The sequence below is a fragment of the Notechis scutatus genome, chromosome 6, assembly GCF_049901735.1.
Source record: "Notechis scutatus isolate UNSWTSFEM ecotype Mainland chromosome 6, rNotScu1.2, whole genome shotgun sequence".
NCBI lineage: Eukaryota > Metazoa > Chordata > Lepidosauria > Squamata > Elapidae > Notechis > Notechis scutatus.
In genome coordinates, this window is record NC_142014.1 from 47695462 (window position 1) to 48554542 (window position 859081).

An 859081-nucleotide genomic window follows, 5' to 3' on the forward strand; every position below is an offset into this window, starting at 1 on the left:
TTTCCAATAGGAAGAATTATTCCACAAGCTTAAAATTATAATTTTAAGTCGATCCCAGCTCTTAATCCTTTGTTAAACTTTATAAAATTCATATTTTAAGTATCATTTGCTATTTAATAAGACAATATTTTAATAAAAATAAATTTCAAAAGCTTTTAAAATTATATTTAAAAATACTTTCTCTAAGAATAAAGTGAACACCTTTGACTTCCAGTTGCTCAACTCAAAAGCAATCTATAAATCAGTAATCCCTGTGGTTTACTCCCAAGAGATAGCTGTACAGCCATGTGGATCTTCCCGTACTGCAGGAAGATATCAGTGGAGAGATCTGAAAAAGCAAATATAAAATGATCCTCATTTAAAATCAAAATGAAAAGGGAGTATCAAATTGTTTTTACCTCACCAAGCTGAAATTCAAGCAGAGAAAAATCATTCATAAACTTGCCCCATTTCCTTAGGTTATAGGAAATTCTGATATACATAAGGAAATTCTGATATATATATAATATAACTTTCTCACTTGAGTAATAAATGCCTTGAGAACTCTTAAGTGGAATACAACTATTTCAGTGAAAATTTAAGTTAAAGTTTTGCTTCTAGGCTTATTAGAAGTATTGTATAGAACCAATGCATTTTTAAAGCACTGGAGATGCCAATGCCACAAATCTGGTTACTAATTTTTTTTTCAAAATAAGATCAAAAATATTTTCATGCTTACCCCCCTCTATTTTATGTAGGAGACAGCCAATATGGCAGCAAAATAAGGAGAGTCTTGCAGGAACTTTTCTAGATGCCTTTTACCGTACTTTCCATATACTTATCTTGATTGGAATCCCCTAGTCACTGGAAAATAGGACATTGATTGATTAAATTTATAACATTACCCATCTCAGCCTAGTGACTCCGGATGCTTTGACTGATTAAATTTAAAACGTAACCTACCTCACCCTAGTGACTTTGGGTGACTAACAATTCAAAAATAGAAAACAACACAAGAGAAATAAATGCAATTGCAATAAAACTGAGGGTCCTAGCAAAACTCTCTTATAACACATTGTAAGACATATCTATCTGGCTTGATTAACATGCATTAATCCCTAATGCCTGAGGGAAAAACTAGGTATTAAAGATTTTCTACAAGATTAATGGAATAGGCCATTAATGGGTATGAATCTGAAGGGGGTGACAAATAAAGCATACTAGACTGTTCCCATTGCACCTGGAAATTACTAGAAGCCAAATTTAGCAGGCTAAAATATAAAAGAATAAAAGGAAGCTTTCAGATAACAACATCTGTATTTTTATCTGAATTCCATCATAATGAACAAAGTATGACTAAAAGACTGAAATGAGCTACTAAAAACAGAACAATATTTATCTAGAAATATCGAGATGTATATTTCAAGATGTGTTGATTACTGAATGCAACTAGCTAGTGACTGGTTGCATGCTTCCTCTCACAAATACTTAATTATTTTCACTGATTGAGGGCAAGCTTTACTTTCTACCCATTAGGACAAAAACAACAACTACTCTAACTCCCAATTACTTTAATTAAAGCTTGTTTTGGCTTCTAAGGGCAAAGTAGCCAAGATAATTGGAAATTCACCTGTTTAATTTCTATGGCCAAAACCAAGAATTATGTATGCATGTAGCTCTGGCCATGACATAGGGAACAGGCATTTAATCTTTTTGTCTATGTTGTTGTTTTTATAGGTTCATGGTCCAATTTGGATGCTGGTTTGGTTTTTCTGAAGAGAACCCACAACGTATTTGGAAGCACTCTTTGTTATCAAAATACTATACAAGGGAAACGTTTGAGCCCTTTCCTAGCAAGTACACTGCAGCTGAGAAAAATAGTAGAGGTAAAGATGTATCAGATTACTTTCAGGTATAAAAAAATGCAGGTATCTTGTCTAATCTGAATTTAAGAAGTTCTCAATATGTGGGCAGAAAAGAACCAGGAGAAGGAAACAATATCCCAGAATTAATATTGTTAAAAATATATCAGCTAAGTTAGCCCTGTTCAGAAGATAAAACAGCTGGTCCTCAGTTAGCCTTCTTATGAAGAAAAGGCAGTAAAGATACTGTATCTCTTGCTTAGGACAAACCTGACTGATCATTATAGTTTGTCATTTTCATTTTCTCCTATAAAAAATACTGAGTAAACTTATTAGATGCAAGCCAACTGTTCTTCTATCCCTTATAGCCTTTTCATCTTTCCAAGCTACCAATAGCAGAAGTGAATTATTTCCATGCAACTTCTGGGGTTTTTTGTTTTTTATAAAGATAACAATGGACAGACCATATATGCAAACCATTGCCAATTACTGAAACTGCTAGTATTTAGCTAAAGATAAAATTTTGAATTGTAAAGAAAATGTAGAAAGCTGAATACATTTATCTAAGGAATTAAGTTATACAGTTGCCACGACCTTTGGCATGACTAACTGGTAATGCTAATTTGTCATCCAAAATCATAGTTCTATTTACATTTTAACGACCCTTTAATGAGTATTATCAAGAAGTAAGAAAGGCAGCCTACTTTGGAGGTGCCAGTTCTTTTATTAATGTGATACTAGTGATTAGGAAATTTGGCTCCCAAAATTGTCTCAACCTGAAGCAGACATTAGTGAGGAAACATCTCATTAGTAATAAAGCCATTCTGTGCGAAACATTAAGACAATATTGAGAGGAGACGAAAGTTGCCAGAAACAAGAGTCATTTTTTTTGTTTCTTATGCAGAAAATCATTTTCCTTTAAAGGTGATTGCTGACCTTTGGATCCTTATGCTTTATAAATCTTCAGCAATTTTGTAGCATTTTAACTGGTTGCACTGTGCTAACATGGGGCTGTGCCTAACAATATATACGAGGCAAACATTCTGCTAGCATACTTGTTAACATGGTTAAAGAATCAGACCTTTGATGGTATTGAGTAGCCTTCAAAATACAGATGTTATGAATCAATATTTACAAAAAGATTTCTGAACTATGCCAATCAACAAGCCATTCCAAACATCTTTTGAGGTTCAGCTCTGTTATTTAATTCTGACATTTGTGTTGCCACCATCTCTTTCCTCCATGAAGCAATGAGTAAATTTTCTACATCCCGCCCCCCAAAGCAGAAATAATGAGATACTGTATAATATTGCATGCATTATGCTGCAGCAGAAGTGATCAATGTGAGCCCTACAAATGATGTGGAATACCAGTTCCCTTCAGTCCTAAGCAGTATGTGACTATTGACAAGGAACCAACAGTTGACAGTTGCAACTGAACAATGATGGGAGTAACAGCCCAACATGAAGACTCGTCGCACTGTAGTACAGTGTATCTGCTAAGCTTATGCAGAACTGAGAAAGTCCTCTGTTGGAAACACTTATAAACTACTATCAGTGTTAGCAATACTGAGCTAGATGCATCAATATACTGACATGATAGAAGGAGTTCTGGATCACTGTAAAGAAAGTCCAATGGCTCTCTATGTTACCATTTTGGAAAAATTATATCACAGACGTGTAAGAAGCACATCTTATCTGGAGCCTTTTACAGGTTAGAGGGACTTAAACAAATGAAGGGTGTCAAACTTTACCTAAGGGTGTAAAAGTTTACCTAAGCAAAACAAAGATCTAAGTGCTAGAGCCCACTGTAACTACACAGCCAAAAAGGCATTAAGAGTTGTTAACCTAATCCTATGTAGCTTTTTCTCTGGTAATATCACACTACTAACTAGAGCATACAAAACATTTGCTAGACCAATATTTGAATACAGCTCATCAGTCTGGAACCCGCATTACGTATCTGATATTAATACAGTTGAGAAAGTCCAGAAATATTTCACAAGAAGAGTTCTCCACTCCTCTATTCGTTGCAGAAAACCTTATGCCACCAGACTTGAAATTCTAGACCTAGACAACCTAGAACTACGGTGGCTTCGGTCCGATCTAAGTATAGTACATAAAATTATATATTGCAATGCCCTACCTGTCAATGAATACTTCAGCTTCAACCATAACAATACAAGAGCACACAGTAGATACAAACTCAAGGTAAACTGCACCAAACTTGATTGCAGGAAATACGACTTCAGCAACAGAGTGGTCAATGTCTGGAATCCTCTACCTGACTCTGTGGTTTCTTCCCCAAACCCCAAAAACTGTAACCTTAGACTATCTACTATTGACCTCACCCCTTTCCTAAGAGGTCTGTAGGGGGCGTGCATGAGCGTACCAACGTGCCTACCGTGCCTGTCCTATTGTTTCTTTTTATTTTTCTTATATGTATCCATTTCATGTATCCATAACTATGCTTATACTTATACCTGTTATCTTATAATTGCTTGACAAAATAAATAAATAAATAAATAAAATAAACTGGTGGCCCATGGGCAAGATGCATCATGTGCAGGCCATGCCCACTGTGGCTCCACAAAGGCAAAAAACGTCATGATATGTCATGTGACACGATTGAGTTTGACATCTATGAACTAAAGGAAACAGGGCCTGATAAATGAAACAAGATAATGATTTTATTTCAAATAATTAGGTATGTATTGTTAAGCATTTTTAACATCACCTCTAAATCCTTGTTAATGTAGATTTTCTTTTGCAAAATTTAAAGAATAGTTTGTGGATATTTCCCTCTTATGAGTGCTTGCTTATTCATAATCAAGCAGCTTATGAAACTATATGTGAGTCACTTAGGTGTCAAAAGTTCTGGGTGTCATTAATGGAAATTCAGGAAATAAGCAGAGGTTGAAATTATCAAATTCAAGCACAGTATATAAATGAGGAGAGAATACTTGTTTTCCTACAGGACAACAAAAAGATGCTGATATGATTCCACTTGTGGAAATGAAATTGGCCTTTCAAAGTTTAACCTCAGATAGAAATATAATGATGGCATTTCTTGAAATGAATTCATTGCCCTTACCAGACAAATTTCATCTCTATCCTCCCTGTTCTTCTCATCTTCAGTGTTTTGTCTTTCTGTTAAATGGAATTCTCCAGAGTTTTATATATTTTATAAGGTTAGATTAATCTGACAAAAGAATCTCTCTTCCCATCCTGGCCCCTGCCTTGCTGATGTGTACTGATTACTTCTGGAAAGTGAAGATTGAAGAGGAAAAGGGGTTATCTTAGCCACAGATCAGTTGCAATGGGTTTGGGTCACTTGATGCTTTGACTTAACCTACAGCACAAATGCTATACCGTATGTCTTTATAAATGTCTGAAATTTATGGAACATGGCTGATTTTTATTGAAGTTCAACTCCATTTTTAAGGTGGAAGAAATAACATTTTGCTATTCAGGAACCTTTTTTTTTTTTTTTTTGAGGAGAATTAGAGTCTAGCTGATGATGCAGAATTGCTGGGAGTATATCGCATACCTAAGTAGAACCAGAATGTTCAGGGTTTTTTCCTGGATTTGGAACCAGATAGGATTTCGGTTTCAGATCATGTTGGACCTATGTTATAATTTTTATTGTATTGCCTGTCTCAGACAGCAGGGAACAGCACTGACTTTGATAAGCAATGGAAGTCAGAGAATGTGTCATGGAGAACAGGAAAATGCAGCCCCTGAATCAGGCTAGCCACTACTTCATAGCTGTACATGTTTCTTCAATGAACAAGACAAGCATGGTCAGTTGGTCACCAAACACATCTAATTTCCAGTGGGACAGTTTGCCTTCAGAAATTGTGGACGCTTTGTCACTGCAGTTTTTTAAGAAAAGACCAGACAGTCACTTATCTGAAATGGTATAAGTTCCCGTCTAACATTTTTGAGTTAATGCCTGCTGTCCACTTTCAGCTTTCTTCCTATTCTGTAGAGGTGGTGCTTATATAAACACCCAAAAAAGTTCTTATCCAGAATTAACTGGCATCTAGTTAATCAGGGATCAGTTAGCCAGTGTGGTTTTATAATGTCACATGCAGCCAGATTTGAAAACAGTACATGGTATTACGAAGACAATTCAGGGTAACCAGAATAAGCATTTAACCGGTAATATGTATATACTATGCATTCAGAAAGTATTCAGACCCCCTTTACTTTTGTCAATTTTTTTATGCTGTAGCCTGATTCTACAGTTTTTTCTTTTTAATAAATTTACAGAGATTTCTAAAATTCTATTTTCACTTTGTCATTATGGAGTATTAAGTGTAGATTAAGGATAAAAAATGATTTTCAACAACTGTAGGATCAGGTTGCAGCATAACAAAATTAACAAAAGTGAAGGGGGTCTGAATGCTTTCTGAATGCACTGTACATACTAACAGCACAAGGTCTAATTAGAATAATGGCAATGTGTTGTTCTAAATCTCAGAATATTTCTCTCAGGTTTCCCAGCACCATTCCATCCTGGCCCCAACATATATTAAATTCAGGATGGTGGTCTTCTTTGTTTGTTTGCTTTCTATGTGAAAAGAAGTCTACCATCATTTGATTTTGCTTGGTCCTAAATTTTAAATATCATATTATTGTCAACTCTCAAGAAAAGGAGTGCTGTAAAACAAATGGAACTTTTTGTTCAACTCTTTTGAGGGTTCAGCTGCTGCAAACAAATATAATTTACCTGTAATTTGGGTTCAAAATCTCCTGTTCTATCATATTTTCAATAGGTTTTTTTTTTACAAAACAGTGATTCTTACTTAAGCAATTGGTATGCAACTAAAATGCAGTGTTGAGTCAATCTTTCCCAGTGGAAGATGCTACATATTCAGTGAATGGATTCATATGAATATAAAGAGGATTTTTATTTCAAAAAGTGATTCAGTTTGCTTAATTTGAAATGCTCATATTTTATTAGTTTTTAGAATAACATATCAAAGTCAGGAATATTATAACTCTGACTCAATGAAAAAATGGGTACAATATACAGTACAACACAAAATACATATTACCTATATTTTATCATGTTTGCTCACAATGCATTTCTTTCTTTCTAAGACTTCTATGAAATTACAATTGTCAGGAAACCTTGGCAAAGATTCTTGTTTCATAAGTTAAGTGTCAAATTATGTCTTGAAAATTAATTGAGGTTTCTTCTAATAGCTTATTTTACATTTGCATTAAAATATGGTTCTTTTTATATTTTGCCAATATAGTGAACATCTATTGGGTTTTGGGTACGTAGGAAAGAGCTAACATATGGCATATATTTATATTCTACAGTTAAAAATCTAAATGTTTTGCTTCAGGATTCTTGCACATTTTGAACAGATTCCAATAATTTTTCTGCTGTTTTTTACTCTAGCCTTAAGCTTACAGTATTTCTGATACTTCTACAAAAACTGACAAATTTCTATCCATACACACAAACAGTTTACACATCTCTTATCCTCAGCTCTTTCACAAAATCTGCAGTTTCCTCAGTTTTCAATCAAGAACTCCTATAATCGGGAATCTCAAAGACTTAAAGCTTGAAAAAACAATATTGTGTTAGTGATATTTATTTAATGCATGTCTTAGTTAAAAATTAAGAATTGTTGTAATTACTAAATTTATACCGAAAAGGAAAGAGAATTATAATTCATCAATATGGACATAGTCATAAAGATACTGAGTGTGGAGGATCCAACAGTTAGCAAAATGTCTAAACCAAAGACCTATTTTAGCTTGGTAAAGAATGAATCAGTTCCCACACTAGAGAGAAATGCATTGTGAATTCAAATCTGGTATTTTCTAAGGCCATCAAGAAAACATTGTGTTATCTGTTCACTCTATAGGATATAGGATGAAAAAAATCTTAAATGTAAATCTACATTTAATTTATGTATGTATATGATTTATCCAAGGACTAACAAGCAAATAGAGAAAGAGGCTATTTAGGTTGGCTCCTTACCTTTACATATTTCTGTATATATGACTTACTCTCCCAATCTCTACATTGAATAAGAAAGTCTGAAAAAAGTTTAATTCACAAATACAACTGTCCATGTGATTTATAACTCTGCTTTATTGGCAAAGAAAAAAGTGCCAGAACAAAAGGAGGTAGAGATAGAGCCTGCATATATGACACTCTCCCCTACACTCAATCTTCCATCCACTTACAATTTTTCACATGATCTGGCAAATTTATTTATTTATTTGTCAATTGCTTACAAGATAATAGATATAAGTAAAAACATAGTTATGAATACATGGATACATATAAGAAAAATAAAAAATAAAAGAAACAATAGGACAGGGACAGTAGGCACATTGGTGCGCTTATGCACAAACCCCTACAGACCTCTTAGGAAAGGGGTGAGGTCAATAGTAGACAGTCTAATGTTAAAGTTTTGGGGGTTTGGGGAAGAAACCAGAGTCAGGTAGAGTATTCCAGACATTGAACACTCTGTTGCTGAAGTCGTATTTCCTGCAATCAAGTTTGGTGCGACTAACCTTGAGTTTGTATCTATTGTTTGCTCTTGTGTTGTTAGGGTTGAAGCTGAAGTATTCATTGACAGGTAGGACACTGCAATGTATGATTTTATATACTATACTTAGATCAGGCCGAAGGCAGCGTAGTTCTAGGTTTTCTAGGTCTAGAATTTCAAGTCTGGTGGCATAAAGTATTCTGCAACGAGTAAAGGAGTGGAAAACTCTTCTTGTGAAATATTTCTGGACTGTCTCAACTGTGTTAATATCAGATATGTAATGTGGGTTCCAGACTGATGAGCTGTATTCGAGTATTGGTCTAGCAAATGTTTTGTATGCTCTAGTTATTAGTGTAATATTACCAGAGAAAAAGCAACGTAAGATTGGGTTAACAACTCTTAACACCTTTTTGGCTATGTAGTTACAGTGGGCTCTAGCACTTAGATCATTAGAGATGAGTACTCCAAGATCCTTGACAGAGTTTGGATCATCAACAAGGTCTTGATTATTCAGCCTGTATTTTATTTTCTGATTTTTTTTGTCAATATGTAGGACAGAGCATTTATTTGTTGAGATTTGAAGTTGCCATTTGTTTGGCCATTCTGATACACAGTCAAGGTCTTTTTGAAGGGTAGCGGTATTGTCTGTGGATAGCTTTACATCATCAGCGAAGAGAACGCAGTTGCTCTTAATATGATCACAGAGGTCATTTATGTCGAATATGAAAAGAGTTGGTCCTAGAACACTGCCTTGGGGGACACCACTGTTGACAGGTAGAGAATTTGATAGGACGCTCCCAATTTTGACCATTTGTTGCCTGTTTTCCAGGAATGCTTCTATCCAGTTATTGCAGGTATCCTGAGATACCGTAAGATTTTAGTTTTAGGAGTAGTTTGTCGTGTACCACTGAATCAAAGGCTTTACAGAAGTCTATGTAGATTGCGTCTATTGCTTTGCCCTGATCGAGTTGTGTAGTCCATATGTTTTTGCAGTGTAAGAGTTCCAGATTACATGATAGTTATTTTCTGAAACCAAATTGTTTATTAGAAAGTAGGTTGTTTGTTTCTAAGTGGAGGATGATGGATTGGTTAATAATTAATTCCAGACTTTACAGGTGACGCAGACTTTGCATTGTATCTTGATCTCATATTGGAACACAACACTGTAGAATTCAATTCATTCAAATATAAGTAGTGATAATAAATCAATGGCAAAATTTGTGCTGGGACAGTTCTCTAATTCATGGTCGCAATTCTAAATAGCACCATATAATGTCTACAGAAATAATTTAATGATAATAATAGTTTATCAAATTCATATTTTCAGTTTTATCTCTCTCAGTACATCCTTCCCTGAAAGCCAATGAATTTTTCTCTAAGTACTGGATAGAATATGATCCCACATTTAGCAAGGATTAAAGATCACTAAACTGCCTGCCGTAACAAAGCCTGCTGTGATTAAATGGGCCAATTTATGCCAGCCAGAGTGTCATCCTATCATCATCAGCAAAACACTTCTTCACACTGCAGGACTTCTATCTATTTCTTCTTGTACCTTTGGGGGAAAAAGTACTGGTTACCTTTATGATTTATTTTCTCCTCAGCGATTCCAAACTCTTTGTTGCAAAGTACAAGTTATTTTCTTCCATTTGCAGAAAGAGAATAGAATAATAGAACCATAGAAGGAAAACATCAGAATCTAAACATGAAAGACAATCTGAGGAGTGCTGCTATCCAAGTACAGGTGGATTGTTCCCACCTTTAATAACACCTGAAAAATGACCCTGAAATGGATATTGGACATATTATACATCAGCAGCAGCATAATACCTCAAAGATTAGATTTTGAATCATTCTGAGCAGATCATCTATAGGAAAAAAACTTCTGCTCTTAATTCATAAGCAGATAAAACTGACCTTAGAGCAGGGTTGTCAAACTCACATAGTCATAGTGGCATCACGTGACATATCGGGACTTTTTCCCCCTTTGCTAAACCAGAAGGCATGGCCAGCACATGACGCATCCAGCCTGTGGGATGTAGTGATCTTTTTTCCATTTTTTTCTACAAAACAAATGACCCAAGAGATTACAGCAAAAGATCCAGGATATCTCCACAACAAAACTCACAAGGCCATCACACAGCTCATTATACCAACATCAACTCCATCAACCAATCAAGAGGCAGCAGCGCAGCCAACCAGCCCAGCACACCAGCCCCCCCACCAGTATTTATAGAGAGACGGCAGCTCCGATCACATACTGCTTGCACTGGCACAAAGCAGGAAGCACCAGCCTGAGGATGGCGAGTGGGACCTCGCCGAAACGTCGCCAAGATACTCTTAATCTTACACGGGAAAAGACCCGAACACACCTAGACTTACATTCCTGTACTCATGAAAATCTACGAAAACAAATATATATATATATATGTGTGTGTGTGTGTGTGTGTGTGTGTGTATGGTATTCAGCTTTGTTCAGGTATCTTCCCACGTCATTATAGTTGTGCTTTTAAAGTTGTAGCAATGTTTCAGCAGAATCTCATCTGCCATCATCAGGCTTCTGTATAGTGTTTGTCTGTGAGTCAGACTTTCACAGCCGTTTCTGTTTTAAATTTGGTGCTAGCCTATGCTGTGCCAGAATGGTTTTTTCTTCATCCTGATTGGTTGGGAGTCTTGGTCTACGTTTATTGGTCTTGGAGTTTGCTGTGTTCTGCTTGATTGGTGTTTCTAATATCTTCTGTCTGTTTTGAAGCTTTTTTTGTCTTGATTGGCTGGTAACATTGTATTTCCTGTATTGGAGGCTTTTAGTGAGGCTTGGCTCCGAGTAAACAGACGACTATCATTTATTAGGAAGCTAGGTTTCATCTGGGTGCCTGGTTGGGATGTGTTTGAGCTGGAGGTATCGGGGGAGTCTGTTTGTGCCCAGGTGTTTGGCTGGCTTGTGGTGTGGAGATTTTTTGTTTGAGAATGCAGGCTTCCAGATAATTGACAGTCTAATGGAGTCATCTCTTCTATTCATGCTTTCATGTCTTTTTTCAATCTCTATGGCTTCTCTGATAATTCTGTAGGTGGGGTTTTCTATAGTGGCTAGGGTTTTGGTGCCATTGAAGTCGATGCTATGACCTGTGGCTTTCATGTGTTGGACTAGTGAGAAAGTGTGTTCCAGCTTTTTTACTGCATTTTTGTGTTCATCTAGGTGGGTACTTATTCTTCTATTGGTCTGTCCAATGTATGTGGCAGGGCATGATGCACAGGGGACTTCATATATGCCTTGGTTTTCCAGGTCAATTTTATCTTTGGGGTTTCTTAGGATGGCTGCTATTTTTCTGTCTGTTTTGAAGGCAGTCTTGATGTGATGCCTGTGTAGTATCTTACTGGTTTTGTCTGTAGTACCTCTTATGTAGGGCAGGACAGCTGTTCCATAGGTCTGTTCATCTTCTAGGTCTCCATTATGTCTCAGTGTGTTTTTGTGGATCAAGCCAGTGATTTTGCTTTTGTGGAAGCCGTTGGCTGTCAGTACTTTAGTCAGGGTGCATAGTTCAGTCTTTATGTGTGTCTTGTTTGCCAGGCATTTGGTTCTGGCAATTAGTGTTTTGGCCACGGAGTTTATCTGTGCTGGGTGGTAGTGGGATTGGGCGTTGAGGTAGCGGTTGGTGTGTGTTTTCTTCTGGTGTGTCCTAGTATGCCATCTGTTTTTTTTGTAGATTAGTACATCTAGGAATGGTAGTTGTTTGTTTGTTTCCATTTCCATGGTGAATTTGATTTTGGGGTGTGTGCTGTTTAGGTGTGTTAGGAAATTGTTTAGGTTTTCTTTTCCATGGCACCAAATAACAAATGTGTCATCGATGTATCTTAACCATAGTTTGGGTTTGTGGGTGGCATTGGCTAGGGCTCTGGATTCAAATTCTTCCATGAACAGGTTTGCAATGATGGGTGACAATGGTGATCCCACAGGGGCTCCTTCAATTTGCTTGTATCTTTGTCCTTTGTATATGAAATATGTGTTGGTTAAGCAGTGTTCTGTTAGTTCCATGAGGTGTTTGGGTGGTTGGTATTTATTTTTGATGATTTCGAGAGTTCGTTTTATCGGGACTTGAGTGAAAATGACAAATTACAAAAATGACAAACTCGTGTAGAAACTAAAGAAATTAGAACATGACAAGAAAGATACAAGCAAATTGACACACCATATACCAGAAGAAAACACACACCAACTGCTACCTAGGCATCTTCCAATTTTACTCTGTGCTAATGATGCAATTTTACTCTCCTTGTCTTCTGTAATCATGAAGTGGGCACTAAGAACCCTAGATGGGCAGCATATAAATTTAACAAAATAAATAAATTAGGAACAATTGATAAATATAAAATTTGAGTTTTTCCAACAAAAGACAAAGGCATAAGTGGATAGTTGATTCCCATGAATTAAAGCAAGTCAGATATGTTAAATACTATTTCATAGTATTTCAGGCCTCTAGGAAATTAACAGCTCAGCTAAATTATGCCTCTAATCAAATGTTTTTATGGCTAAAACAACTGCCCAACTATATGGGATACAACAAACCTAAGGGTTTATGATATCATTCAATCCTTAGGGCTTCATTTGATACCTAAAGTGCACAGCTAATGCAATCTTGAGACCTGAAGTTAACATATCAAATATTAAAGTCAAGGCCTAGACCAGGACTTTAATCTCAACTCAGAATCATATTTGACTCTACAAGCCTGATGCCTTTGCTATTGTCAGACAGCTATCAATCCCATTGGCACCATACCTATATAAAAAAAGTTTTGAATCTTGGCCTCTCTCCTGAATATTTAAATCAATTAACCCCTGAGAAGGCCAGATCAATAATAAAAGAAAGAAAGATTTCATGGGATTCTTTATTTACATTGCCCTTATGGACCCAGAAAGACAAAAATTCTCATCCATGTCTTGATATGATGTCCTTTTTATGATGTGCCAAGACATGTTTTGATCTCCCCAATTATCTATAAATTTGAGGGTCACACAAATAAATGTTATGATTTATTACATTTTAAGGAAAGCTAACTCTATACTTGCATACCAGATAGCCAAATATCTTTAAGCCATACACATACATAAAACTTCAAATTAGATGTGTATTGTTGTCTTATTATTTTCTTTTTACCTGATAACTAATTGCTGCACTAAACTATTTCTCTTTTCCTATTGTAAAGGCTGGTCAAAGACCATAATAACAATATTTGATATGATTTATTGGCTTAATTTCTTGTGGTCTTTGTCCCCTGCAGAATTAGTGCTATCTATCCATCTTTGAGTTTCCAGAAACCTATGCTGGAAGAATTTCTTGATTACATTGGCAATTGCTATATTTTTTTCCTGTTGCCCGATGATGCTGCCCTTGGTTTTGCATTTGCAGAACAGGATAAGCAAATCTATTCGTTGATTCCTTCAGCTTTCTTGTTGTCCATTTTCTATAAGTTTCCAACTGGCAATAGACACATACAACTATTATAGCACTGAAGTATAAATGGGATAACTCTGTCCATCACCTGTAAATTCCTTTCTCTGTCCCTTATCTACAGCCCAAATCCAAATGAATGAAATTAATAAACAACAATAAGATATTGTAATTCTGGAAGTTGGTTCATATATCTTAAAATTGCTAAGGAATGAACAGTGGACTATTGACATAGCATTGCTGTATCCAGATATTTACCATAGGCTACAGCAAGAGGACAGAAGATGAGACAAATCAGAAAGTAGAAAGACCTGCCCAGAACTACCTGAAAGATCCAATAAGCAACATCCTGATTCCATCAAATATTGATCACTTTGCTTCAAAGTTAACTGATGGTGCAGCAAAGTCATGGTGTTGCCATAGAATATAATCAGCTTACATGATAAAAACTACCTTACATTAGTGGGAGACTTATGCTTGATTCATTCATGAGCTAGGAATGAGATGAAGACAATATCTTGGGCAGAGGTGATATTCAGCAAGTTCTCTCCAGTTCTGAAGAACTGGTAGCGGAAATTTTGAGTAGTTCAAAGAATCGGCAAATACCACCTCTGAGTGGAGATTTTACAGTATCCTTCCCCTGCCACGCCCACCAAGCCACACCCACAGAACCGGAAGTAAAAAAAAATTGAATCCCACCACTGATCTTGGGGACATGGATTTTGTATCTTTATTTTAAGTCTAATTGTTGTATGTAAGAGCCGAGGTGGTGGTATGGTTAGAATGTAGTACTGCAGGCTACTTCTGCTGACTGCCGGCTGACTGCCAGTTCGGCAGTTTGAGTCTCACTGGCTCAGATTGATGCAGTCTTCCATCCTTCCGAGGTCAGTAAAATGAGGATCCAGATTGTCGGAAGCAATATGCTGACACTGTAAACCACTTAGAGAGGGCTATAAAGCACTGTAAAGTGGTATATATGTCTAAGTGATAGTGATAGTGCTATCACTAGTGTAGCGCTATTGATAGTGATAGTGATATTGCTATATACAGATAACAGCAGTAACAAAGACTAAAGGAAATAATCAGTTATGGAATCAAACACCTCTAAAGGACATCTGAATGGAAGAGGTTGCTTTTAGCCTTCTTTTTAGGCAGAGGTGATTATTTATTCTTTTTCTGGCTTTTTTAGTGGGTTGTGATTGTTTTAAAGACTGATACATAACAGAAAGATATGAACGAGAATATTTCTGTCTTACAGAAACTGATCTGGTAAACTGAGAAAGCAGAAGTGAAGACAGCTGTACAATTGAATGCATACTCCATAATGCCATAACCTTCTTCGTGCAGTTTCATTTCAAGCATTATCTCTTTGGTATCTGTGTAGCTTGTTGGGGTCAGTTCCACTTGATTGAGTCAGTACAGATATGATGGTTTCAAAGGGTTCAAGAACCATTTTCATTCGCAGGAACAATTACATCATCTGCCATCCCATTCAATCTTCCCTGTTCCTGTAAGCTTAGTGCAATCTTTGCAGGAGCTGTTGAGGTGGGGGGAAGGTCAGATTTTCCAATTAACAATATATTGCTGAGAACTGTTCCTGTAATGCATAGTATTTGGGAGGTTGTTTGATCCTTAATAGACAATTAAGACTTGGAGATGAAAAATCCTTGAACTGGTCATACCTCTGCTTCTGCTTTTCATGTACAATTTTATAAAACACACACATATACAAATGGCTTAATTATCTCTGGATGAAAATATCCAATTCTAAATTATATATTTCAATTTTCTTCTAGTGCCTTTTTATCCTTTGGTTATGATAAAGCTAAGTATTATATCATTAAGGACTGGTTTTCTAAAATTCTTTTTCTAATAACTAATAACTGACATACCATTATATGAGCCTTAATTTGGAAATGGATATGAAAGCATTCGTTCTTATTAATTTAAATATTCAATTATTGACTGTCCTAAATAAGAGATTCAGGAATGAATTTTATGTTTATTAAGATATAAGATTATGAGTTTTTGGAAAGTGCCCTTGTCACACATTTCCAGTCCACTTGATTTTTGATGCCAAAGACAAGAGTACTTTCCAATCTGCTGCCTGGAAATGTGTAACTAACCCAGATTTGTGTTTTGTTTCAGAAGGCCAATAGCCAGGAAAGTTCTGGACAAATTTCCTCATAATCAACATCGTCCTGTTTTGCTTGAAATCGGATTTCATATTCCCCTAATTTGCTCCACACCTAGACCCAGATGGAATTTTCATAAAGCCAAATGGCCATAATTTGCCAAAAGCCTTGACAGTATCATACAATGGATCCCACCAACAAGTCAACATTGATTTGTGAGGGCTGTACTTGCTTCAGCTAAAAGATACATCCCTCGAGGATTCAGAGAAGATTATATTCCTGGGTGGAGCAAAGGGACTGAAGACCTCTACAAGGCTTTTCTACACAGTGGCAACCCAGAGATTGCTGACGATCTCTTACACAGCCTGGATGCAGCTCATCTCAAGACATGGGAACAACTCACAACCCATTAAATTTCAGCAAATCCAGCAGAAAAGCCTGGAGCCTACTAAGGAAACTGGGAGTTGCCAGACAACCTGCTTGACAAACACCCAATGTAACTGCCGACCAAGTAGCCTCCCAAGTTGTCTCCCTCTCTAAAGCCCCAAGGAGCACTCTACTATCATTAAGAAAGCACTCTCAGTCTTTTGATGGTCAGCTCCATCACACTCTGAATTCACCCACCCTTTCTCTGTGGATAAAATTGACACAGCCATCAATAGTCTGAAGTCCAGCAAAGCACCAGGTTTTGATGGCATACACCCTGAATTTCTAATTCATTCTGGGAGATTAACAAGGAATTGGCTCAGCAAATTCTGTTCAAACATGCTTTCTAGCGGACACCTCCCACTGGAATTCCAAAAAGACAAAGTAATATCACTTCTGAAACCTGGCAAACCACAGGACAGAGTAGAAAACTACCATCTCATTGCTCTTCTGAGTTCCTGTTACAAATTTCTGGAGAAACTTATAAACAGAATTGGACCCACAATAGATACATTTCTTCCTGTGGAACAAGCTAGCTTTCATCATAATCCCACTTGTGTTGATCAGGTGCTGAGCCTTACAGGACATATCGAGGCTGGTTTCCAGCAAGGCTTAAAAACCACAGCTGTGTTCATCAACCTTACTGTGCCATACGATACCGTGTGGAAGAAGGGTCTGCTTTACAAACTGAGTCACATCATCCCCTGTAAAATCCTCTATCTCCTAATAAACAACATGCTCAGTGATAGATCCTTTCAGATCATTATGAGGGACCATGTTAGCAAGTTAAGAAAAATCAACAACGGCCTTCCACAAGGTTCTGTGCAGGCATCCACACTGTTCAATCTTTGTGTCTCAGATATGCCAGCTACAAGGGGACGTAAATTTGGATATGCAGATGACCTGGTCCTAGCAGCACAAGATAAAAACTTGGAAGTACTGGAAAAGTCCCTGGGAAAAGTCTTTGCTGACTGGAGACTCATACCCAATGTCAGAAAAATGGTACCACCTGTTTCCATCTCAACAACAAACTCACCAATGCCACCCTAAAGGCCTACCTGAATAACAACCTACACCCTTATGATCCTCACCCCAAATATCTCAAAGTAATTTTGGATCGAACTCTCTCCTGTAAGAAACACCTAGAGAACATGTCTGCTACAATCAGTACCAGGAACAACTTAGTACAGAAACTAAGAGGATCAAGTTAGGGAGCCTCAGCCTCTACTTTCAGATATCAGCACTAGGGTTGGTCTAGTTCACAGCTGAATATTGCATCTCTGTTTGGCTTAATAACTGCCACACTAGCAAGATCGATGCTAGACTAAATGATACAATGAGGATCATAAGTGGTTGCATAAAATCTACTCCTACTTGCTGGCTCCCCATCTTGAGCCACATTGCACCACCAGCTCTATGAAGGCAGGAAGCCTTAGTGAAGGAGTACAACAAAATTATGAGAAACCCACTTCTTCCTTTGCGCGCTGATCTTCCTCATCTATCAATTAGCAGGCTTAAATCCAGGAAGCCCTCTCTGGCACTTGCTCAACAGCTGTCTAACAACTTTGACATCAACACACAGTGGAAAGCCAAATGGGCTGCTGAACATCCAGATACAGGGAGTTCCATAGTTGACCCTACACAAAAGATGCCAGGTTTTGACCTTCCTCGCCAGCATTGGTCAACTCTGCACAGGATCCATACCCAACATGTTGTCTGCCAGGACTCATTGTTTAAGTAGGGTCTTGTCTCTTTCCCTCAGTGTGACTGTGGTGCTCCTTGACAAAATATCCATCACATTGTGTCCAAATGTCAAGAGCTTACACTGGCCCAACGTCTGATCTTTTTTCAACATAGACCACACTGTCCTTGAATGGCTGGGTGGACTGGACATTAACATTTGAAACATTATAAGTCCATCTATTTGCAACATGATTTTTTTGTTTGAGAAATGGGAAAATATGCTGCATGATGCTATTTTATTTTGTTTTCAATACCAGTAGGATTTGTATAGAGAAAATAGCCGAATGCTCATTCAATTTTACATCCTGGTTACATCACTCACAATAACAATGGGCAGATTTTCCTTGTCATTAACAAAACTGAAACAAGTAGATTTCTGCTATAATTTGCTCTTGTCTGTATTTTTTTTTTATAAAAATCTTGTTACTTATGTGTGTGAATATATCTGTGTGCACTCAGCTACACATACATACAAAAACTACAGCTGGCTGCCTATTTGGTCCTTCATTGCAGCACTTTAGAACTGCCATGATAAACACCTGCATTTCAAAATATAACACTAAATATAAACAGGATTTCAAATTGGTACTAGGTTTAACTTCATGGGATACACTTTAAGCTAATTTAAAATGCTTTTTCAGCAGCCTTGCCTCACTACCATTTTGATAGTAATTCTTTCATTCCCAAAGGATAATGGTGCTTCCCTATGGCGTTGTCTTACAAAAAGGACAATGACAATCTTGGCTAGTAGCCATGAAAAACAGGTTAGGAAGTGGATGAGCAACTGGATCTATAGAAGCACAGCTGCTTGTCAGTGAGAGTGGCTTTTAGAGATCAAAAGATTGTAGCATTTCTACAGACCTTGGTCCTTTTGTTCATCCTAGCTTCAAGGGACATTGGCTGGCTTTTGACAGCAACATTGCATTTAAACCTTTGTTTCTGCACATAAGTGGGTTTAGAAGAAAACATTACAGCAAATGATGATGGCATTCTCTGCTTAGGAGACTGTTAATCTTTATTACACAGAGAGGCAAGAAAGATTAAACAGCAGTTTTTCAAATGTTATAAATCTCTGCACTTTATTTGAAGCAACGCTGGTGAACATAAAGGATCTGTTTCTTCCTGCATAATTATCTCCTACAGAGATCACTGTTCAGAAATATATCTTGACTTTTTCTTTGAGGCACTGAGAAATGGGGATCTAAGAAGCTGTTTGGCAGACAGATCTGGCATATGTTTCTTTACCACATTGAAAATAGCAATTAGAATATTGTGTGATATTTTGAACAAATGAGACTTGCATCTTCTTACAGAAGGGGCACTGTGACTTTCTGTTGGAGTCCTGGAACAATTCAAAGACTACTTTTCGTGGTATTCCATAACAACAGTGTTTTGTGAAATGTTGGAGTCCCTCAAATGCTTGCTCAGATTTAGTTTGGGTTTAGCTTTTAGCTAGAAGAACAAAACTAGTGGACTGGTTTCCCTGAAACTTAATCTAAATTCTGCTAATTCCTACTTATCAGTACTAACATTGAGCATAGCATTTGATTTTATCTTCCAACCTCCCCGAAATATCTCATGTTTTCTTTCAAGTGCCTATTCAAGTCACTATTGCCATTCTCATTAAAAGCTGATCCATCTTTACTCCAACTAGCCAATGGCAAAGGGTAAAAACTAGCATCATGCTGCTCCCTCATCTTCATTCTTACATGTTAAATTTATATTTACTGACAAGAAAATAAAGGGAGACTAGTATAGATCTAGGGGATACGGTGACTCAGTGTCTATGAGTTGTTGATCTGAAAGGTTGGCAGTTTGGCAGTTTGAATTCCTAGCGCCATGTAATGGAGTGAGCTCCCATTACTTGTCCCAGCTTCTGCCAACCTAGCAGTTCGAAAGCATGTAAAAATGAAAGTAGAAAAATAGGGACCTCTTTGATGCGAAGGTAACAGCGTTCTGTGTGCCTTCAGCATTTAGTCATGCCGGCCACATGACCACAGAGATTACTTTGGACAGTGCTGGCTCTTCTGCTATGAAACGGAGATGTGCACTGCCACCTAGAGCCAGAAACGATTAGCACATATGTGCAAGGGGAACTTTTACCTTTACCTTAGTATCAAGCTATTTCAAGCTATTTAGCTCTCATCAGGTAGCCATGCCCTTGTGGAATTCAAATGTGGGTTGCTTGCATATTAGATAGATGTATTAACCTCCAAGCCTTGCTTTGCCAGCTGTACCAGAGGAGAGATTAAGTGGGTTTTTTTTTCCTATCAGGGTAACCTGGTCTACCCAAATATGGGAAGGACCATACTTCCCATTCATTCTTACATCTTTTTCATAATAAAAGGGGAAGGGAAAAAAAGAACAGCCATAGTACAGGGAGAAAGCATCAGGGATACTCTTCTGCTCAAACTATCTTGGCTGCATTTTCACCAGAGCATCATCATCTGAACCAGAAGTTAATTAGCCCAGCTTTCAAAAAGCAGGTGGCATTGTGACACAAGATCATGGTACCAGTCTGAGACTAGATCAACTCCTGTGTGCAGAAGTGGCTTGGTTCAAATGAAATGATGGTGACCAAGGCTCAACTGCACTTCAAAAACCTGTTATGAGCTCCACAACATTCCCTCATTCTCTAATGAAACAAAATATAGCAGATGTGCAAGCAAGTTAATGTTGAAAGACTTTTCTGAAATTTAAATATGGCAGCCTCTAACCTGCACTGTGAAGGCCAATTCATCATGTATACCCACCAGGCAGCAATCTGGCATGCTGCTGCAAACCTTTCAGTTTAACTGTATGTCTTTTCATCCTTTCACTGTCTCACCAGCATTTCAGTTTTAACTTCAATTCCCCTTCCACTTTCTTTCTTAAGACACTAAAGCAATTTGTACCAATCCAACAGCACTGCAACATCATTTTTCCTTTGTTTTTTTCCCCTTGCCATTTTAACTCATCTTTAACAATGTAATAATTGTTATTGTTTTATATTTTCCCGATAAAATTACATTTCTGGGCCAAATACTGAGCTCTTGTGTATTGCATTCTTAAACGGTCTTCAAAGCCATTTCACTATTAAAGCTACAGAATCTAAAAAGGCATATACTGGACTCCTTTAGGTTTGGAAAATGATCAAACTTCTAATCCAGCTGTATGCTCCAGCCAAATAATGCCAAGGGGAAACTATTCATTGGCATACTAAGACAAAATGCCTACAGTGTAGAGTCACATGTCCCAAGCTAGCTTTGATATGCTACATTTATGTAATTTACATTATAGTGGAACAGTCTACAAGAGGTCAGTATGGCTCCAACCCTTTTGACCTTCCAGAAAGATATTAAAACTTGCCTTTTCTGGTTGGTCTGGGCCTTGAGGGCAGCACTGATGGTTAGCTGATGGAGTAAGAAGACATCATCTCTGTCCCATTCATCTCTTAGTTCTGGTTTCAGTATAGTTTTAAAATCTTAATCTGTGTAGTTTTGATGTTTCACTATTTAAATTATTTTTTCTACTGGTTTTACAAGTTGTAAGCCACCCAGGATTTTAGGGCAGAAAGAAAAGAAAGAAAGAAAGAAAGAAAGAAAGAAAGAAAGAAAGAAAGAAAGAAAGAAAGAAAGAAAGAAAGAAAGAAAGAAAGAAAGAAAGAAAGAAAGAAAGACAGGAATTTTTTTCTTTGTGATTCCTATCCACCCTGCCCCCGCCTACCCCATTGGTTTTTAATGGTTGGTTTTAACTTATTTATATTTGATGGATGGATGGATGGATGGATGGATGGATGGATGGATGGATGGATAGATAGATAGATAGATAGATAGATAGATAGATAGATAGATAGATAGATAGATTGCAAGCCACCCAGAATGACCCTATAGTAAGATGGGCAGCCAATACATTTCCTCACATTTCTTCTCATCGGCAGGAAAGCTGTATACAAATATAAGGTGGAAATTACATAAAACACCCCAAATGATAGAATATGACTTAACACTGATCATTATGTGCCATGAAGTAAGCGTTCACTCTTAACAACCTAAAAATAAACATATATTAAAAGGGGTGGGAAGTATTCTCAATGTTATAATCTTAAATTGGAAAAATACCAAGAAAAGCCTGAACTTCTCACATGTGGCATAATCTCATCCCCTTGCATGATCACCAGGCCTGCTATGGCCTTTGCTGTCCAAAATATATTGAATGGGCCTTCCGGTCATTAAAAGATCACTTTCTTCTGTTTTTGTCAGGTTTACCTTATGATTGTGGAAAATCAGTACTTATTCACACCATACTTCAAGAAACAATTTGCAACATTGTGTGCACCAGGAGTATATACACAGTTAGAAATGAAATAAGTACTATAGAACTTTCCCAGTTGCTATTTTTTCATTCAATAATTATATTGCTTCCTGGATTTCTAATTGCCATAGAGAAGTACAGAGAGTTCTATCACAAGCTAACAATAATGGTCCTCTTTTCAGAAACGAAAAGATCAAGGGAAGAAATGTAAATGATTGTTCGATTGAAAACCTAAGATTGCATTTTTATTTTCAACATGCAATCACATTTCTGATAAATTATGGGATAGATTTACCACTGCATTAAACATATGCAGTACATGCTTTTCAAAAGTGCTGTATTCTTAGATTTCCTCAAAGGATTTTTCTTCATGTAAAAACATGAAATAATTCATCATTAAAAACCCAATCATCATTAATAACGTATTTGAGGCAGTTTAACATTACCTTTTCATTATTTGTCGTATTTAGCCTTCCGAAAGAATGTGCCATTTCACTGATTTGATTTTAGATGGACTGCAACTGCAGTCATAGGCAAGCATAAAAAAAGCTTTCCTATAATGTCTATCAGTTCAATCAGATAAGACAGTAAAGAGGGAATCAAATACTGCTGAAAAAAAGATTTCTTCAGATGAGCATCTATAGCTCCATCATTATTGAACTTCTTGAAAATAATAAAAAAAAAATCTGTGAGGAAGCCTGCCACATAGTGGCATCAATTTTTTTTCACAGCAATTTACACTGTATGCTGGCTGATCTTTTTCCAGATGTGGCTTTAAAGATGATTGAAATTAAAGAGGTGGCTCAAAATCCATGCCTAATTCCAAGGTAATATTATCCCATCAAGAACCTTTTTGAAGAAATTTAATTTGGGATGAAATGTCAAGAAGTGATATCACAATGCAATAGTTAAATTTGTCAATGAGTTCTTTGGTTAAATGAAGACTGGAATTTTGGTCTCCCAGTTTAATATTTTAACCTTGTTGTAGTTAGGCTAAGATATCAATAAAATATATAATGTTATCTGCAGCTGCTGTAGCTTCAAAAGGCTCTAGAAAAATGGGTTATCTTGATCCTTTCGAGTCAGTCTTATGGCCTAGACAAAGGTTAAAACTGTTAGTCCTTATCAATGACCGATGGAAGGAATGTATATGCTAGATTTCTCAGCAGCCTTGATACATTGATTTATAGTATCTGTGGATTATTCAAGAGAATTGGAATTTTTGTGGTGATTGAAGTTTCTTCCAGCATATCAATAACAAGAAAAAAAATCAAGGAAACAGTCAGTCCACTAAAGAGAGAAGACGGCAAGGAAGTAACAGGCAACAGAGAGAAAGCAGAACTGCTTAACTCATTCTTTGCCTCTGTCTTCATGCAAAAAGAAACTATAGCTCAACCCACCAAAAACATAACTGGAAAAGACAGACCAGAAATAAAAGTTAAAACAAGCAAAAAAATAGTAAGAGAACACCTGTCTGATCTTGATGAAAACAAATCACCGGGGCTTGATGGATTACATCCCAGAGTTTTAAAGGAGCTGGCAGAGGTCATCTCAGAACCACTGCACCATATCTTTCAAAAATCCTGGAGCACCGGGGAACTACCAGAGGACTGGAAAAGAGCTGATGTGGTTCCCATCTTCAAAAAAGTGGGAAAAAACAGACCCAGGAAACTATAGACCAATCAGCCTAACATCAATACCCGGGAAGATACTGGAAAAGATAATAAAAAAAACAGATCTGTCAACATCTAGAAACAAGTAAAGTAATAACTAGCAGTCAGCACGGGTTTGTTAAAAACAGATCATGCCAAACTAATCTTATTTCATTCTTCAACACAGTGACTAAGTAGACCAGCAAAATACTGTGGACATACTATATTTAGATTTCAGCAAGGCATTCGATAAAGTAGACCACAACCTACTTCTTAGTAAGCTAGAAAAAAGTGGAATAGATAGCACCACCACTAGATGGACTCACAACTGGCTGACATACCATACTCAACGAGTAGTCCTTAATGGGTCTAAGTCTACATGGAGGGAAGTAAGCAGTGGGGTGCCACAAGGTTCCGTCTTAGGCCCAGTACTCTTCAATATCTTCATTAATGACTTAGATGAGGGAATAGAAGGGGAACTTACCAAATTTGCAGGTGATACTAAGCTGGCAGGAATAGCTAAGATAGCCAAGAATATAGGCTCAAGATCCAGATGGATCTTGATAGACTAGAATACTGGACCATATCTAACAAAATGAAATTTAATGTAGAGAAAAGTAAAGTCCTACACTTACGCAAGAAAAACCAAAAGTACACATATAGACTAGGTGAAACCAGGCTCAATAGCAGTAACTGTGAGAGGGATCTTGGAGTCTTAGTGGACAACCAGCTAAATATGAGCCAGCAGTGTGCAGCAGCAGCCAAAAAAGCTAATGCAATCCTAAGCTGCATTAACAGAGGGATGCAATCAAGATCAAGTGAGGTACTAGTACCACTCTATAAAGCTTTAGTAACACCACAGCTAGAGTACTGCATCCAGTTTTGGTCACCACATTATAAAAAAGACATTAAGACTCTAGAAAAAGTGCAGCAAAGAGCAACCATGATGATTAGGCGACTGGAGATTAAGGCATATGAAGAACGGTTACAGGAACTGGGCTTAGCTAGTCTAATGAAGAGAAGGACCCAGGGAGACATGATAGTAGTCTTCCAATATTTGAGTGTCTGCCACAGGGAGGACAGGGTCAAGCTATTTTCTAAAGCTCCTGTAGGCCAGACAAAGAATAATGGACGGAAACTGAACAAGGAGAGATTCAACCTGGAAACAAGGAGAAACTTTCTGACAGTGAGAACAATCAGCCAATGGAACAGCTTGCCCTCGGAAGTTGTGGGAGCGCCATCAGTTGAGACTTTCAAGAAGAGATTGGACTGCCATTTGTCAGAAATGGTGTAGGGTCTCCCGATGACCTATAAGGTCCCTTCCAACTCTGATTATCTGTTATCTGATGCCTAGTTGTGCATCTCCATTCAAAAATGAATGTGAGATGTAATAGAAATTTAAACCAAGAGGTTGGGTGGGAAGTAACAGACTGCGACATATCTCAAACAAGACAGAGAGGCTGTTAATTCAGAAACTAAGACCAGGACAATTTAAACATTAACTTCAGGTGGTGTTGTGCCACCACAAAAGTATTCTATCAATAAAATGAGGATTCTCCAGGTTCTCAGCAGTTGAAATCTGTACTCGGGAGAGACTTTGCCCTGCTTCAGCTGTTGCACCACTTACTGCCATTCCTGAAATATGAGGCATTGGTAGTAGTAAAACATGTCATCATCATTATCATCATCTTCCTCCTGTACTACTACAAGTTAGTCTATTTGAAACTACCCTTGAAAATTTTCCAGACAGATGCAAAATGCACTGACCAATTCACTGAGAAAAGCGTTTCAATATGCCCATATAATACTTGTACTGCAGGATTTGTATTAGCTGCTAGTTTGTTTCTGCATGTAATTGAGGGGTTAAGTAATCATCTGTAAAGACTTGGGGCTTGGTTATCTGCAAGATCACTTATTCCAAGAAAAATGTACTGACCTAAAGTATTTTGGGAGACAATGAGACAGAGAATGCATGCTAAGACCCTCTGCATTCTGCAAAGTACAGTACAGGGGGAAAGGAATCTGGAAATGGACTAGGAGATGGAAGAGCTTTTGATTTCTACTTTTATTCACTCTTTTTTCCCAAAAGGGAAACTAAGTTCATCTATATCTAAGCAAAACAACTGGAGATAGTGACAACTTAAAGTAAGTAAAGATATGGTTAAGAAGCCCTAGCAACCTAGCAAATATGAGATCATCTGAGAGTCTTAAAGAAATGTATGGATAAGAAATTTATCTTGAAGCTCCTTTCTGTGAAACATGGAGGTTAAGATTAAATGTCCTTCTTATCTTCAGAGAGGGGGGAAAAGGTTAACCACAAACTAAAGAGAACAGTTTATTGTGCAGCTAATTTGTGAGCATTTAAAAATAAATCCATCGCTTGTTCAGCCATGCTGAGTTTATTAAAAATAAATTATGCCATTCTTTCTCTTTCCTTCCTTTCCCTTCCTTTTACCAGTTTATTGATGAACATTCACCAAAATTTCCTGTAAGATTCAAGGAAAGTATTCAAGTTGAGTGGGTGGATGCAGAGTTGGTATGTTCTTATCCCATAGTAGAACTTTATACCAGATTTTTCACCACACAAATTATAAATTATTTGGATTAGAAAAAGTATTATACAGTAATCACATATGCAAACAACACAGATCTGAGCAGTAGAATAGTAAACATTAGGCAGTGTTAATAGAGACAAATATCTAGCCCTACAACTGAGTTGGAGAACTTGAAGGCAATTTTGAGCAATGCATTTTAAATAAGACATTGACAATCTGGAAGATGTCTACAGGCAAGAAATCAAGATGATAAAGTACCTGGAAGGAAAAACATGAGTAACAGTGGAAGCACTGGAGAAGAGAAGACAGCAGGGTGACATCTTCAAGTATTTGAAAGAGTGGTATAAAGAAAAAAGGGAAGAACAACTCAGAGTTTTTCTACCAACCAGAAGAAGAAATAAAAAGTTTAAATTATAAGGAAATATGCTTTGCTTGGATATCAGGAAAAATGCCCTAATAGTTGTTCAACAATGGAAAATATTGTCTCAAGAAGGAATAGACTTCCTTCACAGGAAGTGTTTAAATAGAAGCCTGAAGGTAATTTATTAGAGGTGCTGATGAGATGTTTTTATGCATTGGGTAAGATGTTGGACATTAATCTCCATAAGTTGTAGTATTTATAGTTTATGAATCTATGAAATAAAATAAAAAGCAGATCCTTAGTAGATCCTTTTCTTGCAATTTCTGCAATATCTATTATTAAAAATACTTCATTTTCCTTATTAAATACCTCTAAATCAAGCTGATACAATGAATTATAGTACAAGTCAAATCACAGCTGAAGCTTGAATACATTCTATAAAGGCATAAAAACTGAATGCTTCTTTCCACTATGAATTGTGTTCCCAAAGTGCCTTCCAAATACAGCTTTCTATATTTGAAATCCTGGGTAGTGTCTGAATAAGAATTGATATACATGCTTAAACTAAATTTAATGTTGTACAGTTTTCCAAAAATTGGACGAAGGAATAGAAATTTTAAACTTAAGACAAGTTCAAAATCAGTTTTGAAAAACTAATTTCAGCATAGAAGTTGGAGGAAGGAAAGAGAATCAGTTACCCTTGATCAACTTACAGTGATTAAGGCATCAGATTAGAAGCCAGGAGACTGGGAGTTCTAGTCCTGCCTTAGGCACAAACCAGCTGGGTGACCTTCAGAACTGCAGATACTTTCCTAGGTAGTGTCTGAGAATTGGACATGCTTGGATGGAAATATGGCTTCTTTAAAGCAGGAATGCAAATCTTAAAAACTACACAAATCTGAAGAAAACCTACTTTTGTGTAAGAGGTTTTACAGATTTGGGGCTCAACATTTTCAACAAATCACAGTTAAATAATTATGGCTTATTGCAATATATGAATCAATTAGCTGAGAAATGACAATCTCTTTCTACTTAAGTCTAATCACGGTGATGGACTTTCAGCATGTTACCTATGATCCCAAGATAGATTCTGTGAAACCCACAGGCGCTCCTACAGTTGTGTGCAAATTTGCTAGCTTTCCATGTTAATTTTTTTATTAAGAATATATATTTTAAGTCAAACAGGGAATCTGGGAGTCTACGGCAGATGTTTGGAGTTCATTAGTGTCCATAGACACTAATCCATTATAACATTAAGTTAACATATATAATATTCTGCTGTTCCCATACCAATCGGATGAAAATGCAGAAATCTTATTTTAAAAATGGATAGCAGATATTACTTTTCTTCACATACATTAATGTACTGTGGTATGCCATGGTATTATTGTACAGTCAAAAAACCTGGCCTTTTAAAATTCTGCAGGATGGGATCCCAAACTTTGCCTTAAGACACCACTTTTAAATCTTTAATGTCCTTTTTTGGTACAGAGGAAAAGCAGTAGGGAAATTATTGTTAAAAATCTGGCCACAAGGCATTACAAAACTGCAACTAATCAGTTATAATCAGTACCTTGCATGCGTATAGGATATACAGTAGCTATGTGAGGAGTAAATTGTTATGGTTAATTGGTTTACGTAGTGGTCAGGTAAAACCAATAAACCAGGAGCTTGACTTGTTGTTTGAATATTTTGGTCCATTTAGCTCAGAGCAACAATGAGTAATAAAGTATGAATTTTCAACTCTCTAGAACTCTGGCATAAAGAAAAAATGTTATTAAAGCAACTAAAAGAACTTACTGTAAGAAACAGTAGCTTTAGTCACAAGCCATTGCAGTCTGCAAACAAGAATTTATAGCAGTAGTTCTCAGCCTTCAGTACCAGCAATCATTCTGTCAAAGAATCTGGCTAATTTGGGTGGATTATGAACTTTTTCAGATGCTTTTGCCAGGCTTAAATGTCAAGTTTACCTCTGATGAAGGAGGAAGGAGATCAAATACTGAATAAAGATCCAGGGGGCGTGGGGGGAAGAGCTAAGGCACAGTTCCCAGATGAAGCTGACTCTCTGAACAAAGCAGCATTCCTCAAAATTAGGGAGTTCTAAATTAACTGTTGGGTGCTGCCTGTCATTCTTCTCTGATTTGTAGGGAAAGCTGACACTCTTTGAGAGAGATATCTTGAAGGATTAAGTCTCCTGCAATTTTGATCAAATAGCTGCATCTGCCCTCAAGAAAAGATATCTTACATTACAGTATTAAATGTGCATCTTCCCCGGTGTATTAGAATTGAAACATAAACACGAATGGATATTTTTTTAATTCTTTAACAGTTGAAAATAGAGCCTGCACTTTTCTCCAGATGCATCTCCAGGATACGATTCTTTTGTCAAAATGACATAATGAATATTGCCCTAGAAGCTCAGGCCCTTCATAGAGAAACACATTTACAAAAGAGGCAAAGATTGCGTCATGACAGTGAAATTCTTGTTTCATCATTTGTCCGTTGAGTCATCCACAGACATCTCTGCTACGCTCCATGAAGGACATGTGGATGAGCTACCTTTTCAAACTTTGAAGAAAGAGAAGAAATCAGAAAGCTGCCTTTTTAAGGGTCTTTCAGAATGTAGCATTATCTGTGGAGGCTCCTGTTCTCTAAAGCAGCTCAACCCCAGGAATGAGAGAAGATCTCATGTACACAGACTTTTGGAAACTTGTTAAAATTTGGCTGTTCTAAGAAGATTGTTGGGACCTGCATGTTGTGAATTAACTCTTTTGTGATATACTAAGTTTCACTGGAAATATGTTTTACTGTTGTATTAGCTTAGCTCTAGCTGTTGTATATGTCTTTCAATTGAAATGGCATATAAATTCATAAATAAAATAAAATTAATGCTTCTCTTACACCTAAGAAAACAGAGTTTGGGCTAGGAAAAGCCTTCCATTTTTAGGAACTCTTGAAAGTAATACATCTGCTTAAGTCTTCCTAGGGACTCTCTTTCTTTCAATAGGTGAGAACCAAAGAGTTAATCCTTTCACCAACCTCTAACTTGCTCCAAAATATATTGCAAGTTCTTGGCTTTATTTCTGCTTCCCAGGATGTAACCAATCTTATTTCTCCCTCTTGTGGACAAAACAAACAAGATAATATAGCATGTGAACAATAATACAGAGAGATGATCACCAATGTGTTTGCTGTTTAAGCTCTACAGAAAAGACTAAATAGCACTTGGATTCATGGGGAAAGATCATAACAAATATTTGATGGAAACATAAAACAATTAATTTGGGTGTCATAGGTTCTTCCTTCTTTTTCTAGTCAACCAAACTACATCAAAAAACCATCAGTCTGCATTCTTATGGCACTGTGATTTTTTTCATAAAATTATAGGAAATTTATTTTTATTTGCTTTTTGGAATGTTAAAGAACACACAAAAAACTAATTGTTCTTACAAATTTATATCAGAATAATTGATTTATATGTGTGTAGTTAAAAATCTCATTTAAAATCCATTTCTTAAATGCTTCAAATATTATTTAATACAGTGGCACATCACAGTTGTTATCCCCATTTAATTGGGCGTGCATAGCTGAATTTAAGGAACATATAGCTAAGAAGTTCTTTAATGAAGTGAAAGTTGAAACGATTGCCACTGCAATACGGTAAGTTATTGACATATAATTATTGCATTGTGTAGAATGGTAGAATAACATAGGCTGAATTTTATATACAAACATTCATTGTTAAAGCACTCCCCTCTTCCCTCCCTCTCCCAGTTCCTGCTATCTTAGCCCATGGGCACTTTGAAATACATCATTAGCACAGCTAAACTTATCAATATAAATTCTGAAATGATTCATCTGCAATTCAGAGACTAGCCTGGAAACTCAAACATTAAAATTCATATTGTTGAGGAAAAAAGCCCTGAGAAAAGGAAATGATTTGATATAAAGTTTTATTCAAAATAAAATAATAGATTAAATAAACCATGTTTGTGTTTGTGCTAATTGTTTGTTCTAAACATAATAAATTTAGGAACGTGTACCTGAAATGTCTTTACTGAACTGGAATACATCTCCAATCTGTATTGTGAAACTGGACTAATTACCTTGAATTCAAATAAGGTTTATAAAAACAGTTCCATGATGATTGAGTATCCCTCTGTGTCTGTTCTGCCTCCCTCCTCAACCACCCAAACCCTCTTTCTCATCATGTGGCATGTTGTAATTCTTTGGTTATCTTTTATTGTACATCTTATGCAAAGCTCAGCTTATGCTACTTGTCTGGACCTGATTCTAAGTGGCTGAGTCTGGTTGACAATTTAAATTACTATGATGCCCTGGAGCAATACTACATTCAGGAGCATTTAGGAAAATTTCAACAATAACTATCCACTGCAGCCTGCCATTAAGTCTGTTAGATCCATTAATGAAGGTGACACCATTCTTAGGTTTCTCTCTAAGCAGCAAATCCCTTATGGGAAGAGAAGCTAAAGACAAATGCATTTAAATTGCATCATATTATCCTTGCACTTTTTTGCAAATATACTTGGTTAACAATCATTAAAACAAAACATGTACATTTGCAGAATTATTTCTAACATAGTTCTTTCCTCCATACTATCATTCCCAGACCTTTATAATTTCAGGTAAAATATAACATAGTTCTACATATGAAACTTTTATCCCATAATCATAAGAACATATGCAGCAAGTATCATATCACTGTCATCATCTCTGTGATCTAACACAAGCCTACTTAGAAAAGAAGAAAGAAATGGTGTCCTCAGGACCATTGATTGACAATGTATCTCACCTTAAAAGGACAAATCAACTTCTAGTCACCCTTGAGAGAACACATGACTATATACAAGAAAATAACTAGTGTCAAAAACACAGAGGGGATCTTTTCACAGCCGTTTTTCTAGAACATTGTAGTTGTGACACTACGTTTTATGATGATCTTGCTGGGTTGATTATGCCTGGAAAATATCACTGGGAGAGCTTCTCGTGGCTCTTTTTTCCATCATGTTTGCAAATCCCTCCTAGTTCAGTGCAACTTCAACTGATGTACAATTTAATTATTCCCTTGCATAATTTATGAAGCTATTAAAGCAGGCAGGAGCCAATTAAGGAAGGGAAATACGATTTAGGAGAATGGAGAGACTGATGCTGTTTCAATGTCATGCTTTGATATTCTCCCTTGGAGGACTGCTGGGAAAATGTGCTATTTGAAAATAACTACAAAAAGTAACTAGTAATTTTCACTGCATCCTGAGGTAATTCTCCAAGAACACTTGATTTATGCAGTCTTTGCACCTAACACATAATGTATGTTTATGCTTAATTAGCCCCTAATCAAACTTTCTGACTTTCTGGACTAAATCACATTAAAAGGTAATTAAAAATACTCCTCAGGTTTCACCTTCCTGCTGGTTACTTCTCCATCTTCCTAGATGCCTATTTATATTTTTAAAACTATTTTTGCTTTCCTCAAAACTTTTATTACTCCTAATTAGGGCACTTCTATATTGAAGCAAAAGTGTGGAGGAGAGATAATACACACATGTACATGTACATATACATATACATGTACACATACACATATGCACATTCAATTTCACACACATTCAACTGATAATTTTAATGACTTGAAATTAAGATTTCCAACCGATTTTTCTCCTATACTTTTAAAAGCAGTCTGACGTGCAATTGGTGCCATTTATTAAACTTTTACCTGGCACTGTAACTCCATCATAAAGAAAATGTTCACTCTACTTCTCTGCCCTGCTTTGGTGTACTACAAGCAGGACTAACAGAAATGTTGGCAACCTTGCACAACACATGAGAGAAGTCTCTCATGCTATAAAGCAGTCTGCCCAGCCTGAGTGTCTCTCCAGATGGACTGGGACTACAGCTCCAAGTATTTCCAGTAAATATGGCATTCAGCCCTGGGCATTACAGTCCCAACACATCTGGAAGATATTACACTGGGAAAGACTGCTATACTCCTTCACATTCCCCTCTGTCCACATGGGATGTTTGCAGAAAAGCATCCTAGGCTCTGCATATCAAGTTTCTATTATTATATTCATTATATATACACGATATTATATTGAATTCAGTTCTGCCACCTGCAGATTATGTCCACATCCCACCTGGCACTTTTAAATGTTGCAGGAGGAGACAACTGGATTCAAGCAATGATAAATTTATCATTTGGGGGAAGAGAAAACTGTACCTCCTTCCTTGAAGATATTAGTGCAACCCCTACTGAAGAAGCCACCTCTCTACCAATATATGCTAGATCATTTCATTTCAACATTTCCCTTTTGGAGAAGACTTGTGAGAAGGTGAAAAGATTGCAACTGCAAAGAATCTTGAACGAAGCAGATTTTTGTAGGTCCATTTTAGTCAGGTTTCAGGCATGTATTCGTCATTCTTATGGATGGTCTTTGGGACCTAGATAAAGGAAGGGCAGCTTTCTCATGTTACCATAGTTATTTCAGAATGTTTGATATCATCAACTATGGTTTTCAGAGCTGAGCAGGTAGGCGCAGTCAATAATAATGGAGAATGAGCAATCAACCCATTCTATATGGGCTGCCACAGAGCTCAGTTCCTTTCCCCATGTTGTTTAACATCTACCTGAAACTATTGGATGAAGATATCCACCACTATCCACCAATATAATTGGTTTCTCGACAATAACCAGCTATATATCTCCCCATTGAATTGACAGTTATAATGAAAGTTGCTAACTAGCTTCTACTGTAGGTATGGAATTGGATAGAATGAAACAAGTTAAAATAAATAGTTGCTGTTTATCAGATTTAGCAATAGTCCCTAAACTGGCCCTGCATGGAATTGCATTCATTCTGAAGGAGCAAGTCCACAGCTTAGAAACACAGCCTTTGTTTGGTGAACAAACAGGGGAGGCTAAGCCATGGGAACTTTGCTCAGATTTAACTGATGCACCAGTTGTGGTCATTTATGGAATGGGTGGCTGTCAACTTTCACTCCTGTCTTTATTAACATAAGATTGGATTGCTGCAACCTGCTGAGGAAAACCATCTCTTCATTCAGAATGCAACAGCCTTCATTGTTGTTGTCTTGACTATTTTGGCACAACACTTTGAGCTTAGAACACCTAAGAAGATGAGCAGGAATAATTTGCATACATGAGCACACAAATAACATGACTGAAACAAGAAGTGTTCTAGGTGGACAACTCCTAGTTAACAGCAGTTTCGAGCTCTTTCACTTTGTTTCTTTAATAATGAATTTTGGATGTAAAAATAAAACTTGCAAAAGGCAGTGGTGAAAAATAGAGGAGGATTACAAATAGAAGATGACAGCATCTGGACCTTTATAAAAAAATTATAAGTAGACATTTCAAAATAAATATCTGAAACCGTTCAAGTTCATATCAGAAACAAAGGCAGAATTCCCTCCTGAGAGGGAATAAGATCAAATGTTTGATGATGACAGATTAATGAGTCAAGGTAAACTTGAACTGAGGAACAGACAACATTATTAATCTAATTAATTTTAATTTATACTACACACAATATGAAAATTAGAACAAAGCAAACAAAATTCAAGCACAAAGATAAATGAAGTTGCATTTCCCTTGAATAGAAGACTCTAAAATTAAAAGTTAATAAGTAGTTGTACAGTAAGAATACAAAACTAGATGAAATTGAATAATTTTACACATTTATTGCTAGATTTAAGCAAATTTAGGTCCCACCTATCTCACTAGTGAGTGATTCTGCTACTTATTTCCAGTAACTTTATTATTTCTGTTATTTGATATGTTGTACTGAATGCCATTAATTGGAACAGCATGGTAGCCTAAAGATGAAGCTCTCACCTCACAATCAGGAGGCTGTGAGTTTGATCCTATGTAGTGGCAGATATTTCTCTTTCTGGCCACAAAGAGAAAATATTGCTGCAAACTCCATTCATCTGGTCAGTAAATGCTCAGCTCCAGTCACCATTCAGTTGTTAAAAGAAAAAAAAGTCAATTAATAGAATACAAAAAGGCAAAGAATGTAAGAATTGCTAATAACATGATAGAAATTTATCAAATATAAAAGTCAAAGAAACAGTCAGATTCCTTCTAGTCTGCACTAAGTATTCTCCATGGGTTTTTTTTTAAATCAAAGAATTAGAACTAACAGTACAATTAAAATATCAAAAATTGCAAGTATATATAATAGCTCTTCAGCCCCTTTGACTTTTTTTCCCAACAGCTTACAACCAATGTCTATTGGTGTTGTTTTTTTTCCTTATCCATTAATTCTCCACAGAATACCAGAAACACAGCTGTTTCCTTTGCTCCAAAGAAAAGCTACCAGGTGTTGAAAAGAGAATTGGCAAGAGTTAACCATGCTGTGACAATGCCAATTCCTAAAGGAACTCCCTTATGGAGAGTCAAGTGTACTTATAGACAGTTCATTTCATTGAGAATACTCTCTCTGGGAAGAAAAAGCAGGAAGGAAATATCTGGGATGGCCTTATACCTTTATTCTTGTATTGGCGAAAAACCCATTGTTTATACAATATGAATGAACAGATCAACTGGACTCCCAGCCAGGTGAACTGAAATTCATTTCCAGAAGTAATGAAACAATAATTGTGCTGGAATTTTATATGTATAAAATGTGTGTGTGTGAAAGAGAGAGCCAAGCACTTACGTTGTTTTAAACAGCATCATATTTTTCTCTCCAGACAGTTCACCTAACCTGAACAAGAAAAGTAGTTAGAAAGTTTGTATGGAACAGAATATTTAGGTGTGTTACTTGCTCCCCCTTGTGGCTTTAAGTATAGTAACACAGAGTCCATTTATCTGAATGTTTAATTTGTCACAACATTTTGTTGTTTTTATAGTTTGTTCTATACAGAAAAAGGAAGGGGAAAGCTCATTTAACAAATCTACATGCAGTGCATATAGGGATTTCAAACACTATTTTCCATTAATCACCTTTATAAACAGATGACTATTATAGAGATAAATGATTTACCAAAACACATATTCTCAAAGATATGCTCAATTGTCCCAACTGCTGGAAACAAAACAAAATGAGTTTAGATATCTCTGTGACTGACATGTTTCAGGTTCTTTCCCCATGATCAGAGAGAAAACTTAATACACAGTGTTAGCTAAATTAGGTTAATTCTCTTGTGTCATGTTTTGTGAATGTAAATGATCCATGAATAATTTTTACAGCTGATTCACAAATACATATTTCCATGCCAGATACATATTCTTCATATGGCACCGATACATGGATTCAATTTTTTTTTATCATGATTACTCTTTCAATATATACATTATCGTATAATTTTACTGTATAATTCCAAGTCCTGCTATGTGCTTCATCATGGTGATATAGGGTTTCTTGAGACAGATAAGAGAAGTATGCCTGGAATATATGACAAGAATGTATTCCCAGCAGGGTCACACAAGTAGCCAGGTACAGCAAGCATAAACCTGTATCAAGGAAAGATATATATAAAAGTGTGCTGGGGTGAGATGATAACTTTAGTGACAACAACAGTGGAAGAAGGCAATGGCAAACAATTTCTGTATTATACTGAGAAAAGCATATGGATAGACAATATGAAGTGATTGTTTATACATTGCTGGATGATGGAATCCTAAGGTGAAATGACACTCAACATAAAGCCTTTGAAATGTCTGGTTGCTAAATTGTCAGGCAGGAAAAAAAAACATCTGAAGTTACAAAAACAAAATTACAATGGGACATGGAATTTTATAAGCATAAATATGGAAAAACTCAACAAAATGAAATATTAAAGGACTAGTCCTCACTTAACTGTGGTTATTGGGATAGTGGTTATTGGTAAGTAACATGGTCATAAAGCACAATATCACATGACTGCGTCAACTTATGACAGTAGTTGCTGTCATTCCAGTTGCTGTTATTACATGAATTCTGCATGGTCAAATCCTGTGGTCATGTGATTGCATTTGCTATGTCCTGTCCCCATTGACTTTGCTCGTCAGATGCTGACAGTGAAGATTGGAAATGATGATCATGGAACCAGCAGATGGTGTGATTGTCATAATTGTGAGTCAGTTGTCAAATACCTGAATTGCAATCATGTGATGATGGCGAATGCTGGAATGACTGAAGCCAACCAGGCCTCTGCCTGCTCCTTAGTCACATCCATGGCCCAGCAACAGTGCTCAACTTACTTGTGTTTTGCAGAGAGATGCCTAGTCTATGCAATGTTATATGCTGCTCAGCTTTCCTACAGAGGCTGCCTCATGGAAACCACGTTCTGGAGTCTCCTTAAAAAGGGAACCCCTTTAAAAAGGAACCTGCGTATAAGGGTGCTACTGGGTCCTGGAGCTGGCTGAGTGGCTGGGTTGGGAACAGGCCAAGAGTCATTGGGCACTTAGTGGGATGGAGGAGGAGATGGTTGGGGGGGGGGCACTGCAGCATTCCTGTAGTTGGTCAGAAGGGTTAACAAACACAGCAGCAATACAGAGGCCACTATAGGAAGGTAGCACCCACCCCTCTCCAAGAAGAATGAACTATTTTGAGAAATAATAAAAAGGCAGAATATTATATTTCCTTGGATGAGAAATGGAGAAACATGTTCTTGGAAAGCAGCCCCAACCTTCCTTAATAGCCCTCAGCAGATGTCAGCACTTAAGAGATAAAGAGATAGCTAGCTCTATTCATAAGCAAATACACTCACCCAAGATCCAACAAAGGTACGATTAGCTCTCAGCCACAATAGAAATTGCCCAATGCCCCTTCATTGCATCATCTCAGTTGCACCACCCGCAGCAGTTCAAATTCCCATGGCCCCATGGAAGTCTGACAACAGCCAATAGGATACATATTTTTGAATACATTCTTGAACAGGAAGTTCAAGTTCAAAGCCCAAGAGAAGGTATAAATACCCCCCACTCTGAACTCCATGTGGTCAGCTGCAACAGAACTACAAACACATGGTTCTGTTTATGAATAAATGGACCCTCTTTTTCAGCCTCAAGTCTCCATTTTGTCTCCAGTGTCTTTCACCCATGTTGGAACTGAACCAGGTGGATATTTCTTCCAACACCATAACTTATGTAAGGCCATAATAACTAGCTTTTGGGAATGTCTGTCATAACTTCTATCATAATTCAAGGGCTATCTGTATAGGACAAGGTGGTATATTCTGGATGGAAAACAATAAAACAGACATGCTCTAGATCAGCAAATGTGTGAGACACGGCTGTATATTCTCTATTTATTCAAAGCATGTGTCAAATATACAGTATATTGAAGAAACCTAGATTGGCAGAAGATGAGCATTGTGTTGAAGTTGCAGGAATAAACATCAATAAAATGCTCTACTTGGTGATATGATAGTTGAAAAAGGAAATGATCTGAAAGCTCTTATAAACTCACTAAACACAATGAAAAAAATGAAAGTAAGGTCAAATGTAGAAAAGATATAATTAGTAACAAATACAGCAGCTGGCCTTAGAACTGACAAGAAAGAGATTTCTCAAGAAAGAGAAGTGAGCAGCTTCTGCCTTTTAAGATCAACAATTGACAGTAAAGGAAACAGCCGTGAAGAACTCTGCCATTACACCAAAGTTTCTCAATTTTGGGAACTTTAAGGAGTGTGGACTTCAGCTCTCATAATTTCCCAGCCAGGATGTGAGACTATCAGGATGTGAGACTGCTGTTTTACTGGGAATTGAAATCCAACACATCTGGAGAATACTAAATTGAGAAGATTTATCTAGATTTCGATTAACATGACAATTGCATTACCATGGGCACAACAAAGAAAAAAAACCAAAAAAACAATTGTACTACGTAAAATGTGTAAGCAATACTAGTAAACCCTGGCTGTGAAAAAAACCGACTTGAATTTAAGTTGCCCCCTCACTTTTAATTGGCGGTAAAATATTTAAAATCATGCACTGGGCTGATCACCTCGTAAATTGATAGAAAAATAAAACCGAAGCAAAAATAAATACCCATTCTCCCCGTCGGGGAATCGAACCCCGGTCTCCCGCGTGACAGGCGGGGATACTTACCACTATACTAACGAGGAAGTGGATGAAAATGTGTCTTCTTTCCTCCACCCATATCGCTTTTAAAAGTCGTGCTGTAATCTGAACGGGCCCAATTTCCAAGCATGTTTAATTAGAAACCCCACAAGACGTTAGATACAAACAAAGTAAGAGACTCACCAATTATTAGCAGTCGAAGCCGCGCAGGAACGGGGTCTGCTCGGGAAAGAAAGAGCCACTGTTTTAGGTTAAAAGTCTGCTACCCTGCTAAGCAAATGGATGGCGCGTAGAAATGTGACCGTTTTCTGAAAGGCTGCTGGAATTCAAGAAACCAAGCAAATGGGAAAGGAACAGAAAGGTAAATAAAATACCGAGCCAAAAGTAGGGAGAAGACTTCCATAGTCGTTCACCCTGTGTGTTTTTCGAAGCCAGTGGGTCACCTGGCCCTGCAGGGGAAATTCCGAATGACAGAATAGATATTCATGGCTAGTTATGAGACTGACCACGATTCTCTTTTTCGTGTGCTCTGCTCTTGTAAACCACTACTTTGAAAAGTGAAGAAGTAACATTCAGGCAGTTGTACAGCTTTGCCTGGTGCAAATCCGCAAGACCTCGTGGCGCAACGGTAGCGCGTCTGACTCCAGATCAGAAGGCTGCGTGTTCGAATCACGTCGGGGTCAGCTTTTTAGCCTATTCTCGTTTGTTTAAAATTCTTGAAAACACTTCATCGTCAATGATAATTAATCGAATAAAGGTATCACCTTAATATAGATTTTACACCATATTTCCCTAGTTGTCAGTACCACAGCTTCCTTTTCTTAAGCTAGAAAAAAATGGCTGGGAGAGTGGATCATAATTGAGCCCAACATTTCTGTTGCTAAGTGAGACATTTGTTAAATGACTTTTGCCCTATTTTACAACCTCTCTGCCACAGTTGTTAAGTGAATCACTGCAGTGGTTAAGTTATTAACACAGTTGTTAAGTGCATCTGACTTTCCCATTGTCAGCAGTTTGCAAAAGGTGTTCACATGGCCCCAGGATAAATATGTCATAAATATGAGTCACTTGCCAATCATCTGAATTTTGATCACGTGTCCATGGAGATGCTGCAAGTGTGAAAAACAGTTGTAAATCACTTCTTTCAGTGCTACTGTAACTTCATTCTGTCACTAAATGAACTAATGTTAAACCAAGGACAACCTGTAATAAGGATGCCTATGGCAGCATTTAATGAACATCTTCTCACGTATAGGCCCTTGCCAAGGGAGTCTGCCACTTTATTGGCAATGTGGCCGGCATCTTTGCCTCTGAAGATGCCAGTTATAGTTGCTGGCAAAATGTCAGGAAATGTGTTCTCCTGGAACCCTGGTAATCCAACACTGCCCAACAAGAGCATTATATCATGCTAAATTAATGTTCTTTTGAATGAGGAAATGGTAATATCAGGTTCATATTTCGAATTTTATTTAATAAAAATTGTTATTTAATAAATTAAATAACATAATTAAATATAATTTAATGAAATAAAACAATCACCAAACCCTGAACCCTAAAGGATAGCAGTTGTGAAATCTTACACCAGTATATTTTTCAACATTCTCCGCAAAGCAGTTTTGGAAGGGTAATATAAAAAAGGGGCTATTGAAATTACAGCTCTTGTTCTCTTATACTTTACACTCTATAAAGATCCTAAGGACCCACCTTTTATAACTTACGTGGTAAAACACAGGGGGGGGGGAGTTCTGATTTTGTTATGTACAGTTGTTGCCTTCAGATCAGTATGATTTAGTTTCCTTGATCATAGACAAATTCGGTTTTACTGCCTGTAAAATTAGACCCTGAATATCCTACCACCAATTTTAACAATTTATTATTTTGTATATTCTTATTTTATTTTTAATGTGTTTTATTTTGAACTTCATAATAAACTCTGTATGGATCTGTAGCCCATATCTCGTAATACATCCAGATTTGTTGAGTATTTGCACATTCAGTTAAATGGCTATATTATGTAAATTTGTACAATTGTATACAATCTAAAGATCTGTTCCAGAGGTTACGTTGCTGGAGAAACCATAGGTCTACTCCAGGTTTCTCCAGCAAGAAAAGATTGTGACAGATGATACTATATCGTAGTCCAACTAGTTTCCAAACTACCTTAGTAATAGCTCTAAGTATACCTCTGGCATATATGTCTAAACTCATTGAGATCATTATCATAATTACGATCTTAATTAAGCATTTGACTTGATTCACTTTGGGTGGACTGGCATAATTAAAATGGTAGTAGATTAGCTTGGGTAATATCAAACCACAGTAGATTCGAAATATTCCTTCACTGACAATATAGTCCTTAATTATCTTTTTCTAATTAAACATATATAGAATAAGAAGGAAAACAGATGTTTAGCTTAATTGAAATGAAAGACTATGTGGTATGAAAAAACAAAGTACACTGATGTTCATTTTGCTTAGCATGTTAATGTATGGATTGGATACCAGCACATCACTTATGAGTAAAATTAAATTTTATTGCTTTCACCTTATCAACATAGTAAGCTTTTTATATATTTAAAATATTTTAAATTCTTTAAAATGTCTAGATACCTACATATCAACCTATGCCAGCCATCAGATTTTGAATAGGTGGGAAAGTGAAGGGTGAGAAACTGGTGTATAAATTGCAAAAATCTATATTTGAGCTAGAGCTAAAGCTAAAGCAAAGCATGGTCTGAGAAAACTAAATCAAACTTGTAAACTGCATGTTTGAGCAGAGAAGAAATGATCCATGTTTATATGTAAGAGTTAATATGGGAAACGCATATACATTATCTGCTAAGTTGATGATCCGAATGTGCAGAGGACAAAACAAGTGGCTTACAGATAAAAAAGAAGTGGAAGTAAAATATCCAGAGGGGCATTAGCTACTATCTTGACCCTCAAATAAAAAGGACAAAAGTGGATTATACTTGCTCAGTCAAAAACTAAAAATAATACCCCTAATAAAGTTTCTAGGTCTTAGGGAGCTAAAGGAGTCTAATACAGGGGTTGCCAACCTTTTGGATCTCAGGGACCACCAAACTCATAATTTTAGATCCCAGGGACCACTAACTGGTTATGTGGGTGTGGCCTAATTTGTGGGTGTGGCTTGGTGGTCATGTGACTGGCTGGGCATGGCTTGTATGTAAATATTATAAATATTGATATAAATATTGATTTTTTTATAAAAAAAGAGCAACTTTTTACCCAAAATCAGGCAAAGCAGGCAGGCAGGCAGATTGAGTTGCTCACAGAATCACAGATTTATTCAGATATCTATATATCTGCCATCGGCTAGCTTAGTCTGTCACATAAAATTTGCTTGCAAGCAAACTCATAAAATTAACTCACAACATACCATGTATGTAAATATTGAATTTTTTTATTTTAAAAAGAGCAACTTTACCCAAAATCAGGCAAAGCAGGCAGGCAGATTGAGTTGCTCACAGAATCATTCAGTAATCTATCTATCTGCCATCGGCTAGCTCAGTCTCTCAAATTTGCTTGCTGTGAGTCTGCACTGAATTTGCTTGCAAGCAAACCTTCAGTTCTAAGGGAGGTTTGGCTGTACTTAAAAGTAGAGCTGAAGATCTAAAGACTAGCTAGAAAGCAAGAAATCCAACCATTTCCTGCTTCCTAGCTAATCTAAATCTCCCAGCATAGCAGAACAGATGATGGTCGGAAAAAGGAAAAATAGCAATTTAGCAGGCAAGTTTACTGGGTAAGGAGTAAGTGGGCAGGGAAGGTTCCTGCGGGCCATGTGGGCGGCACAGCCTTGTATTTCTGCACAGCCTGGATTAATTGCTTTGGGAGGAGTGCTCTGGGGATGAGATTTCTCTGTGGCCCACCAAAATTTTCTCACGGACCAACAGTGGGCCGCGGCCCACTGGTTGGCAACTGCTCTTCCTTAACAAAAGAGAAAACCAAAGTAAACTGGCAAACAATGAGCTTTAAAGCATTTGCTAGAAGCTTATTTTATTTTATATGTTATTTTGTATGTTATTTTATTTTGTCAGATCAAGTAACCAGGAACCAAGAGTTTAGTTCAAAGCATTTCAAGTTTATTACATGCTATCTATACATAAGAATCTGACCTACTAATGGTCAAAGCAAATTGATGCTAGATAAGTGTCAATGGAAGGGGGTGCTGGATTAGGTCTCTTGCGAGGGTGTAGTAACACTACACTGATCATTTGCTCTTTTACATCACATTCCCAGATTGATGGATGACTTCATTCAGAATTTCCTGTAGATGTTAAACAGAAAGGGAGAGAGTATAGAAATCCGGACCACCAATTCTATCATCTTTCCTAAAAAGAGGAAGTTAGAGACAGGATAATAATTATCAAGGGCTATTGGATCCATCAATGGGGAAGAAAAAAGAAAAGACTTTTATTTGGTTGCTATAATAAAAATTGTTGGTTGTCATAAAAAATTATTAGGGCAATTATAGAAGTATAAATCCCAGTTTCTAAGTTTTTTCCCCTGATCATATTTAAAGCAGCCCTTTAACATGCCCCTATAGAAATTAAATAGAAATATAGAAACAGCATTGATTGATAAATATTGATAGTTAAATTAAGCATTTTATTGAAGTAGTATAATGACAAGAGGGGCATAATGACTTAGCAGTTAAAGACACTGAGCTTGTCAGCTGGAAAGCTGACAGCCCAACTGGAAACATAAATAGTGTTCAATGGGGTACTCTTCCATTATTGGTCCCAGCTCCTGCCCAGTTTGAAAACATGCAAATGCATAAATAGGTACCATTTTGGTGTGAAGGTAACAGTGTTCCATGTTCCTTGGCATATAGTCAAGCTAGCTAGATGACCATGGAAGGATCTTTGGACCACCCTGGGTCCCTCAGCTAAGAAACGGAGATAAGCACTGCCTCCTAAACTCAGACATGGCTGTGTAAGAAGTGATCACCCACCCCTCTCCTAGAAAAATGAAATATCCAAGAAAATATTAAAAAGGCAGAATATTTTCCCTAAAAAGAGTAGAAATTCAGAAGCAGAAACTCACCTCATAAGCAGAAACTCAGTCCCCCACCTTTGCTAATGGACCATTATCTGGCCTAGGCCAGCCTATTTTACATAACAAAGATCTCCAGGTAGAGCTATAGGAATTGCCCAAAGCCCTTTCATTACATCATCATCCAGCAAGATTCAACCAAGCCTGGGACTCAGGACAGCCTACAGAGGTGCCCCTGCATGGCCCCGTGGGAGTCTGACAATCAATCAGAATGCAAGCTCAATTCAAATCCCAAGAGTATATAAAACCCAGGCACTTTCAGCATGTCGGCCCTTCCTTCTTTTCCTTCATCTTGAAACATGTGATCATTCTTTTAACTTTGGAGCTCCAAGCATTAAACCATCTTTCCAAATACCCTCCATGTTTCCAGTGTCTTTTCCCCCACTTGGAACTGAATCCAGAAGGATAATTCTTCCAACAGCTGTACAGGGGAAATCCTTACCTTTACCTTTATAACGGCCTCAGCTTCTTGGAGGGTGACTATGCCTATGTGTTACTGTCGAATAAAAGTTTGAAAACATATGGGGTCTTGGATCTACTGAGCCCCTTGGCATTGATTTGGCAAATTCAAATATTTCTGATCTCTTGTGTCATTTGGGCCTGAAAAGATCCATTTTTTGTTTTTGTTTTTGTTTCCATGTATTTTAAGAAAGTTTGCAGAGTAGTCTGGCTGCCAGCAGTTTGCTAGTTTGTTTAGTTCACGCTGTCGCGCTATGGAAGTGCATCATGATTCAATGGGTATATAGCCTAAACACTGGAATATAGATCTTTGTAACATTAATATTTTATTGTGTTCTACTAATCTAGATGAAATGTTAATATATATTGCTACTCCATGTATGATATGTCATATGCTAAATAAATAAATAAATATAATGACCTAAGAGAAATAGGTGGATTAACTGGCAATTTTTATTTCTACACACAAAGTGGGAAGAAAATACACATCCCTCTACTTAGAGAAAGAGATTGCTTTGTGGGGATAAGTAATCTAGCTGAAAGATAACACACCGGGAAAGGACACTGTAAATGGAGTCTTAGTCCAAAGCACCAAATTATTACTTCCTAAACAGACTCTGGAAACTTAAAGTCATTCAGAATACAAAAGTATTCCCAGGCCATTTTTCAATCAGGTAAATTCCATTCCTACCATTTTATCTGTTCTTCATAGCTGCTTTGTGCAACGTACTTCCTCCTTGTAAAACACGGAACCAAAACCGGAACTGAGAAGCTCTGCTTTTCCTTTGAGTTTTAACTTTTCTGAAACTATTTATACGATTTCAGACTATCTGTTCACACTTCCTTTGTAAATTGGTTCCTCTTTCTATTCCTGTATATAGTTTTTCAGATCTTCACACTTTTTATAAAGGCATATTGGATTCTTTTTCTAAAGTCCAACTTATTTTCCTTATTAGCATTATTTGCAATTGTGTTATTATTCCATCCTCCCTCCTAACATTAAGTTCCTATCCCCATCAGCTTCTCCTGCCATAGAATCCTATTACTTACATTACTTCATTAAAAGATTTTTTGAAATTAAAAATATGTATCTAACTATATTGTTTTACTGGAGAAAAGCCTTATGCTGGGAATGACTGAGGGCAAAAGAAGAAGAGGACAGCAGAGAATGAGGTGGCTGGATGGAGTCACTGAAGCAGTCAGCATGACCTTAAATGGACTCCGGGGGATGGTAGAGGACAGGAAGGCCTGGAGGAACATTGTCCATGGGATCCCAATGGGTTGGACACTTAGTGACTAACAACAAATATTGTTTTAGTTTCTTTTAACACCTATAATTGGGGCAGGGTTGTTGCTTTGGAGTCAGTCTTAACTACCGGCATCTGCCTGGATTGGTCCCTTCCTGGTAATATTTTTTAAAACTTTTTTGTAGAGATAAGAGAGACTAACTGGCCCAAAATCACCCAGCTGGCTTTGTGCTGTAGGAAGTTAAAATCCACCCCTCTCCTAGAAAAATGAAATATCTTAGAAAATATTAAAAAGGCAGAACATTTCCCCTAAAAAAAGCAGAAACTCAGAAGCAGAAACTTACCCTCACTTTTGTTAATGGGTGGGCCATTAAGGCCTGGGCCAGAATACTTTATATAACAAAAATCTCTAGGTAAAGGTATAGCAATTGCCCAAGAGCCAACGTGCCTACCGTCCCTGTCCTATTGTTTCTCTTATTCTTCTTTTATTTTTCTTATATGTACCCATTTCATGTATTCACAACTATGTATACACTTATACTTATTATCTTGTAAACAATTGGCAAATCAAATAAATAAATAAATCATTCAGCAAGGCTCAACCAAACTTGGAACTCAGGACAGCCTACAGAGTTGCCCCTGCATGGCTCCATGGGAGTTTGGCAACCAATCAGAATACAAGTTCCAATTCAAATCCCAACAAAGTTTATAAAACCCAGGCACTCTCAGCATCTCAGCCTTTCTTGATCTCTTCCGTTACCTTGAAGCATGTGATCATCCTTCCTTTAAACCTTCCAAACAGCCCCCATGTTTCCAGTGTCTTTTCCTCACTTGGAACTGAACCCAGAAAGATAATTCTTCCAACAGTGCCTAAGGTGGAACTGGAACTCATACTTTTTTTTTTTCTTCTGCATCTTAACACCACACAAAACTGGCCTCAACTATGGAGTTACTTTCTCCCAAAGTGTGGGCTACCGCCACTTCTTTGACTATTTTCCCCCTATAAATTGAGTGGATGATCCTCTTTCCTTCCTCCAACTTCTAAGAGCAAAGTAATTAGTAACAGAAATCATTGTGCAGACCTTGGTTGATTTCAGACTGCCAAGATCCACAACTAGGATCTGGTTAGTACTGGAAGGCAACATCAAAATTTCATGTTTGTAAACTAGACTGAGAATAAAATGGCAAACCACCTCTTATTATTGTCAAGAAAAAAAATCTGTACATATTATCAGGACTCGAGTTTACCTCAGAAGAGATATTTATATTATCATAATCCAGTCATTTTAAAACAAAATAGGTACTCATGCCTGTTCAAAATGCAGCAGCACAGGCAAATTATGTGTGCTTGATTGATGCCTATATTCCTCTACTCTGATAGCTGCATTGATTGCCGGCGTGCTTCCAGTTTCAAGGTATTAGTAGAATAGAATAAGAATTGGAAGGGACCTTAGAGATATTCTAGTCCAACCCTCTGCTCAAGCAGGAAACACTATAACATTTCAGACAAATAGCTGTCCAATCTCTTCTTAAAAACTTCCAGTGTTGGAGAATTCACAACTTCTAGAGATAAGTTGTTCCACTGGTTAACTGTTCTGTCAGGATTTCTTAGTTCTAGGTAGCTTCTCTCCTTGATTAGTTTCCACCCATTGCTTCTTGTCCTGCCCTCAGGTGCTTTAGAGAATTGTGGCCACCCCTGAGATATTGGAACACTGTTATCTTGTCATCCCTAGTCCTTCTTTTCATTAAACTAGACATACCCAATTCCAGCAACTTGTCTTTATATGTTTTGGCCTCCAGATTTATAGTAATTACCTATAAATCCATTCATGGCATGGGGCAGGGTATCTGAGGAAATTACTCTCCCCAATTTTGTCTACAGATCTAGCAGGGGAGCCTCACCACAGTTCCTGTGTATTAAAAAGTGCCATCTGGCTATACCCAGGAAGGGAGTCTTTTCTGTAATAGTCTCTTTGGATCATCATCTCCCTGGAGATTAGGATACAATAGTCCAAATCATTGCCAAAGTCTTTGAAGATGTGATTAAATCACTAGACAGGACAGCAGGAGCATATGGCAGATCCTGTAAGTTGGTCATGTTTGTGATTATGGCTTATGTATTTATTGTTATTGGTCTATTTTTAACTGTTGTTAGTCACAGACTTATAATTGTCAATCATTTCAATTGAAATAATGAAGCGTCCCAAAGCCATCTTAACAAAATTAAGAGCTAGTCATTCAATTAATGTACTTTTTTTAAAAAAGCCACCTTGCAAAAAGTTTGATTAGTCCTACATAAGCTTGTATACAAAATGCTTTTGAGGTTTCAAACAGGTTCTACCATATCCAAAAGGATAAGAAACAAGAGTTTCAAATGAAATTATTAAAGGAAAACAGGACACAGGAGGCGGCCGTAACATGTTTCAATAAACATTCGCACAAGTTATTCATGAAACCACAAACGACATTTTCCGCTGTGCTCAATAAAAATCTTCCGTCACAGAAGGTGCTTATCTCCACCCTCCTCCACAGCTCCTCTTTCTAGTCGAGAAGATCCGTGAAATCAGAACTTCGGTCATTTTCTCGAAATGATTTTCTATATATTATACTAAACCACTCATCGGTAAACTCGGTTATCTGTAACGTAGCGATAGTACATAAGTTGAATCCCAGGCAAGAAAGAAGGGGAGGGGAAACCCCAGTCCTCCACCACTCTTGCCCGAGTCGATTTTAAATTACGCGACTGAGAGGCTTACTCAATGGAGGGCTCTGAGGGGAACCCGCGCACAGCCTCTTAGGCCAGGCAGCCAATCCCAGGACCGATTTGGGTTTCCGCCGACCAATCAGAATACATTTTATTGGCATATGGGCAAAGCTGTCCGTTGTTTTGTGCGCTCTGTGGAGTTAGGTACGGTGAGCGTCGTGTGGATTGTTCTCTTCCCTTTGGTTTCCCCCCCACCCCTTCCCCTCCGCTTTGTTGGCCGTTCCATTTCTTGCTGTCTCGGGGAAGAGTCAGAGTCTGGCAATGCCCGAGTTTTTGGCGGACCCGTCGGTGCTCACCAAGGAGAAGCTGAAGAACGAACTGATTGCTAATAACGTGAGCCTGCCCGGAGGTGAACAGCGTAAGGATGTTTATGTGCAGCTCTACCTTCAGCACCTCACCACCCGCAACGTGCCTGGAGTCCCCGCGCAGCCGGACTTCTCCAGTGACGAGGAGAGGGAGCCGACCCCGGTTACCGCCAGGAACAGAGTGGGTAGCTCTGCTGCACTTGCTGTGGGCAGGGTAAGCGATTTGGCGAGTCTTTTTATTTCGCGAATTTCAGACGGGCTTTTCGTTTTCTTTTCACGGCCTTCCACTCTTGAGGGGGCGGTAGAGTTTTCCCGCTTTCTCTGAGGGGGCGGCGCGATGTCTTGTCACTGACTGAAGGGGTGGGAAGGGGAGAGAAACGATGCTTGCGCCGTGGGTAAAGCCTGACTAAGTCGCAATTAAGCAGTCTGAAAAAAGGTAATTCAGGCCCTAATAGCATGTAATGCATACTGAAGTATTCTTCCCTAACGGACACCCGCCGCCTTTGTGCTTCTGTTGTAGCGAATTCTGTTACAGAATTAAAATTTGTCAGCAAGAGCACGGTTTCACAAACATTTTTATTCGTGTCCTATCCTCGTCTCCATCAATATGTTCCCTCCCCCCCCCCCACCGCATTTCATTGTAATTCCCATCATTTGGCTTACTGATACTCATAGGAAATGATAGGACTTTCAGTGTATTATACTAGACAAAAATCAGGTTGAAGAAGGCTGCTTTACTGTATAATTGTTCCTTTTGCATTTTCCACGTGCAAGATATGTACTCCACGTGTTAGATAGGCCAATAGCTGCGTTGCTTGTTACTGGATTTCTTCTTGTTTTGTTGCTTACCTAATACTTCGGGTATACTTACAAGAATAAAAGCAATTTATATAAAATATAATAATGCTTTTCAACTTAATCAGCAAAATATTTTTAAAAGATTTTAAGCATATTAGGAAAGGCCTTTCTTGCTGATCTTTACATGGTTCATAGTAGGAAAGATGGTTCCACAGCTAAAGCTTCAAGCCATTTGGCTTTAAAGGTCAAGAGTATCATCTTAAGTTGTACCCTATAGAAAATTGATAGCCAGTGAAGGTCTAAGTGTAAATTACTAAGTCCAGCTACCTCAAGAAGAGTTGTACAGTACTTGGCATGCTCTTCACCATACTACTACAGGTAGTCCTCAACTTGTGACCTCAGTTGAGCCCAACATTTCTGTTGCTAAGCGAGACATTTGGTAAATGAATTTTGCCCCATTTTACAACCTTTCATGCCACAGTTATTAAGTTGAATCACTGCAGTTGTTAAGTTAGTAACAAGATTGTTAAGTGAATCTGGCTTTTCCATTGACTTTGCTTGTTGGAAGATCGCAAAAAGTGACCCCAGGACACTGCAATTGTTATAAATACGAATCAGTTGCCAAGCATTTGAATTTTGATCATGTGACCATGGGGATGCTGCAACAGTCATAAGTGTGAAAAATGATCATAAGTCAGTTTTTTCAGTGTGGTTGTACTTTTGAACAATCATTAAATGAACTGTTGAAAGCTGAGGACTACCTGTACTTGGAAATTACTGAGTTATGGAGAGTTCTTCCAAACTGAGTGTGTGTTTTTGAAGTGAGCACAATCTCCAGGCCTATATCGCTACATACTCTAAAAGCTAGGCTTTATCTGGTCTATTGAAATTAATTGAAGAGGAAGAAGAATTTGAAATCATGGACTCCCGGAGACACAGAGATAATCTCTAGTATTTTGTGGAGGCTTGCTGATTGGAGCTTCCATACCTACTATCCCCACTGTAAAAGTGGGGCCTTGAAAAGGAAGCATATCTCAAGGTTAGATGAGGAAAGATTGAAGCAACTGCAGGTTCATATCTAAATGGTAGCTTATGAACTATGTATAAATCGATTCTATTCTTTCAGTTCCTACTGTATAATAAAGAATGCAAGAGGCAAAATGGAGTGAGCAATTGCACACATGCAGGTTTAAGAACTCACCCATAGTTTTAGATAATTAGCAATATCTGAGTTCCTATAGAAATACCTTGAACATGATGTTAAAAGGGTCGTTGGTTCTTACCTGATACGACCTTTCTCTTTGAGCAGAGATAGCACCCAGGATTGGGTTATCAGTCGCTGCTTGCTGATTGGACTGAGTATGTTAGATCTTTGAGGACTGTCCCCTGTTGTGAAGGGTGTCCCAGAAATTGGCGAAGGAATAGTGACAGACTGATGTGTTTTTTTGTTATAACGTGCTCCACTGGATTCAGAATGGACTCACATCAGGGCTGGATGCTATCTCCACCCAAAGAGAAAAGTCATATCAGGTAAGAATCAATGACCCTTCTCCATTGTGGTGGAGATAGCATCCAGGATTGGGACATACCAAAGCTGGCTATACTACAGGTGGCCCTAGTGAGATCCGAAAGGCCATCTTGAAGAAAGTCCAGCACCTGGGCAACTGAAGGGATCCCTCTCAGATGTAGAGCACCATTTGCAGAAAGCCTTCCAAGTTGCATCATAGATGCGATTGGTGGAGGGTCTCCTGGAGGCTTGAATGGTTTGTATCACCTTGGAGGAGTAATGGTCCCAGATCGGAGATCCCCGCTCAATCTTCAAGCAGTCAATTGAAGCCACTGGGGTTCTGGATGTAAAACTGGTCCCTGGCTGAGAGACATTCTGTCCACCGGAATCTTCCAAGGGTGGGACACAGATAGGTTTACTAAGTCTGCAAACAATGGCCTTCTGGGCCAATGAGGAGCCACAAGTATGAGTTTTGTCCTGAGAAGCGAAGAGATCCACTGCTGGCAGTCCGAAGTGCTCCAACAGCTCCTGAAACAAAGTGGGGTGCAAACATCACTCTGTGTCATCTATGGTGGCTCTGCTAAGCCAGTCAGCCTCAACATTGGTCACGCCTGCAATGTGCTCAGCGCTGAGCGATATCTGGTGCCTCTCCACCCATAGGCAGAGCTGTTCTGCTTCCAGCATCAGCATCAGGCCTTGAATGTGTTCCCCCTTGGTGGTTAATATGCACCTTGGTTGACACATTGTCACTTAAGACCAGGATGTCCCTATCTGAGACTGTATTCTCTAATTGCCTCAGGGCCAGATGGACTGCCCTAAGTTCTAACCAATTAATATTATGGCTCAAATCTGCCTCAGACCATTGTCCCTGGACCATCCTGGATTGCAGATTGGCTCCCCAGCCATAAAGGCTGGCATCCGTGGTCAGCACCAGCCTGTCAGGGTCCTTGAATAAGAGCCCTAAGGAAAGGGCCTCAGATGACCACCATCGAAAGGACTTAATGACTTGTGGAGTTAATCTGACCTAGGAATGGGAGCAACTCTACCTATCCTCTGATAAGGAAGAAGAAACCATTGGAGTGCCCTGGCATGCAATCTAGCCTAGGGCACTATATTAATGCATGATATCATCTTACCCAGGAGTTTAGAAATTGTAGCCAGGGGTACCCTGTTCTTAGATTTTACTTGCCCAATCAACTCCCTGATACTCTCCTGACGCTCCTGGGACAAGGACACCCTGCAGGAAATGGTATCTATTATGGCTCACAGATGGAGCAAACTATTGGTGGGAGTGAAGTGATTCTTGGCCTCGTTGACAGAGAAGCCATGCTCCTGGAGCACCTGAATGGTGATCTCCAAATCCTCTGCTGCTCGAGATGGGGAGGATGACTGGACCAGTATATCATCCGGATAGCACTGGACTCTGACTGGAATGGCCCTAAGGTGGGCTGCCAGGGCTGCCAATAGCTTCGAAAATGTTCTGGGAGCAGATGAACTAAAGTCCAAAGGGCAAAGCCCTATACTGAAAGTGCCTATCCCCGACCGATCTTTTGTTCCATTTAGACATTCGCCTAAGTAGTAGACCAGTCCGGCTGCCCAGGAAACAGCATACAGGATTGTTTTTTGAATAATTTAGGCCTAATTTTCTGTAGATTTGAGATTTTGTAGGAGCAAAAAAATACACGTTGTCCAGCTAGCTGACTGAGTCAATTTCTGGGGCACCCTTAGCAACGGGGGAGTGTCCGCAAAGATCTGAAAGACTCAATCCAATCAGCAAGCAGCGACTTATAACCCAATTCTGGATGCCATCTCCACCACAATGAAGAACTATTACAGCTCCCAGTGTCACCAGCAACTGCAATTGTTTGTTTAATCACTCATAATTTCTACCAATCACTGCCTTCATTTAATCAAATTTGCTTCCATTTCTTGCTTCTGGATCTTCATTGTGGATTCCTTTGGTATAATGAACTAATCTACCTGGTTTTGACCTGTTTTTGTTCTCCTTGGCTTGTAAGGAATGTATTGCTGCTTTGGTCGTAAATGGGACAGAGCATGTTCATGATACCATCTTTAGAATGTCATTTAGCAAGTTCAGAGCATTCAGTGTCAAGCCAGCTGAGGTTCTGTAGATAGCACTCACCAGCGATCTTCAGTACCTTTTTTCCTCGCTTCAGCATCTTCCAGGATCTGGACAGCTGCTATTCCAGGAGAGCAGGGCTCTCTCTCTCCTGCAACGTTGGGAGCAGCGTCGCCAGAGCACTGTTCAGGCAAGTTGGGCAGCGTCTGTAGACCTCCCCCACGCCTGCGGTTTGAGCGGTCATAAAAAGCGATCGGCAAACCAATAACAGTGTCAGCCAGCTGATCGTGTGGCTAGAGGCTGCCTTTTCCTTTGCTAACTTTGCTCTTTTTTAAAGGATCCAACCAGGCATGCAATAGGAATGAAATATATACACGCCTAAATATGGGGTGAGCAATCATGTCAGTAGATCAGGGACAGCTTAGTAGTTCAACATTGTGCTTGGCCCCAAAGTCTCTTGAATGACTTTGATCCATGCACTATTCTATCTTACTTTTTGTTTGAAAATTATTAATTAAAGAAGAATGCAGTACCCTCCTCCCCCCCTTTGTAGGAAGGGTAGAATAAATTGCAAATAAATATTGGACTTGTGATTATTTGGACTCTGGGGAAAACCCCCCTTCCTTTGTCTATGAATATTGTAATTAAGTTATTTGAATGTCCTGGAATATCTAGGAATGGGGGATTTAAGAGATGTGTATAGTCTTATTATGCGGGCAAACTACAGGAACAGGGTGAGATAGGTACCATTTTTGCGCAAACCACGCCACAGATTACAATGTCTGTGCAAAAGCCTAAGTTGGCAGCCTAAGCGGAGGGGCCCGGAACTGCCCATTGCAGGTGATAGGTGGAATCAGCTTCTTTAGCGACCCTCCTGCGACCCATTCCGTCCAAGTGGTTGCAGTGGGAAATTGGGGGTGGGGGGAAATAGGGCTATCTGAGGGGACGAAGAAGAGCGGCTGGCTCGGGAAGCAGAAATGCAGCGGGAATCTTGAGATTGTCTAATATTTACTCTGACAACGGTATATGTACGAGATTGAGTTTGCAGTTGGGAATCCGATGCCATGCCTCGCCACTAGGCTGCTTCTATTGGCTGATAGAAGCGGCTGGTGACTCTGCCCTCGGGGAGCTTCTATCGGCCAATAGAAGCGGCCTCATGGCAAGACAATTCTGCCCACGGGGCGCTTTTATCAGCCAATAGAGGTGAGTCTGCCCGTGAGGTGCTCTAGCCGAGGCTACCTGCAGGGGACTCCTAAAGGTAAGTTTCTCCCCCCTGCCCTTCCCCCCCATTTCTCTTCACCTCGTATAATTCAAGCGATGTGAGTAATGGTGGGGAGCGTATGGTTTAAATAGGCCTAAATTTTGGGGGAGGAGCTTAATTTCACCTTATGCCTAGAAAACATGCTGGACCTTCCTATTTTGGGGGCGTATTGTCGGAGAAACATGGTATTTTATGTGTCTTTCTCAGACGGGAATCAAGACTGTCAATCCTTTTTTCTATAATAGATGGAGGGAGCTTTAGTTCATGATAGGAAGAGAGTAAAAGAAGTTATCTAATTTAAATGTATTTTTATTTTATTGGATTTAACTATCACCTCACTGAAAACAACTCTGGTGGCTCACAATATCAAAGAAACATTTAAAAATACAGTATAAACAAGGTAACATCTGTCCAACTAATACACTTCATATACACTCCACCCGAAAGCCCAGGAGAATAACAAGGTTTTTAAGGCTTTCCAGAACACCATCTCAGGGTGAGTGCCTTACAGATCTCCGAAAGGATCTTAGCTGAGGACAGGCATGCTTCCTGAGTTCCAATATGTGGCATTGTTTAATTAAGGAGATCCAAAGTGCAGCAAATATTCTCCTTGAGGCGTGTTTGTGTATGTAGCTACTTTTTCTGAAAATACTTTTTTAAGAGCAAGAAAGTTTTCCTTACAATTAATGGATGATGAAAATTGGTGGATGAAAGCAGGAAACAATTTCCTCTTGTTTCCATCAACAGTTCTCCATCTACAGCAGGGGTTTTAAACTTGACAGCTTTAAGACTTGTGGATTTCAACTCCCAGAATTCCTTCTCTAGTCATGTTAACTCAGGAATTCTGGGAGTTGAAGTCCACAAGTCTTAAACTGGCCAAGTTTGAAGACCCTTGATCTACAGCATCATTTGTAACAGGGACCTTCCCATCATGACCCTCTTTAGTGCAAAATAGGCCCAACTCTCTTTGTGATGTTTGGAAATTAAGTTGAAGAACAGCTAAACAACAATGACTAGATTTTAAAGACACACTACTGCAGGGAAAGAAGAATTATTTATCTAAGCGAATAAGCTGGAAAAAATAGAGGACAGTATTTTGAAATGTTTTTTGTATTCCTGTTTATTGGGATAGTATTTTCAATGTATGTCATATGCAGCTAGGTGGCAGTATTCACCTATATTTACTTGATTCAAAAAAATTAAGCAGGAAAATCAGTAAAATTCTCAGCTTTGTTTTATAGACTGTAATTTTAAAAAATTAAATCCTGGAATAGGGACAGTAGTAAATACTTTATCTACCTACCTACCTACCTACCTATCTATACCTATAAAAATCAACTAAAATGTAATTGTTCTAATTTGCAGTTAATAATTTAAAGAGTACTCAAGGAGTCAATGATTTCATGTACTGTAAAATGGACACTTTGTGTTTTCAGATTGTTACTTTTCTAAATTTGTTCTGTGATTTGAAACAGTAATCTTTAAAAATTGTCAAATTTAGAATAGTTAACATACAAAAGATAATCCAATCTATTATTCATAAATTACTTCGAAGCAATAGATTATAAGGAAATACAGGTAATCCCCAACTTTTGACTATAATGGAGTTTGCTCATTGTAGTCACTTCACTTAATGACCCTAACCCCCCTCTCCCTGTTGCTGCTGTTAAGTGACTGTTGGAGTATTTAAGTGCAGCTTGGGGTGCCTGGTAGGGAGGGGGGAATCTTGGATATCACCTTTGGGAAGGAGAACCAGTGACTCTGTCCCTTGGCCTCCCTATACATTATGGCCACTCCCAAAATGGCACCTGCTTCCAAGATGGCGCCACACAGCCTCTGTATAGGAAGACCACACAGTAGAGTGACTGCTTCTCAAAGGAGATCTACAGAAAAGGTAAGTGGGCTTAGCCATGATGGAAGTGGGGAGGAGGGTGTAGGACTCAGCAGATGGGAAGCAGGCTGAAGGTCTGAGAGTTGTAGTTTAAGGCAGCGGACGCCAACTGGTGGGCCGCAGAGAAATGTCACCTCCAGAGCATCCCCCCAAAGCAATTAATCCAGGCTGCACAAAAACACAAGGCTGCACTGCCCACATGGCCTGGGAACCCTCCCCACCCACTCACTCCTTGCTAAATTCCCTGCTAAATTGTTATTTTTCCGACCATCAGCTGTGAGATTTAGATTAGCTAGGAAGCAAGAAATAGTTGGATTTCTTGCTTTCTAGCTAGTCCTTAGATCTTTGCACTGCCGAACCTCCCTTAGGACTGAAGGTTCTATTATTCAGTGCAGACTCACGGCAAGCAAATTTTAAATGACAGGCAGCAGCCAATGGCAATAGATTTCACTGAAGGTTTGTGAGACTCAATCTGCCGCCTGCTGATTTTGGGTAAATTGCTCTTTTAAATAAAAATCAATATTTTATACATGGTGTTTGTGAGTTAATTTTATGATAGCTTGAGCTAGCTAATGGCAGATAGATATCAGAATAAATCTGATTCTGTGAGCAACTCAATCTGCCTGCCTGCTTTGTCTGATTTTGGGTAAAAGTTGCTCTTTTTTATTAAAAAAATTCAATATTTATATAAATATTTATAATATTCACATACAAGCCATACCCAGTCAGGCACATGACCACCAAGCCACGCCCAAAATTAGGCCATGCCCACAGAAACGGTTAGTGATCCCTGGGATTTAAGATTATGAGTTTGGTGGTCCCTGAGGTCCAAAAGGTTGGCGACCCCTGGTTTAAGGATTATCTGTATTTGAGGAGAAAAGAAGTGCATTTTTATTTTAGAGAGAAGTGTAAAAAGTATTTTCTTCAAATGGGAAAACTATCACATTTCAGAAGGTTGGCAAAATCATTGCATTAGCCAACTTGCAGCCAAAACAAATTTGAATTGCTTTGGTTATTCCAGTTTTTCAATTAAAAGCCATGTAGCAAGTAAAGTAATACTAGTTCATATCATCCCTCCTCCCCTCAGTAGTCCCAGTGTTTCATATATTAGTTTTGTTCCTTTCCTCAGCTGCTACTGCTTCCAATGTCCCACTACATCCTACTAGTTCATCCTTTGACTTCTTATAAAATAGCCCCATTTCACTCTAGCATGGACCAAAATATTCAGGATATGAATTTTAATTCAGGGACAGTTAGTCCAAAACCAGTTGTCCCATTCTTGGAACAAATTGGTACATGGAATGCTTTATAACTTTGTAAAATAATGCATCAAATATATGGAGTTATGCATTTCATGGCTATGTTGTATTCTAAACATTTTTATATGTATATCTTGGCATTACAGTTTGATAACACTTAAAATATATCTCTCTATAGAAAGCAACAAAGAAAACGGATAAGTCAAGGCTTGAACAGGATGATATAGATATAGCAGAACTCAGTAATGAAGAACTCAAGGAGCAACTCCTGAGATACGGGGTGAATCCAGGTCCTATTGTTGGTAAGCTATTAGTAAATGCTAATATATTTGTATATCTGTATGAATGAATGAATGAATGAATGAATGAATATGAATATAAAAACTGAAGACAAAGAGAAATGTAGATTAAAAAGTGATGACAATCTGCATTTAAATATTTGAAATAGAATAGAAGCATAAACTGCTTTGCTGAATCATTCATTAAGACTTAAATAAGAAAACTGCTTGTTGACGAACATAGTATACAATTGTGTTAACATATAGCACCAATACTATGAAAGTGTACAGATGGCAAATAACCATTTGCTAAACAAGTTAAAAATTGAAAATTAAAAATTACTTTTAATAATTATATGTACTGAATACCCATATACATTTTTTACAAGCTAGAGTTTTAAACAACATACATAAGTGTTGAAGTAGGCTTTGCCTGTCAAAATTTTTCCTTTCTTTGTCTTATAGTCTGCTTTCTACATTATCCATTAAAATAATTAACATACATAATATAACATTTAAATTTTAAATACAAGTTAACATAAATTATCCTTTAAAAAGATAGCAGAAGAGATGTATCTTGGCTGCACTTCTCAGATCAAAACTAACTCAACACAACTCCAAAAGGGGAATATTTATAGCAATGGAAGCAGTGCAGAAACAATCACTCCCTTGTGTGCCAAATAAACAATTTCTTTCCTATGAACATATTCAGAATGATCTCTCCTACGGCTATTAATACCAGTAATCTCTCCTATAAATCTTAATTATGACAGATTGTTAGTCCTAAACTTTATATGATTTTAAGATTAATAACAATAGTTTAAATGAAACCTGGCAAATGGTTTCAGTGTAGGGTGGGTAGATGTTTTTTGTAACTTGTACAGGCTTGCACACTTGTATTTTGTACCAATTGTAACTTACTAATATTTCAGTTCTGGGATCATCTCATATAATGTATATTGCAGGAATCAAACTAGTACATCAAAGTAGGATTGACAATTGACAATTATAGCTCATTCAGGAACAGACATAACTCTGTCACTTTTGTCACCTGGAAATCCAGAAACAAAGTATAAGGAGCATCTTCTAATAGAACACTTCCCCTTTCAGAGGTCATGCAGTTTTGTTCGGAAAAGCTGAACTTCAATCACACAGCTAGTTTTCTACTGAGGAACAGTGCTTGTTGTTAGGGTTTGGGGATTAACCCCTAGCAGATTATTGCAGCAGTAGTCAAGCCAGGAAGGGCCCCAGAGTATACACACACTGAACACAAACACTGTTTGTAGTTTAAATAGTTTTTAATCCATTTAGAGTTTTAAAGCATTGTCATTCAGTCCATTAAGTCATTCACAGTATTTCCATCCAGTAAGACTCACTAGTATAGTCCAAGTTAAGAGTCCTTGCAATATCTTTATCAGCCGATAAAGATATCTTTCTCCTCCTCCGGTGCCTCTCTCCAGAGGAACAAACGCTGGATATTCAGCAAGAAGTTCAAACAGTAGAACAGTAGAATTACGCAGTAAATCAGCAAACAGTAGCAAACAGGAACAGTTCAGTCACAGGCACTCACAGTCAGTAATCACAGTTAGCCACAGTAAGACACAGTTAGTCGCAGTAAGACACAGTTAGTCGCAGTAAGACACAGTTAGTCGCAGTAAGCTTTCCAGCTTCATATCTAAGTTTTATATATTTATTCACCCAAACCATATTTGGTATCAATGTTATACCTAACACTTGTATTTTACCTGAGTTTAATTTTATGGTAATTTGTTTGCCCACAACTAGCCCATTCATGAACTTGGGCAATGGTTATAGGGCTGCTTTTTTGAAACTAAATAGTAATGAGCAGTAGACCATGGGCATCAGCATATGAAGTAGTAACATATCAAACTTGTACTGTATGTTGTCCAATTCTCAACATAAACATATCCATATTTTTCTAATATAGAAAACTACATGATATTGTCAATCTCAATGAAGTCAATTCTAGGGAACTTTTTTATTTTTTTCAGTCTCTTTTACATAGATCTCAGTTACATCAGGCCAGTACATTTATTCAGGAGTAAAAAAGCCTAATGGTGCTAAAAGCAGAGGGAGTTATTGTCATTGTCACTGACTTCTTTTGATAGATTGCCAGCCAATGAAGAGAAGCCAACCCTTCTCATTACTGCAATAAAATTGCAGCATTTCACCATATCTTTCCCTGCCTGCTAATAATTTATTCTTTGCTCCCAGGCTGCTTCCTGCTCTTAAGAATCACCAAGAAGCCAAATTCCTCTATGATTAAAGTCCCATTCCTTAAAACAGTATGGAACATGTTCCTCTCTCCCTAAGATGCTTTCATAACAGTAATCCCTTTTGTGGTTTCATCTGTGGCTGTTTCTCCCAGGTCACAATTCCTTTATGTCCTAACTCCAGGGAATAAAGACAGCCTCTATTGAGATGACAGAGTCAAGAATCTTCTCATTTTTACTATATAAAGGATTTGACCATGACTCTTTTGCTTATAATTATTTAATTGCCTCAATTTTTAGTGCAAAGTGCTATTTTCTGGCAATTGAAGACAGATAAATTCATATTTCTGAGGGCTAAACTACTTTTTACAATAAACTTGATTTTATACAGGTCGTCCTTGAGTTACAACAGTTCTTTTAGTGACCATTCAAAGTTATAACAGAATTGAGAAAAGTGACTTATGCACATTTTTCACACGTCCACTGCAGCATCCCCACGATCACATCAAAATTCAGATGCTTGACAACTAACTCATTTATGACAGTTGTAATATCTCAATGTCATGTCATCACATTTGCGATCTTCTGACAAGCAAAGACAGTCAGGCATGATATTTTTCCGATTAAAATCGGAATTCCGATTTTTTTGGGAATCGCCCAGGCGGTGCGAGCGGAGCCCGGGCGAGGCGGGCGGTGCGAGCGGAGCCCGGGCGGCGGCGGTGGGGCAGGCGGGCGGGCGGGCGGGCGACGGCGGCGGGCGGTGCGAGGCGGGCGCGTGGCGGGCGGGCGATTTCTTGGCGCGCGGTGGGGGGTCTCTTGGCCGGCCCCGATTTTTTTTTCAGAGGGGAATATCATGCCTGGACAGTGAGGAAGCCAGATTCACTGAACATCCATGTTATTAACTGAACAACTGCAGTGAATCATTTAACAACTGTGGCAAGAAAGGTTGTAAAATGGGGCAAAATTCACTTAACTGTCTCGCTTAGTAACAAAAATTTGGGATCAATTATGGTTGTAAGTTGAGGACTACCTGTAATGGGTTTTATTTTGAAAGGGGAAATAGTTATATTTCTGATTTTTCTATAAAACACTATTTACCTGTGTGCATAGTGAGATTATTAATTATGGAGCCATGGCCCAGATCACAATTCACATTTGAATTATATATTGTTATTTTTCTATCCAAACATAAATGACCAGCTTTAGCACTTATTTTAAAAAACTGGATTATCTGTCTTATCCTTCTAGTTTGTTTCATACAAACAATTGAATTGAATTGCAATTGAAATAATTAAATCCAAAAGTTTTCAATGAATATATTATCCACTTTCTGAAATATAGGGTCATTTTGTGTCTCTTATGTTAACTTTTACTTTAGTTGTCTTTCCCAATATAGCTTTCTGTTTAAGATGACAGTTACTTTTCAAGTTCGTATTTCCTTTATAGTTTGTCTTATGTTTTATCAAGTCTGCTGTGGCTTTTTTTAAAATGTCAAAATAAAAATGGAAGGAAACAGGCTTTAACAGTTTTACGTTCTATTAAAATACAGTTGCTATTATATTCATATTTTGACAAGGTAGTAATATAAATACACATAGTGGACTCTAAATGTCTGAGTCATATAACCAATTTTTCCTGCTCTGTTGTAGCTACGACAAGAAAGCTGTATGAGAAGAAGCTACTGAAACTGAAAGAACCATCCCAAGAGCTAAGTTCTTTCATAGCTACACCAGCATTTTCTTCATCAGCAGAAAACAATAAGCAGAATGGAAATGATGATTCTGATCAGTTCAGTGACAATGAAGAAGGTATAATACAGTGCAAGATGACTAAATAGATTTTAAAATATAACCTTTTTATTTTTTATCTTTTTGTATGCAATGAAATACATACACACACACACACACACACACACACACACACACACACATATTTACACACACACATAAAAGAATTTAAGATGCTACTTTCTTGAATTTTTCATTCAGGTGTATTCCATTCAGAGTCCATCTTTTGTGAATTTAATCTTTATTGCTACCAATTTTCAATGTATTTTCTAAATTGGAAAAATAAGTGAACACTCTTAAAAGATTCTAATAGCATTGATTAATAGCAGTGACATTTTAGCTGCAAAAGAATAATATATTTATTTACAGATCCTAAAATGGAATTCAGACTTGAGAAGCGAGAACCATTGAAGAGTAAAACAAAAACTTCTTTACCACTTAAACAAAGAAGAATTGCTGAAAATAACCAGGTACCACAATTTTATTTAAAGACTGTTAAAATGTATATTTCAAAAAGACATTTTAAAACTTTATATTTCTGGTGGTTAATATTTACTGCAAAAGAAAGCACACATCTGATTCTTTAGAAGAAATGATTGAAATACAAAGAACTTATGGCAGAGGGTGATAATTGCTAGCTAGGATTTTGATGTGATAAATGAGAGGATGGGGGGAAAGTATAAGTTTCTGAACCCTACCTATTTTTTTCATGCTGGTTTTGTAATATAATAAACACAGGCACCAAACAAAGTTTGTTAAAAATGAGGACAATATTTGTTATCTAAACTAGCTTAATTTTATTCAGTGCCATTCTCATTTAATAAAATCTAATGTAGACACAATATTAAGAGGAAGAAGCAGGGGTGGGTTTCTACCAGTTCTGTCCACCTCTGTAGAACCGGTAGCTCTGAAGAGCAGCAGACATAGAACCGGTTCTATGTCTGCTGATGTTTTTGCCCACCCGCCCGCCTGGGTTCTTACCTGACCTTTATTTCCTGATTTTTCAACTTCAACTGCCGCACGAGGCACAGCTGTAGTTTAAAAAGCAGCAAAAAAGGCCTTTTTCAAAGGCTGCTTCTCTGCACGCAGCATGCTGATGATGATTTACAGGTGCGTGCGCACAGCATGCAGGGAAAGCACATCATGAAATCACCAAACCTTATAGATCACCCAACCGATAGTTAACCCTGTTGGATCCCACCCCTGGGAAGGGTTGCTTTAGCTGAAAAAAAATAATACAGCAGCAGTTTAATAGGACTGCAAAGAAGTTCATAATGCAATGCTGCTGCCAACCTGAATGCCAGATAAAGAGATGAAGCAAATCAAGCCTTTTGAAATGTTTTATGTAAATATGTTTATCTGAGGAAAACAGCCAAGGAGATAAAAATAACTTCAAAAGTTCCATTCGCCTCCCCTTTCCTTTCCTTTAGTATCTTAATAGGAGAAGGGGATAGTTTGAAATTTCCTTTTTTCCTGAGGGTTTTTTTTTTTTTTTTTTTTGGAACCAGCTCTGTATTCAGCAATAATAGTATGTACTAAATTAACCATGTTACTATATAGTGAATAAAATAATATAATACATTAGGGATATGTATTCAAGTTGGCAGTCTATCAGAGACCCCAATTTTATGCCCTGCTTAGTACATTAAGGAAGGAAGATACTTTAAAAAGTGGGGGGGGGGAATGCTTTGGGACATGTTTTCAAGAAACTGCTGGAAAAATGGGCTATGTCATAACGTTCTAAAAATACATGTTAAGTTGTGTATAATTAGATTATTACTTTCGGTTTCTGCCAAAATGTAAATATTAAATACTCCTCTCTTAGTGACCATAATTTGTATCAGGAACTCTATTGGTAAAGCACTCTGATCACTAAGCAGAAAATCACATGACCACAACAGATACCATTTCCCATTCAGTCATTAGGTGAGTCACCATGGTCATTAAGCAAGACATGTGATTGCAACTTGTGATTTATCATTCACTATTAACTGCTTGTTGGAAGCCAGTTGTGAAGCACAAAATGCCAATCACTACAGAATGCTACAACGGGTGTAAAAGTGAGGATTGATCATAAAGTTGGATGGGGCTTTTTTCCATTATAACTTTAAATGGTAGTTAAACAAAATACTTGGTAATTCAGGACTACTGTAATTAAAAATTCAGCATCGAGAAGAAAATATACCTCGTTTTTAAATGAATTATACTGCTATAAATACGTTTATTTTCAAATTGTTCATTAAAAATTGAAAAAGTTCAAAACCAAATATGTGGCACTAATTTTAAAATTTTAAATTTAGCTTGTGTAAAATATAACACATGGATCAATTATATTCAGGAAACCTCCCAACATCTGAAATTTATTATTAAATCCAGACAAAAGAATATTTCTTGTTCACCTTAACATACCAATGTAGACTTCAGATAATATTTTTCTATATATTTCTGAGTCTTTTGGTAGATGGCCACATCTAATCTATTAATTCAGGGTTTACTGTCTCATCTGTATAATAATCAGCTATAATTTGACTGGCCATTGTGCTATGCCCCACAATTTTTTTCTGACTAGCAAATCTTATTAAACTATCAGATTTAACATTTGCAAGGTTATTCCCTTGTAAGCTTTATATTAAGAATACTTTAATTTCCATAGAATGAAGGCTGCAGTCCCATTCAGCTTTAAGGAAAAAAGGAGATTTGCAATCATTACCAGTCATATTTAAACTTCTAAATCTAAGTAGAATATGAATAAGATGCTGAATATTTTAAATTTAGTAACAGATTTAAAGTGTAGTATGGCTTGCTTCAGAGAGCCATTTAAAGAATTTATATTAGTAAGGGCATATATAGTGTCACAAGATCAGAATCCCTTTATCTGAGATTAAAAAACAAGTACCAGTGCAAGGAAGGATATCAGCTAATTTATTTAATAAAAGATAAAGAGGTCAGATATTTAGATGCCCTACATTTTAATAATCTAAAATATATTTCACATCAATGCACTTATTGTTAATGACATGTCATTAATATCTATCCTGTGTTCATTGTTTCTCTGTGATATCATGCTTTTCTACCCAACATAGGAACATAGAATGATACATATGCACAATTTTCATGCAAAATGCTATGGCATTAGGTGGGATAATCTGATTTCAAGATAGAGCATTCATATGTTTGCTAATATGTTTGATGCTTAAATATCCAAGGATGGCATTACTGAGACATTCTGGAGAAGTGGATCTTCAAAAAGTGGACTTCTTCAGGCAGTGTCTAGGGAATCTTCAAGAGTTTCAAGAAGAACACCAAGGAAAAGGGTGACGCAAGGCTATTTTTTAATTTAGATCTTTATTTTTGATATTCTCAGAGCCCTAGTAACAGCTATACACTTATTTTGTTATGTTTTTGTTTTTAAACAAACAGGTTGAAACTACAATTCCATTTCCTGTACATGATCCAGTAATATCAGAGAATACTCCCATAGCTGTAGTGGCTTCAAGCAACGAGACTCTAGTAAATATACTGAATTTTCATTAGGTGGTATTCTGTCATTTTCTTCTCATGGAAGAATTTTGAATAAACCTTTATTTCTTGGGGAAAAAAGGTTTTTAAGTAAAACATTGGGCTGTTGTTCATCAGTCTAATGCAAACCAAGAGCAACTAAATCACAGGAGGAGCAATATTCAGTTACTGTGGATCTTCTGAAAGTTTTTTCCCTGTGTATCAAAAATTGTCTTTATATATATGTTACAGGGTAATACTTATAAATACTAAAAGCAACTTATCATTAAAAAAAACCCACTATATTCCCCATTTAGGATAGTTAGTATCTCATGTGTAAATTGCCTGGCTTGGTTAAGATTTTTGTTGTAATTTCCTCTGTTAATTCTGAGTCTGAACAATTTGAATTTCAGCAGGTTGTCAATAGGGTACCTGGAAATACCAAGCATGCTGATCCTATACTGTCAATCAGTGACTTCTCAGAATTGCCAAGAAGAACACCAAAGAAACCATTGATGACAGATGAAGTAAATGAATTAAATATAGATTGGTGGATAGAAAGGGGAGGAGGGTGAACTTCTCTTTAATTAAAATTATGATAGTAGATATATTTTAGGACTCTTCTAGCCTCAGATTTCTTCTCAGGGCTTTTTTTTTTTTTTTTTGCATGTGTTTGGTATATACAGATATGGAATATCTAAAGTAAATAATCTGTTGGCCGATCTAATTTAATCAGGATACCTAGAAAAATCTAAAATAATTGAGTTCTATTTTTATTGTGCTATTAAAATTGAATATTCCACAGCAAAACTATTGCATACTTTGCTTAAAAATGGTTCTTTTAATGCTTACATTTTTTCAGAAAGAGGATAAAAAATGAAAGTATTCATCATCCTTACACCAGTATCTGATCAACTCAATTAGAAGTGGTGAAAATATCTTTTAGGTTTTAATCAGATTAATCTTTATAAAATAGCATTATTCTTCATGTTGAAAGAACAAAGGATATTTACTGAAGACATCTGGACTTACACATAAATTACTAGATAGATAAATGTAACCACATTTTGATCAACAGCTAAACCCCATGAAGAAGTCTTCTTAGATTTCATGGGTGTACTATTCGAAATGACAACGGAACATGGCTGCGCTCTGCTTCTCTCCCTTATTTTCTTTAGTACAGCTTCTAGTGAAATTTGGTAAAATTATCATTTTTCCATTTTCTAACTAGGTCTTCGAGAAAATGTCTACAGAGGATACAAGATTAGAAAGAGATATTCTTAAAGAAATGTTTCCATATGAAGCATCAACACCCACAGGAATTAGGTACATGTATGCATGAATATTTTTCAGGTTTTGGCCTTTTTTGAACTAAATACGTACTGTTAAGACATTGGATTTGACAAGGCAATATTTTTATTTCACTGTCTTATCAAGTCTTGAAAATAAATGTTACACAATATTGTGCTGGTGTGCAAATTTCTTGCTTTTTAGTGGCAGCTTAAAAGGCTTGATTTTTCAATGTTCTGTATTCAGACTCTTAAATTTTCTTCACATGTTAAAAAGACAAGTGAAGAAGAAAAATAAGTGTACTATTCTCAGTTCCTAAAACGAAGGTTACCAAGATTCATTTTAACTCAAAATGTTTATTTGGAAAATGTATATGGATGCCCTTCTTAAATGTATATAATTCTAGTTTACTAATAACTAGTTTACATATATACAAATGTATAAAGACCCTCTACAGAAGAATCCTATATATATATATAGAGAGAGAGAGAGACATTCCTAACCTGAAATCTGACTTTAACTGCCCACTTTAAATTAATACTGCAGAGGACAGGTGCACACATGTGCAAAGCATGCTATTAATGTTAATGTTGCAGAGGTCTCCTATATCAGCAGGCCTGCAAATTCCAGGAGACTGGTGAAATTCTAACATGGTCCCACTATTATGGTTAATGCTCATTAATGCCTTATGTTTTTTTAAATTGTGTAACAATTGTTTTCATATTTTAATTATTGTATATTGCCCAGAGTCACTTTTGCGAGATGGAAATAAATTACTGAAAGGCAGCATATCTTTAATATCAGCAGCTTCTGGAGAACAAGTAGAAGACGATGATTAAATAAAAATAAAAATAAGGTTTTTCTTGTTGGCATATTTTGATTACAAACAAGAAAATAATATTCCACAACAGGATTATTGGCTTCCTGTCCACGATTGTCTGGTCCTCAAAAACATCTGATTAGCAACTCTATAGTATAGAATGTATTGGCTCTTTGGCCTGATCCAGGAAGGCTTTTCTTGAATACCTCTGAAATTCTTTGCATAGAGAAAATATGTTTTTATTTTAATATAAAACAGACTATATCATAAATTCTGCCAAAACTAGAATACTTTGATTGCTCCAAGTTTTGACTAAAGTAAAATCATAGGGGCTTTACAGGAGAAGTACAGTAAACCTGGTGCATATCTTGTCTTTCCCTTCTTTCTCCAGTGCCCTGCTCACTGATCTCTCTAGCACGTAAGGTTTTTTTTTATCCTTTCAGATATAAGTCTTAGTGTGAAGCACAGCAAATCCAATCAGCTAATTCCCTCAAGCTTTTCAAAAACTCTTATATCCCTTTAGCTAATGTCAGGATTTCCTGTTTTCTTCCTCTTTCCCAAGCTCATAGATTTTAGGTTGTACCTGGTGTGTCAAAAACCAGCTAATCTGACCATAGATCATTTTGCATGTCCCTAGTCATAATCTTGTAGCTGACTTTCCTTTGAACAGTACTGCTACTGCTGCTCCTTTTATCCCTGCCCAACTAGCCAGCTGTTCTGACCCAACCCTGTTACCAGCAAGAAAATCTCAAACAAACGCAGCAACTCAAACCTTCACAGCTTTAATCTACAAATAAACGATGGCTTGCAGCCAATTAGTCCAACCAGAAAAGCCTTGACAGAATTCTTCAAATAAGCCGGAGTCTCTACACACAATGCTGGGTCCTTAGAACGTTTTTGCTTTCTGCAAAAGCAAAAACCTTTTGAAACCAGGCTTATATTCCCTGGAGGGAGGGGCCATTACGTTGCATCCTTACTCCCGAGTTGCCTGTGCTGCTCCAGCTGTTCTCTTTTACGAATCATCCTGTGCTCACATGCACTTGGCACAGGCTCCTCAGGAACCTCCTTGTCACTGCTGCCAGCCCCCACAATCCCTGAAGGCAGCAGTCCACTCCCTGATGGTCCTGGCCCCTCATCAGAGTCATCGCTCTCGTCAGCCATCTGCACCTGCTGCCGGCTAACCACAACACCAGCCTTGTTTCCTGCATCTGATGACTACCTGTTGTTTTGAAGTTAACACATGTTCAATAGGAACATATCAGTATCCAAGAAATAATTCCCTTTAGCTATGTTATGCAAAACAGGAGTCAGAAGCAGTAAAACAAAATTAAAAGCAGGAAACGTAAAATAACACATTTAAAATTAGTTTACACCAACACCAAATTACTGTATCCTTTTATGCCTTTTTATTTTTTTCTTGTTCTGTTTCATACCTTGCTATTTTTTAAATTCCTTACCTTCAGTATTTCTTTAGCCATACCCAGTTCTCACTTCCATATAAAGAAATGGACAAGCAAGTTCATATGATATACGGCAATTTGTTTTAGATAATAAAAAAACACTTTTTGGATGATATAATTACATACATAATTAACATTTTTCCCTTCCCCAAGTCTAGCTACACCCAGCTTAGCCTTTCTTTTTCCCCGCAACATAATTTGATGCTTAACTGTATCAAATTTAGCAGTGAATTATCAAAACATACAAGTGTCCTTTTTTGGAGCTTTTAGAGTCAGCAAGCTACTAGCTTGAACTAATAAGAACTCAGGCCTAATCAGATATCTGCTGGGGGAGTTTCCTAACAGTCCCCCTCCTAAGAAGCCACTCTGACCTACCTTGACTTGCAAGTTGGTATTACCTGACACCAGACCTCTTGGATTATTACCACTGTGATTTCTTTAGTAAGTACTATAGTGAGATCCCTTTGTTGGGCTTCAGCTGCTACCCTCCCCCAAATTTGCCGAGAATCAACAATAAAATTGGAGTGGCACAGGTAAATGCAGTTTAACCGTTAGATGGCTTTATATGGGCCTTGAATTGCCTACCCCAATATTAAAAAAAGACAAGTCTGATTTATTGAGTATCATTAACTTGTTCCATTGTGAGATGGGTGGCATATAAATTTAATGAGTAATACTTCAAAATTACGTTCATATTTTAATTCTGCAAAGAATACATGGTCTACTATTTAAAATGTAGCTTGTGGTAGAATCTCCAGCTAGAATGGAGGGAGGTATGAAAAAGGGGCAGAGCTTAAGGTCCTTGCACAACAGGAAGTGGTGCAGATTTTATCTCCCCGAGAATCCCTTAAGCCTTATCTGACCATTCCCAAGAGAATGCAATCAATATAGTGAGATTCTTATAAATAGGCATGAAAAAATAAAGAAGCAACCTTAATCAGGTCATGGTGTTGTTCTGGTTCCTTGTGATTGGCAAACTTGATTAATAGCAAATACCCATTACCAAATTATCATACAATTGCCAATGAGATACTTTTGAGAAGATCACAAGCGCTGATAAACTAATTTTATATTTATGTTCAAATTGGTAGCAGAGCAGCACTTATCAGCTATATATTAAACCATCTATCTGATTCCAGAACTATGTGACTGTCGCAGGAAGCTCCTTTGCCATGCTATTTTGAAAAAATACACAATAGTTTTAATGAATCGACAGGTACTATGCTCACATTGTTACGCATTTCAAAACATATCCAAAGTATTGCATAGCCTTCGTACATTACTATATGTTGAGTCCAAATGGTTCCTATCCACATTAAAACTTTTGAAAAATATGAGGTATTCTAGCACATTTTAATGTTAATTTTCAACATATTACTTAATTTATAGTGCAAGCTGCCGCAGACCAATCAAAGGCGCTGCTGGGCGACCTATAGAGTTCAGTGATTACCGGCTGGAAGAAACATATTCATCAAAGTATATTCCTAAATATATTGCCTCAGCAGAAGTCCAAAAAGAAAAAACAACAATTAAAAAACACTCAATTCCTTTGTGGATAAAATTTTTGTTCTTTTTCGTTGTTGCAATCTTCTTGGTTTTCGTCTATCAATCCATGGAAATCAACCAAGGAAATCCATTCTCCAAATTCCTTGCAGCCGAGGGTCCAGAGAAAACAACAAATTGAGTTTTTCTTTCTGTGGCACATACAACTGGGTCTCTTATTTTTAATTATAGAGATGACTTCATCCTTCCTCATCTTGAAACTGAAAACTGGAATAAAACAGGACAATAAATGGACATCATCAACTTATTTCAAAATTAGGAGATCACTGTGCCATAAGTAGTATCTTTAGATTTCTCTGGAACTACTTGTAGGATTTATTTTTTTAATGTGGACTTCATTATGTTCATTTGAGATTGTATATTTGATTTTATAAACTTGGAAGCTCAAAATGGGCAGAAGTGATAGTAAAATGTGAAGGTGTGTTTAAATGTTTTTACTTCAGGCTAAGATACTATACTGAAATTTTCTTTACTTCATATGTTATTGGGGGTGGAAAGAGATACATGGATAAAAGAAATGCATTTTTGAATGCGTTTAGTGAAAACTGCAGCTAAATGCAGTGTAGTTTTAAGGGGTTTCAGCATTTCCTGTAGAATACTGTTAATCTCAAATAAATGATAAACTTATTGTATACATCTGTCTTAGTTTTAATTGTAATTATACTTGAACTTATCCTTAATTTTTAATCATAGTTACTTATTTTAGTGCTTACTCCTATAATTCCTGATCTAATTGACTATTGTTTTAGAACAATATTTATTAGTATAGTTTTTTGAAATAAAGCTTACATAAAATAAATTGGTTTACTTATTTTTACTTAACTAAATGTGAAATCATTTTTATCTGCAGGCTTCTTTCAAAAGAGTCATGTACTACAGCATGAATTACATTTTTAGATTTCATATTTTTCTATGGTATTTAAAACACTGATATTCCAAAACCTATAATTCTTATGGTACATAAAGGCCATTTGTTGCGCTGCGCATGCACACAAACACGTATGTGTGATGAACAAAAGTTAAACATGTTGCCCACCAACATGTTTAAAAAATGCAATTACCATGACTTGTCCCAAATTGCATTTTCCAATGATACAACATTCATTTTTATTGTGGATATCAAATGAATGTATCAATTTACAGCATATTCTATACAAAATTGCAATAAAGTTATTTTAAACCATAACTTGCACTTTCCTCTGACTTGGTGTTGATGCACTCAGTTCTTTAAATTTTATATAGAAACTCTTGCCTTAAAATGTATTTAGCCTACATGTACGTCTTAATTTTAAAGTCTCATAAATCAAGAGTAATTCTGTACTCTTGGCAGCAGTACAGAAATTGTTTGGCATTGCCTTCTATCAGCAACTTTTAGTGTAGCTTACAGCTGTGATATTTCTTAGTTGTTTTCCATCCAATCACAAACTTACACTGACCCTGCTTTGCTCTTTGAAATACAGGGTTTCTAGAACAGCAGTCACCAGCCGGTGGGCCACAGAGAAATCTCACCCCCAGAGCATCCCTCAAAGCAATTAATCCAGGCTGCGCAGAAATACAAGGCTGCACCGCCCACATGGCCTGTGGGAACCCTCCCCGCCCACTCATTCTTTACCCAGCAAACTTGCCTGCTAAATTGCTATTTTTCCTTTTTCCGACCATCAGCTGTTCTGCTCTGCCGGGAGATTTAGATTAGCTAGGAAGCAGGAAATGGTTGGATTTCTTGCTCTAGCTAGTCTTCAGATCTTCGGCTCTGCTTTTAAGCACAGCCAAACCTCCCTTAGGACTGAAGGTTCTAGTATTCAGTGCAGACTCACAGCAAGCAAATTTTATGTGACAGACTGAGCTAACTGATGGCAGATAGATAGATCACTGAATAATTCTGTGAGCAACTCAATTTGCCTGCCTGCTTTGCCTGATTTTGGGTAAAAGTTGCTCTTTTTTATAAAAAAATCAATATTTACATAAATACTTATAATATTTACATACAAGCCATGCCCAGCCAGTCACATGACCACCAAGCCACTCCCACAGACCCAGAAAGTGATCCCTGGGATTTAAAATTATGAGTTTGGTGGTCCCTGAGGTCCAAAAGTTTGGCGACTCCTGTTCTGGAAAATGCCATCTACCTAGGCCTTTTGGATACCTAGTCAGGTATTCATTCCAGTAATATGAAAACTCCAGATACACAATATTACATCCATACTATGCTACTTAATAAAGTCCAAGTCCTACAAATATTCCTCATACTAATGTCTGAAAAAATGTACTTTGTATTTGCTTCGTACTTGTCCAGTTTGTTCTTGCTATATTTTATTTTTGACCTGCTATGAATAGTACTTGTTTTATTTATGAGCCACCCAGTCATTGGGAGTCAGGTGACATACAAATTTGATTAATATTCAATGTGCAATAGAGCTTTATGAAAGTATTTCCAGTTTTTAAGTGATCATTGATGCTGGTCCAAAACCTCAGGATTATGAAACAACTGGGAATAAGCATTTAATCTGCTAATGGAACTATTTTTGTGGACCTGTCATCCCTTTGAGACTTTCCCATCATTTTGAAGCTGCACAGATGTAGATATTAGTATTGATTTGTCTAGAACTGCAAAAAAAAGTTCTTGGTAAGGCTTAGGGTACTAAATTGATGGTTTAAGGAACATTTTCTTTCTGTGCTATTGATCCTTATTAGAATCTATGATAATCTTGGATCATTGGAATGTTTTTCATGTGTCTTAACAAACAAAATGTCACAAATCTAGGATTTTAAATTGCATACCATTGATTAGTTGTGCTTATATGTTGTACTACAACAGGGGTGACAAACTCAAGGCCTGCAGGCTGAATGCGGACCACGGAGTGTTAGATCTGGTTCAAGGGGCCAGCCTGGAAACAGCAAAGGGTTGGCCCTCAGCGAAAACTGAGCTCAGGAGGGCCATTCTCCCTGGTCTCAGCTTTCTCAACTGGAAGGAATGGATCCCCCCAGACCTGCTTGGCCCACTATAGGTACCCTTGACAGGAGTGATGTTGAACCACCCCCACCCTGATTATGCTCACCCCCACATACACACCCCAAGGTCAAACAACTGTGATGTGGCACTCAATAAAATTGAGTTTCATTTTTTTTTAATCTTCATAGCTTTTCCAAAACTGCGGTAGCAATGTTATTTTGATTTAGTATTTGATTAGCAGGTTCCTGTTTCTTACCCTTAACATCTTTCAGTAATTGAACAGACTGGTGTAATATTACATGCAATCAATAAAACAAGGATTGTACATAGAACAATATCGGACCTCTGAAAAGTATAAGCATGCATATGTACTCAGTACTTGGTTTGGGCCCCTTTTGTAGCAATTACTGCCTCAATGCGGCGTGGCATGGGAGGTATCAGCCTGTGGCACTGCTGAGGTGTTATGGAAGATCAGGATGCTTCAATCGCGGCCTTCAGCTCTTCTGCATTGTTCGGTCTCATGTCTCTCATCTTTCTCTTGGCAATGCCCCATAGATTCTCTATGGGGTTCAGGTCAGGTGAGTTTGCTGGCCAATCAAGCACAGTAATCCCACGGTCATTGAACCAGGTTTTGGTGCTTTTGGCAGTGTGGGCAGGTGCCAAGTCCTGCTGGAAAATGAAGTCAGCATCCCCATAAAGCTCGTCTGTGGAAGGAAGCTTGAAGTGTTCCAAAATCTCCTGGTAGACAGCTGCATTGACCCTGGACTTAATGAAGCACAGTGGACCAACACCAGCAGATGACACGGCTCCCCAAATCAACATAGACTGTGGAAACTTTACACTGGATTTCAAGCATCTTGCAGTGTGTGCCTCTCCATTCTTCCTCCAGACTCTGGGTCCTTAGTTTCCAAATGAGATGCAAAAGTTGCTCTCATCAGAAAAGAGGACTTTGGACCACTGAGCAACAGACCAGTTCTGTTTTTCTTTAGCCCAGGTAAGACACTTCTGACATTGTTGGTTGTTCAGGAACGGCTTGACAAGAGCAATACGACATTTGAAGCCCATGTCCAGGATCCGTCTGTGTGTGGTGGCTCTTGATGCATTGACTCCAGCCTCAATCTACTCCTTGTGAAAGTCCCCAACACTTTTGAATGGCCTTTTCCTGACAATCCTCTCCAGGTTGCGGTCATCCCTGCTGCTTGTGCACCTTTTTCTTCCACACTTTTCCCTTCACATAACTTTCTATTAATAATGTGCTTTGATACAGCACTTTGGGAACATCCAACTTCTTTTGCAATCACCTTTTGAGGCTTTCCCTCCTTATGGAGGGTGTCAATGATAGTTTTCTGCACAACTGTCATGTCAGCAGTCTTTCCCATGATTGTAATTCCTACTGAACCAGACTGAGAAACCATTTAAAGGGCTCAGGAACCCTTTGCAAGTGTTATGGCTTAATTAGTTGATTAGAGTGGGACATTTTGAGCCTAGAATATTGAACCTTTTCACAATATTCTAATTTTCTGAGATTGTGGATTTGGGGTTTTCATGAGCTGTAAGCCATAATCATCTCAATTATGACACATCACGGCTTGAACTATCTTGCTTTGCATGTAATGAGTCTATCTCATATATTAGGTTCACCTTTTAAGTTGCATTACTGAAATAAATGAACTTTTGCACGATATTCTAATTTTTCAAGTTTCACTTGTAATAGTTACTAGAATTTATGAGTTTTCAATATGACAATTGCCTGCATATGAAAATATATGTAGCTATGTTCCCAAGCATTCTGTACATTCTGCTATTTTAATGCAAATAATTCACTACACATTCCATTTATTTTCATCATATATCTTATCACATTTATGACCAACCTTCCGATTCATTCAAGCCCTTTCACTTTATACTTTTTCTAAACAGCAAAGGTAAAACAAAATAACTTTGCATGAATAATGATCATACAAAATGATTTCATTGTACAATCCACTTAAAGAATTGTCAGACTGAGTGTTCAAAGCAACTTGAAAAAAAAGGCACACTTTGCAAAATATGAAGAGATCAGAGTGCAAAGTTTGAACTCAAAAAGTGAATTTTAGTCACATAACAAATTTCATGACTTAAGTTTATCTTATTTTCAAGGTACTGTACTTGGAAGGAAAGCACACAATTATATCCATGCCACCATGAGCGCTATATACACACAAATTATAAAGTTGGTGTGTACATAACACTGTTGAAAGGTGTCAAAATGCCTTTCTTTCGAGGATTCGATTTTTCCGCTGGGAGAGCTCTGGCGCAAGGGTACAGACAACTGCTTGAAAGCTGGATCTTTTTATTTTTCAGGAAGGCAGAGAACAGCGAGAAGTCTGGGTTCCTGGGCTAGCTTCTTATGGTAAGTCCCTGGTTTTTTATACCCTTTTCTCCCTTTGTAAGTTGATTTTGTGTGTTTGGATTTGTGCCTAATGTTTCAAATCCTGTTTGAGTTTGTCTTTATTTCCACCGGAGGGTGAACTCCGCGGGGTGGCCAGATTGTATTATTGGTTTTCTGTAATCTTTTAGCTTTAAGATAGTTTTTCATATTTGTTCTGTGGCAATCTCCTGTCTGTCCCTTTTGTAATTTATATTTTGTGTCTTTTCTCTGTTTTGCTTATTTGGTATGTCCTGTGTTTGTAAGGGTTTTCTAAATTATCTTTTGTTTCCTTTTCCTATTTGTCTAGTTTTCTTAATTACTTAGGCTTTTGTCTATAGGGATTCTTTAATACTTTTTATTTGATTCCTTTTCCTATGTAAGTTTGTTTTCTGGCTGACCTGATGTTCCCCTTGGGCTTTTCCTGTTTTTTGTGACACTACTGCCTTCGTGAAATTCCCTTTCCACAACACAATATACTAAACGTGGGGTGTGTGTGTGTGTGTGTGTATGTGTACAGTATATATATGTATGCCTATATTAGTCCTATATGTGAGATAAAGGCTGACACGATGTTCTATGGTCATAAATGAAAACACTGTATCTGATACTAAGGTTACTGTAGTGACTAACTGTCCATAAGCTTAATTCGCTGTATCCATCTTTTTTTTTAATCGATGTATGGCTCTTGTAAATATGCTGTGCTAAATCAGCTTGCTCGATCCTACAAATTTTTCAGCTATTGGGATGCTGACAGTCGCGGTTATCTGCATCCTTCTCGGTACCGCGGCACTCGGGGATTCCTCCGACGCAAATTGCGTTGTCCTGGAAATTTTGCATCACCTTCTCCGCTCCGCCTCAATTTTGGTTCCACCTTCTTCAGGCACATCTTCCGGTGCGAAGGAACGGAATTCGTCGCCGCTGGAGGAAGAGTTTTCCCATCTTCCCCACCCTCCCAGTGACTTTGTCCCTGACGGAGGTTATTGGTATTGGCGGAGCGGTGGAGGAAGTGACTTTGTGACAGGATTTCCCAACCTCCTTCTCCCGAGTTGGGGGCCAACCGACCTTTTGTAAACTTGGGTCAAATTCTAAATGACGTCGAATGCAACTTTACCAATAATCTTAATCTCGATGTACTCAAGGCGGAAGCAAAATGGGCGGAGGAATTTTTGAGACAGGGAAATGACGTACATTTCAGGGCCTTGTTGCCCAATCGCAAGCGCGAGTTTTCGGGCGCTTGCCCCGCCCGTTGCGTCAGAGCGGGACAAAGTCATTGAGGAAGGTTGATTTTCGGCCTTTTAGAAGAGTCGCCCGTTAGGGAGAAGGCTGGGCGGTTACGGGTGTTCCGCCATTTTAGGAGGTAAAGGGACTTTCAGGGAGGGTAATATTTTTCATTTTTCAACCCACTGTAGCGAGTGAGAGTTTGTCCATGGGAGAATCAGGGTGAATGTTCTGCAGGAGAAGATTTGCTGCTAACCACTGTATATTATTATTTTTTTCATTTGAAGTTTTCCTGCCGCCATGTTTTCGACTATTGCGCCGCTTGTGCGGCTTAATCCATTCCACGCTCCTCAGCTTGAGTTGCACCAGAACAGCTGCGGCCCAAGGAAGCGCCTGGTTGAATCGGAAGAGGTCTCCTGCACTCGTCGGAGCCTGGCAGCCGCTTCCGCAGAAGGTGAGGCGTGGGTGGTCGGGGAAGGGCAATTCCTTCCTTGGAAGGGTCTCAGCCTCTCCTTCGGGAGCCTGATCTTTCAGGTGGCACGGTGTTAGTAGAGGAATCCATGTGCAGTCTCCTTGGGGACAAGTAAGGTCACCGAGTCCTTGATCAATTTATGAAACCTAATCTAAATCCAGTTGTTTTGCTTTTCTGATGCTGAAGGCCTGGGTGGATCTTTTAGGATCCCGACCCTAGTTTAGAACTATTGATCTGCGACCTTGAGAGTGACTATTTTAATTCAGGAAATTATGAGGTTTCATAATTTCAAAGGATGCTACTGGGGAGAGGGGAGAAATCGGAGGGCGAAAGAAAATAATGTGTTTCTACTAATTAGCATAGGTTTCCTAATGCTAAGAATGTGATTTTGAAGGTCACAATGAAATTGATAATGGTAATGATAAAAAATATTGTAAGGAGGGATTGAAAAAAGTGCTACATTTTTTTAACAATATATTTTATGATAGCCAATACTATTACATTATTAAAGCACTAAAATAATTTAAAATGCTTATTTTAGCAAGTGCCAAGTTTCACTTACTATTACAGTATTAGATTATTAAATTTCAAAGGTAATTAAGGCAAACCTGTTGAATCTTTCAGACAATCCCCTGTGACTTTTAAAGACTTAATAGGATTGTTGTCAGATGCATGAGACATTCATTTCAGTTGGCATTTGTACTTTTTAAAAATATATATGCTGCATAAAAAGTAATGAAAAATAATCTCACTGGTGGCTTGTCATAGTGAATATTCATAGCAGTGCTGGTTTGGATTTTAACTATTTTGGTTTATAGAACTTTAACAATCAATACCACCGTGTACAGTGCTCTCTTGGTTTACATATCCATGAATTATATGCCATTTGAGAATAAAGATTCATCCTTTGAAATTAAAAATATTCAAAGAGAAACAGATGTTAAAAGATTGTTTTTAAAATGATTGTTTTTCAGATTGTCCTGTAGATCTATTAGTTGAACTCAGTTATATCCCCACTTCCATTATTCTTTTCTCTGCAGCCCTCCTTCCTATGACATGTTTTAAGAAGCAGGAAAGAAAAGGAAAAACTGCATCTTATTCATTCTGTGCTTTGCATTTTATAATACTATAACTTTTATTTTGAAACAGATTGATTTGTATCTTGTTTTTTGTTCAAGAATTCACATTATATACATGGTGCCTTTTCCCACAATGACTTTGTAGATAGGTTGGCTGGGAGAAAATGAAAGGCCCAAAATCATAAGTAAATTTCTGTGGCTGAGAGCGGGCTTGAACTTGGATCTCTTCAGCATCAGTGTAGAATTTTTATCAGTATAGCGACCTGTTGCTGCTTCTGCGTAACCTTTCATACATACCTATTATACTATTCCCCTTCAGGATGTAGGGAATATTACAGAGGGATATGGCTATTGACCATAATCAGATAGTCTGTCAGACTGTGCTATTACAGAGGGATATGGCTATTGACCATAATCAGATAGTCTATGTTATACTCATAGATCTTCATGTCCAGTGGGTCACTATTACATGTAACTCAGAGCTTAAAGGGGAAAGAGAGGGCAGAAAAAAAAAAAAATAAAAAAAAAAATCCCCCTCCTCTACCCGAAAACTAACCTGCCTTCTTCCCTCCACACCGTTGAATAATCAGGCTATAGTCAAATAATTGCAAAGAGTTGTCTTGATGCCTGTGAATATGTATAGGTATACTTAAAAAAAACTTGCTAAGATCTTAGAACAGAATCTGATTTCAAGATCTGCAAGACTTTTAAATATGAAACAAATACCTCACTTTTATGTTTAATTGGATATTGTCCTAATCTTAGTATTTTCTGGTGTGGGGAATACAACAGAAAAGTACTGCATTAAAATAAATGGATGCTTATTTTTTTCATGAATGATAGTTAAGGCTGTATTTTAAGTTATTATTTAAATTATTTGATCATTTTCCTTGAAAACTTCTTATTTCTCTTTTTAAGCAGAAGAATATAGCTGTGCATATGGCTCTGGCAGATTCTTCATTCTTTGTGGCCTTGGTGGAATTATTAGTTGTGGTACTACACATACAGCTTTGGTTCCCTTAGATCTTGTTAAATGCCGAATTCAGGTTGGATTTGCATGTCAGATGAAATGAATTATATAGCATGCTAAAGTGTGAGATATTACTAATCTAATGAAAATGTATATTTCACTGAAGCTTCAGCCTTGCATGTGATTTCCTTAACAGCATGGTGTGTCTTTTCTTTACTACAGAAGAATATAGTTGTGAATATGGATCACTCAAGTTTTATGCTCTCTGTGGCTTTGGTGGAATATTAAGTTGTGGTCTGACACATACAGCACTCGTACCTTTGGATTTAGTGAAATGTCGCATTCAGGTTTGTATATTGCCAAATTTTAGAATATTAACTTCTAGAATAAGACACTGAATTCTATTAGGAGACTTCCATTTCTTTTAACTCTGATTAATATAATTAGGGCATACTAGGATATAAAGTAATATAATTACCTAAGTCATTTTAAACATACTGTATGTTAAAATATTTCTCATAATCTGAACTGAATCAAATTTGCAATATGTGATTTTTAAAAAAGACAAAATAGTAATATTTCCTATTTGTGCCTGTTAGGTTCATAAATAGTTGAAACCTTTATCAATTATTTGGATATATGCTTCCAAGTTAAACACTGCAGCTGTAACTGAAATGCAGTTTAAAGGATAATCATCCTTGTCAAAACATTTCTGAGCTGTCCAGGGTTGGTTGGAATGAGGGAGGAGGCATCAAAATTTGAATAAATCTTGCATCCATACTTGCCAATTTTGAGATGGCAAGAAAGTTGAATTCTATAATCATGCCAATGCTGAAATTAGGATTAGTTTTAGTTCTTAAATTATGGCTCAATATCTATTTCTAATGATGTTGTAATATAATATTACATTAAATTATAACTTCAGCTGCTTAGAAATCTTATAATAATTTAATTTCACAGAATTAATCAACTATTATGTTTTTCTAAAGCAGTTAAATACCTTGAGGAATCTTTTTTACTATGTGATCCAAACACATATTGCAGAAAATGTAATCCTGTTTATACTGAAGTCAGAAAAGCCAGAAAGTAAGAGGAAAGTGAAATGGAACAAGTCAGTAGAGGGCAGCATGAGGTAGGAAGGTAGGAACAGAGAGACTGAAACAATACTATGTTTTATTAATAAAATATTTAGAATTATTGAACAATTAATTTTTTAGCATATTTAGGTATACCATGAATAACTGCTAAGAAATTTTCATTGTTTCATGGCATTTAAGAGTTTATACACAGTTTTCCTAAATATCAGGAATGATATTTTTCTCTTGGTACTCCTACTCTATCCATATCTATTTTTCTATTTCAACACTATTACTATAATGTTTTTTAGTTAACATAGTTACCCTCATGACATTCATCATTCTCTCCTCATACTAAGAATGCCAGTCAATTTTGGCCAGTATATATAAACAAGGATCTCATATCTGGAAATTACTTTGCAAACCAACACTCTCTTGCCGACTATCTGAACAACTAGAAGGTATTGCAGCATGCTGATAAAACAATTAGGACACAAGTTAAAATCGCTTATTTAAATTTTACATTTCATATATTTTAGCAGTATCAAAACTTGGAAACTCTACTTTCTGCTAATATTCTTCACATGGAAACTACTTCTGCTAATACTTTCCACATAGCTTTTTCCTTTTTATTCTCTATTTCAACAGCCTTTACTTTTCTAATGACTCTTAAATTTATCTTGCAACTAAACATTACTGCTTGATTTTCCCCTTCATTCTAGTCTGTTAGCCACTTGAATACAGATTCTAACCACTCTTAGATGAGGCTTCTATCATTTATGTGGTATGTATATGTACACATTTAAACTATATAAACTATATCTCTTAACATTGATAATTGAAAACAGCAACTCTTGTCACTAAACAATGTGGTTGTAAAGTGACAAGTTACTGCATCAAGTTTTGGAACTCCAGTTGCTGTGTTTAGGCAAATCTTGCAGTTACAGCATCCTGCACTCATACGACAACCATTTGCAACCTCCTGCTAGCTTCTCAGTTGACTTTGCTTTTCAAAAGCCAGTAGTGAAGGTCACAGATGGCAGTCATGTGACTCAGGAACACTGCAATGACCCCAACTAAAAAGGACCTGTTGTAAGTATGCCTCATTCGGTATTGATACTAACTCCAGTTGATAAAGAAATGGTCATTCAACAAGCAATCATTTATAATATTGCTTATTTTAACTTTCTTTTAAAAACCTGTTTAGGTGGATCCTCAAAAATATAAGAGTATCTTCAGTGGATTTTCAGTCACTTTCAAAGAAGATGGTGTTCGTGGCTTGGGAAAAGGATGGGCTCCAACTTTTATTGGCTATTCCATGCAAGGACTTTGCAAATTTGGTTTTTATGAAGTTTTCAAAATCCTGTATGGCAACATGTTGGGAGAGGTAAGTTCTTGCACTTCTTAGCTTAACTTCATTTTCTTCTGATTTGTTCAGTAGAAGTTTTATGACTATTTGTGATTTGCTATCTTTTAGGAAAACTCATATTTGTGGCGTACATCATTGTATTTAGCTGCATCTGCCAGTGCAGAGTTCTTTGCTGATATTGCTTTGTCTCCAATGGAAGCTGCTAAGGTTCGCATTCAGACACAGCCTGGATATGCTAATACATTGAGGCAAGCAGTCCCCAAAATGTTTGCAGAAGAAGGTATTTGGGCGTAAGTATTTGCAGTTTCCTGCACAGGCTCATTTTATAGGTATTATTAAATCTCTCACAGAGGCAAATTAACAACATGTTCAGATTGTAACAGTTCTAAAAAAACAGTATGAGCCAACATGCTTCCTTAGATCCATCTTTGTTTGATGTCTCTTTGCTGAGTTCTGCTTATAGATTTTATCATGAGTAGCTCCAGCTAAGAGGGATCAGCAACTTTACTGTTGCACAGTCAAAGATGCTTGAGTCATTGGCATGTAAGAAAAATATACCTTCATTCTAGTCACTTATATTCTGATAGAAATGGCTGTACTGTATGTCATTTTCTCCTATCAGAATTTGGCTGGAATGTGGACATTTATAAAAGGCAGCTAAAATTGTTTTTGCAATTAAAGCCACGAAAGACATCTATATTTTTTCTACCTTCCTAAAAATTGACATCAGTTAATTTTAATTTTATGGAGGTTCTGAATGGTATTTGACCCCAAGACTAGAATTTTACCACCTTTGGTATGATTTTGTTCACTGTATCTAAAGGTTTTGAGTTGATTGCTGGTTGCTGTATATTCCTTCTTAATTCTGAATGCAAATGTACCCATATCTACGAGGGCTATCCACAAAATAGATTACGTTTTCGTCTGTAGCAAAAAGGGGCAGAGCTAGCGTGGCCATCTTTGGTCTGCGTCCGCCGCTCAGTCTGCATCTAGTCGTGCTAGTGGGAGGTTCGTATTGTTGCCCGTTATTTCACAGCAAACGTTTGAAATGTGTGCTGCAATTGAAAATCCCACGAGTTGTGAGGTGCAATCAGTGATAAGGTTCTTGTTGGCAAAAAACCATAAACCGATTGAAATTTTTCGGCAACTGTGTGAAGTGTACAGGGACAACATCATCACTGAAGGTGGAGTGCGCCAATGGTCATGATGAACAGCGGAGTGGATGTCCGAGCATTGTGACTGATGAACTGGTCGCGAAAGTCGATGACAAGATTCGTGAAAACCGCCGTTTCACAGTAACAGAACTTTCGCTTAGTTTTCCACAAATTTCACGCAGTTTGTTGCATGAAATTGTTAACAAAAGCTAGGCTAACCACAAATTTTGTGCAAGATGGCTACCAAAAATCCTGACAGAAAACCACAAGAGTCAGTGTATGGCCGCATCATTGACATTTCTGTACTCTTACGACAAAGATGGAGATTCATTTCTTGATCGAATCGTAACTGGAGACGAGACTTGGGTCAAATATGTGAACAGCGAGACCAAATTGCTGTCTATGGAGTGGGGGCACACAAATTCTCCAAAAAAACCAAGAAAATGTTTGCAAACGTTCTCTGCAAGGAAGATTATGGCGACTGTTTTTTGGGATAGGCAAGGTGTGCTTCTTATTGATTTTCTGGAACATGGTGCAACAATAAACTCTGTGAGGTATTGTGAAACGTTGCAAAAACTAAGAAAAGCAATTCAGAACAAGCGTAGAGGAAAGTTAAGCTCAAAAATTTTGTTTTTGCATGACAATGCCCGACCACACACAGCAAATCGCACTCGAGAAGTCCTGAATGCTTTCAAGTGGGAGATTTTTCCTCATCCGCCCTACAGCCCCGATCTTGCACCAAGTGACTACCACTTGTTTCCGAGGATGAAGACCTGGCTTGGAACACAGCGCTTTGACGACGACACGGAACTGCGGGCGGGCGTGACTGACTGGCTCAAATCTCAGGTGGCTGAATTTTATGACAATGGAATTACAAAGCTTGTTCACCGCTATGATAAGTGCCTCAATTTGTTCAGTGAATATGTTGAAAAGTAGTATTTAAGAGTCACTTTCAAGTGTATATAATAAAAAAAAAAATCCTACTCTGTTTTTTTTCTATCGCAAAACGTAATCTATTTTGTGGATAGCCCTCGTAAATTTACATCTCTTCTCTTAAGAGTTTAATTGCAGGATAATAGAAGTGAACAGTTTATTTTGAGATTCCCTTTAATAAAAGCTCAAGAAAATTCCTAATTTCTGATTATTGTGCAGTTTCTACAAAGGAATTGCTCCACTGTGGATGAGGCAGATTCCATACACGATGATGAAGTTTGCTTGTTTTGAAAGAACTGTGGAAGCTCTTTACAAATATGTTGTTCCCAAACCAAGAAGTGAATGTTCAAAAGCAGAACAGCTGGTTGTTACCTTTGTAGCAGGTTATATTGGTAAGGAATATTTCTCAACATTAAAAAAAATGTGATGGCGGTAGTATATTCCTGCTCCTCTTGGGTAATGACCTGTGTAGTCATGTGGTAGTAACAGCATTTGGGGTTGCCATTACTAAGCAGTGCAGTCACATGACATTGCACTTTGACCTATAGCAACAGCAATTCTAATCTCAATTGCTGTCATAACTAATCTATCTGTAATCATAATGCACTAACAAATTTAAAATTAATTATTTTCAGCTGGTGTCTTCTGTGCCATTGTCTCACATCCTGCTGATTCTGTGGTATCTGTGTTGAACAAAGAAAAAGGCAGTTCAGCTCTGGCAGTACTGAAGAGGCTGGGATTCACAGGTAATTATCAAAATATTTTTTTTAAAAAAAGAGAATCAATGAATGCTTTTGGTTACTAACCCTGGTATCTTTCTCATCAGGAGTATGGAAGGGTCTGTTTGCCCGTATCATTATGATTGGTACTCTGACAGCACTACAGTGGTTTATTTATGACTCTGTGAAAGTTTATTTCAAACTTCCTCGTCCACCTCCACCTGAGATGCCAGAATCCTTGAAGAAAAAGCTTGGTCTTACTGAGTAGATGAATGATGGACTGAATGGCTGATAATGCAACATTGTGAAACTTTATTCTCATGGCAGTATAGGACAATGAAACATGCTTGGCTCGGGCGGTCATTGGTGGTCAAAATAAAGAATAACTAGAAAGACTTTGTTTCATAATTTTAAGTCTGACAGGATGAAATACTGTCATCTTAATAAAGAGAAACAACATATTTATGAAAACGGTCTTTTATTTACTAAGTTCTACCTTTACCCTTCCTAAATCTGAAGAAAGGAAAAGTGCACATAATTTTAATTTTACATTTATATTTAATAATTTGTTATAATATGAATTAAATGGTTTTCTAAAGTGATCTAAATGGGTAATCATAATCATGTATACTATCAGTGGTGCAATACAACAAAATATTTTAACCAGAGAAACTGCTAACTAAAAAGGCTACATTAGGCAGGAAAATATCCTATATCATTAAGGCTGTTACAAGCAAATTTAATAGAGTATGGATAAAAATTGCAACTGTATGTTATATCTGCTTCCAGGTTAGACCTACCTCAAGCATTCAGTTTGAATTATATGTATAAATCTATACACAGTCATCTATCAAAATATTTGAAATTAGAATATTTAAAATTGGTCTGAAGTTCAGAATTAAAGAGAAAAGTTATTAAGTTTTCAGAAGTACATAGATAAAATTTTGGAAACCAACAATATAAAATTACTTTTCTTAAGTCAGTAGTCCCCAACTTTTCTGGCTTGGTGGCTGGGGTGGGGGGGGAGGGGATGGTTCTGTATGAGTGGCAGACATGCATGCCACTTGCAGAAATGGAGCTTTGCATGCAAGTGTGAGCACCCCCTGCTCACGTAAGCGAAGCTGTGCTCGCATGGCCCGGTTCCAAATGGGCCAAGGCTCAGTAGTAGGCTGCAGTCTGGGGGTTGGGGACCCGTCTTAAGTCTTGAACATTCCTTGTTGAGGATGCTTAGAAAGCACCTTACCATATCATAAGAAATAAATTATGCTCATCTCATGTTAATGAATTACAGCAGGCACAGGAAAATATTTTAATATGAAAATGATTTAAAATGATTTTGTATAGCTACTAAAACCTGAATCTCTTGTTTCAGAAAATTTCCAATATTTTTTGTTTTGTTTTTGTTTTTACAAAAATGCTGGGAGTGTTTTGCAGAAACACGATGCAAACCTAAATTTTATAAGATTTAACATCACCAATGTTAAAGGTATCATTGCATTTTCACTGATAATTTAAAACGTGATTTCACTTTAATGTCTAATTCAGACATTGAAACAAAACTGCCTTTTTAAAAATTAAATTCGCTATATGCAGATTATTTTTTAAAGTTTTATGATTTAACATCACAACTTGGTTAGAACAAAGTACTCTGATTTGTTAGAATTAAAATGTTCTTAGATGTGTTCCTCTTTGAAATAGTTGTCACTCAGTTTGAGTCTGAAGTTAAATTAGATAGCTTTTTATTTAGGAGAGCAAGTTCCTTCTGGCTTTCCAATAGATCTCCAAGTAGTCTTCCAATTCGTAATGTTAATTCATCTAATACAAGTAGCAAATGGGCCAAATCATTCTTTAAATTGTGGACTTTAGGTTTTAACTCATTTGCAAAGGCTACTGTTGTCAGAACTTTAGCTCTATCACTTTCCAATTCTAAAAGTTTATTGAATTGCTTGGTAGAGTCTGCTTTCAACTCAAATGATTTTGCCTTAATGTGCTTTACTTCTCTGGTATTTTCAGATGCAATATTTTGTAGCTTTGTAGTCCTATCAATGCTACTAGTGAGAAGATCCCCTATATTCTGTATTATGGATTTTTCAACTTTATTTACTTTGTCTTCTAGAATTTCTAGATTCTCTATTAATAAGGATATATCTGTTTGAAGACCTGAAATGCGTCTAATGTCAGTCTTTACATCTGCAATTTTTATAGAGATGCCCTTAGTTTTTTCCTCATGTTTAGCAACTGCATCAAAGAGAGATGTTAAATTTAGCTGGAGCTCCTCCTCTTCTTGAATTAACCGGATGGATCTTAGTTGCATGATGCTAATCTCCTTTTGCAGATACTTCATCTGAGGAATTACATTAAGATCTTCCAGTTGTTTTGTTAAACTTGGTACCATTTCACACTAAAAAGTAAAAAGTCTGATAACATTATATTGAAATTTAAAATGTTCAGATTTCCTGCAATGAAAGGTAATTTAAAATTTTCCAGTTTTATCAGTAAACTGTCATAAAGGAAAAGGAGAATATTCTTAAATACTTTCATTAGCTTATTAAATAAAGGATAAGGTTTGTGAGCCTTTTATGCTGACATAGAAATTGGATCTAGTGGTTTCTGTACAAATTATGAGAAGACTGTTAAACATTCTTCATGTGATTTCCAGCCAGTATCACTGTGTCATAGACCATAAAAGCAATATTGGCTTCTTTTTGATTGGATTGAGAGTGAGGTAAGTGTTTAATTTTTAAAAATCATAAAATTAAAACACACACATAAAAAGCTTAAAATAAGCTTTTGATTCTTTTTGATTGTTCTGATTGTTGCATTGTACCTACAGTCACGTGAACGAAATACAGGCCCAGTGGCATTTATAACTTAGCATTTCTTCCAGCTATTTTTCCCACCGTGATGTATTTTGGGGTAAGAGAAAATTATTGGGCCCAGGTCATCCTGTGAACTACCATGCTGAAAGAGAACCTCAATCTTGGTTTTCCTAGTCACAATAATAATTCCTTATCTATTACACCAGACTGGTTACTTACACACCTGCATCATTGTCTATATCAGAATCAAGCTTGACTTCTAGCACATAGATACTTCCATGTATAGGTAGTCCTTTGAGAAAGTCCATTCAGCAACCATTTGGAATTATGATAGCAATGAACAAAAAGACTTACAACATTACTGAAGTTCTGATTGTTGCATTGTACCTACAGTCACGTGAACGAAATACAGGCCCAGTGGCATTTATAACTGCATTTTGACCACATATTTACTGTTGCCAACTGCCACCACCACTCATCTGCCTGCCAATGCACCCACTACACAGTACAGTATTAACTGCCAGCTGGCGTCTTTCTCATGCTGTCTTTCACACCAGGGCTTGTTGGGGTTTCTCTTGCCCAGCGTCTGCACCTGCTCTGGATGTCAGTTCACATACCCAGGCCTTTTGCAAAAAAAAAATCTAGGTAGAATGATCCTCCTTTCACATCTCTGCCTTTTTTGAGAGAGACTTGTGAAAGGAAGTCCCAGGTATGCCAGCATGAAAGGAGCCTTCTAGATGGCTACTTTCTGAAAAAAGGTCCTAATTGGTGCACAAATGGAGGTACTGGGTGAGGTATGAATGGCAGCCCTGGTAGGGAGCAAGAGGAGCCCTGGTGGCAGTGGTGCAAAAGGCAATGTGAAAAATGGCCCAGCTGGTACAGTGATGGGACACAGATTGGCAGGTAGCAGTGGGTGGCAGGAGCAGCTGGTAACTAGGCTGACAGCCAAAAGAGGAAAAGATTTAGGGAGATAAGCAGGTGGGGGAAATTCAAGACAAGGCAGTTCCTTATATTATCTAGGCTTGGGATCGAGAGGGACCAAGCCTGGAATGGCTTGGCTAACGACTGATGGGATGTCACACTTTACCACTGCAGCATTTAAAAACAAATTCTGGTCTCAATTGCCAAGGACTACCTACACTTTTCTTTGGCAACATACAAAAGAGATTTGTAATCTGCCTTGTAGGATTCCCCCTCCCCTTTTCTAGTCTTCACTCCCTCAAATCTCATTCTCAACTTTTTCAACTGATGCTACATTAAATTCAAGCATATTAGAGAATGGTGAAATTTCAAATACTGATCCTATCAAGTTTACAATCAGTATCATTTTTCATTCTTTCACCAAATTAGACTTGTAATTCATAGAGAAAGGAGAATCATCCCAATCCTTATGTGTAATTTGTACATAGCACAAGAAGCCACCATCTGGATGGGCTTGTGAAACACCAATAACCTGCACACAGCTGCTAACACTATTCTGATAGCTGAAAATATGGATAATCTGCAAGTAGTCCGATTCTTTCTACTAATAAAAGGAACAGTGAAAAAATGACCAATTTATAAAGAAATAAAAACAAATGATATTTAGAATGTGACTTCTGATAGCTGAAATATGGATGACCTGCAAGTAATCTGATTCTAATAAAATAGTGAAAAAATGACTAATTTATAAAGAATAAAAATAAATGATATTTAGAATGTGACAAAACTTTTGAGGTAGTAGACAGTTTCTGCATTTTATATCAACAATAAACCAGAATTTTTATTTACACACACATACACGTACACTATTGTAGTACTTTATAAGGCAGCAATGAAGGCCAAGGAAAGATACTCAAATGCCAGGTTGTATCATGCAGGTAATTTTTTCCCCTGTTCTAGGGAAACAAAAGTTAGATTTGAAGTGTTTAGAATCAGTACTGATGCTTTTGAATTTTGATGTCAGATCAGACTTCTGAGAATGCAATGGATAGTGAGGAAAACAAATGGATCATACACAAAATCTCTACAATAGAGAGCTCTCACTTGAGGCACAAATAACCATACTGAAATCAGCTATTAGATACTTTATGCAATGATCTATATCTCTTAAGAAACCTGTAACACTGAGATAGGAGGAAGGCCAACCTGCAGCAAGAGCTTGATTACAGTGGGAATTGGAAGTCTTGAAGAATCAGGTTCACAACAAATCATCCTGAAGATCTTTGTGATCAAAACTGACTCTAACATATAATCAAAATAATGAACTTAATAATCACCAAATTATTTGCAATGTGTTTATAAATAAATATATGTTTCCAGTATGAATTTTAACAATTTTAATGAATCTTCTAATATTTATTTTCTTTGTATATGTTTCCAAAAAAAATGACGGCCAAAGAAATGTTAAAATTATACAGCTGCTGATATCAATACTGTTCACACTATGGTAAGCTTGTTCTACTTCTGCAGAATCTTTAAGCTTTGTTTGTAATATTAATGGTTGATTCTGTGGTATTAAGGTGCTTCTTCATTTTTTATTCAGCTACCTTCAGATTGCATGTCTTCAAGAGTGTTCTGTATGTTCATTATTTCAGTAGTAGCTTTCATTATTTCATTTTCTATACTGATTACCTTTGTGATCATGTCTTCTTTTTTTATCTCTGCGGCAAGAAGCTCACTTGATAGTCTAAGAATGGAATAAATAGCATTTTCAATTATTGGTAAGTAAGTCTTGCATTCCTGCAGTTTGTGTTCAGAAAATACAAGTTTCTGGTACAGATCATTACTTCTGGCCAAAATACTGTTGTGCTCTTCTTTTAATAATTCAGCTGTGTTTTTATCCAACTGTAGCTGCTGTTCAATCCTTTGCAGTTCATTTTCCTCTTGCCTATTTAATGTTTTAAGATTCACTATTGTACTGTCTTCTAGATCTTTCAGTCTTTCAGAAAGTTTTTTCAGTCCCTGATCCATTGTATTGATCTGAGAAATTATTTCACTATGTAAAACCTTGGTATCCAATCTTATGTTGCTGGTATTTGTATCCATCTCAGATGTGCTCGTCTTCCAGGAGTCTACCACCTTTTGAAAGGTTTTGTTAATAGTCTGAAACTTTTTAGAACATGTCTGTTGACTATTTTCAATATACTCTATGAAGTTATGAAGGGTAGACAATTCTTGCTCAAAATTGGTTATCATGGAAACATATGAAGCAACCTCCTGCAGGACACTCGAAGATGCAAACTGCATTTTTAACACAAAACAATGTCCACCTTCACTTACTGTTTGCACGGTATATACAATGTATTTAAATTTTATCTGACTATGAACCTTTGAATGGCATGCCAAAAGCAAACTTCAACAGGACAGAAGAGAATCAAAATAATTTAAAAACATGGAAACATGACAATATGAAGCAAAAATTATTTTAAAATAAATAATGAAACAACTAGTGCTAAATACAGAAAGGCAGATGCAGTAATAGAACAAATAGAGCTACAAAGAAGAGAATTAATAGTGTGAAGAAAGAAAAATAAAAGATATTGTTTTTATTTTATATCATTTGATTGATTATGGCAATTACTCCCTGAAATAAACAAACACTATTTCAAAAGACAAAACTGATGAGCAGAACTCAGCTGTGTTTGGAAGCATTCATGGTCCTAATCAGTTGATGATTTTCCAAAAAATATTCTTAAAACTATACTGAAAAATTCAGATGTTAGAATTAGATCATTCTAAATGTGCTATTAACTCAGATTTAAATTATTGTATAGTAAACTGTTCACAGTGCTCTTAGTAGAAAAAATTGGAAGAGTGAGTGCTATGTACAGTCACTTTAGTGAAAGGCAAGTTATAGATTTAACGAATAATATATTGATTCAAATTGACGATAGCTAAATTCAATGGAAGTTATTTCTAAATTAGAACAGGATTGCAGGTAAATCAATTTTTTTATGTACATTTACTTTGAAAAAGAACCATTAAATCCAATGGCATTTACTTCCAAGTAGGTATAAATAGTACTAGTCTTTGGTATACTTCACTATTTAGATTTCAACCAAACGACTGATTTGAATATTAAACTTAATTTTCAACCTAGATGTGAATTGTTAATGGTTCAATAGATTTTCCTTAAGACTGTAAAGGTCTGATGCAAAGTATCTTGCAGATTTCAGATAGTAAGAAATACCAAGTTTTAGAGTAATATCTATGGTATTGGAATTATTACCTTTTCAGAGATTGTGTTAATTTTATTTTCCATATCTTGAAACTTTACAGCTTCCTCCTTTAATATGTGATATTTCTTTTCTACAGCAGCCAGCTGAACAGACTGTTGAAAAAGAAACCTGAGAAATTTAGAAAAATTAAATGTTTAGCAACAAAACATTTAAAAGTTAAATGTTGCTTCCCCGATTTTAAGATAAATTGCAATAACAATTTAACACATCTGCACAAAATGCTACATAAGGAATTGTTTATACCCTAATATCCAACAAAAATATATAATTCAATGGAATTGTGATGGTTTTACACAATCAGAAATGCTTTTGCTGATTATAAAATAATCTAATTAATAATTTGCTAATTTTGCTACAGATGCATGCATTAATCTACAAGAGCAGGTTTTCAGAGGTGCCTAGAGAAAGAGAATTATAGGAAAGTCTGATCAAATGTCAGCAAACAAGCTAATCCAGTCATTATTTAGATACATATTAAGTATAAATATTTTTATGAACACCTGCTTTGCTGTCAATTAACATTTAAATCTTATTTTCAAGAATAGTGATCAGCTATGAAATTTGACATAACCAGATAAACTGACACAAGGAACTCTTTAGCCAGCCTACCTGTATACATATATCACTAGATTTTTACTTCCAAGCAGTTAAAGGCCATTTCATCTAGACTTCATAATTGAATTATAAATGTAACATTTAACATAAGTACAAATTGAGGATTAATATCATGCTATGAAAAGGTTATTTAAATCTAATGTTTGTTGCTGTTGCTATGATGATAGAAAGGTATGAAATAGAGTTGACATTCCTGGGGGTACTCATAACATGAAAAACTATTTGGCATCACTAGAAAATTGATCAAAAATGTAAGACTGTATTTCAGTGTTTCTAAATGTAAGATCATGAGCTAGGGAAAAAGAATCCTCTGCAGAGGATTGTATTGTATTGGGGATACAGTGTTAGGCAGAACAACAGAAGAAAAGGATTTAGGTGTACTCATAGTAGATGACTGCAAAATGAGCAAACAGTATGGCCAGGCAGCTGTGAAGGCAAACAAAATTCTGGGATACATCACTAGAAGGATCATTAGCAGGAAAAAAGAGGTCTTTTCCCCACGATACCGGGGTTGTCAGTCCACATTTGGAATACTGTGTCCAGTTCTGAAGACCTCACTTAAAAAAAGATATAAGATTGAGCGAGTCCAGAGATTGGCAACAAAAATGGTGCAAGGTATGAGGGACAAAACATCAGGAAAAATTGGAGGAACTGAGTATGTACAGCCTGAAGGACAGAGGGAAAGGGGAGGGGGGCATGATTGAAACTTTTAAATATATTAAGAATGAATAAGGTTCTTAGAGGCAGTATTTTCAATACTAAGCAAAAATCAGGAACACAGGGCATAACCTCAATTTGCCAGGACGGAAGTTCAAAAGTAATGTTAAAAAGTTACTTCAGATCAGTGGACCCACTAGGCATTTTTCTGCCATCAGTTTTGTGTTTCTAAAAGCTGACCACCCAGCCAAAATCAAGAAGTAACATTTTTGTTGTCTTTTCCCATTGACTCATTACTGCAGTCAAGAGGAGTTGATTCTTAGTGATCATGCGTATTTCACCAGAACTGTACAGTACAATTTTCTCTAATTTTGCTTACCATGATAGCCCTAGAATGGCAACAAGAGATAACAAACTTGAAACTGTTTGCAGATCCATCCTCGTGGATTTGGTACTCTTGAAAACTTGTTTCTTTTGTTCATCTTCGTTTGGCTTGGATATGTTTGCTTTCCTCCGCTTGACTTCGGACATGTCTTGATGCAGGATTCATGCACTGAATTGAAGAAGTATGTTAATCTCCTAATAGTTTTTCCTCCAAAGGAGGCTATCTACATTCCCCACACTGTGAACTTTTATCTAGAAGTAAATCCCATTTAGTTCAAATCCATTTACTTCCCACTAAATGTACTTAATGCTAAAACAATATTCCAGCTGTATTCTTGAAACTTGCTTCTGTACTGCTGAGGGTTAAAACCGCAGCGTTCTTTGTATATAATGTTTTCCCTTTCCACCGCTCTCCAGTTTCCCCTTCACACAACACACACACACACACACACACTTCAGTACCTCCACGATAGAAAGTGAAAACACTTGAACTGGTAACCTTCCCAATCGTACTCCAGCCCAGCGGCCAACTCGAAGCTTTATAAGAAGATTCTTCGCTGCCGCCGATCCGAGATGGACCGCCACGTCCAACGCATGCTCGGCGATGCGCGCCCCCTCCCCTTCCGCCATCGCTCTATTCGCGGGGGCCTTGCTAGTCAATGTAGGCGGGGGGGGGGCAGGGGGAGTGACGAGTTTGAACGCGGCGGGAGCAGCCGGGATGCGCGCGCTCGCAGGCTGTCACAGCGGTCTCTTCTTTTTTCCAGGCGCGTGCTGAGCCAGGACTGTGAGCGAGTGGCTCGCGCACGAGACGTCGGCTTTGTTTCCTGGAGCCTCGTGGCTGCCGGGTGGCGGCCTGCTCCGCTTCTACCGAACTACCCTTCCCCGAGGAACTTTAGCCGAGGCTCGCCTCGGCTTTGCCCCGCCCCTCTCGCCCTTTGCCTCCTCGATTCGCCTCGCGAAGGAGGAAGTGGCTGCTAGTTCCCGAGTTCCCAACTGAGGGGGCAACTGAGATGTGGTGAATTCAAGACTGGGAGGCTGCAAGGGCTTCATCGAGGCAGCCCCCTTTCGTTTCCACGAACACTGCTTACGCCTCAGGTAACCGTGCAGCAAGCCTGAGGGCGTGGAGACGGTAGACCAGACAATGAGAGAGAAGGAGAGAGAAAATAAACAAAAGCGCGTTGAAGATGGGTTGGAGATTGCGAGAGGGCAGGGGCCGTCGAGGTCAAAAATAGTGCGGGCCAACTTTAGGAGCGGAGCGGGCAGTAGAGAATTTGCAGCAGGACGTCACCTTTCTTTAAATAGGCAGATCGGAAAAGTCGCCCTTTGTATTTTCGGTTTTAGTTAGAGCTATTCTACATAAAGAAACGTGTTCTGTGTTGAAAAAAATCTATTCCCGTATTTTTAGAAGGCAAGTGGTGTCTTGGATATTGAATATTTTAAGTAGCATGAAATAGTGTAAGTGCATGTTTGAAGTGGAGGCAAGAATTTTTCACCAGATTATTCGTCTGTCGAATATTTAGCTTTCTGAATGTAGTCACGTACAGCAGTAAACACATTTGTACAAGACAGTCCTAATGAACTTCAAGTGGATAATCTCCAAGTTAGTGTTTTGTTGCATCAAATTATTCTAATTTGTTGATATGCCTCTGATAGAGGCAAATTAAACCTACACAATCCTGAAAACTTACAACTCTATCCTCTAGATGTCACTTTCTCTCTTTTTATTGACCTAGAACAGGTTTAAGTTACGGTATTGTTGAAGAAATAAATCTTTATGTTGCATACATTTTTCAGCTAAATAGTCATATTGCAAGCAATGTAACAGTATGTGCTTTATGTGCAATATTTTGTATTCAGAGTATATGTAATTTACTTAAGTATCTTTGTAGGTCTGGTGTTTGATAATGTACCGTATTTGCCGGCGTATAAGACGACTGGGCGTATAAGACGACCCCCAACATTTCCACTCAAAATATAGAGTTTGTTATATACTTGCCGTATAAGATGACCCCCGATTTGGAGGCATGTTTTCAGGGCAAAAAAGTCATCTTATACGCCGGCAAATACGGTAGTTATTTTGATATTATACATATAAATTCGTATTTACATGTGTCTGTCTATCATTTACCACTAAGACACTGTGTAAGCAACATACTTACTCTGCTTTACAGCAGTAAAACTAAATTGAGTAAAAAAATTGAGTAAAACTATATGACCAATTCAAACATCCAGGGTAAATTTCATTTAAATTAAAAAAGTAAACAGATAACAGATATTCAGAGTTGGAAGGGACCTTGTAGGTCATCTAGTCCAACCCACCCACCCCGCCCAAGTGGGAGACCCTACATCATTTCTGACAAATGGCAGTCCAATCTCTTCTTGAAGGTCTCAAGTGATGGTGCTCCCACAACTTCCGAGAGAAAGCTGTTCCATTGGTTGATTGTTCTCACTGTCAAAAAGTTTCTCCTTATTTCCAGGTTAAATCTCTCCTTGTTCAGTTTCCATCCCTTATTCCTTGTCTGGCCTACAGGCGCTTTAGAAAATAGCTTGACCCCCTCCTCCCTGTGGCAGCCCCTCAGACCGCTATCATGTATAAACAAAATATACAACTAAATGTAGAAGTATAGAAAATGAAATACAAAATATGGAACACAACAATTACATTTATTTAAAATGTGGATAATTAACTAATCATCCAATATTTACACAGTGTGTATGTTATTCTGTGTTGGGAGTGAAGGATGTTTGAACTCTCTTAGATGGACTGTCTAAAGGAGCGTGTCTCGGAGTAGGCAGGCGTTACTCCAGAACCCTGGCCCTTCCGGCGGAGTCCCTCGGGCTTTCCCGCAACAGAGTCCTCTTGCAACGCGTCCGCTAGGTCAGCCAAACGATCCCGGCGGGGTCAGCGGAAACGTCCTCCAGAAATCCCGGGGCTGCAGCGGCAGGGTGGAGTGCCAGGGGCCGTGGGAGGAGCAGGAAGGCGGGCAGCCTTCACATGGCCCTGCCTGGGCGACAGGAGCGACCCACGCTCGCTCCCCCAGTCGCTGCAGCCTCGGGCGGAGCGAGGCGGCGGGATTCGAACCTGATTCAGAGACGCGGGAGGCTCTTGGCGGAAGCGACGCGGGGATCCGGGAAGCCAGAGGCGCTTTCGCTGCGTCCCACAAGCATCCGAAAGCCGGCAGTGGATATACCGTGTTGCCGGCGTATAAGACGACCCCCCACTTGGAGGCATGTTTTTCAGGGCAAAAAGTCATCTTATACGCCGGCAAATACGGTACATGCAGTTAGATTCCAATACTTTGTGCTTAAATTTTAAAATGTTACTGCATATTGCTTTATCTTACATTTTACAGTTATATCAAATTTGAACTTTTTTATTAATCTATATTGTTTCTGTAAATCTGTTTCTTAGGCTAATTAGTATTTTCTGTTAAACATTAACTTTCAGACTGCATTTATTTCTGAACCTTGCTTCTTATGGTTATATACTTTGTATTTTATTCTTCTTATATACATGTTTTTGTATAATTTTATTCCTTTTAACATTATAAGTCCCTTGTAAAATGGGTGGCAAACAAATTTAATACAGAAATAATTATTTTTATTTTTCAGTTGTAAATTGCATATATGTGATGTTCTAGAAAGGCAAGTATATCATTTAAAGATATCAAACTAGACTCTTTTCTGACTGTTTAAAGAAAATTTATAGTTGAAGTTAACTTTTATGTAATTCATTAAATAAATGCTAAAATACTTCGGTAAGAACTGCATCTAAATTAAATATTGGGTAATGCATCTTAAAAAATGTCTGAACAACTGAATAATTTGTATATAGGTAGTCCTTAATTAATGACCACAATGGAGGACAAAATTTCTGTTCTGGAGACAAAAATTCTGTTGTAATTTCTGTTGAGTTGGTAACACAGTTAATTAATCTGGCTGCCCCACTGACTTCACTTGTCAGAAGATCACAAAAAGTGATCACATGACCCCAGGACATTGTAACCCTCATAAATAAATGCCAGTTACCAAGCATCTGAATTTTGATCATGTGACCATGAGGAATGGTTAAAAATGGTCATAAGTCACTTTTTTCAATAGTGTTGTAATTTTGAAAGGTCACTAAACGAATGGTTGTAATTAAGTAATATACCAATGTCCCTAGTACACATAATTTTGGATTTATTTTTCTTATTCCTCGTTCTTTATACTATGTATTAGTGCAATTGAAGAGCTTGCAGTTATATGGTATCAGTACAATTTTATAATTGAAAAATATATTTCAGGAAAATTAAATTGAACAATTCTAGGGTTCATTCTAGAGTTCATGTTAAGTAGTCATCTGCCACAATTTTTCACTGGTGACTAGGTATCAGTATTGAAGTCCAAAGGTAGCTGACAACTGTTCAATAATTTATTGTAAGTTGCAATATTAATTAATGTTAGTAATTCAAGGTTCTGTATTATCATTTTTAAAGTAGCATATAAATGATACTCATACATTATAACTGTGAAATTTTCTGTCTTGGTTAGCTCATAGGATTACTCAGCTAAAAGGAACAGTAAACATGGACCAGAGAGCTAGAAGTTATTTGCTAATGAACCGCCAAGCTTTGGAAAGGGATATCAAGACATCTTATCTAATGGATTATATGGTTGCTGATGGTACCTTGACATTGATGGAAGAGGAGAAAGTAAAAGCTCAGGTTATTAAAGGTTTTTGTCCTTTTGTTTATGTTAGAATAGAAATATTGTTAATATATAAAGTTTTAGAACAGTGGGGCATGATGTCATACTTGAGGCCTCATGTGGCTGCACCCAGATTTTTGGTATGGACCCCAGGGATAATCTGTAACCTCTTTCACTCAAGGTTGTATGTAATTCTAGAATCATTATTGCTGTATACAAGGGACTCAGATGATACAAGAGCAGAAAAGTACTAGTAATTATTAGTCTGTTAACATAACAACAATTAGCAAAATTGGGGTTAGACATAATAAATATGGCAAAAGTGAAATAGCAAATAATTACAACTACATTTCTTAAAGTTGTTCTAGCTTACATTTGTGCTAATATAACAGCTTGTTGAAACCAAGTATTAGAGTGCTTTTGGATATTTTTTGACAGAAAAAAATATCAGTATTAAAAATAAAGAAGTTTAGTAACAACATTAAGTGGGATACATATGAAATTAGTTGCACATTTCAATGGGAATTAAGTGGGCATTTATATTTTTACTTTTCAGTAGGAAAATTAATCTTTTTGGAGTAGTTCTATGTATGTCTTCTCAAGAGATGTGACTGCTCTATAATTCTAATTAAATAAAAAAGGTCATTGAGCTCACTATTATTTACTTATTGATTTGGTATACTGCTCCAATCTTAAATTGACAGTAAATAGCATTCATACCTGATGCAGTAATAGGATTAAAAACAAATAGATATAAGAACTATCTATCAAAATGTCCCAGGAATCACTAATAGTCAGTCTCCTACAATATCTCCCCTCTCCAGCAGAATTCAAAGGTTGACTCCCTGAATTAAGTAAATGTAGATTAGTAAATGTAGATTAGCAGCCTCACTCTGAATCTAAGTAATTTGTTGTAACTTTATAATAATTCTTACAGTAATAAAATTAGGTTTAAGTATATAAACAAAATAAACATGTTCTGTTTGAATCAGTCATTATAATGTAGTGATCAAAGTGCTAGACTAGGATTATGGAGATCTGAGTTCATGCCTACCCTTAATCATGATGCTCATAGGGTGGTGTCTTTCGATCAGTTAGTCTCTTTCAGCCCAATTTACTTCATAGTTGCTCTGTGAGGACAAAATTAAACTGCATTCAGCTCTTCAAAAGGAATACCTTATACATTTATCAAATAAAATGCCATATCTATATTGTTATTCTTTCAATTTTCCCACTTTGAGGATTGCAATTCTTTAAAGAGAGCACTCGCTTGAGTATTTTTGACATACAATTTTTGGGGAACTAATTTCTTTTAAGACTTTATAAACAGTTGCCCATATATGAACACTTGTATGTTCAGGTGGTGATAATATATTAATATATATTATCTGCTTAATTATTATACTGAGAACATTTCAATAATCCTATACAGATCTGTGGACATTAATCTGGAAGTACATTCCAATGAACTCAGTGAATCTTAGACTAGATATGATTTTGCCATTTGATTGCAAAAGCGTTTAACTTAGCCAAGAATGTTTTCTAAAATCTAAATAGTGTAGGATTTGTCATCTTTTCTTGATTCAGTCTGATGCATCAATCCAGAAAAAAATATCAAGTGCATACTGAAAGGGTTTCTTTGGCACACAACAATAAAAATTAACACAAATTAATTAAAGAAAAGAATAAAAAGAAAAGAAAGCACAAAAGATAAAAATAGAAAAGAAAGGAAAATTAAGAATGTACTAAAGAAAATGAAAAATACAGAAATGACTTCCGTCTTCACAAGAAGTATAAACAATTTTAGTAACATCACTTTCTAGTGCATATTAAAATTGTAGAATTTTAGAGCTGAATAGTAAATAGATTGTACTAAATCTACATTTTATTCTTTTCTCTACTAGACTACTCGAAAAGAACGGGCAGCTCTGCTTCTAAAATTAATTATTGCCAAAGACAATTATGCATATATATCTTTTTATAATGCTTTACAACAGCAAGGATACAAAGATCTTGCTGCTCTCCTTCAAGATGGCCTCCCTATTATTTCACCTTCAAATAAAAATAATTCTGAGGATGGTATAACTTCATATGGTTAGTTATGTGTTTTTTTTAATTTACTAGAGGTTATATGTTGCCCCAGTCAACAGAAATTAATTAACTTCCTGTGTCGTGGTGTGGGTGTACTTTTTCACAGAAATAATTATTAAGAGTGAGAGGTTTGTAATATTTACCTAAAAGTGTTTCTCACTGACTCAGTCATACTTTTAAGTTAAATTTGATTGAATTATAACAAAATAAATTACAATTTCAGGAAACACTGAATTACAACATAATCTCCATTTCTAAATGGTTTTTAATTTCTAAATGATTTAATATTTGCTGGATATACATTTTTTTATAATGGATTGTAATAATTTTGTGAGTAATGTATAGGAATTTAAGCTACTAAAAACTGTATTTTATGTTTATTGATGCATAAAATTGTGTTCTTATACATGAATAAGAAAAGCTAACAAAACGGACTTCCGGTTTGCAAGGTTTTGGCAGCGGCAGGGATTCGCGATTCTGCGCGACCCCTGCTGCGTTCGCTGCCAAGGTTCCCCCGATCCGCGTGGATTTGCGGGATATAGCTGCCCTGTAGAGGCAGCTGAAGACGGGGGATCCGGATAGGGGTTTGGGGGTGTCGCAGACCCCCTCCCCACCCGGCAAAACCCCTTTTTCCCAAGGCAGAGGAGTGGCGGTCAGCAATGGCCGCCACGAAGAAACCTGCAACCGGACAAGATCGTGCAGGAGGAAGAAAGCGGGAAGAGTTGTGAGAGTTGTTTCTGACCGGGACAAAGTAAGAGAGAGTGCCCTGGAATCTTGAAGGTTGCTAAGGATACATTGTTTCCAGAGAGAGTTACAAGCGGTGAATATCCTAAAAGGGAAAGTTTTTTTTTTTTTTTTCATTTCACTCTCCTTCCTAACGTAACAGCAGATGGAATCATAAGAGAAATCCGAAAACCTGCATTGGAGGTAATTGAATGCTGAAGGGATAAGGATTTCTGAACATTTAAAGGGGAAAAAAAAAATCTTTTTGGCTGTGAGTGGGAAGGGAGAGGGGGAAAAAAAAATTGGAGCCATATTTGAAAATAAGGAGAAGATTGCCTAGAATTTTAAAGAGTTACTAAACATCAATAAGACTTCTAAAAGGTATATTTTAAAAGGAACCTTGTGACAAAACTTTAACCCCAGAAAGAGAAAGTGAAGAAGGAGAAAGTATTTAAAAGAAACAGCTTGTTTGGATTGTTTGGTGATTTTGGAACTTCTGAGAATTATTTCTGATTAAAAGCACTTGGGTGGTTGTTTGGAAAAACTTTTTCTTTACACAATGGCATCACTTGTGGATGGATTGAAACTTGTATACCAAAAATATGAAAAAGAAAAGCAAGAAGGGAAGGATGTTCTTGGCACTCTTTTTCAATTTTTAGAAATGGCGGTTTGCACTTATGTAAAGCTAAATGAGCAACAGGATGACTGGGATAAAGAAGAAGCCATTTTTGATGAACAAGTGACTTTGGTCGGGGAAGGAAAGGAGAAAGAGAAAAAGGAAAAGAAGACTTTAAGACTTGGAAAAACAACCAAAAAAGAGAAGAATAAGGTGAAAAGGGGATATTATGTTAGAAAACAACAGAAAGGAGGAAAGCAGAATAAAAGGGGAGGTGGAGAGACAAGGGATTAAAGAGGACAAGGAGAAGAATAAGCAAGGGAGAAAGGAAGGCATGAGAAGCCTTAATGGTGGGGAGCAAGATGCAAAGAAACAAAAGTTTTTTAGAGATAATGGGTAAATTTTATTGAAAAAGGGATTCTAGAAAGGTACATAAGATTGTATTTTTACATTTGTACTTAGAAACAACCTTAGAAAATTGGAAATAATATGCAATTTAAAATGTGATAAAATGTTTAGTATAATTTAGTGAAATTTTTGTTAAGAAAAGGGGAGCACTTCAATGAAACAATGATTTAAGATATGTGATGTGGGGGGGGGGAAATAATTTTGGAAAGCATAAGTGTTCCCATAAAGGCATGATATTTAATTGAAATGGGTAAAATGCTTAAGATATAAATGATTGTTAATATTAATGATCAGACTAGGTTATCCTAGTGAATTTTTTTGTGAAATGAGAGATTTGAAGTAGGAGAAGGGGTAACATTTTAATGAAATAATGATTTATAATATGTGATGGGGGGGAATAATTATGGAAAATAGGTGCTCCCATAGAAGTATGTGATTTAACTGAAAAGTAATGTGTTAAATGTTTAAGATATAAATGAATATTAATATTAATGAATAGATTTGTATTGGTATTGATAATATTGTATAATTTTAGAATGTACCAGACAGAATCCCAATGTAAGCTATGCATTCTATATTAAGTATTATAAATATAGGGGAAAGAGATAAAGGCATCATACTCCAATTAGTGTACAGGAAAAGTTTTTTTTAAAGAAGAAAGATAAATGGATAACTGGAAATAGAACAGACAAAGAATAATAAATATTATGATTCGAATTGAGATGAGATAAATAAAATAAAATTAAGAAAATTTAAAAGGAGAAGCCATATAGAAAATTGAAAATGTTAATAAGATATGGAATGGTATGCAAAATGAATATGAATTTGAATTTGTGTCTGTACCAAGAGTTTTAACCCGGGACTAAGCAACTTTCAGAAAAGAGGTTTTTTATGTTCTTGTGTTTTGTGTTTATGTGTGTTTATGTTTTGTATGTTTTTAAAAATTAATAAAATTTGTTCAAAAAAAAAAGCTAACAAAACAATGGATTATTCCAATTTCTTAGCTAGTATAATTGTTAATAGTATTCACAATGTTTCTCATATAGTAGCCTTTTCATCTTACAGTAATTACAGTCCCAGACCAAAAAAAAGCATGAAAACATGGTAATTAAATTTTGTATTGGTCACGTTTGTGAATAACCTTTGGAGAACTGTAGTGTGCCCATCTTGAGTCTTCTGGATTTCTCAGCAGTTTTCAATACCACTGACCATGATACTTTGCTGGACCATCTCCAGGGATTGCAAATAGGAGGCACTAAATAGGAGTGCGTACTGGAGGGGAAGATAGTATTAAAGTCAAAATTATTTTGCTGTTCTTTATTCTGTACCATCTTATGATACTGGCTGCTATTATTTTTGTTTGTTTATCTTTCCTTTCTGAATTTAAGTTAAGACTATCCTTTGTGAAGGTGACGTTCCACAGAGGCCAGGAGTATTTGTTACTCGTCCAGAATTACTAAAAAAAATACAGAAGAACCTATACAGGTTAGGAAATGATCCAGGATTGGTGATTGTTCATGGCATGGCGGGCTGTGGAAAGTCTGTTTTAGCAGCAGAAACTCTACGTAACCACGATCTTTTAAAAGGTATTTATATATTTTCTATTAATGTAGCATCCTAATTCACATTCATTGGGTCTCTTTTGCCACCTAATTATCTGCAAGTATATACAGAAATATAACAATAAACTCTTTCTGATCATGAAATCATTTTCTGTAAAAACTATACTTTATGAAGAATAACAAAAAATGGTGTTGCCTTCTAAACTGAGCTGTTTTACTGCTCAGTAGGATCATAGCTTGGGAACAGAATGGAAGTAGTTTGTTAATGTCAGTTTATTTTTCCTATTTCAGGCTTTTGTGTTTCCTGTTTGAGTGCTAATTGATCTCAAACTTGCTTACATTTACAGAATTAGCCAGGATAATCAAATGCTGCAGAGAACTGTAAAAACAATAAGAATAGAATTACATAGTTTGATACATGTAGCATGTATCATGGAGCCATCTAATATTTAGGAGATTCATGCTATTTGTTCCTTCTGAAGATAATTTGACTTATGTATATGCTCTTATAAAGAAGACAGCCTCTCTTCTCAATGTTTAGTCTTACAAAGGAAAAAGTAATAACTAGGGAAGACAAAAAGACAGAGGAAAGTAATGACCGTCATTGTTCAGTTAACTTTTTACATAGCCCCAACTCACTATATTTGGGGATTTCTCTTAAGACTCATTAATGTTCCCTAATATGTTTTAATTTTCACATGCATTTTTTTTCTTAGATTGCTTTCCAGGAGGAGTGCATTGGGTTTCTATTGGAAAACAAGATAAAGCAGGTCTGTTAATGAAACTCCAAAATCTTTGCCTGAGATTAGACCAGGACTTCACATATTCACAAAGGCCACCATTTAATATTGAGGAAGCAAAAGATCGCCTCCGTTTGTTGCTGTTGCGCATGAGACCAAGGTAATGTCAGTAGAACCAAGTTGTATTTGCTATTTTTAATTTTAAATCAATTTGACCAAAATTATTTGTTTCAAATTCTTATACTTATGGAGGTTTCCAATGAATATGTTGCTTAAAATTCTAGCAATCACGGTTTATAACAACATATTAGTGAACTGGTTCCATATAAAGCTAATAGTTGTCATTCTGATGTTTTATTGGTATAATTATTTATTTACATGTATTCTTTCATTGAATAGTGAAAGTCTAAAGCTTAATTATCAGGGATTCTGAATTAAAATCCATAGTGTGTTATTTTCTGCATAAGTAAATTTCAAACGTATTAGTATCTATCAACTTAAATTATAATTGCTCATTTTCTGAAGTGCATTGACTCTCTTTTTCAAACTTTTAAGCTATATACTGGAAGTTTAATGTACTGGTTAAATTGCTGGATTAGAAATCAGCAGGCCATGAGTTTTAATCGTCTATTAGACACAAACACCCACTGAGCCAGTTTCACTCTCTCAGCTCAAGTAATATTAGAATGTTATTGTTTGTAGAGAGAATACTATATACATTTAAAAATAAATAAATCATGATTGATTTGAAAGATCAGTCAAAATAATTGATTTTGTTTGCTGTGATTTATGCATAAAAGATGTATCATTCTTTCTTTGTTGATGTGTTTTGTTGAAGATTTTCAATTTTGAAAAAATGATTTAAAATTTCCAGAAAGAGAATATCATAACAATACTGAGAAATATAATTGTGAATGTGCATACATGGTTTCTAAACATTCAGACTAATATTTAGTTTTTATTTTTAATTTTTTGCCTCCCTTTCCCCCCTATTTTATCATAAATTAAACCAAAATGCCAAATTTATCTTTAAGAAAAGAATTGATCTGTAAGGCTCTTTTTGATTAAAAAAGGAACCAAAGTTTAAAATAGTTAAATTCAAATACTGTGAAGGATGCAATTAAAATGTTACACTATGCTTTGGACTTGATTTCAAAAAGGGCTTCAAAGTATGTAGGAATGTATATATATCATATGTTTGTACATTGCAAAACATTGCTATTTTCTGGAATTACATTGGGCTCCTGTTTAGATAGGATACTTTAAAAAAGGAAATGTTTTGTTACATATGAAAAACCTTCTTAAAGTAGATGTGCTGTTTATATCCTTTTTTGTAACAGATCTCTTTTGGTACTTGATGATATTTGGGAGTCCTGGGTTTTAAAAGCTTTTAATAATCAGTGTCAGATTCTTATCACCAGTAGAGACAGGAGTATAGCGGATTCTGTAACTGGTAAGGGTTGTTTTCCTTTATTCCTCCACTGCATATATTTGTTTTCATATATTCGTCCACTGCAAATATATACTATATTTTTTATTTAATTTACTCATAGTTACCTTTCATAGTGGTAAGAGTTTTGTTGCTGTTATTCCATTATTAATAGCATACAGTGATACATCCATTATATTAAACCAAAAATAATGTCACCTTGGAGATATACTAGTAGTAGTAACAGAGAGATTGCAAAATTATCTTGTTGCCATTATGTTTAAATTATAGAAAATAATCTGAATAATGTAATCTACGTATTTGAGATTTGTGGGGAAAATTAGTCAAAAAGTGTGGCTTTAAATATTCCAAACAAAATATATTCTGTAAGAAGTAAAGTATAAATGGAAATGTGAAGAATTCTGGAAACTTAGAATAACATGTTCAGCTTCAGTATAAAACAATTCCAAGCTCTTTTAGGGATGATATAAAGAATATATCATGCAATCTTATAAATACACAGTGCGACTGAATAATGAATATTACCTCTTGTTAATTCTGTATAAATTGATAAAATGAAACAGTTATATAAGAAAATAATAACAAAATGTATCCTTATATGTAGAATTTTCCTTAAACATCAAAAACTAATGAAATTAACCAGACTGTTCAATTCCTTTTCCAATGTGATGATTGGCAGATGATTTTTCAAACTGCCAGTTAATGTCTTGCAGAAGACAGAACAAAGCAAAGCCTATGAGATAAACCAGTTGCTTTGCTTACCATGATTGCACGTGCATTCATGGAACAGAACTATTCAAAGTAAATGAAAACTGAGGCAAGACAAGAATGGGCAATGGAGCAACAAACCTCATGGCAATACAAAGATTCAAAGATGGGTGAATAGCACTTTAATTCAGTTGTGGAGAAACTCATTTATGCTTTAAATAAAATATTTATTTCTGATCCTGTATTCAGGCAATAAATATGAAGTTTCTGTAGAAAGTGGATTGGCACATGAAAAAGCACTTGAAATATTATCCCTGTTCGTTAATATGAAAGTAACAGAGCTGCCGGAAACAGCTGATCATATTGTTAGAGAATGCAAAGGTAAACTTTTTCATTTTATGTTAATAGGCCTATGCATCAAAAAAATAATAGATTTTCAATATATTTGTAACTACATATATGCAAATTTAAAATTGAAATGTAGTCATTGAGCAGCTTAGTGTTTTTAAATTTTAAAAGACAAAGCAACTTGAACTTTGTTTTCTATTTTAACCTGTATGATTTGCTTTTTCAGAATTTCAATATCTATTATAATAAGTAGAAAATACAAAAAAATGGTTTATTTTGTTTTTCCACTTCTTGTACTATATGCAAAAATTCTTTTTCTGGAAAATATTTCAGATCTTCATAAACTTTGTGCTTGCATTATTCTTGAAGACTTGTTTAAACTCCCTTTGCGTTTCTTCTTGCATCTAGCTTCAAACACTCAAAGTCAGAAAGGAGGAGGCTGCAAATAAACCCTGAGAATGTTAAAATTCTATATTTTTTAAAGGACAGAAGAAATAATAATGATTTTGGAATGGATATGAATTGTTCTTACGTGTATTTATATATACACTGCTCAAAAAAATAAAGGGAACACTTAAACAACACAATGTAACTCCAAGTCAATCATACTTCTGTGAAATCAAACTGGTAGCAACACTGATTGACAATCAATTTCACATGCTGTTCTGCAAATGGAATAGACAACAGGTGGAAAGCATAGACAATTAGCAAGACATCCCCAATAAAGGAGTGGTTCTGCAGGTGGTGACCACAGACCACTTCTCAGTTCCTATGCTTTCTGGCTGATGGTTTGGTCACTTTTGAATGCTGGCGGTGCTTTCACTCTAGTGGTAGCATGAGACGGAGTCTACAACCCATACAAGTGGCTTAGGTAGTGCAGCTCATCCAGGATGGCACATCATTGCAAGCTGTGGCAAGAAGGTTTGCTGTGTCTGTCAGCGTAGTGCCCAGAGCATGGAGGCGCTACCAGGAGACAGGCCAGTACATCAGGAGACGTGGAGGAGGCCGTAGGAGGGCAACAACCCAGCATCAGGACCGCTACCTCTGCCTTTGTACAAGTAGGGACAGGAGGAGCACTGCCAGAGCCCTGCAAAATGACCTCCAGCAAGCCACAAATGTGCATGTGGCTGCTCAAACGGTCAGAAACAGCCCAACACTGTGCAGGACATTTGGCATTTGTCAGAGAACACCCAGATTGGCAAATTCGCCACTGGCGCCCTGTGCTCTTCACAGATGAAAGCAGGTTCACACTGAGCACATGTGACAGACATGACAGGGTCTGGAGACTCTGTGGAGAACGTTCTGCTGCCTGCAACATCCTCCAGAATGACCGGTTTGGCAGTGGGTCAGTAATGGTGTGGCTTGGCATTTCTTTAGGGGGCCGCACAGCCCTCCATGTGCTCGCCAGAGGTAGCCTGACTGCCATTAGGTAGCGAGATGAGATCCTCAGACCCCTTGTGAGACCATATGCTGGTGCGGTTGGCCCTGGGTTCCTCCTAATGCACAACAATGCTAGACCTCTGGCTGGAGTGTGTCAGCAGTTCCTGCAAGACGAAGGCATTGATGCCATGGACTAGCCCGCCCGTTCCCCAGACCTGAATCCAATTGAGCACATCTGGGTCATGTCTCGCTCCATCCACCAACGCCACGTTGCACCACAGACTGTCCAGGAGTTGGGGGATGCTTTAGTCCAGGTGTGGGAGGAGATCCCTCAGGAGACCATCCGCCACCTTATCAGGAGCATGCCCAGGCATTGTAGGGAGGTCATACAGGCACATGGAGGCCACACACACTACTGAGCCTCATTTTGACTTGTTTTAAGGACATTACATCAAAGTTGGATCAGCCTGTAGTGTTTTTTTCCACTTTAATTTTGAGTGTAACTCCAAATCCAGACCTCCATGGGTTGCTAAATTTGATTTCCGTTGATAATTTTTGTGTGATTTTGTTGTCAGCACATTCAACTATGTAATGAACAAAGTATTTAATAAGAATATTTCATTCATTCAGATCTAGGATATCTTATTTTTGTGTTCCCTTTATTTTTTTGAGCAGTGTATAATGTTTATTTTGTTTTATCAACAATAATAAAATGCAAACAGAAAAACATATATTCAACACTAACAATGACAAAGAAAACTTGTACAAGACATGTACGAGAAAAAAATGACCCAAATATCAAACAAATGTAACATTAAACATATAGAATCCATCCCGGCTGGATGCTGGAAAAAAAAACACCTGATAAATTCTTCTTCCCTTTACATAATAGGTCTATATATAGTTATAAGTTTTCCCATCCCTATTTCACAAGAACATTGTATTAAATAAACAAATATTCCAGGTGATGGAGTCTCTATCTGATAATCAAATAGATCCAACTTCACATGCAAACACACATACATATACATATTTTTTTTAAAACAAGTCAACAGGTTAGCGCAAACATTATACCATAGTCTTCAAATCCCTCTGTTAACCATTCACAAACGGCTTCCAGTCTCTTATAAACCAGTCTAGTCCATTGTCTCTTACCAGAGTAGTTAATTTCGCCATACCTGGTAATTCGGTCAATTGTTCTTAAGTGTACTTTTGAATACAGAGATGAAAAGGGTCATTTGATATGATGGGGAATAGTTAGAGAATTTTTAACTTCCTTGTTTTTTATTTTATTTCCCCCCAATGACGCCTTCAAAAAGCAAATTGATTTCTTTTTGATCAGTTTTATTCTTACCAAGTCTTCTATTATAGGTTCTCCTCTTGTGGTATCATTAATAGGAGCATTATTACGAGACTTTCCCAATCGTTGGGAATACTACCTTAGACAACTTCAAAACAAACAGTTTAAAAGAATACGAAAATCCTCATCTTATGATTATGAAGCACTTGATGAAGCAATGTCTATAAGTGTTGATATGTTGCCAGAAAATTTTAAAGTTTATTACAGAGATCTTTCTGTTCTTCAAAAGGATGTTAAAGTGCCTTCAAAGGTAAAATACATTTTAAAACAATATTTTGAAGGTAAAGCATGATTTAAGGTGCTAAAGATGTTTGAACGTCATTTTGAACAGCATTATAAAGAAACCTGTTGCTGTAATGATACCCATTCATGAGCATATTTGGGGAGCAACAAGTTAAAACTAAACCCTTGCAAGACCAAGTGACTCTGGGTTTGGGGTTCGTTGGCTCAAGGAGAATTGCCACTTTTGGTCTTGGATGGGGTGGCTCTACCCCAAACAGACCCTGTGCATTATCTAGGGGTTTTCCTGGACTCGTGACTCCTGCTGAAAGAGTAGGTGGCAGTCCTGGCCAGGAGGGTCTTTGCACAACTGGGGGTTGTGCACCAGTTATGCCCTTTCCTGGACCAATGGTCCCTACTCACAGTCACTCATGCCCTAGTCACTTCCCGTCTTGATTATTGCAACATGCTCTACATGGGGCTGCCCTTGAAGAACATCCGGAAGCTCCAGTTGGTGCAAAAATGCAGCAGCCCTCATGGTTTTGTGCAGATCCCGGTATGCACATGTTTCACCTCTCCTGCAGGAGCTGCATTAGTTGCTGATTTGCTTCTGGGTGCAATTCAGGGTGCTGGTTGTCACCTTTAAAGTCCTTCATGGCTTGGGACCAGGTTATCTGAGGGAACGTTTCTTGCCGGTCACACCTACCCGACCCATTAGAGTGGGGAGGGCAGGGAATGATGCAGGTTCCATCACCGAGGGAGATATACCTGGTGGGACCCAGAAGAAGGGCCTTCTCCGTGATGGCTCCCCTCTCTCTGGAACATCATTTCCCCCAGAGATTAGAAAGGCCTCCTGTCTAATTCTCTTCCGGAAGACACTGAAGACCTGCTTCTGCCAGCAGGCCTGGGGAAGCCAGAGCAGGATGGAGCTCATCAAATGGCTCCTGTGATCTACAGGTGGGGCGGAGAGTGATTTTTTATTTAATTTTTTCCAGATTTTGTTCTATTGTAGTTTATTAATTTATTTGATTCCTTTTGTTAGTTTTTATTGGTTTTTTTAGTTTAAATAAGGTTTTACATTCTGTAAGCCGCCTTGAGTCGCCATGGGCGAATAGGCGGCAATGTAAATTCAATAAATAAATATTTCAACTGTCTTATAACCATAGCACTTATTACTAATTTGTGGTTTTTAATCTCTTTTCCTTCAGTGCAAAATTAGAAGTATGTCTTTCAGATCTGACCAAGAAGTCATTATGTACCTTCATAGAGCTATCCCAAAGGTGCTTTTTCAAGAGGCAACAAGACTTTCATGAGTAAGTCCAGTTAACTCTTGAAAAAGCACTTTGGGGACAACCACGACCTAGATGACTGAGAATCTCCATAGATGCTTAACAGAGCTAGTTGTGCGGGTCTGGTTAGCAGTTAAGATGATAACAGATAAATATCTTTTAAAATAGGGTTTATTATTAGCAAATCTAACCAATTGGTGTAGTTACAGAATAATATTTACTTTCTGGAAAATTGACATATGCAAGATTAGTTTATATTCATTCTTCCACTGAATTCAGTAGGATTTCTGTTGTATTTATTGGTACATACTTCAACCTTAGAATGAATACGGTTACAGCCTTAACAATATTTAACTTTATTATGCTTGCTGTATAAATATCTAGATATCTTATTAAATAGTTTAAACACTTTAAGGGAATTTAATTAAAATTCTTCAGGATTATACATTTTTCTGAAGCAAAAAGTATATAACTATCATGGTATAAATTTTACCAGTGCATATTAAAATTTGCAATATTGATAATCATACCACAAACATTATTCCTGCTTCCCTGTATATTATTTAAATATTTAAGGAAAATTGTGCATAATTAGCAACTCAATGTGCTAGTTCATTTCATTTCTGAAATCAGAATTGCAAATTTAATTTTGAGATTTTTTTTTTTTATTTTAAAAGGACAATCACTAAATATTAAATATTCTTTAAAATGTTTAATTTCAATCAATATTTAACAAAATAAAAAGCATAACAACAATTTTAGGAAAATGAAAATAGTCTTACTCAGGATTTATATTGTCTGTAGAATGTTTTCATACTAACAATTTGTCTTTTCACAATTTGCAAATGAGATATCATTATGTTCTATTGTATTTCTCAGATTATTTTTACCTAATGAAGGGAAAACTACTAATCTGCTTATTCATTGCATTTATATTTTTTTGTTTGCATGTTAGGTATTTTGTATTCTTTGGGATATGGAGATTGAAGAAGTTGAAGACATACTGCAGAAATTTGTCAACAAATCTCTACTATTTTGTGATCGAAATGGAAAATCATTCTGTTATTATTTGCATGCTCTCCAACTTGATTTTCTTATGGAGAAGAATCGCAGTGAGCTTCAAGTATGTTTCATTTTGAAAAATGATTTATTTAAGAAGCCATGTATAATAATAGTACAAAATTCATTCATAATATATTAGAATTCACTGCACTTCCTATTTTACACTTATTAGTGGCAGTATCTAGCTGTTTTTAGCAGATTTCAAAAAATTAAGGAGGAACAAACCTGGTCCGCATTTAGATGGGATATCACCAGGCACTACAACTACTGTATAGCTATATTGTATAGCTAGGTACTCGGAAGAAGACAAACCACTTTCATAGTGTTGCCATTATATATGGTAAAATACATCCACACACCCACGCAAACAAACATAATCAATAGCTCAAAGAAGACTTTATTTTTAATTTGATATTAATTCATCTTTTCAGATAGTTTTGGAATTGTATATAAATATGTTTTGTTCATATGGGAAATCTATTTATTAATGTTTATTAATAAATCCTTGTGACATGGGCTAGCCATGGGTCAGTATAAGCAAAAAGAGAGAAAATACTTTAACTCTGATATGCATTTTAATGAATTATGGGCCTTGAGCGATAGAGAAGTGAGTTAAGATTATTCAGTTAGCATTCAATTAGCAAAAAAAGACAGATGTGAAATTTAGAACTAAATTTTTACTTAAGGGATTCCCTTATTGTTCTGACAGTGAGAAAATCAACCAATGGAACAGCTTGCCCTCGTAAGTTGTGGGAGTGCCATCACTTGAAACTTTCAAAAAGAGATTGGGCTTCCATCTGTCAGAAATGATGTAGGGTCTCCTGCTTGGGCAGGGGGTTGGACTAGATGACCTACAAGGTCCCTTCCAACTCTGATTATCTGTTATTTATTATCTTAAGCTCCATGTATATATGTTGCCTTTTGTTCAATGGTCCATATTCCTAATGGTTGAATATATGAATTTAACCTGCTAGCACTACAAGCTTGGAATACTGTGCATATTTGCATGCAAGCAAGCATTCAATTTAGAGTTAAAAAAACTAGATATCAATTGGTTTTGCTTTTACTTCCATGCAGTAATAGTTTCACCAGAGCATAACATACTCAGTTTGTGAACAAAGCCAAAAATTTACTGAACTTTGTTTATTTTTATAACAGTGTATCTTGGGAAGATTTTAATATAATATAGTGTTGCAAAGTAGTGAGACTATTTTAGTTTGAATGCCATTATTGTATTAAAAGATATTTGATTTTTGTAGGATCTACATAAAAAAGTAGTTCATCAGTTCAAGAAATATTATAAGTGTTACACACCTATTTCATCCAAGGAGGACTGCATGTATTGGTATAATTTTCTGGCTTACCATATGGCAGGTGCCAATATGCATGATGTAAGTTGCACTGAATTTTATTTCTATAACCTTGTATATAAAAAAAGAAAATTTTCTTGTGAAAATTTGTGAAATGTTTTATGGCTTAAATGAAATATGTTTTTGTTTCTATACCTGCAAAAAACAAAAATATGTTTTTCTATATCTGCATTTCTATGTATTCTCATATGCATTTCTTAAAATAAAATATTTTGTCCTTTGAATCAGTGCAGTATCAAAAGAAGGTTTGAGTATTTCACTAATTTCATGAATTTGAATATAATAAGTTCTATGAAAATTGAAATACCGTATTTATCGGCGTATAACACGCACTTTTTTCCCCCTGAAAATAGGGGGCAAATGATGTATGCGTGTTATACGCCGATATAATGTTAAGAAGCCTTCGGTGAATGCTGCTGGGATCGGGATCAAGGACACAAATGAAAGAAGGGGAGGGAGGAAGCAACCGAAGCCTGTCCTTCTCTCTGGGTCAGCTCTCTCAGTCGCTCTCTCGCTCCTCCACCAGCACAGGAAGAAACTGCTTCAAAGAAGCGGGGGCTTTTCCTGTCGCCTCTCCCCCACCCCCACCCCGTCCGCCCGCCCGCCCGCCCGCCCGCAGTGCTCGTTCTGCCTGCCTTCGTTAATGGTTGAATCGGAACAGCTCGGCTGAGTAAAAGAGGCGAATAGTTATTATTCTCAGCCGAAGCTGCTCCCAAACAACCAGAAACTAAGGCAGGCAGGCAGAATTTTTTAAATTTTTTTCCTGAAATTTCCCCCTTAAAATGAAGATGCGTGTTATACGCCTGTGCGTGTTATACGCCGATAAATACGGTAGTTGTTTAGCAATTGTTCAAAGTTAATATGGATTCCCCCTGAGTTAACTTATGACATGGTTCCAAAGTTCCGATGGCCATTCTAGCCCCAGCCACATGATTACATTTTGGGCACTTGGCAGCTACCCACATGTACGGCCATTTGTAGTATCCCACAGACACATGACCACGATTTACAAAATTTTCCGCTGGAAACCAGCCTTCCCGTTTCCAGCAGAAATCGGCCATTGGGTTATAATGTGTTTGCCTAACAACTGTGATGCCAGTTAATAACTGTGGTTTTCACTTAGCTAAAAAGGTCATAAAATTGGGTGTGCTCACTGTAATGAACTGCATAACTTATTGCACTTCCAGACTTAATTAGGGTCATAGATCAAAGAATATAGAATAGCAATCTGTAGATAGAATAACAATCTGAAAACTCTGGTTTAAGTTTTGCAACTATCTTGCTTACTAATGTAATAAATAGAAAGTAACATGTATTGGTAGTCCTTACCAACCCATTCAAATGTACAACAATGCTGAACAAAGCGAATTACAGCCCATGCTCAAAATTACAAATGTTGCAATGCTCTCAGTTACAAAATAAAAATTCAGGTGCTTGGTAACATGCCTGCTCATAGAACTATGGAAATGCTCCAACTCTTCCTACCTATCTCCCCCCCCCCCCCCCAAACAAAAACACATCTAGGCTACCCTGCATTCAACCATAGCCCCATGCCTGACCCTGGCCTTGGCCTGGGGTCTTGGACAATCTTAGCTGGCTGTCATCATCCCAGGCCTCAATGTAAACACTAATGCCACTACTGCTATTCAGAAATGTTACCCTTGTGCTGTTCTCCAATCCCTATGTCCAGGCATTTTATTCCTGCCGTTGAGAGATCTATGTGGCCTCTTCAACACAGACTTTCTTTTCCGAAGCTGCCTCAGAGCCAATTCTAGCATGATTTTAGAACATCTTAATTCAACAACCACTATGGGGTGATAGATCCTCAGGAATGTTAGCCAATGGGGCATTGTGCAGACAGCCTAGGTAGAGGATAGATTGATAGGTGGGGGGGGGCATTCCTTAGAGGCACCACAGCTGAAATCAAGGCCTGAAGTGGTAGCAGTTCTCTGAGATTGCTGAAGGCCACATACCTCTGCTTCAGGCCTAGGTGCAGTGCTTCTGTCAGCGAGTACCATGCTACAGGACCAGGCTGGGACAGCTGCTGCTTTGCACTGACTGCAGCAACAACACCAACTCATGCATAGCTTGCACTGAGCCTCCCAGGGGTCTCCCACCTTCTAAGGCACACTCATGCTCTGCTTAACCTTACAATTGCTTAACAGCTGCAACTGTGAATGCCAGGATGGCCAAAGTTGAGCAAAGTGTAATGTGGCATTTTATTTGACAACCACAATGACTCACAACCAAAATTCTGAACTGTGGTTGTAAATCAAGGGCTACCTTGTATATTATTTATTTACTAAATTATTAATCTAGTTTCTAAGGCCACACATTAGCCAAATGATTTTAATATATTAGGTCTGATGAAATGTAGATATATAGTAAAGTCTAATGAGTCATTTGGCATATATGAATATAAAGTTCAGTAGTATTTTTAAGCCTGCTTGTACTTCATGAAGTAATATTGGGATTATACATTCATTCTTTTCCCTAAAAAATTCAGTTTTGTAACAGGTTACAACAGACATGATATTCTTCCGATTAAAATCGGAATTCCGATTTTTTGGGGAATCGCCCCCCCTTCCCCCCCTTCTTCTCCTCCTTCCCCTCCCCTCGGAGGCGCTGAGTCAGGAGTTGCTACACTGGCGCGGCTCTGTGTGGCTCCAGTCCCGCGTTGCCTCAGGAAGGGAAAGGCAAAAAGGAAGAGCCGCGGCGGCGCTTTGCAACGGCAGCAGCGGCTCCTGGTTTTGCCTTTCCCTTCCCGAGGCAACGCGGGACTGGAGTTGCGCGGAGCCGCACCAGCGGTAGTAACTCCTGACAGCCCCAGCCGGATACCTGAGCGGAGCCCGGGCGGGCGGTGCGAGCAGAGCCCGGGCGGGCGGGTGGTGCGAGCGGAGCCCGGGCGGGCGGTGTGAGCGGGCCGGGCGGGCAGTGCGAGCGGAGGCCGCTGAGCGGCAGGAAAAGGGAGCTGGGCAGCGATTTCTTGGCGCGCGGTGGGGGGGTCTCTTTTGGCCTGCCCCGATTTTTTTTTTCAGAGGGGAATATCATGCCTGTTACAATTTTGTTGAATATAACATATTTTCTCTACATTTTTTTCTTACAGGAGCTATGTGCTCTCATGTTCTCCTTAGATTGGATTAAAATAAAAACAGAACTAGTAGGGCCTGCTCATTTGATTCATGAATATGTTGAATACAGTAAAATACTGGATCAGAAGGTATAATATGTAAAATAAATTGTAATAATTGTTTGTTCAAATTTGATAAGTTACCAATCAAATTCAACATAACTTTTATAGTTAAAATTATTTTACATTTTATTGAATACAATTTATGTCAATTGATGCATGAACACAAAACTCCTAAGGATATTTTGTAAATGATTATTATAGTACTTTGTGTATAGATGAATCTCTGGATTTTTTTTTGTAAAGAAAATAAAAATGTGTCTCTTTCTAGTGCATTTGTAATTATACATCAACAATTAGAAAAAACAACAATGTGAGGAAAGGAAAGAAAGGGTAAATGCTTTGATGCAATCATTAAAAGATTCCATCTAATTCAATTTTCCTTGCTAAACCAGGACATTATCCACTACCATTTTAATACAAAAATATTTCTTATTCACAGGATACTAATGCACGTGAAAACTTCCAGGAATTTTTGTCCTTGAATGGGCATCTCCTTGGACATCTTCCATTTCTAGACATTGTACAGCTGGGACTGTGTCAGCCAGAAAATTCAGAAGTGTATCGACAAGCAAAACTGCGAGCTCAGCAAGAACTTAGTAAAGGATCTCTTTATGTGGAATGGATGTAAACATATATCTTTTTTTCATGTCTTTCCAAGTCTGTTAAACAGATATTGAAATATTTGATCCCAAGTCAATAACAAACTTTAGAGGCATGCAATTAAAAGTTATATTCTGTATTTTAATACAACATATTCTATTCAGGCTTTAAAGAAACTGGCTGATAAAACTCTTTTTTTTTTCTCAGAATATTTCAGTACCAACTTTTTAATGTAGGACACTGAATTTCTGGTTAAGGAAAAAATAGAAAATGCCTGCTTTTAGTACAGATGGTTTACATTGACTGATTCATTTGAATATTGTCTAGGTTTAAATAGGGAGAATATTTTAAGCAGTTCTTCAGAACTATGGATTAGCCCAAATGAGGAAGCTGCAAGACATGGAATAATGGAATTAAATTAGAGGAAATTAGATTCCAATTCATGTTTGAAAAGGGAATTTGAAAGTGGAACCTGTTATCTAAAGAGATGGTGGGATGGATTCCTGCACTAAGGAGGGTAGGATTCAGTTGCTAAAACCTTGGCAACTTTAAGCTGTGTGAACTTCAACTCCCAGAATTCTGCAGCCAGGAAGTTCATATAGATTTGTATGCATAGTATTTCTATAATAGACAGGAAGGAAGACAGTTTTCTCAGACTACAAATAGATTGTCATGCATGGTAACCAATTGTACATCTATTTTACTGTTCTATTTGTTTTTTCTTTATTGAGATATGTATGTACAATTTTACATGGAAATAAAATTATATATAGCCAAGAAATATAAAATCTGATTGCTGATAATGTTAAATGTTCAAGTCAATTAAAAAAGAGTAACATTTTTAAAACAGCCCTTGAGTCCTTGAAAATAAATTATTTTAGGGACTCCAATCCTTCAAGAAATTAAGAAATAGTTATTTATAGAACATAAGTATGTTTACACATGTTTTACACGTCTTGCTATGGTTTGATAAATTGAAGATATTAATGTATATCTAATCTTAAAAAGATAGTAAAATAGTATCTTATTTTTCTATAATCTAGCAATAAAACATCAGTGAAGAACATGTACCGTTTGGTTGTGCATCCACATACAGATGCTGTTTACCATGCTTGTTTTTCCCAAGACCATCAAAGAATAGCTACATGTGGAGCTGATAAAACTTTGCAGGTAAAGGTTTATAATTTTTTTTTCAGAGGGGAATATCATGCCTGATCATATCAGCACAACAAGATAGCAATCATATATATTATGTATCAATTGAATACATTCATAATATTTTAGAAATCATATTTTCAAATTGATCTTGTTGGGAAACTGCCGGATGGGCTAGAAGGAAGGGTCAAGTGAGGGCATAGCTTGGAGTCCTTGCCTAGCTGCAAGTGGCAGAAGCTTGACCTTCCCCAAGATCCATGACACTTTATCTGGTAATTCCAGGGAAAGACAGTCTAGTGAGATTATTGTAACACAGGTGATAAAGTTACTGACTTTGTTATTCATGAGTGATTCTGGTTGCTTGCCCTGACAGATCTTTTGTTATCAATTATTCTGAACATTAAGGAAGGAAAGATGGATTAATTGGTAACATAAGGAGCCCTCCATTTGGATTATTTTAATGAAATGTGTACCGTTATGTGTTTTTGTGGTTTAGAACACCATCTGGTTCCAGAGATATACTACACTGTTACCCACTTTCTACTTACTGAAACTGCATAAAATACATTGATACATGTTCAAGATGCTTGAAATAAAAGAAGTATTAATTTTTCGCTCTAAAGACACCTAGAGAAACAATATATATCATACGTTTAACTCCCCTTGTGTTTTTTTATCTTGTGTGCTCAACAGCAGGTGCTTACATGTAACTAAAGTTTGCAGGTTGGTTACAGTTGTCCAGTGCTTAGGTTTCCATGTATTCCTTGCTTTTGAAATGTTACCTATTCTGTGATTAACAGGTAGTCCTCAACTTACGACCACAATTGAGTCCAAAATTTATGTTTTTAAGCGAGATATTTGTTAAGTGAGTTTTGCTATATTTTACTACCTTTCTTGCCACAGTTGCTAAAGGAATCACTGCAGTTGTTAAATTACTAACACAGTTGTTAAGTGAATCTGGCTTTCCCATTGATTTTGCTTGTTAAAAGGTTGCAAAAGGTGATCACATGACCTTGAGGCACAGCAATGGTCATAAGTATGAATCAGTTGCCAAGCATCTGAATTTTGATCACATGATTATGGGGATGCTTCAAAGGTGTGAAAGATGGTCATAAGTCAAGTTTTTTCAGTCCTTTGAAAAATCACTAACTCAACTGTTATAAGTTGCGAACTACCTTTAGTCGATTTTTTTGTGTGTAGATATTAGATGCTCTGTTTTTTCCAAAACTTTCTAAATTACTGATTGATTAACATGTATATATTTATTTGTTACAAAAAGTGCCAGTTCTCATTTATGAGGGGTCTATGGTGCTGTCAGAGTTTAGTTGTTTTCTTGCAGACATTTCATTACCCAAACTAGGTAACATCATCAGTCATAGTAGGGAGTGGGATTTGCTCTCAGTTTATATTCTAGCCTTGTGTTGGTGGGGCTGGTCTTAGAGGTTCTTTGTTTGGGCTGCTTACTGTTGGTTTGATTGGCAATTCCTTGACTGGAGTATTGTTTATTTGGTTGTTGGTCTGATGTTAAACTTGGAGTTAATCTTATGTTCATCTGGGTGCTGACTGCTGGTAGGGACTGTTTTGGTCTTATTGTTTCCTTTTTGGTTTATGACCATCCTAGACCAAGTCAAGTCCCAAAACCCTTATTGTCTAGAAACCTGGCATTCCAACAAATTAGCCATCAATAGACACATAGACATAAACAAAATCTACGGGGGGGGGGGGGGGGGGGGGGGGGGGGGGGGGGGGGGGGGGGGGGGGGGGGGGGGGGGGGGGGGGGGGGGGGGGGGGGGGGGGGGGGGGGGGGGGGGGGGGGGGGGGGGGGGGGGGGGGGGGGGGGGGGGGGGGGGGGGGGGGGGGGGGGGGGGGGGGGGGGGGGGGGGGGGGGGGGGGGGGGGGGGGGGGGGGGGGGGGGGGGGGGGGGGGGGGGGGGGGGGGGGGGGTGGGGGGGGGGGGGGGGGGGGGGGGGGGGGGGGGGGGGGGGGGGGGGGGGGGGGGGGGGGGGGGGGGGGGGGGGGGGGGGGGGGGGGGGGGGGGGGGGGGGGGGGGGGGGGGGGGGGGGGGGGGGGGGGGGGGGGGGGGGGGGGGGTTGGGGGGGGGGGGGGGGGGGGGGGGGGGGGGGGGGGGGGGGGGGGGGGGGGGGGGGGGGGGGGGGGGGGGGGGGGGGGGGGGGGGGGGGGGGGGGGGGGGGGGGGGGGGGGGGGGGTGGGGGGGGGGGGGGGGGGGGGGGGGGGGGGGGGGGGGGGGGGGGGGGGGGGGGGGGGGGGGGGGGGGGGGGGGGGGGGGGGGGGGGGGTTTTTTTTTTTGGGGGGGGGGGGGGGGGGGGGTTTTTTTTTTTTTTTTTTTTTTTTGGATTTTTAGGGGGGGGGTTTTTTTTATGAAAATTTTTTTTTATACTATGCAAAAGAGTATGATGCTTTTTCCAAAGGGAAGTGGACTTTGTTTTTCCTTGAAGAAGTTTCACTTCTCATCCAAGATGCTTCTTGGTTTGACAAGCGAAATGTCTTCAAAGAAAACAAAGTCCAGTTGCCTTTTGAAAAAGCACCTTTGGGACAACTATGACCTGCATGACTGAGAATCTCAATAGACAAAAGAGACAATAAACAGCCAAAAAGTTCACAAAAATCCCAAAACACCTTCCCACCACCAATCAGCATACAAACAAACATAGATTAACTCAAAGATTAACAATCAAGTAAAAAAAAATGCCCCAATCAAGGAACTGCCAAACAAGCCAACAATAAATAGAACAAAAACTAACATAGAACTTCTAAAACCACCCCACCAACAGTGACAAGGCAAGCCACTAGAATATAAACTGAGAGCAAACCCCACTCCTTACTAGCACTGATGATATTACATAGTTTGGGTAATGAAATGTCTGCAAGAAACAAAGAAGCTCAGAGAGCACCAAGGACTCCTCATTTCAATCTTGATCTACAAATATTATCCTGTATTATTGTAGTTCTTATTTAGTATTGCTGAGGTTGGCTTGAATGTTAATAGTCTCTCCTTCCATTTTTTTCCTTTTGAACTAACAAAAATTCAATTATATAGACAAGATAATTAATAAAATAGAATCACAACTATGTCACTAGTAATGTATGTTTGTAATACACACACATAGAGTTAGTTTTGTATACAGATATAACAATCATATATCACTTCTACTTCTTTTTTTTTGTTCTATTTGCAGGTTTTCAAAACTGAAAGTGGAGAAAAGCTCCTAGAAGTAAAAGCTCATGATGATGAAGTGCTCTGCTGTGCTTTTTCAATGGATGACAGATTTCTAGCCACTTGTTCAATGGATAAAAAAGTAAAAGTAAGCATATTATGAAAAATCAGTCATCCTATTGAACTTTAATACCAGTTGAATTAATAATACAGGTAGGCAGGCCTCACTAGGTGATTGTTCATTTAGTGACTGCTCAAAGTTATGACAGTGCTAAAAAGAGTTACTTAGGACTGGTGTTCATATTTATAACTGTCACAGCGTCCCTTAAATTACTGTGATTATGATTCAGGTGCTTGGCAACTGTTGTATATTTACAATGGTCACAACATCCCATCTGGTTTCTGACAAGCAAAATCAATGGGAAAACCAGTGGGAGCTTGCAAATTACAGTCATGTGATAGGCTGCATAATGAGCTCAAGTTTATTTAATGACAGCAGCTAGGACTGTCAGAACATGGTGTTTCTCTTAACTGCTTAGTGATAGATTTGGTTCCAATTAGAGTAATTAAGTGAGGAGCACCTGGTATTTTTAATTGAAGCCAATTATAAAAGAATTAATTTCAATAATACATTAAAAGAATGTCCACTTTTTTGCAGCCCCTAGAGTTCTCTAGAATCATACTAACAACATTAAGTGTCAAATTATTACTTTTGAACCATATTTCATATATATTTTTTCATTAAAACAAGTTCTAAAACATTTGGTCTTAAACATAAATACCAAAGCTCTAATATTTCAGTCTTGTCCTCTTTAATAATGTAACTACAATGTTCCATGGACCACAGAAGCTGTCTCTTCAGGATTTGTTATTGTATTATGATTACAGTGGAACCTTGGGTCACGAACACTTCTGTTCGTGACCAAATCTGGTTCCGACCAAAAAAATCCACCCAATTTTTGAATCAGGTCACGATTCAAGAAGTGGGTGGCGAACAAACCCAGCTGAGGCAGATTCCCTTTCTGTACCAATTTCCCCTTCCGCGCATGCGCATTATGTGCAATTTTTGTCCGTACATGTGCAGTCAGTCGTGTTTCCGGTCACGACCAAATTGGGTTGCAACTGTAGTCCTGGAAGAGATTACGCTTGCAACTCCAGGTTCCACTGTATTTATTTACTTATTAAACCTATGTACCACCTATATTGCCAAAGGTGATTAAATTTTAAGAATGAATGCTTTCTTATTCTAACATGTCAGATTCATTTTTTATCTTATATTTTTATTCAATTTGGAGATTACCCAGTTCACAAAGTATTCTGAGCAGCGTACAATACAAAGAAAAGAATCTTAAAAGTACATTTGTTTCAAAGAACAAAACAACTAAATATATCCAAAACTAGCAAAAATGAACAAATGTTTCGCATTGACCCTAATCTCAGGCCTGGGAACTGAGCTGTATTTTTAACTAATTCTGAAACATCTGCAGGTAGGGAGCCATATGACTCCAGTGGGCAGGCATCATACAGTAAAGAATGTGCTAGGCCCTGACATATGACATTGTTTGATTGAGGAGACCTACATAATGTCCATTCTGCTTGGTTTCATTGATAGGATAGAACTTATCAGAAATTGACAATCTCTTAAATAACCAGGTTGAATAACATGGAGGCCTTGTTAGATGATAACCAATTGTAATCTTGTTCCTGTACCCAGAGATGACGTGGGTGCAACGTGATGTGTCTACTACTATCCACCTTACTGCATTCTGGACCAATAGTAGCTTCCAAATGGTACCTTGTGTAGGGTACCTTGTAGTAATCCAGTCAAGAGATGATGGGGGAATGAGTAATTGAAGGATTTCCTAATCTAGAAAATAAATCTTTAGTTAACCTATGATATAGTTTAAATAAAGAAAATGTGGAATTTGAATTTTTATTATATGTAGCTTACATTTGCAAGTTCAAATTTAATATTTCAGAAAATTACTACTTGCTAAAATTTAAGGAATATTTATGTACATAGAAATTGAACATATTTCAGTTTTGCCTAGTATTTAGATTAGAAATGGATACATAGTTGATAAACATCTTTTTAAATGTTTGAATTATTGTATATAATGTTTTAGGTCTGGAACTCAAGAACAGGTGCACTTGTGTGTGAATTCGAAGAACATACAGAGCAGGTCAACTTCTGCCATTTTAGTAACCATTTATTAGCAACGTGTTCAAATGATACTTATATTAAAGTAAGTAGTAAATGAAGTCATATTAATATTTTGATGTAGCTACAGTTATAATGATGGTTCTGGGTATTTCCTAGTAGAGAATTTTTGGAAACTTCCTAAAATGCATTAATTTAGGATTTGTTACTTTGTTGTTTCCATTGTTGTTTCCTTTTAGCCATTGCAGGCCATTTAGGTAGTGCTGAATTATAAAAATGGGTTAGAATTGTCCTTTGAAGCACACTAACAGCATAGTTCTACCTTCCATTTTCCCAAATACTTGTGTTTCTATAGCTGTTTATAGAATATAATAAATAAAGTTTGACACCAACTGTCTGGGGGTTCCTAATAAAAACTAAGCTGCAAATTTGTTTTCATTGCTACACAAAATATATGAATATTGTGAAATATTTCTGAACTAATTTTAATACATTCATTCATTCATTTCTTCTTGATTTCTTTTTCCTATCCTAAATGCAGCTCTGGGACTTGAATAATAAGTATTGTCGCAATACATTGTTTGGTCATGAAGGATCTGTGACCCATTGCAGATTTTCACCAGATGATAAATGCTTGGCTAGTTGTTCCGCTGATGGAACTTTAAAGGTATGTCTTGAGACTGAATTATTGTAGATAGCACCTTTTGATTTAGTATTTTGTACCTTGGAAACAATAATTGTATTACAACCCTTCCTTCCTTCCTTCCCCACTGTATTGCTGCAAATTTAAAAAAAAATTAAGTACAGTTCACTGAAGTGAGGCTTTATACATTTCTTTCCACAATATGCAAGTACTTAGTGAAAATTAAATTGTCACAAAATGTCTGACAGCTAGCTGTAAATTTCTTTCTTTCTTTCTTTCTTTTTTTGTTAAATTGGCTAATTGGTTAGCAAAACTATTTTGGGGGAATAAGGGACATTTGATCCAGAAAATCTGTACAACTGATCAAATGACTTGCTTTGTTGTTTTGGCTTTGCCATGTATTAATATTACACCCAGATTGAAGTAGGAAATATCTGAGAAATGCATTCTATACTTTCCTTATTGCCAGTTCTCTAATTTGAAGTATTCTCATATGTGTTCTCTTCTAAATTATTGCTCATGTATAATGAATGTTACCTTTACATTTTAATGTGTATGTATGTAAATTGCTTAGATGAAGTTCCAGTACACCTGGGTGTGAACAAAAAGCAAAATTTCAACATAATTTATTAAAACCTATTGTTTTAGAAATTGGAATTATTGTTTGGCCATTGTATTGTTGTCTATATCTATAAAATGCAACAGTTGGGTTTCATTTCATTTTTCAAACAAAACATATATTCTCCAACATGATAGATCATATATACTCTTTCCTTTAACTCTCTGGGTAGTTCCTAAATGCACTGTATATAAGGTACAAGAATCCATGAGTTCAAATTGTAGTCCTTGACTTACGACCACAATTGAGACTGGAATTTCAGTCGCTAAGTCATGTCAGAAAGCAAGATATCAGATGACTGGAATTCCTGCATTCCCTGCTGCTGCTATTAACAGAATTGTGAGTCGGTAAGCAAAAGGTGTCCCAGGTAAAGAGCATGGAGTGCTGTAAGAAACTGCAGAAGGCTTGGGGATACTTGGTGCAGGCTACATGTGAGTTGGGGAGAGTGGTGGAGTGTGGTGCAAAGCTTCAACTGCCCCCAGAAATCTCAGCCCAGCAGCACTTCTGATGGCAGAGATGCTGCAACTCCCCCCACCCACCTACCCTCTGCTAATCTATGGCCTTTTGACTGCCCAATGGCACTCATTGATGGCATTGCCAGTGTTGGGCTGACGTAGAAGCCCAAAGTCTTCAGCAGTCACAGCATGTTGCTATCACTCCCAAGCCTCTAGTTCAGTCCCAGCACCAGCACCATTGCCACTGAGAAATGATGCCTCAATTGCACGGTGCAGACAGTCATGCCAGCACCAATGTATAAAGCCAGATTTGTCCCTACTGCCTTGTAGTCCAGTACTGACCTTCCCCACCATGTGCCAGTCTCCAAGTTGCACGTCTCATTCCTTCTCTAAGTTGTGTATGCCATTCTTTCAATTTTTAAGAAACCTGGTTTTCCACATGTCTCATGAGAATAGGCAAAGCATTTAAAGAACAGCAGGAGCCCCATTCTTGCGGTGTTTTGGAAGATATTTTTCTTCAATTTGTGTGGTGATTCTTTCTTTAACTAGCAAAATTATTACCATTTAAGTAAATGTTCTTCAAATAGCATCTACTTCAGCCTCAGCCTTGGCACTGCTGCCAAGTGCTGCTGTGCAGGGCAGCCCAAAATACAGACTGGAGAAGATGGATGGAGGATGTTACAGTGTCCCTGCAGTTGTAAGTTGTAGGTTGCCAATCACCTAAATATTGATCACATGACAGTGGAGGCACTACCACAGCCATAACATCAAACACTTGTCGCAAGTCTGTTTTTTTTCAGCAACATTGTAATGTTGAATAGTTGTTGAACTAATTTCTTGTAATTTAAGAACTACCTTTAGAGTAGGCTGTCAAACTCACAGCCCACCAGCCAGATACATCCCATGGAGACCATGCACATTCTGGCTCCGCAAAGGGAAAAAACATTGTGATATATCATGATCCAGCCTGCAACAGGATCATGTTTGGCACCCTGCTCTAGAGGGTTTGAACTCCACAGAATACGATCTGTGTATGTATATTTGACCATATGTTCCAGTGGTTAAGGCTCCAGACTAGAAAGCGGGAGACTGTGTTCAATTCGCACCTTAGACATGAAAGCCAGCTGATTGACTTTGGGCTAGTCAATCTCTTTCTGGATTGCTCTGGGTAAAATAGAAGGCGGAAGGTGCGTTGGATACGTTCACTGCTTTGAATTATTTGTTTTTTTAAAAAATACAAATAAATAATAAATATAAAATATAAAATATAATAAATATTTAAATAATATTTAAATTAATTTTATTTGATTAATATTTAATTAATATAATATTTAAATAATATTTAAAGTAAATAATATAAAATAAATATAAAATATAAAAAAAATCCCTTAGACTGCAAGGTGATCAAACAGGTGAGTCCTAGAGGAGATCAACCCTGGCTGCTCTTTAGAAGGTCAGATCCTGAAGATGAAACTCAAATACTTTGGCCACCTAATGAGAAGGAAGAACTCACTGGAGAAGAGCCTAATGCTGGGAACAATTGAGGGCAAAAGAAGGAGGGGACAGCAGAGAATAAGGTGGATGGATGGAGTCACTGAAGCAGTCAGCATGAGCTTAAATGGACTCTGGGTGATGGTAGAGGACAGGAAGGCCTGGAGGAACATTGTCCATGGGGTCGCGATGGGTCGTACATGACTTCGTGATTAACAACGGTACAGTAGCAGAAGTTTAGACTATAGCTAGTTCTCACTAACCAACCATTTGTTCAGTTATTGTTCAGTTATGATGGTGCTTAAAGACGAGATTTATTACCAGTTCTCAAAATTCTGGTTGTCAGAGCATCCCTGGAGTTACATGATTGCAATCCAAGACCTTTACAATCATCTTGCATTTAACTATAGTTGCAGTATCCCATAGTCACATGATTGCCATTTGCAACCCTCTCTGCTGGCTTCCCAAAGCAAAGTCAGTGGAGAAGCCAGACGAGAAGGTCATAAATCACTGATAAGTCACTCATATCCTTTTCTGACTGGCAGTAGTTAGCCCTGGCCCCGCTGTACTTGCGCTGTGCTTCTTTGGCCACTCATGCAGCCTTCTAAGTCTGTCAGAAGCCACTATTACCAGTAGCCGCATCATGACTTGTTGGTTCCTTGTGCACCGCACCATACCTGGTTACAGACAGTCCCTCCATACCTCTTGGGCCAGTCACACATGCTCCCCTAACCACTCCCACCCCCACTGCACTCACACCATGCCTTACTGTCTGCCAGACTGCTTGAGTCCCACCATTCTTGCTTAACAATGGCAATGGGTAATGCCATTGCTAGGCGACATGGTTACTTGCCATTGCAATTTATGATTGCATTGCTTATCAGTGGAAATTCCAGTCCCAATTACAGTTGCTAACTAAGAACTACCCATATAGACAATAAAAAAGGATTAGCATGGGAACCCTAACATTGGACTAAAATGAAGAAAAAAGATGATTTTTAATATCATCTGTATGATATTATGATCTGTATGATAAAAGCCTTTTCATTATCAGCAAAAATACAGGTCTCAACTTTCAACAACAGAATCTCAGTTGTTGACAATTAAATGGACAGAGCAAAAGAGTTACCTGCTGAAGAAGGGCAGGAAGCTCCCTTCTGTGTTTGGAAGAAACTTGTATGCTTGGGTGGAGAAATGAAGCTCAGATACTAAAGATCTGGGCTTCATTTCTGCAACTTAATAAAGAATTTCCCACCACTACTACCGCCCATGTGCAAATCCTTCTATACAAATCCTTACAACTTGCAAACTCTCCTGCCAGCTTTCCATTGACTTTCTGGGAAAACTGACAGTGAAGATTATGGTGATCACATGCTGCTTGGCAACCAGTTGTCAGTGCAAACAGGTTGCCAGCCACCCAAATCATGATCACCCAGATCAAATCATGATGAAATGACCGCTGGGGGGGCAGTTCGACATTTTAATTTTAGGACATCCAGATGTCTTTAACAGACTGTAACCAACCTTTCAGAGCTTTTGTAACTCTGGGAAGTGGGAAGTATAACTTATCAATAAGTAGGATTGATCCAACTGCATTTTGTAATAGGACATAGTTGTTTGCTTTTGTACAAGAAAAAAAGAAACAATCTTCCATTTCTAATAGGCATATAATTTGAGTTTGGATCAGAAATCTTTTATAGAGATAGATTTTGTAACAAAATAATATATCAACCAAATCCAGCAACTTGAATTCTGAAATATATTTAAATGTAGTATATACAGTTAATTAAAAACATTCATTTTTATTTACAGTAACAATATAAGTTATAGTTTTTAGAAGTTTATGAAATGTTAATTTATGCAGATCAATAGTAATTGATTTTTCCATCAAAAAGTCTAAACAGAATACATCCATTATATAAATAATTTTAATGACTATATGAAAAATGAACTAAAACAAATAGTGTTTTTTAAAACTATTATATGAGAAAACATAAGTATATATTGGATAATATACTAGATAAGTGGACTATAAAATAAATATATTTCCGATACTGGTTAAACATAAAATTATTCATGTACACTCACAACAGTCTTGTCCAGCAAAAGGTGTTTTTGAAATAGTTCTTACTTAACAATATTAGGAATAAATCAGTCTGAATGAATAAGAATTTTTTATCAACTTAGCTGCTTGATTTGAATATTGCTATTTTCTAACAAACAGTAATTCTAATCAGAAAACTTTTCTTTAAAGCTTTGGAATGTGCAGTCAGCAAATGAACTGAAAACTATTAACATAGGAGACTTCTTCAAAAATGGGGATGGCTACCATGACGAAGTGGAAGTATTAGTGAAGTGTTGTTCCTGGTCATCAAATAGTACAGCAATAGTAGTAGCAGCTAAAAATAAACTTTTTGTAAGTATTTAATAATATATTGGTAATGTATTTTCATTTTGTTTTTAAACTTGTTTTGAGATACCAGTATTCACAAATTAATTTTTTTTGAGGTAGAATTTTTTTACAACTTTAGAAATCAGTATTACTTGTTTTAAATTATATGGTAGAAAAAGTGAAAGAATATCATACTGCATGTTCATTCAGGAATGTTGCCTAAAGTCACCTCTTGGAGAGATGGGTGGCATATAAACTTAATACATAAATACTGTGAAGTAAAGTTCAAAATTAGCTTGTTGAAAAGGGAATCCTTGAAGCCCTCCTTCTATTTTCCAACCTGAGGGTCAGCATCTACTGATCAATCTCAGAATCTGGGGATAACTTCTTTAAAGCTTCTCCTGTTTCCTTAAATAAATAGCCAAGATAACTTCAACAACAGTATCAGCATATAAGACATACCCTGAGAGACCAAGGTTTCAGTTCGCTCTAGACTTTTAGGACAGCAGCAGCTTGTTTTGTGAGTATATGTGACACCAAATTGAATCTGGACAATTCTCTACCTTTTTTGTGACCCTAAACACTTATTTCATCTAAAATAACACAAAATAATGCATAGTATAGCTCATACTCTCGGACTCCATCCATGCTCAGAGACCATATTTTGGTATTATAATCAGATCTGTCGTACTGTATAGCATTGGCTGTAGGAATATTTTCCCTTCCCCCCTTTTTTAGAAGATAAACACATTACATATTACATTAACATTTGTCCAGATGGGGTAGAAATACATTTCCTGGACCTTAAAGATATTTATGATTTTGTTAAATAAATTAAACAGCATTTGGAAGATTTTATATTTGAATCCTTAATCCTCTGCCCCTGAAGCTTTACCTGATACAGAATGCAGCAGCACAGACAGTTATGTGCTCTCCTTGAATAATACATATTACATGTTTGTTTTTCAAGCTGCATTGGCTGCCAGTTTGCTTCTGGGTCCAATTCAAGGTGCTGGTTTTAATGCCATGAGACCGGGGTTTTTGAGTGACCAGGTTGTATTAGCCCGCCCCATCAGATATGGCAGAGTGAGCATGTTGTGGGTTCCATTGGCTAGGGACCTACATTTGGTGGGTCACAGGAGATGTTCTTTCTCTACTAAGGCTCCTGCCTTATGGAACAACCCTTCCACCCTGAAATTGGATTAAGTACATCCCTTCTGATATTCCTAAAGTCCTCAAGACCTGGTTATGTTATTAGGCCCGGGGCAGAGTAGGTACTGGAGATTTGCTGACGTGGCAGATGTGTTACATATGCAATCCTGGGAATGCTCAAACCGCAGTTTTGTACCATTCAGCCCTATGTAGAGTGCATTGCAGTTCATATAGGAAATAACCAGGGCATGAGTGACTGAAAGAAGGGAACAGAGATGTACACCTAGATATCATCCTGTGGTGATGAATGGTCTTATCTAGTGGCTTCATGTAGATCTTAAAAAGAAATAGGGACAGCACCAAAATATTTGGCACCTTGCAAAGCTGGAGCTGCAGGATGGACCTTTCACTTCCTAATAAGATTGATTAGGACTGGTCCCAGAGGAAGGAGATAAACCAGCACAAACTCTAGTTCCCTAGTTCTTGATACCACAGTCAATGATATTGAAAACCACCAAGAAGTCAGTTACATGTAAGTGGTTTTTTTAAATGAAACGAGTAAGATATTTACATTAATAAATCAGTAATGTTGCATGCATGATTGATTGATTGATAGATAGATAGATAGATAGATAGGATGTTTTGTTGGGAGACATTGCTAAATATTACATCTATAAAGTGAAAATTATCATTTTTATTATATTTACATACAAACACACACACACATGCTTGCATGCATAAATATCACAGCTTCAACTTTATATAACTATAACTGTAACTTTCCAAATAACATGGGAGATAAATGTCTTAAAATATTTATTATGTTTACAGCTTGTGGATTTTGAAACCAAGGAATTATTGGCAGAAGCTCTTTTGAGCCACCACAACACAATCCAGTACTGTGACTTCTGTCCCAATAGTAAAATAGTAGCAGTTGCTTTATCACATTGTTCTGTTGAAGTAAGTAAATATATTATTTCCATCCTCAAGTTTCTTGTTGCTATAATGTATTAGTACACAATAGGAATGAGTCACTGCTCAGTGTAAATAGGATAATTGGGCAAAGTACATATTTGAAGGCATACTGAACAGCTCTTTTTCATATAATTAAAATAGCCACATCGTTTTCAAGGTTCACCACAGCTGTTTGGAAGCTATTCCAAGCTGTTCCTGTGTATATGTGGTTGCATGGTTAATCTTTCAAAGCAGAAGGATCCAGTTGCAACTCCAAGCATATCTGAAAACAATTAGTAAAAACATACATTTGATCATAGGAAGAAGCTTCGTGGATTTATAAATGTAAAGATTTGAACTTTTGTATGGATTCAGGGTCATCTTACCAATCTGAATTAATTCAGATTTTGCTGAAAATTAATTTTCACTTTTGCTAAAAGCTAAAAGTTTATTGATGGCTAAAAGTAAGAGATAAGAGTAACTTCGTATAAAATCAAGAATCTTAAGATGAGATTATTGTTGAATTTTAAGCAAATATTTAAGCAAATATCAAATCTACTCTGTAATATATGTCCAGTAAGAACAATTAGAAATAGAGCAAAATCACCAAGAAAAGCATTTTGTCACTTCAGAAGCAGAAGAGAATCTGAGGCAAACCAAAATAATATATATTTTTTATCTAGGATGAGAGTTTGTTGTAACTTTTAATCACCTCCTACAATGAAATAAAGAAAATCATGTTAGTATGCTATTCCATACTAACTAGCATCTCTATTATAAACTATCATCCTGTTGGTTAAATCTCACTAGCTAGCAGATCCAGGCAGTATACTAACACTCAGAATAATGATTTTTTGATGCTTACAAATAATCATTACTGTTTCTTTTAGTAAAATTGAAATAAAACTATTATACAAGTTAGTTTAAGTCAATAATCTACATACGTATAATTTTGGATTTGGTATTTGAAATCAAAATTAAAATTCCAGGGGAATATGTCACGATTATTACTGAAAAATAGTAGTGAAACTCTAAGATCCATATGATACATTGATAAACCATTTTGCTTGGAAATTTAAAAAAGCTAATTAACAGTTTGTAATTAATTGTTATTAAATTTTTATTTATTTTTATTTTTCTATCTTATACTTATAATACATATCTATTGTTTAATGTCTGATGGTTCCAGCTACCTTAAGATAATAGCAAAGAGTTCTTGAAATAGAACAGAATTAAGCAATTAAAATCTAATCTTCAATTACATTTACTTTTAGACAAGGACTCATTTTAATTCTATACATCTGTATTGTGTGTTTGTTTTTGTTTTTTTGTAATTTTGTAGTTGCTGGTGACAGCCTAACATTTTAAAGGAAGCTGTTTGAATGTGAGCTATTTTTAATTATAATGTTTGTTGTTTTTTTAAAAAAAAAAACTACAAATACTGGCCCATTGATGGATGAAAGCGCTGATTCTAAATAGAGTGCAAATTACCAGGAAACAACAGTGTGGGAGGTCTGATTATGCCCTTTGCAAACCTCACAGGGCATATTGATAGACTGTGGGAGACAATGATTTATCACTATTTGATATGATTTACTAGAGTTATGTTTTTATATTAAAAGTTTTTTTAAAAAATTTTCTATTAGATATGGAACATTGAATCCATTTCAAAAATAGCTGAGTGCCTAGGACATATGAGTTGGGTACATTCTGTGAATTTTTCTCTTGATGGTTCTTTTTTTGTCACATCTTCTGATGACCAAACAATAAGGGTAAGTTTTCCCCTCAGTTCTTTTCTGGATATTTTTAACACAGAGCAAATAATTGTCTAATGTTATATTTTCCAGCAGTAGAAGTTCAGGATATATGCATCGATTTCATAATGCGTCAAATGAGGATTTGTAGCTATCAAAACATGTACAGATTTTTAGCATATTTGAATTAGTTGCATTGTATCCTTATTTTATCTTCCATTGTTTTTAAATTCAATGCTATGCAAAAATACTTTACATTTGAAACTGTATCTGTATACTTACATGATTCATAGTTCTTAAAGTTCTCTTAAGTCTCCCAGAGTCTTGTGGGGGAAATGGATGACATAGGAAGTTAATATTTAAAGGTTGGATGACATAAAAAAATTCTTCAAGACTGTTATTATTTGAAAAAAACACCACTCGTTTTAAAGTCAGGTTAGAAAATAGGATAACTATATTTTACATCTAAACAAATAAATAAAGTAGTAGTAAAAATACTGCACAATCATAGCAAGTGGAGATGTGCAACATCTCTGCTAGAATGAAAATCTAATGAGTACCTTTTGATGAAAAACTCCATAGTATGGAAGCTAATATGGAGAAGGCCTCATTTTAACTGTTCTGTTAAGGCAAACGATGGGACTTGGAACAAAGCCTGCTTCTTTGAATTGAATAAAAGAACTACATTTTTATTAATATGTGATTTCTTTGTGAAGTACTCAGGTAAATTTTTATAGAAATTCTCAGTCATCCAGGTCATGATTGTCCCAAAAGTGCTTTCTTTCAAAGGCAACTGGACTTTCTTGTTTTGCTTGAAGACATTTCACTTCTCATCCAAGAAGCTTGCTCAGTTCTAACTGAATGGTGGAGAATGGAAGGATTTATATTTTCCCTGTAATATGATTTCTTCCATTCTCCACCATTTAATCAAAACTGAAGAAACTTCCTGGATGAGAAACGAAACATCTTCAAACAAAACAAGAAAGTCCAGTTGCCTTTTGAAAGAAAGCACCTTTGGGACACATAGATAAATTATTCATTAAATAACTTTATAAATGGAAATAAAAGAAGCTGATGTTTATTTTTAATTGAGTAATTACAGCCCTAAATTTTACAGTTTAATTTATGTATGGTCAAACTTCTACAGTTTAGATGACATAGCTTCTAATAATAATTTTCTTTTCAACAGATATGGGAAACAAATAAAGTATGCAAGTCCTCTGTTTTTGTGTTAAATCGTGAAATAGATGTTTCATTTCTAGATAATGAAGTCAATATCCTGGCAATAGGTGGTCTGAAGCATTTGCAGGTAAATATTGTTTAGATATTTCATTTACATTGAGAATTAGCAGATTTGGCACAGCTTAAATGTAGTCATAAATGATTAGCACTATCACATCTTGGTTGCAAAACCTCTGACAATTACTATATGGTTGCTTTGTAATAATCAATTTTGGCAGACCAAATGGATTTTGCAGATCAGGAAGACATCCTTTTAGAATTACCGACCATCTAAGCCAGAGGTGTCAAACTCAATTTCATTGAGGGCCGCTCCAGGGCTATGATTGACCCTGGTGGGCCAGGTAGCCATGATCGATTAGGTGGGCGTGGCCAGCTTGACACCACTCCCCAAACTGCTGGCATGTTTTCGCTTTGCTGGCCCGGTGTTTGCTCTTCTCACTGAGTAGACCGGGCTGAGCGGTGGGCCTGCATGCAAAGGTCAGTTTCCGTGAGTGGTGAGCCAGTGCACAAGTCCATGCGTGCACAGCTCAACTTACACATTAGCCTGTTCCTCACGTGGATTGTTTCCTGGAAGTGGGACACAGCCCAGGGATTAAGGACCCCTGTTACAAGACATTTGTTCTCAGAATGTGGTCTGGGGATCCCTCAAAGTCACTGAGGCCATTTCAGGGAGTCATCTATGTGAAATGAATATTTTAAAATATCTGATTTGTAATTTCTAATGCATTTCTAGATGTAACCCATTTAAACCAAAACTCTTGGGGGGACTCAGTCTTTTTTAATAACATAAAGGGGTTATAAGATTAAAATATTTGAGAATCACTGATATTGGAGATATATTCTTAAGAGTATTAATTTTGCCCAAAGGGGGGGTAAGTTTTAAACATGGTTTAAATCTATCAAAACCTGAAGAGATGTCCTTATATATTAACGCTTAAAATAATTACCTATGATACATTAGAAGATGTAAGAACTCCCAATATGCTTAATCTACATACTCCAGTATGCTCATTTCATACATAAAATTGATAACTGCTTATTGAATTAATGAAGGGATTTTTAACTACTGACATCAGTTCTGATTTGGACCTGTTAATTGAATATCCTGCTGTTTTCCCAAAGCTGGAATGAAAGCATTAAGCATAGACATACATAATACAATACTATTTGCATATAATATTAGTTTATAACTTCTAAAGAAATATGAAATAACATGTAATCTTGAGTAAAGGCATAAAGTAGGCATTTGAAATAAATAGTAAAATTTTTTGTTAAAGGCTTTTTTAGCATCTATCTTGATGCTCTCTATTCAGAATAGAATTTCAGTTTTCTTGTATAAATTAAGCAAAACCTGCCCGTGTGTTTTTGACTACCTAAATAGCAAAAGACTTCCTAATTGTCTTTTGCTGTTTGCTAACAAAAAAATATATATTGATACTTCACGTGATACATCCTCAGGATTATGAAATATAGCTTGGAATAAAATTTGAGAAAATAAAACTATAGATCTTCAGAGAAGCTCCACAGCTTTGGTGATTTTTTTCATCATTTTTTCTTTAAAGAGTTTGCCAAGATCTAACCAGATCTTTTACCATTTTCCCAATACCTTTGACATACAATAAAAATGTTAAAAGATTATTTTTTATATTTTCAGGAAGATATTACTTAGCTCAAATTTGGTTTGCTATATCTCACCATATAAACTATTGATAGGATCTGTAACCAACTTTGCTCAAAGTATTTTCATTTTTTTTTCATATTGATTTCATGTAGTATTTATTTATTTACTTATGTAATGATGTATGTACAGTAATATGGCTGACAATAGTTGTGTTGTTTTAATAAACAAGAGGTGCTACGCTTATGGAAGATCTAAAACATTATTCCAAATCATTTTTGAAGTCTTAATTGGTTATGTAAAAAGTAACATACAGCATTTAATGGTATATATGATTTAATAACTTTTTAATAATTTATTAGTTTATTAAATATGGGTTCTTATAAATGTAAAACTGCTCTATCTACATAGCAATAGGGTTTATTAGCAAGTCTGGTGAAAATTTATACAATAAATAAATAAGGCCCCTAACTTTTATTGTAATAAGATTACAGTCTTGCTTGCTTGCTTTCTAAATGTTATGCTATCATTCTGATGCATTCCCAATATCAGATGGGTGGTCATTTCCAATTTTAGTATTATAGCAGCATTCTGAAGGAACCTATATTTTTGTCCCTGTTATGGTGATCCAAAGAAAGAGATGCTGATATCATTGTACCGTAGTAGCTGTCTGTCACAGCCATTTATGGTGATGTTATCAATTCATTTCATATATGAAATGTATGTGTGCTACATCCCCCTCTACTGGTGGATTGTGACACATTCCATTCTAAGAATTCTATAGAGTAGCTATGGGACTCAATATGCAGCCCTTTTCCATCACAAGAGAACTTGTATAAAGGATTTCTTTTCTTTAAATAAAAATAACTTTTTCAGGTTCATTACCCCTTAATTGGGGGTAGAAAATGGGGCATTGGGGACCTGGTTAAATCTTTATAAAGTTCATCCTTTTCTAAAATTATTTATAAATAAGGGTAATGTAATGCTGTTTCCTGTTCATTTTTTCAGTTTAAATATTATATTGCTATGGAAACAGAAAGCCAGAAGCAAAAGGGCATAGTTCTGCTATGGCGGTGTTCATTTTCACAAAGCATTGAATACTTAAAGAATTCATTGAAAAGATCATTACAAGCTTCTTTTGACATGGAAAATCAATTTTAAAGTTAAATAAATTTGTGTTTGGTAGTGTGCTTCTGTATAGTTGTCAGAGAAATGGGACTTTCAAAATAAGTATAGGTATCACTACCAAAGCAATAATGAAGATGTGTTAGTCATACATATTTACCACATATTAATATATGAAATCCATATGACTTTTTATATATTGTTGTTAACAATAATGTTACTGATTCTTATTTTCAACTCTAAAGAAAAAATAGTTTAAAAAATCCTAAGCGAAGAAACAGACATTAAATGATGCTCAGTAATTTCCAGTTATTTGTTGCATTATAGCTAATTAACGGATCTACAGGCCATACTATCTATTTGACTGAAGAACAGAAGTCTTCTATTTGCTGCTGTTGTTTGAGTGAAGACCTACAGTTTGCTGCATATGGAGATGAAAATGGAATTGTAAAGGTGAAGTACCAGAATTAAATTTTTGAATCAGTGACTTTTGATTTCATTCCCCAATTATTGGAAGCATTATACAAATCAAAATCAGTAAGACAATGAATTTGAGAAGATTCTGTTTTAATAATTTTAGAACAATTGAATATATTTTTTCTAATACTGACTACAAGTTTGTAATAATGAGAACAAGTTTCTCAAGCTAATGTTAGAATCACACTCATCTTTCTGATGTTCATCTCACATTTAACTGTTTTTTTGTTTTTGTTTTGGTAGAAAAAATGGTTTACCCATCAATGTTTTTCTTCTTAGCATTTTTCCACAAATGCAGGATTTGGGTTTTCCTTTTTTTCAGTTTTGGATTAAGTGAGTGTCAATCCATTTGTTGTGACAGGACTTGATCAAGTGGCTTGTTACCTGAGCCTGACATTGTGGGCTGAAAGAAAGTAACTTGCCCAAATTCACCCAGACAGCTTTCATGCCTAAGGCAGAACTAAAACTTACAGTCTCCTGATTTTTAGCCCGGTGCCTTACCCTTTAGACCAGACTCGGTCTCAGTTGCACATCCAATGTCAGAGCAAAATAATTGGGTGTTTCAGTTTAAGAGGATACATTCTTTCTATAGAAAATTACCCAGTGAAATTTTTATATTTTATGATAATAACATAAACCTTAATAATAACATAAAAAAACATATAGAAAATCTATATGCCTGCAAGATATTGACATGGTGTTGATGATACATTACCACCCTTTGAACATCCATCCATCCATCCATCCACTGTTTGTTTTCTTTATTTATTATATTTCTATAGACACCCATCTTATCCAAAGGGACTGCGCAGTGTGCAAATGGATAAAGCAACAAATATAAAAACAACAAACATAAAAGTATAAAACTGCATTAACAATAAATATTATAAAGATGTAGAAGCAGTGCCAAAGAGAGGATAACAATACTTACTTCAGCAGTGGCACCATCTAAGTGTGTCTCTAATCCCCTAAGAGTCCCAGGTCCGATAACAACCAGGTCATAAGCACCTTCCAAAATAACAAAAGGAATAGAGCTATTCTAATTTCAGGGGGAAGAATGTTCCATAAGGCAGGTGCCACAGCAGACAAGGCACGACTCACTATTTATTCATGTTTTTTATTCTTTTTGTTTTCCTTTGATTTTTTTAAAATATAATCTCAGGATATTGTACATTTCTATTTTGTGTTTTAGAGTTTAGAGTCTCTCTCTCTCCCTCTCTCTCTGTGTGTGTATGTCTGTGTGTGTTTTCAATTCAGTTCACTTTAGCTATTTTTGCAGGAAACTCTTCAGATCTGAAATAAATTCAGAATTTATTTAATGTTAAATTGTTCCTTTTAATGCAGCTATTAAAATCGCCTATGGCTGATGAAAAAGTTGTAGTCCAAGACCTGATCTCTTAGTTCCAATGATAGCAAGTTCTATGAAGATGATCACAAAATTTGCTTTACATGTATATTTTCCGTTTTTCATGATTTTTTGTATCAAAAAGATATATAAAAAGAACTTTTTTAAAAAAATCATGCAAATTGAATTTTTCACAACTTGCTGATCTCATTTCAATAGGTTTTAAAGGTATCAGATAGGAGTGTTTTAAAATCCAGAATTGGACACAGGAAAGCTGTACAGCACTGCCAATTTACTTCTGATGGAAAAACTCTTATTTCAAGCTCTGATGATTCAACTATACAGGTACAGGAATGCTGCAAGTTTTGTTTAGGAACTGACACTATTGCTTAAAATTTGGCAGGCAGTCATTCAAATTCAGTTTGTTATAAAATATATATATTTATATAATTTAGTTTATCCATTCTACATTTTTAATTTTATGTCATTTCATAATGATCAATATTTTAAAAAGTAAAAAGCTGTTGAATAGGAAAAATAGGAAAAAAGATAGTTTACAAGTTCTAACTGTTTCTGAACTTTTATAGTTTTAATTGGAGTGTTGTCTTAAGGGAGATAATTACAAATTTAAATCTGTTTTATTTAATGTGCATATACTTTGTATATCGTTATATTGCCAGTTATGTGGAGATTAAAAAGAGTAAGAATTTGCAGTATGATCAAATATTTTTAGGAACCTTACAGGCAGAACATGCATGGAACAGTGCTCTCCAATTCATATTTCTGAAAAACTAACGTTCAGAGAAAACTGATTTTGGAGATAGTCATGAAATTATCCATGTTATCCTATCCATGTACTTTTTTTAACCAAAACATTTTGAGCATTCTAGTAATAATTTACTCATAATAAAATAAACATTGCATCTTTCCAGCCTGGTGTCTTAACCACTAGACCAATCTATGTAGATTAACTAATTTTCACAAGTGTCTTAGGATATTTGTGAAATTTTTTTTTTCCTCAGGGGGGGGGGGGGGGGGGGGGGGGGGGGGGGGGGGGGGGGGGGTGTGGGGGGGTTTTTTGGGGGGGTTTGGGGTTTTTTTTTTTTTTTTTTTTTTTTTTTTTTTTTTTTTTTTTTTTTTTTTTTTTTTTTTTTTTTTTTTTTTTTTTTTTTGTTTTTTTTTTGTAAAAATATTTTATATTCAAGATAATCAATGCTGTTCTTTAAAATACATAGATATCTTTATTTACATGCATGTTTATAATTTTTTTTAGGTATGGAATTGGCAGTCAGAGAATTACATTATTCTGAAAGGACATAAAGAACCTGTCAAGAATTTTCATCTTCTGAAGCAATCAAGACTCCTTTCATGGTCATTTGATGGAACAGTTAAAGTAAATAAAAGCAATTTACTTATTATTTTAGATTAGTGCCTGTAAATTAAATGTGTACTGTATAAAATGTGTATTGTATTTGATTTACAAATAATAAAAGTCATCAGATTTTGCTTGATAAATGTCAACAAGCATTTTGCTTGATAAATGTCAACATTCAGCAGGCTAAAATAGAGGGATAAATAGGAAGAAAAGCTGTTTCGTTTTTTGATGGCGCTGTTTCTAAATCCTTTCTATTCTTTTAGTTTTTAATAGATCACAAATGCATATATGTATTGTAGCACTTATAGACAATATGCTCTCAAAACATTTTCATCCTTTGGCATTCTAGTAGGACTCACGGAATTGGTCTAAAATATCTAAAAGACACTAACTTTGCAATTCCACTGATAAAGTGATGAAAAAACAGAAAATTAAGAATGTCTGAATTTTCTGCAGATTTTTTCCCCCACTCCCAATCGTGTCATTGGGTTTGTTGTTTTTTGTAACTTTTTAAATTACAAGAGTTAAAGTGGTCATGTGTTTTTCCATCTATGAGACTAATTTGTGTATATATGAAAAAATGGTCAGTCCTGTAACAAAATTCTGTTGCTAAGTGAATTTTGCCCCATTTTACAATCTTTTTTTGCTACAGTTGTTAAGTGAATCACTGCAGTTGTTAAGTTAGTAACATAATTGTTAAGTGAATCTGGCTTTCCCATTGACTTTGCTTGTCAAAAGGTCACAAAAGATGATCACATGATCCTGGGACACTGCAACCATCATAAATATGAATCATTTGCCTATTATTTGAATTCCAATCACATGATCATGTAGATGCTGTAATAGTTGTATGAAAAAACCTTTTAAAGTGCTGTTGTAACTTCAAATGATCATTAAATGAATAGTTGTAAGTTGAGGAATACCTGTATATGCATTTGTTAATCCATTAATTTTAATAAATGGGATATCTGATTTATAGGTAATTATTAATCACTACACTTACAGACCATGATTCTGCCTTTTTTTGGAATTTCTGACACATAAAGTATGTTTTTATAAGTTTTGGTGCGTATGTGTACATGAATACACACACACACACATATATATATCCCAATATTTATTTGGGAAAGTTGAGATCTTCAGGATTTATTTTATCCGGAGCTGAACATTTCAATTGATTCATTCATGAAGACATACACTTAAATTTTGGGAAAGGAATCATTCAGGGTCCTCTTTTTTTGTATAAGTGTCTGTCTGTCTTGCTTACCAATCACATACAACCAGCATTAATCACTGGTATTTTTCACTATATTTCACAGGTCTGGAATATACTTACTGGAGAACTAGAAAAAGATCTTACTTGCCATGAAGATGCTGTTCTTTCTTGTGCTGTTTCACCTGATGCCACTATATTTTCCACTACCTCTGCTGACAAAACTGCCAAGGTCAGTAGTGAATGTTTGTTCCGTATTAAAAGAAAAGACTGTTTAATACAGCATTAATGTATTAATTAATACAATTAAAACACTGCTAATTCATTTATACATAAGACTTATAAATTGATTCAGGTGTGTCTGAATCTCAACCACGTAAGGAGGAGTTAGGCGGTTTTTTGTCAGAAACTGATGTAGCTTCAATATTCTATCTTTTATACTCCTTCCTTTTTACATGATATTTTACGTGATGTTCATGAGCATATAACATGAAATAGTACTATATTGTTCTATTTTTTCTGCCAAACAGACTTCTGGAGTCATAAGTTTGATTTTTTAAAAGTAAAATGATATATCCAATATCTGAAATATCTATGCAGTGTCATTTGTACATCCAATTTAGCATTTTCCCCCATATCATACTTGTAGCCTGAAATTTTTAAATCCGTTTTCAGGTCAGTCTGTTTTGTCTGGTAAAATCTGTTCCTCTTCTATAACATCTTTAAAGACTGTCTGTGATGTAAGTCTTAAAATTAACTTCTGGTTCCATTGTTCACAAATATCCCTTAATACATCCAATGTTAAAGTATTTTGCTCCATTCTGTGTCATTCAGTCAAATGCAACTGTTCTTAAATTAGGTCCTCCCGATTCCCTCTAGTGTCCAAAGTTCTATCGTGTCATTTTTTTTTTAAAAAAAAGGAAGAATTGTTATAATTAATTTTAAAATCTTATTTCAAGTCCTTCTGGATCCTTAGTCCATTTATAAATTTTCAAAATCAATATTATAATCATCCTTTTGCTATTTATTCAAAAAAAAAATTTAAAGTCCTTAAACCTGTATTTAAAACTTCTTTTTGGAAGTATCAAAGGAGATTCACCCAGTGCTATATAAATTGTCATTCCAAAAAGCAATTAATAAGCAATTTCCAAATGGGATTAGAAAGGAAGTGTGCAAACCCTGTGTCCAACTGCAATTTGGGCAAAGATGGTGTTCCTCATCCCCCAGAGTTCTAAACCACTGGGGACTGCTGTCTTGTGGTCTTCTCATGAGGAGTAGCTGCTGGAATATTTGAGAACAATCCCAACCCCTCTGTGTCCAGAGAGGAATCCCAAAGAGCCAGTCCACCTGCTGGCACTTCATTCTACCACAGTCATCAAAATGGTTATGTTTCAGTTGAAAACATAATCATTTTGAGTGTTCCATTTCTTCCCTTGAAGTGAAAAGTAGTTTTTTACTATATTGATTTCAGTGAAAGAGTTGCACGTTGGCTTTTCTTTCATTTATATGAATCTGAACTTAAATGTACCTATTGCCTAATATTATAAATTAGCATTGATCATTGTAAATGTCTGTTTACAATGTAGTTGTTCCTGTTATTCTTCTGTATCAGGAGAATAACATCATAATATCATTCCTGTTAAGGTACTGGATCAGATTGTTAAAGGAGAATTTGAGGTCTCTACAAAATTCTATGTTCCTAGCCTCCATGTGAGAAAATATATGTGTTTGAAGTAAATTTACATATGCACAGACTATTTTTAGAAATTGTTCTAGTTACTGCTCATTCATGCATGTCATCATTTCTATAATTATAGTTTTTACTGAACCCTAAATTATCAATGAAGTTCATATACCAGTTTTGGTATCTGAGTGAACGAGGTGTATGTATTATTTGTATGTTCTTGTTCATATGTAAATTAAACATTTTGCTTAATATTATATTTTAATGTTTTAAATCTTCAGATATGGAGCTTCAGGAATCCATCAGCTCTTCATACTTTGAGTGGCCACAAAGATTGTGTGAGATGCTGTACATTCTCTCTTAAAAATGAATTGTTGGCCACAGGAGATGATGATGGAGAAATAAGGGTATTTTGTTTTTCATTATTTAATATTTGGCATCATTGCTATGGATTGATAGTTTTTTATATTCATGAGTTTTTGGATGGTTTTGCTATCACTACAAAGCAACAATATCAAAGAGGTAAAGAGGGATTTCAGATATTTTTTCTGTTAACAAAAAATAGCATTAGGAATATAGAATGCATTTACCTATATAGAACTAAGATAGCTAAGAAAGTGGTTGGAAACTAGAAACAGGCTTTCTCAGTAGCAGATCACCACCACCCCACTGTTTCTTTCTACAGTGAAATAAACCTGCAGAATTCTCCCCTGTCTTCATTCAATAAGACAGAGTTTGTATCATTAAAGTAGCTCTGCATGCCAGCTCTGCCTTCAGAAGCAACTGTGGTTTTCAGATGGTCTTCAGGAGCAGCAGTAGTTAAGCCAGTGGTAGGAGTCAAAAACTTTTACTACCGGTTCTGTGGCTGTGGCTTGGTGGGCGTGGCAGGGGAAGGATACTGTAAAATCTCCAGTCAGAGGTGGTATTTGCCGGTTCTCCAAACTACTCAAAATTTCCGCTACCAGTTCTCCAGAAGTGGTCAGAACCTGCTGAATACCATCTCTGAGTTAAGCTATATTGTAATAATGCAGTCTTAAGGTAGTGATGGCATGAGTCACTGTCAGTAGGTTTTTCTATTGCAGCTAGTAGATAAGCTAAAACAAACTTCCAACAACTGCTTCTATAGAACATATAAATGTATGTACCCCAAGTACCCCAAATAGTACTTCATGATTTTTTTTCTCTCTTTATATTTCTTTCACACGTCTTTTACCATCAACAGATAAAGGAAAAATTCAGTTTTGTTTTGTGCTGTGCAAAAATGCATTTTTCTACTGTGAACATATCATCAGAAGCAAGAACCTGATTTATTACCAGTTTGGTCAAACATGCATGAGCTAACTATGCAAGCTAAAGCCTTTTCTAAACTCAGAATGGCTACTTGAATGCATGTGGATGTATAGCTAGTTTTAAATTCCTTCTCTGTTCTTAGAGATAAGCAAGAATATTAATTATATTTGACTAGCTGTCTCTAAGATTAGCAGTACAATTTTATCCTGGCTTGTTGCCATTATATCCTCTACAAAGTCAGTCATTAAGAATATCCCATTGGCTGCCTCTCATTTTCAGTATTCATCTCCTGAGATACTCTGGTTTGTTTTCATCTTGGTTCTTTTCCTCCTCAAACTTCAACAATTCTCATTCCAAGATGAACGAATTTTCATCTTGCTAGCATATCAGCCCCTTTTCATTTCTTCCATCTGAGAAAGGTCTTGTCCAAGTGTAACTGCTTATTAACATTTTTTCCAGGTCAGTTTTATAGTGTGCACTTTTCAAAGTATGTACATGTGGGAGATCATGTGACATTAACAACAGACCTTTTTACTTTATTTTGTCCTATCACAACACCAAGATGCATGCAAGATCAGTGTGATCCCATTCATAGCAAGTGTAAGGGATGATGGGAACCCTAACAGATTCTGAATAAATAGTATCCCCATCTTGCTGGGATTCAGTCTCAACTTTTTTTTTGCCATCTACTCTTACTGTCTAGATACTGAGCTACATGATCCACTCTATTCCTTGCCTAGCCAGGATGAAATATATTATTGAGTATCATCAGCATACTGATGAATTCTCATCCTGAACTGACAAATGACCACTGCCAGTGGTTTTATATAGACATTAAATAACAAGAATAAGCATGGAGTCCAATGTTCCAACCATACAGGATGACAGGATCTAACTTGTTACCAGTTGGAACCACTGGCTCAGGAATGAAAAGAAGTGCTGCAAAACAATGCTTCCAACTTCTAATCTCACAATTTATACAATAATGTCAAATGTTGCATGAAACCTAATAGGACAAGGAAAGGTATATACACACCCATCCAATTGCTAATTCAGGTTATCTACAGGAATAACCAATGCAGGTTTTTCCAAAATAATCAATTTCATGCAGGGTTTTTTGCTAATTGTAATTGCAGCTTTTTCTCTAGTACGTTCTCAAAAAGGTAAGTTTAAATGAATGAATGAAAGTTCTCCATCACTGTTGGAACAAGAAGTATATCTTCAAGCAGGGATGAAAGCTTTGCCTCCTTCAAGCCAGCAAATATAATCCCCTCCCTCAAGGGTGCACGAAGTTGTGATACAGGTTGATGATTAGGATAAAATATGGAAAGAGAGATACTACGATATAACAGAGAGAGAGAGAGGGAGAGAGAACAAAATTTACATTTACAACTGCTGTAAAGAAGGTCAAACACTGCCTCATATCTTTTTCTTTTTGTGTCTTTATTTTATTTCTTACTATCATTTTACATACTTATTTTTTTTTATTCTGTGAAATATTCTTTAATAACATCTAATTTTAAAAAGTAGACTTTTTGCAACATGTTTTCTGTAGCAAGAAAAAGTTTTCAGTATTTATTAACATGAACTATGTATAGTCATATCTACAAATAAATTCTTGAGGTATGAGCACTATTCAAAGTTGCAGCAATGTTGAACAAATGGTAGTTAGTACTGGTCCTCATAGTTCTGACTGTCCCAGCACCCCAGGGTCACATGGTCACAATATGGGCACTTGGCAACTGGTTCCCATTTACAGTTGGTTGCAGCACCCCATGATAATGTGATCACCATTTACAATCTTCATTGTTGGATTCTCCAGAAAGTCATTGGGGAAGCTGATAGGGAAGGTTTCAAGTTGCTGATGTAAGTCACCTACATACACGCACCCTTCCCCATTCCTTCTGGGCCTTGTGCCTCACCAGCCACTGATCCTCCCTGACCTATGCCACATCCTCGATTGCCTTTTTGCAAATCCCCTCCCTCCTTCTCCCATACAGCAGCAGCCACTTACTTTCCTGCCAACCTGGCAGTTTTTTGCCTGCATCCTCATTGACTTGTTGTGGGAAACTGGCAGGAATAACTGGGATTTGATTAATCATGCAACTGGGACTTCGGGATTACTGTTACTAAGTGGTGCAGTCATACTTTACATCCACATTGCTTAGTGAGTAGAAATGCCAGTCCCAATTGCTATCATAAGCACGAACTAGCTGTACGTTGAAAGAAAAATACAACATTTCCAAATTCAATTTAGCACTCTTATGCCACATGATTTTATTGTGTTTTTATTCCAGTTAAAACAATAGGCAATATCCACCTCAGTTTCTGTTATCCACTACTGGTTTTACATTTTTTAAATCGCACCTTTATTATTTTTATAAATAATTAAAGACAGTGAACTTTATATTCCCTCCTCCTATTTTTCTCACAATAAATGAGGTGAGATGGTCTGACAGAGTAACTGGACTAAAGTCACCCAAATGGCTTCCATGCATACAGCAAGACTGGAACTCACAGTTGCCTGGTTTTTAGACTGGCGCATTAATTACTAGACCTAACTGCCTCTCTGGTTTCAAAGTTGTTTGCATTTTAAGATCAGAGGGAGACCATTTATTCTTATTTATTTAAAAGGAAGAATTGTCTAATTAGCTTGATAAAAATAATACATTTAGGAAGTTATGGAGGTTTCACAAGGTATCTAATCTACAAGATATTGTGCCTTATGAATTCCAGAAGCATCTGTAGCAGGATTTATTTTTTGTTCCTATTTCAACACCACCATTTAGTTATATTCTCTAAGATAATTTACAAAAAGTTATAACTGTATCTAATATTTGATCGCATTTGTATTACAGGTTTGGAGTATATCAACAGGTAAACTTCTTCACTTGTATTTTTCTGCCACAACAAATGAAGGAGGATCAGCATATGGAGGCTGGGTGACAGGCCTTCATTTTTCTCCTGATGGTAAAGTGCTTGTTTCTTCTGGAGGATACATCAAGGTAAGCTCCATAAAATTTTGTAAAAAGTGCAATTTCTAGAATTATATAAGCTAAGAGTGCACAACCTTTTTGAGGGTCATAAAAAACCATCTCTTTGAAATATATGATTGAATTAGGGAAAAATAAACTTATCTCTTGTTTATGTATCTTTAATTTAGAAGTTTATGCAATAGCTCTACAATTTGCCTATTCCATCCCATAGAAGATGACAATTTAGAACAGGGGTGTCAAGCTCAAGACTCACGGGCCGGATCCAGCCTGGGGGGTGGGGGTGTTTAAATCTGGCCCACAGGGCTGGCCTGGAAATAACATAGGACCACCCTGCGGTGCCTCTGCCAGCCAAAATAGGGCACGGGAGGCACATGCGACCCCCATCCCATTTTTGGCCTGGATGGCCTCTTGCACCACTCTGCCGGCCAAAATGGGGTACGGGGGGCCTCACATCCCATTTTGGCTGGCAGAATGCTGCAGGAGGCAGCACCCTCTTCACCTTCTCTTTAGCAGAATCTGCCAACTAGAACTAGGTACCCTCCAAGATCTGGATGGCTGTTGTTCAGAAGAGCCAAAAACATCTGGCTCTTCACCCAGGTCTTTGATGAGAGTGAACCCCCTTGTATCACTTAGTTTGTCATCTTTTATCTTAATCCTTTACCTGTGATTGATTTAATTGTAAATTTTGTTGTGAGCCAACCAGGGTCATTGGGAATTGGGTGGTATATCAATTTGGTAAATTATTACTAATATTAAGTCCTCCTCTAGGGCTACATCAGAGGTAATAACAAAGATTGATAGACTGTTGAACAGACAGTTTTTAGAGACATCTGGAGAAATTGTCAGTTCATTTATGCTCTGCTCCTATACAAGAGTCAAGCCCCATAGCAGCTGGGGACTCTACCTGTATTTAATCTCTACATTATGGACTTGATATTATTTGTGCCAGAAAGTAAACCTCCCTTTGTCTGGAATAGCTGTTTTGAATGCAAAGTGGGGGGGGGGGGATGCATTTTGAGCCTGTATCAAACGCCCACCATGGCCATGGTGACCCCGTCACGCCCCATCCTGGCCCCCAAGGTCAAACACAACCCTGATTTAGAAGTGCTTGTGTACCTTACACAAGGTTCTCAGTTACAAGAGCTATGTAATTCTAATATAGGAAGTAAATTTCAAGAAAATAATCATGATTTGGGGCAGATATCGTAATCTACATTTGAATAGCTAATATGAATCCTTGTGTTCTGAAATTTGACTCTTATGAATACCGTACTTTTTTCAAACGTGTAGCACAGCAAGAAGAGTATGCCACAGTTTGGCTGTGGCATATTTATAGGTTATTGTCAGATTTTTATTTTTCTTAATTACAAATATATTTTCTTTTCTTTTTAGTGGTGGAATGTGGATACTAGCCAATCCTTACAAACATTCTACACAAATGGAACAAATCTCAAATCACTGCATGTGTCCCCCGATTTCAAAACATGTGTGACACTGGATAATCTAGGCATTCTTTATGTGCTACGGATTATGGAATAAATTTAAGTTGTAGTCACTTTTATATTTACAGTATTTTGAGCCAGAAGTAAATCCTTTCTTATTTTTATTCTAACTTTCATGAAACTGTGATTTTTTTTTACTATATGTAATACATTTGTAATTTCTCCCAAATCAGCACTTTTAAAAAAAAAAATATGTGATGATCAGAATGAAAATGCAATTTAATAAGTTTTGCTCTTGGAAGTTGCACTGAATATAATTACACTATACTTTGATCACGAAAAAGAGCAATATGTGATAATGCAGTCATTGATCTAATAGCAAATGTTTCTAAATCATAAGCACATTTGCCACACCAAGCTTTTGTTTCAGATTTGTTTTACTATTGTAATTTTGTCTTAATGCCTTTGGATTGACAGGTTGTCTTGATACACAATGTGAATAATTGAAAAATATCAGTGGCATAAAGTGCCTACTGGTGTTCTGTTTCAAAGATAATAAGAGCACGTTTCAGTCTTATCTTGTCCTTTACTTAAAAACACAATACAATTTTCTAAAGATACATTTTCTCTAACAAAAGTTTGAAAGTTGGCTTAAAGTATTCCATTTTGAATCAGACTAAAATGTCACTACAGCTAGTTGTATTAAAAATGTATTGGGAAGAATATTTCACTTTTAAAGATTATGTATGATTAAGATTATTTTGCATTTTTCTTGTTTCCTTTTAAAAAATAAAGTATATTTGATTTTTTTTCTAGCATGTATTTATTTTAGTCTGTGTCTATGAATATTTAAATAAAACTTACCTACTAAAATGTTCTTGTTAACTTGATATTGCTAGATGACATATTTTCAAAAGTTATTGTCCTTTAATGCTAATTTAGAGAGTTTAATAGAACCTACTCCTGGTTAGGTATGCACAGGATAGAAAATTGATAGTTCTCTTGTGGTGCATATGTGCACAAATACAAATAACATAGAAAGTGAAGAGGGAAGGACTTGTGATTGCTGTTGTGCTGATAGGCAGATTAGAAACTCCTGCCAGATTTCTAATCTCTCCTTTTACCTCATTTTCTGAATAGAACCCAAAGTCTACCAAAAATATGTCTTGAAGAACAGATTGGCACATTTCCTTCACCATGTGGAGCATCAACTTGTCAAAAGTAATTTGGCAGCTTGATTCTCAACACAATGCCTACTTTCGGATATCAGGCCAATACAATATTTTAACAGTGTTTTAATATTTTATGCCCAATCTGACATTGGGTCATTTGCAAACATCAGGTCTTTGAAACTGGTTGGCCAAGAATAAAACACTCTTCCAAATAGAAAAATATCTAAACATCTCTTCAATCTAGGTGGGCCCAAAAGATATAGAACTATTGTACAGCTTCACCAGGATGGAACAGGAGAAAAAAGGCTGAGATGCCCAAGCCCTGACATGAAGACGGCCAGAAAAGGCCTGTGGCAATAGAAGTAGTTCTGGAGAGCCATCATTGTGCCATATATAAAAGAAACGGAACCCAGGGATTGGACCTTAGACTCCTGAGTGGAAGAAGCGGTAAGAGTGGTCCTCACCTGCAGTGAAAGATTTGAATATTAAGCTGGTAGTCATTAGTAACTGGGGGGGGGGGTGCTAAATTAGTGGAGAAAATGGACAGTGGTTTGGAGTGACAAGTATGAGTACCTGTTAACTTGACCTATACAGGCAAACTAGGGATCCTGGCTATCAATCATGCTGGGATTTGAGTCCCTTGCTTTTTGATGCAGTTATACTGATGTCTGGTTAAACTTTTATTCAGGGCAACTTGAGTATAATTTCTCCTGGGCTGCTTGGTTCATCTCATAAGCATTTTTGGAGGATGAAACAGCAGAAGCCATATCTTGAGCGCCAATATTTAAATACAAAAACTGAATCAGGCCAAGCACAAGGAAGCATTTCTACTGCTCCCTTGTGTTGGTGGGCTGTTACCATTGCCAACTTTCTTTTTGTTGCAATTTAGCACGTAGATCTCTGCCAGGCCACTATAACTAGTTTATACGACATTTCACCAATAATATTCAAATCCATCAGAGTCTTGACTCTATATGGGTCAGGATTTGATGTGATGAGCAATGAAATAAAAGATATATTTGAGACTTCTTTTAGCCTGTGAAATAAAAATAATATTTTGAAGTCTGATCTCTGCTACTTCTAGGCTTGCTTCCTGTCTTTCAACTCATATGATCTGGAAAAGGCATATTTGCTGAATCTGGAGGATAGTTGGCATCTGTTTGTGAAATAGGTTATTACAAACTCTTTTCTATTTTTGACTGTTGCCAATTTCCAGTCTTCTGCTTTGCTGGTAGAGTAAGACGGTGCTGGAAAATCAAAACATTGTGGAAGAAACTGATTATCTGGCTCATTTTCAATCTTGATTCAAGCATGGTTATGACACTGAAACAGCATTGGCTCTCCTGGTTGATGACATTTGTTGGAATTTGGATGAGAGGAATGTTGCTGTCTGGAGCCCTATTAGGGCTATTGTCAGACTTAAGTACCACAGCTCCCGTATCTTTCTTTACCATCTGTGAGAATTGTAGATCAGAGCACTTTTCTACAATATTTTTCTACCTAGCATGCTAATAAATGAGGTTCTGTTAATGTTTCCAAGATCCTGTACTTTATATAATACTTAATATTTAATTAAATATATTATTGTATAATTGTTGCTTGCTTGATTCTGCCTTGTGATGGTCTCAACACCTACCTAGAGTGGAAGGATCTCAAAATAGTGACCCGTACTCTCATTGCTACTCATCTAGTTACACAACATGTTTTCTCTGAGTCTCCCTTTGAAAATAACCATGGCTGGAAGCCCAGAAGGACTGGGGAAGAGTGCACAGGTGGAGCAGACTAACTCAGCAACATGCAACCTTTCCTCTAAGCTTCCTAATTGAGTTTGTGGGGAAGCTGGCAAGAAAAGTCACAAAAGGCACTTGTAATTATGGGTGTTGAAACCTAGTTCATAAGTGCAAACCAATTGCCAAATGCCTAGATCATGATCATGTGACCATGCAGATGCTGGGACAGCTGGAACGCCAAGGATTAGTTGTAACCACCATTTGTTCAGTATTGTTATAACTTTGAATAATGCTGAACAAATAGTCATAGTTTGAGGACTAACCTGTATTTGAAATATGTTCCAAAATCTATATTTTTTAATGAACTCTACTTCAAAAGTGAACCGAAAAATACATATAGGCTCATATTTTTTGTGTCTTAATTACCCCGTGGTCCCTTGCATCGAGGTGGAGTCGGGGCAGTTGAATGGAGCTGAGTGCTAACTGGCCGATGCCCTTCCTGTCACCAGTGCAGAGTTCACAGCTGATATTTACTTATTGTGCCCAGAGAGAACTATACTGCTATCTAAGATTGAACTCACAGACTCCTGATTGGGCGGCGAGAGCTCCACCTCTAGGCCACTGCACCACTCAAATACATATAGGCCGATATTCTAGCTTTATTCCTTCTTCCATTTTAATGTCTCTCCTTCCATTACTTTGTACTAAAACAGAATAAATTCCTAAAAACAAAAGCCTCTTTTTTACTGTTAGTTTTTTTTTATCATATTGCACTAAAAGTAGACAATATGAATTTCAGATTACACTGGCCATTAGCCCACTATGTTTTCCATACTCCTTTTCATTTCAGAATGCCTCATGCTTAATATTATCCTTACTAAATTGTGAAAAAGCCAGTGCTGACTGTACAACTTCAATTTATTTTGTGTGCTTTTAAAGGATATAAATAATGACCAAAATTACAAAATTTATAACTGGAAGCCCAAGCATATTTACAGAGAAGAATTTGTTGCAGTGAGGCTACTATTTGCTTGTTCCTATACAATGTTCCTTTGGGTACTATTTTCAATGTTTAATATCAGCCTACTACATACATATCAACAATGATAGGCAAAATATATACAAGGAACTAATTGGTTCAAGTATATTGTATTAAAAGGTTTCTTTTGTCATCCAGCGCTATGATTAGGATCAACTAAACCATATACAATTTTCAGTTTTAAATCGAGTTTCATTGTCAATTTTGCTAAAAATTCCATTGAGTGTAACTGAATTTTCAGTTAGATATGAAAGAATAATAAAAAACATTGAAGTCAACCACACTATTCATAAATATTTCTATAATGATGTCCAAAATGACTCACAATTTTGACTGGATAGAATATACATTTAAAATGCTGTTTTTCGCCTATGATCAATATTTTTACTGTAATTTATTCAGTTCCACTGAAATATACATAAATGTTATTGTACAAATACTCCACGAAGACATTAAAAAATTAAAATACTTGAAACAAAACTGTAAGCAAATTTCATTAAATTCCATGTTAAGCCAGTGCTCAACAGGTTATTTTGTGGAAACAATGTATTACTTCGGATTTTTTTAAACTTTATTTAGAAAAAAAAATCTCTTGAATTGAACTTTTTCATTAAAATCAGCTGCGACAGAAAATTTAATAAAAATTCCAGTTGGATTAAAACCATCTTTGAAACATTGATAAGCTTAAATGCATGGCTATAATAACTTGAAAAACTGTGTACAGTTGCATGTACCTTAGTGCAATTGCTGGGTAGCTTTTATTTTACTCTTCCAAAGTACAAAGCATCCAGTTTATAGATGACACCACTGTTACCACTGTTGCAAACAGTACAGCAGCAGTTTAACTTCAAATTAAATCCAAATTCTCTTCATAATTAATGATTTTCTTTATCATAAATATTCACACTTTTTCATATAATTTTTCCTCTGTCACACAAAAATATTTAATACAAGGTGCATTTTCATGCATTATTATTAATTCCTCTTCTTAAAACCATTTATCAATCTTAACACACTGCTATATAGAACCTCTTTTCTTCAGATGATTAAATGGCATGTAGTTTACAAAAAACAGCAACTAATAAATGAAGGAAATTAATAACTTGCTATTATTTTTTAAACATATTAAAACAAAAATTATAGGATTTTCATAATTTCTCAAATATTGTATTAAATAATCTGGGTCTGTTTCAATGTTCAATTTGCCAAATAAGAAACCCAACTATAACTGAACATTGTATTACTAAGCAGCATTAATGTTAGAGACCTTTGTAAAAGTAGAACATTAAAATATGAAATCAAAGAAAGCACTGTGGCAAAGTTCTAAGAAAATTGCGTGCACGAAAACTATCTCCCACTCCTCTTGTGGGCTCTTTGAAAAGTCTTCATCCCATGTCATTCTTCTGTCAACGCTGCAGGAAGAACAATCACCAGAAATGACCAGCAGCCTTTATATTTATATATATATTTATTTATATATATTTATGTTTTTGCTAGTTTCAAGGCCACTCAGTGCAGTCTTCCTCTCTGTTAGATTGAAGAGTTGCTTATCATGGAAAGGCTGTGCTGTGACTGCTTTGAGTGCAAGGCACAACAAGAAATGATGAACAGTTCATTATCAGAAAATTGTGGTTTCATACTTGGTATTAATTCCTCTTTTAGCTTCTTGTCCTGGTTCTACAATCCATGGTAGATTGGTAAGAGTCTTTTGTTCAGTGGGATCTATCTGCTTTGAAACAAATACAGGAATGCTTTAGCTATTTAAATTACAGAAGTTTAAAACTATGTTTAAAGTTTGTCAACATGGTACATTACCTGGATGTACCATATATTATTTTTTTTACCTACTGATGATCCAATAGGATAGGGGTCACCAACCTTTTGGACCTCAGGGACCACCAAGCTCATAATTTTAAATCCCGTAGACAAGAGACCCTGGAAAAATCCCCAAAAAAGTCTGCAGGAAAATTCCCCACCCCGTTTTCCTATCAATCGATCATTCTTTATTTGGGATTGCAGGATACCATCTCCAGCTCTGTTCTCAGGAGGAGAGAATGACTTTTGGCTTTATGCAAGAGAAGCAGCAGAAGTCTTTCTTTCTCTCCCCCAAACTCTGCCAGAAATTAGTCTTTGTGAAACTTGTCACGCTGGTGCAGCCTCTTGGAGCACCCTGCTTGCAGGGCCCCAAAGACTGATTTCTGGTGGAGTTTGGGGGAGAGAAATAAAGACTTTTGCTGCTTTCCTTGCGTGCAGCCAAAAGCAGAAGAAAGAAGCAGAAGCAGCCGGCCAGGCCAGGTGCGAGAGGTGAGTGGGGCAAGTTCCCTCCGCCCTTTCCCTCCTTCCCTCACTATCTCGTGTTCTTTGCAATGCAAGCGACACAAGCCTTGTGTTCCCACAGGCCATGTGGGCGGCGCAGCCTTGTGTTCCTGCCAGCCTGGATTAATTGCTTTGGGGGTGACATTTGTCTGCGGACCACCAAAATTTTCTCATGGACCACCAGTGGTCCCTGACCCACTGGTTGGCGACCACTGCAATAGGACACTTCACTGTCCCCACAAAATTGTGTTGCTGGAATGAAACACACTATTACACTAAATCTGAAATTGACATATAACCTTACACCATGATGCAGCATGTGAAGCTTACAGATTTGAAAAGCAGATTGGACTGCAAGATTCACATTCTCTTTTGACTTTGAAATTACTCTAAGTGCATATATTCAAAGTACAACTGTTTAGTCAATATCACAAAAATCAGCAGACAATCAATCAGGAGGGCCAAGCATATACATTTCCAGCAATTTGAAGAGGTGCATATAAAATATTAATAGTGTTCCTCATCTGGCTTGTAATGTATCTAGTGTAGGAGTGTAACATGTTATATGTTCAAATCATAAAATAAACTCCAACAACCATAAAACTACCCAAACATAAAGGTGTTTTCATGAACAAATATTTAAAATTCAGTGTAGGCAAATTTTCCTGTGGCTAAAAGCAGTACAATATTTGTTGGAGCGAGCACATAATAAACTTAATACCACGTTTTGGTTCTTCCTGGATTTTGAGTTGAAAAGAGGGATACCTAGGCTGCTAAAAGGAAATAGGGTTTTCCCATCCCTTCATCTGATGGAAATAGAATTTGAATCAAATATTTATATAGCTGTCTTCCTTCTCCTCCTCCTCCTGCCTTTTCGTCCGGTAAAGGTCTCCAGGTTTAACCTAGGAATCATCCTTCATGTTATTCCCACAACAGCCTGAATGGAGTGGTTTTTCAAGTCTGTAGAGTTGGAAAATAAGGCTTGAAAAGCCATTCCACTCATACCTACAGTTTTAACCTTCACATGTGGAGATTCCAATCTGATCAGAGTATTGCCAACTAGTATCAACCCCTGCTACTCCAAATTTTATTTATAAGTTACCATGATTTTCATTTTGATTTTTATCTTTTTATAACTGATATAACACCTATTATTGTATATCATATATAATAAATACGTTACAAATGGATATAAGTGACACTAATTAGTATTACACATTAATTTCTGACAATTTGATCTTTATAAAAACCATTTGGGAAGTTAATTTCTTGTCAGTTCTTTTGTATTCCGCCCCAATCCACAGATTGATGATGGATATTTTTTGGTTTGTTACAAATCTTCTATGAGCTTGGTTATTTATGCCTCTTCATTTTACCACTTCAGTCATAATAACCCTGAAAAATATGGCTATGGGGATCATGAATTCAATAATATCTGGAGAGATGCATATACTGATCTACTGTATTAAAACACCTGGGCGGCAAGAAGGTCAAAAGAACATTCTGAAAGAAAGCAATGGCAAAAGGATTGTTAAGAAAACTACATGGATGTGTCCATGTAGTCATCTGGAATTGAGCTTGAAGTGCCTTTCTTTTACTTTACTTACTGAAAATTGAGCCAAGCAACAGCAGATATATTGAGGTATAATCTGGATATAATTATCAATTGTTCACTAAAGACTTTACAAGTAGTATGGTTAGAATTACCTTCAAGAATGTCTTTAATATCAAACTTTTAACTAAAATTACACTTTAGCTAGTTACAGTAAATGTACATATATCTCACAGAATATTTGGAGTAAAATTTATAAACACAATTCAGGCCAAGAGCATTTATCACACATTGATATTAAGTTTCTTCTATATGGATTATGCTTCTTACTCACCACAGATTTTCGGATGCTAACACGTGGTTTTGGGATTGGCTTGGTAGGTTTATTATCAAAGCTTTCAGGAAGTGTTGAAGAATGGCCTCCTTTTCGAGCCTGAAGTGCCAGTTGATAAGCTACTTCAAATGCCTGTCCCAACGTGAGAATTATTTCATAGGCTAAATTCTGGAATAGCAACAAACAGCAGGATTAAACTAATATGAATATAAGTTTAAAATAAAATCTTAAATATAGGATAGCTTTGACCAATTGTGAAAAGGCTATATTTTTATGTTTTTTGCGTATACAATGTTGTCTTATCATTTTCTACTACTGACACATTAGAAAACTATGGGGAGACAATATACTTGATTTTTTCCGTCAGCTACAATAAATTGTATGTTCAAATGTAAATATTCAGTCAATCATACATGCTATCTGTAGAAAGATAATGGGCGTAGGATATACTGAATACACGGAATTCTGAAAACAATATTGTATTTACCTGGAAGAAAAAGGACCCTAAATTCAAAATGCACCCTCCCCTATGAAGAGGACATGGGGGGGGGGGGGGGGTAGAACCCTAACAATTCTGTGCACTATCCAGCTCCACCAGTTTTTCAACATAGGATTACCAATTCTGCCTAAAAGCAAGCCTGGAGAACACTCTTACCACCTAATGTGAATGTGTCTGTCTATGTGTCATAGTCATATGCATATACATGTATGAGTATATTGTATCTGTCAGAAGTTAACTGTAAAAATAGGTAAGGCCACAACCAACAAATTTATTGTCTTTAAAATTAACTCTCCCATTTATAAAATTAATACTGTCATAATCAGAAACTCACGACTATACATCACACATTCCCCTTCCTTCTTCCAGCAGAAACTATAAAGACAAAGGGATAAGGGACAGTATGGAAGGGAAGGGGAAATTGCACCAGGAAGGGAGAAGGAAAGGAAACAGAACAAAACTAGATGGAGAGAAAGTGAGGGGAAAAGCTGAAGTGTAAACACAGTTTCTCTCCTTCCCAGTTTAATTACTTCTTCCCAGTTACCTCTTTATTTTCAATAGGATCCTCTATTACCAGTTAATGGCAGATAATTCCCTCCTAATTATTTGGTAAGTAAAAAGTGAAGAGAAACTCATCTTCCTATTTATTTATACTTATTATCACTTTAAGTACTGTGAGCTTCAACAATTTATTTTTACTTGGTCATGTCAACTGAAATCACCATGTCTACATTTTTATAGGTTACTGTGTAAAAAAAACCATCATAATCCACATTGAAATCTAGACAATAACAAAAATGATAAAAAGATGTTTTGCAAACTTGCAATTCTTTACAAAGATAGCAACTGTACATTAGCTTATTTCACCACAATCTTAAAATTAATATTCATAAACCCATTCATAAATGTTCTCATCACACTGGCCATGAAATGGGAGATCAGCCTTCCTGAAACTTTCATTATTTGTAAGCAGTAATACTTCCAAATGAAACTTTTAAAGATATTAAATATATTTTTGTAAATTGGATTAATCTTGCAACAGGAGACAGCAATTGTTTTTACAATTTATCATTTATCACTATCCAGTCATTAACATCAAGGAATGAAGCAAGCAGACTCCATAGATTAGTTACTAAAACTATATACTAAAATTTAGGTTTGTTTATTTATCTGTTAAATAAGTAACTTTTCTCTTGTCCTGAGGTAAACCAGATAGGAATCGCAACCAGGTGAGCAAATTCTACTTTATTATAAAGCTACATTGTAAGAATCTTGAAGTCTGAAAATACAATTCATCCACTTTCCCTTGGTCTCCTTTATAGCCCAAGAAACTAAGCAGGGTCTCTTCTCAGCATCTTCTCCCATCCATTCCCCAGTTGTGGGCTATGCTGTCTCTTATCTGGTTGTTCCCTTGGTAGCATCTCTTTGCCCAGTCTCCCAAGTCTTTCCCACATAACGTTACACATCTTAAATGTGAAACGGCTCATATGGAACATCCCTGCCTCTTGTTCCCCAGGATTCTTGAACCTTAATCATCCAGAGTGCTTATATTTTGGTGTGTTGGACATAGATTTTTAAGAAGAAACTGTGCAACAGCAAACTTATCTACTAGTCTTGTAATATTTATTTTGCTAGTGATTACAAAATTGTACATTGTTAAATAGTATTTGTATTTCATTCTCAGCCAGTTGAGATAGACAAGGTTTACAAATATTGATGTAGGTGGTATATGTTTGTATATATTTTGTTAATATTTTTATTTAACCAATTATGAAACTTATTCCATGGAATTACATGTGATATATGCTGATCCATTCTGGCAATATACTACTTAAAATATTCTTTGATATATTTATATTTATGTACTGATTACTGGATTAGAATGTTCTACAGCAGCCTGGGAATAAAGAGTAAACTATTGAAAATTCATTGGGAAAGTCAGACTACAGTACAAACTCATTTTTCAAGTTTTAGGCACACTGAACATTTGCTCACAGAACACAGGAATACAAAAAAAAACAAAAAACACCCAGCCTTTTAACTGACAAATTATTTGATAGCCAGTGATAAACAGCACTATTGCTAAGATAAAAATTCACATTTTATCAGCATTTAAGGAATATAGTTATGGCAAATTTCACTGGCTTTTTAACCTGAGATACAAAGGCTTAGAATGCTTACCTCACAGAAAATATTGCTTTATCCTTTTTTGTCAATACACTAAAATTTTGAACGAATCATTTTTTGTCCCAGAATGCAGCACTGTATGCTTGGATAGACTGAACTTATGGAGCTTTGTGAACTATATGCAGAACTGGTGGTTACTAGCTACTCATTGCAATGTGAAAATAAGTCTTAACTCCCAGTTATTTTGTCATGAAGAAGCAGCAAATTCCTCCACCTAGTTACAGAATAAAATACTTGATAAGGGGGTCTGAGAGGTTGCAGGTTCTGCTTCCACTGTAGAACCCAACCTAACCATAACTCAACCAGAGAATAGGAGCTATAGACAGCTTCTTCCTTATTCTGTGCCCAAAAAACCTTTTAAAATGTCAGCGAACCCAATAAAATCCAGCCCTTTCTTTATATGTGTCACATTATTTTTTCGTGTAAGTTTTTCTCAAACCATATCATTAAAATATAATTTTTCAAAATTTTCAAAATATTATATAAACTGGATATTCAGGCAAGTACAAGCATGAATATTCAAGATATTCTGCCTATGCATAAAAATCCTCAGGTGGATTATTTCACTTGTACGGAATTGTATGTAGTCAGAAAAGTTTCTTCAACATGCACCCATAAATATCGATTTCTAATCCCAGTGATTCTTAAAAAGGATGACTTGTTACATAGAACAGCATTCCCCAATCTTTGCGCCAGCAGCACTGGGGTGAGAGGGGACTGTTTTGAGCGCATGTGGACTGCTTTCACAAATGCAGCTTGCACACTTGCCCACCACTTCTGCAGCCCAGTTCCGAAGGGGTTGCAACCAGGCACTGAGCCAGCGGGCCGGGCCACAGGTTGGGGACCGTGGCATAGAACTACATAAGAAAAATAGCTTGTATCATGAGTGTGCCAGGCAGACTCAATGGCCTCTTTGTTGTATTTATCTGAGTAATGAGATCTGAGAGCTTCAGACAAAGCCTGATTACTTTTACAATTTCAGTTAATGACTGCAGCATATAGGAAAGAGAGAGGAGTTATCGGAATATTAAGCTGGCAAAAACTACATAAAATATTCTTTGTAGAACTGGAGCTTTAAAATTATTCCTCATATGCTCAGATTTTATTCTAGGAGATTCACAGATAAGACAGACAGGCAGGCAGATATTCCTACCCTCCTTTATTATGGAAAGCAGGGACTCATAATAAAGGTGTGCAAATATTTTTGTCTAATTTTTAAATATTTATTGGAAAAAAACATATTTTGAGAAACCTGAAGTTCTTGCACACTTGTCCTGCAAATATTCTGCCTATAATTAAAATTGGCCAACATAACTACCTAGGAAGATTTTAATGCAATATTTTATAATGCATTCATCTTGTCTCATTATTGACAGTTTATAGCACTGGCTATACCTGATGGAAAATAGATTTCTAAAATGTTGAGATATACATTTGAATTCTCAAGATGTGCATCCTGATAGATTCAACTTACTACTAATATAGGGGAAAAACAAATGACCACATGCTGTCTTAACACATTTACTAGGCAAAAAAGCCTTTGTATGAGATCTGTTTTATGAGAGTATCAATTTTCTTTAACAAGACTTTCTCATGTTCATAACATCACAAGGATTGACAGCATATTAACATTAGAATAGATATGATTGACATTTTTGGCTTACTTTTGTTACTGGGATGGCCAAATGCCTGGGAATGGGAATAGTTCTCTTTTTGGAGTCCTTAAGCTCCATATATACACGCACACATGCATACATACAGACATTCACAAAAAACAAAACAAACCACAAAGCTTAATTTTATTCATTTTGGCATGATTCTGGGTCATTTTTAGAGATATATGAGGAAGGATAAACAGAGATGTGCATTTTCCTGAAAGAAATGTTTTTTTTTCTAAGCACATTTGTCTCAATTTCCCTAATATGCATTAGCATTTGCAGTATGCTATTTGGTCTGAAAAATATTGCATTTAGTCTATTTTATGAACTTTCAACCTTAGAAATACACTAAAAGCTTCAATAAGTAGAGAAAAAATTTATTGGAATGTTAGAAACAAACATTGAGCAGTAAAGGAAGCAATAGAACAATAGAGATGGTACTTCATATGTTGGGCAAATTAGGTCATAATGTTCCTTCCAGAAATGGTTTCCAGTCACAACAGGAGGCACGCTGCCTGCAAATATAGTTCTAGCCAATGTCTTGTCTATTTTTCCTTGATCTTCTTTTAACATTTTTTCAATAAAGGTCAATTGACCATCTTGACAATGAACTTAAAATGGATAGTACATCTGGTAATTAATCTTTGAAGTTCAAGATTTCTCAAAGTATTACTTGCATTACCAAGTTCCTGCAATAAAGCAACGGGATTAATATTTTTATCGGTTTCTTCCCCCCATTAGAACAACAATTTTTTAAAAAGAAAAGCTGCAGTAAACAAGCTTTATTTTTGCATTTTACATCAAGAAAATACTGCACAACTATACCAGATAACTTATCCGAGAGTATGTAGCTTTTATATAATTTCTTTGCTCAAGTCTAAGGTCAAATGTAGCAAAGGAATCTATACTATTTCCAGCCAGAAGAAAACTTTGGATTAAGACTTAACTTTATATAATCTAATTAAATTCTCACTTGCTTTTTAAAATCATTTTTGTAAGTCATGGTAAGTGCTGGGACCACTACTTAGCCAAATCAAATATTAATTAAAATAACCTAGCAAACAGTCAATGTACTTACATAGGATTCTTGATGTAGGCTTCTTTCAGATGATTTTGCTTCATCCCATTATTAGTTTTTCAGAAACAAAAATGATGTATGTTCATTATCCTAAATCCTTCTTCATCCTTGAAGTGTTATTGGAATATTCTTCTTGGCAATCTTCTTCTTACCTGAAATAGTTTCTTCATAATAATGCCATACATTTATTGTTGTGTGATTCAGGCCTAAGATGGGGATTACCGGCACATGACCCTTTCAAGAATACCCATTATCCAGGGTAATAGTTGAAATGCCAGGATTGAGAAGGCACATGCAGGAAGTTGCCTGCAGGAAGTTCATAGTGTGTTCACATGGGTGCTAAAGGAGAACAAGAGATACCTGTCTCTGATTTTTCTTTAGCTTCTCTAGCTGATTACTTCTAGCTATTCCAATCATTGGAGCCAGAAATCCCTGCTGCTGTTGCTTTTTGACTTTTTTTTTTAGAATGAACACCTGTGAAGCAAGTATTGTATAATTGTGAAACTGCTAAATTTACCTGAAAAACTTTGACCCTGAAAAACCTATATCTCTGATTGAGAATGAGATTGTTCACCATCAAAAGGCCTCCTGCCCCCCATCCTTACAATTACAATTTAAAGGGAGGGAAAATCTAAAATTTATCCATTTGATGATTAGCAAACATCATCTGTTGAGGTGCCAGAAGACTGGATGCAGCTCAGGTATTTCCACCATCCCTATGGTGCACATTGTTCCCCTGATCATGTTTTCAAGTTTTCAAATTTCAAGTTTTACATATTCAATTTTCTTTGAGAGGATGGAGACTCTGTACACAGACTAGTGCTATGCACTTCATTTGGAGGGGCACTTTTTGAACCCATTACTCAAAGTATTGAAGTGTGATGGTGGTATGTGGAAATGACTTTGGGAGAACAGGAGGAAAACCCATAGCCTAGGCAACAATCTGTTTAGAGACAGCTCAGTCTGCAACTGGAGGAAAATCAGAAAAGCATTTCAAACTTCTTAGTTTTCCAGAGATTAAAGAGACGAAAGGAGAAATACTTTCAGACTTGGAAGTTTTTTGTTTGATGTAACCTTACAATAAAGGTAATGCTTATAGTCCTAGTAGAGCTTCTTCTTTGGACTACCTCAAAGGAATAATAAGTGCCATATATTATCGAGGACTCAGTGTAATGGCTTTAAGACCTCCTCTCTGTTCTGATCTTCTAGGTGCACATACAGGACTGTAATTGCAGATGGACATACATTTTGCTGCATGATTCATGACAAAATACCTCACTCTCCTATGGAATCTGCTGTCCCAATATATAGCAATGTCTGCACTTGCTTCAAGGGAGATTAATGGAGCACATGGCTCACTAAATGTTGATTGAACATTATTTCTAATATCAGAAGCAGTGTGCTTTATTTGTACAAAATTAGTTATTGGGAAAATATTATGCTCACTTCATACTTTGAACTTTCCATGGGCATCTAGAAGGCCATTGTGAAAAAGTAGGTGTTTATATTGATCCTTCCTAACTTTTCATTAGCCTCTTGCTTTCATGGGATAGTTGCAATATATTCCTTTTTAAAAGGGAACTTAGTTGTAACATCAAAATAATATGAAGCATTTATATTAAATTTTAAATAGTGATTATTATGCCATGTACACATCAGTACCAGAACTGCTCCAAACAACCTTCTTCATAACTGAAATGACACAGGAAATGTCATGGTTTGTTAGCTATCACATAGAAAAAAATTATAGACCAACCACATCAAAGGCTGTGAACACATGACAGTAATGGTGATTTGTCTTCAAGTCTTTTGTAATATAAGCAAATGTTGAGAGGTCTTCGGGGTCTTGTGCGGCACAGGAAATATTACGAATCTCATGTTCAGCAATAATATTCTAAATGTAAAGAAAAGAAATAATTGTATATATTTAATGATCCAATCTAGTTCCTAATGTTTTATAATATTTAGATTTTACACTGTTGCTAATACAAATAAAATAATAAGCAAGCGTGGCTGTACTTAACTTCAGCAATAAGCAAAATGTGTTATTTCCTTGGTTGTTCTGTGTTTCTAAACATTTAATTTTATGACTAAATTCATTAAATCATTATTCCCATCTCAAGTGATATTGAAAGTTAAAATATCTTTAAAAATAGTAAGATACTGTAGAAATATCTACAAACTTTAAGGTTTTCTTTGCATGTTAATTACTGAACATGAGGTTTTAACCTGTTCTAATGACACTGAGAACAGAAAGGATGTGGTAGATAATTTAGATTACTGATTGTATAAGAAAGAACAGCATTATATTACAGATTTGTTACTGGTTGTTAATATGCAAATCATGTAACAGTTTAATGATTTATATTTAATTCCTCTATTAGATAAAAAGACAAAATTTATTAGTTCATAAATATATTCTGTTGTCAGAGTAAATGATACCGAATCTTTCTTTAGACTTTCTTTTTTAAATTTAGGAATCAGTAAATGGAATATATAAAATGCTATAGAAGTTAATTTATGGTGCCATACGTACATATTTAACAGAAGTATGAAGATAATTTATTGAACCATATAAACTGAGTAATACGATCCAGATTACTGTAACATAAATATTTATTTATTTTATTACTTTATTCATGAAATTTATATACCACCTCAATCCAATAGGACTCTAGATGGTTTGCAACATGCATTAGAAAATATAAACCTATATAAATAAAACTAAATCTGCCATCAAAGGATCTGCATAACCACTCAGTCTTTAATATTACAAAATTATTATCTTTATTACATCCATTTTATGAGTGTTTTTCATTAAAAATGTCATTTATTTCATTAAATCTAAGCAACTATTATTCTACAGTACATATATTTTACCTACAAAATATCACAATCACATTAGTAAGCTTTAATTTTTAAAATTCTTTAAATTAACATTTTGGTTAAAATTATTTAATACTATGCTACTACTGTTGGCAAAACAGTATTTCAGGTTTTTTAATTCCTTTTATTGCTTCTTTCAAAACTGTTGGATTAAAACACTATGGATTGTTATTATGTTTACACTGAATATATTTCTCCAAATGAAACCATATTTGTTGCCTTAGGATATTAATCCATTAGCAATGCTGTTAAGAAAAAGTCTTCAATATTCTCAGAAGGGAATTAAATTAGAAGAAGTATTTGTGCCAAAACCAGAAACTGGAATAGCTTTAATAAGCTTGGACATTTTTAATGTACATTTCCAACTTAGTTCTATTTCACTGAAAGGTCTGTTAAAATTTGAATCCTTTAATTCAAATCCCCCCTCTCTTTCCCCTAAAATCATGGGACTTATAAATCTAGTTCTGATTCAATGTAACTAAAATATAACTACTCTATGATTTAGAGCTATAAATGTAGCCTTTTTTTCCTTTTCCTTTTGTTTTTCGTTGTATGCTACCTAGTGTTCTTGAGAACCAAAGTAAGCTAAGAGACAATTTTCCAACTTGCTTTGATTCTCAACAACTTTGGGAAATTGCTTCTGGTTTTTATGTTCAAAATGGAAAAAAATTAGACTTAGATTTGAAGATTGAATAATGTAGTATAGAAATGGCTTGTATAACTAAATGTAACTAAATATTGGCTTGAAATAACAAAATGTTGAGGCTGTAAATATAGTAAGCATTTTACTGTACTGGGAAGAGTCAGAAGTCTCTTTTTTCTTTAATTCTGCCCCTCCTTTTTCTTGTATTGTTTAATCTTTATTTTCACTGTACTTTATATTATAAGAAACCTCAATAAAATCTTCAAAAAAAAAAAATAAGCAAAGCAAATTAAATAAATGAATAAAATATCCAAGCTACTTTTACTAAAAAGCAGACAAAATCATTGTCTCTTTCATTAACTCCACATAGTTGTGTCCAATGTTGCAACACAGCAATGTACATGGTTAGCCTCAAATGCAATTTAAGGTGCTGGCCTATACCTATGAAGCGATAGGAGTTCTTAGGGACTGACATTTCCCAATAGTTCCAGTGTTCTGGAGGGCCTTTGTGATGTAACAGCTAGTTTTTAATGACAGTTTAATCATAAAAGAACATAAAGTGGAAAATTTTATTTATTTATTTATTTATTTATTTATTTATTTATTTATTTATTGAATTTATATTGCCGCCTATTCGCCCATGGTGACTCAAGGCGGCTTACAGAATGTAAAACCATATTTAAAACAAAAAACAATAAAAACTATCAAAAAGAATCAAATAAATTAATAAAGTACAATAGAACAAAATCTGGAAAAAAATAAATTAAAAATCACCCCCCAACTCCCACCCCCTGCCCCAATGACAGCAGATCACACGAGCCATTTGATGCAATCAAAGCCACGTTAAAAGAAAATATACAGTACACCAGTCTGCAATGAACTGTGGACCAAGGCATGCACCTAGCCATTTATCTTTCCTTCTGTATACCTATCGGACTACTGCTATAATCATGCAACTCTTTCCTGTTTCTCAGGTGATTCCCAGAGATATCATGAATTTTAAAAGAATAATTTACCTCCTTTGAAATTACAATGAAAAAAACTTCCTTTAAAAAACTTCTTTTCCTCACAGTAATATAAGATATTCCAATTATCAAAGTAAAGGAACAATGAAAGAGCCCCAATAAGCTCCATTTGTATTTAAGTTGGAAATGTATGTAAAAATTGTGATTATTTCAAGGAAACAGACATAGACACAAGCAGGTTCATGAAATTTCAATACCTTATGCATCTTATTTTGAAGCTGGCCCGGATAGTATGTATTAAAAAAGAAATAGTATTGGACAGTAAAATTATCACTTGGATGAAACAATATTCACTGATCAAATATACATAAAATGGACAAAGCCAGATGTTTACCTTAAGCCAAACTGCTGCAACATTAGTCAACTTGTGAATAGATCACTATCGTTTTAGGTTAAAATTTGACAAAAATCATCAATATAGTTTGTTAACTAAATATGAACATCTTTGCTTATGTCTGATAGCTTAGACATTCTTATAACAATGAGAAATTTAACCTGTGATTTAATTAGACAGCTACATCACAAAGGGGAATATAAACAAAACAAAAATAAAACAAATGAAATGGGTGTTGACATAATTATTGGTACTGACCACTTTCAATTGTTTTATAGTATGTTCAGTCATACATGAAAAGCAAAGTGTTTGAAACAAAACATGGCTGATTGCTGATGCCATTTACTTACCGTATTTGCCGGCGTATAAGGCGACTTTTTGCCCTAAAAACATGCCTCCAAGTGGGGGTGCGTCTTATACGCCGGTCATCATTGTCACTCGGTGCAAGAGCGACGGGCGGAGCTTGCAAGCCCTTCAAGCCCAGCCGAAGTCTCTCTTCCTCCTCCTCCTCCCACCCACCCACCCACCCTCCGCCCGGCTCGGGCGCTGCTGGAGGCCAATCTGGAGGTGGGGTGGGGGTGGAGCGGGAGGGTCTCTGGCGGGGCCGCTCGCCCAGCCAGCCCGAGCGTAATGGCCCGGGGGTGGGGGGAGAAGGTGGTGGGGGTGGACTGTGGCGCCCCTCCTTCTGGGCAGCGGGGCGGGCGGCAATTTGCTCCTCCCGCTTCTCCCTCCCTCTTTGAAAGACCGGGAGGGCTGTGCTTGGGGCGGGGGGGTGTCCTCAGGAAGTTCCTGATGGGACCCCGCTGGGCAGGGCCACCCGGCTCCCGAGCTGCTTTCAGGGTCCCCTTGGGAAGAAAAGGGTCCGGGTGGGCGGTGGAAGAAGGCGAGCGCCCTCCTCCCACCCCCTGTCCCGTCCCGTCCCTCCTCTTGTCCCCTCCTCCCCTCCCCGCTTAAGAGAGAAAGATCTGCCTCCCCTGCACCGAGCTTCCACCCGGCGCCGTGTCTCCCGGCCAGCGCGCTGCGACTTGGGAACCGCCAGCGACTTTAAAACCGAGCGGAGGCCAGAGATAGCCAGAATTACCCTCCACACACACACACACACACACACACACACACACACACAGAGAGAGAGAGAGAGTTGGCAGATGTCCATCCCCCACCCTTGGAGTCCCGATGGCACGCACGCGGGGCTGTCACAAAGAAAGGGAGAGGTGAGTGCCAGCCTGAGAAAGGCGAAGCTGCCTCTCTAAAGCATTTTGGTGGCTTTGTAAGTTTGGGGAAAGGGGTTGGGGGTGTCAATCAAAATTATATCCAGAATACCCCAAGTGTTACAACTTACCGTGTTGCGGCGTGCGAGACGACTTTTTGCCTTGAAAAGCATGCCTCCAAGTGGGGGGTCGTCTTATACTGCGAGTATATAACAAAACTATATTTTGAGTGGAAATGTTGGGGCTCGTCTTATACGCCCAGTCGTCTTATACGCCGGCAAATACGGTATGTCCATTTCAACTTATTTCATGGTTAATTGGGATTCTTTGGGAAAGTGGAGGGGTATCTGTAGTTTTGGCTGCATCGAGGTGTGTGTGTGTGTGTGTGTGTGTTTAAGTTGGATAGTTTCTCTTTAAAAAAGTTCTCTACTAAAGTCCTATGATAGCATGTAGTGTCCTGCACAATGATTGTAGGTAGATTTGAAAAATATACTAGCAAAGAAACGTCAGTGACAGCAAGTAGTTCTGGATTTGTCCTGACCATTTTGATTTTTATTTTATATTGAATGACACAAATACTTACATTATTCTACCTTTAATACAAAATTTACTGCCTATGAGACTACATTCTCTCATTAATATTGATATAACAGTATCTTTGTAAGGCTACGATTTCATGCATCTGATGAAAACATCATAGCTTATCATAGCTTCACCTAGAAAAAACTTGATCATTTTCAAAATGTAATGATAATAATTTGCTGTTGAAAGGGATGGACAGCAGCTATTTGCAACTACTTAAAATGAAACAAGAAATGGTACCTACCTTATTTGTTGCATCAATAAATTTTACTCCTTTGTAAGAGACAGATAGAACAATAGTAGGGACTTTCTTCATTTGTTCGGTAGACTTCTAAAATTAAAAACAAACATAAACATGATTGGGGAACTCTGTTATTTCCTTTCTTCTCATCAAGATAGATAAATAATACATTACCTACTATGGTTGTGCAGTGCTTCATCAAAAGACAGAAAACGTTTCAGAGCAAAAAGACAAGTATGGGATAGCTATCTGCAGCAAACTAAGCCAAATCTGCCTTTTGTTGTGATTATGTGGCAGGTAGGAAAGGCAGCCAAACAATTCCCCCCAAAAGGTGTGGCTGCTTTCAGGAACTGCATACAGGTACTACTTTTCAACCTCTGTTCATTCAAAACACATGCTTTCTTTGCATCTGAAGCACTGCACACCTATTATCTGTTGTAACTATAAGAAAATAGTCAAAGTCTACCCACCAGATGCTAGAGGGAAAAGGGCTCTGTCTTAATTTATTTTAAAGTGTGCATGGAGGAGGTCTCCTTTCAGGCAAGAAGATAACACAGAACTGAGTGTATTTGCCCTAATTCTGTAACAGTTAACAGCAGAAATATTTGAACAAGAAACTAACAGTTATAACTGAATCAACATATTCTATTTTGGTGCTTACATTAAACTATTTGATTTCTAGGTCTGCAAAGTTTACTATTTTGAAATTAATTGATTTATTTTTTGCTACGACAACTGGCAGAGTGCAATTATTTGTCATTTAACGATTTATGATTGAATGTATGATAAATAAAAAGCATTTAAGAAGAGACTCAGACAACCATTTGTCTGAAATGGTATAGAATTTCCTGCTTGAGCAGGAGGTTGAATTAGAAGACCTCCAAGGTCCCTTCCAACTCTGTTATTCATGCTTTAAATAGATTTATTTTAGCAGAATAAGCACCTGATAGTGAAATTTCTAGGAAAGAAGCCTTTTGGTGTAAAGTCTGACAGGTGTTGGGAGGGTTCTCCATTGTCATTTATATCACTCTTTTCCTATTATTATAAAACCATGATATGCTTGAAGAAAAGAGGGGCATTTCATATTTATGCTTTGTGTCACTTTTACTGTAAAAAAAGATAATTTTCATGGCACCACCACTCAGGAATGATCTTCAAGGATAGGCTTCACTATATTTGGATGGACTTTACCCATGAAAGAAAATTAGTCTAAAGCAGGGCTGTCAAACTTGCGGTCCACGGGCCAGATGCGTCACATGCTGGCCACACCCACCCCAGTTTTTAGCAAAGGAGGAAAAGTCGCAATACATCATGTGACGACGTGAGTTTGATACCGCTGGTCTAAACCATTCAATGACTCCTGGTCAGCTTTCTAGGTTACATATTTAATGGAATACAACACACCCAGAATCTTTCTTTGCATTTAAAAAAAAATACAAAGTACTATTACTGATCATTTTATACAAAACAATGAAGAATCGCAAAAATCTGTAGGAAGATCATTATAGGTAGTTTTATATAGATAGATTATATAATAATTTCTATAGAAGAAAGTAAATTTTGTTTATTGTTTAAAATATTTATAATTTACCTAATTAAGGCATTGCAAAATAACTATCCAAAAATGAGTAAACAATCATTCATCAGGTCAAGAAAATGATGTTAATATACAAGCACAACAACTTAACTCATCCCAGATACTTCTGTATCAGAACTCCAGCAACCTCAGCTAACATAGCTGATCCTAACTTATTCTTGAATCATTGGTTGAAACTCTTAAATGATATGCAAGCATTCACGCTTACCAGCATTTGTGAGCAAAGGCTGAAGGAGAACATCATTAGTAATTACAATTTTCCCTGATAGAAAAGCTCCTGGCTGTGGAAGTGAATCAGATATTGGAAAAGTAAGTAAGTTTATCCAAGAAGAAAAGCTTAAGATGTCTAGAACCCAGTGCTATGCTTTGAATACAAAATTTTATTTGGTGGACTTCTAAGCAGGCCAGACTTCTCTTTGATGCATTATTAAAGGGAAAAGAAGATCACGTCCACTGGCATGTTGAGTTAGATAATAAAACATTCAATTCTGCACTGTCCAAGGAAGATGAGATAATGAAGCAGCCTACCAATCAGCATCCTCAGTGAGAGGACGTTGAAATGATGATATCCCACCTCTCAAGTTTGAGTTTAAGGTTGAAGGAATAGTATGACTTTCTTAAGGTAATTTCCTCTCACTGAACTTTCCTCGCATACCTCATTCATGCTTAATACCATTAGAAACTATCTTCCCACCATCCAATGGCCATACCTGGATGGTAGTGTTATATCTCGGGCAGCAGCTCATTTAGAGAACTTATGTTGGGATGAGTCACTGTTTTATGTTATCTGAATGATCACGGACTAGATAGAGACCCCTAGTTCATTTAAATGTTTCTGTTGTCACTTTAGTACCCATCGCCATCCATCTACAGTCCAACTACCCACCCTTATCCCCAATGCCAGTATTGCCAAACTGGATGGGTAAGATGGACCTTTGATACCATATATAGCACATCTTGTTTGATTTGGAAAAATTAATTAAGTGAAGCCCTTGCATGACAGAGCTACTGATGTAGTTGATAAAGTACTGAGCTAGAAACTAGCAGATAGTAAGTTCTAGTCCTCCCATAGGCACAAAAGCTACCTACCTAGCTTTAAGCCATCACTGTTTCTCAGCCCAATTCATTTCACGGGATATTGTTATGGGGAAAATAGGGGGGATATGGGCGTCATTACCTCTATCTCTAATGCCCTCCCCAAAGATACACACAATTCTTTACTGTTTTGTATAAAATAATCATATTATTTACATCAATGTGAGTTGAACAAACTAAAGGTAGGATATAGATCTGGTAATAATAATAATATTGTAAGCTTTTCAAATTATAGGTTTGTCTCCTGTAATAATTTTGAAGAGTAATGGTTTACTCACCCTCATCTTTGCACAGGCATCTTGTGTAGATTCTGTACCTCTTAATTCTTTTACCAGCATAGAACCTAAATACTTAAAGGATATACAAATAATTTGTTTTCTTTCGTTAAAAAGTGTAAATAATTTATGTTTTGAAGCAGAATTTGCTATTCCATTTTTTGTACTGAATAATCATGATGTTCTTAAAATATTCTGAAGAACTGGGTAAATGGATCTGAAATGGTAAAATTTCAACTTTTTTGTAATGTTTGAGCAAGGTGTCTTTTTCTCCCCTGGCCCTTTCCCTTGCCTCATCTTCAACTAATTTTGTTCTCCTTCCTTGCATAGCCACCCCTTCGCTCTGATTTGGATAGTTAATTAACCCCAAAATACCCTTTTCGGTCATGTTGATGCAGACGGTAACCCCCAGGTGAGGTTAGCTCCATCTCTACCAGCTTTCCGTAAGGCCTTTTAAACACATTTTCCCAATAATCATGGAAGCAGGGAACTTGCGGAATGCTTGAATTATGCTTAGAATGTGTCTGTTCTCCCTCAATCTTAATTTTTATTTTGTATAGTTGTTTATATTTGTTTTTAACTGTTTTGTTGTATATTTTTGTGAGAATGAATAAGTAAATTTGCTAAATAAATAAATAAATAATACACATTTCCCACCACCTCTCCCCCAAACATATACTTTTAGAATTTTATAATTCTAGAACTCTAAATATTCATAACACTGGAAATTCTTGTTGAAATCATTTCAATCATACAAGCAATACAGGTAATCTTTGACTTACAACCTCAATTGAGCTCAAATCTTTTATTGCTAAGCAAGAAAGTTGTTGAGTTTTGCCCCTTTTATGACCTTTCTTGCCATAGTGAATCATTGCAGTTGTAGTTAAGTGGAATCTGGCTTCCCCATTGCCTTTGCTGGTCAGAAGGTTGCAAAATGTGATCACATGACCCTGGGACACTGCAACCATCATAAATACATGCCAGTTACTATTTGTCCAAATTCTGATCAAGTGACCACAGAGATGCTGCAGTGGTTTAACTGTGAAAAAGTCACTTTTTTCAGTGCCAATAAAACTTCAAATGATCACCAAACAAATGGTTGTGGTGCAAGGACTACCCTGTACCTAGTCACTGCTACTGTTTATATTAGGGAGAGAAAATAATTAGCCATCTTGTTAACAATCCAATTGCCTCCCCTAAGTTGAGCAATTTTCAGCTGTTTGCATGGAAACATTCTGTTTGACTAACTTACAAATGCTTTGTAATCACATGACTGGAAAATGAGTTTCTCTGGATGATGCTGCCAGTATTGTACTGGGGTTGATCCTGTAGCTTCATTAGGAGGCCTCAATGTAATAGATGGTTCACCCCAATCTCCAGTCTGAAAATAAGACACATTTCCAAAACAAAGTAAGCTATAGGAAGGTTAGCTGGTAATAATGACTTTCTGCATTTTTAATCATTCTATTGACTGATTCTGAAACTGAATATGATTTACTGTATGTGTCATAAACTAATTAGTAAACTAATTTTCTAATGCTATGGGGACATTTCATACAATACTACATTTCATCTGAATTTTTTTAGCAAACAGCAGGTAATGTCCAAAATACCTTAGCATTATTTAAAGGTAATTATTACTGACATTTAGTGGTTAAGACAACGTTAGAAACTGTGGAGACTGTGAGTTCAAGTTCCGCCAGCTGGGAGACTTTGAGCTATTCACTTTCTCTCAGCCCTAGGAAAGAGGCAATGGAAAACCACCTCTGAAAAAACCTTACTAAGAAAATTGCAGGGGCTTGTCCAGACAATCAAAGAGAATCGGACATGATTGAATGGAAAGGGTGGAGGGGGGGGAGAATTACTGACATAATATTTTACTGGAGAAACTAAAGACGGTTTCAGATACTTGGCTCAAAATGGGAGATTCAATTAAACAAAGTATCTGAAAGTAAACACCTACAAAGTTCACTACCAATATGACTACAACTAGACTTTTTTCATAGAAAATAAAAACCTATTTTGGCCAGTGGGACTTACTCCTAAGAAAACCTATTAGAATTATAATATTGCATCACCCTATAAGTACTTAAAAGTAAATTCTATAAAAACCAATGGGATAGAAAATTATCGGAAGTCAAATTGCTAAGCATTACAAATTAATATTCTTACAGAAGAAAAGAAACACTTTAGTCTAATTTTCTTAGAAGTAAGCCTCACCAAATTAAATGGAATTAATTTTAGAGCAAATCTGTGGGGTTTTCTGTTAATTCACAAAATGATTACACTTAAAAGGCACTTACTAAAACAACACATTAAATTAAATGCTAAAAATAATTTCTTAGTCCATTTTTAAGTTCTTTGTTCCTGCTCAACTGTTCTTGGATGGACAGAAACGGCAACTAAACTAATCATTAACATTTTATTTATCTTTTTAAACTCAGAAACATAGCCCATTAGCAAAAGCAACGGAAACACATAATTTTTATTAAGAATTCTGGTCACAAGAAAGTATGCTTTAATTTCTCAAGTCAGGACAAAGCAAACATAATAAGCATTATATGCATATATACATATACATATATGTATCTCTCACATCTATGAGCCACATTAAAGACAAAGACAGAAGTTTATACAGATCTACAGTAACAAACACAAGATAAAGTTGAAGGCACCAAAATTTTCTGTTTGGTGGAAACCAAAACAAGACTGCAGAAACTGAAGCAAACGGAAACAATCTTTGTGCCAACATTGCTGTATTTTAGTTTGAGGCTGACAGTAATGCAATTCATCTTCTTTTCTTAAAAGTGCTTTAAAAATATCTTGAATAATTACTTCCACATTTGCATTTTTCCAAATGAAAGATTTTTGTTTTTTGTTTTGTAAGAAAAGTGATTAATAAAGCTGTAAGTGAACAAGCTGCTCCATTCTTGGAGCATATGCATTTTTTTCTTTGCCCTTCTTAATGCTGGGAAATGTCAGCATTTCTTGTGCAATATAACAAATATGTGCACAGTAACACACTTGTTAACAAATATTAATATTATTCAATATTAATAATGTCAATTAATTCAAGATTGAATCAAATGTTAAATACATGCAGCTGATTTTGCAAAAGCAACTTTCTCTACCTTTCTCTTTCACCAAGTAAGATGGGAACACTGCTTGACTGGAACTCTGCTTCCCCGAGGGAAAATCTCCTCAATTTGTATGGATCTGTGTCATTCCAGGCTTTCTATTCAGTATAACTACCAAAATGTCTAAGTAGTATTTTATGGTCTTACAAAGGCTTCTGTGAGGAGAAGGGAGATGTAAAGCTGCTTCTACAAAACCTGTTTCGTTTACCTAAATCTGGATTCCAGTCATTAGAATTATCCATTTTGAAACTTATTTAATTTTAATACAACTCATTTCCCACACGTAGTGTTATAATAAAATAAAAACCATAAAAAAGGTTTATAGGAGTTGGGCAAAAGTGTTCTCAGGAGTGCCAGCCTATGCTATCTTAATTATTTTAGCTGTATTATGCCACTTGATCTCTGTTTCTCAAACTTGGCAAGTTTAAAATGTGTGTTCAATTATCTTTCCTTTTTGTTATTTTTCATTTCTTATCTCCTAACCTCACTCCCCCATTACACGATTCTGCTACTAAGGTTCTCCCTTCTTCTTTGACTTCTCTAGCTCTACCTCAGGTGTCTCTTTTGCATTATCAGCATACACTGTAAAAATGTTATGCCAAGTTTGGCTACCTAATTCACACAGCAGAAGCCATGATCATTTTAATTATATCAGAACAGAGTACATAAACAACAGACTGCTGAAAATTAAACTCTGTCCTTGAAGTAGGATGGCAAAGGAAAATACTGAAGAGTAAGTGAAGTGGGACTATCTCTGCTCCAGTATATTGTTGGCCATATACCTATAAAGATAGTGTTTGATTGGCCATGCTACCTGCCGCTCATACATTGAGAACATTTCTTGAAAATGATTGCTATTTCACCAGTTGGCCAGTACAATAGCACACACTGATGATAGACTCTGAAGACTGGAAAATCTGATTTGGAAGTCCGCTTAACACCACCACATCCAACTCTTAATTAAGAGGTGGAAGATGCATTACATATTATATATGTGAGAAAGACTATGAGAAACCAGACTATGCTTAACATTATAATTAAGCATACGTGGCGAGATGTATGGCAAACAAATCAAATAAATAAATAAATAAATTTAATCCGCCCGTTAGAATTATTTAAGTTTGGAAATTTTCCACATACCTTTATATACTTCAGTAATTAGAACTGTTTACAGACATGACAATTTAATATCACCACCAAGCATAAACGATGCAACTGTATTGTCCATTTACTTAAGTAATTTTATTAATGTCACTCAAATAAATATGACTGCATTCAGAGGTTTTGTTTTTGCTTTTACTGGTATAAGGCTATATTCAAGGTAACACTTGTTTTAAAGCTTTGATCCACAAAATAGTCTTAAAAAGCCAAGGGCAGAGATGGAAGGATTTCTTTCTCTACTGTAGTCCTTCCTAAGTCAGCCACAAATCAAGGCAGGTAGCCCAGAGACCTATGAAGTAATAATTATATTTTTCATTGAACTTTTCCTTGTTCATCTGTAGTCAGCTGTATAGCCACAACTTATTCCAGATAAGCTGGAATATTATTATTCATATATTGTAAGAAAAATATTCATACTGTTTCCACTTCAAGACCTAGAAAGTGACAGTATAGCAAAATAAAAGAAATCCAGTTCATGTCATACATACAGTATATAGTGTGGATATGGAAAGTCTACACAGTCTTATTAAATGCTACATTTTTTTAGATTTATTTATTAATTAAATCTGTTGGCTACCCATCTTACCACTAGGTGACTCTGGGCAGCTTACAATGTTAAAAAAAAATAAAACAATATCAAAACATTCATACATTAAGTATAAAATACTATAAAAATAGAAATTATCAACTATAATTAAAAGATGGGGAGGAGGGAGTAGAATGAGCAGGGAGGAGGATGTTACCATTTTATATTGATATCAAAAATATCATAATTCAAATTAATTTTAAACCTACATTTATTTAACAGCAATCCTAAACTCTTCCGAATCTTGATAGGTATTTGAAAAATGATTATATTCTAGGACCATGATGGTGAACCTATGCCACGTGTGCTGGAAGTGGCACGCAGAGCCATCTCTCCAGGCACACCAGCTGTCGCCCGTTGCTTTTCTGGGTTCCGGCGAGCACATGCTTAAAGTTGTTAAGTGAATCACTACTGTTATTATGTTAGTAACACAATTGTTAAGTGAATCTGGCCTCTCCACTGACTTTACTGATCAGTAGTTCACAAAAGGCGATCACATGACCCCAGAACACTGCAACCGTCATAAATATGAATCAGTTGGCTAGAGTCTGAATTTTTATCCTGTGACCATGGGGATGCTGCAAGAGTGGTAAGTATGAAAAATAGTCTTAAGTCACTTTTTTCAGTGCTGTTGTTACTTCAAACGGTCACTAAATGAACTGTTGTAAGTTGAGGACTATTTGTAATAAACAAGTTATCTTTAATTTTTCACATTAGTAAATATCAAATAATAAAATTTTATTATGTCACATTAAGAACAGTCAAAATTGGTAATGTTAAATGAGAAGTAATATACTGTGGCTGTAAAAATGGACAGATATTTACATGATAATTTTCCTCCTATTTTTGCAAAGGTAGGTTTAGGCGTTATTTCCATTGTTTTGTTTCATTGTACTAATATGAGTATTTCCATTGGAAAAAGTGTATGTATTATGAATATGACCAGGAGATTCCAGTCCTACCTACTTTGCATATAAATCAGGACATTTTAAGATAGGTAACAGAGTCCAGTGCCAGTATGTACTAGAAGTCACTATCTATGAAGTACACTGCGGTAACTGTTTTTGACATTTGGAGAAAAAGTCTTGACAGACTAGAAAGGGGACCATTCTGGGTAATAAACCCCCAAAACACATAATACTGCCAAACTGCAGAATGTATACATTTTACACCAATTGTCTTTAAAGATGAACAAAGACAGCCCCATCTGAAACAAAAACTGAAATACAGATAAAGGAATTGAAAAAAATCAGACATTGCACACCGCAACACTAAAAACTAGTGTTCAGTTACACTCTCCTCTGTCAAACATGTTAATTGCACATTATGAAAAACAAATACAAAACAAACAGAATCCTGGAAATTACTAGAAATACACACTGCCTGTTGAATTCCAAAAAGCAACGCACCTATATCAACACCAAAACAGCACAATGAACAGCAATGCAGTGACAACATAACCATTTATTGACATATCTTACATTATGAACCTGATGGACTGCTGAGTAAGGATATCCTGCATTCTGGTTGGTCCATATTTCACAGACAGACGACTGCTGATATAAATAGAAAACTGTATCTCATCTTATAAATAATAATAATCCCTTAAACAAAAGAAGAATTAAAACAGTGCACAGAGCATAAAATATAACTGCAAAAATTTAAAAGAAAGAAGAACTATTAATTTATTGGAGCTGTCAATACTCTTTTTAATTGCTGATAAAACCATTACAAAACATGAAAACACAGCATAATCCAGTTCAGAACAATGAAATTATTCCCCGATTATGGATTAAAGCTTTCACAGCAGAGAAATCCAGTTTTCCTGTCAGACCCCAGTCTTTAATTTTATTCCATAGCTGAGCAGTTTTCCAATATAGTGGGTGGGTGGGTAGAAGGAAGGAGGGAAGGACCAACCTTAAATGGTCAAATGAATTATCAAACAAATGTCACTGCTGAACAAAAGGCATTAACTTTTGGGATATTGACTGCAGTACAAGCAAAACTTCAACTGTTTTAATGGTTAAGTCACCAAAAAGGAGGACAACTCTTTGGAATAGATCACCACACTGTATTTGCTGCAATAATTAGCAGTAAAAACTGCACTCATAGTTGTAAAATAGCAGTTCAAATGCTTCAATTTGTTGGAAGTATAATTACAGCCAGTCAGGAAAGATTCCAGTGCAGCAACTGTGTCAAAAAGAATAGAAAATCGGTTTTCTATCATCAGACAGCAACTCCTGATGTATTTTTCCTTATTTGGAGACTGCAAGTGACTCCAAGATAATAGTTCATAGTAGCCAAGCAACTAAAGCACCAGATATAGTAGCTACCTGCAGTCTCCTGAGCAGGCAACAATGAAAGGCCTTAAACAGATGAGAAATGCAACTGCATTCTTTGGAAGTATCTAGCAATTAATACATCAATAGCTTAACCACAGTATACAAAGCACAGCCAATAGTTAAGACAAAGAGCGCAAATGTAATACTGGTATCTAAATAAAGACTGGATTTCAAACATATGCAGCTTCCTGTGAGGAAATCTCACTTGAAATGCATTTTTGTCTTTGAAATCTGAGCTTCTTTCACTAATAAATTATATTATTACTATAATTCTGAGGGTGTTGGAGACTGACTTTCTCTGAACTGCCAAGAAAGAATCCTACAATTCAATACTAAGAATTTGTATCACAATCAAGCAGTTATCATTATTCAACAAAACAGGTACTTTGGCAGCAAACAGTCCAAACCATTTACCAGTTACACTTATCGGATAATTGGCAATTAAGTATTGCATTATGTCTAATTTTGTAAGATTATGAAGTGGTTGTTCTTTGATAAATGAAGATATAGCAAGGGTATCAAGTGTTACCTGGATTTTAATATGGGCAAAGATTGCAACAGGCTAGAGGCCTTCTGGGTATGAAAGAAAAAAAAATAACGAGCAGCAAAAAGCCTGACAACAAAAATAAATAAACATACAAGATTCAGCAGTTCTCAAGGAATAAATATGCCAACAGCATGGCCTAAATTTGCACTTTATAAGGACTAATGGCTTGCAGAATCACATAGTTTCTCAGTGTTTGAAACACAAAATTTTCAGTGCAAATACCCGAATAGTCCAATTTCAATATTCATAGCCAGTTGTGGGGCTCACATAACAAAAGCAACATGGAGATGCGGTAGCTAAATCATAACAAAAAAGCTCTGATTATACTTCTAATAAAAAATCCAACTGCCTTTCAGACAGCTGTTTTCTACTTTTAGCACTATTAGATCCTTTTTCAAAAAAAAATTAAAGAGATCTGAAATGTTCCTAAAGAAGATCTAGTAGGATTCTTTAAATAATTTATTCTGACAACTGTCATGGTTTATTTTATTCCTTAATTAGTTCTCTGTCTTGTAATGATTCAATTACTAGATGTGAGAATTTTGCATAAGAAAAACTAAACTATGGATGAAAAGGGGCGTTGGCTTACCTGAGACGCCCATTCTCATTGGACTACAAGAGAGTCTAGTTCAGGGTTTGCTCTGCCTTCTCGTCACATGACTGAGTCTGCCAATTGTTAATCTTGCCTCCATTGCTATGGTTACCCCAGCTTTTTGGTGAAGGAATCTTGACAGACGTTGTTGTATTCTGAAAACACATTAAGACATCCTCCTCCTCCCCACTACCAGATCTCCTCAGAGTGGGGCTAGACTCTCTTGCAGTCCAACGAGAATGGGTGTCTCAGGTAAGCCAACATCCCTTCTCTGTTAGACTGCTGCGAGAGTCTAGTTCAGGGACTTACCAAAGCCAGTGTGTCCCTGGGAGGGTTAGGTCTGGTCCGCATCCGTCTGCTCCAATACCACTCAATGGAGCACCTATCTGCCAAAGTCTGCATCCGCCAAAGCGAAAGTGTCCAGACGGTAATGACAGATAAACGGGGAAGGAGATGACCAAGTGGCAGCCCAGCATATCTCCTCTATAGAGGCTTGAGTAGCCCAAGCTGCTGTTGTGGCTGCATTCCTTGTGGATTGAGTCGTAAGTCTACTGGGCACAGGAAGACTACAAGTCTCATAAGTTGTTGATATGAAGTATCGAATCCACCTGCCCATCATAGATGGAGAGACCCTGTTCCCTAATGTGGCCAGTTGAAAGGAAGCAAAAAGTTATTCTGTTATATGGAATGAAGGTGCCCTCTTTACATATATCTTCAATGCTCTGCAAACATCCAGAGCATGCCATTTCTTTTCCAATTCGTGGGTTAGGATTTGGACAAAAATTCGGTTATACCAGTTCCTGTGCTCTGTGGAACAAAGAGTTAACTTTCGGAACAAAGGTGGGATCTAGTCTCAGGACCACCCTGTTATGATGGGAAATGCAGAGGTCTGCCCTTACCGAAAGCGCTGCTAGCTCCGAAACTCTTCTAGCCAACGTGATGGCAAACGAAGAAGGCCACCTTAATTGTTAGAAATTGTAGTCCAATTGATCTCAAAGGCTGAAAGGGAGTTCCCGTAAGAGTCCACAGGACTTTAGACAGGTCCCAAGTAGGGTACCTGTGGACTACCGGAGGTTGCAGATTAAAATCCCCTCTGAGGAGTCTACGGATCAGGGGATGATGAGAAATGGATTCCAAAGTCCCCATTAATAAAACAGAAGGCAAAGCCGCTACCTGCCTGAGGAGAGTATTAGGTGAGAGAACCCTGTCCAGACCGTCCTGGAGGAAGTCCAGAATGTCACTAATAGAAGCATCCATAGCCGAGCAATTAGTCTTACTACATGTAGCACAAAAAAATCCTCCAAGTAGCATCATATATGCAATTGGTAGGTGCTTTCCTAGATGCCTGGATCGTTATGACCCTTGAAGAGAATCTGTTTTTGGCTAACTATCCCCACTCAATCTCCATATGGCTAGCTGAAGCCTTTGAGGCTCTGGGAGCAAAAGTGCCCCCTGGCTGAGGGAAATCTTGGACGGGGGGGATCCTCCATGGACATTAGGTTAGATGATTGATGTGCGTCTCCCTCCAAAAAATTCCTGGCCCTAGAATAACTCTGGAGGGGGGAGAGAGCCCTCCCCAACCCTCGCGGCATCACCGGATCCCTGGGAACGTCTTCCAATCTCCTTTACTGTTAAATAAAATCAGCTTGCCAACAATAAACTTGAATTTTTAAAACTTCTCAGCAAGAGGGAAGCAAAAACACGACCAGATGATGAGTGGACTGAGTTGAAATGCAACGAGGCAAGATTAACAATTGGCAGACTCAGTCATGTGACGAGAAGGCGGAGCAAACTCTGAACTAGACTCATGCAGCAGTCTAACAGAGGAAGTATTTAATACTTGCTATTTCTATCGGTAAGGAAAACTATATTAAAGAAGAAGCACCCAAGGTAATTTTGCATACAAGTGCCAAAAATGAATTGTATTCTCTAAGCATATTCAGGGCAATAGCACAGAAGGAACTCAGGTCCAAAATGAGAAATATATAAAATATGTGAAAACATTTTACATGCCTGTTTTATAAACACAATTAAATTTGAAGAGAGGGACAATTATGCTTTATTCCTGTATCAAGTAAAGCAAAATTTTCATCTTCTTGCTTCATGATCAGAGTTTCAGAGAGTTTGAATATATACATTTGACTGAGATTGTAACCTGGGAGGTCAGAATCTGACATCCTTCCTCCCATGTTGTGGATACTTCATCCATTTTGAGCATTCCACAGCTGTTATTTGGATAACAATAGACTCCATAAATACTGATGCATAGCCTCTCTGTTTTGACCCAGATATCTCCTCTGAAAAGGAAGCTCTAGATTATGCATAATTTATTTCTTTAGGGGACCTATTCAGCTTCATGAACTTAGAAGGAATACAACAGAAAACACAACAATGTGCACTTTATAGTAAGTATTTTCAAAATTATTATTTTGGATGCAAAATAGTGCAAGAGACAAACCATATATTACAATAGCTTCCTTCCAAATCTGTTAGTGTGTTGCTATATTTTGTAAATAGAGAACCAGAAGAGTTAGAAATTGGCTAAGAACACTCAAAAACACATGAAACAGCAAAGAATTTTTGGCTCTATTAGGTATCTAATATCTAACTAAAAACTGAAGAATAAATAATCAAGGGAATGTATCAGTATAATATTTTTTTCTGCTTGCAAAAATTATTCTGATTTCCAAGTATTTATAATTAAAAAGACCATAGCCAACACACTTTTTGGAATTCAAAAGAGTATAGCTAATATACTTTTTTTAAATTTGATTTTGCTTTGGGAAAGCCTGTGTAAATAGCTTTTATATGGCTTAATATGCTTCATAGTGAGTGATTTGAATGATACATAAATTTTAATGACAGTGGTCTGACCATAAAGTTTAAGACATCTGCTCAGATTTTCCTAACACCTGGTTTTGGCACTAAGATTTGTGCAGCTATTTTTAGGAATCCCTTTTTTAAATCTGAACTATGCTTTCAGATCTATTCATTTATATTCAATACCCGTTTTTAAAAAACTCTCTATTTTATATATTTTTATGAGCAAGAAATTCAGATGTCAAAATAATTAATTAAAAAAATAAATTATTAAAGCATTGGCGGTTCTCATATTCAAACTCTTTAACTGATGTGTAAACGTTTTTAATAATGTACTTTATCTGCAGGTTTTAAAGCTGTCTTATATTTTGGATAGATTATTCCAGTTCATTCAGCTAGAGATTAAAATGAAATTCAATTCAGCAGGAGAAAATAAACTGTTCTTTTGAAAACTGAGAGATAAAAGACAATAGAATCAAAGTTAGGGTCACAGGTGCATAAGCGCACCAACATGCCTACCGTCCTTGTCCTATTGTTTCTTTTTATTTTTCTTATATGTATCCTATATGTATCTTATATATATTTCTTATGTTTATACTTATATCTGTTATAATCGCTTAACAAAATAAATAAATAAATAAAATAAAATACTTGAACAAACATTGGATGCCACATCAAGTCACCATCAAATTTGTGACTTCAACTATGACCTCACATCTATTTAAGTTGTTCATAGATTCTGATGGATACAATATGGTTCATGATAGAGGACGTCTGTCATTCTATGCACTACCAGACAATAACCTACATAATCCAAAGGCAGTTTTGCAGATAGGAACTCAAGTATACTATCCTTTAGATTGAAATCTGGAACATTTTTTGATCATATGCTTATATGTTTGCTTTATTGTCATTAATGGACTAATCATGTCTAGTTTAAGACTAGAAAATAAACTGATTTTATATAAATAATTTATTATATACACCGGAAAGCCTTCAACAAATCCCATCACAAATTATCTAAAAGTGTAGATAACGATGTACTCTACAGTTTAATTCTAAAATACCATTTTTTTGTTATGTTCTCTTAATTGTCTCATATCAATAAAAGCTAAAGCCAACTGTATTGTATGCCAATTTTATAGAAATATTTCTATCAAAAAAACATTTCTACTGGTAAAGGTGGAATTTTTCAAATTAGCTGTAAATTAGCTGAGTAGTAAAAATGCAAAAAATCAAAACTGAATAGATTTTCAAACCTGATGAATTAATAAGAGTGAAGGGTGTCTTTTAAAAAATATTTAATATAAGGAACAACTTTACCAAAGAACAATATTCTTAACTAAACCTATGTCTTCTGAAAGCTTAGCAGTTCCCTTAAGATGATGCGATTTTATTTTTGAAGCTGGCTACATTTCTGTTGGCCTGTCCTCCATTGTAAAATCTTTATCCAAATTATTTTAAAAATAGTTTAAATTTGAAAAACTAGTTGAGAAGTTATTTTCCATCAAAAAATATTTTTTTAAAAAAATACAAAAGCTACCACAGGTTACTTACACAACAACCTCAACAGAGTCAAGAATTCTGACCTGCAATTAGACTGCAATTTGTTCCAACAATTCACAAGAAATTCATGAGAAATGGTCACTATGTGTCCCAAGTGATTTTCAGCTGTACTAGCCTATTTCACATGTGTGAAAGTCTTTTCTATGTCAAAAAATATTTCCCTCTCCTTGATAACCACAGCATACTCAGACAAACTGAAAGAAGTCCACCTATCTATTATGAGTATTCTGTGACATGCATTCCTGAATACACAAGTCATGTGGGCAGCAAAGAACAGTTTCATTCTACACCTTGTCAAATCTGTTTGGGCTAAGCCATTTTAGATGACTTACATGAAAATTTATTGCTACAAAATTGTTTTTAAAGTTATTTCACAGAGATAGACAATACTGTAGTCTATAATTACCTCTATTCTCCTTAGGTAGTAGAAACTACATCATCTACATAGAAGAGTGAACCATATTATATGTTTGAATCAGAATAAATCATCATGATAAGCTGATAACCACCACACATCACCACTTACTATCACTATCTTAAGGAAGAAAAGAAGAATGAAAATAAAGCAAAATAGGTCAGTGAAATATTCAGGGACAGCAATGTTCACATTATCAATGGGAAGAACAAAACCAGAGGGAAAGGCAGTGAAATAAAATAGTGTGGAAGAGGATAAGGATTACTGAATGAACCATTCCATGCTGCAACATCTTGTTGCGCCTCTGACTAGTTTCCAGACTAACAGTTATCAGATGGCTAAGCCGTATCATTCAAACAAAAGAGATATAGGTTATCCATCATGAACAACAAAAAGTAGTTCTTTTATTCAAAGGCAAGTAGATTTTTTTTTTCATTTTATTCACCTCCCAGGATTGTTCAGGTACAAATAACTGTAAGTTTACAGAATTCTATAATGCACTGGGAAAAGTGTACTTTTCTGAAAAGAATTAAAAAGATAAAAACTAAGAGGCAAATTCGGCTGGAAAAAAAATCGAACACCAATTTCTAAAAGATAATGCTAGGGAAACAAATATTTAAAAAATACCTTTCTAATGAATATGGAATTTTCCAACATTACCTGTGCCATTTGTCTTTCCAGTTTTGACCGAGGAATATCATCAAAATAGCTGTCATTTCTTCTTCTCCTTGCATCTCCCTGCATGATAATGTGTGGTATATCCAGGGAGCCACCAGTAGTGTAAGTACTTTGGCTGAGCGAAGGAGACAACTGGGGAGGAGTGTGATTACCACTGGGTTCCTGCATCAAGTAAGAAAGAAAGTAGAAGCATGAAATAAACATTATTCTCAACACTCTAGCTCAGCATTTCTCAACCTTGGCAGATATGTAGACTTTAATTCCCAGAATTCCCCAGCTAGCACATTAATTGGGGAATTCTGGGGATTGAAGTCCACACATCTTCAAGCTGCCAAGGCTGAGAAATTCTACTCAAGTTAACTATGCAAGAACCGCTGCACTGTTCAATTCATATTAATAACATAGATGAAACAGTCTGGATATACTCAATTCTGGGTGCACAATAGTTCCATTACTGGTCAGTGTTTAGAAATGTAAGAAATTCATAAACTTTAAATTGACAGTGATAATTCAGTAACTGGAATGCTCACTTCTTATAGAATTTAAAGATCTTTCTTTAAATATTACCATAGCTACACGTATAAGAGACATCATTAGCAAAGCTATACGCATAAAAGAAGTCACGTATAAAGGAATTACTTGTATTGCTGAAAAGACAGAAGGAAATCATAAAGCTATCAGTGATAACAATGATTGCTCTTCAAGCACTTGAAGAGTTTTCATAGATCAGATATTGCCAGAGTGTAGGACATGAAATAAGACACTTATGAACAGCTAGTAAAATTTCAGTTTAACAATACAAGTTTTAAACTGCTCTCAATGAAAGTGCTTTGTCACTTGATTCAGTGTCATTATGAACAAGTAGTGAGATCTTAATATGTGAGAAGGCTGGAGATGTTAAGATCGCTAAAACTGGTTTCCCACATGGGTCAACACTGACCACATGTCTAAATAACCCTCCCAATACAGGTAGTCCTTGACTTACAACTAACATATTTTTCAGAGTATAAGATGCTCTGAAGTATAAGATGCACCTAGCTTTTGGGGAGGAAAACAAGAAAAAAAATATCTGCCTCTGCCTCCCAGGAATTTGCCTACTTGTAGTGAACAGCAAACAGCCTGGTCAGCTTCAGCACAGCCTGATTAGCACAAGTACCTGATTGTCGGTTCAAATTGTCTCCCGACAACCAGCTGTTGCAGGCTGCAGGGATCGCCATCGCCTATTGACATCTCCGCACACTCAATTTTCGACCTCTGCATCCCATTTTCAGCCTCCACACACACCATTTTCTGTCCATTCCGATCCTGCCACCCAGAATGGGCCAAAAATGGGGCACGTGGAGGCCGAAAACAGGGCATGCAGAGGCAGCAATGGCAATCCTTGCAGCCTGAAACAGCTGATCGTTGTGAGGCCGATCCAGCTGACAATCAGCTGCTTGTACTAATCAGGCTGTGCTGAAGCTGACCAGAGTATTTGCTGTTTGCTACAAGGAGGCAAATTGCTGGGAGGCAGAGGCTGAAGGATGGGGGTCAGCAGGTGGGCAGGGCTTTGGCAGCATTCACTATATAAGATGCACAGACATTTCCACCCACTTTTTTTTGGGGGGGGGGAGTGCATCTTATACACCGAAAAATAAAGTATTTGTTTAGTAACCATTTGAAGTTACAACTGCACTGAAAAAAGTGACTTATGACCTTTTTGCACAGTTATGACCGTTGCAGAAAGAATAGTCTGTAATCTGTAATAGCTTTCTTTATTATTTGAAAAGTAATAATTAAAAGCAAATAAACCTCTTTCCAATCTCCGATAAAAAACAAAATTGTATTTATATAACAGACAGATATTATATAAACATTACTAAGACTGAGTTTGTACCAAAGAATAGCAACAGTAATAAATTAATTATTTAGTAAAGATTTAATTTTTTTTTTTGCTGTTTTCCATTATTTTTTAACCTGTTCCTAGCAAAAAAAAAACATTCAGGAAAGTGGATTCAAACTCCATGATTCACTTAATGAGTGTGTGATCCAAGGTTTAGGACTGCATAATTCTCTTAATGAGTTACATAATAAGAGCTGAAAAATCAGGTCAAGTCATGTGGTACCTCAATTTATGCCCACAATGATTAAAATTCCAGTCCCAATTGTGGTCATAAGGATTACCTGTATAAAGCATTCAACTAGCTAAATATGAAGATGCAATAAAATATGTTTTTTTAAAAGCCCAAATTCTGATTTTAATTATCCCTCTTCATCTCATCTCACAAAGCAAGTTCTGTTGACTATAAATCTAATCACCCTTATAGAAATTTACAAATGTAATAATTGTCTGAATGGTGGTAAATTCAGTTATTAAATAGTCTCTTCTTTGTGTTGGAAGATACTATGACTTACAATGTACGCTTTAGATATTACAAGGATTTGATGAACCTACCCTGAGGGTGATAGAACGTGGTGGTTTCTGAGGTGGCTCTTCGTGAAGTCTGTCTCCCAATGAGGCCAAAATGCGTTTTCTATGTCCAAGCAAGCTGATTTTGAAAACCTGGAAAATAAATGTTTCAAAAATAATAAATCAATTAAGAACCTTTTATAGAAGTGTGCATAGCAAACTACGACCAGATTATCATCCATAGTGCTTAAGTGCAGCATATATTTATACTTAAGAATATCTGCTTATGGGAAAAAAGGTGGGGGAAAAATCTCAAGAAAAATCCAAGATACCAACTGAGACAAAGGCAAGCAGGTTGAAAATGTACTGTGTCAGAAAGGCAAAGTAATAACAGCAGAGTTTTGAAGTTAGTACCTGAATAAGTACTTAGGATCATTAGGATCATTTTCATAAAAGAAGTTGAAACAATACAGAGAGGCATAAACAGAATGATAATTGCTTGGAATGACAAAATGAGGTTGCCTCTTGAATATCTATCATCAAGTCATTTTTGACTCCTAGTGACCACACAGTCAAAATCAACTTGACTGTATATTTAATCAACCAATGTAGAGTAAAGCTCAAGAATAATGGGAAATTATTATAGAATATCAAAAATAATTAAAAATCAAAGACATGCTTGAAGAATTCATAGGAAAATAGACTATAATTTCAGTCATTCACCTAAAGAAAATTCATACTGGACATTTTGGCAAGATGTAAAAGGGATTTACTATTTGACTTGGGTACATACCCAGAAATCTAGAATGTTCATTGCACTTAATAAGTCAAGAAAACAAATTTTTATTTTTATTTTTTTATTTTGTTTATTTGATTTGTCAATCGCTTACAAGATAATAGGTATAAGTATAAACATAGTTATGAATACATGAGATGGATACGTATAAGAAAAACGAAAAGAAACAATAGGACAGGGACGGTAGGCACAATTGGTGCACTTATGCACGCCCCCTACAGGCCTCTTAGGAAAGGGGTGAGGGATTGGGATTGATGTGTTCATATGAAATATTGCTTCCTTATTATAGACTATTTAACTGATATCTAGTTCTATGATCCAGTAACTATATGGTTATCAGTCTAAAGAGCAAACAATGACAGTTACCATGTTACTTCTAGAAAAAAAATCCAAATTCCAAATATAACTAGACAATTATGTCCAAAATTTGAGGAAATCAGAAAAACAAATCCATAAATCATATTTATGCTGGAAAGTGTGATGCAGTCAATACCATGCAATATTATACAATACCATGCAATCACTCAATAAAGAAAATCTGGGTGTGGTACAATATCATTCAAACTACTCAAGAATGAAGGTTCTCTAAGAGTTCAGTTTCAATATGAACATGGTGAAAACAGATAATATGGGAATGTTACATTCAAACAACAGAAAAGAGCTTGTAAGGAAACATCATAACACACTAGTTTTCAATAGGAATTTCACCACATGAAAAATTAAAGGACTGAACTGATAAGTGTTTACAGTGAATGAAAGAAAAATATCAGCAGCAGCAGTAAATCTAGAGACCAAGCCCAGAGATTAGGAATAGAATTAAATGTAGTCTAATAGTTTGCAGATCAATGACAGTATGGAAGTACAGGTAATCCTTGATTTACAATCATTCATTTACTGATTGTTCAAAGTTACAATGGCATTGAAAAAAGTGATTTATGACCAGTTTTCACATTTATGACCGTTGCAGCATTCCTATGGTCATGTGATCAAAATTCACGTGCTTAGCAAGTGGCATGTATTTATGATATTTGCAATGTCCCAGGGTTATGTGGTCACCATTTGTGACCTTCCCAACTGCCTTCTCATAAGAAGAGTCAATGGGGGAAGCCAAATTCACTTAATGTTGACTTAACTGCAGTATTTTGCTTAACAACCATGACAAAAAAGCTTGTAAAATGGGACATGACTTACTTAACAACAGTCTTGCTTAGGAATGGAAAGGCTGGGCTCAATTGTGGTCATAAGTCAAGGACTATATGTATGTTATACAGCCCTTTTACTTTCCCCCAAATTTCTCTTCCCAATTTTCTCCTCTCCATGTTGCTTTCCTAAAGTCAAAATTTTTAAATATATCAATATGAGAAAAGCAATAAATTGTATAATTTATTTATAGATAAGAGATGATAACCTGTTTAAAAGGATATGCTATTTAGGGGGAGAAAATGCATTCTTTCACACTACAACTTGACCAATTAAGTCCACTTCATATTGTTACAAAAATGCACTATGATACTGAATAAAATAGTAAAATAGACAAAATAGTGCAATATTATGTAATAAAATACTGAGTGGACTTGAAACTCTATTACTGTCCCCTCTATGCCTAAAGGGAGGAAACTGCATCCTGCTAGACTCCTCATGTTGTGCCTGTGTTTGTGCTAAAATGTTTGCTCTATGTTTAATTATCTGTGATAAATATCTGGATTGATTATGGTGGAATATGGAGATGACTACCCCAGAAGAATGTAACAGCAATAATTTCAGTACAGGTATTATTTCTGTGAAACCACATGGATGTGCCCATATAGCTCAACTCATTTTTTACCTATTTAATGCACATGAGAATATACATTCCCATTCAATTTTGTGTAACCCAAATCTGTAACAGGTCAGAGGTAAGGGAAAGAAGAGTTCATTAATAATAAAGATAACCTGTACTTCACTACTTCTAACATACTATTTTTTTAAAAAAAATAAATAAGAATTTGGTGGCAAGGCTACAGAAGTTCTAATTTCTACAATACACAAAATCAGAGCTCTGACTGAAAATTATATTTTAAAAACATATTTTACAGGAAAAGGGGGAAATGCACTCATTCTTGATGCACTATGGGCAACTGACAGTTTTATTAATGAAGAAAGATTATATAATCAAAAGTAAGAGGAAAATTAATCAATAACATCTGTAAAAATTTTCATATTATCTTTTGCTGAGTATAAAGTAGAATGGCACAAAATTATTCACTACAATATAAAATTCATTGCTAAAACCGTGATTAATAATAAATTAGATTCAAGAAATTTACTGTGTAATTTAGATATTAATTCAGTATTCAATATTACCTCTTAGGATTTTATGTATGCATAATTTTCCTATGAACAGCAACATTAAATTGATTGTTCTGTTTGCAAAGTAAATTAATGCTGGGCTCCATTAATTAGGGGGCAATTACTGAACTAGTTAGAACATATCCAATTTGCATTATTTAATACAAGTTTCATACAAGCTTGCAGAGAAGACGCCAGTAGGAAATGGGCAGGTCCTTTTACAGAAAATGTTGCCTTTATTCATACAAACAAGCTATTACTCCAACTATGTAACTGTTCAAATCATTTTAAGCTTATATCATTGAAATGGAAGACATTTGAATCTAAGAAAAAAGGAAAATCTAAAATGTTCCGAAATTCTGAAATACCAACTGTTTTTAAAAACAATAAATCCACGCTATACTGTTTCTCTACTTGCAAATTATTCCAAAATATGTTAACGCTCCATATGGAATCATCACACCTGCCAAGTTCAGAATGCGGCAAATACAAAAAGAACACTATGAGGTAATCAATGCTGCCCTCAGCCAGCCAATAGGAGAGTGCAGATTCATTAGACAGTTAGTGCCCCATCTCCTCTCAGGACCCACCTCACACAAAAAAAAGAAATAAATCACCAGCCTTCTCCAAATTCAATCCACGTTATTTGGAGGCAAAGTTTTGCTCAGACCTTCAATGGCTTTCAAGACATTATTCCTTCTGCATATCAATTCTCACTCTAAGTTCTAATGTAGCATAACTTTGCAGGCATTCTTCCATCAGAGAACAACTAGCCCCGTGATGGCAAACCTATGGCACACGTGCCACAGGTGCACACAAAGCCATTTGTGTGGGCATGCAAGCCACAGTGAAACTTACCTGTACTGCGCATGGTGCACCTCCGAGTTAATTTTTAATTTGAGGCCGTTTTCTCCCACCTGGAGGCTCGAGGGAAGCCTCTGCAGCCTTGGGAGGCTGAAAAACGAGCCTTCTGGAAATACCGTAAGTGTCCGTTTTCAGCTTCCGGAGGGCCTCTGGAGCCCGTTTTCGCCCTCCCAGAGGCTCGAGGGAAGCCTATGCAGCCTCAGGAGGCCAAAAAATGGGCCTTCCGGAAATACTGGAAGTGCCAAAACAAGCCTGTTTTCAGCTTCCTGAGGCTCCAGAGGTTTCCCTCTGAGCTGGGAGGATGAAACGGCCCCTGGCTCCAGAGGCCCTCTGGAAGAAAACAGGCACTTCCAGTATTTCCGGAAGGCCCGTTTTCGGCCTCCCAAGGCTGCAGAGGCTTCCCTCAAGCCTCCGGGAGGGAGAAAACGGCCTCAAATGGGCCAAAAATCAGCTGGGAGGTGCACACATGCACAGGGGGGCAGGACATATTGCATTGTCAGTGCCAACACGTGTTTTCGGCATACCACAACAAAAAGGTTCGCCATCACTGAACTAGCCCAATCCTGGAAATAGAGGTGGGGTACAAGATTTTGCTGCATACTAACAGTAGGTAGAACCAAGTCAAGTAGGCAATTGTGTGAAAAAGTGCAAGATCATTTCACTGATAAAAACATACTACAAATCTCCAAATTCAAGCAATGGGATGGGTGAGTGAAGCAATTTTTAGAATTGGGGAAATAGCCTGGCTCAAAGCTTCACAGAGCTTCCGTAGTGTAAATCATAAGTAGAAGTTCTGCAATTTAATCTAGGAAAAGAATAAGTTTGGCTGCCCAAGATGAGAATGGCATGGGAATCATGCAAAATCAAGGCCACAAGAGTACAAAATTTGTATGTGGAATGACTCCAAGGCAAATTTTTTTAAAAAATACAAAGAAATCAGTTTATCAAAGCAATTTAAAGTATTTTTGTCCTGTCTGTTAATTAGGATAAGGATTTTCCCTGCATGAAAGCAAGCTGTTATAAAGAAATAAGAAAAGCAAGAAATGAACAAGATTGGGCAAGCAATTTCTGGAAATATTCTTCATCCATCAGAAGAGTCTATGGAAATTCTCAGTCATCCAGGTCCTGTTTGTCCCAAAGGTGCTTTTTTCAAGGGGTAATTGGACTTTCTGGTTTTTCTTGGAGACATTTTGCTTTTCATCCAAGAAGCTTGTTCAGCTCTGACCGGATGGTAGGGAATGGAAGGATTTATGCACCTTTATACTTTTATGATTATACTTCTGACCCTATCAAAAGGGTCACAGGAGTTGGCCAATACAGGTAGTCCTTGACAGATGACATTAATGGAGTCTGCCCATTCATGTCAGAAGTCAAGGACTACATTAAATGAATCCTAACTAACCCTAACAAATGACCTCTCTGTCCCTGCTTTCCCCAATGCATTTGTTAAATGAAGATGCAGGTCGTTAGGTAGATCATGGGGTGACTCAGGGATGGGAGAAATCGAGGGAGGCCTAGTACAGGAACAGGCACTCCCAGGAGGCCTCCCCCACCCTCTAAGATATCCCATGCTCTGCCTCCTGCCCCTTGGTTTTCCCAAAGCCCTATGGGCCTCCTCCATACCCCACCACCATTACCATTCACTTACTTATATTTTGATAAGGCCAGGATGTCAGGGTAGAGAAGGCTGGGCCACATGGAAAAATCCAGAAGAAGAAATCCAGTCACTTTTGCTTTCGTTGCAATCCTTTCCTCTCCAGCCAGCATAAACTGCTATGATTTCCCCTTAGCTCTGCTGGCGCTAGTTTTACACTAGTGGCGCTAAGAAGAAATTGTAGTAATTTACTCTAGCTAGGGAGGAAAAGATTGCCATGGAAACAAAAGAGATCGGATTTCTTCTTTGCTCTACTAGCGTAAGACTAACATAAAGCTAGTGCTGATAGAGCAAAGAAGAAACTCTGTCTTGTTTCCATGCAATCCTTTTCTCCCCAGCCAGGGTAAACTACCACAATATCTTCTTAGTGCCGCCAGCGTAAAACTAGTGTGGCGGAGCTAAGAAAAAAATCATAGTAGTTTATGCTAGTGGAAAGGATTGCAATGGAAGCAAAATAGGCATGGTTTCTTCTTAGCGCCACCAGTGCTAGCTTTACACTAGTCTCACGCTGGTAACGCAAAGAAGAAATCCCATCTCTTCTCCTTCTATGGCAATCCTTTCCTCCCCAACCAGGGTATATCACTACCAATTTATGCTAGCTGGGGCAAAAGGATTACAATGGAAACAAAAGAGATTGGATTTCGTCTTCTTGATTATGCCATGTGGCCCAGCGAGAGAACCGCCTTCTCTATGCTGACTTCCTGTGCTTGTCAAAAAGTGAATGTTGATAGGGGAGTGGGGGTGGGAAGAAATGCATAGAATCCAGTATATTGGCATACTGGGTTCTGAGGGCCTCTGAGGACCTGGCCGGGAAAAATGGGACTGAAATAGGTGGATGGGTGTACTGCAGCATCTCTGCAGTTGGTCGTAAGGGCAAATGATTGGGGGGGGGGGATTCCGAAATTTCTAACTTTGAAATAGATTCATATTTAGTATTTGGGATGTGAACTGTAACTTTGAATATTCATTGAATGGGCGTTGGTATAATTACCTGAGAACGCCCTTTCTATCTACGCTGCAAGAGAGTCCAGGATGGGTATGATTCCTCCCCTCTGAGGTCTTAGAGCTGAGTCTGCCACTATATAAAAAGCCAGCCCCTAGCTGGCTCTCCAGCTTTTAGGCGAAGTTGCGTGACAGACATAAGGTGCATCTGGAAGATAAAACATGACAATTAAATCACCTCCTCCCCCCAACCAGGACCAGACGCCCAAGGGTGGGGCTGGACTCTTGCAACATAGATAGAAAGGGCGTTCTCAGGTAATTATAGTCCAGGATGGGACATACCAAAGCCTGCATGTCCACGGGAGGGCCATCGTCTGGTCCCCTCACTCTGACTGTGGGACAACCTTCTATAGGATCCGTCGTCCAAATGCTGCCTCAGCGGAGGCAAATGAGTGCAGATGATAGTGCTCTATAAACGGTGATGGGGACGCCCAGGTAGCCATCATGAAGATTTCCTCAAGTGACGCTTGAGTATTCCAAGCGGCAGAAGTAGTAGCACTTCTAGTGGAGTGGGCTGTAATGTTCTTGGGCACCAGCAGGGACAAAGTCTGGCAGGCTTTAGAAATACATGTTCTAATCCTAATCGTAATAGATGAGGAAGCCTTACTCCCCAAGGATGAGGGCTGGAAAGAGACAAACATTGCCTCGAATTTCCTAAAGGCTGCAGTACATTTGATGTAGATACAGAGAGCTCACCTTATATCCAATGTATGCCATTTGCGCTCTAAGTCATGGTGAGGCTTGGCGCAAAAATCTGACAACACAATGTCTTGTGCACGATCAAACCAAGAATTCACTTTGGGAACAAACATAGGGTCCAGTCTCAGAACCACCCTGTTCTCATGGAACATGCACAGGTCCTGTCAAACTGAGAGTGCCACTAATTCCGACACTCTCCTGGCCGAAATAATGGCCACTAGAAAAACCCACCTGAGGATCATAAATGGAAGAGACACCAAATTAGGAGGTTCAAACAGGTGTTCTGTAAGGGCTTGTAACACTTTAGGGAGGTCCCATGTGGGGTACCTAGGAACCACCGTGGGGGGGCGGAGATTAGAAGTTCCCTTCAGAAACCTGCAGACTGACAGGTAGTGGGATAAGGATGAGTAATTTTCAACACTGATGACAGAGCCACCACCTGACGGCAAAGTGTGTTAGGTGCTAACCTCTGATCCAGCACATCTTGAAGAAATGTTAACACATCTGCAACAGATGCAGAAGAGGGGGCTCAGGCTGACTTGGAACACCAAGTATATAAGTCTTTCCAGGTAGCATCGTAAATCCGAGAAGTGGAAGATTTACGGGAAGCCTGGATAGTCTCTACCACCCTGTCCAGGAGGTCAGAGTCCCTCAGAGATTGCCGCTCAAACGCCAAACAGCTAAGCGAAACCACTGAGGGTCCAGGTGGAGTAATACTCCTTGATGGAGGGAGATCCTGTTGGCCGGAATCCTCCACAGCTGGGCTACAGACAGATTCACCAGGTCGGCAAACTAGGGTCTCCTGGGCAAATGGGGCACCAGAAGTAGTAGCTCCGCCTTTTCCTCCAACGTCTTCCGAATGACTGTTGGAATGATTGGAAGAAGGGGAAAGGTGTAGAGGAGACCTGGAGGCCATTTGCTCTGAACAGCATTGGTCCCCTCCGCTTCCTGGGTCAGAAACCTGGTGAAGAATCTGCTTACCTGAGCATTTTGAGAAGAGGCGAAGAGATCTACTACTAGAATTCCAAACCTGCAGGACAGATCCAGGAACAAGGAAGGATGGAGACTCCGCTCTGATTGGTCGATTCTGGACTGACTCAACCAATCAGCCTGGGTGTTGTTGACCCCCAAAATGTGGTCCACGCTGATGGAAAGGTGACTCTCTGCCCACCACCCCAGGCGTTCTGCTTCCCTCATCAAGGCCCTGGACCTGGTCCCATCTGTTGACATGTGCCTTTGCAGCCACATTGTCGGTCATAACCAGCACGTGACAACCTGCCACCCTGTTCCGGAAATGCTTCAGGGCTAGGAAGATGGCCCTGAGCTCTAGTCAATTTATGGGGCAGGCCCTGTCCACCTGAGACCAGGTCCCCTAGGCTATATCACCAGCTAGAAGGACCCCACAGCCCTGGAGGCTGGCATCTGTGGTGAGCAGGATTCTGTCTGGTTCCATGAATGGATGCCCTTCCAGACCGTGGGGGATTGCCACCACCTGAGAGAACGAAGGATCTGTAGTGGAACCTGAACCCTGGTGGAAGAGTGGCTGGTTCCTGCCTATTGAAAAGGCAGCAGGAACCACTGAAGAGCCCGGGCATGGAGACAGGCCCAGGGGACGATGCCAATGCAAGAAATCATTTTACATAGAAGCGTGGACAGGTGGGCCAAGGGAACTGTGCACTGACGTCGAATCGGAACGATGAAGTCTTTGAGGCTCTCCCCGCGCTCCGGGGATAGAAAGACCTCGCAGAATGATGTATCGATGATCCCCCCAAGATTAAGCAATCTGGTTGATGGAGAGAGATGGCTTTTCTTGAAGTTGATAGAAAAACCGTGGTCTTGCAGGAACTGCAGCGTGATGCAGAGGTCGCGATAGGCAGATTGCAGTGATGTCGACTGGATCAAGATGTCATCCAGATAACACTGGACTCTCACTGGAATCGCTCAGAGTGAAGCTGCCAATGCTGCCAAGAACTTGGTGAAGACTCTGGGGGCCAAAGAAAGCCCAAAGGGAAGGGTCCGGTACTGGAAGTGCTTGTTCTGGTAACAAAAACGAAGAAACTGGCAGTGATGAAGCCAGATAGATATATGGAGGTATGCCTCCATAAGGTCTATCAAAGAGAGGAGATTGCCCTCCCGAATGCTCTGTACAATTGAATGCAAAGTCTGCATCTTAAAATGCCTGTAAGGGATGAATCTGTTCAAAACTTTGAGGTCGAGGATGGCTCACCACCACCCCGAGGCCTTTGGGATCACAAAGAGGCAAGAGTAGAAACCTAGCCCTTGTTGGTCCACTGGAACTGGCTGAATGGCTCTGATGTCCACAAGGTGTTGAACGGCTGATTCCATCAGGGCCCGTCACAAACTATCCCTAGATATCGGTCAGGAGACAAAAAATCTTGGGGGTGGGAGAGGAACTCCAGTTGGAGGCCCAACCTCACCGCTCTGAGCACCCAGGCATCCAATGTCGACCCCTCCCATCTGGAGGCAAAGAAGGCCAAACGCCCTCCGATGGGTGGTGAGAAAGAGTATTCACTTGAGCGTCAGAAAGAACTACCTCCTCCTCCTCGAAAGGGCTGTTTACTAGAAGTCTGCTGCTGTCTACCTGCTGCCTCGGGAAGCTGTTCCTGACGAGGAGAGAACATTCTCTGGTCCCGGGAAAATGAACAGAGGACTCGGAATGGAAGGAAGAAGATCGGTAGTACGGAGCGGGACTTCTTCCCCGCTGAAGAGAGAACCTTTCTCTTGTCCCTGGTTTCCACCAAGTATTGCTCCAGAGCATCGCCAAACAACTTTTCTCCGGCACATGGAGCGGAGACTAGCTTCCATTTTCTGCAGGAATCAGACTGCCAATTTCACAGCCAAAGGAGCCTCCTACCAATGACCCTATGGCCCTATATGCAAATTTGGCCGAATTCAGTGTAGCATCCGCCATGAATTCTGCTGCAGCAATTATTTTGTTTAGGTCTTGATGTGACGTAAAATTGGTGGTAGGAAGCCGATCTTGCAGCTGGCGCAGCCATCGCAGAGATGGCCTTGTAAAAAATGAAGCGATGTGGAGGCCCAGACCGCCAAACCGCTGCTTGGTGGGTGCACTTGAATATTTGCTCTGACCTTTTGTCCTCCACCTTGAGTATGTCCTCTGGCTCAGTGGGGGTGCCTGATGTTGAGAACGAGGCATCCACAGCTGGAACCAGGACAGCGTTGACCAAGGAAGTAAAAACACTTGTCATGTGATGAAGGCCGAGGCCCTGCCCCAGGGAAGGCACACTGCTCCTTAACCAAATCCAGAAATAACCGAGAGGACAAGAGTACCTCTATGTGGACCATTGTCTTTGAGAAAAGAGAGTCATTGTGGCCAGATGAAGCCACTTGGAGTTCTAGAGCCACCTCCTCAGGACTTAATTGGGCTGTGACAAGGGCCCTGCGCAGAAGCGGTTTGAACAGAGAAGGTTTAAAAACTGCTGCTGTGGGGGTTTGATTAGATCTAAGCCTCTCTTCTTCAGATAAATTAGGATCCCTGATCTCCCCCTCCTCTTCCTCTGGCATGGAGGAGCGACTGTGTTCAGAGGGGTTGGTGTAACCCGTCCTCATTGTCGCCCCAATCTTATTGGGGGGATGGGTAACTGAACTGATGTCTGGAAATCCCCCTCTGAGCTGTGGGGACCCCTTGGGAGTAGCCAGGAACCAAAGACTGCCCCCTAAAGGGTGGAGGAATTGCTGAAACCCCTCAGCTAGGCCCTACCTGATGGCCACTGAGACCATGTCTTTGATATCAGGTCTGCCCCCCTGTGGGGTTCACTGGATGTAGGCCTGCAGCAGTGGGGGTGTAAGTAGCCTCAGGCCTAGGCCTCCCTGAATTACCTGACCTGGTGGGTAAGAGGGACATGAGCCCCAGGCAGTCTGTCTGAAGTTGGGCCCAGACCTGCTTAAATCCTGGGGTAAAACTTCCTCCTCCATCCTCTCTGGAGACCAAGCTAAAAGATGGCTAGCAGATCTAGATTCAGCCTCCCCCACCCTAGCCGTAACCTCTAGGCAAACCTGCACTTCCCCTGACTTAGAAGCCTGTTGGATCTGGTTCCTCATTTGCTCCAGTGTCTTAGCAAACTGTTTTTCCAAAGCAGCATACCTTCTCTTCTCAGACCTGAGCTTGATTTGGATGCCTTTTGGGGGGTCAGGGGCTTGGCCCTGATCTTTGCTGCAGCTTTTCTTTTTGCTGAAGGGCCTCTTTGTCTTCTTCTTTTCCTACCTGGGGCTTCTTCCAGACCAGAGGGGTCCGACTGGGCCATTCTGCTCTCCATCCTTGAAACAGGACAGACACAAAGGGTGTTGGGAATTTCCCCTGTAAGAGTGCTGCCTGTTGCATGGGCCAGGTGAGCTGAGATAGCTGTGAGGCCCTAGTAATGGCCGCTCATCCAAAACAAAATGGCCAACTATCTCCTAAAATAGCCACCCACCACATGTGCTAGCCTTGAGATGGCCTTGTCAACTCACTCGCTCCTTAGGCTCTTACCAGGCCCCGAGCGATCAGTCAAAGGGAGAAACAGCTGCGAAGTGGAAAACCAGAACTCTGAAAATCAGCTGTGGAGTGGCCAGAAACACGCTGTGCAGCCGCCGCTCTTTGCGACCGAGAAACTGCGTGGCAGTCTCAGCCGAATGCTCCCTATAGTCGCAGCTCCTCCAACAGGCAGTACCAAATCCTCAGGAGAGCAGATCCCCACTCTCATTGAAGCACAGCTCCACCGGAGCCCCGGGAGCTGTGCAGAAGCTGTTTCTTTCTTTTAAGGCTTTTGAAGAGATCACTATTGCTGCAGAATATACTAACACGCTTTAAACTCTTTACAATGCTTCCAGCTGGGGAGCCAGCTAGGGGTTGGCTTTTTATATAGTGGCAGACTCAGCTCTATGACCTCAGAGGGAGGAACCATACCCATCCTGGACTCTCATTGCAGCGTGGATGAGAATGGCCTGTCATACTTCAAGGATTACCTGTAGGCAGTAATAGTCAGAAAACATAATGTTTAGATAAAGATTGATCAAGACTCTCTGGGGTATAATTAATTCTGCTTTGAATAAAGCTTAGATGATTTCCTAACAATGTCTTCTACAAGATAGCAATATGTGCGTATCACAAATTAAGAAAATTGATTTTTTATGCCAGCCAAAGTTTTAATTTTAATTTACTGACTGCAAATATTAAAAATGTCATCAACTGTTGGTTATTTCAACTCCTTTTCAAATGTTTGTCATCTTTCATTGTTCCTCATCCCTGCAATTCTGCATTTCTCTTTCAAGTTGCTTACTCTTTTCCATTCATTTTCCTTTTGTACTCAGTTGGAACAGTCCACACAGATTTCCCTTCTTATAACTTATTTGTCTTATGTCCATTTTATTCTTTGTTTTGTTCCATCCTGCACAGTTAGAGCACTTCAGTTGGAATTCACAACTTACTCTGCACTGAACCTATTTAAGGAAGGAAGAAAATGAAATCAAACTTATAGCACAGAAAGGAAAGGAAAATAGTACTATTACTATTACTATATAGAAAATAGTAATAGTACTACCTGTTTCTCATATAATAAGGCCGGGTCTTTTTTTTTTTTTGAGCCCCGAAAAAATGGCTAGGCCGTCTTTTTGGGGGTGACTTAATTCCCCCCCCTTGCATCTTTGGGCGGGCGGGCGGCGACGGCTTGGATGTTGACCTCGGCGTTGGTGGAGCACTTCGTATCAGGGTCAACGCAGGCAGCACCATATCCGGGTGTGCAACAAAAGTACTTCCTAATGGCAAGCCCCCCCCACCATTCCCTCCCCATTTCGCATGTTTTAATATAGGCCTTAATTTGGGGGGAGGGCTTAATTTCATTTCATGCCTATAAAACATGCTGGGACTTCCTATTGGGGGAGGCCGTATTGTTGGAGAAACAGGGTAGGAAGAATGATTATTAGTAATTCAGTTTAACCCTGCAAATTTAAATCATGATTAGCCAGAACATATCACTATCTATGACTTATGAAAGGAAACATGTTATTTTTAATGATTGTTTAGTTCATAGGCAGATGCTGTTTTCATGCTCCCATATGTTCTGTTGCAACACTTCCAGATGCTATTCAAACTACTGCACAGCCCTAATTGTTATATAAGCACCTTCTTCTATCGGAAGCCAGTATACTGGATAAGCGTACCTACTTCATGTCTGCACTTAGTACATATCTCAAAATATATCTTCTTTAGTAATTAAACTTTGTTCCATAATCTTGAAAGAATGTAATGAACATACTCAAAACAACTGCTAGAAAGTTGGTGTGATATATAAAAGGTACAATTAGCAAAGGTTCACCCCTCCAAAGATATCCTCTAGATTTCTTAGGACTCCTTAGGACGTTTGGAAGTCCAAATACATTCTCTTGTGCACTACCAATCACTTACAGTTTAACTTTGAGAAATCCTGGAGAATTTGTAAAGCCCAAATGACTGGAAGAGAGCAAATATTTTCCCTATCTTCAAAAAAAGGTAGGAGGCGCAAGGGTTCAGCTGTTAAAGGCGTTGAATTTTTCAGCTGGAAAGCTGACAGCTCAGATTTAGATGAGATGTGAGTGCTGTGCAACAGGATGAGTTCCCATTCCTGCCCACCTAGTTTGAAAGCATGCAAATGTGAGTAGATAAATAGGTACCACTTTGGTGGAAAGGTAACAGTGTTCCATATGCATTTGGCACATAGCCATGCTGGTCATGACCACAAAATGTCTTTGGACAACACTGGCTCCCTTGGTCAAGAAGCTGAGATCAGCACCAAGCCCTAGAGTCATATACAATGGATCCCCAACCCCCGGAGCTCACCCAATATCGGACCTTAAGTTGCTCGGAACCAGGTTGCATAACTGGCGGGCGAGCACACGCACACATATCCCCACTTGCACGAGCAACAGGTGACTATGTGAGCACATGCTTCATTTGCATGAATGATGCATCCACATGCATACCACTTGCACGAATGATGCATCCGTATGCATCCACATGCATACCACTTGTGCAAATGAAGCTGCATGTGCCTGCTTGCCCACTGCTTACACGGAACCATCCCTTTTTCCCCCACCCCCTGCCTTTCTGCAAAACCAGAAAGGTTGGGAAACTGTCATACATGACTGGCAGGGAAATGTTTAGCTTTACTCAAAAAAAGGTGAGAAAGAAAAGCCAACAAACTGTAGTACAATCAGACCAACATTACTTTCTGGGGATATTTTAGTACAGATTGAAAACAGTTCAGTAATTTCCGTAACTGTTCAGGAACAAATCATGCCAGATCAACCTTATCTTATACTTTTGATCAGGTAACTTACAATGTTGTGGGAATGCTGAAGTCTTCAAAATAGCTTCCAACAAGATATTCCAAGGTATGCTGTTTAGCAAGCTACTTAAGCAAGGGCTGGATGGTTGGACAATCACACATACACATATCTGGCCTAAAAATAATACTCAAAGAATGTTCATCTATAGTTCTTCATTGAATTGGAAAGATATATTAACTTGGGCGCTGCTATAAGTCACAGACTTTCATGTTTTATTTTTCAGTGTTTTCATTAACTTGAATGAAAAATTGGAGGAAGTACTCGTCCACTCTGCAGTGGGCACAAACTTGGGTGGGACAGCTGAAATCCTAAAAAAGCTAAACAAAATTCAATATCGTTGTGGTAAATTTTAGAAAAATTGGCTGAAAATAATAGAATGAAATTTAACAGAACAAGTGCAAAATTCTTCACTTAGGAATCAAACTTCAAACACTAAGGTATAGAATGGAGGAAACTGGGGTTCATCATTGTACTTATGAAAACATGTACTGTAATAGATTACAAACTGAACATGAGTTAATTGTGTGAGGAGGCTATAAGAGTGTTTTTTGCTTTGGATGGGGTACAGGACCAGGTCCACAGTATGGGGTACACTTTCACGGCTGCTGCTAGGGAAGGTGTTCCCAGCTTTAGCTGTTGCAGTCCTTTTTTGAGAACAAGCTTTGACCACAGTGGTTCATCTCCTTATGTCTCAATGTAGTTCATCCACTTATACCTCAATGATAGAAAACCCCAAAATGTTTTGCATGAGGACTAATCAGAATCCATAGTTGGTACTAAATGTAGTAGTCTGCCTACTGGTGGGTAAGAGCTGCTAAAGCTACATAACACCAGTTTTTAAGGTGTTGCTTTAGTTTCCGTTAGGAGGTGGCAGTTGGGTACTATGACGGTGCTGAGAGCTAGTGAAGCTATAGTACCTCAGGATGCCTGGTTTCCCCTCCAGGGATGGTCAGTGAGAACAATGGGAGGTTCCTGGTCCCTGGTCTTGGAGGAAATGGGTGGATGGGGCGACTGCATGTAGCAGTCAATAAATGGGGGCTGACTGCCAAGTGCCCAAATTTTTTATCACATTACGGGGGGCTGGCAATTATCATAACCGGCATTTGTTCAGTGCCATAGTAACTTTGAATGATTGCTGAATGAATAGTTATTAAGTGAGGACTACTTGTACCCTCAGATTGAAAAAGGGCTCTAGTAATCCCAATACAATTTTGCACATCTTTTCTGTTTGGGTAGTAAAAAATGATAAATTATAGACAGTTAATGAAAGATGAGAATGTATCCATACTCTACCTGACATTAAAAGACTATGTAATTCTCATTAAGTCCAGGTATTCCATTTGATAAGAGAAATTAAATCCTGGTAAGTTTCCGATTCTTCAATTATTTTGTAATAATGGAAATATACCAATAAAGTATATTTAACCATTAAACAAATTTGAAAGTTGCTAATTTATTTGCAAGATATTTATTGAAGTTATAACTACAACAAGATGTCTTCCTAAAGTAAATATTTAAGTTAGATCCTTATACATTTCATTATATCCAATAATTCAATTCATAGCTACAATAAACATTACAATCAGTCTAACAGCATAGTCCAGACAAATAGTATACCCAGCAGAACTAGCTCTATTTTATTATAAGCTTACATTAACAGAATCTTGCAATCCTGAAAGTATATTTTCCTTTCAGCTTTACAGGGAACCTTCTGAGATATTTTGTCATGACCATATTCCTTCAGCTCTTCTCTCGTCTTCCAAAATCATTTCCACCTACCATTACAATTCCCGAAGCAAGCTATAAAACTGGCACGTATCATATTTAAGTTTCAATAAAAAGCAGATTGAGAAACACTAGCTAGTCTTATGGACTGTAGTAACCTCATGTCATCAGTAGTCTGCAAATTTTTGTGCCTTTAAGTGTTGAGATTTGTATTGGTCAAAATATTTATTTATAATTCTATAAAATCTTCAGGAGTAGATATTATTTCTTGGTTTATTTATACCGCTTGGTTTGATTTTATTTTTTAATTTTATTTCCATATCTATTTTCCTTCAAAGATCCACAATTAACATTAATACATTAATGGTCCTATATTCAGAACCTCTCATCACCCTTATGTCCTTCAGTAATTCTCTAAATTTTTTATAATAAATCATATTTTCATATTCATTTCTCAGTCATGTATGTGTATGAACAAACCTACATTTAAATCATATATTTTGAAATAGCAGATGTTTTCCTAAGCCATTTATTAATTTATTTAAACTAAAGTTTCTTCTTGGATCTCTGAATGGCCCAGTCACTTTTATCTGTACTCTGTTATCTCAATCCCACTCATTCATTCTGTCACCTACCAGAATAACATTTTTTCTGGATTCATTCCAAATGTTGTACAGTACAAGTTTTCCCCCAAATACCAGTAGGGAATTTTCACCATTGATTTGAGAGTAGCATGTAACTATCACCAAGCTTTGAATTTCTAATTTAATATATACCCACAACAATCTAGTCATAAAATGACTAGAAATTAACATTTAGAGAACACACACCATCAACAACACCTTTAATGTAAATGAATTCACAAAATCAGAACAGAACAAAAGACTATCTTTCCTGGATATTCACATTAGCAGAGAAAACAATGGCAAATCACAAATCCAAATGCTTTATAAATCAGCCCACGCTAACCAAGTACTCAACTACCATAGCAACAACCCAAGAATACCAAAAGAAACTGCATAAGAACTCTATTGAAATGAGCAAAAATGCATTGCAGTAACCCAGAACACCAGAAAGCAGAGTCCATTTATATATTTTGCAATGTAATACCCACACAAATTCATTAAAAAGAGTCTATCTATACAACCAATCAATCAACCAATCAACCATTACAACTTACAAAAAGGACACCTCTTCTGTACATCAAAAACATTTCAGAAACCACCAGTAGGTTGCTACAACCCTTTTGTAGGCATTACCAAAGCCTAGACAACAACAAAGCAAATTATAGATTCAGTAATTGAAGGCAAAATAGATTCTCAGCAATCATTTACTATGAAAAATACTATGCAGGACAAACAGGCAGAATGCATCCATGACCATCAGTTGGTGATCAGAAGTCATTATAAAATTTACTTCACAGCAAAAAAAAGTGTTCAATTACTTTTCAGCTAGAAAGCTGTACTGTATACATTTTAAATCAAGATACTTTTAAGAATGCAAGATAATTATTAGAAGCTTTGCATTCCAATAACTATCAACATACGGGGGGAGGGACTCACTTTCATGAACCATTCAAAAGGAAAAGTCAAAAGTTAAAGAAAAGTCAAAAGTTAAAAAAGAGGCAGGTCTGAAGCACATTTTCTGTTATCACATACCTGTTAAATACCCAAATAAGAACCAGCACCTGATCATAATAAACACCAGACAATAATATGCCAACCAAACAAAATCAACCAATCAATCAACACATTGCATCCAAACTTACACAGGCTATAAGACAAACAACAAACTTCTCTTCAGTACTGATATTATTTATTTAATGAAACATCCGCAAGAAGAAAACCAAACTTAGGGAATTCTAAGGTCCCAACAATTCAACATTTACTCTCTGCTAGTACAATCTATTCATTCTTTAATGTTATTTTAGTCATTTCATTCATTCAGACATCTCAAAATCTAGGGTTTTTTTCCATGCACACAACTATGTTAGATCATCTTAATTCAGCTTTATTACATCCTTCACTTTTCCTAAATATTTCAAGATTTTTTTCCCAGAAATAACATCTTTTTATTTCATATATTAATTCATGTACTTTACCACACGTCTCTTACATATCCAGTCCTAATCTTTCCATATGTCACAATCATCAACAGATGCACCTGTAAATATTGTCTCTACTGCCCATCATGATTCTAGTCAAGCAAAGCTTTTACATAACACTCTTTTCCTAATCTTAGTTGTATCTATGTCACTTCTAGTGTTCAAAAACTGACACTAATAGAAAGTTATAATCCAAGATTAAAAAGTACCTCCTTGCATATGTTATAAAAACAATTGTCTATATGCACAAACAGAATGTAAGAAGACATCCCAATAAAAACTTCTTATACTTTTTATATGTCATTGCTGCAAAGAGCAACCAATCTGTTCTTTCGCTAAATAAAGCAATATAGCTCTACCATGTTACCTAGCAACAAATATTTCACTGCTACTCTCAAAAACAAGCTTGGTTTTATGTCAACATAATGTTTGAAAAGACGTTTAAGTAGTTCATTCAAATATTCAGAACATACTTTATAGATTTGGAAGCCCTTCCTTCAACTTACTTACAATTCTTACTGGATATGCTTTGGAGTGTGTGCGTATGTAGTCCATCATACTTGGAAAAATTTAAATTTGAGGAAGACTGAAATAAGATTGTAAAATGTTTTATGGTGCTAATTATGATGATGGTTATGATGATATCCATTCATATAAAGAGTTAATTACATAAAACTAAATCCTATCACTAATATCTAGAGTAGTTTTCAGAACTTTTCCTCAGCTCATTTCGAACTTTTGCTTTCCTGACACCAGCTTTATAGTTCCAGTCTACTCTGTGTATTCTTTCTTTGTCACTTGACCCTCTTTCCACATTCTCTATGTGTCTTTTTGCCTCCAGATATTCTTTGTGCTTTTTGTTAGAATCTTATTTGCTTCTTCTACTGTCCTCCAATACACCTACTTTTTGGAATTGGAATTATGCTTTTAATATCCTTTTCTTCCACTGGCCTTATATTTAAAAAATATTATGCTAAGCACATATTCAACAGAATATACAAACAACGGCATTAAACAATCAATGTGTTATACTGTAAATTAACAGCATAGTAATTTTTTTAAATGAAAAAAGAAGTGGAAAGAAAAAGACCTGTAAATATGTAATAAATATAATTATAACTCTAAAAACATCTGCCATATAGCTCAGAAGTATTTTCCCTTGACTCTCTATAAAATATATAATTATTTAGTATAATATATAATATCGTTAATAGCAAATCAGGTGTAGTTTTTTTTTTCAAATATTGTGTATAATACTTCATTTAGTCAATCTCCATGCTCCTCCAAATCTAAATTTTTAGTATTTTGTTCTTAGTACTGGGGATAACACAGAGACAGAGACACTGCTTCTTTAACATAGAATGTTTTATCTTGAGCCACATTTATAATCTTGTTGCCTTCCCAAATTTTAACTATAAAAGGACAAGATCAAATCATATTGGTTAGCATTCAAAATCCTGAGAGACAGGTCTTAATAGGGTGGCATTGCCCCTGAGATAGCAGGTTTGACGGTCCTCAAAGGCTCAATGGCTACACCTACAAGGAAGATCAGGTAAGGGCCATGATCAGGGGACACTTTGCTCAACTTTGGCTAATGTCAGTTGTAGTTTTACCTGGGACAGGAGAAACTCACGATAGTGACTCTTACCATCTTTGGACTGGATTTTTGTAATGTGCTTATGTAATTTTAATTGTATCCTATTATTGTTGTTATGATGGTAACATGCAAGGTCTTTGACTACAACAAATAAAAAACCTAAATAAACAAGCATCCACACAGTTTATCTTCGCCTGCAACTATACTGACATCAGGAATTAAAAGTAATGGTGAATTACTAAAGAAAAAGCAGGATTTACTTAAAATTATTTATATGTGTATAAAATATGCACTGTCTCATAGAAATGGTCATTCTTTCTTTCTGGGCTCTTCCACAATGCAACCTTAAGCAGCTTGTTTCCACTGCTAAAACCTTGTCATAATAATAAGGACCCACTAGAGAACACACACAAAACCATCAACAATATCTTCAAAGGAACAAAATTCACTAGGAAAGAAGAAAACAATAACATGCTATCCTTCCTGGGTATCCTCATCAGCAGAGGCAGTGATGGCAAATTGGAAACACAAGTCTATCATAAAACCACCCACTACCACTTCCTACAAGAACTCTGTAAGAATGCTATTTAGACCAGCACAAACACACTGCAGCAATCTTGAAAAATCAGAAAAAGGAAATAGATCACCTATACCTGGGGACCCCAAACTCTGGGATGTGGACCACCACCAGTCCATGGCTCGCCAGGAGCTAGGCTGCGCAAGTGAGTGAAGCCCCATCTGCACATGTGCGGGATCAAGGCAGCATTTGAAACCACGCCCTTCCAGCCCGTGGAAAAATCACCCTCCATGGAACTGGTGCCATGGTTTGGGGGCCCTGATCTATACAACTTATTTCAACAAAATGGATTTCCATGCAATGTCATAAAAAAAATGCCTGATCACTTGATCCAATATAACACAATCAACAAAAGCTGTGAAAGGAATAACACTACTATACATTAAAAACATAACTACCAACAGACTATTACAACCACATGGCATCACAGTAGCCCTCCAAAACATTCAGAGTAAACCAAAAGACTCAGCAGCCCTGGAAGAGAAAACAGGAGTTGTCTACAATATACAGACAATATACTGCAAACTATGTAAAACAAACAGGCAGAAAACTAGCAGAGTACATCCAATCAAGGAACCATCATGACCTCTTCCACCAATATTGAAAAGGCAAGCTACTAATATATAAAATAAGAGCAAATCCCAGTAGCGGTGGGGGGGGGGGCAAGATATTCCAGAGGGCAAGTGCAACAGTAGAGAAGGCTTTCTCCTGGACCATGCCAGCTGAAATACTCTGGCCAACAGGACCCACAGTATGCCCCCTTGCCAGCACATGTGAGATGAGCCAATCCCAGTGGAATGAAATGGTGCCTCAAGTAGCCTAGCTCCATGCCATGAAGGGCTTTAAAGGTGATTACCAACATTCTGAAACAGACCGGCAGCCACTGCAGCAGTGATATTATATTAGTCATTCTTGGGGCCGCAAGAACCATCCATGTTGCTGTACTCTGCACCAGCTGAAGCTTCAAAATGATCTTCAAGGGTAGCCCCAAGTAGAACACATTTCAATAGTTCAACCATGAGATGATGGGCCTGAATGACTGAGCGCTGGGATTCCTGATCCAGGGAAGGCTGCAACTGGTACACAACCTAAAATTACGTGAAGGTCTCCTAGCTGCGACTGCCACTTGTTCTTGAGCAGGAGTGGCAAGTCAGAGGAACACCTCCCCCCCTCCAAGTTGTGAACCAGATCCATCTGGGATAGTGTCATCCCATTCAGAATTAAACATGGTAAAGTCCCACATTTTAAGGTCCCTTGCACCCAAAGCCATTTTATCTTGTCAGGGTTAATCTGAAGCCTGTTGTCCCCCATCCAACCCCACAGCCTCCAGGCGCCAAGAGAGGGAAGTAACAGCATCATCTGGTCACCAGGAGTGACCAAATGAAACACAGAGTTTGGTATTGTCAGTGTGCTGAAGATACCTCAACCCATGGTGACGTATGATCTCACTCAGCAGCTTCATATAGATGTTAAAAAGGAATGGAGAGAGTACTGAGCCCTGTGGCAAACTACAGGATAGCAGCCAAGGGCTGGACCTCTCACTTCCTATTAATAGTGATTGGGACTGGCCAAACCAGCAAAAGACTGTGCCATCTAGCCTCAGCCCCACAGCCAACCCAAAAGGTTACCATGATTGATAGAATCGAAGCCACTGAGAAGTCAAGCAGAGTGAAGATGGTTGCACTACCCCCATTCTGCTCTCGCCAAAGATCATCAACAAAAGTACTATAATTTTACAATTAATGAAACAAATTAGAAATACACATATAACATATGTAAAATGTAAGATACAAGGGTGCTTCCTTTAGAAAATATGCATCATTTATTTAGTGTCAAAAATATATTTGCACTATTTTTAAATGTTTCATATTATTATGCTTCAGACTACACGTGTTGTTCCTATACTGTATCTGTATATTTTAGGCAATTGTTTCTATACATGTATATTTCTAACTAATTCCACTTATTGTAAGCAAATCATTTCAACTGTTTTTTTCAGTCTTCTGATATAGAAGTATCCCTGGAAGCACATTGGAACTTTTGGTTTAATAAAGAACACACTTTTTTTCTCATACTATTTTCCCCTGACTTTCTAGCATTTGATTGGTGTGTTTGCTCCTGTTGCTCAAATATTGCTTTGACTCCTCATATTACTTTTGATATAGCTAAATGTATTGATTTCATGTATAAACCATGTCTTGATTTTTATTTTTACACAAGAGAGGTGAAAGGTTGTTTCATAAGTCAAATCAGACTGTATATTTAAACTCTTACAAGTTCTATGCATGTTTATTTGAAAAAAATAGAAACTGCTTCATATATCCTTTCTGATTACAAATGTCTGCAGGGAAAATATGTGGAGAGAAAATATTTGCAGAATATAGTTTGCAACAAAATATATTGAAAATATACGCATAGAATATTTTTCCGAATAAACATGCTCATAACCTGACACATAATTACAACTAAGAAGCAAGCTCATAATTACTTAATCCCACTGAATTAAATGGAACTGTAATATTCTAAAACAATAGTTTATGAGACCTAAAAGTATTCCACCTTTGTATATGCAGCAATATTCCACTTAGCCACCGTTCTACTATACAGTGGCTACAATTATAAAAGTTTGCACCCTTAACTCACTGCTATCTTGAGATAATAAATCTTCTGGGTTAATGATGATCTCTGATTTCAATCTGTAGAATATCACAGGTGAAACAAGCCAATACTCCAATATGTCTTTGACCATAATAAGAGCAAAAAAGACACAGATAGCAACTCTACACTTCTGCATCCGACGCTTCTATTCCTGGGAACTTTGAAAGCCGCACAGTCCTAGGCAAGCCCATAACGCGAAACTTTACAATCTAACAACTGAGAAGAGCTCTTAGCAAAACAAAAACAAAAAGAGACAGAGAGAATTGGAATCTGACTCCCCCTTAAGATTCTCCAGTGCGCAACCACTGAAAATGCATGCCCATTTTTAACCATAGCTTTAAAATACACGCAAGAACCTCGCTGAAAATGATGCCCGCACCTCCGCATCACTGCACCCCGAGACGATACAACCTCCCCCCCCAGCACGTCACTCCTTGTAGGACGCCTTCCCTCAGTTCAGGCGCTCTCCAGAAGAGCAGGAGAAGGCACGCATGTTCAGCGCCTTTGTCTCTCTGCATTTTGCCACTTTCCCCCCTTTCTTTCCAATGGACTATTTTTAGGCACCGCGACATTCCTGAAGGCCTGGCGTTCGGAGGGGGCGGGGGCGGGGAGAGAGAAAGAGCCTGAAACTGTCACCGGGAGGTGACGTCCGCTTCGCAACAGCCCAGAACTGGGGCAAAGGCGGCAGGTGGCAACAACACAGGTGCCTCCCAGCCGGACCCTCTCACCGCGGGTTCCCCTTTTCAGGCTGTCCTGGGGCCCCAGCCCTCCCTGAGAGCCGCGCATGCAGAGGCAGCCATCCCGCCTTCGCTTACTCATCAGCCGCTCCTTTCACCTAGGTGCAGCAAGGCGGCGGCGGCAGCAGCCGTGACTGGAGCGAGGCGAGCGCGAGCAGGCGGGGGCCGCCAGCCAAGCCGGAGATATTTCTATTCCGCAGCGATGCTTTTCCGCCTTTATGCATGTTTCCTCTCCGTTTCCCGGCGACCTAGGCAGGGGCGCCGCAACAGAATGGAACCGAGCGATCGCCCCCCACACCTCCCGCCTACCACAGCCGAGGAAGGAAGGAGGGCGAAAAAAAGGAGGGGGAGGACGAACGCGCGTCCTCGGGTCCTCCTTTTCCGCGCTCCCGCCGCCCGCTCGCGCTGAGGCAAGAAGCCGTTCTGCGCAGCCCGACTCCCCGTTTTGTCCCGCCGAGGGCCTCGGCCATTCATCACTCACCGGGCTTTCCCGTGCGGAGCGGAGGAGTCTCGGAGCACGCCGCGCCGGTTGCGGGAGGGCACGTTGCCGAACTACCGCTGCGCAGCGCCGCGCCTCCCTCCTCTCGCATCCCCTGTTACTATGGATATTCTCCCAGTGTCTCCTCCGCTCCCGCCTGCACAGGGAGAGGGAAGGAACCGCTCGCGGGGCGCCCACATGCCGCCACTTAAATGACCCTCCTGCTGCGGCGACTGCCGCTTCTCTCCCCGACCTCAGCCCCCGCAGGGATACTTGGTTGCTGTCCCGCCAACACCGGTGCTGCTTCTCTAGCCTGAGTCGGGAGAAGCAAAGCTGGGAGCTGCTGGCTCCCGTTTCCTCAAAAAAGCGAGAGCGCGCAGAACGCCCCTAGGTCGGGACACGAAGGGGAACCTCGGAGCTTTCGGCCGGTAGGGGAGGATGGGTCTTTAGCCGCGACGCAACCCCCCCCCCCAACAGTTTGGGCCATTGAGGTTGCTGAGCCCCTGACCCTGTTGCTTATCCCCACGGAGAATCGCCCGGGAAGCCCGGCAACGCTCGGCAGTAACCGGCGGGTTTAAAAACCAACGGCAGAGTTCTGCAGTACAGTAGCCGGTTCGAGGTATGGCGCGTTGCCGAGTCCCGATCCCTATTCTGGGATGGTGTATTTGCTGCTTCAGGGCGTCCTATTTCAGGGAGCCTTCCCTGCAGTAACAATGCAATCTTTCTCTTGCTCTCCTGATTGCGGGAAGCAAATAGCCATCTGATGCACCACCGAAAAATGGTGCCCATTTCTTGCTATATCAAGGAAACAGGAACCAAAAAAAAAAATTTAAAAAGATGACATAAGAGTCCTGCCCCCTGGAAATTGCGTTAGACCGTTTTTCAATACATACACTTTGTGATAGCGCAGCGAGCACACGCTCAAACCGAAGCTGGGGAATAGAGGAATGTTTCTTTCTCTCCAGAGCTGCAGGGTGAGAGTTTAAGGAGTAGGGAGCAAATTTCCTGCTATTTCAAGAGATTCTTGGCCATCCTACCCAATCCAGAGCACAACTACCCTGGCTACCGAAAACGGCCAGTAGGAGGAAGTAAAGGAGGAAATAATGCCGAGAGCTTTACTATCTGATCCCTGACTGTGTTTTCTCAGCAGAGTAATATTAGTATAGCAGCTAAGAGAAGGCCAGAGATCAGGTGGAGTCCGTAGGTTGGTTGGTTGGTTATTTACAGAACTTATCACTGACTATGGGACCCAGTGATAGGGGCTTCACAACAATCAATATTAATGCAAACAAATCAACCATTCTCACTACATCATGGACACCCTGATTTAGCTCAGGCTCATCCTAGCCCAATGCTTGTGGGAAGACCTATACTTTGTAGACCTCCAGAAGGATAAAAGGGTGCATTTTTTACTTTTGTGTTTAAGTTGTTATGCACTTCCTTGATTTATTAAGAAAGTCTCATTGTGCTTGATGCCTATAAAAATATGGCTTCAATAATACAAATACACACACACTGGCATCAGGGGTGGGATTCAACCGGCATTACTACTGGGGTCGGCATTTGTGTTTTGCATGCGCGCTTCACGCAAACACGCCAGACGTGCATGTGTAATATACCATTAGCTGAGCCACTGGGACAGCTGATAAGTGCTGCGCATGGGTGCGCAGCATTTCAAAAAGCACTTTTTTTCTGCTTTTTCAACCTCAGCTGTGCTGCGCAAAGCATCTGAGGTTGAAAAAGCAAGAAATAAAGGTCAGGTAAGAACCCAGGCGGGCATGTGGGCCAGTTCAGCATTCAATACCATCATTCCAGACACTCTTCTAAGTAAATTAAACCAACTAGCGGTACCTGAACACACTTGTAAGTGGATCATAAGCTTCCTAACAGACAGGAAGCAGCAGGTGAAGCTAGGCGGAATCACATCCGATACCTGTACAATCAGCACAGGGGCCCCCCAAGGCTGTGTGCTATCTTTACTTCTCCCTATATACCAATGACTGCATCTCAAACGATCCATCTGTTAAAATACTGAAGTTTGTCGATGACGCAACAGTGATTGGTCTCATTCGAGACAACAATGAATCTGCATACAGACAGGAGGTTATACAACTTGCCTCATGCTGTAACCGGAACAATCTGGAACTGAACACACTCAAAACCATAGAAATTGTGGTAGACTTTAGAAGAAACCCTCCCATACTACCACCTCTTACAATACTAGACAACACAGTATCAACAGTAGAAACCTTCAAATTTCTAGGTTCTATATCACATGACCTAAAATGGACACCTAACATCAAAAACATCATCAAAAAAGCACAACAAAGAATGTTCTTTCTTTGCCAACTCAGAAAGCTCAAACTGCCCAAGGAGCTGCTGATACAGTTCTACAGAGGAATTATTGAGTCTATCATCTGCACCTCTATAACTGTCTGGTTTGGTTCTGCAACCCAACAGGACAGACGCAGACTTCAGAGGATAATTAGGACTGCAGAAAAAACAATTACTACCCACCTGCCTTCATTTGAGGACCTGTATACTACATGAGTCAAAAAGAGGGCTGTGAAAATATTTACAGACCCTTCACATCCCGGACATAAACTGTTTCAACTCCTTCCCTCAAAATGATGCTATAGAGCAGGGACTCCTGGGGCGTCGGGCCCTCTTTTGTGAAAAAGGCCGGTGCCCACGGAGCCTTCAAAGGGGCCCGGGCTTTCGGTGGGCCCCGAGCACGAGGCCGCCCTCTTTGTGAAAGGCCCGTGGCGAGCCGGGGGCGGCGCCGCCGGGGTGGCCCAGCCACGGCCAAGTGGCGGCCCGGGAACCGGCGGCCGGTAAGCTCGGGCGGTCCGGACCTGTGGGACCCTGCTTAGGCACTGCACACCAGAACAACTAGACAAAAGAACAGTTTTTTCATGAAAGCCATCACTCTGCTAAACAAATAATTCCCTCAACACTATTCAACTATTTACAAAGTGTACACTACTATTACTGTTAATCTTCTCATCACTCCTTATCACCAATCCCCTCCCACTTGTGATTGTAGGACTGTAACTTTGTTGCTTGTATCCTTACGATTTATATTCCTAGTATGATTTAATTGTTGATTGTACCCTATGACTATCATTAAGTGTTGTACGTTATGATTCTTGATTCTTAATGAATGTACCTTTTCTTTATGTATACTGAGAGTATTTACACCAAGACAAATTCCTTGTGTGTCCAATCACACTTGGCCAATAAAGAATTCTAGTCTAGTCTAGTCTAGTCTATTCACTACATCATGGACACCCTGATTTAGCTCAGGCTCATCCTAGCCCAATGCATGTGGGAAGACCTATTCTTTGTAGACTTCCAGAAGGATTAAAGGGTGCATTTTTCACTTTTGTTTTTAAGTTGTTATGCACTTCCTTGATTTATTAAGAAAGTCTCATTGTGCTTGATGCCTATAAAAATATGGTTTCAATAATACAAATACACACACACTGGCATCAGGGGTGGGATTCAACCGGCATTACTACTGGGGTCGGTATTTGTGTTTTGCATGCACGCTTCGCGCAAACACGCCAGACCAGAGGTGCTATTCAACCGGTTCGCACCTATTCGGGCGAACCGGTAGTGGTTATTTGGCATGGGTTGCCAAACCGGTGGCAATCCCTGGCTGGCCACGCCCCCAACCCGGTCGCCCGGTGGCTCACTTGCGATCGCTCTCCTAGCTTTCCGTTCCCCACATCCTCTTTCTCCCCGGGGAAAAGGAAGAAAGGCATGGATGCTGCAAGTATCACTTTCCCCATGTGAGTTAAACTGTCTGGAGTGAGAAAGAGTGCAGTCTGACAGAGGGTGTGGGGGTGAATTGAGCCTTGGAGCACTTTTGCAACGTAAAAGAAATGCATTTTGGAAGCAGGTCTTTTAAAAACTTCTCCAAGGATTCCCCATGGACGCTGCAAGTATCGCTTTCACCTTGTGAGTTAAAGTGCTGGAGTGAGAAGAAGTGTCCTCTGACAGAGGGGGTGGGGGAATCCACTCAAGCCTTGGAGAAATTTAAAGGAGCTGCTTCCAAAATGCTTGTCTGTTAAGTGCTCTGTGTGTGTGTGTGTGTAAGAAAGAAAGAAAGAAAAGAAGGAAGAAAGAAAGAAAGAAAGAAGAAAGAAAGAAAGAAAGAAAGAAAGAAAGAAAGAAAGAAAAAAGAAAGAAAGAAAGAAAGAAGAAAGAAAGAAAGAAAAAGAAAGAAAGAAAGAAAGAAAGAAAGAAAAGAAAGAAAGAAAGAGAAAGAAAGAAAAAATAGGAAGAAAGAGAGAGAGAAAACTCTGCGCTATTATTTTTAATTGTTCCATTATTTATCATGTGTTAATATTTTACACTGTCCCTATGCCTAGAGTGATTTTTCTGCCTTTCTTTTGCCCAGGGCTACCACATATTTTTCAGGGTTTACATGCATTCAATGTCAATAGTCCAGAGCATAAAATACACATGTGTTTAACAAGAGTTGAAAGGGACCTTGGAGGTCTTCTAGTCCAACCCTCAGCTCAGGCAAGAAAACTGAGGATGCCAAACTCTGAGTAGAAATCCTGGGAAAGGTGTCAGAATAATACTTAGAAGGGACCTTGGGGTGAACCCTATACCATTTCAGAGAAATGGCTGTCCAGTCTTTTCTTAAAAACCTCCAGTGTTGGAGCACCCAGAACTTCTGGAGACAGGCAGTTCCACTGGTTAATTGTTCTCACTCACAGGAAGTTTCTCCTTAGTTTTAGGTTGCTTCTCTCTGTTCAGTTTCCATCCATTGCTTCTTGTTTGCATTCTGCTTCTTTGGAAAATACATTGTCCCCCTTTCTTTGTGGCAGCCCTTTAAAAGCCTGTTGCCTATCACACTCTTGAGTAAAGCATGTGAGCCATTTCCTCCTTTCAGTGGTCCATGAAAGTATATCTATAGTGTGCAGATAATAAAATCAAAAAAGCTGAACAACTTTTTTACAGAACTATAGATAAGTTGAGGCTGGATGACAAGGAATGGCTGGGAGGGGAGGGGCCAGGTGAGGCACCCCTTGATGTGAGCAACATTGAGTTGGCCACGCTCACCCAGTCACATGACCACCAAGCCATGTCCACCCGGTCATATGACCACCAAGCACGCCCACCCAGTCACATGACCACTAAGCTATACCCACCCAGTCACATGACCATAAGCCACGCCCACAGAACTGGTAGTAAAAAAAATTGAATTCCACCACTGCGCCAGACACGCACGCGTACTATACCATTAGCTGAGCTACTGGGACAGCTGATAAGTGCTGCGCGTTGGTGCGCAGCATTTCAAAAAGCACTTTTTTACTGCTTTTTCAACCTCAGCTGTGCTGCGCAAAGCATCTGAGGTTGAAAAAGCAGGAAATAAAGGTCAGGTAAGAGCCCAGGCAGGTAGGTGGGCCAAACAGCAGTTCTGTGTCTGCTGCTCTTCAGAGTTACCGGTTCTATAGAGCCGGGCAGAACCAGTAGCATCCCACCCCTGACTGGCATGCCTCAGAAAGAGAACCCAGTGATGATGGCAGAATCTAAATATGCGAAGAAAATATATATGTTTTCTCCAAAAGCTTCAATATATTTTTCATGATCTAAAAAGATTAAATCATGGCAACTGGAGCAAACTTTATTAAGATGAGATGTTTCATTACTCCTCCAAGTAACTTCTTTAGTCAAAATGAAAATTGTTTGGATAGGCATAGAACCAGAGGGTGGTTGGAATATACTAACTCTGCCATACTGACTGCAGGGAGTTTCTCCCCAAAATGAAATGCAATGTGTAAAATAAAAACTTATTCATTGAGGCCAAAAGTATCTAAAAAGGTTAAATCATGGAGACTGTGATCTATGCCTACCCCCCAACAATTGCAGTCAGTATGGCAGAATTAATACATTCCAATAATGCTCTGACTCTACACCTATATTTCATTTCTATATTTCATTATGACTGAAGAAGTTACTTGAATGAGTAATGAAACATCTCAGCTTAATAAAGTTTGCTCCGTTGCCATGATTTAAACTTTTTAGATACTTTTGTCCAGGATGATTAACTCTTCATTTAATATTTTTCTTTAGTTCAATATAAACCTTAACAACATGTAATATTACACAATTAAACAACTACAAGTAAGAATCCCATAGAGCTATAGGTAATCCTTGACTTATCATTGGTCATTTAATGACTGTTTACAGTAAACCATTGGCCTCAGAACAGATGCTTTACAGACTGTAAAGCTCTTCTGGCTGTCATAAAATGTTATGCGAGCCACTGGTCACATGTAGATGACTTTTGAACTTAACAATATTGTAACTTAGCAGGAATATCAAGCACACACCTACCCAAAGAGCTACGCTTGGAGTTGTTGCAAAGGGAACTGAAGTAAAACTGACACTGACATTGACACAATAAAGCTCAAATACTGTCTTCAAATAAGACCACACCTGGAATACCTTAAGAAGGATGTGATAGTGGTAGAAAAACTATCACAAAATGGATTAAAGCAAACAATGCCATTACAAAGAAACAACTGAGACTCTTCAATATGGAATGGAGGAGGGTAAAGGCAACATGAGAAAGGCACATAGAGTCAGATGTCATGTGGACTGCTATAGAAATTGAACAAACAAACAAATGTAAATACTATACATGAAGAGATTTCCCTCTCCCCTTCATCACACTATTAAGAGCTTAAATAGAAAGGAATTCAGAGCCCACTAAAAACATTTTTTTACATAACTAATCTGTGGAGTTTGCTACTGACAGTTACAGTTATTAAAATCAATTAGTTTTAGAAAGGGACTCTATCGGTACAAAGAGGATCAGGCAATCAGTGGCTACTGATGGCCATTTACTACTTTCTGAATCATGCAGAATGCCCTTTAAATATTAGTTTCCAGGAAGTGACAGTGAAAGAGGTTACTGCCTTCCAATCCAGGATTGTGAGGTTCCCAAATGCCTTCAGTTCTGAATGCTAGTTTAGATAGACCTATGGCTGGGTCCAGGACAATTCATTATGTTTTCATCACCTAGATCTTCTTTACATAATATTCAGATAAATAATACTAAAAATGATTGAAAATAATTGTGGACTATTGAATTCTCAACTATTTGAAACTCAATCTCAACAAAAGTTAAAAGTTGGTAAGTACTTTTGTTTTCCATTTAATATTATACTTGAACCAACAGTGTTAATAATATTGGACTAAATTGCAAAATACAATATTTTTTTCTCAAATAAAAACCATGAGGTCCTTGACCCCCAATTTACCCTGTGTATACATAAACCAAGAAAACTATGAAAAGCACATTGGTAAATTTAATTACTCATGGGGCTTCTGGTTTGAGTCTCTTCGGCGACAAACCGAAATCCGCGATCGTACGCGGTTTCGATCTGTGCTCACCGCCAGAGCGCCCCAAGCCAGCTGGTTTCGGGGCTAAGCCACCCCATAGAGGTGGTGAAGAAGGGGGAGACTGCCAGCAGAGTCGAGGAGAGCCACATGTCTCTTCCCCAGCTGGCCATTACTCCCTTTCCTGAAGACGGTTGCAGTGGTGGTCAGAAATGGCCACCTCAAAGAAGAACTGAACCAGAAAAGAACATGCAGGAGGAAGATAAGAAGAAAAAGTTTTGGTCGACTGGGTTAAACCGAAAAAGCAACAACGTAAGGTACCCTGGAATTTAAATTAAATAACATTGTTCCCAAAGAAGATTTTGAAGCTGCGAAAGAGAGAGAGAAAGGAAAGGATTAGGTTTTTTTTTTCTTCCCTTCCTTATACTGACAGCCAAGAGACTTAAGCAAGAAATTGAAAAAAAATCCACTTTGACATTAATAGGCAACTAAGCTGAAAATAAAAGTCAAAGGGATAATAAAGATTTCTGGATGTTTAAAAGTTTTTAAAAGCAGGAAAGGAGAAAAAAAAGAATAAAAGGGCAGGATCTGGAAAAATGGAGGAGACTGCCTGGAACTAAGGAATGGAACTGTAACTAAAAGGAACCTACAGTGAAATTTTAACAAGATTCCTCAAAGATACATTTTAACTGAAACTTGGCAACAAAATAATAGAACCCCAGGAAGAGAAAATATTTGTATTGGTTGGTCTTTTATTCTAGCTGTTATACAAGTAGTCCTCAACTTACAACAGTTAATTTAATGACCTTTCGAAGTTATAATACCACTGAAAAAAGTGACTTATACTGTTTTTCATACTTACAACTATCACAGCATCCCCCTAGTCATGTGATCAAAATTCAGATGCTTGGCAACTGACTCATGACGGTTGCATTGTCCGGGTTCATGTGATTACTTTCTGACAAGCAAAGATAATGGGGAAGCAGATTCACTTAACAACTGTGTTACTAATTTAACAAGTGCAGTGATTCACAACAGCTGTGGCACAAAAGATTGTAAAATTAGGCAAAACTCACTTAACAAATGTTTCACTTAGCAACAGAAATTTTGGGTTCCATTGTAGTCATAAGTTGACTACTTTTATATGTTATTTATTAGTTTATTATAATAATTTAACTTGTTTTTAAGAATTGTTAGTCACCCAAAGTTATATATCTGAGATAAATAGAATAAATAAATAAGTAAATTTTAATATTTTTAAAATATATCTAATATATATTTTTCTGTATCTTAATTACTTGTTTAATATCAACCAAACAGTACAACTCCTGAAAGCATAACTTATTCCCTGTGGGGATAAGTATTAAGGCTAATATTAACTTGCATTCAAAATTTGATAAGTTATATTTACTCAGTGGTGAAAATGAAAGGTTGTAGAATTATATATTGGAAAACATAATTTAGTCTTCTAGACTTCTTCAGTCTTATATTTGAATACATATATCCTTAACATTAGTAGCTTATATTAGACATATTATTTCTGAAGACACAGCAATTTTAGATAAGGTTGAATTGCAATATGTAATTTATTGTATGTATGATCATTTTAAAATGGACTCATGGAGGCCACTGAACAACACAGATTAGCTTATGTGTTTTTCCTATGTTCATTGACTTTACTTAATTGCAGTAATATTCTGGCACAGCCAAAGATTCTTTTAAAGACTCAAACTGAAGTTACAATCAAAAAGAAAGTTTAGTAATGTGAAACACTGATCCAGATTTTACTATCCAATCAGGAATTTACATGTACAAGATTTTCTATGCTAAGTGCAGTAATAAGATGTAATACTGGCAATTACTAATTGGTGAAATAGTTCTGCAAATAAATAAATGAAACTTTAAAATTAATGTTAAACAAATTATATGATGGGGCATGCAATGAAACAATATTTATCATATTTGCATCACACTGTTTTCCCAAAAATATGGAAAAACATATTTTCCAGATTCTTCATGTTTTCTTTCAAAAAAAAATTAATGAAAGCAGTAATGTAGAATCATTTGGCTGGTTATTATAGAAAGTGACATCAATCAAAGCATCATACCACTGTGTTACAACAAGTAATAAATCTATTTTCTTTGGGTAAGACTAATAATCCCCAACAGCCATAGTACAGGATTAGAATAATCTTAGAATAACTTGATTATGTTTGTATTATAACCAGCTCTACTTCTATAACACTTTAAATCAAACCTGGTTGTGCTCAGGTTAGTCTTAGTTGCTGGGGGATTTGAGCTGGTGAGCTGTGATCTTGCTGTTTGGCTTCGAGTTCGTGGTCTTGCTGCATCTTCATGGTGGGGGTCAGTTCGCTTCATGTATGGCTCGGAGGGGTTTGAAGTGGATAGTGATGCAGCTGCAGTGCGGCTTCTGGTCTGTAGTCGTGTCACATCTTCTGTGTGGGTGTGAGTCTGCTTTTTATGTGGAAGTGTGGTGGTGGCATCTTGTGTGGCCCTCGTGGACTAACCTGACTAACCTGAGCACAACCAAGCCCCCACCTGAACAGAACACACCTCCAGCCAATTAGAACACAGCCAACCCCCCAACCAATCAGAACACAGCCAAACCCCCAACCAATGAGAACACACACCCACCCAATCAGAACACAGCCAAGCCCCCACCCAATCAAGTCACACCCCCACTAGCAGTTAAAAGGAAGAAGCAGCTGCAAGCTCACATCACTCTGAGAAGCACAGAGAAGAAGACACAAGCCTGGAGATGATGAATGAGACTTCATCGAAACGTTGCCTAGATACTTCCAATCTTACGTGGGAGAAAACCCGAATAACCAAAGATCCATATATGTGTGTGTGTGTGTGTGTGTGTGTGTGTGTATGTAAAATAAATATACCTAATGTAAATAATGAAATAAGAAATAATGACCTTAACATCTGTTTCTAAATTTTCAGATTTCTGCCAAATAATACTCCAAAGGGAAGTTTTAGGAAGTATTAAACATATTCTCTATGTTTCTAATTCTGATTACAAAATTTAAAACATTTCAAAGTTTGATTTCCAGAAGCTTATTGTATGTAGCATTTGTCTAAAACCTTGAAATGGTGCTTGGCTTGGAAATTTATGATATCCTTTTATTGGAATAAATGCTTCCTCTAAAATTGCTACGCTGTTAAAATGTGCAAAACACAAAAATACACAGAAATTACTTTATACCAAGGAAGATTATTGATCCACCTAGATCTGGGCTGTCAAACTCCCAGCCCACAGGCCAGATGCATCACACACTGGCCACACTAAGACCCAGTTTAACGAAGGGAAAAAAGTCCCAATATTTCATGTGATGATGATGTGAGTTTAACACCCCTGATCTAGATCAATTTTACTTATAAAGCCAGGCAAATAATTTTCAATGGATTCAGAAATTCTTTCTCAACATTGTCTGGGTTGATCTTGCATCTGGGATATTTTTAACTAAGGCTAAGTGGAATTGCTGTAGCTGTCATAAATAAAGATAACAAGGGATTTGTACTCCATTTAGTTTTGTAAATAATCAAGGAGGAAGCCCACCATGTTTAGTCATATATAAATAGATGATCTCAAGCTTTTCAAGGAGCTATACATTGTAATAAATTGTAGTGATTTCTTTGCATTTAGTACAATTATTGTTGTTTTGAATATCATAATCCTTTTCAGGAAATCCATAAGAATGAAAAATTCAGCTAATGAATCTTGTAGAAGACTTGAATAATAATCTTAACATTTTGAGACTGAATTTTGTGTGATCAACTCTAATTCTGTGTATTTAAGACACAGCTGAGTACCTCTTACAAAGATATGTCCTAATCCTGTTCCTCCCCCAGTTTAAGATACCATATTTACTTAATGATAAACATTTTGGCAGAATGTAAGCATTCCTATAAAAGAGAATATCAGGTTCTACTACAGAATTCTTATACCCTCTGAACTTGCAGGCATTTCCTTGCAGACATTTCTTTAGCCAACTAAGTTACACAATTAATAAAAGTAAGTATGAAGCTTGCTGCCTGTTTATATTTGTTTAAGGGCACGCCCATAAATTCCCCAACCATTGAAATGCAGTTATTCAACGGTTGGGGAATTTATGCAAGGGCAGGTGAGAATTTGCAAGTTCTTACCATGCAACCTTGTTCTACCACTACATTAAGGGGAACAATTTGGTATTCTTCTTTTTTACCTCTCCTGCTCCAAGTTGGGACAGGAAATGCAGTTACGAGTCATGACATCTTAATTTTCCCAAACCCATGCCTGCGGCTTCACTCTCAAAGCAGAATAAAAAGTGGCTGTGGGAACTGAGCAGACTATGCCACCAGATGTTTGTGCTGTCTGAGGGACTAGAGGAAGCATGATAACCTGACTGTTTGTTATGCCCTAGAGAGAGGCCAAGAATTGCTAATAGTGATATTATAATTTCAGTTTATAAGTACAGTTTTCTATATTGAATTCTTTGACATAATAGTATTCAGAAATATTTACATGACATAGATACTCCTTATCACTTGAAGATTGTGTTCAGTAATATTCTTTTCTTTTAATGTTTTTAATATTCTTCCTATGCAGCTTATTTAATGGGCTTTGTATATTCACAATAGCAGCATTGTTTAATTTTTTACGATAAGTTTTAAATTTTGGTCATATTTATGTATTGATTTGAACCAGAATTATAAGGTCAGACACATACCTCACTATGTGACCTAATTAGTTTATTACATGTCAACACCAGTGAAGAAGCAATAGGATTGTAAATAAAATGCTTTACTGATATGACATATAGTACTACAGAACAAATGACAAAATGTGATTCCTTAATGTAAATACCAAGAGATTAAAAAATGTATTTAAAGCACATTGAGGATAATGTAGTTATTATAATACAGATCATTATTGTAATGATTTATGATATAGTCTTTCTGCCTTCAATCTATTTTAATAAAATGCCCCTAGCTATTTCCTAGATACTTTCATTATATATTAACTTCTGTATGCAATTGGTAAGTATATTGCTCATTTATGTTCAAGCAATGACACAAAAGATGAATTGATAGTGTTTATTAAGAGCTTGGACTCAACTCTGATCTAGAACAAAGGGGTAAGTTCAACTTTTGCTAAATACTGACTTTCTTATATCCCTCTCTTTCTAAATAAAACAACCTATTTATACAACAGCCAACACAGTTCTGTTCAGTTATTCTATTTGGCTTCTTGATTACACATCTGCTCTGTGTAATTTGTATAGCAGCATTTTTACTAAGAGTTACATGATACCCAGTATCACAAAAGATTCTTTATATCTGCTGAACCATGGAGGCATTTTTCTGTGATAATATGGAACCATCAATATGCCTGAATCAACACAATTGACTATTTGTAATTTCTTTACATGGTTTTAGGTCCAGGATGATTCTTTGTGGATTTGTTATTATCATACTGAGTGCCTTATCATTTCAAAGTGAGTTAACGGCTACTTCCGTATGGCTATTGGATCTTCAGTGAAAGGCAGGATATGAATGGTTTCTTGGTACCAGTTTAGCTTAGGTTTCAACTTGTTGCAGCTATTTTCAGCTATTAGAAAAACTTGTATAGCAGTACCGTACCCATTTTTTATAAGTGGTGGTGATTCCATTAGTAGGTATTATTTCAATCCAGCCTCCCTTCTGATGTCTTATCCTGTTCATGTTAATTGAACCTATAAATAATCTGCTTCAGATTCATTCTGTTTTGGCATTGTATTTGTTTTTTGAATTGTTTTTGTAACTTTGCACATTTTAGCCATAAATTTATGCTTTCTGCATTTGTACCACAAATTTACCTATTTCTGCCCATGTGCAGGACATTTTTACAGCCATGCTTTATTTTTCCTTGGCTGTATTGTTTGGGTACACTTTGCCCTGTTTCTAAGCTTTTTGCCTGCTGTTGGTTCCTTTGCTAAAGCCAAAACCATGTTTCTGACTAGAATCTGCTGGTTTCTTTCCTTTCCAGAAATCTGTAACCATTATTGTAACATAACAATTATCTATTGTGGCAAATGATATATATCATTTGAAGAAAAATTGGACCTTATGAGTGACTTTTGCTGTTTCTTATATAACAATGTTTTGTAGGGGCAAGTTCACCTCTGTTAGTAAGCAATCTTGTACATATTTGTGTCTTATGCCTCAAACAAAGACATGTATTAGATGTATTCATAGCAAATAGAAAGCCATATGCAAAGAATATTCATTGGGAAATCTCCAGCGAACTGGAAGGAGGGGGCATCAAGCTAGTTATCACAAGGTTCAGTCTTGATTTGGATATTTTGTTAATGACTTGAATGAATAGAAAGAGAATAGGAGATATGGCTGCTAAAAAGAAAATACCATTATGGATTAAAATATTTAGACAGTTTCCAAATCACTGGATGCAATAGTTGAACTTTATTTTCTAGTGGTCAGCCTTCTCTCTGAGTAATATGTTCAGTTCCAGAGATTATATTTTAAGAAAAATCTAGAAAAAATTGGAAAGATAACAAAGAGCCACAAGAACAAAAGGAAGAATGGAGCAACTGCGTTCTCTACGCTGATGATGTAAAGCTATTCAACACCACACACAATACCGCTACCCTTCAAAAAGACCTTGACTATGTATCAGAATGGTCAAACAAATGGCAACTTCAAATCTCAACAAATAAATGCTCTGTCTTACATATTGGCAAAAAAAATCAGAAAATAAAATATAGGCTGAATAGTTAAGTCCTTGTTGATGATCCAAACTCTATCAAGGATCTTGGAGTACTCATCTCTAATGATCTAAGTGCTAGAGCCCACTGTAACTACATAGCCAAAAAGGCATTAAGAGTTGTTAACCTAATCTTACATAGCTTTTTCTCTGGTAATATTACACTAATAACTAGAGCATACAAAACATTTGCTAGACCAATACAGCTCATCAGTCTGGAACCCACATTACGTATCTGATATTAACACAGTTGAGAAAGTCCAGAAATATTTCACAAGAAGAATTCTCCACTCCTCTACTCGTTGCAAAATACCTTATGCCACCAGACTTGAAATTCTAGACCTAGAAAACCTAGAACTACTCCGCCTTCGGTCCAATCTAAGTATAGTATATAAAATCATACATTGCAATGTCCTACCTGTCAATGAATACTTCAGCTTTAACCATAACAATACAAGAGCAAACAATAGATACAAACTCAAGGTTTATCGCACCAAACCTGATTGCAGGAAATACGACTTCAGCAACAGAGTGGTCAATGTCTGGAATACTCTACCTGACTCTGTGGTTTCTTCCCCAAACCCCAAAAACTTTAACTTTAGACTTTCTACTATTGACCTCACCCCTTTTTTAAGAGGTCTGTAGGGGGCGTGCATAAATGCACCAATGTGCCTACCGTCCCTGTCTTATTGTTTCTTTTATTTTTCTTATATGTATCCATGTATTCATAACTATGATTTTACTTATGCCTATTATCTTGTAAGCAGTTGACAAACCAAATAAAAATAAAATAAAATACTATAGTTACTGAGATGACTAAGTACAGGTAGTTCTCAACTTACAACCACAACTGAGCCCAAACTTTATGTTAAGTGAGTTTTATCCCGTTTTATGACTTTTCTTTTGAATGTGTTAAATGAATCACAGCAGTTATTAAATTAAGAACATGGTTGTTAAGTGAACTTGTTTATCCATTGACTTTGCTTATCAGATGATAGCAAAAAGGGACCACATGGCCCTGGGACACTGCAACCATCATAAACATGAATGACTTGACAAGCATCCAAATCTTGGTCACGTGACCATGGGGATGCTGCAACAGTCCTAACTATGAAAAAGTCAAAAGCCACTTTTTTTAGTGCCATTGTAACTTTGAAGGATTGCTACACGAACTGTTGTAAATCGAGGACTACCTGTATAAGTTATTTACCCTTGATAAACTTTTGTATCTGTTAGGCTGAGCATTGCATCTAACGAATCTAAACCTTTCCTCCTTCAAAACATTCCCTCTTGGGTTCTGTGGCTCCTTCAGTAAACAACTTTTTAAAAAACTTGGTGTGAAACATTTCATAACCTTCTGTCTCAAGCATTTTAACAATACAAGACCAAAACAAAACCTCACAGCCCAAGCTGTATTAGCAATTTTAATTTTCCAGGAATTGATCTATAATTATTCATTAGTAAACAAATAGAGCTAATTGCATTTTATTCTGTCTTTTTTTGGAACCTTTTCCACTTTAAAAAATGTTTGATGCAGATGGCATAACTATTATCTTCTAATTGAGGAAACCACTCTAAAGACAACGTTTTGAATTCAGGTTCCCCTTTCCTCATTTTTCCCCATGAATATAATTCAGTTTGCTATACACCATTTTTAAATTATTTGAAATTATTTGCTCTGTTAATTATTTTGCATTGTTATGTAACACCCTTGTCCCAAAATATTTTTAAGAGCAAAATAATTTCCACTGAAAATTCAGAAATGTATAAAGAAAATAACTTTCAGTGGTCAGTCACACCCATGTTCTATTCTTCACAATTTCTATTAGGCAAAGGTATCTTACAAAACAAGAAATCCATTACAGAGAACATCTGCACAGACTGGGAAAGTAATAATGTCAGATCCATTTAAGAGCTTTATATATCTTTCTTTGGTTAAAAATGGGTATGTCTCTTAATTCTGCTATTAATTTTCCATACCAACAATTTAGGTCCCGATAATAATCCCGATGGATTATGTGCATACTTCTTAAAAAAGCTTTCCTCTGCCATAGCAAACCCTTAAGCATTATATATGATATATCATTCAGAACCAGCTTCTTACCAAACCTATGGTCCTTAGCTACGGTCATCCCTATCTTCAAAAAAGGTGACCCCAGTCTGGTTGAAAACTACAGACCAATCTCACTGTGTTGTGTCACGTGCAAAGTCATGGAATCAATCATTAACCAATTCATCACCCTCCACTTAGAGTCAAACAACCTACTCTCCAAAAAACAATTTGGTTTCAGGAAAAAATTGTCCTGCAACCTACAACTCCTTCACTGCAAAAACATATGGACTACTCTACTCGACCAGGTTAAAACAATAGATACAATTTACATAGACTTCTGCAAAGCCTTTGATTCAATGGTACTACTGTTAAAATTAAACTCTTATGGCATTTCCGGATCCCTTCATAAGTGGATTACTGCATTCCTGTCAAACAGGCAACAAATAGTAAAAATAGGGAGCGCTATATCAAACCCTGCTCCAGTTAACAGCGGTGTCCCCCAAGGCAATGTTCTAGGACCCACGCTCTTTATACTCTATATAAATGACCTTTGCGATCATCTAATAAGCAACTGCGTCCTCTTTGTGGATGACGTAAAACTATTCAACACCACCGACAATGCTACTGTTCTTCAAAGTGACCTTGATTATGTGTCTGAATGGTCAATCAATTGGCAACTCCAAATCTCGACCAACCAATACTCTGTCCTACACATTGGTAAAAAAAATCAGTACACCAAATACAAACTAGGTGGATATGACCTCGTTGATGACCCTCACTCTGTCAAGGACCTAGGAATACTCACATCTAATGACCTAAGCACTAGAGCTCACTGTAAGAGCATTGCCAAAAAGGCATTAAGAGTTGTAAATATAATCTTACGAAGCTTCTCCTCTGGAAATATCAAATTGCTAATTAGGACATACAAAACCTTTGCTAAACCAATACTTGAATACAGCTCATCTGTTTGCAATCTGCACTGTATATCAGACATTAATACAACTGAGTGAGTCCAGAAGTATTTCACAAGAAGAGTACTACACTCCTCTGCTCGCAACAGAATACCCTATATCACCAGACTTGAAATTTTAGGCTTGGACAATCTTGAACTACGCCGCCTACAGTTGGACTTAAGCATAATACACAAAATTATCTGCTACAATGTCCTACCAGTCAATGACTACTTCAGCTTCAATGGCAACAATACAAGAGTACACAACAGATATAAACTCCATGTTAACCGGTCCAAATTTGATTGCAGAAAGTACGACTTCAGCAACAGAGTGTTCAATGCCTGGAATGCACTACCTGACTCTGTAGTTACATCCTCAAACCCCCACTCCTTTAACCTCAAACTATCCACTATTGACCTCACCCCATTCCTAAGAGGTCTATAAGGGGCGTGCATAAGGGCACCATCGTGCCTCTTGTCCCTGTCCTATTGTCCCCATTTAATCATATCTATTTTCTGTATTCTTACTCATGTTTATACTTATACCTATTATTTTGTAAGCAATTGACAAATGAAATAAATAAATAAAATAAATAAACTCATCCTAAGTTGTAGTGGGTTATCAGCTGAGTGAGTCGTTTTCATCATCAGCCCTTTCAGTAGTCGTATCAGTAAATAAACCAACTTCTGTCAGTCATGGACCCAGTTTACTTTTCAGCAAGCTTGATATAATTATATATACAAGAAGCATAATCCTATTAACCTTTTGCCAGATTCCTTAAAAAGCAAAAAATATAAAGCCAGTTATTCACTATGGAATAAATTGAAAAATACTTTTTCAAAATCATCTTTCTTGCACTGTATCGGTTTTCTGTCCTTACATACTTTAAGATTTAAAATGCTTTAAGATTTAAATTTAAATTTTAAGATTTAAATTTAAATTTAAGATTTAAATGCTTTTAAGATTTAAATTTAAGATTTAAATGCTTTTAAGATTTAAGATTTAAAATGCTTTAAGAGGGATGGACTTCAACTGCACCCTGAGAAAGTGCAGCTGAGAAAGTGTGGCAGCAGTAGAGGCAGCGTGAGGAGCTCCAGCGGGCAGAGGCAGTGCCAGGCGACAAGCCCTCTAATCCCTGCAGGTCCAGCCGGCGAGGTGGAAAGCCTAACGCCCGAGACTTGCCAGCAAGCCAGAAAAGAGCTCCATTCCTCAGCAAATGCTTAATTCAAAAGTACTCAGAGATCTCCGATTCCTCCCATCCTTGACCAGCACGCCAGTAAAGAACTCATTCCTTGGTGGGCACTAAGTTCAGGAGCGCTCTATTCAAAAGCGCTCAATGATCTGCGACTCGACTCATCCTTACTAGAAGGTAAGGTGGTGGGGCTCGCCAGTATCGGGGGGCTTAACGATCATCCTTGCATGGCAGTGAGATGGTGAGATTCATCCCATCCTTGCAGGGCGGTGAGCACCGGGAGCTGTTAGTCAGTCTTCAGACATTTGCAGCCAGGGTGTGAAACAGACTGCTTCCCCCCTACCACCCCTCCTTCCCTCTTCCCTCTTCACCAAATTGCTAATCAGGACTTCCTCTCTAAAAGGACAGTAACTTTGGACTTTCAATAAGTAGGGAAGTATTGTTATAACTGACTGTGAAGATTGGAAGCAACTCCTGTGAAGATTGGAAGCAATTTTATTTCCTGTGATAGAAGCAGAAGTATATTGAAGCCAGGAGTGAATGCTCCAATACAAATCTGAGTCTACATAGTAAAAATATAAACTGTTCAAATTGCCAGTGCAAGACTATCTTTCCTTCTCTTTCTCTTAAAAGCAACAAACTTTGAAAGTGTATTTAAATTAACTAGGAGGGGGCCAGAAATCCCATTCATCAAGGGAAAACAAAACAAAAAGTTTCCTGTTGCCTCCCAGTGAATTGTTCTGTTTATCTCTGCTGAAGAAGGGGCCAGAGATCAGCAACAGAGTGGTCAATGTCTGGAATACTCTACCACAGTGGTCCCCAACCTTTTTTGTACCAGGGACCAGTTTCAAGCACAAACACTTTTTCAAGGACCGGGGGGAGGGAAGAATCCGAGTTTGGTGGTTTGCTTGCAGACGTTTCATTACCTGACTAGGTAACATCTGATGTTGTTACCTAGTCGGGTAATAAAACGTCTGCCAGCAAACCACCAAGTTCAGGAGCGCCTCGGCCCTGCCTCCCTCAGCCCCATCCCTCAGGTGTCTCCCTCCCTCCCTCAGGTGTCTCCCTCCCTCCCTCAGGTGTCTGCCTCGTTCCTCTCTCAGTCGCTCTCTCGCTGCTCCACCAGCCCAGGAAGAAACTGCTTCAAAGAAGCTGGGGGTGGCTTTTCCTGTCGCCGCAGCACCTCCGAGCGCCCGTTCACCCCACCCGCCCGCCTGCAGTTCAATCCACAGTGCTCCGTTCTGCCTGCCTGCCTGCCTTCTTCGTTTCGGAGCAGGTTCGGCTGATAAAAAGAGGCGAATAGTTATTATTCTCACCAGAAACTAAGAAGGCAGGCAGGCAGGCAGAACGGAGCACTGTGGATTGAACTGCGCGCGGGCGGGCGGGCGGGGTGGGGGTGGACGGGCGCTTCGGAGGCGCTGTGGCGACAGGAAAAGCCACCACCCCCCGGCTTCTTTGAAGCAGTTTCTTCCTGGGCTGGTGGAGCAGCGAGAGAGCGACTGAGAGAGGAACGAGGCGGGAGGAAACTGAAGCCGCTGAGCCAGAGAGCAGGACAGGCTTTGGTTGCTTCCTCCCTCCCCTTCTCTCATTTGTGTCCTTGATCCCCGATCCCAGCAGCACCGAAGGCGAAGAAAGCCGCCATTTTTATTTATTTATTTTTATTTGCGGCCCGGTACAGAGTGCTCCACGGACCGGTACCGGACCGCGGCCCGGTGGTTGAGGACCCCTGCTCTACCAGACTCTGTGGGTTTTTTCCCCAAACCCCAAAAACTTTAACCTCACACCTTTCTTAAGAGGTCTGTAGGGGGCATGCATAAGCGCACCAACGTGCCTACCATCCCTGTCCTATTGTTTCTTTTATATTTTTTATATTTTTCTTATATGTATCCATGTATTCATAACTATGTTTTTACTTATGCCTATTATCTTGTAAGCAATTGACAAAATAAATAAAATAAAAATAAATAAATAAATAAAAATATTATATTTCAATCTTCTTCCTTTTTTGTCACTAATTTTTATTTTTATTCAGACAATTAAAATACAAAATCCTTCCAAACTGAATAAATTCACACTTAACCTGTAAAGAGTTTTTTTGGGGGAAAGAATATTATAGCTCCTATGATTAGCAAAATGATTTATCTATAGCGGTTTGATTCAGGTTCCTAATTAGCATAGTTACACCGACTGAAGCAAATATCTCTGTGAAAAATGATGCTTCTTTTGTAACAAGCGTGAGTCTTGATGCTATTCATTCATTCATTCATTCATTCATTCATTTATTTCAGTGTTCTTATAATTCTGGGAGGCTAAAAGTGTCCCAAAATTAAAAGGACTGTACTGATAGCAGAACTATCTAAAGCAGGGGTGTCCAACCTTTCACCTTCCCTGGGCCACATTAGAAGATGAAAATTTGGTTTGGGCCGCACATAATTAAATTAAATAATAAATAATTAAATTAAATTAAATTAAATTAAATTAAATTAAATTAAATTAAATTAAATTAAATTAAATTAAATTAAATTAAATTAAATTAAATTAAATTAAATTAAATTAAATTAAATTAAATAATTAAATTAAATTAAATTAAATTATAAAATAAAATAAAATAAAATAAAATAAAATTATTATTTATTATTAATTATTAATTAAAAATTATTTATTTTTTATTTTATAATTTTCCGCCAAATTTTGTGGGGTGGGGGGGAAGGGGGGGGAAGAAAGCTTGCCCACCTCGTGCCTACCTCTCCTCCTGCAAATTATTTATTTTTTATTAATTTTCCGGCCAAATTTTGCGGGGTGGGGGGGGGGGGGGAAGAAAGCTCGCCCGCCTCACGCCTACCTCTCCTCCTGCAAATGCAGCAGCGGCGGTGGCGGGGGCAGAAGCAGCAGCGGCAACGGGGGCAGAAGCAGCAGCGGTGGCGGCGGTGGCGGCAACAGCAGGAGGTGTCGGGGCGGGACTTTTGGGCTGCGGCTGCCCGCCTTTTCTGTTGCTCGCCTCGCCTCGCACCTGCCTCTCCTCCTCCTCCTCGCTGGATCTTTCATGAAGGTTGGGGTGGGCGTTGGGCCGCATTACAAGGCGACCTGGGCCGCATGCGGCCCGTGGGCCACGGGTTGGACAAGCCTGATCTAAAGCATCCATCAAATATATGATATGCCTAGATGTACAAAAAACAAAATATCTGTTTCATCAGCTAGCTGGATGGACTCAGCTAGTTGGACTCAGCTAGCTTCCTGGCTTTAGCATCTGGAGAAGAACCAGGTTTCAAACGATAATAAGTTGGAATCCTCAGAATCGGGGGTGGGTGGGTGATAGTCGGGGAGATGAGGTTCAGGATTTTAAAGCAAAATTAAGTTGCAGTTTTAAATCATTTGCTTTGCAACTGACAAGCCTAATTGTTGATTTTGTTGAAATAGGAAATTAGTTGATTAAACATTGACTACTATACACTACGAAAAGAGAAGTAAAGTTCTTTGTATGTATCATAATACGCTTCTGCGTATCAAATTATTAATATACAATACTTGGTGCACAATCTGGAAGTACTGTAACACACTTCAGTTGGTGCAAAATGCAGTCACATGAGCAGTTATGTTTGCACCTAGATCTGCGCATCTCTGCTTTGCAAATCACATTGGCTACCAGCTTGCTTCTGGGTTTAATTTAAGGTGATGATGATGACATTTAAAGACCTACAGGGGACCATGCTATTTGAGGAATTACCTTTCCCCAATTATATCAGCCTATCAATCAGAGGACCATGTCCAGCAGAAGAACCATGTTGTGGATTCCATCAATGAGAGAATGTCACCTGACAACCCAGGAGGAAAGTACTGTATTTTTTGATATGGTACTTGCTCTATATTATTCCTCCTGACCTTGAGGGCCTTCTTTAAATATCTGAAGGCATGGTTTTGCCATCTGGATCAAGGAGTGGTGATGTGGAGGTTATTCCTTTCCATAAGAGCCTAAAGACCTGGCTCTTCCAGTTGGCTTGGGGCCACAATGGGGGAATTTCACATTGGAGGTGGTTGATTGGCTAACAGCAGTTCCCACCTCTCATTTCTTACTTTTCTGATTTATATGTCAACGGCACTCAAAATATATCTGGTATTATCCCTCATGTATTTCTTCACCATAAACCTACACTTTGATTTACAAAGAGGGGAAATATCCAACTCATCCTTCATTGTACAGACCTATTTCCTCTACTGAATATTAACTTTTTGCAGTAAAGAAACTAAATTGAATTAATACATTCAGATAATAACTTTGAAAAGTGTCTATATTCAAGGCTTTCAAGAACCTCAAGTAGGGAGATGGCACAAAACTAGGAGAGATAGGGCAGGAAACCTATGTTTCCAATAATACGTGTGCTTTAGTAAGTCACAAATTTAATATAAGCCAATAGTCTAATAAACATAATTTTAAATTGTATCAACAGATGTTTACAGAATTATTAGTTCTGCTCTGTTGTGCATTAGGCCATGTTTGGAATATTTAGTCTCATCCTGGGAACTACATTTCAAGAAGAACACTGATAAATGGGAGAATACTTGGAGAGCAACAGTAAGAATGGTGAGGGGAAGTAAATTTTACAAGAGAGCGAACAGAAGAGCTCATATCTTAGAGAAGATTAAGTGAAATATTAAAGTAGTCTCAAATATCTATAAAGTCATGCAAAGAGTTGTTGTTGCTATTCTATTTAAATTTATTGCACCACTAGCTACCAAAATATCACTGGCATATAATAAAAAAAAATTGTTTTGTGATGCTCTTAGTTACATTGCATCTTGCACTGCATTTTCTTTACTGAGCAAAAAACGTTGGCTAGATAACTTGGGATCAGCAACAGGCTCTATCCATGATGCTAACATCCAACACAATTACCGTAAAATTAAAATCTTATGGTATCTCTGGACAACTGCATAACTGGATAGAAGCATTCCTGTCAAACAGACAACAAATGGTCAAAATTGGGAGCGTCCTATCAAATTCTGTACCTGTCAACAGTGGTGTTCCCCAAGGCAGTGTTCTAGGACCAACTCTCTTCATACTCTACATAAATGACCTCTGTGATCATATTAAGAGCAACTGCGTTCTCTTCGCTGATGATGTAAAGCTATTCAACACCACAGACAATACTACTATCCTTCAAAAAGACCTCGACTATGTATCAGAATGGTCAAACAAATGGCAACTTCAAATCTCAACAAATAAATGCTCTGTCTTACATATTGGCAAAAAAATCAGAAAATAAAATACAAGCTGAATAGTCAAGACCTTGTTGATGATCCAAACTCTGTCAAGGACCTTGGAGTACTCATCTCTAATAATCTAAGTGCTAGAGCCCACTGTAACTACATAGCCAAAAAGGCATTAAGAGATGTTAACCTAATCCTATGTAGCTTTTTCTCTGGTAATATTACACTAATAACTAGAGCATACAAAACATTTGCTAGACCAATACTCGAATACAACTCATCAGTCTGGAACCCACATTACGTATCTGATATTAACACAGTTGAGAAAGTCCAGAAATATTTCACAAGAAGAGTTCTCCACTCCTCTACTTGTTGGAGAATACCTTATGCCACCAGACTTGAAACTTGAAATTGTAGACCTAGAAAAACTAGAACTACGCCGCCTTCGGTCTGATCTAAGTATAGTATTTAAAATCATACATTGCAATGTCCTACCTGTCAATGAATACTTCAGCTTCAACCATAACAATACAAGAGCACACTATAGATACAAACTCAAGGTTAACTGCACCAAACTTGATTGCAGGAAATACGACTTCAGCAACAGAGTGGTCAATGTCTGGAATACTCTACCTGACTCTATGGTTTCTTCCCCAAACCCCAAAAACTTTAACTTTAGTCTGTCTACTATTGACCTCACCCCTTTCCTAAGAGGTCTATAGGGGGCATGCATAAGCGCACCATCGTGCCTACCATCCCTGTCCTATTGATTCTTTTTATTTTTCTTATATGTATCCATTTCATGTTTTCATAACTATGTTTATAGTTATCTTGTAAGCGATTGACAAATCAAATCAAATAAATAAATAAATAAAAAGCATGCAGCGTGTGGATGCCTACTGATGCAAACTTTTTTTTTATCTTACCCAAATTCAGAAGCTTCCTTTCAGTTTGAAGCCCACAAAGTTATATAAAAATGCAAATTACATTAGTAAGGTGACTCAATAAATTCACAACTAACTGCCTTCCTTGTATTTATACCATTTTCTTTCCTATAATTAAAGAATTGATCCTTATTGTTCTTCTACATGCTCTCACTTGGCATTTATTTCACTGAAAAAGAAAAATTACCCTATTTCTTTGCAGTATTTAAACCATAAATCAAATCCAAAATCTTAGATTCTGTGTTTTTAAAACTGAAAAGTTATGCTAAACTGAATCCTTAAAATTTTAGCTAACTAATGCAGATGAGAGCAGATGCTCTATTCTTACTTTAATTGATTATTTTTTAATTTCAATTGCACAATAAGCTAAGCTAAAGCATGTAAACCAGAAATTGGTTTTCTAAAAGCATTATTTTAATATCTTACATTGTGGTAAGATATTAAACACGTATGAGGAATATATTTCAAATACAAGTTTGTAAGGGAAAACTCAAGTTGTTTTATAACATATAGTCCTCAAACCCAAAATTCCAGTAAAAGATCAATCATGTCCATGGTGCAGGTCGTATGTGATTAATATTAACAACACAGTAATTAATTAACATACATGTGCATTGAAACCCCATGGTACAATTAGCTGTCACAGGTGACCATGTGTGGCAGCGGAGTAAAAACTGCTAGTTCTGCATGATAAATAGGTTGTGCCAATAGTTTATCTCAATAGATTACTTCCCATATAATTGATACCTTAGATCAGTTGTTCCCAAACTTTTTCAGTCCACCGCCCCCTTGGTGCTACAAAGTCATCCTCGGTGCCCTCCATCCAGGGGTGAGATTCAAATTTCTGTGGGTGTGGCCTAATTTGAGGTTGTGGCTTGCTGATCACATGACTGGGTGGGTGTGGCTTGCTGGTCACGTGATCTGGTAACTGGTTTGGTGGTCATGTGACTGGGTGGGAGTAGTCAGGTGACTGGCAAACCAAATACAAGTGGTCCTCCCTTAATGGCCAGTTGTTTAGCAAGTGTTCTAATTTATGACTGGCCTCCCCAGAGCTACTTGACCTGTTTTTGGAGTTTTGACAGCCATGCACACACATACACACACACACTCCCTTCTAACCCTGCTGGAGCAGGTCATTGGCCTAGAATCGCCAAAGCATCTCTGATTAGATTCTAGCAGTGAGTAGAATCTAATCAGAGATGCTTTGCCGATTTTTGTTGATTTATTTGTATTTCTTTATTTTATGTTGCTGTATTGCATTGACATGCATGTCTCTTCTTGTGCACAGCCCAGAAGCTTTTGTGATTCTTTGCAGCAAAAATTACCAACCTCTGGCTTTGCTCTACTTTTCAAACGTGACACCACTGCCGTGTTCTAGGTGCCGGCCCTGCAGATCCACCCCATTGAGCCTGTTCCCCCGAAGGGACCTGCCCAAGCAAGTCTGAGTGGAGTGGTGCACCAAGTCAATGGAGTGAGCCTGAGAGAGGGAAAGAAAGAGAGAGAAAAGAAAGCGAGAGAGAGAGAAAGAAGAAAAGAAAAACAAAAAGAAAGAAAAAGGGACAGACAAAGAAAGAGGGGAGAATGGAAGGAAGGGACAGAAATAAAAAGAAATAAGGGAGGGAGGGAGGGAGGAGAAAGATAATGAGATATCTATTCCAGTCCAATCACCTGCTCCAGCAGGGTTAGAAGGGTGTGTGTGTGTGTGTGTGTGTTCTTGTAATTTACCAGTACATTTTGGTTTTGCATTCTTCAGAATTGGCACTGTAATACATTTCCTCCTTCTCTCTTTCTTTTCTCTCTCTCTCTTTCCCTCTCTCAGGATCACCCCATTGACTTGGTGCACTGCTCCGCTTGGACTTGCTTGGGCAGGTCCCTCCAGTGCAGTGGGTTCAATGGGGGTGAGCCTGCAGGACCGGCACCTAGAACACAGCAGTGGCAGCACGTTTGAAAAGTAGAGCAAAGCCAGAGAACTTCCGGTTTGTCGGCTTCGCGAGCGGCAGGGATTCGCGAAGCTGCGCGATCCCTGCTGCGCTAGCCGCTTTTGGGGCTCCGATCCAGACGGGTATGGAGCTAGGCTGCCCTGCAGGGGCAGCTGAAGGTAGGGGGGATCCGGAGAGGGGTTAGGGGGTGTTGCAGACCCCCTCCCCGGCCAGCAGAACCCCCTTTTCCCAAGACGGTGCAGCGGCGGTCTGTAATGGCCACCACAAAGAAGCTGGCAGCCGGGTAAGAATGCGCAGGAGGAAGTGGAGAAAGTTTTTGAAAGGAGAAAGTTTTTCTTGGTTCCTAGGACTCTAAGACATATTTAACAAAATTCCTGAAAAGTATGACTTTCTGAATGATACCTTCGAGAAGAGGAAAAAAGCGGCAGTTTGGTGGTGCTGAAAGGAAAGCTTACCCTCTTTTCCTACGGAATAAATAAGTGGATATTAAGAAACCTATTTTTTTTAGGTGAAAACTGGCTTTAAGCAATGAGAGGGAAGAGAGAGGACTAAAAAAAAAAATATTTGTATGCTAAGACTTTGTTGGAGGAGATGCCTTAAGGATTTGAAGACTAAAATATATTGCAATAAGATTTTAAGATTTTAAGAAACAGATTTGGACTTTCTTTTTCTCTGATTGATACTACCCCAGGAGGAGAAAGTGAGAACTCTGCCTTGGTTTGGACTGATTGATAACTTTGGGACTGTTTTATTTTCTCTTTGGAATATTCTGGTTGTTGTAAGAAGAAAGAAGGGGAAAAGAAAAGAAAAGATTTATAATGGCTCTCTCTATTGAGGAACTGAGAAAAGATTATGAACAAGCAAAAAAAAATGGTAAAGCTGGTTTGAAAGAAGCCTTCCTTTTTTTTAGAAATGGCGCTTATTAACTATCAACAAACATTACAACAGATGAAGACAGCAGAAGAAGAAGAAGGAAAGGAAGCCATTTTTAATGAATTTCAGAACTCAACCAAGAAAGAAGGAAGAGGGAAAGGAAGAGAAATAAAGGACTTAAGATTTAAAAAAACACTTAAGAAAGGGAAAAATAAGGTGCAAAATCAATATAATGATAGTAAACAAAAGGGAAAAGGAACACGACAGAGAAGGGAAGCCAGTAAGGCAGAGGCTAGAAGAAGGGGGGTTAGAAAGGTTTGTTGGGAGAAGAAAGAAAGGGAAAAGGTGGAGAAAAGCTACAAAGTTTTGAAATTAAATGGGAAAAAGGAATCTTTTTAGGGATAAAGGATAAAGTATAATTTCTTCAAAAGATTTTGCAAGGTACATAAGATGATATTGTAGTATTGTATCAGAAATTGAAAACTTAAATGGTTTAAGAGTTGATAAGAGATTAAAATGTTGAAATGTTTAATAATGATTGGTTTTAAAATTTAATAATATGAGGGGAGGTTTAGAATATTGAGTTTCAATTAAAGAGTTTAATAAGATTATGGTATTGATGTTATTATAAAATTCCTATTATAGTATTTGTTTTTAATATTTAGATATATTGTTTAACTATGTATTTAATTATTCTGGATGTACTATTTAGATAGAATGTACCAAGCAAAATCGGATTGGGTATTGGGCATTATTTTAAAGGTTAATTTGATTAATTTAGGGGGGAGATAGAAAGGCATCATACTCTGATTAGTGATTTCAGGAGAAACTTCTTTTTTTTTTTATAAGGAACGAGACAAAGGGACAATAAAGAATGGACAAAAGATACAAATATAATGACTCAAATTAAGATGATTAATTAAGATAGAATTAAGAAGAGTGAAATATGTGGAGAAGTTAATATAGAAGACTTAGAATGGTAAATAAAATAAGTAATGATATGTAAGATGAGCATGAATATAATTGAAGTCCATGAAGAGAGAGATACCTGGGTCCAAGTTACTTTCCAAAAAGATTTTTTTTATGTTTTGTGTGTTGTGTGTATATGGTGTTTTTTTTTTGGGAGAATTAATAAAACCTTGCAGAAATATAGAATGAGAATAATGGTAACTAAGTCAGAAAGAAATAGATGAAATAATAATAATGAAATTGAATAAGAGTAAAGAGAAGTAAAGAGAAATTGGATAAGAGGTTTTTGTATGTTTATATGGAAATGGTTTAAAACAGAATTATAGTTTATCTGACTTGTTAAATTTATAATGGAAAAAGGTTTAAACATGTAATGGATAATGATGATTTGTGTGTTTTGAAAATTAATAAAACTTGTTTAAAAAAAAAAAGAAAAGTAGAGCAAAGCCAGACTGGCTTTGCTCTACTTTCCCAACGTGCCTGCAGGGCCAGTGCCTCCTTTCTCCCACATTTCTCCTTCCCTTTCCTTCCTTTTCTCATTTTCTCACTTGCTTTATTTTTTCTATTTTACACCATGATAAAATAATAATAAAGAAATAATGAAGAAAAACCATTAGACAAAGGACCCTTGTTATAGCATCGCTTCCTATTCCACAGCTGAGTTATGCAAATTTCTGAGGGAAAAAAACTTCATCACGACTCCACTTCTATGTCCACATTTTATATCTACCGGTCGATCGAAGTGGCTGGTGACTGGACTTGGGGAGCTTCCATCGCCCGAAAGAGACTGCCTAAAGGTGAGGGGACACGGGCAGCCATGCCATGCCCTGAAGTGGCTGTGGACTCTGCCTTCAAGGGAGCTTTTGTCAGCTGATTGAAGCGGCCTCGCGGCGAGGGGAGTATGCGTGTGCACTCACCCCGAGGCTTCTACCGGCTGATCGAAGTGGCTGGTGACTGGACTTGGGGAGCTTCCATCGCCCGAAAGAGACTGCTTAATGGCGAGGGGACATGGGCAGCCACGCCTTGCCCCAAAGCGGCTGGGGACTCCACCTTCAGGGAGATTTTGTCAGCCAATAGAAGTGGCCTCGCGGCGAGGTACATGCGCATGGGCCGCTCTAGGTGGGGGAGGAAATTAAGTCACCCCCGAAAAGACGGCCTAGCCGTTTTTTCGGGGGTCAAAAAAAAATAAGGCCCAGCCTTATTTTGTGAGAAACACGGTATGTATGTATGTATGTATGTATGTATGTATGTATGTATGTATGTAAATAAATAAATAAATAAATAAATAAATAACTGCAATTAGAATTTCAGAGAGAGAAAATGAGAACAATTAAAGCCAATCTCAGAAACTACAGTCTCAATCTTCAGAATAACTATTCTATTTCTGATTATTTTAAAACAACCAAAAGGATCTTGTTGTTTAAAAAGTAAACACATATCTTGCTTGATCCATGGACAATTAGGAATTTAGCAGTTTTTTTCCCATATGAAGGCAGAGACAGAGGTTCGGGCAGAACCACTGATTGCATCATTCTGTCTTTCAGTTCTTTATGGGAGCATCTAAAGTTCATAAGCAGAAAGGACTCCATCAAGGCTTCTTGAGTTATTGATATTTTAAATGCTTACATATTTGGGACAAAGGTCAGTTTCCTTGGAAGATGAACTCTTATGTTAAGTATGTTTGGTAATTTAAAAGTTATTTATTTTTTAAAAATATATGCTGAACCCAGCCTTTTTTCCAATTTGGCATTATGATACAGATCCTTTTGTCACCTGCATGTAACACATATTATCACCAGATATTTTTAATTAATGGCGTTCAATTGTTTTGTTCTTTGTTAATTTTTTAAGTGAAAATAGCCATTAGTATACTTCAGTCCAATGTCACATTGTTTACTACAACATTTTAGATTATTTATTTTTCTTAGAAATCAAGAAACAGAACCTTAGATGAAAGAAAATTAAGAAGAGGCATTATTGAAGTTGTTAAAAATATAAACAGTTGTTATCAGAAAGGGGATGAGCAGTTTTAAAATAAGAATTACAATTTTTTTTCCTCAGTGGGTCAGCTCCTCTCTCCATTGCTTTTTTTAAAATCCTACCCTTTTTCTCATCTTTAATGCTGTCAATAAGTTGTTATAATAATGTTCAGTGAATGATAATCCCATCAGAGGCAAAGTTTAATTAACTGAACACTTTTTAAAAGGTTCCTGAATAATAGATTGGCTATACAATGAAGTGGTAAAAACTGAAATTGAAGGAAAGGCTGTAAAAGTAGAAAGTATAGTTCAAAATCAATTACATTTCCAAATGAAAACAGTGTTTCAAGCTGTTAATTAACCAACTAATTAAATTAATTAATTTAATTAGTCTAAACTAATTAACCAACTAAATTAAAAATAAATAAGCCAGAGTCACCTTCTTGGCAAGATGATTCGAATAAAAATGTAATAAATAAATAAAAATGCTTAAAATAAATAAATAAAATAATTCCAATTATGCTAGCCCCATTCTCAGGGAACCTCTCTCTATAGAATCTCTCTCTCTCTCTCCTCTGTCTTGCTACACATTCTGGTGAGAGAGAAGTTCCCCTGAGGATGGGCTTCAGCACAAGTCCAAAAGCTTGGAAGACTAAACTGCTACTCCCAGTGACCGATCCCAATTGGATCTTGCAACATTATGCTGCGACACATATATTTGCCTTCATTCATGGTCCAAATTTAACTAAAGGACAGCATTTGTGAAATGAAGTTTAAACCCTTTTCCATTTTTGTGTCCTAAATTAAGGTTTCAAACTTGTTATTAGCAAATTCAAACCTATTTGTATCTAATTATCATACAGCTACAAGAAGCCCTCAATTAATGACAGAAATTGAATTTCCATAGCTCAGCAATGCAGTCATAAAGCACATCATATGATCCCCTTGCTTAATGATAACAGTTCCAGCAATTCCTAGTTGCCATTGTTAAGCCAATCCTGTGTCATCATTAAGCAAGGATGTGGACAATCATTTCAATGTGAGGCAGCAGTGTGCTGCAGCTGCCAAAAAAGCCAACGCAGTTCTAGGTTGGATAAACAGAGGGATAGAATCAAGATTACTTGTAGTGTTAATATCACTTTATAAGTATGGAATACTGTATCCAGTTTTGGTCGCCATAATATAAAAAAGATGTTGAGACTCTAGAAAAGAGTGCAGAGAAGAGCTACAAAGATGATTAGGGGGTTGGAGGCTAAAACATAAAGAAGGTTGCTTGAACTGGGTATGTCTAGTTTGATGAAAAGGACTAGGGGTGACATGATAGCAGTGTTCCAATATCTCAGGGGCTGCCACAAAGAAGAGGGAGTCAAGCTACTTTCCAAAGCACCTGAAGGTAGGACAAGAAGCAATGAGTAGAAATTAATCAGGGAGAGAAACAACCTAGAACTTAGGAGAAATTTCCTGACATTTAGAACAATTAATCAGTGGAACAACTTGCTTCCAGAGGTTGTGAAAGCTCCAACACTGGAAGTTTTAAAGAAGAGATTGGATAACCATTTGTCTGAAGTGCTGTAGGTTTCCTGCCTAGGCAGGGGGTTGAACTAAAAGACCTCCAAGTTTCCTTCCAACTCTGTTATTTTATTCTATTCTATTGTATTCTATTCTAGTACTGACCATTTGCAAACTCTGAAATTACCAAAAATATTATAAATTAATTTAAGTGTATTTACCTTGTAGCATAGAAAAAACAAAAATAGCAAAGATAATGAATGATATTCTCCATTCTTAACTACGCTCTAAACTGGATAAAACAAATCAAAATAATTTGTGTTCAGAAAAGAGACTTTACACTCAATCTGTTTTTTCTTAAGGAACAGCCATCTGTTCTAAATACGAGTTTATCATTATATCACTCATTTCAAATTCAGTTTCCTCAACTGTACCTTAATGTTGATGGATTTAATCCCAACTCAGAATTAATATCATGTAGCATATCTACGTATATGGATATATCCTAGAATCATATTAATGTCATTTTACTCATTGGGGCTTTATCTTTAGTTGCAAAGAACAGTGGGTAAACTACACATTATGTTTAGTAGGTATTTTTCCCCCTATAGAGGGAAAAAAATAGTAGTTAGTGAAAGCATTCATGTGTTATATGAACGTTTTATTAATATAATATTTTCAACAGCAAACAAAACATTTAATAACTAAAATAAAATGCCTTCTTTATTGCGATCTGAGTAGTTCAGATGCAACTCAAGGATAGTTTTAATTTTACTGTTAAATAAATAAGAATATTTTGAAAGTACAGGATGGGGGGCATGTATTTGGAAAAGGAAGGAATAGCTGTCCAGAGCAGGGAAACAAAAACCTAAAAAAATAAGAAGAAAAATGTTATTAAACAAAAGTATTTCACTTTTTATAAATTAAATTTAGTGTGATAATTTATATATCCTTAGTGTATTATTTTAGTATGATAACATCCTTAATGTTTATATTGGGTGTTGGATACTTTTCAAAATTTCTCTTCAACAGAGTAGACTAAAAATCTTCCAATGAAAGAGTTCAAACAAGTTAAATATATATGATATAGTATTTTATAATGTGCACAGAGCATGAAAGTAGACAAATAGGTTCCACTTTGGTGGGAAGGTAACAGTGCTCTGTGTTCCGTCATACTCTCTGCACTGCAACACGATGTCATGCTGGCCACATGATTGCAGAAACATGTTCGGACAGTTCTGGTTCAACGACTTAAAGAAGCAAAGATTAGCACTACCCCTAAAGTTGGCTACAACTAGCAGAGTAAAACCCACAGGGACTCTTTGTAAAGTATGTAAAATTGCTATTGAGAGATTGGGGTGTTTTTCCTTGCTGTTCAAGTGTAATAATAAGGTTCAGAATAATTATCTAGGAATTCATTAGACAGGAAATGGTTCCCCAAATTTTTCCTTCTTTTGCTATATTACGTTAACTCCATAGGTAGTTTATAAAACCTCTTTGCTTTGGAATTCTTGCTAAACAGCTCATATTAGCTGTTCTTCATGAGCCAAGGCTAGGAAAATAATTTTAATTAGTCATTTTTATCAATATGTGAGATATTTTCTTCTGAAACAAATCCTGTAAAATATGGCTGCTGCTAGGTTCTCTTTTTTGACACTATATAGTCTGAATTTCTTTCTATCTATCTGATTCTGATCTAATTTTGTTTTTCTGGTAATCCTGCCGAGGGATCAGCTGGTGAGTAGGCTGGTGAGAGAAGGAGCCAAAGCCAGTGGCAGCACTGCAAGTAGGTCTGCTAAGTCTTGCAGTCAGAATATGTGTCATTTTCTCATAACATTGCTTGCCTAATATCCCTGATATACTGAAGGGATTTTTATATCTAGCTTCTGGTAAAAGCAACAAAAAAGGACAAATTATTGCAAAGTTATTAAAAAAATCTAGTGCTATAAAAATGTCATGAATATATTGGAAATAATTACTTCATGTCAGAATGTTATGTGATTTCCAGCTGGCTCTAAATTATACATTTTTATGTAATAAAACAAGTTATAATTTTCTATTGTAATGTGTGTCAGCAGCTCAACTTTATGAACTTTCATGGAAGCTGTGTGATATTCTTTTCTAAAAATAATTCCTGTCTATCAGGAATATTGGAAGCCACAAGATACATGAACATTACTGTTATGTCACATTTGTCTAGACCTAGGATTGCAATTAATTAGTCAACAATTATTACACACATTTGGGTTTTTCAGGGAAATTCTTAGGTTAATCTTATTGTCAGAAATAATGATGTTCAAAATCAGATTTCTTGATTCATATAATGCAATTATTTTTATTATTTATTATTTCTTTCTTTAAAGTTATTAGCTACCCAACTCCAATGAAGTCTGGTTTCCATACAGAATTAGAGAAAACAAAAATAATTGTTGGGCTGTAATTTAACATATCCATTTAGGCTTTTATAAAAGCTCGTCTTATTTTGAATTATTTGCTAGCAATTTGGAAGCTAAGGCATAGACAATGGGAATAGATTTAATTATACTATTATGATTACTTTAAAAAATAGTGAAACCACATCCATTTCCCATCAACTACACAATGATCTGATGAACTTATTGTTCTTTTTGCATGTGAACATATTTTACTGTTAGAAATTACATAAAAAATTTAGGCTGAACACACTAAGTCACATGTTTATATTTCCTTTTGATTCCTATTAAAGTTTATTAATTAATTAATTTTTATAACATGCAATTAATATCTAGGTAAGATTAGCCTTGCTTAGTACATTAAAGTGATTTTTTTTCTGATTTATTTTCCTTTTTATATTTTTCCCTATTTCAGGATATTTTAAAAAAATTACTCCTGCTAATTATGGATTAGCTAATTATGGATTATATCACAGAACATAATCCAGTAAGACTAAACATTGTTCGTAGAGAAAATGAAAAGTTTCATATTAAAACATTATTTTAATTTCTCAATCTAATATTAAATATTAGAACTATGCATAATTAGCCAATTATATTTAAGCAGCATTTCTTTCTTCTCTCACTACGCTCCTAGAAACAAACATGAAAGGACTTATTTTTCATGACAGTTCCTTCGTCCTGCAATTGTGATGAACCACTTTGAAAGAAAATGCATTTTAATAAAATGCTATTTTGGGGGGCTTGTTCATTAAAAAGGTAAAAAGAGGATTTGATCAGATCAGAGGCCACCTATTCTAGCATAATGGCCAACTTCTGTAGATGTTTATGAGACTGATCCTATACAAGCAGCACCTAATGCCCGTAGTTTACAAGAAAGGCCTACTTCTGATAAAAAGAAGAAAACAATGTCATTTGCTAAAAGAAGCAAGGAAATTATACTGTTGTTTAAGGGAGCTGGGAGATAACGTTCTTGCTTAGAACTTGAGTGAGCCATTGTGACATAAATGTTAAATAAAGGGGAGGGGTGTACAGCATTGCTTAACATCCTTCTATCTAGGAATAGAGGATACAAGTATGCCACTGGCATTGTATTTAATTTGAACTTAACTATCTTTAGATGATTAGCTACAATAAACACTGATTGATGGAAGTAACAGTTAATTTCTCCCATAAATGCCCACAGGAGATTGGCTCAAAGATTGCTTTCAGATCAATGAAAGAAACATAAAGAATCTCAGGAGGGCAGCTAGAATGAGTAACACTGGAGTATACTACCCTTGTGGGTACTTCATGGTTATTTTAATAGCTTCATGTTACCATCCCTTTATCATCTGCTTTTTGTTGTGTAATACATTTTCTTTTTTGATCTATGACCATAAATTAGTAATCAAATAAAAACAAAGTAAAATGACAAAGAAGCACAATAGAACTAGCGTGTTCATGATTCTCAGAAACTGGTAATTATAGTCATATTAAGTTAAATAACTGCAGACAATATATTAAAATATTTCATAAATAATAGCTATTTACAGCATTTTCCCATGTGAATCAGACTGAAATCCTTTTAAAGCATTCAAATTATGGTACTAACCATAATGTGGCTGCAAATTCCACAGATTAACTACGTGTGGTATAGAGATAATACTTGCTTTTATCTCCTTTGAGTCTTTAATATTCAACTTAATGGGGGTGACCCCAAGTTCTAATAGCATGGAAAATATTATGGGAGGAAGAGACAAAGTCTTCTGTATTCATATTTTTACAGCATACATAAATCCATAAACTTCTTCATGTTCTCCATTCTTCTGTCTTCTGAGCTACAGGTTAACTATATGATAGATGTCTTAATCTATTGATCATTATTGTTGCTTACAGTGATTTTTCATGCTTTTTCATGTGAAGAGTTGAGATTTATACCATGTTAACTGGTTTCTTGAGGCGCAGCAAGTACTAAAAATGACGGGTTCCCAACAAATTTTTCCCATAAGGAATAATGTAAACAAATTTAATGTGTTTCCAAACCAAAGACAATGCACATTTTTAATACAATATGTAAAAAGATAGGGTTGTGTATCATTACTTTACATGAGAAATAAACCTAAAAATTAATAAATACTTAGATTAAATAAAATAAAAACCACTTTATCTTACTGATAAGAAAAAAAAGCACAAAAATGCACAAAATGACCACAAAAGCTAAAATTTACTACGTGACTAACACGTGATCTTTTGTTTTGGCTGGAAAGGATAGTTGAGTCATGAGGCAACCAACACCAAAAAGTTGTAACTTGTGTATCAAGTAACAAACAAATAACAAGTACCTTGATAAATTTTCTCATCAAAATGCGTTGTGTACCAAATTTGAGTTTCAAAGCAGTTATACCAAGCGTATTACTATACCACTTGGTACTCAACTCTTTGAAACTTTTTGAATTTGGTACTCAATGCATTTGAAGAGAAAATATTCAGAAAATATGTCTATATTAAATATGAAATAACATATGTATAACATACGTTGTTGACAAATGACCTTTATGTGCCAATCCCTACTGCTACTATATGTTAAATCCAGGCACGATGTCCTTCTCTTAGCTTTCCTCTATTGTTTAAAACCTGCTTGCTACTTGTTCATGTTAAATATCAGTACTCTAGTTTTATTCTAGAAAATTATCATAAAAGGTCCACCCAAAAATTATATTTTGTTATCAGTTTTCCTTTAAATATACACTGATTTAATGTTTCTTAAATATAACCAAGACAATGCTGATTGTATTACTATCTAAGGGAAAGTATGCCAAATGTGACTACTGTATGGTACAATAGTGTACAATAATTAGAACTCTTTTTAAATGTAAAAGTAGTTATTTATAGCATAAATAATGATAATAAGGTATTATACATCTTTGTGAGGCAAGGACAATTATTTCATCATTCAAAATTATCTTGTCTCTAGGACTAGACTTGACAGATGTAATTCTCTGATTCTCTGTCTGTTCCATGATTCAGTCATGAAATAATATTGTCCTGCTGCATCTATCAGGTATTCTCACAGAATAGTAAACTATATTTGTTTCTGTGGGGGTGATGGTGGGAGATTACTAAGTACCCCCTCTTTTTTCTAAAGAGCTAACAAAAATAAAATGTTACTAAAGATTACTTACATTCCACCAATATGATTTAATGTGAAATGGTTCAAGAAAAGGAAGCACTTTTTAGTGCTTTTTCTCTTGATGTCCCTCACTGCTGTTTGGACTATAGCCTATTATTCTATCCAATATACAAATGCAGCCCTAATCTCATGAAAAGTGCACCCTGTAAAAGAGGGAAAAACAAATCAAAATAACTATAATGACATGGTTATACAAAACAGAACGGACTGTATAAACACCAATTTAGAGATAATAGAAAACTGATCAAATATACTGGCCTGGTCAGGAGCTGTTGGCTGCCAAAGGACAAAACAAGTTGTCAGAATAAATTAAGGTTCACCTAATTTAATATGCAGCTCATATTTGTTCTTTTATGCCAATTTATCTTTGGAACTATGTGAATCAACCTATTATTTTTATTTCTTATGAAGTTGGCATGCTTCCCTCAAGCATTGTGTATTTTAATATTAAACTGAATGTTGAAACAATCTCAGGTTTCCCACTGAAAAATATTAAAGAATTCATCTGCTACTTTATTTGCACTCTTCGTTAAATTTTATAACATGTAATGGGAAATGCAGTTCTACTGGAAGAAGGGAAGGAAATAATTTTCTTTCTCCTATTCCACTAGATCGTCTTATTCTGTGGACCAAATTTCCAACTGGAAGAACTCACCATAAATAATTACACTAGGAGTATTTGCATGGTTGCCAGCAGGACAATCTGCCTTGGGGTAGTATGTTTGATACTCAGTAGTTGAATGTCCTGGACAGTGAGCTATGAATCTCTCAATAAAACAATTATTTAATCAATATTTAATATCATCTTTTGAATCTTAGGTGTTACATAAATTTGTTAGTCACTTGAAAGAAAAAGAATATTGTGAAGTATTTTTATAAAAAGGTAAATGCTATTGCTTTGTTTTGCAGAGAGAAGTCACAATGCAAGAATTAGGTATGCTACATCTCATTTAGTGCAAGAGATACCTGCCAAATAAAACCAAAACATTTGATTTTGAGCTGAATATTTGAATTTACATGCACATAGATGTAGAACTCTATATGCAAATAGAGTCTATGAATCTACCAGTCTCAAACACTAGACTGAACACTACAGTAAAACATACAGCTAGATTTATGTCATATTATAACTTTTATAGTGAAACAATCCTCCAATATGAAATAGTACTCCATCCCAGACAAATGCTGTCTAATCTTTTTTTTTTAATCTCCAGCAACGGAGTACCCACAACTCCAGGAGGCAAACTCTGGGAAACAAGGGAGTCATATGTAATTTACAGGAATTCATTACATGGATTTTTAAAATAATATTGAAGCATATTTACAATTCCTTCCTTGAAACTAGTTCATAATAATCTCAAGAGGTCACAATAAATATATTATAAATATATTCTTCTATGCAAATATATTTGAAAGTTGTTCTACTGCCTCTGATATTATGTTGTATCATTAAGATCTTCAAAATTCCTACAGCAATTGGGAAATCCCCAAACATGATTCACAAAGTAGGAACGTCCTACAGCAAATTTTCTTCTGTAGCTGCTGCTATGGCTCACAAAAAAAGAAAAAGAATCTTTGCAGCTGCCTTTATCAGTTATGTAGACAGCATTTTTTTTCTCTAAAAGATCCTCATTTCTGCTGAGCAAGGTTTCAGTTTTGCTGGATTTTTTTTAAAAAGGCAAAGGAACAGTGTTAACTGGGACCAGTCACAAGAAAAGATGGATAATATCAAACTATTTCTGTTTTTAATGATCAAGAAGATCAAAGAATTCTACTGAAACATGTTTCTATACAGCTTCTAGACAGAACTTCCAAAAAGAAGGAAGGGTTGTTGTTTTTTTGCCATTAAAGGGCCTGGACATGTAAAGAGTTGCTGTTTGTACATCCGGGTTCTCTGTCAATATTACTGTTATCTCTGGATGGGTGAACACAATTGGTGAAGGAGCATGTCCAGAATTTGGAGGTCCTATTGGATTCACAACTCCTACTTGAATACAAAGTGGGGGCTGTGGCTCAAGGGGCATTGACCAAAGATGACTGCGGTTCTTATTGTGACTCTAGATCAGGGGTGTCAAACTCGCGTCATCAAGGCGCCATCATGTGATGTATCAGGACTTCCCCCCTTCACTAAACCAGGAGGGGGCGGGGCCAGCATGTGATGCATCCAGCCCATGGGCTGCAAGTTTGACACCCCTGCTCTAGATGATGCAATGATAATTGATGCCTTCATCTGAATCAGTTGGACTACTACAATGCACATTATATGGGATTGTCCTTAAAGACTACTCTAAACCTGCAACTGGTCCAAAATACAACTGTCTTTCTACTTACTAGCTCTAGACATTGGGAGCACCTGACTCTGATTCTGAGGCTTCCACTGCTTGCCAATTGTAATTTTGTAGAATTTAAAGTGCTGATAGTTATATGCAAAGCCCTTCATGGTTTGGCACCTGCATACTTGTAGGAACATGTGCTCAAACCAGAATTGGCCCAACCCATCAGATTCTGTAGTGGGAAGCTGCTCATAGTCCCACATTTCTGTGAGGTGAGATGATTAGAAGGAAGATAACTTTTGGTCCAGGATAGCAGAAAGGAAGTAATTCTATTTCATAGCATGCTGCCTATTTTCTCCCTGTGGAGAATAGCTTCCTCTGTTTATGGGCTCCCTACAAAGGAATAAAAAAGGGGGCAACTTCCAAAGGGGATGTCTTCATAAGAATCAGCCAAATGCATTCCATTTTTATTTTATTTTTTATTTATATTTATTATTTTATTATTTTTTATTTTATTTTATTTTATTTTTATTTAGATAGCTACCAGGAGAGTGTAGATGGAGGATCATGGTCTACTGACAGACTACAGCTTGATGTTAACAACTGTGTCAGGGGAATGTCCTGAGAATAAAACCTGAAATAATAACAGGAAGGAGAGGACGTGATGAAAGAATACAACCTGTCTGCAGTGGTGTGTTAACCTTTAAACAAATTAAGCACATGCTTAGGGCACCAGGCCCAAAGGGGGCACCACAAAGTTGAGAATATGGCTTTGTTTGTACAGTATGTACAAAGGAGGGGAGCACCAAGATTTGTCAGTGCTTAGGGCACCAATAAGCCTTAATCCGCCACTGCCTGCCTGTTGTTGGGAAAGGAATACAAAGGGAACAGTATCTTTTCTTTCTGCAGCCTTATCAAAAACAGTCAAAACAATTGCCAAAGGCACAGTTTTAATTTAGGATTGTGTTTATTACAGAAAATTTTTTCAAAATATGATTGATAAAGGAAAGCTTGTATTACAGTTGCTCAGTGTTGTGCATTAGCCTGAACACTACACACACACCTGTTGTGATTATGAATAACAAGCTATGGTTTTAAGAAGTTATGGTTAATTCCCCTGTTTCCCTAAGGATGGAAGCCTTCCATCCTTCCGAGGTGGGTAAAATGAGGGCACAGTATGAGGGCGCAATATGCTGACTCTGTAAACTGCTTAAGGCTGTAAAACACTGTGAAGCGGTATATAAGTCTAAATGCTATTGCTATTCAAACAAAAGGATGCTTGCTACAAGCTGATTTTTTTGTTTAATTTAAATAAAAATTCTATCTTGCCCATTTAATTCATATGCAGCACTAGGGCACTTTTCCAGACAAACATTCTTAGATCATAAACCATGGTCTTTCCCTTCACAGAAAATTAGTTAATTCCTTGAAAGGTAATGCATTGAAAAAAATCTCCACTATGAGATACAGGGGAAATCTCTCTGATGGTACAGGTAGGCATGGCTAGAACATTTTGAGACTTAAAAAATAAGGACAAAATTGAATGCATTTAGCTTTACAAAAAAATTAATTTTGTATTTATATTAAAAAATGCATCACTGAAAATCAGCAGTTTTGCTGCCAAATTTTGATGGCATGGTTTGAGGAATTTCTGGGAGCACAAAATAGCAGCTGGGCTTACCTGAATCTAGGGCTAAGACTCTAATTCAAAAATAGATACTTAAAAATATTAGTTCTGTTCCAATTAATGATTGGAAAACAGGTTTACAAAGTATATGACCATTCATTTTCTGTAACAAATATATATTTCGATTAGACATATGTATGCCATAGGTTTTTCTAAGAAAATTTATAGAACATGTTGAGGAGTTGAGGAGTAGACACAAAGATTAAGGTTTAGGCACGGAAATGCATCAATTGTGCATTGATTTTATTCCTAGTTAATTTTAACTGGGAATAATATGGTTTTTCTAAATTCAACTAGTAATATATAAGATATTTGGCAATGTTACTAAAAAATAGAGGATAATATGTTCAATCAATTTTTATTTTTGCATGTTATAGTTAGAAGTATCACTTTCTCCCTAAATTCAGCACAGGCAAGTCAGTTTTGGATTTTCCAAGCTGGGTGATCTTTTATTATTTACTGCAACATTCTGTTTCTTTCTAATATTTTTCTGCCTGTAAAGTTGCTTGGCTTTATTTATTGAAAGAAATTATTTTCTTTGCCTGCACTTTTCATATAATAGCCTATTATCTCCATGATGGTATTATTTCTTATTTTTTCTTTTTGAAAATGTATGGTTATTTTTTTAGTTTTCAACTTTGGAGGATACTTTTGTTCTATTGTTTGGATAATATTAAACTCTTAGAGAAATTATCATATAACTTAGAAATCAACTAAAATTCCTTAAAGCTCCATTATAGCAATATTTGTGGATTGATATTGTGTTTCAATATTGCCTGACAGAATTCAGGTTTCTGATATTCCATTCTCAAATATTAATCCGTAGAATATTATCTGACTCATTAATTATGTTTTAATCACTTTATTTTTAACATTTTAATTATCTTCATGTCATATGGTTCACTTCATTCCATATTTTCATTGCTTTGCCCTAATATCTTTTCCCCAGCATTTTAATTCATCCAGAATTTATTTTTATACATACTTTTGGTTTAATTATCACCCTTCAGTTGCTCATTGAAGTGAACTAGAAGGAATAGAGAATTGGATTGTCACTTTTTATTTTAATAAGTGCAGAAGCAATAGATGGTTCAATGACTGATGCCAAAGCTTAAAATACATATCCAGAAGTGAAATGGATAACATTTATTAAAAAATATAACAAGAAATGTATACATTTGTCTTATCACCTTTATGTTCTTAAATCATACTAATATGAGGCAGACTACAAAAAGAATAAATTAAAATTGTATCTCAAAGTATTTTAAAATAACCATAATGATAAATAATCACAATAATAATCACACTAATAACTGGATATCCACTATTACCTTAGGATCTGAAGCCCCTTAGACTTCATGAATAAGAGTGTAGGGGCTGAAAAACATCTCGAAGGCAATTTATTTTGTAGTGAGAGCTAATATTGAGAAAACATACTGTATGTCCTAATCCAAGCTTCCTTAACTTCAATGAGAATCAGATGTGGTATTCAGCAGGTTCTAACCAGTTCTGGAGAACTGGTAGCGGAAGTTTTGAATAGTTTGGAGAACTGGCAAATACTACCTCTGAGCGGACATTTTACAGTATCCATCCCCTGCCATGCCCACCAAGCCACGCCCACAGAACCAGTAGTAAAAAAATTTGAAGCCCACCACTGATGGGAATGAGATCTCTAGCAACTCTCTCATAGATGTTCAGGATGTGCAGAATTATACATGGCAGTCCTTGATATATCCTTGGTGCCATGCCATATATGGGTTTAAAGGTAAATTAAGTGTAAGCTCTATGTAAGTGTAGCTCTATGTAAAACTTATTGCAATAATCCAGTTGTTAGTTTAATATGATATGCATTGCTGTCATCCAAACATCCTGTTTCAAAGAGGTCTGCGATGCAGCAGCTGAAGATGGGTATATTCTTCCCTTACTGCTTAAGCAGAAGTTATGAATTATATGTCTGAAATGACTTCTAAGATATTGACTACTTCTGTGACCCGATCAACAACCTATCAACTGAAACTACCCATTCCAGAAGGATATTAGAATTAGTACTGACTACCAAAGTACTCAGAAGAAAGCAAACATTTCATCTGAGGTCCAACGTAGGCTTCTACTACACCAGGGGTGTCAAACTTGATTTCATTGAGGACCGCATCAGGGTTGTGTTTGACCCCAGGGAGCCAGGGTGGGCGTGGCCAGGGTGGGCATGGCCAGCTTGATGTCACTCATGTCAGGGGCACCTGTGGTGGCCCAAGCACTCTGCCAGCGAAAACAGGCTCCTAAGCTCTGTTTTTGGCTGCCATGGCCTCCTGCAACCTTCTGCCAATTAAAACGGAGCTCGGGAGGGTCGCACTGTGGCAGCCGAAAATGGAGCTTGGGAGCCCATTTTCAGTGGCAGAAGCACCACGGGCCAGTCCTTTGCTGTTTCCAGGGTGGCCCTGTGGGCCAGATCTAAGTACGCTGCAGGCTGGGTCTGGCCCCCAGGCCTTGATTTGGCACCCATGTACTTCACAGTGACTAATTTTGTTTCTCTTCCGTATCTGGGCCTGAATTCTAACTGAAAGGGATTCAGATAATCTGTTTCTTTTATAATCCTACATTATTTATTCCTAGTAATCTTCTCAATAAATTTCCCTATATAAACAAGTAGTAGTGATATATTCAGATTGTTAAACAACATGTTAGATGTGAGATTAACACAAATTAGGTAGGTTTTAGCAAATTAGGTTTTGCTAAATCTGAAACACAATGATATAATTGATTTTTCCCCCATGAAAATATCCAGCTAGCACATTTTTATTCTAAAATAAAAACATAAACACACCATCAATTCATGTTTTGGGCATTAGTGTCCCAAAAACATTTCCTAACTTGCATGAACACTGTGCATTGTTTATCTCAAATGAATAATGCAATTATCCAACACATCTACAAAAATCTACAAATTTAAATCTACAATTTGCAAGACTTATATTTGCAAGAGAATGGAGAAAGAGCAAGACAGAATTTAGATTTTTTTAAATTATTACTATTTCAAGGAATAACATTCCAAATAATATTATATCATATAATTTTGTATTTTGATATATACAGAATTTTTTACCAATTAAAATAGAAGATCCAGTGATATTAGTGCATATACATATACCTTGCTAAAGAAAAATTTCAGATTTTAGACAAAGATCATTATTACTAAATATACTCACTTTATTTCTTAAAATATTACTGGCAAATTAAACACTTGAAATGTTTAGAAAAGATTTAGATAATCTATACTCACACAAAGATATGCAGTGGTAAAATATCTCTATTACATGACACCATTTTAAATTTAATTGAATACCTGTTAAAAGAACTTCAGATCCATCTAGTGGAATTTCATTTTATTACATTAATTTTGTACCAGTTTGTAAAAATCACTGGTACGTGGAAATTAGGGATATCAAGAGTTCAGACTAAAAGCCTCCAATCTTTTGTATAGAGTACAAAACAGACATACTAGATTGTTGTGATTCCGGCATCTGCTACAGGTTTTTTGAATGACAGCTCCAGCGAGGAGGACTTATATGAATCAGCAAGTTCTAACGATGAGGAGGAGATGAATGCATTTGATTTGCAAGATCGGCTTGAACCTTCAAACTCCTCCACCCTTCAATTAGGTGGTCAGCCGGGAACGGGTGATAATGAGGAACAAATGTTATCTTCAGGTGAAGAAGATGATAATTTGGATGATTGCTGGGTAGATGTCAGGACAAGGCGTCTCCTGACAAGGAGGAACCAACGAGGATACAGTAGGAGAGCAGACCAGCAATTAGACTAATTAGTTACTCTATAAAGGGAGAGATATGACTTTGCACTTTGTCCGGAACAAAGTGTCTATTTGCAAGAGAGAACTGAAGAGCACAGTTTGGAGGATTTTGATCTGAAATATCTTGTTGGGATTTGGATTTAATTCATTGGAACTTCTACTTATTGGAATTATTTTGTGAAGGATTTTGATCTGAAGAATCTTGTTGAGTCTTGGATTTAGTTCGTTGGAACTTTTACTTATTGGAGCTATCTGTGAAAATTCCTGTTTGCTGCCTTTCTTTACAAGGACTGTTGCTTTCAGCCTTATCTGTTTACTTTAAAAGGTGGGACATAACATTTTCCTGTTTGCTGCCTTTCTTTACAAGGACTGCTGCTTTCAGCCTTAACTGTTTATTTTAGAAGGTGGGACATAACACTAGATACACTAATTCTTACTATGTTTAATATTCTACCAAACAAGGTTAAGACTGACTAAAAATGTGTAAGAGAAGCATTAGATTTCTTTAAGAAAAAGTCCAATTAATTAACTAGCTATAAAAATCTGCATTCTCCAAGAAAATATATAATACATTCATATCACTAATCAAGGGAACCAATATCATTCTGGTGCAGGATATAATTGTAAATTCCCTATCATATCCCTTTAAGATAAATCTTTTTATAAAGATTTAAATAAATAAATCTCTAACTAACCTTAGCTGTGCTAAATCTCTGATCAGCTAATTATGGATCCATATGTATAGCTGAATAGAAATGGAATCTGTATCATATATTTGAATAATATATTCAAATGACAGTAGCCATTTCATCAAGCAATTTGTCTCTCATTTCCTACACTTTTTTGCATCATTTTATTGCCACCTAGCATTTTTTTTCTGAATTTTTGCAACACAGTTCTGAAGAGATGAATAAAAATGATTAAAATGAAAATGTTACAAATATAATTAACAACTTCCTGGTTCAGTGCTCCTTTCTGTCATATAGTGCCGGGTCCGCTATAGTTGCTGGGCGCCGCCATCTTTTTGATGAAAAAGTGCTTCCGGTGAGCTTTTCGGGTAGAAAGCTCACCGAAGCACTTTTTCATCAAAAAGATAGCGCTCAGCGCTTCCAGTGAGCTTTTCTGATGCCGGTACCGGGCCGCGGCGCCCAGCTGATGCCGGTACCGGGCCGCGGCATAAAAAAGGTTGGGGATCACTGATATAGTGGGCCTCAATCTTTGTTTCTGGCAAGTTGTTTCAGGATTCTTATCTGCAATAGGTTGATATTAATAATTATTTTACATTGTTGTACTGATGTCAAGGATTAACATCATACCAGAATTTATTTATCCTGATTTGTTTGAATAACTGAACCTACATTAGTCAACAAATCATGGCTTTTATTTTCAACTTTGAAGCTTTTGATTATTAATTCCCTTTTTCTATTTTCTATTTCCAATATAGTTTTTCATCTCAGCTTCATCCTGGCTTATGTAAATTTAGATTTCCTTATTGATAACCTGGCTGTTTCTGTACTACACCCAAGGCTTCTATTATCTACAGAATGCAAGGAGATTGGCTTAAAAAAACTTTCCTCCATACTTTCCCATCTACAAGTTGCTCATCTATTTTGATTCTCCCTTACAAAATATTATATCTTCCACATCAAGATTTCAGATAATATTTTGCTTATGTTTGCATGGAGAGAAAAGTTTTAAATGACTTATGTAACACCAATGAAAGATTAAAAGCTGAAGCAGGATAACCTAAATCCATAGTAAAAATGATAAAATCTTAAGGATTTGTGCAAAATAAAATATTTAATGCATATTCATTTCATTTAATAAATACTAAATACAATTGAAATAATTAATCCCAAAATATTTTTCATTCATGTTTTATTAGCAACAAATATGCATTTGTTGCATTTTTAATGCCAGAAGTTGGTGAATGGAAACTATATTTCTAAACTATATCTGAGAGTATACAGAATATCAGCAGCTCATTAAATGATACATGTAATGATGCATATGCCCATTTTCAGGTTCATCCAGGAAGTCCCTCCTTTTTTCTTACCATGTCATTCCACATCATTTTGCAATCATAGTGAACAAAAGAGAAAATTGGATATTCTAGATTCTTCCTTTGTATGAAGTTGGATGTCTGATGGTTATAAATGGCACAGAATCACTAGCTTACCCCTCTGTGAGTGGCAAGGAGTAGGCTGCAGTGAAGGAAAAAACAACTGTGGATATTGTTTTAAAGTATGCATATCTGTCTATTTAAGTCACATGTAACCTATCCATAATAATAGCTAGAAAATCATAGTCAATATGGTGATTTTTTTCAACAACATTAGCGATAAATTATAATTTATGTTGATTTGGTTTGCTTTTATTCATATTATGAACAATACCAAGAATATACCTCATTGTCAATGAATAACAATTTAAATTATTTCAACTTATATTTACATATATTTAAACAAATCTATTATTTAAAATGAACTTTGTCTCTAGAGATTTCCAAAATATAAATATCAATTTAGCTTACTTCCATTTTGAGGAGACAAATACATATTTAAAAAATTAAACTAACTATCCTAAAAGAGAGCAGCTAAACTGAAGGTTACATTTTCAAGGCTACGAGTTTTGAGAACCCTTTTATATTCTCATTTGACTAACAAGATTTATTTTCAGAGTTGCAAATTAAATATGTGTATCACTTCAAAATATTTGATGGAAAGTGGCATATACTGTAAATGTTTTAAATAAACATTATATGTACATATAAAGTACATATCTTAATCTGTTCAGCTGTCCACATTATTTCAATAATTATTAGTTCATTTTGTAAAAATAAAATAAATTTTATAGTGAACACTTCTGAGAAATCTCTCCTTTCACTCAAATGATATGACTTTCATGCATCCTTCATGAATATCCTCAGAAGAAAAAACTTTGCACATCACTCTGTATACACAGAGTGTATCTAACAGCTTTCCTCCTACAGATATTATTTGAGTGACACTAGTGGTGGGAGTGCTTATCAAAATTGTTCATATGATGTGAGCCCTGTTTTTAATGATTTCTGAACAGGGCTTAATTCAATTCAATGGATAGTCAATATATTCCAGAGAATATTAAAGGGAATAAGGCCATTAGAAAAATTAAGAGAGAAGGAAAGGTGGAATTGTTTTATTCAACCCTATGAAAATGTATAATAAGCATTATGGCAGAGTGGGTGAGAGATTAAAATTAGTTTGATGTGTACTGTGAAATAATAAAAATAAGCACTACTTGAACACACCATTGGCATTGACAAAATCACCAGCAGTCAATTGCAAAAGGCAGCTTTACTTGAAATAGCTTACATCTACTTTTTAAGAAAACCTTTAAAAAACAGTCAACAACATATCCCTATCTCAGGTCTTGGGAAGGATTCAATATGTGGATAAAAATGCCAAATCCAGCTGACCATTCAACAAATCAGATTAATGATAATAAGAACTGTCTAAACTACATTACATATGTATGTTCCTTAAACGAAGGAATTTTTATTTTCTGACTTTCTACTGTTTCTGAGATAGACAGACACATACTGCTCTAGTTTGTATCAAGCAATACACATAAATAATGTTTTATATTGCAAAGTGTATGTGTATACACAGGACTGAGATCCTGTAGGATTTCCAGATCCAGACAGACAGGAGCAGAAGTCGGCCATGGTGGTAGATGTAATAATGCCAAGTGACAGCGAAATCAAGAAGAAGGAGTATGAGAAACTAAAAAAGTACCAGAGCCTGAAGGAGAAACTAGAAGCTCTGTGGAACGAATAGGTCAAAGTGACCCCAATGAGGCTGTGACATCAAAGCTTGGAGAATGGCTCCAATAGATCTCAGGAACAACATCAGAGCTTTCTGTCCAGAAGAGTGCAGTGCTAAGAAAAGCTAAGATCCTGCACAGAACTCTTACATTCCCAGGCCTTTTATTAGAGGTCCTGAAATTGAGAAAGATACTACCTGTGGGCATGAGAAGAGAAAATTTATCATAAAAACAGAATAATGAGAGAAAGAAACATGTCCTTTATAACCACTCCAACTGCTTCTGTTGTAGGCTGTCTGATGCCTAGACAGGAATCGGTCCTCCTCAATTACAGGGATAGACAAATTTTGTTATTTAGGTTCTGATATCTTTAAAAACCTTTTTAAAATCACAACCTAAGTTATGATTTCAATGTTTATTAATATGGATTTTTAAAAAAAATCATGGTAAGAAATTTGCCTCAGGTTAATTGTCAATAACTCAGGTAACTGGTATATTATATCTACAATAAGTGGGCACTTGGCTGTCATAGAACCATGTAGTATGTTACTATGAAAGAGTTAAAAAGATATTCAAAGATGTTCAGATTTGCTGTAGGCAGTACAAGTAGTTGCCTAGGGCAACAAAACATTTAGAGACTATTTATTTTATCAGTTTGTTGTATGATGGATTGTGTGCTATAGAGGGAGGCTATTTTAGCTTCTTCGGAAGCAGTAGAAACTCTATATATTCAGCCTATTTTTTTATGCCCTTTTACATTCTTCAAGGTACCCAAATAGCAAAATGTATGAAAATGCATTAGGCAGTTCTGTATATCAGATTAATTCATTTGTGGAACAATGACATATTCCATTAGGATATTTCTGAAAGAGATATTCTGTTTGGAGACAACTGGGAAACAGGAATTGTATGCCAGAATGAGGATATTGTTATTCAAGCAGAAAACGTAAGGCATTTGAAATACTCCATTTTGATTGCTAAAGCTTAATATTGCTGCCAGTCAACAACCTAGCATAATTTTTCAGTGTTACATTTTTCCAGGAAAGAGAAAGAAAAAAAATACTTGTTGCATACCTGTAAACTCACCTGTTATTCTTCAGTCTTTAAAAATATACTATATAATACATTTCAGAAGAAAACAAAGGAAACAGAAGAGAGATCAAAAGATACAGTGAATTGTATATAGCTCCTGGTAATTGATAAGAGGTGATATTAAATTCCCTTAATTTTCATTTTTTTAGATTCCTTTAAATGTTTTCCTACTGCAGTGTATTTATTTGTGAAATTTGGGGATCTATCAGGTATATGGGTCAACTATATGGGTCAACAGACTAATCTGTTCAATAATCTTTCTCTTGTTCTACAATTCTGCTGATTAAAAAAGAATATATCTAGTGCAAATGCTTCATTGAAATAATCAACAACAGCAACATATAATTTCAATTAGAATGACTAGTGAATGACTAGAATTGGACTAACAGACAGCAAAATAAATAGTAAAAATAAAAACAGATATACTATACCATCAATACTACCAAATCACAAAAAATTCTACAAATAATAGAACAGAATAAAGCAGAACTGTTCAGAGAGTTAGAGAGCAACAATATTTTTTTAAAAAAATCTAATGGTCTACATCCAGTGGTGGGATTCAAAAAAATTTACTACCAGTTCTGTGGGCATGGGTTATTTGGTGGGCGTGGCTTGGTGGTCATGTGACTGGGTAGGTGTGGCTTGGTGGTCATGTGACTGGATGGGCATGGCCAACTCAATGTCACTCATGCCAAGGGATGCCTCGCCTGGCCCCTCCCCTCCCAGCCATTCCTTGTCACACTCAGCCTCAACATATCTATAGTTCTATAAAAATGTTGTTCACCTTTAACTTTATTATCTACATACTATAGATGTACTTTCATGGACCACTGAAAGGGGGAAATGGCTCACATGCATTGCCTAAGAGTGTGATAGGCAACAGGCTTTTTAAGGGGCTGCCAAAAAGAAGGGGGGGCAATGTATTTTGCAAAGCACCAGAAGGCAAAAAAGAAGCAATGGATGGAAACTGAACAAAGAGAGAAGCAACCTAAAACTAAGGAGAAACTTCCTGTGAGTGAGAACAATTAACCAGTGGAACTGCCTGTCTCCAGAAGTTCTGGGTGCTCCAACACTGGAGGTTTTTAAGAAAAGACTGGACAGCCATTTCTCTGAAATGGTATAGGGTTCACCCCAAGGTCTCTTCTAAGTATTATTCTGTTATTCTGACACATTTCCCAGGACCACAACTCAGAGTTTGGCATCCTCTTGCTCTCTGTTTCTTTCTCTCCCTTCCTCTTTCTTTCTTGCTCTTTCTTTCTTCCTATTTCTTTTTCTTTGTTTCTTTCTCTTTCTTTATTTCTTTCTTTCCCACCCTCTTTCTTTCTTGCTCTTTCTTTTCTTGTCTCTCTCTCTCACACACACACACACAAACCACACTCTCGTGACACACACACCCCTGATGTGGAACAAACTGATCCTATGAGCTCCAGAGCAGCAGGTGGCGGGAGAACGAAGAAAGCAAGCAGCCCCGGGACATCCACCTGCCCTCCCTTTCAGAGCACCTCTTACCCCGGTGCCAGACAGAAGTTCCACCCATGTGAAGTCAGCTCCTGCACAGCCCCGCCTTTTCAGAAAAGCAGCGGCAGCCACAACAGGGCGAGAGACAGGAGTGAGAACTGCAAGCAGCAGCAGAGGTGCAAGAAGCCTGCTTGGGTGGGGAGGAAGGAAAGCCCTGGCCCACCCGTTCTGGCTGGCAGCTCTGCTCCCCTTACTCTTCCAGGTTCCAGCACACCGGCCAGCTCGGACATGGGACAGTTGACCACCCAGCCAGCAAACGCTGCCCTGCCCGCTGCTCCTGCCACCGCTGGAGGTGAGAGGATGGCGGTGGTTCACATGTGCAGCCCTGCCTCCCCAAAAGAGCAACAGTTGCAGGCAGAGGGCAAGAGACAGGAGCGAGAACTGCTGCTGCCCTTTCACCCATGGCGGCGGCAGGACCAGCGGGCAGGGCAGTGTTTGCTGCTGGGCAGTCAACTGCCCCATGTCCGAGCTGGCTGGCTGGAAGAGCAAGGGGAGCAGAGCTGGCAGCCAGAACAGGCGGGCTGGAGCTTTCCTTCCTCTCCGCCCAAGCAGGCTTCTTGCACCTCCGCTGCCGCTCGTTTCTCCCAGATGATGAAAGGAAGCAGACAGTGGGCCACGGCCCCCACATGGTAGGGAGAGCTGGGAGAGCACAGCATGGCAGCTTAGCCAGCAGAGCCTGGGAATGGTGGGGGGAGGCTAGCATGATTCGCAGGCTTACCTGTGAGCAGTCAGATCAGGATTATAGAAGGAACAGAACAGACATCCAGCCCTTGCTTATCAATGGAGACCAAGTGGAGCAAGTGGACAGTTTTAAGTTTCTGGGTATTACCCTAAAAGAGGACCTGACCTGGGGTGCCCACATTGCAGCCCTGGTCAAAAGCGCCCAGCAGAGATTATACTACCTGAGACTTCTGAAAAAACAACAACTGAATGAAAAACTGCTGGTGACCTTCTACCGCTGCACCGTAGAGAGCATTTTAACATACTGCACTTCTGTATGGCTTGCCAGTTGCACAGTGGCAGATAGGAAAGACTCCAGAGGGTTAATGTCATTGCCCAGAAGATTGCTGGTTGCCCTCTCCCCTCTTTGGAAGAGATTTATAGCTCCCGCTGCCTTAAGAAAGTTCAAAACATTCTCAAAGATCCATCTCATTCTGGGAACCCTTTTTTTGAACTATTACCATCTGGCAGACGGTACAGAATAATAAAAACAAGGACAAATAGGCTGAAAAACAGCTTCTAATCCCAGGGTAGTAGCTCTTTTGAATTCTGCTGTATAGTGCAGTGTTGGTGTGGTGTCGGGGGTTTCCGGTTCAATGTGTGAAGGGTGAAGGATGTGTGTTTGTGTTTATTTTCATGGTCATGGTCATGGTGTGCACTGAAGATGGTGCTTGATTTCATTGTATGAGGTGCAATGACATAAAGTAAAAGTAAGTAAGTAAGTAAGCTGCTCAATTGGGTTGCAGGCACCACATGGGAAGGCAGGTTAAAGGCAAGCCACGAGGACCCAGTATGCCATATAGGAGGTGAGGAGTGACTGGGCGGGGCGAGCATCAGGCGGGCAGAGTGAGTAAGCATCAGGTGGGCAGGACAAGTGAGCAAGCGGCGACTGAGTGACCAGGTTGGCGGTGTGGCCAGCTAGAAGTTACTACCAGTTCAGAGACCCACACCAAATCCTTGCTACCAGTTCACCTGAACCAGTGCGAACTGGCTGAATACCACCATTGTCTACATCCAATACAATACAAATGCAGACAGAACAATAGGGTTTTCATCCCCCCAAACTCCCCCTTGCCAGATATGATCCAGCTGTCCAGAGAGAGCTCTTAGCTCCAGACTGGACTACGCTACTGAGCAATGTGGCTTAGAAAAAGCCATGCCACTGGGCAATGTGAGCTTCAACTGATGCAATGTCATGATACACTGTCATAATCCAGAATGTTAATGTCTATAAAACAATGTCAGTCCTTTTATTTTATTTTTATTATGGAACAATCCAGCAGATAGATGCCTTGTATTGTTTTACATGTAATTGATATCCTTAATAGCATACAGTATATCACCAAATATCTATTTTCATTTAATTTATTTCTATACTCTGAAGCTGTGTCATCTGGAATTGGGACAGCTAGTTTTCTTTAAATTCTTTGTATCAATAAAAAATTTAGAGAATGAGACTAAATATTTTAATCTATTATGTTTATTTATTTGGAAGGCTCTAGTCAAGCTTATTTCCAAATTAGGGTACTAAAATTTCAAACTGGCTGCTTCTAATGTAGTGTACATTGAAAAGGTGGTACATCCTGTTTCTTTAACAGCATTTAACTACGTAGCATTACTTTATCCTAAGAATAGCTTTAAATGCAAACCCCCAAATGTGCTGAATTTCCAAGAAGTTCTTTTTCAGTAAGAAAACAGAGACAATATGGACAGAATGGGAATTTTGTCTGCTCTTTCAGTCTTTGTAGATTAACACAAATGTAGAGGAAATGATAAACCATTCAGTACAGCACCCAGTTGGTATTAACGTATGATATATTGCAGAAGCAGAGTAAAACTAGCTTTGGGGGATTTCTCTTAATTATTTCTACAATAATTTTCTTTAAATAATTTTCTTATAATGCAACACAAGTTTTAGCTATGTAATATGAAAATATATAAAGCATATACATATGTGAGGTTCCGTCTAATCAAGAAAAAATCAAGTTCACATAAAAGTTTCTTTAAAATATAACAAATGTGTTTTAAAGTACTATGCATTTATGTCTAATTCTCTTGTCCTCTGCATTCATTAGCATTTGGTTGCATTATAATATATGATCCTACTTCTTTTATATGTAAAAATATTTTTATACATTATTTCATATTATTCCTAGATTGTCTATAAAGAATTGTCTTTTGAAATTGTTATTATAATTGATTTTTTTCAGACTGAATGCTGTGTATAAAGATCAAAGTCTAGTGGATAGATTAATTCCACCTATAATTATCTCTTTAGATTTAGGATGCTTGAATAGGAGCCTATTTAAAGGGAAGTTAGGCTTGGATTTGATTCTAGTAAGAAAAAATAAGATTTTGAAATATGCTGGTGGAAAAAAAATCACTTTCTTTAGTGATCTTTAAAGATGTCAGCACTTTTAAATGCAAGTCAATAGTTCTTTCAACAAATTTTCAGTTACATAAATCAAGAAGCAAATAAAAATAAATTTCAGAACATATGTATCAGGAGAAATTTTATTTTTTTAAAATTCATGGACAAGCACAGACAAATATATTTTTAATCAATGGTGAAGTAAAACAAAAAAGCAAACATTTTGTTATTGTTTTTTAGACCCAGCTTCAATAGTTACATATGTTTGCATACAAATGCATATAACCACAAGTTAGGCCTAATGCAAATGTGTAGCACAGTTCCCACATTACTAGTGCACAATTTGAAATGCTGAGGATGGATGTCTTTTGGCTTAGACTCTTTTAGAACTTAATTTTTCTAAACGCCCTATGGGAATATAGTATTTATGTTTAAGAAATATAGACAAATGCCCTTAACTATTGTTCCTAGAATCTAGTTTCATTTTCTTCTAGGCATTTGAGGGATCAACAGTCTAATTAATGCATATGATAATGGGCCTTACTATCTTCTGTTTTTGGAATCTTATGACTTATGTTGGTAGTGATCTCCTACTGTCCTTTTCTTCTGTTTATGATTATTTGTTATATTTATATTCCACTTTTTATATATAGATGCTTCAGATAGTGTATACTATCTTTGTCATGCCCCTGGTGGAGACTGACTCTGAGGGAGAGGAGGAACAGCCGACAGGGAGTGGAAGTGTGGCTCCGGAGGTTGTGGAAGAGGCTGGGGAAGGGCAGAGGCCGGCTGAGCAGTCAGAGGAGGACCCAGGCCCATCCCCTATCTATCCTAGCGCATGCAGGGAGGAGAGGATAAGGGAGAGACTTGGTCTACTTGGGAGGAGAGGGCCTTGATCCTCTTCATGGGCTGCAGCTGTGACAACTGAATAAAAGGACGGACTTGCATATGGGCGGGCACTGGAAACCGGTTGGATAAAAATTGATGACTTTAAAAAAAAAAAAAAAAAGATCGGAGTTTTTAAAAAATTTAAGTCAGATTTTTTATTTAAATCTGATTTTTTTTTATTTTTATCAAATTTATTTTAATAAAATGCTCTTGGAGTAAAAATCTATCTAAAGATAGTTTTCTATTTAAGATACATTAATAATTTAGTTTATTTAGCATGAAATGGAGCTTAGTTATGTAGCATGAAGCTGTATATTCTGCAATATTTACATTTTTGGTAAACTCATTCAATGAACCCAAGCTCTGCAAGCTAAATAGGAAACCTTCATTTTGTTTGCAAATAATAATATTAAAAATTCTAACTACCAACAAGAACGAGTCCTTACATTTAAAGAGCACCTGTCATTTCAGATCCATCATGGAGGCGTCTGTTAGCGGGCATCCATTCATCTGCTGCCTGCCACGTTCCTCATCTTATTGTATCACTGCCAGCCATCCCATTAAAGTGAATGGGACTGTTGGTGAGTCAACAGTGGGTCAGAGGAGGAGCTGCTGTGGGACAGAGATGACAGTTGCTCTTTAAAAATTATGATTTAAATCGAGTTGATTTAAATCAAGCCTTTTTACTAGTGATTTAAATCATGATTTAAATTGTGATTTTTAAAAAAAAATTTTTTATCAAATTTGTTTTAATAAACTGCTTTTGGAGTAAAAATCTATCTAAAGATAGTTTTCTACTTAAGATACATTAATAATTTAGTTTATTTAGCATGAAAAGGAGCTTATACTCCACCCTGCCTAGGAGTATAGGTGAAATACCATAGAAAATGGGAAAATGTGATCAGTAATTTAGATATGGTTGTATGCTAGCATATTCGCTTAAAAACAAAAGAAGAAAGTTGTAGATGGTAAAATTTTGCAGTGTAACTATGATGCTCAAGCAACATCATCTGAGAACCAGTTTGATATAATGGTTAAAAACCACTAAAATAGAGGCCAGGATATTCTGAGGGTTAATCCTGCCAAAGCTAGCTGGGTGACCAGTCTTATATTCAGAAAGAAGAAGGTTATAGCAAACTACTTCCAAAAAGTAGAGTAAAAGAAAAGTAGTCCAGACAGATTCCAGGAATCAAGGTTGATTGGATGGCTCATATAAACTAACCCTGTAATAAATTGTTAAGTAATAACATGATTTATCATAAATTATTTATTGTTTACATGATAATTTTCCCATACCTGAAGGAATATCTGACGTACAATAAATGATTGTACAATTAATTTTTGGTTCTTAACCTGAAAATATCATTTGGGATAATTAGAAGAGTAGTAGCAAGTAGAACAAGAAGATTGCTTTTTTCCGTTAGGTAGTTACATTTTTTCTCAATATATCAAAAGTAGAATTTTTCATAAAAGAAATTCTCCAGGTCAGAAGAAAAGAGCAAAATACATTCTTCTAGAATCCACTCATTTGAATACATTGTCCCAAAAAATTGAATAGTCATCTGTTTCAGGAGAAAGACTTTTATAGAAATGGTAGACATTTTTCTACTCTGCTATAAACTGTTACTCTTAATATGATTTCCCTAAACTTTCAAAAGAGAGACACAAAATGATATTTTAATACTTTCAAACAAGGCCAGTACAATTGTATGACTTACCACTAAAAAACTAAATTGTTCCAATTAAAATCCAGATAGTCCCAGTAAGTTTGTTTTTGTTTTGTTTGATATTGTCTGATATCAACACAATGTTGCTATTGTATCTCTGAAATTAGTCTTCGAATCCACATTTAAATTTTCAGCTGAATATTATTTGAGATGCTAACTCTTATCTGTGAGTAAAAAATAAATATACAAAATAGTGTGTGTGTATGTGTGTATTATACAGTATACACACACACACACACACACACACACACACACACACACACACATATGCTTATGTAAAATGGCAACAAGAAAGTGTTTTTGGTGACAAGAATGCAACATGTCCTGGTGTGAATATGTTTCTGCACAGCTAAAAGTAAGCCAGCAGGGTGACCTTGGACCAGTCAGTTTCTTTCAGCCCTAGGAAAGAAGCAATGGCAAGTCAGTTCTGAAAAATCTTGCTAAGAAAAGTGCACTGACTTGTTTAGATAGTCTTCAAGAACTGTACATGACTGAATGGGAAAAAACGATGTGACATTGGAGAGCTGGGTTAGCAGGAATAGCCTAGCACAGGGGTAGGGAAACTTGGCTCTTTTATCACTTATGGACTTCAACTCCCAGAATTCCTGAGTGATCCATAAAAGGTTCCCCATCCCTGGCCTACTGGTTTTTCAGTTGTGGGGGAAATCAATTTTTGACTTGGATGGGACTGTTTAATATACCGTTTAATATATTAATATAAATGTAATATGTCCTACATTTGTATATTAAACAGTCCCATTCAAGTCAAAAATTGATTTCCCCCACAACTGAAAAACCAGTAGGCCAGGGATGGGGAACCTTTTATGGCTCACTCAGGAATTCTGGGAGTTGAAGTCCATAAGTGATAAAAGATCCAAGTTTCTCTACCCCTGGCTTAGCATATCTGCTTAAATAGAAGAAGCAGTTCTGAATAGCTGAGCCTCAGCGTTTTCTGAACACAGATAAGTCATTAACCACACTATGTTGAAAAAGTAAAACATTTTTCATCCATTAGAATTACAACTGAGATGTTTTAAAAAGAAAAAAATGGATCAACTTACGTTAATTAATTCAATATCCCATATTTTCTTTACAAGGTCCATTGATGTATAGCCATTTATCAAAAAGGGCTTGATATAATCTCCCAGTTCCAGGGAATCTAGCCATTCCACTACAGAGGTGGGATTGTAGCCATCACTGCCTGTCTGTTTCATCTGAAATATAAAAATTCCAATTAATTTTCAAGTGTATTATCAATATTAGATTTGTTGTAATAAATAAAATAAAAAGAATTTTACATCAATATAGTTAAATATGAAAAATATTAAACTCTATTATAATACTTTTTAAATTTCTTCAAGAGAACCTATTTGTAATATGCCTCTAAACTGCATGACTCTGTGCTGTATGGGGGGAAATTAGTTAGCATGGATATGGAATTGATGCATACAAACATACATATACACCAAAGAGTTCATGATAGGCAACTGAATAAATTTTCGTCTTTCCTTTCCCATGTATGTTGTTAAATACATTTATATGGAATGTTGGCAAGATAATATGTATTTTTATAGATAGTCTTCAACTTTCTATATGGAGTCTAGGAGATTAACCTTCGAAAGGTGGACAAAGAACTAGCCAATGCGCCTGAGGCCTCCATACAGAAAAGCTGTGTAATGCCATCCCAGAAACAGGCACCATTTTGACAGCGATCACAGTCCCCCCCCCCATGTGCTTCTCTTCCTGCTTCCTGCTGCTTCCGGGCCTCTTTCCAGCTGTCCATGTTACATGGCGTCCTCTCGGCAATGCCCCTTGCTGGTAATGGCTGGTGCTCGGCGGAGATGGGCTTTCTCCCAACTGTGCTCGAGGGCCCGGACTGGAACAGTGCCAGGCCCAGCAATCCTTCAGAGGAGGCTCCATTTCCTTCGCTTTACTCTCCCCCCAGAGTCATCTGGCCTTAAGCGCTCCCACATCTGTCACCAATTGGGAGGTGTACAGAGCTTCTTTCTGGTCTTGGTGGCGGACGCTCTTTGGTGCCTTCGCTCCTCTCACGGAGCCAGGCTGGGGCTGGGCTCCTCCATGTACTTCTGCTCCTGGCGTGCCCCAGGTCAACCAGCCTCTCCCACCTCCTCTCTTTTCACCTTCTCTCTCTATCTCTCTCGCCACCCCCCTTCCACATTTTGGAATTCTTAATCGCAGATGGCTTCTGTGATTGGCTGTTTGGTTCTGATCCCGCTTGGGCACCAGCCTGAGCTTCCCAACCTCACACAGCCCTGGATTACTTACCCACTGGGCACCTGCTGGCGGCCTGCTCCGTCCTCAGATGGGGTGGGTGGGGTGGGCAGGGGGGCATGGGTTTGCTTAGCACCGGCAGCCTCCTGGGTTTCTATGCGCAGCAGGGCAAAGCTGCCGCAGCAGTAGTGCCCAAGTTGCCTTAGCATGCTCGGTTAGTTCAGAATTGCCCTACCCAGAGAGAAGGAGGTGCTGGAGGAGGAGGAGGCAGTAATGGAGAAGCAAGCAACTCAGGGCGCTACCGCTGCGACGGCTTTGCCTGCATCTCCGAGGCTTCGATGTTGGGAGAGGCAGCGAGGGTTGGGAAAGCAGAGAGCTGCACACGACTCCATCTCCCTTTCCTTGCCTGGTAGCAAGTGGGCGCAGGGGGAGGGGGAAACAAAGAGAGAGAGGCGGGAGCAATTCAAAACTAGAGAACTAATGGGGAGAGCTAACAGTGGGCGCTGGTGGAGGGGACTGTTGTTGCCGCCCCCCCCCCCCATGTGGGGAAGGTGGTTGATGCATGCATCTCAGGGACCTGACTCCAGGGTCCCTCAAAGAGCCGGGAGGTACGAGAACTGCGCGCCCCAGATTAATTGCTTTCGGGAGCCATTTCTTCTGCAACCCACCAAAATTTTTCCATGGCCCACTGGTTGGCAACCGCTGCTCTAGACTTGTTAAAAAAAAATCTTGAGCAAAATTTCCATCTTGAAAGAATGGTTGTATGAGCACAACTACCAGGATTTCTGCTAATGACTATGTTTGGCAGATCTATGTCAGAGACAAAAGTCCTTCAATCCTATTTCAAATTATTTAGTGTTCTATAGAATGACAGCAAAGTATAGCCTACCTGAAATGTGTCTGAATAAGAGATTTATTTATTTATTTGATTTGTCAATCGCTTACAAAATAATAGGGATAAGTATATACATAGTTATGAATACATGAAATGGGTACATATAAGAAAAATAAAAGAAACAATAGGACAGGAATGGTAGACACGTTGGTGCGCTTATGCAGGCCCCCTACAGACCTCTTAGGAAAGGTGTGAGGTCAATAGTAGACAGTCTAAGGTTAAAGTTTTTGGGGTTTGGGGAAGAAACCATAGAGTCAGGTAGAGTATTCCAGACATTGACCACTCTGTTGCTGAAGTCGTATTTCCTGCAATCAAGTTTGGTGCGGTTAACCTTGAGTCTGTATCTGTTGTATGCTCTTGTGTTGTTATGGTTGAAGTATTCATTGATAGGTAAGTCATTGCAATGTATGATTTTATATACCATACTTAGATCAGACCGAAGACGGCGTAATTCAAGGTTTTCTAGGTCTAGAATTTCAAGTCTGGTGGCATAAGATATTCTACAACGAGTAGAGGAGTGGAGAACTCTTCTTATGAAATATTTCTGGACTTTCTCAACTGTGCTAATATCAGATACGTAATGTGGGTTCCAGACTGATGAAGTGTATTCGAGTATTGGTCTAGCAAATATTTTGTATGCTCTAGTTAGTAGTGTGATATTACCAGAGAAAAAGCTACGTAGGATTAGATTAACAACTCTTAATGCCTTTTTGGCTATGTAGTTACAGGGGGCTCTAGCAGTTAGATCATTAGAGATGAGTATTCCAAGGTCCTTTACAGAGCTTGGATCATCAACAAGGTCTTGGCTATTCAGCCTGTATTTTATCTTCTGATTTTTTCTGCCAATATGTAAGACAGAGCATTTATTTGTTGAGATTTGAAGTTGCCATTTGTTTGACCATTCTGATACATAGTCGAGGTCTTTTTGAAGGGTAGCAGTATTGTCTGTGGTATTGAACAGCTTTAAATCATCAGCGAAGAGAACGCAGTTGCTCTTAATATGATCACAGAGGTCATTTATGTAGAGTATGAAGAGAGTTGGTCCCGGAACACTGCCTTGGGGGACACCACTATTGACAGGTGCAGAATTTGATAGGACACTCCCAATTTTGACCATTTGTTGTCTGTTTGACAGGAATGCTTCTATCCAGTTAGGCAGTTGTCCAGAGATACCATAAGATTTTAGTTTTAGGAGTAGTTTGTCGTGTACCACTGAATCAAAGGCTTTACAGAAGTCTGTGTAGATTGCGTCTATTGTTTTGCCCTGATCGAGTTGTGTAGTCCATATGTTTTTGCAGTGTAAGAGTTGCAGATTACAGGATAGTTTTTTTCTGAAACCAAATTGTTTATTGGAGAGTAGGTTGTTTGTCTCTAAGTGGAGGATAATGGAGTGGTTAATAATTGATTCCATGACTTTACAGGTGACACAGCATAAGGAGATTGGTCTGTAATTTTCAACTAGGCTGGGGTCTCCCTTTTTGAAGATGGGGATAACCGTGGCTTGTGACCAAAGGTTAGGCAAGGAGCTGGTCCTGAAAGATTTTTCAAAGATTATGCTTAGAGGTTCTGCTATGGCAGTGGATAGCTTTTTTAAGAAGTAGGCACATATTCCGTCCGGTCCAATAGATAGAGATGGTTTTAGATTGCGCAGTGCTTTTTCAACATTGTCTTCTGTAAAATCGATATGTATTAGATCATTGTAGTTTTCTGTGGTTCGGCTAGGAAATACTGGGCATGATCCATTGCTGTTTACAAATACTGAGCCAAAGAATGCGTTAAAGATGTTGGCTTTAATGGTGTCGTCGTTGCAGTCTTTACCATTAGATCCTATCAGGGGGAGATCTACTGCCAAAGAAGCATTTTTGGCATCGGTGTTATGTGGCAATGGCTAGACTCAGCGCAGATATGGTGAGTTAATCCATTTGGCACCTGAAGATTTAAGGCCATACATAGGGGCATATATAAAGACACAAAGATACTGAGGCTATATTGTCCCTGTTCAGGAACAACTACAGATGGTGTATCAGCCAAAAGTGGTAAAAGGTAGTTCTTATCACTGCAGCCACTAATTTTTTTTAAAGTTTCTGGACTGCATGTAAAGGCAGGGGGTTGTTAGTTCAATTCTTGAAATGACTGGTATAACTACATAGACATCTAATTATAATTAATTGATTAATAATTAATCTTCAGACAAATATGATGCCATCAAGAAATTTGTCTTTACCTGGACTATTATATGGAAATTAGTATGTCAGAAGAAGTATAACTTGAATTCAATAGAAACCGAGTAATTAAGAAGTGTATGTGGTAAAACAAGAAGAGACATGGTCAAGGAATGAATGGGCCATCTAGGAATGTAGACTGGCTACATGTGTCTACTAAGGTAATGTGTCACACGGAGAGAATAAAAGTGGATCAAATATATGAAGGAATTGTGAAGAAACCAACCAATTATATGAAGAAAGAATGTGTGGGTCAAGTGATAGGAAAAGACCAAGAAACTTGTGATTAATGGAGTTGAAGACAACTTGTGCAAAGCACAGCTGATGCTTGTGGCCATAAATAAGGGGGGCTAATGAGTAGTTCAGATCCTACAATCCTCTCTGGACAAAGAGAGGACACAATATTGCCCAAGCTGTTTCTCCTTAGAGTTGCTTCTCACAAAGAAAACACACGTAATTGAACTGGGAGGAGGGGGGATTGGGAGACAAGGGAATTTGCCAAAATTACTCAAGCTGCCATGGAGCCTTTTTCAAAGTTCTCTCACTTCCCTTGCTAGCTACCTTTTAATTATCTATTAACTGCCTCAAAGAATTGAGACAAAACTGGATGAGTTCCTTCTATTCTTAATTTAGGAATATGAAAATATATTTTATAATCTTTAAAAACTTAAAGTAAGCAGCAAAAAGTGAAACAATGTTTTGGCTACGAAAAGTTTTAAATGAATTAAGGGCTCAGAAAACATCAGAATGTTGGATTTTTAAAGTATTGTTAAAGAGTAATTGCATCTTTGTGGGACGCAATAAGACAAGTAACTTAAAATATCGATCAAAGATATCTTCAAGGACCAGCATCAGGATCTTGAATTAATTATGTCAGCTATGTTGCCTCTTTCTGGAAACAGTATGTTCCCAGAATAAGATGTTACAGAACAAAATATGCACAAAATTTACCCAAGGAAAACATCTGAATAAGAACTTGCTTTAAGATACAAAGAGAACTGACAGGGTTTTAAAAATTAGGAAGAAAATAGGCATGACAATCCCAGCAGTCAATTGGAATAATTTCTTTTTGTTGGATTTGCAAAAGAGATTGTTTAAAGCATTGAAAAAATTTCCAACAAAGATTACACTACCATCTGACTGGATTAAAGGTAAAGATTATTCTGTATAGAAGAAGAAAAACGTACAAGTTAGCTTATTTAACCAGGAATAAAATAGGACATAGTATTCTGGCTGGCTCTTTTTAGATTTGCATATATCTTTAACTTTAAAAATGTGGCATGCTAGAATAGCTTATACTTAATAAGGTGTTTAAGTTCTCTTCTCTATGATTACTTTATGTATTCTAACTATATAATATGCAGAGTGATTTTGTATTAACTGTCTATATTCAAAGTAAGGAAGTTTGGTGATCTTTTTAAAGGAGAAATTATATCTTCTAGTTAAATTTAATTTTCTTTGTCTATAGTTTAAAGTTATGGAATGCTTATTTGAATAGGATAAATTGCTATTTGGGGTGGTTTTTCTTTTGAATTGGAATTTGGAATGGGAAAATGTTGCATACTGTAGCTTGTCTTTTGCAAAAGAAAAATGGTTTCTTTTTGTCATGTTAAACTTTGGTATTCTTTTGTTGTGTTTACATTTGAATATTTAGACCATTTTATGCCTTTGGTGAATTTTGTTACAACTACTAATTGGCATATGGACTATGTTAATTAATATTAATATTTTAGAGCTTTGTGTTACTTTTCCTGGCAAATAAACCTACCCAAGCGAACTCTTGGTAGGGAACAAAAATTAAAAACATCAATCTATAGAAATCAAGTTGAAAGCATCTGGGTTGAGGTCCCTAAAAGTCACAACATCAGCATATCAAACAAAACCAATTGCCCACCACAGCCCCATTAACATCCTGGCTTCAATGCCTCAGGTGAGAGCCAGGTCTTCCTGAAAGCCAAGAGGATTAGGGCTGTCCACAACTTGTGGAGAGGTTGTTCTACAAGATGGGCAACATGATAGAGAATGCAGACTTCCTGGGGCCTATTGCTTTACTGGGGATTCAGACTGGGGATTCAGAGTATCCCCAGTCTGACAGATCTAGTGGCAAAGACCATTCGGTACATAGTTAGATTAAATGCAATGCAGTTTTTAAATTATTACAAAATTACTTAAAATATATATTAAAAATACAGAAAGTCTATTAAAAGCAGAACACATTATTATGAATGGAAAACAGCAGAACCAGGACAGTAGAAACACAGAACATCTAGTTCAGAATGTTAACAACAAATACAAGAGCTGATAATTAGAAACAATGTCAGCCTATTTACAGGATATTCTATTTATAAGGCTATTTCTGAAAATCTTTTCTAAAAATTTGTGTTTTGTTTTGTTTTTAAAAAAGTTTCCCAAGTGTGCTAATGCCTCCTTTTCGCCCCCTCAGATGGTGCTAGATTTGTGCACATAAGTAAGGAGTGACTTCTGTCCTGCCTTTCTTCATGTGCAAATCATGCATCTAGATATTGAGTAGATCACAATATTTTCAGCAAATCTGATGAATCATTATTTATTTGAACTAACGAGTCTAAAATTACTGAAATCTGAGGAGCATAGAATAGGATGAAAAATGCTTCCTTTGTTTAAGACTGCACATAGATTGGTCAATAGAAAAATTAAGATTTTTGGAACAGTGGACTGGACAAAGAATATTTGTACATCAGAAAGCAAGACATGATGATACTAAATGAGTTATTGGATGAATTCACTGGGCAAATATGTAAATACACAGCAACAATATTTGGGAAAATGCATCTTCACTGAATCTCAAAAATATTAAATCATGTGCCTAGTAATAAAATGATTGTTACTAGAACTGTGCAGAATTATTATGATTCTCTTAAAAGATAATTTTAGAAAAGTCATTTTAATGAAGAAAAGTGAATATATGCCTGTCTAAAAATCCAAAACTCAAGCAAACAGCAACCATATTTAAATCAAAATGGCCCAGTGAAACAGCTACACCAAAATCCACAGTAAGATTTATTTTGAACTTTGTAATATATTAACCTACAATGAAGACTAATTCTTCCCAGCATGGCTGACTTCCTGTCCACCCTCTACAGCAGTCCCTATCTTCCTTTTGCAGGCATGTCCGACTGTCCATTTTCCTTTCGTAGCATCTTGAATGCCAAACAAACAACAAATATAGCGAGATAACATTTTCGCATCGAAATGAGCTGAGTACCAAATTTGATGAGTTTTTAAGCAGTTGAGTACTGAGGCATCACTGTACACTATCATTTATTTTATTTTTTTAAATGAATTCAGATATTGTGACAACAACAAGGATACCTTTGGAAGAAGCTGAATTGCCTGTAGAATCCTTTGCCTGTGTCCAGAATTAAGTATTCCAATTTCCAAAAGATCCTGATCCTCCATAACATTGCTTCCCTAAAATGAACAACAAAAAATATTGATAGATGTTTAATGCATTTAAAAAGTAACACTATTACATTTCAAATTACATAGTCCTTAACAAATGCTATTCAACCCCATGCTAAATAATTATAGATTGAATCCTGATTAATTATCTCAAGATAGACTGAAGAAGTGAAGAAGAAGTTTGCAAGTTATTTTCAGAAGCAAAAAAACAGGAAAAATTACATTTGCAATAGCACAAATTATTTGAACGTAATTCAAGTTGTCAGTAATTCTCTTGAGATAAGAACAATTCTTTCAGGGCCAAAAATGATTTGAAGCTGCTTGTACATAATGACCTTCTTCTGGTCATAAAAAATGATTGCAGTTATCTTCTTCTGACTATTTTGGGCAACAAAGGAGTGGTCTCCCTACCATCATATATATGGAAAAACACCCATAAGTGTTTGAAATCTGAAAACTACTTAATTGTCTATTTACATGCCAGCAATTCATCTCTGGTACAACTCAACATTTATTTATTTATTTATTTATTTATTTATTTGCCAATTGTTTACAAGATAATAAGTATAAGTGTATACATAGTTGTGAATACATGAAATGGGTACATATAAGAAAAATAAAAGAATAAGAGAAACAATAGGACAGGGACGGTAGGCACGTTGGTGCGCTTATGCATTTTATTTTTTATAACTTATTTCCAAGCCAATCTCCTTGCACTATTGTATAAAACACACCAACAGTCTGTTATTATGAGAATATCTATATAGAGCCACTTGGGAGATCAAAGTATCATTTATTAAAGTAATATATTATGTTGTTGTTTTTGTTAATCTGAAACAAAAGCATACACAGAATACAATCTTGTTTTCTTCCCTTCCTAGTTGATATAGCATTTGATAGACAACCTTGGGTATTACATCTGACTTTCAAAAGATGACTTTATCATTATCCTAGAAGTTTCAAGTAAAATGTAGTGATCAATTGACAATGTTCCCAAGTTCCCTGTTATGTGTGAGGCGGAATCAAATTAAAATGTATAAAAGTTATATATTACAATTGTTAAGCATTGGTCAGTGGTAGTTCAGCCTCATTTAAATTATGTTTGTTTTACTAGAATCTTTAGAAAACTTGGTTACTTCATTGAGTTTGCAGTTTATACAACATATAGAAAGATTTTTCGTAAGAGGGTGACTGTGTGATCAAGGCTCTAAAATTGGGAATAAATGCGTGATAAATTTATTGGCAAACACAAGCATGCTTTTTGTTTCTAAAGTTCCCATATCTGTTAGGCAGGAAAGTAGTTACTTGATATTAAATAGTTGTCAAGTTGTAGAATATGACTATATTATCAGTTTTAAACACAGTACTCCTGTAAATCCAAACTACATTTATTTCTGGACAATATTATGATATAGGCATTGCATTTTTGAAAAGGGAATACGGCTTAAGAATGAAGAAAGTTCCAAAAATAGAAAAATGTATTACTTTGCAGAGCATTTTGCATTTGTTGAAATTTTTTGCTAATTTTCATTGAATGAAGGTTTCTTTATTTGGAGTTTTGTTAGCCATAGTTTTTGTTGAAATTTAACTCTCATACTGTACATAACAATAACCACTTAAAATCGTTTTCTGAATTAATAGAACAAATAAAAATGTTGTAGAACCATTTTTGAACTTAGGGTAAACAGCCATAAAATTATTTCCAAAAAGAGTTAATATAAAAAGAGAATACAAACATTTACATATTAAAAAGTGCATGGACCTGCATGTGGACTTTTATGTTGACTGGAAAAAATTATAAACAGATATGAAAGTGGGTATAGAATGAACAATATTAGAAAAATGAGAAACTGAGCAAAATAAAATCTACTTATTTATATTTATTAGCAAACTTAGAGTGCTAATGGAAGGTGGTTGCTGACAGGCAGTTATTATTTGGATGAAGCACTTTAAGTTTTTCCTTTCCCCCCCCTACTTTTATAATTTGGCACAACTGTTACAAAATGAATCACTATAAAAATAGTGTAATTACTACTACAATGTGACATAAAATACTTTATACTATAGCATTTTCAATAATATTGTTTGCTATACTAATTAAACAATTGGGGTTGGGGGGGAGGGAAGAAGCCAGTGGTGGGATTCAAATAATTTAACAACTGGTTTTCAGCCCTAATGGCCAGCTGGGTAGGCATGGCTGGGTGGTCATGTTGTCAAGCCCGAAATTCACATATGTGTAGCCATTTTAGTTAAGCTTAGTATATATTATTTTTCTTACTTTCTCTTTGGCAGTCATGGGGCAAGGGTTTCGGGCTTGCCATATTCCTAAGGGGGAAGGAGTGGAGATAGGGAGAGTTGTTTAGGTTGGTGATTCTTCATAGAGGCCAGCAGAACGTGTAGTTCTGAAGCCTTTGTTCATTGCAGGGCATGAACATTATGAGGTTAAGAAAATTTTGGATTCCAGGATTTTCAGGGGGAAATTACAATATTTAATTTATTGGAAAGGTTATTCAATTTCATAAGCAACTTGGGTTAATAGCTGGAAAGTTAATGCTGATAGATTGGTGGGAAAATTCCATGAAAAATATCCACATAAGTCTAAGACGAATTCTGTGGGGGCAGAGGAGGTTAAAATGTGCATTGTATGATTGTGTTTAACCTAATTTCAATCTTTGTATTTTACGTCATTGCAGGGGTTTCTTTTCAAATGAGGGAGGGCAGCCTGTCAAGCCCGAAATTCACATATGTGTAGCCATTTTAGTTAGGCTTAGTATATATTATTTTTCTTACTTTGTTTTTGATGGTCATGGGGGAAGGGTTTCAGGCTTGCCACATTCCTAAGGGAGAAGGAGTGGAGGTAGGGAGAGTTGTTTAGGCTAGGTGATTCTTCTTCCCGTGGGAAAATAAGCTGACCATGTTCAGGTCCTTTGAGGTGGAGATTTATGAGCAATGTTGAATTACTTCTATTGGAGAATGTGACTTTTGGGGGTTGTTTTTAACTTCTGATATTGTGGGGTAATTCAGGATTGTGTCAGATCCAGAATTACCATGGACTTTGCCAATTTGATGCTTTTCTAAATAAAAGGAATTATTTTGGAAGATGGACTTTGCTCTTTTCTTTTTAAATGGATTTCATCACTTGGAAATCTGACAATGTGACTGGGTGATCATGACCAACTCGATGCCACTCACATCGAGGGGCACTTCACCTCACCCAGCCTCTTATGACCGTGGGGGTGCTGCAACAGTTGTAAGTGTGAAAAATGGTCATAAGTTACTTTTTTTAGTGCCATTATAACTAAATGAACTGTTGTAAATCAAGGATTACCTGTACAAAAATCCAAAAAACTTCTTTGCTTGCAAAAAGGTGCCATAAAATCAATCATTAGATTAGAATTGGGGGAATATCCACTGAAGATCAATAATAACCACAGCCATCATGGAAACCTAAACCATTCTGTCTGAATATCTTCCTTTTCATCAGCAATACCTGCAAACCGGAGTTACAAATCAGGCAGAGTGCCAGAGCATCTTGAGAAATTAAAATGGTTAAAATGCAACGATAACTACCAGCAGCCAACTCTTGCTCACAAAGTGAAACCCTTTAGCAGAGAGGTCATTTAAGCTCTCCAGAAAGTGGGTGGCCACACTTGGGCTACAAAATGCCAAGCTAAAGAGACAAATTAGCAAAGTATATAGGGGACCCAGGTTCAAGCCTCCCAGGCTTGTCAGGATCACAATAAAATTAGTACATGCCACAGATATCTAAATAAACTTCAAGCCTGGTGCCACGTTACTAAGTCTTATTATCATGAGAGAAAACTAAAATGAATTGGAGGATCCACACCTCTAACTTCTTTTTGTTTTTAATCTTACTATCAGTGAGCAATCATGTGCCTTGGCCACTCCAAAGCAATGCAAGAGACACCTGTCCCAAAGGTGATTTTCAAGAGGCAACTGGACTTTCTGAAAACCAAGAAAGTCCAATTGCCTCTTGAAAAAAGCACCTTTGGGACAACCATAACCTGGATGATTGAAGAATCCCCATAGACAAGGGCCTCCTGTGCTCAGTGAACTGACAAAGCACCCTTTCCCACCCAGGAGAAGCAATCCTTAGATCCATTTGCACCACTTAAAGATACCACCTGGTCTCACTTACCTCACAAGATATCCTAAGGAAATCATCCAGATTTAAGGAAAGATCACATGCCCCCAGAAAGGCAGTACAAAAATCATACAGAGTGCCAAGCTTGCATCCTGCCTCTTGGAAGTACACTCCAAAAGGACAGTGTGAGCAACCGTAGTGTAAAAAGCTTAAAACAACCCTTCCCCTTTAAGAAAGTCAAGCCCCTCTAGAGAAGCAGCTCAGGCCACAGAAAGCCTGGGCATATTGCCAAGAACGATTAGCTGTTAGTTACAATGTAACAAGTCTTAATGGACAGGCAGTTTCTGTAAGCAGGGCAATAAAGATAAGGATTAGGCTAGAAACAACACAGAGGCCCACCAGAATGTTTCTTTCCTGCCTTCCTGACAGCATTAGCCCTGTAAAGTGGAAAAAAACAAAAGGTTGTTGGAAGATTTCAACAATCGGTTCTCCAAACTGCTCAGAAAGTTAACGAACGGTTCTCCCGAATAGGTGCGAATCAGCTGAATCACATCACTGGAAGAAGCCATATTTGAAATCAAGCAAGTATACTAGGAAATACTGCCTGATTACTCAGAGTCAACTTCATGCAAGAAAAAGTGGCTAAATTAATAAGAAATTGACTATGCTTTAAAAACATGCTTTTGTTCAAATGAGATCTTTGGTAGGTTCAGTTTGAAGTTTCCTTTGGCAATAAATAAAAATAATTAATTAATTAGTAATTAATTAGTCAGTATCTCATTTTTTTTCTTTAAAAACTAAAGGTAGCATGCAATAATAATCCTAAGAGATAGGTAGGGCTCAATGGACTTTCTGATTGGTTGGGTGGAAATTGAATTCATATCTTCTCAGGTCAGCTTCAACTCTTCAACCAGCAGTCTGCATTTTAACTCTTTTAACCAGGAGTTTGTACATTTTTTTTATTCCTGCTGAAATAAATTCTTCACTCAAATTTTGATATATCATTTTTTTATCCCTTTTAAGTAATATGATTCTCTTGTACAAAGTGATATCCTGTTTTAATCTTTTTAAGCAATGGACAAAATATCTCTTTTAAGAAGCATTTGCTCCATTTATATTACACATTAGACATTTATAATCCTTAAATGACAATCTCTTCTGAAACCTCTATTTGTACTTCTTCCTAATTTTCCTAAGATTTTTTAGCTTTTTGGTCAGGATTCAATCAAAATATCTTGTTTTAAAGTAAATGTGATGCCTTCTCATTTGTCCCAATGAAATGGAAACTTTTTCTGCTTTAATCTTTCGGTCCAGAAAGAGTATTCTTTTCTCTTATGTATAGTAATTATAGCAGTTGCTATATTAGATTTTAGAAAGATAAATAGTATTGTTTCAATGTTACTTTTTACAATTTAAATATGTTCAAGGATGGAGATCAAAGCTTTGATTGATGAAGTCTTTAACTTTAAAAATGTAAGTTATATTTATTTATTTATTTGATTTGTCAATCACTTACAAGATAATAGGTGTAAGTATAAACATGGGTAAGAATACAAGAAATAGGTATGAATAAATGGGGACAATAGGACAGGGACAGTAGGCATGATGGTGCATTTATGCATGCCCCTTACAGACTCTTAGGAATGAGATAAGGTCAATAGTGGATAGTTTGAGGTTAAAGGAGTGGGGGTTAGAGAATGTAACAACCGAGTTAGGTAGTGCATTCCAGGCATTGAGCACTCTGTTGCTGAAGTCGTACTTTCTGCAATCAAGTTTGGAGCAGTTTACATTGAGTTTATATCTGTTGTGTTGCTCTTGTATTGTTGCAGTTGAAGCTGAAGTAGTCATTGACTGGTAGGACATTGTAGCAAATAATTTTGTGTACTACGCTTAAGTCCAACAATAGGTGTAGTTCAAGGTTGTCCAAGCCCAAAATTTCAAGCCTGGTGATATAGGGTATTCTGTTGCAAGCAGAGGAGTATAGTACTCTTCTCGTGAAATACTTCTGGACTCATTCAATTGTATTAATGTCCGATATACAGTGCGGATTCCAGACAGATGAGCTGTATTCGAGTATTGGTCTGGCAAAAATTTTGTATGCCCTAGTTAGCAATTCAACATTTCCAGAGGAGAAGCTTCATAAGATTATATTTACAACTCTTAATGCCTTTTTGGCAATGCTGTTACAATGAACTCTGGCGCTTAGATCATTTGATATGAGTATTCCAAATCCTTGACAGAGTGAGGGTCATCAACGAGGTCATATCCGCCTAGTTTGTATTTGGGGTATTGATTTTTTTTTTACCAATGTGTAGGACAGAGCATTTGTTGGTTGAGATTTGGAGTTGCCAATTGATTGACCATTCAGACACATAATCAAAGTCACTTTGAAGGACAGTAGCATTGTCGGTGGTGTTGAATAGTTTTATGTCATCCACGAAGAGGACGCAGTTGCTTATGAGGTGATTGCAAAGGTAATTTATATAGAGTATAAAGAGTGTGGGTCCTAGAACACTGCCTTGGGTGATACTGCTGTTAACTGGAGCAGGGTTTGATATAGCGCTCCCTATTTTTACTATTTGTTGCCTGTTTGAGAGGAACACAGTAATTCACTTATGAAGGGATCCGGAAATGCTGTAGGAGTTTAGTTTTAACAGTAGTTTTATTGTGTACCACTGAATTTGCAGAAGTTTATATAAATTGCGTCTACTGCTTTACCCTGGTCGAGTAGAGTAGTCCATATGTTTTTGCACTGTAGGAGTTGTAGATTGCAGGACAATTTTTTTCCTGAAACCAAATTGTTTTTTGGAGAGTAGGTTGTTTGACTCTAAGTGGAGGGTGATGAATTTGTTAATGATTGATTCCATCACTTTGCACGTGATGCAACACAGTGAGATTGGTCTGTAGTTTTCAACCAGTCACCTTTTTTGAAAATAGGGATGAACCAAGAGTTATTCAATTTAGAATCTGTAGTTAAAAATCTCTTCTGGTATAGTCAACATTTTAAAAGTTTTCTTTAATCCTACTTTAATTGACTAATTTGCAGAGTTTACTTTGCAGAAATAATTTACATTGTCAAAATAATCTAATCATTCCATATCAGCCAGTAATAACATTTTCATGAAAGAAGCCATTGGAAGATCAGTATTTCAGTTTTCATTTAAAATAGCATCTCAAACATGTTTGGCTAAAAGCCCAGCACCACTGCTGTGAGGTTTTTTAGTTTTTCAAATAGGATCAGGTTTTACATTTATCACAATGAGTGGGAAGCCTTGAATGGAAAATAGAAGAAGACAAATGACAACTACAAGCTTTCTATTAAGGCCTGTCAGATAACAAACAGGGGCAACTAAAACATCCCCACCTCCCCGTAATTTTCTTCCTATCCAGGCAAGAAATAAGGTGTGAAAATTTATAATCCACCTACAGTCGAGGAATTTATTTCACCTACAGCTGAGGAATTAATGTATGAAAGGATTATTTTATTTTTGTTAGCTTGGGATAGGAGGATTAGTTCTTATATGGTCAAACTAAACAAGTCATCACTAAAACATTACAGGTGGAAATTTTCCATTCTTTGGAAAAGAAAGTCATTTTGAGATTGTTGCAGTGTATTGGAACATCAACACTCTCTGTTGCAAGTCCCAGTTATAAATTTTTTGTTTTTCTTTGATTTTTCTTTTTCTTTAATTTTCTACATTGTAGGTTTTTTGCCTTGCAACTTGCTTTGGATTTGTGTGCGTGTTTTGTGTATATGTACTGAGAGGTCTGTTTTCCTTTTTTTCTTTCCTTTTGATTGTTATCTTTTTAACAATAATACAACAAGCATTTTTTTTTTTTGCTCTGTTCTTGAGAAAAAATATATATTTGTATATGTACTAGGCAGTGTGACTGGCTAGCTGGCCGAATATGCATGCATGTATATGTTAGCACACACTACTAATTCTTATTCATTTGCCATCTTTGGAGTTTTAGTTTAATATAGAGTTTTTATTAATTTCACATCATATAAATGGATTGAAATTCTCTCTTAAGAGAAAGCAAATATTATTATATTAGTAAAGTTGTTTTTTATAAGGAATTTGTGTACTTTTATGTAGGTGATGAGTGGATCAACCTGTAGGTCATAGGCCAAAGCCTATCAAGAGAAACAAGAAATAGTTGATCCACAGGGATATTTTAAAATATTAATTAACTACTGCCTCAGTCAATGCATTGTTTTATTAATTATCATGATTCTATGATGAAGTTTCCAGAAATATTATGTAAATGTTTTAACTATTTCTTTGCTTTGCTTTCAGATCAGATAACTATGGCTGGGGATTATAAACACATTTCAAATCCTGCATTAAATCATACTAGTATACCGCCTAAGTTAAATGTCACATACAGAAAGAAGTACATGGTACATGTTGGATTTTGACTTAGTAGATATTTGATTATTTTTAAATTAATCAAATATTAATATTTAATATTAGTAAGCAAGAATATATTTTTTAAAGTCATATGAGTTGTTCCCGATTAAATTGCTTTGATATTTTGCTGTTTAGTACTATTATAGATACAGATAATCAGAGTTGGAAGGGACCTTGTAGGTCATCTAGTCCAACCCCCCCCGCCCAAGCGGGAGACCCTACACCATTTCTGACAAATGGGAGTCCAATCTCTTCTTGAAAGTCTCAACTGATGGCGCTCCCACAACTTCCGAGTGCAAGCTGTTCCATTGGTTGATTGTTCTCACTGTCAGAAAGTTTCTCCTTGTTTCCAGGTTAAATCTCTCCTTGTTCAGTTTCCATCCATTATTCCTTGTCTGGCCTACAGGAGCTTTAGAAAATAGCTTGACCCCTTCCTCCCTGTGGCAGCCCCTCAAATATTGGAAGACTGCTATCATGTCTCCCCTGGTCCTTCTATTTACTAGACTAGCCAAGCCCAGTTCCTGCAACCGTTCGTCGTATGTTTTAGCCTCCAGTCCCCTAATCATCCTGGTTGCTCTTCTCTGTACTTTTTCTAGAGTCTCAACATTTTTTTTATAATGTGGTGACCAAAATTGGATGCAGTACTCTAGATGTGGTCTTACTAAGGCTTTATAGAGTGGTATTAGTACTTCCCTTGATCTTGACTGTATCCCTCTGTTAATATACTTTAGGATTGCATTAGCCTTTTTGGTGGCTGCAGCACATTGTTGGCTCATATTTAGCTGGTTGTCCACTAAGACTCCAAGATCCCTCTCACAGTTACTGCTATTGAGCCTGGTTTCACCCAGTCTATATGTGTACAGACTATTAGTTAATACATGCAATATTTCCATTATTGTTACAGAATATTATGTTCTACTGCTACATCAGTTTTGTATTAAAAGACAATTGTCCTACTTTTTCTAAATGATATGTAACTGTACCTTGTAAAATGGCCTATTTTTTACACCAGATGCAGCAGGAATTTCAGTAATAATTTCTTCTGCGCATCCTTCAAATGTGTTACATGTATAAAATTACCCTTTTGCTTCGTGTAAATAGAGAAAAAAAAAGCAGGGAAATCTTCATGAAAAAAGAAGGATTTAAGGACAGATACAAAATAGTCTACACCAAACTGATAGTAAGCTTCTATTAATGTCAACAGGACTCTATTTCTTCTATGTATATGAAAGAGGGCAGAGCTTCTGACTGTAATGATATAGGTTCTGCCTCTTTTACAATCATGGTGGCCCACCCCCTCTGGCAAAAGGGACTTACGACCAAATTTTAAGTTATGACATCTGCCTCCTTCTGCAGTCAGGCAAACACATTTTGGGCACTTTGCAACTGGCCTTCATTTACAGCTTTCTGCAGTGCCCCATGGTCACATGACATACAACTTTTTGCTGGAAACTGGCATTTATGTCTGGCAAAAACTGCCCCATAGCAAACAATGGCTTCACTTAATGTCTGTGGTGTTCACTTAATGTCTTCCACATTTGCTTTATGGCTGCCATATTTGCTTAATTATCACCACAGTGAAGGTCATAAAATCAGGCAGTTTCATGGTGACCTGCTTTATAATCATCATTCGACTTACAGCTGAAATCGTGGGCTTAATTATAGTCATTAAGTTGAGGATTAGCTATAAAGCACTTGAAGAGATGTAAATTGGCATTAGCCATGTGTTTTTTTTTTGGCACCAAAATATCCCCCCTAAGCTCCATTATAGGGTCAGGTTATTTCCAGGATCATTTCTGCTACGGATAGGTGCTTCTTGTCTCTTCTCTTAAATATTGCCATCTTATTGGGCCTAGGAAGTATACCTTTTCTTTTGCAGCCCCCGGCTTGTGGACACTCTTATCCTTAAATTTTGGTAAGCCCCGACCCTCCTAGCTTTCTCCCTCAAATGCTGGGATGGGTTGAGATGGACAAGAGGATAAGAGGATTTAACGAGAGGTTGTACACGGAAACTTAACTTTGATGCCAGGTTTTTAATGTTTATAGGTTTAATAAGCATATGTATTATGCTGTTTTATTATTGATGTCACTTTGTTGATTGAGAGCTGCCCCGAGTTTCATATGAGATAGGCAACTGAATAAATGTTTTAAATAAATCATTTATATTGGTGAATGAATGGGATCAATGGATGCCTTGGCCTAGGAGAGTATGAAGTGGGAATAATAATTAGAAGGCAGAATGTACTTTGATGAATACAATAGGCACAGGAAGATATGGTGGTGTTAGAAATAAGAAAATTCAAAAATAAAATGTAGGTGAAGAGAATAGTATAGTAGAGCATTAAGAAGATAGTTGCTCTATAGACATTTGCTATCTTGATGTAATCCTTCTGTAAATTGGCACGCATCTCAAACTGTCAAGGCAATTCACATACACACTTGACATAACAAAAGACTAGAGTGATCAATTAGAAGGACAATAGGAGAAGAGATAATAAAAGATAACCATTACCCCAACTTTCTTTAATCAATTGAAGTTAGATTTGGTTTTTCAAAGCATCAGCTTAAGTTTACCAGACTTTTACTTTGCATAGGTGAATATGTTAGAGATGCATATAATGATTATGTTGTTCTACGAAGATGTGCTGAATGTAACATTAATATGTAACAAGTGTGGTGTTAGGAATAGATATTTCTTTGCTCTTGGACCCTTAGAAAGAGGCCCTGCTGAAGGGACATTCCTTAATGCCAAGTAAGATAAGATGTTAGCAAAATATGTGATGGGTGGTCATTGGGAGGTGTTGAAGGAGATGATGCGGTCTCCATGAGGCGCTTCGAATTAGCTGTGCTCGGTCACTGGATTGATGTAGGAGGGGCATGAAAAACTATAAAATGTAATCTTTTGAAATCTTAAGGTGTGTTTCTTGGCTCAAACTTCATGTTGAGGTCAGCTGAGATCCTACTGCTCTTCGCAAACAGCTTAACAAATAAAATCTCTGTGTTTTCACCGATCCAAGTTTTTGTCATTTGGATTCATTTCCAAATAATTGATAATTGACTGTGTGACTCTGGCTGAAGTTGGACTCTCAAATAAGGATATACATACCATAAAATAATTGCATATTTTCAGATGCATTAAAACTCTCTGATAAATGTTTGAATTGAATGAGATAAGTAGAAATAATGAGTCTTTAACAAATTTCTCAATTTCCTTTACTTATTTTTCCTTTGGTTTCTCAGAATGACTAACTTGCACTACATTAGTTGCCAGTTTGACCCAAAGCAGTTAGCTAAAGGAGCTTACTATGCATAATCATATTTATTGAAATTATTTTTGCTTATTATATATAGTATATAATTTATTTAGTAAAATCATGTTCTAGACATCAAGTCAGACTTGTATTTGAATGTTAAATGCATGTCATCAAGTCTGAGAAATTTAAAGGGTGTGACAAAAAAAATACCTTATTTATTAAATGTGGCTTCTTATAGTTTTTGCTATTTTGATTATCAATATAGAAAACACTTCTCTAATTTATGATACGGATAGAGCTGTTGGACCAAACTGATATATCATCTTTGCTTTGTAGCTTTCTGGTAGGACAAGGATGTTTGCTCAATCTAAAAATGTATGGTGAACCCCAAAATATTATCAGAATGTTGATGTAGTCTGATTCCATAGACAAGGTTCTTCAACAAAGCAAGACCATGTTTAATAAAACAGTAATAAAATTGACATTGTTGCAGGTATTAAATTGTCAAGCTTTAAGTTATGTGGGAGCCCCATTCTGTAAATATTTTTATTGAAGATTTATAAAAAAATAGTACTTTCTTTGACTCCTGGTAACCTCATAGTCATGTCTGTGCAGTTTTCTTGGCTTAATTTGCTATAGCCATCTTCCTCATTTTCTCCACCCCACCAAGAATTTACCAAGTATGAAAATTATTTTCATATTTTTAGGGATGACCACCTGGTCATCCCTAAAAATATGAAAATAATGTTTCATACTTGGTAAATTTTTTCTGCTTGTTTTTTCCTGAGTGTTCCAGCAATTTTTTTCACACAGGAAGAAGGCAAGGTTTTCCTTCTTCTTTCTAATTTAGGATGGTGGTGGTGATGGTGGTGGTAGCTTACTTAGCCAGCTCAGGCTTGTTACTGTGGTAACAAGATTATTGCTGTGATATGATCACATATGCTTCATAAATATGTGTGTGTGTGTGTGTGTGTGTGTGTACAACCTTTGTACAAGCTTTCTTGAATTAAGAATGTTTCAAAATTATCTATTTTATAATACTACCAGAAATATACTTTAGTAGTGCATATGTCTCAGTATTGTTTAAAGAAAACTAGTGCCTATGTTTAAATATAATTTTGATTTAGACTGATAAGAAGAGCCATTCTTATGAATTGTTTTCTTCAGTAATGCTTCCTTACTAATAGCTTTGCTGAGAAAAAAATGATTACATTTCTCACTTTTCTGTTACTTAAAGGAAACCATGGAATGGAGACTGTTAATTTAATTGAGAAAATTGGAGATGTGCAGACTGTAATGTTTATTCCCTTCCCTACATTATTTTGACAATTTAAATCAGGGGTCGCCAACCTTTTGGACCTAAGGGACCACCAAACTCATAATTTTAAATCCCAGGGACCACTAACGGGTTCTGTGGGTGTGGCCTAATTTGTGGGTGTGGCTTGGTGGTCATGTGACTGGCTGGGCATGGCTTGTAAGTATATATTATAAATATTTATATAAATATTGAATTTTTTATATAAAAAAGAGCAACTTTTACCCAAAATCAGGCAAAGTAGGCAGGCAGATTGAGTTGCTCACAGAATCATTCAGTGATCTATCTGCCATCGGTTAGCTCAGTCTCTCAAATTTGCTTGCGTAAGGGAGGTTCGGCTGTGCTTAAAAGCAGAGCCGAAGATCTAAAGACTAGCTAGAAAGCAAGAAATGCAACGATTTCCTGCTTCCTAGCTAATCTAAATCTCCCAGCACAGCAAAATACCTGATGGTCAGAAAAAGGAAAAATAGCAACTTAACAGGCAAGTTTGCCGGGTAAGGAGTGAGTGGGCGGGGGAGGGTTCCCACGGTCCATGTCGGTGGTGCAGCCTTGTGTTTCTGCGCAGCCTGGATTAATTGCTTTGTGGGGGTGCTCTGGGGATGAGATTTCTCTGCGGCCCACCAACATTTTCTCACGGCCCACCTGGGTAACTGCTAATTTAAATCACATCTATCACACTGATGTACATGCACATACATTATAAAGCCACTGCTACTAATGTCTGAATACAAAGGTGAAGGGGCATTTCCAAGAGGTACCAGCTATGACCAGTGGTGCCACAATCGGAGATTGCTAAAACCACTGGACTAGTTTCAAAAGGCTAAATCACAAACAACCCATTGTATAATCCAACTTTGAGTTTACCAATTTATGTACCATCAATCCAAAGTCTTTATCTTCCAGGTAGCAGTGCAATCAGTTTATTTATTGCAGCTCTATTCACTGTAATTACAAGACTATCTTGGTTAATGGTCAGTAGTATCAAAATTGATAAGAGATCCAGAAGTAACATCAAGTTTGCATTTCTCACCTCCTGATATGCTTCAGTCATTGGGACAAGGCATTTTTCCAGGCCCTAGAAGATGTCAGTGAAAAACAAAACAAAACTTGGAGCCCTTGATCAAGAGGAAAAGCTCTAGGGACAGAAAACTGACTGTTTTTGCCCTTAGTCTATCACAAGCCCACTTAAGTTTCTCAGTTTGAGAAATTCTGCATTATGATAACCAAAGCCTTTTTTATGCCAGATGCAAACTTACTTCTGGATGGAACCCCTTTAAATAATTATTTTCTTCTTCAACACTACTTTCTTCTTTACCAGAAATACAGCATATTAGACAATGACCTGCACTTATTAAATAGGAGTTGGGTTCAGTGGTGGCGTTTTTAGTCTTACTATGTCTCTCACTGTCACTGAGATAGGCAACATATATATTTAATAAACAAATAAATAAATAAACAAACAAACAAACAAATAAACAAATAAATAAAACAAGCAAGCAACTGGGAATTCTACCTCCTGCAAAAAGAAATCTCCAAAATCACTGTTGGGATGAAGTCCTTTAAGAGAATTTAACTGATAAGCTAGGGAACAATCTGAAAACTAAATAACGACACAAATTGATCCATCAACCTTATCTATTTTCTTAAGAGTTAAGAAGAAAACTGTTTGTCAGATAAATATTGGCAGATGGTATAATGGATATTCTAGGTACAATTCGAATATAGTTCAGCAGGAATTGTTTTATTTATTCATTTTTTTATTTATTACATTTTTATGCCTCTCCCCTTCAAAGTGACTCTTTTACCCACTAAAGATCACACAAAATGTTCAAGTAGTAGCAAACTGCAAATTAGGCTAACCCATCTCTGAAGATGCTGGAAAAATTTGCTTCTTTTATTCCAGATCATATTTGGTAATGATGCATATAATTGTACTGCAGGCACATTATCATTATACTTGCAGCACAATTGTCACTGTAAGCCATTTTCCTTATACTTTATTCATGTTCAAGTCCAAAGTTTTGGAAGATGAATGCCAAAGAATTCAGCATTCCCAAGTGCAAGGATCCAATCCCCAGCAGGAAAGCACAGAGGTAGGCATGCTCTCCAAAATTTGCTATAAAAGATTTGGAATTGGAACAGAAATTAAGAGTTCTCAAGCTCTCAGGAACACTGGCAGGAGCATTTAAAAAGTCAGAAGATAAAAGAGAAAATAATGGCTGCTTACAACAGGAGGCATCTGTAGAAATTCCAGTTCTGCAGAATCTGACCACAACAAATAATGGTTGCTCAGCTTCAGTTGCAACCAGTAACACATAAAGAAGTATTTGATACTAAAGACTTAGGTCACTAGAACTATTTCTGCAAGGTCATATCTTAAAGCAGTGTGTCATGCTGGCTGGGTAAACTTCTTGTTAGACCAACAACTACAACTTGACTATTGTACTCTGACTCCTGACTGACTCAGAACACTTCTACTGTCTGATCCCTTGTACATCAGGAAAAAAAGCCAAAGTATGGTTGACGCCTTTACAACCAAGTATAAAAATGTGTGTCTTTCTGATTTATGATGTCCATGTTTACTTTCCACTAGAGCCTAGTTAGGCTGTGAAAATCACCTCCATTCACTTTATACACCATGAAGTATTATGAGTTATAACACTGGACAGAGAATACTTAATAGCTACTGCATCAAATACTTGGGACCTTTCATTGTTTCATATTACAACCAAATCACTGACAGAATGGTCAGCCAGGCTTGAGAAAACATTCTCCAGAGCTTTCTGGAATCCAATCTGCTTCATTAACATCTGGAAGGAAGTCAGCTCAAACTGTTCTGCTTAAAAGTAGTAAAAACCCAGAAAGAGTGGTTTAAAGGAAAATGGAATGCTTATGGCAATACTTTTACTCCAACCACTTTGGAACAGAGTATCTTATTTGTTTTATTTGGTTTGGTTTGTCAATTGCTTACAAGATAATAGGTATAAGTAAAAACATAGTTATGAATACATGGATACATATAAGAAAAATAAAAAAATGAAAGAAAGTTCTTCAGAAGGGGGGGGGCTCCAGCGGTTGGTGAGCGATTTGTTTTCTTATTTTTTTCCTTAAAGAATCTCCGCAAGACTTTCCCAACGTCACTAAGGAACAATAGAAGACCTATGGATGGTAGGCACGTTGGTGCACTTATGCACGCCCCCTACAGACCTCTTAGGAAAGGAGTGAGGTCAATAGTAGACAGTCTAAGGTTAAAGTTTTTGGGGTATGGGGAAGAAACCACAGAGTCAGGTAGAGTATTCCAGACATTGACCATTCTGTTTGTGAAGTCGTATTTCCTGCAATCAAGTTTGGTGCGATTAACCTTGAGTTTGTATCTATTGTTTGCTCTTGTATTGTTATGGTTGAAGCTGAAGTATTCATTGACAGGTAGCACATTGCAATGTATGATTTTATGTACTATACTTAGATCGGACCGACTTGTTGCATAACAACAAGTAAGATCACATAATATATTTTACTTTCTCCATCCAAGTCACTGTGATATGCATGAGCTGCAGGGACATCTGGGGGGAGTAGGAGTGGGGCAAAAGGTATGTGATTAAGGAGTTAATATAGGGGGATGGGGAAAAAGCCAAGAGAAGAAATATGACCATGCAACCAAACCTTCTCTTCCATATGAAGGGGTGGACCATTGATCAAATAAATTGGTGATTCTCAGTGAACCTGATGAACTAGTGTTATTAGTTTTGAACTGATGAACTATGAAAATTAGTTTTATACAAACACACACCAACTAATATGTGGGCAGTTGGTTGGTGGCTATGATACGGTCTTACTATTGTCTCCCTCTAGTGACAGTTGGGAAAGTCTTGCAAGGAGAGATTCATTTTAAGGAAAACAAATTGCTCTATCCATATCCAGCTGGAGCACATCACCTTTCTGAAGAACTTTCTTTCATTTAGGGTGCTGTACTGTATTTTTCCGGGCAGTTATTTGTTTTAGATTTATTTTTCACATTTTTGAACCACCCATCTCCCTCAGAAGAGGGATTCTGGGTGATATATAGCAAAATGTTAAAATATAAAGGCAGTATATAAAAATTACAAATTTAGGAATGCAAGGATGAATAAATACTTTAAAATTAATTTAAAAAGCTCTTGGAGCACCAGCCAACCTCATGGCTATGTGCTCCTCTGGGTTCCCCATTGAAGGCCAGAGTCATGTTTTGATTCCTTTTCAGAAGGCCAGGACGAGGAGGGCTGTGTCACCTCAGGTGGGAATATTGCACAGGTAAGGAGGCAGGGTGAATTAATTTATCCTATTGCTAGATACAGAGCATAAGAAAGATAACTTTGATGGAATTATGCAAGTGCTGTTATCTAGGCAAAAAGTATTTTTTTTAACTCTAGAATGTCCAGATGACATTTGGAAGTGGCTCAGACAGACATTTCCATAATTCCCTGAACTATAATAGAGGAGGAGGGGGGGTGGGGGAGGAACTACTACACAATCAGACCTGCAAGATTGTTGTAGCTTTTATAAGTTATTATAGCTAACTACAATGAAAGTATGGTAATTTTAGCCTTCCTATAGAGTTGATCTCATGGTCTGGTATATCTAGTGGGGTTAATATCATATATCACACTGATTATCCAAAAAGCAGAATAATTGTCTCATTTTCCTCCAGTTTATTTAGGTAACATAGAATGGAGCCTTCAAAGTTACCAGCCGAACCAATAGAGCTTTCTCTTCTCCCTGGTATCCTTTCCTAAGTTACATTTACTGGTAGTATGCTTCTGTCTACCAAGGAGAATTCCACTCCTTGCTGCTGGTTCTTCTTGGGATGAGTTATATCATTCTTCCTGGATGTGACCTAGTATCCTTTCTCTAATCTGGCTCACTTACATGAACAATCATAAACTTCAGAGCAGCATTGCTGGTAATGCTCTCCTTCACTTTGAGTTGGCCAGGTTGTCAAGAAGAAATGCTTACTTATTAGCCAAGGGCTGCAGATGGTACATGTCTCAAATGAGAATTTAAGATACAAGACTGTTCAGTTTTGGAATCCAGCTTTTACTGGTATTCCTTTAGGATCTTCTCTAAGAAAATTGTTAGTATTTTCAGTGAAATGGCAACATGCTAAGATGCCATTTATTCTCTTTCTCAATTCTCCATCAGCAGCAAAAGTAAAATTTGCGGGCAGTATTTGACAAGAAACTGGTGACCAGAAAATCTAAACTTCTGTACATTTAGTAATTAGAAAAGATAAAAATGCCTCATAGTCTCAAGCATCTTCCTCCTTCTCCTACAGTACACTCTCCTTCTCTACCTTAGTCTTAGCTTCTGCCCAGTAAAATTGGGGCAGGCTATCTATTCCTTTGTGCCAGATGAAAACTCCAATTGAAACTGGAGATATACAGAGATCTATTGTTATCCCTGAAAATCCATCTGATGCAATTCTTTGTGAAGTAGATAGTTTTGAGATCCTCGTTATGTTAAGTTTACTGAATAGACATTTTTTAAAGCTTGACGATAAGATTGAAAAGATTGAAAAGAGATAGGTGAGCTCAAGAACAAGACCTTAAGACTGAAGCAAATGTGAAATGTATTGCTGTTTTAATTACTTGAAAGATAACAGGGAGCTGGTGTCCTGCTAAGAATCATTGGACTATATCCAAGGTCAAGAACATAGGAAAAAAAAGTTTGCTTGGTCTCTCCTATCAATAGCATAAAAAACTTTGATAGAAGCTATTAAAAATGTCCCAAAGGTGCTTTTTCAGGAGGCAACTGGGCTTTCTTGTTTTTCTTTTGAAGGCGGTTCGCTTCTCATCCAAGAAGCTTCTTCTGTTCTGACAGGATAGTGGGGAATGGAAGAATTTATATTCTTTGCAGACAGCTGATCATTTGCATCCTATTAGAGGGTCCTTGAAGCACTTGGAGATAACTTTAACGACCTGCTAAAAGGATGTAGATGACTCTTCTTGCAGATGAAGTCTTCAAAAGAAAAACAAGAAAGTCCAATTGCCTCCTGAAAAAGCACCTTTGGGACAACCATGACCTGGATGATTGAGAATCTCTACAGACTAGCTATTAAAAAGTGTTTTTAATCTGTTTCACATAGTTTGCACTAAATCTATTGAGGCACCCCATCTAGATATAAGTATTTACAATGTATTGATCCTGTTGTCATGGAATTACTCTAGAAATTAATGATTCTGAACAAGTTGTTAATTATCTGATCCAAACAAAGGGCACATACTTAATTATAGGTGTTCCATGCTTGTCCATTCTATAATGATTTATGTTTTGCAGGGTTTACCAAATATACAGAATTTCGTTTCACTGGTGTCTTCTCTTTTTCTCTTCCATTGGCAGCCCAGGGAAGAAGAAAAAAGATACTGTAGTTGGCAACTTCCTACCAGGAGCAGTAGTAACATTAAGTTTACTTTTTTTCTTTCTATGTTTTGATTTTAATCATTTTTATTTTCCCCATTTTCTTAATATCAATATTTCAGTAATACTTTTTTAAAATTATATTGTAATCATACATATTATTTTTATACCTTCCATTTGGATTGTTATACAATATTAACATTATGTGGCAATTTATTTATCAATAACTTGCCATATAATTTTTAGAAATGTTCTGTTGTTTGAATCCATGGCAATAAAACATTTTTCTGAATTTTTAAATAATAAAGAATTTTGTGCTATGCAATAATAAATGACTGGCAGAGAAACCTAAATTAAGACATATTCTATTTAAAGTGAATTCAATGAAACTAAATGTTATTAGATTGAAAAGAAGAAAAATACTTTTGGCAAGAAAATAGACTGAACAGATTCCCACATGGAAAATTTAAAATCTGCCAGAGGAGTGTCTCCTAATTTTATAGTTAAATAATTTTAGATTTTAATTTTAGATTTAGATTTTAGATTCTGTTTCTAGTAATTAACTATGGAAATCTTCAAATGGTGTAAATAAATTTCTACAGTTCAGAGAAAGTAAACCAAATACTGTAGAATCCTTAAGTGCTTCCTGAGTTTGGTTATTTACTTGCAGACATTTCACTATCACTCTGAATAACTTCTTTAGAAGGGAATGGGGTTTGCTTTGGGCTTATATACAATAGCTTGCTCTGTCAGTGTTGTTGAGATATTGTTTTCTCCTTGGTAATTCCTTGTTAAGCTGTGGTTTACTGCTAGACTGTTTGCTTGAGTTCATAATTCTTTCATTAGGGTATTGTTTATTTTACTAGATTGTTTGCCTAATGTTAATCCTGGAGTTAACATTCACTTGTCTGGGTGCTGATTGCTGATGAGGAAGTATTCTGTTTTTTATTTCCTTTTTAGCTTTTTTATTATCTCTTTGGAATGAACAAATTATATAATTTATATAATTGTTCTGTAATCTTTTGGGGTTACAAGTTGATCAGATAATCATCATTGAAGATTTTAATTAATTAAATTTAATTTTGGATAGTTTATTGGATAGATACTTAATTAATTAATTCGTGTATCATCCATCCCCCTACAAGGTAACTCCGGGCATCTACAGGTGACAGTGGATATATGGAGGCTATTTAGTTCAAACAGACAAGAATATAGACTTAATAGGCTGGAAGGGAACTTGGATATCCTAGTCCAATCTCATATCTGAGGCAGGATATTATCCCAGACAAATAGTTGTCCAATCTCTTCCTGAAAACCTCCAGTGATAGCACCTGCAACTCCAAGAAATAAGCTGTTCCACTGATTAATTATTCTCACTGTCAGGAAATTCCTTCTTATTTCCAGGTTGGATCTCCCTCTTACAAGCTTTCTCCACTACTTTATGTCCTGCCCTCTGGTGCCTTAGAGAATAAATCAACATTGTCTTCCCTATGACAGCTCTTCAAGTATTGGAAGACTGCTATCATGTCTTCCCTAAGCTTCTCTATTATGCTAACATCATTTGATTTGGCCTCCAGATCCCTTATCATCTCTGTGCTTTTCTGTGTAGTCCTTCTAGGGCCTCAGTATCTTTTTATATTGTGGTGACCAGAACAACCGAATGCTACATTCCAAATGTGGCCTCACCAGTGCAATATTGAGTGGTATATTACTTCCCATGATCTTGATGCTGTTTCTATGTTGATGCCATCTAGGACTCTTGGCATCTTGACAGCTTCAGGACATTGCTCACTCATACTTGAGCACTGGTCCACCAGGACACCTAGATCCCTCTCATAGGCACTACCGTTGAGCTAGGATCAGCCTACCCTGTACCTATGTATTGGGTTTTTCCCAACTAAAGTGCAGGACCTTAATTTTTTCACCATTGAACTGAATCTTGTTGGATAGGTCCCAATGCTCAAGTCTATCAAGGTCCTTCTGAATCTTGAATCTGTCTTCCAAAGCAATTCTCACTAGCATGGTGTCACATACTTGTCTTTAATCTAGCCCACATGGAACTTGTTCAGAACTGGACTAGGTTCATTTGACTAAGTTTCAGATAGGTTCTTTGGTCAGTTTAGAGACAAAATATTACATTAATCTAGTTATAACTTCTGACCATGAAGGAATTAATATAGTAATATCAATGAGTGTGGGGAAAATACCCAGATGTGGAGTGATGATATTTTAATATTTTCTTACTGGAAGACTTGGGATTTGTGGAACTGCAAAAGAAATACTTATTTTTTCAAATAACTTCAACTAGGTGATAGATTGGGATACATTTAAAGCATTTGTTTATAGTAAAATACTTCTGCCCCATAGCAGAAAAAGACTTGTGAATCACAATTAAAACATTAAAAGTGAATGCCACAGAACAGACTCATAAAGTACATCATGCTCTCAAGATTTACCCAAATGGAGTTAGACCATATGGAATATTTCTTAAAATGAATGTTAGAAATGAACAGGGAGGAAAATGGGAAACACTGTTGGCTTCTTGACTGAAAGAATTATTAGAAGTATCATTTTAAGATGTTTGTGACACCTATTATAATTAAATACTTTATTTGGCCAAGTGTGATTAGACATACAAGGAATTTGTCTCCAGTACAGAAGCACTCAGTTTACATGCAAGCAACAAAGAAAATAACAATAATACTAGTTAAAAGGGGGAAGATGATAAGAAAAATAAAAGAATACTACTACAGCTATACTATATATGTTAATTTACATAGACATTAGACAGAACTATGAAAATGTTCAGCAAAGTGATGGCGCGAGGGGAAAAAAGCTGTCCCCATGTCTACTTGTTTTGGCACATGTTGCCCTATGAGACCATCCTGAAGGGAGGAATTGAAACAGTTTATACACACATTCCAGTAGAAAAATGTTCCCTAAGAATAAGCCCCAGCACAAGTCCAAAAGCTCAAAAGACTAAATCTTTGGTTTCAATGACTGACTCATATTGGACCCTCATGTCAAATATTTTAACTTTCAATTTCCAAACATTAGAGACGTTCAAAAGTTGTGACATGCCTTGGGGGAATGTAAAGTTATTTTGGTTACTTTAATATAATTTAGATGTGCTTGGTAAGTAACTACATAAATAAATAAATTTTTAACATTTTGTTTGTTTTATTCCTGTAACATTATCCAGGACATGAAGGACATCACCTTCATTCGTGAAACAATTTATGTCCAGATGTGAATATCTGCAGATAACTTCTCAGCCCTCCTCCTGACCCACACAATATACAGGTCTTCTATGGAAGGCAAGTGGGTTGCAATTATTTTTTCTGCAGTCTTAACTATCTGCTGGAATCCGTACCTATCCTGTTTGGTTGCTGCACCAAACCAGACAGTTATAAAAGTACAAATAACAGACTCAATAATTCCTAAGTAATTAATAATTAATTGAACAATTAATTTATAAAAGTACAAATAACAGACTCAATAAAAGTACAAATAACAGACTCAATAATTCCTAAGTAATTAATAATTAATTGAACAATTAATTTAAACAATTAAATTAATTTTTATTTTTATTGTTATAAAAATTATATTCTAAAAATGTAGATATAGCTGGAGGTAAACAGTTAGAAAAATGTTTTCCAATAATCTGAGATGTTCATTCATGGGAGATACCTGCACACATAACTTCACAGGAAATCTATAATTTTACTGATATGATGGAATTGGAAAAACCTGAACCAGGCAGAATAACAACAGAACAATATTGAAAATTTCAGAAGAAAGTAGATCCTATACTCCTGAGATATTTCAGACATCTTATGAAAATAAAGTGCTATCAGTTTCATACTATCGTGCTTATATTACTGTAATTTTGAAGGCCAGTAATGATTTACTTGGTGCACAAATTATTTTCTAATATTATTTTAAAAGTTGATGCTAAAATTTTACAGATACTTTTGCAGGATTTCAGAAGGTTATCTCCAAATTTCAGAAAAATGCCTGATTGATATATTATTATTATTTAAATTTCTATGCCACCCAATGCACAGCAACCCTGGCAGTTAACAAACGATTTAAAACATGACAATAAAAAAACAAGACACAAAAATGTGTAGAGTTGACAGAATGACAAACTGGATGGAATCAAAAGCAAACAACCTATGTTAAAAGAAGTTTCCAGTTATCCTCTCCAAAGGCCTGGAGAAAGAACCAGGTCTTCAGGCCCTTCTAAACACCACCAGGGTGGAGGAGATGATCAAATCTTGAAATCTCATTCCATAGGACAGGTACTGCAAAAAAGAAAGTGTACTTCATAGGTCCCGATAGATGGCTTTGCTTAATTGAAGGAACCCAGAGTGTGCCAACCTTGCATCAGCCGGATCTCCAGCATGGGTTTTCCCTTTGATGCATGCTTGCTATCAGCTGCCATAGTAACAGGAGTGGGGGCATGGCATCTGGGTTTGGGAAGTGAGCTGGTGAGGTGAAGGCCCATGTGAACTAAAAGGGAGGTTTGCTCTCAAGAATTACTGCACTGCCAAGTGGAGTTATTTACACCCAGCCAAGGTCTACTGTCCTAGAACTCCAGATAGATGAAAATACCTGAAGATGTGCTTCACATGACATTATGGGAGATGTGGATTGGACATTCAGTCTGGGTCCCTGAGGGGAAGGATTTAGGGTAACTTTCAACCTGTATCTTTTGAATCAGATCTTGCTTTGCTTTTGCCCCTATCATTTCAAATTCAGTAAAAGTACCTCTTCTCTACTACAATGGAGTTGGGGGTTTTCTTTCTTGGGTTTTGAACGGAGGCAGGCCTAACACTCTGACAGAATGGATTGGCCAGGCAGATACGATGGGAAACAACCAGGTCCTATGCTATGTAGGGCTTTATAGGCAGCCTGAATTGCATTCAGAAACAAATTGACCATCAGTGCAACTTGGAAAGCAGAATTGTTACATAGGGATATTGAGGCATGCTCATCTTTGCTAATGCTGCCGCATTCTACACGAGCTGAAGCTTCCAGATGGTCTTCAAGAACAGGCCCATGGAGAATCCATTTCTATATTCAAGCCATGAGGTCACTCAAAGCATGAGTGACTCTCTGAAAGATCCCCAATCTAGGAAAGAGCACAAATGGCACATCACACTCAATGAATAGAAGCTTTGAATTCAGGAAGATCCCCAAGTTGCATGTCTCCCTTGAATAGGAAAGCGCCCATCCAAATTGAATATATGGTTCTGTTTTATGCAAATTATATTTGAGTATGTGTTTTTTATGTTTATTTAACATTTTACTCAAATTTGTAGAAATTGTATGTAATGGTAAATATTACGTGTACACAATTAACTGGAATAAGTAAAAATTTCTGTCAATTGCTAAGAAGATTTCTAAAGGTGGAGATAGTGGGAGTGATTTATTGTCCAGAAATTATTAATTACCTGGATATTATTATCTCCAGGAAAATATTTGGTTTAGTTGATAAGAACATTTCAGAATCTATTATCCACATGAAAGAGGATATTAAGGGAAGAGTAAGAATGTCTTTAAACCCGTGGAGAAGAATTAATGCCATGAAACTTAATCTTGCATCATGACTTTGATAGCAAAATCAGTTAAATGTTTTAAACAGATTGATAAGTTAATGGTTAACATTTTATGGAAGAGATAAATACCCATGATTTCTCTATTACAGTTATGCTTATCATATTTTGAGACTGGCTTTAATTTTCCTGAATTTAAACATTTTTATTATACTTACTTTTAACTTCAGTTATGTTTTGGAATAGAAACAATATTGAACATTTACTATTGTGGGTTCAGCTTGAGAGTTGTTACTCAGTATCCTTACAACCTTTCAATTGTTGGGCACTAATTATAGTAAGAAATTGGTTACTTTTATAGCATGATTAAACATATTTGGGTCTTATTGGGCAGAAAATTTAGATTTAATTTTCTTCTCAGAATAAAATTACATTTTGGAGTAACTTTTCTTAGAAAATAGCTGGTAATACATTTTTCTATAAATCATGGGGTCATAATGTAATCATTATCCTCAATCTGCTATTAAATGATACTTTAAAACTTTTGAAATTCTACAACAGGAATGTATTTTATCTAGAACTAAAATACCTTAATTTTAAAAAGATTTATTATCCATATTGTTTGGCTCTGTTGCCTTTCTAATCTCAGAAACACTGACTGTTTTAGGAGTGCTGGACATGCCTTTTATGGAATTTAAACCAACAGTCATAATAAAAAAAAATCATATAAAAAATCATTGTCATATAAAAAAAATCAAAAATAAAATTTGAAAAGAGCAAGCTATTTGGAATAGTAAATGGGAATATCCTACATTATCAAGGCAATGACTGCAGGCTTTAAAGAACAGATATATTTCTTATAGCTTAAAAATTTGGTTAAGTTCATCAAAATCAATGTTTTTACAGTCTATTGGATCCTTAAAATCTGTAATATTTCTGACTAGGAAGAACTTTGGATGTGTTTTGCATGGAATGCGGCAAAAAAAAGATTATGATAATTTACATATTCATGCTACCTCAGGAGTAACCCCATATCTGTACCTTTGCCCCTATTTAGAAAAAGAGGTAAATTATCTACTTCAGTGTTTTGCTTTGTGATTTTGATTCTTTAGTTTGATGTTGGCTTCTTTTGTCACATCCGGTGTGTGTGTGTGTGTGTGTGTGTGTGTGTGTGTCCTCTTTCTTTTTTTTTAAAGTATTTTAATTTTAACTTTTTATTTTTTATTTTATTTTTTCTTTCATCTTTTTTAATTAGGCTAAAGTAAATCATATAGTTTTATTGGTACTTTTATATATTTGAAGTTATTCAAGTTATTCAAATTCATTAGTAAAAATAAATGTTAGTTGTAATCAGGGGTGGGATTCAAATTTTTTAACAACCGGTTCTGTGAGCGTGGCTTAGTTGGTAGGTGTGGCTTGGTGGTCATGTGACTGGCTGGATGTGGCCAACTCAACATCACTCACATCAAGGCACACATCTCCTCGCCTAGCCTCTCATGACTGTGGGGATGCTGCAACAGTCATAAGTGTGAAAAATGGTCATAAGTCACTTTTTTCAGTGCCATTGTAACTTTGAACGGTCACTCCACACAAGCAAAGTACCAGCAAAGGAGGGGAAAAAAACTCCAGAGAAGTTCCAGAGACAGGAAGTCTAGTCCTGCCAAGAATGTAATAAGGGTTAATGGAGAGGCAGTGTCTGTTAGCAACACCAGAATGTTTCCTTTCTGCCTTCCTTACAGGATTAGGCCAGTAATTCCTTCTAACAACCGGTTCTCCGAACTGCTTAGAATGTTAACAACCAGTTCTAGAGAATAGGTGCAAATTGGTAGAATCCCACCACTGGAACGGATGTATATGAATAAGTTTTACAAACAAACATTTGTTTACAAGAAGAAAAAAAGGGAATATTTAATATATATGTGTAAGCATATCACTTAAAAAACTGAAATTAGTGTTTCCCTCAAATAAACAGGAAGTTGTTGGAAAATGGAGGAAGAAAATATTTATTTAATGTACAAAAGTAACCTGAGATGAGTTGCTATCAAAATCAAATAAATAAGAACCCAGTTTTTTTACAGCAACCATTCCATATCAGATTACACTACAAATCAAGGCACATCACCAATAAATGCTACAGATTACAGAATATTGTAAATCATAAAAAAACAATACAAATAAACTATTTAGCATTCATAATTTTAAACATGAGACAATCAAATTAAAAGCCATAAAACAAATTTCTAAAAGAAAAAGATATAAACTTTCTAGTTTTTTCATAAAGCAAAGCAGCAAGACAGCAATCCATACTTCTAGTTGTTCTTACTCTAGTTGATTTCTAGTCAACTTGTTATCCTAATGAATTCCAACTGTTTCTCTTTAGATTGATACATATGATAGATCCTTAAGGTGATTGCAATATTCAGGGAAAGCTTCTTCTTCAAGAAAAAGCTTAAAGCAATTTAGGAATTTATATTTAAAGCAAGAATTTTGAAATCTATGGTACCCAGTGTACCAAGATATGATAGAACAGAAGTCATATGCTTCTTCCAGGAGACATCTAACAGAAGCCTGATGAAATTTCCAAGTTTCCTTCAGGAGGATCCCCATTTGCAACACGTAAGAGGCTCTTTAGGAAGTAGCAAGTGCATAAATGACAATGGTTAAATCAGACTTTCTAGGAATGTATTTACTAAGATATTTTATACATGGAAAAAGACACTCTTCACTACCATACTGACCTGAGCATTCAGTCCAAAAGTTTAATGGATCACAAACTGAACATGAACCGATGGTGTGATGCAGCTAAAAGAAAAAGCATCCCCCGGCTATATTTACAGATGTATAGCATCAGGATGAAGATAACTCTCAATACTCTATTATGCATTGATCAGACTGAACATGGAATATTGCCTCCAGTTATGGGCACTGGGTAGCAATACCACAGTACAACAATAATACAATAAACTATAATACAGTGAAACAAGCTTGTTATACCCAGGGGTGGGATTCAATCGATGTTACTACCGGTTCAGTTATTACATTTTGCATGCGCGTACCAGTTTGGCTATTAGGCACTACACGCGTGTGCAATTCACTGAAAGCCGTGCTGCCTGGACAGCTGATAAGCGCTGCATATGGGTGCGCAGAGTTTGAAAATACGCCTTTTTTCCCTGCTTTTTCAACCTCAACTGCTTTGTGTGGCACAGCTGAGATTGAAAAAGCAGGAAATAAAGGTCAGGTAACAGACCAGGCAGGCAGGAGGGCAAAACAGCAGCAGACACAGAACCGGTTCTGTGTCTGCTGCTCTTCAGAGCTACTGGTTCTATAGAGCCGGGCAGAAACAGTAGCATCCCACCCCTGGTTATACCCAAGTATATGTATAACAATTACATACTATAACAGATTATAACTACAGCACTACCACAGTTTGCTCTGAAAGGGAAGAAATGGAGCAGCCTGGTAACAGGTGAAGAAAAGCAGGAGAAAAAAAAGATTCCCCAATGCCCACCTGGATGCTTCTCTGGCCATCCTTTAGGAGGTTATGATCCTATTGTATTCCAGGCTAGACCATAATTCTAAATCAGAATTCCTCCCACAATGCACCACAGCAATCCTAATATATACATATTTGGAATACAGCAAAATTTTGCTCTGACCATCACTCCCAAACAATTTCTTACATGATTTGCCCAATTCCTGCCTTGTAAATTCTCACCCTGGTTTCTGGTCATTATTTTTGCAGTGTTTCCACTGGTTTTAGGGCAGATATATCGATCACTGAATCCCACACTCCTCTACTATCCTCAAAGGCATTTTACATAGTCAAGTGACAAAACTGTTTAAATTGTATCCTCTCTTTAAGGCACAGTTACCATAGCGACCTCTTTGTAGAGTGGCAAAGCTTCTGAATTACAAAATTGAAGAGGAACTTCAAGAAGGATTTTGATCAGAGACAAAGTGGAGAGTTATTCATCCTGCCTTAACTGAATTAAGAATTCTCCAAATTGCTCTGTTATCCCAAGCTGGAAAACAATTATATTATTTATGCCTAATAAAAGCTTCCTTCAAAAATTGGCATGCACAGCAATAACAAGTATTATTAAAAATGTCAGGACAGTAAAAATGTCCTAATAAAACATTATTAGGTTATTCTACTATTATCAGAATGGTTCAAATGAACTCTGTCTTGCTTGAAAAACTGGGGTGGGTGGGAAGCTGAGTTCATCGGCAGACAGGCATATGTGGCCTTGGATGTGGGGGGGACGGGGGATAAGGCTTCTCCCGTAGATAGAAATAATTGTTCAGTTATCAACGTAGATCTTTCTCAATGAGATTATTTAAAGGAGGATGGAGTAGTGGGGAAATGGGGCAAACCCACTATTAAATTCTCAATTAACAAGGAGAGATAGTAGCTGGAGTTCCCTCATGTTTTCATAAAATCAATGGAAATATACATGCAGAAAATTTGTCCAGTATGCTTTTTCTACTATTTAAAAAACTGAAATACTGTTTGAAATTCTGGTCATGTCACTTCAGAAAAGAATATCTTTATACTAAAGATGCAGAAAAGAAGAGAGAAATGTTTTTTGCAATGCTAGAATCTGGTCCATTAAATAAAATTAGCATTATATTAATTAATTATCTATAGAATCTAATGTATAATAATATCTTAGCTGTTGGATTTGATAGTTGGGTTAGTTGATCCATGTCAGATAGTTAAAGTAATAGTTATTCTGTTAAATTAAAGGCACCCCTATATTTAAATACAAATATAGGGGTTCCTTTAAATTTAAATACAAAGCCCATGAGTTCTTGTTAGTAGAATGAAAGTTGTGATTTTTCCAAGAGTCAACTGATTGGTTGCCTATGGGATGAAAGGGTCTCAATTTATTCCAATTTCCAAATTGGTGTTGCCCAGATTTCTATAAATTAATCAAATTTGTTGATGTGTGTTATTAATTGTCCACATTATATAAGGTGTTCCCAATATAATTTAATTAAAGAGCTACATAGATATATTAAAATGACAAAAATAAACATTACTAGGGTAATCACCTTACTTTATCCATTTTAATTTTTCTAGTCTTTAGAATTTTTTTTTTTTTTTTGCAAAACTTGGTATTTGAGGTAACTATGACCTGAATGATAGAGAATCTCCATAGACAGAAATCAAAGTTGTGTTCTAAACTGGAATCATTGTTTTCTTTACCATTAATAAAAATTTAACTGTTTAAGAAGTACTTATACTTTATCATGTATTAATAAAACCACATCTCAATGTTTTCAACATAACTATACAGTGTTTTGCTTAACGGAGATGATATATGAATTGTTATCTTACTTCTTGCTCTATTATTTTCTTACTTTTACAGTCTCTGGTCAAATATCTAGAATGTTCTGTAACTGAAGTGGAATAATATCTATTTCAACAAAAATTTGCTACATCCAACAGCAAATGCAAGCTGAAACATTGCTTGTGTATTATTTCTTAAAATCCATCCTTTTATAATGTTATGTTTCAATTTACAATTCATAAAGTGTATCAAAAAATGTACATGTAAAATACTGTAATAGAACAATAGAGATAAAATATGAATATATTATGAAAAAGCTAACCCTAGGTGGTCTGGAAAATGTTAACCAAGTTCAGACTTGTTTAGTTCTTGACATCAGATCAGCAGGAAATCCCAGAACTATAAATTAGACTGGGAAGTTAAAAAATTAAAAGGAAAACCCTGGAGGAAGTATTGGAAGTTGCATATTGTACTGTTGCCAAGAAAATCACATAGGTATAGTCACCAATACTTCAGTTCAATTGAAAAGAATCTGTACCTTTTTGCAAACAAAATTGTGTGCATTGGGACAATGTGTTCAACTATCAGCCTTAACAGTAGCTCTGTCTACGGAAAAGAATGGAAGAAAATGGAAAAGAAAGCAGCGAAAGTCTCCGTGACACATTTCCTAGTTTGTAGTTTTGGGGCAGAATAACTTTTATCTCCCTAATAAAATGCCCCTTCAGTAGGAATGATCATGTATGTTTTTCTTCATGCCTCTTGAGGGTATCACAGTACGTTTTCTTTTTGTCCAATACAGGAATATGGATATGGAAACTTTTGGATCACTCAAGCCATGGTCTTCCTGCTCCTACTCTTTGTATTAGGACAGTGATGGCTAACTTTTTCGTCGTTGCATGCCAAAAGGGCACGTGCGTGCACACACACAAACGTACCTGCACCCATAATGCAATGCGCGCACAATACCACCCACCCCCTGAGTATGCACATGACACCCATGCGCACCACGCCTCTGTGCATGCGCACGACTCCACTCCCATGCGTGCCCCACCCCATGCACATATGTGCATGTTTCCCCACACACCATGGCCCCTGCGCATGCGCAGCAGATACCCAATAATCAGCTGACTGGCGGAAGGCACGTGCGCATACGTAGTGGATCAGTTTCAGGCGACAGCTCATGTGCTGTCAAAAGTGGCTCTGCATGTCACTTCCGGTACGCATGCCATAGGTTCGTCATCACGGTACTAGGATTAGATTTGATTAGCAACTGCATTTCTCTCTCTCTCTCTCTCTCTCTCTCTCTCTCTCTCTCTCTCTCTCACACACACACACACACACACACACACACACACACATATGTATTCTTAAGTTTTCGCGGTACTTACATGTATGGTATTCAGCTTTGTTCGGGTATTTTCCCACATCTTTATGGTCGTGCTTTTAAAGTTGTAGTGACATTTCGGCAGAATCTCATCTGGCATCATCAGGCTTCTGTATAGATGTACAGATGAACACTATACAGAAGCCTGATGATGGCAGATGAGATTCTGCCGAAACGTTGCTACAACTTTAAAAGCACAACTACAATGACGTGGGAAAATACCCAACAAAGCTGAATACCATACATACATACATACATACATACATACATACATACATACATACATACATACATATTTTCTTAAGTTTTCGCGGGTACTTACATGTATGGTATTCAGCTTTGTCCGGGTATTTTCCCACGTCATTGTAGTTGTGCTTTTAAAGTTGTAGCAACATTTCGGCAGAATCCCATCCGCCATCATCAGGCTTCTGCACTGTGTTCGTCTGTAAGTCAGACTTTTACGGTTGTTTCAGTTTTAAATTTGGGGCTAGCCTACTGCTGTGCCAGAATGTTTTTTTCTTCATCCTGATTGGTTGGGAGTCTTGGTCTGTGTTTATTGGTCTTGGAGTTTGCTGTGTTCTGCTTGATTGGTGTTTCTAATATCTTCTGTCTGTTTTGTGGCTTTTTTTGTGTGTCTTGATTGGCTGGCAACATTATGTTCCTGTATTGGAGGCTTTTAGTGCAGCTTGGCTCCGAGTAAATGGACGGCTATCATTTGTTAGGAAGCTAGGTTTCATCTGGGTGCCTGGTTGGGGTGTGTTTGAGCTGGAGGTATCAGGGGGAATCTGTTTGTGCCCAGGTGTTTGCCTGGCTAGTGGTGTGGAGATTTTTTTGTTTGTGAGTGCAGGCTTCCAAATAATTGACAGTCTGGTGGAATCATCTCTTCTATTCATGCTTTCAGGTCTTTTTTCAATCTCTATGGCTTCTCTGATAATTCTGTGGCTGGGGTTTTCTATAGTACCTAGGGTTTTGGTGCCATTGAAGTTGATGCTATGACCTGTGGCTTTTATGTGTTGCACTAGTGAGGAAGTGTGTTCCAGCTTTTTTACTGCATTTTTGTGTTCATCCAGGTGGGTACTTATTCTTCTATTGGCCTGTCCAATGTATATGGCCGGGCATGATGTACAGGGGACTTCATATATGCCTTGGTTTTCCAGGTCAATTTTATCTTAGGGGTTTCTAAAGATGGCTGCTATTTTTCTGTCTATTTTGAAGGCAGTCTTGATGTGATGCCTGTGTAGTATCTTACTGATTTTGTCTGTAGTACCTCTTATGTAGGGTAGGACAGCTGTTCCATAGGTCTGTTCATCTTCTAGGTCTCCATTATGTCTCAGTGTGTTTTTGTGGATCAAGCCGGTGATTTTGCTTTTGTGGAAGCCGTTGGCTGTCAGTACTTTAGTCAGGGTGCATAGTTCAGTCTTTATGTGTGTCTTGTCTGCCAGGCGTTTGGTTCTAGCAATTAGTGTTTTGGCCACGGAGTTTATCTGTGCTGGGTGGTGGTGGGATTGGGCGTTGAGGTGGTGGTTGGTGTGTGTTTTCTTCTGGTATATGGTATGTCCTAGTGTGCCATCTGTTTTTTTGTAGATTAGTACATCTAGGAATGGTAGTTGTTTGTTTGTTTCCATTTCCATGGTGAACTTGATTTTGGGGTGTGTGCTGTTTAGGTGTGTTAGGAAATTGTTTAGGTTTTCTTTTCCATGGGGCCAAATCACAAATGTGTCATCGATGTATCTTAACCATAGTTTGGTTTTGTGGGTGGCATTAGCCAGGGCTCTGGATTCGAATTCTTCCATGAACAGGTTTGCAATGATGGGTGACAAAAAAAAAAAAAAAAAAAAACAGCTGCAAGCTCACATTACTCCAAGAAGCACAAAGCCGAAGACACAAGCCTGAAGATGATGAATGAGATTTCATCGAAACGTTGCCAAAATACTTCCAATTTTACGCGGGAGAAAACCTGAATAACCAAAGATCCACATACAAATACCTGCAAAACCTCAGAAAACAAATTATTATATATATATATATATATATATATATATATATATATATATATATATATATATATATATATATATATATATATTCTTATGTTTTTGCGGGTATTTATATGTATGGTATTTAGGTTTCTTCGGGTATTTTCCCACGTCTTAATATTTGTGCTTTTATTATTGCAACGTTTTGGCAGAATCTCATCTGCCATCGTCAGGCTTGTGTAAAGAACCCAATACACAAGCCTGAAGATGGCAGATGAGATTCTGCCAAAACGTCGCTATAATAAAAGCACAAATATTAAGATGTGGGAAAATACCTGAAGAAATCTAAATAACATACATACATACATACATACATACATACATACATACATACATACACACACACACACACACACACACACACACACACACACATATATATATATTTTCTGAGGTTCTGGGGTATTTGTATGTGGATCTTTGGTTATTGGGTTTTCTCGCGTAAGATTCAAAGTATCTGAGCACGTTTGATGAAGTCTCATTCATCATCTTCAGGCTTGCTTCTTGGCTCTGTGCTTCTCAGAGTGATGTGAGCTTTCAGCTGCTTCTTCCTTCTAACTGCCAGTGGGGGTGTGACTTGACTGGGTGGGGGCTTGGCTGAAGCCCCCACCTGAACAGAGCACGCCTCCAGCCAATCAGAACACGGCCAGCCCCCCAACCAATCAGAACACAGCCAAGCCTCCAACCAATGAGAACACACCCCCACCCAATCGGACGCAGCCAAGCCCCCACCCAGTCAAGTCACACCCCACTGGCAGTTAGAAGGAAGAAGCAGCTGAAAGCTCACATCACTCTGAGAAGCACAGAGCCGAAGAAGCAAGCCTGAAGATGATGAATGAGACTTCATCGAAACGTTGCCTAGATACTTTGAATCTTACGCGGAGAAAACCCGAATAACCAAAGATCTATATATATATATATATATATATATATATATATATATATATATATATATCTTATTCCATTCCAGAGGTGGTATTCAGTAGGTTCTGACCAGTTCTGGAGAACCAGTAGCAGAAATTTGAGTAGTTCAGAGAACCGACAAATACCACCTCTGACTGGAGATTTTACAGTATCCTTCCCCTGCCACGCCCATCAAGCCATGCCCACAGAACCGATAGTAAAAAAATTTGAATCCAACCACTGGTCCATTCCCATAATAATCTTTTGCAATACAAAAGAAAAGCTAATCCTTTTGGGGAGAATGCAATTATGAACACAAGGAAGGAAGAAAATTGGATTAAACAATATGTGCGTACGCCAAATTTTTATGCTCTTGATGGTCTATTTCTAGCAAAGTAAGAACATATATTCCCTTTCTGAAATAATTTTGGCTTTTTGTTCCTGAATCTCGCTCCTTTTTAAAAAGACAATAAAAAGACATGTGGCACATTAAAATTCTAATGTATTCTTAGACTACTATAGCAATAACGGAACCATTTCATTGGATGCTTGAACATCCCTAGAGTGATCTTTTAGATGAGGAATTGGGTTTCCTTTAAACTTAATTCTTCACATAATGATTGCCTGGAAAGGATGAAAGAATAGAACTATAAAGGTTCTTATATTCCCTTCTAATATAATATTGAATGCTTTATATTCAAAAAAAATCTTTTGATTTAAATAAGATCAAGGAAATGTTGTTCAACTAGGAGGGAATTTTGCCTAAGAATTGTGAGGTTATATAAGTGTACCTATTATATGAATTATAAGATTAGGTTCTAGACGTTTTAAGGGGAAACTATTTCTGAAGGAAACAATGCACAATATCTTGTATATTAAATAAAAGTTGGTCATATATCTGTTGCTTATTTATTCATTTATTTACACCGACCACAGTTATGAAAGTTGAAGATTTATAATAATTATGAACGTATTTGAATAAAACATCCATAATGGGAACTAATATATATATATTTAAAATAAACATCCTAAAATCAATATTTGTCTGGTTTTATGTTCACCAGAGATTTTCCAACCAGTTTTCAGAGAGTCTAGAACAGTAAGGTCCAACCTAATTTCTATCAGGAAATTATTCAATAAAATACTACAAGCTTCCAATCAATCCTGAAAAAGATTACCTACAAGAACAAATAACACTCATGCCTCGACTGAATGCTAATTAATGGTCCAGATAAACTACTTACTCTAGCTTACTCCATAGTTGCCCTAAACCGCAGTCTTATTAATCTTCTCCCCAAAAGGAAAGGTTAGAGAAAATACCATATGTAAGACTGTCAGGGTCTCGGGATGGCTTGTAAAGAAGGGGTCATAAATTCCTTTCAAATCTGCAGGTATCACCCTATTCCAAACTGAGGCATTAAAAATAAACCTGGAGCCAGATTATCGTGCACCCTGACACCCTGAAGAAACACAGAGAGCATGGATCCAAGTCATAAGTAGCTGAAGAAATACCAGAGAAGAAGAAACCACAGGCAAAAACAAATTTTTGGTAACATGATAAAATGTTGTCCTAGTCATAACACTGAATACCACTCATAAATCAGGAATTTGGCAACCAGCTAAGAGTTCTGTTTGATGCCTTCTCCCCCACAAATAATTGAAACTTCTAAAGAAAACTGACGGTATTGGCATCTTGGCTACAAAATAATACAGAAATGATTGTGCTTCTTTATACCACAGTGATAACCTGAAATGTGCTTGCACTCATAGTCTTCATTGCTTTCTAGACATTGTTTCTGCCACTTCATCTCCTGAGGCTCTTCAATAAATCAATAACCCACCTAGGATTGGCATACAGAGAGATCCCCACATAGGGGATCTGACAGTAGCAATCAAAGGAACCATTCCAAAGAACATCGGGAACCATGAGACATCTGGGGCAGATTATTCTAATTGGTATACGTGTCCTGTGGCACTCATGGGTCAAACTCATCAGGATCAGAAAGTGATCTCAATCATAGCAAGAATGCTTTCCAGATCACAATGCAATTGCTTCAAAGCCAATTGCATAAAATCCATAGTATGTTGCCTACATGTGGCAGGCCCATGATTAAATGGGCTTGTTTTTAAGTACTGTCTAGGTTTTGATGCAAAGTTGTTATCCATATATGTAAAGATGCCCCTCTTACACTTCCTGAGTTCAAATATTATTCTAGGCAGATATCTTATACTACTTTGTTTGAATGTCTATAAAAGCCACAGTGTAATGTGATGACCCGGGGCGTGGCACAAAAGCAACGAAGTCACAAAAATAGGTAAAGTCCCTTTAATACCTCCAACTTGGCTCCCAATGTCCAGTTATCCTCGGCTGGAGATCAAACTCTTCCAAAAACAGTTTACAAAGGGAAGAAATGCTGTCCAAACCCAAAGTACAGGTAAATTAGAAATAAAAACAACAACACAAACCATGCTGAAGTAATTAACACAACAGGCCAGGATAATAAATTGCAGACTTCCAAAAGATAATGAAGCACACAGTTGGGAGGATGCCAAAACCCAGATAAGCCTCAACAAAGATAACACACACTTCGCTTCCAGCAAGGTGCTGTGTGCAAACGCCCTTCTTATATCCTATTTTCCCAGCTGCAACTAATGAAAGGGATCAGGGCCTTTTTCTCTCCCGTAAGCCACATTGCTCCCTTCTCCGTTCCTCCCTGCATGCCCTAGGATGAAGAGGGGGTGGCCCTGGGTCTTCCTGTGAATGCCCAGCCGGACTGTGCCCTTCCCCCGTTTCTTCCACAGCCACCGGAGCCACACTCCCATTCCCTGTCAGCTGCTCAATCTCCCCCTCAGAATCAAACTCCAACAAGGGCATGACAGTGTATTAGATTTTAACAATGAAAAAACAATCATGCCAATTCACTTATTCTGTATTATGAAATTATGAGGTGTTTTGATTGACAGAATATATTTTAGTATTCAGATAAATAAATGTATTTAAATTTTATTAAATATTACATTGTTAAATTGTTGCTATCATCTGTGTACTATTCAATATACTTCAACTGTATATTAAAATGTTATTTTAAAAGCCCCGGGAGTCTTGCTTCTGCCATATGACAAACTTGCTGCAGAAACTACACTGGCTAACTATATGTTTCACGTGCAAGTCATGAGATTCTGGTTATTACCTCTAAAACCATATATATTACTCAGGGCCTGGACACCACCCATCTAATATAATTTTATCCACCCCCAAAATCAGAGAATCCCCAGCTACTGCAAAGTGTGACAGAAGAGTGGTGGTGAGGAGGGCAAGACTGAATACTTTCTGTCAGAGGTCTCCTCTTCTAGCGGAGCTTCTTCCTGAGACAAGGGTAGTTCTAGCAAAACAATACAGTAATACTAATTTTAAACAGACATGAGGTTGTGTTGCTTAGGTAACAGGAAAACAAATAAGCACAGAATGTATTTCTAAGAAAACAACAGCTGAAATCCATATTTAAAGATAACATAAATATTAAAATGATATTGCTTGATTGGTATAACATTAGAATGGTCATATCAATAAATACTGTAACTGGTTTAATATCCATTGATGAGAGCAATCTGAATAAATAAATGAATAGTGCAGTTTCAGTGACGTCTATTCAGAATTAAGTCTCTTGTTCAATGGTGTTGGAGGACACAGAATTGTAGCCTTAATAGGCAATCTTATACAAGTTTACTCGGCACTAAATCAGATTTAACATAGACCTGATTTTCATTTATAAAACTGTAGTGAATGGAAGTTAGTTAATGCAAAAAAGCTATATTTACTATGGTCAAGCTGATCTTTGTTACTTATATAGCTCCTCTTAAGTGTGTGTGGGCATACATGTGTAAAATTCCTTAAGATTTAACATTCCATTTTTCAGTATGACAACATAAAGGAATTAACTGTTTATAACTAAAAAAGGTATAAATAATTTAATATCATGTGATAGAAAGTGAAGGATATTGCTTTGTCTTTCAATAAAAGTATAACTGCTAAAATATACATTTAACTTTAGTCAGTTGTGATTTTCAATTTATTAATAATGTAAGATTCCACCTGTATCTCTTCTAATAAATCATAAATGTGCTATTCATCATGAATCTGGTTATAATACAAAGATTTGGAAACAACTTAAGCTCATATACATTCTGAATAACTTTTGACATCTAATGCTTCTTTATTAAATATCTTACATAAATGGGCAATCTCTACAGATATATAACTGAAAGACTCTCACCCTAAGCCCATTCATGACTTTCCATGGAGTCCAATCAATCATTATTCTAGATTAACAACGGTGTTTATATTCTCATATAAACTGTATTTTATGCATCCTCAGGTACATATTAGTAATTTTACCACATGGATACTTGTCTACTTAAGAACTACATCCCATTAGAACTTTGATTGCTGCACCGTGATGTTTATTTCCATATATATTAATTGAATTCAATTTTCATGGTTATGGGAGCTTGAATAAAAGGTACAACACCCTAATCCAGGTAGTGCTACCATTAGATTTGAATAGGGTTAATCTGCTTTAAATGTTAATTTTTTTTACTCAACAAAACAGAAACAGTAATATAATAAAAAGGTCTCATTTAACAATTTTTAAAAGATAATATTGTGAACATTTCTACACATATAACTACAATTCAATGTCTAATAATATACCTAAGCTTTCTATGTATACATTACAACAATACTGCAGAAAAATTGGAAGACAGTGAAATCTATTCTAAGCAACAGATGTGGTACTATTACATCTGTATTGGAGAGAGAGAGAGAGAGAGAGAGAGAGAGAGAGAGAGAGAGAGAGAGAGAGAGAGAGAGAGAATTGTAAAAAAACTATTTTGCAATATTTGTTTAAAAAATTAAGTATTCTTACTTTTATTTATGGGTTTAGGTGAAAATTTTGAAAGTGTTTTTTTAGATAACCAACCTTATCTTTTTCTCATATTTATGTTTATAGGAAACTCATGGGTTTGAAATATATATATTACATACAAAAGGTACCTGTCATGTTCATGTCTGTTAACTCTTTCACAGTAAAATAGTTTTAGGTTAATATTTAAAGGAACAGCCATTTATTTCCAAACATTGGGAAAATTGCTAATTTGAAAGCTCAAAATTCAGCACTTCTTTGTTAGAACATGCAGAATTCAAGCTGGAATTATGAAAAAAAAATAATCTTAATAAATAGCAAACCTTTGTAATAATATTTGATCTGTTTCCTGTAGTGATGTTTATTGTTATCACTGTAAGGATTATTATTTTTGCCAAAGAATAGACCAGAAGAACTATTCCTTCATTTTCATGTAAAAATGCTTGGAAATTACCTATTGTATGAAGCAAAGAGAATGACTCTTGCTCATACAGATAAGAGATAGAATTTTGTAAAATGTATATTTTAAACACTGCAGATCATAAAACAGACTCTGTTCTATACAGATTCTTGAAAAGCAAAGACTCACCTACCACCATAAGCTATAAGCAGAAAAGAACACTTACCATAAACTGTACATTGTCAAATCCATTGGCCAGCAAGTGGTTTTCATACTGAGGTAGCCCAATATTTTCCAACCATTGTCCCACAGTCTGGACAGGGCATCTGGGTGCTGAAAGAGTTTGAGAAGGGAGGCGTTTAAGCAATGAATATCCATCCACAGGATAATAGCGATGGTCCTGGGCTGAGAGGTGGCATTGCCACATTGTGTTCCGGGCAAAATTGGTATCAAAGGAACCTGCCAGCTTGTCCAATTAATGCTTCCAGTAAATTCCAAAGTCAGAAGTAGCACATAGTTTCCGGGGCACACTATAGAGTAAGAACGGCTCCTAACTGAACATTTCTGCATTAATCTGTACTACAGACCAGTACGTCATGCAGTGGGGGGGAAACATATCAAGCTGTCAGCTAAGCTGTTTTCCGTTATATGTGATTGTTGAAATACTCCACAATGAGAAATGATCTGCTAGCAGCAAGGAATCTTTCATGACGTGCTCCCACACTCATCAGTATGCAGCTCTATGCTCCTTGCTCCCCCTTGCTTGCCTGCCTTTATTACCCAGCCTAGGCTCTACCTCACATTTTCAATAATAGCTATCAGAAAAGGCAAGAACGTTTTTTTGTCTGCAAGCTCTAAGCTTGCTGCTGCTGCTGCAGTTTCCACCTACACACCCATCCAAGCATCAACCCTGAATGATGGGAGCAGTCAAAACAAATGCAGAAAATAGCGGGTCATCAGAGAAAAGCTAACATGCTAAAATCTGAATAGAACCTTTGTCTGTTATGCATTAGGGAGATTTGCTTGTTGTAAATTGTTCCTGTTTCAAAGGAGATCAGGCATTGCAAAGCATGAACTGAGGTCTGTGTCACAGTTTGCTATTTGCTTTTTTTTAAAATGCTGCACTGAGGTTTGCTCTGGTCACAATATACCCTAAACCGTTGTTCTTATTATTAACCTTTTTTTTCATCCAGTTATAAAAAACTGGTTATATTTTTTCCTTAAAATTAGATGTTCTAAATTGTAGAACATCTTTAACATTTCAAATAATTATTTCTTCATCTCTCTGATTTTTCAGCTACAGTGCACCAGAATACCATCTGTTAAAATTCAACCATTCATGTTTTGGAGAAAGAGAGATGCACATGCACGCACATGCACACACACAAACACACACACGTTCTTCTTAAAACAGGAATTGAACCATGACTGAATGGATGCCATCGGAATATTATAATTTTAAAAAATAACATTTAACATTTCTAAATTTACCCGACATGTTTGGTAATCCAGAAAGAAAAGTACAAAAAGGTATTTCAAATACCATCCTAAATATATGTAAGCGAAATTATTTTTCATTAAAAAAGCCACCCATTAGTAGATAAATATGCTTTTCTTTGTTCAGAGTATTTTTAATCAGTTCAAGCATGTTATACGGCAGGCACACACTGCAAATCAATATACACAATCCCTCAGCCAAAATCTGTACACTGGTTACATATGTAAAAATTAGAAATACAAGAAATGCTACTAAGAATGAAAGATACTTCTGTATATCATATTCAAATCTTGCAACCTTGCTACTATGAAACCTATTGATGTCTCATCGAAGCATTATAAAATGGACAAATGCTGGCTGGCTTATTCTTATACAGATGAAAGAAAGAATGCCTCTGTGAAAAGATCTTAGGGAACAAAGTTCAGACATTCAGCAAAACATGGGCACATTTATTCAAACAAGTTTAGTAAACTAAGTAAAATTTACTTTCTAGTAATAAACTGGTCCTATGAAAAGCTAAATGCATATAAAATCACTGATACTGAAGGCTTAATTCTGCACAAGACTGCAGGTTTTATTAAGGACTGCAGTTCTCATCATCAAAGTTAAATTTAATGTACATCATAATATCTACATTCAATCTGAATTGTCAACTTGCAATTAAATTTTTTTTAAAGGAGTTCATAAGGAAGCTAGTATTTTGGTAGACTTCAGATTACAGTTCTTTTTTATTATTATTCTATGCTTGGGCATCAACCCACCTATAACTAAAATACAAAATAGCCCTTTTTTCCTGAAATGATATATAAAGGAAATTACAAGTTGTAAACTGTCTAAATTGGATGCAAATTCATATCCCTTCAGTGGCAAAACAAATTAATATTTGACAGTTTTCTATCAAAAGCAATAAAAAAACAATTATGATTAATCAATAAATCTGAGGAATCAGGTAACCCAACTTCACAAGATACAAATTTTTAAAAACAACTAATTCAGACATTTTAGTGTTCTTCAGGGAGAATACAGAGGACCCCCTGACATTTCATGTAATATACACAGTTGAACATGTGTGTAATAATGCACAGTTGAACTTGTGAACTACAGAAACAACCAAAATGACACAAAAGAATGGTGGATTGTGTTGATTTGATGGGAGAAGTGCAATAGAGAAAGATATTCTGGCATTTCCAAATTGAAAACAGAGGAGAATAATATAAAATCTCTGAAATGATGAGTTGTTAAACTACATAGGATTATTTCAGATTCTATTTCTATGTAGTCTTTCAATGATATTTAAAATGTGATTTACAGAAACAATTAAAACAGTTGTGTATTATATTTACCTGAACAGAAAATAATCCTTATTTTAAGACAATCTTCCAAAAAAAGAGGAAGCTTGGAATTAAAAAAATAAAAACAAAGGATTATTCTTTGGAATGTTCATCTTCCCAACGATGTCAAGGGAAAACTGCCAATCCTAGACTTTCCACTCCCTCAAAAAATAATACATTTGTATATGAGTTTCTGTGTGTAGTCAACAGCATTCATAGAATGATGAAATAAAAATTGCAATGTTACACAGCAAATTCAACCCTATTTCAGCATCTGGGTGATATCATGCCACCATAGAAAAGAAGTGGGGTTTGCAGCACCGTTCAGTAACACTGCTGACATTGGTAGGATGCACCTTGCCCCCCACTACATGGCCACTTTGTGTGTATACCCTAGTTAAATGCCACACTCCAGGCAGGAGTAGGACTTTGGACAAAATGTTTAATTTAATATTAAATGAAGTAATAATGATAAAAGTAAAATGTCTTTAAAGTAAGACATCTCATTTGTAGAATTAATTGCTCCCCAATCTGCCTATATAACTCAAAATCCTTTTTTCTCACAAATACATATATCCATATTATTACTACAACAACAGTAAAGAAAAAGAAAAAAAATGAATGAAAGGAGTAGCTGCATTGAGTAGGGAAGAAGAAGGATGGAAATAAAATGCAATGTAGATGAGTCTAAACAAAGAATAGCCCATTCACTCCCAATAAATATGATTAGAACCTCTAGGTTTGTTCAATATTATAAACATTTGCAACAGTCTATTCCAGTTCAAGGGATATTAACCCTAGAGTTTTTCTTTGTCCTCCCCCTCCCCCAATGTATAGAGGATGAATGTCCATAATGTAGCAGGAGAGGAAAAAGCCCAGTAATCATGAAACCAAGCTTATGTACGAGCAATGAAAACCCAGTAATTGTGAAACCACGCTTCTGAATAAGCACCACCACTTCTGACATTGATACAGAAACTACAACTTGAAACTAGATATGTGATCTTGAAGTCCCAGAGAATGCAGGCAGTATCTGGTGGAGAACCATTGGATACAAGAATAAGCAGAACAGAATCTTCACAGAAACAGATTCTAGAAAATCAACTGCACCAGAATTGAGAAAGCTGGCATGTGCTTAAGACTGCCTTAGCTGTCAAATTTCTTATTAGAAAAATTCAGTAACAGCCTTATCTTGAAGCTGTGTACCTTGTGCTAATGTGAATTCCTTAATCCCTGGGCAGGAATTCTTGAACCCTAACACTATATATGGGTTGTTTGAAGGAACTTTGACACTCGAACATTGCTACTGTCTGACTCCTTACAACTCACGATGAAAGACTAAAAGCTGATTTACTGTTTTACACCAAGAACAATAGTAGGTAGCCTTGATTTACAACTACCCTGTTTATTTAACCTATTCCAGCCAAAACAAAAGTCAGGATGGAGAGGCTAGCACAAAAAAAATCAGGCTATGATCAAACTACGTAATTAAGAGCACAATGATACAAAGTCATATAAATCTGTTTATACCCAAATCTTCATCTGCCCCATTCCACTTTGCTGGAAATGCCAGTTTGTCCATTTTAAAAATATTATGGGAATCCAGAAAGTTTCATAACATTCCAAACATAAGATATTTTATTTATTTAACTATGTGATCAAAAATTTCTAGGTGATCATGCTCAAGTCATCTGGATGAATAAATTAATAACTTACAATAGCTACACCTCCAAACTCTGCTGGAGCCACAAGAAAAATGTGTTCAGTATTTGAAGTCCCTCTGAAAGTTAATATTGCCAAGAGATGTGTGGGACACCTATGAAACGGACTGAGGCCTCTGACAAATGTATTAGTGAGTTTAGACTGGTAAATCAAGAGCTGACATTAAGTCAGTCCACATTAAGGAACCAATTTTAGGTACACTTGACTGACAAGATCCTGAATGAATAAGTGAATACAGAAAAGCTACACACACCTCAAGCCTTTATGCAACTTGGTGTTATCACTACATGACTAAAAAGCTGGAGAGTTTAGTTGACAACAGTAGTGGTCATAATTTAGTCTTTGGAGAACAAGTAATAGGACTTCCCTGCACTGAAGTCTTCAACAGAAGAGCCTATGGACCTCGGTGGCATTCAGCTTTGGCTGATGCAGCCTCATTGGTAAAAGCTAAAGATCTAGCAGACAAGTCATCAGGGTTATTGATGCTTTAATCTCTCAAAGATGATATATTCTAACCATATTTCAAACAGTCTGCTAGTCATAGCATCAACCAGATGGTAATTAATCTATTACAGTGAGTTATTTCCGCTCTTGTCATATTTTTACATTACACAACCTGCCAAATCTAATTCTGGACAGAGCAGCCCAATTCAATGCTTGGTTTTGATGGAACATGTTCCAGTCCTGTTGCTAGGAATGAATTTGTCCATGGTATACCATTCTCAGTCAGCTGGTTAAACAGAGCAGACTAATGCCATTTTAAAGCAACAGTAAAGGGTGCAATATCAGTTACCCAAAAGATGATTGTGCTGCTGGAATATATTGTGCTCCACTGGAAAAATAAAAAGATTGAATTACTAGTGCTGCACTGTGTTTAGTAGAGCTATGGAAAACTATGCCCAGATATTTATCAATCAATCAGAATAGAGCTGGAAGGTACCTTGTGGGTCTTCTAGTCCAACCCCCTGCTCAAGCAGGAGACCCTATACTATTTCAGATAAAACATCCAGTAATGAAGCATCCACAACTTCTGAAGGCCAGCTGTCCCACTGGTTAATTGTCCTAACTGTTAGGAAGTTTGTCCTTAATTCCAGATTGCTTCTCTCCTTGATTAGTTTCCATCCATTGCTTCTTATCTTGCCTTTTGGTGCTTTGGGAAATAAGTTGAACCCCTCAACCCCTTGGTGTTGCACTAATGCCATGCTTTTCTCTTGGAATTCAAGGTCATGTACGAGCACTTATGGACAAGTGGGGACTAAAATTGGATCATTGCAGTCCAAATCCAACTTTTTAAGCTCTGTTCTACATTTTGGAATGCTCTATAGCTTTATCCTTGTTTGCTGTTGAATGTAAACCTAAAAAGCCTATGGCCCATGATGTAGCTAACAAACCAGATGTCAATCCCAAGGTGTGGAAAGCTGAACTCAGACCTTGAGAGGATCCAATTGCCTGTATGAATTCTCTCCAGAATTTTGCAGTAAATTGAACCCCTCTATCTGAAATGATTCTGCGAGGCACTCCATGTAGTCTATATATATGATTCACAAACATTTTGAATAATTTTCTGGCTCATGGTAGACCTTTGCATGGAATAAAATGAGCTTGTTTGGAAAATAAATCCATTACAGTCCAAATTACTGTGTGCACCCCACTGTCAGGTAAATCCATTATAAAATACTGTACATCCCTATCTCCTCCTAGGGCCGGTATGGCTCAGCTACAGATTGTAATAATAATCCTGGAGGTTTTCCTGATCTGGTTTTCCTTGTGGCACAAGCGCGACAACTCTTTACATAATCCTCAATGTCTTGTTTCATACTTGGCCACCAAAACTGGTGTTTGACCATGTGTAGAGTTTTTAAATATCCAAAATGTTCTGCTTGTTTAATGTCATGACTTTTTTGAAGTACAAGAAGATGTAAACCAGGGGTGTCCAACCTTGGCAACTTTAAGACTTGTGGACTTCAACTCCCAGAATTCCTCAGCCTTGCTGGCTGAGGAATTCTGGGAGTTGAAGTCCACAAGTCTTAAAGTTGCCAAGGTTGGACACCCTGATGTAAACCAACAAACCAACTCAGCTGATTTGCTGGGAAGTCAATGCTGATAGATTGGTGGGAAAATTCCATGAAACATATCCACACAAGCCAAAACCAAATTCTGTGGGAGGCAGAGGAGGTTAAAAATGTGCATTGTATGATTGTGTTTAACCTAATTGATAGTGGGGGGTGGGTAATTTAATCCAAACCAAAGCCGGTGAGAATCAGCTGAATCCCACCACTGCCTGCATGTCCACCAAGAAACCCACTACCAAGTGTAACATTCTTGTCCTGCTTTGTGTTTTATTTCTGGTCTATATAACTCTATATAAATTATGTAAGTAGAGACATCCTAATGAATTATCTTCCCAGTGAAATTGTGCTCAATCAATGAGGTTATTTATAAAACCCATAACTACTCTATATTATACATACCATTACATCACTTCAGTGCAACTCATGTAATAGAAATTTTTCATAGAAATTCTAGTTGTAGATTATCTACAATAATGATTAAGTCAGTAAAGTTGGATGTGTAGGGATTCCTGACAAGCAGAATCAACTGATCGGTGGAGAACAATTTTTTCTTAAAAGTTTGCTTCTTGAAAAACTTTTGGTAATTAATAGGCCCCTTCAAGCTGAACACAAATATAATTTCAGAATGACTGTATCATGTGGATATCTTGGGAAATATGACATTAACTTTTAATGAATATAATGTATTTAATTGCATAATATTTCCAACATGCTGCATGAGTTCAACCGGGCCAAAATGTTTTGCTGCTGATTTTCATTCGTACTCAGTGTCTTACTAATTTTTCACAAATTGTTGAAAACCTGGTGTTCTTGGATTTAAATTATGTTTGAACTCCTTTGGGCTTTCTGGTGTCCTTTTGGTCCTTTTGTGTTTTGGGGTCAGTTTGGGGGTTTGTTGTATTCCTTTATCATTTATATGAATTATTTTATTTGAAGTTCTTTTTAATGCACCTCGAGTCATTGTAGAACAAAGTAGACTTTAAGCTGAAATATTAAACTAAATATTGAATACATGAATGCCCATAAAATGAGATACACTGAACCAGTGCAAAAAGGAATTGTATTATAGTGTCATTTTTTTAACCAAATGCAGTGATAAATGTGCTCATAAATTTTAAAAGCCTTATTCTTAAACACTACATTACTCAAACATGATTGCTTCTTAGTCTTCACTACATACAGTGAAAGTATTTTCCCCAGCTTTTCTACAGATAATTTCTAATGTGTGTGGTTATCATGATAAACAAAGAGCTAGAATGCATAGTGATTCTGTGAATTCTTTTAATTCTTTGTTATATTGTGCATGTTAGACTTGCCCAAGCTCATTCCACATTTGCTACCAGCTTGGTAGCAATGTAATGTGAACGATTTGTTTATAATTTTAGAAAGGACTTTTCCTTTTCCATTTTGATGAACAGATATTAAGGGATGTTTTGACATAGTAATAATAGTATTGAAGATATGAAAGTGGCTACAAAAGCCACTAGTAGAATTGCACAACAGAACAGTGAATGTATAAATAAGGGCAAAAGGGGATTTTGGCAAAGAAAATGTTTAAGAGGTCTTGGTGGGAAAAACTCTTGATATAAATTGTCAATGCTGGTACAAATCACATAACAGTGTATTTTTTAATCACAAAAAGCAAACTCTTAATCAAAAATGATCAAGCACATAATAGGTAACTTTTATAAAACAAATTTACATAAAAAGAAACCTGTATTTCGGTTACATATTGCCATAATATATGGCTAATATAAACATGTGAGTTATTACTATGTTTCTTTCTACAATATTTATGACACATTAATATCTTACTTCATTGTAGACTGAAACAGTGTATTAACATCTATATTTGACAACAGTTACAGTGACTAAGTAACTGAAGAAACCAGAAATAAATTATCCCAGAATATGCAACAAACAATAAACAACTGTATAAATATTGATCCACCTACACATTTCCTTTCTTAAAAAAGACCGCTTTATTGTATTATAAGATGCAATAGTATGATATGTATTATACTATTGCATTTTAGCATGCAATAATATAAGATGCATTACATTTTGGGGATACAGTGGTAATATAGTATTAACTAAGTGCTTGGAAGAATAAACCTTTCATCCCAGTGAGAGCTCAGATTGGAACCTGCAGTATTAACTATTAATACTATGATGTATTTTGTTTCATTATGAATATGAATTGACTGAAAACATCATCCATGGCCTTTCATAAGGTAGTAAATATCTAGCAATAAATGAGAATATTAGTAGTTCGGGATTGAAATGAGGGTCTTTGGTGTTTTCTGAATTTGATTGTTTTCTTGCAGATGTTTCATCACTCAAACTACGTAACATCATCAGTGCAAGGTTTGGTCTCATTTCATATTCTAGTGGTTTGCTCTATCAGTGTTTGTGGGAGTGGTTTTGGTGGTTTTTTGTTTGGGCTGCTTATTGTTGGCTTGTTTGGCAGTTTCTTGATTGGGGTATTAGATCATAGAACAACAGAGTTGGAAGGGACATTGGAGGTCATCTAGACCAACCCCCCACTCAAGCAGGAGAGTCTATTCCAAATATTAGCCTCTACCTAGGATAGAACTCACAGCCTCCTGATTGTGAGGCAAGAGCTCTAACTCTAGGCCACCAGAGCTCCCTATTGTTTACTTGATTGTTGGTCTGATGTTAATCTTGGAGTTCATTTAGTTTGGGTAATGAGATGACTGCAGGGAAACAACCAAATTCAGAGAGAGTACCAAAGACCCCTCAGTGAAGTTCTAGATATTCCCTCAGGAGTTTGTCTGTCTGTCAGTCTATCTGTCTGCCTTAAAAACATTAGATACAGAGACAAGAGGCAAAGGCAGAATCACTACAATGGGAGCACTTTTTCTGTAAATCCACCAGCTACTTCTAACAAAGAGTGCCCCTATCAGGACCCCAGGCTAACTGGCAAAACTCAATTTTCATGCCCTTGCAGAAGTCAAAAAGGGTGGGAGAGACCTCATCTCAGATAGCAAGACATTCCAAAAAATGGGGACCATAGCAGAAAAATCTCTTTTTCTAGACCTTGCCAACTGAAACTAATTTGAGACAGGAAGTCACACATGCCTTGTGGTTGATCTGTTTAGTATTTGTCTACAATGATCAGAAGTGCAATGAGTTTTTCAGTCCCTTGGCCATATTTATATTATTGTTTGGGGCGTTTATTTTTATATACTTTAACCTCATGTTATCCCTCAAGGGTACCATAAAATTAGCACAATTGATTCAAATGTTGCAAACCCATGGCAACTCTGACCCCAACATTAGACTTATTGGAAATCCCACCCAGTTTATTTACTTGTATTCCCATATTTCTCCCGTACAGAGGCTGTTATTAGGTGCTGGGGGCTTGCAATTGCTGCAGCTGCTCCAACAGTGACCACAGAATGTTTAACCATGACTGAATCATGGACTAGTGGTTATGGTAGTTTCTGTCATTGCTATCTAGCAATACTAGCTATTTTCTGGAATAACTGGTCCATTTGGATTACCACTTCATTCTTACATTGGAAAGAGGCACTAGTAATTTGATTGGCAGCTGTATATGGTATATGGACAAGGTTGTACATAAAAACATAAAAATATTTACATAAAAATATTTTTCCTTTCTTACTATCTACAGTTAGCCAACTTCCCTGCTAAATTACCAAGAAAACTAATTTTTTCTTTAACATTCTTCATGTCTAAATAAAATATATAGATATATAACTATATATTTTGGAAATGCCACAAATCTCTCTTAGTTGATGCAGTTTTACGTGAACAGATTACTTTTATTTTTGCATTTGTAAAGTATTTCTATACTACCACCTCCTTTTATTGGATCCATTGAGCTCATAGAAATTTCATTTTTGAATATCAGTAGCAGTTCTATCATTCTTTCATTGTTTTAAAAATGCTTTCTCAAAAATAAGCAGAATGCAGCATTTCTGCAGCATTCTGTGCTGCATATTATTATTGTTCATGTATGTTGTCAGGCATTTCAGAGGTTTATTGATTTTTTTTAGCAGCAATCTTACTGACAAAATAAACTTAATTGTTGGCTATTTCTAATAATAACAGGTTAGACTGATATCCAGAAAATAAAATTAATTATAAATGCAATTTCAGGATTAATTTCCAACACCTATTAAGAGTGTATGTGTTAAACAGTATTTTGGATGTGATATGTATGGGAAAATCTTTGAAGAAATGTATAGAATTTATTTAATTTAATGAGTTCTATTATCACATTGAATCTAGAGAAGTTTTAAATTCTTCAGGTATATGCATAATATCTAGTTTTCAGTTCACTATTCCTCAACAACTTCAACATGTTGAGTTATTAAGATTTAAGAGCTGACCAGCAGCAGTAATAGCTGCCAGATGCTGTAAGTCTGGCTGATGCAATTGAGAATGATTCAGCATAGCATGGGTATTTCCTTTTAAGACTGGGGATGGGTTCTATCCCTTTAAGAATGTTTATATAATTGCAGCAATTAGAGGGCTGTTCTCTTTCCTTGTGTCCAGTATTCATTGCAGAGTTCTCCGTGTAGAGTTAGGAAGAAGAAAGCTTGCTTGTAAGGTATTTTGCCTACCATGTATATTTCTGTATATAACTGTCTTGTAGATAAATCACTGTTAAATGTCTAAGTCTCTGTGTGCTGTGTTTTGCTCCTGGGTTGTCTCATAATAGTAGTCACACTGTAAACGCTCTGACACAATACAAGACAAGGTTTTAAAATTATGGAATCACACTCACTGTTTTTATTATTATTATTATTATTATTATTATTATTATTATTATTATTATTATTATTATTATTATTATTATTATTATTACAATTATTACAGAATAATAATATTTTAAAATAATAATATAATGCTTCTGTTTATATGTTGATGAGCATGCCCATAAGATCATTCTAAGGTGACTAAATATAATTGATGGTTTACAAATGTACCCATGCCAGTATTATAACTTTAATTTTAACCTACATCATGAACGTTATTAAAATCTGTCTAAATTTAATTCTCTACCAAAATATCCTATCTCAATTTTACTATTCATTCCTTCTGTATCTTACTTCCTACAACAACTCTACCCATATAGTCATCATGTATCCAAGGTCCCTTTCAACTTTGTTATTCTATGAATTCTATGAATGTAATATAACACATAAAAATACCATATCTACTGTATATTAACATTCTTCAGCAATTAATAGGGAAAAATCTCTATATTTATTTACAATTTTAGGAAGAATTATAAGGTTTTATAGAAATAAATTAACAGTCTCAATAACTATTTTTAAACTGAACTTTCCTTCCATATGAAATAGAAGAAACAGAAATAAAGCATGCATTTAACATAGAATTTGCATGTCAGGTTTATTTTTCTGTGAAATATCAGAAAATCGGATTTATGATTTTAGTACTTGGCAAAAATATGATTTCGCAAAGAAGTGAACAACCAACAACAATATGGGTATGCCATTAAAAGACCTGAAGAACTAGGTTAGAGAAAAATCTATGTGATCAGTAAAAGTCAACATTCACTTGATGGCACATAATTCAACTTTTTGATTGACTGATTAATTATATCCAGAAAACCCTGCATTTCAATTAATGTAATGAAAAAGAATTAATTGTGGTCAGAAATACATAAGACAGTCTGAATAAACTGCTATAATTTGCTATTTTTCTAACTTCATTAATATATTCTTAAAGGAAATAAGGCATTTGTTTCTTACTTGTAGTACCATCATTAATCTCTTCAAGTCCAGTAGTTATACCAGCATCAATGGAACTCATTATTTTATCAATCTGCAAGGAAAAATAGGGATTTTTAAAAGATGTATTGTAATGTAAATTAACATGTAATTGTATACAATAAGAATTGTAGAGGCAAAATAACTACTTTTGTTATTTAAATGTTACTGTAAAGTATACACACATCTACAAATAACACAAAATGAATAGCTGAAGCTGAACTATTAACATGAATTTCAAAGATGTTCTGATTATCATAATATAGCATCCACACAGTGTTGGAAACATTTCATTAAATATGTGTTTAAATGATTACCTAAAAGGGCTTCAATGGATGCTATTATACAAAAGGGGAGGGGGGGAGGGAAGGGGAAGGGAAAGGGAGAGAGGGAGGGAGGGAGGGAGGGAGGAAAATTATATACTTATCATTTTATTTTATTTTATGACATTTATATTCGCACACGGCGACTCAAGGCAGTTTACAGGAATATAAAAACCACACACACACACACACACACACACACACACACACAAACAAACAATACATTGCATGAGCCATTTAATGGGCTCCATCCCGTTCTGGGTTCCCCAGGCCTGCTGCCAGAACCAGGTCATCAGTGTCTTCTGGAAGAGTGTTAGAGTGGGGGCCATTCTAATCTCTGGGGGAATGATGTTCCAGAGAGAGGGAGCCACCATGGAGAAGGTCCTTCTTCAAGGTACCACCAGGTTTATCTCCCTAGGGGATGGGACCCATAATATTTCTTGCCTCCCTGCTCTGGTGGGTTGAGTAGATGTGACCAGCAAGGGATGGTCCCTCGGATAACCTGGTCCTGAGACATGAAAGACTTTAAAAGTGACAACTAGCACCTTGAATTGCACCTGGAAGCAAATTAGCAATCAATGCAGGTCCTGCAAGAGAGGTGATACATTTGCACAAAACCATGTGGGGCACTGTATTTTGTACCAACTGGAGCTTTCCATGCTCTTCAAGGACAGCCCATATAGAGCACATTGCAATACTCAAGATGGAAAGTGATTAGGGCATGAGTGTCCATGAGTAGGGATTGTTGTCCAGGAAAGGACATAACTGGTGCACACCACAGTTGCGCAAAGGTCCTCCTGGCTACACTTGATCTTCCAGGAGAACCACTAGATTATGCACAGGGTCTGTTTGGGGTAGTGCTACCCCATCCAAGACCAAAGGTGGCAATTCTTCCTGGGCCAAAGAACCCCAAACCCAAAGCCACTCAGTCTTTCCAGGGTTCAGTTTCAACCCATTGCTCCCCATCCAGCCCCTAACAGCCTCCAGGCACTGTGAGTGGGAGGATACAGCATTGCTTAACTCACCACAGGCTGAAACATACAGCTGAGTATTATCACCATATTGATGATACCTCAGTCCATGGTGATGGATGATCTCACCCAATGGCTTCATATAAATGTTGAACAGCAGTGGGGAGAGTACAGACCCCTGCAGAACCCCGCAAAGTAATGGGCGAGGGGTGGATCTCTCTCCTCCTATCAACACTGACTGAGACTGGCCACAGAGGAAGGAAGTGAACCAGAATAGTACAGGGCCTCCCGGTCTTATGCCCTGAAGTCCCTCCAGAAGAATACCATGGTTGATGGTATTGAAAGCCTCTGAGTGGTCATATAGAGCAAGGATGAATGCACTATCCCCATCCCACTCCTGCCAGAGATCATCCAACATATGATATCTAATATTTAATCTTATCAAATGCAGGCACACTTTGAATGATTTATACTTGTATTTCACCGATTTCTTTACCTTTTCTTTTTCTTAGGAAAGTGCCAAGTATAAAGTATGCATCTTTTATAAAATTATTTGTTACGTATTTGTTTTACATGCATCTTTGTTCTATATGCACTGTGCACAGGTTTTGCATGGAAGAAGCATTATTACAAGAATAGAATAGAAGGTTTTAGAATAGAAGGTTAACTATTTATTTTTCTCAATTTGGAGTATATACAGAAGCTTGTTTATTGACTTTTCCTGAATGTACTGCATCAATGTCTTTATTTCACAAATTTCAGTTGATGTCTTTTTCAGAATGTTTAGCAAGTTCAAATATTTTGTTAATTGATCTGGAACTAAGTGAAATAAAAAAAATATTCCTTCAAGTGAGATACTCTCATTTGAACTTTGATTTGTATATAAGTATTTCAGATGAAAAAGAAGTCAAGATACTGACAAATATCCTAAAACTACTCTATGGATATTAATAGTTGGTGGAATATGGCCATCTATATATTTACAAGGTAGTCACTTGCAAAGATCCTACCTTCCATTGAATAATGTGAGCATCCTTAGGATAAAATTCAGTTTTCATTGCACATGTGGCATCCTGACCACAATCAGGGAAAGTTGCATGTGATATAGGTACAACTAAGACTAGTAACTTAGTTCACCCTTTCTTTGTCCTACTAAAATGCCTTACTTGAATGTTTTGATGAACTAAAACTATGATAGTTAGTATAGATCAAGATATCAAATAACAATCATGGCATAGGAAGTAAACATTAGTCTTTTTGAAGGAATTTGGTCTTTTACATCTAAACAGGTAGTCTTCAATAGCCAGCCCATTATGGTCACAAGTTGTGATGGCTGTTAAGTAAAGCTCCCATGTGTTCACCTTGCTTAATGACCCCCCTATCTCTTCTCTCCACAATGTGATCATTAAAGCTAGAAGCAGAAGGCTAGAAATTAAGGGAGGTGGGGGAAATGAAGCTGGGCGAAAGCTCTTTACCACCTTCATTTCTTCCTGCAGTTCACAGGATGCCTTGCCCTGCCTGTGCTAGAAAGAAAGGCATTGCAGAACAAGTCCTCTGTCCCTCAGCATTCTTAGGCCATGTTGCTATTAGTATTGCTAGATCTGACTGTTCTAGACTGTTCCAAAAATGGCAGTTCCTGCTGATTTCCCTCAGCCCAGGTAAGTGAGGAAGCTGGCAGGAAATTGCAAGTCCCAGGCTGGCAAGTAGGTGTCTGCTGTTGGGTGAGTGAAGGAATGAGGGGTTATGTGGCAAGGTTTGAGGATGATGTCAGAGGATATTGTGGGAGACATGGCAAGGGTTGAAATGCAGTTCTGTTATTTTGATTCACTCTTCTTCCTTCATGAATACTTACTTCTTCCCATTCTGAAGTAAATGATGGTGTTCTTTCAGAATTTTTTCTAGAGGTTTCTTGGATAGCTGAAGATTCGTTCCAATTCTGTCTTGCTTTGTGATCATTAGAAACAAGATCTGAGTCTGATTTAGAAATGTATTTGGATAAATGAATGTCAAGAAGTGTCTTTGGCAAAGATCGTATTCGTCCAAGTGTGCAAGCACGTTCTACAATTCCTGCAGCATTAACTACCCACTGATCTCCAGTTCTTGTGATACCAGCCAATGTGTTAGCTTCTCCTAGAATGTTTTTAGAAGGGAATATAGTTCTATTTAAAATTGGTGGCTTTTTCTTTTTAACCAGAAGAACAGTGCTATTTTCTTGGAGAGAATGTTGTGGATTCAAAATACTGAGGTTCAAACTAATTTTTTGATTCAAATCATCCTTTGGACAAATTTTTCTGTAGAGGTGAAGTGGATTTTCTGGTGGGTCACAAGCAGGTGATGATCCATGAAGAAGGCCAGCAAACTGTTCAAAAGGGTGTGCTTCTAGATGATCACTGTCAATGGATGTTTGCTGGGTTCCTGTAAAATATAATTATCCTTACTGTTTTATTATTTTAAACAGAAAATTTTCTTTTCTTTAGCAGTATTGCATTGTTGCTTGCACAATAAGAAAAAAAATCTGATAGTATTAAAGAAAATCATTTTGCTTTTTAATTGTGTTCAGCTATATTTTAGTACATTTCCTGAATTACTCCCTTAGTTTGAGAATCTTAGCCTTATATAAATTTCTATGAAGTTGACAGAAAAGAGAATCATATAATTTGGTATATCATAATCTTTTAAATTTTAAATTCTCTTTATCTAATATAGAAGATATATATGTAAGCACCAAAAACCCAATAATCTACAATGGTGGCACATAGTCTCCCTGATGTAAAACAAAAACTGTGGCTTATTACATGTTACAGTTTTTCTTAATAGTTGTTGCTTTTCTATATATGCATGTGTCATGTATATAACACTAATAGTAGATGTACTGTAAGTGGATTTATCAATTGAAATAACATGCCTGTAATCATAATGTAACTTGAAAGTGTGTAGAACTGAAGTGTTTCAATACACTGAATATTTATTTTGCTTTCACTGTTGTTCAGATACAGGACTTACTACATAATAGCTTTGAATTATCTTTACCTTGGTTTCATTCAAGATAAACTATAGATAGAACTAAGAAAATAATTTAAGCCCCGCTTGGAAGGATATATGCTTCAACCTGTTAATTGTGTGTTTATTTAGTTATAACATTAAGAACTCTGCTTTTTAAAATAATTATTAAAGATTATAATTGCAATATTAAAAGAAGGAAAGAAGAATAGAAAGAAAGAGTATAAACTGCAAAGGAAAATAAGTGACTTTCAACTTTCATTACAATACGTATATACAAAGTTAGTAACTTTTTACTTCCTTTTAATTTACATTGAAGTATCTCTTCTTATACATAAACAAATCCATAAAGCATCATCATTTCAGTTCTCGAATCAGCAAAAGTACATTAAGGGTTGCCAGAAATAACATATCTATTTGAACCTTCATCAAGTAAATCAACTTTATATTGCTTCCTTTTGTTTCTAACCATCATAATCTTTAGTCTATTCAAGTACTGTCATAAATTTTGATTCCTTTTCATTTCTTTACCCTTTCTTACAATATTCATCCAAACTTTAACAAACCTCTTTTGTAAATCCAATAAAAATATTATCTAAGTCATTCTCTTCATTTATTATTTGTAATTCTCTCTCTCTTTTAAAGCATGAATCATTTTCTATTGTTATTGTGTCCAATAAAACGTTTTTTCCATGTCATTTTGGTAGCCTATCATTTCCAGTGTCAACTCTGTCTTGTCAAATAAAACTTGTTTCTGTTCTGTCATTTCTTCTATATTTTGGACACAGTCTATCCATAGAAGCAAACATTGCTATTGACATTGTTAACTTCTGATTCTATTTTACAAAAGTATCATTCAGTATTTCCAATATTATAATATTTTGCATTATACTGTATCTATTAATCTGGTTTATATATTCTTTTCCTTTCATTAAAGTCTTAAGTGTCCAGTTTTTAAAACTGTTTATCTTTTTTATGTCTTAGGAGAAAAAAACAAGTCCACTTTTTCATAGGAAGGGGTCTTTATAATTAATTCCAGATCTTATTTCAAATTTATCTGGACCCTTAATCCATGTAAAATCTTTTTTAAATAGTTGTTATGCTTGTAGTTATTTTTTTGTTGTTGTTGTTGTTTCATTAAGAATTAAAGGCATACTCACTCAGTGCTTTCAAACTTGTCAATAAGTTTGGCTTCTAATAGCTGAAAAGTAGTTAATAAGCAATTCTGATTGTGATTAGAAAAGGAAGTGTGTAAACCAGAGGTGGTATTCAGCAGGTTCTGACCAGTTCTGGAGAACTGATAGCGGAAATTTTGAGTAGTTCGGAGAACCGGTGGTAACCTTCCCCCTGGAGTGGAGTGAGAATGGAGATTTTGCAGTATCCTTTCCCTGCCACGCCCACTAGTCACACCCACCAAGCCATGCCCACAGAACTGATAGTAAAAAAAATTGAATCCCACCACTGATGTTTTAGTTTCAGCTTAGAAAGACTGCTTCCAAAGGTGCTGCACACTATTTCAACCTCTATTCCAGGGAGCCAGCAATTCTCAGTCCTTCTGGGATTTGAGAGACAAAATGTATGCTATTTAAGATGGAAAAAGGAGCCCACTATTATAAAGAACAGCAATTTCTCCAGAATGTCATCTTTTCAGAAAGATCATAGAGTAACACTTTCTGAGCTTCAAAAGATAATTGAATGAAAACAAATAAGAGTCTGCCTGATGTTATGCTTAGATAATAATTTTAAATTTAAATGCACATTCCCTAGTGAAATTACTGCAATGTTGAAAGCTTTTATATAAATTCTACTCTTGAAAACAACTGCATTTAAATTTGATATTAAAAGCTAAACAATTTTCAGGGCAAACAACTACAAACAACTTTGGCAGAACTGTAGAGTATGCGTGTACAGAAGTGTATTATAAAAGGAGGCGACAGAACCCCCAAATCAATATGGAATGCTGATCCCTCTTATTTATTGGTGACAGAAGAGCCAGTGGGATGGAAAGGGACATAGTCATATTTCACCCTGCTACCTATTGAGATAGAACATAGAATAACAGAGTTGGAAGAGGCATTCAAGATCTTCTAGTTCAACTCCCTGCTTGAGCAGGAGCAGAGGTGGTATTCAGAAGGTTCTGTCCAGTTCTGGAGAACTGGTAGCGGAAATTTTGAGTAGTTCGGAGAACCGCCAAATACCACCTCTGACTTTATAGTATGCCACGCCCACCAAACCACTCCTACAGAACCAGTAGTAAAAAAAAATGAATCCCACCACTGGTAAACCCAATATCTTTTATAGATGCTGACCATGGTGTGAGCAAGATTTTTACTTATACCTATTATCTTGTAAGCAATTGACAAAAATAAGTAAATAAATAAATAAAAAGATCACTATTCACTCATCTCCCAGGGCTCCACATCCACCAGAAACCATTGTCTTGCAGTCTTCTCACAAAGAATAACTGTCTCAAGCACTTAGGACAATGTCTGTTTGTCTAGAGAGCTTCAAAGATGTATCTACTCATTTTGTTCTTTGTTCTTCATAATGAAAATTCCTTTCGCAATTCCTATGTTGGTTTTCTCATACAGACGGTCCCAAAGTTAAACAAAGATTTCAGTCCAGGAACCCTTTTGTAAAACAGTGTTCATGCAAGTTGAACTGTGCACTACACACATGTGCAAAATTAGTGCCTGACATTTTGCATAAAATTGTACTGATCAATTCTGTATCCACTTGTAAATTATGTAAAGCAGGACATACATAATCTTGGGACTTCTGGTATTATGAATGTTCACAGATATGTGCATTTTTCTTAACTATAAGAAATGTTTTTAACAATTTATGCAGTCCCATGAAATTTACATTAAAATATTAGAATTTTACTTGACATCACGCTTTTAAATCAAAACAGAGAAGACACTACAGCTATAACTTAGTTGGGTTTTTGAAAGTTCTGATATGGTTCTTAGAAGTTTCTGAAACAGTTTTGTCTTATTTGGTGTTTCTCCAAAGTATTATATTTTACACTGACATAATTCATTAAAACCTTAAATCATGGATTATTATTAATAGTATAATTCCTCCTTGAACAATTTTATTAGCACATCAAAGATACCTTCTTTCTATAGTTTTAATTTTATTTTAGCAATTATTACTAATGCAATTAGACTTTCTGAAAAAAATTATAGAACTAACTATTAGAAGACCCAACAAAGTAAGAGGACTAAGGTTTTAGATTAGGATTTGTCTTCTTCACTTATGTTGCTATAAAATGTCAAGGGATTATTCTCAGGATTGTAAATTTGAACTGATCACATGTTTATAAAAATGAAGACAATTAAATAACAAGGTCTAGAATATACAGGGCAAAATAAAAGTGGTTAATTTAACTGTGAATTGGATTTACATTCTTACTGGCCATCTATATTTCATTAAATTACATCAAATAATTTGCAACATTTTCAGTATTTTAGCAATTATATCCTGTATGATTTTTCACCGTGTAAATCACAAATTCATCTTGTAAAAAGTGGATTCAACAAGATCAAAATAGCAAGAATGCTAGTTTTCAGGGGCATAAAGCTTGCGGAAAGGATTGTCAAACAAGACTGAAGGGACAAATTTAAATCTGAATGGCAGCAATGTTGTTATAGGATGTCTTGCCAACATTTTAGTTAGCTTTTATTTTTAACAGAGAGGCAGGGTAGAAGACTGTTCTGCAATATACTGTAGTAAAGGATTTTAGACTTCTTTGGTTTATAAAATGATTTCCAAACTTTCAGTCATTTTAAAATTATTATTAGGATTATTAAGGTTGAGATAATATTTTTTCATTAATTTTATTGTACTGTATTTATTCTTGTTTAATCAGTTTTATATAATAGAGTTATATAACAACATCATAAACATTCATGTACATCTCCACATTCACATACATATTACTGTTACATATTTTGAAATGTTATTTTAAGTGAAATATTATTTTAGGTTTTTTTGTTTTTTTTTCATTCAGTTTACAATTTATACACTGTGTCAGGCTAATATCCTTCATGCTAAATATTATATAATGGAGAATTGGGGACAGTTGAACTACATATTAAAGTAATAAAACTGCAATTTTTATTATGAGTGAAAACTGAATTAATCATACATACGGAATAAAAATATGTGCAACAAAGTAAGAGTTGAATTATTAAATGAATAATGCCTGTAAAAAACTATATCATATTATATCAATAATAAGCACTGTGGTTGCCATAGCAAAGTATTCTAGTATGAAACAAAATCTCTTGTTTAAACTGTGTGCCACAGCTATGGTAACAAGCACATTATGACACTTGTGCTGCTAATCTACTTAAATTATCTTTATATTTGATTTAGAAAGAAATATTAAATCTAAAAATATTTCTAAAAATATATAATATGCAATCATTGGCACACTGGAATGTTGAACATTCAATAAGAATTAGAAAAGGAGAGCATTCAGCAAGTTGTTGACGCTTTGTCCAAGGTATGTTGAAGAAAATGACACTACAAAGCAGTGAACAAGTAACTGGCTTGTGTCTAATTCATAAATCACATTATTTATATGAATAAGAAATGCTAAATAAGATTCATAAAATTGGTATAAATATTTCACAAGAGATTCATTAAATTCTATAAAGGGATAGGATATATATATATATATAGCATTCAGCTTTGTTTTATATTACACTATATAAAAGACCCGAACATGCTTAAGACCTGCATATATATATATATATATATATATATATATATATATATATATATATATATATATATATATATATATATATATATAAATAAATATATATAAATATATATAAATATATATAAATATATATATATATATATTTCACGGGTATTTATATGTATGGTATTCAGCTTTGTTCGGGTATTTTCCCACGTCATTATAGTTGTGCTTTTAAAAGTTGTAGCAACATTTCGGCAGAATCTCATCTGCCATCATCAGGCTTCTGTATAGTATTCGTTTGTGAGTCAGACTTTCCCAGCCGTTTCTGTTTTAAATTTGGTGCTTGCCTACTGTTGTGCCAGAAATGGCTTTTTCTTCATCCTGATTGGTTGGGAGTCTTGGTCTGTGTTTATTGGCCTTGGAGCTTGCTGTGTTCTGCTTGATTGGTGTTTCTAATATCTTCTCTCTGTTTTGTAGCTTTTTTTTTTTTTTTGTCTTGATTGGCTGGCAACATTGTGTTTCCTGTATTGGAGGCTTTTAGTGCGGCTTGGATCCGAGTAAATGGACGGCTTTCATTTATTAGGAAGCTAGGTTTCATCTGGGTGCCTGTTTGGGGTGTGTTTGAGCTGGAGGTATCAGGGGGAGTCTGTTTGTGCCCAGGTGTTTGCCTGGCTTGTGGTGTGGATATTTTTTTGTTTGAGAGTGCAGGCTTCCAGATAATTGACAGTATGGTGGAGTCATCTCTCAGGTCTTTTTTCAATCTCTATGGCTTCTCTGATAATTCTGTAGCTGGGGTTTTCTATAGTGGCTAAGGTTTTGGTGCCATTGAAGTCGATGCTATGACCTGTGGTATTCAGCAGGTTCTGACCATTTCTGGAGAACCGGTAGTGGAAATTAATCAATGTTAAAATTATTCCCCCAAGTCCCCTAAATTTCTGATCTTTAAATGCTATAAATTGCAGTTTCCTCATGATCGATGAAGCACCTCTCCTTTCTTCACTATCCCTACAGGGCGGCTTAACCCTGTAGGGTCTCCCAGCAAGCAGCAATTCACAGAGCCCGGCAGAACTCCGCTATTTTCCAGCCATTCTCGCTGCAACATCAACTGGAAACTGGATTAAAAAACCTTTGAGGTCCCTTCCATGATAATAAATTTTGTTAAAGAAAAGATTTATAGGAAAATGTGTCTTTTTTCTTTGTGTGACCATCCTTAATTGCAGGTTGGCTTTTGTGAACATGGCATAATCTCCCCAATAAAGCAGATAGCTGGCAAAAACAAATTGCTTAGTTCATTCTACTTTTCTTGAAATAAGCATCTGTTCAATAATAATCAAAAATAATTTCTGTTCTGAAATAATTACTTCCATTGTGTTCTTAAAATTTACATTTCCTTTGAATATCCACTTTTAAAAGAAAAAAAAAGGCTGATTATTCCCTACAGCTTGCAAGAAGACTGTATATGTGGCGTATGGATTATTGGATTAATTATTGGATTAAGAAAAATAAATAAATAATTCTAAAGTATTACTATCATTTCCATTAATAGTTGCTAAAACAAATCCATAACTGCACCTTGTATAATTGCTTCAGTGGAGCTGCCTTTCAAGCAAACATGGTTAAAATCTTGCAGCTTTGCCTATTTTATTTCTTGCACCACATCAGGTGGTAATGTGTTTACCATTCTAATTGCTCATTAGACTTTGTGCAGGATGGAGGGGAGAAGCAATCTGTTCCACTGATGCATGTTATGTCCTTAATAGATGGACACATTAGGGCATTACTGTTTAGAGAATTCACACTGTGTCTATTAGAAAGGAATTGTTTTTCTGCCTAGGTTTGTTTATTTTTCACCTGTCCACTTTTCATCAAAAAAAGAGCCAAAAATAAAGATATAAAAAGATATGCAGGTAGAGACTAATTTTCAGTACATGCAATGGACATTTTCAAGCAGTTGTAAAACTAAATTACATTTAGGGACTGAAATGAATATTTTCTATAGTGATTCCCATTGCAGCAACATTAAGAATAGCAGCAAAATGGAGGGTAATGGGATCACAACAATAAAAACATAAAAGTAGAATGCTTTTTAACTGAGATTTTCAGTTAAACTCTGCTTGCTCTAGCGGAAGGTATCACTCTTCAAATAGTGACTGCTTCTGTTCTTTTTCTTCCTTCCATGTAAGGTTTCATCTTTCTCTCTATTCACTGACTAGAACCACATATTTTTACAGTATTATAGTTGTTCTTTAGAATTTTATGTACATTTTAGCAATAAAAATACATTTGCTTCAGAGCTGTCATTACTTTCTTCAACTCCAATAGTTAGGTTAAATTACCTTTAATTTTTCTTCCTACTCTTTCTCCAGGTGACAGGAAGTTGATAGTTTCTTTGTCACTGAAGTACAGTACATTAAGTCACAACTTTCATTACATAGCTTATCTACATGCAATTATAGTTGTATATAACCTACCATTAAGCAATAATGATGTTACTTTCACTGGTTTGTTTTATTTTATTTGATATAAAAACAGTTCTGAATTTCATATGGATTGCATTGCTGTAACAAAAATCATGTTGATATTGATTAAAATGCTTGGTCAGTATTTAGTTTTTACATAATTTTTACATAAAATAATTTTATAATTATTTAGTTACATTCGATCATATTTATAATATGCCATTCAGTGTATCTTAATTAATTTGTAGAAACTTAATTCCGTATTCAGATAATGTATTTCTGTCTATTTTTATTCTTTAAACAGCTTCTAAAAGATTTGAGGCTAAATATTGGTCTCTCTAAATCTTTTTCTTTACTCTTTAAAAACCTATCATTGATCCATCAGCCATTAGGATAATTGTATTATGTTTTTAATCATGGCAATGAGACATAAACCCAATTCTAAAAAAATACTACTCAAAATTAATGTTCCTCACCTAAATGATTTAAAGCAAATTTCATTAAAATGTTTGTTTGAGCTGGAGGTATCAGGGAGAGTCTGTTTGTCAGGTGTTTGGGTGTGTTTGAGCTGGAGGGTATCAGGAGTCTGTTTGTGCCCAGGTGTTTGCCTGGCTTGTGGTGTGGAGATTTTTTGTTTGAGAGTGCAGGCTTCCAGATAATTGACAGTCTGGTGGAATCATCTCTCAGGTCTTTGTTCAATCTCTATGGCTTCTCTGATAATTCTGTAGCTGGGGTTTTCTATAGTGGCTAAGGTTTTGGTGCCATTGAAGTCGATGCTATGACCTGTGGTATTCAGCAGGTTCTGACCATTTCTGGAGAACCGGTAGTGGAAATTAATCAATGTTAAAATTATTCCTCCAAGTCCCCTAAATTTCTGATCTTTAAATGCTATAAATTTGTAGTTTTCAGTCTTTATAATTTTCAATTTACCATTCCCAATTGTCCAGATTTTAAAGTCTTACTTTTCTTCTTTTGCTTTTTTCCACTTTTCAATGTACAGTTCTAATAAAGTTTTAATGTTTAATTTAATTTACCATATAAATCTTCAAAAAGCTCAGTAGATATTTCCCAGCATCCAAATCACCTACTAAGATAAAGTGAAGGTCAAGTAGCTTTCCTTTATTCACTTTCTCTCTCTTTTACTTTCCTTTGGATTTTACACATTGCAATTATCTTCTTCCCCCAGTAGATGGGTCCCCTGCCCCCAAATCCAGCATTCAACAGAGTATAGAAAATCAAAAACAGCTGATTTGCATCCAGTCGGGTGGGGGTGGGGGTTAGAGATTACATTTCAGAAAAGCAATTTCTCCCAATAATCACTTTTCACAATGTTATTCAGCTTTTCCAGGCTTTCTATATTTTAAATCATCCTTTAGGTTTTTCTTTTACTTTTATGTATTTAATCTTTGATCTTCCTTTTTAATTTTTAATCTTTAATCGTTCTCCATAAATCCAATTGCCACTTTCTTAAGGTTTGGAGATTATTTCTGGGAACTTTTTACTTAAATTAGTTTTCTAGTGTAACAGTTGGAAATTATCTCACCCAGTTTCACTTCTCTGTCCGCACACTGCTCCAGCAGAAAATCTTAGGGTCCCAGTTGTCCCAGCTTGTGACAGAGCAAGAAAATGGCCATCGTCCCTGCTGCCGATCAGCGAGGAAATTGCAGTTTCCTCATGATCGATGAAGCACCTCTCCTTTCTTCACTATCCCTACAGGGCGGCTTACCCCTGTAGGGTCTCCCAGCAAGCAGCAATTCACAGAGCCCGGCAGAACTCCGCTATTTTCCAGCCATTCTCGCTGCAACATCAACTGGAAACTGGATTAAAAAACCTTTGAGGTCCCTTCCATGATAATAAATTTTGTTAAAGAAAAGATTTATAGGAAAATGTGTCTTTTTTCTTTGTGTGACCATCCTTAATTGCAGGTTGGCTTTTGTGAACATGGCATAATCTCCCCAATAAAGCAGACAGCTGGCAAAAACAAATTGCTTAGTTCATTCTACTTTTCTTGAAATAAGCATCTGTTCAATAATAATCAAAATAATTTCTGTTCTGAAATAATTACTTCCATTGTGTTCTTAAAATTTACATTTCCTTTGAATATCCACTTTTAAAAGAAAAAAAAGGCTGATTATTCCCTACAGCTTGCAAGAAGACTGTATATGTGGCGTATGGATTATTGGATTAATTATTGGATTAAGAAAAATAAATAAATAATTCTAAAGTATTACTATCATTTCCATTAATAGTTGCTAAAAACAAATCCATAACTGCACCTTGTATAATTGCTTCAGTGGAGCTGCCTTTCAAGCAAACATGGTTAAAATCTTGCAGCTTTGCCTATTTTATTTCTTGCACCACATCAGGTGGTAATGTGTTTACCATTCTAATTGCTCATTAGACTTTGTGCAGGATGGAGGGGAGAAGCAATCTGTTCCACTGATGCATGTTATGTCCTTAATAGATGGACACATTAGGGCATTACTATTTAGAGAATTCACACTGTGTCTATTAGAAAGGAATTGTTTTTCTGCCTAGGTTTGTTTATTTTTCACCTGTCCACTTTTCATCAAAAAAAAAGCCAAAAATAAAGATATAAAAAGATATGCAGGTAGAGACTAATTTTCAGTACATGCAATGGACATTTTCAAGCAGCTGTAAAACTAAATTACATTTAGGGGCTGAAATGAATATTTTCTATAGTGATTCCCATTGCAGCAACATTAAGAATAGCAGCAAAATGGAGGGTAATGGGATCACAACAATAAAAACATAAAAGTAGAATGCTTTTTAACTGAGATTTTCAGTTAAACTCTGCTTGCTCTAGCAGAAGGTATCACTCTTCAAATAGTGACTGCTTCTGTTCTTTTTTTCTTCCTTCCCATGTAAGGTTTCATCTTTCTCCTATTCACTGACTAGAACCACATATTTTTACAGTATTATATTGTTCTTTAGAATTTTATGTACATTTTAGCAATAAAAATACATTTGCTTCAGAGCTGTCATTACTTTCTTCAACTCCAATAGTTAGGTTAAATTACCTTTAATTTTTTTCTTCCTACTCTTTCTCCAGGTGACAGGAAGTTGATAGTTTCTTTGTCACTGAAGTACAGTACATTAAGTCACAACTTTCATTACATAGCTTATCTACATGCAATTATAGTTGTATATAACCTACCATTAAGCAATAATGATGTTACTTTCACTGGTTTGTTTTATTTTATTTGATATAAAAACAGTTCTGAATTTCATATGGATTGCATTGCTGTAACAAAAATCATGTTGATATTGATTAAAATGCTTGGTCAGTATTTAGTTTTTTACATAATTTTTACATAAAACAATTTTATAATTATTTAGTTACATTCGATCATATTTATAATATGCCATTCAGTGTATCTTAATTAATTTGTAGAAACTTAATTCCGTATTCAGATAATGTATTTCTGTCTATTTTTATTCTTTAAACAGCTTCTAAAAGATTTGAGGCTAAATATTGGTCTCTCTAAATCTTTTTCTCTTACTCTTTAAAAAACTATCATTGATCCATCAGCCATTAGGATAATTGTATTATGTTTTTAATCATGGCAATGAGACATAAAACCCAATTCTAAAAATACTACTCAAAATTAATGTTCCTCGCCTAAATGATTTAAAGCAAATTTCCTTAAAATGTTTCATTCAAAATAAAGCCTACATAAAATGGTTCAGCTCCATCAATCAAGATTACTTCAAAAAATTGTTTCCCTGTCTATTTAAGGATTATTTTATATGCAGTTGTAAAATAATGACTATACACTTGTATATTCTTTACAGAAAAAGATATTATTGAGTATATTACAGGTTAGGAATATTTATTCCATAATAAAATAATTTTGTTCACTTACGGGTGTTATAGTAAATATTTTCAGCTTACAGAATAAATGTAGTTTTCATTTTTGTATTGTTTAAATACTTGGTATTTTTATTACCCTTCTTCCTCAAATTGATCTGATTTAAACAATGCTTAAAAATGCTTTTGAACAGTGATTCTTGCCACCTATCATTTAGTTACTGCTTTTGCGTTGTTAAAGTTACCCCAGATCCTTTTATATAATAAAAAAAATTACAATTATAAAGTATATTAAAAGAAAGGGAATATGCATTCAACAGACTATTAAAATTATCTACTCAGGTGAGAGTAATTTACAATGACTTTATTTTCTAATAAAATAATAAAGATTTCACCAGTTGCCAAAAGCTCTTTAAAGGGCCAAAAAAACAACTCAAAGGGAAATTCTGTACTTAAATTACTACTAATAAAAGACATTCTCCTTATATCCCAATGGGACAGGTAATAGGTATCTGACAGTGAATTAATGAATTGCCAAATTCATATGGAAAGAAAGTTCATATTACAGATCCTCATGATGGTTTTATGAATAATAACCACAGATATGTTTGTTATTATATTATTTCAAAACAACATTATTTCACATATGCCACCTCTTTAGCCAGTGTTGGTTTCATACTCCTTAAGCTCTTCTCAAGAATTGAAGATTTTTTTAAAAATATATTGGCATAATATATGTGCACATTGAAGCAGTATAGTCTTTTGTAACTGACATATGGAAATTGTGTCAATGCACAGATTTTCTAAGTGCAAAAATCATACAAAAATATTTGGATAGGGTACCTGTGCTGGGATCTCCATGGTCAGTTTATGTCATAATCCTCAAATTTAATTTTTCAGATCTAGTTTTTTCCTGATCTTTGCCTTCAATTCTACTATCCCTTGGTATCAGCACATCAGTTATACAAACTTTCTTCTTTTTACCCATAATTAATCTGTGGGTTGTGAGCCAAAACTTTGTTTGTGTTCAGAAATCCCACAATATTTTAACCTGCTAATTTTGAACTACTATTTCAACTATATTCCACCAATTTTTCATTACTAGCACATGATAATTTTACAAATATTCCAGTAAACATTTTGGTGAATGCATTGTTTATAATCAGTTTGTGCAATCTTCTTGCATGAGCTGAGTATATAATCTACTGTTTCTTCTGCCTTTTTTGCACAATCCACACTTTGAATCATTTGACAAATTTTCAATTCTGGCCTTGCTTGCATTAATTTAAATAATATGCTCTTGAGCAATCAAAATCAAGCCTCTAATTTCTTTTTCTTTTTTAATGATTCATTTGTAAGCCATTGCCAAGTTCAACCTTTAATCACTTTTCCCTAAAGATTTTTTTTAAATTGACCATGTAATGCTCTTACTTGACAAAATTCTGTTGTTTTTACCACATTATTTCAATATTCATGTTTTATTTCTTGCACATATATAAGTTCTAATTTTAAATTTGCATTACTGCTTATTCTGGATCATCTTTTATGTGATCAGCTCATATGTGCTTTTCTTCTTTGATAGTTCATTTGACTTGAAGTAAACCTCTGTATCCATTTTTGAAGAGAAGATAAAATCTATCAATATTATTACAGGGATGTAACGCATAGTGAGTAGTCATTAGCTTTCTTGGTTTTTTGGTCCAAACTGTCCAGTTCAGCTTGTGTCCTGTTAATAATTCCAGCTGTGTATTGTATTATTATTATAGTTCATTGCACAGTCAGCCAGATGTTCAGTATCAATTTGGCATTTTTTCCACCTTTTGAGTCCTTCCCAAGGACCTGGGATAGGCAGATATGGATGTTTGATGGTGTTAAATGTATCGTTGCAGGATGAAAGCTGTTCTGAATAAAGGTGCCTTTTGCAATTGATTGATGGTGAATTTGTCAATCCCGATGGTGTTCAAGTAGTGCTCCAGTTGTCTGGGAATTGCAGCCATGGTGGCTATGATAATTGGTACTGCCTTTGTTTTCTTTAGCCTCAGTCATTCTACTTGTATTTGTAGATCTTTGTTTTTGTTATCTTCTTCAGTTTTTCTCTTCTCTTCTACATTTCCAGGTACTACCACATCCATTATACAAACGTTTTTGTCCTTTTTGTCAACAGTTGTTGAGTTTCGGGTGTATGTGGCTTGAATTCTAAAGTCTCAGAGCATTTTAGCTTTTTAATTCAACAACTTCATAGAAATTATTGTTTCATGAAGTTAAAGATTTTATTCTGTTAAGTCTCATAAGAGCCCAGTTGAAAAACAGTATGAAAGCACAAGTAAAAAAATAAGTTGTTAATAATATTTCAAAAAATTTAGCTTGTAAAAATTGTGATTATATAATCAAAATAGCTTTGTTTTTAAAGCTGTTAGGAATATCTTCTCTATATATACAATTTTATGAATAATATGGAGAATATGCAAGAAACTAAGAATCACTGAGATTGATGAGCATATGACAGATTATGTAGCAACTGAGGAATTAAAACTTTTTGTTAGTATTAGATGAATCAGTGCACAACCTTAATTAGATGGAAATTGAGAACAGAAATAAAATGAACAGCTTGCTTCTTTAAAAAAGGAAAAGGAAATGAGGCACTTGTAATTAAGGGAACTAATATTTTACAAAATGCATATATTCATTTCTTCAAATTAGAATTCTTATTTTTACAGATTCTCTCTTTGTGTCATTTACATTTATATGCTATGTGCTACAGATATATATCTTTTAACCAGTAACTTCTTCAAGATTGAATTTCAATCTATTGAGTATAGACACTGAACTCTTGAGGATAGACTCAGGACATATTACAGAGAATGTAATGCAGCATCAATAAATTATAGCATTCCTATGCATACAACCAAAGGTATGGATCTGGAATATAGATAACAGCTTTGTCATAATATAAAAGTAATAACTAGAGAAGACACTTGAAATAATCAACATCTTCAAAGGAATAAAATTCATAAGGGAAGACAAAAGCAACAACACACTATCTTTCCTGGATATTCCTATCAGCAGAGGAGTGGCAGCAAATAAGAAACATGTCTATTTTAAAACTACGCACATGAACCAAGTGCTCTATTACCAAAATTACAATCCAATTTTCTACAAGAGGAGCTGTGTAAGAATGTTATTCAGACTGTAGTAACCCATAACACCACAAAAAGGAAGCAATTGCCTAGACAACATCTTCCCAAAAAAATGGTTACCCATAAAACTTTATCAGAAAATGCCTGACCATTTAACTCACTACAGCACAACAAACACAAGTTACAAAAAGGATAACAACTTCATACATAAAAATCAACTTAGAAAGAACCAAAAGACTATTACAAGCACCCACTACCACAAACCAACCCAAGCCTTCCAAAACATCAGCATTCAAGATCCAATGTAAACTCCTTAATTTCACAATAAATGGATAATACTAGCCATAATTTCAACTGGAACAGTATGAGCATCCTAAACCAAGCTAAATCCCCAAATACTAGGGAGTTCCTGGAAGCTTGGGACAAATTAACCATCAACAGGGACAATGAACAACATTTACACAACATTAAAAAACAAGAAAGCTAAAAAGGAAACAGATTCAGAATATCTCATTGCTAGCAATCAATACTCAGATAAGCAGAAATTAACACTAGGATTAAGGCAGACACACAATCAAACAGTCAACAACAACCTAATCAAAGAACTACCAAAGAGAAAACAACAGCCCCATCAATACTGATAGGACAAACTACTGTAAATAAACAGAGAGCAAAAACCCCTCCCTTCTAGATGATGTTAGCTAGTTGGGTAATGAAACATCTGTAAGCAACCAAATTCAGAGAGCACCAAGGACTCCACAGGATAGGCAATTATTAGTTTTATTAGACCTTACCAAATGTTTAATAAGCTCACAGGTGCTGACAGTAATTTAATACTTAAAGGTGTCTATAAAGTCTGTAAAATTATTATGCTTCTTACTGAAATAGTCTGTCAGACATTCAGGCCAAAAATGTAACACTTTATTGATAGACTCTACTTCACAGAATGCAATGTGTAAATTATCTGGTAATCAGTAAAACTATCTTAAGTTTGTGTGAAATGTAATTTAGACAAAAGACCAATTACAGCATTACATAGGTTCTGGAATTCACTGGATAAATTTGGGTTATTTTTAAAGGCATTGTTTTAAATACAAATATACTTGTCAGGGATCAGCAACCAGAACAAATCTACAATTCCTTTGTTGTCGAACATTATTTACAAGAATCTTATCAGACTGACTGTCTTCTCTTGGGAAAAGGCAAATATAGTCTTAAAGGTTTGATCTCAGACATTTTCTCCCCAAATCAACTCCATGCTGGAATGTCTCTTTTCTCTCCCTAGAGCAGGGGTGTCAAACTCAAGGCCCGGGGGCCAGATCCGGCCCACGGGGTGATTAGATCTGGCCCGCAGGGCCACCCTGGAAATGGCAAAAGACTGGCCTGTGGTGCCTCTGCCAGCAAAAACAGAACTTGGGTGGGCTGCACACAGCCCTCTTGAGCTCTGTTTTCATTGGCAGAGGGTTACTTACAGGAGGCTGTTGCAGCCGAAAACGGAGCTCAGGAGCCTGTTTTCTCTGGCAGAGGGCTCGGGCCACCACAGGCACCCCTGACACGAGTGATGTTGAGCTGACCACACCCACTCTGGCCACGCCCACTCTGGCCCTCCGAGGTAAAATACAATCCTGATGCGGCCTTCAATGAAATCGAGTTTGACACCCCTGCCCTAGAGGTTCCTCTTCTCCTTCAGCTTCCATCACAGAACTTTTATATACGTGTTTACTTGATTTCCTGCTGCCTTTCTGTAAGCATAAAATATTTTATGTGGCTTGTAGTATGAAACATACACATACAAAGAAGTCCATTAAAAAAACCCAAATATATAAATATATATAATATATTCACTAAACATTCAACACATGATGAGAGCAATTTCCTAAAATGTAGAAGGCAAATACAGTTCCCAAGAGAATGCATTTTGCAGCTAATATTGATACATAGAAACCACCATTTATTTATAAATTACAGTATTTCATTTCATTTCCAGGCTTACCACCTAAGTTTTAAAATAGTTTTTCTAATAATCTGATAAATGCTGAGCCGAGTTCCATATCCAGGCATGTACTTCCTTATGGTTCATTAAGAAAAATTCCTAAACTCTGGACTCTTCATCTCAGTCCTGACCAGAATTCTTTTAATTGGGTTTAGGAGACAAAGCTGTGCATTCAATTTTGTCTGGTATGTTGCTATGCCGCTATTGCTATTTTGTAAGCACTAATTGCTGGAGACTGCAAAAAATAAGATCTTAGGAAACAGATCTCCAAATGAGCATAGATATAGATACAAAATAACCAAGTTTATTAAAGCACATATATAATGTAAAATTCCTCTGCTGGATGGAATGCAAACTGAAATCAGTATAGAAAAGAGAAAGAGAATGAAGAAGCTACTATAACCAAGATTTAGAATAGGGCTGTCAAACTTGTGGCCCGTGGGCCAGATGTGTCACGTGCTAGCCATTCCCACGCCCAGTTTAGTGAAGGGGAGAAAAGTCATGATACGTCACATGATGCAGCTGTGACGAATCAAGTTTGACATCCCTGATTTAGAAGAACCAAGGATGTAAATTAAAGTTAGACATAATGCAAAATAGTGACAAGGCATCTATAACCTGTTAAATCATACTTCTCATTCAGTTAGAACTATTTGCTCTTACTTAGCCCAATTATTCATGCAACGTATTTACTGGCAGCGGGATAAGCCAAATTCTTCATATGTCAACAATCTTTTATTTTACAAATACACACTTACTATGCTGATCTTTAGCTATCATGACCCTAGTAAATGTTCATCCTCCAGAATCCTCCAGACAGATACCAATTTTTGCATTCTATCATTGGTCAGGTGGAGGAAGAAGTGTTTGACTTATGGAAAATGTTGAGTATTGTGAGGAGGCAAAAATGATGAAGTAAATCAAGGGTGTCAAACTCAGAGCCAGGGGACCATATCTGACCTGTGGGGTGTTTAGATCTGGCCCACAGGGCTTCCCAGGAAACAGCAAAGGACAGGCCAACTATGATGCCCTCCTGCAGCCCTCTGCCAGTGAAAATGGAGCTCTGTTTTTACTGGCGGAGGGTTGCAGGAGGCGTTTGCAGCCAAAAATGGGGCCCAGGGGGCACACGCAGCCCACCTAAGTTCTGTTTTCATTGACAGAGGGCTGCAGGAGGCATCGCGGCTGAAAATGGAGCTCAGGAGCCCATTTTCTCTGGCAGAGCACTCGGGCCACCACAGGCAACCCCAACATGAGTGTTATCAAGCTGGCAACACTCACTCTGACCCCCGAGGTCAAACTCAACCTTGATGTGACCCTCAATGAAACTGAATTTGACGCCTGTGAAGTAAATAAAGGGTGATATGGAAATATATACATTTGGCATATTATTTTTTGAAAAGGCATCTTCATTATACACAGAAAAGAACATAAGACTTAAGAAATGTTTACTTATTCTAATTCAAATGAATTAGCATTGATGAAATTAATGGAAAGATTCCAGCCAATGAGGGATTTTGTCAAACTATTTTTCAGAATAATATTGGTAGATATTTTCAGACAATTATACAGCAAGAATTAAAAACAAACATATTATTATTATTATTATTATTATTATTATTATTATTATTATTATTATTATTATTATTATTATTATTATTATTATTGATATATGAGTTTGTGGGTATACTTGGATAATTTTTAAGCCCATATAAAATATTTAACTATAAGTGTTAGATATATAAATATATACAGCAGGTAGTTCTTGTATATGACATCCTTGTTCAATGACTGTTTGAATTTATGACAGTGATGACCTTACAACCAATCCTTTTAAAGCAAAGAAAAGCTAAAATAAGATCATAAGCACAATTGCAGTTTCACTTGCCTTTTCCAATTGTGATCAATAAATTAGGACTACTTTGTATTGGTTTTGGTACTCATAAAAGAATTATTCAGCAACCTGGATTTTAACTTTCATCAACACCCACAGTGTTAAACTTCAATCTTTCGTTTACCTGGTATGTTATTTTCTTCAATGCTGTCCTCAACAGACACAGTGGAGCAGTTGGCTGGACTAACTGGAGAGCTGGAATTAAAGCTTGGGTATCTTACAGAAGAGTTGATTTCAAAATAGTCGTGGCTCTGATTTAATCGATTAAATTCAAAAGCTGATACTATTGATGTACGTTGCTTGGCCTGCAAAAATAAATTAATTAGAAATAGACACTACTTTATTTTTTCTACAACTGCAGCTCACTGCTTCTGTTCAGTTTTTAAAACCAGATGCTATAAAATGTTACCAACTTTTTAAAATACACCTAGAATAAGAAATTTATTATAATCAGAAATACAAAATCAAGGTAACATTATTCATTGTTCTACAAAAATAACCTGAATGCCAATTTAAAAAAATCCAACTCTTGAGAGATATCAAAATATTTATTTATAAATTCCATTCTCTAACCAAAGTTGTACTGAAAATTATATACAATAATGAAAAAAGGTTAATGTTAGCAGTTTCAAAATTATTTTAAGCTTTAAAAGACAATATGGAAAGATAAAAGTAAGAAAATCCCTGACGGACCAGAGATCAGCCAATTACCCAGATAAATTAACTTTATCCAGTTTCCTCTTGGAGAATGGATATTTAACACATTCAACTTCTGATTCAAGCCATAGTATATAACCAGCATATAACCATAAAACATTGGTATTTTCCACAAATTAAAGCAATATTATGTTTAAAACAATGAATTGATAGTTATAACCACATTTGCAGTAGAAGTACTAATAATGAAGCTAATGCTTAAATATTTTGGACACACAAAGTTTAAAAAACATTAAGGAAAATACATGTCCCTGGAAAAATGGAAGGCAATTAAAAAAGAGGCTAACATGAACTAATAGGTATTATTACTGATGACACAAAATAATCTCACAACAACCCTAAAAAAACAAAGTTATAGCTTTACAATTTGGATGAAATGATTGGATTATGAAGAATCAAAAGCAGCCAAACAACATCAGAACCACATCAATGGCAAAAATTCCATAGTTTGATAATTAATATAAGTTTATTTTCAATTGCTCATCCTGAAGAAGCCTAGAATAGTATATTAAAAGGAACAATAAAAAGGGAATAATTTGATTTAAAAAATCAACCACAAAATATCTATCATAAAAGAAAATAATACAAAAATTAAAATAGGGATCATTAAAAAATTAAAAATAGTTTTTTATTTTAAATAAACAATCTTCAAAGGCTGATTGATCCTGAAAATAAAAGGTTTCATTGACATATGTTTAATGTTGATCCTTGTTTGCAATTTTGGAAACTGCAAGTGAAATTTTCATCCCACACTTATAGTGAATTCAATTTATTTATTTAGCATATTTATACAGCCACCCACAATACCTAAGATTACTCTGGGCAGCATTGGCAATTAAAACATGGCAATTAAAACAATCATGAAACACAGATGAAAAATAAAACATTACACCACCACCACCACCACCCCAAGATTTCAGGAGAACAGTAATTTCATAGAACATAGTCACCTTGCAGGCTCACTGTAATCAAAGATTAAAACCATCACCTTGAATTACACCTGGAAGCAAATGCAATTTGCAATGCAATTTGTAGACAGAGTGTAACATGTGTCATCCTAGGGCACACAAAACTGTCTAAACAGCCTCATATTGCACCAAGTGAAGCTTATGGATACTTGTCAAGGCCAACCCTATGTGAAATGCGTTACAGTAAACCATTCTGGAGTTGAACAGCATATCAGTAACTGTAAGTACAGCTTTATGCTCCAGGAAGGGGCACAACTGGTGCACAACATAAAGCCATGCAAACACCTTCTTAACTAAGACTTCTACATGCTTCTCAAGCATCAGGTCTGTCTGGAGCAGTGTCACCCCAACCAATTCCCAGATTCCAGAAGACTCAAAAACTCAGAGCCACTCAATCTTATCAGGATTCAACTGCAGCCTGTTGTTTCCCATCCAGATCCTCACAATCTTCAGGCACTGAGCAGGACATCAACAGCATTGATTAGTTTGCCAGGGGCAGAGATATACAGCTAGGTATCGCCAGTAAACTGATGATTCCTCACCCTACAACAACAAATGAACTCACCCAAGGATTTTATGTACATGTTAAATAAGTGTAGGGAAAGTACTGAACTGCATGGAATCCAATATAAAATGGGCCAAAGGCAAGACTTTTAACTCAATCAGTATCCAATATTTAGACACCTGGGAGAGGTATGGTAAACCAAAGATAGCTCCACAAAAGCAGAGCCAATTATCACGGCAAAAATCAAGGAATTAGTGAGTAGACTGGTTCCCTGGAACTTCTCCAGAGAAGTAGAAGATGGAATACCCTTCACATGTGCTCCAGATGGCTGCACCTTGTGTGGAGACTATAGGACAGTGGTTTTCCATGTAAAGTATTTGATCACTGAGCGATGATGGGAATATGCCATCTTGCTCTCAACCTTGGCAGATTCTTTTAATATTTGCAACCCGTAATCTCGAATCACTTTCAAAAATGACTTTCTAATAGCTTTATTAGAAATCTTCAGAATGTTACGTTTGAAAAGTCTTTATTGGATAAGTTTATCTTCCACTCTAAATAAAAGAACAATTAATTATAAAGTTAAGAAAGCATTTGAAATAAACAGAAAAACTAAATAAGATTTTGATAAAAGAATATTATAAATGACTAACAAGCCATATAAATTTTGATTACTTTTACTTTAATATCTTAGAATTAACTATAAAAATAGCTTTTTGTAGGAAATAGCTTTTTGCTATCCTGGCTATTGTAAACCATAACAAAGATAAGTGATGATTCTAGAAACTAGGCACTAAAGGGGAGTAAAGATTCTAAGAGGAAGAAAAAAATACAGGCTTATTCTTAATGTCAGTTTATATTGGGACTTACAAAATGGCACAAAATGTTATAACATCAGAAACTTAAAAAGAGATCTTTGAAGAAGAAAGCCAGAAATAAGTAACTACAATGTCAATTTTAACTCTCCCATGTAAACCAAAAGGAAACACAATGAGCTTACAATAGTTCTACTGCTACATGAACATAAGTTTGCAATCTGAAGGTACAAACTTCCTGCCACAACTTTTAACTACTTGATCCATTAAGACAGGTATTTCCAAGTTTCTGTCTCTGACCAATAAGCCATTGGGAGCCACTATGTCTCTGATTGTTTTCCAAGCATCCAAAGTCAACCAAATATTCCATCACATCAATATTGTTGAGTATTGATATCTGCTTCTATGAATAGATATGTCTACAAGGTATTTCTCATCCAAGAAGCTTCTTCAGCTCTGACTGGATGGTAGGGAATGGAAGGATTCAGAGGAGTCAGAACTGAAGAAGCTTCTTGAAAGAGAAATGAAACTTCTTCGAAGAAAAAAACGAAGTCCAGTTGGCTCTTGAAAAAGCACCTTTGGGACATCTGCATAGATATTTCCTCCATAGGCTAGCAAGCATCAAAATTATTGTTAGAACAAGCTATGTGTGATAATTTAAAACATATTTTAAATGCTATTTTCAACATGGAATTGTCAACGGATGGACGGAGAGCATTGAATAGCACACTCTTTGATTAATTTTTTATTAATTTAATGTCTGGATTTAATTGAAGTCAGTGGCAAGATTCCCACTGGATTCACTTAGAGAACATTATGCAACTAATCATTCATTATATCATTCAGTATTTTAATATTTAGAGTGGATGAATTAATGAAATAAGGACTTCACTATTAATCCTGAAGATTATTCATCATGTATATCCAATGCACTGGACTAGACTGAAGGGACACGATATAAGGAGAGACATGCAAGCACACACACACATAGAGAGACATACACTCAAACATAGTTTTGATAGAGAACGTTTTTCTGCATCACTTACAGTGTTAGAATTTAAAGTGCTTTACTGAAACTAAATGTGGGTGTTAGGTATAACATTGATACCCAACAAGGTTTGGGTGGATAAATATATAAACTAAGGTATCATAGTTTAATTGTCTGTAACTTTAAGCACCACACTGCATGTAATTAGCCAATTAAGGGTGCGGTTAAAAACTGCAATAAGAGGAAGCAGGAGAAAGCTTGCTGATGACTGCCTATTGCCTACTGCCTACTGTTTTACTGTTTACCGTTTGCTGTTTACTGCTGGATACAACTGTTTACTACTGTTTTACTGCGACTGTCTACTGTTTGATCGTTCTACTGAATATCCAGCGTTATCCTCTGGAGAAAGGCATCGGAGGAGAAGATATCTTTATCGGCTGATAAAGATATAGTAAGGACTATTATCTGGACTGAGTTAGTGAGTCTTACTGAATGGATATATTGTGAATGACATACGGACTGATTGACAATGCTTAAACTCTAACTGGATTAAAAACTATTTAAACTACAAACAGTGTTTGTGTTCAGTGTGTGTATACTCTAAAACCCTTCCTCTCTCATTTGGCTGCCTGGCTTGACTGCTGCTGCATACTCTGCTAGGGGTTTATCCCCAAACACTAACAGTGGGGAACAATTTTTCTTTGAAAAATAGTCCCTGCTGCCAAAAAGATTGGGGACTGCTGTCATATAGTGCAGGGATCCCCAACCTTTGAGCTGTGGACCAGTACCGGTCCATAGCTGTCGGAACTGGACCGCACAAGTAACAGATGAGCAAGCAAAGCTTTATCTATGCACGCAGGAGATCTAGGTTGCATATGAAACCAGCCGCCTCTCCTCTGTCCATCCATGGAAAAATTGTCTTGCACAAAACTGGTCCCTGGTGCCAGAATGACTGGGGACCACTGATATAATGAATCTGACCAGGAATAGGGACTTTAATGTTCCTTCAGTTCTTTCCCAAGGAAAATAAAACTGGTCCACAATGTTGTTTTAAGAAATAATGAAAGATGTACGAGAGATTATGGAGATGCTGAGAAATTAACGGAAGGAAGAACATATTTAAAAGTTAAGATAAAAGACAAATAACTCATGCAAAGTAGCAAGAAACCTGGAAAGAGTTTCAAACCATACAAAAAGGATCTGCTTTAGATTTTCCTGGCTAATTAAATCTGCCTGGGGATATTGTGTAGTTAGATTCTGGTGGAAGTTAATTCCATAATTGTTCTACTGCCCCTTACTTTTCCCCCTCCTCAAAAAACCATTCCTGGATACCACCATACTGAGCAACCTTTGTCTGGTGTCTAACCTCCCAAAGGAAAGCTGTGAGAGGGTGATTGTGCACCAGCTTGAATGAAGTGGGTTACTTGGACCCCTTTCAATCAATATTAAGTCCTGGGCATGGAATGGAGTTACACTTTTGAATGACCTTTGGCACCAGCAGCATGGAATAGTGCATCTATCCTAGATCTCAGCAGCCTTTCAGCAGCCTTTGATAAAATTGACCATGGTATCCTTCTGGATTGGCTCCATGGTTGTGAGTGGGAAGTACAGCATTGTGCTAGTTTGTGTCGTGACTACGCAACACACGCGTTTGAATCGAAGCCACAGCAACCTGAAAGATGGCATTCCTCTTCATCAGAATAAACTCTGTATCATAATAATATGCGTGGTCTATGTAAAATGCTGTGAGGTGAAGCTCTACGCATTAACCACGATTCATGTGATTGAGTTCATACGAATAATTATCATTAAAAACGGTAATCATGGGTAATAAGGGTAATCGGGGTAATGAAGGGTAATGAGGGGAAATTATTATAAATATTGAGTTCCGGGAAACTCGGGTTAGATCCAACTTTATTTTGTTTGCTTAGCTATTATCTTGGACTCCTTGTGGAGGAAGGAATAAACAGTAAGCTTTTGTGTTACTAAATACTGAAGCGAAGAGTGTCTTATTTTCTCCCTGCATTTGTGCCAAAGAGTAGCTGAGAGTTTGCTTCCTTTCTGCAGCACCAGTCGGTGTTTGGGAATTAGAAGTCTTGCCTTTGGCCCATATTATATGGTGTTCCATGGAGTTCAGTATTCTCTCCACACCTATTTAACATGTACATGAAGTCCTTGGGGGAGTCCATTTGTTGTTGTGGGGTGACGAATCTTCAGATACTGATGATACTTAGCTGTATATCTCTTCCCCTGGCAAACTAAGCAGTACTGTTAATGTCCTGCTCAGTGCCTGCAGACTGTGAGGCAATAAATTAAACTAAAATTAAATTAAACATATAATTGCCAAAGTTAAGAATGTATAAAATTCCAAATCATAGTTTAATACTACATTTATACATGAAAACAAGTGTACAAAAATGATTGATTTGGTTTCACTCTGCTGGATTTCTGATTTATCATTTTGTACAAATCAGGAATAAGCATTTTAAAAAAAATATGGTTTCTATACAGGCCAGCTAACCAATCTCCATTTTTTTTACTGTTTTATTAATCAATTGACTTTAATTTATTCTACAAATGATATGTAATTCATGTGCAAAAACAAGCAGAGCACCAGGTAAAGAATTGAAAGCTGATTTATTTTTCCACCAAAAACAAAAGAACAAGAGAATGTTAACTGGGCCCCGTGTTGCTCAGGCAGAGAATGCCTGGTATTTTTGTCCACGAGCTCTCTTCCAATATCTATCGAAGAATGGCAATGTAGACAAATATGTTTATTTAAAAAGAACACATTTAATGACAATAAATTATCTTTGGGGAAAAATATTTTACCAAATGTTTAATATTCTAAACTGATCAGTACCTTTTAATTAATTTTTAATTATTTCCTGCTTCTATTTAATACAGTTTGGGAGATTATTCACTTGGACAACCATTTGTCCAGGATGGTATAAGGATTCCTGCCTTGGGCATGGGTTGGAGTAGGACTTCCTTTGGAGTAGAAGACCTCCAGACCTATGATTCTATGATTCTATACTTCAACTGCTATTTAATTTGGTTGGCTGTGATTCAGTTTACTAACCTATGATGTCTTCATGATGACAAAACACTGTGACCTCAATCACATAATTTGCAGGTTTCAATGAATCCTGAATATCAATGGAGAGATCAATGTGGCCAAGGTCAATGAGATAAAAAAGAACACAAATGGCAGAAACAAGAGCACAAGTATGCTAAGTAAGTTAAGTATATATACAGTATAACTGTAATGTGTATCAAAAATTAGGCAGAACAGGAAGTGGCTCATTAAGATGTAATGACATCCAATACAAAATTTAGATAAACTATTTCAATTCAGAATTATTTAAAATTAAGTCTATAAATATCAATAGAATAGAACATTTGTAGTTAAGGAATGAATGTTGGAGTCCTTGATGCTCTCTGAGCTTGGTTATTTGATTGCAGAGATTTTGTTACCAAACTAAGTAATATCATCAGTGCTAGAAGGGAATGGGGTTTGCTCTCATTTTATGTACTAGTGGCTTGTCCTATCAGCATTAGTGGAAGTGATCTTGGTGGTTCCCTGATTAGACTGTTCTTTAATTGTTAACTGGTTTGTCAGACAAACAAGTGTAGTGTTTTTAACACTAAAGTAATAATATAGTTTCATGTTTTCATACCCAAACAAGAACATCTATCTGCAATGTTTAGGAATTTTATTTCAAAGTCTTTAAACAAGACACATTACAATGTTCATATTGGAAACCTGAAAGAGAAAAAATGTTTTCTGATAAGCTCAAATGAAATAATATCTATCTATGACTACTCACCTGAGGTCGTATCACTTTTACTATATTTTTCAGTGCAGTATCTGGTGATGGAGGAGAGCAGTCAGGTGTTGGGCCTGTTGAACTGTTTCTATGGTTACCGGTACCTGGTGCAATAATTGCTACTTGAGGTGCATTATCTATGAATAAAAATAGTGTTCTGATGATTATACATTATTACACAAGAATATACTGTGAAAACAGAAAATGGCTTTAAAGACAAATGATTCAGTATTTTATAATTTATTATAATTATTAGATCTATAATTCATATTGTTTGCATTCAGGTTGAGATATTCCTTTATTGTTTTCTACAAAGCCTGTCACTGATCACAGCTAATGCTTAGAATTTCAATGCAGGAAACTATTCATGTGCAGAAATAGGTTTATGTTCATAGGTTGCCTGTCAAGACTAGAGGGGAAACTGGAAGTATGAGAAGGAAATTATATTTAGCGTTTAGGAATATTAGTATAATACTCTACTGTACTTAAAAATGGATAGATGGTTAAAAATTATAGTTCTGATATCTTCTGTATAGGAATGGAGAAATATACTAAAGGCTTTCTAAGTTCCAACAGGTGGTATTAATTAACTAATGGGAAAATCAGCTTATCTATTAGGACCTTCCTCAACCTCATTCACCAGGATGTAAACTGTTGACTAAACTGCCCCAGCAACCAATTCAATGACTTAAAAAAATCACTATTACCATTCATATATACTTATATACACAATTTGTATATACTTACAGGTGGTGTGATCAAAAGAGAAAAATGAGGAAAATTTCAGTATATATACAGTAGAATAAAGACTAATCCATATAGAGTGCCACTATTGCTAGTGTGTTCACAGATAAATAAAAGTTAGCAAACACATATATTGTCATTACTAGCACATATGTGCACACCTGATTGGAAGGAATAATTGTCCTAAATAAACATGTAGGCTCTATTTGGGAGGAAGGGCTTGTAGGGAAAGATGTTCTTTCAATTCAAAAGAGCTGATTTTAAAATGTAAGGGGGATGAGATGGTGTGGAAGAATCTCTCTCTTTTCTTTTCATTAAATCTGTGTTTCTCACTCTCAGCAATTTTAAGATCATGGATTTCAACTCCCAGAATTTCACAGTTTCAATCTCCATCATGGAAACCTAGAAGGGCATGCAACTCTTCCCCAGTTTCATCATTCCTTGACTACAACCAACAAAATGTTCTCTGCTTCATATTCATTTGCTGTATCTATTACAGATTCCTGTGAATCTATACGTGAAGAATAGAAACTAGAGGACTGTCAGGTTATAGCTGAGGAATTAATAGGTTGTCAGCACCTGTGAATGATGAATCAAACCCAGCACAGGGAGCTACTGACTTATATAACAAGGAGTTAGAACCTGACCTCGAAAGAATACTAAGCCCTGAAACACAATACCACCAAAGAAGGATGAATGACAGCAGAGACCTGTACAACTCCTCAAGAGAATATCAGCTCCCCTGATTAGGCCAAACCAGGAATTATGTAATTATGTATTCTCCAAAACTCTTCATTTTTTGGAAACTACTCTCCTGATTCCTCATTTGCACGCCTGTGTCAGATATGCCACTTTTTCCCTCTTATGCCAAGTACACTTTACCTCAGAGTTAGTGAGCAAAAGGAAAGTCCAGGACTGGGACAGAATCATAAAAGGCAAGGCATTTCAGTATCGCTGCTACCAATGAGATTATCCATGCAAACACCGAAAATGAACTAATAAATTTGGTCTCACTTTTTTAAAATAGTCTGCACAGTAGAAATATCTAGATGAAAACCAAATGTGGTCTCTAATCTTGAATGGGGGAGGGGGGAAATGACCATCAGCAGAATGCTTGTAGAGGCAATGGCTTAATTCAGTTGCTCTTTTAGGAGACACAAGAAAATATTCTGTTGTTGGAAAAATGAGAGGCTTCAAGAATGGGGAGTGTGTCAGAAAGAATTCCATTACCAGTTTGAATAATAGTGATTTGTTTAAAATGAAGCATAAGCAAGGAATCCTCCTGGACCTATAACTTTTACCTGATGAGCAGATAGTAGCAGGGCTTTTTGCAGTTTCAGCTTTATACAGTTATGGTAATTCCTGCTCATTCCCCTCATGTCCTTGTTAATTTTTATTTGGACTATTGCAACATTCTATACATATGGCTGTCCTTAAATAGTATCTGCAAACTACGTCCATCTGGAATGCTGACTATTTAATAGGGCATGTTGAATTTTTCAATATGCCCTATAAATTTCCAAACATTAGGTGTGCTTAAAAGTTGTGACATGCCTTGGGCATTATAAATATATTTTGGTTACTTTAATATAATTCAGATGTGCTTGGTAAGTAACTACATAAATATCATAACTTTTAACATTTTTTGTTTCATTTGGATAGAAACTTAAAAGAGTTTCAACTGGATTTTATGTATGCACAATTCTTTTCTCCTTCTTGATATTGAGACATTATGACATGCAATTGCTCAGAAATCAATGCTTTCTCATTTACTGTAGTAGAAAAAACAATTATACTGATGCTCTTGGACATTTTCTAGAGAGCAGAACCTGTGAGGGGTCTATAAATTGGGCCTATGTGCCATTATACAGTCGAAGACTTATCTACTTTTTACCAAGGTTTTGTATTTAATATTTTTGAGCTTTAATGACTTTGGTTTAAATATTTTCATTATATATAGATGAGATTTTATCCCTTGGTTATAAATATCCCAGGGTTTGGTACAAGATGGGCATCTATATACATATTTTAAATAAATAAAAGACATTTCCTTCCAAAATTATATTTTTCTTTTAAAATATGAAATAGGAGAAGCTACTACAATTATAAAAATAGTACGGAAAAAAATATAAATAAATAAATAAATAAAAGACAAAAAATCCAGAACATTCTTAAGATTACTATAATGCAGAGTTTATTATATGAGAAAAAACAGCATGTATAGTAGTCAGACACTGAAATTCAATCACCTCCTTATTGCTCCTCATTTGTTCACCCCAGGAAAAAATCTTGAAAGTTTATATACTTTGGTCTGGATTGTTCTAGAAACAGGAATGAAGGTATCACAGAACAATGGAAACTGAAATGCTAACAGAAAAAAAGCATCGCAAGTTGTATTGGATAGGAAGAATATGGAACCCAGTCTTCTTTTCACAGGAATTCAAAACTATAAAATATTTTTGGAAGTTAGTCTTTCAGAAAGGCGCAAACATCTGGCTGGATATCCACTATTTGCTAATACAACTTCGACTGAATTGACATCTGTCTCAAGAAAGCTCAGAATGCCCTCTTTTAGTTTCAAATATATCTTATATTTGTGAGTGGCATGAATTTGTTATGTGTTAAAACAGCCTCAAGTTAGGCAGCTAAAAGCAGCAATAGATACCATATGACTTTTTGTTATGATTTACTCTTTCTCACAAGGAGATGGTCAGGAGAAATTGGAACAATAAGTATCCTCTCTAAATGCCAAATTTATGTAGCAAATACAACGTAGCTGGACTTGTCCTTAATGCTTGCTTGTGCTTCCTGCAGCGACAAGCATTAAGTGATAAAATTCCTGCATATTTCTCAAAATCAGCTAATAGTATAAAGAAAAATCTGGGTAGCACAAATACTTGTAAGATCAAAACCAGTAAAACACCTATTTTTGATGAAATTCCTCTTGTTATTTCTAAAGAACAAGGTTTCTTCGTAACTGTTGTATCAAGAAAATCACAGGGACCATTCTCATTTTCTACAGGAAATGTTTCTGAAGAAACAGATGGCACTGCTTCCAGTGTAGCACTCCTCTTCTTTGGAAAGGCTTCCTGAAATATGGAAATAGAATTATATAATAGAGTTGGCCTTGTGGAGGACAGAAGAGAAAACTATTTAAAATGGTCAAATATACACTATCATATTTACCTGAAAGTCAATTACAACAATTATAAGGATTTTTAAAATAACTTTCCATTAAAAAATAATTTAAGATTGAAGTTAATTTTTAGAGATCTGCAAATACATCTTTGAAACAAAAATCAGCTGGGCACCTGGAAATACAGAAGATCACTTTTCTACATCTTCTACTACCGGTACTAATAATAGCAAAATAGTAATACTAATATTTTTACTAATAATAATAATAGCAAAAGAGAAAAATGAATAGTTATATCCTACTTTCCTTTCAGTCTTTAGCAAGATTTCTGCTTCTTGGCTAAAACAGTAATCTTAAAAGTTTGCATAGGATTGGATGAGAGGAGAAAGAAAAGAAAAAAATAGAAAAGAAAAGGAATTTTGCACTATCATTTTTCAGGCTGCAAATTCTCAAAATAAATCATATTGGAACAAATGAAACTCCTTACAAAAGAAGGTTACATTGTCCTACATGTTCATGCTGGAAAAAGAGATTTAGTGCATTTTCAAGAATATATTAATTGTTTCATAATTGAGTAATATATTGAAACTCAAATTCTGACATCCAGAAGTCTAATTATAGTCTCAACTAGGGATGATTCAGTTTTCAAACTCTACAAACTAATCTGAAATGTCAAAGCTATCTGAGATTGCATGCAGAAAAAAATATGTTACTGTATATCAGTTACTAATAAATAATTTAAACTAGTTCTATCTTTGAATTAGTAGAAAGTTCCCAAAAATGTACTTAATATTAAAAGTGTCACATTAATAGTGCAGGAAAACAACAGTAGACTGTTTGACAATAACAGTTATCAGAATTGTGGGGCCAAACAGCAGGGCTGCTTTCCCTGATATGGGAATGGGAAAATATTGCAAGAGACAGGAGTAAGCCATTGATTGTCTCCTCCCCTGTAACAATATCCCCCAATCCTTGCTCCTCCTCACCAAGGTCCCCATTATACTCATCTCATTACCAGCCAATAAGAAGGTCAGCTATAACACTCCATACTCAGCAGCCACCTAGCTCATCTAGTTGACACTTTCCATCAACTTAGTTCCCCATCAGCACCTTGCTCTTGGCATGTAAGCCCAAGGGGAGAAGGAAAAAAAATAGTGCATCCTTACACCTTCTTAATCCATGGGTATCAAACTCAATCATATCACAGGCCAGATCGTGACATATAGTGATGTTTTTTGCATTTGCAGAGCTGGGGTAGGCATGGCCTGCATGTGACATATTCAGCCAACAGGCCACCAATTTGACAGGTCTGCCTTAATCCATAAAAACCCACACCCTACTGTCTCTCACCTGAAAAGGGGCAAAATGCCCAAGACCTCTCCCAACACTCCTTCACAACCTTTCCCATGGCCACCAAGAGCCATGGTGGTACAGTGGTTCGAATGCAGTATTGCAAGCTAATTCTGCCAATTACCAGTTCAATTATGGCCAGTTCAAGTTTGACTCAGCCTTCCATCCTTCCAAGGTCAGTAAATTGAGGACCCAGATTGTTGGGGGCAATATGCTGACTCTGTAAACCACTTAGAGAGTGCTGTAAAGTACTATGAAGTAGTATATAAGTGTCATGCCCTTGGTAGAATCGGACTCTGAGGGAGAGGAGGAACAGCCAACAGGGAATTGAGGTGTGGCTCTGGAGGTTGTGGAGGAGGCTAGGGAAGGACAGAGGCCGACTGGGCAGTCAGAGGAAGAACCAGGCCCATTCCCTATGCATCCTAGGACATTCAGGGAGGAATGGAGAAGGCAACAACTTGGCTTACAAGAGAGGAAGCCTGATGATGGCAGATGAGATACTGCCGAAACATTGCTACAACTTTAAAAGCACAACTATAATGACGTGGGAAAACACCCAAACAAAGCTGAATACCATACATGTTTCTCAATTACATTCTAAATCATCTATTTATTTCAAAGGTATTAATCTGTTCACTTAATTTTGGGAGCTGATAATAGTCTTCCCATTGCAATTCTCATAATTCATTTTAACTTTATTCATCGCTTTATTAAATATCAATTAATATTCTTATAGTAAATTCCCGTTTCCATATCTATTTCAATTAAATCTACATCTGGTTTAACAGTAATCCTTAAAAAATAACAGTTCCAGTCTTTTCTATTTTTAAATCTATGTTCTTAAGTATCACAACATTTCCATGCTGAATCCCCCTTCCTATTTCTCTTCTACCCATCATCTCTCATCCTCCTGACTGTATAATTTCTTTTCATTTTTGCTTGCTTTCTGTTTCCCATCATTTTCTGGTCCTTTTTCTTAATTTCCCCTTTTCCCCTATTGTTTCCTTCCATTTCTTGCTCCAATTATTTATTTTATCCCCCTCCCTCGTTTGATCTTTCCTCTTCTGTTGTTTTCTTTTCCTTTGTTTAACTTTTCAAACAATTCCACCTTTATTTATCACATCAAACTTCAAAATTTTAGCTTTAATTCTTTTTTTCTTGTTTTAATGTTCATTGTTCCACTTGTTCTTTAGAGCTGGTTTCCTCTTTATTTAACTCCTCCCCCTCTGGCTCTCTTTGTTCTTCTTTAGTTTGCATCATTTTGAATTTTTGTACATTTCCAAGCTTTCTTTCATCATTTCCTTCATGTTTTGTAGCTCTGACCTTATTTCCACACATATTTCACTCATTTTGTGTACTTCTTCTTTTCCTTCTTTAATATTTATCTCCAATCTGATTGTCCAGTAATTTATTTCACCCAGTGCCTTTTATCTTTAATTTAAACAGTCAATGTCTATGAGTCTTTGTTTCCAAGTTTCCTTCTGCTAATTTCTTTTCCAAATTTTTTTACAAAGTCACCAAACACTCCCGGGGCAGTTTCTTCACATGTCTCTTTTCTGTAATGTTCTAATATTTCACTTATCAGGGGGTTTATTTTACTGTAGTAGAATTCCTCTTATTTCATTTCACATTCTTATTTCATTTCACATTCCAATTTTAAATAGACCAAGCATTTTCAAAAAGTCACTAAAAAATTTCCTTTACCATTAGGTGGCGCTCTCAATTCTGCTTCCACGTTCCACCCTTTATTTTTCACTTTCCCCCTTTTTAAATTTTTTATTAATTTCACTAATTCCAATTATTAGCTATTATTTCTTTTTAACACATTCAATTCCAGCATTTAATGAATCTAGTGCCAAAATCCAAATAATTATCCAGTTCAATTTCCAAGTCTTTTATACTCAAATGTTTTCCTCTCAATTTTCCACATCCAAATTAATTCTTTTTAAAGTCCAAAGCCAATTTTGTAAGTTTCCAATTTTCTTTTCTCTCTCTCTGGTCGTCACTTCTACAATCTTTAATAAAAATGCTTTCTTTTAATTCCGGGGTACCTTTTAATGTCCAAGTATTTCACCTGGTCCACACACCATTCACTGCTTCACCACTCCAGCACAGTCTTAGTTTCCCGAACTGCCTCCCTAAAATGGTCACCTCTGCAGCTCATCTTCAGAGGGGGGTTTCCTTGCTGGGGGGGGGGAGATGCGGCTCCCCTCAACCTGCCAGATGGTCCCCCTTTCTTCACCACCCTTACAAGGGAGTTCTGATCCCAACTGGGACCCTCCAACGAGAGAGCATGGAATGAAACCACGCACTATCTCAGATTCCACTCTGACGCGACAGGAGCACAACCGGAAGTCCCATTTTTAACTTTATTGAATGCACCATTCATAAGCTGTATGGAGTAATTTCCATTAATTACTATATCCTAGAAGATTTTCAATCTTTTCTCAAAACATTTGAACTAAACACATATTTGGGAAAGTAGAGGCCCAGACTTGATTCTGTTTTCTGCCCTACAGTTACATAATTCACTGTGTCTGATTACCTTTCAGAATATTACACACAAAGAATATGAAAATAATGGGAAATTAAGGGAGGAAAAAGGGCAAAGGAAAAAGTACAGGTAAAAGCAGAAAAAGAAGAAAAGAGGTATTTACTTTTGACTGTCTTTAGCAACAGTAGAAGTTAACAGCACTACAACCCTCAACATTTACTTTTACACAATGATATAAACTAGCCATTTCTATAACAACAAACCTATCTAATCAACAAAAAAACAACAAAATCAAAGTTTCATTCTTTCCATCACAAATACAACACCCAGAAGCAAGTTCCAAATGGAAACAAAATTAAATAGGTTCTTTTGTTTAAGTAAAACAATTTAACCATCTCTCCTTTTTTTCTTTTTGCTATGGGAAATAATATATATTTCTGTTTATACCTATTAATTTTTATAAACTATCAACATTTATATTAACATAATTTACTACACTCTCTCAAGTTCTTTAACCTTAGAGAAGAAATACCCTTTTTTAAAACATCAATTTAAGAACTCCAGACTTTTCTTTAAAAATATTTCTAATTATTCATACTTTCAAATTTACTTTTAGCAATATTTTACAAACTTTGGGAATTACTCAAACATTGAATATAAAAACCAGAAGAAAAAAACATTTGGAAACCCAATTTATAAACACAAGCTACATTAGAGCTTTCTTTCAATTACATGTCACACTTGTAAAAATCCATCCTAACTCCAATTAACTCATTAAATTTAAGTCACTCCTTTCCACTTATCCTCATAGAATAATGTCTTCTTTTTCTTCTGGAATGTCTTTTTCTCAAGGAATACTCAACCTTGTTAATATCCATGGGGAAAAAAGGCCCAAACTTGTTTTTTGAAAGTTGTACATTTGCTTGGAGCTCATCCTCATAGAATAAAATATTTTCTCTGAAATATCTATTGAGTCTTTTTCTGAAAGAATTCTCGACCTTGTTAGTATCCTTGAGAGTTGTTAATTTGCTTGAAATTCTTGTTTCAATTGCACTGAGAGGATCATAGTCAAACCACCATCATAATAAACATTGGTGTCAGGTTTGCATTCCAAAATTGCAGTTAAATCCGTTACATTGTCAGATATTGTGAAATTGTCTCAGTGATTTGATAGCTCCCTACACATAATTGCTCCTCTTGTTCTTTTTAAATAACATATATATTATTTATATCTTTAGAACCTAATCAGTGTATGAAATAAATAATTTTCTGTAGAGAATTTTTAAATAACTACCTTAAAATATGCTCAAATTTAGACATCTTCTTATCTCCCTCTAGTGGTCAAAGAATATTTGTATGTTTGTTTGTTTTGGCCAATTAGAATTCATAAAAATTGAGGAATTTCAGCCACTCACAACAAATCAATTCAAGGCTATAGATTATTTTAAAACAGTAAAATAAAACCCCAACTTTCTACCCTTATGTTTCTCCATCAGAATTAAATAGAAAAGATACTCCATGTTTCCTTAATTTAGCTTGCCTCCAGCAACCCTCTTTCTTGTCATATAACAATAAAGAAGTCTCAAAAACGTTACAGAGCTTCAAAGAGGGGTAATAGGCTGTGACTGAAGAGAGACTCTTTTAGCTGATACAGATAATAATTACATAAATTGGTTAAGAGATGAAAGGTATGTCTTATTGCCCATTTAAAATATAAATCCCAAAATGGCTGCTTTTCCATTACAATTACATTTTTTAAATTTGTGCCTTTCTCCAAATCTTCTGGCATCCCTCTAAATCTCAGAAAAATATTTTTGCTTCAAATCTAATAATAATAAATCTAATTTTGTATCTGTCTTATCCAGTGTAATCTGTATATTTTAACTGTCGCTAATAATTTGAACTTTTTGTCTAATTTTTCATTCATATTTTGTAACGTATCATGTAACTATCAGCTTTGGAAGCCATATTAGCACCAGATCTTCCACACTGACACATTTTTGAGCCTGGGAAAATGGAAGGGGGGAATTTCTTGGAATGTATGTGGTTAGACATAGTAGCATTCTTCTTCTAAGTCAAGGTCATGTTATTTCTGCACCTGGTTGAGGGGACATCTCAAGTTGGAATGGATGGTGATTGGGGCACGTGATGGAATGATGGGGGCAGGGGGTGGATTTGTAATTTTTTAACTTATTGCAAGGAAACCTGGAACTTTCAGATTTGGGATTTCCCAGATGTGCCAGTTTACTATTCTAATAAAAGGAACCTTGGAGAGGATGTCTGTCTTGGAGTTAAGGTTTTCTGGAACACTGACATTAACTTTGAAAACTTTTTCTCAAATACTTCCATAAAAATTTACCATTAATTTTAATTATATTTTAACTATTGTATTTTAAATTTCTTACTGAGGAAGTGGGGTAATAATTAGCCAGACCACATTTAAGACTTCCCTTGAGCCATCATTAATTACTAGCAAATGTAGAAACACAATAATTGTTTTTTGAAGAGTTCTACCAGTTTATCTGAATATCAAACTTTGGGTCCAAATGCAAGGCAAATATCTCTCTCGGCATGATGGCTCAGCAGTTAAAGACAGCCTAGGTTCGAGACCCAAGCTCCATGCAACAGGGTGAGCTTCTGTTACTTGCCCACATAGCAGTTTGAAAGCATGAAAATGTAAGTAGATTAATAGGTACCACTTTGGTGGGAAGATAACAATGTTCCGTACGCCTTTGGCCTATAGCCATGCTGGCACATATCCATGGAAATGGTCTTCAGACAACTCTAGCTCCCTCGGCCAATAAATGGAGGTAAGCATCCCTAGAGTCAGACAGGGAAACATTTACCTATGTACATGTATAGGTATGTGTATATGTACATGTATGTGTATGTGTATATAGTAAGTGTCTCTTTTATTTTGGTTTAGTTTGGTTTATTTTCTACACGTAATTTCTGTTGCTGAAATCTAGTAGTCTCCAAATATCTTTCAGTTTGTAGACTTTCTACAAGTTAAATACAACAATAGATTGTTAACAGACGGCATTGGAGTTTTACTTTGCCGTTGGTTCACCTGTTAACTACTTTATTTTTATACATAGTAGATAGATGACGGGTCAAATTGCTTGTAAATAAATACAGAAATTTATAAATTTTGGGCCTGTATCTCAAAGGGGGAAACTAATATTGTAATATATTTATCAATATTCAACTGGGTGGGGATAATATTTGTATATGTGTTTCTGTCTTTTCCCCTTTTAATGCACATTTTTTCTTTTGTTTTTAATGTTTTGTCTCTCTCTCTTTGTTTTGTTTTTGCAAAATTTCTTTTTCTTTTTGGGGAATATTTTATTTTAACTTCCTGAATAAAATATTTTTCCCCAAAAAATATATGTAAAGGATATTCCATTACAGATTTCATAGTAGCTGTTTCAGAACAAAAAAGTTCACCAGCACAATTGAGCAACATACTACTTATATCAAAGGTTTGTTTCAGGGTTTAGGTTTCAGACTATCTCAGACATGAATTTTTTAACATATTACAACTGTTAATGATAGAATACTTATAATCTGTCCCATATGTATCCTGCATGTGCAAAACCACCTATCTTCCTCCATTCTTCCCTACCATCCCAATTTCATTTTTATATTTTATGCATCTGATCAAGTGAGCTGTACTTCACAAAATGCCTTTTAATAATATTTATTAGCCTTAAAATTGCTACCAAACTCATTCTGATGTTCAGTTTAGGGGAACATTCTCAACAAACATGTATTTAACTACTAGTACAAAACAGGGTCCGCCCAGGCCCAGCCGATTCAAAGACCTCATAGAGTAGTAGAAAGGGTCTAGAAACAATCCAGCAAGACACAAGGCTATTGATGGCCTTAAAAGCTGAAAGATCAAGAAGAAAACACTCTCAACTTTTTCTAAGCACATGAAAGATAAGTGTAATCTTTGACAAAGATAGGAAATAGGGACCATCTTGGACTAAAGACTGCTGAGAAAACTAGCATCCAAACTGGTGAACAGCCTATGATTTGGAGCCCAGTGATCTTAAAGTGTTGGTGCGGTGTTGGGGATTTTCGGTTCAATGTGTGGAGTGTGAAAGATGTGTGTTTGTGTTTATTTTCATGGTCATGATGTGCACTGAAGATGGTGTTTGACTTCGTTCTGCAATGACAATAAACTAAACTAAACTAAAGCTGTCTCTTGATATGAAGTAGACTAGACTATAAACTATATCTCATCCCTTTACATTTCTCTACAATTTATTGTCTGTACAATTTAAGTAGATACAAAAGAGATAGCAAAGATGGACAAGATTTTGTAAACTGAGGCTAGCAATTTCTTTTAGAGAGGTATTTATTTGGAAAAAACTATTTCAATATCTTTGTTAACAGCCTATACAAGACAGTTTTCTTTTGTTAGTCAAGTAAAACTAAGAACCTGCACTATAAACAAGTACAGTGATAAACCAAGCAGGCAGATGATAGTTGCAATGTGATTAAAATCTCTAACAATAAGTAAAAGCACTTCAACATAGCAGTCCTTCTTTTGTTAGTGCCCAGAATAGCTTATTAATCACACTAACATGACTGTTATATCAATAAAAAGACTCCAGAAACCCCACCACTGTAAAATACAGCAGTTTACTTCTGATTTCTGGCAAAAACTGCCCAATAGCAAACAATGGGTGTTTGCTATGCAGCATTCACTTAACAGTAACAACATTTGCTTAACAACTGCTGCAGAAACTATAACAAAGGTCTGATTGCATCCTTGTCAAGCTCAATTATGGTTTTAAGTTGAGAATATTGTACATAATTTGATCAATGAATAGCAACATTTAAAAATATAACACAAACGTAAAATCAAATACATAGACAAAATAAAATACTACAATAAAAGGATAAAATGTAATATAGCTATTATATGTGCAAGTATAAATCTGAGTTATTACTGTCAACAAAGGAAAAATACACATCACCTAAAACAAGATTGTTACCACATTAAACCTGAAATGATATATAAAACAGAAGTAGTTATTTCTATGACCAGTTATGACTTCATCAAAACAACACAGAATTTGGCTACTTCATAAGTGAATTTTTTATGTGTTTCACATAGAAATTGTCTGGCCTTCCTGGAAACATACATATTAAGGGAAGACTATAAAAAGGCCTGATATCCCTATATAACTTGTAATAATATATACAAAATGGTTGCAATCTCCCATGAGCAGGTACACACGATTAATTAACTTGCAGCAGTGCAGAGGGTAAGATGTTATCTCTGATTTTAAGCTTCAGGAAAGTTAGATTTTTTAAAGGTATTTTTCTGGTTTCCAAGTGTCTTTATTTTTCCAATTTTTGCCATGTTGGGCCAACCTATTAACTTTTGCCTGAAACTTCACATCTTTTTGGTGAACAGTTATTTGGCTTAGTCATTCTCTAAAAAATTAGGAGTAGTAAGGAAAACTCATATAATGCCAACTTTTGCTCTACAGCCTATTTCCAGGGAGAAGGAAAATTGCATCATTCTACAATATTCTTCTATAAATTCTAACTTGTGTACCATAAAGGGTTTGGGCCAATGACTTGGCCTCAAAAAGTTTTAATGCTGCAGGGATTAACTGGTCTCCACTTGTGTAGAAGAAGCACTTAATAGCACTTTAAAATCTAAGCAGTATCAGCACTATGTAATTCTGGTGTGTATTCCAGGTGCCTTTAGATTAGGTAACCACTTAAAGGAATTTCAGTGCAGTATTCTGCTCTATTTTTTTGCCCTCCTATTGTCCAGGGTTATTGGGTTGTTCTCTTAGCAAAGAGCACAATTTTAGATTTTTCAGAATTAAATCCAGGTAATTGTGCTGCAGTATCAAAACATTGCTGCCATTGCTGCTATATATACTGTATTTAGGACATTGTGGTGGCATTATCTGTATAGAGAACTGTAGGGATTGAGGACTTTGACATTGAATTGTTTAATTTCTGGAAATTGAGTCAAAGACTTGTTTAAACTCTCAAAAGGGCATGAAGAGGGAGTATTTCTTTTTATGGATGTATTTTTGTGCAAAATGGAACCCCACCACTGGGATCTGTAATCTGACAGAGGCCATTTGGAGCAATGACATCCATTGTCCTTGTCTAACTTTCTAGAAAACAAGATTCATGGTGAAATTTTCCAACCTATTAACGGGAGGGTACTCAAGCATGATTTGTATCTAAAATGATAAATACCTGAGTAAGACTGGAGAATCCAAGATTTCTACATCCATTACAAGGCGTCAGTGCTTCCCACAAACCTGTAGGTCCACAACTATTTTCAGTTCCCCCCTCTTCTTCCTCTTCTGCTTGTTCCAGATTTGTAGATGATGATCTCTGACGACAGAGTAATAATATTTCCAAGCTTATAAAATTCAATAAATTTTCACCTTACATTATTCTCAATGATGTTATATGTTAACATGGTGGTTATGCATTTGCAATAACTTAGAAATTGCTGCCTTTTATAAATGAATATTGTATCAAATAAATCATTTCTAGAAACTCCCATGTTCTTCTAGTGACTTCTTGAACTCCTCCTTATTTTTTTTGTCATTGAATTTCACATGCTACTTTCTGAACTCTTTGAATTTCTTTCATTTAATTTAATACTGTAATGTACCAAATTTTTCATAAATCATTAACTGATTCTTTTTTTATTATCTGAAACATAATTAGCATAATTTCTTAAAATGAATTGATTTTGGCTTTTGGAATGTATTTAATAACTTATGGTATTGGCTATCCTAAAGACTACACAACCCATAGGAGACTGTCAATGCATTGTATTTGGAGTCCAATCATCAGGGATCTTTTTGGATTCATACTACACTAAAACGTGCCAGCCTCTCAATAAGTTCACCAAGAAACATGCATTTGGAAGATCCTTCTATTGTATAAAATGGCTGATGCTCTTCTTTACTGAATCGTACTGCCATCTACTGGAAGATGGATACCTAAAAATAAAGTCTATTGTAATACTTTAATTAAAAATTAGGTTTTAGTTATAGGTTTGTTGCCATATTTGGACATAATTAAATACTTTTGTTTAATGCTTATACATATGATTTTACAGAAGAAAGATAGAATTCACTACAATGCCGCAAATTGTTCAACAGAGAAAAAATAGGCGTCAAATTATTACTTGTTGGAGTTATATCAGCGTCAATTCTAGACTTACAAGAATGGCTTGAAATATCTTTGCTGAAGGAAAATGGTAAATATAGTTTAATCAAAAAAAAAGATGGATAGAATTTATAAAATTATAAAAACAAAACAAAACAAATGGAAGTTCCCAGAAAGTAGCTGAAAAAACCCCCCAATATACAGTAATGATTTCAGGGAGATATCGAAGAGTCTTGATATGCGCTGCCACTTCATTTTATTATCTAATTTTTAATTACATTATTTTATGCAGGAAATAAGTGTTGCAGCACATAAACATATGAAACAGATTTAAATCATATTGTTAATTGCTAGAATTTAAACCAGGGGTGTCAAACACAAGGCCTGCAATGTGGTTGGATCCAGCCCATAGGACCATCCTGGAAAATGTAAGGCTTGTCACTTCGGCCCGGTCTACCCAACGTGAAGAGGAAACATCAGGCTAGCATGGCTTCGGGCCATTCTACTCAGTGTGAAGAGGAAACATCAGGTCAGCATGGTCTACCCAATGAGAAGTGGAAACATTGGGCCAGGTGGCTTCAGCCCGGTTTACCCATTGCGAAGAGGAAACATAGCAACAGTTTGGGGAGTGGAATCAAGCTGGCCACACCCTCCCAGTTGGCCATACCCAGTGAGTGGTGTCAAGCTGGTCACACCCACCCAGTTGGCCACACCCACCCAGTCGGCTATGCCAGTGGTCGCCAACTGGTGGGCCAGGGACCATTGGTGGTCCATAGGAAAATTTTGGTGGTCACCCCCCCAAAGCACTCCCCCCAAAGCAATTAATCCAGGCTATGTGGGAACACGTCTGGCCGCCCACATGGCCCTCCTACCCACTGGCCCCCACCCTTCAGCCAAGTGCAAACTTTGCCTTGAGTAGAGCCACGTGAGCTGGAACTGGAAGATAAGACCAATGGTGGGGGAGGGAAATCTGCCCTGGGGTGGCTTGTTGACGTTGGTGGAAAAGTCGGTTCCATATTCCAGAGCTGCAGTAATCACAAGACTGGCCCTCTGGAGGCCAAAGAGCAGCTCCTCCAGTCCATGGCAGGCCAGTGCACCCAGGTGGAGGAGCAGCTGCTCCAGGATGACCAAAGGGCCAGTCCTGTGACTACTGAAGCTCTGGAATATGGGACCGACTTTCTCACCAACGTCAGCAAGCCACCATCAATCTAAATTCATATTAGTGGTCCGCGGGATTTAAAATTATGAGTTTGGTGGTCCCTGAGGTCCAAAAGGTTGGCGACCCTTGGGGTATGCCACAGCCCTGTTACGGCCCTTAATGAAATTGAGTTTGACACCCCTGATTTAAACTGTACTCTTTCTCACTTACTATATTAGACTTGGCTCGGTTTCCATTTGCTACTGTTTCTTCTTCTGATACTTTGCTAGCATCATCCAGATAATCATCTGATATAGTATGGCTCATGTCTTCTAAATAATCTTTTTCTTGGCACAGCTTGATTTCATCTAATAGTTTTGATAATTCACCAGTCACAGCTTCACCTTTACAAGAGCCAAAATATAATAATCAGTCACTAGTCAAAGAAAATAAGTCAATTTAATATTCAAAGTATGTTCTTCTTGGTGTAATCAAATACAGAAGCAGGTGAAGATTTAATTTCATAATTAGTATGTTTCTTTTTCTTTTTTATGTGGATATTATCTCTGTTATTCTGATATCATTTGATGTATTATTACACACATCAAATGTTTGGGGAATAACATGATTAAATAATGTCATTCTGTAGAATACACTTGAGTTATACAGGCATTCAATCATACATGCTTATGGTGGTTGATTGTAATATGGATGCTGCTCAGTTGTTAATTCTAAATACTCAATTTTAAATCAATGTTCATTTTTTCTGTAAATTCAATTTTCAAAAATCCATTTCAAAATTGTTTTTTTTCATTGAAATACTATTATATTATCATTATTTGGCATTACTATATGGATTTGGCATTTTGGGGATCATTTGCAAATAATCACAAAGGCAAAGTTCTCGTGCACATCTATCCATTATTGTATGGATCAATAAGTAAATTGGGAATCCAAAATGAAGCTATTGAACTACAACAACTTTCAGGCTGAAATGCCTATTTCCTGTTTTTTTCAAATATATATAATGTATTTATCATAATAGTATAATAATAATAATACTTTATTTGCGGTCACAGACCAAAACACAAGTACAACAAAAGAAGAACATGGGAAAATTAGTCATGAACAATTGGTCACCAAAAACTTGACTAAGGGGAATTTCAGTGTTCTCCTCTGATGGTTACAGCTCTTAAAAAAAATTTGAAAACCAAAGAAGTGATATATGAGGAGCCATCCCCAAGACAATATAAGAACAAATTACTAACATTGGGTCTAGAAGGGTCTGTTTCAAGGAGAGACAGTAACTTAGATCTGCCTGCATCTATCATAATAGTGTAGATTTCATTGTTCCATTGTTAATTTTTTTTTCTTAAAAAACAGTTATTTTGTTATGTCAATTATATTCAAAAATACAAAAATGAATGAAATATATTTAATTACAAGTTCAAACAGAGACAGACATGAGCTATTGGGTTTTCCTTTGCTCATCCTCACTCTTTAAAGAAACACAGTTACAATCTTGGGATTTAAAATACCTCTTGTGTGATTCGTATAGACTGATTATTAATGCTATCAAGTCAATGTCTGCTCTTAGCAACCACATAGACAGATTTTCCTTATTAGAATCAGTCCCTAACCTGTTCTGTGAGTTCTTTCAATGGTGCATTCATCACCACTGTAACTGAGCCAATTCACCTTACTGCTGGGCATCCTCTTCTCTTTCTTTGACCTTTCCCAAGCATTAGAGCCCTCTCCCACAGGCTAGGTCATCTCATACTGTATCCAAAGTAAGATAATTTGACCATGGTCATTTATTCCTCTAGTAACACTAATAAGGACTTTGAGTATATTTGTTTTATGATCTATTCGTTTGTTTTCTTGGATTTCCATGGTATTCTCAATAATTTTCTCAAACACCAAAGTTCAAAGGCATCAATACTCTTCCTATCTTGCTTCTTCAAACTCCAAACTTTGCTTTCATCAACTGTCACAAGGAACAGCACTGCTTTCATTATTCAGATCTTTGTAAGTTTAGACACATCAAAACATATACATATCTTTTCCAATACATGCCTGGCTGCCTGACCAAGTACTAGTTTGTAGAGTATATCTTAATTGTGTGTTACTTTACTGTTGATCATTGAGCAGACTATTCACTTCAATATCTTTGTTGTCAGTTGTAAGACTCAGTTTTGTACCTATTGTCACTAGTTTGATCTTATTTATATTTAATTTTAGTCCCATTTTAACGGTGTCTTTTGTATTTCATTACTATATTTTATTACTTGCAGATCCTTTGCATTTTCAGCTATTAGAGTAGTATCTTCAGCATAACAAAAGTTATTGATGTTTCTTTTTCCAGTGATAAAATCACACTTGTCTTCTTCCAATTCAATTTCCCATAATGTATATCCAGCATTTAGACTGAATAAAAAAGGGGAGAATATACAGCCTCGTTGCGCTCTTTTGCCAACTTGGAGTCAGTCTTTTTACCATGTTCTGTCTACCTTCTGACCTGTATTAACTTTCTCATGTGAACAATGAAATGTTCCAGGATTTCCATTTTACCTAAGCATATTGACATGATCAGTTGAAACCCTTTCTATAATGAATCACATACCTATTTCTCTTTGGTGCTCTTTGGCTTCCTCAATTATTCAGCATATATCAACATTAATGTCTGATGTTCCTCAGCTTTTTCTAAAGCCATCTTGAACATCTGGCATCTCCAGGGCTCTAATCTATATTTGATTACCCTAAGCATTATTTTACTGTGAAATTAAGGAATTATACTATAGTTTACATACTCTGCTGTTATGGCTCCCCCTTCAGAGTTCAAACAACACAAAACCAAAAGCAGCCGTTCCAAAACTTAAATCCAACAGAAAGAATTCCTACAAGATTATATTCCACACGCCCTGTTTATCAAAACAGTCCTGGCACAAATTCTCAAAGCTCCGAGCCTCTGCTGAAAACCTCTGCACATAATCAGTCACTTTGTTCCTGACAATCTTCCCCCACACAGCTGTGTCCTTTTATAATCCTTGAGGCAACGTGCTAATTACTGACTCGCCCTCCCTTCTAACTGAGTTTGTCTCCGTAAACCACCTAGATGGGCGTGTCAATCTCCCTAAATCAACGTCTGGCCTGATGCCTCCCCACAGCTTGACGTTTCAGCCTCCTTCTTGTTCTGGCATCAAGCCACGATCTGTCAGCTTCCTCATTCGACTCTTCTGACTCATTTTGTGGCTCAATTGCAGGCATGAATGAGGTCGAGGGTTCAGGCGAAGAATGTCTGTGTGATAACCTCTCATCCCCCTGGCTCACATCTGTGTCTTCTAACAATTCAGATTCCAAATTCTCAGCAGGTTCCAGCCTTTCATCCCCAGAGTGATCAGAATCAAAACTCACAGCAGGATCGATCCTTTCAGTCACAACACTCTGCTAAGTTTCCTTTTTCAGTATTGAAATGTACATTGACCTCTTCTAATCAATTTGCCATTGTATTGTTCTCCAGATTTATTGGCATAGATTGGTTTGAACTTTTACTGATTTTTCTTCTGTTCTTACCGTATTTCTATGGGTATTCCAATAATTCCTGTAGCATTCCAACTGGGTAATGATCAAAGTGCTGTTCTAACTTTATTTTCTAGTACTAAACATTCTTATAAGTAGGGAATATATTGAATATTGATATTAATACAGTATAATATTTCAGTATATTCCCCCCATCTTTGTTTGACCTCATTTGAATAAATTACTATTTGTCCACCGACATTTTTCAGATACTCTTTCTGAGCTCAGAGGTTTTTTGAAAGACTTTCCTTGTTTTTCCTTGTCATATGTGTCCATCTTTGAAGTCTGCATATGTTGCTGGATAGGTATTTGGATATGCAATAGTGGCAAATATCTGTAGTTTGGCTGTATAATGATTTGGATAGGTTGTTTCATTCATCCTTTCTTCCAAAGCATTCGATATGTTTTACATTTATGTTTGTTTGGTGCGTTCTACTATTTTTAAAAAAACATAATTTAGCGATGGTGGCACAGTGGTTAAAATGCAGTACTACAGGCTACTTCTGCCTGCCAGTTGCCTGCAATTTGGCAATTCAAATCTCACCAGGCTCAAGGTTGACTCAGCTTTCCATTCTTCTGAGGTTGGTAAAATGAAGACCCAGATTGTTGGGGGCAATATGCTGACTCTGTAAACTACTTAGAGAGGGCTGTAAAGCACTGGGAAGCAGTATATAAGTGATATTGCTATTTATTTTAAATTTTTAAACAGGCTATATTGATATTGGTATAGTCATAAAACTCTTAAGAAGTGGGAGAAATGTTTTAAATTCTAGCTTTAGAAACTATAACAAATTCCTTAGAAACTGATTTTGAGAAGATGGTTGGCACACGTCTATGTACACTAAATGTGTTGCCATAGCATACCCATTGTTAAAATTATACAACTCATAAGCAAAGACTGTGATGATATAAACATGTTTTTTGTATAAGTGAAAAAAGAAAGGTTTTTAGTAGAAGTGTATGATAAATTAGGTTTACAACTTAACAAACTATGGTACTTGGCAATCAGTAGTGATTATTTAAAGATTTAAAATATACCTTAGAATACTTGAAACCCAATTATGTAATATTTTTACAAAAACTAACATTTTATAAGCAAAGAAGGATATCTTTAATTTTTTATTACTACATCTCTAGTTTGCAAAATAGGTACAATATCATATTGACTAGGTTTTTCATTATTAACATTTAGTAATTTAACCCATTAAACACATAACAAGCTACTGAGAATGGAATATTTACTTTTACTTGTTTGTATCGGAGAATCTTCTGGGGATAAAACACTGGACTGCTGATCTGATACTAAATATTCCTCTATAGATTCCTCTGGAACTTCTGAATTTCCTTTTTCTGTGTAATCTATGGTAAGAATACATCCCATAAATAAAATTTGAAAATTCATTTGACAATTTTTTTGGAATTCTTCATATATTTTGATTTAATGTTCATCTTGCATTTAAGTTATGTAATTTAACTTATATTGTGCAATCATAAGTCATACAGCCAATTCTATGAAATTTCCTGATTTTAATGGGGATGAGTTACAATTAAATATATCTACAACTAAAATTTTTACTGCACCAAATAAATTAAAAGTTTATTTTAGAAAATTTGATTCAGTAACATAGTTAAGTTTTCAAAGTTCTATCACAGTATTGTGTCTCTATAAACAAAGTTTATGGATAGTCCGTAATTTACAACAACAAATGAGATTGGAATTTCTGTCACTAAGAGATGTGGGCATAAAGTGTGACCATGTCACCCAGCAGTGGCAATTCCAACAGTCCTAACTGCCATCATTAACCCACTCCCTCTGTCATTAAATGAGGAACTTCCTGTTAGCTTGCCACAACAAAACTCAGTGGGAAAGCCAGCGTTTAGTTGCAAGTCACAGGCCAACAGGCAGTTAAGTGATTGCTTCTGGGTGGAAGAAGGCACAAGAGGGTATGAAGAGGATGTGAAGAAGTGCATGTAAGGTGCTACATGGGTCAAATATAAGAAGGGAGAATTCAGGAAATGAAGAAGAGGCATGGCGTGAGTTGAGGAGGACTTACAAGGTTGCAACAGAGGGTTCAGGAGGGGGTATGTGTGAATGGTGCCACCTAGGTAAAGGCGGGTGTGTGAGAGTGTGAGAGATTGCATGAGAGGTACTGTGTGGGTCAGGAAGGTTATGCAAGGATGTGAAAGCGAGTATGGGAAGGTGAAAGAAGGGTTATTGAACATTTTCTGCAAACCCACAGAGTTGTAAAAATAGGATTCTATCAGCCTGTTCATGCTTACTGGGGATCAAATCAGGATCCCTGACTAAAGGCAGTAAGACATGTAAATATAGGGAGGTAGATTACTTAAGTGTCCACAGCCCCTTCCCACTATCTCGGTATTTATATGTTGGAATGCACATATGAAAAACTTTTTTTAAAGTAAAATTAAATGGAGAATACATATCAGGTTGCCATTAATGGGAAATCTGCAGTTTCATGATAACCAAGCAATGAAGAAAGCAGAGTGTTAGATTCAAAAACAGAGTAATGTTAAGAACCTGTTAGAACTACTTAATTTTAAATATAAAATAACTAGGAATTAGATTTGTATCCTTTGGTACAGTTTTCTTGGAGAAAAGAGTAAGGCTGATGGCAGTATGAATGCAACACTACTTGACCACTCTAAAATCTATGGAAATTATTATTATTTTAATGGATAAAACAAGCAAAGACAAGTTAACTGTGTAGCGTAGAGTCACAAAAGCAGAGAAAGCAACACAGATCAATTCACCAAATCGAAAAAGATTGATGTATGGAGATATCAAAGAAATAATACAAAATGTAAAAGACTAAAAGGTCCCAGATCACATATTCTGGATCCAATAGACATAGTTCAGGATTGAATTGTGGAATGTATAGGGCTCTCTAGCTTAGTTGTTTTCTTGCAGATGTTTCATTACAATACAATTAGATTGCATCATCAGTTCAACATCATGTACTGATGATGTTAGCTAGGCAGGTAATGAAACAACTGCAAGCAAAAAACTAAGGATAGAAAGCACCTAGGATTCCACATGTTTAGAGTCGCAACAAACATGGAGAGTAGATAAAAGAGTAGAAGGTTCAATTGTTTGTGGCACTAAGAAATTGGAAAGGAAATGTATATATACTGAGGCCATCATGCTGATGTAACTATGCATAATTCTGAAGCAGCAGGAGATAAAGCTTCTACCTGCATGGCGTGAACAGTATTCCTTTCTCTTTTTCTACTATGTCTATTGGTCCAAGTTTCTATGGGTCTCATGACTAGAATTGACAGAGGAGTTGTGGACCATGCACCAGTTCTATGTTCTCCCACAAGTAATCCTTCAGCCATAATTCTAATCAGTTAGATATTGAAGTCTTTTTCAGAAGATTTGAGAGTACAGTATATTAGGTAATTCAAATTCTATTTCATAATCCTGGAAGCAAAGTCCACCAAACAGAGATAATGATCAACTCCAAGGGGGATTATACCAAATGGAATTAGCAGATTATAGAAGAGGAAGCCCATGGTAATCCCAAATCACATTTAGCATGAAACTTCATAGGATATTTTCATAATCAGTTGCATTTTTAGATCAGAGTTAAAGGCAGCTCAGGATTAACACTCATTGGAAATGTGAGAATGCTGAGCCTAGAATGAAAGGGAGTTGTAGTTATTCAAATCAAATGAGAAAAATATTCTTATTGGTATGTTAGCATGAACCAGCACTATTTCAGTAGGAAAACATTCAGAATTGGAGCCAAGTAATTGTGTTTATATGACAGTTTCAAAAACTGAAAGCAATCTACAACCAATATAGGGCTTGCTCCCAAACAAGGTTTAAGGCATGGCTGAACAATTATATTGTAATTATAGAATAAAATTCTAAGAATAATCACAATATCTAGTGATCCTAATCCAAACAAAGGCAACACAGATCGTGCCTATTAGAAGTCATAGATGGGAAACAATTTAAAAAGATAAAGAGGAAAATAAACAAAAAGAATGAAGAAACTATGGAATCCAATAGTGCCTGAAGAAAGAAGAGTTGGAGAGTTTTTCATGATATTGTAGTAGTAAAAGAGAAGCTGAAGAATTTGACAGTATTCTGTAGATAGCATAGAGTAGTCCTGCCCTGAAAGGTTACTTTGAAATCTACTGAAACAGTAGTTTGAGAGACATAAATAGATACTCACATAAGCCACAAAAATAATCATAAAGTAAATCTTCATCTCCTGCAAAGTCTAACCTTCAGAAAGGGAGAAGGCGGAGCCACGTCGCCGCGTTACAGCTGTAATTTCGGGGCTCCGAAGTTACAGCTGATATCTTCGCCCTGGTCGGTCCCAACGGACCTAAACCGTCCCGTAGAGACGGTGATAGTAAGGGCGCGTTCTGTCGATCACAGGGACACCGCAAGTCCCTGGTGGATCCAGAAGAAGCCCCTTTACCATCGGCGGAGAGGCAGCCATTAGGCTGCTGAAGCAGGGACAGCTCCGAAAGGAAGAGAAGAAAGAAAGAGAAAGTGTATCGGCTGGTGAGATTTATTTTTTTTATTTGGGATAAGGACACCCTAGAAGAAGAAGGAATCTGTAAGATTTTTGACAGAATTTGATAAGATGGACTTAGTGGCGATTTTTAGAAGATGTCAAAATGAGGCTTGGCTTTTTACTTTTTTTTTTTTTTTCTAGCGAACTTCTATTGTGATTAGTAATTGTAACCAGACTGGTTTTGTTTTGTTTTTTTCTATAATTACCTTTCCTTTTGACTGTTTATATTTTTAATAGAGGCTTCCTTTAGTAATTTTTCTTTTTTTAAATATACACATATATATATACATATTTTCTTTTTCTATTGGTTTTTTTTGGGGAGGAAGAAGGGGAGTGGAGTTGAGAAACTTTGTAACTCTGCAACACTGCCAACTAGAGGCTTGAAAATACTTTACTTGAAGTTGAGAGAACTGTGAGAAACTCTCTCCCAAGGACACTGAGTTGATAAGATAGAGAGAGGAACTCTGGAGAATGTTTTCACAGGTGTCTCTTTGGGATTTCTACAATCAACTGAATGTTTGAAGCTTGGCTTTGAAACTTGTGGAGAAGCCATAATAAGAGCCTTGGATGTTTAAATAAAATGCAGTGTGACTTTTGCTTTACTTGTTGTTAGCTTTTATCCCTCCTCCTTAACCCTATAGTTTTTGTAATATTTGTACACTTTTGCTTATTACTATTATTATTATTTTTCATTTTTTTTTCTCTAAAGGGAAAGCCTCAGAATATTGTTTCTTTTTTCCTTTTTTTTTCTTTTTTGGGGGGACTTTTTTTTTTTTTATCTTTGTATGTATATACTCTTTTTTTGTGGCCATATTTTTTTTTTTCTTGAGATTTCGCAATTGGATTAAGGTGTGAAGAACCTGAAGAATTTTCTTTTCTTTTCCTTTTATTATTATTGTTATTTTTTTAATATTATTGGGTTTTATTCTCCTTTTGACTATTGCAACTGAGGATTAAGGTCTAGAAGAACCTGAAGAAAGAAATTTTTCTGGTGGCAATTTTTCTTTTTTCCTTGAAACTTTTTTTTCCTTTTTAAATTTTGGGTTTTTTGGTTTTTTTTACTGATTTTTCTTTTTACGTTTTTCCTTTCCCTAATTGGATTATAATTGTTACACTGCCAACTGGATTAAAAGAGTGGGAAGATTCCGAGTTATTCAAATGAGTAAGAAAGTTCTACCTTCTGGCGCATCAACTTCTGCTCCTGCCTCCCCATCAATTGGAGGACGACTTTCAACAATGGCGAAGCAAGATAAAGGACAAACGGATCTAACGACGGTTATGCAAGGAATTCAAGAACTTAAAATGAGTATTGAACAAAGGATGGGGAGTATTGAACAAAAAATTGAAAATATCCAACAGATGATGGCGAAGTATGATGAGAAACTACAAAAAATGGAAGAGAAAGACAATCAAAGAGATGAGAAATTGCAAAAATTAGAAGAGAAAGACAATCAAAGAGATGAGAAAATTGGAAATATTGATGACAGAGTGACAACGCTTGAACAAAACAAGAATGAGATGGTGAAGTGGGAGATGGATAGATCAGAATATTACCTCAGATTTCAAAATATAGAGGAAGAAAAAGGACAAGATCTTGCTGCAGTAATGATAGAAATCTTGGCTGGAGCTTTGGAAATAACAGAGGAAAAAATGATGGATGGAATAGATGAGATATACCGAGTTTTTACAAGATATGCATCGAGGAATAAGTTACAAGAGAAGTTCATGTTAGATTTACTAAAAAATCTATCAGAACGCATGATATTACAAGCGGCAAGAGAGAAGACATTGAAATATGGAGATAAAGAGATCGGGGTTTTAAAACAAGTACCCAGAAAAATTAGAGAGGTGAGGAGAGAATATCGTTTCCTGACTAAAGTATTATTGGAAAAGGAGGTGAATTACAGATGGTTGATTCCAGAAGGATTAATGGTTACATGGAAAGAACAGAGATACAGAATTGGCTCAATTGATGAAGCAGAATCGTTTTATAAGGAATTTTTTAAAAGAAGAGAAACAGAGATAGAAGAAGAGACTACCTTAACTGAATTTCAAGAGGACCAAATAGAGATGGGAAAAGAAGAAGGTGCAGTAGGTGGACAAGTGGAGACTAAAGAACAACGTGAAGTAAGATCAACGAGAGCCGTTAGACCTAAATATAAATCATAACTATGGAGGAAAAAAAATTGATTTCTTTGAATATAAATGGACTGAATTCAGCTACTAAAAGAAGGAAAATTTTTCATAAAATAGAGAAATTAAAATTTGATATAATTTGTTTACAAGAAGTACACATTAAAAAACAACATCAACAATTATTGGTGCGACCAAAAATAGGGAAAATTTTTACTTCTTTGGCCCAGTGTAAGAAAAGAGGAGTGGTATTGTATATTAAAGAAACCATTTCAGCAAAATTGATTTATACTGATGAAGATGGAAGAGTATTAATGGTTGAAATAGTGGATAACAATACAAAGATACTTTTGGTTGCAATCTATGCTCCGAATGATAAACAAAAAGATTCTATAAAAAGTTACATATGAAAATAATTGAACTGGACTACGCTAATATATTTATAATGGGAGATTTTAATGGAATTGTAGACAATGAATTGGACTACACAGCAAAAATAACACGACAAAATAGGAAGATCCTCCCTAAATCCTTTTTTGAAATGATAGAGGAATTAAATCTAAAAGATATATGGAGAGAAAGAAATACTAAAACTCAACAATATACTTTCTACTCGAATAGACATTCATCATGGTCCAGAATAGATATGATCTGGACGTCAACAGAATTATTATCTAATATTCAAGAAATAAATATTGAAACAAGTACATGGGCAGATCACAACCCAATGACAATTAAATGGAAAGGACAAAAAAGAAGATCTAGATGGACATTAAATAATACTATTTTAAAGGAAAAGATTTTATACAGTGGATGGAAAAGGAACTGGCCTTCTTTTTAATGAAAACAGAAAAGAAGATACTTCAATACAGAATGTTTGGGACACAATGAAGGCATATGCAAGAGGATTGATAATGGAATACACAAAGAAAAAAAATATTAGAAAGAGGCAAATGATTAAAACTTTAGAAGATGATTATAAAAAAATTGGAAAAAGAATTACAGAGAATGCCACAGAAAAAAGATATTAAATTTAAAATGGATATAATTAAACATAAGATGGATCAAACAGAGAAAGAAGAACTGGCGCAAAAAATTAGAAGTGCTAAACAGAACTATTTTGAGGATGCAAACAGGCCAGGTAGATGGTTAGCATACAAACTGAGAAAAGAGAAAGAATCAAGGAGAATACCACAGTTAATGGATGAACAGGGTCTAGTCTGTCATGGTAATAAGGAGAAAAAGAGAATTATTCGAGATTTTTATGCGCAATTATATAAGCAGGAGGATTTTGATGAGGGGAAAATTAAACAGTATTTACAAAATGCCAACCTACCCAAGATATCTGATGAAACTGGGAAAATGTTGGAAAATCCTATAACAATGATGGAATTAACTGAAGCACTTAATAGACAGAATAACGGGAAAGCACCAGGACCAGATGGTTTCCGGCAGAATTTTATAAAACATTACAAGAATCACTGAGCATTTCAATGTTAGAAATTATGAATGAAGTTATGATAAATAAGAAAATACCTAAAACATGGTCAGAAGCTTATATTACGCTTATTCCAAAAGAAGGGACTGACCCATCACAAATTAAGAATTATAGACCTATTTCTTTATTGAATGCAGATTATAAAATCTTTGCTTCAATTTTGGCAGAAAGGCTTAAAAATACTTAAATAATTTTATTCATCCTGATCAGAATGGATTTCTACCAAAGAGACAAATTAAAGACAACATGAGAGTAATTTTGGACACTTTGGAATATTATGAGGCACACCCTGAAAAGCAAATGGCTTTGATATTTTTAGATGCTCAAAAGGCATTTGATAACGTGAATTGGAGATTTATGTTATTATTATTGGAACAGATGGGTTTTGCTAGAAAATTTATTCAAGCAATAGAAGCTATATATTATAAGCAAACAGCAAAAGTGATGATAGATGGAGAATTTACAGACTCTATCAATATTAAAAAGGCACAAGACAAGGATGTCCACTATCCCCTTTGTTATTTGTATTGACTTTGGAAGTATTAAATAGAAATATTAGAGAGGATACAAATATAAAAGGAATGAAAGTTAAAAGGAGGAATTTAAATTGCAAGCCTTTATGGACGATTTGGTCTTTATTCTGGAAGATCCTTTAGAGACAGCTTTAAAACTACTGGAAAAGATAGAGGCGTATGGTGAGATGGCTGGCTTGAAAATAAATAAAGACAAAACAAAGATTCTGACAAAAAATATGTTATTAAGGCAAAGAGAAGAGTTGGCAGACTTATTGAAAATTCAAGTTACGAATAAAGTTAAATACTTGGGGATAATTTTGGACGTCAAGATGTACTACACTGAAAGAGAATAATTATATTAAACTTAAACAGCAGATAGCATCTGACTTGAAAAAATGGGAAAATTTACAATTATCTTTGATAGGTAGAATCTCAACAATTAAAATGAATATTTTACCCAGAATTTTATATTTGTTTCAAACAATACCAATTAGGCTTGGTAAAGATTATTTTGATGAATTAAATAAAATGGTGTTGAAGTATATATGGCAAGGTAAGAAAGCGAGAATAAAACTAAAACTTTTACAGGATGCTAGAATTAGAGGAGGATTTGGCCTTCCTAATTGGGAGTTGTATTATCAAGCTGCAAATTTAATGTGGGTTAAAGAATGGATAACGTTAAGAAAGTCTAGATTACTGGCACTGGAAGGACATGATTTATTATTGGGTTGGCATGCTTTTTATGGTATAAGGAACTAAATCGCAGGGTTATTTCAGAAGGCACTATATACGGGAATCGTTATGGTTGAATTGGGAGAAAATTAAGAAACAATGTTATTTGAAAATTCCAGTTTGGTTATCAACTATTGAAGCTTTTCCTATCCCATAATTTATAAGAAGGAACAAACAGTTAGATATGGGGAAATACTGGATGAAAAGGGTGAACTTAAAACGATGCAAAAGCTAGAAGAACAAGATATAAAGATGAATTGGTTTTCATATGCAAATACACTCAAGGTATCTTAAAGATTCTAAAACAGAAGGATTCTATGATAAATTGACTGATTTAGATGGGATTTTGACAGGTGCTGATGAAAAAGTGATTAAAAAACTATATAGTTATTTGTTGGAAATTAAATTAGAGGAAGAACAAGTCAAAGAAACAATGATTGTTTGGGGGAAGAACTTTGGATATGGGATTGATTTAGAAAAATGGCAAAAATTGTGGTCTCAAAATTATAAAATGACAATGTCAGTAGCATATAAAGAAAATTTGTATAAGATGTTTTACAGGTGGCATTTTCCCCGACAAGAATAGCAAGAATGTTCAAGAATAAATCCGAAAAGTGTTGGAAATGTCATCAGATCCCTGGCTCATATTACCATATGTGGTGGACTTGTGAGGAGGCCAGGAAATACTGGACTAGAATTCGCATATGGTTGGAAGAAATGACAAAAAAACATATAGATTTGAAACCAGAGATTTTTCTATTGGGAATCTTACCTGATACATTTAATAAAAACTTAAAGTATTTGATTGTAAATGTGTTAACAGCGGCTAGGATTGTATTTGCTAGAAATTGGAAGAGTGAGAAAATACCATTAGAGGAAGAAATTATTAAGAAAATATTGGAATGTGCTGAAATGAGTAGATTGACATTTGAAATTAGAGAACAAGAAGATAAACAATTCTATGAAGTTTGGGATCTTTTTATCAATGGTTAGATAAAACAATATAATAATAGAATATATATATATTTTGGTTTTGATAATATTTTAGAATATTATATTAAGATAGATTTGGTATGATTTTACGATTTGTTATAAATTAACTAAATTATAGTTATCTCGCTTAAGCATGAATTAGTTAAATTATAGTCAAATGATTGTTTAATAAGGATATTAGGATATATAATTATTGATTGATAATATGAGTTATTATGTAATATAATTATTATGATGACTATGAAATAGATGCACAAAAAGAAGTGATAAACCAACCGATACACTGTCTGTAAATTTATGAAGAATGATGATGTTCTTATGTTATGTTTTATGTTTTGTGTGTTTTTATTTGTTGTTAAAATCAATAAAACATTTTTAAAAAAAAAAGATAAAGAGGAAAATAAACAAAAAGAATGAAGAAACTATGGAATCCAATAGTGCCTGAAGAAAGAAGAGTTGGAGAGTTTTTCATGATATTGTAGTAGTAAAAGAGAAGCTGAAGAATTTGACAGTATTCTGTAGATAGCATAGAGTAGTCCTGCCCTGAAAGGTTACTTTGAAATCTACTGAAACAGTAGTTTGAGAGACATAAATAGATACTCACATAAGCCACAAAAATAATCATAAAGTAAATCTTCATCTCCTGCAAAGTCTAACCTTCAGAAAGCAACAGAAAACACATAACTCTTCATAGTGATAACACTGGGGAAATTATACATATCTTTAATAATTATACTAAAATATTTTGAATGTGTGCCTTCAAGTTTATCTTGACTCCAGGCAAATGCCTGGACAACTCCAAATCTTTTCTTGGAAACATTTTTAGGATTTGCCATTGCCTACTTCCTAGGGCCAAGAGAGAAGGACTGAACTAAAGTCATCCAATTGGCTTCATGCCTTTTGCAGGACTAGAACTGAAGGTCTCCTGGTTCCTAGCCTGGAACTTTAAAACTAACAAACCAAACAGACTCTCAAGCCAAAATATTTATATTTTAATGTTAACCATATAAACCGATGAGTTTGAAAGCACCATGTACCAAATATGCTTAAGTGTAATTAAGCAGACAATAGGAAAATAAAAATAATATAAATAAAATTGAGATTTTTGTATTTTAATTATTTTTATATAACTTACATGACGTAGCTGACTGACCTTGAAGCAATGCAGCAATTTGAAGTGACTGTTGTGATGGATGTTCTTTCAGAATATCTAAAACTGTTCTGCCTAAGTTGTCCTTTATATTGGCATCAATTCCTGAAACAAATACACAGAATAGAAAATAGAAAAACAAGGATATAATATGGAACTTTTAAGATTCCAATCCTAAAACCTAAATTTAAGGTGAACAAAATATGAGATCAGCAGAGAGGAATTTAGCCAACAGACAGATAGATCTCTCTAGTTCGTCCGACTCCAAATTTGTGCTTGGTAGGCACTGCCAGCAACAGGCCTTGAACATCCCGGGGAACAGACATAACTTAACTCCTCTGGATCTAAGCCACTTGGTTTCCTATATTCAGTCCTATCTGGTGGGAACTGTTCTCAGTATTTTCCCTTTCATTAAAATCAACTGGTTGGGTTTTCAAACAGTATTATCAGTAATTTAAGAAAAATAAACTATTAATATGCATTCACAGAAACACAAACACAGATAAACGCATATATCATTCAGCTCTACCCAAGCTAAACTAGCAGGACTTTGGAATTGTTAGATAAATACCCTTCGCATCTGCTCTATGTATTTCTGAAGTAAATGTTCTCTAGAACATAAACTTAAATACTTCGAGTCTGATTATTTAATTAAAAGGCAATGACTACATTCAAAGCAGGTACTTTTTGGCTCATGCACATATAGTCAGCCTTCTCAAAATATTATTTTATGAACTATATAAATTCCAGTGCCTAAGAAATTTAAGTGCTTTCCAAATCTCTTCATTATTCTATTGTTTTAAGTCACCTAAAACATACTGTAATACTGTAAACACCAGCCTTGGAACATGCAGTTATACCCCTTCTAAGATCAGCAACTCTTCATAGTCATTTATGTCCTGATCACCTCAGGACATGACTACTGCAACTTGACTACTAATGGAATGAGATTCCCTGGAGATTTGAATGATACCCACCCTACTAAAGTGTCAAAGGGCCTGAAGACCTAGCTCTTCATGCAAGCCTCTGGCAAGTGTGACTGAAGCCCTCTACTTCTTCTTTTTTTTTTTTTTGTTTCTATCCACGTTTTGTTTTCTCTACCATCGTTGTTCTTTTTTATTTTTTGTTGTTTTCTTGTTATGATATTTAACCATTTCAAGCCATCCCCTGCCACTGAAAGCCAAGTGGTATATAAATTTAATACATAAACCAATTGTTCCTAATATCTAATACCTATTTGATTGAAGGATAAGAAAAAATTCCTGTATAACTGTATCAGAGTCAGATCATTGTATAAGAGATCGACTGGAACTGGATAAAAACTGAAAACTGATTTCAAAGAAGTTTCAATAGCATTTTAAAACATTTTTAAATAACTAAAAATAACTAAAAATCATTTGGGCAATCATGATTTACCTGTTTCTAAAAGAATGCGTACAACATCTACTTTTCCAAATAAAGCTGCTTCATGTAATGCACTCCCCTTTTCTGTCTAGAAAAAGAAAACATTAATAGAAATTATTATGTAAAATAATTTAATTATGACAATCAGAAATTGTTTTCATGATCAACATTAACTACAGAGGTATCATTGACTGGGATTTAATAAATAATAACACAAACTCTGGAATATGGCCCATGAGAATCAATATAATGGAATGATAATATGATTATTCATGAATATCTCATTCAAAACATGAATCATCAGCTGCTTCACTGATAACTTATTTTAACACTACTTAGAACTATGAACACCTTTTTGATGTCAACAATCACATTTAACAATAAGATAGAATGTGAAATAGCAAATGGCAGATTCTTAAAGAGATGGGGGTTTTTTCTTTTTCTTTTTTTAACTACGTTAAGCTTACTCTGAGAGCTTTGTGAGACAGAGAAAGGGTGTGAGTGGACAACATGTAGAGACAGACAGTGCTTTTGGATGATTTTAATAAAGTTTTATAATATAATGTTCTTATTTTTGAGTGAGAAGAACTGCCTGAATGAAAGGAAGACATGAAAAGCAGTATGATTGTAGTAACAATCAGACTTTCTGCCATAGTGAGCAAAATGGAATGGAAATAATTGAACTTGGAATAGAAATTGTACATAAATATTCTACACCATCAACTTTCCTTCTATGGCTCCTTCTCCTGACTGGTTATGCAGCAGAATCTAATCAAGCTCTATTGTAGATTTTTTTTTAAAAAAAGTGCAGCAGTTCACTTCCTTATTCAAAGTACTTTAGACAGTTTCTTTTTTATTATTTGTAGCACAAATTAACTTAAGCTTATGATGCTTATGATATCAACATAGCCTGCTGCCATTAACAGTGGCAGCAGGTAGTAAAACACGGATTGAATGCATGTCAAGATGTGAAGATTTTCTACCTTTTAGTGTACAATGTTTTCAGAATTTGGAATTGTTTCCATGGTAAAATTATAGTACTACTCTCTCCCTGAATAAAAATAATTGTGTGGTTTAAAAAAATTATTTTAGTGCCTGTACATGTAAACATAAGAAAAAAAGTAATAGTTGTTCAGAATAGAATAGAATAGAATAGAATAGAATAGAATAGAATAGAATAGAATAGAATAGAATAGAATAGAATAGAATAGAATAGAATAGAATTCTTTATTGGCCAAGTATGATTGGACACACAAGTAATTTGTCCTGGAGCAAGTGCTCTCGGTGCACATAAAAGAAAAGATAACATTCGTCAAGAATCATAAGGTACAACACTTAATAATAGACATAGGGTACAATAAGCAATCAAAACATACTAGGAAACAGTCAATATAAATTGTAAGGATACAAGCAACAAAGTTACACTCATATAATCACAAGTGGGAGGGGATGGGTGATAAGGAGTGATGAGAAGATTAACAGTAATGGTAGTGCAGACTTCGTAAATAGTTGGACAGTATTGAAGGAATTGTGCATATTATGCACTTTTCCAAATGTATGTACCATAATCATTTAGTTAGGCACCCAAATATTATTAAAATCAGGTGTATATTAACTATAGCAGAATAAATATGCTATTATCTCATTAGAGTATGCAGACCAAATATGTTTACTCCCGTCTCCAAAAAAATAGGTATGCGGGACACAGCAGTTAGTATTGGTTGGTAAGGCATAGATCACAAGACAGACCAAACAAGTGACTACTACAATAAGTCCAGATTCTGCAATGTTTAGTGGAAGACTCACAAACATCACAGAAATGGAAGGGGCCATTTTGGACATTAACGCTGTCTTGTTCCTCTAAGTTAGTCTAAAAATATGTTATTGTGATACAAAAAGTATTCCAAAAATTTAAATACAGTAAACTTACTAATATGAATCAGTACAAATTGATCAACAAGTGTTGTTTTATGTTAAACAAAGACAGAGCCTATAAATATCAGTTAATATAAATTTGAAAGTTAGATGAAATGCATACAGGAGAACATGACAAACTATCATAATAAAACATCATTTGAATTATTGCAATGAGTTCATACTAATTATGAAGGTTATCAAATTGATCCATTACTTTTATATCATGATGTAATATCTAATTAAATGTTTGAGCACAAAAGAAACATTGGATTAACCAAAATATTGTGCAAAATGATTCTCCTTAGCAGATGGTACCCAGAACATGTTCCTCTTGCTACATTGGATAGGCAGGTAAAGACAATTGGGGAGAGACAGTCCTGTAAATAACTCAGTGAAGGTGAGGATGCTTGACCTTCTTGGCAAAAGCATCGTGGAACTCCACATATTTGGCCAACGGGGCTCTGGTTTCTTTGAGTGGCCCACAGGATTCCATATGTTTTTGGCATCATTTGACAGAGAACACCAATGTGCTTGTAGACAAGGAAATTATTGAGTCAACCATGGAAGCTTCAGGATAAGCTGGAAGTCAACAGCTGATGTGACCAAGAGCAGAAACTCCTATGCAAGATCACTGTTACAGGGAGCATCCATCAATAGTCTTGACTGACACTACAGGACTATGCCCTGGTCCATAAAGGCAATGTTAATGAAGCAGCAAAATACCCTAGAGCCAATGGTTATATATATTTGGATCAGGCAATAATGGAACTTACAGTTCTACTGGGACCTAGAAATTATTCAGGTTTATGAATTTCACCCTTGAACTTAGTGCCTCAGACTGACATGGAAGATGCTATTTCCCACCTGATGTCCCATGAAATACTTTTGGGTATACTGTTAGTGTACCAATTTGGAATTTGACACTTATCTAATGCTGTTGATTCTTCTCAGATTCAGTTAGTTGACTGTGACTGCTACTAAATTGTATGGGTGATTTTATATTTGCTACATGATACTCACTGAATCTTAGATTATTAAAGGTCTATAGCTCAGCAGTTTGAGACACAAGTGCCATGAGACAGAGTGACTTACTGTCACTTGTCTCAGTTTCTGCTAACCTAGCATTTCAAAAGCATTCAAATGCAAGTAGATGAAAGGTTACAGCATTCTCTTTTTTGCCCTATGCTTTGCGCTGTGGCATGATTTCTTGTTGGCCACATGATCATGGAAACGTCTCCAGACAAAGTTGGCTTACAAAAAAGAGATGAGTATTGCTCCTTAAAGTAGGTCACAACTAGAGAGTAAAACTTGTGGGGACACCTTTACCTTGCTCATTGGGGCAAGTTCCAATTCTTGCTTATGGTTATTGTTAAGACTTGGTGACAGAACCTGTGTGGATATACTATACCTTGTGTGCTTCAAGAGAGCCAGGAATCCCTACACAAAATTGGATCAGCTTGTATAATGTGGTAGGACTAGTCCAGGTCATCCAAGATTGTATTTAAGAATCATTCCTGGAACTGATCTAGAAGTTCTGCATCATTCTAGGCCAAGTCCTTTGTTATTAGTGTGAGCCCAGAGATGTATTGTACCATAGAATGCACTTCCTTGGCATAGGTGGTGCATCCTTCAATTTGCTTCTTAGATCTCATAGAGATCTCATCTATGAAGATTCTCCAATTCTGTAGGTTAGTAGTTTCAGCTTAATAATTGTATATGTTGTCCAGGCTCTCATTGATTAAATTATACAGTGATATAAAGTTTAATTTATAAACTGATTACATAAAATTAATCTAAATAAATTAAACATGGTTCATATGTGCTCTGGTGAGACAGATCAAATGAGTTTCTACCAAATGTATCAATTTGACAGCTATATATGCTCATATAATATCTCTCTCGAGCCTTTGAATCACTGGTTTCTGTCTTACCAGTTTCACTTTTAACAATGGCCATAATCATTTACAAAGGCAAATTCCATTACTGTTTCATTAGAAATATAATGTTGCATGACCAGCGGTTCAGGTCAATCATTGCTCAATCACTGGACTTAAAGTTTCTTTTGAGATATATCTTTTTCTCCATCAAACCCACCCACATGCTTTTATTGTGAACTGTAATAGGCCGTTTTTCATAAGCAAGTAAGTTATTATCTAGCCACGTCGTGTTCTTTACCCTCAGTTGTGAAGCTAGATTTTGAATATAGGATTCAGGGTTTGGAGAGATTTTTAGTCATAACTGGCAGGAAATCCTTGGCAGCCAAGTCTAGCCAATTCTGTTCCGTGGAAGCTGATTATAACTGAGCCAGAATCACAAAGAAAGAACATCATATATATACTGAAAGCCTATCTGCTTCTTTTTTGCTCTGAACAATTTGAAAAAGGCTAAAGAAAATCTAGAGAAAATCTAATAATGTCTTATGCTATAGAGCTACATATGACTGCAACAGAGAATGGTTCTCATTGCTAATAAAATTCTGGCCAGCCTATCAATATTGTGGGAGAAATAAGTCACCATAAAGATTAATTTTAAAAGCTTTCTCTAAATGGCTGGGAATATGATTAATCAGGACAGCAAGTTTTAGTACAGTTGTGAAACTTTAATTATCTAGCACCAGGTGGCTGTTGTAGATGCTTTAAAAGAATGATGGATAGTGCTTTCTTAAATCAGATTTGAGTCACAAGCCGGCTTTTTACAGAGGTTCAAATATTACTGAGCTTTCCTCACCCAAAAAATATTAGGAAACATAATTTAGTTGAGGCAGAAGCCATTTGTTATGCCCAATCTACAAGTTATAAGTTGTCTTTATTATTTGCCATTATGAATGTGTTAAATGTAAAACTGTAAGGTTATATGATTTGCCTGCCTTTATTTAAATAGTGCAACATTTTTTTAAAAATTACTAACTTGGCAGCTGACATCCATTCCAGCTTCTAGCAGCTCTTGTACCACAGCTTTATGACCATTACGTGCAGCAAGATGTAAAGGAGTATGCTTTCTTGTGTTACAGCTCATCAGATTTGGATATGCCTTGATTATCATCTTCACCACCCGCAGTCGGCCATATAAAGCTGCCAAATCCAATGGAGTTTCTAATTTGTTGTTTCTTATCGTGGGATCTGTAAGTTCTTCAAGCAAAATAGCAACCACTTCGGAGTGTCCATACTGGGCAGCACAGTGCAGAGCTGTTTCATTTTCATTGTTCTGTTAAAAGAGAAAAAAATTAAATGCCTTCTCCAGAATACTATAATACAATTCAATCATTTTTGAGGCATGATTTTAATGCACTGAGCAGATCTAGCAGCAAATAAAACATTAGTTTTGCTAATAGACTTTAGATGAGTTAGTTCTGTTACGTCAGTTTCTCTTGTTCTCTAAATGACGCAATCTGTTCATTAGAAAGAGGAACACAAATCTTGATTGTATATGAAGTCTCATTTGAAAATGTATCTGCATATTTTGCTTAAATGTACATTGTACTTAACTATTTCCAATACTATTCTTATATATTCTGTCTCAACTGTAAAATTAAAAACGGTAAAACATAACAAAAGAATTGCTTCATGTTCTCAGTTAGTACAATCAGGATAGGGATTTGTGCATAAAGGAAGTCCTCAACTTAAGAACACAACTGAACCCAAAATTTCTGTTGCTAAGCAAGACAGTTGTTAAGTGAGTTTTGCCCTATTTTACAACCTTTCTTGCCATGCTTGTTAAGTGAATCATTATAGTTATTGTGTTGATAACATGGTTGTTCAGTCAATCTCACTTCCTATTGAATTTGCTTGTAAGAAAGTCACAAAAGGTAATCCCATGACCACTGGACACTGCAATTGTCATAAATTCATGCCAGTTGCCAAACGTCTGAATTTTGATCATATGACCATCAGGATGCTGTTATGGTTGTAAGTGTGAAAAACAAGTTACTTTTTTCAATGTTATTGTAACTTCAAATGGTTACTAAACAAGTGGTTATAAGTCAAGGACTACTTGTATATGAAACAATCAAAACAAACTATATTAATTTTATTATTAATCTCAGTGGTTTAATTGTCTGATATTGAAAGCTATTTTTTCTACCAATTCAATACCCATTGAGTGATAGAAAGCTTAATTATACAATTTTGAAGATTGTCTTCAAAGTAATCCTATTTCTGTTGCTTGGATCTTAAAATTACATTGCATGAATAGAATCCCTTTGCTTACACAAAGATTCACTAATTTTCTCTGTAAGTACATAAAAACTCATACTCGACAGACTGCAAATCTTTGGATGCCAATTGAGTGATAATAAGGATTGGAGATACAATCATAAGCTGAAGTGCTTTCTATTATACAACAGGATCTTTAAAATAAAACCAAACTATTATATCAGACAAGTCCATCTAAAGTATATTTAAAATGCATTCATGTGAATTGTCCATGTATCTCATATATCTCATTCCTACAGATTACTATTGAAATATATAGATATAAATATAGCCATTCTTCATTTTTATTTCAAAGAAAACATTTGCATAAAACCAAAACACAAGAATGTATAATCTCATGCAAATATTACTTAATTAGATAAGTTATACTCATGTTTTATAAACATTTTTATACTTTTTAAAACAGACATCACATTATAGCATGCGTTAAATTACACACCTACCCATTCAAATTCATTACATTCCTACTAATTAGAATTCATATTTATATTATAAAAAGAAATATTTTTGTGTGAATAAAACTGCATTTCAAAATTTCATACTGATACAGTTGTAGAACAGGCAATAAAAGCTTGCATCACAAGATAACAATTTACAAATATTACAAATAATAAATCAATTAAAAAGTATAAAAAGGAGCCCTGGTGGCATAGAATGCAGTATTACGGGGAGTTGCAGTGTTGCAGGGAGGCAGAGTTGTGCTATACAGGTAGTCCTCGACTTACAACCACAATCGAACCCAAAATTTCTGTTGCTAAGTGAGTCATTTGTTAAGTTAGTTTTCCCCCATTTTACAACCCTTCTTGCCACATTTGTGAATCACTGCAGTTGTTTAGTTAGTTACATGATTGCTAAGTGAATCCACCTTCCCCATTGACATTGCTTGTCAGAAGATCACAAAATGTGATCACATGACCCCAGGAAACTGCAACCGTCATAAATATGAATCAGTTGTTAAGTGTCTGAATTTTGATCACATAACCATAAGGTTGCTGCAATGGTTGTAAGTGTGAAAAATGGTCATAAGTCACTTTTTTAGTGCTGTTGTCATTTCAAACCATCACTAAATGTACTGCTGCAAATCGAGGACTAACTGTATATAAGACATAACTACATCTCTATAGAAATACAATAGAACAATGATGAAAACTGCCTTGAATGTATTTGGATCAGTATAAAAGGGGGGGAAATAACATTGCCATAGGTGTACACTACAGGCCATCCAACCAAACAGAAGAAATAGATTTTTGCTACTCTGACATCAACTGGGAGACAAACTCTTCAATTTGTGGAAGATCAAAGAGATTCCTGACAAACCTAGCAGACCTTTGTCTCCCAAAAGGTAGAATAGGGAAGTCCAGTCTAACATTCCAGTGAAAAAGAAAAATAAGAGATCTCAAAAGAAACCAGCATGGCTACACAAAGAACTCCATGATGAACTGAAAGACAAAAAGGACAAGAATAAAAAGTGGAAAGGGGAGCAGATAACTAAGGCAGAATATCAGCAAATAGCCTGAATTTGCAAAATTGGTCAGGAAAGCTAAGGCTCAAAATGAACTAAGGTTTGTGACAAAAGTGAAAAATAAAAATAAAAGCTTCTTTCATCATCTAAAAAACAAAAGTAATAATTGATCCATTAATGAGACAAAATGGCAAGAAGGTGAAGAGCAGCAAGGAGAAAGCAGAACTGCTTAACTTGTTTTATGCATCTGTCTTTACACAAAAGGAAAAAATAGTCCAACCCATTAAAAATATATATTAAAATACAGATTAGGAATGCAAGTCAAAATAAGGAAGAAAATGGTAGGAGAACACCTATCCATTCTGGACTAATTTGAATCACTAGGACCAGATGAATTATATCCCGAGGTTCTGAAGGAACTGGTTGATGTGATCTCAGAACCTCTGAATCATACCTTTCAATGATCCTGGAGCACCAGGAAACTACCAGATGACTGGAAAAGGACTGATATATTTCCCATCTTCAAAAAAGGAAAATATTGTATCCAGGAGACCTATTAGCCTGACATCTATACTTAGGAAGACTCTCATCAATGATGAGAAAAGAAAGGTTCTACATGTAGGCAAAAATCCCGAAATTCACAGGTATAGAATAGGTGGTACCAGGCTCAATAGTAGTAATTATGAGAGCTCCCTTGGAGTCCTAGTGGACAATCCCTTAAATATGAGCCTGAAGCTACCAAAAATGCCAACACAGTCCTAGGCTGCATTAACAGAGAGATAGAATCAAGATCATGTGAAGTGTTAACATCAATTTATAATGCCTTGGTAGGACCACACTTGGAATATTGCATCCAATTTTGGTTGCCACAATATAAATAAGATATTGAGACTCTAGAAAGAGTGTAGAGAAGAGCAACAAAGATAATTAGGGGACTGAAGCCTAAAACATATGAAGATCTGTGGCAGGAACTCAGTATTAACAAAAAGACGGACTAGAAGCACCTGAAGGCAAGACAAGAAACAATGGATGGAAACTAATCAAGGAGAGAACCAACCTAGAACTAAGGAGAAATTTCCTGACAATTAGAATAATCAATGGAATACCTCCAGAAGTTGTGAGTGCCCCAATACTGGAGGTTTTAAAGAAGTGATTGGCCAACCATTTGTCTGGTATAGGGTTTTCTGCTTGAGCAGGGGATTGGTCTAGATTCTAGAAGACCCCCAAAGTCCCTTCCAACTCTATTATTCTGTTAACTGATTAAGTAAATAAACACTAAATAACCAATAAATAAATATTGGATATATTTCTCCATCTCATGTCAATGTACAATATTGCTTACAATATTTGTTTAAATAATCTGATGCTCTTGTCTAGTCAAGTCTTCCCAGGAAGTGACATTGGTTGAATCCATGTGGTAGTGAATGCCTTTTTGTGGAAGGTATGCTTTGAAAGAGGCAATCATTCATTTTTTCTTAAAGAAGCCATTGTTGAACTGGACAATTCTCATCCAATTTCCAACTTTCCCTTTTCAAGTTTTATTTTATTTATTTATTATAAATGTATATGTTGCCCATCTCCTCAATGGTTGTTGAGAAGTTTGTTGTCCTGCATCTCCACATGGTCCTGGAAGAAACAAATTAGCTGCACATCTTTCAATCAGGATTCAGTTCTGGTAATAGCATCAGACAATATTGATCAACCTTTGATAGACTTAGGATAGAGGTAATGTATCCATCTTGGCCCTAAGTCTCTCAGTGGCCTTTGATAATATCAATCATGGTTTCCTTCTGAGTCAGCTCAGAAGATGCTGTTGCACTAGTTCTCCTTCCTTCAGGTAGGTGGGAAGAGTTCCATGGCTGAATACCCTGCTTCACAAGGTTCCTTGTGGCTGTGTTCATTCCCTATTCCTATTTAACATCTCCATAAAACTCCTGGGGAGATCATCCATGAAAACTGGGTGAGATATCAACAATACAGCAATGATATTCAAGTATATATCATTGTCCTGAACTGACTAAATGATGCTATCAGTGCCCAGAAGCCATGGAAGCCTGGATGGAGAAGAACAGATTTCAGTTCAGCTGATGAGACTGAGTGATTATGGGTTTTAAGATATACACCTGACCCTCAAATCTACAGATGTTCCATCTTTAGGCTAGAGCACAATTTGAGGGTTTCCCCAGACTCACCATTCCTGCTTGAAGAGGAGATGTAGTCTGGCTAGAAAGGCCTTTACAGAAGTTCACCTTGCGAACCAATTGAGCCCAGTTCTGGATTGGGATGCCCTATTTACAGTCATAAATGCCTTATGCACTTCTTGGTGGGTTTTACATTAATGTAGTCTAGATGACTCTATCCTTGAAAAACTGGAAGCAGTTCAAAGTACAACAGCTGATGGTTTGGGGCATTCCATGATATGCCAATTTAATACCCCTGCTTTGTGAGCTGCATTGTCTTCCATTGAGGTTCTAGGTGCAATACAAGGTGATGTACGACTTTAGGTATTGGCTATCATCTGTAAAGCTCTACATAGCACAGAATCGGATTGCTGTTATTCTCCAGAGACTGCCTGTCTCTGATTATCAGAATCAGCATCGTTGCTATTCTCCAGGACCTTGTCTTGTAGTACCTAGCAATCAGATTTCCTTTATCATAGATCTTGTCCTGTGGAATAGTATCTCCCCCCCCCCCGCCCCCAAGATCTGGATGGCCCCAATTCTGTTGCCCTTTTGGAAGATGTTCAAAAACTTGGATTTACCCACAGGCATTTGTTCCAGGTGATTCAATAAGTCTGGTTTGATTGGTTGGTTGGTGTGTTAGTGATTCAAAGCAGGGATTTTTCTTGATCGTGGATGGTATTGTGTCACTGTTTTTCTAATATTTTTTTTTAATTCTAACTGTTTGGTTTTGGTTTTGATTTTAACTTTCTGTGCACTGCCTAAAGCCACTTTGGTGATATAAGTGGCTATATACATTTCCTAAATAACTGATGTAATTTACTTTAAATAGTACATTATTGATGCTAGTTCTATTTTAGAATATCAAATTTAAAAAATATTGCTTAATATTTAGAGCAAATGGAAACATCTTTGATTCCAGAGCATTACTAGTAACAATAATATTTTTTAAAAAACATCTAGATGAGTAGATAAATATTTCTGCTTGTCAAATTTAAAATTAAACATGTCTCTTTAAGAACATGAACTTACAAAAAGAGATATGAAAAGTATTATATTTTCAGTTTCACATATGTTGAAATAATTCTTATTGTTGGAAAGCTGTAGAGTTGGGGTCACTTATAAATATAATCAAATATCCATACAATGATCAGCCATTATTTTTCAGGAAAAGAACAATCCAGATTTATACTTTTAATCTATAGAAGTATTTTAAAAATAAGTTATACTTTAATTTCATCAATTCTCTTAAGACCAATATCAAATTCTTACTCTTCTTCTAAATCATTTTTCAATATAAAGATATTAAAAATTGCAAATCATGACCACTAGTATCTTAACAAACTTTATTTTAGTCCTATCATTTCAACTGTGTTATTACAATTGTTTACATTGAATAGATATTATATTTAACACAAGTAACAAAAAGTACTGTGTTTGTATAGAAGTATTGGCTTTCCCAATTTAATTATATTTTTGCAATATAGATTTTTGCCAGAAAATATGTAGCTGAACAGTCTTAGCCACAAGCATAATGAATATATTTTATAAGCCATGCATGCATAATTGCTTGATTTAAATATGCAATGAGGTATTCAATTTCTCATACATGGTTATTTTAATAATTCATGTATATAAATTACAGGAATAAAATATGTATTTGGAAAAGCACACATTGAGCATGGGTTATACAGTACATGTTACCCAATTCAATGTACATGAAAAATACTTGCAAAGAGCATGTTCCAGCAAAATTCAGGATAACTTTACCTGGGACTCAAGGTGCTGATTGAAACTGACTAAAACTGAGAGTGTCTAGTCAATTTCAACCTTTTGTCAATGTCATTGATAAAACCCCTCTATTGCAGTTCTACTGCAACTGCTGAGTTGACCCTAAGAGAAAAAGGAAGAGGGAGGGAAAGTAGAAAGCAAGAAGAAAGAAAGACAGAAATAAGGAAGATAGAAAACAACAGATTTATAGAGCAAGACACGTAAAGGACAAGAAAAGAATAGAAAACAGGAAACGGTTTTTGAAACTTCTCTAATTTCCATATGTAATGCATTAAAGATTATTATAATATGAACCTAGTTTATGTGATTCTTCACATAAAACAAATGTCAATGGGATTATAAAAGACTTAAAGTCAGAATATAATTCTGCACTAATATTTATTTATTAAAAAGAGTAAAAAGTCTTCTCAAGTAAACATAAATTTAAACCTTAAATTTATTTTAGTTGAAGATCTTGCTTACCTCTCTTTATATTTGAGATAATAAACAAGATGTGGTACTTCTACTTGAAATGCCATCTCTCAAGAGATACAATTGCTGCTAAAATGCCTTTCTGGACTAGATAAAAATTCTTGAATTTGAGAGTTAATCATTCCAGCCTGCATGTGTCCTACTATTCTCTGTAAATATCTGTTCCCCTATTATTGAATTGTGGTTATTGCTGTTTTGATTTTAAAGCATTTTCAAAAACTTTATATCAGTTTATTATTTATCATATAGTTTATAGTTTATGAATACTTGTGTTCTTAAGATAATGTCTGTGCTAAAATTATTTCAATGGATATATTAAAATGTGTCATAATTTTCACGTATCTCCAAAACATTTCAGAAATAAAATGTAAACTGTAAAAAGTACCACCAAAGATATCTCCTTCCGTGAAATGGCAGTGGGGAGAAGAGCTTGGTGTTTTTTAAATTCCATTCTATTCCTATGTTATATCGTGTCCCCAGAAAACTGGACAGCACCTTCCTGGATAATATTTAAAAAGGCCTAATAACCAAGTTTTTACACAGATCTCTCAATTTAGCAAGATTTATTATTTTTAAGAATTGACATGCTCAGTTAATATAGATGCTAGGCTCATTTCTATCAAGTTGCATTACTAATTTTAGAGTTTTAACAGCTTTATATTTAGTTTTATACAGTGAGTCCTTATGATATTGGCAATATATAAACACACTAAATAAAATATACAACAAAAAAGGGCCTTGTTTTCTTCATCCATATTTCAGAATAGTAATAGATCCTGATATGATTAGCAGATTCCTGGCTTGTTATATGTGAATCAGGAATTGTATTTCAACATAATTTCTAAGCAATTGTTTAAAATGTCAAGTTCAAATACTTGTGTAACAAATTTACGTTTAAACCTGATCCCTCATTTATATATAACAAACCAAGAAAATCCTTCTATACTTCACACATCTTTTTCTGCTGATTCACATAGTTGTTTACTTATACTGAAACATTTTGCCTAGTAAACATCACAGTTGCCTGCCCAATGATTGTTTATGAATATACTGTTATTTCTTTGTTCTAACATTAAATTCCTTGTCGTAAATAACACTTATCACTTGTTTCCTGATTTTAATTTATAATTTGTCCAGTACTTGCAATTTAGCAACCTGGTTTTTTAAAAAGCGACCAAAGGTAAACTATAATTTCAGATACAGTTACTTTTTTTCATATATTTTTCTTTCTTTTTCACATGCCTATAAAAAAGCAGCTACTACATTCTATGGCTACAATTCCTGGGAATAAATGTTATATTCAACATTCTGAAACTTTACATTAGATGATCTTACACCAAAACTATAGGAAATATGTAAAAATAGTATTCTGAATCCTTTTTTTTTCAATTTAACAATGAAATAAAAGTTTGTTTAAACAGGTGACACATTCTACATCTTTTCAACTAGAAATCTGACAAACAAGCCAAATACTCAAACTTTCCATTTTGTAAATTTCATTTATATTAAATATACTTGAAAAGTTCTCCAGATTCATCAGATTTACAGTATGTTTATTTTTTCGAGCTTTTCCTAAATATATTTTAGTAGAAAGGAAGAAGGATGATTAGAACAGTTTCCTTGCCTCTTAATGGTCTTATACAGTAATAGGCACAGATGCAAAAAACTTAAGTCTTTTACCTCCATCAGTTTAAAGTACTAACAGCTTACCCTTTGCCATCCTATTATGCCTATAATATTTTCTAGACACAAACTCTTTAGAAAACAGTACTGTAATGCCAATGGTATACATTTCTAGAACACATTGTCTGATAATACTGAGAGTTTTGAAAGAGAGAAAAGCCAGTAAGAATTTTTGTTGTTTTAATATCACTCTAAGGGACTACATTGAAGTGGTAGTACATTTCTAGGATTATATCTGCTGCACTCTAATAAAATAGATCGTACTGCTCATATCTAATAGAATAGATCATACTGCTGATCATGGTTTTTTTAAATTGATTGTAGATAGTTTTTATATCTGTCTTTATATTGGTTCTTAATTTATTTTATTGGATTGTTTTGATCTATTGTTAGTTGCCCAGTGTCATTTAGTTGAAATAAGCAGCCATTCAAATAAATTCTAATCAAATTAATGAGATTTGAATAGTACACACATCTTATCTCATTTTATGAAATGCTACCAGAGTATTTAATAACCAATATTGTTGTATATAAGATGGTTGGGGGACATTAACATTTTGCAGAGCTTACAAATCTTTAAAGATAGTAAAGTTGTTACATGTTCTCAGTTTTTAAAATTTTTGATAAAAATTTTTACAAAAACATGCCAGTGTCAATTTAATTGACCTACTCTTCAGTCTCTTTTGATTTTAAGATACAAAACTGTTAGCATAACAATAGAATTTTGCTATTCATTTACAGCATGGAATTACAATGCTTCTCTGTAGCACAACCAACCTATAAAAATCAGTAGCACTTGTTCCAAATATTATTTTTATTATCTCAATGATGAAATAAATATCAGTTAAAAAAGACTGAACTAAATACAATATCATAGTAATTACCAAAAAAAAATATCTATTTTGATGTCAGATGTTTGCAAACTTGTTCTATATTGTATAAAACCTCTCATCCATATAACCCTTACCCAGATAAATAATGTTTTGTCGTGAAGGAACTTCATATGAATCCAGTCATATTTCTGTAAGAACAAAAGGATACTTACTTGTGTTTGCTGAAGGTATAAACAAATACATTTAATAATATCACCTGTTCATTCACTCTGGAATGTGATGGCCCATGATGGATAAGAATCTTCACAATCTCTACATCTCCTTTCCAAGCAGCCAAGTGTATAGGAAAATACCCTTTATTATCTGCCACATTAGTGGATGCTTCATATTGAAGTAATTTGATAACTACATCCCTGAAAAATATTTTAAAAATGCACTAAGGATTGACAGATTCCTTTACAAAACTGTGAATTTATAGCATATACCGACAAAATATACCAAAACAACCACAAAATTATTCTTACGACACTGTCATCAATGCTAAGAAGCAGGAAGCAGATGTGTTTAAGAAATTTAGAAATGACTATAATGATTATAATCATCATACTCTTTAAATCATCACTGAATAAGAGATTAGGAATTATACAGTATATTCATACAAGGTTTACTCTCTTGAGACATGCTTTAATTTGGAAGTTGTTAGTTAATAGTTAAATATCATATTACAAAACAAATATAAATCACAGGAATTACAGAAATGTTTCATGCTAGAAGTTCATAGCTAAAGATTTTGAAACTCCTATCTTCCTTCAATTATATAATAGTAAAAAAAAAAAAGGTCACTCTTATAAGTTCTGTGAGCTATCCTCCAGCTACAAAGAATTGCTAAGATTGGCATTTTGTTTTATGAACCATTGAATTTCAAGTAGTTGTTTATAACTAGGCACCAAAACCGGCATCCCCAACCTTTCCAGGTCTCAGACTGGCAGCGGTGGCAGCAGTATGGGAGAATGGAAAGGGGATGGTTTCATGCACGTGCCTGCCGCTTTTGCAGACTGGTTCCCAACAGGCCATGGACCAGTACTTGACTGCAGAACGGGGGCTGGGGACCCCTGCCATAAATAATTGCTGGGAATTCTGGGTATCAAAGTTCTCACATATAGAAGGAATGTATGATTTCCCTATGTTATTGCTGGCCACTGGATCTTCTTGGACAAGAAGGGTTACAGAAAAAGTTCCTGCTCCTGGTGAACCTCTCCTGAGCAACATAATTTTTATCAGATTTGGTGTATAATAGTTTGATTGTTCAGTAATGGTAATAAATTCTGGCCTGTTCTTCATTCCTCACTACTTCCCTGGCCCTGAAAACTAGTTTTATCTCTTATACTCTTTTTTGGTACAATTGTTGATACTTGACGGTTATTGCATGCTGACAAGCGACGTATGATTCGATCCTGATATTCCAATTCTACTTCTTTTTTGCATATACCTTTTTTTTCAAGACCCTAATTCCCTGATCACATTTTGATTCCCTTCCTTTGATCTTTTGAAGTACCAGATTTTTCTTCACTATCTTTTTTCCAGTACCCTTCAAGACCTATATTAGATTCCCTATTAAGTTATATTTTGGAAATATTTAATATGAGCAGTAGAGATAAAAAGATTGAATGTACCAAAACAGAGTACATTGCAAACAAAATATGATAAATAAAACAAAATTTATTTCTGAAAGTCAGTAAAAAACCAATATTCATCCATTAATCCATCCATGTCAGATACCTGCAGCCAGAACTATTTGTGAATAGGCCCATATAGATATTTTATTGTAGATCACTTATATTACAAAAACTATCTGTCTTGACCATAGACATTACCTCTCCTGAATCAATTCCAACAAGAATGTCTCTTTACTCCCCCTAGAGGAACCCCCTCTACTTTAGCCAGTGATTCCACTACAGTCCATTCATTCAAGTTATATTTTACTCAATTTCTGAAGATTAACAGCTTGTTGATAATAACAAAAATTAAAACATAAAAATAATTATATGTATAATATGCGTCCCTGATGTGTTAATGTTTGGTAGCAGAATCTTCAAGCATCCCCAAATGTTTCTCTGAACAGCCATGAACAGTCAGTAGTTCAAAAATAATAACACAAAGAATATGATCTAAATACAAATAGTCCTTGATTAACAATGGCAATTGGCATTAGAATTGCCATCACTAAGTGATGTGGCCTTAAAGTATGACATCACATGACTGTACCATTTTGCAACAGCAATTCCAGCACTCAAAGTTTCCAGTAAGTGAATCACTATTGACCATTAGTAAGGATGTCACACAGTCATTATATGACCTCCTGTCAACTTATTTGCTTCTTGGAAGCCTGCAAAGAAAGTTGCAAATGTTGACCAAATGACTGCAAGGAAGCTGCAATGGATGGGCCTCTGAGAATCAGTCATAAATATAATTTATTAAGTGCCATTGCAAGTTTGAACCACTGCTGAATGAGTAGTCATTAACCAATGACCACTTGTACCTGAAAATAGTTTCAGACATGTAAGACAACTCTAAGAAGGTTCAAGCAATGAATCATTGTAGATGACATTCTTCCAAATGTGGGGAATGTAGCAATCCTTTTTTTACTAGATCTTACTGAGTAGACAGATTCAAGTTTGCTTCTTTTTTTGCAGATGTTTCATTACCCAAGTAGGTAACCAAAACTAGCTCTTCTACTATTAAAACAAAATTTCCCCCCAAAAAGAAGTGTTCCAGGTAGGTCACAAGATGGCACTAGTCTGCTACAAAGTAAATGTTCTCTACTAAGACTATTACAAAGTATTATAGATATCAAGAATATCCTAGAGGCAAAAAGAATACCTTTTTGAATATGGTTTCAGTCAACCTTTATGGATAAAAAACCTGTACACTTTAGCATGACATAAATACAAATCACAAATCTAGTGCAAATTCCTGGTTAGAATGCTGTATCTTTTTCTACAGCTATAAATCAGGAGTGGGATTCTACTGGTTCGCACCTATTCGCTAGAACCGGTTGTTAACATTCTAAGCAGTTCTGAGAACAGGTTGTTAGAAGAAATTACTGGCCTAATCCTGTAAGGAAGGCAGAAAGGAAACATTCTGGTGTTGCTAACAGACACTGCCTCTCCGTTAACCCTTATTACATTCTTGGCAGGACTAGACTTCCTGTCTCTGGAACGTCTCTGGAGTTTTTTCCCCCTCCTTTGCTGGTACTTTGCTTGTATGGAGTGACCATTCAAAGTTACAATGGCACTGAAAAAAGTGACTTATGATCATTTTTCACACTTACAACTGTTGCAGCATCCCCACAGTCATGAGAAGCCAGGCGAGGAGACGCATGCCTTGATGTGAGTGATATTGAGTTGGCCACACCCGGCCAATAACATGACCACCAAGCCATGTCCACCGAGTCACATGACCACCAAGCCATGCCCACCACCTAAGCCACGCCCACAGAAATGGTTGTTAAAAAAATTGAATCCCACCCCTGTATAAAATCCTTTTGAAGTAAAGGATCTTGTTTGCTTCTACTTTGACTTTTCTTTTTCTGGGATTCAAAGCTTGAATCAGAGGCGGCAAAGAAATGGTAAACATGTTTTTTTCCAGTCTTGATCCAGTTATTTCTGTGGCATTTTGCTTGTAATTCTAAAACAGCATTAGCTTTTCTGTTTTCAGCAAAACAATGGTCTGTGGTAAACTGTGTACGTGACAAGAACATTTCTTCCTCATGGGAATGGCTATTGAAAAGATTGGAGTCTGCAAGACTGCATTATTATGAATGGCAAGATTTCTGACAAGGATGTTACTTTCACAATCATTCAACAATTCACAATAATTTACAATAATTCTGTAGGAGATGAGCAGGTTCAGCCTGAGGGGGGCATCAAACACATCATCATTCTTGAATCCCTTCATGCCCCAAGAGATCTAAGCCCATCCCACCTTGAATTCCATTGACTCTCATCTACTCCAATTTGCTTTAACCGTTACTAGTTCAGATACTTGTAAACAGCAATAAATAATATATTCATTTGAACTGTTTCGACTTCTGATTTTCCCATGCTTCACAAATTCAAGAAAATATTATATGGGTAAAGCTTAAAGGGTTTTTCTTTTTTCAGTGCACTATGATAAGCACCCACTGCATGGTAACACTCATTTTAGACATCCTGGACTAAATACATCAAAATTCTGGATATTGTTTGTTCAGATAAACAATGGTAGCAATGTTATTTAAGCAGGCTGATAATGGAGGATTCAAATATTTCTAAAGCCTAACCTTATCTGGAATCTTCCAATTGTACTTACAAGCAGGAGCAGGGATATGTTGGCAGCTTTAAAAGGTGCCTTTCTAAAACAGTTAGTAAAATGTCCAACAAGAGGAAATCATATTCTAGGCTTAGCAATAAAGGAGAATATTTGTAGCTTACAATTGAAACAAGGGATTCTTGGTACTCTCTGAGCTTGGTTATTTTACTGAAGACAATTCATCACCCAAACTAGGTAACATCAGTGCTAGTAAGGAATGGGATTTGCCCTCAGTTTATATTTTAGTGGCTAGCCCTGGCAGGGTTGATGGGTGGGGTCTTGGAGGTTCTTTGTCTGAGCTGTTTACTGTTAGCTTTTGGGTAGTTCCTTGACTGGGATATTGTTTATTTCTTGACTGTTGCTCTGATGTTAATCTATGTTCATATGTTGTGAAATTAAAGAATTTTCATCATATCTTCTGACTGCAAGTTGGGTTGAGTGGTCAGGCACTTTTTGGTGAAGTTTTAATGAAGTCACAACATAAAGACAGACTTGAGCATAGTTTCAGTTGGGAAACTGTGGCTACCCTAGACCAAGCCAAGTCCAAAAACACTAGGGAATTCCTGGAAGCCTGGCACTCTGACAAATTGGCCACCAATAGACACCCAGACATAAACAACATCTGCATACTGTGCAAAAAGGGAACAAAAAAGACCAAAACACCTTGCCATCAGCAATCCACATCCAGATGAGCACTACATCTTATACTGCTGTCAGTTTTCTAAGTTTTTATATTTCTAAACACTATGACTGAGTAACTCTATCATAAAGCATTCTCATGGGGGGGGGGAGGAGGAGGAGGACTGCTGAGCAATAAATGGATAGCTCCGAGCAGATTCAATGGCTGAAAAGGAAGCCAGAAAAGACAAGAACAGACTGATCCAGAAGGAACAGGAAAGTTGACTAAAAATAATGCCTTTCTGAGAATCTTGATTGAAATTAGTTCTGTGCATTCGTGTGATATTGGTATAGAACAAACACAACTGACAAAATGCAGGGTTCTCCAGGAAATAGAAACTAATAGTTTTTAATATATTCTGATGGACTGCCATGAAACAGAAATAAAAAAAACCTACAGGAATATATTTGGCACAGCTTAGTAAGTAAATAAAAGTTAGTATATTTTAGTGTTACCTATATAAATAATACTACGTACATCTAAATTGCTTGCTGAACTCACCCTGTGAAATGTTTATGTAAATAGGAAAATGTTCATGTCCCTTATAGCCAGGATAAGATATAAACCACTGAACCTCTTTAGGATAGTTAAGTAGCTAGAATTCAAATGGTCCAGGCCTACCACCTGATGGAATTAATTGTACTATATTGCTTATTCCTGGAAAAGAAATAAAATACCAGATTCCAGAACAAAATGTACTGGCAGGAAAAATTGAAGTGAACTTTACAGTATATCCGTTATTTAGGAAGAAACTGTTCCACATAATATTATGATACATATAAACAAAATAAAAAGACATTCTCCAAAGGAGATAAGAAAGATCACAGTAGATTGACAATGGCAGCCCCTAGATATAGTTTCAATGTGTAAGGAAAGAGGTGGCAGAACTTAATGAGAAGTCTCTTCTTTTCCATTCTATTCCAGGCAGTGACAGTTACTATTTGAGTAGGAATTTACACCTACCCACATTTTAAACACATTTAACCTACTTTTCTATGCTGGTCTTGATGGCTGCCAGCCAACAAGCTAGCAGGCTGGATTATTGCCACAATTGAGCAATAAAGGAACTCAGGCAAAACAATATTTTGGAAGCAGAAAGTCCTCTTTACCAGTATCTTAGAACAGCAACTGTAAATGTAGTCAACAGATTTAGTATAGATTAAGACAAGAAACTGAATAACCAAGCAACAAATCTGAGGGGAGAGACAGGAAACAGGATAGAATGGAATCTAGATTTCCAAGCATAGCACAACAAGATAAACCCAAGACTGAGACTTGGAAAGTTGTTCTTTGCATTTTCTCCCAAGGACTGAAGCCAATAAATCAGCAATGCCAAGCCTCCACCCAAATGTACAGATAAGCTACAACCTCATTAGAGTTTGCTCTTCTTTTGACCTTCTCTTTGTCAAGCCTCTTACCTATGGAACTCAATCTGTGCTACTGGATCTTTATCATCCACTTCTACTTAAGACTGGGTTGCTGAACTACAGAATCTAGAAGCAGGCTATAGGGGTAGGCAAGGATTCCTTGGGGATTGCTGGATTTGTCTGAGCCAGAATGGAATCCAACATTGCTGGAATCACCAATCCAGAGTTATTGTCTTCCACTTCCATATAGATATAGGCAAGTATAAAACCTGTTTGGGACATCAGATTCTCTCAGAATAATTATGTTCTCTCTCTTGTTCATTTTCTGGCAAGAAGCTTAGGCACTCTTCATATAATTTAATTCAAATCTGTGATCAATCTGCCCTAACCAGGTTTTAAGGTTAAGCACCTGTTCTGGTGTGTATTGTTAACATTATCTTTTAGCAGCAGAGAACTAAATCTAGATTATAAATTTAGTTAATTACAGCTATCATTAATCAGGTTAACTATATAAGATTAAAAATGTTCTCCAAAGTAAATTTTAGGAAAGACCTAATCTGGGAGATGCTGGTGGTGATCTCACCATTTTCAGAGATTCATTTTGGAGTGAACATGTTTACTTTCAGCTCATTTGTCTGTTCATTTTCTCCAAATTGCAGAACTTGCTATCAGCAATTTACCATGGCAAAATATTAAATAACAGGTCTCATTATGAAACATCAGTAACAGTTCCTGGGTAAACTCCTTTGGAGACAAGTACAAAGATAATTGATTGATCAAAGTGCTCTATGCTAACAGTCTGGATAAAGGTGAAACCACCTTATGTCTATGGCTGAATGTCAGCACAATCATGACAACTTTTACCAGCCTTACCTACATCTTGAATAGGACTCATAGTACTCTCTAGGACAGTATCTCTTCAATTCTCAATGCCTGCAGAACTTCAGCCCCAGCTCTGAGAAGGAGAATGAGAAAAGCAGCTCTGAGAAGTAGAGCAACAAAAGCAAAGTTGCATTTGTCCCTGCTATGTTGCCCTCACCCCACCCCACCCCAAATTTAGAATCTAGGTAATCTAAATAATACTTCTAGGGAAGTATAACAAATCTGGGTATAATCTCTAATCTCCCAAAAACATTAGAATGAGCTATCAAATGGAGTGAGCAAGTCAATACTATAGAAATGAATGGCAAATGCTAAGCAATCAATTTTTTAAAAAAATTCTCCTTCACAGGCTGACTGTCATTGAAATGTGAAAGTTCAAGGACTGGAAAAATCCTATCAAGCACTGGAATTAATGAAGAGAACTGAAATGAAACCTATGGAGTTGGACTATTGACAAAAGAATTTCAGTTTAAATGCTGCTATAAGAGGAATTAAAGTTGTCAGTGCTGAAAATGTTGACATTAAGAAAATGTCCATTCCTAGTACACATGTTTATATGCAATTTGTTTCCTTTTGTTTTGTTCTACTTCACTATTAAGCACTACAGAAGAATAATGAAATAGTCTTGCTTTCAGGCTACAAGACAGACAAATGAATTGGTTTCTCTGCAGTGTTGTAAGTCAGCCTAACAACTTATGTTGCATTACTAATACTGAAGATAGTACCAGAAAGGTGACCAAAGTTGAAATTCATAATTGAGCTGAAAGCAAAGCCTGTGATAGAATAGTTAAATGTACAAGGCTGGACACCTGAAAAATCTCCTCAATTCCAAAGTCATATATACAATTATATATGCAATTATATACAATTATTATATCATATAATAATTGTATATTGTATATTGTATCATATATACAATTATTATACAATTATAGCCAGGCAGGAAAGTCACCAGTTTTGAATATCAGTAGATTGTGCCCTGAAGACACAATGTCCTACTTGTTTAGCCACCTTATCACCCACTGAACTGGTTTCCTTACAAGAATTGCTGTCAAGTAAGAGGATATATTTATGGAAAGAGTATCAAGTTTAAATCTGCTAATGTTCATAGAATGTTCCTGGAATTGGAAAACTCCTAAAGTAGAACCCTTTGGCCTATAAACCAGAAGCAAGTAAGGATCAGATGCAAACTTAGCATGAGAAAAAAAGCATAACAAAAGAGAAAACAACAGGAAAATATGGAAGGACAACAAATAGTAATAATGATTGGAAATAGGATGGAAGTTTGGGAAATATTACAAGTTTGGGACATCTGCACATTCTTTTTTTATCAAAAGAAAATAAAATCCAGCAGTTTCAACACATGATTAGCAAAAAGACTGAGGCATCCCTATTGTAATGAATTTAGAGATAAATGGAATTCTACTATAAATGTGTGAGGTCACCTGTAAAATAAAGCCTATTTTTTATTTCAATTAACTGGGTTAATAAGACACTGAAAAGCTACCTTTCTTGATTCTGAGCAATTGCTGAGGGCTTGAAAATAGTAATGAAATTCTAAGACAACTAATCATGTCAACTAATGAACAAGACAATGTTCCCAGTTATGCTATTAGTGCATAACAAAATATATAGGGTGAAAGAAGCTTTTACAATTCTAGTATATTTGCAAATCCACAGATATAATGAAAAAAGACCAGAAGTACTTCAGGAAGACATGAGGAGGGCACTGATCACCTAACACTCGCTGTTGAAACCTAATACTCACCCATCCAAAGCAACAATCATCACAAAATAGCCGAGTTGAAATATATTTTAAAAAATTAGTCCAGGACAACAAACACTTAATGGTATCAAGAGCTAATGGGAAGCCACCCAGAATTCCAGAAATCATAAAACAATATCATATTTCTCCACTTTCATACTAGTACAATCCATCCATTAGGTTGAAGAATGGCCCTCACAAATCTTTTTTTCCTCAATGGCAGCTGTGTTGTCTAACTATTATCCACTGCAGAAGGTTATATAAAAATGTCAATGTAAGATTGAAGATTATTGAGATAATTTTTTTTTAGAAATAAGACTTTTTACTATTATTTAAAATAAAATTAGAAATTTATTTTGTTTCAAAGAAGTTCTATCCTGTCAGTTATAAAAAATGTAAGTTTAAAATCTAAAAACTTACTGATTCAACAATCTTAGTTCATATCTATATGTTATTTGTATGTTGTTCATTAAAAAGCCACTATATAGAACTTCACTAATCATTGGATTGGATCTTGCTACGGTAGGTTTCTTCAGCTGCAACTGGCATAAGTATTCTGCTAAAATCAACATAAACACAAAAATATGATGATTTTATGCAGCCTAGCATCAATACAAACATGCGATACAAACTAATTCCAACATAATAGTAATATAGCACTTACTTGTGACCATTCAAAGCTGCATGATGTAAAGCAGTGTATCCTGAACTATCTGTGCAATTTATATTTGGTCCTCGCCAGATGCTGAAAATAAAAAACAAAATTCCATTATAAGAGTATGAAGTCACTAACATTTAATAAAGGATTAAATATTATTATGAAACAAATCAATGACATTTTAATTGTTATAAAGAGTAATGTTTTAATTTTTACAGTTAAAACAAGATATGACTATTTTATGTATGAAAATAAGGAACAAATTCCACTGCAACAATACAAAGGTACAAACATTTTAAAACAATTAAAGATTAATATAGAACAAGTAATAAACATTAGATTTGTTATAAAGGTAAAAGAGTTTTAATTTTAACTCTTAAAAACAAGCTATGACTAGTTTATATATCGAAACTTTCATACTGATGGCAACCTCAGGTGAAAAAATTGCCATTCTCAGAAAATCTGACTAATTTTCAAGTTCCTACCTAAAATACATACTTTGTATCCCAGAGTGTAAATGGAAGAAATTTGTTGAACAGGAATAAATAAAGAGGAATGAAACTCTTTTCTCAAGAATACTGGGCTCTGCTTTACAGTATAGGAAAAACTCCTGTGTTCCTTTATAATTACTAAGGAATTATTATTACTTTTTCTCCTTTACCAAGAATAGGGGAGAAAGGTTCTGAATAGAAAAGAGTTAGCAATTCGGATGACAGATTGCTGGTAAAACATTTAATTACAATACAATGTTCATATTTATTTAGTTATTATTGGTAAGCTTGTTACATCTGCGTTTTGCATGAGTTGGAACTAAGAGTTCTTTCTTCCTGCAGCTTACCTCCCTTCTTTTTCCATATCCCTCTTTATACAGTATATGAAATTCACTACAAATTATTAAGTTTGTACAACCTGATTAGTTCCCCCCCCCCCCCAATTCTACCTCAAATACAACTAATAAGAGAAGGAGTGGGATTTCGTGGTAGTTAACATGAAACTTTAGCAAATTATCCCAAGTGTTAAACAACGATGCTGTAGTGATTGAGAGAAAAGCCACTATTTTTCATATAGAGTTTCATATACAGTTTCTGATTGAGGTCTAACAGATAAAAAGGGGCAGGTTTAATCAGGGAAAAGACAGAACTGGGATAATAGCTTGAAGGAACCTATTCCATCCTGAATTATGTATAGATTATTTAAACAAAAACCAAAAATTTAGTCAGAAACAAGAAGCAATGCAAATAATAAATAACATTCTAACAAAAGGGCTTTTATCTCAGAAATGTTCTACCATGACTTTCCTATATAAAGTAGTCTAGTTTCTCAACTATAAAGTTAACTTTAGACTAGAGTAAACAACTACAATTTCTAATAGAAAGAATGTCTTCCATGATTTACCAGAATAGACTGAAAGCGCTGCCAGTAACGTAAAACAGCTATGGCCCAGGTAATAATAGCTTTTCACTATCCAATTTTGTCTTTAATAAATATTTCTCTCTTTGGGTTTATTCTTTAACTAGTCACATTTTTAACTTATCAGTGTTTGATGTAATCCAAGTGTAAAATGTCTAGATACTTGTAGGTTTCATTCTAATGGCTCCTGTTAGTTTGGCCTCTTGGTATTTCATTTCCATTACTCTTACCGATTTTATCCCAGTTTATTGCTATTATAGCACATTTCTCTAGGACAAATTCCATTATTGTATCTATGCTAAAAATTCTTATTGTATTTGTCAATGACTGCATTTCAATTTCTGATTTCCCATAAACTTCAGCTCATTTATATGAAGCAAATTTGGCATTTTATTAGCATTTTTTTGTTATTTGATAGCCAAAAGTTGTTTTCTTCAAACTCACTGAAAGTGGGTTCATACAATGACAAATAATAAGGGTGAAAATGAGTCACCCCATAAGATCCCTCTCTTGATGTTGACAGACCCACATTTTCATTTCCAACCACGAATTCTGTCTTCTATAGCCTCATTGTTTTTTCTATATTTTAATGTTTTTACTGACATCAGTTGTTTCAAACATTTGATGTATCAAATTTTGTGTAATGAATCAAATGTCCTTTTATTACCAATTCGAAAGATATGTAACTTGGTTTTTCAGCTTTTGTAAAATTATTTTATCAATTAAAAGTTTGTCCTTTGTGCCTCAATTTTTCCTTTTAGTTTACTTTATAGTCATTGCACCTCGTACAATGAAATCAAACACCATCTTCAGTGCACATCATGACCATGACCATGACCATGAAAATAAACACAAACACACATCCTTCACCCTCCACACATTGAACTGAAAACCCCCGACACTGCATCAATACTGCACTACACAGCAGAATTCAAAAGAGCTGCTGCCCTGGGATAGAAGCTGTTTTTCAGTCTATTTCTCCTTGTTTTTATTATTCTGTACCACCTGCCAGATGGTAATAGTCCAAAAAAGGGGTTCCCAGGATGAGATGGATCTTTGAGAATGTTTTGAACTTTCTTAAGGTAGCGGGAGCTATAAAGCTCTTTCAAAGAGGGGAGAGGGCAACCAATGATCTTTTGGGCAATGACATTAACCTTCTGGAGTGCTTTCCTATCTACCACTGTGCAATTGGCAAACCATACAGAGGTGCAGTATGTTAAAATGCTCTCTATGGTGCAGTGGTATAAGGTCACCAGCAGTTTTTCATTCAGTTTTTCATTTATTTCCTTTCTGTTCTACTGGATGTTATTTTCTTCTAATATAATCTTGGATGTTGCCCACTATGCCTGTGAGTAGTTTAAACATTGTAGGCAAGCATAATTTCCTGGTGTTGTCCCTTTCTCTATGGTAGGTCTTTTTGAATGAGATATGTTTTGCCAGTTATTACACAATTGGTGTCTTCTTTATGTAATACTTCATTAAATTGTTTAGCTGTAATTTGAGGTAAGCTATTTGAAAAAAAAAGCCATTCAACTGATGCTTTCCAGGAGATGTCCAGTTTTTAATCCTTTTTACTCCATTTTAACTATTTCTGCAATTATTAGTTTCCCATTTGATTTTTAGTTAATTCATCTTCAAATTCCTTTATCCATCCAGCATTTTATTAGTCTTTTTGAGTTTCCCATACATCTTTCCAAAATTAGATTGCTTCCTTTTTGTTTCATTTTTCATTTTATAAAATTTCTATTGCATTTCTACTAAAGTACAGGTAGTCCTCAACTTACAACCACAATTGAGCCCAAAATTTACATTGCTAAGTGAGAAAATTGTTAAGAGAATTTTGCCCCATTTTATGACTTTTCAATTTTCCTAATTATTGCTTGGTCTTGGTCTTTTGGATAGATGCTATTTTAATCCTTACATTAAAACCCTAAGCCAATATTATGAAACCTGGGGATTGTGCCCTAACATAAATAAAATCAAAGTATGTGCCTTCCATCTAAGCAATTCCATCTAAGCAACAGCAAAGAAAAAGTTAAATGTATATTGCTATGGCAAGAGGATAAAATACAACTGGAATATCTTGGAATAATCTTTGACTGATCCCTCATATTTGAAAAACACCTTGAAGTAATCAGACAAAAATTGAAAACCAGGAATAATTTGATTAAGAAAATTGCAGGAACAGGCTGGGGAGTTCAAGCAAAGACATTACGTATAGTGACATGATCATTTGTATACTCTGTCACTGAACACTGGGCACTTGTATGGGGAACAAGATGTCATACCAACAAGACTGATTTTCATCTTAATAACCCAGTGAGAATAGTATCTGGAATTCTTAAATCCACTGAAATCTGCATGGATCCATGTTTTTTTTTTCTTTCCCTCTTGATTTTAGGTGACAACAACAAACAGTTCAAGAGGGGAATAAGATAACCAGGCTAACAGTTCCTAGATATTTACTGATACGCAAAATATTAAACTCTCTAACTTGTACCAGGCTTAAATCTAGGAAACAAATCTGGGATAACATACCAGAGATTTACAATTTAGATGAAGAATTGGCAATTAAAATGGGCAACCTTTAATAACCATAACCAAACAAATCATACAGATCAAACAAAATCACTTCCAAGTTGCTCCGAAAAATATGGAGCCACCTGAATAGAATTAGGACAGGCCATGCCAGATCTAGGCAAAGCCCTTGACAGAGGGTCAATTCATAGGTTGTTTCAGTGCTGGATCTTTTCTGTTTTTATTTCTTCTAAATTATCATTTTTGTTGTTCATATGAGCTGTTTCCTTATGCCCAATTATTATCTGAGTTTCACCTACTGTTCTACTATTATTTTGTTCTACTGTTCTACTATTATCTTCCGTGTTCACATTTTTTCTGATCTCTTCCATAGTACTTCCCTAAATATTTTATTTCTGGTAATGGACCTCCAATGATCTGCTAATTACGCTGGCTTCTAGCAATCACTTTGTTCCCTTGTTACTCTTTTCTAGAATTTTTCCAGGTACTGATCTCAAGAGAATTAGTCTGTAGTTTCCTAGCTCCTACTTTTTCTTCCTTTTCAAAAAAAGTTATTATACCTTCTTTGGCACATAATTGTTCCCATGGATTTTCAAAGATTACAGCCAGTGGTTCTATGATCATATCCATCAATTACTTTAGCATTCTAGAATGCAAACCATCAGTCCCAGGGATTTAAATTCATGCAAAACAAATACGTGTTTCCCTACCAATTCCTCATCTATTTTGACTTGTAATTCTCTTCCTTGCACGAAAACACAAATACAGTATCGTAACCAAGTAGTGAAATTGTACAATAATATTTAGGATATACCATTAATTGGAAGAAATATAATTTGCTTCCACTGGGATTATAAATACCCTCAGATTATGGGGTCCTTGGTGCTCTCTGAGCTCAGAGAGTATTGACAATCCACAGTTCAGCCTTGAGCTACATATATTCTCTTTTATTGTAACTTACCATCAATAAGTGGATTTTACACTTTATATTTCCCTGAAATACCTCAAAATTTTGAATTAAAATTGCCTAAATACTTATATGGATTTAAACCATTGCTTAAATTTGGATTAAATCATTGGTTAAAATTATCTTTGAGCCTCTACACTGTTCTGAATTATGAGGAGATGGAATAATATTTATCTATATTTTTTCAATGGGTTTTTTCTTTTTACATTTTTAAACAATAGTGAAGAATTCAAGCACTTAGCTCAGAGTTTTAAATACGTACACATTGTTAAAATAATTTAGTTTTAGATGATTAATATCTAAATACTCTGAATACTAACTGTACAATCTTAGTAATTACTCTGTCAATTTATAGACATATATCTGTAGTTTTTATTTATTTATTCACTTTTTAAAAAAACAATAGTTTTTAGAAAAGATTTAAGTATGATTTAAATTTGGCACAGATTGATAAAGTATTAAAGATTTTTTTAACGTCAGAATAAATTCCCAATCTTTTCTGGCTAAAGAGAATTCATATGAGAATGATGAATTACATTCACCAGATTTTCAGCTTTATCATTTGGCTTTTATTTTAACTTCTATATTGATGTGTAATGAATTTTAAAAGCTATTATTACTCTTTTAGGGCTCATTTAAAAGAGTAAACCTGTCTGAAATTCTGTCAATTTATAATGAACAAAGTCTGATTCCTCCAGCTAGGCATAACTGGGCATGAATTAGAAAGCAGTTAAACTTTCAGCTAGATTTACATGAGAAACTGATATTGTAAAGTAAATCTAATTTGAAGGTCACAGAAATGTTTTATTGGAACTTCTGGGCCAATTAATACAATGAATCAATTGGTTAGTAATAATTATTTAAGAATTTAAGTTTTGAATGTAACTTAGAATTTTTTCCCTAACAGTATGAACAACATAGTTCAGATGCTCCAACAGCTTCACAGGCATGGTGTGTGTATGTATTGTGTGAAACAAGTTTTAAGAGATGTTAAATATACTTTTTATGAGCAAAGGATGAAGTAATTTCATCTGAAGGTGTTGTTCTGTGTCTATTGCCTTCCCCCAAATAATGTTTAAGAAGAATGGCTATCAGTTTGGAGGGGACGCGTAGAAGATTTAATAGTGCTCTGACTCATTGTATCTAGCCCTGTTAAGGGATACATTTAGCATCAGGTAATCATATATAATAAAACACTGAAGTTGTATTTCTCCTTGGGAAATAAAAAGTTGTAAATGGAATGGTGAATTACATTCCAGAAATATGGAATTAATATCTTATTTGAGCCTAGAATTCAGCAAAGTTAATTAAACAACATAGACATAAAGAAAACAAGCTCGAGCTGTCAAAGAATATATTCAACAATTGTACTGCTCTTTGAAATACCATTATATTTTAAAAAATGGAAAAAGATGGAGAAGTATGTCTCTATATAGTCCAGATTTAATAATATGTTAAAGGACTACCCTTGATTTACTGTATATAAATACCATATAACTGTTACCCTCACCATAATCTGTAATAAAAACATTTTTTTAAAATCTCTGGAATGATGGATTGATGGATGGACAGTTTTAAGGCATTTGAAAGCACTGTTATAATCTGTCTCAGTTATCTTTTCTCAAGATTAAATATACCCACCCCTTCAATCTCTCTTAAGACTTTAATTTTGTTACATTTTTCTAAATTTATAGACCTTTATCTCTTCTCTTTATCACTTAAATCTGAATTGTTCATAGACCTTAGACCTCACAGTCATGCAAAGAAGTAATAACAGTTTCTCTAACATACACAAATGCAACCACAATTTTAAGATCCTGTGGTATCATAGTACTGATAACAAACATGATAATATAAACTGTTAGGGTTTCCTTGTAAAGAAATTAAGTACTTCGTGGTCAGCCTAAATAGACAAGAACATTTTTTGGGATTCTTCTCTGGATAAAGAAAGGACTTGGGATCACCCACAAATGCCCCAGACAGCTATTCCCAATAAGGAGACCGTAAAACAGTGGTCTCTAGCAGGTTTATTGCTCTGGAAGATGAGAGGTTGTCATCTTTGACCAAAATGCAGTCTGTACCTTTATAAATTCTGAGTCCACATACTTCCTTCCTTAATCATTTCAGAAATTGCCTGTTAACTATTTTTCAGATATTAGGAAACTCCATAACAGCAAGTTTTACTACACTTCAGTCCTTAGTGAAAGGAGGACATTATCCAATTTTAAGGATTAAAAAAAATATTCTTGGAATAATCTGAAAAAGGGCAATTAGAACACTAATTTTGGAAAGTTAACTCTGCTCATTGCCAGGAATTTGATTTTGATGGCTCAAGGTTAACTCAGCCTTCCATCCTCCTGAGGTCAGTAAAATGGGGACTCATTGTTGAGGGCAATATACTGATGATGTAAATTTTTCAGAGTGCTGTAAAGCACTCTGGAGCACTATATAAGTCTAAGTCCTTTTGCTATTGCTAATTTATTAACCAACTCCAGGATGCCACTTCCCTTTTGTGGTCCCAGGTTAGTTGGCAGAGTCGGGCCAAAAGGGTGGGTATAGATCTCACCTTGGGAAGCACAATATTCCAGAGGATGGGTGCCACAGCAAAAAAGGCTCTTCTCCTGGACCCTAACAGTTGCCCAATGGGGTCCACAACATGCCTCGTCTGCTGGCACGGGAGAGGTTCTTCGGATAATCTTAGCCCATGTCATGGAGAGCTTTAAAGGTGATAAGTAACAAATTGGACCCAGAAAGCAGTGCAGCTTGCAGAATAGTGATGTAACATGGGCCATACAGATGAAGCTTCCAGATACTCTTCAAGGATAGCTCCATGAACAATAGAGCAATAGTCCAACCATGAGATGACCTTGTCTTGAATGACTGAGCGTATTGGACATATTGAAGGATATTTGTGAATAAATGATCCGAAGTTAATTTTAAGAGTGTCTGCCATTATACCATTGGAAAATGGTATAAAGGAGGGGCATGTTTTACTGGATAGGGCTAGAACTGATTTGAAAGTAGATTTAAAACTGATGAAATACAGAAATGATGTGGAAGGATATGCTACACTGGGTACACAAATGAAACCAGATAATATCAACAAACCAAAAAGGAGATCTGGATAACTTTCTTATAATGAATTTACAAAACAGATTTCTTAAAGTTTTGAAGAATTTTGTGAGAAAAAGGCAAAAAAAAAAACCTAAAAGAAATCTAGTTCTAGGACATTATTTGAGTTCTGCTCACCAGGACTAAACAAGGTTTTATTGATTTATTTATAAATAAATAAATATGAAAAGAAGACATCATTTGTTGTATTTTAAGAGAGGTAAAATTGTTTATGCTTGTTATTATGAAGAGGGAAATCAATTCTTTTAATTTTCTTGCTTTCTTTACAATAGTCTTACTTTTTTCTATTTTTTATTTTAGTTTTAAAAAAGTATTATGTTAGACATGCCATATTGGGAATATGAATACACATCCAGGTTGTATCTAAGGACACCTTTGCAGCTCAGCACAAAAAGCATTTTATAGACAATAGGCAAACACATATGGAAATACAACATGGAATCAAGAGAAAATCTGATTATGTACTTGCTAATGGTTTATTTACAGTTATTAGAAAGATTTAAAATAGACAAGTTTATGGTTTTGAACATTGTAAGACTAAGTCTGAAATGCAATTATGTACAAATGATGAGCCTGTAATTTCTAAAATATATAAATTTCCACTGAAATTTGAAACAGAACAACAAGTGTGAGCCTTCCTAGCTAGTCAGGAAATAGGCCATTTGAGCTACTTCCACTTTATTATAAGACTATATTAACAGAACCTTGCAAATCTGACGCTACAAATCTCTTGCCTTTTCCTTTAGTCTGAAAAGTTAGGAATGACCCTTCTGAGCCTCTTTCCCCATCCATTAGGCTGCTGCAGGCTATATCCTCTCTTATCAGATTGTTCCCTGAGTAGCATCTCACCTTGTTTCTCAAGGTCTTTCTCACATACCATTCCAAGTTGAGTATGATAAAGTGGGATAAAAAATTTGAGCTGAAACTTTGAAAGAACTGAAATGTACATTGTTATAATCTTTAAGAGAGTGTTTATAAAATGATGTACCATTGGTGTAGGTCACCAAAGAAAGAGAGGTTGCAATAGAAATCCTTTCTCGGTGCCTGGACACTGTTAGACTCAAAGAGAAACAGGTTTAGACTCAAGCAAAATGGAATGACTGTTAATTCAGAAGCCTGTTGATTCCATAATACCAACTCATTTTCAATGGGATTGTGCTCTCAGAAAGAGCAAATCGAAGTTTTGACCCAGAGGGCTTTTGCCTCCCTCTGGTAGGTACATCCATGCTGGTCTAATTTGAACAGGATACATTGAGAACCCTCACAAATATCTTTCTAATCTCATAACTGGATTACTAGGCTTCCAACTCACTCTATACGGGACTTTCCTTGAGGACTATCAGAGACTTCAACTAGTCTAAAATGCAGCAGTCTAAGTGCATACTGAGCAGTCTTGGAATGCCTACATTATACCATTCAGAAACTGCAGTGATTATTAGTATTTTAAGTACAGCTCAAGGTGTTGGTCACTGCCTATAAATCCCCATATATGTGGTGTTGAACCAGGGTATTTTTTTTTTTTTTAAAAAAAGCACCTTTCCCAGATACATTCAGTCCAACCAATTTGGATGATCAGGGAGTGGCTGCTGCAAGTTCCTCCTATCACAAGATATAAAAAAAGGGTAGGACACAAAACGTTGTCTGTAAGATTTCTCTTTTTTTCTTCTTTCCTCTCTCCCCTAACCCTAAAGGCTACTAATAACTTCACTTTTTCAGGCGGCCTTGAGAACTGATCAGCATTTTATCTTTAAAAGGATCAGCAATCTTAAGAATAAGGCTGTTCAACCTTGCCATACCGTACAAATATGACCAAGAAACTCTTTTATAACAATAGAATATACTATTAATTTAAGGAATATCTTATGAAATTTCAAAGAAGATTTAAGCAGGACTAGGAATGTAATCCTCAAAACTAATCTGGATTGTTTCTGTGCCTTCTGAAAATGTAATGCTTCATGCAACGTATTTTCCATACAACATATCTAAAAATTCATTATAAAGAAGAAAACGGATGGTTCAATTGTTTATTAAAATACAGGAGACATATATTTAGCTATACACTTTCATGTGTAATATTTCTCACATCAGTTATTTCCATGAGCAGGGCATTGTGTAATTTTCTTTCATTGAAAAGTAAGATAGTACTTGGAATAAATTAGCATTTTTCTCAACTTTTACAGGCTATGCTATAGGGTTGATATATACCAGAGGTGTCAAACTCAAGGCTTGGGGACCAGATTCTTCCCACAGGGTGCTTAGAATTGGCCCGCACAGCTGCCCTGGAAACAGATTGGCCCACGGTGCTTCTGCTGGCAAAAACAGAGCTCAGGAGGGTCACATGCAGCCCTCCCGAGCTCTGTTTTCCCTGGCAGAGAGTTGCAGGAGGCCATCGTAGCTGAAAACTGAGCTCAGGAGCCAGCTTTCGCTGGCAGAGCACTTGGGCCACCACAGATGCCCCCAACATGAGTGACTTTGAGCTGGCCCTGTCCATTCATGCCACCCCTCATCCCCAAGGTCAAACACAACCCTCTTATGGCCCTCAATGAAATTGAGTTTGACACCCCTGATATACACCATTTAGAGTGCACAACCAGTAATTTTTGCTAAATCCATGAGATGCAGAAACATCTACTTTTTTTCCTTGCAAAGGCATAAAACTTCAACTGAAGTCTACCTGTGGAACACTAAATAACAGTTAAGAATTCTGTTTTGGAGCTGATTGTTCTGTGTATAGCAAAAAGTACTGAGAGTCTTGAGAAAGGAAAAAAAAAGTGCCTCCCCTTTAATTTCACCCTGCTTAAACTTCATTAACCTTCAGAAAGGATTTTTTTTAATCTTGTGGTATTATTATCATTCCCATTTCCAGAATTTATACTATCAGCTGCTAGTGAACTGAGCAAGCCAATCTGATCAGCTTTTAATTTTCTGTCCTATCCTTCCAGTGACATAATCTGTATTCCATAGATCAATAGCTCCTAATGTTTCATAGGTTCCCAAAATCAAAAAAGGTGTCAGGTTTTGACCTTCCTCGCTAGCATTGGTCAACTCTGAGCAGGATCTGTACCCTACGTGGTATCTGCCAGGACTCATTGTTTAAGTGGGGTCTTCTCTCTACCCCTCAGTGTGACTGTGGTGCTCCTCGACAAATATCCATCACATTGTGTCCAAATGTCCATCAAGAGCTTACACCAGCCCAATGTCTAATATTTTCAATATAGACCACCCTGTCCTTGAATGGACTGGACATTTGAACCTCTATAAGTCCATGTATTTGCCTACACTAAATAAAATAAATAAATCAAAACCTCTTGGTAAAGGCATTTTTAACTTTTTAAAAAATGTTTGATGTAAGGCATTTTGTATTCAAAATAACTGGCTTTATTCATTTTTACTTACAGCAGAACCTGACTTCAGTAGAAAAGGAAATATATTATATTCCCTCTTGATTTTTCCATGGATGTCAATATTCAAATATATAGCTGAAATCTGTAGGTTGTTTGAAGTTGTCTGAAGGTTGAATCATTGCAACTGGACTAATTTTTTGTTGTTAGTTTGAAAGATGTTTCACTGCCCATCCAGACAACTTCTCAGTTAGAACAAGATACTTGCGCAGAGAGTTGTTGGAATGTGCCAACTCCTCAGGGATTTCCACCAAAGCGTGTTGAAAAAAATCTTTACCTTCCCTTTGGGAAAGAAACCCCTGAGGTTGGTGTGGCAGGAGTTGGTACATTCCAACAACTCGCTGCTCAACTGTCTTGCTTTGATGGAGGAAGCTGCCTGGATAGGCAATGAAACATCTCTCAAACTGACAAAAAAAAAAAATTAGTCCAGTTGCAGTGATTCAACCTTCAGACAACTCTACCTGGATGACCGAGAATCTTCATCGACACAGCTGAAATCTTTTCATTTCATTAAAGTAAATTGTTTTTGATCTTGAAAAGACAAACCTGCTAAAATAGTGATATTACCAAGGAAAATTAAAGCCATTAAAGTTTATTTAAATTAATGCGTAATATGATTCACTTTTATATCAATACATATTCTAATTAACTGATAAGTTATACTGCCTAACAGTGTAATACAACACTGCCTATAACACTATAACTACAACAATACAACACTGCCTAACGTTGATCTTGGAATATATATTTGCTATACTATTATCTGAATACTTAGTTTTTTTAAATACACAAACATATTTAGAAATATAAATTTGTGAAGTTTATGTTATACTTTGCTTTGAAATGCCAAAGGAGAGAACATATAATTATTTAATTTAACAAAACCTTTTTGAGGGTTTAATTAAAAATGCCTACATTAAATAAAATATTTTTCTACATTTATTAATCATCACTTTTCTATAATAGCAAGTTACACAAAGTTTGTAAAAATATATTTCTTCAATCTTTGAATATATGAACTAAAAGATTTGTACAGCAATCATTAGACTGTTATACTCAAGAAAATCTTATACCAATAATAATTACAGTAAAGATGAGTTACTATGAAATGAGGAACATTAATATAAAAATTGTAGATGTGCACATACAAACACAAATGCTACAAATAAATTCAAATTGTATTTAAATTACATTATATTACCTTTTTACTTAGGTTACATATTGTATTAAAGTTACTCTATAACATGCTACATGTATGCTAAGAAAAATTCTGCTATTGCCACTGAAAAATTGCATAGCTAACTAAATACTACTTCTTATAATTAAAAATGAAACAATTAAAAACCATTTTAAACATTGTATTTGTAGAGATAGGGACAGGTTGACAAAATGCAAAGAATCCTTGAAAACTAAATGCTCTTTTTACCTATTACTAAAACAATTTTCATTACTTCAAAATATTTTTATTTGTTGTGATGTTAGATAAATATATCATAACATTAATATAACTCTAATTTTTTTAAAGTATCCTGAAATCTTTTGGCTAATTAAACATCTATAAAAATGATTTATCAACAGTATATTTAGCATTATATTATTAATGGGTGATATTAACATAGCCCTGCATGTTATATAAAGTCTTTCTGAATTAAAAGTTTGTTGCCTCCTTCTAAAAATGCTTACTAATCCAGTTCTGCATAGCTCTAGAAATCTTGATCACCTGCTGCACACAATGTACATCATTTTTCAGAGGCAGCCTCTCAGTTGAGAGTTCAAATGTTTTCACAATATGCCACATCATATGGCTGATTTATCCTGGAAATGCCATTAGCACAGAATGTGCTACAGGTACAAATACTTAGATATCAGGCCTGCAAAAAACTGGATGACTTCTAGATGGCAGAAAGCGGGTACAGAAAACCTTTATGTCCTTTATCTTGAAATCAACCAGAGTTTTGCAGCCCAGATCTGGCAGTCCTACATGAACAGGGAGATTGGGGTGTTTTTTTTTTGGGTGGGGGGGAGGAGTGTTCATAGAGATTTATTTTAAATGAAAGGAATAATATCAATGTGTACATTAGAGTGCCCAATACATGCTAAAGTAACGTATCAGTGAAAGAAACCCACCAAATCAAATACTTTCTGACGCATTGGCAAAAAGAAACCCAAAGACTACTGCCTTAATGTCATCATAGGTAATGACACAAACCTCTTTCCACACCTGAACATGCTCAGAAGACACATAGGTTTTTGGGTTTTTTTGGTTACTATGAATAATAAAAAGACCAGAATGAAGAGGAAGATGATGAAGATGATGATAACAACGAGAAGGTTACTATCCCAGTCCTGGTGGGAAAGGTACCCCTACCTCAGCAAGTTGGATAAAGGAATAGGTCCAGATCCACTGCCCAGGAGCCCTCCTTTTCTGCCAGCCAAGAGTTTTTCCACCAAAGCCACATTCCCAGTGCGAGCCGCTTCCAGCAGTTCCTGGTCCTTGCCCATGGTCGGGAATCATCAGCGAATCTTATTGCCCGCCCAGCAACCCTTCCAGAAAGGCTGCGCGGTTACCCCCGTCTCCCCCATTCAGCGACCCTCGCCAGAAAAACAATCTTCCCCGCTCTCCATTCAAGCGAGCTGAGCAATGGGGGTATTTCCCACAGTCTTCACCGACTAGCAGAAAGCGGAGGGAGGGGAAAGAAAGAAAGGGAAGTGGGGGAGAGGGAGAGAGAGAGAGAGAGAAGCACTCCTCGCTAGACAATTTCTGGGTGGAGTGTGGAAGAAAAAAGAAGCTAGGGGAGCCGTCCGCCGATACGTTAGCTCAGCGAAGAGGAATGGAGAGCTCAGCTCCTCCGCCAGGCTGAAGCAGGTTAAGAATGAAGAAGGTATGGAAGACCAGCAGGGCGTGATGTGGGAGGCGCAGCCTTGGCTATCTAGGCCGGTTGCTGAGGAGACAAGAGTTCTCCGCTTCTGAATGGCTGGCCGGCCTACTGCGCCCCCTCCCCTATTTCCCTCCCATTGGCGTGCCCTTGCCCCCGATCCTGACGCAATGGGGATTCTGCTGTCCTTCCTGAGCTAGCCAGCCCTCCCAAAGAGCGGCGGTGGCACCAACGAGCAGCTCGCCTCGCGCTCTACTGCGGTGTCGCGCGCCCGCGGACGCGTGCGAGCTGCGCGTGCTCCTCCTCCCTCCCGCAGACTTCACCTTAGGATGCGGGGTGATGGAGAGGAAGGGAGAACGCTGGAAGGAAGTGGCGCCGGCAGAGTCTCTGATGGGAGTCGGTGGCGTTTCTCTGACGGGAGGATTACTCCGGAAAGTAAACAGAAATGATTCAACGAAGAATTGATGTGCTATTGAGACGACTAACGTGGTGGCGGGAGTGGCGAGGAAAGACAGCGCTGGCTGCGGTTCGAAAAAGGAAGCGAGGACCACTCCGATTTTTCAGCTTATTATAACATTAGTTTGAATTTTAAGGCACGTTTATACATTTGAATGAAGGTCCTTTGGCTGCAACCCTGCTGATTTTTTTTTTTAAGAATTACATCTTAGAAACTATCTCAGTCTTCCAGATTTTTTCCCTCCTCCCCCCCGCTTTTTATGTAATTGGTGACCAGAAGATGAGTCTCCTGAACGGTTTTAGGGGGACAATTGTTTTTAAAAAGAAAGTACAAAGAAGGCAAAGATTACAGGGGGAAATTGAGTAGTTAAACACCATGGCATACAATCAAAGCAGGATTGTGTATTTTTCTTGGGTGAAGGACCTGAATTGTCATATGAATGATATTTTGGAGAGTGCACTCCAGAAAATAAGGCCAATCTAAAGAACTGAATGAGGTTGCTCTGAAAACTTATATTTCATTTAAATTAAGTAAACCAGTTAATAGAATTAATACATAAGAAGTACTGTAATCATAACTTACTCCTAGCAAATTAAAACTTAAAATTTATAAGTAGTTCTTGAAGGAGGACTGTGCTCTAAATACATGTACTTTTACAACCTTCCTGTTTATCATTAAAACCAGATTGCTTCCAATTATTTCTCCAAATTGCTTGTAATGCATGATATTTCACAGTTGCTTTATTGCATAAAATATGCTAAGGATGGCTAAGAACAGAAGAAGACAGTGAAAGATCATCCATCCACTTTGTGCCCGGAGAGCATCTTTAGCCTAATGAGTAAGATCTATGCTAGATAACCATCTTCGTAAGAAACTCTGAGACTGGCTAGAAGAGACCCTCCTAGCAGAAATAAAGGTTTCAGGGAGACTGCTTGGCAATAGCTCAAGAATAGATATGCTCAAGAAAAACATACTCAACCACCTAAGTCAGCCCTTTTCCCCTTGTTTGTAGATCTAAAGCAGGCCTTGGACTCCATCTCTAGAAACACTCAAAGAATCTACAATTGATAAACAGTTGCTTACCCTATTAAGTGAACCTCATAAAAATACAGAAACTGAGGTTCTCAAGTAAAGCTGGGACAAGATCAGGCAATCGTACATCTTAAAAACCTTGGCATAACATTACACAAAGAATATATCAAAATGTCACCTATGGAGGGAGATAAATTTTTGGTTTAAAACAGCATAATATCTGATCCATCTTTCTGTTGTGGGAAAAACGTCCATTTTAAATCAGGAACCAAAGCATTTTGAGATAGATGCAACACAGTACCTTTTATTGGCATGCACAATTACAGTGATCCCTGGGCTTCAGGCCAAAAGAATGCCAGAGTCCTGAACTAAGCCAGGTTATGGACTACTATATATCCCAGAAATGTTACATAGGAGTGATAAATAAAGCAATATAAATCATAATATGACCTTCACAGCCACACTGTAAGGTCTGACCTTTCTATGATGACACCAGTGCATCTACAGTAAATTCCACACCTCTACAAAGGCTCCAAGACCACCTCTTTTTACTGATATTAGCACTTTCTTACATAAACAATATGCTAAAACTCATAGTTTTCTAGTTTCTATACCACTGCCTTTATCTACAGTATCAAATTGGCTCATATTATACCCATATAATGTATCTTTTCACATGAAGAAAAAAGTGACAATCTGGTTTCTGTTAGCATTTTCCTTTCCCCCCAGAGTCATTTGGCAGAGTTATCTGCTATATTTAGTGTACACTCTACAAGCATAAGCAAATAGTCCCCTTTATTACAATGTTACAATGTTATTTGTAAATTTATTACATTACAATGTTAAGAGTCTCTTTACATTGTTATGACTTAATGTTTTATCAGTGGTTTAACAGTGGTCTTGGTATAATTATACCAGGCTATGGAGTATAACTGGTTTAAAAATAGATATTTACAATTACATACATTCTCCTTTAATGATATATATATTTACAGTTTATTTTCTGGTGGAAAAATGATAAAAATAATTTATTCATATTATTCAGTTAATAAATCTTTCAATTTAACTGGTTGGAAATTATATCACCAGTAACCTTTCTATTAACTGAGAAGCTTGCTAAATTCAAGGATTCACATGCAGTTGAACACAACTATATTGTGTTCAGTTAAATGTCAGATAAATCATTCTTTCAGCAGCAAAATGTCAGATTGACCACGTACACGATTCTAATTTTATACTTCTTAGGAGTTGTTAGGGTACTAACAAATGGAACTAGTTGGCTTCTCCTTGTTTTCCTCAATAGGCCTCCATCATTTCTGGATTATTCTTCATACTTTGAACTTTACACAATAACCACAATAATATGATTTTAAAAATGTTCAGTAAATTGTCTGTCTTTATGTTAAACACCAGGTTTCATCAAGGTGACTCTTTTTAACACATTAAAGGACTCTATTGCTTTGAGATGGGCAGCTTACCAGTCCTTAATGACATGTCCTCCCACTGGAGCCTCCATTTCAAGGCCAGGCTGCCAGGCTATTAAAAAAAAATATTTTTCAGTAGAAAATGGATTAAGCCCTCCTCTATATAAATGCTCTCTGTTGAGGAAGAAAAGCCTGAAGGAGGTCAGTCACCTGTAGTGTTCCAATTGACTCACTGCAGGAACATTCTCTCTTATTCAGCTGTGGGGCTCTTTGGCTCCATAGCCAGAATGAAGGCAGCCAATGCCTTTGCATCTCTCCACACTTCCTGGAAAGCTCTGCTGCCACCATCATCATCAGGGACACCATACAACAGCACTCTGCAGCAAGCCCAGAGGTCTATCAAAGTTGAGATATGAAGTAAAATCTGTAGTCACTATTCTTTTTTCTTTTTAAAGAAGTCTGTTCCTCCTTTTCAGTCTTTTTAACCAATGAATCCACATTATTAGGTCTAATTGACATACATACAGAAATAGGATCACCCCAACACAGGGAGAAAAATCCCATCATTTTAACACTTGCAATGGCAGGGGGAAAACGTTAATCATTTTCCAAATAATGTGGTAAGCACAATGTTGCAATTACAGTAGGTAATTTTAATCTGACTTTATAACTTGAAATTGAAGCACAAAAAATTGCCCAATGCATATTATATCACAAAATATCACTGCTGTGATATTTTTCTCACATATAACATGGCTCTATGTATACAAGAAAACATAGCCTCCATTGTAATTTGGGCACTGAAGAACTATTTGTGCAAAACTGGCATCTGGATCCATTCCTGTAGCTGCATTATTGTGATCTGATGTGCTGCTGTTCCTGCTGCTTAACAGATGATTTAACTTGAATGGCTATAAGCAACTGTGGTTGACCACTAACGACACTTACTTATAGACCATCATGCAAGTAAAGCCTATGAAAGGGAATACCTTCCAGAATTGGCTTCTAATAAGTGGTATTCTGTTTCATTGCATTGTGAATTTGATGTGCTATAGATAGAAGGCCTGTTGATTTATTTAAGGCAACATTTCCGTAGATATTTGATACATGCTTGAGTTATACTTGTGTGTTTATTTGATTGGTCTGAAGAGATGAATATTATGTTACTTGGATAAAAATAATGAATTTCGGGTGTATTCTGAATGGAAGCAGAAAATAGATATATATATAATAGTTGGGTTTCCTAAATAAGGTTTTACTTAATGTGTAATTTCTCTGTATTTAAATCTTATTGATCTCTACATGTGAATCAAGACAGTACATTTGTCTTTAATGAATTTTATCTAGAGACTTTTGGAAGTAGAAGCTGGGGGAGCATAGTTCTAAATCAGTGATGGCTAACCTTTTCCATGTCGCGTGCTGAAAGTGTGTGTGTGCTTACGTGTACATGAGCACGCGTGCCTGCATCCATGATACAATATGCCCACGCCCCTGCATATGCGCCTGTGACCCCCTGCGCATGCACCATGCACCTCTGACATGCGCATGCGACCCCCCGCATTGCGTGCCTCTGCATGTGTGCGACCCCCCCACCACACACTGCTGCGCATGCGAACACGACTCCCCCTCACCATGCGCTTCTGCGCATGAGCACGTGTCTTCTGTGCACGTGTCTCCCCCTGCACATGCACGGCAGGTACCCGACAATCAGCTGGCTGGCAGGGGGTGCGCACATGTGGAATGGGGCTCTTCTAGGTGATCTCTCACGTGCTGGCAGAAATGGCTCTGCGTGCCAGTTCCGGCACGCATGCCATAGGTTCGCCATCATGGTTCTAAATTAAAATTGTTAAATGCCCACATCACTTCCATTAAAGTGGAAATAGCAATAGCAATAGGACTTATACTGCTTCACAATGCTTTACAGCAGGGGTGTCAAACTTGATTTTATTAAGGGATGCCTCAGGGTTGTGTTTGATGGGATGGGTGGGCGTGGCCAGATTGATGTCATTTGTGTCAGGGGTGCCCATGGGGGCCTGAGCGCTCTGCCAGCAAAAACGGACTCCAGAGCTCTATTTTCAGCTGTGACAGCCTGCTGCAGCCCTCTGCCAATGAAAACGGAGCGCATGCGGCTCTCCCAAGCTCTGTTTTTGGCTGCAATGGCCTCCTGCAGCCCTCTGCCAGAAAAATGGAGCTCAGGGGCTGCCTGCAGCCCTCCCAAGTTCCATTTTCACTGGCTGAGGCACTGTGGGCTGGTTGTTCACTGTTTCCAAGGCAGCCCCTTAGACCAGATCTAAGCACCTCGTGGGCCAGATTTGTCTCACGGGCCTTGAGTTTGACACCCCTGTTTTACAGCCTTTTCTAAGCAGTTTACAGAATCAGCATATTGCCTCCAACAATGTGGGTTTTCATTTTACTGATCTTGGATAGAAAGCCGTGTCAACCATGAACCGGTGAGAATCAAACTGCTGAACTATTGGCAGCCAGCAGTCAGCAGAAGTAGCCTGCAGTACTGCATTTTAACCACTGCGCCACCACAGGCTCTTACAAGTTTTCATAATAATATGAATGAAATGCTTGGCAGATGTCCTGTGTTGCCACCAGAGATGGAATTTCTGATAGTTTACAATACTTTCTTGTAGAGGATGTTGGTGTACAGGTAATCAAAATTCATGGTGGCTAGAATGTGTTTCTTGGAATGTTTTCCAAGGATACATAGTTTCTCTATTTAGTACACTAAACATAAAAATTTAAACAGTCTGAAGTCAGACCATGACTCAGAAGTAGCTGAACAAACAATATCCACATTAATTTGCATCACATAAGAAGGTATTTAAAGGGCAGTGCTCTGACAAGACAATCCCAATTCAAAGCACACTGATGATGTCTCCTCAAATGGTGATGAAATGTTTGCAGCCAAATTGCCAATCTTGGAGATCAGATCAATAGCCCAAACATAATTATAGTAGTTACAGATTCTTCAGTTTACCAAATATGTTTTACCAATAAATAGGACAACTTATTTTCACTATTCTGTGGGACATTGATTTTTTTAGCTGAAAGAACTATTGTTTACTAAAATTAACATTCAGTTCATTTTCTAAATGCAATGAAATTAAAGTTGCCTCAATATTATAAATAATATGTGCAATTCAAAATAATTTATGGAATGTGCTTCAGACCAGTGCAATTTATTAAAACATACCTTTCTCTTTTTTAGGTTTTCACACAAGTTTTAAAAAGATGCAGCCACATTAAGAATCTCATTAAATACATTCTGCTTTAATTATGTGATTCATTTCAGCAGCAACATTTTTTTCAGACATGTACTAAAACCTGAAAAAATGCATGTTGCAATAAATAACAAAAAGATGATCATGCAAAGTCCAACCCACTCCTTCCACACCAATTGGGAAGCATGAAGTAAGAGGTATTAATTCATTCATAGAAATATTAATACAATTTTTAATTTTAGAATTTGAAGGATTCTTTTTCACAGCACCAATGATTTTTAAAAAAACTGAAAATGAAATTCTTTGTTTTAAAATGACAATTCTGTGATTTAAAAATTGTTAACTTAAAAATCTTTTTCTTATAAAGAAGAGCGGAGTGTATAAAAAAGTAGCACTTCTAATGTTCTGTGGAAAAGATCTTGGGAGACTGGGTGAAGAGATTCTGCTTAGGGAGCAATAAGATAACAGACAATATAGCCCACAGCTGCAAAGTGGGTGGAGCAAGAAGCTCAGAAGGGAATCTTCCTAACTTCTTGGGTTATAAAGAATTGTACTTTCAGATTTAGAAGTTTCTGTTCACGTTGCTTTACAGTGAAGTAAATTTAATTAATCTGGTTGTGTTTCCTGTCTTGTCCACTAGGTTAGGGTTATGACAAGCATGAAATTAGAAAACAGTATGAGCTTCAAGCAATTTCAATCTTACAGTGCTTACACATCTTAGTGGTGCTAAACAAGTGGTACTTATAACCAGTCCTCAAAGTTCCAGCCTCTGCAGTGTCCCCACAGTCCCGTCATTTGATCTAATTGCTCAGCTTCTGTGCTGGCTTCTTACAAGCACAGTGAATGGGGAAGCTGTCAAGTCACAATTAACAATTATGTGACATTGTGGAATTTGCTTAACATTGGCAACTGGAAGTGCCAGAACTGCTATCTCTAAGTGGTACAGTCACAACACGCTTTATGACTGCATTGTTTAGCTTTAGAAATTCTAGTCCCAATTGTTATCATTGACCAAAGACTACCTGTATATATTTATTTTGTAACATAATTTTACATATGTCACTTAGAAATAAAACTGCAGGAAACTAAACTAATCTTAATACCAAGTTAAATGGTGGTTAGTTATGTGTAGCCTTTAAAATGGACTGTACATAAATAACCTGTACAAAAATAATCTGGAAAATAATTTACCATTTTAATCAGTTGGATTTAATAAGCATGCATTTAGTCAAATATTTTGGAGATTCGGAGATATATAATTTTTATTTCTGATAAACTAATTAAAGTGGCAGAAAAAAAGCATAGAAGAATAGTGAGATAATATTTAGGACAAAATAAAGATAAATGATAATTTCAATTGAAAGGAATAGGAGATGAAAAATATTCTGATCTTCATAAAATTAAGATTATGTTTTAAAATAAAAGCATATATAATTGTTTTACAAAATTTGGACATCTTGATTTGTCTTCTTTTTGCAAAAATTTCAATTATTTTAATCCAGTAAATATGAGTTACATCAGATAAACTTTGATTAAATAATTTCAATTCAAATTATTATTATTTTATTTCCAATTTGGTAACTCAGTCACCAGATTTTAATTGTTTGGTCTCTTATTTTTACTTTAAAAAGAAATCAATTATTCCCTGAATTATTTTACAGTTCAAGTATAGCAGATACATACTGTTCATAATGTCTTCAAGTAATGATCAAGAAAGATCTGAATAGCCATTATAATATTATCATCCTGATAACTGTTCTATCAGGGATTTTAGTTGTTTTAAAAATGTAAGAATCTTTTGCACAGTTTGGTGTACTTTACTTATTTACAGCAATTTTAAACTGAAATTTTAAAGTTTAATTGTTACACATAATCTGTGATATAAAATGCAACTTTACATTTTCTTAAAGTGTTACAAATTCAAATACTTATATAACTGTTTTCAAGCATTTTAATATACAGAGATGTTAATTTACAAAAGAACATTCAACTGTTAAAATTTTTAAAGTTTCTAAGAATGGCTGAGATTCATTGTAAAAGCAAAAAATGACTAATGATCCTCAAAAAGAGCTCAGATCTAACAACTTCTATTGTTCTGTGATCTAATAAGAAATCATTATCCAACTGATTGTGCAATTTCCAATTTTCCCAACATATCACCATATAATCCTTTCCCATGCTGTAGTTATACATTTTGAGATTTGAAGGTTCTAATCTTTAAGCACATCCTATTGGTGCCTGAACTATTTCTGCATGACTATTACAAATTTCCATAATGGACCATTTTATGTATAGTGCAAATTTAATGTCTCTTGAAAGTCGTTTTGCTGCAACAAAGATTTTTTTATCTTCACAAATGAAGATGAAGTTATCCTATCAGTGACAAAGGAATATTGTATTAATTTACCAGTTATTTCACAAGTTAATGATGTATAATAGCAATTGTTCTTCACATCACTGCAACTTAAAGAGTTTAAAAAGGGAAAAAAAACTATTTTTCTTATCTCTTTTACAAGTGCATTTTCTCAATTCCATAAACAAAAATATAAAATGTCCTTTCTTCTTTCACATTAATATATAGAGTCTGCTAACATTTTTCATTATTCATTTTTTTAATATGGTGAAGCAGGGTATCTTTTTCCATATGAGCTTCAGCAAGGGCCATCTTGGCTTTGGCTAATTCCTGTTTTAGACATTCATTTTCTTCAATAAGCTGTAATAAATAAGTAAATAAATAAATAAATAAATAAAGCTTTTTAATGTTAAAATGCCAAATTAAGTTTGATAAGATCACAGCCTTATAAGCAAAGTATACTTTATATGAAAGAATTCTATGCTTCTCATTTGTTTTTTGTTTGTTTCTTTTTTGGTTTTCTTTTTCAGTGCTTTGCAATACACTGAGAGAACTTTTTAATGTCATTAAAAAAACCCTCCTTATGCTCTAGACCAGGGATCCCCAACCTTTTCGACGCCGCGGCCCGGTTCCGGCATCAGCTGGGCGCCGCGGCCCGGTACCGGCGTCAACTGGGCGCGCCATCTTTTGACGAAAAAGTGCTTCCGGTGGCGTCACGGAAGCACTTTTCGTCAAAAAGATGGCGCCACGTCGGTGAGCTTTTGGTGAAATGGCTTTCACCGGAAAAGCTCAAGGTGCAGGCGCCATCTTTTTGATGAAAAGTGCTTCGGTGAGCTTTCTACCGGAAAAGCTCACCGGAAGCACTTTTACCAAAAAGATGGCGGCGCCCAGCAACCAGAGGCCCGGTAAGGCTTGTTCCGCGGCCTGGTACCGGTCCGTGGACCGGCGGTTGGGGACCCCTGCTCTAGACTGATAAAATGTAGATTTGTATGACACTTTCATCTCAAGTCTGCAATACAATTCTGGCCTTTAGCATTACTTATAACTGGATGTAAACTATTCATCTATCCTCACTAATTTAACAACAGATGACTCTGATATTGCTCCAAATTAACACACATTTAAAAACCACTTGTAACACATGTAAAAAAGTCACATCAGCATGTTTGTGAAGGGTAGAATAGATTTACCAAAAACCATTTAAGGCCATGCTGCCTATTATGATTAATCTTTAGCTCAACATTCCTTTTTACAGGCTAGATATACTGCATATGCACAAATCTGTTCAGCAGGAACTGTCAGCTGATCACTACTTATGGTATGACTTCAGTTAACAGAAAACCATATTGAATTAAGTTTAGGATTAGAAAAAAAAGTATTCTACTGCAAGGCTTTAAAAAATATCATGGCTGAGTTACATGTTATAAATCTACTGTTTTGCTTTGAGCCATGGTTCATAATTTAGTGTTACATATTTACTTAATTTTGTATAATTTCTGTAAATGCATTAAAAACAGTTTATTTCACCTACATATTAAAATTATATACATCTTTTTCATACATTTACCATGTTTCTCGTATAATAAGGCCGGGTCTTTTTTTTTTTGAGCACTGAAAAAACGGCTAGGCCATCTTTTTGGGGATGACTTAATTCCCCCCCTTGCATCCTTGGCGGGGGCGGTGATGGGAGACCTTCCGCCACAATTGCTTTCCTTTCTCCCTGTGCTGCCACGGCATTTGGAACAACGCCACGGCGTTTGGCACAGCCACGCGGCGTATGGCACAGCCATGCGGTGTTTGGAGCAGCCACGCGGTATTTGGAGCAGCGTTTGACGGCCAGCCAGGGCTCCTCCCTGCAACCGGATCCCGGCGGAGACACTCGGCTTCAGGCACCCCTGTCACCGCCTTCCTGCACATCGTTCGAAGGCAAAGCCCATTCTTTTAAAAACGACGCCCTACTACCGGTACAACAAAGCCTCCCCTGCTCGAGAGGGCAGCCCAACCCCACGTGGGGAGGTGAATTTCCCGGGGCCGCAGCGCAGGATCGGCCCACCCTGGAGGATATATTGTGGAGTTGTGGAGGATATATTATTTAGGGCGTGAGGTTATAAATACTTTACTCAATAAACAAAAAAACTTTGTTACCTAAGATGATGACCTCCTATTTATTGGAACAAGAGGATTCATAAATTATAGCAGTCAAAGCAGTTTCGATACAAAACACCTTGATGGAAATGTATCCAAATAATCAGATGAAAAGTATACTTTAATTATATGCATGATTTAAATGATGTACTCTTTAAGGAAATGAATAAAACTTTAGTGGATAGTAATTTATAGTTGAAAATTGACAAATGTAGCCCATTCATAATTGAAAATTACTAATATATAATTTAAATATCTGAGAAAGTACTGTACATACCGTGTTTCTCTAACAATACGGCCTCCCCCAATAGGAAGTCCCAGCATGTTTTATAGGCATGAAATGAAATTAAGCCCCTCCCCCCAAATTAAGGCCTATATTAAAACATGCGAAATGGGGGGGAATGGTGGGGGCTTGCCATTAGGAAGTACTTTTGTTGCACACCCAGATATGGTGCTGCCTGCGTTGACCTCAGCGTTGGTGGGGCACTTCGTATTGGGAGACCTTTTAAAATAGTTGAGGAAAACCTGATTTGGCTTCCAGTTTCCTTCAAAAGGATATGCTGTCCTTTACAATATAAAATCTTTAACTGCCATTATAAAATCAATTTTACAAAAGAAAGAAAGAAAAAGAAAGAAAGGAGTGGGGGGAGGGAAGAAGAAATATAATAGATTTTCCATTACCTGTTCTTTGATTACTATGGGTAAAGCCATAAATTCTTGGGAAGTGTTAATTTTTGGAGATGTTTGTGTGGACTGGGACCGAAAAATTTTTTTCTTGTGCGTACCAGCTTCAGCATCCTGATTGCCAATACTGCTTTGTGTCTTTGGTGAATCACTACTAACTGTTTGGTGGTCTGTTAAGATAAATCAGAGAATTAAGAGGATTATACAAAGATACCGATATCAATAACTCAGTAAAATGCATCACATCAATATGAACTATATCAAACAGAAATTGATAAAGATATATAAAGAATGGTTGCTGGAATTGGGTATTCCTAGTCTGATGGAAAGAAGGACTAGGGGTGACATGATAGCAGTCTTCCAATATTTCAGGGGTTGCCACAAAGAAGAGGGAGTCAAGCTATTCTCCAAAGCAGCTGAGGGCAGGACAAGAAGCAATGGGTGGAAACTAATCAAGGAGAGAAGCAACCTAGAACTAAGGAGAAATTTCCTGACAGTTAGAACAATTAATCAGTGGAACAACTCGCCTCCAGAAGTTGTGAATACTCCAACACTGGAAGTTTTTAAGAAGAGATTGCCTAAGCAGGGGGTTAGAAGACTAGAAGACCTCCAAGGTCCCTTCCAACTCTGATATTCTATTATATTCCATATGACACACATTTTCAATGCTCCCTTACCAATATTGTTGTTAAATGCATATAACATTAAGATAGTATCAATCCAAGTATTAAGAACTGGGATCAAACTTATTTTTCAAAATGTATTGCTCGAAGTATTTTAAAAGGAAAGAAATGTTCTCCCAAAAATCTATCTTTTTAAAATGTATTCTAACCCTCAACCCTTTGCTTAACAATATAGGTAATCTAAATGGACTGTTACTTCTCATATATTTAAACAGATGAATCACCTAGATATTTTTACATTGAAATGATTTTAAACTTCTGAATGTTATTCACAGTGCATTTTATTTGAATATATTCTAAAAAAAAACCCACAAATGTGTTTTAATGATTTACATTCATATGACAAATTGATCAATTTGTCTGTTTCACCTGGATTTATTGGGTTTTCAAGATAAAACCCAATTTGGTCTGAAATTAAACAGAACCAAATTAAAATTCCCCAATTAGGTATTTACAATAGTTTATAAGCTATCTAATAAAGAGTTTATGAGTATTCTGACACTTCAGTGGTCTGCAAAAAAAGCAGACATATTGACAAAAAATAAAAAAAGTTACTTCTATTTTTCAAAATATGGCAATAAAAGGGAGAGAATGTGAATGAAAAATGTCACCATACATTTTAATTGCATCGCTTTGGATAAGACATACTCAATTTTGTATTCAGTAATGTTTTGCTTACTCTATTCTATGCTTTTTATTAAATCTAGCAAAAAAGAAAAAAGAAAACCAATGGCTCCCCTTCACTAATTGGTTTAAAGCTGCCAAGATTCATTCCACTTGATGGTTTTGTCACTGCAAAAGTTTTAAATTATCACTTTGCAGTCAAAAGTGGAAATCAAAAGCCAAAACTTGTTTCATATTTAGTGCTGAATTGGACTATATGTTTTTCAACTGATTTAAAGTAATTATTTTCTAAACTCTCGAATCAGGTTCTGAATCTGATCTTGTGCACATCTAAGACTTTAAGATTCAGTATAATAATGGAAGTTTAACCTAATTTAAGCAAGAATGGTTCCCATAGATACAATGTATCAAACTGCATGTAAAATATCATTGATTTCAGTCTGGCTTCTAAAGGGGCTTAAATGATAAATTTGTTATTTTACCAGATATACAAAATAGGGGAAGTTAAAAACCCAATAGTTCTTTTTCCCTATTTTAAATGACTTATTTGCATTTTTCTTGTTAAATTGGTTTTTGCTTGTACTTTTTTCTTTTTATTAACATGCTATGTGGTTGTCTCTGTGTGCGTGTGTATGTGTGTGTGTGTGTGTATGTTTGAATGAAGCAATTATACTGTGGAGATTTCCATACTAACTAGCTAACTCAAGATCAAAATCTTTATTACATAATAAATACTTTGCTGCAGCCCTTTTTTTCTGAAATGTTATGCTTGGAAAACTAACATTCTAAACTGAAATTAATATCAACAGAATATTAGAAAGTAAAGATAAAAAATATTCTAAGTTATCTAAGTGAGAAAATGTCAATTTTAATTAATACTATACAAGTATTATACCAAACAATATAATAATATACTAAGATTTACAGTAATATAATAAAAACAGGAAAAAAAAATCAAATTCAGTAATGCTGTCTTTGCCAAATGATGTTGACAAAAACATGGGAACTGGAACTGCATTTTCTAAAGTTATTGATTAATGTAATGCAATCTTAATTCGATTTCTTAAAGTAAGTCCAGCTATGTTCAATGGGAATTATATAAAGGAAATGTATAAACATGCAACTTTAACATAGATAGAATATTATTTTGGACAAGTAATCAGTAGACAACTACACTTATTTCTGCAACTAGCAGACACTGTCATTGCTAATACATTTAACATGACACATTTTATTATTAAATAGAGGTAACTTAAAAAGTTCAGAAGAAACATGAAGTATTTAGTAATGAGATTTTGTTCCACTTATTAAAATGTGTTGTTAAAAGAAAGTACAATAACAATGCTTTACCTCAGGAATGTGATTTGCCTTATTTCTAACCAGTTTGGGATTCAAATTAACAAACAGTAAATAATGATTTCATCTATTTTGATTTGGGGTAAATCATTACCATAAAAATCCTTTGGTGTTCACTTCTAAATAATTTGTTCTTTATATTCATTATGACTTTTTGCACTTTTAGTCAATCTCCAATTCAATTGAATATCCTATTTGAAACCCAGTATGGGTAAATGAAAGGTAAGATTTTTCAGTAATTCTTTTTCTTGACAACATTTATAGGTAATCCTTGCTTAACAACTGCTTGTTTAGTGACCATTCAAAGTGAATGGACAGTAGTTACTGATAGTTCTCAAAGTTATGGCCATTGCAGGGGATCAAAATTTGGTGTTTGGTCACATTTACGTCTGCAACATGTACATCTTCCCCATCAGTCTCTTCCCTTTGGGCTGCCCTGCACTCTGCCACCAAGCTGGCTGTACCACCCCTCGTCTCCAGCTGATCTCTGCTGTCTTCTTTCTCCCACTGTGGCCATAATCCAGGCACTGGATGAGGGCGCAGCTCCAGGATGTGCTCACCAAGTGCAGGAGGACAGTAGACCCTTGTATCCCAAAGGGAGTTCGCCAGGTCTGGCTGAGGAAGTGGCAGTGAGACAGAGCTGGCAGTTCATACAGGACTGGAGAAACGTGAAACCTCACCTAATGACTGCAACTGGAGTACTGGAACTGCAGCATGATCCCCTGATACTTTATCTAATAATTGCTTCCCTTAGCAATGGAAATTCTGCTTCCAATTATGTTGTTTAAGTGATAGTCTACAGATAGTCCTCGACTTACAACCATTTCTTTAGTGATCGTTTGAAGTTACAATGGCACTGAAAAAAGTGACTTATATCCGGTTTTTATACCTATGACTCTTGCAGCAGCCCCATGGTCACTTAATCAAAATTCAGATGCTTAGCAACTGGTTCATGTTTATGACAATTGCACTGACCTGGGGTCATGTGATTACCTTTTGCGATCTTCTGACAACCAAAGTTGAGCAGGAGTTTGAACTAGAAGATCTCCAAGGTCCGTTCCAGCTCTATTTTGACTGATTGATTAAAGTCAATGGAGAAGCCAGATTTACTTAACAACCATGTTACTAACTTAACAGCTGCAGGGATTCACTTAACAACTGTGGCAAGTAAAGTCATAAAGGGAGGAAAACTTATTTAACTGTCTCACTTATCAACAGAAATTTTGGGCTCAATTGTGTTCATAAGCCAAGGACTTCCTGTATATTTTAATACTTTAAAATACTTAATGATCGACTCTCATCATACACCTTTAAAAAAATAATAGCCAAAAATATAAAATTAATCACAAATGGACAGAACTTATAGAACTTGGTTTGAAATTTTAAAAATGGCTGTTTGCTTTCCCCACCCTTACTACTATGAAAATGTTAAGATTTAAAAAAATCTTGCACATTTTAATCAATTTTTCAGAACATTTACTTTGAATGTTGCTAGTATTAAATATGGGGAAGGGAAGAAAAGTTCTACCTGTAATGTAAAATGAGCCATCATCTTTCCTCTCTATCATAAGTAGATCAATATACACAGTTACTGGGACTGATTCCGGAGCAGACAAACTATCACGAGGACTATCATCCTAGAAAACACAAGATATAAAAACTGTTAACATGTGTTAAGGCTAAATTCTGCATGCAGAAGTATTTTCTGGCAATAAAGTAACTTTCAGGTGACAAGGTAAGTAAGAACTTATAATTATGTAGGAACATTAAAAGTGTGATTAGGTGGCACAAGGAATTTGGTTACAGAAGCACTCTGTATATGCAAAGCAGCAGAATAATTTTACCAATAAAAGGGGGAGTAAAGAGGATAAGGAGATTAAATACTACTACTATTATTACGGTCTATATAGTAGATATATCTACTATAGATATCTATCTGTCTAGCTAGCTATTATCTATTGAGAGTGGTTATATGGCTACATCTGAAGAGTGATAAGTCTAAATTAAATACATCAGAGATACGGATCACAATTAAACCACTGCTGTTTAATATTTTAAATATGAGATAAATATGTCAGCCAGTTTATATATCTAACAACACTTTTTAAAAATGTACACATATTGGTTTCAATTATGGGAACTATTAAGTAATTTTTTAGTTTCTATAAAAGTTGACCTATTCATATAGTGAATACAAACTCCAAACAAATACAGTATCAAGCTCACTGAAAATGACATACTTTTATGTTGATTTTTGTATTAGAAATTTTTACATTCATAGGCATCACTTCTGCAAGCATGTCATCTTCCAAGAAACGCTGAATGTTCATAAGTGAAGAAGTTAGGAAATCAGCAGTAAAATCTTCTACATGACATTGTAGAAACCCAGTTTTTTCAGATTGCAATGAATGTATTAAAGCACTGGGTCCTCTTTCCCATCTTAGTCTTACTTCGGGAGTTGGCTTAATTGGCCCAGCTGCACATTTAGGATCTGAACCTGTTATAAAATTAAATATGGAATTAGGTTATAGGTTTAAACTTTATAGGTTGTTAAATGAATCAATATTTTTTTCACATTTAAAATATATTTTATTTACAAAAAAATTTAAAAAACACAAACATACAGTTATACAGAAATAAAAAATGTGTAAATACAACAATATACATATTTCTTTCTATTACATTTGATAATAGGTTGGATATTTCATAAGAAGCAATAATAAATAATAATTGGCAAGTATTCCTTATGTCTTGTTGATTACATATTAATTAATAAATAACACGTTACTCTACTATTTCTTTTGGATTATAACTGTATTATTTAATTAATGAAACCTTCATAATGTTTATGTGATAGAAGGGAAGCTTGAGACCGCTATTATTATACATTCAATATATACAGCTATATATAATATGTTTCTTGGGTTCATTTATTCTATACACTCTTTTTCCTACACTCTATCCAGCTGTACCATTTATCCCAAACCAGGTAGTACTCTGAGTCATCCTTCCCATTTAATTTAAGCATGAGCCTCTCCATTTCGGCACATTCATAGCTTTTTTGAATAATGTGTATCGGTGGTACGCTAGGCCTTTTCCAATATTGCGCTAAAGAAATTCACGCCACTGTTAATAAGTGGATGATCAGGTATCTCACGTTAGGAGAACAGTCCCCTTTGATCATTTCCAGGAGGAACAGTTCCGGTTTCCACTACAATCCACATTCAATAATTTCTTCTATCCATATTCTTATCTTTGTCCAATATTTCTTTTAAAAAAAAAACATAAAACCATATTCCATTTTATATACATACAGTGTGTCAGTTGGTTACAAATCTTTTGTGCTATCCTTTTGTAGTCATTACTCACAGTTTATATCAATTTTCACATTGTCAAACTAATATATGCTTATATATTTATCAGTTATTAATCATCCACGACTAAACTATTTATTCCATCATTTTATACGAGATATTCCAAATTTTATTTTAAAATTTATGTTTTACTTTCAACCTATGGTTATATATGTCCATATTATATTTTATATCAATCTATTAAATTTCTATCACAGAATTATCTAGTCTATTACATTACCATGTCTTTTTGTCCAACCATTGATAAAACAAATCCCATATCATATAAAATTGTTTATCGTCTTGTTCTCTAATTTCAAATGTCAGTTTACTCATTTCAGCACGGTCCATAATTTTCTTAATAACTTCCTCCTGCATAGGTATTTTATCATTTTTCCAATTCTTAGCAAATACAATTCTAGCCGCTGTTAAAACATTTACAATCAAATATTTCAGCTCTTTGTTGTATATTTCCGGTAGAATTCCTAATAAAAAGATCTCTGGTTTAAAGTCTATATGTTGTTTTATCATTTTTTCCAACCATGTGTGGATTTTAGTCCAATATTTTTTTGCATCCGAAAATGTCCACCACATATGGTAATATGAACCAGGTATCTGATGACATTTCCGACATTTATCTGATTTATTCTTAAACATTCTCGCAAGTCTCGTTGGGGGTAGATGCCACCTGTAAAACATCTTATACAAATTTTCTTTATATGCAGTTGACATTGTCATTTTATAATTTTGAGACCACATTTTTTGCCATTTTTCTAAATCAATCCAATATCCAAAATTTTTCCCCCAAGCAATAATTGTTTCTTTAACTTGTTCCTCCTCCAATTTAAATTCTAATAAGTGTCCATAAAGTTTTTTAATTACCTTTTCATCAGTACGCATCAAAATTTTGTCTAAATCAGTCACCTTATCATAAATACCTTCTGTTTTAACATCTTTGTCAAATCTAGATTGTATTTGCAGATATGAAAACCAATTCATTTTTACACCTTGTTCTTCCAACGCTTCCATAGATTTAAGTTCACCCTTTTCATTCAATATCTCACCATATCTGTTCCTTTTTATACACTGCTCAAAAAAATAAAGGGAACACAAAAATAAGACATTCTAGATCTGAATGAATGAAATATTCTTATTAAATACTTTGTTCATTACATAGTTGAATGTGCTGACAACAAAATCACACAAAAATTATCAGTGGAAATCAAATATAGCAACCCATGGAGGTCTGGATTTGGAGTTACACTCAAAATTAAAGTGGAAAAAAACACTACAGGCTGATCCAACTTTGATGTAATGTCCTTAAAACCAGTCAAAATGAGGCTCAGTAGTGTATGTGGCCTCCACATGCTTGTATGACCTCCCTACAACACCTGGGCATGCTCCTGATGAGGTGGTGGATGGTCTCCTGAGGGACAACCCCCACCTGTGGATGTTGGGCCCTCATACCACCCTCATGGAGTCTGTTTCTGACCGTTTGAACAGCCACATACACATTTGTGGCCCGCTGGAGGTCATTTTGCAGGGCTCTGGCAGTGCTCCTCCTGTCCCTCCTTGCACAAAGTTGGAGGTAGCGGTCCTGATGCTGGGTTGTTGCCCTCCTACGGCCTCCTCCACGTCTCCTGATGTACTGCCCTGTCTCCTGGTAGGGCCTCCATGTTCTGAACACTACGCTGACAGACACAGCAAACCTTCTTGCCACAGCTCGCATTGATGTGCCATCCTGGATGAGCTGCACTACCTGAGCCACTTGTGTGGGTTGTAGACTCCGTCTCATGCTACCACTAGAGTGAAAGCACCACCAGCATTCAAAAGTGACCAAACCATCAGCCAGAAAGCATAGGAGCTGAGAAGTGGTCTGTGGTCACCACCTGCAGAACCACTCCTTTATTGGGGATGTCTTGCTAACTGCCTATGCTTTCCACCTGTTGTCTGTTCCATTTGCACAACAGCATGTGAAATTGATTGTCAATCAGTGTTGCTACCTAAGTGGACAGTTTGATTTCAAAGAAGTGTGACTGACTTGGAGTTACATTGTTTTGTTTAAGTGTTCCCTTTGTTTTTTGAGCAGTGTATATTATTGGATAAGAAAAAGCTTCAATGGTAGATATCCATAATGGAATTTTTAAATAGTATTGTCTTTTTATCTTCTCCCAATTCAAAACCAATGCCTCTCGGATGTAATGTCTTCAAAAATACCCGTGTTTTAGTTCCCTTGTACCAAAGGAAAGCATGCCATCCCAACAGTAAGTCATGCCCTTCTAAGGTCAATAGTCTACTGTTCCTTAATGTTATCCATTCTTTTACCCACATCAAATTGGTCGCCTGGTAATACAACTCCCAATTGGGCATGGCAAACGCTCCTCTTATTCTTGCATCTTGTAACAGTTTTAGTTTTATTCTTGCTTTTTTGTCCTGCCAGATATATTTTAACACAATTCTATTTAAGTCTTCAAAAAACTCTTTCCCTAGTCGGATTGGAATTGTCTGGAATAGATATAAAATTCTAGGCAATACATTCATCTTAATTGTAGATATTTTCCCAATCAATGATAATTGTAAATTTCCCCATTTTGTCAAATCTGTCGCAATCTGCTGTTTGAATTTAAGATAATTATCCTCCTTCAGTGTGCTACATCTTGGTGTAATGTATATCACTAAATACTTAACCTTGTATGTGACCTGTATTTCTAAAACTTCTTCCAACTCTCTCTTTCGTCTTGCTAACATATTCTTTGTTAATATCTTTGTTTTATCTTTATTTATTTTCAAACCTGCTACTTTTCCATATTCTTCTATTTTTTTTCTATTAATTTAGGTGTTGTTTCCAATGGATCTTCTAATATGAATACCAGGTCATCTGCAAAGACTTGCAATTTATACTCTTCCTTTTTGATTTTCATTCCTTTTATTTCTTTATCTTCTCTAATATTCCTATTCAACACTTCCAATGTTAACACAAGCAGCAGAGATGACAGTGGAACCTTGTCCAATATTTCTTAATCTCCAGGCGTGTCCACTAAAGATGAAAATAAGTATCGTATTTCTCTTTGTATTTCCAATAGCTTGGATTTGCTGTTGGATATATTTTAGCTAATCTAGAGGGTGCCAGATGCCATCTATATATCATTTTATATAAGTTTTCCTTGTATGATATTGATTTTGTTAATGTAAGGTTCCTTTGCCAAATTTCCTCCCAGTCGTCCAAATCTATATTGTAACCAAATTTTTTTGCCCAGGCTAGCATTGGTCCTTTCACAATTTCCTCAGCCAATTTGTATTCTAATAGGTAATTGTATAATTTAGATATCATATTTTTCTCCGGACCCAGGAGTATTTTATCTAATTGAGTATCTTTTATTTCAAATCCATATTCTTTTACATCCTTATTATATCTCATTCTTATTTGAAAGTAGGACCAGTTGTCAATAGCTATTTCTTGGGTTTCTAATTCCTGAATCGATTTAAGTTTTCCCTCATTGTCTAGAATTTGGTGGTATTTGAGCTTTTTGCTAATATCCATCATGTTAAGAAGGAACATCACCTCCATTGTTGAAAACCACCTCAGAATTTTAGTGTAGTGGTTCCTTCTGATATCTGTCCAAATTTTAATCAGAGATTTATGTAAAGTGTGTCTGGAAAAATGTGAATGATTTTTATTATTTGGGTTCCACAAAAATGCGTGCCATCCTATTTGTAAATCGTAGCCCTCAAGTGTTAAGATTCTTTTGTTTCCCAATTTGTTTTAATAATTTGGTATAATTGTCCTCCCTCAAAGTTGATGTTCTAGGTCTTAACCAAATGCCTAAATATTTAATCCTTTTCACAATTTGTAATCCCATCATTTCCTCTAGTTTTTTTTTTTTTTTTACTATTTGTTAGGTTTTTAACTAGCATTTTAGTCTTTTCCTTATTAATTTTTAATCCTGCCAAATTTGTCTATTTCATTTAATAATACTGGTCCCGAATCTATTGGTTCTTCTATGACAAATACCATGTCATCAGCGAAAGCTTGTAATTTATACTCTTGACTTTTAATTTTTGTTCCCTTAATTTCTTTGTTCGATCTAATTCTGTCCAGTAATGTTTCTAGAATTGTTATAAAAAGCAGGGGTGACATCGGGCATCCCTGTCTGACACCCTTCTTTATCTCAAATGGTTTAGTAGTTTCTCCATTTATCAATACATTTGCCTTTTGTGTAGTATTAATTGAGTTTAGCATTTTTGCAAAATTACCACCAAATTCCATCAAGTTAATCTGATGCTTCATAAAATCCCAATTTAGATGATCAAAGGCCTTTTGTGCGCCCAGGAAAACAAGGGCCACTTGGTTTCCTGGGTGCAATTCATAAAATTCGAGTATATCTATTATCGTTCTCATATTATACCTAATCTGCCTCATGGGAAGGAATCCATTTTGATCAGGGTGAAATTTGTCGTTAAGCACTTTCTTTAATCTTTTTGCCATTAGAGTCATAAAGATTTTATAATCTGAATTTAGAAGGGATATTGGTCTATAATTCATTATTTGATTGGCATCTGCACCGTCTTTGGGGATCAGTGTTATATAAGCTTCCTTCCATGATTCAGGAATTTTAGCTTCCAGTAATACCTCATTGCAAATCTCTTGCAACACATTTTCTAATATTTCTCCTATCTCTTTGTATAACTCACTTGGGAATCCATCTGGGCCTAGTGCTTTATTGCTTTTTTGTTTTTTAATCGCCTCTTTTAATTCACTTAAGGTTATTTCTTTATTTAGTAACTCTTTTTTGTCCTCTGGTAATGGGTATGAAGCTCCTTCTTTCAAATATTCTTCTATTTTGTATAGGTCGACTGTATCTTGCTTATATAAGTTCTCAAAATACTGTCTTACAATTACCTTTTTTTCCAAATCAGTCTCTATTATTCCATTTTTGTCCTCTAATTGGTATATTGTTCTTTTTTGGTTTTTTTTTTGGTACGCTAGCCACCTACCAGGTTTATTTGTGTGTTCAAAATAATTTTGTTTTGTATATTGTAGCTTCCTGATTAGTTCCTCCTGGTCTAAAATGTTCATTTCATGCTTAGCTTGTGCCAGCTTGTTTCTAATTTGCTCATCTCCCGGAGTTTCCATTTGTCTATTTTCCAAATCTTCTATTTTTTTTTTGTTAGGGTATTTTGTTTTTCCCATCTTTTTTATTTCTATTTACTGTATATGCTATAGATATTCCCCTTAAATACACCTTCGTTGTGTCCCAGAGATTCTGCAATGAGGTATCCTGTTATTAAATTTAAAGAAGCCAATTAATTCTTCCCTAATTTTTTGGATGTAGCTTTTTTCTTTCAGTAATTGCAAGTTAAGTGTCCATCTGCTTTTCTTGTGGGTTCGATTTTTCCAAGTTATCTGTAACGGGTTGTGATCTTCCCAGTTAAAATCTTTATATTCTGAATCTCCTTAAATAAGTCACTGTTTACCCATGCCATAGTCTAGACCAGGGGTGGGCAAACTACGGCCCGCGGGCCACATCCGGCCCGTTGGTCTGTCCAATGCGGCCCGCCCTGAAAAAAAATCGCTGGGCGTGGCGTATTGCCCTGTGCTGCGTGGCCCCCAAAGCTGCAAAACAGTGCGGAGCGATCTAGGGGTAGGAAAGAAAGAAATTTGCAAAGGCTTCGGCTGGGAGTTCGAAATCACCTTCGGTGCGACCTCTCCGAAGGTGAGTCCCCGCCGATCCCCTTTTTTTCTGGGGCTTCCAGGCTTAAACTTTGCAAAGGCAAAGCTTGCAGGCTGGAGCGTCTTCCCGCCGAGGAGCGGGAAGGGTTCCACCCGCGGGCGGGGTGGGCTGCTTGAGCCACCTAAAGCTAGGCTGCTGCTGGTAGAGCCTTGCCCTGCCTTGGTGCCCGTTCCCGGCTCGGCGGTCCTGCTCGGGCGGCACTTTAAAGCCTGCTCCCAGCACCCAAGCAACTTCCCAGCAACTTTCGGCTTCGTTTTAACTCACGGGCGCTCGCGCCTGGCCCCGAGCGCGCGGCGGAGGGGAAGCCCGGTGGCCGGGCGGGCAGGCGGGCTGCTTGGAGGAGGCGACCCGGCGGCGCTCCTGGCTTCCCCTCCGCCGTGCGGCTCGGGGCAGGCGCAGCGCCCGCGAGTTAAAGCGAAGCCGAAGTTGCTGGGAAGTTGCTCGGTTTCCGGGGCTTCAGGCTTAAACTTTGCTTGGGCGGCACTTTAAAGCCTGCTCCCAGCACCCAAGCAACTTCCCAGCAACTTTCGGCTCCTTTTTAACTCGCGGGCGCTCGCGCCTGGCCCCGAGCCGCGCGGTGGAAAGGAAGCCCGGCGGGCGGGCGGGCGGGCTGCTTGGAGGAGGCTCCGGGCTTCCCCTCCGCCAGGCACGGCGCCCGCGAGTTAAAACGAAGCCGAAAGTTGCTGGGAAGTTGCTCGGGTTTCCGGGCTTCCAGGGCTTTGCAAAGGCAAAGTTTACAGGCTGGAGTGTCTTCCCGCCGAGGAGCGGGAAGGATTCCGCCCGCGGGCGGGCGGGCTGTTAAACTTTGCTCAGGCGGCACTTTAAAAGCCTGCTCCCAGCACCCGAGCAACTTCCCAGCAACGTTGGCTTCCTTTAACTCACGGGCGCTCGCACCTGGCCCCAAGCCGCGCGCGGCGGGGAAGCCCGGCGCGCTGGCGGGCTGCTTGGAGGAGGCGACTCGGCGGTGCTCCGGCAGCAGCAACAGGCAGTTCCGCCCAGGCTCCGCTCAGGTGTCCGGCTGGGGCTGTCAGGAGTTGCTACCGCCGGCGCAGCTCGCACGGCTCCAGTCCCGCGTTGCCTTGGGAAGGGGAAGGCAAAACCAGGAGCTGCTGAGCCTGAGCTTCGGTGCCACTGCTGCCGTTGCAAAGCACCGCCGCAGCTCTTCCTTTTTGCCTTTCCCTTCCCGAGGCAACAAGGGACTGGAGCCGCGCCGGCGGTAGCAACTCCTGACTCAGGGGGCCTCCGAGGGGAGGGGAAGGAGGAGAAGAAGTGGGGGAAAGGAGGGGGCAATTCCCAAAAAATCTTGTGCTGACCCGGCCCGTCTGTCAAATTTTAAAAGTCAATGCGGCCCCCGAGCCAAAAAGTTTGCCCACCCCTGGTCTAGACCATGATTTATGTGGGTTGGAGTAGAAAGTGAACTGAGTCACCCCTGGGTTCAACTTCCTTCACGCATCCACTAGTTCTAATTCTTCGGCCATCTCAAAAATCTCTTGGGCAATATATTCCTTTTTTTTCATGTTTTTGTTCACATGCATAGTCTTGATTGTTATTTGTAATTGCATTGTAATCTCCAAATATACAAATTCTTGGGTTGCCAATTTCTATCAATTTCTCATATAAAATTTTATAAAATTCATTCTGATTTTTATTAGGGGCATATATCCCCACTAATAGCATGTTTTTTATTTTGTATGACCACCTCTACCATTAATATTCTCCCCATTGTATCATTATAGATCAATTTTGAAATTATTTCCTCTTTAATGTATAGTACAACTCTTTTTTTTTCTTCTACCAATATTGTGTATATTTTCCCCAATTTTTTATTTTGTAAGTGTCTCTGATCCTGTATTTTAATATGAACCTCTTGGAGACAAATTATATCAGCTTTCTGTTTCTCTAATTTAAAAAATATTATCTTCCTCTTAGATGGATCATTTAATCCATTGATATTCATAGATATTAGTTTCATTCCTCTTTCCATTTACCCTCTTACTTCTATCCCTCGTTAGTTCTAGTTGTTGTTTGACTCCTAGTTCTCACTCCTATCTCTTCTCGGGCAGCTATTTCTTCACCTCTTTCCTTCTCTTTCTCTCTCTCCCTCCTCTAGTTTTAGGTTGTGATTCTTCTTGGCTTGAAGTCTCAGGCTTGTCTCTGCTACTCAATTCCTCTTCTGTTCCTCCTATTTGTTCAAAAAAGTCTTGTGCCTTGGTTAAACTGTCTATTTTCACTCTCTTCTCCTTCCATGTTACCCTCTGGAGTGATCCATCTAAAAGAAATGCTTTTTTTGTTAAGATAGTTAGTGAGGAATCGGTAATCCTTCCTCTGCTCATGGACTCTTCTTGGCACCTGTTTCAGCACAATCACTTCTCTATCTTTATACTTTATTGTTTCTTCCCTTGAGATCCTGTAAATTATATCCTTAACTCGCCTCCTAGCAAGCCTGATATGAACTTCCCAAGGAAGTCTGTGCTGCCTTGCATAGCTTGTGTGAACTCTGTACACATCATCCAATTCATTTACTATCTCATTTTTATCTCTTTGTAAGAGTTCCGCTAGTTTTTCAGCCATTACCAGTGCTACATTTTCTTCTCTATCTTTCTTAACATTTTGAAATCTGAGGTAGTAGGAGGTTCTGTCCATCTCGAGATGGATTAAGGTCTCTTCCATTTCTTTGTTCTGGTCTGTAATTTTTTGTTCCATATGTTCTAATTTCTTCTCCATTTGTTGGCTTGTTCTTCAATTATTCTAATCTTTTCTTCATTTAACCTAATGGGTTCCTGAATCTGGCCTATTTTTCCATCCAAGTTCCTGATTTCAATTTTCATTTCCCCTATTTCATTCTTTAATTCTGTTTTCAATGTTTCTCTATTGGCTCTACTTTCAGTACAGTTTTTTTGACATTGACTCCTGTAGTGCCAACATTGTTCCTTGAATTGCCAACAAGGGAGCTTGAACCAATTGGGTGCCAGTTGAAGTGTTGGGTTTCTCCTGGGCCAACATCCCTTCGATCGTTCGTTGGGTTGATGTCGTGGGACTGGGTAGTGCTACTGTTGGTACAGATTTTCTCCCAGTTTTCGTGATAGTGGTAGTGCTAACTTGTCATATCTTTAATAATTTTGTACTGTTCATCCACTATTCTAGTTATATTATCCCAGATCGTGTTACCAACTACCATCAACCTTATCAATAATTTAAGACTTTTAATTTTCTCTATTAATTAATTAGAAATTTCTATTGTTGTTTAATTAATTAAATTAATTTCCTGTCACCGCTAGTTTTAAAAATTGCCAGTTAATCAACTATACACTCAATCGTTTAAAAGCAAATCAGTCATTAATCAAATAAGTAAGTATCCTACAATATTATAGCCAGATGCAAATATTTAAGTTTGTTATAGTACTTCATCTATTGCTCTTCTAAACAAATTATAAAATTCAGAATTCAAATTGACAATTCTTAAATCTTAATAGTCCACAATATCCAACAAAGAGAGGGGATAAGAAAGAGAAAGAAAGAGCAGTTGTTTAAATTGTCAGTATACTGATCAATATACTGAGTTCATTAGCCTACCTTAAATCAAATACACAGCTCAAAAAAATAAAGGGAACACAAAAATAAGACATCCTAGATCTGAATGAATGAAATATTCTCATTAAATACTTTGTTCATTACATAGCTGAATGTGCTGACAACAAAATCACACAAAAATTATCAATGGAAATCAAATTTAGCAACCCATGGAGGTCTGGATTTGGAGTTACACTCAAAATTAAAGTGGAAAAAAACACTACAGGCTGATCCAACTTTTATGTAATGTCCTTAAAACCAGTCAGAATGAGACTCAGTAGTGTATGTGGCCTCCACGTGCCTGTATGACCTCCCTACAATACGTGGGCATGCTCCTGATGAGGTGGCGGATGGTGTCCTGAGGGAACTCCTCCCACACCTGGACTAAAGCATCCCCCAACTCCTGGACAGTCTGTGGTGCAACGTGGCGTTGGTGGATGGAGCGAGACATGATGTCCCAGATGTGCTCAATTGGATTCAGGTCTGGGGAACGGGCGGGCCAGTCCATAGCATCAATGCCTTCATCTTGCAGGAACTGCTGACACACTCCAGCCACATGAGGTCAAGCATTGTCTTGCATTAGGAGGAACCCAGGGCCAACCGCACCAGCATATGGTCTCACAAGGGGTCTGAGGATCTCATCTCGGTACCTAATGGCAGTCAGGCTACCTCTAGCGAGCACATGGAGGGCTGTGTGGCCCCCTAAAGAAATGCCACCCCACACCATTACTGACCCACTGCAAAACCAGTCATGCTGGAGGATGTTACAGGCAGCAAAACATTTTACATGGCATCTCCAGACCCTGTCACCTCTGTCACATGTGCTCAGTGTGAACCTGCTTTCATCTGTGAAAAGCACAGGGTGCCAGTGGTGAATTTGTCAATCTTGGTATTCTCTGGCAAATGCCAAATGTCCTGCACGGTGTTGGGCTGTAAGCACAACCCCCACCTGTGGACGTCGGGCCCTCATACCACCCTCATGGAGTCTGTTTCTGACCGTTTGAGCAGCCACATGCACATTTGTGGCTCGCTGGAGGTCATTTTGCAGGGCTCTGGCAGTGCTCCTCCTGTCCCTCCTTGCACAAAGGCGGAGGTAGCGGTCCTGATTCTGGGTTGTTGCCCTCCTACGCCCTCCTCCTCGTCTCCTGATGTACTGCCCTGTCTCCTGGTAGGGCCTCCATGTTCTGGACACTATGCTGACAGACACAGCAAACCTTTTTGCCACAGCTCGCATTGATGTGCCATCTTGGATGAGCTGCACTACCTGAGCCACTTGTGTGGGTTGTAGACTCCGTCTCATGCTACCACTAGAGTGAAAGCACCACCAGCATTCAAAAGTGACCAAACCATCAGCCAGAAAGCATAGGAACTGAGAAGTGGCCTGTGGTCACTACCTGTAGAACCACTCCTTTATTGGGGATGTCTTGCTAACTGCCTATGCTTTCCACCTGTTGTCTATTTCATTTGCACAACAGCATGTGAAATTGATTGTCAATCAGTGTTGCTACCTAAGTGGACAGTTTGATTTCACAGAAGTGTGATTGACTTGGAGTTACATTGTGTTGTTTAAGTGTTCCCTTTATTTTTTTGAGCAGTGTATATATGAGAGAGAGAAAGGGAAAAGGGGGGAAGATACAAAACAGAGAAATTAAATATCACTTTCCAAATAAATTTCTATATAAAATAACCAATCAATATTAATCTTTTATTATTTGAGTATATAAAGTAAATAAATATGAGATAAACTATCCAAGTCCAATAAATTCAAAAGGAAAAATAGGAACCTCAGTAGAAGGGATTCCGTTCTGTTCTCAATTCTATTTGTCACTCCAGTTACGTTGATACAGTTTACCGATGTTTGCCACTCTCAGTGGTTGCCTCCAGAGTTTGCACCATCACTCCTCAAGATTTTCTCAAAGTTCTGTCCAAATCCCTTTCTCAAACAGAATGTTTTCAGCGATCTCGCTTCAAACAGTTAATAACAGAAGGCTCTTTCCAGCAATATACACTTGCCTCTCCTTCTCAGTTTTCTTTTTAAAGTTGTATTTCCACTATTTCCCAGAGTTGGGGGTAGGAAACTAGATCACTGCCGCCACTGTCCACCTTCACCCCTTTCACTCTGGATATCAATAATACAAGCAGTTCTTCTTCAAACAGTACTCCAGTTGTAATCCAAAAAGTGTTTTTAGTACCGATATCTTGCCCAATCTCAGTTTGCTATCTCCTCGCTGCTTCCTTTACTGAAGGCTTGTCGCGTCCTCGGGTCTGCCCACGACAGACTGACTTCTTTCACCCTGGACTTCGGGCTCTCTTCATTGCCGCTTTGGGATCGCAACTCCCGATTGGACTACAAGAGTCTTTCCTCACTTTGGTGATCCCTCCAGGATCAAACCACACCACGAACAGCTATCCAAAGGTAAAAAACCTGATGCAGGAGATCAGAGCAAAGTTCTCCTGCACCACCATGACGCGACATCACTGGAAGTCTCCGAATCAATATATTTTTAATATGATATAAAAGCAGTCCAAATAAAGGGATCTACATTTTGATAAGTAGTGCCTCCATAATTTTACATTATAAGTAGAAATAGTTAACCCTTATAGAAAGTTAAAAGATCAATAAGGTACAGCATGTTCTTCCTCTCATACTTTCATGCATTTTTATTTGCTTAAGTCATTTGTCCCGATGCTGATATTACAAACTCCATAGAATCTCTTCATGTTAAGATGTATTGAATAGTATTAAGTATTGACAATAGTACTGTCAAGCTTCCCTCTTGGCAATCTAGATTAAAGTAATTAATTCAAACAAGAAGATTATAATGCAAAAATTCCAGCAAGAACTGTACTTTCAAATGAGGAGTATGTGTGAGTATGTGTAGAGAAAGAGGGAAGGAGGGAGAGATGGGGCAATCAATGGCTGCAAAACTCCTATTAATTTCCTTGCATTTTTTTTCAGCATAGAGGAAACAGGTCTTGTCTCTTTTGGGAAATCAGGGCACTCTATATCTGTTAGTTTTGGAATCTGCTCTTCCTTTTTCTATGGTGACAAATAACTTGCATTGTTATAATATCAACTATATACAGCTGATGCAAGTGCTCAACAAGATAAGTGGTTGTTTCAATTGCTGAAGTTTTTTAAAAAAGCATTACTGTCAGGTTCGATTTTTTTTTTTTTAAAAAAAAGAACATACACATATTTATAGCCATCTAAACTATATGTGTCCAACATTATGTAGTTTTCATAATCCATTAACAAAAAGAGCAATTGTTCAAGATACTGTTATTAAAGTGAAAATATTGTTAGTGCCCTTTTATGTTATTTCTTACCTGCTGTTCGGTTGCAGAGATAATGTCGAACACTGATATTGCCCAGCTGATTTGGTAAAGCATGATTTATCTGAAGGCATACTTCTGTGTCTTCACCTCTGATGTCAATTTCACCATTAATACCAAATATTTTAAAAACTACCACTGACATCTGTCAACAAAACAAAAAATGCAGATAATTTATTAAGATTCAGACATATTTTTTTCTTTTTCAAATACTTAGCATAATTTAGCAGCTTTATTTTGCTGCTCACTCTGTGAATCAGGGATGTACACATTGTTTCATATTCAAAATGTTTCTACTTGAAATACTTCATTTTGGGTTAAAAACAATTGTTTCAAGTTTAACATGCATTGTTCCTACCATTCCATAAATGCTTCAAAATACTTTATAGGATGGGTGAAATAGCTTGAGACAATTTTTTGGGTTTTTAGGCAAAACTTTTGATTTCAAAATATTCTGTATACTGCTAAATAAAGTTGTTTATATCTGATCTAAGTTAGTAGTATTATTATAGACGCTAATAGCAACTACTATAATCTGTTTTTTCACATTTGCTTAGATTTTTAATATTTCTAGCTACTAAAGACTGAGAATATGCTTTGCTAAATCAAATATGCTAATTATATATTCATCAAATTACAAGTATATATCTAAGTATAGATGTGTAATACATCTTAATGACCTCCTGTAAAAACATTTGATACAGGCAATATAGTACCTCAAACAGAATCAATGCAGCTGGAAAAGTTTTCAGATGCAAAAAAAGGCTTCCGAGAAGCTAGACAACCATTTAATATGGGTAGTCCTCTACTTACAACCTTTCGTTCTGTGATCAAAGTTACAACGGCACTGAAAAAAGTGGTTTATGGTCATTTTTCTCACGACTGTTGCAGCATTCCCATGGTCATATGATCAAATTCAGACCCTTGGTAACTTGCTCATATTCATGACAGTGGCAGTGCCTTGGGGTCATGTGATCACCTTTTGAAATCTTTTGACAACCAAAGTCAATGGGAAATCCAGATTCACTTTACAACTGCAATACTAACTTAACAACTGCAGTCATTCATCTAACAACTGTAACAAGAAAGGCTTCAAGTTCCTGGGGATCCACCTCTCTGAGGATCTGTCCTGGCAGATCAACACCACCAGCCTTATCGAGAAAGCTCACCAGCGCCTCTTCTTTCTGAGATTACTGAGGAAGAATCACCTTTCCCCAACTATTCTGATCAAATTCTACCGCTGTGCAGTCGAGAGCATCCTAACCAGCTGTATCTCAGTCTGGTATGGAAATTGCACCATTAAAGAAAGGAAGCCATTACAGAGGGTGGTGAAAACCGCCCAACGCATTATAGGGATCCCACTTCCTGCCATTGTGGACATTCAGAGGAAACGATGTCTGCAAAAAGCCCACAGCCATCGTTAAGGACTCCTCCCATCCAGCCCATAAACTGTTTACCCTTCTTCCATCTGAGAAGAGGTTCAGGCGTCTGCAGTCCAAGACGAGCAGGCTAAGGAACAGCTTCTACTTACAGCGGTCTCCTTACTGAACTCCTCAACTCGTCTATCCCCACATACACACTGATACTTCCCCTGATAATATATATCTTGTATAAACTCTGTGCATTATACTTATATTCAATATGTTCATAAACACTGTACAGTCGTATATATTCCTTCCATAGACATATATTCTGTATATTCATAGATATTCTGTATATTCATATATAGTTATATATTTTATATACACATACTTCATTGCTGTTTTGCACTTCTGGTTAGATGCTAACTGCATTTCATTGCCTGTGTTCATGTGCAATGACAATAAAGTTGAATCTAATCTAATCTAATCTAATCTAAAATGGGCCAAAACTCCTTTAACAACTGCCTTGCTTAGCAACAGAAATGTTGGCTTCAATTGTGGTCATAAATTGATGATTACCTGTAATGGAAATCCAGAGTTTAAATATGGTCCCTAGAAAGTTCTGCTGAGTATCTTACAATGACCCAAAACATACAAGTATTGCCACCAAAGATTAGTTAAAGCAGAAAAAAGTTAATGTTTTGGAACAATCAAGTCAGAGTCCTGACTGACTTTAATCCTATAGAAATGTTGTTGTGGAAGGACCTGGAGTGAGTAATCCACAAGTGGAAGTCCAACAACCTCCTTAAACTGAAGCTGTTCTATAAAGAAGAATCAACTAAAATTCCTCCAAGCCTATATGTAGGATTGATCAAAAGATGTCAAAAATGTTGCTCAAGCAGGGCACATCAATCATTAAAAACAAAGACTCACATACTTGTGCCGACACACAAATATGTAGCTTTGGATCATTTTGCTCAATAAATAAATAAATAAATGTAATGGGATGTAATGTGAATAAATGTAATACAGTCCTTTGTTTTAATTGGATTCTCTTTATCTACTTTTAGAACATGGGTGGACAACAGATGATTATTTTAAGTATATTTATGCAGGAACATTGAAAATCAAAAAGGGTTCACAAACTTTAAAGCACCACTGTCTCTTCAACTGCCCCATATAAGCCATTTTTCCAAATAGTCCTTCTACCAACCAAAGATATCCATCTTGTCTGGAGAAAAGACAGGGGACTGTTTGTGAACTAATTAAATCTGCTAGCCCCATCACTTCCTCTTCTCTAGGGATTTAGGGTTTCAGGTGCGATTTCCTGAAAATTATAGTTGAACAAGACAACATTTTATTCTATTTTTTGTTAGTGAAGCATTTTGAAACTCTAATCATCTAGTAGAGTCTTGAGTTTATTTAACTTTTATGACAACAGTAAAATAGTAAACTGTATTGCATTTCGCAAGCACCATTTTTTTAATCAAGGCTATGCATTAACCCCCCTCCCCAAATTCTACAATTAAAAGAAGTATTTTAGTTTTCCAAAAAGTTGTTTAGATATCTAAAAGTGTTCTTTATTTTTGGAGTATTACCATTTCTTCACTAGCATCCTGAGTACACTCTGAAATGGCACTGAGGACATCTGGAGATGATTCACCATAATTCTCATTCTCTGTGCCTTCATCAGGTATATTTTCCACTGGTTTATTGGATAAGATAGCTGGCATATTCACATTATGAAAAAAGAGATGTTTTGTGAATAAAGATTGAGTATTCACATGCAAACATTTAAGGTAGCTTAATCTAGTTGCACATCAAACTACATAAAATAAACTGTTTAAATAAGTTAATTTGATTAAATTTTGCTATTTAAAATGGGACGGAGAGATAAAAAGGATATCACATTGTGATCTAGTTAGTTGATAGACAGAGAGACTGCAGATAGACAGGAATATTCAGCACAAAGTTTAACCAAAGTAGGATGCAGATTCCTACTATAAAGCTTCAAAGAAACCTGATTGTTTGAATTCTTTCTTGCATTTTATTTAAAACTTCTCTAAAGTTTTTAAATTTTGAAAATGTAACAGTAAATAAAGAAGTACCCTTAACTTTGCAAATTATAGTAAATATGCTCAATGCAAAACAATTCCATGCTTAATAATAGTATGTGTGTGTGTGTGTATAAGAATTTACAATCCCCATTTAACTATAATTAAAATTCATCAATGATGAATATGCTATGGATGAATTTCAGCTGACTTGCAATCATATTGGCAGTTATCTGAAACTCAGACTCTCTGGTGATATATTAAACCAATCAAACAAATGAAAGAGCTATCAATATATCATATTTTCTAATTATGGTAATTTGTTTATGTAAGCCAAAAGGATACATCTGAAATCTATAAAATATTTTTAAAGCATGAAATAAAGTTAGTTCTTGTACTTGTGAAGACAAGAGGTAGTATTGTTTATATTCAAAAGTGTGTCAGAAAGTTTGTACACCTTTTTCCAAAAAGCTTTGGCTGTCACTTCCATCACTTTCCAAGTAGTGCTCCTCAAAGAAGATACTATCAGTAGAAATGGTATCCAAGGAGGCTTGTGATGGACTTTTCTTCATGTTCTTATAAGAAACAGAGAATGCAGGGAGATTGGACTGGCACGATTCCTTAGGCTTTCCACTTTTTGATATAAAGATATTAGGAAATCATTACTTAAAGTAGAGAATATTACAAAATAAATAAAATCCTTTAAAATATGTAATTAAAAGAAATGTTGATGAAAATATATTCTGAAAGAAATATTGATGAAAATATATTCTGAAATCACAAGTAGTAATTATACCAAATAATATATTCACACTGGCATTCAGTAGTCATATTACAATCCTATATTTAGAACCAATAGTCTATGTACATATTAAAAGATGATAGATTTGTGATTTTGTTTTAAGTGATCCCGGATAAAATCCTTTATCTAGCAGGCAACTGCATTTTTCATAAATTTCCTAAGGTAAGTATTGTAGGAAATCCATGCAATATTCACAACCACCACCATTTATAAATGAATTTGTAACATAAGAATGTAATAGGTAGGAGTATGAAAAAATGATGCCTTCTGATTCATTTCAACCACAAGGGACTTTTCTCCAGCTCCAACTGCATACTGATTATTGTTTCAATATATTGTATCATTCAGAACTACATGGAGCATTCCTATAGATATGCTAGCTGCTGCCAAAAGAAATATATGGAAAACAGGATTTAAATGATTAACCTGGTAAATTATGACTATAATACAGAACAGATGCAATGCAATATATTAAAACACATTAAAAACTTGACAGCCAGCTTCCAGCTTTGTAGTATCAACAAGTAATCTAAAGACTCAGAACACCTTTAATCCCTCTAATTTTACTCTACTGTCCAGGACCTAAACCATGTTAATTTATAGAATATTTTCTGTACCTTAATGAAGACTGAAATGCAAGCATTTTTGCTGTGTTCAATTTTTCTTTGCCATTTTCAAACTTCTCAGACTGTCCCACAGAATCTGTTTCAGTTTCTATGACTTTAACAGTTGAGCATTCTGCTTTACTTTTGTTATTTGAGAAACCACTTTTCTCTTCTTCCTTGCCCATCAGTATTTTGATATTGTCTTCTCTGCAATTTGACATATCAGCCAATTCTCTTGGAAAGGAATTGTCACTTAGTAATTCACAAATTTCTTCTGAATCACTATGACTGAAAAGCCCACTATTGCTTTCTTCATTCACTTTCCTCCAAAGTTTTTCTGCTGTATCATTCAAAAATGAACTTTCACTTGGCAAATTCATGTCACTATTTGATTTTAAAACTGGATCTATCAGAAGATTAAGATTAGTATTCAGAGACCCACAATTGCTTACAACATTAATATCTAAATTGTTCATCTGTGTAGTAGAAGTAGAAACTAGCTTGCTTTCTGATTCATAAGCTTCTCTGTTTTCCGTGGGTAAGAGATCTGATGTCCCTGGACCGCCTTGTTCTAAAACAGGAGGGTTGCATATGCTTCCTTGCACTAGTGGATGAAGCAACAAAGCTATGTCAGCACTTTTCAATAAGATCCCAATACAGACATTTGCCTCTTTTGCTGGATTCCCTGTCACAGTCTCTACATCCTTCATCAAGTTGTCCAGGAGTAACGCAAGGGAATCTTGTAGGTAAAGTAAGAAAAGATATTGGTAATGATTTATCTGCATGCTTACATGTTTTTGAATATGAAGTAAAACATGAATGTCTGCAACATATGCAGACTGAGATCCTGAAGTGCTTTTAGAGGAGCACAAATTTTCACTACCACTGGGGAAAGCTTCCATCTCAGTACTATAATACTCTTTCAGACGTTTTTTATGCTGTAGGCGATCAGCAAGGTCACAAGACTCACTTTTCAGAATGTTGAGAGAGTCCTGATTGCAAAAAGGCTCTTTGTGTGACTGTTCATATCTCATAGGTTGACAAATCCAAACTGTAAGTGGGAATGAATCCACAAAACTTATCGGCCGTCCTTTCCCACTCTTCATTCCTTCATAGTCCATCCAAAATTGAGAAAAATGCACTGCCCAAACATCTGATGCAGCTGAGGTTTTGAGTGCACATTTATTCAGTTGAGGAATAATAATACCTTTATAGATATCGTGCAGTTTTGTATCTTGTTCATGGGCATGTCTTTCAAAAATGGGATGCAAAAGATTAAAACAGTCAGAAGATTTGGGAAACTCTGTGAAAGTTCTACTGAAGAATGTAGAGTCTTTGAAGTTTTGGAATGCTGCTTCCAAATCAGAGTGTCTACAGTATGCTGAATGTCTAGCATTTGTAGCAATCATTTCAGAACTTTGAATGGAAATTGCATATGGATCATCTCTATGGTTTTGCTTCCTTTCAGAAGGAATGATAAGCTACAATGATAAAAAAGTAAACTTGGTTAGAAAACCATATGTGAAGATCAAACAGGATTCATTGAATAAATATTCTTCAAATGTTAGGAACAAGAAAGAAAAGTAAATTGTCCAAGGAGAATCTGATCAATACACGTAAAAGTTATTAATATATGTAGCTCTCCAAAATATGGCTTGTACAATCCCTGAAACAGCTGAACAAGAGAATGAGGAAAATAGTAGTCTACAATGTCTGGTAGTAGATTTGGGCTTAAGTCTAAAGTATAATATAAATGAGTATCAAATTGATGACGCAAAGGAAAAGATGAATTTGCTAATTGAGTATAGTTGCACAACATTAATTCATTGAATTTTTATAGCTGCTTATCTCAGTCAATGACTCTTTCTTCAAAACTATTAAAACACTAAAAACATTTTAAAACAATAAAAACTAGCAGAAACATCCAAATTTAAAAAACACAGCAGCTAAGATATTTGGCCACTTAACAAGACAGCCAGGAAATGGGGCCCTTAACACATTCAGCATCTTAGGCACTGGCTAACGGGGCTAGTGCCATTCTAATCTCCAAAAGAAGAATGTTCCATAGAATAGGGACCACTGTGGAAAAAGCTCGCTATTGTGGTTTATACTCTAGTAACTTTCTAACTAGATTAGTTTAAGCAGTATATAAGAAAGCCTTAAAGATAATGTGTGAGTTAGTTCAGACTACAACAGCTAGTACTGTGAATAATGTAGTCAAATGGAATAACATATCCATTCTGAAGGAACTATATTGGCTACTCATTTCCTTTAGTAGCAATTCTACCTGGAAACCTATACTGATTGTCTCCCATGTTTCTCCCACCTGTTCCTGAAAACTGGATTTAAAAATTCCAGTCTAGAGAAGAGAGGTATGGTGCTACCACAGTATCTGATTGATCATTCTACTATCCTGCTCTTTCCATCCAAGAAGGGAAAACTATCCTTGTTGCTGGGCTATAAATAGGGAAGGCAACGCTTACTACCTGGCTCATGTGTTGATGGTGTTACAAGTTCCTGCCTTCTCCTTTTAAATATTGCAACTTTCTTACTAGTTCCTATTCATTTGTTTCTCATTACATACATGAATGGCTACATACATACATGAATGGCTTTACATATCTTTCCCATGTTTCTCCTTTGAAGCTACTACACCATAGCTTCAAAGCTACCATTGTTAAAGTAGAGGGAACAAATTGTTCCTTTGTTTCACAGTGGTGGGTAGAAATTTTGTGTCAATAAAGAACTGATAGCTGAAATTCAAGGAAGCAAGGAAGTACTATTCACTGATACTTTGTAACATTGTTCAAACATTAAGGAGGGAGAACTATTGCAGAACAATGGAAGTGTAAGAAAGTGTAAGAAAGAAAGAGGATGGCTAGGAAATATAAGATTGCCCTCAGAATGGAATGGAATGAATATACTAGACTCCATGATGTTTATGAGCCATTGCATCAATTGGAAGAAAAAAAAAGGGAAGCTGCTGACTAGCTAAGACCATAGCAACTCATTGTGAAAAAAATCATCAGCAACCAGAAACAATGGACAAGTCAAGCACTACAGACAATTGGAGTTGCAGATGTCACTAAATAGGAATAAAGCACAGTTAATTAAATACTCATAATGTCTTAACAAGGCTTCTAAGGTAAAACAATATTTCTAAAGTACTTTTCAAAACAGAGGTGGGGAGTGTATTTGCAGAAGGCTTGGACTAGGTCAGGGGTCTGTAACTTTAAACACTCAAAGAACCATTTGGACCCATTTCTCACAGATAAGAAAACACCGAAAGCCAATAATTTAACAACCAATGTGACTGAATGGGCGTGGCCAACTCAACACCACTCAGTCCCAACCAGTCACATGATTCCTCCCCCCATCCATGCCTACCCAGCGATCATTAGGGAAGAGAACTGGTTGTTAATTTGCCCCGCCTGGCCCTGCCTCACCCCTCTTCTCCCACAATCTCTTGCCACACCTGGCCTCAGGTGTGTTGTTCACCTTTCTATGTCTCTCTCTCTCTCTGCCTCTTTCTCTGTCTCTTCCTACCTCTCCCTTTCTCTATTTCTCTTTCTCTCCTCTCTCTCTACTCTATCTCCTGTCTCTTTCTCTCTCTCTCTCCTCTCACTCTCCTCTCTCTCTCTCCCCCTCTGTATCTCTCTCTGTCTCTTTTCTCTCTCTCTTGGAAAGCCAAGGCTGGGCTGACCTGGTAAAGTCTCATTGGGCCCCTTTGCTACTCCTTTTCTTTCTTCTTGGCAACTTTCAGAAATCCAGGCTGGCTGAGGAGTGAGCGCAAGCTGCGGTGGAGCCTTCCCTGAAGACAACCATTGTCCTCTACTTGTGATGCCTTGGCCAGGAAGGCACCCACTAGCGGGGAGACTCTCAAGTGAGTGGTTGGGCTTGGCCCAAGTGCAGCAAAGGCACACGGGGTGGGCAGGTTAACTGGCTGATGGGCGAGCATCTTTGGCGAGGGCATTCCAGCTTTCTCCGAGCCTGATCCGCAGATTGGGCTTGCAAGGTTCGGCAGGGCCAGTCCTGTTTCCCACTGACCTGAGCTTCTTTACTCCTCCAGTGGAGTAGGCCACCGGCAGCGTTGATTGAAAAGCATTCTCCAGGCGACAAATGTCCCCCATGCAAGGTTTAAAGCCGCAGATGGGCGCTGAGGGCCCATCCTCCTTTCTGTCATCCCCTCCTCCCATCCTGCCAGCCCTCATGTAAGCAAGGCTGCAGCCGGGTCAGGCCAGAATCTCAGAGCGAAGAGCAAGTTGCACATCTCCCCGAGCAACTGAGGCACGCTCAGCACCAACAAGGGCTGGAAGAAGCACGTATTAGACCCAACAAGAGATGAGGTGCCAGAGAATCAGCCCCGGCCGCTTCTCCATCCCCATTTTTGCTCTTACCTTTTCAGGCTGGGCGAGGAGTGATGGGGAGGGGAGAGGGGCAGGGCCAGCCAGTAGTGGGATCAGCCTGTTTGCCGAACTTCAGAAGAAGTTTACTGGTTCGGCTGGGAGCCACAGCAGAGAAGTCAAAGAGCCACATGCAGCTCCATAGTCGTGGGTTCACCTGGACTAGGTGAAGCATTGTTCTTACACTCAGGATAGGGTGAATGACAAATTGATTATGAGGCAAACAGAAACTGTGGATCTGGCCTAAGTCTAAATAAGCTGGATCTGCCTATCTTTAAAACCTTGAGTGGTCTCAAATAGTTGAAGGACCACCTCTGGCTATAATATCCAGTCCATGTTTAATATGGTCAGAAAGTATTTTTTAAAATAGCTTGGATACATTGCATAGCAGTGAGTCCTCTCTCTTGCAGTCTCCAATTATGGAACGTCTCATGTAAACATGAGTGCTACTATCACTGCATTTTTAGTACCTAGTTAAATACTTTTTGTTTGCACAAGTATTTTCATTTATTTAAATGTTTTGTTCTTTTTCATCTTACTGCTTTTATTATTATACTTTGATTACTTATAACTTCCCCCATTTTACGATTTTAAAATCAAAGCAATAATAAATCTCAGCTTGCTGTAATTCTGCAGAGGAATGTATTCCTTTTAAAGTTTTCTATGCCCAAGGAATCCATATACCCTTGACTATCAAGCAACTACTATCCCCAATATGCTATATTTATAAATTGATCTCCATAGCTACAGGTACATTACTGATTCTCAGAATGTTTCTTTTCTGATATGTCTATTATACTGTCGTTCTTTTTAGGTTCAAACAGTCCAGCTATTTGATTTGTTTGCCCCAGGCATTTATATTGTTGCTTTAATACTTAGAAGCTACCCATAGTTCTTTATGAGTGGGGAAAGCTTAAAACTTCATAGCATGGAGACTGATTAATTTATAAATTACCATTAATTTATAAACATAGAACTTAAAAGTTGTGTATTCTCCCACAACTATTAGAACCTTTTATAAAAAGTTAATAATCAATCTTATCTATAATATACAATCACAGACACTGGAAATATTATATGGTATCAGTGTTATACTGAGAAATATATTCAAAAACATGCAGGTTCTTTCAGGTATGTTAGAAATTTGAAAATTTAAAAATCTGAAAGGTCCTATAAAAGTTAGAAACCAAGGGAAATACTGGCACATTGTCCATGATCTGTCATTTAAAAATGGCTCCATGGTTTAAAAGTTTCAAAACAAGGACTGTTGTCATACATCATTCTATATAGGAAACAAACATTTAGCAATGTTGTGTTATGCTTTTGCAAACTGTACCTTTATCATTAATCCGTCAACTCGAACATCAACATGTTCTTCTGATTTTGAATTGTCATTCAACTTGTACATGGCCATAAACTGACTGAGACTCTGTTTCATATCCAATACAAATTGATTTAGCCAAAGAATACTTCTCTCGTCCAAAGTGAACTGCAGTGCATTTAGCTGAATATACAAGTTTGCATTTGGAACTAAAGGAAATGAAAATAAAATTATACATATTAAAATGTTTTAAAAGTAGAGTTACTATGACTATAATAAGGTAGGTGCTTGAAGAATATTGGCACTAAGGAAAATAGCTGTGGTTTCCTTAGTGTGGCATTAGATCTTACCCTCTAACAATATTTTAATAAGTGCCATAGTAGAAATGAGATTTGAAAAAAAAAATCACAAACACCAGTGAAATTTACAACAAAAATTGCAATACATAGCTTTTTATATAGCTATTATTCCAATTCTAGTTCCTTTATAATTATTCTACCATCCACTTTAATGATGTTCAAAATCTTGTGATGTTGAACACATTCTGACTTTATTATATTCAGGAAGATAGTCCTTATATCTTTTTTCTGCAAAACTTGACGCTTTCCTGAGCAGTCTAATCTTCCTTTACAACAATGAACACCTAAATACTTACTGTTCTTTATGGTAAGAATAATAAGCAAACACTAAGGCAACAACCATGAATGCGAAAAGTCTAATCTAAGCACCACTTAGATAATTTCTTCTGCTTTAAATGTCTGTTACTAGTGAGAGTAGAGGCAGTTTCTCCCCACCTACCTACTCACTCTCAAGATCATTTATATAGATGCCTACTTGATATGCATATATGCAAGATATGCAATCTGATGTAATATTGTATAAAGGAGTTCCAGGAGAAAATTTCAACTTGTTATGACTAGATACTTATTATAAACTTACAAAAAATGCACAAAGAACATTGCAAAAGCAATAGCGTGGGGCATTAACAGTTGGACACAGAATTTGAAACTATTTGAAAAATCAATGTAAATATTCAATAGAAAAAATCAAGACAAAACAGTTCAGGTTTTTTGTCAGGATTTAAGCATTTGATTAGTGTAGTAAACAGGGTTGCTATCTTTGGACAAAGAATATTATAAGGATAGGGTTATTTTCCCTTCATAATCTCATAACGATTTCTCTACAATGAAAGCATCCTTCATACTACCAAAAATGGATAATTTTTCATTGGGCAAATAATGTAACAGTTTTAAAGAAGAGCCTAATATTAAAGTGAAAAAATTAAGCATTATTTTTAGACTGAATTTTTAATCATATACCAAATATTTTAAGCAAGTGGTCAGCAACTTTTCCAGCTCCGAGGACTGGCAGTGGTAGCAGCTGGCCATGGTGGCAGAGGGGGATGAAAACACATGCAACCTAATCCCACACATGCACAAATGGAACTTCATGTGCTCATTCACAATTTGTGCAACCCAATTCCCCATATGCTGCGGACTGTTACCAACCCATGGACTAGAGTTGGGGAATCATTTTAAACAAGATAAACGTGTTATATGCAGTGTTAAGTAAATAGTCTTAAACTTTGCTTTTGAAATATTTGTCAAACCTGCCCTATGATGTAATCCTCTAACTTTTCTTCCCTTCTTAGGTTGCAATGGTTAGAACATGTCTATTATAATTTTTTTGGAAAAAAATACATTCCATATAAGTAGGAATTTTAATTTTGAAATGCTGGGATTAGGTATAGCAAAGCAATAGAAAATCAGTTTATCTAACACTAGATATTTTGTTTATGTTTTTTATATTTTGCAAAGCTAGAAAAAAATATACATCTGATTTATCAATATCTACCTAACCCTATTTTTTTTCTCAGGTGTATCTGCTAGAAATAGATGTATCTGCCCTGAATATAGGAGAAACTTCATTTTAATGGTTCGAGTGGGAAATAGGAGTATCCATTATTCCCAAATGTCTGTTAATTTGAAAGTAATTAACAAATACCTTTCCGTAATACCTGCATCTTTTGTATACCAACACAATTATTCAAAAAACATAATCTGTGTTATGTTATATTGCTGCAGAAAATATGACAAAATTTAACTATCTTATTCAGACTATTTTGGATTTAAAGGGATTGCCATTATTTGAAGGAAATTTCCAAATAGGAATATGGTTCACTGTATCTGCCGACCGCTAAATATGAATCCATTAAATTGAGGATCTACTCTACTTTCAAAACAGCTACAATATTTAACAAATGGGAAAAGATAAGAAAACACTTTACTAGGAAAGTCTTTGCCATCCGGATAATAGTATTCAGTGAATTCAATATGAATGGCTGGCATTTCTCGTGGGAGATAGAGCGATTTTTTATTGCAAGAAATAAGAGTTTTAGGAGAACGATGACACTGGTCTGCTGTAGAGACCTGAAAATAAGAAATTCAGCATTTAGGTTTTGTGAAGTACAAGCGTTAACAACTTCTCACCTATCACTTTTCAGTTATTAGGAAAAAGATTTTCATTTTAATACCACCTCCAAAAAACCCCAAATACTTCATTTTTGTGGCCATTTATGACACTTGGTGTGTAGTACTGGATTTGTAGACAGCATAAAAGGAAATGTCATTCTTAATATGCTGTAACATTTCAATAATTATTTCTTAATTTTAAACAGTTGTATAACTAAGCGCTTTTCCTAGTTTGGTTCCAATGATATTAAATTCAGAGTTTAAAACATTTGTTATTATGCTACAAAATATAATACCTTAAAATTAATGTTAATAATTTGTGTATGTACCTTACGTACTATAAGTTAACATGTCTTTAAGCTTACTGTTTACTGTCATACATTTTATATATTTAATGAAATAAAATAAGAAAAATAAATTAAATTGCCTGAAATAGATACAAATGATTCTAGAAATAATTTAAAGCATTAGCTAGAAAGATAGAAAATATTTATATTAACATCTGAATTTGTAATACTATAATTTGCAAACATTACATAATCATTAAGGATGAGTCAACTTAAGAAGAATTGATTAAATCAGTTCAGATTACTCAGGACAACAATGTTTATAAGATTCTTCTTCTCTCCGAGATCAGACACAGAAATTTCATCTGAGAAAGTTAAATGCTATAGTAGATATATCCTCTCGAAACAGATAATTATATCCCAAGATGGGTGGTTTAATAAGCTTTATATATAGCACAACAGAAAAATTAACTTGTTACCTCTTCAAGCAAATCCAAAATATACTTCTTTTTGAGGTGCATAAATTGTGATACTTTTCATCATACAAAAAATAAAGCCTATAGTAAAGAACTGCTTGCTTATTATAACCAGATATGGAGTGGTATGTATTATTCATAAAAGTTCTACAAGGGCTTACAATATAAATAATTATAACTTAAGCTCAAGATACAGTCAATTGTAATAATCTTTTTTTTAAAAAAAAAAAAACAACCCTCTCCTTACCTCAGAAATCTTCAAAGGGGGCATGCTGAGCATTGCATGAAGCCTGGAGCAGACTTCTGCTATACTGTATATCAGTGAACATATGCACCTGTCATTTAGAGATGGTTGCATAGCTGTTGCATTTCCATTTAAGCCCTCTATTTTGTTGCTTGAGTGTGCCTTGCCTTTTGCCTGCCTCCCAACAGAATGTTGGATCAGCCAATCAGGATGCAGACATGCATCTCCATACAATATATAGTTGAGATTTGGATAGTGTGTGCATTGGTCCATCTGCAACCAATTGCAAACTATATTTACCCATCAACCCCTTCCCAGCATAGGTATGCATCAATGCCTATGAACAGTAGTGGGCAAGTCTAAATCAAGCTTAAGAAATGGGCCAACTCTCCAATTAAATTGCAATGGAAAAAGACCCTAAAAAAAAACACCCAGCAGCAAATAGTTCCTGATTTTCATTCTGATAATTTATAAACTAGAAAGGCAAAAGGGATGGCAGATTACATAATGTCCGCTTAATCTGACCAAATATTTTTTTCTGCCAATTATAGGACTAAAAACTAACAGAAATATAACATAAGAAAAAAACATAAGAGAAAATCTCTTTATGCCAACAATTAGTTTGGCAAAACCTCTGTCATTGATTGATAGTCAACACTTGTATTAAGAACCTCATAATTTGGAACATAAAAGAGTATTATTAATTTGTTGTAGCAGTCATTATTTAAATGTACCTGATAAAAATTGACATCTGCAAGTCTAACTACCACTGGGCTAGACATCAATTTCTCCTTTGGCTGCTGTGATGACATAAAAGTCTTAGAAATTCCTTTGGACATTTGATCCTTGCCTACAAGAAATAAAAAGCATAAAAGCACATACAGTGTAGGCCATCTTCTAAAATCCCCTCTATACATAGAGGGGATAATGTAGAAATAATTAAAATAACCTAAAATTTCAATGAGAAGGCAATGAAAGGAAACAGTATAAACTGACTCATTAATTACACAATTCATATCGGATTGAATACATTATTTATCTTCACTAATAAATATTATTTATATTATAAGCATCAATCTCCCAAATTAAATTTACTTACATGGGAGACTACAATATAGTATGAATCAAGATTACAAAAATATAAAGAAAGACACCAATTTTATTCAAAGCAAATGTATTGGTGTTTCTAATCTAATCAAATCAAATTAATAGGACCTGGGTCCACAAACAGATTGTAAAGGTAAATGAAAAATCCTAAATACCTATCTGTATATGCTGTGGAGACTCCTGGACTGGGGATTTAACTGGAGAATCTAAATTGTGATCCTTCACAGCCTGCTTAAGCAATTCAACATTTCCTTTGAACTCTTGCAGCAGTTCTTCTGCCCATTCACTTCTGGTTTTTGTAGCATCACTGTAATGCATCCAATGGCTGCAGCTCTCATCTACAATTGTATATATTTAATAAAAATGAAAAGGAATTTAAGCACCTACTTAAACCCATTTATAATGTTTCAATATTTTATTCGTATTTGATATATTTTAAAATATTTGAAACTATTTAAATTATTTGTTTACATTCCAGTTTGTAATTACCTAACATCCGTATTAAGGCAGTAAAGATGTAATGAATTTAAGAAAAGACTTACTGTATCATTTCAAAGATCCATCTAATCCAGCATTTGTCAGCATTTGTCACTTAGTTACCATTACTGGGAATGCTGGGATTGTGCCATTAAGTGACACATCTCACTTAATGATTGCTTTGCTCAACGGCGACCAAGATTCTGGTCCCAACTGTCATAAGTCAAGTACTACCTGTGCATATTGTGTAAAGAACTTTTTTTAATGACTCTCTTGCTATCCTTATCCTTATATCCTTATTGGATAACTTTAAACTCTAGTATTAAGAGAGGAAAAATCCTCTGTAGAATTTTCTCCATTCTATATATGATTTTATATTCCACTGTAATGATCATAACTACCACTACTCCATTTTACCCTTGTTTAACAAGAAAGGCCCAAACATCAAAGCCTTTCTTCACAGGAATTATTTTCAAACCTAATGACTTTTATTATTCTTTTTAAATCCTTTCCAGCTTGGAAACCTTGGAGTTGCTGCTGGAGATGATGAGTGTATTGACTGAAGACATCTAGATGCCAACAGATTGGGAAATACTGTGTAAGAGCTGCTAAGAATAACTTAAATTCTCAGAACACTATAAATAACTATTTCCAAACATTTCAGTATCTTTTTGAATTGGGATAAGATACAATATAGCCTATTGTGCAAAGTTTCATATCTGCAACACCCTCAATTCACTTTGATCAATAACATATTATATGTAAGATTTACTGTGGAAAAATTAAGTGCTGATCAGGCAGTTTTGCAACCAGAAAACAGAATTCAACTTTTACCTGCTTTGTGAAATGGATAGTAGTCTATAGTTAATTGACTAAAGGACAGCTGCATAGCACCTCCTGAAATACGCCTGTTTGCATCTGTAAAATAATACAATGCATAATATTACATGTCATGTTCTTATTTATTTCCTCTGGAAGGAAAATATTGTGGTTCATTTGAAGCAATATGCTTCTCTTCTTGGTGGCTCTCAAATCTGCTGCACTGTAATTTTATTTAGGAAAACAATAGCAACTAAGCAAAATTATATAAATTTCTTTTTTTTTCTTTCAAATTTTTTATTAAGTTATAAAGTATCATAAAATACAAAGTACAAAAGTAAATAGAACAGTGGGAGTGGGGAGGGGAAAGGGGGAAGTGAAGTGAGGAAACATAGGGGGGAAAAGATTTGATGTTAATCAATTTGATTTGATTTGATTTGATGTTAATGCCTTATTTTACTGTAACAGAGAGAGTCGGAAGTCAATGCTTCTCTTTCTTTATAATACTCTATAACTTAATAAAAATTTTGAAAGGAAAGATTATCTAAATTTCTTTAACAAAAAAAGTTTTTATTTTTTAAGACAAACATATACAAACAAAACATAAAAACATAAAACCATCTTCCATTTTATATACATAGTGTGTCAGTTGGTTACAAATCTTTTGTGCTATCCTTTCGTAGTCATTACTCACAGTTTATATAAATTTTCACATTGTCAAACTAATATATGCTTATATATTTATCAGTTATTAATCATCCATGACTAAATTATTTATTCTGTCATTTTATATGAGATATTCCAAATTTATATTATACTTTCATCCAATTGTTATATATGTCTATATTATATTTTATATCAATCTATTAAACTTGTATTACAAAATTATCTAATCTATTATATTACCATGTCTTTTTGTCCAACCATTGATAATACAAATCCCATATCATATAAAATTGTTTTTCTTCTTGTTCTCTAATTTCAAATGTCAGTTTACTCATTTCAGCACGGTCCATAATTTTCTTAATAACTTCCTCCTGCATAGGTATTTTATCATTCTTCCAATTCTTAGCAAATACAATTCTAGCCGCTGTTAAAACATTTACAATCAAATATTTCAGCTCTTTATTGTATATTTCCAGGATAATTCCCAATAAAAAGATCTCTGATTTAAAGTCTATGTGTTGTTTTATCATTTTTTCCAACCATGTGTGGATTTTAGTCCAATATTTTTTTGCATCCGAAAATGTCCACCACATATGGTAATATGAACCAGGTATCTGATGACATTTCCAACGTTTATCTGATTTGCTCTTAAACATTCTCACGATTCTCGTCAGGGGTAGATGCCACCTGTAAAACATCCTATACAAATTTTCTTTATATGCAGTTGACATTGTCATTTTATAATTTTGAGACCACAATTTTTGCCATTTCTCTAAGTCAATCCAATATCCAAAATTTTTCCCCAAGCAATCGTTTTTTTAACTTGTTCTTCCTCCAATTTAAATTCTAATAAATGTCAATAAAGTTTTTTAATTACCTTTTCATCAGCACCCATCAAAATTTTGTCTAAATCAGTCACCTTATCATAAATACCTTTTTTTTAAAATCTTTAGCAAATCTAAATTGTATTTGCAGATAAGAAAACCAATTCATTTTTACACCTTGTTCTTCCAACGCTTCCATAGATTTAAGTTCACCCTTTTCATTCAATATCTCACCATATCTAAGAGTTTGTTCCTTTTTATATATTAATGGATAGGAAGAAGTTTCAATGGTAGATATCCATAATGGAATTTTTAAGTAATTTTTTCTTTTTATCTTCTCCCAGTTCAAAAACAGTGCCTCTCTAATGTAATGTCTTCTAAAATACCCGTGTTTTAGTTCCCTTGTACCAAAGGAAAGCATGCCATCCCAACAGTAAGTCACGCCCTTCTAAGGTCAATAGTCTACTGTTCCTTAATGTTATCCATTCCTTTACCCACATCAAATTTGTCGCCTGGTAATATAACTCCCAATTGGGCAAGGCAAACTCTCCTCTTATTTTTGCATTTTGTAACAGTTTAAGTTTTATTCTCGCTTTCTTACCCTGCCAAATATATTTCAGCACAATTCTATTTAAGTCTTCAAAAAACTCTTTCCCTAGTCAGATTGGAATTGTCTGGAATAGATATAAAATTCTAAGCAATACATTCATCTTAATTGTAGATATTCTCCCAATCAATGATAGTTGTAAGTTTTCCCATTTTGTCAAATCTGTTGCAATCTGCTGTTTGAATTTAAGATAGTTATCCTCCTTCAGTGTGCTACATCTTGGTGTAATGTATATCCCTAAATACTTAACCTTAACCTTCCTGCAACCACTTGGACAGAATGGGTCACAGGAGGGTCGCTATAGAAGCTGATTCCACCTATCACCTGCAATGGGCAGTTCCGGGCCACTCCGCTTAGGCTGTCAACTAAGGGAACTCGCAGTTTACTCAATTGCTCAACTGGTTTCAAAGGGAGGTCGGGGGATCTTTGTGCCCCTTGCAATCCACTAGCATCTTCGAGGGGAAGGTATGCTTCGAGGGGGAATGCGGAGATTGCTGTCCATAAAACTGAGAGCTAAACAGCCCGCCTGTCTCCTACCTTCTTCTCAAGGTTTTGGAACAGGAACGGGGCGAGATAGGTATCGTATTTGCGGAAACCACACCACAGACTACAATGTCTTTGCAGAAGCCAAAACTATATTTGTGGATTACCCTCGCCCTTGTACTGTCTGAAAAAGAGCCACCAAAATATCCCACCAACCACACAAGGGAGAGCTGAAGCCGGACTCAACCACCTGTCAGTGGTCAGGCTACAAGCAAAACCTTGAGAAGAAGGTAGAAGAAAGGCGTGTTGTTTAGCTCACCCACCCCCCCCCAAATTAGATTCGCTTCCAATCCTTTTGATATACCAAAGACCATCAGGATCTGGTTATGCTATCAGGCCTGTGACTCCCAGAGAACAAATAAATGTTTAAATAGCTTCATGACTATTTTTGTCTTCTTTTTGCCTAGGCATGATTCTTTATTTTTATAATATTTACTTTTAAAATGATTTTTATATTTTTATATCTGTAGTTTCATATGTGGTTTTATCCATTTATTGTGCTCTGTTCAGTGTTGTCTTCAGGAAGATGGCAGAAATCTAAGTTTGATTAATAAACAAATAAGATACTGCTATGCACCAACTGATATTTAAGAACTAGTGCATAGACCTAAAAATGTACAAGCAAAATAAACTGGAAATATATAGTAATTTAACATAGAGTCTTACAATTTTGGTAAATCATAAAGATAATAAATAAAGCTCTTGCCCTTTTCCTTGGTGTAAATATCATCACAGATATGCAGATCCAAATGAGAAATTGCTAGATGATAAGATGTTTCCTTAACATCAAAATCATTGAATAGTCTTACAATTGCATCATTTTGATCAGAAGCTGCTGAAGACTGTTGAGTTTTCGTCTCCTGAGAATTGTATGCTGACATGGAACTCTGAAACAATTTAAGTACAACATAATCTTCACTGAAACACCATAACATAAAAACATGCTTTTATATTAAATAATATTTTCAAATGGAATATAAATTATACTTTAATCTTCAAAGTTATTTGGCACAGTTATTACTATTAAATTGACAAGAATGATACTGCTGAGGTGTAGCAGTTTAAATTCAAGACCTTGTGAAACAGATGTTTTTCAAAGTAGTATTCAAAATGTTTCTAGAAATTACAGCTGTGTGAAAAAGTCCTGCACGCTTTACAGTTTATGTCATTTTTTTGGATAGGCCATTGATTTTATGATATTTTATGCTAACTGCTATGCAAATATTGTTATATTTAAATAAATACTGGTGGTTTTTAAGTGAAAAGCATAAGCTTGGATGGGGATTGTGAATTTTCTTGCATGCTTACTGTCAGCTTTGAAATTCAGCTGCCACAGTTTTTTTAAGAGAGTTGGAGGAGGTGATAAGTTCAAGGTTATTCTGTATGTTGTATTAAGAAATTCCAGTGGCAGTTAATTGGTTCTCGTGATTTATGAAGTGTAGAAGTGGGAGGAGAGAAGGTGGATTCTGTGTAACGTGTGAAAAATTTTCACTTTGGGAAATTGCCTTTGACATGCCAGATCTGTTCCTAAATAAATCAATTGGAGAGAAAATGTCTCGGAGTGATTGATATCATGGATACTTTCTGGATGCCTTATACCTACAATGCATGCTTACAATGACTATGAAAACAGTTTAACTGATGCATACCAGTGGCATACGTGTTGCAATTACTAAGGCTGATGCTAGTGTTTTGTTAACATTTTCATTGTTGTGGCCCTGAAAAGAACCGTTTAGGTAACCAAACATGGTTACTAATATGAAATTGGCCAGCCCTTATTGCTTATCAACAGGAGACATCGCTTCAGCATAGACTGTATAAGCCTTTGCACATGATATTTGGTGACAATGTGGTGCCAGGCTGCAATAATGGATTCAATCAGCTCCTGCTTGGTCTTTGGATGCTTCTTGCTTATTTCGTAGCCAATCTTGGCCCACAAGTTCTCAACTGGGTTCAAATCTGGGCTCTGAGCTGGCCAATTCAGGAGTCGAACCCCATGCTTCTTCATCCACTGGTGGACAGACTTGGCTCAGTGACAAAGAGGGTTGTCATCCTGGAAGTAAAAGACTTTCCCTACAAGTTGCTGAGCTGAAGGAAGCATGGTCTTTTCCAGGACGACTTCAACTGCTTGGAATTCATGATTCCCTGCACAATTTGTATCCGACCAATACCAGAAGCAGCGATACAGCCCCAGATCATCACATGCAATGGATGCTTCACAGACAGATTCAGGCAATACAGCCTAAATTCTTCAGCTGGAAATCTTCTGACATACTTATTGCACTGATTCCCAGAAATAGAAATTGCTCTTATCACTGAAGATGACCTTGGCCCACTGTTCGATGGTCCACTTGGCATACTGTACAGTCTATGCTGAAGCGATGCCACCTGGTGATAAGCAATAAGGGCTAGCCAATTCCATATTAGTAACCATGTTTGGTTACCTAAATGGTTCTTTTCAGGGCCACAAACAATAAAAATGTTAACAAAACACTAGCATCAGCCTTAGTAATTGCAACACATATGCCACTGGGTATGCATCAGTTAAACTGTTTTCATTGTCATTGTAAAAGAGAAAATTCACAATCCCCATCCAAACAGCACCAAATTGCAAAAAGCTTATGCTTTTCACTTAAAAAACACCAGTATTTATTTAAATATAACAATATTTGCATAGCAGTTAGCACAAATATCATAAAATCAATGACCTATCCAAAAAATGTCATAAACCGTAAACCAAAAACCGTAAAGCGTGCAGGACTTTTTCACACAGCTGTATTTAATTTGATTTAATTCAATTTATTCAATTTGGGCACCTAACTCTAGTCAACACTAGACAGCACAAAATACAATTACAATAAAATACAATATGATAATAAATACAAAATAAATTAAGAACAAGAAAAATAAGAACAATAACAAGATGGCAGTCTGGGCAACAAGTCTTTGCCACCTAGTGCAATTAAGTTATAAAGAGATTCAAAGCAGAAAATAATACAAAAATATGCAAAACTAATTTAATTCCAACTTTGTCCAGTATGATATACTAGTTATTACACTGTCTATTCTAATAATAAATGTTCATAAGAATAGATTCTTCTGTCTTAGAGGAATAATATTACACAGCAAACTAAAAAAATATTTTAACCTTTGTTATTCTTATATAATTCAAATTGATGCTACCAATTTTGGGGAAAAACCCTAATGTTTGAAATAGCATAGTAGCACATTTAGAGTTTTCTAAACAAATTTGTATCAATAACATTAAGACATAAAATACCTGATTGACTTACCTGCATAGGTTCAGAAGCAAGGCTTTTTCTCTGTTCAGCTGATTTCTCTATTGCTTCACTAAGGGATTTAGCATACTGTACCATAGCTTTCAACTGGGAATCAGTCAAAACCCACAGTAAATCATCCAGTATTAAAATTAGTTTGGATGCCACCACATTGCAATCTTTTAACTGTCAAAGGAAAAAAAGGTCAATTTTAAATATTTTTTTTTTAATATGTTTTATTAAAAGTTTTCTTTCTTAATACAAAATACAAATGAAACACATATACATGTATTGTCCCCCCTGATGAATATATTATAGCAATAATAGTTCCTCCCTATTGCAAAGCAGGCCCACAATTTAGAAACTTCCGCAAATCTATTTGCTACCAATTGACCTGTCATCTAGCTAATATATATAAAAAGGTAGTTAACAGCAAAATTAAACTTCAAAGCCTTCTGTAAGCAATCTATTATTGTATTTAGAAAGTCTGGGTTAGACAACATCACCACCAGATGGATTTGTAACTGGCTGACCAACTGCACTCAACGTGTAGTCGTCAATGGAACTGCATCTACTGTACATGGTGGGAAGTATGCAGTGGAGTACCCCAAGGCTCTGTTTTAATCCCAGTACTCTTCAACATCTTCATCAATGACTTGGACAAGGGGATAGATGGGGAACTCATCAAATTTTCAGACGACACCAAGCTGGCAGGAATAGCCAACATTCCAGAAGATAGGCTTAAGATACAGAAGGATCTTGACAGACTTGAACATTGGGTGCTAACTAATAAAATGAAATTCAATGGTGAAAAAAGTTCTACATTTAGGCAAGAAAAATCAAATGCACAGGTACATTATATGTGGTACCTTGTTCAATAGTAGTAACTGTGAGAGGGATCTTGGAGTCCTAGTGGACAACCATTTAAATATGAGCCAGCAGTGTGCAGCAGCTGCCAAAAAAGCCAACACAGTTCTAGGCTACATAAACAGAGCGATAAAATCAAGATCACGTGAAGTGTTAATACACTTTATAAGGCATTGGTAAGGCCACACTTGGAATACTGCATTCAGTTTTGGTTGCCACAATGTAAAAAAGATGCTTAGACTCTAGAAAGAGTGCAGAGAATAGCAACAAAGATGATTGGGGCAGTGGTGGCCAGGTTCTGCCGAGCCAATAGCGGTGATGAGCAGCGGAGACCAAACCGGTTCTTTCCGCCGCTCTGCTGTAAGGCCCACCCGCCCACCCGGGCTCCCATACTCACCTTTAACCTCTGAATTTGAAATGCAGCTGGTTTGCGCGGCACCTCTGCACATGCACAAAGCACACCCACCAAGCCATGCCCACCGAACCGGTAGTAACAATATTTGAATCCCACCACTGGACTGGGGGCTAAAACATATGAAAAACGGTTGCAGGAACTGGGTATGTCTAGTCTAATGAAAAGAAGGACTAGGGGAGACATGATAGCAGTGTTCCAATATCTCAGGGGCTGCCACAAAGAAGAGGGAGTCAAGCTATTCTCCAAAGCATCTGAGGGCAGGACAAGAAGCAATGGATGGAAACTAATCAAGGAGAGAAGCAACTTAGAACTAAGGAGAAATTTCCTGACAGTTAGAACAATTAATCAGTGGAACAACTTGCCTCCAGAAGTTGTGAATACTCCATATTGGAAGTTTTAAAAAAGATGTTGGATAACCATTTGTCTGAAGTGGTGTAGGGTTTCCTGCCTAAGCAGGGGTTGGACTAGAAGACCTCCAAGGTCCCTTCCAACTCTGTTATTCTATTCTATTCTATTCTATTCTATTCTATTCTATTCTATTCTATTCTATTCTTATTCTAGTCTACAACATGTCACAAGTCCACAACTTATGATAAAAAGTACCCTCTTTACAGTTGCATTTCCAACAAATATTTGAAACATCCTTATACATCTTTGATAGTTTATCTGGCATCAAATACAACCAGCACATTACTTTACAGAAGCTCTCATTAAGATTATAATTCAATGTGAATATCAGTCTTTTGGTCCATGTATTTTCCCATTGCTCTAACATTATAACCAATATTTGTTGCCCAATGAATCATACTCATTTAACATATTCATTTTCTAGGTTTAATTGTAACAGTATTTTATAAACCTTAGCTTTAAGATGATACTTTGTACAAATGATGAACAATTCAAGTTCATTTTAGCAGTTTCAAAATCTTTTTTTTCAATTGCAAATAGGTAAACCAATGACATGTACAGTCTTCTAGCTCTAGGTCTTCTTTTGATTTGAGAGAATAAATGAATTTTCATTATTTCACTCTAAATCTACCAATTAGAACTCACTCTCATCTTCTTCCTTTAAATAAGGTTTCTTGGGGTTACACCCAAAGAGGTATTTTAAACAAAAACTTTTCTTTGCATTTATCTCTTACTTTATAAATTGCACACTTCACAAAGTGATTCTTGAAATCTGCATTCATTTTAAGTTTATTACACCATAGATAGGCATGCCATCAAAATTTCAGTTTATTACCTTCCAAATTCAATAATCCTTTATTCTTTAGGTCACCCATTCCTTCATCCAGACCAAACAACATGCCTCAAAATGCAATTTTAAACCTGAAAGACCCAGACCTTTTTCTTTGGCAACCCGCAAGAATTAATATTCAATTCTTGTTTTTTTTCCTTGACAGTGAATTTTAAATACTGTTAACCATTTCAGTTTGGAAATTATATTTTATGTAAGGTATTGGGAGAAATTTTAAGCAAAATGAAAAGACTTTAGTTTACAAACTAGAACTTTTGTTCAAATATGTCTATATTTCCATGCCCTACATGGAAAGTCTTTAATAAACAGTGAATAAAGACCATAGGCAAACATGAAAATGAAGCCTTATTATTGTTGGTGGTGGTGGTTGTAGTCAGCTAGATGTTTAGGCTGGATTTGGAATTTTTACCCATCTATAGAGTCCTTCCCAAGGGACTTGATAGGCAGATACTATTTGATGTGTTAATGGTATCATAGCAGGATGAAAGTTGTTCCAAGTAAAGCTGCTTTTGCAATTGACTGGTGGTGATTTTGTCAATGCTGATGGAGTTTAAGTGTCTAAGTTATTCCAGATTGCACCCAAGATACCTATTGCTATTGTACTATCTTTGCTTTCTTTTGTCACAGTTGTTTCACTTTTATTTACATATCTTGTATTTCGTTATCTTCTCCAGTTCTTTCTCTTCTGTTTTTCTGTCTTCAGGTTCTGCTACATCCACTATCCAGACTTTTTTGTTTTTCTTATCAACAATTGTTAAATCTGTGGTGTTCTGTGGCAGGTGCCTGTTTATTTTAATTCTAAAGTCCCAGAGCAATTTAGTTTCTTCATTTTCTATGTCTTTCTTTATTTTATAATCCTGCCAGTTCTTGCTTGCAGGCAAATATTTCTTGTAGATCTTTCAATGCAGCATTGTTGCTACTTTGTCATGCCGTTGTTTGTAGTCAGTGTGATCTTCTTGCAACAGCTAACTAGATGATTCACTGTTTCTACAGTTTCTTTGCAGAGGTGTCATTTGCTATCTGCTGATATCTTCTCAATTCTGGCTTTTGCATGCTTGGTCTCATACAGCCAGAATTAGCCTTTTCTCTCTTCAACTTTCCTGCTCTTAGCCATTGCCAGGTTATTATCTGCTTCCCCTGTTATATTTTTAAAGTAAATGCTTTGTCTTCCCATGCCTCCACTCTGTTCTTCATTTGGTCCTTCTTGTAGAGCAGTTTACTTACTAGGTTTTTCTTGAATACTAGCTTCAATGCATCTCTTTCACTATCCTTCAGATATTCTTCCAATGTCCATTTTTCTTCTTCAACCATCTTATTTACTTGTAACATTCCACACTCACCCATTTTCCCTGGTTAAGCAGAGTCTCTCAACATTGATGTGTGGATGAATGGCATGATTCATTGATACTACTTTTCTGGTTTTCCTATCCCAGATCTTTAGTTCTGCTTGAGTCCAGACCACTATTTCAGCTGTTGTACCTAATGACTGGAATTGCCCATGTGTTGATTGCCTTGATGGTTTTTCCTCTACTGAGTTTGGAGTATCATCTTCACTCTCTTTATGTATTCATTTTTAACCCTTCTAACCTTCTAGTCTTCATTTGGTCTTTCTTGCAGGCTAGTTTGGTCTCTCCAGTAATCAGTAAGCTTATTATTATTGGTGGTGATGGTTTGTCACATAGTCAGCCAGATGTTCAGACTCAATTTGGCATTTTTGTCCACCTATTGAGTCCTTCCCAAGGACGTGGGATAGGCAGATGTGGATGTTTGAGGTATCATCGCAGGATGTAAATTGTTCTGAGTAAAGCTGCCTTTTGCTATTGATTGATGGTGAATTTGTCAATACCAATGGTGTTCAAGTGGTGCTCCAGTTGTCTGGGAATTGCACCCAAGGGGCCTCGGATTATTGGTACTGCCTTTGTTTTTTGCCACAGTTGTTTTATTTCTATCTGCAGGTCTTTGTATTTTGTTATCTTCTCCAGTTTTGTCTTCTTTCTGTATGCCAAGTACTGCCACATTCAGTATCCAGACTTTTTTTGTCTTTCTTATTGATTGTTTTAAGTCTGGGATGTAATGTGGAAGATACCTGTCTGTTTGAAGTCTAAATTATTATTTATTCTATCCCAACAACTGTTCACAGGTGTTTTCTTTAAGAATTAGTTTGTCCATGTTGGTTAGAGTTTTCACACAAAAATGTTTCATTCAGAAATAAAATAGTATTCCTTACTTATCTCTTCTTTACAACCAATTAACAAAATGAAATGCACACAGGAATTGTACTGAATAAATACAAAATAGGTAAAATATAAAATTTAGGCTATGCCATACTCTGCTTTCAATGATATTAACAGCCTTGCCCAACAAATGTCAAATTGTCAAAGCAGGGATGATGAATGATGAACTGGGTTTGTCCCCAATTTCTTTATAGAAGGAACTAGCTTCTTGTACTGAAGACATTTCTTTAAAAAATAAGGCCAACTTTTAAACAAGTCAACTGAGTGATTTTCTTCCATTTCATCATAAGGAAAAAAAAGTGTGCTTTCTCTGTAGCAGCACCTGCTCTATGGGACAGCATCCCCCAAAGATCCAGGTGGGGCTGACTCTATTAGTTTTTTCTAAGGCTCTGAAGACTTGGCTATTTCCCAAGGTGTTCAGGTCAGGTTAAGCGAACACTGTTATAGACAAGATTTTAGAATCGGAACATACCATTTACCTTTTGCATCATGGATCATGCCATTCTATGAAATGGGTGTCCATATAAATTAGCTAAATAAATAAATATCAGTGGTCATGGTGCTTCAAAAAGAGACTTGACTGAAGGCAGATCAGAGATCCAACATAGTATCTGACCAGAGGGATGAGGACTACCAAACAAAACCTTGGGAATGAAAAAAGAAGCAAGTTTCTCACTGCTTTTATCCCCAATATTCATTATAAGAAAAAGAGATTTTTCAATCTACTTCTAGACTAAAATGAAAGTTAAAAATGTCATTTACAGCAACAAGCAAAGGGTTTCACCGTTTTTCAAAATATCCTTGTGAACAAAGTGGATAAATGTGGAGAAGAGGATTCAGAGAATTTGCAGCTTTTTATACAACATATTTGAAAAGTCAAAGGGAATCATCAGTTAAGAATGAGGAAGCAGTACAGTTATGTAGTTAAAAAGGCCAGTATAATTGTGTGCCATATAAACAGAAGAATAGCATACAGATCCAGGAAGTAACAGTTGCATTGTACTCTGCACTAGGCTGACTGTCATTGGAATACTTTATTCAGTTTTATATATGTATCTTAAAAGAGAAAAACTAGTGAAATTTTCATAGAAGAGTTACTACAATAATATGAAACTGGAAATCTGCCACAGAATGTTCAATGGATTTCTACATTGACCAGAAATATGACTTGTTAGGTCCCTTCTAACTAATATATTACATTACTACATAACATTTTATTCATTGCTATTAAACTGCTCATAAATAAAATTAGAATTATTTATGTTAATTATTAACATTATTTTTATTGAAATAAAATAATCAAATTGATTTCAATTCAGTTTGAGCATTACCCTTCTCTTAAGTATGATTCTAATTTTGGACTGGTTGGTAATCAGACGAACTGGAGCACTCATGATTTCATGCTGACAGCTTTGGATTGCATCTGCTTCTATTCTGATCATCTGCCAGTTGATTTCTTTAAACGTCAATACCTATAATAAAACATACATAAATTAATTAAACATTAAGTAGAGTTTGTCTAAGTGTGTGTATGTGTGTGTGTGTGTGTATGTATAAAGCAGGCATAGCTGCTTCTCTTTTTGATTCCAAAAGATTGCCAACTGGAATTCAGTTTACATTTGTTAACTTTCATTCTTTAAGATTAAAAACTCAAATTTGTTATTGATAACTAAAAAGAAAAAAAAGCACATCCTAAATCAAGACCACAAAAAGCAATTTAAGAATGCAATGTGTAGGTTTGTGTATTTTGACTTTTGGATTTATTTTGTAACAGTTTAAGGTTATTATTAAGAAGAGATCATAGAATCACTCTCATTAATCTAGGGATGACATGATAGCAGTGTTCCAATATCTCAGGGGCTGCCACAAAGAAGATGGAGTCAAGCTAGTCTCCAAAGCACCTGAAGGTAGGAAAAAAAGCAATTGGTGGAAACTAATCAAAGAGAGAAGCAACTTAGAACTAAGGAGAAATTTCCTGACAGTTAGAACAATTAATCAGTGGAACAACTTGCTTCCAAAAGTTGTAAATGTTCCAACACTGGAAGTTTTTAAGAAGAGATTGGATAACCATTTATCTGAACTGGTGTAGGGTTTCCTGCCTAAGCAGGGGTTGGACTATAAGACCTCCAAGATCCTTTCCAACTCTGTAATTCTATTCTATTCTATTCTATTCTATTCTATTCTATTCTAATTCTATTCTATTCTATAATTCCTGTAGAACTAATGAGGCCCCGGAAGATTTAAAAAAAAGATGACATCACTAAATGTGAAGGAAGAGGATGTAGGAAATTACAGATCTTTCAGTTTGATATCTATAGTAGGAGACATCCTTGAATAACTTGTTGAGCAGACTACTTGTAGGCAGGTAAGCTGCATTTAATGGAACCAGCATGTGTTTGTCAGAAACAAATCATCCCGGATTAACCATATCTCATTTGACAGAATTATTAGTTTAGTAGATCACAGGAATAACAGATTTAGTATATCTAGACCTTAGCAAAGCTTTAAATGTAATCCTTCAGCATTTTCTCCTTAATAAATGATAAAATATGGACTAAAAGGTTTCACGGATACATGAACGCACAATCAGCTGAACAACAGCATTCCAAAGGGTGTTCATTTAAGGCTTCATTTGAGCTTGAAAGGAAATATTGAATGAACTATGCAAAACAAAGAGTCTAGGTCATGGGATAGCGCAGAGAACACCAATAACTCCACAGATCATGGGAAGTAATAATTCATTCTACTCTGTTCTAGTCAAAGGTTATTGGGAATACTGTATCCAGTTCTGGGCACCATAATTTAAAAAGTACAGTGTCATACTCAAGCACAGTCAGAAGAGGGATAGCAAGATGATGAAGGGTCTGGAAACCAAGTCCTATGAAACTGATCTGGGTCTATTTAACCTACAGAAAATATACAACATACCCGTAGAAAATATACAGGTAGATACAATAGAACAGTAGTCTGAAAGGTTGTCACAAAAAACAGGGAGTAGGCCAGGGGTGGGATTCAACCAGTGCAACAACCGGTTTGGTGGGCACGCACTTTGTGCGTGTGCGCATTTTCAACTCACTTCTACTGCAAGCCCTGCGTGTAAAACAGCTGATGCGTGACAATCAGCTGTGCTGTGCAAAGCAGCTGAGCTGGAAAACCCAGAAATAAAGCACAGACTAAAACCAGGGTGGATGGGTGGGCCCAACAGCTGATTATTGGAGTGAACCTGTTCACTCCCAGCTCATCTTCGGAGCTACCAGTTCACCCGAACTTGGCTGAACCAGTAGAATCCCACCCCCGGAGTAGGCTTATTTGCTATTGCCCCAGAAAGCAGGACCAGAATCAGTTTGTAAAAACTTCAAGAAAATAAGTTCAGACTAGATATTATTATACAGGAGTTTGATCATACAGTGAAGCTAGTGGTGGGATTCAATTTTTTTTACTACCGGTTCTGTGGGCGTGGCTTGGTGGGCATTCATGACTTGGTGGGAGTGACTTGGTGGGCGTAACAGGGGAAGGATACTGTAAAATTCCATTCCTTCCCCACCCCACTAATCTGCTTTCCAGCTTTTCTCCTATGCAGGGCAACAAAAGAAGACCCAGACCATCAGCTGGGACTCAGGAGGCAGAGAAGAGTTGGGGGCGGGGCCAGTCAGAGGTGGTATTTGCCGGTTCTCTGAACTATCGAAAATTTCCGCTAACGGTTCTCCAGAACTGGTCAGAACCTGCTGAACACCACCTCTGAGTGAAACAATTGACAAATAAAATTGTGAATTCTCTTTCACTAGAAGTTTTTAAACAAAGATTGAATGATTATTTTTAAAAGATGTTATAGTATATTCTGCATTGAGCAGTAGCTTGGATCAGATGACCTCTACAGAGCTTGCCAATTTTTTAAAATCTATGATTATAAGGTAATATATCTGAACATTGCAATTCCAGATGTTTAAACCTAATTTTCTTCAATAAAATAACTTATGTCAAGATTTAAATGTATAATATGTTCCCATGGTGGCACCAAAAGTAATAATGTGATGCTGACATAACCTTTGATCCCTATCAAGACACTTGGCCCGTTGTTTTTAAGATTATTTTATCAAAAGCAGAAATCAAAGTTGCAACACAATACAGTAATCTCCAGCATAACCTGGATTTCCAGCAATGCCTCTGGAACCCACATATATCCCAGAGAATCTAAGAAAATAAAATGGTGAATTCTGATAAATCAAGATAACCAGTGTTTGAGAGTATAGGAGCTGCAACTCAGCCCTCTCACCTTCTGAAAACCTAGAAATTGTATGTTTGTTTAACTTTCTTTGTAACTCATCCTAATCAAAAGATTGGGCATGCACCTGAACAAAAATGGTAACACAAAACTTCACACACCCAAATGGACAACACACATAATCATAGCTGAAATGACACAGCAACATCATTGGAAATGGAATGGCTCAATTTTTCATCATTTTTCATCATTTTTAAAAAAACATGGAAATGTTAAGGATGAGGACAGGAAATAGTTTGAAAAGTTCCAGAAATAGGTTGTTTCCATTTTCTCCTTTAAAACTATTTAAAACCTGAAAACTTTGATGAATGGTTTTACAATGGTTTTCTGGGAGTATCCCTAATATGCTCCAAATCTAAAGGAGGCCACGGACTCCAAAAGCTTGGGCTTCTGGATTTGCTGCAACAGATTCATTCTTCATGTTTACTATTTTCTCCAGAATACCAATAGATTTACCTAAATGCAACCCATGGAGGATATTATATATAGACATTTAGATGCTCTATAGTCCTGATTTTTATGACATTGAGATTCCTTTTGCAATTTATTTTGTTTCCTACATACTTGTCGAGTCCCATTAAAGGCTTTCACAAGCATAATTTCACAAGCAAAGTATTTCATAAACCAAGAAATGATAGTCCTCTCTTGAATCAGGCATTTGAACAGCATGATTATAAGAAGTTTCTTCACAAATTGCAAATGGCATAACAATTGAATTAGTAGCAAACGTATGATTCAGAGCTATGCTCATATATATATGGTAGCAAGTGACTTAAAATGGTTTGTTGTTGTTAGTTGTGAAGTTCTGGAAGATTAAAACACTGACACATTGAGACCCCATGGACAACGTTCCTCCAGGTCTTCCTATCCTCTACCATCTTCTGGAGTCCATTTAAGCTCTTGCCTACTGCTTCAGTGATTCCATCCAGCCACCTCATTCTCTGCTGTCCCTTTCTTCTATTGCCCTCAATCTTTCCCAGCAACAGGCTCTTCTCCAGTGAATCCTTCCTTCTCATTAGGTGGCCAACATATTTGAGTTTCAACTTCAGAATCTGGCCTTCTAAAGAGCAATCAGGGTTGATTTTGTCTAGGACTGACTGATTTGATCGCCTTGCAGTCCAAGGGACCCGCAGGAGTCTTCTCCAGCACCATAGTTCAAAGGTCTCAATTCTTTGGTGCTCAGCCTTTCTTATGGTCCAACTTTCACAGCCATACATTGCAACTGGGAAAACCATAGCCTTGACTATGCACACTTTTATTGGCAGGGTGATGTCTCTGCTTTTTAGTATGCTGTCTAGATTTGCCATAGCTTTCCTCTCCAGAAACGTCTTTTAATTTTTTGGTTGCTGTCCCCATCTGCGGTGATCTTGGAGCCCAGGAAAATAAAATCTGTCACTATCTCCATTTCTTCCCCATCTATTTGCCAGGAATTGAGAGGGCAGGATGCCATGATTTTACTTTTCTTAATGTTGAGTTTCAAGCCAACTTTTGCACTTTCCTTCTTAAAATCTCCTCCTTAAAATGGTTAGCCACTACAAAATAATTTTAATATTAAAATAACTGTATAAAATGCTGATCAGTCTTGGTTAGGGTTAGCTAAGAAGGGCTGAAAGGGAGATCACCAGGAATACCAGGGTTATAGGCTAACTGGAAAATCCTAAAAAAAATCCCAGAAGTCAATTGTGATAACGTATAGCAGCTAAACAAAATTATAAAAGACGTTATTTAAATGCTAGTATTTATATCATACTAAATAAAGTGAATTCTGCTACAATTATTTTTCTATGTGTGAAATAGATATGTGAAAAATACAGTTTCATTGTACAAGAGGAGAAAGGAGAAAAACAAGATTTACCTCTCCACGCTGTGATTCTTGTAATCGAGTAAATCTTAGATCATCATGTTCCCATTTTGCATTTACACTATATATTCTCAACTGAGAAAGTTCAAATGAAGCATTAAAAGCTTTTGCTCCAATTCGGATTATAATGGAGTTTACAGAAACAGATATGCCTTCTACAACTTTCTCAGCAAAACCATATTCACTGGCAAAATAAAATACATGGGTTTAAATTAGACTTTAGTGCATATGAATGAAACATTTAGCAATTAGTCAAAATGAAGACAATATATGTACTGGTATAGATAAAGAGTACAGATCCTCACAAAATCCAGAACAGATTAAAGATTGCTAAACAATCCAATTCAAAGGAGTCCAATAATTAAAATAATGAATTACATTTTCTTGTGTTTCATGGAAATATTATGCTAGAGCAGTATAACCTTAAAGCAATAGCGTTTTCCCCCAATTACACATGGCTATATTTAATAGCTGCTGAGTGAACTAAGGAAAATATATGCTTGGTTCAAGAAATGCAGACAGGTGTTACATGCATACTATTAAGTTATCTGCAGCACTTTCCCCCCTTAGATCTGCAGAGCACTTAAAATCTACTTCTGCTTTGAGCTGATTATTTCACTGGTTAAGATCTTACTCATACTATTAATCCTGAATCTTTGAATTCCAGTCTTAGTTTGGTTTTATTCCTCTCTACAGTGGTATCTCGGTACTCATCATTAATTGGTTTCAGAAGGTGTAATAAGTACTGAAAACTATGAGTACCAAACAGGTGAGTTAACATGCGACCCTTTGTTTCAGCTGGAAAGGGTAGTGAGTAACAAGGCAGCCAACAGTGACAAGTTGTAGCTTGTGCATCAAGTACCAAACAAATGACAAGTACTGGGACAAATTTTTTGCGTCAAAACAAGTTGACTACCAAATTCGACGAGTTTTAAAGCAGTCAAGTACCGAGGTATGACTCTATTTCAGAGAGTAAATCTGTCTTCTCTTGCATGGGACAGTCTTTTAGTTATTTGTAGGCCACTATCATATCCCCTGGCCCCCCAGTCTTCTCTTTCACAAGTTAGTCATATCCAGTCCTTTCAGAATTCTATACAGATTGGTTTTCAAATACCTAATAGTTCTGATAGCTAGCAAAAATATGTACTTTTCTCACACTGGAGATTTCTTCATGTGTAGCAATCACATCAAGAACACTTACTGTTTTTGATCTTTTCTTAGTTAATTTTGATGCAGCCTTTTTCAAAGGAATAATCAACTTTTTCTATTTTAATGACCAAATGCTATTATAATGTTTAAATTATAACCAGTTTGTTTCTCATACATATTATATACATTTCACCTTAATCACTTAAAAATGATTAATAATAATTTACCTTTGTCCTGATGCAGTTGCTATAGGTGATGGTCCATTTGGGGCACGGGGTTCGTCACATGTACTCATTTCCATTATTACTTTATCCAATGACTGAGAAATACAGGAAAAAAATAACAATCAAATTGTTTTAATTTTTTAAAATCAATTTACCTATTTTATTTATGTATAATGGCTGGGTAAAGTTTATATTATAAAACTCTCTAAATACTGCAGGTTGTCAAGAAAAATGTAATACTGTAATAAATAGTAATAAAAATAATAGATTTTAAAGAAAGAAACCTAATTACAGCAATTGTTCAATTTGGTTATCATGAACATACAAATTTTATACAATATTATGCCTATCTATAATAGTAATTTGCTAGGTTTTTAATAATTGTATGCAAATTAACTTCAGTTAAATTAAATCTGTTAAAGAAATGCTCAATAGCCACAGCTGAAATCTGTTTCCAACTGCATTCCATGCATCTCATTTATGCAGCCAATGCCATACAGAATGGAAACATTAAAACACACAATGGTTCTCTGGGTCCTGTTATATTATCACTTATAATAATTTATTTCTGATAGCAATATCAGACACAAAATTGGGCTTCTAAAAATACATAAAATATATAAGATACATAAAATGGTAACATCCATGAACCAACATAGTGTACTGTTTGTCTTAAATAAAGCTTAATTCAGCATATAGCATTGAGAGTCTGTAATAACATACACTTTAAGGCTACTAAGTACAGCCAAACTCTTCATCAATCTGGCAGCTATACTGTGGTAAGACTACATTAACTACCCTAATTTTTAAGAAAAAATATTGCAATAGGCAATATCTAGCAAGCTATCAAACTATGGTTTATAAAGAACCCTCCCCAAACATTTAGGCTCAACTTCCTCTCTTAAAATTGAAGAACTCAAATATTATCAAATACTTCAGGCGAATGAGAAGCAAGCTAAAAGGAGACATTTGAAAATGCAAATATATACTTTTATAATTTCTGAGCTTATAACCAGTCCTGGGACTTACAGCCATTCTAGTATCCCCATGATGATGACCTTGGTGTTTAGCAACCAGTTCACACTTATGATGGATGCAGTGCCACGTGATCATGAAATTGCTATTTATGGCCTTCTCTATCAGTTTACCACAAGCAAAGTCAAATTAAATCAATATTTATTCAGTTAATTATCAGCAAAATTTAAAAGAATGAAAACAGAGTGAAACAAATAAGATCTAGCAAAATAAATCACATAGAATAACATTCACTCCTCCTACATTACTACTAACATTCACTCCTTACTACATTAATACATTTGTTATCCAGATGATAAATCTAAAACATTAATAAGTATAAAATTATATCTATATACATATCTATTTAGATCTAACAATTTATAAGTTAAACATGTATCAAACCAAAAATAGTATTTAAAATAACCATTTATTAATGTCTTTAACCAATTATGTTTTACTTTCATCCCAGCAACAGAAAATTTAGCTACTCCATGCATTAATAAGTGATTTTAAATCCTGAAGGAGAAGGTTCATGTAAAATTTATCGGGCCTCCCGCATGAAAAGCAGGGAAGGCTACAAATTGCCGTGTAAGTCTCCTCAGCCTGCACACCCACCCCAGACCTCTCTGCACTCACGCCAAACTAGACACATATCCTTTGTGCACACTCCATTACCCTCTCTCGCACCATCACACACACCCTTACATCCCCATGCGTCCTTTCTGAACCTTACACCCTCATGCAACCTGTTGCACCTTCCCCCACTCAGCAGCAGCCACTTACTTACCTGCTTGTCAGTCTGCTTGTAAAACACTTGGATTTGCAATTTCTTGCCAGCTTCCCCACTGAATTGGTTCTGGAATTCCAGCAGGAAGTTGCCTCATCTAATACTGTGGGATTCAGTTAATGGTGGAAACTGGAATTGCATTCCATCGCTAAGCAATGTAGTTGCATTTTAGAACTATATCATTTAATGACAGAAATTCCAGTCCCAATTGTGGTTGTATGTTAAAGAATATCTGTACTGCTTCTATTTAATTATTTTGACCACTATTCTCTTCTTAGTGTAATTATATAGGCTGTCTCAATTTACAACAGTAATTGAGTAACTGTCCCTTACTACAGGGATAGTGTAGCAAGGCTTGTGGAGGGTGCATGGGAATGTGCAAGCATGCAGAGGATGTGAGGGAAGTGCAAGGAGGGATGGGGAGAGCGCACATGGATGCATGATGGTGAGTGAAGTTGCAAGAGAAGCAGGATGAAGTTGTATGTGTTTGTGTGTGTGTGTGTATATGCAAGCAAGGTATAGTGAGGTCTGAGGAGGTGCACATGGGTATGAAGGGTGCACGTATGAGGATGCAAGGGAGGCATGGCAAGGCTCAGGAAAGGTGCATAACTGCGCAAGTGATCAATGTAGCATGAAAGAAGAGACTGGGGGAGGGGACCCTAAACTCATTGACTTATTGGCTTCCTCCTTGCTTTTCTGGGGAGATTAGTTGAGAAATTAACAAATGGTGGGGGTGCTGGGATGGTCACAATTTGTCATAATCACAGTTTGTTCAACACCACTGTTAACTTTGAACAGTTGTTGAATGAATGGTCATGAGTGCTACTGTAACACAATATTCTTTCATTTATTTTTGTGACTTCCAGAAAATGATAGGCTATATACACTGCTCAAAAAAATAAAGGGAACACTTAAACAACACAACGTAACTCCAAGTCAATCACCCTTCTGTGAAATCAAACTGTCCACTTAGGTAGCAACACTGATTGACAATCAATTTCACATGCTGTTGTACAAATTGAATAGACAACAGGTGGAAAGCATAGACAGTTAGCAAGACATCCCCAATAAAGGAGTGGTTCTGCAGGTGGTGACCACAGACCACTTCTTAGTCCCTATGCTTTCTGGCTGATGGTTTGGTCACTTTTGAATGCTGACGGTGCTTTCACTCTAGTGGTAGCATGAGACGGAGTCTACAGCCCACACAAGTGGCTCAGGTAGTGCAGCTCATCCAGGATGGCACATCAATGCGAGCTGTGGCAAGAAGGTTTGCTGTGTCAGCGTAGTGTCCAGAGCATGGAGGCGCAACCAGGAGACAGGCCAGTACATCAGGAGATGTGGAGGAGGTCGTAGGAGGGCAACAACGCAGCATCAGGACCGCTACCTCCGCCTTTGTGCAAGGAGGGACAGGAGGAGCACTGCCAGAACCCTGCAAAATGACCTCCAGCGGGCCACAAATGTGCATGTGGCTGCTCAAATGGTCAGAAACAGACTCCATGAGGGTGGTATGAGGGCCCGACGTCCACAGGTGGGAGTTGTGCTTACAGCCCAACACCGTGCAGGACGTTTGACATTTGCCAGAGAACACCAAGATTGGCAAATTCACCACTGGCACCCTGTGCTCTTTACAGATGAAAGCAGGTTCACACTGAGCACATGTGACAGGCATGACAGGGTCTGGAGATGCCGTGGAGAACGTTCTGCTGCCTGCAACATCCTCCAGCATGACCGGTTTGGCAGTGGGTCAGTAATGGTGTGGGGTGGCATTTCTTTAGGGGGCCGCACAGCCCTCCACGTGCTCGCCAGAGGTAGCTTGACTGCCATTAGGTACCGAGATGAGATCCTCAGACCCCTTGTGAGACCATGTGCTGGTGCAATTGGCCCTGCCACCTCATTAGGAGCATGCCCACGTATTGTAGGGAGGTCATACAGGCACGTGGAGGCCACACACACTACTGAGCCTCATTTTGACTTGTTTTAAGGACATTACATCAAAGTTGGATCAGCCTGTAGTGTTTTTTTCCACTTTAATTTTGAGTGTAACTCCAAATCCAGACCTCCATGGGTCGCTAAATTTGATTTCCATTGATAATTTTTGTGTGATTTTGTTGTCAGCACATTCAGCTATGTAATGAACAAAGTATTTAATAAGAATATTTCATTCATTCAGATCAAGGATGTCTTATTTTTGTGTTCCCTTTATCTTTTTGAGCAGTGTATATATATATTACTTTAAAAATCACAGTGAAGTGGCTGTATTCAAAACTCACCAAACAGATTGGATGTGTTTTCAATTTTGTCCATGGTATCTGTAATGGAAAACAAATATAAGACACAATATTTTAAGCAGTAATGAACTTTTCCTCCAGAAAAGAAAATAAGATAAAAGGAACATATAATTTTATCTACATTAATAAAAACAAAATCAAATTATCTCTACCATTTTTCAGGATAAAATCATTCAAAATCAGGGAGGGAAGGAGGAAGTATTTGATCTCTGACAACAAAATATTCTATATAGACAAAATAGGAAAAATCCTCTTCAGCTAATTTCTGAGGTTTCATACCTGCTGATATTCATATTATTCATGGATCTCTGATGGGAAATAGATTCAAAAATCCATCAGGAAAGATAGCTCTTTCTTCAAATAAACTGTAACACCAGTTCTGAATGGGCTGCAGTCCAGTAGTAGGCCGCAGCCAGGATTGTGATGACCCAGAGTGTAACACAAATGTAACAAAATCCAAAACATAAATAAATGTCCTTTAATGCCTCCAACGTGGCCCTATTGTTCAATAATTCTCAGTTGGAATTAAAACTTATTCAAAAATAGTCTTCAAAAGTAAGCAATACAGTCCGAACTTAATGAACAGATAGAGGTGAAATAAAAAACCAAAACAAACTACAATGAAAGAAATTCCACAACGGACCAGGATAAAGATAGGATACCAACTTCAAGGAAATAACAAGGCACAGTCTGTTGGAAGGATGCCAACCAAGATAACTTCAGCCCAAAATAAAACATGCTTTGCTTCTAGCAATGCTGTGTTTTAACCGTCTCTCTTATACACTATTCTCCCCAGCTGCAACCAATGAGGGAGATCATGGCCACTTCCTCTCTTGTAAGACAAGTTGTTTCCTTCTCTGTTCTTCCCTGCGTATCCTAGGACAGGGTCACCAACCTTTTGGACCTCAGGGATCACCAAACTCATAATTTTAAATCCCAGGGACCACTAACCGATTCTGTGGGCGTGGCCTAATTTGTGGGTGTGGCTTGGTGGTCATGTGACTGGCTGGGCATGGTTTGTATGTAAATATTATAAATATTTATATAAATATTGAATTTTTTATAAAAAAAGAGTAACTTTTACCCAAAATCAGGCAAAGGAGGCAGATTGAGTTGCTCACGGAATCACAGATTCATTCAGAGATCTATCTGCCATTGGCTAGCTCAGTCTGTCACATAAAATTTGCTTGCAAGCAAACTCACAAAATTAACTCACAACACACCATGCATGTAAATATTGAATTTTTTATAAAGAGCAACTTTTACCCAAAATCAGGCAAAGCAAGCAGGCAGATTGAGTTGCTCATAGAATCACAGATTCATTCAGAGATCTATCTCTGCCATCGGCTAGCTCAGTCTGTCACATAAAATTTGCTTGCAAGCCATGAAGGGCTTTAAAGGTGACAACTAGCACCTTGAATTGCACCCGGAAGCAAATCAGCAACCAAAGCAGCTCCTGCAGGAGAGGTGACACATGTGCCTCCTGGAGTCTACACAAAACCATACAGGCCGCTGCATTTTGCACCAAATGGAGCTCCCGGATGCTCTTTAAGGACAGCCCCATGTAGAGCGCGTTGCAATAATCAAGACGGGAAGTGACTAGGACATGAGTGACTGTGAGTAGGGACCATTGGTCCTGGAAAGGGTGTAATTGGTGCGCAACCTGCAGTTGCGCAAAGACCCTCTTGGGCAATGACTGCCACCTGCTCTTCGAGCAGGAGTCGTGAGTCCAGGAAAACCCCTAGATTACGCACCGTGTCTGTTTGGGATAGTATCACCTCATCCAAGACCAAAGGCGGCAATTCTCCCTGAGCCACTCGGTCTTGCAAGGGTTTAATTTCAAATAATGGATTCAAATATTTTAAGAGCAACATGAATAAAAATTGTCCAAATTTCTTAACTGAAATAGTAATTTACTCACCCTAATAGAAGCTTTATTACAAAATACTTTGTTAATGGCAAGCCAAGTGGGAAGGTCTAGCATATTCTGAAGTACTTCTTCATCAAACTCTATATTGGTTACCTGACCTTCACCTTTCAATGTACTCAAGTTGATTTTATCAGGTGATAGATTTTTGGTGAACCTAAAAACAAACATACATAGACACCAAAGTTACTTCCCTAAATAATTTACAGAACTGAAAATTCATGTAAACAAACAAACAAATGAATACTATAAAAAGTGTTCTGAAAAAGTATTGAAAATATCAATTATGAGAATTATTAAACATTTACTTTAGCATTTTAAATGGATAAACATTTCAAAACAATTTCAACTAATACTAATTAATGATTTTTTTTGTTGCACATAGAAAATCCTTTAATTATTTTTTATTATTTTATTATGAACAATGAATGAAGATCAAATCATAAAACAAGTATCTGAAAAAGAATGGACAGAAAGCTGAAGACAGAGATAGCAATAACACTTAGAGTTATATACTTCACAGTGCTTTACAACCCTCTCTAAGCGGTTATTGAGTTGCAGTGGCGCAGGTTAGAATCCAGTACTGCAGGCTACTTCTGCTGACTGCCAGCTGCTAGCAGCTTGGCAGCTTGTCTCATCGGCTCAAAGTTGACTCAGCCTTCCATCCTTCCAAGGTTGGTAAAATGAGGACCCAGATTGTGGGGAGCAATATGCTGACTCTGTAAAACCACTTAGAGGGGCTGTAAAGCACTGTGAAGCGGTATATAAGTCTAAGTGCTATTGCTACAGAGTCAGCATATTTGCCCCCCACAATCTGGGTCTTCATTTTACTGACCTTGGAAGGATGGAAGGCTGAGTCAACCTTGAGCCGATGAGACTTAAGCTGCCAAACTGCTAGCAGCTGGCAGTCAGCAGAAGTAGCCTGCAGTACTGGATTCTAACCTCTGAAAGGATGGAAGGCTGAGTCCACCTTGAGCCAGTGCGAAATGAACTGCTGAACTGCTGCAGAATTAGCCTGCAGTATTTCATTCTAACCATTGTGCCACCACAGCTCATGTTTGGATGGAACTGATATGATTTTTAAGATGAGCAAATTGAGAAGTTTAATGAATAAAAATATATATGAATGAGTGAAGGAACGGCGAAAACCAGAGTTTGCAAGGATAGAAAGTATTAACAGATACTTGTTGATATGTTTAATAGTGTTGTATGAAACTATATTTAATTAAATTTCTTTTTAATTGCCATCTTTAATTTCTTCTGCTCACTTCTTATCACTCATTGTCTACATTTTCCTGGTTAATCAGAAATAGCATGTATTTGTATACTGTATTGGCCAGAAGAAAATAAGCTACAGTAATTCAAGTGGGCTACTTGAACAAAAAGCACTTTCTGAATTAAATGTTATTAGATTTTCTGTCAACATCTAGTCGAAAAAAATAATAAAAATTCTTAATCATTGAATGACAGATGCTTCCAAAAGGTGTTTAAAATATTCATCTTCGATTATCAAACATAAACATCTTCCATTGATCTTTATATCAGTCCTTTCAGTTTTTCATTTCTCCATTTTGAACAGTTGCAGATCAGTAATTTGGGAAATTCAATAATAGTTTAGTTATATCCAGTTATATAGTTATAAAGATCATGCTTGTCTTTTCCTTGATTGCCATCATTGCAAATCTTTAGGTCAATGTATATGGTTGCCCATCTCACAAATGTGATTCTAAGTAGATGACATGGTTTAAAATAATTTAAATAGAATGTCTTTGTTATATTTGAGCAGATACATATCTGTACTGTTACACTTTTAAGTAGAGCATGTTGATGGAAAAGATGAAAATAATTCCACATTTTAAAATTAAATGCCACATAAACTATAGAATTCTGCACAAGAGAATCAGAGTGTGAAAATGTGGGGAATAAGACTTGCCCGAGAAATAAACTCAAAAATCATTCTTGGATATCAAGAGATTTTGAAGATGGAAATAGTTAGGCTAACTCTAAATGAAAGAGTACTGAGTATGTTGTGTGAAAAGTCCTCACTTGAGGGGAATTGACATTTTGACCTTATCACGACCTTATCAAGTAAATTTATGACAATTCCCTTAACTACCTTGAAACCTAAAGGTCAGTAGTCACACCATTTTTGGAACTGCCTGATTTCACTATGGAAATCATGATGTAAGAGTATCTGCATAATCCTTAGCATAAGAACACATATTACTTTTTATTAAGGGTCATCATTTAACCTGCAAGCCAGTAAAGCAACATAAAACATTTCAATAGTGTTCACTTCATTATTTAAATAATTGTTCACAGGAAAAAACCAGAATGAACAAAAATCATCACATCCAGTTCCTTGGATCTTGCAGAATGCTCCACTAAATTCATATGATCTAATTCTAGTCTAAAATACTCAGAATGACAAAGACAATGAAGTACACCACGTAAAGGGGTATTTGAAACAAACACAGAAGCAAAACATTTTAAACAGTTTTGTCTTAAACACAGTAAAAAAATAGCTTCTTCATAATTACATATAATTAGTTCAAAATTTCAGTGTTTTCTTTTTATTAAAAATGCGCCTTAAACTACTGTTGTTTTGGATTATAGTTTTAAAAGAATGTCATTTTAAAAGTGTGAGTTGAAAACAATTTAATAAAGTACTATGCATTTATTTTTGCTATGTGTCTTTAGGTGTACAATACACCACACCAAACTCATAATTCATGGGGAAAAGACATTTGATCATCTTGGAATTGCTTCAGTCTAACAAAGGCATGCATACTTAGGAAATAATCATGACAATTATTGTTTATATAATTTTTATTGATATTTCACATTCCTTTATCAAAAAATCTGATGCATTCAGGAAAAACTGTCTGAAGTCAGTCAGAAATGGAAAAATATTTTATTATTTTCTCCAGATGTTTAGTTTATATGAACCCATCAAAATATTGACTATTAATATGATTTCACTATTGTCAGTAAAATAGACCATTCTTTCCATGTTACGCCACACAAATCATTCTTCAGTTTTCTCTAACTTTACCAGTTATTCTTTCTACAAAAGAAGAGTCTCTCTGAATTCCATGAGGTTTATTTTTAAGCAGATATACAGGATTCTATTCTACACTAACAGCATATTCAAAACTTTCATCTTGAGTTTTTCAGTCAAGAAACTGACTGAAAAACCAAACCAAGACAAAAGTACAAATCAGTTGACCAAATGTAAAAATACTTAGTTCTTATTAATAAATTTCGTTAGGTTTGCAGAAACAGCTATATAATTGTACATCCCACTCCCACTGTTCCTAGCATTTCGAAAAGCACCATCAAATTACCTCACTATCATGTCCACTTCTGAATCATGTTATACTACTGTAAAGAGATATTGCTCAGTTAACACCTACACTGAGATGGACAGCACATAAAACTAATAAACATAATCGCTTCAAATGCCTAGCCAGCATAAAAGATTTATAAAAACTGTTCAGCAATTATCCTCCTTTCGGCTACAACTAAGGGAACAAGGAGGGAGCGCAGTGCTGAATCACAACCCATAGCAGGCATCGCATTTTCCAGCAGGCTAGCTAGCGGTCATCTCAACATAATCCTGGCATCTCCAGACTGGTCTTTAAGAGACAATATTCACGGTGACATCAGCTAAGTCGCCGCTTGCTCCTCCTACAAACAACGTGTCAAGTATAATTTACGATCCACCCACTCTCCCCCGTACACTTTCCTGGACCCACGGTGTTCTAAAGACTGTTCAATTGCGGCGCCCCGTCGCACTGGCAGGTTACGGATATATAACTCGGACATCCAAGCTTTATCTCAACCTCCTCTCTGCACCGGTAGAAGGAGCCGCGAAGGCCTTCTAGAGTGCGGCAAGAAAAGCCCCGGGTGGGTACTTTTATGGAAAGGCATCTCCCCCGCCCTCAGGATTACTCTCCTCAGCTGTCTGGTACCAAGCGCCATTGCTGTCGCCCCCGCGAATTCAAAACCAGCGTTGTATTTTCTAGCACTCCCAAAGCCACCAAGAAACAAACGAAGAGCGTCCCCGGCAGGGCCCCTTCAGACGTTTTCCAGGACTTAGAACCTCGCGACTTAAGAAAATGGATGCTTCCCTTCCGCTTCTTCCGTTGCCAAGTCGTCCTGCCAAGCGCTGAGGGGGAGGGGGAGAGAACACTGAAATCCGCCCCTTTCTGAGGAAAAGCGCCCAGGGTACCGACCTGGAAAGGTGCTTGAGGATCTGCTTTTTGATAATGCCCGCCATGGTCCGCGTTCGCGTGTCAACTCGTCGCCCGGTTCTTCAGGGAAAGCAAAAAGCGGTGATTGCTTGGCCCATCCCCTTGCGGGACTCCTCCATCCCCGAGAGAAGCAGCGCAGCCGCTTTCGCTGACGCTCTTCTCGGCCCCGCCGCCACCTTGATTGCGGTAGAGCCAGCTGACAGGCTGAGCTTAATGGGGCGGGGATAAGGGAGGCGCGAGAGGTGGGCGCGCCGCCCGTTTCTTGGCTGCCGCTTCTGGCTTCGAGCAGGGGCGCGAGGAGTTGTGTCTCGCGCGCCTTTCTTGCAGTGACTTGAATGAATTCACAAGCGTTGCGGCGCGAGCCATGCAATCCCGATTCACCCTGCTCACAATTGCATACGCATAGGCGCCGCTAAAGTTAAAACCGGAGGTGTTTCCCTATATAAGTACTCTTAGTCTGCAAAATTCCGGAAAATATCGGAAAGGATTCTTAGACAATGTACAATTATCGCTACGGGGATCGTTCAATACACATAGTCTTAGATTTACACTTCGTGTAGTGACCATTCAAAGTATAACGGCACTGAAAAAAGTGACATGACAGGTTTTCACAGTTACAAACTTTATAGTGATCAGTGATCAAAATTCAGATGCTTAGTAACTGGTTCATACTTATGACAATTGCTGTGTCCCAAGCTCATGTGATTATCTTTTGCACCCTTTTGGCATGCAAAGTCAATCGGAAACCAGATTCATTTAACAACCAGGTTACTAACTTATTAAGTGCTGTGGTTCATTTAACTGTGGCAAGAAAGGTCATCATATGGGGGCAAAACTCTTAACAAATTTCTCACTTAGCCTCAATTGTGGTAGTAAGTCAAGGGCTATATAAGTTTTATGATTAAACCTAGCTACCTTTTTAAAAATGTCCCAAAATACAAAGCTGTTCTTTAGGGCATCCTAAGCCTAGATTTTTTTTAAAAAAACTAATCTTTCTTCAAACACAGAACACTTCTATTACAGAAATACAAATAATAATTTGCATTCATAGTAAGAGACTTAAAGGGAGATGTGGAAAATATATTTCTGATGCCTTCATTGACCTTTAAGAACATATACAGTTTATGAAATGATTGAGCCTCAGTGAGCAATGGTTAGAGTGCAGTACTGCAGACTACTTCTGCTGACTGTCGGCTGCCTGCAATTTGGCAGTTCATATCCCACCAGGCTCAAGGTTGACCCAACCTTCCACCCTTCCGAGGTAGGTAAAACGAGGACCCAGATTGTTGGTGGAAATATGCTGATTCTGTAAACCGCTTAGAGAGGGCTGTAAAGCAACATATAAGTCTAAGTGCTATTGCTATTACTGATTCAGCCATGAATTTGACTTGATAAATAAAATTTGCACTGGAAATGTTTAAACTCGAATTTAAATCCACATTTAACAAATTCAGGACTGTATCATATATATAGGTAAAAATAAACACAAAGTAGAATTGAATTAAGTTAACCCTGTTAAACTAAAAAGTACATACACTTTTTACAAAAGTGTTGCTATAATTTCAGGAAAGAATAAGTTTTTATTTATTATTTTACAAGTACATGTTTATAAGATACAGTAGTGGAGTATAGTTAGGAAGGGTGGAAAGGATAAGCAATAGTATATTGTGAGCCATCTAGAGCAGGGGTGGGCAAACTATGGCCCGCGGGCCACATCCGGCCCGTTGGCCTGTCCAATCCGGCCCGCCCCTGAAAAAAATTGCTGGGCGTGGCGTATTGCCCTGTGCCGCATGGCCCCCAAAGCTGCAAAACAGTGCGGAGCGATCTAGGGGTAGGAAAGAAATTTTTTTGCAAAGGTCTCGGCTGGGAGTTCGAAATCACCTTCGAGTGCGACCTCTCCGAAGGTGAGTCCCCGCCGATCCCCCTTTTTTTCCGGGCTTCCAGGCTTAAACTTTGCAAAGGCAAAGCTTGCAGGCTGAAGCGTCTTCCCGCCGAGGAGCGGGAAGGGTTCCGCCCGGTGGGCGGGCGGGCTGCTTGGAGCGGGCTGCTTGGAGCCACCTAAAGCTAGGCCGCTGCTGGTGGAGCCTTGCCCTGCCTTGGTGCCCGTTTCCTGGCTCGGCGGTCCTGCTCGGGCGGCACTTTAAAAGCCTGCTCCCAGCACCCGAGCAACTTCCCAGCAACTTTCGGCTTCCTTTTAACTCGCGGGCGCCGCACCTGGCCCCGAGCCGCGCGGCGGAGGGAAGCCCGGCGGGCGGGCGGGCTGCTTGGAGGAGGTGACCCGGCGGTGCTCCGGCAGCAGCAACAGGCAGTTCCGCCGGGCTCCGCTCAGCTGTCTGGCTGGGGCTGTCAGGAGTTGCTACCGCCGGCGCAGCTCGCGCGGCTCCAGTCCTGCGTTGCCTTGGGAAGGAAAAGGCAAAACCAGGAGCCGCTGAGCCTGAGCCTATGGTGCCGCTGCTGCCGTTGCAAAGCACCACCGCGGCTCTTCCTTTTGCCTTTCCCTTCCCGAGGCAACGGGACTGGAGCTGCGCGGAGCCGCGCCAGCGGTAGCAACTCCTGACTCAGGGGCCTCCGAGGGGAGGGGAAGGAGGAGAAAAGAGTGGGGGGCGATTCCCAAAAAATCTTGTGCTGACCCGGCCCGTCTGTCAAATTTTAAAAGTCAATGCGGCTCCCGAGCCAAAAAGTTTGCCCACCCCTGATCTAGAGTCACACATGAAAGAAACATATAAATAATATCTGGCCCAAAGTCATCCAGCTAGTTACCTAAGATGGAACTAGAATACATGGTCTCCTAGTTACACCAAACTGGCTCTCTTACCATTCACTTAAGGTACTATAAGACCTTTCATACCCAATGTTTGGCTCAGAGATATTTTAGCTGAACTGTAAAAATAGCTGCTTAACACAACTGAAATTATTAAGAAGTGGACAAAGCTGTATATTGTAAACAGTATATTAAAAAGATACCATAAATAATGTGTGCAATATATATCACATTGAAATATAAACTCTAGACTCCAAATTCAGAATGTACCATAATTTCATTCTATATAAGATTTAAAGATATTAAGCTATTTTAGGTTGAAGCATATTCCTACAGTTTAACCATTTTTCTTTAGAGGGGATTAGAGATCTTTTTCAATAAAAGTATAGCAAACCTTTGCACCTGTAATATTCAATGCCAATTCAATGTGTTTTGAGTAAAGGTTTAGTTTGGTGAAGAACATTGTTTTTTAAATAAAATTATTACCCCTAGTAAGTCATACATTACAAATAACGAAAAACCGCTTGATATATTGCCGCGTCTTGTTTAAACGGACTAGTAGTTTCAACTCCACCCCGGAACTAAAAAAAAAAATGAACCCGGAAAGCTATAAATTAGAATAATAATTTTTATATGGATGTATCTCAGCTTTTTGGAGATTTTCGTATCTATATGGGTCTTTCCCCATTCGTGGGAACATATTGTAATAGTAGCTTACAATCAGGGAAGAGAAATTTCCTCGCCTGACGCGGAGGTTTTAGGGGTTTTTTTCCTAGGCAATGGGGCGGAGTCGAGGGATCTAGACATGAAAGAAAAATGGCGACGCTCGTGTTGGATAACGGCGCTTATAATGCCAAGATCGGGTACAGTCATGCTCATGTCAGGTGAGGTTGGTTTTTTCGCTCGAAACAGTTATGGAGAAAATGGAAGCCTGTGTTTAGAGACATTGTTTTAGACAATTAACGACTAATCTATGGAGTTTCTTACATGTTTCATATAAGGATGGATCAGGATGTATTGTTATCGCGAATGGAAGAGAAACATTCCCAAACTACGTTCTTTAACAAACGCCCAGATTTTTTTAAACTATGAAAACGTCATTTATTGAACTGTTCATTATAAAATGTTTTCCACTAAGGGGAATTTGGAAGAATCTGTTTTCTATTTACAGATGGATCAAGGATTTTTGCAAACAAATCTCATAGCATACTTCGTTTATTTGGAATCTTCTGATGCCCAGGAACTAATCCTCCAACTATCTAGATTATGGATAAATTGTCTGGGTGTAGTGCTCAAAATAAGTGTTAATAATATTTAAAATCCTGAATCTCCTTTAAGTTTCATTTGTGTTTTTAAGGGTTTTCTGGGAGTAAAATAATGGGGCTTTTTTGCAGAAAATATGCATAATTGGTTTGAGAAATCTTGAAAATATGACACTGAGAATTTGATTTAACTGTATGAAACTTTATTGTTTTGGTTGCAGACATTGGTTTGCTGTTTCCAACTCTAATAAAATATTTAACAATAGAGCATGAAGTGTTTTGATATTGACAGTATTTTATTTGCTTTGTTCACTTACAGATGACAGCTTGTTTAAATACATATTTAGGAATCAATTAGATTTTTTTCTCCTTCCCACAGTGTCATTCCCAATTGTCAGTTCAGATCAAAGACTGCTCGTTTGAAAACATTTACAGCTAACCAACTGGATGAAATTAAAGATCCATCTGGACTTTTTTATATTCTCCCTTTTCAGAAGGTAACTATAAACATGCCTCAATATATGTAATTTTTTAATTTGTTTTCCACTTAATTTTTTGAATAATTATAACTTCATCCTACATGGATGTTCATTCAACTGAATAGAGGAAAAGCAGTTACATTTTTGCCAAAATTTAATGAATTTTCATTTTGATTTCTTTTACTAATATAGTATATCCAACAAATATTGATTGAAAAATTGGAATTATGCAAGTGTCATTATTTTTTCTTTTTTTAAAAAATAGGGATACTTGGTTAATTGGGATGTTCAGAGACAAGTATGGGATTATCTTTTTGGAAAAGAAATGTATCAGGTAACTTGCATTTTTCTATACTTTGAATATAGAAGTAAGACTGCTGCAGAACACATTTAGATCATAGTACTTAAAACATTTGCTACAATAGTAATGATTGAAAACAAGTTTTGATTTGGATAATCTGTGGATACCATTCACTGTTTTAAAACTTCAAATGTGCTGTGTCCAAACATATACATTGTGGGTCATTGTGAGTATTCTTGATATTGAAAATGGAGTGCCAGTCGATAAATTATATTAATGTGGAAAATATACTTAAAATGGGTTGTTTATTCATTTTATTCAGCAATTTTGGGAGAGTCCTAGATACAATCTAAAACTTACTCAGAACAGTTTAATAATAAAATATAGCCTTAATATGAATTTTGAATTAATATCAGGAAGTTATGTCTGAAGTTTTATTTTAAAACTACTTCCAGTTCTTGAAATGTTTTCCTTTACAGGTAGATTTTGTTGATACTAATATAATCATCACAGAACCTTATTTCAACTTTAGCTCAATTCAGGAATCCATGAATGAAATATTATTTGAAGAATACCAATTCCAAGCAGTTCTCCGAGTAAATGGTGAGTGATATTCTCCACTATCCAGAAAATATATGATGCTCTTCATCCTGATATTGATTCAGCACATTTAAAAATTGCTATAATATGGTATATTTCAGCTGGAGCTCTTAGCGCCCATAGATACTTCCGAGATAACCCATCAGAATTGTGTTGTATTATTGTGGACAGTGGATATTCTTTTACACACATTGTGCCTTACTGCAGAAGTAAAAAGAAAAAAGAAGCAATAATAAGGTAAAACATTTAAGCATTCATAAAAAAAGGAAATTTTGTTTTAAAAATATGTGAAAATTTCAAGCTTTGTTTTTAATTTCCAGAATTAATGTTGGAGGAAAACTCTTAACCAATCATTTAAAGGAAATAATCTCTTACAGGTAAAGAATTTTTGTTGACAAAAGTATCTCATTGAACCCCATTCAAACAAATAATGATAGATTAAGCTTATCTTCTTTGGGAGAATTGCTACTTAAATAAATCACAGGGATCCTGTATTTCATACTGTACGTATCTGGATCTCAACAAACCTTTGACAGAATGTCTCCAGATATTCTCTTTAATAAAATGGTAAAATATGGGCTAGGTGATTCTGGCGTTAGATGGACTGAAATTGACTGAATGGCAATATCCAAAGATCTAGAAAATCTTGAGAAGTGGACTAAAATTAATAATTGAATTAACAGGGAGAAGTGTAAAATTCTGCACTTTGGTAGGAAAAAATGTATAGCACAAATATAGGTTGGAGGAGACCTGTCTTTGCCATAATACATGTGACAAAGATTCTGTTCTGTTGTTGTTATTAACCACTAGTTAAACATAAACCAGGAATGCAGTGCAGCTACTAAAAAGGCAAATGCTATCTTAAAGTATAGGTAGTCCTCATTTAGTAACTGTGTCATGTAGCAATCATTCTAGTTACAACAGTGATAAAAAAAACTTTATGACCAATCCTCACACTATGACCTTCACAGGTCTATAAAGCAAAGGAAAGCTGAAGTAAGATCATTAGCACAGTAATGGTTTCACTTAGTAACCACTTAACAACCAAGTTTCTGGTCTCAATTGTGTTTGCTAACAAGGGTCACATGTACATTAAACTGGAGAAAAGTCCAGACCATGGGAGTAATTGTTCTATTCTGCACAAATCAGATCCCATTTACAAAATTGAACTCAAATGTGGTCACTACAGATCAAAAATGGACGCTGGCAAAGTAAATTCAGGGAGTACGAAAACCCTAGAAAAAGATGTTAAATTATCTGGTTATGTTTAGTCTACCAAAAAGATGGCAGTCTTCAAATATATGAAGATCTTGCATAGAAGAAAATGTGGGAGTTATTTTCTGTTGTTCCTAAGAGCAAAACCAAAACCAATAGCTAAAATTATAAGAAAGGAGATACAGCGCTGAGCAGGTGATTGGAATAGATGACTTCTAAAACTGTTTCAAGCTCTCTGATTATCTACCTATGAACTCATTGTATCAATCTTGGAAAGGAAATGCCATGTTCTTCAGATTCAAGGAGCTATGAAGTTTAGTAGGTTTGCCCAACAAATCCTTAACCAGAACTTACTGTAATGATTATAATTTTAATTCCTCAATTTACCATTAATTTTAGTAGCATACCTAAATCTGTAGAACATTTAATGTTTTTTTTTCTATAATCTTGCAGTGGACTACAAAATACAAAGTTAAGTAAATTTCTTTCAGCACTTATAATAAACTGGCAAAGAAACAGAATAAATAACTTTTTTAAAATGTATTGTAATTTTTCTAGGCAGCTCCATGTTATGGATGAAACTCATGTGATTAATCAAGTGAAAGAAGATGTATGTTATGTTTCACAAGACTTTTTCAAGGATATGGAGATTGCCAAGTATGGTCTTTTTAAATATATTGGTTAAGCATTTCTTATTTTATTAAAGTTTAGAAATTTAGGGCTTGATCCTAAAAAAAAGCATGCTACCTGGCTAGGCTGATATTTTGGTAATTAAAAAGATACTCTTTGAGCATGTATGGAATATTTTATCTTCTGTGCCACATCATATATATATATTGAAGGAGAGACAAAGATCTTTGAGAAGACTTTGGATTAGGATTTCAGTTTGTGATCTAATCCATGGGAGGAGAGAGATGTCATTTTCTAGTCCACTTTAAATAGACATTTTGCCCATAAAGGCGACCTAAAATATTATAAATAGAAGAAATAATGATGTTCAAAACCAAAGATGTGCTACACATTTTTTCTACCTGCATTATTTATCTAATAATAATTTTAAAAGCCCATTTCATTCTTCAAGAGTATTCAAGTTACTATACATTATATTAAAATATAAAAATTGCTGTGGAATTTTTATATTTTAATAGAAAATTAAAATCATTTTGAGAAACTTTAAGAAATTACTTAATGCATTCTCAATGAATTCTGTTCCAGGTTGAAAGAAGAAAATACAGTGATGTTGGACTATGTCTTACCAGACTTCAGCACAATAAAAAAAGGATTTTGTAAGGTAATAAAATCATTATAACTGTGTTTAAAGTTTTCAGTGTGTGCAAGTAAATGACAAACATTTGTCAATTTGTTGTATGTTGTGTTTGCATATTAAATACAGTTGTCGAATGACACTTAATGAAATATAGACTTTACCACTATGTGTTTATAATTGTTTAATGTAGCCAAGAGAAGAAATGGTGTTAAGTGGAAAATACAAAACTGGTGAACAAATACTTCGTCTTACAAATGAGCGATTTGCAGTTCCAGAAATACTCTTCCATCCTTCAGATATTGGCATTCAAGAAATGGGAATTCCTGAAGCCATTGTTTATTCAATTCAGAATTTGCCAGAAGGTACATTTATTAAAATGGTGTTGCATTCTCAAGGATGCATCTGTGCAGTATGCCTACAACATTTTATTTTGCTTAAGTAGCTTACAGTTTTAAAGGCAATGGCTTCATTGTCTACAACTATTTTAATATTGATATTTGCAATAATTATATGTAGTTTTCAATCAATGATCACTCATTCAGTGGCCATTTGAAGTTACAATGGCACCAAAAAGTAATACTTTGAACTGGTCCTCAGGATTCTGATCCAGTTCTACAGAGGAATGATTGAGTCTGTCATCTGCACCACTATAACTGTCTGGTTTGGTTCTGCAATCCAACAGGACAGACACAGACTTCAGAGAGTAATTAGGACTGCAGAAAAAACAATTACTACCAACCTGTATACTGCACGAGTCAAAAAGAGGGCTGTGAAAATATTTACAGACCCCTCACATTCCGGACATAAACTGTTTCAACTCCTTCCCTCAAAATGACACTATAGAGCATTGCACATCAGAACAACTAGACACAAGGGAAGTTTTTCCCCAAAAGCCATCACTCTGCTAAACAAATAATTCCCTCAACCCTGTTCAACTATTACAAAGTCTACACTACTATTACTGTTAATCTTGTCATCACTCCTTACCACCTATCTCCTCCCACTTGTGACTATGACTGTAACTTTGCCGCTTATATACTTACGATTTATATTGACTGTTTCCTAGTATGATTGATTGTTTATTGTACCCTATGACTATCATTAAGTGGCGTACCTTATGATTCTAGACTCCTGACGAATATATCTTTTATGTATACTGAGAGTATTTACACCAAGACAAATTCCTTGTGTGTCCAATCACACTTGGCCAATAAAGTAATTCTATTCTATTCTGACTGTCCCAGGAACCTCATAATCATGCAATCATGAACTGAATGCTTGGTAACCAGCTCACACTACAATAGTTGTAGCATCCCACAACATTGCCAATTGTGACCTTTCCTGTCAGGTTCCCACACTCAAATCAAAGGGGAAGCTTGTAGGGAAAGTTGCAGGTCATTCACATTCCAGTGGCTTTTTCTCCTGAGGAGCCTTACTGTGGTCCCTGAACACACTCCTCCCAACCACCACCAACATACTCTCTCACACACTTTCCTATTTGCAGCATCACACTCAACAATGGTTGCCAACTCATCCTTACACACTTGGCTGCAGCCACACCCAGCCCCTACTATGTCCATGCCATGCTTCAATAGCCATTGTGCACATTTCCCTAGGCAGCAGCCATGCCTCAGACTGCATGACAGCCACCATGCATTTTCCCCTATCCAGCTGTAACCACTTACCTGTCTATCAGCCTACTTGTGATCCACTTGGGACTTGCAACTTTCTGCTAGCTTCTCTATTGTCTTTGTGTGTGTGTGTACTTATTTGTATTGGAAACTGATAGGAAGTTGCAAGAGGCCCTCACTTAATGATCTGTAGTTCTCATTTAACAAAGTCAATGATCTAAGCTATGTGGTCATGTGACATCACACTTTTCAACTGCATTGCTTAGTGACAAAAATTCCGTTTCCAGTTGTCATTGTAACCCTAAGACTACCTGCATTTATATTAAGGATGCTACATCTATAAAATTTGTAGTAGATAAATGTAGAAACCAATATATATTTACTCTATAAACATAGCTTCTGGTATTCAAGAACTCTTGCTCTGATTTTCCTGGTATCAAATTTTAACAGGAGAACCATATTTGTTCCTGCTACACTTACAGAAAACTCCATAATGTCAGCAATAATCCCTTTTTTTATTTTAATTTTTTTTAAAAAGACATCTGAATTATTTCTACCTCTCAGGCAAATTTAAACTAGCAATTGTTCTTTTTACCATAAAACCAAGCAAATTAATTCAGATTATTAAATTATCTTAATCTGATTTGTCCACAGAAATGCAGCCTCATTTCTTCAAGAATATTGTTTTAACTGGTGGGAATTCTCTATTCCCTGGCTTTAGAGATCGTGTTTATTCTGAGGTTCGATGCCTCACTCCAACAGATTATGAAGTTTCAGTTTTTCTACCAGAGAAGTAAGTAGTCTTCAATTTACAAATAGAGCTTCTTAATTTTAAAATATGATTTTTTTCAATTTTTATATTAAAATTTCTAATATTAATTTAGGAATGAATGTATCCTGGTTATTTCTGGCATTGTTGGCTATATACATGTGTACTCACCATTTTATTCCTTTATGTATAAACGGTGTTATGCCACCTATAAAAAAGAAGTAGAAGTAGGGAGTAAAACATTAACATAGAATGCAGTATAATAAAAAAGGAAAGAAAGACTAAAATTATTCCTTATGTTTCTATATATCTTCCTGTCCTTACAAATCATTCTTGCTTCCACAATATCCATATAGTATTTTACATATTGCCTTTTCTTCCTAAAATTTCTCACCTCTTTTTCAGTCTCTCATCTGTTTTGTCTACCCGTGGTTTTCCCAGTCTTCCCTTTTTGCTCAACTTATTTATTTAGTAGTCTTATTTTTTTTTAATCTATCTGTCTGTCTATCAAATTTATTTGCTGTCTGTCTCACAGTTAAAGGCAACGCTGAGCAGCTGACAAGATAAACACACAAACATCTGACAATTGTAAATAAAATAACAACATTACAAAAACTAAAACAAGCTAAAAAAGCAAGGCTTTGGAGGGAAGAGGTAGGGGTGCCTTCTCTATTAATGCACCAACCACTCCACCAACAGCTTCTCCTCATGACCCCATGTCAGTTGGCATAGCCAGATTTTAAAGCTTTTACTAAAAACTAAAAGAGAGAAGACTGTTCTTACATCCTGTGGCAAGAGGTTCCTATTTTTTGTATTGTGATTATGTTTTCATTAATGTTTCGTATATAAATCAAGGACCCCCAACCGACTTCTTTCATATTGATGACTCACTTTGTATTCATTTATACTTGATACTTTCTCTTTGAAGGCAAAGGTATTAAACTGTAGTGTCAAATGTTTTAATAGAGAAATAGAATCAAAATTGGAAGGGACCATTCAAGTTATTGAATTTAGAACATACTTAATGTAGCAATCCAGTTTCATTTATCTGAGACTGGTTTATTTTAAAATAAACCATTCCCATGCCATTGAAAGTTTATGATTTTCCTGGTATACCCAGCTCTCACTTCTATATGTATAGGAAATCAGAAAAAGCACACATACATCCATTTTTGTTTCTTCCAATGAAGATTCATCCCTCACAACAAACCTTATATTGTTCATGACATTTCTAAGCAAATATATAACTTAAAACTTCTCCATCCATTTAATAAATATTCTATCAAGGTACACAATTTCATATGCTTGCTCTGGTTTTCTGGTTTTATCTGCTCATATGGGTAGTTATAACTTGTAATCATTCAGTTCATTTCCACTGTGGAATACAGCTAAATTAATCATAACTGATTTGGTCTTCAGTACATTCATTGTACATGCATTATTCAAGTAATGTTTCCTAGTATGGCTAATGTAAATTAATATTAATTCATAATTTTATATAGCTTGATTTTTAAAAGGCTGTTTTTATTTATTTTCAGTTCTATTACTTATTCCTGGGAAGGTGGAAAGTTGATTTCTGAAAATGATGATTTCGAAGATATGGTAGTAACAAGAGAAGACTATGAAGAAAACGGGCATAGCATATGTGAAGAAAAATTTGATATTTAAATAGATTATTTCCATATAAGTGTTGTATAGATTGTCCATTGTAGTGGCAAGATGTCTTAAGCTGGTGCTGTTTTCTAGAATAACCAATATTGATGAACTGATTATATATGTGTGTGTACTTATTTGTGTACATAAGTATAATGTATACTTACATATATATGTGTTAAGTGTATATATTGGTTATTACTGATCACTGAATTTATGGTAAATATAGGAATTCTAATGAAAATAACTACAAATAATTCCTTAAAGGAAGTAAGTTAATATATCAGAATATTTTGTGGCAGAGATGACTTACAAATTTTTAAATGTACAGTACATATGAAACATTTAGATTTTAGAAAGATAATTATAATTCAAATGTAAGAAAGCTAGTTCATCTTTTTAAAAATATTTAATCTTGATCAATTTAATAAATGGGCAATTTTATCCAGAAGTCCTTTTTATTAGATCTGGTGGAAGAGAAGGGCAGCAGCTACTAAGCTGAAGACAAAAGTAACATACTGCTGTGTCAGATCTCTTAATAGAGAAATATTCCAAGGAATCAAAATTGTAAGGGGCCATTTAAGTTTTTGAACTTAGAGCCATGCTTAATATAGGGATTCATTTTCAATTCTCTCACACTGTCTAGCCTTCATATTAACAAAAGGCAAAGATTGGACAGCCAATCTTTGTGTGTGAGATCATAAGATGACTCCTGTCCTGGGTACAGGTTGGATTATAAAACATCCAAGGTAACTCTCAACTTTTCAGACCCCGCTATGATTTTACTTCTGAGGAAGGTTTTCCTAACATTCAGTTGAAATCTGTCTTTTTGTAACTTAAATCCATACGCTCTTCTATGGAGTTTAATAGAAAAGTGCTATAACATACAGGGTATAAATACCTAACTCCATGAATGTCTCCTTATAGAATTTAATTTGTAGTCTTCATTGCTGTTCTATAAATTTGTGGTAATTTCTCCAAATCCTTTACAAAGTGAGTTCAAATCTGAATATAGAAAAACAGTTGTGATAGGGACTGACAAAATTTTCAATGCCTGATGCATTTCAAATTGGACATTTGTTCCCACAATATTCAATGATGTACTCTACCAAGTATTCTGTTTTTCATACATAAGTTTAACTTATAATAGGAATAAATATGTATAATCTGACTCCTTTCGATGGTTGTGGATGCATGTAGCTGGAGTCAGGACATAAATTTTTCTCTTAGGAAGGGTGAAATGTCACTAGCCTCAAAAGATGGGTAATGTGCTGTCTTTTGAAGAGGCTGTATTCAATGACTTCTTTTCTCCAAAGTTACCTTTTGGATCAAGCTTCTACAGATGATAGGGAATTAATTAGATCTAAAATGAAATGGATCATGTGATCCCTTCCAATTCAGGCAGGCACATGAGAAACAGGAACAATTTATCTAGAGCAGGGGTGGGCAAACTACGGCCCGCGGGCCACATCCGGCCCGTTGGTCCATCCAATGTGGCCTGCCCCTGAAAAAAAATTGCTGCCATTGGTCTGTCCAATGCGGCCCGCCCCTGAAAAAAAATCGCTGCCATTGGTCTGTCCAATCCGGCCCGCCCCTGAAAAAAAATCGCTGCCATTGGTCTGTCCAATCTGGCCCGCCCCTGAAAAAAAAATCGCTGGGTGTGGCGTAATTGCCCTGTGCCGCGTGGCCCCCAAAGCTGCAAAACAGTGCGGAGCGATCTAGGGGTAGGAAAGAAAAGAAATTTGCAAAGGCCTTGGCTGGGAGTTCGAAATCACCTTCGAGTGCGACCTCTCCGAAGGTGAGTCCCGCCAATCCCCCTTTTTTCCGGGGCTTCCAGGCTTAAACTTTGCAAAGGCAAAGCTTGCAGGCTGGAGCGTCTTCCCGCGAGCGGAGTGGACTGCTTGGAGCCACCTAAAGCTAGGCCTCTGCTGGTGGAGCTTTGCCCTGCCTTGGTGCCCGTTTCCCGGCTCGGCGGTCCTGCTCGGGCGGCACTTTAAAAGCCTGCTCCCAGCACCCGAGCAACTTCCCAGCAACTTCGGCTTCATTTTAACTCGCGGGCGCTCGCGCCTGGCCCGAGCTGCGCGGAGGAAGGGAAGCCCGGCGGGCGGGTGGGCAGGCTGCTTGGAGGAGGCTCCGGGCTTCCCCTCCGCCAGGCGTGAGCGCCCGCGAGTTAAAATGAAGCGAAAGTTGCTGGGAAGTTGCTCCTTTTTCCAGGGCTTTGCAAAGGCAAAGTTTGCAGGCTGGAGCGTCTTCCCACCGAGGAGCGGGAAGGGTTCCGCCCGGCGGGCGCGGGCGGGCTGCTTAAACTTTGCTCGGGTGGCACTTTAAAAGCCTGCTCCCAGCACCCGAGCAACTTCCCAACAACTCGGCTATTAATTCATAATTTTATATAGCTTGATTTTTAAAAGGCTGTTTTTATTTATTTTCAGTTCTATTACTTATTCCTGGGAAGGTGGAAAGTTGATTTCTGAAATGATGATTTCGAAGATATGGTAGTAACAAGAGAAGACTATGAAGAAAACGGGCATAGCATATGTGAAGAAAAATTTGATATTTAAATAGATTATTTCCATATAAGTGTTGTATAGATTGTCCATTGTAGTGGCAAGATGTCTTAAGCTGGTGCTGTTTCCTAGAATAACCAATATTGATGAACTGATTATATATGTGTGTGTACTTATTTGTGTACATAAGTATAATGTATACTTACGTATATATGTGTTAAGTGTATATATTGGTTATTACTGATCACTGAATTTATGGTAAATATAGGAATTCTAATGAAAATAACTACAAATAATTCCTTAAAGGAAGTAAGTTAATATATCAGAATATTTTGTGGCAGAGATGACTTACAAATTTTTAAATGTACAGTACATATGAAACATTTAGATTTTAGCAAGATAATTATAATTCAAATGTAAGAAAGCTAGTTCATCTTTTTAAAAATATTTAATCTTGATCAATTTAATAAATGGGCAATTTTATCCAGAAGTCCTTTTTATTAGATCTGGTGGAAGAGAAGGGCAGCAGCTACTAAGCTGAAGACAAAAGTAACATACTGCTGTGTCAGATCTCTTAATAGAGAAATATTCCAAGGAATCAAAATTGTAAGGGGCCATTTAAGTTTTTGAACTTAGAGCCATGCTTAATATAGGGATTCATTTTCAATTCTCTCACACTGTCTAGCCTTCATATTAACAAAAGGCAAAGATTGGACAGCCAAACTTTGTGTGTGAGATCATAAGATGACTCCTGTCCTGGGTACAGGTTGGATTATAAAACATCCAAGGTAACTCTCAACTTTTCAGACCCCGCTATGATTTTACTTCTGAGGAAGGTTTTCCTAACATTCAGTTGAAATCTGTCTTTTGTAACTTAAATCCATACGCTCTTCTATGGAGTTTAATAGAAAAGTGCTATAACATACAGGGTATAAATACCTAGCTCCATGAATGTCTCCTTATAGAATTTAATTTGTAGTCTTCATTGCTGTTCTATAAATTTGTGGTAATTTCTCCAAATCCTTTACAAAGTGAGTTCAAATCTGAATATAGAAAAACAGTTGTGATAGGGACTGACAAAATTTTCAATGCCTGATGCATTTCAAATTGGACATTTGTTCCCACAATATTCAATGATGTACTCTACCAAGTATTCTGTTTTTCATACATAAGTTTAACTTATAATAGGAATAAATATGTATAATCTGACTCCTTTCTATGGTTGTGGATGCATGTAGCTGGAGTCAGGACATAATTTTTTCTCTTAGGAAGGGTGAAATGTCACTAGCCTCAAAAGATGGTAATGTGCTGTCTTTTGAAGAGGCTGTATTCAATGACTTCTTTTCTCCAAAGTTACCTTTTGGATCAAGCTTCTACAGATGATAGGGAATTAATTAGATCTAAAATGAAATGGATCATGTGATCCCTTCCAATTCAGGCAGGCACATGAGAAACAGGAACAATTTATCTAGAGCATTACCTTCTTCAGAATCTGCTTACTGATTAGAGCACTTGACAGCATTCAGTAATTCAGCTATGGTTGAAAAAGCACCTGTGATGACCCATAGTCTCTGAAAATAACCCAAAACCCAAAACATATATTAAAGTCCGGTAAAGCCTTCAACTTAACTTCACTGTTTTATTAGGCACAGTTTAAAGTCAGAAAAGTAAATAATGAGGCAAACAGAAAACCAAAACAAACCGCATTGATGAGAGTTCTGATGCAAGCCGAGATAACTATAAACTCCAGGAAAATAACCGAGAAAAGTCCATGGGAAGAACCAGCCAAGATAAGCCTCTTTCAAGGTGAACACTAATTGACTTCAGCAATTCTAACTGCGCAGTTGCAAACGTATATACATAGCTCCCACCTGCAAGCCATGAGGATCATGGTAATCTCTTCAGTAGACCTCGCTTTTCCCTGATCCTCTCCTCCCTGAGTGACCTAGGATGGAGAGGGGATGGGCCTGGATCCTCCTCTGACTGCTCAGCCGGCCTCTGCCCTTCCCCAGCCTTCTCCACCACCTCTGGAGCCACACTCCCACTTCCTGTTGGCTGTTCCTCCTCTTCCTCAGAGTCAGACTCCACCAGGGGCATGATAGCACCTTTGGGTCTATGGTACCCTTGTCAATGTCACCACTAGGACAAAGGGGGAATCTTTGTTACAGTACATGCTAAAATAAGCAGTCTTCTCAGAAATACTAAAACAAAAGACTTGAGAAGCAACCATCAAGTTTTTTAAATGCAAAGATATTTATGCAACTTGGATTTTACATCCATGATCCATAAAACCTGAACCTTCTCATAACTCTCATATAACATAGTACCTCAATACTATGTAGTACCTGCTGATCTTCAGAATCTGAGACTATATAAATGAGCTTGTATCAGCAATTTCTGTGGCAGTGTCCAATACAAGTAATGATAACCGTAAAGTATGTGTTTATGTGATTTCATCATGATGTATACAGTATGTAAACATAATTTGTGTGATGAGGTAATTAAGCATATATAATTTGCTCTTCCCATTCCTTTGGATATCCAGTTCATACACCGCTGTTTATTAAATAAAGTACAGGTAGTCCTCAACTTACAATTGAGCCAAAATTTATGTTGCTAAGTGAGAGAGTTAAGTGAATTTCACCCCATTTTATGGACTTTCTTGCAACAGTTAAGTGAATCACTGCAGTTGTTAAGTTAGTAACCCAGTTGTTAAATGAATCTGGCTTCCCCATGGATTTTTCTTGTCACAAGGTTGCAAAAGGTGATCATGACCTTGGGACACTGCAAGGGTCACTAAATATGAACCAGTTGCCAAACATCTGAATTTCGATCATGTGAACATGATGCTGCAATGGTCATAAGTGTGAAAATGATCATAACTCCATTTTTTTCACTGCCATTGTAACTTTGAACGGTCACTAAACTGTTCTAAATCGAGGATGCATTGTACTAAGCCACCACACAGTAAGCTAAAACTACGCCCTATATTGCAACGGGTGAAGTCAGCCTTGATGAGAGCCTAAAACCAGCGTCTTCGTCTGAAACTTTCAGCTGAAGCGCTCCTGAGGAACGTTCGCCTGGGGGGAATGGAACGCGTCCATAACAGCCCCGAGTACCGGCCCGGCCGCCTCACTCCAAAGACGACCACCTGGAACAGACAATCAAGTTCTCCTGACACCGAAACTACCGTTGGCGGCGCAAGCAGTGGGCGGAGCTTCCTCCGGCACAACTTCCGGCCCTGAGCCCATCTCCTGTTTCTCTCGCAGTGACAACAAGAGAGGCAGGCGGCGGCGGAAGCCGAGGGGAAGGAGTATCCCGGTCAGGTTTGGGCGGCTCAGGTGGTCGCCATGGCGTAGCCGAGCCTGGTCTGCACTTGGTCAACCACGCCCCACAGTGGGGCGGGATCGTTTCTTCAGAGAGAGGTGAGCCGGGTTGAGGGGGGCTTTCGGTTCTCCGGTGCCGGCGAGCGGCCTTAAAATCTTGGAAAGGCCCCGTTTTTCTCCCTCCGAATCGCAAGGAGGGCCTGAATGGTGTAATCTGGGCAGGCAGTGACAGGGAGAGTTGGGTGACGTTATTCCTCTCGATCGTGGTTTTTGCTAAGGTGCTTTTCTCGATCGGTGGGGAGCGACGGGGCGAAAAAAAGACTAATAGAAGCAAGCTTAACTAACAGGCTCTTCCGGTTAAGAGGAAGGGCTGCTTCAACCTGCTTACATTGTGAAAATCTCGTATCTGTTCTAGGCGTTTATTCATCCGAAAGAATAGGCTGTTATTTGTACATCTAGTCTGACATCTCAAAAAATACCAACGTTTTTTTAAAACAAAGAATAGAAGCACTTTTGCTCTTAGGTGATCTGATAGTTGATTAATCTGTTTTTAAAATGGACAATATAAATAATATTACAGCATATTTAAAAGTCTGTAGGTATATTGAAATACCAAACGGTGCATAAAAGTAATATGGGCTGAGTATATATCATCTGTTTTAGTTGTTCACTTATTGTACCATCTGACAAAATGTGCTTGGAAAGTCTAAGCCAAAATACTTAATGTGATTGTCCTGTTTTGAAAAGTACTGCTTCACAGAAAATTTAATTATTTACTTTTTTATGTATCATAGGTCTTATGAACCTTTTTCTGATAATTCACTAAAAGTAATTTATTGTGAGATATGGAAGCAGTTAAATAGAAATTACTGCCTTTAACACATACCTGAAACGCTACTGATGTTCCAGTCAAAAGTATATTTAATAAACTTCACATTGAAAATATTGGAATTGAAATCCTTATTTCCAGGCTTAAAAAGCAGAGCAATTATCCCCAAATTTGCTTTTGTTATGATGAACTGAAGTCACATGCATTTATGTGATTAAGGATAATTAAACACCTTACTGGATATTTATATTTGGTTGGTTCTATTTTAAATTTAAAAGATAAATTCAAACTATTTTCACAGATATGTCATTTCCCTAAGTCACACATAAAGCAATTTTTGGGTAGCCTGTTTGGAAAGAAAAAGTTCAGTGTGGCATCTCTATAGAGTTGCAGGCATGCTTCTTACAGCAGGTTCTTAAACTTAATTTCTGGCGTTTACAACTGTACTAATTTTTATATCCATAATATTTTCTATATCCTTAAATGACTTGAAAATATTTTTTTCATAACTATTTGGAGTAATAATCATGGAATAATATCCATATATGATATGTATAAATGATATCTCTTATAATTTGTATGCTATTACTCAAGCATGCATACATCAGAAAACAAATCCTTATTTTCCTATACTCTTAGCAGTTCCTGGGCACCTTTCATTTTAAAAGGCCCTACAGAAATGAACTCTTTTTCACTCTTTCCTAAATGTCAAAAGGGGAAAGAGGCATTCTGATCTCAGGAAGCAGATTACTGTATTCCACAATTTTCCTCCATTTTAAACATTCTTCTAAGGGGTCTAGTAAATATATTTTCTGATGAAATAATTTCATTTTAAATCATATTTTTTATTCTTAACAACTAGAATCACTGATTCTCCAGAAGTTGGATATACTATTCCAATTTTTCATTCCACAGTTCAAATATAAACTAATATTAACTTTAATCCAACATATTATGACTGTCAAGCCTGAAGCCATGTGAAAAGAAATCCTGATAGAAAAACAACAACAGAAAACAGCCACAGACATATTTTGAAAACTATATAAATTTGGCACAAATTTTAAAGCCCAGTCTATAAATATATACAGCAAATTAGGCTTGTTCAGCACAAACTGTATTGCCATGTGATTTGAATAAGCTTTAGAAATAACATTGCATAATTATCAAGAAAAGTCGTTTTCTCCAGAGTGGTGTCGATAGGATCCAGACAGCATGGGTTGACTCTGGTCTGCTAGCTCTTTAGACTGAGTTGTTTAAACTGTGGACACCCCTCCTGCTCTCCAGTGGTCCCCAGTTTACAACTCAATCTGGAGCTCTGCAGACGTGTTTGTCAGCACTCTTGAGTTCTTCAGAATTGCAGTTGGAAAGTGTTGGTTGGTTTTTTCGCAGAATTCAAAGGCTACCATCTCTGTTCAGTGACCAGAGTCTTCGGCTCGCATTGCTGGGCTTGAAGGATCTCCTCGCTGCGATTTTGGAATTTTTCCTACAGAGCGTGAGCATTGGTGTGCCTGCTAACTTCCCTAAGAGGGAGCGCAACTTGCGATGGAATAGCGCAATTTAGAGGCACTTGGGGCTGTCTGCCCTTCAGGGAGGTAGCCCCAGATCAGCGGGCAGACCTGGAGATCGGCCTGCTGAAGATCCACTAGAAAGCACTCTTCCCGCCATCATTTTGATCAAGGATCTGGCGGGAGCGCCATTTTTTAAGCATCAGCGCATGAAGACCACGGAGTGCCTGCTTGGCTATTGATCTGAAAGGAGGCACAACTTGGGAGAGGCGCAGTCGGCGCATTTTTGGACTTTGAAGGCTCTCTGGGCTGCCGGCCCCTTAGGGAGAGCAGTCCCAGAGCTGTTTGTACCCATGAGGCTCCGTTCTTTGAGACTCAGCTGGAAAGCGGTTTGCAAAGGAACACAAACCGCAAAGATTTGAAAAGTTTCCCCTTTGTTCTTTACAAGTCGGATTGACAGACAGCGCAAAGACTTGGAAGTCCTAGTAAGCTCACAGGCTGCCTGCCCTGGAAGGAGCACAGTTCCAGGGGGCTGAGTCCGGTCCCGCTCCTTGATCATAGAGACTTGCTCCAGGGCAGAAATCCCTAGGGCTACCCTATATTGCCCACATTACAGACAACATAGTATTGTTAGGGTTATGGTTATTGTTAATATAATACAATGTAATATAATATACTTCTTAGCAATATTATATATAATAAACAATATATAATATTATCATATTGTTAGTATTGCCAGTTAATAGGAGGCAAGTTAAGTTATAATATAAAAAAAATTCAAATAAAATTAATTACATGGGTGAGTTACAAGATGGCAGATACCATTGGCAGTCTGACCGTATCTCAGCCTAGTGTTAAGGCTAGGGCTAGTTTTAAAGGATCCAGATGGGCTTCTACAAGCCAAGGAGGCAGCAGCCAAGCTTAAGGCTAAGGCTATCTCATCTATGAGAGTTTCCAAGGCTGAGGAAAAGGCAGAGCGTAGACTTCAGAAGGCCTTGGAGAAACAGATTGCCAGAAAGGTTGAAGAAGAGGAAAAAATCACTCAGCTGAGTCCCTTAAGTATGGTTCACGAGGATACTAGCTCCCTCTGAGGTAGCCTCTAGATCTTTCCAACTGGTGGCCCGGAGTGGTGGTACTGCGACCCAAGGTTGGCCACCTGGTGGCTCTCAAGAACTTGGTAGTGCTCAGGGAGCCTTTTTGGCTCCCAGGATAGACAGTCTTCCTTTCAGGCGCCTTGTCACCAGGGTGTTGCTGGACCAAGAATGGGGCCTCCTCCTAAGGCTACTTTCACTTCCACTTCGGCAGGGCTCCACCAGGGGAGGGAGTATGATACCAATATGACACCAGAGATACAAAGATGGATTTCAGAGGCAGTCCAACAGGGCTATGTGACTGGCTTTAAGCAGTCCTGCCAACCTGCACCAGTATTGTCAATATTGGCTCACTGCCAAGTTATTCCTGACAAAGCTCAAGTTGAATATTCTGAGTTCGAGGATCCCCCCTCGCAGGTCTCATCTGAACATGATCACTTAGAGAGCTCGGTAGAGGAGGGTGAGATTGAACAGGATCTATCCGAGGACGATGGCAGAGCCACTGACAAGCCTGTTTTTAAAGGGCTTTTTTGGACTCACTTGTTCAAATCCTTACTTTTCAAGGCCAAGAGTGCTACTCAGCTTGATTTGGAACTTGCTGTTCCAGACATTCCTCTGGGTGTATCTGAGCCCAGTGATCTTTTATTTGCTGAACCGACGGAGGAGACAGCCATGATTCTGTCGCCAAAGCTCTTTTTCAACATGGTCCAGTGACAACTGGACTCGCCGGCTGCTTACTCAAATGCCACTTCATTTGATAAAAGATATTTTAATGTGGCCACGCCTCTTGCAGATACTCTTCAGCTCCTGGAAGTGGATGAACTGGTTTTGCCATTAGCATTGTCAGCGGCAATGTTTAATGATGCTAATGACTTCCTCAAAGCAGATGATTAAAAAGTCTGAACTGACACTGCGCAGGGCACACCAGGAGGTGGGATGGGCTGTAAAGACCACTATTGCAGCATCTTTTTTCACCAGAGCATCGCTGATTTGGCTTCACCAAATGCAAGAGCAGGTACCTGCCAGTGACATCAGAACTCACCAGAATTTCAACAGGGTGATTGCTGAGGCAGAGTACACAGCCGATGCCACACTTAATTTGGTGAAGTTTGCTTCTCAGGCTATTGCATCAGCAGTGACAGTGCGCCGTCTCCTGTGGCTCAAACATTGGCAGGCTGACACCAAGCGCAGATGGAAGCTGGTCTCCACTCCATATAAGGGTGGCAAGTTATTCGGGGATGCCTTAGAACCAGTGCTTGTGGAACCCAGAGATGGGTGAAGGATTTTACATTGCATTTCACGAAGGGGCAATAATAGATTCTTGCAATCCTTTCTTCGGTCCTTTCGTGCCCCCTACTACAGACCGAGTTTTCAACGGACTCAGGGTTCCTTCGGTCAGAGGCAGGAATTCCAGTAACCCAGGGCTCCCGAGACAAAAACAAGCCCCAGACTCAAAATAAGCTGGCCTTTCAAGGGGCAGGTCATTTCTCTGATCCAGGTGACTACTGAAGCTCCCATTGGCGGCAGGCTACAACTTTTTGCAGACCAATGGGAGCAGACCACTACAGACGCATGGGTGTAAAGCACGACAAGATACGGCCTCTCCCTAGAATTCCGATCCCCCCTCCCCCGAGGTTCTTTATCCATTGCCCTGGATCAAGGGGGCTCAGGGGGTTGGAGAGCCATTTTCAATCTCAGAGGTCTGAATCTCTATATGGTCTACCGCAGATTCAAAATGGACACTCTGCAATCCATTCTAGAGAGTGTCAGGGAGGGGGATTATTTAACATCCATCGACCTCATGGAGGTGTACCTGCATGTCCCCATTTGGCCAGACCATCGTCAGTTCCTGAGGTTCTCCTATGAGGGCAGGCATCTGCAATACCGAGTCCTGCCGTTTGCACCCAGAACCTTTACCAAGATCCTAGCTACAATGACTGCCCATCTCAGAACCATACTGGTCTGGATACAATGCTAGCTGGACGACATCCTGATACATTCGTCATCCTTCAGTCGAGCCAGGGAGGATCTGTGAATCACCGTGCAGGCACTGAAAACCCACGGCTTTTCAATCAATTTCAGCAAGAGCCACCTAACACCTTCAACTCGTATACTGGGAGCTGTCATAGACTCCTCAGAGGGCATGGTATACGTCTCACCAGACCAGCTGAAGGACATCAAGGCCTTGGCAGCACAAATCCAAAAGGACAGAGTTGCACCCCTGTCATTGCTTTCTCAACTCCTGGGGAAGTTGATCTCTTGCATCGCAATTGTCCCCTGGCATGTTTGCATGCAAGAGCCTTGCAATGGTTCCTGCTCCCATATCAGAGAGCAGGACAGAGCAATTCTCTGAGAGAGTTCATGTCCCCCCGAAGGTCTTAAGATCTCTTCTTGGTGGATGTCCTTGGCGGTCTCCAGGGGGTGTTTATTCAGGGAGGAGGATTGGTTGATGATAACAATGGACGCCTGCCTCCTGGGCTGAAGGGCACATTGCCAAGGCCAAGTAGCTCAGGGCAGGTGGTCAGAGACAGAATTAGAATACAACATAAACTGGCTAGAGCTACGAGCAATGTACCTGGCCCTCCAACAATTCAAGAGCCAGATTACGGCACAGCACGTGCTCTTTCTGATGGACAATGTGGCCACAAAAGCCCACATCAACCGCCAGGGGGGTACTCACTCCCAACCACTTATGAGGAAGGCAGAGTAGCTGTGTTGTTGGGTGGAAAGGAACCTAGCTTCCGTCAAGGCAGAGCACATTTCAGAAGCAAAGAATATGCAAGCAGACTGGCTGAGCAGGTCCACGGGGACCATTCCGAGTGGCGCCTGCACCCAGCTCTGTTCAGGGAGATGACGGATTGATTCGGCATGCCAATAGTAGACCTCTTTGCATCTCCTGCGAACATCCAAATGCTGAGGTTCTTTTCCAGGTTCCCATCACCAGGGTTGGAGAGGGTCAACGTGTTCCAGTGCTGGTGGCCTCGGGGCTTCCTTTATGCCTTCCTACCCTTGCTACTCATCCCGGGTGTGATCAGGAAGATGATCATCGAGAAGGCAGAGGTGCTGCTCCTGGTGTCCCACTGGCCCAGATGTCCATGGTTTGCAGACTTGGTCAGCCTGTCAATCACCAGGCTATGGAGGATTCCCCCTGAAAGGATCTCCCTCAGCCAGGGGCCCATAGACCTTTCGGAGCTTCAGTGCCTCCAATTGGCTGTCTGGCACTTGAGAGGAGAATTCTGACGGGGGATAACTTCTCCTCCCGGGTAATTAACACCATTCAGGCAGCCAGGAGACCATCAACAACTAGAGTTTATGACGCGACCTGGTGGGCATTCTGCCTGGGGTGGGGCAGAGGGAACTTGACCCCATTTCAGTTACAGTGGCCCAACTACTAGACTTTCTGCAGGCGGGGCTAATAAGGGCCTAGCCCTCGCAACGATTCACAGGCAGGTGGCAGCCCTTTCTACGGTCTTGACATTCGGAAACGTAGAGTCCCTGCTCCCCGTGGTCTGTAGGTTCCTCAGAGGTGCTACTAATTTGAAACCACCTGTGGTACATAGGTTTCCCACATGGGATCTATCCATACAATAATATGATTTAATGTTTCTCATCTTTAGCAACTTTAAGCTGTGGACTTTTAACTCCCAGAATTCCCCAGTCAGCTGGTTGGGAATTATTGACAAGAAAATTTGGGAGTTGAAGTCCACGCAAGATGCTGTGGTTGGGAAACACTTATATAATTTGATAGGTTAAGAGACAAATCAATTCAAAATAACTTTTTGATGAAGATATATACATTGTAATATGGAAAATAATGAAGATTTTTCAAAACTAATAAGCTGATTCCAATTTCTGTTATATCAACATATCAATCATCAGGTGAATGTCAGATATTCAGGCTTTTTGACCATAGCCTCCACCTGCTGTTATATCAGTAATCATATGTCAAGAAGATCCCCCCATTGCATATCTGCTGTTTGGCATCGCTATGCATCTTTGAGAGCAGTAAATGGAACAATCATGAATTTAGAACAACTTTGTAACAAAGTCAGTTTCATTTTATTAAGATTAATTATGAATTTGTTCAACTTCATTCAGTCATACATTCATGAAAATGTCCACCGAAGATTTATTAGCAAAGTAACAAGTAGATAAACATTGCAGAAGGCCAGATGGAGGAGGAGTACAAAAATAACTTAGATAGACACCATCCTAATCCACACAATAATTAAAAGGAGGAGGGGAAAAGCATATTCAGACTTGCAAGATTCTGTTGTGGTAGTAAGTCTCAATTAAAGTAGTTTGAGGTTTATGTAGCACCTGTTTCTTGGCCTGGTCTACCTGATAGGGCTGTTACACACTGCCTGTATGCACTTGGTCAATACTGCATCTCCTGTTTGGCTTAGGATTGAGATTCATCATCATGATGACATAAAATCCCAAAATGATCTCACAGCGGTTTTATGTAGGTATTTAAAAGAAATGGAGAAACTGTAACCAGAGTTACATCATACCACACTACCCAAAGATTCAGTCTTCTCCACTAATAACATACAAGTTTGCCCCCTCAGCAAGGAAGAGAACCACTGCCAAACAGTACCCTTAATCAACTCTCTCAAGTGACCCAAAGAATAAAATGGTCCTGTATTTAACTGCTGTGAGATAGTAGGACTAAGAGTATGAAAAATTCCCATCAATGTCCGATTATATATCAGCTGCAACAGGAAATAATGTTGTTTCAGTCCCATGTGCAGACCTTATTCAAAGGGATGCAATTAATTGATTTCTTGAGAATTTATATTTATTCATTTATCAAATGTATTTATTTATCACGTTTGTTTTTGCCACCCATCTCATCACAAGTCAATATTGGTATCCAAGTATAATAGCATTCCAGTTCCATGCTAAGAATGATTTAAGCATTTATTCAATATTAGCTAATTGAATATCAGAAAACTATAACTGGTGATAGTATTCTATTAAATGCAAATGGAATGTAATAGAAATTATTGTGTTATGAAAGATTTTATTCTCAAAAAAGATGGCTCTGTTTAGGATATGTTTATCATTTCTGTAGGAAATATGGTAGGAAAATATTTTTTCTTGAAAGCAAAGTTCACAGTTGATATAATGCATATGTTTTTATTCTGGAATTAAAATAGCTGAGGTTTGATGGTGAAATTACAGTAAAAGCTTGTGTACATTAAAGGAAATAGATTATATAGAATATAGAATAATAGAATTGGAAATTACCTTGGAGGTTTTCTAGTCCAACCCCGTGCTCAAGCAGGAGACCTCATACCATTTCAGACAAATGGTTGTCCAGTCTCCTCTTAAAAGCCTCCAGTGATGAAGCATCCACAACTTCTAAAGGCAAGCCATTCCACTGGTAAATTGTTCTTAGTTTTAGGTTACATTTCTCCTTGATTAGTTTCCATCCATTGTTTCTTGTCTTGCCTTCTGGTGCTTTTGAAAATAGATTTGACACCCCTCTTCTTTGTGGCACCCCCGCAAATATTGGAACACTGCTATCATGTCATCCCTAATCTGTTATCAAATACACAAATACAACCTCAACCATCCAAAATATGTTGCCCTATAAATCATCTAATCCATATCTGTTTATAATTGAACTGTTTGTTCAAATGTTGCTGGATTGCCTGAAGCATAATTTCTTGCGCTGATGTAAGGAGAATATGAATTCATTCCAAGTAGTGCCAAGAAAACAATGGATGGAAGCTCTCCAAAGAGAGATCCAATTTGAAATATACAACTGACTTGTGAGTGAAATAGTCTGCCTTCTAGAATCATGAGTGCTCCATCAGTGGAAGTTTTCAAACAAATATTGGACATTTTAAACACTTTAAATGATGCTAATTGTTAGAATAAAAAAAACATTGTTCATATTCAAAAAGGAATACAAAAATGTTAAAATTCTTTATTATCCGTGGCCTAAGTTTTCATTTAAATAATGAAAGTGAGTGATATATTTAGTGAGTAAACAATGTATATGTGTTAATAAAATTTCCAAAACAATTTTAATTATTTTCTTTATAGGCAAACGTACTGCAGAATTGTCATAACAATGGAGTTGATGTTAAATAAATTGAAGAGCACTGTTACAAAAGTGACTGCAGATGTCACAAGTGCGGTTATGGGAAATCCTGTAACCAGGGAATTTGATGTTGGTCGGCACATTGCTAGTGGTGGCAACAAACTTGCTTGGAAAATTTTTAATGGCTTTAAAAAGTCAACAAAACAGGTAAGCTTTTTGAGAAAGAAATCTATATAATTACAATGGTATTTCAAAAGAGAGTATGTAGTTTACAATGGCAGAATAAAAGTTGTTGACTATGCTCAACGTTATGTTTGTGGAAATGACGTTCATATATGTTCCTGTTAGGTTTCTAAAAATGTCTCAATATTTAAAAGTTATGAGAAAACTAAGAGAATTAAATATACTATAACTTCTTAGATTTCAATCTAAGGAGGTTGTCTTATCTGTAAGTAGATATATGAAGTCTATCCTAATCTATCTCAGACGTGTCTGCTGAATTGCTATCACATTTTTATCATTTTATTTACTGATTTTTAAAAGTGAGCAAATGGTTAGTTCTTAAGCATGTTAATCTTTGGGCAATTTTTTACACTTATAATATATTCAAGTTATTCTCTATTTTCTAATCTGTCTCCCACTTACTTCTTAGGAATGGAGTTAGGGCCATTCTTAAATTCCTGCTTGCTCCACAGAAGGTTTTTAGTTATATATGTGTAGTAGGTATGTATTGGCATGTTGCCCTGTTAAAGTAGTATCATACCTTTTGGTGTATAAGACACACTTTTTCCTTCCCCCAAAGTGGGTGCACTTTTTCCTTCCCTCAAAGTGGGTGTGCGTCTTATACAGCAAATGTTGTCGAAGCCCCGCCCACCTGCCAACCCCCACTCTTTGACCTCTGCCTCCCAGCAATTTGCCTCCTTACAGCAAACAACAAACAGCCTGGTCAGCTTCAGCACAGCCTGATTAGCACAAGTAGCTGTTTGTTGGTAGGATCGCCCTACTGACAATCAGCTGTTTCAGGCTGCAGGGATTGCCATCGCCTATTGCCGCCTCCACGCCTCCCATTTTTAGCCTGTTCCAGGCAGCAGGGATTGGATCGGGTGGAAAATGGAGTGTGTGGAGGCCAAAAATGGGGTGCCGTGGCCAAAAATGGGGCATGCAATAGGCGATAGCAGGCTGAAACAGCTGATCGTCAGAAGGCTAATCCAACCAAAAATCACCTACTTGTGCTAATCAGGCTGTGCTGAAGCTGACCAGGCTGTTTGCTCTTTGCTGCAAGGAGGCAAATTGCTAGGAGGCAGAAGCAGATTTTTTTTTTCTTGTTTTCCTCCCCAAAAGCTAGGTGAGTCTTATACTTTGGAGCGTTTTATAGTCCAAATTTGTATTTGTAATTGCTAGTGGATGACAGGAATTAGGCTGAAATATATCAGAATTTCAGGCATTATTTGGGAGAAATGGCATTCAATAACTATGACAAAGAACCAGCAATATGTAATTCCACAGTCAAGCTAAAAGCTCACTAATTTATATTTTGGCTGTGACATGTGATTAACAATTTTAATACAAACCACTATGATTTTATTGTGTATCTCATGTCCTAATAAATGTGTGGTATGTGGCCAAAGAGATCTAAAATTAAGAGATCTAGATTCAGTAAATATTTCTGGCATAAAATATATTGAAACATGCTATCCCAGTGGTGGCTAACCTTTTGGGGCTCCTGTGCCAAAAATTGTGCTTGTGTGCGTGCACTTGCGTGCCAGCACCCAGAAGGCAATGCATGCGCCCCCCCCCCACGCTCCCTGCACATCCGCGCGCAAGCCCCGCATGCCCCCCACGCTGTCCCCTTACTTGCACTGCACCTCCCAGCTGATTTTTGGCTCGTTTGAGGCCTTTTTCAGCCTCCCAGAGGCTTGAGGAAAACTTCTGCAGCCTTTAAAGGCCAAAAAATGGGCCTGTTTCGTCACTTCCGGTATTTCTGGAAATACAGGAAGTGATGAAATGGGCCTATTTTTCGATCTGCAAAGGCTTTCCTCAAGCCTCTGGGAGGCCGAAAAAGGCCTCAAACAGGCCGAAAATGAACTGTGAGGCACATGTATGTGCAGTATATGCGGCTCGCGTGCCGGCACAAATGGCTCTGTGTGCCATCTGTGGCACGTGTGCCATAGGTTCGCCATCACGGTGCTATCCCTTTGTATATATGTGTTTGTTTATATACTGAACTCTTCCCAGTCCTTCATTGAAAAGCTATTGTACGTACTGTCTGCCCCCCTCCTATCCATTTTTCCTTCCTGAAATTCCTGGGTTTATCTCTTGGTCTTTGTATATTATGCATCGGAATATTGGCTGCTGTCAGGTATTTCAAAACATAGTTTTGCTTTATTCAATTGCATTTCTTTCTGTCCCTGATTGTCAGACCGTATTTCTCCACTTTGGTTTTGTTACAGGTAGTCCTCAAGTTACAACAGTTTGTTTAGCGACAGTTCAAAGTAATGACAGCACTTCGTCATTGCACCACATCCACAGACACATGGTTGCAATTCAGGCACTTGGCAACTGAATATTATTGGTTGCACATCTTGCAATCATGTGATCATGGTTTTAACTTTTTTTGCTAATTTCCAGCCAAAAAAAAGACCATGGGAATGTTGGATTCAGTTAAGAACTGTGAGATTCACTTAACTGTAGTGATTAGCTTAATGACCAAATTGTCATAAAATCAGGTCCAACTCAACTGTTAAATGAAAATATAATGTATGTAGAATATAATGTAATTGTACAGTTGTGGAATTACAGGTAGTTCTCAACTTCAACCACAACTGAGCCCAAAATTTCCATTACTAAGCACAATAGTTGTTAAGTGTGTTTTGCCCCATTTTACAACCTTTCTGGCTACAGTTGTTAAGTGAATCAACTTTCTCATATACTTTGCTTGCCGATTGGTTGCAAAAGATGACCCTGGGACATCATAAATACATGCCAGTTGCCAAACATCACATTTCTAATCACATGACCACACAGATGCTGTAATGATTGTATGAAAAACAGTCATAAGACACTTTTTTCAGTATCATTTTAACTGATTGTACAACATTGTAAATGGTTGTAAATCAGGACTTATCTGTATAAACTGCCCTTTATACTTTAAAGTACACAATTTTACATAAATGTTACAGGGCACTAGTTCATCTTATGTAGTCTACTACATATCATCTGTTTTGTCTAAGCAGCTTTCTAAACTTTCTAAAGCCTCATGCTGTTTATTTACAAAATATATGCGGCACCTTTTTTTGCCCCCAAAAAGTCATATGCTAACAATTATAAAAATTAAAATTGCATGCTTTCTTTTAACTGAGATAGGAATTTTAATTGGGATCTTCTACTTGCAAAGCATATAGTATATTACTGAATGATTGTGTTCTGGCCAAGGCTTCTGAGATAGTAATTACGCACACGCTTATTTTAAAAACAACTCTTCTTTTATTGCAATGCTGGGAATTATTTTCATTCCCAACCGATAATGACTCTCAAAAAGTCCCTGGAGAAAAGCACCCACCTTTCTTTCCTGTGAAGTGCTTCCAATAACAGAAGTGTCAAATAAACTAAAACAAGAACCAACCAAAGTACAAAGAGCTTCAAGAATGAATCTAAACCGAATAACTTTGCTTCCTGCAAAGGTTTCATCATCTTGGCCTGTCCTTTATACCTTATGGGAGGGGCAATCACCTCCCAGCCTTGCTCCCAAGTCACCCCTTTTGTTTCAGCTGCTCTCACCTTCCAGCAGCTCTGCACATACGTGCACTGGGAACAGGCTCCCCTGGGTCCTCTGCCTCGCTGCTGCCAGACTCCGAGACAGCACCCCACTCCCAGATGGTCCCAGCCCCATCCCTGCATAGGACACAGGACCGTCGTCCAAGTCCTCCCCAGACTCCCAGACTGATCCCCTTTCTTCCCCACTGTCCGATTCCGCTGCCGTCTGCACAGGCTCAGCAAACCACTGCAGATTTTCTTTTCTCTACATCTTACTCTCCCTCCCACAGATACATTCTACCAGTTGTCTGGTTTTTAGCCGCCTTCCATATAGCTGTAGCTGTATGCCTCATGACTGATTATCTGAAGAAGTTTTTATATTCTTGAACTGTTTTTGTTGTGTGTAAAGGATTGATATGTTTGTATTAGTGCAGGCTAGAGCAATATTTAGCCACACTTTAGTGTTCTCTGTATGGGACTACTGTTGAAGAATGGAAAAAAGACTTAATTTAATTTAACCAGAATAGTTTCGGGCCAATTCTTTCTGCACTGGGCTGTGTTGTTTTAAGGAGTGGATTACTATGTATAAATTGCAATGTGTTTTTATATCTAAAGAGCATCTCTTGCATAAATCTGTCCATCAGTTGTTATTAGGTTTGTTGTAAAAAGATGAGCTATAATTATATAATGCAATCTTCTATCCTGAAATATAATGAGGGCCTTTTTCATTTCATTTATACTGAAGGCCTTTTTCATTTCATTTATCAAGCTTTTGGTAAATTTAATTGTGTTAATTTTGATTAGTGTCTTTTAAGTAGTTCTGATTATTGTTTCTTTTTCATCTCAATTATTTTTAAACCATATAATATGATCTGCCTATGGATGCCTGAGAAACAAATATAAAATCAGTTGTTCATATTATTTCTGCAATTTGTTACTTGGAGGACTGTATGGATTTAGTACACTTGTTTTGATTGAATGAGAAAGATATGACAAATTCTTAGGCTGGAGTAGAAGGTATCTGATAGGTGTTCTTGTAACAAAGATATTGTTCTGTTTCCTGTAGTGCTAGATGATCAAGAAATTATGAATAGATTATACTTACATTGACTCTGGTATAGTTGCTACCACAGGTTGTCCCAAAGGTGCTTTTCAAAAGGCAGCTGGACTTGTTTTTTTTTCTTTGAAAACATTTCGCTTCTCATCTAAAAAAAAACTTCTTCAGTTCGTAAGTTTGGTCATCCAGACTTGGATAATTGAAAATCTCCATAGATATGCTACCACAGATGCCTTGATTTATGACCACCACAATTGGGACAGGAATTTCCAACACTAAGCAATACGGTTGTAAAGCGAGACATCATGTGACCACATTTGCTTAGCAAAGGCAATCCTTACAATCCCAGTTGCCCTCATTAAGCAAATTCCACCAGTCATCCGCCAAGGGCCTACCCCCATTCCAGGCTTGGTTCCTCCCAGCCCTGAGTCTCAGTAAGGTAAGGAACTGCCTCCAATTCCCCTCACCCATCAAACTCCCCCCACCCTGCCCTTTTGGCTGTCACACACTTGTGTACGGTAAGTAGTACCAGAATAGAATGGCTGTGGGGCTGCTTGCTATGCCTAGGAAGTCACAGCCACTACACTCACCCCACCCTACACCAGAGCCAATAGCACGGCACAAGGCAATTCTTTGACGCACTATGACTGTGGACTATAAAAAGCAGCCCCTGAGCTACAGCACAAAGCCTAGTTGCAGCAATATGGCATAAAGCCACAGCCCACTCCAGCCACAGTTGCCCTCACCACCATGCTCTCCATCTCCAGTGATGTAGCACCACAACTTCTGAAGGCAGTCCATTCAAATGTTTAATTGTTGTCACTGTCAGGAAGTTTCTCCTAAGTTCTAGGTTGGATTTCTCTTTGATAAGTTTCCTTCTGTTACTTCTTGTCCTGTCTTCAGGTATTTTGGACAATAGGTTGACCATCTCTTTTTTATAACTGCCCCTTAAATATTGGATGACTACTATCATGCTATCCCTAGCCTTTCTTTCGTTATCTCTCTGGGTAATCTCTCTAGATATTGTCAAAGCTTATTAAAGCTTTGAAAATACTTTATCAATCATTCATACGTGTGTACTGTATTTTCTGATTTATTTTCTCACATTTTAATGCTGTGTAATTGGATCAGAAGAAAAGGTGTTTCAAAGCATGCATTTGCAAACCACTAGTCAGTGAACTTTAAACTAAATGTCCCTTTTCCCAAGATTGTGCTATAGAATGAGTGTGATCCCAGGAACAGACTCAAATACTTCAAGGACTTTTAAGAACAAATTGGATAGCCATTTGTCTGAAATGGTATAAGGTCTTCCGATTGAGCAAGGAATTGAACTAGAAGACCTCCAAGAACCCAACTCTGTTATTTTGTTATTATATTAGATTTGGCTGAATGCCGCTTATCAGGAAAATTGTTCTATTGTACTTACTGTATTACTATTCCAGTGAATTTTTCAGCACCACTGTGCAATAGCGTTTAAAAACTGTACTTTTAATAAAACCTTTCTGTCACGTGTAAAGAGAATATGACAGAATGAAGTGCCTGAACATAAAGCTTGTTTTTTCACTTAAGACATAGTTTGAAATTTCTGAATAGATATAAACTACTGTAGGTTTGTATACAGGTTTGTATACATGTTGTTCTGAACTTACAGCCATTCATTTAATGATCATTCAAAGTTACAACGGTGCTGAAAAAGGTGACTTATGACTGGTCCTTGTACTTACGAGTGTCACAGAATTCCCATGGTCACATGATCAAAATTTGGGCAGTTGGCAATCAACATGTATTTACACTGGTTGCAGCATCCCAGGGTCACATTATTACCATTTTATGACCTTCCTAACCAACTTCCACAAGCAAAGTCAATGGCGAATGTTAGGTCTGCTTAACAACTATGCGATCCACTTAACAACTGCATGATTCACTTAAAAACCTGCATTGTTTTGCTTAACTGTGTCAAAAGAGATTATAAAATTGGGCACAATAACTGTCTTGCTTAGCAACAGATGTTCCAATCCCAATTGTGGTTGTAAGTCGAAGATTACCTGTTCAAGATGGCAATTCTCTTGCAATGGTGAAATGACTTGTTTTCAGTTAAAAGGCATCAAGAAGAATTATTTTAAAGTATTAAATGTAGTTTTCTTAAGAGACATATTAAATATAAATGGTTCATTAATTACATTTGTATACCTTATGTTTAGGAAGTGGCAGTCTTTGTATTTGATAAAAAAATTATGGATAAATATCAGAAATTTGAGAAGGATCAAATTATTGATTGCTTAAAACGTGGAGTTCAGCAGTTGACAAGACTTCGACATCCTCGGCTGCTAACTGTGCAGCATCCACTAGAAGAATCCCGGTAAAAATTTCTGATGCTACAGTAATAATAGATTCAAAGTCAAAACAGTCAACATCTAATAATTGTATTCTTATGAATTTTGAAATTTGACAACCAAAGTGCAGTCTAAAATACAGAATTGTAAAAAACGGAATTCTTTTAAAAATACATAGATTTCTAAATAAAGCAAGGGTTTACAACTTATACCCAGATTCTAAATACTTTTCAAATATTTTATACCCTGGGTATAATGGGTGATGAAATACATGCATTTAATTCAGTTTACATTCTATGAATGCAAGAGAGTCTTTTAAGGAAAAATCAAAGAGACCTATTTAAAATATTCAGAAATTTCATTTGATTTTGTTCTTTTTTTTCCAGTAAAAAGAGAAGCTTTAAAGGATTTTAACTGGTGTTGATTCTTGCAAAATAATGTTGATTTATGTAGTTGGGATTTTGGTAGTTGCTGTTAAGATTCCAAATGAAAATATATTCATTTATCATAATGTCTTGTGCATTTTCCAGATGTCAGTGTGCTATGCAACCTATAAACTACCTGCATTAGTATCCCTATCTCTTTTTTAAAATTGAACATTTGGAGTGTTTAGTAAAACTATCCTTGTTTTCTTTTAGAGATTGTCTAGCATTTTGTACAGAACCAGTTAGTGCAAGTTTGGCTAATATACTGGGTAACTGGGAGAATCTTCCTTCACCCTTACCATCTGACATCAAAGATTATAACTTGTATGATGTGGAAACAAAATATGGCTTACTTCAGGTATGCATTGACTTATAACTTATATCAATTATGATGCATCATAATTGTAATCCATTCAAAATTGTGTGTGATTGTGTCTGTAAATGATTAGGTGTATTCTAATTTTACCAGACTTAAAGGCAAGAGGACCATTACATGACTAAAGATATGACAGTAAACATATTTGAAGAAGTGGATCTTGCAGCATTTTGTATGCTGTGCTCTTTGAACATCTTATTGTATTCCATATATAAATGAGACACTTAGTTCACATTATTTTCCTTCTACAGAAAAAAACAATAAAAGTACTGTTTACAATACAAATTTACCATAAATTTGTACATCAATTCCTTGCAAATTGTAAAATAATCTGCAAGTGAATTCACACATTTTAGATAATTAAAAACTTCAGTCCTCAGCTGCTTTCAGTTCTTAAAAGATTTTTGGGAACTCCACAAGATATTATCTTGTTCAGATATCTTAGTCATTTGTATCCTACTCTGTGTTCTAGAATAGTTGCTCTTGTGTAAGTTGTGCACAGATTTCTCAGGGATAAGAAGGGCTTAAAGACCTAATTACAGTTGATTGGATGAGCAAGTTTGTCTTGGTTACGTTGTGTGGAGTATTGAGATAGTGGTTACAAGCAAAGATATAATCCATCATAATAATTAAGTTTCAGAAAATTGGGAAAAAAGACATTATCACAAGAATATAACTTTCCTTCCCAACAGGTTTCAGAAGGCTTGTCATTTCTACACAGCAGCGTGAAAATGGTCCATGGCAACCTTACTCCTGAAAACATAATTTTAAATAAAAGTGGTGCGTGGAAAATTATGGGATTTGACTTCTGCATTCAATCAATAAATCCATCTGAACAAGAGGTAATAAATTGTTTAATGTGTTATTTTTCTTAAATGAAGCCCAGCTGAAAATATTAAGTCTAATATTTAGCTGATTTAAAAGTTTTAAAAGTTTACAATGAGTCAATACATGATAGTTCCTTTACTTTACCAGATAGACAAACACTTGACATTGTCATAGATGAAAATTTTGTATATGATTTGTGGTTTGTACTTTTTAGTACAAATTAAGATGTTATGGATTTTGGAGGAAGTCATGGAAGACAGGCTAGTAAATTATTTATTTATTTATATTATTTATATATTTACCAACTCACAAAAGTAACTTTGATAGTCTATAAAATAAAAACACAAAACCCTACTGCACACAGTAGTCTCATTCACAATCCGTAGTAACAACTCATGTACCCAAAATGCCTGGGGAAACAGCCAGATTTTCAATGGCTGGTGAAAGGCTAAGAGGGTTGAGGTCCAACAAGAAGATAGATACTCACCACTATTGCAAGGTGGTATTGTTTGATAGGAAATGGAGCATATCTGTCTAGTAGATTTGGTGAGTCAAGAAAAAATAGAAGAAAGACAGTCCTGCAGATTGCCTGCCCTGTGCCATGGAGGTTTTATAGGTAATGGCAGTCTTGGTAGTCAGTGCAGCTCATAGAACACTGGCATTACAGCAGTGGTTCCCAAAGTGGGCGGTACCACCCCCTGGGGGGGGGGTGAGATGCCTTAGGGGGCGCTAAGGGGCAAGGGGGCATTAGAGGTGCTGGCTCCGCAGGCTCACTGACTGCCGGCCATGCAACCCATTGATTGTTTCATCGCTCCGTAGCCGGCGCCTCGAATGCAGAACCCGCGCACGGTGAGCCTTGCCAAGCCTGGGGGAGGAGAGGTGGGAGGTGGCGGAAAGGGGGCGCCTTAGCTTGCAGGCTGTCCTCTCCGGTGGAAGTGACCTATTAAAGGTTTTGTGGACGAAACATGGTCAAGACTATCAGGAAGTTCTCACATTTTGTTGAGGCTTTAAACAGGATCCATTGGACCAGATCTCCACCCTAAAAATTACTTTTCCCCAATGTATGACAGTGCCAATTCTGAAGAAGGCAAAACCAAAATGTACTGGTAAATTACAAGGAGAACACACACACATACACACACTCCCTTCTAACCCTGTTGGAGCAGGTGATTGGACTAGAATAGATATCTCATTATCTTTCTCCTCCCTCCTTTATTTCTTTTTCTTTCTGTCCCTTCCTTCCATCCCCCTTTTCTTTGTCCCTTTTTCTTTCTTTCCCTTTTCTCTTTCTTTTCTTCCTTCCTTCTCTCTCTCTCTCTCTCCCTCTCTCTTTTCTCTCTCTCTTTCCCTCTCTCAGGCTCACCCCATTGACTTGACTTGCTTGGGCAGGTCCCTCCAGTGCAGTGGGATCAGTGGGGTGGACCTGCAGGGCCAGCACCTAGAACGAGGCAGTGGTGGCATGTTTGAAAAGTAGAGCAAAACCAGAAGTCGGTAATTTTTGCTGCAAAGAATCACAAAAGCTTCTGGGTTGTGCACAAGAAGGGACACACATGTCAATGCAGTTCAGCAACATAAACTAGATACAAATAAAACAAATCAAGAATCGGCAAAGCATCTCTGATTAGATTTTATTCACTACTAGAATCTAATCAGAGATGCTTTGCCTAATCTAGTCCAATGACCTGCTCCAGCAGGGTTAGAAGGGTTAGAAGGGAGTGTGTGTGTATGTGTATGCATGGCTGTCAAAACTCCAAAAACAGGTCAAGTATCTCTGGGGAGGCCAATCATAAATTAGAACACTTGCTAAATAACCGGCCATTAAGTGAGGACCACTTGTTTGCCAGTCACCTGGCCATGCCCACCCAGTCACATGACCACCAAACCACACCTACCTGGTCATATGACCAGCAAGCCATGCCCAGCCAGCAAGCCATGCCAGCCAGTCATGTGACCAGCAAGCCACGCCCTCAAATTAGGCCACACCCACAGAAATTTGAATCCCACCCCTTGGTGGGGGGCACTGAGGATGAGTTTGTAGCACCAAGGGGGCGGTGGACTGAAAAAGTTTGGGAACCACTGTATTACAGTCATAACAGGAAATACCAAACGTTATCCGCACCACTACATCCTGGACCAGTTGCAGCTTCTAAGTATTTTTCAAGGGCATATAGAATGCATTCAATAATCCAGTTAGGAAGTGAGTAAGGCATGAGTCACTATAAGCAGGGTCTTCCAATCCAGAAATAGCCACAATTAATGTACAAGACAAACCTGTGCAAAAGCCCCACTGGCCATGGCTGCCACCTCTTCTTCAAGCAGGAAGAGGATTCCCAAATACACCCGCATACAGAGTTAAGGATGGAAAATCCCCAGAGTAAGGGGGCCTTAAAATCCATAGCAACTTAGTCTTGCCATGGTTGAAGCTTATTCTCCCTCATCCATTAGTTATCTTAACAGCCCTAAAATTAAGTGGGATGGTATATTTATATATGTTATATCAGTGGTTCCCAAACTTTTTCAGTCCACCGTCCCCTTGGTGCTACAAACTCATCCTCAGTGCCCCCCACCCAGGGGTGGGATTCAAATTTCTTAACAACTGGTTCTGTGGGCGTGGCCTAATTTGTGGGTGTGGCTTGGTGGTCATGTGACTGGGATGTGTGGCCAGATGGCCATGTGACTGGCAAACCAAATATAAGTAGTCCTCCTTAATGGCCAGTTGTTTAGTAAGTGTTCTAATTTATGACTAACCTTCCCAGAGCTACTTGACCTGTTTTTGGAGTTTTGACAGACAGACAGACACACACACACACACACACACAAATACACCCTTCTGCCCTGCTAGAGCAGGTGGTTGGACTAGATATCTCATTCGCTTTCTCCTCCATCCATCCCTTCCTTTCTTTTTTCTTTCTTTCTCTTTCTTTCTGTCCCTTCCTTCCATCCCCCAACTCTTTCTTTGTATATCCTTTTTCTTCCTTTCTCTCTCTCTTTTTCTTTTCCTTTTCTCTTTATTTTCTTTATTGTTTCTTCCTTTTTTCTCTCCCTTTCTCTCTTTTCCTCTCTCTTTCTCTTTCTCTCTCTCCCTCCCTCCATATCACATTAACTTTCTTCTCCCTCCTCTTTCTTTTTTTCTTTCTTTCTCATTCCCTCTCTTTCTCTCTTTCTTTTCTCTCTTTCTCTCTCTTTCCCTCTTTCTTTCTGTCCCTTCCTTCCATCCCCTCCTCTTTTTTGTCTATCCCTTTTTTTCCTTTCTCTCTCCCTTTTTCTTTCTTTACTTTCTTGTCTGTTCCTTCTCTCTTTCTCTCTCTCTTTCTTTTTTCTCTCTTTCACTCTCTCTGTTCTCTTTCTTTCCCTCTCTTTCCCTCTCTCTTTCCCTCTTTCTTCTCTCTTTCTCTTTTCCTCTCTCTTTCTTTTCTCTCTCTCTTCCTCTCTTTTCTCTCTTTCCTTCTCCTCTCTCTCTATTCCTTCCTTAACCTATCTACCTATTTTCTGCCCAGGTAGGCATGGCCTAATCTGTCAAAGGCCTGGGATAATCCTGCATCACCCCATTTCCCCTTTCAGAGGCCCCGGCCCTTAATCTCCCTGTTTCCTCCCCCACAACCATCTCTTTCGTCGTCCTACAGCCGTGACTTTACCTTCCTCCTGCGGCTGGCTGCCAGGGAAGGCAATCCAGGGCTGAACCATTGTTGCTTGGCTCCCTGCCAGCCCACATCACCCTTGTCACAAATGCCTGCAGCCCCCACATTTTTTCCCCGGTGCGGCTGGACTCCACTGTGTCTGAATGCTTTTTGCAGCATAAATTACTGACCTCCAGCTTTGCTTGCTTCACTTCTCCAATGTGCCGCTGTGGCCATCAGCGATTTTTGCGCATGCACACGATGTCACGCATGCGCAATAAGGACTGACTGGGCAGGGAACGGAGGAGCGGGCAGAGAGGAGCAGGGCCAGCCAGGGCCCTGTTTTACCGTTTCTCCGAACTACCGCGAACAGTAATGAACCGGTAGAATCCTATCCCTGAATTGCGCCCTGCAAGGGGCCCACCTCCAGTGCCCCCTGCCACCTCTTAGCGCCCCCCTGCCAACCCTCTTTTTTCTTAGCGCCCCCCCAAGTCATCCTACCACCCCAGAGGGCCGTACCACCCACTTTGGGAAACACTGTGTTATATGTTCTTAGGTTTTGCTTTTTTCATGTAATATTAAAAATATGTGTCAAAAATTAAATGAATTTCAATTAAAATGGGAATATATTAAAAATATAGATAAGTAATTAAGGTGGTACTTTTGGATGTTAATATTACTTAGTTAGAATAAAGTATTTGATTTAAATTTTATTGTTTCCCAATATATGACTTCACTACATTTCTTATTGCAGCCCAAATTCTCTTCTAAAGAATGGGATCCAAATTTACCATCTTTGTGTCTTCCAAATCCTCAATATTTGGCACCAGAATACATCCTTTCAGTAAGCTGTGAAACAGCTAGTGACATGTATTCTCTAGGGGCAATTATATATGCTATATTTAATAATGGGAAGTCAATTTTTGAGATCAACAAACAAGATATATATAAAAGCTTCAGCAGACAGCTGGATCAGGTACATTTAAATCTATTTATATATTTTCAAATACAGGTAGTCCTCAACTTATGACTAGTTGCTTAGCAACCTTCTGAAGTTACAACAGATTCCCCAAAAGTTAACGTATAACCTGGTTTCAAAGTTACGATGGCTGCAGCACCCCTGCAGTCATTTGTCCTTATGGCTGATTGCAGGGATGGTGCAACATCCATCTACCCTGCTGGATCACCACAGCCACTCATTTACCCCAGGGAAATCAGGCTGGCAGTAGTGGATGCAAATCATGGAGCTAGCTGCCTTCTCACCCAGCAAGCAAGAGGAGATCAACTGTCCGGTGCTTGACAGCTTCCTTTCCACTGAAGGACTTTCAGGACTCAGCCTGCTTCATAGCTCAGCAAGAACATGGGTTGCTTCAGGGGGTTTGCTAGCCGTGGGAGATATGGGACAGATGATCCTGGGCCTGCATAGGCCTCCCAGAACCTTCCTCACCTGAGGCACCATGTGCTCCATTTAACAACCTTCAGCTTTGTTTAATAGCTGCATCAGGGAGACAAGGAAGTGGGATTGTTAAGTGAGGCCATTTTGCTTAGAGGTCACTGACATGTAACTGTAATGGGCAGGCTTCATTATGGTTGTATCTCAGGGACTACCTGTATTGATTATAATGGCTGGTTTCAGATATTAGGCTTGATTTGTGAGCATGAAAATGTATATTGTATATGGTGAAATTCTAAACCAGAAATATTTTTATATAATGAACATATTACAGGCAGGAATTTGTTGTTGTTGTTAATGATGGATGGCATGTGTTCTGTACAGCTTAGTCGGTTGAATTCCAGTAATCTTCAGAACATCCCAGACGATGTCCGTGAACATGTGAAACTGTTGTTAAATGTCACTCCTGCAGTCAGACCAGATGCAGACCAAATGACTAAAGTGAGTAAATAGAAATAACTGCAGAACATAAGGCAAGTCTTCAATTGTTATAATAAACAATGAATATAGAGTTTTAAAATGTTTTGTTAAAATACCGTGGTTTATGGGAGATTGGGATGTAAGTGATTATATTTCTCTTATTAGCAGAGCCAGTTGTTTTTTTCTGGCAGAATATCTTTTTAGAGATTGTCATTGCCTAGAATAAGTGAATCTTATGAAACACTGCAAAAAAATGTATATTTGATGTTCATTTTTATCTTTATCTTTTATTTTTATTTCATTTATTTAAATTGTATACTGTCCTAATCCCAGACACTCGAGATTATTCATAAAATCACCTGCTAATTTTAATTAGAATGAAATGCTATTGTTCTTTTGTTAAGACAAATATATAAGATATTTATCATCTAAATAATTCTTTCTTATCTTTTTTTAGATACCATTCTTTGATAATGTTGGGGCTATGACATTACAGTACTTTGATTCTTTATTTCAAAGGGATAATCTTCAAAAATCACAGTTTTTCAAAGGGCTGCCAAAGGTTTTACCAAAACTACCTAAGGTTAGCAACTTACAAATATCTTAATAAATGCCTGTGCAATGCTGTATATTGTAAATGAAATGTGCATTGCTCTATAATGACTTCCTTTTGGGACTGATAAATGTTGCTGATTTAACATGTTTTACAGAAGAGAGTTACAGGATGCACCAGTTATAAAATTATTTTTGAAAATGCTGCATTTTTATTTGTAATATGTAAGGTTAATTATAAAAATCTTCTTATATCTTTGAAACGTAAGGTATCTATTTTCTTTCAGCGTGTTATAGTGCAAAGAATTTTGCCTTGCTTAACATCTGAATTTGTAAATCCAGACATGGTACCTTTTGTTCTGCCTAATGTTCTGCTCATTGCGGAGGAATGTACCAAAGAAGAATACATTAAACTAATTCTACCTGACCTCAGCCCTGTCTTTAGACAACAGGAACCAATCCAGGTACATTTGTATCTTAAACCTTATTCTTGTTTCCTATTATCGAACATTTTATATTTTCCATTACATATTGACAAAAATGTGTGCCTTAAAGTCAGATTACACTGACATGCTGAAAAGAAAAGATAGAACTGTTGTACCTTCATAAAATGTATTCAGTCTGTAAAGTTCCAGCCATAGTTTATTTCAGAATCCTAAATGGAATTCCCTGGAATAGATTTCTGCCAGGTGAGCAGACTTAGTTTCTAAGTCTAGTATATTGCATTTTGTGGATATACTGCAGTCTGCTGCAGATTCCAATAAATCCATACTGGTAATTTCTATTTTAAAATTGGTGTTCTTGTTTTCCATGCTTACAGGCTAGCAACATGGTAAGTGAATATATTTGCTATATTTACACTGACATTTGAATACAGATTGGTACCAAATGTTACACTGAAAGTTATTCTGAATTATTAGTCTGATTAACAAAATAAGCGAAAGTAATTTTTTAAAATTTAAAATTTCATAAACAGATTCTCTTGATATTTCTTCAAAAAATGGATCTACTGCTAACCAAAACACCTCCAGATGAAATAAAGAACAGTGTTCTGCCAATGGTTTATAGAGCCTTAGAAGCACCATCAATTCAAATACAGGTCTGACAACCATATATTTTGTTCAACTTCATTATAACTGAAATGTATTTGGAATCCTTGACAAATTCTCTTATCCTATCTTTATTAGAATAAGGTCTCACAAAGCAGTAAAAATATTTAAAAAGCAGTATGATAAATTTTTAATTTTTGCATTTGTTTAATTTTGAAATCTGTTTCTTACAACATTTATATGAACTGATTGTTTTTCAAGTCAAAAGGAAGGATGAACAAATAAATATTCTTTACTTTAGAAGTATGTAAAATGTTTCGAGGTTGAAAAGTTTTGATCCTAAATGTATCATTCTGACTTTCAAATGCTCTCTGTTCTAGTTTCACAAAAGCTTTCCAAAGTCAGGGCATACCGTTCCAACTTTACTGGAAGTGGTTTGGCTTTAAAGCAGGCCATTCTGAACATTCACAATTAGAATGGTCCATTTCAGTATTAGTTTATTTCGTGAATGAACAAACTAAGTTTGTGATTTGGGTAAGGTGAGAATGATCCAACCTCAAAACACCTGTGCTTCCCACACGCCAGCCTTCATCCTACCTTTGACCTAAGTATAAATTTTGCCTTAAAATATTAATCATTTAGTGTAAACAGAAATTAAAATCAAGGGCTTGAAAATTACTTTTTTAAAAAGTTAACTCTAACCTTATCCAGTTTTTATATGACAATTGTGGTCTTTTTATTTGCAGGAACTCTGTTTAAATATAATTCCCACATTTGCCAACCTTATAGACTATCCATCAATGAAAAATTCATTGATACCAAGAATTAAAAATGCATGTTTACAAACTTCATCTCTTGCTGTAAGTTTTAATACAGACTTCTTTATAATTGCTTGTATTTTGCTTTTTTTAGTTTAAACAATATTATTTGATTTCTGGTGGGTGGTTTCTTTTGTATTTTAAGCAAAAATTGTTTTGATTATATATAGCTAATATTTGAAGAGTGAAACTGGAGATTACCACTTAGTCTCACTCTTACATCATTATTCCACCTATTTCCAAAATCTGTGCCTCTAAAAAAGGAAGAACTACATATTTTAGATTCTCCACACAAAGCAGTCTCAATTGTATAGGATTTCAAATAGCATAGAGACCCTTCACATAAGCATTTTATTGTATTCCTAAACTTTTCAATTCCTACTAAATGTTCACATATTGTCATTGGCCCAAACTACATACACAGATATGTATTAAACAGATGTTTAGATTTTCTCAGATTGTATTAGATATCTATATATGATTCATACTTCTTCAGCCTTTATTCTTAACACCGGTGCACCACAGGGTTGCATGTTGAGTCCCTTACTCTATCCTCTTTTTGTGCATGACTGCATTCCCACTCACGCTAGTAATAGTATTACCAAATTTGCAGATGATACAATAGTAGTGGGACTCATTTCCGGGGGAGGGATGAGTCTGCCCATCAAGATGAGGTGGACCAGTTGCTTTCGTGGTGTGGAGACAATAACTTGGTCCTCAACACCAATAAGACCAAGGAACTTATAGTGGACTATAGAAGGAACAGATCAGACATCCAGCCCTTGCTTATCAATGGAGACCGATTGGAGCAAATGGCCAGTTTTAAGTTTCTGGGTGTTACCGCAAAAGAGGACTTAACCTGGCCTTCAAAAGCAGAGAATAAAGGTCAGTATGGGCTGGTGGGTGGGACCAGCAGCAGCTTGTCAGAGAGAACCAGTTCGGTCTCCGTTGATCTTTGGCGCTACCGGTATGCCAGAATCGGACCGAACTGGTAGACTAGCACTACTGGTCTGTATAGCATACGCATTTTATAAATAAGCATTACTACTACTATTACTACTACTGTTACTACTACTACTGAAATGGCTGCTGGTTTGATAGCAGATTCCACTACTCCCCCTTGCTCTCTACTCTCCACCCATCCATTTTCTTTTTATCTGATTTAATTCTTATTTTTTCATTATTTATTATGTTATTTTACAGCTAGTTTGTTTACACACTTTTCATTTGTTCCTTTTTATTTTTGTAACCACCTAGAGCAGTCCCACAATAAGATAAATTTAATTAACAAATGAATCTTCCTACTTCATATTAGGTAATAGGTAGGCTGTCGACTTTTTTTAAAAAAAACTGCAAAATGTTTGCTATATTTTCCATAGAACAAATTGTTAAAATTTTATTGTTTTTGAAGCTTCCCATGTAAGAATAAGTTTTCACTGCTTCTCTATATAAACCCACACCATTTAAGTCTGGAAAGATAGAGGAATGTACATCCCATGCACACATAGGTTTTAAGTGATTAAATAGCTTGTTTATGAAATTTCACTTTAAATCACCTTTATTCATAAAAGTTCAGAGGATTTGTTTATATTTTTATTAGGTGCGTGTAAATTCTTTAGTCTGCTTGGGAAAAATTTTGGAATACCTGGATAAATGGTTTGTTCTTGATGATATTCTGCCTTTTTTGCAACAAATTCCTTCCAAAGAACCTGCAGTCCTTATGGGAATCTTAGGTAATACAACTTTTTATTTGTTGTGTGTTGTCTACTGTAATTCCTCTACAGTACTTCGGTGTATGATTCAAATACAGTATGTTTATAATATGCCTCAAAGGTATATAACTTGTTTAGTTTCCTAAGATTTTCTTTTAAGTTCTGTATCAACATAGATTAACTACCCAGGAACGTATCTAGTTGAAAAAATAATCAACTTCAACGTCTTGTTTCCCTATCCCTTCAAACTAAAAGAAATACAAAATACGTTTATACATTTATAATTGCATGCAACAGTTTAGATAGCCCTGCTCAAATTTAAGTTTCAGTGAATCCCTAAATGAACAGAAGCTAACATCAATCTCTGTTTTGTACAAAGTTAAGCATGAAATTGTGCTGCAAATGTGAACACAGTTATAATGTTTATGTGCAGTTGTTTACAGATTCAAAATTATTTCGGTATCTGTCTCACTTTTAACCTGCATCAGCATAACCAGTCTATCTCCCCCCCCCCCACCCCCAAACTCAATTTAATGATTTAAATCCTACATCAATCAATGCATAAAATCACTGCAACTGTTCTGTGCTATATCAAACACTGCACAGATACTATCACTGTGGATAAATGTATTAGAATCTATCCCAATCAGAAACCCTGGATGACCAAGGAAGTCCAGTGCCTCTTGCGTGACAGGACCAAGGCCTTTAGGTCCAGTGATGGGGCAAGATACATTGTTGCCAGAGCTAATCTGAAAAAAAGTATTTGGAAGGCCAAGACTGATTATAAGAGGAAGATTGAGGATAATTTTTATAGCAGTAACATGAGGCAGGTGTGGTGAGGGATTTAACAAATTACCAACCATCAACTGACCAATATCATTGGCAGAGCAACTGAATCATTTCTTTGCTTGCTTTGAAGTGGAGATATCAGAGACAGCTAAAATACAACCACCAGCCAATTGTAGCCCCCACCTCATTATGGAGGAACAGGAAGTGAGGAGTATTCTGAGGGCTGTGGACCCTAGAAAGGCTTCCGGTCCTGATGGTATCTCTGGCCGAGTGCTTAAAGACTGTGCTGGAGTCTTTACCAGGATCTTCAATCGGTCTTTATCCCAGTCCACTATACCATCTTGTTTGAAGGCTTCCACCATTGTTCCGTTGTCAAAGAAATTCCCTATCAATAACCTCAACGATTACAGACCAGTGGCACTCACTCCTATCATCATGAAGTGCTTTGAGAAATTGGTCTGCCAGCACATCATTTCTGGTCTTCCGCATACATTTGATAAACTCCAGTTTGCATACAGAAGAAATAGATCTACAGAGGACGCTATAGCCATCACTCTTCACACTGCTCTGACTCATCTAGAACAGGGGGGGGGTTGCTATGTTAGGATGCTTTTTGTGGATTTTAGTTCTGCGTTTAACACAATTCTTCCACATAGATTAGTGTCTAAATTTCTGGACCTTGGGCTTTCTAATTCAATCTGCCTTTGGATTATGGATTTCCTGTCTGGTCGCACACAGAGGGTTAGATTAGGTAATCATACTCCTTCAGCCCTTATTCTTAACACTGGTACATCACAGGTTTGTGTGTTGAGTCCCTTACTCTATACTCTTTATGTGGATGACTGCATTCCCACTCACGCTAGTAATACTATTACTAAATTTGCAGATGATACAACAGTGGTGGGACTCATCTCCGGGGGGGAATGAGTTTGCCTACTAAGATGAGATGGACCGGTTGCTTTCGTGGTGTGGAGACAATAACTTGGTCCTCAACATCAGTAAGACCAAGGAGCTTATAGTGGACTATAGAAGGAACAGATCAGACATCCAGCCCTTGCTTATCAATGGAGACCGAATGGAGCAAGTGGTCAGTTTTAAGTTTCTGGGTGTTACCATAAAAGAGGACCTGACCTGGGATGCTCACATTGCAGCCCTGGTCAAAAGGCCCAGCAGAGATTATACTACCTGAGACTTCTCAGATAGGACACCACTCCAGAGGGTTAACATCATTGCCCAGAAGATCATTGGTTGCCTTCTCCCCACTTTGGAAAAGTTTTATAGCTCCTGCTGTCTTAAGAAAGTTCAAAACATTCTCAAAGATCCATCTCATCCTGGGAGTCCTTTTTTTTTTTAACTATTACCATCTGGCAGACGGTACAGAATAATAAAAACAAGGATAAATAGGCTGAAAAACAGCTTCTATCCCAGAGCAGTAGCTCTGTTAAATTCTACTGTATAGTGCAGTGTTGGTGAAATGTCAGGGGTTTTCAATTCAATGTGTGGAGTGTGAACGACGTGTGTTTGTGTTTATTTTCATAGTCATGATGTGCATTGAAGATGCATTTGATTTCATTGTACGAGGTGCAATGACAGTAAAGTAAAGTAAAGTAAACTATTTTGTATCTCGTTTGGCAGGTAGGAAAACTTCCAAAATTCCCTCTAGCCAGCTTTCTATTTCTTCCTTCTGGAAGATTTTCCACTCTTTCTTTTACGACATCTACTGGTTCAGAAAGATCTTCATATATACAATGGATTATTTCCTTGCAGATTTTCAATAACATCCCAGTCTGGGAACTGCGAAGTACATATCAAAGTCTTACTTTTCTTTATGTTCTTTATGGTTGATTTAGAGATATATTTCTGCCTAATTTTTTTTACTAAAACATCTCTCTATTATCAGCTTCATTTTCTTCACTGATTATAAAACCCCACAGGATTCTAGTACTTTATAGTCTTCTTTTTACCAAAAGATTACTTCTCTATATTCTGACTCAGAGATATGGCCAAATACTTCAGAACTCAGTTTAGTGATATTTTAAGAGACCAGTATCTTGCACAGAAGAATTGGCAAGTTGGGCTCCAATGTCATTTTTGAGATTAGCAAATTTACAATGCACTAAAAAAAAAAAATTCAGAGCCCCTGAGATAATCCAATCCTGCTAAATTACTGAATGCCAGCCCCAAATGCAGAGATTTTTCTTGGTCTTCCAGATCTTGCCTTGACTTCAATAACTACATGTAGCTTCTGTTTCTTAACAGTTCTTGCAACTGAAATTGCTAGCAGAAAGTGTTTAAATTTTTTTTAATAGATTTCCCCTGCTTTATAAACATAAATTATCTTCATTCTCAAATGGGCAGACAGCTGTCTAGAGGAGATCATGGTTGCTGAAAGTAAATAGGACACTTACACCCTAAGAAGTTAAAAGTGTCAAAGAGTATTCATCTTTATCTAGGTAATTGTAGCAAGTGAGTCACCACCTTTTGGGGCCTTATTAACAACTTTAAAATAATGTGATTAATTTGGAAGACATTTGTTGTCATATTCAATACAATATTGATTCTATAAGCAACTGCAGATAAATAATAGGTAGGCACTCATTTTTTAAAAAAAAAAATATGTATCAGTTTCTATTCTTTTGAAACATGTAGACTGGGGGGGGGGTGTCGATATGTTTGTATGCAACTATATATGTAAAGTGAAATGAAAGTTTCCATTATTTAATTGAAACTAGTTTTGTTCTCAGAGTAAAATATGATTATGATTCATTATGACTAGATAAATAGTTAACCCATTAATGTTTCATAACAGGCATTTACAAATGTACATTTAGTCACAAAAAGCTGGGAATTACAAAAGAACAACTTGCAGGAAAGGTGCTCCCACATCTGATTCCTCTTAGCATTGAGAACAATCTTAATCTAAATCAGGTAGGATGATTAATCATATGTTTTCACTATAAAAATGTAATGTTGGAGTTATTCGTAAAGAATCCAAACTTGGGTCACAGATGAGACGTTCATTTTATATTTCACTATGTTGCATTAAAGCTATTTTAAAGGCAGTTCTGCAAAAGTCAGGGAACCGAATTGTTTTTCATTTCATCCCATGATTTATTTTGGTGAAGGAGCATACTTTCCAATTTCGAGCCTTCTTTAAAGAAAAGATCACACTTAGCTTGCACTGGCTGAGTTGTTTTGATTTTTTGAGATGGTGATGATAATGGTGATTATACTGATAACTTTCAGTGTAGGTAATATGTATAGTCTCTACAATGAAGTGCCAAAGATGCCAAAGATGCAATACACCGTGACATTAGTTTTGCCATTATATACTTACAAGCTGATGTCTGATGCAAGCCTCAAGTTGTAGGGGCTCCATCATGGGATGGCATTCATTTGTTCTCTCCCCCTGCAAATGCCCATGGAAATTTTTTGACCTCACTAAGGAAATACAAACACAATGGTGTTTATAAAAAGAAGGCTGCAAACTGGAAGGGGATTGATAATTTGAATGAAAAGTATATTGCTAGCAAATAAATCTGGACAATTTCAGAAAAATAGTGTGAGGATTCAAGCATTTTAATAATAAAACATTCATTTTATATATTCATTTCTCTTGGCTCAATTTGCAACAATATTACAGAAAGTACAGTGACCTGATTAGATTCCCAGCATTTTCTAAACATGTGAAAGAAAGCTTATAAAGAACACTAAGCATAGGAATAAGGCTTTGAAATATTGCTTTATATTCTCCAAAGTTGTGATCACTGACAAAAAAAATCATCTATTCTAGAATTGTTAATCATAAAACAACAAACCCTTGCCCCCATCCCTGTTCTTACTTAAATCCTCTTTTTATGAAAAACTTGAAGAGAAATATATCAGTTTCTGCAGACTTTATTTCCATGTCCTAATATTTAAATCACTAATAAAGTTTCAGGGTCTAAGTGTATTGAACATTTCTATGCCATTATTGAATAATAGCATTAAGTTTATTTGCCTGAAGGCTTTTGGAAGGGGCAGCTGTCTAGGGGAATGTTAAAAGAGCTGCTTGAGAACCATACATACACATAGACTGGGAGAAAAAATATTGGGTACAAATGTGTTTGAATTATTTGGGAAATAAATGTAAAATATTTACCTGCATAGATCATGTTAAGTACAGAAAATAATTTAAATGTACATTGGTGACAGTTTCACAAGGCAATTTGTTAATTTGCATTATTTTAAGATGGTACTATTTTAGACCTTAATACTGTAGTATTGTATATGCATGTGTACCCATCACCCTATTCCCTTTCAGGATAAGCAGTATTTTGTTTTTTTCCTTTTGTGTATGTAATGTCGATATGTTTTTAATTGTAAATTTAATAAAATTTATTTAAAAAAAAAAAAAAAAGGATAAGCAGTATTTTGCAAAGTGCAGGGAAAAAAATAAATAGTAAAGAAAAGAAATTGGAGGGAGATGATAGTTGAAAAAAAAAAGGAAGTTGGACAGTAGTTTATACAAACATTTGTGATGACTCTGTACAGTTCTGTCCTTGCAAACCATTCTTGTTTTTATGACATCCATACCTCAATTAGTATGTTACTTTTTTCTTGAATTTTTTTTAGTTCTTTTTGAGATTCTTATCAATTCCATCCAACCATTACTTTCTTGTTTCCTTCCTCTTTTGTTTTGCAATTTGATCCTCATTCTTTCTTCCAGCTTCAGTTCCATATAACAAAGTGGACAGAAGTACAGGCTTATATGCAGAAATGGTAACTTCTTTTATAAACATTCGTTCCTTGCAGTATTTTTTCTACCAGCATTTGCATATCCTAATATTTCTCTTTTATCCATTTCCCCATCTTTAAGAAGCATTCTATGATACATTAATTTTCATACCCATACTTCTTTTTTCACCATATTCAGGTTCTCCACCGACAACATAGCAGCATTTACCTATAAAAATACAGATTCATTTATTTCACTAGTCAACACACCTTTAGCATCACTACAATCTTTATAAATTTAATGAAAAATACATTAAAAAAGCTCAAAAGGCACATATTCTTATATTACATATACTTTGCAGTATGTATATAAATAAAGTCATTGAATTCAGCATGTCTTTTAATTAAGTGTGCATAGGATTGCTGAATGTCACACTGTGTTCCTCACATAATTTTGTGGTGACCATTTTAATTTGTTAGATTTCTCTTGGTGCATATTCTGTATTAGAAGACTGGTGTTTTTCATATTTCTTCATGTTAAATATATTTCTCTTCTAGTTTAATTCCTTTATTTCAGTCATAAAAGAGATGTTAAATAAATTGGAATCTGAACACAAGACCAAACTTGAACAAATCCATGTTATGCAGGAACAACAAAAGTAAGTGTGCAAAACATCATTCTGTCACAATGAATTCATTAATATTATCTCTTTGCTTTGTTAGATAATTTTCTGTTTTTCTATATAAAATTAGATAAACATTATTAATAGTATATACTAATAGGTTAGCTGGCTATTAATATTCTACTGAAAGGAAGTTTATGGTACTTTTTTAAACTTCTTCACAGCCCTATAAAGTTAGCTAACTGTCATTCATCTTCACAGTTGAATACTTTGGAATAGATTTTCCATATAAACATATTATGAACTTTATCCTCCATAATCTTGGATAGAAATTTACACCAAACCACACTCAATAATGGCTGCACATGTTAAACCACAATGTTCATTTGATTTGAGTTCATGAGCTGGTGTGCAAACCTAGTCACACAAATGTATGGATTAGTATTATGTATGAGTTATGACTTCAGTTCATTGTTAAAAAATGTGTTAGTATAATGTGTGAATTGAATGTGTTTAAATTAAAACTCAGATATCTTAGGCATGATATCTATCATAGAATTTGAGTATACTATAGATATGTGTTTTTGATTTATATGCAATACTGTTATATAGTTAAATAAGAAAAACAGGAGAAATTTGAAGAATCTATGCTCTGTTATATGTATTTCATGTAATTTAAATGGGGTAACATTTTATAATTTATTAATGCAAGTAACTTAATAGCAATAATGAAAATGTTATTTTTATTATTTTTAAGAAATTGATTTAAGTATAGACATGTGGTATTGGGAGCAATGGAGGCATTCTGAAGTGCCCCAAAATTGTACTGCATGCAGAGGAAAGATAAAAATAACACACATACACACGCATAGTTATCTTACTGATGGTAGTGAGAGATAGAGGAGAAATCTTAATTGTTCCAGCATGCATGCAAAATAGAAAAGAAAAACTATATATTCAACTTTGGTGAATTTTTCAATTGCTGTGGCAGACAAGAGCCGAGGAGGGCTGAATATTGATTTTTTTTTTTCCAGCCAACCTCTGTGTGTGTATCTAAGAAGTACAGTAAAACCCTGTGTTGTCTTTGTGTTAATTCTATTTTATTACTTTGATTTAACCTGTGAATTTATGCTGCTTGTGAACCTGTGATAAAGAGGCTGATGTGACCTCTACATAATAGTATAATTACTAATTGTTATGTTAAAAAAGAAACTCAAAACAAATTATTTTTAATTTGTAATGATAACATTTGGAATATATTTCTGTTACATTCTGTTGGAATATATTTCTGGGTTGCTTCTGAGATTGAAACAATAACTTATTATAATTATCTTTTTACAGATCTTTGGATATAACTAATCAAATGAAACCACTTGAAGAAACAAAAATCAGCAACATAGGCAATCAAGTAAGGGTTATGTATGTATGTATGTATGTATGTATGTAACTAACTCAAGGTGGCAAACATACATATTATTCCTTCGTCCTCCTGTTTTCCCTACAATAACAACCCTGTGAGATCGCTTGGCTGAGAGTGAGTAATTGACACGGAGGCACCCAGCTGGTACTGTATATATTAGATGAATATAAAGTGGTTTCAAGTAGCTGTTTAAAAAATATTTTTAATCTTGTTTTAATTCAAACAGGTGGACAAAACGTTTAGCAATCTAGGAATGTTAACTAGCGGACCTGATTGTAAAGAGAATGGAATGATGACAAATCAAAGAAAGGTACGCTTTAATAATGAGGTGTGTGCGTGTGTACGTATGCATTTTGAGTCTGTAATCAATGGTAGATTTCAATATGATGGCTTGGTCAGATAGAATTCTTCATTTTTGGTGTTGTCTTTGTAGTTTTAATGCAAACTAATGAGATATGAGATAAATTAGATATATTTAATGAGATATAAGACAAGGCCAGGAAGATCAAGCTGTCCAAAAAGAATATGCATAGAAGAGATACAGTATATATGATGCTATCTCTTTTTTCATTTGGTGAAAACAATTGCAATGAAACCTTCACTTAATGTGCCTCCATTTAGATGATTTCAGGTATAGCTGACAAAACTATCTGGAGATTTTCCTAAAATTATAGACAAATCCATTGCATCTGATGCAATCTGGATGAGGCAGTTAAATTTATTCTAATATTTAAACTTAAATGTATGAATCATTACATAAATGACATAGATTGCTGTAAATAATATAATTTTTAATTTAACAGATATTTGGAAGCAATGGACTTGCCTTTTTCCCCCTTTTTTTAAACATGGTAACTAAATGGCAGGCTCTTGGTTTTTTTAAAAGATCTGTAAAATCTCCATTCCCACCCCACTCCAAGGGAAGGATACTGTAAAATCTCCATTCCCTCTCTACCCCACTAACCTGCTTTCCAGCTCCATTCTCCTGTGCAGGGCAACAAAAGAAGACCCAGCCAATCAGCTGGGACTCAAGAGGCAGATAATAGATGTGGTGGGGCCAGTCAGAGGTGGTACTTGCTAGTTCTCCGAACTACTCAAAATTTCAACTACCAGTTCTCCATAACTGGTCAGAACCTGCTGAATACCACCTCTGGTTCACAGTGCTGGTTTTTACAAAGCAATAGCAGTACCACTTAGATTTATATATATCTCTATAGTGCTTTATAGCACTCTGAGCAATTTATAATGTCATCATATTACCCCCAATCATCTGGATCATTATTTTATCAACCTCAGAAGGATGGAAGGCTGAGTCAGCCTTGACCCATCAGGATTGAATTCCAGATTGTGAGCAGAGTTAGCCTGCAATACTGCATTCTAACTACTGAACCACCAGGGCTCTATACTTGTCTTAGCTCCAGGGTACTTTAGGGAGGACCAATCTGTGTTTGCAGTCAAGGAGAGAAAACTTAGGGGTTGATGTATAAGGAATTCAAGAGGATATGGTCCTGCACACACTTCTTCCTTGGGGCAGCTCCCATTTTTTTGGAATAACCTGTCTTGTGAGGTGTGGCTGGCATTTCCTTTTTAGAATTACGCAAAGCTTTTAAGACAGTGCTGTTTCATTAAATGTTTGGAGTTTTAATTTTGAATGTTGTTATGTCACCTGCTTTATTTTATTTTTATTTGATGGTGTTTTAACTTAATGCAAAAAAACCTGAAGTTTTTAGAGAGATAGGAAGACAGAATTGATCCATCAAATAAAGATTTCATTGTATATGGCAACTGTAATCTATTGCGTATAAATCAATTTAAAAAATAAAATGGTTTCTGGTTATTGGGTCATTGTAATGGGCAGAAAAAACAGGAGGACTACCAAGACAATCAGATAAAAACTAGATAAAAACCATTTGGTTTAGGCAGGATTTGATCCAAACAAGTGTCTCAGACAAGGTTTATTACAAGGCATTGTTAACAATTTTAATAAATTACAATATTTATGTTAGCCAGATCTGTAACCAGGGGTTGTTATATTTATCATGTTCCCTTGTATCCATATTTTCATAGACTTTATATAAAATGGAAGTTATTCCCAATAATCTACTATAGTAATTCAGGTCATAAAAGTAAATGTTGTTATTCTATTTTTAAAAAAGACAGACGAGGAAAAAAGGCTGTGTGTTTTCTGTATATAGAAAAATTGAGGTTTGTTAATTTTAACAATCATTTATATCTTAAACATTTTATCCATTTCAATTGAATATCATGCCTTTGTGGGAACACTTATGCTTTCCACGATTATTACCCCCCCACATCACAATCTTGAATCATATTTCATTACAGTACTCTCTTTTTCTTAACAAAAATTTCACTTATTTATGTTAGATATTTTATCACATTTTAAGCTACATATTATTTCTAATTTTCTATAATTACTTCTAAATACAGATATAAAAATGCAATCTTATGTACCTTTCTAGAATCCCATTAACAATAAGATCTATCCATTATCTCTGAAAAACTTTTGCTTCTTAATATCTTGCTCCCCACCATTAGAGCTTCTCATCCCTTCCTTTCTCCCTTGCTTCTTCTTCTCCTTGTCCTCTTTAACCCCTTGTCTCTCCACCTCCCTTTTATTCTGCTTTCCCCCTTTCTGTTGTTTCTTAACATAATATCCCTTTTTCACCTTATTCTTCTCTTTTTGGGCTGTTTTTTCAAATCTTAAAGACCTCTTTTCCTTTTTCTCTTGCTTTTTCCCGTCTCCAATCAAAGTCCTTTTTTCATCAAAGATGGCTTCTTCTTCTTCTTTGTCCCCATCATCCTCATTCTGCTTCGCATAAATATAAACCGCCATTTCTAAGTATTGAAAAATAGTGCCAAGTCCATCTTCCCCTCCTTGTTTTTCTCTTTCATATTTTTGATATATAAGTTCCAATCCATCCACAGATGATGCCATTGTGTAGAGAAAAAGTTTTTCCAAACAACCAACAACCACCCAGATGATTTAATCAGAAATAATTTCCAAAGGTTCCAAAATCACCAAACAATCCAAACAGACTGTTTCTTTTAAATACCTTCTTCTTCTTCACTTTTTCTTTCTGAGGTTAAAGTAATCACAAATCCTTTTCAAATATATTTTTTGGAAGTTTTTAAACTCTTTGCAATTCTAGGCATTCTTCTCCTTATTTTCAAATTTTACTCTGATTTTTTTTTCACTCTCCCTTCCCACTCACAGCCAAAAGATTTTTTTTCCCGCTGTCACTTTAGGAAGGAGAGTAGAACAAAGAAAAAAAAACTTTCCCCTTTAGGGTATTCGCAGCTTGTGGCTCTCACAAGGAACAATATATCCTTAACAGCTTTCAAGGTTCCAAATCACTTTCTCCCGTCTTGTCCCAGTTAAAAGCACCTTTCACTTCCTCCAGCTTTCTCCCTCCTGCACTTGCTTACCCGGCTGCAGCTTTCTTCGTGGCGGCCATTACTGACCGCCGTTCCTCCGCCTCGGGAAAAGGGAGTTTAGCTGGCTGGGGAGGGGTTTGCGACACCCCAAACCCCTTGCCGGATCCCCTATCTTCAGCTGCCTCTACGGGCAGCTATATCCCCCAGATCCAAATGGATCGGGGGAACCTTGGCGGCGAACGCAGCAGGGATCGCGCGGTCGCAAATCCCTGCCGCTACCGAAGGCTAGCAAACCGGAAACCAATTAATGATTAGAACATGGTATACTAGCAAAATCTTTTGTGAAATGAGATTTGAAGTAGAAGAAGGAGGAACATTTCAACGAAATATTGAGGTATAATATGTGATGGGGGGGGGATAATTATGGAAAATAGGGCTCTCATAAAAGCATGTGATTTAATTGAAAAGTAATGAGTTAAACATCTAAGATATGAATGAATATCAATACTAATGAATAGATTTGTATTATTTTTGATAATATAGTATAATTTTAGAATGTACCAGACAGAATCCCAATGTATGTTATGTATTTTATATTAAGTACTATAAATATAAGGGAAAAAGATAAAGGCATCATACTCCATATAGTGTACAGGAGAAGTATTTCTTCTTTTTTTTAAAGAAGAAAAATAAATGATTGGCTGGAATAGAACAGATAAAGAATAATAAATATTAGGATATGAATTGAGAGGAGGAAAAAAAATTGAGAAAATTTAAAGGAGAGGAGAAGTTATATAGAAAATTGAAAATGTTAATAAGATATGAAATGGTATGTAAAATGAATATGAAATTGAACTTGTGTCTGTACCAAGAGTTTTAATCCGGGACTAAGCAACTTTCAGAAAAGAGATTTTTTATGTTTTGTGTTTATGTGTATTTATGTATTGTTTGTCTTGAAAATAAAACTTGTTTAAAAAAAAAAGAAAGAAAGAAAAATTGAGGTTTGGCTGAGATGCAAACATCAAGTAGATCAGATTGGTGTCCGAAAAATGACCCAGGTATTCTCATTTGGATAAACGTTTCTAACTCTGCTTTGTTAGTCTTGCTGATTTTGTAAAGCTAGTTAGCGACAATTGGTTCACACTACCCATTAACAAATGTGTTCTTTTGAAGGGGTCACTTACACTTGAAGAAAAGCAGAAGTTAGCAAAGGAACAGGAACAAGCACAAAAACTGAAAAACCAACAGCCACTTAAACCCCAGCCTCATGCAATTATTGCACCAGTGAAACAGGTATGGGTGCCATTGACTGATTGATTAATTTCATAAATATATTTGAGTACAAATTTGAAGCAGTAAAATCTTAGTAGCAATTTTAAAAAGCCAGTTCAGCAGCTATGTTTAAACATCTCAGAAAATGATTTAAGCAATCTCCCCTAAAAGTAGAGATAGATTGTAAAGTCTTTGTTAGTTGTCTACCTAATCTTAATGTAAACATTTGGTAACGTGATCTTTTCTCAACAAAAGTTATAAATACTAGCCTTCTTTACAGACAATGGATGAGGAGCCCATAGTATCCTAACAATAATTCATTTGTTCTAGCTATCAGTAGCAGCCACATTACAATGTACACAGTTATTTAGACTGTGTTCAAGAGGCAAATAGTAAAAGCAAAGTATTGTGTAAGTATAGCACATTTAAAACACTAGAAATATGCTGGAGCAGAGGAGTGGGTGTTTTATTCAATTGGAATGTGGTATCATCTAAACATCTGCTTAAAAAAACAATTACCATGCTGATGTTGTAAATTTGCCTTTGCCTTCCACATATAATATGCAGGTAGACCTTGACATATGACTAGACGCTTAATGAGTAGTCAAATTTGCCACAAACCCTGAAAAAGCTACCTATAACTGGATTCAAAGTTCTGATGTTCTACCCTCCCCCCTGGTCATGTGACCATATTTTGGATGCTTGGTAATCAGCCAGTATTTACATTCGTTTGCAGCTTCCAAGAATTATTGACTGCAATTTATGATGATTTGACAGAAACCAGTCTTTACTTCCTGGTTTTGGAACAAAATGCTCCATAATAAACAACGTGTTTGCTTTGTTACCTCCATATTATCGTAAAGACCACTGCAAATGTAGAATTTGGTGTGGAATGTCGTGTCCTGCTTTATGACCATCACAACTTACCATTGAAATTGAAGGCTCAATTACAGTCATGTCAAGAACTATGTCTATAGTTTTTAAAATAAAATTATTTCGCTGATGTTTATTGTTTAACTGATAACAATTGATGCTGCTGTAAAATAATTTTAATTGTCTTGTGTTATATTTTTAGACGAAGGACTTGACTGATACTCTGAGAGATAACATAGCTTCATTGACCACTCAACCCATCAACAAACCTAAAGTTCCTTCTTCAACTAGCTTTTCTTCAGTTGGTATTGGAATGGGATTTTCATCATCTGTTGAAAACACGAAGAGAAATGGACTAAATGCTAATATGGGGTTTCAGCCCTCTGGATTTGGCATGGGGATTGGTACCACAAGCCAGAATTTCTTTGGTAATACTGGGGTCACTGGAATGGCTAACATGAATATGTTGCCAACAGCAAACATGCCATCTTATAGCTCTTTGAACACTACTTCGCCAGCTGTGCAGCAAAGCAGACCACCTGATATGTCTTCTTTAGATAGCCTATTTGGGTCTCAAAAACCCAAAGTTAGTATGAATCAGTTGTCACAACAGAAAACAAACCAATGGCTTAATCAATTTACACCTCCTCAGGGTACCAACAGTTGTCCTTTGGGAACACAGATGAATGTAATGGGACAAACTGGCTTTGGCTTACAGGGAAATCCTTTCTTTAATCCTCAGAACTTTACACAACCAACAAACAGCATAGTAAACAGCAGCTCAGCTAGCAAGGACTTAAATGACCTCTTTGGATAATAGTTGTAATTGTGAGCATTTTATGCCTGTTAAAAAGCTGATTTGGGTAAATTTGATATAATGAAATGAACATGAATATATTTCCACATTAATATATTTCATTTGTCTATCTGTTTTACTTTTCTTAAGTAATTACAAGCCTCTGTCCCTAATTTCATTGTTTTTAAATCAGGTTGTATCAATCTGAGCACCCAGAGTTATGATTAATAAATAAAGACTGCATGCCTACCAGTTTTAGGCATTTATATGCTGGTTGTTCTTGCTATCTTCTACTGGTAAATATGGTCAGATAATTTACTCCCAGTTGCAAATGCACAAGACCTGAAAATGTGTGGACTAAGTGAGATGGACTAGGTAGTAATGTGGGATTTCAGCCCTCTGGAGTTGGCATGGAAATTGTTACATAAGCCAGGATTTCTTTAGTATTGTTAGTTTCATACTATATCACCTGTTATACAGCAGACCAATTGTTACATTTCCTTTCGATATCCTAATTACTGTATATTTGTACAAATACAAGCAAATGATTTATCACCAATCCAGGATCCAGCATATGCATCTGAAGTATGTGCTACACCTAGGCTTTTGAATTTTGCTCTGTCTGAATTTGATAGGACATCTAGTTAGAAATAAAAATGACTTGTGGTTGAACGTATTAATATTGTATTTCTGGGAAAATATGAGAGCTCTGATAGGTGTACAAAATCACAATTATTTACCCTACAGCATTCTTCCCCAATAGAGAGTGTTTTGAAAATATTTGTAGAATAGCAGTCTTCTACATTGAAAAATATTGCAAACTATGAATGCTCTGATTTACCTCTTAATACCTAATGTCTGCCCAACCAAAGCATTTACATTTTTGGCATAAATTTTAAAAATGTTATATAAAAAACTTAATTTTATCACTTGTTATATTTAACATCCAACCATTAAAATAATTAGTTGCATATTGATGAACAGAAGTCAATTGAGCAGCAAAGCTGGTAATTTTTCTGGATACTTAAAATGCAAGCAGTACGTCTTCAGATAAATATTTGTTAAAGAATCAGATTTGATTGCCATTGGCCTTGATGTTTCTTCAGGTTTAAGTAGCAGAGCTTTAAATAAGACAATGTTATTTATTGAAATGTATTTTTTCCTCATTGAGGCCCTGTCGGAATATATAAGAATAAACTTTTACCCTCAACTTGGAGAAAACAATCAGCTTTCATCTGAATACAGTTCTCAGTGTAAAAGCTTTATTTCAGTAAAAACCAATAGTAAATTCTGCTTTATAGCGGGAAAGGGAAGTGTCCCCCCCCCCCACCCCATTATTTCTTTCCCAGAACATTGGTGAGTTTCATACACAATTCTTTGGAATGTAGCAAATTATATTGAGAAGATGTGTAACCTTTTTGTTGGAAAGAAAGCTAACACTTTATTTTCAGTACCTTTCATTGATGAAACTTTCCATTTGCTGCTTAAGAAACCAAAGGTGCTTATGCTGTGAATGTGAACTGAATTTTCTTAAATTATATTTTCATTATAAACAGTAATGGTGTTAAATATATCTTAAGGACTTGCTTTATTTTTCTGTCTTAGTACTTTTATTTTGTATCTTTGGACCAGTGATAATATTATTTATCACAAAAAAAACCACCTGTGCTATTTATATACAGTCAATATTTTGTTGAGGTATGTTTAATTCGCCACATGTGTAAAATTATGAATGCTAAATCTACAGTTCTTTGTATAGTTCCAGGTTTCTTTAAATTTCTTATTTATGGCCTAGAAGGATTTCCCAAATGTTAAAACAATTTTTTAAAAAGATAAATATATTGAAGATACAAGTTTCCTATAATATATGAAAACAAACTTTTACAAAAAAAATATAAAATACCAGTATATCTTTACAATGCTGTTGTCTGTTAAAAATATAGCTTTTATAATGTAATCTGAATTTCTTAAAATAGCTATAGAAAATGTTTGTTTTGGCTTCACCCCACTAATAAAAACTTGCATTCCACTGGAACTTGTAGAGCTTTGATAGTAACTAATGATAAGAATTTTTACTGTTCTTTTGTACAGTGGAAATTTCATTTAATGTAAGACTATACATGGAAGAGGGAGCCTTCAGGCCTCAGTGGTATAAAAGTTCTTGAAGCATTTTTATACATGGCCAATATCATAGTAACTTTATAACCAAATATTATACCTAGCTTTCATAAGACACACACATACAAAAAGAAATATGACATATGAATAGTTTGCTATCTACCGTACTATAACTGTTTAATAAAGGTTACTTGTTTTCAAAATAGTAAACAACCTTAATTTCAAAGAAAACACTTCACTGATTTACTGAAAAAAGAATATTTGTTCAGTCTTTTCTATGAGTGTACATTTAAAACTAATTTAGATACAATGACCCTTGATTTATTATTGGGCTTTTTAAAACATATTTTGGCCTGTGAATAGATACAACTGCCCTTATAGCAGATTACTTTTTTCTTTTACAGTGAATCAAACAAATGAATTGCTACCATCTTAAGAAGATGCTTGGATTATATCAGAGATATTATGTTGTCAACCTTTAATGAATATTAACACAAGCATGGAATTTAAAAAGACATTTAAAGTTGAGAAGCATTTTTTTTCCTTCAGGAAATACTTCATCAATTCTTTTTAAAAAATGATTTCATTAATCAGAATAAAATCAAGTTTTGTTTTTAAAAATGGTTTCAGAAGTTCAGAAGGCAAATATTTTTAGATAACACCAATTTTGATCTCATTAAGTAGGATCAAGTTCTATCTACTAAGCTAAATAAAACAGGCCACTGAGCCGCAGCCATAAGAAATTATCTTTGCAAAAGAAGAGAACTAGTCTAATGGATGCTGATCTCGCTCAGAAAAGTTAGAGTAGTAAAATTAAAGTAACATAAAATATTTAAGTAAACATTTCAATTCTCATGTTTTTTCTGAACTTAAAATTATAAAATTCATTTTTTTCCTTCTGTAGCAATTCTGTGTTTTATGTTTAAAGCAGAAGGTATATCGATGGATTTGCTGAATCGGATAAACAAGTTTCTTTTAAAGTACATCCAATATTTTGGTCTTATTATAGTGAAATAAATCTACTAAACATATATACTATAATGAAGGCTTCTGATATTTGATTTCTGTACAGTGATGTGTGACACACACTTATAGTTTTCCATAGGGGTGATCCATATAAAAAATATTGCTTATACCTGTTAATGTTATGGCTACATCAGTCTAATGTAACCAACAAAAGGCCAATACAATATTTAAAATAAAATAATACTCTAATGGCATACTTCCAATTCGACTTTGTGGATATTTTCTAAATATTGATCTGCTTGTGTAGCACAAGATTTTAAAAAATAATTTTCAAAACATATTTCGCAATCCTACAAATATTAAGCTTTTGTTTGTGTAATATATAATGATTCATTGTGTGATTCATTATCCTGAACTCAAAACCATTGTATATAATAAATAAGAATTATTAGTCTAGGATTGCTCCTAAACTTTCTTGGATTTCAATCAACTTCTTAAAAATATACAAGTTCCTTATATGTGTTTTTATAGAGAGAGAGAAAGAGAGAGGACTCAGGCCTGATTGAAATTATTTGATAGTTAATTGTTCAGTCTTTATTTATGTTTAAAATGATATAGCACTCAAATTCTTATGTGTAAAATGATATTACTCTAGTTCATTGTGGTTTGTATGAGATAAATATTTGGAACATGAAATTCTATTTTGATTTATTGAACCTTTGCTGTTCTTGGAAACAAATCTATTGATATCAAATTTTAAAACTGTTAACTCTTAAATATGTAAAATGTACAGTGATATAAGAAATTCCTACCATTTTGTACTGTGAATGAATAACTGTAGTTTTCAAATAGTCAATGATACTGCTTTATTGGAATAAAGGTTTTGTGTTTTTTCCATATATTCGGTTTTTCAAATGAGAATGGATCATGTTTAGATGGAAAATAATAAGGTTTTATACAATTGGCTATGAAGAAGTTCTAATTGAAAAGAACATTTAAACTTTATTAGTAAATTAAATGAATAAATAGAAAATAAATCTTATTTAGTAGCCACCTGTTTGTGATGCCAGTTAATTTTAAAATGCCTCCATAAAGTAAATAAAATAAAATTATATCAGAATGAGTACCTTGCAATGTTTCTCAACCTTAGCAATTTGAAGATGTTCAACTCTATATACGTTCAAGCTTCCAAGGTAGAGAAACACGGATCTAGAGAAATATCATTTAAAAAAATATGAATGTATTGGTAGAAAATAAACTTTTGCCCAACTCCACTTACAGGAATGTTGGGGAAAAACAGGAGGAGGAAGCATTATGTATGCCACCTTGAGTCATGCAAAATAAGGGCAGGATATAAATCAAATAATGAATTCCTAAGGATTTTGTTGTATTAGGCCAGTGATCCTTTCATAATTTCTACAGTTTAACTGTTGTGGGGAAAATAGAAGGAAGAGGTATTAGATATGTTCACTGCATTGGGTTACTTATAAAGTAATAAAGTTGGAATAAAATGTAATAAATTATAGCAACTTGACTAAATGTATCTCTCTTTCGCCACGGAATCCTAATTTGACAAGAAATAAATATAAACTAACATTCTTTATCCCATATTTCATACAGAAAAATTTCATTGATGTATGACTACATTCAAGTCATACATCAAATGAGCCTCCTGTATGGTCTATGGATCAAAGAATAGTGGGTGCCATTTACTATTTCATGGCAAATTGGAATTATTTGGGATGAAAAATTGAGAGGTACCAATACAGGTAATCTTTGACTGATGACCACAATTGAGCCCAAAATTACTGTTGCTAAACTAAACAATTGTTAAGTGAGATTCACCCCATTTTTCAGCTTTTCTTGCCACAGTTGTTAAGTGAATTATTGCAGTTGTTGTTGGTAACACAATTGTTAAGAGACTCTGGCTTTGACTTTGCTTGTCAGAAGTTGCAAAAGATGATCACATGATCCCAGGACACTGCAAAGGTTATAAATAAGAGTCAGTTGCCAAGTGTCCAAATTTTGATCGTGATTATAGGGATGCTGCAACAGTCATAAGTCAAAAAATGGTCATAAGTCACTTCTTTAAGTGCCATTGTAACTTTAAACAGTCACTAAACCAGGAGTTGTAAATTGAGGACTGCCTGTACTTTTGGTTGCATCTGTATATAACTAATAAGATTCACTTCTACTTTTATTTTATTTCTTCTTTGTATGCTTTTTATTTTTCTACCCTTTTTGTAGTTGCTTTATTCTTATTCTTCTTGGGAATTTTAATCTGTCTTTGTATTGTGTAAACAGCCTGCAATCTCTTTTATTGAGGTGGCATAGAAATATTCTTAATAATAAATCTTGCCCTTCAGTAGCTCTCTGAGTAGTCCCCTCTTATTTTCTTCCTACCACCATTTGTTATAAACTGAGCAATTAAAAAAAAATTAGAAACACAACCAATGTGTGCCCTAGGACATTATGCCTATGCTTTGCAAGCTGCATTGGCTGCCAGTGGTTTTCAGATCCATTTCACAATGCTGGTTTTGAACTATAAAGTCCTTGATGACATGGGACCAGGTTTGATAATTGCCTCTTTCTGAATATTTCTGCCCATCTCAAAAGAGGCATATTCTGGATCCCATCCGCTAATGAACTATGTTTGGCAAGACCCAGGAGACAGATATTTTCTGCTATGGACCTTCCCCCTGTCGAGCATCATTCCTCCCCCATTTTAATTGTACACAAATACTTTAAAAACAGTGTATTGTCTGGGTCCATTTCGCTTAACAGAGAAATGACAAATGTTCTGAAAATAATAGTAAAAATTGTAACAACAACAACAATAGCAATAACAACAACAATAATAATAATTAATAATAATAATAATAATAATAATAATAATAATAATAATAATAATAATAATAATAATGTTAACTTATTTATAATCATAGTCATACTAGCTCATCTTTTACTTACGCATTGTAATAATTTTTCTTCTAATTTCTGCCTCTTATATCTAACCACTGGTAAAACATATCTGTCATGTCCCTGGTGGAGACTAACTCTGAGGGAGAGGAGGAACAGCCGACAGGGAGTGGAAGTGTGGCTCTGGAGGTTGTGGAGGAGGCTGGGGAAGGGCAGACGCCGGCTGGGCAGTCAGAGGAGGACCCAGGCCCATCCCTTCTCCATCCTAGAACATGCAGGGAGGAGAGGATAAGGGAGAGATGTGGTCTACTCGGGAGGAGAGGGCCTTGATCCTCTTCATGGGCTGTAGCTGTGACAACTAGATAAGAGGACGGACATGCATACGGGCAAGTGCTGGAAATAAAACATGGAAATATCTCTAGTTTATGGTTCCTCTCTGAGTTTGGCGTCCTTCCCAGTGTGTGTTCTGTTATCTGTGGACATCCTCCAGCCTTTATCTTGCCTGGTTTGTGTTGTTTTTTACTCTTTATAATTTAAATGGCATTTCCTCCTGGTAAGTGCTCATGGAGTTTTTTGTCTCCAATCAGGGATATTTGGAGCTTGGAAGCAAAGTGAAGGAATAAAAGGGGCTTCACCTGTTTTTTGTGACTGTTTATTTTGTATCCCACCCTGGGTCATCACAATATCCCATGTTGAATAATATTCTGTATCTGCTTTATCTTTTATTTTTAATGTCAATCTATCAATCTCTGTACAATTTTCCAAATGATATTTTCAACTGGAGGGGTGTCCTCATTTTTCCAATATTGTGCAAATACAATTCTCACTGCTGTCAATACATGAAGTATTAAATATGTAGTCCCTTTATTGTAGTTTTCTGGTAGTATGCCTAACAAGAAAATGTCTGACTTTAGATCCCCCTCCTTATTATTCTTTGGGAAGTCCCTTAAAACTTTTGTTATGTCACCAAGCTTGAGGAGTTTGACAGAAAAGGGGATTTAATGAGCTGGATACATTGTGTGTAATATCTATGCTCTCCCTATATTTGTTTGTATTTTAATAATTAAAATAATGTTTATGTTTTCATTTTATAGTATTTTTGTAATTCTTGCTCATATGATTTGATTATATACTGCTCAGAATCACATTTTTATGTGATGGGTGGTGCATAAATATGATAAATAAAGTCAATTAAATTCTGCATAACCCATCTCAGCAACTAGAGCAACCCACTTAGTAAATAGTAACCTGCTAAAAATGTATTTATTCTTCTGCCAGCAAGCAAAAGTAATTACCCCAGTCTGTGTTTTCTCTATAGAGTATATATTCATATACAACATATATTAATATGTGTAATAATGTATAATGTAATAATATTACAACATAATGTAATATACAGGCACAGAATCAGAGTGGTGCAGTTAAATTAACAGACTAGGAGCAGTGAGACTGATTCTACTTCACTCTCTGCCTACTGCATGATTTTGAAATAGAGATAGATCAGAGAGCAAGCGAGAGGGAAAGGGAGCAAGAGAAGGAAAGGAAGAGAGAAATGGATGGATAGATAGATGGATGGACGGATGGATCCCTTTAGGCTTCTGTACATAAAAGGTGGCTATAAATTGAATAAACACATGCTGTATATATTCCATATATTACAGGTCTACATTTATTAAATATATACCGCAGCCCAATCTCACTGCTGTAATTTTAGGTGATATATAAAATTAACAACCAAGAAAACCACACACACAGAAACCGACACACAAAAAACTTTTATCCATAAAGCAACAGAATTTTTTTTTAAACTATTACATCATTAAAAGTTATAATCAATATATTTTTCTCGACAGATGCAATGAAATAATTATGTTTATTATGGAATAATAATTGTTTATGCAAGACAAACAAATATCAGAACATACCTTGTATTTGGGTAGCCATAGTGTAGCAGTCTCCAGAGACTGCAAATTTTTAAAAATCCAGAAGGTGGTATTATTGATCCAAGGGCTGAGTGACACTAATACAAAATGATGCAGGTTTTAGAGACTATTGGAATAATTGTCTAGGACACCACTGATGCTGCATAGGTTCTCTCTGAAATTTGCAGTGTCAAAGAAAGTAAATTTAGCAGCAGCATTTATATCGCAGACGTTTGAAATCTGAAATTGTTTTTTTGTTGTCGTGTGATGTGTCAAAGTGAAAGCACTTGCACCACAAGAAAGCAGACCTTACTCGGTTAATACTGCTTTTTCCAAGTATAAAGTAACATTAACTGAACTTTGGCTTTATAAAGATTCTAGGTTCATTTCAGAAATACGATTTCAAAAACAGCTTTTGCTTAAAGAAAAATAAGCACAGAAACACTGGTTTTAAAAGGAGAATTTACTTATAGAATATGAATTTGTGTTGAAGAACTAACATAAGAGCTATGTACGTATTATATAGAAACTGATAACTAACCAGCCTTCCTCAAGACAAAAAAATTCATTTTTATTATGGTTGATCACATAGTCAGATGTTTCGATTGAATTTGGCACTTTTATTTACCTATCAAATCTTTCCCATGGAACTATGATGGACAGATGTTGTTTGATGGTATTGTTGCACATGTAAGCAATTTCAAATAAAGCTACTTTTTGCTATTGACTGGTGGTGATTTTCTCAATGCCAATGGTGTTCAAGTGGTGCTTTAGAAGTTTTGGAATTGCAACCAAGGCAACTATTAGCATTGGTAGTATTGATATCTTTGTTTTTTATTGCTATAGTCATTCTACTTTTCTTTGCAGGTCTTTGTATTTTGTGATTTTCCCCAGTTCTTTCTCTTCTATTTTTCTATCGTCAGGTACTGCAATGCCCACTATCCACAATTTTTGTCTTTCTTTTTGACAATTGTTAAGTCTGGGGTGTTATGTCACAGGTATTTTTTGTTTGAATGTTGTTCTTATTTTCCAGATTTTATCCAGGGTGGGGGAATATATTGATCAGCTCAAGGCAGAAATATACTTAATATTCCTGCCTCCTATTTTCCCCATACTGACAGCTCTATAACACCCTTAATAGTCCAGCCTGGGAAATGGTAATCCTCACTTAGTAATTCAGTTGAGACAGGCGATTAGATCATTAAGCAAGTAGTGACTAAGTGAAAATATCGCCAGGATTACAATTTTACACAGACAATGCTTACTGTAATGACAAACATGTAAGGGGGGGAGGGGGGAGGGAGAGGGAGAGGGAGAGGGGAGAGAGAGAGAGAGAGAGAGACTGCTAAAGTTGTTGGTCACAAAGTTACTTTTTCATCATTGTCGAAACTGCAAACAATTGCTGTCCAAAGCAGTATCTAAGCGAGGGCTACCTCAATATTCCTGAATATTCCTTTTTCAGAAGCTGAATTAACTGTAATTTCTCCTCTGCATACATTTTTGGAGAAAGTTTTAGTGTGCATTTTACTAATAGTCTGATCTAGTACATACATCATTTTTAATGTAAGCATAAATGCTACTGGCATTTTGGAAATCACTAAAAACATGGTTTTTCACATAGGTTTGGGAATCTCAGGAAAACAGGGAGCTTATGGCATGGTTAGGGTTAGGGTTACACTTTATGGAAGATACTCATCCATTCTCCTATAGTTTTATTGATATATATCTTTAAATGTTGTTTTAATTGCTTTAATTGATTATTTTATTGAATACTATCCAGAGCCACATTTAAGAGATGGGCAGCTATATAAATATGATACACACACACACACATACACACACGTACATATCACCTATGCTTTGAAGTTCAGTAAACTGGAGCTCAATTCATACAAGAAGATGATTACTACAGGTAGATATTTTTTTCTGATACTTCCTATTTTAGCTTTTCCTGTTGTCAGGAGCATGTTTGCCTTTTTTTTTTTTTTTTACAAAATTTAGTAAACTATTAACAAATGCACACTCCAAATGCATTAGAATTTTAGTACAGCCATAAACTTCTTTTCATATCCTAATAAATTTATGTAGCCTCTAGAGCTGAAATTTTTAAATCATCATATAGTTACAATTTTAGTTAATTTTTTTACACCCTGGATTTAATAATAATATATATTTTAATGCCTATGCATCACTGTATTTTATTTTATATTTTATTTTATTTGAAAAGAAAAAAAAAGGAATGTAATACTCACCGAAGCGTATACTTTATATATTTAACAAACATATATATTTTATATATTTATATTTAATTGTATATGCATATTAGTGATATCAATGTTAACACTTATATAACTGCAGAACAATAGGAAAAAAGGCAACTAATAATATAAATTACTCCAGCCTATATTATCCAAATGTTAAGGTAATTCACCAAATAATTTGCCCTTGATTTTAAGAGATTGGATATTTCAATTCCTTAGTCCATATTTTTTATATTCTTGAGTATATAATTTAGTATATTCCGGCAATAGTTTTACAATTGGCTCTTTTAATTTGTTATAAGGAACATGTTCAATCCTTCAGTGTGGAACAACAAAGTATGTGCCATGATGTCACAATATAAAAATGCATGTTAATTGCATCAGATATTAGGACAAAACTACATATAGTAGTGGTGGATTAAGTCATTGTTTACTGCATTTTGTTCTTTTGATGCAATGTTGTCTTGACCCAGATGGATGGATGGATGGATGGATGGATGGATGGATGGATGGATGGATGGATTTGTGTGAGGGCTTCTTTTTTGCTTAGATTTGCAGCCTGCGCTTCTATGGTGATCTCCCATTCAAATACTAACCAGGTCCACTATAGAGGTTACCTAAACTGTTCAGAAGCTTCTAATATAGTTTGGGAGAAGAAAACAAGAGATTGCAATGGTATTCCTGGATCATATGCTTCCTTTAAAGCTTCTAATTATCTATTAAATGGAGTCCTGGGTTTTAGTTTATTAATCATGTCGATGCTTATCCTGACATATCTTAATTTTCTGCTTTCAGTTTCTCCATGTATAATACATTATAAATTGCCACATTCACAACAATAATAAAGTGTGAATGTGTGTGCGTGTGCGTGTGTTGTTTTAGAAAGAAGAGAGAATTGAATAGTCTGTTTATGCCAACTCAGTTTGGAAGTATTTAAGTCTCGATGTAATTCAGTATCAGTTTCTTCCTTTTCCACTAACTTTCAGTGTGACCTAATTTGTATCCAACACCATTTGTACAGTATATAGTGATTCTGTATTAGGGAGATATTAAGGAGCTCAGTCACAAATGAAATATCAGGTGTGTCTATGTGTGTGTCCATCTATCTCTCTGTCTATCTCTCTGTGCATCAGGCAATATTGTTATTTGAGGTTCAGCAAGAGAATGGAGCAAAAGCTATGGACTGAAATTGGGAGAGGGAATGCATAAATGTTTAATAAAGTTTGCTAGGGAGAAGCTCAAATGGCCAGAGAGACAGTATTGTGTTCGTTACTATAGCATCACTGAGCACATGTGTGAAGAAAGCCTAGAAAGAGGATGAGCAGCTTGTTATAATGTGCTTTAGTCAGACGCATAAGCTTAACACCAGGTCCAGTATTACTGACTTTCAGGTCTATTCCTTTGAAGACTACAGAATAACAAGAGATGCAAAACAGACCTCCTGCAATTTACACTGAATTATTGACAGCCTTTGGGAGAAAATACTGATAATTTCAGTGTGGTTATCTTGTTTGGAAGATTAACCTACCTGCCAGATCACTCTCTCAAGGAAGAAAAGAAAAAAAGAGCAGAACAGGAAAAAAAGACCATTAGAATTGAATTTTTTTTGATGATGACGACAGCTCTATTTTACATAAAAGGATTTATCTAAGAAAGAACAGAAGATGCCTTTCGAAGTGTTAAATTCATTAAAAGAGAGACTTTTAAAGCCTGGGAAGGAAGAGGTGAAGAATACTGTAAGTGACTCTCTAGGACACTTGCAAAGGTAACAGTTTCATGTACTGTTAACTTCTACAAAGATTATAGTAAAATTATGAAATGAAATATGTCAGTGAAATATATAGGAACAAATGAATCAAACAGGATATATAAGGATATACCTTAGCTAAAAGTAAGGACAATAGCTTATTAGGTGTGTCTTACTAAATCAGGTGGGGAGAAAACAAAATTTTAGACATCCTTAATGTTATTGATAAAACAAAATTATTTTTATAGTTTTAAATTAGTACAGCTAAAATCATGAAGTATTTTTAGCTTATACTGCTGTGAATGTGAACAGCAATTGTGTTTCATCTTCATTATGTTCAAAGACTCTTAAATCCACAGATATGTGCTTATCTTTGTACTGACAGAATTTAAATATGGGCTTTTTTACTTAATTATACTAATATATTTTAAAATATAATGTTCATAACATATTTTAGAAAAGAACTGTGTTAAATTGTCATCACAAAAGTTAGAAGTCTTGTATGTTAAAAAAGAATATTTTATTAATTTCATAGGGAAACTATTTTTTTTATGTAAACAGTAAACTTTTTACAAGGAAAAAATAATAATGCCCACAATGTCTAATTGGCATATTTTTGTGTTATTCATTTTCTGAAAGCAGCAGTTATGTCACTGATGTACTGTCCTGTAACAAAATATTTTCTCTTCATTTTTCAATATTTTACAAAAGCATAAACAAGAGTAATGTATTATTGTTACAATGTCAAATACTATTACATATAATTGCCCTACAATCAAAACTGCCATCAAGTGTGGCATTAACCACAATTAAATATATCTCAAGATATAAGGGCATTTCTCTCCGTATACATCCATAGAATTATGTTAAAGTATTAATTGCAGATACTAACTGCAGAAAAACAACTTGTCTGTATTTTTTTGTATTGTCCTGAATAATTATTTCAATCCATGTTTTCTTTCTTTATCAGGACCAAACTAGTTCATCTCCTTATTTTGTGGATAATATACACATGCATGCATTCATTTGACTTGGCTATTTTCAAAAAGCTAAAAAGTTTATATGAGAGATCTCCAGAAAAATAGCAAAATGAGAGTTTATATTGTGAAGTCATAACAATAACCACTTCTCCCAGAAGAAAGCAATGGCAAACCATTTCTGTAATGTGGTCAAGAAAACTACATTGACCTATTGTGGAGTCACAAAAAGGCAAAGCAGGGTTAATGAGGAAGACATTTTAAATTTGAGCACTAAGCATAAATATTTTTCTAGCTTTCCTGGGCAAATTATTTTTAATTCATGAAAATTTAAAAGCCACCTGCATATTAGCCCAATGCTGATATTTCTTCATATTTTTTTCCAAAGTTTTAGGTTGCTGCTATTGTTAATATTAACTGTCTCTGAGTGTGATATTTATTGTCTCATTTAAATGAAGATATATCTACATTCTTGCAAAAATAGGAAGATTTTTTATCACTGAATTATTTTCTAAATTCTATTTCAGTTCCGTTCAGATAGGAAACTTATATGAGTTATTTTCCATATATCCATTTTGCAATTTACATTAATTCCTGGTGGATTGTTACCTTGTTGATACTGTAATGCCAAACAGCTTGCCAAAATCTTCATCTTGCTTCTTTTTTAAAAAACTCTTTTGCTCATGGATATAAAAATACAAATATAAGATAGATTCTCTAACTTGCTGCCCCCACCCCAAAACCCCCAGACATGAAGCGTTGCTCTATGTGATCACCTAGAATAATCTAATATAAGACTATCTTTGCGTAAAATATTTAGTAAACTCTGTAAAGAGTGAGGAACCACCAGACATGCAATATTTTAAAACTATACATCTAATATTTATTTAATATTATTTACAAAATATCGACATTATTTGGTGGTGCACTATATTACAAGAATGGATTATAATTCTTATAATTAAATGAAATAAATGATACTGCCCAGTACTGATGAGAAATTAATTGTGCTGTAGCTGTCTTTTTAAATTAACAATACTGAATTAATTTTTAGAACTGTGGGAATTTATAAATAAAATGTCCTTTTGAATCTCCTTCCAATAACTTAATTTCAAGTCTGTGTATGGAAACCTAAACTACTAAAATTACCTTTGGGATTATATTTAAACAGATTATATTTACTGCTAGAATTAAAAGCGTTTATCCGTCTGATCATTTCAAATAATAAACAATATCTTTAATTGGGGTTCTTTTATAAGTATGGCATAGGACAGCTGCATTCCCACAAGAAAGGCTCTGAACTTATTGTTAGTTATAGAACATTTCTTTTTTTGAACATGGACTAGATTGCAAGCTGCCTGCTTCTGTTAAATAATGTGACAGGTATTTTGAGAAGAAATCTCTATATCATAGTAGGAAACAAACAAAAACTGTCAGAGTAATAGAACCAATAATGTAAGTCATCCCAGCCAGATATTGGTAGTCTTTCTGAACCCCTGGAAACTTAATTTTGTCTCATAAACCTACTTTTAAAAAATGAAGAAGAAAGGCATTTATTTAAAAAAGAAAAACAATTGATTGCAGAATATTTACTATCAGGTAAAATTTGCTAGTGAACCATTTGATAGCAAGAATTTCTACAAAAACATTTCAAACTGAATGAGACAAATAGAGTTTTGGAAGAAAATAATATCATTTTAAATTAAGCAAAATTCAGGTTTGCAGCCTTTCTGCAGCTTCCCATTTTACACTATTTCTCTGTGTTTTACAGGATGCTATATAAATTAGGAAACAATAGCTATGCCCTTTCTCATGGATTTTTTTTTCCAGAATGATTCTGTTTATCTGAAGTACCATAGCTGGAGTTTTTCAACATTCTCTTGTATTGTTTTTATCAGTCTATCTTTTAGTGTTGTACCTTATGATTCTTGACTCTTGATGAATGTATCTTTTCTTTTATCTGAGAGCATTTGCACCAGGACAAATTCCTTGTGTGTCCAACCATACGTGGCCAATAAAGAATTCTATTCTATTCTATTCTATTCTATTCTATTCTATTCTATTCTATTCTATTCTATTCTATTCTATTCTATTCTATTCACCTTATCTACATCACCCTTTTTTTAGCTTGATTAGGAATTAATACTTTGAAGCCAGCTCTGGTACACACACACACACACACACACACACACACACACACACCCATGCTCATTTTATTATTTTTAACTTTTTCAATTATTTTCCATAAATCAAATGGTGTGGGAATCTATTATTTCATAGTAATATATTGTAATAATATTAAATAAATACTAATATGTAAATAATTTATAAATATTATAAAATAACAATGTAGGACTATCTAAGAATGTAAAATTTTCTATTTGTACCAACATACATACTCTACCATACTATATTATGCATATTACAAAGTATAACAAATTAAAAATGAGTATAATATAACCAGTTACATTGCCCTCCTAAACTAGAATATAAGACTTTTTTTAAAAAAAGAAATCAGTAAAATTATCTATGAAATCATGATTTGAAATAAGGGATGATGAATTACAAAGCATCCAAGGCAGTAGATCTTCTATGATTGTCTCACATGATACAAGACTTACAGCTGCAGTTGTGTGACACCTCTGCAAGGTTGTTTTTAACTGAAGTATCTAGGAATGAAGTATGTGCAAAAGCTCTTTTGGTGAGAATATTTGGTACCACAACGTACTACCACGTTGCTAATGTTAAGCTTAGGGTCCAGAAGGCTTCAGCTTAGCTGGCTAGTGATATAAATATTCTATCAGTTCTTGTCTTGTCTTACACCTTTTTTTTCTGGCCTTTTTTCTGTTGGACCCAGATTTCATTAAGATTATCAAAGATCCTGCTATGTGGTCGCAACCAGATGATATTGACTAAACAGGAAAAACTATAAAGGATTAGACCTGATTAGTGCTTAAACAGGACAGAATGCAAAATCCCAAACTCATAGATTTACCATTTGAGACAATAAGAATTTGTCTGAATAGAAAAAATGTTTAAAATATGTATGGCAAAGAGCAGACATGTAGGAATCATTGTGTGAAACTAAAATTTTCATATATCCACATGGAGGGAAGTATGCAGTGGGTACCCCAAGATTCTGTTTTAGGTACAGCACTCTTCAGCATATACATAAACTATTTAGATCAGGGTAGAAGGGTATCCCATTTAATTTGCAGATGGAACTAAGTTGGCAGGAATAGCCAAAACTCTAGAAGATAGGCTCAAGATCCAGAAGGATCTGAAGAGACTTGAACACGGGGCCCGATAGAACAAAATGAAATTTAATGGTGAGAAAAGTAAGGTTCTATGTTTAAGCAAGAAAAACGAAATGTAGTTATAGAATAGCTGGTACCTGGTTCATCAGCAGTAATTGTGAGAGTGATCTAGGACAGTCCTACTGGACAATCACTTAAATATGAACCAGTAGTGTGCTGCAACTGCCAAAGAAGTTGACACAGTCCTAGGCTGCATAACACAGAGATAGAATCAAGGTCATGTGGATACCACTTTATAATGCTTTGTAAGACCATACTTGGAATATTCCACCCAGTTTTGGTCGTCATGATACAAAAAAAGATGTCGAAAATAGAAAGAACTTTGCATTCCTTATTTATTTATATAGAAAGTTTATTTGGCCATCCCTATTAAATACATAACTCTAAGCACCTAGGAAACCAGCTCACAAGAAAAACAGTATGAAAATTTTTTATAAACAAAGCAGAAAATATAGTTAAACATAATTCAATACAAAAACCAAGGTACCACATATAGATGCTCAGAATACAAATACACATTTATAGCATTATTTTACCCAAGCATATCTTTTAATTTGAACTATTGTTACTAGTGTAATTCTTAATGGTGTGTAGGAAATACAGTTCTTTCTAGAATTTTTAACTATCTAATAACTGTCAGGTTTTCTGACACTATAGCATATTTTCAGGTTAAAAAATAGCCAAATCTGACTAGCTTATTGAGGGTTACAGAGAATACAGTCCTCATCAAAGTTATATGTAAGTTCCTAAGACAGCTGAAGACCAAACATACTTCCAAATAATAGACTTGCTAATGAGATCTATATTGCCTTTTATTTTAAAAGTTCCTTAAGGCACCTCTACATAAAGTTCTGCAAAGGAATGGCAAGCAATGGATTCTGTTCTGGAATCTTATTCTCCATGCTCTATTATACAAGCCTTAAATTTAAAATGGAGATGGAAAGCTTCAAGCTATTAATGAACAACAAAGCTTAGAAGAGTCTATGACTTTTGTAGTTCAGCAATAGTTGGAGAGTAGGAGGACAACAGATTCCCAATCCATGTTTTCAGTAATATCACATTAAAACACATTTTTAAACAAAATAAATGGTACCCTTCGGACTCCCTTGCTAACACTGCAGGTTTTATTCTGTGACTGTCTGCCTGATGGTTGATAAACTAGATTTGCGGTTGCGTCATCGAAAATTCTACCATTACTATATTAGCTTTCCAGAATTTTCTATGGGCCATCCAGAGATAATGATTACAGTTTCAGAAATTTTGGGCATCAGATTGCAAATGGGTGCTGTATAAGCCCTCTGGCTCCTTCTTTTTTCCATGCTATTTAAACAAAATTTATTAGGAACAGTTAATATGGGAATGTAGCAAAAGCACTTTATTATTTAGTTATTTTAAGTACATATCAGTATATTTTTCTCTGAACACACCTTGCCTCTGTTTTACATGGCTTTAGAAAAATTGATGGGACCAACTGTGAAAGAGATGCCATAGAGCTGAATGAAGAAGGAAGACCTGTGCAAGCAACAACCAAATCACCTTTATTTGATTGCTATTGCTGTGGATTACCTAAACGCTACATTATTGCTATGATGAGTGGTCTGGGATTTTGCATTTCTTTTGGAATTAGATGCAATCTTGGTGTTGCTATTGTGGAAATGGTTAATAACAACACCGTCTACATCAATGGAAAACCAGAGACTGAGGTAGGTAGAAGGATATATTATTTTAACACAACAAAATGATGTCTTATAATACTCTAGAAATCAGATTTAAAAGTTTTTCTTTCTTTTCTTTTTTTCCCCAATAGACACTGGCATTAGCAGATATTCAGAAAGTATAAGCTTATTAGGATCTTTGTAATTGATATAGAACATAACATTCTACTCAGATACATCAGTTCTCCAAAGTCTCAGACAGAAACTTTGGCTAACAAGATATATATTGTACTAGGTTTTTTCTCTTACTAGAAACTGTTTTCTACTTGTGCTATAGAGAGATAGGGTGGTATTAAAGCTTGTCTGTGTGCATGTGTATGAGCCTGTGAACCTCCCAGTCAGTATTGACTCCTGACAGCTGCCTGGACAATCCTGAAGTTTTCTTGGCAAAATTTTTCAGAATTGACTTCCTATTGCCTTCTTCTTAGGACTGAGAGAGAGAAAGTGGTTGCCCCAATAGGTATAGTGCCTAAGATGGGACTAGAACTCATGGTCTCCTAGTTTCTATCCTAATTCCTTCACCACTCTACCAAACTATCTTTCTATTAAAAGTTTAGTTGCATTTATGAAATATTATGTTTTAATTTCCATAGTGATTCTTCATTAGATGTACATCTTGTTTTTCCTCCAAGGAACTCAAGGTGCCATATTATTTCTCTTCATATGCCAATATTCAGGTTTTACAATAACCCTGTGAAAGTAGATCAGGCTGACAGATAGTAAATAGTCCTAGACGGGATAAAGAGCATCATAAAGCACTTACTGCACAGTAAAAATGGATATTTAAACCAAAAGCATTGGATTGAAGAATTATTGGGGCCAAATTAAATGCTCCTAATTCTATTATGTTTATGTCTGGAAACTAAAACTGTTAACTCAGCCACAAAACATTTAGAAGGCCAAGAGATCATGACACTCTGGGTAAAGATACTGGAAGACAAGGAGAATGAAAGAAAGTAACACCCTGGAAAGAAATTATACTCATGGAATAACAGCCTTCTTGTTTTTTCAAAACCCCATTTATTGACATATCACCTTACAGCAGGGGTGGGCAAACTTTTTGGCTCAGGGCCGCATTGACTTTTAAAATTTGACAGACGGGCCGGGTCAGCACAAGATTTTTGGGAATCGCCCCCTTCCCCCCTCTTCTCCTCCTTCCCCTCCCTTGAGGCCCCTGAGTCAGGAGTTGCTACCGCCGGCGGCGGCTCGCGCGGCTCCAGTCCTGCGTTGCCTCGGGAAGGAAAGGCAAAAGGAAGAGCCGCAGCGGTGCTTTGCAATGGGAGCAGCGGCACCGGAGGCTCAGGCTCAGCGGCTCCTGGTTTTGCCTTTTCCTTCCCAAGGCAACGCGGGACTGGAGCTGCACGAGCTGCGCCGGCGGTAGCAACTCCTGACAGCCCCAGCTGGACACCTGAGCGGAGCCGGGCGAAACTGCCTGTTGCTGCTGCCGGAGCACCGCCGGGTCGCCTCCTCCAAGCAGCCCACCCGCCCACCGGGCTTCCCCTCGCCGCGCGGCTCGGGGCCAGGCATGAGCACCCGCGAGTTAAAAGGAAGCGGAAAGTTGCTGGGAAGTTGCTCGGGTGCTGGGAGCAGGCTTTTAAAGTGCTGCCCGAGCAAAGTTTAAGCAGCCCGCCCGCCGGGCGGAACCCTTCCTGCTCCTCGGCGGGAAGACGCTCCAGCCTGCAAACTTTGCCTTTGCAAAGCCCTGGAAAACGGAGCAACTTCCCAGCAACTTTCGGCTTCGTTTTAACTTGCGGGCGCCGCGCCTAGCGGAGGGGAAGCCCAGAGCCTCCTCCAAGCAGCCTGCCCGCCTGCCCGCAGGGCTTCCCTTCCGCCACGCGGGTTGGGGCCAGGCGCGAGCGCCCGCAAGTTAAACGAAGCCGAAAGTTGCTGGGAAGTTGCTCGGGTGCTGGGAGCAGGCTTTTAAAGTGCCACCCGAGCAAAGTTTAAGCAGCCCGCCCGCCCGCGGTGAACCCTTCCTGCTCCTCGGCGGGAAGACGCTCCAGCCTGCAAACTTTGCCTTTGCAAAGCCCTTAAACGGAGCAACTTCCCAGCAACTTTCGGCTTCGTTTTAACTCGCGGGTGCTCGCGCCTGGCGGGGGAAGCCCGGAGCCTCCTTCAAGCAGCCTGCCTGCCCGCCCGCCTGGCTTCCCTTCCGCCGCGCGGCTCGGGGCCAGGCGCGAGCGCCAGCGAGTTAAGCGAAGCCGAAAGTTGCTGGGAAGTTGCTCGGGTGCTGGGAGCAGGCTTTTAAAGTGCCGCCCGAGCAGGACCGCCGAGCCGGGAAATGGGGCACCAAGGCAGGGCAAAGCTCCACCAGCAGCAGCCTAGCTTTAGGTGGCTCCAAGCAGTCCGCCCGCCCGCTGGGTGGAACCCTTCCCGCTCCTCGGCGGGAAGACGCTCCAGCCTGCAAGCTTTGCCTTTGCAAAGTTTAAGCCTGGAAGCCCGGAAAAAAAGGGGATTGGCAGGGACTCACCTTCGGAGAGGTCGCACTTGAAGGTGATTTCAAACTCCCAGCCGAGGCCTTTGCAAATTTCTTTTCTTTCCTACCCTAGATCGCTCCGCACTGTTTTGCAGCTTTGGGGGCCACGCGGCACAGGGCAATTACGCCATGCCCAGCGATTTTTTTTCAGGGGCGGGCCGGATTGGACAGACCAATGGCAGCGATTTTTTTTCAGGGGCAGGCCACATTGGACAGACCAACGGGCCGGATGTGGCCCGCGGGCCGTAGTTTGCCCACCCCTGCCTTACAGGCTTCACTGTCTTCACTAGGTGCATGATGTGTTATATCCAGTAAAATACCTGGATATATTCCAATGCACATAAATCTATAAAGAAGGACCTCCTTTTTAGGCTTGTTTTGCCTAAGCAAGTTCTGTCAATAAACCAATATGTGCTTCATTGTAATATGTCCTGGTCTCCAGATGAAAGGTGCCCTTAAAATATTCTACAGATTACAATCTGAATGAAAATACATTAACAAAAAATGCACTAAATCAAGGACAACTGTAGCATTACTGGGGAAGATACCTGTATTTAGATCAAAGGACTTATTCAGTTAGGTGAATAGCTGCAAATAAAAATGCCCCAGATATTTTTCTTTCTTGTTTGTTGAAATGTGATTGTGGGCAGTAAGTATATCAGCAAAGGCTTTCAAATACTCAGTTGTAAAATAAAATTTGTGTAGTTCATCAATTTGAGAACATGCTAGCTGATTAATTAACCAACTAATTAAACAAATATATTTAATACTCTAAACATATTAAGTATAATTTAAGTACAATTTAATAAAAAGAATTGACAAAATGTTCCCCTGTTTTCAAATAAGTTTGTTTTTACAGCTCTTAGAGGATTAAAAACACAAATTTGATTAATGATAACTGCAATGTCTGGATTCTGCAGTAGAACATATTTTACAAACATCAAGATACTAGCTATGTGTTACTATTTAATATTGTTTTATTTGTAGAAAGCGCAATTCAGTTGGGATCCAGAAATAGTAGGACTCATTCATGGGTCATTTTTTTGGGGCTATATTGTTACACAAATTCCAGGAGGCTTCATTGCAAATAAACTAGCAGCTAACAGGTAATATACTCATATAATATATTGCAATACAGAATTTAGAAAAACACATGATGTAATAAATATGTATAAAATAATGTTACTTTTCTAGAACTCAACATTTTTAAAAATGTATAATCATTTGTTTATTTAAATGACATGTAGTATTACCCTTGTAATATGACTGTATTAATATTATCTTTCTCATCTTTTCTACTACTTTTTACTATTGGTATCTTATGATTATATTACTTCGTTTGTATGTACATTAAGAGCTTATGCACCAGAGACAAATTCCTTGTTTGTCCAATTACACTTGGCCAATAAATAATATTCTATTCTATTCTATTCTATTCTATTCTATTCTATTCTATTCATGTCAATAGTTAATATTAATTTTTATTTAATATAATGAGGCATACTGTGAAACTACAATTCCTAGTAGTTTTTATGATAGCCACTGCTGTTAATTAAAGCTTGTCAGATTATTTTTGTGTTAAATAAAAATAAAAATAATGATGTTAATTTTAGAAGAACTTAGTAAAGAAAGGTATGATCTAAAAGTTTTTAATACTGGACATTTTGAGACTAACATACATTTATAAAAATGTTCACAATACAAAGAACTATAAATATCATATATTTTAGTCTGTGCTCAGCTAAATTGCTCAGCTGATATTAGGTGGCTATGTGCAATTTTAGAATATAAAGTCTTCAATGAAAGTTTATTTTGTCCTTTAAAAAAAAAGATCTCTGGATAATTTTGAACTTTTATTTAGACCAGCTTTTCTCAGTTCAATATACAGTATCATGGCATAATGGCAATATGAAATTATAGGGGAAAATTATATTTCTCCTTTTTTTAGGGTATTTGGAGCAGCAATTTTCCTAACTTCAACTCTAAACATGTTCATTCCTGCAGCTGCCAGAGTACATTATGGGTGTGTTATGTTTGTAAGAATTTTGCAAGGCCTTGTGGAGGTAAGTACCAATGTAGAAGTTTATTTGCACCAGTTATTTTCATTAATTGCATATAAGCAATACAAAAATTAAAATAATGTTTGCATCATTCCAGGGCAAGTAAATTTTTTGCAACTGTGTTAAAATTGGATCTCTTGGATACCTCAAACTTGCAACTATATACCATTAATTAAGTCAATTGGGGTGAGAGGGGGAGATATTAGTTAATTTACATTGGTCAGCTTGATAGTCCTTGAAATAGAATTATTCCCATGTTGCTAGCTTTTAAAGTAAATACCACTGATCTTACTAAATGCATACTTAGTTCAGTAAGTGTATTTAGGGTTGGATTCTATATTCCTTCCATCAAAAGGCAATCTGGTGCAATTATTAAAGTATTAGACTAAGACTGGGAAGACTCAAATTCAAGCTTATTGTCAGTCATGGGAAATTCTTGGGTGACTTTGAACTAATAAATTTCTCTCAGTCCAAACAAGGGGAAAGGGTAGAAGAAAAAGGGCTATGTACTCCACATGACTTCTTGGGAGAAAAGTAGAATATATACCCAACAAATAAGTATTAAAAGGATATCACTTCAAGCTATAAAAAATTCTTGTACTGATATCCTTTTAATACTGATTTGTTGATATTTGAAAGCTTAGTGAGAAAGAAGAGGAGGGAAACTTGCAGATCCACCTATGGTGTGTATTAAGGGGTGTGGGAAACAAGTGATGAAAGCAGCCTCACACCATAGCAGTACAAGTCCCATCTCCTTTGCACACACTTACCTGGCAGGGGAGACACCATGATCACCTGGTGACGTGACACATGCAGAAGGGGAAGCTCATTTACAATAGCACAATAATGGTTTTATCATTTTGACTAAAGCATCTGAGCTGGCAGAGGCCTCTGGAAATATGATATTATTGTTAAATTGCAAAAAAATCAAAATGAATTGAAGTTTAACCATGTGAATTCCGAAAGGTGCAATTTCAACTAATAGTTTCAGCTTCAACTAAAAACAAGTACCGTAGGCTCCTATTTGAAGAAAATCAGTATTCGAAGTAACTGGATCCTTCAAATTCTTTCCATTCTTAAATCTATTAAAACTATTTAAATCTATTAAAACTTCATGCCTAGGACACGATCTATTAACTCTATCCTTTAATAAAATATCTTCACAGATATTGGTTTGTGATATTTACATCTCAGGAAATATGGATAGAAAAGCTTGTGCAAATAAAGGAACCAAAATTCTAACCAAATTCTACCCAGTGAATCATGATTTCCTTTCTGTACTGTATTATATCCATATTATGTGTAATCTAAAAATGCGCAGATATACGAACACACATTTAAAGTCAATCTCTTAGTGTTAAGTGAGATGACTTCCTTTGTAGATGATTCCTGTCTAAAACAATAAGTCCACTTACTTGCATTGAATACAAATGTCAGCACAAATAAAAATTTTAAATGCAAAAATGTAATGCTGTGCAACATTTGCTAGGGGGTGACTTATCCAGCATGCCATGGGATGTGGAGTAAATGGGCTCCTCCACTGGAAAGAAGCAGGCTGGCAACTATTTCATTTTGTGGTATGTTGATTTTTCTTCTTTTGTTTTGAGAAAATGCCTCCACGATGGGTTTAATGAAAAATACTCTGCTGATTATAAAAAAAATAGGTATTCACTTATTTTTCATTTGAGGATTTAGTTGCCAAAAAAACGTTCTTAATATCTGAATATCATGTATTTTTGCAATTTGTGTCTGATGTAAAATTGTTTGTTTATCTTATATTATCTTACATTTCTGGACATATGGTTTCTACTTTCTCTATAGCAATTTCAATTAGGAAAATTTTTGTTTTTTCCTTTTAATGCTTAGATTTTTGTTATTTTAACATATGCCCAGTTTCTCATGTCAACCAGACAGTGACTTTGCTTATTTACTTGTTGCACTGCACATTCAACTCAATTTTTGAGGTTCAGAAACATGAATGGAATGAAATAGAATGGAGTGGAATGGAATGGAATGGAATGGAATAGAATAGAATAGAATAGAATAGAATAGAATAGAATAGAATAGAATAGAATAGAATAGAATACTTCATTTGGATTAGACATACAAGGAATTTCTCTTCTGTGAAGAAGCTGTCAGTGTACATGCAAAGCAACACAGTAATCATAATAATAATAAGAGTAACAATAAGAGTGAATAGTAAAGAAGATAAGAAGGATAATAGTAATTCCACAGCCATACAGCAGAGGTAAATATATATATAGATTTAGATATTAGACAGTACTGTGAGACTTAGGTGTTCAGATGGCATGAGGGAAAAAACTGTTCTGTGTCTAGTTGTTTTTTCATGCAATGCCCTATGGTGGAATCCCGAGGAGATGAGTTGAAACAGTTTATGTCCAGAATGTGAGGGGTCTGTTTTGTCAACCTTTCTTCTGTACCACACAATATACATATTTTATATGGAAGGCAGGCTAGTTGCAATCTACAGTCCTAACCATCTGTTGGAGTCTGTATTATCACCTGTTTAGTTGCTGTACCAAATCAGAGAGTTAAAGAAGCACAAATGACAGGCTCAATAATCCCTTGGTAAAACTGAATCAACAGCCCCTGGGGCAGCCTGAACTTCCTGAACTGATACAGGAAAAATATTATTTGTTGTGCTTTTTTAATGATGGTTCTAATGTTGGATATCCATTTCAAATCCTGGGAAATTATGGAACCCAAAGCTTTAAGACTCTATTCTGGTTACTGTGCTGTCTGATATAGTAAAAGGTGGTGGAATAGGCTCCTCCTAAAATCCACTTTCACCTCTTTCAGTTTTAAGCATGTTCAGCTCCAGGTTGTTCCAGCTGCATCACAGAGCCAATTGTAACTGCAAGGCACAATGCACATTACCAAATGCTAAGCTAATATACTTGGCTAGTCCATGATTCCATGTGTTGTGAGAATATACTAATCAATAATCAAATTTAATTCTGGTTTCTATAGCCATCCTATAACTTATTGATATCATTGTCTTTGTGCATTAATTCATAAGAGCCACATTAGTGCAGTGGTTAGAATGCGGGACTGCAGGCTGCTTCTGCTGATCACCGGCTGCCAGCAGTTTGGCAGTTCGAGTCCCACCAGGCTCAAGGACCCAGATTGTTCGGGGCAATATGCTGACTCTGTAAAATCGCTTAGAGAGGGCTGTAAAGCTCTGTGAAATGGTATATAAGTTTAAGTGCTATTGCTATTGCTATTCCTCTTCTGAGTTTAGGCTTTCCTAAACAAATATTTATTATTCTTTAAAAGATTTGATTTATTTCCAGACAAGTTGAATATTGATCAAAGTACAATTACCTAAAAACTGTTAAGTAATTTATTATATTTGATTCAAATAGTGTTTTAAAAGAATTGTTGGAAGAACTCCTTTAAGGTACAATTTGGATAAACATTTTGAACTAGATTGCTAATGAATTATTCCAAGAAGAGTTCCAATGTTCTCAAGATGCCCAATAGTTCATACGTAAGTTAACTGTCTATTAAATAATATATAAACTAATTTCAAATGAGGAAAAAAGAACACCTGAGTCTATGTATCTTCCAGAATAATTAATTAGCAACACTGGTAAATGCCAAACTAGAATTTCACGGCTTGTCTTTATGAGCTCTCAATAGGATCCAAATGCCATTTATTTTTTAACCATTCACTAGTAGAATATTTTCCTATAAATCATCACATCATAATATTTAAAACAGTAATGGCCTGTATTTTTTCATGTTATAATATTGTAGAAAAGGCATTCTCAGTTTTCAGGACCAAAAAACATACTTAAAATAGAAAATATATACACTTCTCATAATGGAAGATATAATGGGCACAGCCAATATTTTTATATATATGTGTGTCTGTGTGCACATATGTGTACACATACAAATTTACCAGAAAACTAACTATTGAGATTCCTCCACTGAACCCCTTCTAGCATTTCAGGATGAGTTTTACCACATCCATAACCTTTTGTCCTTTTTCTGGGCAGATGTATATATTTTCAAATAAAGCATTCACCCAGTAAAGTCTCCTTTGAGCAATGATGATTCCAGGAACATGACTATAAAGTTTTGTTTTATTAATAAGATTTATAAATGATCTCACTCCAGAGGGTCTAGGCATGTTACAATATCGAAGCACAGTACAAGAAATAATAGAATGGAAAACAATAAAACCAGATAGAACGAGAAACAATGTTGACATAGATCTTCCTCTGACTGCTTAATCACCAAAGAGCTCTTGGAAAAGCCAAATCTTAATTATTCTCTGGCAGGCCCTAAAATGTGGCTGGGGAGGAGTGTCATCCTTGTATCAGGGAATAGATAATCCAAAGGAAAGCAATAGCCTCCCAAAATGTCTGCTTCAATTTCCTCCTGTTGAACCTCATACTAGGAGGGAATCTTCCATATAATAGGGAATAGTGCTGTTTATTCACCCATCACCCAAGCTGAACAACCAGTAGGTGTTCTCTAAGATTCCCTGGTCCCATACTGTTCAAAACAATATGGAATTAGGTTGCTATGGCTTTCTTCTCAGGCTTTTTAATTATTATTATCACTTCCCAGATTAACAATGATCCTGAGAATTTTAGGGCTGGTCAATGCAAGTGGTTTTTTGTTTTTTTTTTGTATATGGGCCGATTTCATTTCTCTCTTTTTGTACTGTGTGTTTTTATCTTGTTTTGCTATGCTGTGAGATGCACAGGGCTGGTTTGGTACCTAAATTGAATGACGTCAAGAAACAAACAATGATGATTTTTTTTTTAATCTGAGATTGTGTTAGATTAGTGTTGGGAGACATGGGTTGTAGTGCGTTCTCAGTTATCTATATTCCAGCAACACTAACAACTACAGTCTTGTCTAACAGGAACAACAAGTGTGTTCCATAATATAAGAATCCATGAATCCAACAGTTTCCTACAAAGATTTCATCTCTCTTACCTCCAAAATAGGGTGTATTCATTTATTTATTAAATGTATAAGCAGCCCATCTCACTATTGAAGCAACTCTGTGCTTATAAAACTTTAGTTAGCAATGTAGTATTCTTCCAAACAGAACACTTGTTTTTAGTGATATAATGGGTTAGATATGTTGGAACACAACTGTTAAACCTGCTGACAAATATATGGCTTTTGTTGCAGGTTCTTATGCTGGGGCAGTAGTTGCCATGCCACTTGCAGGTATATTGGTACAATATATAGGATGGTCATCTGTCTTCTATACATATGGTAAGTTGTAAAGAAAAAAAAATCATAGATAAAGTAATATATGTTGAAATAATGCTGACAAATATTTTTTCAATATTTTAACTGGTTGTCAAAATCCTGTTTCATTCTACATTTAAAGGAATCTTTGGGATAATCTGGTATATGTTCTGGTTGCTGCAAGCCTATGAGAGCCCAGCTGTTCATCCAACAATAAGCACTGAAGAAAGAATTTACATAGAAACTAGTATAGGTGGAGCCAACTTAATCAATACCAGTGTAAGTTACTTGTAGCTTCATTTCATAGTTTTCCCTCTCTTGGAAATGATTTATTGTCCAATTTATTGTTTATTGTCTTGAAAATTATTGTAGAAACCATCAATTAACAAATGTCTATGGAGATTCTCAGTCATCCTGGTCGTGATTGTTCCGAAGGTGCTTTTTCAGGGGGCAATTGGACTTTCTGGTTTTTCTTTGAAGACGTTTTGCTTCTCATCCAAGAAGCTTGAAGAGCTGAAGAAGCTTCTTGGATGAGAAGCAAAATGTCTTCAAAGAAAAGCCAGAAAGTCCAGTTGCCTCTTGAAAAAGCCCTTTTGGGACATCAATTAACAACAAATCTGTGTTTTGTCAGATCACTGCTGTAACTAAATGTTTGTGAAGGTTTTAACACAAGAAAATCTTACTACTGAACTTCTGTGTTTGTTGTCTATGGAGGTTTTCAGTCATCCAGGTCAAGGTGTCCCTTTTTTCAAGAGGCAACTGGACTTTCTTGTTATTCTTTGAAGACATTTTGCTCTGAGCTGAAGAAGCTTCTTGGATGAGAAGTGAAATGTCTTCAAAGAATAATAAGAAAGTCCAGTTGCCTCTTGTTCTGTGCTTGTTGATTTAATACCCTATTTTATGCTTTGACCCTGAAACCTTTTGTTAGACATTTTAGATTTTGCCTGATGTGATTTTTAGATTCAGCCACAGAAATGGTCTTAATATGTAACTGCAAAGGGAGAGAAAAAGAGTTATGGACCCAATTTCCAATTTCCCATCTCTTATCTCGGGCTTTTGAAATGATATAAATCAAACAGGTTGGGAAACAATGCTTCTGTTTCTAAGCTTGTAACATAAAGACTTTTTAAATTTTTCTTTTGTATAAAAAGGAAGTTTGGATCAACTTTTCTTTTTAATATTAAATTCAGATTATTTTTAAAAAGGATAAAATCTGAATTCCATAAATGTGCACAGGGCTGTACTATAAAGCAAAGGGGATATTTCTATCAGAATGCCTTTTCTTCTCCACCAATTGTAATTTCAGGGACTACTGAAGTTTCAGGTGCCCTAGTAGTGGAATTAGAGTTGCATCTCTGAGCCCAAGTCTAAGGCCACCCAGCCTGCCGTTTCAAATGTCTGCTTGAGGATAACCACAAAGGGGCCGAGCATGGATTCCCAGGCTGGTAATGATATTCTGAACACAGTGGGGTTGATGCTGCTTGCTGCAGAATCTTGTCCTTTTCATTATGTAGATAACAAAAGGAGAGGTTACATACTCACGATTGTTTTTCAAATATTGTTTTCTACAATGACAATGCTTTCACCCAAATAATACTTATGAATGACAAATTGAATGTTAAATTGATGCCTAACATTACCCAACTGAACTACAACCTCCCATCATTCTAAAGCTTTGGATTCTCTCTTCTTAGAGATTCAGCACCCCTTGGAAGCAGTTTTTCACTTCGATGCCGGTTTATGCAATTGTTGTGGCAAACTTTTGCAGAAGCTGGACTTTCTACTTGCTGCTCATAAGTCAGCCAGCTTATTTTGAAGAAGTCTTTGGATTTGCAATAAGTAAGGTAAAAATACAAACCCAAGGATGTAGCTTGATGATTGATCTCAATGATTTTTGTTTGCTTATACTAATAAATTGGCATGTTTGAATCTTCTCTTAATATATTTCACTGATAGTCAGTGCCAGCTGCTTAACATACAAATAACATAATAAAAATCAAGGACTGTTTGATGGAGAGAAAAGAGCTAACCTGTATATCAATAGTGCTATGATACAAATGATGTTTTGTTATCCAATAACTTGTACATTCCATAACATCACTTTATAAGCATCTTTGGATGCTTATATTCTTTAGATGTTTCTTACCAACATATTGCATATTGTATATGTATACAAAAATTGTGTATTTTTAATTGAACTGTTGGTAATTGAGTACTGAGTCTCAAACTGCAGGCCTGTACAATATTTATAGCAAATGTTCAGATAAATCTATTAATTATGTTGGAAAATTAAGAGTTACTTTATTGGTGAAAAACCATATCTGAGGCATAAGAGGGCATGGTAACTAGTTAGGATTTCTGAGCTTTGCCTTCTGTTTCCATTGGGAAGCTTTTACTTTTTCTTTTTTTTTTGACAATCTCTTTGACAATTCCTTTTATGGTACATGTCACTATAACTTCTGGTGGCTGATGACAAATGGAAATTTGTCAGCTCAATTCTCTAGTGTAAAATATACTAAATTCACCTATGCTAAGGAATGATGTGCTCCTTAAATATTCATTTAATTAATTTCATACATTGAGAGAAAAAACATATTTCTTTTGGTCACATGAATTCATCGCATGTATTTACTTCCAGGTTGGTCTTTTGTCTGCAGTTCCGCACATGGTAATGACCATTATTGTACCCATTGGAGGCCAACTGGCTGACTTTTTGCGCAGCAGAAGAATTTTAACAACTACTGCTGTCAGAAAAATCATGAATTGTGGAGGTATACTTAGATCTTATATATGTGTTATATGTTAGTACCTAACAATCAGACTGATTTGCTGATTTTAAAAAGTATAATCAATGTAAAATCTCAAGCATTTTGTATATTGTACATTGAAAGGGAGGATTGAATTATCAAAATATATGAGGACAGAGGGAGCCCTTTTTTTGCTAAAAGTTTCATTACTTCTAAGATAATCTGTTGGGAAGGGAGGGAGGGAGAAATTATTGTGACTTTTATGTCGGTTTAATCTTAAAAATTCTAAGCAGTTTATAAATATCAAACAATGTATGCAAGAATGACAATAATAATAAAAAGCAGTGCCATGACCTGACCTGACATTCATGTATCATGCCCATGAACATGTGCACACACAGGGAGAGCGGAGGGAGAGGGAAGGAGAGAATGAGAATGAGAGTGAGAGGCATGGTGTTTTTATAAAAAAAAACAGAGAAAACTAGAAACCAATCTGTATGTGGTTAAGGTCTGGAACTAATTTTAAAGAAAAGAAATAAAACCAACATCTAAAATAAATAAATCGTTTTAATACTTCTTGAAGCAGTGTGTTTTGAAGAATTTGAAGAATTTTGAAGAACCTTCTCTGCACATTTCTTTTGCAGGTTTTGGGATGGAAGCTACTTTACTTTTGGTGGTTGGATATTCTCACACAAGAGGTGTGGCTATTTCATTCTTGGTTTTAGCAGTAGGCTTTAGTGGATTTGCTATTTCAGGTAAAACATAAACTGTTAAACACATTGCAGAAGTATTTTAGCATCAGCAGGATTATTATTGCTATTTATTGTTTCTATATTCTTATCCCTAGGCTACCCATCATCTTGGCTCTTAACTTTTAATTTTAATTAAAGGCTATTCTGACATTCTTAAATGGCTTTTTAAACTGATTAATTTGTTATGAAACTTTTACTTCATAAAAATTAAAAAGAAGCACAATTATGCTGTAGTAAGTGATTGACTACTTAAATATGTTTGTTTTATTATTTATGTATTTAAAATATTCAAAATCAGTAATATAATTTCATCTTGACAGTTAAAACCTTTGAATTGTCTATGAAATATGAGAGATTATGATATTTTCAGTGCCTTATTTTCAAAATAATGTTTTTTTCTATGCTTTATTTATTATTTTCCTTCTTTGAGAAGCCAGGGCAATGCACAGAGTTCACACTTCAAAAAATAAGCTAAGGCTTGGACCCAAACTAAAATATCTTTAATTAATTTTACATTGACAATTAAATCTAATTAACACAATTAACCCTAATGTATTTAATCCCTTTTTTCTTATGCTTTATTTCAAGAGTAGCCAAACTTGGCAACTTGAAGTCCACAAGTCTTCAAGTTGCCAAGTTTGGAGACCTCTGCCTTATTTGGTAACTATGTTTGAAAATCTCAGGCACTAAATCAAATTCCAGAGGACAGTGAAGACTTAGTCTGTACATTCATAGTCAAAAAGGATCAACCTAAAAAATTTTTCAGCTGCTTGAGTCATTCTCATGCTGACAGAATGCACCCTGTTGTTGTAATATTTTGTGTAACAGGATTTAACGTCAACCATTTGGATATTGCACCTCGGTATGCCAGCATTCTCATGGGCATCTCTAACGGAGTTGGGACATTGTCAGGAATGGTCTGCCCTCTCATTGTTGGTGCAATGACAAAACATAAGGTAATGATGTTCAGATGTATTTTTTCCCTAAATGACTTCCAAATGCATGGCAGTCAGTTATTGTTTTTAAACCATCATTAGTTTTGCCAATTTCAATTCCTGCCCATTTTGAAAATCATGGTGGGGATATGAGATTTTATTTCAGCAAGTAGAAATTTTACGCTGGGCTCTCTATGAAAAGTTTTCAGAAATTCCAGCTGATTCAAAATGTGGCTACATTATAAACTAACCCCCGGAAAGCAAGTCTTATGTTACAATAGCTTTACTGGTTGCTCCTTTGTCTCCAGGATAACGATAGCAATAGCACTTAGACTTATATACCACTTCATAGTGCTTTACAGCACTATCTAAGCTATTTACAGAGTCAGCGTATTGCCCCCAACAATCTGGGTCCTCATTTTACCAACCTGGATGGAAGGCTGAGTCAAGTCCTGGAGTGAGCAGTGAGTTAGATTGCATTCTAACCACTGCACCACCGGGGCTCTCTCTCAATGAAGAGTGCTGGTTAATAGCTCCAAGATTTCTGTGGTTTGAAATAGAACATTTTCCTGCCATCAAGATTGGTGACTCCTCCACTATCATGGCCATAGTTGATAGTAACAAAAGAAAGGGGCCTTTTATGCGGATGCTCCTAGATTCTGTCTGCTAAAGTAGCCCAGGCTGTCTTTTGGCATAAAAATAGTTTTATTTGGCTCCAAAGAAATCTTGCTGATAAAATCAATTTATTTTAAGGTGATATTATTTATTATATTATTTGATAAGTTTTTAGTTCCCTGAGTTTTAATATTTTAACCATAGCTTTGTTGTTTTCTTTATATATTTTAAATTTAAAGTGTTAAATGTTATTTTTGATGGAAAAATGGAATTCAAATGAAAAAATGTCCCATTTCTTTAGACTCGTGAAGAATGGCAAAATGTCTTTCTAATAGCTGCGTTAGTCCACTATAGTGGAGTGGTGTTTTATGCTCTCTTTGCTTCTGGTGAGAAGCAGGAATGGGCTGACCCAGAAAGTTTGAATGAAGAAAAATGTGGAATACTTGAACAAGATGAACTGGCTGAAGAGACTGAACTGAACAATGATCCTTTTGTTAACACAAAGAAAACATATGGCGCTACTATTCAGCATGACGAAGCAACAGGGAACGAATTGCAGAAGGAAAAGGGAGTGAGGCACAATGTCGAAGAACAGACTGTTTATCAGTATGAAAATGGAAACTTTCAAGATTCGTTGTAAATGTGTTCATGGTTTGTGTGGTCATTACCATCAGTGTATAAAAGCAAGCTCTATCTGAATTTATTATATTATTGTGGTTAATTCTGCCAAATGATTGGCTATAAGACATAGTCATTTTCAGCTTGTGTTACAGGAAATGGATTAATAAAAATACATCTGATGTGTGTAGTGTCTATGATCAGCCCTTGCAAAACCATGGTCCTTTAACACTGGGAGCTTTGCTACTAATGGCATTTTTTTTAATACACCGCTCTTCATCAATGCAATCATAGTCACGACTCAAACATTGTGACCCTGTAAGAATCTCATAAGCAGAATTTTCTACTCAATTCATTTCCATGGTAAAATACAATGGAGGATGCACTGTGTTTAACTTGAAATTATACTGTACAGGTAGTAATCTTCCTTTAACAATGCAAATTATTAATAGGACTGGAAACTGTTGTTAAGTGACATGTCATTGAAAAATAATGTGGCCACACTGCTGTCCCAGTTGCTGTTGTTAAATGAAGATTACGCAGGTCAGTAAGTGAGGACCTCACATGATTACAACCTTTAAGTTCCTGCCGGCTTCCCTGTTGACTTTGCAAGGTTGAGAAGGTTGCAAATTGCAATTATGTGACCAGAGGGATACTGCAATGGCCATAAGTACAAGATCCAGTCATAACGATAACCCTTTCAGTGCTGTCATACGCTTGCTGAACAAGTGTCATTAAATGAGGAATACCTGCAGTCGTTTAGATGCAGCTTTAAGAAGGCTGCTGTATGGGTTTTTTTTTTTTACCATTTATTAACTCTTTATGTTATCAGCTCCAATGAGATACATATTTTTGGACCATCTCCAAAAACATATGTCTGTTATACTGTAAAAAATATATTTACTATTGGTCCACAATCTTAGATCTATACATTTATTATTAAAATATTTATCCATTATCCCATCTGACTATCACACTACAACCTCAAACTAAATTTATATACAAAAATAAATGAGGCACAACTATAAATGAAGATCAACTCATTAGCATAATTAATCATTCAATTATATTGAAATTGAGGCAAACCTAAAACTCTGGGCTTCTTCAAGATCCTGAATGCAGCCCTTTGAGCCACCCAAAAGTTGTCACTAAATTATAATTTTTAGTGTAATCGAAGGGAATCATGATTAAAACATATTAAATAAATATTAATTTAAGGTAAATTAAATCATTTACTTTTTGTCCTGGTTGCATCCATGGTCTGCATGTATCCCCCAGATCTCCTCTCAAAGGTTTCACACTATTCCATATCTTTTCCATACCAAATCCACCTGAAATATATCAGTTATTTGCCAGCCATTAAAAATAGGAGCAACTCTTCCAAGAACAGTCCTTACATGCCGTGATTGGAAAAACTTTTGTCAAGTGAGGTTTAAAGCATGTCATTTTATGCTGTACTTCAGGAACTGGGAAGCCAACATGAACAAAAATAACCCTTTAGATAAATGATATTTAAGTAGCTGTCAAATTAGGATAGATACAGAGAGGTTGCAATTTGTGCAATTTCGAATAATGCAATATTTAATTTAGCATACACTGTAAATTGATACCAGCCTGTATTTAATGCAACCCAAAAATTCAATTAATGTGAGTCTAGTGCATGTGCAATTGAGGCTTATGCATGCACAGTTGTGGTTCAAATTTTAGATGTTGCTAATCTTTCTGAGTGGGAAATGGAGAAAAGGAAGATCCCATCACAGGAAAACAGCACAAGTTTTAAAAAGAAGAGACTTGCATTGGAGTTTTTCTGCTCATGTTGCCTTCCCAGTTTAACATGAAGGGTCATAGCAATACTAAAATAGGAAAAGATGTTGGAATACCTGAATTTGCAATAGAATTTGTTTTTATTTTGGTTTCAATAACCACGCTGTGATTTTTGTTAACCTTAAGTTTAAATTATAAGTATATTCTTTTTATGCATTACTTTACAATTTTAGCAACATACATATGAAATATTATGTTAAACATTTTTCATTGCCTATTTCTATGGAGGTGGAACCATTTATCATATTTTCCATAAAATTATTACTTTATTATTATTATATATTATCAAATAATGCAATATTATTTGAATTCAAATAATGCAATCATTTCACAGCACTAATCAAGACCTACCTGTAATAATTGGCATTCAGACATGGGAGAGGAACAAGCAGTTTGGGAAATTATAGTGTTCTTTGTTTCCGAATTATATATTTATACATTTCTTATATATTTTCTTGCAAAATAAAGGCCTGAATCGCAGGGACCCCAAGGAACGGTTGGTTTAAATTATCCCTTCATATAATGTGTTCTTGTGCCCCTTGCTTTTCTCTCAAAGGATTTATACATATTATTTTCCCATTCACTTGACATTATGTACTGTAAGCAGTCAATGTATTTGCAGGAATTTATTGTTTAAAAAATAATGTGCTGATTGTTATAGCTCTTATAACGGATTTACATGCAATAAGTTTTAGAATTTTCCTCATAATCTGTGAGAGATATCCAGGAAGAATGTTGCATGACTTCTAACCTGATTGTTTTGTTTTCCTGCTATCACTATCAGTAAAATTGCAAGTGAAGATAATTCTGCTATATTGTGTATTTTATTGAGAGCCCTGTTATTCAACTATTCTGTTTTAACAATATTTAAGATATAGGAAAACATGACAATATATAACGTCCTAATTATATATTCCTCCATTCTTTGGGGATACCACTAATTTTTGCAGTGGTTGTTGTGGTTCGCCATCAGCTGGTGCAGACAGCAGCGGAGTCGGACAGTGAGGAAGAAAGGGAACCAGGCAGGGAGTCTGGAGAGGAATTGGACGAGGGTCCTGCATTCAATGCAGGGATGGGGCCAGGACCATCTGGGTGTGAGGTACTGCCTTCGGAGCCTTCAGAGTCTGGCAGCAGCAAAGCAGAGGACCCAGGGGAGCCTGTTCCCAGTGCGCGTGTGCACAGAGTTGCTAGAAGGTGAGAGCAGCTAAAGCAGAAGGGGCGACTCAGGAGTAAGGGTGGGAGGTGATTGCCCCTCCCATAAGGGATAAAAGTCAGACCTCAATGATGAAACCTTTCCAGGGAGCAAAGTAGTTCAATAGTAGTTCTTGAAGCTCTGTGAATTCTGGTTGATTTTTTCTGGGATTTTGGTTGGTTTATGTTATATTTAATTGGACTTCTGTTTTTTGGCAGCATTCTACAGCACTGAAAGGCATGCTGTTACCTGGGGGAACTGTTTATAATTAGTTCTGGCTGGGAATGCAAGTAATTCCCAGCGTTGCATTAAAATAGGTTTTGCTTTTAAAATAAATTTGTGTTTCATGAAGTTTGACGAAGCCTGGGTCAGTGGTCTTTGATATACTAGAGTTCATTTTCCTCAGAAAGGAATGAAATGCCCTACAGATGATAACGAAACTTGTCTGGACCTACTTTTATTATATTAAAAGTGTTTTTACTGAGATATGTTTTCCATCCAGTACTTAAATATATCAAAAGCTATGTAATTTCTAGTGAATTTTGAGGTTAATGTTTGAAAATAAATGGTAATTAAGTGCATTCTATTCAAGAAAAAACTTGGATAGCTAGTGAAAAAATAGTTTTCAATCATAATTAGAACATGTTTTCAATCATAATTAGAAAATAAAAATGTTAAATACTATGTACTGAGTCATTTAAATCCCCAGAAAGCATATTTTCTTATAATAAATAAGGCTTATTAATACATGCAGAGGGGGGGAAACATAATTAGCTTTATGTTATTATTTTAAACTTTTTGAGAAAGTGGAGAACTTATTAAAGTAGCATTGCATCACTATGTAGTATAATAGTGAGTACTACTGTGTGAGATACTACTGTCTTCATTTTATTTATCTGAAATTTTCCCTTTCAGTCTCATAGAAAAATCACAGGTTCTAGTATTTTCAGTGAGAGAGAAAACGTTCCCTATTTTCTCTTTAAGTATCCTACATAAATTTATAAATTGTCCATAATGTTCCTCTGTTACCTTTTTTGTTCCAAGTGATTTTTTTCATCATTTCTATTGAAACATTCCTATGTACTTCTTTTCTAATACAATATTGTTTTAAAATGAAGCTTCATTTAAATTGCCATCTTCCTATTTATTCTCATCAGACTGAACATCAGTCTTACAAAATAGCATATCTTAATTCATAATCATATCTGCCTCATTCTAAATATTTGGAATAGCATTGCTGTTTCCCAAATGCACAATCACCATTTCCATGAGAAATTAGAGAGAAAATAGAAAAGACAAGTGGATTATGCCAACATAAAACTAGCAATCAACAAGAAACAATAAAGAGCTACCTTCCAAGATGAAATATTAAAAACAAGATGAGACTGAAGTGTGTATTTGGAGGAGAAGGAATGTTGTCAAGGTTGTGAATTCAATTAAATTAATATGAAAGGCTTAAAAGTGGTAGGTTGGGGATAGGGCTAAAGCATTAAGAATTTGGAAACAAATATGTCAGAATTGTACAATTCAAGATTCAGTCATAGTTGGTAGTTGACTGGATTGAGAGAAGAAAATACCATGCAGTATGATTGTTGTCTCAGGTGAAAAACAAGAAAAAGCAACGTGTAAATACAGAATTCACAACTGGATATAAAATTGAAACAGAGATAGCAGGTGTCTAAATACAAATATGAAATATGTTCTATATCATTTCTGGAACATATCAGAATTTGTTTCTTCTGAAATGTGAAGATTAGGTTATTTGTTAGTTTCAGATAATGCTATAACTTTCAGATTTATAATCCATTCCCTGGGGCAGAATCCTAGATTAATGATACAAGTCTCGCATATTGTTCAGAAATATGCTAATTTTGTGCCCCATTTCTAAGATCCAGATCTCTCTCCCTCCCTCCCTGCTGTCTGCAAATGTGCTAAGAGACTAACAAAAAAAAGGAGAAAAGACTGAGGTAAACTGAGATACCCACTTTCTTCTATTTATGAATAATTGACTTCTCAAACTGGCACTGGAATATCTCTGACAGCAGAGATAGTATATAAGAACTAAGCTTAAAAAGGATCAGAGAGTTAATGATATGAATAATAGGAAATCAACTACAATATCTTGCTTTTGATGAACAGCCCTACCATTAAAAAAAATAAAAAGTAATAATTTATAATGGCAAATGTGAAGGACTGACATCTGTGGTAGACAACTCTAGGCTACATAGCTGAACATTGCATCTCCAAAATAGCTTGCTGCCCTCAGCTGCAGTGAAAAGTACTATCCCTTTCCCACTGTTCAGATTAAACTGGTTTTGAACATGGAATAGGACAAAGCTGACACAATTGTTTTGAATAAACACAAAATAACAAAAAATCCCTCTGATCAAATGTTGCTCCTGAGCGAATGGAAACTTAAAATATTCCCAGACTATTGCCCAACCCCAATAAATTTCCTCTCCACTTTATGTTCCACTAAAGAATATATTGTGTTTGCATTCTACTTTTTCAAATATAATCATGTCTTTATTTTTTTCAACCTGATCTTTAAAATAACCTAGGCTCACCTTGACTTCAATCTTTGTAAAGCTGAGAAGCAACTGATAATAGGAATAGATTACAAGTGTCCATAGGATTGAATGAGAAGTAGAAATAAAATCTAGTAGGGACATTCAGTCACATATCATTCTAAATCCTGTATCTCCCATCTGGAACTAGAGAATATATTAGTAATTTTTGGCCAGGTATCTCCTAGGATTCAAATGCTTTTTTGTTTTTTTTAAAAAGGAATGATTATTATATTAAAAAAATAAACAATGCTACAAACTATTAGCGTCAAGATTGCTTTTACTTCCAAGAAAAGTTGGATTCTACATAAATCTCATAATTATCCTTATGAAATAAAAGTGATAGCCAAAGCTTGGTTTTGAATATTATGGTTCATTCACACAGTCAACTGGATTTGGGATTTTTATCCACCTATTGAGTCCTTCCCAAGGACTTGGATAGGGAGATGTGGACGTCAGATGGTATTAAAGTATCATCACAGTATGTAAGCTGCCTTTTGCAATTGACTGAGGATGAGTTTGTCAATATCAATGGTGTCCAAGTGGTGCTTAAGTTGTTTTGGGATTACAAACAAAGTACCTATTATTATTAGTACTACTTTTGCTTTATTTTGCCAGAGTTGTTCTATTTCTATATGTAGGTCTTTGTATCTTTTCCAGTTCTTTCTCTTCTATTCTGTTGTCTCCAGATACTGCCATGTCCACTATCCGGATTTTTTTTTGTCTTTTTTATTGATAATTGTTAAGTCTGGGTGTTATGCACCAGGTGCTTGTATTTTTGAATTTAAAAACCCAGATCACTTTAGCTTTTTCATTTTCCACGACTTTCTCTATTTTAATGTCCCACCAGTTTTTGCTTACAGGCGTGTGGTACTTTTGCAGATCTTTCAATGCACCATTATTGCTATTTTGCCATGCTACTGCTTGTAATGTCTTTGTGATCTTCTTACAGCAGCTAGCTAGGTGATCCACTGTTTCTCCAGCTTCTTCGCAGGGAGGACATTATATAGCAAATGCCTTCCCAACAAAGAAACTGAAGAAACAGTGGATCACCTAGTTAGCTGCTGTAAGAAACACAGGCAGATTGCAAGCAATAGCATGACTAAGTAGCAACAATGGTGCATTGGAAAATCTACAAGAAATATCTAACTATCTTCTCAATTCTAGTTTTGTATGCATTTCTGCTTAGGGTTTGATCATGGGCAGCCAGAATTAACTCCTCTGTGTCTTTCTTTATTTTTCCTGCTTTTAAACATAGTCAGGTGTTGTTATCTACTTTTCCTGCTATTTTATTTTTATGTCTCTTTTTAGACTGGCCATGAGTTAGTGTAGACCAGTCAGAGGTTTCAACCAAAAATCATACAGTTCATCTTCACTTGGTGTTGATCTTCATTGCCCCTTTGTTCACCCTTTCTGCTGTTATCACACATTCTTTCATTTCAGTTTTTTAAAAAACTCTTATTCATCTCTTTTATAGAAGCTGCATTCTTATTATAATTCCTTAGGTTGTGCCATAGCTGCATCCAGAACTGCATTGTTTCTTCTTTGTCAGGTATTGGCTGGTTCACTGCAGTCTCTCCATTAATGGATTGGTGGAAATGTTTCTGATTTGATTCAAATTAAAGACTCTGCCTATAGTATGCAATTCAAGTTTCATACCTGGTGATCTTCTCGACTATAGTAGTTATTTTCTATTTTATTATTTCCAGTGCTTCCTTAATCTTTATTGTTTCCAGATAATATTTTTCTGCTCTAACTTTCTGGCATCTGATTTTAGCTTGCTTGCTGATCTTATTTTCCAGCTTGAAATGTTCTAGTTCTAATCATTCTCAGAAGACACAAACCCACAACTGTGTTAAGGTAGTGCCTCAAGGAGTTTTTCAGTAATCTCTTGGACTGTCAATTACTTTATGACAAGTCTCTTAATAAATGCCAGAATGGATGCACTGTATAGCCAAATATTTTAAAGTACTCACACTTCTTATCACTGCACAATAAATGATGGCAATCTTCGTTTTATTGTTATATAGCCTTTAATAAAGTTTCATTGTGAGTGATACAGTTTGCTCATTTTTTGAATTGCTCATACACTGATCATACAGTAAAGCTGCCATCCTATATTCCCTCATGTAGATTGAAGGTAATGGCAATAATTTCTGGGTACAAATGTACAGCTTTACATTATGTAGCAATGTCTCATCAGTCAGGTCTATCTGTTTTTTAGGACTGGTTGCTAAAGGGGATCTCTCCTACCATGCTATGGTGAAATGAAGCACCATTAATGAATATTCTCTACAATATGAAAATCGGAAGGTGCTTCTTTATGCCCTGTTTTTTTTTAATCAATTGACGCAAACCAGGCATAACGAAAATGTGCTAAGTCCTAACTATAATAGATTGACAGCATTTGGTAGAACCCAGGTGATCTTGACACTGCTCCAAAAGGCTAAGCGGGGTTGGACTTGGATGGAAAATTATCAGGAAAGTCCAGTGCTATAGATTAAATTGGGAAGCCAAAAACATTCCAGAACTACTGCCACAATTCTGCCAAGAAAACTATGTGGACATAGTCACCTGAGTCAATCAGAAGTTCTTTAGAGGAAACATCTTCAATTTTCCTCATGTTTTCTGGGTTACCTTTATAAAGTTCGCATGATAGAATTGAACCTGTTACTTTCTTCAAAAGTAATCTATAATAATGGCCTTCTGAAATCAACTTCAGTCAAGAGTTTGTAAACTAGATGATAGTCCTACATATAGTGGAAATTGAAAACTTTGGAAAAATCAGAAATGATGGATAACCATTTTTTGCACTCTGAATATGAGCCAGCACTATCATTGCAAAAAAATCAACTCCAATTTTAGACTGCATCAACATAAAGATAATTTCCAAATGGTAAGAAATAATAATTCCACTTTAAAAGTTCCATTGAAAGTATTCTGCATTGATTAGACCCCCAAAGTTTCAGAGAAAGGCGGGGCAATAAAAATGATCAGGGGAATAGAAGCAGCTCTATGAAAAATGAAGGGAAAGGGAAAGTGATGGCTATACTATCATGATACCACTCTTAAATATTTGAAAGGATGTCAAATATAAGAGGATCAAAGCTTGTTCTTTCTTAGACTTCTGGAGAGGAAATAATGAAGATAAGCCAAAGCAGCAATTAGCTGAGTTGCAATGTGAACATACGGGTTATTTACTGTGGAAATATTATTCAAGAATTAATTTGGTTACACACACACACACATACACACACATATATGGTAAAACATCCAGTACTCTCATGAACGAAGGTAAATATATATATATCCCAGGATCCTGTTGGATCCTGCAATCCAATACTCTGAATAATATAAATAGAAATGTACCAATTTTCATTAAGAAAATCAATATAAAGGAGACTGCAAACAATCACCTGAGTTAAATTCACAGTTTAAAAGCCACTACAAGTATTTATAGCACACTATGGTTTAAAGTGCATAAGGATACAAAAAAGCACAATTTATTAAACTAAGATTGAATTATGTGAGACAAATAACAGTCAAGTCCAATACCTTCATTCAGACCGAATGAGACCAAATATTGTTGTGTGTATCCAAAACAATTCTCTCTGAAGCAAAGAATCATATATTTCCTCTTCTATCATTGACCTTCTCTACACACCAGAATGTTCCTTTCTTCATAAGGGCCTTCATCCTTGACCACAGAGTCTTGTGTCCTGTGCTTCATAATGCAGTGTTCCAGGGAGATAGTAGAGCCCTAGAAGCCCTGCCAAGGTATAACAGACCCAAACTCTTGATCTCCCTGACAGGGAGAGTTAAGATGCTTAAGACATCCATGTCTTCTTAATATTTCTCCCCCCACCCCCAAAACAGAAATATTCACTTCTGCTCCAAGAGGAAGTGGCCAATGCTGGGGACTATATGCCATATGGTTTTTCTGTTGTTGTCATATGGTTGATTTTATGATTGTATATATTGTTTTATGGGTTGTAAGCCATCAAGAGTTGGTTTTAAAGTGAACAGCTACAGTATATATAAATGCTTCTAAATAAATAAATATGCAGCACTGGAAATACCATTGCAATCCCAATCACTAAAACCACTGTTCAGTTTTGTTTCATGATAAATTAAATGCAGTGATGGTAGGGTAAGTTTGCCTTCACAATAGAACCAACGATTTGAAGTTCCTTCTTTCTAGATCACTTTCATAACATGCCTTGAGTCTCCTTATAGACTGATGTAAAAAAGTTTTTAAAAAGAAATGGTTAGTGTAACAACATCAAGCCATGAAACTAGAAAACACCTTTGCATCTTTGGGTGGATTTGCCAAGTGACAATATGTGAAAAAATGACTTTGAAAAAATGGGTATATAAAATGAATAAATAGTAAAAAAAAAAAAAAAAGGCACTTGGACTAGAATACTCCAGACAAAATATTAGAATACACCGAATCAATAGACAATTTGAATAGTATTGAAATTAATTAAGAATCACAGAAAGAAACAAAGATAACATCACACAACTTTTAAAACTGGAAATAAACTATAGAAGAATGTGTGATAGACAACAATAATAACAATGATAAAACACAGACTTAAACAGCTCCCTTCATAGGAGGCTTGAATATCTAGCCAATTACTGTAAGCAGCACAGTTTTTCCAAATCAGATTTCATTACTTGTTTTGTGATACAATATTTATTACTGGCAGGCTGTACAAAGGTTTCTTATTTTTAGGGGAGTTACGTAAAATCTTATGTAGCAGTGGGTGACAAAGGTTTTATTTATTTCACATTATTATCTGTTGACTTTAAAGGCCTAAGTACTGAAGAGATGAAGCAATAGTTAAGTCAATGATTAAATGGATAAAATAAGCATATACAGTAAATGTTTAAAAGAGATTTTATGTTACACTTATTTTTGAAAGTCGTAAATGATTTTATCCTTGAAAACCAAGCCAACATTCTGCACAATATTTCCTTTCACTTTTTAACATGTGGAACATACTACCACTATCATATTTATTTCCTAATGATAATTCATAAAATATATATTAGATCGCAAACAAAATGTCTTGCAAATATACATTTTGATTATGTGTACAGCAATTGTACACATGATGAGAAACTCATAGAAACTCTGAGAAGCAGCTGATATTAGATGTAATGACTAAGGAATGAAAGAGCGTAATGGGAACAGTAATTTATAATAGGCACATCTGAAATAAAATAGCAATTTATTTTAAAAGATAATACTATGTTAGTATTTGGGATTTATCTGATACTTAGACTAATTGCATTCATATGAAAAAAATAGAATAGAGTGTAAGAGCAGACAACATTTAAAATTATAGAGGGTTGTTTCAAAATGGTAGGAATGATAGATGCCAAAATATATTTTAAAATGTTATTTTGATATGTAATTTTGATTTCTTTGCATTCTATTCCAATCTATTCCATCTTATCAGTTTACATATGAGAAAGAAACAGGCATTACTGTTATCAAGCTAACTTTCCCCCTTTCCTATAATTCTTATCTCCCCATATGCTAACAGGTGTGTGAGGGGGTATATGAATCCATGCATGGATTTCATTTGTAAAATTATGAATTGTATAGATTTCTGTGGAAGTCGTTCTATTAAGGTCTGTTCTCAATAACAGTTTTTTGAGATCTGAAGTAAAAAGGTACTACTTTGTTCATGTCTTGTTGACCTGGAATTTAATTGGCAACTATGTTTTGGAATAATCCATGTTTGGTTTGATTCAGCCATGTCCTTATGATGGTCTGATATCATAAGGATATGCTTTACATATTTCATACAGGAATAGTTTAAAGAGTTCTGCAAGAATGAATAAATGTACATAAACATTCACCAACTGGAGGTTAGGACACATTTATTAGGCTAAATCTTTCTTAATCTCAGTGCAAGATGAATGTGTACATTTCTTAGCTGTGGCCATGTGGACGGGAATTGTAGAAGTTTTAATTGGCATTTCTGGATAGCATTCATATTGGTGGTAAATCTTATGCTCAGATTATCACTGTGATGATAAATAACTTGTTTTCAAAATATTTAGGTTACAATTAAATAGTTGTTAAATAGACATAAACATAGCTGCTCTATTTCTAGCACTTTTCTGCCTTTTTCAATACCTGGAATTCCACTAGGCCTTGATCTCATACACCTTTTGGTTGTCTCATTCAAAGAAGCATAAAGTGGCATTTGTTAACATACTTTTTAGTTACTGCCCAATAAGAATTTTCAACCAATCACGATAAGCAACATATCCTGCCCAGGAACTGTGCTATATCCAGTTTTATAAAGTTCCTGTATTTCAAGCCTGTTTAGATAGAACAGGAAAGAAAGTACTGTTAATGAGTAAACTTTGTCTATTGCAGAAATGAGTCAATGAAGAGTGGGGAAATCAGCTAAAGTGGTCATGTTTTCACTGAACAATCCTGCAAAAGTGAAAATTAAAACAAAAATGTTCCTGCCGAAAAATCATTAGGAGTTTCAATTGATGCAAAACAGCCAATTCTATGAACACAGCAAGATATCAGATGTAAGTTGCTATTTACTAATGCTTGTAGTTTGGATAACTCATAATTTTGATTGTGTTGTCTTCATTCATTTTGTCTTATTGGAAGTTTTGACTAACACATGAATTAGTACAAGAATTTGCAATAAAGTGAAAAACAGGGCATTATTATTTGTGTGATAAAGAACTTCTTTTTTTAAAAAAATAGAATTTGCGTTAATCTGTGGGGATTAACAGCCAAAGCACTGTTTTTCCCATTGTCAAAATATATTGATGATTACTTAAATATTAAGTAATAATTATATAAACTTTCAAATTGGCTTTTGATCACTTTTTCATTAAATTTAGCAAGTGTCCTGATGAAATTTTATATTTGTTTTATATTTCTGCTGCAGATCCCCAAAATGTGAAGTTTTGCCATGGTGTGTAATATGAAAGGGAAAAAAAACATTAAAAAATTATTATTATGGATTCACAAGCATAGGATCTTGTGCGACTGACAATGCAAAATCATGTTTCAGTATTCTTTTCAGTATTAATTTTATTGACAAAAGCGGAATGACTTTTCTTTATTATAATAGCCACTTCCAATGTATAATAGCCATTTCCACCAACCAGAGTGGTTCTGATAATCCTTTTTCATTCCTCCAATATTTAAAAAAAATATCTGAGAATTTGACATTAATATCACTAAGTACCTCATCATTACTGTTGATTATATGCTTTTATTTCTCTTTTAAGAGGAAATATAAAACTTGTCTTTACTTTCTTAGTATAAACATTTTTCACAGACTTTCTAGGCCGGCATTCATCTGATAATAATCACATAGTCCTGACACCTGACAATGCTATTATTTTTGGTTGATAAAGGGACACATTTAACTTTTAAGAGAGTGTCATTCTTTATTCACTAGTTCTCATGGGTTTATCTTACTTTAGAATAAAATTAAAAAATATGGGCAACAGCACAACACCATACACAGAGGCTGCAATAAAGTATCAGAACACAAATAAAGCCAATGATTGTAATGCTCAGTACATCTAAGACAGTGAGTCACTTTACGTATTGTAGCCATTTTTTTTACCTTTTCTAATAAATGCTTTAAGGCAAATGCTTAATTTATGAATATTTTTGTCCAAAGATAAAAATATGAATTAATTTGATTGCATACTCTAACAATATTGACTGACATTTCAATAAATTTCAGTGAACAAAACTGAAATATATGGATTGAATTCACACATTATATTAAGCCATAACGTAGTTTATCTGGCTTTGGTTTGGCATAATTTGTGAATCCAGCCAAGTGAGATTAATTTGATTAATAGTGATGAAACTCAGGATGCAATCTCAACTAATAAGAATTTGGCCTTAATTCTTAGGCAAAAGCCATAAAGATTGATACAAGGAAAATAATAGAAAGCTTGCACAGAGATAAATAGTTGTGCAAAGAAAGTTGGATTTTCTTATGTATTAACAGACAATTGTGTAATAGTATAATTGTGTAAATTTTAATTTGATGATTTTAATATAAAACAGCTGTGCATGGCCAAAGTGGTATGTTGTAAATCATGTGTCTTTAGATTTGTGAGGTTTACATCTCCCAGATTTTTTTCTAAGATTGCAAAAGGTTTGGAATTGTAGTTCATATGCAGCTAGAGATGCAATATTGAAAAAAGCTTGAATATGGCAGTACTAATATCTAGTGAAATGTTATGCTTATTTAGCAATGGCCAGTTGAATTTATTAGGCTCTCAAGTAAATATTCATAGAGTTTACTTGATCAAGAATCAATAAATATATATCTTGGAAATAATGAGTACTTCAAATTATTTTTATAATATTTGCTAATTTATTGTTTACCTTGCCTTTACAATGAGATAAAGGTAGTTCACATGATCAAAATGTATAAATATGATTGAATTGCTCTCTATAATACATAGACTGTAATAATACAATATTAATATAATATTAATAGATACATGATGCTGGAAATGTCAGATAAATATTATCAGAACAGAGCCTGTGAACCAGGGGTGGGATACGACAGAGTTAACTACCGGTTCGGGATTTACGAGCTTCTCTGCACACTGTGAGCCGCGCGCCTGTAAATCGTCATCAGCACCCTGCGTGCAGAGACGCAGCCTTTGAAACAGTCCTCTTTTCCTGCTTTTTTAACTGCAGCTGTGCTTTGTTCAGCAGCTGAAGTTGAAAAATCAGGAAATAAAGATCAGGTAAGAGCCTAGGTGGGTGGGTGGGCAAAAACATTAGTAGACATAGAACTGGTTCTATGTCTGCTGCTCTTGAGAGCTACCAGTTCTACAGAGGTAGACAGAACTGGTAGAAACCCACCCCTGCTGTGAACAGTATGTTAGATCATATCTCAGTTCAGACATTCTAATGTCCAACACAATAGTTCCAGTAACTTTGCATTTTCCAATACTTTGATGTTTGACTGTGAGACACCTTAAATACATGGGTGAAGGCTAATAAATGCAGTGAATAGATGAGTTTGTTCAAAGTGTGGAATATTTCCACCAAAATATGAATCTGTTTGAAGTATGTTATACCAGTATGGACTAAGCATCTGAGGAAGTAAGCAACAGCTCCTGAAAGGTTATTATGTTTAAATAAAATGTGTCAGAAAAGTGCTACCAAATTCCTAATTTTTTGGCTATCATAGTCTAAAACAGCTCTCTTTCAACACTGCCCACAATAGCAGTAACTGAGAATGCCTTCATGGATAATGGCATATGGATTGTGGATGGAGAAAGACTAAATGAATATCTCACAGTAACGCTTTCCAGTATGAGTTTAGGCAGGTATATCCATTTTAAAAGTCTCTTAGCTTGAAAACAATCACATTATAGTATTACCACATGGAAGACGGTAAGGCTTGTTTTTGTTTGCTGTCAAATCCTAACCAAGGTTCTAAGAATTATTAAGACAGACTTATTTGATAAAATTAACATCTGATAAATTTAATATTTGTAGATATCCTTTAAGTATTGTTCCAAGGGCTCCAGTCACAATTGCTATAACAATAAATTTCTTTTTCCATAAGCATTCAACTTTGATCAGCAAGTCCCAGTATTTTGTATTTTTTTAAACTAATAATATTATTTTTATTAGGTTTCATCGCTATTTGAAAATCTTCCATTAAAGATTCTATGGCATCGGAGATGAACTTGATCAACCATCACCAGCTACCTTCAGCAGATGGATTTTCTCTTTCTGAAGGTCCTAATTTATTTGGTAAATCAGAACTTACATTGATAGAAATACAATATTTATAATGAAAGAACGCTAACAGAGAGTCTGGTCCAGTGGTTAAGGCACCAGCCTAGAAAGCAAGAGACAGTCAATCTAGTCCCATCTTACTCATGAAAGACAGCTGGGTGACCTTGGGCCAGTCACTCTCTCTCAGCCCAATCTACCTCCCAGGGTTGTTGTTGTTCTGAGGAAAATAGGAGGAAGGAGGTATGTTGGATATATTCACCACCTTGAGTTATCTGTAAAAAATAATAATGGCGGGATATAAATAAATAAATTTCTCTTAACCAATTGACTATTTTTAGAAATGCCCCCAGTTAGTTTTTGTCAATGCTATAAAATGAATCAATAATAACTCAGTAAATAAATAAATAAAATGAAAGAAAATAAGGCAATTCAGTGGTAAAGGTTCCCCTCGCACATATGTGCTAGTCATTTCCGGCTCTAGGGGGTGGTGCTCATCTCCGTTACAAAGCCAAAGAGCCAATGCTGTCCGGAGTCATCTCCGTGATCATGTGTCCGCATGACTAAACGCTGAAGATGCATAGAACACTATTACCTTCCCACCAAAGTGGTCCCTATTTTTCTACTTGCATTTTTACATGCTTTTGAACTGCTAGGTTGGCAGAAGCTGGGACAAATAGCAAGAGATCACTCCATTACGTGGTGCTAGGGATTCAAACCGCTGAACTGCCAAACTTTCTGATCAACAAGCTCAGCTTCTTAGTCACTGAGCCACCACGTCATGCAATAGGAGAACTCATATACTGTATAGCAGGAATGTCGAACTCACGGCCCACGGGCTGGATGCATTACACGCTGGCCACCCCATCCCCGATTTAGCGAAGGGGAAAAAAGTCACGGTACATCACATGAGGACGTGACACCCCTGCTGTATAGAAAAAGATCCCAGTTTGTGTCCTTCACTACAAAGTTCCTGTCTGAAATCCTGGATTATAAGTATCAATCAGGCTTTGCTCAGTATAAAAAAGGTTACAGTCTAATTACTGAGCATTCAAGAACTCAGACTCCTCAGCTGTTTAACCATTCTATGGTTCTTGGTGCTCTTTGAGCTTGGTGGTTTTCTTGGAAATATTTTGTTAATGTTACCTAATTTGGCAATGAAACATCCGAACGAAAACGACTAAGATCAGCGAGTACCAAGGACCCCACTTATGTTTAACCCTGAATTTAACCTTGAGCCACAAGTATTCTCTTCAATCAATTCTGTGCTTCAACCAATTTTATTTCTTGACCCTGTCAAAATGTCTTTCCCCATCATTCAGCAACATTTACATTTAGTCAAAGTATATATCATGTGAGAAATTAACAAATTCTTGTGTAAGTTTTCTTTTCTTTTGTTTGAAAATATACTTATAGATGAAAGAATGTGGTGATCTTGTCGATGGGGAAGATGGGAGGGGATGTTAACTGTTTTTCCTTTGCGATTCTTCTGCATTCTTTCATTGTTTGTCTTATTTCTTCTCTCTGCCTCTTCCCCTCAGCTGTTTATCTTTCCATCTTCCTCATACTTCCTTTAATCTGTCTGTCACAGCTTCTGTTTTCAGCTGTCAGCATATAAGGGCATCCCATTAACTTAGCCAAAAGATAAGAATAGATGGGTTTTGCAAGCAATGAGCAGGTGGCATCAGGTTTAGAATAGAAAAGATTTTCTAAGAGTGTATAAAATACAATCTAGTAAAATAGTTTGAGTAAATAGTGATTTTTTTCATATATTACATTGTTAGCATTATTTGGACATATATCTTCAACAAATCAGCTATATAGTAAAGTAATAATCTTTATTTTTGCCATGGTGATCAGTAACTCCTCAGTATTCCTCACCATGTTTTTCTGAATGCTGATTATTTTTGGTAGGAGTTAAATTCTCCCTCACCTTTTGTCAGTGGCAGGCAGCTAACATGGTATATTCCCACATGGCAGCAGATCACTCTGCTTGGATTCAGAACCATTGGCCAGTGAGATGAGAGGAGCCCAGCTGGTAGCAAGACTGTGTTGCACAAAAAGCTGATTGGAACATATTGATGGCCAGCAACAGCATAAAGCATTTGGCTAACTTGAGACATGATGAAAAGCTCCCAACCCTCCTCCAGAATTCCCTTCCTTATAAATTATATTTTTAATACAGAGGTGATTCTCCCAATGGACCTCTTATCTTGAGGGGAGGGGGAAGAATAACATGTGTTTCCCCATGAGGCAAAGAGCACTCCTTCTCTAGAAACAACTCTGGCAAATCCAAGAGGAAAACATAATTTGATATCAAGCAGTCGACCTATTTACAACCCTGTCATATTGACTTGCTGGCTGTTACAATGAGGCATCTTGATGAAGCAGTTCATTTCCCACAGCAGTTTTAGTAATGGTTTCAGTTTTATATTATTATTTTTTCATTGTGATTATAACATATTGGTTGATTGGCTTATTTTATCAAGCAGTATTTTTATAATTCATTAGAAAAACAAGAAATAATACATAAGAAATAATACAGCAGGCAAGCCTATAGTTATGAATGCAATTTTTCTAAATGTCACCAAATTGGGCTGGACAGTTGTAGTAGCTATTTTTTCAACTTATTTCTCATGATAAAGTTAATCAGTAAACTGTGTAACCTCTGCCCTACTGTTTCCTTGGCTGGTCTCAAAGGAAGTTTTACTTATCATTTGTGATTAGAGGTTTGGAAGTTAAGAAAGCAGAAGAAAAACCATATTATAAAGTTTTAAAAAAATCAGGAACTCTGCTTAAATTGTCAAACTGGTATGCTCTTAAAAGGTAAGATATCGTGCCAATTTACTCATTTGCTATTCTTAATACTAAATAAGATCATTTTATAGCATTTATAATGAAACCATGCCTAGACTCTGAAGTTTATAACCTAAGACATCCAAATACGATTATTTCTTTTTGTATGTATAACTAATTCAGCTTGGAACTACCTACCTTGGAGCTTTCTTACTCTACACAATAATTTCTAATATGGTGATTTTGGTTCTTCTTATTTTTGATTTGTAGTAGACCAATCTTCTCCTTCCTGGTGTCCTCCAGATGTATTAGACTACAGCTGTCATCTTACCCCAATCAGCATAGGTAGGTTGAAAATACTCTAAAACATGTAAAGTTATTGGTTTGGGAAATTGAAATATAATATTAAGACTCAAGTATATTAATTTCTGATAATTTGATACCACAACATTACAGTTGTGAATAATATTGTGATTAATAAGGAAAAGGTTTCCCCTATCCAGTCATGTCTGACTCTAGGGGGTGGTGCTCATCTCTGTTTCTTAGCCAAGGGAGTCAGCATTATCTGAAGACACTTCTGGGGTCATATGGCCAGCATGACTATACACCGAGACATACAGAATGATGTTACCTTCCCACCTAAGTGGTACCTATTATGCATGCTTTTGAACTGCTATGTGGGTAGGAGCTGGGGCAAATAATGAGAGCTCACCCTGTTGCACAGCACTTGGATCTTGAACCTGGCCACGACCCCAAATTGTGATTGATATTATTATCATTATTGCAATGGTTATTTGATTTAAAAAGGATAACCAAGATCATATACTAACTAGGTAAAACTTGTATTTGTTACATAATCTTCTTTAATGAATTAATACATTAGGAGCATTTAATGGTTCTTTAGAAATCAGTCAATCTTTCTTTTGCAGTCCATAGCTTACTCTGAAAAGTGTTCTTTATGTACGCAAATGATGTAACAAAGATTTAAAGTTTTAAATATGACCAAGATCAGATCAGAAATAATCTGATTTGATATTGCTTGAAGAAATTTGCATCTGTTAATCCTTGTAATGCCACTATGTAAGATTTATAATTAACTATTGAAATGTTGTATTTAGCAAAGCTACTAGTTTCAATGGCTTTTTAAAGTATCAGATAAATTTAAGGAAGACAGAGATAGAATGTGAATTATTTAGTAAAAACAGAATATTACAGCTTTCATTGAAAAGAAAAATAACTGTAAGAAAGCAGTGATTTCAGATTTTCAGCACTGTACTTTTAAAATGGTTCCTATAAATATTTATACTGAAAACTGAATACAGCAACTGTTTTTGCACTGAGTCCACTAAAAACATTTAATCATAATTTCAAACTCACTGACTCTGTTCACACAATACAAGCACAATAACCACATTGGAATCTAGCAGTATTTATATGTGATTTTTATCAGCAAATGTACGCACACAGTCTTAGCAACTGACTGTTCAATATTTAGAATCATATAAACACACAACCATTTCTATTTCACTATGTAAATATATTTGGGGTAGGAGTGGGAGGGACAGGGAAAGAGGGAAGCTTTTCTTTGGAAAGCTAAGTAGTCTCTCACCTAGGCAGAAGAGGAGAAAAAGAACAGTCTCCATCACATCTTTCCCTTCTACTTTTAAAGAGTGCCTTCTATATGGAAAAGCAGGCCTCTGAATCCTGGGGAAAAGTTTCATATGCAGTATAGAAGTTGTTCCACAGTCCCTACCACAGCCCTACAATCCACCACTAATTGGCATATGTGTTGTATATGTGTAGTCCCCTCATGCGGCATATACAACTTCTTCCTACATAAAGTTTATATATACACCCACAGACGCCCAACCAAATCTAAAAAGAATGAGCATGTTAAGGGGATCCAGCAAAGTTAATGAGAAAAAAGAAACACATTAATTTTTTTAAAAATGTATGTTGTAGATCCAATACTGTAAAACAGTGGCCCCAACCTATTGGGCATCAGGGACTGGTTCTGTGGAGAGAGGTTTTTCCGCGGACCCGACAGGGGCGTGGTTTCATGTGCTGCCTGCATCCGTGGATGGGACTTTGCTTGTTTGCGTGGTCTGGTTTCTGGCATGCTGCAGCCCAGTGTCAGTCCATGGACTGGAGGTTGGGGACCCCTGCTGTAAAATCTCAGTTTAATAGAACACTCAGGGGGGAGTATCTACTAATGTGAAATGTCTATTAAATTCATATCTGTCATTTTCATCAATATCCATAATCTGTATGTAATTGACAAAACCACTGCCATATTCAGTAAAAACTCAGTATAAAGGGCAACATCCTTATTTAATCTATAAAATCAGGGAGCTGTCTAAATGAAGTATGCATCCACTTCATATCACAAATTTGTTAATCCAAGGTCTCACTATAATTAGACCCACCTAAGCACACCGAGCAATTTCAGCTCAGGATAATTGAACATTAATATACACTGCAAGGATGTACAACAAGAAGAAAATGACAATGATTATTTTGAATGAAAATAACTGTTCCTGGAAGATTGACTTAGAAATATATCTTGTGTTCTTATTGAGGTATACATCCGGATCCAATGATTTCTGCAGTGAAAGATACTGATGTGTCATCCTACTCACAGTACAACACTATGCATTTTTGCCCAATGCAACCTCCAATCACATTACCACCTTATTATTCAAGTGTTAGTCTTTATCCTCCACAATCTGAAGAATGGCATTCTCCTGCAATGTATGAACTTGGAAAAATGCCCTCTAATAACTTACAAACCAAGGAGACAGATCTGGTAGACATTCCTGTAGCCAAGAAATCTCGAGTGGGTCTACTCTCTGGAAGAACAAAAGAGCTGTGTGTTGTCTGTGGTGACAAGGCCTCTGGGTACCATTATAACGCCCTGACTTGTGAAGGCTGCAAAGGTAGGAAAAGTTTTTTAAAATAGAGCAAACTATTTATATAGAATTCATCTACTTATCTAAAGGTAGAGTCATTGTTCAGATCTTCTCAACCTTGGCAACTTTAAGACCCCTCTTCCCCCCCCCCAATTCTGGGAACTGATGTCTACATACCTTAAAGTTGCCAAGGTTGAGAAATACTGTTTAGATTCATAAATGTCTGTCAGTAGTATTACCATGATAAGGTTGTGTGATTACAGATAGGTCAACAGATGGAACTATGTGACAAGATCATTCACTGTTTAACAAAAGGTTCAGAAGTAGGTTTGCTTCACTATCAAGTCAGGAGGGCACAAAGCTCCCAACCCTCCAGGGCAGGTGTTTTGATCTTATAATTCCATTCTAGTGCATTTATCTTGCTAGCACTAGAAAATTTCCTTACCTGGAATAGCTTTTGTATTTAATTATCATGCAATAATCTGGTACAACTGTCTACTCCATATGTCATACAAGTGAAAGATTGAGAGATGTGTGCTCCATATATCACATATATATATCACATATATATATATCACATATATAGAGAGTGTGCGCTGGGAAGCTGAGCTTCCAGTTTCTGGTGCTCCCGCGCACATATGCCATGGAGCTGCTCTTCCTGTTTCTGGCACGGGTGCACATGCTCCCATTTCAGCACTCAGTGCAGAAAAGGTTCACCACCACTGCCCTAAGCCAAGGCCAACAAATTTACATTGCAATGAAATACAACATGCAATGCAGTACAACATGTAAGCCAAACTGGTTCAAATAGCATGATAAACCACCATGACTTAGATGCAGTATACTGTGTGTATTTCAGCCTATGCAGTTGGTAAACGATGGCTTATGGGTTAACAAAATATGTAAAGTTGACTATAACTTAGTATGACATATGAACCCACTTAGATGATAACAGAATATGCAATATTTGAGAACTAACCGATTATACTCAAGTTAGAAATTCAGCCTAGATAAAACTTTTACTGTGATCTATAAAACACATTTGTGCAACTAGAAGCATCTTAAGTTAGTGGTATTCATATAGTAATCATTTTAGTATTGGTTTTAAATCTGAAATATTATTTTGCATATATCATCAGGTTTCTTCAGAAGGAGTATCACTAAAAATGCTGAATACAAGTGTAAAAATGGAGGAAACTGTGAGATGGACATGTATATGAGGAGAAAGTGTCAGAAGTGCCGTCTACAAAAGTGCAAAGCAGTAGGAATGCTGGCAGAATGTATGTACACAGCTATTTTCATTTTTTAAATATAATATAGGGGCTATAGATGGTTAGGAAAAGATAATATGATCTTTTAATTCATCTGTTTAGGAAAAAAAATGAAGATCAGATTCATTGTTTGTATTCTACTTAACTAACATTAGACTTATAATTGTATTTTTAAATTTTACTTTCTTGGCATGTGTTGTGTTTTGTAAACATGCAAGGGTAGGATTCAAGCTGTTGGATCTTTCCTACTGGTAGCTTCAGCTATTTTAGCATAATTGCAGGATCAAACCAGTTTAAGCTCACACCGGAAATTAATCTACTCTGAATTTTTAATATGCCTCTCCAATCTGATCCCACAAGATGCTATATCAACTCTCATGCTTTGCAGAAAACAATAGACTGTATTAGCATTTCAGAATTAATGAAAAAAATATACTATAATTGATCCCCTTATGCTGTCAGTTTAAAAGCAAAGATCTTGTTATATGCCTTCTCTGCCCTTGGTGCTCAAGCAGGCAAACAAATGAGGCTGCCACAGTAGTCAGACCCCTCAATGAATTTGTAAGCTTGCCATAAAAATAAGCTTTCTTAAAAATAAAGTCAGGTTGTTCCAAGAGAAAGAAGGAATGTGTGTATCTTCAGTACTAATTTTGTATCTGATAAATAAAAATAAACAGGAAAAAATAGGGCAACGTAACTAATGCTGCCCAAGGAAATGGAAACTTTCAAACCAGCTGGCCATTTTCTCAGATAGTCTTGAGTGAAGCAAAGGCCAGCAATAAGGCACTGTGACTTAAATCTCCCTCTGAAATGGAAACTTGTACTTTGTTACTATGAGAGTCATATAACTCATAATTTAAACATAAGCAGATTCTTGTAAAGTACAGGAATGAGAACATCATGCAAGCTGTAACTACCTCTGAATAAGGAGTGGTGCTGTTCATTTTTAATTTAAAAATAACCTTCAAGGTTTGCCGGATAGTTAAACTTGTAACTTTTTTGTAAATTGACTTTAAGCAAAGTGATCTCTTTGAAATTAACATTGCCTTGGACTTTGAGCCTTTACTCATAAGAAAGTACTGCAATTATTCCTGTAAAATGTTGCTATACTGCAAAAAAGGTGGGCAATCTTGCGGTTTTTATTACTTTATTTGTGCATTCCTGAATCATCATGATCTAGTGATTACACAAGTTTTTGTGCAGTTAGAGATACGTTTCTAGCTCAGAAGTAGAAAGCGATCCTCACTCAAATCGGGTTCATGCTTTGTTGGAAAGACAAGCTTGTCATTGGAAATAATTCTGAGATTTTATTACATAGTTTAGAAGGATATATGACTGTTCTTGTAATACAATAAAACAAATAAAACAATACAGTAAAAATTGGGGGGAAATCTAATACAATAGAACCATTTGTCAGATATTTGCTGTTCTGTTCAGTACTGTTATTTAGAACAAGAGACATCCACCTGAATATGTGAAATAAGCTATCTGGCCCTGGTATATGTATACCATGTGTTTTCTGGTTCATGGATATGCGGAAATGTCTTTTTCCTCTAGCATATGAAGCAACTGTCACTCTTTGATAGTATTCATAATGTGATTTACATTAAACACATCTGGAGAATGCCAGTTTGCTGAGGGCCCGGTGCTGAAACCATCAAAGTCAGCACTAAGTCTAGTGCCTATGTTGTGGTTCTAAATGCGATTTTAATCTTTAGAGATATTATGTGGAATTGTTATTTTAATCCCTTAAATTTCCTTTTCTTTCAGTAATAGAGGAAGTTTGATTTCTATGTTGCATGATTTTACAATATACAGGATATTAAAACTATTCATTGCTGAATTAAGCATTTTCATAGATATCTTCCTCAACAATATTTAGTCTCTTTTATTCATTGTCCCAAGTGAAAAAATGTATATGTATACACACACACAAAAGTATTCCATTTGTTATGGTTGCTATAGTCCTGCATCATCATTTCTGTATTCTTGGACAGCAGTATTTTATCTTCTTAAACTGATATAGTAAGATTGAATTTTTAATATTCTGAATAGAGAAGTTGGCTATATTCCTTTGAACAATTGTATGGGAGGAATGACATAGATCCAGCTTTGGCAATAACTTTACAAATATATTTTCACCACCATGTTTCAAGTATTAATAGACAAAACAGATAATTTTCTGAAATAATGTCAGTAAGTGAATATCTCCTCAATTTTACTGAGAATGTATTTTTGGAATTGTCTAAGTTTTAATATAATATGTAGAACAGGCTGTCAAACTGCTGGCCCACGAGCCAGATACGTCATACACAGGCCACGCCCCCCCCAGCTCCACAAAGGCAAAAAGCATCGCAATACATCATGATCCGGGCCATAACATGATCGAGTTTGACACCTGTGATCAGTGGTGGGATTCAAATATTTTTTACTACCAGTTCTATGGGCGTGGCTTGGGGGAGTGACAGGGGAAGGATACTGTAAAATCTCCAGTCAGAGGTAGTATTTGCCGGTTCTCTGAACTACTCAAAATTTCTGCTACCGATTATCCAGAACTGGTCAGAACCTGTTGAATACCACCTCTGCCTGTGATGTAGAGTGATAGGAAGGATCATCCAGCAGCATTTGGAGACATATGATCCTAGTTGCTAAACCAACTTTGTCTAGGAATGGATGTAGTTGCACCCACCCCTGGACAATTTTACCTGAACATATGAATTAATAAAAAAAGATGCTATAGGAGATTGTAATTGCACATGAGCCTTTATTTGTTACTTTGGGGATTACCAACATAAGTGTCATTTACCAACTGATAAATTGTCAAATTACCAACTGATTTGATAAATTGTCAGATTATCAACTGGTAAGTGTCAGTTGTCCAAATTATATGCATTCACTTTCTAATATTCAGGTTTGTTAACCGAAATACAATGCAAGTCAAAACGACTAAGAAAAAATACATCACAGCCCCCAGAGGAAGCTATTAGTGAGGATCTCGAGAGACCTGACCTGAAGAAAGTGTCATCTACAACTAAATTCTATAAGGTAATAAAATTACTGTAGCATTTCATCAATCCTTTGATACATCTAGTAAGTATGGAAAACTGAATAACAATTCTGACAAGCAAATTTCTATCTTATAGAAAGATGAGCTTTTAATAACACAAATAAGTAAGTCTTCTGTTTAATTCTACAGCAGTGTTTCTCAATCTTGGTCCACAGACCACTGGGGGCTGTGATTTCACCACAGGGGGGTCCACGAAAGCTTAAAGAAATCTTTTGATTTAAATCTTAAGTCTTGGGGGTCTATGGCCATAGTCCATGGCCACAAAACATATTTAAAAGGAACAGTAGTGAAGAAAAGGTTAAAAACCACTGATCTAGAGTATTGATGCAATGACAGATGTGGCTAATTCATTGTAGGGGTTAAGCTGCCTGGCTAGAAATTGGGAGACCATGAATTCTAGTCCTGACTTAGGCACAAAGTAAGGTGGGTGACCTTGAGCCAGTCATTCTCTCTCAGCCCCAGAAAGCAGGCAATGCCAAACCACTTCTGAAATCTTGCCAAGAAAATTGCAAAGACTAGTCCAGACAATTATCAGGACTCTAAGGTACAAGAAAGAAAGAAAGAAAGAAAGAAAGAAAGAAAGAAAGAAAGAAAGAAAGAAAGAAAGAAAGAAAGAAAGAAAGAAAGAAAGAAAGAAAGAAAGAAAGAAAGAAAGAAAGAGTAAATATTTACAGGTCTGGCATGTTTTATCTTGGTAGTAACAGGTGTTCCCATCACATACACATAGTTTGTATAGCATATGATTTTACTACTGTTCTGTTCTATATTTTGTATTCTGATATGGACTAACAACTAATCAATGTATTACTATTGTTACTAGCTTGATATAGCCTTGAGTTCCTTGCAAAAATATTTATATCTAAGATTATTGAAAATATGCATTTATTATTTTATTTTGCATATATACAGGTAGTTCTCGAACTATAACTGCTCATTTAGTGATCATTCAAAGTGTGGTACTTATGACTAGTCCTCAAAGTTCATATGGTCACAATCTAGGCACTTGGCAACCCACTCACACCTATGGTGACTGCAGCATTTGGAAGTCACTGGTCATCATTTTCAACCTTCCCTGCTGGCTTCCCACAGCAAAGTCAATGGAGAAGATAGAAGAGAAGGTTGCACATCACTCCCATCAGTTGCTTTTGCCACTTTTTTCTCCCCAAATGCTTATGGAGTATGAAATCTCAGGGATCTCATACTCAGTAGCACCACTCCACCAGATCCACCCTTCATAGCACTTTCCATAGCCCTTACCAGTCCATCTACATTTTATAGGATCTACCTACAGCCCCAGCCAACCCATCAACCACTTGTGGCCCCTTCCTACTTGCCTATACTTATAGTACTATCCCATTGTACACAGACACCCCACAGCACGAACATGGCCCCTCCTCCCTGTGCACTGTTTGGCTGGGCCTCCAACCTCTTCTCACTTAACAACCTGCATGGTTCTGGGAACTACAATGGCAACAGAGACTGCTGGGATTGCTATTGCTAAATAACACAGTCATGTTCTGTTGCATTTTATGACTGTATCGTTTAGTGATGGAAATTCTAGTTCCAATTGGTGTAAGAGGACTGAGGACTATCTATAATGCAAAAGTAAATGATTCCATTGTATTATTGAAATCAGGAAAGATGCTCAAAGGTGTGTAGTTAAATCTAAATATGAAGTAGAAAATCATGCTCAGTTACGGTTTAATTTTTTTGCCAGTATAGGAGAAAGTAAAATTAAGCCCGGAACAACAGAATCTTCTTCGTTATATAATGGATTCCTATAATAAACAGCGGATTCCTCCTGAAGTTACCAAAAAACTTGTAAGTATACATGCTTTCTCTCTCATAGAATGATTTAGTGATCAATATTTTTGGCTTAAAGTAGTGTGAAAAAGTGTCAATAAACAGTAGGGGTTTAGTGGCTATTTTGACACCTCTGTACCATATTGGCTACAAAATTTAATGGCCATTAGGTGGCAACAAAGTTTAAAAAGAAAAAAAAACCTTTTAACTTGTAATTATTTGGGCATCCTCTGAATTTTTGCAGTCTAGCTGAAGTACTGCTATTTATATGTAGTCTGGTCCAGCATGAAGTGAAGGCATAGAATTTGGATACAGATCTCCTAACAAGCAGAACAGAAAGTTTTTAATCTATTGTACAAAAAGTTGAATGTGCAACATCCTCTATTTTCCATCTACAGTGTATAAGATTATGACACTTTTAAACTGCTATACTGTCTCTATCTGTTTCATTTTCTCTTATTGTTGTCTAAAATAATCATTTTTCTGTAATATTCATACTTTAATAATTTTCAACTGTTTTATATTTAACCCTATACATTTCAGATAATTGTTAAAGAAAAATTAATAACTCATTCCTATTTTTTATGACTAGTTATAATTAATGATTATTTTGTTTTGATTATCAGTTACAAGAGGACTTCAGTGCAGAAGAAAATTTTCTTATTTTAACAGAAATGGCCACTAGCCATGTTAAAATCCTTGTGGAGTTCACTAAAAGGTTACCAGGTAATGAGATGTTGAATAAGTTTGGTCAAATTCTATTTTTAGTCAGAGAGATTTTTTTTATTTTATATTGCTTTAATCCTCCTAATCTAATTAATACTCAAGACACCTAATAAAATAGTTTAAAAATAAAAAAATAGAAAGTAAAAGGCAACAATAATATTAATAACTTTTAAAATTAAATAACTGATGAAAGTTGTTTTATAGATTTTATAAATACTGAGGGGGGACATAAATTTCAGGATGACAACCATCTTAAATTCAATGCTTCTGCTTAATAGATTGGGGAATTGTATATCATATAATTTTTAACTATTAGGAACTTGTGGATCAACAGGTGTTGTGGCATATTCCTCCAATCCTTAATAATAAGTTTTAAATACAAGACTAAGCCCTTAAAAATTAGAGGGAGACAATAAACAGCAAAAGAGTGATTAAACCTTTGCTTTTAGAAAATTACAAATGGTCCAGATAAATTTGAAATATATTTTTGGAATTAATTATAAGAATTCTTATCATAGGAAAGTGTCTTGAATTCATCTTTTTTTTTTAAAGGACTTTAAAAATTGGATACTAGAGACAATTAGAAGAAACCACATAGTGAGATTGTCTTTAAAAAAATATTATGGAAGAGGAACCAATTTTATTTGACAATAGTGAGACTGACTTGAAAGTGAATTTAAATATGACAGGCTACAAGAATGATGTAGAAGAAGATATTACACTGGACATACAGAAGGCTGATAGCCTAATAATTAAAAGGGACATGCAAATAACGAACCAAGAGAATGACTTGGATAATTTTCCTAGATTGGATTTATAAAGGATTTCTTGATTTAAAAATTTTATGAAAAAGGAAAAATAAAAAAATGAAAAGAAATCAAGTTCTAGGAATTATTTGAAGGGATTAAAGATAAATATTGTTAGAAGTAAAAAAGAAAGAATATAAAGATAGTTTATTTGATCAAGGTTAAAATAAATATATTCTTATCTCTTGTAACCCTTAATGGATTTTTAAGGACATCTGGATTGAAATGACATAGCTTTAAGGATTTATTTATAGATAAAAGATGAGATATGGAAAAAGGTAGGATTTGTTGTATCTTAACAGAAGGTGATAAATTATTAAAATTGTCTATAGTTTTGATGAAGAGGGAAGTCATATATTTCTTTTTTATTCTTATTCTTTCATTTTTCAGAAAGTGTCTGTACTTTCTATTTTTTCTTTTTCTTTTTTTTACTTTTTTAGTTTGTATTGTTGCAATGGTAATTTTTAATACAATTACTATTTTAAAAAAGAAAATAGGCAAAATTTACCTATGGAAACAATTAACAGTAGATGTTGTAAAAAGTGATCAATAAATGTAGTGCTGTGCTGTTCTAAATTATTAATAAGTCAGACCATATCAGGTTACAGATATTTAGCTGAAATATCAGTTTTAACTCTAATTAGACCAAGTCTCAGTAGGGCAGATATTATAAATTAAATGTTTGTTTGATTTCATAATATTTTCAGGGCAATGAAAATTAACATGGCTCTAAGGAAGCTTATTTGGGGATTGGTGGAGACGTATTCCATTCACCTTGATAGACCAAGCCTCCACCACAGCTAACCCAGGTCTCTTCTATATCAGTTTATGACTAGTTGGTGTGGGGCTAGGAAAATAAATGCACATAAACCAGAACACTTTTACCCAATTATCTCTGTGCTTTTATAAAGAGAACACAGAGTGTAGTTGTTATAATTAGAAAGCAGAACTGATTAAAATATTGCCAATGTTAATAATTTGCCTTTAAAATGATGTTTGGAGATCTTTATTTGAAAACTTAAACTGAAATGAGTGGTGCCTAAATTTGATAAATAAAAATCCTTCCTACTACATGATACCTTATTTTTAGGTAATATTATATAAAGTTCTTTTACATAGTCTCTTTTCATTAAGCTAATTGGAACAAAGGAAAAGCAAGAACAAAAAAATGAATTAAAGAGTTGGAAAGCATCCAGTTAAATACTGTAAATTGATACCACATCAGCTCTCTTCTAACCCACAAACAGGAAGTTAATTTGTAATATGCTAATTAGGTTGAGAATAATCACCTTGTGATCTTAAATTAGATTAAGAGAATGTGTACATATGAAAAAAAAAACTAGATGAATTCTTGTTTGGTGGCTTGGGAACCAAAACAAATACACCCTTCAAATATGTCTTTATAATTAAGTAGCTTCTTTTTTGTGCTGAGAAAGGAGATTTATCTATGTATTTTAGTTATCCTAGAGTGTAACTTTGTCACTCTAACAACCATTTTTCTGACTGCTAGTTTAATGTTCTCACGTTTTATTTCAGGTTTTCAAATCCTGGATCATGAGGATCAAATTGCTTTGCTGAAAGGTTCAGCAGTAGAAGCTATGTTCCTTAGATCAGCTGAAATCTTTAATAGGAAACTTCCTAGAGGACATGCTGATCTTTTAGAAGAAAGAATTCGCAACAGTGGTAGGTGTCCTTAATTAACAGCAAATGGAGACTCCCTGTTCTTTGAAAAGTTTAGCAAAAAAAAAGTCATTTTGTGAATGTTAAATTTCTCAAGCATTCAGTATGCATCAGCCTGAAGTTCAAGACTATCAAGGAATTATAATTGAATTATAAAAATATGAATACTGAAAATAAATTTGTTCTATTATAATCAGCCATATTTGGGAATGTGGAAAAACTCAGATAATGATATGTCATTTCTATCTCATGAAGTTCAGTAAAATAATCTCACCCATCCAAATGCATGGCATTTCTATAATAGCTATATATAGATTGAGTGGAAAAACTGATATTAGTTCATCTACAATATATTCAGTCATGATTGATGTGTATGATACTCACTACATGGTTGGTTTCACAAGATTACCATTATTACTACTTTATAGTACCTTTCTGTGTACAAAATGTGTTCATTATCATTTTAATAGTTATAGCATATATAAGTATCTCAGCCATTATAAGTTAAGCTTTTTTCAAAGATGATCTAGGCATGAATGAGAGTATAAGATAAACATCTAGGAGTTAGGTTGCAATTTTATACTCATTTATATGGGAACAAGTTCTATTACCGCATAATATTTGACTCTAAGATATAAAGCTGTGCTATTCTGTTAACAATTATGTTATTAGATATATGTCCACAACTTAATAGAATACAAGGCATTTTACTATCAGATGGTTTTAGCAGTATTTATTTTCTGTGTTAATGTGTTATGCTGGTATATCTTGTTCTTGTTTTGCTTTGCAGACTTTTATTTTCTTGAAGACGGTTTGTTGAAATTCTCTTAAGAATTATAGCTAAGGGATGAAGGGTTTTAATATAGTTGCACATTCTAATGAATGCATACTATATTACTTAAATAAATGTATTTAAAATGTGCAACAGATATGAACTTCTTCTGACAGAAAAACAAAATCTTGAGGATTATTTCTGTAGCTTGTGTTGAGATGATTTTTATGTGAAAGTGAATGTCAAATTGTCAGATAGTCCCTATTGTCCACATCCATGAAATGCAGCAACAAAAGCTGAAAATATAAATATGCCAATAGATGTTCACTTTTTGTCACCTGCCACAAGATTTGATTCCCAGGCTTCTGAATTCCCCTGACAGTTATCAGCTTTCCCCTTCATCTGTAGACAGTCGGGTTTTTTGAATTTCTATGTGATAAAGAAGCTTAGGGACGACCTTTCTGACCTAGCATTCTTCTGTTAAGGCAGTACTGTATGGATGATGGTGGTGGCAGTGGCAGCAGTAAGGCTAACAGCCAAATAGCTTGTGCAGTGGAACACTATCTTACAAATAGCCCTTACTTCAAATATTAGATTAAAAAATGTTTCTATTTAGCAGCAACACTCTCACCTGCTTTTGTTCATTACTGATAGCTCCTCCTTATTATTTTATGGGCAGAAGCCTATAGCTATGTTATGTCCATGCTATTGATCAGTTTTCATTAATGTTCACAAAACTCAAGCTAACTTATGGAGATGGGCAAAAAGAAGATGTAACATTAATAAATGCATTTTAAATTACTTCTTTGGTAACATGGAGTACTCTTTTATAGTCATGCATTTCAGTTGCAAAGGATGTCCAACATTTGTGCATTTGCTTTTAAAATCAATGTATTTCCAAAGCAAATATCATATTTGAAAACCATAATTTATCAGTGAAATTGTATTTATTGGATTTTGTCCTGGTTTATAGTTCCAAACTCTTTCAAGCAGTTTGCAAGATTTCAATATACAAACAGCAGTATTAAAATCTATTCCATAAAATTCCAAAAGCCAAAACAGGTCATAAAAAAACATTTTAAAAAAAGATTAATTGTTTGGATTGGAAAAAATCTGGACAGCTACAACTAATGCAAATTAGTTTAGGTGGAAAACCCCAAGGAGGGAATTAACAAGATATTTTTTTAAAAAACTTAGATGAAAAACAATCAGTTCAGAAAATACTGTGATCTACTCATTGTTTTTTATTTTCCCAACAGAAAGAATCACATACTTTCTTGAATCACATGTTAGACAGGCATATATATATATATTGGTAGCAACGGACAATTTCTTGAGTAATGCAATAAGTGAAAGCTTTCAGAAAAACTGAAATAAGCCTCTAATGAAAGATTTGAAATTAAGAAAATACTTTGAATAGATAAGATACAGTGAATGAGGTAAAACAGTATGAGTAATTAATACGTGTGTTTATTTCTCAGTAACACAAGAACTAATTTGCATTTTGATTTAATATCTACTGGCAGCTTCAAGCCTATCCAGATGAAAGATCTCTTCATCCATATTAACAGCTGTCATAGTTATAATTAATTAGCTCCAAACCACCTTCCTCAGAGCTGTTTTTCTTCTTTTAATTTAAACATCTAGCTATAATAAATACATGAACAATGCTTATTGCTAAACAATGGAAATTAAAAAAAGGGTATACAATAAAGAACACATTTGAAAATGGACATAAAATTTGAATTATACCAGTAACCAAATACAAATTGAATCTACCATTCAGCTAACCAATGAAGTTGCTAAAATAAAATCAGTGTTTTACTTGGTTCGTAGTAAAGATTTTCCCATATGGAAAAACACAAGACATTTCAAGAATGGAAACCTCCTCTAGATGGAACCTGAAAAAGAAATATTAAATCAAAATCATTAAAAAAAATATTAAACACAGAAAGAATATTGAGTTCTCAACTTATGACTATTTCTTCAGCAATTATTCAAAGTTATGATGTCTGAATGGACTTACAAACTGTTCCTGCACCCCTATAATCATTTTCTCAAAATTCAGGTGCTTCACAACTCCTGCTCAGAGTATGTTGCAGATGTGGCCAAAAAGGCCCTTTTGTGTGGTAGCTGTGCCCTTTCTTTGATTGGAAGGCCCTTTAAGCCTCATGTCCTACTCACTTCACTGGTGCTCTACAGGGAGTGCTCTACAGGGGGTCTTAAAAAAATCTCTCAGAAACTTCTGTTCTGTACGAGTCAATTTACATACTCGTAGCCCGCGTCGCGATTGGTTAGGCGCGCGGCGGACCGGATTGGTCGGCGAGCCGCACTGATTGGCCGTCTGCGAATCCCCGCGATTGGTGGAAACCAATCGCGGGAGGTCAAGCGGTGTCATTAACGCGCGCCGCGGCTCGGAAATAAAAAGCCGCCGTTTTCCTTCCAAGTTAAGCTGTTACAGGAGCCAATAAAGAGCTGAAACCAAGTCACTGACTCCGAGCTTCCTTTCTCGGCGGACACGACACTGGCGGCGAGGATGGGATCCAGAGAATAACCACCGAGCACGTGTCGAGGAAGACAAAGACCGGCGAGATGGCCAGCATGACCCACCAGCACCCTTCAACCCCGCTACCGAGGACTGGGAATCGTACACGGATAGATTCCTGATGTTCCTCGAAAGTAGCAATTTGAAGGATGCGAAGCGGGCAGAAGAAAAGGGCCGTTTTCCTCACACACTGCGGGCCCGCAGTGTTTAAGATGGCCAAAGCCCTCGCGAAGCCCGAGGACGTGAAGGCGATGGACTGGGCCGATCTCGAGCCACTCCTTCGGAACCACTACGCCCCGCTGTGCCCATCCTCATCCGGCGGGATGAGTTCTATCGGCGAAACCAGCGGCTGGGCGAGAGCATTAGCGACTTTATAGCCGCCTTGCGAGACCTAGGGGGATGTGCGAGTTCAGGGACCTGGACGATATCCTCCGAGACCGCGTGGTCCTAGGCCTCAGGGATCAGGCACTAAAAAGTCGACTGATGGCGAAAGGCAACATCGACCTCGGGACGCCTGGCCGAAGCTTCCGCAGCGAAGCCACCCGGAAGTCAGCAGCCAGACTTCGGAGGGCAGACAAGGGGACCACACTGAAAACCCGAGACAAGCCGACGGAAACCACCACACACCACGGGGACCTGGACTCCACCTCCGAGACCACGGACGAGGAGGAAGACGTTCACCGACTACAAACAGGACGGGACCGGCGAGATCAACGGGGTCGTAAGTCGGGGAACCAGTGCGCCGGGTGCGGGGAAATCACCTTCGATCAGAGTGCCGTTTATCGCGCGATCTGCCGGCATTGCAACAAGAAGGGCCACATCGCCCGAGTCTGCCGACTCAAAAAGACACACAGCCCCGCCGGCGAGAACCAAGCAACCGGGACGAGACGACACCCCCGAGAACCAGAGATCGCCAAGCCGACTATCGCTGGAACCGAGACAACCGAGGACGGCGGAGCGGAGAAGGCCGCCAGAGAGAAGAAACCCACCAGACGGTCACCATCGGCCATGCCGAAACCACGGATGCCCGGAAGGTCTACGTGGAGGTGAGCATCGAGGGCGAGCCATGCCGGATGGAGGTAGACTCCGGATCCTACCTCTCAATGGTCGCCTGGAAAGAACTCAAGCGCCTGGTGCCGAACATCCAGAAAAGAGGACTGGAGAACCAGAAGCTGATCATCAAGGACTATCAGGGGAACCGCATCCCCGTCATTGGGACCGGACAGTTCGAGGTGACTTTCAAAAACCGCTGTGAAACTTCCCCTGACTATCGTGGACCGGAACCGACCCAGCCTCTTAGGACTCCAATGGTTCGCGCCACTCGGGATCGAGGTCACGGGAGTAAACCACACCACAGAGGCCGACTGGGAGCAGCAGCTGGCGAGGATTTCCAAGAAGTATTGACGGCACCCTAGGCAAGTACAAAGGGCCCCCTATCTCTTTTAGCCTAGACCCAAATGTCGCCCCCATACGCCTAAAACCCAGATGGGTGCCTTTTGCACTCCGGAAGAAAATAGCGAGCAGATTGACAAACTCGTCAAACAGGGGGTTTTGCAGCCAATCGACCACGCCCGGTGGGAGACCCCTATAGTCACCCCAGTCAAACCAGATGGGTCAGTAAGGATCTGCGGGGACTATAAGGCCACCCTCAATTGCGCCCCTGCAACAAAGCGCCTACCCGTCCCAGTAGTGCAACACCTATTACACTCGCTGGGGGGCAAGGTCTTTGCGAAGCTCGACCTGGCGCAAGCCTATCAGCAACTGCCGGTCGATGAAGAAACCGCCGAGGCGCAAACAATAGTCACCCACCGGGAGGCGTTTCGTTGTAACCGACTCCAGTTTGGAGTCAGCGTAGCCCAGGAATTTTCCAGAGCCTCATGGAGAGACTGCTGCGAGGAATCAAGGGGTGGTTCCCTATTTTGACGATGTATTGGTGTCAGCAGCCAACCAGGAGGAACTAGAGGGTCGCCTAAGGGAGGTACTAGAAAAATTCAAAGGGGCGGGCTAAAGGTGAAGAAAGAGAAATGCCAGCTATACACAGAGCAAGTCGAGTTTCTGGGGTACCTCCTAGACCGACATGGCATCCACCCAACCGGAAGCAAGGTCAAAGCCATAAAGGAAGCCCCCACACCCAAGAACAAAACAGAGCTGCAGGCATTTCTGGGACTGCTAAATTTTACAATGTGTTCTTGCCCCAAAAGGCGACATGGAGACCTTTGCATAGGCTCCTGGACAGGACGGCCAAATGGACCTGGGGAAAGCGGGAGGACACCGCATTCAAGAATACCAAAGACCTGCTCACCTCGGATGCCGTTCTCATTCAGTATAATGAGACCCTACCCATCGCCGTCACATGCGACGCCTCACCATTTGGCGTCGGCGCTGTCCTCAGCCATACACTCCCAGGCGGAAAAGAAGCACCCATCGCTTTCTTTTCAAGAACACTCAGCAAACCCGAAAGAAACTACAGCCAATTAGATAAGGAGGCACTGGCCATCGTCGCAGCAGTAAAAAGTTCCACGAGTACCTCTACGGCCGCCGATTCACCCTCATCACGGACCACAAGCCGCTGCTGGGCATCCTGGCGGGGAACAAGGCCACCCCGAACATCCTATCCCCCAGGATGACAAGGTGGTCTGAGTTCCTCGCCGCCTCGACTACCGGCTCACACACAGACCCGGAAGGCGATCTCCCATGCAGACGCGTTGAGCCGCTCGCCGCTTCCCGACCTAGGCAGCGATCCAGCTCCCCACGGCCACCCTCAGCATAGAGACATTGCCGGACCTACCCATAACCGCGTCAGACATTGCCCGAGAGACTAATAAAGACAAGCGTCTGGCGCGGGTATTACATTGGGTAGAAAAGGGATGGCCAGAGAAAGACAACGATGAAGCATTCAGGACATTCCGAAACCGGCAAACAGAACTGTCACTACAGAAAGGTTGTTTGCTATGGGGGACAGGGTGGTCATACCAGAAAAACTGCAAGGGAAGGTATTAAAATTATTACGAAGGGCACCGGGATTGTGAGGACTAAAGCTTTGGCCAGAAGCTATGCTTGGTGGCCAGGTATGGACAAGGAGATCGAGGCCTGGGTAGCCAAGTGCTCGCTGCCAAGAAACCAGACCAAATCCCCCGCAGCACCAATATTAGAATGGGAAACGCCCAGGGGACCATGGTCGAGACTCCATATAGATTTTGCGGGCCCACAAAGGGAACACATTCCTCATCACGGTGGATGCTTACTCCAACTGGCTGGAGGTAAGCAACATGAAGACCACCACAACAGATGCGGTAACCAAGGTCTTAAACAAACTCTTCGCAACCCACGGTCTCCCGGATGTCATCGTGTCAGACAACGGACCCCAGTTCACCTCGCTGGAATTCGAAAGATTCCTAGCGGAGCGAGGCATACGACACGCACTGACAGCGACGGCGCATCCGGCGGCCAATGGTAGGGCAAACGGATGGTTCAATTTACAAAAAGAACCCTCCAAAAGATCGAACACGGGGACATACAAGAAAAATAAATAAAATGCTCCTAATACAACATATCACCCCAAACACAACGACTAACAAAAGCCCGGCAGAATTACTAATGGGGAGAAAACTAAGGTCACCACTCGACAGACTACACCCCACATACAACCCGGAAAAACCCCGGACTCATCTAGCAAGCACCGGGTTTTTGCACCAAGCGGCGCATGTCTATGCAAGAAACCTTACCGGAGACCCATTATGGATACCGGCAACTATAACCCAACTGACAGGACCCCACTCCTACCGGTTACAGACAACCGACGGACAAACATGGAAGCGCCACATCGATCAAATAAGATCAAGAACAAAAAACACAACCGACACGCAACCAAACACAGACGACCCCGACAACACAAACCAAGAGGGGAGGGAAGATACAGGGGACCAAATAGGAAATAACCAGCAATACTCACCAGTCAACAGCCAGCCCGAAGTCTCACCAGGAAGGAACAGCCAGGCCAGCTCAACCAGCCCGGAAAGACCAGGCAGGAGCGGCGAAAGTCGCAGCTCGACCAACCGGGTAGACCGGGAGGAGCTGCAACAAGAGGCCCAGCGACACCTTCCAGGGGTTCCATCGACAGGGCCAAGAGAAACAGAAGTCCCGACCGAACCGGCCGGGAACCAAACAACAACTAAGCTGCGCAAGTCAAGTAGACAAGTACGAAGCCCGCCTACCTACGGGACTACGTTACGTAGGACCGAACCAAGAGGGAGGGTGTTCTGTACGAGTCAATTTACATACTCGTAGCCCGCGTCGCGATTGGTTAGGCGCGCGGCGACCGGATTGGTCGGCGAGCCGCACTGATTGGCCCGTTGCGAATCCCCGCGATTGGTGGAAACCAATCGCGGGAGATTCAAGCGGTGTCATTGGCCGCGACGCCGCGGCTCGGAAATAAAAAGCCGCCGTTTTCCCTTCCAAGTTAAGCTGTTACAGGAGCCAATAAAGAGCTGAAACCAAGTCACTGACTCCGAGCTTCCTTTCTCGACGGACACGACACTTCAACTGGTGATGAGCATGCTTTGATATGCTCATGTGATGTTTCTACTCATGAACTACACTGTCTTGTAATATGCTCCCAGATATGAGTTTATGAGTTATGAAGAAAGTCCTTTATCACTAATAAAGTCCTATCTAGCATAAGTCTAGATCTGGCCCGCCGGTTGCTTAAATCTGGCCCACAGGACCAGCTTGGAAATTGCAAAGGGCCAGTCCATGGTGCCTCAGGCAGCCAAAACAGGACGCACCCCCCTCCCCCGGTGGCCTGTTTTGGCCAGCAAAGTGCTGCAGGAGACATCTGCCCCATCTCTCCCCCTCCCCCCGCCTGGCCTGTGGAGGAGAAGTGGTGTTGATCCAGCCCTCGGAGAAATCCAGTTTGACCCCCCTGGTCTAGATTATTTGTGGGACTGCCTATCTGCCCTGGTTTCTACCCAGCCAGTATAAGCCAGCAGAGCTGGAGACTCTGAATTCATTTGATTAAACAGCACCATCTATTGTGATTTTTCTCTGTCATCATGCCTATCTTCTGGAACAACATTCCTCCTTGAAACATTTATGGCACTCATTATGTCCCATAAGTCCTAGAAGATCTGGCTGTTCTCCCAGACCTTGGGATAAGGTGGATGGAGTCACTTGCTGAATGTATTTTTGTTTATATTTTTCTACAGAGTAACTGGATCCCAACTTGCTTACTTGGTTTGCATTTTGTTTTTGTTGTTTACTATATTGTGAACCACTCAGAATCAATTAGGAATCAGTTAGAATTTCTAAATTAAATAATAAAATATTAGAATATGTCCTCTGCGATAATGGGTGTGTTCATATTTCACACTTCTATAAGATGGAATGGTTTGGTTGGTTTTAGCTTAGCCTATCTAAACCCAACTGCTATATTTTTAAACCATGTTTTAATATTTACCACATTATGTAAGCCCAGCCAATTATAGTTTATTAATAAACTATGCTTAGCCAAACTGTGGCTTAGTGTAATATGAATCCAGTCTCCATTAATAATGTAGAAACTAATCCCCTTGGAATACAATTATCACTTGATTCACAAATATTTTGTACAGTATTGCAGACTAATTATTTTATTTTTATTTTTTTATTTATTGTTATTTGTCAATTGCTTACAAGATAATAGGTATAAGTAAAAACATAGTTATGAATACATGGATACATATAAGAAAAATAAAAAAATATAAAAGAAACAATAGGACAGGGACGGTAGGCATGTTGGTGCGCTTATGCACGCCCCCTACAGACCTCTTAGGAAAGGGGTGAGGTCAATAGTAGACAATCTAAGGTTAAAGTTCTTTGGGTTTGGGGAAGAAACCACAGAGTCAGGTAGAATATTCCAGACATTGACCACTCTGTTGCTGAAGTCGTATTTCCTGCAATCAAGTTTGGTGCGATTAACCTTGAGTTTGTATCTATTGTTTGCTCTAATGTTGTTATGGTTGAAGCTGAAGTATTCATTGACAGGTAGGACATTGCAATGATTTTGTATACTATACTTAGATCAGACCAAAGACGGCATAGTTCTAGGTTTTCTAGGTCTAGAATTTCGAGTCTGGTGGCATAAGGTATTCTGCAATGAGTAGAGGAGTGGAGAACTCTTCTTGTGAAATATTTCTGGACTTTCTCAACTGTGTTAATATCAGATACGTAATATGGGTTCCAGACTGATGAGCTGTATTTGAGTATTGGTCTAGCAAATGTTTTGTATGCTCCAGTTATTAGTGTAATATTACCAGAGAAAAAGCTACGTAAGATTAGGTTAACAACTCTTAATGCCTTTTTGGCTATGTAGTTACAGTGGGCTCTAGCACTTAGATCATTAGAGATGAGTACTCCAAGATCCTTGACAGAGTTTGGATCATCAACAAGGTCTTGACTATTCAGCCTGTATTTTATTTTCTGATTTTTTTTACCAATATGTAGGACAGAGCATTTATTTGTTGAGATTTGAAGTTGCCATTTGTTTGACCATTCTGATACATAGTCAAGGTCTTTTTGAAGGGTAGAAGTATTGTCTGTGGTGTTGAATAGCTTTACATCATCAGCGAAGAGAATGCAGTTGCTCTTGATATGATCACAGAGGTCATTTATGTAGAGTATGAAAAGAGTTGGTCCTAGAACACTGTCTTGGGGGACACCACTGTTGACAGGTACAGAATTTGATAGGACGCTCCCAATTTTGACCATTCGTTGTCTGTTTGACAGGAATGCTTCTTTCCAGTAATGCAGGTGTCCAGAGATACTGTAAGATGTTAGTTTTACGAGTAGTTTGTCATGTGCCACTGAATCAAAGGCTTTACAGAAGTCTATGTAGATTGTATCTATTGCTTTGACCTGATCAAGTTGTGTAGTCCATATGTTTTTGCAGTGTAAGAGTTGCAGATTACATGATAGTTTTTTCCTAAAACCAAATTGTTTATTAGAGAGTAGGTTGTTTGTTTCTAAGTGGAGGATGATGGATTGGTTAATAATCGATTCCATGACTTTACAGGTAACACAGCATAAAGAGATTGGTCTATACTTTTCAACTAGGCTGGGGTCTCCCTTTTTGAAGATGGGGATGACCGTGGCTTGTGACCATAGTTTTGGCAAGGAGCTGCTCCTGAAAGATTTTTCAAAGATTATGCTTAGAAATTCGACTATGGCAGTGGGTAGCTTTTTTAAGAAGTAGGCAGATATTCCGTCCGGTCCAATAGATAGAGATGGTTTTAGATTGCGTAGTGCTTTTTCAACAATGTCTTCTGTAAAATTGATATGTATTAGATCATTGTAGTTGTCTGTGGTTCGACTAGGAAATACTGGGCATGATCCATTGCTGTTTACAAATACTGAGCCAAGAGGTCGGCTTTAATAGTGTCGTCGTTGCAGTCGTTCCATTATGTCCTTTCAGGGGTGGGATGGACCTTGAGTCTTTTAGTTTGTTGTTTATAAAGTTGTAGAAAGCGCAGGTGGAATTGGTGCGTAGAAGATTTTCTTCTTGTTTAATGTAGTAATTGGTGCATTTAGTTTTTATCTGGTGGCATAAATTTTTGTATCGGCTTTTGAAGTTGGCAACGTGACCAGATTTGTTTTTCCGCCAAAGTGATTTCTTTTTGGATGGAAGCTTCCTTATTGTTTTGGGTAATTTGTTTTTTCTGGTTTCGGGAGTTGTTAATGGTATATATAGTTTGATGACTCTTTTGACTTCAAGTAAAAATATATTGTAATGGTCTTCTACAGTATTGCATCCAGAGAATAGAAATTATGTTGATTGCCGACTGCCAGCAGTTCTGCAGTTCAATTCTCACTGACTTAAGGTTGACTCAGCCTTCTGTTCTTCTTAGGTTGGTAAAATGAGGACTCTGTAAACCGCTTAGAGAGCTGTAAAGCACTGTGAAGTGGTATATGCTATCACTATATATTTACTTAAGAAGTACAAACTCCTTTGTTCTGAAGTTAGCTATTGCTCAAACACGAAGTTCTTTGAGATCTCATTCACATCTGTCTTGTCTAATTGCATGAAATGTTTATTATTATTTTCATAAACACTCTTTTTTGGTGGGAAAGCAGCTATTCCTCATAATAAAATAGTGAAATATACCTATAGGATGCTATGAACTGATTGAATGGATCTATGAGCATTGAATGGTTATTTAAAGTATCACCAAAAAGAGCCTCTCAGATAGAAAACCTACATTTCATCTTGGTCAAAAGTTCAAGAAATTTTCATAAACTACATTTACCAATGAGGAAAATATTCCAGGCTTTGTTTTGTTATACTGTTTCAATTTATTATTGTATGGATAAATGTATAATAGATATATAAACTATAATTTCACACATTGAAATGAATTTAAGATACTTATGTAGAAGGGAAATATTATGCAATCCATAGATCTCAAGAGCGATTCAACATCCAGTTAAACCTGTACATCTAGATTTGAGCCCAATTTCCCATACTGTTTCCTGGGAATTTCATATGAAGCATTTCTCTATTACCTGTAAGGTTCTTGGAAATTAAGGAGTGAATTAGTAGGATGCATATATATACACTACAAAACAAGATTCAGTTCCTCAAAATATATTTAAGATATTGCAACAACAACAAAAACCTATTGTGCTACTCAGGTCCTATTGAATAGGTCACTATTGATAAGCCATTTCAATTGTATTTAAATTAAACATGTACTAATCAATTCTTCAGACAGATCAACAGTAGGGAGTTTCCATGTGTGGTTGACCTAAAACTCCCAGTAACTCTAATCAGTATGGTCTACGGCTAAGGATATTGGGAGTTACATTCTGCAACAGGGCTGTAGTTTCCCCATTTCTGATTAGTAGAAGAATCTTGACAGAATAATGATATTATGACAGCAAATAATATTAATAATGTGCTACATTTATCTATTTTACAGTTTGAGTTCAGCTGAAAGAAGGCATACAGAATGAATTTTTAAGCTGGTATTTGTGAGATTTGCAGAATTGGTGCTAGCATTTATGTTATACAGGAAAATAGCGCCCTCTTGTGAATAAAATAACATATAGCCATCCTATAATGAAACCATAAAAAATAAAAATAAAGGGAAATATACCTGATATGGAATGAGAGGGGAGGGGGCTTTTTTTTTTTTTTAAATAAAAGGATTTTCATACAGTACTTTCTATCTTTGTTGGTTTTCAGGCTCTTGCATAATTTGGGTGTTGAATTGTCTGAATTTTAATTACCATGGATTGCACCATAATTCTAAGTCTACTTTTCCTCATTGCCTTACAGGTATATCTGATGAATATATAACACCTATGTTCCATTTCTATAAAAGTATTGGGGAACTCAAGATGACACAAGAAGAATATGCTCTGCTTACAGCAATCGTTATCTTATCATCAGGTAATTCATTTTCTCAGTTGTTTTAGAATAGGGTCTTTTAAACTTGTTCAGGCCACAGAACCCTAGGATGCATCAGTTTGAAAAATCCTGTTCTAGACTATCAACACTGAATTATGTTACCAAATTTGAAGAAAAAAGGAAAGAGGCATGAAAAAGAGAATGCTAATTTCTTATATAAAAATAGTAACTGTTATTAAAGTATTAGAGTTGGGCAAATATTTCTAGAGTGAGTGCATATCTGTTGCCTATGGATGCACTTTGCCACACTCCACGTGTGCATGTATGGGCACGGGAAATAGAGTCCAATTGCTCTTCAGGAGACCCTTCTGATCATGCAATGAAGATGTCTTAGAATGGAGCACTCAGCAGTAAGTATTCCAAGCTGCTGCTCAAGGGCCTCTCTCAGGGATGCACTTCGAAACCCCCTCCCGATCCAACCCGGATCTGACCCATTTTTAAATTCAATCTTTCACCAGCTTCTCTCCTCATACCAAATGTGGTCCAAATGTATACTTTTGTGAATGAGATTTCCTTCTAGCATTCTACTAGAAGGAATGCATTGGAAAGGAACCTGTAAAATTCTACCCTGTGTAGGATTACAGATGTTCACATCAGAGGTGGTATTCAGCAGGTTCTGACCAGTTCTGGAGAACCGGTAGCGGAAATTTTGAATAGTTCAGAATACCCCCCCTCTGACTGGCTCCACCCCCATCTATTCTCTGCCTCCTGAATCCCATCTGATCGGCTGGGTCTTCTTTTGTTGCCCTACATAGGAGAACAGAGCTGGAAAGCAGGTTAGTGGGGTGAGGAGGGTATGGGGATTTTGCAGTATCCTTCCCCTGCCACGCCCACCAATCCACGTCCACCAAGCCATGCCATGCCCACCAAGCCCACAGATAAAAAATTGAATACCATCACTGGTTCACATACAATTGTTTAATCATAGGCATTTCTGCATTAAATGTTTCAAATTACCTGTTTTACATTCAAAAGGCAAGACAAACTACATGTTACATTAGACAACATCCTCCAGGGTTGGTATTTGGAGTTGCCTCCATACTAGGGAGGTATCTAAGCATTTATTTTTCCCTGGAGTACAGTTATGGCCAAATATTTCAAACACATAGATATATTTGTAAAAGTGAGTACAGATTTAATACCGTAGCTGTTATGATGCAATAGTTCTGATCACTAGCAGCATAAAATGATAGGGGCCTAGCTAGAAGAAATGCATGAGTTTAGTGGGATTTGTGTTGGAGGCAGTCCTTGACTTAGAACCATTTATTTAGTGACCATTGAAAACCGGCACTGAAAAAAGTGACTTATGACCATTTATAACTGCTGCAGCATCCCCATGGTCATGTGATGAAAATTCAGATGCTTGGGAACTAGCATGTATTTAGAAATATAGAAATGTATAAAACTGATGGCAGAAAAACACCCAGTGGCCCATTAACTCTGCCCTTTGAGGAAGGTTTTGTTTTCTTACTTTTTATTTTTTGCCAGATGATGCATGTGTTTATCACAAGCATGTTTAGATTTAGTTACTGAAGATAGAGCCACTACTCCACTGGAAGTTATTTCCAAGCTTCCGCTACTCTTTCTACAAAGTAATACTTTCTCACATTACTTTTGAGCTTCCCTCCTGTCAGTTTGAGGTAAAGCCCCCATGTTCTTGATTTTTCCTTAATATTGAAAATACTGCCTTCTAGAACTTTATTCACACTTTTTATATATTTAAAAGTTTCAATAATGCCCCCATTTTCTCTTCTGTCCTTGAGGCTGTATATACTCAGTTCCTTCAATCTCCCGATATGTTTTGTTCCTCAGACTTTGCACAATTTTTATTGCCCATCTCTGAACTTGCTCAATCTTATCAATATCTTTTTTTAAGTGAGGTCTCCAGAACTGGACACAGTATTCCAAATGGGGTCCAACTAAAGCCCTGCATTAGGACCTCCCTTTTCCTGCTGGTGACCCCTCTAGTGATGTATCCCAGAATTTTGTTTGTCTAAATAGCTGCCTGGCCATACTCATTTTGCATACCTAAACTTTTTCCTTGTGTGCAACCTTCTCTATAACAATCTGCAGTATCAAGCAAGTTAATAAGTAAAACCCATCCCATCAACACTGCAAGTTTTTAGACACGCAATTCTGCATACAATAAATTTATGGGAACAAAATAGCCTATGAACAGAGAAATCTTTTATTTTATTTACAATTGGAACACTTTGGTCTTCATAATTTACATATATGAAATAATGCTTATTATTGTTCCTCTTCTTTGAAAATTAAAACCAGATCGGCAATACATAAAGGATAGAGACTCTGTTGAACGGCTTCAAGAGCCTCTGCTAGAAGTTCTGCAAACATTCTGCAAGCTTCATCACACGGAAAGCCCTCAACATTTTGCTTGTCTCCTTGGTCGCCTTACAGAATTACGGACTTTTAACCACCATCATGCAGATATGTTGATGTCATGGAGAGTTAACAATCACAAATTCACACCTCTTCTTTGTGAAATATGGGATGTGCAGTGATAGCCCTGTTTTTTACTGGATCATAAACTAAGTTAACTGGGACAGCAGACTTGAATCCATAACATCAGTGTGTTCATTCAGAGTTTTTGTATTGTAAATATTTTCTTAAAGCACTTAAAATAATTGATAGTAAATCATTTTCATTGAAGTTTACATTTGTGTCTGTTTACATAGAATATCTGCCATGGTTCTTAAGTTCCTTGAAACAAGTGAATTTCTATTTGCCTGAAGCAAGTTCCTGTTATTTCTTTTGAAATTAAAGTAGTATACTACAATTTCTTTTTATTTTCATCTTTGTTCATTTACTTATAAGTTGATAAGTTGATAAATATTTCTCATAGCCAAGCTGAAGTGCTATCTATCAGTCCTAAACTATTGGAAACTATACCTGCATGAACTCACTATCTAGCCTGCTGTAGATACAATGTGGGCAAATACTGCTGTCCTTATTTACAAGATGTATTAAAGACAAACTTGTGGGTTCCCTCCTTCCTTACCAAATATCATCATCTCATGGGAAAACTATCCTCGTTTCCTGCTTTTTCAACCTCAGCTGTGCTGCACAAAGCAGCTGAGGAGGATGTTGAGGTAATTCCCCGTTAGGAGAATGAGCGCACACAGGGAGATGTAGTGAGAGTGGTGAAGAATAATACACAAACAGCACACAGCTACACTGTATAGTAAAATGTAGATTTTTACTTCCAGTAAATGGTTAAGCAAAGTCCAAACACAGTCCAAGTCATTCACAGTTAAAGCAGTCAGTTTTCAGTCCAGGGATAATCCAGTAACAAAGTCCAGTATCATAAACAGTTCAGTAACAGACTTACATCAAACCCAAGAAGAACTATGATCAGTCAATAGGGAAAAATGTAGGAACGGCAACACTCTCAGCAACAAAAGAATAGAACAACCCAGGTTTCTGGTTCCATCTTATGGCCGTTTGAGGAACCACACCCACAACCACAATTTTAGCATTCCCTTAAAAAGACAGTATTAAAATGTCTGTCCTGGTTTATATATTTTCCAACCCAACTGTTAGGTGACTTACATTCCTAACAGAGGGAAAAGCAGGGAATAAACGACAGCCTAGAGCCCGGGATGGTGGGTGGGCCAAACACTGAACCGATTCGATGTCAGCTGCTCTTCGCAGCTACCAGTTGTATAGAACCAGGCCAAACCAGTAGCATCCCACCCCTGGTTTTGACCCGGCTCCCCAAACATGATAAACCTTCTGACATGAATTCAAAAGATGTCTTTATTAGGAATGCCGGCAGCCCTGACAAAAAGTTTCTTTCGCAAGCTAACAAGTCTGTCCAGCCGGAAGATGAATAGTTGTCTGCCACATGTATTCATCTCCACTCCCAGCTAGGGTGGGGCCTCGTTAGCAGCAGTGGCTCTTTCTTCCCCAGGATCGGCCCACGGCTTTCCACTGCTCTCCCCTTCTCTGCCTTCTGTGCAGCCGTGCATCAGGCACTGGACCCAGCTGTTTCTCTCCTTCGTCAACCACCTCCAGACCTGGGGGTTATTGACTCTCCATCTGAGGGCTGACGGATAGCCCAGCCGCCGCCTCTCTCTCTCTCTCTCTGCCATTACCTCTTGCCCTGATGCTGACCCTGACTCCCACACCTCCTCCGACTCCTCTGATTTGGCTGTTGGATGGAGCGGCCGACAGGCCACAACAGTTTCACATTCAGAGACACATTGATACAGGTCTGCAAACTGGGAATTGGCTCAAAGACTTACTGAGCACTGGGCAGAGCATAATTTGAAAGAATCGAAATTTCCTATTTTCCCCAGAGAAGAGTAGCTATGGAAGGCAGTGTTCATTGACTGGAGAAGGACAGCTTTTCTTTGAATATAAAAATAACCTTAAAGAGAATATAGATCTAGTTGCCCATCAAAGAGAGTATCATAATATGCCAATTGTTTAATTATTTAAATCTGTTATTTTTAGGCAGAAGAAAAAGAAAAGATTGAAAACACTACTGGAGTTTTTGTTAAAAAAAAATTATGAGTGACTTGAATTGAAGTGACTTATCAATTCTACCTCTACTGTAGAAATTCCCAGGTTGACTTTAGGCCACTAACCATCTTTTGGTCCAGCTTACTTTCAGGCTATCTTATTGGAGAAAACTGAAGGAGAAAGTGTTCATACCTGTGTTTATTATTTTTGTATGTGGGATAAAAATCAAATAATAAGAATCATCTGAAGAAGAGGCTCAGACCTACCCACCATTCCATAAAAAATACAGAATCGATTTATCTGGTTAAGTTATTGTGCTAACCTGTGCTATACTGTGCCAATTATGGCTTATTAAACACGGCTTAAAAACCAAATCCTAAACTAGCACTGCCATTTCCGGGCTATGCAAATCTGGACAAACACCAGCAAAGAGATGCAGAAAGCTCCAGTTTTGCAGCCCAATTAAACCAAACCAATAATACTATTTATGAAAATATCATCATATTTAACCTGATCCCAAAATGAATATGTAGAAAAAAATAAACACAGATAACCCAAACAGTGCCTTGTTAATCTAAGTCTACCCACTCTAAGTGAAGCCAGTCTCCCATTCATAACTATATGCCTTGTCACTCACTTATATATTTATATGTGTATGCATACATACATGTGTGTATCTTTCACAAGCCAAAATCCAAAGCAGGAGAGTTTAATTGAATTAATCTCATTGACTCAAATAAATTCCTTAAGAGGAATCTCATTTCTAAACTTAATGGATCTTCCGCCTCCATCCACAGAAATTAACCATTACCCTACACAGAACCATACATTACCTTCCCCAGTTTCAAAGGAGTAAAGAAATAGAATGGATATGAATTAAGGGGATTAAATAGATGCATGGAGAATGACAAAAAAGGGGAAAATGAGATAGAGATAAGGAGAGGAAAGAAAATTTGACAGGGAAAGAAAAGAAAAACTGGAAATATTGGAAAAACGGTTAAATCTCCAAGCAAATACTCTTTCCCAAGTACTGGCAAATTTCAAGGACATCCATACTGTTCATCAGTAAGGTGTGTATCTGCAGGAATTTAGATTTCCTGATTATTTTAAATGATTCTCTTTATCACTAATCTTTTCCTCCCTTATTTGCCTGGGTAAAATAAACTTGTTTTTCTCCTGGATAAAGTAACTCTATAACTACATAACACAATGTGTGTACTGAGGATAGTTAGCATCAGTGCTGACCACTCCTACATGAAAATATTTTTTTCTGGTTCATAACAGTGGCCACGCTAGTCCACATGCCATACTACACTGTTCCTTGCTTAACCATGCTTTTTAACTAACTCACAACTGGGCAGATTTACAGAATTACAGACTAGGGCTGAGACACCACAATGGCTTTTCCCCACTATATGTTAAATTAAATCCTGTTGTGGGTTAGCTTTACCACAGCAGAGAGCAAGGAATTGTTTGGTTTGCGCCACAAAGTTTTTTTTAAAGCAACTTTATTAAGTTTTTGAAAAAGATAAAATACAAATTTTTAAAAAAATTAAAAGAAACACGGAGGCGATCGGGGGGAAGTTTAAAAAGTCACAAGAGAAAAGAAAAAAATACAAATATTAGTTATGACTTTTTTCAGTATAAATTTACAATAAAGTAACCCCCTTATTCTAATTTAAAACAAAAACGACAATATAAAAATTAAATGAAAAACTAAACCTATATAAAATAACCACTTATTCTCTTTCTGAAGAAAGAAGTCCAAAAGAATAGGATAGTGAGTTCTAGATAGGCTGCACCTGTCTATATAAAACACTAAACTACAGTATGAACCATCGTTAATAAACCACAAAACTTGAGTCCACAATCAAGCTAAGCCAAAAAGATAACACCAACAGAATGATCTAGGCCAGGGGTGTCAAACTTAAGATTTGGCCCGCGGGGTGCTTAGATCTGGCCCGTGGGCCCACCCTTTAAACAGCAAAGGACCGGCCTGCAGTACCTCTGCCAGTGAAAACATAACTTAGGAGGGCTTTTCCAAGCTCCATTTTCGCTGGCAGAGGGCTGCAGGAGGACATTGCAGCCAAAAATGGAGCCTGGAGAGGCCGTCATGACTGACAACGAAGTCTTGGTGAGTGACATTGCCTGGCCATGCCCCCGGCCACATCCCCCCTCGAGGTCAAACACAACGCTGATGCAGCCCTCAATAAAATTGAGTTTCACACTCCTGATTTAGGCAATACATGATACAGCATACAATAAAGGTAGTCCTCAACTTACACCAGTGACTGTTCAAAGTTACAACAGCACTGAAAAAGTGACTTATGACCATTTTTCCAGTTACACCCTTTGAAGCATCCCCATGATCATGTGATCAAAATTCAGAGGTTTGGCAACTGGTTCATATTTATGAGTATTGTCCCAAAGAGGCAACTGGATTTTCTTGTTTTTCTTGAAGACATTTTGCTTCTCATCCAAGATGCTTCTTCAGCTCTTCTTGGATGAAAAGTAAAATGTCTTCAAAGAAAAACAAGAAAGTCCAGTTGCCTCTTGAAAACAGCACCTTTGGAACAACCATGATCTGGATGATGAGAATTCCCAAAGACACTTATGACCATTGCTGTTTCTCCCAGGGTCATGTGATCTCCTTTTGTGACCTTCTGACAAGCAAAGTCAATGGAAAAGCCAGATTCACTTAATAACCAGTTACTAACTTATCAACTGCAGTGATTCACTTAACAACTTTAGCAAGGAAGGTCGTAAAATGGAGTAAAACTCACTTAAGAAATATCTCACTTAACAACAAAATTTTTGGCCTCAATTGTCATAGTTAAGTGGAGGACTACCTGTACTGTATTCCAAGCTGACCTATCCAGTGCATTTGTTAATCAAGGCTTACAGTTTATTCTGTGGCAAGCACAGCCATAAACGTGTGTAGGGTTGTGTTATGACATATTTTATACCGAAAAAGAAAGAACCTTTAATTGTGCTCCTAATCTATTTCTCTGCCTCCACACTGACTTTTCTAGTTAGGCTGCTGGGTGTTGAAACTCTAATGTTTTCCCCCCGAAGCATACAGAGGAGAGTTAAAATCTAACAACCGCGGCCTGACTCCAAAGCAGGCTGTAGCAGAGAGGCAAGGCAAGCGCTGCCCCAATTGCCGCACATCCCCTGCCTTCTCCTTCAGCGGAGGAGATATCAACACTCGGCCCACACAGTAATCCGTGGTGACTGTCACCTGACACTCACGGCACCAGGATCCCCCCCAAAACACACACGACCGCTGCATCCCTTCCGTTTGAATCCTGCCCGGGGACAAGCATCCGTCACCCACCCATCCCGAAAACTCGCTCTCCCTCCCCTTTCACGCCTCAGCCGCCGCCTCGGCGGCCTGGGCCCCGCCTCGCGTCAGCTGATTGGGCCTTTCGAACTGTTGCGAGCGGACGCGGCCGAATGAATCAGGGAGCGCCGGAGCTCGAGAGGATTCCCTGCCGCTGCCGCAATCTCACGTGTGCCTCCCCAGGCAGAGGATGCGTGGGGGGTTCTGACTCTGGGCTTTCCCGTAAGTATCTCCAAGTTTCCCCGCTAGATAGCAGATTGTTTGATTGAGGTGCGATTTCTCCTGGTTGAAACGCAGTAGGTCCCCGAAGCAGATTTGGGACAGATCACAACCTACTAGGCTGAAGCATGGTTGGTTGTTTATGGCTCAGTAGAGTTCCCTGTGCCATAGAAGGGGATGCATTGCCTTAAACCTCAAGGCGCTAATGCTGTTTCTTGCTTCCTTGGGATAGGGCTATGGAAAAGTGCTGGCCATTTATCCAGGAAAGGGGAATACTATCAGTTCAGCGCTTGCTCTCTGTTGCAGTGACGCACATACAGTCTTGACCAGCAGTTTTCTCGCCCGGAGGAAACGGCTTTCTGCAACCTCAGCCCTCATTCCGGCAGGTATTTTTTGAAAAATAGGAGCTATAGTCCAACAGGGAACCAAGTTGAGGAAAACTTGAAATAGAAGCTATGCTGACTTTTTTTTACCGCATTTTGCCAATGGCATGAATACTCAAATTAACTGAAACTCAAAAACAATGAAAGGATGTGACACAATATAACAACCTGTGGCAAATTGTTGGCTGGCTGACTTTGGAGTTTGCAAGTTCTGAATTCAACGTTATATGGTCTTCTAGTAATTTTCAAACGATGTAAGACAGTGTTTTTCAAAATTGGCAAGCTTAAGTCTGTGAATTTCAATTTCCAGAATTCCCCAGCCAGCATGGATAAAGTTTGAAAAATACTGGTGTAAAGTAATCGTGGTTTTATAACCTTAAAAATGGAATGCAATTATAAGGCGTGTTACTAAAATCACATAATTATATATATGTGGTTATGCATATAATTTCTGTAATCACCTGAGGGTGAAGCACTCATCCCTCACTACAGTTGTAGTGTCCTGTACAAATTAATGAAGTTGTTTTCTTTGATTGTAAAACTGTACTTTGCATTCAGCCCTAGAGGTTCAGAGATGTGAACCCCAAATAATTTAAAATATCCTTTCAATTTAAAATTTGAAGGCTAAACTTTAAAGTGTTAAAATAGGAAGGGTCTCACAAGAACAATCAAAATATTGAAACCTGTGTATTCCTTAAAAAAATGCTTTTCCTCAACTTCCACAAGGTTAAGTAGTGTTTCCTTTGGAAAAATAATTCTGTTGGTTTAAATGCCCAAATGTCCTCTCCCCTTTTCTAACTAGTGTTGAAATAGTTGTTAAGACAAGAACTCCTCTTAAGAAAATATATATTTTCTGTTCCTGAAAGATCATTGCTAGTGTTCTAATTGTACAATAAATTAATATGCATCCCTTGTAATATTCAAATAGCATTGAAAAGATTTAGCTGAATACTACAAGGTAGAATTATTATCTGAAATTATCACATGCAGCTCTGTTCCTACTTGCTTTATAGTTGGCTCATTGAATTCAGTAGCATTTCTACACAAGTATATGCACAGGATTATATTATGACTGGGGTTATGTATTTTAATCCATGATTTATTTTAGAATTGGTTAAACAAGCCATGTAGTCTGCTTCTCATGTAATGTCATAAGCCATGATTTATAAATCATAATGTCTATGATGTATGAACTGAAGTATATTTTGTATTCAGACATCACAATCCTAATTCAACCATTTTATGAAAGAGAACAAGGAACAAACTTAATACTTGTATATCTTTTTTCTTCTTATTTTTTCTCACAGAAGACTTCCTGGTTTTCTTAAACCACAATTTCCTGTGATTATTGAACTATAAATCTGTTGTTTGCAAGTCTCCTTTAAAGGCCAAAGGGAAAAAAAAGAAAACCAGGGTGAAAAGGCATGTACACACTCCTTATTTGTTCCCAATCCTCAATTTGATAGATTCAAACAAGTTAAGTCCTGAAACATAGAAAAGGTCCCATTCAGCCAGAAAATGCAAGCCACATTGTACAGGTAGTCCTCGATTTACAACTGTTTATTTAATGACCATTCAAAGCACTGAAAAAAGTGACTTCTGACAATTTTTCACATTTATGAGCACTGCAACATCAAACACTTGGCAACTGACTCATAATTATGATGGTTGCAGTGTCCCAAGGTTATGTGATCACCTTTTGCAACCTTCTGACCAATGGTGGGATTCAAAAATTTTACTACCGGTTCTGTGGACGTGGCTTGGTGGGCGTGGCAGGAGAGGTAAAATCTCCATTCCCTTCCCATTCCTGGGAGAAGGTTACTGCAAAATCCCATTCCCTCCCCACCCCACTAACCTGCTTTCCAGCTCCATTCTCCTGTGCAGGGTAACAAAAGAAGACCCAACCGATCAGCTGGGACTCAGGAGGCAGAGAATAGATGGGGGCGGGGCCAGTCAGAGGTGGTATTTGCCGGTTCTCTGAACTACTCAAAATTTCTTCTACCAGTTCTCCAGAACTGTTCAGAACCTCCTGAAAACCACCTCTGCTTCTGACAAGTGAAGCCAATGGGTAAAACAAATTCAGTTAACGACCATGGTACTAATTTAACAACTGCAGTGATTCACTTAACAACTGTGGCAAAAAAAGATTGTAAAATGGACAAAACTCACTTAACAATGGTCTCTCTTAGCAACATAAATTTTGGGCTCAATTATGTTCGTAAGTCAAAGACTACCTGTAGTGAGCTGTAATGAGATTTCTGTTTTGGCTTATTGAATTGTGACCTGAAACGCTGTAGCTTATTCCATAAAAAAAAATCAGTCAGTCCACAGCTTAACTTGGTATGTAAATTCAGTTAATAAATCTGTAATGTGAGAAGCAAAATTTAAGCCATCAATTTGTGAGCTTCATAATTGTATTTTAATTGATTCCAAAGACAGATGTAATATTATGAAGTGAGCTGATATTAAAATCTTCTGACATTTTCTTTCAAGTGTGTAGTCTTTTTCTAGAATAGGCAGGCTTTGTATGGCATTCTTGAAAAATGAAGATGCTGAACATTCTTTTAATAGTTCTTTTTTTGAATATTTCCCTTTGTTCAAGCTGATAGTCTGCCTTGCATATTGGGCAGTCTTTTTATTACTGTGGCAATTGGCTTGTTAAGGGCCTTGTTCAAATGTGTAAGTGTTCCATCATTTAATGAGAGCAGTATTTTTGGTAGCTGTTGCCACCATGTTTTTTTTCCTTCTAAAATGTCAATGAAGCCCCTTACTTTGGCCTATTAAGACAAAGGGCTTTTTATGTAAATGAACTTTATTCCCTGGTACTCACTGTGGGAAGCTGAATACATTAGTTAGTAAAGACTTGTTCTACTTTCTGCCTTTTTTGTGTAGAATAAAGGAGAGAAATATCAGGAGGACGTGAGTTTCTTATGTTCAAGTAATAAATGGTGGCATTTGTTTAGGATCTGTGTTCCCAGCTGGCTAGAAACTGAGATTTTTGATGTAACTTTAAATTTACTACTTTATCAATATTGGTATGCAAGTGAATTTTTGAAGATTATTTTAAAATGAAATTTACAAGGTGGTTTTTGTTCTAAATAATGTCATACAGTAGGATTTGCATTGCAATGCAACTGTTCGCAGTGCAGATTTTTTTCCCCATACAGTATTAATTATTCAATTGATTGAAGTCTCATGCTTTAAGTGTTTCTATGGAAATTTGTAACAATTCAGATTTCAATTGCAGTTTGAATTCTTTCTATTCTTTGCCAATAGTCGAGGAAATGTTCTTCATTTGAGGCAACTGTATTATCATTTTTAAAAAACTGAGATAAATGTAAAAATATAAACAATGTTTAAAATGTATGAGAAACTAATGAGCAAGCACTGGATGTTATTTCATACTGATATATTGGTATTAATCAGTTGATTACCAAGTAAGTTTTTAAACTATTTGAAAGTTATTACTAAGATGGATGTTAGTTATTTGCAAAAACTATGAAAAAGAGCTAAAATATGTCATATTAATAAAATAATGGCTAAAGATCTTTAAAATGCTTTTTTACTGGAGGATGTTTTCATGTTCATTTAACATTCCAGAGACAGTTTTAAGAAGTGTAGAAATCAATGTCATTTTGCTGGAAATATAAAATGGGAGGGAATATTTACACATATGAATTAGGCTTGTCTACTGTAATGCATCATTTGATTTTTTTTACTCATATTTGCCAAGACGTGAATCCACTTTTGATATATAAAAACATGGAATGTTGTTATAAGGATCATGGAGATACTGAGCATGAAAGCTAAAACAAAGGTTATATTCAATATTGGAAATAAAGTACAACCCCAATTTTGGATAATCAGTACTGCTTTACTTTTTGTTAATCTGTCTTTTCAGTGTTATAGATAAATGAAGGAAAATAAACAAAATACAATTTGACACTTTTTTCTCTCCCCCCTCCCCCATTCCTGGGAACATCAAGTTATCATGCAACATACAGTTCAGGTAGGCAAACTGAAATATTTACATCTATATCTGTTAAATATTTTCCTACTTTCTGATACGTATCTGAAGAACATAACTGACTAGATTTAATGTTCAACTCTAATGGAACTTTATGCTTGTTTTGTAAAAAAATCTAGATGGGTTGTACAAGCCAAATTCAGCTTCTAATAGAGCTACAGTACTCCAAAATAATAGTGAATCATTTGGAGAACATATATTACATTGTTATGAACTTTACATTTTTAAAGACATTGATAATGTATTGAAACTATGAACAGTTGTTGCATAGTGCTGAAATTGTAATCAGTCTTGTTGATATGTACCTTAGGTGTGGTTTGGAGATGATTTACCTATTAGTCCACGCAGTCCACTGACTCCAAGGCATGGCCCTGGCCTGGCTGATGTTTTACTATATGACCAATGGATATCTGTCCGACATGAAGCAACTTTGATTCCTATGCAAGAGGATCTGGCTATCTGGCTATCTGGCTTATTAGGTTTGTTTGAAGAACCATGTAATTACTACAGAAATAGATATGGGCTCGAGCTAGATTTAGAGTTCATGCTTTTAGAAGTTACAACCACTAATTTTACTGTTTCTCCTTTTATAGAAGTCTAGTCATTTGTTGAGTACATAATACTGCTTTACCCTAAACAATTTTAAAATGCATGTCTCCTTTTTGAAAGATTGACTAGTATGAGGTTCAATATTTTTCCTAATTACCGTGTTCCTCCAACAATACGGCCTCTACCAATAAGAAGGCCCAGCATGATTTCTAGGCATGAGGTGAAATTAAGTCCCGCCCCCAAAATTTAGGCCTATTTAATCCATGCGTTTCCCTGCCATTTCTCACATTGTTCGTTAAAACTACACGAGGTGAAGAGAAATGGGGAGGAAGGGGAGGGAGAAAACTTGCCTTTAGGAGCGCCCTGCAGGTAGCCTAGGATAGAATAGCCCAATCCACTACTGATAAACATCGGCCAATAGAAGCTCCCCGAAGGCAGAGTCACCAGTCAATTCTGTCGGCCGGTAGAAGTGGCCTTGGGGCGATCACCCACGCGCACTCCCCTCACCATGAAGCCATTTCTATCGGCCGATGGAAGCGCTCCAAAGGCAGTCACCAGCTGCTTCAGGGCGAGGCGTGGCTTCCCCACGCAGGCTCCCCTCGCCACGAAGCCATTTCTGTCAGCCGATAGAAGCTCCCCAAAGGCAGAGTCACCGGCTGTTTCTATCAGCCGATGGAAGCTCCCCAAAGGGGGAGTCACCAGCCGCTTCTATCGGCTGTTAGAAGTGGCCTCAGGATGAGCACCCACGCGTACTTCCCTCACCACGAAGCTGTTTCTGTTGGCCGATACAAGCTCCCCAAAGGCAGAGTCACCAGCCGCTTCTATCAGCCGGTAGAAGCGGCCTCAGGGCGAGCGCCCCACGCACACTCCCCTCGCCACAAAGCCGTTTCTATCAGCTGGTGGAGTGTTACAGAGGCTTGAATAGCGAGATGTAAATTTAATAATAAATAAATAAACTGTATTTCCCAGTTGATTTAGGTTGCAGCTATGTTTATATCTAAGTTATCAGTTTGAGTTTTATCTTTTCTCTACTAATGAAAATCATGGCTTTTCTATAGGTATTGAACTAAAAGCAGAGCATTTATTGGAAGAACTTGATAACGGGGTACTGCTATGCATTTTGATTGGAGTTATTCAAAGCATTGTTAAAAGTAACTCAAATGATTTAAAAGTAAGTTTATATAAAAAAAAAGCAATTAACTTTTCTTTAAGTTAATGGAGCAAGATTATCCTATTAAATGTGCTTGTACTTACCTGAAAGGAAGACAATCCTGCATGTAAGTTTTAAACATTAACAAAAATATTCTCTACTAATATATCTTAGTAAATCTAAGATTATTTCCACATTTTAAATATAAATTACTGAGTAGAGAGGAATTTAGTCTTCCTCTCAAATGAATATATTACATTGCTTTTCTACAAATGTAAATACACTACTCAAAAAATAAAGGGAACACAAAAATAAGACATCCTAGATCTGAATGAATGAAATATTCTCATTAAATACTTTGTTCATTACATAGTTGAATGTGCTGACAACAAAATCAAACAAAAATTATCAATGGAAATCAAATTTAGCAACCCATGGAGGCCTGGATTTGGAGTTACACTCAAAATTAAGTGGGGGGAAAAAACACTATAGGCTAATCCAACTATCAATGTCCTTAAAACAAGTCAAAATGTAGCTCAGTAGTGTGTGTGGCCTCCACATGCCTGTATGACCTCCCTACAATGCCTGGGCATGCTGATGAGGTGGTGGATGGTCTGAGGGATCTCCTCCCACACCTGGGCTAAAGCATCTCCCAACTCCTGGACAGTCTGTGGTGCAACATGGTGGATGGTTGGTGGATGGAGTGAGTTAGGGTTAGGGATGGAGCGAGACATGATGTCCCAGATGTGCTCAATTGGATTCAGGTCTGCGGAACAGGTGGGCCAGTCCATAGCATCAATGCCTTCGTCTTGCAGGAATTGCTGACACAGTCCAGCCACATGAGGTCTAGCATTGTCTTGCATTAGGAGGAACCCAGGGTCAACCTCACCAGCATATGGTCTCACAAGGGGTCTGAGGATCTCATCTCGGTACCTAATGGCAGTCAGGCTACCTCTGGCGAGCACATGGAGGGCTGTGTGGCCCTCTAAATAAATGCCACCCCACACCATTACTGACCCACTGCCAAACCAGTCATGCTGGAGGATGTTGCAGGCAGAAGAACTCCAGACCCTGTCACGTCTGTCACGTGCTCAGTGTGAACCTGGGCTTTCATCTGTAAAGAGCACAGGGTACCAGTGGCGAATTTGCCAATCTTGGGCTGTAAGCACAACCCCCACCTGTGGATGTCGGGCCCTCATACCACCCTCATGGAGTCCGTTTCTGACCGTTTGAGCAGCCACATGCACATTTGTGGCCTGCTGGAGGTCATTTTACAGGGCTCTGGCAGTGCTCCTCCTGCCCCTCCTTGCACAAAGGTGGAGGTAGCAGTCCTGATGCTGGGTTGTTGCCTTCCTACGGCCTCCTCCATGTCTCCTGATGTACTGGCCTGTCTCCTGGTAGCGCATCCATGCTCTGGACACTATGCTGACAGACACAGCAAACCTTGCCACAGCTCGCATTGATGTGCCATCCTGGATGAGTTGCACTACCTGAGCCACTTGTGTGGGTTGTAGACTCCGTCTCATGCAACCACTAGAGTGAAAGCATCACCAGCATTCAAAAGTGACCAAACCATCAGCCAGAAAGCATAGGAACTGAGAAGTGGTCTGTGGTCACCACCTGCAGAACCACTCCTTTATTGGGGATGTCTTGCTAACTGCCTATGCTTTCCACCTGTTCTCTATTCCATTTGCACAATAGCATGTGAAATTGATTGTCATTCAGTGTTGCTACCTAAGTGGACAGTTTGATTTCACAGAAGTGTGATTGACTTGGAGTTACATTGTGTTGTTTAAGTGTTCCCTTTATTTTTTTGAGCAGTGTAGTTTAAGAATGTTAAAACAAAAATCCTATGTGCTACAGTTCTTTTTTTTTTTTTCAAATGTGTGGAGGCAGCCATAATGTTCTTGCATAAAATAGTATGGTGCTGAATATTTCACCCTAATAACAAAGCTACTTTAATTTTAATATTATCCTATGTTTAATTAATGCATTCAGATAGCAATTCTTGCAATTCATCCTCTGCTTTATGCTATTATAGTATAGTTCACCCCATACTACAATAAGCATGTGTATCTCAATTTGTTATGTGAATTAACTGGGAAATAAAGCAAGAATATTAGAACGCCTTCACCTACGTTTTTAGAATTCTGGGACATACTGATCTGGTTCAGTGCTCTAAGTCAGTGAGTAGTTTGGTATTGCTTTGGATTAATGTGTTGTGTAAATGGACATATTCCCACTTTAATGAACCACATACATTTGCCCCAGGGATAGCTTAATGTTACTTAATACATTTTGTGTCTTCAGAGCATGAGAAATCTACATATAACAGTCAGCTGGTTTAGGATGATATTTATTGAACAAGATTTCTGGTAAGCATGAAGTGTAATGCAGGAGTTCTGAAAATAGGAAGTGCTACAGCTGGTACAGATATTGGCACTTAGGACTTTTGAAGTTGGGGAGTCAGGTGATCTATCATAAAAGAATGCTGAAAGAATTGTTGAATGTAAACCATGGCTATGGTGAAAAGTTGGAGGAAAAGTTACACAAATTAGATGCACTAGGTGAATTATGAACAGACAAAATATTATTTGGATAATACATACAGTGGCTTGAGATGGTACAGAATACATGAAAGTTGTGCCTCAGATTAGGTTCTGTGAAAAAGGAAAAGTAATTTGAAAGATGAAAGTCTGCTGATTAAAACTGTACATGACTTGGAATTCATTAGAAAAATGTGAATCATATGTTCAAGCTGCTGACAGATTTGTTCTAATTTTAAAATACCGAAGCAGTATTTTGGATATAAATATCCTGGAGGGTTTGTTCTGGGTATTCATGTGATACATGTTATTGCCCTTGTATCTTTTGCCAGTATTTCTATATATTTTATATATATTATATATATATATAATATATATTTGAAGTATCTTTCAAGCCATGTTTTCAGCTAAGTAAATGGGTCATCTACTTTTTTTCTGATAGCTAAAGGTGAATGCCACAGTTTGGTGTGTGGCCTTTTTTGCCTCTTAGCTGAGTCCTCAACAATACTATTTTAAACAAATTTTCTCATTGGTTATTTATATACAGCTGAGATTAATTTCTTTTGAAATGTAATCTTTTTTTGGGGGGGGGAGAAGGAACCCCACTTTTCTTACTGGTTCTACTCTAGAAAAAGCTTTTGTGAATGTTTTGGATTTTATCCTGTTAAAATTTCTACATTACTTTCCAGAATTTCCCTCTGAGAAAAGTCCCCTGTAAAAAAGATGCTCCATCAGGATCTTTCTTTGCCAGAGATAACACAGCGAACTTTCTGAATTGGTGTAGGTGCATTGGAGTGGATGAGACTTATCTTTTTGAATCTGAAGGCTTAGGTAACTTTTGTTGCTTTTTTGCATTGTTTTGTTGAATTATATTAAACTAATTTCTTATATAGGCTATTATTCACTTCTAAATTTAAAAGACAAGAGGTGTTTGTATAAATGAGATCCTTCTGTATTGGAAAAATATGTTTCAAGAGCCTCGCTGGCACAGTGGTTAGAGTGCTGTACTGCAGGCCACTTCTGCTGACTATTGGCTGCCTGCAATTTGGTAGTTCAAATCCCACCAGGCTCAAGGTTGACTCAGCCTTCCATCCTTCTGAGGTGGGTAAAATGAGGACTCAGATTGTTGGGGGCAATATGCTGACTCTGTAAAACCACTTAGAGAGGGCTGTAAAGCACAATAAAGTGGTATATAAGGCTAAGTGCTAAGTGCTATAAACTCTGTTAAAAACATGTAGAAATGCAAACGCTAAACAGGGCAAAATATTTCTTGGACTGAACTATTAAAACAACTTTTTTTGAGGGGGGGGACTTTCTGATAATAGAAGTTACTATAAGAGTTTTAAATTTTAGTTTGACAAGTTTTGTAATTATACTTTCCAACAGAATTAAGAGGTTTCTTTTTTTTTCAAAAAATGTTGGGATTGTCTGATTTTTGCAAGATGAATTTGTATCAGGTTATTCTGATATTTTTGGAATATGTTGATGTGATGATGGCTTTATTAAATGCCATTGGATGAAGAATTTAATGTTAACAGTTAATAATCTGTTGATAATCTTTTGCTTCAAGTCTTGGATTCTACCCCTATTACTTCTTTCTAACTTGATAGAAGTTAACAGTTCATATAAAAGTACAAACTGTTAACTATGCTAACTGCTACTCTCAGTTTATTACTCATCCTAACAAAATCTTTTGTTGGGTTTCCACATCAAGGATTGGACTGCCTATCTCTTGTTGTTTCAGGTTGGATCTTATAACCAGCAGCTGCCAGACCAGATTTTTCCAGATGGACTAAAATCTTGTAGTGCTCATTAAGAAAAATAGCTTGAAGATGTATTGTTAATTAGGTTTTTAGCATTGCCTCTTTTAAAAATAGATAGACATAGCTGTAAGTCCTAGGCCTATATAAAATCACTGCTTAAATTGTTTGGTATTGTATATTCTTTTTGAAGAGTATTCTTTATGTATTTGCTTTGCATGATATGGTGTGTTTAAATTTAAAAAATATTATTCAGAATTATTAAAGGTATGGCAATGTTCAGTTTGTAGACAGTTTTTCAATATAACGGGAAAGTGTTTATAAGACACAATGTCATCCAAGAATGATAAGATTCATCTATTTCCTACGCACCATATTTTAATCTACATTCAGTTAATTTTTTCTATAAAGGGAACAGGGTGTAGGTTCACCAAGCCTGTATAATAATCCAGTTTTAAGGGCACAATTCAGAATGCTTCGAAAGTGGTTACTGATTACAGTAGCTGGTTTTGTGGCATGAATATATGCTTTGTGTGTTCTTGGCAAAGATCTGCAAGGACCCTTTTGTAAGCTTGTGGGGGTGAAATAGAGAGTGGGTTTGTGCCTAGACAATATTCACAAAGGGGGGCATATGGGTCTCAAAAGAGTTTCACTGCATTCATTGTTACAAGTGCCATTCAATCTTTAAAAGTTTAGAAAGAGGCTAAGTTCCCTTTGCAGTGTAAACCTGCCATAAGCAACTTGTAGAAAATGTTGAGCTGGGTGGGATGTGCCTCATCACAGGGGCCGGACCATATTAATATGACACAGGTTATCCAAACTCTCTCACAGTAATCAAGAGTGGAACATTCAAGGAGCAAGTCTATTTAAGTTCTGATTAATCAGATTTATTTTTAAAGAAATTGATAGTTTTGCTTTCAAAAGTAAACTGTCCAAACTTGCTTCATTGTTCCTGCTCTTTTGGTGAAAGAAAAAGAAAGCTTGACTCTTCTGGAAAAAAAAAAGCCTCACACCTGATACTCAGTTTTCCATATTTTATGCAGTTTATTTCTTAGATAAATCTGGTAATTGATCCTGCCATTATAATGCCATGTAATGCCAAGTTTATAACTCAAACTGAATGTCTCAAGCATTCCTCTGCTTGTATTGCCCAGATTATACTGCCTTCTGTTTTAAACATTTAAAATGCTATACTATGTACACTAAATACCTATGAAAATTATGAATATGCATCCATTCTATTACACATCCTGAATGCATTTTCCTTGGAGCTGAGAATTTTTGAAAGAAGGGATCACATAGGATAAAGCAGGATTTTTCAAAGTGGGAGTTGAGAATTCCTAGAGGGTTTCAGATAAATGGAAAAGTCAGAACAGCATTTAGGACTCACTTTTCTGCTCTGCCACAGAAGGTGACAATTTGGGAAAGGATTCCTTTTATTGAAGAACTTCATTCTAAGCATTTATGTTCCCCACCCACCTTTCCGAAAGTCCAGTCAAGCAGTGGGATTGAAGAGCCTACCTCTTCCTCCATGGAAAACGTCCACTGGCCAGTGCTAATTACAGTAAGCTGGTAGCCCTGGCAATTAAACTGGTTCCACTATGACAATACTGGTTTCTGCTTTAAGGATTCCCCCCAACCCCAGTAGGAAATTGTAAATGTAAAAAATGGTCCTTATCATTGGATGTCCTCTTTAACAGAGGTTTGTTACCAAGGTCTTTAACTATCCCTGCTGGCTTATGTTTAGAATGTCATGGGAAGTTTTTTTTTCAGGAGATGTCTAAGATTCTGTTCCTTCTCATTGCTGGGAGATTCTGCTACAGACATATGAAAAGGACACATGTCACTTTGACAAAAGTAAAAGAGGCATACTAAGTTAAACTTTGTAGATAGTTTATCCAGGGACAGAGGGAAGGAAAATCCTTAGAGTCTTATGGGGCAATTGATTTGCCCAAGTAAATCTCAAGGGGAGTGCTAACAGGACTCCAGCACAAACCTCATGCCATGATTCTCATAATTGGGTCGCTGTTAGTATTGGGAGCTAGGAAACATGCCTTTTCCATGGCAGCACCTGCCCTATGGAATATTCTGCCTCCTGAAGTTTGTCAGGCCTCTCTCCTAGCCTTCCATAAAGCTTTGAATACCTGGCCCTTTCCCGGAAGAGCTGGGATAAGACTGAATGATTGTATATTAGAAGTTTGATTTCTAATTAGGGTTTGTTTTAATGTGTTTGCTTTTATAGTTTGATAGTATTTTATATGTTGTTTTAATTGATTGAGAGCATCCCAGAGTTGTTTAAAAGATGGAATTATATATAAATGTTTTAAATAAATACATAAATAAATGCACTGGTAGATTTCCAAATCAATGACCGCTAAAGAAAGGTCTGGATGCCAAGCAAGAGTACACCAGGCAGTAAATTAGAAAAGAGCTTGCTGGTATAGACTTACACATTCACATACAAGTTGCATGTGTTGCAAATTTTGATCCATGCCGTTGAATGTAGGCAAGTTATCTAGGTTTCACTAATTTCTTTTCCTTACCTGCACTATTATTATTTTTTTGACAGTGCTGCATAAAAACCCAAGACAAGTATACCTTTGCTTACTGGAAATTGGTCGGATTGTATCAAGGTATGTATTCATTCCTTTCTCCAAGTAGATGCTTTGAATGCATTGTAAGTCTCCCCAAAGGTTCTTAGAGTTTTCACAGCAGAAATTGGCTATTTTCCTAAGAAAACATGGTACTACAAACTAACCTAGTGCATTTTAACTAGTGCTTGGTTAGTTTACATTTTTGTATTTGAGTGCTGAAAATTGGGTTAATTGATAAATCTCATTGAAGTTAAGAGTGTTATGAAAACACAACCATTCAGGTATAAGCCTATATTCCCTAGCAAAGCAGTCCAGGTGTCATAGGATATTTTGCATTTTCCACCTAAGAAAGTTTTCCTTTGCCATTGGGTGAGATAATGAAAGGACTTCTACTATCATTGTTCCACAGAGCAAGTTTTACCGAAGAAGCCAGGAACCCATAGGACAACAGGATGTTTTATTCCTGTGTTCAACCCTTATTCCCAAAAGTACTCAGTGTAATAACCACTCTCACCCTATGGTTATTGTCTTAGAATTTTGCTAAAATTCTAAATGTAGTATTTTATACATTTTTCTTTTTATAGACATGGAGTGGAACCACCAGTATTAGTAAAGTTAGAGAAGGAAATTGAATTGGAAGAAACTTTGTTGATGTCCTCTGATAGTATAGCCCCTATAGTTTCCTACAAATCGTGCTGTCAGCATGGAGAATTACATGAAGCAGTAAGTAGCATGCATATTTATGCCTGTGAAGCTATAATCTAAATATTTCTGGAATCTGTAACCTGAAGAACCGCAGTGGTGAATTAGGCAAACTTTCTTGATATTTTGAATGAATAGATCATGCTATGTCCAAGTTTGCTTGATTTGGAATAACATATTAAGCAGGCCAAGTCATAAACAGTGTTTATTAACTGTAATAGCATTTGGACAAAAACAGAAAATTTTGATTTATCTTATAAATCATAGTCAGGCAAACCATGTTCAGTATAAAATGTGAACCTAGCCCAAGTGTCTGCAAATCTCATTCCAATCAAAAATCTATCCATTAATGAGCTGTGGTGGCACAGTGTTTAGAATGCTGTACTGCAGGCTACTCACTGCTCACTCCAGGAGTTCGATTCTGAGCAGCTCAAGGTTGACTCAGCTTCCATCCTTCTGAGATTGGTAAAATGAGGACACAGATTGTTAGGGACAATATGCTGACTCTGTAAACCGCTTAGAAAACACTATGAAGTGGTATATAAGTTTGTGCTATTGCTATAATGTTGGTCAAGATTACAGTAAAGCAAATTAGTTGATATTTTTGTACATCTGATCCACTAATTATTAGTTTATGACTTTATAAAACTGATGTAGCATGAAAGGTGAAACCATTTTGTTCTCAGACCATGACTTGTCACAGGAGAGAGCCATGCGGAAGAGACAGAATTTGACAGCAGCTAATAAAATGATGAAAAGAACATTAAAAAGCCACTTTAAGATCTAGCAGGGGGTTAAATTGAATCAGCATTCAACAGTATATTAACATTTAAAAGTAGATATAAAAAACCAAAACAAAATGTGCCGTTCAAATCCAGGCATTCCTAAAAAGTAGACAGTGGACAAAAAAATGATGGAGACTTAGCTCTCTGACCACTCCCACATAGCATTGTTACCTTCTAGGCCCTCTTCTCAGGTATGTTCATGGTCATCCCAAGAGTCATCTTGAGTCATTCCTAGGAGCTCCCGTTCATAACTGGGGAGCATGCTGCCAAAGAGCCAGCTTTGACAGTGAAACCAGCTGTCTCTCATCAGAAGAAAAAAAATTCTGCTGACTCAGAACTTCACCTTGGAGGCAGGCCCAAAAACTAATTCACATTTAGTGCTGTTTTTAATATATATTATATTAAGATAACAAAATCTTTGTACAATATAGGTTAAGCATATTGCTGAAGATCCTCCTTGTAGCTGCTCTCATAGATTTTCAATTGAGTATTTGTCTGAAGGGCGCTATAGATTGGGAGACAAAATACTGTTCATTCGAGTAAGTATAAGTTCTCAGTGATTTTGCTCAGTCACTTATGTATCAATCTTAATTGGGTGGGAAATTATTCCTTTTCAAGAGATGACTATATATTTTAATTGCCACTACCTTACCTTAGTGATACTATCTGCATAGTTCATGGCCTATCTGAAAATGTCCTCCTGTTACTGATGTTTGGGAATATTCGGCAATCATTCTGTCTCTTTGCTGCCATAATATTGGGCAGCTTGTACTCCTCTGCATCTCTTGGTCTGCACTTGTTTTTTAGGGTCTGTGTTTGTACAAGACTTTTATTGTTTTCTAGGGATTGGTGCAAATGAGAAAACTGAATGTTAAAGCCATTTTAATATTTCATACAACACCTATGTTGCTTAAGTGCAATCAGTTATAATTAAACTATTTTTAATTTCTTCTGTTAGATGTTACATGGCAAACATGTAATGGTACGTGTTGGTGGAGGATGGGATACTCTTCAAGGTTTTCTTCTCAAGTATGACCCTTGTCGAATGCTTCAGTTTGCAACGTTGGAACAAAAGATTTTGTCATTTCAAAAAGGTGCATCTGGTGATACGGTTTCTGATTCATCTGCTAAACCCCCACAGCCTCCACCCATGAATCCCATCTCTGCCATTGATGCATACCATAAACAAAGTTCAAAGCCCTCTACTATGGTTTCTGTTTCGAAAAACCCTCGTGTAGGTAATAAGAAACAGGGAGGATGTAAGTTGTCCCAACCAACAGTTCTTTCTTCTTCAGAAGCAGCAAAGCATTTGTTACCTACAGACCAATTGACACGAAACCAGACCAAATTAAAAGATTCATCCGTAAATAATGCCCAGCCATTTTCCAAAGCATCAAAACCCGTTTCAAAAAAGCCAGCACCACCTTCTCACAACCCTACATCTGTTTCAAAATATAGACAAACTGTAAGTAAGTGCTCATCATCAGCTCAGGGAAGAACTTTAACACCATCAGCATCTCTTCAGAAATGTACTGCATCATCTTTCAAGTCTGCATGTTCCCAAAACTCTCCAACTGTACAACATTCTACTCTAAGTTGTTCAAACAATAAACTTTCCAGGTTGCCTGAAACAGCTACAAGGGTAGGCTGCCTAGAAGACCATCATTCTCCTGCTAATGCAGCTGGGCTCAAAAATGTACCCCAATGTAAGCCTCTTTCAAAAACCTCAGCAAAATCGGCAAAGACAATTAATAGAAATTTACATGTGTCTAAGCCATCTTGCCCTCAAACATCTTCTACAATGCCTACAAAAATAATTTCCCAAAATAGTAGTCAAACATTACCCACACAGTTTTACTCACACAGAGGGAAATTGGAAACTAAGCAAACCAAACAGAAAACTGCTCTTAGCCCCAAAAGTTCGAATTCCTCTCTTACAAATGATAAAACAACTGAGCAGACATCTACACTAGATGTAAAGAGTAAAAATTCATTTTCATCTGTTAATAATAATACTTCAGCCAAGAAGAGACCAGTTCAAAATAGCAGGATGAAAATACAGGTAACAACTGATGCAACAACACATTCTGATCGTATGCCATTATCTATTGTGCGTCTTCCTCAAACATCGACCACAAGGAAAAAGACAGTCAAAAGTCAGGCACAGGTCAAAGTCTCCCAGAAGAATGATAAAGACCTGGATTCAACCACTAAGGATCCCATTTTAAAAGGAAAAGCTACAACTGTTCTAACTAAAGGGACACAGATTAGGTTAAACGGTTCCACAGTAAAGTCAAAACAGGATGATGATTACTTTGTTGTGACAGGGAATAAGAAACTCAGAAAGTAAAGTACCCAGAATTTTCAAAAGGCCACCTTATGCTTGGGACCTTAACATTAAATAACAATACAATAATTTGAATGCTAATTGCCTTGGAACAGGAGAGTTTAAAATGTTTCCTAGTCCCCATAAGTGCAATAGTTGATTGATTACAAATAGGCACTTTATCACAATCTGAATTATAAATATTTTGAGATCTATTTCTCACATTGATATTAAGATGATGAGGCTGCTCCCAATAGGTCATTTATTGCTCAGTTTTATGTGGCAAATATCTCTTAATGAATTGTAAGGTGGTGTTTACCATCTCCAAGGAAAAATATAGCATAGTAAATTGGCTGTATTAGTTACATCTGCCAGAAAAAAAATGATATCTTCAGATAATATAGTCGTTGACTCTACCATGAATATTGGGTTTTGGTAAGGGCTTTGGTCAAACATGAACATGAGAATTGGTATTTACTACTGTTGTATGTGCATACTACTAAGTAGAAAAGCAACTATCAAATAGCCTTGAGTTAAGAATAACTCCAAATATCTATAATGCTAAATTTTATTTAAACTTTCAGTGCACAGAGAAAACATTTTACAAGAGTTCTTGGCTTTAGAGACAATAATTTTAGTGCCTTCACAGATTATGTGCTTTGTTAGCTGTATTACAGGAAAGACTGAAAAGTGGCTAAAATGTGTATTCTAATTATGGGTTGTGTTCAAGGCTACTGTAACCAGCTGGACTTATATGAACAAAATTATGCATTCAATTATAATTTAATGATGATACCGGCACTGTTTAATCTTTTCATGTTTGCTTTCCTGAAACAACTAAAATTAATGCCAGCACAATGCTTCACTGTGACAATCTATAGAAGAAGAGCACCCAGTATATTTCTAGGAAATTATTTGTGCTTACAAAGTGAGAGAATAGCTTCAGAAATGGGTGATATAAGCACAACTGAAAACCTTTCAAATAAGCTCCCTTTGGAATTTTTATATTTATGTTCCACATTATTTCATTTTTAGATGTAGAATATATTTCTTATTGTATTAATCATTTTACTTACAACATAAATAACTAACAAGAAAGGAAAAGTACGTTTTTAGTTTCTTGTTTGCATTCAGTAGTGTGTATTCTCTGGCACTATGTATGTGTGTATACTGCTGTTAAGCACGGTTGCATTTGTCAGGCTTTTGAAGCAAATTTTAAAACAAATTTGTGTTCCCCCCTCCCCCAGGAAGTAAGAAAAGCTTCTTAATTTCACTGTTGGCTAAAATGCTACTTGACTCAGTGCTAGTAGTTGAAATTCAATTTCAAATTCTTATTGTATGAAAATGTTTTCCTCCCTACGCCCCCACCAAAAATTGTGAATTGGTTGTGGCCAGAGTTGAAAAAAAATAGTCAAGCAAACTTCCTGGCTCTGCTCTAGTTGCATTTTCGAAATAGGTTGTGTCCGGTTCCTTGAGGTTCATGTGGACAAGAGTTACATTTTGTGATATATATTCTATCTTAGAGAAAAAAAACGCAGTCAGATATTCTTAGGCAATTAAAATTTATATTCATATTTCCAGACTTGCTTATATACACAGATATCCTTAGCTGAATCAGACGAACTCTCAGATTGTAATCTTATAGCTACTTACCTGAAAACAACCATATTAAATAATGGCAATTCAGTGCCCGTGCTGCATAGTGTTTTAGATATAGGATAGCATTAGATACAAAAGTAATTTGTATCTAATAAAAGAATGTCTAAATATTCATTTTTGCACTTAACTTCAACAGCATATGGATTTGGGGGGGGGAGGAATGTCTCAAATTATTATAACAAGCTTTGAGAAAAGTATATTTATCAACACATTTCTGCTTTCAGTTAATGTTTAGGTTTAAACAGTTTCAAAACTGGTTACGGTTGGTCCCTTTATTTATTCTTAAAACTGAGCAGATACTATCCTGATTTCTTTCTCTGCCCTTCCAATGCTAAGTAGAAAAAAAAATCCTAGGTATGAGATTGTAGATTATTGTATTTACCAAATAAGCATTGAAAAGCTGTAGCAAAATTAAGTGACACGGCTATATGGCTTCAATTGGGAACTGAATATTTAATTTTAGAAACCATACATGTTTCCAAGTATACCTGAAAGTACAGGTTGTGGTGGACTTAACACTACAATTGGGACCAGAACTTCCACCATGATGCAGTTAACTAAGTCATGACATGACCGCAACCAACTTTACAATCTTTTTTGCCATGGTTGTTAAGCAAATTGAGCTTCCCTCAACAACTTTGCTTGTTGGAATCTGATTGGGAAACTTGCAAATGGTGATTGCATGACCTTGGAATACTGAAACAGTTGTAAATACATGTTGGCTGCCAAGTGCCCAAATCACGATCATGTGACTGCAAGCTCTGTGTCCGTCTCATAAGTATGAGGACTGGTTGTACCATATTTTTGCTCTATAAGATGCACTTCCCCCCGCCCCCCCCAAAAAGTGGGTTGGAAATGTCTTTGTGTCTTATGGAGTGAATATTGCGGGTGGGAGGGGGGATGATGCAGCAGCGGCATTCGAATACCGCCCATCAGCTGTTCCAGGTAGCGGGGATTACCACTTTGCCATTTGCCGCCACTGATCATATAGGCAATAGGCGGCAGTGACGATCAGTGGCGAACAGCAGTGATTCCCACCACCTGGAACAGCTGATTGGTGGTATTCTGGGAGGCCGATCCAACCGCCAATCACCTGCTGATGCTGAATAGGGCTGTGATAACGTGCTGAAGATGTTCAGGCTGTTTGCTATTTACTGCAAGAATGCTAGCCTAATGAATACCAATGGATGCTGGGAGGCAGGGGCAGATTTTTTTTTTTTTCGTTTTCCTCCCCAAAAGCTAGGTGCATCTTAAATTCTGGAGCATCTTACAGTGCAAAAAATGCGGGTAAATCACTTTTTTCAGCACTTGTCATAACTTCAAATGGTTGCTAAACAAATGGTCATAAGTCAAAGTTTCTACTGAAGAAGTCTAAAAACAAAACATTCTGCATTCATGATAAAAGCTACTGCTATGATAAAGTAATAAATTGTTTATGACATTAAAAGCACATTACCTTTTCTAATTAAAATATATATTTGATTTAACTGCATGTTTACCTTTATTGAATTCTAAGAGCATGTTATCACCAAATTCATTCACATGACATTTATTTGAGTGGCTACAATCAGCACATGAAACTTTTAGCTAAATGGGATCTTTAGTCCTAGCAGAACAATAATCATTACGATATATTGACTATCAATTGGAGTGTGATTGGGTCATGACTTTCTGCATATATAGTTTAAAGTTTGTGAAGATGAGGAGGGAATGTGACCCTCCTGCTGTACTAACTTTGTATTTTATAGCAGAACAGGAAAATAAATACTGAGAATTTTATTAAATATCTGTCCAGAGTAGAAAATCCAAAGGGATTTCTTGCCACTGGATTGTTTACACTGGCAAAAGAGTCATCTTCGTTCTTCAGCCAAAGAGTTAGCATCCAGAAAAATCCAGCTGAGGTGCTGGGATTGTTGTAGACATTGAATGAGGCAGAATATACAAAATGGATGGGAGAGGAGTTGGAATAGTCAGGCAAAAAGAAAAAACAAATGGCCACTCTGCAAGTGATGGAGAAATATCCTGACTCACCAATCCTAGTCTAGGGATACTTTATTGTGGTATATTAATGAAATATATACAGTATATATATTCAGTAGAATGGGCTTCAAACTTAAATCATAATATCTTAAGAATATTTTACATAATTGTAAAATATGTTGTAAAGAGAACAATTGTAAAAATACTACTTCCTAGCCACATATGCAACCACTTCCTAGCCACATATGCATAATCAATGAATTGCTACAAATAATAGCATTTAAATTTAGATACTGCATCATAGTGCTTTATAGCCCTCTCTAAATGGTTTACAATGTCAGCATATTGTCCTCAACTATTTGGGTCTTCATTTTACCAACCTCAGAAAGATGCAAAGGTGAGTCAACCTTGAGCCAGTGAGAATCAAACTGCTGGCAGTCAGCAGAATTAGTATGCAGTACTGCATTCTAACCACTGTGCCGCCATGCTCCAATGGTTAGCAAGTTATCCTTCCTTTGTTGTGTTATAAACAAGATGAAACTTATCTGCCACAAATGAGTTCTTTGTCCAAAGTCTCTGAAGGAAAATAAAGAGTTCCAAATGATTACGTAAGATTTATATACATACGCATTTACACATAGCCAGTGAGTGTGGTGTAGTAATTAAGGAGTTGAACAGGAAAATCCAAGTCCTAGTCTATATTCAAGTATGGAAGAGTGTCTGACCAAAGGCTACCTTGCCAACTCTCATGCCCAAAGGGGGACTAGAATTCATATTTATGTTATTTCATCTTGCTCATTACATCAAAGTCCACTGTGATTGCCATAGTATTTTTAGAATTTCTGATTATATAACTAAGTTATTATAAAGGCAAAGTAGAAGAAGAGAACAGGGCATCTTAGGGCATAACTCTTTATAAGTTTAAGTTAATATAAGCTTTATAAATATAAGTTAATATTCATTCTTAGAGATTGCATGCGTTTTATGAATCCTAAATATAAAACTTTGAAGCAATGTATAACATGTTAACGTAGACTTCATACATTTCCAAGAAAATGTTATCAATGCACTGAAATTATAGCACTAGATCTTGCCTGTTTCTTATTGTCTGATATTGTTAGAAATTTTACAGACCTGTATAAATCCACCGTAGTTTGAAGGCATTATCATTAGAATATTGTGCTATATTTAGAATATCTATGATAGCTCATTAAAATTTGAAAGTCAGGGACTTTACCATGCAACTCTAGCAAGGTATGACATAAAAGCCCCATATACTTTTAAACAAATCCAATGGAAATGACTCACCAGTTTTATACTGTAGGTTTATTTGTAATAACAGATTTTTCAGTGAATTAATAACTATATCCTGATATCAATATGGTAAAACTATTTAGTGCAAAAGAAAATCTAATTTTTTGTTTGATTAGTGTGTTTTGAATCAAATTCAAAAAAATTAATGACACATTCCACTGTATACCCTGAATAGATGGCACAATATCATTTTATTAATTTGTTTTAAACCTGGAAACTAATAATATATTTTATTCCCTTTCCACAATATTGTTGCTTTGTGCAAAGTATGAAAATGTTGGCACTTGCCGAGTTTATTTTTTGCAAAGACAAAACATCTATATCAATTTGGCAATGGATCTGAACAATACTAATTGTTTTACTTTCTTTTTTACATAGTGGGAATTTAGTCTCATATCAATGTTCTGGCAGAATAGGTATATTCCAGATAACAATGCTGTCTAGCTGGTCCCCAAAAACGTGCTTTTTCTTTAAGATACCTGCTCTGTGTGATTTAGCCTCCATCTTGAAATATGGGTGGCTCTTACTCTATTGGCCTTTTGCAAGGCTATGAAGATCTGGTTTTTCCACCAGGCATTGATGGTGAGATGCTAGTTGTGTGGGGGGAGTTTCTAATAGTTTATGTTTTTACTGAGCCTTGATGTGATTTTAGTTAATATTCGCTTTAATGTAATTGTTTGTTTTTATTTGCCTCCCAAAGTTTAACCCAAAGAGGGTTAAAATAAAAATGGATGAATAAATAAAACTTATCAGTATTCATATCCGAGGTGGTGTTCAGCTGGTTCAGACTGGTTCGGACGTACCGGTAGTGGAAATTTTGAGTAGTTTGGAGAGCCGGCAAATACCACCTCTGGCTGGCCCCACCCATCTGCCCTCGCCCCTTTCCTGTCCTAAATTCCCTTGGTTTTTTAGCTCAGCTGATTTGTGTGGCAGAGCCGATTGCTGCGCCTCAACTAAGAAGAAATAGCTCACTTCACCAGTTTTGACACTAAGGGAGGTCATTGAGTGCTGCACTGCACAAAGAAGAACCAATTGCACCACTGGCTGATCCTGTCTGCCCCGCTCCACCCCACCCCGCCCTATATATCTTGCCTTTGTGCTGCTAGCTAATCTCTGGGCCTCGCTTCTGGGCCTCACCTGCTCTGTGCATCAAAGCTAAACATGCCGCCTGCTTGCCATTCGCCTTGGCCAGGTCAGGGAACATACTTTTCCCCAGGTCCGGCCTTGCCCTGGGCCTCCACCCACATGCTGCTGCACCCTCTGGCCTCAAACTATGCCCTCATGGGCCAATGCAATTTATTCACCCTGCAGCCTGCTGCACTAGGCCAAAGGGCCGTGGTGGGCAGTGTAGGTGCAGGAGGGGAGGGGCGAAGCCATTTGGGAATGAACCGGACAGTTCTTCTTACTTTTAAGAAGATCCATCCAGAAACCACTGCAGCGGAGATGTTGCAGCCGCTTCTTACATCCCTAGCTACCAAGGCTTCACTTGCGGAGATTCTCCATGTGCTCTCCGGGGCAGTGGCTGCTTCTCTCCGCTGCTGCTCTTGTTGGGAGAACAGACTGCATTTTAGCAACTGTCAGCCACCACTTTGGGTTCTCTAAGTCAGCGGATACCAACCTTTTGGACCTCAGGGACCACCAAACTCATAATTTTACATCCCAGGGACCACTAACTGGTTCTGTGGGCATGGCCTAATTTGTGGGTGTGGCTTGGTGGTCATGTGACTGGCTGGGCATGGCTTGTATGTAAATATTATAAATATTCATATAAATATTGATTTTTTTATTGAAAAAGAGCAACTTTTACCCAAAATCAGGCAAAGCAGGTAGGCAGATTGAGTTGCTCACCGAATCACAGATTCATTCAGAAATCTATCTGTCTGCCATTGGCTAGCTCAGTCTGTCACATAAAATTTGCTTGCAAGCAAACTCACAAAATTAACTCACAACACACCATGTATGTAAATATTGAATTTTTTATTTAAAAAAAAAAGAGCTACTTTTACCCAAAATCAGGCAAAGCAGGCAGGCAGATTGAGTTGCTCACAGAATCACAAATTCATTCAGAGATCTATCTATCTGCCATCGACTAGCTCGGTCTCTCAAATTTGCTTGCCGTGAGTCTGCACTGAATTTGCTTGCAAGTAAACCTTCAGTCCTAAGGGAGTTTCCGCTGTACTTAAAAGCAGAGCCAAAGATCTAAAGACTAGCTAGAAAGCAAGAAATCCAGCCATTTCCTGCTTCCTAGCTAATCTAAATCTCCTGGCACAGCAGAACAGATGATGGTCGGAAAAAGGAAAAATAGCAATTTAGCAGGCAAGTTTGCCGGGTAAGGAGTGAGTGGACGGGGAGGGTTCCCATGGGCCATGTGGGCGGTGCAGCCTTGTGTTTCTGTGCAGCCTGGATTAATTGCTTTGGGGGGGTGCTCTGGGGGGTGAGATTTCCCTGGGGCCCGCCAAAATTTTCTCACGGCCCACCAGTGGGCCGCAGCCCATCGGTTGGCGACCACTGCTCTAAGTCCCATCTGGAAAGCACTGCAATTGAGAGAAACAGCATTCAACACGACTGCTGCTTCTCTGTGCTGCAGTGCTTTCTGGATGGGACTTGGAGGACTCAAAGCGGCGGCTGACAGCTGCTAAATTACAGTCTACCCTCCCAGCAAGAGCAGCAGCGGAGAGAAGCAGCCACTGTCCCGGAGAGCAGAGAGGAGGGGAGCAGGGCAGGCCCCGAAAGTCTGCTTTGTTGAGCTTTGCCGCACGGTGAAAGCTGTGCTTTCACGGATGCAGCGAATCGGTGGGTTAATTTGAAACCCACCACTGAATCATACCAAGACATTGCTATCTGCTTTATAAAATTTGTATCATTCAAGACACATTAAAGAACCATTTAAAAAGCTGTAAGTTTCACAGAAGCATGATTGGAAATTGTATTAACATCTATATCAAAGCATTAATTTTAGATATCAAAGAATGAATTAGCAGAGGGGCAAAAGCTAGCCTAGAACAATATGTGTGTGGAAAAAGCAAACTACACTCTCATTAAAAAAAAGATTAGTAGACTGCCAAATATCCACTAAGTTAGGTTTAGACAAGTATTCTACCAAAATACTATGAATCCAGGAATATCATTTGGATGTTAAAATGTTTCCATAAAAAAAAACCTTTAATATGTAGAATTGCTGCTTTATATAAATCTCATCAAAATATTTCAGTAAAAAAATTATCTTTAAGAAGACCAAGTCTCTTCCAAAACAGCACTTTCAATTCCTATCAGACTTGTTTACATCCCCATCAGCGGTGGGATTCAATTTTTTTTACTATCGATTCTGTGGGTGTGGCTTGGTGGGCATGGTATGGCTTGGTGGGCGTGGCTTGGTGGACATGGCAGGGGAAGGATACTGTAAAATCTCCATTCCCTCCAAACCCCACTAACCTGCTTTCCAGCTCCATTCTCCTGTGCAGGGCAACAAAAGAACACCCAGCCAATCAGCTGGGACTCGGAAGGCAGAGAATAGCGGGGCCGGGGCCAGTGAGAGGTGGTATTTGCCAGTTCTCTGAACTACTCAAAATTCCCACTACTGGTTCTCCAGAACTGGTCAGAACCTACTGAATACCACCTCTGATCCCCATCCTATCTTCTAATCTAAATGAATGTCCATTGTGTTGAGAAATAAACTTTATGAAGTTATGAAATAATATTTTACGTGACATTTTTATCTAAATCTCTATTTCATTTCTCTGAAGCTTTTATTTTTCTCTGTGGTTTGATGGTTCAAAATCTTAACCATGGGAAATTTGTTGTCTCATGAAGAAGAGCTAGCCAAATAAATTGGACCAACATAATTGTTATGCACAAAATGAAGATGGCGGGGGGGGCTTGCTCACTGTCATTCATACCCTGGTCATTCATGGTTGGATTACTCCAATATGCTCTACAAGAACTTCCCTTTGAAGATCATCCAGCAACTACAACTTGTCTAAACTGTGACAATGCATACCTTTCTGGGCACTCCTCATTTTGTCCATATTACTCTGTTGGTGGGCAAATTGCACTGGCTTCTGGTTTCTTAATGGGTCAATTCAAAGTGCTGGTTATCATCTTTAAATCCCTAAATAGCATGGGATCAGGCTACTTGCAGGATGCCCTTTCCTGAGGATCTCTAAGCATCCAACCAGGTCAGATGGGATGGCATGCTTCAGGTCTCTTCCCTTAAATTAGGTTACCTAGCAGGTCCTAAGAAGTGCACTTTTTCCTGCCCCGTGTAGCACTTTCCCCCAAGAACCTGGGCAAGCCCCCACCCTCATCCCTTCTGGAATGCCTCAATTGTTTTCCCCCCACAAAGGCTGAAGTAAGATGTGGTTGGAGCCCAATAAGATGATGTTTGGATGTATGGGAGAGTGCTGCCCCAAGTGCCATGGTCTTTTCCCTCAACACTGTTCAACTATTACAAAGTCTGCACTACTATTACTGTTAATTTTCTCATCCCTCCTTATCACCCATCCCATCCCACTTGTGAGTATGACTGTAACTTTGTCGCTTGTATCCTTACGATTTATATTGACTGTTTCCTAGTATGATTTGATTGCTTATTGTACCCTATGACTATCATTAAGTGTTGTACCTTATGATTCTTGATGAATGTATTTTTTTAATGTATACTGAGAGTATTTGCACCAAGACAAATCCCTTGTGTGTCCAACCACACTTGGCCAATAAAGAATTCTATTCTATTCCTATTTTGTGGGTGGTTGATGGTTTGGGTTTTTTGATATTGATGGTTTGGGTTTTTACTGTTTGATGTGCCACAAAGGGTTGTTACAATATGGGTGGCTATACATGTCAAATAAAACACAATTCTACTTAAGAGAATTCTACACCAGCCTACACAGGCCAGAATATCAATCTTGCACTGCATGATTGCAAAAAGCAGCTACTGAATAATTCAAGCATGAGACCAATCCCAAAATTTAGAAAATCCTAAATTATTAAAGATGCAATTTATAGCAATGCTCTTTTAAACCTCACACACAATTATATAGCAGAATAATTCTTTTCTCAGATTATTGAACATTTTGCCCATGGTTAGAGTATACATGACCTCTAGTGCTTCAACTGTAGATATGTACAGACCTTCAATGGTTGTGTGTATCTGTATTCTCAAAAACTTTTTTTGGTGTCACTCAGCTGGTGTCATCCATCTGTTCTTTATTTCACAAGCCTTTTGTAACCATTTGCAAATTCTTTAGCTCACAGGCCACATGTCATTTTCTTAGAGGCTTATGTGTTATCACTTTCTGGGAAGCTTGAACTTGTCCTATTTTCAGCCTTCAACTGACCTCGTTTTTCCACACAGTTCGCTACAATTCAATTTACTTGCAGCTTTGACTTCACTTATCATGGTTTCCCCCATGCAAAATTTTCCTATTCATTCCCCATTCATGCTCTAAAACGTTTATATCTTAAGCTATGTTAATATAGAAATTATAGTAATAATATAAATGAATAATTGTGATTGCAAAAATTAGAAAAAATCAAAGTAGCAATGTAAAACTAGAGAGCATGTTCCATCTAGTGGTGAGGGTGCATTAATGTACCATTATTTGCATGATAATTCTAAGAAACCCTCTGTGAGGAAACAAGACTGTGCTTTGCATTAAGACACATTTATTTAACTATGGTTTTACTGAGGAAGCCTAACTTATCCAGTTGCCCCAGAATACATAGTACACAATATAGTTCTTGCAACAACAAAAAGTAGTAATTGTAGTTCGTGCAAAACATGGAAAGAAGCAGATTCTATGCATGAAAAGGAGTGAGACTATTGGATTATCTGTAAGATGCTCCAATATATGTAATAGAAATCAGGTTTTGGGTTCAATGATTTTTCCAAAGAAATTGCCTGCTCAACTCATTTTAAAATAATTAAAATAATTTTATATATAATTTTAGTATCACTTTTTATTTAATGCTTTTTTGAGTTGCAGCAATTAAACTTTCTGCATATTTGTATGAGAAAAATATGAGTAAAGATGTAACAAAAGCTTGTGCTTCCTTTTTGATACTTAGAGTACAATCAGCAAAATGGGGCCTGTGAAATTTTGGTAAATTTGTTTCCTAATTATCAGCTTCTTCTAACCCCAGTTTAAATATTTAATATGAATATTTAATTGAAATTCATTCTTTTTTTAAAAAAAATTTCCAGACTGAACTGTTATTATTATTAGTAGTGACCACTATTTAAAGTATTGGCAGTCTTGGGTTTTTAATAGTTTTACCTGGGCTATTAATAATAGATGGTGACCGTCTATTTTCTGCACCTTGCTTCTCTGCCCTTTTGGTCTACTCTGATATGTTACAGTTACCACTACTAAAATTAAGATTTAAAAAAACCCTCTAAGCCCTTTTTCAGATTACCATCTTGACTGAAAATGAATCCTTAGGGATACAAAAGTGTGCATTAAAAATACTTCAGTTGGTTTAATACAGATATTGCCATAGAAAGGCCATGGCACCCTTCACTTATCCATATTCTGTGATGCTTTTTTCAGGTTCATTGAGTGGCTCTAAAGTTTATATGCGTCCATGTACTCAGTGCACTACATTTTAATTTAGCAGGTTAACATAACTATGTTCTGACCTTGCAATTTGAAAGACTTTTCTTGAAGTTACAGAAATACTTTCATACCTTATCTTCTTCATTCCTACACAGCCCATGAGATATTGCTTAAACATTCAGATACTACCTAAATAATAAAAGTAACATTGCAAATTAGTAATGAATTCTGCTGTCATCTGTTTCACTTTCTTGCTCACTAAATATCCAATTTGTTTACTTTATGTGCTTGATTTTTTTTAAAGTAAAAATGACAGCTTCTTGATAGTCTGGGGACCTCTAGTAGACAACACTATAGGAATGAAACAATTGGGAAGAATTCTATAAGTCATATTTTGTGTGCTTTTCTTATTTTTTTTAACAGAAGTTGCATATTGTTGCCATGTGAAGCCTAGTAGAACACAGCACTTAACTAAGAAGTCTATCTTCACCTGCAACTCTTACTTCTACTGTAACAATTATTATTCATAATATTAAAAAGAAAGTATAGACGGAAACACCCTGACATTGCTTACTAAGCATAAGTAGCAGATAATAATAACAGATAATTAGAGTTGGAAGGGACCTTGTAGGTCATCTAGTCTAACCCCCCACCCAAGCGGGAGACCCTACACCATTTCTGACAAATAGCAGTCCAATCTCTTCTTGAAAGTCTCAAGTGATAGCAATAGCAGTTAGACTTATATATGCTTCACAGTACTTTAACAGCCCGCTCAAAGCAGTTCACAGAGTCAGCATATTGCCCCCAACAATGTGGGTCCTCATTTTACCCACCTCGGAAGGATGGAAGGCTGAGTCAACCTTGAGCCTGGTGTCATTTTTAACTGCCAAATTGCAGGCAGCCAATAGTCAGCAGAAGTGGCCTGCAGCACAGCACTCTAACCACTGCACCACTGCGGCTCTTAGTAGTAGTAGTAGTTCGTGAGCCACTCTTTATGCTGTCTTCTCTTATCCCTATTTATTTATTTTACATTATTTTTTTTATTTTAAGACAAACATACACAAACAATACATTAAAAAAAACATAAAACACCTTCCATTTTGTACATACAGTATGTCAGCTGGTTTATAATCTTTTGTGCGATCCTTTCATAATCATTGTTCACAATTTGTATCAATCTCACATTGTCAAACTAACATATGCTTATATATTTATCAGTTATTAATTATCCTGCTATTTATTCCATCAATATTATATTATGCTGTCATCCAGTGGTTATATATGTCTACATTATATTTTGTATCAGTCTATTAAACTTCTATAACAAAATTATCTATTCTGTTACCTTACCATGTCTTTTTATCCAACCATTGATAAAACAAATCCCATATCATATAGGGCTTGTCTTCTTGTTCTCTAATTTCAAATGTCAGTTTACTCATTTCAGCACAGTCCATAATTTTTTTAATAACTTCCTCCTGCATAGGTATTTTGTCATTTTTCCAGTTCTTCGCAAATACAATTCTAGCCACTGTTAAAACATTTACAATCAAATATTTCAATTCTTTATTGTATATGTCTGGTATGACTCCCAATAAAAAGATCTCTGGTTTAAAGTCTATATGTTGTTTTATAATTTTTTCCAACCATGTGTGGATTTTAGTCCAAGATTTCTTTGCATCCGAACATGTCCACCACATATGGTAATATGAACCAGGCATCTGATGACATTTCCAGCATTTATCCGATTTATTCTCAAACATTCTCGCAAGTCTCGTCAGGGGTAGGTGCCACCTGTAAAACATCTTATACAAATTTTCTTTGCAGTTTCTTCTTATGCAGTTGACATTGTCATTTTATAATTTTGAGACCACAATTTTTGCCATTTTTCTAAATCAATCCCATATCTAAAAAATTTTCCCCAAGCAATCATCGTTTCTTTAACTTGTTCCTCCTTCAATTTAAATTCTAATAGATTTCCATAAAGTTTTTTAATTACCTTTTCATCAGTATCCATCAGAACTTTATCTAAATCAGTCAACTTATCATAAATACCTTCTGCTTTAGAGTCTTTATCAAACCTAGATTGTATTTGCAAATATGAAAACCAATTCATTGTTACACCTTGTTCTTCCAACGCTTGCATAGATTTAAGTTCACCATTTTCATTCAATATCTCACCATATCTAACTGTTTGTTCCTTTTTATATATTATTGGATAAGAAAAAGCTTCAATAGTTGATATCCATGTTGGAATTTTTAAGTAATATTGTCTTTTTATCTTCTCCCAGTTCAAAAACAATGCCTCTCGAATATAATGTCTTCTAAAATACCCCTGTGTTTTAGTTCCCTTATACCAGAGAAAGGCATGCCATCCCAACAGCAAGTCATGGCCTTCTAAAGTCAATAATCTACTGTTCCTTAGTGTTATCCATTCCTTTACCCACATCAAACTTGACGCCTGGTAATATAGCTTCCAATTGGGCAAGGCAAACCTTCCTCTTATTCTTGCATCTTGTAACAGTTTTAATTTTATTCTTGCTTTTTTACCTTGCCAAATATATTTCAACACAATTCTATTTAAATCTTCAAAAAACTCTTTCCCTAGTCAAATAGGAATTGTCTGGAATAAATATAAAACTCTAGGCAATATATTCATCTTAAGTGTAGATATTCTCCCAATCAATGATAGTTGCAGTTTTTCCCATTTTATCAAATCTGTTGCAATCTGCTGTTTGAGTTTAACATAGTTATCTTCCTTCAGTGTCCTACATCTTGGTGTAATATGTATCCCTAAATTTTAACCTTGTTAAAATTTTAATTTTAATTTTAATTTTCTTCCAACTCTTTCTTTCATCTTGCTAACATATTCTTTGTTAATATCTTTGTTTTGTCTTTATTCTCAAACCTGCTACTTTTCCATATTCTTCTATTTTTTTCTATTTATTTGGGTGCTGTTTCCAATGGGTCTTCTAATATAAATACCAGGTCTTCTGCAAAAGCTTGTAATTTATATTCCTCCTTTTTAATTTTCATTCTTTTTATTTCTCTTTCTTCTCTAATATTCCTATTCAACACTTCCAATGTTAACACAAACAGCAGAGGCGACAATGGACAGCCTTGCCTTGTCCCTTTTCTTATATCTATGGATTCTGTTAATTCTCCATTCACCATCACCTTTGCAGTTTGTTCATAGTATATTGATTCAGTGGCTTGGATAAATTTTTTACCAAAGCCCATTTGTATCAATTGCAGTAAAATAAATCGCCAACTCACATTATCAAAGGCTTTTTGTGCATCTAGAAACATCAAGGCCATTTGCTTCTCAGGGTGTGCTTCATAATATTTCAGAGTATCCAAAATAATTCTCACATTGTCTTTGATTTGTCTCTTTGGCAGAAATCCATTTTGATCAGTATGAATAAAATTATTTAAGTATCTTTTTAGTCTTTCTGCCAAAATTGAAGCAAATATTTTATAGTCTGAGTTCAATAGAGATATCGGTCTATAATTTTTAACTTGCTGCAGGTCTGTACCTTCCTTCGGTATAAGTGTAATGTATGCTTCTGACCATGTTTTTGGTATTCTTTTCTTCAACATAACTTCATTCATAACTTCTAAAAGATGAAGATTCAATATTTCCTGAAAAGTCTTGTAAAATTCTGCTGGCAAACCATCTGGACCTGGTGCTTTCCCAACATTCTGTTTTTTTAAGGCTTCTGTTAATTCCATCATTGTTATATTTCCTTCTAACATTGTTTCAATATTTTTAGGTATCTGAGGTAGGTTCGCTTTCTGTAGATATTGCTTTTATTTTTCTTCTTGAATATTCTCAGTTTTCCATAGTAGTCTTGTATAATTTTTTTCTTCTCCTCATTTCCATAGTAAACCTGTCCTTCTTTATTTATTAATTGACTAATCCTTCTTGCTTCTCTTTCCTTTCTCAGTTTATAAGCTAGCCATCTGCCTGGTTTGTTTGCATCTTCAAAGTAATTCTGTTTGGCATTTTTAATTTTTTGTGCTAATTCCTCTTTTTCCATTAGTCCCATTTTATGTTTAATTATATCCATTTTATTTTTAATATCTTTTTTTGTGGGGACTTCTTTTTCCAATCTTTTATAGTCATCCTCTAATGTCTCTAATGTCTTTTTCTCTTTTCTGTTTCTTCTCCTAGTATAATCTATTATCAAGCCTCTTGTGTAGGCCTTCATCGTGTCCCAGAGATTCTGTAAAGATGTATCCTTTTTTCTATTTTATTTGAAGAAGAAAAAAAGTTCTTTCTCTATTTTCTGCTTAAAGTCTTTTTCTTTTAATATCATATTATTTAAAGTCCATCTAGATCTCCTCTTGTATCCTTTCCAAATAACTGACACTGGATTATGATCTGCCCAAGTGCTTGTTTCTATTCCAATCTGTTGTACATTAGTCAATAATTCTGCTGACATCCATATCATATCTATTCTAGACGAGGATGTATGCCTGTCTGAATAAAAAGTAAATTTCTTACTTTCCACATTTCTCTCTCTCCATGCATCTTTTAAGTTAAATTCTTCTATTATTCGAAGGAAGGATTTTGGTAGTATCTAACTTTCTTTGTTGTTTTCTGTGTTTTATAATCCAACCGGTCATTCATTATTCCATTAAAATCTTCCATCATACAGATATTAACATAGCCCAATTCAATTATTTTCGTATGTAATTTTCTGTAGAATTCTTCTTGTTTATCATTCGGGGCATAAATTGCAATTAGAAGTGTTTTAACGCTGTTATCCATTATTTCCACCATCAGAATCCTTCCATCATCATCTGTGTAGATTAGTTCTGCCAATATTGTTTCTTTAATATATAATACCACACCTCTTTTTTTGGATTGTGCCAACAACGTAAATAATTTCCCTAGTTTTCCTTGTTTTAGTATATATTCATGTTGTTTTTTTAATATGTAGCTCTTGTAAGCAGATTATGTCAAATTTTAATTTTTCTAATTTGTGAAATACTTTCCTTCTTTTAGTAGCCAAATTAAGACCATTTATGTTAATTGAAATCAATTTTCTTTCATCCATGTTAAGCTTTAGAAGAGGGTTTTATTGCTCTAGTAGATCTCAATTCTCATTGTTCTCTGGGTTCACCGCCTACTGCACCTTCTTCTTTTTCTTTTTCAATTACACACCTCTTGAAATTCAATTAGTGACTCTTCCTTTCTTTCTTCTTCCTCCTTTTCTCTAAAGTATTCTAAGTAGAATAGCTCAGCTTTTTCAACTGTGTCAATTATGTGTCTTTGTTCCTGCCAAGTGAACAAGAGGCCTTCTGGCATCAACCATCTCTAGTTTACTCCTCTTTTAAGTAACTCTTTAGTCAATAATAAATATTATCTTTTCATCTCTCTTACTCTTCTTGGTATCTGTTTCAGCACCACAATTTCTTTGTCTTTATATTTTAGTGTTTTCTCTCTCACCACCTGGAGTATCTGTGTCTTAATAATCTTCTTAATAAATCTAATGTGAACTTCTCTTGGTAGTCTATTCCTTGTTGCATATTTTGTATAGACACGAAACACTTCATCCATCCCATCCATTATCTTTTCTTTGGTTATTTCCAGTGCTTCTGCCAATATTTCTGCCATTATTTCAGCAAGTTTTCACCTTTTCCTTCTTCTATATTTTGAAATCTTAGATAAAATTCTGATTTATCTATTTCCCATCCTAATGGTTCACATTTGCCCTTCTTGACATCGCTCAATTGAATATCAATGTCTCCAATTTTCTTATCTCTTTGTATATCTTCTTCTTCAATTTTTTAAAACCTGTCTTCATATTTCATCATCATCTGTTGAATATTTTCCACTTTCTCATCTGTCTTCAATTTTTTGCTCAATCTTCTGGATTTCTTGCATAATCATCTGTAATGTCACTTCTTTCTCTTTCTCTTTTTCCTGTTGTAATGTTGTCTGTATAGATCGTTGTCCTCCAGATGGTGAGGGGGTTGGTATCGAAGAAGCTGAAGCTGTTGTCTTTGTACTCATCTTATAATGCTTATCTGGAAAGAAAGAGAGAGAGAGAGAAGGGGGGGGGAGAAAAAAAGAAAAAAAGGGGAAAAAAGATGAAGGCAAACAGTTGCCACTCCAAAGGAAAAAAGGAAAAAGAAAGTCTTCAGACACTTGTATACCTTAATCCAATTAGTTACAATGGTAAATGTAAAAAGTAAAAAATCAATTATAAAAAAGTGAAAAAAGACAAAGAGAAATATTCTATATGTTCCTCTTAATAAACAAAAAGAAAACAAAAAAAGATTTACATTTTGGTTCCTGGTTTAAAAAGTCTAAATCCAATTAAACAGAAAAAAAAGCCCAACTAGTGGGGGGGGGGGTTAGAAAGGGAGGCAAAAGGTAAAAAGCAATTCTAATATAAAACAAGCCTCTGCTGCCAAATATCCAAGGCTCTTTGATAAATCAGCTCAGAGTTTTTCAAGGTCACTTCAATCTTCTTTCTTTCAACTTCAACTCCAGACTCCAGCTATCTGTTCACCAATGAGCACCTGAATAAACAAACTGCCATGCTCATCTCTATCTTTTCCAATACACAGCTCAGAGTCCTTGATTGTAACACAAACTAGTGAAACAATGTATCCAAGAAACAATGTATCCAAGCCTCTGGGTGGCAGTGCTACTTACTTTCCTTCACTTTCACTTTCCCCTCCTCAATCTACAACCAGGAACTAAAAGGAAAAAAAAGTAAAATCTTTCCCCCTTTTTTTAAAGGGAGAAAAATAAATCTTAAATCAAGCAGAAGAGTCATGATCAAAAAAGAATTTTCAAAAGAATTGTTAAAAAAAGGAGAAAGAAATACAAACAGAAATAAAAAGATTAAAAAGTACCAGTCCAGCTTAAAGTTAAACAGCTTTGCCAAGTTCAAAATTCCAATAAAAAGGGAAAAAGGTCATCAACATTCTCTGTAGGAGTTCTACACTGAAGTCATCTTGAGTAAATCCCAGGTTTAAACCCTATATGATGATTCTGTTTTATATTATTTGTACATTTTCTAGGTGTTGATTCTTTGCAAACTATCTTGAAGATTTTAAAAGTTGGTACTAAATATTTTGATATTGTAATAATTTAATAAACAAAGATCAATTTCATTTTATCTTCCCATATAATGTTTTATTACAAATCTGTGTATTTGATAGGGTGGGGTGGGTGGGAAACCCACTTTCTTACAAGTTATTCCTACCAATTTAGTCAGAATGATGCAATAATCTTTCTGTACAAAAAACATTCATTCTGTATTGGTCCCTGTGATGTCCGCTGGAAAAATATAATTATTACCAAGTGTTATTCTGATGAATAGTATGTCTAATGGAGTTCTGTTTTGCTGAGTCTAGAATTGAAATAAGGGCATCATAAATTATGTGTACACATTACAGAACTAAAACATTTGTAATACCTGAAAAGTACTTATTACTGGTGTCAAAACAGCATTGCACCCACAGCATTTTAAAAAAATAAATTATCAGCATTTTTGCTACTTCAAATATTCCTTGTATTAACTTTGAGAGTGCCATGTAAAAATCAAGGTGAATGTTACATTTATTTTGCTGGGATGCAAACTAGAATTTCCATGAATAAAATATTTGATAATATTCATGGATGATATCAGCAATGTAAGGTCAACTTTTTGATTTATTAAATTTTAAAAACAATGGCAATGTAATAACTGATCTCAAAATATGAGAGAGACTGAAAAGTCTTTTTATCAGAGGCTGATCTGTGTGCTTAGATAAGAATGATGATGTAGCATGGGTAAGCATGCAGTTTATCAGGGAAAGGTGAGCCAAGAATATATTAAGAACAAGTGTTCAGTCTAGGTGACTACTTTTTCTGCAGATTGTTTTGCCTTAGCAAGGTAATAGGTTTAATCCAGCTTCAAAGGAGGAACTGAGAAAAAGATTCAGGGATTTTATTAAATGAAACAGAATATTAATGGTCCCTTTACATCCTTTTATGCCTATCAGAAGGATAATAAGGAATGTATTACTACAAATTATATAACTTAAACATGTATTTCTTAAATCTAAGCAATGTTTTACCAAATAGCAAAAAACATATTTACTATCAATCATGCATCTACCTTAAGCCAAGCTTCATAATTGAAAAATAATAATTTAACTACTTAACTAATATAAGCAGGATGGGAAAGAAATGGATTTAACAAAAATAATTTATAAGCATGAGCAAAAGATGTGCTTGCCACTAAACGTCCTTGCTGTATCTTCCACACTATTGTAAATAAGGAATTACTCTTTTTATCTTCTGTGCTGCATGATTTCTGTAATTCCATTCTGTTCCTTATCAATAACTTTTTCACTAGTGTTGCATGAAGCCACTAATATCAGATATTTAGAAAAAATGTTGTACTCAGTAAGTACTTGTTTTCCCCCCAAAATTAGTAAAAAGTAACTATGAATATTTAGGACAAAGATCTCTCCCTAGTACCAAAGGTGTTTTACATAGAATAAAATACCTAAAAATTTAAACTATCTCCTCCAAGTGTTAACAAAAATGCAGTAAAACATGACCTCACTTTGTTCATCATAAAACTATTCAATACAATCAGTACACATGAAAAAGATGGAGTTCTGAATGCACTGTTGTGGTCGCTATCTTCAATTTGGATCACTGTTCATGATCAGACTAGACTCAGTCAAATCTCCACTTGAGCAGATATTTAGAGGCAAAGAGACAAAATGCAAATAGTGAAGATTTTCTTCCCTGCAATAGACACCATATACACCATGTATGGATTTCTGCTTGTGGAAGTCTCATATCCAGTGATGGAGTTCAAAGACCAGTCATTTTGCAGGGTGCCAAGATGTCCCACTGCCTGAGCAGCATTTATTACTTTTATACAGTTTTTACAAGCAGGAAAAGGTAATATAGAAACAGCATTTGGATTGGTGAATCCCCGCACCAATCCTTAAGAATATACAAGTAAGGAAGTGGTGATGTTAGCAGGTGAGATCACGTACCAGCCAGGGACAGTGTTTTGCAAAATCCTGGTGATGTGAACTGGGTGAGATCATGCAGGTATTTGAGGCCCATGTAGGTATTGAGGCATGGCAGTGCGCTGTTCATGTCCTCCTACAGAACCTCTATCTTTACTACAATTCAGATGATTTTTAAATTTTATTTTTATTCTATCTTTCCTTTTAGAAATTTTGGGGGAATATGCTTGATTGAACTCTACCATCTTATCTACATAACAATTCTGTGAGAGAGTAAATTGTATAAGGTCACCTACTGAGCTACTTGGGCAAGGAGGGAATCTCTAAGCCAAGAATAAAGATTGATTTTCCTTGGTTCCTCTTTTAGGCTGGCTTTCCAGGCCTCTAATTCAAGACCAGCCATTCTTAGGTGGTTTGTTCTGATTGCAACAAGCTGTTCCTTGAGGCAAGAGGAATAATATTAATTAATGTGGTTATGTAGAAGACCAAGGAGGAGCTATGGAAAAAACATTTTTCCCTTTAGAAAATTACACTACTGGATAATTGCTATAAAAATGAACTAATAAAGTGTCCTCCATGAATGTCCATTGTAGATGTATACACACACTGTACCTGAGAAGGGTATAATTAAAAAGTGATTTGGTCTTTTTTTTTCATTACATTAAATGTATTGTAAGTGGTCTTGGATATTTTTCATCCCTTTTCTATTTCAGAACAGAATGCATGTCTATGTGGAGTGTTGAAACATCTGTGACCTATTTATTCACCCAAAATGAAGAAGATGTATTGTGGGGTGGGGGAGAAAATTAATCTTGTTGATTTGCTTCCAAAACTTTCTGGGGTTATATTTTTTCTGTTCTGTTCATTGGATATACTTCTTCATGCCCCAATTTCTTTTAAAGCTTTCCAAAATTGTTGTTGTTTAATCAAAACAAACTACACCAAACAAAACATGTACTGTGTTTTGCTAAGTCCAAGTTTGAGACTGAAATATTCATACTTACTGTTTCCCAGTCCTTGGGGAAAAGGAGTACTCACTGGCCACAAGTAGTTGAGATAAGCTCAGAACAGACAGAAGCACTTAGCCAGCTTTAGCTGAACTTAGCAGATCTAAGTGAGATAAAAAAATAATTGCTGCTTCTATAGTGTTGCAAGAAAACAACATGTCCAAGTCCAAATAGCGGGAGTCAGATTTAAGTTGCTACACTTTTATCCAGGGGCATGCATAAATTGGTAAGAGTGTCAAACTGGCAAGCATAACAAGATCAAAGGTGTGCCACCTTTTAAAATACATCACACATATTCTAAAAGGAATGGGTTTTGATCATTTAGTCATGCCCACAATTGGCCTGCACTGTTGACCCATACCCCGCATGGGTGTTTCAACCTTTATGTTAATATAATAAAAGTGAAACATTTCCTTCATGCTCATGGCAATGTCTGTTTTGATGCACAATAAAATAGACATTTAAAAGAAAAGTAGAGGTCAATATGTCTAATGTTTGGCCAATGAAAAATCTCCTTTACCCAAAAATTCACAAATAAGCATTTATGATTAGAAATATCATAATTTAGTTCAGAACCACTGTAGGAAAATATTTTTATTGTATTTGAAAGTAAGCATCAGATGTGATGGAAGGCTTGACTGAAATGAATAATCATAGTTCAGAGTATATTAACCTTGCACAAGGTATAATTTAGACTTTCAGGGATCTGTGGAATCTCTCATCGTAAAATTGCTTAGAATAGTAGCCATCTAAGGATGAGTATCTTTTTCTGAGTACATTATGCAAACAATATTGAAATATTGCTATATACACACTAGCATGGGATCCATTTGCTATTGCTTGGCTCATTCAGCATTCTCCTTAGGACAGTATCATTATTCATACCATTATATTGTAGAAGGATATGATATTACTAGGACTCTGAAAAGCTGCCTTCTGTAAATAATGTATCAGAGCTGTTAATAATAATCATATAAGTTGCAATTCTTATTTTTTCAGGGGATTTTTTGTCTTATTTGCTTGTGCTTGTACTTTGATGTTTTCTTTTGAAGCTGTCAATGGGAACTCTGAATGCTGAAGATTAGCATATAAATTTTATTTTTATTTTTATTTATTTTGATTTGTCAATTGCTTACAAGATAATAGGTATAAGTATATATGTAGTTATGAATACATGAAATGGGTACATATAAGAAAAATAAAAGAAACAATAGGATTGGGACGGTAGGCATGTTGGTGCGCTTATGCACGCCCCCTACAGACCTCTTAGGAAAGGGGTGAGGTCAATAGTAGACAGTCTAAGGTTAAAGTTTTTTGGGAAGAAAACCGCAGAGTCAGGTAGAGTATTCCAGACATTGACCACTCTGTTGCTGAAGTCGTATTTCCTGCAATCAAGTTTGGTGCGGTTAACCTTGAGTTTGTATCTATTGTGTGCTCTTGTATTGTTATGATTGAAGCTGAAGTATTCATTTGAAGGTAGGACATTGCAATGTATGATTTTATATACTATATTTAGATCGGACCGAAGGCAGCGTAGTTCTAGGTTTTCTAGGTCTAGAGTTCAAGTCTGGTGGCATAAGGTATTCTGCAATGAGTAGGGGAGTGGAGAACTCTTCTTGTGAAATATTTCTGGACTTTCTCAACTGTGCTAATATCAGATACGTAATGTGGGTTCCAGACTGATGAGCTGTATTCGAGTATTGGTCTAGCAAATGTTTTGTATGCTCTAGTTAGTAGTGTGGTATTACCAGAGAAAAAGCTACGTAGGATTAGGTTAACAACTCTTAATGCCTTTTTGGCTATGTAGTTACAGTGGGCTCTAGCACTTAGATCATTAGAGATGAGTATTTACAGAGCTTGGATCATCAACAAGGTCTTGACTATTCAGCTTGTATTTTATTTTCTGATTCTTTTTTTGCCAATGTGTAAGACAGAGCATTTATTTGTTGAGATTTGAAGTTGCCATTTGTTTGACCATTCTGATACATAGTCAAGATCTTTTTGAAGGGTAGCTGTATTGTCTGTGGTATTGAACAGCTTTACATCATCAGTGAAGAGAACGCAGTTGCTCTTAATATGATCACAGAAGTCATTTATGTAGAGTAGGAAGAGAGTTGGTCCTAGAACACTGCCTTGGGGGACACCACTATTGACAGGTACAGAATTTGATAGGACGCTCCCAATTTTGACCATTTGTTGTCTGTTTGACAGGAATGCTTCTGTCCAGTTATGCCCAGTTGTCCAGAGATACCATAAGATTTTAGTTTTAGGAGTAGTTTGTCGTGTACCACTGAATCAAAGGTTTTATAGAAGTCTATGTAGATTTTGTCTATTGTTTTTCCTGGATCGAGTTGTGTAGTCCATATGTTTTTGCAGTGTAAGAGTTGCAGATTACAGGATAGTTTTTTTCTGAAACCAAATTGTTTATTAGAGAGTAGGTTGTTTGTTTCTAAGTGGAGGATGATGGTTAATAATTGATTCCATGACTTTACAGGTGATGCAGCATAAGGAGATTGGTCTGTTATTTTTCAACTAGGCTGGGTCTCCCTTTTTGAAGATGGGTATGACGGTGGCTTGTGACCATAGGTTAGGCAAGGAACTGGTCCTGAAAGATTTTTCAAAGATTATGCTTAGAGGTTCGGTTATGGCAGTGGATAGCTTTTTTAAGAAGTAGGCACATATTCCATCCAGTCCAATAGATAAGAGATGGTTTTAGATTGTGTAGTGCTTTTTCAACATTGTCTTCTGTAAAATCGATATGTATTAGATCATTGTAGTTTTTTGTGGTTCGGCTAGGAAATACTGGGCATGATCCATTGCTGTTTACAAATGCTGAGCCAAATAATGTGTTAAAGATGTTGGGTTTAATGATGTCATTGTTGCAGTCTTTACCATTTGGTCCTATCAGGGGTGGGATGGACCTTGAGTCTTTTAGTTTGTTGTTTCTAAAATTGTAGAAAGCGCGGGTGGAATTGGTGCATAGAAGGTTTTCCTCTTGTTTAATGTGATAATTGGTGCATTCTGTCTTTATCTGGTGGCATAAATTTTTGTATCAGTTTTTGAAGTTGGCAACGTGACCAGATTTGTTTTTCCGCCAAAGTGGTCTCTTTTTGGATTGAAGCTTCCTTATTGTTATGGGTAATCTGTTTTTTTTGTTTTGTTTTGGGAGTTATTATTGGTACATATAGTTTGATGACTCTTTTGACTTAAAAAAGTTTAAAAATGTTTCAAGTAAACTTGACAAAAATAAGGAATCTCCTTAAGCTAGCACTTTGAATACCTTAAAAATAAATGAAGACATAAATATCTTATTCCTTTAGTTAACATAAACCTTTTTCCTTGATTAACTTTTGTTCTGATAAAGCTACCCTGCCATCTCTAACCTTTGTGAAAACCTATGTTCACAATGGAGAGCTCTACATGGAAATTCCGTAGTGACCAGAGGTGGTATTAAGCAGGTTCTCACCAGTTCTGGAGAACCGGCAGAGGAAATTTTGAGTAGTTCAGAGAACCGGCAAATACCACCTCTGACTGGCCCCACCCCTATCTATTCTCTACCTCCTGAGTCCCAGCTGATTGGCTGGGTCTTCTTTGGTTGCCCTGCACAGGAGAACGGAGTTGGAAAGCAGGTTAGTGGGGTGGAGAGGGAATGGGGATTTTGTAGTAACATTTCCCCTGGAGTGGGGTGGGAATGGAGATTTTATAGTATCCTTCCCCTGCCATGCCCACCAAGCCACGTCCACCAAGCCACGCCCACAGAACTGGTAGTAAAAAAATTTGAATCCCACCACTGGTAGTGACCATCTTGCAAACAAATCTTGTTTCTAATCTATGGCATCATCATTTTCTTTTTGCATAGGAAAAAGATTGGACTCAGTAATTCTATGGCTGAATTCATACTTTATGCTAAACTGGAGTATACTGCAGCTTGTTAGGTTTTGGCTTAGTGTGTTATGTGACCTTACTAATTGTGATTTATAAACTATGGTTATAGCTTAGCATGTTGGGTAAACCTAGGCATTTATTCCATGATCCACATTTAAACAAACCATGATTTAATACAAAATGCCCTAACCTAGACAAGAAACTATTGTATTTGGCTGACTGAGCTTTGTGCTGGATTTGTTCAAGTGTGTGCTTATTCTAGCTATACAAAAAATGTTTAAGGGGTAATTTTACATTGGGAATATTGCTTAAGGATTACCTTCCTTTCCTAATTGTCCTTCATATATCTATGCAACTGAAACAGCTAAAAGCCTGCTATTTCTGTTTCCCCCGGGTAGAAATGAGCATTTCCGAAAAACTTTACAAAAATGAATCTACCCTCGTGTCGGTTTCGGAATAGCAGAAGCAGCATGTGGAAGAAAACCAGTCCATGTGCCTGCTGGAGGAAAAACAACTTCCAGTTGTTTCAACAGAGAGGGGGCAATATAATTGAGATGCTTGGCTTAGAATGTGGGCCCTCTGCACGTAGTCACTTTCAGAAGCAGAGAGGAACTTGCAGAGAAGACTTCCACCAAGCCGATGCACAAGGAATCAGATCTGCTGCAAAATGGGAGCTATTCAGAAAGCAGAACTGCAAACATCGCTGAAAGATGTGACTATATTTTGTACCCCTGTCAATAACACCATCGAGAAAGGCAGCAGAATGGCTTCTGTGCCTGAATACGGTAAAACATCTCTTACTATTAAATATATATATTTTTCATTAGCAGTGAGGATTTTATATTAGTATAAAAATATGGGATCATTATGGTATCACACTCTGTGTGCAACAAAGTATTAGGTTTCCAGGTTCTTTGCTTCAGTGGGAAGTAGCAGCATTATGGAAAAACACTTTACTGTCTTTTTATTTACTCATGTCCAAGATTGCATGACTATATTCATATGAAACATGGCATTACTATCTAGCCAGTCACATTTTAGCCTAGTATGTTTATGTGCCCAGTTTACTGTGAGTTTTCTGTGTGGAGTGACCACAGAAAATTAGGTTAAAATAGGAAATTAAATGATTTGCTAACTATGAAGTAAGCACCTTGTGTGAATGCAGCCAATGGATGTCTAAGATAAGCGCACTTTTGCTGGCTGAAGAGAAAATGCTTCATTTTACTTTTAAGACAATTTTTACAGAGTTTTGATGTCAGATGCAGTGAAAAGCTAGAACTGAGTATGAGAACTCCAGAAAGAATAATTTAGGCTGAATTTTTATACATATTAAGACAGAAGTAGTTTTGGGTAGAACTGAATTTCTTTCTGAGTAAATATACATAGGAACACTTTGCAAATGTGTGTTTGGGCTCATGCTGCTATTTTGGTCTCTGTATTAGTATTGTTAAAAGTTAATCTTAAAATTTACAGCAAACATGTATCACATTTTATCTGCTGCCATTTAAAACATTGGGATATCACTTGATTTTTTATTTGCAAAGAAGGCATATTTTTTAAAAATGTCAAAAATAATAATTTATAAACATTAGTGCCATTAATGCCAGACTAAACATACCACCAGTGATTATTTAGAAGAATTGGAAAGTACATGTATCTATTGCAAAGTAAAGGAAGAACAGCATTTCCACAAATCAAGATTTTATTAATTGTTTTCTTTCTGGCACATAAATGTTGATATACTATTTATGAGTGCTAGATCCACAAGATATTATTTAAGATGAAATTCTCACCAGTAGAGAAACGAATAGTTAATAATCAGTAAAAACAAATAGAGACTAATTATAGCAAAAGTTGAGTTTGAACCCTACATTTTAAAGTATTTCTCTTTCATAAATGGATTTCTGAACAAATTACTCAGTAGTACAATTAATTACAGAAATGGTTGAAATATGGTCCAAAATGGTCCAAATCAGAACTTTCATACCAAAGTAGATAGCAGGCATCCACACATATCCACACGCATATCATATAAGTTGGATTGTCATCATTATAATTCCATTATTTAAAGGGGAAAGTACTGCTGTTAAAAAAATAGAATAGCCTACTATACTGAGATAACATATTAACTACAGAAAAATATATATTTGCATACAACCACCCCCCACATTTACATTAACATATACATTTCAACCAATAAGTTTGCCCAATCTTTGCCCTTTTTTTGGTCATGCATTTCCTCTTTATTGTCATGTCCAAAGAGGATTTGTAGGAAAACTTAAGACTCAAATACAAAGTTTTAATTACAACCATTGTGTTGTATATATATATATTATCCTGCATTTTTATTTTAGATAATAATATTTCTCATGGCAGCAGCAGTCTTTCTGTTGGAACCAGCTACCATAGTTGCATCAGCCAAATTACAGTAGGTAAGAAATTGGATACACTTTGTTTTCCTTTTAGTTTATAGAAAAATTAATGTTGAACCTTGTGATTCTACTAATTTACAGTAGATATTGTAACAACGTTATGCACAAACTTTGTGATAAAAATATGTGTTTATATTTTATAAAAATTGTATAAAGAAGAGAACTAGGTAAATGAATTTGGAGAGCTGCTATTTCTTCTGAAGCTTGGATTTGATTTGTCACATGAAGCCTAAAACAGTTGCAATTTTTATAGTTAACAATTGTTATGAGAAGGTGACTGTAGCTCAAGAAAAGTCATAAATCAACTGAAGGTATTTTGGATTTAGATAGGGACCAGACACATAATACATTACAATTTGTGTTGATTGTGAGATCCATGATTCTGACTGGTGATATGGTTTATGTAGATAAGCAATGGATATCCTTGGCTCAGACAGCTCATGTTGCCTCTTGTGGAGATTCAGAAGTCCTTTCTCTTAATACTGTGGAAATTTAGTGATTGAATATCAAGTTTAATATCTTTGGCTTTACTGGTAAAACGTCTTATATGACCAATATCTGTAAATAGGAATTAGCCAAAAACTGAGGCATGATTCTCTGTCTAGGAAACCAGCAAAAATTGTCAATTGATAAAGGTTCCATACAAATTTCAAGAAGGTGCAAACATTCCAGAAAGAAATAAAACATGGGTGGTTTAGGTAACTGGGAGAACAGTAGATCCAGCAAATATTTCCTGAAATCAACCATTTTGAAGAAAGAGCTTCTAGAAGAAACTGAGGCAGAAAGTTGCTTTATATTTGCTACAATAAAGTTTGAGGAAATATCTAATCAAAACTAATTAAAAATAATTATTTTTAATCTCAAAAACTGAATGCTTAAATCATCTTATTGAATTTTCTCTTTTATAAATAGTTTTATTTTGTTCATTTTACAACTTTAATGATACCTACTCCTGCCTGTGTTTGCACTATAGATAGGCTTCAACTTATGATCATAGTTGAGCCTGGAATTGTGGATTTAAATTGTGCTGGTCATTAAGTGGGACACCGCATGATTGTGCACAATTTTATTATCTTTTTTGTTGTGTTCATTAAGCAAATGTGGCAATTGTAAGGTGAACTCAGTGGCTATTAGCAAATCTACCTTCAGCAATGGGTGTTTTTTGTTGGAAATTGAAAGTAAATGCCAGTTTCTGGCAAAAACCCATCCTAAATTATAGTCATATGACCCCGGGATGCTACAAACAGCCATAAATTTAATCACATGACTGTGGGTAGGACCCAGTTGTCAGAACTTCAAATCTGAGTTGTGAGTAGCTCTGTGGAGGTCTGTTGGAACATCGAATGGTCGCTAGGCAGTCAGTCATAAATTGAGGACCATCTCTATAGGAGTCAAATAGTCAAGTTTCTATATAGATTTATTTTGGTGATAATAACTTGATTAGAATTAAAACTATTATTATAACCAGCTTGTTAGAACCAGGTCTGTAGGAAACAAGATTCCATTGTTTTTTTAGATTGTGTACAAATATTTGCATAATTGGCCATGAGTTTTATACATTCTGAAATTGCTTTGAATAACTGGTTTCAAACTGAATGACTGTAAACGTGACTGGCTTTAAAAAAATCAGTTACTAGACACACATATAAAGATATTCCAAGCTGTATTTAATGTCATGTGCAAATTTCTGTTCACTCAGCAAAAATTTCTCTTTCTTTTACCTTGGAACAAATCTTAAGGTGAACATAGAAAAGGGGATATATCCACTACACATTTCTAAGGACAAATAAATAGTTAGTTAGTTAGCTTGCTAGCTGGCTTATTAGAGCCAGTTTGGTCTTGTGTTTAAGTGGGAGAGTTCTAGTGTTGCTTTAGCCATGAAGGCCAGCTGGGTGACCTTGGGCCAGACACTTTCTCTCAACCCAACTCACTTCACGGGCCTGTTATTGTGGGAAAAATAGGAGAAAGAAGGACTATTAGATATTTGTCATCTTGACTTATTTGTAAAAATAATAAAGCCTGTACACAAATAAATAAATCTCTAGATCTCTCTCTAAATAGCAGAGAGTGGTGAATTCTTCCCTATCTCCAAATCTGTTCATCTTTCAAAGATAATATTCTGTCAAATAGGGCTGTTTATCCAGTAAGGCTCTTCCTATGTTAATGCATACCTTGCTTATTTTCAGGTTTTGATGCTTCTGGCCAGTTCTCAATTGGACTTTCTCATTGGAAAAATCCCTGCTCTCAAGCTTTCCATCCTCTCCCTTTCCCTTTCTATGAAGAGGCTGGCACATCTCAGTATTATGTCCCACAGACCAACTTATCTGCTCCTTTGTCCTGTCCAGCTTCACTTTCTGTTACTCCAGTGCCTTCTTTCAGTGACAGCAGCAGTGAGGATTCGCTTAATGAAAACCTCACAGGTAAAAGAATCTGGGGAAAGGAAAAATAGCTTTTACATTGGCATTGGGGTTCTTGGTTTAAATTATATAAAATAAGTACATAATCTGATGCTAATACTTTAAAATTTTGGGCATAGTCTCCTAGGTCTCTCCAAGAAATAACCTAATTTTGTTATTTGTATTACAGAAGATGATTATTAAATAACCAGAAATAGTGATATTTAATTGCACTCAATTTTAATTAAATCAAACTTACATTTTGTCCTATCCTATCCATTGTTTAGATTACCATTCCTAACATGTTTCTAAAGGACAAGCTTGGTTCTTGATCGACAAAAGATTGTATATCATTGATCAGAGCAAATAAATTGTAGGATGATCGTTACTGGAAAATGAGAGTTTTACCAGGAATGGAAAATGGTTGGTTGAGATCATTTTGAGGCATTGTCAATATCAAAGAGAAAGTAAAAACAAGTGGAATAATGAGAATGAAAGTTGTCAAGCAGGAAGAGTTTCATGATTTGGATAGAAAAGCAGGCCAGATAGGAGTTTGTGATCAAGGCAGGGCATAATGGAGAAAAATGATAAAAATATTTTTCTAGAAGCCTTTATCTCTTGAAATTCTGTTACTAGTTCTTAGTTGTTGTGCTTTCCCAGCCAGTCTATGGGAATTGGATAGTCACTTAGGAATAATGAGCTGTCCCCTTAAGGAATGCATCATGGTAAATGTAATTAAACGTATCCTGGAAAATGTAGTTCATGTCACGTGGCCACATCTGTAACCCCAATTGGTCACTAATTTGACCCTTGATGGGTTGGGGGAGTTTTTCCTCACTTTTGCCTGAACTCCCTAATTCATGGCAGCTACTTTCTATCGCTACGAGATGGGTTAGGAGATAACCATCTTTTACTACAAGGCAGATATACAAAGGATTGGTCATTAAAGAAGAACTTTGTCACAAATGTGAGTTATGAGGATACCAGATGAACCAATAAATGTACTTTGTTATGGACGTCTTGTTGAGCTTATCTATCTGCATCTGCACAGCTTAAAAATCCACTACTGTGCAGAATACAGAAATGTTAAAGATGATCTCCTGAAACCCATCAGTATAAAGACTGTTAATTTGGATTGCTGATAAAGCAAAGTAATATTGGAGCCAGGAGTGAATATGCATCATCTCTCTCTCTCTCTTTGTGAGCATCGGAACTCTTTACATGCTGGTTGGATGGTGGGAGGGGTTGGAATTCCCCCACATGCCAGGAACAAAGAGAACTTTCTAACCGCAGAGTTGAAAACCAGTAAACCCCCCTCGTCTCTGCTCAATTTGTCTTCCTGCTATCTCAAAGACTCCATTTGCATAACAAGGAGAGTCAGATATTTCCCAGCTCTCAAAGGAAAATCAAACCTCTGTCTTTAAACCTTCTACAAATGCAGTGAGAGACTCTGAGAAATCATGCCTGTATGCTTGTCGGTAAAACAAAAGCTGATCTCCCTCTGCTCATCTGGAAGGCAGGCAAAGCAATAAAGAGGCCAAAGTTATAAAAATTCCTCTGGCCAAAACCATCTCTAGAGCAATGGAAGTTGTCAGAGTTTGCAACAAACTTTTTTAAAAATAAATTTGTATTCATTAGCAGAGTGCTTATGTCAGGTCCTGTATCTTATACTTGTATGTGCCTAAAGAATAAGTATATTATAAAATGTGAAAATACAGCCCAATGCAGTAGAAGAATAATTGATTCTAAACAGACACTTAATCTTACCAAGTTTCTTTTATTAATGAATTTTCATTTAAAGAAACAATTATCTTAAACCAAAAGGAACCAGATATTGAGAAACTCCCAGCCAGACAAGGAGGGGGGCATTAAGCAGGGAGCTAGCCTTGAGATATTGTGCAGGCACGAGAGACATAAACCTGACTCCCTTATATTTTCTGTCTTTAAAGGGAAAAAGGGATACAAATCTGTGGACAGATTTCATCTTACCAAATAAGTTTTCTGAAGGTGCTATGATTTGTTGAGACAAGTTCTGAGTTTGATGATTATACTGTAGTATTCAACCTGTTAGCTTATTATTTCTTATAACAACTAATGAAAAGATGAAATAGTTAGGTAACTATGGTAAATGCAAACATTCCAAAATAAATGTTTTAATTATGAATAAATGACTAAACATTAGATTATCAAGTCTCTTTTCTTGTTCCATGCAGGAATCCGCATTAAAATTTTTAAGATAGATGACAGTTCACCTATACAGTGGAGCCTTGGGTTGTGAACATAGTCTGTTCCCGGACTCCGGTCGTGACCTGATTTGGTTGTGTCCAGAAGCAATTTACCAGGAATGTTCCTCTGTATTATATATAGAACAAATGGTGAAAACCTTATACAAAATAGTTAATGGACACAAATTTGATATCAGGCCTCAAAACAAGGATAAAGTAATATACAATTTTTCAACTTCCCAGGATAGATAAAATAGACCTCAAAGTGACTGTGCTGTCCAGACAGTATATAGTTAATTGAGAATTGGGAAAGTTAGTTAGGAATTGGGAGCTATCCCCTTAAGGGAATGCCTCATGGTAAATGTAGTTAAAACATCATGGTAAATGTAGTTCATGTCATGTGGTCACATCTGTAATCCTGATTGGTCACTGAATTGACCCTTGGTTGGGTTGGGGGAGTTTCCTTTACTCTTGCTTGGATTCCAGCACCCTGCTGGTGTCTCATACTTTGTTCCATCATTGTGGGATGAAGATCACTATAATTTTACACTATGAAGTCAGCTATGCAAATATTTGGACATTAGATGAATCTCGACATAACTGTGAATTATACCTTGAGAATGCCTTGTGATCCAATAAAGAAACTTTGTATGGAAGCCTTTGTAGAGTTTGCCTGTCTGTCTTTATATTCAGCCAGCAATTGAAAGACAGAACAGTGACTGCTTAGAAAAGTGGGACTTTAATATTATGATTAAGTGAGAAATCATTGAACACTTGTACATCAAAAGGTTTCTAGCAATCTCAAAAAGTCTCAACAAACAGAATGGATTGGAAAAGGTACAGAAATTAGGCTTCATTAGCTATTATGATGTTTGTATTCAGCACTTTTTCTAGAAATGTTAATATGAAAACAAACACAAAAAGATTGATTATAAATTTCATTTAGAAAGGATTTATCATAGCCACAATGTCTGTGCTTCCCATCCTAGTCTGCAACTTTTTATTTTGTAATCTACTGCTTATCAGGAGTAAAAAATACTCTTCTGATACATTTATATTTATGAATGTTTCTGAAAATGTTCAACAGTGGAGTAGGACTTAACTTCTACATTATGGCCATTTAAGAGAGCTAGCATACTATTAATTAATCTAAATCAGTGAATTTCAAATTGTTACCCTGAAATCTTGCAGTAATGCATTTAAGTGATTTTTTAAAATAGGATTATTACTTAAAGGCAACCAAGTAAGTAAATTGATTCTAGCAAAAGCCAAGAATATGTATATTTTCAGAATACAGAATGTGCATGCACATGCATATTATGACTATTGATCTATCAGCTTTTCCTGCATGCATTTATTTATAAATTATGTATTTTAATTACTTTTGTATGTGAATATGATGGAATATGTACCTACAGGACCAGAGGGAGAGACTTTTGGCAATACAAGAACTTTTGCTAGAAAGGTCCAAATCTAGAGATTGTGTAGTCCCGATCTGGAGGTGGGACGGGGAAGAAATTCAGGGAAGACAAATCTAGAATCTCTCAGGATATATCTAGCAGTGTAGAAAGTTATAGCTTGAATTTGGCAAGATTTTGTCCAGAGGTAAGCAAATAAAGGATTTAACTCAATTGAATTTCACTATGTCATCTCTAGGCTTCGATCTGACGGTAAGAATAATTTCAGATTTTTTACTGAAATATTACAAATACATTTTCTTAAGTATCAGATCTCTGATTGCAAAATTATTCCATTAGCCTTTGAAACTGATGAATCACTATTTTAGGAATTGCAACTGCAGCAATATGGAAACTATTTTTCATGTGTCAAAACATTCTATTTTAGATTTAAATCCAGATACTTTTGCTAATATTATTAAGTTTATTTTTAAGTGAGTGAAACATGCTATTTGTAAAAGGTTATTCGGAATCTGAAATTCTAACATTTTACCCTACAATTGAGAAGCAAGATTCTAGTTATACTTATATAAAATTTTGAAGTATCAGGTAACTTTTTAAAAAAATAATAAGTATTTTTTAATGGTACCAATGTACTTCCATCCATGAGATGGACACTTTTCTTATTTCTTCTGTAAAAATTATTTTATTTTGCCTGCAAATGTGCAAGCCATGTTCTCACTTTAGATTCCATGATATACAAAGTAAGAATTAAACTGAATCCAGACTTTCTGGATGAACTCAGTTGGAAATACATGCATTCCTATTGCATCAGGGCTGAAGGATGGAGTTTGTTATGACCCTGGATTTCCAGTTGTGATGTGATTGTTGTACAGTATTTGCAAACAGAAAAACAAAGCCTAAAGTCCCTATTGTAAGACGTGTATTTATTTTCTGTAAAATATTTAAATTTAATTCTGCATTTCTGCCTGTAACACCTTGTCCTCTCCTGGCTCCGGGATGACTGCGGCGTGGGGGAGAAATAATGCGGCTGACTCCAAATCATTCGGACCGCAGGGGCTTCGGATCCCCTCCTCAGATAGGAGAGCCAGCGGGCAGCCAGCGAACGCCTCGGGGAGGCCAGGAAAGCGGCGCTTCAGCCGTCTTCCGACCCCAGCCTGGCAAAGGTGTGCGCGGGGCTTGCTAGCCTCAGTGCCGAGCTGCCAGGGCTCTTGGCAACGGCCGACCGAGCAAGAAGCCTGATGCTGGCGAGGTCGCTCCCGCCACTTTTTCCTCAGCTCCACAGAGGGGCGCGCGCCCCCGCCTCTCCCCTACACACATACACACACATATAGACAAACGCACGCGCGCGCAAATAGTCGCGAATTTAGGAAGGCGGCAGGGCAAAGCAAGAATCCCCGCCGCGGAGCTTCGGCTTGTGTCCCAGCGAGAGAGGACCCAATTGCCTGCGTTTAGCTGCAGTGCTCCAGGGGCAGAGCCTTGCGCCCCACATTGGCCACTGCCGCACCGCGAATCGCCGCTGACAGGTTTGGTAGATGTGTATGTGTTGAGTCTTGCATCTCGCCTCCTTCGCTTTGCCTTCGTCCTGCAGAACCAGGTGACTATTGGCCGGAGCTTTGCTTGAATCTCGTCCCGTTAAGATCGTCTTTCTAAAGGACGCCTCCTTTCCTAAGCTGCTTTTTTCCCTCCGTTGTTCCGATTCGTGTGGTAAGTGGCGGGTTTGCATAGATGGAGGTGTACGGTATTTGCTGCAGTGCTGTCTACCTCCCCTTCCTCCTCCTCCTCCTCCTCGCTCTCACCCCTCCGGATCACTTAAGCCTCGCGCCCTTCGTTTGCTGGCCCGTTTTCTTCAGGTACTTGGTTGAAGTCAATGCAGTTTCCTTCTGATTTTGTTCCTCGCAACCCTGCAGAAGCCCCTCGCTTGAAATCCCGTTTGTCCTTGACTGAGGAGGCATGGAAGAAGCGTTTGCTGTGTGCTAGAACAATACAGAGAAATCCCGCGAAAATAAAATGGTGTGTTTGGAGATTACTGCTGGTTTCTGTATGCCAGATTACAGCCCATTCCACAAAGCAAAATAGCCCCGAGCTGAAAGCAAAGCTATTTGATCCAGTAGGTTGTGTAGATTTGTAATCCTGTGGTTGTTTTGTTTTTAATCTGAAAAGTTGAAATGTGTTGCAGCTCTTCAGAAGAAAGAAAAGGGTGCATAATGGAATTGTAATGGAGAATGTAATTGTTCTGACCCTACTTTGACAGTTAGTGCAACTTTAACTTGAATATGTGGGGTGTTTAGTAAAAAGCAGAACTGAATCATTATACAATACAGAACAGCAGCTTTCTGGAATAGCAAGTCCTTACATTTTCCTTACTTCCTGTTAAAAAATAAACACTTGTATATAATTTACTGTGAAATCATTTATCACAATATTTTTCCACAATGTTTAACGATTTCAATAAGATAATTTATCATAAACAATAATAAATCCTCAAAGTGCCACAAAATAAAAACTAGAACTTTAATTCAGATATTTTGAGCTTAATATGCAGTATTTGGATCAAAGATACGTTGATGGGAATCCATGTGCTTCCTGTCAAAAGTATTTGCTGTTTTTCATATGAATCATTCTTCCACCAGCATACTTGGCTCCTGGGCAACTGAGGGTCACATTGTACTGGCTGCTCAGCAGAAGACCACAGCTGCTACCTTGGATAGCATACATCACATCTTAGGAAATGAAATGCCTGCCCATATTTTATCTATTTTCCCCTCTTTTTCTGGAGGTTTGAAAGCAGAGTTTTTACAGATAATCAGAGTTAGAAGGGACCTTATAGGTCATCTAGTCCAACCCTCACCCAAGCAGGAGACCCTACACCATTTCTGACAAGTGGCAGTCCAATCTCTTCTTGAAGGTCTCAAGTGATGGCGCTCCCACAACTTCCAAGGGCAAGCTGTTTCATTGGTTGATTGTTCTCACTGTCAGAAAGCTTCTCCTTATTTCCAGGTTGAATCTCTCCTTGTTCAGTTTCCATCCGTTATTCCTTATCTGGCCTATAGGCGCTTTAGAAAATAGCTTGACCCCTTCCTCCCTGTGGCAGCCCCTCAAATATTGGAAGACTGCTATCATGTCTCCCCTTCTCTTCACTAGACTAGCCAAGCCCAGTGTTGGCTAGTCTAATTGCAAGATTTGGGTTGCAGACATTCAGACAATCACTAAATGGCATCAAAGGGACAGAAAACGCCAATCCTTTGCTGCCATTTAGTGATCTCTTGGATTTGTGCTGTGGAGATTCAGTAGGTACAAAAGTAAATATTTCCCTTAGTCAGCATCAATTAGTGGTTACCAAATTTACAATCCAGGTCATGTTCTTGGCTCAACTACAAAATGGATTTGCGTCTGCCTTCTTCCAGATTTTTTCATTGTTCGCACAGCCATGGGATTTCTTCATGGTCTCCTATCAAAATAATAAATAATCTAATTCTGTTTTGTGGGTTCAAGTAAGATAGGCTAGGTACTGTCATCAGCTATAGGCTGGAGTGCAGACCTATGCATTCATGATTTGGTATTTATTAATGGATTAATGATGCAACAGCAGTGAGATAATGGGCTTACATAATGCATTTTACAATCATATGTTTTCCTGTTTGAGAGTTAACTTTCTACTTAATGGTACTTCTTTTTGAGTAAATGAACATGGAAAATCAAAGGAACAAAAGAGGCATCTCTGGAGATTCTTTAAGTACGGTAGCATGTAGTTTAAATTTCTTATCTGAAGTGTAATGCAGGTAATGCAGTTTATGGAATAGTATTCATTTTCCTGAACATAATAAAAGTTCCTAATTCTATTATCAAAGATCATTATTCCCAGCAGCCTTTCCCAACTTAAGTCATCTTTCAGATATTTTGAACAATGGTTCATTCACTGTGTTGAACAGAAAATCTGCAATCTTGTAGTCCAATATATCTGGAAAACAGCTGGTTGTGAATGGATACTTATAAGAAAAATAAAAAGAAACAATAGGACAGGGATGGTAGGCACGTTGGTGCGCTTATGCACGCCACCCAGAGACCTCTTAGGAAAGGGGTGAGGTCAATAGTAGACAGTCTAAGGTTAAAGTTTTTGGGGTTTGGGGAAGAAACCACAGAGTCAGGTAGAGTATTCCAAACATTGACCACTCTGTTGCTGAAGTCGTATTTTCTGCAATCAAGTTTGGTGCGGTTAACCTTGAGTTTGTATCTATTGTGTGCTCTTGTATTGTTATGATTGAAGCTGAAGGTAGGACACTGCAATGTATGACTTTATATGCTATATTTAGATCGGACCGAAGGCAGCGTAGTTCTAGATTTTCTATGTCTAGAATTTCAAGTCTGGTGGCATATGGTATTCTGCAATGAGTAGAGGAGGGGAGAACTCTTGTTGTGAAATATTTCTGGACTTTCTCAATTGTGTGAATATCAGATACATGATATGGGTTCCAGACTGATGAGCTGTATTCGAGTATTGGTCTAGCAAATGTTTTGTATGCTCTGTGTGATATTACCAGAGAAGAAGCTACGTAGGATTAGAATGATTAACAACTCTTAATGCCTTTTTGGCTATGTACAGTGGGCTCTAGCACTTAGATCATTAGAGATGAGTACTCCAAGGTCCTTGACAGAGTTTGGATCCTCAACAAGGTCTTGACTATTCAGCTTGTATTTTATTTTCTGATTTTTTTTGCCAATATGTAAGACAGAGCATTTATTTGTTGAGATTTGAAGTTGCCATTTGATTGACCATTCTGATACATAGTCAAGGTCTTTTTGGAGGGTAGTAGTATTGTGTGTGGTGTTGAATAGCTTTACATCATCAGCAAAAAGAATACAGTTGCTCTTAATATGATCACAGAGGTCATTTATATAGAGTATGAAGAGAGTTGGTCTTAAAACACTGCCTTGGGGGACACCACTGTTGACAGGTACAGAATTCCCCAGCTGATATGCAGTACAGACGATTCTTAAGATCCAAAGGTCCTCCCAACTATAAGTATCTACACCAACTGTGTTCACACCATAAGGATTGGATTAAATGATCTTTGGATATCTTCCAACACCAAAATTCTGTGATTCTAATATACTGGTCAATAAACTAGGCAACCACAGTTTAGCTCTGAGTGTACACTGAACCTATATCGTTTAGTTTAGAGTGTAATGTGTCATATGGATCTTGATGGTTGGGTTGAAAAGGCCATGGTTAAGTTGATTCTGGTGCCATGCATATATAGCCATTCAGGAAAAATGGGAAATCATTTTCTGTTAAATAATTGTAAATAGGATGCAAACGTACATTGAAGCAACATGTTTTATTAGTCTTACTATAAAATACAATTTTTATTCTTAAGAACCTTTCTTCAGAAAAAGATTGTTGCCTGAAAATGGGATGAGAGATATTTTAATATCTGAATTGCAGTAATAATTTTAAAAACAATGTAGGAAGAAGGTGGGGGAAACAAGGTATGTAACTACATGTATTTTGTAAAACATAGAGTGGGGACTTCCTATAATAGACTGTGTGCATGTTTTTGTACTTCAGAAAAAATCACATTTTAAACTAGAGATCTAAAATACAATTCCTAAATTGTAGATAAAGCAGCCTTTGGAGTTTGCTTGATAGGATTAGTAGAATTATTTTAGCTAGTACATCTCCAACTTACACTTGGTATTGTGTGAAAGTATTATTTTCAGTGTATTTATTTGTCAGAATACTAGAAAAATGAATAATTCTTATGCTTCAGGCATGTTCTATATCATAGAAGTCCTCTTTAGTCCCAACCAAAAATGTGTTCATGTACTTCACAGTTAGTGCATGGGATGAAAATTGCATTTTGCTTAGGTGAACTAAGAATGTTTTTTTATGCTATACTCAAAGGATTGCACTGTATTACTAATCTTATACTTCATTACTAGAACCCAGAGAAATTTAAAGTTAACCCATCAACATGTCATCTTAAAATGGTAGCAGGTATCCCTCTTTATGTGCAACACACTTCCTCGCAACAAGTGTGTATAGCAAGGTGTATAAACACTTGCAGGAGATTGTTAAGATCAAACAAAGTATCCTGTCAAAAGGAATAAAATTATGTTTTATATAATCAAAATAATTGATCATATAGTCATTTACTGAAAAATAGAATAGGGATTACTGTGACATGTTCTCTTCCTATTGCGTGCAGTGACCAGCTAATAACTATAACAGCAGCAATATGTATATAAGCAAGAAACACCTTGTTTCTATTTTTAACAGCATCATGAAGATTTTTCCTTTGTTACATTTGAATAAAACAAAGCCTTCCCCTGTCCAATTAATTTATGTGTTAAACTGTGATTCTTATTAGCCCTAAACAGCATGGGTCATGCTGGCTAGAGATTATGGGAACTGCAGCCCGAAATGCATGGAGGGCACCAAATTGGAGAAGATTCAAGTAAAAGGAAGCTTTGACAACTCAAGTAGATGAGTGGATTGAAAAAAAAAAGTGAACAGTGATTCCTTTTGAGTTTTGTGAAATGAAGTTCATTGTTATTATGGGCATAGTTGAATAAATCCAGCTCTTCACTCACTTTATTTATTTGATTAATCTAGCCATTCATCTCACATTTGTGACTCTGGGCAGCTCATATAATTAAACAACAGCAACAAAACAAATAAAAATGGATATTACAGTTCTTCAGCTAGTTCAGTATCTGAATTCTTCAGCTAGTTCAGTACTAACTTATATCTACTTGTACAGGCGGTCCTTGACTTACTGTTCAAAGTTACGACACTGAAAAAAGTGACTTATGACCATTTTTTACACTTATGATCATGCAGCATCTCCATGGTCACATGATCAAAATTCAGATACTTGCTAAAAACAGAAGGTTTCTATGATAAATTGACTGACTTAGATAAGATTTTGACAGGTACTGATGAAAAGGTGATTAAAAAATTATATGGATATCTATTAGAAATTAAACTAGAAGAAGAACAAGTTAAAGAAACAATGATTGCTTGGGGGAAGAATTTTGGATATGGGATTGATTTAGAGAAATGGTAAAAATTGTGGTCTCAAAATTATAAAATGACAATGTCAACAGCATATAAAGAAAATTTGTATAAGATGTTTTACAGGTGGCATTTTCCTCTGACAAGAATAGCAAGAATGTTCAAGAATAAATCTGAAAAATGTTGGAAATGTCATCAGACACCTGGCTCATATTACCATATGTGGTGGACTTGTGCGGATGCTAAAAAATACTGGACTAAAATCCACATGTGGTTGGAAAAAATGACAAAAAAACATATAGACTTGAAACCAGAGATATTTTTATTGGGAATTTTACCTGAAATATATAGTAAAGACTTGAAATACCTGATTGTAAAAGTATTAACAGCGGCCAGGATTGTATTTGCTAAAAACTGGAAAAATGAGAAAATACCATCACAGGAGGAAATCATTAAGAAAATATTGGAATGTGCCGAAATGAGTAGATTGACATTTGAAATTAGAGAACAGGAGGATAGACAATTTTATAAAATTTGGGATCTTTTCTATCAATGGTTAGACAACAAAGTACAGTAATGAAATATGTAGATTTTTAGAAAATAATAAATATATAAAGATGTACTTCTCTCTTATTATAACTACAAAATGATTTTAGGATAGATTTGGGATGATAATATGAACTGTTATAAAATAAATTAAGTAAATTATGGTTATCTTGTAAAACATGAATGAATAAAAGTATAGTCAAATGATTGATTAATAATGATACTAAGGTATTTAATTTTTGATTGACAATATGAGATTATATGTAATGTAATTGTAATTGAAGACTACGAAATGGAAGCACAAAACAATTTGTAAACCAACCGGCACACTGTATGTACACCTATGGAAGATAGCTTGATGTTTTTATGTTTTGTTTGTTTATGTTTGTTTTTAAAAACCAATAAAATTTAAAAAAAAAATTCAGATACTTGCTAACTGACTCATATTTATGATGGTTGCAGTGTCTAGGGGTCATGTGATCACTTTTTGCAATCTTCTGACAAGCAAAGTTAATGGGGAAGCCAGGTTCACTTAACAACCGAGTTACTAACTTAACAACTGAAGAGATTCTCTTAACAACTGTGGCAAGAAAGGTCATAAAATGGGGCAAAATTGAATTAACAACTGATTCACTTTAACAACAGAAATATTGGACTCAATTGTGATTGTAAGTCAAAGACTACCTGTACTAGACACAAGCTAGCAAGCTCTTCATTAAGGCCACATTTGCCCAATGAACTAAAACAGAAGGGTGGTAGCTAGTGAGGCTAAAAGAAATAGGATCTTAATCCAGCAACAACAGCAGCAGCAGTTACGGTTCTGCTTCCATCTGAAGCTCTAGAAGCATGTGTGAGACATGAGATACAGCATTTCTTTTATAAAGTCTATTATTTTTATGTTGGAAATGCAAAAATTAAAAAGACAATATCCATCACAGAGTTTAAAGCTCTATTTGACAATGGCAGAAAAAGTCCCTAAGCTCAGGGAGACAATCATTCATGCTGATTAACAGACACCATATCTGTAGTAGAGCTCACTGAGAGATAAGCCTTCATTAAATATGAAAGCAAAAGCAAAAAAAATAGGGGCTACCATAATAGTATTATTTAAATATTTATTGGTATCAGTGCTTTTAATTGACAGGTAGCTTCAGAGGATCTACTGTAGGTTTTAGCTCTCACAGCATGTAAGGTAGTGCTTTGCTGCACAGCATGGTGTTAATTCTTTCTGCAAGTTTCCACTGCACAGATTGGTGCTACAGAAATAATGAAAAACGTATGTTTTACATTGAGTGAGTAAATTGAAGTCACTGTAAATAAATAGCATGATGTCAAGTTTTACTTTAAAAAGTCAGTTTAAATGCTTAAAACACCCTTGTAATAATTGTGGGATTTGTGTTGATGTTGTCATAGATAAAGCCTACCGTCCCTGTCCTATTGTTTCTTTTTATTTTTCTTATATGTATCCATTTCATGTATTCATAACTATGTTTATACTTATATCTGTTATCTTATAATTGCTTGACAAATAAAATAAATAAATAAATAAATAAAATAAAGCTTTAGTTGTATTTTAGTATAAGCAATTTGAACTGAGATGACATTGTAAACAATCAGACTTCATGTCTTCAGGCTCTGTCAGATCAGTCCAATTCAGCTTGACTCAACCACACATCCAAAGTAAGATTTGGAAATGAACATTTTTGTCTCAGCAAACCTCCTTCCCAGGCAGAAGGAAATCAACTAGCAGATGACCTGAATGTGTTTTACTGCAGTTTGAAAGGAAACTACAGCCACCTATCTCTACAACCCCCCATCAAACACAACAACAGCCAGAGCTCCCACAACTGATCCCAACCCATTGGGTTCACAACCTCTGGTGATCACAGAAAAAGAAGTGTAACATCTATTTCACAGACAAAAGCCAGGAAAAGCACCAGGCCCAGACAAGATAACTCCTTCTTGCTTAAAAGTCTGTGCTAACCAATTGGCCCCCATCTTCACCCGGATCTTCAATAAATCACTAGAGATGTGCTTTGTTCTTTCTTGCTTCAAACGCTCTACTATCATCCCAGTACCAAAGATGCTCCCCATCAGGGAACTGAATGACTACAGACCAGTTGCTCTAACATCTGTAGTTATGAAAACCTTTGAAAGGCTAGTGCTGTCCCACCTGAAAACCATCACGGATCCACTGTTAGATCCCATGAAATTTGCACACCAAGCAAATAGATTGACAGATGATGCTGTTAATATGGCTCTGCACTACATCCTACAACACCTTGAACCTCCAAATACTTACGCAAGGGTCCTCTTTGTAAACTTTAGCTCAGCATTCAATACCATCATTCCAGACGTTCTTCTAACTAAACTAAACCAGCAAGCGGTAGCTGAACACACTTGTAAGTGGATCATAAGCTTCCTAACTAGACAGGAAGCAGCAGGTGAAGCTAGACAGAATCATATCTGATACCTGTACAATTAGCACAGCCCCCCACAAGGCTGTGTGCTTTCTCCACTTCTCCCTATATTCCAATGACTGCATCTCAAATGATCCATCTGTTAAAATACTGAAGTTTGCAGATGATATAACAGTGATTGGTCTCCTTCAAGACAATGACGAATCTGCATACAGATGGGAGGTTATAAACTTGCCTCGTGGTGTGACTGGAACAATCTGGAACTGAACACACTCAAAACCATAGAAATGGTGGTAGACTTTAGGAGAAACCCTCCCATACTACTACCTCTTACAATACTAGACAACATAGTATACTGCACGAGTCAAAAAGAGGGCTATGAAAATATTTATAGACCCCTCACATCCTGGACATAAACTGTTTCAACTCCTACCCTCAAAATGATGCTATAGAGCACTGCACACCAGAACAATTAGACACGAGAACAGTTTTTCTCCAAATGCCATCACTCTGCTAAATAAATAGTTCCCTCAACACTGTCATTACTATTACTATTAATCCTCCCATCCTTCCTTTCACCCATCTTCTCCCACTTATGACTGTAACCTTGTTGCTTGTATCCTAACAATTTTTATTGATTGTTTCCTAGTATGATTTGATTGCTTATTGTACCCTATGACTATTATTAAGTGTAGTACCTTATAATTCTTGACTCTTGACCAATGTATCTTTTATGTATACTGAGAGCATATGCACCAAGACAAATTCCTTGTGTGTCCAATCACACTTGGCCAATAAAGAATTCTGTTCTATCTCCTATTGACCATCATAATAAATTCATAAAAGGCTGATATTTATTAGACCATAATGAAATTTATCTACCAAATGTCAAAGAAGTATGCATGGGTATTTGGATAATAGGCTTTTCCATATTTGGACTTATTTTTAAGAGAAAAAATTCTAACTTGGGTCCAACTCTCTATAATTTTTGTACATTATACATTTCTTTCTTCTATTCAATTCTATCTTATTTGCAGAGACTGCCTGGACAAGTCCCTGCAGTTTTCTTGGCAAGGTTTTTAAAAGTGGTTTGCGATTGGCTGCTTTCAAGGTCTGAGAGAAAGTGACTGGATTCTCCATGGAAAGTTTGTGACTGTTGAAATTGAACTTGGTGGCCACATGCAGCCCATTAGCTGCATGTGTGTTGTCCATTCCTATAATAGTTTTGAGTAAATACCTAATTATGCAAAAAAAAAAAAATCATTTGGAAGGATTGAAATACTGCTGGTCCATATTTATCTGAAGTCAATCAGCTCAAGTAATAATACTGGGGCTTCATCTAAGAAAGATGAAAAACAAAGCTTTTTAAGGTTTTAGTTTAGATCAAAGATGTAAGTTTTTATAATGCTAGTTGAGATGTATAGTCAGAGGGAAGGTTGATATTTATTATCCAAGGAAACATAACAACTATTAAAAGACTGAATGGATTTTTTCAATACATATCAACAAGCAGTGTAGGCATCAGCAGAAAGTGTGGATTTTAGAGAGTTGGCTTACATTTTTTTGCAGAAGAAAAAATTGTGGGATGCCCAAGAGGAACTTAGTTTGGTATTGGAGATTGCAATTATGGCTTAGTATTTATTAAAGCGTATAGGATTACGGTTTTGCAAATACCGTCTCTTCTTTGGCCGTATTCCCAAAGGTTAAATCCATGCAAATGCATTCAGCCCAACATGATACAAATGCAGCATGGAAATTAAGGATGTAGCCAGCAATTCTAGCCTGTTTGCATCTTCAGTGAACAGAGGTATTTTTCTGGGGAAAGAAATAGCTGTGGTATCAAAACAATCAGGCCCTTAGCATATGTAGCAGCAGCAGCTATGTGTTTTGATTTTGGAAACGAAGTCAGGAAATCAGTTCAAATATTTATTATAGGCTTAGTGCTAAATTTTTAAAATAAGAATACTTGTTTTATAAAAATTGCTATTTGTTTAATTTTACCTTGTATTGTATTTACCTTGAATTGATAGACACATGAATCCCTTGTATTGATAGAGACATGAAAAATTACTGAGAGTGAAAACAGTAGATTGTAAAGATCAGCAAGTTTAATGATAATTTTTCTCAATTCATTAAATTATCTATGTGCTTTAAATTATGAATACAGTGGAATCTATTACAGTTTCTAAAATGTACATGTATAAACCTAGGAAAACAGATTGAAAAGTTTAAGTTTTGCAAAGTATTAATGTGATGATTTAATTGCCATCATTCACATTTTTTATCATTGAGAGACCTAAGAGACAGTTCATCATGAAGAAAATCTCTATGGTCACTAACAGTCAACATCAACTTGGTAGCATATAATTAAATTACATTTTAATGCATTCATCTCTTTTCAGAAAAGATAATTATGGGCAGTTTTACTATTTGCACTTTTTTATCCACAGTTTCATATATCTGTACATAAGGGATATCTTTATGTGATGCCTGCCAAAAATGGAAGGCTTTTGTAGATGTGTAAAATATATATTTTAATATATCTTTATTTATAGTCTTATTGTTTATAGTTATTCAGTTGAAACAAAACTCTGCAATTAGTGAGGCTGCTTTCTCAATTCATGGACTGATAAAAACAACAGACTAAAAAACAGCTGAATTTTAGTTCTTTTTAACATAATATATTTTTTTCCCATTGATAAATTTGAGCCTTTACCACAAATGTTTTGACACTAAACAATTAACTTTTAATATTTATTATCAGATATTTTCTATTTTAACAGACATTAATATTCACAAATCCATCAGTGAAATGACATGAAGTCATTACTACTGTGGAAATAACCTTTCAGTAGATGCTGCATCTTTTCCTGTTTAAATATGTTTATATCATAGAAGCTGACTTACATTATGTAAAAAGTGAATTATCCTATACTGTTTTTGACTGTAAGGATGACAAAATTTCAATCCTTTTTAAGAAATCAGATCATTAAAAAAGTCTATTGCACAGATTTAATGGTACAAAAAATTCCTTGAGATTCTAATATAATGTTAACATATGTCACTTTTTCATCTTTCGTCATCCATAATGTAATTGGGGAAAGCAGTATGCAATATTGCTAATGCAGTACCTTTTCCAAATAATTACACAGTTCTTTTGATTAAGTGGATGTTCATATAAGTTTGGCATAATACAAAATGACTTAATTTGGATACTTGGGTATAATCTCAGGTAATTCTAAACATTTGCTTAAAATTTTAAGTGATTTTGAAAAACAATTATTTTAAAAATGGAGTACAGAAATAATACACCTAGTACTTCAATCCTGTTCAAGACTATTTGTAATTCCCACTGAACATAGACTTAACTGTGACCAAAAAGCACACAGGCGAGCTCTTTCAATAACAGAACGAGGTGACAGTTGCTTGTATGCAGAAACTAAACTTTTTACTTATTTCATAAATACAGAATTTTTATTCAATATCTAATTGGAAATGCTCCAATTGAAATAAATCCTTAGAGGATGTATATTGCATATATTGCAATATAATAAAAATTAATGATATAAACTCTTGAATAAATTATGAAGAAAATCAATTGCTGTTATAGAATGTTGGCATCATCCTGTACAATGAAAATTTTGCAAATAGCAACATTTTTTTACCTTTATGATTTATGGATCCAAAGATGTTTTTTTGCTTAATTGGCTGAATTTTAGCCAAAATCTAGTTATTCAAAGGTCTTAATCAAGCTGAAATGCTGTATGTTACTTATGAGTTTACTGTTTTAATTTGATAGCCTTTATATGAAGCAAATATAAAACCTTATTTCTGATATTCCAGTTTGCTTCTGATTGTGTTAAAATTTTAGTAACTAAACATAAACTGAGTTCTATATTTAATACTGAAGGTTAATTCAGGTATTATAAAAATATTGGGGGAAGTACATTTGAACCTATGTTTATATGTCTGCTTTTTACTTCCTTAATGTCAAAGATGAAACATTTTTGGACAGTATCTAGAACAAGGGTGCTTGGCCAGCAGAGTGCTGCTGGAAGCCGGAGAAGCTGAAAATAGGCCACGCGGGGCCTTGTAGGGGCTCCAATCAGATTCTATTACACAACTGAAATTTGGTGGTGTGCTCAAATAGGACTTTACAGGCTACAAAACTAAACATCTTAAATAATATTTACTTTTTAAGATATTTTTAGAAACTATTATCTGAGTATAATTTTGACAAGATTTCAACATCTAAAAAAGGCAAAATGACAACATGTATGGACAGCATTGCTATGAGTATAACATATAGAGAGAATGGGCAACCTCTGTAAAATATAACAATATTCTCTGGGGTTGGAAAAATAGGAAATCCTGCTAGATTTATTTACAAACTATTTTATTAGTAGACTAAATAATTGTACAGGAAAATAATAATGCTTATAAGTTAACTCATAAGTTGGAAATACAACTTATATAAGTTGGAAATGCTGACAAATGCAAATTCAGATAATAAAATTTGGTTGTTGAAAAAGGGAGAAATTGAGAAATTTTCTGAATGTATTTTAATTTAAAACAATATGTACTTGTGAACATACTTTAAGGACAATAAACTTGGTTATTGTCTAGCTCAGTTTTCCTAGTCAGCAATTGAACCTATTTTTGTCTATGCAGGAATTGCATGTAGTTAAAGCATTTGTTTTTGTTTTTAAAAAAAGGAAAGCTCTTTGGGCTTACAAAAATTTATTTGTGATTTTAAGATGATAAAAATAGCATGGAATTTAAAAATCTATACAGATGCTAAAGTTAGTATAGAAAAGCAAGATTTTAAGAATGTAATGGGTGCCCTGTAATCAGGCCATATCCGTATCTGGTCCAGCATTTTGTTTTACACAAAGGACATTTGCATGCATTGGGAAACCTGGACTAAAGGACACTAAACTTCTTCCAATATCAATCAATATTTAAGACAGGTTATGTATAATTTAGAAGGTACTGTAGTAAACAGCTACCAGCATTACTAAATATTTAATCTGACCAGTATTCATATTTCTGCAGGGACCTGCCCTGGCATTCTCCAAGAATTTGACACAATTGAATGGAAGGGGAAATGATGTTTTGTATATCTCTACCATATCTCCTATTACCCTTCTTTGTTTCAAACTAAAGAGCCTTGATTGCTGTAATCTTTCTTCATAAGGGAGCTGTTTCAGTTCTCTAAAAAAAATTGTTGGTAATTTTTGAAATTTTTTTAGGTCTATATATCTCTGTTAGTTACCAGTCAGCCCTAAAACAAGATCATCTGTGTACAAATTTTAAAAATACTAGCCCTTCCCCCCCACCCGCACCTTCTTTAGTCATTATCCATTTCTTTCTCCTTTCTTAGTAATTGCCAGTTCACAAAAACACTTATCCTTTTATTCCATTAGAGTTGAATTTGTTTAGGAGCCTTAAGAGGTCTTTGTTCAAGATTTTTAAAATCCCAAGCAATATCTATTGGCTTGTTGTTATTTCAAAGACAAGCACTTAGATCAGGGGTGTCAAACTCGCAGCCTGCAGGCCAAATGCATCGAGCACTGGGGAAAAAAATTCACGATATGTCACATGACAACAATGTAACCGTGTGAGTTTGACACCCCTGACTTAGATTCTAAGTTTCTATGGACCAGATGAGCCCAGGCCAAATATATGAAGCCAGATATTTTCTATTTATTCCCTAGTCATAGGCGGCAATATATTAGAACCAGTTTTGTTATAATTTCCAAAATGGTCAGTTTTGCTCAGATTAAGCAGTGCAAATATTTTAAGTGTAGGCTTGCTATGATTCTATTGTTACCAGTTTGCTAGTACCAGCTTCCCCAACCCATAGAGATTTCAGTGGGACAATGGAATTTGTAGTCAAAGACATCTAGAATCTCTACAATGGTAAGGGCTGATATAAAAAGTGAATGGAAGTAAATACATTCAATTTTTAATTTACATCTATAGATTCGTCACTCCCTTAAGAAATATTAAGGAGTGTGTGTATACACACACACACACACACACATAAACTAAGACTGTTGATTTTTTAATTACAATAAATTTGATTTGATAACTATGGTTATAAATAAGGAGAGCAAATACACTGACATAATGATTTGGTTTTGAAGGTAAAAAATGACAGAAAGTTGTTAATGAAGTTCATATGCTCCTTTTCAGGACCTTTCCTCCAATATAGATAAATTATTCCGCTACCATCTTTTAAAATCACTAAGAGAGTAATCATAAGATGTAAAGTGGTTTTCCCCCTTCTGATTCCCACAAGTTCTGCAAAAGAGACAGGATCTTGTATCTTTAATATTTGCATAGATGTGGGAATTTTATTAGCTGCAAATAAGCTCTATTGTTATTTTGCCAGTTTCCCATCCCCCTTTTTTCATACTGAAGAGAGAACTGGTAGTAAAAAATGTTACCATTCGGCCGAACCGGTTGTAAAAAACAGCTACTTTTTTCTTTTTTTCCTCCCAACAATCAGCTATTCTGATGATCAGCTGTTCCAGGATCTGTCTTACTGCTTCGCCCAGAAGGCTTCCTCTGATGCACTCCCCCCCTGTGCTCCATTTTTTGCCTCCTGGGCCTCACGGAAGCCTCCTGGGAGCAAAAAAAGGAGGCTTCCCTGTGGCCCAGGAGGCAAAAAAACCAGAGGGGCCCCCTGCTCCTGCAGCAAAAAAGCCATGCCCACCCAGTCACATGGCCATGCCCACAGAACCGGTAGTAAAAATATTTGCATCCCACCCCGGGAACTATTCATCTGGAAGTTCTCTAAGAGAGTGTTCATAAAGAAGTGATACTTAAGTATACCTACTTTGTATATTGCAACAGTAATTCTCAAAACTGGGAAATGTTCAGATTTAAATTATGAATCCAGATTAGCATAAAATTTACTCATTTCTTTGAAACTTTTCATTTCAGATTCTACACCAAAATTTGTAATAGTTATTCAAAGTTTGCCTCCTATAAACTTTCATCTTTTCCTTCTTGGTAGGTAAAAGCTTGTGTATTCATGGGGCTGAAAATTGTACACAGGTCTATCACAGGAGAAGTACAGAAAATAATTGGTTATTACGACATCCATCTGTGGTTAGGCATTCTTCATTTCCACAAGTCAGAAGGCCAATAAACATGGAAGCTTCATCTTCTGGATTTGTTACATCACCAATTTCTCATCACCCAGGTATTTAGTTCTTTTGTTTTCCTAACTGCTTTACAAAAATTACCCCTGCTGTGAAATACTGTGTTTATCTATCAACCTCCATAGAATTAATCTCTAGATCAATTAATAGATTGATTTTTTTTTTTTAAAAAAAACTAGTTATTTGCAATTGTCATAATGATTGATAAGAAGAGCAGGAACATAGATGGTTGGAAGATCTTAGAGAAATAAGATAATAAGAGAAGAGCAGGAACATAGATGGTGATAAGATGATAAGAAGAGCAGGAACATAGATGGTTGGAAGATCTTAGAGTATTTGTTTCTAAAATACTCTATTATCATCATCCAGTATTGTTATGCCCACTTACTGTATTTTAAAAAAGCCATGCCAAAATAGCTATATTTCTTCTCTGAATACAAACAAATTAGATAATTATAATCTGTATTTATGTTTGTAATATACAGATAATTTCACATTAACCTAATTTATGGATATAATTGCTTGCTACTCAGGCAACATGTACTTCAAACATGCATCAAAAGGATTTTCACACCAGTGGAGACAACAGTATCTCCTGGGAATCTTTTTTAAAATATCATTGGGCTTTCTGGTCATTCTGGCGATTCTGAGTTCTTGAGCAGCAAGAGCATTTATTTTTATTTTTTTCTTTCAAGATCACTTTCAAATTACTGACACTCAAAATATTCATAAGCATCCAATTGTTGTGCAGTTGTTAGAGAGTCACCTCAGTCTAATATTTTAAATCTATATAGGAATAACTTAAATTATATCTTTATATATGCAGGTGTGTCTATATAGTTTCAAATAAGTAAAGAACATTGCCTATCTTTGTTATATCACTTCACTCTGTGATTATTATCCAGTTGACTGATGACTACCAAGCATGCAGAGCCAATTAAAGATGTAGCCAAGAGGCATAAACACATTAACAGTATTTATAAGTGACCATTTGGCCTAGAAAGGGCTCATAATGTGATTTAACCTAAAGTTTCAAAATGATTAAAGACGTTTAAGGACATGAACTATAAATGAGGCTAAGTTTTAAAAATTGTTTTTAAGGATTAAAAGCATAGTTCTGACATTTCTAAATAAATTTAGGTACAGTGGTAAACTTTGCTTATGAAGCATGTAGTATTTTCTAGAAGTATGTTTTGCATTCATCCAACAAATGTCTGAATCAAAATGAGCCTTATCCAAAATCAGTTAAATATAAATCTGAAACCTCCTGAAATCTCATAATCCTGTTTCCAATAGCTGATACATTTTTTTCTAAACATTCCATTTATCACCAGTACCAAACTGGGAAGAAGAGGCTAGACATAAGAAAGTTTGAAATGTGTTTGAATATTAGTGACTTGGGTTGGTAATTAGGCTGTTAGTTTGAGCTCCGAGCTTGGCAATTTGGTTGCAAATGTTTCATCACCATTTGAAGAGACATCGTCAATGTGTTTTGAATTGTGCTCATCTGTCAGAACACAGGTCTTTAAATACATTTTTATGAGATGCAAATTAGTCTGTATGTTGTTGGATATTTCTAACTCATGATCTGATTTCGGACTGTTTGATTGGCTGGCTGTTGTTGCTGGGCTATAGTTAAGTACCGTTTGTGTGATGCAGATTAAGATTAGAGTTGTTTATCTGGGTGCATCTGAGTCATGGTCTGGTTTTGGCTTGTTTGATAGTTTGAGTGGCTGGCTGTTGTTACTAAAACGTGGTTCGATTTCTTGTGAGACAATGGCTTATAATTTTGTTGCTATGTAGTGGGGTGCCTGTTTGTTTTTTTAATGCTACCTTTGGGATCATGGTTGATGCAGTTCTTTCATTCTCAGTGATTGGTACACTGGTTCGATGTCAATGCGTCTATTTATTGACTTATTGGTGGAAAACCAGGTTTCAAGGAATTCTCTTTCTCCTTGATTTCACCTGTGTTACAACTGTAGTCCCGGTTAGATAAACTTCTGAATCTTTGTGTACTGACATGAGGGATACTGAGGGATAGTAAGAAAGTTTTGTTTCATAAATGGTAGTTTCTAGTAATAATTATAGGAAATTATCATAATAATTTGGTCAGCTGCAGAAGGCCACCTTACTGGGATCACATAATCTGCCGATACATCACGCAGTCCTAAACACTTGGGAAGTGTTCGATTAGTGATTTGTGATACGAAACCAAGCGTGGTTATCTCGTTTGCTGTGTATACTGTCATTTTTGTATATAATAATAATAATTTACTTATCTACTTTAACACATCTCCTTTAAAACATTAGTCTTTTTTTAACCCCATGTTTCTAACTTCTGTTTTTATTATCTAACAATTGGTAAAATAAGTCCCATGTCGAGAAATATTAAGTTCCTTCTTTTTCCTTAATTGTAAGTGTTAATCTGTCAATTTCTAACATTCTAATATTTTTAAAATTATACTCTCATCTGTTGGGATCTCTTCACTTTTCCATTGTGTGCAGATACAATTCTGGCTGCAGTTAGTACATGTAAAATCATTATATATTCCTTTTGTCATACTTTTCTGGCAGGATGCCCAACAAATCTATATGCTGCTTTATCATTTTTTCCAATTAAGTATGTATTTTCGTCCAATATTTTTTTGCCTTTGGGCAAAAAATACCACATGTGATAATACGAACCAGGTATCTGGTTACACTTCCAACATTTAGCGGACATGTCTTTAAACATCTTTATTTAGTTTAGTTTAGTTTACTTTATTGTCATTGCACCTCATACAACAAAATCAAACACCATCTTCAGTGCACATCATGACCATGAAAATAAACAAAAACACGCATCCTTCACACTCCACACATTGAATTGAAACCTCCCAAACTGGCCACTTACTCCACTGGGTCTCCATTGATAAGCAAGGGCTGGATGTCTGATCTGTTCCTTCTATAGTCCACTATAAGCTCCTTGGTCTTATTGGTGTTGAGAACCATGTTATTGTCTCCACACCATGAAAGCAACTGGTCCACCTCATTTCTGTAGGCAGACTCATCCACCCCCCCACCCCCCGGAGATGAGTCCCACCACTGTTGTATCATCTGCAAATTTAGTAACAGTATCACTAGCGTGAGTGGGAATGCAATCATGCACATAACAGTACATAACAGTATCACTAGCGTGAGTGGGAATGCAATCATGCACATAAAGACTATAGAGTAAGGGACTCAACACGCAACCTTGTGGTGTACCAGTGTTAAGAATAAGGGCTGAAGAGGTATGATTATCTAATCTGACCCTCTGTGAGCAACCAGACAGGAAATCCATAATCCAAAGGCAGATTGAATAAGAAAGTCCAAGGTCCAGAAGTTTAGACCCTAGTCTATGTGGAAGAATTGTGTTAAATGCAGAACTAAAATCCAATCTTGCCAATGTTGCTGGTGAAAAATGCCATCTATATAATACTTTATCCAAGTTTCTATTATTGCAGTTGCAAAGTTAATTTAAGCTTCACAACTTCGCCATTTTCCCTATTACTTCCAAGCTTTGCTCAATTTGATTGTCTAAATAAGTAGCTATATATTAATAATAGCTATATATTTTCTTTATTAATTTTTCATCTGTCCCAGTTAATATCCGGTCTAATTTTGTTAATTCTTTATTAAAACCATGCGTTTTAGCATTTTTATCATATTGAGATTGTATCTGTACTTGTAGCCACCATGCTATATCCATCCCTTGGCTACTCAGTTGTTGCTTATTTTTTAATTCCCCCTTTCCATTCAAAATAGTTTTATATCCTATAATTTTTACCATATTAATAACATTAGGATGTATCAGTGCTTCCATTGTGGAAAGCCAGACTGGTATTTTCAAATAATGTTGTTCTTTAATTTTTACCCATACTGATAGTAGTGCATTTCTAATATAATGTCTTTGAAAATAGCTATGTATCTTATTTTTCCCATACCATAAGAAAGCATGCCAACCTAATTGAAGGTCATGTCCCTCTAAGGTTAATAGTCTTTAATGCCTCAAATTAACCCATTCTTTCACCCATGTAAGTACTGAGGCCTGATAATACAATTCCCAATCTGGCTCAATAGGTTTATTGAAAAGATCTTGAACATACTTAAATCAAACCTGGAGACACTAAAACGAGGGTCAGCTTTGCTTGCTGATCAATCAATCAATCAATAAAACATTTATTGTCAATGCACAACATGCATACAATGAAATTGAAAATTGATTTCATCCAACTTGATATATTTCATAATGCTATTGTGATTGAGGAATTTTTGGTGCTCTCTGTTTTCTTACTGACATTTCATTACCCAAATTATTGCACTGATATTACCTAGTTTGGAAAATGAAACATCTGCAAGAAAACAATCAAACAAAGAGAGTACCAAGAATCTCTCGTTTCAGTGCTGAGGTACCAATATTCTCCTGTATCACAATTATAATTTGAAACATCAAATGTGAAAGATATTTAATTTAAGAATGTAAGTAGCATTCCCATTGCCCAAATCTTGCATATAGATAATGGAGGATAAAGCCCTGAGGGAAATCCACCTCTTCAATTGTTAGGAGATATGGTGCTGGTATGAACTGTAAAGGAGAAAGAAAAGAAACAGAAATGTTGCCATATTTAGCCCATTTGGCATGTGTTTCAAATGTGTTTCAAATGTGTTTCAAATGTGTTGAAAGTTTGGCTGGGAATAAACAATGCTGTAAGAATGCTGGAAAGTCAAGTATGCAGTTATCAGGAGGTATATTTTAGTTGAACATCTAAATATGGAAAGTATGTTAGTTTCAGTGTGGAAAACATTTGGATACAGCATTTGGATGGAATGCCTGTTCCAAGTCTTACTATGGTTTATCTCACTGAAAAAAGTACATTTCTTTGTTTTTGCAATTTACTATTCTTCATCCTATGTCCACATCATATACAAAACAATGATAATGCTATAATACAACACTTCTACAAAGTAAGGTTATTAAAAGACAGCATGTTGGGGCAATGTTTTGCTGTTATCTCTAGTAGCTATGCATATTTTTGCAACCTTAATCTGGTAGACCTAATGTTGGGCTTGGTATTATACTTCTACGTACTGCTAGTGGAAGGGGGTGATATTCCACTTTTGTCTGTATTAGTTTGTCTTAATTTCCCAGTGCACTTGTACATTTTATACAAGTATTAGTACCTTAGTATAAATTGTACTTGTGGTACAATTGTACTTGTGGTACAATTTATAAACCTACTGTAATTATACAGAATTTTGCAATCACAAAATGAATTCTCATAATTCTTCATGGAACGTAGATCACTTAATGTGGAGAATATAAAATTCCAATGCCAAAGCTTCATTATGATTTATGTTTAAAATAAGAATTCTAAACTTCTGAAAAGCTTCCCTGAATCTTAGACCTTCAGTTTCACTCCCCTAGTCTCAGTCTAAAGGCAGAAATGTAGAAGATCCAGAAGCTTTCAAGTTAATTCTTGACTCTTAAATGAGTGCCTATCAGAACATGAAGAGTCTTACATTATAATTCTAAGCTCCTGTCCTCCTTCAATAAGAGGGGGGGGGGGGGACTGGGAAGGGGAGGAAGTTATAAGGGTTTTTTTGTCCCCAGGAAGTCTTGGTTTAAAGTTCCCATAGAAACAAGGAGAACAAAACACAGATTTTGTCTGAATGATCCTAAGATTCAGGCTCTGTGCTAAAACAAATCAGAAAACTGGAACCAGATAGATAGCATTGGCAAGGAAATCAGAGAGCAGTTATGACAGGATAGTTTATGTATCTGCAGTGCTGCCTTTACAACTACAGGTGAAACTCAAAAAATTAGAATATCGTGCAAAAGTTCATTTATTTCAGTAATGCAACTTAAAAGGAGAAACTATCTAATATATAGAAGTCTATCTAATATATAGATAGACTCATTACATGCAAAGCAAGATAGTTCAAGCCATGATTTGTCATAATTGTGATGATTATGGCTTACAGCTCATGAAAACCCCAAATCCACAATCTCAGAAAATTAGAATATTGTGAAAAGGTTCAATATTCTAGGCTCAAAGTGTCCCACTCTAATCAGCTAATTAAGCCATAACACCTGTAAAGGGTTCCTGAGCCTTTAAATGGTCTCTCAGTCTGGTTCAGTAGGAATCACAATCATGGGAAAGACTGCTGACCTGACAGTTGTGCAGAAAACCATCATTGATACCCTTCATAAGTAGGGAAAGCCTCAAAATGTAATTGCAAAAGAAGTTGGATGTTCTCAAAGTGCTGTATCAAAGCACATTAATAGAAAGTTATGTGGAAGGGAAAAGTGTGGAAGAAAAAGGTGCACAAGCAGCAGGGATGACCGCAACCTGGAGAGGATTGTCAGGAAAAGGCCATTCAAAAGTGTTGGGGACTTTCACAAGGAGTGGACTGAGGCTGGAGTCAATGCATCAAGAGCCACCACACACAGACGGATTCTGGACATGGGCTTCAAATGTTGTATTCCTCTTGTCAAGCTGTTCCTGAACAACCAACAATGTCAGAAGCATCTTATCTGGGCTAAAGAAAAACAGAACTGGTCTGTTGCTCAATGGTCCAAAGTCCTCTTTTCTGATTAGAGCAACTTTTGCATCTCATTTGGCAACCAAGGACCCAGAGTCTGGAGGAAGAATGGAGAGGCACACACTGCAAGATGCTTGAAGTCCAGTGTGAGGTTTCCACAGTCTGTGTTGATTTGGGGAGCCATGTCATCTGCTGGTGTTGGTCCACTGTGCTTCATTAAGTCCAGGGTCAATGCAGCTGTCTACCAGGAGATTTTGGAGCACTTCCTGCTTCTTTCTGCAGACAAGCTTTATGGGGATGCTGACTTCATTTGCCAGCAGGACTTGGCACCTGCCCACATTGCCAAAAGCACCAAAACCTGGTTCAGTGACTGTGGGATTACTGTGCTTGATTGGCCTGGCCTGAACCTGACCTGAACCCCATAGAGAATCTATGGGGCATTGCCAAGAGAAAGATGAGAGACATGAGACCGAACATTGCAGAAGAGCTGAAGGCCGTGATTGAAGCATCCTTATCTTCCATAACACCTCAGCAGTGCCACAGGCTGATAGCTTCCATGCCACGCCGCATTGAGGCAGTAATTGCTGCAAAAGGGGCCCAAAGCAAGTACTGAGTACGTATGCATGCTTATACTTTTCAGAGGTCCGATATTGTTCTATCTACAATCCTTGTTTTATTGATTGCGTGTAATTATCTAATTTTCTGAGATTGTAGATTTGGGGTTTTCATGAACTGTAAGCCATAATAATCTCAATTATGACACATCACAGCTTGAACTATCTTGCTTTGATGTAATGAGTCTATCTCATATATTAGTTTCACCTTTTAAGTTGCATTACTGAAATAAATGAACTTTTGCACGATATTCTAATTTTTCGAGTTTCACCTGTATATGTCCCCATTCTTTATTGGTTTATCTTTGAACAAATAAATGCCAGTTTTATATGTGGATCTCAGCCTCATGTAATATTGCAACATACCTTTCTTTATTGTCTTTTTTCTTTTGCTTGCTATTACTTCAGTGTTAAATAAGCACTAGAGTTATACAACTTCTAGTAATGTGTAGAGATCCAGGGATGAATTTGGCAAGCTTGATAGTGTGGTGATGACCAAGACCCCTCACTTCTTTGCCAGCAGTATCCATAAATCCAGAGGGCAAAATGATCAGAGACATATAATGTTGTCATCACACAAACATCATTATGACATACTTGCAAAGTATGCATAGCAGCATTTGTGTGATGATATCATGGTGCTTGTGTCATTATATATCACATACAGACACACCTTGTTGGTGCCAGCTCTTCTCTACTACAACTATATATTACAAATATATCAGTCTTCAGTTTCCAGAGCTTTGGCAGGCAACTTATTTATGACTAATTTAGATCCTGATTACATTTATTTGGTATTGCAGTATATATGCAGAAATAACTCTTTTTAACATATATTTTTAAAACTGCACATGTGAAAAGATAGTTTATCAATAATAAATTTTGGAAAATGGATAATTTAGCCTCTGTTATATTTTATAAAATTTTGTTAAGCAGTACAATTTTTACTGGTTCAAAATAATTTACGTACTGTTTATTGAAATGCTACATTTTATATATATTTGGCAAACCAAAGCTAAACAATATTCCCTAGCTAAAGAGATGTGCTTTGAAACTGCAATTTAATTTGCAACTACAGTTAGTCAAATATTTGTCACCACCATAGCTGGTGACAAATGTCTATGGAAAGGTAAGGAGGACAAATAATAACATGTATGTAATTACTTCATACAAATTCCAACAAAATGTATTATGACATAGGTTGATAATCATGATATTTGTGTCATAACTTAGTTTTACATGTTGTTTTGATTCATGTATGCTGCTGGGAATGAGAAATACATTGTAATTTGATTGTTGGGCTGATATTTCCCTGCACAGAAGTGTGTGTGTGTGTGTGTGTGTTTTCCCACGTCATTATAGTTGTGCTTTTAAAGTTGTAGCAACGTTTCGGCAGAATCTCATCTGCCATCATCAGGTTTCTGTATTGTGTTGGTCTGTGAGTCAGACTTTCATAGCTGTTTCAGTTTTAAATTTCAGTTTTAAATTCAGTTTTAAATATATATATATATATATATACAACAATAGTAGTTGCTGCCATGGTATCTTTTCCATTTATTGCTGTTGCAGTAACTACTAAATTGTTGCAAACTCCACCAATCTCTTCAATTTCTTTAGATAGAAGAGAGCAATATCATGGTTGTGAGCTGGAAACACAAATACCAATAAGGCCTGATGCTCAGAAGACACATGTGGACTTTTCAGAGATTCTTAATGCAATACAAGAAAGTAAGTTATTTTGTGAGCCTTAATTTATATAATATGTGTTTATATATGAGATTTGAAAAACGAGCTAGAGTGGTTATAATTATAAGAATTGAAGGTTGCTTCTTAGATTTAAGTTCGATGAAAAATGAATGTCGGGAAAAGACTTCTAGAGGTAAGATACTTGAAATACCAATATAGATGACAGGCCCTCCACCTTATCTTTCAAGCATAATAACATAAACTAAATTGGAAACACAAATGTGTGATGTTTGGGTGAGGGGGAATCCAATGAGACAGGCCCTTACCAGAACCAGTGCTTGAAAAATAATCAGAACTTTAATAGCTTCTGAAAGATAAGCAGGCAGTCTCAGAACTAGACAAATATCAGAGGAATATTGTTCCAAAGGCCAGTAGGACAACAGAGAAGGCAGGTCTCCTGCTTCACAGAGATAGCATTGCCTAAGGAATGGGACATGCCAACCCTGTCCATTCTTATTGAATAGACAGAAATAATTGTAAGTAGATGAGTAGATGGAAGTAGATGAGTAGCTTGGCTCTGCTTCATGAAGCAGTTAACCAACACCTAGAATTGGATCCAGAAAGTGGACTGGTAATCATTGCAACTCACAAAGTAGAGGTGTCAAATGAACCCATTGAATTATGCTTTTAATGATCCAAGCTGAAGTTTCCAAGTGGTCATCAAGGGCAGCTCCATATATTGCAGTGATCCAATTGTGAGGTGACAAAGGCATGAATGACTGTCAGCAGGGTGTCCCCATCTGGAAATGGGCTCAACTGGCACATCACATCCACATGCACAGTTACATGTTAATGATTTCACAGATCATTAACAAATGCAGCCAATGCTCTGGCATGTTGGAAGTGCAAGAAGAAAGAGAGTACTTTTCATCATATGTGGTGGTCTTGTTCAGAAGCCCAAAAGTACTGGCTTAAAATTAAAAAATGGTTGCAAGAGATCCTTAAGGAACAAATAGAATTGGAACCAGAATTATTGTTGTTCGGGATATTTAAAAAGAAACATGGGAAAAAATATAAAATATATAATATTACACATTTTAACAGCTGCTAGAATTGCCTACACAATGTTGTAAGCACAATTATATACCATCACATGAATTGATCATTCAAAAAATAATGGTGTGTGCTGAGATGGATAAATTAACCCTGATCTTACAAGAGAAAGAGGACTCTGAATATTATAGAATTTGGGAAAAATGGTATGATTGGATTGAATTAAGACAAATGGAGGATGAAATAATTAATGATAAGCAACCTATAGATTAAAGGTTTACATTCACATAAATTGTATATATTTGTAAATAAGCACAAAATATAAGTTTATGAGATAGATGTCACATAGTATTAATGTCATAATATGTATATTTTTTGGTTTGTTTTTTAAAGACTAATAAAGTTTATTAAAACAAAAACAAATGCAGCCAGTGCTGTGCCTAGGTCTAAAACCCGACTGAAAGGACTCCGAGTAATCTACTTCATCCAGGCCTCTTGAAGCTACAGCATAATGACTTGCTTAGTAAGTAGAGGTTGGAACAGGCTTCAAGAGATCCTGTCTACTTCCAAAATGCCAACAGCTTAGCTTCAATTAGTCAACATCATTATAACTGTTGATAAATAATCTTTTTCTTTATGTTATTGCTATTCAAGTTAGTAGCCATTACTGGTTCTTGTATCAGTGGATTCGATGCATCAGTTATTCATCCTGTTAAATGATATTTCATTTTGTTTGTTCTGAACTTGCTGCCAATGAATTTGAGTAAACTGATTTCTAGCATGATGAAGGAAAATACTATATACTTTGTCTCAATATATTTTAAAGTAAAGTATTAAACTTAAAACATTTTTGCTTTCTTTCATAAGGTGACAGTTGTAGAGATTATTTTATTACCCTCTTTGTATCTTCCTAATACTATTATATGGCTCTAGAAAACAGGGACCAGATTTTTATGTCATAGGCTGCTGTTATTAAACCTTTTCCTAGTAGACAAGAAACAAATATTTATTTTGTTAAAGCTTTTTTAATTACAGCTATAGAGTCCATTAGACCAATGATTCATGTGAAAAGGCCTCAATATAAACTACTTCTTCTGCTGTTATAAATAATATAGTTACTTATTATACTTAATTGTTGGAAGTCCTTAGCTTAAAGAGGAACCCATTAAATATACTGTATACTCTGCTTATTCTGTATTCCTCAACACAAAGCCATTATTATTGGATGTGTTTATGTATCATACTAACCAGAGGTGGTATTTAGCAGGTTCTGATCAGTTCTGGAGAACTGGTAGCAGAAATTTTGAGTAGTTCGGAGAACCGGTAAATACCACCTCAGACTGGAGATTTTACAGTATCCTTCCCCTGCCACGCCCACCAAGCCACGCCCACAGAACCGGTAGTAAAAAAAAAAGAATCCCGCCACTGATACTAACTCGTAATGTAGTTTGTTTGCTTATAGTGAAATATTATATCTGAATTCAGTCCTTCTAGTTTATCTAAAAAAACATACTTGAAACAAGCCATTACCTATGGATCAAGCTTTTCCCAGATAGCTATGCCAGACCATATACCTCAGGCAACTTCATAGGATCTGTCATAATTCCCATTTTTCCTGAGCTCAAGTAGAAGAAGCTTGAATACCTTGTTTTTGCAAATATTGGTAAAGGGGCAAGATGTTTTAAAAATGGCAAAGTAACAAAATGAAAAGTATATATATTTATATATACAGTATATACAGTATATACAGTATATACATATACATATACATATACTTATACATACATACATAGATACATACATACATACATATATATATATATTTGCTGATGCTTTTTAGTTGTCAGCAGAAAGGGAGGGGGGAAAGCAGTGCATTCCTTAAATGCTTCAGATAATTGCTTTGGCAACCGAAGCTTCTGGCGCACAAAATAATTAGTGGAGAACATGATTGATGACTCTTGGCTATGGATGTGTCTCATTGGGGAATATACATCCAGGGGGTGGGGGGAAGACCAGGGACAAGGGTGAAATGAATGATGTGTCAGAGTCAGCTGCAACCGGGAAATACCGACATGTCAACTCCTAATAAATCAATCTTTTTTACTCTGAAAGATGCGGCTAGAGACTTATGATTTGAAAGGGGGTGCATGTTGGAGTCCTGACAATTTGTATATCAGTGATTGCATGATTTCTGTAGATGTCATATGCTAAATAAATAAAATCTGTTATAACAGATACATATTACATAATTATTTTACATTATATAATTATTGCAGAAGCCAGACTGATCTTCTTCCTACCAGATGTGCTGAGCTCATCCATGCCAGTTTTGAAAAGATACTTGACTTTTTATTATTTAAAGCACTAATGTTTTAATTCTTTTTCATTGCTTTTTAGTAGCTAAGGATGTCAATATTATCTTTGATGAATTAGAAGAAATAACAAACTCTTCCAAAGATGATGAGTCTTTGCTTCACCATGGAAACTTGATTAGTACTTCAGATGATACTAGCAGATTGGAATCGATTGAAGAGGTAAGACATTTCATACAAATATTTTATTTATAGATTTCCTTTAGGTAGCTCTGAGTTGATAACACTGAACTTTTCAATTTACTTTCCAGATAGAGCTGTGTATTCAATATACTATAAAAACAGAATGTTTTCATCCTTGTATTTTGCAGATTATGTGCTAAACTACACCCCCGGATTCCCCTAATAGCATACTTAATTCTTCTGTGGAAAATAAACATTTGCTTTGTCATATGAGTGACAGAAAGTGAAACAAGTATATTAAAACAGTACATGGAATGACAATTTATTTATTTATTTAAAACTATTTATATGCAGCCTACTAAAAACAAAATAACAAATATAGAATAATCACCTCCAATCATGAAAACTATAACCTCCAGGAACAAAATTAAAACCAACATTCATTTTATCTTCTGAAGACATGATAAAAATTAATCTTTACTTGTTTCTGAAACAAATATGGAGGGAGCCATTGTATCTTCATGGAAAAAGAATTCCAAAGGATTACAGAGGAACTTGCCTCAATGTTACCATCTCCTAATGTATCTATGCAGAAGGAACAATTAATAAATGTTCCTAAATAGAATATGCCACTTGGAAGATTCTATCAGAGGAAGGGATCCCTTGCAGATCAATGACGAAATAAAAAGCTTTGTAAGCAGTGACTAGCACTTCAAAATGTATTGAGAAGCTTACTTCCAGGCCGTAGTATTTTGTGTTCTGACCCAGGCTTTGTAAATCGTAATTATTCACAAACTTGTTTTAAAAGCAAAACCTATTTTATTGCAACGCTGGAAATTGTTTTCATTCCCAGCCGGAGCTAAGCTTAAACAGTCCCCCAAGATAAGCACACACCTTTCAGTTCTGTGGAATGCTGCCAAAAAAAGGCGTATCCAATTAACTATAAAAGAAACCAACCAAAGTACACAGAGCTTCAAGGAGGACTCGGAACGAATCAAAGTACTTTGCTTCCTGCCAAGGTTTCGTCATTTAGGCCTGACTTTTATCCCTTATGGGAGGGGCAATCACCTCCCAGCCTTACTCCCGAGTCGCCCCTTTTGTTTTAGCTGCTCTTGCCTTCTAGCAGCTCTGCACACACATAAACTGGGAACAGGCTCCCTTGGATCCTTTGCTTCCCTGTTGCCAGACTCCAAAGGCTCCGGAGGCAGCACCCCGCTCCCAGATGGTCCTGGCCCCATCCCTGCATCGGATGCAGGACCCTTGTCCGACTCCTCTCCAAACTCCCGGACTGGTCCCCATTGTTCCCCACTGTCCGATTCTGCTGCCGTTTGCACCGGCTGCCGGCGAACCACAACATTTTGGACCAGTTACAGTTCCCAAATAAGGCAACCTTTCCTTTCAAAGGCAACCCCAAGTAAAGCACATTACAAATGTGTGATGATGAGGGCATGAGTGACAGTTACAAGGGTATCTTCTTTCAGAAACAGTTGTATCAAGCATTCCAAGTGTTCCTGTATAGACCAAAGTCTGTACCCTCTATTCCAGCAAGAGTCATAATTCCAAAAGAATCAATCAATTCTGGATAAGCTTCTTTTGGAAGAGTGCAACTCAGTAGTAATTATATATTAAATTATAATGGTTCCAAGTTATTTTTTAAAAAGATCTGTCAGAGCAACCACTGGGACAGATAATATGAAATTTTGAAAACAGATAATAGGCACACTCAGAAAATAACTGCAATAGGAGAACAACTATCTGGTGATCATAACATATGACATGATTATATGGAAAATTCTTATGTGGTTTAATAAATCTGATTTTAGTGTTATGTTGTGTTATGTTATGATATGATTATTTATATGCTCTGTACTAGTTTTCAGATATTTTGTTCTGAAATCCCTTTTTTACCAAAACTGATGTTGGGGGGGTTTATTTGACAACTGTACTGACTGCCTTTACAGGATATTCCAGAAAAAAATAAATCCAATGGACTATACTTCAGAGATGGAAAATGCCGCATTGACTATATCTTGGTATACAGAAAATCTAACTTGCAAGCAGAGAAAAGAGAAGTATTTGAAAGAAATATTAGAGCAGAAGGACTTCAAATGGAGAAAGAGGTAGGAGGGCTGGAAGCAAGAGTATTTCATTGCAATTTATAATTTACAGCTGATTTCAAGAGGGTTACTAAAATGTCCATTGACCTACTTAATTGATTAAATACAGTCTAGTGCAGGGGTGGGCAAACTACGGCCTGTGGGCCACACCCGGCCCGTTGGTCTGTCCAACCCGGCCCGCCCCTGAAAAAAAATCGTTGGGCGTGGCGTATTGCCCTGCACCGCGTGGCCCCCAAAGCTGCAAAACAGTGCGGAGCGCTCTCGGGAGTAGGAAAGAAAAGAACAACTTTGCAAAGGCCTCGGCTGGGAGTTCGAAATCACCTTCGAGTGCGACCTCTCCGAAGGTGAGTCCCCGCCGATCCCTTTTTTCCCGGGCTTCAGGCTTAAACTTTACAAAGGCAAAGTTTGCAGGCGGGAGCGTCTTCCGGCCGAGGAGTGGGAAGGTTCCGCCCAGCGGCGGCGGGCTGCTGGAGCCACCTAAAGCTAGGCCGCTGCTGGTGGAGCCTTGCCCTGCCTTGGTGCCCGTTTCCCGGCTCGGCGGTCTGCTCGGGCGGCACTTTAAAAGCCTGCTCACAGCACCCGAGCAACTTCCCAGCAACTTGCGGCTTCCTTTTTCCTCGTGCGCTCGTGCCTGGCCCGAACCGCGTGGTGGAGGGGAAACCCGGAGCGCCACCGGGTCGCCTCCTCCAAGCAACTTCGGCTTTCTTTTAACTTCAGCGGGCGCTCGCGCCTGGCCCCGAGCCTGTGGCGGCGGGGAAGCCAGCGGGCAGGCGGGCTGCTTGGAGGAGCGACCCGGCGGTGCTCCGGCAGCAGCAACAGGCAGTTCCGCCCGGGCTCCGCTCAGGTGTCCGGCTGGGGCTGTCAGGAGTTGCTACCGCCGGCGCAGCTCGGCAGCTCCAGTCCCGCGTTGCCTTGGGAAGGAAAAGGCAAAACCAGAAGCCGCTAAGCCCAAGCCTCCGGTGCCGCTGCTGCCGTTGCAAAGCACCGCCGCGCTCTTCCTTTTTGCCTTTCCTTCCTGAGGCAGCGGGACTGGGCCGCGCGGAGCCGTGCCGGCGGTAGCAACTCCTGACTTAGGGGCCTCCGAGAGGAGGGAAGGAGAAGAGGGGAAAAGGTGGGGGCGATTCCCAAAAAATCTTGTGCTGACCCGGCCCATCTGTCAAATTTTAAAAGTCAATGCGGCCCCGAGCCAAAAAGTTTGCCCACCCTGGTCTAGTGATTTAGGCAATGACCTGATTCATCTCAGTCTAATTCAGTGGCTTCCTGATTTGACTAAAAACTTGATCCAAAATGAGGACTGAAAAACCACATCTTTGAAATGGAATGTAATAATGTGACATAAAATCTGATACGCAACACAAACAAAGCAAAATAAAGTTATATTCAGGATCAGCCTTTGTAAATTTTCTCAAGAATCATACTTTATGTTTTAAGACAAAAGCTGTTGTGAGCTTCGACTAGAGGACCTCTGAGGACCCTTCCAGCCCTATGATTCTATAGTTGTACCACATCTTTTTCTATATCACTTTTATAATCCAGATTTTTTAAAGAACTCCAGATGCACATTGACAGCAGTCTCAGTTTATGTTTATCCAATAAAATCTTTTGTTCTTATATTCACTGTTATAATATTAAACAATCTTGAAAGTAAGTTCTGAGTGCATTGTTTGGAAACAGCCATATTTTTTTAATAATCATTGTAATCCATTTAAATAAAGGACTTATCCTCCTTCAAGAGTAATCCTTTGCTCTTTTGGATTCCTATAGCCAGCCTTCCATTCTCTTCTTATTATCTTGTTTATTTTCCAACCAGCAAAACTTTCTCATAGAAGGGTTTCTTACAATTGATTTCAAAGACTTCATGTATTGTCTTATATATTTGTAATCAACCACAGGAAATATTCTTTCAAGTCCATCTAGCCCCTTAATTTTCCAAAATCAATATTTTAGTCCCTCTTTGGTTGTTTTCCAGAAATTAAACCTTCTCATTTTTTAAAGTCTGAATCTCTCTTTAAAGATTGCTTTGAAACTGCAATATGCTGTACACAACAACCTGCCTTAAGATTGTTGCCTTCTTGGAAAGGGACTAATTCCTTCTCTGTATTCCATTAAAGCCTCTAAAATATGCTGACCACACTTGTCTATTTGTGGTCTTCATAAATAGAGTATGAATTAAAGCACATTAGAAAGAAGTATAGTTCGTGCTTGATTCTCTTTCTGGTTAGAGTGTGTATGAATTTAATATACAGTACTATAAAAAGCACACTAACACAAAACCAATACCTATGTTGTTCATTTATTTTTTATTTATTTATTTATTTTGATTTGTCAATCGCTTACAAGATAATAGGTATAAGTATATACATAGTTATGAATACATGAAATAGGTACATATAAAAAAAATAAAAGAAACAATAGGACAGGGACGGTAGGCATGGTGGTGTGCTTATGCACGCCCCCTACAGGCCTCTTAGGAAAGGGGTGAGGTCAATAGTAGACAGTCTAAGGTTAAAGTTTTTGGGGTTTGGGGAAGAAACCACAGAGTCAGGTAGAGTATTCCAGACATTGACCACTCTGTTGCTGAAGTCGTATTTCCTGCAATCAACTTTGGTGTGATTAACCTTGAGTTTGTATCTATTGTGTGCTCTTGTGTTGTTATGGTTGAAGCTGAAGTATTCATTGACAGGTAAGTCATTGCAATGTACAATATGATTTTATATACCATACTTAGATCAGACCGAAGACGGCGTAATTCAAGGTTTTCTATCTCTAGAATTTCAAGTCTGGTGGCATAAGGTATTCTACAACAAGTAAAGGAGTGGAGAACTCTTCTTGTGAAATATTTCTGGACTTTCTCAACTGTGCTAATATCAGATACGTAATGTGGGTTCCAGACTGATAAGCTGTATTCGAGTATTGGTCTAGCAAATGTTTTGTACGCTCTAGTTAGTAGTGTGATATTACCAGAGAAAAAGCTACGTAGGATTAGGTTAACAACTCTTAATGCCTTTTTGGCTATGTAGTTACAGTGGGCTCTAGCAGTTAGATCATTAGAGATGAGTATTCCAAGGTCCTTTACAGAGCTTGGATCATCTTGACTATTCAGCTTGTATTTTATTTTCTGATTTTTTTGCCAATATGTAAGACAGAGCATTTATTTGTTGAGATTTGAAGTTGCCATTTGTTTGACCATTCTGATACATAGTCAAGATCTTTTTGAAGGGTAGCTGTATTGTCTGTGGTATTGAACAGCTTTACATCATCTGCGAAGAGAATGCAATTGTTCTTAATATGACCACAGAGGTCATTTATGTAGAGTAGGAAGAGAGTTGGTCCAAGAACACTGCCTTGGGGGACACCACTTTTGACAGGTACAGAATTTGATAGGACACTCCCAATTTTGACCATTTGTTGTCTGTGTGACAGGAATGCTTCTATCCAGTTATGCAGTTGCCCAGAGACACCATAAGATTTTACCACACTTGTCTATTTGTGGTCTTCATAAATAGAGTATGAATTAAAGCACATTAGAAAGAAGTATAGTTCGTGCTTGATTCTCTTTCTGGTTAGAGCGTGTATGAATTTAATATACAGTACTATAAAAAGCACACTAACACAAAACCAATACCTATGTTGTTCATTTATTTATTTATTTATTTTGATTTGTCAATCACTTACAAGTTAATAGGTATAAGTATATACATAGTTATGAATACATGAAATAGGTACATATAAAAAAAATAAAAGAAACAATAGGACAGGGACGGTAGGCATGGTGGTGTGCTTATGCACGCCCCTACAAGCCTCTTAGGAAAGGGGTGAGGTCAATAGTAGACAGTCTAAGGTTAAAGTTTTTGGGGTTTGGGGAAGAAACCACAGAGTCAGGTAGAGTATTCCAGACATTGACCACTTTGTTGCTGAAGTCGTATTTCCTGCAATCAAGTTTGGTGTGATTAACCTTGAGTTTGTATCTATTGTGTGCTCTTGTGTTGTTATGGTTGAAGCTGAAGTATTCATTGACAGGTAAGTCATTGCAATGTACAGTATGATTTTATATACCATACTTAGATCAGACCGAAAGACGGCGTAATTCAAGGTTTTCTATGTCTAGAATTTCAAGTCTGGTGGCATAAGGTATTCTACAACAAGTAGAGGAGTGGAGAACTCTTCTTGTGAAATATTTCTGGACTTTCTCAACTGTGCTAATATCAGATACGTAATGTGGGTTCCAGACTGATAAGCTGTATTCGAGTATTGGTCTAGCAAATGTTTTGTATGCTCTAGTTAGTAGTGTGATATTACCAGAGAAAAAGCTACGTAGGATTAGGTTAACAACTCTTAATGCCTTTTGGCTATGTAGTTACAGTGGGCTCTAGCAGTTAGATCATTAGAGATGAGTATTCCAAGGTCCTTTACAGAGCTTGGATCATCAACAAGGTCTTGACTATTCAGCTTGTATCTTATTTTCTGATTTTTTTGCCAATATGTAAGACAGAGCATTTATTTGTTGAGATTTGAAGTTGCCATTTGTTTGACCATTCTGATACATAGTCAAGATCTTTTTGAAGGGTAGCTGTATTGTCTGTGGTATTGAACAGCTTTACATCATCAGCGAAGAGAATGCAATTGTTCTTAATATGATCACAGAGGTCATTTATGTAGAGTATGAAGAGAGTTGGTCCAAGAACACTGCCTTGGGGGACACCACTTTTGACAGGTACAGAATTTGATAGGACACTCCCAATTTTGACCATTTGTTGTCTGTGTGACAGGAATGCTTCTATCCAGTTATGCAGTTGCCCAGAGACACCATAAGATTTTAGTTTTAGGAATAGTTTGTCGTGTACCACTGAATCAAAGGCTTTACACAAGTCTATGTAGATTGCGCCTATTGTTTTGCCCTGATCGAGTTGTGTAGTCCATATGTTTTTGCCGTGTAAGAGTTGCAAATTACAGGATAGGTTTTTTTTTTGAACCAAATTGTTTATTGGAGAGTAGGTTGTTTGTCTCTAAGTGAAGGATGATGGATTGGTTAATAATTTATTCCATGACTTTATAGGTGATGCAGCATAAGGAGATTGGTCTGTAATTTTCAACTAGGGTGAGGTCTCCCTTTTTGAAGATGGGGATGACTGTGGCTTGTGACCATAGTTTTGGCAAGGAGCTGGTCCTGAAAGATTTTTCAAAGATTATTCTTAGAGGTTTGGCTATGGCAGTGGACAGCTTTTTTAAGAAGTAGGCACATATTCCATCCGGTCCAATAGATAGAGATGGTTTTAGATTGCGTACTGCTTTTTCAACATTGTCTTCTGTAAAATCGATATGTATTAGATCATTGTAGTTGTCTGTGGTTCGACTAGGAAATACTGGGCATGATCCATTGCTGTTTACAAATAGTGAGCTAAAGAATGTGTTAAAGAAGTTGGCTTTAATAGTGTCGTTGTTGCAGTCTTTACCATTAGGTCCTATCAGGAGTGGGATGGACCTTGAGTCTTTTAGTTTGTTGTTTACAAAATTGTAGAAAGCGTGTGTGGAATTGGTGCATAGAAGGTTTTCCTCTTGTTTAATGTGATAATTGGTGCATTCAGTCTTTATCTGGTGGCATAAATTTTTGTATCGGCTTTTGAAGTTGGCAACGTGACCATATTTGTTTTTCCGCCAGAGTGATCTCTTTTTGGATTGAAGTTTCCTTATTGTTATGGGTAATCTGTTGTTGTTGGTACATATAGTTTGATGACTCTTTTGACTTCAAGTAAAAATATGTTGTAATGGTCTTCAACAATATTGCATCCAGTGAATAGAGATTGCCAATCAAGGGATGTGAGATCGTTGTCTATGAAATTATAGTTGCCTTTTTTAAAGTTATAATTGGGGTTTACGTCATTGTGATGATTTTTGTGTGGGCGTATGTTGAGACAAAAGTCAATCAACGACGACACCATTAAAGCCAACATCTTTAACACATTCTTCGGCTCAGTATTTGTAAACAGCAATGGATCATGCCCAGTATTTCCTAGCCGTACCACAGATAACAACAATGATCTAATACATATCGATTTCACAGAAGACAATGTTGAAAAATCACTACGCAATCTAAAACCATCTCTATCTATTGGACCGGATGGAATATGTGCCTACTTCTTAAGAAAGCTATCCACTGCCATAGCCAAACCTCTAAGCATAATCTTTGAAAAATCTTTCAGGACCACCTCCTTGCCTAACCTATGGTCACAAGCCACAGTCATCCCCATCTTCAAAAAGGGAGACCCAAGCCTAGTTGAAAATTACAGGCCAATCTCCTTATGCTGCGTCACCTGTAAAGTCATGGAATCAATTATTAACCAATCCATCATCCTCCACTTAGAGACAAACAACCTACTCTCCAATAAACAATTTGGTTTCAGAAAAAAACTATCCTGTAATCTGCAACTCTTACACTGCAAAAACATATGGACGACACAACTCGACCAGGGCAAAGCAATAGACGCAATCTACATAGACTTCTGTAAAGCCTTTGATTCAGTGGTACACGACAAACTACTCCTAAAAATAAAATCCTATGGTATCTCTGGACAACTGAATAACTGGATAGAAGCATTCCTGTCAAACAGACAACAAATGGTCAAAATCGGGAGCGTCCTATCAAATCCAGTACCTGTCAATAGTGGTGTCCCCCAGGGCAGTGTTCTAGGACCAACTCTCTTCATACTCTACATAAACGACCTCTGTGATCATATTAAGAGCAATTGCGTTCTCTTCGCTGATGATGTAAAGCTGTTCAATACCACAGACAATACTGCTACCCTACAAAAAGATCTTGACTATGTATCTGAATGGTCAAACAAATGGCAACTTCAAATCTCAACAAATAAGTGCTCTGTCTTACATATTGGCAAAAAAAAATCAGAAAATAAAATACAAGCTGAATAGTCAAGATCTTGTTGATGACCCAAGCTCTGTAAAGGACCTTGGAATACTCACCTCTAATGATCTAAGTGCTAGAGCACACTGCAACTACATAGCCAAAAAGGCATTAAGAGTTGTTAACCTAATCCACGTAGCTTTTTCTCTGGTAATATCACACTACTAACCAGAGCATAGAAAACATTTGCTAGACCAATACTCGAATACAGTTCATCAGTCTGGAACCCTCATTACGTATCTGATATTAGCACAATTGAGAAAGTCCAGAAATATTTCACAAGAAGAGTTCTCCACTCTTCTACTCGTTGTAGAATACCTTATGCCACCAGACTTGAAATTCTAGAACTAGAAAACCTTGAATTACGCCGTCTTCGGTCTGACTCAAGCATGGTATATAAAATCATACATTGCAATGTCCTACCTGTCAATGAATACTTCAGCTTCAACCATAACAACACAAGAGCACACAATAGATACAAACTCAAAGTAAACTGCACCAAACTTGATTGCAGGAAATACGACTTCAGCAATAGAGTGGTCAATGTCTGAAATACTCTACCCGACTCTGTAGTCTCTTCCCCAAACCCCAAAAACTTTAACCTTAGACTGTCTACTATTGACCTCACCCCTTTCCTAAGAGGTCTGTAGGGGGCGTGCATAAGCGCACCAACGTGCCTACCGTCCCTGTCCTATTGTTTCTCTTATTCTTTTATTTTTTCTTATATGTACCCATTTCATGTATTCACAACCATGTATACACTTATACTTATTATCTTGTAAACAATTGGCAAATCAAATCAAATCAAATCAAATAAATAAATAAATAAATAAATAAATAAGTAAGTAAGTAAATAAATAAATAAATAAATAAATAAATAGATAAATAAATAAATAAATATTGTGGTCACTGTTGGAAAAGGGTTCTTTAGTTTGTATTCCGTAAATTAAATTCAAACTATTGCAGAAGATGAGATGGAGGCAGTTGTTAAGTCTAGCATTGTTGGTTACCAGTTGTTCCAGTCCCAGATTTGTAACAGCATTGTAGAAGGTTGCATGTATGGGTTCAGTTGTACATTCGTTTAGGGTCCAGTTAATATGAGGTAGATTGAAGTCACCAAGAAAGATAAAAGCATGTGGGCAGGATGTTGCCCATGTTAGTAGTGAATTTAGCTTGTTTACATGTTCAATGTCATAATCAGGTGCTCTGTAACATAGTAAGAATCGAAATGTGATATTTAAGGATAGTTCACAGATGATGGTCTCAGGAAGAGCAAGCTCCTGGGTAACTTGGATGTTTTTTAGATGTAAGGACTTTTTATAGAAGATAGCAACACCACCTCCTCTACGAATTTCACGATCTGATCGGTAAACATGATAGTCTCTTACCGTGGTAATAGAGTCAGGGAGAGATGCATTGAGCCATGTTTCACAGACAAATATGAGGTCGAATTTAGCCATATTTAGTAAGAGGAGAAATTCAGGTATTTTATTCACAAGGCTTCTTGTATTGAGAAGCTTGCATTTAAGGCCAGCAGTAGTTGGAATTGAGGTAGTTAGGTGTAATATGCACTTTATACTGAATCAAGGAACACTAACTTGATGGTTTTGTGTTTTGCTTTGTAAAAATTTTATGTAAGGCTTATGGCTATTAATGAATATTCCTATAACTGGATGATAACTAGATAATTCAATAGTAAATCTGATCAGTTGAAAAGCAATTATAATTTTGATCAGTTTTTCTTGTTCCAGTTGACTTGGAACAAATGCAAAGGAAGTTAGTATGCCTAAGAGTTAATGGACTCGATGCTTTATGAAGCACCTTTGAAAAATGTTTCATACAAACTTCCATCACAAACGTATGTAATATGTAATAATTTCAATAGTGTTCTGCAATCAAGCTATGAAAGAATTGTGAATTCACAAGTTGGAAACCACAAAAACATTTGTACTATGCTAAAACTGATTTACAAGCATCATCACAAACTCTCCAGTATTCTACAACTTGCAACTCTAACCTTGCAGAAAGGCAGTTCTGAATGGGATTTTCATATATTTCATTAATGAGTCTGTGAATGAAACACATGAAACAGATTCGCCTTGGGTCTGAAATGACGATTCATATTTTGTGGCCTTCTACACTCTTAACTACCTAACCATTTATATTAAGAAAATATTTGAGAGTAATTTTTAAAATATTCTGTGATTTTTAAACTATATATCAATTTTTTCATTCAGTTTATTTTGAGAATATTTACTTTCAAAATATCCTGTTTAATTTTTATAAGTCATCATATTCCTAGTTTCTAAATGGTTTATACACTAAAACAAACCTTTTCCTTGTTCAGACCTTTCCTTGTGCTTTGGAATAATTGATCCTATTAGTAACAGCTAAATGGTATTACCCATCAGAAAAAAGCATCAGAAGAATAAGGAGATTCCCAAGGTTTGCAGAGGTTTTAAATGAGAAAATTAACAATTTTTACATGTAGGGATTTAATTTATTATCTTTTATCTGTTGCAGTCATCTTTATCAAACAGTGATATCATCTTTGTGAAGTTCCATGCCCCTTGGGAAGTCCTGGGAAAATTTGCAGAACTTATGAATGTAAGAATGCCTTTCAGGTAGGTTTAATTACAATCATGGAGAATTTAACATGAACATGAAGTTGAAGTGATTATGATTCAGTTGAAATAATTATAGTTCTGCTGCAATTTTGATCCAATTGGTTTTGACTTTGACTCAATATGATATATTCTGCAGTGCTGCTAGTTTCATGGAGCATTCTGCCCTTTAGCCCCTTCATTATTAGAGCCCAAATCATGCCCTGCTGTTTTTTAAAGGGACCTCTGCAAAATCAGTGAAAGGAAACAAACTTCCAAGCGCCTGTCTGTCAGAACCATCTGGCATATTTAATGGCTATGATGAGCTATGATGTAACTTGCGTTATTAGAAACAAAGTTCACCTAAACATTCAAGAATTCAGATGGGAGGTATTAACTATTTATTGCTTATTGAAGAAGAATTGTTAAAATGTGATGTGATAATAATACTCAATTAACAATATATCATTATGACAATTTTGATATATTTAACTATATTTTTTCTAAAATTAAATATATTACAAGAATTGTAATTGAGTAAAATTGATTCCTATATTGTTAGAAATGTGGTTTTGCAAGATACATTTGGCATATGTTACATTAGCATAAAGCAGTTAATAGTGACATAACATAACACATAACTTAGTTCATCTGTCACCTCTATAGATTTATATGTTCTAAAAGACATTTGTTTAATTTAAATTTTACAAAGGGTACTATACATAAACAAAAATTAAATTCTTACTATGTAAATTTTTCAATTGAATTTTGTTCTAAATAGGTATTAATATGCAGAGCTAATTTCAAAGGCACGATTTTTTAAAATTTTAATTCCCTTCTGTAAACATACAATGTTGGAATTAAAACTGTAATGATTTCATTACAGTTTTAATTCCAACATTGTATGTTTACAGAAGGGAATTTTCATTGTAAGCTGTAAACTTAATTCTAAAAAAGTTTGGGTAATAAAGTGTGTGTGTCTATAAGTTTAATGCTAGCATTCTGTTTCCAACATTATTTAACAAAAAGGGAAATGATTTGAAAAGAATGATGAATATGTTTTGGAAAATTTATGAAAAAAATATGAAGGTGAAGTCCATTTTCTACTGCTTTTTCTCTTGATAATTCAGTTGCTGAATGATGGTGCATATATTCATGAATATGGGCATATACGGTCCCTATGGGACACTAAGTTCCCTTAGTTTAGTTCTATCAAGTTCCCCAAATGATAAGATCTTTATGATACAACACTAGATTAGAAAAGCCAAGTAATGTGTTGAAATTGAACAGGCCCAACAAATATGAGACACCTCTACATAATCTTGTTCTCCAATTGGTTTTGTTCTGCATAATTGTTCTCCTGCGTAGGACCTACTGAAATAGCTATCATCTCATATTATTGTAGCGAATTTCATAAATGAATTGGGCGTTGGTAGAAGTTACCCTGAACGCCCTTTTTATCTATGCTGCGAGAGAGCCCAGGATAGGTTGACTCCTTCCTATGACGTCATTTAGCTGAGTCTGTACTAAGATATAAAAGCCAGCCCCCGGAAGAGACTCCAGCTTTGGCAAAGATACTTGACAGACTGAAAGGTGTCTCTGAAAGCACAAATGAATACAGAAATATGACTTACCCTGTCTGGACGAATCAAGGGAGGGGCTGGGCTCTCTCGCAGCAAAGATAGAAAGGGCGTTCAAGGTAACTTCTACCAACACCCATTCTCCTCCATGCTGCATCGAGAGCCCAGGATGGGACATACCAAAGCTTGCATGTCCACGGGTGGGGCCTCGTCCGGCTCATCACACTGACTGTTGAACCACTCGTTGAAGCACCCATCTGCCGAAGGCTGCAGTTGCCGAGGCAGAGGCATCCAGACAGTAGTATCTGATGAAAGGAGACGGAGATGTCCACGTGGCCGCACGACAGATCTCCTCCAAGGGTGCTTGGGTCGCCCAGGCAGCCGAAGTGGCCGCGTTTCTGGTAGAGTGCGCCATCAGACCTCGAGGAACCGGAAGGGCTGCAGCTTTGTAGGCCTTCTCAATGCAAGATCTGACCCACCTGCTAATAGTAGGAGAAGAGGCCTTGTGCCCCAAGTGAGAAGGGAAAAGGAAACAAAATGGCTCCAGATTAAATTCAGTACATTAAATTTCATCTCAATTTTCTTAACAATACTTCCCTTAAAGCAGTGAGGCAATTTTTTAAAGCTTAAGATCTATTGTTAATATAGTGGGACCACTACCAATTTTATAGCTCTGTTTTTATTTTTAATTAAATCTTAATTGAGCAGAATTCTATATCACCTGAAATAAAAAAACTGTATTGCCCCACTGTAGATCTCTAACTCCAGTAGTTTTAGAACTATTACTAGTAATAATGCAAGAGACACAACTTGTATGAGATATAGATAGCTGGTGGTTCATAACAGAAATGTTTTTAAATGACTTTTTTTCCTGAGTGATTTTTCCACTGGACTTTATTCTTATTTTTAATAAATGTATCAATACACCCTGTCATCATCTTTCAACTCTAACTCCAAAATGCATCCATGGCAACAAACATTTACCCACTTGATAGGACAATCCTGTCTCACTGCAAGGCAATTAATCAAAATTAAGTGTTGGCCTAGAATAAATTAAAGCACAATGAGCAAACCAGACGGCAATTTTGAGTTGAAGGAAGCAGGCAACACGACTTTGAAAGGGGAGCAAAAAGATATGCCCAGGGGTTGCATTGCGGGGAGTAGGGGGAGAGGGGAGAGTACAAAGCAATGTCCTTGATTTGTGCCCTCAATATGGTTGCTGGCCATATGGTCACTGGGCAAGGTGGCAGTGTAAATAAGCCCCTACTATATTGCTTTTTGCTCTTGATTGAGTTAACTTAAGCCCATAACATCACAAAATAACATCATGTGTTATTTTCTCTTCAGAACAAAAAAAATGCTAATGCTAGTTTGAATTAGTAACATTGTCCCATGATCTCTTACATCACATTCCTAATGGAGGATGCAAAAGTCATTCTAATTAATATAATCTCATACTCACATCACAAATATAGGAAATATAAAAATTGGTAGGGAGAACAATATTAAATGCCACAATATCATACTATTGTGCATGAATGTAATCTTTTCAAAACTGCATCACTGGCACCAACGTCACCTGATTATGTATTGCATGTATAACTATAACAATTTTATTTTATATTCTCATGTTTAAAGCATTTTATTATCAACATAAAAGCTTAGCATTTTATTTCATTTCAGGTTTTCCATGATTCATTGAACAAAAAATGCTTCAAGGTGCATGACTTAATTGGAAAAAAAGAAAGTAATGATCATGCATGCATGTATACACACATACAGAAAAAGTGAGAAAGAGAGGTTAAGGATGTTTTTGATGGTTCTAATTGTTAATCCCTTTTTAGTTTCTTCTTCCACCTCTTACAGGATTCTATCTTCAATCTCCTTTCCTTCCTTGCTAGTTCATACTGTAACTGATGATCGGTTTTCTTCTCGACTGGCTTCATTTTTGCTGTTCTTCCAGGAGAAAAATCTATTACCTGCATCGACGCTACAAGATCCTGAACAAGTTAGTGGGTTTTGTTTTATCTTTTGGGAATTCAGTTTAATCAAAAAGTTAAATCATAGAAGAAAAATCTAAACTGGGTTTTAAGCAAACCACAGGTTGTTAAGCAGTCACATGCTTGTTAGGCAAACCTATTTTCCCTCATTAACTTTGCTTGTTGGAACCCAGTTGGGAAAGCCACAAATAGTGATCACATGACCCCAGGAAACTGCAATTGTTATAAATACATGCTGGCTGCCATGCACTGAAATTGTAATCATATGACTGTGGGAATGCCATCATAAGTGCAAGGAGTGGTCATAAGTCACTTTTTCAATGCCATCATAACTTCGAACAGTTGGTAAATAAATGGTCATAAGGCAAGGACTATCTGTAATTTTTGTATCCTGCTTTTCCAAAATCCAACTTTCACTTAAATGGCTTGTCACAGGGAATACAGTTGCTTGCAATGCTCAGATCTTTATAGGAAGAGAGTAGGTTTAGGAGTTACTTGCTTTTTCTTCCACCTGGTTCCTAAGATAAAATGGAGCTGTTGTATCTGCTTTCCGCATTTAGCAAAAAAAACACCTCCCATCATGCATCTTAAATGTGTTATTTTGTTCCTTCCCCTAAGAAGCCAAGGTTTTATGATTAAAAGCATAATAGATAAAAGTATAACATTTTGAAATAAATAAATAAACTGCTAAAGAATTGTACCTCATAGAGTCTCTGAATATATGATCAGCCCAAACAAGACACATACTTGGTTGTAAAATAAGTTATGATGAAAGTAAATATATTTCACAGAGTATTCTCCAAATGTTAATTTGAAATATTCTACAAAAGGATGATAAATAAAAATAAAGATAGGACATTTCAGCTAGGAATAGATATTCAGACAATAACAAGAATGTTCTAGATTTTGTTATTTTTCACCTTTAACCAGATTATATGCCACTGATATTAATGCCATTATTTTTCAGTACAATGTAACAAGAAAACAAAACCAAATATTAACATTAACATAATATGGTTATTTATTTTCTATAGTCATCCTTCTCAACCAAGTGACTCTGGGTGGCTTATAGTTCTAAAACAATAAAATATTTAAATATAAAAATGTAAAAACAACCCAAAACTAAATATATGACAGCTGCGATAATTAATCAATTAACAGTAAAGCCAAGAAATGGGGCCTTTAACATATTCAGAGCCCCAGACCATGGTTACAGAGCCAAGTTTATAAAGCCTTACAGAAGGCCAACAGGGCTGGGGCCATTCTAATCTCCAAAAGGAGAATATTTGATTAAGCAGGGTCTACAAAAGAAAATGCCTGTCCTCTGATCCCTGTCAGCCAATACTCTGGTGGGATCTTCTGGACCAAATTGAATGGGTAGAGATTCTTGGAAAAAGTCTCAGGTAATCCGATCCCAAGCCATGTAGTTCATGTTGCCTAGGTATGCTATTTGTACAGTTGCAAACTTGATTGAACAATACAGTATATAAATGACTGACTACTCTTCTAATAACTGTTTTGCTTTTATTAAAAACATACTCAGAATTTTGGGAGTGGGAATGGAAAACCAGTGTGCATGACATCTTCTGACAGTTGATACATAAAACTCAGCATTTGGTGTCTATCTTTATATTGATACATCCAGGAAGTTTTCTTGGTAGTGATTTGGGATTGTTTTCTTCCACATTTTTCCTTCCTAGACTAGCCTATTATTCTCAATTTCTTATTCAAATACTTACCATACATTATCCTGATTAGCTTTTCATAATCACCTAGCTGGATCAAAACAAGTACTATTGAAACAAACTAAGATAGCAGTGCTTTTTTAAAAGCTGTCTTTGTGACACATGATTAGGAAGAAAATGGCAGCAAAATAATTTTCCTAAAGTTCTGCTGCCAGAACCTTTCATAATGATTCTAGGAAGTTTTTATTGTATTTTATGCAGTTTTTCAGATAAGATTACATTTTTAATCAGAGTTAAACCTTTGGAAAATGAAATTGCTAATAAATGGTCTGTATTGAAATCTTGTGCTAAAAATTAATGGAGAAAGCATCCTGAAATTATTGCCATAGTGCAGGGCTGTCAAACTTGCAGCCCACAGGCTGGATGCATCACATGCTGGCCACACCCCCACCCAGTTTAGCGAAGGGAAAAAAAGATCCGATATGTCATGTAACGCTGCCATGATGAGGCAAGTTTTGACACCCCTGCCATAGCATCTTATTTGCTACAAGCTCTTGCTACCTTTTTGAACTGAGACACTTAAGAGGAAGATAAATCTAAATGCTTCATTCCTTTGCTTTTCCTTTTCAAAATCTTTGTCAAAGCAAAGACATGATTCTAAGAGATGTATCTGAAAAATCCTCCATGCTACCGATTGCGAAACAAGCTGGATTTACAGTTATTTTATATATAGATTGTATACACACACAGGTATTGTTTAGTCATGTCAGAGTTAATTGCCCAGGGTTAATTGTGATTAATGTCTGAAAAATTATTGCATTTAATATCCCTTGCATCCATAATGTTTATGTATAGAAAGTGCTTATTTCCACTTAAATGTATTGGTATCATTAGGTTTGCCTTTCCTTTCATCTCCTGCAGAATTGAGAAGCAATTAAGCAGGTTTCGAGGATGGTTACCTAGAAAGCCAATGAGTCTGGACAAGGAAAGGCTGCCAGGTTTGGAAGAAAATGACTGCTACACGGCTCCATTCAGTCAACAAAGGATTCATCAGTGAGTTTTATTAAAAAAAGGCAAATGTGAAGGGGGAAATATTTATATTTACGTGAAAAATGGGATATAATGGTTGAGAATTTTTCAAATGCTGAATTCTGAATCCTCCTTAACATATACTAAAAAAAAGTCCACTCATCTTTTACCATCTAAGTATTTTCTGGGTGCATAATAGCTAAATGAAAACACTAGGCTAGCAATGTATTTAGTTCTGTTTTTTCATTACTCTTTGATCCAACTTCTCCATATAAAATATACCCTATGCAGCATATTATATAACATCAATACACAAATTATGAAGTAAAGACCAAAACATTAAAATAAAAAGCTGAAATAGCTGATCTACTTAAATGCTTATAATTTTCTGCATATAATTCATAATTCAAATCTATATTTTACAAAGCACCTTATATAAAAAATTAACAGCAATAACAAATGCATTTATGGATTTCCATCATATCTGTCAAAGAAACAAATAGCTTTCTGACATAAAGAGGTCCTTAACTTGATCAAAATATATATCTTATTCCATTTTATAAAAACATTTACTCTTCTATCTCCTCTAAAAATAAAAAGTTGGAGAATTAGTGTATAGTACAGTGGTTGGGATTTCAGTCTAGGCCTATAGAGATCAAGGATCAAGTTTACCATCAGCCTCAGAAACTCACATTTGTCCAGAGTTGACATCATTATTATTTTACCAATATTTAGAACGTACATAAATGGAAAATGAAAAAAAAATAGTGCATGAATTAATTGTAGCAAATAAATATTGTTTGAAAGAAAATAGATGTTTTAATATGAAAAATAAATTTTGAAATATCTTTGGAAATTTCATGTTGAATTCTACACTAACCATTACCACCACAATAGGAAAAGAAAATGAAAACCTAGTTAAACACCTTTCTGGTCCATACAGTACATGGGTGATATTTTTAAAACTGGCTATTTTTATTTGATATAATGCCCTATATATCTTAGTGTTCTAAAAGAATTATAGCGAAGTAAAACAGGTTCAATCTAACTTTGCATGTCTTGCAGTAAATAAAAATGTATTGCCTAAATTTTCTTACAGGAAATCAGTACATTTGACCCACATCTGTGGTTTTTAGTCTAGAACATTTCCAATCTAGATAAATAAAAATTAATTAATTGACTGATTTATTGCCGGCTACAGTCAAAGCTATTCTTTATATGACTGTCTGCTGCATATCTGTTCTGCTTTTTTATGTCACATTGAGAGCACTTTCAGATATCTAAACTGTTGTGAATCAATAAAAGTAACTAAGCCCAAATGCAAAGCAGGTTTTGAAAGCCTGCGCACTTGATTGGTCCTTAAACAACGAACAAGGATTGGTCCATAACAAACCCCTGATTGGCCATTTTTAGGACACTTCTTATTGGTTATTAGTGAACTTGATGCACTTATTATTGGTTAATAGGGTAGCAGCCAACCCTATAAAAGGGTTACTGCTGCCCATAGCCTTGCTCTGTTCTGTTCTATCTACTGTTATTAAAGAGTTGAAGTCACTGGTCAGATGTCTGGTCTCCATTATTCTCCAAACTTAACACTGGCGACGAGGATGGGATACGGAGACCGAAGAGCTGACTGATCTACAGAACAACCAACAGAGCACGTGGTCGAACACGCACTATCAATGGCAACATGGCCAGCGGTGCCGTACCACCCGCTCCATTCGACCCAGAAACCGAAGACTGGGAGTCGTACATGGATAGGTTCCAGATGTTTCTGGAGACCAACAATTTGAAAGACGCAACAACCAGCAAAAAAAGAGCTATATTTCTAACCCACTGCGGGCCTACCGTGTTTAAAATGGCAAAATCACTTGCCAAGCCAGCCGAAGTAAAAGCGGTGGACTGGGACGTCCTCGAGCCTTTGCTACGGGCCCACTACGCGCCCACCGTGCCAACCTTAGTCAGAAGACACGAATATTACCAGAGGGACCAGCGGAAAGGCGAAAGCCTTGCCAACTACGTCGCAGACCTCTGCAACCTTGGCGGCCTCTGCAGATTCTCTGACTTAGAAGAAGCCCTCCGAGACCGCCTAGTTCTGGGCCTAGAAGACGGCACGATCCAGAGCAAAATCATGGCTAAGGGGGACATCAGCCTCACCGATGCCCTTAAAGAAGCCACTGCAGCGGAGGCGACCAAAAAGTCGGCAGCCCGAATGCGCCGCACCAGCGCACCGCTACGTCAACTCGCCAAAGATACCTCGCCTCGCTCAGAGAGACACCCGGTATCGACTCACCACGAAGACCTTGAATCCCCATCAGAAAGCGATGAGGAAGAGGTCAACCGACTCCGAACGGAACGAGACCAGTTCACACAACACTCATCTCGACCTTGTGCAGGATGTGGAGCGAATCACCCATGATCCAGCTGCAAATTCCTCGATGCACTCTGCCGCGTTTGTGGGAAAAGAGGTCACATCGCAAAGGTTTACAGAAGCAAACAAAACTCCAACTCCAAACCCCGACAGGCCGAATGCCAGTCTTCAGAATTCTTCGGCACACCCCGAAACAAACTGAATCACCAATGGGGAAGCCACTCCTACAGAAACAAACCGTCCACCACTTCCACCAGGCGGGAAGAAACCAGGCGGGAAGAGACCCACCAGACAATTACCATAGGCCACGCTACATCCCTTGATGCCGGGAAAATCAGAGTAAAGGTCGCTATCGAAAACAAACCTTGTGTAATGGAGGTGGACTCAGGATCATCCCTCTCGATGGTGTCCTGGAAGACGCTTCAACAGCTCATTCCGACGATTCGCCGCCAAGACCTCAACCCTCAAAGGGTTATACTCAAAGATTACCAGGGTAACCGAATTCCCGTTGTCGGGTCCCGCCGATTCCAGGTCTCTTTCAAGGACCGCACCGTCGCACTGCCACTGACTGTCGTGGACCGTGACCGGCCTAGTCTTTTAGGCCTTCAATGGTTCAGACCGCTTGGAATCACTGTAGCCGGAGTCCACCGTGCCGAGAGCAACGATTGGGAGGAAGCCCTCGTGCAAGAATTCCAAGACGTTGCGAACGGACTAGGCAAGTACAAGGGACCCCGATCTCATTTAACTTGAACCCTGAGGTAGCACCCATCCGCCTTAAGCCGCATCGGGTGCCGTTCGCCCTGAAACCTAAAATAGATGAACAACTCGATAAGCTAATAGAACAGGGCGTGCTGGAACCCACCGACCACGCCCGGTGGGAAACCCCAATAGTGACGCCTATCAAGCCTGATGGGTCACTGAGAATTTGCGGAGACTACCGGGCCACCCTAAACCACGCACTTCAGCAAAGTGCGTATCCAGTGCCGGTAGTGCAACACCTGCTCCATTCCCTGGGCGGCGGGAAAGTTTTCGCTAAATTAGACCTAGCGCAGGCGTATCAACAATTGCCTGTAGATCCGGCCACCGCGGAGGCGCAAACTATCATCACGCATAGGGGCGCATTTAAATGCAACCGGCTCCAGTTCGGGTGAGCGTCGCTCCAGGAATCTTTCAGAGCTTAATGGAAAGGTTGTTACAAGGAATAAGAGGGGTCGTACCGTATTTTGACGATGAACTCATCGCCGCCCCTAACAGAGACATTCTAGAAAAACGACTCCGATTGGTTTTACAAAGGTTCCAAAACGCAGGCCTCAAAGTTAAAAAAAATAAATGCCAGTTATGTACCGAAAGGGTGGAGTTTTTGGGATACCTCCTGGACAGTCAAGGAATCCATCCCACTGAGGACAAATTAAAGGCAATTAAGAAGGCCCCCACTCCAAGGAACAAGGCAGATCTACAGGCGTTCCTTGGACTTATCAATTTTTATAACGTCTTTTTACCCAATAAAAGCAACGGTAGCTGAACCATTACATAGACTCTTAGACAAAAAAGCAACGTGGGTTTGGGGACAACGTGAACAATACGCTTTCCAACAAGTAAAGAAATTGCTAACTTCTGATTCTGTACTTATGCAGTACAACGAGACTCTGCCGTTAACTATTACTTGTGACGCCTCACCTTTTGGGGTTGGAGCAATCCTGGCCCACGTATACCGAACGGAGCAGAAGCTCCCGTCGTGTTTTTTTCACGAACTTTAGCTAAAGCTGAAAGAAATTATAGTCAGCTGGATAAAGAAGCTTTAGCTATTGTGGCTGCAGTTAAAAGATTTCATGAATATGTGTATGGGCGTGCGTTTACAATAATTACTGATCATAAACCACTACTGGGGATTATTGCGGGTAATAAACCAACCCCGTATATATTGTCCCCCAGAATGACCCGCTGGTCTGAATTCTTGGCGGCGTACAACTACACCTTGCAACACCGCCTGGGAAATCAATTCTCCACGCTGATGCATTGAGCAGAACACCGCTTCCAGAATCGGTTGAAGATCCAGCCCCAACCATCACAACGTTGCAAATTGAGACTCTACACGCGCCGCCATTGACGGCGAGAGACATTGCCCTCGAGACAAAATGAGATCCGGTCCTGCAACACATCCTACGCTGGGTTGAGCGTGGTTGGCCAACAGAACAACTATCACCTGAATGGGCGCCTTTCAAAGCCCGCCAAACCGAACTGTTTTCTCAAAAGGGCTGCATCTTGTGGGGCGATAGAGTCGTAATCCTGGCCAAACTGCAACGAATTGTTTTAGCGGTATTGCACGACGGACATCCGGGCATTGTGCGGATGAAAGCACTCGCACGGAGCTACGCCTGGTGGCTGGGAATCGACAAAAGAATCGAGGCCTGGGTCGCTACTTGTCAACGTTGCCAAGACGTCAGCAACGTCCCACCTAAAGCAAGCCCAACCGAATGGGAAACTCCGAGGGGACCATGGTCCCGTATTCATATTGACTTTGCGGGGCCGACAAAAGGGCACACTTTCCTTATTACAGTCAACGCCTATTCAAATTGGCTCGAGATCCATCGAATGAAAACAACTACAACGGGTTAAACAAATTAAACAGGTTATTTGCCACACATGGTTTTCCGGACGCTCGCCTCGGATAACGCCCACAGTTCACAGCATTACCATTTGAACAATATCTTGCTGACCGGGGCATCCGCCATGCGCTAACCTCGCCGCGCACCCTGCGGCGAACGGACGTGCAGAGCGCATGGTACAGTTTGAAAAAAGACCTCCACAAAATGGAATTGGAAACATCGATGAGAAAATCAATCAATTTTATTGTTGCAGCACATCACGCCCACAGCGCTACCAACAAACGCCGCCGAACTTCTTATGGGGCGGAAACTACGATCGCACCTCGACCGGCTCCACCCCGCATATACGCACCGAAAAGCCTTTCGGCTCCAGCAGCAAATGCCGGGAATTTAAGGTAGGCGATTTAATCTTTGCCAAAAACTTCTCCCTTTATGGATACCCGCAACCGTTACCCACCTCACAGGGCCTAGATCTTACCGCCTGCTAACAGACGATGGGGAGGGTGTGGAAACGCCACATAGACCAACTCCGTTCGAGATTACCACCCAGCGCCCATGGCTCCCCGGGTTCACCAACTGAGGGGGGAGGAAATATCGAGGAAATTGACTTCGATATGACAGATAGCAGGCCAACGGAAACCCTACGGCCCAGCGAAGTACCAGGAATTGAAGCGGGGAGGGAGTTGACTTTTCCAGGGGACTTGAATACGGGGGAAACCGAACTGCGAAACCCCGAGGAAACACTGAGTGACGGAGACAACCACAACGAAAGCAGCACGGAATCACCGTGCAGCGAAACGGAACTTAATAGAGATCATCCAAACGCTCCACCGGAACCGGACTTTAGGACAAACCCGGTGGAGCCACGGAAATCATCCAGACAGACCAAATGGCCTGTCTATCTTGAAGATTTTGTTACAGCTCCCCTCAAACGGAACCCAAGGGGGAGGGGTGTTGTGAATCAATAAAAGTAACTAAGCCCAAATGCAAAGCAGGTTTTGAAAGCCTGCGCACTTGATTGGTCCTTAAACAACGAACAAGGATTGGTCCATAACAAACCCCTGATTGGCCATTTTTAGGACAGTTCTTATTGGTTATTAGTGAACTTGATGCACTTATTATTGGTTAATAGGGTAGCAGCCAACCCTATAAAAGGGTTACTGCTGCCCATAGCCTTGTTCTGTTCTGTTCTATCTACTGTTATTAAAGAGTTGAAGTCACTGGTCAGATGTCTGGTCTCCATTATTCTCCAAACTTAACATAAACAACCACTATCTAGTCTACCATATAACAAATGAAAATATAGTATTTCTAGTATTCAATATTTTTAAAAAGGAATGCGTCCAAAAAGTGAATAAAATGACATTTTGTAATCCCAAATTACATTATCCAGTTTGCCTCCTATAATTCATCTTATGCTAGGCATTTCAGTTGTTTCCATGTCTTGCAGGTACATTTGGTTATATACTAACTGGAGTGAGGGCTCAATGATTCTGAAATGTTTCTGATCCAAGCATTTTGAATTTGAAGGCAAAAAGGTATTTCAGTATATGTAGGATACAATTTCTTAAAGCAGTTGCAGCTTTTCCTGTATTTTGGAAAACCTTTTTGTCTTTTTATTCTAAGCACAGCCTTAATGTTGACTTGTCATATCTGGTAAGGAATCACATGATACTTTTTCATTTAGGTTTGATATTGATTTAAGATTCAGTGGCCAATTTGGTTAGCATAGAATTGGCTAGAGAACTCCCCATTTGCTTCATCACAAAAAAAAATTGGTATGATCCTTCCTTTCATTTTACAAAGACACTGAAGCTGATTTACTTCTTTGTGACTATATATCTTACAAGCTCTAATAAACAATAGCTTTTATTTACAATATTTTTAAATATTGATTAGAACTTTTATAGAAGAATCATTTATTTATATTTTTATGTTTTACTGTTGGTATCTCAGAAATATTTGTGAGACTTTTTCAGTTGTCAGAAACAATAATTGCATTTTCTTGCTTGTATTTTCAAAACAGCTTTATCATTCACAATAAGGACACATTTTTTAACAATGCTATAAGAAGTAGAATTGTTCATCATATTTTACAAAGAGTGAAATATGAAGAAGGAAAAAATAAAATTGGTAAGCATGGGATTTCTGCATATCTTACTCCATTTCAATCTTTCCTGTTACATAGAATAGAGTTAAGAGAAGCTGCACTACAGGTAGTCTTCAACTTACAACAGTTCATTGACTGTTCAAAGTTACAACAGCACTGAAAAAAGTGACTTATGACTGTTTTTCACAGTTGCAACCTTTGTAGCATCTCCATGATTATTGATCAAAATTCAGATGCTTAGCAGCTGGTTCATATTTAGGACCATTGCTATGTCCCAAGGTCATGTGATCCCATTTTGCAACCTTCTGACAAGCAAAATCAACGGGGAAGCCAGATTCATTTAACAACCTGGTTACTATTTTATCAACTGCAGTGATTCACTTAACAACTGTGGCCAAAACGGTCATAAAATCAGGCAAAACTCATTTAACAAATGTCTTACTTAACAGATATTGTGGTTGTAAGTTGAAGACTACCGATACTAGTATATTTCTTGATAAAATTATTAGCTACCAAAATTGTTCCTTTTTGTACCTTTTAATTCAATAATAACTTTAAGAAAAATTACTAAAATGTGTGTGTACCATTTGTAAGTTGTATCTTCTCATGCTTACACCTGCTGCCCACTCTTTGAATACACAGTCATATTAGACTGATTGATTGATTCAATTTAAGCACATTGACTCTAGATTAATACGGGATGCAATATATTATATTCATTCCAGCTTTTTCTGTTATATGTTACATATTTCTATTTCTAGGTCTCAATCGGTTGCTTACTAATGGTTCGTATGAAGCTGCATTTCCTCTTCATGAGGTATTCCTTTTTATTTTTTTAAACCAAATTACTTCCCACCATTATTGTTGGTTCATTAATTCTGATTTTCACTATATTAAGGGGAGAACCCATTTAGGTCACTTTATTTGGCAAATGAAACAAAATGCAATTTCAGATTCTTTTTTAGAAAGATATGCCTTTGAATTCACAACAAATAATGACCAAAAAAGTCAAAGGCAAAGTAATTTAAAGGTTTGAGGTATAAACTCATATTTAAGAAAATATATCTGAAGATGATGTTCATAAAATGTGACTTACAGCTTTTTAAGTCAAAAACAATGAATGATAGAATGAAAGGATATAAATTCAGGACCCTCTGTGGAAATTTCAGGAGAATGGTGTTATGTCCAAGTAACAGAATGACTACATTGTAAGGGACCCTGGAGTTTTAGTTCAAACCCCTGCTCAGGCAGGAACCCTATATCATTTCAGACAAATGGTTGTCCAATTTCTTCTTAAAAACTTCCAGTGTTGGAGCATTCACAACTTCAGGAAGCAAATTGTTTCACATGTTCCTTTTGTTCCCACATGAATGAGAACCTTTATAATCAAATCATGAATTTACCAATATATATTCCTCATGTGCTTTTTCTCCTGATGAAATTAAAGTCACATGAATAGGTTATTCTGATGCTTGCCTAACTGACATTACAGAAGAAATAAATCCAGCAAGTACAAAATTTATAATCAATAACAACAATTAACAACTAAATATACAATAAATCCCAATCATCATGCCTTTCACATTTTTGTCTAGGATAGGTATAACTTTGGACATGCGAGACAGCTGTTCTATGTGAACCTAGCTTAATTTTGTATACAGGTAGTCCTCAACTTACAGTAGTTCATTTTGTGACTGTTCAAAATTACAACACTAGTGAAAAAAATGACACCTCCATGTCATTTGATCAAAATTCAGAAGCTTATCAACTGACTCATATTTATGATGGTTGCAGTGTCCCAGATTATGTGATCACCTTTTGTGATTTTCTGACAAGCAAATCAGTGAGGAAGCCAGGTTCACTTAACAACTATGTTAATAACTTAACAACTGTTAACAGCTGTGGCAAGAAAAGTCATAAAATGGGGCAAAGTTCTCTTAACAAATGTCTCACTTAGCAACATAAATTTTGGGTTCAATTGTGGTCATAAGTCGAAGACTTACCCGTAATTGTTGGACAAAATAACATATTTTAAGAGAAATGGACATTTGGGAAAAGGTTTCTACATATATGTAATAACTAGTATTTTCTCTTTTTGTTTAAATTTATATGTATAGCTTTACTACAAAATACCAAATTCAGTATGGACACTGCACTTATTTTTACACTGAGTAAAGATCTGGAACTAAAAAGACCTCCATTCTTATAAAACAAACTTCAAAAATTATGATTGCTTCTTTGAAATATGTGGTCTACTCAAGTATGAACTCCACTGTGTTCAGTAAGATTTATTCTCAGAAAATTTTATACAGATGTATAGCTTCAGTCTTAAGTTTCTGAGATGGTATAGATCACAAGCTAATCATAATTTCAATGATAACAGTTAATTTCAGTGAAAGGTTAAATCTATATTTATGAATTTAATACTCTAAAATATTATTCATGGATATCTATAAACTAATTATTCTTTATTTTCTTGTATCTTAGGGTAGTTACAAAAGTAAAAATTCCATACGAAGTCATGGAGCAGAAAACCACAGGCATCTACTTTATGAATGCTGGGCCTCATGGAGAGCTTGGTATAAATACCAACCTTTGGATCTTATACGGTAATTTTTTTTAAATCTATTTGTATTGGGAATGTATAGGTAACCTAAAATACTGAAATATATTTTGGGGTTTTATTTGAGGCAATTCACAATATGTATTTGAAATTCTCAATAACTCTTGTGAGTGCCAGGAGACTAACCTGCTGTCATGTCCCTGGTGGAGACTGACTCTGACGGAGAGGAGGAACAGCCAACAGGGAGTGGAAGTGTGGCTGCGGAGGTTGTGGAGGAGGCTGAGGAAGGGCAGAGGCCGGCTGGACCCAGGCCCATCCCCTCGCCATCCTAGAGCACGCAGGGAGGAGAGGATAAGGGAGAGACGTGGTCTATTTGGGAGGAGAGGGTCTTGATCCTCTTCATGGGCTGCAGCTGTGACAACTGGATAAGAGCACAGACATGCGTACGGGCGAATGCTGGAAACAAAGCATGGAAATATCTCTAGTTTATTGTTCCTCTCTGAGTTTGGCATCCTTCCCAGTGTGTGTTCTGATATCTGTGGACGTCTTCAAGCCCTTATCTTGCCTGGTTTGTGTTGTTTTTTTACTCTTTATCATTTAAATGCCATTTCCTCCTTCTTGTAACTGCTTGTGTGGGAAATTTTGTCTCCAGTGAAGGATATTTGGAGCTTGGAATCAAAGGGGCTTCTCCGGATTTTTGTGACTGTGTTTATTTTGTATCCCACCCTTGGTCATCATACCTGCCCTGTTACTTTTTCACTGACAAACTGAAAAATATGTCCTATTGCTGCTTTCTCTGAGAATGAAACAAGTGTTATATCTGCATATTAATATCATATCAAAATGGTGTAATATGTCATTACACATTTTTCTGATTTATCAAAGTGATAGTTAAGATGGTAAACTCCGTTTAGGAAGGCCTCCTCTGACAGATGTTGTTCTTGTAAAAACTGTGGCACTAAGAGAGGAATATGAAAAATTATTCCCGAAAGCCTTTAGCACCTACTATATTAGTGCAATGAAAAATTTCAAACAGTTTAAAATGGGTTTACAGCAGAAGCACAGAAACCAATGCAAGTTCAATTAAATATACAGAAGATATATTTATATGGAGTGGATATCTTTTTCCTGCCTTTTGGAGGAAATTCTACTTGTTTCCCTTTGTATATTTATTTCTAACTAGTTAAAATGATCTTTCTACTGCTAAATAATTCTACCAGGGCTAACAAAGTGGGGAAAAAAGCCCAAGGACACTTTGCCCATGTACACTGCATCCAGCTGTGCAGAGGCTTATCTGGGGATTCTCAAGGTTTCTAACTCTAGGATCTAGTTACATTTCTGAAATCACATGCCATAAAATGGTAAATTCTGACAATGGCAAATAGTAGAATTTAATAACACTATAAAATCAATTTGGAACAATACCGAGATTGAAAGGGGCTTCTATACCCATAGAAATCATATCTAATATGACCAATTTTGCTATGTAAATAAGTTCTAATTGGGTGAAAAACTGAGAAGCAGTATTGCCAAAACTCTCATGGAAATTGAAATTATCTCATGAAACTAATTGTTCTTTGTTTTTAATACTTTTGGGCATAGAATGGCAAAACTCAATCTGTCAAAATTAATAGCAAACATCTCTAACAAGGTTAAATGAATGAAGAGGCAGGGCTATTAGTCTAATTATGTATAAGGAATGATCTGAATATTCTTTCACTAGTGATAATCAGTTTGTGAAACAAGTGGTAATATGATATTCAGTATTGCTTATCTGCACTGATAATGCAACTGCATCAATAAAACATTTTTTTAAAACTTAAGGATGAAAAGATGTGGACATGTGATCTTATTCAAATATGGGAAGTCCATACATTTCTGAATCATTTTATATTAAGAACCACTAATAAATTCTACTTCAAAAATGTTAATAAAATTATTTGCTTTTGTGTTTTTGAACAGAAGGTATTTTGGTGAAAAAATTGGGTTATATTTTGCCTGGTTAGGCTGGTATACAGGAATGCTCTTTCCAGCTGCCTTCATTGGACTGTTTGTCTTTTTATATGGATTAGCCACACTGAACTACTGCCAAGTCAGGTGAAGTCAATATGCTTATCTCTAAAATAATTATATTAATTGTTACTTTAAAAAAATTATTATATTATGTCTAATTTTTGACACAGAAGATGGTAGAGAATGTGCTTATGAGTAGTCAGGAGGGTGGTAGCATTGCTAAAGGTCTTCACATTCTGAGATACATTTATTTTTCTCTTTGTATGATTTCTTTTAATAACCTATATGTACCTAACTTCCCCTTTCTAACCTATTATATATTGCTGTTATGCTCCTGCAATATGGAAATTTCTCTTTTTTCTTGCTACACAAATGAACCCTAAATTACTTTCAATGGGCAACCATATAGTACTTTGCATCTGCTGATAAACCTTGCTATCTTTATATCAGAAAAATCATATTATTTGTTTAACAGGTCAAAATCTAATCCAATACTATACAGTAATCACTGAATCATTCTGTCATTCAAGCACTGATTTATTGCAAATGAAGGCAGATATATACGTCCCAGGGTAATGTTACAGGATCCAATCTGGGTCAGTCACTGGGACCATAGGTTTTGTCTTCTGAGCTTTCGGACTTGTGCTGGAGCTCAGCTTCAGAAAACTTCTTTCTCTAAATCAAACTAGAGAGAAGTTTTCTGAAGATGGGCTCCGGCACGAATCCGAAAGCTTGGAAGACAAAACCTCTGGCCCCAGTGACCAGCCCAGATTAGATACTGATTTATTGATTTAAGTTCATGAGTTTGATCATAGATTCCGTATGCTCTTTTAAAAAAACTACACAGCTATTTCGGTTCCAACTTTTAAATAACTTAATATGATTAAGAAAATTAATCAGATTTTTCTCTCTCCTTCTCTGCTCATATCTTACTCTCTGTCTATGTCCTTTATCCTACTTCTATCTTCCCATACTCTCTATCATTTCCTCAGATGCTTTAATTGATTTAGGTTGTTCCTTTATCAGCCAAAATGATTATCAGTCAAAATGGGGCAAATATTTTCCAGAATATTCTGTAAATATTCTGTAAATAGTTAATTCCTTGTCAGTCAGCAATAAAAATGCATTACATAGTATAGATCGATTTGTTTGTTTCATTGTCTTGATTTATTTATTCTGTATGCAGGGTTGTTGTTTTTTGTAAAATAAGGATTTTGTCTCACTCTGACTTGTAAAGATGTATATCTTTGTTACAAAGTATGATCTTCCAAAGTGCCATTTGTACTGGGATGAAACACTAAAGGTTATTATATAGGTTAATGTAGTCTAAATGTTCTAAATAACAAAACAGTTAATCATCTCAGGAGAATGATTATAATAATTTCAATGAAACGCACAAAAAAAGTCTAAAGAATGGTCAGAAAGCAAAATCTAACATCAGTGCTTCTTATCACAGCAAAGAAGGCAGGAAATTTAGAGATACAACAAGAACACATACCCAGAAAATGTTCCTCCCCTTATTCCTGTCTGCAGCATAAGGAAACATCTCAGGGTTCTACAAAATAAATATATAGTTAAGGAAACTGAGGAAACAGTGTCAAGTTATGTGTAACATCTGTACAGATCGGAATTGGTACATAAATGTGGAGAAAAATTGTACACATATTGAATTTAATGTCCTGAACTATTGATTGATGTGTCTTTAAATTAATTTTAAGCCAAAAAGAAAACATTTCATTGGTGCAGTTATTACACCTTTCTTTACAACTCCACTAGTGTCTAAATAATGGGAGGGTATTGTTTTTAAGTAAAATAGTTAGAGCTTGGGCTTGTAATCATTATCTCTTCTCTTGTGCAGTAAAGAAATTTGCCAGGCTACAGAGATTATTATGTGCCCAATTTGTGATAAATACTGTCCCTTCATGAGGTTGTCAGATAGCTGCATTTATGCCAAGGTACAAAAAATGCTGTTTTTCTTTTTCTACCAATACGTGTGTGTATGTATGTATGTATGTATGTATGTATGTATGTATGTATATATGTATATAATGGTATGTGTATGTATTCTAAATAAAGACATTGCATTTAAAAATGCTAGATATTTAAGTCTGTGGAGTTGAATGCAACACCTTCAAAGATCTTGCTTCTTAAGTATTAAAGTATTAAGCATACTTAGTTTTTTAAAAAGGATTTGCTGATAGATAAATACAATAAGTGAGGAACAAGGAGAGAACAGCAAGTTTTTAATGTCTATAGGTCACTATATTATATTAAAGGTTATATAAAATTATTACTGTTTTATATTGCCTTTATTATTGAAAGTCATGAGCCTTTTGACGGGGATAGGGATTCTGTTTATGTTTTTGCTTGTGAAGACAATTGTTGAACAGGGACTAAGAGTTGTGCTAAGCTTAAGAAATAATTTGAAAATATATTTCACAGTTTGTGAGAGTTTAAATGCAACACTTTGCATTTGCCCCTCGATCCTGAGAAAAATATAGCTGCTTTAAAGAGTTTCAGACAGGTGCTACATTTGAGCCCTCGTGTGCTATGAAGCCCATTTTTAACTGCATTGTCCTACAAAATATCCTTGATTTAATATTATAAGCAAAGATCCTCTACTGTGTTCCCATGAGAACCTCACAAGTAGAATCTAGTGAAAACATTTTAGAACAGGGGTGGGCAAACTTTTTGGCTCGGGGGCCGCATGGACTTTTAAAATTTGACAGACGGGCGGTCAGCACAAGATTTTTGGGAATCGCCCCACCCTTTCTCCCTCTCTTCTCCTCCTTCCCCTCCCTCGGAGGCCCCTGAGTCAGGAGTTGCTACCGCCGGCGCGCTCGCACGGCTCCAGTCCCGCATTGCCTTGGGAAGGGAAAGGCAAAGGAAGAGCCGCGGCGGTGCTTTGCAACAGCAGCAGCGGCACCGGAGGCTCAGGCTCAGCGGCTCCTAGTTTTGCCTTTTCCTTCCCAAGGCAACGCGGGACTGGAGCCGCGCGGAGCTGCGCCGGCGGTAGCAACTCCTGACAGCCCCAGCTGGACACCTGAGCGGAGCCGGGCGGAACTGCCTGTTGCTGCTGCCGGAGCACCACACGGTCGCCTCCTCCAAGCAGCCCGCCCACTGGCTGGGCTTCCCCTCCGCCGTGCGGCTCAGGGCCAGGCGCGAGCACCCGGCGAGTTAAAGGAAGCCAAAAGTTGCTGGGAAGTTGCTCGGGTTTCCGGGCTTCCAGGCTTAAACTTTGCACAGGCAAAGATTGCAGTCGGGAGCGTCTTCCGCCGAGGAGCGGGAAGGGTTCCAGCGGCGGGCGGGCTGCTTGGAGGAGGCGACCGGCGGTGCTCGGGTTTCCCCTCCGCCGCGCGGCTCGGGGCCAGGCGCGAGCGCCCAGCGAGGAAAAAGGAAGCCGCAAGTTGCTGGGAAGTTGCTCGGGTGCTGGGAGCAGGCTTTTAAAGTGCCACCCGAGCAGGACCGCCGAGCCGGGAACGGGGCACCAAGGCAGGGCAAGGCTCCACCAGCAGCGGCCTAGCTTTAGGTGGCTCCAAGCAGCCCGCTCCAAGCAGCCCGCCCGCCCGCCAGGCGGAACCCTCCCACTCCTCGGCCGGAAGACGCTCCCGCCTGCAAACTTTGCCTTTGACCCCTGTTTTAGAACTATGAAAAATTATATAACAATTCCTTCCAATAAAATAACATTTAACTTTAAATTTCAGTAAGCTTACAATAAATCTTTGTACCCATTTGAACTGTCTAGATCTCCTGATTTTCCTGGCGCTAGACAGAAAACTTTTTAAAAATTCCTAAGAATAGGTAGAAATAAAAAAAAAAAGACTATGTGTAGTTTACAAATCACAAACCAATGTGAATTAAGAAAAATTAAATGAATTTAAGTTAAAATTATTTTTCTCCAGGTATCACATCTTTTTGACAATGGAGCAACTGTTTTTTTTGCTGTTTTCATGGCAGTATGGGGTAAGTGAAGATAAGGGAATAATATCAATGTAATCATGTTTAAAATAACTAAATGGAGGATGTGCTTAACTTCAGCAGAGTTCAATGATATGAAATTATTCATATTCATACTTCTACTCCTCTGTTCTGTCCTTTAAAAGTCAACACTTCTATTTTTATCTGCTCTCATCTTTGCAAACTTAATAGGAAAGTATAGGACAGCAAGACATTTATCTTATCTTATTTTTTAAAAGAAATTAAAACAAAAGTGTTTCCCACAGGGAGGCTTCCTTAAAATTAATTCCAAAATCTTATTTCAAACTTTTCTATACCCTTAGTTTGTCTGTAGCTTTCTAAAAATCAAAGATTTAATCGCCCTTTTACTGTTTATTCCATGAAAAAAAATAATCAGAAAAATGCAGACGTTTTCTTCATGAAGATATTTCCTTTCTGAAATATGAAGGATTATCACCACTAGCAATACCTACAGAGTAAATTAGATGAAATACCTTCATACGTTGTTTATTTCCTACATTTCCAAGAATAAATATTCTTCATTAGAAATATATTTTTCCTTCTATTTTTCTGCCGTAGCCACTGTTTTTTTGGAATTTTGGAAAAGAAGACGAGCAGTAATTGCTTATGACTGGGACTTAATTGACTGGGAAGAAGAGGAGGTTTGTATGGATAATATGTCAAATTTTAACTAATATTAATGTACTATTAACAGACTGGGTTATAATATAAACAGAAAATACTGGAGATGATTGCCTATCACACAGAGTTTAGTTTGTTTCCTTGTATCTCTTTTAGCTGTTCTAGTCTATGTCATTTTAGCTGAATCACTGTCTTGCAGAAGACACAAATGAGTCAACAGTCTGACCAATGTGGAACAGTGAACAGAAAATGATGGTGATTGTTTTTTTTTCTTTAAAAAAGGCCAAGCAATGTTAAGGAATCTTATATCCATTTCTTGCAGAGAAGAAACATATAACAGTTTAGTCATCAACTATTCTATAGTTCTAATTTGGAGAAAACATTGGGGCTAGGCATAGGCCTTTTCCTTAGCTCCTTTCATGATAGCTTTAGCACTTTGGTCCATTAATTACTAACATCTATTCTCAATTCTCAAAAATGAACTGATTCAATATTGTGGCAAAACATAATTTTAGTTGCAAATATTAATATAACAGAGTAGTTTCTCTTACTGGCAGCAAATCATGCATTTTTTCCAAGAAAATAAGGACCTAATAATACAATGCGTCAGTTGTTGGTTCTTAGATAAATGAAGGGATGTGAAAAATTAAATTATGTGTTCATTTGGAATTCTTTTGGTATAATAAGCATGTATAAAAAAAACCCTTCAATGTAAGAACCAGGTCAGGACTCTGCTTGTAGCAGTAATTGCCAATATGTTAATTTGCCTAGAGGCAATACCAAATATCAGTGTTATCTTAGGGCTTAGGCCATCTAAGGTAACTGCCATTACAGAATCAAGCAAAGCACCACCTCAGAATCAGCTCCCATAATAAGCGCAGCTTTTGAGTAAAATAGGTCTCAGATGCCAATGAAAGAAGTGAGTGCAATTAATGAATTAATGGCCAAAAGTAGCAGTAGGGCCAAGATGTTTATCTTAGATCAAGTAGGCCAGACAATTGAGGACAGTTCATAAAGGGTCCTTTTGTGATTTTTGGTTCTCCGATGCTGCCCCAACCACATTAATTCTTTGGCATTGCTGCAAAATACTTAGTTAAAATATCATAATTAACTTTCTATTGTTATGTTTTTATAGTGAAAGGCAACAAGAGAGAGGAAACAGTCATTTTCCTGAACTTTGAAGAATTTTCCTGTACCATACTGTCAAAAACTAAATAATCCTTTAGCTTTGTAAAGATATTTCTACCTCTCTCTGAAGGATTACAATAGTATTTTATTAGTTTCTTAGCAATTTTTTAAAATTAACATCTTGGTCTACTGGCTTGGCTGAATATAATGTATTAATAAAAGCTTCATAAAATTACTAAAAGCTTAAGCTCTTTACACAATTATATCTAATTCTTTTTAAATATTTTGTATTCTTTAGGAAGAAATACGCCCCCAGTTTGAAGCCAAGTACTCCAAGAAAGAGAGAATGAATCCTATATCTGGAAAACCAGAGCCTTATCAAGCATTTGCAGATAAATGCAGCAGAATGATTGTTTCTGCATCTGGAATATTTTTTATGGTTTGAAAATTTTAATTCATTGTTTTTCCTGAAAACTAGATTTTTTTTAAATATCAGCAAAATGGAGAGCATATATATTTTAAAGTATATGGTAAAGCATTAAGCCATCTTGACTTTTTTAGTTTTGTTTTCCTATTTTAAAATCATTTGTGTCACAGAGTTGTCATGCTCTAAAAATATAAAGGAATGTAATATTCAGTAATATTATCACTGAAACATTTACTTGCTATCATATTTAATAAAAATGAAATCCATGAGTGATTTTTATAGTATTCTAATTATTGTTGCTTGACTCCCATTGTGGCTGGGAGGCCCTGTGCTTGGAGCTGGGTAGGGAATGTAGATTTTAGGAGTCTTTGTTTTTCTGCTTTTAATCCCATCAGCTTCAGCCTTTTGTGGGAGCTGTAGCTGAAAGCGTTTTGTTTATGAATGGAGCTGTCTGGCTTTCTGTAAATGTATAATGAATAGAATGGAATGCTCCAGTTTTCTCAATAGATGCAAAAGTATCTCATTCATAAAACTTAACTGTTGGAGGGACTTCCTGGAGTGTTTTCCTGGTAATGGAGAGAAGTGTATGATTTGTTCCTAGGAAAGCCTCCTTTCCTAGGGGAGGGGGGTGTTGTGCTGATTCCCTAAAGCAGAGGTTGCCAACCAGTGTCTGCAACAGGGATGATACCAGCGACAGATGGACTGATGCATGCGGGGAGGGAAGGTAGCGTGTAGGAGATCGCGGCATCGGAACCCTTCCCCTGTGTTCCTGGCCTGCAATGGGGTGGGGGGAAAGGAACTTCGGAACTGGTGTTACCTCCTGTCTCCACATTGAGGAGGCCAAACAGCTGCCAGTGATGCCATCAGGTGAAGATGTTCTGAGGGGGAGGCTCAACGCCTCCCATCAGGAGCCGCAAAGCACTCGCTGCCCGTTTGGCACCTGCCAAACCTCCTTCCACTGTGCTTCTCTTCCTCGTCACCAGAAGTGCTCACAAGCAGGAAGGAGGAGGCTTGGTGGCTGCCAAAGGGGCGGTGAGCTCTGCGGCTCCTGAGGTGAGGGGTCGAGCCTCCCCCTCGCAACATCTTCACCTGAGGCCATCGCTGGCAGCCGCTCGGCCTCCTCGATGCGCTGAGGCAGGAGGCAACACCAGTACTGAGGTTCCTTTGCCCCCAGAACCTGCTGAATACCACCTCTGCTGAGATTACTCCAAGAATTGTATATCCATATTTACGGTAATGGTCATTACTTCCTTTCTCAATTCTCATCTGAGATTTGGCATGTTTTTTTGTTATTGCGGATCAATGTTAATTTACCTTTCTGAGAGGAACAGTTCATTATAATAGGTTCTGTTCTTATAATAAAATCTCAGTTCAGTAGAGCAATTAAGCAAATTTCTTTCTCTTTTAATCAGAGCAGCAATTAACAAACTATTAGTTTAATTGCTTCTCTGAATCTCAGCCTAACTGAATCATTCAGAGAAAACTGTGAGCCCTTGGATATGATGCAAGGTTAAGTAATTTCACTGAGAAGCGAAAACTCACAGAACACAAAGTCCTCCAAGCATGAAATTTTATCTTCAGAAAATTAAATTGCATAATTGACCCTGTTAGTCTGACACTTCGGTCCTTGAACATTATTTCTTGCCATGACACTAATAATAGGAAGAGATCACATTAAAACGAGTAAGGAAATCTGTGACAAATCCCAACACATGTCCTATTTAAGAAAATCAGAGTACATTTATAGATGACTTACTTGGATTTATTATTCAATTTTTGAGAGCTACCGTACTGATGGTAAGCTATAAGCTGTATGTTCTTTCTGTCGCCCCTTTTTCTAGATCTGTGTGGTGATCGCCGCTGTCTTTGGGATTGTTATTTATCGTGTTGTGACTGTCAGTACTTTTGCTGCCTTTAAATGGGCTTTAATCAAGAATAACTCTCAGGTTGCAACAACTGGGACTGCAGTATGCATCAACTTTTGCATCATCATGCTGCTGAATGTTGTAAGGAAGCTTTTTCACACCTTGATTAATTTCAGTCTGTGTTTAGGTTGTTTCTTAGTTGTACTCAGACTTCTGTAATAAGGAATAGCCTCATCAAAACTATAGAACAACTTGTATTATATGGTAGTTTAGCCATATTTTTGGATGAAATCATTGTTTCTTCTCAGACCAAGGCCATACAAATATTTGAGCAGGAATAAATTGCCCTTCTTTTCTATTCCTGCTCTTCCTCCAATGATTAGAGTTTTAACTTTAAAAGAAAGTGCATATTTGTAATTATAATAAATACAAAACATAAATAATTTAAGTCTCAAATATACCTTTCTCAAAGTACTGTCTCAGTTGATTCGAAATATAGATTTGTATAAATGCAAAGCAAAATTGAATATCCAAACTCAGTGGGATTCAAAATGCTCTAACTCTGTAGGCATTTTTAAAAGAAACGTCAGTAAGGTTTTGCCTCTATAAGCTGTCATTATCACCGCTAGAATAGAGAAACAAGGAATAAAGATAATAAGCACATAATGTTCATCAAATCTGATTTATATATTACATTAAAATTATATGCTGTTTTTCATTTTTTGCAGTTGCATGAAAAGGTTGCTCTTTTTCTGACAAATTTAGGTAAGTAATGAAAATGAAGTAATATGTTTATGGTCATCATGCACCTTCATTTCCTGCATAAATGGAGCTAATGGAATCCTGTATTATTTGTTTCTCTGTGTCACTGTATGTATGTATATGTGTTTATGTTTGCATAAAATCGACTTACTTTTCTATAAGCCAGTTTTCCCATTTATTCAATCTTCCATTCTACAGAGCAAGGATGCAAAGAACAATTCCTTGTATAATAGAGAATAGTAAGCAAAAGAGGTAACTAGTTGAACCCCTATGTGGTACATTTCATATGTATTAACATTTTTGCAGAAAAACTCTACTCACATGATTAGAATGGATTGTAACTTACGTTACTTGTTCTAAAGAACATAACATGGACTCAGAGCTAGTTCTAACAAATTATTTAAAGAGCCATCAGTGTGAGACAGACTTTGTAAAAATCTGGAGTTTTTGCTATGTCAAAAAGAAGTCTTTGATTCCAGATTGAAATTTCCCCTTCACTACATTAAACAATACGTGTGCTGCTTTATTTCTCAGAGTTTGTTAACCAAGTATGTATGTGGCATGTCTTGCCTAACTAACCAACTAAGTGCTTGAATTTTTCAGCTAGCATCTTTAAGATGTTTTAGTGTTGTTTTTTCAGGCAGTATTAATATGCAGTGGAAGGAAAGTTCCTTCAAACTAATTCCCTTTGAAACCTATTGTCCAGCATTTTAGAACGTGTTCTGTCAGACTTTGGTCCAAGTCCAAAGGATACCATGTGGGACCAAACATTCTTTCTGTAAAGTATTTATTTGTTAGAACTCTGTTATAAGTCATTGAGTAGAATGTTTATAACCTTAGTAGTTTTGCAAATGAAGATAAATCTACACGTCCCAGGATAATGTTACAGGATGCAATCAGATTTACCACCAACTTATCAGGTACATAGGAGCCAAGGGACACAAGGAAGCAAAAATCAATGACTTAGTAGCTAGCTATCAACCCTAATTAACAACTTAAAGTTACACCCCTATCTGAGTTAGTCAATGAGACCGAAGCTTCGGGGCTTGTGCTGCAGCCCATCATCATCGGGGAACTTCTCTCTCTCTCCAGAGTACCAGCACCTGGCTATTCTATGTATTTGGGTCCTAAATACAACAGAGCTGCTGAGAGACATGAGTCAATCCATACACATCCCATTTGATGTCCTTTCAGTAATGTGCATGTTTGGCACTTTTAAAGGCCTGGAATAGTTCCAGGTCCAGATATCTCTCTGTTCAGTTACAAGCATCTTGAACTGGAAAACTGAAAGCAAGAAGCTTTCTCTATAGAGAGCAGGCAGAACCTGCAAGTTCCTGCTGTCTGCCTGCACTATGTATACTACATACCCTGCAGTGTTTCTCAACCATGGCAATGTTAAGATATGTGAGTTCAATACTAAGAATTCCCCAGCCAGCCTTTCTGGCTGGAGAATTCTGGAAGTTGAAGTTCACACATCTTAACATTGCCAAGGATGAAAAATAGTGCTTCAGAAACTAGGACTTTCCCTGAATATGGGCTGCATCAGGACATTTGTAGACTGGTAGGGTGCATGCAGTTTCCCCAAATCCAGCATTCAAATTTCAATAAAGATGTCCAATGTTTTTTTCATTACAGAGCAGCCTCGTACTGAATCTGAGTGGGAAAACAGCTTTACTTTGAAAATGTTTCTTTTTCAGTTTGTTAATCTGAACAGTTCTACCTTTTATATAGCATTTTTCCTTGGAAGGTAAGATTAATTAATATGTCCCTCAGAGTTCCTAAATGTAGATTAATTGTGATCATGAAAGGCACATTTAGGAAATAATATTGTCTAATAGCGTGATGCCTAACCTTTTCAGCTTGGTGTGTCGAAAATCGGGAAAAAGTGTAGCCTTCCTCGGGTCATGTGTCACTTCAAGAAATATCAATAATTTGGTTTATGAAGGACTGGGCTGGGGTGATCACACAGGGCTGTGAAACTCGTCTCCCTGGTCTCAGGGCTGCAGGTGCAGGATGTGGGGATCGGAAGGCCACCTTACAGGGCTGTGAACCTCATGGATCTCCTTTCCTCCTGTAGCCTTCCTGAGGTAATGAAACTGACAAACCTCAGTTTATGGCGGTTCAAATTGGTTCTCTGCTGCAAAGATCTTGCGGCAGCGGTGACACCACGCCTCCACACAACAAGCAGGGAGCAGGGATTGGAGCAGAGCACAGGCAGCCTCTAAATGTGCAGGTTTTCCCCACACCAACAGGCGTGTCAGTCAAAGTGCCTCGGCGTGTCACGAGTGACACGTGTGTCTTAGGTTAGCCATCACTGGTCTAATACGTTCTGTATTTTTATCGGTAATACCACTTACATTAGAACATGCTATTTCCTTGCGGTTAAGCAATGTTACAGCAAGTGCAGAAAAACAGTAAGAAAGGGTAACGAAAGGTAGAAGATAGTGGAAATATTCCCATCCCCATACACTATATTTCTCCATAAATTTTATCATTCTTTCACTATGTCATACATTAACTCATACAAGCCTTTGGTTATTTAAATTTCACAGCTTAATTCCATCCAAACCCACTTTGTCTATCTTCTTCTTACTATCAACCCATTCAATCTTCTTTGTATGATTTAATAATTCATTCTCTATATAAAACCAAGCCCTTTCAACACATTTCTTTTGTACTGTATCCATAAAAATGTTAAACAAGTAAAGAAATATTATCTTACTCTCATAATTAAGCATTTCAATTATTCCCATGCATACTTTACTTCATCACATCTTCCATTACACTGTTGAACCACAGTGAGATGAGCAGCAAATAAATTTAATAAGTAAATAAATAAATCATATACCATTTTGTATTCCATAATATCACCCTTTTTCAGTATTCAGTCCCCATTCATTCTTGACACTATCTGTTTCAAATTTACCACATATTTCTTGATTAAATCTTCCCACTGCATTGATCTTCCTTTTAAATTTCTCCTTATACAGCTTTCTTGTAATGAAGTGAAAGAAAGTATATTATAAGCAGCTATTTTTGCTTCTTTTAATCAATGTAAATTCCTTGCATACATATTATGTATCTCCATCATTTGCAAAATCTATATCTCTCCATCAATTTTTTTCCATCTTTAATAAATACTAAGCAATCTAAAATCCCTCGGGTCATCATTTCAGAGATATTTCCTCACCAGATTCCTCAGTGCCTTTAACAATGGCACAGCTTATATAGTATATACTTTCATGTATATAGCCCATCAAACATCAATCAGCACAGGGAATCTTTTATGACATTTTCTATTATGTCATAACTGTTTTAAGGTAGTTTTATGTCATAATGCATTTTATAAAATTTACCAAATTTTAATTCTACATGAATCATGGGTCCCAGATTTTGGACTCATTCTATAAGTCCATTTGAGGTTTATACCCGACTACGCTCTATAACACTTTCCCATGGTACCCACCTCCCTACAGTCAGTACCACACCTGCCTGCCTCCCCACTCATGCACGTCTGTAGTGCCTGCCTCTGATATTCTCCCACACTCTGTAGTGCTCTCCCAAAGCACCCTCCCACTTGACCTTAACTCTCACCTGCCATACTGCTTGTCTTATTTCCCATCTTACCACATGACAGTCTGTGCTTAATGACTCATGTGGTTCTTGAGTTATGGCAACAACTAAGATTGCAAGGACTGTGATTGCTACATAATGTGCTCATGTGATATTACCCTTTACAATTGCATCACTTAATGATGGAAATTCCAGTCCCAACTGCCATCATAACCCAAGAGCTACCTATATTTGGGACAATATGTCACAAGCATAACTAAAGCCCAGTTTTATTCCAAGTGTGCTGAAGCTATTCTACACAAGATAAGATCTCTACCGGTAGTTTAAATGCTATATTGCAAACTAACTCCACAAATAGTGCAGTGTATTATGTGCAGTGTATTGACTGTCTGTCAGAATACTTATTAACAATGTGAATGAAAAGCGGTATCTAAGTGTCCTAGTGGACCACTGCTTAAGTATGAGTCAGCAGTGTACTGCAACTGTAAAGACTCTATTGTCTTTTAAAACATAAATGCATCAAATAATTATTTGGAAGGTTCCACTTTTTTAATAAAAATGTTTTGGGGGTGTTTACAAATACCTGAAACTATCAAATTTATCATTTGTTTGAAAGATTAGTATGTGCTTTATCATGAATATTTCGATATGGCTAAGCTGAAACAGTTATCTATGAAACAAAACCAAGAACAAAATTAATATTGTTAGCCAATATCTTGTTTTTACCCAGATAGGAAAAACAACTTTTATGTTTCATCTAGATTCTTATATAAACCACAAAATATTAAAAAAAAAAAAAAATTGGTACATTGTACATTCAAATACTAACATTAACGCAAATTTAATGCCCTTTTCCATGGAAAAATACAATTGTGCCTCTCGTCTTTGATCTTCTCTTACATTCCTATTGTTTTGATCAAATACGTACCTGCAAAGACTTGATGACCTCTCCTATATTGAAGGTTTACAGGTCACCCTGGTGCCTACCTCAGGCTGATAAACAGATGGAGACTGGAAGAAGTAAGTGTTTTATATTCATATTGAAGTATATTGTACAAAGTTTCAACACATACATTTTTAGGGTTGAAATAAGTTATGCGGAAGTATATCATAATTTATAGTATCTAAAAGATATCTAATAAACTAAAAATAATGTATGAAGTAATTAACAGTACAATTTATTGGAAGTAATTGCTGTTGAATGAATGTGCCCTACTCCTATATAAATGCACATGGAATTGTAGTAAAAGGATGCGTTGCAGTTTAAATCCAATTAAGTCCAGTTTAATGTATAGGTATTATGTAGTTAGAGGAAGATCTGCACCATTATAGTTTTCTATACTTTATTTTTTGTTTATTATGTTGTTCTTTATTTTTTATATTTTGTACATCCTCTAGAATAGAGCCTTTGGAATGAAGTGGTTTTATCAGGGAGGCAGGCAGGCAAACAGGCCAGTTGGTAGGTAGGTAGTAAGCAGGGTATCCAAATATGCTTGCATTTTAAATCTAAAGTTAAATTCAGAAAACTGAAGTTTTGCTATTAACAAGCATAGGAAAATCACAAACAACTATAATGCTTTTAATTGTCCTGAGTCCTGGAATTAAGTTTCTTTAGTTGTGTTGGGGGGGGGGCGGTGTATGCGTGTGTGTGCATGCATGGATTGTAATACATATTTCAGAATTATTATTGCATTATTACTTTGCATAGTAAAGTTGTAGTTCAGTATAGAGACGGCTTGCCTTTCGGTAATTGTTATGTAATTTCTACTAAAACTATAATTGCACATATTCTATGGTATAGAAATATATACTAATATTTTTGGAGAACAAACAACATCCTTCATCAAATATTTAATTTGCAACCCTATATTCTTTTATCTGGAACTGTTTTTGCATAGGCATCTCCAATCCTTCCAAGTTTTTTCTACAGCAGCTGACAAGACAAAAACTTCACTGTACCCATTTGACTGATTGCTACCGTTCAAGCTTTTTCTGGCTTTGTATTATCCATGGTAGTAAGCAGATGTCAGTAAAGCTTAGGTGTTGATCACTCCCAGACTGACCAGTCTGTAGACCTCATTGCCCATTCTGCAGAAATCATTTTCCTAGTAGGTGAAAATGTGTGCCTGCACAGCTAATCATTAATAGGTCTGGGAAGATTTTCAAATTTTACAGCCAATCAGTCATACAGATAAAAACTGATTTCCTTAATTCCCCACTTCAATCCTTGTAGCTTCTGTTATAAATGTCAAGGCAAAGCTTCACCTAAAACTGATATTCCCAGGGACCAAAGCTCATATCCTAGCCTCTCTGGCTCAAAAAACCCTTCTATGGGTTCCTAATTGCCCAACCTAGCAAAAGCACTTATAGACGAATTTAGACAGCAGTATGTAAACTCTTCCTCCATAAATACCTTAGTGCAATTTTAAACAGCAAGGTACAAGAAAGTGAAAGGTGTACATAATAATGATACAATAAAGATACATACAAGAGTTCTATGAAATGTATATTGGCAGTATTCCTCAGTATGAATGCTGGGGTTTCCTTCCAATAATTACCAGTCAGCGTGGCTTAAACTTCCCTTTGTTTCCTTGTTGCCTGCTTCTTCTGCAGTGCCACCCTAGTGGATGCCTTATTGATCTCTGTATGCAGATGGGTATTATAATGGTGCTAAAGCAGACTTGGAACAACTTCATGGAATTAGGCTACCCGTACGTATGTGCTTTTTTAAAATATACATATTAATGTTTGCTTATTGTAACATGTACAGAATACTGAAGCCTTGCTGACACTCCTGGGCAATGTAACCTGTTCGTTCTGATTTTGGAGATAATATCCTATTTATTGTGAAGAGATGTCAGATCCTTTATATCAGCGATACCCAACCTTTGAAGCTTGGCAGCCCGGCTGTAGGGGAGAGGGGAACTGGGCTGTGCAAGCGGTGGGCCGGTGCGTATACATCTCGACTCAGGCGAGAGGCTGACGCAGATGCACCTGCAGCTCGACTTGCATGTGTAGTCCAGCCTGCCACTTGTACACATCGAGTTGTGCATGCGCCAGCCTACCACTCACGTGGCCCAGTTGCAAATAGGCTATGGCCCAGTAGTGGGTCATGGTCCCGGGGTTGGGGACCCCTGCTTTATATAAATTGGAATAGTAATAATGAAAGGTTTCTGTATTGCCAAATTATTTGTTATACTGTGTCATCCTCCTGGAGTTTCAAAATCTTCTATTTTTCATTCCTTAATATATAGGCCAAACACCTTCTTGGTATATTTGCATATTCAAAGTTATTTTGTTTAGGGGCGTTCAATTTATTCTCTAATTATCTAAATACATAGGTAATAAGTTTGATTTAGAATTTTTATTTTTGCAGATATTTCCTTAATTCTTCTTTACTTTTAATTTCTGGTAAATTCTCCTAGATTTTTCCTTGGCTTTCTTTTTCAATCTGCTTGCATCCCATACTCTTTTTATGTCTATACCTTTGTTTAGGTTTTTGTCAAACAATTATGTTAACTTCTCTTTGACATTGTTACTATTCACTCTTTCTGTAATAAAGTTTCATTAAGCGTCCATCTAAAGTTTGCTGATTTCTTTCTTATAGTCAATTTAACTGGATTGTGATCAAAGAAAGCCTTTGAGGCCAGAGTAACTTTTTTAAAATTCTTATCATGTCTATTTTGTAAATGATTGGTAAAAAATAGGTGTAGTCTCTAGAATTATCATTTTTTTATCTGTAGATATTAACTAATGTTACATTTTCTGCTAGAAGCACTTTGGCAATTTTCTTTGGGTAGTTTTGATTATTTTTTCAGATGTTCTATCCAGTTGTGGAAACACCATAGCATTCCAGTCGCCTATCAGACACCAACTTTGGTATGGTAGATTTAACACTAGGTCCATCATATGTTTGTAGAAAGTATTTCTATTGTTCAGTGGATAAATTCACAGCACACAGGATTTTTGGTCATCTAGTTCTGTTTCTACTCTTACATATTTACCATCCTAAACAGCAGTTATTAATTATGGTTTTAATTGGGAGGTTGATATATAGAACACTGCCATTGATTTTATTTGATTCTGCTGAGCTAAATTCATCGAAATTGGTAAATTAAGCATTTTACATCTATATTTCTAATAAATGTTTCCTGAAATTACATTATATCCTTTTTTTAAAGGTATTTCCCCCCCCTTTTGGGGGGAGAGTCGGCGCCATTTATGTTCCAGATTAAGCATCTTATTACATAGTTAATGAACTGTTTTTGAAAAGTCCATGTCCATAGCCTTCAACTCATCATTTTTTCTTATTTCTTGCTGGTCATATACTTCTCAATTTGTTTGGGTGTTTTCTTCTCAATACCTTTCTGACTCTGTTGTAATTGTATTTTTCTAGAAATTCTCTGGCCTTTTGCACAGTATTTAGTCTAAATCTGTTTTATTGGAAGGCAAAATCTATATCTTCTAACTTTTCCCAACAAAATGAGTAGTTTTAATATTTTGGTCAGGAAAGAGTAGACTTTTCTTATATATAGAATTCTAATAGGAATTTATTTCAAAATAATTATCTCTACATTGTTGAGCTTCGATTTGGATTTGAAATGGCATTGGAGGATTTGTTCTCTTGTTACTTTCCTTTAAAAAAAATGCAACAACAAATCTCTTGGAACCTTTCTTATTGTCATGTAAAAAGAGTTAATTCTATATTATTTTGTCATATATGGATTTTTTGGGGGGGAAAATCTACTTGCCAAGCAAAGAAATCAGCCAGGGAGGGCTTGGATCACCTTTTCCTGGATGTTTTTATCTGGATCCTCCGGGATAGCTCCAGGTCTTAAACAATAGTCATTTTGATGAAGTTCCAGCAGTGACGAGTTATAGAGCTCTCTCAAACTATATGCCCACGGCATGGATATGTTTTTATTCCATCCAGAGGAGTGTTCAGCATCCCACCAGTGTTTTCGATAGGAGCTCAGCTAAGGGGCAAAGTGTCATCTTGCTGAGAAGAGATTCAGATTCAGACATTTACTGCTAGGTCTGCCACACCCGAACTCCGCACTTTTGGGTGTTTATTTTAATTATGTTTCTGTTATTTTTATTATTTTATTATTTATTATTTTATTATTATTTTTATTGGAATTGTGTGAAAATGAGTACCTCTATAAAAAAAACAAATATATATAGCAAAAATGAAAATGTTGAAATATCAGTGATCTGGGAAATATTTAAAAATAATATTATTAAATATTATTAATATTTATATAATATTTATATAATATTTAAATAATATTATTAAATAATATTATTAAATAATAATGCAGGATAATTCAGAACTGGTGGACCAGACGAAAACTGCGGCAAGAGTATGGTTCACAGCAAAAAACTTTACCACAATGGGAAAAAGACTACAATTTGCTGCCTTTGAATGCCTATGGACTCTTTGATGAATACCTCGAAATGAGTATGAACAATTCTTTCTTTGTTGCCTGATTCTGGTGTTGTTTATATATTACCTATGATCCAATATAATAAAGTGGTGTTTTTTTTTAAATAAAAACTTCCAGGACAGTGTTGCATCCATTCTTGTAAGTTTGTAAAATTATTTTCAGAGAGCCATTTTGCAGCAAAAACATCTCTTGTGGCATTGTGATATAAATTCTGAGGCATCACAGACCTAAGTATAAATGAAATTAGGTTAACCAGGCAGTTTGACTCTAGGAATAGATACTATGCCTTCTAGCATTTCAAACTATAGCATTGATAAAGAGGAGGTACTAAAAGAAGAAACTGATTTAATCTAGAAGCTTAGATTCTTTTAATTATTTTGATGATGATAAAGCATTGTATATTTTGATTTGTACCTTGCCATTTTAAGCAGCAATATCGTCTTCAAATCTGTAGGTATGTTGTTTATTCTTGGATATACTGTCTAGATGATTCCGATCTATACAGAAAGAATATCTAGTCTTATGAATCTGCCATCATTAGTATTTAATGTTGGGGTTACTAAAGAAATGTTATTTCTGTATAGAAATCATAAGCTTTGTATTTGTCCTTTATTCTGAATGTACTTTTTACTGGCCTTTGATCATACACAATATGCATTAAAATATACATGGTTAAATATTCATTCCTTCTCTCATTTTTCTTCTCAGTCCTTCAGTTTGGATTCACAACCATATTTGTAGCAGCTTTTCCACTTGCTCCACTTCTGGCTTTATTGAACAATATCATTGAAATACGCCTTGATGCATATAAATTTGTCACCCAGTGGAGACGGCCATTAGCTTCCAGAGCAAAAGATATTGGTAAACAGAATGGGTGCAAAGTGTTGGTGTGATAGCAAATTGAAGTTGAAATTTGTAATCTAAAATAATCTAATCTTCTTCTGGGAGTTTTTCAGACTAACCTATCAAATCCTGTCTCATCCAAGAAGTGACGGGGTCCAATCTTACTTAGCTTTGTTTCAAGATTAGCCAAGATCAACTGCTAGTGTTTAGACAATAAGTAGAGCCATAATCCAAATGTGCCAGCTCATTACTGGTACATAGCCTTTCCTTAACAATATAGACTATTCAAACAAACATATATCGTCCCAGCTGTGATTTCCAGAAATAGTGTTCAAGGAATGGCTTATTTCTGAGACAATTTTATTCACTCATTTTCAATCAAAAAAATAAAAAATAAAAAATGAATTAAGTATCAAGTGATAGCCAATAAAGTATCTGATAGATAATACCACAGGGCATTTCATACTTTGAAGAGACCATTTTTAATAAGCTTGCTATCTTGGACCTTGCCTTTTCCAATTGAATTGTAGCATTGAATTGTAGTGATGTGGAAAATGTTTGAGGCCAAAACCGATGGTAATTTCCAGTTATTTCTATCCAAACCAAAACAAATATTTAGTGCACGTCTGGAATAGTGTGTACCAGGCAGAAATTGGAGGGGGGGAGAGCCAAATGGGGATACAGTGGTGTCAAAGTAGAGGTGGCGAAAGAAAGATGTTGGAAAGGTAAGATTGGTTGAACCCATTCATTAATTTCATTTCCTTGATACCACATTCAGTTAGTTTGCCTGTCACTGAACTTTTCAAAGACTCTTCTCTCCCTGCTTCTCCTTAGTTGCTATCAATGTCCTTAGCTTCAAACTTTGTTATAAAGGAAGGAAAAGAAGGCACTGTAAAGATCAGCAGGTGGGCCACACCCCATGGGAAGGACAAAGAAAAAAACTTACCCAGATTTTATCTTGGTTGAAACCCAAAACCAAAATTTTGTGTTTCAGTTCTGCAGAGCCATAGCACTTCCAGAATGTCCAACAGAACTTCCGAAACAATGCATACATGTCCACAAAACACATTTTCTGTTTCAAGCTTCTCCTTAAATAGCAGAGTTGTACCATCATTATAGATCATATAGTCCAGTGTTAGAATATCATTATTAATAAGATTTATCGATGGGTACTACCAGATTCTGATTTTTTAATTCATTTGAAAAAACATCTAATGGGGAAATCTTTGGTATTGACATTTTGTAGGCGTCTGTTAGACCTATATAGAACTGGAACATAAACAATGTTTATTAAAGAAGTGCATAAATGCTACAATTTAGCTAACAATTTCAGAAGCTGAAACTGACATGCCTATTCTTTTCTTTTGTTAGGAATCTGGTATGGAATTCTTGAAGGCATTGGAATTCTTTCTGTCATCACAAATGCATTTGTTATTGCTGTGACTTCAGATTTCATCCCACGGCTTGTTTATGCTTACAAATATGGACCATGTGCAGGTCAAGGAGAGGCTGGACAAAAGTAATTTTTTAAGAAATATGCTACAAAATAACCCAAATATCTTTTTCAATTTCAGTTTTAGAACCTCATAGCAACATATCTAACATTCAGTTTTTCATAGATAGGACTATGAACTTTTTAATAAAATATTTAAAGAGAAGTATCGTTAAACTTCTTCTTTGCATCCAAATTATTCTGCTGTTTGACTCTACTGCAAAAATAATAATAATTTGTAGGACTAAATCATCAATATAATCAGCTTTTATTAGCTACTTATGGAAAGCAGGCCATAAAGCTTTTTAGAAAGAACACGTATTCTGATGCCAATAACTAAACAAATAACTTTGGTTTAAGATTACTGAACATGTGATTGCCATATTAAAGATAACTATACTTTTAAAAATATTAAATAACACCACCACATAAAACAATATGTTCCTCTGATACCAATAAGATCTATTGTTTCTATCTTGATATTTCTTTTCTGTGAAATAAATATCTCACTAATATCTAGGTTTTTGAATGACTATAAATGGCATATCTATGTGTCTGAATCAGAATAAGCTAGAGAGCATTTGTTTCATTAACCATTTAGATGTATTATATTTTGCATTCCTGTTATACAGAAAGCTATTTTGGAAATTTGAATTTTCTTATCAGTGAATATATTTGGATATTATTGCAGCTTTGTCATAGAAGGATAAAAGACACAAAATTACAATTTTGGGTATGCATTTCTGCTCATTCATTAATGAGTCAAGGGTTTGGCACTTAATTACAGATAGCCTATATTCTCCTGTTTTAATTTCTATAAAACAAATTTCCTGTAAAGCTGAGTGTGAGGAGCTGAACTATTGATTATCCTTTCCAGCAATGTATTGCTGCATTTCTTTTCTGAGGAAAAACATTTTGAAGCTGCATTAAAGCTTCATTATATATGAAGTTTTTCATCTTAAACTGCTATATTGAGAACAGCAGTGACCATTGGTAGAAGCGTAGCAGATTAAACAACACATTTTATAAGAAAGTCGATAAAGTTATTTAATCCATCACAGTGACCAGCAGAAAGTACTTGAACTCCATTCCAGTTTTAGCTTTCAACCAATCACTGGCAAAAGATTGCTGTATCCAGGGGCTTTTTCAAAGCTGCCCCTCTTCCTATGACGGACTCTCCAGAGCTTGAGTTGTTTGTGTCATCCCATATGAGTGCAGAAAGGGGTTTTATTAGGGGTGGAATGGCAATTTTTTTAAAATTCTTGGAAATAATGAAGTCTCATGTAGCTAATGATCTGATCATATGCTATATCTGAGGATAAATGAAGGTAATTCTAAGACAAGGCAATTCTACAATATTGTCATTTGTCTTTAATGACATTTCATTGTTATATGTCATTTTTTCCTAGGATTAGTAAACTGATTTGAAGTTTAAAAAAATCATACCTGTGTCGAGCCAGTTGAAGTTGAAAATACAAAAAAAATCAGCATGAGAGAAGTATATATTTAGCATATTCACAAATAAATATTTAACTAATCTATTGCAATAGTTTGAAAATAAAAAGTCCTATTTAGGAAGAATACAGTAACATAAGAATGGTTGGATCCATACTGCATTCTGTGTATCCTATTCACTTCATCCCATTCATTTCAACTGAAATCAATATCATTTAAATTAGCCTTGATTAAGATTCCATTGAGCCCTGTGGATATGCTATAATTTAAATTTGTTAAGTTTGTTCTTCATTCCAGCTGTGAAAAAAGTATCTTTTCCTTGTAGCCCTTTGGCTACATATTAAAAATAAATTAACTAAAAATTGGTCAGAGACCAGAATAAAGTGTATTCATTTACTGCATAACTAACAAGAATCCCATGTGCAATTTTCCAGTGACTGGGATTTCTTTTTAAATAATTTTATATAATATGATTGCAGAACAAATATTGTAATTGAGAATCAGTATTTTTCTCTTGAAGTTATGAAACAAAACAAAAACCCAAAAAACTGAACAATTTTGTGGTTTTTCCAGATAATAAAATCTCGGTGTATATGTATCTCAACATACAAATAACCTGACTAATGCTTTGGAAGACATGTTTACTCTTATTTTCCAATTGTAAATGATCAGAAGCTTGGCAGATAATTTCTGTATTACTTTCATCAATCCAGAATCAAATCCAACAGCTCTTCCTAGGATGTTCATTGTTAGCAAATGATCTAAGTAATGTGGACCTCAATTTTTGTGAGTACTTGTTACAGAATCTGGTGTAAGAAGGATGACTTCTGAATAAAACCATTCTTTCTAGGTGTATGGTTGGCTATGTTAATGCAAGTTTATCACTATTTCTGGTGTCTGATTTTGAACATCGTTCAGAACCATCATCAAATGGAAGTGAGCTTTCTGATGCATCTTTAAAATATTGCAGGTAAAGAAATATGTGTGAAAATGCTGTATGTTTATCAGAATTTTTACTGCTTTACTATCATTATTTTTATTCAAAACAGTATACATCTTTTTAAAAAAATTAACACTGACCTAAAGGACAGGTGTCAAACTCACAGCGTCACGTTGCTGTTATATGACATTGGACATGGCCTGTGTGTGATGCATTCAGCTCGCGGGCTGCCAGTTTGATACCCCTGACCTAAAGCAACAGTAGCTACAAAAATCCATTTTCAGAAAGAGACAACTTTAAATGCTTGCCTAAATAAAATAAAAGCTTTTATGTCATATGAAATCAAATCAGGATTTTCCTGAGTTATTCTTAGATCTGCATCTCAATTTCCATCAGCAATATGGGATGGTAAAAATACTAATTTATCCAATGTAGTGCATATGAAGCAAACTACTAAGATACTGAATGGATACCATTTTATTATAGAAAAAGCTAGAACATTATCCACTAACATCCACAGTGAGGGACAAATAGGCAAGGTAGATGATAAAAACCCATATGCATGACACTGAATCATATAGAAACTGATAGAGCCTCAATCATACCACAATTACCATCTTGCTTGTTCTGACACCCTCTCACAGATATGAGAGACGTTAGTAGCTATGTAGACCATTAGTGTCTGCCTTTAATATGTGACTTGTTCAGGTAGCTAAGATTATGTCTATTCATTCAATGACTGTTCAAAGTTACGTTGGCATTGAATAAGGGAGACCTAGGATAGGTCCTCAGAATTCTGGCTTTTGCCATGTCCTGCTGGTCACATGAGCACAATTTCCAACATTCCCTGCTCGTTTCCCACAGGCAAAGACAATGGGGAAGCCAGCAGGAAGTCAGAAGTAACAATGTCAGCCTTACCAAGTAGACCCAACAAGAAACATAAGCTATTTCTACTTTAATGTAAAACTATATTAACAGAATCCTGTTAAGTGTGAAAGTACAGTTGAGCCTTTCTCTGCCCACTATGTAGCTGTGGGCTATGCTGTCTCTTATCTGACTGTTCCCTAGACCAGGGGTCGCCAACCTTTTGGACCTCAGGGACCACCAAACTCATAATTTTAAATCCTGCGGACCACTAATATGAACAGGTTGCCCTCGGAAGTTGTCAGAAATGGTGTAGGGTCTCTTGCTTGGGCAGAGGGTTGGACTAGATGACCTACAAGGTCCCCTCCAATTCTGATTATCTGTTTATCTGTAATATGAATTTTGACTAACAGTGGCTTGCTGACATTGGTGGGAGAGAGAGAGAAAGATCCTATCTAACCTCAGAGGGCTGGCGGTGATGTTTGCCCCCCACACACACACACACATCCCTACTCCCTCCAAGGCAGCCACATTCTAACCTGCTTTTCAGCTTCTGTTCGGGAGGGGGAGAGAGAGATGATATCCTGCGATCCCAAATAAAGAATGATCGATCTGTAGGAAAATGGGGTGGGGAATTTTCCTGCAGACTTTTTTGGGGATTTTCCAGGGTCTCTGTCTGCAATAAAATTCCCCACCCAGTTTTCCTATCAATCGATCATTCTTTATTTGGGATCGCAGGATATCATTTCTCTGTCTCTTCCCCCCTCCCCAGAACAGAGCTGGAGAGAGAGGGAGAGGGAGAGGGGGAGGGAGGGAGGGAGGGAGGGAGGGAGGGAGGGAGGAGAGAGAGAGAGAGAGAGAGAGAGAGAGAGAGAGAGAGAGAGAGAGAGATCCATGTGATCTTCTTTTAACAATGGCAACTGGTACTGCCAGAATTGGAATTACTAAAGGTGAAGAAAAGCAAGATATACTGTAGATAGAAGAGGGGTAGAAACACAAGAAATAGGTGAGAAACACAAGTGGTAAGGTAAAAATCAGCCATTTATGTAGATAAATGTAGCAACCTGTGACATATGATGACCTAACCTATTAATTATCATGGTTGATCTGATTGGTCTCACTAGCTTGGCAGGTGTTCCCTTTCTTCCTTATCATTCCACGTGTCCCTCACAAAGATATGTACTCAGTGGAATGGGATGACAATAACAGATAGGATTGGTATGCTATTATACTTCAAATTATTACCTATACAGTAATTTACAACTGTCATGCTGTTCTCTTTAATGGCAAACAAGATTATGCAAACATAAATGGTTAAATCATCTTCTTGTTTGTCTAGAAGCTCAGTTTATTGGGAAATTCCACAATCCTTTCAATACCTTTAATTTCAATTATTAATTGGATCAATGGTGAACAAAGACTTTAAGACAGACTTAGTATCATAGTAGTGTTGATATACATTCAATAGATACTTGGCATTTTAATAGACAAACTTTATCTTTTTTTGCTTGTCCTTTTAGGTACAGAGACTATCGTGATCCCCCTCATTCTCCAGTGCCCTATGGTTACACACTACAGTTCTGGCATGTCTTAGCTGCACGGTTGGCATTTATTATTGTTTTTGAGGTAAGTCTCAGTTTTGCAGCATTCCAAATGTAAAACTGAAAAATGACTGAACTGCCACTTAGTTGTTCCGTGTCAAGGTATAAAATGTTGATACTATTAACACTGGGTAGGCTGACCCTGTATAATAAATTCTGGTTTCCTAATAGTGGTTTTCAATCTCTATTGAAAGGTTGCTGAAATCTTTTTTTTCCCCACAACACTATTCATATAAATTCACAGTATAAGATCTTCCTATCTAAATCTATTAATTCAAAATAGCTGTTGTTTGTATGTAGGATGGCTCATAGTACCATGGATGCACAGCTAATTCACTAAATTTCAACATATTAAAATTTAATGTAAACAGTATTAAAAATAAAAAAAATAAAATTCTTAAATGTATCTGAATTGTTTCCTCCTCCTATCTATTTCTTTATTATAGTGAACTAAATAAATTGATACTAGTAAGTACAGTTAGCAATGAACATTGCTATTTGAGTACTGTAAGGAATAGATACCGGTAGTTCTTGGTCTTTTTGGAATGTGAGGGTATTAATAGAAATTAAGTGATGCTTTACAAAAAGGAAATACAGAAATATAAAGAGTGTGTTTGAGACATAATTGTATTTGTCCCATTATTAATAATAAAGATTACTGTATAAGTGTTCAGGTTTTTATGCTAGTGAACTCACTTGCTTTTAAAACTTTATTTACAGCACCTTGTGTTTTGCATAAAACACTTGATTTCCTATTTAATCCCAGATCTTCCTAAAGATCTAAGGGATCGTATGAGAAGAGAAAAATATCTGATTCAGGAAATGATGTATGAAGCCGAACTTGAGCGCCTCCAGAAAGAACAAAAGGAGAGGAAGAAAAATGGAAAATCTTACTACAAGGAATGGCCATAACTAATGGATTGAGCGTTTCTAAATACAGATGTAAAGTAAATTCTCCAGTAGACTTGTGATTTTTCAAATAAATCAAAAGTTCAGATGAGTATTTTATGAGGATATTGAACAGGGGTACTGAACACGAATCAGTAACCTGCACGTTTTCCAGAGTATTTTCATTAAGGGATACAGTATAGCATACTTATAGCCAGCTATGGATAGGATTTAGCAATATATTTTTCAGAGCTGTGCAAAGCATCTGTAGAAGGCAGTTGAAGTACTGTTCCTTGAAACATCAAAGTGGCTCTATTCTGCAAAAGGATAGGCATACTAAAGGTAATCTTTCTTTTTTTTAGAGAATGCCTCATTTAGCAACTCTCCAAAGTTATAATGGAAAAAGTAACTTTATGACCAATCCTTGCATTTATAACATTTGCAAGTCTGTAAAGCAAAGGAATTCTGAAACATAAGCAACTGCTTTGCGCTTAACTATTGATTGGCTGGTGCCAATTGTGATTACTAAACAAGAACTACCTGTACTTTGAAGGTTTTTTACTGGCTGCCGGTCCACCATGTGTGCATGCCCAGGCCACATTTCTGCTGGATATGCAGGCACACACACAGGTAGTAGCCATTTAAAATCTTTGAAACAGTAATTGTGCTTCTTTCAGAGGAAGTGGATTCTTTAATATTTCAAGGATGGATTTTCACCAACATTACTCCATGTGGCTCAGGATACTTTATAGATATTAGCACCTCTCTTCTCTTTCTTTGACATATATGTCATCTTTCTGCCAATACGTTTTGGGTCTGGAAATATGACCAACTTTCCCTGTGTGCTGTGTATGTGTGAACCTCCTCTTAGAGAGGAAGAGGGGAATGGCATGCATACTCAGTAGTATCTGATACCTACCTCCAAGATACTTATTTGCAATCTGATTATGTCTCTTAGGCCACAAAAAAAGAAAAAATAACTAAAGAAATATATATTGCATTAACTATCCAGTTTTAAATTAAATTGAAACATTTTTTTAGCATTCTAGTAACCATATTACAATCATAGTACAAGTTTAAGGATTCAGGATTAGTTACTGTAATATACATTTAATATAGAAAAGGCATATGGACCCTAATAATTTAACTGGAAAAGATGGAAATAAAAAACTATTAATGCATAAAAGTTTTAATGAGAGCTCAGCTGGTTTTTGTTTATGCTGTGTAGGGCTGGGCAGGATATTTTTTTTATTGTTTAAATCCTTGTGACAAGCAAAGAGATTCTGTGAATGGAAGCAAGCCCCCAGAAAAAGTAAGAGCAACTCCTTTTTTCCATATTGATGCTGCTCAAGCCTGGGGACAAGTTACAAATATTCAATATTCACTTCATTTATATTTAGGGACACAATGCAGTACTCTGACAATCTAAAATAAAGTTTGGATATTGTGTTGTTCATATCGGCAAGTAGCAGACCTTTTTCTTTTTGTGTTTCCTTAAGAACCCTATCTTCAGGAAAGTGGAAATGATGCAACATCAGTTCATAGGCAATTTTAAAACACAAAATGGGGCAAAACATTTCAAGGAGTTTATTATTAGGAATAATGAGGTAGTTGCATATGATTATTTTTGAATCTAGAAAAAAAGTCTAACATGCAAACAAACAACAAACAAATCTAACATATATACCCTGGATCATTTTTCAGCCTGATTGCTCTTTTATGTTTTTTCTGACATTTTTGAGTTCGGAAATAGAAATATATATAACATTATCACTGATTAATGTAATATATATTAGCAAAGCATATTATAGTAGCATTTTTACTGTTATGTACACTAGAAGTACTGTTTGCATTGCAATTTTTAAAGGAAATGCTATATATCATTCATGAATATATACTGTATATATTATTTGTAAATACCAAAAAATATCATGAAATCAATTTTACATTTACAGAATATCATTATCATAAAGCTATATTTAGCATTCCTACAATTATATAATAAATTTTAAAATATGTTATGAATTTTTTTTGTTTATTTTTCAAAGAATAAAAAACATATTTTATGAAAGTTTGTTATCATTTTGTCTTTTAAAACATATTACTCATTTAAATCCACACTGTATTAAGAAATCGGTTGCTCCCAAAATTAGAATAATTCTCTGGCACCTTAAAAAATTTCTACATTAAAACATTTCTACTGGGATTCATCCCTTTCTATTCCCAAGGAGTAAAAACAGCTTCAAGAAGCTTTCTCCCAGATGATTAGTCCATCCCAAAGTAAGATGGTTAACTGCGAGTTGCTACTTTGAAGTGCTCCAATCATATTTCCTATATCATTGATGGCTTTTCCCTGCTTAAAAAGAATTAGTAATAAAAACCACTCTTTGGAATTATCGCTTCAAGTATTTGTTCTTAGTTTGTGCATTAATATTTAATTTAGAATTTGTAGAATAGCTGCCAAAGAATTATTATCTTGTAAACAATTGGCAAATCAAATAAATAAATAAATAAATAAATAAATAAATGAAAACTTCGAGATGCCAGGCTAGCAATAGACCCTTAATAAAAATTTATTCAGAAATACACCCATAGCACCAGGGGATCCTTCCTCAATCTGCCTTAGTGAATCCAAGTGGCAAGGACAGCCTCCAAAAGTAGGGTCACAAGATCATACAGATTTTCCTCATTCCTCTACCCTTTGGACTTCTCACTCAAGCACTAACGTGGTTTAACAAGTTTGCATTCATTGGAAAAGAAGAAATAACAAGGTGCGTAATATGGAATTCACATGAAAAGAAAGTCATAAGGCTGGTTGTTTGCCTAGTATACATTCACGAGGCAAAACCCATCAGCTATTAATTTATTAAGATCAGGGCAGGGATCTTGTTAATTTCATGCAGCAGTGCCAGTTGTAGGTCATAGGGTACAGCTTGTTAACCTGCTATTAGCATTTATTAGGGAAGGGGTGGGCTTCAAAAAATGTAGCAACCAGTTCTCTGCCCGGTTTCTGGGTGGGCGTGGCCATGGTGGGTGTGGCCTAGTCAGCCTCCTGCACCACCCTGGTCTGGCAGCAAAAATGGGCTGGGGGGGCGTTTTTGCCCTCCCCAGACTCCGGAGGTTTTCCTCAAGCCTCCGGGAGGGTGAAAATGGCCTCCCCAGGCTCCAGAGGTTTTCCGGAGGCTGAAAACAGGCCCATTTATGGCCTTCCAGAACTTCCAGAAGGCCCGTTTTCCACCCTCTCCGAGCCTCCGCACTTACCTGCGATACAATGGGCTGCGTTGGGATTTCTGGGAGCGGTGGGACGGCAGGGCCAGCCATGGGTGGGATTTGCTGGTTCGCTGAAACTGACCCTAAAATTAGCTACCGGTTCGCCTGAACTGGTGAGAACCAGTAGCAGACTACCCCTGGAAGTGTTGCACTGCAGAGAAAAGCTCCTTAGGAAATGAGGGGGGAATGGCTCTGAAACATAAACTTCACAAACCTAGTGGAGAAGAGTGAGTGGGATCTCTGATGCTTACCAACTGAAGACACTAATCCAAAGTAACCAGTCCTCCAAAAGGGCCATTTGCCCTCTAATTGCATCTTCATTACTTCTGTCTGACACTAGTCTAACTGTAATACAATAGTGGAATGTTACAAAGTTTCTCTTATTTGTTATTATTAATACTTATTAATACTCCAAAAGATTGAGGGCTTTCTCAAAAAGTGAAAAGGGTTCCTAAGTATCTTATTAACTTGTTAGAAATGAAAAACATGAAAAGTTTACCCAGATTTCGTTATTCTCTGTATTTTAAGAGAATGTGCATTAGAAATTGCAGATATTTCAAAATCTGAATTAAATGGACCAGGGAGAAGAATTATTTAAACTTTTTTTCCAGGTTGAGGAACCTGTTAGTTAAATATATAAACAAATTCCAAAACCTTTAATCAAGACGAAGAGCTTCAGTTGATGACCCATCTTTTCTGCTATATCTTGAGAAAATTGTTACGGACACTCCTGATTAATTTTATTCTTAATTTCTCACAAAATAGACTCAAGTTCTTGTGGAATTCAGTGTTCCATGGAACACAGTTTAAAAAATTTAATCAAGACATAAACCAAGTATATTTACACTGGCTTTTTGCTTATTCTTAATAAGGACAGTTGAAGGACATGCATAACTGATCAATTTTCAACTAAGAAGGCACTAATCTAAAAAGTTATTTTGTGCATATTGGTAGAATGGTAAAGATTTAATTTCAACATACTAGTCTTTCAAATCCATTTGCAACTTCCTTTAATAGCTTGTCATTAAAAATAAAACCTCCATCATATAGTTCTGCTATATAAGAGTCGGTGTGCATTTTATGCATTGCAAACTGTGCATTTTATGCATTGCAAACTACGTTTATTTGGAAAAGAGATGAAAAAAAGAAAAACCACACAAAATGTGCCAAATTCTGTTTGTAATTTATACTGTGAATATTTTGTTACTTAACAATATTTACTGTAAAAAAATATGTTCAAAACTTAGAATTAATCAAAGCATTAACTGTTTTACATAAAACATAAATAAAATAAAATTAAGGTTCTTCAACCAATAATGAAATGTTATATATTAAACTTTGAATTATTATTTTATAATAATTTTTGCATTGCTATAGAATTTAGTTTATCATAAAAACATGCTTATGCTTTGATAATTGGGTAATAACATAACCAAAATAATTTCAATAATTATTCAAAAATAAAAGTTTTTCCACTTCAAATATCACTGAGTAAACACAAAGATTGCTGTATGCTCTACATTACTGTATTCCATGGGTTTCATTTACAGAAGTTTTTGTTATAGAAATGCTCTTCTTTTCTGTTTTGTCCTCTTGTTCAGGAGCAACCTGTTTTGCTGACTGTAAATATAATACAAATAAAAAACAACATAACCTTTATTCAAAGGAACCTTTGTTCCTTTACCAAGGCCTTATCAATTTGATTTATGTCACCACCCATCTTACAAATTGAGACTCTGATCAGCTAATACAATACTAAAAGCGAAAGCAAAATTTTCAAGGAAAAAATAGCAGGAGACAGATGTAAAGTAACTGAGAGCAACTCCATTTGTACAACTTCCATCATTACAATAAAGCCAGGGGTGGGATTCTACCAGTTTGCACCTATTCGCTAGAACAGGTTAACATTCTAAGCATAGGTTGTTAGAAGAAATTATTGCCCTAATCCTGTAAGGAAGGCAGGAAGGAAACATTCTGGTGTTGTTTACAGAAACTGCCTCTCCGTTAACCCTTATTACATTCTTGGCAGGACTAGACTTCCTGTCTCTGGAACGTCTCTGGAGGTTTTTTCCCCTCCTTTGCTGGTACTTTGCTTGTGTGGAGTGACCATTCAAAGTTACAATGGCACTGAAAAAAGTGATTTATGACTATTTTTCACACTTACAACTGTTGCAGCATCCCCACAGTCATGAGAGGCCAGGTGAGGAGATGCGTGCCTCGATGTGAGTGATATTGAGCTAGCCACGCCCAGCCAATGACATGACCACCAAGCCACGCCCACCAACTAAGCCATGCCCACAGAACCGGTTGTTTAAAAATTTGAATCTCACCCCTGAATGAAGCCCAATATTCAAATGAAAAGCCAATTCTTCAAGGACTTACAGAAGTCCAATAAGATTCTAGACTTTAAAATAGCATTTCAGATATGATTCTAAATGTATCAAGGTACATAAAAGCAGAAATGTAGTACTTTTCTGGAACTTTTAAAAGCAGGTACTATGCTTTTCTTGAGCAAAGACTGAACTCGTCAAGCACCCTGTGATCCAGTAGTGGGATTCAATTTTTTTTACTATCGGTTCTGTGGGTGTGGCTTGGTGGGCGTGGCTTGGTGGGCGTGGCAGGGGAAGAATACTATAAAATATCCAGTCAGAGGTTGTATTTACCGGTTCTCTGAACTACTCAAAATCTCTGCTACTGGTTCTCCAGAACTGGTCAGAACCTGCTGAATACCACCTCTGCTGTGATCCCAGGGAAAAAAATTGTGACATTTACTTCTGCCTGTTGCTGTTAGTTGCTATGTTTTCATTCTTTGGTTCTTCAAATTATCTTACTGAAATCAAATCTGAACAGCTCTATTAATATATACTCTTAAATTCCACTAAAACAAGTGAGGTTGGGGAATACTCAAAATCCACTTGCTCTAATTTATTGTGATCTAATTGTAAAAAGGTTATTTAAATTGCCTTGTGATCTGATCATGAAGTTCAGAAGAGTGATATAGTTTAGATAAACATCTTGAATCTGACACCTATATATTTAGTAAATGTTACTTAGTCACTGATAATTAAAACTTGGAAAAAAGATACTGAACTGTCCTGTAAATTCAAATTTGTACCAGACATCTAATATGAATCTTTGAAATTTAAAGCTCCAAATATTCTATTTGCATACTATCTAACTAGAAATACGTACATCAATAGCACTTTTAAACTATACTTACAAATTTGTCTTTCCAATACTGAATATTCACCATAAAATCCTTTTTTGTAAACAGAAGTCTGTGGTCTACCTCTTTATTTAAACCTCCTAAAAGAAAGTTTAATAATATAAACCAAAATTCTGCACTTTAAGCACTGATATGATGAGCTTTGTATCATTTTAAACTTTCCAAACATAAAATGCTAAAACAAAAATGAAAGGTGGAAATGTTTTTGGAAGTAATGCCATACAAAATAAAGAGACACTTTATCCCTGGGATCTATTTCCAGTTGCCAAACATACTATCTTGGCATTAGCAGAGATAATGGTCTGTCACACAACTGCTGATGCCAAAAGTGGACTTTTGAAGGAATGAATATGGAAAAAAGGAAAGACGTTTCATTGGGCTTTTGTTTATTTATTTTTTTAAGTTTTAACTTTTTATTTTAACATTGTTAGTCATCTTAAGTACATGTTTCTACTCAAAGTTGATTTATAAATCAAGTCATCAATTACTAATTTGATGGCCTTTTATACTACATAAGAATTGTAACATACAGATAATGCATAAGAATCCATTATTTGTGTGTTATAATATAGTTGATATAATACAAACATCAGTAAAGATTGCAATATAATTTTTAATAAACTGGATATGAATTTCCATAAATATAATTTAGATAGAATTACCTGTTAATAAACTTACAACTGTTCCCACAATAAATGTAATCAAAGCACCTAATGTGCTGAAATATAGATATGACACTGAATACCAGTACTCTTGAAAATATGATCTGAAAGAAAAAAAGTTTAATATTTCCAGTTCTGTTAATTAGAGGTCACTTAAAACAAACTACAAATTTAAACTGCTTCAGGTTTAATAAATATATTAAAGTGGCTGCCCTACTCAGAACTAAACATTTTTGATAGAACGCATTTTAACAGTATAACTCTAGAGAAAAATCATTCCTATTCTGTTTATATTGTGCCATATGACCAATGCAGCAGGTCATATTTGAAGGCAAAAGAGACACTACAGAACTCAGAGAGTTGGATGAACTCCCAATGAAGACTTGAAGAATCATTGGTTTAAAAAGGAAAAAAAAAGCTTTTCCCTCATCTGGTTGAGAGATAAGCTAATTATCTTTTTGATGGTGAGCTGCCCATAAAAGATATAAATGAATATAAGCATTAGGACATTTTATTAAGAAAAGAGCTCTTTGCAAAAAAACAAAAAAAAAAAAAAACCTCTGTTCAATCCAAAGATCCAGTCTGCAATCTTGGGTGAATATTAACAGTTTCAATCATGTAACAAGCTGGTATATTTCTAGATTTTCTAGCAGACTGATATGAACATATATGAATCCATAAACCTATATAGGGAGATGTACATTTGATAAATTCTCTGCAGAGTGGCAGGCTCATGAAATATAATTGGCTTAACACTTGATAATAAAGTCACTTCCCATTTTGTCCAGCCCAAAGTTTATTGCCAAGAAGATTCTGGCCCTCTCTGAGAATCTTGCAAATGCAGGAAGCTGCATGTTGAAAAGATACACAGTGACCTTCACATTCAATGTATTATGAAATATAAGTGAATTTCTGAGAAACACTAATCTGAAAACAGATTAACAGTATAAACACTGTTATATGTTATGTATATCCTTCCAGTTCAGTAATTAAGTACATGATTGGCAAAAATAAAAATGAGCTCTGATACAGAAATTACATTGCCATGCATTAAGAGGTTTCCTCTGCTTACCTTTACTGAGGGTTAGTCAGGATAGCAATTGATATAAACACACAGCCAGTACTTACACAAATGGGGAATTTTATTCTGGATATTAAGATGCTAAGAAATCAACTCTTAGTCTGTTAAATTTTCCTCCTCCTCAAATCTCCTTCCTTCACTTTCCTCTTGTGCTTTATTTTGGCTTATTCTTCCCCTATCTCAATTATGGATACTGGAACACCTCTGAGTTTTCCTCTGTTGTCTTGCTGTCTAAGACAGGGGTGTCAAACTCAATTTTATTGAGGGCCGCATCAGGGTTGTGTTTGACCTTGGGGGCCAGGGGCATGGCCAGAGTGGGTGGGGTCATCTCGACATCACTCATATCAGGGCACCTGTGGTGGCCAAGTGCTAAAGGCAGCACTTTCCTCAGACCCTCCCAAACTCTCATTATAACTTCCTTCCTTCCTTCCTTCCTTCCTTCCTTCCTTCCTTCCTTCCTTCCTTCCTTCCTTCCTTCCTTCCTTCCTTCCTTCCTTCCTTCCTTCCTTCCTTCCTTCCCTTTTCTTCTTCTTTTCCTTCCCTCTTCATTCTTCTTTCTTCTTCCTTCCCCTCTTTCCTTCTTTTCCTTCCTTACTCTCTTCCCATCGTTCCTTCTTTTCCTTCCTTACTCTCTTCCCATTGTTCCTTATTTTTCTTTGTCTTTCCTCTTTCCCTTTCTCCTTCTTGCATGCTCAAATGCAAAACAGGAAACATTTCTCCTTTTGTTTTTAGTTTGTTTTTCTAGCCGTCTGCCAGCAAAAATGGAGCCCCAGGGGGGAGGAGTTCCATTTTCGCTGGCAGAGGCACTGCGGGCCAGTCCTTTGCTGTTTCCAGGGCAACCCCGCAGGCCAGTTCTAAACACCCCACTAGCCGGATGCCACCCGTGGGCATTGAGTTTGACACCCCTGGTCTAAGAAAATCTTTAACTCACAATGTACAATTATCCAGCATCATTCTCCATAGTCAAAATAAAATCAGTCATCTATGTTTATCCACATTTTCATAAACCATGCCATTTTCCTCCTGGTTTTCTCCCCATCTGAGGGCCAGAATCTCTGTATTTGGCAAACTCCACTCCACTCCACATTAACCAGGTGACATCCTCTTCAGCAGCCTGAGCTGCAGCATCTGGAAATACCACTCCTGATTTTTCTGATCTTCCTGAGTCTTTTGATATCTACACTCAGACATACAAAGGGCACTATAGATGTCTTCTAGCACTTGCCCCTTTTCTGCCTACATACAGTAGAATCTCTGGTCATAAACGCTTCTGACCATGACCAAATCGGGTTCCAAACAAAAAATACACTTTTTTTTGGCAGCCAATTTCCCCTTCCGACCCTTTTTTTTGTAAGCACCAAATTTCCAAAATTAGGTTCAGGTCACGACCAAATCAGGTTGCGATCAAAGTTATGGAATGAATTATGGTCGTGACCAGAGGTTTTACTGTACTCTTGATCGTGTACTGAGTCATCTGCTTTTAAAAAAAATAAAAATAAAACATGATCTTGGCACACATCCAATGACTTTCTTACAGGGAGGCACTTCAACCTGTCACCACTAGCTCAAGCATATTGTAATACTCAGGATTCCAGTCACAGAAACTCCCTTGGGACTTTGGACCAGTGTTTAGGTCTTTTTAGGAAAAACAAAGAGGGATTGACATGGATCTGTTTTGTACTCCTGAATAAAAGTCAGAATATAAATCCAAGAAATGAACACATGTACTTACACATACACATATGTATGCAGTATATACAGCCCGAAATGATTGCTATGTATAAGTGTGAAATATCAAAAGATACTTCATCTTGATTGATTTCTTGGGCCTACCTTGAAGGAGCTGGTGAAGGGCTAGTTACAATCACTGATACAAATGTACTGTCATTGGATCTTTGACAGCCTGCAATTGAAAGAGGTAATGGTACTGTCCTGTGAGGTGCTGGTGGGTATTTCTGAGCACCGATTCCAATCCACATTATTACACAAAATCCACAAATAAAACCCAAGAATGCACCCTGAGAAGCAGAAAATTATATACAACTCAAATGTATGTAACATTAAGAGAAGTGATACCTCTAATTATATAACTGGAAGCTAATATTATCTACTGAGGCATGTTTTTTGCCCTCGATCCAATTATCTCCTGCAATTACAGGTTTTTTTTGTTACAATGGAGGAAGTACTATAGGTCCTCACATCTATTGATATACAAGAAAGAAACCTGTAAAGGCACAAGATCTATGCGCATGCCTGCTTTTAACTGCAGATTAAATAGGCTTGATCTAATAAATAAATGTTTATTTACCAGTATTGCTATTGTATTGGTTTTTATCCAATCTATTTATTCCTGGAGAATTCTTTGCTAGCATGTGGGACTTAATTTTGCTGTGGTCAAGTATGCTTATGGCAATGTGATATTAATATTGAATAAAAATATTGATAGTTAAAAAATAATATGTTTAAATTTGTCACTCTACAGGCAAATTTGATTTTTTTCCAGGAAGCTTCATTACAAGATTTTCTAAGCCCATGATGGCAAACCTAGGGCATGCGTACCATAGGTTTGTCATCACGGGCTTAGAAGATCCATTTGTGCCGGCACACGAGCCGCAGGCAAACTTACCTCCCTGCATATGCACGCGTCTCCCAGCTGATTTTTGGAAATACTGGAAGTGATGAAACGGGCCTATTTTTCAGGCTGCAGAGGCTTTCCTCAAACCTGGGTGGCCGAAAAAAGCTCAAACCAGCCAAAAATCAGCTAGGAGGCACAGTGAAGGTAAGGGGGCGGGGGATTGCGCACACATGCGCAGTGGGCGTGGGGGGCGCATTGTCTTCTGGGTGCTGGCATGCAAACGCACGCACAATTTTTGGCACAGGAGCCCAAAAGGGTTAGCCACCACTGTTCTAAGCCATGGAAATATGAAACATGTTGCTTGAAATGTTATATATAAGTATCCCATATTTGGGTTGGATTACTATTTCAAAAAAAATTGTGCCAGGAGGCTTCTAATTATGCACTCTTGGCAATCTAGACTCTGGTCCAACAAAAAGAGAAAAAATCTTCACCCTGATTTTCACCAACTATGCCTTGCTTATAGACATTTTTATATCTAGCAAAAAAGTATTTTAAATTAATCAGAATATTATTACACACTCTTAGATTCTTGGGTTGTTTGGGGCATAGAGTAATGTTCTGTAATCTGTACATTTAAGTATATGATCCAGTGGTGGGATTCAAAAAAAATTATTACCTGTTCTGTGGGCGTGGCTTGGTGGGCATGGCAGGGAAAAGATACTGTAAAATCCCCATTCCCTTCCCACTCCTGGGGGAAGGTTACTGAAAAATCCCATTCTGTCCCTACCCCACTAACTTGCTTTCCAGCTCTGTTCTCCTTTGCAGGGCAACAAAAGAAGACCCAGCCAATCAGCTGGGACTCAGGAGGCAGAGAATAGATGGGGGCGGGGCCAGTCAGAGGTGGCATTTGCTGGTTCTCCAAACTACTCAAAATTTCAGCTACTGGTTCTCCAGAACTGGTAAGAACCTGCTGAATACCACCTCTGATATGATCCCATACTTTATTTTTTTGCCTCCCTGATATACACTGGGCTTCTACTGTGTAGTGTTTTAAGGTAAAAATGTTTTGCTAATTCTGATCTGCTTCAAAAAAAGAGTAAGAAACAAAAAAACGTTGCATCCAGGAAGAAGAGGGTAGTGAGAGTAGATTATCCTGACTTTTTCATTCCTGGTTTCATTTTTTTTAAATGTACATATAAGTACTGCTTGATTTATAGCAGTTGCTTAAGTTTGGAGATACGATGAAATCAGAAATAGTTACTTACAACCTATTCTCGAATTTACAATTGTTGCAACATCCCCATGGTCAAGTATTGCATTTTGGGACTTGGTATTTGGTTCACATTTATGACCAGTTGCACCATCCCACAATCATGTTTTGAAACGTTTTTTGCTGTATTCTAGCAAAAATGCCAATTCGATAAGTTGAATTCAGACTTATGACTATGTATTCGCTTAATAGCTACATGATTAAGTTAACCACTACAATGACACACTTAATGACCACTATCCAGGCCCATGGTGACTTATGACTGTAATTACTTATGACTACAATTGAGTCTGGAATTTTGGTTATAAGTCAAGAACTATATGTATAAAGCTATTAGAAGTAAAAACATAAGCAATAGACACATTAAAATAGAAAATTTTTAGAGAATTATTTGACATACTTTTTATTTAATGACAATAGGATATTACTAACACTTACTTTAGAATTTGCAAAAGGAAATAGGATGCCTAAAGAATATATTCCTAACAAAGGTCCTCCAATTAATTCAAAAACACTGAATGCAGCCTGAAAGAAGCAAAAGAAAATTTCAAACTTTTTGTAAACACAGAAAATAAGCATTGATTTCTTCTACATGCAATGAGAATCCTGAAGGAAGCTATACCCCATAAAGTAGAGCCATTGGGATGGGTCCAGACTTAAATGGCTAAGGTCTACTGAGAACAAATCATGGGGGAACTTTTCAGAATTCTACAGGAATATCAAAAAGCATGTTGATAAGAGATATAGTTTTTATTTTGATTTTATGATTTTTTTCATTAAAGGTTCTCTATTAATATAGGTAGTCCTCGACATACAACAGTTCATTTAGTGACCATTCATAGTTATAAAAAGTTGACATGACCATTTTTCACACTTATGACCATTGCAGCATCCCCATGATCATGTGATTTACATCTGGACACTTGGAAACTGACTCATATTTATGACACTTGCAATGTCCTGGAGTCATGTGATCACCTTTTGTGGTCTTCTCACAAGCAAAGTCAACAGGGAAACCAGATACACGTAACCATGTTACTAATTTAACCACTGCAGTGATTCACTTAACAAATGTGGCAAGAAAAGCCATAAAATGGGGCAAAATTCACTTAACAAATGTTTCACTTAGCAACACAAATTTTGGTTGTAAGTTGAGGATTACCTGTATATCATTCATATGTAGAAATAATGAAACATAAATTACTAATTCATAGAAGAACCTAAGAAATAAAATCACACAAAGATTGCACTGGGAAAATGGAGCCCCTGGCTTGCACTACAAACTATTACTAACATTATTTTTCTGGAAATGTATATTAAATATAAACTTATTTTGGATTAATGTAAGAAGCCATTAAGGTCTTACCTGTAATAAAGCACCCATAACAGATACTAATGCAGCCATGGATAGACATACTATACCAAATAATAGACCTATATGGATAAAGTTATATGAAGTTTATAAGATTTATAAAATCTATTTTACACTATTAGGCAGAGGATTCACTATTAAGAGTTGCTTCCAGGTTAATCAATAAAAATGCATGTTCTCTTGGAAAGGGGAAAAAAAATCAAACTACCAGTTGTTAGACATTGATTTAGTCCTATAAAGATCTATCCAGCATATGAAACATGTTGATTTTTTAAAGCTCTTACAGTTAAGAGGTTACTAAATAGGTATTATTTGGAGATGCAGGTGCAGAAATGGTCCAATATTTAAAATATATCTCAGTTTCTACTTTTAACTAACTTCTTTAAAAATTAACTATGAATGGATGGTCCCTGGCATTATATTAAACAAGTCTTTGCTCATCATTGTCCCCATACTTATTTGTGTCTACAACCATTTTAAAAATAAAGCCTTAATAACCAACCACATGCCGATAATTGCTGGAATCAGAAAGGCTGCCTATCATCATATAATGAGAAGAAATAATCCCTTGGTCTCAATTCTGTGAGGGATTCACAAACTTTAATTCCAAAACACAATCTGCTAATTCAAACCTCTTTTAATCCATGCATTGTCATAAACAAGGCACCAAAAAGATACCAATATTAGTATACATTGTTTTGTGTTATTATGTACAGTATTATATTACATTACTTTACATTACATTATGTTATAATATTATATAAAATGAATCAATATTAATAGGCACACAATATTATGCCTCTAAAATTTTGCAATAACTGCTGCCACACAATTAAAAAAAAAACAAATAAAAGAGTAGCCTGGCAGGAGACACCAGTTTCCATTCCCTGAAATTGTTATTTGGAGGCAAATATATGACTGCTTGAGTATATTTGGGATTTCTAGGCCTGAGGGGGGAACAATATGACTCCCAGTGGCCTTACACTTACACAGGCAGTCCTCAACATATGGCCACAATTCAGCCTGAACTCTTGGTCTTTTGAGCAAAGTGATGGAAATGGTGTAGGGTCTCCCGCTTGGGCGGGGGTTGGACTAGATGACCTACAAGGTCCCTTCCAACTCTGATTATCTGTTATCTGAAATGCCATGTGACTGCTTTGCTCAACAACTGCAATCCTGGCTCTCCCAGCTGTGGTCATTAAGCAGTCATGCAGGGTCCTCCCCAACCCTGGATGGCCTGGCACCAACTGGAGTGTGGAAACTTGCCACAGGCCTGCAGGCTTCAGCTGGGTACTGAGCCCACCAGCACGTGGAAACCTGCCATAGGCCAGGAGGCCCATATCATGCTTGGGAGCCGTTTCCCTGCCCCATTACTTACTTTTGCCTTTTTCTGCAGCTGCTGACAGGCATACCCAGCGATGCAAAACATAGTCAGAAAGCCAGCAAATGCAATCTTTGCAAGCCGGAAAGAGCTTTTCTAGCAGTAATTGCACCTTGCCTTGACTGAGCAATGTAGACTGTGTTTTGTTATGGCAATTTAGCATAATAACATACTTAAAAATAAATAAATCAGTGGTGCACAATTTGGAAATTCAGAGTCATCTGTAGCCTTCAAATGCTTTGCATAGTCTTCAGATGTACCTATATTTTTTAACATGACAAATCATCAACATATTAAAAAGGGAAGAAATCATCATAGAAACTATTCTTAATAAGATTCTACAGCATTTACATATACATTTTCAAAGAAGAATACCAAATATAAACTTACTTATTCCCATGGCAATATATGATAACTTTTCTTCAGAGAGTGTGAAATAAGGCTTAATGAAATCTTCTAAAGTTACAGTTGCTAATGCATTGATGCTGATAGACACTGAACTAAAAAAATATAAAATTAAGCATTGTTAATGTTTAACCTGCATTATTATTTCACAAATATTAAAAATGAGCTAATGAGAAAAAAATAAAGTTAATCTGACAAGCAGCAAAATACAGACCTATTATTTATTTCATTTATATTCTATTATAATCCAAACCAACTCTCAGCTTTTGTTATCTGCACAACCAAACACATATCTGCAAAATTATATTTCTGTGTCTGTTGTATGGTGAGAGAGCTGGTTAGTTGATGGTAATTTTGTTGTTATTGTTATGTTTCCTTGATCTTATGAGAGATTTTATTGCTATTTCCATGGGTTTTCTTTTATTATATTCCTTTTGGAGGGCTAATTAATTTATTTTGATGAAAGAGACTTTCTTTCTAGTGAAAGAGTCTTCTATTTCAAAGGATGTCTCACTTATTTAGAATATATGTTTTTTTTTAAAGTTCTGACTAGTTTAATATCAGACTGATAGAATGGTAAGCAATAAAACTTATAAACAGCTTGCTTAACAAGTTGGCATTCCATTCAGAACTAGCTAATGCAATATACTGTATATATGGAATGATTGACATAAAACAGTAGCCTTCCAATCTGAGTAAAATGTAAGAAATTATTTCCCAAGATTGTTTCCTAATGCAATTCAGTGGGGTTTATCCATGAAAAAGTATGTAAAGAACTGGAGCATTATTAAGTCAACCAAATATGAATCTCTATTCTAGGATGTCAATAAGAGTTTCAGCAGTTATTGATTTTATGCAATGATGTGCATCTAGGAATAAAACAACTTTCATCATGAAAGCAGAATTTATTCCACAGTATCACACTCCACAAAAGGCACTGCTCAATGGAAATCTACAAATGTAATATTACATGTAGCCCAGTATTTATTTAAACATTTACATAACAGTTGCACATTGTAATATCTGGCCTTTGAATGACAGAAATGGCCCTTGAGGACTTAAAAATAAAATCTGATATAACTTTATTTATATTTCTAATATATCATTATTTTCCACTATATTTTACTAATTATTGTTTTTTGAATCATACCAAAATGTATAAATTGGTACATGCTGGAGGTCAATGATTTGGAACCCAAATGTGACTCTTGGATCTCAGATTATACATTTCCAGTGGTGGGATTCAAATAATTTAACAACCGGTTCTCTGCCCTAATGACAGGCTGGGTAGGCGTGGCTGGGTGGTCATGTGACTGGGTGGGCATTGGTAGGCGTGGCTGGGTGGCATCACTTACCATGCCCAGCCCCGCCTCCTGGCCGCTTGCCTCAAAGGCCTCAACAATGTACAATATTTATTTACTACTACTGAACTTCACTTAACGGTGGCAAGGAAAATCACAAAACAGATCAAAACTCACTTAAATCTTGCTTAGCAATGGAAATTTTGGTTCAGTTGTGGCCATAGATTGAGGACTACCCCTAATGAGAATGTAGGATAAGGAGCCTACTTTGCTCAACCCTTTGGGGTGACTTTCAAGAAACATTTCAAAATAGAAGATTTGGGGCGCAGGTGGTGATGGTGTGGCCGAACCGGGTCCACTTCTCTACTTGGTTGATGGGGTAGTTTTGCTTGGCCAAGGGTAGCCAGAGGGAGCCAGGCCGTCTGAATAAGGACAGTGCTCCTGGCGAAAGGCCTTTCGGTTGCTTCTCATGTGAGGAGATGAATGCTACCCGGCTGCAATGGGAGTAAGGGGGAATAAAGAGGCCATTGGGGAGGCCAAAGGTTCACTCATTTGCTTGCTTTGCTCTCCTGCCTCCACTCTTATATCTTGACTTTTCTCTTCCTGGCTCCCCTTGTTCCAGAAGCATTCCCCTCTCTGCTAGCAGCCTCCCCCTTCTCCCTCTCCCTCCTTGCTGCCAGGCGATCCCGTGTGAAGAAGGGAGTCACCCACTGCCTTTTGCTGGTCCAAGCTAAGAAACTTGAGTTTACTTCATGAACCTCGCTCTGCTGCCTTTCTGTCCTCCCCCCCTTCCTGCCCCTTAAATTCCTTATCCTCCCCCAGGCTCTAGGCCCAATTTAGCGAGACAAAGCAGTTGCACCAGGAGGGGAAGGGAGAGCTGGTTTTTTTGGCTTGGGATTGGATCTTGGCCACCACATTGGAGGCTTCATTAAAAGTCCTTTTCAAAAAGTGTGGCCACGGAGTCCTTCCTGGAGAGCAAAGCTTGGCTTGGACGAACTGATCCGTCCCAAAAGCGAGCTCCAGAGTTTTCACGCGCCTCTGCCATTCCAAGTGCCCTGCCCTTCGGATCCCAACGGGGCCAGCACCTGACGGTGGCAGTGCTCCAGGCAGGCAGATGTCCCAGGGCTGCCTGCGTGCACCACAGTGGAGTAGTGGTCTCAGCTCCAGTGTGGCAGTCTCCCACAAGTGGTGCATCTCCCAGTCACATCCTAAATGCGGAATCCAAGGGTGATTGGACGGCATGTGGGCGAAGGCCCTGTGGAAGGCAAGAGGCAAAAGCTGGTGTGTCTCCCTGACCCAAGGTGGAGGGCGAGCAGGTGGCATGCGGCCAGAAGGATGGCGAGAGCCAGGCCCAAAAGATGGCCAAGCCTCGCCGTGTCCACCCTGAGGCGGCCATTTGGCTGAGCACCTTATTCTCACAGGCAGTCGCAGTGAGCAGAGTGGGTGAGGTGCAGAGATCAGCTGGACCGCGTGGACGGCATGGTAGACTATGGCAAAGGCAGGCAAGTGGACAAGACGCAAAGAAGTTCTGGGCCATGGGAATCGCATAGTCTGAGCAAGCGAAGACGCCAGAAAGCAGCTCAGCCGCAGGCATGACTCTAGGCACCAGCCAAGGTGAGTGAGGCGACATAAGGAGTGACTGGGAGGGGAGGGGCAGGGCCAGCCAGTGGTGGGATCAGCCAGTTCTTCAAACTGCACAAAAAGTTAACAACCAGTTTGCCTGAACCGGCCCAAACTGGCTGAATCCCACCACCTCTGTACATTTCTATGTAATAATATAGAGATAATTATAGTGAATATTTTAAGAGATATTCTAGCATTAAAAGTCAAATAGAGTGAAAAATGGAGTTAAATTAAATATAAAGTCCAAATTAATGAGAATAGATACAACTAGCTTGAGAATTGACAATGAAAATACTGAAGTAGTAGATAGCTTCTGTCTTTTAGGATCAATCATCAACAGTAAAAGAATAAGCAGTCAAGAAATATGCTACAGAGTTGTACTTGGTACAGCAGCCATGAAGGCCTTGGAAAATATATTCAAACGCTTTGTCTATGCATACAAAGATCAGATTTGTGCAAGCAGCAATATTCCCTGTGACACAAAGTCACAGACTTTGGACTTTGAAGAAGCAGGATAGGAAGAGTATTAATGTTTTTGAAATTTGGTGTTGGAAAAGACTCCTGAGAATACTGTGCATAGTCTGGACTAGGGGTCGCCAACCTTTTGGACTTCAGGGACTACCAAACTCATAGTTTCAAATCCCGTGGACCACTAATATGAATTTTGACTGATGGTAGCTTGCTGACATTGGTGGGAAAGTCGGTCCCATATTCCAGAGCTGCACTAGTCACTGGACTGGCCTGTGCAACGGCCTGCCATGGATGAGCTTCTCTGGTATGACCAAAGGGCCAGTCTTGTGACTACTGCAGCTCTGGAATATGGGACCGGCTCATGATGGGGTTGGAAATCTCCACCATAGAGGCTGGCACCCATAATGTGCAAATTTGCAGGTAGTGCAACATGCAAAAAGCAGCACAGCACTCACCGGCCAGGATGAGGTAATGGTGCTGTTGCAGCAAGAGGGGACTGGCGGCACAGGTGGGCTGAAGTGGTTCCTTGATGGTCACGGGCTGTAGGAATGACCAAGGCAGGAAAAGTACCAGCTGGTGGTGGTTGGATGTGGTGGAGTGGGCAAGTCTGCACTCACCATCCAGTTCAGAGGCCCGGAATGGGGCGGTGTCAATGTCAGTTTTCTCGTCCCTCTCGGCACTCTGCTCTGCTAAGGGTGGGGCACAGTGCAATGGCCAGGCGCCCAGAGCCCTTTCCTCTTCCTCCAACTTGGGCTCGCTGCTGGTGGGTGGGGCCTCCTCAGGAGATGCCCCTGTGCCATGGGGAGAGCCTAGCATGCATGCGCTCCGGTGAGAGGCTTCAAGGCCTGGAGGGAGGGGCCCTACTCTGTTTGGAAGCGGTGCAAGAAACCTGGAGCTTAGCTTCGAGGAATCCTCTTGTGTGAAGGCCAAAGGGTGGGGTGTTGCCTGGTTATTAGGAGCCTGTCTTCCTCGACACTCTTTTGGTCTGGGCATCTGACCTTTGCTGCCAGCTTGAGGGACTGACGGGAACTCCAGGTTGGGTTGAGCTGAGCACCTTAGAAACCCCATAGTTTGCCTCATCGCTGTTTGTACAGGCGAGAACTCGAACATTTCTGGACTCAACACCCCCCCTTCAGCCCCCACACAAGAGGACTCCCCGAGACTAAGCTAGACTAATGACTAGTGGCAAAGAAATTTCCAAGCGGTCCTCTCATTACTGCTATTCTTGCATTATAATTAACATAAAATTTCTGACACTCCAATTTCCACAGAGAAATTGAACATCTACCAGCAACTTGGGGCCTTTACCTAATACCCATTCTTTCTTGGTAGGAACTGATTTAGATGTTAGTCTTTTGGAGACTTTCTATGTAAATTATAAAATGGCATTTTATAAATAAATACTTAAAACTATTACCATTTTTATTGAAACATTAAAACCATAGAAAGACCATCAAAAAATCCAGCAAGAAAAAAGAAATAGAAGGAATTTTATTAATAAACAAGCTATCTCACTTGTACATTGCATTGCACTTTTGAAAATAAATAAATCAAAAGTGCTTTCATGGGCATTCCACACATTGAGGATCATAATTGGGTGACAGCAATGCTGGAAGTAGCAGCTGATAAAATGGACTCTATTTAGTTTACTATTTTAAAGTTTACTATTCTATTAAGTTTACTATTCTAAAGACAACGTTTTGCCAGACCTGCTTTTACATTGTATTTCTAAACAATTATAGACCATATAAAGTCAGATTTTGGTTGATTAAATCAGATGATATAGTCTAAATTCATTTAAAGTCTCATATTTCATTACTGAGGAATGCCTCAGTATATCCTGAACAGAGCGGGAGTAAAAGGCATTCATCCTGTTACTCAATCATTATTGGAAAAAGAGATATGAATTTAAATTTCTAATCCTCGGTGAGGAAACCTGATTCTAATCCCCCTATCTAGAGATTAATTCAAGACCTTAGAGTTGTAAATAAGGTTGGTCATCCATTATTTCTTAATAAATAGAATGTACCTTCGTTATAACATTTTCAGCATTTGATGCTGATATCTGTTAATGGTGAGATTGTCGGATTTATCCTTACTTTTAAAAAAATACTATATTTTAAATAAATTTTGTCTTATAATACAGATTGTCCTTGACTTAAAACCATTCATTTAACGACCAAACTTATCACACTAAAAACTATCACACTAAACTTGTCACACTAAAAACTAACTTATCAGTGAGCTTTATAATGTCACATTTAAAACTTACCTTAATGAAGCACTATAGGTTCCAGCCACAAAAAGTCCTGGTAAACCTGGATAATCTTTTAGAATATCCAGGACAAAATATGGCATGAGCTAAAAAAAATTACAATTAGTAAATATGAAACATGTATTTTTATTTTGCTCTTTACAATCTATAGTTGAAAATCAAATTTGAAATATATTTAATTTCAGTCATGTAATCTGAGAACTCAATAATTATGACTTACACATATATATATTATTCTCTAGTTGTTAATCTACATAAAATATGTTCCTTTTTACATGGGTTGACATCAGTTGTGGGTTTCAAATAATTCCACCACCAGAATTGTGAGCACGTGCATACGTGCATGCGTGCAGTGCAGCTTCTGTGCATGTACGCATGCACAACTTCCGCTACACAGCATGGCTCAACCGAGCAGCCTTTCGGGGCCTGCCATGCTCCCCTCCATCTCTGCTCTCTAGGCCAGCGGCTGCTTCTCTCCGCAATGCTGGGAGAGTATCTTGTGCAATTTAGCAGTTGTGAGCCACTGCTTTCCTCTAAGTCCCATCTAGAAAGTGCTGCGGCACAGAGAAGCAGCAGCCATGTTGAAGGTGGGCAGAGGATCTGGGGCAAGGCCAAAGCGGGGGAATGGTGTGTTCACTGACCCAGCCGAGGTGAACGGCAAGCGGGCAGAGGCTCCAGGGCAAGGTTGGAGCCAGGGAATGGCATATTCCAACCCAGCCAAGGTGGGCAGATGCTCCGGAGCAAGGCCACAGCAGAGGAATGGCACGTTCCCTGATCCAGCCGAGGCTAATGGCAAGCGGGCAGAGGCTCCGGGGCAAGGCCAGAGCTGGGAAGTAGTATGTCTCTGGCCCCCGACCTGAGGTGAAGGGTGAATGAGTGGCATGCTTACCTTTGGTGAGCAGAGCAAGTGAGGCGCAGAGGCAAGGCACAAAGATTATCTGGGCCACATGGCAAAGGCAAGATATATAGGGCAGTATATTTTTAAAGGAAATTTTATCCACTAATCAATAAAGGAAACAATATGCTCTCCTTTGTTATAGATTTTTTGACATGTTTATATTTTGTAGTCTTTGATTTAAATCTAGAATTAGATAAGATGGAAATAAATTTTAACAGATTTTAAAATGGCTGATTACAAGAATGATCAGGAAAAAATATGAAATACTGGATATACAAGTGATCCAAATGCTCCTTTAATAATTAATGGGGAAATGCAAATAACAAACCTGGAGAATTGATTGGAATAATTTTCTTATATTAGACATAAAGGAGACCTGTTAAAAGTTTTGAAAAACTTGATAAAAAGAAACAAGAAAAAAATAAATAAAGGTACAGCACAATATTTGAAGGGATTAAAGACTCAAATATCTTAAAAAATAAAGGGAAGAAATATAAAGTTGGTTTATTTCAGGGCTGTCAAACTCATGGTCCGCAGGCCAGATGCGTCACGCACTGGCCATGCCCAGTTTAGCAAAGGGGAACAAAAATCATAAGTCATGTGACAACATCATGATGATGCGAATTTGACACCCCTGGTTTATTTGATCAAGATTAAAATAGATGTTATTATTTCTATTAATCCTTAATGGACTTTGCTTACCATGACTGAATATCAATGTTTTAATGATTTGTCTATAAATAAGAAATGTGTTATGGGATGAAGATACTGTTTTTTAAGATAAAGTGACAAGTTTAAAAAAAATTTATATTTGTTGTGACAAGAGGAAAATTACATCTTTATATTTTATTCTCTTTGTTATAAAAAATCGGGTCTGATGCTGCCAGCATAAGACCAAGAGAATTTGTGTTCTTCAGACTACAACCAAAAATTGGACCCATAAACATTTAAAATTGTTTGCTTTAGAAATTGTTAGTCAATGAATTAAACTAGGATAGATACTACATATTCCCTAGCACAGCTGCTGAAATAAATCAAAAAGCCATCATTTGAAGAGAGAAGCCATCATTTGTGTTAACAGTAGTTGTTATATTGCATCAGATATATTTGAAAACACTTCACAAAATGAAGCAAATATAAGTGTCCCGGGATAATGTAACAAGATCCAAACTGGGTTGGTCACCAGGGCCAGAAGTTTACTGGTATTTCTCAGAGGAAGAGTAAACCTCTGGTCACAATGACTGATCCAGATTGGATCTTGTAAAACTGCACAAATTTATTTATTTATTTATTTTATTTCCTTCTTTCCTTCCTTCCTTCTCTTTCTCTTTTCACAAAATACATATATTTTAAGTTCTCCCCACTCCAAAAATACATCATTCTCTTCCTTCATGGATTTACATCTATTTCTAATAAAATAGTACATTTTTGGTATAAGCATTTTAATTGTTGCAGAATAATGTGACCATAAATTATTTACATAGGAGATGCAAAGAAAAGATAAAACAAGTCCAAATGACAATTATTTCACTTGTACTGAATACTAAACCTGATCTGGAGCTGATACAATTCCAGATGTCAATGGATCACAATCTTTGTATATTGAATACATTGATAATCCATCCAGTGAAGCAAAAATCAGAGCTATCCACAGGCCCACAAGACTCAGATATAGAGCACTATAATAAAATTGAATAAATGTTTGGAAGATTAGAAACATTTCTTTTTAAAATTATACTATCACAGAAATGCCACATTTATATGCTGTAATACTTTTACATTGAGCAAAATATGAAGTATTAGTGATTTCTTTTTATAGTTTTAAATTTTTTGTTAATTATATTGCAAGAAAGGATCACCAAAATTAAATGAAAAAAATATTGAAATGGCAAAAGTATAATAATGGAGACTTGCTTAACTTTGTACTTTTATCTGCTTTATGAGATATAAGAGATTTGTATTCCACCTTTCATTTGAAGTTTGAGGCAGAATATATAATACCATTTCCTCTTATTCCCTTCTGCCCCAAGTATCACCACAAAAAAACTAGCATTCAGGTATTCCTCAATCTCAGGTCCTCTTCTTGAAGCCTTGGAATTTTAGGGTTCTGTGCAGGATCTTAAATATCCTGGCACTGCAGTCTTTTAGATAAAGAGCTCTGATGTTGTTCCTGGAATCTGTTAAGAGCCACTCTCCCAGCTTAGGAGTCATAGTGCTCTTACCACCATTGGTACCATTTTGGTCTTTCCTCTCCAGTTCCTCCTTCAGGTCCTAATATTCTCCAGTTCCTCTACTCCTTATCCCTGATGTTGCTGTCACACGGTACTGCTACATCTATCACAACCACTGTCTTTTGATCCTTGTCTACTACCATAATGTCTGATTGATTGGCTAGTACCTACCTATCTGTCTGGATCTGGAAGTCCCACAGGACCTTAATTTTCCTTCTTATTATCCATGACCTTCTGTGGGATGTCCCATCTGGACTTAGGATGGTCTGGCCTGTATTCTGTGCAGATGTTCTTGCCATGGCATTTTCTCTGTCTTATCTTCCTCCCATATCTGCTGCTGCTTCAGGCGTTCTCTCAGCAGCTCATCTTTGGGTGCCATCTTACTGATGTATTACTGGATGCTCTGAATTTCATCCAAGACAGTGTTTTTGACACTCACCAGGCCCCATACATCCCCATTACAGCTAGTGTAGTCTCTGGGTGTTGGATTTGGGGTGGAAACCTCAATACATTGTGAGGAGCTTCCAGATCTTCAAGTCAGCAGCTTCCATGTACTTCTTTAGCCAGCTCACTATACTGGCAGGGAATTTGAAGTTGGTGGGATGTACATGTTAACTGTTGTTCTTCCTATAGAATTGGCTCTTCAAAACCTGTACTATCCTTTGGTGATACTTGGATGTTACTGTTTTCCTTGCTTCGTCCTCATGGTGTCCATGTGACTGTGGGAAACCAAGGTATTTGCAACTGGGCTATATGTCTGTTAGGGCAACACCGCCAACCTTTTAGGCTCCAGGGATCAGTTCCATGGAGGGTGATTTTTCTGTGGAATGTGGAGGGGGGGTTGTTTGCTGCCCAGATCCCATGCATGCGCAGATGGGGCTTCACTCATCCATATACAGGCAATGACTGATGGTAGTTCTACTCTTGAACATATATCCATATCCAGCCCTTGTGGTTATCTAGCTAAGTGGTTCAAATGTATGCAGAACAACATCTTTTAGAATACTATCTGATAGTACTTCTCAATGAGCCTTGGCAACCGGTCTTGAGGGTTGATTGCAGCTAGTTTGTCCATGATCTTATGTCTCCTATCAACTGTTGTGCTCTGTAATAGAGAAGGTGGTAGTGACATCCCAGCTTCAGGGATTGGCTGCACATCCAGTTGGTTTTCCAGGTCTTCTTGAGTATAGGTTGTAATGTGTAATTGATCTATCTCAAGTTGTGAGAGCAGTTTCCTCTTCAATATATTAAGGCATTGGGTAACTAGCTGTTTCTCAGTTGGTGTGTGGATGCAAAACTTCTGCCTGTCCATAGTTCCCACATGTTCCATATAGCCATGGTGGCGCAGTGGTTAGAGTGCAGTACTGCTGGCTACTTCTGCTGATTGTTGGCTGCCTGCAATTTGGAAGTTCAAATCTCACCAAGATTGGCTCAAGGTCGACTCAGCCTACCATCCATCTGAGGTGGGTAAAATGAGGACCCAAAATTGTTGGTGCCAATATGCTGACTCTGTAAACCACTTAGAGAGAGCTGTAAAGCACTGTAAAGTGGTATATAATTCTAAGTGCTTTTGGTATATATTCTCTCTCATTAGATCTATTGTTGTAGTAGCAGTCCATCAATTCTAGGTTCTCTTGTTTTGTCCATAAATGGTTTGTTCCAGTAGTCACCTTTCCACCAGAGTAGGAAGGTGAAGCGTTAGAGGGTCTTTGTCCAAGGACATCTAATAGTAAGGGATTTGAACCCTGGTATCCCACATCAAAAGCAGCGTTCTAACCACTAAGCTATCCAACCACTACATACATACACACACAAACATAAACATAAACATAAAATATTACTACAAGGATGTTTGGATTGGAACAATGCATTTACAATACGCAGACTTACCATTTGGCATCCCATTGTGATCTGCAAGCAAAATATCGCTGAACTTGACTTTGATTTGTTGCATACATGCCAACCCAAGTAAAAGTGCCACCAATCACAACAGTCCACACAGTGTGTCTTTTCAAAGGATTCGGGTTAAAGCTTCATAGAAAATTTAAGAAAATAATTTAAATATTGTCACTAAAAAAACTCTAGAATTTAGTGGGGGGGAAATGGACTTTTCAACTTAATAAAATTCATGTTTTCCCAGTATAAATATAGAAACTATAAACAATTTAAAAAGTCAGTCTTACAAGTGACACTTCTCATGTTATCAAACCAATGCCATCATCTATTCTATAACAAGCTCCATTTTTCCTATAATATATGTATTACAATAGTACAAAATTCTCTGTTCCATAAAGAAAGGTATGAAACTCCAAATAGTTGCCATTTTGTTTCTTTCACAGTTGCTAGTTGGAAAAAATATTAGTTGGCTCAAACAGGGAAAGGTGAAGAAGGACCACGCGTTGGGAAAACTATTTCTTATGGCTTTTTGGAAAAGGCCATAAGAGAAGAGAAGACTAATTTCTGAATATAGAACACAAGAGAAGACTAATTTTAGAACACAATTAAGAGATAGTACAGATCTGAAAACTATTTGGGGAGAAAGTTTTCTCTGAGGGACTACCTACAAATCCTTGAAATAGTGAAACAGGGGCATTTCACGGGATATACTTATTATGTCAACATACTGTGAGAATCGCTTGAGTCAGTCACATCTCATCATTAAAAGGCAGTGGCAAGGATTTAGAATTTTTTTACAATTAATTACAGCTTTGGCAGTATTGCTACCATTTTTTAGACATTTTACTTTCTAAATTTCAAAACAAGAGAATCCTGTTGCTATGGTTCATACAGTCCAAGTTTGAGCAGTTCTCCTGCAAACTTTATAAACTTATTAGGATAATAAAGATAACTCCTTTTCAAAACACTCAATGTATTCTTTATTTTTTATAGCTGATATATATAGTTTAAACAAAATAGAAGCTGTTCTTCCTGAGTTACGTTGTTATTCAAGATGAGCATCTTCTATTTCTTTTAATACAAACAGTTGTCACTAAGAAATTTAATCTGGTATTCATAATATAGATGATTTAGGTGAAGAGACAAGCCTTTAACAATCACTTTAATAAGATGACAGTAACCTCCTAAGCTTCAGGAGAGACAGAATATGTCTGTCTATATATAATATAAATGACTGTTCTGTAAAAATGAATCCAAATCCGCTTGTTATAGTAACTTATATTAATACAAAATGTTTTATTTATTTATAATATTTATTGGCCACCACAGGGCAACTCTGGATGGCTTATAATCATAAAAGATACATACAGTACAAATCCCTAAAAACATCAATAAATTAACATCACCAAGTGCTATGATCCAATTACAGATGGGAAGGGCAGGGTGGGGGGAAATGGAATCTGTTATTAATCTATTATTATTATTATTATTATTATTATTATTATTATTATTATTATTATTATTATTATTATTATTATATAATTTGCTATTTTAAAATGATTAAGATTCATTTCATTTGTCCACGAGTTCAAATACAAATGCATAAACTTTAAAAACACTTTTAATAATTTTAATAAAAAGTTGCATTTTTATTAGTTTCCATGCAAAAGAGTACTTACTCCCAAATATTTAATCTTCCTCCCTGGTAAGCATCGTGTAGAATAGGACCAAATCCTCCTTTAATGATCACAGCCCTTGCAAATACCAGTCCCAGCCCAATTATCATCAGTATATATTGGAAAACACCTGCCCAGACTACTGCCTTTAGACCACCCTAGTTGGAAACAACAGATATAAACCATAGTAAAATATATGTTCTGCCTATATAAAAATGCATATGAAATCTGATTTTTGCACAAACTACCCACTAAATATAGAAATATTGGCATAGATCATGTATTTGCTTTAGAAAATAAAAATTTCAAAAGTTGAGCTTTCATTTATATTCTAGTATTGTTTGTTTGAACTGAATAAATTAATATTCATGTTCTAAATAATATCAGCTTCTTTTTCTGAAAACAATTAGGAGCTGCTGTGTTTGTGATATTCTTGTGGAGGCCTTTTTTCTTTACTTATGATACATTACAATATTAATACAGAAAAATATTTGTATATAGATTGGTTTTTATATAATACAGAAATGTCTACATGATTAAAAGTTCATGCCCTTAAAAGCAGTGTTTGTTCTCCTATGTTGTGCCATGCATTTATGAAGTAATTTATACATCATATACCTTATTAAAAATAGGTATATTAACGACCTGCTAAAAGAATGCAAATGACCAACTGTCTGCAAGGAGTATAAATGGTTCCAGTCAGAGCTGAAGAAGCTTCTTGGATGGAAGCAAAACATCTTCAATGAAAAACCAGAAAGTCCAATTGCCTCTTGAGAAAAGCACCTTTGGGACAATCATGACCTAGATGACTGAGAAGCTCCATATCTAACTTGGATTGCTTTACTAATAATTTACAAAATGTGAATTATAGAGATTTTTAACATACGACTGAGCAGTAGAACATGCAGATTAATCCTGTTGCTATTACTGAATCCCACAAGCGAAATCCTGCAGCTGAAAAAGAAAAGAGTTTTTGAAATATTTCTAGGATAGTATAGAAGAAATATATTTAAATTAATTAAAGGAAAGATAACCAGAAGCACGTAAGAAAAACTATAAATTATAGTGTATGTAGTGCATAGATTGAAAACCTCTTAATTAACAGTCCATAGGCAGGCAGATAGTATCCCAGCTAAGTACACATCTTTCTCTCAAGCATAGACTTTGCTGTTTAAGTGAAAGGCAAGTTTATCTTCGGTCCACCTTCCCAGAAGACTTTGTTATTTTGAGTGACTGTCACTAAGCAATGCGATGGTAAAGTGTGATGACACACGATTGTATTGTTTAACAACAGCAATCCCAGCAATGCTTATTGTCATCATTAAACAAGGATCCCAAGTTATTAAGTGAGGGTCTCATATGAGTGTGACTTGCAACTTCCTGCAGACTTCCCATAAACAAAGTCAATGGGGAAACCAATAGGAAGTTTTTTTTTAATTTTTTTTTTTTTTTGTCAATTGCTTACAAGATAATAGGTATAAGTAAAAACAGTTATGAATACATGGATACCTATAAGAAAAATAAAAGAAATAAAAGAAATAAGACAGGGATGGTAGGCACGTTGGTGCGCTTATGCACGTCCCCCACAGACCTCTTAGGAAAGGGATAAGGTCAATAGTCTAAGGTTAAAGTTTTTGGGGTTTGGGGAAGGAACCACAGAGTCAGGTAGAATATTCCAGACATTGACCACTCTGTTGCTGAAGTCGTATTTCCTGCAATCAAGTTTGGTGCGATTAACCTTGAGTTTGTATCTATTGTTTGCTCTTGTGTTGTTATGGTTGAAGCTGAAGTATTCATTGACAGGTAGGACATTGCAATGTATGATTTTATATCTATACTTAGATTGGACCGAAGGCGGCGTAGTTCTAGATTTTCTAGGTCTACAATTTCAAGTCTGGTGGCATAAGGTATTCTGCAACGAGTAGAGGAGTGGAGAACTCTTCTTTTGAAATATTTCTGGACTTTCTCAACTGTGTTAATATCAGATACGTAATGTGGGTTCCAGACTGATGAGCTGTATTCGAGTATTGGTCTAGCAAATGTTTTGTATCTTCTAGTTAGTAGTGTAATATTTTCAAAGAAAAAGCTATGTAAGATTAGGTAACATTAGGTTAACAACTCTTAACGCCTTTTTGGCTATGTAGTTACAGTGGGCTCTAGCACTTAGGTCATTAGAGATGAGTACTCCAAGATCCTTGACAGAATTTGGATCATCAACAAGGTCTTGACTATTCAGCCTGTATTTTATTTTCTGATTTTTTTTGCCAATATGTAGGACAGAGCATTTATTTGTTGAGATTTGAAGTTGCCATTTGTTTGACCATTCTGATACATAGTCAAGGTCTTTTTGAAAGGTAGCAGTGTTGTCTGTGGTGTTGAATAGCTTTACATCATCAGCGAAGAGAATGCAGTTGCTCTTAATATGATCACAGAGGTCGTTTATGTAGAGTATGAAAAGAGTTGGTCCTAGAACACTGCCTTGGGGGACACCACTGTTGACAGGTACGGTTTTTGATAGGACGCTCCCAATTTTGACCATTTGTTGTCTGTTTGACAGGAATGCTTCTATCCAGTAATGCAGGTGTCCAGAGATACCGTAAGATTTTAGTTTTAGGAGTAGTTTGTCATGTACCACTGAATCAAAGGCTTTACAGAAGTCTACGTAGATTGCGACTATTGCTTTGCCCTGATCGAGTTGTGTAGTCCATATGTTTTTGCAGTGTAAGAGTTGCAGATTACATGATAGTTTTTTCCTGAAACCAAATTGTTTATTAGAGAGTAGGTTGTTTGTCTCTAAGTGGAGGATGATGGATTGGTTAATAATTGATTCCATGACTTTACAGGTGACGCAGCATCAAGAGATTGGTCTGTAATTTTCTTTTTTTTATTATTTACATTTTTTATTCTAGAAAAAAACATTTGACATACATTTAAAACAGACAAATCAATATATATATATATATATATATATATATATATATATATATATATATATATATATATATATATATATACACACACACACACACACACACACACACACACATACATACAAATACATATATACATTTTATAGTGTATATTGAGCAATGGTTAAATTTTTTTTCTTTATCATTGACATGATCTGCCTTGTTACAATAACTCCTTCATTCTTTTAATGTTTTAATTTTTTCTATATAGTTTATAATTAAATGCACGTCTTCTGTCATTTCCATAACTTATCCAAATATCAAATATTACCTTTTCTTTAACCAATCATAACAAATGTTCCATATTTCATAATAGTCACTATCTTGTTTATTTTTTAACAATTTGGTTAGGCTATCCATCTCAGCACATTCATGTATTTTTTTAATTACCATATCCTCTGAAGGAATGAAAGACAGTTTCCAGTTTTGAGCGTAGCTTATTCTGGCTGCAGTTATAATGTGCAAAATTAAATATTGATATTTTTTCTCCATGTTTAAATCTATCATACTTAGCAGAAAGGTTGGTCTGTAATTTTCAACTAGGCTGGGGTCTCCCTTTTTGAAGATGGGGATGACCGTAGTTTTGGCAAGGAGCTGGTCTTGAAAGATTTTTCAAAGATTATGCTTAGAGGTTTGGCTATGGCAGTGGGTAGCTTTTTTAAGAAGTAGGCACATATTCCGTCCGGTCCAATAGATAGAGATGGTTTTAGATTGTGTAATGCTTTTTCAACATTGTCTTCTGTAAAATCGATATGTATTAGATCATTGTAGTTGTCTGTGGTTCGACTAGGAAATACTGGGCATGATCCATTGCTGTTTACAAATACTGAGCCAAAGAATGTGTTAAAGAGGTTGGCTTTAATAGTGTTGTCCTTGCAGTCTTTACCATTAGGTCCTTTCAGGGGTGGGATGGACCTTGAGTCTTTTAGTTTGTTGTTTACAAAATTGTAGAAAGCACGGGTAGAATTGGTACGTAGAAGGTTTTGCAAGTTCTGAGTGGCTCACAAGCAGGGAACTTACTAGAGTGAGAAGAGACAAAGGGCTGCTGGAGAGACAGTGCTGTGGCAAGGTGCAAGTGCTTGCAGAGTGGAAGAGGGTGCCACTGTAAGGTGTGAATATGTGCGACCTGGGGAGAGGATGTGTTGCACCATGCAACTGTGAACAGGCAGTGGAAGGAATGCTGCTGAGAGTTGCAAGTACATGTGGACTGGGAAAGGATGTTGCAGAACCATATAAGTGCATGCATGCTATGAACAGGTGCTACTATAAAACATGAGTGTAGCTGGGACGGGGAAGAGGATGCTTCTGCCTGAGTACATACTACAAAATATGAGATCCCTGGGATCTCATGCTCCTTTGTAGAAATCTTCAAGAGAAAAAGCATGGAAGTGTCTTGCTATCTTCCATCAGCTTCTCCATTGGATTTGCTTGTGGGAAGCCAGCAGGGAAGATCACAAATAGTGATCACTTGATCGTGAGGACCCTGGGATGGCCAGAGCTTTCAGATCTGGTTGAAAGTACTACTAATTCAGCACTTTTGTATCTTCAAATGGTCACTGAACAAGTGGACTACATGTAAAGTAAAACTTGAAATGCAACATTCCATAAATAGATTTTAATATAATATTATATAACAGTGTTGCAGGATGGGGTAAATTGATCACAAAACACAATATATAACTTCCCCCCCCCACATAACTGATGAACATTTCACATAAAGTTAATTTTATGAATTTATGGATTGCTGTGAGTCACCTAGATTTATTATGTAAGCTAGAGGGCCATAAAAGTCCTCTAAGTAATAAATAAAGAAAATCTCAACAATTAATTTACATAAAATTCAAGAAAACATTGAACTAACAGGAAACTTTTTCCTCAACAAGTTCTTTTTTATAATAAATCAACAGAAAGACAAAATTACCATCAGAAGAATTAAACTTAAAAGTAGGTGTGTGGATGTGAATTAAGACACATTCAGACTTTATTTAATGATACTATGTTTTGTTTACATAGTCATCCTTTTTTTTCCAAACTCAATAAAGTTGTAGCTCTAGATTATGCAGCTTTTTCTGTGTTAGAACATTATGCCCTAGTGTGGATAAAATGTTCACAGTACCTTTATTCAAAGCCAGTGATGGAGAATATATAACAATGCTGGTGTATAACATCTGCAGAAATAACAGAAAGAAAGAAGCATGAGCACATAGATATCCTCATAAATATTCTTTATGTTAGTTTATACCAAATATAATATGAAACAATAACTATTCTGTAAATTTACTGTAATAGTTTTGACCAGTACAATGCTAGTTCAAGATGAAAAGAAAAACGAGACTGTAACACCCCATTACAGCTTTGTATTTTTCATTAAGCAACTGTTATCTTTATATCTTATTTCTTATAGTAAATTCTCTGTACCCAAAGAGTTACAATAGGGTGATCTTTACTTCAGATCAAGTAAAAGAAGAAGAAACCAGTTTACATGATGACTTAATTCTTACTACTAAGAGCCAATAGCAATAGAATAATTATTACCATAGTTTCAATATACCTTTAGTGCCCCATTTCCACTTTTCATATGTGAGAGATTATATATGGTACCTGCCTTTTCATATAAATATGACCCTTTATAAATTAACTCATTAAAAACAACTTAATTTTAAACTAGGAGCATACCATTTATAATAATATGAAATCTATATATTATATGTAAATAAATAACATTGCATTCAAAAACTACTGTTTATAATACTTTAAATAAGATTTAAAGATAATAACATTTTGTGCTTCTACTTGCCATTAGTATTACAAACGTCATTGTTCCAAGAATACGCATATACTTGTTATAGCGAAGCTCCAAGTACTGCAAGAGAGGTAAGTTATTAAAACAAAGTAAATGTGCTTGTGTACAGAAAAGTGCAATGTACAAAAGGAAAAGAGCAAAGAAGTCCTAATGCCCAAATTTTAACAAGAAAGCCAACATAAGAGTTAACACAAATTTATCAGTGAATAATCAGAGGAAGGAAAGGAATTTGCTTGTGAAGTATCAAACATTTTCAGAATAGTTGCAGATTACAATGGAAGCATCTTGATGAAGGGTGTTACTTACCTTTGGTATTGGTACTTATAAAAAATGTATTGGAATAATGATTATACGCAGAAAATGACTGCAGTGTAACATGATTACAGAAAAAAAATGCAAAAACAATTTTAAGATGCACCAATAAAAATATACTTTGCAAATTGTGGCAAATAATTATCATGTCATATTTTTCTGCTATGATCAGACCCCCACTTTGAGTTGTATGTCCCTCTGGACAGCATACTTGATGAAAGTGAAGAATATGGTACTCTAAAGGGTGAATGAGAAAATTAAGATCTATTCTCTTTCATTTCAGAGTGTAAGACATAAAAACAAATTTAAATTACAGGAAGATTCCAATTGAAAGAGTGAAAAAAGCTTGTGCAGTGCTCCTTTCACTGGATATGGCCAAGTGGAGGCCAGATAACTATCTTCCTGAATACTTTATTTGGGATTAATGTACTTATTTACTTAGGGGTCTAAATGGATTCTTCCACTCCTATATTCAAAGGCTGGTATGGATTGGAATCAAGTATTAGTTTCAATTCTTCTTTAGAATGGGGAGTCATGTGAAAAGATTACATTTTATTCCCATAAACAGAGATGACTAAAAAAATAAACAAGGACACAGTTGGGGGAAGGAAATTAATAATATATCCATAGTATATATACTGCTCTCATGTTAGAAGATATCTCTTTTTCAGGGAATCTTTATTTAAATTATACTTTTGGAACAAAAATTAAAGAACTTATTTTAAGAGAAGCCAGAAAATTAAATTGTTCTAAGGTATTATTTTTGCAATATAATAAATTCCACTGAGTTCCAAGAAACCTTAAGTTTCATTTTAAATTAATTTCAGCTTTAAGATAACTGGAAACAAGTTTATTTTTTTAAGCATTGTTGTTAATTAGATTAACCATAAATTGTGCCAATGGTTGGTTAATGGATTTTAATAGAATTGAAAAAAGCCCTGAGGTTTAAATTAGCAATGAAAAATATATATTGTACGTATATACTTTATAGATTGCAATTTCTAACGGCAGTTGACATAGGAATTACCCAATGAACAACAGGTGGACCTCTTACAGAAATAGGAATTTAGATGGAGGAGTTCTGAAACGTTTTACATTTCACCATTTGTAACTTTAAAATAAACCACTGGTTGAAATCCAAGAAAGGTTCAGAAATTAAAAGCTTTTCTGTTAGGTCTCCGTGCAATTTCAATATGAAAATTAGATAGACAAACTCATTTATCTTGCAAACTCAGCTGGAGAAGAAATAAAAGTCTATGTTTATTCAGTTTATATGCAGTTCATCCCATCTCATTATCCAAGCGAAATGTTAATCTACAAGTCCAGCTCCAGAAAAAAACAGTAAAGTTTTTAACATTAAACTAGAAAGTGTATAGTTATGATGTACCGTGCGAGGTAAATTTCAGCTTGCCACGGCGTAGGAGTATGGGTACTATGCCTACCTCGTAAACGCTTGTGAGTCCCAGGCGATAAAAGACGGGTAGGAACACCTCAGCGCTGATCACCACCATGATTGCGTACGAGAAAGCAAAGAGGAGAAAAATACTTCCGAAGCGGTAGACTTCGGCCGGAGTTCCCAGCACTGTCAAGGCCGACATGCAGCTGGTCGCAAGGGAAAATGCCACAGGCAAAAAACTTAGGTTGTGCTCCGCCATCAGAAAGTCCTTATGAGATTTTGGGACTCCCTGGAAGGCGTAGAACACACCGATTATCGCCGACAAAAGCAACATTGTTGAGAAGATGACATAGTCCAGGGTGGTGAAATGTAGACTGAGTACGTCGGGGCCGAGATCGGACTGAGAGCGGGTCATTGGCATGATAATCCGGCCCACTCGAGGGCAAGCAATAGCCTGGGCCAAGTTGAACCTTCCCTTGCCAAGCAACGGCCGCAAGTAAAGCACCTCCCGGGTGGTCTAAGGCAGCCAAACGCAACGCAAGCCCTCCTAGCCGCGCGCTCGGGAAGACACGCGCTGCCAACCGTCCAGAATAGGCCTTCGCGCCCCATTGCTTAGAAACGCTCGCAGAGCCTGGAGAGCACCGTGTGGGGCCGTTTTTCCACTTTCGTGCGCTTTTCCACCAGTTTCTCCCGTTTGTTGTAGGCATTCCCTCCTGCATCGGGTTTTTCTGGTGCCCAGCTGTTCCCTATCACATTGCTCTTTCTTCATCCCGCATTCCCAACTGAAGTGAACAGACTTTAACACCTAATACCTTCCCTGTTAATTCCATGTTTGATATTTGTGTTATTTTTTTCCTTTATACCTTTTTTTTTCTTTTGCCAATACTTTGCAAAATAGCCAACTTTTGGAGGGAGTTGTGAACCAGGCAGATTTTCTGATACTCAAGTGTGCTTCAGAAATACCTTTTAGTTGCAAAAAAATAATAATCTGTCTCTCAAATACTTCTTCCAGTGCCAAAAAAGGGTGACTCTAAAGATTGTTCCAATTATCACACAATTGCTCTCATCTCTCACTTCAGCAAGATTCTGCTTAAAATTATTCAACAATGTCTAGCAGCAACCATCAAAAGAATTGCCAGATATTCAAGCCAGCATACGAAGGGGGGAGGGGGTCATAGCACCTGCGACCATGTTGGGTATCTTTGCTGGATCATGGAAAAAACTTGTGAAGATCATTTATATGTGCTTCATCTGTCTAGCCCAGATCAGATAAAATACTGAAATAAAAGGATTGAAGATTAGAAAAGAGGAATACAAAGTATAGGCATTTGTGGACAATTTGGTGTTTTTCATTGAAGAACCAATAGAGACAGGGAATAATTTGATACAAGAAATAGAAAGATATGGAATGGTAGCAGGGTTGAAAATTAATAGAGAAAAGACAAAAATATTAGCCAAAAAATTGACGGAAAACCAAAAAAAAAAAAAAAGTTTTAGAAACAGAAATTGGGTTGCAAATTGAAAAAAGAATTAAGTATTTAGGAATTTGGCTAACAGGGAGATATTCCTCTATAAAAGAAGACAATTATAAGAAACTGATACAACTAAAGAAAGATTTAATAATTTGGGATAAATTATATAATAAAGAAACTTGATTGCAGGAAATATGACTTCAGCAACAGAGTGGTCAATGTCTGGAATACTCTACCTGACTGTGGTTTTTTCCCCAAACCCCAAAAAACTTTAACCTTAGACTGTCTACTATTGACCTCACCCCTTTCCTAAGAAGTCTGTAGGGGGCATGCATAAGTGCACCAACGTGCCTACCATCTCTGTCCTATTGTTTATTTTATATATATTTTTATTTTTCTTATATGTGTCCATGTATTCATAACTTTGTTTTTACTTATATCTATTATCTTGTAAGCAATTGACAAATAAAAATAAATAAAATAAAATCTCTATTAGGAAAAATAGCTATGATAAAAATGAATGTGTTACTGAATGTGTTACTGAATTATTGTATTGTTTTCAAACAATCCCTATAAAGTTAGACAATAAACTTTTGAAGAATGAAAAAGAATAGTTACAAAATTTATATGGCTGGGCAAGAAAGCACGAATAAGCTTGAAAGATGTTACAAGATAGCAGAAGTAGAGGTGGCTTTGGACTCCCAAATTGGGAATTATACTATCAGGCTGTGGTCCTAACCTGGATTAAAGAGTGGATAAATTTAAAAAATAAAAGGATTTTAACAATTGAGGGCCATGACCTACAAGCAGGATGGCATTCCTTCCTATGGGATAAAAGAAATAAGTCACACTCATATTTTTACACACATCAAATAAGGGAATCACTAATACAAACATGGGAAAAAATAAAAAGAAACACTAAATGAAATTACCGGGTTGGGTCTCACCTATGGAAACAACAATATATCCAAATACAATGGACACAAAGAAAATGATTAAATATAAAGAACTATTAGACAGAGAAATATTAAAATCAATTGAAAAAATAGGGTATAATTTTAGACTGGTGGCCATATTTACAAATACAGATGAGATATTGAAAGGATTTAGAGGAACATGGAATTGAAAAGGAATTACAACAATTAGGTCAAATTCTGATATGTAAAGAAGAAAAACTTATAACAAGATTGTATATTTACTAGGAGTGGAACTGGAGGCAGAGATAGTGAATGGACCAATGATAGCTTGAGCAAAGAATATAGGTCACAGTATAAAACTAGATGATTGGGAAAGATTATGGACCAAAAATTACAAATTAACATTGTCAATAGCTTATAAAGATAATCAGTATAAAATGTTGTATAGATGGCATTTAGCGCCAGCGAGATTGGAAAAAATATACCCAAATACAAAATTAGAATGCTGGAAATGTAAACAGAAAAATGGAACATTTTTTCACATTTTTCACATTACTGGGTTGATACATGGGAAATTATAACTAGTTTGTAGTATTGGTGGAACTGAATAAAACGTGTCTCATCGATAACCCACACCAACGTTTTTAGGTTACCAGAAGCTGTTACATAAGCAGAGGGATTATTAAGCACAAAGGTACTTTTGTATGCTTCATGTTTAGCCCATTAGCTGTTAAATTGGAACCTGTTGTGAGAAGGTAGGCATTGATCATTAGCAATAGATTATTACTAAATGTTAGCTGCACAGATTTGTTGTATAGCGCCCCACTGGGTCTAACTATAATACTGGAACATAGGTCAGTTAAAATCTGTATGCTTAGGTGTGATGGAATCTCTAGATACATTAGAGGGGAAAGTAAAGAGGCTGGCTAGCTTAGAGTCACTTCATGGGAGGAAGAGGCCAGACTCCTGAAACCTTTATCTGCTTGTTCTCAAGAAAATGCAATTAGTCTACTCTAGCAAGATTCTTGTAATTAGGAAAACAACATAAAACTACTTTGACCTACTCATGGAGTCATTCTTGGGCCTGACATTAAGCTACCACATAATCTATCTCATCCTGTTCCAGGAACTTCTGCAAAAACCTATGTTGTTGTTAGTTGTGAAGTCATGTCCAACCCATCACGACCCCATGGACAACTTTCCTCCAGGCTTCCTGTCCTCTACCATCCTCTGGAGTCCATTTAAGCTCAGGTTGACTGCTTCAGTGACTCCATCCAGCCACCTCATTCTCTGTCATCCCATTTTTCTATTGCCCTCAATCTTTCCCAGCATTAGGCTCTTCTCCAGTGAGTCCTTCCTTCTCATTAGGTGGCCAAAGTATTTGAGTTTCATCTTCAGGATCTGACCCTCTAAAGAGCAGTCAGGGTTGATCTCCTCTGGGACTGACTGGATTGATCGCCTTGCAGTCCAAGGGACTCACGGGTGTCTTCTCCAGGACCATTGTAACTGGGAAAACCATAGCCTTGACTATGCACACTTTTGTTGGCAGGGTGATGTCTCTGCTTTTTAGTGTGCTGTCTAGATTTGCCATAGCTTTCCTCCCCAGGAGCATCTTTTAATTTCTTGGCTGCAGTCCCCATCTGCGGTGATCTTGGAGCCCAGGAAAATAAAATCTGTCACTACCTCCATTTCTTCCCTATCTATTTGCCAGGAATTGAGAGGACCGGATGCCATGATTTTAGTTTTCTTAATGTTCAGTTTTAAGCCAACTTTTGCATCAAGAGGCTCTTTAGTTTCTCTTCACTTTCTGCCAATAAAGTGGTATCATCTGCATATTGAGATTGTTGATATTTCTCCTGGCAATCTTAATTCAAACTTTTGATTAGTCTAGCCCTGCCTTTCTAATGATGTGCTCTGCATAAAAGTTAAATAGGCAGGGCAACATTATATAGCCTTGCAGGACTCCTTTCCCAATTTTGAACCAAGCAGTGGTTCCGTGTCCAGTTTTCACTGTTGCTTCTTGACCCGCGAGAGACAAATAAGATAGTCTGGTACTCCCATCTCTTTAAGAACTTGCCACAATTTGTTGTGATCCACACAATCAAAGGCTTCAGAATAGTCAATGAAGCAGAAATAGATGTTTTTCTGGAATCCCTAGCTTTCTCCATGATGCAGTGTTTGCTGGCAATTTGATCTCTAGTTCCTCTGCCTCTTCGAAATCCTGCCTGTACTTCTGGTAGTTCTCTATCCACATACTGCTGTAGCCTAGCGTGTAGGATTTTAAGTATAACTTTACTAGCATGTGAAATGAGTGCAATGGTGCGATAGTTTGAACATTCTTTAGCATTGCCTTTCTTTGGAATTGGAATGTAAACTGACCTTTTCCAATCCTGTGGCCATTGTTGAGTTTTCCAAATTTGCTGGAAAATTGAGTGTAGCACTTTAACTGCATCATATTTTAAGATTTTGAATAGCTCAGCTGGAATATTGTCACCTCCATTAGCTTTGTTGTTGCTCAGATTTCCGAAGGCCTATTTCACTTCGCATTCTAGGATGTCTGGCTCAAGGTCAGTGACCATCCCATCGTGGTTATAAGGGACGCTAAGCTCGTTCTTGTATAATTCTTCTGTGTAATTTTGCCACCTCTTCTTAATCTCTTCGGTCTCTGTTAGGTCCCTGCCATTTTTTTCCTTTATCATGCCCATCTTTGCATGAAACATTCCCTTCATATCTCCAATTTTCTTGAAGAGATCTCTGGTCCTCCCTATTCTATTGTTTTCTTTTATTTCTTTGCACTGTTCATTTAAGAAGGCATTCTTATCTCTTCTAGCTATTCTCTGGAATTCTGCCTTCAATTGGGTATATCTTTCTCCCTTGCCTTTCACTTCCCTTCTTTCCTCAGCTATTTGCAAAGCTTCCTCAGACAGCTATTTTGCTTTCTTGTGTTTCTTTTTATTTGGGATGGTTTTAGTTGCTACCTCATGTACAATGTTGCAAACCTCCATCCATAGTTCTTCAGGCACTCTGTCTATCAGATCTAATTCCTTAAATCTATTTGTTACCTCTACTATATATTCATCAGGGATATGATTTAGTTCATACCTGAGTGCCTAGTGCTTTTCCCTACTTTCTTCAATTTAAGCCTAAATTTTGCAATGAGAAGCTCCTGATCTGAGCCACAGCCAGCTCCTGGTCTTGTTTTTACTGACTGTATAGACCAGAGCTTCTCTATCTTTGGCTACAGAGCACATAGTCAATCTGATTTCTGTGTTGACCATCTGGTGATGTCCATGTGTAGAGCTCTCTTGGGTTGTTGGAAAAGAGTGTTTGCTATGACCATTGTATTCTCTTGACAAAATTATATCAGCCTGTGCCCTGCTTCATTTTGTACTCCGTCCAAACTTGCCTGTTATTCCGGTTCTCTTTTGGCTTCCTACTTTAGCATTCCAATTCCCCATGATGATAAGTACATTATTTTTCATTCTATAAGGTGCTATAGGGCTTCATAGAACTGGTCAATCTCATCCTCTTCAGCACCAGTGGTTGGGGCATAGACTTGGACTACTGTCATATTGAATGGTTTTCCTTGGATTTGAACTGAGATCATTCTGTCACTTTGGGGATTGTATCCCAGTATTGCTTTTCCTACTCATTTATTGACCAATTGTCCATTTTAGTTCATTGATTCCTAAGATGTCGATGTTCAGTCTTGTCATCTCTTGTTTGATCATGTCCAGCTTGCCTTAATTCATGGATATCTCATTCCAGATTCCTATGGAGAATAGATCTTTACAGCATCGGACTTTCCTTTCACAACCAGATGTATCAACAGCTGAGCATCCTTTTGGCTTTAGTCCAGTTGCTTCACTCTTTCTGGCGCTACTAGTACTAGCCCTCTGTTCTTCCCCAGTGGCATATTGGACACGTTCTGACCTGAGGGGCTTATCTTCCAGCATCATATCCAGCATCATATCAAGCATCATATCAGCATCATAGCAAATACCTATAGCTACTTATAAAAAAGTATATTTTAAAAAAGTATTATTTAGCCAGGTTTCTTGAAGCTGAAGTGTTCAGATTCAGAAACATAAATCATGAAAATCTGAAAGGGATTTTTAAACTTTATATTCTAAAATTCAGGGTAGTAGATTATAAATCCCCTTCACTAAATTAAATCGGGGTCTTCAATATATATATTAAGACACTTGGCTGTATCTGGATATCTCTTAGGAAGTTTTGGAGGAACCATTATAAACTGCTTGCTCAAAAATAAAAAGTCATACTGTTGAGATTAATAGTCAAGAACAGTTCTTTTTTCCAACTTTGTTTTATTTTCTAAGAAAAGATTTATTTCATAGAAGGGATATCCTGCTCCCAAAATAATTTTAAATACATTGTTCTGAAATTAATTAATTGATTTTCCATAGACAGGTCATATCCAAATATTTTTTTCCCCAAATATACAAACATAGTGTTAAGAGATAAAATTTCTCTCTCCCTCTCCCTCTCTCCTCTGTCTCTCTCTGTCTCTCTTCATCATTCCTTAAACATATTCTTATTCTTCTGGTTAGCTCACAAATCTTTAGTCTTTATTACCTACACAGATAATCAGTCTTCCAGAGATTCAGCAGGGGTGGGATGCAAATTTTTAAATTACCGGTTATGTGGACGTAGCCATGTGGTCATGGGACTGGGTGGGCATGAAGCTTTCTTTGCCTCCTGGGCCTCAGGGAAGCCTCATGGGAGCAAAATCAGGGCAGGGGTGCTGCGCAGCCCCCCAGCGCCCCAATTTTGCTGCCAGGAGGCTTCCTGAGGCCCAGTAGGCAAAAAAAAATGCCTAATGGGCCTCAGGGAAGTCTCCTGGGCAAATCAGTACAACAGTAAGGGGAGGGAAAATCAGCTGTGCTGAGTGATTTAGATTAGCTAGAAAGCAAGAAATCCAGGTATTTCCTGTTTTCTAGCTAATGTAAATCGCATGGCACAGCTGATCTTTTTGGGGGGGGGAGGGAAAAAAAAGGAAATACCTTGATCTTCAGAGTGAACGGGTAGAATCCCATCCCTGACTTACAGCCATGTACCTCACTATTCCATCACACAAATACCATTTATTCCCAAACTCTTATTGGCAATTTCAGCCATCCACCTAAACTCCCTTTCCCAATTTTAGCCCAAAAGCTCCAATCTTTGATTTGTACCACTTTTTTCTTCTTCAGTGTTCTGAGTCCATGGCGTACTAAGATCTGTTCTTTGGCAAAGAAAAGAAGGATAGTAGCTTTACTGCTTTCCATTTAAAAAAAAAGTTTTAAAAGTTTTAAAGATTTTAAATAAAAAGCCAACTTGAGAAGCACCAAGATGTTTGGGGTTGCAATAAAACATTTCTCTTTTAATATAAAAGGACTTATTTCTGAATAAACGTAGGATTATATTCTGATCTCTGTTGAATAACTCACATTGGACCATCTCTCACAAATTTACATCAGGATGCAAAATCAATTGAAATCAATTGTAGGGCTATTTTTTTTAGTTTTAACCTGATAACATAAGCTCTCTTACTGCGCTGTGAAGATGTTATAAGGAAGACGTTTGAAATAGGGAATTGTATATGTAACCATCAATATACCTAGCCTTTCTGCAATTTTAGTACCCTGACCATAAAGGATCCAGGAGAAAAAGTTCCACATGAGATCTACACATGGGCAATAATCCACGTTAACATGCAAAAAACAGGGCATGAAGAAATGTGTAACAGTCTGGGAGATGCTAAAAACAAATAAATGAAGCTTTTGGAAAATAAAACATAGCAGTGCAATTGTATGTAAAGTTTCATTGAGTTATTTGATCTTACTCCCAAATACACACAGCCAACAACCAAAGAAATAATAAAAAAATATTCATAACATAGTTTTCATTTTGCACACAATGGTGTGACAGGCATTAATTTCCAAAATGAGCTTCACATATCTTCTGAAATCAGAATGTTGGATTTGTTATTGTTCCCATATTTTTGCAGTTACTTTTTGCATAATGTAATCTTTAGCAATGTCCCAGCCAATATAGAATGAAGTTAAGATATGAGTGGGCAAAAGTTCAGGTTAGAATGAAATTTCTAACGTATTCTCATGAACAAAACTTTTAGTTGTATTCCATGTTCATACATTTGAAATAGCTTTCAACTTTAGCAAAGTATCCAACATTTTCACAAATAAGTGTCATTTCCATTTTTATTGTCTGTCGCCATTTCAATATGATTGAAGGCTGGATTGTCAGTTCCTTCATTGTTTGGTGTGCCGTTCAAAACTGTTTTATCTTCCTGAAAAACAAAATATATGTTTATAATAAATGTAATAAAGAACAATATATGTAATCATAAATGCAACAGCTTAGTAAATAAAATGAGATTTTGCTTAGTGACAAAATAATAGTAATATTGGTACCAGGCAAATTATCCTGGGGAAAAGGTTCCTGGTGGAGAAGAAAAACTCTTATAGCTATCTGGGTATCAAACCATGTAGGAATTTAAGGATTAATAGCATGACACTGAATTGTACTCAAGAAGGGACCTATTATTAATGACATTTTTTTTGTAATTTCAAATCATTCAGTAACTCTTGATAAGTTATAGCAGTTATTTATTATTATTTTTTAATCCTACCTATTTTTTATATAAATAATTCAAGGTGGTGAACATACCTAATCCTCCTGCCTTCTTCTATTTTCTCCACAACAACCTTATGACTAATTGGATAGTCCAGCTAGTTTTTATGCCTAAAATAGGATTAGAAATCACCATCTCATGAATTCTAGGCCAGACCTTAACCACTAGACCAGGGGTGGGCAAACTACGGCCCGCGGGACACATCCGGCCCGTTGGTCATTTTAATACGGCCCGCCTCTGAAAAAAAAATATTCCCCTCTGAAAAAAAAATTGGGGCCGGCCAAAGAGACCCACGCGCGCGCCAAAAATTGCACACACAACACGGAGCTGGGCAGCCGCTTCCTGGTAGCGGGGCCAAGGCCACCGCCCGGGAACGCCCACTGCTTTCCTTCGCCAGGGCTGGGCAGTGGCGTGTTGCCCTGCGCCGCGTGGCCCCGCCTGGCAGCGTGCTTCTCAGCTGGTCTCCTCCTCCTCGGCCATACAGAACAAACAGGCAGAGAAGGAGGAGACCAGCCGGCTGGTTGGGGGAAGCTTTCTGCACTGAAAGAGGCAGCTACTAATCTCCGGCTTTGCTCCGCTTCTCCAATGGTCCGGCACCACCCTGTTCTTGTGCTGCGAAAGAGGCAGCTAATGATCTCCGGCTCCGCTCTGCTTCTCCAACATCCGGCGCCGCCCTGTTCTGTGTCAGGCCCAGCAAGTCCGAGCAGCCGGCGCACAGAACAGGGCGGTGCCGGATGTTGGAGAAGCAGAGCGGAGCCGAGATCATTAGCTGCCTCTTTGGCAGCACAAGAAGCCTCCTCAACTGGCCAGCTGCTCTCCTCCTTCTCTGTCTGTTTGTTCTGTATGGCCGAGGAGGAGGAGACCAGCCGGCTGGTTGGGGAAGCTTTCTGAGCCGAAAGAGGCAGCTACTAATCTCCGGCTTTGCTCCGCTTCTCCAATGGTCCGGCACCACCCTGTTCTATGCGCCGCTGCTCAGACTTGCTGGGCCTGACACCTAGAACAGGGCGGCGCCGGATGTTGGAGAAGCAGAGCGAGCCGGAGATCATGCCGCCTCTTTTGCAGCACAAAGCCTCCCCAACTGACCAGCTGCTCTCCTCCTTCTCTGCCTGTTTGTTCTGTATGGCCGAGGAGGAGGAGACCAGCCGGCTGGTTGGGGAAGCTTCTGAGCCGAAAGAGGCAGCTACTAATCTCCGGCTTTGCTCCGCTTCTCCAATGGTCCGGCACCACCCTGTTCTCCTTGTGCTGCGAAAGAGGCGGCTAATGATCTCCGGCTCCGCTCTGCTTCTCCAACATCCGGCGCCACCCTGTTCTGTGTTAGGCCCAGCAAGTCCGAGCAGCCGGCGCACAGAACAGGGCAGCGCCGGATGTTGAGAAGCAGAGTGGAGCCAGAGATCATTAGCCGCCTCTTTCGCAGCACAAGAAGCCTCCCCAACTGGCCAGGTGCTCTCCTCCTTCTCTGCCTCCTTCTCTGCCTCTCCCCTCTTGCTCCTCACAGTTGCCCTGAGCTGGTGCGGTTCTTTACTTGGGCAGCCAGACGCCCCGCAGCAGCGCCGCAGCAGCAACAGGCAGTTCTGCCCGGGCTCTGCTCAGGTGTCCGGCTGGGGCTGTCAGGAGTTGCTACCGCCGGCGCAGCTCGCAGCTCCAGTCCCGCGTTGCCTTGGGAAGGAAAGGCAAAACCAGGAGCCGCTGAGCCTGAACCTCCGGTGCCGCTGCTGCCGTTGCAAAGCACCGCCGCGGCTCTTCCTTTTTGCCTTTCCCTTCCCGAGGCAACGTGGGACTGGAGCGCGTGGAGCCGTGCCGGCAATAGCAACTCCTGACTCAGGGGCCTCCGAGGGAGGGGAAGGAGGAGAAGAAGGGGGAGGGGGGGCGATTCCCAAAAAATATTGTGCTGACCCGGCCCGTCTGTCAAATTTTAAAAGTGAATGCGGCCCCCCGAGCCAAAAAGTTTGCCCACCCCTGCACTAGACCAAACTGGTGCTCCTTATATTACAAAATTACTTAGTTCCTCAATGGTACTTTAAAAATGATCAGTGTGCCACACCTTATGAATAAGCAGTTTGGTTTAGTGGTTAAGGTACCAGGCTAGTCAGTGGAAGGCCATGGGCTCTCATCCTGCCTTTGCCATGAAAGACAGTTGGGTGACCTTGGGCTAATCAGTCTCTCTCAGCCCAACTCACATCACAGTGTTGTTGCTGTGAGGATAATAGCAGGAGGAAGGTGTGTTGGATATGTTCGCTCCCCTTGAATTCCTTGTAAAAAAATTAATAAAGGCATGATACAAGTAAATAAAAAATAAAATGAGGTGCTCATGAGAGTTTATATTTAATCATAAACAAAACAGTTGATTGAAGTTGGAATATCTAATAAATGCATCTTCTTATAAAGTGTGTTTGGACCCCTCTGTCATTTTGGATTCTTTGTTTCTTTGCAATCCTTATCTGTCTGGAGTCAAATAAAATAATGTATACATACTTGTTTCAATTTACCACCTGAGAAATTACAAAAAATATCCTCTTTGGTGAGTAATAATTTTTTGTCCACAGTCTGCTTAAGTCCTCCTGAAAAACATTTATGAGGTTAGTTAAAATACATTCTCACACAGTTTAGAATCTGTATAGTTAAATTATTATTTGTGCAAAATAGTAACACTAGTATTAACATGAGATGGCATGAGATAGTAACTTTTTAATTTTTCTAACTTGTTTTTACTTCTGTTTTTATCTTTGTTTTTGCTTATGTCTTTTTATATAGTTGTATATCTTTATTTGTACACTACACAGAATCACTTCAGAGAGATGATCAGTATGTAAATTTGATAAATGAATAAACAACCAATGTTTCTTGAATTGAATAGTTTATTTATTCATGATTACAAATCTATATCCTACCTATTTACTTCAGTTAAACATATCCAAATTGTGTTAAATCAATAAATCTATAAAGACATCAAGCTAATAAGAAACTTCATATAAAATAGTGCAAACATATGACAGAAGGTCAGGCTTTTTGATGTAGAACAACCATGTGAACTGGGATTTTTACATGTTTATTTATTTATTTAGATGGTTTTAAAATCCTACCTTTATTATTTTTATAAATAATTCAAAGTGGTGAATATACCTAAAACTCCTTCCTCCTATTTTCCCACAACAATAACCCTGTGAGAGAGATAGAAAAAGACAGACAGAGAGAGACTGGCCAAAGTATATCAGACACTTCCTAAATCAGTCTTCTCCAACCTATGTTATACCACAGCCAGACTGGAAATTCTGGGAATAGTTCATAACACACAGAAGGTAACAGGTTGGAAAAGACTCCTCCACATAGTCTAAAAAAGCAGGAATTTACAGGACAGCAATCATTCTTTAGATCAGTGGTGGGATTCAATTTTTTTTTACTACCAGTTCTGTGGGTGTGGCTTGCTGGGTGTGGCAGCGGAAGGATACTGTAAAATCTCTAGTCAGAGGAGGTATTTGCTGGTTCTCCAAACTACTCAAAATTTCCGCTACCAATTCTCCAGAACTGGTCAGAACCTGCTGAATACCACCTCTGCTTTAGATGTTCTAGCCCTAAATTGTTTAAAGATGTAAAAATAACAAATTCAAATTGTGGCAGGAAATGAACACAATTTACAACACAGTACATTTTTATGCAGCCATCACTTGTCTGAATCAGATGTTATTCAAACAACCTCCGTGTGGGAGAGAGACTGGCTGAGCCAGTAAGAAGAGTCAAGCAGGAAATCCCTAGTGCAGGAACCCATTGGGCCATATCCCACTACTGGGCTTTATGCCGTTCAGAACTGGGTCACAGAAGTGGTGAGCGAGTGCAGGCACACATCCCCATTTGCACGAGCAGCAGGCAAGCACATGTACTCACGCAGAACCATCCCTTCCCCCCATCCCGCTGGTCATCAAAACTGGAAAAGTTGGGGAGGTCTTCCCTAGCAGACACAAGAGGATGAAGTCCAATCTCCCTTGCTATTGAACGTTATCTACTCTCACCCAGGTGCAAACCATCAGTCAGAAGATTCCTGTGTATAGGCTTTAGTAGTAAAACAGTTGAATTATTCAGTTATGGGGCTGGTGGTTTACTCCTGACACTCCTCTAGGATACATAACAATTATATTTTGATAAGATGTTTGTGTTCTGTAATATTCATAATAAGTGCTTATGCCAATGAAGCCATTTTTCATGCATCTGAAGTAAACTTGGATTTTTTCAACCTGATTTGAATTTGCAAACAACTAGGTGAGGTTGTCTGCAAATTCAAATCAGGTTGATAAATTCAGACACCTAAATAAATTACAGTTTAAAATAAAATGAAGATTTATCATATACCAAATTATTTGTTTGACTGTATATTAGGCTGGACCCACTTTAAAAAGATTTAGAAATGCTCGTGAGCTTGTAAAAGCACTTCTCAGGTAAGTTCAGCACCTTTGTGTTACTTATTAAAGCAGTCTGAGTTCCTGACTTTCAAACAAGATTGCAAAAGAAATTGTTATGCAATAAGAAATCCAATTATTCTAAATCAATGTATATTATTTTAATGAATAAGATACTTTATTTGCCCAGGCTCTGAAATATGGGCAGACTTTTATTATAGAAGAAAAAAAAATGTAAATTAAACTTTCAAGGTTTAAAAGATTAATATTATAAATAAATAAAAAAATTAAAACTCAATTCCCAATGGATATTTAATTTTTGGGTTCTAAAAATCCAGGTATCGATGCAATTGCAAAGCAGAAATCTAATCTAACATCTTGCATTATAAAGTTAGATATGATTTTATGCAGAGCAGGGTTTGCATTATGTTCTTCTGGAAATAAATCTGTACTTGAATAAAAGCAAAAATAGAGGAATCATTAATTACCTGTCAAAAGGCTAACAACTATTCCCACACCAACTGTAATCAGAGTTCCAACTGCACTTAAATACAGATAGGACAAGGAATACAAAGTATCTGCCAGGACGGGTCTAGATAGACAAAAATAGAATTTATTGATGTATTTCCACAATTCATATGAAATCTCACAATGACAATGTTATATTAAATGTAAATATTTAAAACAGTTTAGTAAAGCAGTAATGTAGTCATAATCAAAGGCTCTTGCTGTCTTCATTCATACAAAGAAAACAGCCTCATGCCCACAACAGTATTGTGTATGCACAAAGCAGGCAGAGTTTTCATTGCAACAGCACAAAGTTCCTTTTGTCATTCTGCTTGACTTTGGCCACCCTTGTGTACATTCTCGATTACAATCACAGATTACTCAAAAGTGAGTCTAGACTTTCAAGCTAATGAAAACCAAAGCAAAGTAGCTGCTTTTCTTCTCTGTATCTGAAGATAATACAAAGATTAAAAGCAATCACAATAAAAACATAATCCCAGATTTGTTCTAATTGTACTATCATAACCAAAGGTTTGTCTTCAGGACTTTAAAACATGATGTTTCTTGGCAGGAGATACACTATAGTGGCCAGGTTTACCTAACATATTAAACTATCATTAGTTTACTTGATTTTGACTGTGTGCAATATATTCAGTCATGCCAATGTAGCAATCATAGTTAATGGCAAATATATAATTGTGGCTTAATTAGTGAATCATGATTAAACAAATAATGGCTTAGCACAATGTGTGAATCCATCCCAACAGATATGTCAATTGTTCAGTAACACCTAAAATTATGGGATTTTGCCATTTTTCTTTTGAATTTAAATATACATTTTCATATAAAATGTATATAATATGTATAAAAGTACTAGCAGAAGCAAATTAACATCACTGGACAAATCAATAGCAATGGAAATGAACAATTATCACTTTCTCTGCATGTGATCTGCAAAGTGTTAATGTACTTTGTAAACATGAACAGAAAAATGTATACTTGAGTGGGTCTCAAATCCTACTATGCAAAAAATAACATTAGTTAGCAATAAAAGACTTACTGTGCCTGGCATAATTAAATGTTACATATTAAGTGGATGGTTAATAAATTTATTTGGCAGATACCTCTCAGTATTTTCAATTTTGAAAGCTGGCAGCTCTGTGGAAGCCATTGCATAAATGCCTGTGCTTAGGCTGCTTGCGTTACAGCCTGCAACCGAAAGCATTAATGGCAGGGTCCTCGTTGACAGCGGCTTATAAATCTGAGATCCAATTCCAATCCAAAGGGTAAGAACAAATCCACAGATGAGACCTATAAATGCACCCTATAAAACAAGAAATAGAATCTGAACACATTTAAAAGAAAAGTACAGGTGTAAGAAATAAATCCCACCATAATTTCTGAACATGTTATTTTTAGTAATATAACAGATGTTACATTAGTTATTTAGGAGTGTGTAAACCACTTATCCTAACTAAAAGCAGCCACAGAACTTTTTAATATAATTTAGAATTCCAGAAAGAGAAGTATTTCCAAGTCATCCTGTTGATATTGTTTCTGAGACAAACATTATGCCCCCACAGTATACCAAAACTAAAAGAAAGCTAAGGTTCACCAATATGCTTACAATTCACTGTGGTCTGAATTGATACATTTAATAGCTTCAAATACAAGGAGACTGGGGAATGTCTTGAATCTGAAGATGGGGCAGCAATTAAATAAATAGTACTATAAACAGAAGATTTTCTTACCATAGCGTGGACAAATGGAAAAAGGATTCCCAAGGAAAAGAGTCCTAGGAGAGGCCCACCAATCATACCAAAAATGGTCAATGCTGCCTAAGGAAAACATTAAGTTATACATTTGAAGGATTAAAATTTATAAACAATGCTAAATAGCTTCACTTTCATTTAAACATGTTAAAATGAAAAGACAATATTTATTTATAATACGCTTATTCATTTCCATTGGAAAATATTCAAAACCAAAATAGTGGTTATTTATTAGAACATTCTCTAATTGATGTCTTGCAGATATGTTGGGATTCAGAATGTTCAGCGAGCATGGCTAAAACAAATATATTGTAGGTAGACATTTTGGAAACTGTGATCTTCTCCAGCACATGTGCAGAATACCACATAGGCAATAGTACATTAACTTACAGATAGGAAACATTATTTATTAAGATACTGCACAATTAGTAATAGGAAAGAGTGATGAGAAGGTATAGTTAATCCTTTCCCTGCAAACGATTTCCCCACTTCAATTGCCCATGCTGAATTGGTTGGGTTCTGATTTTTCAAACTAGAGACAAATATAATTGAAAGCAACTTGCCCTGAAAAGTAGAAATTACCTATGAGGAAATTATTCCCTTCCTTTATATTTTCTCTGCCATCATTTGCCCCACTTTAAAATAGCTTTTAAAACAATAAATGCACATAAACGCAGACACAAAGGAAAAGGAAAGAAGAAAGAAAAGCAAAGTATTTTATGCTGACTTTTACTTGACTTTTACTGACTTTATTTGTAAATGTCTTATTGACATGTCACATGTTTGTATTGCACTCTTACACTGCACCTATCCTGTGCTCATGCTGAATCAATTCACTGCAGGATGAAGGCCTCTTCTTCATTGAAGGTTATGGACTGCACTAGCTTACGCTATTGAGGTTTACTCAGTGCTAATACTACAATCAAAGTAAGTCCAAAGTATAAAAAAGAAGAATCCATTGAAAGGAATAAGGGTTAGGGTTTGTTTTCCAGAGAGATTTCTTAACAAAGAAATTATTAAAGATACCTGTAATAATCCTCCTAGAACTGATGCCAAAGCAGCCATAGCAATGCACACAAAACCATAAAAGAAACCTATGTGAATGATGCACACAAAGAGGTCAAATAACAGGTTTTTATTTATTTATTAGCAGTAGACAAAAGTCAGGTTGTTCTTTGTCAATAATAATAATAACAACAATAGCAATAACAGCAACAACAGTAACAATGTCAAATCCAGTCTAAACATCTGGCTGACTGTGCAACCAATCATAATAGTATGCTTTTTTCACTGTACAGACTTTTTCTTTAAGACTATAGCCATTTAGCTTATGTATAATACTACAAAATAATAGTTAATATGTTTAAAAAATAGTAATTATAAGATTTAATAAACCACTTTAAAAACAAATTAACACTATCCTCCTTAAGATAATTTAAATTTAAAATAAATATTAATATATACTTACTCATTCCCATAGAAATCCAAGACAATTTAACTTCAGTTAATGCAAAATGGGGTTTAATGAGGTCCTCTACAGTCACAGCAGCTAAAGCATTGATGCTAGAGGACACTGTACTAATGCAGATAAAGTAGAGTTCATGTAATTTCATATCATTTTAAAGGTGTATTTCATTTGCAATCAAATAGTTACTATAATACTTATTATTTCTGCTGTTAAAGTTAAACAGCTTTATAATTACAATAGTTGAAAGACATTAGTTTTTCAACTAGTTTTATCTATTACTTAGAAAAAAAGCCATAATTTAAACACTCTCCATTCTGTTCAAAGAAGTTCCTAATGAAACATTAAAGAAACCAGAAACCAACAATTATTGACCTATTATAACATATAATAAGTCATGATTAGTATATACCACAATGGATACATGGCTTATGCTAAAAAAGCACATTTTGGTTTTGCATAATGTACCAAACCACATTATTTTTGATTTACTAATATTATAATTACTAAAAGTTATTAGTTAAAACATTTTAAGTCAAAAGGCAACAGTATTCTCATAAAATACAGTTTCTAATGTACAAATAAAGTATGTGCTCTCAGCTCACATTTAGATTAATTAATATCTGCATCACTTAAAATAATTGTATAAACAGCCTGTGCTACCTAAGCCTATATGCAGAACTGGGATGAGTGGCTGTATAGATGGTTTTAAGGGGAAAATGTATACACCTGTTTACTTGGAAATCCCATTAAAATACAACCATACATATTTGTTAAGAAGTAAGTCTCCTTGAGTTTAATGGGGATACTATTGCACTTGTTATAAGGTTGCTATTGCCATTTGACTCTATTGAAACCTCCCCACTTCTCTGTCTATTGAATTTTGAATTGACTTACCTTAAAGTTCCACTATAAGCACAAGCAACAAAAAGGCCTGTCATTCCTGGAAAGTCTTGTAAAATTTCCAATACCAGATAAGGCATGAGCTAAAAAATGCAAATATCACATATGTTTTATACTTTTATTTTTATGTATGTTTTCTTCTCTTACACTCTTCTGCCTCACTTACAATAAAAGATAAACACTTTTATGTGCTAAAAGTATGTGTAAAATAATCTTTCAAATTGCATTTTTACAAGGAAGATAAATTCATGGTTCAAAATTGGCATAAAAATACAACATTAATTTAATTCCTCAATTATTCATGGCATTCTTTGGGAGGCATTATCCTAAAATGTAATGTTTTTAATTCCTTAACTGTTTCCTTCAAAATGGGTTTGTTATAATTGCTCCTAGTAACTCCCTGTAATCAAATCATATCCCAATAGCAAACTGAAAACGATAGCCCTGATGTTTATTTAGCATTACTTAAGAATGTTTTAATACTAAACCTGGTCTGATGCTGCCACACATTTTGCTGTCCATGGGTCACAGTCTTTAAAAACAGAGTACATTACTAATCCACTTAACACTGCACATGTAAGAATTATCCAGAGTCCCACAAGATTTAAATAAAGAGATCTATAAGAAAACAAACAAGAGGTGTTTTTTTTTTTACCTTGTGTAGAAATATCATACTTTTGTAGCATTATATAAGCATTATACATTGCATGGTATTGTATCTGCATTCATTTCCTCTTTGGCAGGAAAAGTGTTTGTTAGATAGGAATGTACTGGATTCTTTGGCTTAAAAAGTTGTGCAAATATTCCAACAAATGTAAATAGCTACATATGTGTAAAAATCACTATCTGACTTGCCAGGATTTCAAGTGGTTTTCCACACATGAATTAAAACAACTCTTCCTGGTTTTTAATTATTTTTATAAGGATTTAAAACATTGTAATAATCTTATTATTGTAAACGTACCTCAAGAGTAAGATGTTAGAAGAATATGGAGACAAATAAATATACAGTATAATGTGCATCATATTGAACAGTATGAGGTATTATTTTGGGCTAGCTTTAGGTCAGTTTGAAATTTTAAAATACAGTTGCCAAGAAGTAACAGATATAATATGTGAGAACTAATTTCCAAACAGTATGCAAATGATGCTCTTTTTAAATTGTTATCATCCTGTCAGCAGATACTTTGAACAGCAAAATTAGCTCTTTGTTTAAAACACAGATTGGACAGTTAATTTCCAATGTCTATGTCAACAGTTAATTATGCCCTTCATAAGGACATTATTTACACATACATAAATGGGTAAAATCAAAGTTCCATACCCATTTGAAAATTTAATAATATTGGTAATAAATAATTTGATAATTGATTTTTATAGTTGTGGTTTATGCCCTTCAACAATGTCATTTTGCATTTAAAAAATGCTGTAATACATACTACCTTATAAGTATTTAGGTTGTATCAGTATTGGACACTGACGTTGAGAATGCAATTTAAATGAAAATCCTTGAGCAAACAAACAGAATATGTTAACTTACAATTTTGCTTGAAATCTGCTTTTGCAGGAAAGATATCGCTGAACTTGAGACTGATTGACTGCATATATACCAAGCCAGGTAAAAGTCCCACCTACAACAATTGTCCAGAATGTATGCCTTTGCAAAGGATTAGGATTGAAGCTACATTGAATAAAAATGCATTTTATAGTATTAGCTAACTGATCATATGTCCATTAAACACTGCTTTATATTTTCTTTCAATGAATATTTCACAAGCTTAATTTGAAAACCTATTAAGAAATGTTAAATATTAAGTAGGGGTACTGAAAGCATGGAACACATTTTTAAAACTTATTATATAGAGGTAGTCCTCCAGATATAAAAGGTCAATTAATAAATGTTCAAAGTTACAACAGATACCCTCAAACTACATATGACTCTGTTTTAAAGTTATGATGGCTCCAGTGCCCCTGTGGTCATTCACCCTTATGACTAACCATTGGAGTGCTGCAGCACCTGTCTCCCTTCCTTCCATCTTGCCATGACATGACAATTCCTTGCAAAAATGGCAGCTGCCTTTGGAGCTTTCTGCCTTGGTCAACTGGCCATTGGGAGACTGCAAACTTCTCCTGGCACTTTCTAGTCTTTGGGTAACCAGACCCTGCATTCTAAGGTAGCAGCTTCAGGCCAAGCTTCCCAAAACCTTTCCCTTACTTTAACCCCTTCTCTCCTCCAGAAAGAGAGTTCCTCTCCTCTCCTTCTTTATTTTTTCAATAAATAAAGTAAAAAAAAAAGCTGGGAGGGACAGAATTGTTAATCTTCCCCCGCTCCCCCCCCCCCGTGATAAAATTAAATCCCTCTGCCTTTCTATTACTGGAAAATAAATGGTTCAAAAATAACTACATAACAAATAATGTATATTTGAAAGTTGAAATAAATTAAATACTTACTCCCAGAAATGTAATCTTCCTCCATGGTAGGCATCATTTATTATATTTCCAAACCCATTTTGTACTATCACACCACGTATAATCACAGATAAAAATCCAGCAATCATGATTGCAGCTTGAAAAACATCTGTCCAAATCACTGCTTTTAGACCACCCTGGATGGATAAGAAAAGACATAGATTAAAATACAAGACAACTAACTAATATTAAAAGAAATATAATAGTCATTGGAATCTAAGACATTCAGTGCATTTCTTATCCAAGCCATACAAATATCTTTGCTTAATGCAGGTTACAAGTAGTCCTCGACTTAAAACCGTTCATTTAATGACCGTTCAAAGTTAGAAAGGCACAGAAAAAGTGACTTATAACACCGTAACATTTGCAGCCAGATTCACAACCGTGTTATTAACTTAACAACTGTAGTGATTCACTTGACAATTGCGGCAAAAAAATAAAATAAAATGGAGCAAAATTCACTTAACAAATGTCTCACTTAGCAACAGAAATGTTGGGCTCAGTTGTGGTTGTAAGTTGAGGACTATCTGTACTTAAAATAATAGAAGTAAATATAATGAATTTGTTCAATTAAGTGTTTAAACTTTGCTGTTGTAGCCAATTTTCAAAATAATTGCAAACTTACCAGTGTGCAGTAGAAAGTACAGACTATTCCGGTTCCAACAACTGCACCCCATAAATCAATTCCTGTAACTAGAGAAGAAAAAGTACAAAATATTTTTTAAAAAATTAAAATAGCAGAAAATGATTAATCCAAAGCATATTAACATAATTTTAAAAATTAACTGATATGGGATTGCAATATGTTCTTGAATAGACAACTCTCCTGGAATAATGCAGATAGTCTAAATCTGCAAACGAAAGAGTGAGTCTAATAATGTTCTTGTTGCAGGATTGATTAAAAATATATGATTATTATATATGTATTATTGAAGGCTATTATAAAAATAATGTACAACATAAATATTTAGGTTTTTGTGAAATAATAAGAATGAAAATAATTATAACAGAAATTTGCATTGTATTGCAAATATTACATACAAGATTAATTGTGAATTGATCACATATTTAAAAGAATTAATTGTACAGGTAGTTGTCAACGTACAACCATTCGTTTAGTGGACTGTTCAAAGTTACAATGGCACTGAAAAAAATGATGTATGACCATTTTTCATGCGACTGTTGTGGCACCCCCATAACCATGTCATCAAAATTCGGGTGCTTGGAAAGTGGTTCATATTTATGATGTTACAGCGTCCCAGAGTCATGTGATCACTTTTAGCAACCTTCTGACATGCTGTGATGACCCAGAGTATACCACAAACGTAACAAAATCCAAAACGTAAATAAATGTCCTTTAATGCCTCCAACTTGGCCCCACTGTTCTATAATACTCAGTTGGAAATAAAACGTACTCAAAAATAGTCTTCAAAAGAAAGCAATACAGTCCCAATTTAATGAGCAGATAGAGGTGAAATAAAAAAACCAAACAAACTACAATGATGAAGTTTCCACAATGGAACAGAAGTATTTACCAAATTCAAGGAGATAACAAGGCACAGTTTGTTGGAAGGACGCCAACCAAGATAACTTCAGACCAAAATAAAACACACTTTGTTTCCAGTGTTTGCCAGTATGCAGATCCAAACTCTTATGCAGTTCTCACACCTGCAGCCCATGAAGAGGATCAAGTCCCTCTCCTCCCGAGTAGATCATATCTCTGCCTTATCCTCTCCTCCCTGCGTGCCCTAGGATAGATAGGGGATGAGCCTGGGTCCTCCTCTGACTGCTCAGCCAGCCTCTGCCCTTCCCCAGCCTCCTCCACAACCTCCGGAGCCACACTTCCACTCCCTATCAGCTGTTCCTCCTCTCCCTCAGAGTCAGTCTCCACCAGGGGCATGACACATGCAAAGTTAATGAGGAAGCCTGATTCATTTTATAACTGTGTTACTAACTATTGCAGCAATTCACTTAACAACTGTGGCAAGAAAGATTGTAAAATGAGGCAAAATTCACTTAACAATTGGGATCAATTGTGGTAATAAGTCGAGGATTACCTCTAATACTTTTCTAATCCATGTGAATCTTTATTCAATATTTAGAATTGATTAAACCTAAGCTATTTAAGCTAGGTTAGCTTAATTTAGTTATATCACTTTTCAACATTATTGAACCTACTATTCTGATATTGCAACTTGAGTTATATAAACATGTTCAGAATCAGCAGATAGTCGAAAAATCTCCAAATTGTTCTGCATTAATTTTATTTGATTTTTTTTTAAGTTACCTTGATATAAAGCTAAAGCTGGAGCATAAATGACAATTCCAGTGTAAAGTATCTGAAAAATAAATAAACAACACAAATTGCTTGTCTTGGCCTTTCAACAACTGTGGAAACAGTACAGTACTGAATTGCACAGTGAATTAAATCCAAACAATATAAGACAGGCACGTTGATAAAAGTGATAGGTTTCAATAGCATTTACACAAAATATCAGTAAAATAAGAATAGTTTTCATTTTTAAAATCAATAAATAAGAAACTATCATAATCATGATAAAATGCAGAACATTATTGTCTGGAGCATTACTGTAGGCAAAGTAACAGTAATTATTTGTAAGCCACTCAGAGTCACTTATACAGGGTGATTTATAGGGTGGCCTATAAATTTGATCAATTAAATAAAGAAACAGGTTATTCTAAGAATATTGTTGAGTTCCTGAACAACTAAAGATTTCAAAAGTGATCATGGTACATTCATAGTCATAAATTATGGTTATACATTGAAAGACCTCAAGTTGATTAAAATTTGTTTTTCTTTTGATAATCATAATTCTGAGAAATAAAATATGTTATGTGATAGTTAACTCCTGAAGTTGACAAGAAATTTACCATAGCTCATCTTCTATTGCTCAGGAAACATCTCTGGTGCGTCAGAGAATTTTTAGGATAATGAAAACTTTAGTGGAGTAGAACATGACTGAAGACACCCTTTTAGTTTTGAATCAAAGGTAAATTCCAAAGAAAGAACTAAATAGCAAATATACCACTTTACAGGTTATAAAGAGGTGTGTAAATATCAGTAAAACATTTTCTTATTCAAAAGGTTTAATTCAAAATTCTTTAGCATATTTATTTAAACATCTATTGTAACTTAAATAAGCAATCAAACTCTCTTTATCATTGGGGGTGGCGATTTTTTTTTACTTCGTACTTCAGTTTTGTTCCATATAAAATAATATAGTTCATAACTTCCTGTTTTTAAAAACCAACTTTATTTTACACTATTATTTACACTATATTAAACTTCTTACTTATGTAATCTACTGCAGAGCTATTAAATAATAAAATTTAGCAAAAGCAATAACAATAGCACTTAAACTTATGTACGGCCCCATAGTGCTTTACAGCACTCTCTGGGCAGTTTATAATATGAGCACATTTCCCACAACAATCTGAGTCCTCATTTTGCCAACCTTGGAAAGATGGCATGCTATGTCAATTTACTTTAGAAATTTCATACATTAAGAAATGAATAAAATTAATTTTCTTACCGTCAGTATAATAAAGAGTCCTGTTCCACACAGGCGCAGCTGTTTATTAAACCGCAATTCTAGGTACTGTAATAAACAAATACTTTATAACATTTGTGTAACTTTGAAGAAAGAATTAACATTTTATTGAAGAATTATTAGAGTTGTCTAACTCTTCAATCTTGCTTTGATCTGTCAATCTTTGTCATTCTATAGTGTTTATATAAATCTACATTCCTCATCAAGCTTTATTATATACATAATTGTTTTGTTGATCTAATACGTTGTTGATCTAAGGTTTCATGATGATGATTATCCAATAAGACTTGTGTGTTGAGTCACATATAATTCCATTTCGTAAAATGAAATGATCACTTCAGGCAGCAGAATTTAGGGGTCTATAAGATAAGAAAGCAGATTCATTTGCCAGAAGCTGTTCTCTGCTCTCTAAACTTGGGGTCTCAACCTTGGCAATTGTACTTGTGGATTACAACTCCCAGAATTCCTCAACCAACCACTGCTCTAAACTAATGTTAGCAACTTTTAAGATGTGCAACTTTTAAGATAGGGTTCCCCAAACTTGGCAACTTTAAGACTTGTGGACTTCAACTCCCACAATTCTCCAGCCAGCATAGCTTCTTAAAGTTGCCAAGTTTGGAGACCTTTAAGACTTCTTAAATTCTTAAAGTTGCCACGTTTGGAGACCTCTGTGGTTGGGGAATTCTAGTTGGGAATTCTAGGAGTTGAGGTCCACACATCAGGTTGCTAAGCTTGAGAAACTACTCTAAATTATTTTCAAGCCTGCTGGGATCACATGCTGATGGAAGATTCATCTGCAGAGTCCAAATCTCTAGGACAAGCTGAAGAGCGTTTTCAACTCCTTCTAATCTAACCTCCACCTCCTAGTTGTGTAGAGTTCCGAAAACGAGTGATGGAGTGGAGAAAAAAACAATATGAGAGTAACTATTTATGGACAATTACTAGGATGTGGCTAAAACAGTAGTCCGCAGCCAAAGGGAAACGGGCGAGTACCTCTCCAGAGCGCAAGTGTGAGCGGGGGTAAGGCTAGCCGGTCGCTCTCCGTCCCTACCTCGTAAGTGCTGGTGATTTTCAGGCGGTAGAAGACGGGCAGGAAGATCTCAGCGCTTGTAACCACCATCAGCGTGTAGGAGATGGCGAAAAGGCTAAACATGCCCCCGAAGCGGTAGATTTCGGCGGGGGTGCCTAGTACCGTCACGGCCGACATGAAACTGGCCGTTAAGGAGAGCGCCACGGGGAAAGCTGCCATGCTGCGGCCCCCCATCAAGAAGGCTTCGCGGGTCCTCTGGCCACCTCCCGCGAAGGCGTAGTAGACCCCGATGAGCGCGGACATAAGCAGCATGATCCCGAAGACCACATAGTCCGAGACGGCGAACCCTCCGATTTTTCTGCAGGTGACCATTTTTCTCCGTGCGCCTCCGCTGAGCGGGCAAAGAGTCCGCTGGCGCTCTGGACCGTCTGCTTCTCTTCCTACCGGTAGCTCAGAGCGCGCTTTGACTTGTCACCAAGCCCGGCAGAACTCGGCGCGCTCAGCTGAGGAGACGTCCGCTTCACCGGGAACCTTCGCTTCTGAAAACTCCAGAAACTGCTGCTGTTCTCCTTCAGGACGGAGCTGCTCGTTTCTGGACGGGTTCCCCTGGCTGGCTCTCGTCCTCTGCCCGGCGCCCAACAATAAGTAATACCGGCGTTGATTCCTGACGCCTTTCCCACCTGACGTCTTTGACGCGGTTGGTAACCAAACCTACTTAGCGAGCTCCTCTCTAGTGCCTCGAGAAGGAGGCACTTCATGGATAGGCTCCTTTTTATCCTCGGGTTCAGTACCCAAGTAGTGTCATCATTCCGACCATCGAAAGGGGAGGGAAAGAGAGAAGAGCCCTAACCGGTCCAGATCAGGAAGCCTTTCTCAACCGTGGAATACAAGTGGTGACCGAAGGGTGCGGCATCCCTGCTCCAGCCCAGCTGCTATCTTTTCTTATTCAAGGTGTTGGATTCTTTCCTCCGGACAACACGTTGTCATGTGATGTCCTAACAACCAGGGCCCCGTCTTGCAGGTGGATTAAGTATACTGCCAGGAATCCATAGCCTCCATTCATTTATTCATTTCAATTGTCTGACTAATAACATCTTTGGTCTCAAAAGGTGTTCGGTTGTGTGTCTTTGCTATTTAATCTCTGCTGGTAAATTGATCCCTCCATTTCCTCCTCTTATACCAATGCAGGAAGGAATCAGGAATGAACCAACCCTTACCCCCGTTTCTCTAGAAGCAGGTAGAATATTTGTGAATGATTCTTCATATTACCACCCAAGCTAATACTTGCAAGGCAAGGTTGATAATTTTTTATTATGATTTGGTTGGCAATATATGAGCTGATGAGGTTATAAACTATGTTATAAACAGCCCACACATCATATAAATTCTGTCAGTTATGGTTTACTTCATAAACAATTCTGAACAATGTTATTTTAGAGTGATATATGAACTTAGCTTCAAAGTAAGCGTGATGTAGAGTTGCCTACAGTTGCATGTAGGGGTTGTTTGGTAAGCATAGGCTGCTGATGTCTGCAGACTGTCAATATACACACCTCCCAAATTCCAACTGTGAGGAGGTGCGCATCCTAGAGTATGTGCTGATTGGTTGAGCCAACTTCCTGTTCTGTGCTTTGCTTTTTGAGTGCCCCCTAGCCAGAATATTACATTTGCAGAAATATAAATGGAACACCTATGCAACCATCCCAGAATGACAGGTACATACATTCCCTATTCTGTCCTTTGATTAACTGGCTGGACAGCACATTCCCTGATGTACAATGCTGTTGGAATCTGCTAGATCCTTCACTAAAATGAATTACCTCCAACTTTATGATATCTGATAGATGTAAACATGGTCCACTAATAAGTAAAATTAATCTGTATTAAAGCCAAACTGTTTTGCTTAGTTCTATGGGGTTAAGTATTCATAAACCTTTAGACATAATCTCTTGTGAAAGTTCTCACATGATTGAAAGAAAACCATATTAGAACAGGTCATTACTAGAACAAGAATAAATAAAAACTCTATCTCTTGCACACAAAATAATTATTTCTGGCTCTTTTCATATTGTGGTCAGAAAAAAGGAAGCATAGAAATTTGAACGCTGATTGTATAAATAAATCTTGCTTCTGTACAAAGCTATATAAATCACCAAAAGTTTGTTGTTACAGCTTCTTAGATTTACTGCCATAAAATTGAATTATCACAAGTTTCTGGATTCTTGATTGTCCACTTAATTGCTTCCTGAGAATCGGGTTAGTAAAAACCTGATGTCACACTGTTTTTATTGTCATACACTGTGTATTAACAGATTAGCAGATAATCAGAGTTGGAAGGGACATTATTATAGTTACCCAGTAAAAGTTACAGCCTTTTGTATTATGTATTTCTTTGTTTTTAACAAGTTGGTTTTTAAAATGTATTCAGTAATATATGTAAAAAATTAGAAAGTCCTTATGAGTGTCACCAAAATTATAAGTAGTGTTCAGTTCTGGGAAGCAAAGAACTGAAATGTCACATCCAGTTCTGTTCAAATGCTGCTTAAACCTTAATGGCAAGAAATCAGTTATACCTAATTGACCTTTATCCTTTTGGCTTCCAAACTGTTCCCTTGTTTGCTTAAGGTTGATAATTTTACAAAAACAGATTTATGATTTAACCATGGTTAATCATAGCTATAGGTTAATTTAAGTGAAAGAACTGAGAAAGGTGACTGAGAGAGGTGACAAGGAAAATAATTATAGAGATCAGTTCTCTTAATTCCTTCTGTTGTTAATCTGAGGTTGATGATTGTCTTCAGTTGCCAGCTCTAGATGTCAAATTAGGTCTCCTGAAATCATTGCTTTGTTGTGATTACATTAAAAAGGTTATAGTCACTCCCAGTATTGTCTCTATTTAACTTTTCCCCATAACTGAGATTACTTTATAAAAGCAGAAATTAGAATCCAAGGTATTTAAATAAATAAAAGGAAATCAATTGTTTATTTGAACTGTCTGATTCCTTATGATTCCTGATTTTCTTGAATTAAAATTTGTTGCTTTACAAAGTTTTTTTTTAATATAAAAGTCTGTTTGACACAAATTACATTTGAAAAGTTAGCCATAACTAAGACCTGATTTAGTAGTATTAGTAGCAAAGTTTGTTGATGTCCTTTTTTCCTTTGCTTCTCTCTCTGCATGTATTTTGACACTGTAAAATGGGGAAGTTTGTGCATTGGAAGGCAATAAAACATAAGGGTGAAATAGGGGTATTGAACAAAGCAAAAGAACAACTTTAATGGAAAACTATAATATTCATGGTCAAAGCAACAAATATGAAATGTCAACTTTTAATAGAAAATAGAATAGAATAGAATAGAATAGAATAGAATAGAATAGACTTCCGGTTTGAATTCCTTCGCCGACAGACCAAAACCGCGATCATGCACGGTTTCGATCTGTGCTCACCACCAGAGCACCCTGAGCCGGCTGGTTTCAGGTCTAAGCCACCCCGTAGAGGTGGTGAAGAGGGGGGAGACTGCCAGCAGGGTTGAGGAAAGCCGCATCTCTCCTTCTCAGCTGGCTATTACTCCCTTTCCCGAAAGCAGTTGCAGCGGTGGTCAGAAATGGCCACCTCAAAGAAGAATTCAATCGGAAAAGAATGTGCAGGAGGAAGATAAGAAGAGAAAGTTTTGGTTGACCAGGTTAAACTGCAAAAGCAACAACATAAGGTACCCTGGAATTTAAACTATAAAAAAATAACATTGTTCCCAAAGAAGATTTTGAAGCAGCGAAGGAGAGAGGGAAGGGAAAGGATTTGGTGTTTTTTTTTTCTTCCCTTCTCTATACTGACAACTAAGAGACTTAAGCAAGAAATTGAAAAAAAATCCACTTTGACATCAATAGGCATTTAAGCTGAAAATAAAATGTCAAAGGGATAATAAAGATTTCTGGATACTTAAAAGTTTTTAAAAGCAGGAAAGGAGAGAAAAAGAATAAAAGGGCAGGATCTGGAAAAATGGAGGAGACTGCCTGGAACTAAAAGGAATTTACAGTGAAACCTCAACAAGATTCCTAAACGATACATTTTAACTGAAACCTGGCAACAAAATAATAGAACCCCAGGAAGAGAAAGTGGAAAAAAGAAGCAAGAAGAAACAGCTTTGGATTGTTTGGATTACTTGGTGATCTTTGGATTTTTGGTTATTACATTTAAATGATTAAAATCAATTGGATGGTTGTTTAAAAGTGTTTAAAATGGCACCACTTTAGAAGAACTGAAAATGGAACTTAAAAAGTACAAAGAAGATGCACAAGAAGGGAGAGGTTCTTTTGGCTTCGCATTTCAATTCTTAGAAATGGAGATCTGGAATTATGAGAAACAACAAGAAATGCTTGCAGAACAAGAAGATTGGGACAAAGAAGAAGCCATCTTTGATGATCAAGTAATTTTATGTGGGGGGAAAAAGGAAAGTGGGGAAAGAGAATGAAAAGTTTAAGATTTGAAAAAACAACCCCCCCAAAAAGAATAGTTTGAAAAATAAGTATAATATTAGAAAACAACAGAAGATGGGATTACAGAAAAGAGAATTAGAAGTAGAGAGACAAGGGAGTAAAAAGGGGAGGGAGAAGAAGAGGGGGAAGAAGGAAAGGAAAAGAAGTTATAAAGGACTGAAACAAGATATGGAGAAACAGGGAAAAGGTATAAGAATTGAAAGTATAAGCCTGTTTAGAGATAATGGGTGAAAACTTAATTGTAAAAGGGATTCTGCAAGGGTACATAAGATAGTATTGTTATATTACAAATAGAAATAATTTTAGAAAATATGATTAAAATGATGGATAAAATATTTTTTGTAATCTAGTGGAATGTTTGTTAATAAATAAATGAAATAAAGTGAATGAGAGAATTAAATTAGGAAAGGATGGGAACATTTTAATTATTATTAATGATTTATAAAATATAAGTGAAGAGAAATATGGGGAAAAAAAGAATTAATTATGGAAAGTTTATAAGTGTTCCCAAGGAAGTATGATATTTAATTGAAAAGAAATGTTAAAGATGTTAAGATTTTAATGAATATTAATGATAGAATTGAATTGGAATGGAATGAGTGCTTTATTTACATATATATATAATCTTTCTTTAAGAATATAGTGTGTATTTTAAGAATGTACCAAGCAGAATTCGATTGGAAGTTATGTATTATATTGGATGTTATAATCTTAAAGGTATACATTGAAGCTTAAATAAGAGTTGAATGGATCAAATTAAAAGATTTAAAGGTGTCATACTCCAATTAGTAACCACAGGGGAAAATTTGGTTAATGAGAAAAGATAATATGAAATTGACACAGGATAGACAAAAGTATAAATATAATGATTTAAATTGAGATGAGATAATCAAAATAAAGTTGAGAAAATTAAAAGAGGGGAAAAACTATGTAGAAAATGTAAAACAGTAATAAGATATAGAACACAAAAATGAGCATGAAATTGAGTTTGTGTCTGTATGAAGAAGTGATAACCCGGGACCATGCTATTTTCAAAAAAATATGTTTTATTTGTATTATGTTTTTTTTGTGAAAACTCAAATAATTTTTTTAATAGAATAGAATAGAATAGAATAGAATAGAATATTGCCCAAGTGTAATTGGACACACAAGGAATTTGTCTCTGGTGCATAAGCTCGATATAGGAAATGACCAGACTGAGCTAGAGGGAGGGGTCAAATGCCCACAAGATATCTAAGTCCAACCCAGTTTTAATTCCTTTGACCCTTATCTATTGCCAATTTGCTTTGACTGTTAGTAGAATCTTGTAGAAAGTTTAAGCTTGCGATAAATATTTATACTCATTAAAACTGCCTGAATCTACTGATTTCCACAGTGCTTGACCTTCTCACTGTGCATACAAACAAGGTAATATAATTAGTGTATATACAAACATGTACATAGAAATAACAAATGTATATACAAACAAAAAGGTAATATAAGATAACAATAGGAGAAGGTAGTAGAAAATATGATGATGATAACAACAAAATAATAATAATGTATACAAACCAGAATGTTTGTATATACATCTGTATATACAAACATTCTGGTTTGTATACATTATTATTATTTTGTTGTTATCATCAAATATACAAAACCAGAATTGAGAAGACAGGAACAGACAGTAAGTGCCGCCTATGCAAAGAAGCTGAAGAAACAGTGGACCACCTGGTCAGCTGCTGCAAGAAGATTGCACAAACTGACTACAAGCAGTGGCATGACAAAGTAGCAACAGTGGTGCACTGGAAGATCTGCAAGAAATATCATTTGCCTGTAAACAAGAACTGGTGGGACCATATAGTCATAGAAAATGAAAATATTAAATTGTTCTGGGACTTCAGAATTCAGACAGACAGGCACCTGTCACATAACACCCCGGAATTAACAATTGTCAGTAAGAAAGACAAAAAAGTCTAGATAGTGGATAGAAGAGAAGAGAAAGAACTGGAGAAGATAACAAAATATAAAGACCTACAAATAGAAATAGAATGACTATGGCAAAGGCAAGCAAGAGTAGTACCAATAGTAATGGGTGCCTTGGGTGCAGTCCCAAAACAACTGGAGCACCACTTGAACACCATAGGCATTGACAAATTTGTCATCAGTCAATTGCAGAAGGCAGCTTTACTTGGAACAGCTACCATCCTGTGGCGATATATGTAACACCATCAGACATCCAGATTTGCCTATCCCAGGTCCTTGGTAAGGACTCGATGGGTAGACAAAAATGTCAAACCCAGTCTAAACATCTGGCTGACTGTGTAATGAATAACAACAACAACAACAATTCCTGATCCTGCCTTTCTGCCACCAAACAGGTAGTTAGGCTGCTTTCCTCCCAACCATTCCTGACCCTGCCCTTTTTCCCCACTAATCAGGCAGTTAGGTTGCGTGGCTGGGCCTGGACAGCTATCGGTGCAGTTTCTACGGTTATAGGATTACTGTCTTTGGATCAGTAGTGGCTTAGCCACTGTAAACCAACCCAGGCACTTACCATCATTAATGATAAGAAATCAACAAAATTTCACACCAGATCGGTCATCGCCTGGGTCAACAAGGACCGCGTCAGATGCTATGGCTCCTGGAAATCTGCTGAAAAATGGGCTATAGGGCTCAGTTGTTACTGCTTGGGGAACTAGGGCATGCAACTGCAAAGTGACTGAAACAAAAGTGCAAAATTTGGACAACCAAAGAAAATTGAGAAATCATCAAATATTAGTACCAGGCAGAACCAAGAGGCAGGGGATTTCAAAAAGAATGATGCAATTGTGGAAGAAAAACACCCAGAAAGTGATGTAATTGAACAAAGATTAATGGATCAAAGACGTTTCATCATCTGTTAATAAAGTTTTCACAGATGTGGAAATGCAACATCTAGAAATATTGGCTTGAAAGAAAACAAGTAATGATGAACAAGCTGAAGAAACTGCTCCAACACCTGAACAAACTGACCAGCCAGTGGAAGAAACTAACACACTGGATGAAGATCCTCCTGTGCAACAACTCGAAAGCATAGAGCTAAGTGATCTAGCAAAAATGCTGAAAGAAAAGATTGGAAACCACATCAAAGAAAACATCGAAAGAAAAAGACTACCTATCATTCGCGAAGTGCATAGCAAATGAGTGAAAGATCTGTTAACTGCCACGACCAACATTTTCACTTCCATCCAATTCAGCACACTATATGAAACCAACCGCCATTATAACTGCAGAACTGAGTTATAAAATGCCAAAAAAGAAACCCACTGGAACACCAAAGTGGAAAACTCAACTTGAAAATAAAAACTACGAAGGGATGTCAGCAATTTAAAGTACTTGAAAGAAGGAAAACTAAAGAACAAAAAGCTGAAAAATCATTTACACAAAAAATACAACAATAATGGAAATCATGGAAGAACTAAAACAACGTGTAATAGCAACAGAATAGCAACAGAAAAGAAAATTGAAAGATATGAAGGATCAATAAAACAATATCGTGAAAATGTCCAGTTCAGAAGAAACTAACACCTCTTCTACCGGTCCCTTGATGAAAATCAAGTCCAAACTAATGTTCGCCCATGTAAAGAAAAAACTCTGAACTTTTGGAAAGAACTGTGGGAAAACCCAGTGGAATACAACAAAACTGCCTCCTGGATCAAATATATTCAATAACAAGCAACACGAAACAAAATGGAAAATATGGTAATAACAACTGACATGGTTGCATAACAAGCAAAGGAGGTCAAGAACTGGAGTGCACCAGGCTTGGACAAACTGCATGGATACTGGACACCTGACCAGCCTCCATCATCATATGGCCACTCAATTTGATGAAATGCTTCAAAATGCAACAAGTGAAGAATGGTTAACAGCTGGCCGAACATACTTGATAATGAAAGATTCAGAAAAGGGCACAGAACCAAGCAGCTATCGCCCAATTACTTGTCTGCCAACAACGTTCAAACTTTTTTCAAGAATACTGGCAAATTCAATATTCAGTGATCTGATAGAAAACAGCTTGTATCCGATAGAACAAAAAGAAAATTATAAAAAATTGAGAGGAACAAAAGATCAGCTGCTCATTGACAAAATGGTACTAAAAATGCAAGACGAAGAGAACTGAATTTGAATGGATCGATTACAAGAAGGCATTTGATTCACTACCGCACAGCTGGATTAGCGCCTGTCTGGAAAACTTTGGAAAATCAGCAAAAAAAATTGTACATTTTTGAAAGCAAACATGCAAAAATGGAAAACAATTCTAACAGCAAATGGGGAGAACATTGGTGAAGTCAACATCAGAAGAGGAATCTTCCAACGGGATTCACTTTCACCACTACTGTTCAACATCGCATTAATTCCACTGACAATAATCCTACAAAACAAGGGGGTTTCGGTTTGTCGGCTTCGCGAGCGGTAGGGATTCGCAAGCTGCGCGATCCTGCCGCGCTAGCCGTTTTGGGGCTCCGACCGGACGGGTGCGGAGCAAGGCTGCCCTGCAGGGGTAGCTGAAGGTAAGGGGGATCCGGAGGAAGGGTTTGGGGTGTTGCAGACCCCTCCTGGCCGGCAGAACCCCCTGTTACCAGGACGGTGCAGCGGCGGTCCGTAATGGCCGCCACAAAGAAGTTGACAGCCGGGCAAGTATGCGCAGGAGGAAGAAGAGAAAGTTATTGAAAGTAAAAGTTCTTCTTGGTCGACCCAGGGCTTTGAGATTTATCTAATTTAATTCCTGGAAAAGATGGTTTTCTGATGATTTCTTCCACAAGAGAAAAAAAGCGGCTATTTTGAGGTGCTGAAGGGAAAGTTTACTCTCCCTCCCGACGGAATTAAGCCGGAAGGGAGAGGATAAAGAAAATATATTAATTTGGATCTTGTTGGAGGAGATGCCTTGAAGACTTGAGGACAGAAATACAATCTTAATAAGGCTTTAAAATATAGACTTGGATTCTTTTTTTTATTTGTTTGATACCACCCTGGAAGAGGAAGGGGAATTTTGGCTTGCTTGGATTTATTGAGGATTGTGGATTTTGGGATTGTTTTGCCTTTCTCTCGGAATATTTGGTTGGTGTAAGAAGAAAGAGGAATAAAGAAAAGAAAAGATTTATTTATAATGGCTTTCCTTTTTGAAGACCTGAGGATGAATATGAGCAAACAAAAGCAGCCTGCAAAGATGGCATGGAAAAAGCTTTTCTATTTCTAGAAATGGCGCTGGTCAATTATCAACAGACAATGGAACAGATGGAAACGGAAGAAGAACAACAAGGAAGAGACGAAGACGCCATCTTCATTGAATCCCAAAACTTATCTAAGGAAGAAGGAAGGAAGAGAGCAAGGAAAATGAAGGACTTAAGATCTAAAAAAACATTTGAGAAAGAAAAATATGATGCAAAGTAAATATAATGATAACAAACAAGAGAAAAAGGGAACACAACAGAGAAGGGATCCCAGCAAGGTAGAGGTTAGAAGAAGAAGGGGGGTAGGAAGATTTGGTGGGGAAGAAAAAGAAAGGGGAAAGGCGGAGAAAAGCCTCAAAGCTTTAAAATTGGATGGGAGAAGAGGATTTTTTTAGAGACAAAGGATGAAATATAATTTTCTGTAAGAAAGATTCTGCTAAGGTACAGAAGATGGTATTGTAATATTTATATTTGAAATAGTAAATTAGAATGGTTTAAGATTTAATAAGAAATTAAAATGTTGAAGTTTTTAATAATGATTGATTTTTAAAATGTAATAAAATATCGAAGGAAAGGAGGATACAATGTATTTAAACATTTTTGGTGGATAGAATGTACCAAGCAGAACCAAATTGGGTATTTGTTATGCTGAATGTTAATTTACTAACTTAGGGGAGGATAGAAAGGCATCATACTCTGATTAGTGATTTCAGGAGAAATTTTTTTTTATTATAAGAAGAGATAGAGGGATAATTGAATGGGCAAAAGATACAAATTTAATGATTTAATTAAGATGGATTAAATAAGATAGAAATGTGAAGAGTGATATGTGCTATTATTTTAGCCCATGCAAAGAGAGGTAACTGGGGCCAAGGTACTTTACTAAAAGATTTTTTTATGTTTGTTTGTGTTTGTTTGTGTTTTATGAGAATATTGGGAAATTATTGTAGAAAGACAGGGAAAGATTCAATATGTAATGATTTGTTTGTTGTTGAAACTTTTAATAAAACTTGTTTTAATAATAAAAAAAATAATCCTACAAAACAAATCTCATGCCAACATGGCAAGATAAACCATTTACTATACATGGTTGACTTAAAACTGTATGCAAAAAGTCCCACAGAACTTGAATCAATACTCAACACAGTCCAACTGTTCAGCAGTAACATCAGAATGAACTTTGGACTTGAAAAATGTGCC

The 859081-nt window shown here is 36.6% G+C and overlaps 14 protein-coding genes, 2 long non-coding RNA genes, 3 other non-coding genes and 1 pseudogene across 57 annotated transcripts; 13 read left to right on the top strand and 7 right to left on the bottom strand.

The window, feature by feature from the left end:
• Window positions 1-38994: 38994 nt before the first annotated feature.
• TRNAD-GUC (transfer RNA aspartic acid (anticodon GUC)) lies at window positions 38995-39066 on the bottom strand. Its single transcript has one exon. It is a non-coding gene; the product is annotated as a tRNA-Asp (tRNA).
• A 567-nt stretch (window positions 39067-39633) lies between these two features.
• Window positions 39634-39705, top strand: TRNAW-CCA (transfer RNA tryptophan (anticodon CCA)). The gene has a single exon. It is a non-coding gene; the product is annotated as a tRNA-Trp (tRNA).
• Window positions 39706-48695: 8990 nt separating this feature from the next.
• Window positions 48696-71785, top strand: TMPO (thymopoietin). Of its 7 annotated transcripts, none has more exons than XM_026694129.2 (9): window positions 48696-49087; window positions 57848-57971; window positions 61831-61989; window positions 62338-62438; window positions 65175-65282; window positions 65389-65478; window positions 65880-65993; window positions 66698-66792; window positions 70426-71785. In XM_026694129.2, exons 1-9 carry the CDS (start codon window positions 48830-48832, stop codon window positions 70718-70720), a joined length of 1344 nt encoding a protein of 447 aa, XP_026549914.1. In that variant the 5' UTR covers window positions 48696-48829; the 3' UTR covers window positions 70721-71785. The 7 variants fall into 7 exon arrangements, with proteins under 7 accessions (XP_026549914.1, XP_026549921.1, XP_026549926.1 ...); XM_026694136.2 differs by having other exon boundaries at window positions 65883-65993; XM_026694141.2 differs by lacking the exon at window positions 65880-65993.
• A 5466-nt stretch (window positions 71786-77251) lies between these two features.
• Window positions 77252-85420, top strand: SLC25A3 (solute carrier family 25 member 3). 3 transcript variants are annotated; one of them, XM_026694161.2, is made up of 8 exons: window positions 77252-77316; window positions 77465-77631; window positions 79647-79774; window positions 81982-82161; window positions 82252-82433; window positions 84450-84622; window positions 84866-84976; window positions 85057-85420. In XM_026694161.2, the coding sequence occupies exons 2-8, from the start codon at window positions 77478-77480 to the stop codon at window positions 85215-85217; spliced, it is 1089 nt and encodes a 362-aa protein (XP_026549946.1). In that variant the 5' UTR covers window positions 77252-77316; window positions 77465-77477; the 3' UTR covers window positions 85218-85420. The 3 variants fall into 3 exon arrangements, with proteins under 3 accessions (XP_026549946.1, XP_026549966.1, XP_026549959.1); XM_026694181.2 differs by having other exon boundaries at window positions 79650-79774; XM_026694174.2 differs by lacking the exon at window positions 79647-79774 and adding an exon at window positions 79921-80045.
• On the top strand, window positions 82549-82788 carry LOC113409705 (small nucleolar RNA SNORA53). The gene has a single exon (XR_003370568.1). It is a non-coding gene; the product is annotated as a small nucleolar RNA SNORA53 (small nucleolar RNA).
• Window positions 85414-94499, bottom strand: IKBIP (IKBKB interacting protein). 4 transcript variants are annotated; one of them, XM_087968158.1, is made up of 4 exons: window positions 94131-94363; window positions 93640-93836; window positions 91979-92096; window positions 85414-87350 (listed from the first exon to the last, which is right to left on the bottom strand). In XM_087968158.1, exons 2-4 carry the CDS (start codon window positions 93789-93791, stop codon window positions 86655-86657), a joined length of 966 nt encoding a protein of 321 aa, XP_087824284.1. In that variant the 5' UTR covers window positions 93792-93836; window positions 94131-94363; the 3' UTR covers window positions 85414-86654. The 4 variants fall into 4 exon arrangements, with proteins under 4 accessions (XP_087824284.1, XP_026549979.2, XP_026549973.1 ...); XM_026694194.2 differs by having other exon boundaries at window positions 93640-93813; window positions 94107-94363; XM_026694188.2 differs by lacking the exon at window positions 85414-87350 and adding an exon at window positions 89478-90990 and having other exon boundaries at window positions 93640-93813; window positions 94107-94499.
• Window positions 94500-94556: 57 nt separating this feature from the next.
• Window positions 94557-150020, top strand: APAF1 (apoptotic peptidase activating factor 1). 2 transcript variants are annotated; one of them, XM_026694112.2, is made up of 27 exons: window positions 94557-94739; window positions 98178-98350; window positions 100238-100427; window positions 103560-103757; window positions 104450-104633; window positions 105814-105926; window positions 106881-107012; window positions 109731-109969; window positions 112183-112350; window positions 113549-113680; window positions 116766-116879; window positions 117292-117476; window positions 118496-118622; window positions 121804-121929; window positions 123908-124027; window positions 124484-124609; window positions 129405-129566; window positions 131526-131654; window positions 133295-133420; window positions 134592-134711; window positions 137715-137840; window positions 139429-139554; window positions 140483-140602; window positions 141904-142029; window positions 143763-143888; window positions 147630-147776; window positions 149160-150020. In XM_026694112.2, the coding sequence occupies exons 2-27, from the start codon at window positions 98213-98215 to the stop codon at window positions 149304-149306; spliced, it is 3747 nt and encodes a 1248-aa protein (XP_026549897.2). In that variant the 5' UTR covers window positions 94557-94739; window positions 98178-98212; the 3' UTR covers window positions 149307-150020. The 2 variants fall into 2 exon arrangements, with proteins under 2 accessions (XP_026549897.2, XP_087824282.1); XM_087968156.1 differs by having other exon boundaries at window positions 100331-100427.
• A 3045-nt stretch (window positions 150021-153065) lies between these two features.
• On the bottom strand, window positions 153066-433414 carry ANKS1B (ankyrin repeat and sterile alpha motif domain containing 1B). 20 transcript variants are annotated; one of them, XM_087968144.1, is made up of 27 exons: window positions 432675-433411; window positions 418865-418945; window positions 409414-409570; window positions 399434-399730; window positions 394622-394697; window positions 393209-393310; window positions 382874-382990; window positions 378284-378456; window positions 375985-376125; window positions 365688-365853; window positions 362021-362157; window positions 354322-354502; window positions 335021-335583; window positions 331857-331929; window positions 319692-319798; window positions 279394-279492; window positions 271755-271907; window positions 188939-189046; window positions 186487-186666; window positions 179026-179100; window positions 173913-174041; window positions 172664-172735; window positions 169697-169783; window positions 167526-167546; window positions 164531-164668; window positions 157353-157520; window positions 153066-154879 (listed from the first exon to the last, which is right to left on the bottom strand). In XM_087968144.1, the coding sequence occupies exons 1-27, from the start codon at window positions 432806-432808 to the stop codon at window positions 154769-154771; spliced, it is 3846 nt and encodes a 1281-aa protein (XP_087824270.1). In that variant the 5' UTR covers window positions 432809-433411; the 3' UTR covers window positions 153066-154768. The 20 variants fall into 20 exon arrangements, 19 of the variants coding, with proteins under 19 accessions (XP_087824270.1, XP_087824269.1, XP_087824267.1 ...); XM_087968143.1 differs by having other exon boundaries at window positions 179026-179097; window positions 393191-393310; XM_087968141.1 differs by having other exon boundaries at window positions 393191-393310.
• On the bottom strand, window positions 250546-260932 carry LOC148130206 (uncharacterized). The gene is made up of 4 exons (XR_015750097.1): window positions 260630-260932; window positions 257869-257917; window positions 255754-255795; window positions 250546-251084 (listed from the first exon to the last, which is right to left on the bottom strand). It is a non-coding gene; the product is annotated as an uncharacterized LOC148130206 (long non-coding RNA).
• Window positions 433415-439538: 6124 nt separating the features above from the next.
• BLTP3B (bridge-like lipid transfer protein family member 3B) lies at window positions 439539-508256 on the bottom strand. 2 transcript variants are annotated; one of them, XM_026694251.2, is made up of 21 exons: window positions 508054-508256; window positions 503810-503972; window positions 501871-501909; window positions 497800-497891; window positions 496418-496607; window positions 491612-491752; window positions 485522-485692; window positions 482935-483115; window positions 479604-479687; window positions 478448-478630; window positions 477920-478035; window positions 475995-476136; window positions 473723-473916; window positions 467996-469464; window positions 467034-467209; window positions 466121-466248; window positions 463156-463306; window positions 449411-449667; window positions 448699-448807; window positions 444505-444677; window positions 439539-442038 (listed from the first exon to the last, which is right to left on the bottom strand). In XM_026694251.2, the coding sequence occupies exons 1-21, from the start codon at window positions 508095-508097 to the stop codon at window positions 441913-441915; spliced, it is 4329 nt and encodes a 1442-aa protein (XP_026550036.1). In that variant the 5' UTR covers window positions 508098-508256; the 3' UTR covers window positions 439539-441912. The 2 variants fall into 2 exon arrangements, with proteins under 2 accessions (XP_026550036.1, XP_087824289.1); XM_087968163.1 differs by lacking the exons at window positions 439539-442038; window positions 444505-444677; window positions 448699-448807; window positions 449411-449667 and adding an exon at window positions 462088-462231.
• A 3377-nt stretch (window positions 508257-511633) lies between these two features.
• ACTR6 (actin related protein 6) lies at window positions 511634-520450 on the top strand. 3 transcript variants are annotated; one of them, XM_026694262.2, is made up of 11 exons: window positions 511634-511716; window positions 512474-512591; window positions 512839-512907; window positions 513354-513477; window positions 513576-513711; window positions 513795-513851; window positions 515248-515346; window positions 515905-515980; window positions 516147-516318; window positions 518242-518380; window positions 519895-520450. In XM_026694262.2, exons 1-11 carry the CDS (start codon window positions 511649-511651, stop codon window positions 520022-520024), a joined length of 1188 nt encoding a protein of 395 aa, XP_026550047.1. In that variant the 5' UTR covers window positions 511634-511648; the 3' UTR covers window positions 520025-520450. The 3 variants fall into 3 exon arrangements, with proteins under 3 accessions (XP_026550047.1, XP_026550056.1, XP_087824290.1); XM_026694271.2 differs by having other exon boundaries at window positions 513407-513477; XM_087968164.1 differs by lacking the exon at window positions 515248-515346.
• Window positions 520451-525758: 5308 nt separating this feature from the next.
• On the top strand, window positions 525759-568273 carry SCYL2 (SCY1 like pseudokinase 2). Its single transcript, XM_026694282.2, has 18 exons — window positions 525759-525938; window positions 535322-535526; window positions 542331-542488; window positions 543101-543245; window positions 543956-544105; window positions 548463-548684; window positions 549486-549602; window positions 550039-550164; window positions 550421-550597; window positions 551110-551232; window positions 551929-552042; window positions 553601-553733; window positions 557311-557429; window positions 559776-559876; window positions 561182-561248; window positions 561487-561570; window positions 565830-565949; window positions 567004-568273. The coding sequence occupies exons 2-18, from the start codon at window positions 535350-535352 to the stop codon at window positions 567616-567618; spliced, it is 2748 nt and encodes a 915-aa protein (XP_026550067.1). The 5' UTR covers window positions 525759-525938; window positions 535322-535349; the 3' UTR covers window positions 567619-568273.
• Window positions 529307-530764, top strand: LOC148130207 (uncharacterized; annotated as a pseudogene).
• A 10603-nt stretch (window positions 568274-578876) lies between the features above and the next one.
• Window positions 578877-601486, top strand: SLC17A8 (solute carrier family 17 member 8). 3 transcript variants are annotated; one of them, XM_087968159.1, is made up of 13 exons: window positions 578877-579548; window positions 585278-585527; window positions 589003-589121; window positions 589964-590078; window positions 591565-591652; window positions 595254-595340; window positions 595459-595595; window positions 597011-597160; window positions 597955-598087; window positions 598708-598761; window positions 599644-599771; window positions 600667-601166; window positions 601278-601486. In XM_087968159.1, exons 1-12 carry the CDS (start codon window positions 579448-579450, stop codon window positions 601003-601005), a joined length of 1701 nt encoding a protein of 566 aa, XP_087824285.1. In that variant the 5' UTR covers window positions 578877-579447; the 3' UTR covers window positions 601006-601166; window positions 601278-601486. The 3 variants fall into 3 exon arrangements, with proteins under 3 accessions (XP_087824285.1, XP_026548481.2, XP_087824286.1); XM_026692696.2 differs by having other exon boundaries at window positions 578878-579548; window positions 598708-598818; XM_087968160.1 differs by having other exon boundaries at window positions 579435-579519; window positions 598708-598818.
• An 11409-nt stretch (window positions 601487-612895) lies between these two features.
• Window positions 612896-646958, top strand: NR1H4 (nuclear receptor subfamily 1 group H member 4). 2 transcript variants are annotated; one of them, XM_087968161.1, is made up of 11 exons: window positions 612896-613130; window positions 616240-616362; window positions 619414-619485; window positions 621720-622076; window positions 623189-623329; window positions 626232-626365; window positions 628110-628208; window positions 628817-628916; window positions 631259-631405; window positions 644030-644143; window positions 646445-646958. In XM_087968161.1, the coding sequence occupies exons 2-11, from the start codon at window positions 616278-616280 to the stop codon at window positions 646681-646683; spliced, it is 1488 nt and encodes a 495-aa protein (XP_087824287.1). In that variant the 5' UTR covers window positions 612896-613130; window positions 616240-616277; the 3' UTR covers window positions 646684-646958. The 2 variants fall into 2 exon arrangements, with proteins under 2 accessions (XP_087824287.1, XP_087824288.1); XM_087968162.1 differs by lacking the exons at window positions 612896-613130; window positions 616240-616362 and adding an exon at window positions 619053-619170.
• A 5135-nt stretch (window positions 646959-652093) lies between these two features.
• LOC148130208 (uncharacterized) lies at window positions 652094-654017 on the top strand. Its single transcript, XR_015750098.1, has 3 exons — window positions 652094-652211; window positions 652441-652594; window positions 653899-654017. It is a non-coding gene; the product is annotated as an uncharacterized LOC148130208 (long non-coding RNA).
• Window positions 654018-656514: 2497 nt separating this feature from the next.
• On the top strand, window positions 656515-671524 carry GAS2L3 (growth arrest specific 2 like 3). Its single transcript, XM_026693135.2, has 8 exons — window positions 656515-656600; window positions 656929-657097; window positions 658226-658338; window positions 661553-661694; window positions 665193-665256; window positions 665802-665940; window positions 667136-667243; window positions 667663-671524. The coding sequence occupies exons 1-8, from the start codon at window positions 656583-656585 to the stop codon at window positions 669052-669054; spliced, it is 2145 nt and encodes a 714-aa protein (XP_026548920.2). The 5' UTR covers window positions 656515-656582; the 3' UTR covers window positions 669055-671524.
• A 23502-nt stretch (window positions 671525-695026) lies between these two features.
• On the top strand, window positions 695027-788516 carry ANO4 (anoctamin 4). 2 transcript variants are annotated; one of them, XM_087968165.1, is made up of 29 exons: window positions 695027-695211; window positions 696781-696858; window positions 699045-699278; window positions 719906-720094; window positions 728849-728959; window positions 732368-732504; window positions 734427-734585; window positions 744025-744125; window positions 747648-747692; window positions 750291-750422; window positions 757402-757508; window positions 758247-758302; window positions 759973-760094; window positions 762011-762145; window positions 763920-764016; window positions 765964-766024; window positions 766598-766680; window positions 768087-768227; window positions 770057-770221; window positions 770809-770845; window positions 772478-772589; window positions 775378-775435; window positions 777029-777126; window positions 779737-779876; window positions 780571-780723; window positions 782077-782224; window positions 784503-784622; window positions 786977-787082; window positions 787778-788516. In XM_087968165.1, the coding sequence occupies exons 1-29, from the start codon at window positions 695094-695096 to the stop codon at window positions 787967-787969; spliced, it is 3435 nt and encodes a 1144-aa protein (XP_087824291.1). In that variant the 5' UTR covers window positions 695027-695093; the 3' UTR covers window positions 787970-788516. The 2 variants fall into 2 exon arrangements, with proteins under 2 accessions (XP_087824291.1, XP_087824292.1); XM_087968166.1 differs by lacking the exons at window positions 695027-695211; window positions 696781-696858; window positions 699045-699278 and adding an exon at window positions 704279-704494.
• A 3475-nt stretch (window positions 788517-791991) lies between these two features.
• Window positions 791992-823590, bottom strand: SLC5A8 (solute carrier family 5 member 8). Its single transcript, XM_026692715.2, has 15 exons — window positions 823088-823590; window positions 821328-821393; window positions 820647-820698; window positions 816448-816515; window positions 815565-815719; window positions 813880-814020; window positions 811308-811437; window positions 808858-808946; window positions 803176-803285; window positions 801399-801466; window positions 800471-800557; window positions 798018-798202; window positions 795104-795207; window positions 794436-794521; window positions 791992-792835 (listed from the first exon to the last, which is right to left on the bottom strand). Exons 1-15 carry the CDS (start codon window positions 823460-823462, stop codon window positions 792737-792739), a joined length of 1815 nt encoding a protein of 604 aa, XP_026548500.2. The 5' UTR covers window positions 823463-823590; the 3' UTR covers window positions 791992-792736.
• Window positions 823591-830783: 7193 nt separating this feature from the next.
• Window positions 830784-849151, bottom strand: LOC113432080 (sodium-coupled monocarboxylate transporter 1). The gene is made up of 15 exons (XM_026694297.2): window positions 848213-849151; window positions 847144-847209; window positions 845877-845928; window positions 844215-844282; window positions 843572-843726; window positions 842661-842801; window positions 841609-841738; window positions 841115-841203; window positions 840221-840330; window positions 839779-839846; window positions 838732-838818; window positions 838105-838304; window positions 836962-837065; window positions 834558-834643; window positions 830784-831740 (listed from the first exon to the last, which is right to left on the bottom strand). Exons 1-15 carry the CDS (start codon window positions 848561-848563, stop codon window positions 831627-831629), a joined length of 1821 nt encoding a protein of 606 aa, XP_026550082.1. The 5' UTR covers window positions 848564-849151; the 3' UTR covers window positions 830784-831626.
• Between the last annotated feature and the right edge of the window lie 9930 nt (window positions 849152-859081).

Bases quoted from the DNA above. Each gene is read 5' to 3' on its own strand.
- TMPO (XM_026694129.2), top strand. From the start codon at position 48,830: ATGCCCGAGTTTTTGGCGGACCCGTCGGTGCTCACCAAGGAGAAGCTG. The intron at 49,088-57,847 runs GTAAGCGATTTG...ATCTCTCTATAG, and splicing joins CTGCACTTGCTGTGGGCAGG to AAAGCAACAAAGAAAACGGA. The intron at 65,994-66,697 runs GTAAATGAATTA...TTTTCTAACTAG, and splicing joins AACCATTGATGACAGATGAA to GTCTTCGAGAAAATGTCTAC.
- SLC25A3 (XM_026694161.2), top strand. From the start codon at position 77,478: ATGTTTTCGACTATTGCGCCGCTTGTGCGGCTTAATCCATTCCACGCT. The intron at 82,162-82,251 runs GTAAGTTCTTGC...GCTATCTTTTAG, and splicing joins ATGGCAACATGTTGGGAGAG to GAAAACTCATATTTGTGGCG. The intron at 84,623-84,865 runs GTAAGGAATATT...AATTATTTTCAG, and splicing joins CTTTGTAGCAGGTTATATTG to CTGGTGTCTTCTGTGCCATT.
- IKBIP (XM_026694188.2), bottom strand. From the start codon at position 93,791: ATGTCCGAAGTCAAGCGGAGGAAAGCAAACATATCCAAGCCAAACGAA. The intron at 92,097-93,639 runs GTAAGCAAAATT...TAAATTTCTCAG, and splicing joins GCCATTCTAGGGCTATCATG to GTTTCTTTTTCAACAGTCTG. The intron at 90,991-91,978 runs GTAATAATTCCA...TTAAAAATGCAG, and splicing joins TTAACACAATCTCTGAAAAG to TTTGCATCTTCGAGTGTCCT.
- APAF1 (XM_026694112.2), top strand. From the start codon at position 98,213: ATGGACCAGAGAGCTAGAAGTTATTTGCTAATGAACCGCCAAGCTTTG. The intron at 105,927-106,880 runs GTAAGGGTTGTT...TCCTGTATTCAG, and splicing joins TATAGCGGATTCTGTAACTG to GCAATAAATATGAAGTTTCT. The intron at 118,623-121,803 runs GTAAAGGTTTAT...TTCTATTTGCAG, and splicing joins GAGCTGATAAAACTTTGCAG to GTTTTCAAAACTGAAAGTGG.
- ANKS1B (XM_087968141.1), bottom strand. From the start codon at position 432,808: ATGGGCAAGGACCAGGAACTGCTGGAAGCGGCTCGCACTGGGAATGTG. The intron at 418,946-432,674 runs GTAGGGGTACCT...TTTTATTTTCAG, and splicing joins CCTTTATCCAACTTGCTGAG to CATCTGGCGAGGACCAAATA. The intron at 271,908-279,393 runs GTATCCTTGTTG...TTTATATTTCAG, and splicing joins CAATTCAGCTTCTTCCAAAG to ATGAAACAGACAGGCAGTGA.
- BLTP3B (XM_026694251.2), bottom strand. From the start codon at position 508,097: ATGGCGGGCATTATCAAAAAGCAGATCCTCAAGCACCTTTCCAG. The intron at 476,137-477,919 runs GTACATTTAAAT...TCTTATTTTCAG, and splicing joins CAGATGTCAATTTTTATCAG to GTCTCTACAGCAGACCAGTG. The intron at 469,465-473,722 runs GTACAGTTTGCA...TTATCATTGTAG, and splicing joins TTGACGGATTAATGATAAAG to CTTATCATTCCTTCTGAAAG.
- ACTR6 (XM_026694262.2), top strand. From the start codon at position 511,649: ATGGCGACGCTCGTGTTGGATAACGGCGCTTATAATGCCAAGATCGGG. The intron at 513,712-513,794 runs GTAAAACATTTA...TTTAATTTCCAG, and splicing joins AAAAAAGAAGCAATAATAAG to AATTAATGTTGGAGGAAAAC. The intron at 516,319-518,241 runs GTACATTTATTA...ATTTGTCCACAG, and splicing joins AATTCAGAATTTGCCAGAAG to AAATGCAGCCTCATTTCTTC.
- SCYL2 (XM_026694282.2), top strand. From the start codon at position 535,350: ATGGAGTTGATGTTAAATAAATTGAAGAGCACTGTTACAAAAGTGACT. The intron at 549,603-550,038 runs GTGAGTAAATAG...ATCTTTTTTTAG, and splicing joins ATGCAGACCAAATGACTAAA to ATACCATTCTTTGATAATGT. The intron at 551,233-551,928 runs GTCTGACAACCA...TTTTATTTGCAG, and splicing joins CACCATCAATTCAAATACAG to GAACTCTGTTTAAATATAAT.
- SLC17A8 (XM_026692696.2), top strand. From the start codon at position 579,448: ATGCCTTTCGAAGTGTTAAATTCATTAAAAGAGAGACTTTTAAAGCCT. The intron at 598,088-598,707 runs GTATACTTAGAT...TTTCTTTTGCAG, and splicing joins AAAAATCATGAATTGTGGAG to GTTTTGGGATGGAAGCTACT. The intron at 598,819-599,643 runs GTAAAACATAAA...TTTGTGTAACAG, and splicing joins TAGTGGATTTGCTATTTCAG to GATTTAACGTCAACCATTTG.
- NR1H4 (XM_087968161.1), top strand. From the start codon at position 616,278: ATGGCATCGGAGATGAACTTGATCAACCATCACCAGCTACCTTCAGCA. The intron at 622,077-623,188 runs GTAGGAAAAGTT...ATATATCATCAG, and splicing joins GACTTGTGAAGGCTGCAAAG to GTTTCTTCAGAAGGAGTATC. The intron at 628,917-631,258 runs GTAATGAGATGT...GTTTTATTTCAG, and splicing joins GTTCACTAAAAGGTTACCAG to GTTTTCAAATCCTGGATCAT.
- GAS2L3 (XM_026693135.2), top strand. The intron at 657,098-658,225 runs GTTTGTTTGAAG...GCTTTTCTATAG, and splicing joins CTGGCTATCTGGCTTATTAG to GTATTGAACTAAAAGCAGAG. The intron at 665,257-665,801 runs GTATGTATTCAT...TTCTTTTTATAG, and splicing joins ATTGGTCGGATTGTATCAAG to ACATGGAGTGGAACCACCAG.
- ANO4 (XM_087968165.1), top strand. From the start codon at position 695,094: ATGGGAGCTATTCAGAAAGCAGAACTGCAAACATCGCTGAAAGATGTG. The intron at 699,279-719,905 runs GTAAAAGAATCT...CCTTCTTGGTAG, and splicing joins GCTTAATGAAAACCTCACAG to GTAAAAGCTTGTGTATTCAT. The intron at 784,623-786,976 runs GTAAAGAAATAT...TTGTCCTTTTAG, and splicing joins GCATCTTTAAAATATTGCAG to GTACAGAGACTATCGTGATC.
- SLC5A8 (XM_026692715.2), bottom strand. From the start codon at position 823,462: ATGCCAATGACCCGCTCTCAGTCCGATCTCGGCCCCGACGTACTCAGT. The intron at 803,286-808,857 runs GTAAGTTTTAAA...ATATTTTTTTAG, and splicing joins ACCTATAGTGCTTCATTAAG to TTCAGTGTCTATCAGCATCA. The intron at 801,467-803,175 runs GTAAGTTTATAT...TTATCCATATAG, and splicing joins ATATATTGCCATGGGAATAA to GTCTATTATTTGGTATAGTA.
- LOC113432080 (XM_026694297.2), bottom strand. From the start codon at position 848,563: ATGGTCACCTGCAGAAAAATCGGAGGGTTCGCCGTCTCGGACTATGTG. The intron at 841,739-842,660 runs GTAAGTTAACAT...GTTTTCTTATAG, and splicing joins AGCAGATTTCAAGCAAAATT to ATCTCTTTATTTAAATCTTG. The intron at 834,644-836,961 runs GTAATTAATGAT...AATGTTTTTCAG, and splicing joins AGTTGTTAGCCTTTTGACAG to GAGGACTTAAGCAGACTGTG.